Genomic DNA, 1,153,433 nt, shown 5'->3' on the forward strand with positions numbered 1-1,153,433 from the left:
GAGGAGTGGGCTGTATCCACCACTTTCAGCAGACCCTTGAACTCATATCCTCATGGAGAATAAGGCCTGCGTACTGCTTGCTTTCATAATTCTTTGCTTTCCATAATGAGTGTACAAAAACCCTGATCACCAACCCTATTTAAACTTTTGCAGGTTAAAAAGACTCTGCCTCACTTTCAATTTTTTGAACAAAATTAATGACCCCCACATTTTTCCACATTATTGTCCATAAGTCAAATCCTCATCCATTTAATTAGCCTGCCTATATTCTCTTGACTCTTCTCTGCATCCACATCACAGTCCACACTGCCATCTAGCTTAGTATCGTTAATATTTCATAAACAACTCTAATATTTAAGGACATTTAAGACTAACTTTAGTTGACATCAACCATTAAAAACAATACAAAATACTTTAAAATATGAAAATAAAATACATTTGACTAAAATACATATAAATTACTAATTCTAAATCAAAACATAATAATTTAAGACAAAGACAAGAGATTCTGTAGATGGTGGAATTCTAGAACAACACAAACAAAATTGTTGGAGGATCTCAGTAGATCAGGCAGTATCAACTGACAGTCTCCAACCTGATGGCATGAATATCGATTTCTCCCTCCAGTTAAAAAAAAAACCCTCCCCTCTTCTATTCCCCACTCTGGCCTCTTATCTCTTTTCCCCTGCCTATCACCTCCCCCTGGGTCCCCCGCCTCTTTCTGTTTCTCCAATGGTCCACTCTCCTCTCCTATCAGATTCCTTACTCTCCAGCCTTTTACCTTTCCCACCCAAACTGGCTTTATCTATCACTATCTAACTATCCTCCTTCCCCTTCCCCCACTTTTTTATTCTGGTGTCTTCCCCTTTCCTTTTCTTTCCTGAAGAAGGATTTTGAGCCAAAACATCAACAGATTATAAGTTTCCTTGGATTCTGCCTGACCTGCTGAGTTCCTCCAGCATTTTGCGTGAGTTGCTTTGGATTACCAATATCTGCAGACTTCCTCATGTTTATCTATTGAGAGGAATGGTTTACTCTTTATTCCTGTCCTTGGATGCTGGCTGATCTGTTGAGTTCCTCCAGCGTTCTGTGTATGTTAATTTACGACTATTTACTTACCTCCCCCTTTGTCTCCAAAATCCTACATTGTGATTTCAGATTCTGAGCCAAAAGGTGCAGGATTGAGGGAGGTGTATTGCTGAGAAACAGTTGCAAAATGAGGTTTAACTGTTGAAGTCCACGTTGTCCATTACTTGTCATACTTGGGGCCAGGAAAATGCAATCAGGAGAAGAAAGGAATGAAAGAAATGAGGGATGTTTCATAAACACAAGGGATTCAGCAGATGCTGGAAATCTGGAGCAACACGTACAAAATACTGGAGGAACACAACAAATCAGGTAGCATCTGTGGAGAGGAATAACCAGTCAGCATTTCAGACTCCTTAACAGGACTGGAAAAGAATGAAACAGAATCCAAATTAAGATGAAGTGAGCATGGAAAAGTGAGAAAATATTGAAAGCTAGAGAAATCAATGTTAATAAACAAATAAGGAAATGAGGAGTGTTTCATAACCCATTCAGGTGTAATGGACATCTCTGGTGAGGCTTACATTTGTTGCCCATTGTGATTTTCCATTCTGTACAGCAGCAAAATTGATTGATTCAGATTCAATCAGGATGTTGTACGACAACAAAATTTGAAAGGCATTTGGACAGGCAAATGAACAGATAGAAAATTGAGGGATATGGACCTTTTGCAACCAGATGTTCAGTTTAAAATGACATCATTGTTGATACAAATATTGTAGGACAAAGGTCTTGCTCCTGTGCTGTTCGCCGTCCCAACGAAATTGGATCAGTGCAGAATGATATTTGACGGTTGACACTGACTCAGCAGACCAGAGGGCCTTGCTTTCCATTCTGTATGATTCAATACTTCTAGATTTCCATAAGACCATAAGACATAGGAGTAAAATTAGATCATTTGGCCTATCAAAGCTGCTCCTCCATTTCATCATGGCTGATCCATTTCCCCCTCAAGAAAAACAATAAAACCATCCTTTATTTCTCTAAGGATGTCACAGTGACCAAAAGAACCATGAGACATAGGAGCTTAATTAGGCCATTCAGCCAATCGAGTCTACTCTATCATTCCATCATAGGCGATTTATTATCATACTCAGATCCATTCTCCCGCCTAGTCTCATTTAACCTCTGACATACTTACTAATCTAGAACCTATCAAGTTCCGCTTCATATATACCCAATGACTTTGCCTCCACAGCCTTCTGTGGCAATGAATTCCTCAGATTCACCACTCTATGACTAAAGTATATTCATCCTCATCTCTGTTCCAAAGGGATATTCTATTCTATTCTATTCTGAGGCTGTGCCCTCTGGTTCTAGCCTCCCCTGCTATACAGTGCCTATAAAAAGTATTCAGCACCCCCCCACCCACCTTGGAAGCTTTCATGTTTTATTGTTTTACAGCACTGAATCACAGTGGATTTAATTTGACTTTTTTGACACTGATCAACAGAAAGAGTCTATCCTGTCAAAACGTAAACAGATCTCTACAAAGTGATCTAAATTAATTACAAATATAAAACACAAAAATAATTGATTACATAAATATCCCCACCCCTTTAATATGACACACCAAATCATCGCTAGTAAACCCAATTGGTTTTAGAAGTCACATAATTAGTTAAATGGAGATCTGTTTTTGGAGACCTGTGTGCAGTCAAGGTGTTTCAATTGATTGTGGTAAAAGTACACCTATATCTGGAAGGTCCAACTGCTGATGAGTCAGTATCCTGGAAAAAAATATACCATGAAGACAAAAGAACACCCAAAGCAACCTGTGAAAAGATTATTGAAAAGCACAAGTCAGGATGTGCATACAAAAAAAACTTCCCAGTCACTGAATATTCCTTGGAGTACAGTTCAGTCAATTACCAAGTAATGGAAAGAACATGGCACAGCTGTAAATATGCCTACAGCAGGCCGTCTTCGAAAACAGAGTGACTGTGCAAGTAGGGGACTAGTGAGGGAGGCCACCAAGAGACCTATGACAACTCCGGAGGAGTTACAAGCTTCAGTGGCTGAGATGGGAGAGATTGTGCCAAAAAGCCCAACTGGTTGCTTCACCAGTCGCAGCCTTATGGGAGAGTGGCAAAGAGAAAGCCACAGTTGGATAAGTTTACATGAAATCTTGGCTAAAGTTTGCCAGAGGCATGCTGGAGCCTCTGGAGTCAGCTGGAGGAAAGTTCTATGGTCTAATGAAATCAAAATTGGGCTTTTGGCCATCAGACTAAATGGTATGTTTGGCATGAGCACATCATCAAAAAGACACCATCCCTTTGTCAAGCAGGGATTAATGGCTGCATCTTTACTGCAGCAGGCCCTGGAAGACTTGTGAAGGTAGACGGTAAAATGAATGTAGCAAAATACAGGGAAATCCTGGAGGAAAACCTGATGCAGTGTGCAAGAGAACTGCGACTTGGGAGAAGATGATTTCCAGGAGGACAATGACCCCCCAAGACAAAGCTACACAGGAATGGCTTAAAAACAGCAAAGTTAATGTTCTGGAGTGGCCAAGTCAGAGCGCAGACCACAATCCAACTGAAAATTTGTGGCTGGACTTGAAAAGGGCTGTTCACTCATGATCCCCATGCAATCTGACAGAGTTTGAGCAGTTTTGTAAAGGAGAATGAGGAACAATTGTAGTGTCCAGATGTGCAAAGCTGACAGAGACCTATTCACATAGACTCAAGGCTGTAATTGCTGCCCAAGGTGCAGCTACTCAATACTGACTTGAAGGGGTGAGTAATTATGCAATTAATTATTTTATGTTTTATATTTGTAATTAATTTAGATCACTTTGTAGAGATCTGTTTTTAATTTGACATGAAAGAATCTTTTTTTGTTGTTGGTCAGTGTCAAATAAAGACAAATTAAATCACTGTGATTCAAAGTTGTAAAATAATAAAACAGGCAGGTACAGTTTTAACGAGCTTGGAAGTTCATACAGTGAGATGTTAGGGGTAAGTTTTTTATACAAAGGGTGGTGAGTACGTGGAGTGAGCTGCCGGCAACAGTGGTGGAGGCGGATACAAGGATCTTTTAAGAGTCTCCCGGATAGGTACATGGAGCTTAGAAAAATAGAGGGCTATGGGTAACCCAAGGCAATTTCTATAGTAAGGACATGTCTGGCACAGCTTTGTGGGGTGAAGGGCCTGTACTGTGCTGTCGACTTTCAATGCAAACTTCCAGCCGGGGGTGTGAATTCTTTTTATAGGCACTGTAGGAAACATCCTCTCTAAGTCCAGTCTACTTAGGCCTTTCAATATTTGTTAGGTTTCAATGAGATCTCCCCACACCCCCCCATTCTTCTAAACTCCAGTAAGTACAGGCCTAGACATCAAATGCTCCTCATATGTTAACCCTTTCAGTCATGGGATAATTCTCGAGAACCTTCTTGGTATGCTCTCCAATGTCACAATATCCTTTCTTGGGTGATCATCATCATGACATAGGGAATCATGGTCTTTGACCATGATTGCTCTTGGCAACTTTTTCTCCGAAGTGGCCTGCCATTGCCGCCTTCTGGGCACAGTCTTTACAAGACAGGTGACCACCACCACCCCCCACCCCCCCAGCCATTATCAATACTCTTCGCTGGCCACGTAACCAGGAGATGGAATATGAACCAGCTGCTCAAATGACCATCCACCACCTGTTCCCACGGCTTCACGTGACACTGGTTAGGGGGGCTAAGCAAGTGCTACACCTTGCCCAAGGGTGACCTGGAGGCTGGTGGAGGGAAGGAGCACCTTACACCTCCTTTGGAAGAGGCATATCTCCATACAGTTGCCCACCTTTCTTAACTAAGGTGCCCAGATCTTCTCACAATACTCCCAAGAGCAGTGTGCCCAAAGTCTTATAAAGCCTCAGTATCACAACTTTGCTTTTATATTCTCGTCCTAAATGAAAGCTATATACAGCACTCCCAATGCCCAAGTGAATATCACTAGTGAATACTGCACAGCCAGTAGTTCATAGATACAGAAATTAAGTACATCTTTATGCTTTCATTGAATAGACAGATTGTGACCTATGGACCATTATCAACAGTAACATCAGGTTACACTTTGAATTGGAGTCTGCCAAGCTGCTTTGTAATCTTGGGGTCAGTTAGCCTGATGTATGTCTCAGAGGGCTCATTAAGTGTGTTTGTTAACAGATCATGGTTGAATAATTTAATAGGTAATCTCAAATACTCTGTCTAATGAGCCCATAATCACAATTTTGATTTTTGTTTTGATGGACAACTTGTCAACAAATTGAGTATTTTATGAATTAAATAATAGATATAGCCCTGCACATCTTTATATAGCTTGGATGCCTAAGACATTTGCACGGTACTGTAGTAATTTTATGTATTGCTCTGTACTGCTGCAAAAAAAAACAAATTTCATGACAAATGTGAGTGACAGTAAACCTGATTGGGGAGTGAAAAGGGGGCATGGAGAGGGGAATTCTGATTTTTTTTGGGAAGGGAGGAAAAGGGGAGGCACCAGAGAGACGTTCTGTAATGATCAATAAACGGATATATTGGAACCAAACTACCTTGTCTGGTGTCTCAGGGCTGGGTGAGTCTGCACACGTACCATCCCCCACCCCAACACGCCTTCAGTGCCACATTTCCCCCCCCCCCCCCCCCGCAGCACTCCACCCTCACCATTCCCAACATCCATTCCCACCAGATGTGCAAACTTGCTCTCTGCTCCACAATGACAAATATTGTACTGGGCAAAAGTGTTGGTCATCCTAGCTGTATAGGTATATGTGCCTAAGACTTTCACACAGTACTGCGTGGCAATTAGGTGGTGCAGAATTCCCTAGTAAATGAAAACAAAAGAGAACAAATACTGCAATGCTGATGTCAAATCAGAAAATGCATTGAAACATTCAGCAGGTCAGGCAGCAACTATGAAATGAAAAACAGCTCATATTTCAAGTCAAAGACTCCTCATCAGAAATAACCTTCAATTATGTAGGAGATTGTAGACAAGTCCCCTAGTCCTGATGAGATGGGTCCCAGGGTACTGAAAGAAATGGCAGAATTTATAGTAGCTGTGTGTGTGTGAGATAATTAATCAGAACTCTCTGGACTCTGGGCAGACTGGAAGACAGCAAATATCATGCCATTGCTTAAATTGGATGTCGGTAAAAGGTGGCTAACTATAGGTCAGTTAACTTCCCATCTGTAGTCAGGAAAATACTTGAAGCTAAAAAGCGAGACATCTGGAAAGAAGTGGTTCCATCAGGCAGAGACAGTAAGGGCCTGTTTGACAAAGGTACTGGAGCTCTTTAAGGATATGTTGGGCAAGGACAAACAGAGGTGGAGGACCTTGATTGCTGCCGTGAAACCAGCACCTATACCAGGATGCAAATAAGTTGTGGATATAACAAGTGGATAGAGGGGAACAGGTTTGGTTTCCAGAAGGTGTAGATAGATTAGATTAGATTATGAGGACACACAGTCCCCTTTTATTGTCATTTCATAATGCATGCATTAAGAAATGATACAATTTGTTCCTCCAGAATGATATCACAGAAACACAAGACAAACCAAGACTAAAAAAAACTGACAAAAACCACATAATTATAACATATAGTTACAACAGTGCAAAGCAATACCGTAACTTGATGAAGAACAGACCATGGGCACAGTAAAAAAAAGTCTCAAAGTCTCTCAAAAGTCCCATCATCTCACGCAGACGGTTGAAGGAAGAAAACTCTCCCTGCCATGAGCTTCCAGCGCCGCAAACTTGCCGATGTAGCACCCTGGAAGCACCCGACAACAGTCCAACTCTGAGTCCATCCGAGAACTTCGAGCGTCCGACCAGCCCTCCGACACTGAGCACCGAGCACCATCTCTGCCGAGCACTTCGACCCCAGCCCCGACAACAGGCAATAGACAAAACCGAGGATTTGGAGCCTTCCCCTCCGGAGATTCTTCATCGCACAGTAGCAGCGGCAGCGAAGCGGGCATTTCAGAAGTTTCTCCAGATGTTCCTCCGTGCTTCTCACGTCCGTCTCCATCAAATCAGGATTGTGCACGGCCCCTATTTAACAAATACGATATTAATTCAGAGTGGCCGCATGCACTGCAAGAAAGTTTTATCCATAAGTTAAGAATGCATGGAGATGGGGCTAATGTATTAGCATGGATAAAAGAGTTGTTAACCAACAGAAGGGAGAAAGCTGAGATAAACGTGTGTTTCTCTGGCTAGCAGTCAGTGGTGAATGGAGTGTTGCAGGGGGTGGTGCTGGGCCTGCAACCGTTCGCTGTATAATTAACGATTTGGAAACATGAACCAAGTGTAGCATATCTCAGTTTGCTGGTGACACTAAATAGAGTAGTAAAGCAAATTTTCCCAAGAAAGTTGAGAGTCTGCGGAGAGATGTGGATCGGTTAAGCGAATGGGCAAGGTTCCACAGATGGAGTGCAATATTGGTAAATGCAAGGGCATCCACGCTGGAAGGAGAAATAAAAGATGATGTTATTATTTCAACAGTGAAAGATTGCAATGTGCTGTTGTGTTGGAGTGCGTGTGCATGAATAACAAAAGTTGGTTTGCAGGTCTAACAAGTTTTCCAGGCAGCAGTGATATATTGGCCTTCACTGCTAGAGGGATTGAATTTTAAGAGTAGGGAGGTTATGCTATCACTGTACAGTGTACCAGTGAGACCACACCTGGCATTGAAAGTGGAAAGAGGAAGTGTATCAGGTTGATTCTGAAGATGAGGGACATTGTCTATGAAAAGACATTGAATTACCTGAGGACTATACTTGCTGGAATTCAGAAGAATGAGAGAACCATATAATATTATGAAAGGGAAAGTTGTGAGACTGGAACTAGGGGGCATATCCTCAGGATTTGGGGAATAGAGAATATCCAGAGAGATCATGCATAAATATAGATTCAAGGTTGGTTAATGTTATTTCCAGTGAACAAGTTTAAAGGAGAACAACATAATTGTTACTCTGGATCCAATGCAGCACAAAAACACAATAAAGAATTCAATAATTTAAAAAAAACACAATAAATATAAATACATAAGATAGCTTGTGTACATTGATTCCATGTACATAAAGTGACGCTAGGTACAGGAGTGTCTGTACATAAGGTGACTCTGACAGTGGTGGTGGGGTGTGGTTGGGTGGATTAGTGGGTGGAGGTGTTGGTCAGCCTTACTGCTTGTGGAAAGTAACTTTCTTGAGTCTGGTGGTTCTGGCGTGAATGCTACATAGCCTCCTCCCTGAAGGGAGTGGGGCAAGCAGTCCATGAGCAGGGTGGGTAGGATCCTTCATGACATTACTGGCTGTTTTCCAGTACCTTTCTGAATATACATTATACAGTACAATATGCATTAGGGGTTAGCCAGTGCTAGTGATGTATTGGGTAGTTTGACTACCTGTCAAAGGTATTTAAAGTAATAAAAAGAAAAATTAAATTGGTAAATTAGTTTATTATTGTCACGTGTACCAAGGTTTAGTGAAAAAACTATGTTTTGGATATGATCCACATAGATCATTTCATTACAACAGTACATCAAGGTAGTACAAGGGAAAACAATAACAGAATGCAGAATATAGTCCTACGGTAACAGAGAAAGTGCAATCCTGTGCCTATTTCTTATTTTCTTATGTCTTCTACTTCTTAGACCCTTGGCTCCCAGTGGAGTATAGGCCACTGATGATCTCCCGTCTTCATCGTCCAAGGTCGATGGCATGGTTGGAGTTCATCAATGTTTCTGTAATCTATTGGATCCACTGTACAGGGGTCGGGCCTACACCACTTCACCAGAGTCCTGTTGGCCCACCTTGCCTGTTTCCACCTCTCATGGCGGACACGTATGGTTGGACTTTGAGAGGCTATATTCTTATGAGAGGGAATTAGAAAAGGGCATTTGCAGGAGCTATGTCAGTGAACTTGGATCGTGGGACCCTCTTTCCAGGGCCAGTACAGACACAATGGTTTGAATGGCCTTCTATGCCATTTTATTCCCATTTGGAACTGAATGCATGTATGGTCCTTCCCAGTGTAACAAAGTTAATATTGATAGTAACGTTCTTCGGATTAAAGATTACAAAAACTCATCAACAAAGTCAAATTGAAAAGCAGTATGAAAGAAAAAAAAGAGAATTAGAATTGAGTGGCTGTGATGTTTCTCTCTTCAGAAACCTGTATTAACTGACACCAAGAGAGTAGAATCTAACCCCTCCTTTTACTAATCAAAGGACCTAATGTCTCAAATGTATAGGTGAGTGGCAGTTTCATTTTCCGACTTATTTGATGTCAAGGCAGTCGTTTTTATTTTCAATGCATCTTTTTCTTATCATCGAGAATTCTTTACACTGTTCCTGTCTTGGCACTAGATGAAAATTTGCTATCAACACTAAAGATCAGATGCTGTTTTCATTCAACATTTGATTTGACACTGAGCCCCTTGAAACTTACAAAGTATCAGCCCAAGCACCTCTTTCGGAGATTGACTACTAAAGTGTTAACGATCTGTCAAGCTCGTCCACTTTCATAGCCATCAGTGGTTCTCGTGATCTGGAATGTGCTGACTGATGTGGTATTGGGAGCGTATTGATAAGAACATGACAGCATGCTTGTGCTTGTGATCCTTTGGTATATCCTGTCTAATCTTTGTATCTCTTAAACTGCCTAATGGATCAAGCTCAACATAATAACCTCGACCTTCTACCATAATGGCAACGTTCTAAAGGATCTGTTTGCAGAAATCCTTTCAGGTTAGTGTCACTGACTGGATATTTGCACCCAAATACAACACAGGAACAATGAATAAATAGAAGAGATCCTGTCCCGTGAAGGGTCCTGGCCCGGATCATCGACTTCTTATTCCTTTCCATTGATGCTGCTGTGCAGTAAAGCATCATCCATCACCAGGGTCCCCCACCACCCAGGACATACTCTCTTCTTGCTGCTGCCATAAGAAGGTGATACAGGAGTCTGAAAACTCATGCCACCAGATTCAGGAACAGTTATTACCCCTCGACCATCTGGCTCTTGAATCAAAGGGAATAACTTCACTTACTCCATCGTTAAATATGTTCCCACAATCTATGAGCTCATTTTCAAGGACTCTTCATCTCATGTTCTCATTTTATTGCTTGCTTATTTATCATTTTTATTATTATACCTTTCTTTTGGTAGTGGCATAGTTTGTTGTCCTTTGCACCCCGGTTGAAAACCCAAGCTGGTGCAGTCTTTCATTGATCCTGTTATGGTTATTATTATTCTCTGGATTTGTTGAGTGTGACCACAAAACAATGAATCTCAGGGTTGTATAGGGTGATATGTATGTATTTGATAATAAATTTACTTTGACACTTTGAACTTTGACCTGCTGAGTTCCTCCAGCATTTTGTGACTTACACAGCCATAATGGATGAAGCAGTCTCCTTCTGTGGTAATCTTTTTACAGATGTATCAAAGAAAGCAATCTATCTAGATGCTTCACTGTTTGATATAGCAATTTCTCTGCCCAAAATGAGGGAACTGTGGACATGGCTCAGCATGTCATGCAAACCAGCCTCCCCTTGGCATGTCCAGCTGCCTTGGTAAAGCAGCCAAAATAATTAAGGAGCCCTCCCACCTTTAGTCATTCTCTCTTCTCTCCTGTCCCAGACGAGTTTGAAAACAAGCACCACCCTCAAGGGCAGCTTCCATCCTACTGCTGCAGAAGTCTTGAATGAGCCTCTCATATGCTAAAGGTAATCTCTCGACCTTCCAACTTACCCAGGCCCTCGCACTTTATCTGGCTCTCCCAAGCTACACTTTCTCTCCAGCTGCCTACGTTTTGCTTTTTTAAATCTCAGTGTACGTGGCTATGGATACAAGCTTTTCACTGTATCTCAAAAAATGTGACAATAATAAAGCAGAATTACCTTGATCTTTTGGCACATGATTATGAATGGAAAAGTGAATAAGTGATATTTGAAGTTGCAGAGGGGCGTGGTGGGTCTTAAAGAGAACAAAGCTGGTATCTGATAGTTTGGAAAACATGGTTATCTAAGTGTCATGTATTAGGGGAAAATACATGCTGACAAGAACAGTTCTTCCCTCCAGCAAACATTTTCATCTCAAAAATAAGACCATAGCACCAAACGACAAATGAGAAGAATTAGGCTATTTGGCCCTTTGAATTAGGTCTGCCTTTCGATCATGGCTGATTTATTTTCTTTCTCAACCCCATCCTCCAACCTTCTCTCCTCCTGTTTATCTTTGTTCCCTTCCCTATCACCAAGTTCCCTTTGTTGTGTCCTCTCTCTCCCCCTCGCTATAAATCTTGTTTTCTTGCGTTTTCACTTCCAACAAAAAAGTCTTTGTTTCTCTCTCCCAAATGCTGCCTGAACTACCGAGTTGTTGGGACATATTTCCAGATTATAACTGATTAGTAGGTTAATTAGTCATCGTAAATTGTCCCGTGGCTAGGCTAGCGTTAAGTCGGTGGTTTGCTGCGCAGCACGGTTGGTTAGGCAAGAAGGGTTTGTTCCGCAATGTATCTCTAAGTAAAAATAAATCACTGAGTACCTCTCTTCTGGCTCCTTGCCTCCTCTCTGATGGTTGTATTAAGAGGAGAACATATCCTGGGTGATGGATGCCACCTTTTTGAGTCATTGCCTCTTGAAGATGTCCTCCAGCAAATAGGAATCACCATCAGCATAGACAAGGTAGGCACATATCTGTCCTGTACATTCTTTTGATTCTGTGATTAATTCTCACTTCTATCCAATAACACTAGCACAAGGTCTGGAACATTAATCACACTGACTGCCAAATCCTCTTTGTTTCATAAAAAAACAAAGAATGAGGTTTAATATCACTGGCATGCGTCGTGAAATTTGTTGTTTTGTGCAATAAATAGTAATAAGGAAATACTGTAAGTTACAGTAAATATATGAATGTTAAATTAAATAGTGCAAAAAGAGAGGGAAGAAAAGTAGTGAGGCAGTGTTCATGAGTTCATTGTCCATTCAGGAACAGATGGCAGAGGAGAGGTTGTTCTGGAATCATTCAGTGTGTGCCTTCAGGCTCCTGTACCCCCACCCTGATCGTAGCAACGTGAAGGGGGCATGTCCTGGTTGACAGGGGGCCTTCATGATGGATGCTGCCGTTTTAAGGCCTTGCTCTTTGAAGATGTCCTGGGTGCTGGGGAAGCTAGTGCCCATGGTGGAGCGGACTGACTTCACAACTTCCTGCAGCTTATTTTGAATCTGTATTGAAGTACAGGATCAAAATAAACTGCAGAAAGAGTCTGCATTATGAGTTCATCTTACCGCTCCAAATGATATGCAGGTTAAAACAAGCGGACCCAATACACAAGTATATTAAGTATATTTTTCACTGGAAGTTTCATTGTTTTTCTGAAATACTTTTCTCATTTATAACTGAAAATGTATGGAAGAAACTTTTATGACGGAGAGCTAATTCTGCAAGTAAACAATGCCAGCCCAATTGTTATTGCTTGTAAGGACACTGAAAATCCTTTCTAGCAAATTATGCTGTCAGATTCAGAAAGGATCAGGGAGATATGCTGGAACTGTGTACAACATAACTTAAGACACAGCTTGAGTGCAGCCTCCGGTTCTGGTCACTGCATTACAGGGAAGATATGATTGCATTGGAAAGTCTGCAGGGAAGATTTATGAGCATGTTCCGAGAAATGGAAAGTCTAAGCTATGAGAAAAGATTGGAAAGATTGAAGCTGCTTTCTTCGAAGCAGATGAGGCAACGGGGAAATTTAATTCAGGTATATAAAGCTATGATAGCACAGACAGTAAATACAAAGGACCTTAATTCCTTTAGGGGTCAAAAACAACAAGGCAGAGATCAAAATAATTGATAGGAGGGAACTTGAGAATTTTCTTTTCATTCAGAGGGTAGTAGAAGTCTGACTCACTGCCTGGAAGGTTGGAAGAGGCGGTAATTCCTCATCACATTGAAATGGAGCTTAGACATCGACCGCGAGTTGCATGACTATGGACTAAGTATGAACAAGTTAGTAATTAGTGACAGGGATTCAAATCCCACTGCTCTCTGTAAGGCGTTTGCACATTATCCCCGTGAGTGTGAGAGTTCCTTCCACAATCCAAAGACAAATGTTAGGGTTATGTTTGGTAAATAGTCGGCATGCTATGTCAGTACCAGAAGCATGGCAGCACTTGTAGGCTGCCCCCAGTACAAATTCTGACTGTGTTGATCATTGATGCAAATTATGCATTTTACCATAGTTCTGAGGTTTCAATGAACACAGAACTATGTTCATTTCTGGCTATGAACTATGTTCTTTTCTGGCTGCTGCTATCAGATAGAAGGTACAAGAGTCTCAGGACTCGCACCACCAGGTTCAAGAACAGTTACTACCCCAGGCTCTTGAACAAAAGGATTAGCTACACTCATTTGCCCATCCACTGAGATGTTCACACAACCAATAATCTCATTTCAAGGACTCTTTATCTTGTTATTTCATCTTATTGTTACTTATTGCTATTTATCTATATTTGCATTTGCACGGTTTGTTGTCTTCTACACACTAGTTGATATTTCATTGATCCTGTTGTAGTTACTATTCTATAGATTTGCCGAGTATGCCCGGAAGAAAATGAATCTCGGGATTGTATATGATGACATTTATATTCTTTGGTAATAAAATTTACGTTGAACTTTGAAATAAAGCTGTTTATTTCTATTTTGTTTAAAGTGCTAGGAGATTGGATTAATCTAGATTTTGAATTGGAATTGATTTATTATTGTCAGATGTTGAAGCACCTTCAATAACTCCAAAAGACTGAGGTTTGGTAAAATACTGAAAGGCTTTTATTCGCTGTACAATACGACCTCCACGGTGAGTGTCTGTTCCGGACTGAGGGGGAAGGGCAAGGCAAAACACCTTTATACAGGATTCTGTGGGAGGAGCCACAGGAGCAGTCAGCAGAGGGTCGTGTCCAGACAGTTAACCCAGTTACAACATATGTATATGTTTTACCACAGATGTACCGAGTTACAGTGAAATGTTTGCCTTGCACACTGTCCATACAGATCAATTCATTACACTGTGTATGTACATCTACTGATGCTTCTGGGGGGAGAACGAGATAAAGCAATACCAGAATTCAGAATGAAGTGTACAAGCACAATGGGCTGCATGGTCTCTCTCAACACCATGAATTGTTTTTCTCTGTTTGTAATAAACACATGTTGATGGCATTGTAAATTGGCTTGGTATTGATGGGGGTAGGGGGGGGAAACCTGAACATAAATCAGGTTCTTAATGAGCTTCCAAATTTAATGGGATTGGCTGAAAATACTGGTTACATGTGAAGTGAATTCAATCATTCTGAAATAAATTGAGGACCAATGAACTACAAGGCACAAGTTAGGTGTGTAATGGACCGCACCCTGGTTGCCTAGATGTGCAACTAGAACAACAGTTGAGAAACCTATCACCACCCAGCAAAAACACATGCTAGTCCAAACACCTCCCTAACCGTTCATACCCTCCACCAGCAGTGTACACTGGCCACAATGCGTACCATCTACAAAATGCACTGCAGTTCATTGCCTAGGTTACTCTGGCAGCATCTCCTAAATTTGTAACCTCTATCAGCACGAAGGTCAAGGGCATCAGATGCATGGGGTATACCCCCACTTGAATGTCCCCTTCAAAGTGATGTACCATTCTGAGTTAAAATTATACTCTCATTATTTATTTTCTCTGGGTCTAGATCCCTGAACTCCTCCCCTATAGCACTGAGGGTCGAGATCAGACCGTGGATACAGTGTCCCAGCTGTATATGTGATACGCAAGGCAGGGCAGTAGGATATTGAGAGCAAGCTGTTGTTCCTGTAGCAGGCACTCCCTCTCCACGCAGCTGATGAATCCAAAGGAATGGCAGAGACCGATAGTGTGACCACCAGAGGCATCGTGGGAGTTGCCAGTCATTGTTGAACTCAACGTAGGACTATCTCCAGCTCTGGATTTTTCCTTGGGACAGAAGGATGCCCCTTTAGAACAGAGATGGGGAGAAATTTCTTTAGCCAGAGGATGGTAAATCTGTGCTGGTGGCTGTGGAGGCCAAGTCATTGAGTATATTTGAAGCAGAGATTGATAAGTTCGTGATTAGTAAGATGGGTGTCATCAGTCAGGGGTAAGTTTTTTTATGCAGAGAGTGGTGAGTGCATGGAATGGGCTGCCAGCAGGTGTGGTCGAGGCGGAAACGACAGGGTATCTTTAAGAGATTCCTGGATGGATACATGGAGCTTAGAAAAATACAGGGCTATGGGTAAGCCTAGATAGTTCTAAGGTAAGAACATGTTCGGCATAGCTTTGTGGGCTGAAGGGCCTGTATTGTGCTGTAGGTTTTCTATGTTTCAATTACATTACCCTATGAACCAAAAGTTTTGGGGGGAAGGCAGGAAAATGGAGTCAAGAGGAACCGTGATGGAATGGTGGAGCAGACTGAATGGCCTAATTCTACTCCTACCTCTTACAGTCTCATGGTCTTAAACCTATGCCTTTCTGTTTTTAACACCCCTTCCCTGGGGTAAGGACAATGTGTTTTCACCCTGTCTATGCCCCTGGTGATCTTGTATAGCTCGATTCTAGATTCTGGATCTGTTCTCATTAAAGGGACAGCATCTCCCTTTGGGCATGGTCAGCGAATCTGGAATATAGGCTGAAGGTTTCACATGTGCATCTTTGTGGCTTGCTGTCCATCTGCTCTGTGACACAATGCAGCAACTTCGCACATCTCCAGATGTCAGTGACGAATGTGTTTTTTTCAGTATGTCCCCACTGTTTCAGGGTTTACACCTAACCAAATCCCAAGTACATTAAGGACTGCTTATCAGAATTAGGTTTAATATCACTGGCATATGTCACGAAATATATTGTTTTGCAGCACCAGTGCATTGCAATATATAATAAAAACTATAAATTACAGTAATAAGTATACGAGGAGTGATTGATAAGTTCGTGGCCTAAGGTAGAAGGAATCAATTTTAGAAAACCTAGCACATCTATTTTTCAACATAGTCCCCTCCTACATGTACGCACTTAGTCCAGCGGTCGTGGAGCATACGGATCCCTTCTTTGTAGAAGTGCTCCACAGCAGGGGTGATTGATAAGTTCGCGGCCTAAGGTAGAAGGAAATGAGTTATATAGCTCTGGTTACATGCACATACAGTTCAACTCTTTAAGTGATTATGCAGAAAATTTGAAGTTAATAACTCATCTCCTTCTACCTTAGGCCACGAACTTATCAATCACCCCTCCTGTGGACCACTTCTGGAGGTCCAAGACACCGACTTCTACAAAGAAGGGATCCGTATGCTCCACGACCGCTGGACTAAGTGTGTAAATGTAGGAGGGCCGTGTTAATTCTTAATGAAGAATGCCGTGTTTCTGAGTCATTGCTCCTTGAAGATGTCCTGGATGCTGGGGAGCATCCGGGCTTCACAACTTGGTGCCATCCATTTTCAGACATCGGGTGCGGTGGCCAACTTTCCCTGCGGGTCACAGAGGAGAGAGAGTGACACCTGTCCTAAACTTGTCAACAATAGAGGAGTGATGGTATGACAAATTTCACCCATGCTTCTGCTGCTTCAAATAGTGAAAATCAGCCCCACCATGAGTGAAATTCATCTCTGGCAAACTCATGAAAAAATTTGGTTAGATTAGGTTTTTGTCACACACTAGAATGCAATGAAAATCCTTGTTCACATCAACGTAACAGATTCTGAAGACGCTGGACATCCAGAGGAACTCAGCAGGTGAGGCAGCACATAGGGCGAGAAATAAATAGTTGCCATTTCAGGCTGATACCCTGTATTTTGGCCCAAAACACTGACTCTCTATTCCCCTCCATAGATGCAGCCTGACCTGCCGTATTCCTCCAGAATTTTGTATATGTTCCTTGTTCACATGAAGCTCTCAGAGCAAACACAATACACAGTAATGATAAATACAGTGGTGGGTATAAAACAGCAGAATGGTGCAAAATTTCTCGTGTGTTCTGAAGTAATGCAACCAGAAATTGAAAGTAGCTATAACAGAATAACTGAGAGAGTTAGAGTTGACAGTCTGAGAATATGGCAGCAGCACCAGTCAAAAGGGGGTGTGAAAAATGCAATTGGTTCAGGAGCCTAATGAGCAGTGGGGAAGGAATTTCTTAATTCTGGTCATCCAGACTTCCAAGCTCACATTTCTCCTCCCAGAAGGTAGAAAAGAGGAAATTCAAAGGCCAGTGTGGCTGGCATCCTTGACGATATTCTACCCTCTCTTATCAGAATCCCCCTTCTACTTCCCAGCTCTTTACTTCACTCCAGCCCCTCTCCCGGTTTCACCAATCACCTACCACCTTGTTCTTATTCATTTCCTCCCCACCACCTTACCCTGACTTCTCAATTTCTTTCCAATCCTGATGAAGCGTCTCGGCCTGAAACGTCAACTGTCAATTCTTTTCCACACTTTTGGCCTGATGAGTTCCTCCACCATTTTGTGTGTGCTGCCTAGCCTTTGTGAAGCAGTACACCATGAAGTTGGACAGGGCTGTGTTTTGGCACTCTCTGCAGGCTCAATCATTCACCCATTCTGCATGGAAATTCATGTACAGATGGTGACTCTAATCAGTACCTTATATGCTTATTAAATTTAACACAGATAGATGAATTTCTCGCCGACAGACCCTTGCATATCATGACTCGGCCTTCTAAAAGAAGGACATAAATTCACCCTTTTATAAAGAAGTTCTTTTGCATAATTTATCACTAACATGCCATGTAATTTGCTGTTTCATGGCAGCAGTATGGTGCAAGACATAAAATAAACTTGTTATAAATTACAAAGAGAGTAAGTAGTGAAAAAGAGGAATTGTGAGGCAGTGTTCATGAGTTCAGGGACTGTTCAGAAATCTGATGGCAGAGGGGAAGAAGCTGTTCTTAAAATATTGAGAGTGGGTCTTCAAATCCCCCTACCTTGACCCAAATGGCAGTAATGAGAAGAGAGTGGTGAGGGTCCTTAATGATAGATGCCATTTTCTTGAGGCACCACCTTTCCAGGATGTCCTCAGTGGTAGCAAGGCCGTCCCCTGACATAATTCTAATAATTTCATCATCACAAACACGAGGAAATCTGCAGATGCTGGAAATTCAAGCAACACGCATCAAAGTTGCTGGTGAACGCAGCATCTCTAGGAAGAGGTACAGTCGACGTTTCGGGCCGAGACCCTTTCATCATCATTCTCAATTCTCTTCTTTTACAAATATACATCAAGTTAAAACATGATCATCCTCTCCACAATGTACCCTAGCCCCGAAGACACCAACCATTCCCTGAAGGTTTCCAAAGAGCTGATGGACACTGTGTGCTCTTTCCCCAGAGGTTCCAGAGCATGGATGTATCTTTGGAAGACAGTTTGGCAGTTGGCGCAGGCAGAACCCCCAGGCAGCCCAGTACCAGGATCTATGAATAGTCACCTTGGCCTATTCCAAAAGCTCATCTTATTTTGCCTCTACAGATGGGAGTTTGCCTATACCAAAAAGCATATACGAGCAAAGCTTCTTTGTAATGACAACACGAGGAAATCTGCAGATGCTGGAATTTCAAGCAACCCACATGAAAGTTGCTGGGGAACGCAGCAGGCCAGGCAGCATCTCTAGGAAGAGGTACAGTCGACGTTTCGGGCCGAGACCCTTCGTCCTGACAAAGGGTCTCGGCCCAAAATGTCGACTGTACCTCTTCCTAGAGATGCTGCCTGGTCTGCTGCGTTCACCAGCAACTTTCATGTGTGTTGTTTGTAATGACAATGTAGGTTTGGGTAAAATATAGCGGAATATAATCCAGAGAGGCAGTACGGCTCTGCAAGTCTCTGTAGAACTCTGTATCTTGCAATTTAATTAATTTCTTTATATCAATTATGAGATAATGGACAGCAGTACTGTACAAAAGTATTGGACATATATATAGCTATGCTGCCTAAGGCTTTTACACAGTACTTTATTTGTCAATTTGGAGAGGAGAGTGAGTTTGTAAAGCTGCCAGGAGCAAAAGACGTTAGGAATAGCGAGAGTGAAGCACCATAGGAGGGGTGCGGGACAGGTAGCAGAGAAGGACTGCCAGGATACAAACATACCCAGCCTTGAGACAGCAAGCAAGGTAATTTGATTCCACAATTGGTTTATTGATCATTACAGAATGCCTCTCCGGTGCTTCCCGCTCCCTCTCCTCTCCCTTCCCCCTTTACTCAACCATGATTTCCCTCTCCCTACCCCCTTCCCACTCTCAGTCCACAATAGAGACCCACATCAGAACCAGGTTTATCATCACTCACATTCATCACGAAATTTGTTTTTTTTATGGCAGCAGTACAGTTCAATAAATAAAATTTTGCACAGTACTGTAGTAAGTCTTGGGCACCCGAACTCTGTGTGTGTGTGTAATGAAGGCAGAAGATGAGGAACAGCCCCCCTCAGATATGCAAATAGGGGATGATGCCTCACACACTCTATGTACCTCTGGTGCACAGTCTCTTCCAGCTCTTAACTCTATACAGTATAAAGTCTTGGGTGCACACGCACTGTAGACTTTTGTACAGTAGTGTACATGGACTGCAGAGCTTTAGCAGGTGGCTCAGGATACCTTCTGAAAGTATATTAGGGATAAGAAGTGGTGTTATTCATGGCATTTACAGCTCATGAATAAATAAAGGGAGCATTAATTGTGAATTTTGTTGCACAGTCTTCCAAAAATTTGGTATTCTTTCAGCTCTGCCTGTCTCCTTTACCCCACTACCAATCATTCAGGTGCCCGCCCCCAGGGTTATGAAATACTCTCCATGAAAATCTCCACCTCTCTACCTTGTTTTCTTACTTTCAGATGCTCTTCAAAACCAATCTTTGTTCTCTTGCCTGGTATCTTCTCAGTCCCTCATTTTTCTTTTATTTTACAAAACTTCAGTAATTATAAATTCCAACCACTATTAAGTACTATTGTGCAATCACATTACAAACAAAAGCTAGAGAAATCATAACTAACACAGACCAAACTTAAACATTCCTATGCTCAAGGATGGCATTTATCCTCCACGATGCCTAATGGTATTGAAATACTTGTTACTTGTGTATGCCAGGTGTCCTTTTCCATGTCTACATGGACATGGACATTACCCCTGATCATTGCCAGGCAGAAACATCCATGCACCATCAGTCTACAGGCCATGATGTTCAATGACTTTGGCTATATGATTTTATTTTATAATTGTTTTTTCTGCTATTATAATTACATGTGCAATGTGTGCTGTGTGTGACTGTTTTGCATCCGAAATGCACTGTCTTGTTTGGCTGTATTCATGTGTATGGTTGAATAACAATTAAACTTGAAAGTTAACATGAGTGTAACATTGGATGTGTCGCACACTGACTGCATTGCACATAATGCCATTAAATTTAAAGCAGATGAGATCACATGGAACCTGATTTTCTGGGATTTATTGCCTGTAAAAATATTAGACTGTTTGGGATGATGCAATGGGATGCAAGAACATGGAAGTCCAGGCCCTTCCTGTCATGTTTGCTCAGATTTTGCCAGCTACCTCTGCTGCTAGAGGAAGAATATATATTCATTGATCTCACAGTGGGAAATCTAATAAATGAGCTTGCCACACAATGGCATTGTTGCAGGAGAAAGGACTAATTCATTTCAATAGGGAGGCTTAGCTGCAGGAGACAAAAGTAAATTTTAAGTTTTTACTTTTAATTAATTAAATTTCCTGATTGTGCCTAAATTGTGCCGACACTTTAACTCACTCAAAGATCAATCTAACTCTTCCCTCCCACATAATCCTCCATTTTCTTCATCTGTGACTGTCTGAGTCTCTGAAATGTCCCAAATACACTTGCCTCTACCACCACCTCTGGCGGAATATCCCACACATTTACTGTTAGTTCAGTATGTGCCGTGTCGTAGGATTTGGGCGATCACGGTCTTTCCGTGACCAAGACAGCTCTTGGCAAATTGTTCTACAGAAGTGGTTTGCTATGGCCCCTTCTGGGCAGTGTCTTTACAAGACAGATGACCTCATCCACTATGGCTGAGCAGGTTCTACATCTTGCCCAAGAGTGACCGACAGGCTGGCAAAGGGAAGGAGAATCTTGCACCTCCTTTGGTGGAGATGTATCTCTATCTCGCCACTTAATGCGCTTGTGGATCTCTGAGAAAAACCTACTTCTGACATACTCCCTGTATATTCGTCCAAACACCTTAAAATTATGCTGCTTATATTAGCCATTTCCATTTGGGGAATATTCTCTGGCTGTCCATTCTATCTATGCCTCCTGTTATCTTGTATACCATTATCAAGTCACCTCTCATCTTCCTTTTCTCCAAAGAGAAAAGCCCTAGCTTGCTTAACTTGTAAGACATGGTTGCAATTGTACCCACATTTAGCAGTTCTGCTGGCAGCTTGTTCCACATACTTACTAACCTCTGAATGAATTAGTTGCCCATCAGATTCACCTTAAATATTTTACCTTTCACTCTAAACCTATAACCTCTATCTAGTTGTAGTCTCACACAACCAGAGGAGGTAAGACCTGTATGCATCCACCCTATTTATACCCTCATAATTTTGTTTAAGATCTCCCCTCATTCACGTGCACTCTGGAGTATAAAGTCCTAACCTTGTCAACCTGGCAACAACAGCGTAAATTTTCTCTGCACTCTATCAAGCTTATTAATAGCTTATTGTGACCAGAACTGCATACAGTACTCTAATATCTTAGACAAATTCAGCATAATATCTGAACTTCTGTATTCAATCCCATGACTTATGAAGGCTAATGTGCTAAAAGCTCTCTTTCTGACCTCTGTGTTCCTTCGACGTTGTCCTGTACCGTACTGTGCAAAAGTCTTAGACACACGTATACTGTATAGTGAGGGTGCCACAGACTATGTCTATGCATTAGATAAATCTGATTCTGATATGGGCCTCTATCATGGACTGTGAGTGGAAAGGGGGCAGGGAGAGTGGAAATCATGGTTGGAAGGGAGAGGGGAGGGAGCAGGAAGCACCAAAAAGGCGTTCTGTAAAGTTCAGTACATCAGTTGTTTGGAATCAAATGACCCTTGTCAGGTGTCTCAGTGCTGGGTGTGTCGACACCCACATCACCTCCCACTCCTGGCATTTCTCTAACACCTGTCCCAAAGCCTTGCCACAACACTGCACACTCACCATTCTCAACATCCTTTGCTCCCACCAGATTTACAAACTCACTCTCCACTCCACATTGACGAGTATAATACTGTGCAAAAGTCTTGGGCACATACTGTATATGTAGCTAGGGTTGCCTGAGACTTTCACACTGAACATCCACATGTTATGCCCCCTTACCAATTGTACCTAAATGCAGGTCTGTGTCCTTCTCCAAAGTTCTTGACCAGTAATCCTTTTCTTTATGATGTTCCTTAAAAATCCATTACTTTCACCAGGCATTTATTATAATTCCTAACATCATCCACATCTTCTATTCAGTCCAATTACGTACTGGGTGTATTTCACTGTGCTAAGATTAAGTTATTTTTAGGGCTGTGAGTCATGCATTATTCAGTGGGAATAACATTAGGAAAACTCAGTACTGATTTAAGTAACCATCACGGCAATCCAGGAAATTGTCTATGTTCATGAGCCTATATTTATGTTGCAAGGCAGATATTCCCAAGAGTGCTGTGATAAAGTTAGAAAGGGGTGCAATTCACTTTCAAAACTGTTAACTATTTCCAATTAGTTTGGAGAATAAGAACAGAGAAAAACACGATCTCTAAGCAGTGGAAATTTCTCCCTCACACAGTATAGAGTCTGTGAGATGACAGAATCAGAATCAGGTTTCGTATCACTAACATATGTCACAAAATTTGCTGTATTGCAGTAGTACCATGCAATACATGAAAAATTACAATAGGTTGCAATGAGAAATATAATATTAGTGCAAAAAGACAGCTAAATAGTGAGGTAGTGTTCATGATGGCTGAGAGGATGAAGCTGTCCTAAAACACTGGGTGTGCGTCTTTGGGTTCCCGTACCCCTCCCACCATGGGGTCACTTTACACAGTTTGGTTGTTGCATATACCAGAAATATGGGCCAACAGAGTAGCATAGCAGTTATGAAAATGCTTTTACAGTATCAACTGTAAGATTAGGGTTCAATTTTTTTTAGATTATGAGGACACGCAGTCCTCTTTTATTGTCATTTAGTAATGCATGCATTAAGAAATGATACAATATTCCTCCGGTGTGATATCACAGAAACACAGGACAGACCAAGACTGAAAAACTGACAAAAACCACGTAATTATAACATATAGTCACAACAGTGCAAGCAATACCGTAACTTGATGAAGAACAGGCCACGGGCACGGTAAAAAAAAAGTTCAAAGTCTCTTGAAAGTCCCACATCTCACGCAGACAGGAGAAGGAATAAAACCCTCCCTGCCATGCCCGACCAACAGTCCGACTCCGAGTCGTCCGAAAACTTCGAGCCTCCGACCAGCCCTCCGACACCAAGCACCGAGCACCATCTCTGCCGAGCGCTTCGACCCCAGCCCCGGTCACCAGCAGCAGACAAAGCCTAGGATTTGGAGCCTTCCCTCCGGAGATTCTCGATCGCACAGTAGCAGCGGCAGCGAACCGGGCATTTCAGAAGTTTCTCCAGATGTTCGTCCGTGCTTCTCACAACTGTCTCCATCAAATCAGAATTGTGCATGGTACCCTATTTAACAAATACAATATCATTTCACCGAAGAGGCTGCATGTGCTGCGTCACGCCACCATCTTCTCCTCCCGCCAATTCAATGTCTGTAAGGAATTTGTACATTCTTTGTGTGACCATGTGGAATCCTTCCCTGTACTCTGGTTTCCTCCCACATTCCAAAGTATGGGTTAGTGTTAGTGAGTTGTGGGCATGCTATGCTGGCACAGTGACAACACCTGTGGGCTGCCCAGCAGAATCCTGGCTAATTTAATATGACTCAAAATGATGCTGTATAATGTATATACAGTGTATATTTCAATGTAGGTGTCACAAATAAAGCTAACCATTTTATCTTTATTGAAAGCTTGCCTCGTGATCTATATTGCCAATCTTTCATCCAAGTTCACTGAACTGCAACGTCTCCCAGCAAACGCAGTAGTCTAATTAAAGTCCGACGCACCAGAAGGAAAGTTTGAACAATATTAATGCAATGTGACCAAGGATTGTGGCATAAGCTGCAATTCATTTCTGCGTGCGGGTGTTAAAACGAGAGCTCTTGAAGGGTGAAGGTGACATCCTTCATTTGAAATTCATTTTATGCTTCCTCACATGTTAATTTATGTCAAAATGCAAGAATTGTCACTATCACCATCACAGTACTTTGACAGAAGTAATTATGGATTGAAACCAAATGCACTCATTAGGAATTTCATTCAGAAGGGGAAACAATGCAAAGAATAACCAAGGCACTCTTGCCATTTATCATGTCTTCCGTGCTTGTTATTTTCCATGTAGCAAAATCTTATACATTTTGATAATTCTGGCATCAATCTATCAGTTCTTAAGTGAAAGGAACATCCCTGCTTGATGTTGTATACGCCAAACTTTTATGTTACATGGAGCTAACAAGCCCGAAAGACATGGAGCTATAAGAATAGACATAGAGTACTATGTCTATTGGGTGGCAAGGTGGGGACACGTCTCTACCAAAGGAGGTGTAACGCGCTCCTTACCTCTGCTAGCCTGCATGTCATCCTTGGGCAAGGTGAAACCATAGAAACCATAGAAAGGGCCTGCTTAGCCCACACCAATCAGGTGAAGCCAAATGAGCAGGTGGTGGATGGTTGTATGAGTAGCTGGTGCACATCACTAGTCCTGGTTATGTGACCACTGACACCAGGCAGACAACCTCTGAAGAGTAATGGCTGGGGTCACCCGGCCTGTAAAGTCACTGCCTAGCAAAAGGCATTGGCAAAGCACTTCTACAGAAAAAATAGCCAAGGTCAGGAAGACCATGATCACCTATGTCATACAATGCAACACATGATGATACAGCACAGATACAGGCCATTTAACCAGTCTTTGTCAAACTATCATTTTGCCTAGTTCCATTGTCCTGCACCCAGACCATAATCCTCCCATCCATGTACCTATGCAAATTTCTCTTAAATGTTTCAATCAAACCCACATCCACCATGTCAGCTGGCAGCTCACTCCACACACTCACCACCCTCCGAGAGGAGCTCCCCATAACGGTCCCCTGAAACAGTTCACCTTTCACCCTTAACCCTTGGCTGGTAGTTCTCATCTCTCACAACCTCAAAGGAAAAAGCCTGCTTGCATGTATCCTATCTATACCCTTCATAATTTTGTAGACATCTCCACACCAATTACCTTAAACCAGTGTCTTTGGTTATTGATCCTTCTACGGAGTGAGGTGGGCCTTTTTTACTATATTGAGGTATCTCATAATTCTATATACATATGTAATTAATCCTGCCCTCAGCCTCATCTGTACTAAACAGAGAAAAATCATCTTATTGCTGCAGTTCTGTTGTCTTAGAAATAGCTTTGTATATCTGTAGCTCTCAAACTAAACATCAGAATGGGAAAGAAATGTGATCTAAATGACTTTAACCATGGAGTGATTGGTGGTGCCAGATGGGATGGTTTGAGTACCTCAGAAACTGCTGATCTCTTGGGATTTTCATGCAAAACAGTCTCTAGTTCATAGCATTTTGTGTGTGTTGTTTAGATTTCCAGCATCTGCAGACTTTCTCCTGCTTCTAGTTTACAGAGAATGTGGTGGAAAAACAAAAAGACATCCAGTAAACGATAGTTCTGTGGGTGAAAACACCTTGTTAATGAGAGAGGAGAGTAGCCAGACCGGTTAAAGTTGACAGAAATGCTACAGCAACTCAAATATCTACACATTACAACATTACAACGGTTTTGTGCAGAACATTTCTGAACATAACACATCAAACCCTGAAGTGGATGGGCTACAGCAGCAGAAGACTATGAAAACACATAGGTATATACACAGTGTATATATACAGCTCAAGGCCCTTCTTCACTAAACTGAAGACCTTGGCAATATGTTTTTAAGCTGACTATAAAGCCTGCTTGCATTTACCCGGTCTATATTCTCAGATGGTTAAGGTTGACACTGAGCTGTATTAAGAAATGAGCAAGTGATTAGACTTCACGCCGGGCCATTGTTTCTTGCCCACTGCACGTAGAGTTCTGATCTACAGCCAAGCCCCGTATTAACTTCAGCTCAATGTGCTCAATTAAAAAGCCAAGATAAGAGGCAAGGTTGGAGAGGAACTGGGTAATGCAAGTCAGTTGCCTTAGGGGTGGGAAACTAAGTCTGGCATCATACCAGCTGTAGAAGCCATGTATCTATTTATTGTCTGTCTGTGTTGTATTTGTGTTGCGCATCCTAACCCTGGGTTAATGTGGGTTTAGGTGACAGTTATCGGATGGAACGCAGCATTGTGTGGCCATAAAAATAAAACTACCTGTTCCCCTGTTTATGTAGCATAGAGAGGAGGTAAATAGGGAACGTATATTTTTCTTTGACAGCTCATCTTTGCTTCAATATGATCCAATTACTTCTAAGTTATGGAAGAGTCCAATGATCTTATTGTTGGTTATGGAAGAGTCCAATGATCTTATTGTTGGTTTGTAAAAAGACCAGAAGACATGGGAGCAGAATTAGGTCATTTGGCACATCGAGTTGCCTCTGCTACTCAAACTCAAACATGGCTGATCCTTTTTTCCCTCCTCAGCCCTACTCCCTGCTCTTCTCCTGTAACTTTTGATGCCATGGCCAATCAAGAACCTATCTATCTCTGCCTTAAATGCACCCAACGACCTGGCCTCCAGAGGTGCCTGTGGTAACAAATTCCACAAATTCACCACCCTATGGCTAAAGGAATGCTTCTCTGTCCTGAGGCTGTGCCTTCTTGTCCTGGAAAAATGGGAAAATGGGAAACACCCCTTCCACATCTACTCCATCTGGGCCTTTCAACGTTTGAAAGGTTTCACTGAGATCCCGCCCCCCCCATGCTTCTAAATTCCAGTGAGTATAGGCTCAGAGCCATCAAACATTCCTCATATGATAACCCTTTCATTCCTTCAACCCTTTGTGAACCTCCTCTGAACCCTCTCCAATACCAGCACCACCACACGTATATCACTACGTTCCTGGAAAGTTGTTTTTGTACTGGAGGGCTACAGATATACAAAGGTATTTCCAAGACAACAGAATTGCAATTTCCCACTCCTCTGGAACCATGGTCCAATAATCCTTGAAAGCTCATTATTAAGGCCTCCACGACCTCTTCCAGAACCCTAGGGTGCACTTCATCTGGTCCAGGTGACTTGTACCCCTTTAGGTCTTTCAGCTTTTTGATTAAGAAGGATTAAGATGTATTTTTTCGACTTGGAATTCAGGTAGTTGTAAGCACGTCACACAGTGCTATACCCCCTCACTTAGCCTCTCTGTGACTTTTAGCTGGCTTTCAAGTAGTTGCTACACTAGTAACAGCCCTGAAGAAGAACAGAAAACAAATTCCAAGCTGCAATGAACTGGCTTTGAACAGACTGGATGCTAAGGAGAATGTTTATTCTGATTCAAGATTCAAGACTTTATGAAGAGTCTTGGCATGGCATGTTGTCTGTTTATTCCTTTCCATAGTTGCTGTCTGACCTGCTGAGTTCCTCCAGCATTTTATGTGTGTTGCTCACTTTATTCTGTATTGGCTTATTGCTTTTCCCTTTGTACTACAGTACCTTAATGTAATGATATGATGAAATGATCTGCTTGGAAGACATGCAAAACAAAGATTTTTATTGCACCTCAGTACATGTAAGAATAATAAACCAATTTAAATTTAATTAGCTTTTTCTTTTATTTGCATTTAAACTCTAATTGAATTGATCACTTCATCTTCAGCATTTGTGCACTGAACAGTGTGAAATGAAAGAGGAGGTTAGTAGCTCCGATTGGCTGCTTGCTTGTAGGGTTCTTCACCCAGCCTGGAGGTCAGGCCACGAAGATTTTATTACCAGCACAACTGGCAATTCCGTACTGACAATATCACCTCGACTGGTGACAAAACATTTACAACCTAACTTCCAGGCTTGGCGAACAACCCTACTAACAAACTGAAAGGTGGATTTGGCCAGTGCTAGAATGGGTGTTGTTAAAGGGAGGGTAGATTATTGGATATTGAATTTTGTTTCGGTACAATGCTCATCCATTCTGATTGCATTGTTTCAGTTCCTCTAACTGCCTGTGGCTCCCACCTCCTTTGCATTTATTTTCTGCTCTCTGATTTATGGTTAATCATTAATACCACCAAACACAAATCAAAGTGTTATAGTTGCACACAAGTAACCATAAGCACATATCTGCCGATGAGTGCACAAGAGACATAATTTGCTAATCATTGATCCGGGAAAGGGAATGGGAGGATCTGAATCGGAATTAGATTTTTTATCACTGACATATGATGCGAGATTTGCTATTCTGCAGCAGCAGTACAGTACATAGACACGGTCCTCAGGCCTGAGTAGTATTGCCAATGGTTGGCCTTGAGGCGGTAGGTGTAGTTGGCAGCTAGAATAACACCCCGTACCTTCCAAGCACTCTGGCAGCAGTGAACCAGGGCCCCTAGCAGACGGGATTTTCACCATTAGCTCCTCCATGGGGAACAACCAAAGGGTAATATACTCATGGCAGAGGAAGTATGGCAATAGAGAAACATTCAGCCCAGGCCAGATACTTCCAAGTGGAAGGGTTAGAGGTGGCAAAGTATTGCTGAAACTTGTCCACTTGCTAATTTCTCTTTCTGACTGGCTGTTGGGCTGCAGGTGACAGCCAGAGGACAAACACACTGAGCTGTAGACAGGGGATCAGAAGGTTTGCCAAAAGCAAGAGAGAAACTGTGGGTCCCAGTCCAACACAATGTCCTGAGGGAAACCATGGAGGTGAACTACATGCTGGACAACAAGATCCGCTGCTTCAAAGGCATACGGAGGCTTGGGGAGGGCAATGAGGTAGGTTTGGAGAACCAATCCACCACCGTCATGATTACTGAGACCCCATCAGAAGATGGTAAAGCAGTGAAACCCATGATGATGTGGGCCCAGAGGCATTGAGAGACTGGTAGGGGCAGCAGGAGCTCAGAGGGTCACTGGATGGAGGAAATGGACTGGGCACATTGAGGGCAGGTGGTGACTATCTGACATACACCTGTGATCATGGTGGGCCACCAGAACTGGCTTTGCAGAAAATCCAGGGTCTGTCCTGTGCCTGGATGGCTGAAGAGGGGTGAGGAGTGGGTTCACTGATGCTCAGAGCACATGTCCATCAGCAAGCAAATGTGATTGCCTGGTGTGTCAGCCAGAGCAAGCTCATGTTGTTGGGTCTGGTGGATCTGGTTCTCAAGAATCCAAGTCACTGGGGTGAGGATGTGCGAGGAGGAAATTGTGACTGAATGAATTTCCGTTTAAGTTGGGTTGAATTTCCATGTCAGGACATCCACCTTAATATTCCTGGAACCAGGTTATTAGGAGATGGTGAAGCTGAATTGCTTGACGAAGAGGGCCCCACATGGGTTGAGTTGGCGGGTTTGCTGAATGGATATGAGATCCTGGTGATCAGTCCAGATCAGGAAGGGCTCAGTGTTTCCATCAGCCAACGTCTCTATTCTTCCAAGGCCCACTTAATGACTCGAGCACACTGTCTCCTGCTCCATAGTCGTGCTGCATAGAGTTGAACTTGTACAAGAAGAAGGCACAAATGTGTGTCTTCCTGTCTAGTCCTCAGTGGGAGGGAAGGCCTGGGTAGCAACATCAGATGCATCCACCTCTACCACAAAGTATCCAGAGGGATTCAAATGGCAGACAATGGGAGTGGTGGTGAAGCATCTCTTAACCTCTTCAAAAGCATGATCTGCAGCAGCACAGGTTATCCACAAGGTAGGTGATTTGCTGAGGGAGGTAAGGGGAGTAGTGATTTGGCTGCAATTCCTGATGAAATGGTGGAAGATGATGGAGAAGCCCAAGAAGCGTGGTAGATGGTTGAAGGAACATGGTCAGGGCAATCCTACAACAGAGAGCACTTTCTCTAGGTACATGGTTATGCCTTGTGGTGAAAGGATTTGACCCAGGAAGAAAGTGACAGTGGTGTCCAACTGGCAACTTTCAAACTTGCAGTCGGTTCTCAGGGAGATGCAGAAGAACTGAACAAATGTGACAGACATGATCTTGAGGTCCTTGGAGAAGATGAGGATGTGGACAAGATAGACAACCGCATACCTGTGTAGCATGTCTTGGAGGATCTCATGAATGAAGGCTTGAAAAACTGCTGGACTTTTGGAATTCTGAAAGGCATCACAAAGTATTCACAGTGGCCATTAGACGTTATAAATGATGTCTTCCACTCATCTCCCTGGCAGATGTGGATCAGGTTGTATGGGCTCCGTAGATCCAGCTTGGTGAAGATCTTGGCCCTGCAGAGTATTTTGAATGTGTTATCCATTAAGGTTCTTTAATAGTGATTTTGCTGAGTCCACAGTGGTCAATGCAGAGACTGAGATCCCCTGCTTTCTTTTTAACAAAGAAGAATCTTGAAGCAGCTAGGGACTGGGGTGGTTGAATGAAGCTATTCTGTTTCGCTTGGGCAATGTAGTCATTCACGGCTTGGGTCTCAGGATGGTAGAGGGAGCTGGATTCCACCACTAAGCACATCTTTCCCTCCCCCCCCCCCGCTTCCCGCAGGGATCGCTCCCTACGCGACTCCCTTGTCCATTCGCACCCCCCCATCCCTCCCCACTGATCTCCCTCCTGGCACTTATCCTTGTAAGCGGAACAAGTGCTACACATGCCCTTACACTTCCTCCCTTACCACTATTCAGGGCCCCAGACAGTCCTTCCAGGTGAGGCGACACTTCACCTGTGAGTCGGCTGGGGTGATTTACTGCGTCTGGTGCTCCCGATGTGGTCTTCTATATATTGGCGAGACCCGACGCAGACTGGGAGACGGTTTTGCTGAACACCTACACTCTGTCTGCCAAAGAAAGCAGGATCTCCCAGTGGCCACACATTTTAATTCCACATCCCATTCCCATTCTGACATGTCTATCCACGGCCTCCTCTACTGTCAAGATGAAGCCACACTCAGGTTGGAGGAACAACACCTTATATTCCGTCTGGGTAGCCTCCAACCTGATGGCATGAACATTGACTTCTCTAACTTCTGCTAATGCCCCACCTCCCCCTCGTACCCCATCTGTTATTTATTTATATACACACATTCTTTCTCACTCTCCTTTTTCTCCCTCTGTCCCTCTGACTATACCCTTTGCCCATCCTCTGGGTTCCCCCCCCTCCCCCTTTTCTTTCTCCCTGGGCCTCCTGTCCCATGATTCCTCATATCCCTTTTGCCAATCAACTGTCCAGCTCTTGGCTCCATCCCTCCCCCTTCTGTCCTCTCCTATCATTTTGGATCTCCCCCTCCCCCTCCCACTTTCAAATCTTTTACTAGTTCTTCCTTCAGTTAGTCCTGACGAAGGGTCTCGGCCCGAAACGTCGACTGTACTCCCTAGAGATGCTGCCTGGCCTGCTGTGTTCACCAGCAACTTTGATGTGTGTTGCTTGAATTTCCAGCGTCTGCAGAATTCCTCGTGTTTACCTTGGAGAGGGGTGGTGCCTGGGAGGAGGTCGATCGCATAGTTGTGTGGTCTGTGAGGTGGTAGGGTGCTAGCTTCCCTTTTAGTGAAAGTGATGGCTAAGTCATGGTATTCCTGTGGGCTTGTGGCAAGGTCAAGGGTTTCATCCAATTTCCACTGATTTATCAGGTGATGTTACCTGATGCTGCATGCTGGTGAGTCCCCAACTCGGCAGTGAACCAGATGACTAGGTGAGGTGACGGCCATGAGTGGAGAGCCATGGGTAACCTGAGACGAGAGAAGTGTTGGATGAGTCGATAAGGAGGAATTGGATGGACTCGATGCACTCTGATGCTCATGTGCAGACCCTGACCATCCCAGATTCCAAGAGACATCCATCAATGGCAGTGATGCAGAAGGGTGTGAGATGGGCTTTGTAGAAAGTCCAGATTGTACACAGAGTCCGGTTCAGAAAATCGCCTGCTGTGACGGAAACCATCAGAGCCTCCTGTACGTGTAGAGCCATGGGGCTGTGGAGAAGGACAGGACAGAGAGTCAGGCTATGATGCTGGAACAAGTGGTTGATGAGAACTTAACAGCTAGGAAGCCCCTCGTATCTACCTGGTGGTGCCGTTTCGCAGATGCAGTGGTCATTTGTTGAGTGTGTGATCAGCTGCACTGCAGTAAGTGCACAAGTTGTTTCTCCACTGACACTCGCGCTCTAGAGGGTTAAGGGAGTGCTTCCTATCTGCATGAGGTCTTGAGACATTGATAATGAGGGTCCTGCAGCCTGAAATGGATCTGGGAATGGAAAAAGGGTTCTGGCCAGTCATCAGGAGGGTCATTCCATAAGATACTTGTTAACCTGGAGGTCTAGAGCAATGAGGTTTTCTTAGTCGGCGTGCATTTCCAGAGTAGACAGCTTGTCTTTCAAGCACACTGAGACGCCATGATGATAATGGAGTAGCAGCACCTCTGCATTCCAACCACACTCCACTGCAAGCGTCCTGAATTCCACCATGTAATCCAGCACTGAACGTGTGCCACGACACAGGACAAGTACCCAATCTGCTGCCTCCCTTCCACTTCCCGTATGGTTAAAAACCCAGCACACCTCAGCGGTCAATTCCTCATATTTATTCCAAGCGATAGATTTATTGTCCAAGTTAGTGACGACCCAGGTCAGAACTCACCTATCGAAGAGAGTGATGACAAATGCAAGAGTCCGTAGAACACAGCTTGATATGCAAGACACATTGGGACAGGAAGTTGCAGTATCAGGTTGGGGATCCGTCAAAGAGTTTGGGCACTGGAATCTGAATCTGTGGCTCCAAGAAAGGAGGTTGACTGGCCCTGGGATGATGTAACGAGATGTAGAGTTGGTTGAGAGTAGTAAGCAGATGGTCAACAGTTTTGTGTCACTTCTGGATGGTGCATTCCATCAGTGGACAGGAAACTTGGGGGTGAGGAAACTGCTGGGCCAATTGCTGATTCACACATTCAATCAGGAAATGTAAAGGAAGCTTGACTCTAACAGAGAAGCAGCTACTATTTAGCAGTGAGTGATCATTTTAATAATAAACTGCAAAATAATAGCCTTCAAGGAGCCACAAAACAAGAGAGAATGGATACTTAACACAATGTAACTGAAGACCTTGAGCTACTATTTAAAGCTGGCTGATTTGGTGGTTAAACAATGACTGTGGCTGAGAACTGGGTTTAAATAGGATGCAGGTGATGAATTGGAAACAGGTAATTCCTGTTAGCTGGGTGGAGAGAGGGAGGAGTTATCTGTGCAGGCCTAACATCAGTGTGGTGGGACCAGGACTGATCCTCTGAGCTGTTGACACCCAGGAACTGAAAGCTGCACACCTTTCCCTCCTCTGGTGAGTGTTCTCCCTAATCCCACTTCCTGAAGTGCAAGACATCCATCATTAATTGGAGCATAGAAAGGCAGAGACAGGTTGAATACATTCAGTAATTTTTCCATAGTTGTGGAATTTAGAACAAGGCAACATAGGTTTAGGGTGGAAGGAGAGAGATTTAATAAAGGCCTAAAGGATAACACTTTCACTCAGAGGGTGGGCTCTATATGGAATGAGCTACTAGAGGAAGTGGCTGAGGCAGGTATATTAATGAGATGAAAAAGGCAGATGGGCAGAGACTTGGACAGGGATATGGGCTAAATAGAGCCAAATAGCTTTAATGAGGGTAAGCATGGACCAGATGGGGTGAAGGGCCATTTTCTGTGTTGTATAGTTCTATGGCTTGTATTTTATGTGATAATGTTATGGACAAAATAGCTGGCATTTTTTGTACAGTACAATAATGTCTTAAAAATAAGAAAGATCTCACTGGCTGTGAGGTACTGGATATGAACAAGCAGGGAGTAAAGGAGTATAATTTGTATGTAGGCAGATGGGCTTATTTGTACAGCAGGTCAGGAAGTATATAAGGAGATGAATAAACACTTGGCATTTCAAACCAAGACAAAGGGTCTTGGCCAAATATGTTGACTCTTTACTCCTCGCCATTCCTTGCCTGAACTATTGAGATACTCCAGCTTTTTGTATATGTTACTATGGTTTTCCAGCATCTGCAGATTCTGCTCAGTTTGGGCTTGCGATAATGTGTAAAAGTCTTGGGTACATATATATAGCTCGGCTGCCTAAGACTTTTGCACAGAACTTTAGTAATTTTGTATTATACTAGTGTTGAAATTGCGGGGCCCTGGCAGAAATATTTAAAATGTCGCTGTCTACGGGTGAAGTGCCGGAGGATTGGAGAGTGGCTCATGTTGTTCCCTTGTTTAAAAAAGGATGGAAAAGTAATCTGGGAAATTATAGGCCGGTGAGTTTAATGTCAGTAGTAGGTAAGTTATTGGAGGGAGTACTAAGAGACAGAATCTGCAAGCATTTGGATAGACAGGGGCTTATTAGGGAGAGTCAACATGGCTTTGTGTGTGGTAGGTCATGTTTGACCAATCTGTTGGAGTTTTTCGAGGAGGTTACCAGGAAAGTGGATGAAGGGAAGGTAGTGGATATTGTCTACATGGCCTTTGACAAGGTCCTGCATGGGAGGTTAGTTAGGGAAATTCAGTCGCTAGGTATACATGGAGAGGTGGTAAATTGGATTAGCCATTGGCTCGATGGAAGAAGCCAGAGGGTGGTGGTAGAGAATTGCTTCTCTGAGTGGAGGCCTGTGACTAGTGGTGTGCCACAGGGATCACTGCTGGGTCCATTGTTATTTGTCATCTATATCAATGATCGGGATGATAATGTGGTAAATTGGATCAGCAAGTTTGCTGATGATACGAAGATTGGAGGTGTAGTAGACAGTGAGGAAGGTTTTCAGAGCCTGCAGAGGGACTTGGACCAGCTGGAAAAATGGGCTGAAAAATGGCAGATGGAGTTTAATACTGACAAGTGTGAGGTATTGCACATTGGAAGGACAAACCAACGTAGAACATACAGGGTTAATGGTAAGGCACTGAGGAGTGCAGTGGAACAGAGGGATCTGGGAATACAGATACAAAATTCCCTAAAAGCGTCGTCACAGGTAGATAAGGTCGTAAAGAGAGCTTTTGGTATATTGACCTTTATTAATCGAAGTATTGAGTATAAGAGCTGGAATGTTATGATGAGGTTGTATAAGGCATTGGTGAGGCCGAATCTGGAGTATTGTGTTCAATTTTGGTCACCAAATTACAGGAAGGATATAAATAATGTTGAAAGAGTGCAGAGAAGGTTTACAAGGATGTTGCCGGGACTTGAGAAACTCAGTTACAGAGAAAGGTTGAATAGGTTAGGACTTTATTCCCTGGAGTGTAGAAGAATGAGGGGAGATTTGATAGAGGTATATAAAATTATGATGGGTATAGATAGAGTGAATGCAAGCAGGTTTTTTCCACTGAGGCAAGGGGGGGAAAAAAACCAGAGGACATGAGTTAAGGGTGAGGGGGGAAAAGTTTAAAGGGAACATTGGGGAGTGGCTTCTTCACACAGAGTGGTGGGAGTATGGAATGAGCTGCCAGACGAGGTGGTAAATGCGGGTTCTTTTTTAACATTTAAGAATAAATTGGACAGATACATGGATGGGAGGTGTATGGAGGGATATGGTCCGTGTGCAGGTCAGTGGGACTAGGCAGAAAATGGTTCGGCACAGCCAAGAAGGGCCAAAAGGTCTGTTTCTGTGCTGTAGTTTCTATGGTTTACTGCTGCCATGAAAAACAAATTTCTTGACAAGTCAGTGACAAACCAGATTCTGATATGGGTCTCTATTGTGGACTGAGAGTGGGAAGGGGTGGTGAAAGGGGAATCATGGTTGGGAGAAAAGGGGAGGGGAAAGAGTGGGAAGCACCAGAGAGATATTCTGTAATGATCAATAAACCAATTGTTAGGAATCAAATTACTTTGCTTGGTGTCTCAGGACTGGGTGTGTCTGCACCCGCCCCTGCCCCCCCCCCACCCCTCCCAAAGTTCCTGGTACTTGTTCTCTGCCACCTCTCTTGTGGCACTCCACCCTCACCATTCCCAGGATACTTTGTTCTTGACAAATTCACTAACTCATCATCCACTTCATGTTGACAAATGCAGTACTGTGCAAAAATCTTGGGCACACAGAAAGCCAGGGTGGTTAAGGCACTGAAATTCGTATTGGTGTCATTGTTGGCACATATATTATGTGCTGAGGGCCTGCTCCTATGTTGTGTCGTGTTCTTTGCCTTCGAATTGTAAATCTGCCTTTCTAACAAACTCCAAGAATAATGGTCCATCTATTACTGAATCATAGCTTCACACTTTGACCTCTTTGGTGACGCTAATGAGGTGAGTTTGCCAGGGATTACGAATGGTAACTCTGTCATTCTCATGGAATTTCCTGTAAAAATTCTTTACAGAGACAGCAGAAATTAAGTAGACAGGCCCGTTTAATCTGCCTGTGAGATTTAGGTCTTCAGTTTACTCTTGTGCTATAAACTGATCAAATGGCAATAAATATATATCTGAAAATGGGCTGATAAATGAGCCTCATGTTGCTGGGGAACGACATGTTTAATGGAGCTAAAATAATTACAATTCAAACTCAAACAAAATAATCTGTTGCTATAATTGGCTTGGCCTGGATTTTAGACTATTCAGTAAGACTATATGTATTTGTATTCAAATTAAATGTAAAATGCTGGCAGCATATTCAGTTGATTTCATTAAATCTTATCTCCTTCGGGAGCATCAAAATGAATTGGCACAACAGGTCCACAGCAGATGCAATCTCATTGGCTCTTCAGTCAACCCTGGAACGTCTGGAGAGCAAAGATGCATATATCAGGATGCTCTTTATTGACTACAGCTCATCATTCAATATTATTATTCCTTCAAAGCTTATCAATAAGCTTTATGATCTTGGCCTCAATACATCCTTGTACAATTAGATCCTTGACTTCCTCACTTGCTGACCCCAGTCAGTTCAACTGGCAACAACATCTCTTCCACAGTCTCCATCAGCACAGGTACACCACAAGGCTGTGTGCTTAGTCCCCTGCTCTACTCACTTTCCACTTGTGGCTGTGTGGCCAATACCATATTCAATTGTTCTGATGACATCACTGTCGTAGGCTGAATCTAAGGTGATGAATCAGCATATAGGAGGGAGTTTGAGAATTCAGCCGAGTGGTGCCATATCAGCCACCTTTTACTCAATGTCAGTAAAACCAAGGAGCTGATTATTGATTTAAGAAAGAGGAAACCATGAGTCCATGAGACAGGCCTCTTCCTCCTCTCCTTCTCCTACATCCTTTTGCCTTGTCTTCCTCTTTCTATGATTCCTGCTCCTCTTTCCTGTTCCTATTCCTATTCCTTCTCCCCTCAGTCAGTCTGTCAGAATCAGGAAGCCTTGCTTCCACTTGTTCTATACATATGAGGTCTCAGTCCACACCATAGGTGTGGGGTAGGTGTTTCATGAAGATAGTTGGAGAGAATCCTGTGTGGGACTCCTTTCACCATTTACCCTGGACTTAATGATCCCAATGTAAGTCCTCAATATCCTAAATGCCCTTTCTCCATTTTAAAACACGCTTTGACATACAGGAGTACTTTTTCCAAAGAGAAATAAAAAGAACTGCATTTTGCTGTGCAGTGTAATTATGCAAACACTTCATGTAATCACAAGAATTTCCTTTGTTTTTAAGAGAGGAATATGATATTCCTTGGTTTCATTAGCTTCAAAAGACTTTTAGAGGAATGTAAAGTGTGATGTGCAAAATGCTCCAAGAACTCAGCAGGTCAGGCAGCATCTGTGGAAAGGGTGCTGATGGAGTACAGGCTAGAAAGTGATAGGTGAAGCCAGGCATGAGGGGAAGGGGTGATGAAGTGAGAAGCTGCGTGGTAATAGGTGAAAAAGGCAAATGATTGAAGAATATGATGGGAGAGGAGGGTGGACCATGGGAGAAGGAGAGGAGGAGGGAGGGTCACCAGGAGAAGGTAAGAGGGGAGCCAGAGTGAGGAAGGGAAGAGGCGAGATGGAGAAAATTTCCTTCTATCCTGCCCCACCTCCCCCACATACCTGCCTTTACCAATCACCTTCTAGCCTGACCTGCTGTGTTCCTCCAGCATTTCATGTGTCATTCTGAATATGCAGCATCTGCAGAATCTCTTGCACATATGAATACAATAATTCCTAGGATATGAAGGCTCAATCAAGACTATAGAGCAGGATTTCCTACAAAATGATAGACACTCAGTGACCTGTACCTAAAGTGGCCACTGCGTATATAAATTAACCTTTGAACATATAACTCTGAAATACTACTTCTCCCCATAACCACGAAACCAAGAAAGAAAAGAACAGCAGCACGATCATCAACCCCCAAGTCTCCCTCCTCCACATAAAAAGAAGAAGAAAATTGGGTGATAAAACCCAGAATTTAAAACAAGAAGTCTATAGGCCAAGATCATATCCAAAACACAGAAAACCTGGGTAATATTCTCTGGGCACAGTGGTGGGCCTTTTATCCCCCTGGGAACAAGCTTTGCACACGCTGCCCCTGCCCCTTGGAATCCTCTCAGAAACAGCAGAGTGCTGAAACATCCAAACTATCTCCAAACCGCAAATCGTAGACTCCAACAATTCCAGAATCACATTCAAGACGAAAACCCATGTAGAAGACATAAAAAAGTAAAATATATGGTTTCATGATCTATTCCGAAGATGTCAACCGAAAGTGTATTGTACATAGGTGCCTTCTTGACTGTATGTTCTTGTTCTATAACAGCAGCCATTCCACTTCAAGGTTTAACATGTTGAGCATTCAGAGATGCTGTTCTACACCATGTTCTGTCACAAGCAGTTATTTGAGTTATTGTCACCTTAAAGCAGTCTGGCCATTCTCTGACCTCTCTTATTAACAAGATATTTTCACCCACAGAACTGCCGCTCACTGGATGTTTGTTTGTTTTTTATTGTTGCACCATCCTCAGTAAACTCCGGAGACTGTTGTGCACGAGAGTTCCAGGAGATTAGTTTCTGAGATACTCAAACTATCCCATCTGGCACCAATAATGATCCCATAAAATCACTGAGATCACATTGACTTTCCCTTTCTGGTACTTGGTCTGAACATCTTCACCATGTCTAATAAAATGACCAATGAGTGCTTGTCAGCACAATTTTCCACCACTATCCCCAATTCTGAGTTGACCAGAGCTGACAGTGTGGCTGGGGTGAAAATAAATGATGTTGAAAGTTTAAGCAAATCTGCTGATAGAAAGGTTGTGAGTGGTGGTAAAAATCTTCTGAGGTGTATATATTTCAATGCTAGGAGTATTGCGGGGAAGGCGGATGAGTTGAGGGCGTGGATTGACACGTGGAATTATGATGTTGTAGCAATTAGTGAAACTTGGCTACAGGAGGGGCAGGACTGGCAGCTTAATATTCCAGGGTTCCGATGTTTCAGATGTGATCGAGGCAGAGGAATGAAAGGTGGGGGAGTAGCATTGCTTGTTAGGGAAAATATTACAGCAGTGCTCAGGCAGGACAGATTAGAGGGCTTGTCTACTGAGTCCTTATGGGTGGAGCTGAGAAACAGGAAAGGTATGGCCACATTAGTGGGATTGTATTACAGACCACCCAATAGTCAACGAGACTTGGAAGAGCAAATCTGCAGAGAGATAGCAGGCAACATAAAGTTGTGGTGGTAGGGGATTTTTAATTTTCCATACATTGATTGGGACTCCCATACTGTTAGGGGTCTAGATGGTTTAGAGTTTGTAAAATGTGTTCAGGAAAGTTTTCTAAATCAATATATAGAGGGACCAACTAGAGGGGATGCAATATTGGATCTCCTGTTAGGAAATGAATTAGGGCAAGTGACAAGTCTGTGTAGGGGAGCACTTTGGTTCCAGTGATCATAACACCATTAGTTTCAATTTGATCATGGACAAGGATAGATCTGGTCCTAGGGTTGAGGTTCTGAACTGGAAGAAGGCCAAATTTGAAGAAATGAGGAAAGGATCTAAAAAGCGTGGATTGGGACAGGTTGTTCTCTGGCAAAGATGTGATTGGTAGGTGGGAAGCCTTCAAAGGGGAAATTTTGAGAGTGCAGAGTTTGTATGTTCCTGTCAGGATTAAAGGCAAATTGAATAGGAATAAGGAACCTTGGTTCTCAAGGGATATTGCAACTCTGATAAAGAAGAAGAGGGAGTTGTATGAAATGTATAGGAAACGGGGGGTAAATCAGGTGCTTGAGGAGTATAAGAAGTGCAAGAAAATACTTAAGAAAGAAATCAGGAGGGCTAAAAGAAGACATGAGGTTGCCTTGGCAGTCAAAGTGAAGGATAATCCAAAGAGCTTTTACAAGTATATCAAGAGCAAAAGGATTGCAAGGGATAAAATTGGTCCTCTTGAAGATCAGAGTGGTCGGCTTTGTGCAGAACCAAAGGAAATGGGGGAGATCTTAAATAGGTTTTTTGCGTCTGTATTTACTAAGGAAGCTGGCATGAAATCTATGGAATTGAGGGAATCAAGTAGTGAGACCATGGAAACTGTACAGATTGAAAAGGAGGAGGTGCTTGCTGTCTTGAGGAAAATTAAAGTGGATAAATCCCAGGGACCTGACAGAGTGTTCCCTCGGACCTTGAAGGAGACTAGGGTTGAAATTGCGGGGGCCCTGGCAGAAATATTTAAAATGTCCCTGTCTACGGGTGAAGTGCCGGAGGATTGGAGAGTGGCTCATGTTGTTCCCTTGTTTAAAAAAGGATTGAAAAGTAATCCGGGAAATTATAGGCCGGTGAGTTTAACGTCAGTAGTAGGTAAGTTATTGGAGGGAGTACTAAGAGACAGAATCTACAAGCATTTGGATAGACGGGCTTATTAGGGAGAGTCAACATGGCTTTGTGCGTGGTTTGACCAATCTGTTGGAGTTTTTCGAGGAGGTTACCAGGAAAGTGGATGAAGGGAAGGCAGTGGATATTGTCTACATGGACTTCAGTAAGGCCTTTGACAAGGTCCCGCATGGGAGGTTAGTTAGGAAAATTCAGTCGCTAGGTATACATGGAGAGGTGGTAAATTGGATTAGACATTGGCTCGATGGAAGAAGCCAGAGAGTGGTGGTGGAGGATTGCTTCTCTGAGTGGAGGCCTGTGACTAGTGGTGTGCCACAGGGATCAGTGCTGGGTCCATTGGTATTTGTCATCTATATCAATGATCTGGATGATAATGTGGTGCTGATCCAAGTTTGCTGATGGTAGAAAGATTGGAGGTGTAGTAGACAGTGAGGAAGGTTTTCAGAGCCTGCAGAGGGACTTGGACCAGCTGGAAAAATGGGTTGAAAAATGGCAGATGGAGTTTAATACTGACAAGTGTGAGGTATTACACGTTGGAAGGACAAACCAACGTAGAACATATAGGGTTAATGGTAAGGCACTGAGGAGAGCAGTGGAACAGAGGGATTTGGGAATACAGATACAAAATTCCCTAAAAGTGTCGTCACAGGTAGATAGGGTCGTAAAGAGAGCTTTTGGTACATTGGCCTTTATTAATCGAAGTATTGAGTATAAGAGCTGGAATGTTATGATGAGGTTGTATAAGGCATTGTTGAGGCCGAATCTGGAGTATTGTGTTCAGTTTTGGTCACCAAATTACAGGAAGGATATAAATAAGGTTGAAAGAGTGCAGAGAAGGTTTACAAGGATGTTGCCGGGACTTGAGAAACTCAGTTACAGAGAAAGGTTGAATAGGTTAGGACTTTATTCCCTGGAGTGTAGAAGAATGAGGGGAGATTTGATAGAGGTATATAAAATTATGATGGGTATAGATAGAGTGAATGCAAGCAGGCTTTTTCCACTGAGGCAAGGGGAGAAAAAAACCAGAGGACATGGGTTAAGGGTGAAGGGGGAAAAGTTTAAAGGGAACATTAGGGTGGGCTTCCCACAGAGAGTGGTGGGAGTATGGAATGAGCTGTCAGACGAGGTGGTAAATGTGGGTTCTTTTTTAACATTTGAGAATAAGTTGGACAGATACATGGATGGGAGGTGTATGGAGGGATATGGTCCGTGTGCAGGTCAGTGGGACTAGGCAGAAAATGGTTCGGCACAGCCAAGAAGGGCCAAAGGGCCTGTTTCTGTGCTGTAGTTTCTATGGTTTCTCTTGATTCTTTCACTAGCCAGAAAACTATCAATATCTGTTCCGAATGAACTCAATGAGTGAGTTTCAGCATAGAGATTTCCAAAGGTACATAAGATTTTTTGTGAAGAAATTTCTCCTCGTCTCAATTCTAAATGGCTGGCCCCTTATTCTGAATTTCTTGGTCTCTCCTCTGTGGAAACATCTTCCAGTGAAAACACCTACCCTTCAGTCTGTCAAAATGCGCTGCATCAATTATTTGCACCAATCCTACAGTCTCATCAGCACCACCCAGGTTCGATCACTCACTCACCCACTCACCCACCTACCCACCAGCGGCCATTTCCAGTGGCCAATTAACCTTCCTATCTGCTCATCTTTAGGAAGTGGGGGAGTTGTATTGTCATGTGCTCAGGTCAGATGAGGTACAGGAACAATGAAAAGCAACACACACAAAACCTGGAGGAACTCAGCAGGTCAGGCAGCATCTACAAGGGGAGGGTGGGAATAAACAGTTGACATTTCGGACCAAGACTCTTCATCAGGAATTTAGGAGTCTTAATGAAAGGTCTTGGCCCAAAATATTGACTGTTTATTCATTGCCATAGATGTTGCCTGACCTAATTTCTTCCAGCGTTTGTGTCTGTTGCTCAAGATTTTCCAACATCTACAAAATCTCTACTGGCTGAGGTTCAATGAAACACTTGCTCATAGCAGTACTACAAGTACGTGCGTTCAGAAATCACACCGAATATAAATTATACAAAACAATAAAGAGAAAAATAAACAGAGCACCTGACGAGATCCACACATGGTCACAGGGAGAATGTACAAGTTCCTCACAGACAACTTCAGATTGAACATGTATCTCTTGCACCATGAGGAATCAGAATCAAAATTGGGTTTAATATCACTGGTATATGGCGTGGAATATGTACCTTTGCGGCAGCAGTGCATTGCAATGCATAGTGATAAGAAAGACCCATTAATTACAACAAGTGTGTGTGTATAATATAAAAGTACTGTGCAAAAGTCTGGGGCACATACTGTATCTATAGCTAGGGTGCCTAAGTCTTTTAAACTATTGTATTTGTCAATATGGAGTGGAGAGTGAGCTTGTCAATCGGGCAGGAAAAAAATGTTGGGAATGGCGAGGGTAGAGCACTGGGGGAGGGCTGTGAGCATGTGGCAGAGAAGGAGTGTCAAGGGCAGGGGGTGGTGTGGGTGCAGACATGCCCACCCTGAGATACTAGGCAAGGTAATCTGATTCCAAACAATTGGTTTATTGATCATTATAGAATGTCTCTGGTGTCCCACTCCTCTCCTCTTACTTCCCCTTTTCCCAACCATGATTTCCCTCTCCTCGTCCCCTTCTCGCTCTCCATCCACAATAGAGACCTATATCAGAATCAGGTACATCACTCACAGATGTCATGAAATTTGTAGCAGTACAATGCATTAAATAAAATTACTACAGTACTGTGCAAAGGTCTTGGGCACCCTAGCTGTACAATATGTGCTTAAGACTTTTGCACCATACTATATAAAAAAAATTAATTAGTGCAAATTGAGAGCAAAAATAGTGAGGTAGTGTTCATGGGTTCATTGTCCATTCAGAAATCTCATTGTGGAGGGGGAAGGAACTGTCCCTGAAATGTTGAGTGTGTGTTTTCAGGCTCCTGTACCTCCTTGATTGTAGCAATGGGAAGAGGGCAGGTCCTGGGTAATGGGGGTTCTTAATGATGGGTGGCACCTGCTTGAGGCATCAGGTTTTGAAGGTGTCCTTGATGGAGTTGGCAGCATTTACAACTTAAGCTTTTTCTGCTCCCGTACAGTGGCTCCTCCATACCAGATGGTGGTGTAACTGGTTAGAATATTCTCCACAGTGCATCTGTAGAAATTTGAGAGTATATTTGGTGGCATACCAAGTCTCCTCAAACGCCAAAATAATTATAGCCATTGTTGTGCCTTCTTTGTAATTATATCAAGAGGTTGGGCCCAGGATCAATCTTCAGAGATGTTGACATCAGGAACTTGAAATAGCTCCCCCTTCCCACTTCTGATCCCTTAATGAGGAATGGCGTGTATTCCCTTGACTTCCACCTCCTGAAGACCACAATCAATTCCTTGGTCTTACTGACATACAAGGATGCTGTCGTGACACCACTCAAAAGCTGATTTATCCCACTCCTGTATGCCTCCATCGGAAATTCTGCCAACGCTAGATGTACCATCGGTAAAATTTAAAAATGCCACTGGAGCCATAGAGTCATGTGTGTCAGCAATAAACAGCAGCCTGATGTAGGTATTGCTATGGTCCAGGTGAGCCAAGGCTGAGTGGAGTGGAGAGTGAAGTGGGATTGTATTCACTATATAGCTATTCATGTTCGGCACAGCTTTGTGGGCCGAAGTGCCTGTATTGTGCTGTAGGTTTTTTATGTTTCTATTATAGAAATCGGCAAATTGCAGCAGATCCAAGTCCTTGCTTAGGCAGGAGATGACTCTGGTCATAACCATCCTCTCAAAGCATTTCATCACAGCAGATATGAGTGGAACTTGGTGACAGTCATTGAGTCATCTCACCCTGCTCTGCTTGGGCACTGGTATGATTGGCCTTATGAAGCAGGTAGTATCCTTCAGATGCAGCAGTAAGAGATTGAAGATCTCTTTGAACACTCCTACCAGTTGGTTGGTACAGGTTTTCAATGCCCTGCCAAGCACACTATCAAAGCCTGACACTTTGTGAGGATTCACTCTCTTGAAAAATGTTCTGATGTTGGCCTCCAAGACAGGGAGCACAGGGTCACCATGTGCTGCAGGAATTTGTACAGGTGTAGTTTTATTCTCCTTTTCAAATTGTGTATAAAAGACATTGAGTTCATCACACCAATTCATGAAGTTAGGTTTTGCTTCATAGACAGTAATGGCCTACAAACCCTGCAGGAGCTGACATGCATCTAACTTCGTCTGCAGCTTCAATCGGAATTGTTTATTCACTCTTAAAATACCCTTCTGTAGGTCACGTGGATTTCTTGTATAGTTTTGGATCACCGGTCAAGAAGGCCATAGATATGGCACTCAGCAGACTACAAACCCCCTGGTTCATTGTGACTTTGTTGGGGTATGTCTGATACGTTCGCGAAGACGCACACTCACCCTCACAGGTCTTGATGATGTCAGTGATAACTGTGGCATTTTCATTCAGATTCGAAGATGAATCCCTGAATATTGTCCAGCCTACTGCCTCAAGGCAATCCTGTAAGCACTACTCCACCTACTTGGTCATCACAACTGGTGCTGCAGTGTTTGGTCTCTGTCTATAGGCCGGGAGGCGGTGTTTGTACTAAATGTGCCACTAGGCTTCCTTCGTTTATTGCCTATCCTCTGTTTTTCTTGACATTATCTAAAAAAAGCAGCTATGAGCCAAGCACATTGATCAGTCTGGAGTGAACAGGAGCCAGTTCAGATCAGTGATGTAAGGTTTCAGTGATCAGATCAGAGGATTTCTTAAGGAATGGAAGGAGTCGTAAGGAACTGTGTAACAAAGTCTTTAATCGCAAAAAGTTTAGCATGGACATACTGTAACTTTATGACTTTATAATTCTTTCAGAACAACTTAGATTCAATGGTGTACCACAATACAAGAAACCTAACATATCCACCATCAGGCCATTAACATTAGAACAGAGAAGTTGACTCTGGCCTTGGGGCTGCTATATTAAAGTTCAAAGAAAATTTATTACCAAAGTACGTACAATACATGTCACTGACAGAAGGGTAACACCTGGTCCTGAACCTGGTGGTGTCGGATCTAAAGCTCCTGTGTCTCCTTCCCAAAGGCAACAGTGAGAAGACAGCATGATCTGGGTGGTGGGATCCTTGACAATGGATGCTGCTTTCTTGTGGCAGTACTCCATGCAGATGTGCTCAGTGGTGGGGAGGGCATTTCCTGTGATGGACTGGGCTGTATCTGTCACATTTTGTGGGGTTTTTCTGTTCTTGTTCACTGGTGCTTCCATACCAGGTGATTTTGCAGCCAGTCAAGATATTCTCCACTGTGCATCTAAAGAAGTTTATCTTCTGTGATAAATCAACTCATTAGCCCCCTGCTATTAATGGGAGCTTACTGTGGGCAAATCTAACACTTCACTTGTGAGTCTGTTGGGGTCATCTATTGCATCCGGTGCTCCCGGTGCGGCCTCCTCTACATCGGTGAAACCTGACGCAGATTGGGGGACCGCTTCGTCGAGCACCTCCACTCCGTCCGCCACAACAAACAGGATCTCCCAGTAGCCACCCACTTCAACTCTGCTTCCCACTCCCATTCAGATATGTCCATACATGGCCTCCTCTACTGCCATGATGAGGCTAAACTCAGGTTGGAGGAGCAATACCTCATGTACCATCTAGGTAGTCTCCAGCTCCTTGGTATGAACATAGAATTCTCCAACTTCCGGTAATTCCCTCACCCTCCATTCCCCTATTCCTATTTCACTCTGCCCCCTCCCCCAGCTGCCTATCACCTCCCTCATGGTTCCGCGTCCTTCTACTACCCATTGTGTTTTCCCCTATTCCTTCTTCACCTTTCCTGCGTATCACCTCCCGGTTTCCCCTCCCCCACCCCTTTATCTCTCCCCTTACTGGTTTTTCACCTGGAACCTACCAGCCGTCTCCTTCCCACCCTCCCCCCACCTTCTTTATAGGGCCTCTGCCCCTTCCCTCTTCAGTCCTGACGAAGGGTTCTGGCTCGAAACATTGACTGATCATTCCCACGGATCCTGCCCGACCTGCTGAGTTCCTCCAGCGTGTTGTGAGTGTTGCTTTGACCCCAGCATCTGCAGATTATTTTGAATTTAAAATTGGTGACTAATTTTCCAGCATTAGTTTCACCAACAAAAATACTTCACTGGCTTTGGGACTTCCAGTGGTATTTCTTGCCCCACAGAATTGATTTGTTAAAAGGCTAAATAAAATTGCAGACCTGTGAAATCTGAAATAAAAAGAAAAAAAAATAATGGAGACACTCAGCAGGTCAGACAGCATTTGTGGGGAAAGAAATGGGTACCTTTTGGGGCCCTCCGTTAGTTCCCTTTTTATTTCTCTTTGTGCAATTATTTGTCATTTCACAGGTGTTGCCTGGCAAACTGTGTGTTTCTGCCATATCCTGTTTTTATTGTGAAGACTGGAACCCGGGTTGAACCTCAGCATTTGTTTTAAATGGATGTAAACATTGCTTTCATTTGATGTGAGAAAAGTCTAATGTGATAGGAATTTAAATATATTCATTAATTTGCCTGGATAATGGAACAAGTTTTTTTTTAATGAGACCTATAAGTACATGCAGTGGCTTACACTGGAAATCCAAGTGCATGTTAAATATTTAATTACAAGATGATGAACTTGGTGACAATTTTGATGAAATGGAATACAATATTGTACTCAGTGGCCACTTTATTAGGTACAGGGTGGAACGTGATGTGGACTTCTGCTGCTTCCACTTCAAGGCTCAATGGGTTGTGTGATCTGAGATGCCCTTCTGCACTCCACAGCTATATACATGGTTATTTAAGTTACCCTCCTGTCAGCTTGAGCCGCTCTGGCCATTCATCTCTGACCGACCTCATTAACAAGCCGTTTTCACCCAAAGAACAGCCACTCTCTGGATTTTTTTTAAAATTTTTATGCCACTCTCTGTAAATTCTACAGAATGTTGTGCATGAAATCCCAGCAGCCTTTGAGATACTCAAACCACCAGATTTCGTAGCAATAATCATTTCATGTTTAAAGTCCACTTGGATTGAATTGCATTGCTTCCTCATTCTGAAGTTCGAATCGGAACAACAACTGAACCTCTTGATCATGTCTGCCCACTTTTATACATTGAGTTGATGCCACGTGAGTGGCCGATTAGATATTTACATTATTGAGCAGTTGTATAGGTGTATCTAATAAAGTGGCCACTGAGTTTATAAAAATTGGCAAAGGTCAGAGGGACCTAGATGTCCTGGTAGATACTTCCTTGAAAGTAGTGACACAGTTAAGCAGGTGGTGAAAAAGGTATTTGGCATGCTGTCCTCCACTGATTGGAATATTGAGGAACAGGAGCTGGAATGTCACTTTGCAGCTGTACAGGATGCTAACATGACTACTTCTGGAATCCTGCATGTACTTCTAGTTGTCCTGCAATTGAAGGACGGAAATGGTGCAACTTTAGACTTGCAAGGAAGTAAACAGGTCTGAAAGGTTTAAGAGGCTGTATAGGCTGGACCATTTTCCCTGGAGAGAAGGAAGATGAGGGCTGATATTATAGATATTTGTAAAATGATGAGGGGTTTAAATAAAGTAACTGATCATGGTCTTTTTCCAAAAATAAGAGTCCATTCTATAGTGGATAAGCTTACATTGAAAGGGGTAAGATTTAAAAGGTACCTGAGGGGCAACTTTTGCACTTGGTGATGGTGATGTACAATGAGCTGCCAATGGAAGTCGTCAATGCCGATGAATTATCACAAACATTTGGTCAGGTTTGCGGGTAGGAAAGATTTAGAGGGATATAATCCAAACCCAGGCAAGTGGGACAATATCAGTTCACCACTTTGTTCGTCATGAACAATTTGTGGCAAAGGACCCGTTTTTCATCCTGTACATGTACGACTATGAATATATGATGTGATTGAGAAACATTTCCTTCAACACTGCAGCCTTTCCCTGGACAAACAGATGACTTGAAGATGACACAAAGGTCGGTGGAGTTATGGATATTGTAGAAGATTGCTTGACTGGAGAGAACACCTGAAGAGGATAGGCTGAGTGAGCTGGGGCTTCTCTCTTTGGTGCGAAGAAAAATGAGAGGTGACTTGATTGTGGTGTACAAGATGATAAGAGGGATAAAATGAGTGGACAGCCAGAAACTTTTACCCAGGATAGAAATAGTTAATACAAGGGAGCATAGTTTTAAGGTGACTGGAGAAAAGTATAGGGGGCATATCAGAGGTAAGTTTTTTACAGTGTAGTGAGTGTCATGAATAGTGTTGAGGCAACTACATTAGGGACATTTAAAATAGGCATGTGGATGATAGAAAACTGGAGGGCTATGTGGGAGGGGAGGGTTAGATTGACCTTGGAGCAAGCTATGTTTGGCACAACATCATCGGTTGGAAGGCCTGAATTATGCTGTATTGTTCACTGATCTATGTTCTAAATGTCAGTTTATCAAATTCATTTTTTCTGAACCAGTGTGGAGAGGGGTAAACTCTCATACTCCTGTCACAGCCAAAAGTGCACGTCTCTGAGCACTGAGATAGAAGATCATTTGAGACCATGCCACAATCACCTCAGATTTTGTTCTCTAAAGGCATTTATGGAGAAGAGGTAAAAGGCAGAAACCTGGGATAAGGCGCAGAATAATCATAATCTCATTGAAAAGTGGAACTGGCTTGAGCAGCTAAATAACCTTGTATTCTCTGGTGCACGTTGTGATCCCAAATCGCGGATGTCCACTACACCAACAAACAACCGATGAAGCCTTGTATCTTTTAAAAAAAAAGTTCACATCTCAATCGGGAAAAAAACTGCGACCAACAAAGTAAACGCACAACACATTATAAATCACACTGTCACTCCCAGCTAATTAAGATTCAGTGTGGGCATCCTGAGATGACCTCTCAGCTATTAGAGGTGGAAACATCAACAGCTGGCTTCACAGCTGCATCAAATGCAAATTTCCACCAAATTGACTGTCAACTGCAAAGATGCAATATATTTTTGCTTTAACAATTCACACTGCCACTATCAATTGCACTAGCCTTCAGAGCTTCAGACAACTGGAAAGCAAGTAGGGAAATTTTCCACTTCATTTGTACATGGTTTGATTTAGCTGTTGTGGAAACAAATAGCTGATGTGTAAACCAGTCTTACAGATCCAGCTGCAAGACTGCTCCCTGTTCCTCAGTGTCACGGGTTCCTAGCCTATGGTCCACATACCCCTTGCTAACTGGTGTTAGTCTATGTGGGGGGAAAATGGTTTTCGGAACCCTTGCTATGTTATGAGCTGCATCACAAAATTAAGCATATCCATTTTGGGAGAATTAAGGTTTTCATGCGAGTTAATTATAGTCATAAACTAATACAGAACAGAAGCATGCCCCATGTCTGAGGTTCTTACCAGTACGGTAAATCCCTACCATTAAGGTAAAGCCAAAAGCAAAATAAATTACATTTTTCTTTGAACATAGCATTAAGTTATACATTTCTTCTTACCCCTCTGGTCTGAGCAAAGATTTTACCTCAAAGTCTGTAAATGTTGGAAATCCAAAGCAACACACACAACATGCTGGAAGAACTCAGCAGGCCAGGCAGCATCTCCGGAAATGAACAAACAGCTGAAATTTTGGGGCCGAGACCCTTCAGGTCTGAGAAGGACAGGGGAGGACACTCCTCTTTCCTCTCTGGTCTGAGTGTCATCTGATATTGATGGTATAAAGTCAATGCCAGGTAGTCAATACTAATTCAATAGTTGCAATGGGATTCAGATGAGAATAAAATTTCAATGGAATTATGCATTCATGATATCTTTCATTGGAACAACACAAGCCACCTGCTCTCCACATTGAAATCAGCTAAACATATACAGACATGAAATTCCAGCTGTAAATAAGTAAGCAGGTATGTCCTCAAGGCTTTAATAGCGTACCGCTTTGGATAACTGGAGCTGTCTTTCTAACAACACACATCAAAGTTGCTGGTGAACGCAGCAGGCCAGGCAGCATCTCTAGGAAGAGGTGCAGTCGATGTTTCAGGCCGAGACCCTTCGTCAGGACTAACTGAAGGAAGAGTGAGTAAGGGATTTAATGAGTTTTGTCAAACCCTAAAGCTCCTGACTATATTATCTATATAGAGGTTTCTCAGGACATGTAGTGTCTGTTCTGTTACTATATTGTTAATATTCATCAAAAGCCACAAGGGATCGGAAAAGAAAGTAATACACTCCCCATTCTCACTTGGCCCTCCCTACTCTGTTCCTAATTCCACACCACTCCCAATATCACTCTGTTCTCGCAGATGATTGGGATAATATCTTCATCTCTATTGCACTGCCAAGCAGTCCATTAATATAAAATAGTCACTCGTTCCTCAAATAATACTACAGCATTGTGAAGAATTCCAATGTAACTTAAGGACACATGGATGAAAGAAATCCAAGCCTGTTGCTGTCCAAGGTCCTGGAGCAACAGACACTGACCAGTAATCACCAATCAGAATCAGATTTAATAGCATCAGCATATATTGTGGAATATATAATAGAGGGAAAAGCATGAATTATAGTAAATATATAGATATGCACACTTTAATTCATGTTTTTCTCTTTTATGCATTGCACTGTACTGCTGCCATATGTATATGTGCATTATTGTATGTGTGTGTGTATATGTATGTGTGTGTATATATATATATATATATATATATATATATATATATATATAGTATTATATTTAAGTAAGTAGTGCAAAAATAGAAATAAAACAGTTGTGAGGATAGTGTTCATGGGTCCATTCAGAAATTGGATGGCAGAAAGGAAGAAGCTGTTCCTGAATTGTTGAGTGTGTGCCATCAGGCTCCTGTACCTCCTCCCTGATAGTACCAATTAGAACAAGGCATGACCTCGATGATGGGGGTCCTTAATGATGGATGCCCCCTGTTTGAGGCATCAGTTCTCAAAGATGTCCTGGGTACTACAGAGGCTGGTGCCTATGATGGAGCTGACTGAGTTTACAACTCTCTGCAGCTTATTTTGATCCTATGCAGTAGGCCCACCCACATACCAATTGGTGATGTAGCTAGTTAAAATGATCTCCACAGTACATCTGTAGAAATTTGTGAACGTCTTTGGTGACATATCTCCTCAAACTCCTAATGAAGTGTAGCTGCTGTCTTGCCTTCTTTGTAGCTGCATCGATATGTTAGGTCCAAGTTAGATTCTCAGAAATATTGACACCCAGGATCTTGAAGTTGCTCATTCTTTCCTCTTCTGATCCCTCGGAGGACTGGTGTCTGGTCCTTCTTACTGAAGTCGACAATCAATTCTTTGGTCTTACTGACGTTAAGAGCAAGATTGTTGCTGTGACACCACTCAACTAGCTGATTAATCTCGCTCCTGTATGCCCTCTCATCACCATCTGAGATTCTACCAACAATAGTTGTATTGTCAGTAAATTAAAAGATGCCATTTGAGCTGTGCTTAGTCACGCAGTCATGGGTGTAGAGAGAGTAGAGCATTTTGCATTTATGGCATGGTGGCATAAGGCTTAGCACCATCACTTTACGGTGCCAGCAATCACTGATGGGGTTTTGGTTCCCCTTTGCTGTCTGTAAGGAGTTTGTACATTCTCCCCATGACTGCATGGGCTTCCTTTGGCTGCTTCAGTTTTGTTTCACCTTCCAAAGAGGTATAGATTAGGCTTAGAGTTGTGGGTGTGCTATGTTTGCAATGAAACTTAACCACGCTTGTAGCTACTCCCAGTACAATATTCAGACTGTGTTGGCTATTGGCACAGTGCAACACATTTCACAAGATCGTTCAATGTTTCGATGAGCATGTGGCAAACAAATTCAGTCTTCATCTTTTCAATCCCCACTTGTTCATGACTTGCTGTCTAGTATGCCCCTGGTGTTAAGGGCAGCAATGAAGGTGCTCTATCTCTGTCTGCCCTTGGCCACTCAGATGTAGACAGATTCTTCATCGCTGTTTCTGTAGCAATTTTGATTGACCATTCAGGATTGTGAGCCCTGAGCTGAACCCCCGAACCTGGAGGACCAGTGGACCGCTCTTAAACTGGTGTCTACCCTTTGACCTGTTAGGGATGGCGACCCTACCTAGAACCCAAGCGTAAAGCCCTGACTCCAGCCAACCTAGCTCTCCAGATCACTGAGGCATGTAAGCCTCCAAAGTAAAACAAGATTGTGATCCCCTTAAGTCCATAAAATGCCAGCCTCACCATAAATGGCAATGATAGTTACACTGGAATGTATTCTTCACTTTTGGAATCATCAGTCATCCAATGGTTGAGGCAGCCAAATATATAGTTTTTATTTGCTCTTACTTGTTTTGTCAACTTTCATGTGAAATTAGCTCAATTTTATTAAAGCCTCACAGATCCTCTACAGAGCGCAAACTCTAATCACTTCAAAAGGGTTGTGTACTTCAGACTGGGGACAATTAACATGACTATATGTTTAGAATATCAATGAGTGGATCTATACAGGCATTTTCAAGGGGAAGCCATCAGGTCCAGGGATGTTTTTTTTTTAAAAAAAAAAAAAGCACTATTCATAGCAGTCAATTTAACAGTAGAAATGGAGCATGCAATGCAATTGGGAAAAGTGCTAAAAACCAATAAGCCTCATCACTGAATGATCCCCTGAATATTGGCCAAGCAGAGTTTCAACGTTATTGGCACATGCTGTAAATTATAGCTACAAGAGATTGGTCAGATGCTGGAAATCTTGAGGAACACACACAATATGCTGGAAGAACTCAGCTGGTCAGGGAGCCTCAGTAGAGAGAAATACATAGTCATCATTTTTGAGCTGAGGCCCTTCATTATGGATTCAAGCAAGTCTTGTTAATGAACAGATCTTTTTATGCAGCTTCTCTGTAAAATGTGTAGCAAATGCAGATCAGAAGACTTAGCAGTTGTGCAAAATTCAACCGGAAATATCAGTTCTTTAATGAAAACATAGAGTCATAGAGCACTGCAGCACAGAGGAGAGTGGACCATGGGAGAATAGGAGGGAGAAAGGGAAGGAAGAGGGACACCACAGAGAGGTGATGGGCAGGTGAGGAGAAGAGATAGGGTAAGAGAAGAGCTAGAATGGAGAATGGAAAAAGAAAGGGGCAGGAGATGGGAGAAATTACGGGAAGCTAGAGACGTTAATGTTCATGCCATCAGGTTGCAGGTTACGCAGGCGGAAATTAAGTATTGCTCCTCTAACCCGAGGGAGGTCTCATTGTGCCTGTAGAGAAAGTTTTGGACCAACATTTTGGAATGGGTTTGGGAAGTCAAATAAAATTGGTGGCCACTGGGAAATCCCACTTTTTGTGACAGAAGAGTTATATGTATATGATTCAAGATTGTTTAAAGTAATTTCCAGTAGACAGGTGTAAAAGAGAATGGAATATCTGTTACTTCAGATCCAATGCTGCACAAAAAACACCATAAGATAAAGAACACAATAATAAAAACACAATAAATATAAATGCATTATATAGCTTACATGCATAGATTGTACATTCATGAAGTGATGCTAGGCAGAGGGTTGTTTGTACATTGTTCAAACTGTATCCTGTAAGGAGTTGTACATTCCCCCCCATGAGTTTCCTCCGGGTGCTCTGGTTTCCTCCCACAGTCCAAAGACCTACCAGTTGGTAGGTTAATAGGTCAGTGTAAATTGTCCCATTATTAGGCTAGGACTAAATTGGGAGAATTGCTGGGCAGTGTGGTCGAAAGGGCCTACTCCATACTGTATCTTAATAAATAAAATAAATAAGATGATTGTCAGGAAATGAGGGGTGTGGAGGGGTGTGTCAGTGGGTGGAGGTCTTGATCAGTCTTACTGCTGAGAGAAGGTAACTATTTTTGATTCTAGTGGTCTTGGCATGGATGCTACATAGTCTCCTCCCTGAAGGGAGTGGAGCAAACCAGCCACACGCTGGCCTTTTTCAAGCAACTTTCTATATATACGTCCTTGATGGCAGGTAGGCGGGGAAGTGGTGCATTGAAAAGTTTTGACAACCCATTATGGAGCCTTCCTGTCCACCGCAGTGCAGTTTCCATACCATGCAGTGATGCAACATGTTGGAATATTCCCTACTGTGCATCTGTAGAAGAAGATGAATATTGATGTGCATGGTCAGACTCTCTTCAGCTTCCTCAGAAAGTAGAGGCATTGGTGAGCTTTCTTGATTGTGTGGGATGTGTTCTATGACCGTGAGAGGTTATGTGAGATGTGCACTCCCAGGAATTTGAAATTGCTCTCAATTTCCATTGCTGTGCTGCTGATGTAAAGAGGGGTGCAAGTTCTCCTAAAATTGATAACTTTATCCTTTGTCTTGTTGACATTAAGGATGAGGTTATTTGCCTGTTACCAGTCCTTGAGCTCTTCTATCTCTTCTCTGGAGGCCATCTCACCATTGCTTGTGATAAGCCCCGGCACTGTCGTGCCATCGGCAAACGTGACAATATGGTCACTTGGGTGTTTGGCCGTGCAGCCATGGGAGAGCAGGGTGTACAACAATGGGCTCAGCACACAGCCCTGGGAGGACACCTGTGTTGAGGAGGATGGGGATGGAGGTGCAACTATGCATCCTGACTGTCTGGTTAGGGAGTCCAAAGTCCTCTTACTTATGTCTTCAGTTCTTAGGAAGTGAGGATAATCCATTTCTTTGGGTTCTGAGATGGCAAATGAGGGCAATTATAGAAGTATATTTCAGAACTTCATGTTCCATTAAGCATCAGAGCAGCCGTGAGGTGGATTTGAAAGGCAGACAGAATTGCAATGTACGAAGTGTGAGGGTGGTTAATTTTCACACAGCAAGACCACACCTGCGGCATTGAAATAAAGATCAGATAATCACTTAAGTGACATTGATCAGAGGAGAGAATAGCAACCAGGGCACCAGGGTGGGAGGGGATCTGGAATAAATTGGCTGTTTCCCTGAGAAACTAGAAAGTGTGGACATACTCATGAGAAGGGAGGCTGGTTTGCGTGATGGACTGAAGTATGTCCATAAGTCTCTACAATTTCTGGTGGTCTTGGATATGCAGTTGCCACACCAAGGTGTGATGCATCCAGATTTTTATAGTGCATCTGTAAAAATAGGTGAGGGTCAACATAGATATGCTAAATTTCTTCGGCCTTTGTAGGAAATAGGTGTTGGTGTACTTTCTTGACCATAATATCCATGTGGCTAAAGGCTGATTTTTACTTCTGCGTCAAATCGATGCCGTAGGTATGGTGTTGCCATGAACCCTACGCAGAGCCTACACGGATCCCTACACTGTAGCCTGACGCGCACCTCTCCCAAAATGTAACTACGCGTTGTGGCAACGCAGACCGCAACAACTGTGATTGGTCCACTTGGTAGCATCGCATTTCCTCCTGCGCTGCAATAGCTTCCCACTGGGCGACTGAAGGGCAGGGAAGGAACTCTGGCTGCAATGCTTTCCATAAAGCTTTACAGACCTCCGAAATTATGGAGGACACATTTTGCTTTTATGAAAAAGGCACTTGCTTTAAACTTGTTTACCTTGAGAAAGACTACCATGACCATGAAGCCTTGCACCGGCAGGTGTGTGCGCATGCACGACATGCCTGAATTGCAGAGTGACGCAGACACACCAATGGACAAGTGTAAATGCTCACAACACGCATAGGCCACTTGCGTAGGTTAAGGAGTCCATTTGATGCAGAAGTATAAATCAGCCTTAAACCTGAAGAAGGTGTTAATAATATGTACATGTAGGAACATGAAGCTCTTGACTATCTCCACCTCAAACTCCTTGACACCGGCGAGGCATCTGTCTTTCCTGCCCGGCAGGATCTTGGATCTCCGTTGAGTATCTGGCAACTCCTCTGATGGTGCAGCCCACCTACTCCCCTCCCCCACCCTAAATACCACACTGAGGGGGTCAGAATGGGTTATGGGTCCAACCCTCTTGGCCATAGATATTTCCATTCAAACCATTGTCCCAATAAATTGATTAAAAGGCCAGTTCCAAGTATATAAAACATCAATAGGTTCAATGGGTAGTAGAAAAAAAATCAGCAGAAGTCTTGCAGATCCCAAAAATGTGAAATAAAAATTGAACACATTGGAGGTTCCGAGCAGTACAGGCAGCATCTGTGGTGAGGGAATCAGACTGTTCCGAATGACCAGAACCATAACTTACTTCAATCTCTGACGCCCGTCCTGATGATTAACCTCAGCATTTCTGGAATTAATTGCCTGATGTAGTAGATATTTAGCTTCAAAACCATTGACTAGCAACTCAGGACTCCAGTAGGAATTACATTTGAGTTTGATCTGGTTGGATGTGAGAGATCCAGGGCTGCTGGAGACTGGAGTCTGAGGATTACGAACTGTCCTGGGGGTTTAGAGGACAGTGTATGTGTGTGGATGGGAGGGAGGGATGGGCTTGTTTTGCTGCTGTTGTTTGCTGTGTTCAGCGTTGTTTTGCCGAGTATTGTGAGTGTGGGCTGTTGGCACTGGAATGTGTGGCAACACCGTGGCCTGCCACCAGCATGTCCCTGGGTATGTTGGTTGTTAATGCAAACAATACATTTCACTTCCTGTTTTGATGCACAGGAGATAAGTAAACTTGAATCTTAAAACAACTTTGTAAATAAATGAAATGACCTATGTGTTTTCCAGGGGTTTCCCCTCGTCCAGAATGATGATCGTTCCTACAGCTGGCCAGATGGATTGAAGAGAATTGACTGGCACAACTATGAGAGAATTCGGGAAGATCTAATGCGTTCAGGTATGGGCTTGTATAAGAATTACAAGTACATTTTCTTCTATAATCTAAGCAGGTCAATTATTTAAGAAAAGACTCTTATTTCTGAGTAACACACATGAGATGCTGGAGTAACTGCAGCAGGCCAGGCAGCATCTATGGGGAAACAAGTACAGCTGACATTTCAGGCCAAGACATTTTATTAATAGTCCTACCAAAGCGTCTCAGCCCAAAACGTCGACTGTACTCTTTTCCATAGATGCTGTCTGGCCTGCTGAGTTCCTCCAAAATTTTGTGTGTGTTGCTTGGATCTACAGCATATGCAGATTTTCTCTTGTTTTGTGACTTACTTTTGAGTTCCTTTCCAAATGTTTGAAGATGAGTTATTTCCATTTCAAATCTGAGGAAACTCCCTCTGGACACATACTTTGATTAATTAAAAGGCTCTGGGAATTTCTGGCAAGACCATTCTACGCATCACCGGTTATCCTTAAAGGGTAAGCACAAGCAATTCTACACATGCTGGAAATCTAAAGCAACACACACAAAATGCTGGAGGAACTCAGCAAATCAGGCAGTATCTATGGAAAGGAATAAATGGCCGATGCTTTGGGCTGGGACATTTCTTTAAGACTAAATGACTTCTAAGCATTACAAATGTGTCCTCCTCAACCGCTATTTCCAGCATCTCCTTTGAAGTAGCACCACCCTTTGCATGAAGAACCTGTCCCTAAGGTCCCTTTCAAATTTTTCACCTCTGATCGGTGCCCTCTTAGTTTTCATCCCCTGTAAGGTCATGCTAATATAATCTGCTTTCACCCTGTCAATGTTCCTCATGGTCTTGCATACGTCTATCACATCACCCTCACATTTCCTACATTTCGGAGAATTAAGTCTTAGTCTATGCAATATCCCCTTGTGACTCAGACGCCTGAGTTGTGACAATGTCCTGGTAAATCTTTGTTGCATTCTTTCTATTTTAATAACATCTTCCCTGAATGACAGGATGACTAAAACCCCACAGGATATTTCAAGTACAGGTCAACCTTCACTAATCCGGCACCACTGGGACCTGAGGAGTGCCGGATTAGTGAAAATGCTAAATTACAGAAGGATCATATTAAGCATAATCAGTGCCGGATTATTGAAGGGACTGGATTACGGGTAGTTAGATTAGTGAAGGTCGACTGTATTGTATGATTCCGTGCCTTTCCCAATTAATTTTCTCCGTAGCTTATTTTAATTTTACTTTTATTTAGAGATAGTGTGGAACATGCCTCTCTGGCCTCACAAGCCACGTCGCACAGCAACACACCCTTTACATGACAGTGTAAAAGCAAGGTATCTTAATGATATAAACCTCAGTGCAAGAACCTTCATTATATTAAATTTGCAACATCTCAGTTGTTGATTGGAACAATGAGGGAGATTCCAGATTGTGGATGAAGGAAATCTGCAGCATAATTCAATCAACTTCGGGATCAGGCTTCGAAGGGCTTAAAGTGGTTTGTGCATGTCTGTAATGGGACAAAATTTAAGTTGCTCAAAAGACAGCATGGAGGAGAGATATAATCTCTCACTCTCCTTTTTCTCCCTCTCACTATACCCCTTGCCCATCCTCTGGGTCCCCCCCCCCCCTTGTCTTTCTCCCCGGGCCTCTGTCCCATGATCCTCTCATATCCCCTTTGCCAATCACCTGTCCAGCTCTTGGCTCCATCCCTCCCCCTCCTGTCTTCTCCTATCATTTTGGATCTCCCCCTCCCGCTTTCAAATCTCTTACTAACTCTTCCTTCAGTTAGTCCTGATGAAGGGTCTTGGCCCGAAACATCGACTGTACCTCTTCCTAGAGATGCTGCCTGGCCTGCTGCGTTCACCAGCAACTTTGCTGTGTGGTTTGCTTGAATTTCCAGCATCTGCAGAATTCCTGTTGTTTACCGAGGAGAGATATTAAGTTAAGTAGAACTTAGTGTCACGTAAGATTTCAATGAGGTTAGGGTCAAAATATGATGAAGTTCAGGTACAGTTCCAAAACTTCCTTGCAGTAGGATCATGGACATGTAGATACAGCAAATTCCCAAAACGTGAATTATACTGTATGTAAATGATATAAAATAGTGAAGAAAAACACAATGGCAAGATATGACATCAGTGCAAAATAAGACAATTTTGAGACTAGTCCATGGTCATGCAAGAGGTGGTCCGTGGCGTATTGTTGCTGAGGCCGTGATTAACGTTGTGCAGGTTGGTTCAAAAACCTGATGGTTGTAAGAAAGTCATTCTTCCTGAACCTGATGGTGTGGGGCTTCTACACCTGCCTGAGAGTGGCACTGAATTGCACAGGATTCAGTTTAAACAGGCAAATAATCAACAGAGGGAGCATGTCTCCAGGAAGGCTGTCACAGGGGTCAGAGAAGTTGGTGTTCTGTAGTGATCTGTTAAACAGAAAATGTAATAGCAGACTGTCACAATGTTGGAAACCTAGAATCAAATGTGCTGAAGCCTTCCCTACTCAACTATTAATTATGTCAAAATTGAATGGTTTTATTAAAGCTGCAGTGTCTACTTACTATATACTTTTACCTGACAATAAATTCGACATGCCGTAACTTGACATTTCTCTGTGCCCTCTTTTGGGTATCATAAGTTTTGTCCCATTACCGACTTCTGCAAACCATGTTGATCATGATCTTCTTCAAAGTCTGGTCAGTAAACTGAATACGTTGTTCTGCAGAGTTCTTCCATCTGCGACTGGGAATCTTCCTCACTGCTTCAGTCAATACTGAGATGTTGCAAATTTCATGTAATGAAGGTCCTTGCACTGATGTTCAAATTGTTAATGGCTATTTTCATTATCTGAGATGCTTAAAAGATGCCAGCGACTTCATGACCCTGAAAAATAAATAATAATATAAAAAAGACTCTCACAAAACGGGATAGTCCCAGATTTTGGGATGAAGGGAGAGAAGTTGGCTTTGGAGTCCGGTGACTGGGGTCTGGTGACATTGGCTATCGGAGGCTGTTGACAGGCTACAGACTCCTTGAGTTTCATTATGCTGCACACCATAAGTTCATGTTTGTGTTCAAGTTTAATTGTTATTCAACCATACATGAATACCCATGAATACAGCCAAATGAAACAGTTCCTCCAGGGCCAAGATGTAAACACAGTACCAACAGACATACACAGCACAAGGCACATAATGCACATATAAAATATCAGTCACACAAAAAATTATAGTCTGAGACCCAGAGTCCATGAATGTTGCAGCAGCCTGCAGTGGCACACAATACAGCTTGATTTCTGCTGAGCAAACACTGGGGGCAGCATCAACTCCAACTGGATGCCTTGCTACACTGCCTCTGGTGAAGCACACTGACTCCAACATCTCTCTCCTGGATGGCTGTAAAGAGGCAACAGCACAGCTTGAAGCCGCCTTAGGCATCACTGCGACCGAGGCCGTGCACCTTTCCCGCTAGTCCTCGGTGAATCAGCCTTGCAGCATTCCACATTAACAATGTCCAACAGGGCCCTGCAATCTAAAGAAAAGCAACTTGAACATCACAACCACCCCACTGAAAGACAGGAAAGAGTCAAGGTTTCACATGTGATGTGGACACACGAACGCACACACGCTGATGTACATGTGTGCGTGTGCACATGCATGCACACACACTCCACCTTCTGAGCAACAAAGGGTGTTGATAAAGACGCTTGTTGTGGGGCATGGGGCTGTGGGAAGTCTGTACAGAAGCAATCGATTTTGTGTCAGACTACTAATCGCACTGAGTTGCCCCAATTTAAGTAAAGAATCTCTGCATTTACTCCAGTGTCCTGATAATCACCACCTTGGGAAGTTGGCTTATGTGTGCATTCTGGCTTACCAGTCACCTAAAATTGAGTTAACCTTTTAGTGACCATCCATATCCTCTCCCATCTTGATGGGAGGCCCGTGGTGATGTAATGGTTAACACAATGTGCAGTGCTGTGACAAATCTGACCATCTTCTGCAGACAGTAATTGCTTGTAGGATCACACTTCTCAGACAACTTTACGTGTTAACAGGGGGTCACAGCCTCTCCAGTACCATGGTGATAATTAACCTCCCCAGCTGTCTGCCACATGGAACCTGCAGGTCACCACAAATGGCAGAACATGACAGAGAAAGTGGCAGATAGTGCAAGCACACACATGGCTACACGCACTTGCAATTTATGGACAACCCGTCCACGTGCCCAAGTTTCACTTCAGTGAAGATGTGACCTCTTTGCTTACCGTTCTTCACTAATCACTTTATGTCTGTGAATATCTAGCAGCAGAAGGGGAAGCAGAAATAAGCCATTTGGCCCCTCTTGAGTGGACCACCATTCAATAAGACAATGGTTGATCTTTCTTGCACTAACCCTACACCCTTTAATAGCTAGAAGCATATTGATATCTGTCAGAGACTGAACGTCCACAAAGCATGTGAACTGAAAATTCGGGAGATCCACCATCGAAGCCATGCTCTCTTTGTCGTGGTCCGAACTGAGCATTAACAGGGATCCAAGCTTCAGCACCCCAATTCCCCGGAATATGGTTAGCTGCCGCTATCCCTTTAATACTCAGACAGCCAATTACTGCCTGACACATTCCTGCATGGAAAGTCTGTACTTAAAGGTCTTGTGCTGAGCACTCTGTGCTCAATCATAGGAGTTCCATTTTTAGTACTACTGTTTGTGATTTTTGTCTTTGGATTTCATTTGTGTCATCTTGTTTATTTTGAGTATGGGTTAATTCTCAACCTTAATCTGCACTTGGGTTCGCCACCAACCATAGCTCACTCGCTATACTTTTCTTGATGCTACAATGGGGCAGGATGTACAGAGGCCTTAGATCCCACAGCATTAGGTTTTTACCCCACACCATCAGAATCCTGAACCGGTGTTGATAACTTAACTCATTTCAACTCTAAAATGAGTCTACAACCTACAGACTCACTTTCTAAGACTACAAATCATGTTCTTGGTATTATTTTTGTAAATTTGTACAGTTTGGACGTTTGCCAGTCTTTGTGTGAGTTTTCGTAAATTCTCTTGGAAATGCCTACAAAAAAATGAAACTCAATATATTTAAAGGTACAGTATATGTATTTTGATAATATTTATTTTGAACTCTGATACCTGGGTGAAGAAATTTCTCTATCACAAATAGTAATTTCCTTATTTTGGGTCCATGATACCCAATTCTAAGCATCCCTTTGATCCTCACCGGTTGTTAAAGATACACCTACAAGGATCCATCAGAGTGTGGAATGGCCACTGCTCTGCCCAAGACTGCAAGATATTGCAGAGTTCTCCATGGACTCTGTTTACACTTTCCCACTGGCCTAAAACAGCTAACATAGTCAAAGACTCTCCCATCTCCTGCTATTAAAAAAAATTCTTGACCCGCTTCTGAAATGAGAAATGTGAGCTCTTGATCTCTCCTTCTGCCTTGTCATGGCCCTTGCATCTTATTTATGTCTATAATTTTGTGCGTAGTTTCACTTATTCTATTGCATTTCTTTGTTCTACTGTAAATGCCTGCAAGAAAATAAATCTGTGTAGTTTATGATGACATATATGTACTTTAGGTAATAAATGTACTTTGAACTTATTATCTACCTGCACAACACTTTCTCTGTAATTATCACTGTAATGCTATAATTTGTATTCGGTTACCGTTTTTTGCTTTATACGATCTCAATGCACTTCTATTGTTGAGTGATGTGTACAATGGCATGCAAAATAATGTTTTTCCCAGTCTCAGTACACATGATGATAATAATCCAATTATAGCTACTGTGTCAAGCCTGTTAGAAGTGTGTATGTTTTAATAACATCACTTCTTATTCTTCTGAGCTTATTTGGTTCATATTCCCTAAATCCACCTTCCCATTAATCAAACTGCTTCTGTCTCTCTGTCTCTCTGTCTCTCTGTCTCTCTGTCTCTCTGTCTCTCTGTCTCTCTGTCTCTCTGTCTCTCTGTCTCTCTGTCTCTCTGTCTCTCTGTCTCTCTGTCTCTCTGTCTCTCCTATATTCTTCCTTGAGTAGGGTCCCCAGACATGGACGCTAGATACCAGATAGGATATCAACAGTGCCCTTTTTATATTGGGGGGGGGGCCACAGTAGTGTAATGGTTAGCTTGGTGCTATTACAGCTCGAGGGTCGGAGTTTGGAGTTAATTTCCGGCGTCATCTGTAAGGAATCTGAGCGTTATCCTCATAGAATCTGTGAGTTTTCCCTGGGAGCTCCAGTTTCCCCTCTCAGTCCAAAGACATACCGAGTAGGTTAATTGGTCATTGTAAATTGTCTGATGATTAGGTTAGTGTTAAATCAGGGTTGTCAGGGGTCACTCAAAGGGTTTCGAGGGCTTAAGTCGTGCTGTATCACTATGTAAGAAATAAATAATTTAAGGTGTTTCTATACCTGTAATCAAATTCTGTTGCAATGCAGAATAACATGCAATGTACACTCATAATTGCTTGCTTGAAGATGGGACCCTCTGAACATGAAACTTTCAATATTTTCTGATTTACTGGTTGACATAATTCAGTGGGAAGCCATTGAACTGAATGATCAAATTGTCCTTTCCGCCCTTTCACACAGGAACTGCTCCATCAGCCTTCATTGTGGAGGTCACAGATTTCAGACTCAGTAAATCACAAGCCAACAATAACTGGGTCACTTAATCCAACTCAAATCAACTTTCACATGCAGGTCACCATCGGTCTACAGTATAAGTTCGAGACACAAGAAACAGTGCAAATTTCAGAGGTTTCAAAGGTACACTTAATGACAGAAAAATGTATAAAATATACATTCTGAAATGCTTTTTTCTTCACAACCATGCATGAAAACAGAAGAGTGCCCCAAGAATGAAAGTTAAATGTTAGAACCCCAAAGTACCCCCCACCCCAGCTCCCCTCACTCCCACACCTAAGCAGCAGTAAGCAATGATTCCCCACCCCCCCCCACTGGCAAAATAAAAGCATTGGCACCCGCCACCGTGCAGCAAAAGCAAGAGTAAAGACACAGACTTGAAGTACCCAAAGACTACGCGTTCACCCAGTATTCGAAATACCACAGATTCTCTCTCTCCCTAATAAGGGAAAAAGAGATGTCTCCGTTTCACAGTGAGAGAGGAGACATTACAAACAACTCACTGGTTTACGATGTTAAAAGTCCATTGCGTCGCTTTATCCGAGCTCTGTGCCCAAAGATCTCAGATCTCTGGGCACACAGCCAAAGACCTTCCAACTGCCACGACATACCACTCTATCGCGACACTGATCAATGATCCGTCCATCTCCAGGGCCCCAAGATCCTAGGCCTCCAAATGCGAGCCGAACTCTTAGGCCACATCCTTGGCACATCGGATAACAGCCAGTCGTGAAATCCTGAGAACAGGTCCCATTCCCACAAGGAAGCAAAGTCAGCATGTAACTCCAGGTCAGGGTCTTCAAAAGAACCCTGAAGGGGAAAAATAGAGGTATTAAAGATGGAAATAGAGCTGTTTCTGAAGATGCAAGCAAAAGAGTCTCTGTTTAGCACCATCTTAACTTAGCTCCACCCTCTCTGTACATATTATACCTTCAATTGAATCAGATTTTCCACATGTAACTATCCACATAAATGTATGGAATGTTGGGTTGCTGTATGAATGGGAATGTCCCAGATCCCTGTGAGATTTGTCCGACGCACAGAGCAAAACAGAACAGAAACAAATCCTTCAGGCCATCAAGTCTGCATGAACCTATTCACACAAAACCTGCACTAACTCTATTTTATTATTGATTCAGTACAAAAACAGGCATACCCCTTCCAATCTATGTACTTATCCAATCTTCCCTTAAATTGAACCCGTATCCACCACTTCTGCTGGCAGATTGTACCACACTCGTACCACCCACTGAGTGGGGAAAAAAAATCCCCTTAGTGTTCCTCTCAAATATTTCACCTTTCACCCTTAACTTATGACCTCTAGTACTAGTCTCACCCAACCTCAGTGGAAATAAGCCTGCTTGTATCGATAGAATCACGATTTTATATACCTCTATTAGATCTCCCCTCCCTCTCCTCCACCCCAGGGAATAAAATCCTAACCTATTCAACCTTTCCCAATAACTCAGGTCCTCAAGTCCTGGCAACACCCTTGTAAATTTTCTCTGTATTCTGTCAATGTTACGGATATGCTTCCTGTGGGTAGGTGACCAAAACTGCACACAATACTCCAAATAAGGTTTCACCAACAATTTCAACATAACTCACTACTGTAATTTATGAATGCCAATGTGCCAAGAACTCTCTTTACGACCCTATCTACATGTGATGCTGTGATGAGAATGTTCCCTCCTGTCTTTTCAACACCACCAGATTTTCTGCAGAGAGGATATTCCAGAAATAGGACTGAGGCACTAACTGCTCATCGGCAAATAGACAATAGATGCAGGAGTAGGCCATTCAGCCCTTCGAACCAGCACCCCCATTCACTGTGATCATGGCTGATCATCCACAATCAGTACCCTTTTCCTACCTTCTTCTCATATCCCTTCACTCCGCTATCTTTAAGAGCTCTATCTAACTCTTTCTTGAAAGAATCCAGAGAATTAGCCTCCACTGCCTTCTGAGGCAGAGCATTCCACAGAACCACAACCCTCTGTGTGAAAAATCTTTTTCCTCAACTCCGTTCTAAATTGTCTACCCCTTATTCTTAAACTTTGGCCTCTGGTTCTGGACTCCCCCAACATCGGGAACATGTTTCCTGCCTCTAGCGTGTCCAATCCCCTAATAGTCTTATATGTTTCAATCAGATCCCCTCTCATCCTTCTAAGTTCCAGTGTATACAACCCCAGTAACTCCAATCTTTCAACATATGACAGTCCCACCATCCCGAGAATTAACCTCGTGAACCTATGCTGCACTCCCTCAATAGCTAGAATGTCTTTCCTTAAATTTGGAGATCAAAACAGTACACAATATTCCAGGTGTGGTCTCACCAGGGCCGTGTACAACTGCAGAAGGATCTCTTTGCTCCTATACTCAATACTCAACAAAAATAGAGGGGTAAAGAAACAGTTGACTGTACTGTGTTCAGCAGGGGACAGAGAACAGTTCTGTAGAGGAACAGGCCCTTCATCCCATCCCAGGATGTTCAGAAGGCATAGGAGCAGATATGGTCATTTGGCCTATTGAGTAATTCATCGAAGTTACAGGCAAATAGTCACCCCAAAGTTGCAGGAGGCTAGTAGCTGGGTGAATGTCAGAAGAAATGGAATTGGGAAGTTCGAACAGACCACCCCTGTGGCATTCCCCTCAAAAGCAAGTATATCGATTTGGATACTCTTGTGGGGGATGACCTCCTGGGACAATGCCACAGTGACTGGGTTACAGGCACTGAGCATGGGTAGGTGGTGCAGAAGGGAAACAGAGAGAGGGAACGGTAGTGAGAGGGGAACCGACGGGAGATCCTGTGGGTGTGAATGGGACACCTGGATGGTATGTTGCCTTCCAGGGTTAGTGGAATTTGTTGCCACGAACGGCTGTGGAGACCAAGAAATTGGGTGTATTTAAGGCAGAGATAGATAGGTTCTTGATTAGCCAAGGCATCAAGGGGTACAGAGAGAAGGCAGGGGAGTGGGGATGACTGGAATAATTGGATCAGCCCATGACTGAATGACAGAGCATACTCAATTGGCTGAAAGGCCTACTTCTGCACTTATACCTTATGGTTAGGGATGTTTCAGATTGCATTTACAACATTTTGGAGAGGGAGCAGCCAGATGTCTTGGTACATACTGGTACCAATGACATAGGAAGGAAAAGTAATGAGGTCCTGAAAAGAGAATTTATAGTGCTAAGTAGAAAGCTGAGAAACAGGTCCACCCAGGTAGTAATTTCTGGATTGCTACCTGTGGCACGCACCAGTGAGGGTAGAAACAGGATGATTTGGCAGATAAATGCAAGGCTGAAAAGCTGGTGCAGGGGGCAGGGCTTCAGGTTCTTAGATAATTCAGATCTCTTCTGGGGGAGGTATGACCTGTTCAAAAGTAATGGGTTGCACCTGAACCGAGGGGAACCAATATTCTTGCTGACAGGTTTGTTAGAGCTGTTGGGGAGGGTTTAAACTAATTTGGCAGGGGATGGGAATCAGAGAGATGGGATTCAGGATAGGATGAATGGTAAAAAAGTAAAGAAAGCGTGCAGTCAGACCATCAGGAAGGGCAGGCAGGTGATGGGACTTAGTTGTAGCCAACAGGCTCAGTATCATATCATTAGGGATGCAGAATTAGAAAGGACAGCAAATATAGTGTTGTATCTAAATGCACATAATATAAAAAAAACTAAGGTGTATGATCTTGTTGCAATATTACAGATTGCCTGGTATGATGTTGTGGCCATGACTGAATAGCGGCTGAAGGATAGTTTTAGTGGGAGCTGAATGTCCAAGATTACATGTTATATCGGAAAGATGGGAAGGTAGGCAGAGGGGGTGGTGTGTCTCTACTGGTAAAGAATGTCGTCAAATCGGTACAAAGGTGTGACGTAGGATTGGAAGATGTTGAATCCTTGGGGTTGAGTTAAGAAACTGCAAGGGTAAAAGGACATTGATGGCAATTATATACAGGTCTCCCAACAGTGACTGGGAGGTGGACCACAGATCACAAAAGGAAATAGAAATGGCGTGTCAAAAGGGCAATATTCTGGTAGTCATGGGAGATTTTAACATGCAGGTCCATTACAAAAATTAGGTTGGTAATGGGTCACGAGAGTGAGTTTGTTGAATGTCTAAGAGATGGCTTTTCAGGGCAGTTTATCATTGAACTTACTAGGGGATCAGCTATATTGGATTGGGTGTTATATAATGAACCAGAAGCGATTAGGGAGCTTAAGGTAAAAGAACCCTTAGGAACCAGCGATCACAATAGGATTGTGTACAACTTGAAATTTGATAGGGAGAAAGTGGAGTCTGATATAGACTTCAGTGGAGTAAAGGAAATTACAGTGGTGTGAGAGAGGAGTTGGCCAAAGTAAATTGGAAGGAGCTGCTGGCAGGGATGTCAGCAGAGCACCAATGGTGTGCCTTTTTGGGAAAAATGGGGAAGGTGCAGGACATGTGTATTCCAAAAATGAAGAAGTACTCAAATGGTAAAATAGCTGTCCATGCCCACTATATCTAGAACATTGTGGACCATTACGCCAATTTAAAACTCTACATCTGTATGCCATCTATATCCCACAATTCACTGCTGTACATGTGCCTAAATGGCTCTTAAACTTTGTAACTGTTTCCATCACTTCCCTTGGCAGTGTGTTCCAGGCACCTACCACTCTCAGTATGTAAAATAAACTTCCCTTATAAAATTTTCTTTAAACTTTCCTTCTCGAGCTTTGAACCTACACCCTCAAGTACTTGACATTGCCAGCCAGGTTAAAAAACAGGTTCTGACTATCTACCCTATCTTGTAATTATAAATTCTCTTATCAGGTCATCCAATAGCCTATGACGCCACAGAGAAAACAATCTAAGTTTGTCCTACCTTTCCTGATAGCGAGAGCAGATACGAGCGATACAGAGCAGCCAGATTATGAAGAAAATTAATCAAAACAGGAAAAGCTTTTTTTTTAAATTTAACAGTGAAAAATGAAATTTTCCAGGAGTTGAGCATCTCACTGCAGGTCTGGGCTCACCCACCAATCAGACTAGGTAAGGGCAACAACTTCCCCTTCACTCACAGACAGGTAGTGAAGCAGATGCATTTTTATGGCTTTCCAGTTGTTTCACAGTCAGCCTGATCTTTTTAAATGACTGGTGTGGACGCATATTGTTTTTACACGAAACCGGCGTTTCCAAAATTATCCGGTCTAGTGTGGATGTAGCCTGAGTAATTAACTGAGCTTGATTTTCCCAGATGCTGCAATGACAGATAATTGTGATTTGTCTGATCCTCTGGACTCCCTCTGCAACTGGATCCTAGACTTCCTTACTGAGAGACCTCAGTCAGTCCGGATTGGAAGCAGCATCTCCAACACCATCACACTGAGCACGGGGGCCCCCCAGGGCTGTGTGCTCAGTCCACTGCTGTTCACTCGGCTGACCCACGACTGTGCAGCAACACACAGCTCGAACCACATCATCAAGTTCGCCGATGACACGACCATGGTGGGTCTCATTAGCAAGAATGATGAGTCAGGAATTGCAGCGGCTAACGGACTGGTGCAGAGCCAACAACCTGTCTCTGAATGTAAACAAAACAAAAGAGATGGTGGTTGACTTCAGGAGGACATGGAGTGATCACTCTCTGCTGAACATCGATGACTCCTCCATAGAGATCGTTAAGAGCACTAAATTTCTTGATGTTCATCTGGCGGAGAATCTCACCTGGTCCCTCAACACCAGCTCCATAGCAAAGAAAGCCCAGCAGCATCTCTACTTTCTGTGAAGGCTGAGAAAAGTCCATCTCCCACCCGACATCCTTACCGCATTCTACAGAGGTTGTATTGAGAGCATCCTGAGCAGCTGCATCACGGCCTGGTTCAGAAACTGCACCATCTCAGATCACAAGACCCTGCAGTGGATAGTGAGGTCAGCTGAGAAGATCATCGGGGTCTCTCTTCCTGCCGTTACAGACATTTACACCACACGCTGCATCCGTAAAGCAAACAGCATTATGAAGGACCCCACGCACCCCTTATACAAACTCTTCTCCCTCCTGCCATCTGGCAAAAGGCACCAAAGCATTTGGGCTCTCACGACCAGACTATGTAACAGTTTCTTCCCCCAAGCCATCAGACTCCTCAATACCCAAAGCCTGGCTTGACACCAACCTACTATACCCTCTACTGCGCCTACTGTCTTGTTTATTATTGATTATTATTTATTGTAGTGCCTGCACAGTTTTGTGCACTTTATGCAGTCCTGGATAGGTCTGTAGCCTAGTGTAGTTTTTGTGTTTTTTCTTATGTAGTTCAGTGTAGTTTTTGTATTGTTTCATGTAGCACCATGGCCCTGGAAAATGTTGTCTCAGTTTTACTATGTTCTGTACCAGCAGTTATGGTTGAAATGACAATAAAAAGTGAAGTGACTTGACTTGACTTGACAACAAGTGGCCACTCTACTGCTCCCACTATGTTCTTCTCAAACATTACTGAGCTGACTTGGGAATTCCCATCACCGGAGGATGCCATCTGAAATCAGGGATGACACAATGCGGTAGCCAGCAGAGCAATTGCCTCATTGGTCTGGTGGCCCACGTTCAGTCCCGACCTCCGTTGCTGTCTGTGTGGTGTTTGCTCCATTGGAAGTGTGTGAGCTTCCTCTCGGTGCTCCAGGTTCGTCCCGTATCCCAAGGACTTGTGAATTTCTTGGTAAAACAGTCACCATAAAATGCTCCTTTTATTTAGGTGAGTGACAGAATCAGTGGGGGTGGGGGGGGGAGTGATGGAAGTGTGGGGAGAGAAAACTGAGATTAATGTAGGTGGGTATATTCAAAAGCTGGGACTGATAGTTTCTTGATTAGCCAAAGGTTACAGGAAGAAGGCAGGAGAATGAGATGGAGAGGAATAATAAATCAGCCATGATGGAATGACAGAGCAGACTCGATGGGGCAATCCTGGTTCTATATTTATGGTCTCATTCTCCTTCTCCTCCCTCATCCTTCTTCACCGCCACACTACCCCCTGCCCCCATGGAGCACAGGCCATCAATAACCTCCTGTCCCCATCGTTCTCTGAACTCAATGGTTGAAGTCCATCAATGTTTCTGAAATCCATTGTACCCACTGGACAGAGGATCGGCCTGTACAGCTTCACCAGAGCTCGGCTAGCCGTCCTTACCCATTTCTACCTCTCATGACGGGAACATAGGGTTGGACATTGAGAGGCAACTGATGGATGTTTAATGGTCTTCATGGACTCTGGGCAAAAGCAGCAGGGTGGCACTGTAGTGGAACGGTGAGCATAACGCTATTACCGTGCCAGTGACCTGGGTTTAATTCCTGATGATGTGTGTAAGCAGTTTGTACATTCTCCCTGTGACAGCATGAGTTTCCTCCCACATTCCAAAGATGTGCAGGTTAGTAGATCACATGGGTGTAATTAGGAGGTGTGGATTTGTTGGGTCAGAATGGCCTGTTACTGAGCTGTATCTCTAAACAAATAAAGTAAAAAGGCTGATTTCTGTGCTCATTGACTCTAAAGTTAACTTGCAGGTTGAGTCGGTGGTGAGGAAGGCAAATGCCACGTTAACATTCATTTCAAGAGGTCTAGAATGCAAGAGGAAGGATGTGATGCTGAGGCTCTGTAAGGCACTGGTGAGGCCTCACCTTGGGTATTGTGAACAGTTTTGGGCCCCTCATCTTGAAAAAGATGTGCTGGCATTGGAGAGGGTCCAGAGAAGTTTCACAAGGATGATTCCAAGAATGAAAGGGTTATCATATGAGGAACATTGATGGCTCTAGGTCTGTACTTGCTGGAATTCAGAAGGATGGGGGGGAGGGGGGATCTCATTGAAACCTTTTGAATGTGAAAGGCCTAGACAGATTAGGTGTGGAAGGGATATTTCCCATGGTGGAAGAGTCTTGAACAAGAGGGCACAGCCTCAGGATAGACGGGCGCCCTTTCAAAACAGAGATGCGGAGAAATTTCTTTATCCAAAGGGGGGTGAATTTGTGGAATTTGTTGCCTTATACAGTTGTGGAGGCTAGGTCATTGGGTGTATTTAAAACAGAGATTGATAGGTTCCTAATTGGACATGGCATCAAATGTTATGAGGGAGAAGGCTGGGAACTGGGATTGAGGAGGAGATAGAAAAAAAAGATCAGCCATGATTGAATGGCGGAGCAGACTCAATGGGCCAGATGGCTTAATTCTGCTCCTATGTCTTGTCTTATGGTCTAAGGTAAAACAGAAGATGTGATTGTCCAAGATAGTTGTTGTTACAATATTTATTGCAACATCCAGGATGATTATCCCCTATCTAAGGAGCTTAAGAAGGGGCTGAGAAGAGCAAGAAGGGGGCATGAGAAGGCCTTGGCGAGTAGGGTAAAGGAAAACCCCAAGGCATTCTTCAATTATGTGAAGAAAAAAAGGATGACAGCAGTGAAGGTAGGACTGATTAGAGATAAAGGTGGGAAGATGTGCCTGGAGGCTGTGGAAGTGAGCAAGGTCCTCAATGAATACTTCGATATTCACCAATGAGAGGGAACTTGATGATGGTGAGGACAATATGAGTGAGGTTGATGTTCTGGAGAAGTTGATATTAAGGGAGAGGAGGTATTGGAGTTGTTAAAGTACATTAGGATGGATAAGTCCCCGGGGCCTGACGGAATATTCCCCAGGCTGCTCCACGAGGCGAGGGAAGAGATTGCTGAGCCTCTGGCTAGGATCTTTATGTCCTCGTCCACGGGAATGGTACCGGAGGATTGGAGGGAGGTGGATATTGTCCCCTTGTTCAAAAAAGGTTGTAGGGATAGTCCGGGTAATTGTAGACTAGTGATCCTTACATCTGTGGTGGGAAAGCTGTTGGAAAAGATCCTTAGAGATAGGATCTATTGGCATTTAGAGAATCATGGTCTGATCAGGGACAGTCAGCATGGCTTTGTGAAGGGCAGATCATGTCTAACAAGCCTGATAGAGTTCTTTGAGGAGGTGGCCAGGCATATAGATGAGGGTACTGTAGTGGATGTGATCTATATGGATTTTAGTAAGGCATTTGACAAGGTTTCACACGGTAGGCTTATTCAGAAAGTCAGAAGGCATGGGATCCAGAGAAGTTTGGCCAGGTGGATTCAGAATTGGCTTGCCTGCAGAAGGCAGAGGGTGGTGGTGGAGGGAGTACATTCAGATTGGAGGATTGTGACTAGTGGTGTCCCACAAGGATCTGTTCTGGGACCTCTACTTTTCGTGATCTTTATTAACGACCTGGATGTGGGGGTAGAAGGGTGGGTTGGCAGGTTTGCAGACGACACAAAGATTGGTGGTGTTGTAGATAGTGTAGAGGATTGTCGAAGATTGCAGAGAGACATTGATAGGATGCAGAAGTGGGCTGAGAAGTGGCAGATGGAGTTCAACCCAGAGAAGTGTGAGGTGGTACACTTTGGAAGGACAAACTCCAAGGCAGAGTACAAAGTAAATGGCAGGATACTTGGTATTGTGGAGGAGCAGAGGGATCTCGGGGTACATGTCCACAGATCCCTGAAAGTTGCCTCACAGGTGGATAGGGTAGTTAAGAAAGCTTATGGAGTGTTAGCTTTCATAAGTCGAGGGATAGAGTTTAAGAGTCACAATGTAATGATGCAGCTCTATAAAACTCTGGTTAGGCCACACTTGGAGTATTGTGTCCAGTTCTGGTGGTCTCACTATAGGAAGGATGTGGAAGCATTGGAAAGGGTACAGAGGAGATTTACCAGGATGCTGCCTGGTTTAGAGAGTATGGATTATGATCAGAGATTAAGGGAGCTAGGGCTTTACTCTTTGGAGAGAAGAAGGATGAGAGGAGACATGATAGAGCTGTATGAGATAATAAGAGGAATAGATAGAGCAGACAGCCAGCGCCCTTCCCCAATGCACCACTGCTCAATACAAGAGGACATGGCTTTTAGGTAAGGGGTGGGAATTTCAAGGGGGGTATTAGAGGAAGGTTTTTTACTCAGAGAGTGGTTGGTGCGTGGAATGCACTGCCTGAGTCAGTGGTGGAGGCAGAAACACTAGTGAAGTTTAAGAGACTACTAGACAGGTATATGGAGGAATTTAAGGTGGGGGTTTGTATGGGAGGCAGAGTTTGAGGGTTGGCACAACATTGTGGGCCGAAGGCCCTGTACTGTGCTGTACTATTCTATGTAAGTGTGTCTGAGTCTCAGACCGTTTGGACAAGTATGTGGATAGGAGAGATGGGCCAAACACAGGCGAATAGGACGAGTGTGGTTAGGAGGCTTAATTGCAGTGTACCCTGCTGTGTGACTCTGTAAATCCAACTGCAACAGGTATATTTCTTTTTCCATCCATCATCAAGGACTCCCACAACCCAGGCCATGGTCTCGTCTCACTGCTGCTATTGGGAAGATGGTACAGGAGCTTCAGACCCAAACCACCAGGTTCAGAAAGTTATTACCCCTCAAACATCAGGCTCTTGAACCAGTGGGAATAACTTCAACCAACTTCACTTGTCCCATCACTGAACTGTTCCCACAACCTACGGACTCACTTTCAACAATTCTTCATCTCATGGTTTTGATATTTATTGCTTATTTATTTATTGTTATTTCTTTATTTTTCTTTTATATCTGGACAGTTTGTAGTCTTTTGCACATTGATTGTTTATCCATTCTGTTGGGTTCTGTCCTTCACTGATCCTGTTTTGTCTCTTGGATTTACTGAGTATATCTGTAAAAAAACAAATCTGGGGGTTGGATATGGTAATATAAATGTTCTTTGATATTAAATTTACTTCAAACATTGAACTTTTCTAGTTTTCCTGTGTATACCGGTGTCCAATCCAGAACTTTAGTTGTTCTTTCCTGGTCATGCATTAGATTAGCTTCAACTAGATAACTTCATCAAAAGAGATTCTTACTTCACAGTGAACTTTTATTCAAGGATATCTCTGATAATTTGCTATTAACTTTGATTAAGACCATTTCAGAAGTACCAAAATGTTAATGTTGTATTTGTGATTAATCTGCAAATTAAGCTCAAAAAGATTGGCACAATGCTGTGGGCCGAAAACCCCATGCTGTGGTGCATTATTTTATGTTCTATGTTCCATAAAGTTATTCTGCTGCTGATTGGTAGGGTTGTGGGTATTATAGAGGATTGTCGAAGGGTACATTAGAATGCCGATATGGGCAGGGAAGGTATAGATTTTAATATGAGCAATTGCGAGGTATTGCACAATGGTAGGTCAAATGTTTGGGAAAGTATATTGAGTGGCTACTTTATTAGGTACCTCAGGCCACTGAGTGTATGTTCATGGTCTTCTGTTGCTGTAGCCTATCCATTTCAAGGTTTGATATGTTGTGCTTTCAGAGGCGCTCTTCCACACACCACTGTTGTAACACATGGTTACCTGAGCTACTGTCACCTTCCTGTCAGCCTGAACCAGTCTGGCCATTCTCCTCTGACCGCTCTCATAAACAAGGTGTTTTTGCCACAGAAATGCCACTCACTGGATTTTTTTTTTTTTTTTTGCAACATTCTCTGAACTGTAGAGACTGTTGAGTGTGAAAATCATAGAAGATTAGCAGTTTCTGAAATACTCAAACCACATTGTCTGGCACCAACAATCATCCCATGGTCAAAGTCGCTTAGATCAAATTTCTTTCCCATTCTGATGTTTGGTCCGATCAAGAACTGAACCTCTTGACCATGTCTGTATGCTCTGATGCATTGTGTTGCTGCCATATGATTGGCTAATGGTATATTTGTATTGACGAGCAGGTGTGCAGGTGCACCAAATAAAATGGCCACTGATTCTATATTGCTGATGGTAGGACACTTAACTGCACTAATGTATAGAGGGATCTTGGGATTCAAGCTTGTAGCTCTCTGAAAGTGGCCAAGCAAGTAGATACTGTAGGGAAGAAGGCATATGGTAATTTTTCTTTCATTGGTCAGGACATTAAGTGTGAGAGTCAGAAGGTCATGTTGCAGCTATATAAAACTCTGTTTAGAATGCATCTGGAGTACTCCTTTCATTTCTGGTTTACCCGTTATAGGGAGGAACTGGAGACTTTAGAGACGGGTGCAGATGTCAACTTTTTTAATGACCACAACTTTCTGCTTCAGTTACTTTTCTTTTCCAAACTAACACTGACTTCATTATTCCATAAGCCTTGGTTTTGTTAACCAATCTTTATCAAATGCTTTCTTAAAAGCATTTTGAGTTGTAAGCTGTCCTGGTCCAGCTTGTTCTTCCACCGAGCAAGTACTGGAGAGCAGCACTGAACCAACATGTGGGCATTACCAAGCAAATACCAGCAGGCAGTACCAAGCTAATGCCTATGGGCAACACTGAGTGAACACCGGAGAGCAGCACTGAGCAAACACCAATGGGCAATACAAGCAAAAAGCAGGGAGCAACAACGAGTGAACACCAGAGGGCAGTATGGGGGCTCCATCAGAACAGTCTGGCATTTGCGAATCCATCTCATATGTCCAAATCTCTCCATGTACTTTTTTATTTCTTTTTTTTCTTGATAGTCATTTCTGATGTTAAACCAACCTTTTAGCAGTTGTGAGGAATATCCTTTCATAAACGAGGCTGTCATGTGATATGAAGACATTGGCATCTCAAGAGGGAGGAAGTGTCAGTTTTCATTTGAACTGCATCACATCTCTTGTCCCTTGTTCTGGTTTCAGCTTGGAGGTAAAATTTGACCCAGTTAGGTAATGGTATCAGAATTGATTTATTATTGTAACATGCACTGAGATACAATGAACAGCTTTTGTTGGTAGAGCATGGCATACGTAAGCCATTGAGATTGTAGAAACAAAACCAGAATGAAGAACGTAGTGTAACAGTTATAGAGAAAGTGCAATAGAGGTTGATGTAAGGCAATCCCTCCCTCCGCTAGTCTGCAGGTAATCCTTGGTCAAGATGTAACCCCTGCTTTAGACCCCATTCAGGGTCACATGAAGACATGGGATGAACGTATGAGCAGCTAGTGCACATTACAAGTCCTGGTGTTGCAACCTCTGACAGTCTCTGAAGGGTATTGATAATGGCTCGGGTCACCCTTCTTGTAAAGACACTGGTCAGAAAAATGGCAATGGTAAACCATTTCTGTGGAAAAATTTGCCAAGAACAATGTTGGTCAGGGATCGAGAAAAGAATAAGAACAACAGCATGCAGGGGGTCAAAAGACAAATGGAAGACCATGGTTGCCCATGTCATACGGCACGTAATGATGATGCAATACAGGTAGACAGAGTGCCTGTGCCATTTGGGGATCAAGAGTTTATCTTTTAGTGAGTGAAAGCCTGGTGGTATGTGCCCTCAGACTTTTGATTCTTCTGCCCGGAGAATGACTGAGGTGGGAGATTATGTTAATTACTTTCCAAACTGTAAACAGATTTCAATAGAGAAGAGGATAATTTATAGATTGTCTGGCCTACATTCAAAACTATAGAATTTGCATGTTGCAAAGTTTACTGTGAAAGATGCCGAAAGAAACTGCTGTAGGAACTCAATGGGCCAGGTAGCATACACAGAGGGAAATGGGCATTCGAGTCTTTGAACGGTGACCTTTCACATTACTCTGAATGGTTGATTGGCACCATAACAAATGCTGCACTTCTTTCGATCGACAAGCTGAAACATACTGTAACTTCTAAGCTGAATGTCTGAATACTGTCAGGAGTTAATCTCTTTTTCACCGACGGCTTATATTTTATGACCTTATAATTCTCTGTAAGTTATCCAGAACCAATAAAGTATTGTGAAATGGTTGGGCAACACACCCTTCCCTCTGCCTTCTTATTCTGAATTCTTCCTCCTTCCTTTCTGATGAAGGATCTCAGCCTGAAATGTCAATTCCTTATTCCCTTCTGAAGATGCTGCCTGACTCATTGAATTCCTCTAGCGTTTTGTGGGTGTTGCTCTGGATTTCCAGCATCTGCAGAATCTCTTGTTTTCATGTTGCTAGTCGATTGTACCTTGGCCAAGTGATCTGTTACAGTGAAAATAGCCCAAGATATTGATATCTCTGAAAGCAAAAAAAAAAGCAATAGTTCAATAATTCCATTTAATATCAGAGAACGAATACAATATACAACCTGAAACTCTTGGTCTTCGCAGACATTCACAAAAAAAGAAGAGTACCCCAAAGAATGAGTGACAGTAAAAACATTAGAACCCCAAAGCCCCCTTCTCCCCCTCCCACGCACAAGCAGCAAAGAGTCAACCATACCCCACCCCACTTATTTCAGCACAAAGCATCAACACCCACTGCCTGCCAAGCAAGCAATAGCAAGGCCTCCAAGAGAGGCCATGATCTGCTTTACAACAAAAACTAATTGCTCACCCATCAGTTTGACATACCACAGGCTCTCTCTCTTCCTGATTAAGGGGCAGAGAAGTGTCACACAGCAAGAGAGGAGACCAACAAAATTAAAACAGCTCGCTAATTTGTGGTGCTACAATCCGCCACGTTGCTTATATCGAGTTCTCCATCTTGTGAATCAGCAGCAAACTGACCCCCACCGAGGGGGAGGGAGGGAGAGGCACACGCACACCTCTCCCCGGACAGCTGATCCACTGTTCTCGATATTCCGTATTCTCCCGCCCCACTGCAGTTGGCAGCACCGACATAGAATCAGCTTGTCTTCAAGCCCGCAGAGCCTCAGAATCTCAAAGGTGCGCTTGGCTCCTCAGCTGTTCCCTTGGGATATCAAAAAATAGCTGGTTGGTAAACCCCAGGAGAGGGAACCATTGCCATAAAGAACCACAGTTTGAGTGCAGCTGCAGGTGAAGGGCACTGACGGACCCATCCACCTTGAAAAGGAAATGAAAAGAGACATTAAAGATAGAAATTAAGCTGTTTCCCCAGATGAGCTCAAAGAAGCTGCTCTCTTGCCCCATCATAGCATGCTGAAAGCCTAACTTTAAGGTAAAAGACACTGGAAATAACCAGTGGGTCAGGCAATATCTGCAGAGAGAGAAACAAGGTTAAACATTATTGACCTTTCATTAGAATTTTCTTTAAATGAAAATAGTCCTGGCAAAGTCTTGATTATATTTCTGTGCAATGCACACAAAATCCCAGAGGAACTCTGTAAGCCAGGCAGCATCTAGGAAAAGAGTACAGTTGACATTTCCGGCCGAGACCCAGAACAGGGCACTCCTTGGATTTCCAGCATCTGCAGATTTTTCTCTTGTTTGTGATCATATTTCTGTCTCCACAAGTGGTGCTGGCCCTTCTAAAGAACTCCAGGAACACTCTGTCCGCCAGAGAAAGCAGGATCTCCCAGTGGCCACACATTTTAATTCCATGTCCCATTCCCATTCTGATATGTCTATCCACAGCCTCCTCTATTGTAAAGATGAAGCCACACTCAGGTTGGAGGAACAACACCTTCTATTCCGTCTGGGTAGCATCCAACCTGATGGCATGAACATTGACTTCTCTAACTTCCACTGATGCCCCAACTCCCCCTCGTAACCCATCCGTTATTTATTTATATACACACATTCTTACTTTCTCTCTCCTTTTTCTCCCTCTGTCCTTCTGACTATACCCCTTGCCCATCCTCTGGGTTTTCCTCCCCTCCCCCTTTTCCTTCTCCCTGGGCCTCCTGTCCCATGATCCTCTCATATCCCTTTTGCCAATCACCTGTCCAGCTCTTGGCTCCATCCCTCCCCCTCCTGTCTTCTCCTATCATTTTGGATCTCCCCCCTCCCTCCCCCTCCCACTTTCAAATCTCTTACTCTTCCTTCAGTTAGTCCTGACGAAGGGTCTCGGCCCGAAACGTCGACTGTACCTCTTCCTAGAGATGCTGCCTGGCCTGCTGCGTTCACCAGCAACTTTGATGTGTTCCAGGAATCTCTGTTCATCTTAAGGGCAGTTTGCTCGCTTTCCTTTGTGGTTGGTGAGTTCACCTGAAGGAAAACATAGAATGGTGACACAAGAGACTGCAGATAGTGGAATCTGGAGCCACACAATGCACTGGAGGAACTCAGCAGGCCATGCAGCGTCTAAAGAGGGAAATGGGAAATTGATATTTCCAGTCGGGACCCTCCATCTATTTCCCAACCTGAAACATCAACTGTCCATGAGACCGTAAGATATCAGAACAGAATTAGGTTACCTGGCCCATCGTGTCTGCTCCGCCATTCAATCATGGCTGATCCCTTTTTTACTCCTTCTCAACCCCAGTTCCCAGCCTTCTCCCTGTAACCTTTGATGCCTTATCCAAGTGGTCCCAACACAAATCCCTGCGGAACATCACTAGTCACTGGCAGCCAACCAGAAAAGGATCCTTTTATTCCCACTCGCTGCCTCCTACCAATCAGCCAATACTCTAACCATGTTAGTAACTTTCCTGTAATACCATGGGTTCTTAACTTGGTAAGCAGTCTCATGTGTGGCACCTTGTCAAAGGACTTCTGAAAGTCCAAATATACAACATCCACTGCATCCCCTTTATCTATCCTACTTATACTGTCCACTTCCTTCCACAGAGAACTTCAAAATTCAAACTTCAAAAGTTCAAAATGAGTTTATTGTCAAAGTACATTTTTTGTCACCACGTATAACACTGAGATTCATTTTCTTGAGGGCATATTTAATAAATCCAGTAACTATAACAGAATGGATGAAAGTCTGCACCAACTTGGGCGTTAACCCAATGTGCGAAAGAGAACAAACTGTGCAACTGCACAAAGAAAGAAACAATAGTAATAAATAAGCAATCAATATCGAGAATACGAGATGAAGAGCTCTTGAAAGTGGAGAAAGTCCACTTGAAGAGAAGGTGGCGGCACAACGCAGCGCGCAATGGCCACTCCGGAATGAGTATCTGTTATCTGTCAAGTAGGATGCCGTGCACAATCCTGGTTCGATGGAGAACCGACGTGAGAAGCATGGAGGAACATCTGGTGAAACTTCTGAAATGCCTGTTTCACTGCCGCTGCTACTGTGTGATCCAGAATCTCCGGAGAGGAAGGCCCCGAATCCTGGCTTTGCCTGTTGCTTGGCGGCCGGGGTGGAAGCGCTCAGCCGAGATGGTGCTTGGCGTCGGAGGGCTGAACGGAGGCTCGAAGTTTTCAGACGGACTCAGAGTCGGCTGTGGTCGGGTGATTCCAGGATGCTGCATCGGCAAGTTTGCGGCGCTGGAGGTTCATGGCAGGGAGAGTTTTTCTTCCTTCTACCGTCTGCGTGAGATGATGGGGCTATCGGGACTTTGAGCTTTTTTTTTTTACCATGCTCATGGTCTGCTCTTCATCAAATTACGGTATTGCTTTGCACCGTTGTAACTATATGTTATAATTATATGGTTTTGTCAGTTTTAGTCTTGGTCTGTCTTGTGTTTCTGTGATATTACACTGGAGGAACATTGTATCATTTCTTAATGCATGCATTACTAAATGACAATAAACGAGGACTGAGTGTCCTCATAATCTAATCTAATCTAAAAAAGTCAAATATATAGAAGTTGGTCAAAGTTTTAGATCCATGCCGAATCTTTGCAAATATCTCTATGAAAACTTATGACAGTACAGTGTTTGATATCATTTACTTGGACTTTTAGAAGGCTTTTGACAAGGTATCCCACAAGATGTTAATAATCAAATTACAGGAAGTAGGGATTCAGGGTAAGGTGTGCGAATGGGTGCAGAATTGGCTGAAAAGCAGAAAACAATGAGTTATGGTGAGAGGATCACTTTCACACCTAGAAGATGTTAAAAGTGGGGTTCCGCAAGAATCGGTTTTGGAGCTGTTGCTGTTTTTAATTTACATCAATTATTTGTTATGTGCTTATCCAAATCATTAAAGTTTGTAGATGACACAAAATTAGGGGGATGAGCTGATAACATTCAAGCAACAGAATCAATGCAGTTAGGGCTAAACAAAATCCATATGTGGGCAGATAAATGGCAGTTGAAATTTAATATAAGTAAATGTAAAGTATTGCATATAGGAAGTAAAAATATTAGATATAACTATACAGTTGGGGGGGGGAAGATCTTGAGTTAGAAAGAGCACTGAATGAGAAGGATATGGGCATCCTGGTAGACTCATTGTTATCAACATCCAGACAATGCACAAAAGCGATTAGGAAGGCTAATAGAACATTGGGATATATGATGGTCTCAGTGGAGTTCAAGTCTAGAAATGTTTTACTTGTGCTGTATAATGTGCTTGTGAGACAATTTTGATCTCCATATTTTGTCAGGGATATGAAGGCTCTGGAGAGAGTTCAGAGAAAGTCGATGATACTCATTCCAGGTCTGCAGGGTATGAGCTATGAAGAAAGATTGAAAGAATTAAACTTCTTAGCCTAAGTGGACATAGAATGAGAGGAGACATGATAGTGTTCAAAATTATTAAAGATATAAGTAAGATGGATGCCAGCTGCTAATTCAAAATGAATCCATCTACGTGAACACAGGACCATAGGTGGAGACTGGTTAAAGAGAGACTTCGGACTAACATCAGGAAGCATTTCTTTACATTGCGAGTTGTGGACACATGGAACAAGCTACCTAGTTGTGTAGCTGAGAGTAGTACCTTAGAAACTTTCAAAATGTAAATTTGATAGCTATTCAACATACTATGTGAATAGGAATTTTGCTAGCTTTGTTTGGCTGAATGAACTGTTCTTGTCAAAAACTTCCTCATGTTCTAAAATACCTAAGGAAATAGAGGCACTGCCGTGCTTTCTTTGTAATTACAATTATGTGCTGGGTCCAGGGCACGTCCTCCAAAATGATCACACCAAAAGTTTAAAGTTGCTGACCCTCTCCACTTCTGATTCCTCATGAGGACTGGCTCATGGACCTCTGGTTTCCTCCTCCTTAAGTCAATAATCAGCTCCTTGGTCTTGCTGACCTTGAGTAAGAGGTTATTATTATGGCACCTCTCAGCCAAATTTTCAATCTCCATCCTACAAGCTGATTTGTCCACCTTTGATTAAGCCTACAACAGTGATGTCATCAGCAAACTTGGATATAGCACTAGAGCTGTGCTTAGCCTCACAGTCATAAGTATAAAGTGAGTAGAACAGGGGCCTAAGTACACAGCTTTGTGGTGCACCTGTGCTGATGGTGATTGTGGAAGAGACGTTGTTGCCAACTCCAACTGACTGGGGTCTGCAAGTGAGGAAATCTAGGATCCAATGGCACAAGGTGGTGTTGAGGCCAAGGTCTTGGAGCTCATTGATTAGTTTTGAGTGGATGATAGTATGGAATGCCAAGCTGTAGTGCTGAGCATTCTGATGTATGCACCTTTGCCCTCCAGATGTTCCAGGGATGAGTGAAAGACCAATGAAATGGCACCTACTGTGGAACTATTGTGCTGTAAGCAAGTGAGAGCGGTTCTAAGTTGATTCTCAAGCAGGAGTTGGTATGTTTCATCACTAATCTCTCAAAACACTTCATCACCGTGGATGTAAGTGCTACTGGATGATAGTAATTTAGGCAGGTTACCACTTTATTCTTAGGCACCGACATAACTGAAGTCTGCTTGAAGCGAGAGGTTAAATATCTCAGTGAATACTGCAGCCAGTTGATTCAGCACAGATATTCAGTACTTGGCCAGGTACACCGTCTGGGCCAGATGCTTTTGTGGGTTCACTTTCCTGAAGGCTGTTCACACATTGGAGTCTGAAACTGAAATCACAGGATCATCCTGGGCTGTGGAAGTTTGTGATGGTTCCTCCATGTTTTGATCATCAAAGTGGGTATAGAAGGCATTGAGCTCATCTGGAGGTGAAGCCCTGTTGTCTGGTTTTACTTTATAAGAAGTAACAGCATTAAGCTCTGCCACAACTTTTGAGTATCCTTTGTTGATTCAAGTTTAGTGCAGAATTGCCACTTCACCTGTGAGATGGCTTTCCGGAGATCATACCTGGACCTCTTGACACCTTCATGGTCAGCAGACCTGAATGCCTCTGATCTGGCCCTCAGCAGATTGTAGATCTCATGGTTCACCTCGGGTTTCTGGTTGGGCAATACTCTGAATGATTTTGCGGGGACACAGTCACCTACAACTTTTTTTTAATAAAGTCTATGGCAACAAGGTGTATTCATTCAGATCCACGGAAGAGTGATTGAACACGGCTCAGCCCACTGACCCAAAGCAATTCTGTCGGCACTCCTCTGCCTCCCATGAACAGCTCTTTAGCTTCTGCCTGTGTGCAGGACCTGCTGCACTTTCTGTGTTGGAAAAGAGAGTGTCCGCTCAACATCCAAAACACACTGCCAACAGTGCAGCATCCCTCACAGTGCTACGTTAGAGCTTCTGTGTGCATCTGTACGTCCAACGCTCTGCAGTATGACTTCAAACCACAAACTAAAGACTTGGCGATGAGGGTGTAACCAATTGAGCTATGCTGGAAGATTTTGTAAAAAGCAAGGCAGGCTTTCAAAGCCTTTCATCCTGACTACTGGGACACGATGTAAGCTCCAAGTAGAAATAAATATGATCGAAACTGAGTTTCCTTTAACTTCGCCAGTGAGATTCAATTTTGCTGATCCTGTGGTGTCTAAGCACATGAGAAGTGTGGAGAGAGCAGTTGTATCAGATCACATCTGCAGCATCCGATAGGGTTTAAATTAGACAAGCAAGCATACTGATTTACTGTGCAGGCAATAAACCAGCTGGCTTTCTGCCATTAGTCAAGCTGATGGGCAAAGAGGATTCCAGAGGAACATGGCAAGCAGGCAGTGAGGCTGGATGGTTGCCTAGCTGTCAGGTAAGGGCTGATTTATGGGCTGAGTTTCACAGCCGAGAGGATTGAATCAGAGAGTCTTTCATCATTGCTCTGCTGCTCACTCTGGGAATGGGCATCGTTAGATAGTGTAAGTGGATATTAATTCTCTGTTGGAAATGACTTGGAAGGTGGGGGGGATGAGAGAGAGGATGCTGGCATGGATGTGGCCCACCAGGTGTGGTCGGTAGAGGTCTTGCAATTGTCTGGTTAAGTATATTAGTAGACCACCATCATAACAATGGGCTCCTAGAGTAAAGCTTCCACATCCATTCACTATTCTGTCAGAGAATCCATTTCAATCAGTAGGGCATTGGTTCTATCAGGACAGCAGTGCTCAAGACAATCTCTGCATAGGCAGAACAGCGCGGGAGCAGTGCAACGTGATCTGATGCAAGGACGCAGATCAAGGATCAATTTTATTCATTATATAAATAATATAGGCATCCGTTAGTCTCGTGAGACCGTGGATTTGCGCCTTGAAAGGTTTCCAGGGCGCAGGCCTGGGCAAGGTTATATGGAAGACCGGCAGATGCCTATGCTACAAGTCTCCTCTCTCCATGCCACCAATGTTGTCCAAGGGAAGGGCACTCTGGCCGATACAGCTTGGCACCGGTGTCGTCGCAGAGCAATGTGTGGTTAAGTGCCTTGCTCAAGGACACAACACGCTGCCTCAGCTGAGGCTCGAACGAGCAACCTTCAGATCACTAGACTGATGCCTTAACCACTTGGCCACGCCATATACATTTACATATATTAGGAAGGTGTTGTGTTGGTCAGGGTGCAACTTGCAGCAAAAAACAGCACTCAACAGTTATAAAGAATAAGAAAGTAAGAGGCTAAAGTATGGACATGGAATAAAATGGGCAAGTACATGAGTACTAGCATGTAGTATTTACAAAGTGTATCTACAGCATTATAGTGGTTTAAAATGTTCACAGTACAGTGACTGAGGTAAATGACAGAGGGGGTGTGGGATCACTAACTAGAATGGCTGATCGGATTAGCTGCCTGGGGGAAGAAATTTTTAAGATGGGGGTGAAGTTTTGTTATGATAGCCACCACACCCAGAGGATGTTGTTGAGACAGATGGAATGTAACCAGGATTTTCAAGAAATGAGGGCTTATCCTCTTTGGGAAGAGTCAGCAGGTTGTGTCTGTATTCGCCTGAGTTTAGAAGATCCTATTATTGCGGGCCCATGATGTATCTTGAGCCGCCAAAGTCCTAAGCTATTACTAATTTCTTCATTAAAATGCTCAACTTCTATATTCCTCCTTTCTCATTCAAATATTAGTCTCTTGATATAAAGAATACGACACAATGAAATTCCAAGCCCGTAGAATCTTAAGAGTCATACAAAACATAAACAGGTCCTTTGGCCATCCAGTCCATACCAAACTCTTATTCGGCCTGAACCATATCCATCTTCACTCTCCAATCCATGTACTAATCCAAACTTCCCTTAAATGTTGCAAATAAACTTGTATGCACCAGTTCCAACGGCAGCTCATTCCACACTCCCACTACCCATTGAGCGAAAAATTTACCCCCTAAGTTCTACTTAGATATTTCATCTTTTATCCTTAACCTATGACCTCTAGTTCTGGTTTCATTCAACCTCGGGGGAATAAAAGCCTGCTTGCATTAACCCTATCTATACCCTCATATTTTGTTCATCTCTATTGAATCTCCCCTCATTCTCCTACACTCCAGGGGAAAAAAAAGTCCTAACCTATTCAACCTTCCCCTATAACTCAGGTCCTCAAGTTCCAGGAACAGTCTTGTAAACAGTACACACATAATACTACAGTAAATACAATAATGAGTGCACAGAGTAACAGTATACATGGAAATAATAGTTAATCATTAAGTACAATAGTGAATGCAAAGCAACAAAGGTTCTTGACCAATTCAATGTAGAAAATGCAGCTTTGTCCATCACAGACCCAGACCTTCCTTCTATCCAGTCCACCTTCATCCTCCAAGAGGACCACATCCTTGTCTTAGGCTTAGGAGGCTTGTGTGACTCAGTGATCCGAGGAGCTACGTTGGCTGGAGTCAGAGCCTTGTGCTTTGGCTCTTGGTAGGGTCACCTAGGTCAAACAGGTTAGAGGCCAGACTGAGAGTGGTCCACCAGGTTCAGGGGATCAGCTCAAGGCTAACAACCCTGACTGAACAAAAAAAAATTGTTACATGAACAGCAATGAGGAATGTTCCTATACAAACAGAGTAGGAGGATCTTCACTGCTGCCCTAAATGCCAGTGGAGTAACAGGCAGTAAGTAAATCCATCTTCATAGTGCATTGCTTCAGGAAGGAAACATACTTTTTGAAGTGCATCTGTAGAAGTTTTAGAGAATGCTCTCAGCTCTTCAGATGCCCAAGGAGGAAAACACTCTGCACTTTCTTGATCACTATATCAGCAAGGAGGGACTAGGTGAGGTTGCTGGTGATATGGACACCAAGGAACCTGAAGTTGTTAACCATCTCTTTAAAACTTACCTCTTTGACCAAGACTTTACTCGCTGGCCATTTATCACATGTACCAAATTTTCATTGACATATTCTCATGATGTGGAATTCTCTGCCACAGGAAACAGTTGAGGCCAGTTCATTGGCTATATTTAAGAGGGAGTTAGATATGGCCCTTGTGACTAAAGGGATCAGGGGGTATGGAGGGAAGGCTGGTGCAGGGTTCTGAGTTGGATGATCAGCCATGATCATAATAAATAGCGGTGCAGGCTCGAAGGGCCGAATGGCCTACTCCTGCACCTAATTTCTATGTTTCTATGTTTTCTATGTGCTTGAACTGTTTTCCTGCATTAAAGTTGCCGCAGAAAGAGGACAATGTTGTAACATCTACAACGATTACTGATTTTTTTTAACAAAATATACTTTATTCAAAAATAAAATAGTGTACAATAAACCATTCAATGACTGTCAATCCTTTACAGATGTTTCTGTTACGGTCTATACATTTCCACACTTTTAGACATCTGCGTGGCACTCTGTTGTTTCACCTTTCTACACCATTGCTGAGGGGTATACTCCCCCCCACTCGACCCCCCCCCCCCCCACTCCTGCAGGAGAAGAATCCTAAGCCATGGTCCTTCCCCACCGGGCTGTTGCGGAGGCTGCACCAAGTTTGAGTGCATCCCTCAGCACGTACTCCTGCAGGCGAGAATGTGCCAGTCAGCAGCATTCTCTGATGATTTCTTGTGTGGAGTCTCCCTGTATTCTTGTGAGTACATATTGTATATTTCTCCTGGGTGCTCTGGTTTCCTCATACACTGCAAAGCTTTAGCAGTTTGCAGGTTAAATGGCAATTGTAAATTGTCGCTAGTGTTGTTAAATAGTAGGACAATCTGTGGAATGTTTAATTCGGCATACTGTATATGAGAGAGAGAGAAAGCGGGGAGAATACTGGGCAATGGGATAGTTGGGATTGGTCTGTGGGCTGTCAAAAATATATTGGATAGAATGGGCTTTTTTATACCATAGGACAACAAGACACAAGAGCAGAATTTAGGCTATTCGGCTCATCAAGTCTGTCCATCATTCAATCGTGGCTGATTTATTTTCCCTCTCAACCCTATTATTGTACTTACTCCCCATAACCTTAGAACTCCTTGCTAATCAAGAACATATCGACCTCCACTTTACATACAGTTATATACCCAATGACTTGACAGTCTTAGTGTGGTTGGGTGGAGATATGTATCTACCAAAGGAGGTATAAGGCAATCCTTCCTGCCGCTATCCCTCAGGCCCCCCTTAGGCAATTTGTAGTCCCCCCCACCCCACCAATCAGGGTCACATGAAGCCATGGAAGTAGGTGGTGGATGGTCGTATGAGCAGTTGGTGCATATCACAAGTTCTGGTTATGTGACCACTGATGCCAGGCAGACAATCTCTGAAGAGCATTGATAATGGCTGTGGTCACCCATCTTGTAAAGACACTGCACAGAAGAAGGCAATGGCAAACCACTTCCGTAGAACAAAATTGCCAAGAGCAATTATGGTTATGGGACAACTATGATCGCTCAAGTTTTATGACATGGCATATAACAAACCAACGAACAAATGATTTGGCCTGTACAGCCATCTGTGGCAATGAATTCCACAGATTCACCACCATTTGTCTAAAGATGGTGATGTTCTGAAATATTTTTATCATTGATTATTATTGTTCTATGGTCTGACTTTATTATTGTTGATGACATACGGTGAATTCAGTCAGATCAGATGCATCTCATTTTTATTTCATATTTCAATATAATGTAGGGGACCCTTTGGCCCATCGAGCCTATGCTGTCTTCAAGTTCAAGTTTATTGTCGTGGACATAAATGACATGGAAATTAGATTTTTGCAGCAGCGGTACTGCACATTACAAACAGTGAATTTAAATTAACATTAATTATGCATAACTTACAAAACAAAACAGGCATACCAATATTACTGCAAGTTGAGAGCGAATGAGAAAGAAAACTTCCTGAGGGAGTGTTAAGATTTTTCAGGTCAGCTCAAGAACCTGATGGCACTGAGAAAGAAGCTGTTGTTGAACCTCCAGATGTGGGTCTTCAGGTTTGTGTACACCTTGCCTAATGGCATAGCCCGAATGGTGGATGACCCTGGTGATGGATGTTTCTTCCTGAGGCATTGCCTCTTGTAGATGTCCTCATTGGTGAGGAAAGCTGAACCCATGATAGAACTGATGGTGGGGAAGGCTGTGCCCATGATGGACCTTATAGTTCCCTTGTATTTTCCCTGTAACTTACCTTCCTCAAGTTCTCATCCACTTCCTCCAGATTCTAGGGGCAGCTTACAATGGCCAATTAACCTACTGTGGTAAACCATGTATATAGGTTACCTGTCTGGACACGCCCCTCTGCTGACTGCCCCTGTGGCTCCTCCCACAGACCCCTGAATAAAGGTGATTGTGCCATTGCGCCTCCTCTCAGTCCAGGGGCAGATACTCAGCATGGTGGAGGTCACATTTTACTGCTAATAAAAGCCTTTCAGTATTTAGTCTACTTCCAGTCTTGAGAGTTATTGATAGTGCATCACCTACCAACCAATATACTGTAACTTTGAGATGTGGGAGGTAATTGGAGCCTCATAGGTAACCCACACAGTCATAGAAAGAACCTTCATACTCTACATAGACAACACTAGAGGCCAAAGTTAAATGTGAGTGCTAGCCTAACAACAGTGAAGAAGCTCAACACCATCCTGAATGAGGCTGTCCTCAACAATACTCCTTTTACCAACTGCAAAACTCAACTATGCTCCAACAATAGCACCCCTATTTCCCTAAGGAACACAGGCAGCAAATGCATGCAAACAGCAACTGCTGGGAAATATATATACATTCCTTCATCATCAGTGGTTCTAAATCCTGATATACTTTAACTAAAAACACCATGAGAATACCTTTATCCCATTAACTACCTTAGTTCAAACACACATGACACCATCAAATTTTAAAAGTGATCTCCGTTATCTACTAGTGATCTTCAGAACTTCTTTTTTTCCCAAAAATACTTTATTTATAATATGTATAGTAAATACAATGTCTATATCTATGTTCCTGTACTATTACTTCAAGACATTCTCTCACAGTGAATCTTCAAAAGCCGATGCCTCAAAAATGCAGCATCAATCATTGAAGACCCCAGCACCCAAGACGTGCTCTCTTTTCAACACGTACGAAATGCTGAAGGAGCTCAAGAGGCCGGCCAGCATCTATGGAAAAGAGTGAAACAGTCAATGTTTCGGGCTGAGATTTTGTGTATGTTGCTTTGGATTTCCAGCTTCTGCAGATTTTCTGATGCTTGTCATGCTCTCTTGTTGCTACCATCAGGGAGGAAGTAGAGGAGCCTGAAGACACATACCCTACACCTTCCCCTCTGCCATCAGGTTTCTGAATGCTCCATGAACACTACCACAATATTTTGACTCTTTTTGCACTACCTTTTTATTTTTGAACACACTTACTTGTGATTGTAACTTACAGTATGTTAATGTAGGTTTTTTTATGCATTGAACTGTACTGCTTCCACAAGACAACCAATTTTACAGCACGTCAGTGATAATAAACCAGATTCTGATTCAGGTTCCATTCAGGGAGGAGGAGAAGATGGCGGCGCGACGCAGCGCGCAGCGGCCACTCAGGTGAATGATATCTGTTATCTGTCAAGTAGGGTGCCGTGCACAATCCTGATTTGATGGAGACGGACATGAGAGCACGGAAGAACATCTGGAGAAACTTCTGCTACTGTGTGATCCAGAATCTCCGGAGGAGAAGGCCCCGTGTCCTCAGCTTTGCTTGTTGCTCGGCAGCTGGGGAAGGGTCAAAGCGCTCGGCAGAGATGGTGCTCGGTGTCGGAGGGCTGGTCGGAGTCTTGAAGTTTTCGGACGAACTGAGAGTCGGTTGTGGTCAGGTGCTTCCAATGCATCAGCAGCTGTTGGCACCTGGAGGTTTATGGCAGGGAGAGTTTCTCCCTTTTGCCGCCTGCTATTGGGACTATCGGGAGTCGATTGGAAATTTGAGGCTTTTTTTAAACCATGTGCATGGTCTGCTCGTTATCAAATTATGGTATTGCTTTGCCCTGCTGCAACTATATGTTATAGTTATGTGGTTCTGTCAGTGTTAGTCTTTGGTTTGTCCTTTTTTTTGTGATATCATTCTGGAGGAACATTGTATCATTTCTTAATGCATGCATTTCTAAATGACAATAAATGAGGACTGAGTGTCCTCATAATCTAATCAAATCTAATCTAACTCCATTGTGTTTCTTCCTTCGCAAAGGTATCTGTGCAGTGTTTGTGAGGCATTTATACAAGGCCCTCAGTGCCCAGTAGCAGCAGGACTCTTGGCTGCGTTTCTGTCCCACAGGGACAGTGGTGGCTACATCAAGGTTTACTGCGTACCTCTGCACATGCTCCTGTACCTCACATAAAATCAGTCGGTAGTTTTTAGTTTGCACACATCTTTGCTAACCTAGCAATTCCAGTGACTTCCCTAGATGCCTGATTAGGCAAAGCACTATTGGATGCAGGTTCTGTGAGCATGTCATTGTTGTTGACATCCACACTCCTGTCATTACGGGTTCTGTTGCGTCTGTTGATCAGATTGCTAATAAATTAATAGTGCACTTTTAGCCTACATGTGTTCCCCATTGCACCTCTCTCCCTGAGCTCCTTGAAGTTTAATAGAGGTCAGTTGACATAATTATTAACTGACTTGACAAGGCTAAATTTTGAAGAGTATTTATTAGACATTTGAAATCCTGCTTTTAACCCCTGTCCCTTCTCATAATAACTGTTAACATGTGGTAGCACCTTCTTTCTATAAAAGAAATGATTGAAGTGAATTCAGATTGTATTAAACAGACATCCAATGGATTTTAAAGCCAACCATATCTTCTAAGTGATTGTTTTAACCATATGTACCATAACTTTACCAAGTTATGTGTTACATATCCATGATAACAAGTTTGCAAGCATTGAGATTTAACTGCATTGAGTATTTGTGGCAAAACAGAAGTTGATGATTTAATTTTGCGAGACACTTGTGTGATATTCACGGTATATTTTATAAGGGTCTTAAATGCATTTATGTTACTTGACAAAATAAAGTTGTTTATATACTCTCAATGGCCACTTTATTAGGTAACACTTGTACCTAATAAAGTGGCCACTGAGTTTATGTTCATGATCCTCTCCTGCTGTAGCCCATCCACTTCAAGGTTTGACCTGTTGTGTGTTCAGAGATACTCATCTGCACACCACTGTTGTAGCTCATGGTTATTTGAGATACTGTCACATTCCTGTCTGCTTTAACCAGTCTGGCCATTCTCCTCTGACCTCACTCATTTACAAAATGTTTTCCCCCACAGAACAGCTGCTCCCTAGATTTGTTTTTGTTCATCACACCATTCACTGTAAACTCTAAAGAGTGCTGTTTATAAAAAATCCCAGGAGATCTGCTGTTTCTGGGATACTCATACTACCCCATCTGGCACCAACAGTCATTCTACGGTCAGAGTCATTTAGATGACATTTCTTCCCCATTCTGATGTTTGGTCTGAACAACAATTGAACCTCTTGACCATGTCTGCTTGCCTTTGTGCATTAAGTGCTGCCATATGATTGGCTGTTTAGATATTTGCATTAATGAGCAGGTGGACAGGTGGCCTCTGAGTGTACATCTAAAATTGTGGCCGTAACTGGAATTGAGTTCTGCCAACTGAGAATTCCCATGGAATCTACGTAGGGTAGCATGCTCCGGGTTTTAGCAGACATTTCCCCTCATTTCCCAATGACGTGAAAATGATCACTCCCCAGTGACCAGCCCACTTGCAGAGCAAACAGCTTCTTCCCTGCTGGAACTATAAATCCTTTCATAACCTTTAGCAAATAGAAGGCTACAGGAGTGTATGGACAGTGAAAGAAAAATAATTTGATAGATGTTTTCTCTCAGACATAATAGAAACCGTGATGGATGATCTTGTTGCACTAGTACAGATTGCAAGGTATGAATTTGTAGCCATCACTAAATCGTGGCTGAAAGATGGTTGTAGTTGGGAGCTGAATGTCCAAAGTTACACATTATATCGGAGGCATAGGAAGGTAGGCAGAGGGGGTGGCGTGGCTCTACTGGTAAATGATGGCATCAAATGAGTAGAAAGATGTGACATAGGATCAGGAGATATTGAATCCTTGCAGGTAGAGTTAAGAAACTGCAAGGGTAAAATGACGTTGATGGCTGTTATATTCAGGACTCCCAACAGTGGCTGGGAGGTGGACCACAGATTACAACAGAAAATAGTAAAGGCGTGTCAAAAGGGCAATATTATGGTAGTCATGGGCGATTTTAACATCAAGTCAATTGGGAAAATCAGGTTGGTAATGGATCTCAAGAGAGTGAGTTTGTTGAATGCCTAAGAGATAGCTTTTTAGAGCAGTTTGTCTTTGAACCTACTAGGGGATCAGCTATATTGGATTGGGTGTTATGTAGTGAACCAGAGGTGATTAGGGAGCTTAAGGTAAAAGATCCCTTAGGATCCAGTGATCACAACATGATTGAGATCAACTTGAAATTTGATAGGGAAAAATTAAAGTCTGATGTAGCAGTGCTTCAGTGGAGTAAGGGAAATTATATTGGTATGAGAGAGGAGTTGACCAATGTAAATTGGAAGGGGCTGCTGGCAGGGATGTCAGCAGAGCAGCAATGACATGTGTTTCTGGGAAAAATGAGGAAGGTGCAAGACATATGTATTCCAAAAATGAAGAAATACTCAAATGGTAAAATATTACAACCATGGCTGATGAGGGAAGTCAAAGCTATTGTAAAAGCAGAAGACAGGGCAAACAAAAAAGTCAAAATTAGTGGGAAGATAGAGGATTGAGAAGTTTTTAAAAACATACTGAGAGCAACTAATAAAAAAATCATTAGAAGGGAAAAGATGAAATATGAAATAATATCAAAGTGGATAGTAAAAGTTTTTTCAAGTATGTTAAAAATAAAAGAGAAATGAGAGCAGACAAAGAACCATTAGAAAATGAGGAAGGAGAAATAATAACTGGGGGCAAGGAGACACTGATGAACTAAATGAGTATTTTGCATCCGTCTTCACTGTGGAAGACACCAACAGTATGCCTGATGCTGCACTGTGTGAAGGAAGAGAAGTGGGTGCCGTTACTATTACAAGGGAGAAGGTGCTCAAAAGCTGAAAGTCAACCGGACCAAATGAAATGCACCCTAGGGCTCTGAAAGAGGTAGTATTAGAGATTGTGGTGGCATTAGAAATGATCTTTCAAAAATCGTTGGACTTTGGCATGGTGCCAGAAGACTGGAAAATTGCAAATATCACTCCACTCTTTAAGAAAGGAGGAAGTTAGCAGAAAGGAAATTATAGAACAGTTAACCTGACGTCAGTGATTGGGAACATTTTGGAATCAACTGTTCAGGATGAGGTTATGGAGTACTTGGTGACACAGGACAAGATAGGACAAAGTCAGCATGGTTTCCTTAAGGGAAAATCCTGCCCGGACGAACCTGTTGGAATTATTTGAGAAGATTACAAGTAGGATAGATAAAGGGGATGAAGTGGATGTTGTATATTTGGACTTTCAGAAGGCCTTTGACAAGGTGCCACACATGAGGCTGCTTACCAAGTTAAGAGCCCGTGGTATTACAAGAAAGTTAATTGGAGGAGGGAGGAGAAGGCGGCGCGACGCAGCGTGCGCGGCCATTCCAAATGAATATTGATATGTGTAACTAGGGGGCCATGATCAATCCGGATTTGACGGGGACAGCCGTGAGAAAGCGCAAAGGAACATCTGGTGAAACTTCTGAAATGCCTGCTTCGCTGCCGCTGCTACTGTGCAATCGAGAATCTCCGGGGACGAAGGCCCCAAATCCTCGGCTTTGCGTATCGCCTGTTGCCAAGGCCGGGGTCGATTGCTCGACAGAGATGGTGCTTGGTGTCGAATAAGTGGTTGGAGGCTCGGAGTTTTTCAGATGGACTCGGAGTCGGATTGTGGTCGGATGCTTCTGGGACGCTGCACCGGCAAGTTGGCGGCGCTGGAGGCTTACCGTCTGCGTGAGGTGATGGGACTTTCGAGTGACTCTGAGCTCCTAACATGGTCTGTTCTTATCAAATTATGGTATTGTTTTGCACTGTTGAAACTATATGTTATAATTATGTGGTTTTTGTTAGTTTTTAAGTTGGTTTGTCATGTTTTTGTGATATTCTGGAAAAACATTTTTATCATTTCTTAATGCATGCATTACTAAATGGCAATAAAAGGGGACTGCGTGTCCTCATAATAAGTTACTAACATGGTTAGAGTATTGGCTGATTGGTAGGGGGCAGAGAGTGGGAATAAAAGGATCCTTTTCTGGTTGGCTGCCAGAGACTAGTGGTGTTCCGCAGGGGTCAGTGTTGGGACCACTTCTTTTTATGCTGTATGTAAATGATTTAGATGATGGACTGGATGGCTTTGTTGCCAAGTTTGCAGATGATACAAAGATTACTGGAGGGACAGGTAGTGTTGAGGAAACAGGTAGGATGCAGAAGGACTTAAACAGATTAGGAGAATGGGCAAGAAAGTGGCAAATGAAGTACAATGTTGGAAAATGAATGTTCATGCACTTTGGTAGTAGAAATAAATGTGCGGACTATTTTCTAAACGTGGAGAAAATCCTGGAATCTGAGAGGCAGAGGGACTTGGGAGTCCTTGTGCAGAACCCACTAAAGGTTAACTTGCAGGTCGAGTTGGTGGCGAGGAAGGCAAATGCCATGTTAGCATTCATCTTAGGAGGCCTAGAATACAAGAGCAAAGATGCGATGCTGAGGCTTTATAAGGTACTGGTGAGGCCTCACCTTGAGTATTGTGAACAGTTTTGGGCCCCTCATCTTAGAAAAGATGTGCTGGCATTGGAGAGGGTCCTGAAGAGGTTCACAATGATGATTCCAGGAAGGAAAGGGTTATCATATGAGGAACGTTTGATGGCTCTGGGTCTGCACTCGCCGGAATTTAGAAGGATGAGGGGGGATATTGAAGCCTTCCAAATGTTGAAAGGCCTAGACAGAGTAGATGTGGAAAGGATGTTTCCCATGGTGAGAGAGTTTAGGGACATGAGGGCACAGCCTTGGTATAGAAGGGCACCCTTTCAAAACAGATATGCAGAGAAATTTCTTTAGCCTAATGGTGGTGAACTTGTGGAATTTGTTGCCACATGCATCTGTGGAGGTTAGGTCATTGGGTGTGTTTAAGGCAGAGATTGATAGGCTGTTGAATGGACATGGCATCAAAGGTTACGGGGAGAAGGCTGGGAACTGGGATTGAGGAGGAGATAGAAAAAAGGATCAGCCATGAATGAGTGGCGGAGCAGACTCGATGGGCCAGATGGCCTAATTCTGCTCTTATGTCTTATGGAATGAGGCGGGGTCCTTATACAAATGTATAAGATTGTAAGGAGGCTAGACAGAGTAGATGTTGGGCTGAGTTTATTCTTGGGAGGGGCTCAAACAAAGCAATGTAACTACAGGATAAGCAGCCAGTTATTTAAAACTGTGCAACAGAGAGATTTCTTCTCATTGGAGATGGTGAGTCTTTGGAATTGTTTTTCCCAGTGACTGGTGGAAGCTGGATCATTCGAACTATTAAGCACATCTAAATGAAACACTGCCATAGAAAAGCAGCATCCATCATCAAAGACCCTCACCAGCCAGGCCATGTTCCTTTCTCACTGCTGCCATCAGGTAGAAGGTACAAGAGTCTCAGGACTCGCACCACCAGGTTTAAGAAAATTTACTACCCCTCAACCATCACTAATAGGTGTCAAAAATTTGATAATGTAGGTTAAGAAGTTGGAATTGGTTTTGTGGGAGCCATCTATCTATTTCTTTTGTATTGTATTTTGTGTTGTGTGTTTATTATGCATAATTTGTAAAGTGGGTTGTGGCGTGGTAGAAACAGTGTTTAGGTACATATTCATGATTTGTCTTTAGTTCATTTTAGCTTGGGTGCAGCCGGGGAGTGGTCCAGGGGACGATACTTTTTGTTGACTACTTAAATACTCAAATATGTTTAAGAATACTTGGCTTAAGTAAGTTTAAATACACTAAGACTGTTTATTTCATTATTTTGCAAGTTTTTGTTTCATTAATTTTTATCATTTCAAGATTGTTTTATTTTACTGGTTTCATAATAAAAGATTGAATGTACTTTCTTTGGTTTTACAAGTTTGTTATCTTGGATACCGTGTCAAACAGTGTCAACCCCACCCATACTTAGTCTCTGAGCAGTTTTGGTGTACTGTCAAGTAACCACTACAGCTTTATTTTTGCCACATGCGTGGAGATACAGTGAAAACCTTGTCTGTTCATGCCGATCAATCTTTTATATAAGCATTAAGGTAGAACATGGTTAAACAATTACAATGAAGAGCAAAGTGTAACAGTTACAGAGAAAATGCGGAGCAGGTTAAAAATGCAAGGCCCCAGATCATAAAGAGGTACGTTGTGTGTCAAGAGTTCATTTTATCATACTAGGGAACCATTCAAGAGACACATAAGAGGTTTAATGTAAGAGGGAACACATACAAAATGCTGGAGGAATTCAGTAGGTCAGGAAGCATCTATGGGAAGAGTACAGTCAACATTTCAGGCCGAGACCCTTCATGAAGACCCTTTTCAGCCCGAAACGTCGACTGTATTCTTTTCCATTGATGCTGTCTGTCCTGCTGAGTTCCTCCAGCAGTTTGTGTGTGTTGCTTGGATTTCCAGCATCTGTAGATTTTCTATTGTTTATTAATGTAAGAGGGAAGAGTTTTGAAGGGGATCCGAGAAAGAGTTTTTCACCTAAAGAGTCGTTGGAATCTAAAACATGCTAGCCTTCATGAGTGGTTGAAGCAAGTACTCGCACAACATCTATGAAGTATTTATGAGCACCTGAAATATCAAGACAGAGAAAGCTGTGTACCAAGATGTGTTCAGCAATCTAATAAGAGTGGGGTCAAAGTTGTCTTTGAAACTTATAGTGCGCGTTGTCAAGTCTTTGTTTCTTCTAAATGATGAAGGGAGGAGAAGAGAGAATGACTGGGGTGGGAAGGGACTTGAATGACATTGACTGTTTTCCTCAGGCAGTGTGAATTGGCTAGTCTGAGTCATCTATTTCTGTGTTGTGACTCCTGTGTATCCTATACAATTTTTTTTAAAAAAACATTGAATTATAACACATAGGAAACTGGATGATTTATTGGATCCTTGCTGGCACTTGAAAGTACAATCAAATTAGGTCTATTCACTTCTGCTCTTACCGTGGCTCCGTAAGCTTCCTCTTTTCAAGTGCTTAAAGATTCAAAATACGTTTATTATCAAAGTGCGTATGCAGTATACAAGCCTGACATTTGTCTTCCCACAGACAGCCGTGAGTCAAAGAAGCACTTATTTGAAGAAAACATCAAACACCCAAAAGGAAGAAAAGAAAGAACAAATCGTACACATGGCAAAAAGGAGTGAAAAACACAGAATATAAAACATCAAACCACAAAGTCATTGAAACAGTTTGGGAAGTTCATTCTAGCACTGTGTTGTTCATTGACTGCAGTGCCAGTCCACCCCACTCAAAATCACACAAAAAAGAAATAAAAATGGAGTAACTGGAAACCAGGAACACATAGAACATGAACTGCAGAATCTTCTAAAAATGAGTCCAATCCACAAACCACATAAATTAAACTTTGCCCAAGACCCAAGACTCCAGCCCCATCCTCGCGCAACGTCGAGCGATGGGGAGAGAGGGCCCGGTCAAACACAGGCACCTTCCTCCAGGAGCACCGAACGAGAGAGAGACCAGTCAAATGCAGACACTTTGCTCTGGCAGCAGTGAGTGAGACGGAGAGAGAGAGACCAGTCAAACACAGGTACCTTCCTCCAGGTGCAGAGAGCGAGACCTTGCAGTGTCCAATTCCCTTTTGAACATCACTATTTATTATTCTTCCATTACCTTTTCATGCATAAATTCTAGATCATAAAATCTTGCCAACGTTAAAATAAAAATCTCCTCCCCATACCCCCAGGGTCTTTTTTTCTCTGACAGCTACCTTAAATGCATGTTTTCTGAGGAGCCAGCCCCATTGCTGGCTGTAATAGTGATGATCGAATAGTTTGAATCAAGGTCATAGTTCAAATTTTATATGTAGTTTTCAGAATCACAGTTAATTTCACTGGCAAATGTCTTGAAGTTTGCTGCTTTGTGGTAGCAGTACATCGAAATACATTAAATCACCATTATGGAAATGATATTGAAATCAGAGTGCGTATATCATTGATTCACCATAATGCCCAAAGAAGGATATGCTACCACAGCCATTTCCAGTGTAGAATAAGAAAGTTCAAAGTAAATTTATTATCAAAGTGCATGTATGTCACCATATACTACCTTGAGATTCATTTTCTTGTGGGCATTCTTAGTAAATACAAGAAACACAATGGAGTAAATGAACAACTGCACCTGACAGACAGACGACTGTTATGCAAAGAATAACAAACTCTGCACAAAGTAAAAGTATGAAAATAAAATAAATAATAATAAATAAGCAATATATGTCGAGGTATCAAAATAGTTGTTGTGATGCGTCTCGTGTGGTAGTGTAGTGGGTAGTGCTTGTCGTTCTCACTTTCAGCTTCCACCGCTGGCTGGCAGCTTGTGAAAAGGAGAACTGAGTGTGTAAGTCTCTCCCTGCCAGTACAACAGCAAGCCTCATGTCGTGCCTCCGAGCTGGCAACACACGGAAACTGAACTCCTTCTGGACTCAGGCTGAACTAAAGAGGACGGGGAGGGAGGCTGGCCTCTACACAGATAGCACACAGGCCCACCGGTGTGCGGACACACCCTGGTGCTCGTGAACCAGATCCCCAGCTATGGGTAAATAGCCCCACCGCCTTGTGGGCAGCCTCGGGAGAGACAAAGGCTACGGGAGTAAACCCTGACAGCAAATCCAGACTGGAGCCCCTAAGATGGATGGATGTCATTGAACATCCTTCCAGCACCTCCTGCAGCCAAACTGGTACCAAACGTATTGCTACATAAACTTTCCTACGGACTATACTGGTGAGGCTGAGAGGGGGATCATGAGGACTGAGCATCTCAGGATCTCCGTACCTTCCGCCCAGGCTTGTGATGATGATGATCATCATCACCCATTGTCCTTTGAGACGGACGGATGCCAACCAAACATAGGGAACACGTGATGAAGAATCCTTGAAAATGAGTCCACAGGTTGTGGGAACAGTTCAGTAATGGAGCAAGTGAAGTTATCCCCTCTGCTTCAGGAGGCTGATGGTTGAGGGGTAATTGTTTCTGCACCTGGTGGTGTGAGTCCTGAGACTTCTGTACCTTCTTCCTGAAGGCAGCAAGGAGAAGAGAGAAGATATTTCATGACTTACTTTAACTGGAAAGAAATTGGACTGAGAGAATACAAAAATGGTTTCTCACTAATGTTGATTCAATTATGTATAGTCTTCATTGTGAAGTTGTTATCAATTTGAAGTTGCCACTGAGAAGAGTCTATACAACCATAAGACAGGGGCAGAATTGGCCCATCAAATCTGCTCTGCCAGTCCATCATGGCTCAGTTATTATCCCCCAGAAAAACCATTCTTTTGCCTTCTCCCCATAACCTAGAGACCTAGGAGCAGAATTAGGCCATTCAGCCCATTGAGTCTGCTCCACTATTCAATCATGGCTGATTTATTTTCCCTATCAATCCCATTCTCCTGCCTTTTCCCTGTAAACTTTGATACCCTGACTGATCATGAACCTATCAACCTCTGCTGTAAATATGCCCAGTGACTTGGCTGTGGGAATGAGTTTCACAGGTTCACCACCTTGGGAGCCTTGAATGCTTTATGGGAAGAACGTAATATCTTTTCAGGACAGTTGAGCAATATTTGAAGCTAGAGAAGATACAGATTCAAGGTTCAGGTTTGTTTATTGTCATTTATCTGTACACGAGTGTAAAGTAGAACAAAATGACTGTCACTCTGGATATAAGAAACACAATCAGCAAAAAAGAACACCATTTAAAAAAAACAAAATATCTCAATAAATAAAACATAAATGCAATCCTATGAAACACAATGTACAAGTAATGGTTCTATACATTGATTGTATGTACATAAGGTGACACGAGGTGATGTATATGTAGTGGTGTTGGGTGACAGCTGGTGGAGTGGATTCATGGGTGGAGGTGTTGTACAACCTGACAGCTTGGGGGAAGTAACTGCTTTTTGAGCTTGATGTTCCTGGCAGGGATGCTGGATAGTCTTCTCCCTGATGAGTGTGGGGCTAGCAGTCCATGATCAGGGTAGGTGGGATCCTTCATGATATTACTGGCCTCTTATTGGCACCTTTTTGTATATGGAATTTGTCCTGTCCTGTCCAAGACCGAAAGAAGCTGCAGAAGATCATGAACACGGCGCAGCACATCACACGAACCAATCTTCCATCCGTGGACTCACTTTACATCGCACGCTGTCGGAGCAGTGCTGCCAGGGTAATCAAGGACACGACCCACCCAGCCAACACACTTTTCGTCCCTCTTCCCTCCGGGAGAAGGCTCAGGAGCTTGAAGACTCGTACGGCCACATTTGGGAACAGCTTCTTTCCAACTGTGATAAGACTGCTGAACGGATCCTGATCCGGATCTAGGCCATACCCTCCAAATATCCAGACCTGCCTCTCATTTTTTTTGTACTACCTTACTTCCCATTTTTCTATTTTCTATTTATGATTCATAATTTAATTTTTTAATATTTACTAATTTTAACTATTTTAAATATTTAATATTTTTAATCCAGGGAGTGTGAAGCGCAGAATCAAATATTGCTGTGATGATTGTATGTTCTAGTACCAATTGTTTGGTGACAATAAAGTATAAAGTATATGTCCTTGATGGCAGGTAGACTGGTGCCATTGGTGCATTTGGGAGGTAATAACTACCTGCTGTAGAGCTCTCCTGTATGCTGCAGTGCAGGTTTTCTGCACCACACAGTGATACAGCATGTTAGATTGCTCTCGATGGTACTTCTGTCAAAAGTCAATGAGATTAGATTAGGAAGAAATCATCAGAGGCCACCTTCCCTGCCTGCCGTAAAATTTTCTGAACTGTTGGTGCTAGCTGGAATTGTTGAATTCAGTCTTACAGAACTATGAAGGTCCAGCACACCATTGTTCATCAAACAGATACCGGTATAATTGTGCAGCATAGGATGTGTGAATTAGTCTGGTTCCTTGTTAATCACTGAGGGGAATATTTCAGGTCAATAATTATGATGAAGGTTCATTAATCTGAAGAGTTAACTGCAATTCTCTTCATAGATGCTGCCTGTCCTGCTAATTATTTCCAGCTCAGTCTGCTTTCATTTCAGATTTCCAGTAACTGCTGGCTTGTAGTTGATTAGTATCTGGAAGGGTTTTGTTTCCGATTTTAGATGCTGAGAGCGTCTGCAGAGTCTGCAATTATTCAATGAAACATGTTCATGGTTTGCAATTGAAATTTATTGGTACAGTTTTGGATGTTACCATCCATTGGAACCTCACCAGATACTGGAGGAGGCATATGCTTTGTTAAATTTTCATTTAGTCTCACTGGAAGAGCAGCAAATGTTAACCAGTGTCAATGATAAGGCTTGACTGTGGGATTTTAGTCGAACTGTGATGTGGATTGGAAAGCTGTTTGATACCTAGATACACTGACCAGCATCTTTTATAAATTATGGCAACTTTCCAATTACCGCCCATGTGCAAGTGAGGCGAGTTGTTTAACAGACTGTCAGAAGATCAAAATAAAAATTGGCCAGTGGAATCAGGTACTTGGCAACAGAAGCACAGACAAAGACAGAGGAGAATATTTTGCCTTGTGAGTTATTACCATCTGGATGTAGTGTCTGACAATGTAGTGGAGATGATTCACTTTTAAAAGAGAATTCAATTAATTATGGAATGGAAAGGGGTGAATAATGTATTGGTTAAGGTACTAGACTAATTATTGGACCAGTGTTCTGAACCATTGATCTAGAGACATAAGTATTAATGTCATGATACCTGGGGAATTTATTTACAGGTAATTAGAAGAAATTCGGATTTTTTTTTAAGGCAAAGCTAAATCAGAATCGGGTTTAATATCGCCAGCATATGTCATGAAATTTGTGAACTTTGCGGCAGCAGTACAACGCAGTACATGATAATACAGGGAAAATAACTATGAATATTTATAGTTATATACATGTATATATATAAGTAAGTATATACATGTATATCAAATAGTTAAATTGTGGCGACCCACTTTCTAGCACACACAAAACGGTGCGCGCCGGCAGAGAGGCCGGCCCCAAAAAGGGCGCCAGGCCATCTTCACCAGCAGGGAGAAAATCCCGCACGCGGAAAGGGTCTGCAATTATGCATTCTCCACAGCAGTCCCACCCAGGGAGGGCGGGAATGGGGAGGCTTTAAAGCAGGCCGCGAAGTTTGAATAAATCTCTTTTATCGCAACTCCAACTCACCAACTACATGTCGTTATTCTAGCGCTGTGTGTAGCACACCGCTACAAAATTAAATAAGTAGTGTAAAAACATAAATTTTTTAAAAATTGTGAGGTAATGTTAATGGGTTCATTGTCCATTCAGAAATCGGATGACAGAGTGAAAGAAGCTGTTTCTCAGTCACTGAGTGTGTTTCTTCAGGCTTCTGTACCTTTTTCCTGATGGTAACAGTGAGAAAAGGCCCTGTCCTGGCTGGTGGGTGTCCTTAATGATGGGTGCTACCCTTTTGAGGTGCCACTCCTTGAAGATGTCTTGGATACTACAGATACTGTATTTCAATAAAGATATCCGTAGAACTATTGCTTGTTATAAAGATACATATTATTATAAAATTATTCCAGCTCTTTCCCCCAGTGAGTCTGAACCAACCCTCAAGCATCTCTCTGGACTGATCCTAAACTTGGGACAGCACAGTAGCATAGTGGTTAGCATAACATCTTTACAGTGCCAGTGATCATCGATCAGGATTCAATTCCCGCTGCACTCTGTAAGCAGTTTGTACGTTCTTCCCATGACCACCTAGGCTCCCTCCAGGCACTCTGGTTTCCACTCACGTTCCAAGCCGTACGGGCTAAGGTTAGTGAGTTGTGGACATGCTATATTTGCGCGGGAAGTGTGGCGACAATTGCAGGCTGCTCCAGTACAATCCTCCCTGGTTTGATGCAAGCAGCGCATTTCACTGTATGTTTTGATGTACATGTGACAACTAAAGCTAATTTCTCTTTGTCTTTCTGAACTAAGTTCATTTTAGTATTATCTTTTATTTGCACCATCTGTCTTTTGCATGTTGGCTGTTTGTCAGTCTTTGTCTGTTCATGTCTAGTTTTTCATAAATTCTATTGTATTTGGTGAGAACTTCTCATTAGATTTCACCCTCCCATCTGTCAGTTCATTCCCTTCATAAAGTAATGCAGCACCAAAACAGGCCCCACGCCCCAACTTTTCCCCATGACAACCCTACCAAACTCCCTTATCCCTCAATACCTTTACTATCCCTGTATTTGCCCAAATGTCTTTTATAAGTTGTTATTGTACCTATCTCCATTACTTCCACTAACTGACTGTTCCATATACTCATCATCCTCTGAGAGAACAATTTGCCTGTCGGTCCCAGTTAACTTTTCCCCCTCTCACACTAAACCTATGCCCTCTTGTTTTGACGATAGGCATCCGTTAGTCTCGTGAGATCATGGATTTGTGCCTTGGAAGGTTTCCAGGGCTCAGGCCTGGGCAAGATTGTATGGAAGACCAGCAGTTGCCCATGCTGCAAGTCTCCCCTCTTCACGCCACTGATGTTGTCCAAGGGAAGGGCATTAGGGCCGATAAAGCTTGACACTGGTGTCATCGCAGAGCAATGTGTGGTTAAGTGCCTTGCTCAAGGACACAACATGCTGCCTCAGCTGAGGCTCGAACTTGCGACCTTCAGATCACTAGACCGATGCCTTAACCACTTGGCCACACGCCAACACAATGTTTTGATTATTTTCCTGCGGAAAAGACTGTATGTATTTACCCTACCTATGCCCCTCATGACTTTATAAACCTCTACACCAGGTGTTGTTAACCAATTTTATGCCATGGATCCCTTTAGCAGTCCAGTGAAGCCTATGGACCCCTCCTCAGAATAATGTATTTAAATCTATAAAATAAAATGTTTAGGATTACTAAAGCTAATTATATTGAAATAGTTATCAAAATATAAAAATACAACTTTGTGATATAGTAATATGTGCATTACATAACAAGACTATATATTTAAACTATAGGCAAGTTAAAATTAAATTTCATTTTTCAGTGTGAAGGATATTGTTGCTTACCATGAAGAAGAAGATTATGTCTTAGCAAGTACTGCCAATAAATACTGCAGTGCTTTGTTGCCTACATCCATCATTGAAGGAAATGCTAAATTTCTGTTGGAGGGCAGTGAGATTAAAGATGTAATTTTTTCCAGTCCAAGTTCAGTGATCCCCTGGAATCTATCCATGGATTGCCGAGTGTCTGTGAACCCCAGGTTAAGAACCCCTGTTCTACAGGATCACACCAGGCTATCCAGCATACCAAGGAGTGAAGTGCTAGTTTGCCCAAGTTTGCAATCTTAATCTACGACCTCCAGTTCTAGTCTCATCCAACCTCAGTGAAAAAAGCCTATTTGCACTTGCCCTATCTATGCCCTGTATATATTTTGTATACCTCTATCAAATCTCCCCTCATTCTCGCTCCCTCCATAGATGCTGCCTGAACTGAGTTCCTCCAGCATTTTGTGTGTGTGGAATTGCTGCCTCATTTGCGGCCAAGTTTTCAGCTCTCAAGATCCTTAGCTGTGGGTTCTCTCCCTAAACCGGAACCTTCCTCTATGAAGTACTCAGTGGAGATTCTGTCACCAGTCTCCTGGTGATCCCTCCTTACAGCTCCATGTATTCTTCCCCCAGGCAGTTAATCTGATCAACCATTCTAATTTACATCCCCACCCTCTCTGTCTATTACCCCTGTCACTGTTCTGCATTGTAAACGCCCTTTATGATGCTGTTTACACACACCACAGCAAATTCCCAATATACGTATGTACTGCAGATGTAGATGTCGAATAAAGTTGATCCTTGATGCTTGACAACAATCCCGCATAATAGATTGTGCTTTTCTACCGTGTTAGTTGTGCTGTAGTTGTACAAGGGATGACTCTGCTATGAGGGCTCCCTTTGCGATATCAGCACATTCAGAGAACCTAGACTGGAAAAATAAATAGGCTCTATTGGTTTGTTCTACATCCTTTTTTTTCCACCAGTGACTTATCCTATATCAATTTCACCCATTGGCTTTCCTTATGCTTGCTAACCCTAACCCTTTCCTACTCTTGTTAATATCCCCCATTGTGTTTTCTTCTATCTATTAATATCCCCCCAATGCTTTACCCTTTATCTTTTAATTTTCCTCAGTGGGTTTTCCTACTCCCATTATTTTACCCATTTCCTTTTCCTTTTCCCAGTAATCTCCTCTTGTGTTGTATTAATTCCCCACAAATAGTTTGACCTGCATCCATTAATTTTCCTGCAGTTTGTCCAACATTGTTTAATTCCCCCTCATGGGCTGTCCAACACCAATTAAATTCCCCCTGCCTCCATTGGCTTGCTGCACACTCTTTAATTTCCCCCAAGGAGTTGCCCAGCCCTCGATAATTTTCCTTGCTCTTGCTATGGCTGGTGATGGGACCTGAGGAGCAAGCCTTCCCTGGAGCTATCTGTCGAGTGTGGTCTAGTGATCTCTGTCTTTGTTGCAGGAAAGGGTGAACACGGGAAGCCGTTCCCACTGGCAGAGGAAGATCAGTCTGATTCAGTGTACAGGGAGAATGGCTTCAACATCTATGTCAGCGACAGCATCGCCTTGGACCGTTCTCTGCCTGACATCCGCCATCCAAAGTGAGTAAAAATGGGAAGGCATCCGTTCCAATTACTTCCTTTTGGACTAGTTTTCCCACTCATTGTTCAGAACACGAAAGGGTAAAGAAATGATCCACGCACATGCACACGCTTGCACACACACAGCTGGAGGAACTCAGTGGGTCAGACAGCATCTATGCAAATGAATAAAGAGTCAACGTTTCAAACCAAGGCCCTTCATCAGCATTTTGTGTGGATTTCCGGCATCCGCAGGAAATCTTATGTTTAAAGAATTGATTGTGACATGGTTATCAAGAAATTTATTATGACACATTTGTACCGGAAGGCATGTTAGTATTTCTTTCCATTAGCCTTTTACTTCCAGGGGAACCCAAAGATCAATCAAAAGCCTGCGTTGAAGGAAAAGTTGTCTTCTCTCCACATGGAGATATTTTCCCTTTAATCCATTCTTAGCCTGTGTGCAGAAGCAGCCTGGCCTGAAGTTACAATCGATTTCTTGTTGTCCCTGAACTGAGAAGCTTGCTGAACTGTTTCCTGTCATGTCAGGTCGAGTTTAGTGTTATGTGCGTAAACACGATGAAACCCCTAAACACAAGAGATCCTGAAGAAGCTGGAAATCTACAGCAGCATGCAAAACGCTGGAGGAGATCAGCAGGTCATGCAGCATCAATGGAGAATAAACAGTTGAGTTTTCGTCTGGCGGAAATCACATGTGAGCACATGGTGAACATACAAACTCCATACAGACTGCACTGGAGGTCAGATCACGGGAGCTGCCTTTGACAATTACAAAACTTAAAAGACATTTGGGCAGATGCAGGAACAGGAAAGGTTGAGAGGGATATGGGTGAAACACAAGCAAATGGGATTAGCTAGGGTAGGCGACATGTTTGGCATGAATAGATTGGACCAAAGAGTTTGTTTTCATACTATTGAGCTCTATTACAAACTGGGGCAGGGGAGAGGAATTTCAAGCAAAGATCTACTCAAAACTTTATTGGTGTAATTTTAGTATCACTAAGACCTGTCAATCTACAAAAAATATCCCATCAGTTTTAATTAAACTTAGATTAAGTAGCACACTTTTTACTTGGGAGCTCCTGTCAACTCTGAAATCTCAGTTATTTTTGGTTTTGCTTCCCCTCCTGGGTTTAGAACATTAATACAACTGGCTGGAAAGAAATTTGATTTAAGAAGTAACTTTCGTTATTATCAGTCATACATGAAGTCATTGCCCAATGATTTTGCCTAAAAATAGGGTCTTATCATAATGGAAATAATTAGCTTCAGCCCGAGAATACAAGGCAAAAACTGCCAAAGGTGAGGATGAGATTTGCTGCCTATTTCTGTTTCTCTTTCATATCATCACTGTCTGTGAGGTGAAGTTGCAGCTTCCCGATGTTATTAAACCAGAAAAAGAGCAGATAAGGACTTCAAAGATCAAAATTCAAAGGAAATTTATTATCAAAATACGTACAGTATATGTCACCATATACTACCCTAAAATTCATTTTCTTGCAGTAGAACAAAGAAATACATTAGAACCAATGGTAAACTACTCACAAAGACTAACAAACAACCAACATTAAAATGAAGACAAACTATGCAGATAGAAAAATAATAATAGATAAATAATACTGAGAACGTGAGTTGTAGAGACCTTGATAGTGTGTCTACAGGTTGTGGGATCAGTTCAGTGTTGAGGTGCATGAAGTTACCCATACTGGTTCAGGAGCTTGATATTTGATGATGATTTGATGACTTGAGGAATTACAAGGAGAGATTGTGTAGACGAGGACTTTGTTCCCTGGAATGTAGGGAATGGAAGTGTGACCTGCTGTAGGTAAATAAAATCATAAGGGGCATAGACTGGGTAAAAGCACATATTCTTTTTTTCCCATAGAGGAGGTGCTATAAACAAAGGCTCATTTTATTGTCAATGCATGCATGTACAATACAACTCTGATATTTGTCTTCTCCCGATAGCCATGAAATACAGAAAGACCATATATCAACTACTTCCCCCCCCACAGCATAAAAAAAGAAACAAAACTCTCAAACTCCCAATTCCCCCACCTCTCCCCCGCAGGAAAAAACAGTGGCAATAGCAGCAAATCCACAACCCTTCCCACACAGAAAAAAAGAAGTGACAATAACAAAATCCGACCCCCCTCACTCACAAAGTGAACAGCTACAGTAGCATCAGAACCACTGACCCCACAACACACACACACACACACACACACACACACACACACACAACTAACAGGTCACCCACCCACCAATCAGCCACACGAAAGAATACACTGAAAAAATAAAGGAAACCGATATAAAGTACAATCCAATCACATCAGTCTCAGAGCATTGAACAGTTCTTATTTCATTTTTAAATCTTTTTATTAATTATTATTGAAAATCAACAAAAAAATCCATTAAACTAATCAAGTCAACATGTCAATATGTACAATAAGAATTAAATTATCAAATAACTGATTAACAAAGCTAAACAATATATCGATAATAAGAAAAAAATGTTAAAACTTTTTTTGAAAAATAGAACCCCTACTAACTAAAACAATGAATCAGAACTCATGTCTGGTCCATTGGCAGCAAACACTGACCAGGTCCAAGAACTGCTGACCCAGTGGTCTGCAGTGGGAGTGAGCAGCATTCACCTCGATACTTCAATCTTCCCCCTTGCCGCTTTGATATGGAGTCGTTCATGACCCTATGCCCTGTCACTGGTCTTTTCCACCAGCCAGCTCGTGGTTCTCCGTCCTTTTCCAGAAGGCATAGGTTTACAATCAGCATCAAGAGGTTTAAAGGGAACTTCAAGGGCACCTTTTTCACACAAATGGTAGTGCATTTTTGGAATGAGCTACCAGAAATAGTGGTTGAGCTGAGCACATAAATCAGCTCTAATGGATTGGCAGAGCAGACTCAATGGACTTGAATGGGCAAGTTCTCATCCTATGTCTTGTGGTCTAACAGGACAACTTCCCTATTTCTCCAGGTGCACTGGTTTTTTCCTGCATTAACCAAGATAGACCGGTTAGGGGAAGGAAGTTGTGGGCATACATGTCGGCACCAGAAGCATGGTGAACTTTGTGGGTTGCCCCCACTACATCTCACACTGTGTTGGTTGTTGACATAAAACAATATATTTCATTCTGTTTCGATGTACATGTGACAAAAAAGCTCATCTTTAATCCTTTAATCATTCAATCCCAGTGGGGCATTTTAAATTCAAGTGAGTGACCAATCTAAATTAGAAAACTAGTGTCATTAGCAACAATGGTAGAGTAGTAGTTAGCGTAACGTTTTACAATGCTAGAGACCCAGGTTCAATTCTCAGCACTGCCTATAAGGGGTTTGTACCTTCTCCCTCTGACCACATGGGTTTCTTCTGGGTGCTCTGGTTTCCTCCCACATTCCTAAGACATGCCAATTAGCAGGTTAATTAGTCACATGGGTTAATTGGGCGGCACAAGCTCGTTGAGCCTGAGGTGCCTGTTACAGTGCTGTATCTCAAAATAAGTAATTATAAAATGTTATATTTCCAGGCAGTTGTTAAAAATCCAAGTGGTTTACTAATATTCTTCAGGGATGGCAAATCTAGTTCATCCTATATGTGACACCAGACCCGTCAAAGTTTCAGACTTCTAACTAGTCATAGTCATACTTTATTGATCCTGGGGGAAACTGGTTTTTGTTACAGTTGCACCATAAATAATAAATCGTAAGAGAAATAGTAATAGTAATACTACTATTAGTAAATAGTAATAGTCATGGAAATAATAAATAATAATAGAATAGTAATAGAAAAATAGTAATAAATAGCTAAATAGTAATATGTAAATTATGCCAGTAAATTATGAAATAAGTCCAGGACCAGCCTATCGGCTCAGGGTGTCTGACCCTCCAAGGGAGGAGTTGTAAAGTTTGATGGCCACAGGCAGGAATGGCTTCATATGACACTCTGTGCTGCATCTCGGAGGAATGAGTCTCTGGCTGAATGTACTCCTGTGCCCGACCAGTACATTATGTAGTGGATGGGAGACATTGACCAAGATGGCATGCAACTTAGACAGCATCCTCTTTTCAGACACCACCGTCAGAGAGTCCAGTTCCATCCCCACAACATCGCTGACCTTACGAATGAGTTTGTTGATACTGTTGGTGTCTGCTGCCCCAGCACACAACAGCAAGCAGGATCGCACTGGCCACCACAGACTCGTAGAACATCCTCAGCATAGTCCGGCAGATGTTAAAGGACCTCAGTCTCCTCAGGAAATAGAGGTGGCTCTGACCCTTCTTGTAGACAGCCTCAGTGTTCTTAGACCAGTCCAGTTTATTGTCAACTGCCCTTTGAAACCTTGGAAGCAGCAATAAATGTGGCCATGTCAGCAGCTTGTGAGAGCTGTCTACAACTACGTTTTCCGAGCCCCTCCAAGGATTGTCACCTTGTTGAAGTGGAGGGGCTTGTGAGTTCCTGAGATCGCGAGAGCGATTCCGCCTGGCGTTTAGTCATCCGGGACTTAGCTCTTGGTAGGATCGCCCAAGGCGGTAAGGTCAAGGCTCCAGAAAAAGAGCGATCCAACCAAGACCTCAGTGGTGGAGTTGGCAGATGATGATGACACATCACTGTGGCAATTAAGGTGGCGAGGGAGCTTCAGCTGTCTTACATTCCATGCCACTGGACCTTGACCCTGACCTGTCAAAGACTACCTGCCCATGCATCACCCTCTCCATGTTAAACAAAGTCACGCTCAGGCATTTTCAAATAACCCCAACCTGGGGCCCACAGATCCTCTGCTCAATGGTATTGGTCCATGGCATAAAAAAGTTGAGGACCCCTGCCATAGAAGCATATCATACTGGACTCGAGTGATTGCAGTATTGTTTTAAATTGGGCTGCCACTATAGTGTACCAATTAGTGCAATACTGTTATGGTGCAGAGTTCAATTTCGATATCATCTGTAAGGAGCTTGTATATTCTCCCCATGACCACCTGGGTTTCCACCCATATCCCAAAGCTGCACAGGTGAGTAGGTGAATAGGTCAATGTAAATTGTCCTGTGATTAGGCTAAGGTTAAATAGGAGGGTTGTTTGGTGGCACGGCTTTTTGGGCTGGAAGAGGCTGTTCCACGCTGTATGCATAAATTTTTAAAAATTTAATTAATTAAAGAATCGGAAGCAATTCTCCAATTGCAACATAACGGGCGTAGTTTGCTTGTCAGGGAGAAGCCTTGTTTCTCATTCTGTGTCATGGTTTACCGTACACAGGTGGCTACGCAGTAGTCCTCATTTCATTCCTCAGCACAGAAGCCAGCGATAATAAAATGATAATTTCCAGGTTGCATTGTGGTTTCCTGCGTGAAATCAGCATTCAGGCTAATAATTGATCACCTCCCAGCTGTGAAGTGCAGAAGAAGTCTCATCTTTCTTTTTCCTTCCCTCTCTCTCTAGCTAATTTTACAAAGCTGTCAAAAGCCACAGCAAAAAAAAAATTACTGGTTATCACTGCTTTATCGAGTCAAAATGACAAGGCTACATTGGAACTGGAATGGTGTCTGACTGGTAGCAAGGCTGTAAATTGAATTCACTGACACTTGGAGACAATTACTATGTAAATTATTGCTCAGACTCATCGCATTGGTATTTTCTAAAGCTGCACTTGTCACTTGCCTTTTGACAAGTGGGTATTGTATTCCCAGCAATAGAGGTACAGGGGAGGTCTCAATGGAGGCTCCACTTAACAGAGTTCCTTGCAACAGCAAAGAAAATCAGACATTTCAGAAGATAAGAGTGTCTGTTTTCTCTTAATGGTGCAACATTTTACTGTGAAAATTCTAATTTATGATTTGGGCGGCTCTTTCATAATATCACCAAACAACTGCTTTGGAATCTGTTGACTGTGCTTTTGCTGAGTACCTTATCTAACACTAGTTCCCTCGTCAGACCCAAAGGGCCTTGCACTATCTCTTATTCCTCCTCTTGGACAGATGCAATTGCTTTTCAAGTTCACAGAGTGGTGGGATGTTTAATCCAGACAAATTTTCTGCAAGATAAGATTTCTGAAGACGTTTGCTGAAGGCTGTTAAATTTACTTTGGTAAAGAATATTAGTTTTTAAATTATTCTTTTTCTCACAAGATGATAGCAATGCCCCAATTTGCTGCCCAGCTCTAACTGGCCCTGAACTGAGGACTGGGGAATGTAAAGCACAGTAGCACAGCCGGTAGAGCTGCGGCCTCATAATGCCGGGGTCCCAAGTTTGCCATGCCATGTATTCCATGTAAATGTGTGGGCCTCCCTCTGAGCTCTGGTTTCTTACTATATCGTGTGGGTTAGTAGGTGAGTTTACACACAATGCGTAAAGTTTAAAAATTAACTTTATTTGTCACATGGACATTAAAACATCGAAACGTACAGTGCATTGTGTTGTTTTACATCAACGGCCAACACAGTCCAAAATGTGTTGGGGGGGGGCAGCCCACAAGTGTCGCCACACCTCTGGTGCCAACATAGCATGCCCCCAACTAACTAACCCTAACCCTATGTCATTGGACTGCAGGAGGAAACCAGAGCACCTGGGGGAACCCCACCTGGTCAAGGGGAGAACGTACAAGACAGCGGCAGGAATTGAACCACAATCTTACAGATGGTACCACAAACCAATGTGCCAGCCATTACGCTGTTGTGTCACCATTTGATAAGCGATAAAATATAGGCAATTAAGGTGAGACCAATTTAGGATTCTTGTAAATGGTTCAATGGTTAACATGGACTCAAAGGGCCGAAGGGCCTATTTCAGTGCTTTATATAGAACATAGAATAGTACAGCACATTACAGGCCCTTCTGCCCACAATGTTGTGCCAACTCTCAAGCCCTGCCTCACATAAAACCCCCCACCTTAAATTCCTCCATATACCTGTCTAGTCGTCCCTTAAATTTCACTAGTGTATCTGCCTCCACCACTGACTCAGGCAGTGCATTCCATACACCAACCACTCTCTGAGTAAAAAACCTTCCTCTAATATCCCCCTTGAACTTCCCACCCCTTACCTAAAAGCCATGTCCTCTTGTATTGAGCAGTGGTGCATTGGGGAAGAGGCGCTGGCTGTCTGCTCTATCTATTCCTCTTATTATCTCATACAGCTCTATCATGTCTCCTCTCATCCTTCTTCTCTCCAAAGAGTAAAGCCCTAGCTCCCTTAATCTCTGATCATAATCCATACTCTCTAAACCAGGCAGCATCCTGGTAAATCTCCTCTGTACCCTTTCCAATGCTTCCACATCCTTCCTATAGTGAGGCAACCAGAACTGGACACAGTACTCCAAGTGTGGCCTAACCAGAGTTTTACAGGGCTGCGTCATTACATCGCGACTCTTAAACTCTATCCCTTGTCTTATGAAAGCTAACATCCCATAAGCTTTCTTAACTACCCTATCTACCTGTGAGGCAACTTTCAGGGATCTGTGGACATGTACCCCCAGATCCCTCTGCTCCTCCACACTACCAAGTATCCTACCGTTTACTTTGTGCTCTGCCTTGGAGTTTGTCCTTCCAAAGTGTACCACCTCACACTTCTCCAGGTTGAACTCCAACTGCCACTTCTCTGCCCACTTCTGCGTCCTATCAATGTCTCTCTGCAATCTTCGACAATCCTCTACACTATCTACAACACCACCAACCTTTGTGTCGTCTGCAAACTTGCCAACTCACCCTTCTACCTCCACATCCAGGTCGTTAATAAAAATCAAGAAAAGTAGAGGTCCCAGAACCGATCCTTGTGGGACACCACTAGTCACAAGCCGCCAATCTGAATGTACTCCCTCCACCACGACCCTCTGCCTTCTGCAGGCAAGCCAATTCTGAATCCACCTGGCCAAACTTCTCTGGATCCCATGCCTTCTGACTTTCTGAATAAGCCTACTGTGTGGAACCTTGTCAAATGCCTTACTAAAATCCATGTAGATCACATCCACTGCACTACCCCCATCTATATGCCTGGTCACCTCCTCAAAGAACTCTATCAGGCTTGTTAGACATGATCTGCCCTTCACAAAGCCATGCTGGCTATCCCTGATCAGACCATGATTCTCTAAATGCCCATAGATCCTATCTCTAAGAATCTTTTCCAACAGCTTTCCCATCATAGACGTAAGGCTCACTGGTCCATAATTACCCGGACTATCCCTACTACCTTTTTTGAACAAGTGGCCAACATTGGCCACCCTCCAATCCTCCGGTACCATTCCCGTGGACAACGAGGACATAAAGATCCTAGCCAGAGGCTCAGCAATCTCTTCCCTCGCCTCGTGGAGCAGCCTGGGAAATAATCCGTCATGCCCCAGGGACTTATCCATCCTAATGTATTTTAACAACTCCAACACGTCCTCTCCCTTAATATCAACATGCTCCAGAACATCAACCTCACTCATATTGTCCTCACCATCATCAAGTTCCCTCTCATTGGTGAATATTAGTGAATTATGACTCTGTAATAGCAGATTTTCATGCTTTTGTGCCACTAATGAGCCACGTGGGTTTTAAAACAGCATAGAAAGTGCTCAAGGAACTGAACAGGTAAGGCAGCAACTATAGAGAGAAACAGACAGTCGATGAGTCTCCTTCACCTGGACTCTGGACTATAACAATCCAGTAGTGTTATACCTAGCGCGACTAGAGCAGATTTATTTTTGTTAAGCAAGTCCAGACTTTTATTTAATTGCAACTCAATGCACCGTTGCAATGAATTGAATGGCATGCAAGATAAGTTTTTTACTGTACCTTGGTATGTGTGACAATAATAAACCAATTTTCCAATTTTCTCCAATACTCTGGTGGGATGTAAACTTGTGTCTCTGGATCAATAGTCCTGAATACTGTTAACTTAACCATTGTGTTGCCATAGAGACAACTACGCGGAGATTTCTGCTTCCTTGACTACAAGACATTAAGGAATGATTAATTTAAATGTTTACAGGGGTCCATAGAGCAGATAAGGAGAAATTATTTCATCCAATGACTGGAACAGCACAGTGTAGGTTTAAAATTAAGAGTTCAGCTTTTAAGGGAAAGCTGATGAGGACCCGACCATACACAAAGAGCACTGAAAATTTGGAATCTACAAACATAAGATGCTGGAAATCCAGAGCAACACACACACACACACACACACACGCAGAAAATGCTGGAGGAACTCAGCAGGTCAGGCAGCATCTTTGGAAATGAATAACCAGTCGGCATTTCAGGCTGTGACCCTTCATGAGAACTGGAACGGAAGAGGAAAGAAGCTGGAATAATAAGGTGAGTTGGAGAAGAAGAACAAGCTGGAAGGCAGTAGGTGAAACTAGATGGATGGAGGAGGGGGTATGAAGTAAGAAGCTGGGAGGTGATAGGTGGAAAAAGTAAAGGACTGGAGAAGAAAGAATCTGATAGAAGAGGAAAGTGGACCATGGAAGGGAGGGAAGGAGGAGGGGGATGTGATAGACAGGTGAAGAGAAGAGGTAGGAAGGCAGAGTGAGGAATAGAAGAAGAGGGAATGGTGAGGGGAAAAATTGTTTACAAAAGGAGAAATCAAAGTTCAGACCATCAGGTTGGAGGCTACCTAGATGGAATGTGAATTGTTGCTCTTCTTCCTGAGAGTGGCCTTACCTTGACAGAAGAGGAGGTCATGGGCCAATATGTCAGAACAGGATTGGAGACAGGAATTACAATGGTTGACCACCAGAAAACTCTGCTTTTTGCAGATGCTCGACAAAGTGGTTCTGCAATTTTGGAGGTGCTCGACAAAGTAGTTCTGCAATTTATGTTAGGTCTCACGAGTGTACGGGAGGGCACATCACGAGCACCGGATACAATAGGTGACACCAAAAGCTTGAAAGGAGAACTATTGCCACACCTGGAAGGATAGTTTGGGGCTCTGAATGGATAACCTACTGATTCCCATAGCCTTCTTGACTATGAGACTGCTGATTCCCAAAGAAATCGTGAATATATCTCTTCCCACCATGTCTTGTGGAGTTCATCCTTTTTCTCAGTTCCTTTGTCTCCACCACATCTGTTCCCAGGATGAGACTCTTGCTTTCCAGGACATCAGAGATGTCTTCCTTCCTCAAAGAACAGGGTTTCCCTTCTTCCACCGTTGATGCTACCCTCACCCGCACCTCTTCCATTTCCTGTACATCTGTGAACTGAATTGAATTGACTTTATTCTTACATTCTTCATATACATGAGTAAAAATCTTTGTTACATCTCTGTCTAAATGCGCAATGTGCAATTTATAGTAATTTACAATAAATAGTTTGTACAACAGGATAGTCAATATAACACAGAAATACAGTTGAGTCAGCATGAGTTAATCAGTCTGATGGCCTGGTGGAAGAAGCTGTCCTGGAGCCGGTTAGTCCTGGCTTTTATGCTGTTGTACTGTTTCCCGGATGGTAGCAGCTGGAACAGTTTGTGGTTGGGGTGACTTGGGTCCCCAGTGATCCTTCAGGCCCTTTTTTACACACCTATCTTTGTAAATGTCCTGAATAGTGGGAAGTTCAAATCTACAGATGCACACTTAATATTCCTGCTGCCTTAACAAGGATAGAATTCCTTTTGTCCTCACCTACCGTCTCATGATCCTCCTCATCCAATATATCATTCTCCGCAACTTCCACTGTCTTCAACAGGATCCTATCAGCAAGCGAGTCTTTACCTAGCCCCCGCACTCCTACTCTCTGCTTTCTGCAGGGATCGCTCCCTCCATGATTCCCTTGTCGATTCAACCCTATCCACTAATCTCCCTCCTGGCGTGTATCCCTGCATGTGACAGAAATGCTACACCTGCCCATATACCTCCTTCCTCTCCTCCATTCAGGGCTCCAAATTGTCCTTCCTGGTGAAGCAACACTTCGCCCTTTTTATCTGTTGGGGTCATCTACTATATTCAGTGCTCCGAATGTGACCTCCTCTACATTGGTGAGACGCAATATAAATTATTAGACCGCTTTGTTGAGTACCTGCACTCCATCCGTAGAAAGTGAATTTCCTAGTCACCAGCCATTTTTATTCCTATCCCCATTCCCGTTCTGACATGTTGGTCCATGGCCTCCTCTTCTAACAGGATGAGGCCATTCTCAGGGTGGAGGAGCATCACCTCATGTTCAGTCGAGGTAGCCTCTAATCTGCTAGCATGAACATTGATTTCTCCTTCCATTAATATTTTCCCCTTCTCCTCCTCCTTCCACTCTTCACTCTGGCACCCCTCTTACCCCTTGTCTTCTCCTCACCTGCCTATCACTTCTCCCTGGTGCTCTTCCTCCTTCCCTTTCTCCCATGGTCCACTCTCCTCTCCTGTCAGACTCCTCCTTCTCTAACACTTTGACTTTTCCACCTATATAACCTCCCAGCTTCTTACTTCATCAGAATCAGAATCAAGTTAAATATCACCAGCATATGTCGTGAGATTCAATTCAAAGATTCAAAGAACTTTATTGTCATTCTAACCATACATCAGCTCTGCAGGGCAGAATGAGACAGCGTTTCCTAGCAGCAGTGCAATCATAACATAACAAACGCAACACTAAATAATAAACATAATGATAAATAGTAAAACACAACAGCCACAAATCAGTTAAAATCAAGTTATAAGTGTCCAGTGCAAGTTAAAAGTGTCCAAAGCAGAGTCAGGTAGAGCTGTTATTTAGCAGTCTGACTGCCTGTGGGAGGAAGCTGTTTAGTAGCCTTGTGGTTTTAGTTTTGATGCTCCTGTAACATTTGCCTGATGGCAGAAGAACAAGCAGTTCATGGAGAGAGTGTGAGGGGTCCTTAATGATGTACCGTGTCTTCTGGAGGAATCGACTCGATTTGTTAACTTTGCGGCAGCAGTACAATCAAGGAGAAGATCAGGGTGGCTACGAAGAACACATTGGAGTTGACGATGCTGTCATCCCCTTGCTGAACAGAGCCTACTCCCATTTGGATAAGCAGGACAGCACTGTGAGGATCATGATTTATGATTTCTCAAGTGCCTTCAATACCATACAGCCCCCATTGCTGGGGGAAAAATCTCCTTTCAATGCAGGGTGACACTTCCATTGTATGCTGGATAACAGGCTACCTGTCTGGCAGACCACAGTTTGTACGGCTTCAGAGCTGTGTGTCAGACATGGCTATAAGCAACACTGGGGCTCCACGGCGATGGTTTGGCTCCCTTCCTGTTTGCCCTGTATACCTCGGACTTTAGATACAATACTGAGTCATGTCATCTGCAGAAATTCTCTGATGACTCAGCAAAAGTTGGGTGTACAAAGGGCGGACAGGAGGATGAATACAGGGCCCTGGTGGAGGACTTTGTCAAATGGTGCGAGCTGAATCATCTACAGCTCAACATCAGCAAGACAAAGGAGATGGTGATGGACTTTAGGAAGGCTAAGATTGCACTGCTCCTTTACATTGATGGTGAGGATGTGGATGTGGAGAGGAGCTACAGGTACCTGGGGGTGAACCTGGTTGACAGACTTAAGTGGAGCACCAACACAGAATTGAATTGACTTTATTCCTTACATCCTTCCCATACTCCAGGAGTAAAAATCTTTGTGATACGTCTGCGTCTAAATATACAATGTGCAATTTATAGTAATTTGTAATAAATAGTATGTACAACAGGACAATCGACATAGCATAGAAATACAATTGTATCAGCATTAATCAGTCTGATGGCCTGGTGGAAGAAGCTGTCCCGGAGCCTGTTGGTCCTGGCTTTGATGCTGTGGTACTGTTTCCCAGATGGCAGCAGCTTGGAACAGTTTGTAGTTGGAGTGACTCGGGTCCCCAGTGATCCTTCAGGCCCTTTTTACACACGTGTCTCTGGAAATGTCCTGAATAGTGGGAAATTCAGATTTACAGATGCACTGGGCTGTCCACAGCACTCTGCAGAATCCTGTGATTGAGGGAGGTACAGTTCCCATACCAGGCAGTGATGCAGCCAGTCAGGATGCTCTCAATTGTGCCCCTGTAGAACATGTTTGAGTCTGGGGACTCATGCCAAACTTCTTCAAGAGTTTGAGGTGAAAGAGGCACTGTTGTGCTTTTTGCACCACACAGCTGGTATGTACAGATTACGTGAGATCCTCGGTGATGTGTATGCTGAGGAATTTAAAGCTGTTCACCCTCTCAAACCCAGATCGATTGATGTCAATAGGGGTTAGCCTGTCTCCATTTCTCCTGTAATCCACAACCAGCTCCTTTGTTTTAGCGACATTGAGGGACTGGTTGTTCTCTTGACACCACTGTGTCAGGGTGATAACTTCCTCTCTGTAGGCTGCCTTGTTATTATTTGAGATAAGGCCAATCAGTGTAGTTTTATCAGCAAATTTAAGTAGCAGATTGGAGCTGTGGGTAGCGACACAGTCATGAGTATACAGGGAGTAAAGGAGGGGACATAGTACACAGCCCAGAGGGAACCCACTCTTACCACCTGTCGGCGATCTGACAGGAAGTCCAGGATCCAGCTGCACAAGTCAGGGTCAACGCTAAGGTTTCTGAGCTTCCTGTCGAGCCTGGATGGAATTATGGTGTTGAATATAAGAACATAAGAAATAGGAGCAGGAGTAGGCCACCAGGCCCATGGATCCTTCCCCACCATTCAATAAGATCATGGCTGATCTGTCCGTAAACTCAGCTTCATGTACCTGCCTTTGCCCCATAACCCTTAATTCCCTTACTATGTAAAAACCTACCTAACTGTATCTTAAATATATTTAGTGAAGAAGCCTCAACTGCTTCCCTGGGCAGAGAATTCCACAGATCCACCACTCTCTGGGAAAAACAATTCCTCCTCATCTCCATCCTAAATCTTCTTCTCTGAATCTTGAGGCAATGTCCCCTAGTTCTAGTCTAGTTGTAACCAATGGAAACAACTTTCTTACTTCTATCTTACCTATCCTTTTCAAAATTTTGTATGTTTCTATAAGATCCCCTCTCATTCTTCTGAATTCCAGAGAGTATAGTCCCAGGCAACTCAGTCTCTCTTCATAGCTTAACCCCTTCATCCCTGGAATCAATCTGGTGAACTTCCTCTGCACTGCCTCCAGAGCCAGTATATCCTTCCTCAAGTATGGAGACTAGAACTGCCCACAGTACTCCAGGTGTGGCCTCACCAGTACCCTGTACAGTTGCAGCATGACCTCCCTGCTCTTGAATTCAATTCCTCTAGCAATGAAAGCCAACATTCCACTTGCCTGCTTAATAACCTGTCGTAACTGCGAGCCAACTTTTTGTAATTCGTGAACAAGCACTCCCAAGTCCCTCTGCACGACAGCATGCGGCAATCTTCCACCATTTAAATAATAATCTGCCCTTCTATCGTTCCTTCCAAGGTGGATGATCTTGCATTTACCAATGGTGTATTCCATCTGCCAGACCTTAGCCCACTCACTTAACCTATCTATATCCCTCTGCAGACTCTCCACGTCCTCTGCACAATTTGCTTTTCCACTCAGATTAGTGTCATCAGCAAATTTTGCTACGCTACACTCAGTCCCCTCTTCCAAATCATCAATGTAAAATGGTAAACAGCTGCAGGCCCAGCATTGACCCCTGCGGCACCCCACTCACCACTGACTGCCAACCAGAGAAACACCCATTTATATCAACTCTCTGCCTTCTGATGGGTAACCAATCCACTATCCATGCCAATACTCTTCCTCCGACTCCATGCATCCATATCTTATTTATATGTCTCTTGTGTGGCACCTTATCGAACACCTTCTGGAAATCCAAGTATACAACATCCACCTGTTCCCCTCTATCCACTGCACTCATTATGTCCTCAAAGAACTCCAGTAAGTTTGTCAAACAGGACCTGCCCTTTCTGAATCCGTGCTGTGTCTGTCTAATGGAACCACTCCTTTCTAAATATTTCGCTGTTTATCCTTAATGACAGCTTCAAGCATTTTCCCAACTACAGATGTTAAGCTAACTGTCCTATAGTTGCCCGTCTTTTGCCTACATCCTTTTTCAAAAAAGTGGCGTGACATTTGCGTCTTCCAATCTGCTGGGACCTGCCCAGATTCTAGAGAGTTTTGATAAATGATTACCAACGTGTCTACTATAACCTCCGCCAATTCCTTCAGCGCCCTGGGATCCCATCAGGACCAGGGGACTTATCTACCTTCAGGCCCTCCAGTTTGCTCATCACTATCTCTTTAGTGACAGTGATTTTATCGAGGTCCTCACCTCCCATTTCGTCCATAACATCCTTCTTTGGCATATTAGACATGTCCTCCACCGTGAAGATCAACACAAAATAGTCATTCAATGCCTCAGCCATTTCCTTATCACCCAATATCAATTTCCCCTTATCGTCTTCCAAGGGACCTACGTTGACTTTAGCTGCCCTCTTCCGCTTTATATATTTGCTTTTGCTATCTGTTTTTATATTTTGTGCTAATTTACTTTCATACTCTATCTTCCCTTTCCTTATTTCTTGTTTAGTTGTTCTCTGTTGCTTTTTAAAGTTTTCCCAATCCTCCAGTCTCCTACTGCTCTTTGTACACATGAGCTTTTAATTAGGTCGGCTGGTGGCGCAATGAGATCAGCGCTGGGCTTCAGAACGGATGTTCCGGAGTTCGATCCAGTGACAGACCGCTCCCGTGTGTGCTCTCCATCCGCGCCAGGTTGATGTCGAGCTCGCAACTTGGCCTCATAAAATAATATTGCGAAATGTCTGTGGGAGGAGTGGCGCCCCGCACAGCATTTCGAACTGTGCCTTGTAAGGCATGAAAATGCCCGACCCTGGCCTCTCAGGTCTGAGTCTACGTTATCATCATCATCATTTAATTTGATACTATCTTTTATTTCCTTAGTTATTCAAGGCTGGCTCTCCCCACACTTACTGTCCTTAGTTTTGACTGGAATATACTTTTGTTAAGTATTGTGAAAAATCTCTTTGAAAGTATTCCACTATTCCTCAACTGTCCTGCCAAATAACCTGTGCTCCCAATCCACATTAGCCAACTCCTCCCTCATCCCATTGTAGTTCCTCTTGTTCAAGCATAATACACTAGTTTTAGATCTAACTATTTCACCCTCCATCTGTACGCAAAATTCAATCATACTATGATCACTCTTTCCAAGAGGATCCCTGACTACAAGGTCGTTAGTCTTACCTGTCTCATTGCGCAGGACTAGATCTAAGATAGTATTTTCCCTTGTAGGTTCACTAACATGCTGCTCCAGAAAGCCATCACGGATGCATTCTATGAAGTCCCCCTCAAGACTTCCTTGACCAACCTGATTCACCCAATCTATGTGGAAGTTAAAATCCCCCATGACAACTGCCGTTCCGTTCTTACAAGCCTCAGTCGTTTCTTAGTTAATCACCTCTGCCACTGCAATATTTTTATTAGGTGGCCTATAGACAACACCCACCAGTGATTTTTTTCCCTTTACTATTCTTAATCTCTACCCAGATGGACTCAACATTCTGCTCCGTAGATTTTAATTTGTCTCTCACAATCGCCCTGATCTCATCCCTAATCAAGAGCACCACCCCACCTCCTCTGCCTTCCTGCCTATCTTTCTGTATTACCTGATACCCTTGGATATTTAATTCACAGTCATCTCCACCTTGCAACCAAGATTCTATAATGGCCACTAAATCATATGCCTTGGTACTGATCTGTGCCACAAGTTCACTAACCTTGTTTCTAGTACTACGGGCATTTAGATAAAGTGCCTTTATGCTCATTGTCCTTTTAGAATCTAGTGACCTATGTGATTTTTGCTTTCATGCACTCTACTCGTACTTTTTTCTTCACTAACTCTAGCTTTGGTCTCTGCATCACTTCTCTCTTCTTTTCTGTGTGGGTTCCCATCCCACTGCCATATTAGTTTAAAGCCTCCCCAACAGCACTAGCAAACAATCTCTCTCAGAGATTGATCCTGGCCCTGCCCAGATGTAGACTGCCCGGATGGTACCGGTCCCACCTTCCCCAGAAGTGGTTCCAATGCCCCAAGAATCCTTAACCCTCCCTCCTGCACCACTGCTCAAGCCACATATTCATTCTAGCTATCCTGCTATTCCAACTCTGGCTAGCACGTGGCACCGGTAATAATCCTGAGATTATTACCTCCTACTCTTTAATTTATATCCTAGCTCCCTAAATTCAGCTTGTAGGACCTCATCCTACTTTCTTCCTATATCATTAGTAACTACATGCACTATGACAGCTGACTGCTCACCCTCCCCTTTCAGAATGCCCTGCAGCCTCTCCGAGACATCTCTGACCCTTACACCCAGGAGGCAACACACCATACGGGAGACCCGTTTGCGGCCATCAAGCTTCCCTCTATTCCCCTTACCATGGAATCCCTACCACAACAGCTCCACCACTCTTTTTCTTGCCCTCATGTGCAGCAGAGCCACCCACGGTGCCATGATCCTGGCTACTGCTGCCTTCACCTGATGAGCTATCTCCCCGAAACAGACTCCAAAGCAGTATATCTGTTTTGGAGGGAGATGACTGCAGGAGACTCCTGTACTACCTTCCTGCTACTACTCTTCCTGTTGGTCACCCATTCCCTATATTTCCTTAGATCCTTAAACTGCTGTGTGACCAACTCATTAAATGTGCTATCCACAACATTCTCAGCATATCGGATGCTCCAAAGTGAGTCCATGCGCAGCTCCAGTGTTGCCGTGCGGTCTATCAGGAGCTGCAGCTGTACAAACTTCCTGCACACGTAGTCTTCAGGGACACTGTCAGCCTTCTTGAGTTTCCACGTGTCACAGGAGGAGCATGGCACGGGTCTGAACTCACCTGCCATGTCACGCAATGGATGTTAGTGGAAGAGGACTATGGGAGAAAAGGAAGAGCCCGCTGGGGAAGTCAAAGACTATTATCTGTGAATCTCTGCGAATCAGTTCTTCGCCGAAGCCCCATTTGAGCCAAAGCCCTCTCAATGTGCTACTCTCTCACTCCGCTGCCCGCTGTATATGGCGGTCCTCTTTTTAAACTCTTCCCGCTCTCTGCTGGCTGACATCACACGCCTGTGCAGTCTTGCCTCTCTTTATCCCAAGTAGTAAAATGCCTTCTCTCCGAAAATCCTTTCCTACACTGCACTCGCGGCTTTCTTGCTTCGAATCTAAAACCGCTGAAGAATCCTTTCCTTTTTAAACTCTTCCTGCTCTATACTAGCTGACGTCACGTGCCTGCGCTGTCTTGCCTCTTTTTTCCCCGAGTAGTAAAGTGCCTTCTCTCTGAAAATCCCTTCAGACGTTCCACTCGCAGCCTTCTTGCTTAACTGTAGTCCAAGAACAGCAAGAACAAAATAAAGACACTGATACACTATCTTTGTGATTGCATCTGCACGACCATCTTTGGACCTTACTGTAGTTCTGTGCTCAGCGCTGCATTTATTGTAGTAGTTATTATTAGTATGTTTGCTGTTTACTCTGTGAGCTTTACACAAGCAAGGAATTACATTGCACCTTGGTGTATTTGTTGTTAGGGAGTATTCTGGAGTTATGTGAATATAGCTGATATTAATTCAAGCCAGAAGCAGTCAGTTCTTAATGCAAGTTGTAAATTGCAAGCACTAAATTTAAGTTAAAAGCACAGACCAAGAGATATGAGTTTACAAAATGGTGACCACGAAACATTTGCATATGCATCTGGCAAATGTTAAGACAATAGGGTTGTATTAATTGGCCTGCATCACTCCAGGGTTTGAGTAATTTAGGACCACAAGTTCGGGAAAGCTTGCAATTAGTTTGTCCAATGAAAGGTATTCAAATATTCAGAGATTTGTCCCACTGTAGATGTGCAATTCAAAGGAGCATTGTTCACCCAAAGTATTGAAGTAAACAATGTCACTGTAATTACTGAAATTGTTTTGAATCACCTACTGTTACCTTTGATCTTAAGGGTTACAGACTGTGAAGTACTTTAAGTTTGTGGGATTCTACCAAGAGGGTCTCCAAGAGATTGTTTTTGACGCAATGATTAAAGACTTCATATCTGCAATTTCTTCAGTCTGTCCAGTGACATAGTCATAGTTGCAACACATGTCAACAAATTAATCTAATCTAGATGTTATTACTAAAATACATTTTCAAGAAAAGGAAAAGTCTGTAGAAATTGAGAATGTGAAGAAAAACAGAAGGTGTTTGAAATGTGCAACAGGTCAGGCAGCATCTATGGTGACAGAACAGAACAGAGATACTGCATCAACTAAAGGCATTGGTGCCAGTACTGGATTGGTTCTAGGGTGACTAAGAGGCAGTAAAAGAGGGTTGGCATTTTAAAGCGTTTAAAGGGGTGGAGGGAATTATAATGCTAGGGTGGAGTAAGGCTGTGATTTACGTCAGAAAAGATTGTTAAATTAAAAAGCAAAAGAGTGATAGATAAAAGCTGGCTGTTTGCTTTTAAAACACAGAGGAATGAAGCTATTAACAAGATAAGAGATCTGTATCACCTTTGTTCAGATAACAATTCTATATCAATTTCCTTCTGTTTAGTTTCTGGGGTTCTTAGTTATTCTTCATACAAAGGCTCAAAATTACCTGTAGCAAGGAGGGGAGAAAATCATCTTTCAAGTCTCACCTTCTTGTCAAGACTGAGATGTTATGTAAAGTCCCCTTATCTTGTTAATGAATTAAAACCCCAAAGCTTCTTATTCCTGAACTTTAAAAGCAAACATGACCTGTCTTTAACCATTGTTTCTTTGCCTACCATTTCAGTGGAGATCTGAATTCATATTCCTGTATCTAAAGATAAGTAGTTTTCTTCCTCATTTTCATGGTCTGGTTTTGCTGCGATTGCTTGTTTAACCTCTCCAAGACAAAATATTTACAAACATGGTACTTTGTTAGGTGCACCTGTACATCTGCTCGTTAATGCAAATATATAATCGGACAATCGTGTGGCAGCACCTCAATGCATAACAGCATGCAGACATGGTCAAAGGATTCAGTTGTGTTCTGTAGAACTTGACTGTGGAATGATTGCTGGTGCTAGATGGGGTGGTTTGAATATCTCAGAAGCTGGTAATCTCCTGGAGTTTTCATGCACAGAAGTCTCTATGGTTTACAGAGAATGGTGCGGAAAAAAAATATTTCAAATCCAGCTAATGGCAGCTCTGTGGGCAAACATGGCTTGTTAATGAGAGAGGTCAGAGGAGAATGGCCAGACTGGTTCAAGCTGACAGGAAGGTGACAGTAACACAATAACCGTGTGTTACAACAGTGGTGTGCAGATGAGCATCTCTGAATGCACAACACATTGAACCTTGAATTGGATGGGCTACAGCAGCAGAAGACCAAAGACATTCACTCAGTGGCCACTTCACTAGGTACACAAGGGAGCTAGTAAAGTGGTCACTGAGTGTATGTTATAAACTCGAGATTCTACAGATGCTGGAATTCCAGAGGAACAACCTCAAAATGCTGGAGGAACTCAGCAGGTCAGTCAGCATCTGTGGAGGGGAGTGAATGGTCAACATATCAGGCTGAGACTCTGCCTCCTGACTAGAAAGGAAGGGAGGAGAAGACAAGAAAAAAAAGAGGGGAAGGAATACAAGCTGGATGGTGATAGATAAAGGGAGAAGATGTGGGGGAGGAGATTAAGTGAGAAGCTGGGATTGATAGGTGGAAAAAGTAAAGGGTTGAAGTGGAAGGAATCTTATAGGAGAGGAGACTGGACCATGGGAGAAAGGGGAGGAGGAGGGGCACCGGAGGAAGGTGAGGTGCGGGTGAAAAGAGAAGGGGTGAGAGGGGAACCAGAATATGGAATTGAAAAAGAGGAGGAGGGGGAGAAATAACCTGATAGTCATAGTCATACTTTATTGATCCCGGGGAAAATTTGGATTTTCATTACAGATGCACCATAAATAATAAATAGTAATAAAACCATAAATAGTTAAATAGTAATATGTAAAGTATGCCAGGAAATAAGTCCAGGACCAGCCTATTGGCTCAGGGTGTCTGACCCTCCAAGGGAGGAGTTGTAAAGTTTGATGGCCACAGGCAGGAATGACTTCCTATGACGCTCTGTGTTGCATCTCGGTGGAATGAGTCTCTGGCTGAATGCACTCCTGTGCCCAACCAGTCCATTATGTAGTGGATGGGAGACATTGACCAAGATGGCATGCAACTTGGACAGCATCCTCTTCAGACACCACCGTCAGAGAGTCCAGTTCCATCCCCACAACATCACTGGCCTTACGAATGATGTTAGAGAAATCAATGTTCATGCCATCGGGTTGGAGGCAACCAGACGGAATATGAGGTGGCTCATGCTTCACCCTCCAACCTGAGGGTGGCCACATGGGGGCAGTAGAGGAGGCCATAGACCAACATGTCAGAATGGGAATTAAAAATAAAATGAGCGGTCACCAGAAAAGTCTCTCTTTTGTGGCAGAGAGAATGAAGGTGATCAATGAAGTATATATGTTATATAGTATTATATATGTCAAGCTGCTTTCGATGTCAGTCAGTCCCTGATTATCCAAACAAATCAAAAGGGATCCTGTCATATTCACATAGTAATATCTTATTGGCTTTAATTTTATTCAGTATTAGGGGTGTAGTAGTTAACATTATGCTTTTCAGCGCTGGCAGTAAGGAGTTTCTATGTTCTCCCTATGACCATATGACTGTTGTCTGAGTGCTCTGGTTTCCCCTCTCATTCCAAAGACGAACCAGTTAGGGTTAATAAGTTGTGGATATTTTATGATGGCGCGGAAAGCACAGCAACATTTGCAGGCTGCCCCCCACCCCCCCCGCACATCTCGCTGTGTGTTGGCCGTTGACACAAACAATACATTTCACTGTATGTTTCACGTACATACATAAAGCTAATATTAATCCGTCTCTATTGGTTTGAAATGAGGATGAATTAACCAGTTTTCAAGTTTACTGTACTACCCAAATGCCTTATCCAATAATACTCATCAAGTTGTTCACTGTGTGGTGGCAGCTTTTCACACAGGGATGTCACTGGCCCTTTCATGGAGTACTCCACTTTAAGGATTCCATTTGAAATGGCTTGTCCCGATGGCTCTTCATTCAGCAATATGATTAGCTATCTGTCAACACTTCGACGCGAATGTGACAATATTAGTCACTCTGCCAGCCACACTGTGGCATTGATGTCACAATGTACTGTACTGCACAGACTAATAGGATGAGGTGACACTGGTTGGTTCAGATGTACCATTTGATTGCTGTTTCCAGTTGCAGACAATGCACTATTGTCTAGCTGTCAAAGCCTGGCAAGACCCTAGAGAGCAAGATGGCCTTGGGGCAGAAAGAGGAGGAGCCAAGAAGTTATCAAAATGGTGCATTCATTTATTTTTCCAGGGTAGGAAAATCCTTGACAAGGCCAACTCCCACTCCTAATTGTTAAAGAGAAGGAGCGATGTGCCTAATGGTATTGCTGTTTCAATGACGTTGGCAGATTAATGGCCATTATAAAATGCCCCCAGTATGTAGATGAGTGGGAGAGCTCTGTTATGCCATAATTCTACATAAAAATAAAATTAATAGTATAGATAGGGAATAAAATGTACATAAATGCATAAATACATGAATTTCCAATGTAAATATATGCTCACATGTAAATACCATGTAGAGCAGTGACTAGGATATTGGCTAGACAGGGGTGGGGAGATAACGAGAATGGATGATCAGATTAACTCCCTAGGGAAGGAAACTCTTAAGATGTCATGAAGCTTTTGATTTATTAGCCCTTGTAAGAACAAAAACAACTTGTGAGTTCTACTTTTCATCTATTTATTTAGACATGCAGCACAGAACAAGGCTGATTCCTGGGATGGCAGGACTTTCATATGATGAAAGACTGGATCAACTAGGCTTATACTCGTTGGAATTTAGAAGATTGAGGGGGGATCTTATTGAAACAAATAAAATCCTAAAGGGATTGGACAGGCTAGATGCAGGAAGATTGTTCCTGATGTTGGGGAAGTCCAGAACGAGAGGTCACAGTTTGAGGATAAAGGGGAAGCCTTTTAGGACTAAGATTAGGAAAAACTTCTTCACACAGAGAGTGGAGAATCTGTGGAATTCTCTGCCACAGGAAACAGTTGAGGCCAGTTCATTGGCTATATTTAAGAGGGAGTTAGATATGGCCCTTGTGGCTAAAGGGATCAGGGGGTACAGAGGGAAGGCTGGTACAGGGTTCTGAGTTGGATGATCAGCCATGATCATACTGAATGGTGGTGCAGGCTTGAAGGGCCAAATGGCCTACTCCTGCACCTATTTTCTATGTTTCTATGAAATGGCTAACATGAGTGGGCATAGTTTTAAGGTACTTGGAATTAGGCACAGAGGGAATGTAAGAGGTAAGTTTTTCCACAGAGAGTGGTGAGTGTGTGGAATACACTGCCAGCGACAGTGGTGCAGGTGGATACAATAGGGTCTTTTAAGATACTCATAGCTAGGTACATGGAGCTTAGGAAATAGAGGGCTATGTGATAGGGAAATGCTAGGCAGTTTCTGGAGTAGGTTACATGGTCAGCACAACATTGTGGGCCAAAGGGCCTGTAAGACGCTGTAGATTTCTATGTACGAGAACAGGTCCTTCTGGCCCAATGACCTGTGCTCCCCAGCAATCCATCAAATTAACCCTCGCCTATTCACAGGACAATTTACAATGACCATATTGACCTACTGGCCGGTATGTCTTTGGACTGTGGGAGGAAACCAGAGCATCTGGAGGAATCTCATGCCATCATAGGGAGAACATACAAACTCCTTACAGACAGCGTCAGAACTGAATTCCAAACTCCGATGCTCTAAGCTGTAATCATGTCGCGCTAACAATTACACTACCCTGTGCAGCTTGAGCCCACAGTCCAGACACATCACGCAGATGTCGCGAAGTGGGCCCCACTGATGATGCAGCTTGTGGATAAATGTGGTGAAAACTTTTGCAAGCATCAATTGCCCATCCCACACATATTCCTATTTATAATCGAGCTCAACACCAACAATATTCTGCTTGAAGTTGATATTGCTCAAAGAACGTGTATCTACTTAGCTTGAACACACTTGGTTTGTTCAAACCTGTTTCCATGCTTCATAACTCTGACTTTATTTGACCCCAAACAGAATAATCTGTAGTCTCTTGTGTCTCTATTTTACCACCTCACTGAGAATTCTCTTCAAGTCTGCTCTTTGACAGGAGTTCTGTGTGACCCTCTGTGCTCTTGCACTCTTATTTGTACAGATCTTCCTACAAAATTCTTATCAAGACTCGATACTACATACATGTGTCCTTTACATGGTTATACCTACCATCTACCAGTTTCTATCTCAACCTTTCTTTCAACCATACCTTCAGAACTCTTCTTATTCACGTTAGATTAAAGTCTGTCACGAGCCTTGTGGCCCATCAGGCCGGTGCTTATGCTGGTTTCCGTGGCGTGAAGCGACTGAGAGTACGAGACTCCACCCCACCACCCCCCGGATAGGACACCAGTCTATCGCGAAGTTAACCCCCAGCATTTTTGCCGGTATCCATTCTCAGCTGGGTAGACTGGAGCATTGTGTGGTTAAGTTCCTTGCTCACGCTGCCTCGGCTGAGGCTCGAACCCACGACTTTCAGATCGCTAGTCCAACGCCCTAACCACTGGGCCACGCTCCACACTTCCTTTCCACGTACTTCACTAAATAACTTCATAAGAGTGTTATTGTATCTGCCTTAACCACTTCCACTGGTAGCTCATTCCATGTACCTGCCACCCTCTGTGTGAAGGTCCCTTTTTTAAAAAAAAATCTTTCACCTCTCTCCCTACACCTGTTCTTGATTTCCCTGTGAAATGTGTTCAGTTCAGTAACATTTTGTAAGGATTGAGGATTCTGGTTGGAGTTGTGCTCAGACCAGTCCTGGCAAACTGCAGACTCAAAATTCATCACAGCTTACCAATCTATCATTTTGGTTGTGGTCCTGTCACTTCAATATTCAGAAGCTCCCAAGGCCCAGGGCATCAGCTGCAGTGGACTGAGCCTGTGTTTCCAGATAATTAGTTCAGACCTCCAGTAATATAGCCACAACATCACGTCACCTCATTACTGAATCTGGTCACAGAATTCAGAGGACAGGCACTGTGCAACCCATCTTTTTTTTTATTTTAAGTCTTCTCCTCCCCCCCCCCCCACACTACTACCTCTAATGCTGCTTTAGGATTGACTGAGACTTCTCAAATGCAAAGCATGTGCCTCCCAAGTCTTCTGACACTTAACATTTGCACAAATCATACACAAAGCAAAAGCATGTGCTTTTTTTTGCACCTGCCAACAAGCTGCAGGTGTCTCAGAGAGCCACGGTAGCATAGAGGTTAGTGTATGCTATTACAGCTCAGGGTGTCAGGGTTCAGTTCCGATGCCATCTATAAGGAGATTGTTTGTTCTCCCTGTGACTGCCCCGGTTTCTTCCGTGTGTTCCGGTTTCCTCCCACAGTCCAAAGAGGTACTGGTTAGTAGGTTAATTGGTCATTGTGAATTGTTCTGTGATTAAGCTAGTGTTAAATAAGTGGCACACATCAAAGTTGCTGGTGAACGCAGCAGGCCAGGCAGCATCTCTAGGAAGAGGTACAGTCGACGTTTCGGGCCGAGACCCTTCGTCAGGACTAACTGAAAGAAGAGCTAGTAAGAGATTTGAGAGGGGGAGGGGGAGATCCAAAATGATAGGAGAAGACAGGAGGGGGAGGGATGGAGCCAAGAGCTGGACAGTTGATTGGCAAAAGGGAGACACGTTCCAAGAAAGGATATATGGCTGTGATAGCGAATCTGAGTCAAAGTGTGGTTGGGCTGGTAGGACCTCCTCTGATGTGTATCTCTGAATAAATAAAAATAAATAAAATAACCCTCCAAAGCTATAAAGTATACCTGAAGGGTCCCTGATGCAATATCAAACATGCAGTATTCAATTTCTGCACTGTCAGCAAACGTCAGTAAGTGACAATGTTTGAGGTATAAATTTTGGCAAGGATATCAGGGGTAACCCTTGCTTTAAAATTGAGAGATCATGATTTTCTTTTCGTTCCATGAGTGGTGAAACTCTAGCAATTGGTCAATTGGTTGATTAATATGGCAAGCTCTGTGGTCATGTAGTGGTTAGCAGAACGCTACTCCAGCTCGGGACAACGGACTTCAGAGTTCAATTCCAGTACGGTCTCCACTCCTTCCCGTGAGAGCGTGGGTTTCCTCTGGGTGCTCCGGTTTCCTCTGGGTGCTCCAGTTTCCTCCTGTATTCCAAAGACGTACCGGTTAGTAGGTCAACCGGTGATTATAATGGTCACTGTGATTAGGCTAGTGTTAAATAGATGGCTTGCTGGGCGGTGTGGTTCATTGGACAGGAAGGGCCTGTTCTAGCAACAGACATCAAAGTTGCTGGTGAACGCAGCAGGCCAGGCAGTATCTCTAGGAAGAGGTACGGTCGATGTTTCGGGCCAAGACCCTGACTAACTGAAGGAAGAGCATGAACACTGACTTCTCTAACTTCTGCTAATGCCCCACCTCCCCCTCGTACCCCATCCGTTATTTATCTATATACACACATTCTTTCTCTCTCTCTCCTTTTTCTCCCCCTGTCCCTCTGACTATACTCCTTGCCCATCCTCTGGGTTCCCCCCCCCTCCCTTTTCCTTCTCCCTGGGCCTCCTGTCCCATGATCCTCTCATATCCCTTTTGACAATCACCTGACCAGCTCTTGGCTCCATCCCTCCCCCTCCTGTCTTCTCCTATCATTTCAGATCTCCCCCTCCCCCTCCCACTTTCAAATTTCTTACCAGCTCTTCCTGCAGTTTGTCCTGATGAAGGGACTCGGCCCGAAACGTCGACTGTACCTTTTCCTAGAGATGCTGCCTGGCCTGCTACGTTCGCCAGCAACTTTGATGTGTGTTGCTTGAATTTCCAGCATCTGCAGAATTCCTCGTGTTAGGGCCTGTTCTACGCTGTATCTCTAAATAAATAAAATTAAAAAATAAATGACCATCAAGGTACAGTGAAAACCTTTGTTTTACATGTCATCTATACAGGTCATTTCATTTCAGCAGTGAATCGAGATAGCACAGCAAAAACAAGAACATAATGCAGAATCAAGTGTAAATGCGAATGAGAAAGTGCAGTGCAGGTAAATGAGAAAATGTGAGTTTGTGAGGTGAAGAGTCCATCACGTCACACTAGAGCACTATTTTAAGGTCTTAGAAGACTGGGATAGAAGCTGACCCTGATACTGGTAGTATGCGTTGCCTGATTTCTGTATCTTCTGTCTGATGGTGGCAGAGGGCAGCTTAAAGAAAATGTCCATTGTGGGTGGGGTCCTTGATTATGTTGGCTGTTTTACTGTGACAGAGTCCAGGAAGGGGTGGCTGGTTTCCACGATACGCTGAGTTGTGTCCATATCTGGTATGAGGAGGGATGAATGGGCCAGGGAATGTGAGAAAGGATTCAGGGGCTGGAGAAGGTTTCAATGGACACCTCCTTTGCTTGCAACGTAAAGTGCCATGGGAGGGATGAGCAGACCATGGAACCTAAAGAAGATCAGTCTCAATGGAAAACAAAAATTGGGGAGATGCTCTCCTATGCTACAAGGAAGAAAGCCATAGGCTATCCTAGAATAGCAGTTGTGTGGAATGCACTGTCAGAGATCATGGTAAAGTTTTTTATAAAAGGGACTTTTAACAGATTCTTAGGTAGGCACATGGATGAAAGAAAAAAAATGGAGTATTGTTGGTTGTGTAGAAGGGAAGGGTTAGGCTTATCATGGCTTTGCAGATGCTGGAAATCCAAAGCAATAGACACAGAATGCTAGAGGAACTCAGCATGTATGGGAAAAGATAATTAGCTGACATTTCAGGCAAGACCCTTCTTCATGACTGAGAAGGAAGGGGGAAAGATGCCAGAATAGAAAGGTGGGGGGGAGGGGAAAGAGATCAGCTGGAAGGTGCTAGGTGAAGCTAGGTTGGTGGGAAAGGTCAAGGGCTGGAGAAGAAAGAATCTGATAGGGGAAGAGAGTGAAGATTAGGAGGAAGGGAAGGAAGAGGGGACATAACAGGAAGTAATAGGCAGGTGAGAAGAAGTAAAATCTTAGAGAGGGGAAGAGAGGAAGGGGAGGGGGTAGTTTTTTCACCAGAAGGAGAAATTGATACTCATGTCCTCAGGTTGGAGGGTACCCAGATGGAATATAAAGTGTTGCTCCTCCACCCCAAGGGCGGCCTCATCTTGGCACAAGAGGAGGCCATGGATCAACATGACATAATGATAATGGGAATCAAAATTAAAATGTTTGGTCACCAGGAAGTCCAGCTTATGGAGGATGGTATGGAGGTGCTCGAAGAAGTGGTTTTCCGATTTGCAGTGGGTCTCACCAATGTAGAGGAGGTCACATAAACAGTCTGATCATGGAGTAGGTTTACCGGGTTGGCACAACATCATGGGCCGAAGGACACATACTGTACAGTTACTATTCTATGCTCTATGTTCTCTCCAGCCTCTGCAGTTGATGTGTAGATTGGTGGTGTTGTGGATAGTGCAGAGGCAGGCAAAGGATACAACAGGACATGGATCCATTGCAGATATGGGTAGAAAAATGGCAGATGGATTTCAACTTGGCCAACGGTGAAGTGTTGCACTGCGGGCGATCAAATATAAATACACAATCCACTGTAAATGCAACACCCATAACAGTGTTGATGAGCAGAGAGATCCTGGGGATCTAAGTCCATAGCTCCCTGAAAGTGGCACACAGGTTGTTAAGGAGTTAAAGAAGGGATATGGCATGCTTGTCTTTGTTAGTTGGGGCACTAAACTGAAGAGTTGGGAAGTTGTGTTGCAGCATTGTTAGGCCACGTGTCCTATTGCATTGAATTCTGGTCACCTGATTGTAGGAAGATGTAGATGCTTGGGAGAGGGTGCAAAAGAGGTTTAGATGTATGGTGTATGGATTGGATGGTATATATAATAAGGAAAGGTTGTGCAAACGTGTTTTTTTTTCTGGAACAGCAGAGGCTACGGGGAGACCTGATAGAGGTACATAAGATTATGAGAAGCATAGAGTATAAATCCAGTAGTGTTTTTCCCCAGGGTCGAAATGTCCAATACAGACTGGCGTGCATTTGAGCTAAGAGGAAGTAAGTTTAAGGAAGATGTTCTGGGCAATGTTTTATACACAGAGTGGTGGGTGCCTGGAATGCATTGCCTGCGGTTACAGTAGGACAAATCTGATGGATCTGTTCAGGAGACTCATAGATAGGCACATGAATGTGAAGGAAATGGAAGGGTATGGACATTAATAGGCAGAAGGGATAAAATTATTTGGGCATTGATTAAGAGTTGAATTAATTCGGAGCAGCGGTGGGCTGAAAGGCGTGCTCTTGTGCTTTACCATTCTATATTCTCTCTTAGTAAGACCGTACGATATTGAAGCAGAATTACACCTCTTGGACTATCGAGTCTGCTCCGCCATTTCATTATGGCGGATCCATTTCCCTCTCAGCCCCATCTCCTGCCTTCTCTCCGTAACCCTTCACGCCCTGACTAATCAAGAATCTATCAACCACTGCCTTAAACACTTAAACACTGCCAAAGACTTGGCCTCCACAGCCGTCAGTGGCAATGAATTCCACGGATTCACTACTCTCTGGCTCAATAAATTCCTCCCTATCCTTTAGCTCTTCAGTCTCACTGCTCCCATCTGATTTTCTGTGTAACTTATTCCACCAAATTTCCATCAAATCCCCCCCCCCCCACCCAGATGGATCATCCACCTACACTAGAGGACATTCTACCAAGCCACATCTTCTGGGGCTGTGGGAAAAAATTACAGCAACCAGAGTACACACAGTGGGTTTAAAGGGAGAACATGAAAAAGCCAAATAGATTGTCATGGAGTTGAGGTCTGAACTCGAGTCATTGGATCTGCACTTCTCTATCACCCCAAACAGTTCACATACATATGTGAGGTCTCTACATAGAACTTGTCAGTGAAATTTACACTGAGATCTAGTAAAATGAATTAACATCTCTCTAATACATGTGCTTGAAGGCAAAGGTAGCTCATTTCAATATAACTATCCATTTACAACAGTACTGTTTCGCTCATGCACCTTAAAACAACCTTGGGCTCCAAACATAAATAAAACAGCACTTCTGACATTAGCATCTGCCGCCTCAGGGAACACGGAGTCTTTGCAAAGTAAATTGTTGAATTATCTGGCAAATTTCAAAAAGGATGTGCAAACTTCAAACAGATATGATAGGATTTTTGTTTTCTGCCTTGATATAAACTCAGTGACAACTTTATGTGGCACACCTGTAATTCTGGTTGTTAACCCAAGTATTTAATCAGCCAATCGTGTAGCAGCAAGTCAATGCATAAAAGCATGCAGACATGGTCAGGAGGTTCAGTTGTTGTTCAGACCAAACTTCAGAATGGGGAAGATATGTGATCTTAGTGACTTTGACCGTGGAATGATTGTTTGTGCCAGACAGTGTTTCAAGTATTTCAGAAACTTCTAATTTCCTATAATTTCATGCACAACAGGCTCAAGAGATGATAGAGAATGGTGGAATAAACAAAAAGAGAATCCAGTGATGGCAGTTCTCTGGGTGAAATGCCTTGTTAACAAGAGAGGTCAAGGGACAATGCCAAACTGTTTCAAACTGAAAAGAAGGTGACTGAGACTCAAATAACCACCTGTTAAGACCATAAGACAAAGGAGTAGAACTAACCCATTCGGACCATCGAGTCCGCTCCACAATTTCATTAAGGCTATAAGATATAGGAGCAGAAGCAGGCCATTCGGCCCATTGAGTCTGCTCTGCCATTCAATCATGGGCTGATCTAGTTCTTCCAGTCATCCCCACTCCCCTACTTTCTCCCCATACCCTTTGATGCCCTGGTTAATCAATAACCTATCTATCTCAGCCTTAAATGCACCCAATATCTTGGACCCCACAGTTGTTCATGGCAACAAATTCCACAGACTTACCATCCTCTGACTAAAGTAATTTCTCTGCATCTCTGTTCTAAATGGACGTCCTTCAATCCTGAAGTCATGCCTTCTTGTCCTAGACTCCCCTACCATGGCAGATAACTTTTCCATGTCTAATCTGTTCAGGCCTTTTAACATTCAGAATGTTTCTGTGAGATCCTCCCTCGTTCTCCTGAACTCCAGGGAATACAGCCCAAGAGCTACCAGATGTTCCTCATATGGTAACCCTTTCATTCCGGGAATCATTCGCGTGAATCTTCTCTGAGCCCTCTCCAATGTCAGTATATCCTTTCTAAAATAAGGAGGCCAAAATTGCACACAATACTCCAAGTGTGGTCTCACAAGTGCCTTATACAGCCTCAACATAACATCCCTGCTCTTATATTCTATACCTCTAGAAATGAATGCCAACATTGTATTCGCCTTCTGCACCACTGACTCAACCTGGAGATTAACCTTTAGGATATCCTGCACAAAGACTCCCAGGTCCCTTTGCATCTCTGTATTTTGAATTCTCTCCCCATCTAAATAATAGCCTACCCGTTTATTTCTTCCACCAAAGTGCATGACCATCCACTTTCCAACATTGTATTTCATTTGCCACTACTTTGCCCATTCCCCCAAGCTATCTAAGTCTCTCTGCAGGCTCTCTGTTTCCTCAACACTGCCCACTCCTCCACCTATCTTTGTATCATCGGCAAATTTAGCCACAAATCAATTAATCCCATTGTCCAAATCATTGACATACATCGTAAAAAGCAGCAGTCCCAACACTGACCCCTTAGAACTCCACTAGTAACCGGCAGCCAGCTAGAATAGGATCCCTTTATTCCCACTCTCTGTTTTCTTTGATCAGCCAATGCTCCACCCATGCTAGTAACTTCCCTGTAATTCCATGGGCTCTTATCTTGCTAAGCAGCCTTATGTGCAGGACCTTGTCAAAGGCCTTTTGAAAATCCAAGTACAGCACTTCTACTGCATCTCCTTTGTCTACCCTGCTTGTAATTTCCTCAAAAAATTGCAGGAGGTTAGTCAGGCAGTATTTTCCTTTCAGGAAACCCTGCTGGCTTTGGCCTATCCTGACATGTGCCTCCAGGTACTCCGTAATCTCATCCCTAACAATCGATTCCAACAACTTCCCAACCACTGACGTCAGGCTAGCAGGTCTATAGTTTCCTTTCTGCTGCCTCCCACCCTTCTAAAATAGTGTAGTAACATTTGCAATTTTCCATTCATCTGGTATAATGCCAGAATCTATCGATTCTTGAAAGATCATTGTTAATGCCTCCACGATCTCCTAGCTATTTCCTTCAGAACTCGAGGGTGTATTCCATCAGGTCCAGGAGATTTATCCACCTTCAGACCATTAAGCTTCCTGAGCACCTTCTCAGTCATAAATTTCACTGCACTGCATATACTTCACTTCCCTGACACTCTTGAATGTCCGGTATACTGCAGATGTCTTCTACTGTGAAGATCGATACAAAATACACATTCAGTTCCTCTGCCAAGTCTGCATCTCTCATTACAATATCTCCAGTATCATCTTCTATTTGTCCTATATCTACCCTCAACTCTCTTTTACGCTTTATATACTTAAAAAAGCTTTTAGTATCTTCTTTAATATTAGTCACCAGCTTCCTTTTATAATTCACCTTTTCCTTCCTAATAACCTTCCTAGTTTCCTTCTGCAATTTTTTAAAAGCTTCCCAATCCTTTATCTTCCCACTAGCTTTGGCTTCCTTATATGTCCTCTCTTTTGCTTTTACTTTGGCTCTGACTTCACTTGTCGGCCACAGTAGTGTCCTTCTTCCATTCGAAAATTTCTTTTTATTTGGAATATACCTGTCTTGCAACTTTCCTCATCTTTTGCAGAAACTCCAGTCATTGCTGCTCTGCTGTCCTTCCTGCTAGGGTCCTTTTCCAGTCAACTTTGGCCATTTCCCCTCTCATGTCATTGTAATTTCTTTATTCTACTGAAATACAAACACATTAGAATTTAGTTTCTCCTTCTCGAATTTCAAAATGAACTCAATCATATTGTGATCACTGTTCCCTAAGGGTTCCTTAACCTTAAACTCTCTTATCATCTCTGGATCATTGCACAACACCCAATCCAGCACAGCCGATCCCCTAGTGGGCTTAACAACAAGCTGTTCTAAAAAGCCATCCCTTAGACATTCTACAAATTCTCTCTCTTGAGGTCCAGTTCTGGCCTGGTTTTTCCAATCCACTTTCATGTCAAAATCCCCAACGATTACCATGACTTTGCTCTTCTGACACACCTTTTCTATCTCCTGCCATAATTTGTAATCCACTTCCCAGCTGCTGTTTGGAGGCCTGTATACAACTGCCATTAGGGTTCTTTTACCCTTGCCATTTCTTAACTCAACCCATAAAGACTCTACACCTTCCAATTCTATGTCATCCCTTTCTAATAATTTAATATTATTTCTTATACACAGGGCGACACTACCCTCTCTGCCTACTAACCTATCTTTCTGATACACCATATATCCCTGGACATTCAGCTTCCAATGGCAGCCATCCTTTAGCCAATTTTCAGAGATGGCCACAACATCATACTTGCCAATCTGTAGCTGAATTTCAAAATCATCTATTTTATTCCTTATGTTGAGTGCAATAAATATGACACTTTCAGTCCAGTATTTGTTGTTTTCTATTTTAACTGCACCACACCTCTATTGCCCTGTAAATCATCCCACTGGCTGTGATTATGCCTTATCTCCTGCCTATCCTTCCTATCATCTCTGTTGTATGCTATTTTTGATTTATTTTTTCCCCCTTCCTCAGCCCTATCACTCCGGTTCCCATCCCCCTGCCAAATTAGTTTAAACCCTTCCTAACAGCTCTATTAAACTTGCCTGCTAGGATATTGGACCCCTTGGGGTTCAGGTGTAACCCGTCCTTTTTGTACAGGTCGTACCTCCCCCAGAAGATGCCCCAATGATCCAGGAACCCGAAGCTCTGCCCCCTACACTTGTCTCTCAGCCATGCATTAATATGCGTGATCATGCTATTCTTGCACTTGTTAGAATAGCATTACTACCCTGGAGGTCCTGCTTTTCAGCTTCCTACCCTACTCCCTGAATTCTCTCTTCAGAACCTCCTCCCTTTTTCTACCAATGTCATTGGTATCAACGTGTACCAAGACTTCTGGCTGTTCACCCTCTCCCTTCAGAATACTCTGCACCCAATCCGAGACATGCCATACCCTGGCATCTGGGAGGCAACACACCATGCAGGTATCTCTATCAGGCTGACAGAACTTCTTGTCTGTGCCCCTCACTATGGAATCCCCTATGACTACCGCATTCCTCATCTTCTTCTCTCCCTTCTGCACCATGGAACCAGGCTCAGTGCCAGAGAACTGATCACCGTGGTCATCCTCTGTCAGATCACACCCCACTCAAAAGCACCCAAAACAAGATAACAATTACTGAGGAGGGATGGCCACAGGGGTGCTCTCTACTATCTGAGCTCTTCCCTTCCCTTCCCTTCCCTTCCCTGACAGTCACCCACTTGTCTAACTCCTGCAAACTCGGGGTGACTAACTTCCCGTAGCTCCTATCTGTCTCCTGCTCACTTTCCCTCATAAGCTGTAGGTCATCAAGCTGCCGCTCCAGGTCCCTAACACGGTCTTTCAGAAGCTGCATCTCGGTGAACCTGGCGCAGATGTGGCCATATCGGAGACTGGAAGATTCCCAGGATTCCCAATCTGACACACAGAGCAAAGCATTAACCCTGCAGACATGTTCTCTATTTCTCAAAAAATGTGAGGAAAAAAAACGAGGTCAACTTGCCCACTTACTTCACCGAAGCCAAAATAAGCCAAAGCCCTACCACTCTGACTCTGACTCAGACCACTCCGTTGATGACTGCTCCACTAGGCAGTGTCTTTCTCTTATGCCTGAATATTCCCTGTTCTCCAACTCACAAATGGTGTTCTAGTTATTACCAAGTTCTCATGAAGCTCTTCCCTTTTAAATTTCGCTGCCGGACCTGTGCACCACCTCCTCTCTAGTCGCTCTCCAACTCACAACTGGTGCGCTAGTTATGTCCATACACCTGCCCCTTCACCATATCCCTCGACGCCTTGACCAATCACGAATTTATCAACTTCCACTTTAAATATACCCACGGACTTGGTCTCCGCTGCAGTCTGTGGCAGAGCATTCCACAGATTCACCACTCCTTGGCTAAAAAAAAAAAATCCTCCTTACTCCTGTCCTAAAAGGTCACCCCTCAATGTTGAGGCTGTGCCCTCTAGTTCTGGATACCCCCACCATAGGAAACATCCTCTCCACATCCACCCTATCTAGTCCTTTCAACATTGTTTAGTTTTCAATGAAATCGCTATGCATTCTTCTAAATTCCAGTGAATATAGGCCCAAAGCTGCCAGATGCTCCTTATATGTTAACCCCTTCATTCCTGGAATCATCCTCGTGAAGGTTCTCTGGACTCTCCGAAATGATACTACCTCCTTTCTGAGATAAGGGGCCCAAAAGAGTTGACAATACTCCAAGTGCAGCCTGACTAGTGTCTTATAAAGCTTCAGCATGATTGCCTTGTTTTCATATTCTACTTCCCTTGAAATAAATGCTACGTTCCATTTGCCTTCTTTACCACTCAGCGTGTGAAGTAACCTCCTGGGAGTCTTGTAGGAGGACCCCTAAGTCCCCCTGCACCTCTGATGTTTGAACGTTCTCCCAATTTAGATAATAGTCTGCCCTATTGTTCCTTTTACCAAAATGCATGATCATACATTCCCCAACACTCTATTCCATCTGCCATTTTTTTTTACCCATTCTTCCAGTTTGTCTAACTCCTGCTGCAATTGCATTGCTTTCTCACCACCACCTACCCCTCCACCTATCTTCGTAACATCTACAAACTTTGCCACAAAGTGATCAATTCCACTATCTAAATCATTGACAAACAATGTGAAAAGACGCAGGCCCTGAGGAACACCGCTAGCCACTGGCAGCCAACCAGAAAATGCCCCCTTTATTTCCACTTCCTGCCTCCTGCCTGTCAACCATTCCTCTATCCATGCCAGTATCTTTCCTATAACACCATAAGATTTTATCTTGTTAAGCAGCCTTATGTGTCACAACTTATCAAACGCTTTCTGAAAATCCAAGTAAATGACATCCACTGCCTCTCCTTTGTCCATCCTGCTTGTTGCTTCCTCAAAGAATTCTAACAGATTTATCAGGCAAAATTTGCCTTTACAGAAACCATGCTGACTTTGACTTATTTTATCATTAGTCTCCAAATACCCCGAAACCTCATCCTTAATAATAGATTTCAACACTTTCCCAACCACTGGGGATAGGTTAACTGGCCTATAATTTCCTCTCTTTTGTCTTCCTCTTTTCTTAAGGAGATGAGTAACATTTGCAATTTTCCAGTGCTCCGGGACCATGCCAGAATCAAGTGATTCTTGAAAGATCACGACCAATACACCTGTTACCACTTCAGCAACTGCTTTCAGGACTCTGGGATGTAGTCTATTTGGTCCAGGTGACTTATCCACCTTAAGATATTTGAGTTTGTCTTGCACTTTTTCCTTTGTAATAGCAATTGCATTCATTCCTGCTGCCTGACACTCATGTACCTCTAGCATACAGCTAGTGTCTTCCACAGTGAAGACAGAAGTAAAGTACTTGTTAATTTCATTTTCCATTTCTTTATTCCCCCAATACTACCCCACCAGCATCATTTTCCAGTGGTCCAATAATAACTCTCACTTCCCTTTTATTCTCTATATAACTGAAAAAAATTTAGTATACTGCTACATGTTATTGGCTAGTTTGCCCTCATATTTCATATTTTCCCCTCTTATGGCTTTTTTAGTTGCCTTTTGTTGGATTTTAAAAACTTCCCAATCATCCAACTTCCCACTCACTTTTACTACCTTATTTGCCCATTCCTCGGTTTTCATGCAGTCCTTAACTTCCCTTGTCAGCCATGGTTTCCTACCCCTGCTATTTGAGAACAACTACTTCTGCTGGACGTATCTACCATGTGCCTTATGAACTAGTCAAAGAAACCTCAGCCACCTCCGGTCTGCCATCACCCCCCCCAGTATACCCCTCCAATCTGGGTAAACTCTTCTCTTATGCCTGTGTAATTCTCTTTATTCCATAGTGGCACTGATACATGTGACTTGTGCTTCTCCCTCTCAATCTGTAGTATGAACTCAATAATATATTATGATCACTGCTTCTTAAGGGTTCCTTTATTAAGCTCCCTAATAAAATCTGGGTTATTACACAAGCCCAGTCTAAGATGGCCTTTCCCCCAGAGGGCTCAAGCACAAGCTGCTCGAAAATGCCATCTTGTGGGCATTCAAAAAATATCCGCTCTTGCGATCCTACACCAACTTGATTTTCTCAATCACCCTACATATTAGATTAGATTAGATTAGATTATGAGGACACACAGTCCTCTTTTATTGCCATTTAGTAATGCATGCATTAGGAAATGATACAAAGTTCCTCCAGAAAGATGTCACAGAAACACAAGACAAACCAAGACTAAAAAAGCTGACAAAAACCACATAATTATAACATATAGTTACAACAGTGCAAAGCAATACCGTAATTTGATGAAGAACAGACTGTGGGCACAGTTTAAAAAAAAGTCTCAAAGTCTCTCGAAAGTCCCATCATCTCACGCAGACGGTAGAAGGAAGAGAAATTCTCTTCCTGCCATGAGCTTCCAACGCCGCAAACTTGCCAATGCAGTACCCTGGAAGTACCCGACCACAGCCGACTCTTGAGTCTGTCCGAAAACTTCGAGCCTCCGACCAGTCCTGCGACACCGAGCACCGAGCACTATCTCTGCCGAGCGCTTCGACCCCGGCCCTGGCAACAGGCAATAGGCAAAGCTGAGGATCTGGGGCCTTCCCCTCCGGAGATTCTCTATCGCACAGTAACAGCGGCAGCGAAGCAGGCATTTCAGAAGTTTCTCCAGATGTTCCTCCGTTCTTCTCACATCCATCTCCATCAAATCAGGAGTGTGCACGGTACCTACTCAACAAATATGATATCATTTTGGAGCGGCCGCGCGCACTGTGTCGTGCCGCCATCTTCTGCCATAATTGAAGTCACCATTACAATTGTGACATTACCCTTATTACATGTGTTTTCCAGCTCCCTTTGCAATCTCAACTGCACATCTTGGCTACTATTTGGAAACCTATATATGAAATCCATAATGTTTTTTTTCACCCTTGCAGTTTCTTTACTCCACCCACAAAGATTCAAGATTGTCTGACCCTATGTCACCTCTTCGTAAAGGTGTAATTCCATCTCTTACCAACAGAGCCACACCACTGCCTATGTCTTCCTGCCTGTCCTTTCGATACAAAGTATATCCTTTGATGTTAAACTCCCAACTATGACCTTCTTTCAGCCACGACTCAGTGATGCCCGCAACGTCATACTGGTCAATCTCTAATCGCGCCAGCGGTATACGGAAGAGCATCTCCGAATGCACAACATGTCAAACCTTAAAGTGGATGGGCTGCAGCAGCAGATGACCATGAGCATACACTCAGTGGCCATTTTATTAGTTCAAGAGGTATATCTCCATGAGGTATACGTGTGGGCACGTGGCCAAGTGGTTAAGGCATTCGACTATTGACCTGAAGGTCGTGAGTTCGAGCCCCAGCCGAGGCGGCGTGTTGTGTCCTTGAGCAAGGCACTTAACCACACTGTGCTCTGCGATGACACTGGTGCCAAGCTGTATCGGCCCTTGCCCTTCCCTTGGGCAACATTGGTGTCGTGGAGAGGGGAGACTTGCAGCATGGGCAACTGCCGGTCTTCCATACAACCTTGCCCAGACCTGCACCCTGGAGAGTGAAGACTTTCCAGGTGTAGATACATGGTCTCGCAAGATTTATGGATGCCTTATATCTCCAAATTCTTGCAGTCTTAAGCAGGGAGGATGCTTTCTTTGGCACATCTGTAAAAATTGGAGAGGTGACCGGTCAGATTTTTATGGGAGTGATAATAGAGACAGATAAGTTAGCAGTATTTAAAATACTCTTAGGTAGTATTTCAAAAACTCATCTTAGATAGGATGATAGAAAAATGGAGGGCTATGTAGAAGGGAAGGGATAGATTAATCTTAGAGTAGACTTAATGTTGGCACAACATTGTGAACAGAAGGGCCTACACTGTACTGTGATGTTCTATGCTCTAAATAGTTTGAGTTCATGTGCCATGAGGCTCAAGGGAAGTCTCTTTCCCCTATTAGCAGTTTCTTGAATGAACCTATCATTTACTGGAGATGAACTCTTGATCTCCCCGTCTATGTTGTTATGGCCCATGCACCTGATTGTCTGCCTGTACTGCACTTTCTCTGTAACACCATATTGTGCCTTTTCTTTTTATTACCTCTGTGTAATTACATATGGCGTGATCTGCCGGGTTGGCAGGCAAACAAAACCCTTTCACTATATCTTGGTAAACGTGACAATAATACAGCAGTGCTGAATATTGAATCTCAGCCAGCTTTTTCTATCTCTTCCCAGCTGCAAGCAGAAATTGTACTTGGAGAAACTGCCAAACACCAGCATCATCATCCCATTCCACAACGAGGGATGGTCATCGCTCCTGCGGACAGTGCACAGTGTGGTCAACCGCTCACCAGACCAGCTGGTGGCAGAAATAATTCTGGTGGATGACTTCAGCGACAGGGGTAAGTGAGTGGCATTGTCCCAATTTTCTGCAGGACTCGCTGTGGTCCACCTTGTGGCATATTCTTGGCCTGTTGAACTTCTGCTTACAATGTGTGCTGTGTTTTTCCGTATGTTGCCCTCAAGGATACCAAGAATGGAAAAGTTCCCTCCATGTTTTAATGTGGACATTGAATGTTGCTTCCTAAATCTGCTGACTTGAAGAGAATCGAATTCTGTGGCAAAATTTGGCTTGTATATTATTAGATCAAGTTTTTTTTAAGTATTTAGCAGAGGATGAATTTCTACCACTGTTTTCTGAAGAACTTATTCAAGTAATGGGTAATGCTACCTTGATGTAATTTGCTGTTTGCTTCAAATGCAGCATAAATATTATACCTGCTGGGGATTTTTATTGGCACAGTCAAGGGTATATTCAGGTCACATTAGTCAAACTTTGGGATGCAGTGTCCAGCTTTACTGAAGAATACCATAGCAACCAGTATCCCTGGCCACCGTAGCTTTGTGGTTGTTTAAGTGCTTCATCATGGTCTATTTCTGTGTAATTTACTGTAATAGCGGCTCAGAATTGCCTGAGTAGAGGCTTCTCGGGGGAGGTTACTGAGTAATTCAACTTTGTTGTCTCTCCTTTCAGCTCCAAGCATAAACCATGCCGCAGGGACTGTGAGTGTGAGGTGATACTGAGGGAGTAATATTGTGACCATTCTGGACCTCGGGGAATGAGGGTTCTGTCCGTGTCACCCCTTAGTACAACCAGTCTGAAGGACTGAAAACATACCTGAGAAGCAATGAACATCAAATGAGAAAAGGATAGACAAATGGAGCAAAAAGTCAAAGAGGTTTAAAAACCAAAATAATGGAAATAATCAACATTACACTCAGTATCTACAGAGAGAGAAACGGTAAATGTTACAGATCAATGGCCTTTTGTCAGAAAGGAAAAAGAAGAGACAAAGAAAAGCTAAAACCCTCTTCAGAAATGGTACACGTGCAGGCAGCACGATTCTAAAAGGGAGGGAACTCGAGACCGGGGCAATGATTCAGTCAGGGGTTCACAGAAAAGATGATTTAGGGTCCATCTTGGAAATTAATTCAGGTGAGGAGGAAATGGGTGGGACCTCCAGACCAGTGACCTGTGTTATTGTGCCTTGCTTCACACGATGAGAATGAAAGGAGTTGTTAGCATTGCACCTGAAGTAGTTGTTGCTTTGGGACCAAATGATTTCACCCTCCTATGGTTTCTAGATTCTATTAGTTCATCAATTAACCGTTTTATACAAGGTCTCACAGAAAGTGAAAACTACTTTCTTGTATTCATGTTGCTGTCGTTCACCCTTAACATTTGAGTTTGAATGACAAGAGTGTTCATTTAATTTAAATAATATAGAGAAACACCAGCCAGTAGTAAGCCCGTCACCCATACTGGGGAATAGACCGCTGACTGCACCTCGCCATAGTTCTCTGTCCTGGGCCAGTCTTTCAAGTTATCCCCAGGTATGGCCCATGAAAGATCCTTCCTCCACCAGGGATGAGGTCTTCGGAGCTTCTGTAGGCATTTCTGCAGCTCTGGGTTTTTACAGATGGTGTTGCTGCCCCCATGCCCAACTCTCCTCCTTTTGCAGCTGGGCTTGTGACCATCCATGACAGAATTAATATAGCAAAAAAGTAAGGTGTAAGACAAGCTGAGACATGAGAATATACTTGTGAATGTTGATAGATGTTTTTCAAGCATCTGAACCATTGCTAATGCTATGATAATTTGGTAGCTTGGTGATACTTTGGCAAAGATTTGCCTGTGGACCTTGAGTCCTGCAATTAACAATTTGAAATGTGCCTATCAGCCTGTTTAATTTTTCCATTTAATACATAAAGTTTGAGATGGGGTACTTCTTTATTTAATGTACAGTTGAAATCCTGACAATTGCTCTCTCAGCAGCAGAAGCTGAGAGGTCCAAATAAAATTTTGAATCCTGTACTAATATATCTTCCTGGTTATGTGGGTTATGAAATCAATATATGTTATTAGAGCTGCTGGTACATTTTCTTGTTCCTATGTACTTGTTACATCCTCAATTATTGTATCTTACAGAGACCTTCAGTCTCACGGGCAAATTTAAGTGACTCATCTGAGAGGAAAGAACACAGATGAGCCAGAAATATATTTGCTTTGGGTTATCCATTCAAGGTGATGGAAGATCAGTTCTCCTTACTTGTCCTCCCTTGTGTATCACAAGAGGGACTAAGACTTTTCCACAGTCTTGTTATATTTGTCAATATGAAGTGGAGAGCAAGTTTGTAAATCTGGCGGGAGAAAAGGATGTTGGGAATGGCAAGGGTGGGGCGCGGGTGCAGACACACCCCACCCTGTGGCACCAAGCAAGGTCATTTGAATCCAAACAGTTGGTTTATTGATCATTACAGAATGTCTCTCTGGTGCTTCCAGCTCTTGTCCTTCTCCCTTCCCCTTTTCCCAACCATGATCCCCCTCTCCCTGCCCCTTCCTACTCTCTGTCCACAATAGAGACCCATTTCAAAATCTGGTTTATCATCACTCACATATGCCAGGAAGTCTGTTTTTTTGTGTGTGACAGCTGTATATAAAATTACGACAGTACTGTGCAAAATTCTTAGGCGCCCTAGCTATGTATATGTGCCCAAGACTTGTGCACAGTACTGTAGATGCTAAAAGAAAATCGAAGGTGATTTACAGAAGCTTTGCCAAATTACTTATTCGTGAGTGGTGTGAAATATTTTATAACTGGCATGCCTGAAGTAGAGGAAAGGGAAGAAGTTGTTAGGAAAGACATACCAGAGCAACACACAAAACATGCTGGAGGAACTCAGCAGGATCTATGGAAGGGAATAAGCAGTCAATGTTTCATACTGACAACCTTCAGTCTGAAAGGAAAAGGGAAAGATACCAGAATAACAAAGTGGAGGGAGAGGAAGGAGTACAAGCTGGTTGGTGAAGCCAGCTGAGGAGTGAGATGGATGGATGGGAGAGGGGAGATGAAGTAAGAAGCTGGGAGGAGATGGAAGGAAAAGGGAAAGTGCTGAAGAAGAAGGAATCTGATAGAAGTAGACCGTGGGAGCAAGGGAAGGAGGAAGAGTACCAGAGGGAGGTGCGAGTCTGGGTGAAAACATAGTCAGAGAGTTGGAAAGCAGAGCTTGGGACACTGTTGTCCAAGGCAAGAGTAAAGCAACTGTCATTGGGGTTACCAAAACGCCACAATTAGACAAACACAAATATCTCAAATGCTTGCAAGGCTGAAGTAGGAAGGGCGAAGGCAAAGGAGGAATTCCAAAATTAGAACTGAAAATTGAAAGTTAAGATTTCAGGATTTCAACATTGAAGTTAAGTTTGGATAGATACCTGAATGGGATGGGTATGGAAGGCAATGGTCCAGGTGTGCACGTCAATGGGACTAGACAGAATGACAGTTCAGCATGGCCTAGATGGGCCAAAGAACCTGTTTATATGCTGTAGGACTCTATGACCACAGAATATTGCCCAGCTGGACATCAGACAAGATTCAGTGTGCATGATGGAGGAACAGTCCAACCTCAGTGTTAGATAGCTTGATCTGAATTCACAACATCAATCCGTCGGAACCTGGAGTGCCCGAGGCAAATTGCTAAGCTGCTGCACAAGTATAAGCATCAAAAGTGCAATGTTCCTCATTTGGGAGGAAGCTCGATGCCACCAAATAAAGTGCACCAGTCTTTCACAGGGATGCTACTTCAATTTTCCAGTTAATTAACCTAGTCCTAGCAATGGATTTCCTGGAGCTGGTTTTCTGACCTGGTGGATAATGCAATCAAATCTCATGTGTGGCTGAGGAAAATTCTCATTTGTAAAAGACATAATGGAATGCAAAATCTTCAATGAAATTTCTTCAGTCTCTTGTCTGCAGGGCATTGGCAATGAGGGACAGTTCCATCGTTTCCTTCCTTGCTGTCCTAACACCACTAACACTTCTACTGCAATAGTTGTGATGATCTTCCCCAGGGGCATGTTGAATATGCAGGGATAATCACCAGAATATGTGGGTGAGTCACAAACAAGGGGACATGACTACAGGATAAGGGGCTGGTCATTTAAAACTTGGGTGCTTTAACATCTCTTGGTGACTAGTGAATCTCTGAAATTCTCAACCCCTAATGCTTCTTGTGTCCAGATCATGAGAGAACTAAGGATGTGGGGACGGATTCTCTGTGGACTTCAGTTCAGAATGCTCTTTGCTTGCATTTATCGTTCGCATGATTTGTTTTTCTGCACATTGAGTGTTTAATGGTCTTCTTTTTGAATGGGTTCTTTTGGGTTTTGTTTCCTGGCTTCCTGTTAGGAGCTGAATCTCAATGTTTTATAATCTATACATATTTTGATAATAAATGTACTTCCAACTTTTTGAACTTTGAGATGTTTGTAGTGGGGATAAATATTTGAGAAATTGAGGGTACTGGGGATTGGCACAATTGATGCCAGTAAGGGTCTGCTGTGATTATACTGAACGGTGGAGCGGACTGACTTGAGCGGTCAGGCGCCTAGTCCTGATGTGTATTATTCCCTTCGTAGACGTTGCCTGACCTGCTGAATTCCTCCAGCATTTTGTGTGAGTTGCTCAAAATTTCCCTTATCTGCAGAATCTCTTGTGTTTGTATGGAGCCTAGTCCTGCTATTTTCTTGTGTTCCTATGATCACAGACCAAACACTCAGCAGTCAGGCAACATCTGTGGAAGAGAAACAGAACAAACATCTCAGGTTGAAGAGCCTTGATCAGAAGGACCTTTGACCTACTCATTTCCCTTCCATGAAGCTTCCTGAACCGCTGAGTGCTTCCAGCTTATCTTTCACTGTTCCAGCATCTTTTTTTTGTTTTACATAAGTAAGAGATCTAAACTTTATACTGGTGATAGATTGATCAAAAGTATTGCTTGAAGGTACCTTAATCTTCAGCCATGTATAGGAAGCCGAGGATAGCCATGGGTGCTCTGCAGAGCAATATTACTTGTTCATGTGTAAACAAATTAGACTCTCTGCCCTGCAAATGTCCTCCCATGGTAGAACAAAATGTCCACATAATGCTGAAGTGTTAATTAGAGCCGTTCACAAAACAAATTTTAAAAGCGAAATAGGACAACACACAACCTCTGGCTATACTTTAATCTTTCACAGGTCACCTTCCCAATATCTATTAAAGAATGCCTTACATGATGGAATTGAAAAAAATCTGTTTATTAAGCAACAGAAAGAGTAATTGAAGATTCTGACAACAAGTTTCACCCCCAAGGCTTTGACTTTAAATGACATTAATTTATAATTAATTTGAAAATCCTAATTAAACCCATGTTGCTGCTTAATATTTAATTAATGCATCTCTAGATATTGCTAAGAAGGTTTAATGTTTAATCCTCATTCAAATGTCAATTTTTACTCCCAGTGATCAACACTTTATCTCAGCTGGTGATGGGAGTATTGATAGCAAGGCCAGCATTTATTGGTGATCCATGGTTGCTCTTAAGGTAGTTGTGATGGTATTGTGATCGCTCTTTCCAAAACCCAAAGCTCAAAAGATTTTAGTCTTATCTGATATAGGAATAGTATTACTTGTTCATGTGTAAACGAATTAGGCCCGCTGCCCTGCAAATGTCCTCCCGTGGTAGAACAAAATATCCACATAATGCTGAAGTGTTAATTAGGGCAGTTCACAAAACAAATATTAAAATAGAACAACACACAACCCCCTGCTGTACTCACTGTACACCCATGATTGTGTAGCAAAGTTTCCATCAAACTCAATATATAAGTTTGCTGATGACACAACAATTGTAGGCCGTATCTCGGGTAATGATGAGTTTGAGTACAGAGAAGAAATTAAGAACCTGGTGGCATGGTGCGAAGACAATAACCTATCCATCAACGTCAGCAAGACAAAGGAATTGGTTGTTGACTTCTGAAGGAGTAGCGGACCACACGACCCAATTTACATCGGTGGTGCGCAAGTGGAACAGGTCAAAAGTTTTAAGTTCATCGGGGTCAATATCACAAATGACCTAACTTGGTCCAATCAAGCAGAGTTCACTGCCAAGAAGGCCCACCAGCGCCTTTACTTCCTGAGGAAACTGAAAAAATTTGGCCTGTCCCCTAAAACTCTCACTAATTTTTATAGATGCACCGTAGAAAACATTCTTCTAGGGTGCATCACAACCTGGTATGGAAGTTGTCCTGTCCAAGACCAAAAGAAGCTGCAGAAGATCGTGAAAACGGCGCAGCACATCACACAAACCAATCTTCCATCCTTGGACTCACTTTACACCGCACGCTGTCGGAGCAGTGCTGCCAGGATAATCAAGGACACGACCCACCCAGCCAACGCACTTTTTGTCCCTCTTCTCTCCGGGAGAAGGCTCAGGAGCTTGAAGACTTGTACGGCCAGATTTGGGAACAGCTTCTTTCCAACTGTGATAAGACTGCTGAACGGATCCTGACCCGGGTCTGAGCCGTAGCCTCCAAATATCCGGACCTGCCTCTCGGTTTTTTTGCACTACCTTACTTTCCATTTTTCTATTTTCTATTTTTGGTTTATAATTTAAATTTTTAATATTTACTAATTTTTAATATTTTTAATATTTATTATTTGTAATCCAGGGAGTGTGAAGCGCAGAATCAAATATCGCTGTGATGATTGTACATTCTAGTACCAATTGTTTGGCGACAATAAAGTATAAAGTATCTAAGGGTACTCTCACCAGAGGGAGGTTATACTATATCCACCTACTCCTCAAAAACCAGTTAACTTCCCTGTCTAGTCTCAGTGGTGACGTCTAGCTGCCAATACCCACTACTTGAGAGGTGTATCCCCACTTCCCTACCAAGCAGGAGGTTCTTCCAGCTAAAGAAGTAGTGTAAACAGTTTATTTTATTTTTAATTATACACACTTAAGACATATAGTTCTTAGCGTTCATTTAACACACACAGATAATTTCAGATTTATAAAAGATTTCTCAATTCCAACAACAACCTGGGCCATGGAAATGAGTATTCATCGCATAGCAACACACATAAAATGCTGGAGGAACTCAGCAGGACAGGCAGCATCTATGGAAAAAGAACAGTCGATGTTTTGGATTGAGACCCTTTGGCAGGACTCGGTTAGGGTTAGGGTCCAGCATTTTGTGTGTGTTGCTTGGATGTCCAGCATTTGCAGACTTTCTCTTGTTTGTGATTCATTGCATAGTGCGCTTTTACTTTGAACTGTTGCACTCTATTTGGTGAAGTTACTCTCACGGTACTTTTAAGGTAAAGAATTCCAGGAATTACTCCCAGCAAGGATGAAGGAAAGAAAAGAAAACTTATTTCCATGTCAGCATTTTGAATGAAACAAAACAGGTGATTTGAGCCTAAAGCTATTGTGATGGAGAGTGCTCTGTAAACACACTGTCCACATACACATTCTTATACACACGCACACACACACACACACAGCCTTGTCATTATACTGTCATTAAACTGAACATGCCAACTTCAAAGTCTTTCCCAAAATATTCTTATAATAGATCCTAAAGTGTTGGCTTTATGGTGCTTTCCCGCCATGCACAGTGGAATATTCTATTTCTTAGTAATGAGGATGTATAAATGTGTAAATATTGTTTGTATGCTGTATGTAAGGTAGATACTTTATTTCGTAATATGATTTTAACTACTTTTTGGGTGTATCATATTCTGATCCATGTGTAGTCTTAAGGTAACTTTAAGGGCAACTAAAGATGGTATATCCTGGCACTTAAGAAAATGGGTGATTGTTCTCCATAGAGGAGAGAGAGTTCAGGGCTGCCAGAAGTTCACACTGAAAAAAATATGGAGCTGCTATGGTGTTTTCTGCTAGATATTTTTCTGTAAATATTGGCAGGTTTTGATTTTTGCTATTTTTGCTGTTTTTTTAAGTTTGATTTTTCGATGCACTGAATAAATACCCTCGCATGAAATTGCTGAGCGATTTCAGCCATCTTTTCTTTGGTAATAACCCACATATTGCAGTGGGAATGGGAATGCGTCATTTCACCCCTCTGAGCTGCTCAGTGAGATCAAAGCTGATTCAGTCATGGCCTTGGAGCTGCACCTCTGTCTTCCCAACAACACACACAAAATTCTGGAGGAACTCAGAAGGCCAGACAGCATCTATGGAGGGACATGAACACTCTTCAACTTCCTCTTCTGCAATTGCAGCATATTGATTCCTTTCAGCCCACACAAAATCACGGAAGAACTCAAGATTGTATGAAGGGTCTCAGCCCAAATTAACAATTGTTTATTCGTCTCCACAGATGCTGCCTGACTTGCTGAGTTCCTTCAGCATTTTGTGTGTGTTGCTGTGGGTTTTCAGCGTCTACTGAAAGACTAATCAATAAAAGAATCCCAAAGTCCGTTGTAGTGCAAAGCGATCGAAGTGGTCATAGTGTTGCTATACTGAGGTAGTGATTAGAGTTGTGAAGGTTGGTTCAGCTGTAGAGCATAGTGGAGTCTGCTCAAGACAGCATGGCTTGCAACCCACACCTTCAAATTGCCAAACTAGACTACAATGCAACCAGTCAGGACACTTTCAACAGGATGTCCGTAGAAATGTATTTACTTATTTGTCCTGACGAAGAGTCTCAGCCTGAAACGTCGACTGTACCTCTTCCTAGAGATGCTGCCTGGCCTGCTGCATTCACCAGCAACTTTGATGTGTGTTGCTTATTTATTTATTTATTTATTTTGAGATGCAGTGAAGAGCAGGCCAGCAGCCCACCTACTTTAACACTAGCCTGATCGAGGACAATTTACAATGATCAATTAACCTACTAACGGGTACATCATTCAACTGTGGAAGCAAACAGGAGCACCGAGAGGAATCCCACAAGGTTACGGGGAGAACATACAAACTCCTTACAGATGGTGCCAGAATTTAGTACGAAACTCCGGAATGCCCAGAGCTGTAATAACATGGAGTTCCAACATGGCCACATACCACACCTTCGAAACACTGTACCAAATCATGATGTAACCAGTCAGGGTACATTGGGCAGTAGATTTTCAGGACTTTGTTGGAGGGTTCAGTGACATACCAAACTTCCTTAACCTTCTAAGAAAGTAAAGACAATATTTACCTATTATATTAATATTTACCTATGTGTAGGACCCAGGACTGGTCACATGATATAATCTGTACCGAGTGGTTTGTATCTATGGAGAGGAATTTACAGTTGATGATTCGGGCTGAGATCCTTCATACAATCTTGAGTTCTTTCAGCATTGTGTATGGGTTCCAGAGAATAGATAGGCTGCATTCAGAGAAGAGGAAGTTGAAGAGTATTTATTTGCCTGTTCATTTCCATCCGTAGATGCTACCTGACCTTCTGAGTTCCTCCAGAATTTTTTGTGTGTTGCTGAGAAGACAGAGGTGCAGTTCTGAGGCCATGACTGAATCTGCTTTGATCTCGTTGAGCAGCTCAGAGGGTTGAAATGACGCATTCCCATTCCCATGCCTTCAGCTCAGAAAGTAGTTCAGAATTAGCTATATTGTCGTGAGTCGAGTAAAGGTGATATATTACAAAGAATCACAAGTGAACTGGGTAATCTTAAATAATCAATCAAGTTATTCTTCCCATTACTCTTACCATTTTATTAATTCCAGATTATTTAATTCATTGTACTTTAATTTCCTAGTGGCCATGGTGGGAGTTGAACTCGTGTCTGTGGATCATTAGTTCAGGCCCTTGGATTATTGATCCAGTGACATCGCATATGACATCACAATGTAGGTATCTATGGCAACTAGACCAAGAATTTTTTTTAAATCCTTCATGTTCTACTAAGTAAATAAAAAGGCACCATAGCACAAAGTGAATAAAAATTTTAATAAGAGATAACTCAAATACATCAAAGAGAAACTAGCTCAGCTGGTGACACAGTCCAGTGCACAGTAGTCAGTGCTCAGATGACATGGCGAGGCAAAGACTAATGCAATTGCTTCATGCTCGTCAGTCTGCTCCCTGCGGTGCTCAAAGAGCGATTTAAATGAGCCTTAAAGAATCATTCTTTTGCTTCTCCTTCATTGTGACATTTAGGAGGCAGTACCGGTGCTGAAGAGTAATGGTGTTGTTCAATGCATTTATTAGGTGTACGAGAGAGTCACAGAGGTTACTTCCCAGGGCAGCACTCCACAACAGGCAGCTTCCTCGGCCTTGCCCTGCAGGACGTGTCTGGAAGGTGACTTCTTTTACGGGCGCTTGTGGCGACCAGTACCTGTTATATTCTCTTGTCTTTCAACAACTGTTTTGATTCTAGGCTATATAAGGAATAGAACTAAATCTAATCTGAATAAATAATGGAGTCATACTGCATTTACGAGCTTTGGCTCATAGTGTCCGGACTGACCATTATACTTACCCAAGCTCTGTGGCCACTTTATTAGGTACCCCTGTTTGTGAATGTGAGTATCTAATCAGCCAATCATGTGGCAGCAACTCAGTGCATAAATACATGCAGGTATGGTCAGTTGTTGTTCAGACCAAACATCAAAATGAGGAAGAGTGTGATCTAAGCGACTTTGACTGTGGAATGTTTGTTGGTGCCAGAGGGGGTGGTTTGAGTATCTCTGAAACTGCTGATCTCCTGGTATTTTCTTGCACGACAGCTTCTAGAGTTTAAAAAGAACAGTGTGAGCAGCAGTTCTGTGGGTGAATAGACCTTGTTAATGTTAGAGGAAAATGGCCAGAGTGGTTTAAGCTGACAGAAATGCAACAATAACTCAAATAACCAGGTGTTACAACAGTGCTGTGCAGAAGAGCATCTTTGAATGCACAACACATGAAACCTTGGAGGTGGATGGGCCACAGCAGCAGAAGACCATGAACATACACTCAGTGGTCACTTTATTATATGCAGGAGGTGGCCAATGAGTGTACACTAATCCCATTTACCAATTGTTACTCTGCAGCCTTCTAGACCTTGATGATTCAAATGGTTTGTCTGGATACTTTTAACGTATTGTGAAAGTCTCCACCCCAGGCAGCATCATCCAACTTGAACCACAGACAATTCCTCTCCCCCACAGGTTCTGTTTGACCTGTGATCCTTCAGCAGTTTGTGTTTTGATCCAGATTCTGCAGTCTCATGTGTACACACCTTCCAAATCTCCCTTTGGGGAAAAAATTAAATACTTTGATCCTCTCTAAATAGCCTACCTCTCACATTAATTCTATTCCTTCTTGTTTCAGTTTACTCACCACCAAGGGAAAAAAGGCTTGTATCTATCTATCTATCCCCCTCACTATTTTTATATCCCAATCAAGTCACCCCTTAGCCATTCCAGGGAAAACATCTGCAGTCTATTCTTACAACTGAAATGCTTCAACCCAGGCAACAACCTGATAGTGCAATCCCCATTGAGTGCAATGAGTTCCTTCCTGGGGTGTGACCAGAACTACACACTATATTCCAGCTGTGGCCAAAGCAGCACTTTACGGAAGTTTGAATAAAGCAAGTATTACAGCACCACTTGTAGAGGATGTGACTTTTTTGGGGGGTAACTTGACAGTGGTGCATATAAACTTCAGCCATAAGTGGTTACCTGATGCTCTGTTCGGCCTGCGACATGTGCAGTTCCCAAATTTGTCATTCCCGATTTTTGTCCAAAGCTGTAAACATCAGCCACAGAATGGAGAGGTTTCCCCATCACTATATTGGGGAAAGGTAGAAAACGAGGCATCCAGACTTAAATTGGCCTTTGGAAGGGGAAATGGAGAAGCCAATATCACCTCTCCCAAAACTGGGTGGTTATGTCTCTTAAAACAGTCTGAGAAGACTGTCAGCAGATCGATCAACCAGGAAGGATCAGCTCACAAATTGTGGAACAATTCAAAAGTACATTTCTCTGAATCCATTTTCTGTACTTAGCTCCATTGAATGAGATTGTGTTTCTTGTTCCCCACTATTTTGCTGTATTCAGCACACACATAGTGGGTTGAACAGTCTGTTTCTGTGTTGTACTGTTCTATGTTCCACCAGTACCAGCATTAATTGCCCATTCCAAATTTCCCCAGTAGAGATATCCCCAGAAGAGCCTCCGCAGCTGTGAGTTTGAAGTTGTGTACAGATGAAACCAAATAAAGAAGGAAGATTTCCTACCCTGAATGATATTAATATAGATGGGTTTTTACAGCAATGCACTAGTTTCATGGATACCATTCTGGAGGATGGATTTATAGAACGTAGAACATTGCAACACAGTACAGGCTCTTTGGCCCACAGTATTTTGCCAATCTATTAATTTACTCTAAGATCAATCTAACCCTTCCCTGCTACATAGCCCTCCACTTTTCTATCTTCCATGTGCCTCTCTAAGACTTTCTGTTACACTACACTGAAAGGTTTGTGGATTCGGCTCTGTAAGCCAGAACGACACAAATTCCAATTATCTACTTAGAACTACAAAACTTCATTTAATCGGACAGAATAGCAAGCATTAAAACACTTATCAAGGTTTACATGGGCTTCTCTTACTGCAGCACAGCTCCCACTCGATCCACGGTGCCGTTCATGACCAGCACATCAGTGAAACCCCAAGAAACTATTCCCAAGCTTCCAACCGCTCTACTCCACTGATCTAAGTGTTGCAGTAAAGTGGGTCAATACATTAGCACCAGCTCAAACTACCAAACCACGGCCAATCATCTCCAGTCAAAACTCTTCTCAGCTCCCTCCCCTGAACTTCATGTTCTCATAGTGGTATTCCCAGTGTTTTGCATTCTCACAGTTATATTGTGTCCCGTGGTCACCATATTGTACTCTCAGTCATAATCTAAGCTCCTGCCATCAGTTTCTGTACATCCAAGTCCACGGTGGTGGTGAAGACATTCGACAAGCACAAACACTAACATTTTACAATAGTTTCTTAAATATTCCTAATGTATTTGTCTCTAATGTATGTGCTGTTGAGTGGCCAAGCGGTTAAGATGTTGGTCTAGTGATCTGGAGGTCACTAGTTTGAGCCTCAGCTGAGGCAACGTGTTGTGTCCTTGAGCAAGGCACTTAACCACACATTGCTCAGCGACGACACCGGTGCCAATCTGTATGGGTCCTAATGCCCTTCCCTTGGACAACATCGGTGGCGTGGAGAGGGCAGTATGCGCAACTACCGGTCTTCCATACAACCTTGCCCAGGCCTGCGCCCTGGAAACCTTCCAAACCACAAATCCATGGTCTCACGAGACTAACGGATGTCGATTTAATTTGTCTCTACCACCACCCCTGGCAGAGCTTTCCATGTACCAACCGCTGACTGTGTAAAGAACTTAGCTCCAGCAGCGCTCCCCCCCACCCATGCTTTCTTCCAATCACCTTAAAATTATGCTCCTTGTGTTAGCCATTAACACCCTGGGGATGGCTGTCCACTTCATCTATACCTCACATCATCTTCAAATTGCCTCTCATCCTCCTGTCTGAAGAGAAAAGCCCCAGCTCACTCAACCTTTCCTCACAAGACATGCCCTCTGAGCCAGGCAACATCCTGGTAAATCCCCTCTGTGCCCACTCTGAAAACAAAGCCGGATTTATTTAATTATTTAAATTTTAAATCCCTAGCAGCCATTATAAGACTAATCGTCTGGCTACTTATCCAGTAATGTAACCGTTACATTGTCGTGTCCTCTCTGCTATCATACCCCATCTGCAGAAGCTGGTCTAAGTTCTGGAGCCTTTTTTTCCAGAGTAAGGACTTCTTAGGGTGCTGTGGGATGAACTGGTGAACCCTAAAATGGTTCCAGGAATTGTAGAACCGTACCTGTCGCCATTTAAAATGCCAGGCTTGTTAGTAATTAGAATAAGCCTTGCTGTGTTATTTTTAAAGTCGCCTTTGCAAGAATGTGCTGCACCTGAACAACTGTGAAATCTGTAACGTCCTCACCTTTAAGACAGTGCTCCTAATTCAGCCACAATCAAAGGCGGTTTCATCTCCCATTTAAGCTGCATTATGCACTAGCCCGTCAGAATTGTGCATTAGATTGCATATATTTATGCCACAAATTCCACATTTCAGAGTCTAATTGGATCCTGGCGCTGGCTTGAGGTACGCTTCAGAACAGCTAATTTGACAGCTTTTCTACGTTTGCAGACATTTTATAGCTAATAGCAACCAATTTTAATGGTTTCATTGTATGAATGAATGTCATTATTATGCTGTGGCCTGGTTTCTCTACTTAATAAGCATCCAGTGGCATTAAAATTATTACTGTTCTTGAAGAAGGTTAATCACGGGATGACAGTGCAACAGGTATTGCAAGTCACCACTGAGTTGTATTGCACATCAAGTCATTAGTTATGATTTATTTTTGTGCATGTACAAAACAATACTGAGATGCCCTTATTAAAAAATGTAGTCTTTTCCCCAGTTCTATCTTACCTGTCACCCCAGGAGTTTCTGGGAGTCAGCTTTTGGAACAGCTTTAACAGAATAGTGAAATAAGGCTACTACCTTAACAGCCAGCTCCATTTAAAGTTATCGCATTGTGGTGTCAGTATTTGCATGGGCCATTTGAATGTTCCTGTCTGGCTGCACAATGGTCTGGTCCGGCAGTTTGAACCTGCACAAACATAAGAAGCTGAAGAGAGGATTGAACTCTGAGCAATACATCACGGGCACACCCCTCCCCACCATCTGTAGTACTTGCTGCAGGTGCTGCCTTATGAAGGCAATGCCCACTATCCAAGATCCTGACCAACTGGACTATGCTAATGTCTCGCAGCTACCAATGGGCAGAAGGTGCAGAATCCCTAAGTCCCTCACCACCAGGTTCAAGAACAGTTACTTCTTGTTATGCTTTGTAACTTAAAGTAATTCAAAGGAAGATACGAGGGTCGGGGAATGCAAGTCTAATACACTCAAAAACTTCTATAGATGTACCGTGGAGAGCATCCTGACAGGCTGCATCACTGTCTGGTATGTGGGTGGGGGGTGGGTGTCTACTGCATAGGACCGAAAGAAGCTGCAGAGGGCTGTAAATTTAGTCAGCTCCATCTTAGGTACTAGCCTACAAAGTACCCAGGGTGTCTTCAAGGAGCGGTGTCTGAGAAAGGCAGCGTCCATTATTAAGGACCTCCAGCACCCAGGGCATGCCCTTTTCTCACTGTTACCATCAGGTAGGAGGTACAGAATCCTGAAGGCACAGACTCAGCGATTCAGGAACAGCTTCTTCCCCTCTGCCATCTGTTTCCTAAATGGACATTGAACCCATAAACACTACCTCACTGTTTTTTGTACAGTTTTTAATCTATTTAATATATATAAGTTGTAATTGATTTATTTATTTTTTTCTTCTATATTATGTATTGCATTGAACTGCTGCTGCTAAGTTAACAAATTTCACATCACGCACTGGTGATAATAAACCTGATTCTGAATTTTGGGTTTACTTTAAGTGAGGCGTGCGCCTACCACGTGGTAACGAGATAACATATGCAATTCACGTATTTATACATATAACTTGTAATGAATTATTTAAACAAAGAATACTTAATCAACCAATATATATACAACAGTACTCAAATATTACTTAGATATTAAATGCAGAATCCTTCAACCATACTGTTCTTGAACCACATGATAAAACCCCAGTCACCATAGCTTAGCACCTCTATGACCGCATTGATCACTTTGAACTAAAATGGATTGGTTTTTTTTGTTATTTTTTTTCTAAAAATCATCAGTAATTTATGTTTAATTTATGTTTTTTTGAATGTTGCTCATAGGATGCTATGTTTCTGTGATCCTGCAGCAAGTAAGTTTATCATTGCACCTGGGCATATGTGTAATTGTGCATGACTATAAACTCGACGTTTACCTTATGAATTTTCTTCGGATTGTGAGTTTTGTGATGAGCCAAAAATATATTTTTTTCTCTATTCGCTTCATCCTTGTGTTGCAAACTTAGTGCTTATTACAATGGGTGCTTTAAAATATAATCCGAATCATATTGCACAGAAGCTGACCCTTTCACCCAAATGGATGACCAATATCTGAGCCAGTTCCATTTGACTGTGCTTGACTCAAATCCGTCTAAACTTTTCTCTCAGTGGACCTATCCAGGTGTATTTTAAATATTAATGTATGTGCCTTAACCACTTCCTCTGGGCAGCTTAATCTATGTTCTGACCACACTCTGGGTGGGAAAAATCACCCCATTAAATCTCTCCCTTCTCATCTTAAACCTTTGCCTTCCGGATCTTGATTCCTCAACTGTGGGAAAAAAATATTGTGTGCATTCACCTTAGCTATTCCCTTCATAGATTTATACACCTCTGTATGATCACCCCTTATTTTCCTATGTTCCAATGGAAAATGTATACCAGCCTGCTCAGCACCTCTCTCCATAACTCAGTCTCTTGAGTCTTGGCGACATCGTTATAAATCTCCTCTGTACTCTGCAGCTTAATGACATTGTGGTGAATTAGAGAATTGTATTTTTCTCTGTTTTTATCAATATTGCCATGTGAAGAATACTTTGTGCATTTAATGAAGATGACAGCTCTTTGAATGTGTAACAGAAACCATATGAAACAGGGTACCAGTTTATAACATTAATATAACATGTCATCATTTTGAATCTCCAAGTGGTGCCTCATGAATACGATAGATTTTGAAATGTTGTGTTACTGCCTGAGCACAGAAGGCAGCTCGTCACTGTTTGAGACTAGCGCATTGACAACTAATAAGCATTCCACCCTATGAACCTACACTCAGTGGTCCCTGTACCTAATAAAGTGGCCACTGAGTGTACTTCTGAATGCTCACGCTCTTCTGCTGCTGTAGCCCAGCCACTTCAAGGTTCGACATATTGTACTTCCAGAGATGCTGTTCCGCACACCACTGCTGTAGCACGTGATTACTCGAGTTACTTTGGCCTTCCTGTCAGGCAAACCAGTCTGACCATTCCCCTCTGGCTTCACGAATTAACAAGGTGTTTTTGCTCGCAGAACTGCTGCTCACTGGTGTACCTAATAAAGTGGCCACTGACTATTATTATAAGAAAAAACATACAAATATTATGTATTGCGCTGTACTGCTGCCACAAAACAACTAATTTCAGAACACATATCAGTTATAATAAACCTGATTCTGATACTTCGATAGAGCAAACAAAACTTTTCTTCCCCTTCTAGAATCGGTCAGTCACATTGCAACCACTGCCGATAATAACTTCTTATCCCATTTTATTATATACGATCACCACAATGATAGGAATGAACACAGCTCCTCCGTACTAACTCAGCAACTTAACCATTATTCTACCAAACTTGGCTTCAGAAGCAAAGTGCTCCCATAAAATTAAGGTTCCAAATCATACTGCTTGTATACTAGTGAAGTCAGTTACACATTTGTCTGACGTTCCTCCCTCTGCTGTTAATCACTGGTGCTTATCTATTTAATTCAAACCCTGACAATCATGTGCATTGCAGAAATGCTAGAACTCTAAGCATTTTGAATCTTCCAGCTAAACTGAGGCTACTGTAGGTCAGTCCAGAGGCCTGGGTGCTGATCAGAGGGAATGTTTCAGAATCCTACTACAACAGGGAATATACTATATTTGGTTAAAAAAACTTTCTGGAGTGTAAAGCTACCATCGATAATACTGACCGCAGGATTTTTAGAACATCCACAAGCATCCAGGAACATTAACTAACCGTAAAGCAGCATGACCAACTCTCCCTAGTCTCTACCCGTGAAGATCGAGAGGGCACAAGTTCAACTGAGCATCATTGAAAGTCATAGCACAAGCAAACACGTGGCATGCAAGATTATTCCCAGAAGTGTGGTTTCCTACAAACATTTCTGTAAACAAGCACATTGACCATGATCCTATTTATGAGCTGATGCAGGCTAAATTCCAGACTACGACACACAAAGTTCACAACACAGCCAATCAACGATGAGCTTTACTCCCCACATCACAAAAGAGTTTGCAAAATGATGTCCAATCAGCTGATTGAAAAGTATATAAAGGTCAAGATTTTGAAGGACACACCACAATTCTATAGTGGATACTATAGGAGGAGTGCAGTGGATATTTACAAGGATGTTCAAGTAACACACACAAAAATTGCTGGTGAACGCAGCAGGCCAAGCAGCATCTATAGGAAGAGGTACAGTCGACGTTTTGGGCCGAGACCCTTTGTCAGACTAACTCTTTCAGTTAGTCCTAACGAAGGGTCTCAGCCCAAAACGTCGACTGTACCTCTTCCTATAGATGCTGCCTGGCCTGCTGCGTTCACCAGCAATTTTTATGTGTGTTGCTTGAAATTCCAGCATCTGCAGATTTCCTCGTGTTTGCGTTTACAAGGATGTTGCCTGGATTGGAGAGCATGTCTAATGAGAATAGGTTGAGTGAATTTGGTCTTTTCTTCCTGGAGCGATGGAGGATGAGAAGTGACCTGATAGAGGTGTATAACATGATGAAAGGTATTGATCATGTGGATAGCCAGACTTTTTCCCAGGGCTGAAATGGCTAACATGAGGGGGCATAGTTTTAAGGTGCTTGGAAGTGAGTACAGAGGAGATGTCAGGGTTAAGTTTCTCACACAGAGAGCGGTGGGTACATGGACTGTACCACCGGCGATGGAAGCAGATACAATAGGGTCTTTTAAGAGACTCTTAGATAGATACATGGAGCTTAGAAAAATGAAGGGCTATGCGGTAGGGTAACTCTAGGCAGTTTCTGAGTAGATTACTTGGCCAGCACAACATTGTGGGCCAAAGGGCCTGAAGATTTCTATGTTCTGTTTTCTAACAGCACACTGATGATGTCTCCTCACAAGATCGGAGAACAACTCAACCCAAATATTAGTACCCCTCTGAGAAGAAAATCTGTCAAATCAAAGCTGAGACTCAGAAGTAAGATGATACTGCCATGTGGCAGATAGCGTGCCTATTTCACGGATCCATTTTTGGCCTGACCTCCATCGCCGAGTTTGAAGTTCAGATGTTTATTTAGAGATACAGCATGGTTACATGCCCTTCTGGCCCAGCAATTCTGTGCTATCTAAATATGTACACGTAACCAAAACATGTGACTACTAACCTGTATGGCTGTGGAATGTGGGAGGAAACCAGAGTGCCTAGAGGAAATCCATGTGGTCATGGGAGAGTATACAAACTACTGACAGACAGCGGTAGAATTCAATCCGTGTCAGTGGAGATGCAATAGTATTATGTAAACTGCTAGGTTACCATGATACCCATTCGCCCTGTCATCTGGGTTCCTCCTTTGCTCCAAAGACATGGAGGTTGGTTGGGTAACTGGGCATGGGAAATCACCTTAAGTGTAGGTGAGTGGCTGGTAGAGGAGGGGAGGGTGGTTAATGGGCATATGAGGAAGGATAGGCTGGGTGAGGGAAGAAAGATAGTGATGGATTGCATTGATAGCTGGCATAGATGAGATGGGCCAATGGGCTCCTTCTATGTTGTAAGGAAATAGGAAATCAGTGAGTTCAGCTCACATCAAGGTATGTGTGAGTGTGGTACATCACAGAATCAGACCTTTCAGCCAATCTTATCCATGCTGATCCATGCCCATCTAAACCCATTCAATTTTCCCACCCAAGGACCATATCTTTTTTTTACATTGCCTCTTTAACATCATAATAACATCTGACACCACCACCTCCTCTGGCTGCATATTCCCAAATATCAACCGTTCTCTGTAAAACTTAACCAACAGATCCCTTTAAAACTCCTTCCTTTCACCCTAAAACTATGCTGCAAAGTTTTTAATACTCTTCTATTTGGGAGAAAGATTTTGACTACCTACCCTACATCTATTCCCCTGAGAATCTTATACAATGGCATCTGATCACCCTTCAGCTTCTCTAGCTCCAGGGAAAATATCTCTTGCCAGAAATGTCCATCACAGACCTCAGATAGACAAAATGCATAACAGCTCCTTCTTCCCCAACATGGAGCATCCCCCCTCCCCCACCAGTGTTGTGTGCTGAGCCCACCTCTGTACCCTCTGCTCATATATGTTTGCATGGCCAAATACCCAAGTAATCACATTGTCCAGTTCACCAATGACCATAAGACATAGGGACAGAATTAGGCCATTCAGCCCATCAGGTCTTCTCCGCTATTCCAGAATGGTTGATGCTGGATCCTATTCAACCCTATACACCTGCCTTCTCTTCATATCCTTTGATGCCCTGACCGATCAGGAAACTACCAACTTCTGCCTTAAATATGCCCATGGATTTGGCCTCCACCATAGTCTGTGACAGAGCATTCCACAGATTCATCACTCTCTGGCTAAAAGATATCCTCCTTACTTCATTCTAAAAGGTCGCCCCCCCCCCCCCAATTTTGAGGCTGTGCCCTCCAGTTCTGGATACTCCCACCATAGGAAACATCCTCTCCACATCCACCCTATCTAGTTCTTTCAACATTTGGTAGGTTTCAGTGAAATCCCCTCAGCATTCTTCTAAATTCCAGTGAGTACAGGCCCAGAGCTGCCAAATGTTCCTCACATGTTAACCCCTTCATTCCTGGAATCATCCTTGTGAACCTCCTCTGGACTGTCTCCAATGACAACATATCCTTTCTGAGATATGGGGCTCAAAACTGTTGACGATATTCCAAGTGCAGCCTGACTAGAGTCTTATAAAGCCTCAGCATTATCCTCTTGCTTTTATACTCTATTCCACTTGAAACAAATGCCAACATTGCATTTGCCTTCCTTACCATAGACTCAACCTATAAATTAGCCTTCTGGGAGTCATGCATGAGGACTCCTAAGTCACTCTGCACCTCTGATGTTTGAACCTTCTCCCCATTTAGATAATTGTATGTCCCATTGTTCCTTTTACCATCCACTTCCTAACACCGTATTCCATCTGCCACTTTTTTGCCCATTCTTCCAATTTGTCTAAGTCCTGCTGTAATTGCATTGCTTCCTCAGCACTACCTACCCCTCCACCTATCTTCATATCATCTGCAAACTTTGCCACAAAACCAACAATTCCATTGTCCAAATCATTGACAAACAATGTGAAAAGTAGTGGTCCCAATACTGACTCCTGAGGAAAACCACTAGTCACTGGCAGCCAACCTTTCATTCCACTCATTGCCTCCTGATTGTCAGTCATTCCTCTATCCATGCCAGTAACACCATGGGATTTTATCCCATTAAGCAGCCTCATGTGTGGCGCCTTATCAAATGCCTTCTGTAAGTGACATCCAGTCTCTTTTTTGGCCACCCTGCTTGTTACATCCTCAAAGAACTCTAACAGAGTTGTCAAGCAAGATTTCCCTTTAAAGAAACAATGCTGACTTGGACTTATTTCATTCGTCTCCAAGTATCCCGAAACCTCATCCTTAATAAAAGACTATCCTTAATAATGATAATAGACACAACAGTGGTGGGGCTCATCATCAACAAAGATGAGACGATCTGCAGAGAGGTGGTGGAAGAGCTCAAGGCCGGGCGCCAGGCAAATAACTTTTTCTTAATGTCAGCAAGACAAGGGAGATAGTTATAGATTTCAGGAGAACTCATAGCACTCGTACCCCTCTTTACATCGGCGGAGCTGTGGAAACTGCTAACAGTTTCAAACTCCAGGGAGTAAACATCTCACACGTACGCATCTCGCACAACCTCCCATAGTCCTAGAACATAGCCTACAGAGTCAACCAAGCTCACCAATGCCTTTACTTTCTGAGGAGGCTGAAAAGAGCTGGAATATGCACATCAATACTTACCACCTTCTACAAATGTGCAGCAGAGAACATCCTAACAAGCTGAGCTCTGCATGGTATGGAAACTGCACTATGGCACACAGGAAGGCTTTACAACAGGTAGTCAAAGCTGCCCAATGAATCACCAGCACCAGCCATCAAGGACATATATACAGAAAGGTGCCAAGAAAAGACCAGCAAAATCATGAACAATCCCAACCACACTACTCATGGACTGTTTGTCCCACTTCCATCAGGGAGGAGGCTTTGCGGCATCCACACCAGGGCAAGGAGACTCAAAAACAGTTACCTTCCCCAAGAAGTAAGACTAATCAATGCCTCCACCAACTAATCTACCCCAAACCCCACCACCACTACTTTATCAGTTCCTGTCAGAGTCATCTTACGTACAGACGCTCCTGTGCCTAGCATCGCTTTGTGTATTTATAATTAATCTGTGTGCATAAGCTATCATATCTATTTATATTTATTATGTTCTTTACCTTATTGTGTGTTTTTCTGCTGCATTGAATCTGGAGTAACAATTATGTTGTTCTCCTTCACACTTGTGTACTGGAAATGAAATTAAACAATCTTGAATCAAAATTAGTTGGGTTTCTGAGCTAAGTGTAGTCTTCCTGTTGCACTGTAAAGATAAAATAAGTTAATTGAACAACTGCATTTATTTAATTTGAGGAATGCAAATCATCACTTGATCACTCGGTCCTTAAGGGAAGAAACTCTGATTGGTCTGATTATACATCGGTCTGCAACACCAGCTCCACTGATGTGTTTGTCTCTGAACTCTTTCCTCAGTTCAGCGTCAACTAGGAATAGTCAATAAATTCCATCCTTTCTGGAGATGACCACATTCTATGACCTATGAAGAACAAAATGTTGGTTATAAATGGAAAATTTTGAATTATTTTATTTTACAATGGAGATGATACAGCAAAGTTTAGCAAGATGTTACCAGGATTAGTAAGCACATTCTATAAGAAAGCATTGAGTAAACGTAGGTTGTTTTCTCTGCAGTAGTAGAGCCTAAGAGGAAACTTGCTAGAAGTTTGCATGAGACATATATAGTGTAGGCAACCAATATCTTTTTTTTTGCCCCAGAGACAAAACGTATAATACTAGATGGCATGTGTTTATGGTGAGAGTCGTAAATTCAAACGGCATGTGTAGAACAAGTTTCTTTACTTAGAGAGTTGGTACCTGGACTGGTAGTGGAGACAAATCCAATAAGGCTTTTAAAAGTCTCTTGGATTGGCACATGAATGCAAAAGGTAAGACATATAAAATGGTGGAGGAACTCAGCAGGTCAGTTAGCATCTATAGGAAGGGGAGGGATCATGGCGCATTACAATGATGCCTATCTAAGAGAGTTCTAAATAGCTGGGATTTGCCTCCACTACCAGCCCAGGCAGCACATTCCAGCATCTGCTGAATCTCTTGTGTTTATGAATGTGTGAGGAGCTGGGGGTATCTAGCCATTAGGGAGGCAGAAGGGACTAGTATATTTAGATATTTAATTACTAGTTTAATTAGTCCCACACAACACACTGGAACGAAGGACATCTAATAAAGTAGACATCAGAGGAAAATATATATTTAAATTAAAAACAAACATAGATGCTAAAGACTTCAGTTCGATACTTTAGAACTCTTTAGCAGCGCAGTGCAAAGACATTTTTCCTCATATGTCCATGAAACACATTTTACTCAATTCAATTTAAAATCAAATTACAAAATAATGAAGTACCTATATTTTGTTTATATCCCCTTTGATAACTCATGTTTATAAATTTGCTATTGCATCCATAAAGCTGCCATGGAGTCATAGGGATAGAAGCACGGAGACTGCTCAAGCTTGTCCATGGTTCAATTGGATTTTGGCTGATTTGTGCTTTTATTTGCTCATCGTTGCTGCGTATCCTAGGGAGAGAGACAAATTGAAAGAAAATTGGTTCCGTGGCAGGAACCAAAGTGTAATGGTCAATGTTTGATTTATACCTATGATTAAAGATTTAGATTTAAATGGAGGGAGCATCAGAGGAAACTGAACCTGGGTTACTGGTACTGGAAAGTGTTGTGCTAACCACCAGGCTACCATGCCGCTCTGCACAGCAGAGTACAGGCTCACAATATGCCAGCCTTTTAACCTACTCTAGGATGAATTGAACCCGTCCTTCCTACATATCCCTCAAAATTTCCATCATTCATGCATCTATCTAAGAGTTTTTTAAAATGTCCCTCACATATCTACAGGAGGGTACAAGTAGTGTGAGAAGTGCCTTGAATTGTATAGATATATAGAACCTTAAAGGCCGGAGGAATAATAAAACAATAACTTCCTTTATTGGATGAAGCATCAGACGTAAGAGTCAAGAGATACATTTCAGGAAAGTTGTTTCTAAACTGGAGAGCTACAATTATATGAGGATATTTCCAAAACAACAGAACTGAGCAATGACAAAAGTCTTTTCTTCCTCTCTGTTTGGAACAGATGAGGCTGAGGACAGGCTTAATTATGTGTATAGAAGAATGACGAATAGGAGCAGAATTAGGCTATCCAGCCCATCGAGTCTGCTCCACCATTCTATCATGGCTGATTTGTTATCCCTCTCAACCCCATTCACCCGCCTTCTGCCAAGAACCTTTGCCACTCTAAGAGATCTGGATGAAGTAGGAGGGACCCAATTCTCCTCGGAAACCGATGAGACTGATTTGAGGTCATTGGTGAAAGCATGAGTGTGAAGATATTGAAGTATTTTTATCACACAGTGTAGTCTGGTATTCATCCCCTGAAAGGAGAGTGGAGACTGTAACTTGACCCACAGTTAAGCAGCACATGGACGTACTGTATGTTGGAATGTGCTGCTCTGCTCCGTGCTTGAAGGCCAGTGATGTGGGCATGTGACAAAGGACACCCAGAGTGCAGGCCTACCGTCCACACTCCTAGGCCAGCGATGTGAATGGGTGACAATGGACATCCGCTCTATGCTCGAAGGCCAGCCACATGGATAGGTGTTGATGGACAGCCGTGAATGTCAGGCTGTCCCAGATTTGTGTACCCGGGAGTGGATGCCTGTATGAGCAGGAGGCACGAGAGTCGGTGAGTCACTTGGCCTGGTGTTTGGAGATGTACTGAGGATTGAACCAGAGATTGGAGACCCAGAGTATGCGATTGGAGGACAGGACAATCTGTGTGTGAGTGTATAGGTGTGTGGTAGTGAGAAAGGGGGCTTATTTTGCCGTTGGTGTGTTCTGTTCACCGAGCATTGTGGGCATGCTTTGCTGGAACCAGAATATGTGGTGACACTTGTGGGCTGCCCCACCCCCAGCACATCCTTAGGCAAGTTGGCTGTTAACTCAGAAGATGCATTTCACTGCATGTTTCAACATATATGTGATAAGTAAATGAATCTGTAGTGAGCTACAAGGTAGGATTAGGCTAAGGATTTCTTTTATGACAGGTACAGATATAAAGGGAAAAAAGGCCTCTCTTGTGTCATCATTTTCTATATGATACTATGTTATCAAATCTCTCATGGATAATCCGGAAGTTTTCAGTTTAATACACACTCATGACTTTTGTGGAAAGAATTTCACATTTTTCACAACCCGTTAGGTGATTAATACAATGTGTTTCATTGCTGAATGGCTTGGTTAAAGACAAAAGTCAAGGTTGAGTTTCTTGTCATATGTACAAGTACTGTGGCAATCAATAACTCACTTGTAGCATGAGCTCTCATTCTTTCTGGTTTCCTCTCCGTGGATTGTGTATTGTGGAGAGTATTCTAACGTTACATCATTGTCTGGTGTGGAGGGGCTACTGCACAGGAAAAAGCTGCAGAGGATTGCAAATTCAGCCAGCTTCATCATAGGCAATAGCCTCCCTAATATCGAGGACATCTTCAAAAGGCAATTCCTCAAAAAGGCAGCATCAATCAATAAGAACCCCATCACCCAGGATATTATGTTTTGTAAATACATAATGTTAAATTAGTTCAAATGAAGTCTGAAGATATGGATGTAACTTTGTCTTTTACTTTTAGCGAGGCATGCTGGCTAATGTAGCCACACATTTTAATTCCACATCCCATTCCCATTCTGACATGTCTATCCACTGCCTCCTCTACTATAAAGATGAAGCCACACTCCAGTTGGAGGAACAACACCTTATATTCCATCTGGGTAGCCTCCAACCTGATGGCATGAACATTGACTTCTCTAACTTCCGCTAATGCCCCACCTCTCCCTTGTACCCCATCCGTTATTTATGTACACACATTCTTTCTCTCACTCTCCTTTTTCTCCCTCTGTCCCTCTGACTATACCCCTTGCCCATCCTTTGGGTTCCCCCCCACCCTTTTCTTTCATCCTGGGCCTCCTGTCCCATGATCCTCTCATATCCCTTTTGCCAATCACCTGTCCAGCTCTTGGCTCTATCCCTCCCCCTCCTGTCTTCTCCTATCATTTTGGATCTCCCCCTCCCCCTCCAACTTTCAAATCCCTTACTCACTCTTCCTTCAGTTAGTCCTGACGAAGTGTCTCGGCCTGAAACGTCGACTGTACCTCTTCCTAGAGATGTTGCCTGGCCTGCTGCAACTTTGATATGTGTTGCTTGAATTTCCAGCATCTGCAAAATTCCTCGTGTATACACAAGATTACTCAAATTTCATGCTCTCATCTTATTACTACCTTCAGAGAGGAGGTACAGGAGCCTGAAGACACACACTCAATGTTTTAGTAACAGTCTTTTTTCCCTCCACCATCAGATTTCTGAATGGACAATAAACCCATGAACATCACCTCAGTATTTTTGCTCTCTCTTTGGACTACCTAACTGATTAAATTTTTAAAATATATTTCTAACTGAAATTTTTAGATTTTGTGTATTACGCTGTACTGCGGCAGAACGACAAATTTCACGACGTACAGTATGTCTGTGACAGCAGACCTAGTTCCGGTTCTGATTCCTTGAGGAAGTGTATTCCCTGCACAGTCCCTTTACTATTTCAAACTCCTACAATCTGCGCTACCCTTTAAATGTGTTGATCTTCCCTTGGGGCTGGTTTCCTTTACTTGAGTTTCTTTATCCCAATATCCATTCAAATCGATCTGTTTCAGTGCTCCTCTCAGATTAAGTCGCTGCTTTTGATTACTCCCAGATCCTCTCTTATTAACTCTGCCACAATTCCAAATCACTGTTAAATATTTCAAGCCAGCCAGATGAAACTCATGCCCTTTCTCAACCTTGAGCAATATCTTTGCAGCTTTATTTCACCAGCCTTTCAGCAAAAAGGACTCAAAATCTCCTCAGACGTGTTTAAGTCTGTCAGTATCACAGCAATCCACAGCCGTGTTTCTATTTACGTTAGAATTCAGGGGTTGTGGACACAGTCATGATTATTATAGTCGATTCTAATTACTGCTGACCTATGGAAGGAGTTACGAGTGGACTACCCGACATTTACCATTTAGGGGCTGTGGGCACACTCATGATTAATATTGCCTTCCCCAATTGTTGCTGAACCAAGGAAATAGTAGCAAATGGGGCACATGGACGATTCTGGGTCCTGACTAAACAAGTTCAAGATCGTTTAATGTCATTTCTAGTACACAAGTGTAAAGGAGAACAAAATAATTACCAATAAACCCTTCTCGGGCTTCCAGCCAGGTAGATGAAGATGGCAGAGTCTGTCATTGAAACGTCGGTTAAAACTGATTCCTGTACCAGGCTGGAATCCCAAGAAAAGTTTATTCATCATATACGCTGGGAAAAAAACTAGATGCTTTTTAACAAAATAATTGCTTCTCCTGATCGGAAGCACCCCAAAATATGCTATAAGATAAATCAGAATCAGGTTTAATATCACCGGCATATATTCGTGAAATTCGTTACCTTTATGTCAGCAGTACAATGCAATACATGGTAAATAGATATAGAGAAAAAACTGAATCTGTAAGTACATACTGTATATGTCTATTAAATGGTTAAGTTAAAAATGTACTGCAAAAAAAAACAAATATAAAAGTTGTGAGGTAGCGTTCATGGGTTCAATGTTCATTTAGAATTCAGATGGCAGAGGGGAAGAAGCTGTTCCTGAATCGCTGAGTGTGTGCCTTCAGGCTCTGTACCTCCTTCCCGCTGGTAACAATGAGAAGAGAGCAATGAGAACACAATAATAAAAAAACACAATAAATGTAAATATGTAAATAGCTACTATATATTGTATGTACATAAAGTGATGCGAGGTACAGGAGTGTCTGGGTGACTCTGACAGGAAATGATAAAATAGTTGGGGAGTGTTTAGTGGGTGCAGGTGTTGATCAGTCTTACTGCTTGGGGAAAGTAATTGTTTTCGAGTTTGGTGGTCCTGATGTGGATGCTATGTAGAACTCCTTCCTGATGGGAACGGGACCAACAATTCATGAGCAGGGTCGGTGGGATCCTTCATGATGTTTCAGATCCTTTTCTCCAGCATCTCTCCGTATCTACGTTCCTGATTGCAGGTAGGCAGTGTCGAGCACTCCTGCCCACCGCAGTGCAGTAACCACACTCTGCAGTGATGCAGCATGTTACCATATTCTCTACTGCACATTGGTAGAAGGCCATGAGTATTGATGCACAACGTCCAGCTCTCTTCAGCCTCCTCAGAAAGTCGAGGCGTTGCTGAGCTTTCTTGATTGTGTGGGATGTATTGGGATTCATAAATGAATCTCAAGAAAACTCCAGATGCTGTAAATCTGTTGTGGGATAGTGTTGTACAGTGGGCACAGACTGGTGGAAGTTAAGTCTAAAACTCATTCTCCTGCATGCTTCAGGGAATAAGTCAATGATGTCACTTCACACATGCTTATATGCCTTATTGTTTACTTAGTGTGGCTTGATGACTGTAATTTCTCTTTAGTATATTTTTAATTTAGAGATACAGCATGGTATTATGTCCTTCAGGCCCAACGAACCCACGCGGCCCAGTCACACCCATGTGACCAATTAACCTATTAAGTCATATATCTTAGGAATGTGGGGAAAACCAGAGCACCTGGAAGAAGTCCATGTGGTTACAGACAGCGACAGAAATTGAACCTGGGTCGCTGGCTACGCCATTAATCATTTATATCAATGAATAGCAAAATCTAGGATTAGCTCATTCAAAGCAAGCATGATAACCGCAAGACGGGAGAAAAGAAATGGATGTTATGTTGATTTGTTAGATCAACCTTGGAGGATGAAGGTTAGATTAGATTATGAGGACACGCAGTCCTCTTTTATTGTCATTTAGTAATGCATGCATTAAGAAATGATACAATATTCCTCCGGTGTGATATCACAGAAACACAGGACAGACCAAGACTGAAAAACTGACAAAAACCACATAATTATAACATATATTTACAACAGTGCAAGCAATACCGTAACTTGATGAAGAACAGGCCATGGGCACGGTAAAAAAAGTTCAAAATCTCTCGGAAGTCCCACATCTCACGCAGACGGGAGAAGTAAGAAAACTCACCCTGCCATGCCCGACCACAGCCCGACTCCGAGTCATCCGAAAACCTCGAGCCTCCGACCAGCCCTCCGACACCGAGCACCATCTCTACCAAGCGCTTCGACCCCAGCCCCGGCCACCAGCAGCAAGCAAAGCCGAGGATTTTGGGGCCTTCCCCTCTGGAGATTCTCAATCACACAGTAGCAGTGGCAGCGAAGCAGGCATTTCAGAAGTTTCTCCAGATGTTCCTCCGTGCTTCTCACGTCTGTCTCCATCAAATCAGAATTGTGCACGGCATCCTACTTACAAATACAATATCATTTCACTTAATGCAAGGCAAGGCCTATTTGGATAAGAGAGAGCTTGGAGTGACAGGAGGAAGCAGCCCCTTCAGCAACTGAATCCAGACATTGAACATCAGACGCCTTTTACTCAAACTCTATTGTATTCCCTCAACATTCTCCTTTCCTCTTCCTCCCTCCAGATTCCACCAGCCACCTACACATCATGGACAATTTACCCACTAACCTGCACGTCTTTGGGATGTGGGAGGAATGTGGGGCACCCAGGGGGAACCCGCGTGGCTGCAGGGCGGACACTCGAACTCCAGAGACAGCACCAGAGTCAGGGTCGATGTGAGTCGCGAGACAGCGGCCCTACGAGCTGTGACAACTGTGGCTTCCCTGCTGTACATTCTGCTCAGCATTCCGTGTGACTGCTAACAAAGAGGAGGTCCAAGAACCTGGAGACACTCATTCAATGTGTCAGGAACAGCTACTTCTCCTCCATTATCCGATTTCTGAACTAACCCATGAATATTACCTCACCATTTTGTTCTTTTTTTTTTACACTGCTTATTTCATTGTATATATCTTCCAGTCATTACAAGATGACCTGGTCTTTTGATGACCCTGATTGCAAGTTTTTCTACAGAAGTGATTCGCCATTGCCTTCTCTAGACAGTGTCTTTACAAGTCGGGTGACCCCAGCCATTATCAATACTCTCCAGAGATGATCTGCCTGGCGCCAGTGGTCGCATAACCAGGACTTTGTGATATGCACCAGCTGCTCATATGCCCTCCCACCAGCTGCTTCCATGGCTTCATGTGACCCTGATCGGGGGCTAAGCAAGTGCTACACCTTGCTCAAGGGTGACCCGTAGGCTAGCGGAGGTAAGGAGTGCCTTACACCTCCTTAGGTAGAGACGTATTTCCAATCCACCACCCAAATTATGAGCATGTTTATGAAACTTAAGTTAGTGCACAATTGCTTATAACTTATAAAGAAGCCTATTGTAATTTATAATTTATTTTATGTATGAAGCGCAAAATCAAATATTGCTGTGATGATTGTACATTCTAGTACCAATTGTTTGGCGACAATAAAGTATAAAGTATAAAGTATTGCTCCGTACTGCTGCCACAAACAACAAATTTCACGACATACGTCAATGATATTGAGCCTGATTCTGATTCTGTCCAATGTTTCTACTGTACAGTAGAAAGTGGCTTCTAGTTCATTAGGGACTGTGTTTTAAGATTGTCTGTGACTGGATGTAAATGTGGTCTGATCTGTTTTGATGGCAGCTTCAATGAGATCATCTCTCGGTGGGAGCTCACATATACTTGAAACTCTCTGTGCGTAAACTGCACACTGGCTGAGTGGGATACTCCGCAGGAGACAATCCAGATTTGTTCTGGCTTCTTTTCCTTTAAATCTCATTTAAATTAGCCTCGGGGAAAGTTCCCATTTTATTTTCCTTTTGCAATCAGCACTGCCTTTCAGATGGAATTAAGGCTCATATAATGGAATCTGGATGATCCTTTTCAGTAATGAATTTGCCATACCCAATACAGAACTTTGACATCTACAGATGCATTTCCCTAACAGCGACAGTTATGTGAGTGCTATTCCATTTTGCCAATAAGAGGGATGGACAGGTCGGGAATGGATATTGGTGCGGTGATGAGGAAGGGGCATGCTCTACTCTGGAAGAAAAATTTAAAATAAATGAAAAATTTCATGCAACATGGGCTTTGGCTTCCTCTCGGTGCCTTTGCTTTAGCTGGCTGAGGCTGTATTTGAAGTGACATTTAATTTTGTTCTCTATTTACCTGAAGTTGAAATATAATCCTGGCTTTCAGTTTTCACACAATTGATGCCTTAGAAAGTTCACTGTTCCTTGCAGCAGCTTCAGTATCAGGGACACTTCGTGTTGCAATGTATGGATTTAACACGAAGGCTGCAGTTTGCTTTTGATAACCGCTTCAGTATAAAGGATATAAGCATAAAACTGAACAGCATGAGAACAGGCCCTTCAGCCCACCATATTTGCGCTGAATATGATGCCAACTAATCCTAATTGCCTGCAAGTGCTTGCCAGGCATGCATTTATTTCTGTAACACTCAAAAAATTCTTTTGTTTCATATTGAATCTGATTGAAACGTGCTACAATAGCAACCTCACGTCCCTCTATTCCCTACCTGTTCTGTCCAAATGCCTCTCGAGGAGCACCAGACCAGTGTAGTGGTTGACACAATGCTATTACAATGCAGGGCATTGGAATTTGGAGTTCAATTCTGATGCCTTCTAAAAGGTTTGTACATTTTCCCTGCGAGCGTGTGGGTCTCCTCTGGGTTCTCCAGTTTCTTCCCGCATGCCAAGGCATACGGTGAGTATTTAATTAGTTGTTGTAAATTGTTCTGTGATCAGGCTAGCGTTAAGTAGGTGGGATGCTGGGCAGTGTGGCTTGTTGGACCAGAAGGGCCATTACGTGCTGTATCTCGAAATAAAACAAATAAACCAAATGTTGCTTTTGTGTCTGATTCTACCACCTCGTCTGGCAGCGTGTTCTAGATAATTCCCAGTACCTCTGCAAGGACAAAAGCTTGCCTTGTAAATATCCTTTAAGCTTTTCCCTCCCACTTTAAAGCTATGCTCTCTGGTATTTGATATTCTCCTCCCCAGATAAACTTGCTGACCATCTGCAGTTACTGGATCCCAATACACACTTGCCAGATCCTTTCTGATGCTATCAAAATTGACCTTTCTCCAATTTAGAATCACAACCCAAGGACCAATCCTATCCTTCACCGTAATTACTTGCTGTGCGTGTTGCTTTGACCCCAGCATCTGCAGAGTATTTTGTGTTTACGATTTGCTACTCTGCTGCGAAGTCTCTTCGAGGTATGCCTACCCTGAAGAAGTTTAAATCTTCCCTTCAGTGGGAGTTCAGTGAGACCCTCTCTCACTGCACCCCCTCTGTGATCTCTGCCTCTCTCCAACTCGTCGACCCACCTAGCAGCCTTCTCCTTCCCACCCTCCCCCCTCCTTCTTTACAGGGCCCCTGCCCCCCCTTCAGTCCTGACGAAGGGTCTTGGCCCAAAACGTTGACTGTTTGTTTCCACGGATGCTGCCCGAGCTACTGAATTCCTCCAGCATTTTGTGCGTGTTGTTATGTTGGTGCTGGAATGTTTGGCAACATGGGTGGGGCAGCCCCCAGCACATTCTTAGGTTAAGTAAGTTGTTCACCAGATTTTAATGACCAAAAAATCTCATCTGAGGGGCAGGTCTTAGGATAGATAGTTGACCATTTCAGATTAAAATAAATGAGAATTTTGCTTTTCAGACCATTGTGCAAATCATCTGCCTTGGAGAGCAGTGCATGATAACTATACTTAAAGCTGCAATAACCTTTCGGGCCACAGGAAAATTAGAAGTCAGAGGGGTCAAGCAGGATTTGAGGCAAGAAGTCAAATCAGCCATAATACTTCTGAAGGAGCAAGAACGCCAGGGACCACAACTGCATCTTGTTCTTAATGTTTATATACTATCTGTCTTCCCAATAATGGAGAATGAAAATCTTCAAAGTATTGAAAACTTGTCAATCTAATTTCTGATAATGATTTTTTTGCCATTTATTTTCATATGTTTTACTTCCTAAGCTTCTCTTTGAGTTATATTTAGATCCTCTTGTGCTGGTGAAGGTTTTTCTCATATTTCACTTTGAAAATAAGTAGCTGCTCAATTAATGTCTCCTGCACCCTTATTATCTGCTACTGGCTTCACTATGTCAATCTCTAATAGGGATATTTTTTCTCTCATTTTGCTCAGTGATACAGCACAGTAACAGGCTCTTCCACCCCACGAGCCCTTACTGCCCAATTACCCCCATGTGACCAATTAGCCTACTAACCCATACGTCTTTAGATTGTGGGGGGAAGCTGGAGCACCCGGAGGAAACTCACATGGTCCCGGAGAGAACATACATACTCCCTAATAGAACTCAGCTCACTAGCACTGAAATAGTGTTACGCTAACTGCTATACTACCGTGACACCCTTGTGTTTTTCTTTATATTTTAATATAATAATGAGGAAGATTCTTGTTAACACTGATATTGCTTGTAAATCATTCTATAATCCCATTTAGCCTTACACATTTCTTTTGTTAATGTATCTTTTCATACCACTATTTATACCACTATCTATCTACTCTATTCTCACTTTTCCTTCTATTTGTACAAGACTTTAAACTTAATATCTTCTTAGTAGAGCTATTGCAGCTTTTGTTAAAATTTAAATCTTCCACTGAAATGGTAGATTTTCTTCAACTCTGTGTTCATTTGCTAAATATTTTCCCTCTGCCCACGTTTATCAATGTACTTTCTCATGTTCTTGGTCTTTCTATATATTTTTTAAGAGGAACAGCATGGTTACATACCCCACCAGCACAACAAAGCTGCACCATCCGATTACAAACATGTAACCATATAACCATGTAACAATAACAGCACAGGAACAGGCCATCTCAGCCCTTCTAGTCCGTGCCGAACTCTTACTCTCACCTAGTCCCACCAACCTGCACTCAGCCCATAATCCTCCATTCCTTTCCTGTCCATATAGCTGTCCAATTTAACTTCAAACGTCAACATCGAACCTGCCTCAACCACTTCTGCTGGAAGCTCGTTCCACACAGCTACCACCCTCTGAGTAAAGAAGTTCCCCCTCATGTTACCCCTAAACTTTTGCCCTTTAACTTTCAACTCATGTCTTCTTGTTTGAATCTTCCCCACTCTCAATGGAAAAAGCCTATCCACATCAACTCTATCTATCCTCCTCATAATTTTAAATACCTCTATCAAGTCCCCCCTCAACCTTCTACGCTCCAAAGAATAAAGGCCTAACTTGTTCAACCTTTCTCTGTAACTTAGGAGATGAAACCCAGGCAACATTTTAGTCAATCTCCTTTGTACTCTCTCAATTTTATTGACATCTTTCCTATAATTCGGTGACCAGAACTGTACACAATACTCCAAATTTGGCCTCACCAATGCCTTATACAATTTCAGCATTACATCCCAACTCCTATACTCAATGCTCTGATTTATAAAGGCCAGCATACCAAAAGCTTTCTTCACCATCCTATCCACATGAGATTCCACCTTCAGGGAACTATGCACCATTATTCCTAGATCCTTCTGTTCTACTGCATTCTTCAATGCCCTACCATTTACCATGTATGTCCTATTTTGATTAGTCCTACCAAAATGTAGCACCTCACATTTTTCAGCATTAAACTCCCTCTCAAATTAATGTGTCAAATTAATCGATTAGTCCGCACATCTTTTGACTGTGGGACAAAACCGGAGCATCCGGAAGTAACCCATGCAGTAATGGGGAGAAAGTACAAGCTCCTTAAAGACACTAGCAGAACTGAAACTGGATTGTTGATGCTGTAGTAGTGTTGCACTAACTACTACACTATTATGCCACCTTTTACATTTTCCCCAGCTCTGTTGTTTATTTTCTGGCGATGTACTTAGTGATCTCTGTGGCTTTGTGACATGCTTTGAGATTTCTGCTTTCTTTTTTTTTGCTATGTGCTGATCCCTCTGCTGTGTTTTTGTCGTTTACTCCCCCCCCCCCATCTCTGTGCCTATAAGGGGGGGCTACACTCTCAGGAGTTATGCAGATAACTCACAGGAGATTTGTTAGTCAATGTCATTCAAGGACAGTTTTGGTGAACTATGAGTTTTAGAAACATCTAGAAATGAGCTACATTGGATTCAGTGATAAAGTAGAATTGCTTGATAACCTGACTGAAAGGGAATGATGACCAACGTCCCATTAACAAAAATACGAATGGGAGCACTAGACTATTTAAAAAAGATTTAAAGATTCAAAATATTTGTCTATTATCAAAGTACGTATACCCAATGCAACTCTCAGATTCATCCTCCCACAGGCAGCCACAGAAAAAAGAATTAGCATGGAACCAACCAAGAAAACATTAAAAACTCTAAATGTATGAAAAAAGAAAAAGTTGCACCATCAGCAAAAAGTGAGAGATCCACACTTAGAATATCAAATATCAAACCAGGAGTACAGTATTGTTCAGTTTAGTTAAATTCAGCACAGTACTGTGAGCCCACTGCAGGCCGCAGGGCAAAGCATTCTTCACTGAACTGCCCCAGTCCACAAACCACTCAAAAACAGCAAAACAAGAGTTACCAGATACCAGAAACACGTGCAACATGAACCTTAAAGTTCTACATAATGAGTTCACAGCCTCACTGATCAATCCTTGCAATGTGGATCCTGCACTCTATTCTGCCAGCAGCCATCGAGAGGGTGAAGAATACCAGTCAAATGGAGGCAGACAGCACCAAGCACCTGCCTGTCCTCCGCTCCCATCTTCGTCAATTTCAAACATGTTTGACGCCTCAATTGGAGTTCACGGGTTCACGCCCCATCTCCAAGCGTCCGGGCCTCCAGGCCGCATACTGCACTCCAAACTTCACGAAACTCCCTTGGAGATGGCAAAGCAAGAGCCAGATCACTCGGTCGGCCCAAACACAGACCATCAAAGTATAAACCACAGGTTCCAACCGCACATAGCTTAGTAGTAGAATCATATTTGAAAGAAGAAGAAGTAAAAAAAGTGGTTTTGTTGCCATTGGTCGGGTTGTTAGCTTGCACATCAGGTTAGTTCTTCTGTTCAATAATATCAACTGAACCAGCACTTTACAGCTGGCATTTTATTAAATCATTGAGGCACAGAGCCAGAGAGATGTAGAATCAGAATGAGGCTTATTATCACTGACATATATCATGAAATTTGTTGTTTTGTGGCAGCGGTACTGTGCAATACATAGGGAAGGAATTCCAGACCTTGGGATCTTGACAGCTGAAGATATGGTCATGAGTAGTGGAGGCAATGTTTAAATTCTTGAATTACTTCTGTAAATCTTCCTGACATCAGCGAACAGCTTCTTCCCCTCTGCCATCGGATTTCTGAATGGTCCATGAACACGAAATAATAGTCTCATTATTTTGCTCACTTTTTGCACTAATTATTTATTTTTTCAATTCAATAATTTACTTTGTCATTCAACCACACATGAATATTCATGAATAGAGCAAACTGGAGCGTTACTACAGGGGCAAAGTGCAAAAACACGTCACTAACAGTGATACGGAAGAACACATTCATGGCATCAAAGAGTCCCAGTGAAACACCCCACGACACTGCAGCTCGATACCCAGTCCATAAAGAAACCAGCTGGATTAGGGATGAAAAAGAACACACTCACACAATTGAAGAAACACAAACACCTGAAGTTACAATGGACATGCTAAAGTGGTTATGAGAGATTCCGCAACCTGGAAAAATACTGGCAGTAATAATATTCATAATTATTGGTATAAAAATTTACTTGCTTGATCTGTCCCTATAAATACATATTAACAATTTTCTTAAAATTCCTGAATGAGTACCCGAATTTTTGACAGAAGGTAAAACCCATCTCTTACTTAAAGGCTTTCACATCACTATATTGACTACCAAAAGGCATTTGACTCTGTCCCACACTCATAGTTAATAGAAGTTCTTAATATATATAACCTACATCTAATACTTGCAAATTTCCTTTAGCATCTGATGAAGCATTGGTGTACTATAATCACCCTATCTACTAACACCAAAAAAGAACAACCATCATTATTAAAGTAAACCAAGGCATTTTCCAGGTGACTCTCTAAACCCACTATAGCTTTGTCTAGCTTTAAACCCGCTCTCTAATTTACTAAATTGGATAAAATAGGACAGGAAATTAGAAGCAATCAAACATATTATACCTTACACACCTTCCATACAAGGAGAATGAAATTATATGCTTCTTCATCAGTAATGCTAAAGCAATCAATTCAAATAGTAGAACTTTTCTAAAGAACTTTGGAATAGGTAAGTGCAGAACTTTGGAATAGATAAGTGCAGAATGTTCCACCTAAAGGAAGGTGTACTAGTGCTAACAGAATACAAAACAGAGCAGCAAGATACAATACAACTGACGGATGACTATGAAACAATAAGTATCTGGGATATCAACAAGCAAAGACAGTGGATCATACTGCAAAAACGGGAAAACTTTCAAAAGAATTTACTTCATAGCTTAACAAAATCTGCCAATCAGAGCTCAATAGTAAAAATATAACAAAGGCAACTAACACTTTTGCTCTACCCATATTAATGTATTCTTTTAGCCTAATTTCTTGGCCCGAAGCCAATCTGGAAAACTTACAAAGAAAATTAAGAACCGAAATGACAAATTTTTAAAAATCTTATGCGCACTCAAACACACATAAATTAACACTATCTAGGACAGGAGGAGGAGGAGGATTAACAGACATAAAATGTTTATACAACAGTGAGATAAAACTTCTAAGGATATACGATAACTTGATTCAGCATTCCATGGGCGCATATGCTATCCTGATAACAAGAACACATCACTAAGCTTAAATGAAAGCACATCCCAGAAAAAAAATAAGAAATTATCAAGAAAAAGTTAACCAATGAAAGAGCATAACACTTCATTGAAGGCATCCCCATGATCTGAGCAGACTAGATGTCGACAAGGAAGTATTGGATGCTTGGTTCAGAGTTGGAAAGCCCCAGAGTCCGAGAAACAGAGGAGTTCCTTGTGGCAATACAGAACCAGGCAGTTAACACAAAAACTATCAAAAATACATCATAAAAGACCAACAAATTCAAGAAAATAAATGCAGAAAATGCCAAGAGAAACCAGAAACAATCCAACACATTGCAGGATCCTGCAGCAGTTTAACTCAATCTGATTACTTACCCAGGGTCAATTAAGTGGCAAACATTATTCACCAAAATCTTACTTTTATGTACAAATTCATAAAGGACACTATATCTTACTATAAACACAAGCCTGATCCAGCTTTAGAGTCAGAATCCTATAAACTATATTATGACAGATCAGTTATCACAGATAGGACAATCCATAATAACTAACCAGATATAATGTTACAGGATAAACAAACAAGAACAACTTATTTAATAGATATAGCCATTTCAAACAGATATAACATACAGAAATTAATAAGTGAAAAACACCAGACATGTGTAGAATTAAAAGAAGAAATTGAAAGACTATGGAACATGAACAGGTTATACATTGTCCCAATAGTAAAATCTACAACTTGTACCACCCCAAAGCCACTACACAATAGCATTTAATAATTAGGCCTACACAGCAATATTTATGTAAATCTCCAGAAAGTTACAATACTAAATATTACTGTAGTAGTCCAAGTGTTCCTAGCAGTTAAGAAATGAGTGTGCTTGGCTATGCCCGTACCTTAGGTTTTACCTGCTGAACCGTGTCTATGCCCACCTGGACAAGCCAGCGAGCACTGTGAGGGTCATGTTTTTTGACTTCTCCAGTGTGTTCAACACCACCCGCCCTGCTCTGCTGCGGGAGAGGCTGACAGCGATGCAGGTGGATGCTTTCCTGGTGTCATGGATTCTTGATTACCTGACTGGCAGACCACAGTACGTGTGCTTGCAACACTGTGTGTCCGACAGAGTGATCAGCAGCACTGGGACTCCACAGGGGACTGTCTTGTCTCCCATTCTCTTCACCATTTACACCTCGGACTTCAACTACTGCACAGAGTCTTGTCATCTTCAAAAGTTTTCTGATGACTCTGCCATAGTTGGATGCATCAGCAAGGGAGATGAGGCTGAGTACAGGGCTACGGTAGGAAACTTTGTCACATGGTGTGAGCAGAATTATCTGCAGCTTAATCTGAAAAAGACTAAGGAGCTGGTGGTAGACCTGAGGAGAGCTAAGGTACTGGTGACCCCTGTTTCCATCCAGGGGGTCAGTGTGGACATGGTGGAGGATTACAAATACCTGGGGATACGAATTGACAATAAACTGGACTGGTCAAAGAACACTGAGGCTGTCTACAATAAGGGTCAGAGCTGTCTCTATTTCCTGAGGAGACTGAGGTCCATTAACGTCTGCTGGACGATGCTGAGGATGTTCTACGAGTCTGTGGTGGCCAGTGCTATCGTGTTTGCTGTTGTGTGCTGGGGCAGCAGGCTGAGGGTAGCAGACACCAACAGAATCAACAAACTCATTCATAAGGCCAGTGATGTTGTAGGGATGGAACTGGACTCTCTGACGGTGGTGTCTGAAAAGAAGATGCTGTCTAAGTTGCATGCCATCTTGGATAATGTCTCCCATCCACTACATAATGTACTGGGTGGGCACAGGAGTACATTCAGCCAGAGACTCATTCCTCCGAGATGCAACACAGAGCGTCATAGGAAATCATTCCTGCCTGTGGCTATCAAACTTTGCAACTCCTCCCTTGAAGGGTCAGACACACTGAGCCAATAGGCTGGTCATGGACTTATTTCATAATTTACTGGCATAATTTACATATTATTATTTAACTATTTATGGTTTTATTACTATTTATTATTTATGGTGCAACTGTAACGAAAACCAATTTCCCCCAGGATCAATAAAGTATGACTATGACCAGCTGGACCTGAGAAAAAAAATAATGATAAATAAATAAGCAATAAATATCAAGAAAATGAGATGAAGAGTCCTTCAAAGTGAGTCCACAGGGACTTTATAAAGTAGCTCTTTAACACAGTCAGTGAATATAGTCGTGAATTGTGCAGAGCACTAAGAAAGGAAGCTAGCAGTGAGGATTGAAACTCCCACGCCAACAAAGGAACCCATCAAAACTTCCTTCCAATGGGAGTTAAAAACAGTTTGCTTTTGTAAACCAGCTTTCTTCTATAATGTTTTTGCAGAACTGCCTGCTGCCTGATAATTCTGAATGAGAAATTCACATTTCCTGCGCATAACAGATATAAAGGACCATGTTAGCTATCCTATATGTTCTTACATTTGTTATGAATTTTTTCAAAAATCATAGGTGGCCACTTTGCCGCATGAGTGGATTCTTGATTTCTTTTCCTGTTGCATTAAACTTTTCCTTGAGACATCCAAAGATGAAAGTGCCAAATAAAATGCTTCCTGGCTTGGAAATGCAGTAGAGATAACAATGAAACCATTGATGCTCTCTATTACAATGAAGTAGATGTGGAGTGACTGGGCTATTTGTGGTTAAACAATGGAAGTCTAAAGCTGTTGCGAATGACTTGATGCTCTTCCAAAGAGAGTTCTGAACTTCAGTCATCGTCAGCATTGTCGAGAGAAACGGAATGAAGGTTTTGTGAACATTCAAACTACCAAACAGGAGAGGAAGCTCTGAAAATCACTCTGTCTCTCTCTCTGTCTCTGCCTGTCTCTCTCTGTCTCTGTCTTGGTGTTTAAAAGTCTCTCTGAGAGGACCTACAAACTCTGGTGTCATATCAATGCAGCTCTGGCCTTTTGAGAACAAACAAATCCTTCACTTTATTCCACAGATTTTTTGCCCAGCCATAGAATTTTATACGCATTGAGCGAAACTTGATGCATTTGGAAATAAATTCCATTCCCTCTGATCATTTGCCAAAGCCCTCTATCTTATTCTGCTTCCAATATTTGTTGAGGACTTACATTTCAACAGCTGTCGTTTCCTTTCATTGAAAGCTGAGGATTGGCTAGTCCAAAATGAAAGAATGAAAGGCTATTACCGCATGACATTCTGCATTAGAAGTGTCGATGTTCAGCAACTAAAACAAATTTAACTCCCTGTACGTGAGCAATGGGTAACTTGAATGTGCTCTAGGTTTCTCCCACATCCTAAAGGCATGCAAGTTGGTAGGATAATAGGTCACTGTGAATTGCCCGGAGCATGTTGATGGAGGGTAGAATTGATGAGAATGTGGGGAGGATAAGAAGCTGTCGATATAGGATCAGTGTAAGCAGGTGGTTTTAGTCAGCATGAAGCCAGTGGGCTTTAGGGCCTATTTCTGTATCTGTATTTCTCAATAATTCTTTAACACAAAAATTCATCCCAGCAACAGTTTACGTCGAGACACATATAGAAATATTTGGGCAGACGTTCAGAACTTGGCTGAAGATAGGTTTTTGGAAACATTGAAAATAAGGACTAGGAGGTAGAATCAGATTCAGGTTTATTATCATTGATATGTGTCATGAAATTTGTTGTCTTGTGACAGCAGCACAGTGCGATACATAATAACAATAATAATCCTATACTTGCAATACAAAGTACAGTATAAAATGCAAATATACATGCATATTCTGCGTTGTATTTTATTGATAATCTGTATGGGTTTGTTGATATTATCTCTGTATTGTTTGTATTATTATTATTTCTATTTTTTTCTAAGCTCAAGTAGGTAAAACCTGAGGTACTAGCATAGCCAAGCACACTCATTTCTCAATCGCTAGGAGCTTTCGGACTGTTTTAGTGCTGTTTAGTTTTGTGGTTTTCTGAAGAGTTACATAAATACTCGTATTATTATTGCTACATTTTTTTGCATTCTTTTTGTATTTGCATAGTTTGTTGTCTTTGTCACATTGGTTGTCCACCTTGTTGGTGCAGTCTTTCATTGATTATATTATGGTTATTGGATTTATTAAGTATGCACGCACAAAAAATGAACCTTAGTGTTATATATGGTGACGTGTACCGTATGTACTTAATAATAATAAATTAACTTTGAAGCCTCTGCAGAAAGCAGTTTTTTCTCAAATCGCTAGCATTTTCTGACTAAACATTTAAAATTATATTCAATGGTTCTTGAGTTCTTGAGGCATCCTCTAACAGGAACAGTCTCCTACTGTGTATCCTATCAAAACCCATTATGATCTTCTGCACAGTCAACTGAGGAACAGTTGTGTTTGCAAAATGGAGCAACACTGCAAGATTGGACATGGATCAAATATGATGACGGAAGGATTTGATTTTACCTTTTAAAGGAAAGCATGCTCAAGCACATATTAAGAGCTCTGCTCACCCTTCTCTGATGCAGACTCTTTTATTTAAGTTCTTAAAATATTCACTGGGTTATCAGTTGCTCCTCGTGGAATTCTATAAAATGCCCTGCAGAAAATTATTGATTGCTCCAGAGCCAGTAATAAATAATTAAAAATCACTAGCTTAGTTGGAACATGGGAAGCTGTACCCAAATAAAATTTGTCACTACTTTCAGGCACACATTACTTTACATCTGTACATTTGTCAATCCTGTTCTGAAGGTTTTCTAGGCAAGACGATTTTGCACAATGCAATCTAATTGCAAATAGGAATTGTCAAAAAATTGATTTTTTTATGTCATGTGCCCCTTATATAAATGGATTGAAGATGGTGGCTGGCTTGCTGCAAATTTTTATGTCAGCCCAAGGCACAATTTAGGTCATCTTTGACATTTTAGTGCCAGTGTTCTAATTGCTGATGTGTGCAGTGATGGATGGGCATTGATGTTTAATGTCTGAGGCTAAGAATTGCCAAAGACAGCATCTCAAGGGAACTATAGAGTAGATTTAGAAAAATATCTTTGGATTGAAATATCAAATTTCTATCTGGTATTCCTTGCAGGGCATGCTAATCAATTCTAAACCTTTCTTATTGCTTCCTTTTCCCATTGCCTGAAAATATGCTTTCTTCTTGCATTGGCAATTTTACATACGAACTTATAACATATATGGTCACTGCAAGTCTTTTTCTTCTGAAATCTGAGAATAATATCGCCAATTGGATTTCTAGATCTTTGTATATGATTACATACTGATCACATGTACAGTAGACTTTGTACATATCTTTTAAGAACAGAGATGAAAAGGGATTAAACTAGAATGGTTGGGGGGTGGGAATCAAATTAAAGAGGCTAGGCATGAGGAGGTTAGTTCACAACAGGGGGATGGGAACCAGTGCAGAGAGACAGTGGGGTGTAAAGTGAGGATAGAAGCAAAAGGTACTAAGGAGAGGAGTAAAAGTGGCAGGCCGACAAATCCAGGGCAAGCATTAAAAAGGGCCACTTTTCAACATAATTGTATAAGGGCTAAGAGAGTTGTAAAAGAGCGCCTGAAGGCTTTGTGTGTCAATGCACGGAGCATTCGTAACAAGGTGGATGAATTGAAAGTGCAGATTGTTATTAATGATTATGATATAGTTGGGATCACAGAGACATGGCTCCAGGGTGACCAAGGATGGGAGCTGAACGTTCAGGGATATTCAATATTTAGGAGGGATAGACATGAAGGGAAGGGAGGTGGGGTGGCGTTGCTGGTTAAAGAAGAGACTAACGCAATAGAAAGGAAGGACATAAGCCGGGAAGATGTGGAATCGATATGGGTAGAGCTGCGTAACACTAAGGGGCAGAAGACGCTGGTGGGAGTTGTGTACAGGCCACCTAACAGTAGTAGTGAGGTCGGAGATGGTATTAAACAGGAAATTAGAAATGTGTGCAATAAAGGAACAGCAGTTATAATGGGTGACTTCAATCTACATGTAGATTGGGTGAACCAAATTGGTAAAGGTGCTGAGGAAGAGGATTTCTTGGAATGGATGCGGGATGGTTTTTTGAACCAACATGTCGAGGAACCAACTAGAGAGCAGGCTATTCTGGACTGGGTTTTGAGCAATGAGGAAGGGTTAATTAGCAATCTTGCCGTGAGAGGCCCTTTGGGTAAGAGTGACCATAATATGGTGGAATTCTTCGTTAAGATGGAGAGTGACATAGTTAATTCAGAAACAAAGGTTCTGAACTTAAAGAGGGGTAACTTTGAAGGTATGAGACGTGAATTAGCTAAGATAGACTGGCAAATGACACTTAAAGGATTGGCGGTGGATATGCAATGGCAAGCATTTAAAGGTTGCATGGATGAACTGCAACAATTGTTCATCCCAGTTTGGCAAAAGAATAAATCAAGGAAGGTAGTGCACCCATGGCTGACAAGAGAAATTAGGGATAGTATCAATTCCAAAGAAGCAGCATACAAATTAGCCAGAGAAAGTGGCTCACCTGAGGACTGGGAGAAATTCAGAGTTCAGCAGAGGAGGACAAAGGGCTTAATTAGGAAGGGGAAAAAAGATTATGAGAGAAAACTGGCAGGGAACATAAAAACTGACTGTAAAAGCTTTTATAGGTATGTAAAAAGGAAAAGACTGGTAAAGACAAATGTAGGTCCCCTACAGACAGAAACAGGTGAATTGATTATGGGGAGCAAGGACATGGCAGACCAATTGAATAATTACTTTGGTTCTGTCTTCACTAAGGAGGACATAAATAATCTTCCAGAAATAGTAGGGGACAGAGGGTCCAGTGAGATGGAGGAACTGAGCGAAATACTTGTTAGTAGGGAAGTGGTGTTAGGTAAATTGAAGAGATTGAAGGCAGATAAATTCCCAGGGCCAGATGGTCTGCATCCTAGAGTGCTTAAGGAAGTAGCCCAAGAAATAGTGGATGCATTAGTGATAATTTTTCAAAACTCATTAGATTCTGGACTAGTTCCTGAGGATTGGAGGGTGGCTAATGTAACCCCACTTTTTAAAAAAGGATGGAGAGAGAAACCGGGGAATTATAGACCGGTTAGCCTAATGTCGGTGGTGGGGAAACTGCTGGAGTCAGTTATCAAAGATGTGATAACAGCACAGTTGGAAAGCGGTGAAATCATCGGACAAAGTCAACATGGATCTGTGAAGGGAAAATCATGTCTGACGAATCTCATTGAATTTTTTGAGGATGTAACTAGTAGAGTGGATAAGGGGGAACCAGTGGATGTGGTATATTTGGATTTTCAAAAGGCTTTTGACAAGGTCCCACACAGGAGATTAGTGTGCAAACTTAAAGCACACGGTATTGGGGGTAAGGTATTGATGTGGATGGAGAATTGGTTAGGAGACAGGAAGCAAAGAGTGGGAATAAACGGGACCTTTTCAGAATGGCAGGCGGTGACTAGTGGGGTACCGCAAGGCTCAGTGCTGGGACCCCAGTTGTTTACAATATATATTAATGACTTGGATGAGGGAATTAAATGCAGCATCTCCAAGTTTGCGGATGACACGAAGCTGGGTGGCAGTGTTAGCTGTGAGGAGGATGCTAAGAGGATGCAGAGTGACTTGGATAGGTTGGGTGAGTGGGCAAATTCATGGCAGATGCAATTTAATGTGGATAAATGTGAAGTTATCCACTTTGGTAGCAAAAATAGGAAAACAGATTATTATCTGAATGGTGGCCGATTAGGAAAAGGGGAGGTGCAACGAGACCTGGCTGTCATTATACACCAGTCATTGAAAGTGGGCATGCAGGTACAGCAGGCGGTGAAAAAGGCGAATGGTATGCTGGCATTTATAGCGAGAGAATTTGAGTACAGGAGCAGGGAGGTACTACTGCAGTTGTACAAGGCCTTGGTGAGACCACACCTGGAGTATTGTGTGCAGTTTTGGTCCCCTAATCTGAGGAAAGATATCCTTGCTATAGAGGGAGTACAAAGAAGGTTCACCAGATTGATTCCTGGGATGGCAGGACTTTCATATGAAGAAAGACTGAATGAACTGGGCTTGTACTCGTTGGAATTTAGAAGATTGAGGGGGGATCTGATTGAAACGTATAAAATCCTAAAGGGATTGGACAGGCTAGATGCAGGAAGATTGTTCCCGATGTTGGGGAAGTCCAGAACGAGGGGTCACAGTTTGAGGATAAAGGGGAAGCCTTTTAGGACTGAGATTAGGAAAAACTTCTTCACTCAGAGAGTGGTGAATCTGTGGAATTCTCTGCCACAGGAAGCAGTTGAGGCCAGTTCATTGGCTATATTTAAGAGGGAGTTAGATATGGCCTTTGTGGCTACGTGGATCAGGGGGTATGGAGGAAAGGCTGGTGCAGGGTTCTGAGTTGGATGATCAGCCATGATCATAATAAATGGCGGTGCAGGCTCGAAGGGCCGAATGGCCTACTCCTGCACCTATTTTCTATGTTTCTATGATATTATTAGCCAGAGGGTGATGCATTTGTGGAATTCATTGCCACAGACAGCTGTGGAGGCCAAGTCTCTGGGTACATTTAAAGAAGATGCTGGTAGGTTCTTAACTAATAATGTCAAAGGTTACAGGGAGAAGGCAGGGGGAAGAGGTTGAGAGAGATAAATCAGTCATGATGAAATGGCAGAGCAGACTCAATGGGTCAAATGGCCTAACTCTGCTCCTTTGTCTTATGGTCTTATTCATTGTTACGAAGTGTAATAAGTACTGTGTACTATAGTTTAGGAAGGGTCTTGTGCTGGGCTTCAAAAGGTTTCAACAGAGTGATACCTGGTGACTGAACGCTAATCAAAGAGGATAGGTCACATCTCACCAGCCTTGGATCTCCTGAGGATAAAGATTTAGGGGTGAACTAATTGTGATGCTTCACGTAATTGATAGGTGTATGGATAAACTCTTTCCTCTGCTGGGGAAGGCCCTTCTGTTATGGTTTATAACTCCAAACACAAAAACTAATGCACACACACAAAATGCTGGAGGAACTCAGCAACTCAGGCAAAAATTAATTGCAAGAAGAGTGATTAAAAACTAATTTCAAGAAAGAGATGGGAGCCGAAGAGAACGGGTCTTAGTTTGTTTTTAGTCTAAGTGAGGTGTGAACATATCATGTGGCACGATAATGTAATCCATTTATGTGCTTTTACAGATGAATTGAAATGCATATGTAACTGACAAAGATTGCTTAACTAAAGAATATATTTACAATTTTACTGAAATACTAAATGCACAACACCTTCCAAGAGACCACAACTTTAAATGTGATTTCTTAAGTTTTATAGAAAAAGCCAGAGGAAAGGTGGGGTATTCTCCCATTCAACATTTTTGAGCTGAGGGAGAATTGAAAATTCCAATCTCAGCTGTTCTATTTGTTGTGATGTTAAGGGTGCCAATAGTCGTATCTGATGATACTCTATTGTAATGTAACTACCTGCAAACTTTCAAAAAAATATTCCCTCTTCCGTTCCACCGTTTCCATTCATTTTCAACATACATCAGTGAGTCTGGCAATTTATCAAATTGCTCCACCTGATTGAAAAGAACCTGTGAAAACTTGACAGGATTAAAATTGTGACCAATACCAAAGACCGATGAACATTTTAGTGGGCCATTAACTCTAACCATATTCCCTCTATGAAGCCTTTCACATTTGCAGATGGAATATGAAGCCAGCATTTATGGTCCAACCTTAATTGCCTCTAAAAAAAAATAGTGTTTCTGGAGAAGTACCTCAGCCTGAAATGTCAACTATTTATTCCTCTCCAAGGATGCTGTCTGACCGACTGAGTTCCTCCAGCATTTTGTGTGTGTAACTCTAGTGTTTCTGGAACCAGACCAAGTTAAAGGTGGAAGATATTCTCCTCTGAATCAAATGATTTTTAACAAAAATCCAGGAGTGTTATGGTTACTATTACTTTTGACATTCCAGATCTGTTCAATAATTTGAATTTTAATTTGCCAGCGACTATTAAGTGACCCAAACTCATATCTTCAGAACAATAGCCCATCTTCTGCATATTGTACTAGCCCATTGACGTTACCATGCCAACCAAGCAGAACAATTAAACCACTTCACTTAAGATTGGTCAAGAAATGCTCCGATACTATTAACCAAGTACATATGGTTCAGTTTTGGGATTACTGCAGAAAAAAGATTCAAGATTCAAGTTTATTTAACAGGTGTATATCGAAACATAGAGTGAAACGCATCTTTTGTGTTTATAACCATTATGCCCGAACAAGTGCTGGATACAGCCTGCAAGGGTCGCCTCACAGTCCAGCACCAACATGGTGTGCCCAGCATGCTCGGCAGAGATTGGCAGACCTGGGGCTCAGAAGTGGTGCTATATTTCAGATAAAACATTAAAATGAAGCTCCACCATCGGTGAATTCGGAAATCCAATGACACAATTTCTTTTAGAGATAGATAGAGATCTGATCAGACTGTTTAGCTAGATTAGATTAGAAAGAGATAAAGGTTAAATCATCTTTTGTGATAGAGTTTAAATCAGTTTTATTTGTCACACGTACATCAAAGAGACAGCGAAGTGAATGGTTTGTGTCAATGACTGAGTCTGAGGATGTGCTGGAGGCAGCCTGCAAGTGTCACCACGCCTCCGCGCCAACGTAGCATGCTCACAGCGTACTAACATCTTGGACCGTGGGAGGAAACCCACGCGATCATGGAGAGAAGGAGCAAACTCATTAGATTGGCGGGAATCAAACCCCCGGTCGGTGATCACTGGTGCTGTAACTGCTGCATTGCCATGCGGCCCTCAGATCAAAGGATTTCATTACGTCCCAGGGTCAATCAGCATCATACAGAAAAACCCGGATCTTATGGTATGACTGCTCACGGGAGCTTGCTGTGCAGTGCATTTCCTATCTTATAGAGTCATAGACCACTACAGCACAGAAACAGGTCCTAGTGTGCTCTGAATTATTATTCTACCTGGTCCTATTGACCTACATCTGGACAATAGTCCGCAATAACTCTGCCACCCATGTACTCACCCAAACTTCTCTTAAATGTTGAAATCGAACCCGCATTCACCATCCACGTTCTCACCATCCTCCGAGTGAACGCTGAGTGGGAGTGTAAGATTTCCACATCCATTTATCTCATCCTCCTGACCCTGATGCTCAATGTGATCATGGCTGTCACCCATACAGAAGATATTGGTAGCTCGGACAGCATCTGTGGGAAGAGAAACAGAATTAACGGTTTAGACAGAAAGATTTGAATTTTCATCTAAATTCAATAACATGTTCTGTCCTGCTCCCCATACCTCTTGATCACTCTGGACCTAAGATAACAACTAAATCCTGATTGAACATCAAATTCAAGTTTAATTGTCATTAAATCACACATGAATAACCATGAATACAGCCAAATGAAACAGCATTAATCCAGGGTCAACGTGCAAAACACTGTCATGCACAGCACAAGACACATACAAGATATCATAAAATACAGTCCCATACATAAAATGTAGTCCAAATCCCTGAATCCATGAATGTTGCAGCAGCCTGCAATCAAACAGTGTGCAGTTTACATATCAGTCTGCTTCAAGTGTTTTCTGTGCTAGGTTCATCTGGGGGAAAAAAAGTCAATTTTCCTCACCTTGCTCTTAAAAGGCTTACTTCTTATCATTGACAGCACATTAAAAGAGCCATTTAACTTGCACAACTTTCTGATGTGGATTGTCGATCTTTAATCAATGTAATATTATATAGGGTATTCCAGGTTAAAAATCCTGGCATTTCAGATATAACATTACATAAATACTTTAAGAACAGGTCAGTGAAATAGAACAATACATCACAGAAACAGCCCCTGTGACCCAGTTGAGTTTAAGCCAGCCACATCTGCCTTTGCTTGGCCAATGTCCTCTAAACCTTTTCTATCTATGTGCCCGTCCAAGTACCCTTTAAATGTTGTTAGTGTCCATTACCTGCCTCAACCACTTCCTCTGGCAAGCTCATTCCATATACTGCCTGCTCGCTGGGTGAAAATTTAGCCTCTCAAGTTCCTATTAAAGCTCTTCCTTCTCAATTTGAACTTACATCCTTCAGTTTTTTATTCCCCGATCCTGGGAAAAAGCCTAACTCTGATCCTATAACTTATGGTCTTATGATCAACCCTCATGAAGTCTAACACCATTCACAACAAAGCAGCCTGCTAAATTAGCACCCCATCCTCCATTCTAAACATCCACTGATTCACTTTTGCTGCTATGTGTACAGCACCACCCCAGGTTTTCCTTGACACTATCCTGACTTCAAAACATGCTGCTGGGCCTTCATTGTCACTGGATCTTAATCCTGAATGCCCTGTCACACAGCACTGTGTGGAAGGGTCTATGCAGCGTCAAAGATACAGTTTACTAACCCGCTTCTTTAGCGTATTTACCAATAGACAATAACTGCTGGTCTTGCCAGTAAAACCAGCCGTGAATTAATGAAGCAAAGAAAACTGAGATAAAATTGTTTTGGGAATATTTTAAAAACACTGAGGATCTGAATGTACAGTAAATTGTGCAGAAGATAAAGTAATCTTCTAAAACTAACTGTAATATATCAAAATTATTTTATAACAGAATGGAGTTTGCAATAAATTGTATTACAAGGAAATATATTAATGTCACGGCCGGATGAGGAAGTGATTCAGAATTGAATTAACTGCTGAAATTTGATGTTTCATGAAACTGAAGAAAAAAAATCGCTGCTTTATTTCACGAAGTGACAACTATATTCAAGCATTTGGACTTGGATAATTGGAGAGGATTGCTTTGTGTAGTGCCAAAAAATTTCCCTGTACAAGAAGTGCCTTGGCCTGAGATGTCAACTGTTTATTCCTGTCCATAGGTGCTGCCAGACCTGTTGATTTCCTCCAGAACTTTGTGAGTGTTCCTTTGTATAGTGCTCCATGGGGGAGCTTTACTGTGGAAGATTGTGGGCTGCCATTCAGGATCTATAAGAAAATCCTCACCATATCTTTTGAAAGGGAAAAAAAAATCATTTTTCAGAAATTGAGCAAGTATATTGTGGAGTGCAATTGGGATCAGAATCAGCTTTACTACCACTGACGTATGTTGTGAAATTTGTTGCTTTGATAGACAGGAATTTGGGCAGGTGCATTTCAGATTGAAATCAGGAGGAATTTCTTTTCTCAGAGCATCATGAACCTTTAGAATTCTCTACCCCTAGGAACTGCTGAGACAAGGAAATTGAGTATGCAAATATATTGGGTTTGCTGACTGTGAAGTTCTAAACTCAAATGGAGACATTAAGCCCTATCTGATATATAGCAAATAGTCATCAGTACTCTCACCAAAGGGAGATTATATGCTAACTACCCAATCTTCAAAAATTAGTTTATTTTCCTGCTTATACTCCAAAGGGAGTTTAGCTACCAATACCCATTACTTGAGCAGTGGGTCTTCCCTTCCTACCAAGCAAAAGATACTTCCGGTTACCAGAGAAGTTGAAACGCAATTAATTTATTTTCTATGATACATATTTAAGTCCAAACAGCATTCTCAAAACACACTTAACGTTCAGAGGATTTCTACCTTATAAAAGGTTTCCAAATTACAAATCATTTCTAAAACACAAAAGATTTCCGAAACACAGCTATGGTTCTTACAAACGGAAAAGACATACCTGTACCAATAATGCAGATGATCAAATTGTCTGCCACAGAAATCGAAGGCAGTGGAATGGATTCCAGTCACCCTGTCTTCTTGATGTTCTTCAGTAACCTTTTTCCACTACTCGGGTGACTTCATTTGTATATGGTATTTCCACAGATATCCTTGTAACACAAATGGTCTAAAAGCATTTTTGGAGACATAGATCTCAGTCTAATGTTCACAGTCCGCAATTAATGCTGTAACACAAACTTCCTTCAGTATATAAACCTTCCAACTATAAATGTATCAGTTATTTGATAAGATAAATTATATTACTCATTTTATTCCACAAGCTTCCTTCAACTAAGCAACTTAGAGTCAGCTTGTCAGTTTGAAACATGCCAAATTAAACAACCCATTGATATCCTGCATCTTGAGCAGCAATAAACCAGGTGCAGTGAGCTAAATTCTACTTCTTACAGACAGAGTATCTACTACTTACGGAGCTTGTACAGTAACAACTAATTTCAAAATTTAGCATAGCCTTTCATATGGTCAAATATATTTAAGAACAAAATTCTAAAAAGCATTTTTCTTTTCATTTAGTATATTTTCTTACCCAAAGCTTTTTATTCCTGGCAGCATCTCATTGTCTTTAAGTGGATATCAAAACAGGCAGCCAAGATGCACGACTCAAGAGGCAGGGGCTGATTAACAATGTGAAATCCTTAATACTTTGAATTCCCTTGGAGGCTTTTGTTCGATGTTAAGAGTCAATGGTGCCTTAGTAGTCTGATTGCGTGTATTTATAGTTACTTTCCTTTCTGTATGTCAAATGTATTAAGGTAATTTAGAAAAAAAAGTAGCTTATTGTCAATATTTACACTCAATGGCCACTTTATTAGGTACACCTGCACACCTGCTCATTAATGCAAATATCTAATCAGCCAATCAAGTGGCAGCAACTCAATAAATAAAAGAATGCAGACATGGTCAGGATGTTCAGACCAAACGTCAGAATGGGAAGGAAAGAAATGTGATCTAAGTAAATTTGATTGTAGGTGCCAGTATCTCAAAAACTGCTGACCTTTGACTTTCTCTAAAGCTTACAGAGAATGGCGCAAAAACAAAAACAAACAAGCAAAAACATCCAGTGAGCGGTAGTTCTGTTGCCCTGTTTTTTTTTCATCCATGGGGTCTTTTGCATCTAACTGAGAGAGCAGGGATGACCACAGTTTAATGTTTCCGCTGAAAGACAACACGTTATTTTGTGCCGTGTCAGATTCCTACAATTGGGCTTGAGACTTCTGCACCAGCATTAGACAGGATTTGTAGGTTGAAGAGCCTCAATTTTATGATGAAACTGTTTCAGGAGAGGAAGGAATGTTAGCTAGTACAGAGAGAGAACTTTGCATTTCTTCATTAAATCACTGGTACAAAATACTCATGGTAATGATCGTGGTGATTTCTATTAACAGCAGCAAACAATTTGAATAGCTTCTGATTCCCTTTTGATCTGAAACGTCTTCACTGTCTCCTACACTTGAGAGTATACATTATAATGAAACAAAACAGTTCAGACAGTGGAGATCTATATTAGACTGTACTGCAAGCTGAGAAAGCTGGCTTCATGACCTTGTCAAATTCCGTTGTAGAGATAGGTAGCTGGCTTTGCAGAGACATTCATGAAGGTTGGACAGTGGGCAACGTCCTCTTTCATTTGTCAACTGACACTTGGGAGTTGATTTTCTTAACAAAAGTGGCACTGGACCTTGGCGTGCGACATGCATATTATATGTGCACTTCACACAGGTCAGTCCCTTGTAACGTAGGAAAAAATAGACAAAGATGCGACGGTAACGATAATTCAGTTTGAAAGTTACTCAGAAGGTAATTCTTGCTTTTACAAGTGCAATGTGCTTTTCAAAGCACATTACATTGTATCTCACTGCATCAATCAAGGACACTTCTGTTCGCAAAATATATATACCAGACTGCAGTTTCTTGAACAGCCAGTGGAAACCAAGGGCACTTGTAGTAATGCCTTTTAATCATCATGACAGAAAGAAGCACTTGTGCACCTTTTTAATTTTCTACAGTATGGTCTAATTACTTTAATTGGACCCTGCAATTTCCGACATGCAGGTGTCTGCAATGCAGGTCAAAATTACTTATTCAGAATATTTCCGCTACATTTATTCAGTTCTACTTAATAAACCACTATTCTGCTGGTCTTACCTATCACAGTATATAGAGAGTTAGAGAACCTGGTAACCTGCCATTATGTTACACTTACAGTGTTAGGGAGGTTAATCATTTCAATATTGTGGGTTGTCTATGTCCTACGCTGGGCACCTTCCTCTTATTTTCACTATTAGGCTGTTGCCAAAATGACCAGGAAAGCATTCACTGTTTGGGCACTTTATTAGGTACAAGAGGTACCTAATAAAGAGGCCACTGAGTGCATTGCTGTATGTTCATGGTCGTCTGCAGCGGAAGTCCATCCACTTCAAGGTGGACATGCTGTTCATCCTGTGATGGTTTTCTACATTCTGTTGTACTAAGTGGTTATGTGAGTTACTGTCGCCTTCCTGTCGGCTTGAGCCAGTCTGGCCATTCTCTTCTGACTTCTCTCATTAACGAGGCATTTGGCCCATGAATTTGCTGACCAAGCATCCCATATGGCTGGATTTTTTTTTTGTTTTCCCACTTGACTAGCACCTTAGACAGGTACTCTCTCCAATTTTAATGGCTGTTATTCCAAATAGGCCTCTCAAGTCCACAACCTCTACTACCAAAAAAGATGAGGGTGGTTGATGCTTGGGAGCACCACCTGTAAGTGTAACAGCATCTTGACAAAGAAGTGTATAGTGTTGGTCCAAATCTTGGACCACCTCCTCCAAAAACCACCTTGGCCAAAAGAGTTGTGTAGTTCTAGACGACCCTCACTCTCACAACCTCCTTAAAGACAACTGGGGATTGCCAAAAAATGCTGCTGCTACCAAAAGAGGAACGAAAATTAAACCTGTTCTGCTCATTATCTCCACTATCCCTCATCTCTGCCCCAAAGCTTTACATTCATATGTCCTCAACTAACATAAGCTTATCAATCAATGCCTTGTAAGCTCCAATTCTCTAAAAATAAGGAAGAAAGAGCACCGATACCTAGACAGGGCAGCACGGTAACGTAGCAATTAGTGTACCACTTTACGAGCCAAGAGACTACTGATCATCGTAATAGTCTCATTGCTGTCTGAACATTCTCCCTGAGTCCATGAGGGCTTCCGCCAAGTTCTCTGATATTGTCCCACATTTCAAAGGTGTGCAGTACTGGGCACAAATTGACAGCAAGGGCGCCTCTGACTTCTGCATGGTATTGTATTTGCCAGTGTGGAGTGGAGAGTGAGTTTGTAAATATGACAGGAGCAAAGGATGTTGGAATGGTGAGGGAAGAGTGCCAAGGGAGAGAAGTGGGGCAGGTGGCAGTGGAGGAGTGCTGGGGGGGTGGGGTGGTGTGAGGGCAGATATACTCAGCCCTCAGATAACAGGGAAGGTCATTTGATTCCAAACAATTGGCTTATTGATCACTATAGAATCTCTTTCTGGTGCTTCCTGCTCCCTCCCCTCTCCCTTCCACTTTTTCCAACCATGATTCCCCTCTCCCTGCCCCCTTCCCACTATCAGTCCGCAAGAGAGACCCATGTCAGGTTTATCATCACTTACACATGTCATAAAATTAGTTTATTTGCAGCAGCAATACAGTACAATAGATAAAATTACTGCAATACTGTGCAAAAGTCTTACACGTACAAACGTATATTGTAGGGACTCCTTAATTTCATTAGGCAGAATTCACCCAGACTGTTAAGGGTTAAGTTTGCCATGTATGCTACGTGCTATGTTGTACGTTATTATATATTGGGAATGTTTTTTTTTCTGAGGTATATACAACGTTGTCATTTGTCTAGCTCAGCTGCCAGTTTTATTGTGACAAGCATGAAAACAGGCCAGGTGCGAGGACCCTGGGAGAGAACACACTTACTCACATACAGACGTGAAGGTGATTATTACACACCTGGCTACAGTCAGGGTGACCCACAAACACACATGCGAAAAACTGGATAAACCGAGCTAAAATGTAACAATAAATGAACTTGAACATTCCACCATAATCCTACAAAAGCATTTTAAAATGAACAATAAATAGTGCTGGCCACTCAGAATGCTGGGGCAGGCTGTCAGCTTTGCCTTCTCCCCAGGGCGCAACATTGCACCCATCTCTGGGGTCAGCCATCCTTGGCAACCCCATAGTCTATAATGAAGCCCCAAAGTCCTGGGCGTGGTCATGCCACTGCCTGGGGCACTATGGGGAGTCTGTAGCCCACCCACCCCCCCATGGGAGGCACTGTTTGGTGAGGCAAGAGGCAGGGCACCTGAGGTGTCACTTCCTTCCCTCAGCCTCCCTGGGTCAGTGGTGCCCGATAGTCAATACGGTGCCAGCTGGTCCCTTTGCAGCCCAACTGCCTCAGTTAACCACTCCCGGTATATCACCTCAGAGGCATGGTTGAGCCTGCTCCCGGTATATCACCTCAGATGTGTAGTTGAGCACCTCGCCCACCCCTTCCAACAGCTTCCGGGCTTGGGGGATTGTCCCTCCTTCCGGGTGGGGCAGTAGACCCATTGGTGCCCTCGACTGGCAGCCCGGCCCCTTCTGGGACGTGTAAGCAGTGCTCGGACAGCTCCATGTCCTGCCTGTAGAAGAGTTTGCACAGCTTGCCCAGAGTCTTTGCGACCCCGCCAGCCTGTGCACCGTCTGCAGCACCATGGTGCGGAGGCTCTGGGGGCTCACAAGCTGGAGGAGACATCGGCCGCCGTTGGAAGATGGCCACCATCAGAGCGGTAACCCGTCACACATCTCCAGCGTGCCCTACTGAGAGTACAAGGCTTTGGTCTCTGGTTCCAGGGCAGAGACCTCTGCCCACTCTGGCCACTGTCTCACGCTCAGGCACATCCTCATCCCGGCCAGCACGAGATCACTCACCTGCTTGCTGTGCAGCTGCTGGTCAATGGTGGGGAGGTCTAACATTGGGCCACTATCGGGTATGCTCCACCACATCAGGCTGATGTGAGGTCAGTGGTGGTGTTTGCCGCCCCCGCCTGTTCCGCTTTCTAGAGCTGCCCTGCGGGAGAGCCACGGATTCGGCGCCAAGGTAGAGTGTTGCCCCTGGCACATCCACATGGGCCCCCAGCGGCTCAGCAGGTCCAGGCCAATGATGCAGGACTCCCAGATGTAAGCGTGTTTCTCCCCACTGCGATGCGCAGGCTTCTCTTCCTTCTCATCACCACACAGTCTCCAGCGATTGTAACCAGCTGGACCGCCGTCGCAGGGTTGCCTGGTCTGTGTTGGGAAGGTCACCTGGATGGATGGTGGTGATGGATGACCCCTGTGTCCGCCAGCACACGGCATTCGATGCCTTCCACCAGGCAGCCACGAATAAGCCTGGCTCTTCACCCAAACGGTCCGCCAGGAGAGGCAACAACGGAGGGATTCTGATGGAGATCTTGTGCAGCGCCACCCACTCGGTGTTTCCCGACGACTGGGCTGTGGCGTTGCCTTGGTGTGGGGCAGTCCCAGGCTACACGGCCTGCCCGACCACACCGATAGCAGAGGTCGCTCTGCGGCACGCGACGGGGCCGGTGCGGCACTGGTCGGACCTGTCTCATGGGCTTCTTCTCGTCAGTTTCCTCCTCCACCTCGGTGACACAAGCCTGGGCTCGTGGCATGCAGGGCAACGCTGGCACAACTTGAGCTATTATTGCTTCTGCCCTCTCCGTCTCAGCCAGCCATGACGGTGACGCCAGATGAACATGCTGCTGAGGGTGCTCCAGCGACCACACCTTTACAAAGTCGTGGAGGGCAAACTCTTCCTGGACGACGGGAGGGAACTGGGGATAGCCATGACGAGCACAGTGGCGGAGATCTGCTGCGTACTCCCTCAGGCTTTCTCCCACATGGGTGCCGTCTGCTGCCCAGTTCTTCCCTCATTGCTTTCTCCAATGGCCTCTGCCCAAAGTGCTGGTCCAGCGCCACTATGAGGGCCCTGTAGTCACACTGCTCAGTTGGCATTAGGTCCAGGAGGGCTCGCAGGGCATCCGCCTCCAGCAGGGCAAGTTTGACTTGCGCCAGGTAAGGCTGCAGGCACCTGTTACCATTGTATCTGGGGAGCTTTACGGTGGACTTTGTGCCATTAATTGCTGAGGCTCATCAGTTTTCCTCTTGCTCCAGTGGCATCCATGGTGCCTGCCATGTTGCCCATACTCCCATAGCTGAGGCACTTTGCATTCCCTGGTGCAGGTCACAAAGGAGGTGGGTGATGTGCTCCACGGTGTCCCACGGTTTGGGAAGTCTCGTATGCTCACCCATCAGGGTTCTCTGGGATGGCACAATGCTCGTTTCCCAGGTCCTCGATCTGGGTCAGTGTCCCGTCTTTGGGTATCCGGCCCGGTGCTGCAGGGGAGGCATACTGCTCAGTTCCTCGACTTGTTCCCCAGGTCTTAAGGCACTCCATTGTAGCTCATCAATCTCACTATCGATTTCTAGTCCCACTCCTGACACCAATGTGATCAGCATTTGGTCCATGATTTAAAAAGGAGAGTTTAAAAGGGAAGGGAACTTCCAACTGCTGTTTTTTGGATCGGGACAAGAAGAGCGGCGTTGGAGCTAAATTCTGAAGGAAGGCAGTTTTTTAAAAAACTCCTTTGAGTACAAGAAGGACAAAACTGTGCAGGCGCGTGACGTAGACAGGACAGCGCGGAGAGTTTAAAAAGGAGACCACCCTATACAGAGGGCAGCGGTCAGAGCGGGCAGTAGAGTGTAGGGCTTTGGCTCAACAGGCTTAGGCGGTAACAGGAAGAGGTGAGAGTGAGGCACCAGCTTTTTTTTCTCCCCTTGGCGAATCGGCCCGGACAGACAGAGGAACAGCAGGGCTCACACAGGTAACAGTACAAGCTAACGGTTTAAAAAGTTTGTGTGTTTGGCGAAGTAAGGGGGTGAGTAGACTTATTTTTCCTTGTTTCATTCCTGTAGAATTAGGTAGCATGTCTGCAGGGTTAGTGCTTTGTTCAGGGTGTCAGATGTGGGAATCCTGGGAGACCTTCAGCCTCCCTGATGGCCATATCTGCACCAGGTGCACCGAGATGCAGCTCCTCAGAGACCGTGTTAGGGATCTGGAGCTGCAGCTTGATGACCTACAGCTTATTAGGGCAAGTGAAGAGGTGATAGACAGGAGCTACAGGGAGGTAGTCATCCCTAGGCTGCAGGGGTCAGAAAACTGGGTGACTGTCAGGAGAGGGAAGGAAAATGCCTGGATAGTGGAGAGCACCCCTGTGGCTGCCCCCCTCAGCAACAAGTATCTCGTTTTGGATGCTGTTGAGGGGGATGACCTGACAGGGGACGGCCACGGTTACCGGGTCTCTGGCACTGAGCCTGGCACTGTTGTGCAGGAGGGAAGGAGGGAGAAGAGGTAGTCACCCGGGATTCCATAGTCAGGGTAACAGACAGTAGATTCTGTGAGCCTGATAGAATTATGCGCATGCTGTGTTGCCTCCCAGGTGCCAGGGTACGGGATGTCTCGGATCGGGTCCAGAATATTCTGAAGGGAGAGGGCAAGCAGCCAGCTGTCCTGGTACATGTTGGTACCAATAACATAGATAGGAAAAGGGAGGAGGTCCTGAAGAGAAATTTCCGGGAGTTAGGAAGGAAGCTGAGAAGCAGGACCTCCAGGGTAGTAATCTCGGGATAGCTACCTGCGCCACGTGCTAGCAAGGGCAAGGAGAGTAGGATCAGGCAGATGAATACGTCGTGCAGGGAGCAGAGCTTCAGATTCTTGTATCATTGGGATCTCTTCTGGGGGAAGTATGACCTGTTCAAAATGGACAGGTTACACCTGAACCTGAAGGGGACCAATATCCTGGTGGGAAAGTTTAATAGAGTTGTTAGGGAGGGTTTAAACTAATTTGGTAGGGGGATGGGAACTGGAATGATGGAGCGGAGGAGGGGGAAAACAGAAATAAATCTAAGAGCAGTAAAGATGTCAGAAAGGACAGGCAGGTGATGGGGCAAATTTGCAGCCATTGGGATGAGTTGCAGCGCAATCAAAGCAAAAAGTACCAAGTACTGGTCTTAAGGTGTTATACTTAAATGCACACAGCATAAGGAATAAGGTGGATGATCTTGTTGTACAGCTACAGATTGGCAGGTATGATATTGTGGCCATCACTGAGACCTGGCTAAAGGATGCATGTCTCTGGGAGCTGAACGTCCGAGGATACACAGTGTATCGGAAGGATAGGCAGGTAGGCAGAGGGGGAGGCGTCGCTTTATTGGTAAGTAATGATATTAAATCATTAGAAAGAGGTGATATAGGATCGGAAGGTCCAGAATCTTTATGGGTTGAGCTAAGGAATCGCAGGGGTAAAAGGACCCTGATGGCAGTTATTTATAGGCCTCCAAACAGCTGCAGGGATGTGCACTACAAATTACAACAGGAAATAGAAAAGGGTTGTCAGAAGGGCTGTGTTATGATAATTGTGGGGGATTTTAACATGCGAGTGGATTGGGAAAATTAGGTCAGCACTGGATCTCAAGAGAGAGAATTTGTAGAATGTCTGCGAGATGTCTTTTTAGAACAGCTTGTTGTTGAGCCCACTAAGGGATCGGCTGTACGGGATTGGGTATTGTGTAATGAACCAGAGAAGATTAGAGAGATTGAGGTGAAGGAACCATTAGGAGACAGTGATCATAACATGATTGAGTTCACTGTGAAATTTGAAAAAGAGGAGCTGAAATCCGATGTGTCGGTATCTCAGTGGAGTAAAGGAAATTACAGTGGCATGAGAGAGGAACTGGCCAAAGTTGACTGGAAAGAGACACTAGCGGGAAAGACGGCAGAGCAGCAGTGGCTGGAGTTTATGCGAGAAGTGAGGAAGATGTAAGACAGATATATTCCAAAAGAAGTAATTTTTGAATGGAAAAGGGATGCAACCATGGCTGACAATAGAAGTCAAAGCCAAAGTTAAAGCAAAGGAGAGGGCATACAAGGAAGCAAAAATTAGTGGTAAGACAAAGGATTGGGAAGTTTTTAAAAGCTTGCAAAAGGAAACTAAGAAGGTCATTAAGAGGGAAAAGATGAACTATGAAAGAAAGCTAGCAAATAATATCAAAGAGGATACTAAAAGACAGGTGGGAGTAGGTATAGGACCAATAGAAGATGATGCTGGAGAAATTGTAATGGGAGATAAGGAGATGGCAGAGGAACTGAACAAGTATTTTGCATCAGTCTTCACTGAGGAAGACAGCAGGATACCAGACACTCAAGGGTGTCAGGGAAGAGAAGTGTGCGCAGTCACAATTACGACAGAAAAAGTATTCAGGAAGCTGAATAGTCTAAGGGTAGATAAATCTCCCGGACCAGATGGAATGCACCCTCGTGTTCTGAAGGAAGTAGCTGTGGAGATTGCGGAGGCATTAGCAATGATCTTTCAAAGGTCAATAGATTCTGGCATGGTTCCGGAGGACTGGAAGATTGCAAATGTCACTCACCATTTAAGAAGGGGGCAAGGAAGCAAAAAGGAAATTATAGGCCTGTTAGCTTGACATCAGTGGTTGGGAAGTTGTTGGAGTCGATTGTCAAGGATGAGGTTACAAAGTACCTGGAGGCATATGACAAGATAGGCAAAACTCAGCATGGTTTCCTTAAAGGAAAATCCTGCCTGACAAACCTACTGCAACTTTTTGAGGAAATTACAAGTAGGCTAGACAAGGGAGATGCAGTGGATGTTGTGTATTTGGATTTTCAGAAGGCCTTTGACAAGGTGCCGCACGTGAGGCTGCTAAACAAGATAAGAGCCCGTGGAATTACAGGAAAGTTACATACATGGATAGAGTGTTGGCTGATTGGCAGGAAACAGAGCGTGGGAATACAGGGATCCCATTCTGGTTGGCTGCCGGTTACCAGTGGTTTCCATAGGGGTCCGCGTTGGGGCCGCTTCTTTTTACATTGTACATCAACGATTTGGATTATGGAATAGACGGCTTTGTGGCCAAGTTTGCTGATGATACAAAGATAGGTAGAGGGGCCGGTAGTGCTGAGGAAACAGAGAGTCTGCAGAGAGACTTGGATAGATTGGAAGAATGGGCAAAGGAGTGGCAAATGAAATACAATGTTGGAAAGTGTATGGTTATGCACTTTGGCAGAAGAAATAAACGGGTAGACTATTATTTAAATGAGGAGAGAATTCAAAGTTCTGAGATGCAACAGGACTTGGGAGTCCTCGTGCAGGATACCCTTAAGGTTAACCTCCAGGTTGAGTTGGTGGTGAAGAAGGTGAATGCAATGTTGGCATTCATTTCTAGAGGAATAAAGTATAGGAGCAGGGATGTGATGTTGAGGCTCTAGAAGGGACTGGTGAGACCTCACTTGGAGTAATGTGTGCAGTTTTGGGCTCCTTATTTAAGAAAGGATGTGCTGACATTGGAGAGGGTGCAGAGAAGATTCACTAAAATGATGCTGGGAATGAGAGGGTTAACATATGAGGAACGTTTGACTGCTCTTGGACTGTACTCCTTGGAGTTTTCAAGAATGAGGGGGGACCTCATAGAAACATTTCGAATGTTGAACAGCATGGACAGAGTGGATGTGGCAAAGTTGTTTCCCATGGTGGGGGAGTCTAGTACGAGAGGGCATGAATTAAGGATTGAAGGGCGCCCATTCAGAACAGAGATGTGAAGAAATTTTTTCAGCCAGAGGGTGGTGAATCTGTGGAATTTGTTGCCACAGGCGACAGTGGAGGCCAAGTGATTGGGTGTATTTAAGGCACAGATTGATAGGTATCTGAGTAGCCAGGTCATCAAAGGTTATGGTGAGAAGGCGGGAGAATGGGACTAATTGGGAGAATGGATCAGCTCATGATAGAATGGCAGAGCAGACTTGATGGACCGAATGGCCGACTTCTGCTCCTTTGTCTTATGGTCTTATGACTGCGGACGAGAGAAGCTCGTTTAGTTCGACTGCCATTTTATTCTCTAAAGCACAAGAACAGACCAGGTGCTGGGACCCAGGGAGAGAACTCACTCAGTCACATACAGATGGGGGTGGTGATTATTACACACCTTGGGTACAGCAAGGATGATGCACACACACACATGCAAATAACTTCATAACCCAAGCTACAATGTAACAATAAATGAACATCCCACCATAATCCCACAGAAGCATTTTAAAACAAGGGTGCTTAAGACTTTTGCATAGCACTGTACAGGTTAGGGTTAGTAAGTTGTAGACATGCTATGTTGGTGCCAGAAGCCAACTTGCAGGCTGCCCCCTGCACAATGCTCACTGATTTGATTTGAATTTGACACAAACAACTGTCTGTCTAATCTAAAATATAACTGATTTATTGGACAAGTTTGTGGCAGTGCTGCGAACCTTCTCCTCAAAAAAGCTTTGACAGGAATTGCAGAACACAAGTTGGTGAATTGATGGTTTTAATGTCTTTCTCTTTCATTGTCCTTTGTACCCAGGAACATCAAATAAAAAGCCATAAATATATGAGTTCTAAAGGAGCACAGACAATTACCGTGTCTGCCTGGGGTTTCATTTCAGCATTTACCTTGAGGCAACTTATGAGTCTTGTCTCGATGCGAGGACAGTTATTGTCAATATGCAGTTCAGTTTCATAAAATAGTTTGATATTGATAAAAATGAATGGAATAGTAATGGCTGATGCCTATCATGCAAAAATGTACATTCAGTCTCATTGTTTTTATTGTAACAAATTTTAATATAATTTTCAGTAAAATGGCATCAATTCTTTCAATCTAATTTGCAAGGAGTCTATACATTGGTAGATTCAAGGCGCTATGAATCTACACATCTTGCTCACTGTTTGTTGCCAATTAAATTCTGCACAAAATAAAACACATCAGGCAATGGTTTTGTTGAGCAACTATATATCTTATTGTTTTTTTAAACATCTCTTTATTGCTTTTACAGAATGAAAAGAAAACACATTAAATCATCCATAGTTTTGAAAGTACAACAAAGTTAAAGAAAAAGTAGAAATATAATACATAAAAAATCAAAAGAAAAAAACACACACAAAAAACAAACACCCCACCATTAAATAAAGCAGTCAATTCAGTTTGTTACTTTCATCATTCTGAATATTGTTCTCCAGAAACTTGTAGAAAATGTCCCAAATTTCCCAAAATTGGCCAAGTTTGTTTTTTGTGATGTAGCTTATCTTTTCTAGAGCAAGATGAGAAGTTATTCCTTTCAGCCATTGTGAGAGCCCACTGGTTGTTGGTTTCTTCCATGAATAGGCTATGCAGCGTTGGGCTTCCAAAAAACAAATATTAAGCAGAGACCTTACATTTTTGGAAGTTACAAAGTCCTTTGGATAAATATTCAGAATACATAATTTAGGATCAAGGGGCACCTTTTTTCCAATAATCTGACTAATCAAATCCAGCACCTTCTTCCAGAAGCAGATTATCTGGGGGCACTCCCACATACAATGGAACAGAGACCCCTTTTGGTGATTACATTTAATGCCTGTGTCTGGAATGTTGGGGTTAAAGTGATGCAACCTGATATCTTATAGTTATATTCCAGTCCTGTTGAAGGTTCTCAGCCTGAAACATTGACTGTTTATTCCCATCTATAGAAGCTGCCTAACCTGCTGAGCTCATCCAGCACATTGTGTGTATTGCTCTAGATTTCCAGCATCTGCTGTACCTCTTGTGTCTATACATCTTATATAATCACAATTAATTCAGGCAACTCAAAGATTTACTGTGAAGTCTCATGCAAGACTCATTAACTCTAGTTTCTGAAATCTTTCAATTACACAATGTTTCGGGCCAAGACCCTTTGTCAGGACTGAAGGGTCCTGACGAAACGTCTCGGCCCAAAATGTTGACTGTTAGTTTCCACGGATGCTGCCCGACCTGCTGAGTTCCTCCAGCATTTTGGCGTGTTGCTTTGACCCCAGCATTTGCAGAATATTTTGTGTTTCAGTTACACAACCCTTTAGTTTGCCATCACAACTTCTGAAACTGTCTGCCTGTATTCATATTTTATTCAGATGAACCTGGCCAGGGTTCGATCTTGGAGAGTTCTTCTCTGCATCTGCGGGGTAGGATCTAGATAGAGAATGGCAGTGCATTGGCAAATGTTGTGGTTCAGATAGACCTGAGGGTTCATGAGCATAGTTTGCTAAAAGTGGATGCACAAGTAGACTGGGGTAGTGAAGAAGGTGTCCAGCATGCTGACTTTCATCAGTTAGAGCATTAAGTTTTAAGTGTAGGGACATGATGATGCAGTTAAACAAGTCATTGTTGCTTCTGCAGTGGGAATATTTTGTACAGGCAGTGTCCAGATTGAATGCAAAATTCCTAACCAGAGTTTATAAAGCTGCTTCCTTGTCCTTGTCTCCGAGCATCACCATCTGATCAGTAGAGAGCCTAAATGGACACCTGACATCTTTTGGCTGATACATTCTTCCATTCAGTGTTTATTGTTACAATTGGTAATAGCATTGTAACTTGAAACACTGACGATGTAAATACATTGAAACTCTCAAATGTTACCAAATAAGGATTGTGGTATGTTTGTTATTTAGAAGATTTATGGATTATATTCCTTAAAAATTAATTATTGGGCATTTCATAATTATATTAATATACATTTCAATATTATATTAGCATAATTTCAAAATTATATTAATGTTATATAAAAGAAAATATCAGCTGTGCAGTAACAAAGGTTATGCGTGCAGGAGCTTTTCAGATATTGTGTTGCCGAGCATCTGGGCAGCTGAGGGAAAACAGTGGTTATAGGCCTCATTGATTGATTTAGAGATATGTTCAAATGGCATCATTACAGATATGGCACTTAAATTGAAGTAACTATACACTCCAGCGCCCATTATATAGTAAATCAACATCTTTTATGTATTGATGTACTTGGGATATAATATGGTTGGGTAGATAAATAAATCTTTTTTTAAATATAACAATAACCATCAACCTATAGTACATGCAGACCCTAGCGATTCCAAAGCAACTTTGAAGGAAAGACATCTGCTCTCCTTCTTTGCTCTGACCTTTCTATGACTTCTGGCCTGCCAGTGTGTTTGACTCTTCCACAGCTACTTGAATGAGAATCAGGTTTATTATCACTGACATATAATTTGCACAGTTTGTCTCCGTTTGCACATTGGTTGTTTGCCAGTCTTTGTAGGTTTTCATTGATTTCTCTGTTCCACTATGAATACCTGCCAGAAAGTTAATCTCTAAGCAGTAAATGGTGACATACATATACATATTTTGATAATAAATTTACTTTAAACTTTGAACTTTTGACATCATGAAATTTGACAGTGCAAGAACTAAAAATTAGTATAGGTTACAAAAATAAATCCAGTGGATTCCTGATAGATGGGACACATCGAGACCAGTACATTTTGGTCCCACTAAGCGTCTGCCCCGACAGCTGAAGTTTCATGGGAGTAGTTTAAAAGTAAAAAAAAGACAAACTACCATTTAACTAAGCAACAAAAAATATATTTAATAAAATACAGAAGATATTAGAACACTTTCAATACTACTACAGTACTATAAAACCATAGATTAGTTCCTAGTAGTTATCAACAGAAGAATTTTTTTGGATTATGAGAACACTCAGTCCTCGTTTATTGTCATTTAGTAATGCCTGCATTAAGAAATGATACAATGTTCCTCCAGAGTGCTATCACAGAAAAACAGAACAAACCAAAGACTAACACTGACAGAACCACGTAATTATAACATATAGTTACAGCAGTGCAAAACAATACCATAATTTGATAAAGAACAGGGCATGGGCACAGTAAAAAAAAATCTCAAAGTCCCGAGTTGATTGATTCCTGAGTCCCCGATAGCAGGCGGCAAAGGGAGAAATTCCCTGCCATAAACCTCCAGGCACCAACAACTGCCGATGCATTGGAAGCACCTGACCACAGCCGACACCGAGTCCGTCTGTCCGAAAACTTCAAGCCTCCGACCAGCCCCTCTGATACAGCCTCCCGAGTGCCATCCTCTGCCAAGCACCTTCGACCTCGACCGGCTGCCGAAACAAGCAAAGCTGAGGATTTGGGGCCTTCTCCTCCGGAGAATCCGGACCACACAGTAACAACGGCAGCAAAGTGGGCATTTCAGAAGTTTCTCCAGATGTCCAGATGTTCCTCTGTACTCTCACGTCTGTCTCCATCAAATCAGAATTGCGCACGGTCCCCTTCTTGACAAATAACAGACATCACCACTGAAGTGGCCGTGCGCGCTGCGTCGCGCCGCCATCTTCTCCTCCTCCCTCTGGAATTTATCCAGAATACGCTGTTGTGTTCTTTTGACTAATGCAGATAATGGACTACAATGCTTTCAGTGATTGCATCCTCCAAATCTTAATTTTCACTGTAACATTCAAGATAATTGTCAATACCTTCAAATTCATTGTAGTTCCTAATCTGTTGAAGTAGTGAGATAATTTCATTTTCATTCCCAGCCAATTCTAACATGTCCAAGCCTGAATGTTTTAAACCACAGTGAGCAAAACAGTTCAGAATTGTCATACTGCTTATTTCTTGCCAACTATCAGTGACAAAAATCATTGTTTTTTGAACACAAAACTGCTAAAAACTGTTTACTCTAAGCACAGTGTAGTGTCTAATAGCTATACAAGTGCATGCGACTGGCAATAGTTCAAAACTGTTCAGCAACCTTCTCCTGTCCCAGTTAAACTGCAGAGTATCCCAAATAAATGAAGAGAATCCCAGCAATTTTCTTCATTAGTTTTTGTACTTTAAGACTTGTTCCAAATAAGTGGCTGTCCCAATTAACCAATGGCCCAATTAACCAGAATCCACTGTATATGGTGCAAAGGATAAATGACAAGGTAGTGTTCATGGGTTCCTGTTCCAGTCAAACATCTGATGGCGGAGGGGAAGAAACTATTCCTAAGTCATTGAGTGTGTGTCTTTAGGCTCCGTTACCTCCTCTCCAGTGGTAGTAATGCAAAGAAGGCATGTCCTGGATGGTAAGGGTCTTTAATAATCGAAGCCATCTTCTTGAGGCACTGCCTCTTAAAGATATCCTCAATGGTCAGAGGATTGCACCTCTGATGGAGCTGGCTGAGGCTACAACCCTTCTCCAGCCTCTTGTGATCCTGTGACACAACTAGTCAGAATACCCTCCATTGTACATCTATAGAGATAGCATAGCAAGCCAGGGGCAAGAACAGACAGTGAATAAATGCAGACGTTGACAGGACTATCAGGGGTAGAGATAGGGTAAATTTCCAATGAGGTCAGATAGGACTACAACTAGAGGTCATGGATTATGGGTGAAAGGTGAAAAGTTAAAGAGGAACGTGAGAGGAAACTTCACTCAGAGGTTCCTGAGAGTATAGAATTAGCTGCCAGAGCAAGTGGTTCATGTGAGCTCAATTTCAATGTTTAAGAGAAGTTTGGATAGGTACATGGATGGTTGGGGAATGGAGGGCTATGGTCCCGGTGCAGGTCAATAGGAGTAGACACGGACTAGTTGGTCCGAACAGCCTGTTCCTGTGCTGTACTTTTCTGTGGCTCTATGATATTCATGTCCCTTGAAACAACAATTACAAGAATGTGTAAAATTCTAATTATACTAGTTGTGATTTAGATAACTCAAATTTAAGTCTTCATGGAGTGGAGATACCATGAGATGAGGGCATTCTCTGTGGAAACTTAAAGAAGTGGTTCTTAAAAGATGGGATCCACTATTGAGTGAGCATGATCAATTCATGCTACACAGAAAAGGATCCTTTTGGCCCACACTGTCCATGCTTGGAGATGCTAGAGCTGGCCATGAAGCAACAATTTACACTAATGAAAAGCTTATTACATTTCACTCTCAATGTTTCAGAGAAGTTTGTATAGGTACATGGATTGCAGGGGTATGGAGGGCTATTGTCCTGGTGCAGGTTGATGGGAGTTGGTAGATTAAATGGCTCAGCACGAACTAGATGGGCTGAAAGGCCTGTTTCTGTGCTGCAGTTTTCTATGACTCTTGTTTGAGCTTCTCTTTCCTCAGTAGGTGCCCCAGAAATTCCAGCTGCCATTTCCTGATTGATGATATTAGCTCTCCTCTTGTGCTGGCTTTTCACAACACTTCCTCATTAGTCACATTTTCCTTCCACAATATTTTCAGCATTCTTCTCAAAGACTACATTCCTGCAGCTTTGAATCTTCCCTCATTTTGCTTTGATATTGTCCAACATTTACTTCCCTATGTTAGTGAGGAATGAATGTAGCAGCACAACACTCTTGAGCTTCGTTCCCATAGAAATTATGTTATTCTTTAGTATCTTGCTCAAACACACATATAGCAATCCCAATCCTTCACAACACGCACAAAACGCTGGAAGAACTCAGCAGGTCAGGCAGCATCAATGGAAAAGAGTTTGGGCTGGGACACTTTTTCAGGGCTGAGAAGGATGGAGGAAGATACCTGAATAAAAAGGTGGGGGGAAGGGAAAGAGGCTAGCTGGAGGAAGAGTGGAGGGGGTGGTTGGAGGCTACCCAGATGGAATATAAGGTGTTGCTCCTAACCCTGAGGGTGGCCTCATCTTGGAGCAAGGGAGGGCCATGGATCAACATGTCAGAAGCAGGAATGGAAATCGGAATGGGAATAAAATGTTTGGCCACCAGGAAGTCCCGTTTTTGGCAGATGGAGTGGAGGTGCTCGATGAAGCTGTCCCCCAGTTTACGACAGGTCTCACCAATTTAGAGGAGGGAGCATCGGGAGCACCAAAAGCAATAGACAACCTCAGCGGAATTGCAGATGAAGTGTTGCCTCAACTGAAAGGACTGTCTGAGACCTTGAATGGAGGTGAGGGAGGAGGCGAATGGACAGGTGAAGCACTTAATCCACATGCAGGGAAAAGTTTCTAGAGGGCAAGGGACGAATGGACAAGGGAATCGCAGAGGGAGCGATCCCTGCAGATCCCTGCTGGGGGTGTGGGGGTTGAGGCAGGGAGGAGTTAGAGATATGTTTAGTGGTAAGATCCCACTGGAGATAGCAAAAGTTGAAGAGGATAATGTGTTGGATGTGGAAGCTGATGGAGTGGTAAGAAAGGACAAGAGGGACTCTCTCACCATTATGACAGCAGGAAGATGGGTGAGGTAAGCGTGGATGTATGGGAAATGGAAGAGATGCAGGTTAAGACTGAATCAATAGTAGAAGGAGGGAAACCCTGTTAAAGAAGGAGGACATCTTTGATGTCCTGGAATGGAAAACTGCGACCTGGGAACAGAAGTGACAGAGGCAAAGAACCTGAGAGAAGAGAATAGCATTTTTACAGGAGATAGGGCAGGAAGCGGTCTAGTTGCGTTAACCATGGGAATCAGTAGGCTAATAAAAAATGTCAGTTGACAGTTTGTCTCCAGTGATGTAGACAGAAAGATTGAGAAAGGGGACGGAGGTGTCAGAAATGGATCAAGTGAACTTAAGGGGATGGTGGATAAAATTGACGAGTGCAGCTTAGGTGCACGAAGCAGTGCCAATGCAGCCATGAATGTAACAAAGGAATAGTTGGGGAGTATAACCAGGGAAGGTTTTGAACATAGACTGCTCTCCGTAGTCAACGAACAGGCAGGCATAACTTGGGCCCATGCACGTACCCATGGCTACTCCTGGAGTTTGGAGAAAGTGGGAGGAGCTGAAGGAAAAATTGTTCAGGATGAGGACCTATTTTCCCAGATGGTGGAGGTTGGTGGTGATGGGGATTGGCTGGCTCTTTTGTCAAGAAAGAAATGGAGAGCTTTGAAGCCAACATCCATGGTGAAGATGAGATAGTCAGCGCCAGGGAATTGAAAGCTACTGAGAAGATCGAGGGCATGAAAAGTCTCGCGGATGTAGGTGGGAAGGAACTGAACCAAGGGGGATAGAATTGAATTGAGGTATGAGGACACGAGTTCACTAGGGTAGGAGCAGGCAGAGACAATAGTCCTACCTGGGCAGCCTGGTTTGTGGATCTTAGGTAGGGAGTAAAAGCGGTAGGGGAACTATGAGTTTGGTGACAGTGGTTGGGAGGTCTCCAGAGCGTATGAGGTCAGTGATGGCATTGGATACAGGTTTTTAATAGTATGGAATGGGGTCCTCCTTGAGGCGTAAGTATGAGAAGGCAACTGAGAGTTGTCGCTTTCTTTTTCCCAATACTTCTAATTTCAACATCAGCCCTACCGTCAGATGTTATCGTGCTCCTTTAATAATTGAACTTCTCTGTTTGTTTAATTGTTTCAATGCACACTTACAGTTGGCATTTCTCTATTTATTTCTTCTTTGTGAAAACCATACATTCAGTCTTCTTCTACAATGGTCAATCCTCTATTTCCACTTTCTTCGATGACTTTAATAATAACACCTCAAGTTTTGTTCTGCTGCCTACTTTTTGCTTAGTAATTCAATTACTCACCTAAATGCCTCTTAAATGTTATGAGATTTCGCTTAATGTTAATTTCTACCACAGACCTAGTCTGGATTCTAAGTACTCCTGACCTGAGCCAGTCCTGGCGATGGACATTGAAGATTCCACTCAGGGTATTATTCTGTGTCCTTGCTCTTACCTTGTTCATTTTTGTTCAGTGTGGTGGAACCCTGGTTCATCAGCTGAGGGACAGCGGTTCTTGAAAATCAGGAAACGATTCTCTCGCCCATGGTTGATGTGATATCATGAAACTTCATGGCATCTGGAGTCAGTGTTGTGGACTCCAAAGCCTGCTACTATTCTGCCATCCTTGAAAGATCTGTACTCTCTGCTGGAACGATGTATTCAGGGATTTTAATGATGTTATTGTTTATAAGTGAAAAGTAAAACAAAATGCAGATGCTGTAAGTACAAACTGAGAATGGGAAATGCTGCCAGCACTCAGCAGGCCAGATAAAGATATTTTCATTGTCCTATCCTCCCTTTTCACCCTATCTACAACTTAGAACCAACTTTTTTTCTCAATTGCCCTAGTCCAATGAAGTGTACTCAACCTCAAAATTATAAAAAAAAACCAAGAGATTCTGCAGATGCTGGAAATCTTGAGCAACACACACAAAATGCTGCATGAACTCAAGAAGCTAGGTAGCATTTATGGAGAGGAATAAATTGTTCTTGCTTCAGGAAGAGTCCCCACCCAAACTGTCACTGTTTATTCTCCTCCATAGAAGTTTCTCCAGTATTTTGTGTGTGAGCTTGAAATATTGGCTCTGTTTCTCTTCCCACAGCTGCTGTCTGCCATGCTTGGTATTTTCAGTACTCCTCTGTCTGAAAGGTATAATGGTATGATTTTGTAAATTTGACTTTGTCAAGCTCTTGCTTGACTAGTCTATGGGACAGCTCTCCCAGTTAGGATATTCATCCCCAGATGTTTGTTGCTTTGCAAGGACATCTGGGGAGAAGCAACATTGTTGCTTCTGAAACTTAGTCTATACCAGGATGTCCATCCCATTTTATTTCTTCTCTGTTTGAACATAGTGAAAATTGCAGGACTGAGTGAACATGCCAGGCCATTCAGAAGATAACCACCGAGCAAATTATTAAACTAATGAGCCAAATGGCTCATGGGGAGAAACTTCAAAAATCTGAGGCATAAAGGGACTTGGGAGTCCTCGTGCAATATTCCCTAAAATTTAACTTACAGGTGGTGGTGAGGGAGAAAATGCAAATTTAGCATTTATTTCAAGAGAATATAAAATCAAGGGTGTAATGCTAAGGCTTTATAAGACATTGGTCAGACTGCACTTAGAGTATTGTGAGCAGTTTTGGGTCCCTTATTTAAGAAAGGATGTGCTGACATTGGAGAGGGTTCAAAGAAAGTTCACGAAAATTATTATGGGAATGAAAGGCTTATTATATGATAAGCCTTTTATCATTTTATGGCTCTGGGCCTGCATTCTCTCGAATTTAGAAGTATGAGAGAGATCTCATTGCAATGTATAGAATGTTGAAAGGCCGAGATAGAGAGGGTGTGGCAAGGACGTTTTCTATAGTGGGGAAGTCTTGGACCGGAGGGCACAATCCCTGAATAGAGGGATAACCATTTGGAACATGGATGTGGAGGATTTTCTTTAGCCAAAGGATAGTGAATCTCAGGAATTCATTGCCACATGTGGCAGAGGAGGCCAGCTTATTGGGTGTATTGAGGTGAAGGTTGATAGATTCTTGATAAGCCAGGGCATGAAAAGCTACAGGAAGAAGACAGGAGAATGGGGTTGAGAAGGAATTGGATCAGCCATGATCCATTGGCCAAATGTCCTAATTCTGCTCTTATGGTTCTATCTTGGGACTCTTCATAAGTCTGACAGTCAAGACCCCATAAGTTTGGAAGTTCAGTCTTCAGGATCATCTCCTGTAATAACATGTGTAGAATTTATGAGGATGGCAGGTTTGATTTATGTCTCTACTAAAGGAGATGTAATGTGCTCCTTCCCTCCACTAGCCTACAAGTCGCACTTGGGCAAGGCAAAGCTCCCCGCCCCCACCTTCCAGTCAGGGTCACATGAAGCCATAGGAGCAGATGGTGCGTATCATAAGCTCTGGTTATGTGACCACTGACGTCAGGTAAACAATCTCTGAAGAGTATTGATGATGGCTGCAGTCCTCCATCTTGTAAAGATACTGCCCAGAAGAAGGCAATGACAAACTTCTTTAGTAGAGAACATTACCCAAGAGCAATCATGGTCAAAGCCCATGATTGCCCATTCCATATGACATGGCACATAATGATGAGGAGAATTTATGAGAACGATTTTATGCTAGCTAACTGTTGTGGTGTCCTCACATTTCTTGCAGATAATCTCTTGTATTTAAGACATCAAATTAAGCCAGTTAGCCCAACAATTTTATGCTAACATTTATGGTGTAAGTAAGCCACCTCTCCCCACCATAACCTTTCAATATCATCTTCCCACATGTTCATGGAAAATTCATTTAATGTCAATGAAGGAGTTGATATTTGAAGAAATGTTGAATGGTTTGGGCCTATACTCTGTGAAGTTAATAAGAATAAGAGGTGATCATAATAAAAGATATGATACTTCAAGGGAACTTAACAAGGTGGACTCTGAGAGGATGTTTTAGCCTGCTGAAGAGATCAAGAACCAGGGATTATGGTTTCAGAATAACCTCCATCAGGTCATATCTTCTGAGTTTTACCATCACACAGGAGGTATAGCACCCTAAAGTCTCACTGCACCAGGTTCTGGAAGAGCTACTGTACTTTCCTACAGCGATTAGAGAACTCCTCTACACAACCCTAACCTTACCACTGTAATGGCATATGACAGACCTCCGCTTACATGACCAATGTCTTGTCTCTGACTGTTTTTTTTACCATACTGTCTTCTTTCTTCACTGTCTTGTATAACTTAAGTACAATCTAAGTTCTGTGTGTTGTCTGATTCTACATGCTGCAAGTTTTTCACTGTAACTGTACCTCGTAGTACTTGTGCATATGACAATAAAGTCAAAATGGCAAAAAAGAAATGCTCATTTAAGATGGAGATGAAAGGGATTGTTTTTTTCTTTCAAAGGGTTAATTGTGTTACTCCAGGTGAAAGGATGAACTGACTATGTATCAATTCTTGCTGAAAGTGTGGTTTTAGATATCAGTACCAAGCCCATTAGTGAGGGAGCTGAAGAATTCAATTGCGAGAGTCGGTTTCCACAATTGTTGTGACAGGCCATGTTTCTAGTTAGAATAAGTTTTCCGTAACTGTAAGGATTTAGTATGTCACCAAAGCACGTTTCTACAGATGTACTATGCAGAGCATTTTGTCTTATTGTATTGCTGCCTGGTATGGAGGCTCCAATGCACAGGATCAGCAGAGGGTTACAAACTCAGCCAGCTCAAATCATGGGCACTAGCCTCCTCACCATCAAGGACATCTTCAAAAGGTGTTGCCTCAAGAAGGCAGCATGTCATTAAGGACCCCATCTCCCAGAAAATGCCCTCTTCTCATTACTACTATCAGGGAGGGGGTAAAGGACAGTAAAGACCCGCACTCAATGCTTTAGAAATAGTTTCTTCCCCTCCACCATCAGATTTCTGAAGGTCGATGAACACCACCTCACGATTTCGCTCTCATTTTGCTCTACTTATTTTGTTTTTTTAAATTTCATAATGTAACTTAGAGTTTTTTATTGCTATGTTTTGCCACAAACCAAACAAATTTCACAATAACAAACCTGTTTCTGATTCTGATGACCTCTGCATGGACCACAACCAAGTTCGAATGGGTGTGCACCACAGGAGCAGGGCAAGTGAGGTGGCAAAAAGCATAACTTCAAACCAGAATCTCTGTTTAAGCATTAACCTGTTCAGTAGTTAATCACAACTTTAAAGGGTAATGCTTCAGTGGAGAGTTAAAAGGGAAGTTCTGTTCACTTGGTGGTGGTGGTGGCATCCGTTAGTCTCGAGAGACCATGGATCTGCGCCTGCAAAGTCTTCCTTCAGTCTGTGTTAGAGCAGCCTCTGTTGTGGCTGTAGAGTTCTACACGGGAGTGACAGTCTCGGCTGCATCGACTGCACTTGAAGGCGCTGTCCTCCAGTGTTGTCTTGGTGCTGTTTTTCCGATGAGTACGCTTTTCTTCAGCAGCAAGCCTCAGCTTCTCTTCTCCTCTTTTTAAACCTCTGCGTAGTTCCAGCCTCCAGGGAGAGCGATCACTTGCGATGTCCTCCCACCTCTCAACGTTCATTTTCAGTGACTTCATGTCTCTCTTGCAAACGTCTTTGAAACAATGATGGGGCCGCCCTTGTGCTTTCTTGCTGGAGGCCAGTTCCCCGTACAGCAGGTCTTTTGGGATCCTCCTGTCTGACATGCGATGTACATGGCCCAGCCAGCGGAGACGGCGTTGTTGGAGCAGGGTGAAGAGGCTGGGTATCTGGGCGTGGGCCAGGACCTCATTGTTGGTGACTCGGTCAGTCCACGTGATGTCCAGGATGCGTCTCAGGCTGCGAAGGTGGAAGGCATTGAGACGCCGCTCTTGTCTGTAGTAGAGGCTCCAAGTCTCGCTGCCGTAAAGCAGTGTGCTGAGGACGCAGGCTCTGTAGACTGCAACTTAGGTGTGTCGTCAGTTTTCTGTTCACTTGGTAGTCCTATAAATATATTGAATGGTTAACTGAGCCAAGCAAAGCAAGAGAGACTTCCCTTCTGCATCCACACATATCTACAATTCGTCTCACCAATCTACACCCAAGGTCCCTGAATGGTCAGCTTTGTTGCGCTAAAACATTAAAAATATACAAACACTCCTCATACATTCCCACTTTTATTCCCAGGAACATTTCCGTGAACCTCCTCTGGACCCTCTCCAATGCCAGCACATCCTTTCTTAGATAAGGGACCCAAAATTCCTCAAAATACATCAAGTGTGGACTGACCAAAACTTTATAAAGCCTCAGCGTAAACTCCCTCCTCAAATGACTCTGCCTCACTCTGTTTTTAAGACTGCCTTCTTGACAAAGCCTTTAATCAACTGCCTTCTATTTGTAGCATTCTGTTGAAATAACTTGGAAAGTTTAATTTAAGTAAATTGAGACATTACGGAAATACAAGTTGTTGTGAGTACCTGCTGAAGAAAACAGTCCAGTGACTGATTTACAGCCAGTACTACTTGGGTAGAATTGAGTGTGCAAGGTGATTGGAACTGAACAACCAGCAAATTGCTCACTGAACACTTGTTTTGACTTGATCTACACTCAGTGGCCACATCATTAGGTACACCTGTACACCCGTTGGACAATGGAAATATCTAATCAGCCAATCACATGGCAGCAACAATGCATAAAAGCATGTAGACATGGTCAAGAGGTTCAGTTGTTTTTCAGACCAAACATCAGAATGGGGAAATGTGATCTAAGTGACTTTGACTATGGAATGATTGTTGGTGTCAGACAGGGTGGTTTGGGTATCTCAGAAACTGCTGAGCTCTGGTTTTTGCAGGCACAGCAGGCTCTAGAGTTTACAGAGAATGGTAAAAAAAAACTGAGTGGTAGATCCATGGGTGAAAATGGCCTGCTAGTGAGAGAGGTCAGTGGAGAATGGTCAAACTGGGTGAGAGGGTAGCCTACTTAGGAATGAAATAAAAATGACATTTACATAGAACATAGAACAATACAGCACAGTACAGGCCCTTCGGCCCACAATGTTGTGCCGACCCTCAAACCCTGCTTCCCATATAAGCCCCCACCTTATATTTCTCCATGTACCTGTCTTTGTTTGAAGTTTTGCATTTTAAAACAGCAGGGCACAAACAAACGCCTTCCTGAGGAGTGATTTCAGGGGAGTTAACGTTTTAAACACTGCAGCTGCAGCATCTGCTAACTGTTAGTGCTCCATTGGTTTTGTAGTGTTGAAATGATGTTGATGAGGCCTTTTGGAAGTAGGTCAATCTATATATTGATTGTATAAAATGAAGTCGGGGGCGAGCACTTTTCAGAAATCAGGCCTGTCCATCTGAACTGTTCCTGGACGTCCCAGAGAAACAGAAATTACTCATGTCTTTTATTTTCTCCTTTTGCTCTTCTTCCTCCCCCTTTCCACTTGGTGGCTTTGACTTATTACAGGATCAGAACTGTCTGTCTTTGATGAAGTGCCACAATTTTGACTGACAGGCCCAAGTTAATCCTTGGATGTCAATAAAGTATGCTTGTAGTTTCAATAGTGAGAGCCATAGAGTCATAAAAAAACTGCAACACAGAAACAGATCCTTTGACCCATTTAGTCCATCCTGAATTATTAATCTGCCTAGTCCTATTAATCGGCAACTGGACCATAGCCCTCCATGTCCCTCCCATCCAATTACCTATCAAATTTCTCCTAAACGTTAAAATTGAACCCACATCCACCACTCCTGCTGGAAGCTCGTTTGACATTCTCACCAGCCTCTGAGTGAAGAACTCCCCCTCATGTTCCCCTAAAACAGTTCACCTTTCACCCTGAACCCATGGACTCTAGTTCTATTCTCACACAACCACAGTGGAAGAAGCCAGCTTGCATTTAACCTATCCATACCCCTCATAATGTTGTAGGCCTCTATTAAATCTGCTGTCATTCTCCAACATTCTAAGGAATAAAGTCCGAATCAATTCAGTCATTCTCTATAACTCAGGTCTTCAAGTCCTGGCAACGTCCTTGTAAATTTCCTCTGCACCCTTTCAATCTCATTGACATCTTTCCTGTGCATAGGTGATCCAAACTGTACACGGTACTCCAAATTAGTTTTAACTGTTGTTTTACTGCTCAGGATCCTGGTTTGGAAAAAAATGAAGGTGAGTGTTATTTGTACACTAATAAAGGCATCCGTTAGTCTTGTGAAACTATGGATCTGTGCCTGGAAAGTCTTCACTCTCCAGGGCGCAGGCCTGGGCAAGGTTGTATGGAAGACCAGCAGTTGCCCATGCTGCAAGTCTCCCCTCTCCATGACACCAATGTTGCCCAAGGGAAGGGCATTAGGACCCATACAGCTTGGCACCAGTGTCGTCGCAGAGCAATGTGTGGTTAAGTGCCTTGCTCAAGGACACAACACGATCCCTCGGGTGGGGCTCAAACTCACGACCTTCAGGTCGCTAGTCCAATGCCTTAACCACTTGGCCACGTGCCCACTAGTGCAAGTAAAAGCAAGAATAAACAAGAGTAAAATAATACCATATAAACCTCAGAGTTTTGCACTCTGTATAATATTTGCATGGAACAGAAAAGACTACAGAAAGTGGTGGTCAAAGCCCAGTGCATTATAGGCAAAGCCCTCCCCACCATGGTGTATACTTACATGGAGCGATGCCACAAGAAAGCAGCATCATTGTGGCCATGCTGTGTTGGTGGCAGAATGTATGGCAATGTCTGCATTCCTCGGGTTCTCGAATTGTGAAGACCTCCCCCAGCCAGCTATGCTCTCTTCTCACTACTACAGTCAGGCAGGGGGTGCGAAGGTCTTAGGTCCCCACCATTAAATGAACAGTTATTACCCTATAGCCATCAGGCTCCTGAACCAGAGTGTGTAATCTCACCCACCACAACTCTGAACTGATTCTATGATCTCTTGACTCCTTACAATTGATGTTTATAAACATGAGAAATTCTGCAGATGCTGGAAATCCAAAGCAATGCACACAAAATGCTGGAGGAACTCAGCAGGTCAGGCAGCATCTATGAAAATGAATAAATAGTCGCCGTTTTGGGCTGAGACTCTTCTTCAGGAAAGTTTTTTTCTTTATTTGCTGTTTGTCCTCTTTTCCACATTGGTTGTTTGCAAGTCTTTGTTCATGCATAGATTTTGGTAAGTTCTCTTGCATTATTTTATTTTTCTTGTAACTGCCTGCTAGAAAATTAATCTTAATGTAGTATATTGTAGCATATCCATACTTTGATAATAAATTTACTGTGAACTTTTGAACTTTGCTAGAACAAGTTTCAATATCTGTCTTTGACAGTTTGGTGAATACTAGTAATCCATTTTATATCGCAATATATACAGTGAATTCCAGCTAATTAGGGCACATTGGGACCAGTACATTTTAGCTCAATTAAGCAGCTGCCCCAATCAGCCGAAGTTTCATGGAAATAGTTAAAAATGTATGAAAAAGACTAACGACTGTTAAATGGAGTACAAATTATGCATTTAACTGAAATACAAAATTAGAACACTACCAATACTACTGGTGGTTGTCCATCGTAGCCGACAATGACAGGAAATCCACGCGGGAGAGTTTTTTAAGTGGAAGAGCAGTTGCAATGGGGCAGTTTCACTCTCTCAATCTTGGAAATCCAGGTCCAGTGGTATGAGTAAATGTCATAACTGGGGTCTTCCCTGTTTGCAGTCGATGACCATGAGGACTTTTGTGCCCTATCATGTCCTTCGCTCTCCACGGAATATTTCAGAATAATCTTCCTGGCCATTGAATCTCATTGTAGATCTTATGCACCAAGTCCACCAGAGTTGACCTCACATGCTAGGACAGGCATGTCCTTATCTCAGAGGGGGCTGAATTCTGCCAACTACTCTCAACTGCTTTAGCCTACCTGTTGAAACAATGTACCAGTGTGGTCATTGTCACATGCAAACAGCTACTTGGACTACAGGTGAGAGCTGAGTGGTTGTTGGGGGCCAAAAGTAACATTCAAGATGAGTGTCAGTACCTTCAAATTCTTCCTAGTTCCTAGGTCGGCTTCTGCAAGCTGGACCTACTTATTTTTATTTAGAGATACAACACAGTAACAGGCCTTTACAGCCTAACGAGCCGGCGATGGACAATCACACCCATGTGACCAATTAACCTAACGTACGTCTTTACTTCTTTATTAATCTTTTTGTTGATTTAAAGGGAACATAAATACAAACAAGAGGAGAGTTATCTCAAATATATATATCAATAACAATACAAACCAAGATTAAGATAGACATTATCAAAATCACACATAGTGTTAAGCTAGTATATAATATATAATAAAAAAAACAGTAGTTCTCCTCTTATCAGTTCATAAAGAGGAAAGAAAAAACTTTTAAATTTTAAATGAAAAGAAAAACCACTACAGTATACAAAAAATAATTTAAAAAAAGGGACTGGGCAGTCCATTCTGAGGATATGACCAAAAAAAAAAAGAAAGACTTTCTGATCAAATCTAAAACTGAAAAAAATCGGAAGAGTAATAAATCAAATTAAATGAAAATATTGAATTTAAAGGATGTATCAGATGTCTGACTTCTTATTTTCTCTAAACTTAAACAGGACATAATGGAGGAGAGCCAATAAAAGACCGGAGGTGGATTAGAATCCTTCCACTTAAATAAAATGGCTCTCCTAGCCAATAAAGTCGAAAAGGCTTGAGCGGAAACAGGAATGTTTCCTGCTTCCAATGGGATAATCCCAAAAATTGCCGTAAGCAAACTAGGTTGTAGATCCAGATCCAAGACTTTTGATAGCATTTTAAAAACATCTCTCCAAAAGTTATCTAGCTTTATACAAGACCAATACATGAGTTAAAGTGGCCACCTCAATATTACATCTGTCACAAATAGGATTGATGTTGGAAAAAATAAGCGCTAATTTATCCTTTGACATATGGGCCCAATGCACTACCTTGAACTGTATCAAGGAATGATGGGCACAAATAGATGAGTTATTAACCAAATGAAAAATTTTAATCCATTGATTATCTGAAAATGACTCAATTCTGATTCCCAAGCACGTTTAATTTTATCATTAGATATCATTCGTGAGTTCAATAACCGTTTATAGATTATAGCTATCAACCCTTTTTGAAATGGTTTAAACTGAAAGAGAGCATCTGTCATATTAGGTGGATAAGCAGAAGGGTAATTTGGCAATAAACCATGTTAAAAATTCCTTATTTGTAAATATCTAAAAAAGTTTACATTAGATAAATCATATTTATCCACTAACTGAGAAAAAGACATTAAACAGTCCCCTAAAAGCAAATCTGAAAAAGTTATTATTCCCTTGGTTTTCCAAATTAAAAAGGCATTATCCAAAATTGATGGTTTAAAAAAATAATTGAGATGGATATTAACAGAAAGAATAAAATTACTTAACTCAAAAAATCTACAAAACTGAAACCAAATTCTTAATGTACGTTTAATAATGGGATTAAAGTCTTGTCTACTAATCTTAGAAAACAAAAAGGGAAGAGGAGCTCCCAGTAAAGAGGCCAAAGAGAATCCTTTCACTGAGTTTTCCTCCAAATCCAACCATAAAGGACATTCATGTATATCTGAATAGTGAATCCAAAAAGTAATTTATCGAATATTAATTGCCCAATCGTGCATTCTAAAATTTGGCAAAGCCATACCGCCATCCTTTTTTAATTTCTGCAATAAGGGTTTACTCAATCTAGGATTTTTATTGTTCCAAATATAAGATAAGATTATAGAATCTATTCTGTCAAAGAACTTTTTAGGAACAAAGGAAGGAACTGCCTGAAATATATATAAGAATTTCGGTAAAACTATAATTTTAATAGCATTAATTCGACCTATTAATGATAATGTCATAGGCGACCATTTCGAAAGCATTTCTTTGGTATAGTCAATTGATGGAAAAAAATTATATTTATAGAGATCCTTAAAATTTTTAGTAATTTTAATACCAGGATAGGTAAAGTAATTTTTAGCAATACTAAAAGGTACTTGATGATTTGGATCCAAGTAATTATTAATAGGAAATAACTCACTTTTATGTAAATTTAATTTATACCCGGAAAAACTACTGAATTCAGAAAATATAGATAACATAGAAGGAATAGGTTTCCGAGGATCTGAAATATAAACTAACAGGTCATCTGCATATAACGAAACCTTGTGTATCTTGTCCCCTCTTAATACCCTGAACAGTGTTAGAATCTCTAAGAGCAATAGCAAGGGGTTCTAAGGCCAAGTTAACTAATAAAGGGCTAAGAGGGCATCCCTGCCATGTACCCCTATATAATCTAAAATAGGGAGATTTTTGATTATTAGTTATAACCACAGCCATAGGAGCATGACAGATCAATTTAATCCAGGAAATAAATCCCGGGCCAAAATTAAATCTTTCCAAAACCTCAAATAAGTAAGACCACTCCAACCTATCAAAGGCTTTATGTGCATCAAGAGAAACAACACATTCAGATTCTTTAGATAGAGAAGAATGAATAATATTTAATAATCTTCAAATGTTAAAATGTGAATATCTATTTCTAATAAATCCAGTTTGGTCTTTGGAAATAACAGACACAAGACAAAGGAGCAGAAGTAGGCCATTCGGCCCATCGAATCTGCTCCGCCACTCCACTATGAGCTATACTATTCTCCCATCTAGCTCCGATTTCCAGCTTTTTCCCCATATCCCTTGATACCCTGACTAATTAGATACCTATCAATCTCCTCCTTAAACACCCTCAATGATCGGGCCTCCACAGCTGTATGTGGCAACAAATTCCATAGATCCACGACCCTCTGGCTAAAAAAATTTCTCCTCATCTCTGTTTTAAATGGGTACCCTCTAATTCTAAGACTGTGGCCTCTTGTCCTGGACTCAACCACCAAGGGAAACAGCCTTTCCACATCTACTCTGTATCACCCTTACAACATTCGAAATGTTTCTATGAGATCCCTTCTCATTCTTCTATACTCTAATGAATACAGTCCAAGAGCTGACAAATGCTCCTCATATGTTAGCCCCTGCATTCCAGGAATCATCCCCGTAAATATTCTCTGAACTCTCTCCAACATCAGTACATCCCTTCTAAGATAGAGGGCCCAAAACTGCGCACAGTATTCCAAATGAGGTCTCACTAATGCCCCATAGAGCCTCATCAACACCTCCTTACTCTTATACACTATTCCTCTTGAAATGAATCCCAACATAGCATTCGCTTTCCTTATCCAACCTGGTGGTTAACCTTTAGGGTATCCTGCACGAGGACCCCCAAGTTCCTTTGCACTTCCGATTTTTGAATTTTCTCCCCATCTAAATAATAATCTGCCCAATTATTTCTTCTTCCAAAATGTACAACCACACATTTCTCAACATTGTATCTCGTCTACCATTTCTTTGCCCACTCTCCTAAACTGACCAAGTCTCTCCACAATCTTTCCATTTCTTCAACACTTCCTGCTCCTCCACCTATCTTGGTGTCATCCGTAAACTTAGCCACAAAACCATTTAATCCATAATCTAAATCATTGATATACATTGTAACAAGAAGCGGCCCCAACACCGACCCCTGCGGAACACCACTAGTAACCGGCAACCAATCAGAATAGGATCCCTTTATTCCCACCCTTTGCTTTCTGCCTATCAACCAATGCTCCACCCATTCCAATATCTTTCCTGTAATTCCATGGGCTCTCGTCTCATTAAGCAGCCTCTTATGCGACACCTTATCGAAGGCCTTTTGAAAATCCAAATACACAACATCCACAGCCTCTCCCTTGTCAATCTTATTTGAGATTACCTCAAAAAATTCCAATAGGTTGGTGAGGCAGGATCTTCTCTTCATGAAGCCATGCTGGCTTGGGCCTATCTTCTCATGCATCTCGAGATATTTCATAACCTTGTCCTTGAAGATTGACTCCAATAACTTTCCAACTACTGATGTCAGACTAATAGGTCTGTAATTTTCTTTTTGCTGCCTCCCTCCTTTCTTAAACAGCGGAACTACGTTTGCGACAGTAGGTAAAATATTCTCAAGTCTATTAGCCAAGGTCTTAGAAAGAATTTTAAAATCCACATTCAATAGTGAAATTGGTCTATAAGAAGCGCATTCAGATAAATCTTTATCTGTTTTTTTAGGATTTAGAAATTGAAGCTTCATAAGAAGTTTTCAGGAGAGTCCCAGAGGATATAGAATCAGTGAAAATTTGACATAAATGAGATATAAGTATATCAGTAAAAGTCTTATAAAATTCCACTGTGTATCCACGTACGTCTTTAGAATGTTGGAGGAAACTGGAGCACCCAGAGGAAATCAACACAATCATGGGGAAAATGCTTCATAACTATGATTCTCCAGCCCCAGCAACATGGTACAGCAGTAGTTAGTACAATGTCCTATATATTTCATTTACTTATTGACATACAGTGTGGAACAGGCCCTTTCAGCCCTTCGAGCTGCACTGCCCAGCAATCCCCCGATGTAATCTTTTCCGAATCATGGACAATTTACAATGACCAATTAACCTACCAAACGGTTCATCTTTGCACCGTGGAGGAAACCAGAGCCTCCAGGGGAAACCCACGCAGTCACGGGGAGAACATGCAAACTCCTTACAGGCAGCGGCGGGAATTGAACCCATGTCGCTGATAATGTAAAGTGTTGTGCTAACCGCTATGCTGTCGTGCCACCCTGACGCTGTACAATGTCAGCGACCCAGGTTCAAGTCCTGCCACTGCCTGTAATATGTTAGCAGATAGACAGATAGAGAGCTAGATACTGAAATTACAGTGTCACAGTAGCATTACAAGTTCACAGATATACAATATTACAACAGAAGTAAGAAGAATAGATAAATAAAGTTACCTTGAACAGTCTAACAGTCTACTTAACAGGAGGGGGTCATCACTTCTCCAGCTATAGGTTGACCCATTATAGAACTTTATGGTCAAGGGGAACAATGCACATTTTCCGCATGACTATGTGGGTTTCTTCCAGGTGTTCCAGTTTCCTCCCATACTCCAAAGATATATGGTTAAGATCAGAATCAGAATCAGGTGTATTATTGTCAGCATATGATGTGAAATTTGTTAACTTAGCAGCAGCAGTTCAATACAATACATAATCTAGCAGAGAGAAAAAAGTATAAACAAACAAGTGAATCAATTACGTATATTGAATAGATTTTCTAAAAATCTGCAAAAACAGAAATACTGTATATTAAAAAAAAGTGAGGTGGTGTCCAAAGCTTCAATGTCCATTTAGGAATTGGATGGCAGAGGGAAAGAAGCTGTTCCTGAATCGCTGAGGGTGTGCCTTCAGGCTTCTGTATCTCCTACCTGATGGTAACGGTGAGAAAAGGGCATACCCTGTGCTGGAGATCCTTAATAGTGGACACGGACCCTCTGAGACACCACTCTCTAAAGATGTGTTATGTGTTTTGTGTAAAGAATGGTTGTGAGCATGCTATGTTAGTGACGGAAACATGGTGACACTTGCAGGCTGTGTCCAGCATATTGTCGGACTGTGTTGATCATTGACGCAAGCCAAGCATTTCACTGCATATTTCAATGTTTTGATGCCTATGTGACAACTAAAGCTAATACTTAATCTTTAATCATCATCACACTTCAAAAGGTCTATTAATCGTCATGACATCCTCGTAAAAAGCAGTTAAGTAAATGCATCCATCATAGTGATAGGCAGAACAAGAACCCTTTGATTTCTCACTATCAAAAAGACTGCACTACAGTCAGATGAGATGCTTGCATTGTCATAGAGGTTAAGCCACACTGGACTGCCTTCATTCATTGTTGGTATCTGATCATCACATTCATTGTTCCATCCCTGAGTGGCCCTGAGAAGGTGGTGCAGAGCCACCATCTTGGATTACCACAGTCCTTCCGATGCAAGGAACTGCAGAGAGTTGTGAACACAGCTCAGCATATCATGGAAAACAGCCTCCCATCTGTGGTCTACACTTCTCACTGCCTCAGGAAAGCAGTCAACATAGTCAAAGACCCCACCTATCCTGGACACTCTCTCTTCTCTCCTCTCCCACCAGGCAGAAGACACAATGGCCTGAAAGCACACACCAACAGGTTCGTGGAAAGCTTCTATCCCATTTATCAGATTCTTGAATGGACCTCTTGTATGATAAGATGGAGTCTTGACCTCACAATCTACCTTGTTATGATCTATTATTTGTCTGCACTGCACTCTTTCTGTAGCTGTGACACTTTATTCTGCATTGGATCGCCCTGTACTACCTCAATGCTCTGGGTAATGATTTGATTTGTATGAACAGTATGCAAGACAAGCTTTCCTCAATCTTGGTGCATGCAATAATAATAACCTGATACCGATACCAAAATGTGCTCATGTAATGCAACACACACGAAAGCAGGTTACACAACTCCGCAGGTTAGGCAGCATCTATGGAGGGAAATGAACACTCAAAGCTTCAATTTGAGAGAAGTGCTTCAGCCCAAAATGTCAAATGTTCATTTCCCTCCATAGATGCTGCCTGAACTGCTGAGTTCCTCCAGCGCATTGTTTATGTTAATTAAGATTTCCAGTGTCTAAAGAATCTCTTTCAGCTTGTGCAGTGCTGTGAGGTAAGTAGTACCAGATACTGATCACCAGAATGAAGATGGAAAAGGACAGTAGATGGTGTGTGACTTGAAGACAACACAGATGGTGCTGCTTCCTTGTACCTGCAGATCTTGTGCTTCTTGATGGCAGAAATCAAAGATGAAGAGAAGATTAAAGATTAGCTTTATTTGTCACATGTATATCATAACATCAAAATATACAGTGAAATGCATCACTTGTGTCAAATGAAAGCCAGCTCACAAGTGGTGCCATCTAAAACTTTTAACAAACTTCTATAGATTCACAGTGGAAAGTATCCTGATTGGTTGAGTCAGAGTCTGGTGTGAAACAACAATGCCCATGAATGGAAAAGCTTACAAAAGTAATGGATACAGCCCAGCTATCACAGGAAAAGCACTCCCTACCGCTGAGCACATCTCCTAGGAGTACTGTCACAAGAAAACAGCATCCACCATCAAGGACATCTAGCATCCAGGCCATGCTTTCTTCTCACAGCTGCCATCAGGAAGGAGATACAGGAGCTTTAGGTCCCACACCACCAGGTTCAGGAAAAGTTATTACCCTTCGACCATCAGGCCCTGAACCAGCGTGGATAACTTCACTCACCTCCGCATTGAACAGATTCCACAACTTGTGGACTCACTTTCAACGACTTTACAACTCATAGATTCAATATTATTTATTAGTTACTTATTCAGCAGTATTATTCCTTTAAATTTGCACGTTGGTTGTTTGTCCATCTTTTTTGTGTGTAGTTTTTCATTGATTCGATTGTGTTTCTTTGAATCTACTGTGAGTGCCTGCAAGAAAATGAATCTCAGGTTAGTATATGGTGACATATATGTACTTAGATAATGTATTTACTTTAAACTTTGAACTTTTCGAATACGTCACTTAGAGGCTGTGATAGTAACTGCAGTTCATTTTGTCGATAATACCCACAGTGCATCACTGGTGCAGGGATTGATAGAAGGGGTGTCAGTAAATGGAGCTGCTTTCTGCCGGATGGTGTCAAGCTTCTTGAATGTTCCTAGAGCTGCAAGCCTGCAGGCAACTGTTCCATCAGACTTGTGCCTGGGTGATGGTGGATAGACCTCTAGCATCAGAAGTCATGCTCCATGAAGCTGTAGCTTACCAAGAATTCAGCCAATAAGCAAAGCCAATGGCAATGACTGATTGTTGGAAGGAAGTGTGTCTCTCATCATCATTAGCACTTGGCACTTTTGCCTTTATTTGGCAGGGCATTGTGTACAAGAGTTAAGACATCACAGTACAAGTGTTGGTGAAACTGTTTTTGGAGTATTGTGGGTAATTTTGGTCAACCAGCTAAAGAAAGGATATCATAGGGTGCAGAAATGGTTTACAAGAATGTTTCCTGGACTTGATGGCTGGAGTTACAAGAAAGTATAGGATAGGCTGAGGCTTTTCTTTCCCCATGGAGCGTAAAAAGCAGAAAAGTGACTTTAAATAAATCATGAGGGATATAGATAAGGTGAACAGTCACATCCTTTTTTCCCAGGTTAGGGGAGTCTAAAACTGATATAATTAGCTTAAGGTGAAAGGAAGAAGATTTAAAAGGGGACCTTAGGGTCAAGTATTCCCAATGAGTATACTGGGTGCGTCCACGTTGACCTTTTTGCTCTTCTACATTAATGCCATTTTCCCTCATTAGGACTGTATATTTCTATGTGTTGCCTGCTTAACTGTCTGACTGCCACTGAAACAGAGTAATTGTATCCAATTCCACCACCTCCTCTGGCAGTGCATACCACATACAGAGTCAACCACTCTGTGTATAAAATATTTATTTCTGATCCCCTTTAAGTTTCCTTCCTCTCAACTGATGCATAGTGCTGCCCATAAATATAAGCCACAACCTCGTTTGTCTGTACAATAAGCTATACTGGACACAAGTCATAAAGTTGCACAAAATGGAAATCAGACCTTCTGCCCAACTCATTCATGCCAACCAGGATGCCTGCCCAAGCTCGTCCAATTTTGCTCCATATCCATCTAATTCTTTATTTGTCCATGTCCCAATCCAAATGTTTTATTAAACATTGTTGCAACTCATAAAGTGCTGAAGGATCTCAGCAGGTCAAGGCCCCATCTCTGGAGTGAAATGAATGGACAGTTGACGTTTCAGGTTGAGACCCTTCATCTAGACCAGCCAGATATCACTGAATTCCTGCAGTGCCTTTTGTGTTACTGCCAATTCCTTCACCTGTAGTCTCTTGTGTCTCCATTTTAAACATTATAAATGTTCTCACATCTACCACTTCCTCTAGCATCTTGCTCCATCTACATACTTCCTATATATGAGAAGATTTCCCCTCAGGTCCCCTTTAACCATTTCCCCTTTCATCCTCGGTCTGTGTCTTCTAGCTTCAGACTCCATTCCCCTGGGAAGGAAGACAGACCACCCACCCTTGAGATGCCCCTTGAGATTTTATAAACCTCGATCAGGTTCCTGCACTCTAGTGAAAAAAGTGATGATGGATCCTGCCCAAACACCTTATTAGGAACTCAGAAGAAGATGAAAGAGCTTCAGTTATGCATGATTGCTACATGCTGGCATGGAGTTTTATCCCCCGTTTAATTCAGCAAAATGGCTCACTTCCATTGTCTCGATGTAAATCAATCGTGTTCTGATGCTAAATAAAAATCTTAAGTTGTTGATTTCAAGGGTTGTAAGTTATATTCCTCCATTGCCCAGAGGATCTCACAAAAATTTACCAATCAGTGTGACTTTAATGTTCAGATGAATTAGCATTGTGAGCTCCTTTGGCAGATTCTAGTGCTGCCAGTGCCAGCTATAATTTAGCAATGGTTTTAATTAGTATGTTAACAACACTGACAGTAAGGCTATTAAATGTTGAAACAAGACGCATTGCTCTGGGACAGAGATACGCAGTGCATATTTTACAGCTCCTGAAAATGTTAAATGTTAAACCAATATTCTTCCATGTTTGATATACAGCTGTGGACGAGGAGTTCCATAAAATCCCTTTAAGGCAACAATCATGACTGCAAGATAAGACAGCAAATTATCCACTTCTGGTGCACAGTTGAATGTTTGTAACAGAATAAACGCACACAAGGGTGGCACAGTAGTTCAGAGGTTAGCGTAATGATGTCGCAGCATCAGCAATCACGAATCAGGGTTCGATTGCTGCCGCTGTCTGAAAGGCGTTTCTACATTCTCCCGTGACCACCTGGGGTTTCCTCTGCGAGCTCTGTTTTCTTCCAACAGTCCAAAGAATTACGGGTAAGGGTTAATGCTATGTTGGCACTAGAAGTGGCCTCCAGCGCAATCCTCGCTGACTTGATTTGACACAAACAATGCATTACACTGTATGCCTCAGTGTACACCTGAGAAATAAAGCTAATCTTTAACCTTTATTTGCACACAGTAGGCTCTCTTGATTTGATCTGTGTTCTGTTGCAAGCAGAAAACATTTAGACTTGTTTGGCATCACTTGTAGGCATGGACATCGTGTTCCTGAGCTGTACTGTTCTGATGATCAGGTAATTTGTGTTGTATACAATGTTTATAGAGTCATAGAGTCTTACAGCACAGGAACAGACCTGATAATCATTGTGTCAATGATGAGCAATCATCTCGACTAATATTTTATCTCTTGCATTGCCATCAATGTTAAGCCCTCAGCTTCCCACTGTTAATCCCACAGTCTATCTACAGTACATCAGGGCTAGTTTGCAGTGAATGATAAACCCACTTTCCAGCGTGTCTTTGGGATGTGGAAGGAAGCTGTTAGAGAGTGTACAGAGAGATACTGCAAACTTTACACAATCGGCACTCAAGGTAAGGATCAAATCCGAGGAGCTCTGAGGCAACAGAACGTTCCACAGGACCACAGATACGAGAGACTGCAGATACTGGAAATCTGGATTAATACACATAAAGTACTGGAGATGTGCGGATCAGGACTGCAAAAAGGTGTCGGCCCGGAACATGGACTGTTCATTTCCTTCCGTAGGTGCTCCTGGGTTGATGCGTTCCTCCAGTGTTTTGTGTATGTTGATGCCCACTGTTCAGTCTGCTTACTCAAAGATATTAAGGGGGGATTGAATGCCTGCTTTGTTATTGAAATATCATGGTGGCTTTTCTGCATGCCTGATAGGGAATGGGGAGGGGGCTTGCTCTTATGAATGGAGGGGTGGCTCATATGAAAGGCTGGATCTCTCTCTGACAGTGTGGCACTTCCTCAGTTCTATGCTGGAGTATCAGTCGAGAGTTTTGTGCACTCGTTATCAACCTAAATTGTGTTAAAAGGTCTGCGATTAGCAGAGCTAATGGAAATAGTTTCAACTGTCCACCAGGCTCATCTGGGCAAAGCTTCACAGTCCTGCACCATAAGACCCAAGGAAACGCGTCAGCAACGAGGTCTTGTGTTCAACTGTAACTACGGAGAGAAAGGTAAGAAGTGAGGCACGTGGGATCAAGCTTGATCTGGACTAATATGAAAGGAGGAATTTCTTCGGCCAGAGGGTGGCGAGTGTGTGGAATTTATTGCCACAGATGTCTGTAGAGGCCAAGTCATGGAGTACACTTAAAGCGGAGGCTGATAGGTACCTGATTAGTCAGGGCATCAAAGGTTACGGGGAGAAGGGGGGAGAATGGGCTTGAGAGGGATAATAAAGGGATAAGGAATGGGGTCGAGAGGGCAATGTGGTAGCGTAGTGGGTGGGAACAGTAGCGTGGCAGTTAGCATAATGCTATTACAGCACTAGTAACCCCTCTGCTGTCAGTCTTGAATGTGCACCTTCTCCAAATGACTGCATGGGTATCTTCCAGGTGCTCCAGTTTCCTCCCACATTCCAAAGGCATATGGGTCAGTAGACTCATTGGGCATATGAATGTAAATGTGTGATGCAGGCTTATTAGGCTGGAGGGGCCTGTTACCGTGCTATATTTCTGAATGAGATCAGCCAGGACCATGATGGAATAGCAGAGGAGAGACAATGGGCTGAATGGCCTAAATCTACTCCTCCGTCTTATGGTTTTACGCTCTAATGTCTCCACTGCGATTTAGACCTCAAAAATTCAATTAAATACTCAAAGGAGAACACCTGAACAGGTGGACAAACCAACAGTAAGATGCAGGGTTATTCATCTTTTCAGCCATCCCCATGCAACGATGAATCAGGTTACACCATTAAAACTCTACATTTATAATTGTTTCAGCCTGCCCCGCTCTCCCACCGCGTCGCAGTTAGCATTCTGAAACCAGAGAACACATAATGCCCAAATTATCCAGGTTACAAATGGTTTCTATTTCTTTGATGCGCCTTATTACTCCAGGTATAAATAAGTTCCTGGCTAATGCTCACACCACAAAGGACAAGACAGATATGAATTCGACTTCCTTCCCCATAATTACAAGTCCAATTGGAATGTTTGAAGCATATCACTGTTTTGAATTGTGATGCTGATGATGAAATCTGTTGTGCGGTGAAAAAAGCAAAATCAATAAATATGAACAGTTTTCTGTGGTAAAATTTGCAGCTGAACATATTGTTAGCAACGAATGTTTTTCACCCCATGCAGGAAGCCCCATTCATTTCCAGGCTGCGTTTGCTCAATAAGCCAGAGGTGGACAAATCAACATTAGAATGAAGGATGATCCATCTGTTCAGCAGCCTGCATGCATCTATGCCATAGATTATATTAATACCCAAGATGTGTAAATGTGACATTTTCTTTCCTCTGAATTAATGTCACTCCGTGTCCAAGCACTGAGTCACAAAGCGCTTAATGCCTGATACCTGAGAAAATTGTCGCTGCATCTGGTCGATTTGTCTGAGAGATTGCCAGTAATGTAAGGCAGGATGTCTGAAATCCACCCTCGGAGGATTTTCACCTGCTTCTGGTGTTCAAAGCATTGTCACTAAACAGATTTGGAAGTGTAGCCCCACTGGCCAACCTCAGAGTCGCTCGGCTCGTTGTCATCTAGGGAAACAGCCCTTGGCCCCACCAGACTGAGTAATTAGTTTGTGTGGATGCTGTGTGATGTACCCCACCCCACCCAAATAACAGACAATACACCAGATACGATTAAATGATTTACAGTTTATAGATATTACTGGAACTATATAATTAATAGAGAATAAAATATAACAGGAAAATAAAAGGCGCCACACTTATCAAAGTTCAATCTCTTCGTGCACGAACAGTTGGAGCTCAGGACCCTTCTTCTACACCCTGCGACCCCTCAGACCACCTTGACCAGCTGCCTGAGACCAACAACGGTGGTCGACCAGATGCTCCACACGAGTCCGGCTCCATCTCCTCTCCTCACCGAACACCCTGCTCGGGCTCCAACCCTGTTAGCAGACTCACAGCACCCGGTCCATCCTCTGTCTCTCTCTCCCGCCTTCTGCTCCAAAACCCCGCGCATACAATATCTTACAGTCACACCAAAAGCAAAACAACTATCCCAATTGGTTCGTAACATCTTCTTATCAGTAACGTGATCCAAACAAACTGCTAGTCGGACGACTTTCTCAGCAGTTAACACAACAAAGAAGCCCTTTCAATTATAACATAACAAAGAAGCCATTTTAATTAGACTATGCAGTGACATAAAAAAAAGAAACCCCTTACAGAAGTTTTAGAGTAATTAAAGTCATGTTTGGAGGAAAAGGTTTAATTAGAAATATTCTGCAGTACCTTGGAATTAAACCTGGGAACTCCATCATGTGCAGCTCCCTCCCAACTCATTTACCATCATGGCTCAGAAATATATTGCTGTAGATGCATTTTCATTACATCTAAGAATGTGATGAATTGCAGCAGGAGAAGGCAACTTGGCCCCAAAAGTCTTATCAAAAGCAGGGCTGCTCTGATCTTGGTTCTAACATTATTTTCCTACCATTTCGGCATATCTCAAGGTACTGGTAATTCATTTATTATTGTCACATGTATCCAGATTTAGTGAATGCCAGCCAGACAAATCTTGGGGTTTGTTCCAAAAATCTTGATTGTACTTAATGACTTTGGCATCCACTGTGCTCTGGGAAGAACACATCTCTGTCTTAAATAAATGTCTCCTTATCATAGGGTAGAGTCATAGAAAAGTACAGCGCAGAAGCAGGCCCTTCAGCCCCTCTAATTCATGCAAAAACCATTTAAACTACCTACTCCCTTCGACCCGCACCAGAACCATAGTCCTCCATACCCCTGCCATCCATGTACCTCTGTAAACTTCTCTTAAATGTTGAAATCAAGCTTGCAGGCAGCACTAACAAGAGAAAATCTGCGGATGCTGCAAACCTAAGCAACACACACAAAATGCTGGAAGAACTCAGCAGCCCAGGAAGCATCTATGATGAAGCGTCTCAGCCCAAAGCGTCGACTATACTCTTTTCCATAGATGCTGCCTGGCCTGCTGAATTCCTCCAGCATTTCGCAGGCACCACTTGTGCTGGCAGCTCATCCCACACTCCCTGAGTGAAGAATTTTCCCCTCATATTCCCTTTAAACTTTTCACCTTTCTCCCTTAACACATGACCTTTGGTTGAAATCCCATCCAACCTCAGTGGAAAAAGCCTGCTTGGATTTAGCCTGTCTATACCCCTCATAATTTTGTATACCTCTATCAAATTGCCTCTCATTCTTATCTTTTATCTGTTGTTAAAGATACATTGATACCTCTTCATTAAGGGGGCAGCAGTGCAAAGGGTGAGCAGCTTCAAGTTCTTCAGTGTCGACATCTTTGAAGATCTGTTCTGGGCCCAACATATTGATCAATTATGAAAAAGGCATGCCAGCAGCGAAACTCCACTTGAGGAGATTTGGTGTGTCACCAAAGACTCTAGTAAATTTCTACAGATGTACGGTGCAAAGTATTCTAACTGGTTGCATCACCATCTGGTATCGAGGCGGTGATGCCCAGGATCGGAAAAAGCTGCAGAGGGTTGTAAACTCAACTAGCTCCAACCTGGGCACAGCCTCCCCTCAATCAAGGGCATCTCCAACAGGTAATGCCTCAAGAAGGCAACATCCATCATAAAGGACCCTCACCTTCCATCAGGTAGGAGTTACAGAAGCTGGAAGACACACACTGAACATTTTAGGATCAATCCTCTGCCATCAGATTTCTGAATGGTCCATGAACCGAAAGTTCAAAATTCAAGATAAATTTATTATCAAAGTACCTACAGAATATGTCGCCATATACAACCCTGAGTTTCATTTTCTTGCAGGCATTTACATTAAAACAAAGAAATGCGACAGATTCAATGAAAAACCGAACCCAAAGACTGACAAACAGCCAATGTGCATAAAATAAGACAAACTGTGCAAATACAAAAAAATCAAATAATAATAAAAATATACATAAATAAATAATACTGAGAACTTAAATTGTGGAGTTATAATTAATAACGAATGAACAGATACATGGATAGATAATACTGAGAACATAAGTCATAGAGATCTTGAAATTAAGTCCATTGGTTGTGGTATTGGTTCAGTGTTGAGCGGACTGAAGTTATCCACGCTGGTTCAGGAGCCTGATGGTGAGCACTACCTGTTTTCTCCCTTTTTGCATTACTTATTTATTTCTGTATACTTCACATTCCGATTCTGATTCACGAGGGAACATTACCTCAGCATTCAATTAGTAATGGCCCCTTCAGAATCTAAAACCTGAAACTTCCTTCTCAACAGCTTTACAGGAAGGAAAACAGTGTTTTCGAAAGGCAACTCACCTCCAGTTTCTTTAAGGTCATTTGCGTAAAGATCAATTAATACTGACCCTGCTTTCTTTACCCACATCCCATACATCAGTAAATCAAAAGCTGGACTAAGACCATTTTCCTGACTAATGGCACATTTTGTTGTGCTGGGCACCATGATTGACTAGAGCAACTATTGTCATCAGATAGAATTACTTGATGCCTGCAGAGTGCACAGAAAGCAGTATGAATGTGTTGAGTTTGAGTGAACAGCTGGCATCATTCAGACATGGCTTGTGTTCAATATATCACACATATAACATTGTACTTTATTTTCAAGCCATTTTGGCCAAGTTATTCATAGCTTACTGTACTTTCAGTGTGTGATCAATGCAGTGTCAGCATATTCTTCCATCTCTCTCATGACTGTGTGAATCTATATTTCCCGTTGACATAATTTGCTCTCCACCTTGCTCGTTCACTCAGAAGAATATTTGAAGTGGAAACGCTTTGGGAAAAATGGATAAGCTGATGGTCCTTGACCAATCTAAACTGTTTGAACATTCCAGTGCCAGCCCATCTTCAGTGAATCGAGGAAGTGATTTCAGGCCTCTTTCACCATACAGCCCTGAGGAGATTGAGCGATTGGCTCTTGTCTGTTCTTCTGACCTGCTCCGGAGTGTCCAATCAGAAAGTCACAATCTGATCTCATGCCTTTCCTTTACTGGCTGCTGATGCCTCACTTACATCACCAATCTTGGCTTTTCCTTCACTCTTCTGACCACCTTCTCCTAACTAATCTCACTGAAATCCTTAAAGATACCAGCTTCCTCCAGATGTACTAGAGGTCAGACAAACGTGGATTGTTTTCTCTGGAGGCTGAGCGAAGACCTGATAGAAGTTTATAAAATTATGAGTGGCCTAAATAAAGAGAGAACAGGAAGACATCTTTATTATAATATCCGGAAAGAAGTGGGATGGTCGAGGAATGCAGGAAAGAGCAGAGGGAAGAGAGGATAATATCAAGATTGAAGTTAGGGCACACAGGGTTAAATAGCACATTGTTTTTAATGAAGAAACACAATAATGGGAGATGTGAGCATTGTAATCAGCAAGAAACATTTGAGCATGTACTGGTGAGGTGTCCAAGATACAATCAAGAGAGAGGATGGTTGATTTTAAAATTATCACAGAATAAGATACAATTTAACATTAACAATGTTCTGCAGAAAGGATCACAGATTGATTACTTTAAATGTGTCCTTAAGGACACAAGTCTTTTTTTATAGAATTTGATGCAAATATATAGGATTTACATATCCTGACACTCACACTCCAGTTCAGAAGGTGCGGTAATGCACCTTAAAGCTGTTTGCCAACCGCCATTAAACCTCAGGAGAGGGAGAAGAAATAAAGTATCTTTCTGGTGGAACGCAGCAGGCCAAACAGAATCCATAGGAAGAAGCACAATCCACGTTTCAGGCCGAGACCCTTCGTCAGAACTAACTGAGAGAAGAGATAGTAACAGATTTGAGAGGGGGAGGGGGAGATCCGAAATGATAGGAGAAGACAGGAGAAGAAGACTTCCGTTAATGCCCCTCCTCCCGTTCTTACCACATCCCTTTTTTAAATTATTTTTTATTTTTCCCTTTTTTTCTCTCTCTCTCTCTCTTTTCTCTCTCTGTCCGTCTCACAATAACTCCTTTCCTGCTCTCCATCTTCCTCTGGTGCTCCCCTCCCCCTTTCTGTCTCCCTAGGCCTCCTGTCCCATGATCCTCTCCCTTCTCCAGCCTTGTATCCCCTTTGCCAATCAACTTTCCAGCTCTTAGCTCAATTCCTCCCCCTCCTGTCTTCTCCTATCATTTTGGATCTCCCCCTCCCCCTCCCACTTTCAAATCTCTTACTATCTCTTTTTTCAGTTAGTCCTGATGAAGGGTCACAGCCCGAAGCGTCGACTGTGCTTCTTCCTATGGATGCTGCCTGGCCTGCTGCATTCACCAGCATTTTGTGTGTGTTGCTTGAGTTTCCAGCATCTGCAGGTTTCCTCGTGTTTGTGTTTTTAAAGTATCTTTCTCCCAGGTTAGAAATGTGAAACACCAGAAGACATGGTTTAAAGGGGGAAGGGTGTAGAAGATAAGTTTGTGAAGGAAATGTGCAAGGTGAGTTCTGTAGGGCTAGCTATTTATTCATTTATTTATTTGTTGAGATACAGTTTATTGAATAGGCCCTTTGAGCCCTTTGAGCCGCGCTGCCAAGCCATCCCGTGCAAACTCCTTATAGGCAGTGTTCGGAATTGAACCCGGGTCACCTGTACTGTAATGCATTGTGCTAACCACTACACTACCGTGCTGCCACATGCAAGGCAAGATATGGCAGGGGGTGCAGCATCGTAATGTAACAATTGGCATAATGCTTTACTGTGCCAGTGATCAGAAAACCAGCGTTCAATTTACTGAGCCACAAGAAGTGGTGGTGGACGTAGATGCAATTGTGGCAGTAAAGTGATTTTAGATAGGCACATTAACCTGTTGAGAATAGAGAAATATGGATCATGTGTAGGTAAAAGGGAATAGTTTACTTTGGTATCATGATCAGCAGACGCCATAGACTATGGGTCTGTAACTATGCTGTGCTGTTCTATATTTCAAGTTTCATAAATTGTGTTGCATCAAGTTGTATGTTTTAAAATAAAACATAATTTTAACAAGACCTAATCAAGTTTACTAATCAAATACTAATAGTACACTAATCAGCAAGACAATACTCATAGTACACTAATCTGCATTAATAATTGAATACTAATAGTACAGTAGTCTGCATTACTAATCAAATACTAATAGTAAACTAATCTGCATTATTAATTGAATACTAATAGTACAGTAGTCTGCATTACTAATTGAATACTAATAGTACACTAATCAGCAATTCCAATCAAATACTAATAGTAATCAGCAATACCAATAAGTACTAATTACACTGTTTCATAGCAGATTTACATCTGGCAATCTGCAAATGAAATTCAAGCAAAAGAACACAGTTCATAACTAACCATGATGAGGAATAGAATTTATGCCATGATCGTTCCTAGCACCAAAACACAAAGGTTAAAATGTCTAAAGGTCTGATTAGAGCAGAGGTTCCCAACCTGCGGTCCATGGACCCCTTACTTAATGGTATTGGTCCAAGGCATGAAAAAGATTGGGAACCGCTTGATTAGACCCTTAGATTATTTAACGTTTGTAACTTTTATTAGAGACTCACGCCATTAGATGCCATGAAACAAGCTCTTCATTTTCTTGGATCTGCTTCGATGGTTAAGTGTACCAATGCACTAATCCTACACTCATCCCATTTTATTCCCCACACGTTCTATCAATTCCTCTCAGATGCTACCATTCACTGCCACCCCAAAAACAATTTGCAGAGGCTATCAACCCTCACGTTTTTGGAATATGGGAAGCAATGCACGTAGTCACAATGAGAACTTGCAAACTTTGTATAGGCAGCGCTGGAGGTCGGGATTGAACTCAGGATGATCTATTAGCCATATGACTGTGTCACGTTAACAGCAGAACCTCTTGCACACTTTCTAATACAGCCTGTTTTTAGAAATATACATGTCCTGGAGAACTTTTAGTCCTGTGGAAAGGCTGCTTTATCAGAAGTGTCACCTTTAGATCAATTATTTAGCTGAGCTGCTACATATTAAAAATGCAAACACACCATTTACATAAGAGATCATTTATTTCATTATCACTTGGAACGTAAAAATTTGCTGCTCTTTTTCCTGTGAAACAATAGTAACTGTGTTAAAACTGTGAAAGGCCTCAATAAAGTGGTTGTGGAGAAGATGTTTCCTATGGTGGGGGCATCTAAAAAAAGGACACAGCTTCAGAATAGAGGAACATCCTTTTAGGACAGAGATGAGGAGGTATTTCTATACCAGAGGGTGGTGAATCTGTGGAATTCTTTGCCACAGGTGGATGTAGAAACCAGGTTATTGTGTATGTTTAATGTAGCAGTTGATAAATGTTCCACTTTCTTTTAATATAGGCTGCCAGTCCGTTATCAACTGAACTATGCACATCTGCTTGTTCATATTTTAGTCCTCAAACTTTTATTAATGTTTGGTATTTACTAATAGCCTATATTCCTTTCTTTTTCATTCTCCCTCATTCCCTCCCTCCCTCCTTTCTTTCCTCCCCTCCTTCCTCTCTCTTTGTTTTTCCTTTTCCCTCCCTCATTCCATTTTCTCTTTTCCTTTTCCCCATTCTGTTCTCTTTTCCTTTCCTCTTTCCTCTTTTCTTCACTACTTCCTTCCCTCACTCATTTCTTTCTTCCCTTATTCCCACTTCCTTTGATGATTTCTTTCTCCCTCTATTTCTCTTTTCCTCTCTCTCTCTAACACAAACACTCAGACGCGTGCGTGCACACACACACACAATATCATTGCATTGTCTCCATGAGAAAAAAAAGACAAATGTTCTCATTGATAAAATGTATTTTCTGTTTCTTATCAAGGCAACCTCAATCACAGCATAATAACAGAGAGGATGATAGCTGCTCAGTTTGACATTTTATCTTCACTTACAAGACATGCCTGTCTGAGTGGGGATTGTCAAGGTACTGCCTAGATGGCATAACAGAGCACAAAATGCACTTCATGTTGGGTCTTATTAAAACTAAATTAAGCTTAGATGAATGCTAAATTTGATTAATTATGAAATCACACATAAGTATAGGAATTGGATGCCTTGCAGCAGAGTTGGGGATTTTGTTTCTCACTTGTGGGACAGAGTATAATTCAATTATAACTTTGTGACGTGAATCTATCAGCTCTACCTCTGCGGAGAAAATTAAATCTGTATTTCTATTTTTCAACAAGCCTGCTATCTCATACAACCCAGTAGAACATGCTGATTATGACTGAGACATAAATGATAAAAGAATCATACAGAGATTAAGTGTCTCCAGGAACCCTTGGACTTTGTTTAGTAATAATGATAGTTATTTCAGCTTGCTACGTGATTATTACACTGCATCAATTTCTGGCCTGTTGTTTTTTATCTTGCTGATTGTGTCGTTCCGTGCTTGTTCTAATGCTCTGTCGACATGGAACAGTCTCTCTGTGGAATGAATTGAAACTGGATGCATACCTGCACCTAGCTACCAGAGCAGCTGTTAATTCTTCACACAAAATGTTGTATAAACTCAGCATCTCTGGAAAGGAATAAAGTGTGGATGCCTCAGGCCGAGATGCTTCATCCTTACTGGTAAGGAGGGGTTAAGAAGACAGAATAAGAAGGTAGGGAGAGGAGAAGGCGTACGAGCTACAAGGTGATAGTGGAGAGCAGGGTACTATTGCAACTCAGGGCATTGGAGTCCAACGTCATCTGTAATGTCTTCCCTGTGGAATGCATTGGTTTTCTCCTCATGTGGTTTCCTCCGACAGTCTAAAGACACACCAGTTAGAAGGTTAATCGATCATTGTAAATTGGCTCAGGATCAGACTGGGGTTAAATCAGGGGCTGATGGCCAACATGGCTTGAAGGGCTGGAAGGGTCTAGTCAATGCTATATCTTAATACATAAATAAATAAATAGATAGATAGATAGATAGATAGGTGAAGCCAGGTGAGGGGGCTGAAGAAGAAGGAATCTGATAGGAGAGGACAGTGGACCATGGGAGAATGTGAAGGAGGAGGGACACCAGAGGGAAGTGATGGGCAGGGAAGGAGTAAGAGGGGAGTGAGGGTGGGGAATAGAGGGACAGGAAGGGGAGAAAATACCAGAAGCTGGAGATGTAGATGTTCATGCCATCAGCTTGGAGGCTAGATAGGTGGAATATGAGGTGTTGAGGCACCTGCAGGCACTCTTGTGCCTAATTTCTGTCCCTCTTTCCCTATTTCTGACTCCCTGTATTTCTCTTTTCCATGCTGTTGGGTAGAGGCCAGTGTTTTGACTGTAGTGGAACAGCTTGACTAGTAGCGCAGCTAGTCTGGACACGTGGCTTTTGTAGAATCCAACTCTCTCAGCCATTTCTTGAGTTCACATGGAGTGAGCCAAATTGGCTGAAGACTGGCCTCTGTGATACGAGGCTCTCAGGAGAAAGTGTGGATGTAAGCACTACTCAAGCTGTGGTCTTACTAGGTCTCACTGTTCTACAACACTGCCCAATACTCTATCATTTACTCTGCAATTTCTGGTTATTCTTTCCAAAATGTGTCACTTCACACTTGTCTGAGATAAATTCCATCTGTCTTTCCTTTGCTCACTTTCCCAGTTGATCTGAATTCTGTTATAACCTCAGGCAACCTAACACGCAACCAATTTTGCTGTCAACTGCAAACTTATAAGTCATGCAAACTATAGTTATTACAGTCACTACTAGTATTAATACATTCTCATTCTCTCTCTCACTGTCTTGCTCTCCCAATCTCTCTCTATCTCTGTCTCTCTCTCTCTCTATCTACAAACGTATATATATACTGTATTGTGTGTGTGTGTGTGTGTGTGTATATACACACACAGTATTATGCAAAAGATATATATAGATAGATGCTTTATTAGTCCCAAAGGAAATTGCAGTGTCACAGTAGCATTGCAAGTACACAGATATACAAATATTAGAAGAGAAGTAAAAAAGATTAAAAAGTAAGTTGCCTTAGTCTTTTACTAAAAGTTCTCCTCCATTCAGCCAAGGTGGCAGGCAGAGGGTGAGAAACGTTGCCCAGAATTGCCAGGATTTTCTGTAGGGTCCTTTGTCTACCACAGTCTCCAGTATGTCCAGTTTGACTCCTATAACAGATGCAGCCTTTCTAATCAGTTTATTGAGCCTGTTGCTATCACCCGTGTTGATGTCATTGCCCCAGCACACCACCACATAGAAGATTGTACTGGTGACAACAGACTGATAGAATATGTGAGGGAGAGGCCTGCATGCTCCAAAGGACCTCAGTTTCCTCAGGAAGTAGAGGTGACTCTGGTCCTTCTTGTAAACTGCATCTGTGTTGGTGATCCACTCAAGTCTGTTATCCAGGTGCACCCCCAGGTACTTATAGGTCCTCACCACATTCACGTCCTCACTATCAATAGTAACAAGGAGCAGTGCAGGCTTAGTCTTTCTAAAGTCCATCTCCATCTCCTTTATCTTACTGACGTTGAGCTGCTGATGATTCAGCTTGCACCATTTGACAAAGTCCTCCACCAGGGCCCTGTATTCATCCGCCCATCCTCCCTTTATGCACCCAACTATTGCTGAATCGTCAGAGAATTTCTGCAGATGATGTGACTCAGTGTTGTAGCTAATGTCCAAGGTATACAGGGTAAACAGGAAAGGAGCCAATACAATCCCCTGTGGGGCCCCAGTGCCGCTTATAGCCATGTCTGACACCCGGCTCTGAAGCTGCTCAAATGGTGGTCTACCAGTCAGCTAGTCCGTTATCCAGGATACAATGTGAGTACCAACCTGCACTGAACAGAGATTTTCCCCCAGCAATGAGGGCTGTATGGTATTGAATGCACTTGAGAAGTCAAAAAACAGGATCCTCACAGTGCTGCCTTGCTTATCTAAATGGGAGTAGGCTCTGGTCAGCAGGTAGATATAGCTAGTGTGCCTAAGACTTTTGAATAGTATTGTAGTAATTTTATGTATTGCAAGTTAACTTTTAAGAAATTCTGCATGAGAATTCCCCAATCCTTTTGCACCTCTGACCTCTGATTTTTGTATTTTCTCTCCATTTAGAAAATAGTCTGTGCCTTTATTCCTCCTACCAAAGTACATGACCAGACACTTCCCTACACTATATTCTATCTTTCCTATCTCCCACTTTTTTTGCCCATTCTCCCAATCTGTCTAAGTCCCTCTACAGACTTCCTGCTTCCTAAACAGTACCTGCCCCTTTGCCTTTCTTTGTATCATGTACAAACTTGGTCTCAAAGCTATCAATTCTGTCATCCAAATCATTCACATATAACATGAAAAGCAGTGGTCCCAATACTATCTTCTGCAGAACAGCAATAGTCCTTGGCCGCCAACCAGAATAGGCCTCTGTATTTCCCACTCTTTGCCTCCTGCCAGTCATCCAATCTTCTCCCCATGTTAGTTTCTTGCCTGTGATACCATGAGTTCTCATTGTGTTAAACCTTGTTAAGGGCCTTCTGAAAATTCAAATAAACAACATGCACTCATTCTCCTTTGTCTATCCTGCCTGTTATTTCCTCAAAGAATTCCAACAGATTTGTTAGGCAAGATTTCAAGGAAACCATGCTAACTTTGACCAATTTTATCATGTCTTCAAGTACCCTAAAACCACATCCTTGATAATAGACTCCAACCACTGAAGGCAGACCAATTAGCTTATAATTTCCTTTTTTCTGCCTCCCACCCTTCTTAAAGAGTGGAGTGACATTAGCAATTTTAAGCCATCTTTAACCTTTACAGAATCTAGTGCTTCTTGAAAGATCATTAGTAATGTTTCCTCAATTTCTTTAGTTACCTCTTTCAGAACCCCAGGGCATAGGCCATCTGGTCTAAGTGATGTACCTACATGCAGACCTTTCATCTTCCCAAGCACCTTCTCCTTAGTAAGAGCAACAACACTCAATTTTGACCCCTGACACTCTCAAATTTCTGGCATACTGCTAGTGCCTTGCATCTTGAAAACATGCAAAATACTTATACACCATTTCTTTGTCCCCTATTACTACTTCTCCAGCATCATTTTCCAGTGGACCAATATCTATTCTCACCTCTCTTTTACTTTTTATATATTTGATAAAACCTTTGGTATTATCTTTTATATTATTGGTAGCTTACCTTCATATTTCATCTTTTCTCACCTTATGCCTTTTTAGTTGCCTTCCACTGGTTTTTAAGAGCTTCCCAGTCCTCTAGTTTCCCACTAATATTTGCTCTGAGTATGCCCTCTCTTTTGCTTTTATGCAGTCTTTGACTTCCCTTGTCAGCCTCAGTTGCCTTAACCTCCATTTAGAATACTTCTTCATCTTTGGGATGTACCTATCCTGCGCCTTCCAACTTTCCCCAAGAACCTCCAGGCATTGTTGTTCTGTGCTCAACCCTGCTAGTGTCTCCTTACAGTTAACTTTGGCCAGCTTTTCTCTTATGCCTCTGTAATTCCCTTTACTCCATTGTAATACTGATATACAGCATCTGACTTTATAAAAAGAAAGAAAAAAAAGAATAAATAAATAATGAATTAAATAAGCAAACAAGCAAGCAAGCAAACAATAAATATTGAGAACATGAGTTGAAGATCTTTGAAAATGAGTCCACAGGGTGTGGGAACAGCTCAGAGATGGGGCAAGTGAAGTTGAGTGAAGTTATCCACTTTGGTTCAAGAACCTGATGGTTGAGGAGTATTGACTGTTACTGAGCCTGGTGGCATGAGTCACAAGAGATTGCAGACACTGGGACCTAGAGTAACAAAGAAAGTTCTGGAGGAATTCAGTGGGTCGCGCAGTGACCCACTACATTATGTACTGGGTGGGCACAGGAGTACATTCAGCCAGAGACTCATTCTACCGAGATGCAGCACTAAACGTCATAGGAAGTCATTCCTGCCTGTGGCCATCAAACTTTACAACTCCTCCCTTGGAGGGTTAGACATCCTGAGCCAATAGGCTGGTCCTGGACTTATTTCATAATTTACTGGCATAACTTACATATTACTATTTAACTATTTATGGTCCTATTACTATTTATTGTTTATGGAGCAACTGTAATGAAAACCAATTTCCCCCGGGATTAATAAAGTATGACTATGAGCATCCATGGAGGGAAATGAACATTTAGCATTTTCAGTCAGGACTCTTAATCTGGACTGAAGACCGCCATCACCCAGGTCATGCTCACTTGTCACTGCTACCATTGGGTAGGAGGTACAGGAGTCTCACGTCCCACAGCACCAGGTTCAGGAACAGTTATTACCCTTCAACCATGAGGCTCATGAACCTATGAAGATAACTTCTTTTACCTCAACAGTGAACTAAATTCAGAACCTATGGACTCACATTGAAGGACTCTGCAACTCATGTAATAAATAAACTTATTTATTATTATTTTAATTCTTCTATTTGAACTGTTTGCCTTCTTTGCACATTGATTGTTTGTCAGTCTGTGTTTGTGTGTAATATTTGTTCTACAGTGAATGCCTGCAAGAAAATGAATCTCAGGGTAGTATATGGGGACATATACATACTTACTTTGATAATAAATTTGCATTGACCTTTGAACTTTAAGTACTTCCAAAGAGTTGGAACAAGGTACAGTGAACCAAGTAACAAAATTCTTCGGCACCTGATACCATGATTCTATGATGTGGTGCCTAAAAATGGCTCCAGCACAGTCCTGCCAATATAAATCAGGGTATGAAGAGAGAGAGATGAATAAGAGGATTAGTCGTGACTTGGAGCTGTGGTTACGTGGCTAGTGCTACCCCAAGAGGGAGAAGAACAGTACGAATGTGCGAAAGCTGTGGTTTTTCATTGAGTCTGTTATGATTGCTGTGGATTTATTGAGTATGCCTGCAAAAAGTGAACCTCAGGGTTGCATATAGTGACACTTATGTACTTTGATAATGAATTTACTGTGAACTTTGAACAACTTTGGTACTTACCTATTGAGGTACACTGGGGATAGGTCCTTCCGACCTTTCAAACCGCGCCACCTTGGATTTAATCCAAGCCTGATCATGGGACAATTTACAATGACCAATTAACCTACCAACTGACACGTCTTTGGACTGTGGGAGGAAACTGAAAACATGGGCAGACTGTACAATCCTTACAGGCAGTTGCGGGAATTGAACCTGCGTCATCTGTACTGTAAAGCGTTGTGCTAACCACTGTCCTACTGTGCCATCCTGTACTGTTGGGGTGTAGAATTCTTGAAGTTTAATTTTCCTATGTTTGCTTGTATTTTTATATATTATGGGTGATTGTTCAGTGAATTTTCCATAGAAACATAGAAAACCAACAGCGCAGTACAGGCCCTTTGGCCCACAATGCTGTGCCAAACATGTACTTACTTTGAAATTGCCTAAGGTTATCGATAGCCCTCTATTTTTCTAAGCTCCATGTACCTATCCAGGAGTCTCTAAAAAGACCCTATCATATCCGCCTCCACTATCGTCGCCGGCGGCCCATTCCCAACACTCACCACACTCTGTGTAAAACAAACTTACCCCTGACGTCTCCTCTGTACCTACTTCCAAGCACCTTAAAACTGTGCCTCACGTGTTACCCGTTTCAGCCCTGGGAAAAAGCCTCTGACTATCCACACGATCAATGCCTCTCATCATCTTATACACCTCTATCAGGTCACCTCTCATCCTCTGTTGTTCCAAGGAGAAAAGGCCGAGTTCACTCAACCTATTCTCATAAGGCATGCTCCCCAATCCAGGCAACATCCTTGTAAATCTCCTCTGAACCCTTTCTATACTTTCCATTCCTTCCTGTAGTGAGGTGACCTGAACTGAGCCCAGTACTCCAAGTGGGGCCTGACCAGGGTCCTATATAGCTGTAATATTACCTCTCAGTTCTTAAACTCAATCCCATGGTTGAAGAAGGCCAATTCACCATATGCCTCTTTAAGCACAGAGTCAACCTGCGCAGCAGCTTTGAATGTCCAATGGGCTTGGACCCCAAGATCTCTCTGATCCTCCACACTGCCAAGAGTCTTACCATTAATACTATATTCTGCCATCATATTTGACCTACCAAAATGAACCACCTCACACATACCTGGGTTGAACTCCATCTGCCACTTCTCAGCCCAGTTTTGCAGCCTATCGATGTCCCGCTGTAACCTTTAACAGCCCTCCACACTATCCACAACATTCCCCAACCTTTGTGTCATCAGCAAATTTACTAACCTATCCCTCCACTTTCTCATCCAGTCATTTATAAAAATCACAAAGAGAAGGGGTTGCAGAACAGATCCTTGAGGCACACCACTGGTCACCGATCTCCATGCGGAATATGACCCATCTACAACCACTCTTTACCTTCTGTGAGCAAATCAATTCTGAATCCACAAAGCAAGGTCGCCTTGGATCTCATGCCTCCTTATTTCCTCAACAAGCCTTGCACGGGGTACCTTATCAAATGCCTTGCTGAAATCCATATACACTACATCTACTGCTCTTCCTTCATCAGTGTGTTTAGTCACATCCTCAAAGATTTCAATCAGGCTCATAAGGCATGATCTGCCTTTGACAAAGTCATGCTGACTATTCCTAATCATATTATGCCTCTCCAAATTTCCAGTAATTAAAATACAATTTCTTCTGTATTTTTCTAGAAACTTCTTATTTTTCAGTAGCAGATGTTCTGCCTTTTAGACAGCAGTGAGGATTGAATGGCTATCTTTCATTGCTGGCACTATAAAGTGATGCACTAACCACTACACTACCATGCTGCCCACTTGTAACAAAATATGTCTTGAACTGTACTGCTGCCACAGAACAACAAATTTCGTAACATGTTGGTGGTAATAAAGTTCATTCTGATAAGTTTTCCGTGCTCAATCCTCACCCCCAAGCTCACAAATCTGAAACACAAGCTGCACACATCGAAGCACAGCTGATGGGATAAGAATGGAATATTATGGATGATAAGTTTTTGTTATTAAAGATCAGGAAAAGGGTGTTGTTGAACTTCAGACCTGCCAACGCAATGGAGTTAGTGAAACCGTTTATCCTAAAACATATCATCACGCAATCAGATTCAGGCGTGACGGCAAATGTCTCATCAAATACTGATAGAATACTTGACAGCATAAATGCTTTTGAAAGGCATTTTTCTCCTAAGTGAGCTATGAATTTTACGCTTTTCAAATCATCCCATCTCAACAAAAAAGATGGCACTTTCAACAAAATTGCATTTGGAATTTCTATAGAAGGCATCGAGCAAGAGATTAAACAGTAGCTGATAATACCACGATAACCAGTTCCGTGGTTCAATGATATCATTCTAGTGATTTTTTTTTCAAGGCAGTTAAAGCACAAAGTATTGTCAAATGAAGTACCTATTAGCTTGGGACATGCGTCATTGGGAGATTTGAGTGGCCGTTTTATGATTAAAGAGGAACGACTGTGAGCTCAGCGATTGACTCAACAACATTCATGTAGGCGTAATGTGCCACTGGGTGACTCAAGTGACATCAACAGCACTCCTCACAGAGTTATTGTGGTGTCCAGCAGAAATTACGCCATTCTGACTGTTGTCTCTGTACTGGTGCTTTGACAGTGATGCAGGTGGATGCTTTCCTGGTGTCATGGATTCTTGGTTACCTGACTGGCAAACCACAGTACGTGTGCTTGCAACACTGTGTGTCCGACAGAGTGATCGGCAGCACTGGGGCTCCACAGTGGACTGCCTTGTCTCCCTTTCTCTTCACCATTTACACCTCGGACTTCAACTACTGCACAGAGTCTTGTCATCTTCAGAAGTTTTCTGATGACTCTGCCATAGTTGGATGCATCAGCAAGGGAGATGAGGCTGAGTACAGGGCTACAGTAGGAAACTTTGTTACATGGTGTGAGCAGAATTATCTGCAGCTTAATGTGAAAAGACTGAGGAGCTGGTGGTCGACCTGAGGAGAACTAAGGTACCGGTGACCCCTGTTTCCATCCAGGGGGTCAGTGTGGACATGGTGGAGGATTACAAATACCTGGGGATACGAATTGACAATAAACTGGACTGGTCAAAGAACACTGAGGCTGTCTACAAGAAGGGTCAGAGCCGTCTCTATTTCCTGAGGAGACTGAGGTCCTTTAACATCTGCCGGATGATGCTCAGGATGTTCTGCGAGTCTGTGGTGGCCACTGCGATTATGTTTGCTGTTGTGTGCTGAGGCAGCAGGCGGAGGGTAGCAGACACCAACAGAATCAACAAACTCATTCGTAAGGCCAGTGATGTTGTGGGAATGGAACTGGACTCTCTGATGGTGGTGTCTGAAAAGAGGATGCTGTCCAAGTTGCATGCCATCTTGGACAATATCTCCCATCCACTACATAATGTACTGGTTGGACACAGGAGTACATTCAGCCAGAGACTCATTCCACCGAGATGCAACACAGAGCATTATAGGAAGTCATTCTTGCCTGTGGCCATCAAACTTTACAACTCCTCCCTTGGAGGGTCAGACACCCTGAGCAAATAGGCTGGTCCTGGACTTATTTCCTGGCATAATTTACATATTTCTATTTAACTACTTATGGTTTTATTATTATCTAATTATTTATGGTGCGACTGTAATGAAAACCGATTTCCCCCGGTATCAATAAAGTATGACTATGACTATGACATGCTTGAGACCTTCAGCTTCAACAATACCTAGCGATCTCCATTAAAGTTGTTCACACGCCCCACCTTCACCACCATTTTGATTAGAGCAGTAGCGTACTACACAGAAGCAAGTCCTTTAGATCCAACTAAGTTACCCACTAAGCCAGCCCATGTTTGTCCTCCTCTTATAGAAAAGACATAATTAAATTGGAAAGAACGTGGGCAAGATTTACAAGGGTGCCACCAGGACTCTAGGGACTGCATTACAGAGAATCTAAACCTCTCTAAACACCTCCTGTATGTCTGCTGCATCCACTGTCTCTGGCAGCACATTCCACATAAGCACAACCTGTGAGGAAGTTGCCCTTCAGGTTCCTATTGAAATCTTTCACATCTCACCTTAAAACCAGGCCCTCTTGTTTTTATTTTCCCTTTCCTTTCAGAGATGCGAACAGCACATCACAGGAACCAGTATCTTCTCAATGGACTTTGTCCTATACCTCTTGCTGCCTCAGTAAAACAGCCAGCATAATCAAAGACCTCGCCCATCCTAGACATTCTCTCTTCGTCCCTTCCCATCGGGCACGTCCCACCAGGCCTCAAGGTCAACTTTGATCCCAATGTTATCAGATTCTTGAATGGACCTCTTCTGGAATAAGATGGACGCTTGGCCTCACAATCTACCTCATTATGATCTTGCACTTTATTGTTTACCTGTACTGCTCTCTTTTGATAGTTTTTACCCTTTATTCTGCATTGTTGTTGTTTTACCTTGTTCGAGGTCAATACACTGTGTAAAAATGTGATCTGTGTAACAGTATGCAAGACAAGCTTTTCACTGCTACTTGGTACAATAATAAACCAGTATCGATTTTCCCATCATGATTTTAAATACCTCTGTAAGGTCACCTTCAGTCTTCTGTACTTTACTAATTAAAGGGCCAACATCTCTGTGTAATTTAGTCCTAAGAATCTTGCCACATCTTGTAAAGCTTTTTAATGGTGTTTCCAGTTTAATTATGTCTTTGCTATAAGATGGAGACCAAAACAGTACACAATACTCGAAGTTATACACAATACTCTGGATGGGAAGAAATTCCTCTTCAAAAGTCCGAAGTTCAAATTAAACTTATTATCAAATTACAGATATGTTCCCGTCATTGCCTGTAAGGAGTTTGTATGTTCTCCCTGTATACGTGTGGGTTTCCTCTGGGTGCTCTGGTTTCCTCACACAGTCCAAAGACGTACCTGTTGGTAAGTTAGTTGGTCATTGTGAATTGCCCCATGATTAGGCCAGGATTAAATCGGGGGGTTACTTGGCAGTGTGATTAAATTGGGGGGGGGGGGTTACTTGGCAGTATGATTGAAAGGGCTGGAAGGGCCTATTCTGCACTGTAAGTCAATAAATATATATCTCTGCATGCATTTTCTTCTGGGCATTCACAGTAAGTACAAGAAATACAATACAATTGATAACAGACTGCCCTTAATAGGACAGACTACAACGAATGTGCAAGAAATAACAAACTTTGCAAATACAAAATGAGAAAAAAATATGATGTGGTGAGCATTTGATTCAAAATGGCAGACAAGGAAGCTCGTTAAATTCAACAACCATTTTAATTGCGATAAACATGAAAGCAGACCGGGCACTATGACCCAAATAGAGAACCCACTCAGTCACCTACAGATGGGGGAGGTGATTATTACAACCCCAGTTACAGTCAGGTGACCCACAAACACACTGTACGAGGGGTGATTGATAAGTTTGTGGTCTAAGGTAGAAGGAGTCAATTTTAGAAAACCTAGCACATTTATTTTTCAACATAGTCCCCTCCTACATTTACACACTTAGTCCAGCGGTCGTGGAGCATACAGATCTTGGACCTCCAGAAATTGTCTACAGCACGGGTGATTGATAAGTTCGTGGCCTAAGGTAGAAGGAGATGAGTTATACAGCTCTCGTTACAGGCACATGCATTTCAACCCTTTGAGTGATTATGCAGAAAGTTTGAAATTAATATCTCATCGCCTTCTACTTTAGGCCACGAACTCATCAATCACCCCAATCAGTTATTAACCTCAAACTTTCTACATGATCACTCAGAGTTGAACTGCATGTGCATGTAACAAGAGTTGTATAACTCATCGCCTTCTACCTTAGGCCACGAACTTATCAATACCCCTTCTGTGGGTGCTTCCTGGAGGTCCAAGATCCGTATGCTCCATGACCGCTGGACGAAGTGTGTAAACGTAGGAGGGGACTATGCTGAAAAATAAATGTTCTAGGTTTTCTAAAATTGATTCTTTCTACCTTAGGCCACAAACTTATCAATCACCCCTCGTATAACCCAAGCTAAAATGTAACAATAAATTGGTTCCCACCATAATCCCACAAAAGTATTTTCACAAAAAAACAATAAATAGCATTGGTCATTAAGAATGCTGGTGCAGGCTGTCAACAATGCCCCCCCCCCTCAGAGCACCACAATAATAATATTAAATAAATAAGCAACAAGTATCAAGAAAATGAGTTGTAAAGTCCTTGAAAGTGTGTCAATAGGTTGTGGGAACAGTGAACCATTCAGTGATGAGGCGAGTAAAAGTGAGTGAAGTTATACCCTCTGGTTCAAATGCCAGGTGTTTGGAGGGTAATAACTGTTCCTGAACCTGGTGCTGTGAGTCCTGAGGCCCCTGTATCTTCTTTCTGATGACAGCAGCGAGAAGAAAGCATGACCTCAATCAATTTCCCTGGGGATCAATAAAGTATGACTATGACTATGACCTGGAAGATGGAGGTCCTTGATGACAGATGCTGCTTTCCTGCGACACCGTAGATGTGCTCATCTGCAGCAAATGCAATGTTGGCATTTGTTTCAAGGGGAATGGAATATAAAAGCTGAGCCTTTGTAAGACACTCGTCAGGCCGCACTTGGGGTATTGTCAACACTCTTGGGCCCCATATTTCAGAAAGGATGTGTTGCCATTGGAGAGAGTCCAGAGGAGGTTCACGAGGATGATTCCAGGAATGAAGAGGTTAACGTTTGAGGAGTGCTTGGCAGCTTCAGTCCTGCACTCACTGGAATGTGGAAGAATGAGGGGGAGGGAGGAGATCTCATTGAAACCTACCAAATATTGAAAGGACCAGATAGGGTGGATGTGACGAGGATGCTTCCTCTGGTGGGGCTATCCAGAACTAGAGGGCACAGCCTCAAAATTGAGGGTCGACTCTTTAGAACAGAGGTAAGAAGGGATTTTTTTAGCCAGAGAGTAGTGAATCTGTGGAATGCTCTGCCACAGACTGCAGTGGAGGCCAAGTCCATGGGTATATTTAAGGCAGAGGTTGATCGGTCAGGGCATCAAATGATACGGCGAGAAGGCAGGTGTGTGAGGTTGAGTGGACTCTGAGATCAGCCATGATGGAATGGTGGAGCAGACTCGATGGGCTGAATGGCCTAATTCTGCTCCTTTGTCTTATGGTCTTATGGTCTAATTGTGGTGTGGGCTTACTGGTGGTGGACTCGGCTGTATCCATTACTTTTGGCAGATTTTTCCATTTAAGGACATGAGTGTTTCCATGCCAGGCCGCGATGCTACCAGTCAATATACTCTCCACCACACGTCTGTAGAAGTCGGTCAAGTTTTAGATGACATGCCGACTCTTCACAAAATTATCAGAAAGTAGAGGCTTTGCTGTTTTTTTTCTCTATAATGGCACTTGCATCCTGGATTCAGGACAAATCCTCTGAAATGATAACAGAGGAATTTAAAGTTGCTGACCCTCTCTACCCCGATCCCCGGATGAGGACTGGCTCATGGACCTCTGGTTTCCTATTCCTGAAGTGAATAATCAGCTCCTTGGTCTTGCTGACATTGATGAAGAAGTTATTGTTGTGGCACCACTCAGCCAGATTTTTCATTCTCTCTCCCACATTCTGATTCATCACCATCTTTGATTTGGCCAATGGGAGTGGTATCATCAGCAATCATAAATATGGCATTGGAGCAATGCTTAGCTACACAGCAGTTATAAGTGTAAAGAGAGTAGAGCAAGGAGCTAAGCACACAGCCTTGTGGTACACCTGCGCTGATGGGGATTGCAGAGGAGATGTTGTTGCCAATCTGAACTGACTGGGATCTGCAAGTGAGGAAATCCAGGATCCAGTTGTACAAGGAGCTATTGAAGCCATGGTCTTGAAGGCCTAGGTTTGGAGGGGATATTAGTATCAGATGTCAAGCTGTAGACAATGAAGAACATTCTGATGTATGCTCCTTCACTGTCCAGATATTCCAGTACTGAGTGAAGAACCAATGAAATGGCATCTGCTGCTCAGGTAGGCAAGATGGAATGGGTCCAGGTCATTTCTCACATTTCATCACAGTGGATGCAAGTGCCTCAGAATAATAGACATTGACGCAGGTTACCTCATTCTTCTTGGGCATCAGTATAATTGAAGCCTGCTTGAAGCAGATAGGGACCTCAGAGTGCTGAAATGAGAAGTTAAAGATATCAGTAAACACTGCAGGCAATTGATCAGCACGGGTCTTTAGTACTCAGCCAAACACCTTGTCTGGGCTGGATGTTTTCTGCAGGATGCTCTCACGTCAGCCTGAGAGACTAAAATCACGGGGTCATCGGAGGCTGTGAGAATTCATAAAGGTTCCTCCGAGCTTTGATGGTCACGGGGAGCATAGAAAGCATTGAGCTCATCAGGGAGGTGTTAACGGTCAAGCCCTACCACAGTTGTTGAGCATCCTTCAGTGACTCAAGTTTGGTCTGAAATTGCTGCTCAGTCTTCCCTCTCAGTCTAGAGACAAATTACTTCAGGTTATTTTCATTTAATAATTCACAGGTTGAGTACAATGTTTGGAAAACCAGTATTAGTTTCCTAATGTTGATTAAGTCCTGGACTCTTCAGCAGGCTTTGACATTTTTCCGTGTTACTGGAGATACAAGAAATTGCAGAAGCTGGAATCTTGAGCAGCAAGCAATATGCGGGAGGAAGCCAACAGGTCAGGCATCATCTGTGGAAAAAAAATGAACAGTCAAAGTTCAAAGTACATTTATTATCAAAGTAAGTATACATAATACAATGTTGAAATTCTCCTCCTAACAGGCAGACACGAAAGAAAGAAACACTAAAGAATCCATTTTAAAAAAAGACCTTCAAACACCCAATGTGCAGGGAGAACAAGAAAACAAATTATGCAAACAATAAAAGGAAGCAAATATCATTCTGAACTGAAGTCCACAAAAAGAGTCAGTCCACAGACCCTTAGTTCAGTGCAGAGCCATGTAAATTGTAAACAATTTTCTAAGATTTGCCTTCATTTTCTTATGCTCAAGGAATAAGGCCTAACCTGGCCAACTGGCCAAGAAATTAAGCAAGGGTGAGGACATGGAACATTCCAGATTACTCTTTGGAGCAAGAACAAAAAATGCTGGAAAAATTCAGTCAGCATTTACAGAGAGAGAACGCCGCAGTTAACAGCTCAGATTGGTTCCGTCACCCCGAATTTTTATCTTAGTTTTTACACACATACTGCCTGACCTGGTGAGTGTTTTCAGTATATTCTACTTCTATTTCAGTTTACTGCGTCAGTAGCATTTTGCTTTTCACTTGCTCTGTGTGAGTTTTGACACAGTTTCAGTGGGCCAAATTGATAATTCCAGTAATGCTATGTGCTTCTGTGATTCACGAGCACAGCAACGTAGAATATTGGAAGTACCTCATATTCTGTCTGAGTACTCTATAGCCTGATGGCACGAAGATTGAATTCTCCAATTTCAGATAAATTGCCTCCTTTCAGTCCCTGTAATCTCTACCTTATTCACCCAGTTTCCCCAAACACCAACTCTCCCCATCACCCCATCTGTCTCCAGTTCTTCCTCCTCACTCACTTCACTTGCCCATCACCCGCAAATACCTCCCCTACTGTTTCCATCTGCCCATCACCCACACACTCCTCCCACTGGGTCCCCTCCCTTTATTGTTCCCATCTGCACACCACAATTCCCTTATTTGATTCCATGTTCCATCTCTTTCCTGATCAGATTTTCACCACCTGCGTCCCTTTCACCTTGCAGTCTCTTCCACTATTCCCACCATTCTTGCCCCCATCTGCCTAATGCCCTTTCTCAGCTGGTTCCACCTAGCACTTGCCAGCTCTTGTTTCCACCTCTCCCCCTCCCCTCTTTATACTATCCTCTTTCTTTCAGCCCAGCTGAAGAGTCTCCACCCAAAATGTTGACTGTCCATGTTCCTTCACAGGCACTGCCTGTCCGGTTGTGTGTCTCATCTTTTTGTTTGTTGAGCAAAGTGCTTACTCTGCTTGCCTACAACATTAGTCATGGCCATTGCTTATACAAGGAATATCAGAGGTGTGATAAGGTTTGATATAAATGGGAATCTTATACCCAGTGGCAAATTGGCTCCTGAGTGTATGTTCATGGCCTTCTGCTGCTGTAACCCATTCATTTCAAGGATCAACGTGGTGTGCATTGAGGGATGCTTTTTTGCTCACCACTGTTATAACACATGGTTATTTGAGTTAGGGTTGCCTTCCTGTCAGCTTAAACCAGTCCAGCCATTGTGGTAAACCACATATATATGTTGTAACTGGGTTACCTGTCTGGACATGCCCCTCTGTTGACTGCTCCTGTGGCTCCTCCCACAGACCCCTGAATAAAGGCAATTATGCCACTGCTCCTCCCCTCAGTCCAGGGCAGATACTCAGCATGGTCGAGGTCACATTTTACCGCTAATAAAAGCCTTTCAGTATTTACTCTACTTCTGGTCTTTTGGAGTAATTGATAGTGCATCAGCCATTCTCCATTCTCTCATTAACAAGGCATTTTAATGCACAGAACTGCCACTCACTGGATGCTTTTTATGGTTTTCACACCATTCTCTGTAAATTACAGAGACAATTTCAAGGGAAAATCCCAGGAGATAATTAGTTTCTGAGATACTCAAACCACCCCATCAGGCACTAACAATCGTTCCACGTTCCAGGTCACTCAGATCACAGTTCTTCCCCATTCTGATGTTTGGTCTGAACAACAACTGAACTGTTTGATCATGAATGCATGCCTTTATGCATTGAGTTGCTGCCACATGATTGGCTGATTCAATATTTGAATTTATGAGCAAGTGTACCTAATAAAGTGGCCACTGAATGTACGTCCACAAGTAAATCTTATCTCTAGCTTGGGACCGGTCAATGTGTGAGTGAGTAGACCAGTGGTGGTTTTATATTTTTATATTCATTCCCCTACTTCCTTTCCTTGCTGAATCAAAAAAAAATGGCAATGTTGGCCTCTTTACTGTATTCACGATGAGGACTGAATAATCATTAAATGTAACAATATGCTCTTAGCAATAACTTTAGGTATCTTTATCTATCAGAAGTTGTCTGATGAAAAGAGATTCTGAAACCTGCCACAGTTAAGCAGCTTCCAATGCCAGCAAATCTTTTCTTAGATGAGGAGCCCAAAACTGTTCACAGTACTCAAGGTGAAGTCTCTCCAGTGCCAAATAAAGCCTCAGCATCACATCCCTGCTCTTGAATTCCAGACCTCTTGAAATGACTGCTAACATTGCATTTGTCTTCCTCTCCACCGACTCATCCTGCAAGTTAGCCTTTAGGGTGATCTGAACAAGGATTCCCAAGTCCTCTTGCGTCTCAGGGTTTTGGATTTTCTGCCTGTTTAGAAAGTAGCCTGCACATATATGTCTTCTACCAAAGTGCATGACCATGCAGTTTCCATGTATTTAATTTGCCACTTTCTTGCCCATTCTCCTAATCTGTCTAAGTCCTTCTGCAGCCTTCCTGTTTCCTCAACGCTACCTGCCCCTCAAACAATCTTCATATCATGTGAAACCTCAGCAAACAAAATCATTTATGACATCATCTAAATCATTGATATACAGTATAAAAAGGAGTGGTCCCAATACCAACCCCTGTGGAACACCAGTGGTCACTGGCAACCAAACAAAACAGGAATCTTTTACTCCACTTGCTGCCTCCTACCAATCAGCCAATGCTCTAACAATGTCAGTAGCTTTCATGTAATACCACGGGCTCTTAACTTGGTAAGCAACCTTATCTGAGGCACCTTGTCAATGGTCTTCTGAAAATTCAAATATACCACATCCACTGCATCCCTTTCATCTATCCTAATTGTAATTTTCTCAAAGAATTCCAACAGGCCCATCAAGCAAGATTTTCCCTTAAGGAAACTATTCCCATGCTGACTTTGTCCTATCTTGTCCTGTGCAACCAAGTACTGCATAACCTCATACTTAACGATTGACTCCAACATCTTCCTAAGCACTGAGGTCAGGCTAACTGGTCTATAATTTTCTTTCTGCTGCCTCCATCCTTTCTTAAAAAGTGGAGTGACGTTTGCAATTTTCCAGTCCTCTGGAACCATGCAAGAGTCCAATGTTTCTTGAAAGATCATTTCTAATGCCTCCACAATCTCCACCTCTACCTCCTTCAGAACCCTAGGGTGCAGTTCATCTCGTCTAGATGATTTATGTACCTTTAGGTCTTTTAGCTTTTCAAGCACCTTCTCCCTTGTAATAGTGATTGTACTTACTTCTCTTCTCTCATACCCTTCAACACCTGGCACACTGCAAGTGTCTTCCATAGTGAAGACTGGTGCAAAATATTAGTTTAGTTCTTCTGCCATCTCCTTGTCCCCATTATTATTTCTCTGGCCTCATTTTCTAGTGGTCCCATATCCACTATCATCTCTTTTATTTTTAAGTCCTTGAAAAAGTTTTTTTCCATTTGCTAGCTTGCTTTAATATTTCATCTTTTCCCTTCTAAAGATTCTTTTAGTTGCTTTCGGTATGTTTTTAAAAGCTTCTCAATCCTCTATATTCCAACTATTTTTTACTTTGTTGTATGCCCTCTTTTGCTTTTACTTCCCTTGTCAACCATGGTTGTACTATTTTGCCATTTGAGTATTTCTTCGTTTTTGGAATACATCTATCTGTAGATTTTATCTTTACCTTCATAAGTTATTGTGTGTTATATTTGTAATGTGTACTACTGTGCTTTACATCCGGTTTGAAGAAATATCATCTCATTTATATATACATTACATACATGTATGTAGTTAAATGACAATAAACTTCATCTGACACGACACTTGTGAGATATTGTAATAATTGAACATATTCCCATTAGATGAAGATGCATGTTTAAAAGATTGGATGAAAGATACAAGATCAGCATATGTAAAAATCTTTTCAAACAGACAGTAGTTATGATGTGAAGTTCTGGAAATGGAATAAATCAATACTTGCAAATAGGAATCAAAGTGATAATTGTGAGAGGGTGATTTACAAGGGTAAAATGATGAACATGAATGAAGGATTTCTGTACCCTTCATGGACTTAGAGGGCAAATTGTCTCTTTTTGTGCTTTATGAGTACCATGAATTTTATTACTTTGCATGAGAAACCTGCTATGAACAAATTGGCAGCTGCCCATCGATTCATGGTGTCTACATTCAAAACTATACTACAAAACTGATGTGAGATATTGAAAGGTGCAACTATTTCTACACTCAGTGGCCATTTTGGTAGGTACCTCCTATACCCGAGTGCATACTCATGGTCTTCTGCTGCTGTAGCCTATCCACTTCAAAGTTCAATGTGTTGTGCATTCAGAGATGCTCTTCTGCACACCACCATTGTAAAGTATGGTTATTTGAATTAACATCAGATTCCTGTCAGGTTGAACCACTGTGGCCATTCACCTTTGACCTCTCTCATTAACAAGGCATTTTTGCCCACTCACTGGATGTTTTTGTTTTGTTTTTCGCACACCATTCTCTGTAAACTCTAGAGACTGTTGTTCATTAAAATTCCTGATCAGCAGTTTGTTAGCTACTCAAACCACCCTGTCCGGCTCCAACAATTATTCTACAATCAAAGTCATTTCGACCACATTTTTTTCCCATTCTGATGTTTTGTCTGAAGAAAACCTGAACCTCATAACCATGTCTGCATGTTTTTATATCATTGAGTTGCTGCCATGTGTTTGGCTGATTCAAGTTATCGAGTGGGTGTACAGGTGTACCTAACAAAGTATATGGAAGAACCACAAGTTTAAACAAAGCTTAGATTCTGCTGGAGCAAAGAACTTGATATCCATTCTGAATTAAATTTATCTGACAAACACAAGAGATTCTGCAAAGTCTGTAAACCTTGAGCAACACAAACAAAATGCTCAGCAAGTCAGGCAGCATCTATAGAGAGGATTAAACAGATGACATTTCAGGCTCTTCATCATGACTGTTAACTTAACACTACTACAGCGCAAGTTGCTGAGATACAGTGAAAAACTTGGTTTTGCAAGCCATCCATACAGATCATTTCAAAACTTAAGTACTTTGAAGTGGTACAAGGGAAAAACAAGCAAAGCAGTTAGAGTAATGCTATTACAGCGCCAGTGACCTGGGCTCAATTCCACTGCTGTCTGTAAGGAGACTGTACTTTATCTCCATTGACCACATGATTTCCCCCAAGTGCTCCAGTTTCCTCCCACATTCCAAAGATGCACGGGTTAAGTTTAGATTATGAAGACACGTAGTCCTCTTTTATTGTAATTTAGTAATGCAAGCATTAAGAAATACAATATTTCCTCCGGTGTGATATCACAAAACACAGGACAGACCAAGACTGAAAATACTGACAAAACCACATAATTATAACATATAGTTACAACAGTGCAACAGTACCATAACTTGATGAAGAAGTCCTTGAGCACAGTAAAAGTTCAAAGTCTCTCAAATGTCCCACATCTCACGCAGACGGAAGAAGGAAGTAAAACTCTCCCTTGCATACCCGACCACGGTCCGACTCTGAGTTATCTGAAAACTTCGAGCTCTGATCCGCTTTCCGACACCAAGTACTGAGCGCCATCTCTGTCGGAACGATTCGACCTCAACCTCGATCGCCAACAGCAGGCAAAGCCGGGGATTTTGGGGTCTACCCTCCGAAAGATTTCCGACCACGCAGTAATGACAGCAGCGAACAAGCATTTCAGAAATTTCTCCAGATGATCCTCTGTGCTTTCACGTCCCACTCCATCAAATCAGAATTGTCCACGGCCCGTATTTAACAGATACGATATCATTTTTCACCGGAGGGCTGCGCAAGCGCGTGGTGCACTGCTCTCTCTCCTCCCGCCTAAAGGTTAGTAGGTTAATTCGTCACATTGGTATAATTGGGGTGCACGGGCTCATTAGGCTGGAAGTGCCTGTTACTGTGCTGTATCTCAAAATAGAAATAAGTTTTTAAAACTGACAGAAGGCAGGAATTTACCTGATGATTTCTTTTACAGGGGTAACTACCCTTCAGGAATACCAAAATAGACACTTTTAAAACTATCCAGCAAAATGTTTAAGCTTTCATGTTTATCTTTTTTTTTCCAAAGTAGTGTGAGTTGTATGAAATGCAAATTCATTCCGACACCCACTGCACAGTTTCTTTAACTGGCAAAGCACTTACTAAAGGGTCAGCTCGACAACTGACAGAGCAAGAAAGCACAATGGCTATAAAACGCATTCAGTGTATTTCAATTCATTTACTGCCACTGCACAACTCAGTAAAATTAATTCACTTTCAATGTATCAAATAGCATGCACAGTGACTGCAAGCATGGTTCATTATCCCTCCTATGTCATTGAACAGGAATAGAAAGCACAAGTTGTCTAAAGGCCAAGCAATCCAGCCTTTACCCTCAGCAGAGAGAGTAAATATAAAGACGTGTATAGAAAAACCTTGCTGCCTTGGTTAATGAAGGGAACAGGCAAGGAGCCCATTGCTCAGCTTAACTTGTTGTTTTGTAGTGTTAGGTTACCCTTATTTTGGTGACTACATGACTTTTAGAATAACAACACAGTGGACCCTGGTTGTTTGAAACACATCAGGACCAATACATCTCGACCCAATTAAGCAGCTGCCATGATTCGCCGAAGATTCAAGGAAATAGTTTAAAAAGTATAAGGAAGACAAATTTCTATTTCACTGTGTAATGTGTTATGTATTTAAATGACATATAAAACAAATTAGAACACCAACACTATTCTAGGACATTTTCAATCTTTCACTGCTACAGTCAGAAGTTCCCACCTGCTTCAAAAGGGCAACAATTATACCAGTGCCCTTGTAAAGCAGCATGAGCTGCCTCACACACATCTATAGTGATGAAGTGCTTTGAGAGGCTGGTCATGGCTAGAATCAACACCTGTCTCAGGAATGATCTGGACCCATTGCAATTTGCCTATCACCACAATAGATCTACAGCAGACGCGTTCTCAATGGCTCTCCACACATTCTCGGAATACCTGGACAACACAAATACCTACTGTATGTCAGGTTGCAGTTCATTGACTCTAGCTCAGTACTTAACACCATCATTCCTACAGTCCTAATCGTAAAGCTACAGAACCTAGACCTCTGTACCTCTCTCTGTAACGAGATCCTTGATTTCCTAACCAGAAGACCACAGTCTGTGCAGATTGGAAATAGAATCTCCACCTCACTGATAATCAACACTGGTGCACCACAGGGATGTGTGCTTAGCCCACTGTTCTACTCTCTCTACACCCATGACTGTGTGGCTAGGCATAGCTCAAATACCATCTACAAATTTGTTGATAATATTGTTGACATTGTTGGCAAAAGGACGTACAGGAGTGAGATATACTAGTTCGCTGAGTGGTGTCACAGCAATAACCTTGCGCTCAATGTCAGTATGACCAAAGAGCTGATTGAGGACTTCAGAAAGGGTAAAGGACAAAATCTCTGACAACTTATTCCGAACGCAACATAGTGATGCAGCTATAAAGAAGGCAAGACGGTGGCTATATTTCAGTAGCAGTTTGAGAAGATTTGGTTTGTCAACTAAAACACTTGAAAACTTCTACAAATATACCGTGGAGAGCATTCTGACTGGCTGCATCACTCTCTGGTATGCGGGGTGGGGGGGGGGGTGCTACTTCACAAGATCGAAGTGCGTTGCAGAAACTTGTAGAATTAGTCAGCTCCATCATGGGTACAGGCATCTTCAAGCAGAGGTGCCTTAGGAAAGCAATGTCCATCATGACAGATCCCCACTACCCAGGATATGCCCTGTTACCATCGGGACGGAGGTACAGAAGCCTTAAGGCACACACTCGGTGATTCAGGAGCAGGTTCTTCCCCTCTGCTATCTGATTTCTAAATGGACTTTGAACCCATGAACACTACCTCGCTACTTTTTTATTTCTGTTCTTTTGCTCTACTTATATTAACTTAACTATTTAATAGACATATATGTACTTAATGTAACTCAGTTTGTTTTCACAGTATTTATTTATCATGTATTACATTGTACTGCTGCTGCAAAGTTAACAAATTTCATGACATATGCTGGTGATATGAAATCTAATTCTGAATCTGACTAACAATACTACTGCAGTACTATAAAATTGTATATTATTTCCTAATAGTTATCGATGGAGGAATTCATCCAGTGTACGCTGCCATGTTGTTTTGATTGACTACAAATGAACAAAATCCTCACAGACACCTATTGAAGATAATGCTTTTGATGATTGCAACTTCCAAATCTTCATTTTCATTGTAACATTCAAGATGATTTTCAATAACATAAGATCATAAGACCATATGATATAGGAGCAAAATTAGGCTATTTGGCCCATCGAGTCCATTCACCATTTCGTCATGGCTGATCCAATTTTCCCCTCAGCCCCAATCTCCTACCACCTCCCCATATCCCTTCATGCCCTGACCAATCAGGAACCTATCAAGCTGTGTCATAAATATACATAAAGACGTGGCCCCCACAGCTTCCTGTGACAAAGAATTCCACACATTCACCACTCTCTGGTTAAAGAAAGACCTTCTCATCTCTGTTCTAAAATAACCCCCCTCTATTCCAAGGCTATGTCTTAGGCTCTCCCACCATAGGAAACATCCTGTCCACATCCACTCTTTCAAAGCCTTTCACCAGTCAATAGGTTTCAATTACTTCATCTGTCATTTTTTTGAATTCTAGTGAATATAGGCCCAGAACCATCAAATGCACTTCATATGACAATCATTCAATCTTGGAATCTTTTTCGTGAACCTCCTTTTAGCCTTCTCCAGTTTCAGCACATCCTTTCTAAGACAAGGGGCCTAAAGCTGCTCACAATACTCCAAGTGAGGCATCACCAGAAAGTTTCAACGTTACATCCTGGCTTTTATATTCTAGTCCTCTTGAAATAAATGCTAACATTGTATTTGCCTTCCTCATCACAGACTCAAACTGCAAATAACCTTCAGGGAATCCTGCACAAGGACTCCCAAGTCTCTTTGCACCTCATATTTTTGTACTTTTTCTCCATTAGAAAATAGTCAATCCTTTCATTTCTTCTACCAAAGTACATGACTATACAACACTCACAACAAGTTGGAGGAACTCAGCAGGTCGGGCAGCATCCATAGAAAAGATCGGTCGACGTTTTGGGCTGCAACCTTTCGTCAGGCTTCCGGCCCAAAACGTCGACTGATCTTTTCCACGGATGCTGCCCGACCTGCTGAGTTCCTCCAACATGTTGTGAGTGTTGCTTTGACCCCAGCATCCGCAGATTATTTTGTGTTTACATGACTATACAGTTCTGCCATTTCTTTGCCCATTCCCCTAATCAATTCAAGTCCTTTTCTAGCCTCCGTACTTCTTGAAAACTATCTGCTCTTTCATATTGTTGGCAAACTGCAACAAAGACATCAATTCCATCATCCAAATCATTGACATATAACGTAAAAAGATTCAGGCTCAACACAGACCCCTGTGGAACATCACCAGTCACCAGCAGGCAACTAGAAAATGCTCCATTTATTCTGACTCTTTGCCTCCTAACAATCAGCCACTGCTTTACCCTAGCTAGAATCTTTCCTGCAATACCATGGGCTCCTAGCTTGTTAAACAACCCTCATGTGTAGCACCTTGTCAAAGGCCTTTTGCAAACTCAAGTATGTAACATCAACCAATTCTCCTTTGTCTGTCCTGCTTGTAATTTCTTCAAAGAATTTCGACAATTTTGTCAGGCAAGATTTTCCCTTGAAGAAACCATGCTGACTATTGTGTACCTCCAAGTATCCTGAAACGTCATGCTTAGTAATTGACTCTAACATCTTCCCAACCACTGACGTCAGACTAACTGGCCTGTAGTTTCCTTTCTTCTGCCTCTCTCCCTTCTTGAAGATTGGAGTGACATTTGCAATTTTCCAGTCTTCCAGAGCCATTCCAGAATCTAGTGATTCATGAAAAATCATTACAAATGCTTCCACGATCTCTTCAGCCACCTCTTTCATAACTCTGAGGTGTATACCATCTTGTTCATGTGAGCTTCAGAGCTTTCAGTTTCCCAAGAACCTTTTTTCTAGTAATGGTAGCTTCACACATGTCATGCCCCCTCACAACTGGATCTTCCATCATCCTGCCAGTGCCTTCCACAGTGAAAACTGTTGCAAAATATCAGTTAAATACCTTCAAATTCTTTGTAGTGCCTATCGTCTTGAAATAGTGATATTGTTTCATTTTCACTCCTGGCCATTTCTGGCATTTCCAAGCCTGTTCATGGGTTTAAGGTGGATTTAGAAACTCCTCTGACTTCCAACTTACTTTGCGCCCACTGTCAGTGAATAAATTCACTGATTTTTGAAAACAAACTCATGCAACTGACACCATTTAAAAACTGTTCACTCTAAGCATGACGTAACGTCTAATGTCTACAGAAGTGGAGGCAGTTGGCATTAGTTAGAAAATATTCACCAACAATTTCCTGTCCCAACTATGTGACATAGTGCCCCAAATAAACTAACAGAATCCTGCCTATTATCTCAATTAGCTTTTGTTCTTTAAGAGTTCTTTAAGCAGCTGCCCTGATTAACTGATGGCCCAACTAAACAGAATCCACTGTATTAGTTTTGAGTAATAAGAAATCGTTAAATGATAACTTGGACTCAAAGAAAGTTCAAAATAAAAATTAATTATGAGAGTACATTCATGTCACCACATACAACCCTGAGATTCTTCTTTTACGGGCATACTGAGCAATCTATAGAGCCCCTGTACAATAAAGATGAACACTTGACCTCAGAATCTACTTCTTCATGGCTCATGCACCTTACTGTCTACCTGCACTGTGTTTCTCTGTGGTTTCGAATATAACACCATATTCTGCCTTCTATCATTACTTTCCCTTTCTACACTGTTGGGTGGAGGGGTGAAGATACATCTCGACCAAAGAAGGTGTAAGGCATTCCTTCCCTCCGCTAGCCTGCTGATCACACTTGGACAAGGTGTAGCGCCTGTTTAGACCTCACAATCAGGGCCACATAAAGCCATGGGAGCAGTGGGGATGGTCGTATGAGCAGATGGTGCATATCACAACTCCCGGTTATGTGACCACTGACGCCAGGCAGACAGTCTCTGAAGAGTATTGATAATGGCTGGGTCACCCATCTTGTAAAGACACTGTCCAGAAGAAGGTGATGGCAAACCACTTCTGTAGAAAAATTTGCCAAGAGCAAGCATGGTTTTAAAGACAAATATCGCCCACGTCATACGACATGCCACGTAATGATGATGATGACTCTACTAATGTGATACGCTGATGTTTTGAAATGATCAGTACAGCTAGCACGCAAAATAAAGTTTTTCACTGTACCTCAGTACACACAACAACAATACCAAACCAAACCAACTACATCTTTGGAAGATCAGGGAATTGAAGGCTGTGGGGAGCCAGCACAGAGCCCTGAGGCAGATCAGCATGATCATAGTCAATTGTGAACTAGACTACAGGGGCCAGTCTGTTTGAGTTTTTGAGTTTCGTATAAAACCATAATCTTAAGTACGAATAAGGGAAAACAAACAAAGCATGATACTTGAGTTGAACACAGTAGAATGTGAAGCTGCACTTGAAGAGATCCCCTCAATGGCCACTTTATTGGGTACATCAATGCAAATATTGAATCAGCCAGTCAGCAACTCAATGCATTGAAGTATACAGACATGGTCAAAAGGTTCAGTTGTTGTTCAGACCAAACATCAGAATGAGGAAGATGATCTAGGTGACTTTGAACATGGAATAACTGTTGGTGCCAGACGAGGAGCTTGAGTATCTCAGAAACTAATGATGACCTGGGATTTTTATGACCAACAGTCTCTATAGCTTACAGAGAATCATGTGCTAGAAACAAAAAAACATCCATTGAGCGGCAGTTTTGTGGGCGAGAATACCTTGTTAATGAGAGAGGTCAGAGGAGAATGGCCAGACTGGTTCAAGCTGACAGGAAGGCGACAGTAACTTAAATAACCATGCATCTCTGAAAGCACAGCACATCGAACCTTGAAGTGAATGGAGTACAGCACCAGTAGACCACGAACATACACTAAGTGGCCACTTTATTTAGTACAGGATGTAAACCATCAGTAAAAGTTATCAATTCATGGCTTTCAAGCAAAGTATTAGAGCAAAGGAAAAAGGTTTAAAATGATACAATCTTCCAAAGGCAGGACAACCATGTGTTATGGATAACTGCAAGGGAAATAAGTGCGGGGGATATATCAAAGGGGAAATGGATTGAGGGGAGATATCGGAAATTGGGACACGTACAAAGGGAACAGATCAAAGGAGTAGGAGGCTTCTTCCCTCAGGCTGTGAGACTAATGCCACCACTGAGGTCTTATCACTAGGACAGTGAGCTGTTTACTGTTCACTGGTTATGCATGCTGTACACTACATGTACTTTGAATTATATTTTATTAACTTATTTGTGGTGATGTTGTGTGTGATATATGTATTGCAGGTGCACCAAAGTCCAGAGCTTTGGTTGTACAGTATATACTATATAAAATCAGATGACAATAAATTTGAATTCAGGAGGATATGTTATAACTTTATAAATCTCTGGTTAGGCCACATCTGGAGTATTGTGTCCGGTTCTGGTTGCCTCACTATAGGAAGGATGTTGAGGCTTTGGAGAGTATGTAGAAGAGGTTTACTTGGTTTAAGGTGCACGTGCTATCATGAGAGGCTGGATAAACTTCGGTTGTCTGCTGTGGAGCATCAGAGGCTCAGGGGAGATCTGACAGAGATTTACAAGATTATGTAAAGGCACCGACAGAGTGGACAGAGAGTTTTGTTTCCCAACTTTGAAATGTCTGATAACAGAGGGCATGAATTGAAGGTGAGAGGAGGTACTGTAGGTTCAAGAGGGATGTGAAGGGTAAGTTTTTACTCAGGGAGTCATGGATGCCTGGAATGCACTGCCTGGTATGGTGGTAGAGGCAAATATATTAGAGGTTTTTAAGAGCCACTTAGATAGGCATGTGGATGTAAGGAAGATGGAGGGATATGGACATGGTGTAGTGACATGGAGTGATTAGTGTTTGGGTGTTTTTAATTTGCTTTCTAGCTGGTTCAGCACGACATTGTGGGCTGAATGGCCTGTTCCTGTGCTGTACTGTTGTATGTTCTATGAACTTGAATTTGTACCGATCTAGAGAGGAAGGGAGAATGAGATGGGCATAAGAGGACAGAGATTGCGAATAATTCAGAATTCACCTAAGGAATACCTAACATGTATGAGTAAGGCGAAGGGAATATGAGAGCGGTCAGTACTAATAAATATTGCAGACTATAAAATCAGCCATGAATATTTTAAATGAAGATAATATTACTGTGGAGCCCCTTCAGGCAGACGTCGGAGTTACTAAAAATAAAAAAAAGACTGCTGACGCAGGAAATTGAAAACATTAACAGAAAATGCTGGAAATACTCAGCAGGCTAGGCCCTTCCTTCAACAGGATAATGTGACAGGAGTAACTATAAGCAGATTAAGGAAATCACTGAGTAATTGAACAAGTATTTTGTCTCCATCTTCATAAAGGACAACCCTGAAAACTTCGAGCACTAATGAAGCTCTACGTGCTCAGAGTAGGTGAGGGACTCAAAGAAATTAGCACTGGTAAAAATTTAGCATTGCCATAACTGATAGGAGTGATAGGCAATAAATCTCTTGTGCCTTATTTAAGAAAAGATGTGCTGTCATTCAACAGGGTCCAGAGAAAGTTCACAAGAATAATCCTGAGAATGAAGAACATATGAGGAGCATTTGATGGCTCTGGGCCTGAACTTGCTGGGGTTTAGTAGAATGAGGGGTCACTTCATTGAAACCTATTGAATATTGAAAGGCCCAGATGGTGTAGGCATGCAGAGTATGTTTCCTACAGTGGGGGGAGTCAAGAACCAGAGGGCACAGCCTCAGAATAGAAGGACTTTCCTTCAGAACAGAGATGAGGAGAAATTTCTTTAGACAGAGGGTGGTGAATCTGTGGAATTCATTGCCATGGACAGCTGTGGAGACCATATCATTGGGCACATTGGATGTATTAGTTTCTTGATTAGCATGGGCGTCAACAGTCACATGAAGAAGACAGGGGAATAGGGTGAGAGGGATAATAATTCAGCTATGATGGAACAGACTCGATGGGCCAAAGGGCCTAATTCTACTCCTGTGTCTTAAGCACCTGATGACCTGATTGTTGTTGAAGATTGCTAAGCGCTTAATGAGTGTCCAATATCTTCCAGAATTCTATGGATTTTAGAATTGTTCCCACAGATGAGAAGGTAAGCAGTATAACTCAGCTATTATTTAAAAAAGCAAATGGAGGAAGCAACAACACTCAAAAAATACTGGAGGAACTCAGCAGACCAGGCAGCATCTGTGGAAAAGAGTAAACAGTCAACGTTTTGGGCTGAGACCCTTTATCAGGACTCAGCCCGAAATATCGACTGTTTACTCGTTTCCATAGATGCTGCCTGGCCTGCTGAGTTCCTCCAGCACTTTGTGTGTGTGTTACTTGGATTTCCAGAATCCAATGATTTTCTCTTGTTCGTGAAGAGGGAACAATAGACCTCTTTGTCTGACATCATCTGTAAGGAAAATGCCATAAACTGTCAAAAAGATATAACAGATAGCTTAGAAAATAGTCATAGGACTTGGCAGAGTCATTGTGGAGATAATATGAAAGGCAAGCCAATTAAAGTTTTAACTTGCAGAATGGAGAAGTGTGAACCAGTGGATGTGGTGTGTTTGACCTTTAAAAAAGTCTTCAATAAATTCTACATTAGGTTTTATTAAAAATAAAATGTGAAGAATGTAGTGTGTAAGAAATGATAAGTGGGTCATGACTGGAGGTGAACATTATTTATTAAAGGGTCTAATGCAATTCCCCTGCAATCTATGGACAGAGCACAACTGTCTGCTAAACAATCCTCAGGTAGGTTAACCCAAACTTGGATCCCAGTTACCACATCTCTGGGATCACCCTCTTCATGTAATGACCAGTAATGGGAGCAGAAGCTGTGGGAAAAGAGAAGTGGGTCCATTCTCATTGGATGACAAATTGAAGAATGGCATCTCACAAAACCTGGAAGACATTCCGGGATGGACTGATAAGTGGATAGCATGGAAATTTCAAGCAATGACTGCTTCCCACTCGGGGCATCAGACTTGGGAAGTTCAATCCAGTGTCCTCTGTAAACTAGTTTGTACATTCATTCCCTTGTGCATGTGGGTTTCCTCCAGGTGCTCCCATTCTCTCCCACAGTCCAAAGGCATTCCAGTTAGTAGGTTAATTGGTCATTGTAAATTGTCCTGTGATTAAGCTAGGGTTAAACCAGGGATTGCTGGGTGTCGTGGCTCAGTGGATCGGAAGGGCCTGTTCCACATTGTAAGAAGAAGAAGAAAGCCCCTAACTCCAAGTGGAGTCATCGGGACGCCGTCATATTGGCGTTTTTTTAGCAGGCTTTCTTATTTTTACAAGGCCGAGTTGCTAGCTCTATGCTCAACCCAGCATGGATGGAAAGCGTGCAAGGAAGCCAGCTGGATTTGAACTCAGGACCCTTCGTTCCGAAGTCCAGCGCTGATGCCACTATGCCACCAGCCGGCGATTTCACACTGTATCTCTAAATAAATAAGAGAGAGTTCAACCATCGACCTTTGACATTCAAAGGCAGAATTACTAACATCAGAGCTCCCAGGGCAGGTATTCATAAACAGACATCCCACCCTGCAAAAACTCATTTCAGGGAGGTAGCACCATCAATTTGCGGGAGACTCCCGGAACTTCCAAGAGAGGTGGGATGTTTGTAATAGAGTAGCTCCTTAGCAGCTAGCCAGCTAGTTTAAATAATGTTAGCTATGCTAATGAATGAATGACACCTGTTAAACTCACCTCAACACGTCTTTTACAGTCTTAACCCACCATGGGCAATAAAAAAAAGTCACTGTTGCAAACAGTGCAGCAAGCAACACTGTCATTATTTTTGACCCCTATTACGCAGGAGTACACCTTGGTGTAGTCTGGGGTGACGTACGTTTTATATTTTCTTTTTTTGAAACACTCTGCCATGGCGCGCGTGCGTGCTCTCTCTCAGTCACGCTCGCTCGCTCTGCCTCACTCTCGTGCGCTCTCTCACTCTCGTGGTCTCACTCGCTCTCTCTCTCTCTCTCTCGCGCTCGCTCGCTTTTCTCTCTCAAAAAAATTGATTTCCGGGACATTTTATATGATTTGCGGGCATCAGGGAGCCACTATTAATATGCGGGAGACTCCCAGAACTTCCGGGAGAGGTGGGATGTCTGCATAAAGGACACTGTTCCCCTGCTTGATAATTCCATAGGAGCTTCATATTCTCGCCCTTTACACTGAGGTCTCTTCCTGGGAGTCCTGTCCTTTGGAATCTATGCTACTGCTCAGTCCTGCTAACCCCTTCCCAACTGTGTAACATGCAGTCATTCCTTACTATGACTTTTCCACATCCAAAAGTATGCTGTTTATATCATCTTTCTCTGGGTTAGAGCTCTGAGGAATTCACTAGGAATTCAACCCCTAATACTTGCAAATTTACAAAGTCCCATTCTGGCTCGCCTGCCCAAGACCTCACTCTCTCTGTTAGCTCCTTCATTGCACTGCACTGTAAACACTTTAAACCACTGTTTATAATACTTCTTACATTGCAGACACATGCTGGTATTTATATATTTATGCACATTCTAGTCCATATCCATACTTTACTTTCTAACTTTAATGTTTTACAAGTCTTTATTCTTTATAATTGTTGAATGTTAAATTCTGTTGCATGTCACGCGCTGACAAACACCCCTCAGCAAATTCCTGATACAGGTAAATGCATACGGCGAATAAAGTTGATCTTTGATCCTTGAAATGGAGAGACATTATAAAGAGCCTAGAGGTGATATTTTGGAAATGCTACTGGTGAATTCTGCAAACTTTTAAATTTTGTTTAAAAAGCATTATGGAGATCGCTAATAAAACTTTAATGCCAGAACAAAAATAGCATAGATTAATTTCTAGTCCACCTCTGTTGGTGCAGCACTCCTTCAGAGCCTAAGTCTTGTCCTCAAGTCTCTGACCCATTGACAATAATAAAATCAAATTCAAATGTTGGCTGAATTTCACTTTTCACAAATGCGGTCTGACCCAAAAAAGTATTTCTAGCGACTTCTACTTTAGGTTCAAGTTTCCCGGCAGGTGCTTTGAGTGGGTTTATTCTGAGCCTTCTATAATGCTTTCGTCTTATGCCATGACTTCAGTATGCCTCAAGGCGTACCACAGGCAATGTAATGTCTTTAAAATGTATGTGCATGAAAGGTTGCACATCAGCGTCGCACAAAGGACAATGAGCAGGTAATCTTTTTCAGTGGGGCCAGTTGAGGAATAAGTATTACCTACCTATTGGAAAATTCTCAGCTTCATCACAGTGCCAAAGGGTCATTTCTGCCCATGTGTAAAGGTGAATCCAGCCTTGGTCTCTGCCTTCTCTGGTATTACAGTACACCCAATATTGAGTCTGAGTCTCCAGAGTAGTTCAGCCTTTCAATCATTTCAAAGGTTCAAAGGTCCAGAGTTACAAAATACACGTGGACTAAGATGTTAACTGTCCTGTGCTATCAATCACTTCCATCCAACAGATAGTCTGCTCTTCAGGTGTCTATGCAACTACTGAAGGGTTTGCAAGATATGTATACACTGTCTGACTATCTGCCCCTCTGGACATGCTTGGTCCACACCCATGCTGATCCTTTCTCTGCTGCCTCAGCTACAGCCCTGCTGGTTGACTTGATCTCTCTTCTCGTGGAGCCAAGGTCATGCAGCCACTTCTGGAGAGTGAACGCAATAAACCCACGGCAGCCTACTTTGAATGGACAGCATGCGACCTTCCACCCTCTGTCTCTGCACTCTGATCTTAATTCTGCATACTTGGTTAACTTCCGCTCATGGGCTTCAACGATGTTGTCTTCCCAGGGGACTGTGAGTTCACCAATAACCACTTCTCTACTGGTGTCAGACCAAGTTAATGTTAGAGAAATGTATACAATATATACATTCTGAAATGTTTTTTTCTTCACAAACATCCATGAAAACAGAGGAGTGCCCCAAAGAATAAACAACAGTTAAATGTTAGTACCCCCCAGCTCCCCTCCCTCCTGTGCATAAGCATCAGCAAGCAACAATCCCCTCCCTCCAACGGCAAAAAAAAAGCATCAGCACCCATCACCGAGCACTCAAGCGTGAGCAAAGCAATAGCAAATACACAGACTTGCAGTTACCCCAAAGACTTCGCGTTTCACCCAGTATACGGCATACCACAGGCTCTCTCTTTCCCTAATAAGGGAAAAAGAGGTGTCTCCATTTTCCCAGCGAGCGGGGAGACATAATAAACAACTCGTTGGTTTACAATGTTAGAAGTCTGTTACATTGATTTTTTTGAGCTCTGTACCCAAAGATCTCAAAGATCTCGGGTCTCTGGGCACACAGCTGTAGATATTTTGACTCCACTGATGATACACAAGTTTCCTGCCATGTCACCAACCCTCGATCCGCCCGTCTCCAGAGCCCTGAGATCCTAGGCTTCCAAATCTGAGCCGGACTCTTAGGCCAAGCCCTTGGCATGCTGAACAGCAACAGCTGGTTATGAAACCCTGAGAGCAGGTCCCATTCCTAAAAAGAACTGAAGTCAGCGTGTAACTCCAGGTCAAGGTCTTCAAAAGAACCCTGAGAGGGAAAAAATGAAGATTTTAAAGATGGAAATAGAGCTGTTTCCGAAGATGCAAGCAGAGGAGTCGCAGTTTAGCACCATCATTACTCTGCTCTGCCTCCAGAATCATTTAATCCAGAGCTGAGAGTACCAACACTTACTTTCTGCACATTATGCCACAGGCACTTAAGTGAGCTATGAAGGTCCTCCAACTCTATCTGTAAAGAAGGATTCTTCATTGCTGTTTCCATAACAATTCTATTTATTGACTAGTCTGTTCATTAGCCCTGAGCTGAATCCTCCCCAACCTGGAAGGTCTGGTAGACCACCCTTCATCTAGCCTCTACCCTTTGATCTGTTTGGCATGGGTGACCCTAGCAAGAGCCAAAGCACAAAGCCCTGACCCCAGCCAACATAGTTCTTTGGATCATTGAGGCATGCAAGCCTCCAAACCCAATGACAAGTTTTTGGTTCTCTTGGAGGAGAGCCGAGAATAGCAATGATGATAAGAGAGATTTCTTCTAGACAGGTAATGTTTACAATTCATGCAGATCCAATTAAGAATATGCACGTTGTATCATTCTTTTTTAACAATATTTACACAGGTAGAATACTACCTTTTCACTAGACCATAAAATGTTCATATCAATGTCAGCTCCATTTAAGAACAATTAGAATGTGCTGTCTGAGTGGTGGACATGGAGGCAAATACAAAAGAGGTATTTAAGAGGTTCTTAGCTGGGCATGTGAATATGAAGAAATGGAGGTATATGGACATTGTGTGGGCAGAAGGGATTAGTTCAGTTCCGTGTTTAATTGCTAGTTTAATGAGTTCAGCAAAACATTATTTTGTGTTCTCTGTACTCAACTTTGTCCAGTCACTGACACCTCTGTCAACACTCACCTTGGTTTCCTTGCAACCTTGTCAGTTTCAAATCCTTCATCCTCACAGCAAAACCCTTTGAGGCCTTTACATCATTCTTAAACTGTGATACAGTTTATTCTGTGCCTTTGCAATGTTATGTGCTGTTTTTGTCACCCCATTCTTGAAAAGATGTGGTGGCATTAGGAGGGGTGCAGGAGAGCTTCACCAGGATGTTACTTGCAGTGGAGGGTGTGGTTATAAAGAGAGGCTAGGTTTATTTTCAATGCCACATACATTACTGTGCAAAACTCTTCAGCACTTATGTACAGATTGCTGTAAGACATTTGCACAGTACTGTATTTTATGTATTGCACTGTACTACTGCCCCAAAAACGAAGCTAATTTCATGATATATGCGAATGATTCTGATATTGGTCTCCATTGTGGGCTGACAGTGGGAAGGGGGCAGGGGGTGGGGTATCATGGTTTGGGAAGTGGGAAGGGAGGAAGTGGAAAGCACCAGAAAGACACTCTGTAATGATCAACAAACCAATTGTTTGGAATCAAATTACCTTGCCTGGTGTCTCAGGGCTGGGCGTGACCGCATCCACACCAATCCTCTGCCACTGGCACTGCTTCTCTACCGGCTGTGATGCTGAGTCTTTATAAGGCATTGGTCAGACCAAATTTGGAGTATTATGAGGAGTTTTGGGCCCCTTATCAAAGAAAGGATGAGATTGCATTCCAGAGAGAGTTCACGAGAATATTTCTGGGAATGAAAAGATTAATGTATGGGGAGCATTTGATGGCTCAGGGCTTGTACACGTTGGAGTTTAGAACAACGAGGGGGGATCTTATCGAAACCTACCAAATATTGAAAGGCCTAGATAGAGTAGATGTGCAGAGGTTAATCCCAATAGTAGAGAGTCTAGGATCAGAGGGTATAGATGCCCCTTTAGAACCGAGGTGAGGAACAGTTTTTTTCAGCCAGAGGGTGATGAATCTGTGGAATTCATTGCCACAAATGGCTATGGAGGAGGTCATTGGGTATATTTTAAGTGAAGGTTGATAGGTTGATTAATATAAGCCTCAAGGGTTACAGGGAGAAGGCAGTAGAATGGGGTTGAGGGGGATAATAAAGCAACCATGATGGAATGGCAGAGCAGACTCAATGGGCCAAATGACCCAATGCTGCTCCTATGTCTTATGGTCAAAGAGTTGATATATGGGAACTTGAACTTGGTTAGCATGAAAATGGTGGGTCTAAGAGTCTGTGTCTATGATTTGTTAGTCTGGCTCTTACTTATACTGCCTTTCTTCATACTTTCTGGTGAAATAAAACACTATATTTTTCAAGATTGTTTGTTCTTGCAGCTCATTACACTCCCTGATTTAGTGCTGTCAGCAAATATTGAAACTACAGCCTTTGCCACCATGGTCAAGTCATTTACACATAGAAAGAAAAATAGGGATTTGTTGTTCTCAGGGCAAGAGCTAGTTAACGGAATCATCTAAAATTCTTCAATTACCTTAAGCTAAAACAGAAAATGCTGGACGTGCAGAGTTATTAATGAGGAAAGAAACGTTATTAATGTTTCATGTCAATGATCTCTCATTATCTGTTATCTCAAGCGGTTATCACAAATCCTGGTTATGTGACCACTGACACCAATCAGATAATCCTGAACAGTATTGATAAACGCTGGGGTCACCTATCTTGTAAAGACACTGCCCAGAAGAAGGTAATGGCAAACCACCTATTTAGAAAAATTTGCCAATAATCATAGTCAAGACCATGATCGCCTATGCCATACAACAGGGCTCATAATGATGATGATGATAATGATGATAATCAGTGCAAATAAGGAAAAGAACTTTCTATAAAGAGTCTTCAGTCTGAATGGTGCTTTGCAAGAGACTTGGCAAAAGTAAGTAATTCTGAACCACGCAGGGAAAATGATAAGAACATAGGAGTTTATAATTAAGTCCTGGGAACAGGGTGGAATATATCTTAACAATCTGCCCATTCATACAACAAGTTCCATTTATAAGTACACTCAGTAACCACATTATTACCTTCTGCTGCTTTAGCCCATCCACTTCAAGGGTCGAAGTGGTGTCCATTCAGAGATGCTCTTCTGAACACCTCTGTTGTAAAGTGGGGTTATTTGAGTTTCTGTCACCTTCCTGTCAGCTTGAACCAGTCTGGCCACTCTCCTCCAAACTCTCTCATTAAAAAAAGTGTTTTCCCCTACAGAAATGCCACTCACTGTTTTTCGCACGCCATTCTCTGAAAACTCTAGAGACTGTTGTGTGTGAGAAAATCTCAGAAGATCTGCAGTTTCTGAGATATTCAAATCACCTCGTAGGGTACCACCAATCATTCCATGGTTAAATTCACTTAGATTACTCTCTTCCCCATTCTGATATTTGTTCTGAACAACAACTGAACCTCTTGACCATGTCTGCATGCTTTTATGCATTGAGTTGCTGCCACATGATTGGCTGATTAGATATTTACATAAACCACCAGGTGTGCAGGAGTACCTAATAAGGTTGCCACTGAGTGTATAACCAGGGTAAAATGCCATGATAGTTATCTTGCAGCAGCAACATAGGATATTACTAATATGACAAGTATAAGTTAACATGGATAAATTAAGACAATTTTTTCCTACTGTACATGACAAAAATAAACATAACGCAAATTGAGAGGAAAAAAATAAATGAAGTCTGAAGTAGTTTTAGGGTTTTTCTGGTCTGTTCAAGAACCTGACAGCAGTGGGGAAGATGTGGTTGTTCATCCTTAAAGTGTGAGCCTTTGGGCTGCTGTATCTCTAGTCTGAGAGCAGCATCAAGGAGAGGCATGGCACAGATGGTAGGGGCCCCTTATGATGTTGCCTTCCTGAGACATCTCCTCTGCTGGTGGGGAGAGTGGAGCTCACTCACTGGTATAGAGAGCTATACCCATGATGCACCTGCCTGAGTTAACCACACTGCAATTCATCTTGCATTCCTGTGCATTGGAGTTCCCATATCAAGCCACAATGCAGTCACAATGTTTTCCACCGTACATCCGTAGAAGTTTATCAGAATCTTTGATTGCATGCCGAATCTCCTCAAACTTCTGAGGAAGGAAGGACACTGACACACCCTCTTAACAGCTCATGTTGTAACTTATCCTGACCTCAGCAGGCCCATAATTCTTGATTCCCCTAAAGTCCAAATGCCTCAGCTAACTTTCGGAGACAGGAAGTTCCAAGTATTTGCAACTTTTGAGAGGGAAAAAGAAATCAATTTAATCTTAAAAATGGACGGTCCCAAGCCCAGCTGCGAAAGAAGGAGAGTTAGGTATGGGGCAAGCAACCCCATCCAGTAAAAACTCAGTGTGTTATGGAAACACCAACAAAAGCTCCAAAGATGCCATCCCTGGGAGAGGAGGGATATTTGAAGATAGACTATGCTCGGGGACATCTTGAAAGGCTGGAGGACTCTGGTGATCTACTGTTTGTGATTCATGCCCCAGGAGGGCTGATGGGCTTAAGAATCTTAAACAGGCAACCTCTGGTTTTGAGACCATGTCGCCTCACTCCCATAGGAGAAATTCTCATAGTATCTGCTTTGTAACATAAGGAATAGCAGGGATAGGTAATGGTACCATTCAATAAGATAATGGCATTCTTTCATTTCAGTGCCATTTTCCCACATTAAACTGATATTCCTTGATTTCCAACTAAGTTGATGAGAAGCTAGGCATGTATAGGTTGGGCAGAAAGACCTATTTCCATGCTGTATAACTCAATAAAATCCCTTTCCATTCTACTAAACTATTGTAAAAGACCACTGTGATTAATTCCTCACAAGACAAACAACCATCCCAGTAATCAACCCTGTGAACCTTTTGCTACACTCCTTCAAATATACGTATATTGTTCCTTAGGTAGGGAGACCGGACATATGTCCGGTAGCTTAGTAGTTAGCCCAAGGCTCTACAGTGCCGGCAGGTTCAATTGCTGCCGCTGCTTGTAAGGAGTTTGTACATTCTCTCTGTGACTGCACGTGTTTCCTCAGGATGCTCCAGTTTCCTCCCACCGTCCAAAGACTTACAGGTTAGTAGGTTAATTGGTCATTGTAAATTGTCTTGTGATTAGGCTAGGGTTAAATTGGGTGTTCCAGGGTGGCATGGCTGAAAGGACCAGAAGGGTCTGTTCTGCAATGTATCTCAATAAATAACTAAATAAATTTCAGGTGCATCGTCACCAGAGCTCAATCGATTTATCCTTTGTAATTCCCTTCTCAGAATCTAACACCCAGAGAAGGGAATATGTTCAAAAGACACCCAGAGAAAATCATCAAAAGCTGCACATTATAAGGAAAGGGGGAGGGAAGGCTGGAGAAGTCAACAAGGTCCTGAGGGAAAATCTAGAGCTCAGTGGTCAGGTTGCCAATGTTGCAATAAATAAATTTGGAGATGATCGTGAAGCCAGTAAAGGTTAACAATATCTTTAAACTTGTTATACCAGAAACAAATTGATATGAATTTGTAGGCAATCCACCAAAAGAATACAGGGCTTTATTGGAGCAAATGTAGCTGAAAAATTTTTCTGACAATCTGTTGCCACAGCAGTTTTGTTGAAGGGGAAAATAATTGATTCCTAAGGTCTAAGTGGCTGTGTTCATTTCTTACAATGAGGGAGGAGCTCAAGACTCTAAGTTAGAGAAGGGTAATTGCAAGAAATATTTTGATAATCACATAAAGAAAAACTGCAGACAGCTTTGTTCTTTTTTAATGCAGTTTGGTTTATATTGTGATCTATTTCTCTGGTAGTTTTTGACATTTGAACCCGGCAGGTCAATGCAGTGAGTTTTATCAATCAGGTGAACTATAATCCATGAGAATGGGAAATGGCATGTGAATTATGGACGAGCAAATGGCTCAGGATATGCGGCTCAATTTAGCTTGAACGTAAGCCAAAAACCCAACTGCATCTTGACTCAAATCATGTTGCTGCTGCTTCTTCCTGCCGTGTGACAGATGACATTATTCATCCTTGTGGAATACCAGCAGGTCAAATAGGTTAAAGCAACAAATAAACTTCATGTTGAAAAGCTGTCTGTATGATCCGTGCAAGATTCTTTGTCAAGGAAACATGCAATGGAATGAGTCAAGATGTCTAAGTAGGAGCATACAGCAACTCTTGATGACCTCTATCACTGGTAGAGATATAACTAGTTCTAGGGAAAGTAGCAGTTAACTGAGTTATGGGGAAAGAGTGAATAGCTGTGGACTTCATAGATGGTATATTTGAAAGAGCTATAAAATCATCTACTTTATTCCGTATTCTGCGTGCGTTCAAATATAACACCTTTGGTTCTGTATTCATCACCCTTTTCAGGTTTTGCTCCATGTTACACTTAAACTCATTCCACTGACTGCAATTTCGCCTGTTCTTCCTCATTACACACTACATCTACTTATGTACCAACTGCCCTATCTTCAGCCCTATCACTCTGGTTCCCATTCCTCAGCCAAATTAGTTTAAACCCTCCCCAACAACTCTAGCAAATCTGCCCGCAAGGATATGTGTCACTTCATGTTCAGTTGTAACCCATCCTTCTTGTACAGGTCGTACCTTCCCCAGGAGAAATCCAAATGATCCTGGAATCTGAAACCATGCCCCCTACACCAATTTTGTAGCCACGCATTCATCTGCCAAATCATCCTATACTTACATCACTGGCGCATATATATATGTAGCTAGGGTGCCTAAGACCTTTGGCACAGGACTGTACTTGTCAATGTGGAGCAGAGAGTGAAATCGTTAATCTGGAAGGAGCAGAAGATGTTGGGTATAGTGAGTTCGGAGCTCCGTGAGAGGGGGTGTGGGACAGGTGGTAGAGAAGGAGTGCCAGGCGCAGCGGATGACGCATGTGCAGATACACTTAAAATTACTATCGTACTGTGCAAAAGTCTCAGGCACCTTAGCTATATATAAGTACTGTAGTGCACATAGTATCTGTGTGTGTATATATATATATAGAGCCTTCCCTCCATTGGTTAGGGTCGACCACGGTATTGCGTGATACACAAGACAAAACGAAACCCAGGGCAGTAAGATATGGAGAGCAAGCTGTTGAATATATGTATACAGGTATACTATATATACTGAGTACACACACACACACACCAGAGAAACTGTTGCAAACCCCATTAATCTTGTTAATGTTAAGGCCAGTTACAGCAATTGGGTTTTTGTGACTTCTTTAAGCACATAGAATTTAAAGATCAGAGTGACAATTGTTGTGCTTCTAAACAAATAACATAATTGCCTGTAAAATTGATAAGCCATTATTAATTCAAAGACCTGAGTTCAAGTTTCACTAGGCAGCTTGAATTTAAATTTAGTTCATTAATTAATGGTGATTAATAAGGTAGTCAGGCTGCAGAGGGATATCGATGTGCTGATGAACTGGGCTGAAAAATGGTAGGTGGAGTTTAATCCAGACAAGCGTGATGTGATGTATTTAAGGAGTACTAACAAGGCCAAGTCATGCAATATGAATGGTAGAGTCTTAGAGAACATTGAGGAACAGAGAAACTATTGAATAAAAGTTCATAGCTCCTTGAAGGTGGTAATGCAGGGAGATAACATGACGAGGAAGGCATATAGGATACTCACCTTCATTGGTTAGGACACTGAATATAACCAGAGAGGTTAAGCAAAGGTGTGATGACTCTGCAGAGGGTGCAGAGGAGCCTGGGATGGAGCAGTTCAGTTATGAAGAGAGACTGGATAAACTAGATCTGTTCTCCCCAAAGCAGAGACAGTTAAGAGGGAGCATAGCTTGAGTGAGAACAAGCTTGTGGAAGCACAGGCGGAAGTTCTAAGTGAAAAGTAAGAAAGTTTCTAGTATTTTTTTTTCTCTGCTAGTACATAGTTCATGTGCTGAGAATGGATCCAGAGGTCTCCCTGATAACTACATCTGCATGAAGTACATCGAGCTGTAGCTCTATAGAGACCATGTTAAGGAACTAGAGGAGCAATCTCCCTAATAACTATATCTGCATAACTGCATTGAGCTGCAGCTTCTTAGAGACCATGTTAAGGACCTTAAGCTGCAGCTGGATGACTTTTAGCTTATAGAGGAAAACGAGGAGGTGACACTCACCACTCTCTGCATAAAAAACTTACCCCTGACATCTGCTCTGTACCTACTTCCAAGCACCTTAAACCTGTGCCCTCTCATGCTAGCCACTTCAGCCCTGGGAAAAAGTCTCTGACTATCCACACAATCAATGCTTCTCATTATCTTGTACACCTCTATCAGGTCGCCTCTCATCCTCCGTCGCTCCAAGGAGAAAAGGCTGAGTTCACTCAACCTGTTCTCATAAGCCATGCTCCCCAATCCAGGCAACATCCTTGTAAATCTCCTCTGCACCCTTTCTATGGTTTCCACATCCTTGCTGTAGTGAGGCGAACAGAACTAAGCACAGTACTCCAAATGGGGTGTGACCAGGGTCCTAGGTAGCTGCAACATTACCTCTCAGCTCTTAAACTCAGTCCCACGATTAATGAAGGCCAATGCACCGAATACCTTCTTAACCACAGAGTCAACCTGCATAACAACTTTGAGTGTCCTGTGTACTCAGACCACAAGATCCCTCTGATCCTCCACACTGCCAAGAGTCTTGCCATTAATGCTATATTCTGCCATCATATTTGACCTACCAAAATGAACCACCTCACACTTATCTGGGTTGAACTCCATCTGCCAGTTCTCAGCCCAGTTTTGCATCCTATTGATGTCCCGCTGTAACATCTGACAGTGTTCCACACTATCCACAACATCCCCAACCTTTGTGTCATAAGCAAATTTACTAACCCATTCCTTCACTTCCTCATCCAGGTCATTTATAAAAATCACAAAGAGTAGGGATCCCAGAACAGACCCTGAGGCACACCACTGGTCACTGGCCTCCATGCGGAATATGACCCATCTACAACCACTGTTTGCCTTCTGAGGGCAAGCCATTTCTGGATCCACAAAGCAATTTCCCCTTAGATCCCATGCCTCTTTACTTTCCCAATAAGCCTTGCATAGGGTATCTTATCAAATGCTTTGCTGAAATCCATATACACTACATCTATTGTTCTACCTTCATCAATGTGTTTAGTCACATCCTCAAAAAATTCAATCGGGCTCGTAAGGCATGACTGGCCTTTCACAAAGCCATGCTGACTATTCCTAATCATATTATGCTTCTCCAAATGTTCATAAGTCCTGCCTCTCAGGATCTTCTCCATCAACTTACCAACCACTGAAGTAAGACTCACTGGTCTATAATTTCCTGGGCTATCCCTACTCCTTTTCTTGAATAACAGAACAACATCCACAACCCTCCAATCCTCCAGAGCCTCTCCCGTCCTTATTGATGATGCAAAGATCATCGCCAGAGGCTCAGCAATCTCCTCCCTCGCCTCCCACAGTAGCCTGGGGTACATCTCATCCAGTCTCAGTGACTTATCCAATTTGATGCTTTCCAAAAGCTCCAGCACATCCTCTTCCTTAATATCTACATGCTCAAGCTTTTCAGTCCGCTGAAAGTCATCCATACAATTGCCAAGATCCTTTTCCGTAGTGAATACTGAAGCAAAGTATTCATTAAGTACCTCTGCTATCTCCTCTGGTTCCATACACACTTTTCCACTGTCACACTTGATTGGTCCTATTCTCTCACATCTTATCCTCTTGCTCTTCACATACTTGAAGAATGCCTTGGGGTTTTCCTTAATCCTGTCTGCCAAGGCCTTCTCATGGCCCCTTCTGGCTCTCCTAATTTCACTCTTAAGCTCCTTCCTGCTATCCTTATAATCTTCCAGATCTCCATCATTACCTAGTTTTTTGAACCTTTCGTAAGCTCTTCTTTTCTTCTTGACTAGATTTACAACAGCCGTTGTACACCACGGTTCCTGTACCCTACCATCCTTTCCCTGTCTCATTGGAATGTATCTACACAGAACCCCACGCAAATATCCCCTGAACATTCGTCACATTTCTTCTGTACATTTTCCTGAGAACATCTGTTTCCAATTTATGTTTCCAAGTTCCTGCCTGATAGCTTCATATTTCCCCTTACTCCAATTAAACATTTCCCTAACTTGTCTGTTCCTATCCCTTGCCAATGCTATGGTAAAGGAGATTTAAAAGGACAATGTTGCAATAATCATGGGGATTTCAATATGCAGGTAGATTGGGAAAATTAGGTTGGTGCTGGATCCCAAGAGAGGGAATTTGTAGAATGCCTGCAAGACAGGCTTTTGGAGCAGCTTGTAGTTGAGCCCACTGGGGGATCAGCAAATCTGGATTGGTTATTAGATAGATAGATTCTTTATTGATCACAAAGGAAATTACAGTGACGCAGTAGCATTACAAGTGCACAGATAAACAAATATACAAATATGAGAAGAGAGGTAAGAAAGAATGAAAAATAAGTTACCTCAAACAGTCTTACATGAAGGAGTCATCACTTCTCCAGTTATAGGTTGACTCATTGTAGAGCTAATGACTCTAAGGGTAGTAAGGGTAATGTAGCACTCTTTGGAGCAGTACAGTGATCTTAGTCTATTACTAAATATGCTCCTCTGTTTGGCCAAGGTGGCATGTAGAGGGTGAGAAACTTTATCCAGAATTGCCAGGATTTTCTGTAGGGCCCTTTATCTACCACAGCCTCCAGTGCATCCAGTTTGACTCCTATAACAGAGCCAGCTTTCTAATCAGTTTATTGAGCCTGTTGGTATCACCCATGTTGATGTCATTGCCCCAGCACACCACTGCATAGAGGATTGTACTGGCAACAACAGACAGGTAGAACATGTGAAGGAGAGGCCTGCATACTCCAAAGGACCTCAGTCTCCTCAGGAAGTAGAGGTGACTCTGGTCCTTCTTGTAGACTGCATCTGTGCTGGTGTTCCACTCAAGTCTATCATCCAGGTGCACCCCCAGGTACTTGTCAGTCCTCACCACATTCACGTCCTCACTATCAGTAGTAACAGGGAGCAGTGCAGGCTTAGTCTTCCTAAAGTCCATCACTATCTCCTTTGTCTTGCTGATGTTGAGCTGCAGATGATTCAGCTTGCACCATTTGACAAAGTCCTCCACCAGGGCCCTGTATTCATCCTCCCATCCTCCCTTATACACCCAACCAGAGAATTTCTGCAGATGATGTGACTCAGTGTTGTAGCTAATGTCCAAGATATACAGGGTAAACAGGAAAGGAGCAAATACAATCCCCCGTGGAGCCCCAGTGCTGCTTATAGCCATGTCTGACACTCTGCTCTGAAGCTGCACAAACAGTGGTCTACCAGTCAGATAGTCCATTATCCAGGATACAGTGGAAGTACCAACTTGCACTGAATGGAGCTTTCCCCCCAGTAATGAGGGCTGTATTGTATTGAAAGCACTTGAGAAATCAAAAGCATTAGGGAATTGAAGGTAAAGGAACTCTTAAGAGGCAATGATCATAATATCATAGAATTCACCCTGCAGTTTGAGAAGGAGAAGTTAAGATAGAATGTATCAGTAATACAGTTGAGTAAAATGGAGCAAAGGGAATTTCTGAGTCATGAGAGAGAAGCTGGCCAAAATTGATTGGAAGGGGACACTAGCAGGGATGATGGCAGAGTAGAAATGGCTGTTGTTTCTGGGAGCAATTTGGAAGATGCAGTATAGATACATTCCAAAGAAGAAGAAGTTTTCTGAAGGCAGGATGACAGAACCATGGCTGACAGGGGAAGTGAAAGCCAACAGAAATCAAAAGAATGGGCATATAATGAAGCAAAATTTAGTGGGTATTTAGAGGATTGGGAAGCTTTTAAAAACCAACAGAAGACAACTAAAATTCAATAAATAGAGAAAAGATGAAATATGAAGGTAAGCTAGCCAATAATATAAAAGAGGATACAAAAAGTTTTTTTTCAGATATATAAAGAGTAAAAAATAGGAATAAAGGAGGAGTTTTCTGGTTGGCTGCCAGTGACTAGAGGCATGGAGTAAGAGTCAGTGTTGGGCCACTTATTTTCATGTTGTATGTTCATGGTTAGGATGAAAAAAATGATGGCTTTGTGGTTACTAATGTTCTTTATGGGTGGAAATCTCATAGAGTTATGGAGTTACAAAGATAACTAGCATAAGAAATGAACTCTTCAGGCCAACTTTTCCATGGTGACTGTACGTACATAAATCCCATTAGCCTGTATTGGCCTTTATCTTCCCACTTTCCTATCCAAGTACCTGTCCAAATGTCTTTTAAATGTAGTAATTATATCTCTCTCTACCACTCTTCTAGTGCTTATTCCAGATAACCATCACCCTCTGTGTGAAAAGCTTTCCCCTCATTTCTTCTTTAAATTTCTCCCCTCTCAACCTGCGTCCTCTACTTCTAGACTCCACTACAACTACAAATATAAATTACTCTGACAATACGTATCTATGCCCATCATAGTTTAGTAGACCGATATAAGATCGCACCTCAGCCTCCTACACTCCAGTAAGGTAATATTACTTGGTGTGAGCGTAGCTGGTGGCCTCATACCTCAGTGAGATAAGGATGTGCCTATCCTGGCACACAAAGTCAGCTCTAGTGGACTGTGTGGATGAGATCCAACAGCCAGGGAGGTGGCACTGCTATGTTCTGTGGAGAGCAAAGGGCATGACAAGGCACAGAAGACATTCTGGTCGTTTCCTGCAACCAAGGAAGACCCCAGTTGTGACACTTGTTCATACCACTGGACCAGGATTTCTGAGAGTGGAACTTTGTTCTACAGGTTTCCTCTCATTATTGGACATGATGGACAACCACCATCGCCAGTTATGTGTGTGATATATGTACTGCTTTTTCCACCTTGATCTGGAGGAACATTGTTTTGCTTGGCAGTATCCATGAATGTGGTTGAATGACAGTAAGCTTGAACCTGAATTTGAATTTGTGGGAAGAAACCCAGCCTATCCAATTGTTCAGGTGACTGAAACCCTCCATTCCAGGCAACAAACCAGTGAAGCTCTTCTGCACTCTCTCAGTTGTTACCACATGAATCATCCATCTTTACAATTTTTTTTTCAGCAGAGATTGATGATCTTGAACTCACTGTCTTAAGGGATGGTGGAAAATGAACCAGTCAGAGCTTTCAAAAGGGAACTGAATAGGCACAAGGACAGGGAAAATAATTTACACAGATTCAGGATGGGGACAGAAGAATGGGAATAATGGAATTGCTATAAAGGAGCTGTCACAGACTCAATCGACCAAATAGTCTCCTTTCCGCTATAAAAATGCTTTGATTCCATGCAGCACAGTAGCGCAGCAGTTATTGCAATGCTTTACAAAAACATGAGCAGCTGGGGATCAATTACTGCCAGTCTTTACATAGTTGGTATGTTCTCCCAGTGACCATTTAGGTTTCCTCTAGGTGCTTGATTTGTTGCAGCCTTCATCCGCCTTCACAGCTGTTGAGTTTGAAGTAACTTTGTCCGCCTGTTCTACCGTTGAGGTCTTGGTTGGATTGTTCTTCGTCAGGGACCTCACTCTCGACCTTACTGCCATGGGTGACCCTACCAGGAGCATCGCTCCAGACGACATCGCTCTCGGGATCACAGGACCACACAAGCTTCTCCACCGCGACAAGGTGACAATCCACGGAGAAGCAGTGAAGTGTGCATCAAAGACCAACACAGTCCTTGGGGGCAGTCTGCAAGTGTCACCACACATCTAACGGCAAAATTGCATGCCCACAGTTTACTCACCCTAACCGGGAGTGTGGGACAAAACCGGAACACCTGGAGAAAGCCCATGGTGTCACAGGGAGAGTGTACAAACTCTTTACAGACAGCGGTGGGAATTGAACCCTGATCGTGGCCGCTGTAAAGCATTGTGCTAACCGCTGTACCACTGTGCCATCCAGAGTTCACAGGGATCAGATGTAAGGACATCCCTTGATATTTCCAGACACTGGGCCAGGACATAATTCCAGGATAGCTGCATTTTTAGTAATAGCATCCAACAACCTCACTGGAGATTAGAGTCCAAAGAAGGCTTTGACTGCAAGGAGAATTGTAGAACTGGTTCTGCCTTATAATGCTTGAGGATAAGTCACATGCTCTATGTTTTCATCTGTTGCAGAGCAGCAGTGCTCCTGTGACTGAACCAGGTGATATGGTTTCAAATCCTTCTCTAGAGACTTGAAAGCAGCAATTCACATTTACACATCAGTTATGAAGAGCATCTCTGAATGCACAGCACATCGAACCTTGAAGTGCATGGGCTACAGCAGCAGAAGATCACGAACATACTCTCAGTGGCCATTTTATTAGGTACAGGAGGTATCTTATAAAATGGCCACTGGACATAGTTAGGATTAGCCAAAGTTTCAGAAACACCATCTGCCCTTTTCACAAACACTCACCTCCTGCTCCCCACTTAAACTGTGTGAAGAATATACAGAAACTGAAGTAGAAATAGCCCATCCAGCTTCTCTCTGGTATGGGGGAGGGAAGGGGGGGCTACTGCACAGGACCGAAAGAAGCTGCAGAAGGTTGTAAATCTAGTGAGCTCCATCTTGGGCACTAGCCTACAAAGTACCCAGGACATCTTCAGAGAACGGTGTCTCAGAAAGGCAGCGTCCATCATTAAGGACCTCCAGCACCCAAGGCATGCCCTTTTCTTACTGCTACCATCAGGTAGGAGGTACAGAAGCCTGAACAGCTTCTTCCCCTCTGTCATCCGATTCCTAAATGGACATTGAACATTTGGACACTACCTCACTTTTTTAAAACATATTATTTCTGTTTTTTGCACGATTTTGATCTATTAAATATACATGTACTGTAATTGATTTACTTATTATTATATTTTATTTTATTTCACTCTTCTTCTATATTATGTATTGCATTGAACTGCTGCTGCTAAGTCAACAAATTTCACGACACATGTCAATGATAATAAACCTGATTCTGATTCTGATTCCAGCCTGCCCCACCATTCAATATGGTTATGACTGGTCTGCCTGCCCCAGATTTTTACTGCTCTTCTGTACCAGTTTTCCATTGCCCTGTAATCCCCAGTCCCTGTATTCCCCAGTCCCTGTATTCCCTAGGCCCTGTATTCCCCAATCCCTGTATTCCCCAGTCCCGTCATTCCCCAATCCCTGTATTCCCCAATCCTGATATTCCACAATCTCTGTATTCCCCTGTCCTGTCATTCCCCAATCCCTGTATTCCCCAGTCCCATCATTCCCCAGTCCCAATATTCCACAATCTCTGTATTCCCCAATGCCTGTATTCCCCAGTCTCTGTATTCCCCAATCTCTGTATTCCCCAATCCCTGTGTTCCCCAGTCCTGATATTCCACAATCTCTGTATTCCCCAGTCCCATCATTCCCCAATCCCCATATTCCCCAGTCCCTGTATACCCCAGTCCCTGTATTCCACAGTCCCAATATTCTCCAGTCCCTGTATTCCCCAGACTCCCGAGACCATATCCACCTCCTTTTTAAATACTTATTTATTTACCTGTTGAGATACAGCACCACCCAGCACCCCCGGATTTAATCCTAGCCTAACCCTGGACAATTTACAATGAACAATTAACCTGCCAATCAGTACATCTTTGGACTATGGGTGGAAACTGGAGTATCCGGAGGAAGCCCACGCGAGCACGGGCAGAATGTACAAAGTAGAGGACATACAGGAGGTGGCAGGAATTGAACCCTGTACCATAAAGCATCGTGCTAACCGCTATGCTACCATGCCACTCTAATATCTCGAATGATCTAGTCTCCACAATAAAGATATCCAAAGACTCACCACCCTCTGCAAGAAGAACTCCCATGTTTAAAATGGCAAACCCTTTATCTCATTCAAGACTCCACAGCTAATAGAAATATCTTGATATCTACCCTCTCATGTCCTCTTAAGGTCCTTATTTAATTCAATAGGATCATCCTTCCTCTAAAATCCAGAGCAGGGGGCACATACAACAGAGAAAAGTAAACCATAGAAGCAGGCCCTTCAGCCATATTTTCTTTTCCAAACCAATTAAACTCATAAGCTCTTCTGTTGCACTTAATATTTCAATAATATTTGAGTAATTATGTACATATGTTGGTTGATTAGAAATTCTTGTTCTTCTTAAATAATTCATTACAGGTTATATATATAAATACATGAACTGCATAAATCATCAAGTTACCATGACACGCGCACACCGTGCTTAAAGAGGACATGGTTGGACTCAAATTTCGGACTCCCTTTGAACATTTTGTGTCTTCCTTTGAATTAGTTTAATGTTTTGAAGCTACAAAACATAACATATTCTGCCTACACATTGTCCATCTCCCTCCATTCTCTACATATTCTTCTTTTGTCCACTCAACAGAAAATGACCATGTCAGGGCTCAAACCTGCAGTCTTGTGATCATTCCGATACTTGTTCCAGGATCAGACGCCCTCTCCATGAGGTCATACATATTCTTTTGCAACACATACAAAATTCTGGAGAGGACAGCAAACCAGGCAGCATCTATGGAGAGGAATGAACAGTTGACGTTTTGAGCTTGGACCCTTCGTCAGGACTGGAAAGGAAGGGGGCGCCTATCTAAGAGCCACTATCACCCTGCCTCCGCTACCACTCTTGGAAGCATGTTCCAGGCAGCCAACGCATTTGCCCAACACATCTCCATTAACCACCACTAGATTAGGCTCTGACCAGTCTCCTAATAAGCCATGACATATGATGACCCACTTCGTTACTTGCAGTGCAACCTGTTGTTAACAAGTAGACCACCATTCTTACTACTTTAGAGCATGTGCAAGTTGGCTGTGAGGACTTATTTTTTAAAGCTTTGGCCCCAGGAACCAAATGACTTCTTCATCAGTGCAACAAAGTGGAATATTGCAGCATAGTGCGTAAAGCTCATTGGTTTATTAACCTTAGTAGGTCCACCATTACCTTCCCTTACGTTAAGTGTGGCCATGATTGTCTTATCCTAATCAGCTGAATTTCACTCAGTGGCCACTTTATTAGGTACACTGGTGTACCTGTTCATTAATGTAAATATCAAATCAGCTAATTGTGTGGCAGCAACTCAGTCCATAAAAGCATGCAGTCATGGTCAAGTGGTTAAGTTATTGTTCAGACTAATTGTTAGAATGGGGAAGAAATGTGATCTAAGTGGCTTTGACCGTGGAATGATTGTTAGTATCTGAAAGGGTGGTTTGAGTATCTCAGAAACTATTGATCTCCTGGGATTTACACACACACAACAGTTTCTAGAGTTTACGGAGAATGATATTAAAAACAAAAAAAAACAGTGAGCATCAGTTCTGTGGGTGAAAACACCTTGTTAATGAGAGAAGTCAGAGAAGAACGTTCAAGCTGACAGGAGGGTGACATTAACTCAAGTAACCACAGTGAAATGCAGAAGAGCTTTTCTGAACGCACAACACGTTGAAGTGGATGGATGACAGCAACAGAAAACTATAAGCATGCACTCAGGAGCCACTTTATTAGGTACGGGAGGCACCAATTAAAGTTGGCCACTGAGTGTACCATATCATCAACAATCCAGAAGATGGCAATCTTCCTCGCACAGTAATTAACTGCTTTAACTTTACACTGATGCAAGCACCGCATGGGTTTGAAGTCTAATTGAATTCTGATTGCTTGTCAAGATCATTATGTTTAAATAAAGAAACTACTTCCTTTTATGCTTTACTTTCCACCATGCCTCCGAATACTATACTGCCAACTTTCAAAGTCACAAGGTAAAAATCACAGCAGCCTATTTGTGTAAACTGATCTCCTGCAGAGTGTAATATGGCAACAAGCAATAAATACCCTCTAATGCTGCAACACACAAATTCATCACGTCAGGCGGAATCTATTGAAGGACACAGACAGTCGACATCTTGGGTCGAGACCCTTCATCTGCACTGTTCTCTTCGTGCCCGGTAATTATTCCAGACCTTGGGAAGAGCTGTTTACTTTAGGGCTGTACCATGGGAGATTTTATATTAATCCAGAAGCGTAACATTGTCAGACAGGCAGGAAGAAGGTACAAGAGCCTTAGGACCCACACTGCCAGGTTCAGCAACAATTATTATCCCTCGACCATCAGCCTCTTGAACCAAAGGGGATAACTTCACTCAACTTCATTCACCCCGTCACCGAACCGTTTCCACAACCTACGGACCCACCTTCAAGGACGCTTTATCTCATGTTCTTGCTATGTATTGATTAGTTACTGTAATTATTATTATGTAAGGGGTTTCTTCTTTGTTATGTTAAAATTTAAATGGATTCTTTGTTATGTTAATCTTTTAAGCAGCTGCATATCTGAATTAAAATGGCTTCTATGTTATGTTAAGTACTGAGAAAGTCTCCAGCTAGCACTTTGCTTGGGTTATAACAGATAGCAGATGTACTATGAGCCAATGGGTGTCCATGTTATTCTTTCTTGGGGTAATAGGCTGTCTCATATAGCTGGGAACCAGGGGCTTTTAGCGGGGAGTTGGAGGAGAGACCGTGAGGACGACGGACGTGCGGGAAATTTCAGGTTGATCACTTCGGGTGATCCTGAGCTGCGAGTCGACAGGGTCAGAGTGGTCCAGAAGAGGTCCCCGACCTCCAACGTGTGCACGAAGAAATTGAACTTTGATAAGTCTGGTGCCTTTTCCATTCCTTTTTTTGTATTGAACTTCTACTAATCTCATAGACTTAGTAATATCTATAAAGTGTAATTGGTAAAACGTACATTGTGCGCCGGCTGATGATTAATGTTTGAAGCTGAATCAGGTGGCAGTTGTACAGCAACTGACACAACCGGGAGACAAGGTGGGCGGAGGTCAGGGTTTCCCCTAGATAAATACGAGCCAATATAGCTGAGCGTTACATTATAATTTATTAATTCTTCTTTTTTGTGGAACTGTAGCGTAGTGGTTAGCACAGCGCATTACAATACCAGCAACCCACATTCAATTCCACCTGTGGTCTGTAAGGAGTTTGTACGTTTTCCCTGTAACCACGTAGATTTCTTTTAGTTGCTCCGTTTTCCTCCCACAGTCCAAAGATGTGCGAGTTGGTGAGTTAATTGGTCATTGTAAGTTGTCCCATGATTAGGCTAGGGTAAAACTGGAGGTTGATGGGCAGCGTGGCTCAAAGAACTGGTAGGGTCTGTTCCACACTATATCTCAATAAATAAATGCATTTGCACAGTATGCTGTCTTTGGCACATTGTTTGTATTGTCTTGTTCGGTGCGGTCTTTCATTGATTCAATTGTGTTTCTTGGATTTACTGAGTATGCTCCCAAGAAAATGAATCTCAGGGTTGATTATGGTGATGTATATTGTGTGTACTTTGATCGGAAATTTACTTTGAACTTTGAGCATATGGCACTGTAGATGATGGATTTCTGGAGTGGCACGTAAAAAGCTGGAGGAACTCAGTGGGATACTGGGTGTCTCATTTAGACCGAGGCTGATTAAACTATGGAACTTGCTGCCGTATGGAATGTTTGAGACAAAGAGCACAGATTAACTTGAGAGACAGAAGGGTCGTAGGTTGAAAATACTCACACAACAAGCAGCAGCACTGGAAATCAAAAATTACTCTTTCCAGTCAATGATCTTTCATCAGAGATGGATAGAATGGATAAAAACTCCGATTGTAGAGTTAAATAGAGCAAAGGAGGACATGACTTGTTCAGATAATAACCATCAACATGAACTACTGAAACAAAAGGCCTTCCTCTGTTTTGCTTGTGCTATTTACTGGTGGGAAATAGCCTTGAGTGGACCAGCACGTTTTTCCCGACCTGTGATTGTGGTGTGCATGTAAATATTTTGTTTGTTTAAAATTGCTTAGTTGCTACTTCAGCTTTCCGAACTGTTACCACTTTGAGGAGATTTGGTGCGTCACCAAAGACTCCAGCAAATTTCCGCAGGCGTACCAAGGAGAGCATTCTGACTGTTTGCATCACCATCTGGTATAGAGGGGCCATTGAGAATGGTGCTACGGTAGTGTAGTGGTTAGTGTGATGCCATTACACCTCAGGGCATCGGAGTTTGAAGTTCAATTCCGGCACCATCTGTATAGACTTTATATGTTCTCCCCATAAATGCATGAGATCTTCTGGGCACTCTAGTTTCTTCCCATAATCTAAAAATGTACTGGTTAGTAGGTTAATTGGCTGTTGTAGATTGTCCTGTGATTAGGCTAGAGTTAAATAGATAGGTAGCTAGGCTTATTGGCCTGGAAGGGGCTATTCCACACTGTATCTCCAAATAAAATATTAAAAAAATAAATTTTCAAAAGGCAATGTCTCAGAAAGGTGGCAGCCATCATTAAGGACCCCCAACACCCAGAACATGCCCTCTTCTCATTACTATCATCTGAGAGGAGTTGCAGGAGCCTCAAGCAGTGTGCGCAATGTTTTCATAACAGATTCCTCCCCTCTGCCATCAGATTTCTGAACAGACATTGAACCAACCCATTAACACTACCTCACTCCATTTGTACTACTTTTAAATATATACCTGTACTTTTAATGTAATTTATATTTTTTAATGTACTGCACTGCTGCCATAAAATAACAATGACATATGTTGGTGGTAATATGATTCTGATCCTGATGTAGATTCTGACTTTGGGGCATTTTCCTATTCTATTCTATTACATTCTCATAACAGAAGCAAAAACCCTCCCATCCAGTCATTCTTTGCTCTCCCCCCTCCATTGGGCAAAAGGTGCCACAACGTGAAAACCTGAACCACTAGGCTGAAGGAAATCTCTTACCCCACTCTTTAATGGTCCTGTTATATGACAGAGGGGAACTCTTGATCTCTTAATCTATCCATTTGTGGCCCTTTCACCTTATCGTCTACCTTCAATGCACTTTCTCTGTAACTGTAAACTACATTCTGCTTTCTGCATTCTGTTATTACCTTTGCCTTTGTACTACCTCAATGTATTCACGTTTGTAAAGATGTCTATGACACCATGCAAGCAAAAGGCCATGGTAGCATCGTTACTGCAATGCTATTACAGCTGGGGATGTCAGAGTTTGGAGTTCAGTTCTAATATTGTCACATCATCCCTGAAGGGCATGAGTTTCCTCCAGAAGCTCCAGTTTAATACCACATTCCAAGGATGTACCGGGTTAGTTGGTCGATCTGTCATTGTAACCTGTCCTGTGATTAGGCTAGGGCTAAGTAGGTGAGTTGCTGGGCAGTGCAGCTCGTTGGCCCAGAAGAGCCTGTCTTATATTGTATCTCTAAATAAGGTTTTTCACTGTATATCAGTACCTGTGTCAATATTGAACCAATTGTCAATATCTACTCTGATTCTCCTAACATGCACCTGCACTCTGGGGAATTTACAATAAATGAATCCTAACGCAGCCAGCACACCCTTGGGATGTGGAAGGAAACTATAACACCGGGAAGGGGGGTGGGGAGCGGGAGGTAGTCCCATTTCAGGACAGCTGGCAAACACCAGACTGGCAGCAGCAGATATCATAATCAAACCTAGGTCACTGGAACTGTGAGGCTGCAATACTGCTTACTGCACTACTGTGCCATCTATTACTCCATCCTATGTAACAAAAACAACAAAGTTGCCTTCTCCCCTGTTGCTATACACAACTTTAAAACTTCTGCTAACTTTTGTTGGAGCTCGGTGATTTGATGCCAGCACATCTCCCTTCCTATGCCTGCAGAGCATGATTACATTCCTAAAAGTACCCAGAGCAGTCCCACATCCTGGCTGATATTATTCTGTGCTCCAAATCACCTTTTCCCTCTTGGATATCCTCTGCTTTCTCGCCAATTTCCATTAGCAAGAAGATCTGTCCTGACAGCTGACAGCAGCAACAGAAATGGATTACAAGTGTGACTGTCCCAAAAATATTACTGTCCTGAAAATTGAGTTCTATAAAATTTGATTTCTATAAAACCAAAAGGAGTCCCTCAAGATACAGAATGACAGTATTCAGACTAGGAACATCTTTTACCTTTGTACTCTGTGACAGCATCTGTATCATTTCCATTCCCTACATTTTTCATCATGTGATTTTAACTGTCCTGGTTAGATTGTCAAGTTTAAAGCAGAGTTAGTACAATGTACATGTATATGGCAGGTTCATCAATTCAGAAAATATCCAGGGCAATGCAGGAAATGTTTGCAAGTACAGCCACTTAGATCATTTCAAATATACAGTACTTAGTGTCCACTTTATTAGGTACCTCCCGTAGCTAATAATGTGACTACTGAGTGTATGTTCGTGGTCTTCTGCTGCGTTCAACATGCTGTACACTCAGAAATGCTCTTCTGCACACCATTGTTGTAACACTTGTTGATTTGAGTTACTGTCACTTTCCTACCACTTTGAACTGGTCTGATCATTCTCCTGTGACCTCTCTCATTAACAAGGCATTTTCGCCCACAGAACTGCCACTCAGTGGATTTTTTTTTTTGTTTTGTTTTCTCACCATTCTCTGTACACCCTAGAGACTGTTGTGAGTAAAGATCCAAGGAGATCAGCAGTTTCTGAAATCAAACCACCCCATCTGGCACCAACAATCATTCCACCGTCAAAGTCACTTAGATCACATTTCTTCCCCATTCTGATTTTTGGTCTGAATAGCAATTGAACCTCTTGACCATGCCTGCATGCTTTTATATATTGGCTGATTAGATATTTCCATTAATGATTCGGTATACGTGCGTACCTAATAGGGAGGCTATAGAGCGTAGATTCTTGAAAAACAATCAGGTGGAAGTTTACTGAATGTGAAGGCCAGCACAGAGCTGAACGCCTTGACCATGTCTGCATGTTTTTATGCATTGGGATGCTGCCACATGATTAGTTAATTAAATGTTTGCATCAACGAACAGGAGTACAAGTGTACCTGATAAAGTAACCACTGAATGTACGTTTAAAATTTCTCCTTAGCTTTTAGACAATCATTCCTTCCATTAATATACCTACAATATGCATTTTTATCTCATCGTTGTAAGTTTTGAAATAATGACATCTCCATATGAGTGGCAAGTAGGAAATTCTGGGATTTTCACCCATCAGCAATGGAGGGATGGCTGTCCATCTGAGAGTGAGGGCTGTGGAGATGATCAGAGCTTCTAGTCACAACATCTCTAATCATAACCAAACATCGTAAATAACTGTGATGCCTCACTCCCAGATAAGCTCAACACTTTCATGCACACTTTGGAAAGGGGGAATATAACTACACCTGTGTAAGTCCCTGCAGCATCTGCTGACCCTGTGGTCTCTGTCTTGGAAGCCGGTGTCAGAATATCTTTCAAGAGGGTGTCAGTCCCAGTGGTATATCTGAAATCCTGTGTCAACTAAATGGCAAGAGTGTTCCAGGACACCTTCAATCTCTTGCTGCTCCATTTGGAGGTTCCATAGAAATCATAGAAACTACAGCACAGAAACAGGCCTTTTGGCCCTTCTTGGCTGTGCCAAACCATTTTCTGCCTAGTCCCACTGACCTGCACACGGACCATATCCCTCCAAACACCTCCCATCCATGTATCTGTCCAATTTATTCTTAAATGTTAAAAAAGAACCCGCATTTACCACCTCATCTGGCAGCTCATTCCATTCTCCCACCACTCTCTGTGTGAAGAAGCCCCCCCCAATGTTCCCTTTAAATTTTTCCCCCCTCACCCTTAAACCATGCCCTCTGGTTTTTTTCTCCCCTTGCCTCAGTGGAAAAACCCTGCTTGCATTCACTCTATCTATACCCATCATAATTTTATATACCTCTATCAAATCTCCCCTCATTCTTCTACGCTCCAGGGAATAAAGTCCTAACCTATTCAACCTTCCTCTGTAACTGAGTTTCTCAAGTCCTGGCAACAACCTTGTAAACCTTCTCTGCACTCTTTCAACCTTATTTATATCCTTCCTGTAATTTGGTGACCAAAACTGAACACAGTACTCCAGATTCGGCCTCACCAATGCCTTATACAACCCCATCATAACATTCCAGTTCTTATACTCAATACTTTGATTAATAAAGGCCAATGTACCAAAAGCTCTCTTTATGACCCTATCTACTTGTGACGCCACTTTTAGGGAATTTTGTATCTGTACTCCCAGATCCCTCTGTTCTACTGCACTCCTCAGTGCCTTACCATTAACCCTGTATGTTCTACCTTGGTTTGTCCTTCCCACCTGCTTCAAAACGGCATTACCCTTTTCTGAAGACACACACTCAACTTTTAAGCAACAGCTTCTTCCCCACCACCATCAGACTTCCAAACAGGCAGTGAACCAACCCACAAATACAACCTTCCTATATTTGCGCTCCTTTTGCACTACTTACTTAATTAAATTTTTTATCTATCTCACAGCAATTTATAGTTTTTTTAAGTATTGCACTGTATTCCTGCTGCAAAACAACAAATTTCACGACATATGTCAGTGATATTAAAACTGATTTTGATTCAGATTTCCTAATTAGAAGTCGCAGGGTAGACCTTGCCATTAAAGTGCTCTATCGAGAGATGTGCAAAGAAGTTATAGACTGCACAGAATGGGCATTCCCTCATATATTATCATAATGGTTTTACATAGAAAATAGAATATAGAACATTACAGCACAGTATTGTACAGGCCTTTTGGCCCACGATGTTATGCTGATGTAGCCCCCCCCCCCCAGCCACCCTCAGGGTCGCTCGGCTTGCTGTCATCTAGGGAAACAGCCTTGGCCCCGCCAAACTGGGTAATTCGTTTGTGTGGATGCTGTGTGATGTACCCCACCCCGCCCAAATAACAGACAATACACCAGATGCAATTAAATGATTTACAGTTTATAGATATTACTGGAACTATATAATTAAGAGAGAATAAAATATAAAAGGAAAATAAAAGGCGCCACACTTATCAAAGTCCAATCTCTTCGTGCACAAAACAGTTGGAGCTCAAGGACCTTCTTCTTCACCCTGCGACCCTTCGGACCACCTTGACCGGCCGCCTGGGAGCAACAACGGTGGTCGACCAGACGCTCCACACAAGTCCGTCTCTGTCTCCTCGCCGAACACCCTCCTCGGGGTCCGACCCCGCTAGCGGACATCACAGCACCTCGTCCATCCTCTGTCTCGCTCTCCCGCCTTCTGCCCCAAAACCCCGCGCATATAGTATCTTCAAATACACCAAAAACACAACAACTATCCCAATTGGTTAATAGCACCATCTTATCACCCTCTAAACCAAAACAAGCTGCTAGCGCAAACTTTCTCAGCGTTTAACACAACAAAGCCACATTCCCCACATTAACATAACAAAGACGCCATTTTAATTAGCTTCCGCAGTAACATAAAAGTCGAAACCCCCTTACACTGACATTCTAACTGTCTCTAAAATCAATCTAAGCCTTCCCTCCTAAATGGGTATATTTTCTAATCACCATGTGCCTATCTAAGAGACTTTTAAATGCCCCTAACGTATCTGCTTCTACCACCGCCCCGGCAGGGTTTCATGCACCCACAACTCTGTGTACAGAACTTACCTCCGACATCCCCACCCCTATACTTTCTTCCAAAATTATGCCCTTTATATTATCCATTTCTGCCCTGGGGAAAAAAAAAATCTCTGGCTGCCCACTAGATCTATCCCTCGTAACATCTTGTAAACCTCCATCAAGTCTGTTCTCATCCTCCTTCACTCCAAAGAGAAAAGCCCAAGCTCACTCAACCTATTGTCATAAGATGCACCCGCTAGTCCGGACAGTATCCTGGTAAATCTCCCCTGCACCCTCTCCAAAGCCTTGACATTCTTCCGATATTGAGGTGACCAGAAGGTGTGTTATACTGTTGCATTACCTTATGCATGAATACACACAAAGAAAGCCAAAAGAAGATGCTAAAGTAGCTATCTCTTTTTCTCTCTTCCCTTTTTTCCTTTTACTCATATCCAGCTTGAGAAATTTCAGCACCAGAAGTTTAAACTGGTATTTCAATGCAGTACTGCGGGAGTGATTCATTTAGATATTAAAACAAAGAGCTATTTTCCTCTCTCGAGTGGATATTAAAGATCCCCTGACTCTACTTCTAATAAGAATAAGGGGGGTTATCGTTTAGATTTTAGCCCAACACCTAATCCTGCTTTTACAGCTCAGCTAACGATTACAACACCATCGTTCTCTCGGTACTAATAACCAAGCTTCAAAATCTCGGCCTCGGTATCTCCCTTTGCAATTGGATCCTTGAATTCCTCATTGGGAGACCACAGTCAATAGAGATCAGTAAAACATCTCCTCCTTGCTGACAAACAAGATAAGTACACCTCAATGATGCATGCTTAGCACACTGCTCTAATCTCTCAATGCTCATGACTATGTGGAAGCACAGCTCAAAAGCTATCTATAATTTCAATGATGGCATCACTATTGTTGATAGAATCACAGATGACAAGAAATAAAATTGATCAGCTGCTAGAGTGGTGTCACAACAAGATCCTTACACTCAATGTTAGCAAGACCAACGAATTGATTGTGGGCCCCAGACGGTCCTTCCAGGTGAGGTGACACTTCACCTGTGAGTCGGCTGGGGGTGATATACTGTGTCCGGTGCTCCCAATGTGGACTTCTATATATTGGCAAGACCCGACTCAGGCTGGGAGACCATTTCGCTGAACACCTACACTCTGTCCGCCAGAGATAGCAGGATCTCCCAGTGGCCACACATTTTAATTCCACATCCCATTCCCATTCTGATATGTCTGTCCATGGCCTCCTCTGCTGTCAAGATGAAGCCACACTCAGGTTGGAGGAACAACACCTTATTTTCCATCTGGGTAGCCTCCAACCTGATGGTATGAACATTGACTTCCCTAACTTCCATTAATACCCCACCTCCCCTTCATACCCCATCTATTATTTATATATATATATATATATATATATATATATATATATATATATTATAATTTCTTTTCTCTCTCCTTTTTCTCCCTCTGTCCCTCTCACTATAATCCCTGACATCCTCTGGGCTTTCCTTCTCCCCCTTTCTTTCTCCCTAGGCCTCCTGTCCCATGATCTTCTCATATCCCTTTTGCCAATCACCTGTCCAGCTTTTGGCTCCATCCCTCCCCCTCCTGTCTTCTCCTATCATTTTGGATCTCCCCCTCCCCCTCCCACTTTCAAATCTCTTACTAGCTCTTCTTTCAGTCAGTCCTGACGAAGGGTCTCGGCCTGAAACGCCGACTGTACCTCTTCCTGTAGATGCTGCCTGGCCTGCTGCGTTCCCCGGCAATTTTTATGTGTGTATTGATAATGGACTTCAGAAAGGGGAAGTCAGGTGGACATATACCTCATAGTCCGCTTAATGTAGTCAAAGGAGGAAAAGCTGAACAGCTTCAGGTTCCTGTGTGGCAACATCTTTTAGGATCTACCCTGGGCTCAACACAGTGATGGAATTACAAAGAAGGCACTTCAATAGAAGTTGAGGAGATTTGGTGTGTCGCTAAGACACTTACAATTTCTATAGATAGACGGTAAAAAAGGATTCTGTCTAATTGCATCACAGCCTTGTATGGCTCCAATGCTGCAGTAAGTTGTAGGCTCAACCAGCTCCATCACAAGTACAATTCTCCCCACCACAGAGGACACTTTTAAAATGGGATCCATCAGTTCCCCTCTACCACCACTTTCCTCCGTCTAGCGGAATTAGTCCTTACTCTTAATAATTTCTCCTTTGGCTCCTCCCACTTCCTCCAAACTAAAGGTGTAGCGATGGGCACCCATATGGGTCCCAGCTAAGCCTGCCTTTTTGTTGGCTTTGTGGAACAATCCATGTTCCAACCCTATACTGGTATCTGTACCCCACTTTTCCTTCACTACATCAACGACTGCATTGGCGCTGCTTCCTGCACGCACGCTGAGCTCGTTGGCTTCATTAACTTTGTCTCCAACTTTCAACCTGCCCTCAAGTTTACCTGGTTCATTTCCAACACCTCCCTCCTCTTTCTTGATTTTTCTGTCTCTATCTCTGGAGACAGCTTATCTACTGATGTCGACTATAAGCCTACGGACTCTCACAGCTACCTGGACTATTCCTCTTCCCACACTGTCTCTTGCAAAAATGCCATCCCCTTCTCACAATTCCTCCGTCCCCGCCGCATCTGCTCTCAGGATGAGGCTTTTCATTCCAGGATGAGGGAGATGTCTTCCTTTTTTAAAGAAAGGGGCTTCCCTTCCTCCACCATCAACTCTGCTCTCAAACGCATCTCTCCCATTTCACGCACATTTGCTCTCACCCCATCCTCCCGGAATGGGGTGAGAGCAGGAATAGGGTTCCCCTGGTCCTCACCTACCACCCCACCAGCCTCTGGGTCCAACATATTATTCTCCGTAACTTCCACCACCTCCAACGGGATTCCACCACTAAGCACATCTTTCCCTTCCCCTGTCTTTCTGCTTTCCGCAGGGATAGCTCCCTATTCGACTCCCTTGTCCATTCGTTTCCACCCCCTCCCATCCCACTGATCTCCCTCCTGGCACTTATACTTGTAAACGGAACAAGTGCTACACATTCCCTTACACTTCCTCCCTCACCACCATTCAGGGCCCCAGACAGTCCTTCCAGGTGAGGCGACCCTTTACCTGTGAGTCGGCTGGGGTGATATACTGCGTCCGGTGCTCCCGGTGTGGCCTTCTATATATAGGCGAGACTCGATGCGTGCTGGGAGACCGTTTCACTGAACACCTATGCTCTGTCTGCCACAGAAAGCAGGATCTCCCAGTGGCCACACATTTTAATTCCACGTCCAATTCCCATTCTGATCTGTCTATCCACGGTCTCCTCTACTGTCAAGATGAAGCCACACTCAGGTTGGAGGAACAACACCTTATATTCTGTCTGGGTAGCCTTCAACCTGATAGCATGAGCATAGAATTCTCTGACTTCCGTTAATTCCCTTCCTCCCCTTCGTACCCCATCCCTTATTTATTTATTTATAATATTTTTTTCCCTTTTTTTTTCTCTCTCTCTTTTTCTCCCACCTGTCACTCTCACTATAACTCCTTGCCTGCTGTCCATCCTCTGGGCTCCCCTCCCCCTTTCTTTCTCCCTAGGCTTCCCATCCCATGATCCTCTCCCTTCTCCAGCCTTGTATCCCAGCGGTCCCCAACCACTGGGCCGCAAAGCATGTGCTACCGGGCCGCAAGGAAACAATATGATTTGGTGATAGGAATCAGCTGCACCTTCCCTCATTCCCTGTCACGCCCACTGTTGAGCCATTAGGCATGCGAAGTCATTACGCGCGCATCATCCATGTCAGCACGGGAAGGAGATCAACTCTTCGAACTTGCAAGTGACGGCGGGCTGAAAAGTATGTTTGACATAACATCTCTGCTGGCATTCTGGATCAAATTCCAGGCTAAATATCCCGAGGTAGCCACGGAAGCACTGAAAATGTTGCTTCCATTTCCAACATATCTCTGCAATGAATGCAACAAAAACTAAATTGCGGAATAGACTGGACATAAGGAACCCATTCGAGTATCGCTGTCTCCCACCACCCCTCAATGGCACCATCTTGTTGCAGGGAAACAAGTCCAGGGCTCCCACTGATTCTGCGCTATTGGTGTGTTGCAATGATTTTATATGTTCATACGGGTAAAATATGTGCTGTGTGTTTAATATCCAAACGTTACTTAGAATGTTATGATGCTATTGACTTATAAGTGACTTATATAACCATATAACAACTACAGCACGGAAACAGGCGATCCTGGCCCTTCTAGTCCGTGCCGAACTCTTACTCTCACCTAGTCCCACCGACCTGCACTCAGCCCACAACCCTCCATTCCTTTCCTGTCCATATACCTATCCAATTTTTCTTTAAATGATAATATCAAACCTGACTCTACCGCTTTTACTGGAAGTTCATTCAACACTTACTTTAAGCTCCCCTGTCCTCCCCTGATATTTGACTTATCACTATATTCATGCGAGGAAAATAGCACTGTATGTTTAATATTAAATTTGTTAGATAAACCCTTTTAGAAACAAAATTGAGTGTATTAGCCACTTATCACCTATATTCCGGTCGTGATTGACACCCCCCCCCCCGAACAGAATCGCCAAAATCGATTTGTAGAAAAAAAGTCGACACCTATACGCATGCGCACTGGTGCCCGAGCAAGGCTTCATGGTCAATATAGTCTTACTCAGGGTAAACACAACGTATTTGACTGTTACTCTTGTCTGTTGGCAACCCCACCCACGCCCCCACTCCCCCCACCGGGTCGACCGGTCCACAAGAATATTGTCAATAATAAACCGGTCCGTATTGCAAAAAACGTTGGGGACCCCTGTTGTACCCCTTTTGCCAATCAACTTTCCAGCTCTTAGATCCATCCCTCCCCCTCCCATCTTCTCCTATCATTTCGGATCTCCTCCTCCCCCTCCCACTTTCAAATCTCTTACTATCTCTTCTTTCATTTAGTCCTGACGAAGGGTCTCAGCCTGAAACGTTGACTGTACCTCTTCCTATAGATGCTGCCTGGCCTGCTGCGTTCCACCAGCACTTTTTGTGCGTTTGCTTGAATTTCCAGCATCTGCAGATTTCCTTGTGTTATGTGCTGATTGTCAGTTTGCTTGCCGCTTGTGGAATCTTGCCGTGCACAAACTACCTGAGAGCATAACAGAGTTTCGTTTGATTTCTGTGATGATGGAGTTAAGCTAAGAGGAGCAATTAAGCAATACGGTTCTATGCTATCTTCTGTTAAGAAGAATGAAGTGAGATCTCATCAAAACATACAAAGTTCTTACTTGTTTGTTGAAGTTCAAATTCAAGTTTATTTCTCATGCAACCATACACATGTACACAGCTAAACGAAATAGCGTTCCTCAGAGGACCAAGGTGCAAAACGCAATACATTACAATCATACGATATAGTTACGATAGCACGCACAGTCACAAAAAAATATTAGCATAAATCAACACATACAAAATGCTGGAGGAACTCAGCAGGTCTGAGAGCATCTACGGAAAAGAATAAATAGATGACATTTCAGGCCAAGACCCTTCTTCAGGTCTATCCCGCTGAAGGGTCTCAGCCAGCAACGTTGACTGTTTACCCTTTTCCATTGATGCTGCTTGGCCTGCTGAGCTCCTCTAGCATTTTCTGTGTGTGGCTATGGATCTCCAGCATCTGCAGATTTTCTCTTGTTTGATAGCACATGTCCCTGAGTGACACGGCCTGAAGGTTGATGGCACGGGGGGTGTAGTCCTGGAGCCACATTTCTGCAAGAACAAGCACCATGCTTAACAGAGTAAATACAGGAATGTTGCTTCTTCTGACATGGATTACCGTCTCAACATAAAGAGTCAGCTATTCCAGACAGAAGAAAATTCTTCACCCAGAGGGCTGTGTGTCCAGGAGCTAGATAGATAGATAGATATACTTTATTAATCCCGAGAGAAATTTGGTTTCATTACAGCCGCACCAACCAAGAATAGAGCGTAAATACAGCAATACAAAAAACCCCAACAATCAAACACCAAAATGCAAACTACGCCAGGTGGAAAATAAGTCCAGGATCAGTCTATTGGCTCAGGGTGCCTGACCCTCCACGGGAGGAGCTGCACGTTCGATGGCCACAGGTAGGAATGACCTCCTGTGCCACCAAGTGTTGTATCACGGTGGAATGTGGCCGAAGTCCAACAGTAAAAAGTTCAATATCCAGTCTGCAAACACGTTCGTCGATCGTAATATACCCCGGATTGCACCATCCATTGTTAGCCAGAACAGTAAGCACCCAACTCCCTTACGCTTACCGCTCTCAGTGCACTTCCGGTCAACCGGAACGGTATTACCCACCGAACTCCTCTTCTACAAAGGTCTCTGTTGTCTCGACCCGGTCCTCTTTCCTCGGCTTTGTGATCCCCCTCTGTGTGTTTTCCTCCGGATTTCAGCAGGGGTGTCCACCGCTCTGTTCGCTAAGCCGGCCGGTATTTGCTGGTCCGCGGAATACACAATGTGACCTTGCTTCTGTCCCGCGTGTCGGGATGTAACCATTTCCAGCGCTAAAGAAAACCCAAATAAACTCTCTCTGCCAGCATGTTAGAGAGGGTGCAGCTTCGACGTGTTACCGTGAGAAAAAAAATACAAAAAATAACGTAAATTAAAAAGTAAGAAGAAGAAAGTAAGAATAGATCGGAACGGCTGTACCAGGCTGCATGCACGACCGGCGCATGCTCTCTCTCCATACAGCTGTGTAGTTGTACAGGGATTGTCACTCCGTCAAGTCACAGGCATTGATTGGGTTTCCCGTGGTAAAGGAATGAAGGGCATGGAATTAGTGCAGAAAGGGCTGCCTAAATAAGACCAAGATCTCATTAAAATTGAAAGAGGCAGGGAAAACGAATGTTCTGTCTGTAGTTTTGTTTAAATATTCTTTTCAAGGTTAGGAAGGAATTCCCCTTCGTGGAGTGTATATCTTGAAAGTGGGGCATGATTCCACCAAATGCTTCATCAGTTGAGAAATAAACTGAGGCATAATTTTAAGGTGGTTGGAGGAAAGTTTAGCGGGGGATATCAGAGGTAAAATTTTTACACACAGAGTGGGGGTGGTGCATGAAACACCCTGCCTGAGGCAGTTACATTAGGGGCATTTAAGAAACTCACGTGGATGATAGGAAAATGGAGGGCTATGCAGTGGGGAAGGGTTAGTTTGATCTCAGAGTAGGTTATAAACGTGGCATGATTGGTGGGCCAAAGCGCCAGTATGGTGCTATAATGTTCTATGTTCTAAGAAGATGAAGTGGGTGCCAAAGGAGGAAGAAGATTTCCATTCATATCACCATGAAGCTTAAGGATAGAAGGCGGCGAACTGCGGTTGCAGCTCAGTCCATGCTGGTGCACCTGTGAGTGCCTTACAAGATAGATTGGATTATGAAAACACTCAGTCCTCTTTTATTGTCATTTACAAATGCATACATGCATTAAGAAATGATACAATGTCTCTCCGGAGTGATATCACAGAAAAACAGGACAGACCAAAGACTAACCCTGACAGAACCACATAATTATAACATATAGTTACAGCAGTGCAAAGCAATACCATAATTTGATGAAGAACAAACCATGGGCACAGTAAAAAAAGTCTCAAAGTCCCCGAGTCGATCGACTCCCGAGTCCCCGATAGCAGGCGGCAAAAGGGAGAAACTCCCTGCCATAAACCTCCAGGCACCGTCAACTTGCCGATGCCTTGGAAGCAGCCGACCACAGCCAACACTGAGTCCATCCGTCTGAAAACTTCGAACCTCCCACCAGCCCCTCCGATACAGCCTCCCGAGCGCCATCCCCTGCCGAGCGCCTTTGACCTCGCCCCGGCCTCTGAAACAAGCAAAGCCGAGGATTCGGGGCCTTATGCTCCGGAGATTCCAGTTACCACACAGTAGCAGCGGCAGCGAAGCGGGCATTTCAGAAGTTTTCCAGATGTTCCTCCGTACTCTCACGTCTGTCTCCATCAAATCAGAATTGTGCATGGTCCCCTACTTGACAGATTACAGATATCATTCACCGGAGAGGCCGCGCGTGCTGCCGTCGCGCCGCCATCTTCTCCTCTGTCTGATAGAATGGAAACATGGAGACTGCAAATTCTGGAATTTATCTGGAATGCCATCCCGATGCAGGGTTTCAACTTGAAACATTTAAAGTTCTTTTCCTCTTACAAACACTGCCCAGCCCACTGCGTTCCTCCAGCAGATTACTTGTGTCTCTGGAAGACAGAGATGATCAGAAACAGGTTTCTATTCCAACACTGCTGTCTGCTTGCATACAAGATTCCCAGTGACAGACTGCTGTTGTCAATCAGTCAAACCCAGCAAGAACTCATGTCTTTTTTGTCCTTCATTTACAGCTCGACTGGGGAGAAATATATGTGCATAGGGACCCCATTGGTTTGTAGATAGAGCAGTTCACTTCTGGCTTGATGTTACTGACACACAGCATGCAGTTATTGCTGGAAAGGCTGAATCCTTTTGCCTTTCTTCATCTCCTCGTCTTTAAAAAAGTGTCTGGTGAGCTGCTTCTTAAATCCCTGTAATCTCTGCTGTAATAGACTGACGATAGAATGGGATTAGCATCAGAAACCATTTAGGCTTTATAAACACAAGATCTTCTGCAGATGCTGGAAATCCAAAACAACACGTACAAAATGCTGGAGGAACACAGCAGGTCAGGCAGCATCTATGGAGAGGAATAAAGAATTGAGATTCTGGGCCGAGACTAGAAAAAAAAGGGGTGAAGAAACCAGTACAAGAAGGTGGGGGAAGGGAAAGGAAAGGAGTACAAGGTTGCAGATGATAGGTGAAACCAGGTGAATGGGAATGAAGTGAAAAGCTGGGAGGTGGTGGGAGAAAAGGTAAAGGGCTAAAGAAGGATTCTGATAGGCAAGCAGAGTGGACTATGGGAGAAAGGAATGGAGGAGAGGCATCAGAAAGAGGTGATAGGTGGGTGAGGAGAAGAGAAGAGGTAAGAGGGGAGCCAGAATGGTGAATAGAAGAAGATAGAAGGTGGGGGGGAGAAATTTCTGGAAGTTAGGGAAACTGGTGGTCACTGCATCGAGTGGGAGGCTACCCAGATGGAATATGAGGCGTTGCCTTCCAACCTGAAAGTGGCTTCATCACGGCAGTAGGGGAGGCCATAGAGCAACATGTTGGGTTGGGAATGGGAATTAGAATTAAAATGGTTGGTCACCAGGAAATCTTGCTTGTTGCCGACAGAGTGAAGGTTCTTCCTTCTACTGAAATATGCAGGTGACCCTATCGGCTAGATGTATCCATTCCAGACTTATAAAAGTTCAAGAGAATAAAAATTCCCTCGTCAGAATGAAGCTGTACATTATTCAGGCTGCTTTTTAAAGTCAGGAAACTGTACTAAATTTCTGCTTGATGACCATTAATACTGGTCCTTCCCTAAATCATTAACATTCACTCACATCTAACTGATTAGCTTTAATTTTTTTCTACATTACCATGGTCCTTTGAGACATTGGTAACATGGTCCATAAGGGCAAACATGTATTTGTGGGCTCAGATTGTGTTGGTGAGATTGCAGTAGGATGTGCGATGGTTTGCATTATCATAGGGCGGCGCAGTGGTTAATTAGACGGAGTGGTAGTCCAACGATCTGGGCTAAAAGTCCAGAGTTTTGGGTTCAAATCTGGTCACAGCAGTTGTCGAATTTATCAGAGCCGTAGAGTCAATTAACACCTCAAGTCCACATGGATCATCAAATGGTAATATATCCTAATCCCATTTCCAGCACTCTGTCCATAAACTTCTGTGCATTGATCCTGATTGTAAAGCTACAGGACCTGGGCCTCTGTACCTCCCTCTGCAACTGGATCCTCAGCTTCCTAACCAGAAGACCACAATCTGTGCGGATTGGAAATAACATCACCATCTTCTCTGCCCCATCTCTAATGCAACCATATCCTTTGTATAGTGTAGCAACTAGAACTCTACAAACGTATTGTGTTCTTTCTTGTATAATCTCATATAATATATGTTCGATTTGTTTTTTCTTGTGAATGTTGTGTATCCAATGCTGTGTACCTCCGATGCTGCTGAAAGTTGGTATTTCATTGCACCTCTGCGTGCATGTACTTGTATGTACATGTGAAAATAGACTCAACTTGACCAAGGTCTCTTTTAGCTGTAACATAGCATCCTTGCTCTTATAGTTTATGCACTAACTAATGAAGATAAATATCATAGGGAGAAAATCTATTCTTACCTGGTCGTGCCTATGTGTTATTTCTCAAACATCTCATGTGGTTATTTCTTAATTATCTCCTGAAAAGCCCTATCAACCCATTTAGTTGAAGCTTGTCCTCTGCCTCCTTCTCAAGGGGCAATTAGGTATAGACAGTAAATATTGGCTCCAACCTGCAATTCCTTGATCTCCAGATCTGAATCTCTATGGTAGTTAAAATAAAATAGGTTCAAATTCTCAAGCCAGTCTGTCCAGCCTGCTGAATTTCTGGTAGAGTAACATTAGCACTTTGCTTCTGTAATAGAGAGTGGTGATTGATTATACTCTAAAAACAGCAAACAGCGTACGACATGTTATTAACAACCGGAATACTTCTGGAGGGCATCAGGCTACAAGTTAGAACCAGTCACATAGATACCATACAAATCAATAGTGGGACCAGTCCTGTAGTATTGAGTGTAGCCTTAATCACCCTACCGCAACAATGATTTAGATAGATTACAGAAGAGTAACCCAAATAATTGTAGAACATGAGGATACTTTCCTATGTCAGTCAAGTGATTAAATTGTTGGACCTATAATCCAAAGAGTTGAATGTCATCATGATACCTTGAGAAATTAAGGAATGGAAAATAAAATCTGGAATGGAGTGTTATCAGATGTTGACCATAAAGCATAATGGCATAAAAATAATCCATTTCAATGTAGGGAAGAAGCTAAAGCGTATTAAATCAGTCTTGGTAGCAACTGATTCCAGACTCAAATCAACATGGTTGGCTCTGTAAAGTCTTTTGAAATGGTCCAGTAGGACAAACAGATTTCATTCACTTCGACACAGAACTGATGCCGCTACCAATGAACTCACTTCCAAGGACTCTACGAATCATGTTCAGAGTTATCTATCTATCTGTCAATCTATTTTATTCATTTTTTATTATTATTAATGTCTTTTGCACATTGGTTGTTTTGTTAGTCTTTGTGTGTAGGTTTTCACTGATCCTATTATATTTCTTTGTTCTGTTGTAGATGCCCACAAGAAAATGAATCTCAGGGTAGTAAATGGTGGCATATACATACATCGATAATACATTTACTTTAAACTCTGAACTTTGAAATTTGGGAGAGTAAATGGAGTCATAAAACGCTACCTCACAGAAACAGCCCCCTCAGCCCATCAAGTCTGGGCCAAGTCCTAATCTGCGTAGTCCCATCGACCTGCACCTGGAGCATAGCCCTCCACGCCCCTCCCACCTATTCACCTGTCCAAATTTCTCTTAAACGTTGAAATCAACTCCACATCCACCACTTCTGCTGACAGCTCCTTCCACGGACTCATCCCCAGCACCTGACAATGTGTTCCGTCGGATCCTGCAGGAGGCTGGTGCAGAAATTGTAGAGCCCCTAGCAGAGATATTTAAAACAACTTTACTCATGAGTGAGGTACTGGTGGTTTGGAGGATAGCTAATGATGTTCCATTGGTTAAGTAAGGCGCTAAGAATAAGCCAGAAAATTATAGGCCGGTGAGCCATCAGTAGTGGATAAGCTACTGCAAGGTATTCTAAGGGACAGATACATAAGTATTTGGATAGACAGAGACTGATAAGGGATAGTCAACATGGCTTTGTGTGTGGTAAGTCATCTCTAACCAATCTTACAGAGTTTTTCAAGGAAGTTATCAGGAATGTTGTTGAAGGCAAGGCTGTGGGTATAGTTTACACTAGATGTGGGGTGGAGAGTATATTGACTGTTTGCATCATGGCCTGGTATGGAAATATCAATGCCCTTTAATAGAAAATTCTTCAAAAATGTAGTAGATACAGCACAGTCCATCATGGATAAAGCCCTTCCCAACAGTTTTTCTTTTTTCCTTGAGGATTCCATTTTAATGCTTGCCTAGTGATGTTGTTGGCTGGCTTCCACAAAGTGTGGCCTATCCACCTCCATTGCCATATTCACTCCATAAAGTCAATGGTGAGGTTCTGTGCAATTCTTACCGGTAAATCTGTGGAATTCATTGCCATGGAGGTTGTGGAGGCCAAGACATTGGATATATTTAAACAGGAGACTGACAGGGTCTTTATTCATAGCAAGGGCATTAAAGATTATGGGGAGAAGGCAGGAGAATGGAGTCAAGAGGGAATAATGAACCAGCCATTATTGAATGACATAGCAGACTTAATTAGCTGAATGGCCTAATTCTGCTCCTATCTCTGCTGGTCTTATGGTCTTTAAATGCCCTCCAAATCTGGCCTTTACCTGAAGCATCAGGTTATAGATATTTCTGATAAGTGGAACATTCCCTGCTTTCTCTTGGGACCCAGAGAACACAAAGGCAAGAAGGTGAGCTTCAATATTCATAAAACACTGGATAGTCTACAACTAAAATGATGTTCGTACTCGGCTTACCTGGAATGTACGGTGCTCACCCAGAATGGATGCAGAGATGAGGAATTTCAACTGCAAGATTAGCTAGGGGAATCTGGACTATTCCTCTTCTCACCCTGTCTCTTGCAAAAACGCCATCCCCTTCTCGCAATTCCTCCGTCTCCGCCGCATCTGCTCTCAGGATGAGGCTTTTCATTCTAGGACGAGGGAGATGTCTTCATTTTTTAAAGAAAAGGGCTTCCCTTCCTCCACTATCAACTCTGCTCTTAAACACATCTCCCCCATTTCACGTACGTCTGCTCTCACTCCATCCTCCTGCCACCCCACTAGGAATAGGGTTCCCCTGGTCCTCACCTACCACCCCACCAGCCTCCGAGTCCAACATATTATTCTCCATAACTTCCACCACCTCCAACGGGATCCCACCACTAAGCACATCTTTCCCTCCCCCCCTCTCTCTGCATTCCACAGGGATCGCTCCCTACACAACTCCCTTGTCCATTCGTCCCCCCCATCCCTCCCCACTGATCTCCCTCCTGGCACTTATCCGTGTAAGCCGAACAAGTGCTACACATGCCCTTACACTTCTTCCCTTACCACCATTCAGGGCCCCAAACAGTCCTTCCAGGTGAGGCAACACTTCACCTGTGAGTCGACTGGGGTGATATACTGCGTCCGGTGCTCCCGATGTGGCCTTTTATATATTGGCGAGACCCGATGCAGACTGGGAGACAGCTTTGCTGAACATCTACGCTCTGTCCGCCAGAGAAAGCAGGATCTCCCAGTGGCCATACATTTTAATTCCACATCCCATTCCCATTCTGACATGTCTATCCACGGCCTCCTCTACTGTAAAGATGAAGCCACACTCAGGTTGGAGGAACAACACCTTATATTCCGTCTGGGTAGCCTCCAACCTGATGGCATGAACATCGACTTCTCTAACTTCCACTAGGCCCCACCTCCCCCTCGTACCCCATCTGTTACTTATTTTTATGCACACATTCTTTCTCTCACTCTCCTTTTTCTCCCTCTGTCCCTCTGAATATACCTCTTGCCCATCCTCTGGGTCCCCCCCCCCTTGTCTTTCTTCCCGGACCTCCTGTCCCATGATCCTCTCGTATCCCCTTTTGCCTATCACCTGTCCAGCTCTTGGCTCCATCCCTCCCCCTCCTGTCTTCTCCTATCATTTTGGATCTCCCCCTCCCCCTCCAACTTTCAAATCCCTTACTCACTCTTCCTTCAGTTAGTCCTGACGAAGGGTCTCGGCCTGAAACGTCGACTGCACCTCTTCCTACAGATGCTGCCTGGCCTGCTGCGTTCACCAGCAACTTTGATGTGTGTTGCTTGAATTTCCAGCATCTGCAGAATTCCTGTTGTTAGCTAGGGGAATTGTTCTTTTTGGAGCTGACAGAGTTGAGAGGAAACTTCTTCAAGGCATACAAGATCATGACAAGTTTAAGAAAAGTAAATGCAGAGTAGATGTTGCCACTGGTTCATAGATCAGGAGATGTTGCCTTAAAGTGACAGATAATAGGCAGATCAGAGATGTGAGGAAAAACGTACTTGTTCTGAAAGCAGTTAAGATCTGGAGTTTACTACCTATAAGGCTGATAGAAACAGGGTTATTCAAGGTCTTCAGGAGGGAAGTATGGTACTATGCAAAAGTCTTAGGCTATACATAGCTAGAGTGCCTAAGACTTATGCATAGTACTGTATTTGTCAATGTGGAGTGAAGTGCAAGTCTGTAAATACAGCACAAGCGAAGGGAGCTGGGAAAGTTGTGGGACAGATGGCAGAGGAGTGCCGGGTACATGGGTGGTGTGGATGAAGACACACCCAGCCCTGAGACACCAGGCAAGGTCATCTGATCACCAGGTAGGCAATGCTGAGGAAGAACGCGACTTAGATAAATTGCAAGACTGGGCAAAAAGGTGGCAGATGGAATACAGTGTTGGGAAATGTATAACAATGCATTTTGGTAAAAGGAATAATAGTGCAGACTATTATCTAAATGGGGAGAAAATTCAAACATCAGAGGTACAAAGGGACTTAGGAGTCCTCGTGCAAGACTACTAGAAGGTAATTCACAGTTTGAGTCTGTGGTAAAGAAGAGAAATGTAATTTTGCCAGTTACTTGAAGGGGAATAGAATATAAAAACAAGGTAATGCTGATGCCTTATAAGACACTAGTCAGGCTGTACTTGCAGTATTGTCAATGGTTTTGCACCCCTTATCTCAGAAAGGATGTAGTGTCACTGGAGAGAGTCCAGAGCAGGTTCACGAGGATGACTCGAAGAATGAGTGAGTGAATGAAAAGTGTTTGGCAGCTTTGGGCCTGTACCCACTGGAATTTAGAAGAATGCAAGGGGATCTTATTGAAACCTACTGAATGTTGAAAGGACGAAATAAGGTGGATGTGGAGAGTGTGTTTCCTCTGGTGGGGGTAGGCAGAACTAGAGGGCACAGCCTCAACATGGAGGGGTAAGGAGGAATTAGCCAAAGAATGGTGAATCTGTGGAATGCTCTGCCACAGACTGCAGTTGAGTCCAAGTCTGTGGGTATATTTGAAACGGAAGTTGATAGATACCTGATTGGTCAGGGCATCAAAGGATATGGTGAGAGGGCAGGTGTATGGTGTTGAATGGGATGTGGGATCAGCCATGGTGAAATGGCGGAGTGGAATCAATGGGCAGAATGGCCTAATTCTGCTCCTATATCTTATGGTCTTATGATTCCAAACAATTGGTTTATTGATCATTACAGAATGTCTCTCTGATGCTTCCTGCTCCCTTTCCTTTCCCTTCTCCTTTTACCCAACCATGATTCCTGTCTCCCTGCCCCTTCCTGCTGTCAGTCCATAACATAGGTCAATATCAGAATCAGGTTTATTATCACTCACATGTGTCATGAAATTTGTTCTTTTTTGTGGCAGCAGTATAGTGCAATACATAAAATCACTACAGTACAGTATTGTGCAAAAGTTTTAGGCACCTTAGCTATATATATATGTACCTAAGGCTATTGCACTGTATTGCAATATGCACAAGAGAAAGTAGTTTGCAACTCAATGGAGAAATCCTGGGAATGGGATAAACAAACAATCTGCTGGAGGAACTCAGTGAGTCGAGCCTCAGACATGGAAGGAAAGGAACTGCCAACATTTCTGGTCAAAACGTTGCATCGGGATCAGGGAATGAGACTAATAGGATCGCTCTACTAAGGAGCACTTGGACTCATTGGCCCACCAGCATGGCGAAGCTGGTACACCTGCTGCCTCATAACTCGTCGACATAGGTTCAAACTTAACCTGCAACTATGTCTGTGTAGAGTCTGCCCATTTCTCTAGTGAGTTTCCTCCAGTTGTTCCAGTTTCCTCCCATATCCCAAAATTGTGAGTTGTGAAATCTGGTCTGAGCTTCAGAATATGGGAGAAATAAAATGGGATGAGTGGGTATGAGTTTGAACAGTCAATGCATTCTTGGTGAGCTGAAGGCATTTCTGCATGTTGTACAAAGCTCCGGCCATGACAATTCTATGATTCCATGATTCAGAACAAGGTTTAATCCAGTTTAAGGTTGTAACAAACTAAAAATCATAGAAGCACCAACTACAATAAGGTAGTTTATAGATTTAGACCAGAGGCTCCCAACCTTTTTTATGCCATGGACCAATACCTTTAAGCAAGGGGGTCCATGGACCCTAGGTTGGGAACCCCTGATTTAGACAAACAATAAAGAAAGGAGGTGATGGTAGGGGGAAGTGATAGGAGGTTCCACCCACAGATCATACTTCCAGAAAACTTTTCACCTGAGGAAAATTACACCGGATTAATGGCCAGCACAGGTGATGTAACAAAATAAAATTAATTACTAAACATTTGGCAAAACTTTGGTCCAAGTGAGAGGGCTTTTCGGATAAAAAAAGAGCGAGGTGTCAGGACAACACAATTTTGGAACCAAATCACCTCATCCTTGTTTCACTAAAATATAAGTTCATAAAAATTAACTAACAGCATCAATGTGTGCTTTTAAAATTCTTAAAAAAAACATAATGTGTATGACAAAACAATTAACCAAAAAGAGGAATTACCAATAAACCACTTAAAGAGGCATTAGACCAGAGGACACCAATTAGAAATGGGCCTCACAGAGCATCCAAAGAGGGAAAAGCTGAAGAGAAAATGTTTTGTGAGAGAAATCTGAAATTTTGATGAAATATTATGATAAAAGTCCTTACCAAAGTTTTCAATCACGTTTGTTCTCATGGGTATATTCCACTCCTCTAATATCGGTGTCAGGGAGGGACGACTGACTGGCAGTGAGAGTAGTAGTACGATCACTCAATTCGAGTATGACGCTCCCCTTCGGGGCTGTCTATTGGTCGGTCCTCAGGTGGTTGTAGAGGCTGATCCGAGATTCCATATTGTTAGGGTGAGCAATTATAATTGTCTGAAGCCCTCTTTAATTGCTGGGTTTGATAGCTGACTGACTACCAACATAAAACACAGAGACTTTTGATGTTTTTACAGGGCGTAGAGGCTATCACAGAATGTGTTAACAAGGCAGGCAATATATATCAGATGGCTTGATAAACTAGGAGAGCTAACACACTTTTATCAGCCATTTATCTGATCTGCCCCTGAGGTTTACGTCAAAAAGAAAACTGCTCTGATTCAGTTTTACAAGTGGAGCCTTGGTGTCCTGGGATGGAGCATTATAGTTTTATATAGTTTATATGGTGAGATGCTGGATAGGTTAGGTTTGTATTCCCTGGAGTGAAGGAAACTGATGGGGGGCCTGATCACGCTGTGCAAAATCATGAGCGGCTAGATAGCTGGAATAGTATGGCATTTTTCATCATCATAATAATAGGACCATAAGACCATAAGATATAGGAGAAGAATTAGGCCATTTGTCCATCAAGTCTGCTCCGCCATTTCATCATGGCTGATCCAATTTTCCTCTCAGCCCTAATCTCTTGCCTTCTCCCCGTATTCCTTCATGCCCTGACCAATCAGAAATTTGTCAACCTCAGCCTTAATACTTGGCCTCCAGAACTGTCTGTGGCAAATAATATCTAAAACCAGAGGGGCACAGGTTTATGGAATGTGCCAGCCAGTGGTATGTTGGCATCTTCGAGGTGAATGGTCCCTGGTTCGAATACAGCCGGCTCCTTGCACACTCTCCATCCATGCTAGGATGAGCATCGAGCTAGTGACTCGACCTCGTAAAAACAGACAAAGGGACTAAAGAGACGACAATGTTGCTGCCCGATGCGCCACAAGGAACAAGAGCAACAGGTTTAGGGTAGAATACAAACATGTGAGAGAGGACCTGAAGATTTTTATTTTACATTGAAGGGTAGTTGCAATCTGGAACATGTTGTCTGTTACCTGGCACCACTAAGACATTTCCTATTCTAGACCAGGTGCAGATAAATAGGATTAATATAGATGGAACCCTGGAACTGCCCTGGAACTCGTTAGTCAAAGGTTTGAGGTCTAATTTCACCTTTAACATACAAATATGAAATGTACATTTTAAATATTTGTGAGATTCTCTCAAATATCAGCAAAATTGAATTGAATTGACTTTATTATTTACATCCTTCATATACATAATGAGTAAAAATCTTTACATTACATCTCCCTCTCACTGTGCAATTTATAGTAATTTGTAATAAACAGTATGTACAACAGGGCAATCAATATAACACAGAAATACAATTGTATCAGTGTGAATTAATCAGTCTGATGGCCTGGTGGAAAAAGCTGTCCCGAAGCCTGTTGGTCCTGGCTTTTATGCTGTGGTACCATTTCCCGGATGGTAGCAGCTGGAACAGTTTGTGGTTGGGGTGACTCAAGTCCCCAATGATCCTTCGGGCCTCTTTTATGCACCTGTCTTTCAAAATGTCCTGAATAGTGGGAAGTTCACATCCACAGATGTGCTGGGCTGTCCGCACTACTCTCATGCGATTGAGGGAAGTACAGTTCCCATATCAGGCAGTGATGCAGCCAGTCAGGATACTCTCAGTTGTGACCCTGTCAACAGTTCTTATGATTTGGGGGCCTATACCAAACTTCTTCAACTGTCTGAGGTGAAAGAGATGCTGTTGTGCTTTTTTCGCCACACAGCCGGTATGTACAGACCATGTGAGATCCTCGGTGATGTGTATGCTGAGCAACTTAAAGCTTTTCACCCTCTCAACTCCAGATCCATCGATGTCAATAGGGGCTGGCCTGTCTCCATTCCTCCAGTAGTCCACAACCAGCTCCTTTGTTTTTGCAACACTGAGGGAGAGGTTGCTTTCTTGACACCATTGTGTCAGAGTGATGACTTCTTCTCTGTAGGTGCCTCATTATTTTTTGAAATTAGGCCAATCAATGTAGTATTGCAGCAAATTTAATTAGCAGATTGGAGCTGTGGGTAGCGACACAGTCATGGGTATATAGAGAGTAAAGGAGAGGGCTTAGGATACAGCCCTGAGGGGCACCTGTGTTGAGGGCAGAGGGGCAGAGGTGAGGGAGCCCACTCTTACCATCTGCCAGTGATCTGACAGGAAGTCCAGGATCCATCTGCACAAGGCAGGGTGAAGACCAAGGTCTCTGAGCTTCTTTTCAAGCCTGGAGAGAATTATGGTGTTGAGTGCTGAACTGTAGTCCAAGAGCAGCATTCTCACATAAGCATCCTTCTTCTCCAGATGTGTAAGGACGGTGTGTAGGGCCTCGGCTATTGCATCACCCGTCGATCGGTTGTGTCAGTAGGTGAATTGTAGGGGTTCCAGTGTGGGCGGTAGCAAGCTGCAGATGTCGTCCTTGACCAGCCTCTCAAAGCATTTGCTTATTATTGCGGTGAGTGCGACAGGGTGCCAGTCGTTCAGACATGTTACCTTGTTTTATATAAATAAATGCTTTATAAAACAGAAAATGGTAGCAAGAAAGATTTTTGAAAATGCTCAGTGACCTAAGCCCCCTCAGTTCTTTTGAGTAGATAGTTCCAAAGAATGCAGTAGCCTTTGGGTGAGCAAAATTTTTCTCATCTCTGTAAACCAAAGACCCAATTTCCGTCTGTTGGATCTGGTGATATTGTATTCCAGAGATTCTTCAGAAGTCAAGAATAGAGTGTGATGTGACACTAACTGCAGATAAACTTCTAGGCAAATACAGAATCAGCTTTACTGCAATTACTGCAAATTCACTGAAAAATTAATCACATACGGTTGATCATATAAAAATTATAAGCAAGCATAGAAAAGTGAAACTACAAGAACAATTTTTCACTCCAATCCAACACTTCATAGGTGGTGAGCATGTCAGAGTTGTACTTGAAGAAGAGGTTGAGCATCCTCCCTTGTTTTTCTGGCCAATAATTATCCCGCAAACAATGTCATAAAAATGGACTACTGGCCAATTATCCAATTGCTTTTTGTGGGAGCACGCTGTGGTCAAGTTAGTTTTCACATATCCTGAATTACAATAGCATCCAAGCCTCAAACATTGTAATGTCCTGGAGGATCAGAAAAAGCTGTGGACAGTTGTAAACTCAATCAGCGCCATCATGGGCATTAACCTCTCCAGCATCGAGGACATCTTCAAAAGGCGATGCCTCAAAAAGGCAGCATCCATATTTAAGTCCCATTATCATCCTGGACATGGTCTCTTCTCATCACTACCATTGGGGGGGGGGGAGTGGGGAGAAACAGAAGCCTGAAGGCACACACTCAATATTTTAGCAACAGCTGCCCCTCCGCCATTCAGAAATTCAGGTTTCTAAGTGGACAATGAACCATTGATCGCTTGCTTCTTCATTGTAAGGTGCAGAAGTCTGAACTCAATGCAGATTCGGGTAGCAGAGGTAGAGATGACCTCCAGTAGTTACCCATTGCAGTGCACTAGTGCAGTGATCTGGAGCACAGCTGCCAGTTGGCATTTCTCTTTGGAACTGCCTGCTGAAGAGGAGTGTGCTTTGTGCCAAACATCTCATCTGCAGTCCAATACCCCAACACTGTAGCAACGTCGTAAAGTCAGGAGATTGAAGATTCAAATTTACTTATCACATGTAGTAGTAGCGCAATCACTCAAGTCAAGTATGATGTTCTCCTAAGTAGTTGTCTGTAAGATATAGGAGCAGAATTGGACCATTTTTCTCCACTTTTCAATCATGGCTGATTTATTATCTCTCTCAACCCCATTCTCCTGCCTTCACCCCATACCATTGACACACTTATTAATGAAACCTTATCGACATTCACTTTAAATATACCCAACGACTTGGTCTCCATAGCCATTTGTAGCAATGAATTCCACAGATTCACCACCCTCTGGCTAAAGAAATTACTCCTCATCATGTCACCATATTCCCACAATGCTCGGCAGAGTCATGGAGTCATGTTCCTTGCCAGCCAGGGTTCCCATCTAAGCTAGTTAATATGGCCCGAATACCCCCAAAACTTTCCTATCCAAGTACCAGTTAAATATTCACAACAAATGTTATACATAAGACTAATCAGCAGTAGTCCTGATTGTGCTGTTGATTTTGTTTGGGTTGCTTTAACCGCTTGAAAAATGTGCTTGGTGTGTCTATATATCACAACTCGTTAGAATAAAGATGCACATATGAAATATTCCCTGTGCTGCTGGGGAATGGATGGCCTCTCACTCCCCATAGATTCAGTTTTCTCTATAATAGGAATGTTTGGAAATAACGAATGTCCTGGTCAAACACAGGCCTCCATTTCTGAAAACTGGATAGTCAATCAATAAGCCTCTTTCCACTGCAGCGCAATTAATCTTTGCTATATATGTAGCCTAAATCAAAGTCTCACTTCCAATCTTCCAGTCTTGTCAGCTGTGTTGCTGAGTGTGGGAAAAATGTCTGTTTAGCAAGGATTCTGATCACCACTTGACAAAAATACAAAGGTGAAATTTATGGCACACTCTCCCAGCACTGAGGACTAGCAAAATAAAGTTTTAACTGTTGCATGATTATATGCATGAAATTCCTACAGTATATGAAATGCCAAGAGATGAACAGATGCTTTTCTAAAGCAGCAAATCTAAAGCCTGAGCAAATTCCGGTCTAAAGTCATTCTTCAGATAGATATTGCTGCAAAACTTTCATGTAAAAAGGGTCAAATTGACAATCCAAACTAATTTGATTTAAGTTTAGTACTGTGCAAAAGTCTTAGGCACATATATATGGCTAGGGTGCCTGAGACTTTTGCACGGTACGGTTTTTGCCAACATGGAGCGGAGAGCGAGTTTGTAAATCTGGCGGGAGCAAAGGATGTTGGGAATGATGAGGGTGGAGAATATGGGACAGGTGGCAGAGTAGGAGTGCCAGGGGGAGGGGCTGGCGCATGTGCGGACACACCCAGCCCTGAGACACCAGGCAATGTCATTTGATTCCAAACAATTGGTTTACTGATCATTACAGAATGTCTCTCTGGTGCTCCCTGCTCCCTCCCCTCTCCTTTCCCCTTTTCCCCAACCATGATTCCCCTCTCCCTGCCCTCTTTTCACTTACAGTCTATAATAGAGACCCATATCAGAATCAGGTTTAGCGTCACTCACATATTTCATGAAATTAGTTTTTTCTTGTGGCAGTAGTACAGTGCAATACATAAAATTACTGTCTGTCTGTCTCGGTACCATATCCGATGTGGACTGCGGTGATCATGGTTTTCCATATAGATCTATCCTTCATTTTTTGGATGACCTCCATTTCCTCCATGTGTAGCCACCTGGCTAGGCTTTTGGTGTACATAAGCCGAGGTCTTCCTCTAAGTTTGCTCCCCTCAATCCTTCCAGAGAGTATGAGTTTTTCTAGTTCATCTTTCCGCATGATGTGTCCTAGGAATCTGAGTTGTCTTCCTCTTATTGTTGGTATGAGTGATCGAACTGCTTGGGCTCTTCTGAGAACTTCTTCATTTGATGGGTGTGTGGTCCATGATATTTTAACATTCTCCTGTAGAACCATAATTCAGCTGCTTCTAGTCTCTTTTCCATTGCTGGGGAAATCGTCCAGCATTCACTTCCATGTCAGGATAGAATAAATGTAGCACTGCAGTATTCTGTTTTTAGTGTGCGTGCTCACCTTTCTGTCTGTTAATATGGTCTTCATTTTTTGGAAAGCTTCTTTCACCATTGCTATTCTGTATTTGATATCTGTGTCACACCTGCCATTACTTGTTATTATTCTGCCAAGATATCTGAATTTGTTGACTTGTTTGGTGTTTGTATTTCCGATCTTGATCACACATTGTGGGATGTTTGTCTTTCTGGAGATGACCATGCTTTCTGTCTTCTTGGTGTTGATTGAGAGGCCTCTGCAATTACCTTCTGCTGCCACTATAGTGAGTAGTTCTTGAAGTTTTGTTTCTGAGTCAGCTATTAGTACAATGTCATCAGCATATCTGATGTTATTTATATTATAGCCTGTAATTGTGAATCCTTTGATGTCCTTGATACTTCTCAAAATATTTTCACTATACAGGTTGAATAAGTCTGGCGAAGAGACACAACCTTGCCTCACTCCTCTCATGATATTCACATACTCACCCACTTCTCCTTCTATTCTGATGGATGCTGTCTGGTCCCAGTAATAGTTTCTTAAAATTACTACAAAATTAAAATTGCTACAGTACTGTGCAAAAGTTTTAGGCACTCCAGCTATCTATTCAGTATGTGCCTAAGGCTTTTGCACAATACCGCAGTATATATAATTAGACAAACACACAGGGTCCTCAGGTGTCATTACAGATGGATGTGAGGAGGATTTTGAAGCAACCTCAAACCAAGGCTCACAGTTTAAAAATAGACTGAATGGTAGTATTTCGCTAGATTTGGTTAGTCTTGCCCCTTTTAGACCTATACTGTGGCTATTCTCAATATTGAGAGGTAAATAGTAGTGTTGTATTTGCACAACTTGTAACTAATTCTAGAGTGCAGGTCTTCAGCAGCAAAGATGCATTGGTGTCTGGTCCCATAACCTAATTGGAATGGAATTGATTGGAAACTGATGATAGGAATCTCAGGTGGATAAACCATTTGTCATTTCTGGTTGCACATGGTTATGAGTGTTTTAGCCTTGTCTACAGTGGTGATTTTCTCCCATCGTTTAGAATGATGATTTTTTGGGAGCCTCCTCCTTCCATTGGCTGTTGAGCTGTCCACCACCATTCATGGCTTGAAGGGACGCAGTTGCAGGAGCTTCTCTGCTCTGCCCATTGTATGCTGTTTTTGTTTGTTATGATGCATGTTGCAGGTTAGCACCTTAGTTTGAAGTTAACCTTATGCTGTGCCCAATATGTCCCCCAGATTTCCTCTTTGAACTATGGTAACATCCTAGCTGGAAGATCATAGTTATTGGTTTGTGGCGTAGAATTATTATTTTCCTTGTAGATTATCTTTCCTACGCTTGCTAGTATTGTTATGTAGCCACTAATATATGTACATAATTGTTCAGTGAATTTTCCACTAATTACAATACAGTTGTGTCTGTATTCTTCTAGATACTGTTTTGTTTTCTGTGGCAGGAGACACACTACTTGAATAAGGCTCTTTTATAGGTTAATTGTTATCACTGGGATTTTTATTATCTCTTGACTGTGATGACCGCAAATACTTTATCCCTTGCCTTTTCTTTGTTTTCTTGGCATCTCTTTCATTGTTCAGTCTTTGCTCTTGTTACACTTACTAAAACAATTGTAAGCAATAAGTTTTATGGCTCATTCTTAACTTCCAAAGAGCTTTGTATCACAAAAGATATCAGGAACCAATACAGGAGAGTGAGGCCACAAGGATGCAGATCATATTGGTGTACATTTCTGCCTCTTATCCAGATGCATCGCAATTTGCTAAGTGTGACAAACACTCATATTCACTGTTCACTTACACAAGAAGGGAATTTACAGTCACTAATTAACCAATTAAACATGAAGAGTTCTATGGTCACTTTGACCATCAAAACATGGAGGAACGATCATGAACTCCCACAGTCCCTGATGATTCTGTGAGGCCAATGTGCGAGCATCTCTCAGGAGGGTGAACACTCAAAAAGCATCCAGCCCAGATGGGGTAGTTGGTCAACTATTAAAGATCTGTGCCTCTCACTTCGGCAGTCTGTGGTGCTTCCAGCAGGTTTCAATTATATACGTACCAAAGAAACAGGTGGTAATCTGCTTCAATACTGTCGTTCAGCAACACTTACTTCCAGAGTGATGAAGTGTTTTGGGAGCTTGCTGATGAGCAACTCCTGACTGAGAAGTGACTTGGTTCAGCTCCAATTTGCCTACCAGCACAACAGGCCCACAGCAGTTGCCATTTCATCGGCTCTTCACTCAGCCTTACAACATCAAGACAGTGAAGTGACATACATCAGCGTGCTCAATATCAACTACTGCTCAGCTTCCAACACCATCACCCTCTCGAAATTAATCAAGAAGCTCCAAGATCTTGGCCTCAATACCTCCTTGTGCAATTGGATCCTCAATTTCCTTACTTGCAGACCCCAGTCAGTTCGGATTGGCAACGTGATCTCCATCAGCACAAATGCACCACAAGGCGGTGTTCCTAACCCCCTGCTCTACTCACTATAAACTTATGGCTGTGTGGCCAAGCACAGCTCCAATGCTGATGACACCACTGTCGGTGTTGTAGGCCAAATCAAAGGTGGTGATGAGTCAGCATAGAGGAGGAAGATAGAAAACTTGGCTGAGTGGTGCCACAACAACAGCCTCTTACTCAATGTCAGCAAGACAGAGGTGCTGATTGTTGATTTCAGGGGGAGGAAAATGGAGGTCCATGAGCCAGTCCTCATCAGAGGATCACAGGCGGAAAGGGTCAGCAACTTTAAATTTCTTGGTGCTGTTATTTCTGAGGACCTGTCCTGGGCCCAGCATATAAGTGCAATTATGAAGAAGGCCCGGCAATGCCTCTACTTCCTTGGGCGTTTGTGAAAATTTGACATGACATATAAAACTTCAACAGACTACAATAGATGGGCTGTGGAGAGTGTATTGACCGATTATATCACAGCCTGATATGGAAACACCAATACCCTACAAAACGTAGTGGAGACAGCCTAGTCCAACATAGGTAAAGCTCTTCCTACGACTGAGCACATCTGCATGAAGCATTGTCGCATTAAAACAGCATCCATCTTCAGCGACCCACACCCCACCCCACCATCCAAGTTATGCTCTCTTCTCCCTGTTGCCATCAGGAAGAAGATATTGGGGCCTCAGGACCCACACCACAGGTTCAGGAATAGTTATTACTGCTCAACCACCTGGCTCTTGAACCAGAGGGGATAACTTCACTCAGCTTCACTTGCCCCATTATTCCACCTGTGAACTCACTTTCAAAGACTTTTCTTTTCATGTTCTCAATACTTATTGCTTATTTATTACAATTTCTTTTTTCTTTCTTTCTATTTGTATTTACACAGTTTGTTGTCTTCTGCACATACTCTGAAGCCACACACTCAACAATTCAGGAACAGCTTTTTTCCCTCTGCCATCCAATTTCATTGATCCTACCTCACTACTTTTTTATTTCTGTTACATTGCACTGCTTATTTTAACTTAACTACTTAATAGACAAGTATATACTTAATGTAACTCAGTTCTTTTCTCAATATTTATTTGTGTATCGCTGCTGTAAAATTAACAAATTTCATGATATATGCCAATGATATTAAATCTGATTGTGATTCTGATTGTGATTATCTGTCTTGTTGGTGCAATCTTTCATTGATTCTATTATGGTTATTGGATTTATTGACTAGGACCCTAAGAAAAAGAATCTCAGAGTTGTATATGGTGACATATGTGTAGTTTTAATAAATTTACTTTAGACTTTGAACACTTTTGGGATGTGGGAGGAAACCAGAGTACCAAAGCACACTCTGCGCATTTCCTCAAGGATAATAATTGTGTACAGTTTTGGTCGCCGAATTATAGGAAAGATGTCAACAAAATAGAGAGAGTACAGAGAAGATTTATTAGAATGTTACCTGGGTTTCATCACCTAAGTTACAGAGAAAGGTTGAACAAGTTGGGTCTTTATTCTCTGGAACATAGAAGGTTGAGGGGGGACTTGATAGAGGTATTTAAAATTATGAGGGGGATTGATAAAGTTGGCGTGGATCGGCTTTTTCCATTGAGAGTGGGGGAGATTCAAACAAGAGGACATGAGTTGAGAGTTAAAGGGCAAAAGTTTAGGGGTAACATGAGGGGGAACTTCTTTACTCAGAGAGTGGTAGCTGTGTGGAACGAGCTTCCAGCAGAACTGGTTGAGGCAGGTTCGATGTTGTCGTTTGAAGTTAAATTGGACAGCTATATGGACAGGAGAGGAATGGAGGATTATAGGCTGAGTGCAGGTCAGTGGGACAAGGTGAGAGTAAGAGTTCGGCACGGATTAGAAGGGCCAAGATGGCCTGTTTCCGTGCTGTAATAGTTATATGGTTATAATTAGAGATGGGCAATAACTGCTGGTGGCATCCACATCCCATGAATGAACATGAGGGTGCTCCACATGTTGCCCATTTTTTTGTAATTCCCATTATTTAGTATGATCTCCTCAAGCTCAACTATATATAAATGTTCTTTCTTTCCTCTGTTGTTGTCATGTTGTTAAGGAAAATTGGAACGAATTGAGAGGGATCCACTGTAAGAAAGGATGTGCTGCCATTGGAGAGGGTCCAGAAAATGTTCACGAGAATAATCTGAACAAATGAAAGGGTTACATACGAGGAGCTTTTGATGCCTCTGGCCCTGTACTCACTGGAATTTAGAAGAATTAAAACCTATTGCATATTGAAAGGCCTAGACAGAATAGATGTGTAGAGAATGTTTCCTATAGTGGGGAAGTCTAGACCAGGGGGCACAGCCTCAAATTAGAAGGTCATCCCTTTAGAACAGAGTTATTTATCCAGGGAGTAGTGAATCTGTGGAATTCATTGGGTATATTTAAAGCAGAGGTTGATAGATTCTTGATTAGTAAGGCTGTCAAGGGTTACAGGGAGAAGGCAAGCGAATGGGGTTGAGAGGGATAATAAATCAGCCATGATGGAATGGCAGACAGACTCAGTGAACTGAATGGCCTAATTCTGCTCCTGTGTCTGTGGTTTTACGGTAATCCAAGTGAGTGCAACATCTGTAGAAGAAGCACTGAATTGTCCTCTTCTACGTGTTTAAAAAGGAAGTGGATAATTTTTTGATAGATTGGGAATTTGGAGCTTGGGCCCTGGCACACAAGATAAATCGAGGCCTAGGGCAGATCAGCCCTGAATATATTGAATGTTGGGGAAAGGCTCAAGGGGCCGAGAGGTCTATTCCTGCTTTTACTTACTTGTGAACGTCCGCTGTCAGAACTACAAATAAAAGAAGCAAGTTGGAAAATGGCAATTTGTCTTTTCTGTAAATTGAGTTTGTGGAAGCTGTATTCAGTACAATAATGAGCACATAATCCACGTTCAGTGCCTTGCTAAATTGATGATAAATAAACAGTATTGAGAAGATTTGATTACTGCCTTGAATGAAAAACTCAGAGAAACCCAAATCCACATTTGCGTGCTGGAAACAGGATGATGAGCAAACAAATTTATTGTCTCTCTTCGGTCCTCATTTCCATTATCCAAATTGTCTCTGACATATCCACAGAATAAATTGACACTTTCTCCCGGTTCCTTGCTGTGCTGTATTTGCTTAGCTTGCCACCTTGCTTTAGTAATCTCTCCGGTAAAAGCACAGAGCTAAACCTTGTAAGGTCCCCCTTTGAAAGACAGAAGGCTCATACCGATGTGGCTGATGTTTAAAGAGACTAACTAAATTATAGCAGCGTTTCAAATTGCAAATGATCATTGATTAGGCAGTCCTGTGTTGAAACCCCTGGTCACTCACAGAGGGCTGCATCTTTTCATTAGTTTAATCATCCAAATTTATCTCCAGAGAATTCCTCATTAAAGTCAAAGCAAGCAATAGATAAAAACACTTTAATTAGCTAATGAGGGCTGAAATTGAGGCAAAATTGATCATTTGGACACATAATAATCTTAGGTGCTTTATAACAACAAATAAGTGTGTGATCACACTGGAAACAAAAAGGTATGTCTAAAAACTGTTTGATGCTAGATTTTGAGGAAGATTTTGGGGCACCTCTATTTTTTTTGTGTGTGGAAATTTATGTCAGTTGTGTCTCCATTGGGAAAATTCTCTGCTCTGAGTCAGATGATCACTCCAGAGATTTGAGGAAATAATCCAGGTTTGCTGTTTCAATGTTGCACTCTTGGGAAATGTGGACACACAGAGGTATGAATTAGGAGCAAGTCAAGCCCCTTAGGGTCTACTCAGCTATTCTATCATACAGTGTTGAATTTGACAGTAACCTCAAGTCTGCATTCTTGTTTCCCTGCAATAAACTTTCACACCTCTTTTTCAAATATATATCTACCTTTGTCGTTAAAAATATTCAAACACACTGCCTCCACCACCCCTCGAAGGAACAAACTTTCAAACGCATAACTTACTGTGAGAGAGAAAATATACGTCATCTCTGTTCTAAATGCATGAGCATTTCAAACTTAGAACACTACAGCACAGCGCGATGATATTGTGCAAACCTTTTAACCTACTCGAAGGTCAATCTAACTCTCCCCTTCCACATAGCATTCCATGGTCTCTTACTGTACACCTCAAAAATTCCTCACTCAACCCTCTTTCAACCAAGGAGAGCGTAGAATATAGAGCATCAAATATAGAACATAAAATGTAAAACATAGAACACTACAGCACAGCACAGGCCCTTCAGCGCACAATGTTGTACACAACTTCTAGCCTACTCCAAGAGCAATCTAACCTTCCTTCCCACATAGTCCTTCAGTTTTCTATCATCCATGTGCCTGTCTACGTTTCTAAAATCCTCCTAATGTATCTGCATCCACTACCACCCCTGGCAGGGCATTCCAAGAACCCGCCAGTCACTGTGTACCTCTGACATTCCATTCACACTATTCTTTCCTCCAATCTCCTTAAAGCTATTCCCCCTTGTGTTAGCCATTTCCACCCTTAGAAAAGCTCTCTGAGTGTCCACTCTCTATGCCTCTTAATACCTTGTACACCTCTATCAAGTCATATCTCATTCTCCTTTGCCCAAAAGAGAAAACTCCAAGCTCACTAAACTCATGCTGGTTAATCTTCTCTGCACCCTCTGGAAAACTTCCACATTCTTCCTACAATGAGGCGACCATTTAGAGAGCTGCAACATTACCTCACGGTTCACGAACTTGATACCCCGACAAATGAAGGCCAACATACCGTACAACTTCTTAACCAGCCTATCAGCTTCAGTAGCAACTTTGAGGGATCTAGGGATCTATGGATCTTTGAGGGATCTATGGATGTGGACCTCAAGGTTTAGTTTGAAATAAGAAGGTAAGTGGTCATTGGAATGAGCAAATTAGTGAATTACTGTCATTGTCACCATGGACTGTGGTACAGTGAAAAAGTCAGCTTTACATGCCATCCGTACAGATCATCTCACCACATCAGTGCATCAAGATAGCACAAGGAAAAACAACAGCAGGATGCAGAATAAAATGTTGAAATTACAGAGAAGGATTAAAGATTATACATCACAAGTACATCGAAACAGAGAGTGACAAGTGTTGTTTGCATCAAATCAGATCAGTGAGGATTGTGCTAATATGATGAACTGATAAACAAGGCTTTGGGCCTATTCCCGGCTGCTCCGGGTTTTGAATCTGAGGACTCAGTTTTGTTCGGAATGTTGTTGTTCACTTCAGTTGTTTGCATGATTTGTTTTCTTTTTTCTTCTTTCTCTTGCACATCAGGTGTTGATCTTTTATTTTTATTCTTTAACTGGATTCTTTCAAGTTTCTTGCTTTGTGGCTACCTGTAAGCAAACAAATCTCAAGATTGTATAATTTATACATTCATTAATAATAAATGTACTTTGAATCTTTGCTGGGGTATGCTTTTGATGCCAAAGTGCCAAGCCAACAGCTCGCTAAACCTAACCTGTACATCTTTGGAAATTGGGAGGAAACCAGAGCACCCGGAGAAAACCTACGTGGTCTCCCGGAGAATGTACAAATTCCTTACAGAAAGCGGTGGGAATCTTACAGGTGGCACTGTAAAGCATTGTACTAACCGCTATTTCACCATGCAATGCAGGTAGAAGGAGAAAATCATCGTCAAATTACTGCTGTTATTGGTTACTGGACAAACAGTCAGAGTTCTCGACCATTAAAAAAAGACATAAATGTTTTTATTCCATTATGGATCCTGTAGTGAAATAAGTTGAAGTAATTAAATAACATTTGTTACTTGAAGATATTCTGGTCATAGAAAAGGTGTACTTGATATTACTGTTGTAAAAATTCCATCAGGTTCATAAATAACTTTTTACTAGCCCCTTCAATGTCATAGATATACAGTCACTGAGTCATCCAGCACAGAAAAAGGCCCTTCAGCCCACTGACCATACTTGATCATCAAGCGCTTTTCGCTGCCTCAGTAGAGCTGCCAATATAATCAAAGACCCCTACCACCATAGATATTCTGTCTTTCCATCCTTACATTGGGCAGAAGATACAAAAACTTGAAAGCATGTACTACCAGGCAAAGGTCAGCTTCTTTCCAAGTGTTATTAGACTATTGAATGACCTCTTGTACAATAAAATGGACCTTACAACCTTCCAAGTTTTACTCATGCCCTTATCTGGATGCATAATGGCTTGGTATGGCAAGTGTTCTGCTGGTAACCACAAGAAACTGTAGAGAATTGTGGACACAGATCAATACATCCAAGGACCCAGGCTTCCCTATATGGACTTTGTCTATACTCCTTGTTGATCAGTAAAGCCGCCAGCAAAATCAAAGACCCCACCCACCCCAGACATTCTGTCTAATCACCTCTCCCATTGGGCAGAAGATTCAAAAGGCTAAAAGCACACACCACCAGGCTCGAGGACTGCTTCTACCCCACTATTATTAAAGTTCCCGAGTACTATAAGCTGAATTTTTAACCTCACAATCTGCCTTGTTATGATCTTGCACCTTATGAGATGCAACGGGACTTGGGAGTCCTCGTACAGGATACCCTTAAGGTTAACCTCCAGGTTGAGTCGGTGGTGAAGAAGGCGAATACAATGTTGGCATTCATTTCTAGAGGAATAGCGTATAGGAGCAGGGATGTGATGTTGAGGCTCTATAAGGCGCTGGTGAGACCTCACTTGGAGTACTGTGGGCAGTTTTGGTCTCCTTATTTAAGAAACGATGTGCTGCCGTTGGAGAGGGTACAGAGAAGATTCACTAGAATGATTCTGGGAATGAGAGGGTTAACATATGAGGAACGTTTGTCCGCTCTTGGACTGTATTCCTTGGAATTCAGAGAATGAGGGGGGACCTCATAGAAACATTTCGAATGTTGAAAGGCATGGACAGAGTGGATGTGGCAAAGTTGTTTCCCATGATGGGGGAGTCTAGTACGAGAGGGCATGACTTAAGGATAGAAAGGCGCCCATTCAGAACAGAGATACAAAGAAATTTTTTTAGCCAGAGGGTGATGAATCTATGGAATTTGTTGCCACGGGTGGCAGTGGAGGCCAAGTCATTGGGTGTATTTAAGGCAGAGATTGATAGGTATCTGAGTAGCCAGGGCATCAAAGGTTATGGTGAGAAGGTGGGGGAGTGGGACTAAATGGGAAAATGGATCAGCTCATGATAAAATGGCGGAGCAGACTCGATGGGCCGAATGGTTGACTTCTGCTCCTTTGTCTTACAGTCTTATGGTCTTATTTTTTACCTGCACTGTACATTCTCTACAGCTGTTACACTTAATGCTGCATTGTTATTGTTTTACCTTGTACTACCTCAATGCACCGTCTAGTGGCCTGATCTGTGTGAAGAGTGTTCAAAGCAAGCTTTCTACTGTATCTCTATGCATGTCACAATAATAAATCAATTCAAAATTCCAATTCTAATTTGGCATGGCATTTTCACCTTATTGTGTGCCTGCACTGCACTTTCTCTGTAACTGTAACACTTTATTCTGTATTCTGTGCTGACTCAAAGTAGTCCTTCTTTTGCCCATTACGTCACTGGCGTTTAGGGCAGCAATGAAGGTCCTGCATCTCTGGCAGTGTTCATGACTTCCTTCCTTGTGTCAGTAGCTTCCTCTCAGTTTACTGTCAGTCATGCAAGTCCCGGGTGGAGGTTCAGAAATACCGTTGCACACAGATGTAGAAGGATTTTTCAGTGCTGTTTCTGTAACAGTTTTGTTTGACTAGTCAGGGTTGTTAGCCCTGAGATGAACCTTTGAACCTGGAGGATCAGTGGAACACTCTTAGTCTGGCCTCTGACCTGTTTGAGATGGGTGACCCCACCATAACACCCTGACTCCAGCAAACTTAGCCCTCTGGGTCATTGAGGCAAGCAAGCCTCCAAACCACAACAAGGTTGTAGTCCTCTTGGAGGGCCTCAATGTACTGACGTGGTGAAACGATCTGTATGGATGGCCTGTAAAGCAAAAGTTTTTCACTGTAATAATATGTGGTAATAATAAACCAATCTACCAACTTTACCAATATTTCTCCCCAGATTCCCATTAACTCCTGCCATTCACCTACTCAATTTAGAATGGCAATTAACCTACCATTCCACATGGCCTCAGAATATGAGAGGAGATCTTGAGGAAACCCACATGGTCACAGGGAGAACATGTAATCTCTGTACAGGCAGTAACACAAGAGATCCTGCAGATGCTGGAAATCCAGAGCAACACACATAAGATACTAGAGGAACTCAGCAGGTGAGGCAGCATCTTTGGAGAGGAACAAAGAACGAGTCTTGATGAAGGGTCTCGGCCCAAAACATCAACTATTTATTCCTTTCCATAGATGTTGCCTGAGCTGCTGAATTCTTCCAGTAATTTGTGGGTGCAACTCTATACTATAGGCAACATCTATGGAAAGGAATAAACAGTCGAAGTTTCCAACCTGGGGTCCACTGACCTCTCAGTTATTATTAGGAATCCATGACATGAGAAAAGTAGGGAATGCCTATTCTATACAGACGGTAGCTGAGGTCATGATTGAACCCAGATCACTGGAACTGTATGGAAGCATCACCTCAAGCTGCACCAGTTTGCCATCTCATTAAGGTTGGCACTTAACAGTTTCACAATGAATTGGGGATTGATTATGAATGTTGGCATTTCCAACGACATCTACACTCCATTAGTAAATCAATCATAAAAATACCACATTACCAATGAGGCTTGCCTCAGTATGTCATTTCATCGGTTAATGCAACATTGCCAAGAGCATTCTTTGTGGGACGGACACATAAAATCTGGGATAACAGGCAGTTTTCTCATAGCAAAGAGCCAAGAAAGGCAATCCTAATAATCCTTTTTAGTTAGCGATAAACAAGGTGCTGGGGAAATTCATTAGGTCGGGCAGAGCACGCGGAGGGAACTGGACAGTCAACTTCATCGGAGTTCAGAGTTCAATTCCGGTATTCGCTGTAAGAAAGCTTGTATGTTCATCCCATGAGCAGATGGGTTTCCTCTGGTGCTCTGGTTTCCTTAGACAGTCTAAAGACATATCAGTTAGCAGATTCCTTGGTCATTATAAATTGCCCCGTGATTAAGCTAGTGTTAAATAGGTGGGTTGCTGGGCAGCAGTGCTCATTGGGTAGAAGGGCCTGCTCTATGCTATATCTCTAAATAAAATCTTAAAAATAAAATAAAGACGGTAATGATTAGTAACTTCAAAACATTAAACTAATTCAAAGGAAGACACAACAGTCCAAAATGTGAGTCTATCTTCATGTTTACTTTTAAGTGAAGTGCGCACGTATCACATAGTAGCATGATTAGGTATGCAATTCATGTATTTATACAAGTAACCTGCAATTAATTATTTAAAGGAACAAGAATGCTTAATCAACCAGTATTTACAGACAAGATTACTCAAACATTACTTAACTATTAAATACACAACAAAGACCCCTCGTCTGGACTGAAATGTCGACTGTCCGTTCCCTTCACCAGATGTTGCTTGACCTGTTGAGTTCCTAAAGAATATTGTTGTTACTCCAGATTCCAGCAACTGCAGTCTCTTGTGCATCCAACTCAGTGATATAGATTGAAGGATAGTTGTAATCCATCAGGGTGTATTCCATCAGTCTGCTTTGAAATAGTGCTTACAAATGTTTTATATCGTGATGGTTTAATAATTCATTTTTTAAATAGTCGCATTGACAGGTGTAGCTCAGAGAGGCAACCAAGGTAATGTATCAGCACAGCCTTAGATGCCACCTTCAGGAGGTTTGGGGTAAAATATGACAGAAATAGATTTACAGTGCCCCCAATTCTTTGTTCACATAAATGAGTATTACAACCAGGGATTTTGATCAATTTACTTAAGAACTTTTATTTGTGAATCACATGCTTTTTTCACAGTAGAGCCCAAAAAATAAAGAGAACTTTTAAAGTTACAGATCCCACAACCCACCTGGGTCGTAGGGGTGCTGTACAAATGAGTGCTGCACCCGTAGCCTCCATCTCTCACGGTTATGGGCGAGTGCCTGGGTTGCAGCAAAGCTCTCTCCGGTCCACTCTGCAGTGTTGTCTGTCCGTTTCTTCCTCTGTCTGCCCCTTTTTCTTTTCCACTGCAACATTCCCTGAAAATTCCACTCGATCTTGTTATGTGGCCTTACCATCTGTTTCCTCTTCTTTATTCTTGACAGTGCATCTTCATAGTGTCTCATGTGCTGGGTGATGGTTTTTAAGTCGTTTGAGTCATGGTCTGTACAGGAGATTGCCGAGGAGCCTTCTGAGCATCTCATCTCTACTGCCTGGATGTTCTTTTGCAGTTTTGCTGTCGAAGTCCATGATTCACATGCATGCAAAAAGATGGAGAACACAGGTGCATGCAGGAGTTTCAACTTGGATCTGAGAGCGATATTATTGTTTCTCCAGTTTGGTTTTAGTTTAGCCAGTATTGCTGTTGTTTGAGCTGTTCTTGCAAGGACTTCAGGCTTTGATCCTTTTTGGATGATGATGGCGTCAAGATCCTTGAACTGTTTGGCAGTCTCTAGTTCTTGTCCACTGACTGTGATTTTTGTTGTGATTGGCTCCTCACTGTTTCTCATCAGTTTGGTTTTCTCTGTGCTGATCTCCATGCCATATCTGGTAGATGTATCGTCTGGCCGGTTCACAAGGCAGGCCAGTTCATCCTCACTTTCTGCGAGCCCATCAATGTCATGGGGGAACCTGAGGTTGTTGATGATCTGTCCTCCGATGCTGTCTGTACCAATATAGTCTTCCAGAGCATCAGGCATTACTTGCTCCAGGAAAATGTTGAACATCATGGGTGAAAGGAGGCAGCTTGCTGGACTCCAACTGATGTGTGGAACCACCCCCCAACTGTCCCTTGAACAAGTAGCAACTGCTAGCTTTAGTGTAGAGCTGCTTGATGGTTTGGATCAGCTTCTGGCCCACATTGCATCATGCTACATCCTATTGAAAGGCTTCTTGAAGTCTATGAATACATGAAACATGTCCTGTTGATACTGCTTGTATTTTTCGCACAGTGAGAGGTTGAATAACAAGCAACACACATCAAGGCTGCTGGTGAACACAGCAGGCCAGGCAGCATCTCTAGGAAGAGGTACAGTCGCCATTTCAGGCTGAGACCCTTCGTCAGGACTAACTGAAAGAAGAGCTAGTAAGAGATTTGAAAGTGGGAAGGGAAGGGGGAGATCTGAAATGATAGGAGAGGACAGGAGGGGGAGGGATGGAGCCAAGAGCTGGACAGGTGATTGGCAAAAGGGATATGGGAGGATCATGGGACAGGAGGCCCAGAGAGAAGGAAAAGGGGGACGGGGGGAAAAACCCAGAGGATGGGCAAGGGGTATAGTGAGAGGGACAGAGGGAGAAAAAGGAGAGTGAGAGAAAGAATGTGTGTAAATAAATAATGGATGGGGTACAACGGGGAGGTGGGGCATCAGCGGAAGTTAGAGAATTCAATGTTCATGCCATCAGATTGGAGGCTACTCAGACGGAATATAAGGTGTTGTTCCTCCAGCCTGAGTGTGGCTTCATCTTTACAGTAGAGGAGGCCGTGGATAGACATGTCAGAATGGGAATGGGATGTGGAATTAAAATGTGTGGCCACTGGGAGATCCTGCTTTCTCTGGCGGACAGAGCCAGAATTTCCAGATGAATTTCCATCATCTGCAGAATTCCTCGTGAGAGTTTGAATATCTGTTTCTGTTGTGCTTCTTCCACTTCTGAATCCAGCCTGCTCTTTGGTGATTATTTTTTCTGCCTGTGGTTTCAATCTGTTCAAGATGACTTTTAACATCACTTTGCTTGCATGGCTGATAAGACTTATGGTGCTATAATTCTGGCACTGCTGTAAGTTGCCTATCTTGGGTAGGATGATGATGAGTGATTTTATCCAGGGTGTTGGCCATTCCCCGGTCTGTCAGATTTTTTTGCAGATATTGTTGAGGATGTCTATCACTATCTCTCCTCCGTGTATTATCAGATCAACTGGGATGTTTTCAAGTACAGATTTCTTGATGCTCTTGTTGACAAGAAATCCTACGGTATTGGCATGTTTGTCAGATTCTCCACTGTAGTATATTATATGGTCTTCCTCAGTAAAATGTTCACTGAGATTTTTCCATCTGACCTCACAGAGTCCCACGATGTGTCAGGCATACCTCTCCACAGAAAATTGTAAAACATGAAAACCTACAAATTCAAAAACTGAAATGTCAGCAGTTCAAAAGTCTTCATCTCTCTTTGTGCAGTGCTTAGTTGAACCACCTCTCGCAGCTATTACAGCCAGTGGTCTTTTTGGATAAGTCTCTATTAGCTTAACACAACGTGATGGAGCCAGATTTGCCCATTCCTCCCTCAGTAATTGTTCAAGCTTTGCCAGATCACTTGGGGAGTGGTGGTGGACAGCAAACTTCAGGTCTTGCCAGAGGTGTTCAATTGGGTTAAGGTCAGGACTCTGGCTGGGCTACTCAAGGACATCAGTTTTCTTCATTCAAACCACCCCTCCAAATCTGTTGAGATTTCACCACCAGGCACATATTCCCTTCTCCTCCCCTTTCAGCATTAAGGAGGGATCCTGCCTTTTGGGTCTCTCTAGTCCGCTTTTCTATCTTCTCTAACAACCACCCCACCTTTCCAAAGCAACTACAGAAGATGCTACACATGGTCTTTTACCTCATCCCTTCCCACCATCCAAAGATTCAAACAATTCTTTCATGTTCAAAGATCAAAGTAAGGTCATTATTCAAGTACATACAGGTCACATTACTACGCTAAGATTGATTTTCTTGCAGGCATTCACAGGAACAAATAAATGCAACAAAATTACTGATAAAAGGTCAAGTTAAAGTTTATTGTCATCTGACTGTACATATATACAACCAAATGAAACAACGTTCCTCCAGACAATGGTCCACGCACACAACATATATCATACACAGCATATAAACCAAAATACTATAAATAAGTTAATAAAATATAGTTCAAAATGCATGGAGTAAATTGTGGCGCAGGTAAACAGTAAATAGCTCACTGTCCTAGTGACGAGGCCTCGGTGGTGACAGGGTATTCATTAATCTCACAGCCTGAGTTAAGAAGCTGTGCCCAATCTGGCAGTCCAAGTCCTGATGCTTTGGTACCTCCTTCCTGATGGTAGTGGGTCAAATACATTGTGGGATGGGTGGTAGGGATCCTCAGCAATGCTTTGGGCCCTTTGTCTGCAATGCTCCTAGTAAATGTCAAGTCAAGTCAAGTCACTTTTTATTGTCATTTCGACCATAACTGCTGGTACACAGTAAAAACGAGACAATGTTTTTCAGGACCATGTTGCTACATGAAGCAATACAATAACTACACTGAACTACATAAAGCAACACAAAACTACACTAGACTACAGACCTACCCAGGACTGCATAAAGCGTATAAAACAGTGCAGGCATTCCAATAAATAATAAACAAGACAATAGGCACAGTAGAGGGCAGTAGGTTGGTGTCAGTCCAGGCTCTGGGTATTGAGGAGTCTGATGGCTTGGGGGAAGAAACTGTTACATAGTCTGGTCATGAGAGCCCGAATGCTTCAGTGCCTTTTGCCAGATGTCAGGAGGGAGAAGAGTTTGTATGAGGGGTGCATGGGGTCCTTCGTAATGTTGTTTGCTTTACAGATGCAGCGTGTCGTGTAAATGTCTGTAATGGCGGGAAGAGAGACCCCAATGATCTTCTCAGCTGCCCTCACTATCCGCTGCAGGGTCTTGCGATCCGAGATGGTACAATTTCCGAACAAGACGAGATGGTATAATTTCCGAACAAGACAGTGATGCAGCTGCTCAGGATGCTCTCAATATGACCTCTGTAGAATGTGGTGAGGATGGGGGTTGGGAGATGGACTTTTCTCAGCCTTCACAGAAAGTAGAGACGCTGCTGGGCTTTCTTTACTATGGAGCTGGTGTTGAGGGACCAGGTGAGATTCTCCGCCAGGTGAACACCAAAAAATTTGGTGCTCTTAACGATCTCTACGGAGGAGTCGTCGATGTTCAGCGGAGAGTACTCACTCCGTATCCTCCTGAAGTCAACATCTCTTTTGTTTTGTTCACATTCAGAGACAGGTTGTTGGCCCTGCACTAGTCCGTTAGCCGCTGCACCTCCTCTCTGTATGCTGACTCATCGTTCTTGCTGATGAGACCCACCACGGTCATGTCATCCGCGAACTGGATGATGTGGTTCGAGCTGTGTGTTGCAGCACTGTCGTGGGTCAGCAGAGTGAGCAGCAGTGGACTGAGCACACAGCCCTGGGGGGTCCCCGTGCTCAGTGCGATGGTGCTGGAGATGCTGCTTCCAATCTGGACTGACTGGGGTCTCCCAGTCAGGAAGTTTAGGATCCAGTTGCAGAGGGAGGTGTTCAGGCCCGGTAGGCTCAGCTTTCCAATCAATTTCTGAGGAATGATTGTGTTGAATGCTGAACTGAAGTCTATGAACAGCATTCGAACGTACGTGTCCTTTTTGTCCAGGTGGGTTAGGGCCAGGTGGAGGGTGATGGCAATGGCATCGTCTGTTGAACGATTGGGATGGTACGCGAACTGCAGGGGGTCCAGTGAGGGGGGCAGCAGGGTCTTGATGTGCCTCATGACGAGCCTCTCGAAACACCTCATGATGATGAATGTGAGTGCAATGGGACGGTAGTCTTTGAGGCAGGATACTGAAGACTTCTTCAGGACGGGGACGATGGTGGCGGCCTTGAAGCACGTAGGAACGACGGCGCTGCTCAGAGAGATGTTGAAGATGTCAGTGAGAATCTCTGATAGCTGGTCTGCACATCCTCTAAGCTCTCTGCCAGGAATATTGTCTGGTCCAGCAGCCTTCCATGGGTAGACCCTGCACAGGGTTCTCCTCACATCAGCCCCGGTAAGACACAGCACCTGGTCATTTGGAGGAGAGGTGGTCTTCCTCGCTGCCACGTCATTTTCTGCCTCAAAACGAGCGTAGAAGTTGTTCAACGCATCTGGGAGGGAGGCATCACCTGCCTGTGGTGTTGTCTTGTAGTTGGTGATGTCCTGAATGCCCTTCCACATGTGCCGCATGTTGCCGCTGTCCTGGAAGTGGCTGTGGATTCGCTGGGCATGAGCACGCCTTGCCTCTCCGATGGCCCAGGACAGTTTGGCCCTCACTGTTGTTAGGGCTGCCTTGTCGCCTGCTTTGAAAGTGGAGTCACGGGTCCTCAGCTGCGCACGATCCTCTGCGGTCATCCATGGCTTCTGGTTAGCGCGTGTAGTGATGGTTTTGGCCATAGTGACGTCATCGATGCACTTGCTGATGTAGCTAGTCACTGATACCGTGTACTCCTCTAAGTTGGTAGAGTCGCCATCAGTTGCAGCCTCCCTGAACATGTGCCAGTCAGTGTGCTCAAAGCAGTCTTGAAGAGCAGAGATAGCTCCTGCTGGCCAGGTTTTCACCCGCTTCTGAACTGGTCTGGAGTGCCTGACGAGCGGTCTGTATGCTGGGATTAGCATAACAGAGATGTGGTCTGAGTAACCGAGGTGGGGGCGGGGCTCCGCCCAGTACGCGTCAGGAGTGTTTGTGTAAACAAGGTCCAACGCATCACGATTAAGAGAGGGGGAGAGCCCGATGATCCTCTCGGAGTTTTTTTTCCTGTTCTCTTTAAGGCCTTACGGTCAGCTGCCTTGCAGCTTCAGTACCGCACAATGATGCAGCCAGTCAGAACAATCTCGATGGTGCTCCTGTAGAAAGTTGTTCTCATGGGGATGGGGATCCTTGCATACCTCAGTCTGCTGAGAAAGTATAGACACTGGCCAGCTGTCTTGACTAGCGAGGAAGTTTTGTAGGTCCGGGTCTGTGATGTGCAACTACACACAATACTACACACAAGGGCTGACAAACAACCAATATGCAAAGGAAGACAGATTGTGCAAACATTCAAAAAACTAATAATAATAAATAAGTACCACTAAGAACATAAGTCCTTGAAAGTGAGTCCATCAGTTGTGCAATCAGTTCAGTGTTGAGGTGAGTTAACCACACTGGTTCAGGAGTCTGATGGTAGAAGGGTAATAACTGTTCCTGAATCTGGTGGTGTAGGACTTGAGGCTTCTGTACCTCCTTCCCGATGGCAGCAGTGAGAGAGTGCACGGCCTGAATGGTGGGGGTCCTTGATTATGGATGCTGTTTTGTTGTGGCGGTTCCCCTTGTAGATGTGCTCAATGGTGGAGAGGGCTTTCTCTGTGATAGACTGGGCTGTATCCACTACATTTTGTAGGCTTTTCCATTCTTGAACACAGGAAGCAAAGTTTCAGTTGCAAATTTTCCCATCTAATATTCTGCGTCTGATGCTCACAACGTGGTCTCTCCTACATCGGAGAAATCAGATATATATATATATTGGGTGACCACTTTACAGAGCACTTTTGTGTATCCTCCAAGGAAATGCTAAGCTCCTGTTGCCTGTCAATTTAATTTTCCAGTCCACTCTCACTCTGACTTGCCTCTCTGTGACTCCCTGCAGAGTTACATTAAGCTTGAGGAACACCACCTTATTGTCAATCAGGGCTCAATGTAACCTTGAAATAAAGATCCAGTTCATCTATTTCAGGTAACTCGTTTTTTTCTGCTGTAATTTATCCATCTGTAATGTTGACTCATTTTAATCTCTCCAGTCTTACTAACTAATCTGTCAATCAATTCCTACAGTTCTGACCTATAACTCACAGTTTTTATATGCCCTTTTGTTTATTTTCATTTCCTTCCCGCTTGCCCTGATTAATCTAACAACCAGATAGCCCATCAACAACTCATCATAGCAACATCACTGGTCTCACCCTATCCAGACCCTGCCACCCTCTCTGCAGTTTCATGGACTGTAGATTTATGAGGAACATTTCCAGGACTCATGATGGTCAGGTTAGGATTTCAGTTGGAATGAAGGAAATCGAGTGGGTGACCTTATTGAGGTGTATACGAGGGGTGATTGATAAGTTCGTGGCCTAAGGTAGAAGGAGTCAATTTTAGAAAATCTAGCACATTTATTTTTCAACATAGTCCCCTCCTACATTTGCACACTTAGTCCAGAGCATACGGATCTTGGACCTCCAGAAAATGTCCACAGCAAGAGTGATGGATAAGTTTATGGCCTAGGGTAGAAGGAGATGAGTTATACAGCTCTCGTTACATGCACATGCAGTTCAACTCTTTGAGTGATTATGCAGAAAGTTTGAAGTTAATAACTCATCTCCTCCTACCTTAGGCCACCAACTTATCAATCACCGCTGATGAGTTATTAACTGATGAGTTACTAACTTCAAACTTTCTGCATAATCACTCAAAGAGTTGAACTGCATGTGCATGTAACAAGAGCAGTATAACTCATCTCCTTCTACCTTAGGCCACGAACTTTTCAATCACCCCTGCTGTGGACACTTTCTGGAGGTCGAAGATCCGTATTCTCCACAATTGCTGGACTAAGTGTGTAAGTGTAGGAGGGGACTATGTTGAAAAATAAATGTGTTAGATTTTCTAAAATTGACTCCTTCTACCTTAGGCCATGAACTTATCAATCACCCTTCATAAAATGATGGATACAGATAGGTTGAATGCATGCAGACTTTTTTCCAAGGAAGGGGTCTAAAAGCTAAAGGGCATAGGTTTAATGTTCTGAGCCTTGCTTCCTTTAACTTATCAGGTACTTTCCAAAGGGTGTTTATCTAATATTGTGGTCTATTATTGGGACAAGAAGAAGACAAAAGACCTCAAAGGATATGTTCAGACCCCATCATGAAAGTTTGGAAATATTAGCTCACTTAATTAAATAAATCTGGAATGAAAGTTTAAGTAATGATGACAAAGAACCTCATAGATTTTTACTTAATAATCCTTGGTCCATTTAGCATGACTTTAGCATGCGTGTTCAAAGTTCAAACTAAATTTATTATCAAAGAATGCACGTCACCATATACTACCCTCGTTTTATCTCTATCAGACTGACAGATGACAGATGTTTTGAAAACCCAGGAGTTTTAAAACGTAAGTATCTAATCCAGATCTCCGGAAGGAATAAGACCATCAACATTTTGTTTAATAACAATAGAAAATCTTTTGACTCAATAGCATTGTCCCTCTCCTATTTCAGCACTGGGAATTCAGGGACAGGTCACTTATTCACTCTAATTGGATAGGGAGTGTGATCAAGGACCACCACTATCCAGGCCATGCTCTCTTCTCATTGCTGCCATCAGAAAGGAGGTACGAGTATCTTAGGTTCCCAACTTCCAGGTTTAGAAATCCTTATTCCCCTTTAACCATCGGGCTCCTGATCCAGTGGGATAACTTTTCTCACCTCAGCACTGAACTGATCGCTGAACACAACCTATGGACTCACTTTCAATGACTCTACAGCACATGTTCTCAGTGTTGTGTATTTACTTATTTATCTGTCCTTTTGTGTTTGCAGTTTGTCCTCTTTCGTACATTGGTTACTTGTCAGTCTTTGTGTGTAGTTCTTCATTGATTCTATCATATTTATTTGCTCTACTGTGAATGCCTGCAAGACAATGAATCTCAGGGTAGTGTTTGATGACATATATGTACTTTGGACTTTGATAAATTTCATTCCCAGAATCATTCTCAACTCTCATCACTTGAAGTGTGTCACGAGGGCACAACTATCTAGTTAGACTTAACTTGATAATTTGCAGTTTGCAAATTTCTTGCCTGTGTTTTAATGTGATTATTTGCAGCACATTATACTCATATTTCTGTAACTGATTTCCTCTTATTCATGTCCTCCTATGACTCCCAAGGATTATCATCCTTGCACAGATTAACTTCACCTCCCTTGAACATGATTGTTACTTTCCTTGTTACTATGACATAATGAAAGCCATAACAAGGTTTAAATATTTGATTTACATTAAGGAGTAAATTAGTATTAATGTTTTACGCACAGTTTAAAATTATGCTTTCCAATAATTTGAACATACAGTAATGATTTTATAAACTAAACGTTTAATATCCTGGTAAATCAGCCATCAAGTAATTGCTGGAAAAAAGCATGCATTTTAATCTTGCATGAACGTTGCAGATAAGAAATATAAATTTCACACCTGGGTGTTTAGAGAGGTCTGTTTAAGGCTTAGAGCAGCAAACCATCATGGGGATATTGAAGATGGAGAGAGAGCTCTAGGAAATGGCTATTCAGCCTCTCAACTCTTCTGTACTTCTCAGGTAGACTGTAATCTGTACCTAGCTCTATTTTGAATTGTGAAATGCTATTAGAGAATCGTTATGACCATTTAGTCTGTCCAATCCCTTCAGTCTTGCTAAAACAATCTACTCAGTCCAAGCAACTTCTCTAAGTCCTGCAAATAATTTTCAAGTTATCTTTTGAAGCTCCTTTTTGATGCTATGCCCACTGTTGTTCATTGGAGAAGAGGCTCAGATTTTAAGTTCTCTTTTGGAGCTCCTGATTGATGCTTTGCCCACCATTGTTCCATGGAGAAGAGGTCCAGATTTTGCCTGACCTGTTTGAAATGATATGGGGAGAGTTTAGGGCTACCATATTTCTGTTAAAGTAAGGGCAAGGTGGGTAAGATTAGCGAACCCTGGCTGACAAGTTTAAGCAGCTGTTATCAAGTGAGTCCCTTGCAGAGTAGAAGGGATGACAGTAGGAGTAAATTTTTAAAAATTTAAGGGTTAAAATGGAACAAGTGATATCCTTGCAACAAAGGATAATCCTAAAAGGTCTGGAAGTATACGAAGAGTAAAAGGATGAATAGGAAGAAAATAGGGTCCCTTATTATCAATATGATTATCCTTGCCGATGGGCAAAGTCATAAATGAATATTCTCATCTATATTTATTGATGGAAGCTATGGAGTCCAAGGAAGAGAAAGGTGACATCCTGAATCATGTTGACATCCTGTCTGCAAGAAGTTTGCATGGTCTCACTGTGACCAAAGTGGTCTCCTCGGGTTTCTTCCCAATGGTTTACAAGTTAGCAGGTTAATTGGTCACACGGTTATAATTGTGCAGTGTGGTTTGTTGAGCCAGAAGGGCCTGTTACTATGCTGTCTCTAAGGCTTCTGTTGGTCAGAATTGACCCTGGATATTGCATCCTAGCTATCTAGATATGCAAGCCCAGGCAGTACAATATGGAGAGCAATTTGTCGCCCATGTAGCAAGCTACCTCTCTCCACATATCTAATGAACCTAAAGAAACAGCAGAGACTGAAAAGCATGGTACCAGCAGTGTTGCAAGAATTGCCAGTCAGCATTGAACTCAACATAGAACTGTCTTAAGGATTCCAGCTCCTGGTTTTTCCCTCGGGGTTTATTCCTGGAGCCTTCCCCATGAGTGGGTAGAGCTGCAAGGCAGCGGAGGTTAGAGATCAGAGTTTTCCTTCTCTTAGGTGAGCTGCCAAGCACAGTTGACAAGTCCCATCTACCAGAAGCAACTTGTTTTAAGGCACCAGTAACCCACCTTTGCCCCTTCTCCTGTTAATAGAGGACTAGGTTCCACCGTGCTTAGTAACTAAGCCATACATGAAGATCTGGTCTTGGTTGTCAGAGGCTATTTGAGGCACATGCCATTGGAAGCATTTAATAGCTAGTGAGAGCTTGTCCTCATTACCAACCCCTGGCTATAAAAGCCTTAAGGAACCTAATACCATGCTGTAGCTCAATAAAATAAATAAATAAATACAAAACAGGGTGTGTTGAATATCTCAAAGTGCATTATGAAGGATAATTCCCTGGGGCCTCTGTGCATATTTTTGTAGCCACAGGTGAGGTAGAAAAAAAATGGAGAATGGCTGATGTGGTGCCTTTCTTTAAGAATCGTTGCAGGGACAACCCAGGGAATGGGGAGCAGTGAGTGTACCATTGCTGGTGGTAAAGTTCTGTGGGACAGGTCTGTTTGGAAAGGCATGGGATAGTCAACATGGATTTGTGAATGGGAAATCATGTCTTACAAATTTAATAAGAGTTTTCTGAAGAGGTGACCAGGAGAAATGATGAGGGTAGGTCGGTTCATGTTTTCTATGTGGACTCTTGGAATACTATTCACAAAGTCCCACATAGCTGGCTGCTCCAGAAGGTTAGATCACATAGGATCCAGCATAAGATGACGAACTGGATAGAAAAAGGAGATTATAGTCTCTCCTTGCTGCTCCCTTCAGAAAGGAGGTACAGGAGCCTCAGGACCCACACCATCTGGTTCAGCAACAAGTATTACTCTGCAACCATCTGGCTCTTGAACCAGAGGGGATAACTTCACGCAATTTCATTCAGCCTAGCACTGATCTGTTCCCAAAACCTATGGACTCACTTTCAAGAACTCTTCATCTCATGTTCTCGATATTTATTGCTTACTAATTTATTATTACTACAGGTCGACCTTCCATAATCCGGCACCATTGGGACCTGAGGAATGTTGGATTAGTGAAAATGCCGAATTACAGAAGGATCACATTAAGCAATAGCTAACCGCCTCATCATACCTTTAAAATATCATGTAAATCAGTACAAGTTAGATAACAATGAAACAAAAATATTAAATGAGTAGCAAGTGAAATTTTAAGAAAATAGTATACTGTACAGGCACAGATAAAATAAAGGGTACAGGTTAATGTACAGGAATTAACTTATACAGAACAGTTGAGCACTTCCGCTTCTAAAGTGAGACATTTAATATACCTTCAGGCAAATTTACACGTCTGCAAGTGTGGGGTTGTCAGGATCATCAACATCTTCATCTTGAAAAATGAGTGAAGCATCAAGAACTGGTGCTGAAACTGGAACAACAGTTTCTTCAAAAACTGTTGATGATGGTGGCAGCACATCTGGGTGAGCAGAAGCAGAAGTTGGAGAAAGGAGATCTTCTATACGCCACATTTCACGCGACCGCCAGGCAGCTGGGGATTTGGTGCTGGGCTCTTCACTCGCAGTTACTGAGGGAATCCTCGTTTGTTTCTTTTCCTCCACTTAGTAATATGCTTAAAGTCAGCGGGTCGCCACGTCTGATCTGAGGTCGTAGACAGAAGAGAACGGAGCACCCGCTGGACGGCGCCGAAGGGCAGTGCACGACTGCCGGCAGGCAGACGAGAAGGAGGACTGACCCAGCATGCACCATTCCCCCGCCACTGGCGGGTGAGATGGGCAGGTGCCGGGCGGCCACACCTCACGCACATGATATTAATAAATACAGGAAAACAAACAGGAATCACCTGTCTGTGCTTACAAGAGCACGCCAACATGTGAACAGATCTAGCACAATCAAAGCAATGTGTAGCAGATTGGTACGGTGGCCGGGAAATTTGAAATTACAGTTGCGTGGAAAATTTGAAATCAGTGCCGGATTATTGAAGGAACCGGATTGCAGGTAGTCAGATTAGTGAAGGTCGACCTGTATTACTTTGCTTTTTTTCTCTTTGTATTGTCACAGTTCATTGTCTTTGGCACATCGGTTGTTTGCCCATTTTGTTGTGCTTTTTTATTGATTTTATTATGTTTCTTTGTGCTTAGTGTGAATGCATGTAAAAAAAGGAATCTCAGTGTCAACATATATGTTGACATATATGTACTTAGATAATAAATTTACTTTGAACTTTGAACTGTGAAATTGCCTTGGTAGTAGGAATCAGCGGGTGACAGTGGAAGGTTGTTTTCTCAGATTGAAGGCCTATGACCTGTGTTGTAAACTGGTACTGCATCTCATGATCCCATGTTCTTTGACATAAATATAAATGATTTGGATTAGAAGTAGGTACTGTGATTTGTAAATATGTAGATCACACCAAAACGGTTGATATAGCGAACATTGTAGAAGGTAATCAAAAGTTACAAAAGGATATTGATCAACAGGGAAATGGGCGAAGGAATATAAAGGATCACACTTGGACTCTACCAATGTACAGATGGCTATTGTATCAACAAATGTGGTTTCTTTTGAGAAAGCTAAACTCTCTTTGCATTCAGTTCCAGTTCTGTAGATGAGTGAGATTGGGTTCAATTGTGTATGGCCTCCTCTACAGAGCCCATATAAAATAATTATGGGTATCATGTACTGACTGATAGAACTAAGCCAAAGTGCCCTTGAACACATGACTAAATTGTTTATAAATGCAAATTTTTTTTGTTGTTCTCGAGGAGATAGAAATTGTACTCATCTCCACTCTGAATACAGATCCTAGTACAATGAAAAAAGAAGGAAGTGAGATACAGAGCCTTGTATCAGGCACTCCCTGAAATGATTGCATGGTTAACACATCAACCAGAAACATAGCAACACTAATTGTGGTGCCACCAATTCACTCAAGCAAGACATTCTAAATTATGACCATGTTTGACATGTAGTGTGCAGGACTACATTGTTGCTCAGGGTTGCTCCTTTCAATGGTATCTGTTTGCTATTGCTAATGGAAATTATGTAATTTTTTTTAGTTTATTCATAGGGTCATGGACCCAAGTTGTCCATGACAAACAATGTACCTACTTGAGCTAGTCCCATTTGTGCACATCTCTCTAGAACAGGGGTTCCCAACCTTTTTTATGCCATGGACCCTTACCTTTAACCAAGGGGTCCATGGACTCCAGGCTGGGAATCCGCTGCTATAAACCTTCTCTATCCATATACCTAACTAAATGTCTGTTAAAATTTCATCATCATCATCATATTGTGTTGCGTCATATGACACAAGCGATCATGGTCTCATGACCATGATTGGTCTTGACAAATTTTTGTACGGCAGTGGTTTGCCATTGCCTTCTCCTGGGCAGTGTCTTTACAAGACGGGTGACCCCAGCCATTATCAATACTTTTCAGAGATTGCCTGCCTGGCATTAGTTGTCGTTTACCCAGGACTTCAAGCAATAGCAAATCAAGGCAAATGGACTTCGAATGTTGTTTAGAAGACATTTCGCCACTCATCCGAGAGCCATCCAGTGGCTAAATATCTTCTAGTCCAGTTGCCTTGATTTACTACTGCTTGATATACAATGACCTGGATGACTGAGAACCTTCATGGACGTAACCAGGAATTGTGATATGCACCAGCTACTCATATGACCATCCATCACCTGTTCCCATGGCTTCACGTAACCCTGATTTGGGGGCTAAGCAGGTGCTACACCTTGCCAAGGGTGACCTGCAGGCTAGCGGAGGGAATGAGCACCTTACATCTCCTTTGGTAGAGACATATCTCCACCCTACCACCCTCTGCAGAGAGTGGTGCGGACAGCCCAGCGCATCTGTAGTTGTGAACTTTCCACTATTCAGGACATTTACAAGGACAGGTGTGTAAAAAGGGCCCATAGGATCATTGGGGACCAAAGTCAACCCAACCACAATCTATTCCAGCTGCTATCATCCGGGAAATGGTACCGCAGCATAAAAGCCAGGACCAACAGGCTTGGGACAGCTTTTACCACCAGGCCATCAGACTGATTAACTCACGTTGATTTGAGTGCATTCTATGTTATATTGACTGCTCTATTTATTATAATTTATTATAAATCACTATGACTGCACATTGTACATTTAGATGGAGATGTAACAAAGATTTTTACTCCTCATATATGTGAAAGATATAAGAAATAAAGTCAATTCTATTCAAGTTTAACATGCACGGAATGCTGGAGGAACTCAACAGGTCAGGCAGCATCTATAGAAAGAAATAAAGATTCGATGATTCAGGCCGCGACCCAGCTTCAGGACTCAACGTTCAAAGTTCAAATGCCTGAGTAAATTTATTTTGAAAGTACATGTACGTCACCATACACAACTTTCTTGCAGGTATTCACAGTAGCTGAAAGTCGACACAATATTTCTTTCTTCTGGTTAAGATGGCTCTACTGAACATGTGTGACGGCTTCCTAGTAGTCAAGAAGCTAAGGAATCCGGCTAAAAAAAATCACAAAAAATACCATTTCTGAGGTAAATTGTGTTAAATTATCACCACAAACAGTGAAGGGACAAGCGATGGCGAATCGGGGAATGATGATGCAGATGGAGTTCCAATCCCATATATAGTCATAGTCATAGTCATACTTTATTGATCCCGGGGGAAATTGGTTTTCGTTACAGTTGCACCATAAATAATAAATAGTAATAGAAATAGTAATAGTAATATTACTAATAGTAAATAGTAATAGTAATACTATTATTAGAAAATAGTAATAGTCATGGAAATAATAATAGTAATAGAATAGTAATAGAAAAATAGTAATAAATAGTTAAATAGTAATATGTAAATTATGCCAGTAAATTATGAAATAAGTCCAGGACCAGCCTATCGGCTCAGGATGTCTGACCCTCCAAGGGAGGAGTTGTAAAGTTTGATGGCCACAGACAGGAATGACTTCCTATGACGCTCTGTGCTGCATCTTGGTGGAATGAGTCTCTGGCTGAATGTACTCCTGTGCCCACCCAGTACATTGTGTAGTGGATGGGAGACATTGACCAAGATGGTATGCAACTTAGACGGCATCCTCTTTTCAGACACCACTGTGAGAGAGTCCAGTTCCATCCCCACAACATCACTGGCCTTACGAATACAGCTGGCCTGGCAGTGATGTTGATCACTCAGTGCACTGAGCTGATCTGAAGAGCTTGACAGTGGCTTTAGGCTGAGCATTGGAATCTAGATCTGGAGCGAGTCATTGGGCAGCATGGTCTATGCCTGAGGCCTTTCACAGCAGTGGTGCCTGGGTCCTAGTGCAGAGTACAATGTGCTGTTCAGACAACTTAAATGCAAGCCCAAATCCGAGGCAAGAGCCGATTTCGCTCACTCTCTACGATCTTCACTCCTCTCCCCAGGGTACTGAAGCCTTTTGCTGTTCCATTATTGGGCTAATTTAAACACCAGCCCAGATAAATTGAAAAGATAGGGTGTCGGTCAGGACGAGGGCCAATTTGACTCCATTTTCATGACGGTCATCTCCATGGCACTGAAGCTATGAAATCTGCCCCGGTGCTGTGCTCTGTGCCTGTTAATATGATCAGCTTATTCGTGAGGCTCTGGGTCTTCTCCGGGCTGCTCTGGGGTTCAGATCTGCAGACTCATTTTGATTCAGAATGCTGTTGTTCGCTTCAATTATTTGCATGATTTGTACTTTTTTCTTTCTCTTGCACATCTTGTGTTAGTCTTCTATTTATATTTTTATTAGTTTTTTTTCTCTAAATTGGGTTCTTTCTTGTTTTTTGTTTTGTGGCTACCTGTGAGCAAGCAAATACAAACATAGAAAACCTACAGCACAATACAGGCCCTTCAGCCCACAATGCTGTGCTGAATGTTTACTTACCTTAGAAATTACCTAGGGTTACCCATAGCCCTCTATTTTTCTAAGCTCCATGTATCCATCCAGGAGTCTCTTAAAAGACCCTGTCATATCCGCCTCCACCACCATCATCGGCAGCCCATTCCACGCACTCACCACTCTGCGTAAAATCTTACTCCTGACATCTCCACTGTACCTACTTCCAAGCACCTTAAAACTGTAACCTCTTGTACTAACCATTTCAGCCCTGGGAAAAAGCCTCTGACTATCCACACAATCAATGCCTCTCATCATCTTATACACCTCTATCAGGTCACCTGTCATCCTCTGTCACTCCAAGGAGAAAAGGCCAAGTTCACTCAACCTAGTTGGTGTTTAACTCTCAAGGTTGTATAATTTATACATTCTTTGATAATAAATGTACTTGAATCTTGAACCTTTCCAAAGATGCAGCCTAACCTGCTGATTTCCTCCACCATTTTGTGTGTGTTTCTTTGGATTTCTAGCATCTGTAGAATCTTTTAAAGTTTCAAGCCTTTCATTAAGACTTCATTAAGTAGACCCTGTTGCAGTTTATCTTTTCAGGAGGATATTATTTACTGAAGGATGTTAATTAATCACAGAAATAAGCTTTATTTCTGTGCAAATTTATTTCTTCAGTATCGGAAGATCATATTCCCCATCCTGCCCAACCACACTCCCCATTCCAACACACAGCAAGTCCCTGCCTGACACAGAAGCATCAATCCTCATTTGATTAAGCTAATTGCAAGAAAACTGAGAGTGTTGCTAATTGCAATGCACTGCCAATGTATTTAATTGTCCGATCCACCCCTTATCAAAGTGAATATTTCTTCTCTTTGGAGTATTTTTGTCCCCTTAGATCTTAACATACAGCTGGAAATCTGAAAACAATTTGCCATATCATAACATTTCCAAAGAGCTTTCAACATGTCAACTGTGGCAAAAGTCTATATGATTGGAAAAAAGTGGTATAATTCACCAAACTTCTTAATCATTCAAAATGTTTAGAGCTATTAGATATTTAGTTTCAATTCATTCGTGTTTTGACAGTGATTTATATCCACAGATGAAACAAGTTGGACTCACAAGGGAAGGGAAAGGCACTCGGCTCATTATGCTTTGATTTCTGCAGAAGGATAGAGTACAAGACCTGTTGAGGATTGTGTTCCAATGTCAGGCCATTTATGCACCAATGCTGTAATGACACCCTGTCATTTTCAAATTTATTCATTTTCAGGGATGTGGGTGTCTTCGGTAAAACTCACATTCATTGCCCTTCTCAAATTGCTTTGAAGATGTCATCTTCTCAATCTGCTCCAGTCCTCGTAGAGTAGAAAATGCTAATGTCACATGGTCAAGGATTTCAACCAGTGAAGACAAGAAATAAACACGGTTTGCAGCTTGTGTCTGCTTCGCTTTAGCTTCTGCGTGAATGTGGCTGCAGGTGTGGGGGGTTTTAGAGTCGTACCACAGTACAACACGGAAAGGAGGGGCTTCTAAGAAAGGGACTAAACAGTTGATGTTTCAGCCTGAAACGGAAGGTGGCAGAAGCCAGAGTAAGGAGGTGGAGGGAGAGTAAGGAGTACAAGCTAGTGATAGGTCACAGAAGGTGAGGGGCAAGGTGAGTGAGTGGGAGAGAGGGGATGAAGAAAGAAGCTGAGAGTGGATAGGTGGAAGAGGTAAAGGGATGAAGTACAGGAATCTAATAGGAGAGGACAGTGGACTATATCGTCTTATGGTCGTTAGACTATTAAACTTTTGGAATCATGAAACAGGTCCTTCAGCTCAATGCATCAAGGTGCCTACCTGAGTTAGTCCCATTTGCCTGCATTAGGTTCATATCTCTTTAAACTTTTTCTATTCATGAACCTGCCTTTTAAACATTGTAGTTACACTATAATAGATGAATGACCCATTCAGGGTCTTGATGGATAATTCTGTCCCTGTGAGTGTAATTCTTGTAGCTGTTGATTTACTTAACCAAGTTTTACCACTGTGCTGGAGAGCAAGGAAGCAGAACTGCACTAAATAAGGACTATTTGCAAGCTGTTTTAATGTCCTTTCCTTTATAAACAGTAAAAATTGAGCTCCTATAATCTATTACTCATTCTTTACGCACTAATCAGGACTACAATTAACCACACTAGGATTCCCAATTAGCCACATGTGGATACTGGCTGGCAAATTGATCATCACTCTCGCAGTAAATGTTTTCAATGTACAATGAGGACCTCGTGCAGATGTATAGCTCCCCTCACCTAGCTCTGTAGGATAGTTTAAGGAGAATTTGCTGCAGAAGCTAGATCAGGTTTTATTAGATACACCTACTGGTTAATGCAAATAACAGCCAATCACTTGCCAGCAATTCGATGCATAAAAGCATGCAGACATGGTCAAGAGATTCATTTGTGCTTCAGACCAAATATCATAACGGGAGAGAAATGTGACCTAAGTGACTTTGACCGTGGAGTGATTGTTGGTGGCTGACAGGGTGGTTTGACTATCTAAAAAACTGCTGATCCCCTGGGATTTTCACAGGCAACAGTCTCTACAGTTTACAGAGAGTGGTGTGAAAAACAAAAAAGGGCATTCAATGAGCAGCAGTTCTGTGGGCAAAAAGCACCTTGTTAATGAGTGAGGTCAGAGGATAATGGCCAGACTGGTTCAGGCTGACAGGAAGGTGACAGTAACTCAAATAACCACATGTTACAACAGTGGTGTGCAGATGATCATCTCAGAATGCACAACATGTCGAACCTTGAAGTGGATGGGCTACAGCAGCAGAAGACCACAAACATACACTCAGTGGCCACTTTATTAGGTACAGGAGGTAGTGAATAAAGTGGCCACTTGGTGTATATTTCATTCACGTACAGTCATAGTCATACAACATATAAAGAGATCCTTCAGTCCACCAATCTTACATCAGCCACACCCATTCACATTAACCTTACACTAATCCCATTTTAATTCTCCCTACATCTCCATCAGCTGCCCTCGGATTCTTGCCTCTCACCTGCACACTAGGGCCAACTTACAGTGCCCCCGTCAACCAACAGACCCATATTTCTTTGGAACGCGGGCGGAAACCAGAGAACCTGGGGAAACCCACTCATTCACGGGGAGAACATACCCATGAGTACAGACAGCTCCCGAGGTGACGACTGAACTCAGGTCACCTTAGTTGTGAGATAGCAGCTTTACTAGCGGCACTACTCTGCTACTCATTTGAGGATCCTTAAATGCCCTTGAAATATATGCCTTGCTCCGCAGTTACAAATCAGCTACATTGCTAAGAAGCTGCAAAGAGGCCAAAGAGGTTCCTGAGGAGCATTAGTGAACCAGTTAGGATTGTGTGATCATGTGATCACTCTCCCTCAGTTTTGTTATTTTATACAGATTTACCTATTCATGGATTTTGAATCCACAGCAAAGATATTATTCCAAGCCTCTGGATTATTGAAGTAAATAAAAGAATATACCAGAAATATTTAGCAAGTTACAAGAAACAAAATTCAGGTCAAAGGTTCCTCTGGATTATTGGCCTGGTAAGATAACCATTCTCCTAAAGTTATTTTTTCCTAACATTCCTAATAACGTAATCCTCTTTAAGGTAGTAAACATCTTAATAAATTATTTTTGGGGAGTCTTACAAGGATTAAGGATCAACTTATTTATCATATACATTTATATATATTGAAAATTTGCAGTGGTGTGTTGGTCAGGTTGCAACATATAACAAAAACAACAATATTCGACAATTATTAAGAATAAAGAATTAATTTAAAAATGAAGATAAAGTATGAAATTCAATGTGCTTACATACATAAATACCACCATGTATTTACAATGTAGAGAGCCTTATAAAAAGTAGCTTAAAGTGTTTACAGTGCAGTGCAGTAACTGAAGTAACAGATAGAGGCAGGTAGGGAGGGGACTTTCCATAATGGATGAGCAGATTAACTGTCTGTTGTAAGAAATTTATAAGAAGGTGTGAAGTTTTTGTGCTGATATGCCTATAGTGATTTTCAGAAGGGAGCTTGTGGAAAGGCACAGTTTGCTGCTGGGGAATATCCCAATGATTTTTTTCCCCCGCCTGCTTCTTTATCCTAGTCACATAGACGTTTTTACAGTGATGGCAGACTGCAGCTAATGACCTTTTCTGCTAACCTGGCAGTTCACTGTGCTTAATTACTTAAGCCCATGGATGTCATAAATATTTTGGGGATTATCAATTATGCCTGATTAAGTCAATTAAATCAAGACAAAGTACTTGGGGTAATTTGTTTTATTGAAGCATGAGAAATTTGGTAAGATAAAATAAGGGTAACTAATGAGAGGCGTTGATACATCTAGGTAATGAGATCCGTATTGTGTGCTGGAATCCTTCAAATAATTGGCTCCTATTGAAAGAAACAGCAGGAATCAGAATCAGAATAAGGTTTAACATCGCCGGTAAATGTTGTGAAATTTGTTGTCTATGTGGCAGCAGTATTAATTTAACTTAGTTAAATTAAGTAAGTAGTGCAAAAATAGAAATAAGAAGAGTAGTGAGGTAATGTTCATGGGTTCAATGTCCATTCAGAAACCAGATGGCAGAGGGGAAGAAGCTGTTCCTGAATCATTGAGTGTGTGGCTTCTGGCTTCTGTTCCTTCTTCTTGGGTGATGGGGGCCCCTAATGATGGATGCCACCTTTTTGAGGCGTCTCTCCTTGAAGATGTCCTGGATACTACATAGGCTAAGTTCATGATGGAGCTGAATAAGTTTACAAATCTCTGCAGTTTATTTCGACCCTGTAGAGTAGCAACACCCACCCACCCCCCATACCAGACAGTGATGCAGCCAGTTAGAATGCTGTCCATGGTACATCTGTAGAAATGTGTGAGTATGTCTTTAGTGACATAGCAAATCCCCTCAAACTCCTAATGAAATATAGCTGCTGCTGTGCCTTTCTTGTAGCTGCATCGATATGCTGGGTCCAAGATAGTTCCTCAGAGATACTGACAACCAGAAGCTTGAAATTGCTCACTGTTTGCACTTCTGATCCTTCTGTGAGGACTGTCCACAGACGGTTGAAAGGTTGTATTCATAAAAGGTTAGATCACCATCAGTATTGTTGCCAGACAGTTAAGACTCATATTCAATGCCATACTCACTCAAAGTGAGCATATGGACATGTGACATGGAACTCACAGGAAATATTGAATGACTTCATTATAACTTGTACATCAGGCATCGGTATTTATTGTCCATCTCCTAAATGCCCAGAGTGAGGTAACCACACTTAGGAATCTGAAGTCACATATACTGTATAGGAGACCATGACCAAACAGTTTTACATGTACAACAATGCCTGATTTTAATGTTACCGTTAATTTCTTCAAAAATAATTCCAGATATATTGAGTTACTTGAATATAAATTCTGCAGCTGCCCTGATGGAATTGAAACTCACGCCTCTGAATCAATGATAAAAGCCACTGGATACTCAATTAATAACATGTTACTATGTTACATTGATTCCTAGTGCCATAATGTAAAAGGACATCAAGGCATTTGGATGAGACTTACATAATAATTTGCACCACTCTGGCTATTCCTTGCTGATTTTACAACTGATGATGCATTAAAGTCACTGGAGTCATGCCAAGTCTGGTTTATCGTCATGTGCAATAGTATGGTGTGGTATGGTATCTTACAGCAGCATCAAGTAGGTTCAGACCACAACACAGAGGATAAAGTCCACATAAAGTATGCGTAACCTCCAAGCCAACCATAACCTTGTCATAGGATTTGGAGGCTTGCATGTCCCAGTGACCCGGAGAGTCTGAACTTTATTACAGTATTTAGCTCTCGGCAGGGTCACCCATGCCATAAAAGTCAAAGGGTAGAGGCCAGACTAAGAGTGATCCACTGGGTGGGGGTTCAGCTCAGGAATAAAACCCTGACTGGCAAAAGAAAACTGTTAGCGAAACAGCAATGGAGAATCCTTCTACATATGTGCATGACAGTATTCCTGATTCTCCACCCAGGACTTGTATGACTGACAGTAGTGAAAACAAAGCTATTGACATGATGAAGGAAGCCCTGAACACTATCAGAGATGGAGGACCTTCATTGCTGCCCTAAACGCCAGCAGCATAGTGGGCAGTGGGTAGGTCGGATGCATAAGCAATGAAAGAAAGGCAGCAGCCATTTGTACAAAGGAAACTGTCAGACATAGCAATCTGATAAGCAGATAATCTGTATTTTATGTATTGATGTTGATCCAGACTTTTCACTGAGAATGATCATCAATATCTACATGAGACATATCCTATTGAATGAGTGGAAATGGGATGGACTTGATGTCTCGGTATCTCATACTCGTGCTAGCATGGGATCTTGAGGATCTTGCTGATTGCTTCCAAGTGCAGTAGACCTTATTTAATCCCTTCTGTGTTCTCCACAAGAGCTGGAGAAATTGAATTCAAGTTATTGCATAAAGCTGGTGTCAGTAGTGGTGATTATGAGGCTACATGCTCATTGCTTAAAGCCACATCTGATTTACTAATGTTCTTCAAGGGAAGAACTCCAGCATGCTTACCTGATCTGGCACGTATGTGATTCCAGATACAGCAATGTCAAAGTCAAAGTAAACTTATTATCAAAATATGTATGTCTATGTGTTACTATATACAAGATAATGAGAGGCATTGGTTGTGTGGAGAGTCAGAGGCTTTTTCCCAGGGCTGAAATGGCTAGCATGAGAGAGCATATTTTTAAGGTGCTCGAAAGTAGGTACAGAGGAGATATCAGGGGTAAGTTTTTTTTACGCAGAGAGTGGTCAGTGTGTGGAATGGGCTGCCGGCGGCGGTGGTGGAGGCAGATACAATGGGGTCTTTTAAGAGACTCCTGGATGGATACATGGAGCTTAGAAAAATAGACGGCTATGAGTAAGCCTAGGTAGTTCTAAGGTAAGGACATGTTCGGCACACCTCTGTGGGCCGAAGGGCCTGTATTGTGCTGTAGGTTTTCTATGTTTCTACCTTGAGATTCATTATCTTTCGGGTATTTTCAGGACAGTAAAGAAATGCAATAGAGTTTATGAAACACAATGCATAAAGAAAGATTGAAAAACAACCAATTTGTAAAAGATGACAAATTATGTAAATAAAAAAGAATACCGAGAACATGAGTTGTAAAGTCATTGAAAGTGGGTCTGTAGGATGTGGAATCATTTCAAAGTTGTGGTGAGTAAAGTTACCATGCTGGCTCGGGAACTTAATGGTTGTAAGTGTTGGATTCTGAAGTTTTAATCCAAGCTTTTTTCAAAAGTCTGGAAGGAGGCAAAAAACATTGCTTCATGATCGTTTCATTGAGTGTTGTTAGAACAAAGTAAAACTGAAACAGGCAGTGATAGAAGTCTGCCATGTAAAGGGAGGTAGAGGTCTGTTAATTGAGGAGAGGGAGAGTCAGAAAATCTATGATGCCACTGTCTTGTAATTAGCTATGCTTAGATAGATAAGAAGTCAGCCAATTTGTAGATAAGAGTCAGCCAATGAGAAAGCCTTTATTCAAATAATATAGCACCAAGAGAAACTTCCAGAATTATACCAGTATAAGCACTAGGGCAGTGGTCCCTAACCTCCGGGCCGCAGTCCGATACCGATCCGCGAAGCATGCAGGGGTGCAGTGGTAGCCGGAGTGCACCCAGCACGTCTTCAAGAAAAAAGCCGAAATAAACAAGCTAATTAATTAGGTGCTGCCCGGCATGTAAATGTCGGTCCAGATCAGAGGCGATGCAATCGGCATTCGCCTCTGATCTGGGCCGACATTTACGTGCCGGGTGGCACCTAGTTAATTAGCTTGTTTATTTTGGCTTTTTTCTTAAAGACGTGCTGGGTGCGCTCCGGCTACCGCTGCACCCCTGCAAGCTTTGCAGTTCGGTATCGGTCCATGGCCCAGAGTTTGGGGACCACTGCACTAGAGGAACAAACTAAACAACTGCATATACACACTGTGACCACTAGGAAGCATACTATGCAGTTACTTGTATATAAGTGATTATATAAAATACAGGCAAACAATCATTTGTTAAACTGCAAAGAAAGTAACAGTTGAATAGTTAATCCAACATAAGGTAATAACTGTTCTAAAACCTGGTCATATGGTTGTCAATGTGGTTGTCCAATGGATAATTATTAATTGACAATAAATGCCGGCAAAATCCAGAATTTATGAAGGAAGTAAGAAAAGGTTCTGCCATCCTTTGGATGGACCTCCAATCCCCTAACCACTGTGTTATGGGTCGTACAAAAAGAATTATTTATTGAATAAGCATTAGTGGATTCCTTGGTGAAATCCTCTACAAACTAGTGAATTCTAAACTTCACTGAACATGATGCAAAGATGGGTAGATATGGGAATAAAGAAGAATATGAAAAACCATCTGCAGCTGAGAACAATGATTCTATTCATAACTATGGAAAGATTTGAGAGGCACAACAGGGAGTGATTAATTCTATTGCTCAGTGAATCAATAACACGAGACATAGATTGATTAGCACCAGAAGCATTAAAGGAAGTAAAGATAAAATATTTCACCTAAAGCATTTTTAGAACAAGCACTTCAATTATCACTAGAGGCTTTATAGTCAAGTTAATCTGAGCATTTAGGGCTACATTTAAGCTGTGTTTGGTAATAGCCTTCACAAATGTTGAATCTATGAATTGAAACTCAAGTGTTAAAGTGAAATATGGCTCTATTGTGAGGTGGCGTGTGACTTCTTCCACCCGTTCATTTATACTTTATTCTTTTCACATGTCAGGATGATATGATGCAGCACTTGGCATGGCAAGATGTCAAAGAGGCAGCACAAGCCGGGCCCTTCTGGCATTTCGAGCCACACTGCCCCAGCAAATCCAGACAGCCCCTATTTAACCCTAACCTAATCAAAGGACAATTTACAATGACCAGTTAACCTGCCCACACCGTCTTTGGACGGTGGAAGGAAACTGAGAGGCCTGGAGAAAGCCCATGCTTTCCACGGGGAGGATGCTGGGATTGAACTCTCAACTCCGACGCCCCAAGCAGTAAGATCATCACTCTAACTCCTACACTACCATGGCAACCACAAGTTCTGGCAGAATCTTCAAAAGACTTGGGACAGAGTGGTTTGCAGGTCTATGTGAAAAGAGAGGGGAAAGGCTATCAATGGAGATGTATTATGGTGAGCTGGAACAGGTTCAGTGGACCAAGTGGCTGCCTTCTGTACTTTAACACTTTACTCTTTATGTGTCTCTAAATCTTCCTCCTCCTACCCGACCCCCAGGTCTTTTACTTATCACTAAATCTAGGGCTTCAACCAGTGGCTAATCCAAGCCACACTGCCCAGCATTCCCCAACAACCCTAATTTAACCCTAACCTAATCACAGGACTATTTACAATGACCAATTATGCTACCCAATACATCTCTGAACTGTAGCAGGAAACCGGAGGACCCGGAGAAAATCCATGCCTGGGTTTTTGTCTTCCCGTATCACAACTCATTTTGGTCTCTTACTGCAGCGGTCCCCAACCACCGGGCCGCAAAGCATGTGCTACCGGGCCGTGAGGAAACGATATGATTTGGTGATAGGAGTCAGCTGCACCTTTCCTCATTCCCTGTCACGCCCACTGTTGAGCCTGAACGCACGCGAGGTCATTACGCATGTGTCATCCATGTCAGCGCGGGAAGGAGATCAACTCCTCGAGGTTGCAAATGATGGTGGGCTGAAAAGTATGTTTGACATAACATCTCTGCCGGCATTCTGGATCAAAGTCAAGGCTAAATATCCTGAGATCACCACGACAGCACTGAAAACCTTGCTTCCATTTCCAACATACCTCTGCAATGAATGCAACGAAAACTAAACTGCGGAATAGACTGGACATAAGGAACCTCCTTTGAGTATCACTGTCTCCCATCACCCCTCGATGGCACCGTCTTGTTGCAGGGAAACAAGCCCAGGGTTCCCACTGATTCAGCGATATTGGTGCGTTGCAATGATTTTATATGTTCATACGGGGAAAATATGTGCTGTGTGCTTAATATCCAAACGTTACTTGAAATGTTATGATGCTATTGACTTACTTATATAACCATATAACAATTACAGCACGGAAACAGGCCATCTCGGCCCTTCTAGTCCGTGCCGAACGCTACTCTCACCTAGTCCCACCGACCTGCACTCAGCCCATAACCCTCCATTCCTTTCCTGTCCATATACCGATCCAATTTTTCTTTAAATGATAATATCGAATCTGCCTCTACCACTTCTACTGGAATTTCATTCAACACTTACTTTAAGCTCCCCTGTCCTCCCCTGATAATTGACTTATCACTATATTCATGCGAGGAAAATATGCGCTGTGTGTTTAATATTAAATTCGTTAGATAACCCCTTTTAGAAATGAAATTTAGTGTCTTAGCTACTTATCATCTATATTCCGGTCGGAATTAACATCCCGCCACCCCCACCCCCCACCCCCCGAACAGAATTGCCAAAAACGATTTGTAGAAAGATAAATTGGCAGGTACACGCTTGCGCAGGTCACGCATGTGCACTGGTGCCCGCGCAAGGTTTCATGGTCATGGTAGTCTTTCTCAGGGTAAACATAATGTATTTGACTGCTACTCTTGTCCGTTGGCAACCCTACGCACCACCCCACCCCACCCCACCCCAGGTTGGCCGGTCCGCAAGAATATTGTCAATATTAAACCGGTCCGCAGTGCAAAAAAGTTTGGGGACCCCTGTCTTACTGTACAGCTCAACAAATCCTCATTCATCCCTCTTTCATCCAAGGAGAGCATAGAACATAGAATATAGAACATAGAAAATCACAGCACAGTACAGGCTCTTCAGCTCACAATGTTGTTCCAACCTCTTAATCTACTCCAAGATCAAATTGACCCTTCCTTCCCACATATCCCTCCGTTTTTCTGTCATCCATGTGCTTATCTAAGATTCTCTTAGATGTCCCCATTGTAATTGCCTCTATCACAATGCATTCTGTGCACCCACCAATCTCTGTGTAAAAAACTTAACTCTGACATCCCCACTATACTTTCTTGCAATCATCTTAAAATTATGCCCTCTTATATTAGCAATTGCTGTCCTTGTAATCAATCCCAGCTTTTAGAAACAGTCCCAGTTATTTCAGCCTCATCTTGTTGCAGATATCACTGGAACCATCCTGAGTGCATCCTTGCATCTTCTGTAGTCCCTTAACACCTTCCTAAAAACTGTAACCAGAAGTGGACCAATCTTCCCTGATCAGTGTCGAATGTGGTTAAGCAAACAATCTGCTGACTGCACTCTGTCTCCAAGCTACAGATTTCACATCATATGTCAATGATTACTAAATCTGATTCAGATTCTCAGGTTTGAGCAGCTTCTGTGAGAAAAAGGGAATTGTCAACATTTTGGGTCAAAATCCTTCAGGAATACCCATGATTTCACAGAATATAGAACAGTACAGCACAGAAACAGGCCCTTCAGCCCACAATTAAATTAAATTGTGCTGAATCAAAAAAATTAGTAACCAAATTGCCAACTAAACTATTCCCTTTTGCCTGTGCAATATCCATGTCTCTCCATTTGCCTCACATTCATGTGCCCATTTAAATGTCTTTTAAAAGTCCCTAATGTATCTGCCTGTACCACCATACCAGGCAGCGCATACCAGGCACCCAGCAGTTGCTGTGTGAAAAGTAATTGCCCCTCACATCTCCTTTGAATTTAACTACTCTCACTTTAATGCATGCCCTCTGGTATTAGGTATTTCAACCGTAGCAACAAGAGTATATCTGTCTATCTATGCCTCTCATAATTTTCTAAACCTCTATCACATCTGCCTTCAGCCTCCACTGCTCCAAAGAAAACAACCCAAGTTTGTCCAGCCTCCCATGGTGTCACTGAATGACCTTTGATTGCCTGACCATGATCTCATGAACCATTCATGCCACACTCGTATTCCATTATCTAAATGACTATTGATAAAGATCCTTTGTGTTGCTTGTCTTTTTTTGTTAAATAGTTCCATCTTGACACTTGCATTCCTTTCTGGAGATCTGTCTATCCCCTTCCGAGTACAGGTCTTTGATTTCTTTCCTTGTGCGCTGTTTAATCTTCAAAGAAACCCATGTTTATTTGTCCTTCCTTAATAGAACCTAAATTGATGCTTTAAGATTGGATGCAAAAGATTTAATGTTTTCGCTGAAACCCACTGGGACTTGGGAAGCTCTTGCCTTCAGTGATACAAGAAAGATCAAACTGAGCAGTTTCAACAAACATGAGACACTGATTAATTTATTGACTTTAACTGACTTTTGTCTAAAGTGCAAGATTTATGTTTGTCATTCCCTAAATGGAAATCTGTTTCTCTTATTCTTCATTAATTGAAAAATGAGCTGAGAGTTGTTACATTTATGCTGTGGATGCCCTGGGATTACTAACATTCAGCTAAAGAGCTTTAATAACCATTCAGACTGAGCTCCCTGCAAATGTGTGGGACCACAGGGAAATTGCCTGATTGTTTCCAAGGTCTTTCAAAGTGCAGCAGATTCTATTTATTCCCGTGCACGTGTTCTGTTTCCTTTACTTTACTTTATTGTCGCCAAACAATTGATACTAGAGCATACAATCATCACAGTGATACTTGATTCTGCGCTTCGCGCTCCCTGGTTTACAAATCGATAGCAAATATTAAAAATTTAAATTATAAATCATAAATAGAAAATAGAAAAGGGAAAGTAAGGTAGTGCAAAAGACCGAGAGGCAGGTCCGGATATTTGGAGGGTACGGCCCAGATCTGGGTCAGGATCCGTTCAGCAGTCTTATCACAGTTGGAAAGAAGCTGTTCCCAAATCTGGCTGTACGAGTCTTCAAGCTCCTGAACCTCCTTCCGGAGGGAAGAGGGACGAAAAGTGTGTTGGCTGGGTGGGTCATGTCCTTGATTATCCTGGCAGCACTGCTCCGACAGCATGCGGTGTAAAGTGAGTCCAAGGATGGAAGATTGGTTTGTGTGATGTGCTGGGCTGTGTTTATGATCTTCTGCAGCTTCTTCCGGTCTTGGACAGGACAACTTCGATACCAGGTTGTGATGCACCCTAGAAGAATGCTTTCTACGGTGCATCTATAAATATTAGTGAGGGTTTTAGGGGACAGGCCAAATTTCTTTAGTTTTCTCAGGAAGTAAAGGCGCTGGTGGGCCTTCTTGGCAGTGGACTCTGCTTGGATGGACCAAGTCAGGTCATTTGTGATATTGACCCCAAGAAACTTAAAGCTTTTGACCTGTTCCACTTGCGCACCACCGATGTAAATTGGGTCATGCGGTCCGCTACTCCTTCTGAAGTCAACAGCCAATTCCTTCATCTTGGAGACTTTGAGAGTTAGGTTATTGTCTTCGCACCATGCCACCAAGTTCTTAATTTCCTCTCTGTACTCAAACTCATCATTACCCGAGATACGGCCTACAATTGTTGTGTCATCAGCAAACTTATATATTGAGTTTGATGGAAACTTGGCTACACAATCATAGGTGTACAGTGAGTACAGCAGGGGGCTGAGTACACAGCCTTGTGGAGCACCGGTGCTCAGAGTGATTGTAGAGGAAAGCTTGTCCCCTATTTTTACAGCCTGGGTCCTGTCTGTGAGGAAGTTGAAGATCCAGCTGCAGATCTGAGTGCTAAGGCCCAGGTTCCAGAGCTTAGGAATCAGTTTATTTGGAATGATGGTATTAAAGGCAGAGCTGTAATCAATGAAAAGGAGCCTTACGTATGCGTCTTTATTCTCCAGGTGTTCTAAGGAGGAATGTAGGGCCAGAGAGATGGCATCTGCCGTTGACCTGTTGCTCCGGTAGGAAAATTGCGAAGTGTCGAGGTTGACCGGTAGGCTGTGGTTGATGTGTGCCATAACCAATCTCTCAAAGCACTTCATAGCAATTGATGTCAGAGACACAGGTCGATAGTCATTCAGGCATGCCACCCTGCTCTTCTTCGGCACCAGGGTTATCGTTGCCTTCTTAAAACACCTCAAAACTTGTCTTGGGGTTAGGAGGCAGAAGTTGCAATATACTTACTAAGCACGAGCAAGTGAGATCATATAAGACCTTCAAGTGAGGGAAGGTGCCGCTCTGTCCATCTTTAATAAATAAACCTGCTATATCTACAGCATCCAATTGCGTTACACAAAAAAAGACTGCTGGAAATCTGTAGCAAACCACAAAGTGCTGGAGGAACTCAACGAATGAGGAACTCCATACTGGAGGAAGTATCTATGGGGGAAAATAGACGGTCAATCTCTCAAGTTGAGACCCTTCATCAAGACTGGAAAGAAAGAGGAGAGATGGCCAATATAAAGTGTGGGGGCAGGGGGAGCGCAAGAGCTGGCAGGTGGTAGGTGGATCCAGATGAATGGGGAAAATTAGGGAAAATAGGGGCGCCATGGTAGCATGGCAGTTAGTGCGACACTATTACAGCTCAGGATGTTGGAGTTTGGAGTTCAGTTCCTGCACCTTCTGTAAGGAGTTTGTACATTCTCACCATGACTGTGTAAGTTTCCTACTAGTGCTCTAGTTTCCTCTCACAGTCCAAAGGTGTATCAGTTAATATATTAATTGGCCATTGTAAATTGTCGTGCCACTAGGCCTGGGTTAAATAGATCTGTGGGTGTCTCGCCTTGTTGGGCCAGAAGGGTCTGTTCTGCGTTGTATCTCTGAAAAAATTAAGTGAGGTGGGAATGACGTAGAACCTGCAAGGTAGCGACATAGGGCTGAAGAAGGTGGAATCTCATTTAGATGAAGTTAAGTTTCAGCTCAGCCGTCAATCAGAGCTAAATTTGGATATTCCTGTTACTTTAACAGACTAGTGTGTGTGGTGCAGTTAAGTTGGGAAGAATATTTTTTACCTAATGTCAAGATAATAGAGGTATTCTGTGGCTCCGTAATTGAAAAGAAAGAGAGGATTGTGAAACATATTGAGTGTTCTTAAAGCACTGGAGACCAGGATTAAGACAAGAATAAACTTTTAGAGCAGGTGACAATGAGAAAGGAAATGTCTTGGAACAGGAAATAATTGAAACAAAGATCATTGTGTCTTTGGAACGCACAGCCTGAGAGAGTGTAGAAACTCTCACAATATTTAAGGAGTATCTGAAATCATCAAAGTGTAGAAACCCGTAGGCCAAGATCTGGAAAAGGGATTACTCATGGTCAATCTGGACATGCTGTGCTGAATGGCCCGTTTCTGGGCTATAGATATCCACACAGAAGCAAAGAGTGGTAGTAGCCTAACCTACTTAGTTTCTCCAGCATTTTGAGCATTTCTCCAGCGTATGTATTTCTCAAGATGGTCAACTAATACGAGTTACTTTAAAGTAGTGATAATGGTTGGAGACATGGGGTGAACATACTTTGAGGAATTGCAATCTTTGAATATTTTAATTCTTCCACTAAATTTTTCCCCTCTCCCATTTGTCTTACCTATTCTCTTCTCACCTCCCTGTCAAACCCCCAACCCCCCCGATACCCATCCTTCTTCCCTTTCTCTCATGTTCCACGCTCCTCTCCTATCAGATTTCTTCCCTTCCAGCCCTTTACCCTTTCCACCAATCTCCTACCAGCTTCTTATTTCATTTCCCTCCCTCATCCACGTGGCTTCAGCTATCTCCTTCCAGCTTGTACTCCATTCCCTTCCCCCACCTTCTTCTTTCCTCTTCCCTTCGGGTCATGATGAAGGGTCTCAGCCCAAAACGCTTTCTGCTTATTCATTGAACCAAAGGGGATAATTTCATGCAACTTCACTTGCCCCATCACCTATCACAACCCTTGTTGCCTGCTCTAAAATGTTCCCACAACCAATGGACTCACTTTCAAGGACTCTTCATCTCATATTCTTGATATTTATTGCTTATTTATTAATTATTATTATTATTTCTTATCTTTTCTTTCAGTATTTGCACAGTTTTGCAGACTGGTTGAACATAAAATTCGTGAGGTGGTTCATTGATTCTATTATGGTTATTAATCCCTTATTATTTATTACATTTGCCCGCAAGAAAATGAATCTCAGGGTTGTATATGGTGACATACTGTATGTATGTTAATAATAAATTTACTTTAAACTTTTGAACTTTTTCCCATAGATGCTGCCACACCTGCTGAGTTCCTCCAGCATTTTGTGTGTGTTGCAGAATCTCTTTTGTTTACATTTTAATTCTTAACTATTTCCAGTTTTTTTTCAGCACCCACTATTTTTTCCAGTACCCTCCTGCCCTAGTGTTTACCCCTTAGAAGAAAGAAGTACTTAGATATACACATCGCCTTCAGTTTGACCGAGTGAACCTTAAAATCAGTGAACTCGGAGCTGTTTTGCAATATAGGAAATGAGAAAGCCAGTTTCTGCAAACATTAGTGTGATAATGAGCAGATAATCTGTTCTTGTAAAGACTGTTTGAGGCTCAGGTTATCAGGAATAACTCCTCCTTGAAATGAAGCCATGCAATTTTCTACCTGAGAGCAAAGGGACCATCACCTCATGCATGAACCCATGAACACCACCTCTCTAAAAAAGGATCCAGTACTTTTCCGGCAAATATGATGATGAATAAGCCCTTCTCAGGCTTCCAGCCGGGTACAGTTATCGATTATAACCAACATTTCAATGACAAGCTCTGCCATGTGCATCAGGGATGATGCCTGGTTTTGTCTTGTCCAGGCATCATCTCTAATGAAGATAGTGGAGTTTGTCATCAAAATATCGGTTATAATCGATACCCATACCTGGTTGGAAGCCCGAGAAGAATTTATTCGACTACTTCTCTATTTTTCTCCCTTTTTGCACTACTTATATATTTTTATATTCCTTATTGTTACTTGGAGTAGTAATTTTTTGTAACGTATTGCACTGTACTTCTGCTGCAAAACAATGAATTTCACAGCATATGTCAGTAATAAACCTGATGGTGATATACACTGGTTGAACGCCCAACTTGGTGTGTCTTTCATTGATTCTATTATGGTTTTGGAATAGCTATTGTAGATTTATTGAGTATACCCACAAGAAAATGAATCTCAGCATTGTATGTGGTGACATATATGTACTTTAACCATAAATTTACTTCAAAGTTTGAACTTTGAACTTCCACTCTGTATTCATTTACAAGACAACACCTCCATCAGTGAAGCATTTCCTGCGTAAGGCATCGTAGTTTCAGTTTGAATTTCTGAGGTAAAAGAATTTAAACTAGGATGTCCCGCTCATTTTTACGTGATCTAATTGCATCATTTACTATCTTGTAACTGATATATCCTATGTCCAGAAACCCTCCTGGAGAATTGACATCTTAAGGGTACAAGTGTACTCTTAAGTGTAAGGGTACGTCAATAAGTACAAGTGGGAGAAAAGATAAGAAACAATTTTTGATATGGAAGCATAGAGACTGCAGATGCTGGAATCTGGAGCAACAAACAACCTGCTGGAGGAGCTTAGGTCAAGCAACATCTGTGGGGTAATTGGCTTATTATTATCATATACAATGCACGGTGCACACAGATACAGTGAAAATCTTTGCTTTCACACACAAAATGCTAGAGGAACTCAGCAAGTCTGGGGGCAGAGATGGAGGGGAATATACTGTCGATGTTTTGGGCTGAGATCCAGATTCCGTCCATGAATGCTGCCTGACAACACAACAACATCAACAAAACAAAACAGCAACATCAAAGCAAACACAAGCAAGTCTGCAGATGCTGGAAATCCAAAGTGACGCACAGAGAAAGCTGGAGGAGCTCAGCAGGCTGGGCAGCATCTGTGGAAAGGAGTAAACGGTCGACATTTTGAGCCAGGAAGAAGGGTCTCGGCCCAAAATATCGACTGTTTACCCTTTTCCATAGATGCTGCCCCACCTGTTGAGTTCCTCCAGCGTTCTGTGTGTGTAACATTAAAACCAGAACATTTACACCCTCCCTCCCACTCACACACGCAGACAGGCTTGCAAACCCAGGACAAGCCACGTCCAGATTCTCAGACTCACAGATGTAGTCTCAGACATTGGGCCTCTCATTTCTGGACCATTGGGGGCTCAAATTTTTTCTCACAGCTGCTCTCTGATGAGCAGTCCATAGCCAATGGAGTGAATAAAAAACAGTGATCCACTAACTAAGAAGTTTCTAATGTTCCCATTACGTCAATTCTCAATTCTCCAGCACCAACTACCAGAGTTTGGTTCCAGTGAGTAATTGCCCTTTAATCTGATTTAATGTGCAATTCCTCTCCCAGTGCCGGCAGTTCCCTGGATTTCTCCTGCAGGAGTAATGCAGAGTGTTAATTAGCTGCTAAAGTCTATGCATCCTGCAGTCCCAATCTGTCACAACTCACAGAGTGAGTATCACTAATAGACAGTGGAAGAAAGGAAAAATCCACGGTGCAAGGCTTGAAGTATCGCCATGGCTGTGGGGTGGGACGCCAGTTGTCAAGGGTGATGACAAGCTTCTGTGCTTCAGACGCTACAGTTGTGCCAAGATTGGCAAATTGGTTTGTTATTGTCACATGTACCAAGCTACTGTTAAAAAAGAAATGATTTGCACACTATCATCTGCAGAATCAGGACTATTATCAGTGACATATATGATGAAAGTGGCTGTTCTGCAGCAGCAGTACAGTGCAATATGTAAAAATTACTGTAAGTTAAATTTAAAGATATTTTAAAAATAGATAAATAGATTGTGCAGAAAGAGAGCAACATAGTCGCGTGGTGTTCATCAGTTCAGGGACTGTTCAGAAATCTGATGGCTGAGGGGAAGAGGCTTTTTCGAAAACATTGTGTGTGTGTGTGTGTGTAAATGTCTGTCTTCAGGCTCCTGTACCTCCTCCCTAATGACAAAAGGGTATGTCCTGACTGATAAGGGTTCCAGGTGATGGATGCTGCCTTCTTGAGGGGGGCATTTAAAGATACTTAATTAGGTTTCTATTTTGTTAAGATATAGTGTGGAATAGGCCCTTCCAGCCCTTTGAGCTTCAGCCTAATCAATGACCAGTTAACCTACTGACCAGCTAACCTACCGACCAGTTAACCTACCAACCAGTATGACCTTGGACTGAGGAAGGAGACTGGAGCACCCAGAGGAAACCCACACAGTAACGAGGAGAATGGACAAACTCCTTTCAGACAATGGCAGCGTCAGGAATTGAACCCAGGTCAATGGTGCCGTAAAGCGTCATGCTAACCACTGTGCCACCCATGTCCCCAGCAGTGAGGAGGCTAGTGCCCATGATCGAGCTGGCTGAGTCAACAGCCCTCTACAAATTTTTCGGATCCTGTGCATTGGCTCCACCGTGCCACATGGTGATGCAACCAGTCTGAAGGACACATCTATAGCTATCTGCTAGAGTTTTTGATGACATACCAAATCTCCCCAAGGTCCTAATAGGATGTAGCCACTGATGTGCTTTCTTTGTAATCACATCAATATGTTGGACCCAAGGTAAATTTTCTCCGAGATGTTGTTACCCAGGAACTTGAAGCTGCTCACACTTTCCACTACTAAACAATCGTCCAGTCAATCAGTCATTACAGAAACTCAGTGTGATGTATCGAGGAAAGCTCACTATTAATTAGTCGTGTGGCGAACTTTGTGTGTTGTAGTCTGGAATTTTGCCCGCATTGGCTCATAAATAGGATCGCCATCTTACATGTCTGTTTACAAAATTGTTCACGGAAAACCAAGCTGCTAGAAATTCTCTTGCATGCTGCGTGTTTGTTTGAGCTATGGTTTTCACTGATGCCCAGTTGAATTTGGGCCCCTCTCAATCTTCATGGGTAGATTAATGGATAGCTGATTGATAAGTATGTAAAGGCCAAGCATTTGGAGGACGCACAATTAACAGCACACTGATGTGTCTTCTCTTCCAGTGATGAAACATTTGCAAGTAAATTGCCAAGATTGGAGAACAACTCAACCAAACCATCAACCAGCTGAGCTCCAATTTTCCGGGTTATTTACAAACGTTTGTAGATCCCTAATTGGTGAGGGAGGATGTGTAGGGACAAATGTTGCATCTCCTTTTTTTGCAGGGATGGGTCGGGTGGTAGGAGTTATGAGCGGATCAGGTAGACACTGAGGAAGTGGTTCCTGGGACAGTGGAAAGGAGGGATAGGAGACGATGTGGCTAAGTGATGCGATCCCATTGGAGATAGTGTAACTGGTGAAGATTAATATGCTGGATACAAGAGCTCATGAGGTGACAAGTAAGAACTAAGGGAACTCTGCCTCCATTCTGTCTGGGGAGAGGAGAGTTGGTGAGATCAGATATCCATGAAACTAAGTAAGTAAGACCATAAGACATCAGACCATAATGACATTAAATTATTTGCCCATCAAATCAAATCTGTTCCATCACACAATCATGCCTCATTTGTTTCCTCTCTCCACCACATTTTCCTGCTTTCCCACAATAACCTTCGTTGCTCTTACTAATCAAGAACCTGTCAACCTTTAAATAAACCCAAGGATTTGGCCTCCACAGCCATCTGTGGTGATGAATTCCACAGATTCACCACCCTCTAGCTAAAAAAATTCCTCCTCACCTATATTCTAAAGAGATGTCCTTCTATTCTGAGGCTGTGCCCTCTGGTCCCATGCTCTCCCACAATTAGAAATATTTTCTCCACATCCATTCTATCTAGGCCTTTCGATATTAGATGGGTTTCAATGAGATTCCCTCCTCCCTACCATTCTTCTGAGTTCCAACGAGTACAGGTCCAGAGCAATCAAACAGGCCTCATATGTTAACCGTTTCACTCCTGGGATCAAAGTTCAAAGTTCAAAGTGAAATTTATAATCAAAATACCTATATGTCACAACATACAGTCCTGAGATTCATTTTCTGATGGGCAATCACAGTAAATGCAAGAAACACAGTAGAATTGATGAAAGACCACACCCAACTGGACAGATAAACAACCAATGTGCAAAAGACAACAAGCCATGCGATACAAAAAGAAAAAAAAGAAATAATAAGAAGAAATAAGAAATAAATATCCAGAACATGAGATGAAGAGGTCTTGAAAGTGAGTGCATAGGTTGTGGGAACAGTTCAGTGATGGGGTGAGTGAAGTTATCTCCTCCAGTTCAAGAGACTGATGGTTAAGGGAAAATACCTGTTCCTGAACCTAGTGATCATAGAAGTCTACAGCACGTTATAGGCCATTCAGCCCACAATGTTGGGCTGACCACGTAACCTACTCTAGAAACTGCTTAGAATTACCCTACAGCATAGCCCTCTATTTTTGTAAGCTCCTTGTACCTGTCTAAGAGTCTTTTAAAAGACCCTATTGCATCCACCTCCACCACTGTCACTGGCAGTGCATTCCACACTCCCACCACACTCTGTGTAAAAAACTTACCTCTGACATCTCCCTTGTGCCTACTTTCAAGCACCTTAAAACTATACCCCCTCGTGTTAGCCATTTCAGCCCTGGGAAAAAGCCTCTGGCTATCCACACAATCAATTCCTCTCATCATCTTATACACCTCTATCAGGTCGCCTCTCATCCTCCTTCACTCCAAGGAGAAAAGGCCAAGTTCACTCAATCTATTCTTATAAGGCAAAAGGTGAAGTGGGTCCTAAGGCTCCTGTACTTTCTTCCTGATGGCAGCAATGAGAATAAAGCATGGCCTGGATGTTGGGGGTCCTTGATAATGAATGCTGCTTTCCTGTGACAGAGCTCTGTGAATCTCCTCTGGACCCTCTCCCATGTAGACATGGCATGCAAATCACTCCAAATGTGGTCTGACCAATGCCTTATAAAGCCTCAGTGTTGCATCTTTGCTTTTATACTTAGTTCTCCCAAAATGAATGCTAGCCTTGCATTTGAAATATGAGTGAGGGCTCTATGAACGCTGGTAGTGAGGACACTGCTGGGGTTCTGACAGGTGTATGGGAAGGTTTAAAGCCCTTCTGTCAGTGAAAGGGCTTTGTTGACATCATGCATTCTGTAAACAAAGCTGTTTTCCAAGAAAATCATGGAATCTAGGAAGCCATTTCAGGAATAAAATTAGAAAACACTTCTATATAGTAAAAGTTTGGAACTTTTTTCCACAACAGAACTTGATGGATGTATCTCATACAAAAGGTACAAGCTGTGCAAAATTCTTAAGGGCTTGACAGGCTAGGAGGTGCAAAGTTGATGGGTGGGTGTGTCTAGAAGCACAGTCTCAAAGCACAGAATGTGGGATCCACAAATACCATAGGTGGCAGAGTAGCGTTAGGCTTTACAGTGTCAGCTGTAAGATCAGGGGTTCAAATCCCTCCACTGTCTGTAAGGAACCGGTACATACTTCCCACGACCATGTGGGTTTCCTCTAGGTACTCCCGGTTCTTACCACATACCAAAGGTTTATGAGTGAGGGTTGGTAGGTTATCGGCATGCTATTTTGGTACCAGAAGCATGGCAACACTTATAGGCTAGCCAGAACAATCCACACTGATTTGATTTTACACAAGTGATGCATTTCTCTGTACGTTTCAATGTTTCAATGTACACGTGTCAGATAAAGGTAACCTTTGAATTCTTAACACAAATGACACATTTCACCATATGTTTCACTGGACAAGTGACAAATAAGATAATCTCTTAAAGTAAGGGATCAGACATTCGGACGAGGACAGAAAAGAAAATTCTTTAACCAGTGAAGAGTAAACATTCGCCATCAGAGAGGGTTATGGGAGCCCACTCACTGAATATATTCATGGCAAACGTTGAGAGATTTTTCATTATAAAGCAAATCAATAGATATGGGATTAATGCAGCAAAGTGCACCATCATGAACGATTAGTCATGATCTTGTTAAATAGTGAAGTGGATGCAAGAGACTAGATGGCCTAACCCTTCTTTTATTTCTTATGTACATACGTCAAGTAGATTAACGATTAAAGATTAAAAATTTATAAGGTTAAAGATTAGCTTTATTTGTCACTTGTACATTGAAACATCGAAACATACATGACCAACACAGTAGAAACATTATGCTGGGGGCAGCCCACAAGTATCGCCATGCTTCCAACGTAGCATGCCCACAGCTTACTGACCTGTATGCCTATGAAGTGTAGGAGGAAACTGGAGCAACCAGAGGAAACCCATTTGATCACAGGGATGGAGTACCAACTCCTCGCCAACAGTGGCGGCTGGTGCTGTAATAGCACTACGCCACCATGCCACATCAGTAAAAGGTAGTGTTCATGGGTTTACAAACCTTCGGAAATCCAACGGAACACTTGCAAATTTTATATAGGCAGTCTCCAAGGTCAGGGTTGGACCTACATTACTGTGCAAAAGTTTTAGGCACATATATTTTAGTTAGAGTGCCTAAGACTTCAGCTTAATACTGTAGTAACTTTATGTATTGCACTATACTGCTATCTAAGTTTCCATATCAGACCCATATCAGAATCAGGTTTATCATTGCAAATTTCCTTTAGTCGTCTCAGTGCACAATATATCAAAACCATTTTTCCTCTCCTGCCTGATTCTGACTCAGACGATTAAAGATGCACCCTAATTACTCCGATGTAGACTGGTATTCTGCTTACTATAAGTCTTGGAAGCCATATGGCAAATATATTGTCTAAATGCAAATCTCACTTGAAAGCCATCTGCCTGGGCATGGATTCCAAGCACTGAGTGGCATATCCACCCGCAAGACTGACTGATGTATCACAATGTTGTTCCAAGCATACTGCGGCAACTGTTTAAATCAATTAATCTACAACAACAATAAAAAAAGATATTTCATAGATTAATTAAAAAAGAGACAAGATATTTGTTCCCTTGTTTCGTGCTAGTCTTACTGACTTCTGTTGGCACAGTATTTCATTCTCTCTCTCTCCCTCCCTCCCACTATTTTTCTCTTTCTTGCCTCTTACTTTCTCCCTCTCCTCTCTCACTCTTTCCCTTTCTCCCTCCCTCTCCCTCTATTCCTTTCTTTCTCTCTTTTCCTTTCTCTTTCTCTATCCATCTTTTTCTGTCTTTCCATCTCTCCCACTCTCTTTCTCCCTCTCTTTCTCTCTCCTTTTCTTTTTCCCTTTCTCTCTCTTTCTCTCCCTCTCTCCCTCTCTCTTCTCTCCTCTCTCCTGTCTCTCTCCTCTCTCCCCAACCCCCCATGCATGTGGGCTTCAAATGCAGTTTCCTGTCACAACGGCTTAATATCATTTCAATACATTATCCCATCAAGAACAATAGCCAAAGTCCTTTGCACTGCTCCATGCTGACAGTATTGCATTCATGCAACACATCCTTGACCTTTGCTGAATTTACTCAATCACAGAATGTGGGTGTCTCTGTCATAGCAAGGCCTGCAGTCATTGCCCATCCCCATATGTGTCTGAACGCATCTGGTAACTGCTCCCCCTCAGATATTTTCCTTTTATTTAGCTTTCTCTCCAAATGATCCACCTGGCTCCCAATGACCCTATGTCTTTCTCCTCCCCTACCCTCTCCATCTACCCATCACCCACACAATGCCCCCCCCCAGTTCTCCTCTCCATCTCCCTTCCTTTATTCCATGCTCCACCATCCTCTCCTAATAGATTCCATAATCTTCAGCCCCATCACATGTCCACTATCACTCCCTAGCCTCTGACATCATTGCTACTATCCCCCTCCCTCACCTGAATCCACCTGTCACCCACCAGCTCTTTCTCTGCCCCTTTATACTAGCTATCTCCCCTCCCTCCTCCCAGTCCAGAAGAAGGGACTCAACCTGACAAGTTGATTATCTCTTTCCCTCCATAGATGCTGACTGACCTGCTGAGCTTCTCCAGCAGGATTTGTGTCGTTCCAGGCTTCTGGCATCTGAGGGGAAGGGAAAAGTTGAATGGGGAGTAGAAAACTGGAGAAGGACAAAATGGGTTAGGGGTTACCAGAGGCTGGAGGAATCAATGTTTATGCCATCAGGTGAATGTGCTTAAGTAAGTCCACTCTCTACCCTGTATCAAACACTAGTTGTCCATCGAAACTAATCGCAGCCAACAGGGGATTGAAGAGCTTCAGTCCATTCACTGTGGTATCCTACAGTGGCAGTCTATTGGAATTCTGCTTGAAGGTCCTTATCATAACTATTACAAAGTCTTCTCCATCTGAGAACTTGTACCTGAAATTCTAAGGTTGAGAAGATGTTGCATTAAATCTGAATGGCTCTACCACTCTTACGTCAAAGTGCTCAACATAGTTAGTCTGAGGCATTGTTCTCTGACAGCGTTGAGACATCCATGTGAAAATACTGCATTTTCAGTTCACTTTTAGCTTCTGGTTGACAAAGCATGCAACTTACATCCTGACAGATGCATTTCCTCTGATATGGTCCCCTGAGCATCAGTGGTGCCTGAAAGGAGACCATTCAGCCACTGGCAAAGGTTACTCAGTACTGTATCTTTCCATTCTAATTGGCACATCTTGTTGGACAACTAGATTACACCTGCCAGAATTAATAATGAGGCAAAATCAGAACAAATCATACGTTTAGATGCAAGCTGGTCTGTGAGATAATTTTTTTTTCAAGCTTCTATTCAATAACAATGATGTGAGCTTAACATGCAAATCAATTCCTATTTCCCAATGAAATTCCTTTGTGTGTCTCTGGCGTTTTAAATCCTTTAACACAACTGCGTTAAATACATATTGAGCAGCAGAATTTGAGATGAGCTTTATTTACAGAGGATGGATGATGGTTTGGTCAGGGGGCCATTGGAATGATTGATTCGGCAAGTCGCGAAGGCACAGACAGCACAGTATTTTATATATTCACTCAGGGGATGTGGATTCATTGACAATGCTAGAACTTATTAGCCACTTGCCACTGGCACAAACTGAGGAAGTGGCTAAGAGTCAAACACATTGGTGGGTCTGGAGCCCCATCAGAACCAGATCTGAAGGACATCAGTGAATCAGACAGGATTATTTTCTGACAACCATGGTTACCATTCCATCATTAAGGACCCACACGATCCCAACATACCCTCTTCTCATACTACTATCAAGGAGGAGGTACAGTAGGGGTTCCCAACCTTTTTTATGCCATGGACCCCGATCATTAACTGAGGGGTTTTTGGACCCCAGACTGGGAAACCCATGGGTACAGAAACATGAAGACACACACTCAGCATTTTAGGAACAGCTTAGAAACATAGAAACATAGAAAACCTACAGCATAATACAGGCCCTTTGGCCCACAAAGCTGTGCCGAACATGTCCTTACCTTAGAAATTACCTAGGGTTACCCATGGCCCTCTATTTTTCTGAGCTCCACAGAAGATTGGAATCAAACAACATGGTATTGAAATAGTCTACGTTAACTGGTGGAGTTTATTAAGAGAAAAGCACCAGTGTAATCCAAAAAGGGAAAACAACATAGAGTGAATAATCCCCATTATGTGTGGTGCCCAAACATCCTGAGAGCAAATTAAACCATGTGCTTATACTGCAAATTTCCTTAAATTGTCGCTAATCAGTCTGAGACCGAAAGAACACTTGGCAGCATCTGCTAGGAATAAAACTAAATAGGAAAAGATAACTCCAAATCTGCATCACTCTATGGGGCTTTAACTGATGTGTCAATATTCTGAATGTGCACATTATTTTTTTTCTCATTTCTCTTTCTTCATTCAAGATTTTTCCCCTTTTCAAGTAGCGCAAAAAGAGAGAAGAAATAGTGAGGGAGTGTTCATGGATTCATGGACCGTTCAGAAATCTGATGGCAGAGGGGAAAAAGCACCAACATGGGTGTTCAACCAATGTGCAAAAGACAACAAACTGTGCAAATACAAAAAGAAAGAAATAATTATTTCTTGAAAGTCAGTTCATAGGTTGTGGGAACAGTTAAGTGACGTGGCAAGTGAAGTTGAGTGAAGTTATTCCCCCCTGTTTCAACAGCCTGATGGTTGAGGAGCAATAACTGTTCCTGAACCTGGTGGTGTGGGCCCTGAGGCTCCTGTATCGTCTTCCTGATGGTGGCAGCGGGAAAAGAGCCTGGCCTGGATGGTGGGGGTCCCTGATGATGGATGCTGCTTTCCTGCGGGAGAAGCTAGTGGAAAACAGCTTAGGATACTTTATACTTAATACTTTATTTTATTGTCGCCAAGCTATTGGTACTAGAACGTACAATCATCACAGCGATATTTGATTCTGCGCTTCACACTCCCTGGATTACAAATATTAAATATTAAATATATTAAAAATTGTTAAAATTAGTAAATATTAAAAATTTAAATTATAAATCATAAATAGAAAATAGAAAAATGGGAAGTAAGGTAGTGCAAAAAAACCGAGAGGCAGGTCCGGATATTTGGAGGATACAGCCCAGATCTGGGTCAGGATCCGTTCAGCAGTCTTATCACAGTTGGAAAGAAGCTGTTCCCAAATCTGGCCGTATGAGTCTTCAAGCTCTTGAACCTTTTCCCGGAAGGGAGAGGGACGAAAAGTCTGTTGGCTGGGTGGGCCGTGTCCTTGATTATCCTGGCAGCACTGCTCCGACAGCATGCGGTGTAAAGTGAATCCACGGACGGAAGATTGGTCTGTGTGATGTGCTGCACCGTGTTCACGATCTTCTGCAGCTTCTTTCAGTCTTGGACAGGACAACTTCCATACCAGGTTGTGATGCACCCTAGAAGAATGCTTTCTACGGTGCATCTATAAAAATTAGTGAGAGTTTTAGGGGACAGGCCAAATTTCTTTAGTTTTCTCAGGAAGTAAACGTACTGGAGGGCCTTCTTGGCAGTGAACTCTGCTTGGTTGGACCAAGTCAGGTCATTTGTGATACTTACCCCAAGGAAGCTTTTGACCTGTTCCACTTACGTACCACCGATGTAAATTGGGCCGTGCGGTCTGCTACTCCTTCTGAAGTCAACAACCAATTCCTTCGACTTGCTGACGTTGAGGGATAGGTTATTGTCTTCGCACCATGCCACCAGGTTCTTAATTTCCTCTCTATGTTTCTTCTCTAAATGTTCTATATATAGTGCAAGTTGTTATAGGTTTTGAGGGACCATTATTTCATTTTATAGGTTCCACCAAAAGCAAATTGAAAGAGAAAATTCGATTTTATTTTCCTTGTGTAAAAGAATTTATTTTCTAAACTTGCTTTTAGTGCTTTTTATAATTACCTTAAGTTTGTTTCACTGTTTATTGCAAACACCCTGACCAGGAAGAACAATTTATAACCATTTCCAATCCATAACATTGACCTTGTTCAACTCATCCCTTGATTTTCTGAGCCATAAACACTAATTGTTCCCTTTGTAACTGTGATTCTCATTGCCTGCTAACAGAGGATTTATGCCACAACTTCTCCATTCCATTCTTTTTTGTGTTTGCTGTGAAATGGTTAATAATTTTTACCTAGGTTCAGGGAAACAATATCATTATTATTTCAAAGTTCAAAGTAAATTTATCATCAAAGTACATATCTGTCACCATCTGTCACCCTGAGATTCATTTTCTTGCAGGTATTCACAGTAGAACAAAAGAATACAATAGAATCAATGAAGAGCTAGGCACAAACAACCAATGTGCAGAAGAAGGCAAACCGTGCAAATGGAAAAAAAATACAAATAATAAATAAATATACTGAGAACATAAATTGTAGAGTCCTTAAAAGTGAGTTCAGAGATTGTGGAATCAGTTTAGAGTGGAGGTAAATGAAGTTATCCACACTGGTCCCAGGAGCCTGATGGTTGAATGTAAGGGACGTGTGCGAGTCACTGTTTAATATTGTACTTTTTCAAGAGGCTTTACAATACCCTTCCACAAGGCAAAGATCAAACGATCCAGCAGCACTTTATTAACTTCTTTTGGGGGGCATTTTCCAGGAGCTTTCATTTTATGGATATCCATTGGCATCCAATCAAGTATTTCAATCCTACCTCCAATACCAAATGAAAAAAAAATAAAAGATAAATCACACCAAACTTAAATTCCTAACATGATTTTTCATCTGGATTTAGTCACTGTTATATTGAGGAAATTAATCCCACTGCTGGTAATTTCAGGCATAATCCTGAAGTGATGGACACTCAGTAGTGTAGCAGTTAGCGCAACGCTATTACATCCCGGGGCGTCGGAGTTTGGAGTTCAATTCCAGCATCCTCTGTAAGAAGTTTGTATTTCCTTCCCGTGAGCTTGTGGGTTTCTTCTGGGTTGTCCAGTTTTCTCCCACATTCCAAAGACATTCTGCTTGGTGAGTTAATTGTTCATTGTAAATTGTCCTGTGATTCGTCTAGTGTTAAATAAATGGGTTGCTGGGCAGTGTGGCTCATTGGGCCAGGAGGGACTGCTCCACGCTGCATCTCTAAATAAAATAAAACTTTTAAAAAAGTCAACTACAACAGACAAGGGAACTTCTGGCAGAGACACATTGTTAGATTTCTCAACACAAGAAATTCTGCAGATTTTGGAAATCCAAAGTATTTTATGTGTGTTGTTAGATTTATCCTGTAAAGATATCCCTACATGCCCTGAATGTGACTGCTAGATCAGCTGTTGGTAGCCAATACTTCACACTTGCAATACTTATACCATTTATAGAACCACACAACATGGTAATAGGCCATTCAGCCCATCAAGTCATGCTGATCATCAACCACTCATTTACATTAATCCTATATTGTTTTTTATTCTCTCCACGTTCTCATTAGCTACCCACAGGTTCTATCATCCACGCATACTTTATACTTTATTGTCGCCAAACAATTGATACTGGAACGTACAATCATCACAGCGATAATTGATTCTGCACTTCCCGCTCCCTGGATTACAAATATTAAATATTAAAAATAGTAAAAATTAGTAAATATTAAAAATTCAAATTATAAATCATAAATAGAGAATAGAAAAATGGAAATTAAGGTAGTGCAAAAAAAAAACCGAGAGGCAGGTCCAGATATTTGGAGAGCATGGCCCAGATCCAGGTCAGGATCCGTTCAACAGTCTTATCACAGTTGGAAAGAAGCTGTTCCCAAATCTGGCCGTAGGAGTCTTCAAGCTCCTGAGCCTTCTCCCGGAGGAAAGAGGGACGAAAGGTCTGTTGGCTGGGTGGGTCGTGTCCTTGATTATCCTGACAGCACTGCTCCGATAGCGTGCGGTGCAAAGTGAGTCCAAGGACGGAAGATTGGTTTGTTTGATGTGCTGCACCATGTTTACGATCTTCTGCAGCTTCTTCCGGTCTTGGACTGGACAACTTCCATACCAGGTTGTGATGCACCCTAGAAGAGTGCTTTCTATGGTGCATCTATAAAAATTAGTGAGAGTTTTAGGGGACAGGCCAAATTTCTTTAGCTTTCTCAGGAAGTAAAGGTGCTGGTGGGCCTTCTTGGCAGTGAACTCTGCTTGATTGGACCAAGTTAGGTCATTTGTGATATTGACCCCGAGGAACTTAAAGCTTTTGACCTGTTCCACTTGCGCACCACCAACGTAAATTGGGTTGTGCGGTCCGCTACTCCTTCTGAAGTCAACAACCAATTCCTTCGACTTGCTGATGTTGATGAATAGGTTATTGTCCTTGCACCATGCCACCAGGTTCTTAATTTCCCCTCTGTACTCAAACTCATCATTACCCGAGATACGGCCTACAATTGTTGTGTCATCAGCAAACTTATATATTGAGTTTGATGGAAACTTGGCTATACAATCATGGGTGTACAGTGAGTACAGCAGGGGGCTGAGTACACAGCCTTGTGGGGCACCGGTGCTCAGAGTGATTGTAGAGGAGAGCTTGCCCCCTATTTTTACAGCCTGGGTCCTGTCTGTGAGGAAGCTGAAGATCCAGCTGCAGATCTGAGTGCTAAGGCCCAGGTTCCGGAGCTTAGGAATCAGTTTATTTGGAATGATGGTATTAAAGGCAGAGCTGTAGTCAATGAAAAGGCAGGGTTGGTGTTGGAGGGGCAATTTCAGAGTGAACAATTTACGCAACAACCTGCACGTCTTTGGGACATGGGAGGGGGGGCACCAGAGCACCCAAGGGAAAGAAATGTGATCTCAAGGGGGTAGTGCAAACATGGCACAGTCATCAAGATCAGTATCTCTGCAGTTATGAGGAAGCAAAATTATGGAGACTGAAGATGGTGATGCCTCAACCAATAATGAAGATGCTGGAGGAACTTAGCAGGTCAGGCAACATCTGTGGTGGGAAATGAACAGTCAATGTTTTTCAATAGTTCTTTCCCCTCCACAGTTGCTGCCTCACTTGCTGAGTTTCTCCAGCATCCCGTTTGTTGCCACCACACAGCTAAGCTATGCCAATGTAGTGCCCATCATTCCCCTCAGTAGCCACGTTTTCCATCATAAACACTGCCATTTCCTCACTCATATAAAGCAGCAGACGGGTTCCCACTTAGCATAAATTCAGCAGTAAGTCTACCAGATTGAACATTGCTTTAAAATAATTTCCCAGGTATAACAGTGTTTCGACTTGTAGTTCCTCTTCTGTGGGGACTTCCAAATGATAACCACTTCTTCTAAAGAATTCACACATTGATTCTGTGTTCTCAGCACTTCACATGAGCGCCCTCAGGAGCATAAGAAATCTGGAGACCAATTACCGAAGTGACCCTGACAGAATTTTTGCCAGATCTGCAGAAAATGATAGATAGTGTATCTTGCCACTGGGTCCTCCACTATCCTTGATAATAACAAAACGCAAGACAAGTAAAATTAACAACTGAAGGCAGATTGAAGGATACAATATTATTAAATATTAAATCAATAGAAACACAGCTTTATAGAACTTATTGGCTCATCAATTACTTAATTGTCCCACTTTAAGTCAACCTTGTCTTTATACAATATCTGTAATGTAGCAGAGCATATATGGATGACTCTTGGGAGCATATCAAACAAAATTTGATACCAAGCCTCATAAGAATATATGGGGCGAGATGGCGACGTGACTATGAGCTTTGCCAAAGAAGTTTTAATAGTCCAGCTTAACAGCAAAAAGGGATGTGAAAAAGCAATGGGGTGGGTGCAGAAAATCTTGAATGGTTCCATTGATGAGTAATTACAGGCAAAGAGACACTGGGCTTGTTAGGCACTGAACATTGAGTATGGAGCCATGAAGCGCCGTATGGACCATTCGGCCCACAATGTTCTGCTGACCCCTCTCAAAGTAAATTTATTATCAAAGTACGTATATGTTACCATCTACAACCCTGAGATTCATTTCCTTGTGGTCTTTAACAATAAATATAAAGAAACACAATAGAATCAATGAAATAACCGCATACAAGATGGACAGCCAGTGTACAAAAGACAACAAACTGTGCAAATACAAAACTGAAGAAAAAAATTCCATTTTCTTGAAAAGAAATAATAATAATATTAATAATAAAATAATTAATACATCTAGAGAACATGAGATGAAGAGATATTGAAAGTGAGTCCATAGGTCCTGCCGAAGGATTTCAGCCCAAAAGGTCGACTGTACTCTTTTCCAGAGATGCTACCTGGCCTGCTGAGTTCCTCCAGCATTTTGTGTGTGCTCCATAGGCTGTGGAAACAGTTCAGTGTTGGGACGAGCGAAGTTGAGTGGAGATATCCGCTTTGTTTGGAGAGCCTGATGGCTGAGGTGTAGTAACCATTTGCTGAACTTGGTGTTGTGGGTCCTGAAGCTCCCGTATTCCCTTACTGATGGCAGCAGAGAGAAGAGAGCACAGCCCAGATCATAGGGGTCATTGATGATGGACGCTGCTTTCCCGTGCCAGCACTCCTCTAGATATGCTCAGTGGTGCAGAGGGTTTTACCTGCGATGGACGAGGCTGCATCCATTAATTTTTGAAAGATTTTCGGTTGAAGGGCATTGGTATTTCCATACCAGGCTATTTCCTATCTATGTACCTGACCAAGTACCTTAATGGCCATCTTCTTTTTTGTCATGTATCTCTCTGTTTCAGATATTTATTAATACACACTGAATTTCTGCTCAAATGGTGAGAGCCTGCCACTTACAAACTGCTAGCATCCATGCATTGCTGTGTTTTCTCAGCAGTCTCTCCTATGTAGATGTCAATACATGCTTCACATGATCCAGCTCTCAGTCTGTATTTCAACACATCCCTAAGGCCTTTATGTACACTCATTGGCCACTTTATTGGGTACCTCCTGCATCTAATAAAGTGGACACAGAGTGTATATTCATGGTCTTCTGCTACTGTGGCCCATTCACTTCAAGGTTTCACATACTGCCTCTTCAGGGATGCGTTTCTGCACACCACTGTTGTAATGAGTGGCTATTTGAGTTGCTATTGCCTTCCTGTCAGCTTGAACCAGTCAGACCATTCTCCTCTGAACACTCTCATTAATGAAGTGTTTTTGCCCACAGAACTGCCACTCACTGGACGTTTATTTGTTTCTCTCCCCAGTCTCCGTATGTGCATGAAAATCCCAGGAAATCAGCAGTTTCTGAGATACTCAAACCACCCTGTCTGGCACCAACCATCATTGCACAGTCAGTCACTTAGATCACATTTCATCCCCATTCTGATATTCGGTCTGAACAGCAATTGAACCTCTTGACCATGTCCACATTATTTTTAGGTTATGAGGGCACGCAGTCCTCTTTTATTGTCAATTAGTAATGCATGCATTAAGAAATGATACAATGTTTCTCCAGAATGATATCACAGAAACACAAGACAAACCGACCGAAAAACTGACAAAAACCACATAATTATAACATATAGTTACAACAATGCAAAGCAATACTGTAATTTGATGAAGAACAGACCATGGGCACGGTAAACAATGTCTCAAAGTCTCTCGAAAGTCACATCAACTCATGCAGACGGTAGAAGGAAGAAAAAAAACTCTCCTTACCATGAACCTCCAGCGCCGCAAACTTGCCGATGCAGCGCCCTCGAAGCACCGGACTACAGCCGACTCTGAGTCCGTCTGAAAACTCGAGCCTCCAACCAGCCCTCCGACACCGAATACCGAGCACCATATCTGCTGAGCGCTTCAACCTAGGCCCCGGCAACTGGCAATTGGCAAAGCTGAGGATCTGGGGCCTTCCCCTCCGGAGGTTCTCGATCGCACAGTAGCAGCGGCAGCGAAGCAGGCATTTCAGAAGTTTCTCCAGCTGTTCCTCCGTGCTTCTCACGTCTGTCTCTATCAAATCAGGATTGTGCACGGCCCCTAGTTAAGACATATGATATCATTTCGGAGCGGCCACGCGCACTGCGTCGCGCCGCCATCTTCTCCTCCCCTCCCACTCGGTGGCAGAATCGAGTTGCTGCCATATGATTGGCTAGTTAGATATTTGCATTAGTTACAGGTGTACCTAATTAAGTGGCCACTGAGTGCACCTTGTGAAGTCACTCTCCTTGCAATTTTTTTGGCCTAGTGTTTCTGGATCCAATTTGTAGAACACCATCTTCCTGTGAGAGTCATCACCAATTGATTAATGGTAACAGAGATGCTGAAATAGTTGTTTCATCTTTCAGAGCCCTCACTGCATCATGAACTGGGAAAGCATTGGCACGCCATGTCTTTGTCAGTCTCATTTCTAATCTTACTCTATTTTCTTGTAGCTTCCCACCTGGATAATTCATGTTATGTTTCTCCTATGGCGACAGATGAGATAATGCATCTGACAGCATCATTTCTTTTACTGGTTTCAACATGAGTACAAAGCTCTGAAGCATCAGGAGGCGTCTCTGTAATCGTGCCGGCACTCTGCAGAGTTATTACATACAGGAGCAAACGAAGATGCAGAGAGCGGTGGACTCAGCACAGTACATCACTGGCACATCCCTCCCTCCCACTGCTGGTATCTACAGGTGGCGATGCCTCAAGAAAGCAATATTCATCATCAAATAACCCCACCAAACAGTCCAAGTCATCTTCTCCCGCCTACCATCGGGCAGGAGATACAAAGGCCTGAAGTTCCACACCTCCCAGTTCAAGAGCAGCTATTTCCCTTCAACCATTTGGCACTTGAACCAACCTGCACAACGGTAACCACTACCTCGATACATATGACTATTTTGCACCACAATGGACTGCTTTTTTGTTCTGATTATGTTTTTTTTTCTTGTAAATATAAATCATGTTTCTCTTACAAATTGTGTTTATCTTGATCTAATTGAAATATATCCATGCCATTTAAAAATCCACACCAGTTCAGGAACAGTTCTTACCCTACAACCATCAGGCTCCTGAACCAATGTGGATAACTTCACTCACCTCAACTTCAAAGTGATTCTCGTACCTATAGACTCACTCTCAAGGACTCTACAACTCATGTTCTCAGTAGTAATATTTTCATTTGCATAATTTGTTTGCTTTTGCACATTTGTAGTTCATCAGTCCTTGTTTACGTGCAGTTTGTCATAAATTCTATCGCATTTCTTTGTTTTTCCTGCAAGTGCCTGCAAGAAAATGAATCTCAAGGTAGTATATGGTAATACAGATGTGCTTTGATGCTAAAGTTATATTGAACTTAGAAGTTTGAGTGTCCTTTCTCTTTAAGCATGGAAGCTATAGGTTTGGGATGTAATGCCAAAGAGATCATAACAATTCACCACAGTCCATATCTGTGTTAAGCAGCCTATATGCATGGTGCAGTGAGCAGAGACTTGAGACACAGGCTTGGATGCTGTTTAAGCAGATTGCATTGTCATGGAATAGGACAAAGCCTCTTAAGGCTATTGAAATATTTGAATGTCATGGGTAGAATGTCATGGCAGATATTTTAATTCAATTAATTGCGACGTGATTAATTTTTATTTAAAGTCAGCACTCAAAGATTGAACGCAGTTTAACAGCTAAAGGGAAAACAAGCCAGGACCTGCTTCATTTAGCAATGCAACCTGTGTCAGACAGCAATGTATATTCTAGTTCTCACAACAGGAATACAAAAAAGAAAGATTTATTTTTTCCTTTGTGAAGAATAATAAATAAAATGTAAATCAAATGGACATTTATCATCTCAGAAGCCATTTGGCCCATCATTACGATGCAGACTAAGAGTAGGCTTCAGGTTTTATTTCCCTTTTCCCTGATTTTAGTCCAGAGCTCTGAAGTTTAGGAGGTTCCATATTCATCACCACCTCCTCGCTGATGATCAACACTGGCACACCTCAGGGGTGTGAGCTTAGCCCACTGCTCTACTCTCTATATACACATGACTGTGTGGCTAGGCATAACTCAAATAGCATCTATAAATTTGCTGACGATACAACCATTGTCGGTAGAATCTCAGGTGGTGACGAGAAGGCGTACAGGAGTGAGATAAGCCGACTAGTGGAGTGGTGCTACAGCAACAGCCTGGCACTCAACGTCAGTGAGACGAAAGAGCTGATTGTGGACTTCAGGAAGGGTAAGACGAAGGAGCACTTACCAATCCTCGTAGAGGGATCAGAAGTGGAGAGTGTGAGCAGCTTCAAGTTCCTGGGTGTCAAGATCTCTGAGGATCTAACCTGGTCCCAACATATCGATGTAATTATAAAGAAGGCAAGACAGGGGCTATACTTTATTAGGAGTTTGAAGAGATTTGGCATGTCAACAAATACACTCAGAAACTTCTATAGTTGTACCATGAAGAGCATTCTGACAGGCTGCATCACTGTCTGGTATGGAGGGGCTACTGCACAGGACTGAAAAAAGCTGCAGAAACTTGAAAATCTAGTCAGTCCATCTTGGGTACTAGCCTACAAAGTACCCAGGACATCTTTAGGGAGCGGTGTCTCAGAAAGGCGGCATCCATTATTAAGGACCTCCAGCACCCAGGGCCTGCCCTTTTCTCACTGTTACCATCAGGTAGGAGGTACAGAGACCTGAAGGCACACACTCAGCGATTCAGGAACAGCTTATTCCCCTCTGCTATCCAATTCCTAAATGGACATCGAAGCTTTGGGCACTACCTCACTTTTTTTTAATATACAGTATTTCTGTTTTTGCAGATTTTTAAAAATCTAATCAATATACATATACTGTAATTGATTTACTTGTTTATTTATTTTTTTTATTTATTCATTTTTTTTCTCTCTGCTAGATGATGTATTGCACTGAACTGCTGCTGCTAAGTTGACAACTTTCATGTCACATGCCGGTGATAGTAAACCTGATTCTGATTCTGAGCCTTTCAGGGAACACTCCAGACCCTGCAACGCACATTGATTTATTTGAATGTTGCCAGACCTCAAGGGCCTGACTTACAGGGAAAGTTTAGGTAATTATTCCCTCCCAGGTGCATCGGGTGGCAACCTTTCCATTTCTTCAGCATTTTGTCTGTTTTTGTTTTTTACGAGGCTGATTTGCTAGCTCAATGCTCAACCCAGCACGGATGTAAAGTGTGCAAGGAGCCGGCTGGATTCGAACCCTGGACCACTCGCTTGGAAGGGACCATGTGCCTCGAAGTCCAGTGCCAATGCCGCTACACCACTGGCCAGCAATGGTTTGGGTAGACTAGGACTTTTATTTCTTGGCGTGCTGGAGAGTGAGGGGTGACACTCGAGAGGAGTATAAAGTCATGAGGAGCATAGACAGAGTGAATGCACACAGATGGTGGTGTGCGTATGGAACAAGCTGCCAGGGTAAATAGATGAGTCATAGCTGTTCTGGCCATGGACTCATCTCCACCTACCTGCTTTTCTCCTAACCTTTAATTCCCTTACAATGCAAAAATCCATCCAACCTTGTCTTAAACATATGTATTAAGATAGCCTCCACTGCTTCATTGGGCAGAGAATTTCACAGATTCACCACTCTCTGGGAAAAGCAATTCCTCCTCATCTCCATCCTAAATCTTACCACCCCCCGCCCCCGAATCTTGAGGCTATGTCCCCTAGTTCTAGTCTCACCTACAAGTAGAAACAACTTTACTGCCTCTATCTTATCTATCCATTTCCTAATTTTATATGTTTCTATAAGAACTCTTTTGGTAAATAAAACGGTGGGCATTTAATCATCAGGTGTTCCAGGTCAGGGGAAAAAGCGAACAACAAGATAGTTGCATCTGAATGCCACAAAGAGTTTCTGATGATGAGGTGGGCCAAGGGCCCATTTCCACACTACATAACTCTCTATAAGTCACCTTTGATTCTCTTGAATATTTACCGAAGTCAACCAGCAAAAATGGTGGATGTGGATTCAAGTGTTACATTTAAGAGAAGTTCCAGCTGAACAGGGATGGGAGGAGTTTGAAGAGATATGGTCCGGGTGCAAGTAGATGAGACTAGGCAGAAGATCAGGCCTGCATGGACTAAATGGGCCGAGAAGCCTCTTTCTGTGTTGCAGTGGTCTATAATGCTTCCAAGCCACTGATCTCTGCTAGGCAAATTGATTCTTTATGTTTACCCACTTCAGATTTCTCGTAATTTTATACCTCTCAACCAAATCTCCTGTCAACCAAATCTCCCGTCAATCAAATCTCCCCTCAAGCTTTTCGATTTCAGAGAAAATGCTCCTGCCTACTCCATTCCTCACGACTGCAGTTCTCAAGCCCAAGCAACATTTTTATAACTGTATCATAGATGGGAAGCATAGTAGCGTAGTGCTTAATGTAACACTATTACCATAAGACCATAAGACCATAAGATAAAGGAGCAGAAGTCAGCCATTTGGCCCATCGAGTCTGCACCGCCATTTTATCATGAGCTGATCTATTCTCTCATTTAGTCCCACTCCCCTGCCTTCTCTCCATAACCTTTGATGCCCTGGCTACTCAGATATCTATCAATCTCTGCCTTAAATACACCCAATGACGTGGCCTCCACTGCCACCCGTGGCAAAAAATTCCATAGATTCACCACCCTCTGGCTAAAAAAATTTCTTCGCATTTCTGTTCTGAATGGGTGCCCTGCAATCTTTAAGTCATGCCCTCTCGTACTAGACTTCCCCATCATGGGAAACAATTTTGCCACATCCACTCTGTCCATGCCTTTCAACATTTGAAATGTTTCTGCGAGGTCCCCCCTCATTCTTTGAAACTCCAAGGAATACAGTCCAAGAGCATTACAATGCCATCAATCCGCGTTCAATTCCACCACTGTCTATAAGGAGTTTTTACGTTCCCCTGTGACTATGTGGGTTTCCTCAGGGTACTCTGGTTTCCTCCCACATTCCAAAGACGTTAGTAGGCTAATTGTTTACATGGCAGAAATTGGGCGACATTAGCTCATGGGCTGGAAGAGCCTGGTACCATGCTGTATCTCTAAATAAGAATATAAATAACTAAACTCCCTCTGTATCCTCTCAGGTGCTACTGTATTCCTTCCATGGTGTGGTGGTGACCAGCACAGCACACAGTCCTCCAACCATGGCCAATAAATGTTTCATACAATTGTAGCATCAGCACCCACCCCCGCCACCATATCCTGACCCGCAGCTGAAAGAAACAAATATAGCACACCCCTTGTGCTGTAGAAAATCACCTATATTAAGATTTTCCACAACGCAAACTAATTTTGCCCATTGAGTCTCCTGTTACAAAGTTTTTCTTCTCTCAAAATTAACGCCCCTATGGATATACACTCTATAGGCAAGATAATTCTGATTGTTCTGTAGACAGATGAGCAATGTTTCTTGCTCTAATGAGAAATGAATGTTACAATGTTTGATAAAGTATCATACAAATATTTATAGACGGCATTGTCTTAACAGTTGGACTCCCACTGTGAACCGACAGCCCACGATAGTTGTACAAGTATCAGTGGAAGAGATTCTTCTGTCAGTTTCCAACGCAAATCCCTAAAGTTCCTGCTGTGAGCAAGCAACCTGCAGTTATTGTCTTCTGCAAAGCTTGGTTCAGTTCTCGGTATTCATTTTGTATTTACTGTTCTCATAAATTCCATAAAAGCAAGTGTCTATTCTGTGGCTCAATGTTTTTGTAGTGATAAGGCAAATTTCTGTTACCTGAATATTGTAAAGCTAGTTTATGTAGTAATCTGTGGACCTGCCTCCCTTCAGATAAGTACTCGAAGTCCCTCTGCTCCTCTACACTTTTTATCCTACTATTCATTATGTAGTTCCTTGCCTTTTTTTTTTGTCCATCCTGAATGCTTTACCTCAGATCCAATCGCAAACTGCCCTAAAATTATTCAGAATGGGGGGAAAAAGGAGGAAGGAAGTATTTTAACATCATCAATTAGTCTACCTTCTAAAGTACAGATCAGGTCAGCTAATTCAAAAACAAAAGCAATTCAAGGTGCAAAGTTCAAAGAAAAAATTATTATCAGCATACACACGTCACCACATACAACCCTGAGATTCTTTTTTCCTGTGGGCATACTCAGCAAATCTATAAAATAGTAACTAGGAACCGGATCAATGAAAGAAGCATAGAAGACAACAAAGAAGACAATGAAAGAAGACAATCAAAGCATAGAAGACAACAAAGTGTGCAAATGCAAATATAAATAGCAATAAATAACAAGAGCATGCAATAACAAGATTAAGAGTCCTTAAAGTGAGATAATTGATTGTTGAAACATCGCAATAGATGAGTGTAGTTATCCTCTTTTGTTCAAGAGCCTGATGGTTGAGGGGTAGTACATGTTCTTGAACCTGGTGGTGTGAGTCCTGAAGCAGTTGTACCTTCTACCTGATGGCAGCAATGAGAAAAGAGCCTAGCCTAGGTGGTGATGATCTTTGATGCTGGATGCTGCTTTCCTAGATGTGCTCAATGGTTTGGAGAGCTTTATCCATAATGTACTGGGCCAAATACACTACGTTTTGTAGGATTTTCCATTCAAAGGCATTGGTGTTCACATACCAGGCCATATTGCAGCCAGTCAATACACTTTCCACCACACGCCTATACAGGTAGATGTTTGTCATTGTTTTTGATATAATGCTGAATGTCCGTAGACCCCTAAGGAAGTAAAGGTGCTGTTGTGCTTTCTTTGCAATTCCATTTATATGATGGGTCCAGGACAGGTCCTCTGAGTTAGTGACATGCAGGAATTTAAAGTTACTGACCCTCTCCACCTCTGATCCTTCGATGAGGACTGGCTCATGGACCTCTGGTTTCCCTCTCCCAAATTCTGCAATCAGTCTACAATTATTTGATTGTAATTATTTAATTATTTAATCCCAAAGTAAGCAATTATTTATTTGGTTAATGCTATTCTTGTTGAAACCTATAAGAATTCTGCAGAACTGTAGCAAGAAAAGAGTGTCTAATGTTTCAGGTCTGGCATTGGGAATAAATGAAAAAATATGTTATTATTCAATAGCAAAGAATGTAGATGAGGGTTAGATGGAAGGAAGGAAATATCTCTGAAAATGTGAGACCATAAGAATTAGGTATACATAGAACATAGAAATCCACAGCACATTACAGGCCCTTCGGCCCACAATGTTGTGCCGACCATGTAACCTGCTCTAGAAACTGCCTAGAATTTCCATACCGCATAGCCCTCTATTTTCCTAAGCTCCATGTACTTACCTAAGATTCTCTTAAAAGACCCTATTGTATCTGCCTCCACCATGGTCACTGGCAGTGTATTCCATGCACCCACCACTCCGTGTGAAAAACTGATCTCTGACATTCCCCTTGTGCCTACTTCCAAGCGCCTTAAAACTATGCACCCTTGTGTTAGCCACTTCAGCCTTGGAAAGAAGCCTCCAGCTATCTACATGCTCAATGCCTCTCATCATCTATACACCTTTGTCTATTAATGTGTTGCTAATAATAAGGCTCAGGAAAAGACTATACATATACAGTACTATGCAGAAGTCTTAAGCACATGCAGTGCCTCTAAAAAGTATTCAACCCCCCCACCCCTTGGAAGTTTTTATGTTTTATTGTTTTACAAGATTGAAGCATAGTGGAGTTAATTTGGCTTTTTTGACACTGATCAACAGAAAAAAAACTCTTTCATGTCAAAGTGAGAATAGATCTCTACAAAATGATCTAAATTAATTACAAATTTAAAACACCAAATAATTAATAGCATAAGTATTTCCTCCCCCCCCCCACCTTTTAATATGACACACCAAATCATCACTGGTGCAGCCAATTGGTTTTAGAAGTCACATAATTAGTTAAATGGAGATCTGTTTTTGGAGACCTGTGTACAGTCAAGATGTTTCAATTAATTGTAGTAAAAATACACTTGTATCTGTAAGGTCCAACTGTTGGAGAGTGAGTATCCTGGCAAAACTTACACCATGAAGTCAAAAGAACACTCCAAGCAACTCTGCAAAAAGGTTATTGAAAAGCACAAGTCAGGAGATGGATACAAGAAAATTTCCGGGTCACTGAACATCCCTTGGAGTACAGTTAAGTCAACCATCAAGAAATGGAAAGAGTATAGCACAGCTGTAAATGTGCCTAGAGGAGGCTGTCCTCAAACACTGAGTGACTGCAAGAAGGGGTCTAGTGAGGGAGGCCACCAAGAGATGTATGACAACTCAGGAGGAGTTGCAAGCTTCAGTGGCTGGGTTGATCGAAAGTGCGCATATGGAAAATGTTGCCTGGGCACTTCACCAGTCATTGCTTTATGGGAGAGTGGCAAAGAGTAAGCCGCCGTTGAAAACAACTCACGTGAAGTCTCGGCTAGAGTTTACCAGAGGCATGTGGGAAACTCTGAAATCAGCTGGAAGAAGGTTCCATGGTATGATGAAACCATGCTTGAGCTTTTTGGCCATCAAACTAAATGCTACGTTTGGCGAAAGCCATACACGGCAGATCATCAAAAATTCAGGGAGCTCCTAGAGGAAAGCCTGATGCAGTCTGCAAGAGAATGACCCCAAGCATAAAGCCAAAGCTACACAGGAATGGCTTAAAAACAAAGTTAATGTCCTGGAGTGAGCAAGTCAGAGTTCAGACCTCAAATCAATTGAGAATTTGTGGATGGACTTGAAAAAGGCTGTTTACTTGATCCCCAAGCAATCTGACTGACCTTGAGCAGTTTTGTAAAGAAGAATGGGGAAAAATTGCTGTGTTCAGATGTGCAAAGCAGATAGAGACCTAGGGCTGTAATTGCTGTCAAAGGTACATCTACTAAATACTGACTTGAATGGGGTGAATACTTATGCAGTCAATTATTTTGCATTTTATATCTGAAATTAATTTAGAACACTTTGTCTAGATCTGTTTTCACTTTGACAAGAAGGAGACATTTTCTGTTGATCTGTGTCAAAAAAGCCAAATTAAATCCACTATGATTCAATGTTGTAAAACAATAAAACATGAAAACTTCCAAGCAGGGTTCATACTTTTTATAGCCTCTGTATATATAGAGCTCAGATGACCAAGACTTTCACACAGCACTGTAGTAATTTTATGTATTGCACTGTACTGCTGCCGCAAAATAAACTAATTTCATGACATATGTGAGTGATGATAAACCTGATTCTGATATGGTCTCTATTGTGGACTGAGAGTGGGCAACATAGTTGAGTAAAGGGGAAGGGAGCAGGAAGCACCAGAGAGACATTCTGTAATGATCAATAAACCAAATGTTTGGAATCAAATTACCTTGCCCAGAGTCTCAGGGCTAGATATATCTGCACCCGCCAAACCTCATACCACTAATAGTCCTTCTCTGCCACCTATCTCACACTCCGCCCACAGATGTCTACCCTTACCATTCCCAGCATACTTTACTCCCACCAGATTTACAAACTCGCTCTCCACTCTATGTTGACAAATACAGTACAGGTTTCCCCAGTTATCCAAAGGTAGAGTGTTCCTATGAAATGGTTCGTAAGCCGGAATGTTGTAAAGTGAATAAGCAATTACCATTTATTAATATGGGAAAAATTTTTGAGCATTCCCAGACCCAAAAAATAACCTACAAAATCATGCCAAATAGCACATAAAACCTAAACTGTTAGTAACATATAGTAAAAGCAGGAATGATATGATAAATACACAGCCTATATAAAGTAGATATACTTTTCTGCAGTACTGTCTAGTGCAGTGAAAATCTCGCAGAAGCACTCTCGGCGGAAGCGCTCGCGGCAGAAATACTCCCTCCAGTAACCTTTAAGCTATGAAGCTGCCAAATCATACCAAATAACACATAAAAATACACAGCCTATATAAAGTAGAAATAATGTATGTACAGTGTAGTTTCACTTACCAGAATCAGGGAGACTCCAATAAATTGCAGTTCCGTCACAGTTAAACACTTGCTTATACGAATAAGCACCTGACGCAATCGGCAATCACCTCTGATCTGGGCCGACATTTACGTGCCGGGCGGCACCTAATTAATTAGCCTGTTTATTTCGGCTTTTTTCTTAAAGGTGTGCTGGGTGCGCTCCGGCTACCGCTGCACCCCTGCATGCTTCGCAGCAATGTATCGGTCTGTGGCCCGGAGGTTGGGGACCACTGCTTAAACTATGAAGCTGCCCTTGCCTCAGATCAAACCACCTGTGGCTACCTTTAAATTCCACTTTCGCAACACTTTCATCACCATCGTCCAGTGCTTTCTGTTTCAGCTTATTAAAAAACTGACTGATTTCTCCTTAAGTATAAGAAAACTTAACGGAACATCACGCTTTGTACACCCATCAATCCACTCAAGCAATAGACTTTCCATTTTATCCATTATTGGATGCCGACAAAGAGAGACCACTTTGCTATGAGCAGAACAAACAGTAAATTTCAAAATTCTCTCTCTCTCTGCGTATAAATAGTGCAAATGGTGGATGCAGGCAAGTTCAACACGCGGCCACTGTCCTTACTTCATTCACCACGATCGCAAAGCTTAATTATGTCTAGTTTTACGCTAAGTGTAACCCCCTTACAAGCTCTTTTAGGCTTTTCCAATACCTTAGAACACACCTTGCTAACGGATGCACAAAATAAATCGAGATAAAGCACGTGTTTAAGCAATGCCAGCTAGAATGCAGTTCCGGGGGAGGAGCTTGGCTGCTCGGGGCACGCGCTGCCTTTTTTCGTAACAGTGAAAACACCCTCTGTTAGCGAAAACAGGTAACTAGTGTAGGTCTTTCATAACAGCAAGGTGTCGTAAAGCGAACTTTCGGAAAACAGTGGCCAACTGTACTGTAAAAAATGTCTTAGGTACCCCTAGCTATAAATACATGCCTAAGACTTTTGCACAGTAATATAGATAAAGAAAAACTGGAAATCATTACGGGGGTTGGGGGTTTGACGGTAAGTTGCTGAGAATATATTTTCTCTTCTGATCTAAACTTTGCTGACATTGTCTAAAGAGGATTTCTTCTCTTAACATTGAGGTGTTAAGTGACCCAGGAACTTGGCAGAATAATAGTTTGCCATGGATTAGATGGGCCAAAGGGCATGTTTCTGCACCGTAGTGCTCCATGATGTTTTGTTATTTATGGTCCCTCTTTCTCTTTTCCCATTTCTCACATAATATGTGATTACCCTTCAAAAGTATTTTATTGAAGACCGAGAGCCACTGGATGTGTAGGGTCTGCCAAAGGTGATGTAGAAATAAATCTTCAAAAAGCCACAAAAGTGATGAAGGCAAAACCTTTTGAAATAATTTCAGGTTGAATTTTGCTTCAGAATCAAAATTGGTTTTAATATCACTGGCATATGTCGTGAAACTTGTTAACTTTACAGCTACACACATCAAAGTTGCTGGTGAACGCAGCAGGCCAGGCAGTATCTCTAGGAAGAGGTACAGTCGACGTTTCAGGCCGGGACCCTTCGTCAGGACTAACTGAAGGAAGAGTTAGTAAGAGATTTGAAAGCGGGAGGGAGAGGGGGAGATCCAAAATGATAGGAGAAGACAGGAGGATCCATCCCTCCCCCTCTTGTCTTCTCCTGTCATTTTGGATCTCCCCCTCTCCCTCCAACTTTCAATTCTCTTACTAACTCTTCCTTCAGTTAGTCCTGACGAAGGGTCTCAGCCTGAAACGTCGACTGTACCTCTTCCAAGAGATGCTGCCTGGCCTGCTGCGTTCACCAGCAACTTTGATGTGTGTTGCTTGAATTTCCAGCATCTGCAGAATTCCTGTTGTTAACTTTATGGCTGTTGTCTTGCCTTCTTTATAGCTGCATCAATAATGTTGCATCCAGGTTAGGTCCTCAGAATTATTGACACCCAGCAACTTGAAACTGCTCACTCTCTCCACTCCTAATCGTTCTATGAGGATTGGTATGTGTTCCCTCATCTTACCCTTTCTGAAGTCCACAATCAGCTCTTTGGTCTTACTGATGTTGAGTGCAATGTTGTGGCTGTGCTCAACTAATTGGTATATCTCACTCCTGTATACCCCTTCATCATCATCTGAAATTCTGTCAACAATGGTTGTATCATCATCAAATTTATAGATGCTGTTTGAGCTGTGCCAAGCCATACAATCATGACTGTAAGGAGAGTACAGCAGTGAGCTAAGCACACAGCCCTGTGGTGTACCTGTGTTGATTATCAGCGAGGTGGAGATGTTAATTCCAATTGATTGTGGTCTTCCAGTTAGGAAATCAAGGATTTAGTTACAGAGCAAGGTACAGAGGCCTGGGTTCTGTAGCTTTTCAATCAGGGCTGTAGGAATGATTGTGTTAAATGCTGAGCTATAGTCAATAAACAGCATTTTCACATAGGTATTTGCATTGTCCAGATACTCCAAGACTGCATGGCAAGCCATTGAGATCGCGTTTGTTTTAGACCTATTGTGGTGATAGGCAAATTGCAGTGGTTCCAGGTCCTTCCTGAGACAGGTGTTGATTCTAGCCATAACCAACCTCTCAAAGCATTTCATCACTATAGATGTGAGTGCTAAAGAGACGGTAGTCTTTGAGGCAGTTCACGCTGCTCTTCTTGGTCACTGGTGTGATTGTTGCCCTTGTGAAGGAGGTGGGAACTTTTGACTGTAGCAGTGAGAGACTGAAAATGTCTTTGAATACTCCCACCCACTGGTTGGCATAGGTCTTCAGAGATTACCAGTGCTCCATTAGGACCTGCCACCTTGCGAGGGTTTGCCCTCCTGAAAGACAGACTGACCTCGGCCTCTGAGGTCAGCAGATTCTGCAGGGATCCTCATAGCTGTGGTCTTATTCTCACTTTCAAAGTGAGCATAAAAGGCATTGAACTCATCTGGTAGTGAAGCATTTCTGCCATTCATGATGTTGGATTTTGCATTGTAGGAAGTGGTGGCCTGCAAACCCTGCCAGAGTTGACGTGCATCCAATGACGCCTCTAACCTGTGCTGGGATTGTTTTTTTTGGCTCTTTTAATAGCTCCACAAGTCATACCTGGTTTTCTTATACAGTCCTGGATCACCACAACTGCTGCTGCTTGTGCGTAAATCTAGCTGTTCGGGATCCAGTTATCTTGGACTTAAGAATCTTGTGATTCTAAAGTTTAATTGTTAAAGTTGAAGCACACGAGGTAGGTTGTCTCTTTGGTGCAGTACCACGAGAGGGTTGCCTTGTCAGAAGAACCATCCATAAAGAAGCCATTAAATCTGTAGCCTCATGCACAAAATGCTGGAGGAACTCAGCAGGTCAGTTGGGATCAATGGGAGGAATAGAGTTGACATGTTGGGCTGAGTGCCTTCATCGTGTCGCCTAACCTTCCTGCTCCCTCTAGTGGTTATAACAAATAACAATGTACTGAGCACGTCTAAATGGTACAAATCACAATGTGATTGTCTCGTTTATTTTTAAAAAATTGTCTTCTATGAAAACAATTTTTGTTCCTTAATTACAACGAATTGATTCCCTATTATTTTGCTTGGAATTACAGCTGTGACTAGCTGATAGTCTGGTAAGAAAGAGATTGATTCTTTGAAGGAATTGTTGGTTCTGAGTGTAATTTGAATTCCTAAACAATGAAATTTTTACACCTTTTACATTTGTCAATCCATTTTCAAAATCAAAAGAACCTGCAATCAATCGAAAGTTTAATAGTTACACAGATACTTAAATGAAAGCAATATTCTCCAGTTGTCAATTTTTTGCTGTAAGATTGCAACAAAATGTGATTAGATAGGAAAATGTTCTGTGCAGCAACAAACAGTTTTACTCAAAGTTCAAAGTAACTGTATTATCAAACTACGTATACACTCAGTGGCCACTTTATTAGATACACCTGCTCGTTATTGGACAATCAACCAATGTGCAAAAGACTACAAACTGTGCAAGTACAAAAAGAAAGAATAAAATAAATAATAATAATAATAATAAGCAATAAATATTGAGATTATGAGAAGAGAGTCCATAGGTTGTGGGGACATTGCAGTGATGGGGCAAGTGAAGTTGAGTGAAGTTATCCCCTTTGGTTGAAGAGCCTGATGATTGAGGGGTAATAACTGTTCTTGAATCTGATGGTGTGAGTCCTGAGGCTCCTGTACTTTCTTCCTGATAGCAGTAGTGAGAAGATAGCACGTCCTTGGTGGTGGGGTTCCCTGATGATGAATGCTGCTTTCCTGCAACAGCGCTTTGTGTAGATGTGCTCAATAGTGGGGAAGGTTTTACCCAAGATGGACTGGGCCGTATCCACTACTTTTTATAGGATTTTCCATTCAAGAGCATTGGTGTTTCCATACCAGGCAGTAATAACCATATAACATATAACAATTACAGCACGGAAACTGGCTATCTTGGCCCTTCTAGTCCATGCGGTAATGTAGCCAGGCAATACACCCTCCACCACATATCGATAGAAGTTTGTCAAGGTTTTAGATGTCATGCCGTATCTTTGCAAACTCCTAAGTATGTAAAGGCGCAGCCATGTTTTCTTTGCAATCGCACTTACTTGGAGGCTTAGCGAGAAAAAGAAGGGGTTCAAGTTCAAGTTCAGTTTATTGTCATTTAACTGTATGCATATATACTGCCAAACGAAACAATGTTCTTCCAGACCAAGGTGCACATCTGTTAGTCTTGCGAGACCATGGATCTGTGCCTGGAAAGTCTTCACTCTCCAGGGCCCAGGCCTGGGCAAGTTTGTATGGAAGACCGGCAGTTGCCTATGCCGCAAGTCTCCCCTCTCCACGACACCAATGTTGTCCAAGGGAAGGGCATTCGGACCCATACAGCTTGGCACCGGTGTCGTCGCAGAGCAATGTGTGATTAAGTGCCTTGCTCAAGGACACAACATGTTCCCTCGGCTGGGGCTCGAACTCACGACCTTCAGATCGCTGGTCCAATGCCTTAACCACTTGGCCACGTGCACAACACAGTACATATAACTCACTAACACAAAACATGAAGTAATATTACCACAAATTAATTAATAAATAGAAAGGCACATTAACGATACAAGTTAAAAAGTAAACAGTATAATACTACTGGCCCATCATATGTGTTGAGACCTCAGTGGCTGCAGGAAAATCTGTAGTCTTACAATCTGGAGGAAGAACCTATTTCCCATCCTAACAGCTCTTGTCCTAATGCTATGGTACGTCCTGCTTGATGGTAGGGGATCAAAGAGATTGTTGGACGGAAGGGAGGGATCACTGATGACGATAAGGGCCTTGCGTACGCAACACTCATGGTAAGTATAGGTGGAAGAGAAACCCTGATGATTCTCTCAGCAGTCCTCACAGGGATCCTTTTTAGGGAGTTGCGACCAGATGCCTTTGTAGTTCCCATACCAGATATTGCTGTAACTAGTCACGACAGTCTCAGTGGTGCTCCTGTATAAATTGGTTTGAATGGTAGAATGGGTGGGTGGGAGTAGGGCTGCCTCCTCACCTCTATCTCCTCAGGAGGTGGAGACGCTGCTGTGCATTCTTGACCAAAGAGGTGGTGTTGAGTGTCAGCTCTTGCATTAAAGTCACAGAGCTCTCAACTTTATGTAAAGTCATTTAATAATAAAATAAATAATTCTGGTGTTTGGTCATTTATTACCTTAGGGCCTGCACTGTACTGTAATGTTCAATGTTCTGTTCAGGTATTCTAATCAGAACTCTTACACAGTCGGTAATGATTTAATTGGGTAGACAGTCCTATAAAGATATTTGTTCTTGGTTGCTTAGCTAGCCAGACTTTGATGCAGTGCTAAGCTTTCCACAGAAATCTATAGTCCATATGCTGTGCCTTCATTGCCCATGACAAATTGTACAATACGTCATCAGTATGGGATAAAGCCAAGGCCACTCTGCAGGTATAATGTCCTTCCCATTTGGTTCTAAAGCACAGGAACTTCTAAACAATGATGGTATCCATGGGTAACTTATAAATCAGGAACAGCTGCACTAATGTTGACTTCTACCTTACAAATCATTCACTCAAGGTCCATTATTCCTCCCATTTAATTTTTACTTTATACTTTATTGTCGCCAAACAATTGATACTAGAACGTACAATCATCACAACGATATTTGATTCTGCGCTTCTGGCTCCCTGGATTACAAATCCATAGTAAATATTAAAAATTTAAATTATAAATCATAAATAGAAAATAGGAAAATGGAAAGTAAGGTAGTGCAAAGAAACCAAGAGGCAGGTCCGGATATTTGGAGGGTACGGCCCAGATCCGGGTCAGGATCCGTTCAGCTGTCTTATCACAGTTGGAAAGAAGCTGTTCCCAAATCTGGCCATATGAGTCTTCAAGCTCCTGAACCTTCTCCCGGAGGGAAGAGGGACGAAAAGTGTGTTGGTTAGGTGGGTCATGTCCTTGACTATCCTGGCAGCACTGCTCCGACAGCGTGCGGTGTAAAGTGAGTCCAAGGATGGAAGATTAGTTTGTGTGATGTGCTGGGCTGTGTTCACGATCTTCTGCAGCTTCTTTCGGTCTTGGACAGGACAACTTCCATACCAGGTTGTGATGCACCCTCGAAGAATGCTTTCTACGGTGCATCTATAAAAAATTAGTGAGGGTTTTAGGGGACAGGCCAAATTTCTTTAGTTTTCTCAGGAAGTAAAGGCACTGGTGGGCCTTCTTGGCAGTGGATGTATTTGCAAAAGTTGAACGTTGTTCTAACAGCTTATAACATTGTACATGGCTTTTCCCGGCTTCTACATGGTAACATGCTCCATGTTGCTGTGTTTCCCTAGCAACTTGATCCATCTTAACTATTCATCACCATAGTTTAAGCTGTCAAAAGTAAAGTTAGTTTTAATGATTATTGATTTTTTAAAGTAAATGTAATTACAGTTATTACTGAGTTTGTTGCAATTTTTAAAAATCTATTTAGCAAAAGTTATTTCATTTTTCTTTAATGACAATTTTAATTGCTGTTAGATTGAACTCTATAATGTGTAAGGAAGTCCACCAGCTCTTCTTATCACTACGTTTGGTCGTGACTGTAGCAACTGGCATTAGGGCGTCTCCCAGATTTACCAGTCTTGTTGTAAGGACAAAGTGTACCAGGGCTAGGGTGAACCTTTTAAGAGGAAACCATCACCTGTACGCATGTAAATGTTCAAGTGGGTTTTACGGGTTCCGGGACACCATTTAAAAAGTAGAAATAAATGTTATGAAATAGTTCACTCCTGAACATTGTGACCAAAAACAGACTACTTTAAAATTCAAGTGTATGTGACTGAGTGAGAGAGTGTGAGTGAGTGTGTGAGTGAATGTAAGAGTGAGTGAGAATGTGAGTGTGAGTGAGAGTGAGAGGTGAGGGGGGAGGGGGACGAAGAGGAGAGGGAGAGCATGGGTGAATGAGAGAGCAAGAGAGAAAAAGGGGTGAGGGACGGACAGGGGGAGGGTGATGGAGAGGGAGAGGAAGAGAATGGGAGAGAGAGAGAGACATGAGAGAGGAGAGAGGGAAAAGAGAGAGGGGAGAGGGAAAGGGGAGAGAGAGGGAGGGGGGAAGTGAAGGCAATGAGATAAGAGGGAGAGAAGACAGAAAGAGAAGGGAGAGAAGACAAAGAAAGAGCGAAGAGAGAGAAAAGAGAGGGAACAGAGACAGTGAAAAGAGAGGAGAGAGATACAGTGATAAAGAAGAGGCAAGAGAGGTATAGTGGAAAACTTGGTTTTGCATGAATCCTTACAGATCGTCTCATTACAAAAATGTAATATAACCACAGTGAGCACGTCCTCACACCATGACCCAGAATGTAAGTACCCTCATCAATAATCCCAATAGTGATAGACCTAAACATTATACTGCTGTCATACTTTGGGAACTGAAGTCACATTGACATTGGCATCACCAGGATGAGTGAGAAACGTCAGACAGGAGACAGTTTATTACAAGAACAAGGCAGAAGAGGAAGGTCATCTTTAAGTTTTGAGATTCACATTAAGAGTGAACTTATCAAAAGCCTCCACTTATCCTTCTGTGGAATTAGTGAATGGAATTGGAATTGGAATTGGTTTATAATTGTCACTTGTACAGAGATACAGTGAAAATCTTGTCTTGCATACTGTAGATACAGATTAGTTCATTAGACAGTACATTGAGGTAGAACAAGGTAAAGCAGTAACAATATAGAATAAAATTTAACAGCTACTGAGAAAATACTGAGATAATAAAGTGCAGGATCAATGATGTAGATTATGAGGTCAAGAGTCCATCTTATCATACTAGGGAATCATTCAATAATCTTATACTGTGGGATAGAATTTGTCCTTGAACATGGTGGTACATGCTTCAAGGCCTTGTAAACTTATAAATATGTAGTCAGATTCTGCTCGAAGTCCATCAGCAAGTTTGCAGATGATAGCATCACAGTGGGCCGTGACTCAAAAAACGATGAGCCAAAGTACTGGCTGGAGATAGACAGTTTAGTAACATGGTGCATTGACAATAACTTTACCCTCTACGTCAGCAGAAAGAAAGAGCTGATCATTGACTTCAGGAAGGTAATGGCGCAACCTGCTCCTATTTGCATAAATGGTGCCACGGCCGAGAGAGTTGAGAGCTTTAAGTTCTTCAGAGTGAACATCTTCAATAGCCTGCCCTGCTCCAACCATATAGAGTGAGTAGAGGTTTTGTGAGCTTTCTTCAAGCTCAAGTTCAGGTTTAATTTTCATTCAACCGTACATGAATACCCAAACAAAACCGTGTTACTCCAGGGCTAGGGTGCAAAACATAGTACCAACAGTCACAAGGCATGTAACGCACATAAAAGAGAGCAGTAAAATAGAGTCACACACACAAAAAACTGTAGTCTAAATTCCTGAGTCCATGAATTTTGCAGCAGTCTGCAATCAAACTCAGCACAGATTGTCTTCCGCGCAGCAAAAACGAGAGGGCAGCGTTGACTCCAGTATGGACACCACGCCACATTGCCTCCGGCAGTCTGGTGAACTGACTCTGATGCCTCTCTCCTGAGCTGCTGCAAGTAGACAACACTGCAGTTTGCGGCCAAGTTCTCACTACGACTGAGCTCACCTGCCATCCACCCTGGCGTTCTCCAATAAAAACAGTGAATCGACTTTGCAGCATTCCACATGACCAATGTCCAACAGGGTCTTCTCATCACAAGAAAATCGACTAAGTCAATCACTTGCTGTTAGACTGCACACCTCCTTGGTGCATTGACACTTCTCTGACACAGGCAGCAGCATGATCTGCACCAATTCCAGCTTCTTCAGCTTCTCCACCACCAAGCAACTCACTGATTGGGTGGACCTGCAGAACTCTAAGTTCTTAATGTCTAACAGGGTCTTGTGATGATAAAAATATGTTAAAAAAGACAATAACACCTCTGGCTGGCCCCGTAGAAGCCACTACATTGCAGCACACTGCCATCTGGACGTTGGCTCCTACATTGTTGGACCAGGACATTTACAATCACAGGAGCTTGACGCTCTCAATCCTCTCAAACTCCACACCACTGATCAGCCATGAGCATGTGCACCAACCCCCTTCTTGAAATCATCGACCACTCAGTTGTATAAGTACGTAAATATGCCCAATAGTGGGGAGGGCTTTGGCTGTGAAGAACTGGGCTGTCTCCACCACTTTCTGTAAACTTTTTAGACTTTTCTGTTCCTGGGCGTTGGTGTTTCCATGTCAGGCCATGATGAAGGGTCTCAAGTCTGAAACAGTGACCGTTGACTCTTTTCCATTGATGCTGTCTGACGTGCTGACCTGCTGACCTCCGGCATTTTGTGTGTATCGCCATGATGCAACCAGTTAGGATACCACACACCTATAGCAGTTTGTCAAGGTGCCAATTCTATGCAAATTTCTAAGAAATCAGAGGTGCTGTCATGGCTTCTTTGTGATGGCACTTACATCCTGGTCCCAGGACAGATCTTCCGACATGATATCGCCAAATAATTTAAAGTTATTGACCCTCTGCACCTCCGGTCCACAAATGAGGACTCGCTCATGAATCTCCAGTTTCTCCTTCCCGTAGTCAATAAGTTGTCAAAGGCTATAGAGAGAAGGCAGGAGGGATATTAAATCAGCCATGAATATAGAGCTTAGCAAATTTGCAAGTGTAGCTAACTCTATGTTAGCTACAGAACAGACTCGATAGGCGGAATGGTCCTATGTCTTATGGTCTTATAATCAGTTTGTTGGTTTGGTTGACATTAAGTGAGAGGTTGTTGTTGTGTCACCATTCGATTTTTTAATGTTTTAAGTTCACAGTTCTGAATATATTCCAGCTGATCAACCACAGCTTCACCAATTTAATATAGAATTAGATTCCCACTTCAATAGGGTTTCAATCGGAAAGACAATTTCAGTGGAATTACACATTCACTACTAGGTTGCATGTCAGGTGTGAGTATGAACAACAAAACTTTCTTATACCTGCTCGCTCTACAAGAGCATAGCAACATGAATTGCCACATGGAAACAACCAAATCCTTCAGATACACAGCAGGGGTTTCCAACATACCCTTTTTGTTTGCATTACTGAAAGATTTTTATTCTGATGGGTTTTATTTCACTTCTCAGCTCCTGATCTGCTATCAAATCTAAAGGTTTCTGAGGACACAAAGCAGTTATTTTCTGACTGCATTGTGAATACTGTGCTCCCGTGGACAATCCAAAATCCATGGGAGTCAAAGGAAGAAAGAGGGGCTAAACTAACAAATGATGTCCCTCTATCTATCTGTCATGCTGAGACATTAAACTTTTGATCAGTTTCTGAATACATGAACCATGAAATTCTGTGTAGACTGCCATACAGCTGCCAGCCTTGTTAAAAAACATAGTTAGCTACACTTGGAAGTTTGCCAAACCTTATAGCAATCATTAAATACTGTAGAGCACAATGGACATTGAAGAGGAGAGAGCAATGGAAGTAGGAACTTAAGGTGAAATGTAAAATTGCCTGAGGTGGGCGTTAAAGGAAATCAAGGAATCATTTAAGGTACAGGAGCACTGCCAGCAACAAAGGTTTATTGTTTACATCAGTGGAAAGACATTACTGAATGCTTCAGGTAAACTCTCCACAAAACAAAGGAAAACATTCAGACAGGTATGTTTTAGGACGGAAATGGGGAGCCAAGAAGCAGAGGGCATAGGTACAAATGAATCCATTGACAAATATAAAAAGAATAAGAGCGGGCTTGAGAGGGAAATTAGGAGGGGAAAAAGATAAAACAGGACTATAAGATTAGTTTTATTTGTCACATATACATCGAAATATACATTGAAAAGCACCTTCATTTGTGATGTGCTAGTGGCAGACCATAAGTGTCCCAACAAGATCTAAAGTGAACTAAGAGGTAACTTCTTACACAGAAGGTAGAGAGTACCTGGAATGAGCTGGTGGAGGAAGTGGACGAAGCAGGTATAATTGCAACATTTAAGTGGCATTTGGAAAGGTGTGTAGAGAGGAGAGGCTGGAGGATTATCGGCTGAATACAGCAATTGGGATGAGCAAGGAGGATGCCATCAACAGCATGGACCATTTGAGCCAAAGGGCTATATTCCTCTATGTCACAACCACGGATTCGGGAGCGCTGCAATTACGGCAATGGCGCTTGTGAGTATGCTTGTGTCAGCTAATTATTACTTCATCGTGATAGTATTTAACTCCATTCATTCTGGCATAGTATTTGTCGAGACTTGAAACCAGGACATAGCTATGCTTTGTTATCTGCCTTCCCTGAGAAATTGGACTGTCGAGTCAACTGACTCTGAAGACTAGCTGTATTCGTTTTATTCTTAGTTGTTCTTCTCAGCCGCAGTGTAGGCTTCGTTTTCCATTTGAGAGTCTTAGCTAACGACCCTGTTTGGCCTAGCGTTTGTTGTTTCCTTTTCCCGTGAACACTGTTCGCATTAAAGTCTGCAAAATATTGACCTGCTTCAACGTCTCTCACTCTGCACTTGGGCCATGTCCATGCTGGGTGACACTCTATGACTCTATGGCATTGGCTGAAGCTGAGAGGAAATTTAATGAAAGTCAGGGTGGCAACTTTTTGACACAGTGTCCTGAGGAGATTCTTCTCTGCCAAAGGAGGTGTAAGGTGCTCCTTCCCTCCACCAACCTGCAGGTCACCTTGGGCAAGATGTAGCAACTGCTTAGCCTCATTTTCCTCCCCCCCACCCCCCCACCCCCCAATCAGGGTCATGTGAAGCCATGGAAGCAGGTCACATGAGCAGCCGGTACATATCACAAGTCCTGCATATGTGACCGCTGACACCAGGCAGACAATCTCTGTAAAGTATTGATAACGGCTGGGGTCACCTGTCTTATGAAGACACTACTCAGAAGAAGGCAATGGCAAACTACCTCTGTAGAAAAATTTGCCAAGAGCATTTATGGTCATGGGACCATGATCACCCACATCATAATGATGATAATGGCCTGTATACGGAAATGCTGCCAAAGAAGCTGCAGATGATCAAGGAGATGGTAGAGAAGGAGTTGAGGCAAGTACATCAACAGTATTTAAAAGACATTTGAACAGGTACATGAATAGGAAACTTTAGAAGGCTATAGGCCAAATTACAGCAAATGGGGACATCTATCTTAGACAAGCATTTTGATCAGCATGGACAAGTTATGCTGAACGCCATTTTCCATGCTCTGTGACTGATTTGATAACACTTTTCTTGATTTCCTCTGACATGTTCCCGGCACTGACTGTGAACAGAATGAATCTGAGGGAGGCAGGCCTAAGTGGACAATTCCAGAAGCAGGACGCCTCTAATTAAAATATAGAGCAAAAGATGCAAGAGGAATGAAATCTCTTCATGCGTAGAGAGTCTGGAACTCACAGTTGGTGGCAGAAGCATGGCCATATTTGCTGGCTGCACACACCCCGCCACCCCCAGCATAATCGTCAACACTACATAAACAATGTATTTCACTGCATGTTTCGTGAATCTTTTAGGATATTAGAATCAGAATCATAGAGTCTTAGAGACCTTCAGCACAGAAACAAGCCCCTCAGCTCAACGTCCATGCTAACAATGATCTCCATCCAAGCTAGTCCCAATTAACACATATTCCTCTCAATTACAGGTTCCTGACCTTGGGTCCAGGAACCAATGCTTTATGGTGTTGGTCCATGGCTTAAGGAGATTGGGAACCCCTGCTCTAAATCTTTCATATCAGGTACACACATGTCCAAATGTCCTTTGAATGTTGCTTCTGAAATGTAGTATTTATCAGAGTTTCCTAAAGGTACCTAAATGGGGACCAGAGATCGAATAGAATTGGCAGGGCCATGGGAAAAGAGTGAGGGAAGGGACAGACGAGATTGTTTTATTTAGAGCTGACATGGGCTAATGGGAAAATGGCCTTGTCTGTGCTGTAACAATTCTGCCGTTCAATGAAATGGCTCACGACAAGTAAGCAAATCCAATTTACTCTGCAAGCACTCTATTTAAAGAGAAAGAGATGCATGCAACAGTAGCTTCTCCCAGTAAAAGTAGGGCTGTTCCTCCAGAAAACTGCAGTTAATGAAGAACAAGTGACAAGTACATTCAGTGGTCACCTTATTAGATACACCTGCTTATTAGTACAAATATCTAATCAGCCAATCATGTGGCAGCAAATCAGCAAAAAAGTGTACAGACGTGTTCAGAGGGTTCATTTGTAGTTCACACCAAACATCAGAATAGGGGAGAAATGTGATCTAAGTCATGTTGACCAAGGAATGTTTGTTGGTACCAGGCTGGGTGGTTTGAGTATCTTATAAACTGCTGATCGCCTGGGATTTTCACACACAATGTCTCTAGAGTTTACCAATTAAAGTGACAAGGGAGATTGAAATCCTGGCTGCCTGCCTTTTTTATTGCTTGGGGATCGCTCTGTGGCCAGAGAGGTGAGACTGCCTTTTTACCACTGATGAGATCGCTCTGCGACAGAGAGGGCAAATGTTGCCCAGGTTTTCTGCATTTTGGAAGTGGACTTGGACTGTGAACTTTTTTCAGTCTTATTTTTTTTGTATTCTCTATTTTTCACCTGATCTTTCTCATATGTGTGTGTGTGTGTGTGGAGGATGGGGATTTGGGGGTCGATATGCCTGTTCCATTTTTGTTATTTTTTTTGTGTGGGGAGGAGGGATTTGGGGGTTGATAATTGTGCTGCTGTTCTTTTCTTTCTTGGTTTCATGGCTATCTAGAGAAGAACTTCAGAGTTTTATACTTTGATAATAAATGAATCTTTGAACCTTTGAACATATGGTGATAAATATGTACTTTGATAATAAATTTACTTTAAACTTTGAACTTCGAAGCTAAATATATTGAAGTTGCTCTCCTATTACTGAGGGAGATTGTTAAAAGTTTTTTTTTTACTATAATCATTTGTCCAGACAGGCAGGTTTGCAGTGATACTGGATTGTTGAATGAGTGTACAAATGGGCTCGTGTAAAGATATGCAAATACTGTGCAGTATTTACATTACATTTGGGAATAATTTACATTATTCCCAAACCATGATCAAAATCTGTGAATGTGTTTAGAACAGGTCTCATAACAGGAGCCAATATGGTGAAGGCACAACACAAACTAGCTCCAGGCATGCATAGATAAAGCTAAATGATCCCGGAACCAATGGATAAATGAACTCTCTGCTTTCCTGGCATGTTCACTGTGAATGGTGAGAGCAGATAAACAGCTGACAACGGGCGCTCCAAGAATGTCTCCTTCATCTGCAGTGGCAGAGCCCAGCATGTGAGTGCGAAAGTCAAGTCTGGAGCTTGCTATCCACAATCTTCAAACTGAAGTGCCATGAATGGTCCCTCTCAGGCTCCACCAGCCAAGTTAATGCATTTTGCATGATTACAAGTGGCTAAGAAAGCTGGACAACACAAAAGCCTAGAGCACTGAAGATGTGCTTTGAACTACGGATGTTAAATAAGACCCTAAGTCATAGGAGCACAATTAGGCTATTTGTCCCGTCAAATTTGCACCACCATTCAATTATGGCTGACTTATTTTCCCTTTCAAGCCCATTCTCATGCTTCATTTTTAATTTGGAGGTATAGCACGGTGGCAGAATCTTCTGGCCCAAAGAGCCTGCTCTGCCCAATTAAACCCATTAACAAATATGTCTTGGGATTATGGGATGAAACTGGAGCACCTAGAGGAAACTCAAGCAGTGACAGGAGAACGTAAAATCTCATTACAGACAGTGGCAGTTTCTTGCTGTCTTGGACAGAACAGTAGCCATACCAAACTTTGAAGCATCCATGTAGGTGCATCTGTTGAAACTAATGAGTATCATTGGGGACAGGCCAAATTTCCTTAGCTTTCTGAGGAAGTGGAAGAGCTGGTGTGTTTCCTTGGCCATAGCATCCACGTGGCTGGGGCAGAACACATTGTTAGTGATAATTACACCTAGGATCCTAAAACTTTCAGCCATCTCCTCCTCAGCAGCATTGATATATACAGGGCTGTGAACTCCATTTTGCTTCTTGATATCAATAACCAGATCTTTTGCTTTGCCAACACTGAGGGAAAGGCTGTTGTCATTCACCTTCCTGGAACAGAATCAGACTTAATATCACCAGCAAATGTTGTAAAATTTGTTGGTATACCCCAGGGTGATGGGGGTCCTTAATGATGGATGGATGCTGCCTTTTAGAGGCGTTACTCCTTAAAGCTGACCTGGATGCTGGGGAGGCTAGTGCCCATGATGGAGCTTATTAAGGTTACAACTGTCTGCCTCAGTTGGACGTGTCACTTGCAAACTTGCAAATGGAGTTAGAGCAAAATCTGACCATACAGTCATGGGCCCACATGCACTTACGTAGTTACAAAGTCTGTGATGTGAATTTTAAGTGGGGTGATTCTTGTAATTTAGGAAATCTGGCAACCAATTTGAGCACATCAAGCACCGACCTTCACCAAGGGTAACCAAATAATCTGTTTTCTTTAATGCTGTTAGATATTGGCTCAATCACCAAGGATAGCTTTTCATTGGACAACAATTTTTTTCCAAAGTGTTGCTTCCTCAGAAATGTTTGTGGTTATGATAGTCCACTTGAAAGTGAACACAGATATAATTTCAGGCTTCTCATATCACGGAGGAATCTGGAGAAACAAGAAATTATCTTTTATTACATATAATGTGTTTAATTGCATAATGGTGCTGATGCTTTGCAATATTTCAACTAAGCTAAAATGTTTTGTTGATGAATTTCATTTGTACTGTGTCTGAGGTTTCTCATTTAAGTGTTTAACAATAATTGCCAGCGTTGATGGATTCTAGTTGCCCTGATAACGTTTCTCCATGACTACAATGTCATCGTGAAAGCTTTCACTGACAACACCAAGATTTGCAGAGAAGAAGTCTAAGTAAGATTATAAGTCCGTAAGACATAGGGGCAGAATTTGGCCATTTAGCCCATCGAGTTCGCTCTGCCATTTCATCATGACTAATCCAATTTTCCTCTCAGCTCCAGTTTCCTGCCTTCTCCCCATATCCCTTCATGTCCTGACCAATCAAGAATCTATCAATCTCTGCCTTGAATATACATAATGACTTGGCCTCCACAGCTGCCTGTGGCAAAGAATTCCACAGATTCACCACTCTCTGGCTAAAGAAATTCCTCCTCATCTCCATGCTAAAAGAATGCACCTCTGGTCTTAGACTCTTCCAGCATAGGAAACATCCTCTTCACATCTACGCTATTAAGGCCCTTCACCATTCAGTAGGCTTCAATGAAGTCACCCGTTATCCTTCTGAATTCTAGTGAATACAGACCCAGAGCCACCAAATGTTCTTCATATGACAACCCATTCCATCCTGGAATCATTTTCGGGAACCTCCTTTGAGCCCTCTCCAGTTTCAGCACATCCTTTCTAAGATAAGCTGCTCAGACCTCCTCACAATACTCTAAGTGAGGCCTCACCAGTGCTTTATAAAGTTTCTTCCACTTCTTCTTCGTCTTGTTTTACGGCAGTTGGTACCCAGCTTAATGGTGCATTACCGCCACCTTCTGCTCCAGAGTGTATGATAGACTTACATTCTAAATCCCTTCACCAAATCTCTCTCTCTCTCACACACACACACACACACACCCTAACCTACACTTTATCCTCCCATCTTTGGCCATCCTAGTACCCTATTCCTGCTTATCCATCATATCCTATTTTTAAAAAAAACCCTGTATCCCTTAAGAAAGCTAAAAGTACCCTGACCTGCGTTCTCTCACCCATACCCAGCAACCCTTTTAATGTGAACTCCTGCACCCCCAATTCCCTTAGATTAATTATCATCATCTCTCTCTGTATCCCATACTTCCTGCAGCTCAGAACTACATGTTCTACTGACTCCTCTTCCTGACATTCCTCATACAACCCTGTCAGGTGTTTCCCTAAAATTTCAGCATTACATCCTTGCTTTTATATTCTACTCCTCTTGAAGTGAATACTAACATTGCATTTGCCTTCCTCAGCACTGACTCAAACTCCAAACGAACCTTTAGCGAATCCTGAACAAGAACTGTCCTGCCATGCAGCATCAACCTTGTCTAAGCATGCCCAGTGCCTGGACAAGATAGAAAACTTTTCAGCTTGCATTTTGGGCAACATTTTAGTTGACTTGAATTATGAATTGAAATAACAAATATATTTGCAATGTTTTTTTAAAGATGGTGCATGATAGGGAAATTTCATGGTAATTTTCATGATCAGGCCCAAAATCCATAAAATGCACCAAAAGTATTTAGGAAGCAACATCTTTGTTGTCCAATGTGATTAATTTGTTTTTATGATGTAGTTGTTCCTAGGAAGACCTAACATTACTTCATTCTCCAATTGCCTTTGGTGGTGGTGAACAGCATTCTTGAAGTGCTACAGTCCGTTGAGTTAAGGTGTTATGGGATAATTGTTCCAGCATTTATATCCAACAATGATAAAGGGCAATTGATATATTTCCACGGTATGATGAGAAACAGTTGGAAGTGATGTCAGGGTAACATGGGCGAACAACTGAAGTCCCTTTTGTAGAGAGCACACTGCAGCCAGAGATGGAGAGAATGAATGCTTTGTGTGGTTGACAAACTGCTCTGTCCAAGTGGGTGTTAAACTTCTTGTGATTTCTTGGACCTGAATGCTTCTAAGCAAGTGGAGCTTGCATCATCACTCACCTGAGATGTCCTCTTAATGGCAGAAAGCAGCTCACTCTTGAGCAACAGACACAAACTCCTGGAGGAATTCAACTGGTCAGGCAATATCTACGGAGGGGAATAAATAACTGACGTTTCTGGCCGAGACCCTTCATCCAGATATAGTGGGTCACTCCTAACAGAATCATCAAATTGGAATTGGTTTATTATTGTTGCATGCATTGAGATGCTGTGAAAAATTTGTCTTGCATACTGTTCAAACAGATTGTGCTGAGGCAGAAAAAGGTTAAACAATAACAATGCAGATTAAAGTTTTACAGCCACAGAGAAAGTACAGTGCAGGTGGACAATAGTGCAAGACCATAATAAGGTGGATTGTGAAATCAAGAGCCCATCTTATTGTAAAGAGGAACCATTTATAACCTTGCTTTTTAGGCTTTTGCCCAGTGGAAGCAGGGCAAAGAGATGAAGTCCAGGCTGAGTCTGGAGTGATTACATTGGCTCCTTTCTGAAGCAGTGAGAAGTATAACAGAGTCCCATTGGGCAGAGAATACAAAAGCCTGAAAGCATGTGTCACCACGCTTAAGGACTGCTGCTATCCTGTTGTTACTCTTCAAAGGAACTCTTGTACGAAAGTATGGATTCTTTACCTCACAATCTACCTGGTTATGATCTTGCACCTTATTGTTTACCTACCATTTTCTCTGTAACTGTAAGACTTTATTCCGCATTGCTTTTGTTTGACCTTGATCTACCTCAATACACTCTGTAATGATCTCATCTGTATGAACAGCATGCAAATAAGCTTTACATTGTTTCTTGGTACACTTGACAATAATAGACCAATACCGGAAGAGTCAGTAATAGGCCAGCACAAAATCATAAAACTCAGGACTATTTCAAGAAAGGAAGTAACTTTAGCAGGTAAATTCCTTAGAACTGCAATTTTTTAGAAAAATGATCTTAATCCAAAGGGATTATGGAGTGCGTTGCTATTCAGAGTCTTCAATCATTCATTCTTTTAAATATCATGTTAAACTTAAAGTCTAAGAAGGAAATAATTTGCACAATGCTCGGTAGCCTTTGATGTTAACAGTCTATTAAGACGTTGATTTCTGATACTCGTGGCTGTTTTGATTATGTAAATTGAAAGAAACCTTCAGAAGTACTGGATGGTATGTCAATGAAGTTAATCCAGCCCCTGAGGTTACTTGGTACAATTTACATGATCTATTCTCCTTGTTTCTTTGTGACTTTTGGCTTCTTTTCAGCTACCTTTTCGTGAGAGGTGCAGAAGCAAGTCTTAGATTATTAAACTGTTGCTTCCTTCCGCAGCCAAGCATCCCTCCAGGTTGCCTGGGACTTGACAAAGCTCATCTGCTGGTTGGGAGATAAGTATTCAACCTTATCGAGGGATTTCAGCCATTTTCTGCTTGAGCAGTGCTGACAGCCAAAAATACTTAGGACTTTTCCAATTTATCTTCGAGCTGGATTGTTATTTCTATTCTCTCATTTGATGTGGGCATCACTGTGTTTAAAGTCCGCTTCTAATTGCCCTTGAAAAGATGGTAGTGAGCCATATTCATTGGTGAATGCAGTCCAAGTGGACCCACAGAGTTGCTGTGCAGAGAGTTCCAGGATTTGGACCCTGTGATAATGAACATCTCTCCAAGAGAGCACAGGTGTGTGACCTGGAGTAGAACTCGCATTCCTCATCCTTCTTGACAAAATGTCTCCAGAGCCATTAGAGTCACAGAGGGAAACTACAAGGAAAAAGGCCCTTCAAATCACAGAGTCCAGCTCCCCATTTACCCTCATCGTACATTAATTCCAGTTTTCTAATTCTTCTCACATTCTTATCACACACACCCCCACCAGGTTCTGCCACTCTCTGAGTAAAAACTCAGGACAATTTATGGTGGCCAATTTTTCAAATCTTTGGAATATGGGGGGAAACAGGAGCACCTGACGGAATCCCATGCAGTCACAGGCAGAATGTTCAAATTCCACAATCTCTGGGCACTGTAGAACCCACTTCACCACTGTATGGCCCCATTATAGAAGAGGATTTGTTATTGATAACTTTGGAGTGAGGTACTTATAAGCAACAACAACCGTACATCCTATGCAGGGTAATCCATCTTCCTACAGAGGATCATGGGGTGGCACGGTAGTGTATTGGTTAGCACAACGCTTCACAGTTCTGACGACCCAGGTTCAATTCCCACCACTGCCGGTGAGGAGTTTGTATGTTCTTCCTATGACCACGTGGGTTTCCTCAGGGTGCTCTGGTTTCTTTTCACAGTTCAAAGACGTACCAGTTGGTAGGTTAATTTGGCTAGAATTAAACTGGGGGATTGCTAGACAGCACAGCTTGAAGGGCCAGAAGGGCCTAGTCTGCACTGTATCTCAATAAATAAAGAAATAAACATTTCTAGCTTAACTTTGGATAGCCTTGGCTGTCTGTATGCACCTCCCTAGACTTATCTCCATCTCATATAATAGCTACTCCCTCAGAATGAAATGCAGTTTTCACAAATAATCCAAGCTCTGATAACCAACTCCTTCAAATCCAGGAAACTGTAACTATCTGCTAATCATCTTAGTTTTATTAAGAAAATATATAAGGAAACTTAGTGATGCTGGGATACTTTATGAACCCCAGTAATACACTCAGTGGCCATTTTGTTAGGAACACCTGTAAACCAGCTCGTTAATGCAAATATCTAATCAGCCAATCGTGTGGCAGCAACTCAATGCATAAAAGCACGCGAACATGGTCAACAGGTTCAGTTGTTTTTCAGAGCAAACATCAGAATGGGGAAGAAAATCATAAACACGAGAAAGTCTGCAGATGCTGGAAAACCAAAGCAATGCAAACAAAATACTGGAGGAACTCAGCAGGTTAGGCAGCATCTATGTTAATGAATAAACAGTTGATGTTCTGGGCCTAGACCCTTCTTCAGGACTGAAAAGGAAGGGGGAAAACACCAGAGTGAAAAAGTTGTTGGGGGGGAGAGGATGGAGGTTAGCCAGAAGGTGATTGGTGAAGTCATGAGGATAGGAGAAGTAAAGAGCTGGAGAAGAATGAATCTGATTGGAGAGGAGAGTGGATCATAGGAAAAAGAGAAGGAGGAGGTGTCCCAGAAGGAGGTGATAGACAGGTGAGAATAGGTAAGACGTCAGAAAGGGGAATAGAAGAGAGAGGAGGAAGAGAGAATTTTTTTTTACTGGAGGGAGAAATCAATATTCATGCTATCAGTTTGGAGGCTACCCAGGCAGGATTTAAGCTGTTGCTCCTCTACGCTGACAATGGCCTCACCTTGGCACAAGAGGAGGCCATGAACCCATATGTTGGAACGGGGAATCAGAATCAGAATTAAAATGTTCGGTCACCGGGAAGCTCTGCTTTTGGTGGATGGAGCAGAAATGGGCCCCCCATTTATGATGGGTCTCACCAATGTCAAGGAGGCCCATTATGCAGCAACAAACACAATGGACGACCCCAACAGATCTCCAGTTGCAGTGCTTCCTCACCTGGAATGACTGTTTGGGGCCCTGAATGGAAGTGAGGGAGGAGATGAATGTGCAGGTGTAGCACTTTGGCTGCTTGCAGGGTTAAGTGTCGGGAGCGAGATTAGTGGGGAGGGAAGAATGTACAAGGGAATCACAGAGGGTGTGGTCCCTGCGGGAAGCAGGGAGAGGGGGAATTATAAAGGTATGTCTGGTGGTAGGATCCCTTTGGAGATGATGGAAGTTGCAGAGAAATATGTGTTGGATGCAAAGGCTCAGCAGTTTATCTCCAGAGATGGAGACAGGGAGATCGAGGAAGGGGGGGAGGTGTCAGAAATGGACCAAGTGAATTTAAGTGCAGGGTGGAAGTTGAAGGCAAAGTTGATGAAATTGACAACTTTAGCATGGGTGCACGAAGCAGCACCAATACAGCAGTCAATATAGCAGAGGCAGAGTTAAGGAGCATTACTGGGGAAGGTTCGAGTATCTCATATCCTGCTGATCTCCTGGGATTTTAACACACAACAATCCATGGAATTTACCGAGAATAGTGTGAAAATAAAAAACATCCAGTGAATGGTAGTTCTATGGGCGAAAATGCCTTGTTAATGAGGTCAGAGGAGAATAGCCAGACTGATTCAATCTGACAGAAAGGTGACAGTAACTCAAATAACTACGTATCACAACAGCGGCGTGCAGAGAAGCATCTCCGAATGCACAACACGTCAATCCTTGAAGTGGATGGGCTGCAGCAGCAGAAGAGCACAGTGGCCCTTTATTAGGTACAGGAGGTACTTCATAAAGTGGCCACTGAGCGTAGTCAACCAGTTTGTTTCTAGCTCTTTGCAATGTGCTTGTTCTGCATCTAATACGTTCTCTTGGGTCTCATTTGATTGGTTTAATGGAGTGTGCAATTCTTTGCCCTTCTGATCAATGGGAAACAATAACATCTTTATTTTCTTCTACTCGGGCCTTATCTGCCATAGTCAGCTCAATACACAGCCTGATCTCTTTCTTCCGCACCATGCATTCTATACAGTTAGGTTACTTGCTTGGAATCCAACAAACAGTTCAGGGTGAATTATTTGTTGCATTGTACACTACCTCAGCTGAATCACAATGTCCCATAGTACACAACCAGATTTACCTCAAATAGGAGGGATTATGTTCAGCATTCACTGTTCTTAAAGCAAGGTATTCAAATTTTATTATTTCATCAAATGGTTATACTGACACCATTTCGCTATATCTTGCTTAGTCATTGCCAGTAAGTTAAACTATCAATAACATGCCCTATTAAGAAAGAAACTCGCACACCCAGCCTGCAGTCTTACTATATTTGTCTTCCATTCATCCTCTTAAAATTTTCCTTATTAAACGCTGCAGAAGTGAGAGAGACCAGTTAGTCACATGGTACTACCTTTCAAGGGATGACAGAATTAATGTCTACAGACAAATATTGCATCTGTTAAATTTGCACTTTAGCATGAACAAAAGAATTAAACCTGCTACTGGCTGAGTGCTCTGTAAAAATAACCTGATTAAAATATAAATATTCATAATGCAATTTCAAACTGTCCAGGGAAATTAAAATATTAAAATAATAACAGAAATTGCAGTAGAAATCCAGGCATTATCACACTGTCATATGACAATTGAACAGTCCCCAGGTACAACAAGATGAACTTTTGCCCTCACAATTTGCATCATTATGGCCTTCCACCTTAAAGTCTGCCTGCACTCAACTATCTCTGGTAAGTTGGTGAATTCGTTTATTGTGGTCACATTTGCCGAGATACAATGTGAACCTTGATTTGCATACTGTTCATACACATCAAATCATTACAACAATGCAATGAGGTCGGACTAGGCAAAACAATAACAATATACAGAATAAAGTGCAAATAAAATTGCAGATAAAGCACAGTGCAGGTAGACAATGAAGTACAATGTCATAGCATGGTAGACTAAGGTCAACAATCCATCTTATTATACGAAGGAAACATTCAATAGTCTTATAACAGTGGCATAGAAGTTGTCCCTGAGCCTGTTGGTGTGTGCTTTCAGTCTGTTTTATCGTCTGTCCAATGAAAGTAGGGAGATGCACGAATAACCAGGGTGGGTAGGGTGCTTTACTGAGGCAGTGAGATGTGTAGAAGAGTCCGTGGAGGGGAGATTGAAGTGCTGCGTTGTGTCCGCAATTCTGTGCGGTTTCTAGCAGTCACAGCCAGAGCAGATACCATACCGAGCCATGATGTACCCAGAAGGATCATTCTGTTAAAGTCAGTTAGGGTCAAAAAGGACATACCAGATTTATTTGGTCTCATGAGGAAGTAGAGACATTGATGAGCTTTCTTGGATGTGGCATCAATGTGCTTGGACCAGAAGAGGCTATTATTGATGTTGACTCCGAGGAACCTCAAACTCTCAACCCTCTCAACCTCAGCACCATTGATGGAAACAGGAGAATGTTCAACACTCACCTTCCTGAAATCGATGGGCCAGCTCTTTTGTTTTGCTGACATTGAGGGAAAAGCTGTCGTCATGAGAGCATGACACTGGCCTCTATACCTGTTCTCGTAGTTAGAGCAGAATCTGACCAAGCAGTCATGAGTGTACAGGGAGAAGAGTAGGGAACTGAGGATGAAGACCTGTGGAGCACCAGTGTTTAGAATAATCATGGAGGAAGTGTTGCTGTCTAACCTTACTGATTGCGGTCTGTTGGTCCATTTTCAATTTTCTTTCAACATAACACCGCTCACACTCATTATTTTAGTATTTTTATTGAAAATCTTTAACATTTCATATTTGGTTATTTTTCGGAGATAGAAAGCCTTTTCCCAACTTCCCCTGCACTACCGTCTCCGTTAAATTGACAGACTCCTTTTTATTAGGATCCTCCACCAGAGGAATTAGCCTGAATATTTCCTCCCATAAATCAGAATCAGAATCGGGTTTATTATCACCGGCATGTGTTGTGAAATTTAAGTGAGCAGCAGCAGTTCAATGCAATACATAATATAGAAGAAAAAATAATAAAATAATAGTAAATAAATAATTGATTACAGTATGCATATATTGATTAGATTTAAATCGTGCAAAAAACAGAAATGATATATATTAAGAAAGTGAGGTAGTGTTCACGGGTTCAATGTCCATTTAAGAATCGGATGGCAGAGGGGAAGAAGCTGTTCCTGAATCGCTGAGTGTGTGCCTCCAGGCTTCTGTACCTCCTACCTGATGGTAACAGTGAGAAGAGGACATGCCCTGGGTGCTGGACATCCTTAATAATGGACGCTACCTTTCTGAGACACCGCTCCCTGAAGATGTCCTGGGTACTTTGTAGGCTAGTAACCAAGATGGAGCCGACTAAATTTACAACCTTCTGCAGCTCCTTTCCGTCCTCTGCAGTAGCCCCCCCCCATACCAGACAGTGATGCAGCCTGTCAGAACGCCCCTCACAATTTTCTTATTAAGTCTCTTCCTAGCCTTCCCTAATCCACTAGAAATTGTCCCAGTATCTCATCTATTTTCATGACTATTTTCCCTGATACCATCCTGACAGGCCAGAAGCAGAAGATTGATCATCACTTCATTCAGTGCCGGGGCAGAATGTAATACTCTTCAAGTTGTAACTCAAGGAACTGCTATCTCATCTCTCATGTCAGCACACCGAGTCCGACCAATAACAATTTCTCAACACTATATCCGTCCGACAAGATAAAAGTGTTTTAGCTGCACAATAACTGGACAGTGAATCCTTGTAAAGAGCAGAGGCTTATCTTACAGATTTCATGGAAAAATCCAATAAAATCCAGGGAGACATGGATAATCCAAGATTTTCAGTCTAATATTATTGCATCCAGCAGTCAGGGGTTATGTTCTGTGTGTGTGCAGTTTGTATAGAGTCAGACAGTACCAAAACCTGCCCTTTGGCACAATGCATCCATACTGACTTTTTTGTCAATTTACAATGATTCTATTTGCCCACATTAGCAGCATATCCTTCTATACCTTACCTATTCCAATATCTGACCAAATATCTCTTAAATGTCATGATTTTATCTAGTTCCACAATAGCCCATGGTAGCACACTTCAGATATCAACCACTCTGTTTATAAAAATAATTTGCCCATAGACATCAGCCTTTCACCTTAAAATACAGTACGGTGCAAAAATCTTAGGTGCATATATATATCTAAGGTGCCTAAGATATTTGTACAGTCCTGTAGTAATTTTATGTATTGCACTCTACTGCTGCAAAAAAAAATCAAATTTCATGACGTATGTGAGTTATGATAAACCTGATTCTGATATGGATCTCTATTGTGGACTGAAAGTGAGAAGAGGAATCATGGTTGGGAAACGGGGAGGTGAGAGGGGAGGGAGCATGAAGCACCGGAGAGAGATTCTGCAATTATCTATATCCAATTGTTTGGAAATTAAATGACCTTGCCTGGTGTCTCAGGACTGGGTGTGTCTGCACCTGCACCCTTCTCTGCCACCTATCCCATACCCCTCCTGCACCGCACCACCCTTGCTGTTCCCAACATCCATTGGAAGTAAAGTAATGAGAGAGAGCTACTGACTGAATTTTGAAGAAAGGATCAGTGCCAGAACCTCTATTGCTTATGATACCTATAAATGATCCAGTTTGAATAGGTCTGGACTTTATTTCCTGGAGCATAGGAGAATGAGGGGAAATTTGATAAAGGTATTCAAAATTCTGATTTTATTGATAGAGTCAATGTAAAGTGGCTTTTTGCAGTGAGGCTGGGTAAAATCAGAATTAGGGGCTATAGGTTAAGGGTGAGAGATGAATTATTTGAGTGAAGCCTGAGGGAGAACCTCTATACTCAGAGGGTAGTGCAAGTGTGGAACAAGCTGCCAACAGAAGTGCTGGATGTAGGTTAGATGGCAACATTTAGGAAAAGTTTGCATAAGTACATGGATGGAAACGGTATGAAGCATTACGGTCCAGGTGCACGCCAATGGACCGAGTTAGAATAATAGCTCGACGTGGACTAGAAGGGCCGAATTGCCTGTTTCTGTGCTGTAGTGCTCTGTCGTTCTATAACTCTATGAAAGAGTAGGATGGCTGATTAGGGGATACGCAAAAGACAGATAAAAATGGTGGTCCACAATGAGGGCACCGTCGGGGCAGAGGAGAAACACCTCATATTCTGTTTGGGTAGCCTCCAACCTGATGGCATGAACATCAGTTTCTCCTTCCAGTAAAAAAATTCCCTCCCCTCCCTTCTTCTTCTATTCCCCACTCTGACCTTTGACCTCTCCTCCCCCGGGACCCCTTCTCCCACCCTTTCTTCTATGGTGCACTCTCCTCTCCTATCAGATTCTTCCTCTCCACCCCTATACCGTCCCCACCTACTTGGCTTCACCTATCACCTTCCAGCTAAACTTTTTCCCTTCCACCCACCTATTTATTCTGGCATTTTCCCCCTTCCTTTCCAGTCCTGAAGAAGGGTCTCAGCTGAAACGTGGACTGTGCATTCATTTCCATAGATGCTGAGTTCCTCCAGCATTTTTGTGTGTTGCTCTGCATTTCCAGCTTATGCAAAATTTATCCTGTTTGAGATACTTACCTGTTAGGAATTTTAGGAGAAGAAATGACAGATGGTGTTTAACCCATGCAAGTGTGAGATGTTGCATTTTGGAAGATCAAATGTAAGAGGAAATTATATAGTAAATGGCAAGACCCTTGGAGCACTTATGTACAGAGGAATCATGGGGGTGGGGGGTTCCAGTCCATACCTTCTTCAAATAACAACATAAGTAGTTAGGGTGGTAATGATGATAAACATTCATTCATTCGTTTGTTATCTACCATGTTGTATGACATCAGCTATCATGGTCTTTCCATGACCATGATTGTCTTGACAATTTTGTCTACAGAAGTGGTTTGCCATTGCCTTCGTCTGGGCAGTATCTTTACAAGATGGGTGACCCCAGCCAATATCAATACTGTTCAGAGATTGTCTGCCTGGCGTCAGTGGTCACATAACCAGGACTTGTTATATGCACCGGCTGCTCATATGACCTGCTCCCATGGCTTCACATGATTGGTGGTCTAAGAGGTTCACCTGATGTTGCCTGGATTTGGCATGTCATGGTAGTGTATCAGTTAGTGTAATGCTATTACAGTACCAGTGACCAGGGTTCAATTCTCATCACTGCGTTTAAGGGGTTTATATGCTCTTCTGATAACTGCACGGGTTTCCTCCAGGTGCTCTGGTTTCCTCGCACTTCCCAAAGACGTACAGGTTAGTAGTTTAATTGCCACACAGGCAGCATGGCCTGTTATTGTGTTATGTCTAAATAAATGAAGAGAGTATGAGAGGTTTTTTTTATCTAAAAAAACTAAAGAATATTAACTGTAAGGAGAAGCTGGACAAACTTGGGGTATTTTCTCTGGAGCAGCAGAGGCTGAAGGGAGATCTGATAGAGGTTTATAAGATTATAAGAAGCAATGATAGAGTAGAGAGGAAGTATCTTTTTCCCAGGGTTGAAATGTCTAATACCATAGGACATGCATAAAAGATGAGAATTGGATGTGAGGTGTAAGTTTTTTTTTACTCAGTGGTGAGACCTGGAATACACTGCTTGGGGTGGTGGTAGAGGCAAATACATTGGAGGCTTTTAAGAGATGTTTAGATATGCAGATAAATGTGAGGAAGATAGATGGATATGAACATTGTGAGGATAGGAGAAATTAGTTTTGGGTTTTTTTTATTTAGTTCAGCACAACATTGTGGGCTGAAGGCCCTATTCCTGTCTGTACTGTTCTATGTTCTATATTTTGTAAGTAGTTTGTTAATCTTTCTTCCCAATATGGAAATGTTAAATATTGGAGGAAATAGATTTAAGATGAGATAAGAAAACTTTGAAGGAGATTTGCAAGAGAAATGTTTTACTCAGAAAGTGCTAGGTGCCTGGGTGGGCTGCTTGGGGAGATCATAGAAGCAGATGTGATAACAATGTCTAAGAAGCAGTTAGACAGGCACATTAACAGGCAAGTATCAGACCATTTGTAGGCAGACGGGTTTTGTAAAACTGATGTTATTTTAAGTGCAGGCCGGAAGGACTGAAGGCCTGCTCCTCTGCTGTTCTAAGGTCTATATTCTACACACTGAAATGGAAGCTCAGCTCCTCAAATCTCTTCTGCCATGTAGCAAGGTTGTGTTAGATTCTCTGCTTCAACTCAACTTTCCTGTCCAATCTCAATAATCTTTTCATCAACTTTGTGTCCAAAGATCCATTTGTCCCTATCTTGGATGCAATCACTTATGGACCATCCACAAAGGCTTTTTAAAAAAAAGATTAGTTTTATTTGTCACATGTATACATGTATACAGTGTTTGTGCTAGATCAAATCAGCAAGGAATGTGCTTGTCAGCCTGCAGATGTCACTATGCTTCCAGTGCCAACATAGTATGCCCACAACTCACTAACCCTAACCCATATGTCTATGGAGTGTGGGAGGAAACCAGATCACCTGGAGGAAATCCATTCAGTCACAGGGAGAACATACAAACTCCTTACAGATAGTGGTGGGAATCGAATCTCAAAGTGGTTGCACTAACCACTACCCTACGGTCCTCTGGGGTAGATTTACAAAGATCTGCAATGCTTTTTGGGGAGCAACCTCTCCTCATCTCACACCCAAATGACTCGCATCTTAATCTAAAACTATGCCCTGCTACATTGCTGGTGGCACCGCAGTGAAGTGGATGGGTTAGCAATTCAGAAGCCTCATTTCAAGCAGCACCTTGTTGACTGAGATATCTTAAGTCAATTTTCAGTCCTTAGGAAGGAGGCTCACAAAACTAGTTCAAAGTTCAAACTAAATTTGCTGTCAAAGTTCTTACATATCACCATGTACTACCTCGAGGTTTACTTTCTTGAGGGTGTTCACAGTAGTGGGTATTCAGGGTAAGGGAGTTTGAAGGCACACACTGAACAATTCAGGAACAGCTTCTTCCCCTCTGCCATTGGATTTCTGAATGGACATTGAACCCATGACCACTACCTCACGACTGTTTTTAATTTAACTATTTTGTATATATATATTATATACTTACTGCAATTTACGGTTTTTATTATTATCTATTGCAATATACCACTGCCACATAACAACAAATTTCATGACAGACACCGGTGATATTAAACCTGATTCTGAGAGATACAAAGTAAGACAATACAATCAATGAAAATCTAGGCATAAACAGAAAATCTACCACTATATTGAAAAAAAGCATTTTGCCCTTCAGTGGGGAGAGAGGGTGGCAATCTTCCTTACTTATTCTGTCCCAGATGTGACTGCAAACCAACATAATTGGCTCATGCAATGCCCTCTCGGTTCAAAGGGCATTAGGGATGCACAATAAATGCTGGCCCTGCCAATGATGCCCAGAGACAAATAAATGAATACGCGTAAAGTTCAAGACACCAGCTGGAAGTTACAGGTTCTCAGCATCAGCTCAATTCATCCTCTCATAAATAGTATATTGCAATGACATCATCTCTCTTTCTTCTGAGGTCCAGTGAGTAATGAGCAATGCTGACTCAATCTCTGTTCATGGGATATTAGTACAAGGTCTTTCAGCATATTGGAGACATTAATCCATAAAATAAATAAGGTAAAGACACCAAAGACACTCACAGATTTCTACAGATGTACTGTGGAGAGCATTCTAACTGGCTGCAACACTGTCTGCTATGTGGGGGTGGGGGGCACTGCACAGGATCGAAATGAGCTGCAGAAAGTTGTAAACTCAGTCAGCTCCTTCATGGGCAATAGCCTCGGAGGTATTCAGGACATCTTCAAGGAGCAACGCCTCGAAAAGGTGGCATCCATCATTAAGTACCCCCGTCACCCAGAACGTGCCCTTTTCCCGTTGTTACCATCAGGGAGCGGGTACAGGAGCCTGAAGTTTTAAGCAACATTCTTCCAGCACTTACTTCACTCAACGCTTCAGGAATAGCTTCTTCCCCTCTGTCATTAGTTTGGGGAAATTGACATTGAATCCAGGAACACTACCTCACTAATTTTTACTCTTTTTGCACTACTTACTTAATTTAACTTTTTAAAATAAATACTTAATATACTTTACAGTTTTTTAAATTATTATGAGTTGCAATGTACTGCTGCTGCATAAGCATACAGCCATAAGACGATAAGATATAAGAGCAGAATTAGGCCATTTGGCCCATCGAGTCTGCTCCGCCATTTCATCATGGCTGATCCAATTTTCCTCTCAGTCCCAATTTCCTGCATTCTCCCCGTATCCCTTCATGCACTGACCAGTCAAGAATCTATCAACCTCTGCCTTAAATATACATAAAGATTTGGCCTCTACAGCTACCTGTGGCAAAGAATTCCACAGATTCATCATTCACTTACAACAAATTTCATGAAATATGCCAGTGACATTAGACCTGATTCTGATTCTGAAACCAAGTACATACTGAATCTGAAGAGCTGATATCTCCAGACCTCTTATCCGAGGGAATAAGTTTTAAGCAGCACTCTTCCAGGTTACAATTATAACTAGAAAGCGGCAGGGTAGTGTAACAGCTAGTGTAATGCTTTATAGCACCACCACCCAGAGTTCACTGCCTGCTACTGTCAGTAAGGGGTCTGCACGTCATGCTGGTGACCACATAGGTTTCCTCTGGGTGGCCCAGTTACATCCTAAATTCCAAAAGACGTACAGGTTAGTAAGTTGTGGGCATGTTATGTTGGTTCCAGAAGTGTAGCGACATTTGGTCATTGACGCAAAGGACGCATTTTGCTATGTGCGTCCAGGTCAAAAACATTGACTGTTCATTCCCCTCCGTGCCCAATTCCATTATCATTTTCTAAGTTCCCCCCTCTACCACTTCCAGATTCCTACATCAGTACCCCATTTTCTCTCACCAACCGTCCTTAAAAAGTGAGGTTCCACTTACTGCATTTTATTCCATCTGGCCCTTTCTGGAATCTGTGGAATTCCAGGAGATGACAGCCGGTGTATCAATTTTCTCTAACACCACGATTTAAAATCTCGGTATGCTGGTCATTTATTTGAAGATAATCGGTTGATGTTGAGAGATATTAAACTCTAAACCACGTGCAGCAACAAAAGTACAATGAGAGGTGTTTGAATAATGGCTTTCTGCTGTAGCTGAGCACATTTAAGTCAGCAGACCCAATGTAGTCATTATGATTCTATTAGATGCTCTGTGTAAAATAAAAGGCAGCAGATATTGCATTGATTGAAAGTGACTCCTTATTCTGTTCAACATGAGCGGAGGAAACTTCAGAACCCTTTATGAATTAAAATAAGACCATAAGCCATAGGAGCAAAATTAGGCCATTCGGCCCATTGAGATTACTCTACTGTTCCATCATGGCTGATATATTATCCATCTTAACTCCATTAACCTTTTTTGTCACTCTTACTAATCAAGAACCTTTCAACCTCCACTTTAAATATACCCAATTACTAGACCATCACAGTCCCTGTGGCAACAAATTCCACAGATTCACCATCCTCTGGCAAAAGAGATTCCGTTCTAAGTAAATATCCCTCTATTCTGAAGCGGTGCCCTCTGGTCCTAGACTCCTCACTATAGGAAACATCCGCTCTACATTCACTCTGCCTAGGCCTTTCAATATTTGATAGGTTTCAATGAGATCCCCCGCCCCATTCTTCTAAACTCCAACAAGTTTTGTGTAAATTCCATTGTATTACGAGAAATAAAATAGAAAATAGAACAGTACAGCATTTTAGCCCACGGTTTGTTTACAGAACATGATGTCAAATTAAGTTTGTACTGCTTGTGGTGGTTGTCCATCATGTCGGACGATGACAGGAAACCTGTGCAGGGGAGTTTTTAAATTGGAAAAGCCGTTATACTGGGGCAGTTCGGCTGTCTCGACCTCAGAAGACCAGGTGCAGTGGTACAAACAAATGTCACATACTGGGGTCTTCACTGGTTGCAGTGGATGACCATGACATCTTCTGTGCCTTGTCATGCCATTCGCTTTCCACGGAGCGTTGCAGCATCGCACTCCGAGACATTGGATCTCGCTGTATCGCATCCACCCAGTCCGCCAGAGCTGACTTGGCAAGCTGGGACAGGCGTGTCCCTACCTCACCAGAGTATAAGATCACCGGCTACCCTCACGGTGCCGGTCAAAGTGTTGCACCAGGGAGTGGCCGCTATTGCATGCAGAGAGCTACTTGGAGCCACAGGCAAGAGTTGGGTGTCTGGCGGGGACCAAAGGTGAGAGAGCTGCCCCAGAATGGACGTGACGAGCCCCTTCACCAGAGAGGCTACCCCTCCCTGAGCACTCCATACACCCCTCTTCTTGTATTCATGATACATATCCCTCTTTTCCCTGCATATTCGTATGACTGTCTAGCAGCTTCTTAAACACCACAATGATCTCTTCTTCCACAACTACCCTTGGCAGCCCATTCCAGTCACCCACCACTCTCTATGTAAAGAACTCACATACCGTACCTCATTTAAATATTCCCTCTCTCAGCTTGTCATCTACAGCACTGTGCAAAGACCTTAGGCACACGCACGCACACATATAAATAGATGGGGTACCTAAGACTTTTGCACAGTACTGTAGTATTGCACTCTGCTTCTGCTCAAAAAAAAATAAATTTCATGACGTATGTGAGTGATGATGAGCCTGATTCTAATGGATCTCCATTGTGGACTGAGAGTGGGAAAGGGGAATCATGGTTGGGGTAAAAGGGAAGGGAGAGGAGAGGGAGTGGGTAGCACCAGAGAGATATTCCGTCGTGATCAATAAACCAATTGTTCGGAATCAAATTACCTTACCCAGAGTCTCAAGACTGGGTGTATCTACGACCGTGCGACCACCCTCCCCCCACCTCTGGCATTCCTTCTGTGCTACCTATCCCAAACACCTCCCGCTGCGCTCCGCTCTCACCATTCCCATCATCCTGTGCAGCCACCAAACTCACTCTCCGCTCCATGTTGACTAATACTGTACTGTGCAAAAGTCTTAAGCACCCTAGTTATTTATATGTGCCTATGACTTTTACATAGTACTATGTCACTTGACACTTCTTCCCTGAGGGAAAGAATCATCCTGTTTTCACAATCCATGCATCATAATTTTGTAAATCTCCCCTCAGTCTCTGATACTGCAGAGGAAACAACCCTAGTTTGTCCAGCCTCTCCTTATTTCACATGCCCTCTAATCCAGGCAACATCCTTTTAAAACTCTTCAAAACCTTCACGCCCTTTCAGTCGATAGTTCTGATAACTGGCAGGATGCAAAGGACCGGTTTCCTCCCAAATTCTAAAATTGCATGGGTTACGGTTAGTAAGCTGTAAGGCATGCTACGTTAGCAACAGAAGCATAGCAACACTTGTGGGCTGCCCCCAGCACATACTCAGACTCTGATGGGCATTGACGCAGACAACCTATTTCACTGTATGTTTTGAGCTTTCAACGTAAATGTGACAAATAAAGCTAATTGCCAAAATCTGTGAACTTTAATCCATCCAGGCAGATCATTCCTGACGCAAGAAAATCTGCAGATGCTGGAAATCCAAAGCAACACACATTCCAAGCATAAATACATCATTGTAGTACAAAACAAAAAGATATAACGGAATGGAGAATGCAGCAGTACAGTTATTGCAAGATTGCCATGCAGGTAGATTAATGTGCCAGGGTGAGATAGATTGAGAGTTTAAGTGCTGATCTATATCATGTGAAAGATCCATTGAGGAGCCTTATACAGTATGAGTGAGACAGAAGCTGTCTTTGATCCTGATGGCACGTGTTATCAAGCTTCCGTATCTATGCCTGATTGAAGGAGGAGGAAGATTAGCGCATGACCGTGGTGGGAGAAGTCCTTGATTATGGTGGCTGTTCTCCTGAGGCAGCAAGAGGAGCAGAGAGTCAATGGTTTTTGTGATGGTCTGGGCTGCTTTCACTACTGTTGCAGTCTTGCGCAGAGCAGCGGCCATGCCAAGTGATAGTGCATCTGGATAGGATGCTTTTTATGGTGCATCTCTAACAGTTGGCGAGAGTCGTCTGGTAAATTCCAATTTTCCTTAACTTTCTAAGGAGGTTGAGGCATTGTGCATTTTCTTGGTTATAAGATCCACGGGGCTGGACCAGGATAGATTACTGGTGAAATTTACATCTGAGAATTGCTCTCAAATGTCTTCACTTCCACACCGTTGACCGGCTCTCTGTGCTCTGCCCCACCTCTCCTATGGTCCCAAACAGCATGACAGCTAAATCCCCAGCAACCTACCTCTCACTTAGCATCATAAAGGCAGCTCCTCTTAACTTAGGAGCCCCTGCAGCACAGTAGCATAGTGGTTAATGCAATACTTCACAGCAGTGGCTGCAATGTCAGGGTTTGAGTCCTGTTGCTGTCTGTAGGAGTTTGTACATTCTCCCTTTGACAACATGGGTTCCCTCCCATATTCCATATGGATTAGGTTAGTGAGTTGTGGGCATGTTTTGATGGCACTGGAAGCATGGCAACACTTGCAGGCTGCCCAGCACGATCATCACTGTTTTGATTAGATGCAAATGACACATTTTACTGTATGCTTCAATGTGCAGGCGACAAATACAACTAATCTTTATCTTGAAGAACTACCTTGCTCTGGTCTGAAGCAACACCCTTGCCAATCATTCCTTGGAATCAATCAATGCAAGGCTACCAAGGATTGATCTCAGGCCAGCAAGGGCACCAAGGTTAAAGGGAGTTGAGTTGCTGTCACTGTCAAATTCAACGGAGGAGTGGGTCACAGAGACTGGATAGTCTCCACCCGGCAATAATGCATCCTCTAGTTTTCACTATCAGTGGTGCTTTTCAGAATAATGTTTAGAATGGTTCTGATTGAACAAGGTCTGTTCTCTTACACTTTCAAGCACTGAAGGATCTTTTGTTGGGAAACTCAATCAATAAACTACAAAATGCGTCTCAGTTCCGAGAGGGATTTGTACATGCTCTTCCTTTATTCACTATCGGGTGAGCTTAGCCATTAGGACTTCAATCCAGCCACATTATTTGATAAGGAACGTGTGCTGTTCCCAGAGGATTACTGCAACTCGGATATAATGAGTGATGGAGAAAGGACATCTCGACATCTCCCCAGACAAATGCAGATAGGTCTGTCATAATCCAGGAGCAAATGGATCAGGTCGATATTTAAAAATGACATTTCATGGCATAAACACTTGTCTATAGAATTAAATTTGTTCACTTAACCATTGACCCTTTGCATATACATATTTATCCTGTGGTAGCTGCCTTTCTTCTGTCTATGGTGGAACACGCTGTGAAGCAGGAGACACAGGAGTCCGCAGATGCTGGAATCTACGGCCACAAAAAAAAAACTGCTGGAGGGAAACTCTGCAACATCTGTGGAGGCAAAGGGATAGTGGACATTTCTGGTTCAAACCCTGCATCAGGACAGAGCATGCAGAGGGGCGAAAGCTGGTATAAAGATGAGAGAGGGAGGGTTGTAAGAGATGTCATGGCCCTCTCTTCACTGCACTTTTCCCCTCTAGTTCAAAGTATATTTATTATCAAAGTATGTATAAATTATACAGCCTTGAGAGTCATCTCCTTACAGGCAGCCACAAAACAAAGAGGCCCAAAAGAACGCATTAAAAATAGACCAACAAATACCCAAAGCGCAGAGAGAGAAAAAAAACACAAATTGTGCAAACAGTGAAAGCACGCAACAGAATTCAGAACCAAAGTGAGTCCATAGATGCAAACTCCAGAGCAGCCAGAGCAGGCCCACGGCCTTAGCCTCAGTTCATCACACAACGGTGCAAACCATCACAGGGCTCACAGGCATAAAGCCAGGAGCAGCCGCAGCTGGCCACGGCCTCCCCTTCAGTGCTGCAGAGAGCAAGGTAAACATCGCAGGGCAGTGAGCAGAACCAGCCCCACCCTCGCCTCTGGTCCTGACACCCTGCCTTTTCAATCCATCCAGCCCGATGTTTAAATCATGCAGGCACTGGGTCATCTCTCGCACTAGACCACCATGTTCTGCTCCATACCTAACCTTTTCAAATCGGCCTGGCGCTTAGGTTGATCGGACCTCGCTCGCAGCTTAAGTGGACAGGCTCCGAATACCCTCCACTCCGACTTTCCTCACTTTGCATGCCCCGACTCCATCTCGAACATGACCCAACCTTGCTCTGACCACTCCTTCTTGAATATGCCTCAATCTTGTTCACTTTTTGCATCGCACCCACACCTTCGCTCCCCTCCTCATTGTTTTCTGTGATTGCTTTCCACAATCTTCCTCAGAAAAATTTTATTAATAAAGTATTTAGTTATATTTCTTGCTTTAGGAACTGCCAGTAAATTGTCGCCTGCCTCCAGTAGTGCCGTCTTAAACCAGGAAGTTACTACAGAACTGTGCAACAGTCTTAGGCACATAAGTATATCTAATGTGCCAAAGACATTTGCACAGTATTGTATTTGTAACCGTGGAGCGAAGAGCAAGTTTGTAAATCTGGTAAGAGGAAAGGATGTTTGGAATGGCGAGGGTGGAGCACCATGGGAGGGTTGTGAAACAGGTGGCAGAGAGGGAGTGCCAGTGGCTGGGGGTGGCACATGTGCAGACACAACCAGCCCTGGGACACATGGCAAGGACATTTGTTTCCAAACAATCGGTTCATTGATCATACAGAATGTCCCTCTGGTGATTCCTGCTCCCTCACCTCTCCCTTCCCCTTTTCCCAACCACGATTCCCCTCTCCCTGCCCCCTTCCCACTCTCATTTCACAACAGAGACCCAGATCAGAATCAGATTTATCATCACTCATATACATCATGAAATTTGGTTTTTTTTGTGGCAGCAGTACAGTGCAATACATAAAATTACCACACTACTGTGCAAAACTCTAGCTATATATATGTGCCTAAGAATATTACCCAGCATTGTACCTGTCCATGGTCATTTAAGTGTTGTAATTGGGCTGGCTTCAACAACTTCCTCAAAGTGCAAAAAAGTTCAAAGACAATTTATTATCATGTACTGTATATGTCACCATGTTCTACCCCGGGATTCATTTTCTTGTGGTAGAACAAAGATATGCAACAGAATCAATGAAAACCTGTACAGAAAGACTGACAAACAACCAATGTGCAAAAGAAGGCAATCAGTGCAAATACAAAAATAAACAAATAATAATAAACAATTAAGTATGTAAACAACACTGAGAGAATGAGTTGTACAGCCCTTGAAAGTGAACCCATTAGTTGTGGAACCAGCTCAGAGTTTCAATGAGTGAATTTATCCTCTGGCGGATTTTTTCATAATTCTATTATTATGATATGTATTCCTTGGAGTTTAGAAGAATGAGGGGAGACCTCATAGAAACATTTTGAATGTTAAAAGGCATGGACAGAGTGGATGTGGCAAAGTTGTTTCCCATGATGGGGGAGTCTAGTACGAGAGGGCATGACTTCAGGATTGAAGGGCGCCCATTCAGAACAGAAATGCGAAGAAATTTTTTTAGTCAGAGGGTGGTGAATCTATGGAATTTGTTGCCACGGGCAGCAGTGGAGGCCAAGTCATTGGGTATATTTAAGACAGAGATTGATAGATATCTGAGTAGCCAGGGCATCAAAGGTTATGGTGAGAAGGCGGGGGAGTGGGACTAAATGGGAGAATGGATCAGCTCATGATAAAATGGCGGAGCAGACTCGATGGGCCGAATGGCCTACTTCTGCTCCTTTGGCTTATGGTCTTATATCCTTCTGTTATTTACAGCACTTCTGCTGAAGAGCAAGCGGGGCCTGTCCTGCTTTGTCTTCCAATGACTCATTAATGATAGCACCACATTAAGTACAACTCTGTAATTTCTTGCAGTTTTAGGCAGAGCAGATGCCACACCATGCGTTTCTAATTGGGGATTGCAATAGCTTTGACAGCATTTAATGATATTTTCTTAAGTCATGATAAACAAAATAAAAATTGCAAAGAATAAATCACATGTACTTCCTTTAATGGCTGAAAGCAGGGTGATTAAAGCTATATAAGACTCTAACGCCACACTTCCCTGCCATCTTCCTGGCTAATGTACAGTCTCTGCATTACAACATTGAAGACATCATGGCATGGTTGCAGTACCAGAGAGACATCAGAGACTGTTGTGTATTCTGCTTTACAGAGGCATTGTTCACCCTCAATTCTCCAGACATCGCACTACCACCTGAGGGCTTCACTTTCCACCACATGGACCAGACAGCAGCATCAGGTAAAGCCAGAGGAAACTATTTGTTTACACCGCTGCCACCACAAAACAACAAATTTCACGATATACGGTACTGTGGAAAAAGCCTTAGGCATCCTAGCTATAAACATTTGCACCTTATGGCTTCCACAAAGAAAAATCATGACATGTGTGAGTGATGATAAACCAAATTCTGCTACGGGTCTCCATTGTGGATTGAGAGAGGGAAGGAGACAGAAACAGGGGTATCATGGTTGGGGAAAAAGTGAAGGGAGAAGGGAGGAAGCAGGAAGCTCCAGAAACATTTGGTAATGATCAATACATCAATTGTTTGGAATCAAATGACCTTGACTGCTATCTCAGGGCTGGGTGCGTCAGCACCTGCACCACCCCCTGCCTCTGGCACTCCTTCTCTGCTACGTGTCCCACACCCCTCATGCAGGACTCCACCCTCGCCATTCCCAACATCCTTTGCTCCCGCTGGATTTACAAACCTACTCTGCACTCCACATTGACAAATACAGCACTGCGTAAAAGGCTTAGGAACCCTAGCTATACATATAAAACCATGACCAAACCACGATTACCTTCTCCCTGCCCCATTCCCCACTCTCAGTCCACAGTAGAAACCCACAGCAAAATCTGGTTTATCGTCACTCACGTCATGAAATTTGTTTTTTTTTGTGGAAACAGTACAGTGAAAATGTTTCAGAATCAGGTTTATCATCACTCACATATCTCATGAAATTTGTTTATTTTTGTGGCAGCAGTGCTGTCCAAAAGTCTGAGGCATCCTAGCTTTCTATATGCTCCTAAGTCTTTTTCATCAAAACAAAGGATGGGGTAACCCTTAGCAGCAGACACTGAGTGCATCAGCAGTCTGCTTTTACTTGCCAGGTGTCTTGTCTTAGACAATGTTCTCAGTTTCCAGTGTCACGTTGCTGTGAGTGACCTGATCTTATCATTGAGAGGTAAGTCCAGTGACTGTAATGTGTCAGTTTTGTTGGATGCAATTGAATCAGGAATGTTCTTCAACTGAGCATCCAATATCTGGTCCACATGATGTCCCCATGTCTGATCTCCAATATGCACTGTGTACATCAGTATTCCAGTTCTTGTAGCTATCCTACCAGGTGTCCACTTGTCTTCTCGGTAATCACACACTAAGATTTTCTGTCCCATTTTGAAGCTCCTTACTGTTTCAGTTGGCAACTGGCTGAACTGTTTATAATGCACTTCGCTCCATAGATCTGATATCAGGATTCCTGTCCATGAACAGCTTTGCAGGTGTTTAATATGTTGTCGCAGGAATGGAGTTCCAATACACAAAAAGGAAGTTGTCTATCTTGTGCTGTAGAGAAATGTCCTTCTCATTCATCGCTTTAATGGACTTCTTGAAGGTTTAGATAAACTTTTCAGCTAACCCATTCGTTGCCCAGTGGTGAGACTTGAAATGTCTGATGCGTTTTGTTCATGAGCGGTCGGAATTCTTCTGACGTGTATTGTAGTCTGTTGTCTCTCACAATTTGTTCCTAAAAGCCATTTCTGGCAAAGATAGTCCTCACAGTGGAGACAGTCTTTGCTGAGGTGGTTGACTTCATTGATATAACCTCTGGCCACTTTGAATGAGCATCCACAGTAATCAGAAACATGTAGTCCATGAATGGCCCAGCAAAGACAAAATGCACTCTTTGCCACGATGAAGACGGCCATACAGTGGTGTCAAGAAAACAACCTCTCCCTCAATGTCACAAAAACAAAGCAGCTGGTTGTAGACTACAGGAGGAATGGAGTCAGGATAACACCTATTGACATCAATGGATCTGGGTTTGACAGGGTGAGCGGCTTTAAGTTCCTCGGCATAAACATCACCGAGGATCTCATGTGGTCTATCCGTACCGGCTGTGTGGTGAAAAAAAGCACAACAGTGCCTCTTTCACCTCAGATAGTTAAAGAAGTTTGGTATGGGCCCCCAATTCCTTTCTACAGGGGCACAATTGTGAGAGCATCCTGACAGGTTGCATCACTGCCTGGTATGGGAACTGTACTTCCCTCAATCGCAGGACTCTGCAGAGAGTGGTGCGGACAGCCCAGCACATCTGTAGATGTGACCTTCCCACTATTCAGGCCATTTACAGAGACAGGTGTGTAAAAAATACATGAAGGATCATTGGGGACCCCAGTCACCCCAATCACAAACTGTTCCTGCCACTACCATCCAGGAAACGGTACCACAGCATAAAAGCCAGGACCAACAGGCTCCGGGACAGCTTCTTCCACCAGGCCATCAGACTGATTAATTCACGCTGATGCAACTGTATTTATATGTTATATTGACTGTCCTGTTGTACATACCATTTATTACAAATTACTATCGATTGCACATTTAGACGGAGACCTAACATAAAGAGTTTTACTCCTCATGTATATGAAGGATGTAAGTAATAAAGTCAATTCAATTCAAATCCCCTGACTTTAATGCTGCCTGTGGGGGTGCACTTTGAACTATTTGGCATCCCGAACAGCTTTTGGCCAAATCTTCAATCTGCTTAACTACTCTCTTCTCAAACACCTTCTGATTGGTATTAAGCAGCTGTGACAGTCTCTGGTTAGAGTTACCATTTGGGCTACCATTGCCTGTTGATGTCACACTGAGCGCTTTGATTGAGTGCCAGTCTAGTTGGATTTTTCTCACCCACTCAGATCCAAAAAGTGCTGGCCTTCCACTTTTCAATACAGAAAGCTTTAATTATTGTGGTTTGCCTTTGGGAGACACTTTTTCACCGGTGTAAATCTTTAGCATCACTAAGCTCTTTTCTAATGGTATCTTAGAAAACAGTCTGTTGTAGTCAGCCTCTGGAATTATGGACAAAGCTGGCCCTGTATCTAGCTCCATTTTCAATTTCACACCAGACACATCCATTGTGATCCAGATGATTTTGTGATCTGCTTCAGTTATACTATGCAGTTTCTAGGTATGACAGCTCACCTTTGTCAGACTCCATGTTGTCTGATTCTGTTTCACATTCGGTAACCTTATGCATTTGCTTAGTTTTGTGTTGGAGACTTTTCACTCGGTTGTGCTTTTTGTCTGCCTTTCACAGTCTCTCTATGAAAGCTTGTCTATGACACTTTCTGCACACTTTTTCCTTGAACCAAGTTACTTGCATTATGGGAGGATTTGCCACATCGATAACATTTTTGGCTTTTTGCACCATTCAGGGACATTTATCTCCTTTTCTGTAGTTCTGCTGCAGTCTCTAATGATATTGCAATGGTCAATGCCCATTCCAAAGTTAGGTCCCTTTCTGCCAGTAGCCTTATTTGAGTGCTTCAACTATGCATACCACATACAATGCATCAGAAAGTCCATCTTTAAAGTCACAGTATTGGAAAATTTGCAAAGTTCTGCAATGTACAGTATTCAGAAGTGCTTCCACCTTTTGACTGGTTCCTTTTGTAAAATCTAAATATCTCAGCTATTACCAGAGGTTAAAACTCAAGTGATTTTGTGATATTGTAACAATTTCATTGAATGTCTTGCAAGCTGGCTTTTCAGAGGTTACAAGGTTGTGTAAGAGTCTGTCTGTTCTTAGATCCACTAAGCTAAGAAGCGTAAGGGTTTTATTTTGCCCCTCCACATTGTTCGCATTACAATACAGTTCAGGCCTCTTGATACATGACTCCCAATCTTCATTAGTGCTATCAAATACATCAACTTTCTCGACTGAAGCCATCGCCACGTTATTTTCACTTTAAGTTCAGCGCATCTTCCACTGTTACTATGCACTGTGCTCATGCCTTTATTAGCATCCGTAATGGCTTTCTCGTGCTGTTAACTCACACTGTTTCGTCCCAGTATGGTGCCGTAACTATCGGGGCAGTTTGTGATATTTTCTAATATTCAGGTTGTACTCCCTGCCAATTTGTTGTGTCTGTGCACAACTGCATATATTGACCAAATAAAAGCACACACGCAGGAGAGGGCTTAACTGGTGTATTCACACTGCAGTGAGAAAGAGAGAACAATGACCATACATAGACAACAGCGCACACGCAGGTAACAGATCAATACATAGTGCTAAGGGGGAGGCGTCATTGCTCTAAAAGAAATAGATCCATACATTACACCCTCTCCCTCTCGCCCCCCCCATTCTTTCTATCTCTCCAGCTTTCTATTTCCATTTCTCACTCTCTCTTCCCCCTCTACTGTATCTCCGCCCCTTATTCTATCTCTCAATCTCCCTATCTCTATTTCTTTCTCTTTCTCCTCTCTCTCTCTCTCTCTATATCGCCCTCTCCTGTTTTTCTCATTTTCTCCCCTCTCTCTTTCTCCTTTTCTCCTCACATACACAAAGCGCACATAGATATGACTGTTTGCCGTTTCAGGATTAATCCGCCATCAGTCTACTGAAGCATTATCCAAGTCACCCTTCACTGATCAAGGTGTGAAGTGATCTTGCCACTGAGAAAACTTAACTTTTATATTATTAGCACTCAGTACAGATTGTCCTTTGAACTTCCTCCTCCCCTGCCCTTAAGCAAGCAGGATTTCAGTCCAAAGGAGTGATTGTTAGCTATCCAGTATCTTGTGTCGGCCTTTTTATAAAGTTTCAATTCATTACACAGACACAATTGATTACATTGCGGATGGGAAAACACAATCTCCATAATTGCCCATCCCATCTCCCTCCTTTGATTTCATTTTCTGTTTCACTTGTCTGGCTTAAACAACCTAGTGCCTCTGAGGAAGTGCCATTCCGTCATCAAAATGAATCTTGTCACACAGGATATTTTTAGAACGTAGAACATAGACCAGTACAGCTCGCGAACAGGCCCTTTAGCCCACAATGTTGTGCCAAACCAATTAAGTTAGTAATCAAATGGCCAACTAAACTAATTCCTTCTGCCTACACAATGTCCATTTTCCTCACATTCATGTGGCTATCTAAACAGCTTTTCAAAGTCCCTAATGTATCTCCCTCTACCACAACCCAGGCAGCACATTCCAGGCACCCACTACTCAACCCTGGGGGGAAAAAATGCTTTCCATTTGCTCGTTCTGTGCCACTTATAATCTTCTAAACCTCCAACAGATCTCCCATCAGCCTCTGGCACTCCAGAGAAAGCAACCCAAGTATATCCAACCTCTCATTATACCATATCCTCCAATCCAGGCAGCATCCTGATAAACCTGTTCTACACTCTCCTTGAGAAAATAACTCTAGGTCTGCCTGCATTTTAATGGTTTCATCTCAGCAACAATATATGTTTTATTCCTTCTGGCTCCACACTGCTGAGTTACACACATGTGACTGATTAACCTGCTAACCCATACGACTTTTGGATGCCGGAGGAAAGCGCAGCACCAGGGGAAACCCACATGATCACAGAGAAAACGTACAAACCCTTCACAGCCACCAGTGGGAATTGAACCCAGGTTGCTAGCACTGTGACAGTGTTATGCTGACTGCTGCCCCTAAATCAATGTAATCTAATCAAAGTTCAAAGTACATTTATTATCAAAGTACATATATGTCACCATATGCAACCCTGAGTTTCGTTTTCTCGTGGTCGCACTCAATAAATTTATAATAGAATAATAACCACAATAAAATCAGAGAAAGACTGCTCCAACTTGGGTGTTCAACCAGTATGCAAAATGACACAAACTGTACAAATACAAAAAAGAAAGAAGTAATAGTAATAAATGAATAAGCAATAAATATCAAGAACATGAGATGAAGAGTTTTTGAAAGTGAGTCCATAGACTGGAGGAGGAGAAGATGGCGGCGCGACGCAGCGTGCGCGGCCTCTCCGGTGAATGATATCTGTAATCTGTCAAGTAGGGGACCGTGCACAATTCTGATTTGATGGAGACAGACGTGAGAATACGGAGGAACATCTGGAGAAACTTCTGAAATGCCCGCTTCGCTGCCACTGCGACTCTGTGGTAACCGGAATCTCCGGAGCAGAAGGCCCCGAATCCTCGGCTTTGCTTGTTTCGGCGGCCGGGGTGAGGTCGAAGGCACTCAGCAGAGGACGGTGCTTGGGAGGCTGTATCGAAGGGGCTGATCGGAGGCTTGAAGTTTTCAGATGGATGGACTTGGTGTCGGCTGTGGTCGGCTGCTTCCAAGGCATCGGCAGTTGTTGGTGCCTAGGAGGTTTATGGCAGGGAGTTTCTCCCTTTTGCCGCCTGCTATCAGGGACTCGGGAGTCGATCGGGACTTGAGACTTTTTTTTACCGTGCCCATGGTCTGTTCTTTATCAAATTATGGTATTGTTTTGCACTGCTGTAACTATATGTTTTAATTATGTGGTTCTGTCAGTGTTAATCTTTGGTTTGTCCTGTTTTCTGTGATATCACTCTGGAGGAACATTGTATCATTTCTTAATGCATGTGTGCATTTCCAAATGACAATAAAAGAGGACTGAGTGTTCTCATAATCTAATCTAATCTAATCTAGATTGTGAGATCTATGATGGGGCAAGCAAAGTTGAATGAAGTTATCCCCTTTGGTTCAAGAACCTGATGGTGGAAGTATAATAACTGTTCCTGAACCTGGTGTGTGAGTCCTGAAACTCCTGTACCTTTTACTTGATGGCAGCAGCGAGAAGAGATGATGAATGTCCTTGATGATGGATGCTGCTTTCCTGTGACAGTGCTCAATGTAGATGTGCTCAATGGTGAGAAGGGCTTTACCTATGATGATCTAATCATTAAGATTTCCAAAGAATTTGTATGTATCTACACCAGGGGTGCCCAACCTGGGGTCCACAGACTCCTCGGTTAATGGTTAGGATCTGTGGCATAAAAAAGGTGGGAAGCTTTGATCTCGACCTTTCAGTAGCAAGAATTTTGTGACTTTCAGAGTCTCATGACCAGGGAAAATCACATGGCTTCAGAGAAGGGAAGAGATGGTTAATTTCAGCAAGTACATGTCAGTCCTCTCTTTGGTCTTTTCTCCTATGGTTTGTGCACTACAAAGTTCTTTGTTTTCTCACTGCATGCTACCACACTGACTTGGGGCTGGAGAATGGTGTTTGAGCTCTGATATTACTAAATGACCAACCAAACTGGAGCGATGACCCACTCCAGCTCTTACTTCTCTGTCTGTGTTCCTGGGCCACGTGCCTGCCTTCACTGCACAGCTACCAGTCCTGCTGATGTAGATACAGTCAGACATGCTGTTACTGCAGTTATGTCCACAAGATTCAGAAACAGCCTTTTACCCCCACCATCAGATTTCTGAATATTCCATGAACACCATCTCACCTGTGTCCGAAGCAGCCCTTCCAGCTGAGGCGACACTTTACCTGTGAGTTTGTTAGAGGCATCTACTTTATCCATTGCTCATGGAGTGGCCTCCTGTACGTTGGTGGGGCCCGACATAGATTGGGAGAACACTTCGCTGAGCACCTACGCCATGTCCGCCAGAAAAAGCAGAATCTCCCAGTGGCCACACATTTCAATTTTACTTCCCATTCCCACTCCCCTCCCGACATGTCAGTCATGACCTCCTCTACTGCTACGATGAGGCCATACTCAGGTTGGAGAAGAAACGCCATATAGTCCATCTGGGTAGCCTGCAACCTTTAGCATAAACATCGATTTCTTGAACTTTTGGTAATTTCCTCCCCCCCCCCCCCACCCCTTTGCCATTTCCCCCATTCCCGTTTCCCGCTCTCACCTTATCTCCTTACCTTCCCTTCACCTCCCTCTGGTGTTCTTCCCTCTTCTTTTCTACCATGGACTTGTACCCTCCCCTATTAGAATCCTCCTTCTCTAGCCCTCGATCTCATTCACCTTTCATCCTCCCAGTTCTTTATTTCACCTCTCCCCTTCTCCCGGTTCCACCCATCACCTACCACCTTGTAATTCTTCCTCCTTTGCCTCTACCTACTTGCTCTGACTTCTCATCTTTTTTTCTAGTCCTGATGAAGGGTCTCAGCCCAAAACTTCGACTGTTTACTCTTTTCCATAGACACTGCCTGACCTGCCGAGTTCCTCCAGCATTTTGTGTGTGTTGCTTGGATTTCCACCAGCATTTTGTGTGTGTTGCTTGGATTTCCACCATCTGCAGATTTTCTCATGTTTGTGGGTCCATCCCACTTTTCCTTTGTCTTTTGCATTGTGTATTTCTGTAATAATAGTGGTTTATATCTTTACACTGTACTGCTGCCTCAGAATGACAAATTTCACATCTTCATCAGCATCACCATCTTGTGCTGTGTCGTATGACATAGGCGATATGGTCTATGGCCATGATTGTTCTTGGCAAGTTTTTCTGCAGAAGTGGTTTGCCATTGCTGCCTTCTTTGCAGTGTCTGTACAAGACGGGTGACCTCAGCCATCATCATTACTCTTCAGAGATTGTCCACCTGGCGTCAGTGGTTGCATAACCAGGACTTGTGATATGCACCGGCTGTTCACACAACCACCCACCATCTGCAACCATGGGGTCACGTGACCCTGATCCGGGGCTAAGCAGGTGCTACATTTGATCTGAAATTTGATTTTGAATCTGATCTAAGCAATTTCATTATTGTCATGTGTGCTTGTAGTAAAATCTTGCATGCCACCCAGAAGATCATTCCAAATGTAAGTACATTGAGATAGTACAAAAGGAAAAACATAACAAAATGCAGAATATTGTGTTACAGTTATGGAGAAAGTACAGTACAGCAGTCCGTACAAGAGACTTATGACAGCAGGGTAGAAGACGTTCTCGAGCCTTGTACATGTTCTCAAGCACTTGCGTCTTCTGCCCAATGTAAAGGGGGAAGAGAGAATGAATTCTCATTCTTTCTCTGAGGAGAGATCTGTTCAAGGTTTATATGATTATAAGTGGCATAGAAAGAGCAGATGGACATGATCTCTTTTTTTCCCAGGGTTGAAATGTCTAATACCAGGGGACATGTATTTAAGGTGGGAGAGGGTAATTTCAAAGGAGATGTGACAGGCAAGGTTTTTATGCAGAGAGTAGTGGGTGCCTGGAAAGTACCTTTGATTATTTTGGCTGCTTTCCTGAGGCAATTGGAAACATAGATGTCTGAGGAGCAGAAAAAGCAGTCAACTGTCAAAAGTGTTTAAGGGGGGGATTCTAGATCTCAGGGCCTTGACCGCTGAAGACAGAGCTGCCTATGATGAAGAAATTAAACTTGGTGGATAGTCAAGTATTTAATCTGTAATCTAGGAATGTTTGGGGAATGAACACGCAGGTAGGGACAAGCAGAACTGGGGAGGGATTTGAAGATCACACACAAGACGCTGGAGTATTGTGTCCAGTTCTGGTCATCAGGAAAGATGTAAGATTGAAAGAGTGCGGAGAAAATTTCAAGAATGCTGCCAGGTCTTGAGGACCTGTGTTATAGGGAAAGGTTGAATGGGTTGGGACTTTATTCCCTGGAGCATCGGAGAATGAGGGGAGATTTGATAGAAGTATACAAAATTATGAGGGCTATAGATGGGGTAAATGTAAATAGGCCTTTTCCACTGAGGCTGAATGAGGCTAGAACTAAAGGTCATGGGTTAAGGGTGAAAAGTGAAATGTTAAGGGGATCACGAGGGAGAACTTCTTTACTCAGAGGCTGCTAAGAGTGTGGAATGAGCTGCCAGCGGAAGTGGAAGTTGTCGGTTCAATTTCAACATTGAAGAGAAATTTGGATAGGTACATGGATTTGAGGGCTATGGTCCAGGTGCAGGTTGATGGGACTAGACAGATAAATAGTTTGGCACAGACTGGATGGACAAAAGGACCTGTTTCTGTGCAGTAGTGTTCCATGACTCTCTGCCTCTAATATCCGGAAACTTGGACCATAAGTTGAAATGATACCATAGCAGCTGCAGAATTTAAATCCAAATAACTAAATAAATCTGAGATTTAAAGAAAATTACGATCAGTAATAATGATAGTGAAGCTGCATTAAAAACCATCTGGATCACTAATGATATTGGTATGGATTTTTCTTTACTTCAGTAAAGATGCTCCGTCAGCCTAAATTATATGTTTTTGATTGTTGTCCATATAGGGCTCTCCATTACTATTGACAACTGATGGGCTGAATGGCCTAATTCTGCTCCTATGCCTTATGTCTTATGGTTAAAGACAGCTGTGACAGCTGCACTTATTTCAACACACACAAAATGCTGGAGGAACACAGCAGCTCAGGCAGCATCTAATAAGGAAAATGAAGAGTCAACCTACTGTATCAAGGAAGATCCTTCATCATGATAATCATTTTGAATCCCGATGACTCAGCAAGCCAGGTAGGATCCATGGAGGAAAATGAGCAGTCAACATTTCGGGCTGAGACCCTTAACCAGGGACATTATGTTGAATCTTGATGAAGGGTCTTGGTCCAAACCATCAACTGTCCATTTCCCTCCAAAAATGCTGCCTGACCTGCTGAGTACCTCCAGATTTTGTGTGTGTGTTGATCCAGATTTCCTACGTCTATAGGCTCTCTTGTGTCTCAGCTGCACTTACATTCTGTAAACAAAAAAAGTGTTATCCCTGCTGGGAGGATATAGAAGATGACGTTGTGTCTGTCTCGTGCAGAAGGCTGATAAACATAGACATAAGAGATTCTGCAGATGATGGAAATCTACACAACACACACAAAGTGCAGGAGGAGCTCAGCAGGTCTGATTAGCATGCCTCATTCTTGTAGACTGCACAAAAAAACTATTTGCAAATACGGTCCTTTGATAGATTACTCCACAGGAAATATTCCACTCAATAATAAACAGAATTTCCAATTGATTTGGTCAGCCCAAACTTAAGTGAACGACTGAGCAACAATGAGTTAGAATAGGCTATTCAACCCTCAGAACCTGTTCTAGCATTCATTTAAATCATGGCTAAGCTGTAGTTTAATACCCTCTGCAATCTTATTTCCATATTTCAAAGTTCAACATTCAAAGTACATTTATTATCAAAGTATGCATACTGTATGGAACCATGAAAATTGGCTTCTTGCAGGCAGCCACAAAACAAAGAAGCACAATAGAACCCATTAAAAAAAACTCCACACCCAATGCGCAAAAACAAATCGTGCAAACAACAAAAACGTAAACAACTAACACACAGGTTAACAGCGGCAGAGTCCGTGAAAGTGAGCCCACGGCGATAGAGCCAGCCCAGCCTGAGGCGAGTAAAGCAAATCCAGGTGCCCGTTGACTGCAGGCCATAGCCATGGATCAGTTCACAGCTGAGTTACAAAGAAGGGACGACAGTGGCTATATTACATTAGGAGTTTGAGAAGATCTGGTATGAACCCAAAGACACTTCTAAGTTTCTACAGATATATCGTGGCATGCATTCTAACTGACTGCATCACCGTCTGGTATGGGAGGTGGGAGTAGCTACTGCACAGGATTGAAGAAGCTGTGAATAGTTGTGAACTTGGTTGAAACATGGGCACTAGCCTCCGTAGCAGCCAGGAGATCTTCAAGGAAGGATGCCTCAAAAAGGTGCCATTCATCATGAAGGACCCCCATTACCCAGGAGGTAACCTCTTCTCATTGCTACTATCAAGAAGGAGGTACAGGAGCCTGAAGGCACACACTCAACCATTCAAGAATAGCTTCTTCCCCTCCGTCATCCAAATTCTGAATGGACATTGAACCCATGAATACTATCTCACTACGCTTTTCCCTCCAACATTTTGTGTATGTTACTTTTTAACACTACTTATTTAAGTTATGTATTTAATATATATACTTTCTGTATTCACAGTTTTTATTACTATGTATTACAATGTACTGCTGCCACAAAGACAACAAACTTCATGATATATGCCAGTGATATTAAACCTGATGACTATAAACTCTGAGACAAGTGAAACTGGTCCAGGAGCCCAATGGCTTCAGGCCATAGCAACGAAGCCAGTTCCGCACTGAGGTGAGTAAAGTTCTTGGAGTAGTGAACTGAACGCCAGTTCGTCCTTTGCCTTTGGCTTTGACGCATCAATTAACCTGCGCAAATAGTGAGCCTTGCGTCTGTGGTGGGAAAGCTGTTGGAAAGGATTCTTAGAGATAGGATCTATGGGCATTTAGAGAATCATGGTCTGATCAGGAACAGTCAGCATGGCTTTGTGAAGGGCAGATCATGTCTAACAAGCCTGACAGAGTTCTTTGAGGAGGTGACCAGGCATATAGATGAGGGTAGTGCAGTGGATGTGATCTACATGGATTTTAGTAAAGCATTTGACAAGGTTCCACACGGTAGGCTTATTCAGAAAGTCAGAAGGCATGGGATCCAGGGAAGTTTGGCCAGGTGGATTCAGAATTGGTTTGCCTGCAGAAGGCAGAGGGTCGTGGTGGAGGGAGTACATTCAGATTGGAGGATTGTGACTAGTGGTGTCCCACAAGGATCTGTTCTGGGACCTCTACTTTTTGTGATTTTTATTAACGACCTGGATGTGGGGGTAGAAGGGTGGGTTGGCAAGTTTGCAAATAACACAAAGGTTGGTGGTGTTGTGGATAGTGTAGAGGATTATCAAAGGTTGCAGAGAGACATTGATAGGATGCAGAAGTGGGCTGAGAATTAGCAGATGGAGTTCAACCCGGAGAAGTGTGAGGTGGTACACTTTGGAAGGACAAACTCCGAGGCAGAGTAAAAAGTAAATGGCAGGATACTTGGTAGTGTAGAGGAGCAGAGGGATCTGGGGGTACATGTCCACAGATTCCTGAAGGTTGCCTCACAGGTAGATAGGGTAGTTAAGAAAGCTTATGGGGTGTTAGCTTTCATAAGTCGAGGGATAGAGTTTAAGAGTCGCGATGTAATGATGCAGCTCTATAAAACTCTGGTTAGGCCACACTTGGAGTACCATGTCCAGTTCTGGTTGCCTCACTATAGGAAAGGTGTGGAAGCATTGGAATGGGTGCAGAGGAGGGTTACCAGGATGCTGCCTGGTTTAGAGAGTATGGATTATGTTCAGAGATTAAGGGAGCTAGGGCGTTACTCTTTGGAGAGAAGGAGGATGAGAGGAGACATGATAGAGGTATACAAGATATTAAGAGGAATAGATAGAGTGGATAGCCAGCGCCTCTTCCCCAGGGCACCACTGCTCAATACAAGGGGACATAGCTTTAAGGTAAGGGTGGGAAGTTCAAGAGGGATATTAGAGGAAGGTTTTTTACTCAGAGAGTGGTTGGTGCGTGGAATACACTGAGTCAGTGGTGGAGGCAGATACACTCGTGAAATTTAAGAGACTACTAGACAGGTATATGGAAGAATTTAAGGTGGGGGGTTATATGGGAGGCAGGGTTTGAGGTTTGGCACAACAATGTGGGCTGAAGGGCCTATAATGTGCTGTACTATTCTATGTTCGTGAAATGTGGACTTTGCAGGCTGAACCAGAATTAAATTGCCCTTTGCCAGAACAATCCATAGTGGCTTGACTCTGATTTGTAGCTTGTAGCCACTTGCATTTGACTAGAATGCAAACATTTCTTTCAATTTTGATTGAAGGTTAAGAAATCCAATGATTTTATTGTTGAGTTATGCGATCACAATTTCTTGTCCAGAGCTGAACATGATAACAATATTGGAAAATGAAAGAACTGCAGATGCTACAATCAGAGAAGCACAAACAGAAAATGGCTGACAAGTTCAGCCTGTTGAGCAGCTTCAGCGGGATGTGTCAAATATGGACAATAGGGACAACACAAACAAAACGCTGGAGAAACTCAACAGATCAGGCAACATCTATGGAAATAGGTATTCCCAAAGTCCTGATGAAGAGTCTCAGCCTGAAACATCAAGTGTTTATTCATTTCAATAGATTGTGCCTGACCTGCTGAGTTCCTTTAGCATTTTGTTAGTGTAGATCTGGATTTCCAGCATCTGCAGAAACACTTGTGTAGACAAAAGGGAGTAGATTAGATGGGCATCTTGGTCATTGGGATGAAGGGCCTGCTTCTATTGGTATTATTACTGTAATATTCCCTAAATATTGAGCCCCCTATTTCATGTTCCTAGTCACCTATGTGCTACTGAACTTCAATGCCTACCACCAAGATCAACTTACAACCACCAGGATGGTAGGAAGGGGGCAGAAGGGAGTTGGACAAGATAGGAAGGTGCACTGAAGCGGAAGATCTCCTGGTCCAACATCTGGCAGGCAGAATCCCAGGCTGTGTATGACATCCTGCCTAGTCCAACAAACCTTTTAGCTTGGGGCAAAAGTGAAGCACCATCATGTCCTCTCTGCCCTGGCAGAGAGACCCTGGAAAGTACCCTCAACCGCTGCCCAAAAGCCCTGGGAGTAGGCCACTACTGCTGGTGCCATGACCAGGTGCTGAAAGCATTAACAACAGTAGGCACCTCCGCCAACCCAGAAAGCCCACGGCCTTTGCCGAAGCTGGAGACGAACCACAGCCTTGTCCCAGATCACCAGCAGGCTTGCTCGCCACAGAATCTGAGTGGCAATTGAAAGTCAATCTGGGAAAGCAGTTGAAGTTCTCTGACTTCATTGCATTGTCATCCCTGAGGCCTGGCATGGTTATTCTGTCAGAAACCTCAAAGCAGGTGATTATGATAGAACTGGCAGTTACTTGGAAAGGCAAACACAAGGAAATCTGCAGATGCTGGAATTTCAAGCAACACACATAAAAGTTGCTGGTGAACACAGCAGGCCAGGCAGCATCTCTAGGAAGAGGTACAGTCGACGTTTCCGGCCGAAACCCTTCATCAGGACTAATGAAGGGTCTTGGCCCAAAACGTCAACTGTACCTCTTCCTAGAGAAGTTACTTGGAAAGACCAGATTGAGGAGGCATTTGAACATAAGAAAGCCAAATACCAGGAGCTGGTAGAGTAGTTCCAGAGACAGGTGTGAAGGAGCCTATAGAGGTGGGGTATAGAGGCTTTGTTGGCTGCTTGCTGTGCAGAACCTACTCTCTCCTTGGCATTACGGGAGTTGCAAAGAAAAGAGCCATTGAGACCATCACAAAGGCTGCTGAGCAACCCTCCAGATGGCTACGGATCAAGAGATGTGACCCATGGACCAGTGATGCTGGGACACAAGCTGGGGCCCGATCAACCCTGGCTGGGTCACCTGGGCAAGAGTGTCCGATGTTGAAAGACCCGAAACACCCAATGACCCCCAGGTTACCTCACTGATGATATGTCCCAGCACACCCAGGGATGTATCTCTGTATCAGCACTGACCCAACATGGCTTTTTGGCCACTGATATTGGTACCAGGCATCTTCAAGTGCACACAACATCAACAACAACGAGACAATGACCAAGACAGTGATTAGTGACCCACCACTGTGCCTTTAGCAAACCCATTAAAGATGAATTAGAATCTGTGGGCATAAATCTTTTAAGTGCTTTGCTGCTAATTTAATCGTGCAAGGAACTTTTTCCATTGAAAAGAGACTGACAATCAGTGCCTAAAAGCTGTTCAAATACTATCCTGAAGTTATGTCGATAGCTGAAAGGAATTTTAAGGCCGATGAAAGCCTTTGCAGTTTTAAAGTGATGTAATTTAATATATTCATGGGTATAATTAATACATTCACATTTATAATTAATATATCCATAACATTTCATAACAGATGCACAGTTCCATATTTAATGAGTGTGCGAAAAGATTTGTTAGAAGCAACTCATAGAAAATTTAATGAATATTTATGAAACCTTCAAGAAGGAAAATCCTCCAAGGGTTCTTTTTATGACATGTACTGCTTTTATAGTGTATTTTTAGTGTTAATGCCAGAACCCATTAAATGCTATTTCAATACTTAAATTTATTCTTGTAAAGAAAAATAGAAAGGTTTCTATTTAGTCTGTAGTTAAGATATATATGGATAGATAGCTATAGATAGGTATAGATATTGGTATGTTACAGGGGCTTAGTATGACAAGCCTGGTGCATAGTGTAAGGTGCCCTGTTGTTGCATTATGAGGCACAGTACGAAATGCACATTGTGGAGTGTGATAGCACATCATAGTCTGGTGGAACTCAGCATTGTTGTGGCAAGGAATTATATTGCAGGACTAATATGGAGCAACAAGGCTCAATGTTAGTTTAGTTGTGTGATATACAGTCCATTCAGTGGCACGATATGGCACTGGAGATGGATGACAGTGTGGTATTGATATGATATGGGATTGATGATGTGTTACTATAATCACTGCTTGGTCTGATTGGTGAAGATAAGGCCTGATCTGTACAGCGTAACAGTAATTCATGGCATGATTTGGCTTGACATAGAGTCATAGTGGTAGGGAAACAGGCCTTTCAGCTCAACTTGCCTATGCTGACCCAGACTCCCATCTAAACTGGTCCGATTTTCCCTTTTGTGACCCATATGCCTCTATATGGCTCCTTCCCATGTAGTTCTCCAGACATGATTTTTAAATGTTATTTCTGTCCCTGCCTGTGCCACTTTCTCTGGCAACTCTTCCCACATTCCACATTCTGCATGAAGAAGTTGCCCCTCAGGCGCCTTCTAAATCATTCATCAATCGCCTTAAACCTATGCCTTCTCGTTTTTAGTTCCACTTCTCTGTGAAAAAGACTGTGTGATTTTACGCTACCGAAACTTCACATGATTTTATTTAACTCTACAAAGTCACCACTTCAGTCTGTTAGGCTCCAAGGAATAAAGTCCCTCACCTGCCCAACCTTCCCCTATAACTCAGGCCCATGAGTCTTAGCAGCATCCTCATAAATCTCTGCAGGATTCCCAGTTTAATGATTCGCCCTGATGTGTCATGTCATTGCTTGGCACTGCACGGTAGCAGAAAATGACACGGCATTGCACAGTGTTATGTGGTACAACATGGCAGCATAGCTTGCAATAAATGCCATATGTTTCCCTCCTCAGTGTATAAGTTACTGAATTTCTACCATAAATTTTCTCCGAAATATCCAGGGACGGTGAAACTGCTGGTCCATGTTTAGATTTACCCATTAGCAATTCATTCCAAACAGTGCTGGCCTGGTAAAGCAATCAAAGGGGATATGCTCTTCTCCTTCTAGGGAAGGATTTAGTTGGAATAATGGCACCACAATAAATACTAAAAAAAAGACAGGAAATATGAAAATGGTCCACACAAAATTCTGGAGGAATACGGCAGGTCAGGCAGCTTCTGTGGAGAGGAATAAACAGTTGACGTTTCGGTCTGAGACTGGAAAGGAAGGGGGAAGAAGCCAGAATAAGAAGGTGAGGGGAGGGGACGGAATACAAGATGGCAGGTGATAGGTGAAGCCAAGTGAGGGGGAGATGTGGGTAGGGGAGGGGGATGAAGTAAGAACCAGTGAGGGGAAGGAAAGGAGGAGGGGCACCATAGAGAGGTGATAGGCAGGTGAGAAGAGACCATAGACCATAAGACCATAAGACAAAGGAGCAGAAGTCGGCCATTCGGCCCATTGAGTCTGCTCCACCATTTTATCATGAGCTGATCCATTCTCCCATTTAGTCCCACTCGCCCGCCTTCTCACCATAACCTTTGATGCCCCGGCTACTCAGATACCTATCAATCTCTGCCTTAAATACACCCAATGACTTGGCCTCCACTGCTGCCCGTGGCAACAAAATCCATAGATTCACCACTCTCTGACTAAAAAAATTTCTTTGCATTTCTGTTCTGAATGGGCGCCCTTCAATCCTTAAGTCACGCCCTCTCGTACTAAAGAAAGAGAAAGGATAAGAGGGAAGCTAGAATGGGAAATGAAGTAGGAGAGGGGCTGGGGGGGAGAAATTACTGGTTATTAGAGAAATTAATGTTCATGGCAGCAGGATATCTGCTGCCCAGAAGAAACCCGAGAGTGGCCCCATCCTGGCTGTAGAGGAAGCCATTGACCAATTTATCAGAATGAGAATGGGGAGTGGAATTAAAATGGTTGTTCTGCCTGTTGTGGATGTAAGGGAGGCTGCACTGGGATTGTAAGAATGACCACCAACAGATTGGTTTTGACACCACCTGGTTTATCTACGCGTTTAAAGGTCCTTTAAAGCAAATTCTTTTCACCTTTTAACCTTATATGTGCTGGTTGCGTTTATTGGATCCTGGTGTTTTTGTGATCCAAAGGTTCGGAAGTCAAGAATGAGAAACCTTTTGCTTCCAACTGTTTTATTAAGTATTATAAGAACCAGAAGAGCCTGAGAACAAGGAAGTCTTGGTTGTTTTATATAAAATCTAGTTCCAACTAAAAATATAGCAACATTCCAGTGATAACAATTAACCTATAAAGCAGCCAAATTCAACTGGAATGACACCTACTGCAGAAAAACTAAGACGTTTCTAGAGGAATACAGAAGTAGCTATACTACAATTCATTTACCTATTTAAGATTCTCAATTTTAAAAAGCGGAGCTTAGTAAAATACAGGGCTATGCAGTAGGGAATTTCTAGGCAGTTTCTACATGGTCGGCACAGCATTGTGGGCTGAAGGGCCTGTAACGTGCTGAATGTTTCTATGTTTCTGGGAAAATTCACTGAAGAATTACACATATACATTATAAGTGATTATACAAGCAAACATAAGGAAATTAAACTGCAAGAAAAATAATAATTCTAACCTCTAATCCAACACATTCAATAAATTGAAGAGACCAAAACCCTGCTCTATCTCCAGTGATTCAGGAAATAATTGGACTATAAGTTGGACTCGCAACCTCAGAGTGGCTCTTGCACCTTAATGTCTCCCTGCACTGTGCTTTCTCTGCGGTTGCTCTTCCCTTGTACTAGCTCGATGTACTGTTGCAATGAGATTGTTCGGTGTGGATGACATGCAGACCCAAGTTTGTCACTGTACCTTGGCATATGTGACAATAATAAACCAATATACCCATTTGCACCTGCGCAGGAGAGGTCTAACATTCTCTTTCCTCACTATTGCCATCAGGTAGAAATTACAAGAGCCTCAGGACTCGCACAGTCAGGAACAGTTACTACTTCGGGCTCTTGAACAGAAGGGATAACTACACTCACTTGCCCATCCATTGAGATGTTCCACAAACAATGATCTCACTTTAAGAACTCTTTATCTTGTCATTCCATGTTCTCGTTATTTATTGCTAATTGTTTATATTTGCATTTGCGGTTTGTTGTCTTCCGTACTCTGATTGATCTTTCATTGATCCTGTTATAGTTATTATTCTTTAGATTTGCTGAGTGTGCCACAGGAAAATGAACCTCAGGGTTGTATATGGTGACATAGATGTCCTCCGACAATAAAATTTACTTTGAACTTTGAGCTCCAGATTCAATAATAATAATGGTCAAGGTTGAAGAAATGTATTCAATCCTTTATTAAGCCACTAATAAAACAAACAATCTTGAAGCGATAAAACTAATGAAACTAAAACTGGCGATATTAAATGATATTAAGCAGGGTTAAGTGGTCAACAAAAAGATATCATACCCGGCTGTCTCTGTCTCTGACTCTGACTGACTCTAGACAGACTACCATACTCATCATAATAAATGAGCAAAACAAAATACAATGCATATAGAAAACAGATACACGGCTCCTACACTTTTATTTATGTCAATACCTAGAGCAATTTATGGTAAAGGAAGTAACACGTATCAAATGGTTCAAATGCTTCAATCTAATATCAGAGAATGTATGCAGTATACAACCTGAAATTCTTACTCTTCACAGACATCCACAAAACAAAAAGCTCAAAGAATGATCAGAAATATCAGAGCCCCAAAGGCCGTCTTCGCCCTCCTGCACATGAGCAGATGCAATGCGTCGACCCTACCCCTCCCATCAGCAAAGGCACCACCTCCAGTCCCCCCACCATGTAAACAGAAGCAAAAGCCCCCAAAGAGACCTTCATCGAGAGTCCATCAAAAATATATAAAGGATATATAAAGTCACAGAGTCATAGAAAAGTACGGCAAAGAAACAGGCCCTTCGGTCCATCTAGTCTGTGCCAAAACTATTTAAATTTACTCCCAGCTGCCTGCACTGGGACCATATCCCTCCATACCCTTATCATCTATGTACCTATCCAAACTTCTCTAAAACATTGAAATCAAGCTGGCATGCACCACAAGCACTAGCAGCTCATTCCACGCTCACATGGCCCTCTGAGAGAAGATGTTTCCCCTCATGTTCCCCTTAAACTTTTCACTTTTTGTCTTTACCCCATGACTCTAGTTTAGCCCCACCCAACCTCAGTGGGAAAAACCTGCTTGCATTTACCCTATTTACTCCTCATAATTTTTTATACCTCGATCAAATCTCCTCTCAGTCTTCTATGTTCCAAAGAATGAAATTCTAATCTATTCAGTCTTTCCTTATAACTCAGGTCCTCCAGAACTGGCAACGTCCTTACAAATTTTCTTTGTACTTTTTTAACCTTATTTACATCTTTCCTGTAGGTAGGTAACCAAAACTGCACACAATATTCCAAATAGGTCCTCTGCAATGTCTTATACAACTTATACAACTGGTAATGGTGACGTTATAAAATGCAGGCTTGCTGAATCCTCTACAGTCAATACATCCCTACCGTGGAAAATCTATGAGTACTGATACTTAAGTAGAAAGATCTCACGGTCCAAGTTTAGTATGGGTCACTTTTTGCAGTGTTTATGCTTTCCAAGCTCCCACACAACCATATGCGGGAACAGTTATTATCCTACAACCAGCAAGCTCCTGAACCAATGCGGAAAACTTCACTTACTCAACTGAGAACTGATTCCATGTTAACCCAAGCTTTTCTGAATCTTTGCCCCTCTTCCAGTCTGTCTTAGACCATCATCAATTCACTATCACTGTGTTTACTTGCATAAAATTCACATCTGTGAATCTTACCCACCACCTGAGCCACTCCGGCTGCAGGTAGAAGGGTAGACAACATGTAGGAGGATAATTAATGTGACCACACCGAAACATTGCATCGGTGCTTTGTGCAAGGAATAAGTGACAATAGATGTATGAGGTGTCTCCACAGGCAATTCCTGGATAAAAATAAAGTAGTAATTTTTCAGCTGGATTTGCAAAAGAGCACGAATCAAAATTCCACTGAAACCTCCTTAATCAATTTTGAATAACATTAAAATAAAGTGAGATCGAAACAGTCCATCTTTGATGTAAAGGTGGCATTTACCTTGCATTCTGCAGAGCCATTTATTCATAAAGTTCAGGATCAATTCATAACCAATATCTTATTGCAAAGCCTAGTTATATCTATAGAGCACTCCCAGAAATGCAAAACCAGTCCAAGCACAGGCTACTTGATAATGTGCAGAAAGAAATGCTCTGAGCACAGTTTATGTTGACCTCTTCAGAAATGACAGGACTCGCTTCACTATCATGCCCAATGTCCTGCCTCCTCTCGGAAAGCAAGGCAATGCTGACGGTATTCTGCAGTAACAAATTCTTTTGGATCTTCAAGCCAGTTAGGGAATGAAACATAATGATTTTTTCCTTGCTTGATGTGTTGCAATAATTTCATGTTTCCTGAACCTTACTGTAAAACTCATCTCAGTCTTTGCTTCGCAGTGCTACATTAATTTGACACTTGACCTGAGTGTCTTCCCCAAATGTTAGCAATAAAATGTCAAAGATAGGTATTTTTGTGGTGGATTTTGCAACCCCAGGATGGCTCAAGTTGCCTGGCAACCAATTAATTAACTCCTATGAGATAAAGGTTAGCTTTATGTATCACATGCACATTGAAACATCAAAGCATACCGTGACATGTGTCATTTCTGTCAAGGAAAATCAGCAAGGATTCTGATGGGCAGCCCACAAATGTTGCCATGCTTCTATCACCAACATAGCTGGCCCAAACTCACTAACCCTAACCATATGTCTTTAGAACGTTGGAGGAAACCGGGGGACCCAGTGGAAACCCGTGCTGTCACAGAGAGAACATACAAACTCCTTACAGGCAGTGGCGGGAATCAACCACCCAACCCCGGGTTCCAAAGATGCACTAACCACTATGCTGCCGTGCCACCTCAAGTTAGAGTTGCCGGGTATGTGACAGAGAATCGGTTGCAAGGAGTTACATGTTCTAAAAAGAATGTCTGTGACGGGGAGAAGTCTTGAGACACAAGCTGTCTTGGGGCCTGGTGAGAGAAGGTATTGAAGGCATGTTAATCACTGCTGATCTGTCTGGTCGAGGTGAGAAACATGCAACAAGAAGTGGTTTTCCATTGCCTTCTTCTGGGCAGTGTCTTTACAGGATGGGTGACCCCAGAAATTAGATTTTTTTTTAGATTATGAGAACACTCAGTCCTCTTTTATTATCATTTAGAAATGCATACATGCATTAAGAAATGATACAATGTTTCTCCGGAGTGATGTCACAGAAAACAGGACAGACCAAAGACTAACACTGACAGAACCACATAATTATACCATATAGTTACAGCAGTGAAAAGCAATACTATAATTTGATAAAGAACAGACCATGGGCACAGTAAAAAAAAGTCTCAAAGTCCCGAGTCGATCGACTCCCAAGTCCCCGATAGCAGGCAGCAAAAAGGTGAAACTCCCTGCCATAAACCTCCAGGCACCGCCAACTTGCCGATACCTTGGAAGCAGCCAAACCCAGCCGACACTGAGTCCATCCGTCTGAAAACTTCGACCTCTCCCCGGCTGCTGAAACACACAAAGCCAAGGATTTCAGGGCCTTCAGCTCCGGAGATTCCGGTTACCACACAGTAGCAGTAGCAGCGAAGCGGGCATTTCAGAAGTTTTCCAAATGTTCCACTGTGCTCTCATGTATCAATACTCTTCGGAGATTATTTGCCTGGCATCAGAGGTCATATAACCAGAATTTGTGATGTGCACCATCTGCTCATGTGACCATCCACCATCTGCTCCCATGGCTTCACGTGACCCTGGTTTCGGGATGGGGGGCTAAACAGGTGCTACACCTTGCCAAGGGTGACCTGCAAGCTAGTGGAGGGAAGGATCATCTTACACCTCCTTTGGTGGAGACCTACCTCCACTTCACCACACAGAGTACAGTGCAAAATTACTATTTATTACAAAAAAATGATAAATAGTATAGAAAAACATTGTTAAGTTATGTAAGATGTCAAATTTAAAATGTGGTGTGCAGTTCTCATTACCTAATACAGGAAAGATATCCATAAAGTTGAAAGTGTACAGAGGATACTTTCAAGGATGTTGTTGAGACTTTAGGACCTGAGTTATAGGGAAGGGTTGAATAGGCTGGACTTTATTCCCAGGAGTGTAGGAGAACAAGGGGAGAATTAAAAGGGTGATACAAAATTATTGGAGGTTTAAAAAGGGATAAAAATAATTAGGCTTCTCTCCCACTTAGCTTGGGTGAGGCTGGAACTAGGGATCATAGGTTAAGAGCGTAAGATGAAATATTCAAGGGGAATCTGAGGGGGATCTTCTTCACTGACAGGATGATGAGAGTGTGGAACAAACTACCAGGAGAAGTGTTCGATTGCACCATTTAAAAAGAAATTTGGATGGGAGGGGTATGGAGGGTTGTGGTCCAGGTGCAGGTCAATAGCACTTGGCAGATTGAAAGTTTGGCGCAGACTAGATAAGCTGAGGGGCCTGTTTCTGTGCTGTGGGGCTCAAAAAAGGAATAACAAGATAGCGGTCATGGGTTAATGAACCATTGCAAAATCTGATGGCAGAGGGGAAGAAGCTGTTCCTGAAATGTTGAATGTAGGTCTTCAGACTCCGACTGTACCTTCTCCCTGATGGTTGTAGTGAACATAGGGCATGATCCAGATGGTGATAATAATGATAATGTAGGTCACATCCGGAATTTTTCCGGGTAGCGGATGACTTCCTCCCACGCCGTTCTGACGTAGTTGGAATTCACGTATGAGGCAAATTACAGCAGTGGTTTGCCATTGCCTTCTGCCGGGTGAGTTTTTTTTCAAAGAGATCGCCAGCTCGTAACCCCGCACAGATGGAAAGCGTGTCGGGGGGAGCCGGCTGGGTTTGAACTTCGGAACCGCCGCCCCGCAGTCCAGCGCTGATGCCACTACGCCACCAGCCGGCCATGGTGATCGTGACCCTTTTAAGTGGAAACCAAAGACACAACCAACAGAAGTACCTAGAACAAGTTGAGGTATTGCTATCTCCAATAACCTTGAAACATACAACACACAGAAAATAATATAACTTGTATGTTCCCCTCTAAAACATTCCTGGAAATATTCTTTGCGATGAAGAATATATGCTCATTGGCTAAGTGACTGGAGACAGCCTATTAGCAAGGCCAGGTCGGGGTATCAGTTTGTGGTCAGGAGGGTAGTAGCCTCTCTTGTATTTGTTCTTCTTATCACCTGGGATTACTAGCTTCACTGCTTTCTACAATTCTGAGGTGGCCCACAAATTCATTCCCCAAATCCAAATCCACATCCACTTGTTTCTATGTTTCCAGATTGTGGTTACACGACAGAGTTCAGGCTTAATATCACTTTGTTTGAAAGGATAGTCATACTTGTTGTTTCAAGGGGCACTGACTTGGGAGGTTAGAACAAGTTAGGTTCACGTTGTTAGCACTAACTTATTGTAATGTGCCGTAAGGATTCACCGCTAATGTAATGGCTTCTCTGTAATGTTTCACTGCTAAGGCTAATGAAATGGCTTCTCTGTAATGTTCACTGCTGAGGTAATGGTTTCTCTGTAGCAGCAATGTTTGTGTTATGGCTGGAGATAACAGGACTGTGGTATGCATGTTAGCCAATCAGGAGATTGTTGCTCTGTCTTGTGAATCTGGAAGGAGATTTTTCGCGGTCTTTTGCCAGGGAGAGATGAAGAGAGAAGACGTGAATGGAGAGAGTTGGTAGACCACCGGATGGGGTGGACTTGTAGCGAGGGTCCGAAGGGCAGCGATGATCGGAGGAGGTCGATGGTGGATGATCGATTTATCAGTGAGCTCCAACTTTGTGCAACAGACTGTTTAATAAGATTGGCCCCTTTTTTCTTTTTTTTTGTTTCTTTACTAACCACAAAGTCAAAGTAAGAATTATAAAGCTTAATCGTTTAATTGCATATTGTGTATTGTTTCTTATTTTGGGGTACTGATTTGTAACAGGGGACACATCGCGCAGCATCCACCCAAACGAGATTTCTTAAATTTGGCCAGGCTGGGGGTTATCAGCCCCTATATTAAGCTGCCAGCCGAAGCGAGATTTACATTTTTTTAAACTTTGCCCCTATTTGTCTGAATTACATTCTGAATTCAGGGGATTGGTTAAAAGGTGGGGGTAGTTGATGAATTATGGGGCCTTGGGGTGAAGGTTATCAGGGTTCTGTTCCATGAGGGACAAAGTTAAGGGTAAGGGCTAGAATTTCTCTTAGTATAGCAATTCAGCTCTTCCTTGGGTACATGATTAAGCTGAATGTTTCTCTTGGCTGAATGTCAAAGGTCACATTCTGTTATACAATAGTATGGGACATTTGGCATTCAGCCAACAGAAAGAGAATCCTTCTAGTGACCCACCCAACATTGCCTCCTCAACAAAGAAGCTCCCCAAAGGAGATATTGACCAAGGGTTCCCATCCTGGTGTTCCCCTTGGTTAATGGTACGTACCTATGGCATAAAAAAGGTTGGGAACCCCTGGCCCAGACAGAAAGGATGTTTCCTATAGTGGAGGAGTCTAGGAACTGAGGGCACAGCCCCAGAATACAAGACATCCATTTAAAACAGAGATGAGTTTTTTAGCCAGAGGGTGTATAATCTGTTGAATTCATTGCCACAGATGGGTGTGGAGGGCAAGTCATTGGCTACGGTTAAAGTTCTTGATTAGTAAGTGAGTCAAAGGATATGGGGAGAAGGCAGGAGAATGGGGTTAAGAGGATAATAAATCAGCTATGGTGGAATGGTGGAGCAGACTCGATGGGCACAATGGCCAAATTCCTATTTAGTCTTATGGAGATTGGCTAATTAGTCATCCTTTGACCAGCTTTGACCAGAAATTTCTTGCTGCAATATCTGATTCTAAATAGCAGCCTTGAGTGAATGAATTACTTTGAAACCTTTTTAACAGCAAGATGCTATTGCTGCAAATATGTCATTTTTGCTTCATCTTTGATGGTTGAGGTAATGCTAAGCTAGCTCTCAGTTTCAGCTCCCAAATGAATTCCTAAAAAGAGCAAGCAATTCCTTGCCAGTTACTTCACTAATATGTCCAAGCTCCCCATAATAAGCATTACTCAAGGCTCTATGCCAATGTCACACAAAACAGCAATCCACTCGTGGAAAGCACATCACAGCCATATCCCTCAGTGACTAATCTGATGTTTAAAACTCGCTAAAAACTGTATAAGCTATAGAGGGAATGGTAAGATAGCCAGGGGAGTGATGGATAATAGATGGGTGAAAGCTTTAGCGGCAAATGTTCTGGGACACAAGTGGTTGCAGGACAGGAGGTATAAAAACCTAAACTCCTGCACCTCCAGGTTCAAGAACAGATTCTGCCTTTTAGCCATTCAGTTCTTGAGGCAATCTCCACAACCCTAATGACAATATCAGTATAGGGAAACTGAGACCAATTTAATCGCTCTGCACTACAATGGGCATTGTTTTAATTGTGTTCTTTCTTGTAAAAACTGTGTATAAATTACAGTTCTCTTGAAAATGTTATGTCTCTGATCCGGTGCTGGTAAAATGGCTGTGGTGTTCACTAACATCTTTAACCACTTGCATTGGCAGTCTGAGGCACCCATCTGCTTCAAGCAGGCTTCAATTATACCGCTGCCTGAGAAGAACGTGGCAACTTGCCTCAATGACTATTGTCCAGTAGCATTTACATCCACTATGGTGAGTTGCTTGAAAGGCTGGAGATGAACCATATCAATTCCTGCCTGAGAAGCTATCTGGATCCACTCCTATTTGCCTACCAGCACAACAGGTCCACAACAGATGTCATTTCATTGACTCTTCACTCAACCCTGGAACACCTGGATAGCAAAGGTGCCTACATCAGAATGCTCTTCATTGACTACGGCTCAGCATTCAATACTATCATTCCCTCATAAGCTTCAAGTCTTAGTCCTCAATACCTCCTTGTACAACTGGATCCTCGATTTCCTCACTTGCAGACCCCAGTCAGCTCTAATTGGTAATGACATTTCCTCCACAATCTCCCTCGGCACAGGTTCAGCACAAAAGGCAGTGTGCTTAGCCCCCTGCTCTACTCACCTTACACTTATGACTGTGTGGCTAAGCACAGCTCCAATGCCATATCTAGGTTTGACAATGACACCACTGTTGTTGGCTGAATCAGAGGTGGTAATGAATCAGTGTATAGGTGAGAGAATGAAAATCTAGCTGAGCAATGCCACAAAAACAACCTGTCACTCAACGTCAGCAAGACCAAGGAGCTGATTATTAACGACAATGAGGAAACCAAAGATCGATGGAACAGTCTTCATTGAGGGATCAGAGGTGGAGAGCATCAGTATCTTAAAATTCCTAGGTGTTTTCCTTTCAGAGGATCTGTCCTTGGTCCACCACCTAAGTACTATTATGAGGAAAGCACAGCAGTAGCTCTGCTTCCTTAAATGTTTGTGAAGATTTGGCATGTAATCTAATACTTTGAATAACTTCTCTTGATGTGTGATGGGGAGTATATTGACTAGTTGCATCATGGCCTAGTATGGAAACGCCAATGCTCCTGTATGGGAAAAGCCTAAAAAAGAAATGGATATGGCCCAGTCCATCACGGGAAAAGTCTGCCCCACGATAGAGCACATCTATAAGGCAGTGCTGTCACAGGAAAGCAGCATCCATCATCAAGGACCCCCAACACCCAGGCCGTGCTCTCTTCTCGCTGCTGCCATCAGAAGAAGGACAGGAGCCTCAGGACCCACACCACCAGGCTCAGGAACAGTTATTACCCCTCAACCATCAGGCTCTTGAACCAGAAGGGTAACTTCACTCAATTTCATTCCCTCCATCACTGAACTGTTCCCACAGCTTTTATCTCATGCTCTCGATGTTTATTACTTATTTATTTATGTTTTTATCTATCTTACTTTATTTTCACAGTTCATTGTTTTTTTACACATCTGTCGTTGTCTTAAATACACCCAATGACTTGGTTTCCACTGTGCTCTATGGCAGTAAATTCCACAGATTCACCACCACCTGGTTGAAGAAATTCTTCCTCACTTTAGTTTTATAGGGTCAACCAGAAGATATTGATTAAATTGGAAACTCTCTGTCTCTGTTAAAGATTCCAAACATGTTCTGGCACTATGTTATCTCCTGCAGTGTGGCAACTCCTACAGGTTGCCCCCAGTACAAACCTCGGAATGTGTTGGTCATTGACACAAAACTGAATTTTTTATTGTTTTGATGAATCTTGAAACTCTCGGAAGCCTGATCAACCGGAAAATGCAAGTATTAATCTTATCAAGGCGATCCAAAGACATACGGGGAGGGTTAGGGTTAGTAAGTAGTGGGCACGCTATGTTGGCACCAAAAGCATGGCAGAATTTGCAGGCTGCCCCCATGACAATCCTCGCCATTTTGATTTGACACAAATGGTGCATTTCACTGCATGTTTCAATGTTTAGATGGACATGTGGCAAATAAAGCTAATCTTAAATCTTATCTTAATCTTAGATTGTCCACACTTGGACAAAAAGCACATGCAGAATGATTGGCATTGCTATCACAGTGAGAAAATGTACGCATTAGTCCTTCCCTTGCCTGAACTTGATACATTGAATGCACTTCATAATGCTGTAAAGAACACCAATTTTGTTCCATTATGTTCTGAGGGCTCGTAACCTTTATGTTCCTATGGAAAGATGATGCCAGTAATGATAGCAGCCAATTTTTTACAGAGTTAATGGTTTTCTGTAATACGTTTCATCACAGAATTTGCACAAATACGGAGACCAGACTATGTGAGATAGAACCGTGCCGTACATTGTCAATGCACCTCATGTAATTACATATCTATACAGCTTCAAGGATTTTGCCTGGTAAAGAGAAGACAAATATTTCATGAGTTTATACATTGAGTTGATTTCCTGCCTGCCTCCCAAATGCACCTTTCACCTTTCAGAGTGTCTAGGTGTTATAGTACTTATTTCTATCACTATATCATTCACACCTGATCCTTAATAACAGTTTTCAGTCACTTCATCTATTTTTCACCCTGTATAATACTTTTAATGATAAAATATGTGAGAAAGCAACTGAGTTACAATTCCATTCCGGTTGGCTTCAACACAACCAAGCAATGAGCTTGTGGTAATTGAAGACTCGTCTGATTCCGAAGGCAAGTCAGTGCAGTTCAGTGTGATATCTGACATAAAAGTACTCAGCATGTCAGGCAGCAGCAATGGAGATGGCTCTGAAGGCCAAGATTGATAGCTTCTTGATTTGTAAGGGCGTCAAATGTTATGGGAGGAAGGCAGGAGGATAGGGTTGAAAGGGGAAGTACATCAGCCATGGTCAAATGGTGGAGCTCAATCATAGAGTAGTACATCACAGAAACAGGCCCTTTGGTGCATCTAGTCCATGCCAGCCCAGTCTTCTGCCTAGACTCATCTAACTGCACCCGTTCATACTCTCTCACCCATGCACCGACTCAATGGACCAAATTGCCTAATTCTGCTCCCATGTCTAAGACTTCTATGAAGAGAAAAACCGAATTAACAGGTTCCCTAAATGTTAATCTGCAGGTTGAGCACAAAGCTGCAAAGTTCCAAGTACATATATTATCAAAGTACTGTATATATACTATATAAACCCTTGAGATCTATCTCCTTACAGGCAGCCACTAAACAACGAAATCCAATAGCACCCATTAAAAAAGACCATGAAACACCCAATGTGCAGGAAAAAAAACAAATCATGAAAACAATAAAAGTGAGCAAGGAGTATTCAGAACTGAAGCTCACAAAAGTGAGTGGTGTGTACAGGCCGATTCAAGGCGGCAAGGCCCATACATGCCGTTCACTTTCGTGAACTTCAGTTCTGAATGTTATTTGCTTACAGTCGTGAAGCCAGTCACAGCTGATCCAATTAGTTGCAGGCCACAGCCTCCACTCAGCACAAAGACAAGTAGACCTCACTGAGCAGTGAGCTGAACACCAGACCATCGTTCACCTCCGAATACACGCCCAGAGACATCAAACATGTTTCATATGAGAAGCTGTTTAATCCCAGATTCATTTGTGTGAACCTCCTTTAAACGTTCTCCAGTTTCAGCACATCCTTTCTCAGATAAGGGGCCCAAAACTGCACACAACACTCCAAGTGAGGCCTCGCCAGTGCTTTATAAAGTCTCAACGTTACATCCTTGCTTTTATATTCTAGTCCTTTTAAAATGCATGCTAATATCGCAATTTCCTTCCTCACCATAGACTAAACCTACAAGTTAACCTTTAGGAAATCCTATACAAGGATTTGCACCCAAATCCCTTTGCACCTCAGATTTTTGTATTTTCTTTCCATTTAGAAAATAGTCAACCCTTTCATTTCTTCTGCCAAAGTGCATGACCATACACTTCCCGACACTGTATTCCATCTACAATTTCTTTGCCCATTCTCCTAATCAGTCTAAGTCCTTCTGTAGCCTCCCTATGTCCTCAAAACTATTTGCCCCTCCATCTATCATCATATCATCTCCAAACTTTGCAACAAAGCCATCAATTCCAACATCCAAATCATTGACATATAATTTAAAAAGAATCTGTCCCAACGCAGTCCCCTGTGGAACACCACTAGCCACTGGCAGTCAACCAGCAAAGGCTCCCTTTATTCCTACTCTCCTCCTGCCAATCATCCACTACTTTATCTATGCTAGAATCTTTCCTGTAATACCCCACGAGCTTGTAGCTCGTTAAGCAGCCTCATGTGTGGCACCTTGTCAAAGGCCTTCAGAAAATCCAAGTACATAAAATCAACCAGTTCTCTTTTATCTATCCTGCTTGTTATTTCTTCAAATAATTCAAACAAATTCGTCAGGCAAGATTTTCCCTTGAGGAAATCATGCTTACTGAGGCCTATTTTATCATATGTCTCCAAGTATCACAAAACCATATCCTTAACAATTGACTCCAACATCTTCCCAACCACTGAGGTCAGACTAGCTAGCCTATAATTTCCTTTCTTCCGCCTTTCATCCCATATACACCACACTGCTACCATCCTGCACCTTCAGCACTTCAGTTCACGCCATCAAAATGCCAGGTCGTACAAGGGGTTCAAAGGCTCAACTCTGAAAGGGAATTTACAGGCTATTGATGGCAGTGATCGCTTACCAGACAAAGTGTGATTAATAAATTAGTTAGTTTTGTTTGCTGCCAGTAAGTTGTCACTGTGCTTCACCAGCAGCATCTTAAAACAGAAGGCGTATAAAAAGGTATTGGTCAGACTGCACTTGGAGTGTTGTGAGCCATTTGAGGCCCCTTATTTAAAACACGAATGATTCTGGGAATGAATGGGTTAATGTTTGAGGAGCATTTGAAGTGCTGGGCTTGCACTCTCTATAATTTAGAAAACTGACAAGGAACATCATTGAAACCTATTGAATATTGAAAGGTCCAGACAGTGGATGTGGAGAGGATGTTTCCTCTGGTGGGGGAGTCTAGAACCAGAGGGCACAGCCTCAGAATAGAGGGACATCTACTTAGAACAGAGAAAAGGAGGAATTTCTTTAGCCGGAGAGGCGTGAATCTATGGCATTTATTGTTCTTGATATCTCTGAAGGTAAAATTATTGAGTATGTTTAAAGTAAGGGTTCATGAGATTACGGGAAGAAGGCAGGACAATGGGGTTCAAAGGAATAATAAAGCAGCCATGATGAATTGACAGAGCAGACTTGATGGGCTTCGTGGCTTAATTCTGCTCCTATGTCTTATGGTATTCTGCTGCTATACCCCATCTGCTTCAATGTTCGACGTGATGTGTGTTCAGAGATGCTCTTCTGCACACCACTTTTGTAATGCATGATTATTAGAGTTATAATTGCCTTCCTGTCAGCTTGAACCAGCCAGAACCATTCTCCTCTGACTACTCTCATTAACAAGACATTTCCACCATAGAACCACTGTTCACTGGATGCTTTTTTTTTTTGTTTTTTGCACCATTCTAAGTGAACGCTAGAGACTGTTGTGTGTGAAAATCTCAAGAGGTCAGCAATTTCTGAGATATTCCAACCACCCCATCTGGCACCAACAAACATTCCACAGTCAAAGTCACTTAAATCACATTCCTTCCCCATTCCAATGTTTGCTCTGGGCAACCAGTGAACCTCTTGACCATGTCTGCATGCTTTTATGCATTGAGTTCCTGCCACATGATTGGCTGATCAGATATTTGTATTAACAAGCAGGTGTACAGGTTTACTTAATAAAGTGGAAACTGAGTGTATGCTTTATGTACTTTGATAATAAATTTACCTTGAACTTTGACAGCAGACGATAGTGTGGCAACATGAGTTGCACTCCATAGAGATTAATAAAATATGTAAGCATCTTTTTTCTGAGCTCCAGTGCAAGTAGTAACTCTTTATGGCTGACAGCAAAATCCAGGCGTATCCTCTTAAGCTCTTGAGAGGCAATAATAAGAAATAATATTGTTCTCAGTTAAGCTTTAATCTTCTCCTGCAGTCTCCAACCTGCCAATGGCCTCTGTCACTTGAATGTGGCCTCTTTAGTTGTACCAATTATGCAAGCAAGTTTGGCAGAAGGAGGCTATTTAGCGGTATTCAAAATTATGGGTAAATATTGTCTCTAACAATTACTGTCCCTTGATTATGTCTGCACTATGTTGCCTACTTTTGGTCGAGGGTGCACAGTCCTCATACATTTGATAGCAGGGACCTTAATTGAACACGACACCACTTCAGAATTTGTAAGAACTTCATTCAATTTGCTTCACTGTAAGTTGATTACTTTTCATTTCATTTAGTAAATTGTATTCCCAGCAATTACTTGAGTGTTACTTTTGATATGATCTTTTTTCCCTAATTAAAATCCTTGTTATTGCTGCAGTGAAGACTAATGTAGATCATTAAACTTGGTGGATCACAGTAACCCCTTGAGCATAACATACTTAATCATGGAAAAAAATTGAAAGCACAGCACTTGAGAAAGGATGAGCCGCATTTAGTATGCTCTTCGTACACAGCAAAACTAGATCAAGAAAGGGAAGACTTGATGGCAAAAATGAATTCCATTTTGATTTGACCTGGCAAACATTACAAAGGGCACTTCCTAACATCTTCTTTGTGACTACTCACTTCACCTAAAAGTCTCTTGCCTGTAATTTAAGTCACTTGATTCAAGAAAGAGGATTCAAGATTAATCTACCTACAGGAAAAATGTAAATAAGGTTGAAAGAGTACAGAAAAAAATTTCAAGGATGTTGTTGGGTCTGGAGGACCTAAGTTATAAGTAATATTGAATAGATTAATCCCTAGAACATAGAAGATTGAGGGGAGATTTGATAGAGGTATACAAAATTATGAGTGGTATAGATAGGGTAAATGCAAGCAGACATTTTTCCATTGTGGTTAGGTGGGACTGCAACCAGAGATCATGGGTTAAGGGAGAAAAGTGAGAAGTTTAAGGAGAACATGAGGGGAAACTTCTTCACACAGAGGATCATGAGAGTGTGGAACAAGCTACCGGAGCAAGTGGTGCATGCAAGCTTGATTTCAACATTTAAGCGAGGTTTGAGTAGGTACACGGGTGGTACAGGTATAGAGGGCTATCGTCCTGGTGCAGATTGATGGGAGTAGCTGGTTTAAGTGGTCTCAGCATGGACTAAATGGGCCGAAAGGCCTGCTTCTCTGCTGCACTTTTCAATGACTCTGTGACTATTGAAGGTTATCATTCTTCAGTGAATGGGCGAGGACAGAGCAGATGGAATATACTGTGGAACTGTGAGGTCATCTGTTCTGGCCAGAAAATAGAAAAGCTGAATATTTATTTTTAAAGGGTGAGGGATTGAAAAGTGTCAGTGTTCAAAAGTACTCAGCTGCCTCATGTACTGATGATCAAAAGTTGCCATTGCAGTTACAATAAGTGCACGGGAAGACAAATGCTATATTATCCTTCATTTCAAGAGTATTTGAGTCCAACAGGAAAATAACCCTTACAATGATAAAAGTCCCTTGTGACAAGATCCAAGATTCAAGATTGTTTACTGTCATTGTTCACTACACAAGTGTAAAAGAGAACGAAATGATTGTTACTCCAGATCTGATGAAGCATAAAAATACACAGCAAGTATAAAGAAGTCTGTAAGAAAAGACAATAAATAGAAACACATTAGATAGGCTGATCGCATTTCTATAAAGTGACGCTAGGTACAGGAATATCTGTACATAAGGTGACTGAGGGGAAATGATAAAGTAGTCGTGGTGGGGGGGGGGGGGGCAGATGTGCCTAGGTGCGTTAATGGTTGAGGGTGTTGATCAGCCTAATGGCCTGGGGATAGTAACTGTTTTTGAGTCCCATGGTCCTGGTGTGGATGTTACGTAGCCTCCTTCTTGATGGGAGTGGGACAAATAATCTAAGAGCCGGGTGGGTGGAATTGTTTATGATATTGCTGGCCTTTTTCCAGCACCTTTCTGTATATATGTCCTTGATGGTGGATAGGCTGGTGCTGGTGATACATTGGGCTGTTTTAACCACCCTTCGGAGAGCCTAGCTGTCCACCGCAGTGCAGTTTCCATCATCACACAATGATGCGATATGTTAGGATGCTCTCAAATGCACAACTGTAGAAGGTCATGAGTATTGATGTGCATAGTCCAGTACCCTTCAACGCATCACCTCTTTCTTACTGATTGACTACTTATCCCCTGATTCTAGCATTGCATTCTTCGTTTTCAACAAAATCTGCAGTGATACCGGTTCCTGCCCCTGTGGTCCCCTTCTGAGATACCTGTTATTCCACCAGTTGTAGCATCTTGCACAGTCCTGACTTTAATAGCTCCACCATTAACAGCCTTCCTAAACCTTTCTGCCACTTTGCTTCCCAGTCTGGCTTTGAGATGAGCAGAGCAGACTCGATGGGCTGAATGGCGTAATTCTGTTCCAATGTCTTATGGTCTTATGGTAGTCCTCAGAGTCAGTGCTGTGTTAATGTCTTCTGATATTGTCAAGTCATTACATATTGCCTGATAAATCCTGGCATGATTTGCTAATTGAAAAGTATTATGTATCGTGGCTTACTGTATTTCGCATTTGCTTTTATGACCTGAATTGTTATCCATATTCTATGGGTTCATTAAAATTCCATGCGAATCCCCATGTGTTTCAATCAGCAGCAATCTTCCAACAGTCCGCCACTAATAACTCCTCCATTGGCTGTGCAGTTACTTGCCATGGGACATGCCTCCCATTCTGCCTCTTATCTGGCACAGGAAAGCAGCTTGTCTGATTCACTTGTGTCTTGACCATGTGACTGTAAGATACAGGAGCTGAATTAGGCCATTTGACCCATCGAGTGCTTCGCCATTCAATGATGGCTGATATATTTTCCCTCTCAACCACATTCTCCTGCGGCGTTCTCCATTCTCCTTGTAACCTACGAACCCTTACTAATCAAGAACTCTGTTTGAAATACACCCAATGACTTGGCCTCCATCTCCATCTGTGGCAACGAATTCCACAGATGCAACACACTCTGGTTGAAGAAATTCTTCCTCATCTTTATTCTAAAGAAAGGTCCTTGTATTCTGAGACTCTGCTGGACTCTCGCACTATTAAAAACATCATCTCCATATCAACTCTATCTAAGCCTTTCAATAAGATATCCCTCATTCTTCTAAACCCCAGTGAGTACAAGCCCAGAGACCTCAAACATTCCTCATAATTTACCCTTTTCATTCATAGGATAATTCTCATAGACCTCTTCTGGACCTTCTCTGATGCCAGAACATCCTTTCTTAGATATGGTTAAGTACTGCTGCTTCACACTTCCAGGGACTTGGGTTCACTCCTGACCTCAGCTGCTCTCCGTGTGGAGCGTGCACTTTTCCCTCTGACTCCTTGGGATCTTTCTGACTTCCCAACTCTAAAGTGGGTGGGTCATTTAGCCAATTGAAGCTTCCCCGAGTGACTGGGCTACCCCTGCTTCTGCTTCTTGTGTCTTTGTGTGGCCCAGCAAAGTCCTTAGAACTGCAACACTCAAGAGGAAACAACCAGTTTCCTTTCTTAACTGAATAATATGTTGGTGGTGGTTGTCCATCATGCCCGATGATAACAAGAAGCCTGTGCGGGAGATTTTTTAAAGTGGAAGAGCCATTGTACTGGGGCAGTTCTACTTCCTTGACCTCAGAGAAGTCCGAGTCTAGTGGTACAAACTAGCGTCACAAACTGGGGCCTTCCTTGGTTGCAGTGGATGACGACGATGGCTTCTGTGCCTTGTCATGCTCTTCGCTCTCCATGGAACGTTGCAGTACCAGATGCCTGGCCGTTGGATCTCATTGTAGCTCTCATCCACCCAGTTGACTGGAACTGACTTCATATGCTAGGACAGGCATATCCCACTGAAGAATATACTACATTAATAATATACATTAACTGAATAATATACATTGATTCTTGTTTAATAGATTCAGGAAGCCAGGAGGCATAAATTTAAACCACTCATGAAAAGAAATAGTCAGGATTAATGAGTCTCTGGAGAATACTGGGACTAGAGTGTTGGATGGTGACTGACTGCAGGAAAGACAAGGACCATGCTCCATCAGGCCTTTATGGATAAAGAGTGTTCCCCCCCCCCACCCGAGGGTGGTCAGAGCAGCACTTTACAGGCTATTTTCCCCAAGCAGCGGTCTGTGTGCCTTAACTGTGAGATGGTAGCCACATTTGGCCCGACTCGTCCATGCTAATCATGGTTCCAATCAAGTCCTGACAAAGGGTCTCGGCCTGAAACATCAACTTTGATGTGTGTTGCTCCAATCAAGACAGATTTGTTTGCTTGTGGTTTGCCTCAGATGCTCTAAACCTTTCCTATCCATAAGACAAAGGAGCAGAAGTCGGCCATTCAGCCCATCGAGTCTGCTGCACCATTTTATCATGAGCTGATCCTTTCTCCCATTTAGTCCCACTTCCCCGCTTTCTCACCTTAACCTTTGATGCCCTGGCTACTCAGATACCTATCAATCTCTGCCTTAAATACAGCCAATGACTTGGCCTCCACTGCCACCTGTGGCAACAAATTCCATTGAATCACCACCCTCTGGCTAAAAAAATTTCTTCGTATCTCTGTTCTGAATGGGCACCCTTCAATCCTTAAGTCATGCCCTCTCGTACTAGACTCCCTCACCATGGGAAACAATTTTGCCACATCCACTCTGTCCACGTCTATCAGTATTTGAAATGTTTCAATGAGGTCCCCACTCATTCTTCTAAATTCCAAGGAATACAGTCCAAGAGCGGACAAACGTTCCTCATATGTTAACCCTCTCATTCCCGGAATCATTCTAGTAAATCTTCTCTGCTCCCTCTCCAACATCAGCACATCCTTTCTTAAATAAGGAGCCCAAAACTGCCCACAGTACTCCAAGTAAGGTCTTACCAGTGCCTTATAGAACCTCAACATCACATCCCTGCTCCTATACTCTATTCCTCTAACCAAGCACTTACCCAAATTTTGTCACTGTATCTGTTTCAACCACTTTGTCTGGCTGCTCATTCCACAAATTAACTGCCCTCTGCAGGAATATGAATGAGAATCAGGTTTAATATCTCTATCATATGCCATGAAATTTGTTGCCCACCACAATAACCCTGTTATTATTGCATCTTTCCAGAATCTGTCTCCCTATCTGCTCCTTGATGTCCCTGTTACTATTGAGTGGTCTATAAAAAACACCCAGTAGAGTTATTGACCCCTTCCTGTTTCTAACTTCCACCCACAGAGACTCAGTAGACAATCCCTTCATTTTCCGCCTTTTTTGCAGCCGTGATACTATCTCTGATCAACAGTGCCACACCCCCACCTCTTTTTCCTCCCTCCCTGTCCTTTCTGAAACATCTAAAGCCTGGCACTCTAAATAGCCATCCCTGCTCCTGAACCATCCAATTCTCTGTAATGGCCACAATATCACAGCTCCAAGTACTGATCCACACTCTAAGCTCATCTGCTTTGTTCATGATACCCCTTGCATTAAAATAGATGCAACTCAAACTGTCAGTCTGAGCACATCCCTTCTCTATCACCTGCCTATCCTCCCTCTCACACTGCCTATAAGCTTTCTCTATTTGTGAGCCAAATTCGCCTTCCACCGTCTCTTCAGTTCAGTTCCCATCCCCCATCAATTCTAGTTTAAACTCTCCCCAATAGCCTCAGCAAACCCCCCTGCCAGGATATTAATCCCCCTCGGATTCAAGTGCCACCCATCCTTATTGTACAGGTCACACCTGCCCCAAAAGAGGTCCTAATGATCCAGAATTCTGAACCCCTGCTCCAATCTCTCAGCTACGCATTTATCCTCCACCTCACTCTATTCCTATTATAACATGATAACTTCATGTGTCCCCATTCACAGCACAAGGTAGGTCATTGAAATTACTTACCAAATTTACATTATATTTACATGACAACCATTTCTTCTCATACAATGCATGACAAAACAGTCCAATGACCTCATGCTCCCGTTCCAATGCGGGTAGAGACTTAATACTGTTGAGCTCTTCATATTGTCTTAGCAATGCTTGCACCAACCTCACTGCATTGCTCTGCATTTCTTTTCCATTGACTTATTGTGGAGTTTCTTGTCATGTGCACATCTAACTGTACGCACAGTTTCACCTGAAACTCCTTGAGCACTTTGTATGTTGGTCTATTTCCTGAGCCATTTCTGACCATTTATTCATGTCAATACCTAGAGCAATTAGTGGTAAAGGAAATAACGTGCGGTATAAAAGACAGACACACTCGGTGGCCACTTTATTAAGTAACTTCTGTACCTAATGTGTGGTCTTCTGCTGCTGTAGCCCATCCACTTCAAGGTTCGATGCGTTGTACATTCAGAGATGCTCCTCGGCACACCACTGTTGTAACACATGGTTATTGGAGGTACGTTCACCTGCCTGACAGCTTGAACCAGTCTGGCCATTCTCCTCTGACCTCTCTCATTAACTCATATCACTCCCCATTTTACACTTTTACTGAACCAAATTGTCAGCAACTGTCAGCAGTCTGGATGGAGAGCGAGGAGTCTCCCAGTGGAGGTTGGTTGTAGGGGGTTCGCAGCCCGTTCCTTAGTTAGAGCCTTCAGCAATTTGGGCATCGAGGGAGAGAGGAAGAGGAGAGCCATCCGCAGTACCACCGATGCTGCAGAGAGGGCTTCAAGATGGCTGTGGCTCAAAGGACGGGAGCCATGGAGTCATAAGTAGCTAGCCATCTGGACACAAGCAGGGGTCTGATCAGCCCCGGCTGGGTCACCTGGAGGAGGTTGTATGATGTTGAAAGACCCGAAACACCCGATGATTCCAGGAACATCACTGAAGACGTGTCCAGAAGCATCAGTAGATGTATGTACACAGATGGGAAAATTTTTCACACAGAGGATGGTGTGTATATGGAACAAGCTGTCATAGAAAGTGGTAGAGGCAAGTGCATTTACAATATTTAAAAGACATTTACATAGGTAGATGGATACAAAATGTTAAGAAGGATTTGGGCCAAACCCAGGCTAATGGCACTAGTTCAGTTAGACATATTGGTGGCATCAAAAGGTTGAGCTGAAGGGCCAATTCTCTGATGTCTAACGTTATGACTCTATGATTCATCAACCATGCTGGCACCCAAACTTTTGGGTGGGAGTGCCAAGCTTGAATCCCATCTCACTGGTAGGTGATTGGGAATTCAATATTAAGTCAAAAGGGAAATCAGGAATTTAGAAAGCTGTGTCAGTAATGATGATGATGATTATACTCTCCACTATACCTCTTCCCACCCTGCCACATGCAAAAATGCCATTCCCTATTCCCAGTTCCTCCGTCTCCGCCGCATCTGCTCCCGGGATGAGGCTTTCCATTCCAGGACATCTCAAATGTCCTCTTTCTTTAAGGATCGTGGTTTCCCTTCTGCCATCATCAATGATGCCCTCACCCGCATCTCCTCCATTTCCCGCACTTCGGCCCTCACCCCATCCCCCCGCCACCACAACAGGGACAGAGTTCCCCTTGTCATCACCTACACCCCACCAGCCTCCGGATCCAGCACATTATCCTCCGCAACTTCCGCCACCTTCGACAGGACCCCACCACTAAGCACATCTTTCCCTCTCCACCCCTCTCCGCTTTCCGTAGGGATCGGTCCCTCCGCGACTCCCTGATCCACACGTCCCTCCCCACGGATCTCCCACCCAACACTTATCCCCATAAGCGTAAGTGCTACACCTGTCCCTACACCTCCTCTTTTGCCACCACTCAGGGCCCCAAACAGTCCTTGCAGGTGAGGCAATGCTTCACTTGTGAGTCTGTTGGGGTCATCTATTGCATCCGGTGCTCCCGGTGCGGCCTCCTCTACATCGGTGAAACCCGACGCATATTGGGGGACGGCTTCGTCGAGCACCTCTGCTCTGTCCGCCACAACAGACAGGATCTCCCGGTTGCCACCCACTTCAACCCTGCTTCCCATTCCCATTCAGATAGGTCCATACATGGCCTCCTCTACTGCCATGATGAGGCTAAACTCAGGTTGGAGGAGCAACACCTCATATACCGTCTAGGTAGTCTCCAGCCCCTTGGTATAAATATAGGATTCTCCAACTTCCAGTAATTCCCTCCCCCTCCCTTCCCCATCCCTATTTCACTCTGCCCCCTCCCCCAGCTGCCTATCACCTCCCTCATGTTTCCGCCTCCTTCTACTACCCATTGTGTTTTCCCCTATTCCTTCTTCACCTTTCCTGCCTGTCACCTCCCTGCTTCCCCTCCCCTACCCCTTTATCTTTCCCCTTACTGGTTTTTCACCTGGAACCTACCAGCCGTCTCCTTCCCAGCCTCCCCCCACCTTCTTTATAGGGCCTCTGCCCCCTCCCTCTTCAGTCCTGACGAAGGGTTCCGGCCTGAAACGTCGACCGATCTTTTCCACGGATGCAGCCCGACCTGCTGAGTTCCTCCAGCGTGTTGTGAGTGTTGCTTTGACCCCAGCATCTGCAGAGTATTTTGTGTTTATGATGAAGATGATAAAGCCACCAAAATGTCATAGAAACCCATTTGGTCCTTTAAGAGTCATCATGAAAGGAACTTTTTCCACTTTTAATGTGAAGACGTCCACCTGACACGAACACAATGCTGAGTACGCTATTCATTGCCATTTGAATGCTCTCAATATTTTGGTGAGAAAATTAAAATCAGTGAGCTATATTAATTCCAGATTTATTTCATTATTTTAATTTTAATTATCCACTACCATGATGGAATCGAACCTACTTCTCTAGATCAGCAGTGCAGAACACGAAGCATAACCACTTCATTAACATAATAGTTAAAATTTATCAATGTCAAGAGTTAATAAAACACAATAGCCAGCATTACTCTTTTTTGAAGGAACTTAATATATGCAAACTGGCAAATTCATCTATTGGAGTAACTATACCTCAGGTGGCAGGGTGGAGATACGTCTCTGCCAAAGGAGGTGTAAGGCGCTCCTTCCCTCCACTAGCCTGCAGGTCACCTTCGGGCATGGTGTAGCACCTGCTTAGCCACACCAGCCCCCGCCCCCGGATAAGGGTCATGTGAAGGTGGTAGATGGTGGTATGAGCAGCTGGTGCACATCGCAAGTCCTGGTCATGCGACCACTGACACCAGGTAGACAATCTCTGAAGAGTATATATAATGGCTGGGGTTGGGCCTGCTGGAGGCACAAGGACATTGGTGCCGGACCTGGGAGCAAAGGATCCCGGGTTTGAAACCAGTCGGGTCTGTCCCCGAGTACGCTTTCTATCCATGTCGGATTGAGTGTCGAGATCGCAACTCGACCTCGTAAAATAGAGGGAAAATACTGCGAAAATGTCTGTGTGAGGAGTGGCACGCCACACAGTCTCTCTCTCGCTCCGCACCTTGTAAAAAGCCATGAAAAAGACATCATCACAGACGCACGCACGGACACGCAGACGCACACGCACAGTCTCGCACATGTGCAGGCACATGCAAAAAAAAAGATAATGGCTGGGGTCACCTGTCTTGTAAAGACACTGTTCAGAAGAAGGCAATGGCAAAGCACTTCTGTAGAAAAATGTGCCAAGAAGAATCACGGTCATGGATAGAGAAAAGACCATGATCACCCATGTCACATGACACAACACATGATGATAATGTTGATTACTCGGGTATTACGATAAGGATACTGAGAGAGATGTGGAGACCAAGCATAATTTTTATGTCAACGACCAACATAGTCTGAGTGTTGTACTGGGGGCTGCCCACAAATATCACCACACTTCCAATACTAACATAGTATGCCCACAACTTACTACCTAGTCTTTGGAATGTGGGAGGAATTTGGGGCACCCTGAGGAATCCCACACAGGAGAATGTATAAACTCCTTACAGACAGTAGTGGGAATCGAACCCAGATCCTTGTAAAGCAATTGCATTAACTGCTATGTCACTGTGAACTGAAATGTTAATTCATTTTCTGTCTGACTTACCAAATATTTCAGCACTGCTTTAGTATTCAAAGTTTGAGAACTGCTCTGGGGTGGCTGAAATTATTGGAAGTTATTTAGTAAATGCAAGTCTTTGTTTTGAGGTGATTTCTTTGCATTAATTTGATTTACCAACCTCTGTGTCTACCTTTTGGATTGAGTATTTGAATTAATAATTCTGCTTGTTCAACACAGTGTAGAGGACTTGTCCATAATTCATATTTCCAGGAATGTGCAAATGTGCGCCTTGTGTTTGAATAAGTTACTAAAGGCAACAGCTAATCAGAAATGTATTGCTAAGTCAAAAAGATTTTTGAGATAATAAACACAAGAGTAACACACACAAAATGCTGGAGGAGCTCAGCAGGTCAAGAATCATCTACGGAAGGGAATAAACAGTCGATGTTTCGGGCCAAGACTCTTCTCTCAGCAAATCAAGGAGGATCTGTGGAGGTAAAAAGATGGTCAATGGGTTGAGTTGCAATGCAAGGTCTTCAACTGATATGTCGACTATCCCTTTGCCTCCATTGGTGCCACTTGACCTGCTGAGTTCCTCCAGCTGTTTGTATTTTTGCTCCAGATTCCAGCCTCTGCAAACCCTTACGTCTCCATGAATCACCGAATATTAGACAGGGGAGTGTTTAGATGAAGAGACAAGAGACTGCAGATGCTGGAATCTGAAGAATGAATACAAGCCACTGGACCAATGCTTCAGACTGGCTATAACATTGAAATAATGGCTGTTGTCTTCCCTCTTGCTGTGGAAGGAGAGATATCTGTCTCTCCCTTGGTAGTGAGGGAGAGAGATTGTAGGATGTTGAAATGTTGGAGTGAACAATTAGCTTATGATGTACTCTTGACCATGGTCTCTCTTTGAGGGCTTTGTTGTTGCTTGCATGGTGGGTGGTGGGATTGCCAATGCTTTATGCTAGAGTAAGTGGAGGGGAGGGTTGATGCTACTGCTTATACGTGGGAAAAGGGGTGGGGGACTTCGGAGTTCTTAATTTTTTTCTGTCAGTCATTCTTTGGAGTTTTTCTTCTGTTTTGCAGTTTCTGCAGAGAGTAAGAATTTCAGGTTGTATATTGTATACATTCTCTGAGATTAAATGGAACCATTGAACCATCTTAGGGGGTGATCTGGTGGCATCTGTGAAAAGAAATTGACAATCTGTGGCAACCCACTTTCTACACAAGCAAACCGGCTCACAAAATAGCCCGCGTAGGGAGAGACTTTTGTAATACACCTCTAACGTCATTTCCGCCCAGAGAGGCTGGAAGGGAACTGTTTAAAAGCCAGTGCCGCTAAGTTTGAATAAACGAGTCTCGAGTGCGACTTACAGACTGCGTGTCGTTATTTCTAGCTCTGTGTGTAGCGCATCGCTACATTGGTGACCCCGACGGTCCAAACGGGATTTGGACCAAAGATGATCGACTCTTCATCTGTTCACGCAGTTTCGCTAAAACTGCCAACTTTCTGGACGCTGCGACCACACGTGTGGTTTGACCAAGCAGAAGCCCAGTTCCAGATTTGGCAGATATCTTCGGATTTCACAACGTTACTATTAAGTGGTGAGCTCCCTTGACCAGGAGACAGCCGCACGGGTTGGGGATTTCATACAGTCACTTCCGGAAGAAGGCAAATATGCAGCTCATAGGGACCTTTGGCCTCTCACAGCGTGAGCGAGGTGCCCGTTTGCTGCACCTGGACAGTTTGGGAGACAGGCCGCCATCAGCATTAATGAACGAGATGCTGGCCCTGGCTGAAGGACACAAGCCCTGCCTCATGTTTCAGCAGGCGTTCCTAGAACAGCTGCCCGAGGACATACGTCTGCTGCTAGCCGACGCAGATTTCAGTGACCCCCGGAAGGTGGCGGCCCGGGCAGACATGCTGTGGAAAGCCAAGAGGGAGAGCGGGGCGTCCATCGGATAGATTATCAAGCCACGCACCCAACAGCAGGCCAGACCAGGCCCGGCAACGGAGCGTACACAACCCAGAGGAAGGAGTGAAGAGGCCAATGAACAGTGGTGTTTCTACCACCAGCGGTGGGGCACAGAAGCCCGCCGTTGTCGCCCGCCCTGCAAGTTCTCGGGAAATGCCAGGGCCAGCCACCGCTAATGGCTACGGCGGCTGGCTACCAGGACAGCCTCCTGTACGTCTGGGACAAGCAGTCAGGACGCCGCTTCTTGGTCGACACCGGAGCGGAAATCAGCGTCTTATCCCCGACGGGGTATGACACCCGCAACAGGGCAACGGGACCCACCCTGAGGGCTGCAAACGGCAGCACGATACGGACCTACAGCACCCGCGCAGTGCAGCTGCAGTTCGGCGCCAGCCAGTTCACGTGGGACTTCACACTGGCCGCCGTGGCCCAACCACTCCTGGGGGTGGACTTCTTGCGAGCTCACAGCCTGCTGGTCGACTTGCAAGGGAAAAGACTGGTCCATGCCAAGACTTTACAGACGTTCTCCCTGGGTGAAGCCAAGTTGCCGGCTCCACACCTGGACTCCATCACGCTGTCTGACAACAAATTCACCAGAATCCTGGCGGACCTTCCATCGGTTCTGGCACCGCAGTTCACGGCAGCCATGCCCAGACACGGATTACAGCACCACATTCTGACCCAGGGACCACCCCTCCATGCCCATGCACGAAGGCTCCCCCCGGACAAGCTCCGCCTGGCGAAGGAGGAGTTCAAGAGGATGGAGGAATTGGGGATCGTACAGCGGTCCGACAGCCCATGGGCCTCCTCCTTGCACGTGGTGCCCAAAGCAGCCAGGGGCTGGAGACTATGCGGCGACTACTGCGGACTGAACGAGGCTACAACTCCAGACCGCTACCCCGTGCCGCACATACAGGACTTTGCAGCAAACCTGCATGGGGCAAGCATCTTTTCCAAAGTAGACCTCGTCCGGGGGTACCATCAAATTCCGGTACACCCTGAAGACATCCCCAAAACAGCACTCATCACCCCGTTTGGCCTGTTCAAATTCCTCCGAATGCCGTTTGGCCTGAAGAATGCCGCACAGACGTTCCAGCAACTAATGGATGCGGTGGGACGCGACCTGGACTTTGCGTTCATCTATTTGGACGACATCCTCATAGCCAGCAGTCGTCAAGAGCACCTGTCCCTCCTCCGCCAGCTTTACTCCCGCCTGAGTGATTTCGGCCTCATGATCAACCCAGCCAAATGCCAGTTCAGACTCGACACCATCGACTTCCTGGGCCACAGGATTACCAAAGACGGGGCAACACCTCTGCCCGCGAAGGTAGACACGATCCGCCACTTCGCCCGGCCCAACACAGTCAAAGGCCTGCAGGAGTTCGTTGGTATGGTGAACTTCTGCCACTGCTTCCTCCCCTCAGCAGCCCATATCGTGCGCCCTTTGTTCACTCTGATGTCTGGTAAAGGCAAGGACATTACTTGGGACGAAGAGGCCACGGCCGCTTTCACTAAAGCCAAGGAAGCCTTGGCAGACGCCACGATGCTGGTGCACCCCAGAACGGACGTTCCAACCGCCCTCACAGTGGACGGATCCAACACAGCAGTCGGTGGGGTGCTGGAGCAACTCATTGAGGGGCGCTGGCAACCCCTGGCGTTCTTCAGCAGGCACCTACGGCCAACCGAACTCAAGTACAGTGCCTTCGACCGGGAGCTGTTGGCACTATACCTGGCAATCCGGCATTTCAGGTACTTCTTAGAAAGCAGGCCATTTACCGCATTCACGGACCACAAACCGTTGACCTTCGCATTCATGAAGGTGTCCGATCCCTGGTCGGCCCACCAGCAACGACATCTGTCCTACATCTCCGAGTACACGACGGACATCCAGCATGTCTCGGGAAAGGGCAACGTCGTGGTGGACGCACGCTCCAGACCAGCTATCCAGGCCCTGTCCCAGGGGGTGGACTATGCAGCACTGGCAGAGGCACAGTAGGCAGACGACGAGATGCCCAGCTACAGGACCGCAGTCTCGGGTTTGCAGCTGCAAGAATTCCTCGTAGGCCCAGGTAAGAGGACCCTCCTGTGTGACGTGGCTACCGGCCAACCTCGCCCCATCATCCCAGCAGCCTGGCGGCGGCGAGTTTTCAACTCCATACACGGCTTGGCGCACCCATCTATCAGGACAACCATCCGGATGGTCTCCAGCAAGTTCGTGTGGCACGGACTTCGCAAACAGGTCAGCGAATAGGCCAAAACGTGCACTCAGTGCCGAACAGCCAAGGTACAGTGGCACACCAAAGCCCCGCCGCAGCAGTTCGAACCCACCCACTGGAGGTTCGACCACATTCATGTGGATATTATGGGGCCCCTGCCAGTGTCACGAGGAGCGCGGTACCTCCTACCTATGGTAGACCGGTTCACGAGATGGCCAGAGGCGGTCCAGCTCACCGACACCACTGCTGATTCTTGCACCCGAGCACTGATTGCAAACTGGGTAGCACGCTTCAGGATACCGGTCCACATTACCTCCAACAGAGGCGCCCAGTACACCTCCAACCTGTGGTCAGCTGTGGCCAGCCTGTTGGGAACATAATTACACCACACAACTGCCTACCACCCACAGTCGAACGGACTAGTAGAACGCTTCCACTGTCACTTAAGGTCGGCTCTCATGGCCCACCTGAAAGGGCCTAACTGGGTGGACGAGCTTCCCTGGGTCCTGCTTGGAATCCGCACAGCACCCAAAGAGGATCTGCAGACCTCGTCGGCCGAGCTGGTGTACGGCACACCCTGGTCGTCCCAGAAGATTTCATACCAGCCTCAAGGGGGCAAGAGGAAGAACCCACAGCAGTCCTGGACGGACTACGGGAGAGGCTCGGTAACCTGGCCCCCATCCCCACTTCACAGCACGGACAGAGCCCGACCTGCGTAACCAAAAACCTGCAAAACTGTAAGTTTGTGTTCATATGAAGGGGCGCACACCGGCCACCGCTACAGCGGCTGTACGAGGGGCCGTTCAAGGTGATCAGTAACATCGGGTCCACGTACGTTCTGGACATTGGGGGAAAAGAGGAGGTTTTCATGGTGGACCGACTCAAACCGGCCCATGTGAACTTGGCGCAGCCGGTCGAGGTTCAGGCACCGCGGCACAGAGGCAGACCGCCCAAACAGAGACTGATCCAGACTGTGGACATTGGGGGTGCATCGCCGGTTCTGGGGGGGCAGGGTTATGTGGTGACCCACTTTCTACACAAGCGAACCGGCTCACAAAATAGCCCACACGCGGGGAGAGACTTTTGTAATGCACTTCTAACGTCATTTCTGCCCAGAGAGGGCTGGAAGGGAACTGTTTAAAAGCCAGTGCCATGAAGTATGAATAAACGAGTCTCGAGTGCGACCTACAGACTGCGTGTCGTTTTTTCTAGCTCTGTGTGTAGCACATCACTACAAATCAATGTTTTGGGTCAAAATCCTTCATCAGGACACCATTTAGGCAATGCAGCTTTCAGTTATAATCATATCAAAGAATGAAAAGGAAAAGGCGGGGAATACTCAACAGGTCAGTCAGCATCTGTGGAGGGAAGTGGACAATTGAAATTTCAGGTCCAGACCCTTCATCTGCATAACATTTAGATGACCTGCTGAGGTTATCTTTCACTAAGAGGGGACTATAATTTTCTGGTGACTGGAGGAAAGTATAGAGGAGATATCAGAGGTAAGTTTTTTACACAGAGAGTGGTGGGTGCATTGAACACCCTTCCAGGGATAGTGATTGAAGGAGATACATTAGGGACATTTAAGAAACTCTTAGATATGAATTACAGATGAGGTACTAGAGGAATGGAGGATAGCTAATGTTGTTCCACTGTTTAAAACAAGGCTCTAAGAATAAACTAGGACATTATAGGCCAATGAGTCCGACATCAGTAGTGGGAAAGTTATTGGAAGGTATTCGAAGGGACAAGGTATATAAGTATTTGGATAGAAAAGGACTGATTAGGGATAGCCCGCATGGCTTTGTACATGGTAAGTTGTGTCTAACCAATCTTACAGAGTTTTTCAAGGAAGTTAGCAGGAAAGTTGATGAAGGCAAGGCAGTGGATGTTGTCTATATGGGCCTCAGAAAGGCAATTGATAAGATACCACATGAGAATATGGTCAAGAAGGTTCAATTGCTCGGCATTCAAGATGGGGTAGTAGATTGGATTAGACATTGCCCTTGTGGGAGAAGCGAGAAAGTGGTAATTCATGGTTGTCTCTCTGATTGGACACCTGTGACTGGTGGAGCACTGTGGGGATCAGTGCTGAGTCCGTTGTTTTTCATCTGTATCAATGATCTGGATGATAACGTGGTTAGCTGGATCAGCAAATTTGTGGACGATACCAAGACTGAGGGTGTAGTAGACAGAAAGGAAGGCTATCATGGCTTGCAAAGGGATTGAGACCAGCTGGAAAAATGGCAGATAGAATTTAATGCAGAATTTAATAAAGTGTGAGGTGTTGCACTTCAGGAGGACCAACAGGGGTAGGTCTTACACAGTGAATGGTAAGGTCGTGTGGAGTGCAGTGGAACAAAGGGATCTGGGAATACAGGTTCATTGAAAATGGCGTCACACGTAGATAGGCTCGTTAAGAAAGCTTTTGGCACATTGACCTTCATTGATCAAAATACTGAGTACAAGAGCTGGGATGATATGTTGGAGTTGTATAAGATGTTGGTGAGGTCTAATTTGGAGTATTTTTTGCAGTCTTGGTTATCTAACTGTAGGAACGATGTAAATAAGATTGAAAGAGTACAAAAAAAATTAGAAGGATATTGCCAGGACTGGAGGACCTGAGTTATAAGGAAAGATTGAATAGGTTAGAGATTCATTCCTTGGAATATAGAAGATTGAGGTGAGATTTGATAGAGGTATACAAAATTATGAGGAGTACGAATATGGTAAATGAAATGATGCTCTTTCCACTGAGGTTAGGTGAGACTATAACTAGAGGTCATGGGTTAAGGGTGAAAGGTGAAATGTTTAAGGAGAACATGAGGGGAAACATCTTCACTCAGAGGGTGGTGAGAGTGTGGAATGAGCTGCCAACTCTGGTGATGGATGCAATTTCAATTACAATGTTCAAGAGAAGTTTGAATAGGTACATGGATGGCAGGGGTATGGAGAGCTATGATCCCGTGCAGGTCGATGGGAGTGGACAGCTTAAATGGTTTGGCACAAAAAACATGGGCCGAAGAGCATATTTCTGTGCTGTAGTTTTCTATGACTATGACTCTACATCATCTTGGATGATAGAAAAATGAAGGGCTATGTAGGAGGGAAGAGTTAGATTGATCTCCAAGTAGATTAAGAGATCAGTACAACATCATGGGCAAAAGAGCCTGTAATGTGCTCTGATGTGTTCCAATGATTGAGAAGGAAAAGGCTACGATTACTCTGTGGGTCAGGCAGCATATGTGGAGAGAAAAGTAGGAGAAACATCCGAGTCAATTGCTTTGCTATTAAGGAATTTTCTAAAACTCTAACAAAGCATTGAACTGAAAAAAATTCTGTGACATAATATAGTATAAGCAAATTAATCGTACACTGATTTTTTTAAACCCATTTAGAACACATTGTTGTTCCTTTCCTCACCTTGAGGAGTATCACATGGCAATTTTGCACTTTTCTTTAAAGAATGCAAACTCTTTTGCATTATTGTCTGCTTTCTATGAGGCCAAGTTGCTAGCTCAAAGCTCTACCCCGCCAGATGGAAAGCGTGCAGGATGCCAGCCAGATTCGAACCCAGGACCAGTCACCTCAAAGTCAGGTGCAGATGCCACTACACCACAAGCCAGCTATCTGGGCTATGGGTATCACTGTTGAGGCCAGCATTTATTGTCTATCTCCAATGCCTCTTGAGAAGGAAGTGCTAAGCTACCTTCTTCAACTGCTGTGGGCATCCTTGCAAAACTATTCCTAGTGCTGTTCGGTAGGGTGCTCCAGCATTTTGATCTGACAACGATTGTAATAAGTTTCTGTATCAGGGTAGAGTTCACCTTGGAGGTGAACCTGCAGGATATGGCACTTCCAGGAACCCACTTCCTTTGTCCTTCTGGGTGGTTGAGGTTACAATTTTGGAAGCTATTACCAGGTTAGCTTGTGAAAGTAATTACTGCGCACTATATATGGTACAAGTGTGCAGTCTTGATAAGTAATTCCCCTTATCATCAAGACTGGAGAGAATCCTTCTTCTCTATAAAGAAAAGAAAGGATTTTAATTTTCATTGTGGTTTACACACTATTTTATGGGAAATGAGTATGTTCAAAGATTGCAAAGCAGGGAAACAAATGGATTACATGTACAAGTCATTGGGTACATTTAAAGTGGTCTTGATTACTAAGGGTGGTAAAGGTTGCATGAAGAAGGCAGGAAAATATAGTCAAGAGGGATAATAAATTAGCCATAATCAAATGGTGGAGCAGATTCGATAGGCTGAAAAGCCTAATTCTTCTCCTTTGGTCTAATCATCACAGGAAAGAGACATTCAGGTTAACTGATCCATGAATAGTCTTGCACTTTATTTCGTGTTATTTTAGCATGGCCTTTCATTCTTTAGTCCCCATGTATGGTCCCAGTGTTCCTTGACAAACTGTTCAGCTCAACTAACCCCTGTGACAGTCATCCACTTTAAAATTCTCTGTTGGATTTATGGTTAACATCATATACTTCGTTCCACATGGAAAGACCAGCATCTTGGTTTATTATTGTCACGTGTATCGAGATACAGCGAAGCAGTTTTGTTTTGTGTAAACTCAAGGGATTCTGCAAATGCTGGAAAACCAGAACAATACAGACAAATGCTGGAAGAACTCAGCATGTCAGGCAGCAACTACGGAGGAGAATAGTCCCAGCTACTGTACGTATATCTTTTTGTTGGCTACATGGAGCAATCAATGTTCCAAGCCTTCCCCTGTAATGCTCCCCTACTCTTTCTCAACTGCTTTGGTGCTGCTTCACGCACCCATGCTGAACTCCTCAATTTCATCAACAATGCCTCCAATTTCAACCCTGCCTTTAAATTCACTAGGTCCATTTCTGACACATCTCTCCCTTTCCTCGATCTCTCAGTCTCTAGCTCTGGAGACAAAGTGTCTACCAATATCTTTTGTAAATCTTCCTATTCCTTTATCTATCTTGACTATACCTCTTCCCACCTTGTCTCCTGTAAAAATGCCATTCCCTTTCTCAGTTCCTTCATCTCCACCGCATCTGTCCCCAGGATGAAGCTTTCCTTTCCAAGACATCGGAGATGTCCTCCATCTTCAAAGAACGGGGTTTCCCTTCCTCCACCATTGATGCTGCCCTCATCTGCATCTCCTCCATTTCCCCCGCACATGCATGCACACCCCATCTTCCCACCATCTTAACAGGGATAGAGTTCCTTTTGTCCTCACCAACAACCCCATGAACCTTCACATCCAACAAATCATTCTCTGCTACTTTTGCCATCTCCAAAGGAATTCACCAAATACACCCTCACTCTCTACTTTCCACAGGAATTGCTCCCTCCATTAGATTAGATTAGATTATGAGGACACGCAGTCCTCTTTTATTGCCATTTAGTAATGCATGCATTAAGAAATGATACAATATTCCTCCAGTGTGGTATCACAGAAACACAGGACAGACCAAGACTGAAGATCGGACAAAAACCACATAATTATAACATATAGTTACAACAGTGCAAGCAATACCATAACTTGATGAAGAACAGGCCATGGGCACGGTAAAAAAAAGTTCAAAGTCTTTCGAAAGTCCCACATCTCACGCAGACAGGAGAAGGAAGAAAACTCTCCCTGCCAGACCTCTGAGTCATGCGAAAACTTCGAGCCTCCGACATCGAGCACCGAGTACCATCTCTGCTGAGCGCTTCGACCCCAGCCCCAGCCTCTAGCAATGGGAAAAGCCGAGGATTTGCCTTCCCTCTAGAGATTCTTGATCGCACAGTAGCAGCGGCAGCAAACCGGGCATTTCAGAAGTTTCTCCAGAAGTTCCTCTGTGCTTCTCATGGCTGTCTCCATCAAATCAAAATTGTGCACAGTACCCTATCTAACAAATACGATACCATTTCACCGGAGAGGCTGTGAGCGCTGCGTCGTGCCGCCATCTTCTCCTCCCGCCCCATGTCCATTCAAACCTCCCCCTAATCTCCCTCACTGCAAGTAGTAGAATTACTACAGCTGCTCTTGTCTCTATTCAGGACCCCACGCAGTCAATGCAAGTGAGACAACACTTCACCTGTAAATCTGTTGGGGTCATTTACCGCCCAGTGTTCCCAATGCGACCTTATCTACATTGGTGAGACCCGATGTGGATTGGGGATTGATTTGTGGAGTACTTCACCTCCATCCACAAAAAAACTGGATATCCCAGTGGCCAACTATTTTACTTCCCATTCCCATTCTGAATGACATGTCAGTCTCCTCTTCTGACTTGAGGAGGCCACTCTCAAGTTGGAGGAGCAACACCTTGTATTCCATCTCGGTAGCCTCCAACTTGAAGGTATGAGCATCAAATTCCAGTATTTCCTCCTCCCCCTTCCCTCTTCTTAAATTCCCAACTCTGGTTTCTTACTTCTTCTCCTCACCAGCCTATCACCTCCTCCTGGTGCCCCTCCTCCTCCCCTTTCTCCTATGGTCCACTCTCCTCTCCTATTAGATTCCTTTTTCTCCAGCCCTTTACCTTTTCCACCCATCACCTCCAAGCTTCTTACTTTATTCCCCCTCCGCCACCCAACTGGCTTCACCTATCACCTGCTAGCCCTCCTTCCCCTGCCCCACCTTGTTCTGGCATCGCCCCCTTCCTTTCTGTCTGATCTGTATGGACGGCATATTAAAGAAAGTCCTGAAGAAGGGTCTCGGCTTGAAATGTCAGCTGATTATTCTCCTTAGCACAGGAAATCCAGAGCAACACACACAAAATGCTGGAGGAACTCTGCAGGTCATGCAGCATCTTTGGAAATGAACAAACAGTCAACATTTTGGGCCGAGACCTTTCATCAGGACTTCCTTTAATTTGCTGTCCAGACAGATTATTCCCGATGTAACTACAGTGAGGTAGTAAAAAGAAAACAGAATGCAGAATGTAGTAAACACGAGGAAGTCTGCAGATGCTGGAAATCCAAAGCAACATGCACAAGATGTTGGGGGATCTCTGCAGGTCAGGCAGTATATGTGGAAATGAATAAACAGTTGCCATTTTGGACCAAGACTCTTCTTGAGGACTAGATAGAAAAGGGGAGGATACCAGAATAAAAAGGTAGGGGGAATTGAAGGAGAATATAGTGCTTCTTAATTGCATGAACCTCCAACCCTGAGACCTGCCGACCTTGGGGATAACCAGCCCTTGTCTTCGTATTCCTTTGGAGATCACTGAGCTTCATCCTCAGTGCCTGACAACCTGAACTTCATTGTTAGGGATTGCTGACATTCGCCTACGGAGTGTTCCAGCTATGGCTCCTGCCCCTGGACCTCCACTTATTGCCAGTAACAACTAACTCTTCCTCATCCCCGTCCCTAAACCTACCGTGACCGCTAACTCCCTAAAGCCATCCCCACAAAACTAAAAACAGCTGAGAAGTAAAACTGAAGCCTTGTCCATTCTCTCGGATGGATGTACAAGATCCCCTGGGATATTTTTAAGGTTGCACTTTGAGATACAGTTCTGTGCAAAAGTCTTTGGCACATATATATAGCTAGGGTGACTGACACTTTTACAGGGTACTGTACTTCAGGAGCAGTACCTTGGTGCAGTGCATTTCATAGTAAAAGCAGAATTATTTGTCCAAAGTAAGCAGTTTTAAATGATCGATAAAGAATTTTGAATGAACATTGAAGCCCTTCATGTTATATTGATGTTCAGTGGACAGTAAATTGAAAGAAAATTATATTTAAAGGCTTTTAAAACACATTGAGTAGTTTCCTTGGATCCATAAGAAGAAATGTCATTTTTAGAAGCATCTCAGAGGCTGAGAGAACAGGCCAATTAGCAGAAACACGTTGTTGTGATCAATTCACCCTGGGAGATCGAGGCTTTTCTGTGTGTGGCTTAGAAACTGCAATGAACGTTAGAAAATGCAAACTGCACTGCATGTCATTTGTGCTAAAATTCACAGCCTTTTCCAGCTGGTTTCATTCAGATTACCTCAATAAAAGGCAGCTCGAATAAGCAGCTACCCCATGTGAATGAGGACTCCCGATTTCACTCACCCCTTGTACAATGCACTAACAGGTCTGGATGTAACAGTGCGGGCCAGGGTCTCAGACTAATACAGAAATTGCTCTCAGCGGACACTTTATTAGGTACAAGAGATATATTCATATATGTTCATTGTCTTCTGCTGCTGTAACCCTTTTACTTCAAGGTTCGATGTGTTGTGCGTTCAGAGATGTTCTTCTCTCCCATTAACATAGTCATAGTCATACTTCATTAATCCTGGGAGAAATTGGTTTAAACCAAATGTAACTAATTCCAGTGCTAAAAAGACAAGTAAAACTCTCTCCACCAGCATGTTAGAGAGGGTGCAGCTTCAACGTGTTACCGTGAGAAACAAATACAACAAATAACTAAGTTAAAAAGTTTAAAAGTAAGCAACTGCGGAGCAACTGTAACCAGCTGCATGCACGACCGGCGAATTTCTGCCCACAAAACTACTGCTTATTGGATTTTTTGGGGTTTTTTTGCAGCGTTCATAGTCATAGTCATAGTCATACATTATTGATCCCGGGGGAAACTGGTTTTCATTACAGTTGCACCATAAATAATTAAATAGTAATAAAACCATAAATAGTTAAATAGTAATATGTAAACTATGCCAGGAAATAAGTCCAGGACCAGCCTATTAGCTCAGGGAGGAGTTGTAAAGTTTGATGGCCACAGGCAGGAATGACTTCCTATGATGCTCAGTGTTGCATCTCGGTGGAATGAGTCTCTGGCTGAATGTACTCCTGTGCCCTCTATAAAGCCCAGGAAATCCGCAGTTTCTGAAATAACCAAACCACCCCATCTGAGAACAGCAAACATTCCATGGTCAAAGTCACATGATCACATTTCTTCCCTATTCTGCTGTTTGGTCTAAACAAGTTGAGCCACCTGACCACGTCTGCATGCTTTTATTCATTAAGACGCTGCCACATGATTGGCCGATTAGAGATTTGCATTAACGAGCAGGCGTAAAGGTGTACCTAATAAAGTGGCCACTGTGAGCACTTTGATTTAATCACAGGGAAATGGAAATGAAATGTTAAGCATGTGGTGATTTTATACAATCAAGGCTCATCTCGCACGAGGCTCTATCCTGAGAGAACGCTGGCAAATAGAAGGCAGGCAGATAATAAAACTGCCGATAATGAGGCTCCATTGTATTTCTCAGGGACACTTCACCAATTACTGTTTTTAACATCTATTTTAGTGGAAGCAGAAGTCATTCTTTTGTTTTTAATGCAGCCTGGAAGCTAGAAATCTGTTAATGCAATCTCTTTATGAAGGAATCAAAGATGGTCCGACATTAAAGTGAGGCAGAATCAGTGTGCATTGCTGTTCTGCGTAGTTCAGTTCGCCATTAGTATAGGAAAGATACGATTATGATAGAGAGGGTACAGAAAATAATCAAAGGATGTTGCTGAGACTGGAGGGCTTCAATTGTGTGAAGAAACTGGATAAATTTGGTCGGTTTTTCCTGGAATGAAAGAGGCTGAGAGGTGACTTTACCAAGGTTTATAAAATCATCAGGGCTGAAGGCCACAAGTCTTTTTCTCCCTTAGGGTAGTGGAATCCTCAGTGGCTCCTTCCTTCCACTGGCCTACAGGTGACCCCTGGGCGAGGCGTAGCACCTGCTCAGCGCCCCCTGATCAGGGTCACGTGAAGCCACGGGAGCAGCTGGTGGATGGTCGTACGAGCGGCTGGTGCACAGCACAAGTCCTGGTCAGGCGACCACTGACGCCAGAGAGACAATCCCTGAAGAGTATTAATAATGGCTGGGGTCACGTCTTATAAAGATGCTGCCCAGGAGAAGGCAACGGCAAACCACTTCTGTAGAAAAATTTGCCAAGAGCAATCATGGTGATGAGACCACGATTGCCTATGTCATATGACATGGCACAAAATGATGATGAGGAATGAAATCTAAAACTAGAGAACATAGGATTAAGGTAAGAGAGGCAAGATTACTAGGGGAGCTAGGGGGTAAATTTTTCAAAAGGCAGTGGTGAGCATATAGACCGAGCTACCAGAGGAAGTGGTAGAGACAGGTATAATTACAAAGTTTAAAAGACATTTAAACAGGTATATGAATAAGGAAAGTTTTGAGAGATGTGGGGCAAATAAAACAAATAGGTAGTTACTTTGGTTGGTATAGAAGAGTTGAGCTAAAGGACCTGTTTCCATACTGAATAACTCAGTGACTGGGGTAGGAAAAGAATGGTGGTATTCATGCTTAGTAATGATAATCTTGACACTGGTTGCCACCAGAATGTGAGGCGACATTTGTGGGCTTCCTCCAGCACATCCTTTGAATGTGCTGATTGTTAACGGAAACAACGTATTTCACGGTATATTTCGTTGTACATGCGATTAGTAAATAAATCAGAATCTTACATCATCACAAGGAGGGGAACACCAGTTCAGGAAGAAAGAAAGTAGTCCGGTAACTAGAGGCCGGAAGAAAGGTGATGGAATTGATCTTATGGAACTGTGCATGAGGCAGCATCTATTGATGGAAATGGACAGATCCTGAAGGGTCTCAACCAGAAATGTTGACTGTCCTTTTCCCTCCATAAGACTATAAAACATTGGAATAGAATTAGGCTATTTGGCCCATCAAGTCTGCTATCTCATCCAACCTTGACTGATTTTTTTCATCCCTTTCAACCCTATTTTCCTACCTTCTCCCCAGAATATTTGGCACACTACTAATCAAGGCTCTATCAACCTCCTCTTTAAGTATAACCAAAGACTTGGCCTCCACATCCATCTGTAGCAATGAATTCCACAGATTCGCTGCACACTGGCTAAAGAAATTCTTCCTCGTTCCTGTTTTAAAGGGACAACCTTCTATTCTAAGGCTGTGCCCTTAGGTTCTAGACTCTACCTCTATTAGAAACATTCCTTTCCATGTCCATTCTATCTGGAGCTTTCAACAGGTTTCAATATGACACCCCCCCCCCATTCTTCTAAACTCCAGAGCCACCAAAACCTCCTGATACATTAGGCTGCTGCCTAATTAGCTGAGTTCATCCACCAGTTTGTTTTCCTGCTTCAAATACCAATATCTGCAATCTCTTGAGTCTCCTCGGAGCAGTTCTTGTGCTGTTCCTCCCAGCATGGCCTTCAAAGTTCACTGTTCGAAGTAAATTTGCTATCAAAGTTCATATACATTGCCATATACTACCCTGTGATTCGTTTTCCTGTGAGCATCTGTAATAGAATAAAAAACATAATAGAATCAATAAAAAACTGCACAGAATGACAAACAATCAATGTGCAAAAGAAGACAAACTCTGCAAATACAAAAAGCAAATAATGAATAAATAAGCAAATAACCAAACAAACAAACAATAAACACAACAGATTCTGCAGATGCTGGAAATCCAAAGCAACACAAGCAAAATGCTGAAGGAACTCAGCAGATCATTACAGGAAGGGTACTGGCATGGATATAGGAATGACTGACAGGCAGGAGGCAGTGAGCGAGAATAAAAGGGGCCTTTTCTTGTTGGCTACTGGTGACTAATAGTGTTCCTCAGGGGACAGTATTGGGACTGCTGCTTTATTTGTCAGTGATTTGGATAATGGAATTGATGGCTTTGTGGCAAAGTTTGCAGATGATACGGAGATAGGTGGCGGGGTAGGTAGTACTGAGGAAGCAATGTAATTCTAGCAAGACTTAGACAGATTAGAAGAATGGGCAAAAAAGTAGCAGATGGAATACAGATTTGGGAAATGTATGATAATGCATTTTGGTAAAAGGAACAATAGTACGGACTATTATCTAAATGGGGAGAAGGTTCAAACATCAGAGGTGCAGAAAAACTTAGGAGTCCTCGTGCAAGACTCCCAGAAGGTTAATATACAGGTTGAGTCTGTGGTAAAGAAGGCAAAAGCAATGATGACATTTATTTCAAGGGGAATAGAATATAAAAGCAGGGAGATATTGCTGAGGCTTTATAAGACACTAGTCAGGCATGACTTGGAGTACTGTCAACAGTTTTGGATCCATATCTCAGAAAGGATGTGTTGCCATTGGAGAGACTCCAGAGGAGGTTCATGAGGATGATTCCAGGAACGAAGGGGTTAACATATGAAGAGCGTTTGGCAGCTTTTGGCCTGTACTCACTGAAGTTTAGAAGATGGCAGGGGTTGTCATTGAAATCTACTGAATATTGAAAGGACTAGATAGGATGGATGTGGAGAAGATGTTCCCTATGGTGGGGGTATCCAGAACAAGAGGGCACAGCTTCAAAACTGAGGGGTGATCTTTTAGAACAGAGTTAAGGAGGAATTTTTTAACCAGCAAAGAGTGAATCTGTGAAATATTCTGCCACTGACTACAGTGGAGGCCAAGCACATTTAAGGGGGAAGTTGATAGTTTCCTGATCGGTCGGAGCATCAAAGGATATGGCGAGAAGGCAGGTGTATGGGGTTGAGTGGGATCCCAGATCAGCCATGATGGAATGGCGGAGCAGACTCCATGGGCTGAATGGCCTAATTCTGCTCTTATGTCGTATGGTCTTATCAGGTAGCATCTATGGAAATGAATAAGCAGTTGATGTTTTGGGCCAAGGCCCTTCTTCAGGACTGACAAACAAACAATACTGAGGACATGAGATGCAGAAAGTGAGTCCATGGTTTGTAGAATCAGTTCAGTGTTGAGATGAGTGAAGTTATCCACACTGGTTCAGGAGCTTGATGGTTGAATGCTAATAACCGTTCTTGAACCTGGTGGTGGGTCCCAAGGTTTCTGCTCCTCCTTCCTGATGGCAGCAGCAAGAAGAGAGGATGGTGGGGATCCTTGATTATAGATGCTGCTTTCATAGGCAGTCTTCCAATGGGAGGTTACTTTTCAGTACATCAGCAAGGCTCAGGCAATGGTGGACCTCAACCAGTCGAAGCCTGTGGTCGCACTAACAGCATGACAAGGCCCAAGTGTTATTGGCTGCTGCTGGTGAAAGACCTGAAAGGCAACCGTGGGGTGGGGGCGAACTCAAAGAGCTGATGGAGTTGAGATCCAGAATATTAGCCACGGAATAGCAGAAGAAAGGGCTGAGGAAAAAAAGTTTACATTTATATTGCACTTGTCAACATTCACATGGGTGTAATTGGGAATCATGGACCTGTTGGGCCAGAGGTGCCTGCTACTGTGCTGTATCTCTAAACATATAAAAAACTAAATACATTCCTTCAAGGGCAGCGCAGTAGTGGTGGCTTAACACTATTACAGCGCCAGTAAACCGGGTTCAATTCCTCTCCTGTCTGTAATGAATCAGAATCAGATTTGTTAACACTGACATTTTTCATGAGATTTGTCATTATGTAGCAGCAGTACAGTGTGAAACATGAACTATACACTAAGAAATAAGTACATATATAAAAGAAATTTGTATGTTCACCCATGGGATTCCTCCGAGTGCTCCACTTCCTCCCACATTCCAAAAACGTACGGGTTAGTAGGTTAATTGGCCTCATGAGTGTAATTGAGTGCTGCTGGCTCAGAAGGCCAGAAGGGCCATGTTATAATCTGTGAAAAAAATGTCAGCACAACACCGAAGGATCCTTTATTTAATCATAGCTGGATAATGTACTTGAGTGATGTTGTTGCACAGGAGAAACCCTCCTTTTCTTAGAACATAGAACATTACAGCAAAGCACAGGCCCTTTTGCCTGTAGGGTAATGTAATGGGTGACAGATGACACATATTGTTCATATTAGAAACTGTTCCTCATAATTCACAAACACCATCACTGAGTTGTTGTGTTCACTTTAAGAGATTGTGTTAACGTAATGGAAGGTGACTGTTTTTGGTTTGTTTGTAATGGAAGTAAAGGGCTGTGGCTTTTGTTAAACACATAAGTGGCTCTCAAGTGTTTTACTGACAAATTAGTACAGGTCCATGTTGTTGTGCTGAGCTTTTAAGCTACTCTAAGATCAATTTAACCCTTCCCTATGATATACCCTGCCATTTTTCTATCATCCAAGCGCCTATCTAACAGTTTCTAAAATGCCTCGGATATATTTGCCTCTGCCATCATCCCTGACAGGGTATTCTACAACACCTACCACTCGCTGTGTAATGAACTCACCTGTGACATACCCTCTATCCTTTTCTCTAATTACCTTAAAGTTATGGCCCCTTGTATCAGCCATTTCTGCCCTGGGAAAAATTCTCTGGCTGTCTACTCTATGCTTCTTATCATCATGTACACTTCTAAATCACCACTCATCTTCCTTTGCTCCAAAGAGGAAAGCCCGAGCTTGCTTAACCTATCTTCATATGACATGCCCTCTAGTCCAGGAAGCATCCAGGTAAATCTCCTCTGCATCCGCTCCGAAGCTCACACATCCCTCCTACAATAAGATAACTAGAACTGAACACCAACCAGGGTTCTATCAAGCTGCAACATTACCTTATAGCTCTTGAACACAATCTCCCAGTTACTGAAGGGCAACACATCAAACACCTTCTTAACAACTCTGTCAACTTGTGTGTTAACTTAGAATGATCTTGGGACATACACACCAAGATCCCTCTGTCCTCCACACAGCCAAGAACTGTGCCATTAACACTTTATTCTATCTTCAAATTCGACCTTCCAAAATGACTCACTCAGTTCACATTAATTTGGGTTAAACTCCATCTGACACTTCTCAGACCAACTCTGCATCCTTTCAATGGCCTTTTGCGACTTACAACAACCCTTCAAACTATCCACAACTCCACCAAGTGTTATGTCATCTGCAAACTTGCTAACCCACTCTTCTGCTTGCTCATCCAAGTCATTTGCAAAATTCACAAAGAGCAAGGGTCCCAGAACAGATCCCTGTGAAACACCACTGCTCACCAATCTCCAGGAAAAAAACTCTCCATATACAAGAATTCTTTGCCTTTCTGGGAAAGCCAGTTTGGTATCCACACAATCAGGTTTCCTGAATCCCATGCCTCCTGATCTTTGGATTGAGCCTACTATGGAGAACCCTATCAAACACCTGACTAAAATCCATAAACACCACATCTACCTCAATCAATATGCTTTGTCACATCCTCAAAGAAATCAATCAGGCTCATGAAGCATGGCCTGCCCTTCACAAACCCATGTGGTTTATCCCTATGCCCTCACAAAGGGTTCCGGCCTGAAACGTTGACTGTTTATTCCTTTCCATAGTTGCTGCCCGACCTGGTGAGCTCCTCCAGCATTTTGTGAGTATTATATCAGCAGATAATTTCTTTGTTACTTTGAACTGATTGTCAATATAGAAACTGAAAGAGATTTGTCTATATTTTGTTGACCGAATGTTTGTTTTAACAACTTTGAAGCCAGGAATATAAAGAAAATGTGCCTCCATGTTGAGTCAAAAATAAAACCAGAATATTCAGATCTTTTTCTTCATCTGTTAGAATATTGGGATACATGGACCTGAGAATGTTTCATGAATTTTCTCAACCTTCTTCAGTTAAGACTCAGTAGAGACATATACTGCATGGCCACTTTATTGGGGACAAGAGTGGAACCCGGTGTGATCTTCCACTGCTGTAGCCCATCCACTTCAAGGTTCAATATGTGGTGCATTCAGGGATGCTTTTCTGCACACCGCTGTTGTTACATGGTTAGTTGAATTTCTGTCACTTTCCTACCAGTTGAACCAGTTTGGCTATCCTCCTCCGACTTCTGTCATTAACAAGGTGTTTTTTGCCCACAGAACTGTGACTCACTGAATGCTTTTTTTTTGTTTTTCACACCGTTAATCTGTAAACTCTAGAAACTGATGTGTGCAAAAATCCTAGAAGTTCTGCAGTATCTGAGATACCCAAACCACCCCGTCTGACACCAAAAATTATTTCATGGTCAAAGTCACTTAGATCACATTTCTTCCCCGTTCCGATGTTTGGTCCGAACAACTGACCATATCTGCATGCTTTTATGCATTGAGTTGCCGCCTCATGATTAGCTGATTAGATATCTGCATTAGCAAGCAGGTGTACAGGTATACATAATAATGTAGCTACTGTGTTTATACATCTGTCGAAAATCTACAGAATTGCTGACTCTTCAGTTGTGAAGCAAATATTGCAGTCAGGTGTTTCACTTTAGAGCAAGCTATTAACATTACAAAGCACAGTTCAGGTGGCACGCCACATCTGATTGCTTTCGGTTTGATCCTCTTTATTAAGTGCTTTCAGAGCATCGGTGAAATGGTTGGCCACACCATGACAAGAGCTGTCAGCAGTCGTAGCCAGTAATTACACTGATGCTTGCAGGCGTCCATCAAGGTGAATTTTGAACAGGGCTAGAGGTAATTAATGGAGGGTGATGACAGACAGAAAGAAAATCTATCTTCCAAAGGACATCATGATGTTCAAACAGGAGGCATAATGAGCCTCTGTCTGCAAGCACTTGTTTATAAATCACTCTCTCTTTTTTTCCAAACTTCTGCAGGAAAAAAAAGGCTTTATGTGAAAGTATGTGCATCCACGGTAACGGATTGAAGCTATTAATCAGAGGCTACAACTAGACTAGCATATAAAATTGGAAAAGGTAATGGAAAAGCTAATGTAATGAGGGCTACATATTAATTACAGGATGTCAGTTAACTTTAGGTGATCCTGATGCTAATTTTACCAGAATAAATGAGACCAGAAACGAGAGCGCGGTGGAGCAGCAAAAGTTGTGGCGGGGAAGGAGAGGGGCACGTCCAGGAAACCTTTGTGCTGTCATCGAAAAGCAGGATCTCTGGATGCTGGAGCTACTCAGCAAATTTGACAGCAGTGTCTGTTCTTGTAACTCATGCTGAAAGTCTGAGCATCTTTCAAAGTTCTAAGTACATTTATTATCTAAGTATGTATACACACAGCAGTTGCTTGATTAGGGACATCGGTACACCTGATGAAGGGACTGCTAACTCTTTTCCATAGTTGCTGCCTGGCCTGCTATGTTCCTCCAGCATTTTGTGCGTGTTGTGTTAGATTTCCAGCATCCGCAGATTCTCTCGAGCTGTAACACCTGCACACCTGCTCGTTAATGCAGATATCTAATCAGCAAGTCCCGTGGCAACAACTCAATGCATACGAGCATGCAGACATGGTCAAGAGCTTCAGTTGTTCAGACCAAACATCAGAATGGGGAAGTGACTTTGACTGTGGAATGAATGTTAGTGCCAGACAGGGTGGTTTGGGTATCTCAGAAACCGCCGAGATTTTCAGACACGATATTTTCTAGAGCTTACAGAGAAAAGGACCATAAGATGTAGGAGCAGAATTCGGCCATCCAGCCCATCAAGTCTGCTCTGCCATTCCACCATGGCTAATCCCAGATCCCACTCAACCACATACACCTGCCTTCTCACCATATCCTATAAAACCATAAGAATGGTGCAGAAAAATAAACATCCAGTCAGTGGCAGTTCCGTGGGTGAAAGCACCTTGTTAATGAGAGAGATCAAAGGAGAATGGCCAGTCTGATACAAGCTGACAGGAAGGCAACAGTAACTCAAGCAACCAGGTATTACAACAGTGGTGTACAGAAGAGCATCTCCGAAAAAACAACACATCCAACCTGGATGTGGATGGTTAAAGCAGCAGAAGACTACAAATGTATACTCAGTGGCCTCTTCATTGCATACAAACAGTATCTATAATAAAGTCACCCCTGAGTGTATGGCACCATATACTAACTCGAGATTCATTTTCTTGCAGGCATTCACAGTGGGACAAAGAAATACATTAGAAACAATGAAAAACTACACACAAACAAATGTGCAGACCAATGTGCAAAAGAGCAGCCAGAAATATAGAAGATAGAATAACTCGGATCACCCAGAAACCCATGTAGCTGGTTTTAATTTGCAAACAGCAATCGTAGGGAGTGTCCCATGCTCCCATACGGTGTCTGTCTGTGTGTTAAGAGAAGTTGCAGTCCTTAATTTCATCACCCCCTCACTATTGCAATGGACTTCAGTACTATATTCCTACTGGATAGCTGGAAGTTTGGCTCTATGCATGAGTTCCCCTTGACAAGCATTCTCCCATTCTCTCTTTCCTTTCATTTGCATTCCGGACCTCTCTTTCTCTCACCTCTGTCCTTCTCTTTATGCCTCTTTCATCTCTTTTCCATAGTTTTTTGTGCCATCTAATCTCACAGTTTCCTTCCTACTTTCATGCCTTCCTTTTAAATCACTGTTCTCTTTCACTCTCTTCTTCTTCTGTTTAACTCTGTTTCTCCTTGCCCTCTGCTTTTAATCTCCCGATTCTCTCATCCCATTTCTGCTTTATTTAGTCCTTCCATCTGTCTTCATCTCTAAAGCTAGCTATTTCACGCTCTCTCTCTTCCTTTCGCTCTTTATCACTCCCCCTGTCAATCTCTGGGGCTGTTGGTGAGAATCCTGAGGTTCCTGATGGTAGCAGTAAGAAGAGAGCGTGATCTGGGTGGAGGTGTCCCTGATGCTGGATGCTACACTCCTGTGACAACACTCCATGTAGATGTGCTCAATGGTGGGGAGGGCTTTACCCCTGATGGACTGCGTCGTATCCACAATATTTTGTAGGATTTTCCATTCAAGGGCATTGGCGTTCCCATGCGCACCCGGACATGCCAGCTTCCATGGTGAGACACTCCAACTCTCTGGAATATTGCTGGTTGGCGCAGCCTCTTTAAAGACTCAGGTCTGCCCTGCTAATTGGCGGCCATGTTTTGGCGCCAGGATTTTAATATTTAAAGAGCACATGAACTGAGATTTGGTGCTCAAACGTCAGTTCTACTTTGGATTCTCATTTAGCATTTAGTTTAGAACCCTGTCCTTGTCTCAGTCTTGTACTGTGCCTCAATTCCAGTCTCGGATACTCCAACTTGGGTCCTTACTATTGTTGTCTAGGTCTCTCGTCACACTGCTGTAACACAGCCAGTCAGTATACTCTCTGCCACGCAGCCATAGAAGTCTGTCAAAGTTTTAGATGTCACGATGAATCTTCACAAACTCCTAAGGAAGTAAATCACAGAAGACTGCTCATCATGCAGATTAGATTTCCCTGGTTGTTTTACATTGCAGGATATAAGTTTAATGCCTGATGTAACTTGTTTTCAGTACGAGTTAACATAAAGCTCCAGACATGGTACATGCAGAGTGCGTGTAAAAGTGAGCTTCTCTGGAAACTATGCCCAGGGATTTGTTTTGCCTTAACAAATGTATTAATGCTAGTTAGCAGGAGTGAGTGAAAACAGACAAAATCAATAAGACATGATGGCAAGCTGAAACTCTGTTCACATATGTTGAAAGATTGGAGCGACTGGGCTTGTATACACTGGAATTTAGAAGGATGAGAGGGGATCTGATGAAACATATAAGCTTATTAAGGGATTGGACACGCTGGAGGCAGAAAGTATGTTCCCGCTGATGGGTGAGTCCAGAACCAGAGCCCACACTTTAAGAATACGGGGTAGGCCATTTAGAACGGAGTTGAGGAAAAACTTCTTCACCCAGAGAGTGGTGGATATGTGGAATGCTCTGCCTCAGAAGGCAGTGGAGGCCAAGTTTCTGGATGCTTTCAAGAAAGAGTTAGATAGAGCTCTTAAAGATAGCAGAATCAAAGGTAATGGGGATAAGGCAGGAACTGGATACTGATTGTGGATGATCAGCCATGATCACAGTGAATGGCGGTGCTGGCTCGAAGGGCCGAATGGCCTACTCCTGCACCTATTGTCTATTGTCTTATGTCAGATATAATGGCTTGTAACCTTTTTGACAAAGATCTTTGAAATAGACTCTATACCTTTCTTCTGAGCAATCTTTGACAGTTTGCATTGAAGTCCTTTCTTTAGTGGATTTTTGGATTTTGATTTTTTTTTTACCAGACCAGAGAATGGGGAATCTGTGGAATTCATTGCCACAGATGGATATGGAAATCAAGTCATTTGGTGTATTGAAAGCAGAGGTTGATAGGTTTTTGATTAGCAAGAGTGTCAAAGCTTACGAGAAGAAGGCAGGAGAATGGGGTCGAGAGAGATAATAAATCAGCCATGATTGAATGGTGGAGCAAACTCAGTAGACCAAATGGCCTCATTCTACTCCTATGTCTTATGGTCTAATGATGTTTACCATCATTAGCCACAGAGATAGGGAAGTAATGATGATTTTCCAGGGTAGTGGGTGATGAAATCCGTGTATGTTCAGAATGAACATTTGCAGATTGAACTCATAACTCTGTATTTCAAAGATCAATCATCTTGTCCTCTGAGCAAGACTTTCTCAGATGGAATTTGCACCTAGCTTCCTATTGCACCATCAGAAAGGAGGTACAGGAGCCTGAAGTCACGCGCTGAACATATTAGGGATAGCTTCTTACCCTCTGCCATCAAATTTCTGTATGGACAATGAACCAACCCATGAAATAACCTCATTATTTTTTCTCTCTTTTTACACTACTTATTATTTTATACCTACAGGAAAAGTTTCTCATTATAATTTATAATATATTTTATGTATTGCACTGTACTGCTGCTGCAAAACAACAAATTTCATGACGTACGTCAATGATAGTAAACCTGATTTGATTCTGGTTCTCATACATCAGAGTCAGGAAAAGGCCATTACACTAACTGCATCCATGCTGGTATCAATCCAGCCTAATACAGTTATCCATGTGAGGCTCACGTGTTCCTTGCACGAAGCAACAGAAAATACTCACCAGAGTAACACACACAAAATGATGGATGAACACAGCAGGTCAGGCCGCATATGTAGAGAGGAATAAACAGTAGACGTTTTGGACAGAGACCTTTTGTCAGGACTCTCCTGGCCTGACCTAGCCTGTTGAGTTCCTCCAGAATTTTGTATGTGTTGTTCTGGATTTCCAGCATCTATGTTTATGAAAATACTCATCATCTATGGAGTGGGATATTTTTTTTTGTAGTTGGCACGGTCTGAACATAGAACAAGAACAGTACAAAGAACAAACATGCTTGATGAAACTTTTAGAGTTTTTTGAAGAGGTAACCAGAAAGGTAGATAAGGGTAGGGCGGTAGATAAGGGTAGGGCGGTAGATAAGGGTAGGGCGGTAGATAAGGGTAGGGCAGTAGATGTTGTCTATTTAGCTTTAGCAAGTCCTTCAGCAAGGTCCTGCATCGTAGGCTGGTCTAAAAGGTTAAGCCCCTGGAATCTATAGGTACTATTTAGGTGGATTCAAAACTAGGTCAGAGGTAGAAAGCACTGGGAGGTGGTTGAACATTGTTTCTCAGAATGAAGGCTGGTGACTCGCGGTGTGCCACAGGGGTTGATATTTGAACCCCTGTTATTTTTATTCATATAATAGATGCGGATGTAAGTGCACAAGGCTTGATCAGTAAGTTTGTAGATGATGTGAAACTAGGAGGTATTGTTGATAGGGAAGAAGGTTCTCATAGATTGTAAGAGGATCTTCATCAGTTGTGGAAATAACTAAACAATGTTGAATCTTGAATATTGAACTGCACTTAACCACACAGTCATGAGACTAGAGAGAGTGGAGCAATAGGCTAAGTATGCATCCTTGAGGTGTCTGTCTAAATGCCTATTAATGCCTGTTATGCTATTGTATTTGCTTCTACCCTGAGTGGCCTCAGGTGTCAATGATTCTGCAGAACCATAAGCCTCTTTGCAGGGCACGTTGTTGAATAAGTAGGAGGTCGCATTACTGACAGCAGCTTCCCAACTCCAACTTGACAGCATAAACTTCGATTCATCTAACTTTCAGTAACTTCTCCCTCCTCCCCCACCTCTCTTTTTCCATTCCCCATTCTGGCTCCCCCCTCACCCCTTCTCTTCTCCTCACCTACCCATGACCTCCCCCTGTTGTCCCTCCTCCTTCCCCTTCTCCCACGGTCCACTCTCTTCTCCTATCATATTCCTTCTTCTTCAGTCCTTTACATTTTCCTCTATCCCTCTCACCTTCTCACTTCATCTCCTCACCCCCAACCACCCACCTTCCCCCCTCACCTATCACCTACCAGCTTGTACTCCTTCCACTCCTCCCACCTTCTTATTCTGCCGTGTCTCCTCTTCCTTTCCGGTCTTGATAAAGTGCCTCAGTTCAAAACATCGACCGTTTATTCCCCTCCATAAATGTTGCCTGAAATGCTGAGTTCCTCCAGCACTTTGTGGATGTTTCTCTGGATTTCTAGCATCTGCAGAATCTCTCATGTTTGTGGCTTCTTCCGATGCCTTTCCTGAAATGGATGCTATCTATTCGTGTTTGCCGATGTTTATGCTCCCTTCAGCTTTTATCCATGGAAGGTTGACATAGCATGAGCAGAAGTTAGCCTCATGCACAGTCATAGTATTCACCTGGACTGAACTTCCCTGCATCCTGGACTGAAAGTGTGGTATTTGAGTGCATGCAGCATAAGAAGTAAAATAGACAATCCTGAAATTCAGCCACAGTTCGGCAAGTATGAAGTTGTGGCCATCTCTGAAACTTGGCTAAAGGATGGCTGCCATTGGGAGCTGAACATCCAAGGATATACGGTGTATCAGAAAGATAGGTTAGTAGGCAGACGGGGTGATGTGATGCTATGTATAAGAAATAATATTAAATATTTAGAAAGGGATGACATAGGATCGGAAAGTGTAGAGTCTCTATGGGTTGTTAAGAAATGGCAATGGTAAAAGGACCCTAATGGCAGTTGTATATAAGGTCTCCAAACAGCAGCCAGGATGTGGATTACAAATTACAGCAGGAGACAGAAAAGGAGTGTCAGAAGGACATTGTCATGATTATCATTGGGGATTTTAACATGAAAGTGGATTGGGAAAACCAGGCCAGTACTAGACCTCAAGAGAGAGAATTTGTGGAATGTCTAAGAGTTGTCCTTTTAGAACAGCTTGTTGTTGAGCCCACTAGGGGATCGGCTGTGCTGGATTGGGTGTTGTGCAATGATCCAGAGGTGATAAGAGAGCTTAAGGTTAAGGAACCTCTAGGGAACAGTGATCACAATACAAGGGGTGATTGATAAGTTCATGGCCTAAGGTAGAAGGAGTCAATTTTAGAAAACCTAGCACATTTATTTTTCCTACATTTACACACTTAGTCCAGAGGTTGTGGAGCATACGGATCCCTTCTTTGTAGAAGTCGATGTCTTGGACTCCAGAGGTGATTGATAAGTTCAAGGCCTGAAGTAGAAGGAGATGAGGAGAAAATTCAAACTTTCAAAGAGTTGAACTGCACGTGCATGTAACAAGAGCTGTGTAACTCATCTCCTTCTACGTTAGGCCACAAACTTATCAATCACCCCTGCTGTGGACCACTTGGAGGTCCAAGATACTCTCCTTACATGCACATGCAGTTCGCAGAAAGTTTGAAGTTAATAACTCACCTCCGTCTACCTTAGGCCACAAACTTATCAATCACCCCTCGTATGATCGAGTTCACTTTGAAATCTGAGAAGGAGAAACTAAATTCCAATGTGTCAGTATTTCAGTGGAATAAAGGAAATTACAATGGCATGAGAAGGGAACTGGCCAAAGTTGACTGGAAAGGGACACTAGCAGGAAGGACAGCAGAGCAGCAATGGCTGGGGTTTCTGAGAAAAATGAGGGAAGTGCGAGACAAATATATTACAAATAAGAAGAAATTTTTGAATGGAAGATGGACACTACCGTGGCTGACAAGTCAAGTCAGAGCCAAGTAAAAGCAAAGGAGAGGACATACAAGGAAGTCAAAGTTAGTGGGAAGATAGAGGGTTGGGAAGCATTTTAAAACTTACAGAAGGAAACTAAGAAGGTCATTAGGAAGGAAAAGATGAATTATGAAAGGAAGCTGGTGACTAATATTAAAGAAGATACTATAAGCTTTTTTAAGTATATAAAGGGTAAAAGAGAGTTGAGGGTAGATATAGGACCAATAGAACACGACGCTGGAGATATTGTAATGAGAGACACAGAGATGGCAGAGGAACTGAATGTATATTTTGCATCAGTCTTCACAGTGGAAGACATCTGCAGTATACCGGACATTCAAGAGTGTCAGGGAAGTGAAGTAAGTGCAGTGAAAATTACGACTGAGAAGGTGCTCAGAAAGCTTAATGGTCTGTGGAAGTAGCTAGAGAGATTGTGGAGGCATTAACAATGATCTTTCAAGAATAGATAGATTCTGACGTTATACCGGATGACTGGAAAATTGCAAATGTTATTACACTATTTTAGAAGGGTGGGAGGCAGCAGAAAGGAAACTATAGACCTGTCAGCCTGACATCAGTGGTTGGAAAGTTGTTGGAATTGATTGTTAGGGATGAGATTACGGAGTACCTGGAGGCACATGACAAGATAGGCCAAAGCCAGCATGGTTTCCTGAAAGGAAAATCCTGCCTGACTAACCTACTGCAATTCTTTGAGGAAATTACAAACAGGGTAGACAAAGGAGATGCAGTAGACGTGATGCATTTGGATTTTCAGAAGGCCTTTGACAAGGTGCTGCACATGATTCTGCTTAGCAAGGTAAGAGCCCGTGGTATTACAGGGGAGTTACTAGCCTGGGTGGAGCATTGGCTGATCGGCAAAAAACAGAGTGGGAATAAAGGGATCCTATTCTGGCTGGCTATCAGTTACCAGTGGATTTCCACAGGGGTCCGTGTTGGGACCGCTGCTTTTTACGATGTATGTCGATAATTTGGACTATGGAATTAATGGATTTGTGGCTAAATTGGCCTGTGATACAAAGATAGGTGGAGGAGCCGGTAGTGTTGAGGAAACAGACTTAGATAGTTTAGGGGAATGGGCAAACAAGTGGCAAATGAAATACAATGTTGGAAAGTGTATGGTCATGCACTTTGGTGGAAGAAATAAACAGGCAGACTATTATTTAGATGGGGAGAGAATTCAAAATGCAGAGATGCAGAGGGACTTGGGATTCCTTGTGCAAGATACCCTAAAGGTTAACCTCCAGACTATCATATTAATGGATTTGTAGCTAAATTTGCTGATGATACAAAAATAGGTAGAGCAGCAGGTAGTGTTGAGGAAACAGAGAGCCTGCAGAGAGACTTAGATGGTTTAGGGGAATGGGCAAAAAAGTGGCAAATGAAATATCATGTGGGAAAGTGTATGGTCATGCACTTTAGTGGAAGAAATAAACGGACAGACTATTATTTAGATAGGGAGAGAATTCAAAATGCAGAGATACAAAGGGACTTGGGAGATCTAAGGCCTAAAAGTTAACCTCCAGGTTGAGTGGGTGGTGCAGAAGTTGAATACAATGTTGGCACTCATTTCTAGAGGTATAGAATATAAGAGCAGGGATGTGATGTTGAGGCTCTATAGGCACTCATGAGACCATACTTAGAGTATTGTGTGTAGTTTTGGGCTCCTTATTTTAGAAAGGATATATTGACATTAGAGAGGGTTCAGAGAAGATTCACAAGAATGGTTCCAGGAATTAAAGGGTTATGGTATGAGGAACGTCTGGCAGCTCTTGGGCTATATTCCCTGGAGTTCAGGAGAGTGAGAGTGATCTCATAGAAACATACTGAATATTAAAAGGCTTGAACAGATTAGATATGGCAAACAACAGGAATTCTGTGATGCTGGAAATTCAAGCAACACACATCAAAGTTGCTGGTGAACGCAGCAGGCCAGGCAGCATCTCTAGGAAGAGGTACAGTTGACGTTTCAGGCCAAGACCCTTCGTCAGGACCCTTCGTCCTGACGAAGGGTCTCGGCCTGAAACGTCGACTGTACCTCTTCCTAGAGATGCTGCCTGGCCTGCTGCGTTCACCAGCAACTTTGATGTGTGTTGCTTAGATATGGCAAAGTTATTTCCCACAGTAGGGGAGTTCAGGACAAGAGGGCATGAATTCAGTATTGAAGGACGTCCATTTAGAACAGAGATGCGGAGAAATTACTTTAGTCAGAGGGTGGTAAATTTGTGGAATTTGTCACCACGCGCGGCTGTGGAGGCATGTCATTGGGTGTATTTAATGCAGAAGTAGATAGGTTCTTGATTAGCCAGGGCATCAAAGGGTATGGGGTAAAAGCAGGGAAGTGGGGATGACTGGAAGAATTGAATCAGCCCATAATTGACTGGCAGAGCAGACTCGATGGGCCAAATGGCCTGCTTCTGCTCCTATATCTTATGGTCATATTGTTCAATCCCTGATCGCACATCTGTAATCAATCTCCCAGCCGCAAAATCGGTCCGGCATATTGAGAGCAACTATATTCGATTATCCACTAGGAATCAGTGGCTACTGCAACTCATGATCATGAGACACTGCAATATGAAGTAGTAGGGTTATTAATTCTGGCAGGCAGTCAACTGTTAGATGCTCACCGAACATGTAATAGGCCCAGGCAGTGGCAAGCCAACATTGGTAAACCAGCCGCATTGACTCTGATCTCATTAAACTGGCTCAAAAAACACTTCAGGCCAAAGTAGTGAAGACAAATATATTTTCTTCAGCTGCTCTGTGAAGTATTTACTGAACTATTCTGCTTGGAAAAGAATTGAATGGTGGTAAGGGATAATCATCTTCCATTTAGCATGCTGGCCTTCGCCAGTCAGGGCAGTTGCACAAGAAAGCAGTGAGGCTGTCTTTGGAGAATTGTGTGCAGTTTTGGTGACCCCATTGTAGTTTTAAAAAAATAGATGCTATAAGCTGGAAAAGGTGACAAGATCTACCAGAATGTTGCCAGCACTTAGGAGCCAGAATCATGAGGGGTGGTGGCACAACCTTTTACAGTACACGCGATCTGGCTTCAATTCCCACTGCTGCCTGTAAGGAGTTTGTACCTTCTTCCTGTGGCTGCATGGGCTTCCTCCACATGTTCCAGTTTCCTCCCACAGTTCAAAGATGTACCAGTCAGAAGTTTAATTGGTCATTATAAATTGTCCAGTGGCTAGGCTAGAATTAAATTGGGGAACTGCTAGGTGGCGGGGCTTGAAGGGCTGAAATGGCCTACTTTGCGCTGTTCCAGGTTCCTGCAAAGATCAAGCATACAGCAGTTCCTAATTTCCCACAACCACAGATGAAGGCAATCCAGCTTGTCTTCCAGGGAGCAAACACTAGAGAGAAGCACCGATGGGAGAGTTGGCCTGCAGGGGCCAGCCCCCAACCCAGCACGGATTCTCGCGTGCCCTGCAAACACTAGAGACCAGCACCGATGGGAGTGTTGGCCTGAACCCAATGCAGATTCCAGTGTGCCCACCACACTTCTGTTAGTCCTTTACTCTTTTGCTCTTTTATTTCATAGTCTACTTCTCAGGGAATGAGAACTGAAAGCAAAAAGGCATAGGTTTAAAGAGAGTTAAGAAAGAACATGGGTTTAAGGTGAGGTAGGAAAGATAGGAACCTGAGGGCCAATCTTTTTGCACAGAGGGCAGTGGGTATATGGAATGAGCTGTCAAATGAAGAGAGAGTGCAGCGCGCCGCGTGAGCGCAGCCCTCTGGTGAAAAATGATATCATACCCGTTAAATAGGGGCCATGGACAATTCTGATTTGATGGAGACAGATGTGAAAGCACAGAGGAACATCTGGAAAATTTCTGAAACGCAGCGTTCGCTGCTGTTCTACTGCGCAATCGTGAATCTTCCAGAGGGAAGGCCTCAAAATCCCCAGTTTTGCCTGCTGTTGGCGACCGAGATTGAGGTCGAATCGCTCGCATAGAGATGGTGCTCGGTACTCAATGTCGGAGAGCTGATCGGAGGCTCGAAGTTTTCGGTCGACTCAGAGTCGGACTGTGGTCAGGTATGGCAGAGAGAGTTTTTCTTCCTTCTCCCGTCTGTGTGAGATATGGGACATTTGAGAGACTTTGAACTTTTTACTGTGCTCATGGACTGTTCATCATCAAGTTATGGTATTGTTGCACTGTTGTAACAATATGTTATAATTAGGTGGTTTTGTTAGTTTTTTTCAGTCTTGGTCTGTCCTGTGTTTTGTGATATCACACCAGAGGAAATATTGTATCATTTCTTAATGCATGCATTACTAAATGACAATAAAAGAGGACTGTGTGTCTTCATAATCCAAAAGAAAATAGTTGAAGCAGGTATAATAACAATATTTAAAAGGCACTTGGACTGGTTCACGGACAGGAGTGGTTTGGAGATACTTGATTTGCTGTTGGTTCTTTGATGCTTGTTGTGTTCTGTGTGTTGTTCTGCAGAACATGTGTGGCAGCACCTGTGGGCTGTTCCCAGCATGCCCACGACTGTATTGGTTGTTAACACCAAAGGCACATTTCACTGTATGTTTTGATGTTCAGGTGACGAATAAACTTAAATTTGGAATAAGCTTGAACCTTGAATCTTGCTTTATTGAGTAACAAAGCCAGTTACTGCCTTGACACCCACGACACATCATTCTCATTATGTGCCATGTCATAGGGTGTGGACGATCTTGGTCTTTGACCATGATTGTTCTTGGCAAATTTTTCTACAGAAGTAGTTTGCCATTGCTGCCTTCTGGGCAGTGCCTTTACAAGACAGGAGACCCAAGCCATTATCAATACTCTCCAGGGATTGTCTGCCTGGCGTCAAAGGTCATATAACCAGGACTTGTGATATGCAACAGCTGCTCATAGGACCATCCACCATCTGCTCCCATGGCTTCACATGACCCTGATCAGGGGGCCAAGCAGGTGCTACACCTTGCCCAAGGGTGACCTGCAGGCTAGCGGAGGAAAGGAGTCCCTCTCACCTCCTTTGGTGGAAATGTATTTTTATTTCACTCCAGGTTTATGAGATTTAAATTCCCCTGTTGCTGGAGTGGGATTTAAACTTGGGTCATTGGATTAGTGGCTACCATGGGTGCACCATGGTTAGCACAATGCTTTACAGTACAGCCGACCCAGGTTCAATTCCAGCCACTGCCTGTCAGGAGTTTGATATGTTCTCTCCATGACTGGGTGTGTTTCCTCTGGGGTTTCCACTTTCCTCCCACATTCCAAAGACATACTGGTTGATAGGTTAATTGGTCATTGTCAGTTGTCCCATGATTAGGCTAAGATTAAATCAGGGGATTGCTGGGCGGCATCCCTTGAAGTGCCAGAAGGGCCTATTCCACATTGTATCTCAATCAAAAAAAAAAATTCCAGTCCTTAACCAATATGTTGCTGCTGTGGATTAATGATTCTCGTCTAATGATTGGGAACACTGCCTCTTGACACCCCGTGTTCGGAGAAGCCAAGAATTATCAGGTCACTGTTTATGAGACGCTTTACAAATCCACCTTCCACAGGAAAACAGATAAAATATGATGTAAAATTGATCAGCGTTCAATTCCTACTGAATGCTCCGAGTCCTCCCACGTTCCAAAGATTTGCAGGTTAGTGTTAGTAAGTTGTGAGCATGCTATGTTGGCACTGGAAGCATGGCGACACTTCCAGATCGTACCCAGCACGTCCGCGGATGTGTCGCTCATTGGCGCAAACGATGCATTTCACCACGTGTTCTGATATTTTGTGATACTTGTTACAAAATAAAACTAATCTTAACCTTCTTAATCTTAAGCTAGTGACTGCAATGTGACGGGGTAGTGGACAAAATGGCAGCAGTGTTAAAAGAAGTGCAATAAGTTACGGATGGTCCCTGAGCACCTGCTTGGTTTGGACGCGTTGGCAAGAGATGGCGGAGGTAGTACATTTGGCTAGTGCAGTGCCACATCAGCATGCCAGAACCAGCAGATACAGCAGTTAGCACAACGAAAATGCTGCTCCTCTGACTCCTGGCTGCTGCTTGATATCTCTGGTGAGCTTCCTTCCATCTTAATCCAATTCAGTTCACAGACAAAACCTAGAGTTCTCTTTCCCATGATGCTCCAGTGGCTGAAAGGCCAAATTGCTATTTCACAAATTCACTCCTTTTTTTTAAAATTTTGCTTAAGATGCTGTTGATACAGAGGTCAACCCAGGTGCTCAAAGGTCAGCCTACCTCAAAGGGAAGAGTGGCCTCGTTTCCTTCATGTGTCAAGTGGCGAGGTGAGGGTACAGAAGAGCTGGCCCCTGATGTCTGTCAAGCATTCACAGAAGGTTTTGGTACTGGTATTCATGTAGCAAGATGTAGTGAGAAGCTTGTCATACATACTGTTTAGACAGATCAGATCATTATAGAGTGCTTTGAGCTAAAACAAGATAAAACAATAAAAATTCAGAATAAAGTGTAAAAGTTACTTAAAAAGTACAGTGCAGACAAACAATAAAGTGTAAGATCATATCAAGATAAATTGTGAGGTCAGCAGTCCATCTTATCGTACCAGAGGTCTTTTCAAGAGTCTGAAAGCAGTGGGATTAGATTATTAGATTATGAAGACACGCAGTCCTCTTTTATTGTCATTTAGTAATGCATGCATTAAGAAATGATACAATATTTCCTCCGGTGTGATATCACAAAACACAGGACAGACCAAGACTGAAGAAAACTAACAAAACCACATAATTATAACATATTGTTACAACAGTGCAACAGTACCATAACTTGATGAAGAAGTCCATGAGCACAGTAAAAGTTCAAAGTCTCACAAATGTCCCACATCTCACACAGATGGGAGAAGGAAGAAAAACTCTCTCTGCCATACCCAACCACGGTCCAACTCTGAGTCATCCGAAAACTTCGAGCTCTGATCAGCTCTCCGACACCGGGTACCGAGCACCACCTCTATCCGAACGATTCGACCTCCATCTCGATCGCCAACAACAGGCAAAGACAAGGATTTTGAGGCCTTCCCTCTGAAAGATTCCCGACCGCGCAGTAACGACAGCAGCGAGCGTTTCAGAAATTTTTCCAGTTGTTCCTCTGTGCTTTCACGTCCATCTCCATCAAATCAGAATTGTCCATGGCCCCCTATTTAACAGATGTGATATCATTTTTCACCGGAGGGCTGCGCACACATGGTGCGCTGCTTCTCTCTCCTCCCGCATAGAAGCTGTCTTTGAATCTACTGGTACATGCTTTCAGATTTTTTTGCAACTTCTAAACTATGGGAGTGGGAAAAAGAAAGAATGTCCAAGGTGGGTGGGATCTTGTTGTTATGCTGGCTGCTTTAGTAAAGTGGTTCCTTAAGGTTGTTATGGCTGGGGGTGGATAAGTCCCCACTAACTATTAAATGCTCCCAATGATGTACATCTCAAATAGCCTCCAGCAACAAAGTCCAGCTTCCAGTCTTCATGTGTGGCTTGGTACTAAGCCTGGCTGAACCATTTTGACTGTCAAAAGGGATAAAGGTGGTTTACTGGTGCCTTAAAACCAGTTTCTTCAGGCAGATGGGGGCTTATCAGTTGTGGTTGGCAGATCATCTAGGAGAAGAAAAAACTCCGATCTCAAACCTCTGCTGTCTTGTGGCACTCATGGGGAATCTTCGGGAGTAAGCCCTGAGGAAGAATCCAGAGCTAGAGTCCCTAAGGCGGTCCTATATTGAGTTCAACACAGACCAGCAACTTCCACGATGCTGCTGGTGTCACACTGTGTCGGTCTCTGCTGGTCCTTCAAATTCATCAGCTGCGTGGAGAGGGGGAGCCTGTTACATGGGCAACAGCTTGCTCCCCATATCGCATTGCCCTGGCTTGCGCATCATGTAGACAGCTGGGATGCAACGCTCATGGTCGACCCTGACCAACAGAGAGCCTCAGCTAACTATACTGAGGCAGTATGAAGTGTAGACAGAGTCCATGAAGGGCAGACTGGTTCTTATGATGCTGAGCTGTGTCCAAAACTCTCTGCAGGTTCTCGCAGTCTCGGGCAGAGCGGTTACCATGCTAAGCTGTTATGCAGCCAGACAGAATGTTTTTGATTGTGCATCAGTAGAAATTGGCAAGAGTTGACAGAGATACGCTGAGTTTCCTTGGCCTTCCAGTATCAGTATCCTTTTCATCAGTAAGCTGGAGGAGTTCAATGGCTGAGCAGCATCTGTAGGGGAAAGGAACTGTTGACATTTCAGGTTGAAACCTTGCATGAGTTCTGATTCACGACCAGATGAGCTCAACACCTTCTTTGCCTGCTTTGAAAGGGAGAATATAATTACGGCTGTGAAGATCCCTGCTGCACCTGATGGCGCTGTGATTTCTGTCTCAGAGACAAATGTCTTTAAGGAGGGTGAACCTTCGCAAGGTGGTAGGCCTATTAAGGCTCTGAAAACTTGTGTCAACCAACTGGCAGGGGACATTTTCAACTTCTCACTGCTACGGTCAGAAGTTCCCACCTGCCTCAAAAAAGCAAAAATTATACTAGTGGCTAAGAAGAACAGTGTGAGCTGCCTTAATGGCTATTGTCCAGTAGCATTACATCGACGGCGATGAAATGCTTTGTGAGGTTGGTCATGGCTAGATTGAACTCCTACCTCAGGAAAAACCTGGACTACTGCCGGAATAGATCCATGGCAGATGCAATCTCAATGGCTCTTCACACGGCCTTAGATCACCTGGTGAATACAAACACCTATGTCAGGATGCTGTTTGTTGACTACAGCTTAACCCATTCTGTTCCAGCATCTGCATCTCCTGTGTACCCCAGGAAATGCCAAGTTGTCAACTGGAGCTGCTGCTAAATTGAGACCCCTAAGGATCCCAGTTGAAACTCAATGTCATTATAAGCAGAATTCACAAGAAAAGCATAAATTATGCACTATTTTTACAGTAAAGCAGACAATTGGAACAAGAAAATGAAGTCCATTGCAGTGCAAAATGATCAAAGTGGTCATAATGTTCCTAAATGCCAGTGATTAGGGTTCTGCCAGTTGGTTCAAGATCCAAATGGTTGAAGGAAGTAAATGTTCTTGAACCTGTTGGTATGAGACTTCAGGCTTCTGTACTTCCTACTTAATGGTAGCTACAGGAAGACGGCATGACCCAGATCTTTGATGATCGATATTCTCTTCTTGAGGTCGAATTTCCCGTATTTACATCCAATAGTGGAGGCATATGCCTTTGATGTGTTGGACTGAGTTCACTACACTTTGCAGTTTCTTACATTCCTGCATGTTGGAATTCTGTCAGAATGTCACTGGAAAAATCTGGAGTTACTGCCATCCCTACTTGCCCCTCAAGAAGCTAGTTTTCCTCCTTGGACTACTGCCAACTGTATGGTGTGATGATAGTGCTCCCACTGTGCTGCTGGCCAGGAACAACGAGGATTTGGACCCAGCAATGATGAAGGAACAGATGATGTTCTTCCAAGGCAGGATAGTGGCTTGGAAGGAACCCAGAAGATGCCACAGATGGTGGAAGTCACAGGTTTGAGAGGTGTTGTTAAAAAAAAAGCTCCAGAAAATGATATAATATACCTACTATGCAAAAGTCTTAGACACACATATATAACTAGGGTGGCTAAGACTTTTGCTCAGTAACTGTAGAAATTTTATGTATTGCAACATACTGCTGCCACAAAAAAAAACACAAATTTCATGACACCAGTGAGTGATGATAAACCTGATTCTGATCTGGGTGTCTCTTGTGGACTGAAAGTGGGAATTGGGCAGGGAGAGAGGGAATCATGGGTGGGAAAAGGGAAAGGAAGGGGGGAGGGAGGAGAAAGCACCAGAGAGATATTCCGTAATGATCAATAAACCATTCGTTTGGAATCAAATTATCTTGCCTGGTGTCTCAGGGCTGTGAGTATCTGCACCCACACCACCCTGCATCCCTGGCACTCCTTCTCTGCCACCTGTCCCTCGCCCCTCCCGCGATGTTCTACCCATGCCATTCCCAATATCCTTTTCTCCCAACAGATTCACAAACTCACTCTCTAACTCCATATTGACAAATACAGTACTGTGCAAAAGTCTTAAGCAGCCAAGCTATCTATATATATATATGTGCACAGTACTCTACTTCAGCACAGCACTATACTACAACCTCACTGGTGCTGATTGTACCTATAAATTCCTATTGATAATGTTTCAAATTTATTTTTTACTAATTAAATTGATGCTCTATTTCCCTGGCTGGATTTGAAGTAATGTTCTGGATTTATCTGATCTGCACTCATTAATTCTTTACACACCTCAATGAGATTTACCCTTAATCTTCTTCTCTGTGGATTCCAGCTTCAGCTTCATTAGTCTTTCCTCACAGCTCATCTGCTTTGCACTCGGGACCAGGCTCCAGAGACGGAAAAGGAGCGAGGAAATGCAGAACAAATTGCCTAGAGTGCTGAAGGCAACCTGCCGTTATGTGTGTGATAGAATATGTTGGGCTGTGCAGCCAGCACAGTGGGGAGATACAAAGTCACCGGAGTGCACGTATGCACAAGTGCAAAGTGCAGCAGCATCATAAACTGTGTATAATTAATGCTCAACTAATGCTTTCCTTGTGTGTCAGATATACAAGGAAAGCATTAGTAGAGCATAAATTATACACAATTTGTACAGGAAAGATCAAAGTGCAAAGTGGTGTAAGTGTCATAGTGTCGTTGTACGAAGGGAGTGATTAGGGTTGTACTGGGTGGTTCAAGAGCTGAATGGTTGAAGGGAAATACCGTAACTGATCTTGAACCTGGTGGTGTGTATGGGACTTCAAGCTTCTGTATCACCTGCCCAATAGTAGCTGTTCGAACCATGTATCTATCTTCTATCTGCATTGTATTTTGTGTTGTTTTGGTATTCACGAGGGTTGGTAGAAGCAAAGAGTTTAGTTATGTGTTCATCTTGTTTTTTGGGGTCAATCTGGAGTTAGGGAGGGTGATATCTTTTTTGTTGATTGCTAATTCCACCTATTTATGTTGAAGAAGGCTTAAACACATTTAAAATCACTTGAATAGGCTTAAGTACGTTTCAATATTTATTCTTGAATACACTTAAAAACGCTTGGCTTAAATATATTTAATACACCAACACTGTTTTCTCACTAGTTTTAGTTTCATTAGTTTTTATTGCTTCAAGATTGTTTGTTTTGCTGGTTTCTCAATAAAAAATCTAACGTATTCTTCAACGCCTCCATAGACGTCTGTGGCAATGAATTTCACAGATTCACCTCTCACTGGCTAAAGAAATTCCTCCTCATCTCTGTTTTAAATGGATGTTCCTCAATTCTGAGGCTGTGCCCTCTGATCCTAGACACTCCCACTATTAGAAGCATCCTTTCCATATCCACTCTACCTAGGCCATTCAATTTACAGGAAGTTTCAGTGAGATCACTCCTCATTCTTTGAAACTCCAGCAAGTATAGGCCCAGAACCATCAAACACTCCAAATACATTAACCCTTTCGTTCCTCGGATCATTCTCGTAGACCTCTAGACCTTCTCCAATTTCTGCATGTTTCCTTAGTTATGGGGCCCAAAAATACTCACAATACACCAGATGTGGTCTGACCAATGCCTTATAAAGTCTCATGTTACCTCCTTGTTGGAAATCTTGAGCAACACACACAAAGTGCTTCAACATCTCAGCAGGTCAGACAGCATGTATGGAGGTGGGGAGGGAATAAACAGTTAATATTTTGGACTGAGACCTTTCATCAGGATTGGGATGGAAGGGGCAGAGGCCAGAATAAGAAGGTGGGGGTTGGTGGAGGGGGAGGGATTCAAGCTGGCAGGTGATGTAATATTTTATCCCCTCAGCTAAATTATAGGTGTAGGTTGTGGAAAGCTGGGGCCCAACAACTATCACTGCAATACACCAATTAGACACTACCTGACAACCTGAGAATTATTGATATACTCCCACTAGTTGAGGCCTGTCTGATAAACACTTCTCAACACAAGTCAGCATATGAACCCCAGTTTCACAAACTGTAATTGTGTTGATTGGAATCTTATTGAATTCCTTCTGAAAGTCCACAATCACTGTTTTTCTATTTTACTGGCCATTTTCTCAAAGAACTCTATCAAATTGGTCATTTTCCCTTCATAAAACAACGTTGATTCAGTTCAGTATTTCTGTTCTTTTCTGATGTTACTGATGCTGGCTGTGTAATACAGGGCCATGGGCCAATTCAGGTTCAAGTTAGCAACTGTATCAGTTAAGTTTACAGTACCGTGCAAAGGCCTTGGGGGCATACATATAGCTAGTACTTTTGAGCAGTACTATATTTGTTAATGTGGAATAGAGTACAAGTTTGCAAATCTGGCAGCCTCAGAGGATGTTGGGAATGGTGAGAGTGGAGTGCCACAGGAGGGGTGTAGGACAGGTGGCAGAGAAGGAGTGCCGGGGTGGGGGGAGGCATGCTATCAGCCCTGGGACACCAGGCAAGATCATTTGATTCCAAGCAGTTGGTTTATGGATCATTACAGAGCATCTCTCTGGTGCTGCCTGTTTCCTCTCCTCTCCCTTCCCCTTTTCCCATCCATGATTCCCCTCTCCCTGCCCCCTTCCCACTCTCAGTCCACAATAGAGACCCAGATCAGAATCAGGTTTATCATCACTCACATATAATGAAGTGCGTGTTTTTTACGGCCTTAATACAGAGCAATACATAAAATTACTCTATTACTGCGTAAAAGTCATAGCCACGCTGTGCCTGAGACTTTTGCACAGTACTGTAAACCTTGAATGAAATGTTAGGATCACTTCTGGCATCCATGAAGTTATCAAACTGTTATATAAAGACAGTTCATAACATTTTTCAGCAAAGAAAATCTGTCATCCACACTACTATCGTCTACATGTCACTCAAGATGTATCTCAGAGCTATAGATAGATCCATAGATAGACATACTTTATTGATCCCGAGGGAAATTGGGTTTCGTTACAGTTGCACCAACCAAGAATGGAGTATAAATATAGCAATATAAAATCATAAATAATTAAATAATAATATGTAAATTATGCCAGATGGAAATAAGTCCAGGACCAGCCTATTGGCTCAGGGTGTCTGACCCTCCAAGGGAGGAGTTGTAAAGTTTGATGGCCACAGGCAGGAATGGCTTCCTATGACGCTCTGTGTTGCATCTCGGTGGAATGAGTCTCTGGCTGAATGTACTTCTGTGCCCAACCAGTCCATTATGTAGTGGATGGGAGACATTGTCCAAAATGGCATGTAACTTGGACAGCATTCTCTTTTCAGATACCACCATCAGAGACCACAACATCACTGGCCTTACGAATGAGTTTGTTGATTCTGTTGGTGTCTGCTACCCTCAGCCTGCTGCCCCAGCACACAACAGCAAACATGATAGCACTGGCCACCACAGACTCGTAGAACATCCTCAGCATTGTCCGGCAGATGTTAAAGGACCTCAGTCTCCTCAGGAAGTAGAGACGGCTCTGACCCTTCTTGTAGACAGTCCCAGTGTTCTTTGACCAGTCCAGTTTACTGTCAATTCGTATCCCCTGGTATTTGTAATCCTCCACCATGTCCATACTGATCCCCTGGATGGAAACAGGGGTCGCCGGTACCTTAGCTCTCCTCAGGTTCACCACCAGCTCCTTAGTCTTTTTCACATTAAGCTGCAGATAATTCTGCTCACACCAAGTGACAAAGTTTCCTACCGTAGCCCTGTACTCAGCCTCATCTCCCTTGCTGATGCATCCAACTATGGCAGAGGCATCAGAAAACTTCTGAAGATGACACGACTCTGTGTAATAGTTGAAGTCCGAGGTGTAGATGGTGAAGAGAAAGGGAGTCCCCTGTATATGGTATACATATGTAACCCTCAGGTTTGGCTAGCGGCTTAGTCTAGGGGAGACAGCCTCTAGCCCAGCCAAATTTGAGAAATCTTGTTTGGGTGGATGCTGCGTGATGTGTTCCCCTGTTACAGATCAGTACCACAAACAAACAGACAGTCTACGATATGCAATTAAACGATAGAGCTTTATAATTCTTAATTTGACTATATGGTTAGTAATGAAATAAAAAAGAAAAAGGGCCCATTCTTGTGAAACAGTCTAATGCGCAACGTTGGAGGTCACGGTTTTCCCGGTCTGTTCGTTCTATGTTGATATCCCCCCCCACCCCCGGGCGTCGACTCCCAAACCCAATCCAAATCCACTCCGTCCTGCAGACTACGACTTCCCCATTCTGGCATCTTCTCTCTCCATCTTACGCCAACAAAAGCCCGCAGAACCTTCTCTCGAGCCCACAGGAAAGAAAAACCCGCCTCTTATTGGATGGCATGCATTCCAAAGCCCCCGTTATCTCCAGTCATAACCCAAACACTGCGCTACAGAGAAATCATTACATTAGCAGTGAAGCATTACAGAGCGTTCACGTACTTTGATAATAAATTTACTTTGAACCTTGAACTTTGAACCATGTCTTTCTCCTCCCCCTATCTTCTTATTCTGGCTTCTTTCTCCTTCTTTTCCAATCCTGGCCTGAAACATTGACTCTATTACTTTCCATAAATGCTGCCTGACCTGCTGAGTTCCTCCAGCATTTTGTGTGTGTTATTCTAGACCAGGAGTACCCAATCTTTCTCATGCCATGGCCTAATACCATTAAAGCAAGTGTCCACGGACCCCAGGTTGGGAAACACTGCTCTAGACTACGTGGTGCGTTTTTTTCTCAATCTTCGGGGGGTGAGCTCAGCAAACGGTGGACTCAGGGGTTCTGACTGTGATGCTGAGATCCTGTGAATGAGTAATCATAAATATCAATGAACCACACATCAGAGCATTATGAAAGTGAAATGAAATAAAAATAGAGAGGCAATCAGAACACCAGCATTTCCAACCATCGAAAAGCTATGCAATTGTTGATTTGCTTTTGGGGCAAATTTAAAAATGAAGAATGTTGTAAGAAGCATTCCTAAAATAACATCATTACCATGTTGTGAATTGGTTTGCGAACATCTTTTACCTATTTTCTGTGCCTTGGTGTTTATGTAATCAATTGTCTCATTTTAAATATTCTGCTGCTGTATGCGATGATTTAAATGTAAACCCAGCCTCTGTTGTGGAGGTTTATTTTAACTGGATTCCACACATCAGTAACCTTAATTTTATGATTTTATATTTAGCCATGTAAGCAAATTTGATTTTATAGACTCGCATAAAAATGTTCCCTAGGCAAATTGTACGGCATATTTCAATAAAAGGCACAGGAATATTACACCAATAGTGATGATAATTAGATGAGCTGTTCTATTTAGATGTTCAATAGGCTGAAAAATGACATTGCGAAAACAGTGAAATGGCCTTCTCAAGGCACTTTAGAATCAGAGGAAATGCAAGGGCAGTAATTCTCTGTGTTGAAGCTAAAAAATATTGCAACAGATCTACTTGACTGAAGGTCAGTTCTCTGGCTCATGAGTGGGCACTGTGCATTTGAGCTGTTTGTTCTGCTCTGGACTTAGAGGTGTCGTGGGGTCAATGGAGTGGGGGTGGGCAAGAGGGACGTGCCTCATTGTCATTACTGTTGAGCGAAGAGTCCGACTGGATGTAAAAACATGGGTGCTTGAGAGCCAGTGAGCCTGGAGTTCCTGGTCCCACCTTCGGCTCGTCCAGGGGTCGGTACCGAGGGCTAAAATTGGAGAGGGGAGATGGCAGTTTAGGATCCCATTCTCACTGCCACAAGGAGGTGCCTAGCTCAAATGAATTTAAAGGGAAGCTTGATAGCCCAATGAGTAATACAGCACGGAAGCAGGCCTTTCAGCCCAGCTGATCAATGCTGGCACAGCATCCTCCCTGCTAGTCCCAGTTCAGCCCACAACCCTCCAGTCCCCTCATCTCCATGCACCTATCCAAATACTTCTTAAATGTTTCAGTTGTACTCACTTCAACCATCTTCTCTGTGTAACAAAGGTCTTTGTTAAATCTCTCCCCTTTAATCTTGTATCTGTGCCCTCTGGCTTTGAACTCCTCAGCCATGTGGAAAAGATTATGACCGCCCCCCCCCCCCTTATCCATAACCCTCATAGTTTTATGAACTTCTATGCGGTCACCTCCCCATCTCCTATATTCCAAGGAATAAAGATCCAGTGCGGCCAACCTCTTCTGATAACTCGGGCCCTCTCGTCCAGGCAGCATCCTCAAACATCTCTCCTGCACCCTCTCCAGCATGACAACCCCATAAGTGAGAAAGAAATAGAAAGAGTGTTAATGCTAAAGTTATATTAAGCATAAATGCTGGTATGAGCTAAATAGCTTTTTGCTATGCTATAGATACTTTTTAGCATGACTTGCTGCAGTGTGCCAAACCTGCATCATTGCATACCTGCTAAATTAGAGGCATTGAACTGGTACATCCTGAGAAGGAGAAAGCTGCTTGTCTGTTTGAATCAATTCTGATTTCCACGTGCAGTTAGATTTGAGCAAGAATCATTTGAGCTTGTCGAATTATTGAGATTACAAGATTAGTCTGCAGTACACGTCAACCTCAAACAATTCATTCGAGGAGTTGAAACATTCTCGAGGGGCCGAAAAGCCATTCTACAGGTCCTATGTTCCCACATCGAAGGCCCTCTGAGAGAAAACTCATTGTATTCTGCGTTAAAATATCCTTTTTCCTCTGAAATGTAGATAGAGTAGAAAGGGGGAAACCATATCTACTGACAGATGCTGAGAAGCAGAGGTCACAAATTTTAAAATAATTGCTGCCATCCAGCACATATGTACACCCTGTCTGAATGCTCTGCTGCCTTCTCCCCCCCCCACTCCCCAACTCACTGACACACTCACAATTTGCACAGTCACCTTCCCTCATTTATTGCTGCTGTTTTACATATTTATACATCTGCTTGTTTCATGATGATAGTGGCAGTAAAATTAACCTGTCTTACATAAATATGAACATCACACTTTCTGTCAATCCGTCAATCTTCAACCCATGCCTCTCAAGAGTCTAATTCTAATTTGAGTTTGTGACTATAACTATATGTGCTGTGTGTGTCATAACTATATGTGCAGTGTGTGACTAGACGTACTGTGGTTTGCACATTGGCCCCCTGAGGAACAATGTTTTGTTGAGCTGTATACATGTGTATGGTTGAATGACAATAAACTGGAACTTGAATTTGAAGTGAAATCCAGCAGACGATGAGAAGATTTTCACTTCCCACTGCAAGCTGATAGAGTTTGGAGTACACTATAATCAGAATCAGTATCAAGATTATCACTGACGTGTCATAAAAGTTGTTGTTTTGCGGCAGTACATGGTGCGATAGAATAGAGGGACGTCCATTTAGAATGGAGATGAGGAGGAATTCCTTTAGCCAAGGGTTGGTGAATGTGTGGGATGCATTGCCAAAAGTGGCTGTGGAGGCCAGGTCATTGGGTGTACTTAAGGCAGAAGTTGATAGGTTCTTGATCTGTGGAATGCTCTGCCTCAGAAGTCAGTGGAAGCCAATTCTCTAGAGGCTTTCAAGAAAGAGTCAGATAGAGCTCTTAATGATAGCGGAGTCAAGGGATATGGGGAGAAGGCAGGAATGGGGTACTGATTGTGGATGATCAGCCATGATCACAGTGAATGGCGGTGCTGGCTTGAAGGGCCAAATGGCCTACTCCTGCACCTATTGTCTACTGTCTATTGATTACTCAGGACGTGAAAGGTTACAGAGAGGACGCAGGAAAATGGTGTTGAGAAGGATATGGATCAGCCATGATGAAATGACAGAGCAGACTCAATGGGCTGAATGGCCTAATTCTGCTCCTATGTCATGGTCTTATGGTCTAATGCATCAAAACAAAATCAAGATGTTACAATAATAAATATTGAAAAATTAAATAAGTACAGCAGAAAAAAGAGCAAAATAGTGAGAAAGTTTTCATGGGTTGATTGTCCGTTCAGAAATCTAATGACGGAGCTGTTCCTAAAATGTAGAAGTGTGTGTCTTCAGGCTCCTGTGCCTCCGTTTTGGCAGTAGCAATGAGAAGAGGGCAGGTCCTGGGTGAGGGGGGTCTTTACTGATGGATGCTGCCTTTTGAAGTTTTCCTTAATGGTGGGGCTGGGGGTGGGGGGCACTAGTGGCCATGATTGATCTGACGGAGTTGAAGGGATAGTGAAACCAGACCCAGCAGAAGCTTCCAGAAGTAATTTTAACCTGAACGGAAAATGAAGAATTCACAGAGATATAGAACAGCCTAAGTAAAGAAGCAGGGTTGGAAGATACCATCCCTCAAGCCTGCACTACCCTTCCACAGGGATGAAGAAGAAGGAATCTGATAGGAGATGAGAGTAGACCATAGGAGAAAGGTAAGGAGGAGGGGCAGCAGAGGGAGGTGATAGGCAGATAAGGAGAACAGAAGGGGTAGGAGTGAAGCCAGAATGGGGAATGGAAAAAAAGAGTTGTGGGGAGAGGTTAGAGAAATCAATACCCATGCTGCCAGGTAGGAGGCTACCCAGACAGAATATGAGGTGTTGCTCCTCCAACCTGAGAGTGGCCTCATCGCCATGGCAATAGAGGAGGCCGTGAACCGACATGTCAGAATGGGAATAGAAAGTAGAATTGTAATTGGAAAGCACAACTTTTGTAGCAGACGGAGCAAAGGTGCTGGACAAAACAGTTCCCCAATCTATGTCAGGTCTACATCAGCGGGGCTCAAAACTAGGTGATTTGCATTTGGAGTGTTGGTTCATGGATAAATATCAGCCAAAGCATAGGGATCCACTCTTATGTTCCTTTTTGAAACAGTACTTTTGGGTCTTTCTTACCTAACGGCAAGTGCGGACAGAACCTTCCCAAGGACAACCCCTCCCACAGTGCTGAACTCCCTCATACCTGCTTTCTACTAGCTCTTTGCAATAGAATTAGAGCATACAATCTTCAGACACAGATTGGAACGTATTAGCAACTGAGCCACTGATATAAAAATATATCTCCAGATAAAAAATATCTCTTGTAGTAATAACTAAGATTTTAAGCTGAGTGAGTTGCTCAAGCATGTTCTTTGCCATTTATATTAGTTTTAAACCTAATCCGTGGGGAATAAGATTAAATTCAGTTAAGAGTGATGAATTCAAACTACTTAGCAATTATTAAGTGGCAAACCGCATACCCAATCCATTATCATTTCATCTCCTATAGCAGCCAGTAGATTGTAAATAGATGCAATTATTACTTACTGAACACAGAGTTCCTGAAAAGAATCATTTTGAAGTCCTTAGTAACTGGTACAGTGAACCTATTATTTTATTCCAGTAAGTCGTCTGCCTTCATTATGGGGCTGTCTTCTGCTGCTTAGGAAGCATATAGTCACTTAGTTATGCCTGCCCTCTTGCTTTCTAATGGAGCTGAGCTCGGTATCTCTTACTTTTTTCTCTAACTATCTCATGCAGACGTCTTGAAGAATTTGTTGAAGCCGTCAGTCTCTAGCTGAGGAAAACAAAGCATTTCTTGTGACATCTTCTCAAGGGAGGATGGGGTGCTGCGGTAGCGCTGCGGTTAGAGCGACACTATTACAGCTCGAACCGTTAGAGTTCAGAGTTCAATTCCGGTCCCATCTGTAAGGAATTGGTACGTCCTCCCTGTGAATGCGTAGGTTTACTCCGGTTTCCTCACACAGTCCAAAGACCTACCGGTTGGTAGGGTAAATTGGTCATTGGAAATTGTCCTGTGATTAGGTTAGTGTTTAGGTGATTAGGTGGGTCGCAAGGCAGAGCGGTTCGTTGGGCCAGGAGGGCCTGTTCCATGCTGATCTCTAAATAAATAAATAAGATAAAGCATAGATTGGACATATAGTTCCCCCTTTCCCCCTTCAACCACTTTAGTGAACTCTCCACCCCTTTTCCTCCTGGTTACATCAGCTACACACACACACACACACACACACACACACACACACACACACACACACACAAACATAAACACACACACACACACACACACACACACACACATAAACACACACACACACACACACACACACACACACACACACACACACACACTTCACCTACAAGTTCCTCTCCACCCCATCTGGTTCCAGCTCCATCTAACATTCATCTCTCTCGTAATGGTTGCCATTCCTGCCTTCTTTATTTATCAGAGTTCAGCACTGGTGTTCTTTGTGTTCCTGCTTATCTGTCTTCACACTCCCTTCCCCCTACCCTGCTCCATCAGTTTTCTCCCCTTTTTTTCCACTTTCCTTTTTTGCTTTGTCTCCCTGCATCTGTCATTCACTTGCCTCTGTCTCCCTACTCCACCTCAGCTTCCCTCTTCTTCTTGGTACAACCTGCCTGTCAACCCTCCTCAGTCTACCAATCATCTTGCCTTCTTTTCTCACCACTTTCCTTGTCATCAGTATACTGACTAACTCTGCCTCTGCACTATCAGTGCTGATGCCCAAAATTTCAACAGGTTCGTTCCTTCCACAGACCACTGAGATCCTCCAGCAGATTTTTAGTAGCTCCAGATTCCAGTATCTGCAATCTTTTGTGTTAATTTGATGGATTCTCATTCTTAGAACATAGAACTTAAAACATTCTTGTGAGCTAATATTCAAACCAAGTCAGTTTGCAAGCTACAATCTACCAATGATATGGTCATCTTTTTTCAGTGTTTATTGACAACATCACGTCAGCCAGTGTGTTGGAGATGCAGATGTCAAAACACAGAAACAGGCCCTTTGACCCAACAAGTCCTACCATAGCCAATTTAGCAAAACAGAGCAATCCCAACAATCCCAGGATCAGAATCAGAGTCAAATTTATTATCAATGTCATCTTTTAGCAGTGTTTCTTGACAAAGTCACATCAGCCATTTTCGGAGATATAAAGATGAGATGCTGCAGATGATGGAAATCCAAATTAACACAAAATGCTGGAGGAACTCAGCAGATCAGAATAACACATACCAAAGTGGGAATGATACTGGAGGATTGGAGGGAGGCGAATGTTGTCCCCTTGTTCAAGAAAGGTAGTAGGGGTAGTCCGGGTAATTATAGACCAGTGAGCCTTACGTCTGTGGTGGGAAAGCTGTTGGAAAAGATTCTTAGAGATAGGATCTATAGGCATTTAGAGAATCATGGTCTGATCAGGGACAGTCAGCACGGCTTTGTGAAGGGCAGATCGTGCCTAACAAGCCTGATAGAGTTCTTTGAGGAGGTGACCAGGCATATAGATGAGTGTAGTGCAGTGGATGTGATCTATATGGATTTTAGTAAGGCATTTGACAAGGTTCCACACGGTAGGCTTATTCAGAAAGTCAGAAGGCATGGAATCCAGGGAAGTTTGGCCAGGTGGATTCAGAATTGGCTTGCCTGCAGAAGGCAGAGGGTGGTGGTGGAGGGAGTACATTCAAATTGGAGGGATGTGACTAGTGGTGTCCCACAAGGATCTGTTCTGGGACCTCTACTTTTCATGATTTTTATTAACGACCTGGATGTGGGGGTAGAAGGGTGGGTTGGCAAGTTTGCAGACGACACAAAGGTTGGTGGTGTTGTAGGTAGTGTAGAGGATTGTCAAAGATTGCAGAGAGACATTGATAGGATGCAGAAGTAGGCTGAGAAGTGGCAGATGGAGTTCAGCCCAGAGAAGTGTGAGGTGGTACACTTTGGAAGGACAAACTCCAAGGCAGAGTACAAGGTAAATGTCAGGATACTTGGTAGTGTGGAGGAGCAGAGGGATCTCAGGGTACATGTCCACAGATCCCTGAAAGATGCCTCACAGGTGGATAGGGTAGTTAAGAAAGCTTATGGGGTGTTAGCTTTCATAAGTCGAGGGATAGAGCTTAAGAGTCACGATGTAATGATGCAGCTCTATAAAACTCTGGTTAGGCCACACTTGGAGTACTGTGTCCATCTCTGGTCACCTCACTATAGGAAGGATGTGGAAGCATTGGAAAGGGTACAGAAGAGATTTACCGGGATTCTGCCTGGTGTAGAAAGTATGCATTATGATCAGAGATTAAGGGAGCTAGGGCTTTACTCTTTGGAGAGAAGGAGGATGAGAGGAGACATAATAGAGGTGTACAACATAATAAGAGGAATAGATAGAGTGGATAGCCAACGCCTCTCCCCCAGGGCAGCACTGCTCAATACAAGAGGACATGGCTTTAAGGTAAGGGGTGAGAAGTTCAAGGGGGATATTAGAGGAAGGTTTTTTACTCAGAGAGTGGTTGGTGTGTGGAATGCACTGCCTGAGTCAGTGGTGGAGGCAGATACACTAGTGAAGTTTAAGAGACTACTAGACAGGAATATGGAGGAATTTAAGGTGGGGGCTTATATGGGAGGCAGGCTTTGAGGGTCGGCACAACATTGTGGGCCGAAGGGCCTGTACTGTGCTGTACTATTCTGTGTTCTATGTTCTAAAATGCTGGAGGAACTCAGCAGATCAGAATAACACATACCAAAATGCTGGAGGAACTCAGCAGATCAGAATAACACATACCAAAATGCTGGAGGAACTCAGCAGATCAGAATAATACATACCAAAATGCTGGAGGAACTCAGCAGATCAGATTAACAAACACAAAATGCAGGAAGAACTCAGCAGATCAGAATAACACATACCAAAATGCTGGAGGAACTCAGCAGATCAGAGTAACACAGACAAAATGCTGGAAGAACTCAGCAGATAAGGCAGCATCAATGGAAATGAATAAAGAAGTCCTCATGAAGGGTCTCGGATCAAAATGTTGACTTTTTATTCCTTTGCATAGATGCTTAAATCTCCTTAATGTATCTTCTCCTACCTGGAGTGCATTCCACACACGCACATCGCTCTCTGTGTAAAAAAACTACTTCTGACACCCAGCCTATAATTCCCTCCAATCCCCTTAAAATTATGCCCTCTTGTATTAGCCATTTCCTCACTGAGAAAAAGGTACGGGCTGTCCACTCTATCTAAGTTTCTTATCATCTTATACACATCTATCACCTTATACACAAGACTCCTCTCATCGTCCTTCACACCAAAGAGAACAGCCTTAATTTTCTCAACCTTTCCTTGTAAGACATGTTCTTTAATCCAGGCAAAATCCTGGTAAGTCTTAACCAGAACCTTTTAATTTTCACTAACTTTTTAAATTTACCTTGTCTTTACATTAAATTTTTTAATGTGGTAGAGGCAAAGTATATCTTAGCACCGTGTGCAAGTGGTGTCGGTTAGGAGGGTATCATGATGGGAAAATGCTCTTGGAATTGCCCATAAGACCAAAAGATAGAGGAGAAGAATTAGGACATGAGACACATTGAGTCTGTTCTGCCATTCCATCATGGCTGATTTATTATGCCTCTCCTCCCCATTCTTCTATCTTCTCCCCATAAACTTTGACTATCTTACTAATCAAGAATTTATCAACCTCCGCTGTAAATATTCCCAACAGTTTGGTCTCCACAGATTTCTACGGATTCACCACCCTCTGGCTAAACACATTACTCCTCAGCTGTGTTCTAAAGGGACGTCCTAGTATTCTGAGGCTGTGCCCTCTGCTCCTAGGCTCCCCCACTATAGGAATCATTTTCTCTATGCCCACTCTATGTCTTTTCAATGTGCAATACATCTCAATATTCAATATTTAATTTCAACAAACTAAATGTCACGTGACTGCATGGATTTGTGGCAAATTTATCAGCTGGACGCACAGAAAACAGATAGAAAATCATACTGTAAATCTGTTCCTCACTTGTCAGGTTATCAAATTAATTCTGATCAGTTCATACATCAGACATGAAACACCCTCTGATAATAAGTGTGAAGTGGTTCATTTCGGTAGGTCAAAATTGAAGACAGAATATAATATTAATGGTAAGACTTTTGGTAGTGTGGAGGATTAGCGAGATCTTGGGGTCCATGTTCATAGGACACTCAAAGCTGCTGCACAGGTTGTTGAGAAGGCATATGGTGTGTTGGCATTCTTTAACCGTGGGATTGAGTTCAAGAGCCGAGAGTTAATGTTACAGTTATATAAGACCTTAGTTAGACCCCAACTTGGAGTACTGTGTTCAATTCTGGTCACCTCACTACAGAAAGGATGTGCATACTATAGAGAGAGTGCAGAGGAGACTTACAAGGATGTTGCTTGGATTGTAGAACATGCCTTATGAGAATAGGTTGAATGATGATGGATACTGCTTTTCTATGACTGCATTTCATGTAGATGTGCTCAATGGTTATGTCATATCTTTCTGAAGGTTTCTCCTTGGAAGAGCCAGTGTTAGACCATAAGACTATAAGACATAGGAACAGAATTAGGCCATTTGGCCCACTGTGCTTGCTTCGCCATTCCAACATGGCTGATTTATTAACCCTCTGAAACCCATTCTTCCTCCCTAAGGAGGGAGGAGAAGATGGCGATGCGACGCAGCGCGCGCGGCCGTTCTGAATGAATATCTATATGTGTAACTATGGGGCCGTGCACAATCCGGATTTGATGAAGACAGCTGTGAGAAGCGCAGAGGAACATCTGGAGTAACTTCTGAAATGCCTGCTTCGCTGCCACTGCTACTGTGCGATCGAGAATCTCCGGAAACGAAGGCCCCAAATCCTCAGCTTTGCGTATCGCCTGTTGCCAGGGCCGGGGTCGAAGCGCTCGGCAGAGATGGTGCTCGGTGCTCGGTGTCAATTAGGTAGTCAGAGGCTTGGAGTTTTTCAGTTGGACTTGGAGTCGGACTGTGGTCGGATGCTTCCAGGTTGCTGCACGGCAAGTTGGCAGCGCTGGAGGTTTACCATCTGCATGAGTTGATGGGACTTTCGAGAGACTTTGACACTTTTACTGTGCTATGGTCTGTTCTTATCAAATTACGGTATTGCTTTGCACTGTTGTAATTATATGTTATAATTATGTGGTTTTTGTTAGTTTTTAAGTCGGTTTGTCGTGTTTTTAGTGATATCATTCTGGAAAAACATTTTATCAATTCTTAATGCATGCATTACTAAATGACAATAAAAGAGGACTGCGTGTCCTCATAATCATAATCATAACTACTCCCTGCAAACTTTTACACCCTGACTAATCAACAGCCTATCAACCTCCTCTTTCAGTGTATCTGACTGCAGCAATGAATTGGAGAAAGTTCGTGATGGGTGCAATCTGAGGCCAGCTTCCTCAGCAGATGATTAAAGGTGGCCTCAGGAGACATGTGCTTGCTCTATGCAAACTGAAAGAGGGTGGCCAGCATCACTCGACAAAGAAAAATAGAGGCACATTGATGAACTCCCTTCAGCGACAGACCAGGTCCAGGAAATTAAGTGAGCTCAGCCATGGTGCGACCAAGTGCAGGAAAGATTTCCCCGAGCTGAAAACATCAATTGTAATTCAATTGACCAGAGTTTTCAGATTGAACTACTTCCCTGGTGCTTTTGATCTAAGTTCTGCAAGTTTAATTAGTAAAATATTTTTGGAAGTTTGGGTAAAATAGTCATCAAGTGTGAGTTGAAAGGAGATAATGGGTGAACCTCTCAATGTTCCTACCTGTGTTTAACTGGACTGTGGGCACTGCCTATTGACCGGGCTTGTGTTCCCTCGTGCAAAGGGGGCTGAGGGGGTGAACTGATAGAAAGATGTAACATTATGAGAGGCACAGGAGGGGTAAATAATCAAAAGCTTTTACTCTGGGCAGGGTTACCAAAAACAAGAGGGTGTAGGTTTAAGGTGAGAGAAAGGAGAGTTAACGGGGATCTGAGGGGAATGATTATTAATCGGTGGGACGAGGTGAGAGTAAGAGTTCGGCACGGACTAGAAGGGCCGAGATGGCCTGTTTCCATGCTGTAATTGTTATATGGTTATATGGTTATTTTTATATTTAGAATAGATGATATCAGCCAGAAGAGATCAGAATCAAGTTAATATTATCATTGCCTTATACGATGTGGAATTTGTTGTTTTACAGCAGTAGCATGGTGCAAAAGCATAAGAATTACAAATCTAAATTCAATTTATTTATTCTTTAAGAGGCACAACCCGGAACAGGCATTTCCATTCTAACGAGCTACACAGCCCAGCAACCCACCAATTTAGCCCCAGCCTGATTACAGGGCAATTTACAATGACCAATTAAACTACTAATTGATACAATGTTGGAATGTGGGAGGAAACTGGAGCACCCAGAGGAAACGCACATGCTCACAGGGAGGAAGTATAAACGTCTTACAGATGGCGCCGGAATTGAACTCTGAGCTCCGATGCCCCGAGCTGTAACAGCGTCACGCTAACCGCTACGTTACCGCGGTGCCGTAGAGCATCACAGTCGCGTGGTGGTTAGCGTAACACTATTACAGCATTAGGGATCTGGGGTCGTTTCCCGCTGCAGCCTGTAAGGAGTTTGTACGTTCTCCCCGTGACCACATGGATTTTCTCCGGGTGCTCCAGTTTCCCTCCACATTCCAAGGGCAAACAGGTTCATAGATTAATTGTTCACATGGGCTCACTTGGTCGGTAGGGCCTGTTACCATGCTGTCTCTCTAAGTAAATAAATGTGCAATAAAAGGAATAATGGGGTAGTGTTCATTGGATTCATGGATCCTGCAGAAATCTGATTACAGAGGGGATTTCAGTCATTATGTTGACATGAGCTACTGCATTTAGGTACTTTTACTGGTTTTAGGTAGGCACTCAGACACTTAAATTGACTAGGAAGAGATGGGTACCCGAAGACCATAGGACGTAGGAACAGAATTGGGCCACTTGGTCATCGAGTCTGCTCCACCAATTTATCATATCTGATTTATTAACCCTCTCAACCTCATTCTCCTGCCTTCTCATTGTAACATTTGATTCCCTTACTAATCAAGAAACTATCAACCTCTGCTTTAAATATATCCAATGACTTGGCCTCCACAGCCATGTGCAGTATTGAATTCCACAGATTCACCACCCTCTGGCTAAAGAAATTCCTTCTTATCTCTGTTCTGAAAGGACGTCCTTCTATTCTCAGTCTGTGCCCTCTGCTCATAGACTCAGCCACTATAGGAAACATCCTCTCCACATCCAGTCAATCTAAGTTTCAGTGAGATCCACCCATTCATCCTTCCAAACCCCAGTCTACAGGCCCAGAGCAATCAAACATCAAACCCTAAATCGGACGTTCCCAGGATCATTCTTGTGAATTTCCACTGGATACAATCCAAGTGCAGGCGAATTTGATTAGTACATTCTGTATGAGTGAAAAGATCAGATTGAACGTGTTGGGACAAAGGGCACATTCCTATGCCATACGATTCTATTGCTCTAATATACAGGCATTCCCACAATACAACAGTATTCCTAGATATGTACTAGGCTCATCATTCCATGATAAACATTGGCCAGTTGCACCATGTTTAGTTCTATGTCTGCTCTCAAACTCTGCAGTGGAAAAGCTCCAGATTGAATGGATATCAGTTCCCAGGACCTGCAGCCTATAGCTCCGTCTCCATGCTCGGTTCAGAGTGAAATGGTGACATTCCAATCTTCCAAACTAAGAGATGAAGTCATATGTAGCTGTTCATTCCATCCAGCACTAGACCAGACTCTGGTGCACCAACCATAGTTACTTTTCAAAAGGAGTCGCCAAGGGCAAGCACAGTATCATGGTGAGGGGGGGGGGAGAGGGGTGCATAACATGGTAGGGCAGTGATTAACTCAGTGCTTATAGCACCAGGAGTAGGATCAGGGTTCAATTCCTGTCAAGAGTATGTAGATTCTGCCTGTGATTGTGTGGGTTTCCTCTCTGTGCTCTAGTCTCTTCCCACATTCCAAAGACTTTTGCGTTAGGGTTAGTAAGTTACTGGCATGCTATGCTGGTGCCAGAAGCTTAGTGAAACTTGTACATCCGCAACGCCAGCAAAGTATTTCACTCCATGTTTTGGTGTACATGTGACAAGTAAAGCTAATCCTTAAGCTTTCAACATTCCTTGTCAGTCTGTACATTTGGAGTTATCACAGTCTGCCTCCATCTTCTTGTTTTTGGTCAGCCTCTATCTATCATCCATCTGTGTCTGTCTCTCAGCTTCATCCGTCCCTTACCTGGCTTGCTCTGCCTGTCTTCCATCAGCCCTCCTTGATCCACTGGCCCTCATTTCACTGCTCCCCTTCTACTCCTAATACCGTCTACCTTCCCTCTTCACTCGAGGTCCTGAAGATTCAACATTCAAGATGGTTTAAAGTCATTTCCAGTGCAAAAGTTTAAAGAGGGCAAAATAATTGCTACTCAGGATACAATGTGGCACAAAAACACAGAGAGATAAAGAACACAATAATATAAAAAACTCTATCAGTATAAATACATTAACCTGAAATGTTGACAAATCCTTCCCTTTACTACACATATACTGCTCAACCCACTGAGTGCCTCCGGCAGTTTGCTTCTTGCTTGTAATTGGCTGTTCAATTCAATTTCTATCAATGTTTTCAATTAATTTAAATGGATGTGTTTCTAAACTATTTTAGTTTTTTTTCATTTATTTCTCTAAATTATTTAAATGTACAGTGTTACAACTCCAAAATAGGACTGGAGGCCAAAGACATTCAGAGATAGCTCTAAATTATATACACAAAGGCCTTCTTACCCATCCAGCCACATTGGCTAGAATGGAATTGGAAAAGAAATTGGAATTCCAATAGGAATTAGAATTGCATTTGGAAATGGAATTGAATTTCCAATTGAAATCGGAATTGCAATAGAAAATTTCAATTGGAATGATAATTGACATTGTATTACCAATTGGAATTGGAATAGGAATTCAAATTAGAATAGGAAATAGAATTGGAATTCCAATTGGATTTGGAATTTGAATTGGGATGCCAGTTGGAACTGGAATCAGAATTAATATTGGATTTGCAATTGGAATTGAAATAGGAATTCCAATTGGAATAGGAATTATGATTGGTATTCCAACTGGAATTAGAACTACAATTGGAAACTGAATTTAAACTCCATTCAGAATTGGAATTGGAATTCTGATTGGCATTAGAATTGGAATTGCTTTTCCAATTGGAATATGAATTGTAATTTGTTTTCCAACTGTAACTGGGGATTGGAATTAAATTCAAAATTCAATGTTCAAGGTACTTTTATTACCTAAGTGTTTATATTTTATGCAACCATGAGATTTGTCCCCTTACCTGCAGCTACGAAACAAAGAAACTTAAAACAACCCATAAAAAAAGACCAACAGACACCCAAATTTCAGAGAGAAAAAAAATACAAATCATGCAAGCAATAAAAAGTAAGCAAATAGCATTTAGAATGAAAGTGAGTCCTCAGACACAAAGTCTGAAGCAGCCAGAGCAGACCATAGCCTCAGCCTCAGCCACAATTGGAGTTCCAATTGGAATTGGGGTTAGAAATGGATTTGGAATTCCAATTGGATTATTTTTTTTGGAATTGTAATTTGAATTGCAGTTCCAAATGGGTTTTTTTTTTTTGGATTTGGGATTGGAATCAGTTTATTGTTGTCACAAGCACTGAGATACAGTGAAAAGCTTTTTCATGCATAATCTTCACACAGATCAATACATGATACAGTGCACGGAGGTAGAGCATGATAAAATAAAATCTATAATAGCTGTAGAGAAAATGCAATGCAAGTAAACAGTAAATTCCATTCTCCCACTTATTTCCCTATGGCACCCTGCCTCCCCGTATAAAATTGTGAAAACATGCACCATGAGGCTCGAGAGCCGGCCGGTGATGTAGTGGGTTCAACACCGGACGTTGAGGAGAATGGTCCCGGGCTCGAATTCAGCCGGCTCCTTGCATGCTCTCCATCCATGCTGGGTTGAGCATCGATCTAGCAACTAGGCCTCGTAAAAAAACAGACAAAATGCTAAAGAAGTGACAAAGTTTCTGCCCCGTGCACCACAAGGTGCGAGAGGAATAACATAACCTCCCCAGACACATTATTTCATATTGAATGAACCTAAATCTACAGTACTGTATCTGCTAATTAGTCCATATTTATCCTTCTGCAGATGAAGGCTCCCGGGATCTGTCATGTCACACGACCAACTTTTGACAATCCACTCACTTTGCAGTCATATTGCAGACAGTCTCTTCATTATTTATTAATTTATTAATTTATTTATTTGGTGATACAGTGTGGAGTAGGCCCATCTGTCCCCTCGAACCATGCCGCTCCAGCAACCCCACAGCATTGATTTAACCCCACCCAAATCACGGGGCAATTTTCAATGACCAATTAACCCACCTGGTACATGCTTGGACCAAGGGAAGAAACCGGAGTACCCAGAGTAAATCCACACATTCCACGGGGAGGATGTACAGAGACTCCTTACGGAACGGTGCCTGAATTGAATTCCAAACTCCGGAATGCTATGAGTTATAATAGCATCACGTTAAACATTACAGAGGAGATGCATTCTTAGAGATGGTCCACTTCGCAATTTTTCATAGCAAGACTACATTAACTGCAAATGTATTAAGAAACACAAGTTTGAAGAGTCAAACATTTTGAAATTCTTTATTTCCTTTGCACATATGTACTGTAGGAGTGAATGTTGTTCCATTTTGTTGCTCTAGCTTCAAGTATCTGCAGTCTCTCGTGTCTCTTCCTTCTTATTTGACAGTTTCTCTAGGTTAAGGATATCACTCTTCTAGACTAGTTCTTTGGGTCTAAGAAGGCTAAGGAGGCCTTTGCAGTGCCCACTGGCTCAGCCAGAGATGAAAAATGTGGTGATGATATGTAGGTGAAGAATTTCTACAGCTATCTGACGGGTTTCATCACTCTCTGATATGGAGGTTCCCCTGCACACGATCAAAAAAGCAGCAGAGGGTTGTAAAGTCAGCCAGCCCCATCATGGCAACCAGCCTCCCACCATCGAGGACATGTTCAATACTTAGTGCCTCAGGAAGGCGGCATCCATTATTAGAGACCTTCACCATGCAATACATGCTTTCTTCTCATCACTACCATTGGGGAGGAGGTACAGGAAATGAAGATAATGTTTTACAAACGGCTCCCTCCTTTCCTCCATCAGGTTTCTGAACAGACGATGTACCATGAACACAACCTCACTATTTTTGCTTTCTTTTTGCTCTACTTTTTCATGTATTTTATTGTAAATTATAGCAATAGTCATTATTGTACTGTACAACTGTCACAAAACAACAAATTTCCTTACCTGCATTGGTGATAATAAACTTGATTCTGAGTCTTACAATTACTTTATTAAGGAAGGAAATTTATTTGATGAAGCATCTTATCAGTTCCTCATATCTCAAAGGGCTTTATAACCAGTAATTGTGAAGCAGAAGCAATGATATCACAGGAGCATAGCCACTAAGTTATGTACAGCAAGATCCCATAAACAAATTAGGCGATGGAGGAGAACAAACCATTGACTTTTCCTTTGAGACCCGTCATCATAACTGGAAATGTGCCCGAATAATGACTGCCCAATACCCTCCGTAGATGCTGCCCAACTCGCTGAGTTCCTCCAGCTCCCTGTGTAAAGAAATAAGCGTACTGCATTTCGGATCAAAACCTTTCATCAGGACTGGAAAGGAAAGGGAAGCAGCTGGAATAAGAAGGTGATGGGGTGAGGGGAGAGGGAAGGGGGAGTATTACAAGTTGGCAGGTGATAGATGAGACCAAATGAGGAGAAGGTATTTTAGGTCATGGGGGAGGGAGTATGATGTCGGAAGCTGGGAGGTGATAGATGGAAGAGGTACAGTACTGTTCAAAGGTCTTAGGCACATGCATATAGCTGGAGTGCCTAAGGCTTTTGCACAGTACTGTGGTAATTTTATGTACAGCTGCCACTAAAACCACATTTCATGACATATGTGAATGATGATAAACCTGATTCTGATATGGGTCTCTATTGTGGATTGAGAGTGGGAAGGGGACAGAGAGAGAGGGGAGGGAGCAGGAAGCACCAGAGAGACTTTCTGTAATGATTAATATACCAATTGTTTGGAATCAAATGACCTTGCCTGGTGTCTCAGGCGTGAATGTGCCTGCAAACACACCACCCCCCATCCCCCAGTCCTGGCACTCCTCCACTGCCACCTTCCCCACATTCCCAACATTTTTTGCTCCTGCCAGATGTATAAACTCACTCTTCATTCCATGTTGACAAATACAGTACTGTGCAAAAGTCTTAAACACCCTTCCTATATACTATGCAAAAGTCTATATATGTGTGTGCGTCAGTACCCAAGACTTCTACATAGTGCAGAGGGCTGAAGAAGAAGGAATCTAACAGGAGAGGACAGTGGGGTACAGGAAGAGGTGGTGAGCCAGAGAGAGGTGATGGGCAAGTTATGAGGGTGGGGGAAGAGAATAGAAGATGAGAGGGTCACCAGAATGGGGAAAAACAAAAAAAAATTATTAAGTGAAGGACCTTTGTTTCATGGCAGTGTGAGTAAAGGAGAAGAGCATGAGAAACATTGCATTATCATTTTCAAACAGCACTGCGTGATTTCTTGTTAGTTTCTTTAGACATTAAATGAGTTAGAAGTTCTCTCTCCAATCATACATTGGCTCTTTGCTGGATTCCTAACTTATGAGGCTATGAGTGTAGTTTTCTCTGTGTGAATTAAACTTTGAAGAATGTTTCAACAAAACCTACCAGAAACTATTAGTTCTTTTGATCCATTAGATCAATGTAGGATTGGTGTAAAAGTGTGCTTACAGCTTGTCATGGACTTGATGGGACGAAGAACATATTTCAGTGGTGAGTGACTGTATAAAAACTGAAACGTGACAAGATAGCAGAGGATCTGAAAGGAAGAGGATGTTACAGAGACCGGAAAGGGAATTAAACTTTACAAAGTTAGTGCAAATTTGAGAATTACATAGGTCATCACGCTACCACGTGATATGTGCATGACTCACATAAAGTAAAGACGGAATTACATGGTATTTTTGGACTCCTGTGTCTTCCTTGAATTAGCTTAATGTTTTGAAGTTGCAAAGCATAACAATTAGTGTGGAAAAACTCATAGCATTGTTTGAAGTAGATAAAAGGATGCTTCTAGTTCTTTTCCCAATCAATCATCAAGTAAAGCATCCACAAAAACAAAGGACAACTGATTATTTATTTGATTTTTTGCCTATGGGATCTTTCTACACTTACGTTGTGTGCTACTCTCCTCTAATAAGAATACTTGTACTTCAGAAGTTGTAAGAGTTTCAGAACTAATAAAGTGATTCATTAAGTACAGGTTCTTCCGTAACTACAGCATTATAAAATCCTCCACCTGCACTTACGAAGTGAATCTGCAGTACGTTATCTCACATTGCAGATATAATGCCTAGCACATGAATCTGTTCTGCAAAGTTGATTCTTATTTAACCCTATTCTCCAATTGGTCAGCCTTTGAAGAGTTGCTCAACATCTTTTCTAGCCTGGTTTGTCTATCTCCATGCTCATGTGGTTGAAGTACAGAGGTTCATGCAGAAAGTGGCTTGTGATTACTTTCTGTGCCCACAATGGTATACCCAAGTGAATAGCTACCCATAATGTTTTACTGGTGATGGCTGTCTTTCTTGCCTTGTGCTATCGTCTTCAATGTGAGAAGTCAGGATGTTTTGGCAGCAACTTAAAGAATACAGTTTCTAATTTAGTCTTTGGCAGGACACTTCTTACAAAGGAGATGTACTTGCTGAGCTTTATTTGCCATCACAAGTTGAGTAGTTTTGTCCTGTTTTACAAACGTTTGAATGTGGATACTCTGTCCCTTGAGCTTGCTGCTCCATTCAACAAGACCATTCCTGTTCTAATTGTGAACTCAACTCTATTTTCCTGGAAGAGACTCCCTCCCTTCCCCCTACCTTTTAACTCTACTCCTCATCCTTTTTCCTCCAGTCCTGCTGAAGGGTCTCAGCCTGAAATGTCAACTGTACTCTTTTCCATAGATGCTGCCTGACCTGTTGTGTTCCTCCAGCGTTTTTTGTGTGGTGTTCTATTTTCCTGCTTACTCTGGTAACCTTTGCCCACTCACTTATCAAGAGTACAACTAACTTTGCCTTAAAAGTTATTCATACACTCTATCTTCATCACCGTTCAGCACATCTACATGGAATGCATAGGAAAGCAGCATCCATCATCAGAGATCCTCGCCACCCAGGCCATGCTCTTTCCTTGCTGCTGCCATCAGGTAGAAGGTACAAGAACCTCAGGACTCACACCACCAGGTTCAAAAACAGTTACTACCCCTCAACCATCAGATCTTGAACAAAAGGGGATAACTACACTCACTTGCCCGTTCATTGATATGTTCCCACAACTAATGATCTCACTTCATATTCTCTTTACCTCCTTATCTCATGTTCTTATTATTTATTGCTATATATTTATATTTGCATTTGCAGTTTGCTGTCTTCTGCACTCTGGTTGATCTTTCTTTGATCCTGTTATAGTTACTATTCTATAGATTTGCTGAGTATGCCCGCAGGAAAATGAATCACAGGGTTGTAGAAGGTGACATAGATGTACTTTGATAATAAAATTTACTTTGAACTTTGAATGCTTTCTCCTTTCTGCCATCAGGCAGAAAATACAAAATCCTGAGAGCTTGTAGCACCAGACTCAAGGAAGACCTGACATCAAAGGATCAAAAAGCAACATCACTATGAACGTTTGGCTACCGCAAGCCAGTTATCCCCATGGTAATTTTTCTGACACCTCCTGCTTAAAACCCGAATGGTCAGAAGGATCATGAGGCTCCACTTCCGCTGTTCATATTCATAGTGAAAATCAAGATCAAGTGAGCTTTTGTCTTCCTGCGCTACAGAAGGTTTCTGGCCTCCCTGAGCTCACCTTGGGGCACCTCTGTTGTGGTGTGACAGGTGTACCACCCTAGTGAAACTCCCCACCTTCCACTGTCCCCCGAGCAGGTCTCGCATGACCACCAATGGCTCCCTAGTGTGATAAAATGCACTCTTGACCTCCTAATCTACCTTGTTACAATCTTGGACTTGCTCTGCACAGGAACCTAATGTGTAGTGATTTGGATTCTGTCAACAGTAATGAAAGACAAACTTTTCACTGTCTCCCAATCCACCATGATGTGTCCTTTGCACTTCATTGGTCCACCTGCTCTGCAATTCCCTGGAATTGCAACACTATTTTTGCTACTGTAGGGGCCGGTTCTAATAAACCAATTGCCACTGCTGGCGACCCCCGCAGATTTGTTATACTTATATGACGCGCCCTCCAATCACTCCAATAATGATTGTTCCAAAAATCAGAGAACTGTATTTGACCGTTTATTAGCAATGAGCAAACATACGATCTTGAGACTATGAAACCCAAGCGTAAATTAAACGAGATTAAGCAGTCAACAAAGGATATGATATCTGCCGGCCCCCAACTCCAAACTGTGCCAAACAAAGCCCGATTATATAATGCAAACACGAGGAAATCTGCAGATGCTGGAATTTCAAGCAACACACATAAGAGTTGCTGGTGAATGCAGCAGGCCAGGCAGCATCTCTAGGAAGATATTGTACCTCATCCTAGAGATGCTGCCTGGCCTTCTGCGTTCACCAGCAACTTTTATGTGTGTTGCCTGATTATATAACATTCCCTTCACTTTTACCATGACCCCACTCATCTGACCAGTTACCATAATGAACACGCAACACAGAAAATGTGCAGATAGAGAGCAGAATCATGGTTCCTGCAGCTACCTTGATGTACCTTAATTTTGGAATGATATGTCTCAAAGGCATGCAGATGTAAACCTCTGCTCTGTACGTCGGTGTGAGTGAAATAATGGTGGTTGCCCATCATGTCCGACAAGGACACTCAACCTCTGTGGGAGGGTTTTAAAGATGGAAAATCTGCTACACTGGGGCAGTCCCACTCTTTTGACTTCTGAGGTCCAGTGGTACGAGCGAGCAACACAAGCTGGGGTCTTCCTTGATTGTAGTAGTAACAATCTAGTACGAGAGGGCATGGCTTGAGGATTGAAGGGCGCCCATTCAGAACAGAAATGCAAAGAAATTTTTTTAGCCAGAGGGTGGTGAATCTATGGAATTTGTTGCCACAGGCAGCAGTGGAGGCCAAGTCATTGGGTGTATTTAAGGCGGAGATTGATAGGTATCTGAGTAGCCAGGGCATCAAAGGTTATGGTGAAAAGGCGGGGGAGTGGGACAAAATGGGAGAATGGATCAGTTCATGGTAAAATGGCGGAGCAGACTTGATGGGCCGAATGGCCGACTTCTGCTCCTTTGTCTTATGGTCTAACAATATTGTGTAGATCTAGGGATAAAGGGCAAGGGTCAGCAAATGCTACTGAGTTGACGAAGCGGAGCAGGAGGAGAAGATGGCGGCGCGACGCAGTGCACACGGCCTCTCCGGTGAATGATATCTGTAATCTGTCAAGTAGGGGACCGTGCACAATTCTGATTTGATGGAGACAGATGTGAGAGTATGGAGGAACATCTGGAGAAACTTCTGAAATGCCCGCTTCGCTGCCGCTGCTACTGTGTGGTCCGGAATCTCCGGAGCAGAAGGCCCCGAATCCTCGGCTTTGCTTGTTTCGGCAGCCGAGGCGAGGTCGAAGGCGCTCGGCAGAGGATGGTGCTCGGGAGGCTGTATCGGAGGGGCTGGTCGGAGGCTCAGTTTTCGGACAGACGGACTCAGCGTCCGCTGTGGTCGGCTGCTTCCAATGCATCGGCAGTTGTCGGTGCCTGGAGGTTTACGGCAGGGAGTTTCTCCCTTTTGCCGCCTGCTCTCGGGAACTTGGGAGTTAATCGGGACTTTGAGACTTTTTTTTACCATGCCTATGGTCTGCTCTTCATCAAATTATGGCACTGCTATAACTATATGTTATAATTATGTGGTTCTGTCAGTGTTAGTCTTTGGTTTGTCCTGTTTTTCTGTGATATCACTCTGGAGGAACATTGTATCATTTCTTAATGCATGCATTTCTAAATGACAATAAACGAGGACCGAGTGTTCTCATAATCTAAAAATCTAGAATCAAACTGCAGCCTTATTGAACTAACACACATAAAAGTTGCTGGTGAATGCAGCAGGCCAGGCAGCATCTCTAGGAAAAGGTACAGTCGACATTTCGGGCCGAGACCCTTCGTCAGGACTGACAACAAAGGATATGTCTTCATCAGGGTCTCGACCTGAAACGTCGACTGTACTTCTTCCTAGAGATGCTGCCTGGCCTGCTGCATTCACCAGCAACTTTTATGTGTGTTGCTGGAAATTCCAGCGTCTGCAGGATTCCTCGTGTTTGCCTTATTGAACTACTGAGTAGGTATGAAGGACTGAACATGCTAGAACCCTGTCTCTTATGTTCTTCTGCTTCTGCACTGTGCCATTCATGTATGCCGTGTCTATGCTATGGCCACAGCTGTCCGTGCACACGGAGCATGGAAAGGAATTCAACTCAAACCCCAGGAGCACAGGCTGTCAGCACAAAGAGTTGGCAATAAATCACACTGACTATCATGAATCAGTACCTCCGAACTGAACAGTCAGCAGATAAGTTAGAACTTATGTGTTTCATGGGATTTTATATCACTTCGACATTAACTCTGGGCCATCATTCTAACAATGTATCAGGTCCTCTGGGCAGAGATGTCTGGTTGAACTCATGAATCAAGTAAAATAACCCTTGGCAACATCTATTTTTGCTGTGACTTAAAAGTGAAGTGAAATATGCTGCAAAGTGCTGTTAACTCAGAAACCAAACATTGTCGCAACCAGTGTGGGTGTTCTTAAAGAGAGGGCAATGTGATTGAGCAAATGGATAACTGCAACGCACATAAAATGCTGGAGAAACTCAGCAGGTCAAGCAGTATCTATGGAGAGGAATAAACAGTCGATGTCTTAAGCCAAGACCTTCACAAAATGTTGATCGTTTATTCCTTTACCTGGATGCTGCTTGACCTGCTGAGTTCTTTCAGCATTTTGGAAGTGTTGCTCTGGATTTCCAGTATCTACACAATATCTATATTGATAACAGTAATTCTGGTGGTTTGGCCCTTGATGTAAAGTTGAGCTTATTGTCATATGTAAGTACATGCTTGCACAGGTGCAATGAAATACTTACTTGGAATTGGATTGTTATTGTAACATTCACTCAGTGGCCACATTACTAGGTGCCTTCTGTACCTAATTAAGTTGTCACTGAGTGTATGTTTGTAGTCTTCTGCTGCTGTAGCCCATCCATTTCAATGTCTGAAATGCTATGCGTTCAGAGATGCTCTTCTGCGTACCATTGTTGTAACACATAGTTATTAGAGTTATTGTCACCTTCCTGTCAGCTTGAACCAGTCTGGCCATTCTCCTCTGACCTATCTCGTTAACAAAGCATTTTGGCCCACAGAACTGCTGCTCACTGGATATTTTTTGTTTTGTTTTTCACACCGTTCTCTAGAGATTCTTGTGTGTGAAAATCCTAGGAGATCAACGTTTCTGAGATACTCAAACCAGCTGTCTAGTTCCAAAGTCAAAGTCACTTAGATCACATTTCTTCCCCATTGTGATGTCTGGTCTGAACAACAACTGAACCTCTTGACCATGTCTGCATGCTTTTATGCATTGAGTTGCTGTCACATGATTGGCTGATTAGATACTGTATTTCCATTTATGAGCAGTTGTGCAGGAGTACCTAATAAAGTGGGAGACTACTCCTTGAACCTGATGGTATATGGCCTGAAGCTTTTGTATCCTCTGCCCTTTTGGAGGGTGGAGAAGAGAGAATGACAGAGAGTGAAGGGTCCTTTATTATATTGACTGCTTTGCCAAAATGGCAGGAAGAGCAGATGATCAATTATTATCTTAAATATGCTCAGTGAGCCCTTTATAATAGAGATTTCTAAAAATTCTTTCTTCTCACTCTGACTTGAATAGCCAGCCTTCTATTTTATGTCTAGGAATACCTGATTCCAATTATTCCAACCAAAGCAAATAATAGTTCCACATCTACCTTGTGAGAACTTCGTGTCACAATCTCACATCTCAATTAGGTCACATCTCATTCTTCTAAACACTGGAAAGTATATGTCCCCAATGTCTCCCAATTGACCAAGCCCACTATCTCAGTCCTGCGGAAGTGTCTCAGCCCAAAATATCAACTGTACCCTTTTCCATAGATGCTGCCTGGCCTGCTGAGCTCCTCCAGCACTTTGTGTGTGTTGCCACCATCTCAGGGATCAGTCTTGTGAACCTTCCATGCATGTCGTCTATCACAATATCTTCTTGTTAAGATAAGGAAAGGAGACTGGTTGGATACTATATAATCAGAGCAAAACACCTCTACCCTTGCATTTTTATAATAAGAAGACCACTATAATCCACATTCCTAATGAAAACAAGGTAATATGCCTTAATGACTGCCACCTTGTTGTTCTGACATCCACCATCATGAAGTGCTTAGGAAGGCTAGTTATGGCACACATCACCTCCAGCCTCCCAGACAACTTTGACCAACTGCAGCTTGCCTTCCCTTGAAACAGGTCCACTGTGGACGCCATCTCCCTGACTCTAGGCTCATCGCTGAAGCAAATGGACAGTAAAGACACTTATGTTAGACTATTCCTTATTGACTACAGCTCCACATTCTATACCATAATTCCATGCAAGCTCATCTCCAAGCTAGACCTGGGACTCAGCACCAACCTTTGCAACTGGATCTTTGACTTCCTGTCCACAATCAGTAAGGGTAGGCAGCAACACCTCTGCCACTGTTTCCCTTAACTCTGGTACCACACAAAGCCACATCCTCAGTCCTCCTACTCTACTCCCTGTACACTTGTGACTACGTGGCCAGATTCTGCTCTAACTCCATCAACAGGTCTACAGATGACACCACTGTCGTGGGCCGTATCTCAAAAAACGATGAATCAGAGTACAAGGAGATAGAAAACTTAGAGGCATAATGTAGTGACAAAATCCTTCCCTTCTTCAGGAAGGAGGATAGTGCACATGGCCTTCTTCATATCAATCATGCTGAGCTTGAATGGGTTCAGAACACCAAGTTCCTCAGCATGCTCTCATCAGTAGCCTGTCCTGGTACAACAACGTTAATGCCACAGCCAAGAAAGCCCACCAACACCTCGAAGTCATCCGTGACTCTTCACCTTATTTTATAGATCTCTATAAGGCCATCCTCAGCCTTCTACACCCCGGAGAGATCATTCCTTCTAACTCTAGCCTGGCAACATCCTTCTGAATCTTTGTTCCCCTCTTCTCCAGCTTAATGACTACATTCTTATAGCTGGATGACCACAGCTGCACACAGTACTTCAGGAGTGGCCTTACCAATGACTTGCATAGTTATAATATGATGTCTCATCTCCTCTACTCAATGGAGGTGCAAGAGATTGCAGATGTTGGAATCTGGAGCAGCACATTAAATACTGAAGGAACTCAATGGATCAGACAGTGACCTCAGTGTCCTTAGTGTCCTTGACCTGAAGCATCTGCCTGATTTTCTGAGCTCCTCAAACAGATTGTGCGCTGCTGCTGTACTCAATACCCTCATCGATGAACGCAAATACCTTCCTTACCACCCTGTCCAACTGCATCTCCACTTTCAGGGAACTGTATCCGCGTATCCTGTGTCTCTGTTTGGAGATTATGAAATACTGGGGCTCTAGCACTTTTTCAAGCTTGCTGGAACAAAAATGGCCCATACATTCCTACCTATCTGTTAAACAAGCCTTGATGCTCTGCAATATTGTATACTCCAATATTTTTAATAATCCCTCTCATGACTCTTTACTGAAGGGCATCTGAAAGTCCAAAGACAGCACATCAACCTGTTCACCCTCATTCATTCTGATAGTTACAGCCTCAACAGATCTGTCATACTCGAAAGATTTTCTGTTGACTCAGCCCAATCCTATAATTCTCTGAATGCCTGTTACCGCATCACTGGGAGAGGAGAGATCTGATTTCCTTCATACTGGACAGGGTCAACATCAACCACAGCATGACTATAATATTTCAAAAGTGCTGCAAGCTGTGTCACAGGATTGGAATCAACACGTTTTTGCAAAGAGCTATTTAAAGAGGTGTTGGGACAAATGATTAAACTGTGGTCAAAATCAGAGTCTTTAAAGGAGAAAAGAGTTTTCTGACACACAAGAGAACTCTGCAGGTGCTGGAAATCTTGAACAACACACACAATATGCTGGAGGATCTCAGCAGGTCAGGCATCTATGGAGCAGAATAAACAGTCAAAATTTCAGGCTGAGGTCCTCCATCAGGACTGGATTGCCAATACCAATTGAAGAAGATTACCTTTATTTGTCACATGTACATCGAAACATTGAAACATACAGTGAAATGCATCATTTGCGTCAACGACCAACACAGTCCAAGAATGAGCTAGGACAGTCCACAAGTGTCACCATGCTTCCAGCACCAACAGAGCATGCCTACAACGTAATAACCCTAACCTATGTACCTTTATGGGAGGAAACCAGGGCACTCAAAGGAAACTCAGGCGGATATGAGAAGAACGTACAAATTCCTTACAGAGAGTGTGGGAATTGAACCCTAATCACTGGCAATGTAAAGTATTGTGCTTGTCTTGCCCTCATAATGTGTATACTAGATATCTCATCTCTACTCTTTCAGTCCTGATGAAGGGTCTCAGCCCAAAACTGTTCATTTCCCACCATAGATGCTGCCTGACCTGCTGAATTCCTCCAGCATTCTGTGTGTGTTGCTCAGGAATTCTTCTTTTCTCATTCATTTAATTGATGTGGATGCTGCCAGCATTCATTGCTAGTACCTAATTGCTCTGAACTTAGTTGTTATCTGCAATTTACAACGGCCAAATAACCAATCCATCCACACGCCTTTAGGAGGTAGGAGGAAATCAGAGGCACCCAGGGAAAACCCACAAAATCACGGGCAGAATATGTGAGCTCCATACAGCTAAAACCTGGATCACTGAAGATGTGAAAAACAGTTCAATTAGCTGTGCTCTGTTCTGCCCCAAGTGTTATTTATAGCTACTGAAGTAGAGCTTCTATAGCTAATTTACATCAGCCTCTTCAAAATATATAGAACTACAGCGGAAACAAACTAGTCTCAAACTCAATACATTGCCTTGAGTAGCTCCCACCAACAACATAGTGATAATCTATACCTCTTATTACCAGTTCTTTCTCCACCCTTTCCATCAACTTTTAATACTGGCTATCTCACCTCTAGACTTTCAGTCCAGATGAAGGGTATTGCCCTGAAATATCAACTGTCCATTTCCCTCTACAGATCAAAAACACAAGAGATTCTGCAGATGCTGGAAATCCAGAATAACACACACAAAATGCTGGAGGGACTCAGCAGGTCAGGCAGCACCTACGGAGAGGAAGAAACAGTTGATGTTTCAGGCTAAGACCCTTCATCAGGTCTGGAAAGGAAAGGGGAAGAAGAATGAAGGTGGGAGGAAGGGAAGGAGTTGTTACAAGAATCACTGCTTGTAATAATGATCTGGGAGGCACAGAGAGAATCTGTAATTACCAAAAAGTACCTTATTGTCTGAACTGAAGAACACAGGGACTTACACAACCACATACCTGTGTGCACACCTACTAAGTTTTCCTGGCTTTCCATGAACAGTCAAAGAATAGAAAATATAATACCAGTTAAAAAGGTGTTTTTGCTGCTAGCCACATACTCTTCATAGACCTGTTTCAAATCTCCATGTCCATGGGGCACCTCACATCCATGATGGTGAGCCTCCTAAAGTGAGCGCTGCAGCATACTTGAAACGTCTGCTTTTATATTCACTCCTTACCAATTCAAACACTGCATTCCAGTGGTGTTGCCTGTAGGTCACGTGTCTGACCTTTAACACCTTTTTATTGGCTCTGCTCCAGGCCAACATCTATTCATTGCCCTCTTCCTAGCAAGCAATAGTGATGGAATACAGTGCATGAGGGATATTAGTTGATGGACGACTATTGTCTGGGTCCCATCAAGGACTGTCTGTTTATTGCAGATGATGTGATGGGATCTTTTATGTGAAACAATTTGAACCCTGTACTTTGAACTGCAGAAATAAGTTTGAAGCCTTCATGAGATCAAGTATTGGCTCTGTATTTAATAACTAACTGCTGGGGGCAATCAGAGGGTCAGGCAGTATCAGATTAATTTGTTTACCACATGTACATTGGAACATACACTGAGATGTGCCGTTTGCATTAACAACCAACAAAACCTAACAATATGATGGGGGCAGCCCACAAGTATCGTCACACTTTCCAACACCAACGTAGCATGCCCACAGTGCTCGTCAGCACAACACTGAACACTACAAGCAACAGAACGCACTAGCAAAACAACAGCACCTGTAGAGGCAAAGGGATTGTCAAGTGATGCAGTGTCTCAACATGAATTGTTAACTGCCCCTCTGCCTCCGCAAATACTGCCTGAACCACTGAATCCTCCAACAGTTTCAGTTTTGCTCCAGATTACAGTGTCTGCACAATCAAGAGGGCATAGACAGAGTGAGTGTACACAGGCCTTTTACCCAGGGCTGGGGAATCAGGAACTAGAGGGCATACAGTAGGTTTAATGTGAGATTTAATAGCAAATTGCAGAGCAATTTTTTTTACGCAAAGGGGTGTGAATGTGGAATAAGCTGCAGAGGAAGTGGTTGGGACAGGTACAATAACAACCTTTAAAAGCCACTTGGACAGGTACTAGGAGAGGAAAGGCCAAACTCAGGAAATTGGGGCTAGCATGGATAATCATCTTAGTCAGCATCGGAGTAGATGGGCCAAAGGACCTGTTTCTGCTCTGTATTATTCTGTGATTCACCTGCACTGCCTTGTGTCTCAGTATTAATTATCCTTCTTCCTCTCACACTCTTTTCCCTGCACCTGATGTGCCTGATTTGTGCAACCTTAACTTCCAAAGGCTCTGAGCGTTTAGTCCTTACTCAGAGACTGAGGAACAACGGAACCTCGATACCCAACAATTCCATTCTGCTTTGTGATGGTCCCAGCTTGGATCTGGATGCCCTTCCCTAATTACCATGCAAAACGAAGCAAATCCTCTTAATCCCTGATCCCCTCAGCGCGAGCTCACCGCTCTGCCGCGTAGGGACTGAGTTCTTTTGCTGCCTGTGAGGGCTCATAAGTGAATTTGTGGGAAGGCAGTTACAAATGCAGAGACGCAGAGGCAGTAAACAGAGCACAGACAGGCCTCAGTGTCTTTATAGGAGTGTTTAGTGCGTATGTTTCATCAGCCCCTCGAGGGCCAAGGGAGCATGTCTAATCTCACAGTCGCGCTGCTGTCACATCCCAGGCTCAATGATAATAAGTTGTGCTATGTCTCCTCCCTCGTGAGCAAGGAATGGTCGAAGGGGAAGGAAATTATCCCCACTGGACTGCACCAGCTATTGCGACAAGCCCTTATTTTCCTTGTTTCCTTTTATATTCCTTCCCCCCACGAGATTTTAGCTAACAAAGCTGCAAAAAATTTGATAACATAGACAGGCCTTTCCTGTCAGCAATAGTGTCAATACTGCTTTATATTAAACCTGCAAAATTCGTTCCAATAGAACTTAAAAATAACACAAGAAGAAGGAGGCTGCATGGGAGCGCAGCAGTTAGTGTGACATTATTACAGTGCCAGTGACCTGCGTTCAATTCCTGCCACTGCCAATGAGGAGTACATTCTCCCAGTGACCATGAGGGTGCCCTGGTGTCCTCCAAAGACATACAGGTTAGTAGGTTAATTGGGCACATGGTTGTAATTAGGTAGTAAGGGTTCTTTGGGCTGGAAGGACCCGTTATCATGCTGTACCTCTAAATAAATAAATGAACTGAAGACCTTCCCCATCCACCCTCCCCACTCTTCAAAATCTCAATGGATCTCCATGAAGTAATATCAGACCATAAGACCATAAGACAAAGGAGCAGAAGTAGGCCATTCGGCCCATCGAGTCTGCTCCGCCATTTTATCATGAGCTGATCCATTTTCTCCTATTTAGTCCCACTCCCCTGCCTTCTCACCATAACCTTTGATGCCCTGGCTACTCAGACACCTATCAATCTCTGCCTTAAATACACACAATGACTTGGCCTCCACTGCCGCCCGTGGCAACAAATTCCATTGATTCACCACCCTCTGACTAAAAAAATTTCTTCACATTTCTGTTCTAAAAGGGTGCCCTTCAATCCTTAAGTCATGCCCTCTCGTACTAGACTCCCCCCATCATGGGAAACAACTTTGCCACATCCACTCTGTCCATGCCTTTTAACATTCGAAATGATTCTATGAGGTCTCCCCTCATTCTTCTAAACTCCAAGGAATACATTCCAAGAGCGGACAAACGTTCCTCATATGTTAACCCTCTCATTCCCGGAATCATTCTAGTGAATCCCCTCTATACCCTCTCCAATGTCAGCACATCCTTTCTTAAATAAGGAGACCAAAACTGCCCACAGCACTCCAAGTGAGGTCTCACCAGCGCCTTATAGAGCCTCAAGATCACATCCCTGCTCCTATACTCTATTCCTCTAGAAATGAATGCCAACATTGCATTCGCCTTCTTCACTACTGACTCAACCTGGAGGTTAACTTTAAGGGTATCCTGTACGAGGACTCCCAAGTCCCGTTGCATCTCAGAACTTTGAATTCTTTCCCCATTTAAATAATAGTCTGCCTGTTTATTTTTTCTGCCAAAGTGCATAACCATACACTTTCCAACATTATACTTCATTTGCCACTTCTCTGCCCATTCTTCCAATCTATCCAAGTCTCTCTGCAGACTCTCCGTTTCCTCAGCACTACCGGCCCCTCCACCTATCTTCGTATCATCAGCAAACTTAGCCACAAAGCCACCTATTCCATAATCTAAATCGTTGATGTACAATGTAAAAAGAAGCGGCCCCAACACTGATCCCTGCGGAATACCACTGGTAACCGGCAGCCAACCAGAATAGGATCCCTTTATTCCCACTCTCTGTTTCCTGCCAATCAGCCAACGCGCTATCCACGTATGTAACTTTCCCGTAATTCCATGTGCTCTTATCTTGTTAAGTAGCCTCATGTGTGGCACCTTGTCAAAGGCCTTCTGAAAATCCAAATATACAACATCCACTGCATCTCCCTTGTCTAGCCTACTGGTAATTTCCTCAAAAAATTGTAATAGGTTTGTCAGGCAGGATTTTCCTTTAAGGAATCCATGCTGAGTTCTGCCTATCTTGTCATATACCTCCAGGTACTCTGTAACCTCATCCTTGACAATCGACTCCAACAACTTCTCAACCACCAATGTCAAGCTAACAGGTCTATAATTTCCTTTTTGCTTCCTTGCCCCCTTCTTAAATAGCAGAGTGACACTTGCAATCTTCCAGTCCTCCGGAAACATGCCATAATCTATCGACTTTTGAAAGATCATCGCTAGTGCCTCCGCAATCTCCACAGCTACCTCCTTCAGAACACAAGGGTGCATTCCATCTGGTCCAGGAGATTTATCTACCTTTAGCCTATTCAGCTTCCTGAATACTTTCTCTGTCGTAATTGTGACTGCACACACTTCTCTTCCCTGCCACCCTTGAGTGTCCGGTATACTGCCGTCTTCCTCAGTGAAGACTGATGCAAAATACTTGTTCAGTTCCTCTGCCATCTCCTCATCTCCCATTACAATTTCTCCAGCATCATTTTCTATCAGTCCTATATCTACTCTCACCTGTCTTTTACTCTTGAAAAACTTAATTGAAAAAGCTTTTAGTATCCTCTTCGATATTATTTGTTAGCTTCCTTTCATAGTTAATCTTTTCTCTCTTAATGACCTTCTTGGTTTCCTTTTGTAAGGTTTTAAAAACTGCCCAATCCTCTCTCTTCCCACTAATTTTTGCTTCCTTGTATGCCCTCTCTTTTGCTTTAACTTTGGCTTTGACTTCTCTTGTCAACCACGGTTGCATCCTTTTTCCACTCGAAAATTTCTTCTTTTTTGGGATATACCTGTCTTGCACATTCCTCATTTCTCGCATAAACTCCAGCCACTGCTGCTCTGCTGTCTTTCCCACCAGTGTCTCTTTCCAGTCAACTTTGGCCAGTTCCTCTCTCATGCCACTGTAATTTCCTTTACTCCACTGAAACACCGACACATCAGATATTGTGGGTTTATAATCCGCATTTCCCTGAGACTTGTCTTTATGTAGAGTACAAGCAGAAAATGGATCTAGTGCCTTCCCGGCATATATGATGAATAAACTCTTCTCGGCTAGAAGGCTGAGCAGAGTTTGTAGATCACAAGCAGTTTTATTTAGAACAACAGACACCTCTGTCAAACTCGTGGAAAGATTCCCTTAGAATGCATAAGAATCGGGATTCACTGCCAGAGAGAGTGATGGAAGTGGAGTCAACAATGCTTAAGAACAGAGTTGAATGAATCTTGTTGGTATTGATATTGTGATAGTGGTATTGGTATTGATATGGTATTGGTATGGATATTCGAATTGGTATGGGTATGTGTATTGGAAATGGTATGGGTATTGTTATGGGTATTGGTATGGGTATTGGTATGGGTATTAGTATGAATATGGATATTAGTATGGGTATTGGTATTTGTATGGGTATTGCTATGAGTATGGATATTGGTATGGGTATTGGTATGAGTATGGATATTGGTATGGGTATTGGTATTGATATTGGTAGAAACATAGAAACATAGAAAACCTACAACACAATACAGGCCCTTCAGCCCATAAAGTTGTGTCGAACATGTCCCTACCTTAGAAATTACTCGGTTTACCCATAGTCCTCCAGTTTTCTAAGCTCCACGTACCTATCCGAAGGTCCCTTAAAAGACCCTATTGTATCCACCTCCACCACAGTTGCCCGCAGCCCATTCCACGCACTCACCACTCTCTGCGTAAAAAGCTTACCCCGACATATCCTCTGTACCTACTCCCCAGCGCCTTAAACCTGTGCCCTCTTGTGGCAGCCATTTCAGCCCTGGGAAAAAGCCTCTGGCTATCCACATGATCAATGCCTCTCATCATCTTATACGCCTCTAGAAGGTCACCCCTCATCCTCCGTCGCTCCAAGGAGAAAAGGCCGAGTTCACTATGGGTATGGGTATTGGTATGGTTATTGGTATGGGTATTGGTATCAGTATGGGTATTGGTATCGGTATGGATATTTGTATTGGTATTGGTATTGGTAGGGGTATTGATATTGTTATTTGTATTAGTATTGGTATGGGTATTGGTATTGGCATATTAAAGATTAGCCTTATTTGTTCCATGTACATCAAAACATTGAAAATTGAGTGAAATGAGTCATTTCCATCAAATCAAATCAGTGGGAATTTTACTGGGCAGCCTGCAAGTGTCACCAGGCTTCTATCGTTAACATAGCCTGCCCATAACCCACTAATCCTAACGATTCTTCTTTGGAATGTGGGGAAAAACAGAGCACCCAGGGGAAACCCAGGCAGTCAATGGGAGAACTCCTGAGAGACAGTGGCAGAAATTAAACCATCATCTTACATTTGTAGCGCTGTCAGCATTGCGTTAACCACTATGGCACTATGCTACCCCGGTATTTTTTTTTATTGAGATACAGTGCAGAATAGGACCTTCCAGCCCTTCAAAGTGCCTCCGAGCCATCCCCGATTAAATCCTAGGCTAATCATGGAACAATTTGCAATGATCAACTAACCTACTAACTGGGATGTCTTTGGACGGTGGTAGGAAACCTGAGCGCCTGGAAGAAACCCACTTGGTCACGAGGAGAACGTACAGACAGTGACAGGAATTGAAACCAGGTCGCCTGTTCTGTACTGCCTCTCCACCATCGAGGACGCCATCTACAAGAGGCGGTGCCTCAGGAAGGCAACATCCATTACTCAGGATCCTCACCAACCAGGACATGCCCTCTTCTCACTACTAACAGTAGAAAGGAGGCCTGAAGACCCACACACGATATATTAGAAACATCTTCTTCCTCTCCACCATCAGATTTCCAAATGTCCCATGAAACCGTGAATGCTACCTCATTATCTCTCTTTTATGCACTATTTGTTTTAGTAACTTGTAGTCATTTTATGTCTTGGCACTTGGTACCACAAAACAATAAATGTCATATTTTGTGCACTGTAAATCAATCATAATAAATCTGATTTGGATTCTGGTTCTGAAATAAATCGCAGAACTTAATTAGGGAAATGGTATGAATCCCCGTCACTGAATGTTACCTTCTACTGAACTGACACAGCACTTTATTTTAAATCTGTTGCAAGGATTGTGTAAGTATTATCAGCTGGGTATTGGGTAAAGTACATGCGATTACTTCTTATCCTTTAGACACTTGTGTTTAATTAATTATAAAGAGCATGGAGACTGGGGAAACCATCTAATTAACTGACAATCATGAATCTTTATTTTCTTGTAACAAATGGCGAGATACAAAATGGAACCAGCATGACCTCCTTTTTTACTCTGTCATCCACTTTAATAGAGTCATCAGCCTGTTTCAAAACCTTTGCCTTATTCTGAGAACTGTTCAGAATTCTCAGAATTGAGAATGAACAATTGGCTTTCAGTGTAAAAAAAATTGTTAAAGGCCAGAACTGTAAACGATTGCAATATTACGCTATTCAACTTAATCAGAAATCATGTACCAAAAAAATTAATTTGAGTGGTTTCAACTTCAGTGCCTTGAAAAAGTATTCAGCCCCTAATTCTTTGTTCACATAAATGAGTATTACAACAGGAATTTTTGATCAATATAACTGAGAATTTTTATTTGTGAATCACATCTCCTCTTTCAGAGTAGAGCCCAAAAAACAAGGAAAATTGTAAAGCATAAAAAATCAAAAATTCAAAAACTGAAATGTCAGCAGTTCAAAGGTATTCATTCTCCTTTGCTTAGTACTTATTTGAACCATCTCTCGCTGCTATAACAACCACTAGTCTTTTTTGGATAAGTCTCTACTAGCTTTGCACAAAGTTTTGGAGCAAGATTTTTCCATTCCTTCTTGCAAAATTGCTCAAGCTGTGCCAGGTTATTTGGGGAGTGGTGGTTAACAGCAGTCTTGAGGTCTTGCCAAAGATGTTCAATTGGCTTAAGGTCAGGGCTCTGACTGGGCCACTCAAGGACATCAATTTTCTTCATTTGAAGCCATTCCATGGTTCCTCTGGCAGTGTGCTTTGGGTCCTGCTGAAAGACAAACTTCCTGCCCAGTTTAAGCTTTCTAGCAGAGGCTAGCAGGTTTTTTTTTTATCAAGAATCTCCCTGGATTAAGTAGCATTCATCTTCCCATCTATTCTGACCAGATTTCCAGTCCCCGTTGCTGTAAAGCATCCCCATAGCACAATGTTACCTCCGCCATGCTATACAGTAGGGATGGTGTTAACTGGCTATGAGCAGTATTAGATTTATGCCACATGTACCACTTAGTGTTGAGGCCAAATAGTTCCACTTTAGTCCCATCTGACCACAAAACCTTCTTCCACATCTTTGCGGTAACTTTGAAGTGATGCTTTGCAATCTTTATGGGCAAGGATATGCTTTTTTTCTCTTGGTACGGTACATGTGACATAAATCTGAGTAAATCAGTTATTAAATCTGACTCTTTGAGATGTTGGAGGAAACCTGGACACCCCAGGGAAATATGCAGGATCACGGAGAGGGCATGCAAACTTGACACAAACAGCGCCAGAGGTCAGGATTGAACCCCCTTCTCTGAGGCTGTAAGTTCTTAAGTTTGAAATTATTAAAATCAGAGACTTTAGAATTAGAATTCATTCAGATTTAGAAGTGGAATCACATTACATGGTTGGTATACTCAAAGCACACATTGCTATTTCCTTCGGGGCTGCGATAACACAAATCAATTTGATCAGAAGCTTGAACCACAACCTAACCAATTTATTTTGGACACCATTTCCCAAATGCGCTTACAGTACATTCTCTAGCCCATAGGGCAGAGTTCAATGCACACACCGTGCAGGGTTCATGAACGAGATTCAATGGGCCAAAGACGTTTAGTGCGATATCATTCCCAGTGCATAGCAGAATTTTCTCATACAAAAACACAGTGGGTAGCAAGACAGAAAGTTGTCAAGGGTATTCTGGTTCACTGTTGGCAGCTTCTCGGTGGCTATCGATAACCCAGCCAGACAACTGGAAAGAATGTGATGCTGAGGAGATTTAGAAAAGGATTCTGAATTGCCATTAACTCCGGAAAGAAAGAGCTGCCACAACAACAGAGAATGCAAAACCCCCCAGGAATCTGTTGTAATGAGCCCATGAATCAAATCACAACCCTGTCTAAAAACTAAATGGTAAATTATCACAGCGTATGCCCTTTCGCCCAATGTGAGTGAAAGCAATCTTAAAAATAAATGTTGCCAGTGATACAGCTTTTGAGAGGATTGAAAGCTTTAGAATGTTACCTTGTACAAGATCTGATGGATTCAGTGGGCTGGAAATTACCTTGGACCAGGCGATCGATGTAAAGTGGGAGAAATCCCTATGTCAGAAAGGTAAAAAAAAAACTAACTTTTTGTGCCTCAGAACTTTGCAAAGTGTTACAGTCAGTGAAGTACTTCTAAAGTGTGGTCAATGTTGTGATGTTAGTTTTTAAAATCTTGAATCAATGGGAGAATGGAGTGAAGGAGAATGAGTGGGTTAACTTTGGTCAATAAGTGGATGGAATGAAGGAGAATGAGGGGGAATCTTTGATCAATAAGGGAATAGAAGGAACAAGAATGAAGGGTTAATTTTATCGAGATGTATAAGTACACGAGAGGCTTAAATAGGGTGAATGTATATGGTCTTTTTGCCCAGGGCTGGAGAATCAACAACTAGAGGGCATTGTTTTAAGGTGAAAGGTGACAGATTTAAAAGGAACCTCGGGTCCCTATTGAACAGAGACTTAATAGGAACCTGAGGGGCAACTTTCATTCAGAGAGTTGTCTGTATATGGAATGAGCTGACAGAGATTGGTATGTTAAAATAACTGGATAGGAAATATCGAAAAGAACACAGGCTGAACACGGATAAGTGATACTAGCTTGGATATGCATCTGGTCGGCATAGACAAACTGTGCTGAAGGGCATTTTTCCATGCTGTATGACTGTATGGCAATAAAATTGTGAATAATTATCCATTTTCAGAGAGAGAGGAATGAAATAGCTGGAGGAATTAGTATTGGCTTATTAGTGTCACATGTACCAAGATGCAGAGAAAAGCTTTTCTTGGACCCTGCTCGTACAGATCAGATCATTACACAATGCATTGAGGTAAAACAATAACAAGCAACACACACAAAATTCTGGAGGAACTCAGCAGGCCAAGCAGCCCAAGGGTCTTGGTCCGAAATGTCAACTGTACTCTTTGCCATAGATGCTGCCTGATCTGCTGAGCTCCTCCAACACTTTATGTGTTGCTTGGACTTCCAGCGTCTACAGATTTTTTTCTTGTTTGTGATTGGACTACTACACTGCGAAGTCTCTCACAGGGGTGCCAACCCTGAAGAAGTTTAAATCTCTCCTTTGACGGGAGCTCAATGAAACCCTCTCTCACTGCTCCCCCTCTGTGATCTCTGCTGCCCTCCGACTCTTCAACTATGTCCTCACCCAAACCCACTACCACATCCACGTATCTTTCCGGGAACCAGTCCTGCTGAAGGGTCTCCGCCTGAAAGAAATTTTTTTAGCCAGAGGGTGGTGAATCTGTGGAATTTGTTGCCACGGATGGCAGTGGAGGCCAAGTCATTGGGTGTATTTAAGGTAGAGATTGATAGGTATCTGAGTAGCCAGGGCATCAAAGGTTGTGGTGAGAAGGCGGGGGAGTGGGACTAAATGGGAGAATGGATCAGCTCATGATAAAATGGCGGAACAGAGTCGATGGGCCGAATGGCCGGCTTCTGCTCCTTTGTCTTATGGTCTTATGAAACGTCGACTGCGCTCTTTTCCATAGAACCTGCCTGGCCTGCTGAGTTCCTCCAGAATTTTGTGTGTGTTGCTTGGATTTCCAGCATCTGCAGATTTTCTCTTGTTTGTGATTAAAACAATAACAATCCAGAATAAAGTGTAACAGCTACAGAGAAAGTGCAGTGTAGGTGCACAAATAGGTGAAAGATCATAACAAGGTATGGGGTTAAAATTCCAACTACTTATGCTGAGGAATCATTTTATAGTCTTTTCACTGCAGAGCAGAAGTTAGCCTTGATCTACTGATAGTACTTTTAGGCTTTTGAACCTCAACAACGTCATGGGGAGGGGTTGAAATGTTTGGATAGGTAGAGTAATTGTTCCCTCAAGCTGCCATGGTTTGGAGGCATGCGTGCCTCAATGACTGGAGTGCTGTGTTGGCTGGAGTCAGGGATTTATGCTTTGACTCTTCGTAGGGTCATCCATGTCAAGCAGTTCAAAGGATAGAGGCCAGACTAAGAGGGGTCCATCGATCCTCCAGGTTTGGGGGTTTGGCTCAGGGCTAGCAACCCTGACTGGTCAAACCAAAATGTTATGGAAACAGCAATAAAGAATCCTTCTCCATCTGTGTGCAACAGTATTCCCGCGTCTCCACCCAGGACTTGCATGACTGACGGCAGACCAAGAAGAAGCTACCGATATGACGAAGGGAGATGTGAACGGCACCAGAGATGGAGGAACTTTGTTGCTGCCCTAATTGCCAGCAGCACAATGGGCAAAGGAAGAAATTATTGTTGAGCAAGATATTTTTGTACACCATATACTGAGGTGGGACTTTCTTCAACTGACAATGATAGACCTACAGTACGTATGACAGATGAGTCATTGGTAGACCAAACGTCTTCAGCTAATGTTGGCTGTGTTCAAGAGGACTCTCTTTATGAATATTCTCTCAATCAAACACAAGATCTCTTACTCTCATGTGCCTATCTGACTGATTTGTTGGGATGCTGCCTGGATTAGAGTACATGGGCTACAATGGGAGATTGGACAAACTTGGTTTATTTTCCCTAGAGTGGTAGAGGCTGAGGGGAGATCAGATAGAGGTTTATAACATTATGAGATGCAGGGATAGAGTAGAAAGACAGTATCTTTTAACCCAGGGTTGAAATGTCTAACACTAGAGGGCATTTAAGTTGAGAGGTTTCAATTTCAAAGGAGATGTCAGGGCCAAGTTTCTTACACAGAGAGTAGTGGGTGCCTGGACTGTGCTGCCTTGGGTGGTGGTAATGATAGATATATTAGAGGCTTTTAAGGGACACTTAAATAGACACATGAATGTGTGGAAAGTGGAAGGATATGGACATTGTGTAGGCAGAAGGGATTGGTAATTTAATCGGTTTGGCACAACAGTATGGACCAAAGGGCCGTTCCTGTGCTATACTGTTCTATGTCCATAGAGTCATAGTCATAGAAACTACAGCATAGAAATAGGCCATTCAGCCCATCTGGTCCATGCTGAACCATTAATCAGCCTCATCCCACCGACCTGATCTGGACCATAGCCATCCATGCCCCTCCCACCCATGTTCATATTGAAAGAGTCAAGTGCCACCTTCAAGCACCTTCTAGGTGTCCCGTATTCTGCCTTTAGTGGCACAGAGACACCGGTAGTAGAGCCACTGCCTTACATCTCCAGCAACCAGATTCAACCTTGACCTTGGATGCCGGCTGTGTGGATTTGGCACATTCTTCCTGTGACAAGCTGGGTTACCTCCAGGTTCTCCAGCTTCCTCCTATAACCCAAAGAAGTCTGGATCAGAAGGTTAATTGGTCATGAGTAAATTGCATTCACCTGCTGAGATTACAGTTTTTTTTTAATTTTTTCTTTAAGTTCAAGTTCAAACTTAATTGTCATTCAACTGTACACATATAAGCAGTTGAACAAAGCATTATGCCTCTGGGGCCAAGGTACAAAATACAGCATATACAGTCACACATAGCGCATACAGTTATGATCCAGCACATACTGTCAAAAAATATTAGCATAAGTCCTGAGTGGCATGGCCTGAATATTGATAGTGCAAGGGGTGCTGTCCTGCAGCCGCGTTTCTGCAAGAACAAGCACACAGCAGTTCCTCATCTCGCTCTCAGTCAGCCACAGATTGAAGGCAATCCAGCTTGACATCCAGGGAGCAAACACTAGAGGGCAGCACTGATGGGAGAGCCTGCTGCAAGGACCAGCCCCCAACCCAGCACGGATTCCAGCACGACTCCCCCACCTCTGTTCTCCTCCACATCACCTCCAGTGCCTGCTCCCCTGGGTGCAAATATCCTGTCATTAGCAAACCAAATGGTTAGTTAAATGACAATCTTATAGTTTTATGGTCACCAATACTGGGATCATATTATCATCCTCAGTTTAATTAGTTACTTAAATTTAAATTCCTCAGCTGCTGTGGTGGGACTTAAACTCTCATCTTTCAATCAATATAGGCTCTATCGTGCTGTTCTGTTGGTAGATGGAATGACATCATCTAAAAGCAGTCTACTCAGGTCTTCAAGTCCATACCAACCATTCAATATTTTAACCACAATGCTGCTGTTCCCATGTAAAACAAGAGTTTATTCTTAGGAATTTAGAAACTTAAGGGATGATTTGATCTAAGCTCTTTATACACTCAGTGGCCACTTTATTAGTTACCTGTTGTACCTAATCAAATGGCCACTGCGTGTATGTTTCTGGTCTTCTTCTGCTGCTGTAGCCCATCCACTTCAAGTTTTGATATTTGTGCATTCAGAGATGCTCTTCTGCACATCACTGTTGTAATGTGTGGTTATTTGAATTACTGTCACCCTCCGATCGGCTTGAACCTGACTGGCCATTCTCATCTGACCTCTCTCATTAACAAGCCTTTTTCGCCCACAGAACTGCCACTCTCTAGAATGTTTTTTGTTTTTTGCACCATTCACCAGAAACTGTTGCATGTGAAAATCCCAGGAGAGCAACAATTTCTGAGATACCCAAACCAGCCCATCTGCCACCAACAATCATTCCACAGTCAAAGTTACTTAGATCACATTTCTTCACCATGCTGATATTGGGTCTAAACAACTGAATCTCTGGACCACGTCTGTATGAACATGATTTCTCCTTCCAGTAAAAAATCATTTTCCTCCCCTTTCCATCTTCTCCTGTTCTCCACTCTGGCCCCTTACCTCTTCTCACCTGCCTATCAAGTCCACCTGGTGCCCTTTCTTCTTCCCTTTCTCCCATAGTCCTCAATCCTCTCCTATCTGTTTCCATATTTTCAAGCCCTTTATCTTCCCTACCCACCTGGCCTCACCTACTGTATCATCTTCTAGCCATCCTCCCTCACCCCCTACCTTTTTATTCCCCCTTCCTTTTCAGTCTTGAAGAAGGGTCTTGGCCTGAAACGTCAACTGTTTATCCACTTCCATAGATGCTGCCTGATCTTCAAAGTTCTCCAACAATTAGTGTGCTATTTATGTATTTGTTCGTTTACTTACTGAGTTATTGTATTTGCAGTTTGGCTTCTTTTGTCAGTCTTTATATGCAGTTTTTCATAGATTTTATTGTACTCCTTTGTTGTACTGTGAATACCCACAAGAAAATGAATCTCGAGGTAGTGTATAGTGACATATATGTACTTTGATAACAAATTTATTTTGAACTTTGAACCTTAAATTTCCCAGGGCAGTTAATTTAGTTTTGAACGGCGCTCTCTTGGAAGCAGTGGTAGAAGAAGTGAGCAAATATATTTCTACCTTGAGTTTAAAGACTTTCAAAACACAATGCTCTGATACACAAATGCACCGGGGAGCTCTGAAGCTGGTGAAACTCCTTTATGTAATGAACTTGGCTCAATGTCAGTTCATTTAGGTCTGATTTAAGACATGGCTGTGTAATTGAAAGACGTGAGAAAGAAAAATCACATCATCAAATGAGCAAGGAGAACCCGTGGGCCTGCGAATTACAACTCGAGCCGTGGTTTATTGATGTTGCTTCCTGGCAAAATCTACGAGGAGAAAACGTTTGCGTCTCATGTGAAGCAACTTATTCATGAACCTTCAAATTTTTCTTACATTTCCTGTAAAAAATTTTTCCATCAATGCGGCTTTCTTGCTGATAGTAAATGAAGACCTAGTACTGACAGAAACAATCCCATGGCACAATTCAGAGAGAAGAATTGGAGATCACCCCAGTCTTTATCCCTCAGCCATCATGAGCCGAAGACAAATCAGAATATGAAGCAGGTTTATTATCATTGACATAAGTTGTGAAATTTGTTGTTTTGTGACAGCGGTACAATGCAGTTATAAAAAATGACTGTAAGTTACAATGAAATAGATCTATAGATTGTGCAAAAGATGGCAAGCAACATAATGGTCTGGGTTCATGGACCATTCAGAAATCTGATGGTGGAAGGGAAGAAGCTGTTCCCAAAACAGTGTGTGTCTTCAGGATCCTGTACCTCCTCCCTGGAAGTGGTAATAAGAAGAGGGCATGTCCTGGATGCTGAGGGTCCTTAACAATGGATGCTGCCTTCTTGAGGCATCACCTTTTGAAGATGTCCTCCATGGCGGGGAGGTTTGTGCCCATAATTAAGCTGGCTGAGTCTAGGACCCTCTGCAGCAATTATAGAGCGTGTGTGTTTGTGCTTCCTTACGAGACGATAATGCAGTCAGTCAGAATATTCTCTCCATCTGTAGAAATTTGCTAAAGTATTTCGTACTATACCAAATCAAGTTGTGGGCATGCTAGTTTGAAATCAGAAGCATGGTGACACTCGTGGGCTGTCTAGAACAACCATCGCTGATCATTATTTGCTAAATTTATTTATTGAGGTACAGCGCAGGGTAGACCCTTCTGGCCCTTCGAGCTGCACCACCCAGCAAACCCCGATTTAACCCCAGCCTAATCACGGGACAATTTACAATGAGCAATTAACCTTACAACCGGTATGTCTTTGGACTGTGGGAGGAAACCAGAGCACCTGGAGGAAACCCACGTGGTCACAGGGAGAACATACAAACTCCTTACAGACAGGGTCAGGCATTGAATCCTGGTTGTAGGTCCTGCAAAGCATTGTGCTAACCACTACACTACCGTGCCGCCCCTTGCTTTGCATTTCAGTGTATGTTTCGATGTTTTGACATACATGTGACAATAAAGCTAAACTAATCTAATCTCCTCAAATTCCTGATGAAATATAGCCCCTGCCGGACCCTGGTCAGACCCCACTTGGAGTACTGTGCTCAGTTCTGGTCGCCTCACTACAGGAAGGATGTGGAAGCCATAGAAAGGGTGCAGAGGAGATTTACAAGGATTTTGCCTGGATTGGGGAGCGTGCCTTATGAGAATAGGTTGAGCGAACTCGGCCTTTTCTCCTTGGAGCGACAGAGGATGAGAGGTGACCTGATAGAGGTGTATAAGATGATGAAAAGCATTGATCATGTGGATAGTCAGAGGCTTTTTCCCAGGGCTGAAATGGCTGCCACAAGAGGGAACAGGTTTAAGATGCTTGGGAGTAGGTCAGGGGTAAGTTTTTTTACGCAGAGAGTGGTGAGTGTGTGGAATGGGCTGCCAGCAATGGTGGTGGAGGTGGATACAATTGGGTCTTTTAAGAGACTTTTGGATAGGTACATGGAGCTTAGAAAAATAGAGGGCTATAGGTAAACCTAGTAATTTCTAAAGTAGGGACATATTCAGTACAACTTTGTGGGCCGAAGGGCCTGTATTGTGCTGTAGGTTTTCTATGTTTCTATGTTTCATCATGATTGCATCAATATGTTGGGTCCAGGACAGATTGCCTGATGTATTGATGCCCAGGAACCTGAAACTGCTTACTCTTTCTACCACTCAGTGAGGATTGGTATGTATTTGCGGGAGCGTGCTATCCACAGATTGGAAGCCGCAATTCTAACATTACAATAGAACTGTATTGTCATTGTTCAAAACAACCAGATTGCAATGCTACACCAGTCTGTGTAAAACAGATATTTACAATGCATGTGGCACAGCTTAATTAAAAAAGAAATTCCCATATTTACAACAAGTGATTTTGGTAGTCCATAGCACTCAAGGGCCATTGGCAAGCCAGCGTGGAGCATTATTCAGCTGCACAACAGCCCTCAGGAAGAAGCTGCTTTTCAGTTTTACTAACTTGGCTAAGATGCTTCTGTACCTCCTGTCGGATGGCAGGAGATTGTACAGACAGTATCCAGGATGGGATTGGTCTTTAATGATGTTATGAACAAGCCATAGGCATTGAGGGTTGTAGATAGTCTCCGAGTCCAGTCGTTGCGTTCGAATGATGTGCTGATCTATCCTAATCACCCGTTGGAGTGCTTTGTCTTACTGTAGCTAGAACACCACACTGTCATTCCGTTGGTCAGCATGCTGTCTATCACACTTTGATAGAAGTTGGCCAGCAAATTTTGGGGCAGGTTAGCTCTTCTTTAGCACCTCAGGTAGTATAGTCGCTATGTACAATGATGACTTCATTTCAAAAGAACAGAAGAGGAGGGTATGACATGCAAGATAGTGAAGTATTTCCACTTGATGGGGGAGTCTCAAATGAGGAGATATAGGTACAAGATTAGGGACCGGTCATTTAACACAGACGTGCACAGGAAGTTCTTTTTGCAGACGGTGGTGAATCTGTGTAACTCTCTACACCAGATGGTTGTGGAGGTTAAATCACTGGAGTTAAATATGTTTCTGAAATAGAGGGCTGTTTGGAACTGACATTAAGGAGAGATAATACTCATAAACTTCTGGAAGAACTCAGCAGGTCAGCCAGAGAAATAGGCAGTCAATATTTCAGGCCAAAACCCTTCATCAGAACAGGAAAGGAAGTGGGAAGAAGCTAGAATAAGAGAGTTGGGGTGGGGGGAGGAGAAGGAGTACAAGATGGCAGGTGAGGGAGAAAGTGAGTAGGGTTGGATGGGGAGGAGATGAAGTGACAGTGCTGGAAGGTGACAGGTGGAAGAGGGCTGAAGAATGCTCTCCATGTTACATCTGTAGAAATTTGCTTGAGTCATTCATGGGAGATAGGGGATAGGGTATGTCAGCCATGATCATATTGAATGGCTGGAGAGGCTTAAGGGGCCTGGTGGTCTACATATTCCTGTATTCTTGTGTCTAGAAATCATGTTCATTACTATTCTTACTATGTAATACTGAGGCTTTATAAAGCACTGGTAAGGCCTCACTTGAAGTATTGTGAGCCATGGTGGGTCCCTAATCTAAGAAAGGAGGTGCTGACATTAGAAAGGGCTCAGAGGAAATTCACGAGAATGATTCTGGGAATGAGAGGGTTACCATATGAACACCATTTGATGGCTCCAGGCCTGTACTCACTGGAATTCAGAAGAATGAGGGAGGATCTCATTGAAACCTTTCAAACGTTGAAAGGCTTCGGTAGAGTAGATGTGGAGAGTATCTTTCTTTTGCTTGTGGGAGTCTAGGAGCTGAGGGCACAGCTTCAGAATAGAGGAGCATCCATTTAAAACAGAGATGAGGAAGAATTTCTTCAGCCTGAGGATGGTGAATCTGTGGCATTCCTTGCCACGGGTGGCTGAGGAGGCCGAGTCATTTGGTGTGTTTAAGGCAGAGGTTAATAGTTTTTTGGTTAGTCAGGACATGAAGAGTTATAGAGAGAAGGCAGGAGATTTGGGGATGAAAGGATCAGCCATGATGAAATGGCGGAGCAGGCTCAATGGGCCAGATGGTCTAAATCTGCTCCCACGTCTTATGGTCTGTGGTCTATTCATGGAACACATATGTATCAAAGATATACCACATAATATTCTGACTACTTACATCCGTGTTGCTTAACATTGACCTGATATTTTATTTTGGCCTCTACCACATCGGTAGAGGTGACAAAGGTTTACAATATAGCAGAATTGTTCATTCTACCTTGGGGTGCACTGTTCTCCAAGCCCAGTGATGTAAAGCAAGGAGTGGAGTTCCTCAATGCAACCCAGTCCTTCCTGTGTGGGACAGTGAGTAGTACGTGCCTTGAGATGGAAGGCTTGGAACTGGACAAACTGCTTGGAACATAATTCAGTTCAGAAGGTAGGCAGCAATTGGAGGTGAATATATATCCATAGGTTTTCTCTCCCCTCTCATGAACATCAACAAACTGAATCTTCATGAAGAGGCTTGGACATATATTCTGCTCACTCCATTTATGTGGCAAGGTGGTGAGGGACTCTGGGAAGTTTGGTTCCAGCATTGCTCAGAACTATCCCAAGGATGTTTCATTACCCAGGGCTACTGTGTCTGTCAAGAGCGGTTTCAACCTACAGACAAGGCATCACTGTAGTTCAGGTATACTGAGGTGCAGTTTTCATTTCTGTTTTGGATTTCCAGCATCCAATAGTAATTCCCAAGCTCGAGGACAGCTTCTCCCTGACTGTGATGAGAGTATTAAATAGTTCCCCAATACGATAGGTTGGACTTTTGATTTCACAATCTACCTCATCACGACCTCACCGCTTTGTTGTTTACCTGCACTGCACTTTCTCTGTAATTGTTACACTTTACTCAAGATGGTTCAAGATTCTCTAATGGCATTTCCTGTTTAAAAGTATGACGGAGAATGAAATAATTGTTACTCCAGATCCAATGCAGCACCAAAAAAAAAACCAAAAGATAAAAAACATCATCATAAGAATAATAATAATAATAAACACATTAAATATAAATACATAAACACGTGGAATTCTGCAGATGCTGGAAATTCAAGCAACACACATCAAAGTTGCTGGTGAACACAGCAGGCCAGGCAGCATCTCTAAATACATAAGGTAGCTTATATATGAATCACCCTGGTTTCCTTGGCTGCGTAAGTCTAGGGAAGACACCCTCTGGCCCCACCAAACTCGTGAAATTGAGGCATGCTCGATCCCACCACAAACCCCAGTTTGAGTAGATGCTGTGTCACTTGCTACCCTGTTACAAATTAATGCCTCGAAATAACAGACAGTACACTGCATACCATTAAAGGAATTATGTTTATGAATCTTAACTAACAGTCAAACATGCACAAGCTGGAGCTCATCTTGAACTTCTCTGTCACTCATGCTCTGGGCCCTCGGTCAACGTGAAAGCACACACCACCTTCTGAACGTTGCTCGCAATCCATCTCGAACAAACGGGTCTTCCACTGGAACGTATGCTACGACCGGTTCTCCCCAGCGTCTTCTCCCTTCATCTCTTCTCGAAGAAAAGCCCCAAGCCCAACCTCAGTGTCCCTCACCAGAGTAACCTCCCCTTGATCCGACCATCCTAATTGGATGGCACACATTTCTCCTCTCTCTGATCTTCAACAGCAACCCAAACAAGCAAGAAAACAGAACAGACTGCTCTTACAGAGCTGCCAAAATGAAATACGTACAGCATAACTGTAAAAATGTGAACCAGCACATTACATATACATATATTGATTTTATGTCCATAAAGTAATGCTAGGCACAGGAGTGTCTGTACATAAGGTGACTGACAGGAAATGTTAAAGTAGTGGTGGTTGGAGGTGTGGAGGGGTGAGTTAGTGGGTGGAGGTGCTGTTCAGTAATACTGTGTGGGGAAAGTAATTTGTTTTGAATTTGGATGTCCTGGTGTAGATGCTATGTAGCCTCCTCCCTGGTGGGAGTGGGACAAACAGTCCATGAGCAGGATGGGTGGGATCCTTTGTGATGTTACTGGCCCTTTTCTGAGACCTTTCTGTATATATGTCTTTGATGGCAGATAGTCTGGTGGCGGTGATACATTGGGCAGTTTTGACTACCTGTTGTGGAGCCTTCCTGTCCACTGCAGTGCAGTTTCCTTACCAAGCAATGGTGCAGCTTGTCAGGATGCTCTCTGCTGCAAATCTGTAGAATGCCATGAGTATGGATGTTCATCGTCCAACTCTCTTCAGCCTCTTCGGAAAGTAGAGGCATTGTTATTATTTTACCTTGTTCTACCTCTGTGCACTATGTAATGATCTGATCTGTATGATTAAAAAGCTTTCACTGCATCTCAGTACATGTGACAATAGCAAAACAAGTTCCAATTCCACGCTGTCTAGAACATCAGAGATACAGTAGAAATGTGGATTCTGCTGCAAGACACAGTCCCTGGAGGAACTCCACATTTCAAGCAGCATCTGAAGGGGAAAAGGAATTGTTAATGTTTTGGGTGAAAAGCCTGCATTGGAGCTAGGTTCCCTCCTTTTCTTCTAAGTAGTTTCAGGGACCTTCAGCTTTGATCCGAGAGAGTTGACAGACCCATGGCTTAATATCCTGTAACAAAGACAGCGCCCCTGACAATATATCACTTTCTCAATGCTCTACTGAGGTATTCACCTTGATGAAAAGTAACAGTTATGTGGGTCGTGAGATGTCCTGATGAAGGGTCTAGGCTCAAAACGTTGACCGTGCTCTTTTCCATGCATACTGCCTGGTCTGCTGAGTTCCTCCGGCATTTTATAAGTGTTTCTTGCATTTCCAGCATCTGCAGATTTTCTCTTGTATGTAAATATATGAACCTAGAACCTGCTTCCCATCATTTATAGTTTCTTTATCAGTGTATGTATCAGGCTATTAATTCTCCAGACATAATTCTAAGATTTTATTTTATTCCCCAGAGCATTTGAACCCTCAGATTCGGCCAGTGGCATTAATCTAGGGGAGGGCAGCCTCCGGCCCAGCCAAACTTGAGAAATCTTGTTTGGGTGGATGCTGCGTGATATGTTAGAACATAGAAAACATAGAAAACCTACAGCACATTACAAGCCCTTCAGCCCACAAAGTTGTGCCGAACATGTCCCTACCTTAGAAATTACTATGCTTACCCATAGCACTCTATTTTTCTAAGCTCCATGTACCTATCCAAAAGTCTCTTAAAAGACCCTGTCGCATCCGCCTCCACAACTGTTGCCAGCAGCCCATTCCATGCACTCACCACTCTCTGCGTAAAAAACTTACCCTGACATCTCCTCTGTACCTACTCCCAAGCATCTCAAACCTGTGTCCTCTTGTGGCAGCCATTTCAGACCTGGGAAAAAGCCTCTGACTATCCACACGATCAATGCCTCTCAGCATCTTATACACCTCTATCAGGTCACCTCTCATCCTCCTTCACTCCAAGGAGAAAAGGCCAAGTTCACTCAACCTGTCTTCATAAGGCATGCTACCCAATCCAGGCAACATCCTTGTAAATCTCCTCTGCACCCTTTCTATCCTTCCTGTAGTGAGGTGACCAGAACTGAGCACAGTACTCCAGGTGGGGTCTGACCAGGGGCCTATATAGCTGCAATATTACCTCTCAGCTCCTAAATTCAATTCCAAGTTTGATGATGTTCTCCTGTTATAAATCAGTACAATGAAGGAACAAACGGTACACAATATGCAATTAAACAACTGAACTTTATAATTCTTGATTTGACTATAGCGTTAGTAAAGAAAAAGGCCCATTTTAATGAGACAGTCTAATGCACAGGTTGGAGCTCACAGTTTTCCCATCTGTTCGTTCTCCATCGATTTCCCCCAGGCGTCATAGACTCCCAACCCCATTCCAAGTCCACACCGTCCTGCAGTCTACGACTTCCCCGCTCTGGCATCTTCTCTCTCCATCTTCTGCCAAACAGAAGCCTGCAAATCCCTCGCTCTCGGGCACACAAGAAAGAGGTTATGGGTTAAGGGTGAAACGTGAAATGTTTAAGGGGCACATCTTCTTTACTCAGATGGTGGTGAGAGTGTGAAACGAGCTGCCATTGGAAATAGTGGATGTAGGTTTGATATCAGCATTTAAGAAAAACTTCGATAGGTACATGGATGGGAAGGGTATGGAGGGCAGTTGTCCAGGTGAATGTCGATGGAACTAGGTAGATTAATAGTTCAGCAGGAACTAGATGGGCTGAAGGGCCTATTTCTGTGCTGTGGTGTTCTATGTCTCTATAAAAGTCAAGACAGATAAAAAAAAATGTATAAGTGAAAAATACTTGTCCATAGCTAAACTTGGGCAGTCCCAGCTAGTTAACAAAATACAAATTATTTGGAAACAGGTGGTAAATCTACAAAGTATCCATTGAAAGACATTGAAATTGCCATTAAAATCTATTTCTCAGCATAACAGAATGCATTTTATATGCAACCTTGAAGAATATATTTCCATTCTCCACAAACTCAGCATGATTAATCCAGATTTTATGGCTGGATTTGAAGTTTACGGGTCCACAAAATGGCATATGCTTAATTCTGTTCTTAAAATTCAGTGTTTGACTCTCGCTTTCATAATGGTTCTCAGTTACTGTCAACTTCAATTATCAATCAAGCGTACTGATAGTTTTCTTTTACACCAAAAGACCACAAGACATAGGAGCAGAAATAGGCCATTTGGCCCCTTGTGTTTGCTCGGCCATTCCAACTTTGTTGATTTGCTATCCCTCTCAACACTATTAACCTGCCTTCTCCCTGTAGCCTTTGAATCAGAATCAGGTTTAATATCATTGGCATATATCATGAAATTTGTTAACTTTGCAGCAACAATACAATGCAATACATGATAACAGAGAGAAATAAAAATGATTAAATTAAGTATATACGTTCATGAGTTCAATGTCCATTCAAAACGGGGTGGCAGTGGGGAAGAAGCTGTTCCTAAATCGTTGGCTGTGTGCCTTTGGGCTTCTGTACCTCCCTCCTGATGGTAGCAATGAGGAGGGCATGTCCTGGGTGGTGGAGGTCCTTAATGATGGACAACGCCTTTCTGAAGCACTGGTCCTTGAAGATGACTTGAATACTGCAGAGGCCAGTACCCAAGATGGAGCTAGCTAATTACACAACTCTCTGCAGCTTACATCGATCCGGCGCAGCAGCCCACACCCCATACCAGACCGTGATGCAGCCAGTTAGAATGCTCTCCAAGGTCCATCTGCAGAAATTTGCAATTAGCAGGATGCTCTTAGTAATCAAGAATCTATCATCCTCCACTTTCAATATACCCAATGACAGCCTCCAATGCTTTCTAAGCGCTTTCTCTTTAGTAAAAGCAAATACACTCACTCTGTCCCTGACACTCTCAAATTTCTGGCTTACTGCTGATGTCTTCCACAGTAAACACAGACGCAAAAATACTTATTAAGTTAATTTGTAATTTCGCTGTCCCCCATTACTACCTCTCCATTGTCATTTTCCAGCAGTTCGATATCCAGTCTCGCCTCTCTTTTATTCTTTCAGTACTCTTTGATTTATGTGTTTCAGTGCCGTATTCTATAGTTAGACTGTATTAAACACTTGGCAATAATGTAGCAGATCTTCTGTTGTCCTCAAAATCATTGTTCCAATGAGGTCCCTGATGTGGTGTCCTATTGGGAGCCCCGCACCAGGCAACACCTTTGCCTGAGCCCAGTGCAGAGTCTGGCTCAACACAGACTGTTGATTGTACTCACAGAGTGGACATCTGTCCAGCAAGTCTCTGTCCATTATATTCCCATCCCTCCACCTGTCAAACTCCAAATCACCAGATTTAAAAAATAAACAAGAAGAAACAGCCAGCAGATCCAACAGCACACTTGGAAAGAGAAATGGAGTTTCCATATTAGATCAGAGACCCTTCATCAGACATGGCATACATTAACTCTGTTTCTCTCTCCATTGATGCCACCTCAGTCCAATTAATGCTTCAGACATTTTGTGTTTTTGTTTCAGATTTTCAACATCTGCATTTATTTTCTTTACACCAGCCATCAAACCATCGACATCATTGGGGCTAATGAATGAAGGTGTTTCAAACATGTTAAAAATAAAATTATTATTAAATAAATGTAAAATTTAACACCTTTGCATTTAAAATAATAAAATGCATATTGACATATTGAATATCAATTAAAATAATAATATCAACTTAGATAAAGAATAAAAATCCAACCAATCACCTTTCTTCTTGGTGTTCTCATCTATTAAATTGGAAACCGCCGTACACTGTACCAGCGATGGATAGGTTCTGGATTAGCCAGGGTATCAAAGGGTATGGAGAGAAAGCAGGGAAGTGGGGATGACTGGACGAATTGGATCAGCCCATGATTGAATGGCGGAGCAGACCCGATGGGTCGAATGGCCTACTTCTGCTCCTATATCTTATGGCCTTATGGTCTTATGTGTGCCAGCTGGTGGTGTGGTGGCATCAGCCCCTGACTTTGAGATGAGTGGTCACCAGTTCGAATCCAGCCAGCTCCTTGCACGCTTTCCATCCTTGCTGGGTTGAGCATCGGGCTAGCAACTCAGCCTCATAAAAAACAGACAAAATGCTAAGGAAGCGGCAAGGTTGCCACCCAATGTGCTAATAGGCACGAAGAGGAATAACAACACCATGCATGTACAAGATACTGATGAGGATAAATTTAGAATATTGTGTTCAGCTTTTGTCGCCCTGTTATAGGGGAGCTAGGAAGAGTATAGAAAGAGTCATGATGAGGCCGCACTCGGGTTGGACGAAGAACACCTTGTATCCCGTCTGGGTAGCCTCCAACCTGATAGCATGAACATCGATTTCTCAAATTTCCGGTATTGCACCCCAGCTTCACCATTCCGCATCCCCCTCCTTATCTCCTTGCCTGCCCATCGCATCCCTCTGGTGCTTCTCCCCCCTATTCTTTCTTCCATGGCCTTCTGTCCTCTCCTATTAGATTCCCCCTTCTCCACCCCTGTATCTCTTTCACCAATCAACTTCCCAGCTCTTTACTTCACCCCTCTCCCCCCACCCCAGTTTCACCTATCACCTCGTGTTTCTCCCTTCCCCTCCCCCACCTTTTAAATCTAATTCCCATCTTTTTTTCTTCAGTCTTGCTGAAGGGACTCAGTCTGAAACGTCGACTGTATTTTTTTTCCTTAGATGCTATCTGGTCTGCTGAGTTCCTCCAGCATTTTGTAAACATGTGGCTTGGATTTCCAGAAACTGCAGATTTTCTTTTGCTTTTAAGAATATAGAGGAGATTTACAAGGATGGTTTTGGGATTTGAGGGACTGAAGAAGGGTTTCGGTCCAGAACATCAACTGTTTATTCATTGTCATAGATGCTGCCTGACTTGCTGAGTTCCTCCAGCACTTTGTATGTGTTGCGTTGACCAAATGAGTTATGGAGAGATCATGAGCAGGTTGGGACATTTTCCATTGGAGCATAAGAGAATGTAGGGTGATCTGATAAAATGTATAAAATTATGAGGGGCATTGATATGGTGAATGTTCAGTCTTTTTACCAGGGTCGGGGAATCCAGAACAAGAAGATTCAGGTTGAAGGTGAGATGGAAGAGAGTTAACAGGAACTTGAGGGGCAACTTTTTCCATCCAGAGAGTGGTCAATATAAAGAATGAGCTGCCAGAGGAAGTGGCTGAGGCAGGTGCATTAACAACATTTAAAAGATACTTGGACAGGCACTTGGATTGAAAAGGTTTAGATCTGGGGTTTTCAATTTTGGGTCCACAGATGTCTTGCTTATGTGACGACAAACCAAGTTATCAGAAGATTGATGCTGATGAGAGAGATAAGGAAGACAAATGGAGAAACGTTCAAAAAGTTAATGAGAGAGGAGAGAGATAACGAAAAGAGACACAATTCAGAGTATTGACAGACCGGCTGCTTTGAAACTGAACTGTTTGAAGTTTGATGGACAGGCGATACCCCAGCAGGGGGATAAAAAGAACAGGTTCGCTAAGGCATGATACACGCCACGAGATCACAAGATAACGAGACCCTGGAAGAGCAGTGTGCCCCCACAAGTTGGTGTTAGTTTGGAGGTCTGGTTCGAGGGAACCGACCACAGACTGACAGGGTGAAAAGGTACAATCGGCAGGAACCTGGTGTGTGTGTCCGCCCTTGCCTGGGTGCCGGGTTCACCGCGGAAGAACGGTCGTATCCGGAACGGAGGGGTCACAGTCAGTGACCACAGCGGGATAGAAGACATAAAAGGGTCCACTCAAAAGCCAACTGCGAAGAACATCAAAGGTCTGCTTGAACCAAAATTTGCATTTCTCTGTCTCTCTCTCTCCAACGGCACAACAGCAATTACTGCGAACTGTACCAAGCTGAACTGAACTCTGCGTCATTTGAGACTGATCATTTTACCCCTAGACTGCGATAGAGCTTGATTGATTCCTATTACCCTAGTTCTGTGTACACGTGTGTATTATCATTGCTAACCTGTTGCATTTACATCCTTACGATTAGAGTACTGTGTTACTTATTTCTTTAATAAAACTTTATTAGTTTCTGTTAAACCAGACTCCAACTAGTGGTCCATTTCTGCTGGTTTGGCAACCCAGTTACAGGGTACGTAACACTTAATAGTATTGGTCCATGACATAAAAAAGGTTGGGAGCCTCTGGTTTAGGGCCAAACAAGGTCAAATGGGACTAACTTAGTTGCATCTTGGTTGGCTTGGAACTGTTGGGCTTATATGACTGTTTCTGTTCTAAGACGCTATACCTGTGGCAGGTATAACGTGGCACAGATTCTGTAGACAGGCTTCTAAGAGCATTTTTACGGTAGGGAGATATCAGGCAATGAAGGCATATTTTCAGAATAATGAGCGGGTTGTTTAAGACTGAGGTGAGGAGGAATTTCTCCTCTTAGAAGGTTCTGAATCCTTGGAATTCTCAACTCCAGAAAGTTGTTTGCATCAACTCATTAGATATATTCAAGGCTGAGGCAATGAGATTTTTGAATGATTGGCGAGTCATGGAGTCAATAAATTACCCAGCACAGAAACAGGCTGTGCCAACCATATGGTCCATGCTGTCTATCTAAGCAAATCCCATTTGCCCACGTTTGACCCATATCCCGCCAAAACCAGGGATTCCCAACCAGGGGTCCACAGACCCCTTGGTTAACGGTAAGACTCCATGGCACAAAAAAATTTTGGGAACCCCTGCTCTAAACCTTTCCTATTCATATTCCTGTCAAAATGTCTTTTTAAATGTTTTTAATTGGACCTGCCTCAACCACTTTTTCTGATGGCTCATTCCAAATGCATACCAATAGCTATGGGTAACAAGAATACAGCTTTATTGGTTATGTTTATCTTTCAGTCAATAACAAGGGCTGTAAACCGTGGTGGGATTTCTATTAATATAAATGCACATCTTCCTTTTGGAGTATCTGCCTGAATTAATCATAGCCATTTCCCCATCCTCCCTCAAAGGGAATACTCTAAACAGGAAATATAATTCAGCAGTGTTACCTGCCAGTTTATATTTTCCAGTATTAAATAAAAATACATTCAGATGCAAATGCGAGGCCAGAAAACACTGACTCAGTCATTATTACAGGGCAGATTTTCCTTTCTTTATTTCTTTCTGCAGCATTTTAAAATGCTCTGATACTTAAGCCTTATAAATCACAATACAAGCAGGCTTCATAATTCAATTTAACAGAGAATAGCCAGTAAAAAAATTATATCTTATGAAGCAGCTTTGCAAATAAAGATGAGTTGATAGGTTGAAGAGCACCGAAAGCAGTTTAATTGGAATAAATCTAAAATACGACATGAAGGGAAAGCAAAGTATAAGATAAAAATCCTGCATTGTAAAACATCCTTTAAAACCTTTACAGAAAATGAAGTTTATATTAAATTATAAACATATAATGCTGAGCAGGTCAGAAATAACAATGTTCTTAGATTAGTTGTGCTTCTATGGAGGATTAACGATGTAGTTTTTGGTTGTAATTCTTCGTCAACATCTTTGACAACATGCACTGTATTCACTCTTGTCTATTGTCCAGTCACCAATGACCTATTCTCCCTTGATTACTTTATTTGTTTATTGAGATGCAGCACGGAAAAGGCCCTTCCAGCCCTTTGAGACTTGCCACCTAGCAACCCCTGATTTAACCCTAGCAACAGGACAATCTACTATGACCCATTAACCAACTAACCAGTATGCCTTTGGACTGTGAGAGGAAACTGGAGCACCCAGAGGAAACCCACGCACGTTATGGGAAGAATGTACTCCACATTGAGTGAATTTAGAATTGAACTCTGATCTCCGACGCCCTGAGCTGTAATAGCGTCACGCTACCGTGGCGCCCAATTCAATGAGACCAATGGCCCAATTCTGCTCCTATGATTTACGGTCTTATTCGTTGGGATTATATCTGATCCTTATCCTCTTTCTTGCATTGACCTTATACACCTTGGATATCGAAAATTTCTGTCAATTTCTGTCTGCGAATAACTGAACCTTAAGTTTACTCAATGACTATTCCAAATGATTTTCATCATCTATGTCCACTTTGTAAATTGTGATCCATCATGAAGCAAAATAATTGTTATTTAGTGTCACAAGTTCTCAGTCTTTTCTGCATAGTAAATCTATTTGCATTATATTCCATTATTGCTTTATTCTGAATAGGCACTTGAGATAATGTTGACATTGCAACATTCATGTGCAGAGAAAATCATTTATAGGCACTTACAAGCTGAAGACAAATCAGCGTATGTATGAGTAATTGGTTAGATTACACTGCTGGATGGCAGTTTCATGCCTATGCACTGCATCGCAGAGTACAGAATGCACAGGATGTCCAATGCACCACTCTGAACCACTTAGTTCTGCGTAATACCCGGGGCTAAGAACAAAACAAGAGTTAATATTTCTGTTTTTGTTTCAGACTTCCAGCTTCTGCAGATATTTCATATTTCATTTACTGTTGGCCAAAGGGTCATGAAATGTTATCTTGTTTTCTCTTTCCAAGTTGCTGCCTGGACTTCTGAGTCTTTCGGCCATTCTGTATTTTTATTTAAGAGTTTCAACATTTATTTATTTTGTTTAGATGTATAGCTGTTGAGTTTGCTGTCTGCAAAGTTCTAAAATTAAACAAAGACCTTAAGCCCTATCCGATATAGATAGCTTCCGGTACCCTCACTAAAGGGAGATTGTACTGTAGGTACCTAGTCTTCAAAGGCTAATTCACTTTTCCCTTTATCCTCTACAGTGAGGTAAGCTGCCAATACCCACTACTTGAGCAGTGAGTCCCTCCTCCCTACCAGAAAGGAGATACTTCAAGCTACCAAAGTAATTTAAACACGATTCATTTATTTGTAGTGATACACATTTAAATCCAGACAAAATTCTTTAAACACTTTTAAGACTCACAGAGGTTTTTCTATCTTATAAAAGATTTCCAAATTACAAACCATTCCTAAAACATGAAAGATTTCAAAACCACAGGAACAGTTTCTATAAGATAAATTACAGACCAATGAGTCGCAGATGAATGAATCATCCATCACAGAAATCAAAGACAGAGGAATGGATTCTAGATCCCCCCCCCCATCTTTCTTCATTCTTCTTGCTATTCCTTAACCACTCCTAACAAGTCTGACTGCTCCCTAACATTTTATAATTTTTTTACCTCTTGATAAAATTACATATGATTTTTTCAGATAATTTTTCACACAGATGATCTAAGAGTTTCAGGCAATAGAGCTCCCAAACATCCAAAGTAAAAGCTGTGAATTCTGACCCTCTTAATACACAGATCTTCCAACTGTTGATAGATCAACTATTTGATGTGCTAAGTGATAGTATCAGTCTGGTCTGCAAGCTTCCTTGAACTAAGTAACATAGCCAGTGTTGTCTAGTTTGATGCAGGCCCAATTAACACAACTCCATTTACTTGCTCTATAGACAGTGCTGTTTTCTTGCAAAGCTGCCTTTTTAACTTCAGACTGATTGACATTAAGAACTGAAGACAGGCTCCTGTTTACGACAACAAGCTGAACAAAGAATATTGGTTGTAAGTTTAACTTACTCAAAAACAACTCTTTGATCTATACAAGTGTCAGCTGCTATGTTAGAAAGCTGAGCTTGGCAAAAAGGAGCCCCAGACCTGGACAGTGAACTGGACACAGCACAGTAACAGTCTGTTCTGGCCCAATGAGGCATGCTGCCTATTTATACTCACGTGACCAATTAACCTACTAACCCATACATCTTTGGAACATGGGAGGAAACCAGAGCATGTGGAGGTAAACTCATGAGGTTACAGGAAGAATGTACAAACTCCTTATGGGCAGTGGTGGAATTGAACCCAGTTCGCTAGTGTATAATATTGTTACAGTACACGTTATGCTACCATGCGCCCATCTGCAGTTCTTTTTTATATTTCTTAATTATTGTCTTCATTGTGTCCTGTTGCATAGAAGTCTGTGCTAATATATGCAGAATCACCCTGGATCTATCTCTCTAGTCACTAAAGTTTCCGTTGACCATTACACATTACTTTCTATTACTGAAACAATTTTAAATCCAACCTGCCACTTTCCACTTGGTCAATCTTCTGCATGTAATGGCATTTCATGGTCTTTCCCATTTATCCTTTTATATTCATCGCTTAAAGATCAAATGGATATTTAATTCCACTTGATATGTGAAAGTGTTATCTGAATAGTTGCTTCGGAGGAAGCAATCTGTATTTTGATGAATGTTGATGTGATATTTTCTCTTAACCCCTTTCTCGAGAAGCTGTCATCTGAACCAATGCAGAGAAACTCTTTCATGATTTTTATCTTCTAAGAATGTTTTTGGAAGCCTTAAGTAGATTCCTTGTTAAAATTCTTGATTCCAATTGCTTCTTCCTAATTTTAACAGTTACAAGATAAGGGCCAATTGGTTAAATCAGAGGGTCAAAGAAATTTCCTTAAAACGAAGGTGGTGAAAACCTGGAATTTGCTACCCTTGAGTGTGCTGGAGGCTAGATCATGAAAAGTTTTTATGTATTTATTTATACATTTATTTAGAGACACAGCGCAGATCAGGTCCTTCCGAACTACAGGCCACACCACACAGCGACCCCAGATTAACCCTAGGCTAATCACAGGGCAATGTACAATGACCAATTAACCTATTAACTGGTACATCTTTGGAATGTGGGAGGAAACCGGAGCACCCAGAGAAAACCCACACACTCATTTGGCGGAACGTACAAACAGATGTCGTCGGAATTGAACTCCAAGCTCTGAGACGCTGAGCTGTAATTGCAACATGCTAACCACTATGATACTGTGGCACCCTGAGATAAAGGTAAAGGCAGACATATTTTTGAAAAGTCGGGGAATCCAGGGCTTTGAGGAATAGGTATAGAAGAGGGGCTAAGTCCAGAGTAGATCAGAATCAGAATTAGGTTTAATATCGACGGCATATGTCATGAAATATCTTGTTATGTGGCAGCAGTACATTGTAATACATAATATTAAAAAACTGAAAATTACAGTAAGTATATTTTTTTTAAGTTAATTTAAATACATAGTGTAAAAAAAGAGAAAAAAAGTAGTGAGGTAGTGCTCATGGATTCAATGCCCATTCAGAAATCTGATGGCAGAAGAGAAGCAGCAATTTCTGAATCACTGAGCATGTGCTTTCAGGCTCCATATGACAGCATTGAGAAGAGGGCAGGTTCTGGGTGAAAGGTGGCAATTATGGATGCCACGTTTTTGAGGCTTTGCTCCTTGAAGGTGTCCTGGATGCTGGGCAGTCTAGTGCCCATGATGGAGCTGACTGAGTTCACAATCTTCCTGGAGCTTCTTTCGATCCTGTGCAGAGCCCCCCCCCCATACCAGATGGTGATGCAGTCAGTTAGAATGCTCTCCATGGTATATCTGTAGAATTCCTAATGAAATATAGCTGCTGCCATGTCTTCTTTGTAACTGCAACATCATGTTGGGTTCAGGATAGATCTTCAGAGATGTTGATACCCAGGAACTTGAGATTACTCACCCTTTCCACTATGAGGATCCCTCAGTGAGGACTGGTGTGTCTGCCTTCATCCTGCGCTCCCTGAAGTCCACAATCAATTCTTTGGTCTTACGGAGATAGAGTGCAAGGTTTCTGCAGCCATAACCATGTTCTGTCATTCTTCGAACTCTGGTGAATAGAGGTTTAGGTAATCGAAGCTTCTCCTTATATAACAATTATGTCATTCCAGGAATCAGTCCAATGAACCTTTGTTGCACTCCTTCTGTGGCAAGTATATCCTTTCTTAGGAAGAGGGAGAGATGCAAGTAAACAGAAAAAATAAATAATGTATTTCTTTAAAAAAAGAAAAAGAAGTAAATTATTTCTTTAAAAAATAAAGAAATAAAGTATTAGATATTTTGTGACAAATACAATGTGTTTCCCAAGAAAGGCAGAGAATAATGACACTGCTTCACATTGTCTTTGTATATCCTATCTCATTATAATTAACGGAGAAATGAACCTCTGTGGCTTCAAAAGGCAGAAAATGTATAAGTTTAGCCTTATGAAAAGTTTTCTTATGCAATTAATGATTTAGCCTCCCTCGTGAACTGTGGATTATGCTTGTTAAGACGCTTGTTCTAAATCTTCATAACACAGTCTTAAATCCTTTGAAGAATTCTACACCTTGGTGATTAATGGCTAAGTCGTGATATTAGGATGTAAAATATAGCAGAGGCCTGGTAATTGGCTCAGAAACACGAAGCAGAGGCTTGGCACGACTTGGAACCTGCTAGTTTGCTTAGCTGATATGAATGGCAGAGCCTCAGGAGAGTCAGTGTGAAGATTTGGATTAAGGGTGTTGCAAACCTTCGTTACAGACACGCTAACAGGAAGCACAACAAATAATGAGCAACAAAGCAATTCTGAAATGTCAAAGTAGTTATTACGGATTTAGCACCAATCTAAAAGCAACTATAAACTGCATTTATTTTGCCCCTTAGAAAAGTTTTCAAGCACTTTGTTGTGATGGGTCAATGAAAGCCACCAGAGAGACCTGATACTGGTCATTTTTGCCACTCCTATTAGAAATTTTCATTATACCGTTTAGCAACAGTGCAGCTGGAACTGTACACGGCAAGCACTGGCTGATCAAAACCTTGATAGAAGTTTAACATAGCTTCATTTCAATATACCGTACTGCGCAAAAGTCTTAGGCACATATAAGTAGCAAGGGTGCCTATTTGTCAACATGGAGCAGGAAGTGAGCTTGTAAATCTGGCGAGAGCAAAGGATGATGGGAGTGGCGAGGTAGAGCGTCGAGGGAGGGGTGTGAGACAGGTGTCAGGAAACGAGTGGTAGGGGTGGGGGGTGGTGCGGGTGCAGACGCACCCAGCTCTGAGACACCAGGCAAGGTTTGATTCCAAACAATTGGTTTATTTATCATTACATGATGCCTCTCTGCTGCTTCCTGCTCGCTCCCCTCTCCCTTCCTCTTTTCCCAACCATGAATTCCCTTCCCATTCTCAGTCCACAATCGTTCAAAGTACAATTTATTATCAAAGTACATATATGTCACTATATACAACCTTGAGATTCATTTTCATGTAGACATACTCAATAAATCTGTGGAATAATAACCATAACAGAATCTGTGAAAGACCACCCAATTAGGGCATTTAACCAGCGTGCAGAAGACAACAAACTGTGCAAGTACAAAAAGAAGAAATAATAATAATAATAAATAAATAAACAATAAATAGAGACCCATTTAAGAATCAAGTTTATTATCACTCACATACATCATTAAATTTTTTTTGCATTATGCAAAAAAAGTGCAATATATAAAATTACTACAGCACTGTGCAAAAGTCTTTGGCACCTTGGCTATATATATGTGCCTCAGACTTTTGGACAATTCTGCATCATGGAGAAAGCAACACTTCAGTGTCTGCATTACTGTTCCAGGTCATTCTGTCTGTTTCAATAGCTGCATTTTAAGTAAATTCCTAAGAAAACAATGAGCAAAGGTAGTCAGATGTGAAAGTCAGCACCTTGTCAGGGACGCTGCAAAAATGTGCCTAATTGTTAATTTAAAAGCAAAATCTATCATCGTATCATTCTCGCAGTTGATTAAATAGGATAATAAATCACATGCATGATACACGCCAACGCAACACCCAGACATCTGTCAGAACGGGAATCAGCATGCAAAATGATAAATAAATAGTCATCGAGAAACAGGGGTTTTACATCCTTGTCAACAGAGTGACAACTTATGATAAAGGGCTTTGTCTAGTATTAATTCAGGAGCAGAAGTATTCAGCTTGAATTTTCTACCAGCCGTTAGAACAGTACGAATAGGAGTTGGCCACACGATTCATTGGGCTGCTTTGTCATTCAATAAGTGGCTTCACAGAGTCATTAAGAACAAATACTGTGAAGTCATATTGAACTTTTATAAAGGGCTACAGTTGGGAATATTGTGCCTGATATGGATCAGAATTTCGGTGCATGATTGAGAGCGAACTTGTCAAGCTGTCATCATTCCACACCTTGTGCTTCCGGTAGATCCTTTGTATTTTCTGGCTGAGAAAGGCCTCCAGCTATGTCCTACTCCTTCAATGTCACCAAGAAGACATGGCCACAATCATCATGAGGAAACGTTGGAGATGGATTGGGCATGTGATGAGAAGAGTGGCCAACTCCACCATCAATTTGGCACTTCGTTGGACCCCTGAAGGCCGGAGGAAATGCGGGAGACCAAAGACAACTTGGCGTCACACTGCAGAGGCGGAAGTGAGGACCCTGAAACACACCCGGGATATAATAGTGAAAATGGCCAAGGACAGACCTTCTTTGCTGCCCTAAGGGCTAGCGGTGTACCAGGCAGTAAATAAGTACAAGTTTAATACTTGTCCATTTACCTCCTCTCTCACCACCACTCAGGCCCCAAAACAGGCCTTCCAGGTGAGGCGACTCTTTACTTGAAAGTCTGTCGGGGAAAGCAGCACCAGCCATCAGTGATGGGGATTCAATTCCCGCTGCTGTCTGTAATAAGTTTGTGCATTCCCCAATGACTAAGTGGGTTTCGTCCGGGTGCTGCAGTTTCCCCCCACATTCCAAAGACATACTGGTTATGGTTAGGGTTAGTAAGTTGTGGGCATGTTGCATTGGTGCTGGAAACAGACCGACACTCTCGGGCTGCCCTCAGCACATCCTTGGATAGTGTTGGTCTTTGACACAAATGATGCATTTCACTGTATGGCTCAAAGTTTCAATGCATAGCTCAAATACCATCTATAAATTTGTTGGTGATAAAACCATTGTTGGTAGAATCTCAGATGTACAAACTTTGTAGATAAGAAGGCATACAGAAGCGAGATATGCCAGCTAATGGAGTGGTGTCGCAGTAACAACCTGGCACTCTACATCAGTAAGATGAAAGAACTGATTGTGGACTTCAGGAAGGGTAAGACAAAGGAAGACATACCAATCCTCATAGAGGGATCAAAAATGGAGAAAGTGAGCAGTTTCAGGTTCCTGGGTGTCAAGATCTCTGAGGACCTAACGTAGTTCCAACATAAAATGTAGTTATAAAGAAGGCAAGACAGTGACTATACTTCATTAGGTATTTGAAGAGATTTGGTATGTCAACAAATATACTGAAAAACTTCTATACATGTCCGTGGACAGCATTCTGACAGGCTGCATCACTGTCTGGAATGGAGGGTCTACTGCACAGGATCGAAAGAAGCTGCAGAGGGTTGTAAATTTAGTTAGCTCCATCTTGGGTACTTGCCCAGAAAGTACCCAGACATGTTCAAGGAGCAGTATCTCAGAAAGGCAGCGTCCATTATTAAGGACCTCCAGCACCCAGGCCATGCCCTTTTCTCACTGTTACCATCAGATAGGAGGTTCAGAAGCCTGAAGGCACACACTCGGTGATTCAGGAACAGCTTCTTCCCCTCTGCCATCCGATTCCTAAATGGACATTGAACCCATGAACACTTCTCTAATCAAACTTTCGGACCTTTCTAAACTTATCTCTGTGTAGCTAGGCGTCAGGTTTTGTTTGATAAGGCTTCAGTAAAGTTTTTAGTGTGTATTCTAGGGATATAGAATATAGCAAATATTAATTTCAACAGCAACCAGTCTTCAGATCTGTATGTGGACTGTAGATTGAATTTAAAATACAGCTCAGAACAATGGTCTTCCTGGAGATGCCACTGGGGTTGGTTGCAAACCAGGAAACACCCATTCACCTGAGGTGTCGGCATACGCATGAAGGCAGCTCAGAGACAGTGGTGATTAACACTCGTTTTAGGTGTGTTGGTCTGAAGATCTAGGCATTTGAAAATTCTGTGTAACTCAAAGGAAGCATTATGAATGCACTGTAGCTATAGAAATTGTCCCGTTGCCCCCTTTGTTTTTTAACATATAAAAATGTGATGTAATATTGGGTCATGGAGTCTCTATCCAGAGTGACTCCAAAGGCTGTCAGGTTGTGTGGGCCAAATGAAGACTTTTATAAAAGGGATGAGATGTTTTCTGCCAAAGAGGATGCTGGGAGTTTATTACTGTCACAAGCAGGTAGATGTTGAAAAGGTGGTTCCACATGAGGGGAAAACAAAACCAAGGAGATGTAAGATGGTCCCTGATAAATCCAGCATGGTCATCAGGAGACTTTCCTTTATTGGGAGCATTATTGCAATGAAGACCACTTGCAATGTAATAACACCGAGATGCATGGAGGAATTTAAGGGGGCTTATATGGGAGGCAGGGTTTGAGGGTTGGCACAACATTGTGGGCCGAAGGGCCTGTACTGTGCTGTACTATTCTATGTTCTATCATTGCTATTGCAGAGTGCTGAAGCAACAACACCATGGTGCTGTGATCTCGGACTAAGTGTAGGAAGATTTTATTGTCTGTTCAGGTCATTTGAGTGGACCTATGAAAAGAGTACTAAACAAAATTGCAAACAAGTCTTGCACAGGATTAGTGAAATAGTAAGGTGAAATTAAGCAGTATCAATTCTCCCAAGAGGTTGTAAGAATGGAAGGTGGTCTCCTTAAAAAATGCAATGTTCTTGCAGGACTTTACAGAGTCCTTTAGCCAGAGAGTGGTGGATCTGTGGAATTCATTGCCATGGGTGGCTGTGGAGGTCAAGTCATTTTGGGTATATTTAAGGCAGAGGTTGATAGATTCTTGATGAGTCAGGGCTTGAAGAGATACGGGGAGAAGGCAGGAAATGGGGCTGAGAGGGAATGGATCAGCTGTGATGAAATGGCAAAGCAGACTTGATGGGCCGAATGGCCTAATTCTGCTCCCATATCTTATAGTGTTATGCTCTTTGGAGTAAATTAAGGGATGACGCTTCCCCTGACTGGGGAATCTAGAAACAAGGGTCACTGTATCAAAATAAGAGGTTAGATATTCAGAACTGAGAGGAGCAGAAGTTTCTTAATGCAGAGTAAAGTGTCTACGCCTAGTGAATGATTTTTAAAACATAAATCCGCTTGTTCAGAGAGCATGGCACAGCAAGTATAAAATAACATTGGGAAATGACAGCAGTTTCAGCATGGAGAAATGAGTTTTTAGCAGCAATTATTACAGAGATCTGACTCCCAGTTTACTAATGTTCTCTGGAAGGTCCCATTAATCACCCACTAATAGCCACTTAAACCCACCTCATTGTTTAATTGCCTCCTTATAAAAGTAAACTACAGTGAATTTATTGCAAAGCAACCTATGGTTATGGCTTCAGCAATGCGGCTTCTGAAAACAATTTAATGACACTTGCTATATGCTTTCAAAGTTTCTTGCAAGTAGGATGGTTCAAAATTATGTGTATGTGAAGAGTGGAGATTTCATGAGAATTACTTGGCAAAGTGGCACAGATACAGGTTATGGGCCCTCAAAAGCTATGCCAGCAAAGTTCAAAGTAAATTTATTATCAAAGTACTTATATGTCACCATTTACAACCCTGAGATTCGTTTACTTGCGGGCATTCACAGTAATTACAAAGAAACACCATAGAATCAACAAACAGCCACACAAAACAGGACGGACAAACAACCAATGTACAAAAGACAATGAGCTGTGCAAATACAAAAAGAAAAAGAGATGAAGAGCCCTTGCAAGTGAGTCCATAGGTAGTGGGATCAGTTTAGTGAAGGGGTGAGTGAAGTTGAGTGAAGTTATCCCCTCTAGTTCATAAGCCTGATGGTTTAGGCGTTTTTATTTCTGAACCCAGTGGTGTGTGTCCTGAGGCTCCTGTACCTCCTTCCTGATAATAATGTATCATTTCTTAATGCATGCATTACTAAATGACAATAAAGAGGACTACGTGTCTTCAGCAAGAAGAAAGTGTGGCCTGGATTGGTGGGGGTCCTTAAAGATGGATGCTACTTACCTCCGCCTGCTGCCCCTCCTCCATCCCTTTCTCCTATGGTCCACTCTCCTCTCCTAACAGATTCCTTCCTCTCCAGCCCTTTTTCTTTCCTACCCGCCTGGGTTCACTGATCGCCTTCAAGCTCAGGGGATCCCAATCTTTTTTATGCCATGGACGCCTACCATTAGCCGAGGGGTCCATGGACCCCAGATTAAGAACCCGTGCTCCAGCTGATCCTCCTTCCCCCTGGCCCCACCACCCCATATTTTTATTCTGGCATCTTCAGTCTTCTTTTCCGTCCTGAAGAGGGGTCTCGGCCTGAAACATCATCTATTTCTTCATTTCCATAGATGTTGCCTGACTTGCGGAGTTCCTTCAGCATTTTGTGTTGCTTTGGATTTCCAACATCTCGTGTTTATTGTTTTTTCAGGAAGCTGGCTTCACCCTCTTCCCCTTTCCTCCTCGGACTTAACCTTTCCACTGTCTCCTGCTTCAGTTCAGTCACACAAATATTGGTTATTGATATTGGTTTATTATTGTTACATGTACTGAGGATCAGTGAAAAGCTTGTCTTGTATACTGTTTAGACGGAGCAAATCGTTACACAGTGCATTGAGGTAGAACAAGGTAAAACAATAACAATGCAGAATAAAGTGTAACATCTACAGAGAAAGTGCAGTGCAGGTAAACAATAAGGTTAAAGTTTCTGTCTCATCTCTAGAATAGGGATGAGTTCTTCTATGAGTAAAAGAAGAATAGTTCTTCTATTCTGAGGCTTAACAAGCTGGTCCTAGACTCTGCCACTATTGAAAACATCCTCTCCATGTCCTATATAGACCACTCTGTACAGACCTTTCAATATTCGGTAGGTTTAAATGAGATCACCCCTCATTCTTCAAAACTCCAATGAGTACGGGTCCAGAATCAGCAAAGGCTCCTTATACTTTAGAATACTACACTTCAGCACATCTAATCTGTGCCGAACCATCTGCCTCATCCCATTGACCTGCACCCGCCCCTGAACCATAGCCCTCCACATCTCTCTCATCCATGTACTTATCCAAATTTCACTTAACTGTTGAAATTAAACCTACTGGCAGTTTGTTCCACACTTGTATCACCCTCTGGGTGAAGTCCCCCAATGTGACAATACTCCATCAGGAGCTTGAAGAGATTTGGTATGTGGAGAGCATTCCGACAGTCTGCATCACTGTCTGGTATGGGGGGGGGGGGTTGCTACTGCACAGGACCAAAAGAATCTGCAGAGGGTTGTAAATTTAGTCAGCTCCCTGATGGAAGTACCCAGGACATCTTCAAGGAGCGGTGTCTCAGAAAGGCAGCGTCCATTATTAAAGACCTCCAGCACCCAGGGCATGCCCTTTTCTCACTGTTACCATCAGGTAGGAGATACAGAAGCCTGAAGGCACACACTCAGCGATTCAGGAACTGCTCCTTCTCCTCTGCCATCCATTTCCGAAATGGACATTGAACCCATGAACACTACATCACTTTTTTAATATATAATATTTCTGTTTTTGCAGCATTTTTAATCTATTCAATATACGCATACAACAATTGATTTACTTCTTTATTTATTATTATTTTTTCTCTTTCTTCTATAATGTATTGCATTGAACAGCTGCTGCTAAAGTTAACAAATTTCACGACACATGCCGGTGATAATAAACCTGATTCTGATTCTGATTCTGTTCCCTTTAAACATTTCGCCTTTCACCTTTAGCCCATGACCTCTAGTTGTGGTTTCACCCAACCTCAATGAAAAAAGCCTACTTGCATTTACCCTATCTATGCGCCTCATAATTTAACCTCTATTAAATTTCCCCTTATTCTCCTATGCTCCTAATCTATTCAGCCTTTCCCTATAGCACAGGCCCTCAAGTCCTGGCAGCATTCATAAAATTTTCTCTGATCTCTTTCAATCTTACTTACATCTTTCCTGTAGTAAGGTGACCAAAGCTGCACACAATATTCCAAATTAGTCCTCACCAACGTCTTAATCAGCTACAACATCCCAACTTCTGTACTCAGTACTGTACTTTGATTTATGAAGGCCAATGTGCTGAAAGGTCTCCTTAGGACCCTATCTACATGTGACACCCCTTTCAAGGAATTATTTACCTGTATTTCCAGATCCTTCTGTTATACCGCACTCCTCAGTGTCTGACCGCTCACCGTGTAAGACCTATCCTGGTTTGTTATTCCGTTGTGCAACATCTCACACTTCTCTGCATTAAGTTCTATTTTTCTACCTGGTCTAGATCCTGCTGCAAGCTTTGATAGTCTCCCTCACTATACACCACCCCCCCCCAAATTTTGGTAGCGTCCACAAATTTGCAAGTCCAGTTTGCTACATTATCATGCAGATTGTTGATATAAATGACAAACAACAATGGACTAGCACTGACCCCTATAGCACACAAGCCTCCAATCAGAGAAGCAACCATCTACAACCACCCTTTGGCCTCTTCTGTGAACCAATGTCGAATGCAAATTTACTACCTCACCTGGAATGCTAAGTGACTGAACCTTCTTGACCAACCTACCATGTGGCATCTTCTCAAAGGCCTTTCTGAAGTCCACATAGTCAACATCCATTGCCTTGCTTTCATTAACTTTCCTGGAAACTTCCTCGAAAAACTCTATAAAATTCGTTAGACATGACCTACCATACACAAAGCTGTGTTGGCTATCCTTAATCAGTCCCTAACCATCCAAATATGGACATATCCAATCCCTTAGACCCACTACTAATGTCAGGCTCTCTGGCCTATAATTTCCAGATTACTCTTAGAGCCTTTCTTAAGCAACAAAACAACATTAACTATTCTTCAATCCAACGGCATCTCATCCATTGCTAAGGGCATTTTAAATATCTCTGCTCGGTCCCCTGCAATGATTATAAATCTCAAGTTAGCTTTTGTTTGTGCCTTCAAACAATTTGTTCCACTAAAAATGAATATATAAATGGAGACTTTTGTTGTTGTTTCAAACTTACCAGGGTCTGCAATAATGTAAGACAAAACCAGTTGTAATTAACTGATGATACAGAGGCCCCAGCAGTGCATCAGATTTGTTAGACCAATATACTGCTTATACTCTAATAACACTTTTTAAAGAAATGCATGGTCGTTCTATCACTGAACTGCAAGATCACGTAGTGTTTTATGATTGTTACATGCTCCTGTGAATGGGGAGATGCAAAGATTCTGCAGATGCTGGAAATCTTGAGAACACCCACCAAATGCTGGAGAAACTCAGCAGATCAGGCAGCATCTATGGAGGTGATTAAACAATTGACATTTCAGGCTGAGACATTCTTCAGTACTGATAAAGGGTCATGGCCTGAAACATCCACTGTTCATGCTGCTTGATCTACTGAGTTCCTCCAGCATTTTGTGCGTGTTGCTCTCAATGGTGTGGAGGGTGGGGGAGGATCTGCTTTCCTTGCATTTTTACAGGGGGATCGTTTCAAAAACACTCTGCTTTTGAGATAACCCAGGGTTTAGAAGGGACTAACATCTTCCTTTACATCACACCCACTTAATTCAGACCAGGCCTACCTTTTATTCATTCACAGTGGTGTGGGTGTTGCCGACACAGCCAGAATTTATGGCCTGTACTTGGGAATGTCCTTGGGAAGATGGTGATTACTACTTTCCTTCTAGTGAAGGCACATGCAATGTTGTCAGACAGGAAGTTCTGACAGCTAAACCAAGTCAAGGAACAGCAAAATATTCCCCAGTAAGAATGATCTGTAACAATGGAGAAACCTGTAGATGCTGGAGTTCTCATTAAGCTTGGTCAATGGTAGAAATCATGGATTTGGGACGTGCCATTAAAGACACTGCCAGAAGAAGGCAATAGCAAACCACTTCTGTAGAAAAATTTGCCAAGAACAATCATGGTCAGAGATCTATGTCACACGACAGGGCACATAATGATGTTGATGACACCAATGGAATTGCTGCAATGCTTCGGGTTAACCCTGTAATCCTGGTGTATCAATGGTGGAGAAAACAACTGTTAAAGCTGACAAAACGAATGTCATTAAAGTGGGCAACTTCAATCCAGATGGCATTAAGCTTCTTGAATATTATGTGAGCTACACCTATCCGGGAAAGTGCTAATTGTGCCCACACATACCCGAAATGCCTAATGGATCTTGTCAGATCTTGTCCAGTGGAATGACTTTGGTAGGACAAGAGGTGAGTTATTCTGGAGGCACACGAGACCGCAGATACTGGAAAGTGGATCAGCAAACATTCCCATGATCAAAATCCCTCCATTCCATGTATATCCATGTGTCTATCTAAGTCTCCAAAATGCCTTTATTGTATCTGGGCCCACCACCATCACCCTGTCTTTGCTTCCCAGGCACTCACCACTCTACGCGTTAATAGAAACTTGGCCCACACATCTCTTTTGAAGCTTTCCCCTCTCATCTTAATATCAAGTGTCAGATATTTCAACTCTGGGAAAAAGATACCAGCGCTCTTCTCTATCTAGTCCTCTCGTAATTTGATGAACTTCTTTCAGGACTCCCCTCAGCCTCTATCAACCCAGAGAACACCACCTAAGTTTGTTCAAACTCCCCTCATAATACTTTCCCTCTAATCAAGGCAGTACTCTGGTACACCACTTCTGAACCCTTCCCATAGCCTCTACCCTTCCTCTAATGCAGGGGTTCCCAGCGTTTTTGTATGCCATGGACCCTCACCATTAGCCAAGCGGTCCGTGAACCCAGGTTGAAATCCCCTGCTCTAATGGGTGACCAAAACTGAATGCAACACACCAGCTGTAGCCTAACAAAGATTTTACAATGTGTGTCTAGAAGCACACTTTAGGGACATCAGCTACATTTCATTATGAGTTTGAGGAGAATTGGTATGTCGCCAAAGATTTTTCTACAGACGTACCACGGAGAACATTCTAACTGATTTTATCGCTGTCTGGTATGTGGGTGGGGGGGGGTGGGTGCTCAGCACAGGATCAGATAAAGCTGCGGAAAGTTGTAAACTCAGCTAGTTCCATCATGGGCACTAGCCTCCCCAGCATCTACGACATTTTATAAAGGCAGTATTCACCATTGAGGACCCACATCACATAGGACATGTCCTCTTCTCATTGCTACCATCAAGGAAGAGGTACAGGAGCCTGAAGACACACACTCAACATTTCAGGAAAAGCTTCTTCCTCTCCGCCATCTGGTTTCAGAATGGACAATGAACACTTCCTCAGTATTTTCCCCTTCTTTTTGCACTACTTCTTTAATTTAATTTTTATATATACATCTTACTATAATTTATATATTTTATTACTATATACTGCAATTTACTACTGTGGCAAAACAACAACATTTACAACATATTTCAAGTCAAATACGTTGTCACTTAACTATATACATGTATACCATCAAACAAGACAATGTTTCTCCAGATCAGGGTGTAAAGCACAATAGTACATATAACACACAATAACCTAGGAAAGTAAGAATTAAGTATACAGATGAATTGCACATAGATAAACAAAGAAGAGTAAGGTACAGAACAAATTAACCAGTGACATTTCGAATACAATGTGACAGGGAGTTTAGAACCTATTGGCCTGAGGGAAGAAGCTGTTTCTCATCCTAAGCATTCTGACCGTTCTTGTCAATGATATTAAACATGATTGTGATTCTGAGTAGTATTTCAGAATAGCTTTTTGTGGTAAATGGAAACAATCTTTGGCTATTTTTTGACAAATATCCCCTTTTTGACTCAGTGATGGATGGAAGCTCATTACTGAAGCAGCTGAAGATAGACGTAGGGCTGAGATTTTTGGTCTCCAATAATTGCAATATTATGGTGGCTTAACATTTAAATTGCTAACATAGTATGCTGATTCCTAAACTGATAAAGAACCAGGGAGTTTAAATCCAACCTATGATTTGTATAGATAAGGTTAATGCAAGTATGCCTTTTCCATTGAAGTTGGGTAAGAGTGGAAATGGAAGTCATAGATTAAGGTTGAAGAATGAAATATTTATGGGGACCTAGAGGAAGAAGTCTTTTCATTCAGAGGGTGGTGAGAGTGTGGAACAAACTTCCAGCGGAAGTGATGGATGTGGGTTCAATTTCAACATTTAATAGAAATTTGGATAAGTGTGTGGATGGAGGGCATATTGAGGGCTGTGGTCTAGCTGTCAGTTGATGGGACTAGGCAGAATAACAGTTTGGCATGGACTAGATGGGCTGCAGGGCCTGTTTTTTATGCTGTAGTGTTCTCGATAACTCAATCTAAAAGCTACCCTGGAGCAGACTGTGGAAGCAACCAGTCATTTGCAAAATGAAAATAAAGATGAGAAAATTAAAGAAACCAAAAAGATCAGAACCACTGGATTATCAACAACTACTAAACAGCCCTCGTCTGAAAACAGAATACAGAATCAAGGTGAAAAACCATTTTCAATTGCTGCAGGATGAAGGAGGCAAATCTTGCTGGGACATACTGAAGGAATCCATGGTTGTAGCTGCAAAAGAAACCATCTCACGAAAAGAACGGAAAAGTAGGAAGAAATGGATAACTGAAGATATAATACAATTGATGCAACAAAAACAGACCATCAAACCAAGAGACAGCGAAGAATACAAACAATTTGATAAGACAATAAAAAGAAAATGCAGAGAAGCTAAAGACAGATGGCTAAATGAGAAATGCTCAGGGATAGAAATGCTACAAACCCATAACCCTGGAATAAAGTTGATGCACAGTAAGATTAAAGAACTAACAGGGAAATTACTTTGCTCAGCAAGTGGATGCATCAAGGCAAAAGACGGCAGCTTAATTATGAACAAAGAGGAAATCCTAAACAGATGGACAGAATATATAAAAGAACTTTTTGAAGACCAAAGAGGAGAAAAAAACGAACATAAAGAAGAATCTTGAAGGACCTAACATTTTAAAATCAGAAATTCGAGCAGCCATAAATAAAATAAAACAAAACATAACAGAGCAACTGGTCCAGACAACATCGCTGTTGAAATGATACTGGCCTTAGAAGATTTTGGAATAGAGAAAATAACAGAAATAGCAAATGAAATCTATGATCATGGGGAGATACCTGATGATTTAAGTAAATCAGTGTTCATCACACTTCCAAAGAAAGAGGGAGCAACAGAATGTGAGTTACATCATACAATAAGCCTGATGAGCCACGTGGCAAAAATTATTCTCCGAGTAATCATGATGAGAGCAAGACGCTGTATAAAACCAGAAATCAGTAAAGAACAATGCGGCTTTGTGGAAAACACTGGAACCAGAAATGCAATTTTCATGCCACGGATGATCTGTGAATGAGCCATCCAGGTACAAAAAGACATCTACCTATGTTTCATCGACAATACAAAAGCTTTTGACACTGTCAGACAGCAAGATCTTCTGGAAATGCTTGAAGATCTTGACATAGATGGGAACGATATATGTTTCTTAAGAAACTTATACTGGGACCAGACAGCATCCATCAGAATAGAAGGAGAAGTGAGTGAGTATGTGAATATCATGAGAGGAGTGAGGCAAGGTTGTGTCTTTTCACCAGACTTATTCAACCTGTATAGTGAAAATATCTTGAGAAGTATCAAAGATATCAAAAGGTTCACAATTGGAGGCCATAATATAAATAACATCAGATATGCTGATGACATCGTACCAATAGCTGACTCAGAAACAAAACTTCAAGAACTACTCACTATAGTGGCAGCAGAAAGTAATCGCAGAGGCCTCTCAATCAACACCAAGAAGACAGAAAGCATGGTCATCTCCAGAAAGACAAACATCCCACAATGTGTGATCAAGATCGGAAATACAAACATCAAACAAGTCAAGAAATTCAGATATCTTGGCGGCCTAATAACAAGTAATGGCAGGTGCAACACAGATATCAAATACAGAATAGCAATGGCGAAAGAAGCTTTCCAAAAAATGAGTATCATATTAACAGGTAGAAAGATGAGCATGTACACTAAAAACAAATACAGTGCTACATTTATTCTATCCTGACTCAAGGAAGTGAATGCTGGACCATTTCCCCAGCAATGGAAAAGAGACTAGAAGCAGCTGAATTATGGTTCTACAAGAGAATGTTAAAAATATCATGGACCACACACCCATCAAATGAAGAAGTTCTCAGAAGAGCCCAAGCAGTTCGATCGCTCATACCAACAATAAGAGAAAGATAATGTGTAATTAAGTGCCTTGCTCAAGGACACAACACGTTCCCTCAGCTGGGGCTCCAACTCACGACCTTCAGGTCGGTAGTCCAATGCCTTAACCACTTGGCCATGTGCCCTCTCTTAAGGCATTGTCTATTGGTGGGTCCTCAGGTGGCTCAAAAGGCCAGTCCGGGATTCTGGTGCAGTGTGGCCAAGAGTAAGTGGTGGCTGTGGTTAGTATTTGGCTTGTTTGGTTGGTCAGACTCTCCTTTCACAGCCGCTGCTTGTTCTCTGCAGCACAGCAGAGATCGTCCTCATGTAGTGCACTGCCTCCAGGACAGATTTCCTCCAGGTGTATCTATTGAGTGCAATGTCTTCCCTGTTTTTAAATGCGCATAATATTGAATTTCTTCAGGCTGATTTTGATGATATCTTTGAAGCATTTCCTTTGACCTCCACGGGCTCACTGACCTTCCTTCCACTGGGAGTAAAGGATTGGTTTGGGGAGATGTGAGTTATGCATCCAGATGACATGATCTACCAAGATGGGATATTATAGATAGATGATAAATGCTGCCTTTAATAATGATATCCATGTCATTGTAATTGAACAAATTTAGTCGCAGCTTCTTCCTTTGTGATAGAAATGATTCCAACTCAAATATAGTCTTCTTTTCCCCATTGGCTTCAATTATTACAAGGCTTCTTGCTGCCATATTTGGTTGTATCTTTAACATGAGGGGATATTCTCATCCCACCACTGGAGTTCAAAGGGTCAAAATTCATGTTAAGTTTTTCTAAAAATGTGATTAATGTGTTGTACTTTACTCTCAAAGTTAACTCACCCAAATTTCTGAGCCAGAACCCACAAGCTCAGGCCATGGGCAATGAAAGTCTGGTTTCAGTCTGTATTGAACCAAGGCCATGATGAATGTAGATTGGGTGAGAAGGTCATTGTGAGTTATGACTGCTTGTTGGCACTGTCAGTGACAGATTCCATCACTTTGATGGTGATTGAAGGTAAGGTTGATTAGGTAATTATTAGCCAGATTGGATTTGGCCCGCCTTTTGCAGAATGGACATAGCTAGCCAATTTTCCATTTTGTCAGGTTGTAAGTCAACTGAAACAACTTGGCTGGAGGCCACAAATTTTTAGGACGATAGCCAAGAATATCTGGTCCCACTGTCTTTGGTATTGGTATTGGACTTGGTTTAATATTGTCACACGGGATGGAACAGTAATGTAGTGATTAGCAAAGGCTTTACAATGCCAGTGACCCAGGTTCAATTCCCACTCCTACCTGTAAGCAGTTTATACGTTCTCCCCCTGAGTGTATGGATTTCCTCGCTTTCTTCCTACAGTCCAAAGATGTACCAGTTGGTAGGTTAATTAGCCATTGTAAATTGTCCCATGATTAGGCTAGGATTAAATCAGGGTTCTTATGGTTGCTGGGTGGCACAGTTTGAGGGGCTGAATGGATTATTCTGCGCTGTAGCTCAATAAATAAATAAATAAATAAATTCAGTGCATAAACTTAGTTTTGAAGGCTAACCATACAGATAATTTCAAAACATGAGTATTTTGAGGTAGTACAAAAGAAAAGCAATAGCAGAATGTAGAATACGATGTTACCATTCCAGAGGAAAGATAAGGTGCAAGGCTAATTGCAAAGTAGATTATGAAGACAAGGGTTCAGCTTTAACATGTTTGAAGTCCATACAAGAGTCTAATAACAATGGGATATAAGGTCTTACTTTCTTTTATTTTTATTTTGTTTAGAGATACAGTGTGAAATAGACCCTTCCAGTCCTTTGAGCCACACCATCACCAACACCTGGTTTTAACCTTACCTAATCATGGTTCAACTTACAATGACCAATTAACCTAGTAACTGGTATTTATTTGTAATAAGACCATAAGACAAAGGAGCAGAAGTCGGCCATTCGACCCATCGAATTTGCTGCGCCATTTTATCATGAGCTGATCCATTCTCCCATTTAGTCCCACTCCCCCGCCTTCTCACCATAACCTTTGATGACTTGGCTACGCAGGTACCTATCAATCACTGCCTTAAATACACCCAATGACTTGACCTTCACTGCCACCTGTAGCAACAAATTCCACAGATTCACCACCCTCTGGCTGAAAAAATTTCTTCACATCTCTGTTCTAAATGGGCGTCCTTCAATCCTTAAGTCATTCCCTCTCGTACTAGACTGCCCCACCATGGGAAACAACTTTGCCACATCCACTCTGTCCATGCCTTTCAAAATTCGAAATGCTTCTATGAGGTTCCCCCTCATTCTCCTAAACTCCAAGGAATACAGTCCAAGAGCGGACAAACGTTCCTCATATGTTAACCCTCTCATTCCGGGAATCATTCTAGTGAATCTTCTCTGTACCCTCTCCAATGTCAGCACATCCTTTCTTAAATAAGGAGCCCAAAACTGCACACACTACTCCAAGTGAGGTCTTACCAGTGCCTTCTAGAGCCTCAACATCACATCCCTGCTCCTATACTCTATTCCTCTAGAAATGAATGCCAACATTGCATTCGCCTTCTTCACTACTGACTCAACCTGGAGATTAACCTTAAGGGTATCCTGCACAAGGACCCCCAAGTCCCGTTGTATCTCAGAACTTTGAATTCTCTCCCCATTTAATTAATAGTCTGCCCATTTATTTCGTCTGCCAAAGTGCATAACCATACACTTTCCAACACTGTATTTCATTTGCCACTTCTTTGCCCATTCTCCCAATCTATTCAAGTCTCTCTGCAGACTCTCTGTTTCCTCAGCACTACCGGCCCATCTCCGCCTCAGCTCCATTAATATTTTGGCCCTGCTTCCTGACGTCAATGACCATCTCTTTCGTTTTGCTGACATTGAGGGAAAGGATTTTGTCATGATACTGTGCCACCAATCTTTCTGTCTCCTTTCAGTATTCTGCCTTGATATAATCTGAGGTCTGATCACTATGGCGATGTCATCAACAAACTTGTGGATGTTGCTAGAGCAGAATCTGGCTACACACTTGTGAGTGAATAAGGAGTGAAGTAGGGGCCAGTGTTGCGGATGATCATGGAGGGGTTTTTGGAGATGATATACACTGTACCCATAAGAATATCAGGAAATAAGAGGAAGAGTAAGCCACTATGCCCATCAAACCTGGTCCACCATTCTATCTGCTGATCTTCTCCAGGCCTCATCTCTGCTTCTGCACCAATTCCCATCTCAATTCCCTGATGTTTTATAAATTTATCTGCTTGATCTTTAAATGTTCCCAGTGATCTAGTCCCCGCAGTCCTCCAGTGTAAAGAATTCAAGAGACTTGTTGCCCCTGTGAGAGAAGTTCTTGCAACGTCAGTTACAAATGGCCACCCTCCAATATTGTAACGATGTGACAAAGAGCATAGTCATGGTGGTTAGTGGCTAGGATGCCAAGCAAGAAGGTGTATTGCCCTGGATGGTGCCGGGTGTTATTGGAGCTGTACTCATTCAAGCATGTGGAAAGTATTCGAACACATCCCTGCCCTCTGCACTGTGAAGGAGGTGGAATTTGTCTGTGGTCGTCAGGAGCTTAGTCACTGGCCACAAGATATAAAACAACCAATGTACTCTTCCATTCTGACCAACTACACATCCAGATATTGAACAAAATTGTTACCTCAAGGGTTCTAGTATTTCTTCTATCTTTTTTCTCTCCAGAGCACTTGAAAGAACGCTTAGAGGAGTACATGGCCAGATTTCCAAAAGTGAGGATCATACGCACCAAAAGGAGAGAAGGTCTGATACGAACCAGGTTACTTGGAGCTTCAGTGGCCAAGGGTGAAGTGTTGACCTTCCTGGACTCCCACTGTGAAGCCAATGTGAATTGGTTGCCGCCATTGCTTGGTAAGGAACTATCTGGATTCACGTGTTAACTAGAACTAGCTCAGTCTTCTCGCCTGAATATCTTCAGCCCAACCTGACTGCTGTTTTCAAATGTGCACTCTCACCAGGGAAGGGAAGAAGAAGAGGAATAAGAATATTAAATAAAGAACTTGAAAACAGATGCTTATCACACTACTTTCTTGTTTAAACGTCACTGGGTGACTCAACGGTGCACCTTGTAGAGTTATTCCAATGATTGGGTCTAATTATAACCTCTGAAGTCCTCTGTGCAGAGCTCACACATTCTCCTTGGGACTGCTTGGATCTCCTCTAGGCCAGGGGTTCCCAACCTTTTTTATGTCATGAACTAATACCATTAAGCAAGGGTTCCATGGAGCCCTGGTTGGGAACCCCTGCTCCAGGTGCTCTGCTTTCACCCGTCACAAAGAGATGCAGCTGGGTAGGTTGACAGGCCTCAGTAATTTTCTCCCAGTTGGCAGGCGAGGGGTATAATCTCTGCAAAGTTGATGGGAATGTGGGGAGAATAAAATAGGGCCATGTAAAGGGTAATTAATGGTCAGTAACAATACGATGGGCCAAAGGACCTATTTCCATACTGTATGATTCTATAATTCCCTTTAACTTTCTAGTTGAGAAGAATGAACAATTCAAAACAAAGAATAGAAGCCAAACAATGTATTTTTGGGCAGAGAATAAAAGAGTCAGGGTGGCATGTAGCAACCTTACAAAGCACAGGTAAGACCGCATTTTTATAACAGTGTGCAATCCAGATTGCAATGCTACAGGAAGGATACGGTTGCTACGGAGAGTGTGCAAAGGAGATTCACCAAGATATTGAATTTGATTTTTATCAGATCTTCAAAAGTTCTGGTCACCAAATTATAGGAAGGTTGTCAATAAAATTGAGAGAATACAGAGGAGGTTTACTAAAATGTTGCCTGGGTTTCATCTCCTAAGTTACAGAGAAAGGTTGAACAAGTTAGGTCTTTATTCTTTGGAACGTAGAAGGTTGAGGGGAGACTTGATAGAGTTGTTTAAGATTATGAGGGGGATTGATAGAGTTGAGGGGGTTAGACTTTTTCAATTGAGAGTGGGGTAGATTCAAACAAGAGGGCATGGGTTGAGAATTAGAGGACAAAAGTTTAGGGGTAACATGAGGGGGAACTTCTTTACTCAGAGAGTGGTAGCTGTGTGGAATGAGCTTCCAGCAGAAGTGGTTGAGGCAGGTTCTATGTTGTCGTTTAAAGTTAAATTGGATAGATATATGGACAGGAAAGGAATGGAGGGTTATGGGCTGAGTGCAGGTCAGTGGGAATAGGATAGGGTAAGAGTTCGGCACGGACTAGAAGGGCCGAGATGGCCTGTTTCTGTGCTGTATTTGTTATATGGTTGTATGGAACGCTTCTGAACCCAATTCCGTTATATCAATGAACTTCTCATTATAACCATCAGCGAGGAGTTACAAGACCCAGATGATACACACTCAACATTTTAGAAACTGCTCCTTCCCCTCTGCCATCAGATTTCTGAATGGTCCATGAACACATGAACACTATCTCACTAGTTTCCTTATTTCTTGCAGTACTTATTTGATATATATTTCTTCATGCAACTTACAGTATTTTTACGCATGGCAAATTTCATATTATGTCAATGATAATAATTCTGATTCTGAATATGCCCTACTCAATCATTAATTTATCTTTTATAATTATTTACATATTTGTGAGTCTTTTTGATAATTTGCTTATTGAATCTTTATATTTCTCTAAATGTGAATCAATTGCTTCCTTGTTTCCTCAACCTATAACTTTTGGTCTTCATCTGATCTAAACACTGTTTTAAGTAACCCTCACCCCCCCTTAGCCTCAATACTTCCTCCCTTGTCATTTCTGTAAGTGTTAGCCATCTAAACTGGAGGAGCAGAGAGATGTTGGGTGTTGCAGGCAGTTGCAGAGATAGTAATTCTTATCGGCTTATTATTCTCACACGTGCTGAGTTGTATTGGAAAATATTTGTTTCGGAATTGGAATTTGATTTCTATCCGGACCAACCCTTCCATTCATAATTATATCAAAGTAGAAAAAAAAGAAGACTGCAGAATATACACTCAGTGGCCACTTTATTAGGTAACTACTGTACCTAATAAAGTAGCCACAGAATGAATGTTCGTGGTCCTCTGCTGTGGTAGCCATCTACTTCAAAGTTTAACATGTTGTGCAATCCCAGATGCTCTTCTACACACCTCTGAGTTACTGTCGCTTTCCTGTCAGTTTGAACCAGTCTGGCTATTCTCCTCTGACCTCTCTCATTAACAAGACATTTTCTGCCACAGAGCTGCCGCTCACGGGATGCTTTTTCTCTTTCCCACTACTTTCTGTAAATTCTATAGACTGTTGTGTGTGAAAATCCCAGGAGATCAGCAGTCTCTGAGATACTCAAACCACCCCATCTGGCATCAACAATCATTCCACAGTCAAAGTCACTTAGTTCACATTTCTTCCTCCTTCTGATGTTTGGTCTGAACAACAACAGAACTTCTCGACCATGTCTGCATGCATGCTGAGTTGCTGCCACATGATTGGCTGATTAGATATTTGCATTAATGAGCAGGTGTACCTAAGATGGCCACTGGGTGTAGTTTTGCAGTTACAGAGAGTGCAGGTAAACAAATAAAGTGCAAGGGCCACAATGAGGTAAATTGGGAGATCAAGAGTTCAGGAGTTCATCTCTAGCATATGAGAGGTCTATTCATAAGTCTGATAACAGCAGGGAAGAAGCTGTTCTTGGCTCTGGTGGTTTGTACTTTTGTATATTCTGGCCAACAAGAGGGAAGAAGAGCGAATGATCAGGTAGGAGGGGTCCTTGATTAGGATGAGGCAGCAGGAATAGAGATATACTCCATAGAGGGGATGTTGGGTTGTGTGATGGAGAGATTTGAATATAAATTTACAATGCTAGAGCCGAGCTCGGTTTCATCTTAGGAGAGCTGAGGAGTATCAAGAAACACTAGAGATTCTCCAGATGCGGGAAATCCAGAGCAACGCTGGAGGAACACAGCGGGTCAGGCAGCATCTATGGGGAAGAATAAACAATCAATGTTTTGGGCCGAGACCCTTCATCGGGACTGGAAAGGAAGGGGGATGAACGGAAGCCAGAATGGGGAGGCGGGGAGAAGAGGAAGGAGTATACGCTAGCGGGTGATAGATAAAACCAGATAACAGGGGAACTGGGTCAGTGAGGGAAGCATGATGGTGTAAGAAGCTGGGAGCTGATAGGTAGAAGAGGTAAAGCGCTGAACCTGACAGGACTCTACAAGATAATTTAGCCACATCGGAAAACTCTTTGAAGAATCAGTTGGCCAACTAAGATCAAATTTCTCCCAAGCTACTTTGTATTAAATATTCAAGGCACAAAGGCTTAGACTGCACAGTTTCATTTATTAATGTCAGTGACTCATTGCAGATTCTGATCAATTGCCTCTTTTTGCTGTAAACCCAGCTCTTAAAATCAACAGTAAAATGGAACAACAATTGGTTTTGAGGATGGACGGTGCAGATGTAACTCATCCAGGGCCACACATTGATTTTGCTTCCTTTTTACTTCCTTTCAAACTCCAGCTCTCAAATACTGAAAGTCGATGTTGCAAATACAATCAGAAAGAAACTGGAAACACTTAGCATGATCTGTGGAAAGAGGATCAAAGTTCACGTTTACGTCAAAGAAATGTTGACTCTCTTTCTTTTTCTGTGGATGCTCCCTGACCCGTCAAGTGTTACAAGTACTTTGTTCTTATTTCTGATTTGGAACGCCTGTAGTTATTTTTGATTTTCTTTGTTAGTACGACGCACTCGGTATGTCACTGCTGATCCTCACCAGTTTTTATGGATGCACCACAGAAAGCATCCTATTCAGAAACTTCACAACAAGGAATGGCAACAGCTCTGTCCATGACCACAAGAAACTCAGCACATCACAGAAACCAGCCTCCATTCCATGGATTCTACCTACACTTCCCACTGCCTCAGTAAAGCAGCCTGCACAATCAGAGACCCCTCCCACCCCGGACATTCTCTCTTCTCCTCTCTCCCATCAGACAGAAGATACAAAAGTCTGAAAGCACGTACCACCAGACTTAAGGACAGCTCCTATCCCTCTGTTATAAGCTATTGAGCAGACCTCTTGTATGATAAGGTTGAGTCTTGACCTCACAATCTACCTTGTTATAACCTTTCACCTACACTGCGCTCTCTCTGTAACTGTAACACTTTATTTTGCATTATGTCATTGTTTTTCCAGTGTACAGTACTGCACATATATATAACTAGAGTGTCTAAGACAGCATTAACCTTATGTATTGCACTGTAAAAAAAGTAAAGGCATCCGTTAGTCTTGCGAGACCATGGATCTGCACCTGGAAAGTCTTCATCCTCCAGGGCGCAGGCCTGGGCAAAGTTGTATGGAAAACCAGCAGATGCCCATGCTGTAAGTCTCCCCTCTCCACCAGACCAATGTTGTCCAAGGGAAGGGCATTAGGACCCATACAGCTTGGCACCAGTGTCATCGCAGAGCAATGTGTGATTAAGTGCCTTGCTCAAGGACACAACACGTTCCTTCAGCTGCAGCTCGAACTCACGACCTTCAGGTAGCTAGTCCAATATCTTAACCACTTGGCCACGTGCCCACACTGTACTGCTGCAAAAAAAAACCCAACCAAATTTCATAACATTTCTGAGTGATGATAAACCTGATTCTGATTTGAGTCTCTCTTGTGGACTGAGAATAGGAAAGGGGCAGGGAGAGGGGAATCATGGTTGGGAAAGGAGGAAAGGGGATGGGAGGGAAGCACCAGTGAGACATTCTGTAATAATTAATAAACCAATTGTTTTGGACTCAAATGACATTGTCCAGTGTCTCAGGGCTGGGTGTGTCTATATGTATGTGAGTGTGTGTGTGTGTGTGTGTGTGTGTGTGTGTGTGTGTGTGTGTGTGTGTGTGTGTGTGTGTGTGTGTGTGTGTGTGTGTGTGTATATATATATATATATGCAGTATATACCTAAGACCTGCATGATACTGTACTTATGTGGTTTTTCACTGTTTCTTGATACTTGTGACAATAGTAAGCCTATTTACCACTGGTGGAAGATATTCAGGTTATCAAAAAACACAATGGAACAACAAAATGTGAACCCAGCTCTTTAACAGACAGGTATGCAAGGGAAACATTATGAAAATGAATATTCTTACCCAAAGTAATTCTAAAAGTTCATAGAGTTCAGACACTTTTATTTTCATGGGAAGTGAACTCACAGTGATTCCCATAAATAAGTGATTGCAAATAAACAAAAGTTTGCATCTATCAAGAATACAAATTACCATTGAAGCTAACTCTGAGATTGTTAGATATTTGATTCTCTGGGTGTTAATTAGTAAATTGGCTTTTATTGCCACAGATAACAAACAACTAATTGTGTATATAGGGAGCAGAATTGCCATTCAATGTAGTTAACAATTCTTTTTTTTTAATTTAGACAATTTTAAGTGAAAATCCCAGGAGATCATCAGATCCTGAGATACTCAAACCATCCCTTCCGGCACCAACAATCATTCCATGGTCAAAGTCACTTACATCACATTTCTTCCTCATTTTGATATTGGATCTGAACAACAACATATGAACCTCGTGACCATGTCAGCATGTTTTGATGCGTTGAGCTGCTGCCACATGATTGACTGATTTGATATTTATGTTAACGAGCAGGTGTACATAGTATAGGGGCCGCTGAGTGTAAGTACATGGAGGTAGTAAAAAAGCAACAGAAAATGTAACATTTGGAATGAATCTGCTTTGTACAGCTCACAAGAGAGTTGCCACACTCACCAGACTGCACACACATGTTGTAATACACATTATGATCAAGTACACCATATTTATCCCTGACTTACATCCTCACCTTCCTTTCCATTTCTCAGACCAGATTGCGCAGAACCGCAGGACGATCGTCTGCCCGATGATTGACGTTATTGACCACAACCACTTTGGTTACGAGATGCAGGCTGGAGATGCCATGAGAGGCGCCTTTGACTGGGAGATGTACTACAAACGCATCCCCATCCCGCCAGAGCTTCAGAGAGCTGATCCCAGTGAGCCCTTCGAGTAAGTAGAGCAGACTGAAAAAGTATCCTCAATCGGAGACAAAGTGAGGGGCAGCAATTACGACAAACAGAGGGGGAGAGAGAGAGAGAGAGAGAAGGAAGAGAAAGAGAGGAAGGGAAAGAAAGGGAAAGACCAGGGAGAGGGAAAGAGCGAGAGAGAGACAGAGCCAGAGAAACAGAGTGAAAGAGAGAAAAAGAGAGAGAGGGAGAGAGAAAAAGAGAACAAGGGAGAAAGAGAACTCGGCAAGTGTGGGTGAAATTCTCATGCAATGTACTTACGATAAGTGTTTCTGAAATTGGAGGGCATGGATTTACAGAGAGAAAAAAGTTTAAAGGGATCTGAGCATTAAATCTTTCACCAAGATACTGCCTGGATTAGAGAGCAGTTGACTGAGCCAGGGCTTTTCTCTTTCGAGAGAAGAAGGATATGAGGTGATTTGATAGAGCTGTTCTAGATGATAAGAGGCATAAACTGAGTGCATAGCCCGGAGGTTTTTTTTTGTCTGGGTGGAAATAGCGAATACAAGGGGGCATAATTTTAAGGTGATTGGAGTACAGTACAGGGGGAATGCCATAGGGAAGGTTTTACACAGAGTGGTGGGTGCATACAATGCACCGCCAGACTTGATGATAGCGGCAGATTCATTAGCGGTATTTAAGAAAAGTTTAGATAGACGCATGAATGATAGGAAAATGGAGGGCTATGTAGAAGAGAAGGGTTAGACCTTACAGTAGGTTAAAGGGTCAACATAACATTGTGGGCCGAAGGGTTTGTACTGTATTGTATGTTCTACGTGCATTTAATGTGCTGTAGCTGGTATCTGGAATGAGCTGCCAGAGAAACTGGTGGAGACAGGAACGGTAAGAAGCATCTGGATAGGTACTTAATCATAGAATCACGGAGCAACACAGCATGGCAAGAAGCCCTTCAGCCCAACGAGTCCATTTTGACCATGGTGCACAACCAGCTGGTCCAATTTTCTGCATTCGGCCCATATCCCCTTAAGCCCCATCAATCCATGTACCTATCCAGGTGCTTCCTAAGCAATACTATTGTACCTGCTTGAATGAGCTCTGTGTGGGGGATATGGAATTAACGCAGGCAAATGGGATGAGCATAGGTGGCTCGCATAGAGTTGGTGGGCCGAAGGGCCTGATTCTATGCTATATGACTCTACTTGATTGTTACACAGTATTTCTGTCTCCACTCAAAACTATTTCATTGTCCTTCATTATCCCTTTTCTTGTCAGTCTTTGTGTGTAGTTTTTCATTGATTATAATATCGTCTGAGTGCCACTGGTACCATGTAACCCAGTACTACCTGTCGCATGGTTGGGTGGTCGGCGACTAAACCAGCTCCCCTACCAGGCTTGCCTGGTGAGGAGGGTGGGTAGACACCCTGCAGGACGAAAAACAAGACCTGTCAAAGGGCAGATGAACCCTCTCGTAGGGTCAACGGCCATCTAGCAAACACGTGCCGTGAAGTGCGGAAAGGGCACCCCTTGCATCGAAGCTTGGTCTGGCCATTCGCTGCAACAGAACTTCCCCCAGCTGTCTTGGACCCCACCATGCCGCTGGATCCGGGAGGGGATGTTGAGAGGGTGGGTCTGGACCTGTGCAACCCACTACTCACTTAAAATCCTTGCTTTTTCAATCTTTTTATTGAGTTTCAAATTGATAAACATAACAATGATAATGATACAAAGAGATCGGGATTACATTAATAACGATTAACATATACAGACACAGACTCCGAGTAACATATTTAATTTAAACCTCCCAATCTCTTAATAACTGACCATGAAAAAGATTCAAAAAAAAATTTTTACCCCTACACTAAAAAAAACTAAACAAAACAAAACAGAAACTTGGCTGCCATATTTCATCAGTTAAAATCATTATTTGTCATTAACTCTGTTCCTCTATGCACAAACAAAAAGTTATTAAAAAGGATTCCAAAAAGGTCAACTTACGTCATATGAAAATGTTGAATAAATGGCCTCCAAGTTTCTTCAAGTTTAACGGAAGGATCAGTGGTACCACTCCTAATTTTTTCCAAATTTAAAAACGTTATAGTTTGGGAAAACCATTGAAATGTAGTATGGGGATTAGAATTTTTCCATTTAAATAAAATGGATCTTCTGACTATTAATGTAACAAATGCAATCAAACGACAAGCTGAAGGGGATAAATGAATAAAGTCTATCATTGGTAACCCAAAAATTGCAGTAATAGGATGAGGTTGTAAATCAATATGTAAAACTACTGAAATAATATCAAAAATGTCTTTCCAATATTTTTCCAAAAGAGGACAAGGCCAGAACATATGTGTCAAGGAAGCTACCTCAGAATTACATCTGTCACAGACAGGATTTTTATGATCATAAAAACGAGCTAACTTATCCTTAGACATATGGGCCCTAAGAACCACCTTAAGTTGTATCAAAGCGTGTCCAGTACACATTGAAGGAGTGTTAACTAGTTGAAGAATTTTCTCCCACTTCTCTATGGGTAAAGATAACTGAAGTTCTCTTTCCCATTCATTCTTAATTTTATCAGACATACCTAAACGTATTTTCGTAATTAAATCATAAACAATTGCTATTAAGCTCTTCTTATAGGGGTTTAAAACTAAAATATTTTCTGTAATCTAAATTTGATGTGATATCGGAAAAGTAGGTAAAATAACCTTCAAAAAGTTTCTAATCTGTAAATATCTGAAAAAAATGTGATCTAGGTAAATTATATTTATTAGACCACTGTTCAAAGGACATGAGACAATTATCCATGAATAAATCACGAAAACATATTATTCCCTTCGTTTTCCATAAAAGAAAAGCTTGATCAGTTCTGGATGGTTGGAAGAAAAAATTGGATATAATAGGACACGATAGGATAAGTTTATTCAATCGGAAATTGAAACCATATTCGTATTGTATGTTTAATTATTGGATTAATCGTTTGTTTATTCAATTTAGTAAGTGCAAAGGGAAGTGAAGTCCCTAAAATAGAAGTCAATGAGAACCCCTGTACAGACTCACACTCGAGGTTCACCCATCGTGGACATTGAATTTCATCCAAATCTTGCGTCCGGAACATTAGGTATCAAATATTAATTGCCCAATAATACAATCTAAAGTTCGGCAATGCCAACCACCATCCTTTTTTGATTTCTGTAAATATTTCTTACTTAATCTAGGATTTTTATTCTGCCATATATATGAAAAAATCTTAGAATCAATAATATCAAAAAAAGGATTTAGAGATGAAGATTGGTACCACCTGAAATAGATACAGAAATTTAGGTAAAATAATCATCTTAATAGCATCGATTCAACCAATCAATGATAGGGACAATGGGGACCATTTAGTAAGCAGTTGTTTAACATGATCAATTAAGGGTAAAAAGTTAACTTTAAATAGATCCTTATGCTTCATAGTAATTTTAACACCCAAATAAGTAAAATAATCAGTATCAGTCTAAATGGTGATTGTCTATAGATTGGAACTTGGATATTTAATGGAAAAAGAGTGACTCTTATTAAGATTCAATTTATAACCAGAAAAACTACTAAACTGAGCACGTAATAATATTACTGCAGGAATGGATTTCTCTGGATTAGAGATATGTAGTAACAGGTCATCTGCATATAATGATACCTTATGCATCTCATTCCCATGAATCATACCAAATATATTGGGTGAATCACGAAGAGCGATTGCCAAGGCAATATCAAATAGTAAAGGGCTTAAAGGAGAGCCCTGTCTAGTACCTCGAAAAAGCTTAAAAAAGGGGGATCTCTGATTATTAGTAAGTACAAAAGCCAAAGGTATATACCAATTTACTCCAAGATATGGATTTTGGGCTAAAATTTAATTTCTCAAAGATGTTAAACAAATATTCCCATTCAACTCAAACGCCTTCTCGGTGTCAAGTGAAATAACACATTCTGGAGTTTTAGATGAAGAGGTATATACAACGTTCATTAACCTCCTAAACTCACCTAAAATCCATTCACGTACACGCTGTTCCTTTCTGAGGAGTGGGGTCAACCCCACTAACTGACTGAAAGGAACCATCATCATCCTATGGGATGGATAGCCAGAGAGAGAGAATATATTTCTTTGTTCTATTGTGAATGCCTGCAAGAAAATGAATCTCTGGGTAATACATGGTGGCATATATGTATTTTGATAATAAAGTTACTTTGAACTTTGAACTTTTGGAAGCACAAAGCCCCACAGCATAGGCAGGCAGGTGTTAGCACTTTCAACTTTCCAATTAGTGCCAATAACAAGATTCCTTCACCTTAATCTGGCAGGATTTTCCTTTTCAAATCTACATCCAAATATTTTCAGGAATTTGGTTCTGAACCTGCTTCCACTGCTCTTTCAAGTTGTTCATTACAATTCACAGCTTTCTCTGTATAGAAAGTCTTCCCTGGCTTTGTACAGGCGATGATAAATTTAGCTGCTGACTCTCCTGCAAATGGAAACAATTTTGTCATGTTGACCATGAATTTGAACACCATTGGTGTAGTGGCCATTATAGAGACTTGGCTGGCACTAGGCCAGGAATGGATTCTCAATACTCCTGGATTTCAGTGCATTAAAAGGGATAGAGAGGGGAGAAAAGGGGAGGAGGGGTGGCATTACTGGTCAGGGATACTATTACAGCTACAGAAAGAGTGGGTAACGTAGCAGGGTCCTCTTTTGAGTCAGTATGGGTGGAAGTCAGGAACAGGAAGGGAGCAGTTACTCTATTGGGAGTATTCTATAGGCCCCCTGGTAGCAGCAGAGATACCGAGGAGCAGATTGGGAGGCAGATTTTGGAAGGGTGCAAAAATAACAGGGTTGTTATCATGGGTGACTTTAACTTCCCTAATATTGATTGGCACCTGATTAGTTCCAATGGTTTAGACGGGGCAGAGTTTGTTAAGTGTGTCCAGGATGGATTCCTGTCACAGTATGTTGACAGGCCGACTAGGGGCAATGCCATACTAGATCTAGTATTAGGTAACGACAGTGACCACCGCTCCCTGGCCTTTATAATTATCATGGAAAAGGATAGAATCAAAGAGGACAGGAAAATTTTTAATTGGGGAAAGGCAAATTATGAGGCTATAAGGCTAGAACTTGCGGGTGTGAATTGGGATGATGTTTTTGCAGGGAAATTTACCATGGACATGTGGTCGATGTTTAGGGATCTTTTGCAGGATGTTAGGGATAAATTTGTCCTGGCGAGGAAGATAAAGAATGGTAGGGTGAAGGAACCATGGGTGACAAGTGAGGTGGAAAATCTAATCAGGTGGAAGAAGACAGCATACATGAGGTTTAGGAAGCAAGGATCAGATGGGTCTATTGAGGAATATAGGGTAACAAGAAAGGAGCTTAAGAAGGGGCTGAGGAGAGCAAGAGGGGGGTATGAGAAGGCCTTGGCGAGTAGGGTAAAGGAAAACCCCAAGGCATTCTTCAATTATGTAAAGAACTAAAGGATGACAGGAGTGAAGGTGGGACTGATTAGAGATAAAGGTGGGAAGATGTACCTGGAGGCTGTGGAAGTGAGCGAGGTCCTCAATGAATACTTCTCTTCTGTATTCACCAGTGCGAGGGAACTTGATGACAGTGAGGACAATATGAGTGAGGTTGATGTTCTGGAGCATATTGATATTAATGGAGAGGAGGTGTTGGAGTTGTTAAAATACATTAGAATGGATAAGTCCCCGGGGCCTAATGGAATATTCCCCAGGTTACTCCACGAGGCGAGGGAAGAGATTGCTGAGCCTCTGGCTAGGATCTTTATGTCCTCGTTGTCCATGGGAATGGTACCGGAGAATTGGAGGGAGGCGAATGTTGTCCCGTTGTTCAAAAAAGGTAGTAGGGATAGTCCGGGTAATTATAGACCAGTGAGCCTTACGTCTGTGGTGGGAAAGCTGTTGGAAAAGATTCTTAGAGATAGGATTTCTGGGCATTTAGAGAATCATGGTCTGATCAGGGACAGTCAGCATGGTTTTGTGAAGGGCAGATCGTGTCTAACAAGCCTGATAGAGTTCTTTGAGGAGGTGACCAGGCATATAGATGAGGGTAATGCAGTGGATGTGATCTATATGGATTTTAGTAAGGCATTTGACAAGGTTCCACATGGTAGGCTTATTCAGAAAGTCAGAAGGCATGGGATCCAGGGAAGTTTAGCCTGGTGGATTCAGAATTGGCTTGCTTGCAGAAAGCAGAGGGTCGTGGTGGAGGGAGTACATTCAGATTGGAGGATTGTGACTAGTGGTGTCCCACAAGGATCTGTTCTGGGACCTGTACTTTTCGTGATTTTTATTAATGACCTGGATGTTGGAGTAGAAGGGTGGATTGGCAAGTTTGCAGACGACACAAAGGTTGGTCGTGTTGTGGGTAGTGTAGAGGATAGTCAAAGATTGCAGAGAAACATTAACAGGATGCAGAAGTAGGCTGAGAAGTGGCAGATGGAGTTCAACCCGGAGAAGTGTCAGGTGGTACACTTTGGAAGGACAAACTCCAAGGCAGAATACAAAGTAAATGGCAGGATACTTGGTAGTGTGGAGGAGCAGAGGAATCTCGGGGTACATGTCCACAGATCCCTGAAAGTTGCCTCACAGGTAGATAGAGTAGTTAAGAAAGCTTATGGGGTATTAGCTTTCATAAGTCGAGGGATAAAGTTTAAGAGTCGTGAGATAATGATGCAGCTCTTTGAAATTCTGGTTAGGCCACACTTGGAGTACTGTGTCCAGTTCTGGTCGCCTCACTATAGGAAAGATGTGGAAGTATTGGAAAGGGTACAGAGGAGATTTACCAGGATGCTGCCTGGTTTAGAGAGTATGCATTATGATCAGAGATTAAGGGAACTAGTGCTTTACTCTTTGGAGAGAAGGAGGATGAGAGGAGACTTGATAGAGGTATACAAGATATTAAGAGAAATAGATTGAGGGCACCACAGCTCAATACAAGAGGACATGGCTTTAAGGTAAGGTAAGGGGTGGGAAGTTCAAGGGAGGTATTAGAGGAAGGTTTTTTACTCAGAGAGTGGTTGGTGCGTGGAATGCACTGCCTGAGTCAGTGGTGGAGGCAGATACACTAGTGAAATTTAAGAGACTACTAGACAGGTATATGGAGGAATTTAAGGTGGGGGGTTATATGCGATGCAGGGTTTAAGAGTCAGCATAACATTGTGGGCCGAAGGGCCTGTACTGTGCTGTACTATTCTTTGTTCTTTATTTAATCTTACAAGCCATTTGGAATAGACGCTTGCCTGATTTGTAATTGTCAGATTCAGATTCATGTATTCATCACATGTACATTGAAACATGCAGTAAAATGTGCTATTTGCATTAGCAACAAGCACTAAAGAATGTGCTGGGAGCAGCCATCAAGTTTCCCCACGCATTCTGGCGCCAGCATAGCACGCTCACAGCGCTTGACAGAACAACACAGAACATAACAAGCAACAAAACAACAGCAGCAAAACAAATCCCCGTTTTCCCCCACCCTTCAACCCAACAAGTCCATGCTGACTAACCAGTCCACTTTTCTGTCTACACTTCTATCCAGTTGAATGGCTCAAACCCTCTAATCCAGGCAGCATTCATCCATAGGCCCAACCCCTTCCCCAGGTACATCTCTGCAATAACCTGATCCTCCACCTTCTGTTTCTTCCACCCCTCTTCCCCCCACCTCATGTTTTCCGTTACCTCCAAGTAATCCCCTTTTGCTATTCCATCTTCTCCTGTCCTTTTGCTCTCACTCACTTCTCTCTTCATTTTCTCTTCTCACCTCATCTTAACATCTGCCTCCATTTCTGTGCGATCCCCCCTCATCCTTCTTTCTCATCCTCCTCCACTTTCCCTCTTCTCAATCTCCCTCCCTACCTCCTTCCTTTTCTCATCGTGTTGGCACAACATCATGGGCAGAGGATCTGTGCTGTTCTGTGTTCTATGTTCCCAGTAGGACACCTTTCTTTCTCTCTTCGCTCCCTTTCCTTGCCCTCCTATCCTCCCCTTCACATTCCTTCCATCACCCTCCTCCCTTCTTCCTTTCCATTCCCTCTTGTCTGCTTTTCTCTTCCTTTCCTCTACCCTCACGCTCCTCTCCCCTCCACCCTTCTCCTTTCCTTCCACCTCCTTCCCTCTGTCCTCCCTCAGCCTCTTCTCCATCATCTTTCAGCCTCTTTCTCACTCTTTTCAGCCTCACTTCCTTCCCCTGTATGTTTGCCTCATCCTTCCCATTTCCTCTCACACTTACCCCTTATCTCTTCCCTCCCTCTCTCAATCCTCAACTTCTCCCCCTTCTCCCCAATCCTCAACTTCTCCCCCCCTCTTCCCAGCCCTCATCTTTTCCTCCCTCCCTCTCTGCCTCTACTGGTCCCTCCTTCTCTTCCTCTGCCTTCTATCCACCCCACCTCTCCCCTCTGTGTGAAGTGTATACTGTGCAGGAGAAGGAAATTGCTATGGCTGGGTTCCCCAGAACAACAGGAGTGATTATGTTCCAATCTTTAGTGTGCAGACACACATTCATTCCACTGCTCCAGGGACCACTTTGATATGTGGACACCAGTTAGCACGCGAAATCTCTCCGTGCTTTGTCCCACTTAGCCTGGTAGCAGATGCTAGTGAGAACCTAACACATATTAACTGTCCCCAGGCAGAATGGACTCCTTTGAACTTCACGAACCTGTCTCCCCTCGAGTTCCAATTTCAGGCCTTTGTGTTTGGGAAGAAGAGACTGGCTGTTTCTGGGTGAAGTGACTCTGATCATTGCACAGGATTTCTGTCACCACACACAATTATTTCATTGTCCTTCATTATCCCTCACCCTCCTTTTGGAAGTACAAAGTGGCTCGGCACAGGTCGGCTGAGAGAGATGCAGGATTCGGTCAGCATGGATTTGCTGGGCCAAAGGGCCTGTATTCATGCTGTGTTGCTCCATAACTCTACAGCTGTCCAGACGGTTCTTACCGTCCCTGCTTCCACCAGATTCTCTGGCAGCACTCATTCTAGCCTGTGAAGGCCAGTATTTTACAATTCATTTCACTCGCAAAACCTGTATTTATCGCCAATCTTCAATTGCCCCTTGACTTCAGTGCTCCTGTCACCATTTCTGATGGTAATTTAGAGTCAACCACTATGCTAAGTGCCTAAGAGTCATGCGTAGGCCAAAGCATTTATGGACACAGTATTTTTTCACAGGGAAAGAGACTATAAAAGTAGAGAGCATACGTTAAGGGAGAGAGAGGAAAAGGGGCCTCTACATCTCCTTTCATCCTTGAACAACCTTCTTCTGTCCTCTCTCTCTCAATATTTTCAGCCACATTCCCCTGGTCCTACCTTCCCCTGTACATTTTTGCCTCGCTCTTCCCAAGGAGGCAACGCGTTCACACAGAGGTTGGAGTGTATATTGAAGGAGTTAACAGAGAAGATGATTGAGACAGGTACAATAACAATGGACACCACGGGAGCGCGACGCCATTACAGCTCGGGAGTTCAGAGTTCAATTCCAGTGCCGTCTGTGAGGAGTTTGTACGTTCTTCCTGTGCACCGCGCAGATTTCTCCCACATTCCAAAGACGTACCAATTATGAGGTTAATTGGTCATTGAAAATGATCCTGTGATTAGGCTGGGGTTAAATAGGTGGGTTGCCCGGCAATGCGGCTCCTAGAGCTGGGAGGGCCTGTTCCACACTGTATCTCTAAAGAAATAAAAAAAAACAACATTTGGACTGCTAAGGGATATGGGCCAAACGTGGGCAAATAGTATAGTCTGGATGGTCACTTGGTCGGCAAGGAGGCTTTGGACCAATGGGATTGTTTCTCCAGTATTACTCTATGACTATAATTGATGAATTAACTATATTCATTAATTCCATAAACTACTATTGTAGGATCTGAATTTATGGCTGGAATAGTCACCTAGTTTACAGGATCTATTTTGCACGAGGCAGTTGTTTCTAAAGCCTGCATTTGTTGCCGATCTTCAATTGCCCCTTGACTTGGGTGCTTCTTTAGCCATATTGGGGGGTAATTTAGAGTAAACCACAATGCCAAGTGGCTAAGCAGGCTATTATGCCCACAAGAAAATGAATTTTAGGGTGACATATATGTACTTCGAGCTTTGAGTCACGATGTTACCATGTGACAGAGTTACTATGCTACCATGCTTTGAGTTTGGCTAGCTCACAGGACTAACCTTTCTACACTCTAGCCTAGCTCCTAGGTCACAGTGTACAGCCATTCACATAGTTAGAGGTTGCTCATCCCAGGCAGCTATCACATCCGACCACAGGAGTGAACCTGGCCTTGATGGTGGCTGGGTTTGATATTACCTTCGATCACTGTAAAACCAAAGGATACACAGAGATGGTGTTTGAAATAACAGGTGAGTTATTTTTAAAAACTGGTGTGCACCAGGAGACCCGTCAAAGCTGGTCTATGTGAGCATCAGTTTCAAAGCTCAAAGTATATTTATCATCAAAGTATGTATACTTTATACAACCTTGAGATTCGCCTCCTTTCAGGCAGCCACAAAACAAAGAAACCCAAAAAAAACTTCAAACAAAAAGCATTCTGAACTGGTCCACAAGAGAGTCCCATAATTCATCATAGTTTTTGCGCAGAACCAAGTAAACCTCGTAGAGCAGCGATCTGAACTGGCCTCGAGACCAGACACCCTGACCTTTTCAATCTGGCCCGGCATCTAAATCGACATCCAAACGTCGGGTTCAATTGCCTCGATACGTTCTGGTGCCTGAACCTCACTGCCTCAATTCAGCCTTTAGCACGGCACTTACAATCATCAAACCTCGGGTCCTTCTCGCTCTCAGCGCCTCATCTCGCGTCGTTTCTGCCACATCGACTTGCCTTCAAGTCCAAAGGGAAGGTACAGACTTTTACTAGCAATGAATGTTCGCTAGGAGAAGCGTGGTTAACAAAATATTTAGTTGTTTTCCTTGTTTCATTAGTCACCAGCCAGAAGTCGCTGAAGTTCACCAGCCCCATCTTAAGCCATCTTAAAAGCTGAATTTGGAAGAGCTTTTCCATTCTCATTTGACAAGATAACCAGTAAAACCACAACTTGACAACAGAATGGTAGCTACCGGAAGACTTAATTAAGGAATGGATCTTTTGTCCTCAAATTCTACCTCTTACGATTTAGCACTTTATCATTTACCTGCACTTCACATTTTCAGAAGCATTTATGCTTTTTTCTGCATTGTTATTGTTTTACTTTATTCTAGCTCAATGCTCTGTGTAATGATTTGATTTGTACAAACAGCATGCAAGACGTTTTCACTGTATCGCAGTACATGTGGCAATAATAAACCAATATTAAAACTCGTAATGATCAGAGGTGTAGGAGCAAATTGAAAGGTCACACAGAGCTGGTGTTCAAAATAATGGATGATTATTAAAAACTGGTGTACACTAGACCAGTCAAAGCTGATCTACCTGCTGATGAATTTGATGGAGCTTTTACATTCCCAGTTGATGAGATTACCAGTAAAAGTACGTTTTGATAACGGAATGGTGGCTGCAGGAAGACTCAGTTAAGTAGCAGAATAGGTCCTGATTACAGAGTAAAATGATTATCCACAAGTCTAATAGTAAATCCAATTTTCTATTGCAATAATGGGTGCAAGCTATAACATAACTAGTCAAGTTCCTGAAACTCAGACATCATCACTGCTGGGTTTCACATCTCTACTTCTAGGCTTTGTCCGTGGTTCCCTGTTATCATATTAACAGAATCCGTATTCCTACTTACTAGGTAATGGCCCTCACTATTCTATCCCCTACAACAGAGGGATTTGGATGTTTACAGGCCAAACACTAGCATTGGTGGGCACCATAGTTATCATTGTCAATTTGGACTGAAGGGCTTGTTTCTGGTCTAAACCAGACTATAAGAATAAGAATCAGAATCCAATTTAATATCACCGGCATAGATCATGAAATTTGCTCTCATGCAGCAGTAGACCATTACAATACATAATAATAAGAAAAACTTCTGTACCTCCTCCCTGATGGTAGCAATGAGACCCCTGGGTGATAGGTGTCCTTAATGGTGGATGACATCTTTTTGAGGCATCACCCCTTGACGATGTCCTGGATGCTGCGGAGGCCGGTGCCTCTCAGTGTAAAGTTGTGAAAGGCTGGATGTTGGATGTGTCCAGCAGGTCAGACTGTGTTGAAGGTGAAAGAAGATTCTCAGGTGACAGATGAGTGATTTACAGCAGAGGTGACTGGTTCTGATACAGACACAGAAAATGAGTTACTTGAAGTTGTGTAATTTGATAATTGATATGAGGAGGCTGCAACATGTACTATGTACTGTTCTCTGATTTCCCAACTGGTGCCATTAATCCATTGTCTGAATGACCTCATGCTACTTACCCCCACAACATCTCTGCGGTTCCCTGTTACCACATTAGCACAATCCACATCCCTATTCACTAGTTATTGACCCTCACTTTCCATTCCCCTGCAACAATCACTGATGCACAGCAAAGGATGAATCATTGCGGATATCAGAAGACAAGTAACTTGCCCGTTTTCTGTCCATTTTAATATCCCACACCCAGGCCGAGGTAAAGGAACTGTTGAAAGAGACAGCAATACAGATGAAGCGGGGAGCCTGCAAGAGGGAATGTTTTGGACTATACACTGCTTACACAGACTATGATTTGATCTTTAACCATATTGAGAGCATTGAGAGCATTCTATTAGCCTTGGAGTCAAAGTAGCACTGAGTTAACAGAATGATATCTACATTCATAAAATCATAAGACAAAGGAGCAGTATTAAACCAATAGGCCTATCGAGTCTGCTCAGCCATTCTATCATGTCTGATTTATTTTCCCTCTCAAGCCCTTTCTCCAGCCTGCTCCTTGTAAACCTTGCTGTCCTTACTAATCAAGAATCAATTATCAAGCTCTGCCTTAAATATACCCAATGACTTGGCCTCCATAGCTGTCTGTGGTGATGAATTCCACAGATTCACCACCCTCTGTATGAAGAAATTCCTCCTCACCTTTGTTCTAAAGGGACGCCCCTCTATTCTGAGGCTGTGCCCTCTGGTCGTAGACTCCCCCACTGCAGGTAACACCATCACCACAACCACTCTATCTAGGCCTTTCAATATTCAATGCACAACGAGGATGTGGCCTGTTGACTTCTGGAGGCAGTACCGCCTGTATACACGACCGATGGTGAGGAGGGATGTGCCTCCTCATTGGACTGAGTGTACTACTCTCTGCAGCTTCCTGTGCTTGTGCACGTTCAAACGACCGCACTAGACCATGATACAATCAGTCACAATGCCAGCTCAGTTCTACTCGTCCAGCCGATGCAGGACAGAATGAGAATTTTGCAATTCCATTCCCCTCTCTATTCATCACATAGCCTCATCCCTCCAACCTTTCAGTTCAACCTAAACCCTGACTACCCCTCACACACACACCACGTTCTGCCGTAATGTCAGTGGACCTCCAGTCCTGTGATGGTGCTTGACCAGAAGTAAGAATGTTGGAACACTGCCTGAGGCCCATGCTTTGCTCTCTTAGAGCTCATCTTCCATGGTCCCAATTGCCACAGAAGAACAAAACTCCTGCAGACATTCTACTGAGTAAAATCGGTTAGGTTGGGACGGATTCCAGTTGAGAATTACTGACTCTAAAAAGCAGAAAGTGAGCCTGCACTGCCACCTGCTGGTAAAAACATATATCTTTTCCTCAGCAGTTTTTTCCAGTGGTAGTAAAGAATAGGACAACTGGTTATTTATTTATTTATTATTTACTCAGTGTACAGTACATGGAAACATGCAGTGAGACGCATCATTTGTGTTATCAATCAATGTCAGTACTAACACAGCATGCCTGCAAACCTAAGCAGAACAACACGGAGCACAACAAGCAACAGTATTCCTCTCTCCCACACTACACGGGGATAAATAAGCAGTTAGCACCTCTGGCCTGTTCCAGCATTCAAAAGGTTCATGGCTTATCCAATTTTAGCCTCAACACCACTGCCCCTTTCTCTCCCAACTCCCTTCTAGTTCAAATGCCTACCCTTGCCTCAAATCCAATGACTCCACCTTGATAGCTCTTTGGGATTAGGAATTCCAATGAATCTTGATCTGCTGAAGGAGAAAATTAACTCTCCCCCCTCCCCAAAGTGAATAACCTCACACTTGCTCACATTATATGCCACCTGTCAACTTCTCCATCTTCCTCCTCAGCTGGTTCCACCTATCATCTTCCAGCCCCTGTCTCAACCCTCCCCCCTCAGCTCTTTATCCTGGCTCACTGCACTCTTCACGCTCAGTCCTGATGCAGTGTTTTGAGCGGATGTGAACGGCAAATATTCCCGACCACTGACCTCTTCCGGCAGTTTGTTTCTCTTGACTCTGAGTTACAGCATCTTTTGTGCCTACCACCATCATGCCCACTCAATTGATCTATCCATAGTTGTAGTCGCTCAGGTCGCGTATGATGTTCTCCTCAGAGGTCATTCACTTCATTGCGAATGCCTGTGTGTGACTTTGTTTGATGTGGGGAGGCTGATGCATGTGACCACGCAGTCTTTGACCGATCGGGATCAGGGTGCGGTGGCATGGAATGCAAGATGACTGGGGACCGTTCACTGCTGCAGCCTTCCTCCACCTTCACCGCCGTTACGACTGTAGCCCTCTGGTAAGCCTCAGGCTCACTCCGCTCGCTTTCGTCTAGGGGGAGCAGCCAAACTGCGTAATCAAGTTTGTGTGGATGCTGTGTGATGTACCCTACCATGCCAAATAACAGACAGTACACCATATGCGATTAAATAATTACACTTTATAGATCTTACTGGAACTATGTAATTAATAGAGATACAATATAAAAGGAAAGTAAAAGGCGCCAAACTTATCAAAGTTCAACCACTTCATGCACAACCGTTGGAGCTCAATTAACGGAGTCTTCTTTCCACCATTCGATGTCCTCCAAACTCCTCCGACCCTCGAATGGGACCACCCTCGGTGGTCGACCAAACGCTCCACACGAGTCTGTCCTCGTCTCCACTCCTCGCTGAATATCCTGGGCCTCGGACTCCCGCTCGGGGTCCGTTCCGTCACCCAGATTACAGCATCGCGTCTCCTCTCTCTACCCCCATCGTGCCTTCTCCCCAAAGCCCGCAAAACACAATAGCCTACAGACACACAAGAAAGAATAACATCCCAATTGGTTAGCAAATGAATACAACTCTCGTTATCAGTAATATAACCCAAACAAGCTGCTAGAGAGAAGCACTTTCTCAGCAGTTAACATAACAAAGAAGCCATTTTATTCTAACATAACAAAGAAGCCATTTTTTATTAGCCTAGCAATAACATAAAAGAAGAAATCCCTTACACAAAGTATCCTCATCTTCTGCCAGCTCCACGATTAAGTTCCTTGTTGGAACACTCTTTGTCTGGAACCTCTCCCTTGACCTTACCAACTTGGGGGATCCTACCAGGAAATAAGTGCCTGATGGCTAAAATTCAGATGGCATTACTCAGAAACTCACAAGCGTCCCCCACCACAACAGGGTGATGATCCTTGAAGAAGAGGAAGTAACCCATCTATCTCACTCTGCCAACCCACCTATGATCAACAAATTTGTCGATAGGATACTTGGTGCTTTTGTCCATGTTACAAAGATGCCAACTTGACAATGAGGTTTGAACACACCTTAAGCCCAGGGCAATTAGAGTCATGTAGGTTGGTCATTGATGCTTATGGGTGGCAGGGTGGAGATACGTCTCTACAAAATGAAGTGTAAGGTACTCCTTCCCTCCGCTAGCTTTTCAGGTCATCCTTGAGCAAGGTGTAGCACCTGCTTAGCCCCCCCCCCCCATTCAGGGTCATGGGTGGCCATGGGAGCAGGTGGATGGTCAGATAAGCAGCTGATAGGTATCACAAGTCCTGGTTATGTGACCACTGATGCCAGGCAGACAAACTCTGAAGTGGCTAGGATCACCCATCTTGTAAAGACATAGCCCCAGAGAAGGCAAGGTCAAACCACTTCTGTAGAAAAAATTGCCAAGAGCAATCACGGTCATGGGAAGACCATGATAGCCTATGTCATACTATATAGCACATAGCGAATGAATCTTAAAGCTCAGCTGAAAGTGGTGGTTCCCAAACTTTCTGCCTGAAACCTCCCTTCCATAAATGACTGATGACATTGTAAACTCCCATTTTAAGACATTGGGATTGTCCTGAGGGGCACAGTTGGGCCTGTTTGGAAGCAGTTTTAATTTTGCCAAGAATATTCTTACTATTTTTTACAAACTTTCTAAATTGTACCAGTGTTATATAAGCCTCCCCTCCTGGGACCAACACATTGATGCAATCATGATGAAGGTACACCAGCAGCTATACTTCATTAGGAGTTTGAGAAGATTTGGTATGTCACCAAAGACCTAGGAGAACATTCTGAAACGTTGTGTCACAGTCTGGTGTGGAGGCTCCAATGCACCAGATTGAAATACGCTGCAGAAGATTGTAGACTCAGCCAGTTCCATCACGGGCACGAGCCTCTCAGCCATACAGGACTTTTTCCAAAGGAGGTTTTTCAAGAAGGCAGCATATATCATTAAGGAGCCTCACCATCTGGGATATCTCATTATTACCATCAGGAGCCTTAACACCCACACTCAATATTGTAGGAACAGCTTCTTCCCCTCCACTATCAGATTTCTGAAAGGATCATGAAAGAGGACCTCACTCTTCCTCTTTTGCATTATTCATTAATTTTTCATTGTGGCTTATAGTAATTTTTTATATGCCTTGCAGTGTACTGCTACCACAAAACAACAGCTTTGTGACTTGTGTCACTGATACTAAACCGGATTCTGATTCTATACACTTTACAGCTCCTGTCTCATGCGAGTCGCATCTAGGGTAACACTGCTTTAAAAGGATCAGTAATAATGAAACTAAGTCAGCTGAAATCTATGCTCCGCTTTTACTGATGTTTGTGAAGAGCAGTGCTATCAGAGATTCACCATTTTCCTCAGGGAATGAGGAAAGGAAGTAAAGGAGACAAGAATATGCAATGCTGACCTTCTGTGTCAATGTTTAAAATGTTAATCATATGAGCTGCAGTTTTCTGCGGCTAAGCATTGAAAAGATCAGAGCTATTATCTTTGGTCTTTGTCAGAAGTTCAACTTCAAGTTTAATTGTCATTCAACCATACACAACTACCCATGAGTTTAAAGGCATCCGTTAGTCTTGCAAGACCATGGATCTGCGCCTGGAAAGTCTTCACTCTGGGCAAGGTTGTATGGAAGACCAGCAGTTGCCCCTCCCTCTCCCCTCTCCACGACACCAATGTTGTCCAAGGGAAGGGCATTAGGACCCATACAGCTTGGCACCAGTATCGTCACAGAGCAATGTGTGATTAAGTGCCTTGCTCAAGGACACAACGCGTTCCCTCGGCTGGGGCTCGAACTCATGACCTTCAGGTCGTTAGTCCAATGCCTTAACCACTTGGCCATGTGCCCATACACCCATGAGTACAACCAAATGAAACAGTGTTACTCCAGGAACAAGGTGCGAACAGTCATTCACAGCCCAAATACACATAAGATAACAAGCATATATAAGATGTCAGTAAAATATAGTCACACAACAAATAGATAATCCAGGGCCCTGAGTCCATGAATATTGTAGCAGTCTGCAGTCGAACACAATATGGCTTGTCTTTTGCCGAGTGAACACTGAGGGGCAGCACTGACTCCAGCTTGGGCACTGCACCACACTGCCCCCAGATTCCAGTGGAGTGCACTGACTCCAATGCCTCCCTCCTGGGCGGCTGCAAACAGGCAACACCACGACTTGAGGCCTTGTCCACACTACGACTGAGGCCAAGCAGCAACACCTCCCCCACTTCCAATGCCCCGCCATCCACCCCTGCGAACTGCCAATAAATCAGTGAATCGGACTTGCAGCATTCCACATGAACAATGTCCAACAGGGTCTCGTGACCACAAAAAGTGCGACTAAGACGATCATATGCTGTTAGACTGCACCCAGAAACATCAAACCCACCTGAAAAAAAAACACACTAAAACATTTTCAAAGGGATCTGAATTCAAAGGTTGAATGAAATGGTAAATAGATTGCAGAGACACAAGAGACTGTAGATGCTAGAAACTGCAGCAACAATAACCTGCTAGAGGAGCTCAGCGTGTCGAGCAGCGACTGTAGGGGAGAAAGAATTGTTGCGACCTCAGATCAAAACCTTGCATCAGGAGAAGATGTTGATTAGCATATGGATGAAAGTAAAACACAGGATTATAGATTGTGTAGGAGGGAAGGGTTAGACTGGTCAGGGTTTAATACACTTGGTAGCCACTTTGTTAGGTACCTCCAGTAAGACCATAAAGACATAACCATAAGACATAGGAACAGAAGTAGGCCATTCAGCCCATTGGGTCTGCTCCACCATTGATTTATTATCGTTCTCAACCCCATCCTCCTGCCTTTGACTCCCTGACTAATCAAGAACCTGCCAACCTCTGCTTTCAATATACTCCATGACTTGGCCTCCACAGCCATCTGTGGCAATGAATTCCACAGATTCACCACCCTCTGGCTAAAGAAATTCCTCCTCATCTCTGTTCTAAATGCACGTCCCTCTATTCTGACACTGTGCCTCGGGCCCTGGAGTCCCCTGCTATTGGAAACATCTACTATATCCAGGCCTTTCGATATTAAATAAATACCTAATACTTGTACCTAATAAAATACCCACTGAGTGTATGTTCATGGTCTTCTGTAGACCATCCACCTGAAACTTGAACCAGCCTGGCCTTTCTCCTCTGACCTCTCTCATTAACAAGGTGATTTCACCCACAGAACAGCCACTCACTGGATTTTTTTTTTGGTTTTCACACCATTCTCTGTAACTCTAGAGACTGTTGTGTATGAAATTCCAGGAGATCGGCAGTTTCTGAGATATTCAAACCGCTCTGTCTGGCACCAATAATCAATCCACAGTCAAAGTCACATATGTTCCCCATTCTGATATTTGGTGTGAACAGCAGCTATTGACCATGCCTGCATGCTTTTATGCATTGAGTTGCTACCACACAATTGACTGATTAGATATTTGCATTAACAAGCAGGTGTGGGGCGTACATATTAAAGTAACCACTTAGTGTAGGTCAGCAAAATATGATGGGCTGAAGGCCCCATACTGTGCTATAATGTTCTATGTTCTGGTTTCTATGAGTCAGCTTCTTGGTATGGGACCAAGGTTGAGTTCACAGGGTTGGCAGGGAGAGAGCACCAGAGTCATTGACAAGGAGCAGGTCAGTACCTACGGAATCTGAGAGGATGCAGCAACTTCAAGGCCAAGGCTTCCATCAAGACCTCAGCATAATCAAAGACTGAACAAACGTTTGGAGGAAACTGGTCGGCAAAAGTGTGTGTGAAGTAGCGGGGAGAGGAGTGGCGGGAGGTTGGGGTAGATCAAGAAGCTGGGGGCTGGGGGCTGGGGGCTGTGGGCTGAGTCAGAGGTGATGTTGGGGAGTCGGGGGAAGAGTGGTGATGTCACTACTGCGGAGAGGAGGGATCAACCTGAAGGGTGGAACCTCAGCGTAGGGTATTGGTTGTTGGGGCCCCAGTTCAGTGGCACACCAGGCTGCCCAAGTACATCTGGTGACATTTGCCTTTGCAGCACATGGAATAATACCACTGAAAGCAGGGATGATATGGAAACCTCATCAACTTATTCCTTGGGGATTTCCCAGCTGAATGTGTCCCGGAAACTGTGACTATTGTATTTCACTCCATCGTCCGTGTGTTTCTGAGATATACAGATCTGAAATAAACTTCACATACTCCATCTAATTTCTGAGCTGTAGGCTTAGGAAAGAAAGGCATCCGTTAGTCTTGCGAGACCATGGATCTGCGCCTGGAAAGTCTTCACTCTCCAGGGCGAGGCCTGGGCGAGGTTGTATGGAAGGCCAGCAGTTGCCCATGCTGCAAGTCTCCCCTCTCCACGACACCGATGTTGTCCAAGGGAAGGGCATTAGGACCCATACAGCTTGGCACCAGTGTCGTCGCAGAGCAATGTGTGGTTTAGTGCCTTGCTCAAGGACACAACACGTTCCCTCGGCTGGGGCTCAAACTCACGACCTTCAGATGCCTTAACCACTTGGCTACGTGCTTAGGAAGGAGCAGGTTTTAAGGGGCGCAGCTGATGTATGGGTTAGGTTGAGTAAGCCGTGAGCATGTTACATTGGCGCCTGAAGTATGGCTGCAATTGTGGGCTGCTCCCGCAACATCCTCGATGCAAGTGAAGCGTTTCACTGTACTTTGATGTACACGTGACAAATAAAGCAAATCTTTATCGTTTAAAGTCTTTCCTGTGTCAATGTTGCACAGGTGTTGAGGGGCCAATATCATTCCCAAGCCTTTCGCAATCCCGTCCCTTCATTCCCCCATCCCTTTAACCACCAACCTATGCTTAAACACTGAACTATACCTTCACACATGTAACACTATCACAGCGCCAGCAATGAAGGTTCAATTCCCTTCGCTGTCTGTGAGGATTTTGTCCGTTCTACCTGTTTCTGCGTGGGTTTCCTCCGGGTGCTCCAGACAGTTGGGTTAGTAGGCTAATTAGTCATGTGGGTGTAATTGAGTGAAGTAGGTTCATTGGACCGAAAGGGTCTGTTACTCCTCTGTATTTCTAAATAAATAAAATAATAAATAACCATCAAAAACAAAATCTGAAACACATCGCTTATGTTCAACACTGAGTGTAGACTCCAGATTCCAGGGTATCCCACTCTGGCCTATCAACGTCCCAGTCGGAATGGTGTTTGGGAACTTTAAGTAGATGTATCAACTGCAGTGCTGTCTGCAGGAATCTGCCCTCCGACAAACAGACAGGTCAATTTCCTGATTACCGGAAGATCCACAAACACAAATCCATTCAATCCTGCTCAGCGCTGGGATTACAGAACAGTCAAAACATTTGTAAAAAATACAAGAGCATTTCATGTTTGTACATGTATGTGTGTGTGTGTGTGTGTGTGTGTGTGTGTGTGTGTGTGTCTTTTGCACAGTACTGTATTTGTCAACGTGAAGCGGAGAGTTTGTAAATCAGGTGGGAGCAAACGAATTTGGGAATGGCAAGGGTGGAGCGCCGCGGGAGGGGTGTGGCACAGGTGGCAGAGAAGGAGTGCCAGGAGCAGGTGATGGCACGAGTGTAGACACACTCAGTCCTAAGACAGCACTTGATTGCAAACAAATGGTTTATTGATCCCTGCTTTTCCTATACCTTCCCATCTCCTGTCCCCTTTTCCCAACCATGATTCCCCTCTCCCTGCCTCCTCCCCACCCTCAGTCCACAATAGAGACCCAGATCAGAATGAGGTTTATCATCACTCACATATGTTATAAAATTTGTTGTTTCTTGTGGCAGCAGTACAGTGCAATACATAAAACGACAACAGGGTTGTGCAAAAGTCTTAGGCACCCTAGCTATATATACTGTATGTGCCTAAGACTTTGGAACAGTACTGTACATTTTTAACTTATTTGAGTTTATTGAGGAAGGAGAGAGCTACTGTGTGTCCCCACCCACCTTCCATACATTGTGTATGCATAGAATGTGTATGCCCTGCTGTGCACATATAGAACATGCATACAAGTATACTTCTACATGTTCTTACGTAGTGGGACTGGGTTTTCAAGATTCAGGTTTAGTTATCGTGTGTACATCGAAACATCTGCCAGACTGTCATCACAGATGTCCCAGGTCTATGTTGCTGGCCTTGAATGCGGGGAGACCTGACCGCTATTTCCCCCACATCCCTATTTCTAAACTATAACCCGACCCACAACTCCGCTCTCTGTTCCAAGTACGATCTTATGAACCTGAGAGCAACAACTAAACTCGAGCCGTGACTGAACCGAAATTGTAATTCAGTGCGATCTTGGACTATGTAATGGGCAGGTAGAACTACTTAGATACATATGTTGAAATCTCAGCAAGCCTGCCTGCATGTATGTAATCTTACATGTGTATACAGGTGCTGATATGGAGTCAGAATCATACAGCAAGGAAACAGGCCCTTCAGCCCAGCTTATTAATGCCTTCCAAGATGGCCATCTAAGCTATTCCCACTTGCCTGGGTTCAGCCTATATCCCCTCTAAACCTTTCCTAATTATGTCGTTCGTAACCAACACACACAAAATGCTGGAGGAGCTCAGCAGGCCAGGGATACTCAGCACCTATGGGAAAAAGTAAACAGTCGAGGTTACGGGCCGAGACCCTTCATCAGAACTGTGCAAAAGCATTTCTCCAAATGCTTTCTAACTGTTGCTGCTATGCCTGGCTCAGCCACCTTCTCTGCCAGCTCACTGAAGCACCACCCTCTGCGTATACAAAACTAAATTTCCACCGTCCCACTGTGGCTGTGAAAGTCACCCCTGCCATGTACAGATCAAGCCGGAGTATCTCCCGGACCTTTCCAGGGAGTCAAGGCTGCTGTGCTGGTAATAGACAAAGGAGGACTAATTCTATTAGATTTAAGTGCTCACCTTTCTATTAGGCCTGGTAATTGAGTAACTCTGTGCACCAGAGAGCTGCAGTAAACAAGGCCGCAGCCTATAACCGAACAGCAAATTGTTTCTGGCATTCGCAGCTGGTCTCGCTCCTCATTTCGTTTGCCATCCTTCCTCAACCTAATTACATGATTTAATGGAAAATACGGTCCAGTTCTAGCTCCTTGACCTCCCTCCCTGCTCCAATCTTACCACTGATGAGCCTCAGAATCCACTTGATGCCACATGAGCAATTGCCAGAGGGTTCCTCCCCCGCCCGTAATTTAGAATCAATGAAATATTATAATTGTCTCCCCTCAGCCATGCCCCTATCGCTGGCACTTCTCTTCGTAATGTGGCTCGGGCAGCCGCCGAAGCCACAGGCAGATCAGAGGATTGAGGTAACATGCCCTGCTGGGGGTGACAGCGCGCAAGGCGAGTCATTAGCAGCCTGTCGCACTCACTCAGCCAAGGGTATGGATGCTGTCGGCTTGGATACTTGTCACAAGATGAGAGGGCTCCGCTCGCCGTCTCCACTGAGCTGGGAGCTTTGTTGAGAGCCTCAGAAGCTGTTTCTTTCCCTGTGCGATGCTCGCAGGATTTTGGATTATTTGAGGGACAGAGCTGTGGGAGAATAGCACTATCTGTGGGACAGCACAGAGGGAACTGCACTATCTATGGAAGAGAGCAGAGGAAACTGCACTATCGGACCGACCGTGATGTGGGAGATCTGCACTATCTGTAGGACAGTACTGATGGAACACTGGACTATTTGAGGGACAGTGCAGAGGGAACATGACTATTTCTGGGACAGTGTAGAGGGAACACTGGACTATTTCTGGGACAGTGTAGAGGGAACACTGGACTATTTCTGGGACAGTGCAGAGGGAACACTGGACTATTTGGAGTGCAGAGGGAATATGACTATTTCTGGGACAGTGCAGAGAGAACATTGGACTATTTCTGGGACAGTGTAGAGGGAACACTGGACTATTTGAGGGACAGTGCAGAGGGAACACGGGACTATTTCTGGGACAGTGCAAAGGGAACACTGGACTATTTGAGGGACAGTGCAGAGGGAACACTATCATTTCTGGGACAGTGTAGAGGGAACACTGGACTATTCCTGGGACAGTGCAGAGGGAACACTGGACTATTTCTGGGACAGTGCAGAGGGAACACTAGACTATTTGAGGGACAGTGCAGAGGGAACACTGGACTATTTGAGGGACAGTGCAGAGGGAACACTAGACTATTTGAGGGACAGTGCAGAGGGAACACTATTATTTCTGGGATAGTGTAGAGGGAACACTGGACTATTTGAGGGACAGTGCAATGGGAACACTGGACTATTTTTGGAACCGTGCAGAGTGAATACTAGACTACTTGAGGGACAGCGCAGAAGGAACATTTGGGCAATCTGTGGGACAGTGCAGAGAGAACACTTGAGTAAGATCATAGTCATAGAGAAGTACAGCACAGAAACAAGACCTTCGGCCCATCTAGTCCATGCTGAAACCATTTAAACTGCCTACTCCCATCAACCTGCACCAGGTCCATAGTCCTCCATACCCCTACCATCCATGAACGTATACAAACTTCTCTTAAATGTTGAAATCGAGCTCACATGTACCAGTTGCAACTCAATCCACACTGATATTCCGGATTTATCTCTACGCTAAAAAAAAGACATGAACTCAAATAATACAAAATCAGTTATGTTTGCTCAATTTTGCAACATGAATCTTTTGCTGCACGATGATAGGAGTCTCAATAAATTCATTGCAAAATAATTACTGATAATAATCTGCTTGATTGCAAAGACATTATAATGAATTATAAGTGCATTGGTATGAATGAATATTCTAATTAATTATGCAATATAATTACATTTCTGCTAATGAAATTAATTAAAGGAATGTCATGAAATTATTGGGTCAGGGGGTCAAAATGAATGCAGATAATATTAGTATAGGTCAAGGGATTCATGACAAATTGAAAGACTCCCTTTCCAACTATTTAACTTGTGTCGAGTCTGTGCAGTTTATGGAGGGGTACATTTGTGCTTGAGAACAGAGAATTCTCCACTCCAGGAAAGGAATGATTTTCACTTCTATGCCATTTGAGTGGGTATAGCACAGGTTCACCCGAGGGAGAAGTGCAAAATTATGACGAGGTGCTGGCAGGACCAAGCTTATAGATTTTAATAGAAACTGGAAATGCTGAAACTACTCAGCAGGTCAGGCCACCTCTGTGGGAAGAGAAACAGAATGCATGGTCTCAGCAGAACTGATCACATCAGATCATATTTGTTATTATTACTGACTCTGATAAAGTAAAATTTGTTGTTTTGTGGCAGCAGTACAGTGCAAGATCATAAAACTGCAATAAATTACAAAGATAAATAAATAATGAAAATAAAGGAATAATCAGGGACTATTCGTGAACTGTTCAGAAATCTGAAGGCCGAGGAAAAGAAGCTGTTTCTCAATCTTTTGAGTGTGAATCTTCAGCTCCTGCACCTCCTGCCTGATGATAGAAGGGGACATGTCCCAGATGGTGAGGGTCTTTGCTGACGTGTCTCGCCTTCTTTGGTGCATCACCTCTTTAAGATGTCCTCAATAGTGGGAAATATTGTGCCCACAGTGGGGCTGGCTGAATCTAGAACCTTCTGCAGCCTCTTGCAACCCTTTGCAACTGGAATTGAGACAGAAGAAGCTCGTTAAACTTCAAGGAGTGTGTGGGCATGGGAATGGAAAGCTTCTTATCGGGTTTTCTGATCAAGTACTGAATCTCTAGACATCTGTGTGCTCCTGGTGTACACAAGGTGAGAGACACCTGACTGATGGAGAGTTTTGAGAACAATGCCAAAAGGGATATATTTTTGACTTAAAATGAAAGCAAGAGTTTGTGGCAAGTTAAGGAGAGACTTTGGCAAGTAAAGTATCCTGTGAGCTTTAGTAACATTAATCCAACATGTTTACTTTTTAAAAGACTTTCATGAAACATGCCAGCAAGAGTCCATTCCTGAGAAAGGACAGGAAAATCAAAGGTTTTGTCTGGCACTAAAAGAGAATACCAAGAAGCAGGACTGAACATTGGACTGCTGGAAAATGATGCTGGAGGGGTAGTAATGGGGACAAAGAAATGGTGGATTCCAGTTAATTGGGACCCAATTAAGTGGCTGCTCCAATTAGCCGAAGTTTCATGTAAACAGTTAAAAAGGTAAAAAAAAGATTTTGTTTATCTGAGTGTTACTGTTTAACTGAGCAGCAAATTATGTATTTAAATGAAATACAGAACAAATTAGAACACTACCAATACTACTACAGAACTATAAAACTGTGTATTAGTTCCTAATGGTTATTGACGGAGGAATTCATCTAGTGTGTATTACGTTTACTTTTGATTGGCTGTAAATGAACAAAATCTACACAGACACCAAGTGCCGATAATGATCTAACGTCATTGCTTTCCTGCATGAAGTAGTGTTGTAATCCAGTGTAAAATTTCCTGGTGTCCTACGCATAGTTAAAACAAATAACGAAACACAAGGACATGCAACAAACGCTATTAAAAAATTGTTTGCTGTAAGCAAGGTGTAGTGTCCAATGGCCACACAAGTACACACAACTTGTGCTAGTTGGAAATGGTTCAGCAAGTCTCCTGTCCCAATTAGGCAGCATTGTGCTACCAAATTAACAAAGGGAATCTCAACTATTTTCTTGATTAGTTTTCGTTCTTCAAGAGTTTTCCCAATTAAGCGGCTGCCCTGACTAACCAATGGCCCAATTAACTATATTCCACTGTATTTTGTGCCAGTCTTCTCTGTGGAAGACACCACCAGCAGTATGCCAGAATTTTGAGAGGGCAGAAGTGAGTGCAGTTGCTATTACCAAGGAGAAGGTGCTTGGGAAGTTGAAAAGTCTGAAGGTAGATAAGTCACCTGGGATATATGGAGTGCACCCTAGCATTCTGAAAGAGGTAGCAGAAAAGGCTGTGGAGGCACTAGCAACAATCTTTCATGAATCACCAGATTTAGGAATGGCTCCGGAGGTCTATAAATCACAAATGTTACTCTACTCTTTAAGAAGGGAGGGAGGCAGAAGAGAGGATATTATAAGGCAGTTAGCCTGACTTCAGTGCTTGGGAAAATGTTGGACTTCATTATTAAGGATGAGGTTTCCGGGTACTTGGAGGCACATGATTTAAAATAGGCCAAGGTCATCATAGTTTCCTTGAGATGAAATCTTGCCTGACAAATCTGTTGGAATTCTTTGAGGAAATAACAGACAGGATAGACAAAGGAGAGTCAGTGGATGTTGTTTACTTGGATTTTCAGAAGGCCCGTGACAAGGTGTCGCACATGAGGCAGCTTAGCATCATTGGAAGTTAGAAGAATGAGGGGGGATCTCATTGAAGCTTTTCAACTGTTGAAAAGATATAGATGTGGAAAGGATGTTCCATGGTGGAGAAGTCTGGCACAAGAGGCCACAGCCTCAGGGTACAGGAACTTCCATTTAAAACAGAGATACGGAGAAATTCCTTTAGCCAGAGGGTGGTGAATTTGTAGAACATGTTACCACAGGCAACATTGGACACCAGGTCATTGAGTATATTTAAGGCAGAGATTGATCGGTTCACGATTGGACACAACATCAAGGTTATGGGGAGAAAGCTGGGAGGTGAGGCTGAGGAGGGGAAAAATGGATCAGCCATGATTGAATGGTGGAGCAGACTCGATGGACCAATGGCTTAATTCTGGTCCTATATCTGATGGTCTAATGGTCTTAAGATTGGCTGACCGGTAGGAGGCAAAGAGTGGGAATAATGGGGCCTTTTCTATTAGGCCATGAATGACTAGTGGTGTTCCGCAAGGGTCAGTATTGGTGAGACCATACTTGGAATATCGTGTGCAGTTCCGGTCACCATACTACAGAGATGATGCAGGAAAGGTTCACAAGGATGTTGCTGGAACTGGAGGGCTGGGGAGAAAATAGGTTGGGACTGTTTCGAGAAGCGAAGGAGGCTGAGGAGTGACCTTATAGAGGTTTATAAAACCTCGAGGGACATATAGCGTGCAGATGGCCACAGTCTCTATCCCAAGGCAGGGTAGTATAAAACTAGAGGGTTTAAGTTTGAGGTGGGAGTGGGAAGATTTAAAGTGAACCTAAGGGGCAAGTGTTACACACAGAAGTATTGAACGAGCTGCTGGAAGAAGTGGTTACAAAGTTTAAAAGACATGTGGAAAGGTACTTGGATTTGGAAAATGTTTAGCAGAACTTAAGTCAAACTCAGGGAAGTAGGACTAACTAACACCTTGGTCAGCGTGTGTGTATAGGGCCAAAGAGCCGGTTTCTGTGCTGTATAACACTATGACTACTTTCTATAGCACTATCATGGGCAGATTTATGGATACTTTATTGATCCCAAAGCAAATTACAGTGTCACAGTAGATATCTCAAAGGTATTGAATATAGATATCTCTCCTCACCCTATTACTGCTATCTTTGGACTACCTAAAATTTCCAGTAATCTTTCTCCTTCAGCCCGTAGAATGATTGCATTTCTTACTTTAATGGCGAAAAGATGTATCTTACAACATTGAAAAAAGCTTAACGCTCCAACCACCTTTTTTTGGTTTTCTCAGACGATATTATGCTTGAATTTGGAGAAAATTAGAAGCAACCTTTATGATTCTTCACTTAAATTTGAACAGACCTGGAGATCTTTTATTCAATATTTTCATTTGATGTAATTTTTTTCCTTCTCTTTTTGTTCCATATTTATATACCCTTCTTGTTTTTTTTTACTGTTTTTAATGGAGGTCGGGTTTGAGGACGTGATTTTAAGTTCTTTAACTCTATTTGGTTCCAAGTTAGCCCATTGCTTTACTTTGCTTTTAGCTTAGTTGCACGGTGGGTTTTTTTTGGGGGGGGGGTTCTTTTCTCTATTGATATATATATATATATAAAAATTAGTATACTATTATGTTACCTTAGTATGTTATGTTTAAATTACATTGTTTGTATCACTTTTTTTCTGTATTAATATCTCCTGTAATTTTATTATATTCTAACAGTGTATTAGTGCCTATATGGCTTACCCTTTTGTATACTTATTCAATAAAAAGATTTAAAAAGAAAGAAAGAACAGTAGCATTACAAGTGCACAGACATAAATATTAGAAGAGAAACAGAAAGAATAAAAAATAAGTTCCCACAAACAGTCTAACAGGAGGGAGTCATCACCTCCCCGGCTATAGATTGACTCATTATAGAGCTTAAAAGCCAAGGGTAAGAATGACTTCATTTAAAGCTCTTTGGAGCAGCGCATTTATCTTGGTCTATTACTAAAAGTGATCCTCTGTTCAACCAAGATGGGATGCAAGGGTGAGAAACATTGTCCAGAATTGTCAGGATTTTCCGGAGGGTCCTTTGTTCTACCACAGCCTCTAGTGTGTCCAGTTTGACTCCTTTAACAGAGGCAGACTTTCTAATCTGTTTATTGAGCCTGTTGGCATCACCCGTGTTGATGTCATTACCCCAGCACACCAGCACATAGAAGATTGTACTAGCGATAACAGACTGGTAGAACATGCGAAGGAGAGGCCGGCATACTCCAAAGGACCTCGGTCTCCTCAGGAGGTAGAGGCGACTCTGGACCTCCTTGCACAAAACCTCTGTGTTGGTGCTCCACTCAGCTCTGTCATCCAAGAGGATCTACAAGTACCCCCAGGTACTTGTGAGTCCTCACTTCATCCACATCCTCACCATCAATAATAACAGGGAGCAGTGCCGGCTTAGTCTTCCTAAAGTCCATCACCATCTCCTTTGTCTCTGTTGAGCTGCAGACTGTCGCACCTTTTGACAAAGCCCTCCACCAGGGCCCTGTATTCATCCTCCTGTCCTCCCTTTATACACCCAACTATTGCTGAGTCATCAGAAAATTTCTGCAGATGACATGTTTCAGCATTGTATCTGAAGTCTGAGGTATACAGGGTAAACAGGAAGGGAGCTAATACCGTCTCCTGTGGGGCCCCACAGCTGCTGATTGCCATTTCTGACACTCAGCTCTGAAGCCGTACATACTGTGGTCTGCCAGTCAGGTACTCCATTATCCAGGATACAATGGAAGTGCCAACCTACATTGAGAGGAGCTTCTCCCCCAGCAATGAGGGCTGTATGGTATTGAAGGCACTTGAGAAGTCAAAAATCATGATCCTCACAGTGCTGCCCTGCTTATCCAAATGGGAGTAGGCTCTGCTCAGCAGGTGGATGACGGCATCGTCGACTCCAATGTGCTCCTGGTAGGCAACCTGCAGGGGGTCAAGGGCTGATCTGAAACTATTCATTCAGTTTTGGGGCTGGCCATAGACTCAATCCAGTAGAAACGAAGATTGGTGGTGCACATTGATTATTTCAGATTGATGAACTTTTATTGTTATTACATAGAAAACATAGAAAATAGATGCAGGAGTAGGCCATTCGGCCATTCGGCCCTTCGAGCCTGCACCGCCATTCAGTATGATCATGGCTGATCATCCAACTCAGAACCCTGTACCAGCCTTCCCTCCATACCTCCAGATTCCTTTAGCCACAAGGGCCATATCTAACTCCCTCTTAAATATAGTCAATGAACTGGCCTCAACTATTTCCTATGGCAGAAAATTCCACAGATTCACCACTCACTGTGTGAAGAAGTTTTTCCTAATCTTGGTCCTAAAAGGCTTCCCCTTTATCCTCAAACTGTAACCCCTTGTAAAAATTCCATTAATGATGATTATTTCAGTCAACCTGAAATTCTGAAACATCCCTTCTATTTCTCCCTCCAATGATGCTGCCTGACCTGATGTGTATTTCCAGCATTTGCTGTTTTTATTCCAGATTTCCAGCATCTATGTTTTTTTTTAATATTTTGCAGCTAGTAGTATCCAAGATATACATAAAACAATTGAGGCTTGGTACTTCAGAACAGCACTTCACTCAAGACTTTTGTTTGAACTTCATCTATATTAGATCTAAGGGTGACTATGTTGACAAATATGGAACAATAGCTTTAGCTTCAGAGTGTGAACATCAGACACTGACATGTCTGTGGAGTGCTCATCAACTATTGCCTCATTTTGCAATGAGAAGGGTTAGTGGACAAAAGGAACTGTAAATGACAGGCCATTTAGGGGATTTGGTGTGAATATTACCTCAAATGTAATATACCGAAAGCTACACTCGGTGGCCACTATATTAGGTACGTCCTCTACCTAATAAAGTGGCCACTGAAAGTATGTGCATGGTCTTCTGTTCTGTAGCCCATTCACTTCAAGGCTTGATGTGTTGTGCATTCAGAGATGCTCTTCTACACACCACTGTTGTGTGCAGAGCACAACAGTAACACATTGTGTTACTTGAGTTGCTGTCACCTTCCTGTCAGCTTGAACCAGTCTGGCCATTCTCCTCTGACTTCTCTCATTAACAATGCGTTTTCACCCACAGCACTGCCACTCGCTAGATTTTTTTTTGTTTTTCACACCATTCTCTGTGAACTCTAGGGACAGTGTGAAACTGAAGATCAGTAGTTTCTGAGATTCTCAAACCACCCTGTCTGGCGCCAACATTCACTACACAATCCAGGTCATTTAGTTCACATTTCTTCCCCATTCTGATGTTTGGTCTGAACAACAACTGAACCTCTTGACCATGTCTGCATGCTTTTATGCATTGACTTGCTGCCACATGATTGGCTGATTAGATATTTGCATTAACGAGCAAGTGTACAGGTGTACCTAATAAAGTGGCCACTGAGGGTATGCAGAGTGGAAGAACAGATGTTAGAGTTTTCAGTGCCTCTCTCAGATGTAGCCAAAATCTTTAGATCTTTGGGAGTTCAAAAGGTGTTGTTCCCAGTACCTACAATCTCCATTGTAACCTGGTAAATATTTCATCCAGTTCAGTACCATTGATATTTGCCACAAAGCTTTCCCTGTTTAAGATTCCAGATGAGAAATTTTGTGAAGTGAAACTTTTCCCAGATCAGCATTGTAAAAAAGACAGAAATTTGCACTTCCAACAGTGAGTTCTTAAAGATAATGTTTAGATAAAGATAAAGATTAGCTTTATTTCAGAGTACGTATACATTATACAACCTTGAGACTCATCTCCTAACAGGCAGCCATGAAACTTAGAAATACGAAAGAACCCCCTGTAAAAAAAGACCATCAAACACATAATGTGCAGAGAGAAAGAAAACACAACACATAGACAATGACCACAAGTAATTGCATTCTGAACTGAAGTCCGCAAAGAGAGTCCCATAGTTGAGCAGAGTTAAGCACAGAGCCGAGTCGTGGAGCAGGGATCTGAACCAGCCCGTACCTCTCTTTGGGCCCTGACACCCTGACCATTTCAATCTGGCCTAGTGCCAAGATTGATGTCCATGCATTGGGTTCAATCACCTCAATACAGTCTGAGGCCAGGACCCTACCACCTTGATTCAGCCTGTAACAACCTTTCCAATACAGCCCTGGACTCAAGACTCCGTCCAAACACTGAGTTCTGTTGTATCGGTACACTCTGGTGCCCCGACCTCGCAGCCTCCATTTGATCTTTGCACGGCGCTTAAAACAATTGAACCTCAGGTCTTCCTTGTCCTCGACAATGGGCCCACCACCTCACCCTGCCTCAGTTCTGTCACGTCGAATGACCTTCAAGTCCAACCGGACTATTACTTGCAATGATCGTTTGCCAGAATAAGGGTGGTTAACAAAGTATTTAGTTGATTTCCTTGTTTTGTTAGCCACCAGCTAGAAGTGGCTGAGGTTCACCAGCAACATCTTAAAGCTATATCACATGCACATTGAAACATACAGTGAGAGACATCGTTTGCGTTCAGTCAGATCAGTGGGAATTGTGTGAGTGTCGCCACGCTCACAGCACCAAACTAGCATGCCCGTAACCTGTTAACCCTGAGCTATACGTCTTTGGGATGTGTGAGGGAGCCCATGGGTTCGTGGGGAGAACGTACAGTACAAGCTCCTGATAGACGGTGGCGAGAATTGAACCCCAGTTCTCAGGGTTTGCTCTAATAGTGTTATGCTAACCGCTATGCTGCTGTGCCTAGCTACCATACTTTAAGATGTCTGAAAGCATTTTATGACCAAGGGTGTTTCAGTGAAGTTCAGTCATTTTCAGAGGATGGGAAATCCTGCAGCCATTTGACCCTCAGCCAGCTCCCTGGAACGGCAATGTGGCACTGATAAACCAGGTGACCTGAGGTCACTCACCTGCTTTTTGGTGAAATTGTGCTTGGAGCATTTTATATCCAGTTAAAGGGCTTTGCCTTAATGTTCAGGCACATCACCTCAAACAGCCGAATGTCAGATTAAGTAAGCACACCTGCTGTAGTATAGCACAGATAAACATATCCCCATTTTACCAGGACTGAGGATAAATCCCTTTCTCGATGGTGTGGCATCTTCCCTGGTTCCCTGGCAGCCTGTCTGCTTGGCTCAAGTCAAGACAAGCCTGATGAAGGGTCTGGGCCTGAAATGTCTACTGTTTACTTCCCTCCCCAGATGCTGCCCGACTGTCTGAGTTCCTCCAGCGTTTTGCATGGGTGTCTCTAGTCAAGTCAAGGCTTCTGTCATGTGCAGAAGTGCAGTGGGATACAGGCACAAAGAAGGACTTGCTTGCAGCAATATCACAGGCATGTGGATTCAGACAATGCACAGAACATATATTATACAAGACAGTGAATAACGACAATAAGACCATTAGACATAGAACAAAATTAGGCTATTTGGCCCATCATGTCTGCTCTGCAATTATTTTCCCTTTCAATCCCTTTCTCCTGCCTTCATCTTGATGTCCTTACTAATTAAAAAGTTATCAACCTACACTTTAAATATATCCAATGATTTGGCCTCCAAAGCCATATGCAGCAATGAATTCCACAGATTCACCACTCTCTGGCTAAAGACATTCCTCCTCCTCTCTGTCCTAACAGGACATCCTTCATTTCAGAGGTTGTGCCCTCTGGTCCTAGACTCCCCTACTCTCTACGTCTTCTCTACCTCGGCCTTACAATATTTGATAGGTTTCAGTGAGATCCCACCTTCATTATTCTCAACTCCAGTGAGTATAGGCAGGCCTAGGGCCATCAAACTCTACTCATACATTAATTCTCACATGCCAAGGATCACTCTCGTAAACCTCTTCTAGACCATTTCCAGTGCCAGCCCAACTTTTCTTAGAAATGGGGCACAAAAACTGCTCACAATACTCCAGAAGAGTCCTGAAGAAGGATCTCAGACTGAAGTGTAAACTGTTTATTCATTTCCATGGATGGTGCCTGACCTGTTGAGTTCCTCCAGCATTTTTGTGTGTTGCTTTGGGTTACCAGAATCTGCAGAATTTCTCATGTTCATAATATTCCAATTGTGATCTGACCAATGGCTTACAAATTCTCAGCATTACATCCGTGTTTTTATATTCTAGCCATTAATGCTAACATTGTACCTGATCTGTGATGTAAATCCTTACATTTGCCTTTCCTTCATATCTCTTCAGTTAAGAAACATTTATTCATCATAAACTTAAAGCTATCAACTGCTCAGCTGTCACCAATTGTGGACAAGAGTTCCAAATTTCTATCCCCCTTTAGTAATAAGAACGTTTCTGACCTTCACCTTCATTCTACTTTTAGGCTACGTCTACACTACGCTGGATAATTTTGAAAACGCTGGTTTCGTTTTCAAAATTATCCGGCGTAGTGTGGACGTAGCCTTAGACTTTGCTTTCAGGAACTATACTTCAAAAGGTTCAAAGTTCATTTATTATCAAAGTATGTACACATTATACAACCTTGAGATTCATTTCCTAAACGGCAGCCACGAAACCCAAAATAACCCAGTCAAACATCCCAATGTGCAGAAAAAGAAGAGGAAAAAAGAACAAATCATGTAAGCAATAACCACAAGCAAACAGTGTTCTGAACGGAAGTCCACAAAGAGAGTCCGAGACCCATAGAGCTGAGTAAGCCTTGCGGAGCAGTGAGCTGAACCAGCCTGTCCGTCACCTCAAGCCCCGACATCTTGACCTTCTCAAACTGGCTCAAATCGTTGTCCAAACATCGGGTTCAATTGCCTCGATAAGCTCTGGAGCCTGGACCTGTCACCTTGATTTGGCCTAGACCCGACCTTTCCGATTCAGCCCAGCACTTAAATCGTCGGTGGAGGGAAAACATTCCCACTGTCTCTCCCTCCACTGATGCTGCCTGACCTGTTGTGCATTTACAGCATTTGCTATTTTTATTTCAGATTTCCAGCATCTATGGCATTATATATTTTTCTAAATATTTTGCAGTGAATAGTATGCATCTTGATGTCCGGTACTTTGGAACAGCATTTCACGCGAAACTTTTGTTTATGCTTCTTCTAAATTAGAGCTAAAGGTGACTATATTGGCAATTATGGAGCAAGTGCTTCAGACACTGACATGCCTGTGGAATTCTGATCAACTGTTGCCTCATTTTGCAATGAGAGTGATTAATAGATAGCATTACTCAGTCTACCATCACTATTTCTTTGACTGCTGTGAAAACTTCAATGAAATATAAAGTATAGAGACCAAGAGTTGGAAAATCATGTTACAGTTCTACAAATCATTGTGCAGTTCTGGTCACAGTACTATAGGAAGGATGGGATTAAACAAGAGAAGGTGCAGAAGGGATTCTCAAAAACATCGCCAGGATTGGAGAGCTTGAGTTGTGAGGAAATTCTGGAGAATAGATAGGGACATTTTTACCTGGAACATAGGAGGTAGATGGGTGACCTTATAAAAGTTTATAAAGTCACTGTAACGAAAGAGCTATGGTTGGTGGTAAACCCAAGTGCAGAGTAAGGTTTAGAATTAACTCAGACTCAGACTCAGACTCAAAATAAACAAGACGACACAAACAAAATCCAAAGGTGAAATTTCAAACAGTTGTACCAGAAATGGAACTCTTAAGATTGAGCACAGAGTGCTTAGCATGAGGCCTTTAAGTACATACCGGCCATGAAGGAATGTTGCAGGTAATAATTGGCAGTCCAAACCTTAAAGGGACATCAGCAGCTAACTGAACTCCAGAGAATTGCAGCGCCAAAATTCGGATGCCTGCCACTGTTCAGTTGAGACCATGACAATCCCGAGTGTCGTACATAAGGTATACAGTCTTTTACCCAGGGTACGGGTGTCTGAAAATTGGAGGACCCATGTATAGGGTGAGAATGGAAAGATTTAAAGTGTGCCTGACATAGATAGTGGTGGTTATATGGAATAAGCTGGTAGAGGCAGATAAACAACAATGTTTAAAAGGCATTTGAACAGGCACATTATTATGAAAGGTTCAGAGGGATATGGCTGAAATGTAGGCAAATGGGACTAGCTCAGGTAGGCATCTTGGTTGACATGGACCAGGATGGGCAGTCGGTCTGTTTCTGTGCCGTATATCTCTATGATTCTATGCCTCTGTGAAAAGAGAGGAACTGGATGATTGTGACTCTCAAACCATCGTTTAACTGAGGGCACTCAAAGCTGCTGCGCTGGTTGACTCTGTGGTTAAGAAGGCATACAGTGCATTGGCCTTCATCAATCGTAGGATTGAGTTTAGGAGCCGAGAATTAATGTTGCAGCTAATTAGGATGCTGGTCAGACCCCACTTGGAGTACTGTGCTCAGTTCTGGTCACCTCACTACAGGAAGGATGTGGAAAGTATAGAAAGGGTGCGGAGGAGACTTACAAGGATGTTGCCTGGATTGGGGAGCATGCCTTATGAGAACAGGTTGAGTGAACTTGGCCTTTTCTCTTTGGAGCAACAGAGGATGAGAGGTGACCTGATAGAGGTGTATAAGATGATGAGAGGCATTGATCATGTGGATAGTCAGAGGTTTTTCCCAGGGCTGAAATGGCTAGCACGAGAGGGCACAGTTTTAAGGTGCTTGGGAGTAGGTACAGAGGAGATGTCAGGGGTAAGTTTTTTATGCAGACAGTAGTGAGTGCGTGGAATGGGCTGCCTACGACAGTGGTGGAGGCGGATATGATAGGATCTTTTAAGAGTCTCCTGGATAGGTACATGGAGCTTAGAAAAATAGAGGGCTATGGGTAACCCTAGGTAATTTCTAAGGTAAGGACATGTTCAGCACAGCTTTGTGGGCCGAAGGGCCTGTATTGTGCTGTAGGTTTTCTATGTTTCTATGTTTTAAGCACTGAATCCTTAGTTTGCCTAACTCTTTGTAATTTAATGCTTGGATTCTAGTAGAAACTTAACTTGTTATCATGTGCTGAACATGTGATTTAGAGATACCTGGGCAAGGACACAAGAAAATAGGAAATAGGAACAAGAGTAACTAAGCCACTTCACTCCTCGACCCTGCTGTATCATTCAATATGATTGTGGCTGAATCTGTCTCAGGCCTCATCTCCCCTGATCTTTCAGAAAACCACTTACTTCCCCCTCAAATGCACCACATCCACCCCCACAATGACCTGACCTCCAAATCCCTTCAGAGTCAAACATTCCAGAGACTCATCACCTATGCAAAAAAAGCATTTTCGACTCTTTCAGAAAGTAGGTTTTGACATGATATCAACCCAGCAAGCACTGAAAGTAAGGAACCAAGGATGAACTTGCAGGTAGTATTTTGGTAGATCCGTGCTGCCTTCCCTCCCAGGCCAATAAGTTCTTTCTAACAGATTCAGATTCAGATTGGACTATTGTCACACAAAATTCCTCGCATCATTGGAAGTTCACAGCTAATATATGAAATCTGGAGCTAAACAATGTACGTCCCAGTTCTACAGAAGTCTTTTTTCTCTGTTCAGAATGTGTGTGATATTTCCATTTGCAGCTGGAGTTGCAGTTGACAAATAAGCAACACGAGTTCACATCCCTCTTTTTCACTCACTTCCTATTGTATGTGTCTTCATAACCCTGGGAGGGAAGGATCAATTCATGGAATTCAGCATCACCTTTATCTTTCAGGTCCCCTGTCATGGCTGGAGGCCTTTTTGCCGTGGATCAGCGGTGGTTTTGGGAATTGGGTGGCTATGACCCAGGACTGGAAATCTGGGGAGGAGAGCAGTATGAGATATCGTTCAAGGTGAGTTCATGTGGAAATTTCTACTCCAGGCTTTGATCTTGGTGGGGTGCTTATAGTGTGGCTAAATTTTACAACTGTTGTTGTTTGGGAAAGTGTGAAGTTTTCTGTGGGAAGTTGCTTCTTATACCCGCCACATGTGGTTATCCTGAACTGTTCCAGGGGTGGTGAAACAAGCCTGACAGAGCAGCACACTCCAGGGTCCTTTTAAAGTTTTACGCTACTGGGAGAAGAGCATAAATTTTAAAAATGTAGAACACAACATATCGTTTAACAGAACATATTACATAAAACTTCCAAACATTATATGAGGTAAAAATATTCCAACATTACCCAGTGGTATGATCCCCGTCTTCTGAATTTTAACCCTACCCTGTCACTATCACTGTTAGAACCATCAGGAAGGAGGTACAGCAGCCTGAAGGCTCACACACAATGTTCACGGAACAGCTTCTTCTCCTCCGCCATCAGATTCTGAACACTCAACACTACTTTGTTACTCTTCTTTTGCAATATTTATATATTTGTGTGTATCTGTCACAAAACAACAAATTTCATAGCACGTGTCAGTGATGATAAACCTGATTTTAGTTCTGATATCTTCCTCTCTAACTCACTAGCTCTGAATATATCTCACCGCAATGATCAGTTAAAGGAGTGTATTCCTAGTGTTCAGCTGTTTACAGCTATGTGTCTCCATCATCAAAGTTTGACCTGAACCTTCTTTCTTTCGTAATGCAAAATTCACACCTCTCTACTTCGATCAATGAAACCACCCCGCACCACCACCCCTCCCAATATCCATTCGCCAACATCTTCCATTGATTGTACCATTGCCATCCCATTTGGCACTGTAGCTCCATTAAACAGTTTGATGTAACCGACTGTGCAAAAGTCTTAGGCACGTGAATTACATGTAGCTAGGGTGCCAAAGACTTTTGCAGAGTATGGCATTTGTGAACATGAAGCAAAGAGCGAGTTTGTAAATCCGGCGGGAGCAAAGGATGTTGGGAATGGTGAGGGTGGAGTGCCACGGGAGGGTGGTGGGACAGGTGGCACAGAAGGAGTGCCAGGGGCAGGGGGTGGTGCAGATGCAAACACACCCAGCCTTGAGACACCGGGCAAGGGTAATTTAGTTCCATACAATTGGTTTATTAATCATTACAGAATGTCTCTCTGGTGCTTCTCACTCCCTCCCATCTCCCTTCCCCTTTTCCCAACCATGATTCCCCTCTTCCTGCCCCCATTCCCACCCTTGATCCACAAAAGAGACCCAAGTCAGAATCAGGTTTATCATCACTCACATTTGTCATGAAATTTGTTTTATTGCAACAGCAGTATAATATATAATATTACTGCAGTATTGTGCAAAAGTCTTAGGCACCCTTGCTATCTATATGTGTGCCTAAAACTTTTGCATGGTATTGCTGAAATGGTTGCCTTGACCTTTAGTGGAACAAAAATGCTCTGATGGGGGAAGGTCTAAGCTCAAAAGCATTCTGAAATGTTGGTGCATGGCTCTTACTCTGGAGACAGGCTTGAAGTCTACCATTTCCAAAGATTCATGGGAAACAATCTGGAGGATGATTTCAACGGGCTGAGCATCATCTGTGGGAGGAAAGGAATTCGTCCACCATCAGACATAGGAGAAGAATCAGGCCTTTTGGCCCATCAAGTTCACCCCATCATTACATCATTCTCTCTCAACCCCATTTTCCTGTCTTCCGCCCATAACCTTTGATGCCTTGACTAATCAAGAACCTTTCTGGAATCCCCCAAACTATTATTAACGTTCTTTGCTTTAATATTTCTGGTTAAAATTAAAATGCTCGTATTTCTTGGATTGAAATGTACGATCGGAGTTCCCAGCTTATCAGGAAGCCAGTGAGGCCATAGGGATTTGGTTAAACAATGCAGGCTGCAGTGAGGGAAGGGGTAACATTATCTATCTCCATGTACAAGGCATCAGAAGCACAATTCATCAAGGAGGTCAGGGGAAAGGAAACAAAGTCAATGTCTCATGTCAAAGAAAGTCAATGTCTCATGTTACAGGAAAGATTCTGGCATCGAAAGCAGAATGGCTGACAAGCAGGAGGCAGCAAATGGGAATAAAGGGGCCTCTTCTAGTAGGCTGCCGATGACTGGTGGTGTTCCTCAGGGGTCAGTATCGGGACCGCTACTCTTTGTGGCAAAGTTTGCAGATGATACAAAGATAGGTGGAGGAGTAGGTAGTGCTGAGGAAGCAATGCGATTGCAGCAGGACTTAGACAAATTGGAAGAATGGGGGAAAAGTGGCAGATGGGATACAGTGTTGGGAAATGACTGATAATGCATTTTGGTAGAAAGAACAATAGTGCAGACTACTATCTAAATGGGGAGAAAGTTTAAACATCAGAGGTAACCCTAGGTGATTCTAAAGTAAGTACCTGTTCAGCACAGCATTGTGGGCTGAAGGGCCTGTATTGTGCTGTAGGTTTTCTATGTTTCTATGTCAGGTGCAGAGGGACTTCGGAGCCCTTGTGCAAGACTCCCAGAAGGTTAATATACAGGTCGAGTCTGTGGTAAAGAAGGCAAAAGCAATGTTGGCATTTATTTCAAGGGTAATAGAATATAAAAGCAAGGAGATAATGCTGAAGCCTTATAAGACACCAGTAAGGCCGCACTTGGAGTACTGTCAACAGTTTTGGGCCCAGTATCTCAGAGAGGATATGGTGTTATTGTAGCGGGTCCAGAGGAGGTTCACAAGGATGATTCCAGGAATGAAGAGGTTAACATATGAGGGCCATTTGGCAGCTTTGTGTCTGTACTCACTGGAATTTGGAGGAATGCATGGGGATGTCACTGAAACCAACTGAATGTTAAAAGGACTAGATAGGGTGGATGTGGAAAGGATGAATTGAATTGAATTTATTACTTACATCCTTCATTTACATGAGAAGTAAAAATCTTTACGTTATGTCTCCGTCTAAATGTGCAATGTGCAATTTATAGTAATTTATAATAAACAGTATGTACAACAGGATAGTCAATATAACATAGAAATACAGTTGTGACAGCATGAATTAATCAGTCTGATGGCCTGGTGGAAGAAGCTGTCCCGGAGCCTGTTGGTCCTACTTTTACGTTGCAGTACCATTTCCCAGATGGTAGCAGCTGGAACAGTTTGTGGTTGAGTTGGCTCAGGTCCCCATTGATCCTTCGGGCCCTTTTTACACACCTGTCTCTGTAAACATCCTGGATAGTAGGAAGTTCATATCTGCAGATGCGCTGGGCTGTTCGCACCACTCTGTGCAAAGTCCTGCGATTGTGGAAAGTACAGTGAGGCAGCCAGTCAGGATGCTCTCAATTTGTGCCCCTGTAGAAAGCTCTTAGGATTTGGGGGCCCACACTAAACATTTTCAACCGTCTGAGGTGAAAGAGGCACTGTTGTGCTCTTTTCACCACACAGCCAGTATGTACAGACCACATGAGATCCTCGGTGATGTGTATGCCGAGGAACTTAAAGCTGTTCACTCTCTCAACCCCAGATCCATTGATGCCAACAGGGGCTAGCCTGTCTTCGTTTCTCCTGTAGTCCACAACCAGCTCCTTTGTTTTTGCGACATTGAGGGAGAGGTTGTTTTCTTGACACCTCTGTGTCAGGGTGATGACTTCTTTCTCTGTAGGCTGCCTCATTATTATTTGAGATTAGGCCAATCAGTGCAGTGTCGTCAGCAAATGTAATTAGCAGATTGGAGCTGTGGGTGGCGACACAGTCATGGGTATAGAGAGAGTAAAGGAGGGGGCTTAGTACACAGCCCTGAGGGGCACCTGTGTTGAGGGTCAGAGAGGCAGAGGTGAGGGAGCCCACTCTTACCACCTGCCAGCGATGCTCCCTATGGTGGGGGGTATTTAGAACTAGAGGGCACAGCCTCAAAACTGAGGGATGGCCCTTTAGAACAGAGGCAAGGAGGATTTTTTTTTTTAGTCAGAGAATAGTGAATCTGTGGAATGCTCTGCCACAGACTGCAGTGGAGGCCAAGTCCGTGAATATATTTAAGGCGGAAGTTGATCATTTCCTGATCAGTCAAGGCATCAAAGGATATGGTCGAGAAGGCAGGCGTGTGGGGTTGAGTGGGATTCGGGATCAGCCATGATGGAATGTCGGAACAGACTCGATGGGATGAATGGCCTAATTCTGCTCCTGTGTGTTATGGTCTAACTGGGATGGAGACTTAAGAACTACGTTAAGCTGCAGAGAAGGTGGGTAAATGTTGGGACGACTCTGACAGGGAAAAAACAGGCCAACCATAAGGGCAAGTTGTAAACACAATAGATTCTTCAGTCGCTGAAGATCTAGAGTAACACACACAAAATGGTGGAGGAACTCAGCAAGTCAGGCAGTATCTACGGAAGGGAATAAGGAGCCGACGTTTCAGTCTGCAGCATTTGTGTAACCTGCTGAGTTCCTCCAGCATTTTGAGTCCGGCTTGAAACATCAACTGTTCATGATCCTTCCCATCCATCCAGCAATCTCTTTGACCCCCTACCATCAGGAAAGAGGTAGGGGGAAGGGCAAACGTGCAAGCTGGCAGGTGATAAGTGAGACCAGTTGAGTGGGAAGGTGAGTGGATGGGGGAGAAAGAAGCTGAGAGGGAGAGGTGTAAGAGGTAAAGGGCTGGTCTCACCTATTACCCACCTTACCCCTCACCCAGTCTAGCTCATCTTGGACCTGGTGGTGTGAGAGTTCAGGCAGCTGTACCTCCTGCCCACAGCATGGCCCGGATGGTGAGGATCTTTGATGACGGATGTTGCCTACTTGGGTAATAAGAGTGGGGCACAATGTTAAGGTGATTGGAGAGAAGTATGGGGAAGAGGGGGAAAGTTAGAGGTAAATTTTTTTACACAGAAAGTTAGAGGTAGGTTTTTTTACACAGAAAGGCCTAGAACACCCTGCCAGGAATGGTGTCAGAGATTGATACATGAGGAACGTTTAACCCCTGATTTAACCCTAGCCTAATCACAGGACTATTTACAAGGACCAATTAACCTACGGACCAAATCTTGAATTGTGGGAGAAAACCAGAGCCCAAAGGAAACCCATGAGTTCACAGGGAGAACGTACAAACTCCTTACAGACAGTCACGGGAATTCGACCCAGATTACTGGTACTGTAAAGCATTGTGCTAACCACTACGCTAAGCCTTGTTCTGATTTTTAAAAAGAAGTTTCAGACTTGTTCCAGAACTTCCCGCCAGAAGCCAACAGCAGGGCACACGCTCGACACTTCACTTTGGTGCGAAAAACTCAAAGCCCAGTTCATTCCAAAACATACAAGGTGCAGTCAAGCAGATATTTACTGCATCTATCAAAAGAGGTCCCGAGTTCGATTCCAGCCAGCACCCTTGCACGCTCTCCATCCATAGAGTTGGTGATCTCTTAAAAAAAACTCACCCAGCAGAAGGCAATGGCAAACCACTGCTGTAACTTGCCTCGTACACGATTTCCCAGTATGTCAGAGCGGCGCAGAAGGAAATCGCCCACTAATCGGAAAATTCCGGATGCGACATACCTTTCTTCTATCAAAAGCCCACCGCCACCTGAGACTTCATTCCCCTACTCTGCTGCGATCTGTTACTTTCTGCTCCATAGTTGAAATGCAGGACTTATCTCCCTGTTTGGTGTCTGAAGGGAACCATGGTAACGGTAGACAGAGCTCAGAAGGTAAATTGCCTTGATGTATTTCACTGAGGGAATGCATTCATCGAGAGACTCTGGTGTCAGCAGGGCTTCCATCTTCATCATCACCTGTCATTTATCTCATTAAAGATACTGACCTCAGGCATCTGCTTGTGGTTATTAACATAAAGGAAGCTAATAGCTACATCATTTCTTCAACTCTGAAACGGGTTGTCACCCATTACCAGCAAGATGTTTGAGCGGATAAAGGTCATTGTGGCATTAATAGTGACTATAATTGTGGTTGATAAGAATCAGACAGACATTGAGGTGCCATTGGTTCATGACAAAAATCACATCAAAAACCTTCGCAAGACTAAAATGGGCTCAGTTGGGACATATTCCCCGAGAAAAAAAGTTAAAGTCAAGTTTATTGTCATATGCACAAGTACATTTTATGCACGGGTACATAGAAAAACCTACTTGCAGCAGCATCTCCAGCACATAGCATCATATAACATGATCATCCCTCAGAGGCTGGTGTGTAAACTGTCCTCTTTGGGACTAAGCACCCTTCTCCGTATCTGGATCTTGGACTTCTTAACTGACCGCGCACGGCCATTTCGGTGGTGATGTCTGTTATTTGTCAAGTAGGGGACTGTGCACAATTCTGATTTGATGGAGACAGACGTGAGAGTACGGAGGAACATCTGGAGAAACTTCTGAAATGCCCGCTTCGCTGCCGCTGTTACTGTGTGGTCCGGGATCTCCGGAGGAGAAGGCCCCGAATCCTCGGCTTTACTTGTTTCAGCGGCTGGGGGAGGTCGAAGGCGCTCAGCAGAGGATGGCACTCGGGAGGCTGTATCGGAGGGGCTGGTCGGAGGCTCGGAGTTTTCGGACGGATGGACTCAGTATCGGCTGTGGTCAGCTGCTTCCAATGCATCGGCAGTTGTCGGTGCCTGGAGGTTTACGGCAGGGAGTTTCTCCCTTTGCCGCCGCTATCGGGGACTCGGGAGTCGATCGACTCGGGACTTTGAGACTTTTTTTTACCGTGCCCATGGTCTGTCCTTTATCAAATAATGGTATTGCTTTGCACTATATGTTATATTATGTTAACTATATGTTATATTATGTGGTTCTGTCAGTGTTAGTCTTTGGTTTGTCCTGTTTTTCTGTGATATCACTCTGGAGGAACATTGTATCATTTCTTAATGCATGCATGCATTTCTAAATGACAATAAACGAGGACTGAGTGTTCTCATAATCTAATCTAATCTAATCGGTGCACAAATGCGGTTTCCAGTCTAACAGCAAGTGATCGTCTTAGTCGCTTTTCTTGTGATCACAAGACCCTGTTGGATATTGTCCAATTCCCTGATTTATTGGCAGATGGCAAGGGAGTTGTGTAGCCCCGGTCATAGCCAGGACTAGGCGTCAAACTGCAGTGTCGCCTGTTTACAGCCACCCGGTAGAAAGGTGTCGGATTCAGTACACTCCACCGGAGGTAGTGTGGCGTGGCTGCCCCCTAGTGGTCACTTGGCAGAAGACAGGCTGTATTGTGTTCGACTGCAGTCTGCTGCAACATTCATGGGCTCAGGGTCTTGGAATATATTTTTTGTGTGACTGTGTTTTACTGATATATTATGATATGTGCCTTGTGCTGTGTGTGAATGTTGGTGCTGTGTTTTGCACCTTAGCCCTGGAGTAATGCTATTTCATTTGGCTGCACTCAACGTATTCATGTATGGTTGAATGAAAATTTAACTTGAACTTGAACGATCCCAGTCAGTCTGAGTTGCCAGCAACATCTGAAGCTCCGTCATGCTGAGCACTGGTGCCCCCGGGGCTGTGTGCTCGGCCCGCTGCTGTTCACACTGCTGACTGACTCGTGGCTGCAGTGCCAGGTTCAGCTCAAATTGTATCATCAAGTTCACTAATGATACTGCAGTGCCCGGCCTCACAGCAACGTTGATGAGTTGGCAGATAGAGAGGGGGTAGAGATGCTTGCCAACTGGTGCAACAGCAACAACCTGAGTCTCAACATGGGCAAAGCAAAAGAGAGGATTGTAGACTTCAGGGTGGTGCAGGTTGCCCACTCTCCAGTGCACATCAGTGGCTCTGCCATGGAAAGAGTGAAGAGCTCTGAGTTCCTTGGTGTGCACATAATGGATGACCTAACCTGGACCACAACTCTTCCTCGCTGTTCAAGGAGGCACGGAAGCAGCTCCATTTTCTGAGAAGATTGAGGCATATAAAGCTCCCTGCTTTCTACAGGAGCTCCATCGAGGGTGTCCTGTCTGGCTGCATCACTGCGTGGTATGGAAGCTGCAAGGTATCAAACTGCAAGAGGATATCTGAGAGGATCACTGGGGTCTCCCTCCCACCTATTTGTGATATTTACTGGGAGCATTGCAGACAAAGAACCCAAAGCATTGTTGAAGATCCCCACCACCCAACCCACAATCTCTCTGACCCACCACCATCGGGAAGGAGATACAGGAGTGTCAGGACTAGGACTACCAGACTGGGTAACAGCTTCTTCCCCCAGACTGTGGGGTTAATGTATAATCCCACCGATGTTTCGTCACTAGGACAGCAATCTGTTTATTGGTTACTGTTTACCTGTGCTGCATGCATTTTAAATTATATTTTATTAACTTATTTTGATTTATATGCTGTGTGTCTTATTGTGTGGGTACACCATGGTCCAAAGGAACATTGTTTTGTTTGGTTGTATATATGTACAGTCAGATGATAATAAACTTTAACTTGAATTTAACTTGCAAAGCAGCATTCACAAGAAAGACATGCATTAAATAAATTATACACCATTTTTACAACAAAGAACACAATTTAAACAAGGCAAACACAAAGTTAATTTTAGTGTAAAGTGATCACTAAACTCTAGGGATTAGGGTTGGTTCAAGGACTGAATGATTGAGGGAAGTAACTGTTCCTGAACTTGGTCGTTTGGATCTTCAGGCCTCTTAACTCCCTGCTCGATGATAGCTTTGAGAAAATGGGCGCACGTTAGCATAGCGGTTTATGTGAATGCTATACACCTCACAGTATTCCCGAGTTCGGACTTCGACTCCTGCGGCAGCTGTAAGGAGGTTGTACGTTTTCCCCATGAACCACATGGGTTTCCTCCGGGTGCTCCAGTTTCCTCCCACAGTCCAAAGGCATACTGGTTAGTAGGTTAATTAGTCATAGTAAATTGTCCATGATTAGGCAAGTGTTAAATGGGTGGGTTGCAGGGTGGTGTGGCTCACTGGTCCAAAAGGGCCTGTTCCATACTGTCTCTAAAGAAGTAAAAAAGACATTTAAAGCAACACGTACAACACGCTGGAGGAACTCAGCAGGTTGGGCAGCATCCGTGGAAACGAACAGTCAACGTTTCGGGCCAAGACCCTTCGTCAGGACTGAAGAAGGAAGAGGCAGAGACCCTATAAAGAAGGTGGGGGGAGGCTGGGAAGGAGAAGGCTGGTAGGTTCCAGGCGAAAAACCAGTAAGGGGAAAGATAAAGGGGTGGGGGAGGGGAAGCAGGGAGGGGATAGGTAGGAAAGGTGAAGAAGGAATAGGGGAAAGCACAATGGGTAGTAGAAGGAGGCGGAACCATGAGGGAGGTGATAGCCGATAGGTGATAGGAGGTGGGGGCAGAGTGAAACTGGGATGGGGGAAGGGAATTACCGGAAGTTGGAGAATTCAATGTTCATACCAAGGGGCTGGAAACTACCCAGATGCTATATGAGGTGTTGCTCCTCCAACCTGAGTTTGGCCTCATCATGGCAGTAGAGGAGGCCATGTATGGACATATCCGAATGGGAATGTGAAGCAGAGTAGCAACATTTAAAGCAACATTTGGACTGGAACGGGCGATGAGCCAAACAAGGATGGCATAGTCCAGATGGTGAGGATCTTGGATACGAATGTCACCTTTCTGAGTCTTAGGAAGTAAGGAATAATTATAATTCAATTATTTACTCCCAGTCAAATTTACAATCTGTATATTTAAATAAGGTTCTTCTTAAGAAAGACCAATGGAGTTAAAGATTATGTTTGCTCTGGAGATGGTGCAGAGGGGTGTTGCCTCGAATGGAAGGACTCAGTTATGAGAAGAGCTTGGACATCTGGATTTGTTTTCCTTGGAGAAGACTAAGGGAGGACATTATGAGAGACATAGAGAGGACAGAGTGGTAAGCGATTGCTGAGGAAAGTGGGCATATAAGGTAAAGAGTAAAACATTTAGGGCGGCTTAAGAAAATAAAAATCACCTCAAAAGATGTTTGAAATTTGGAACACATTACCTGAGAGGCAGAGATTCACACAACGGCTGAGAACTTGAATGGCCAACGCACTGCAGGCTACAGAACTAGTAAATGGGATTAGTCTGGTTAGCAGGGACAGGGCTATGTGACTCTAGAGCTTCAAAATTAACAGCTCTTGGAGACTTTGACTATACAACAGGTCAGAGGTTGAGTACCCTGCAACAGATAGAACATACGAGGGGTAATTGATAAGTTCATGGCCTAAGGTAGAAGGAGTCCATCTTAGAAAGCCTAGCACATTTATTTTTCCTACATTTACACACTTAGTCCAGCAGTCGTGGAGCATACGGATCCCTTCTTTGTAGAAGTCGCATCTTGGACCTCCAGACGTGGTCCGCAGCAGGGGTGATTGATAAGTTTGTGGCCTAAAGTAGAAGGAGATGAGGAGAAACTTCAAACTTTCTGTATTTTCACTCAAAGAGTTGAACTGCATGTGCATGTAACGAGAGCTGTATAACTCATCTCCTTCTACCATAGGCCACGAACTTATCAATCACCCCTGCTGTGGACCACCTGGAGGTCCAAGACGCTCTCATTACATGCACGTGCAGTTCAACACTTTGAGTGATAACGCAGAAAGTTTGAAGTTAATAACTCATCTCCTTCCACCTTAGGCCACGAACTTATCAATCGCCCTGGCTGTGGACCACTTCTACAAAGAAGAGATCCGTATGCTCCACGACTGCTGGACTAAGTGTAGGAGGGGACTATGTTGAAAAATAAATGTGCTAGATTTTCTAAAATTGACTCCTTCTTCCTTAGGCCACGAACTTATCAATCACCCCTCATATATAAAGCTAGGGTACCTAAGACCTTTGCACAGTATTGTAGTAATTTTATGCATTGCACTGTACTGCTCCAAAAGTAAACAACTATCATGACATACGTGGGTGATGATAAGCCTGATTCTGACATGGGTCTCTGTTATGGACTGAGAGAGGGAAGAGGGCAGGGAGAGGGGAATCATGTTTGAGAAAATAGGAAGGGAGAGGGGCGGGAGCAGGAAGCACTTTATTGACAAATAAACCAATTGTTTGGAACCAAATGACCTTGCCTGGTGTATCAAGGCTGGGTGTGTCTGTGTCCGCGCTATCCACCCTACCCCTGCCCCTGGCACTCCTTCTCTGCCACCTGTCCCACAGCCCTTCCGCGGCGCTCCACCTCGCAGTTCCCAACATCCATTGCTCCCGCCAGATTTACAAAATCGCTCTCCGTACCACATTGACAAATATAATACTATGCAAAAGTCTTAGGAACCCTAGCATATATATAAATGTGCCTAAGCCTTTTGCACAGTACTTTAATCTGATGGCCTTCTGATAGCCCATAGAGTTAAACAGCACTGAAACAAGTCCAGCCACGATGCCAACTTTTGGCCCATAAACCTATGAACATTTCCAATCCATGTACCTTTCCAACTGCCTTTTAAAAGTTGTTAACGTACCTGCCTCAACCACTACCTCTGGCAGCTATCTCCACTTACGTACTACCGTTGTGTGAAAAGAAAGTTGCCCCTCAGGTTCTTATTAAATCCCTCCCCTCTCAGTTTAAACTTCTGCCCTCTAGTTTTTGAATCTCCATCCCTGTGAAATGGACTGTGCATTCACCCTCTCTGGGCCTTTTGTGATTTTATACCCCTCCATCTGTTCACCTTTGCACCTCACGCCACCAAAAATCTCTTCAACTGTCCTAAAATATCTCAGGAAAAAAACTGTTAAAATGAAATATATTTTTTAAATTATTGAAAATTTACAACATTCATCGTAATAAATTTATTTGACGACTAAAATGTATCACACAGGCTTATGACTGGAATGAAACAGGCCAGAGCGAAGAAGAGATCCTGCAGACGCTAGAAATCTTGAGCAACACACACATTACTTTTTTACTTCCATTTTTTGCAGTGCTTATTTATTTAACTATTTAATATATACATACTTCCTGTAATTCATGTTTTTTCTATTATTATGTATTGCATTGTACTGCTGCCTCAAAGTCAACCAATTTCACAACATACGCCGGTGATATTAAACCTGAACAAGAGAGATTGTGAGAAAACAAATGCTGAAAATCTGAAATAAGACAGAAAATACTGGAGATGCTCAGCAGATCAAGCAGCATACGCAGAGAGAGACAAATAGTTAATGCTTCAGGCTGATGGAACAGATTTGGCCTCTGAAGTGTGCTGGAGAAACCTGTATTACTGACCCCTTCACTTTCCTCTTCCTTCTGCAGGTTTGGATGTGTGGAGGACACATGTATGACGCACCTTGCTCCCGAGTTGGTCACATCTACAGAAAGTACGTCCCATATAAAGTTCCCTCTGGCACCAGTTTGGCAAGGGTGAGTAGCTCAGACATCGGAGCAACAATTGGCTGGAGGGACTCAGTGAGCGAAGCAGCATTTGCAGGATGGAAAAGATTGTTGACGTTTCAGGTCAAGCAGGGCTTTGAGCTGAGGCATTTCCTCCCACAGGCCCGCTGAGTTCGTCCAGCCGATTGTTTGTGAATTCAAATTCCAGCGTCTGTAGTCGTTTGTGTCTCTCAAACTCAGACATTGGTTCCCTTTTCTCCTTCGTTACTCTTCAGAGAAGAACGGTGTTGAATCAAAAGGGGAAATATAGAAAGAATGAGCTCAATTTTAATGCACCCTTCCCTACCTCCCCCTCAGGTGAAAGGCGGACTGAAGATGCAACAACTGCATTTGACAACCAACCTCCTCCTCATCCAACTCCCACTGCCCCTGCCCTGACTCTTTCTAAAACATAGACCTTGGAAAAAGCAGTCACAAATTTGGGGTGGCATGGTGGTGTGGCAGTTAGCATAATGGTTTACAGTGGCAGCAATCCATGTTCAATTCAAAGATTCAAAAGATTCAAAAAACTTTATTGTCATTCTAACCATACAACAGCTCTGCAGGGCAGAATGAGACAGCGTTTCTCAGGGGCAGTGCAATCATAACATAACAAATGCAACACTAAATAATAAACATAACAATAAATAGTAAAACACAACAGCCACATGTCAGTTAAATCAGTTATAAGTGTCCAGTGCAAGTTAAAAGTGTCCAAAGCAGAGTCAGGTAGAGCAGTTATTTAGCAGTCTGACTGCCTGTGGGAGGAAGCTGTTTAGTAGCCTTGTGGTTTTAGTTTTGATGCTCCTGTAAAGTTTGCCTGATGGCAGAAGAACAAACAGTTCATGGAGAGGGTGTGAGGGGTCTTTAATGATGTACCGTGTCTTCTGGAGGCATTGACACTGAAAGAGGTCTTGGACAGAAGGTAGGGAGACCCCAATAACCTTCTCTGCTCCCCTGACCACCCTCTGCAAGGCTTTTTTGTCGACAGCACTGCAGCTGGAGTACCAGGTTGTGATGTAAAAGGTCAGCACACTCTCAACCACGCCTCTGTAGAATGTAAATTGATAGATTCCTATCAACACCTGTAGTGAGATTGTACATTCTCCCTGGGACCACACGGGTTACCTATAAATACTGCGGTTTCCTTACACATTACAAAGACGTGCGGGTTAGTAGGTTAATGGATCACGTAAATGTAATTGTGTGGTTTGGACTCTCGGGCTGGAAGGGCCTGTTACCATCAAGTACAATACCGCCAAATAAATAAGTAAATATGGAGCAGAGTGGTAGGTTGATTATATGATCGAGACATGTCTTAACTTTAATGATTAGTGAAGTGATAGGGGAAGGGATGTTGCAGAATGGGAACCAAGTTGTGAACCTGAGACTGGTCTTCCTATCCTGGGATCGTTGACGTCCTTTATCAGCCAAGAGGAGGAGCAAGAACACTTCCCATTACTCCCTCTACCCCATACTCCATACCCCCACACACAATGAAACTCACCCTTGCCCCAGACCAGATTAACAAGATAACCACTGCTTCTCAGATATTTTCTGATTAAGCTGCGGGCATTTCTTGTGAGTGAGCTGGGCCCTTAGTCTTTGGAGTGAAGGAAGATGAGAGGAGACTTGATAGAGGTGCACAAGATGATAAAAGGCATTGATCGAGTGGCTAGCCAGAAAAGTTTTCCCAGGGTGAAATTGGCTAATACAAGGGGGCATTATTTTAAGGTGATTGGAGGAAAATATAGGGGGGATGTCGGAGATAAGTTCTTCGCACAGAGATTGGTGGATGAGTGGATGGGCGGTAGTAGAGGAAGATACATTAGAGGCAATAGACAATAGACAATAGGTGCAGGAGTAGGCCATTCAAGCCAGCACCACTATTCACTGTGATCATGGCTGATCATCCACAATCAGTACCCCGTTCCTGTCTTCTCCCCATATCCCTTGACTCCACTATCATTAAGAGCTCTATCTAACTCTTTCTTGAAAGCATCCAGAGAATTGGCCTCCACTGCCTTCTGAGGCAGAGCATTCCACAAATCCACAACTCTCTGGGAATTTAAGAAACTTTTAGATAGGCACATGCATGATAGAAAAATGGAAGATTATGTAGGAGAGAAGGGTTAGATTGATCTTAAAGCAGATTAAAAGATTAGCTCAACATTGTGGGCCAAAGGGCCTGTACTGCGTTGTAATGTTTTATGTTCTATGTTCTTAAACTGCAAATGAGGACAATCTCCATCTCTCAATGTAAAATTTTTAATAATTAGTAAAGATTATCTACATGCTACACATTAAAAGCCTACACTGACGTCTCAAGGAAGGTGAGCCTGGACTGTATGTGACAGTCAACACCTTGATGAAATTCTAAGGCTGATGTTAAAGTTCATAGAGTCATAGGAGTGTACACCATCTCCCAGGACTTGATCCATAGCCCTCTATTCCAGGGTGATTCAAGTGCTCATCCAGACACTTAAAGTCATACAGCATACATACAGAGCAAATGGTCCATGCCAGCCAAGATGCCCCGTACAAGCTAGTCTCGTTTGTCAGAATTTTGTCCAAACTTTCTGAACCAGGGGTTTCCAACTCAGTTAATGGCATTGGTCCATGGCATAGAAAAGGGTTGGGATCCCCTGTAGTTTAAACTCTTGCTATCCACGTACCTGTCAGACATTGAGTCAGAGCCGAGTCCATGGGCCAGATGGTCTAATTCTGCTCTATGGCTCATGGTCTGTGAATGGGCTTTTAAAAATTGTAGATAGAAGTAAAAATAAAGACATCCTGAACTCATGATAAAGGGACGTACACTCAGTGGACAATTGTTGCCACACTTCTGTCACCAACGTAGCACACCCACAACTTACTAACCCTAACCTGTACGTCTCTAGAATGTGGGAGGAAACCAGAGCACTTGGAAAAGTCTCATGCAGTCACAGGAAGAACATACAAACTCCTTGCAGATAACTCCATATTCCTCACTGTGGTGAGAATTGAACCCCGATGGCTGGCACGGTGAAATGTTATGCTTTTGTACTGCTGACGTACTGTACGCCTTTGTAATGCAGGAGGAAACCCACGTGGTCCCGAGGAGAACATACAAACTCCCTTCAGACAGAGGCGGGTATTGAACTGCAATTGCTGATCACTGGCACTGTGAAACATTATGCTAACCACTATGCTACTATGTTGTTTGTGTTGCATGAATCCAGCCAAGTAGGGAGTATGACCAAGTGGTTAAGGCGTCAGTCTAGTGATCTGAAGGTTGCTAGTTCGAACCTCAGTCGAGGCAGCATGTTGAGTCCTTGAGCAAGGCACTTAACCACACATTGCTCTGCAACGCCACCGGTGCCAAGCTTTATCGGCCCTGGTGCCCTTCCCTTGGATAACATCGGCGGCGTGGAGAGGGGAGATTTGCAGCATGGGCAACTGCCGGTCTTCCTTACAACCTTGCCCAAAGGTCAGGGTCTAAACTGAGATTGATATATTTTTTTGCAAGGGGTGTTGAGCTGATGGAGTTATGATACAGATCAACCACAATGTAATTGCATTGCAGAACAGGCTCATGGGAGCAAACAGCCTCCTTCTTATTCCTAAATTCAAACAACTCTGAATATAGGAAGATAATAAGATGTGAAATCTCTGATAATCCAAACTTTCAGATGGGATTGTGGGTAATAATCAGGCACTGGGTTAACTTGATCAAGAGTTCTGGCACCTTTGTCACAACTCTGCACTTTGCAGTCAATAAAACACATTTCTAAATGCATTCGCTATGACTGGAGAGCCTGAATATAAGGGTATGGGCTGGGGGTTCATTTGATATAAGAAGAGACTGGATAGGCTGGGGCTTTTTTTGACATAAGGAGAGGTTGGATAGGCTGGAGTCCACCTATCACCTCCAAACTTCTCACTTCATCCCCTCACTCCCTACCCACCTCTCCACTCACTCCTCACCCACCTCTCCCCTCACTTGGCCTCACCTATCACCTGGCAGCTCATACTCCTTCCCCTCCACACATCTTCTCATTATGGCTTCTTCCCCCTTCTTTCCAGTTCTGATGAAGGGTATTCACCCAAAATGTTGATTCTTTATTTTCCTGCATAGATGCCTGATCTCCTGAGTTCCTCCATAATTTTGTATATGTTGCTTTGAATAAGCTGGGCCTTTCTTTAAGTTCGAAAGTTCAAAGGTACAATTTAATGTCAGAGCAATGTATACAATATACATCCTGAAATGCTTTTTCTTTGCAACCATCCATGAAAACAGAGGAGTGCCCCAAAGAATGAACAACAGTTAAATGTTAGAACCTCAAAGTCCCTCCCCCCAGCTCCCCCCTCCCACGAGTAAGTGGCAGTGAGCAACAATTCCCCCTCCCCCACTGGCAAAAAAAGCATCTCCACCCGCCACCGAGCACTCAAACATGAGCAGAGACACAGACTTGTAGTTACCCCAAAGACTTCGCGTTTCACCCAATATTCGACACCGCAAGTTCTCTCGCTCCCTAATAAGGGAGAAAGAAGTGTCTCCATTTTCCCAGAGAGCGGGGAGACATAACAAGCAACTGGCTGGTTTATGATGTTAAAAGTCTGCCATGTCACTGTTTTCGAGCTCTGTACCCAAAAAGCTGGACACACAACTGCAGATATTCTGACCTCCCCGCCCCCCCACCCCGAAGACACACAGGTCTCCTGTCATGACACCAACCCTCAATCCACCCATCTCCAGAGCCCCGAGATCCCAGGCTTCCGAATCCGAGCCCGACTCTTAGGCCGAGCCTTTGGCGTGTCGAACAACAACGGTCAGTTGTGAAACCCCGAGAGTGGGTCCCATTTCCACAAAGAACTGTAGTCAGTGTGTAAATCCATGTCAGGTTCTTCACAAGAACCCTGAAAGGGAAAAATAGAGATATTAAAGATGGAAATAGAGCTGTTTCTTAAGATGAAAGCAAAGGAGTCACCGTTAGGCCCTCCTAAGCTCTGCCTTCTCCTGTTAGACCGGATAGGTTGGGTTTTTTTTCCCTCTTGGAATATTAGAAGGCAGGGGGATGACCTTACCGAGGTTTATAAAATCATGAGGAGTGTAGGTAAGGTCAATGGTCACAGACACTTTTGCAGGCTGATTGAGTTGATTACCAGACTGATCCTAGGTCTCGTGTGGAATGGCTAAAATGCTTGAACTTCGACTCATGCAAGTTTAGAGGAATGAGTGTTGACCATATTGAAACATTTAAGATTCCTTGGTGGGCTGGCAGTGTTGCTCTGTTTCTCTGCTGTATAACTCTATGTATGACTCTATAAATGCACAAAAATTATTTCCTTTTGTAGGAGAATTTCAGACCAAAGGATATAGATTAAGGGGATCACTATCTCCACTAAGTTGTGCAGGTGCTCGGCAGCACAGTAACTGAAAATCTCCTGCACACATAGCCTTTGTTGCTACACAGCTGAAATTTTATTTTATATAATGTTGATATAATTCTGAAATTATGCTGATATAATTTTGAAATCTCTGTTAATACAATTGTGAAATACCCCATAATTATGTGTTAATAAATACAATCCATAAATATTCTAAATAATAAATATACGACAACCTTTACTTTGAAACATTTTAGATCTTCATCGTATTTACATTGTCAGTTTCAAGCTGCCACACTGTTACAAATTGTAACAATAAACACAGAATGGAGGTCAGTAGCTCATTGATAATAAACTATCAGTCATATAGGTGGTGCGGAGGCAGGGAAAGAGCCCGTTGTTTGCTGAATACCTATCCCAGGTCATGGTATTCTGCGGGAACTCTGGACAAGTCGAGGGGTTCCAAGACAGGCGAGGTCGCGGTAGCCTCCCTAGTGGATGGAGCCGACCGCAGACAGGTGGAGTGGCAGAACAGGCTCCAGCTGGCTATCCTCCCGGTAGACCAGTTGATGTAGAGGTTGTAGTGGTTCAACCAGTGGTATCCTAGAGCTATAGGGACTTGAGGAGAATGGATGAGATTAAATTGAACCTTCTTCGATGGTTTCTGGACAGAATCAAGGTCAGGGGTGGCGTACACTGGGTGACCCGAGCCAGAAGTTTTCTGTCCAGCGCCCGGGCCTCCAGAGGGGTACTTAACGGTTCCCGAGGTATTCTGGCCCAGGAGCCTATGACCTCGTCCGGCAGATTTCCCTCGGCACCGGAGTCCACCAAGGCGGAGAGAGGCAGGGACTGTTGGTGGTAATTCACAGTGGCCTGGATCTGCATTTGGATTTGGGGAACTGAAGGGAGTGTCATCTGACTCACCAGAACTGTAGGAGCAAGAGCTCTGCGTGGAATGGAAGGGAGATGGAGATTAGGGCTGGTTGAAGATGGTAAAATGGGCCGTGGGGTGACCCAAGGAGTGAGGCGACCAGTTTTCTCTCTAGACGCTCTCGAAGTCGATTATCTAGCCTGGTAGCTAGAGAGACCAAGGAGTCCAGGATGTTCGCATCATCCCTTGCCGCTAATTCATCTTTTATCTTGTCAGATAGACCCTGTCAAAACACTTCCCGTAGTGCCTCGTCATTCCATCCAGAGTCGGCCGCTAATGTTCGGAACTCAATGGAGTATTCAGCTACGCTTCGCGAACCTTGACAGAGAGTTAGCAGGTGCTTAGCGGTGTCGTTTCCGCGATTGGGCTGTTCAAAAACCTTCCTCATCTCGGAGATGAAGGAGGAGAAGGAGGAACAGATCTCTGACCGGTTGTCCCAGATCGTGGTGGCCCATGCTAAGGCATCCCCTCGTTAACAGCCCCATGATATACGCAATTTTCGATCTGTCTGAGGTGTACATACGTGGCTGTTGCTCGAAAACCAAAGAGCATTGTAGCAGGAAGGTTCGGCACTTCCCTAGGTCCCCAGCGTAGGGTTCCGGTTCGAGTACGTACGGCTCTCGAGGGGATTGTGTTGCCGACCCAAGGGGCGTAGCCATCCCAGACAGTGTGGTTTGGTCAGACTGGGTTCCTGGAAGGGACGGAGTAAAGGGAGCAGATACCCAGTAAACCTGCTCACTGACCTTCTTTACATCCTCAGACAGGGCACGAAGATCTTTCATGACTTCTCTGATCAGTTGATCATGTACACCCAGTAGGGAGCCCTGGCTGGCGAGGGCCTGTTGTACGGGGTCCTTGTCCGCTGGGTTCATTCCTGGCCAGTTCATTCTGTTGCAAGGACGTGGCTGGGGACGAACACAAGAGCAGGGCACAGGCACGGAAACAGGGTCGTGAGGTGTTAGCGCAGCCGCAAACGTGGAACAGGTATTCAGGAGAATCTTTACACAGAGACAAGGTTTACGTAGATTATCCAGGGAATGGTGTGGAGCTTAGAACTGACAGTCCTAAGGAATCAAGAAACAAGGTTTACAGCATACCTGCTTTCCATCAGCGAACTGAAGATAAGAACCCTGGCGTCACTGTCATGCTTCGCCAGTTCGTTGGTCTATTCCAGTGTGTGTAAACTTCGTTTCCTGATTCCTTAGGACTGTCAGTTCTAAGCTCTGCACCATTCCCTGGATAATCTACGTAAACCTTGTCTCCGTGTAAAGATTCCCCTGAATACCTGTTCCACGTTTGTGGCTGCGCTAACGCCTCACAACCCTGTCTCCGTGCCTGTGTCCTGCTCTTGGGTTTGTCCCCAGCCACATCCTTGCAACACTATCAGCCCAATGAACGCCAACGCCATGTGATTTTACAAAATGTAAAAGATTTTCTTTGGTGTACTATATTTTATTATACCCTTCAATAAACAAATACGATCAAAAGGGTGTTTTTTTCTGTTTTTATTCTAAATATTCACAGTATGCATATTATGAAAAAAACATTTAAAGTGCCAAGCAGTTTTCAGGCCACATAAAAACTTTCTGCTCAGAGAAGTGATTGGTCTGCACAGCTGTAAAAAAAAATTAGAGAGAACATTGAAGGGGATGCTCATTTAAGACTGAGATGAGGAAGAATTATTTACCTTCAAAGTGTTGTGTCTTTTGAATTCTGAATAGTCTATAAACTCACTATTCCTCTTTTGCTCTATTCCTTTTTTTTTTAACTGATGGTAATTTTTATTCTTTGCACTGTATTGCTACAGCCAAACTACAAATTTCCTTACTTGCATTTATGATGATAGCATACCCAAAATGCTGGAGGAACTCAACAGGTCTGGCAGCATCTATGCAGGGAAATGAACAGTTGACGTTACAGCCCAAGACACCTTCCAAGGTCCTGATGAAGTGACTCAATCCGATACATTGACTGTTCATTTCCCACCGTAGATGCTGCCTGACCTGCTGGGTTTCTTCTGCATTTTGTGTGCATTGCTCAAGATTTCCAGCATCTGCTGAATATCCCTGGGTGTGGGTGATAACAAACCTAGTTCTGATTCTGAGTAGGATTACATTCAGACACATGCCAGCTGATATGCATATTACATTCACTAGATTGCTCTTAAACCCACGTTTTTCCATGATGGATGAGATTTCTTTCAACTGAGCCTTTCCTGACACAAGATCACAAGATGACTACTAATTCCCAATTCGGGTCCCTGTAACTGGAGACAATTGCAAATAGGACTAGCTGAGGTAGACACTTTGGTCAGCATGGACAAGTTTGGCCAAAGGGCCTGTTTGCATGCTATATTGCGCTAAGATTCTACAACTCCATAGTAATCAATTCACTTGTCTCTAAATTCCTGTAACCACTCCCTTCTTTCCTCCATCCTCTTTTATTTTATCTTCTCCATTCTGGAGGTCTTCCCTTACCTTCTCTTCTCCTTCGCATTGCCTCTTTCTGGTTCCCCACCTCCTTCCCTTTACTCCACTGTCCTCTCCTAAAATATTCCTTCTCCAACACCCTCCATCTTCCACCGTGTCCAATCAATCCCTTCCCACCCACCTTCCTCCTCACCTGGACTCACCTATCATCTGCCACCTTGTATTCCTCCCCTCAGCCCCACCTTCCAATTCTGGTTTCTGCCCCTTGTCCTTTTCCTCAATTTTCTACACTTGCAGACATTAGTCAGTTTGGATTGGGAACAACTTCAGCATCAGCTCAGGTGCACCACAAGGCTGTGTGCTTTGCCCCCTACTCTACTCACATTACACTTGTGACTGTGAGTTAAGCACAGCTCTAATGCCATATGTAAGTTTGCTGATGACTGTTGCTTGCCATATCAAAGGTGCTGATAACTCAGCATATAGGAGGGAGCCTCAAAATCCAGCTGAGTGGACCACAACAACAACCTCTCACTCAATGTCAGAAAGTTAACTGTAAGAAGAGGAAGCCTGAGGCCTATGAGCCAGTCCTCATCAAGGGATCAGAGGTGGAGTGGGTAAGCAACTTTAAATTGCTCAGTGTTATCATTTCAGAAGACCTGTTCTGGGCCCAGAAGTGCCATTCGAAGAAAATACGGTAGTGCCTCTACTTTCTTAGAAGTTTGCCGAGATTCAGCATGTCATCTAAAACTTCGACAAACTTCTATAGATGTGTGATGAAGAGTATAATGACAGGCCTAGTATAGAAATACCAACGCCCTTAAGTAGAAAAGCCCGCAAAAAATCATGGATACAGTCCAGTCCAACCTGGATAAAGCCCTCCTTACCATTGAGCACCTCTACGAGGAATGCTGTCATAGGAAAGCAGCATCCATCATCAAGGATCCCCAACATCCAGGCCATGCTGTCTTCTCACTGCTGCCATCAGATAGCAGGTACTACAGCCTCAGGACTTGCACCATCAGATTCAGCAATAGTTACTACCCCTCAACCATTAGGCTCTTGAACCATCTTCATCTTCATCTCATGTTCTTGATAATTATTGCTTATTTATTTATTTGTTTGTTTGTTTATTTATTATTTTGCTGATATTTTGTATTTGCAGATTGTTGTCTTTTGCACGTTGGCTGTTTGTCCATCTTGTTGTGTGCAGTTTTTCATTTATTCTATTGTGTTTCTTTGTATTTACTGTGAACGCCCACAAGAAAATGAATCTCAGGGTGGTATATGGTGACATTAATGTACCTTTATAACAAAGTTATTTTGAATTATGAACTTTGTTGAAGCGTCTCAGCCCAAAATGTTATCTGTTGATTCCACTCTACAGATGCTGCCTGATCTGCTAAGCCCCTCCAGTATTTTGCAGGTGTTGCACCTGTATACCCTATTGCTTCCACTTGCCAGTATATAACCTTTATTATACAACAGTAGTCCCATCAGACTGTTGGTTCGTGCTCGGATATGATATTTTCCTCTTTAAAACTGGACCTATCGAATTCCGATGGTTCAATATGTTGCCTTATTTATTATCATTGGTGACGTTTCCATTTGTGATGTGCTGTCCATTTCCTTTCCTCCCCTATCTTCTTCAGTCAAACTAAAGTGAATCTTCCCCCGGCAGTACCTTTCAATTCTCAAGCAGATATCAAGTCAAATTTCCCTCAGCAAAAATGATGGAAGTGTTTCCTCTGCTGGTGTTGACTACTTTACCTGCTCTCCACATTCTTTACCACAGCCTTGCCCTTTACTTATAGGATGCTATGGCACCTGGACTATCCAAATGCACTATCTCCATCTGTGGGATGAGATGTCACAGAAAATGCCAGCATTTATTGTCCTTTTGTTTACTGACTGCTTTACCGAGGCGACCAGATGTGTAGACTGAGTCCATGGAGAGGAGACTGGCTTCTGTGATATGCTGAGCTGTGTCCACAATTCTCTTTGGTTTCTTGTGATCATGGGCAGAGCAGTTGCCCATGATGTCTTGGGCATACTTGCTATAATTTTATGTGTTGTACTGTACTGCTACCACAAAAAGAAAATGTCATGATATATGTGAGTGATGATAAACCTGATTCTGATTGTGGACTGAGAGTGGGAAGGGGGCAGGAGAGAGGAATCATGGTTGGGAAAAGGGGAAGGGAGAGGGGAGGGAGCAGGAAGCACCAGAGAGACATTCTCTAATGATCACTAAACCAATTGCTTGGAATCAAATGACCTTGCCTGGTGTCACAGGGCTGGGTGTGTCTGCACCCACAACACCCCCACTCCCACCCGCACCCCAGGCACTCCTTCTTTGCCACCTGTCCCACACCCTTCCTGTGATACTCCACCATCGCCATTCCCAGCGTCCTTTACTCCCGCTCTTACGAACTCGCTCTCTGCTCCATGTTGACAAATACAGTACTGTGCAAAGGTCTTTGGCACCCTAACTATAAATATGTGCCTCGGACTTTAGCACAGTACTGTACATTGAAGTATACAGTAAGTGTGCCAAATCAAATCGACGAGGATATGCTGGCCTTGTTTCACTTTGCTGAATGCTTAGACCAGTTTCTGTTTTTAATCTCAGAGAATATGTGTAATGTATCCGTAATCTTCAATAATGTGAGTGTTTTTACTGAAGTTGTGCTTTTTCTACTAAAAGACCCACGCCCTTGCCCATAGAGTGTGCCCTAGAAGATTGCATGGTGCTGACAAAATGTACCATCTTTTCTTAAGCAGTCTTGTCTCTGTGCAACTTTCCTTTGACCCCTAAGATGTAATTGAGTATAAACTGCAAGACATTAATTCAGCATTACCATTCACATCACTCAACCCTGAAATTCTGCATTATATAGATGACATTTTTCATGTCCATAACATGAATGGTGTTCAATGGAGCGTGGTTGTACTAATTTTTTGGCACCTTCAATCCCTGTGCTCTGCCAAATATTCATCATTACATCAGGAGTACAACTCGTGGCCTTTTCTTTACATGACAACTCTGATTTGCAATAGTTAGTGATGGAATCCACTGTCATAAAGTGATAACTTAAGTCTCTGAGCAGTGTGGAGTTTGTTGATTAGCAGTTACTTTTGAATTCAAAGGAGGTAAGAAGATAGAAATTGAATTTCACCTTCGTATGGCGCACTACAAATGTCAACCTCATAGAACGTAGAACATAGAAAAATACAGCACAGTACAAGAGAAAATCTGCAGGCACTAGAAAAAAGGGCAACATAAATTTTATACATCCTGCTGAAGGGTTTTGGCTCGAAACATCAACTGTACTTTTTTCCGTAGATGCTGCCTGGCCTGCGGAGTTCCTCCAGCATTTTGTGTGTGTTGCTAGGGCACAGTATAAGCCTTTCAGCACACAATGTTGTACTTACTATCCATTACGCCACTGGTCTTTAGGGCAGCAATGAAGGTCCTTCTTCTCAGTATAGAAGGATACTTCAATGTTGTCTCCATAACAGTTTTATTCAGCCCTGAACTGAACCCCAAAACCTGGAGGGCTGGTGGGTCACTCTTAGTCTAACCTCTACCCTGTTTGGCATGGGCGACCCTACCAAAAGCCAATGCACAAGGCCCTGACTCCAGCCAGCATTGCTCGCTGGGTCATTGAGGCAGACAAGCCTCCAAACCACAACAAGGTTATGGTCCTCTTGGAGGGCACATTTTTGTACTGACCTTATAATTTACTCTAAGATCAATCTAACACTTCAGTACTCCATTTTTCTTTCATCCATGTGCCTATCTAAGAGTTCCTCATATCTCCCTGATGCATCTGCCTCTACCCACCTCCAAGGCACCTACCACTCTCTGTAAAATATTTCTATGTCTGATATTCTTCCTAGATTTTCCTCTAATCGTCTTAAAATTATGCCCTCTTGTATTAGTCATTGCCGCTCTGGGATAAGGATGCAGGTCGTCCACTCTGTCAATGCCTGTCTTCATCTTGTACATCTCTATCAAGTCTCCTCTCATCCTCCGTCACTCCAAAGAGAAAAGCCCAAACTTGCTCAACTTTTCTTCATAAGATATGCTTTCTAAAGCACGCAATGTCCAAGTAAACCATCTTGCAAGTAAATTCATGCAAAAAAATCATTAAAAGAATTTCCGAGGCTTTTTGTCTTGCGGGTGGCATGGCAGCATAGTGGTTAGCACAACACTTTACAGTACAAGCAACATCCCCACCACTGCCTGACAGGAGTTTGTACATTCTCCCCGTGACCACATAGATTTCCTCCCACAGTCCAAAGATGTACCAATTATAAGCTTCAGTGGTCGTTGTAAATTGTCCTGTGATTAGACTAGGGTAAAATCAGGGCATTGCTGGGCAGCATGGCTCAAAGGGCCAGCAGGCCTATAGATCATGTATCAAGATGAGACTCATGGATTTCTGTCAAGAGTTACAGGCAGGGCTTACAACTGCTGTGACATTACCACAGCTCCGTTGAGTCAGAGCTCCATGAGACCATAAGACATAGGAGCAGAATTAGGCCACTCAGCCCATTGAGTCTGGTCTGCCATTCCATCATGGCTGATACCGGATCCCACTAAACGCCATGCGCCTGCCTTCTTGCCATATCCTTTGATGCTCATTCCAATCAGGAAACGGTCAACCTCCGCCACAGTCTGTGACAGAGCATTCCACAGATTCACTACTCTCTGTCTAAAATAAAAATCCTCCTTACCCCTGTTCTAAAAGGTTGCCCCTCAATTTTGAGGCTGTGTCCTCTAGTTCTGGAAACCCCCACCATAGGAAACATCCTTTCCACATCCACCCTATCTAGTCTTTTCAACATTCGTAGATTTCAATGAGATCCCCCCTGCATTCTTCTAAATTCCAGTGAGTACAGGCCCAAAGCTGCCAAATGTTCTTCATGTGTTAACCACTTCATTCCCAGAATCATCCATGTGAACTGCCACTGGACTCTCTCCAATGACAACACATTCCTTCTGAGATATGGGGCCCAAAACTGGTATCTCCTTAGAGCAAGGGGTTTAGATGGGGTGAAGTTTGTTAGGTGTGTTCAGAAGGTTTCCTGATGCAATATGTAGATAAACCAACTAGAGGAGACATGTACTTGATCTGGTATTGGGAAATGAACCTGGCCAGGTGTCATATCTCTCGGTGGAAAAGCATTTTGGGGGTAGTGATCATAACTCTATCTCCTTTACCATAGCGCTGGAGAGAGAGAGCAGCAGACAATTTGGGGAAACATTTAATTGGGGTAGGGGGAAATATGATGCTATTAGGCAGGAACTTGGGAGCAGATGTTTTCAGGGAAATGCACAGCAGAAAGGTGGCAAATGTTCAGGGAACATTTGCATGGATCCTGCATAGTTATGTTCCATTGAGGCAGGGAAAGGATAGCAGGGTAAAGGAACCATGGTGTACAAAGGCAGAAAATCTAGTTATGAAGAAGAGATAAGCTTACGAAAGGTTCAAGAAACTAAGTACTGATAGAGTTCTAGAAAATTATAAGGTTGCCATGAAGGAGCTTAAGAATGAAATTAGGAGAGCTAGAAAGGGACATGGGAAGGGCTTGGCAAACAGGATTAAGGAAAACCCTCAAGGCATTCTCCAAGTATGTGAAGAGCAAAAGGACGAGCCGTGTGAGAATAGGACCAATCAGGTGTGATAGTGGAAACGTGTGCATGGAGTCGGAGCAGGTAGCAGAGGTACTTAATGAATACTTTGCTTCAGTATTCACCAGGGATAAGGATCTTGGCAATTGTGGGGATGACTTACAGTGGACTGAAATGCTTGAGCATATAGACATTAAGAGAGAGGATGTGCTGGAGATTTTGAAAAGCATTAAGTTAGATAAGTTGCCGGGACCAGACAAGGTATACCCCAGGCTACTGTGGGAAGCGAGGGAAGACATTGCTGAGACTCTGGCGATGATCTTTGCATCATCAATATGGATGGGAGAAGTACCAGCGGACTGGAAGGTTACAAGTGTCATTCCCTTGTTCAAGAAAGGGAGTAGAGATAACCCAGGAAATTATAGACCAGTGAGTCTTACTTCAGTGATGGGCAAGTTGTTGGAGAAAATCCTGAGAGGCAGGATTTATGAGCTTTTGGAGAGGTATAATCTGATTATGAATAATCAGCATGGCTTTGTTAAGGGCAGGCCATGCCTTACGAGCCTGATTGAATTTTTTGAGGATGTAACAAAACACATTGAAGAAGGTTAAGCAGTGGATGTAGTGTATATGGATTTCAGCAAGGCATTTGATAAGGTTCCCCATATGAGGCTCCTTCAGAAAGTAAGGAGGCACGGGATCCAAGGAGACCTTGCTTTGTGGATTCAGAATGGAGGACGGTGACCAGTGGTGTTCCGCTGGGATCTATCCTGGAGATCCGTCCTCTTTGTGATTTCTATAAATGACCTGGATGAAGAAGTCGAAGGGTGGGTTAGTAAGTTTGCTGATGACGCAAAAGTTGGGGGGTGTTGTGGATAGTCTGGAGGGTTGACGGCAGTTACAGAAGGACATCGATAGGATGCAGAACTGGGCTGAGGAGCGGCAGATGGAATTCCACCCAGGTGAGTGTGAAGTGGATCTTTTTTGTAGGTCAAATCTGAAGACAGAATATAGTATTAATGGTAAGACTCTTGACAGTGTGGAGGATCAGAGTGATCTTGGGAACCGTATCCATTGGACACTCAAAGCTGCTGAGCAGGTTGACAGTGTTCTTAAGAAGGTATATGGTGTGTTGGCATTCATCAACCGTGAGATTCAGTTCAAGAGCCGCGAGGTAATGTTACAGCTACATACGACTTTGGTCAGACCCCACTTGGAGTATTGTGTTCAGTTCGGGTTACCTCAGTACGGGAAGGATGTGGATACTATAGAGAAAGTGCAGAGAAGATTTACGAGGATGTTGCCTGGATTGGAGAACATTCCTTATGAGAATAGGTTGAGTGAACTTGGCCTTTTCTCCTTGGAGCGACGGAGGATGAGAGGTGACCCGAAAGAGGCGAATAAGATGATGAGGGGCATTGATCGTGTGGATAACCAGAGGCTTTTTTCCCAGGGCTGAAAAGGTTAACACAAGGGGGCATAGTCTTAAAGTGCATGGAAGTAGGCACAGAGGGGATGTCAGGGGTAAGTTTTTCACACAGAATGGTGGGTGTGTGGAATGCACTGCCAGCGATGGTGGTGGAGGTGGATACAATAGGGACTTTTAAGAGACTCTTAGATAAGTACATGGAGCTTAGTAAAATAGAAAGCTATGTGATAAAGTAACTCTAAAGTAGTTTACATGGTCCACATAAACTTGTCGGCCGAAGTGTCTGTAGTGTGCTGTAGATTTCTATGGCATAAAACTGATGACTATACTCCAAGTGCAGCCTGACTAGTATCTTCGAAAGCTTCAGCATTATCTCCTTGCTTTTATATTCTGTTCCCCTTGAAATAAATGCCAACATTGTATTTGCCTTCTTTACCTCAGACTCAGCCTGTAAATTAACCTTCTGGGAGTCTTACATGAGGACTCCTCAGTCCCTCTGCACCTCTGATGTTTGAACCTTCTCCCCATTTGGATAATAGTCCGCATTATTGTTCCTTTCACCAAAATGCATTATCATACATTTCCCAACACTGTATTCCATCTGCCACCTTTTTGCCCATTCTTCCAATTTGTCTAAGTCCTGCTGCAATCGCATTGCTTCCTCAGCACTACCTAACCCTCCACTTATCTTTGTATCATCTGCAAACTTTGCCACAAAGCCCTCAATTCCATTATCCAAATCACTGACAAACAATGTGAAAAGTAGCCGTCCCAGTACTGACCCCTGAGGAACTCCACTAGTGTTCAATCAGCCGATCAGACAATCAGAAAAGGCCCCCTTTTATCCCACTCACTGCCTCCTGTCTGTCAGCCATTCCTCTATCCATGCCAGTATCTTTCCTGTAACGCCATAGGATTTTATCTTGTTAAGCAGCCTCATGTGTGGCACCTTATCAAAGAGTGGAGTGACATTTGCAATCTTCCAGTCCTCTGACACCATACCAGAATCAAGTGATTCTTGAAAGATCATGACCAATGCATCCATTATTTCTTAAGCAACCTCGCTCAGGACTCTGGGATGCAGTCCTTCTGGCCCAGGTGACTTATCCATCTTAAGACCTTTCAGTTTGCCTAGGACTTTTTCCTTTGTAATAGCAATGGCACTCACTCCTGCTCCCTGACACTCACAGACCTCTGGCACACTGCTAGTGTCTTCCACAGTGAATACTGATGCAAAGTACTTATTATATTCATCTGCTATCTCTTTGTCTCCCATTACTACCTCACCAGCATCATTTTCCAGTGGTCCAGTATCAACTCTCACCTCTGTTTTACTGTTTATATAACTGAAAAACTTTTGGTATCCTGTTTTATATTATTGGTTAGTCTGCTCTCACATTTCATCTTTTCCCTTTTGTTACCTTTTGTTGGATTTAAAAGCTTCCCAATCATCCAACTTCCCATTCAATTTTGCTATCTTATATGCCCTTTCCTTGGCTTTTATGCCATCCTTAACTTCAATTGTCAGTCAGATTGCCTAGCCCTGCCCTTTGAGAACTTCTTCCATGAGACATATCTATCCTGCGTCTTGTGAACTATTCACAGGAACTTCAGCCATCTTTGCTCTGCCGTCACCCTTGCCGGTAACCTCCTCCAATCCACCTGGGCAAGCTTCTCCCTCATGCCTCTGTAATTCCCTTTATTCCATTGTGATACTGATACATGTGATTTATGCTTCCCCCTCTCAAATTGCAGTATGAATTCAATCATATTATGATCACAGCCTCCTAAGGATTCCTTTACATTAAGCTCCTTAATAAGATCTGGGTTATTACACAACACCCTATCTAAGATCACCTTTCCCCTAGTAGGCTCAAGCACAAGCTGCTCTAAAAAGCCATTTCGTGGGTATACTCCCTCTCTTGCGATCCAACTTGAACCAGATTTTCCCAATCCCCTTCCATATTGAAGTTCCCCATTTTTATTCTGTCATTACCCTTGTTACATGCTTTTTCCACCTCCCTTTGCAATCGAAGAGCACCTCGTCCTGGGGGAGAAGTGTCTGCCAAGGAGATGACAGAAAACATTGGGTAGAGGAGGTGCAATAGTTTCCATTGTGTCGGAAACAATCACATGATAGGTTCTAGCCCAAACAATCTACATGGAGTAAATCTATGTCATTCTGAGAGGGACAGTGATCAAAGATGGAATCGATTTGACCAGAAGTGGTGAGGAGTAGATGGAACAAGCCACCACAGGGTGCCATAGAGGGAAGTGCAATTACAACATTAAAGAGATTTCAACAGGTATATGGAGAAAAAAGGTTTATAGGACATAAGATAAACACAGGGAAATGGGATTCCAACATATAGATAGTTTGGTCAGCTTTGGACTACTGAGCCAAAGGACCTGTTTCTGTGCTGTGTAGCTCGATGGCTCTAAGGCTGTGGACAGTGAAGCGGGGACAATAAACTCACTCTCTATTGACAACAGAGGATAGCAGATCAAAGTTCAAAATCAATGCACAGTGTATGCCACCATATACCATTGAGATTCATTCTCTTGCAGGCATTCACAGTAGAACAAAGAAATACAATATAATCAGTGAAAAACTACATACAAATGAAGACTGACAAACAACCAATGTGTATAATAAGGTAAACTGCAAATAAATGTAAATAATGCTGAGAACATGAGTTGTAAAGGGTCCTTGAATGTGAGTCTGTAGGTCATAGTTCCAAATTGTGGTGAATGAAGTGATCCACACTGGTTCAGGAGCCTGATGGTTGCAGAGCAATAATTGTTCCTGAACCTGGTGGTGTGGGACCTAAAGCTTTTGTACCTCCTGCCCAGTATCATTAACAAGAAGAGGACATGGCCTGAATGGTGAGCGTCTTTGGTCATGAATGCCGCTTGCTTGTGGCAGCACTCCATGTAAATTTACTCAGTTATGGTAAGGGCTTTGATTGTGGTGAACTGGGCTTGTCCACCACTTTCTGTAGCCTTTTTTGTTCCTGGGCATTGATGTTTCCATACCTGACCATGATGCAACCAGTTAAGATACTCTCCATTATAGAAGTTTGTCAATGTTTTTGATGACGTGCCAAACCTACCCAAACCTCGAAGGAAGTAGAGGTAATGTTTATATGCTGCTTCTGTTCTGATGTCCACTACATGTCATAGAGTCGTGGATCACTGCAGTACAGAAACAGACCCTTCAGCCCATCTAGTCCATGCTGATTGTGATCTTCTGCTTAGTACCATCTACCTGCATCCAGACCATACCTCTACAAACCCATAAGACCATAAAACCATAAGATCTAGGAGTAGAATTAGGCCATTTGGTGCATCAAGTCTGCTCGCCGTTCTATCATAGATGAGTTAATATCCCTCTCATCTCCATTCTCCTGCTTTCTCCCCACAACCTTTGATGTCCTGACCAATCAAGAACCTGTCAACCTCCTTGGGTGGTGGAGTAGAGATACGTCTCTACCACAGGAGGTGTAAAGCGCTCCCTCCCTCAGGCTAGCCTGCAGGTCACTTCTGGGCAAGGTGCAGCACCTCGATCAGGGTCACCTGGTGCCATGGGAGCAGGTGGTGGATGGTCGCATGAGCAATTGGTGCATATCACAAGTCCTGGTTATGCAACCACTGACACCGATCAGACAATCTCTGAAGAGCATTGATACTGGCTTTGGTCACCCATCTTGTAAAGACACTGCACAGAAGAAAGCAACCACTTCTATTGAAAAATTTGCCAAGGACAATCATGGTCATCAGAAAAACATGATTACCCACATCATACGACACAGCACAAAACGAACAAATGATCAACCTCTGCTTTAAATATTCCCGATGAGCTGACCTCCACAGCCCTCTGTGTCAATGAATTCCACAGATTCACCACATTCTCATCAAAATTCCTCTCATCTCTGTTCCAAAGGAACATCCTCATACTCTGAGGTTTGTGCCCTCTGGTCCTAGACTCCTCCACTATAGGAAACATCCTCTCCATATTCACTCTATTTAGGCCTTTCAATATTTGATAGGTTCCAATAATATTCCCCCTCGTTCTTCTAAACTCCAGCAAGTACAGGCCTGGAACCATCAAATGTTCCTCATACATTTCCCCAACCATGAACCTATCCAAATTTCTCTTAAATGTTACAATGAGCCTGCAACTACCAATTCCCCTAACAGCTCATTCTATTCTTGTACCACCCTCTAGGATGTGTTCCGACATTTCTATGGGTGAATAGTAATATAACTTTAAAAGCTCTAATGTCCATTGGCGGTGGAGGAAATGTGTGACGCCTGACTCATGACATCATTAATCTGACCTCTGACCCTGGAGTAATGTCCGCCATTCTAATAAAGTCCCTGACCACTTTCCCATTAGATGCATCTTCACACGGAAGTGATCAACTACTCACAATCTATCCTGGGCAAATCTATTTTTATGCACTAAAATAATGCATTAATGTTCCATTTTCTACGCTGAAATAAAGGAAGAATGAAACATTAGCGATGAATCTTTTAAATCTTTATGCCCAATGAATTATCTTAAACAGTCTTATTGTTTAGTGAAAAGCAATAAAATTGGCAGACATTTCTGACAAAGTACCTTAATTTAATCATTGTGATGAATAATGCAGTTATGCCACATTTTGTGAATATTTTCATATTAAAAATCAGGGACTTCTTTTGTGGGTGTATGTTAAAAATGTGCCTAGTTATTGCAAGAAATTAGTGTAGAGTTGACATATCAATTTAGTCTAATTATGCGGTTATCCTGACTTACTCACAATGACCACTTGTGCCTCTGTTAATAATAGAGAAAAAGTACAGGTCATTTCACTACCAGCTGAGAGCTTCTGACCTGCATAATGCTACAGAAACCCTTCTGAAAAACCTGTGGCTAGCAGGAAGGTGGGACTTTCGAATTAAGCTCTCCCCAGTTGGAAGCTAACCTCCCCGTCTATTGGGTTGGCTGTCAAAGGTGAAGATGGCGATCTTGGCTTTTGAGGAAGTATGTTAATTGAGTGCATGGCAGCAGAACATGCTTTTTAATCAGTGAGAGTCCCCACGGCTTGAAAGGCTCATTTAGCTAACCCAGTATGATGTATGTATAAAAACCTAAAAAAAATCTGCCATCAAGAATATTTCGTTCATCTGGAGCAAAGTTTTTTTCATCTTTTTTCTGTGATTTCTATTTTGAGTTTATTGTGAGCATATGGAACATAGAACAGTACAGCACAGTACAGGACCTTTGACCCACGATGCCATGCTGACGTTGTAACCTACTCCACAACCAACCTAACACTTCCCTCCTACACGGCCATGATTTATGAACACAGAAGGTCAAACTTGCATTTATACAACATCAGGGTATCGGGGCCCAAGGCAAGGGACAGGCTTGTTCAGCTGGCTACTCTGCTCTGCGCTGAACTCAGGGTCTGTGGACTGGACTGTCTTTGTGGACTTCAGTTCAGAATACCATTTGCTTGCATTTGTACTTTGCATGATTTTTTTTTCTCTCTCTCTGCACATTGGGTGTTTGATGGTGTTTTTTTTAATGAGTTCTTTTGGGCTTCTTCGTTTTCTGGCTACCTGTGAGGAAACGAATCTCAAGGTTATATAATGCATATATTCTTTGATCATAAATGCACTTTGACCTTTGAACTTTGAACACCTGTGGTGATATCGGATAACCAGAGTCTATGGAGAAGGAAATATATACTACTGTGCAAAAGTTTTAGGCACATGTAATCAAATTCTGTAAAATGGAGATGCTTTCAAAAATGATTAAATGGAATGTTTCTAAATATCAAAAAGATACTCTAAAGTGCAGAAAAACAAATAAAAAATATAAATCAGAACAATATTTGGTGTAACCACCCTTCGCCTTTAAAGCAGCATGAATTCTCTTTGGCACACTGTGGTGCCGTTTTATATGAAAATTGGCTGGTAGGTTGTTCCGAGCATCTTGGAGAACTTCCCACAGTTCTTCTTTAGACCTTGGCTGTCTTGCTTGCTTCAGTCTCTCCAATTAATCCCAGAGAGCCTTGATGACATTGAGATCAGGGCTCTGAAACCATTTACAAAAACTTTTGCTCCCAGCAGAGCACAGTACTGTAGATAATATGTCAGAACCACTCTGATTGAAGATGTAATATAAAAGGGCTTTAAGATGGGAGAGAAAATAAGCCAAAATGGGCATTTAAGTCCTGAAGAAGGGTCTCGGCCTAAAACAAGGACTGTTTATTCTTTTCCATAGATTCTGCCGGACCTGTTGAGTTCTTCCAGCATTTTGTGTGTGTTGCAAGGGAATTTAAATAACAATACTTTTTAAACCATTCACCAAGCTTTCACAACACTTACATGACCGTTGAAAGTTTTCTGACTGGTTGCATCATAGTCTGGAACAGCAATTCAAATATTCAGGAATGTAAGAAGCTACAGAAAGCAGAGGACTCTTTCTCGCAGGCAAATTGCTTCCAGCATCAGTAGATCCCCAAGGCAAAAAGGTAACATACAGTACAGTGCAAAAGTCTTAAGCACATATACCTCGTTAAGGTGCCTAAAACTTTCGCACAATACTGTGTTTGTCAACGTGGAGCAGAGAGAGAGTTTGTGCATCTGGTGGGAGCAAAGGATGTTTGGAATGGTGAGGGTGGAGCACTGCTAGAGGGGTGTGGGACAGGTGGCAGAGAAGGAGTGCCGGGGCGGGGGCAGCACAGCTGTAGACACGTCCAGCCCTGAGATACCAGGCAAGGTCATTTGATTCCAAACAACTTGATTATTGATCATGACAGAATGCCTCTCTGGTGCTTCCTGCTCCCTCCCCTCTCTCTTCCTCTTTTCTCAACCATGATTCCCCTCTCCCTCATGAGGAAATCTGCAGATGCTAGAATTTCAAGCAACACACATAAAAAATGCTGGTGAACGCAGCAGGCCAGGCAGTACTGTGGATAATATTGGCCTGCTGCGTTCACCAGCATTTTTTATGTGTGTTTCCCTCTCCCTGCCCCCTTTCCACTCTCAGTCCCCAATAGAGACCCATAACAGAATCAGGTTTATCATCACTCACATATGTCATGAAATTTGTTTTTTTCCCAGGAGCAGCAGTACAGTGCGATACATAAAATTACTACAGTGCTGTGCAAAAGGTTTAAGCAGCCTAGCAATATATATGTGCCTAAGATTTTGCAAGGGACTGCAGATCATCAGAGATTCCTGCCATCCAGGCCATGTAGTTTTCTTACAGCTATTATCAGACAGGGGGTACAGAAGCCTGAAGTTCCACACCACCAGGCTCAAGAAGGGCTACTTCCCTTCAACCTTGTGGTTTGAACCAACTAGCACAACCCTAATCACTACAGCTTAGCAATGCTATGGCAACTGGGATCACTTGGCACTAAAATTGACTTTTTTTTGTTCTAATTGTATTCCTTCTTGTAAGAATGCTATTTAATTTGTGTTTTTTTTTCCTGTGAATGCTACATTTCTGATCTTACATGCCTTGATGCAGCGGCAAATGAGTTTTTCATTGCACCTGTGCATACATGGAATTGTGCACATGACAATCAGCTCAATGTTGACTTTGATTTTGACCCTAACTCTACAGCTTTAGATTGGCTTCTTTTCTGGTCATTAGAGGACTGTGGCTCCTCACCAGAAATAATTACTTGCATTGTTAAGTACAAGTCTTCAATTTGTGTAAGCATCATTAAGGTACTAAGGCATTAATTTCGTCCAACTCCAAGGGAGTTTGCTGGCAAATATCAGTAACCATGCAGCTCAAGGTAAAGAGGAGAAAATCTTCCAATACTATGCCAGAATCAGAATCTGGTTTATTATCGGGAATGTATGTCAAGAAATTGGTTGCTTTTAAATTGGTAGTAGATGCAAAATATAAAATTAACTGTGTTATAAAACTAAATGAATAGTGTAAAAAGCAAGTAATGAGATACAGCGCGGTACAGGCCCTCTGATCCAAAGAGCCACACCGAATAGCAACTTACCTTTTTAACCCTAGACAAATCACAGAACAATTTACAATGATAGTTTCACCAGAGCATCGGTGGGAATTAGTGTATTTTGTGACATGACAAATCTCCTTAAGCTTCTATGAAATTAGAAGCCTGGATGTACCTCATGGCAAATCCCAGAAGCAATTAGCTGTGGTATCTGAGCTTTCCTGCACTAATTATTGGCTATCAGGGACCCTGCTGCTCAGTCTGCAGTTCTTCTACTAAAATTGTATTTCTTTATGTTACTGTAAGAGCGCACAAGAAAATGAATCTCAAGGTAGTATATAGTAACACATAGGCACTTTGATGATAAATTCACTTCGAACTTTGAACTATGTCTACCAGCCTTACATCCCATCTTGCTGATATCAGCTTTAAACCTGTGATCATTATGTCACACGGACTGCAGAGAGAGGGGCACGCACGGACAAGGGTAGAACCTCTAACTGAACGTGTATTGAGTGCGAGGGCAGCTGCCTTGCATTAAAGTTTAAACGGGTTGTAATTGGATATAAATTATTCAGCACAAAGATAATGGGCTTTGACTTTCTCTAATTTTGTGGGAGTATCAATACAGTCACCATCGTTGACAAAGGAATTGTACATATATTTTGTATATCTGTTTGACAGGAGCTAACAGGGATCAGGATTATTGAGATGCAGGGGCTAGTAACACTGTGTGGTAACGGGAAATCCAAAGCAACACATACAAAATGCTGGAGGAACTCAGCAGGTCAGGCCGTATCCATGGAAGTTATTAAACAGTCAATGTTTCAGTCCAAGACCCTTCTTCAGGACTGAAAAGGAAGGAGGAGGCCGGCAAAATAAAAAGCTTGGGGAGGGGAAGGAGGATAGCTAGAAGGTGCTACTGTAGACAACGCCAAATGGGTAGGAAAGGTAAAGGGCTAGAGAGGAAGGAATCTTATAGGAGAGGAGAGAGGACCATAGAAAATCTCTACATGGAAAACATTCTAATTAGCTGCATCACCATCTGTTGGGGGGGGTGGTTGTCACTGCACAGGATCAAAATAAGCTGCAGAAAGTTGTAAGCTCAGTCAGGTTCATCATGGGCACGAGCTTCCCCAGCAACCAGCATCCAGGACGTCTTCAAGGAGCAAAGCCTCACAAAGGCGGCATCCATCATTAAGGGCCCCCATCACCCAGGCCATGCCGTCTTCTCAATGCTACTATCAGGGAGGAGATACAGAAGCCCGAAGGCACAAACTCAGCGATTCAGGAACAACTTCTTCCCTCTGTATTAAATTCCTGAATGGTCATTGAACCCATGAACATTACCTCACTTTTTTCTCTTTTTGCGCTACTTATTTCATTTAACTTACAGTATTTAGTTATTTATTTATAGCAATAGTAATAGATGTGGTAATCCTGAATCAAGTCAAGTCAAGTTAAGTCACTTTATTGTCATTTATTGTAACATCAGGAAGGAAGAATATGAGAAGCTGGAGAAATACCAGGGCTTGAAAGAGCAGATAGAAAGGATGTGGAAGGTTAAAGCCAGAGTAATCCCGGTGGTGATAGGCGCACTTGGAGCTGTGACACCTGGACTGGGAGAGTGTTTCCAACAAATCCTGGGAACATCATCTGAGATCTTGGTCCAGAAGAGTGCACTACTAGGAACTGCAAGGATAACGCGCTGAACCCTCACGCTCCTGGGCCTCTGGTAGAGGACCCGAAATTGTGGGGAAAATACACATACACAACCACCCGTAAGGGGTGAGAAAAAAAAAGTAAATATACTTGTTACAGTAACTTACAGCTTTTTATTTTATATACTGGAAGGTAGAGTTCTGCTTCTTCATAACAAAAAATTTCACAACATATGCCTGTGATATGAAACCTGATTCTGATTCTGAGAAAGGGAAGGAGGGCAAACAGCAGGAGAAACTAAATGGTCTGAGTAGCATCCGAGGAGTTGGGGGGAGAGTACATCGATGTTTCAGAGCGATGCCCCACATCAGGGCTGGATTGAACAGTTTGGTCAGCATGGACCAGTTAGGCCGAAGGCCCTGTTTCTGTGTTGTATGTCTCTATGACGGCGACGCACAAACTGCTGAAGGAACTCAGCAGGTCAGGTAGCATCTATGGAGATGTTTTGGGCCCAGACTCTTCGTCAGGACTGGAAGGGAAGGGGCAGAAGCCAGAATAAGCAAGTGGTGGAAACAGGAAGGAGTACAAGATAGCAAGTGATGGGTGAGACTAGGTGAGGGGGAAGCAGAGTGGATGGGGGGTGGGGAGGATGAAGCTAGCCTGGCAAAGGGCTGAAGAAGAAGCAATATGATTGGAGAGGACAGGCAACAATTCTCCATTATGCTTACTCCATTTTCAATTCCCCCTTTTGGTTACCCTCTCCCTCTTTCTCTTCTCCACACCTGCCCATCACCTCCTTTGTGTTCCCCTCCTCCTTCCTTTTATTCCCTGATCCACTGTGTTTGCAGTTTAACCCTAAATGGTCCTAGGCATTCTTAATAGACATTTAGAATACCTTGACGATTTCCTTAATCCGCCCTGCCAAAGTATTCTCATGTCCCTTTCTAGTTTTTCTAAGCCCCTTCTTAAGCAGTTTCCTGGCTACCTTATAACCCTCAACAGCCCTGTCTGATCCAACTTCCTCAATCTTAAGTATGCTTCCTTCTTCCTCTAAACGTTCTACCTCTCTCATGAACTGTGGTTTCTTCACCATACCATCCTTTTCCTGCCTCAATGGGGTAAACCTATCGAGAACCCCATGTAAGTGCTCGCTAAAACAACCTGCACATTTGCATTGTACATTTCCCTGAGAACCTCAGTTCCCATTTCCTACCTAACAGCATCATAATTAGCCCTATCCAAATTAAATACTTTTCCATACTAAAGGTCAGAGAGTTGTGGTCACTGTCTCCAAAATGACTGTCTACTGAGAGATCTGTCGCCTGACCAGGTTCAATACTAAGTACTAGGTCCAGTATGGGCTCTCCTCTAGTCAGCTTGTCCATATGGTATGTCCAGATTCCTTCCTGGACACGCCTAACAAATTTTTCCCCATCCAAAACTTATACACTAAGGAGGTGCCGATCAATATTAGCGAAGATGAAGCCACCCATGACAACAACTCTGTTATTTTTGCCCCTTTCCAAAATCTAACACTGTTCCGCTCCTCGTCCCTGTTGCTTTTGGGGAGGGGGCTGCAGAATACACCCAATAGAGTGATTGCTCTCTTCCATTTTCTGGCTTTCACCCACACTGACTCAGAGAAGATCTCTCTACTATGTCCGCTCTATCTGCGGCTGTGATACTATCTCTGATTAGCCATGCTACACCCTACCGATTTTACCTCCTTCCTGTCTCTTTTGAAACATCTAAAACCCAGAACATCCAGCAGCCGTTCCTGTCCTTGTGACAGCCACGTCTCTGTAATAGTCACAATGTCATAGTTCTATGTACTGATCCGTGCTCTATGTTCATCACCCTTGTTCCTGATATTTCTCACATTAAAGCAAATACATTTCAACCTATCCAGCTGATTGCATTCCTATCCACTGCTTCTCCATCTCTCTACGGTAGGAAACCTTGTCACATGGTGTGAGCAGAATTATCTACAGCTTAATGTGAAAAAGACTGAGGAGCTGGTGGTAGACCTGAGGAGAGCTAAGGTACCGGTGACCCCTGTTTCCATCCAGGGGGTCAGTGCGGACATGGTGGAGGATTACAAATACCTGGGGATATGAATTGACAATAAACTGGACTGGTCAAAGAACACTGAGGCTGTCTACAAGAAGGATCAGAGCCGTCTCTATTTCCTGAGGAGACTGAGGTCCTTTAACATCTGCCAGACGATGCTGAGGATGTTCTAAGAGTCTGTGGTGGCCAGTGCTATCATGTTTGCTGTTGTGTGCTGGGGCAGCAGGCTGAGGGTAGCAGACACCAACAGAATCAACAAACTCATTCGTAAGGCCAGTGATGTTGTGGGGATGGAACTGGACTCTCTCACGGTGGTGTCTGAAAAGAGGATGCTGTCTAAGTTGCATGCCATCTTGGTCAATGTCTCCCATCCACTACATAATGTACTGGGTGGGCACAGGAGTACATTCAGCCAGAGACTGATTCCACCGAGATGCAACACAGAGCGTCATAGGAAGTCATTCCTGCCTGTGGCCATCAAACTTTACAACTCCTCCCTTGGAGGGTCAGACACCCTGAGCTAATAGGCTGGTCCTGGACTTACTTCATAATTTACTGGCATAATTTACATATTACTATTTAACTATTTATGGTTCTATTACTATTTATTATTTATGGTGCAACTGTAACGAAAACCAATTTCCCCTGGGATCAATAACGTATGACTATGACTATGACTATGACTACATGGCTTCTCTTGGTGAGACAACACCTGGAGTATTGTGTGCAGTTTTGGTCCCCTAATCTTAGGAAAGACATTCTTGCCGTAGAGGGAGTACAAAGAAGGTTCACCAGATTGATTCCTGGGATCGTAGGACTTTCATATGATGAAAGACTGGATCGACTAGGCTTATACCCTCTGGAATTTAGAAGATTGAGGGGGAATCTTATTGAAACGTATAAAATTCTAAAGGGATTAGACAGGCTAGATGTAGGAAGATTGTTCCCGATATTGGGGAAGTCCAGAACCAGGGGTCACAGTTTGAGGATAAAGGGGAAGCCTTTTAGGACCAAGATGAGGAAAAACTTCTTCACACAGAGAGTGGTGAATCTGTGGAATTCTCTGCCACAGGAAACAGTTGAGGCCAGTTCATTGGCTATATTTAAGAGGCAGTTAGATATGGCCCTTGTGGCTAAAGGGATCGGGGGGTATGGAGAGAAGGCAGATACAGGGTTCTGAGTTGGATGATCAGCCATGATCATACAGAATGGTGGTGCAGGCTCGAAGGGCACTACTGGCCTACTCCTGCACCTATTTTCTATATTTCTATGTTTCTACACATTGCGCCTACCTTTACACCAACTGCTCCATCATCTGACCTGTAGTCTACCGTCACTGCAAGACAAAGAGGCAGTCAGGAAAAATCTTGCAGACACTACCCACCCAGCAAACTGCCTTTTTCAAATCTCCCTTCTGGAAAGTGCTATAGGGCTATTAAAACCAAAACTTAAGCCATCTTAAGCATTTCTTCCCCCAAGCATTTATCTGATCAACCATTCTAGTTAGACCACCCAACCCCCTCTCTCTAATACTTCTGTCAATGCAATGCAGTGTTTACATTGTAAGTAAATGATGGCACTTAGATGTTTGGGGTGGTGGGGTGAATTTACATCTCTACCAAAGGAGCTGTAAAGTGATCTTTCCCTCCGCTCACTCGTCTGCAGGCCACCCTTGGGCAAAGTGTAGTACCTGCTTAGCCCCCCCCCCCAAAAAATCAGGGTCACGTGAAGCCATGGGAGCAGGTGGTGGATGGTCGTATGAGCACCCGGTGCATATCACAAGTCCTGGTTATGTGACCACTGATGCCAGGCAGACAATCTCTGAAAAGTATTAATAATGGCTGGAGGTCACCCATCTTGTAAAGACGCTGCCCAGCCAAAGGAAACGGCAAACCACTTCTGCAGAGACATTTGCTAAGAACAATCATGGTCATGGGACCATGATCATCCACGCCATACAACACGGCACATAATGATGACTTTTTATGCATTTATGCACATTTTATTCCATATTCGTACTTTTAACTTTGTTTTTGTATAATTACTTATTCTTTATAGTTGTTGAATATTGTTTCTGGTTACATGTCACACCAAAACATCACAGCGAATCCTTAAAACGCATGAATGTATATTGGCGAATATCGTTGATCCTTGGTTCCCATCTCCCTGCCAGCCTAGTTTTAAACCTCCCCAAAACACCTAGCAAACCTGCCCTCAAGGCCAGGTCCCTCTCGAGTTCAGATGTAACCCGATGATTCTGCGATGTTGCCGATGGGGAACATTTTCGCCAATACGCCTGTTCAAAAATGAGAATGCTTGGGCGGTAACTGGACTTTTAACCCTTTCCGTAGAACCTGAAGCGAGTGGCGGAGACGTGGATGGACGAGTATGCGGAGTACATCTACCACCGGCGGCCCGAGTACCGGCACCTCTCCACCGGCGACATCACGGCTCAGAAGGTCCTGCGGAAACACCTCAAGTGCAAGGACTTCAAGTGGTTCATGACAGAAGTGGCCTGGGACCTCCCAAAGTACTACCCACCGGTGGAGCCCCCGTCCGCTGCCTGGGGAGAAGTGAGTAAAAGCAGACAGGCTGTGGGTGTGCAGAAACAGTTCCGTAGCTTATCTCACACAGGAGCTGGGCATGGACGTCATTTGCAAGACTGGTACTAACTAACCCTCCCTAACGATCCTCAGCTTAGAATCACAGTCAGAGAGCCATAGAACAATGTAGAATTCAATCCGTCAGAGTTCAGAATCCGATTTATTATCATTGTCTAATGTTTTAGCGTCTATTTATTTATTCATTGTGACACAGCATGAAATAGACTCTTCCAGCCCTTTGACACCATGACACCCAGTAACCCCTGATTTAACTCTAGCCTAGTCATGGGACAATTTACAATAACCAATTAACCTACTAACTGGTACATCTTTGGACTGTGGTAGTAAACCGCAGCACTCAGAAGAAACCTAAATGGTCTCAGGGAGAAGGTACAAACTCCTTACAGACAATAGCAGGACCAGAACTGAGGTGGCGGGTTCTATAAAGAATTGTGCCAGCCACTACACTACTCTGCCTCCCTGTGACATGAAATTTGTTGTTTTGCAGCAGCACTACAGTGTAAAAGCATGAAATCACAATAAATTGCAAAAATAATAAGTAGTGCAAAAAAGGGAATAATAAGCTGGTAGCTGCTGGAGTGCCTTCTTTGTGATTGTGTCAATGTGCTGGCCCCAGAACAGATCTTGCAGGATGTTGAAACTCAGGAACTTTGAAGCTGATCGGCCTTTCCAGCACTGGCTTCTCACTGAGGACCAGTGAGCGTTATCCCAACTGCCCTTTCTGAAGTCCGCAATCAATTCCCTTGTTGACGCTAGGTTGTCGTGATACCACTCAAGCAGCTGGTCTATCTCACTCCTGTACTCCCTCTTGACAGCATCTGTGATTCTATCATGGTGTTATCAGTGAATGTATCGATGGCAAGTGCCGAAGCATGCATCCATGAGTGTCGAGAGAGTAGAGCAGTTGGCTAAGTGCAACTGTGCTGATTGTCAGCGACGTGGAGATGTTATTCCTGATCCGCGCTCTCTGGTGGTCTCCCAGTGCAGAAGTCAAAGATCCAGTTGCAAGGGGAGATTCAGAGGCACAGGTTTTAAGGCTCGGTGATTAATACAGAGAATACTGAGAATACTGTTCATGGTGCCCTCCAAGGTAGTCCCATTTGACCCATATCTCTCTAAACCTCTCCCATCCATACACTACGTTTTTTTTCTCCAGTTCTGATGAAGGGTCTCGGCCCAAAATGTTGACTGTTTACTCTTTCCCAAAGATGCAGTCTGCCCTGCTGAGTTCCTCCAGCATTTTGTGTGTGCTGCTTGGATTTCGAGCATCTGCAGATTTTCTCTTGTTTGCGATTATACTACTTATCCAAGTGTCTTTCAAATGTTGTAACCACTTTCTCTGGCAGCTCATTCCATATGCACATCACTCTCTGCATGAAGGTGTTGCCCGTCGGGTCCCTTTTAAATCTGTCACTTCTCTCCTTAACCCATGCACTCTGGTTTTTAGTTCCCCTTCCCTGGTGTTCACCCTTTCTGGCCCCTCATGATTTTAACATCTCGATGAGTTCATCTCTCAGCCTTCTACTGTGTGTTCCAGGAGATAAAGTCCTACCCTGCCAAACCTCTCCCAGTAACTGATGCCCTCATGTCCTGGCAGCATTGTGGTAAATCTCGGCACTTTTTCCAGTTAGTGATATTTTCCCTGCAACAGGAGGACCAAAATTGTACACGATTTGAATGGCAGCAGGTACTCAGAAGCTCTCATTCTGATTCAGAATCAAATTTATTGTCACTGATTTATTGAGATGAAATTTGTTGTCTTGCTGCAGCAGTACAGTGCAAAGGCATAAAAATTACTATAAATTACAAAGTAAATAAATAGTGCATAAAAAAAGGAACGACAAGATAATGTATACGGGTTTCATGAACCATTCAGAAATCTGATGGCGGAGGGGAAAAAGAGGAGAAATTGGGTCCTCAGATTCTTGTACTTCATCTCTGATGGTAGTACCAAGAAGAGAGCATGTCCCTGAAGACCATAAGACTTAGGAATAGAATTAGGCCATTCAGCCCATTGTGCCTGTTCCACCATTGCATCATGGCTGAATTATTGCCCTTTTGAACTCTATTCTCCACTTCTCCACTTAATAATCAAGAAACTGTCTTAGCCTCCACAGCCATCTATGGCAATAAATTTCACATATTCACCACCCTCTGGCTAAAGAAATGAGGTGTGGAACAGGTGGCAGAGGAGTGCCAGGGTGGGGGTTAGCATGGGTGCAGACACACCCAGCCCTGAGATGGCAGGCAAGGACATTTGATTTCAAATAATTGGTTTATTGATCATTACAGAATGTCTCTCTGTTGCTTCCTGCTGAGATCTCATTGGATGATTGTCAACATCACTTGGCAACACTTCAAAGAAGAACAGGCAAACACGAGGAAACCTGCACATGCTGGAAATTCAAGCAACACACACAAAATGCTGGTGGAACGCATCAGGCCAGGCAGCATCCATAGGAAGAAGTACAGTCGACGTTTTGGGCCGAGACCCTTCGTCAGGACTAACTGAAAGAAGAGATAGTAAGAGATTTGAAAGTGGGCCCCACTTTCAAATCTCTTACTATCTCTTCTTTCAGTTAGTCCTGATGAAGGGTCTCGGCCTGAAACATCGACTGTACTTCTTTATAAAGAAGAACAGGGGAGCTTTTCCTAACACCCTGATCAATCTGTATCTCCTGTTATTTATATCTGGGCAAGGTATAGTGGGCTACAGACCAAGTGCTTGTAAGTGGGACCAACATGGATGTTACTAGATGGCTAATGTGGAAACTTAGGGCAGAATAGCTTGTTCCTGTGTTATATAACTCTGTGACTGCAATCATATTACTGTTTGACCCTGCTGTGTACAAAGTGAGTGACTTATCTCCGACAACTCATCATTGACTCACCTTCAGCCCAACATTCCCATGTCACTCTATTTTACCATCTACATTAGAGTCATGTGAGTGGCGGGGTGGAGATTTGTCTCTACAAAAGCAGGTGTAAGGCGCTCCTTCCCTCCGTAAGCCTTCAGGTCACCCTTAGACAAGGTGTAGCACTTGCTTAGCACCCGATGAAGGCTGCGTGAAGCCATGGGAGCAGGTGGTGGATGGCCATATGAGCAACTGGTGCATATCACCAGTCCTGGTCATACCACCTCTGACGCCAGGCAGACAATCTCTGAAGAGTATTGATAATGCCTGGGGTCACCCATATTGTAAAGCACTGCCCAGAAGAAGGCAATGGCAAACCACTTCTGTAGAAAAATTTGCCAAGAACAGTCATGTTCATGGAAAGACCATGATTGCCTATGTCATATAACACGGCACAAAATGAATGAACATTAAAGTCATAAAGTAACACAGCATGGAAACAGACCCAACTCAAACATGCCAACCATGGTGCCCACAAAGCTAGTCCCATTTGCCCTTGTCCCTCTGGGTGCCTCCTATCCATATACTCCTCCAAATTTCCTTAAAATGTTATTAGAACTGTATCCTTCTACACCTTACCTATTTAAGTGTCTGTCTGAATATCTCTTAAACATAGGTGTACAAGATGATAAGAGGCATGGATTGAGTGGACAGTCGGAGACTTTCTCCCAAGGCTGAAATGGCTAATATGAGACGGCATAATTTTAAAGTGATTGGAGGAAAGTATACAGTGGGAGAGGGGTGGGGAACAGGTTTTTTTACACAGAGGGTGTGTAGATTTGTAGAATGTGCTGTCAGGGGTACATTACGGGCATTTATATGAGACTGTTATATAGGCACATGAATTAAATGAAAATGAGGGGTGATATGGTAGGGAAGAACTAGATTAATTTTAGAGTAGTTTAAAAGGCAGTTCAATATTGTGGCCTGTACTGTGTGGTACTGTTCTTTGTTCTACAATAACTGCATCTGATTTACCACCCCCTCTGGCAGCACGTTCCAGATATCAACCACACGCTGTGTGTAAAAAAAAAAATTATCCCACAATCTCCTCTGCCTCTCAGCTTAAACCTCTTCGCTCTTGCTTTTTCACAGCCCTACCATGGGAGAAAGATTTTGATAATCTGTCTTCTGTTAGCCTCCTTCAGTCCAGGTAAAACCCAACCAGTCCCCATAGCTAGTGACCCCCAGTGCAGGCAACATCCTGGTGAATATCCTCTGCACTCTCTCCAGCATAACCACTTCCTTCCTGCAGGCTTACATTCAACCACAAGTCTTTTTTGTTATGTATTATGGCAAATGTTCAACATAAAGTTGTCATAACCACAGACTCTATTGCAGGGTTCATGCGCCCGTGGAGACAGCCTGCAGAACGGATTCCGTTTCCAGTACATTACTGTTTCACTATGATGGTATTTAACCCCCGTCTTTTTTATCTAGTCTTGTCAGGACTTGACCAAAAGCACGGCAATGTTTATGCTCCCTGCTTGCCCTCATCCTTGTCTGGGAAAGAGACACTGTAAAGGAGTGGAATTCATTTAATATCTAGTTATTGCTTCCAGCCGCAGTGTTGGCATTTAACTTTCGGTCTGAGAGTTTTAGTTAATGACCCTGTTGGCCTAGAGCTTATTGTTTTTCTTTTTCTTTAAATCTTGCAGCAGTTCTCATTGAAGTCAGTGAAATGTTTACCTGCTTCAGTGACCCTCTCACTGCATTTGGGCCATATCCAAACGCTGTCGAAAGCAAACTCGCATGTGGGAAAAAAATTTAGCATGGAGTTTAAGGTATATCCATTGGTAACTGGTTGCTGGTTTATTGTTGTCACCTGAACCGAGATACAGAGAAAAGCCTTGTTTTGCATGCCAACCACTCAGATCGTTTCAAAACATCAATTCATTGAGGTAGTATAAGGGAAAAGCAATAACAGAATGTGACAGTCCTGTGAAGGGTCTCGGGCCGAAGCTGTTTTCCGTAGATGCTGCCTGACCTGCTGAGCTCTTCCAGCATCTTGTGCATGTTGCAACAGAACATGGGATATATTTTTATGGTCACAGTGCACAGTGCACAGTGGTGCGAAAGGGCCATAAAGAGGTAAATTGAGGGATCAAGAGTTTGCCTTTGTTGTTCAATAGGTCCATTCAAGAGCTATATAACAGCGAGATAGTAGCTGCCCTTGGGCCTGGCTGAACATGCTTACAAGCTTTCCTATGGACTGCTGATGGGAGAGGGGAAAAGGGAAAATAACCAGTATGGTGGGGTCCTTGGCTGCTTTCTCAAGGTAGTGGGAAATGTAGACAAGAGTCAGTTGAGGGGAGGCTGGTTTACCTGTGTTGTAGCACAGTGTAGAATACCAGTAACTAGTTTTATTCAGCAAGGTTGAACAAGTGCCAATGAATTGAACAATTTGTCTAGTTTGGTTCAGGATGGAGGAATTGCTACCCACAATCTGCTTCAAATAGGTACCTTAGAAGAGATTACATCCACCAAAGGGACTCACAACAGCCCCTTATTGACTTGACAGCTTCGATTTAACATCCGAACTTTTGAATCATTGCTGGGGTTCACAGACTCCCTGAGTGAGAGGTGAGAGGCCTTCTAGTGAATTAAGGCTGACACTGATAACTGCGAATCAAATCACAGGAGGTCAGGGGAAACTCTCTGGTGGTTTGAAGTTTATTTATCGCAGGAAGAACATTGATATCAGTAAGCCTTGAAATAAGGCCAGGTCTCGAGTAAGATAGTCCACCAGTCAATGATTTGATAACTAGAGACCAAATTAGGTTTCCACTCTGCTCTTAAAATAGGAACGAAGGTTGGCAGCTCTTTTCAAGGTGACAGGGGCCTGCAGCGGCTGAGAATGAACCTTGTTTTCCAACTACAGTTCTGTCGAATTACATCCTCAAGAGCTACATACCTCCTCTCCCTCCAGCTCTGGGCAATCAACATCAGCACATTCCAGATATCAACCACTTGCTGGGTAAATATTACCTCACGATCTCTTCTGCCTCTCACCTTAAGCTTCTGGATCATGCTCTCTTCTAAGAAGCTGTTTTAAGGACCACTCCTTCCCCTCCGCCATCAGATTTCTGAGTGGTCCATGAACCCAAGAGCTATGTTTTTATTTGTTTTTTTGCACATTTTATTTATTTTGTAACTTATAGAGTCATAGAAAAGTTCAGCACAGAAACAAGCCCTTTTGCCCATCTAGTCGATGCTGAACCATATAAGCTGTCCACTCCCATCGTTTTAGTAATTTTTGTCTTGCACTGTACTGCTACCACAAAACAAGGAATTTCATGATGTACAGTATGTCACTGATAATAAACCTAATTCTGATTCTGATTAAGAAGTACAAACATCTACAGTCTGACTCCTTCCTCTTATCAAATTCCAGGGCCTGATAAATCATAGGCTGACCCTTGGTAGCTTTTATGTGATCCTCCTGGCATTTTCCAATCCATCTGAGGAACCTCTCTACTTCCCCCCACCCCTTCTCTCTTTCTCCATTTGCCATTCTGGTTCTCCTCTTACTCCTTCTTTTCTTCTCACCTGCCCACTATCTCCATTTGGTATCCCATACCTTTCCCTTTCTCCCATAATAGTCCATTATTCTCTCCTATCAATCTTCCTTCATTTTCAGTCCTCTTCACCTGTCAGCTCTCAGCTTCTTGCTTCATCCTCCCTCCCCTACACACCCCTGCTTCCCCCTCATCTGGTTTCACCTATTATCTGTCAGCTTGAATTCCTTCACCTCGCCCCACCATCTTATTCTGCGTTCTGCCCCCTTCCTTTTCAGTCCTGATGAAGGGTCTAGACCCAAAATGTCAACTGTTTATCCCTCTCCATTGCTGCTGCCTGACCTGCTGAGCTCCTCCAGCATTGTGTGTATGTAGCTCCTTCATTTCAAATTTCAAAGTTCAAAGTAAATTTCCACATCCCTTATCTGGCCTGCCCAATACTTTGGAATGCTGCCTGACCTGATCTTTCAATCAAAATTCTTTTGAATTCCCACACCCAGTTGTAACTGTGCCCTGCCAAGGGTTTTTGAAGCCACGAGTATGACTCTTAAATTAAAACAAAGTACACAAGACACTGGAAAACACTCAGCAAGTCAGGCAGCATCTGCGATGAGAGAACCACAGTGAGGATAAGGACCATTCTTTAGATTCTTGTGGTCTCTTCAACACCATCTTGCACACACCACTCACCCATCCACACTCTTCTTACCAACTCCTTTACCCTCAGCAGGAGATTCTGCTCTTCAGTCAGACCAACCGAGTAAAATTTATTCAGTGTTGGAGTCATAGACTCATACAGCCTGGAAACCGGCCCTTGGATTCAACTTGCCCATGCCGACCATTTTGCCTATCTGAACTAGTCCTGTTTACCGGCATTTGGCCCAGATCCCTCTAAACCAGGGGTTCCAAACCTTTTTTATGCGATGGACCAATAGCATTAAACAAAGGGTCCATGGACCCCAGGTTGGGAACTCCTGCTCCAAACCTTTTCTATCCAATTATTGTCCAAACATCTCTTAACCATTGTAAATTGTACGCAACTATACTGCTTTCATATATCCAAACTCCCCCGCACCCCGTATGAAAAAATTGCCTCTTATCTTCCTTTTAAATCTTTCCCCTGTCACTCAAACCTATGCCCTCCTGTTTTTGACTAGATAAAAAGACTGTGACCATTCACCTTATCTTTGTCCCTCAAGATTTTATAAAACTCTAGTCTCCTGCGCTCCAGGGGAAAAGAAATATCTCTAACTTATCCAATGTAACAACCTTGTGAAACTTTTCTGTGTCCTTTCCAGCTTATTAACATCCTTCCTATAGCTAGATGTCCAGAACTACACACAATACTCCAAGTATGGTCTCAACAATGTCTTGTAAAGAAGTAACATGACATCTCAACTCATGTACTCACTGATGATGATGTTAAACAAATCACCCTGTCTACGCTTCCAAAGAACTACATGCATGTTTTCCTATTTCTCTCTGTCCTACAACACTCCCTGGGGCCCTGCCATTTATTGTGTGTGTTCTGCTCTGGTTTAACTTCCCAAAAGACAATGCTTTGCATTTGTCTGAGTTAAATTCTATCTGGTATTCCTTGGCTTACCTTCTCAGTTGATCCAAGATATAGAGAAAGTTTGAACGGGTTAGGAATTTATTTCATGGACCGTAGGAGAATGAGCGGAGATTTAATAGAAGAATGTAGCAACGATGTAATGCCAAGGCTTTATAAGGCATTGGTCATACTGTAGTTGGAATGCAGTGAATAGTTTTGGGTTCTTATCCGGCATTGGAGTGGGACCAGAGAAGGTTCACACAAATTATCTTGGGAATGAAAGGGTTAATGTGTGAGGAGTATTTGATGGCACTAGGCCTGTACTCGCTGAAGTTTAGAAAAATGAGGGATGCATGTCACTGAAACCTATCGAATATTTAAAGGCCTGGATAGAGTAGATATGGAGAGGATGTTTCCTGTAGTGGGCGAGTCAAGGATCAGAGAGCACAGCCTCAAAATAGAAGGACGTCCCTTTAAGACAGAGGTGAACAGGAATTTCTTTCGACAGAGGGTAGTGAATCTGTGAAATTCATTGCCACAGATGGCCATGGAAGCCAAGTCATTGGGTATATTTAAGACAGTGGTTGATACGTTCTTGATTAGTTAGGGCATTAAAGGTTACATGGAGAAAGTAGGAGAATGGGGTCGAGGGGAGACGATAAATCAACCACAGTAGAATAGTGGAGCAGACCCAAAGGGCCAAATGGCCTAATTCTTTTCCTATGTCTTATGCTCTTATCATCTATACAAAATTATGAAGGGTAAATGCAAGCAGGCTTTTTCCACTGAGGTTGGATGAGACTAGAATTAGAGGTCGTAGGCTACAGATGAAAGGTCAAATACTCAAGGAGAACCTGAAGGGGAACTTCTTCACTCAGAGGGTGGTTCAAGAGCTGCTGACAGAAGGGGTGGATGAAGATGCGACTGAAACATTTAAGAGAAGTTTGGATAAGAAGGGTAGTGGATATGAGAGTGTGGAGGGGTATATGGCTATGGGACTAGGTTGAGTAACGGTTCAACACGGACCAGCTGGGCCAAAGGGCCTGTCTTGATGACTTAGTGCTCTATAACTCTATCTAGACCCTGATGTAATCTTAGGTAAACCTCTTCACTGTTCACTCTGCCATCAAAATGCTGGTGTCCAGCAAACTGAGTAGCCATTGTTCATTCAGCCCATTATCACTGCGGGGCACAAGGTAACCTTCCATGACAAGCTCTACCCTAAGAACTAGCTGTAACACACACACACGCATTCCGATACAAGCACACTCCAGTGGTCGGCTCAGATGTGCTCTTGAAAGACTTTTCAGTGCAGCTGTTTCAGAATCAGAATCAGGTTTAATATCACCGGCATGCATCATGGAATTTGTTGTTACGCGGTAACAGTACATTACAATGCATAATAATTAAATCTGGAAGTTACAGTAAGAAGTATACATATAGTTTAAAAAGTTTAATAAAATTGGAACAAAGTGAGTAAAAAAAGTAGTGAGGTAGTATTCATGGGTTTAATGTCCACTCAGAAATCTGGTGGCAGAGGCAAGAAGCTATTCCTGAATGGTTGAGTGTGTGCCTTCAGGCTCCTGTACCTCCTCCCTGACGAGAAGGGGGCATGTCCTGGGTAATGGGCGTCCTTAATGATGGATACCACCTTTTCCACGCATCACTCCTTGAGGATGTCCTAGATGCTGTGAAGGCTGGTGCCCCTGATGGAGCTGACAGAGTTTATAACCTTCTGCAGCTTAATTCAATCCTGTGCAGTGGCCCCTCCGTACCAGGCAGTAATGCAGCCAGTTAGAATGCTCTCCATCTGTAGAAATTTGCAAGTGTCTTTGGTGACATTCAGATCTCCTCAAACTCCTAATGAAATACAGCCGCTGTTGTGCCTTCTTTGTAACTGCATCAATATGTTAGGCCCAGGATAGATCCTCAGAGATGTTGACACCCAGGAACTTGAGAGCGTCCTTCCTTTATACTATAAACCTTCTCTTCTCACAGGGATGGTTCTGATATGGCAGATCATGGTTTTTCTTCTCACATTTGGAAGTCTAGTTTGACCTGTGTGATGTTAACTCTGTCAGATGCAATTAACAGAGAGTCTTATCCAACCCACTCAACAGCTTTCAGGTGCCCTACAAGAGTATCTTTGCCATCTGCAGCTTCAGATTAATTTCCTGTCAAACGCAGATGCGCTGGAGAAAGTATCTGGATAGGTTGCATCTCAGCCTAATATGAAATGAGCTCTGATCTACAGAGATGGTAAAGACAGCTCAGTTCCTCACAGGCTCGTCAATTGCTTCCGTTCAATCCACCTTCACAGGAAGGTAATAGCACCATCAAGGATGTCTGCAGGCAATTATATTTGTGCAACAGATATATGGTCGGAATTGGAATTGGTTTATTATTGTCACGTACTGTGGTACAGTGAAAAACTTGTCTTGCATGCTGTTCATAGCGATCAATTCATTGCACAGTGCATTGAGGTAGAACAAGGTAAAACAATAACGGATTGCAGAATAAAGTGTAGCAGCTACAGAGGCAGTGCAGTGCAGGTAGACAATAAGGTTGACGATCATAATGAGCTAGATTGCAAGGTCAATAGTCTACTTTATTGTACTAGGGAACCATTCGATGGTCTTATGGCAGCAGGATGGAAGCTGTTCTTGATCCTGGTGGTACGTGCGTTCAGACTTTTGTATCTACTGCCCAGTGGGAGAGGGGAGAAGAGACAATGTCTGGGGTGGGTGGGGTCTTTGTTCTGTATCTTCCTTTCCCACCACTAACCCCGTCCACTTAGCAAGCTCACCATCATCATCACTTTCCCATGGGTGAAGCATTCGTCCACAGCTCCAAGATCGCTGTTCATTTGAACTATACGTGTCACTGAGCATTTCCGAGCAGTACAAATCATTCAGGAGTTAAAAACGTTACTACCAGAGTCATAGAGGAATGGAGGTTAGTGGTGGGAGAGGCCCCACCCACCCCACACAAAAGCCTGAAAGCATGTACCACTAGGCTTAAGGACAGCTTCCATCCTGCTTTCAATAAGACTATTACAATAAGATGGACTCTTGATCTCGTTATGATCTTGAACCTTATTCTCTACCTATACTGCACTCTCCATAGCTGCTGCACTTTATTCTGCATTCTGTTATTGCTTTACCATGTGCTGCCTGAATGCACTCTGTACTGAACTGATCTGTATGAACTATATGCAAGGCAAGCTTTTTGCTGCACCTTAGTACAGATACGGGCCCTTTGGCCCAACAAGTCCATGCTAACCATGGTGCCAACACAGCTAGCCCCAACGTTCTGTGCATTGTTATTAAAAAAAAATCAGAGATGAAGCACTATAGGCACTTGCTTCCAGGAACTATCCTGTTCTCTTATTCTGAGATGGCAGATGAGGCCAGTGTGGATACCCAGACATAGCTGGGACAAGGGAAGGGAGGGCAGGTAGGTAGTGTGGTGCACTGTTTTCACTGTCAGTGTTGGGCCTAAGACCCTCCAGGTCATCTTGGATACAAATTCTCCATCAGGCAGGGAGTCCCAGGGGGTTTGAGAACATCTTTTACCTTGAAACTCAGACACACATACATACACACAGACACATCATACAGATACATACATAGACACACATAAAATTACATACGTTCACACACACACACTCACGCACATTCTCCATACATTCACACACACACTCACACACATTCGCACAAACTCTCCTAACACACATTCACACACTCACACACACATTCATACACACACTAATGAATACATTCACTCACAAACAGTCTCTCACACATACATAGATACGTACATATAATAGAAACATAGAAAATAGGTGCAGGAGTAGGCCATTCGGCCCTTCGAGCCTGCACCGCCATTTATTATGATCATGGCTGATCATCCAACTCAGAACCCTGCACCAGCCCTCCCTCCATACTCCCTGATCCCCCTAGCCACAAGGGCCATATCTAACTCCCTCTTAAATACAGCCAATGAACCGGCCTCAACTGTTTCCTGTGGCAGAGAATTCCACAGGTTCACCACTCTCTGTGTGAAGAAGTTTTTCCTAATCTCAGTCCTAAAAGGCTTCGCCTTTATCCTCAAACTGTGACCCCTCGTTCTGGACTTCCCCAACATCGGGAACAATCTTCCTGCATCTAGCCTGTCCAATCCCTTTAGGATTTTATACGTTTCAATCAGATCCCCCCTCAATCTTCTAAATTCCAACGAGTACAAGCCTAGTTCATCCAGTCTTTCTTCATATGAAAGTCCTGCCATCCCAGGAATCAATCTGGTGAACCTTCTTTGTACTCCCTCTATGGCAAGGATGTCTTTCCTCAGATTAGGAGACCAAAACTGCACAAAATACTCCAGGTGTGGTCTCACCAAGGCCTTGTACAACTGCAGTAGTACCTCCCTGCTCCTGTACTCGAATCCTCTTGCTATAAATGCCAGCATACCATTCGCCTTTTTCACCGCCTGCTGTACCTGCATGCCCACTTTCAATGACTGGTGTATAATGACACCCAGGTCTCGTTGCACCTCCCCTTTTCCTAATTGGCCACCATTCAGATAATAATCTGTTTTCCTATTTTTGCCACCAAAGTGGATAATTTCACATTTATCCACATTAAATTGCATCTGCCAGGAATTTGCCCACTCACCCAACCTACCCAAGTCACCCTGCATCCTCTTAGCATCCTCCCCACAGCTAACACTGCCGCCCAGCTTCGTGTCATCCGCAAACTTGGAGATGCTGCATTTAATTCCCTCATCCAAGTCATTAATATATATTGTAAACAACTGGGGTCCCAGCACTGAGCCTTGCGGTACCCCACTAGTCACTGCCTGCCATTCTGAAAAGGTCCTGTATATTCCCACTCTTTGCTTCCTGTCTGATAACCAACTCTCCACCCACACCAATACCTTACCCCCAATACCGTGTGCTTTAAGTTTGCACATTAATCTCCTGTGTGGGACCTTGTCAAAAGCCTTTAGAAAATCCAAATATACCACATCCACTGGTTCTTCCCTATCCACTCTACTAGTTACATCCTCAAAAAATTCTATGAGATTCGTCAGACATAATTTTCCCTTCACAAATCCATGCTGACTTTGTCCGATGATTTCACCGCTTTCCAAATGTGCTGTTATCACATCTTTGATAACTGACTCCAGCAGTTTCCCCACCACCGACGTTAGGCTAACCGGTCTATAATTCCCTGGTTTCTCTCTCCCTCCTTTTTTAAAAAGTGGGGTTACATTAGCCACCCTCCAATCCTCAGGAACTAGTCCAGAATCTAACGAGTTTTGAAAAATTATCACTAATGCATCCACTATTTCTTGGGCTACTTCCTTAAACACTCTGGGATGCAGACCATCTGGCCCTGGGGATTTATCTACCTTTAATCCCTTCAATTTACCTAACACCACTTCCCTACTAACATGTATTTCACTCAGTTCCTCCATCTCACTGGACCCTCTGTCCCCTACTATTTCTGGAAGATTATTTATGTCCTCCTTAGTGAAGACAGAACCAAAGTAGTTATTCAATTGGTCTGCCTTGTCCTTGCTCCCCATAATCAATTCACCTGTTTCTGTCTGTAGGGGACCTACATTTGTCCTTACCAGTCTTTTCCTTTTTACATATCTATAAAAGCTATCTAATATCTATATAATATATACATACATACATGCATAGGGTGGGACTACAACCAGAGGTCATGGGTTAAGGGTTAAAGGTGAAAAGTTTACATGAGGGGAAACTTCTTCACTCAGAGAATCATAAGAGTGTGGAACAAGCTGCCAGCACAAGTGGCGCATGCAAGTTCATTTTCAATGTTTATGCTAAGTTTGGATAGATAGAATCATAAATTACTGGCATAATTTACATATTACTATTACTATTTATTATCTATGGTGCAACTGTAACGAAAACCAATTTCCCCCGAGATCAATAAAGTATGACTATGACTATACATGGATAGTAGGGGTACAGAGGGCATTGGCCCCAGTGCATGTTGATGAGAATAGGCAGTTTAAATGATTTCAGCATGGACTAGATGGGCTGAAGGGCCTGTTTCTGTGCTGTACTTCTCTATGACTTACACACACAAGATTAGCTTTATTTGTCACATGTTACATTGAAACATACAGTGAAACCCGGTCATTTTGCATCAACCACCAACATAGTCCAAAGATTGCGCTGGGAGAAGCCTGCAAGTGTCTCCACGCTTCTAGCGCCAACTTGGCATGCCCACAACCCATAACTTACTAACCTGAGCAACAGACACAAAATTTCCAGCATCTGCAGATCTTCTCGTGTTTGTGACTTGCTAACCCATATGCCTTTGTTGGAACGTGGGAGGAAACTGGAGCACTGTAGGAAACCCATGAGGTCACGGTGAGACCACACAATCTCTTTACAGACAGCGGCAGGAATTGAACCCTGATCATTGGCTCTATAAAGCGTTACATTAACTACAATCACACACACACATACATGCAAAGACATAAATCTTTGCTTTGGTGAACCTTGCTTGTAAAATCACTTAACTATCTAGACCAAGAAAAGCGACTGTGGTGTAGTTCATAACACACACAAAATGCTCGCCTTTTATTGCTCTGTGCTGCCACCTGCAGCAATTCGGCTGTACTTGCCTTGCCTTGTGCCCTTAACTCCTAGTGGAGTCGACTGTACTACAGCACATTTTTAGTTCATATCAGTGTGGCACCCTCTGCTGGCAGATTCCACCAAGCAAATGTTTCAACTGACAGATATTAATGATACAATTAAAAAATACTCAGATGCCTGAAACGATATCAACATTGAGTTACAGGGCGTGTAAACTCACCCTTTCACCCATTAAATCCAACCCAACCATCAGGTACCAATTTACACTAAACCCAGTTTATTCCCCCCAGAGCAATTTAAAGTGACTAATTCAGATTCGGATTCATTTATTTATCACACGTATGTTGAATTATACAGTGAAATGTGTCATTTGCATCAACAGCCAACAAAAATTAAACCAGGGGTCCCCTACCTTCTTTATACCATGGACCAATACCATTAAGCAAGGGGCCCATGAACCCCAGGTAGGCAAAAGGGATTACTTTACATTTAATTACTAGTTTGATTAGTTCTTACAAAATTGTGTACTGAAGGACCTGGTCATTTTCTGTATAATTCTATTCTCTATGTTCCATACAGAACAAAAAAGGCCATACAGTCTACCAAGGACTTGTCAGCCATCGTGTTTCCATTAACATAGGTTCGTTCATTATGTACTGCGTCGTAGGACATGATCGATCACAGTCTTTCCGTGACCATGATTGTTCTTGGCAAATTGTTCTACGGAAGTGGTTTGCCTTTGCCTTCTTCTGGGCAGTGTCTTTACAAGACGGGTGACCCCAGCCATTATGAATACTCTCCAGAGATTGACTGCCAGTCGTCAGTGGTCACATAACCAGGGTTTGTGATATGCACCAGCTACTCATACGACCAGCCACCACCTGCTCCCATGGTTTCCCATGACCCTGATCAGAGAAGGGGCTAAGCAGGTGCTTGCTCAAGGGTGACCTGCAAGCTAGCGGAGGAATGGTGTGCCTTACACCTCCTTTGGTAGTGACGTAACTCCCCTCCACCACCTATGTTTTCATGTACAAATGATAAATAAATGAATGTTGATCTTGACAGCACCTTAAGTCAGAAATGAATTTGACTGGAGGACGGTGTGTAGCGGTGTGCCTCAGGGATCTGTACTGGGTCCAATGTTGTTTGTCATATATATTAATAATCTGGATGATGGGGTGGTAAATTGGATTAGTAAGTATGCAGATGATACTAAGATAGGTGGCGTTGTGGATGATCAGGTAGGTTTCCAAAGCTTGCAGAGAGATTTAGGACAGTTAGAAAAGTGGGCTGAAAGATGGCAGATGGAGTTTAATGCTGAAAAATGTGAGGTGCTACATTTTGGTAGGACTAACCAAAATAGAACATACACTACATGGTAAATGGTAGGGCACTGAAGAATGCTGTAGAACAGTGGGATCTAGGAATAATGGTGCATAGTTCCCTGAAGGTGGAATCTAATGTGGATAGGGTGGTGAAGAAAGCTTTTGGCATGCTGGCCTTTATAAATCAGAGCACTGAGTATAGGAGTTGGGATGTAATGTTGAAATTGTATAGGGCATTGGTAAGGCCAAATTTGGAGTATTGTGTACAGTTCTGGTCACCGAATTATAGGAAAGATGTCAATAAAATTGAGAGAGTACAGAGGAGGTTTACTAAAATGTTGCCTGGGTTTCATCTCCTAAGTTACAGAGAAAGGTTGAACAAGTTAGGTCTTTATTCTTTGGAGCGTAGAAGGTTGAGGGGAGACTTGATAGAGGTGCTTAAAATTATGAAGGGGATTGATAGAGTTGATGTGGATAGGCTTTTTCCATTGAGAGTGGGGAAGATTCAAATAAGAGGACATGAGTTGAGAGTTAAAGAGCAAAAGTTTAGGGGTAACATGAGGGGGAACTTCTTTACTCAGAGAGTGGTAGCTGTGTGGAACGAGCTTCCAGCAGAAGTGGTTGAGTCAGGTTCGATGTTGTCGTTTAAAGTTAAATTGGATAGATATATGGACAGGAAAGGAATGGAGGGTTATGAGCCGAGTGTAGGTGAAAGTAAGAGTTTGGCAAGGACTAGAAGGGACAAGATGGCCTGTTTCCGTGCTGTATTATAATTGTTATATGGTTTCACTGGAATTGTGACCCAGATAGTGTCAACGAGGAGTTCCCGAACTTCCTTAGCCTCTTGAGTAGAGGCACTTTCTTGGTGATAGCATCTATGTGGTTGGACTAGGAGAACCATGATATTTACACTTTGGATCTAGAAGTCTCAGCAACTTCCACCTCAGCATCATTGATAGATTGTTGAGCATTCAATGTCATTATATTGAAATGAGAAGAGAAAATTCTCCAGTGTTTACAAGGGAGCCCGTTGCCAGCAAGCGGCTGTAATCTTGTGCTTCAGGTTGGATGGCAGCCAGCAGAAAACAAAGAAAGACAATATAAAAAGAGAGCAAGTGAAAGAATGAAAGAGAAAAGGAAAGAAAATGAAAGAGGGGAAGGAGAAAGAGAGCAACAAAAAGGGAGAGAAGGGACAAAAAAAGGAGAAAGAAAAGAAAGAAGGAAAGAGAAAAAGAAACCAACAAACCAATATCAGAATTTATATCATAGAATTACAGAAACATTATAGTCCATCATGAGGCCATTCTGCCCACTGTATTTGTACTAACAGTGTAGCACTTCTTCAGTAATGAACCACAACAGTTCAGACAGTGGAAGCTGATTAGAGGTGAATTTGTAGGAAATTCTGAGGTTTGAATGAAAATGCAAAGGCTCCTAGCACAGATATTTAAACTGTCCTTTGCTATGGGTGAGGTGCTGGAGGACTGGAGGATAGCTAATGTCGTTCCATTGTTTAAGAAAGGCCCTAGGAATAAGTTCAGAAATTATAGGCCAGCCTGACTTCAGTAGTGGGTAAGTTATTAGAAACTATTCTGAGGAACTGAATATACAGCGTTTTTGAATAGACTGGGACTGACAAGGGATAGGCAACCCGGCTTTGTGTGTGGTAGGTCACGTCTAACCAAGTTCAAGTTTCATTGTTATTCAACCATGCACATGAATACAGCCAAACGATACAGAGCCTGTCTGGGACCAAAGTGCAAAACACAGTACCAACAGTCATGTACGGCACACAGCACATATAGCACATATAATTACAGTAGCAGAAAACATAAAACAAAATATAGCCCAAGGCCTTGAGTGTCCTGGACTGTGGATGGATGGTGCATAGATGTTGTTCTGGAGCCATGTTTCTGCAGGAACAAGCCCACAGCAATTCCTCATCTCTGGCAAGTATAGTCACAGATGAACGCAATCCAGCTTGTCTTCCACCCAGTAAACACCAGAAGGCAGCACTGATGGGAGGGGCCAGCCACCAGCCCAGCATGGAACCCAGTGGCACACACCCAGCTCTGGAGTCTCCATCCCTGGTGGCTGCCACAGGCAACCCTGGGGCGCAAGGGCCTGGTCTGCACAATAACTGAGGCCACACAGCTCCCTCGCCATCGGTCTTTCCAAGGAACCAGGGAATTGGGCTCACAGTACTCCACATTACCAGCCTCCAACAGGGCCTTGCGATCACAACAAAAATGTCCAAGACTATCAGCTGCACCATTCATTAGACGGTGCATCACCTGCATGCAACACCTCTGATGCTTTCTGCCCCAGGTGGATGAAGCAGGTTGCAACATGGTGCCAACCAAGCCCAGCTCCACTAATATTGAGCAACTCACTAGCGTGGTCGATCTGCAGTACTCAATGTTCTTAATATCCAGCAGCATCTTGTAATCATAAAAAGGACATAAACCATGAACAATTACACCTTTGTTTGGACCCAGAGATGCTGCTGCATCTGAGCATGCTGTCATCTAACCAAACTTATAGGGCTTTTCAGGGAAGTTACCAGCGAAGCTGATGAGGGCAAGGCAGTGGATGGGCAAGGCCATGGATATTGTCTACATAAACTTCAGCAAGACCTTTGACAAGGTCCCGCATGAGAGGCTGATCAAGAAAGTTCAGTCGCTTGGCTTTCAGAATGAGGCAGCAAATTGGATTAGACGTTGGCTTTGCCTTGGGAGAAACCAGAGAGAGGTAGTAGATAGTTGCCTCTCTGACTGGAAGCCTGTGACTAGTGGTGGGTCACAGGGATCAGAGCTGTACCCCTTGTTGTTAAGTAATCTGTATCAGCGATCTGGACGATAATGTAATAAACTTGATTATTGCTTGATGACACCAATTGGGGGCGAGGAAGACTATCAAAGCTTGCAGCAGGATCTGGACCAGCTGAAAAATGGGCAGAAAAATTTAATGCAGACAAATGGGAGGTGCCAGGGTAGAACTTACACGGTGAACAGTAGGGCACTGAAGAGTGTGGTAGAACAGAGGAATCTGGGAATACAGATCCATAATTGCTTGGAAGAGGCATCACAGGTAGCTAGGGCTGTAAAGAAAGCGTTTGGCAATTGGCCTTCATATTTATAAGTATTGAGTACAGGAGATAGGATGTTGTATTGAAGCCATATAAGTTGTTGGTGAGGCCTAACTTAGAGTATTGTGTGCACTTCTGTCACCCATCTACAGGAAAGATGTAAATAAGATTGACAGAGTTTAGAAACCATTTACAATTATGGCTTGGGGTCCTGAGTTATAGGGAAATTGTGAATAGGTTAGGACTTTAATTCCCCAGTGTGGCTCATGGCCAAGTGGTTAGGGCGTTGGACTAGCAATCTGAAGGTCGTGGGTTCGAGCCTCGGCCAAGGCAGCATGTGTGTCCTTGAGCAAGGCACTTAACCACACGATGCTCCAGTCTACCCAGCTGAGAATGGGTATGGCAAAAATGCTGGGGGTTAATCTGGCAACAGACTGGCGTCCTATCCGACGGGGAGTCTCGTACTCTCAGTCACTTCACGCCACGGAAACCGGCACAAGCACCAGCCTGATGAGCCACAGGGCTCGTGACAGACTTTAATTTAATTCCCTAGAGCACAGGAGAATGAAGGGAGATTTGATAGAGGTGTACAACATTATGAGGGGTCAATTTAAGCAGGTTTTTTCTCTGAGGATGGGTGAGACTAGAGTGAGAGGTCATGGATTAAGGGTGAAAGGTTTAAGTGGAACATAAGGGGAACTTCTTCACTCAGTGGGTGGTGAGAGTGTGGAACTAGCTGCCAGCAGAAGTGGTGATACAGCGTTGATTTCAACATTTAAGAGAATAAAAGTACATGGATAGGAGGGATATGATCCAGGTGCAGCTTGATGGAATCAGGTAGATTAATAGTTTGGAACAGACTAGATGGTCTGAAGGTCCTGTTCCTGTGTTGTAGTGTTCTATGACACTATGACACTATGGAATTGTTTCCGGAGAAGTTTCACGCAATTACACCAATTCCTTTGTTCAAAACACAGCATAAAGCAACATCTGCTTCAATGTCCCAGTCCATTTCTTTTTTCATTACTATTTTAAAATCACTTTGAGATTATCTGTTTTTGATTCTCAGAGGAAGAATTAACATTTTGTATGTTCAAGTATCTCTTATTAATCTGCTAGATTTTACTCCTTCTGGAATACCTACAAACATTTAATTACATTTTATTCCCTTAGACCAGTGTTCAGATCTATTGTTTCATTCCAGATGTCTTGATACTTTGCTCCCTTTGGAGTTCCCTCGCTAGATTACAATTTCCATCTCTGCTAGATTAACTACTTCTCTATTGGCTAGGGAAGCCTTTGTGCTACTTTTATTCATGGCAAATGCTCAGGGGAGAAACACTGGCCAGTGTACTTAATTAAAATTGCTTCAGCTACCCTTCGTGTCTCTATCAAATGCATTAAAACAATGGTGGGCTTGTGCAGCCTCGAATGTTATTCAGAGACAAAATGGTATGTCGGCCAAAAACTCCTACCAAAGATAAAGTGTGAAAAATGATGAGTAAAAGCTGCTGTCAAAAATGCTGCAAGAGATGATGTATCATCTTTAAGGCTGGGCTTTCCGTATCTGTTTTATTGCAAGAGTTACAATGCATAAATCTGAAACATACTGGAGGACACAGCACCTGTGGGACATAAGTGACCCCTCTGTGCTGACATGGAAACTCAATAATCAAGATTCAGGATTCAGATTTGTTTATCACATGTACATTGAAGCATACAATGAAATATGCTGTTCGTATTAACGATCAGCTCAGTGCGAGGGTGTGCTGGGGGCAGCCCGTAAGTTCCCCCACACATCCCAATGCCAACATCGCACGCCCACAATGTTCAACAGAACAGCACAGAACACAACAAAACAAAATGTAACAAACAACAACAGCAAAACTAACCTCATTCCTCACTCCCATCCGCGTGCACACACACACACCTCCCACCCCAGGATGGGCGGTGTTCAGCTTCCAGATTCCAGCGGAGTCGGGGAGTCAGACTCGCAGACATTGGGCCTGCAACATCGCCAGCAGACTTGCAGAGATTCACAGACTTGAGGCTCTGGCTGATCGACCCTGTGGGCTCGAACTTTGGCATTGACCCCAGGACCCGACGATCACCAAGACTAGGCTTCGAACTGCAGGCTCACTGATGGGGGACCCCGAACACCAGGCATTGAACTCCATCCTCACCGGTTCAGAGATAAAGATGAGCTTTATTTGTCACATGTACATCGAAACATACAGTGAAATGTATCTCTCTCCTGGCACTTATCCTTGCAAGCAGAACAAGTGTTGCAACTGCCCCTACACCTTCTCCCTCACTACCGTTCAGGGCCCTAAACAGTCCTTCCAGGTGAGGCAACACTTCACCTGTGAGTCCGTTGGGGTTATATTCTGAGTTGGAAGTGGAATGGGAATGGGAAGTGGAATTAAAATGGGTGACCAATAGGAGATCCCGTTTTTTTGGTGGACGGAGCATAGGTGCTCGGTGAAGCGGTCTCCCAATCTATGTCGGGCCTCACTGATATACAGGCTGCCGGTGTGGCCTCCTGTATATCAGTGAGACCCGACATAGATTGGGAGACCGCTTCACCGAGCACCTATGCTCCGTCCACCAAAAAAACGGGATCTCCTAGTGGTCACCCATTTTAATTCCACTTCCCATTCCCATTCTGACATGTCCATCCATGGCCTCCTCCACTGACGTGATGAGGCCACACTTAGGTTGGAGGAACAACATCTCATATTCGGTTGGGTAGTCTCCAACCTGATGGCATGAACATCGACTTCTCAAACTTCCAGTAATGCCCCCCACCCCCTCTCCTTTCACCATTTCCCATCCCTTTTTCCCCCTCTCATGTTATCTCCCTGCCTGCCCATCGCCTCCCTCTGGTGCTCCTCCCCCCTTTTCTTTCTTCCATGTCCTTCTGTTTCTTTCACCAATCAACTTCCCAGCTCTCTACTTCACCCATCGCTCTCCAGGTTTCATCTATCACCTGGTGTTCCCCTCTCCCCCCCTCCCCCCCTCCCCCTCCCCCCTCCCCTCCTCCCCCCCTCCCCCCTCCCCCCTCCCCCCTCCCCCCTCCCCCCTCCCCCTCCCCCTCCCCCTCCCCCTCCCCCTCCCCCTAAATCTACTTCTCAGCGTTTTTCTCCAGTCCTGCCAAAGAGTTTCAGCCTGAAACATCGACTGTACTCTTTTCCATAGATGCTACATGGCCTGCTGAGTTCCTCCAGCATTTTGTGTGTGTTGCTTGGATTTCCAGCATCTGCAGATTTTCTCTTGTTAGTTAAAAGTGTTGTCTGTCTCAACGATGTGCTAGGGGAAGCCCACAAGTGTCGCAACACTTCCAATGCCAGCATAGCATGCCCACAACACACCAACCCTGTTCCGTAAGCTTTTGGAATGTGGGAGGAAATGGGAGCACCCCAGTGGGAACCTACTCAGTCACAGGGAGGCCATACAACTCCTTACACACAGTGGCAGGAACTGAACAGTGATCTATAAAGTCTTACATAAGCTGATACACTACCCCAGCATAGCTACAAAGTCGTGACCCTTGAAGCAAAATCAGGAATGTGCCACTACAGATTGTTGCTCAGGTGGTGGCTCTCTCAGATCATAAAACTTAAGACCATAAGATATAGAAGCAGAAGAGGGCCATTCGGCCCATCGTGTCTGCTCCGCCATTCAATCATGAGCTGATCCAATTCTTCCAGTCATCCCCACTCCCCTGCCTTCACGTCATACCTTTTGATACCCCGGCTAATCAAGAACCTATCTATCTCTGCCTTAAATACACCCAGTGACTTGGCCTCCACAGCTGCTCATGGCAACAAATTCCACAGATTTACCACGCCCTGACTAAAGTAATTTCTCCACATCACAGTTCTAAAATGTCACCCTTAAATCCTGAAGTCGTGCCCTCTTGTCCTAGAATCTCCTACCACGGGAAATAACTTTGCCATATCTAATCTGTTCAGGCCTTTTAACATTTGGAATGTTTCCTATGAGATCCCCCCTCATTCTCCTGAACTCTAGGGAATACAGCCCAAGAGATGCCAGACATTCCTCATACAGTTCCTCAACTTTGGTGCAGAATTAGGCCATTCAGCCCATCAAGACTGCTCTGCCACCCAATCAAGCTGATTTATATTCCCCCTCAGCCCCATCCTCCTGCTTTCTCCACATAACCCTTGACACACTTACTAAGAACCTAACAAACTCCACCTTAAGTTTTGGGGTGTCACAGCAACATAGCGGTAAGCATAACACTATTACAGCGCCAGCAACCTGCGTTCAGTTCAGCTGCTGTAAGGAGTTTGTACTTTCTCCATGTGACCAAGTGGGTTTCCTCCGGGTGCTCATTTTCTCCCACATTCCAAGGGTTTAATAGGTTAATTGGTCACATGGGAGTAATTGGGCAGTGTGAGCTTAATAGGCTGGAAGGGCTAGTTACTGTGTTGTACCTCTAATTGGCCTCCACAGTCGTCTGTGGCAATGAATTCCACAGGTTCACCACCGTCGGGCTCAAGAAATTCCTCATCATCTCTGTCATAAAGGGACGTCCTTCTATTCTGAGGGTAAGCCCTCTGGTCCTAGACTCGCCCACCGTAGTGGACTCTCCACGTCCACTCTATCTAGCACTTTCAGTAATCAGTAGGTTTCATCTGCTGATGTTTCTTTTCCTGAATTTTCTACTTTACGTCATATTTTTAAGATGGAAGGTTTGGAGGGGACCTATTTCTTTTCCCAGTTGGAATCCAGAATGTGCTGCCAATTGAAGAGGTGGGGGCAGGTACTCTCAAACATTTACGAAGTATCAGAACAAGCCCTTATATCACCAAGACTCAGGAGACCTAAATGGGCTGTTAGAGATTAGCTTTATTTGTCACACGCACTTTGAAACATACAGTGAAACGCATCGTCTTGCATCACTGACCAACATCGCCCAAGGATGTGCTGGGGGCAGCCCGTTCGTGTCTCTGCACTTCCAGCACCAACGTCGCATGTCCACAGCTTACTAATCCTGTGGGAGGAAACTGCAGTGCCCAGAGGAAACCCACACAGTCCTGGGGAGAACGTACGCACTCCTGACAACAACAGCGGGATTTGAACCCGGATCACTGGCACTGTAAAGCACTACTCTAGCCGCTACACCACCATGCTGCTAGTTAAATGGGATTACTGTGGATTGTTGCAATGGGCAGCATGAACGTGAAGGACCGAAGGACCTATTTCTGTCTGAAAGTTTCTATGTTAACAAATTTCCCAGTGAATTATCCTTCTTGCTGATTTGCAGTCTCTCTGACGCCCCGGGCACATCTGCTGGAGCATTGAGAATATTCCAAGTTATTCAGCATACAGGCAGTACACGCTACACTAACTAACATACACATAACAATGGTTGTGCCAAGTGCTCATTGTCTAATGTTGGCTCAGATGAAGGGAATGGTGCACCTGCTCTTTCAATTGACTTGGCTGCTTACAATATGCCTCTAGCAAGGACATGAGAACCTTTCAATGCTTTTATCCCGGGGGTTCACAGTGCATTTAAAAGGGGCCCATCATCCAGAAGCACATCTGTTAAAGTAAACGGGATAGATTCTCATATATGACTTCCAGATGGGGTGGTTCAGAGACTGTACAAGTGGAAAGAGTGGTCCACTATTCAGCACAATACTGCAGGACTGCTGAACCCTCCAAAATGCTCTCTTCGGTTCTATATGAAATATAATATCTTCCTTAAACAATGACAAAACACTGCAGATGATGACAATATGATATGAAAACAGAAAATTGCAGGAAAAAAACAGCGAATGAAGAGGGATGCAGAATTAATATTTCAGGTCAGTGACATCAGACCTAAAGAGTTTATTCATCTACGGGTGCTGACATCATACTGAATAATTTCACCATTTTGATGACAGAATACTTGACAGAACATGACAGAACATCTCTTGCAGGATTTTAGGGATAAATTTGTCCCGGTGAGGAAGATAAAGAATGGTAGGGTGAAGGAACCATGGGTGACAAATGAGGTGGAAAATCTAGTCAGGTGGAAGAGGGCAGCATACATGAGGTTCAGGAAGCAAGGATCAGATGGGTCTATTGAAGAATATAGGGAAGCAAGAAAGGAGCTTAAGAAGGGGCTGAGAAGAGCAAGAAGGGGGCATGAGAAGGCCTTGGCAAGTAGAGTAAAGGAAAACCCCAAGGCATTCTTCAATCATGTGAAGAAAAAAAGGATGATAGGAGTGAAGGTAGGACCGATTAGAGATAAAGGTGGGAAGACGTGCCTGGAGGCTGTGGAAGTGAGCGAGGCCCTCAATGAATACTTCTCTTTGGTATTCACCAATGAGAGGGAACTTGATAATGGTGAGGACAATATGAGTGAGGTTGATGTTCTGGAGCATGTTGATATTAAGGGAGAGGAGGTGTTGGAGTTGTTAAAATACATTAGGACAGATAAGTCCCCATGGCCTGACGGCATATTCCCCAGGCTGCTCCACGAGGCGAGGGAAGAGATTGCTGAGCCTCTGGCTAGGATCTTTATGTCCTCGTTGTCCACAGAAATGGTACCGGAGGACTGGAGGGAGGCGAATGTTGTCCCCTTGTTCAAAAAAGGTAGTATGGATAGTCCGGGTAATTATAGACCAGTGAGCCTTACGTCTGTGGTGGGAAAGCTGTTGGAAAAGATTCTTAGAGATAGGACCTACGGGCATTTAGAGAATCATGGTCTGATCATGGCTTTGTGAAGGGCAGATCGTGTTTAACAATCCTGATAGAGTTCTTTGAGGAGGTGACCAGGCATATAGATGAAGGTAGTGCAGTGGATGTGATCTATATGGATTTTAGTAAGGCATTTGACAAGGTTCCACACAGTAGGCTTATTCAGAAAGTCAGAAGGCATGGGATTCAGGGAAGTTTGGCCAGGTGGATTCAGAATTGACTTGCCTGCAGAAGGTGGAGCGGGTACATTCAGATTGGAGGATTGTGACCAGTGATGTCCCACAAGGATCTGTTCTGAACCTCTACTTTTCGTGATTTTTATTAACGACCTGGATGTGGGGGTAGAAGGCTGGGTTGGCAAGTTTGCAGACGACACAAAGGTTGGTGGTGTTGTAGATAGTGTAGATGCTTGTCAAAGATTGCAGAGGGATATGGATAGGATGCAGAAGTGGGCTGAGAAGTAGCAGATGGAGTTCAACCCAGAGAAGTGTGAGGTGGTACACTTTGGAAGGACAAACTCCAAGGCAGAGTACAAAGTAAAAGGCAGGATACTTGGTAGTGTGGAGGAGCAGAGGGATCTGCTCAGATCCCTGAAAGTTGCCTCACAGGTGGATAGGGTAGTTTAGAAAGCTTATGGGGTGTTAGCTTTCATAAGTCGAGGGATAGAGTTTAAGAGTCACAAGGTAATGATGCAGCTCTATAAAACTCTGGTTAGGCCACACTTGGAGTACTGTGTCCAGTTCTGGTCACCTCATTATAGGAAGGATGTGGAAGCATTGGAAAGGGTACAGAGGAGATTTACTAGGATGCTGCCTGGTTTAGAGAGTATGGATTATGATCAGAGATTAAGGGAGCTAGGGCTTTACTCTTTGGAGAGAAGGAGGATGAGAGGAGACATGATAGAGGTGTACAAGATAATAAGAGGAATAGATAGAGTGGATAGCCAGCACCTCTTCCCCAGGGCACCACTGCACAATACAAGAGGACATGGCTTTAAGGTAAGGGGTGGGAAGTTCAAGGGGGATATTAGAGGAAGGTTTTTTACTCAGAGAGTGGTTGGTGCATGGAATGCACTGCCTGAGTCAATGGTGGAGGCAGATACACTAGTGAAGTTTAAGAGACTACTAGACAGGTATATGGAGGAATTTAAGGTGGGGGCTTATATGGGAGGCAGAGTTTGAGGGTCGGCACAACATTGTGGGCCAAAGAGCCTGAACTGTGCTGTATTATTCTATGTTCTATGTTCTATGAATACGGGAGCAAGGGGATTTGCACAGTCTGTTAGATTGATCAATAAATCCCAACTTATCTGTCGATCAATCTATATTTTCCCATTTCATTTGAAACCCCAATCTGTCAAAATCCATCTCGGTGACTGGAAATCTCCCAAAGTCCTGGCATCAGGCACCTTCCGGAGGACAGTTCGCAGTTCCCTTCCTCATTGCTCCAAAGTTAAGACTATTGGCCGATCAAGCTGCAAGTCTTCGGGATGTGGGAGAAAACCAAAGTACTCATGGTCACAGGAAGAACATGCAAACTGCACACAGATAGCGCTGGGGTCAATATAGAATATAAGACTCCAGCACGGCAGTTCTGCTAGCTGCACCATTGTGGACTGCTTGAGTGGGAAATGTTACATAGTTACAGGGAAAGGGCATAGGACTGGAACATTGGCTGTGTGTTGCTCTGTTGATCGTTACGGGGATGCTGAGTTAGCGCCAGAATGTGTGGCCACACTTGCAGGCTGCCCCCAGAACATCCTCAACTCGTGTTGGTTGTTAATGCAAACAGCACATTTCACTCCCTGTTTCGATGCACATGTGATTCATAAAGAAATCTAACCTAATCTAATTTTGGTATTAGTATTGGTTTATTATTGCCACATCTACCGTGCACTGAGCGAAAAACTTGTCTTGAATGGAGTTTATTCAGATCAAATCACTACATAGTGCATTGGGCTAGAATAAGGTAATGCAGATTAAAGTGTAAAAGCTACTGAAAAAATGCTGTGCAGGTAAGTGATAAAGTGCCAGATCATAACGAGGTAGATCGTGAGGCCAACAGACCATCTGTATAAGAGGACCATTCAAGTATCGATTAACAGTGGGATAGAAGCTGTCCTTGTGCATGGTGCTAGGTGCTTACAGGCTTTTGTATTTTCTGCCCACTGGGAGAGGAGAGAAGAGAGCATGTCCAGGGGTGCGATTTGCAAAGAGTTGCAGGGTCACAGAGATATGAATGGCATTCTCCTCTGCTGTAAGATCCAATCACGTCAAAGTGAGCTTCAGCTGTTGGGTCATCTCAGTTGCTTCCACAACATAGTTCTTGAATCCAAGTTTCATAGTGATTTGAAACATGCCAAAGATGTCTTAAAGTTCAAAGGTCAAAGTAACTATATTTTCAAAGTAGATATATGTCATCATATGCCACTTTGAGTTTCATTTTCATGCACAGTAGAACAAAGAAAAACAATACAGTCAATGAAAATCCACACACAAACCCAGGCAAACAAACAATGTGCAAAAGAAGACGAACCATGCAAATAAAAAAATGTAATGAGGACTGAGAATATGACTCATAGAGTCCTTGAAAGTTAGTCCATAGGTTATGGAATTAGTTCAGATTTGAAATAGAAGTTACTCACACTGGTTCAGAAGTCTGATGGCTGAAGGGTAATAACTGTTCCTGAACCTGGTGGCGTGGAACCTGAGGCTCCTGTACAGTTGTCCCTCAGTATCTGTGGGGGATTGGTTCCAGGACCCCCCGCGGATACCAAAATCTGTAGATGCTCAAGTTCCTTATATAAAATGGCATAGTATTTGCACATAACCTACGCACATCCTCCCATATACTTTAATTCATCTCTATATTACTTATAATACCTAATACAATGTAAATGCTATGTAAATAGCTGTTATACTGCATTGTTTAGGGAATAATGACAAGAAAAAGAAAGTCTGTACATGTTCAGCACAGATGCAACCATTGTAGCTCTTCTGAGAACAATGATGCTGCCTCGGCATCAGCCGATGCCGATTCTCCCGTGATCTTTAAGTTCTTGAGGCTGTAGCGCTTTACATAGCCAGCCAGCCATCCCTTACTAGCCTTAAACTCCTTCCCCTCGCTCACAACACAAGTAGCGAATGAACAAGACGTGAGGCAAACAACGCTCAAACAACCAGTGCTGGAGAGAGACTGAGGATCTGTGAAATGGCAGGAGGCTACAGCAGGGTATGCCTACACATCACTTGATTCGCGTGGATGCAGTGTAGTGCTCGGCGTGCGACAAATTCAAGTTTTGCTTTCTGGAACTTTTTGGAATTTTTTTTCGAATATTTTCGATCTGCGGTCGGTTGAATCTGTGGATGTGGAACCCGTGGATACGGAGGGCTGACTGTACTTCTTTTTCAATGGCAGCAGCAAGAAGAGAGCATGGCTTGGATGGTGGAGATCCTTGATGAAGGATGCTGCTTTTTTATGGCAAGCTACCTGGATGGTGGGGGTCATCTACGCTCTGTCCGCCAGAGAAAGCAGGATCTTCCAGTGGCCACACATTTTAATTCCACATCCCATTCCCATTCTGACATGTCTATCCACGGCCTCCTCTACTGTAAAGATGAAGCCACACTCAGGTTGGAGGAACAACACCTTATATTCCGTCTGGGTAGCCTCCAACCTGTTGGCATGAACATCGACTTCTCTAACTTCCGCTAATGCCCCACCTCCCCCTCGTACCCCATCTGTTACTTATTTTTATACACACATTCTTTCTCTCACTCTCCTTTTTCTCCCTCTGTCCCTCTGAATATACCCCTTGCCCATCCGCTGGGTCCCCCCCCCTTGTCTTTCTTCCCGGACCTCCTGTCCCATGATCCTCTCGTATCCCCTTTGCCTATCACCTGTCCAGCTCTTGGCTCCATCCTTCCCCCTCCTGTCTTCTCCTATCATGTTGGATCTCCCCCTCCCCCTCCAACTTTCAAATCCCTTACTCACTCTTCCTTCAGTTAGTCCTGACGAAGGGTCTCAGCCTGAAACGTTGACTGCACCTCTTCCTAGAGATGCTGCCTGGCCTGCTGCGTTCACCAGCAACTTTGATGTGTGTTGCTTGAATTTCCAGCATCTGCAGAATTCCTGTTGTTTGGTGGGGGTCCATGATGCTTTTTATGCCAGCAGTCCTTGTAGATGTGCTCAATGGTGGAAAGGATTTTGCCTGTGATGGACTGGGCCGTACCACCACTTTGTGTCGGCACTTTCATTTGCTGTGCTTGTGATGTAGGCCCCTTTTAAGCTGGAATAAGGAAAGCCTTGCCATTGTGTGTTACAGATCCGCAATGCAGCCACGAACCGATGTGTCGACAGCAAGCATGGAGCGACAGGAGCGGAGCTAAGGCTCGACATCTGCATCAAGGATGGCTCTGAGCGCACATGGTCACATGAGCAGGTACCGCTGAGCTGGCAGCTTTACCAACCGTAACAACAGCAATCCAATTTGTACATGATACCTTTAACAAGACCTTAAGCAAGATGTTCCAAAAAATTTGTTCAATGAAATTTGAGACTGATATGATCCGAATCAGGTTTAGTATCACTAGCATAGATCATGTCATTATACTTGTTGCTTTGTAACACCTAATTACCAGTACCTCCACTCTTTTTGAGATGTCTGTTTCCACTGGCATGGGTAGCAACAATGGTCCAGCTACATTCTGATTCAGATTCTGAACATAGCAGTCTCAAATTTCATTTAACAAAAATGTGGACCCCTATTTCTAGACTCTTCCTCAAAGGGAAACACCTTCTCCACCTTCTCTCTCCTTCTGATCTATTCAGTGCCAGTCTCCATGGCTGTATCCCCTCCCCCACCCTCTCCATCTGCCCATCACCCACACACTTCTCCTACTAGGGCTCCTCCTCCACTGTTTCCACCTGCCCTCCCCACACCCTATTTCGTTGCATACTTCACATTCATCTCTTATCAGGTTGAATCAACTTCAGTCCTTTGTTATTTCCACCTATCACATCTCAACTTTTTTGGCCAGTCCCAATCTCTCCTATCTGCCTATCCCTCCTCCTCCACGTATCACCTGCCAGATTTTGCTCCATTCCTTCCCCCACCATTTAATACTGGCTGTCTCCCTTCTAATCTTCAGTCCAGATGAAGGTCCTCAGCCCAAAACGTCAACTCATAATCTCCCTCCGTAAATTCTGCCTGACCTGCTGAGTCCCTAATATTTTGTGTGTGTTAAACCAGATTTCTAGCATCTACAGTATTTCTTGTGCGTCCAAAATGTCATTTTCCATTGTCCATTTCCCTCCATAGATACTGTCTAACACTTTGAGTTGCTCCAGCATTTAGTGTGTTGCTCTAGATTCCAACATCTGTACCCTTTTGTTTCCCACCTTCTCCGTCACAACCCTGTGGGATCTTATGTGCTTGTCAAGTTCCCTCTCACCTTTCTCATGAATAATAAAACTAATTAACATCCATTTCAAGAGGACAAGAATATAAAAGCAAGAAGGGAGCTTTATAAGGCATGGTAAGACGACATTTGGAGTATTGTGAGCAGATTGGGGCCCCATAAAAGAAAAAATTGGAGAGGAACTAGAGGACGTTTATGAGAACTATCCTGGGAATGAAAGGGTTAATGAATGAGGCCTATTTATTGGATCTGGGCCTGTAATCACTAGAGTTTAGAAAAATGACGGGGTTCTCATTTAAACCTACTGAATATTGAAAATAGAGTGCACGTGGAGAGGATGCTTCCGCTAGTAGGAGAGTCTAGGACCAGAGGGTACAGCCTCAGAATAAAGGGATGATTTTTAGAACAGAGATGAGGAGGAATTTCTTTAGACAGAGGGTGATGTATCTGTGGAACTCATTGTTACAGATGGCTGTGGAGGCCAAATCATTGGGTTTATTTGCAGTGGAGCTTGATAGGATCTTGATTGATAAGGATGTCATAAGTTACAGGGAAAAGGGAGGAGAATGAGATTGCGCATGATGGAATGTTGAGCAGACTCAATAGGCCAAATGGCCTGATTCTGCTTCTGTGCCATATGGTGTTTTGGTCTTATCGTTTACATTCCAGCAGATACAAGTGCCGTCTGTCCAACATCTCCTCATAAAAGCTCGGGTGTTACTCCCGTAAGCCCTTTCCGAGTGTCTCCCTCACACTTATATTCAATAAGGAGATCAGTATTGCAAACAATACTCTAAATGTGGCTTCACCTATACCCTATATAAGTGAAGAATAACCAACCCATTACTGTATACAACTCCCCTAGCTATAAACAGTAGCATTCCTGATTACTTGCAGTGTCTGAACACTAGTCCTCTGTGAATAATGCACAGATAACCAGATCTTTCTGTACCTTCGAGCTCATTGTTGAAAGATTATTCACATTTTCCCACCTTTTGCCATATCTTTGCCCACTCACTTAACCAGTCCATTAGCTTTTTGTAGCTTTATAATAGGAAGGGTGTGAAAGCCTTAGAGAGGCTGCAGAGGGGATTTACCTGAATGCTGCCTGGATTCGAGAGCATGTTTTATGTGGATGGGTTGAGTGAGCTGGGGCTTTTTCTTTGGAGTGAAGGAAGAGAGAGGCGACTTGATAAAGGTGTACAAGACAATAAGAGATGTAGATTGGGTGGACAACTGGCGCCTCTTTCCAGGGCAGAAATGCCTAATAAAAGGGGAGCATAATTTTAAGGTGATTGGAGGAAAGTGTACAGGGAATGTCAGATATAATTGTTTTTTCCACACAGCGAGTGGTGAGTGCATGTAATGCCCAGACAGGAGTGATACTAGAGGCAGATGCATTACGGATATTTAAGGAACTCTTAGATAAGCACGTAGATGATAGACAAATACAGGGCAAGTTAGGTGGAGAAGATTAGATTGATATTGGAGTAGGTGTGCTGAAGGGCTGCTTCTGTGCTGTAATGTCCTGTGTTCCATGTTCCTAAGTCTTGGTCACAGCTTGCTTTCTTGAACCACTGCCAGCAAACTTCACCACCATGCTACATCCAAGCCATTTAAATAAACTGCGAAAGGACAATAAGGCCCCAGCGTCCGTCGCAGTGGCAGGCAGCTCACTGCACCATGCCGACCAGCAAGAGACCTGGGCCTAATCACTGCAGACATCCAGCTGAACCGTAGAAATGCCTGTCGCCACAAAATGAGGAGGTAACTGGCCGGCAAGTCTGTCCATATTATAGCAGATTAATTTAAAACCTGCCTTCCGTTTAACCACCTTAGCCCCTGTTGAAACTGCTTTCCAGACCTTTAATTGTAATTCTTTAGCTTGTACAGCACTTCCATTATCTGAGTTGATGGAGTTCCAGATAGCCTGGAGAAAGAACATATCCCCTACCAAATAGACTTCCAGAACCATTGGACAGATTCATTGTTGAATTATGTTCGCAGCCGCTAATAAATACCAAGATATGCCTGGCTCAGCTACAAGTCGTAAGTAAAATGAATGTAAGACACTGCTGCATAATGATTAGAGTCTGGCTGGCTGCCAGATTGCTAGGTTTTGAGTTGCAGAAAAAGTGGAGGGGAGAGAATAGAACAAAAGGCAAGACCGGTGGCAGGCTGGAAGGCAAGAGAGATCAAATAACAGGAGAGGATAAAGTCCAGAGCAAAAGAAAGTGAAAACCTGGAGGAGGTGTAGGCACAAAATATAGTGATACTTTGCTTTTTGATTAGAATGTATTCCTGGGAACAAGAGCTACAAGAGTTAGCACTAGAAGAGTTATTATGGTAGGGAGTAATAAACAGTGGTTCTGCAGATGCTGGAAGTGCAGATTAATGCACACAAAATACTGAAGGAACTCAGTGTCTATGGAAGGGAATATATACTAGAGAGATAAGCTTTACTTGTCAGATGTACGGTACCTATAAAATGTATTCAACCCCCTTGGAAGTTTTCATGTTTTATTGTTTTACAACATTGAATCACAGTGAATTTAATTTGGCTTTTTTGACTCTGATCAACAGAAAAAGATTCTATCATGTCGAAGTGTAAACAGAACTCTACAAAGTGATCTGAATTAATTACAAATCTAAAATGCCAAATAATTGATTGCATAAGTATTCCCCCTCCCCTTTAATATGACACACCAAATCATCACTGGTGCAGCCAATTGGTTTTAGAAGTCACATAATTAGTTAAATGGAGACCTGTTTTTGGAGACCTGTATGCAGTCAAGGTGTTTCAACTGATTGTAGTAAAAGTACACCTGTATCTGGAAGGTCCAACTGTTGGAGAGTCAGTATCCTGGCAAAAATTACACCATGAAGACAAAAAAACACTCAAAGCAGCTCTGTGAAAAGTTATTGAAAAGCACAGGTGAGGAGACGGATACAAGAACATTTCCAAGTCACTGAATATTCCTTGGAGTACAGTTAAGACAGTCATCAAGAAATGGAAAGAATGTGGCACAGCTGTAAATCTGCCTAGAGCAGGCTGTCCTCAAAAACAGCGTGACTGTGCAAGAATAGAACTAGTGAAAGAGGCCACCAAAAGACCTATGACAACTCTGGAGGAGTTACAAGCTTCAGTGGCTGAGATGGGGGAGACTGCACAACTGTTGCCCGGGTGTTTCACCAGTCGCAGCTTTATGGGAGAGTGGCAAAGAAAAACTCACATGAAATCTCGGCTAAAGTTTACCAGAAGGCATGTGGGAGCCTCTGGAGTCAGCTGGAGGAAGGTTCTATGGTCTAATGAAATCAAAATTGGGGTTTTTGGCCATCAGATTAAATGCTATGTTTGACGTAAGCACATCATCAAAAACACACCATCCCTATCGTCAAGCATAGTGGTGGCTACATCTTCACTGCAGCAGGCCCTGGAAGACTTGTGAAGGTAGAGGGTGAAATGAATGTAGCAAAATACAGGGAAATCCTGGAGGAAAACCTGATGCAGTCTGCAAGAGAACTGCGACTTGGGAAAACATTTGTTTTCCAGAAAGACAATGACCACAAGCATAAAGACAAAGCTACACAGGAATGGCATAAAAACGACAGAGTTAATGTCCTAGAGTGACCATGTCAGAGTGTAGACCACAATCCAACTGAGAATATGTGGCTGGACTTGTGTTCGCTCACAATTCCCATGCAATCTGACGGAGCCTGAGCAGTTTTGTAATGAAGAATGGAGAAAAATTGCAGTGTCCAGATGTGCAAAGCTGATAGAGACCTATTCACACAGACTCAAGGCTGTAATTTCTGCCAAAGGTGCATCTACTCAATACTGACTTGAAGGGAGTGAGTAATTATGCAATCCGTCATTTTATGTTTTATATTTGTGATTAATTTAGATCACCTTGTAGAGATCAGTTTTCACCTTGGCACGAAAGATTCTTTTTCTGTTATCAGTGTCAAAGAAGCCAAATTAAAACCACTGTGATTCAATGTTGTAAAACAATAAAACATGAAAACTTCAGGGGGGGGAAATACTTTTTATAGTTATCATATGTCAAAGAGGTATATATTTTATAGGTATCATATGTTGTCTCTTACTGAACCTGATATAGTAAATGGCAGTTGTGTGTTCTTGAGTCTCCTAGGAAACGACATCAGCATGAAGTGCACCTGGCTGCAGCTCTTTGAAGACCGTGTTAGGGACCTGGAGCAGCAGCTGGATGACCTTCGGCTTGTACGGGAGAGTGAGGATATAATTGATCAAAACTATAGGGAAGTAGTCACCCCGAAGTTGTCAGGAGGAATGGAAGTATAAATAGGCAGTTAGAGCAGAGCACACCTGTGACCACTCCCCTCAAAAGTAAGTATACCGCTTTGGATACTTTTGTAGGGGATGACCTCCCGGGGGAATGCTACGGCAACTGAGTTACAGGCACTGAGCAGGTCTGTGGTGCAGAAGGGGAAGAGAGAGAAGAAGGGATCGGTAGTGATAGGGGACTCAATAGTGAGTGGAACAGACAGGAGATTCTGTGGATGTGAATGGGACACCCGGATGGTATGTTGCCTCCCTGGTGCTAGGGTCAGGGATGTCTCAGATCACATCCACAACATTTTGGAGAGGGAGAGAGAGCAGATAGATGTCTTGGTACATATTGGTACCAATGACATAGGAAGGAAAGGCAAAGAGGTCCTGAAAAGCGATTTTAGAGAGCTAGGTAGAAAGCTGAGAAGAAGAACCTCCAGGGTAGTAATTTCTGGATTGCTGCCTGTGCCACACACCAGTGAGGGTAGAAGCAGGATGATTTGCAGATAAATGTGTGACTGAGAATATATGCACATAAATGATTTAGATGTTGAAATAGATGGCTTTGTTGCCAAGTTTGCAGATGATACGAAGATTGTTGGAGGGGCAGGTAGTGTTGAGGAAATAGGTAGGATGCAAAAGGACTTACCCAGATTAGGAGAATGGGCAAGAAAGTGGCAAGTGAAATATTGGAAAATACATGGCCATGCACTTTGGTAGTAGAAATAAATGTGCAGAATATTTTCTAAACTGCGAGAAAATCCAAAAATCTCAGATGCAAAGGGACTTGGGAGTCCTTGTGCAGAACACCCTAAAGGTTAACTTGCTAGTTGAGTCAGTAATGAGGAAGGCAAATGCAATGTTAGCATTACTTTCAAGAGGTCTAGAATACAAGAGCAGGGGTGTGATGCTGAGGATTTATAAGGCACTGGTGAGGCCTCACCTTGAGTATTGTGAACTGTTTTGGTCTCCTCATCCTAGAAGAGATGTGCTGGCATTGGAGAGGGTCCAGAGGAGGTTCACAAGGATGATTCCAGGAATGAAAGGGTTATCATATGAGAAACATTTGATGGCTCTGGGTCTGTACGTGCTGGAATTTAGAAGGTTGAGGGGGATCTTATTGAAACCTTTCAAATGTTGAAAGGCCTAGATACAGTAGATATCGAAAGGATGTTTCCCATGATGGTGTGTCTAGGACATGAGGGCGCAGCCTCAGGATATAGGGGCATCCATTCAAAACAGAGATGCAGAGAAATTTCTTTAGCCAGAGGGTGGTGAATTTGTGGAATTTGTTGCCATGTGCAGCTGTGAAGGCCAGGCAGATGGGTGTATTTAGGTTAGATTAGATTAGATTCAACTTTATTGTCATTGTGCCGAGTACAGTTACAAAGCCAATGAGATGCAGTTAGCATCTAACCAGAAATGCAAAGAATAGTATTACTTACAAAATAACTGCAAATAAAAAGTAAGTGCTACAGCACACAAGTATAAAAGTACTGAGACAGTACAATATGGGTACAATACTGCTTAGCGCTGTGATGTGACGTTCAGCAGGGTCATAGCCTCAGGTAAGAAGCTCTTCCTGTGCCTGCTGGTGCGGGAGCGGAGGCTCCTGTAGCGCCTACCAGATGGGAGGAGAGTAAAAAGTCCCTGGTTAGGGTGAGATGCGCCCTTGATAGTGCTTTTCGCCCTGCCCAGGCAGCGTTTATGGTAGATGTTCTCAATGGTGGGCAATTGGGTGCCGTTAATCCACTGGGCAGTTTTCACCACACGCTGGAGTGTTTTGCAGTCCCATATGAGACAATTGCCACACCACACTGAGATGCATTTGGTGAGTATGCTCTCAATGGTACAGTGGTAAAAGTCTGTCAGTATTCTGGGACAGATCTTGATGCTCTGCAGGAAATAAAGGTGCTCTTGCACCTTTTTGATCAGGATGGAGGAGTTGAGGGACCAGGTGAGATCCTCAGAAATGTGGACACCAAGGAATTTGAAGCTTGATACACGCTCCACTACAGCTCCGTTGACGTAGGTGGGGATGTGAATGTGGCTCCTAGCATACCTGAAGTCCACAATGATCTCCTTGGTCTTCTGGGTGTTAAGGGTCAGATTGTTGTTGGCACACCATGCGACCAGGTGCTGGACCTCATCCCTGTAGGTCGTCTCGTCATCCCCTCTGATCAGGACAACCACTGTGTTATTGTCTGCGAACTTGATTATGGAGTTAGAACCATGTACAGGAATGCAGCCATAAGTGAAAAGGGAGTACAGAAGAGGGCTCAGCACACAGCCTTGAGGCACTCCGGTGTTCGGGGTGAGAGTGGAGGAGGAGAGGTTGTCTAATTTAACTGATTGGGATCTATTAGTCAGAAAGTCCAAGGTCCAATTGCAATATATTTTTTTCCAATATTTTTCTAATATTTTCATTAGATTTAAATTTCCTATACACAAATACAGAATTCATAAGGATATTATAAATCAAAATAAGGTAGCACAAAATGCACTATATATAAATCACACTAATACAATCACGGTATCCCATATTCATGATCAATAAAATAAAATAAATTGAATTATGAAATACAATAATATGGTTAATTATATTATTAAAAAAATCTACACCCACTACCAAGAAAAGGCTGGTTGGTAAAAGAACAAAAGAAAATAAAAGAGTACTTTACCATATATATTTTATAATAATAGCCCAGATCTATATCGTAATAACAATAACAATTCAAAGATTTTCAAAATGGTTTAGAAAGCGTCCCCATAGCATTTGAAAATCTTGATTAGAATCAGAAATCGAACAATGAATCTTCTCTAAATTTAAACAGGACATAACATCGCATATCCATTGAGTATGTGTGGGGGGGGACAACCTCCTTCCATTTAAGCAAGATCGTCCTCCTAGCCATTAGAGAAGTAAAAGCCAGTACCCGCAAATGAGAAGGCTCCAAAATTATAGCTCTTTCCTCAACAATACCAAATAAGGCAGTCAAAGAATTGGGCTTAAAATTAACTTTAAAAAGTTTGGAATACATCTTACCAATATTTTTCAAGGCTCAGACATGACCAGAACATATGAATTAATAAAGCCTCTCCATTATTACATCTGTCACAATAAGGAGATATATCTGCAAAAAAACGAGAGAGCTTGTCTTTAGACATATAAGCCCTATGTACCACTTTAAATTGTAGGAGGGAATGACGAGCACGTAATGATGAAGAATTAACCATTTTGAAAATAGCCCTCCAGGTCTCATCAGATAATGAAGTCTGTAAATCTTTTTCCCAATCTTTTTTAATTTTATCTAAAGGAGCCATTCCCAGTCCCAACAACAGACCATAAATATAAGATATTGAGCCATTATCAAAAGGTTTCAAATTAAAAATTACATCTATTACGTTCTTATCTGGGCTGGAAGGAAATATATGTAGCTTAGAATTTAAAAAAATCTCTAATCTGTAGATTTCGAAAAAAGTGGGTATTTGATAGGTTATATTTCACTGAGAGCTGCTCAAAAGAAGAAAGATCCCCTCCATCTAACAGATCCTGAAATCATTTAATGCCTAATCTATCTCATTCTCTAAAAAACAGATCAGTCATAGATGGTTTTTAAAAAAAAAATTAGAAAAAACAGTACTAGAAAGGGAAAATCCCAATAAACCGAAATGTTTTCTAAATTGTAGCCAGATCCTCAAAGTATGTTTAACCACCAAACTGTCAGTTAAGTTATTTAAAGATAAAGGAAGAGAGGGTCCAAGAAGAGAAATAATAGAAAATTTCGTAACAGAGTTGGCTTCCAAAAAGACCCATATTGGACAATCCTCACGACTAATATAATATAACCAGAACATAAGATTTTGTATGTTAATTGCCCAATAATATAACCTAAAATTGGGTACAGCAAGGCCTCCATTCTTTTTAATTTTTTGAAGGTGGGCTTTATTTAATCAGGGTTTTCTGTTCTTCCAAATATAGGAAGAAAGAATCAAATCTAAAGAATCAAAAAAAGACTTAGGAATAAAAACAGGAACAGCTTGAAAAAGGTATATAAATTTAGGTAAAGTATTTATTTTAATAGAATTAATTCGTCCAATCAATGATAAAGAGAGAGGCAACCAATTAAAAAGTGTCTTTTTCACATAATTCATTAAGGTTAGAAAATTTTCTTTGAATAGATCTTTATAATTCTTAGTAATTGTTACACCCAAATATGTAAATTGTTTTCTTACAATTTTAAAAGGAAAGTTAATATCGGTTGGTATCAAATTATTTAAAGGAAACAATTCACTCTTATGTAAATTCAAATTATATCCTGAAAACTGACTAAAATTAGTAAGTAAAAGAAATGTAGAGGGTAGAGAAGTTGTAACAGTAGATATAAAAAGCAATAGGTCATCAGCATAAAGCGAGACTTTATGAATAGTACCTTTCCTTAAGATACCAGTGATATCTTTAGGCTTTTGAAAGGCAATTGCTAAAGGTTCTGATACCAAATCAAAAAGCAAAGTGCTCAACGGACATCCTTGTCCAGTTCCCCGTTGGAGTTTAATTGGTTTAGAATTCTGAAAGTTAATAAGGACCCAAGCAGAGGGGGATGAGCAAAGTAATTTAATTCAAAGAATAAAATTGGGCCCAAAATTAAATTTTTCTAAGGTTTTAAATAAGTAATTCCATTCAACTCAGTCAAAAGCCTTCTCCGTGTCCAGAGAAATCACACATTCTGATATTTCCTTGGATGGAGAATGCATAACATTTAACAGTCGCCATATATTAAAATGAGAATATCGATTTTTAGTAAATTCTGTCTGATTATCAGATATTATAGAAGGTATAATATTCCGAGCCTAGGGGCCAAAACTTTAGATAGGATCTTAGCATCAACATTGAGTAAAGAGATTGGTCTATATGAAGAGCATTCAGTGGGATTCTTATTCTTTTTAAGAATAAGCAAAATGGAAGCTTCATAAAAAGACTGTGGCAACCTACCCACCTTAAAGGAATCAGTAAGGGTAGAACATAAATAAGGTATAAGCAATGAAGAAAAAGCCTTATAAAATTCTCCAGAGAATCCATCAGGTCCTGGAGATTTCCCAGAATGCAATGAACGTATAGCCTCAGTGATTTCCTCCTGAGAAATAGGTTGATCCAACTACTTTTGATTATCAACCAAAAGTCCAGGAATATTTAATTGGTCTAGAAAATTGTTCATTGCAGTATTATTTTTAACAAAATCAGAACTATACAGTTTAGAATAAAATTCTCTAAAAGTGTCATTTATTTCAAAATAGCCAGTTGTCAAATCACAAACACAAGGAAATCTGTAGATGCTGGAAATTCAAGCAACACACACAAAAAGCTGGTGGAACGCAGCAGGCCAGGCAACATCAATAGAAAGAGGTACAGTCAACATTTTGGGCCGAGACCTTTTGTCAAGGCTAACTGAAAAAAGAGATAGTAAGAGCTTTGAAAGTGGGAGGGGGAGGGGGAGATCAGAAATGATGGGAGAAGACAGGAGGGGGAGCGATGGAGCTAAGAGCTGGAAAGTTGATTGGATCTTCTTGCCTTTTCCTGTCTTCTCCTATCATTTTGGATCTTCCCCTCCTCCTCCCCCTCCCATTTTCAAATCTCTTACTATCTCTTCTTTCAGTTAGTCCTGACAAAGGGTCTCAGCCCGAAACGTCGACTGAACCTCTTCCTATAGATGCTGCCTGGCCTGCTGCGTTCCACCAGCATTTTGTGTGTGTTGTCAAATCCCCAGTAGTTTTGCGAATTTCTTTAATTTGCCATTTAGCTATAATGGTCTTCAATTGATTAGCCAATAGTTTACCAGTTTTTTCTCCATGTATATAGAACTGGCTTCTATCTTTTTAAAGTTCGCTTTCAATTGGATACGTTATAAGAAGATCATATTTAGTTTTAATTTCAATACGTCTTTTGTATAGTTCAGGGTCTGGTGCCAAAGCATATTTCTGGTGTAATTGTTTTAATCAATTAACTAAGTTAGTTCTCTCTTTGTTAGCTTTTTTCTTAATATATGCAGTATAGGAGATAACTTGTCCTCTAATATATGCCTTAAAAGCATCCCAAATGATGACTGGAAGTCTCTTCCAACACATTTTCTCCAAAAAAAAGAGTAATTTGATTCTCCAGAAATTTTAGTAAGTCCTTATCAGATAACAAAGTTAAATTAAAATACCAGGATCTGTTCATATGAGTAAAACCAGGAAGATTTAAAGATAGAAATACAGGAAAGTGGTCAGATACAGCTATTTCTTTATATTCAATGGATCGAACTAATGGAATCATTTGACTATCAATAAAAAAAAAATCAATCCTGGTATAGGAATGATGGACATGAGAGAAGAATGAATACTCCCTTTCTGCTAGGTCAAAAAAAAGGCCAGACATCAACAACATCACATTTCATTAGAAAGGATTGAATAAGTAAAGCTAATTTATTAGGTGTGGCTGATTTAAGAGAAGAATGATCTAATACTGGGTCTAGACAACAATTAAAATCTCCTCCCATCACTAAAGAATAAAGACTCAAATCTGGCAGGAATGAAAAGAAACGCTCAAAAAACTCCTGGACCATCCACATTGGGGGCGTATACATTAGCAAATACAATTAATTTATTAACTAGTTTCCCTGACACTATGACAAATTGCCCATTAGGGTCAGAGACATCTTTATGTTGAACAAAAGAAATTGTATTATCTATAAAAATCGAGACCCCTCGAGATTTTGCTCTGAATGAAGAATGAAATTGTAGATCCCTCCACCGATTAAAAAGTCACAACTACGTACATGCGTTTCTTGTAGAAAAATAATGTGGGCCCTTAACTTTTTAATATAAGCAAAAATCTTATTCCGTTTCACAGGATGATTTAACCCTTTCACATTAAAACTAAGTAAATTAATATTTTGATCCATTTTAAATACTAATTAACAGAAGAGTTAAAAGATCTGACCATAAATTATTAAAACCAGAGAACGAACCATAAAATAAGATACTCAAACAGAAAATTTTGATGGTAGCCCAACCCAGCTTCCAGAGAAAAAAGAAAAAAGTGACCCCATCCCCTTCCCCTCCCAAAGCCAAAAAGCCAGCCAAAGAGCAGTCAGCATGCTAAACCCTAAAGACAACCCTCCCAAAGAAATCTTGCTGGCAAAACTCCAATCATTCAAGGTTATTATGTTCCTACCAAGACATACCAGACAAAAAAAACTTAGACCAGAAATCCAAAACAGAAGAGGATTCATTTAAACAATTTCAAAAAAATATAGAAAAATCTCAGAAAAAAGAATAAAGTAATAAAGAATATCAAAGTATCAAAAAACAAGATAGATAAACAGTCAAAATGCAAGTTTATTAAAACCTTATTCTATCCAACATTAAAAAGATAATTGCTCTTGTAAGAGATATAACACAATAACCTTCTGCTTTCAAATACTTCTGTGCGTGTTCAACCAACCCCAGCCATTTCTGCACACCATTTTTCTGAACGATTCTAAGACGTGCGGGGAAGCAAAGGGAGGGCTTAAACCCTTTGTTATAGAGCAACGATATGACCTCTTTATACTTGGCACTTTCAGCCATAACCTCTGGTGTATAATCGTCCATGAATCTGATCATCTTCCCATTGTAATCGATCATTCCTACTTGATGGGTATGATGGATTAAAAGCTCCTTAGTATGAAATTCATGAAAACATAAAATAACTGACCTAAGTCACTCCCCCAACTTTGGTTTCGGGGCTAGTGACCAGTGGGCACAGATGGCAATAAATCAGGGAATAGCTGCTTCAGAAAGCTTGCAAAGAACTCCATGGGGTGGGCACCTTAAATTGATTCTTCAAGACCCAGAAAACGTAAATTGTTCCTTCTGTTTCTGTTTTCCAGGTTGGTAATCTTCTTTGTTAATTTTTCATTAGACCTCCTTGTTCTCTCGGTCAAAGTGAGTGTAGAAGTAATTGAGCTCATCAGGGAGGGAAGCAGAGCTGGAAGGGAGCACAGTACTTGGTGGTTTGAAGTCTGTAATGACCTGTATGCCATGCCACATGTGCCAGGGGTCCGAGGAGTTGAAATGCTCTTCGATTCTATGTTTGTATATATGTTTAGCCTGAGAGATTCCCTTCCTCAGGTTGGCCCTGCCTGAGCTGTAAGCCTCCCGGTTTCCAGACCTGAAGGCTGAATCTCTGGCTTTGAGCAGGAGCCGACTTAAGGCAGAGATTGATAGTTTCTTGATTGGACATGCCATCAAAGGTTACGGGGAAGAGGGTGGGAAATGGGGATGGGGGAGAAAAAAAAGGATCTGCCATGATTGAATGGTGAAGCAGACTCTATGGGCCAAATGGCCTAATTCTGCTCCTATGTCCTATGATCTTGTGGAAACATCGAAACATACAGTGAAATGTGTCGCTCACATCAGAAATGTGCTGGGGGCACCGCGCAAATGGCACCATGCTTCCAATGCCAACATAGCATTGCCACAATTAGAGAGATTGATATGGGGCAGGATGGTGAGAGATTAATATGAGGTGGCAAGGGAGCGTAGTGTCTGGCAAAGTGCCCTAAAGCACCAACAATCAGGGCTCGATTCCCGCCACCATCGGTAAGGAGTTTGCACATTCCTCCCATAGGTTTCCTCCGGATACTCCAGTTTCCCCCCACGTTCCAAAGATGAATGGGTTAGTGTGGGCATGCTCTGTTAGCACCGGAAGCAAGGTGACACTTGTGGGCTACACCCAGCACATCCTCAGAATATGTTGGTCATTGACACAAATGACGCATTTCACTGCTTGTTTTGATATACCTCTGTCAATTATATCTTATCTTTTCATTGTCTTCAGGATACAGTACTGTGCAAAGCTTGTAGGCATATATATATAGCTAGGGTACCTAGCTAAGACTTTTGCACAGTACTGTAATGATCAAGGTGGAGCAGAGAGCGAGTTTGTAAATCTGGAGGGAGTAAACGATGTTGTGAATGGCGAGGGTGGAGTGCTGTGGGAGGGGTGTGGGACATGTGGCAGAGAAGGGGTGCCAGAGACGGGGTGAGGCGTGGATGCAGATACACCCAGCCCTGAAATACCAGGCAAGGTCATTTGATTTCAAACAATTGTTGTTTTGATCATTGCAAAATGTCTCGCTGGTGCTTCTCCCTCCCCTTTTCCTAATCATGATTCCCATCTCCCTGCTACCTCCCCACTCTCAGTCCACAATAGAGACCCATATCAGAATCATGTTTATCTTCACTTACATATGTCATGAATTTTTTTTTGTAGCAGCAGTACAGTGCAATAAATAAAATTACTACAGTGCTGTGCAAATGTCTTAGGCACCCTAGCTATATCAAAGGTTCAAAAGTACATTTTATTATCAAACTACATATATAGTATACAACTCTGAGATTCTTCTTCTCCAGATAGCCACAATTTGTTCTTATCAAATTCCCCTTTGAAAATCATTTGCTAAGCTTTCACTTGATATTCAGGGAGTGGCTTCCAGATCATAATTAGTCACTAATGCTTTCCATCTTCCTCCCCCAACCCCGAATCTTTATGACAGCTGATTACCAACCCTCCTCCACGATAAGCAGTTTCTCCTCGTTCACTTGATCAAAGCCTTGCCTTATTTTTTAGAATTTGTGCATGAACTGAATTTTGATTCATTGACCATACTCTACCTTTGGACCTTGAGTTGATGTGTTGCACATTTTGATTTATTACATTTTGGAATGTTAATCTCCCAGTGCAGTGCTAAGCTAGAAAATGAAAATAATTTTGTATCCACTGCTTCTTTACTTTACTTTTAAAGTTGTCTTTATTATTATTTCTAATAGCCACTTCTGTTGCTAGTGTGTTCATGTTATCTTTATGGCATCTGTACTCTAAACTTTGCAAAGCCATGTATTTATTCTTATCTTCTTTCAGAACATTGCCACGTTTTTCCAACCCTGCCTTATTAGTTATAGCCCTTTTCATAATCTTGTTCAACAGTTCAGCTAGAAATTTGAGTCCATTTCCCAATGGTCCTCTCCTTCCTTGCCTCATGACTCTTTCTCACATCCATCCTTAATGTTTGGCTCAGGTGGTAATTCAATTGTAAGCGAATGGAATAGATGGGATTTCTTTGGAGAACCAATGGGCCAAGTGGTCTCCTTCTATGACATAAGTATAAAATGATGTTCCTCATACTCCCTTGGCCCAGTGTGTGCTCACATGCCAAGGAAAAGCCAAATATCCCCTACTGCCATTCAATATAAGCTCAGCAGAGCTATGCTTGGCCTCATGTCCGCTTTTGCCCTTGGTCTTTTTTCCAAACTTTCCTTCCTAATGTAGGGTTGCCCATTGTGAAGAATATTATCTTAACCTTTACCCCACTGGATGACCAGACTCCATAACATGCTGGAGTGAAAGGTAGAATCAGAGTCAACAACAGCAAACAAGAAGCATCCATATGAGAATAAGGCATTGAACACCATGGCCAAGTGCTGGAGGACGGGATTAATACAGATGGGCACTGGGTGGTTGGCATGAACATGGTGGGCCAAATGGTCTGTTTCCTTGCTGTATAACTCTGTGAATCCTGGGTAAAGGGTGCCAAGGACTCATGGGAAATTTGTCTAGAAATCTATCCTGCCATTCTAGGATAGCAAAGGTAGTTGTTGAACTAATGAAGGAGGCACCTTTTAGGGAAGGTGTAAATTTATAAATTTTTAATCCATTTGACTTCCAATGGGTGTTTTTTGGATCGGGACAAGAAGGGCGGCATGAGAGCTAAATTCTGAAAGAAGGCAGCTTTTTAAAAAAACTTCTTAGAGTACAAGGACGAGACCATGCAGGCACGTGACACAGACAGGACAGCGTGGAGAGTTTAAGAAGGAGACCACCCTATACAGTGGGCAGCAGTCAGAGCGGGCATTGGAGTGAGTGGCAGCAAAGTGTAGGGCTTTGGCTTAACGGGCTTAGGTGGTAACGGGAAGCAGCGAGAGCGAGGCACCAACTCTTTTTTCTCCCCTTGGCGAATCGGCCCGGACAGACAGAGGAACAGCAGGGCTCATACAGCTAACGGTACGAGCTAACGGTTTAAAAAGTTTGTGTGTTTGGCGAGGTAAGTGGGTGAGTGGACTTATTTTTCCTTGTTTCATTCCTGTAGAATTAGGTAGCATATCTGCAGGGTTAGTGTTTTGTTCAGGATGTCAGATGTGGGAATTCTGGGGACCTCCAGCCTCCCTGATGGCCACATATGCACCAGGTGCACCGAGATGCAGCTCCTCAGAGACCGTGTTAGGGATCTGGAGCTGCAGCCTGATGACCTACTGCTTATTAGGGAAAGTGAAGAGGTGATAGACAGGAGCTACAGGGAGGTGGTCATCCCTAGGCTACAGGGGTCGGAAAACTGGGTGACTGTCAGGAGAGGGAAGGAAAATGCCCAGATAGTGGAGAGCACCCCTGTGGCTTCCCCCCTCAGCAACAAGTATCTTGTTTTGGATGCTGTTGAGGGGGACGCTGCTGGCAGAGGACGGCCAGAGTGATCGGGTCTCTGGCACTGAGCCTGGCGCTGTTGTGCAGGAGGGAAGGAGAGAGAAGAGGAATGCGGTAGTCATAGGGGATTCCATAGTCAGGGGAACAGACAGAAGATTCTGTGAGCCTGATAGAGATAACCATATGGTGTGTTGCCTCCCAGGTGCCAGGGTACGGGATGTCTCGGATCGGGTCCAGAATATTCTGAAGGGAGAGGGCAAGCAGCCAGTTGTCTTGGCGAGCAGCCAGTTGTCTTGGTACATGTTGGTGCCAATGACATAGATAGGACAAAGGAGGAGGTCCTGAAGAGAGATATCTGGGAGTTAGGAAGGAAGCTGAGAATCAGGACCTCCAGGGTAATAATCTCAGAATTGCTACCTGTGCCACGTGCTAGCGAGGGCAAGAATAGTAGGATCAGGCAGATGAACGCGTGGCTCAGAGACTGGTGCAGGGGCAGGGCTTCAGATTCTTGGATCATTGGGATCTCTTCTGAGGGAAGTATGACCTGTTCAAAAAGGACGAGTTACACCTGAACCTGAAAGGGACCAATATCCTGGTGGGAAGGTTTAATAGAGCTGTTAGGGAGGGTTTAAACTAATTTGGCAGGGGCATGGGAACCAGAATGATGGAGCGGAGGAGGGGGAAAACAGAAATAAATCTAAGAGCAGTAAAGATGTCAGAAAGGACAGGCAGGTGATGGGGCAAATTTGCAGCCATTGGGATGAGTTGCAGCGCAATCAAAGCAAAAAGTACCAAATACTGGACTTAAGGTGTTATACTTAAATGCATACAGCATAAGGAATAAGGTGGATGATCTTGTTGTACAGCTACAGATTGGCAGGTATGATATTGTGGCCATCACTGAGACCTGGCTAAAGGATGCATGTCTCTGGGAGCTGAACGTCCGAGGATACACAGTGTATCGGAAGGATAGGCAGGTAGGCAGAGGGGGAGGCGTCGCTTTATTGGTAAGTAATGATATTAAATCATTAGAAAGAGGTGATATAGGATCGGAAGGTCCAGAATCTTTATGGGTTGAGCTAAGGAATCGCAGGGGTAAAAGGACCCTGATGGCGGTTATATACAGGCCTCCGAACTGCTGCAGTGATGTGGACTACAAATTACAACAGGAAATAGAAAAGGCTTGTCAGAATGGCAGTGTTATGATAATTGTGGGGGATTTTAACATGCGAGTGGATTGGGAAAATCAGGTCAGCACTGGATCTCAAGAGAGAGAATTTGTAGAATGTCTTCAAGATGGCTTTTTAGAACAGCTTGTTGTTGAGCCCACTACGGGATCGGCTGTACTGGATTGGGTATTGGGTAAGGAACCAGAGATGATTAAAAAGATTGAGGTGAAGGAACCCTTAGGAGGCAGTGATCATAACGTGATTGAGTTCACTGTGAAATTTGAGAAAGAGAAGCCAAAATCCGATGTGTCGGTATTTCAGTAGAGTTAAGGAAATTACAGTGGCATGAGAGAGGAACTGGCCAAAGTTGACTGGAAAGGGACACTAGCGGGAAGGACAGCAGAGCAGCAGTGGCTGGAGTTTATGTGAGAAGTGAGGAAGGTGCAAGACAGATATATTCCAAAAAAGAAGAAATTTTCGAATGGAAAAAGGATGCAACTGTGGCTGACAAGAGAAGTCAAAGCCAAAGTTAAAGCAAATGAGAGGGCATACAAGGAAGCAAAAATTAGTGGGAAGACAGAGGACTGGGAAGTTTTTAAAAGCTTACAAAAGGAAACTAAGAAGGTCATTAAGAGGGAAAAGATGAACTATGAAAGGAAGCTAGCAAATAATATCAAAGAGGATACTAAGAGCTTTTTCAAGTATATAAAGAGTAAAAGACAGATGAGAGTAGATATAGGACCGATAGAAAATGATGCTGGAGAAATTGTAATGGGAGATAAGGAGATGGCGGAGGAACTGAACGAGTATATTGCATCAGTCTTCACTGAGGAAAACATCAGCAGTATACCGGACACTCAAGGGTGTCAGGGAAGAGAAGTGTGCACAGTCACAATTATGACAGAGAAAGTACCACAGGGGTCCGTGTTGGGGCCGCTTCTTTTTATGTTGTACATCAACGATTTGGACTATGGAATAGATGGCTTTGTGGCTAAGTTTGCTGATGATACAAAGGTAGGTGGAGGGGCCGGTAGTGCTGAGGAAACAGAGAGCCTGCAGAGAGACTTGGATAAATGGGCAAAGTGGCAAATGAAATACAATGTTGGAAAGTGTATGGTTATGCACTTTGGTAGAAGAAATAAACGGGCAGACTATTATTTAAATGGGACTAGAATTCAAAGTTCTGAGATGCAACGGGACTTGGGAGTCTTTGTGCAGGATACCCTTAATGTTAACCTTCAGGTTGAGTCAGTGGTGAAGAAGGCGAATGCAATGTTGGCATTCATTTCTAGAGGAATAGAGTATAGGAGCAGGGATGTGATGTTGAGGCTCTATAAGGCACTGGTGAGACCTCACTTGGAGTACTGTGGGCAGTTTTGGGCTCCTTATTTAAGAAAGGATGTGCTGACGTTGGAGGGGGTTCAGAGAAGATTCACTAGAATGATTCCGGGAATGAGAGGGTTAACATATGAGGAACATTTGACTGCTCTTGGACTGTATTCCTTGGAGTTTAGAAGAATGAGGGAACACCTCATTGAAACATTTCGAATGTTGTAAGGCATGGTCAGAGTGGATGTGGCAAAGTTGTTTCCCATGGTGGGGGAGTCTAGTACGAGAGGGCATGACTTAAGATTGAAGGGTGCCCATTCAGAACAGAGATGCGAAGAAATTTTCTTAGCCAAAGGGTGGTGAGTCTGTGGAATTTGTTGCCACAGGCGGCGGTGGATGTCAAGTCATTGGGTGTATTTAATGCAGAGATTGATAGGTATCTGAGTAGCCAGGGCATCAATGGTTATGGTGAGAAGGCGGAGGAGTGGGACTAAATGGGAGAATGGATCAGTTCATGATAAAATGGCGGAGCAGACTCGATGGGCCGAATGGCTGACTTCTGCTCCTTTGTCTTATGGTCTTATGGACCTCTCAACCGATATAAAAAGTCCCGTGGAGGCCAGTAGATCCTACCAGTGGCCTTAGCCAATGAAAATGGCTATTGATATGATAATATGAGAATTCTGTATTTCCCATTGACACCAGTACTTGAGTTTTCCTTATTCTATTACCTGTGCACCTTCAGATTGTAGAAAGCATTATATGAATGGAGCAACGCACACAAGGTTCTGGAGAAACTTGGCAGGTCAGGCAACGTCTATAGAGAGGAATAAACAGTCGACAGGTTGGACTGAGAACCTTCATCAGAACTAGAAAGGAAGGGATAACCAGCCGGAAAATGAAGGTGGGGCGATGGGGGAGCGCAGGAAGTACAAGCTGGCAACTGATAGTTGAGACCAGGTGAGGGTGAAGGTCTGCGGGGGGGGGGGGGGTTGAAGTGAGAAGCTGAGAGGGGACAGATGGAAGAGGCAAATGGCTGAAGAAGAAGGAATCGATAGGTGAGGAGAGTGGGGCATGGGAGAAAAGGAAGGAGGAGGGGCAGCAAGGGGAGGTGATGGGCAGGGGCTGGGAGCAGCCTCAAGTGTTGCCACACACTCCAGCACCAACATAGCATGCCTACCTTGTTCAGCAGAACAACACCAGCAACGACAACAATAACACCATAACAACAAAACAATAACACAGAACAAGCCCCTTTCCTCCGTCCTGCCCACTCACACACACCCCCTGGCCTCCAACCTAAAGTGGACCTGAGCTCTTGCAGATGTCAGGTACCAACTTCCCCAAAGGACTCACAGACTCCCAAATGCAGGACTATGGCCACTGAGCCTCATCTTCTGGAGTCATCGACCTCCAGAGACATTTTCCCTCATGCCTTCTGCCTGCGCAGAGCTCTGATCCCAGGACCCACCAACCTGGGGGTCCACCATCGTGCTCACTAGTCTTCGTCCACAGTATTTGCCGGCCTGACATCCATCTACAATGTCCTTCATGGCACAGCCACGTCACCAGCCTTTGTACACGGAGTGAGGAGTGGGAGCCTACACTCCAGCCTCACTTCTAATTCTCCCTCCCTAGTTAGGGAGGGACAACGTGGACACTTTTCCAGCCTGCGAAGACTCCTTGAATCATGACCTAAATTAGCTTCCTCCCAGGTACTCTGATTTAATTGAACAGCAGAAGATCTTTCGGGCTGAACAGCTTTCTCCTGATCACAAGATCCTTATTACATTTATCATTCATAATAGCACTTCACCTGTTGCAATGTGTTATGACAGGAAAAACAGGTTTGAAAAAACTTTGCCCTGTTTGCATATGCATACGTGGTTTGCTTTCATACGTGGGTGCATAATATGAGAATAATAACCTAGAATGGAATTTTTGATGAAATATTTAACTGGGTGTAGAGGGTACAGCTGCCAAATGTAACAAGCCGTTGACAGTATTGTTGACACCCTATTTTGCAGAAGAACAGAAGCTTCAGAAGTTAAAAGAGACTGGACTTATTTGTCACATGTACGTCAAATCATCGAATTGTGTCATTTTGCGTCAAATCAAGTCAGTCACAGGGAGAATGTACATAAACACAGGGAGAATATACAAAGTTTTTACATTAGAATAGATTCAACGTTATTGTCATTGTGCCGACTACAGTTACAAAGCCAATGAAATGCATTTAGCATCTAACCAGAAATGCAAAGAATAGTGTTATTTACAAAATAACTGAATAAAAAGTAAGTGCTACAGCACACAAATACAAAAGTACTGAGACAGTACAATATGGGTGCAATACTGCTTAGCGCTGTGATGTGAGGTTCAGCAGGGTCACAGCCTCAGGGAAGAAGCTCTTCCTGTGCCTGCTGGTGTGGGAGCGGAAGCTCCTGTAGAGCCTATCGGATGGGAGGAGAGTAAAAAGTCCATGGTTAGGGTGAGATGCATCCTTGATCATGCTTTTCGCCCTGCCCAGGCAGCGTTTATGGTAGACGTTCTCAATTGGGGCAATTGGGTGTTGATAATCCATTGTGCAGTTTTCACTACACGCTGGAGTGCTTTGCAGTCCGATACGGGGCAATTGCCATACCACACTGAGATGCAGTTGGTGAGTTTGCTCTCAATGGTACAGCGGTAAAAGTCCATCAGTATCCTGGGACAGAGGTGAGCTTTCTTGATGGTCCACAGGAAATAAATGCCCCTTTGCGCCTTTTTGATCAGGATGGAGGAGTTCAGGGACCAAGTGAGATCCTTGGAAGTGTGGACACCCAGGAATTTGAAGCTTGATACACGCTCCACTACAGCTCCGTTGATGTAGATGGGGATGTGATTGTGGCTCCTAGCATGCCTGAAGTCCACAATGATCTCCTTGGTCTTCTGGGTGTTAAGGGCCAGGTTGATGTCGGCACACCACGCGTAGGACGTTTCGTCATCCCCTCTGATCAGGCCAACCACCGTGGTGTCGCCTGCAAACTGATTATGGAGTTAGAACCATGTACAGGAATACAGTCATAGGTGAAAAGGGAGTACAGAAGAGGGCTCAGCACACAGCCTTGAAACACGCCAACAGTGGCGGGAATCAAATACCAATCCATGATCACTGGCATTATAAAGGGAGGGAACGTCGACTCATTATAAAGCAATTGCACTAACCATTAGGCTACCTACCGTGCTACCACATATGGATTTTTGTGGAAAAAGTACTCTCAATTTTATATAGCAACAATTTGAGAGGGCTGACCTGTTAAACACGAAAATATTTTAAAGGTCATCCCTAAGTTATAATTTTGAGGATGAATTCTTTTGCCACTATTTAATTTTCTCCTGAAGATAGCTGAGAGAGTTGGTGGCCAAGGTGCTGAGACATGCCTTTCACACGTTGATTAGGGTGAAGATGAAATCATTCAGTCCACGTCGTTACCAAACAAAAATGGCCTACCTAGCCCAAACATGACGCTTCAAGTACGTTTTCAAATTCTTTTTAAATGTGATGAGTATTTCTGTCAATTCTGGCTTTTCAAGCCAGGTCAAGTCACTTTTTACTTTACTCTACTTTACTTTACTTTACTTTATTGTCACCAAACAATTGATACTAGAGCGTACAATCATCACAGCAATATTTGATTCTGCACTTCACGCTCTCTGGATTACAAATCGATAGTAAATATTAAAAATTTAAATTATAAATCATAAACAAAAAACAGAAAAGGGAAAGTAAGGTAGTGCAAAAAAAACTGAGAGGGAGGTCTGGATATTTTGATGGTACGGCTCAGATCCGGGTCAGGATCCGTTCAGCAGTCTTATCACAGTTGGAAAGAAGCTGTTCCCAAATCTGACCGTACAAGTCTTCAAGCTCCTGAGCCTTCTCCCGGAGGGAAGAGGGACGAAAAGTGTGTTGGCTGGGTGGGTCATGTCCTTGATTATACTGGCAGCACTGCTCCAACAGCGTGCGGTGTAAAGTGAGTCCAAGGATGGAAGATTGGTTCGTGTAATGTGCTGCACCGTGTTCACGATCTTCTGCAGCTTCTTCCGGTCTTGGACAGGACAACTTCCATACCAGGTTGTGATGCACCCTAGAAAACTGCTTTCTACGGTGCATCTATAACAATTAGTGAGGGTTTTAGGGGACAGGCCAAATTTCTTCAGTTCTCTCAGGAAGTAAAGGCGCTGGTGGGCCTTCTTGGCAGTGGACTCTGCTTGGTTGGACCAAATCAGGTCATTTGTAATATTGACCCCGAGAAATTTAAAGCTTTTGACCTGTTCCACTGGCACACCACTGATGTAAATTGGGTTGTGCGGTCCGCTACTCCTTCTGAAGTCAACAACCAATTCCTTCGTCTTGCTGACGTTGAGGGATAGGTTATTGTCTTTGCACCATACCACCAGGTTCTTAATTTCCTCTCTGTACTCAAACTCATCATTACCCGAGATACGGCCTACAATTGTTGTGTCATCAGCAAACTTGTATATTGAGTTCGATGGAAACTTGGCAACATAGTCATGGGTGTACAGTGAGTACAGCAGGGGGCTGAGTACACAGCCTTGTGGGGCACTGGTGCTCAGAGTTTATTGTCATTTCGACCATAACTGCTGGTACAGTACACAGTAAAAACGAGACAACGTTTTTCAGGACCATGGTGCTACATGAACAATACAAAAACTACACTGAACTACGTAAAAAACAACATAAAACTACACTAGACTACAGACCTACCCAGGACTGCATAAAGTGCCCAAAATAGTACAGGCATTACAATAAATAATAAACAAGACAATAGGCACAGTAGAGGGCAGTAGGTTGGTGTCAGTCCAGGCTCTGGGTACTGAGGAGTCTGATGACTTGGGGGAAGAAACTGTGACATAGTCTGGTTGTGAGAGAGCCCGAATACTTCAGCGCCTTTTGCCAGATGGCAGGAGGGAGAAGAGTTCGTATGAGGGGTGCCGGGGTCTTTCATAGTGCTGCTTGCTTCGCGGATGCAGCGTGTGGTGTAAATGTCTGTAATGGCGGGAAGAGAGGCCTCGATGATCTTCTCAGCTGACCTCACTATCCGATGCAGGGTCTTGTGATCCGAGATGGTGCAATTTCTGAACGAGGCAGTGATGCAGCTGCTCAGGATGCTCTCAATACAACCTCTGTAGAATGTGGTGAGGATGGGGGGTGGGAGATGGACTTTCTCAGCCTTTGCAGGAAGTAGAGATGCTGCTGGGCTTTCTTTGCTATGGAGCTGGTGTTGAGGGACCAGGTGAGATTCTCTGCCAGGTGAACAGCAAGAAATTTGGTGCTCTTAACGATCTATGGATGAAATATTTTTTCATCTCCAATTTAATTTTCCTACTATTTTGCTCTCTTTTTGCATTACTTGTCTGTTTTATGTGTTCTTATTGTAATTTATGCTAAGTTTTCTGTCTCACTATACTGCTGTTGCAAAACAACACATTTCATGACACACAGTATATCAGTGATAATAAACTTGATTCGCATTATTTACCAGACACAAGAGACTGTTAGATAAAGACTTGAATATTCAAAGAATGGCGGGATATGGATCATTTACAAGCAGAAAATAATTAGTTTAATTCGGTATGTTCGGTACATACACTGTGGGCCAAAAGGCCTGTTCCTGGGCAGTACTGTTCTATTCTGTTACCTTCAATCTCTGTTTCCTGTTTATTGACTCCCTGCTAACTAGACCCCTGACAATTTTACACAGTAAGGTCTTGACTAAGCCTCTGCTACCCTAAATAAGAAACATTTGGTTTATCCAATCTTTCCTCAGAGCCGCAGTTGTCCAGCCCTGTCATCTTTGTTAGTCTCCTCTGCACCATCTTCAGTGTACTTACAACTTACAGTGTGGTAATCCCGGAGCCAGGCAGCAGGAACATGGTTGGATTTGAGGGTGGAGCCAGCGTCAAGTTTAATATCACTGGTATATATTGTGAAATGTGTTGTTTTTCAGCAGCAGTAGATTGCAATACATAATAATTTAAAAAACTATAAGTTTCAATAAGAAATATAAAGTAATAATCATAGTAAAGTACAGCACAGAAACAGGTCCTTCGACCCATTTTGTCCATGCCAAAATATTTAAACTGCCTACTCCTATTGACCTGCAGCAGAATCATAGCTCTCCATATCCCGACCATCCATATACCTACCCAAACTTCTCAAACATTGAAATCAAGCTCACATGTACCACTTACACTGGCAGCTCTCATGACCATTCGAGTGAAGAAGTTTTCCCTCGTGTTCCCTTTAAACATTTCACCCTTCAACCTTAACTCATGACCTCTAGTTGTAGTCTCAGCCAACCATTCTTAAAGTGCGCCAGAGATGACTGTCAGCAAGGTGGAGATGTTATCCCTGATACGCACAGACTGAGGTCTCCCCGTGAGGAAGTCAAGTGTCCATTTGCAGAGGGAGGTACAGAGGACCAGGTTTTGGAGCTTGTTGATTACAACTGAGAGTATAATTGTTTTGAACTGAGCTGTAATCAATAAACAGCTGCCTGACGTAGGTATTACTATTGTCCAGGCGATCCAAGGTCAAGTGGAGAGCCAATGAGATTGCACCTGCTGTAGACTTATTTGCGATAGGCATATTGCAGCAGGTCCAGGTCCTTGCTTAGGGAGGACTTGATTCTCATCGTGACAAACCTCTCAAAGCTCTTCACCACAGTAGGTGTAGGTGCAACTGGACAACAGTCATTCAAGCAGCTTACCTTGCTTTTCTTGGGCACTGATATGATTCTCACCCTGTTGAAGCAGGTGGGAACCTTTGACTTATCAACCTTCATCATATGAAGAGCGTTTGATAGCTCTGGGCCTGTATTCACTAGAATTCAGAAGAATCAGGGGTGACTCCATTGAAACCTATTGAATGGTGGAAGGCCTTGATAAAGTGGATGTGAGAGGATGTTTCCTGTGGAGGGAGAGTCTAAGACCAGAGGACACAACCTCAGGATAGAGGGACATCCTTTTAGAACAGAGATGAGGAGGAATCTCTTTAGCTGGAGGGGGGTGAATTTGGAATTCTTTGCCACAGGCAGCTGTGGAGGCCAAGTCTTTATGTACATTTAAGGAAGAGATTGATAGACTCTTGATTAATCAGACCATGAAGGAGAGAAGGCAGGAGATTGGGGCTGAGAGGAAAATTGGATCAAGCATGATGAAATGGCGGAGTGGACGCAATGGGCCAAAGGGCCTAATTCTGCTGCGATATTTTATGGTCTTGTGTCCTTGAACATTCACGCCCCTTGGATGGCAGAGATTTTGAAAGGTCCATCAGGTATACCATCAGGGCCAGACACCTTGTGAGGGTGCACCCTCCTGAAAGATGTTCAGATGTTGACCTCCAAGACAGAGATCATAGGATCACCAGATACTGCAGAGATTCGCAAAGGTATAGTTTTATTCTCTCTTTCAAAGTGTGCATAAAAGGTGGTGAACACATCTTGGAGTGAAGCCTCACAACCATTCATGATGTTAGGTGTCACCTTGTAGGAAGTAATGGCCTGCAAACCCTGCCAGAACTGATATGAATCCAATTCCATCTCCAACTTGAAACAGAATCATACCAGGACTTCTTGTGTAGTTCTGGATCACCAGTCTTGAATGCCTCAGATCAAACCCTCAGCAGATTATGAATCTCCTGGTTCATCCACAGCTTTTGGTTTATGTATGTCCAATATGTTCTTGAATGCACACACTCATCCACCCAGGTCTTGATGAAATTGGTAAAAACTGTGGCGTATTCATTCAGCCTCAAAGATGAGTCCCTGAATGTTGTTCAGTCCAGTAACTCAAAGCAGTCCTGTAACCTGTGGTCCAGTCCTGTAGGCACTCCTCCACCTCCCTCAACCATACCTTTTTGGTCCTCGTCACTGTTCCTATGGTATTTTGTCTCTGCCTATACTCGGAGTAGAAGTACAACTAGGTGATTGGGTTTTCCAAAGTGAGGGCGTGGGATGGCACGGTAGACGCCCTTGATGCTGGTGTAACAGTGGTCAAGTGTGTTGGCTCCTCTGGTTCCACAGGTGATGCATTGGTGCTAGTTGTTCGGAGACTTCTTCAAGCTGGCCTGGTAGAAATCCCCAGCAATATAGAGAAGGCATCTGAGTGTGTTGTTTCGCTACTGCTAATCACAGTGCTCGGCTCTTCCAGTGTCTGTCTGATATTGGCCTACGGTGGAATGTACACCACTACCAGGAAGTTCCTCAGCAGATAAAATAGATGACATTTGACCGCTAGATGTTCCTGGTCAGGTGAGCAGGTCTGAGACAGAACCGCCAGATCTGTGTACTACAATGAGTTAAGTGTAAAGCATACTCCACCTCCTCTACCTTTAAAAGACTGAGCTGTCCTGTGTTTGCAAAGAATGATGAAGCCTTTGGGCTGCAGCGCTGCATCTGAAATGGTGGGCATGAGCCATGTTTTTGTGAAGCGAAGTACACAGCAGTCCCTGATGTCCCTCTGGTGCAACAATCTTGCTCTGAGGTCCTCAGTGTTATTTTCCAGAAACTGTACATTCACCAATAGAATAGTCAGGAGTGGAAGTGTAAGTCCTCTGCATTTCAATTGTTTCTCTAGCCCAACACATCCTCCCTGCATCTGTTTCCTTAAAGGGGAACTGCACTCATGGCATAAGTCTGCAGTCCAAGATTTGCCGATATCATTAGATTTGAGCATCGATTGACTTTTTAAACATGTTAAAATGATGTTTCTCACTGAAGAACATATGACTACCTGGGAATATTTCATGATTACCATTGGAGCTGCACGCAAAGAGTCGCCATTTATTGGAGCCATCTTCCCAACATTTGAAATGGGACCAGGTGAGTGGCCACTCTGGCGCTGGTTACTGTACCATAGTTGGGAACATGGGCAAGAAGAGGGTGAGAAGCCTGAATGGAGCCTTTTCCAGAGTCCACACATGTGCACATCAAATTCAATGTCAAATTATTATCAAAATACTGATACATCACCACATACTACCTCGACATTCATTTGCTTGCAGGAAATAAAGAAATAAAATAGAATTCATGAAAACTCTGCATAATGCATACACGCATATAATAGAAAAAATTAGTGGGTACTTAGAGGATTTGAAAACTTTTAAAAAACAACAGAACGCAACTAAAATAGACAATAAGAAGGTAAAGATGGAATACAAAATAAGCGAGCCAGTAATATTAAAGAGGATACCAAATGTTTCTACAGATAATATAAACTGAAAAAGAGAGGTGAGAATGGATATTAGACCGCTGGAAAACGACGCTGGAGTGGTAGTAATGGGGGACAAGGAAATGGCAGATGACCTGAGTAAGTATGTTACATTAATCTTCACTGAGGAAGACACAAGCAGTGAAGGATAGAAGTTTCAGGTGTCAGGGGTCATGAAGTGCGTGCGCTTACCATTACTGGAGAGAAGGTTCTTGGGAAACTGATAGGTCTGTAGGTAAGTAAGTCACCTGGACCAGATGGTGTACACCCCAGAGTTCTGAGAGAGGTGGCTGAAGAGATTGTGGAAGTTTGTGTGAATGATCTTTCAAGAATCGCTAGATTCTGGAATGGTTCTGGAAGACTGGAAATATTCCAAGTGTCACTCTAGTCTTCAAGAATGGAGAGTGGCAGAAGAAAGGAAACTATAGGCGTTAGTCTGACCTCAGTGGTTGGGAAGATGTTGGAATCGATTAAGGAAACGGGGTTTTAAACTCCCTATACCGACAATCTTGCTGGTGAACGTGCAGTCTCTGGTGAATAAAATCGACCATCTCAAAGCCAGGGTGCTGAATCAGAGGGATATGAGGACTCTGAATCACAGGGACATGAATGCATGTGTCCCTTGTTTCACAGAATCCTGGTTAACCCCTTCGGTACCAGATGCAGTGATCCAGATCGACACGTTTACTATACACTGTCAGAAAAGATCTATAGAGTCTCTCAAAAGCAGAGGTGGAGGAGTCTGCCTCATGATCAGCTCTTCTTGGTGCACAAATATATCAGTGCTGTCCCAATTCTGCTCACCAGACCTGAAATATCTAGCAGTAAAATGCTGTCCTTTTTACCTACCATGGGAGTTCTCCGGGGTCATTTTGGTAGTAGTTTACATTCCACCTCAGGCCAATGTCAAATAGGCTTTAGATGATCTGAATAATGGGATCAACATGCACAAAACAGCGCACCCTAACACCTTCACCATCGTTTTGGGAGATTTTAACCAGGCTAGTCTGAAAAAATCACTAAGCAACCACCATCAGCAGATCACTTGCAAGACCAGAGGAAGCAACACACTGAACCATTGCTACACCACCATCAAGAACGCCTACCGTGCTATTCCATGCCCTCACTTAGGGAGGTCTGACGCTTTGAGAGGTTAGTCATGACTAGACTGAACTCATGTCTCAGCAAGGACCTGGACCCACAATAGCTCAATGGTAGACACAATCTCAATGGCTCTCCACACAGCTTTAGACCACCTGGACAACACAAGCACCTACATCAGGGTGCTGTTCATCGACTTTAGCTCAGCATTTAATACCATCATTCCCACAATCCTGATTGAGAAGTTGCAGAACCTGAGCCTCTGTACCTCCCTCTGCATTTGGATCCTCGACTTCCTAACCAGATGACCACAATCTGTGCGGATTAGTGATAACATATCCTCCTCGCTGACTATCAACACTGGCGCACCTCAGGGGTGTGTGCTTAGCCAACTGCTCTACTCTTTATATACACATGACTATGTGGCTAGACATAGCTCAAATACCATCTATAAATTTGCTGACGATACAACCATCATTGGTAGAATCTCAAGTGGAAAGAGTGAGCAGCTTCAAGTTCCTGGGTGTCAAGACCTCTGAGGATCTAACCTGGTCCCAACATATCAATGTAGTTATAAAGAAGGCAAGACAGCAGCTATACTTTATTAAGAGTTTGAAGAGATTTGGCATGTCAACAAATATACTCAATAGCTTCTATAGTTGTACCGTGGAGAGCATTCTGACAGGCTGCATCACTGTCTGGTATCAGGGGGCTACTGCACAGGACCAAAAGAAGCTGCAGAAGGTTGTAAATCTAGTCAGCTCTATCTTGGGTACTAGCCTACAAAGTACCCAGGACATCTTCAGGGAGCCGTGTCTCAGAAAGGCAGCATCCATTATAAAGGACCTCCAGCACTCAGGGCATGCCCTTTTCTCACTGTTACCATCAGGTAGGAGGTACAGAAGCCTGAAGGCACACACTCAGCAATTCAGGAACAGCTTCTTCCCCTCTGCCATCCAATTCCTAAATGGACATTGAATCTTTGGACACTACCTCACTTTTTTTTAAACATACAGCATTTCTGTTTATGCATGTTTTTTTTAATCTATTCAATATATGCAATTGATTTACTTGTTTATTTATTATTATTATTATTTCTGCTTATGTATTGCATTGAACTGCTGCTGCTAGGTTAACAAATTTCAGGTAACATGCCGGTGATAATAAATCTGATTCTGATTATTAATGATGATGTCTCAGGGTACTTGGAGGCACATGATAAAATAGGCCATAGTCAGCATGGTTTTCTCAAGTGAAAAATCTTGCCTGATAAATCTGTTGGAATTCTTTGAAGAAATAAAAAGCAGGATAGACAAAGGAGATTTGGTTGATGTTGTGTACTTGGATTTTCAGAAGGCCTTTGATAACATGCCACACATGAGGCTGCTTAAGAAAATAAAAGCCAATAGTATTACAGGGAAAAATCTAGCATGGATAAACCAGTGGTTGATTTGCAGGAGGCAAAGATTGGGAATAAAGGGAGCTTTCTGGTTGGCTGTCGGTGACTAGTGGTGTTCCACAGGGGTCTGTGTTGGGCCGATTCTTTTTACATTATGTGTCAATCATTTGGATGAAGGAATTGATGGCTTTGTACAAAGTTTGCGGATGATCTGAAGATAGATGGAAGGGTGGGTAGACTTGACGAGGTATAGAGGCTACAGAAGGGCTTAGTCAGATTAGGAGAATGGGCAAAGAAATGGCAAATGGAATACAGTGTTGGGATGCACTTTGGTAGGAGAAATAAAAAGGTTGACCACTTTCGAAATGGAGAAAAAATACAAAAATCTGAGATGCAAAGGCACTTGGGAGTCCTTATGCAGGATTCCCTAAAGGTTAATTTGCAGGTTGAGTCTGTGGTGAGGAAGGCAAATGCAATGTTAGCATTTATTTCAAGAGAACTAGAATATAAAAGCAAGAATGTAATGTTAAGACTTTATAAAGCACCTGTGAGGCCTCACTTGGAGTATCGTGAGCAGGTTTGGTCCCCTTATATTAGAAAGGATGTGCTGAAACAGGAGAGGGTTCAAAGGAAATTCACAAAAAAGATTCTAGGATTGAATGGCTTGTCATGATGAGTGTTTGATGGTTCTGGGCCTGTATTCACTAGAATTCAGAAGAATCAGGAGCGACCTCACTGAAATCTATTGAATGGTGAAAGGCCTTGATAGAGCGGATGTGAAGAGTATGTTTCCTTCTGTAGGGGAGTCTAAGACCAGAGGATGCAACCTCAGAATAGAGGGATGTCCTTTTACGACAGAAATGAGGAGGAATTTCTTTAGCCAGAGAATCGTGAATCTATGGAATTATTTGCCACAGGTAGCTGTAGAGGCCTAGACTTTATGTATATTTAAGGCAGAGTTGATAGATTCTTGATTGGTCAAGGCATGAAGGGATACAGGGAGAAGGCAGGAGACTGGGCAGAGAGGAAAACTGGATCAGCCATGATAAAATTGCAGAGCAGACTCCAAGGGCCAAATGGCCTAATTCTGCTCTTTTATCTCATGGTCTTATGATCTAAACAAAGATTGTGAAACAACCATTATGCAAAAGAAGGCAAATAGAGCAAATTTTAAAAATTAACAAATAAATACTAAGCACATGTTGCAAAAAATCCTTGAATGTTAGTCTCTAGGTTGTGGAATCAGTTCAGAGTTATGAATGAAGTTATCCATGCTAGTTCAGGGGCCTGATGTTTATAGGCTAATAACTATTCCTAAACCTGCTGATGTGGGATCAAAGTCTCCTGTACCAATGATAGTAACGAGAAAAGAACATGGACCGGATGGCGGGGGTCCTTGATGATGGATGCTGCTTTCATGTTGTAATGTGCTCAATGGAGGGGAGGGCTTAGCCTGTGATAGTCTAGACTGCATCCAAACTTTCTGTAGACTTTTTCATTCCTGAGCATTAGTATTTCCATACCAGGTCACGATGCAACCACTCAGGAAACTCTCCGCTGTGCCTCTATAGGCGTTTGTCAGAGTTTTAGATACTGTGCTGAGTCGGTATGCCAATGGGCAGTCCCTACACATGCACCTGCTAGTGCATGTGCAGTAATTCTTAGGCAGAAGAACCTTGTCTTCCAGCCACTGGATCAATTCCTTGCTGCATGTAGCCCAGGTTTTGGTTGGTGTGCAACAACTACCCCAAGTTAAACGATACATCTTCCATTCTATAATATTAAATTTCGGATATGGAGTGTCAGGACTGTCACTGGTGATACCAACAGTGAAAAATCAGAGCACAGCTCTTATAGAACACAAAACATTCCAGCACAGTGCAGGCTCTCCAACTCACAAAGTTGTACCAACATTTTAACCTACTCCAGTTTGAGAACTCAAGACCCTTTGTTATCAACACTGCTGAGTAAGTAAGAGACAGGGTGGACAGGAAACTTCCAAAGCCCCTTCAGCTGGAGGAGCTAACTGAAAGAGAAATACAACCTCCACTATCAGACTCAGTCAATCTGGCATTTTAGCTATTACTACCATTAGAGAGGAGGTACAGAGGCCTGAAGACACACACTCTGCATTTTAGAAACAGCTCCTTCCCCTCTGCCATTAGATTTCTGAACAGACAATGAACACATGAACACTACCTCACTAGTTTTACTCTCATTTTGCATGACTTATTTAAAATAATTTTTAATAAATATTTCTTATTATAATTTGTCTTTTTTTATGTATGGCACTGTACACCTGCCGTAAAACAACAAATTTCACCACATAAGAACCTGATCTTAGTCCTCACTCTGATTCTGATCTTTGTGCAAATAATATGTCTTATAAGCCCCATGTGGGGGCTTGTGAAAAGCCTAATTAAAATTATATTGATTACATCAAAGGCACTATTTGCATTTATTCACTTTGTTGCCTCCTCAAATAATTCAATTAAATTTGGCAAACCGAACGTTCTCTTTAACAAATTCATGCTGACCGTTCCAGATTAATCTGTGCCTTTCCAAATGAAGATTTATGCTTTCTTTTGGAATGGTTTCCAGTAATTTTCTTACCACAGAAGTTAAACTGACTGGCCTGTAATTACCTGTTCTCTTCTTTCCTCTCTTTGTACATTATGGTACATCATCAGCAGTTCTCCAGGGCTCCACCACTCTTGCAGCCAGAGAGAACTGAAAAATGTAGTCAGAACCTCTGCATTTTCCTCACTTTCAAAAAGCCTTGGATATAGTTCATCCATAATTGGTGATATATCCATTTTCAAAGATAATAAACGCTGTTTACACTTTCCCTTTTATGATTATTCTTCCTTCCAATGTTTGACAGTAATTTGTTTTAAACACAAGTGGTATCAGATCTTTTTAGTGAAGACAGCTGCAAATCATTCATTAAGAAATTTACCCACATCTAAGTCTCTGCTCTTTTCCCAATTATGCTTCTGATTATAGCTATCAGTTTTCCTTCTGAATTAAGCATTTTAATGTCCTGACTTGACAATTTCTATTTCATACCTGTCTAAATCTTCTTTTCCTAATTTCACTCCAACATTTACTCAACTACCTCAAGCTTTCTGCTCCATTGAGTTGTTACTGTACTTCTTTTGTCATATCTCGCCAAATACACCTCAATATCAACAACTTGAAGATATAGGAATTCAACACATATTCTTGTGGGAAAACATTTATTCTGAACACCCTTAATCTTTTTAAATGCTACTTCTTCCTAGATGCTGAAGTTTTCAATGGCATCTTCAATTTCCCGCTTGCAGTTTCCTACCTGCTTCAAAAGGGCATCAATCATAGTGGTGCCCAAGAAGAGCAGGGTGAACGTCCTCAATGACTATCATCCAGTTGCACTCACATCTACTGGGGTAAAGTGCTTTGAGAAGTTTATAATGGCTTGAATTAACTCCTGCCTGCCTGGACCCACAGCTATTTGCCTACCTGCAATTGTGTGTTGCTTGGATTTCGAGCATCTGCAGATTTCCTCTTGTTTACAATTTACAGTTCCTGTTTGCTAAGTATGCCCACAAAAAAAAATCTCAGGATTGTATGTGGTGACATACATGTACTCTGATAATAAATTTAACTTTGAACTTTAAGGACCAGAAGGAAATTTGGGTGGAGAAATGACAGGTAGCATTTAATCCTAAGAAGTGTGACACGTTGCACTTCAGAAGATCAAATTCAATCCATTCAATTCAATTCAAGTTTATTTGTCATTCAGCCATATGAAACAGTGTTACTCTGGGGTCAAGGCACAAAACACAGTATCAACAGTCACACACAGCACAAAGCACACACAAGATAGCAAGCACAAATGGCATCACAATCACGTGCAATAAAAAAAGATCAAAAACTCGCGCCATTAATCCACAGTCGACAACAATAAAACCCGTCTTCCACACAGCAAACTTTAGGGTGATGGGAGCATGACCAACTCCAGCCTGGATGTTGACCACACTGCCCCCAGTGGAGCGCACCCGCTCTGGCACTCCCCCCAGGCAACACCGCGGCTTGAGGCCCAGTCCTTACGTATAACAGGTAACAAGCCCATATAGAATGTCAGCAAAGATACAACCACACAAAATAGATGTTTATATAGTCCAGACCCTTCAGTTCATTGAAATCTAAGATGTACGTACATGCAGATGTACAAATGTAAGATGAACATACCTATATAGTAAATGGCAGTACCCTTAGAAACATTGATGTATAGAGGGATTTTGGGGTGCAGGTCCATAGCTCCCCGAAGGTGACAACACAAGTCGACAGAAAGGTAAGAAGACATACAATACACTTCCCTTTTTTGGTCATAGCATTTGAATATACAAGTTGTGAAACCATATTGTAGCTGTACAAACTTTGGTTAGGCCACGTTTGGAACACTGGGTGTGGTTCTGGTTATCACATTACAAGAAATATTTAGAGGCTTTGGGGTGTGTATGAAAGATGTTCACCATGATGTGGTTTGGATTAGTGTGCATTAGCTATAAAGAGAGGTTAAAAAGCTTGGATTGTTTTCTCTGAAGCTTTGGAGACTAAGGCGTGACCTTATAGAAGTATATGAAATAGTGAGAGACATTGATAGGATAGATTCTTTTTTTTCCGGATTGAAAATGTCAGATACTAGAGAGGGTACATATAAAGCTAGAGGAGGGAAAAGTTTGAAAGAGATTTGAAAGGCAAATGTTTTTATTTTTTTTTATGCGGAGCACTGTAGGTGCTTGGAAAATGCTGCCAGGGAAGATGGTAGACAGATATGACTGCCACGTTTAAGAAGCATGAGATGGCAGGATATAAACCATGTGCGCGTAAATGGGGTTGGTTTAAATTGGCAAAGATATGGTGGGACAAAGGGCCTGTTCCTGTGCTGAACTATTCAATGTTCTAGGAAAGATCCTCAAATAATATTGTTATCACTTCAGTTATTAAACAAATTTTATTGATTGCCAAGATGGCACTGACAACATACAGTGATGTTTTGCAGGCAGCTCACAATTTATGCCTGTGAGAAACTAAATCTCAAGGTAGCATATGGTCAAATATATGTACTTCGATAATAGATATAATTTGAACTCTAAACTTTCTCTGGTGAAAAGATATGACTTCTGGAGTAACCCATAGAGCTAAGATTGCAGACTTCATAATTACTTTGCAAACCACTTTAATCTGGAGAGCACTGTTGATAAACACATATATAGTGTTCACTCCCTTAAGTCTCATTAATTGGGAAAGAAAGAATTGATATAGTGTTCAAGAAGATAGTCAAAAAACTTTTCTTATGGAGAAACAGAGAGGGGGAAGCCCAAAACATTGGAAATACACACTTAAAATTGGAGTTAAATTAGACTGGTGTGATTCCAGAAAGTATTTCTTCACAGGAAACCTAAAGGAAGTTTGGACTCTTCCCAACAAACTATTCAGACTGAAGGTCACTTGGAAATTTAAAACTAAGATTATTGTTTGTTAGGGGTAATAAGAGTTAAATGAAACATTCAGCCAAGCTTCAAATCAACCACCAATTAAATGAACAGCAGAACTGGCTCAAGGAGGATGAAAGAACTATTGAATTGTCCATGTTATACTTTATATTTTATACTTTATTGTCGCCAAACAATTGGTACTAGAAAGTACAATCATCACAGCGATATTTGATTCTGCGCTTCCCACTCCCTGGATTACAAATATTAAATATTAGAAATATTTAAAATAGTAAAAATTAGTAAATATTAAAATTTTAAATTATAAATCATAAATAGAAAATAGAAAAATGGAAAGTAAGGTAGTGCAAAAAAAACCGAGAGGCAGGTCCAGATATTTGGAGGGTATGGCCCAGATCCGGGTCAGGATCCGTTCAGCAGTCTTATTCCTGCTGGAAACAGCCAATCAAAATTTTAGCTCTGAAATATAAACATCATGGGTCTCCAGCTTGATTTCCAGGGAGCGATGAGAAAGTGCAGAGAAAAAAGTTATCAGACTGGCTGTAAAGATGAGGAATTCCAATTAGCAAGTTGGACCAATACAGTTGGGATGAATATAGGGAAGCCAATCCCAGGATTAGTGACATAGTTTCAAAGAAATGAGGAAACGATACCAAGGGGAATTGTATGGAAAGTCTTGTTCATGAAGAGTGCAGTGATGATCTGACATTTGCTGTCCGTAAAAGATAGGTGAAACAAGAGCAAATTGCGGCTCTCAAATTGGATTAGCACTTAAAAGACAGTAATTTGGGGAAGGGGTGAAATTGGATGGACTGCTAAAGAACATAGACCTAATCAATGCTATGATTAGTAATTATTATTGATTATTATGTATAAAGAACATATAGCTAATAAATGTTATGATAGCTAATTGCTAATTATGTACAAAGAAGATGGATTTAATGTTATGATTATATATTACTACTAATTCTTTTGAGCGCAGCTTCAACAATATTCAAGAAATGTGACATCGTACAAGACATAACAGTTTACCTTTATCCCTTCACAACCATTCTTTCACTCCACCACCAACGTATGGTGGGAGCAATTTTCATCTACAGAATGGAATGCAGCAACTCACCAAGATTCCTTAGACAGCACCTTACAAACCAATGACATCTATCTGCCAGATTACCCCAACCTGAGGTCCACAAACCCCTTGCTTAATTGTATTGGCCCATGGCATTAAAATGGTTGGGAACCCTTGTTCTAGAAAGTCAAGGGCAGCAAAAGCATAGGAACACCACTATCTGGAAGTTGGGCTCCAAGCCTCACACCACCTTGACTTGGAAATATATTGGTGACCCTACACTGTCATTGGGTCAAAATCCTGGATCTGACACCTTAATGGTCAGAGGTTGATGGATTCTTGATTGGTCAGGGTATGGCGGGGAGAGTGGGGTAGGATGCAGGGAGAAGGCAGGAGATTGGGGCCGAGAGGAAAATTGGATCAGCCATGATGAAATGGCGGAGCAGATTTAATGGACCAAGTGACCTAACTGTGCTCCTGTATCTTATGGTATATAATGCAGTGGTTCAAGAAGTTAGTTCATCAACACTTTCTCTAAGGATGTTAGGGGTGTGCAACTAAATGGTGATTCAGCCTGTGAAGCCATTGATAAATAAAAAAACAACTCTATATCTCTAACATATCTGGATTAAAATCTATTTCCTAACCACCAGTCCTTCCCTTTCCCTCAAATTGACTGAGGCAGTTCACAGCCTTAGTGTCACTTTGTCCCAAATCAGCTTCCAGTTACCAATCAGTATTTTTAACTACCACAATCTTCTGCTTCACAGCTTCATCCAATCACTTCTCCACAGTCTACCTTCTGCTGAGTTCCTTGGCTATGCTGTCACCTCTAGACTTGATAACTCCAAGGCAATCTAATCTGACCTTCCACATTCCACTCACAGTAACCTGAGATCATCCAAAACTCTGCTGCCTGGCCCCTATCTGACATTATTCCCCTACTTACCATCTGATCTACCCTAAGTGGCCGCTTTATTAGGTACTCCTGTGCACCTACTCGTTAATGCAAATATCTAATCAGCCAATCACGTGGCAACAACTCAAAGCATAAAAGCATGCAGACATGGTCAAGAGGTTCAGTTTTTCAGGTGAAGAAATATGATCTAAGTGACTTTGACAGTAGGATAACTGTTGGCGATGGATGGAACGGTTTGAGTATCTCAGGAACTGCTGGGATTTACTGGGACCTTCACACACAACAATTTACAGAGAATGGTGTAAAAAGCAAAAAAAAAAGCCGGTCCTCTGGGCAAAAATGCCTTGTTAATGAGAGTGGTCAGAGGTGCCAGTAATTCAAATAACCACATGTTACAACAGTGATTTGCAGAAGAGCAACTCTGAATGCACAACACGTTGAACCTTGAAGTGGATGGGCTGCAGCAGCAGAAAACCACAAATGTACACTCAGTGGCCACTTTATTAGGTACATCCTGTACATAATTCACTCAGTGGCCACTTTATTACATACAGGCAAACCTAATAAAGTGCCGTTGAGTGTGCATTGACTCCAATCTATCCATCACTCGGAATGTAAAAACTTCACCCTTAATTACATCTCTCTGCTCTTCCATTTCTCATTTCTCCTCCAACGCTTCAACATTTATATTCTCCCAATTCCAGTCTCGTTTTCAGCCCTAAATTCAACCTCTCCGTCATTGGATGCCACACAATTAAGATCCTAGGCTCTAGAAGTCCTTCCTGAAATAGCTCCATGGCAACAGCTCCGTATCAAGGATCAAGGATCAATTCATTCACTAGTTACATTTACATGTATTAGGAAGTTTTGCTGTGGCATGTTGGTACGAGGTGCAATTTTAAAAAAACCACAACATTCAACAATTTTTAAAAAATAAAGAATTATATAAAATTAAAGTTAGAGTATGGATATGGAATAAAATGTGCATAAATACCAGCATGTATTTACAATGTAACCAGCATTATAGAAAGTGGTTCACAGTGTTTAGAGTGCAGTGACTGAGGTAATAGAGAGAGGGGGTGGGAAACTAATTAGAATAGGTGATCAGATTAACTGCCGGGGGTGGGGGGAGGGAAGAAACTTTTTCAGATAGCGTGAAGTTTTTGTTTTAATAGCGCTGTAGCACTTTTCAGAAAGTAATTTATGGAAAAGGCAGTTTGCAGGTAGTGTCCACAATGATTTTTCCTGCCTGTTTCTTTGCCCTGGACACATTTCTGTCCCCAGGTGATGGTAGACTGCAGCCAACGGCCTTTTCTGCTGACCGGAAGGTTCGTTGTATTTTTTTTATGTACTGCGAGAGGGTGCCGCAGCAAAGCAGACAGTAATGGCTAATGTGGGGATGCGCTCTCTGAAGGCAGTGAAGAATTGCACCATTACGCTCCGGTTAATGGAGGAGACCAGTTTTTCCACTAAGGTGCCTTTTAATGCAGATTCTAATAACGCTTTTGAACATAGTGTCAAATTTTCCTTGATAAAGATCTTGCAAAATGCCTTGCCATGTTTCAGTACGCTGAAACTGCAATAAGAATATACGTTATTACAAGTTATATCCTGACACATTAGCCATCAGGTGAATTAACTTTTCTTTTCACTTTTGATTTCCTAAGTAGCCAGAAGCAGGAGCAGATTATCCCCAAACTCATTGCGACTTAGTTCTAACGTAATCTCTTCTGACTTCAGATATTCACCTTTGGTTGGCGAGAGGACATTCGACCTGGAGAGCCACTTCACACCAGGAAGTTCTGCTTTGATGCTATCTCCCACAGCAGCCCCGTCACTCTGTATGACTGCCATGGTATGAAGGGCAACCAACACTGGCGTTATCGGAAGGTAAGTAACATCCTTGTGTTGAAATGGTTGGGGACATTGGATCACTCCCTGTTATTTTCCACGGCAGCATTGGTAACTTTGGTTTCCAATAGTGCCTATAACACAAACAAATAAATCACTAAACCTTATGGTTGCCATTATAAACACGATCTGACACTGAGGGAAAATGAGGTATTCAATCAAACGTTGACTCTAAGGCAGGGGTTGAATCTGAGAGGGACCAGTATTCTTGTGGGCAGGTTTACTAGAGCTTTTGGGAGTCGTTTAAACTAATATGGCAGGGGGATAGAAACCAGTATGATACAGCTGAGGATGAGCCAGCAGGTTTACAAGTAGATGATGGATCTAACAGGAATGTGCTGAAGGTGCATGTTTTTTACGGGCGTCCGTTAGTCTCGTGAGACCATGGATTTGCGCCTTGGAAGGTTTCCAGTGCGCACACCTAGGCAAGGTTCTATGGAAGACCAGCAGTTGCCCATGCTGCAAGTCTCCCCTCTCCACGCCACCGATGTTGTCCAAGGGAAGGGCATTAGGACCCATACAGCTTGGCACCGGTGTTGTCGCAGAGCAATGTGTGGTTAAGTGCCTTGCTCAAGGACACAACACGCTGCCTCAGCCAAGGCTCGAACTAGCGACCTTCAAATCACTAGATGAACAACTTAACCATTTGGCCATGGGCCAACGGAATAAGGTGGACGAACCCATGGTGCAATTCGAGGTTGGTCGGTATGATGCTGTGGGCATCACTGAGTCGTGGCTAGAAAAAGGCCATAGTTGGGAGCTTGTATTCACAATATGCTGGAGGAACTCAGCAGGTCGGGCAGCATCCATGGAAAAGATCGGTCGACGTTTCGGGCCGGAACCAAGGGTGCCAGCCCAAAACGTCTACCGATCTCTTCCACAGATGCTGCCCAACCTGCTGAGTTCCTCCAGCGTGTTGTGAGTGTTGCTTTGACCCCAGCATCTACAGATTATTTTGTGTTTGGGAGCTGGTATTGAAAGGACAGGCAGGTGGTGTGGCTCTGTTGGTAAGAGATGGAATTACATCTTTAGAACGAGGTGACATAGGGTCGGAGAATGATGAATCTTCATGGGTGGAGTTAAGAAACTGCGACAGTAAAAAAAAAACATTATAGGAATCATATATAGACCTCCAAATACTATCCAAGATGTGAGGTTGAGATTGTAAAGGGAGCTGGAAAATGCATGTAATAAGGTAATGTCACAATTGTAATGGAGGACTTCAGTATGCAAGGCGATTGGGAAAATCAGGTTGGTGTTGGATCGCAACGGAGGGAATTTGTTGAATGCCTACAAGATGGCTTTTTAGAGCAGCTTGTGCTTGAGTCTACTCAGGGAAAGGCTATCTTGGATTGAGTGTTGTGTCATAACCCTGATCTTATTTGGGAGCTTAACGTAAAGGAACCTTTAGGGGACAGTGATCATAATAAGATTGAATTCAGACAGCAATTTGAGATGGAGAAGCATAAGTCACATGTATCAGTATCGCAATGGAATAAAGGGAATTACAGAGGCATGAGAGAGGAGCTTGCACAGGTGGTTTGCAGATCCAGCAGGGATGACGGCAGAGCAGAGATGGCTGAAGTTTCTGGGAATAGCTTGCAAGGCACAGGATAGATGTAGAATTGTTCTCAAATGGCAGGGGTAGGAAACTGTGGGTGACAAAGGAAGTTAAGGACTGCAGAAAAGCCAAAGAAAGGGCATATAAGGTAGCAAAAGTGAATGGGAAGTTCTATGATTGGGAAGCTTTTAAACTCGAACAAAAGGCAACTAAAAAAGCTATAAGAAGGGAAAAGATAAAATATGAGGGCAAACTAAGCAATAGTATAAGCAGGATACTAAAAGTTTTTTCAGTTATATTAAGAGTAAAAGGGAGGTGAGAGTTGATATTGGACCACTGAAGAATGATGCTGGTGAGGTAGTAACAGGAGACAAAGAAATGGCAGATGAACTTGATGAGTACTTTGCTTCAGTCTTCACTGTGGAAGTCACTAGCAGTTTCCCTGAGTGTCAGGGAGCAGGAGTGAGTGCCATTGCTACTACAAAGGAAAAAGTGCTAGGCAAACTCAAAGATCTTAAGGTGGCTAAGTCACCTGGACCAGATGGACTGCATCCCAGAGTCCTGACAGAGGTTGCTAGAGATAACGGATGCATTGTTCATGATCTTTCAAGAATCACTTGACCCTGGCATGGTCCCAGAGGACGGGAACTTTGCAAATGTCACTGCACTTTTTAAGAAGGGAGGAAGGCAAAAGAAATGAAATTATAGGCCTGGATGGGACAAAGAGACTGTTTCTGTGCTGTAGCATCCAATGACTCCATGACTTTGCTTAGTAAATCTCCATTGGCTCAATAGATCCAGATCCAATATCAAATCTGCATACATCGGTTTTCCCGTCTCTGATGCTGCATAAGCAACCAAGTTACTCCAGCTGTTTTTTTTCCCTCCAGATTCAAACATCTGTAGTCCTTCACATCTCCATTCAATAAGAGGCTGCAGGTGATATAATCTGGAGCAAAAGAAAAACAGCAGAAGGAAATCGGCAGGTCAGGCAGCATATGTCTGATCTGCTAAATCGACAATGGACAGTGATGTTTCAGAATGACTCCCTTTTATTCTTTACATATTTAGAACATCTTGGGTCTGCTCTTTTTGCTGTCTGTCTTTCCTCATCTTCTTCCTTTGCCTCTCTTACTTTAGTTCAGCATATGTCTCTTCTTAAACTCGACGCTGTGCCAAATGGCTTTGGCACATTGAGGGAAATAGGACATCTTGGACCATTGCCACTGTCGGCTGGCAAGCAACATATTATCTTCTGAAACAGTATTTGAAGGATAGGGTAGTAAGCAGGTCAGGCCTATGTTCTCCCAGAGACTGTGTGGGCTTCCTCCCACATTTCAAAGACATACTGGTTAGTAGGTTAATTGGGCTCATTGCCCAATCAAGTCTCTTGACCCATAACAATGAGATTAATTCTGAATTGGTCTCCAAGTATGCCAGCAAGCCATTGCGTTGGATCAAAATTGGTCACCCATGGATTACCATAGTAACGAAATATGTCACCAATGTTGATACAATATTGTATGGATACAATAGGGTCTTTTAAGAGCCTCTTAAATAGGTACATGGAGATTAGAAAAATAGAGGGCTATGCTCTAGAGAAATTCTAGGCAGTCTCTAGAGCAGGTTACATGGTCAGCACAACATTGTGGGCCGAAGGGCCTGTAATGTGCTGAAAATTTCTATGTTCTATGTTGCATTGATAAAATCATAGCATTTTCATTAACAGCACTATGTTCGCCATAAGGACTGCAGTGGCATTTACAAATGGTTACTCAGTCTCTTCTGCTGTCACTACTATATTCTCTGGGAAAGCAGGGAGTGGCATTAAGTGCTGCCTTTGTCAGCATCACCACATCACTAGAAGAATGTCTTAAGGAGCATGGTAGCGCACTGATTAGCCTAACACTATTACAGCACCAGCGACCCAGGTTCAGATACCTGTAAGGAGTCTGTACATTCTCCTTATGATCATGTGGGTGTTTTCCAGATGCACCAGTTTCCTCCCACAGTCCAAAGACTGGTAGATTAATTGGTCACGCGGGTGTAATTGGGTGATGCAGACTCGTTGGGCTGGAAATCCTGTTACCATGCTGTATCTCTAGATGTAGTTAGACAGACTGACAGACACAGATAGATAGACAGATAGGCTTAAGCAATATCTGTTTTAACTCGAATCCTTTTTTATTTCCACTGGGTGTTTCTCACCACCACCCTCAGGAAATCTAAAGTGCCTGTTTTAGTGGCGCCTTTGGCTGTGAGCTACTCTTGAGTCAGCACTGAGCTAATGTGAAAGCACTAAATCATTCTTTCTCATGTATGTGCGCAGTTTTTGCCTGCCATTGCTCATGGATCATGCAGCCAACCACAATAGTGTCATTCTAAAAGCTCGGCAATACTGGCAATACTCCAACTGTTTCATTAACCTGACATCTGAGTTATAAGTGTGTCCCAGCTAGTACAGTTCAATTTAAATTATACTGCAATTTAATACAAATGCTTTCCACAGCTGAATTAAAGTTAAAAGGGTGTACAGTATAAAAAGATCTCCTCAGCGCAGTGCCACTGCAAGAAGTGCAGCTGCCTCAAAACTCCAGGAATGTGGGTCCAGTTTTGTCCTCCAGTGCTGTCAAGTATAGAGTTTTGCACCTTCTCCCTATAACCACCTGGATTTCTCCTGGAAATTCAAGTTTCCTCCCAAATCCCAAAGACATGCTGGTTGTTAGGCCACTGGAAATTGCTCTTTGTGTAGGTAGGTGATAGGAGAATTGGAAGGTGGTATTGGGAGTGCGAAAGAGGTTCTGTTACAGAGAAGTAAATAGGGGAATAGAATGGCTCTGTGAAAGTCAACATAAATTTGATGGGCTGAATGGCCTTAATTTTCTTTGGAGAAGGTACAGAAGGGGTTCACCAGGATTCTCCCAGCAATGGAAAGTATTAGCAATAAGGAGAGTTAGAATAAACTTGGATTGTTTACTCTAGAGTATCAGAGGGCGATATGCATCGTGCATTCGCAAGATGCACGACCTGTGGTGGGATAGGAAAGCCGAAGAGGTGCAACGCTTCACCGACATCAACAACTTGAAGCTGCTCTTCAACTCTATCAAGGTGATCTTCGGCCCCTCAAGATCTGGCTCATCTCCACTGTTGTCCACCAATGGAACCGCACTGCTAAAGGACAAAGAGAGCATCCAACACAGATGGAAACAGCATTTCAGACAGCTCCTAAACCGCGCTTCATCGGTCGACCAGTCTGCTCTGGACCAAATCCCCCAACAGCTTATTCATGAGCAAGTAGATGATCTTCCCTCGATAGATGAAGTCAAGAAGGCTATCATGCAGATGAGCAGTGGCAAGGTGCCCGGCAAGGTTGGAATACCTGCTGAACTGTACAAGGCACTTAGCAAGGAATCACTTGAGGCTTTCCACAGCACCCTGACTAGCATTTGGGAAGAAAAAGAGATTCCCCCCCAGGAGGGGTGTGGGACAGGTGGCAAAGGAGTGCCGGTGGGGGGGGGGGGGGGGAGTTGTCACGTGTGCAGACACATCCAGCCCTGAGACACCAGACAAGATCATTTGATTCCAAACAATTGGTTTATTGTGTTTATTGATCATTACAAAATGTCTCTCTGTTGCTTCCCACTCCCTTTCCTCTCCCTGCCCCCCTCCCACTCTCAGTACACAACAGAGACCCATATCAAAATCAGGTTTATCATCACTCACGTATGTCATGAAATTTGTTTCTTTTTTTTCATGGCAGCAGTACAGCGCAATACATAAAATTACTTCAGTACTGTGCAAAAGGTTTAGGTTCCCTAGCTATATATACTGTATGTGCCTAAGACTTTTTGTGCGGTACTGTACCTGAAGTAAATTGTGGTCTAGAATCAGTATGATTGTCATTAAAGCAAATGGTTTTTACAACAAGCCAAAAGGTAGAGTAATAGTTATCAGAGGACCATTTTTCACAGGACTAATCCAATGCAACATGTTTGACTTCTAATACAGTAGCAATGTCACCCACGTTCTCTGTTGATAAAGTTCAAAGTAAATTTATTGTCAATGTATATAAATGTCACCATATATATACAACCCTGAGATTCACCTTCTTGTGGGTCTGCTCAGTAAATCCAAGAAACAATAAAATTAATGAAAGACCACATCCAACAGGACGGACAAACAACCAATGCACAAAAGACAACAAACTGTTCAAATACAAAAGATAAAAAAAAGAAGTAATAATAATAAATGAATAAGCAATAAATATTGAGAACATGAGATGAAGAATCCGTGAAAGTGAGTCCATAGGTTGTGGGAACAGTTCAGTGATGGTGTGAGCGAAGTTGAGTGGAGTTATCCCCACTGATTCAAAAGCCTAAACAAGGGAAAATCTGCAGATGCTGGAAATCCAAGCAACACACACAAAATGCTGGAGGAGCTCAGCATGCCAGGAGGCACGTATGGAAAAGAGTACAGTCAATGTTTCAGGCCAAGACATCTGCTGAGTTCCTAAACACAAAATAATCTGCAGATGCTGGGGTCAAAGTAACACTCACAACACGCTGGAGGAACTCAGCAGGTCAGGCAGCATCCGTGGAAACGATGAGTCGACGTTTTGGGCCGGAACCCTTCCGAAACGTCGACTCATCGTTTTCACGGATGCTGCCCGACCTGCTGAGTTCCTCCTGCATTTGTGTGGGTTACTTGGTTCAAATGCCTAATGGTTGAGGAGTAATAAATGTTCCTGACCTGGTGGTGTGGGTGGTGTGGGTCCTGAGGTTCCTGTACCTTCTCCCTAATGGCAACAGTGAGAAGAGACCATGGCCTGAGTGGTGAAGATCCCTGATGATCGATGGTGTTTTCCTGTAACAGCACTCCTTGTAGGTGTGTTCATTGGTGGAGAGAGCTTTACCCCACCGTATCCACTATTTTTTATAGGATTTTCCACTTAAGGGCAATGGTGTTTCCATACCATGATGCAACCAGTCAATTTACTATTCTCCACATGTCTATAGAAGCTTATCAAAGTTTTAGCTATCGTGCTGAATCTTCGCAAACTTCTAAGGGAGTAGAGGTACTGTTGTGCTTTCTTCGTAATGGCATTTAAGTGCTGGGCCCGTCCCAGGATAGATCTTCTGAAATGATAACACGAAGGAATTTAAAGTTAGTGCAATAGTTTCAGTTAAAATGATGAGCTGGATATAAGTACATCTAACACATTTTATCTTAATTAATGAAATAGAACCGAATAGCACAGGAATAACAATGTCTGTGCCAAACACAAAGCCAAATAAAACTTAATCTCTCCTGCCTGCACATGATCCATATCTGTTCATTTCCTGTATGTTCAGATGTCTACATAAAAAAGCCTCTTGAATGCTATGATCCTATCTTCTTCCAACATTATCCCAGGCAGCCTGTTCCAGGTCCCTGCTACTCTGTGTAAAATAAATTTAACCTTTTCCCCCTTGCAACTTTTATACATGTACTCCAGCATTCAAATGTTAAATAAATCTACTCACTTTAGCTTTACATGGAGTTATGGTCAGTCGCTACTCTGGAATGCCTAGGGTGTATCAGGAGGAATTCTTTTCACAATGTCCCTCTTTATGAGGTGACTCCTGGCTCAAGGATGGCAGATGTCAAAATAACAGTTGATATAACCCTGAATCACAAGGTTATAACAATGGAGGCAGATGAGAAAGACTTGCCAGATATTTACTGCAATGTATATGTAATAATTAAGTTATTGTACTAGCAGACAGATCTCCAGAACATTGATGTGGACATTTGAATTAAAAATCCCACCATGGCAGCTTCAGAGTTTAAATTCAAGTAAAAACGTGAATCTGGAATTAATCAAAATTCTGAGTCTCAGTAACAGTCACCAGGATACAACTGGATTGTTGTAAAAGCTGTTAGGTTCACCAATGTTCTTTAAGGAAGAAACTCTGACATCCACATCCTAGCTGGTTCAGGTCTAAGATTAAGTTTATTGTTGTCATCGGCATAAATACACAGTGTATAAATGCCATGAAAATTAGCTTTATGCAACAGCACAGTACAGTACAAGATTAGTTAACATAAGCTTAACTTACTATATAATATTACTTATATGTGTGCAAGATAAAAAAAAAAGTGTAAAGATACTTGTGCAAGCTGAGAGAGGAAAATAGTACAAGGTAGTGTTTGGGCTTTTCAGGTCAAGTTCAAGAACGTGATGGCAGTGGAAAAGGAACTGCTGTTGATCCTTGAAGTGTGGGTCTTGAGGCTTCTGTACCCCCTGACTGATAGAAACATAGAAAACATAGAAAATAGGTGCAGGAGTAGGCCATTCGGCCCTTCGACACTGCACCGCCATTTATTATGATCATGGCTGATCATCCAACTCAGAACCCCGCCCCAGCCTTCCCTCCATACCCCCTGATCCCCGTAGCCACAAGGGCCATATCTAACTCACTCTTAAATATAGCCAATGTACTGGCCTCAACTGCTTCCTGTGGCAGAGAATTCCACAGATTCACCACTCTCTGAGTGAAGAAGTTTTTCCTAATCTCAGTCCTTAAAGGCTTCCCCTTTATCCTCAAACTGTGACCCCTTGTTCTGGACTTCCCCAACATCGGGAACAATCTTCCTGCATCTAGCCTGTCCAATCCCTTTAGGATTTTATACGTTTCAATCAGATCCCCCCTCAATCTTCTAAATTCCAACGAGTACAAGCCCAGTTCATCCAGTCTTTCTTCATATGAAAGTCCTGCCATCCCAGGAATCAATCTGGTGAACCTTCTTTGTACTCCCTCTATGGCAAGTATGTCTTTCCTCAGATTAGGAGACCAAAACTGCACACAATACTCCAGGTGTGGTCTCACCAAAGCCTTGTACAACTGCAGTAGTACCTCCCTGCTCCTGTACTCAAATCCTCTCGCTATAAATGCCAGCATCCCATTCGCCTTTTTCACCGCCTGCTGTACCTGCATGCCCACTTTCAATGACTGGTGTATAATGACACCCAGGTCTCGTTGCACCTCCCCTTTTCCTAATCAGCCACCATTCAGATAATAATCTGTTTTCCTATTTTTGCTACCAAAGTGGATAACTTCACATTTATCCACATTAAATTGCATCTGCCATGAATTTGCCCACTCACCCAACCTATCCAAATCACTCTGCATCCTCTTAGCATCCTCCTCACAGCTAACACTGCCACCCAGCTTTGTGTCATCCGCAAACTTGGAGATGCTGCATTTAATTCCCTCATCCAAGTCAGTAATATATATTGTAAACAACTGGGGTCCCAGCACTGAGCCTTGCGGTACCCCACTAGTCACCGCCTGCCATTCTGAAAAGGTCCCGTTTATTCCCACTCTTTGCTTCCTGTCTGCTAACCAATTCTCCATCCACATCAATACCTTACCACCAATACCATGTGCTTTAAGTTTGCACACTAATCTCCTGTGTGGGACCTTGTCAAAAGCCTTTTGAAAATCCAAATATACCACATCCACTGGTTCTCCCCTATCCACTCTACTAGTTACATCCTCAAAAAATTCAATGAGATTCGTCAGACATGATTTTCCTTTTCACAAATCCATGTTGACTTTGTCCGATGATTTCACCGCTTTCCAAATGTGCTGTTATCACATCTTTGATAACTGACTCCAGCAGTTTCCCCACCATCGACGTTAGGCTAACCGGTCTATAATTCCCCGGTTTCTCTCTCCCTCCTTTTTTAAAAAGTGGGGTTACATTAGCCACCCTCCAATCCTCAGGAACTAGTCCAGAATCTAACGAGTTTTGAAAAATTATCACTAATGCATCCACTATTTCTTGGGCTACTTCCTTAAGCACTCTAGGATGCAGACCATCTGGCCCTGGGGATTTATCTGCCTTCAATCCCTTCAATTTACCTAACACCACTTCCCTACTAACATGTATTTCGCTCAGTTCCTCCATCTCACTGGACCCTCTGTCCCCTACTATTTCTGGAAGATTATTTATGTCCTCCTTAGTGAAGACAGAACCAAAGTAATTATTCAATTGGTCTGCCTTGTCCTTGCTCCCCATAATCAATTCACCTGTTTCTGTCTGTAGGGGACCTACATTTGTCTTTACCAGTCTTTTCCATTTTACATACCTATAAAAGCTTTTACAGTCAGTTTTTATGTTCCCTGCCAGTTTTCTCTCATAATCTTTTTTCCCCTTCCTAATTAAGCCCTTTTTCCTCCTCTGCTGAACTCTGAATTTCTCCCAGTCCTCAGGTGAGCCACTTTCTCTGGCTAATTTGTATGCTTCTTCTTTGGAATTGATACTATCCCTAATTTCTCTTGTCAGCCACAGGTGCACTACCTTCCTTGATTTATTCTTTTGCCAAACTGGGATGAACAATTGTTGTCGTTCATCCATGCAACCTTTCAATGCTTGCCATTGCATATCCACCGTCAATCCTTTAAGTGTCATTTGCCAGTCTATCTTAGCTAATTCACGTCTCATACCTTCAAAGTTACCCCTCTTTAAGTTCAGAACCTTTGTTTCTGAATTAACTATGTCACTCTCCATCTTAATGAAGAATTCCACCATATTATGGTCACTCTTACCCAAAGGGCCTCTCACGACAAGATTGCTAATTAACCCTTCCTCATTGCTCAAAACCCAGTCCAGAATAGCCTGCTCTCTAGTGGGTTCCTCGACATGTTGGTTCAAAAAACCATCCCGCATACATTCCAAGAAATCCTCTTCCTCAGCACCTTTACCAATTTGGTTCACCCAATCTACATGTGGATTGAAGTCACCCATTATAACTGCCGTTCCTTTATTGCACACATTTCTAATTTCCTGTTTAATACCATCTCCGACCTCACTACTACTGTTAGGTGGCCTGTACACAACTCCCACCAGCGTCTTCTGCCCCTTAGTGTTACGCAGCTCTACCCATATCGATTCCACATCTTCCCGGCTTATGTCCTTCCTTTCTACTGCGTTAGTCTCTTCTTTAAACGGCAACGTCACCCCACCTCCCCTTCCTTCATGTCTATCCCTCGTGAATATTGAATATCCCTGAACATTGAGCTCCCATCCTTGGTCACCCTGGAGCCATGTCTCTGTGATCCCAACTATATCATAATCATTAATAACAATCTGCACTTTCAATTCATCCACCTTATTACGAATGCTCCTTGCATTAACACACAAAGCCTTCAGGCGCTCTTTTACAACTCTCTTAGCCCTTATACAATTATGTTGAAAAGTGGCCCTTTTTAATGCTTGCCCTGGATTTGTCGGCCTGCCACTATTACTCTTCTCCTTAGCACTTTTTGCTTCTACCCTCACTTTACACCCCCCTGTCTCTCTGCACTGGTTCCCATCCCCCTGTTGTGAACTAACCTCCTCACACCTAGCCTCTTTAATTTGATTCCCACCCCCCAACCATTCTAGTTTAAAGTCACCTCAGTAGCCCTCGCTAATCTCCCTGCCAGGATATTGGTCCCCCTAGGATTCAAGTGTAACCCGTCCTTTTGACGGGTAGCACCATGCAGAGGCGATGGCCCAGATAGTTGGAAGGGATCCAGATGGGGGTCTCTGATAATGGTTTCTGCCTTCCTGAGATATTGTGTCATGTAGTTTGTATGTGACTCTGGATCCACCACCATAATTGACCTTTAACAGCCTATTGGAGTTGGACAATAAATTACAACATTTTCAGTATAAAGTTATCATATTATCTCCAACACGTATCTACTGAACTTACCTGCTTTTATAGTATTATATGTCTAGTCTCTCATGAGAGGTTAATAACAAGGGGATTTGAAATTAAGACAACAGGTTTGATGGAGGATGCACTACATAAAAACATTTTTCACTCCAAAGAATAGAGAGGTCTGGAACTCGATATGAAAAAGATGTCCATATCTGAGGCTAGGCAACCTACAAAACAATGGACGGAGAGCCGAAAAGATGAACCACTCTCAAAAACTCAGCGAGCATGGAGATAGCAGTTCATTGAGCACCTATCATGCCATGAATTATGATGATACCGTGGCACAGAGTGAACACTCTTATTTCTGAGCCAGAAAGTCGAGGAATGAAATCCCACTCTATGTATGTAGAGGGATTGCAGATCGCTGTAGGAATAATAGGAGGGTAGTAGTAGGTGCTTTTAATGTGCCTGCGACAGACATAGCTCTAAAGCATTAGATGGGCCAGAATTTGTCCAGGAAAGTTTTCTCAAGCAATATGTAAATAGACATATGAGAGGAGCGACACTTGACGTCCTCTTAGGAAATAAGGCTGGGCAGGTAGGAGAGTTCTTTGGGACCAGTGACAATTACTCTGTTAGTTTTTAAATAGCTATGCAAAAAGAAAGAAATGGTCCACAAGTTAAAATCCTAGATTGGGATAATGCTAATTTTGATGGCATTAGATAAGAATTTTCAAAGGCCGATTGAGAGAGGATGTTGGAATGTAAAGATATATCCAGAAAATAAAAGTGAGGTGGGGAAACTTCAGGGCCAAAGGTCCTGCTAGAGTGAAAGGCTGGTTGGCAGGATTAGCAAATGTGTTTGACAAGGGGCATTGTGGCTCTGAACAGGAAAATGTTCAACATTCAGGATTGTTTAATGTCACATCCAGTACACAAGTATAAAGGAGAAAAAATAATTATTACTCCAGATCTGAGGCAGCACAAAATAAACACATTAAGAGAAAGAACACAGTATTAAAAAATGCTATCAATATAAATACATAAGATAGCTTATACACATAGATTGATTGTATGTCCATGAAGTGATGCTAGGCACCGGAGTGTCTGTACATAAGGTGACTGACAGGAAATGATATATTAGTGGTGGTTGGGTAGCTTATTGGGTGGAGGCGTTGGAGGTTCCTGTTTGTGAGACTGGTGGTCCTTGCAAGAATGCTGCATAGCCTCTTCCCTGATGGGAGTGGGGCAAACAGTTCATGAGCAGGTGGGTGGGATCCTTCATAAGATTACTGGCCTTTTACTGGCACCTTTCTGAATATATGTCCTTGATGACGGGTTGGCTGGTTACAGTGAAGTGTTGAGGAGTTTTGACTACCCGTTGTACAGCCTTCCTGTCTGCCACAGTGCAGTTTCCATACCAGGCAGTGATGCAGCAAGTTAGGATGCTCTCTACTGCATATCTGTAGAACGACGCAAGAATTGATGTATATCGTCCAGATTGCTTCAGTCTCCTCAGAAATTTCAGGCATTGGTGAGCTTTCTTGATTGTATAGGCATATGTCAGGTATAGGCAGTTGGGAACAAGCAAATCCCTTGAGGAATAAAGGGATGTAGAAGTATATTTGAGAAAGAAATCAGGAGGGCAAAAAGGGGAATTAAATCTTTTTGGCAGAACAGTTAAAGAAGAATCCGAAGATATTGTATATGTGTATTAGAACAAAAGGGTAGGTATAGAGAGAATAAGTTCTCTTAAGTGCGGTTATCTATTTCTGGAAAACTCAGTAAATCCCTTTGCCCTTGAACAAAATCACTACCCCAAACCCGTGGCTTGTCCTTGCAGTCCTTCTTAAATAAACACGTGATATGAGTCATACTCCAGCCTTCCATTAACTTGGCCAAGCCAACTATTTTTTGGCAGGGACCAAACAATTTCTGTGCTTCCTACAATACAGTTGTTCAGCCCCTGAGGATTTATCCATCTTCACGTGCCCCAGGACCATCAATACCTTTTAGTAATATTGATGTGTGTAATGTTGAATCAGGTTGGCGGATCTGGCAAGACAGAAAACGCAAGTAGCTATACAAATCACTTATTTACAAGCAGTAAAAATTTGACCAAACATTCATGTTCCCCAAGTTACAGACACTACATAGCTGAATATTTAACAAGCATACGTACATTCATGGAAGGGGTCACAAGCTTCATCCAGAAGTGCATCGAGGATGTTATCCCCCAAAAATCAATTAGGGTCTATCCAAACCAGAAACCCCGAATCAACAGTCCCATGCACGCTGCACTCACCATGTGAGACAGAGCTTTCGCCACCAGCAACCACCAGGAACTCAACAAATGCAACTACGATCTAAGCAAAGTCATCGAGGCAGTGAAACGACAATACAGGGACAAGATCCAGACACAACTCTCCACCAACAACACATGCAACTAATGGCAAGGACTGAACATCATCGCAGACTTCAAAGCTAAACGCAGTGGTGCTGCCAACATCGCTGCCTCTCGCTCAGATGAGCTAAGCCTTTTTTACGCTTGGTTCAATGTCGCCAATACTGAGCCCCTAAGGAGACCCACCAATGCGACCCGCACCTTGGCCATCTCTGAGGCTGAAGTACACAAGTGCATCCAGCAAATGGGCAACTGCAAGGCTGCGGGACCGGATGGCATCCCAGGGTGGGCACTCAGGATGTGCATGACACAACAGGCAGGCGTGTTTGCAGACATTTTTAATCTCTCCCTTTCCCAGTGTAGAGTGCCTCCTGCTTCAAAACATCTACCATTGTCCCTGTACCTAAAAAGACCAAGGTAACGTGTCTGAATGACTGGCGTCCTGTCACACTCACCTCAATGATAAGCAAATGCTTTCAGAGGCTGGTCAAGGATGACATCTACAGCATGCTACCACCCACACTGAATGCCCTACAATTCACCTACAGATGACGCAATAGCCACAGCTCTACACACCATCCTTACACACCTGGAGAAGAGGGATACGTATGTAAGAATGCTGTTCTTGTACTACAGTTCAGCATTCAACACCATAATTCCCTCCAGGTTTGACAAGAAGCTCAGAGACCTCAGCCTTCACCCTGCCTTGTGCAGCTGGATCCTGGACTTCCTATCAGATCACCAGCAGGTGGTAACAGTAGGCTCCCTCACCTCTGCCCCTCTAACCCTCACACAGGAGCCCTCCAGGGCTGTGTTCTAAGCCCCCTCCTTTACTCTCTGCATGCCCATGACTGTGTTGCCACCCACAGCTCCAATCTGCTAATTAAATCTGCAGATGATACTACATTGGCCTTATCTCAGATAATAATGAGGCAACCTACAGGGAAGAAGTGGTGTCAAGAAAATAACCTCTCCTTCAATGTTGAATAAACAAAGGAGCTGGTTGTGGACTACAGGAGGAATGGAGACAGGCTCACCCCTATTGATGTCAATGGTTCTGGAGTTGAGAGGGTGAATAGCTTTAAGTTCCTCAGTATACACATCACTGTGTACATACCGGCTGTGTGATGAAAAAAGCACAACAGCACTTCTTTCCCCTCAGATGGTTGAAGACGTTCGGCATGAATCTCAAAATCCTAAGGAATTTCTACAGGGGCACAATTGAGAGCATCCTGACTGGCTGTATCACTGCCTGGTATGAGAACTGTACCTCCCTCAATCGCAGGACTATGCAGAGAGTGGTGCAGACAGCACATCTGTAGATTTGGACTTCTCACTATTCAGGATATTTGCAGTGACAGGTGTGTAAAAGGGGCCCGAAGGATCACTGGGGATCTGAGTCACTCCAACCACAAAGTGTCCCAGCTGCTACCATCCGGGAAACGGTACCACAGCATTAAAGCCAGGACCAACAGGCTCCAGGACAGCTTCTTCCACCAGGCCATCAAACTGATTAATTCACACCGACACAATTGTATTTCAATCTATGTTGACTGTTCTGTTATATATCTTACTGTACATATCATTTATTACAAATTGCTATAATTTGTACATTGCTCAATCAGATGGAGACGTAACGTAAAGATTTTTACTCCTGAGGTATATGAAGGATGTAAGAAATAAAGTCATTTCAATACAATTCATTGAACAAACATACTTAGTTAAAAGTATGTGCAGAGCATACCTTCCCAAAGGCTATGTGCCCTGCTTACCTTAAACAAAGGGAGAGAATGTACCTCCCATACTTGCTCTATATACCCAGGATATTTGAAACTGGACACCAGACAGCTATCCAATGGGAAAAGCAGCTGCAGTTTCTAAACTAACCAATCAAGACGAGGCAATTTTGGACAATCAGCATAAGGCACGACACCCCCGCCCACAGAACAATGTGTTTCACAACAGTGCTGCTCTCCTCTGATTTCCATAATCCCCACAGTAAATACAAAATGTTACCAGGATTTACTGTAAAGCATAAGGAGAGATTGAATCGGCTGATATTATTTCTCCTGAACTTTAGGAGGCTTTAGAACAACTTTATACAAGCCTACAACATCATGAGGGCCATAGATAAGGTGGATAGTTACAGTCTTCTTCCTAGTGTAAGAAAGTCTATAAGTAGAGCAGATAGTTTTAAGATTACAAAAGGATTGGAGGGACAGATTGTTCACACGGAAGGTGGTGGATATAGAGAATAAACAGTCTTCTGGTCCTAGACTCTCCCATTATTTGAAACGTCCACTCGATCTGGACCTTTCAATACTCATTAGGCTTCAATGAGTTCCTCCTTCATTCTTCTAAACTCCAGTGTTTACAGGCGCAGGGCCATCAAATGCTCATCATACACTGAAGCAGGTTATTATTTACCTGCCTCAATGTACCTATGAGGCAGTTACAATAATAACATTTAAAAGACATTTGAACATTGATGGAAAACGTGGGCCCAAAGAAGGCAAGTGGCACTACCTCAGGAAGGCACCTTGGTGAGTATGCACAAGTTGGGCCAAAGGACCTCGCTGTGCTGTGCAGCTCTCTTGTTACACCAGGGATTTGAGCATAAAATCTAAGGTGCAAACAGAACATAAGAAATACAACCTCTTAATCCTGCTCTGGTATTCAATAAAACGTGATCTCAGCATCAATTCCCCTCTCCTGTCAAAATCCCATAAATCTTTAAAGATCCACCTTATCCCTTATCTCAGCTTGGCAGTGCTACACCTCCAACACACAGTTATGCTGTCTTTCACATGAAATAGTAGATCAATTGCACATATAATCTCTTGGGTGGATTTGGAAGATCCTATGACATTACTTAGGAGGCATTTTCACTTTTCCTGCATCCTTTGCAGTGTTTATCTTTCAACCAGAATGACTGAAGTAGCTTGTGTTATCACCATTACATTGGTGTTTCTAGGCACTTATAATGGACTAAGGCTACAATGTAACAAATTTGTACTTTAAAAAGTGCATCTAATTGACTGTTCAGTGTTTGTGAAATTACATAAAAACATCTTTCCTTACATGCTGAGTAAAATCTCCTCTTCTATATCCCAACTTTGTATTTTTCTCTGGCTCAGAAGATTGTTATTAAAAGGAATTTTCATTCTTCCTTTCTGGCTCAGTACTGACAATTTCATAAGAACTTGCAAGATGATTGAAGGATGAATTTGGCCAGTGGATTTGTGGCCTCCTGAAACTGACGTACGCATACAAAATAATCCCTATTAACTGAACACAATCCAAATCTACAATGCTGTAATCTCCTCTTTGCAGACCTTGGTTTCAGTCTGCCCATGAAAGGAATTAAATGAAGCTAGTCTGAAAATGGTACCACATTTATGTGGAAAGAGCCAGATCACAGCGGTCATGTTCAATACATCATTATAACGTTCATCTCCCTTCCCAACCCCCACACAGTAATACATGGCTTAAATTAATGTTTTCAACAAATGATTGTTTTGTTAAAATGTGTACAAATATAAGTATGGATCACAAGTAATTATAAAGATAAAGGGTATATTGGCCTTTATTGCTAGAGGATCTGAGTATGAGTGATTTAATGCAACTATGTAGAACCATGGTGAGACAAGAGCTGGAGCAAAGGCCACAATGTTTCCACGCCAAGAGGAGGATACACTTGTGACAGAGGGGGTGCAATTTCAGCTTTTATTTATTTATTGCCATACAGCGCGGAATAGACCTTTCCAGCCCTTCAAGTCACGCTGCTCAGCAATTCCCTGATTTAATCTGACCCTAATCGTGGCCAGGTGATTAAGGCATTCATCTAGTGATCTGAAGGTCGCTAGTTCAAGCCTTGGCTGAAGCAGCGTGTTGTGTCCTTGAGCAAAGCACATAACCACACATTGCTCTGCGACGACACGGGTGCCAAGCTGTATGGGTCCTAATGCCCTTCCCTTGGACAACATCGGTGGCGTGGAGAGTGGAGGCTTGCAGCATGGGCAACTGCCAGTCTTCCATACAACCCTGGAAACCTTCCAAGGCGCAAATCCATGGTCTCACGAGACTAACGGATGCCTATTTATTTAATTATGGGACAATTTACAATGACCAATTAACCTATCAACCAGTATGTCTTTGGATAGTGGGAGCAAACCGGAGCACCCGGAGGAAACCCACATGGTCAAGGGGAGAACGCAGAAATTCCTTACAGGCAGTTGCGGGAATTGAACCCAGATCACCTGTATTGTAAAGCGCAGAGCTAAGCACTGCACTACCGTGCCACCCCTTATTAATGCCCAGAATGATGAGCTTGTCCAGTGAGGAAAGAGGAAATAGGTTTACTCTATCATTTCTTAATTTTAGGAGAATGGAACAAGATCTCAGTGAAATATTAAAATTCTTATTAGGCTTGACAGGGTGGATACAGAGATGATATTTCTAGCTGAGATGCCTAGGACTAGAGGTTACAGTTCTGAAGTAAGGAATATTTCCACATTGGTTGCTTGTCAGTCTTTGTTTCTGTGTAGTTTTTCATTGATCCATTGTATTTCTCTGTTCTACTGTGAATACCTGGAAGAAAACAATTTCAGCACACGATTACAAATGGGTACTTTGATAATAAATTTGCTCTGAACTTTGAAATCAGCCATTCAGAACCAAGAGGAGAAGTTTCTTCACCTAGAGTAATCCTGCAGCTAAGATGGCTTTGGAGGTTCAGCAATCAGTCCTGTCAGGACACAGAGATTTTTGGAGATTAAAATAATTGCAGTACATAGGGATAGTGCAGGAAAGTAGGGTTGAGATAAAACATTAGCCATGACTTTGTTTGGAAATGTAATAAGCAGAAGATAGCTGAATGGTCTATTGGCCTAATCCTATAGGATCTGTCCAACCCCCCCTCCCTAATCTCCCATAATTTTATAGTCCTCTAAAATCTCTGGCTGTTTGCTTGTCCATCCAGAAGTCCTACCTCCTCTGGTGTCCTTGTCCTTGGCTGTAGAGGCATCAGGTTCTGAAATTCCCTCTTTAAGACATCTCATTTGTTTGGTCTGGTGCGTCAGCAGAACCTGCCAACCTTTCCCAAGTAGGTTTGCTGTTACAAAACCACAGCTGATACAAGTGGTTTTGCAAGAGCATGATGTTGGTGTTTTTTTCTCAAACAAGTCATTAATATGCAGTATGTAACAATCAACACGGATGCAGCATGAATTCCTGAGGGACACTACTGGTCACAGACCATCAGTCAGAAAAAAAATCCTCTATTACCATTATCTGAAATAATATCTTAGGATTTCAATTTTAAAGTGTATAAATGTATACAGGCTATTCTCAGGTTAAAAAAAATACACCCAATTTACAGAAATATGAGACTGCCGATGCTGGAATCTGGAGCAACACCTAATCTGCTGGAAGAACTCAGCAGGTCAAGCAGTTTCGGTGGGAGGAAAGAAATGGTCAACATTTCTGGTTGAAACACTGCATTAGCACTGAGAGTGGAGGGGCAAGATGACAATGATTTCCACAGATTCACCAACCTCAGGCTAAAGAAACTGCTACTTATCTTTTTCTAAAACACGTCCTTCTATTCTGAGGCTCTGCCCTCTGGTCCAAAATTCACCCACTTACTGACCAACACCTTATACAGCCTCAGCATTACATTCTTGCTTGTATATTCTAGTCCTCTCAAAACAAATGCTAACATTGTCTACTTGTCTACTGAGTCCTTATGGGTGGAGCTGAGAAACAGGAAAGGTATGGCCACATTAGTGGGATTGTATTACAGACCACCCAATAGTCAACGAGACTTGGAAGAGCAAATCTGCAGAGAGATAGCAGGCAACTGCGGGAAACATAAAGTTGTGGTGGTAGGGGATTTTAATTTTCCATACATTGATTGGGACTCCCATACTGTTAGGGGTCTAGATGGTTTAGAGTTTGTAAAATGTGTTCAGGAAAGTTTTCTAAATCAATATATAGAGGGACCAACTAGAGGGGATGCAATATTGGATCTCCTGTTAGGAAACGAATTAGGGCAAATGACAGAAGCCTGGGTAGGGGAGCACTTTGGTTCCAGTGATCATAACACCATTAGTTTCAATTTGATCATGGACAAGGATAGATCTGGTCCTAGGGTTGAGGTTCTGAACTGGAAGAAGGCCAAATTTGAAGAAATGAGAAAGGATCTAAAAAGCGTGGATTGGGACAGGTTGTTCTCTGGCAAAGATGTGATTGGTAGGTGGGAAGCCTTCAAAGGGGAAATTTTGAGTGCAGAGTTTGTATGTTCCTGTCAGGATTAAAGGCAAATTGAATAGGAATAAGGAACCTTGGTTCTCAAGGGATATTGCAACTCTGATAAAGAAGAAGAGGGAGTTGTATGAAATGTATAGGAAACAGGGGGTAAATCAGGTGCTTGAGGAGTATAAGAAGAGCAAGAAAATACTTAAGAAAGAAATCAGGAGGGCAAAAAGAAGACATGAGGTTGCCTTGGCAGTCAAAGTGAAGGATAATCCAAAGAGCTTTTACAAGTATATTAAGAGCAAAAGGATTGTAAGGGATAAAATTGGTCCTCTTGAAGATCAGAGTGGTCGGCTTTGTGTGGAACCAAAGGAAATGGGGAAGATCTTAAATAGGTTTTTTGCGTCTGTATTTACTAAGGAAGCTGGCATGAAATCTATGGAATTGAGGGAATCAAGTAGTGAGACCATGGAAACTGTACAGATTGAAAAGGAGGAGGTGCTTGCTGTCTTGAGGAAAATTAAAGTGGATAAATCCCCAGGACCTGACAGAGTGTTCCCTCGGACCTTGAAGGAGACTAGTGTTGAAATTGCGGGGGCCCTGGCAGAAATATTTAAAATGTCGCTGTCTACGGGTGAAGTGCCGGAGGATTGGAGAGTGGCTCATGTTGTTCCGTTGTTTAAAAAAGGATCGAAAAGTAATCCGGGAAATTATAGGCCAGTAAGTTTAATGTGAGTAGTAGGTAAGTTATTGGAGGGAGTACTAAGAGACAGGATCTACAAGCATTTGGATAGACAGGGGCTTATTAGGGAGAGTCAACATGGCTTTGTGCGTGGTAGGTCATGTTTGACCAATCTGTTGGAGTTTTTCGAGGAGGTTACCAGGAAAGTGGATGAAGGGAAGGCAGTGGATATTGTCTACATGGACTTCAGTAAGGCCTTTGACAAGGTCCCGCATGGGAGGTTAGTTAGGAAAATTCAGTCGCTAGGTATACATGGAGAGGTGGTAAATTGGATTAGACATTGGCTCGATGGAAGAAGCCAGAGAGTGGTGGTAGAGAATTGCTTCTCTGAATGGAGGCCTGTGACTAGTGGTGTGCCACAGGGATCAGTGCTGGGTCCATTGTTATTTGTCATCTATATCAATGATCTGGATGATAATGTGGTAAATTGGATCAGCAAGTTTGCTGATGATACAAAGATTAGAGGTGTAGTAGACAGTAAGGAAGGTTTTCAGAGCCTGCAGAGGGACTTGGACCAGCTGGAAAAATGGGTTGAAAAATGGCAGATGGAGTTTAATACTGACAAGTGTGAGGTATTGCACGTTGGAAGGACAAACCAACGTAGAACATACAGGGTTAATGGTAAGGCACTGAGGAGTGCAGTGGAACAGAGGGATCTGGGAATACAGATACAAAATTCCCTAAAAGCGTCGTCACAGGTAGATAGGGTCGTAAAGAGAGCTTTTGGTACATTGGCCTTTATTAATTGAAGTATTGAGTATAAGAGCTGGAATGTTATGATGAGGTTGTATAAGGCATTGGTGAGGCCGAATCTGGAGTATTGTGTTCAGTTTTGGTCACCAAATTACAGGAAGGATATAAATAAGGTTGAAAGAGTACAGAGAAGGTTTACAAGGATGTTGCCGGGACTTGAGAAACTCAGTTACAGAGAAAGGTTGAATAGGTTAGGACTTTATTCCCTGGAGCATAGAAGAATGAGGGGAGATTTGATAGAGGTATATAAAATTATGATGGGTATAGATAGAGTGAATGCAAGCAGGCTTTTTCCACTGAGGCAAGGGGAGAAAAAAAACAGAGGACATGGGTTTAGGGTGAGGGGGGAAAAGTTTAAAGGGAACATTAGGGGGGGCTTCTTCACACAGAGAGTGGTGGGAGTATGGAATGAGCTGCCAGACGAGGTGGTAAATGCGGGTTCTTTTTTAACATTTAAGAATAAATTGGACAGATACATGGATGGGAGGTGTATGGAGGGATATGGTCCATGTGCAGGTCAGTGGGACTAGGCAGAAAATGGTTCGGCACAGCCAAGAAGGGCCAAAGGGCCTGTTTCTGTGCTGTAGTTTCTATGGTTCTTTGGTTCTATTGTCTTTGCCTTCCTTGCTACTGACTCAACCAGTGCTGGATTATTTTTAGTAAAGGAGGTGAAAATGTGGGCCATTAAAAGGGGAGGAGGTGAATGACAGTTGGAACAATGTTGTAGGTGGGGTGGGTTGATGGGAGCCTGTGTGTGAAGCTGGTGGATGGTAGATGGAGGAAGAAAAAGGGACAAAGATGGGTGAAGGAGAAACCATGCGGTGGAGAAGGGAGGGTCGGAGGTTATGGGGACAAAAATAGAAGGACCAAAGGATCCGGTGTGGAGGAGGGGCAGGTGTTTTGTACCTAAAATTGGTAAACTCAATATTAATGTCACTGGGTTGTTGAATATAAGGAGTGCTTCTCCAGTTTGCATTGAGTTTCATGCTGGCCAAGGGTGGACAGGTCAATGTGTAAACAGGGAGGGGATTTGAAACGGTGAGTAACTGGGAGCTCAGAGTGGCATTGCAAACTGAGTGTAGGCATTCTGCAGTCACCAAATCTGTGCTTGGTCTTGCCAGTGTAGAGGAGGCAATATCAGGAGCACCAAATGCAATAGAAAAAGTTGGAGAAGTTGCCTCTCCTGGAAGAACTGTTTAGATTCCTGGGTGGTGGTGAAGGAGCAGATGTAAGGACAAGTGTGGAAAGGTGAAAAGGCCAGGGGTAAGGGAGAGATGTGTTGTAGACACCCCTACATAAGCTCCCACTATTTTACTAGATTCAACAAACTTCCACTCCTACGAATGGCTGATCTAATTTCCTGTTTCTCTACATCTGTTCTTTTTTATTACCTAAGTGCTTTTGATGTCATTCATTACAATACTGTGGAGATATGGTTATCATATTGAGTGATCTCTGTGTATTTTCTGACCCAAGTCGATTTTGTCCATAAGATCTGTAAATACACCTACTGGTTACTTGGGAACACCTTTTAACCAGAAACTTCTTCCTATATATTTTAATCCATCCAAGTATTTATTCATAACCTGTATATATTTTTTTACTTTTATATGGAGATACAGCACGGTAACAGGCCCTGCAGGCCCAAGGAGACTGTGTCGCCCTATTATATCCATGTGACGAATTAATGTACTAACCCGTACGTCTTTGAATGTGGGAGGAAACCAGAGCATCTGGAGGAAACCCACACAGTCACAGGGAGAGGTGCAAACTCCTTGTAGGAAGTGGTGAGAATTGTACCCAGTTTCCTGGCGCTGTAAAACGTTACGCTAACCACTACACTACCGTGCAGTCCTGACAAGGGATTGCAGTGGTCTGTAGATGCATATTACTGTAACTCTGTATTACATTGGCCTCGACAGCTCACTTTTCTCTGTCTTTTAATATTCCTTAGGATAAAACGCTTTATCACCCAGTGACCAATAGCTGCATGGACTGCAGCCTAGCCGACAAGAAGATTTTTATGAGCCGATGTAACCCCACAGTGCACACTCAGCAGTGGATTTTTCAACACGTCAATTTAACTGTTCTGGACAACTTCAACAGTAACTCCAGCTCCTAGGGATACCTTTGCTGTCGCAGAGGTTGTGCACATTTGGCGAGTCAGTCCTGTGGCTGGAACTGACAGCATCCAGATCGATTCGTTCAGGTGTCGAGTTTCGTAGGTACAGGGGTAGGGATGCGGGGAGGGCTAGGTGTGTGTGTGCGTACGTGTGCGTGTGCGTGAGTCTGTGTATGTGTGAGTGAGCGCAGGATGGGTTGGCGGGCCTCATTTCTCAGGATCGGTGGTAGCCGTAGCCGAAACCAAGAATGCAACTGACGCACTTTGGATGGAAAGGAAAAAAAGAACCTCACCAGCTGTCAAGAGAATGTGGAAAGGCTTGCGAGGGCTCAGGAATGCCTTGCTGGTCAAGAGCGGACAGATTTTACCTGACTTAACGGAAAAGAGCTGGAATTCTGCAGATTCTCAGGTCAATCCTGCTCTGATGTATCTTTAAGTGGATGCTGACTGCACTTTTTGTTTTAGGGCAGGACACAGCTCGGCTGATCAGCAAACAGAGTGCATGGCTGATACCAGGTCGAACCTGTTCACTGGACCCTAACAACGAGCTGGCCAGTATCCAACAATTATACTGAGTTTTTTTTTTAAAACCCTATTTGGGCTTTGTGAACAACTGTCTTTTCGTTTTTTTGTATGTATTAAATTCAAGAACAAATTTTGTGAGTCATTTATTAGCAAACTTTGGGCGACGGGAATTCTAGAAATTGTCTAATGCACATCATTTGCCACATAGCACAAAAAAATTGTTTGCCTTTCAGAGGACTGAAATATTTACTAGGTTTCTGAGAAACAACATTTTGCACTATTTTGTTCTAACTGAGATTTTATTAAAATGGAATATTGTGATATATACCTGGCATAGCAATTCCCAGCGATCGCTGCACGTTATTTCTCAATAAATTTTCATAAATCATTTGGTTTCAATCCTGCCACTCATGTGGTCCAGCCAATGCACTTTATACATGCCCAGCCACTTCAGGATGTAAAACAGAAAGGGAAATGTTGAATAAAATTCATGTTCTGAGACAATGGGTCAGAACCCACCACGTGAGAGGTGGAGGAAGCAGGGTGAGGTCAAGGGTAGGTGAGGCCACTTTTATGGTCTTTGCTGCACCTCTGGGTCTGTTTATGCCAGTGCTGTGACTTCACAGTGTGTATGCATCTGCACCATCACTTTACCAGCAATGCAGGTACACGTCATAACCCAGATGGGTATATTTGAAGCCGAGGTTGAGAGGTTCTAAGGGTGTCAAAGGTTAGGGGAGAAGGCAGGAGAATATGCTTGAGAGGGAAAATAAGTCAGCCATGCTCGAATAGCAGAGCAGACTCGATGAGCCAAATGGCCTAATTCTCGTGTTTTGTGTTCTTATGATTCCACCATCTGGAGATGTGGACTTTTCTTCAAAAGCTTTATACAGCATACACTAATTCATTTTTTAAAATCTTAGAACTGTTGTGATTCAGAAGGAAGCTATTCTAGCCCATCATATCTAAGCCACTTCTTACCCATTAGTCCCATTCTCTGTTGCCCTTTCAAATGCCTATGTCATCCACTTCTGATTTATAAACACAAGAGGCTCTGGAAATGCTGGAATTCTTGAGCAACATATACAATATGCTGGAGGAACTCAGCAAGTCAGGCAGCATCTATGTTCAAGAATAAACAGTAGACATTTCAGGTTGATTCGTGATGAAGGGCTTCAGTCCAAAATGTTGACTGTTTATTCCCCTCCTTTGATGCTGCCCAACTTGCTGAGTTCCTCCAGCATTTTGTGTCTCTCTTTTGATTCATTCTCTTTCCACCACTCCAGATCACGACTGCGCTGAATAAGAACATTTCTTTCCATTACATTTGCCTTTCAACGTATTTTTTAAAATTGAGGATGTGCCTGGTAGGATGAATGAGGGAGTAGCACCAGGTTGTGGTGAAAATTTGAATTTTCAAGAGGCCTTTGATAAAATCCTCCATAAAGAGATTACCATGCAAAATTAAAGCACAATTGTTTTGGGAGCAGTATACTGGCAGAGACTGAAAACTGGTTGACAGACTAGAGAGATCAAAGAAGAAGAATAAATACGTTGTTCTCTCTGGAAGGTGATGATGACTGGAGCACTAAAGGGATTAGTACTTGAGCCTCAGCTATTCAAAATATAAATCAATGATTTGGACGAAGGAACCAAATGTAATTTTAAATAAAAATCAGAGAACGAGAGATGATTTAGGCTGCAGATGCTAAAAACTGGAGCAACAAACAATCTGCTGAGAATCAGTCGGTCAAGCAGGAGCTGCTTCCTCCCACAGATTCTGCTTGACTCACTAAATTCCTCCACAGCTCCTTAAACCAGGTAATTCTAGAGTTTCTCTATCTGCATATCTCAGTTTTAATTGACTGGCTCAGTCATTAAATAATTGGCTCAATATATTTTATCTCTATGCCCTTGTTTGTAATTCTCCCACCAGTGTAAACATCCTGACATCTCCCTTGTCATATCCTCTTCATTGTTCTGAACTTCAAAGAATACACACTCTGGAGGGATTATAACTCATCCTGCTCAAACATAAGCAACAAGGTGGGCTGAATTCTCAACAGATTACTAAAAATAATAACATTGTGAAAACAAAGATCACATTGTTGAGAACAACTGTGTGAAACAATTACAAACCACTTAAGATCTATCACATGGTGGTCATTTTGAGGAAGGTAATTCAATTAAAATGGACTTTGTAATAGAAATGGACTGTGATAGAATTAGCCAGGATAACTATTACTGATTGTGATTCAATGACCTCTCTTTTGCAAATCTGAGTGCTGTGGATTAAGCTTGGCTTTGATCCCTACTGCGAGGGGCTTACTCATGAAGAAAATCTGCTTAGTCAAGGTATCATGTGATCTTCAGCATCCAAGGAAATGTAACTGATCCACAAGCAAAGACCTTCAGGGAAAGTAAGATGTGGGAAGGGAGAATGTTCAGAGAATGAGAAACAGTTATATGTGCAAGTTACATTCATATGTATGTTTTTTATAGTTCCATCACTGCATGGGAGCTAAGCATAGATCATGAAGTTTCTGTGATTCTACACTCCAGAACATCAAAAAAAAATTGACATCATACCTGTCAGCAGCATTCAAAATGTAACAATAGGCTCATTTAAAATAATTCAGAGGAAGGAATGCTATAGAGTTGCAGAGTCAAAGATTCATACAGCAAGGAACAGGATAAGTGTCATTTACACTAGACCTAGATTCATTCCACATTATTCCTACTGAGCACAGTTGAGCACAATACAGGCCCTTCAGCCTATGATGTTGTGCTGACCAATATAAACCCATTCCATGATCAATCAAACCCTTCTCTCCTACACAGCCCAAAATCCTCCATATTTCTTACAGCCCTGTGCCTATCTCTTACGCATTTGGCATGGCATCGTGGGCCAAAGGGCCTGTATTGTGCTGTAGGTTTTCTATGTTTCTATGTCCTGATTGTATCAGCCTTTCCCACTACCTGCCATTCTCTGTGCAAAAAAAAATCTACCTCTGACAGCTCCCTTAAACGTTTCCCACTACCTTAAACAGACTGGCCATTGCTGCCCTGGGTTAAAAGGTACTAGTTGCCTATTCTATCCATGCCTCTTATAACCTTATGCACTTCCATCGAAAAGCCTTTCATCCTCCATTGCTCAAAAGAGAAAAGCCCTGGCTCACTCAGTCTTTCTCTCTTCCTCCCTTCTGGGGTATTGGTGAACCAGATGAGTTTTTACGTTAGTTTTTTTTAAGCAAGGCTTTATAAAGCACTGGAAAGGACTCACGTGGAATAGTGAGCAGTTTTGGGCCATTTATCTAAGAAAGCTGACATTGGAGAAGTTTCAAAGGAGATTTACGAAAATGGTTCTGGGATTGAAAGGCTTGTCAGATGAGCAATGTTTAATGGCTCTGGGCCCCTGCTCTCTGGAATTCAGAAGAATGAAGGGTGACCTCAATGAAGCCTATCGAATGGTGAAAGGCCTCGATAGAGTAGATGTGGAGAGGATGTTTCCACTTGTGGGGAAGTCTAAGATCAGAGAACATAGCCTCAGAATGGGGTGGAGATGAGGAGGAATTGTTTTAACCAGAAAATGGTGACTCTATGAAATTTGTTGCCACTGGCGGCTTCGGAATCCAAGTCATTGGGTATACTTAAAGCAGAGGTTGATAGATTCTAGATTAGTCAGGCATGAAGGGATATGGGGGCAGGAGATTAGGAGATCTGGGATTGAGAGGGAAATTGGATCAGCTGTGATGAAATGGCAGAGCAGACTTGATGGGCCAGATGGCCTAATTCTGCTCAGATATCTAATGGTCTTATTACTGAAGCAAGTTTCAGTTTGATTCTAGATCCAGATCATTAACAAATTAAAACTCCATAGCCGCCATGTGATAAATTGAACTCGGACCTACGAATTATCAGGCCAGTTGCTAGTCCAGTTTTCATTATCACCACATTCTTCAAAACACTCTAAGAATTTACCACACATTAAGGTCAATCTACAGTGGGCAATTAGCCTAGCAACCTAGATGCCTTTGTAATGTGGGAGAAGACTAGTGCACCTGGGCAGGGAGAGACATAAATGTTCACAGGGAGAATGCGAAAACTTCACACAGACAGCATTGGAAATCACTGCTGAACTCGGTCACTGAAACTGTGATGTAGCATCTTTATTAGGTGTGCCCTTAGCAGTGAGCCTATTTTGAGATTTAGAGATAATGAAGCCAAATAAATGTGTTGGTTTGAATTCTTGTTGGCTGTTGCTGCTTTGCATTGAAATACCTCTCTAGTATGAAAGTACCTCCCATATCAGAACTCTTACACCAGTTTCTTGTCTTTACATAATGCTGTAAGTATTACAAACAGAAAAACCCATATTACATCTGAGGTTTTCATAAGAAAATAATAAATTTTAAATGCACAGAAGTCACAATAGGCCTTTGTTCTCTGTTTTTCATAATTATAGTCACAAGCTTCTAGCTTGCTCATACCATTAATAAATAATTTGCATAATTGTGTTTAAGCAACCACATGAGATTGCCTCACTGTTTAATTTCCTGTACTAAACAGGATCTAATGCCAAAGGACCTTCCTGAAGGCCCACATAGACACCAGACACCAGGATGCTTTGCTCTGTCAAGGGTGACCTTGTAAAAATCTTAAAAATTACGAAGTGTCTCATAGCATAGATATAGAAAATATGTTTTCATTTGTGCAGAAGTATAAATTGAAAGGGTTGAGGGGGTCAAAGTGGGCAGTGTGTGAATAGGACAAAGCACACAAGATCCTGGAGGAACTCAGTGGGTCAGACAGCATCTATGGAACTAAATGAACAATTAACATTTTGGACTGAGATCCTTCATCAGGACTCAGGTCTTCCAGCATTTTGTGCATGTTGCTTCACATTTCCAGCATATACAGTGCTTCTTGTGTCTACATATGAATAGGAAAGTTGTCTGAAAATCGAACAAGAAATTCAGGATAATCAGGATAACATCTAAAGGACGAAGGGTAGAAGGTAGACAGATATTTAGATAAAGCAGAGCAGGAGACTTATGTGTGAAATCAATGCTAGTAACAATTAGCTTGAGCAACTTCCCTGTTCCACAATGTCTCTTTACCGATGACATACCCAGGCTGCCTTCATAAAGCATGCCTACAGAATTTCCAAACTAAAATAATATTTGCTCCCTTTTGTGACTTGCAGATCATAACAAATGCAGATATGCTTTCTATTGGAAACCGGGTCTAGCATCTGATGACTTTACTTTCGTAATGAAAATTAAATTAAGCTGTAACCACTACGCAGACCTTTTCATTTTCTCTTTGCTGTCAGCTGTAACCTTAAGGATCACCGGTGAGAAAGAGGGCAATGCAAAGAGCTCTATATTCATGAAACTCTCCTCCAAATGAGTAACTGGGACTAAAAAGAGTTCTTCCTAAAAAAAAGTATTGTTCTTATTACAACTACTAATAGGAATTTCATTAGGGTCATAGAATTATAGAACACAGAAAAAGGCCTTTCGGGTCCATATGCCTACCTGATCTAGTCCCTTTTGTCTGTGTTTGGCTCATCTCCTTTGAAATCTTTTCTACCTATATACCTGACACCTGTTCAAATTTATTTTAAATATTATAAGTGAGCACATCTACAAGGAGCACTGCCAGAAGAAAGCAGCACCCATCATAAAGGAAACCCATCATCCAGGCCATGCTTGCCTCTTGCTGCTGCTATTGGGAAGAAGGCACAGAAGCTTTAGGTCACACATCACCAGGTTCAAGAACAGTTATTCCCCCTGAACCAGCAGTGGATAACTGAACTGGCAGGGATAATTTCACTCACCTCAACTCTGAACTGATTCCACAACATATGGACTCACTTTGAAGGACTCTACAATTAATGTTCTCAGTATTATTTTTTACTTATTTTTTATTTGCAGTTTGCCTTCTTTTGCAAATTGGTTGTTTGTCAGTCGTTGAAGGCAGCAAGCACCTCCTCCTCTTTAATCTCTATATGTTCCATGACACTGCTGCCTGTTTCCCTTCCTTCCATGTACACCATGCTAGTTTCCTGAGTAAATACTGATGCAAAAAAATTATTTAAGATCTCCCCCATCTCGTGAGGCTCCACACAAAGACAACCACTTTGATCTTCTAGGGGACCACTTTTGTCCCTTACTATCCTTTCACTCTTAATAATTCAGCGGGAGGAGAGAGAGCAGCGCGCCACACGTGCGCAGCCCTCCGATGAAAAATGATATTGTATCTGTTAAATAGGGGCCATGGACAATTCTGATTTGATGGAGATGGACATGAAAGCACAGAGGAACATCTGGAAAAATTTCTGAAACTCTTGTTCGCTGCTGTCGTTACTGCGCGGTCGGGAATCTTTTGGAGGGAAGTCCTCAAAATCCCCGGTCTTGAAGGAGGTCGAATCATTTGGATAGAGATGGTGTTCAGTACTCGGTGTCGGAGAGCTGATCAGAGCTCGAAGTTTTCGGATGACTCAGAGTCGGACCGCAGTCGGGTATGGCAGGGAGAGTTTTTCTTCCTTCTCTCTGTCTGCATGAAATGTGGGACATTTGAGAGACTTTGAATCTTTACTGTGCTCATGGACTTCTTCAGCAAGTTATGGTATTGTTGCACTGTTGTTAACTATATGTTATAATTATGTGGTTTTGTTAGTTTTTTTCAGTCTTGGTCTGTCCTGTGTTTTGTGATATCACACCGGAGGAAATATTGTATCATTTCTTAATGCATGCATTATTAAATGACAATAAAAGAGGACTGTGTGTCTTCATAATCTAATATACTTGTAGAAACCCTTCGGGTTTACCTTCACATTATCTGCCAAAGCAACCTCATGTCTTCTTTTTGCCTTCCTGATTTCCTTCTTTAGTATTTTCTTACATTTTCTATACTCTTCAAGTACCTCATTTTTTCCTTGCTGCCTATACCTGCTATACACCGCTCTCTTTTTCTTAACCAGATCTCCAATATCCCTTGAAAACCAAGCTTCCCTATGCCTGTTAACTTTGCCTTTAATCGTGGCAGGAACATGCAAACTCTGCACTCTCAAAATTTCTCCTTTGAATGCCTTCCACACACTGAACACATCCTTGCTAGAAAGCAACTTATCCCAATCCACTCTTCCTAGATCCTTTCTCATTTCCTCAAAGTTGGCCCTTCTCCAATTTAGAACCTTAACTCAAGGACCAGACCTATCCTTATTCATAATTAGCTTGAAACTAATGACATTATGGTCACTGGACCCAAAATGTTTGCCTACACATACTTCTGTCAACTGACCTGTCTGGTTCCCTAATAGGAGATCAAGTATTGCATCCTCTCTTGTTGGTACCTCTATATATTGACTTAGAAAACTTTCCTGAACACATTTGACAAACTCCACACCATCTAACCCTTTCACGGAGTGGGAGTCCCAGTCAATATATGGAAAGTTAAAATCCCTTACTATAATAGCTTTCTGTTTCTTACAGCAGTCTGCTATCTCTCTACAAATTTGCTCCTCCAATTCTCTCTGACTATTGGGCGGTCTATAATACAACCCTATTAGTATGGTCACCTCTTTCCCGTTCCTCAGCTCCACCTCTGTAGACAGGCCTAACGGACTCTCCTGTCTACGCACAGCTGTGATATTCTCTCTGAATAGTAATGCCACTCCTCCCCCTTTCATCCCTCCCCCTCTGTCACGTCTGAAACAACGGAACCCCGGAACATTAAGCTGCCAGTCCTGCCCCTCCTGCAACCAGGTCTCACTAATAGCAATAATGACATAATCCCACATATCAATCCACGCCCTAAATTCATCTGCCTCACTTACAATACTCCTTGCATTGAAATAGATGCACCTGAGAAAATTTCTATCACGTACAAACCTTTGATTACTGTCTATACATGCAATCCTCGCATGACCTTTATCCTCCTCCACCTCATTATCTGCCTCTGGTTCCCCTCCCCCTGCAAAACTAGTTTAAACTCCGCTGAGCAGGTATCTTTTAATTCAATCTGCCCAGTCAAGTTGAGTACTAATATCATGTGTATAAGTACATGTAGACACAGGTGCAATGAAAACTCCCAGCAAAATCACAGGCACATAGCATTAGACAAGCAGCATTCACCAGGGAAAAAAACATAATTTAAATATAAATTATACATATTTTAACAAAAAAACAACTAAAACTAAAACATATGACGTTCCAGCAATGTCCCAGCAGTAGCACCTCTAGCTGAAGCCACACCATTCTTGTAGCCTAATGCACACACTAAATGCTGGAGGAACTCAGCAGGTTAGGCAGCATCTATGGAAAGGAATATAGAGTCAATGATTCGGGCCGAGATCCCGCATCAGGACTCTCCTTATAGCTTGGTGATCAGAACTGCACACAATACTCCAGGTGTGGTCTCAGCAACCTCTTGTCCCTCTCTAACATGATGTTCCAACTCTTGCATTCAATGCTTCCAACCCTTTTCCATCTTACTGCAATGTAAAAGCAGTTAGGGAAGATCTTCCAGTTGTAACTTTCGCTGCATATACTTCACTTCCCTGACACTCTTGAATGTCCGGTATACTGCAGATGTCTTCAACTATGGAGACTGATGCAAAATACGCATTCAGTTCCTCTGCCACCTCTGTGTCTCTCAATACAGTATCTCCAGCATCATTTCCTATTGGTCCTATATCTACTCCCAACTCTCTTTTACCCTTTATATACTTAAAAAAAGCTTTTAGTATCTTCTTTGATATTAGACACCAGCTTCCTTTCATAATTCATCTTTTCCTTCCTAATGATCTTCTTAGTTTCCATCTGCAAGTTTTTAAAAGCTTCCCAATCCTCTATCTTCCCACTAGCTTTGGCTTCCTTGTATGCCCTTTCTTTTGCTTTTACTTTGGCTCTGACTTCACTTGTCAGCTACAGTAGTGTCCTTCTTCCATTCGAAAATTTCTTCTTATTTGGAATATATCTGCTTTGCACTTCCCTCATTTTTCACAGAAACTCCTGCCATGGCTGCTCTGCTGTCCTTCCTGTTGGTGTCCCTTTCCAGTCAACATTGACCAGTTCCCCTTTCATGCCTTTGTAATTTCCTTTATTCCACTGAAATACCAACACATTGGAATTTAATTTCTCCTTCTCAAATTTCAAAGCCATATTGTGATCACTGTTCCCTCAGGGTTCCTTAACCTTAAACTCTCTTATCACCTCCGGACAACACCCAATCCAGCACAGCTGATTCCCTTGTGGGCTCAACAACAAGCTATTCTGAAAAGCCACCCCTTAGACATTCTACAAATTCTCTCTCGAGGTCCAGTAATGGCCTGGCTTTCCCAATCCACCTTCATGTTAAAATCCCCAACAATAATCATGGCATTGCCCTTCTGACATGCCTTTTCTATCCCCTGCTGTAATTTGTTATCCATATCCCGGCTGCTGTTTGGAGGCCATTAGGGTCCTTTTACCCTTGCCATTTCTTAATTCAATCCACAGAGACTTCACACCTTACAATCCTATGTCATCCCTTTCAAATGATTTAATATTATTTCTTATACACAGGGCCCCCCACACATTAATATGCCTGATCATGCTATTCTTGCACTCATTAGCACGTAGCAGTCAGCAATCCTGAGATTACTATCCTGGAGGTCCTACTTTTCAGCTTCCTACCCAGCTCCCTGAATTCCCTCTTCAGAACCTCCTCCCTTTTTCTACCTATGTCATTGGTACCAACACGTACTAAGACTTCTGGCTGTTCACCCTCTCCCGTCACAATACTCTGCACTCGATCCGAGACATCCTGTACCCTGGCACCTGGGAAGCAACACACCATGCGGGTATCTCTACCAGTCTGACAGAACCTCCTCTCTGCTCTCCTCATGATGGAATCCCCAATGACTACCGCATTCCTCATCTTCTTCTCTCCCTTCTGCACCATGGAACCAGGCTCAGCGCCAGAGACCCGATCGCTGTGGTCATCCTCTGTCAGGTCACCCCCCACCCCCCTCAACAGCATCCAAAATGAGATAACGATTACTGAGAGGGGATGGCCACAGGGGTGCTCTCTACTATCTGAGCTCTTCCCTTCCCTTCCCTTCCCTGACAGTCACCCACTTATCAAACTCCTGCAGCCTCGGGGTGACTAACTCCCTGTAGCTCCTACCTATCTCCTGCTCACTTTCCTTAATAAGCTGTAGGTTGTCAAGCCGCAGCTCCAGATCCCCAACACAGTCTCTCAGGAGATGCATTTCACAGTATAACACGGTATTTGCTGCCCTTTTTGATTCTGCATTCCTAATGGACCGATACTCACCCTGCTGGCTGCAATTTTCTCCTAGCCATCAATCCATGACCATTCATCAAAAGGTCCCAGGAATTGGGATATAGAACAGAATAGCACAAGACAGGCCAGTTGGTCCATGTTGTTGCACTGATCTAATTAGTCCAATGATTCTAAATCAACCTAATCCCACTGAGAGCGGTAAGCGTAAAGGAGTTGGGGCTTGCTGTTCTGGTTAACAACGGATGGTGCAATCCTGGTCATACTACGATCAAGGGACGTGTTTGTAGCCCAGATATTGAACTTTTTGCTGTTGGACTCTGGCCATATTCCACCGAGATACAACACTGAGCGTCATGGGAGGCTGTTCCTGCCTGTGGCCATCGAACTTTGCAGCTCCTCCCTTGGAGGGTCAGACACCCTGAGCCAGCAGGCTGGCCCTGGACTTATTTCCGTCTGGCATAGTTTGCATTTTGTTGTTTGATTGTTTGTGGTTTTTGTATTGCTATATTTATGCTCTATTCTTGGTTGGTGCGGCTGTAACGAAACCCAATTTCCCTCGGGATCCATAAAGTATATCTATCTATCTATCTATCTTCTCATATTTTGACCATATCACTCCCTCTCTGTATATTCATGAGTCTATCTAAGAGTCTCTTAAACACTCCTCTACCACCACCTCTGGCAGTGCATTCCAGGTTTGCACCACTCAGTGTAACAAACTTGACTCACACACATCTCCTCTTAACTTTCCCCTTCTCACCTTAAATGTATGCCCCCTAGTATTAGAGGGTACTCAAACCTGGAAACATGAGAAAAAGACGCAAACACGAGGAAATCTGCAGGTGCCGGAAATTCAAGCAACACACACAAAATGCTGGTGGAACGCAGCAGGCCAGGCAACATCTATTGAAAGAGGTACAGTCAGCATTTCGGGCCGAGACTCTTCGTCAGGACGAACTGAAAGAAGAGATAGTAAGAGATTTGAAAGTGGGAGGGGGAGGGGGAGATCTGAAATAATAGGAGAAGACAGGAGGGGGAGGGATGGAGCTAAGAGCTGGAAAGTTGATTGGCAAAAGGGATACAAGGCTGGAGAAGGGAGAGAATCATGAGACGGGAGGCCTAGGGAGAAAGAAAGGGGGAGGGGAGCCCAGAGGAAGATGGAGAGCAGGCAAGGAGTTATAGTAAGAGGGACAGAGGAAGAAAAAAGAGAAAGAAAAAAAGGGGGGGGAATTAATTAATTAATTAATTAATTAATTAATAAGGGATGGGGCATTAACTGGTTAGAGAAGTCAATGTTCACACCATCAGTTTAGAGGCTACCCAGATGGAATATAAGGTGTTGTTCCTCCAATCTGAGTGTGGCTTCATCTTTACAGTAGAGGAGGCCGTGGATAGACAGATCAGAATGGGAATGGGACGTGGAATTAAAATGTGTGGCCACTGGGAGATACTGCTTTCTCTGGCGGACAGAGCGTAGGTGTTCAGCGAAACGGTCCCCCAGCCTGCGTCAGGTCTCACCAACATATAGAAGGCCACACCAGGAGCACTGGATGCAGTATATCACCCCAGCCGACTCACAGGTGAAGTGTCATCTCACCTGGAAGGACTGTTTGGGGCCCTGAATGGTGGTGAGGGAGGAAGTGTAAGAGCATGTGTAGCACTTGTTCCGCTTACAAGGTTAAGTGCCAGGAGGGAGATTGGTGGGAAGGGATGGGGGGGGGACGAATGGACAAGGGCATCGCGTAGGGAGCGATCCCTGTGGAAAGCAAAAAGAGGCGGGGAGGGAAGATGTGCTTCGTGATGGGATACCGTTGGAGGTGGTGGAAGTTACGGAAAATTATATGTTGGACCTGGAGGCTGGTGGGGTGGTAGGTGAGGACAAGGGGAACCCTATTCCTAGTGGAGTGGCGGGAGAATGGGGTGACAGCAGATGTGCGTGAAATGGGACGTTTGAGAGCAGAGTTGATGGTGGGGGAAGGGAAGCCCCTTTCTTTAAAAAAGGAAGACATCTCCTTCATCCTGATTGTCATACAAGTTTATGTTTCTATCAAATCTTGCCTCAACTTCCACCACTCTAGAGAAAACAGCCCCAGTTTGTCAAACCTCCAGACAGGAAGCATCCAGATAAACCTCCTCTGTGCCTTCTTAAAGCTTCCACATCCTTTCTGTAATGAGGCAACCACAAATGAATGCAACACTCTAAATGTGGCCTAACGAGAGCTTTTATGAAACTGAAACACAACGTCCTGGCCCTTGAACTCAATGCGTCGACAAACAAAGTCAAGAATCTCACGTGCCTTCTTTATCACCCTATCAACCTGTGCAGATACACTTCTGTAGCCATGTACCTGAACACAGTCCTGACGAAGGGTCTCGGCCCAAAATGTCGACTGTACTTCTTCCTATAGATGCTGCCTGGCCTGCTGCATTCACCAGCAATTTTTATGTGTGTTGACCAAGATCCATCTATTCACCAGCACTATTAAGACCCCTGCCATTAACTGTGTGCTCTCCCAAAGCACCTTATACTTGTCCGGGTTTCATTCCGTCTGCCTGCCATTTCTCCACCATATCTGCAACTCTTAACCTTTGGAAATCTTCTGTGCAATCCATAAAGCCACCAATCTTTACGTCATCTGCAAACTTACTCACCTACCCTATCATATTTTCATCCAGATCATTTACATAAGACCATAAGACATAGGAGAAAAATTGGACCATTTGGCTCATCAAGACTGCTCCACCATTCCATCATGGCTGATTAATTATCTCTCTCAAACCTATTCTTCTGCCTTCGCCTTGTAACCTTCAACGCCTTGATAAATTAAGAACCTATCAATCTCCACTTAAAATACACCCAATGACTTGGGTTCCACAGCCATCTGTGGCAAAGAATTCCACAGAATCACCACCCTCTGGCTAAATAAATCCCTCCTCATTTGTGCTCTAAGTTGACGTCCCTCTATTCTGAGGCTGTACATAAGAACATAAGAAATAGGAGCAGGAGTAAGCCATCCAGCGCGTCAAGCCTGCCCCGCCATTCAATAAGATCATGGCTGATCTGTCCGTGAACTCAACTCCATCTACCTGCCTTTTCCCCATAACCCTTAATTCCCCTACTATGTAAAAATCTATCTAACTGTATCTTAAATATATTTAGTGAAGAAGCCTCAACTGCTTCCCTGGGCAGAGAATTCCACAGATTCACCACTCTCTGGGAAACACAGTTTCTCCTTATCTCCATCCTAAATCTTCTCCCCCTGAATCTTGAGGCAATGTTCCCTAGTTCTAGTCTCACCTACCAAAGGAAGAAACTTTCCTACTTCTATTTTATCTATCCCTTTCAAAATTTTGTACATTTCTATATGATCCCCTCTCATTCTTCTGAACTCCAGAGAGTATAGTCCCAGGTGACTCAATCTCTCCTCATAGGTTAACCCCTTCATCTCTGGAATCAACTTGGTGAACCTCCTCTGCACTGCCTCCAAAGCCAGTGTAGCCACAGTTTGAGGATAGAGGGGAAGCCTTTTAGGACAGAGATTAGGAAAAACTTCTTCACACAGAGAGTGGTGAATCTGTGGAATTCTCTGCCACAGGAAACAGTTGAGGCCAGTTCATTGGCTATATTTAAGAGGGAGTTAGATATGGCCCTTGTGGCTACGGGGGTCAGGGGGTGTGGGGGGAAGGCTGGGGCGGGGTTCTGAGTTGGATGATCAGCCATGATCATAATAAATGGCGGTGCAGGCTCGAAGGGCCGAATGGCCTACTCCTGCACCTATTTTCTATGTTTCTATGTTTCTATATCCTTCCTCAAGTATGGAGACCAGAACTGCACACAGTACTCCAGGTGTGGCCTCACCAGTACCCTGTATAGTTGCAGCATGACCTCCCTGCTCTTGAATTCAATCCTTCTAGCAATGAAGGCCAACATTCCACTTGCCTTCTTAATAACCTGTTGTACCTGCAAGCCAAATTTTTGTGATTCATGCAAAAGCACTCCCAAGACCCGCTGTACAACAGCATGCTGCAATCTTCCACCATTTAAATAATAATCTGCTCCTATTATTCCTTCCAAAGTGGATGATCTTGCATTTACCAAAGTTGTATTCCATCTGCCAGACCTTAGCCCACTCACTTAACATCTATATCCCTCTGCAGACTCTCCACATCCTCTGTACAATTTGCTTCTCCACTCAGTTTAGTGTCATCAGCAAATTTTGCTACGCTACACTCAGTCCCCTCTTCCAAATCATCAATGTAAATGTTAAACAGCTGCGGGCCCTGTGCCGACCCCTGCAGCTCCCCTCTCACCACCGAATGCCAACCGGAGAAACACCCATTTATACCAACTCTCTGTCTTCTGTTGGTTAATCAATCCACTATCCATGCCAATACACTTCCTCTGACTCCATGCATCTGTATCTTATTTATATGTCTCTTGTGCGGCACCTTATCGAACGCCTTCTAGAAATCCAAGTATATGACATCCACCTGTTCCCCTCTATCCACTGCACTCATTCTGTCCTCAAAGAACTCCAGTAAGTTTGTCAAACAGGACCTGCCCTTTCTGAATCCATACTGCATCTGTCTAATGGAACCACTCCTTTCTAAATGTTTTGTTATTTATTCCTTAATGACAGCTTCAAACATTTTCCTGACTACAGATGTTAAGCTAACTGTCCTATAGTTGCCCATCTTTTGCCTACATCCTTTTTTAAAAGGTGGCTTGACATTTGCTGTCTTCTAATATGTCGGGACCTGCCCAGAATCTAGAGAATTTTGGTAAATGATTACCAACGCGTTTACTATAACCTCCGCCAATTCCCTCAGCACCTCGGGATCATCCCATCAGGACCAGGGGACTTATCTACCTTCAGGCCCTCTAGTTTGCTCATCACTATCTCTTTAGTGACAGTGATCCTATCGAGGTCCTCACCTCCCATTTCATCCATAACATCATTCTTTGGCTTATTAGATGTGTCCTCCACCATGAAGACTGACACAAAGTAGTTGTTCAATGCCTCAGCCATTTCCTTATCACCCAATATCAATTTACCCTTATCATCTTCCAAGGGATCTACGTTTGACTTTAGGCACCCTCTTCCACTTTATATATTTATAAAAACTTTTGTTATTTGTTTTTATATTTTGTGCTAATTTATTTTCATATTTCTTGTTTAGTTGCTATTTGTTGCTTTTTAAAGTTTTCCCAATCCTCCAGTCTCCCACTACTCTTTGTGACTTTGTCCACATAAGCTTTTAATTTGATACTATCTTTTATTTCCTTAGTTATCCAAGGCTGGCTCTCCCCACACTTACTGTCCTTACTTTTGACTGGAATATATTTTTGTTGAGCACTGTGAAAAATCTCTTTGAAAGCATTCCACTGTTACCCTACTGTCCTACCAAACAGCCTGAGTTCCCAATCCACATTAGCCAACTCCTCACTCATCCTGTTGTAGTCTCCCTTGTTCAAGCATAATACACTAGTTTTAGATCTAACTATTTCATCCTCCATCTGTATGCAAAATTCAATCATACTATGATCACTCTTTCCAAGAGGATTCCTGACTACAAGATTGTTAATCTTACCTGTCTCATTGCACAGGACTAGATCTAAGATAGTATTTTCCCTTGTAAATTCACTAACATGCTGCCCAAGAAAGCTATCATGGATGCATTCTATAAAGTCCTCCTCAAGATTTCCTTACCAACCTGATTCACCCAAACTATGTGGAAGTTAAAATCCCCCATGACAACTGCCATTCTATTCTAACAAGCCTCAGTTACTTCGTGGTTAATCACCTCTGCCACTGCAATATTTTTATTAGGTGGCCTATAGACAACTCCCACCAGTGATCATATCATAGGATCCTATCATTTTCGATCTCCCCCTCTCCCTCCCACTTTCAAATCTCTTACTAACTCTTCCTTTGGTTAGTCCTGACGAAGGGTCTCGGCCTGAAACATCGACTGTGCCTCTTCCTAGATATGCTGCCTGGCCTGCTGCGTTCACCAGCAACTTTGATGTGTGTTCCCACCAGTGAATTTTTTTTCCTTTACTATTCTTATTCTCTACCCAGATGGACTCAACATTCTGCTCCGTAGACCTTATATCGTCTCTCACACTTAACCGGCAAGTTAACCTTTAGGGGATCCTGCACAAGGACTCCAAGTTTCTTTTCATCTTTGATCTTTAAATTTTCTCCCATTTTGGAAAATAGTATATGCCTTTATTCCTTCTACTAAGATACATGACCGTACACTTCCCTACAATATATTCCATCTGCCACTTCTTTACCCATTCTCCCAATCTGTCCAAGTTCTTCTGCAGACTCCCTGCTTCCTCAGCACTACCTGCCGCTCTATCTATCTTCATATCATCCAAACTTTATACTTTATACTTTAAACTTGTACAAAAGCCATCAATTCTATCATCCAAATCATTGACATATAATGTGAAAAGAAGCAGTCCCAATACCGGCCCCTGCAAAACACCCCTAGTCACCAGAAAACGCCCTCTTTATTTTCGCTCTTTGCCCCCTGCCAGTCAGCCAATCTTCAATCCATGATAGTAATACAATAGGCTTTTACCTTGTTCAGCAGCCTCATGTGCAGCATCTTGTCAAAGGTCTTCGGAAAATCCAAGTAAACCACATCCACTGTCTCTTCTTTGTCTATCCTGCCTGTTATTTAACCATATAACCATATAACAATTACAGCACGGAAACAGGCCATCTCGGCCCTTCTAGTCCGTGCTGAACTCTTACGCTCAGCTAGTCCCACCGACCTGCACTCAGTCCATTCCTTTCCTGTCCATATAGCTATCCAATTTAACTTTAAATGACAACATCCAACCTGCCTCAACCACTTCTGCTGGAAACTCGTTCCATAGAGCTACCACTCTCTGAGTAAAGAAGATCCCCCTAATGTTACCCCTAAACTTTTGAATCCTCAAATAATTTCAATGGATTTATCAGGCAAGATTTCTCCTTAAGGAAACCATGCTGACTTTGGTCTATTTTATTATGTGCCTCCAAGTATCCCGAAACCTCATCTTTAATAATGGACTCTAACATTTTCCTAACCACCCAGATCCCGGTAACTGGCCTATAATTTCCTTCCTTCTTCCTCCCTCCCTTCTTAAGGAGTGGAGTGATATCTTTCTTACTGTCAAAATGCCCTAGCATGTTAGCATATTCCACTCTGATCTCACTATTCTTCACATCCTTCCCCTCAGTAAGTACCAATGTGAAGTACTCATTTAGGATCTTTACCTCTAAGCACAAGTTCCCTCCTTTCTCCTGGAGATGTCCTTCCCACTCTCCAGTTATCCTCTTACTCTTGATGTATGTATAGAATGCCTTGGAATTCTCTTTAATTCTACTCACCAACAACTTTTTATGACCTCTTCTAATTTTCCCCAGTCCCTTCTTCAGTACCCTTCCGCTTCCTTTATAGTCCTCAAGCAACGTGTTTGATTCTAGCTTCCTAAACCTTCAATAAGCTTCTTTCTTATTCTAACTAAATTAACCACCCCTCTCGTCATTCAAGGTCCATATATCTTGCTATCCTCCCTCCCTCCCGCTTACTGGAACAAACCGGTCCTTAACTCTGTGCATCTGGTCTTCAGACAACCTCCATATGTCAGATGTGGACTTGCCCATAAACAACTCTTCCCAGTTAACTCTCCCTAGTTCCGGTCAGGTGCCCTCATCTTTTTCACTCCTTCAATTTAATACTTTCTTGTAAAGTCTATTCTTACCCTATTCATAACCATCTTAAAACTTAAAGAATTATGATCACTGTTTCCCAAGTGTTCACCCACTGAAAGGTCAGTCACCTGGCCAGCCTCTTTCCCCAGGTACAGCCTCCCCTCTAATTGGACTATGAACACATTGCTTCAAGAACTGTTCTTGGACACAAATTCTGTCCCCATTGAATCTTAACAGCATATTTAATAAATAGTGTTAAAAGAGTTTCTGCCTCAAAAATTTGTTCTTGGCCACTGAATGAGACTTAAAGGAGAGAAAACAAAGTCCATTTGTTAACTATCTTTTCCAGTTCAAACACTGTAAATGGTTTACAAAGCAAATACAAAGCCATTGGCTGTAATGTTAGCTCTATGGGTGTACCCAGAAACTGTATCGCATGGCAGATGTCCTTTTCACCAGAGGGACAACGTTGAACAAACAGACTGACCTCAATATCAACTGAGCATTTTTCATAGTACCTTGAACACAAGCAGTACAGCATAGGACCAAGCCTTTCAGCCAACAATGTCTGTGTTGATTATGATGCCAATTTTAACTGATCCTGTCTGCCTGCACACGTTCTATAGCACTCCGTCCTCTGCCTGTCTAATTACCTCTTAAGTGTTGCTGTCATATCTGCTTGCATTAAACACCCCGGCAGCACATTCCAGGCTCCTACCACTCTGTGTTATATTGCCTTTCAAACGTCCTTTAAGTTTAAAGCGACACGCACAAAATGCCGGAGAAACTCAGCAGGTCAGGCAACATCTATGTTTTTTGGGTGAAGACCCTTCTTCAGAACTGGAAAGGAAAGGGGAAGATGCCTGAATAGAAGGTGGAGGAGAGGGAAGGAGGATAGCTAGAAAGTGAGAAGGTGAAAGGTGAAGCCAGGTGGGTAGGAAAGGGAAGGGTCTGGAGAGGAGGGAATATGACAAGAGAGGGGAGTGGACTATAGGGGAAAGGGAAGGAGGAGGGAACCCAGAGGGAGGCGATAGGCAGGTGAGAAGAGGTAACAGGCCAGAGTGGGGAACAGAAGAGGGGAGGGGGAGGGAATTTTTTTTTAACCGGAAGGAGAAATCGATATTCATGCCATCAAGTTGGAGACTACCCAGACAGAATGTAAGGTGTGGCTCTGCCACACTGAGGGTGACCTCATCTTGGCACAAGAGGTGGGCAAGTACCAACATGTCAGAACGGGAGTGGGAATTGGAATCAAAATGTCCAGCCTCCGGGAAATTCCACTTTTGGTGGATGGAGTGGAGGTGCTCAACAAAGCAGTCCCCCAATTTACAATGGGTCTCACCGATGCAGAGGAAGCTGCAATGGGTAAGCAAGCACAATAGATGTCCCCAGCAGACTCGTAGGTGAAGTACTGGAAGGACTGTTTGGGCCTTGAATGGAAGTGAATGGGCAGGTGTGGTATCTTGCCCGCTTGAGGGATAAGTGCTGGGAGGGAGATTAGTGGGGAGGGATGAATAGACAAGGGAATCATGGAGGGATTGATCCCTGTGAAAAGCAGAAGGTGTGTGGGGGTGGATGGTAAATATATGTTTGGTGGTAGGATCCCTTTGGAGATGGCTAAAGATGCGGAAACTTTCCCCCTTTCACCTTAAAACTATGCCCTCTAATATTTGATGTATCCACCCTGAAAAGACTAACTTATCAATGCCTTCCATAATTTTATATACTTCTATCAGGATGCCCCATTAGCTTCCGACACTCCAGCAAAAGTAATCCCAGTATGTCCAAACTCTCCTAATATATAATACTCCTACTATTGACTATTACTGTATTTTGTTATCCCTATTTTGCACTATTTACTTTTTAATTGTAATTTATAGTAATTTGTTAATGCCTGCACAGTACTGCTGCCACAAACAACACATTTCATGCCTTACGTCCGTTACAATATACCTGATTCAAACATTCTTTAATCTAGGCAACATGCTTTTGCATCCTCTCCAAAACCTTCACATTGTTCTTGCAATGCAAGCCCTAAAATTGTGCACACTAATCCAAATGCAGCCAAAGCAGAAACATTTTTACACCTGAATTCCTGACTTCATACTCACCACCCCAAGCAACAAAGGCAGCCATACGTCATCCTTATCACTCAATCTACCTGTTTTGCCACTTTCAGGGAGTATGGACTAACACTCCAAGAATCCTCTGTACATCAGTGATCCTAAGGGTCCTGTCATTTACTTTTTTTTACACTTGACTTCCTAAAGTGCAACACCTCACACGTGTCTTAATCTTCTGGACCTTGCTACTAGGACAGACATTGTCCAACTTTTTATTGAAGCCTATTTCCCTATCCTTATCAATCATCTTCGGCACCTCCTCAAAGAAATTCAATCATGTTTGTAAGACATGGCTGTACTTTGACTCATGGTACATGGGCAGAGCCTGAGGATTCCGGCACCAGTGGTTGAGGACTATGAAGCTATGGTCAAAGGAGACGGAGGAACACCTACAGGAGTTCAATTGTTTCTTCTTTTATGGTTCAGTGTGTTTTCAATCTTTGGCTGCAGCTTCAGTCGGGTTAGAACATCATTTTCAGATATTTGTGCACTATTCCTACCATGCCGTCTAAACTCCTCCCTTAGCTTCAGAATCAGGTTGAATATTACTGGCATATGTTGTGAAATTTGTTGTTTTGCAGCAGCAGCACAATGCAATATATAATAAAAACAGTAAATTACAATAAGTATATATAAAAATGGAAATTAAAATAAATAACCAGTGCAAAAAGAGAGGGAAAAAAATAGAGATCGTGTTCATGGGATTATTGTCTATTCAGAAATCTGATGGCAGATGGGAAGAAGCTGTTCCTGAAACATTGTATGTGTCTTCAGGCTTCTGTACCTTCTCCTTGATGGTACCAATAAGAAGAGGGCATGTCCTAGCTGATGACTGTCCTTATTGAAAGAATGCTGCCTTTCTGAGGTATTGCCTTTTGAAGGTGTCTTCAGTGCTGGGGAGTCTAGTGCCTATGATGAAGCTTACAGAGTTTACAACTTTCTGCAGCTTTTCTTGATCCTCTGCAGTGGCCCCTTGATACTAGATGATGATGCTACGAGTTAGAATGCTCTCCACTGCACATCTGCAGAAATTTGTGAGTGTCTTTGGTGACATACTAATTCTCCTCAAACTTATAATGAAATATAGCCACTGTCATGTCTTCTTTGTAATCGCATCAATATGTTGGGCTCAGGATAGATCCAGGATGTTGACACCCAGGAACTAGGAACTGCTCATGTTTTTCTCTTCCATTCCCCCAATGAGGACTGGTGTGTGTTCCCTTATCATCCCCTTTCTTAAGTCCACAATCAATTTCTCAGTTTTACTGATGTTAAGTGCAAGGTTGTCGCTGCAATGCCACTCAACCAGATGATTTATCTCACTCCTGTAATCTTCCTCATCGTCATATGAAATTCCAGCAATAATAGTTGTGTCATCAGTAAATTTACAGGTGGCGTTTGAGCTGTGTCTCACCACAAAATTGCAGATGTCGAGAGAGTAGAGCAGTAGGCTAAGCACACACCCTTAAGGTATGCCAATATTGATTGTCAGTGAGGAGGAGATGTTATTTCTGATCCGCACAGACTGTGGTCTCCCAGTGAGGAAGTCAAGGATCCAGTTGCAGAGGGAGGTAGAGAGGCCCAGATTTTGGAGCCTGTTGTTGAGTTGAATGCTAGCTGCAGTCAATAAGCAGCATCCCGACTACATAGATATTACTTAACTGTCAGTATGAGAGTGCAGAAAATATGGAGTCACTGAGCCTGAGACTCAGGGTCATTCCTTCCTGCTTATATACTATTGTCCTGCTGGGGGATAGAAATGATCCATAATTATGATTGAACACACATAAACTTACTCCACATTGTTTTCCCTCGTATTAAGTTGTACTCTTCCTCTCATTCAACCTTTCATAGAGAAATATTATCTAATTTTCTTCCTTATGGACTCTACATTCTATTTTCCTTCCAATGGAAACCTCCCTCATATAGCTTTCTATTCACTTCTTATAAGGTATTCTCTAACATTAGCAGAACCCCCATCTGCGTAGCAGTTCCATTTTTTTTATTATTATTCATTTACGGGATGTGGGCATTGCCAGCTAAGCCAGCATTTATTGCCCATACCTAGGTGCCCTTGAGAAGGTGGTGATGAGATGCCTTCTTGAACCGCAGCAGTCCCTGAGGTGTCGGTACACCCATAGTGCTGTTAGCGAGGGATTTCCTTGAATTTGACCCAGCGACAATGAAGGAATGGTGATATGTTTCCAGGTCAGGATGGTGAGTGATTTGGAGGGAGATTTCCAAGTGGTGGTCTTCCCAGGTATCTACTGTTCTCATCCTTCTAGATGGTAGTGGTCGTGGGTCTGGCTTAGGAACTTTGGTGTGTTGTTGCAGTGCATCTTGTAGACAGTACACTGCTGCAACTGTTCATTGATGGTGGAGATTTTGGATGCTTGTGGAAGGGGTACCAATCAAGTGGGCTGCCTTGTACTGGATGATGTCAAGCTTCTTGAGTGTTGATGGAGCCGCACTCATCCAGGCAAGTGACGAGTGTTCCATTACACTTCTGGCCTGAGCCTTGCAGATAGTGGACAGGCTTTGGGGAGTCAGGAGTTGAGTTGCACACCGCAGGATTCCTAGCCTTTGACCTGGTCTGGTAACCACAGTGTTTATATGGCTAGACCAGTTCAGTTTCCTGTCAATGGTAACCACCAGGATGTTGACAGTAGGGGATTCAGTGATGGTGAGGCCAGTGAATGTCAAAGGACGGTGGTTATAACCTCTCTTGTTGGAGATGGTCAATGCCTGGCACTTGCATGGCTCGAATGTTACTTGCCACTTGTCAGCCCAAGCCTGGATATTGTCCAGGTCCTGCTGCATTTGGGTATGAAATATTTCACTATCTGAGGACTCACAAATGGTTGAGAACATTGTGCAGTCATCTGCGAACATCCCCACTTCTGGAAGAACATTATTGAAACAGCTGAAGATGATCGGTTCAGAGGAACTCCTGCAGTGATGTCCTGAAGATGAGATGATTTACCTCCAACCACCACAACCATCTTCCTTTGTGTCAGGTATTATTCCAACCAGTGGAGGGTTTTCCCCCAATTTCCCATTGACTCTGTTTTAGCTACAGCACCTTGATGCCATACTCGATCAAATGTTGCCTTGACGTCGAGGGCTATCACTCTCACCTCACCTCTCGTATTTAGCTCTTTGATCCATGTTTGCACCAAGGCGATGATGAGGCCAGGAGCTGAGTGGCCTTGACGGAACCCAAACTGGGCATCTGTAAGCAGGTTATTGCCGAGTAGGTGCTACATGATAGCACTGTTAATGACCCCTTCCATTACTTTACTATGACAGTAGGCTAATAGGGCAGTAATTAGCTAGGTTGGACTTGTCCTGTTTCTTATGCACAGGACATACCTGGGCAAATTTCCACGTTGCCATGTAGATACTAGTGTTGTAGATGCACTGCAACAGCTTGGCTAGTGGCGTGGCAAGATCTAGAGCACAAGTCTTCAGGACTATTGCAGGGATTTTGTCTGGGCCCATAACCTTCATGGTATCCGGTGCTTTCAGCCTTTTCTTGATATCATGTGGAGTGAATCAGATTGGCTGCATACTGACATATGGGATAAAGGGAACTTTTGGAGGAGGCCAAGCTGGATCATCTACTCGGCCCTTCTGGCTGAAGATTGTTGCAAGTGCCTCAGCCTTATCTTTTGCACAGGTGTGCTGGGCTCCTCTGTCATTGACGATGGGGATATTTGTGGAGCCTCCTCCTCCAGTGAGTTGTTTGATTGTCCACCACCATTCACAGCTGGATGTGGCAAGACTACAGAGCTGAGACCTGATCCATTGGTTGTGGGACCACCTAGCTCTTCTATTACTTGCTGCTTATGGTGTTTGGCATACAAGTAGTCCTGTATTGTAGCTTCACCAAGGTGACGCCTCATATTGAGGTATGCCTGGTCTTGTTCTCGACATGCCCTCCTGTACTCTTCATTGAACCAGGGTTAATCCCCTGGTCTGGTGGTAATGTTAGAGTGGGCGATATGCCAGGCCATGAAGTTACAGATTGTAGTTGAGTACAATTCTGCTGCTGATGATGGCCCACAGCGCCTCATAGATACCCAGTCTTGGGCTGCTAGATCAGTTCAAAGTCTATCCCATTTAGCACGGTGCTAGTGCCGCACAACGCAGTGGAGGGTTTCTTCAATGTGGAGAAAGGATTTAGCTTCCGCAAATACTGTGCAGTGATCATTTCTACCAATGCTGTCATGGACAGATGCTTCCACGGCAGCCAGGTTGGTGAGAATGAGGTCAAGTGTGTTTTCCCTCTTGCTGGTTCCCTCACCACCTGCTGTAGTCCCAGTCTAGTAGCTATGTCCAGTAGGAACTGACCAGCTCAGTCTGTGATGGTACTACCGAGCCACTGGTGATGGATGTTGAAGTCCTCCACCCAGAGTACATTCTGTGCCCCTGCCATCCTCAATGCCTCCTCCATGAGCTGCTCGACATGGAGAAGTAGTGATTCATCAGCTGAGGGAGGACGGCACATGGTAATCAGCAGGAGGTTTCCTTGCCCATGTTTAACCTGGTGCCATGAGACATCATGGGGTCTAGAGTTGATGCTGAGAGTTACCAGGGCAAATCCCTCTCTACTGTATACCACTGTACGACCATCTCTGCTTGGTCTGGCCTCCTGGTGAGACAGTACATATCCAGGAATGGTGATGGTGGAGTCCAGAATGTTAACTGTAAGGTATGATTCTGTCAGTACAACAATGTCAGGCTGTTGCTTGACTAGTGTGTGAGACAGCTCTCCCAACTTTAGCTCTCTCCAGATGTTAGTAAGGAGCACTTTGCAGGGTCGACGGGGCTGGTTTTGCTGTTGTCATTTCCAGTGTCAAGGTCGATGCTGGGTTATCTGTCCAGGTTCATTCCTTATTATTTCCTTTTTAGCGGTTGGATACAACTGAATGGCTTGCTAGGGATTTATGAGTCAACCACATTGCTGTGGGTCTAGAGTCACATATAGGCCAGATTCCTCCCCTAAAGAACATTAGTAAACCAGATGGGTTTTTACGACAATCGACATGGTTTCATAGTCATCAGATACTTTTACTGAGTTCAAATTCACCATCTGCCATGGCGAGATTCGAACTCATATCCCCAGCGTATAATTGGGTCTCTGGATTACTGATCCAGTGGTAATTACCACTACAGCAAACCTCCCCATATTACTGAGATTCTTCCATATCGAAGGAAAGCAAACTGCTTAAGGAACCTAGTGGATCAGGCAGCATCTGTGGTTAGAAAGAAATGGTTGACTTTTCAGGGTTCCTCTAGTAATTTTTTTTTTGCTCCTGATTACACCATCTGCCATCTCTTGGGTCTCTTTTGTATCCAACCTAGCCCACTACATTATCTTATCTTGTATGGACAAATTCAATAATAAAACATCATACAACCAATGACTGGTGTTGCTTCTATGTAACACAATTATTATAGATTTATACAATTTCTTTTCAGCTGTTTCCTGACCTTTGACTCCATCCATCTTCCTAGTGGACAGCTGAAGCTGAACCAAATCATTACAACATCTGAACTGTATCTCACAGAGTGGTGCCTTCATGTACGCAATGGTTAACATCGGAGCTTTGATTTCAGCTCCCCGTGAACACAAGACCTTTTCTTTTTTCTGCTGTCCCTTTATCAGAAATCATCATTTCCTATTTTTCCCCTCTCTTCTTTCCATCCCAGTTTTCAGCTTTTCTTGCTAGTATTCTGAAGCAACATCCGGGGGGGGGGGGGGGGGGGTTGGGGGGGAATTTAAAAGGGATGCAAAGATTAACTTTCTCCATACAGAGTGTGGTGGATACATAGAATGAATTGCTAGAGGAAGGGATAGATCTAAATTTCTAAAATGTATTTAGACTGATACCTGGATGGGATATCGCTCAGAGTGATATGAGCCAAACATAGGCAAATTGCACCATACTTGGTAGATAACTTGATGGGCATAGACAAGTTAAGATGAAGGACCTATTTCCACATTGTATATCTCTATGACTTTTCTTTCTTTTTAAATCTTTTTATAACTTTTTCCAAAATTATAAACAAAATAACAATGTTGGTGCAAAGAGATTGGAATAATCTTATTGTTAATAAACATATACAAAAAGGATTTCAGGTAACATAGGTATAATAGACTTCCAAACTCATGATGTAATTAATCGTAAAGAAAAAAAAGAAATGAGAAGAAGAAAAATACAAAGAAAAACTCCCCAAAAAAAGAAAAAAAAACTAAATACTAAACCCAAAAAAGCAAACGAAACAAAACAGGACAAGACCAATATCTTAAATCAAACACGTTCAGTAATGTTGTCAACTCCACTCCTCTATTCGTGTACTTTAAGTTAATAAAAAAGATTCGGGAAAGTCAAATTACATCATATGAAAATGTTGCATAAATGGTTTCCAAGTTTCTTCAAATTTAACCAAAGGATCAAAAATATCACTTCTAATTTTTTCTGAATTTAAACATAATATAGTTTGGGAAAACCATTGGTATGTAGTAGGAAGATTGGTCTCCTTCCAGTTCAATAAAATAGATCTTCTGGCCAACTCTATGACTAACATGCACAAACTGAACTCAGCAAGTAAGTCGGCAGTTATGAAGATGAATAAAAGTTTGACGTTTCGGACCAAGGCCATTCAACAGGACTAGAAAGGAAAGGGGCAGAAGTCAGAATAAGAAGGTGGGGGAGGGGAACGAGTACAAACTGACAGGTTATAGATGAGACCAATTGATGGGGAAGGTAGGTAGCTGGGAGAAGGAGAATGAGAATGAAGTAAGAAGCTGGAAGGTAATTGGTGGAAGAGGTAAAGAGCTGAAGAAAGAATCTGATAGGACAAGAAAGGGAAGGAGGAGAGGCAACTGAAGGAGGTAATAGGCAGGTGAGAAGGGAAGGGGTGAGAGGGTAACCAGAATGGGGAATGGAAAAAGAGAAGAAGGGAGTGGGGGGAGAAATTGATGTTCATGCCATCAGGTTGGAGGCTATCCAGACATAATATGAGGTGTACAAACAACAGGAATTCTGCAGATGCTGGAAATTCAAGCAACACACATAAAAGTTGCTGGTGAACGCAGCAGGCCAGGCAGCATCTCTAGGAAGAGGTGCAGTCGACGTTTCAGGCCGAGACCCTTCGTCAGGACTAACTGAAGGAAGGAAGAGTGAGTAAGGGATTTAAAAGTTGGAGGGGGAGGGGGAGATCCAAAATGATAGGAGAAGACAGGAGGGGGAGGGATGGAGCCAAGAGCTGGACAGGTGATAGGCAAAAGGGATACAAGAGGATCATGGGACAGAAGAAAGACAAGGAGGTGGGGGGGGACCCAGAGGATGGGCAAGGGGTATATTCAGAGGGACAGAGGGAGAAAAAGGAGAGTGAGAGAAAGAATGTGTGTATAAAAATAAGTAACAGATGGGGTACGAGGGGGAGGTGGGGCATTAGCGGAAGTTAGAGAAGTCGATGTTCATGACTTCATTAGTCCTGACGATGTTCATGCACTCAAATTATACTAAAAAGATATTCAACATTCCCTCTAATATATCTCCCTCTAATATATTTTGCAGCTGCTCCTACAAACCATTGCTCTGAGCAAGAAATTTTTACACAACCTGAAAACTGCACAGATCTTTATATGTTGCTATTTTGTAATATGCATACTATGAATATTTAGAGTGAAAATTGGAAAATCACATAATTTATTAATTGAAGAGTATAATGAGATACAGTACAACAAAGAATTTTTCATGTTTTGTAAACTTTTTCTTGTTTGTCTTTATTACAAATGCATTGTATGAACACTGTCCAGATTAATTTAGTATCCAAATGAAAAACAAGACTTAATACTCATTAGATCATCCTGATCTTCCACTTCTAGTCTGTTTCTGGATTTGCATTTGATTGAATTCATATGACAGAATCCACATTCACAGTTAGCACTAGAAGAATTAACAGTTCTTCAAATTATTTGTTTCTAAGCATGTACTGTAGTTCAACATATCAGTAAGTGTCTTAATTGAGCTAGTCTTACCTTTCTCAGAAACAACAAATTTGTAATCACAGTATTGCTGCGATAGTAAACAATGTCAAGCAGTCTAAACAACTGACAGGCACAACGGCAAAAGTAAAATGTTTTGACTAGATGGCGTTGCATCCAGCAGGCTGGCAGCTTACTAACAATGAGCTACCAACTTCCATTCTGTCTTTTTTCTTAAGATTTGTAACAGTGTTGTAACTTGAAACACTGAAACATTTTAGAGCTTCCGTGTATTTACATTGTCAAAGGCTGTGGTACATTTATATTTAGAAAATTTATGGATTATATTCATTAACACGTAATTAATCACAGGGTATTTAACAATTATATTAACATAGATTTCAAAATTATATTATTATAATTTCACAATTATACGAACATTATACAAAATATTACAGCTGTACAGCAACAAAGACTATGTGCATAGGAGCACTTCAGTTACTGCACAGCCACTCACCCACACAGTTTAGAGGGAACTACGGTTGTTACTGTCAAAAATTTGAATCACAATCCACCGAGATACAACACTGGGTGTCATGGGAGGTTGTTCCTGCCTGTGGCCATCGAACTTTGCAGCTCCTCCCGTACTCAATAGGTATACTCAATAAAGTATACCTATCTATCTAACTATCTATCTGTCTATTAGAGATATTGCAGAAAATTGGGTACTTAATTACATCAAGTCTATAGTACCCGAATTGTTACCCTATCTAACACAGAACATACTTGGAGACCAGGTCTAGTTTTGAACAAGTTTGTCCTGAAAAAGTTTCTTATTATCGCTCTGTTGATCTGGCAGTAAGTTCTTGATAAGAGGCAGAAGAACAAGGTAAGTCCACTGACCTCCTTAACTAAGGTGTCCTAAATTAATTTGACCACATTTTGGAAAGTGCTGCAAGTCACCTACATAATTTATTTTTACTTTCTGGCTTTATTTTGTCAAAGTATTTGTTGCTCTTTCAAAAACATTAATATTAACCCATCATCAAATAACAAGTTTGATAAAGCACTGCCTAGGTCTCTATCTCTCGGACAGTTCTGTCTGCACTGAGTTAGCCAAGGCCAAACATTTATGTTAATTATAGTACTCTCTCTGCCATAATGTCCCAAGATGAGGAAAGCAACCAGTAGCATAGAACCATATAAACATTGTGGCTAAGAGATAATCATTCAATCTATCTCATCTTAGTTGGCTCCTGGTAGAGCAATCCCACCAGTCATAACCTTCAAGTCAATCTTTCTTCAATCCTCAACTTTGACAACCAACTTTTTGAATAAGACCTTATTAAAAACTTTTTGAAAATTCAAATCAGGGAAATCTACCACATTCCCTTTATGAACAAATCTCCCTTAAAAAAAATCTACCAGATTCATCGAACATGACCTGTCTTAAACAAATTGTGGTTCTTATTTATCAACTCAAAGTTCAAAGTAAATTTTATTATCTATATATATATATACGTAACCATATACAAACTTGAGTTTCATTTTTCTGTGGGCATACTCAGCAAATCGATAGAATAGTAACTATAAAAGGATCGATGAAAGATCAACCAGAGTGCAGGAAACATCAAAGAGTGCAAATACAAATATAAATAAATAGCAATAAATAACGAGAACATGAGATAATGAGATGAAGAGTCCTTAAAAACCATAAGACATAGGAGTAGAATTAGGGCATTTGGTCCATCGAGTCTGCTCCACCATTTAATCATGGCTGATCCTTTTTTTTAGAAGTGAGATTATTGGCTGTAGGTACATTTTGATGACGGAGCAAGCGAGTGTAGTTATCCCCTATTATTCAAGAGCCTGATGGTTGAGGAGTAGTAACTGTTCTTGAAGCTGGTGGTGCGAGTCCTGAGGCACTTGTACCTTCTACCTGATGGCAGCAGCAAGAAGAGAATCATGACCTGGGTGGTAGGGATCTCCGTTGATGGATGCTACTTTCTTACGATAGTGTATCATGTATATGTGCTCAAGGGTTGGGAGAGCTTTATCTGTGATGTACTGGGCAGAATCCGCTACCTTTTGTAGGATTTTCCGTTCAAAGGCATTCAACTCAAGCTGCTCATGTGCTTATTAGTATTTTCCCTGAAAGTGAATGCAGAAGTTTCCTCATGACTCACACATTATTCTGCCATTTATTCTTATTTTCCCTTGTACCAGAGTACCTCGATGCATTGTTGTAATAAAACCACAAGACATTGGACCAGAAATAGACCGTTCAGCCCATTGAGTCTGATCTGCCATTTGATCCATAGGTTGTGGGAACATTTCAAAGATGGGGCAAGTGAAGTTGAGTGGAGATATCCCCTTTGATTCAAGAGCCTGATGGTTGTGGTGGAATAATTGTTCCTGAACCTGGTTCTATGAATCCTGAGGCTCCTGTGCCTTCTTCCTGATAGCAGTAACGAGAAAAGAGCATTACCTGGGTAGTGGGGGTGGTGGGGGGAGGGGGTCCCTGGTGTTGAACACTGCTTTCTTGCAACAATGATTTGTATAGATGTGCTCAATGGTAAGGACTTGACGTGGTAAATAGCATTAACAATGCTCCTATTTATACTTCATCAACTGTACCCATTGTGTACTATTTAACTGGATTATCTGAGTTAGCTCTTGAAAACAGAAGCCTATACAGATGACATATTCACTCAGAGGCCACTTTATTAGGTACACCTGCTTGCTAATGGAAATATCTAATCACCTAATCAAATGGCAGCAACTCACATAAATGCAGGCTGACATGATCAAGAGGTTCAGCTGTTGTTCAGACCAAACATCAGGATGGAGAAGAAATATAATCTCAGTGATTTTGACCTTGATTGATTGTTAATGCCAGATGTGGTGACTTGAGTATCTCAGAAACTGATGATTGTCTGGGATTTTCACACACAACAGTCTCCAAAGTTTACAGAGAATGGTGCAAAAAGCAACAAACATCCAATGAGCAGTAGCTCTGTTGGTGAGAATTCCTTGTTAATAAGAGAATGGCCAGATTGGATCAAGCTATCAGGAAGATGCCAGTAAACTAAATAACCACGTGTTACAACGGTAGTGCAGAAACGTATCTCTGAAGGCACAACATCTAGAACCTTAAAGTGGATGGGCTACAACAGTAGAAGAACACAAGCATACACTCAGTGGCAACTTTATTAGGTACAGGAGGAACCTAAACAGAATGATGGAGTGAAATAGAAGGACTTTCAGTACAGTTAAACATGCAGATGTTTCCTCTTCAAAGATTTCTCTGTACAGGATATACATATACTCCCATACAGAATTAGTACAACTTGACTGATAGCAGTCATTAAGGGACTGTGGTATTTGGAACTGAAGCAGTTAATACATAGTGGATTGGTCCCAAAGTGTGTAAAAAAGAACTTCTTCATGAATTGAAGACTCCTATTGATAGCAGATAATACCCTTATTTTGACTTCAGCTGAATGCTCGCTATAGAGCAGCAACCAGCACAGTTTTCTGCAGTTATAGCTGTGAGCAGGATAAATAAAGTAACACAAATTGAGAGGAAGTATATAAATACTTGAAATTGGTGAATATGGTTAAATAAATAAATAAAAAGAAAAAAAATAGGCCAGCCAGCAAGTGTACAGAGAGCAAGTTGAACAAGGCTAACATTTCGAGTTAACTTTTCCTAATCAGTAATTTTTTTATCAAAGTACATAAATGTTACCCTATACCGCCTTGAGATTCATTTTGTTGTAGGCATTCACAGTAGAACAAAGAAGTCCAATGAAAAACAACACACAAACAAGGACGGGCAAACAACGAACATACAAAAGAAGACAATTTGTGCAAATAAGAGAGTGAGAACATGAGTTGTGGAGTCCTTGAAATTGAGTCCATAGGTTGTGGATTTGTGGAGTCCTTGAAATTGAGTCCATAGGTTGTGGATTTTCAGAGGGACTTAATGGTTTAAGTAAATACAAAGGCAAAGGCAAGAAAAGAGGGAAAGTGTTAGGTTTGAGATAAACTGGAGGGAAAGCGTGATTTCATTGCAACAGGAGTTGGCACCTACTAAAGCCAAGTGTTCTGTCCTGAATTAGCTGAAGTCAAATATTGTGCTACAGCATGGTGTAATGGGCCTCAATGTTCCCAGGACTGGAAAGGGAAAGTAAGTTGTGCCTCAGCTTGGTGCCTAATATACAATGATCTGCTTTGACATGCAGCTACATTTACAAAAGCAGAATACTACTATTAATTTGCATACAGCTGGGATTCTGTGGCATCCAACGGTTCTGGAAACTTTCATCTGCCATTCCTACTTTGCATGTATTAAAATCCAGATAAAGGTTTTTCACCAGATTTTTTTCACAGATAACATCATTACAAAAATATCAACTTTTCTTGGAAGACAAGGGATAAGGTTTAGAATAGCAGGGGGGAAATATGCAAAATAATTGTGGCATCATCAATCATTAATTAAATTGTGACTATGGGCATCCAACTCTATCTCCCCCCATACTGAACTCCTGCTCTCAGCAAACCATTTTTATTGGCACTTTGAATAAGTGTAAATAGCTCTTTTTTACTGTGAATTGATCAAGTAGAGTATCTGTAAGTAGTTCTTTTTATGAAACCATTTCTGATGGCATCAAGATCATTCGCATCGCCTCATCTAAAGCCACTAAAGCCACTTAACTTTGGCATTGAACTGACAGCCTTCCCTGCCATATGAATATAAATTCTCAGCAATAGTAAACCAACAAAGAAAATCAGCAAGTCCTTCATCCACTTATATGCTAAAGGGAGATTATAAATAAAGATGCCATTTGTAATTAAAACTTGCCATCATGCCAAATTTTAATTCTCAAGGAGACAGAAGAGGCGATTGGAATCAGGAGCAAAATGTAAGCTGCCGGAAGAGCTGAGCAAAGCAGAGCAAGCAGTATCCGTGAAAGCAAAGGGATGGCCAATGTTTTGGGTCAAAGCCCTCCATCACAACAGAGTCTGCTCAGGCAAAACAGAAGCATGAGGAAGGGGTGAGACAAAAGCTGGTATGGGAACCACTGCAGTAAACAACATGCTTTTCTTTCTTCTAAAAATAGTGATTTTTTTATGTATAACTTGAGCTTTTCTTGTTTCTCTTGTGAATATGTTGCAATGTACCTATGCTGTTGTTGTAAGTATGTTTTTCATTGCCCCTGTGCAAACGTCAAAAACTTGAATTTGACTGTGGTAGGTGTTAGGTTGAACTAGCTGTGAGATAGATGATGGGCAGATGAAACCAGCTGCGGGGAGGTGTTGTGGACAAAGGCTGGTAGGTCATGTGGAAACAAATAAAAACGATGGAGTGGAATGGAGTGGAGTAGGAGAAGAGGGAGAGAGGAGACAAGTGGCTGAAACCAGTGAAGGGCAGGGAACCAGGTGGAGCAGGAGATAGGAAAGGTGATCCAGGACAAAAACCATAGGTGATTAGGTATGTGGGTGATGGGCAGATGGAACACGGTGAAGAGAGCAATTTTCAAATAATGAGGGATGGGGAAGGATGAAAGGTTTATCAAAGAGGGACAGACCCTGTGTGGACTAGTGTAATTGGGAAAGAAACACAGGGGGAATGAATAACCTGAAATTGGGAAAATTCAATATTAAATGCCAAAAATCTATGAAAAAATGGGGCAAGGTGAAAATCAGATGGAAATTTACCAAAGATTAGAAGTTGGTTCCTTTTGAAACAATACTGACTCTTTGCTCTGGACAACCACACTTTATATATAGGCATCCGTTAGTCTCGTGAAACTATGGATTTGCGCCTTGGAAGGTTTCCAGGGCGTAGGCCTGGGCAAGGTTGTATGGAAGACCGGCAGTTGCCCATGCTGCAAGTCTCCCCTCTCCACACCACCGATGTTGTCCAAAGGAAGGGCATTAGGACCCGTACAGCTTGGCACCGGTGTCGTCACAGAGCAATGTGTGGTTAAGAGCCTTGTTCAAGGACACAACACGCTGCCTCAGCCAAGGCTCAAACTAGCAACTTTCAGATCACTAGACAGACACCTTAACCACTTGGCCACGCGCCAACACTTACTGTTTAGGATACATTCCATCATTCACCAAGAGTCTCTTGTGCAACGCCAGTTATCAAGCTTGTTGTTCCTTGCTGAAATTCAGAACAATTGCTGCCCAGTAAGAGTGCACACCTCCTGCTAAAGGTTCTCCTCCACCTTTATCCTTCTGGTAGTTTGCCCTCTTCACTAACCCTCTCCTCATGACTTCCTCAACGGGAGACCACAATCAGTGCGGATCAGAAATAACATCACCTCCTCACTGACAATCATCACTGGCACACCTCAAGGATGCGTGCTTAGCCCGCTGCTTTACACCCACGAGTGAGTGACTAGGCACAGTTCAAATGCCATATATAAGTTTGCTGACAACACAACTATTGTTAACCGAATTTTAGATAGTGACGACGAGGCAAAAAGGAGCGAGATTGATTAACTGGTTGAGTGGTTTTGCAGCAACAACCCTAACAACAAAGTTAGTAAGGCCAAGGAATTGATTGTGGACCTCAGGAAGGGGAAGTTGAGGGAACACACATCAGTCCTCATCAAGGAATCAGAAGTGGTAAGGGTAAAAGCAATTTTAAATTCTTGGTGTCAGAATCTCTGAGGATTTATCCTAGGCCCAACGTATCAATGCAGTTACAAAGAATGCATGACAGTGGCTATATTTCATTAGGGCTTTGAGTAGAATTGGTATATCACCAAAGACACTTCTCATTGCTACCATCAAGGACGATGTACAGGAGCCTGAAGACACACACTCAACATTTCAAGACAGTTTCTTCCCCTCTGCCATCAAGAACCCATGAACACTAAGTCAATTCCGGAAAACAAACTCTAATGGAATTAACAGAACACTTAAGATGTAATCTTTCAGAAGCCAATCTGTAATCCCTATACATAGCACTGGTTTTGAAATGATGGTGGCATTAATTTTGGAGGAGGAGGGGAGCAAAATTAATCTTCCTCTGAAACATGCCTGTACCCTAATGATGTACAAGATGTCATTCAGGCCATAAAATATTGAAAGGACTAGATAGAGTGGATGTGGAGAGGATATTTTCAGTAGTGGAAGAGTCTAGGACCGGAGGGCGCAGACTCAGAATAGAAAGTTCCTTTAGAACAGAGATAAGAAGGAATTTTTTTAGCCAAAATGTAGTGAATCTGTGGAATTCATTGTCACAGACGGCTGTGGAAGCCAATTCATTTGGTATATTTAAAGTGGAGGTTGATAGGTTCTTGATTAATAAGGACATCAAAGGCTAAGGGTAAAAAGCAGGGGAATGGGGTTGAAAAGGATAATAACTAAGGCCATGATGGAATAGCAGGGCAGTCTCGATGGGACAAGTAGCCTAATTGTGCATCTGTGTCTTATGCTCTCACCCGTGTTAGCTGTCAGAGCAATTCATTCAGTCTCATTAATCCACTTATTCATTCACCTGCAACTATTCCATCTCACAAGCCCATAAACTCCACCCTGATTCTCCTATCCTCCCCGCATCTGCACTCAGCCAAGGTACTTCAAAGTGGATTTTGTGTGCTAACTGATACTGCGATCTTCCTACTCTGCATACTTTCATGGGACACCTGGTACAATATGTAACACACTCTGCTATCACCACTCAGGAAGCAAGGATTCTTATGGTATTCATACCTGCCCTATCATGTTCAATCCTGAAATATTTTTATATGTATGATGCAAAAGGTTAATAACTTCTGCTGCTACTATAATTAGGCTGAAATCCCAGTATTATACTGCCAGAGATGCTGTCTTTCAGATGAAATGTTAAGCCAACTGCTCTTATAGTACTACTCTGAAAAATAACACAAGAGATTCTGCAGAGGGTGGAAACCTTCAGCAACACACACAGAATGCTGGAGGAACTCAGCAAGTCAGCAACATCCATGGAGGGAAATAAACAGTTGATGTTTCAGACCAAGACTCTTCATCAGGACTAGAAAGGGACAGAAGCCCAAATTAGAAGGTAGTGGAGGGGAAGGAGTACAGGCTGGCAGGTGATAGGTGAAGCCAGGTGAGGGGGAAGATGGGAGGGTGGAGGAGGAGGGATGAAGTAAGAAGGGAATAGGTGGAAAATAAAGGCTAAAGAAGGAATCTTATTAGAGAGGATATATAGTCTCAAGAAAATATGTGTTCTCTCCAATTTCCTGGCCAAAGTTTATTCCCCCTATTATCATCTCACAGAGGCTTTATAATACTTTGATTAGACAGCACTTGAAGTATTGTGAGCAGGTTATCTAAGAAAAAATGTACTGGCATTGGAGAAGGTCCAAAGAATTTTCAGGAGAATGATCCCTGGAATGATAGGGTTAACATATGAAGAGCATTTTATGGTTCTGGCCTCTACTCGCTGACGTTTAGAAGAATGAGGGGAGATCTCATTCAAAGTTTTTGAATATTGGAAGTCCCAGAAAAAGTGGACATGGAGAGGCTGTTTCCTATATTCGGGGAGTCTAGGACCAGAAGTCACAGCCTCAGAATACAAGGGTGTCCCTTTAGAACCAGAAAGGAGGAGGAATTTCTTTAGCAACACTCACAACACGCTGGAGGAACTCAGCAGGTCGGGCAGCATCCGTGGAAAAGATCGGTCGACGTTTCAGGCCGGAACCCTTCGTCAGGACTGTAGGGGGAAGGGGCAGAGGCCCTATAAAGAAGGTGGGGGGAGGGTGGGAAGGAGAAGGCTGGTAGGTTCCAGGTGAAAAACCGATAAGGGGAAAGATAAAGGGGTGGGGGAAGGGAGGCAGGGAGGTGATAGGCAGGAAAGGTGAAGAAAGAATAGGGGAAAACACAATGGGTAGTAGAAGGAGGCGGAACCAAGAGGGAGGTGGTAGGCAGCTGGGGGAGGGGGCAGAGTGAAACTGGGATAGGGTAAGGGAGGGGGAGGGAATTACCAGAAGTTGGAGAATTCTACGATCATACCAAGGGGCTGGAGACTAACTAGACGGTATATGAGGTGTTGCTCCTCCAACCTGAGTTTAGCCTCATCACGGCAGTAGAGGAGGCCATGTATGGACATATCTGAATGGGAGTGGGAAGCAGAGTTGAAGTGGGTGGCTACTGGGAGATCCTGTCTGTTTTGGCGGACAGAGCCGAGGAGCCCAATCTGCGTCGGGTTTCACCAATGTAGAGGAGGCTGCACCAGGAGCACCAGATGCAATAGATAACCCCAACAGACTCACAAGTGAAGTGTTACCTCACTTGGAAGTATGTTTGGGGCCCTGAATTGATCTTTTCCATGGATGCTGCCCGACCTGCTGAGTTCCTCCAGCATGTTGTGAGTGTTGCTTTGACCCCAGCATCTGCAGATTATTTTGTGTTTAGGAATTTCTTTAGCCAGAGGGTGGTGAATCTGTGGAATTCATTGCAACAGACAGCTGTGGAAGCCAAGCCACTGGATATATTTTAAATGGAGGTTGATAGGTTCTCGATTAGTTCATGGTGCCAAGGGTTACAGAGAGAAGGCAGGAGAATGGGCTTAAGGGGGATAATAAATCAGTCCTAATGGAATGGTAGAGCAGACTCTATGGGCCAAATAGCCTAATTCTGCTCAATGTCTTATGACCCTGTGGTCTTAAACCACCCGTCACTCCATCAGACACGTTCTGCCTCATCAGAGGGAGAGCCTTTCGTTCTCCCATTGGCCTGTCAATCATTTGAACCCAGAAGACTGGAGTGGAAGCTAGTCATCCTCAGTCCCAAGAAGAGGTATGTGAAGTAAAAAGAAATTATGAAATTATTGCACTTCAAAATATTTCATTGGATACAAATTGTTTTGAATTCCTGATGTTTTGAGAGGCATATTATTGTCTTTCTTTTGTGCCTGTGAATGAATAAAATATAACTTGACTACTTAGATATCAGTGAAATAATAAGACTTTTCCAGAAACCTGACTAATCCACATAATGAATTTTTATGAAAATTTGTTGTGCACCATTAACCTGATTTCCTAGCCATTCACATAAGTAGAATTTATAATATAAGAAGTAACATTTAAATACTAACTTGGAGCTGTGTTGTAAGCAGATTATTGTGAGTCACTAAAAATGTTTTACTGATTTCTGGTTGTAGGCTGGACATCAAAACAAGTCCTGTTCTTTGATCCAGAATCAGACTCAAAAGAAAACTTCTTCCTGGTCCAGTGAATATGCTGAAGTTAAAATCAGTGAAGGCAAAACCAATTATTTTTATATTGGCAACTAAACTGTTCATTTAAACTGCTGCAAAGCTCAAGCAAAACAGAAAATTGTAAAAATACTCAGCAGACCAAGCAGCATCAACAGAGAGAGAAACAGAGGTACTCAGCAGGCCAGGCAGCGTCTATGGAAAAAAGCACAGTCAACGTTTCGGGCCAAAACATCTACTGTGCTTTTTTCCATAGATGTTGCCTGGCATGCTGAGTTCCTCCAGCATTTTGTGCACGTTGCTCAGATTTCCAGCACCTGCAGATCTTCTCTTGTTTGAGAAACAGAGGTGATGATGCCCAGGGCCTCAAAGGGTATGGAGTGAAGGCAGGGGAGTGGGGATGACTGGAAGAATTGGATCAGCCCATGATTGAATGGCGGAGCAGACTCGATGGGCCAAATGGCCTACTTCAGCTCCTATATCTTATGGTCTTATGATTTTTAATCAGAAAAGGGAAAAACCAACGACCAAATTAGCTTTAAGTTGCAGAGAAGAGGCAGAAAAACGGAGAACCTATGTGGAAGATCAGTTATAATGGCAAAAGCGATGATGGAAACAGCTGAAAGAAAGTGGTTAAGGCTTGTGAATAACAAAATGTGCACCTGGGGAAATGTTGCTAAGAGGGAAATTAAATCTGATATTATAGGAAGAGTGAGAATAAGACAGAAAAATGAATGTTGAAAATACAAGATACAAAAGATGGTAGGGCTGATTACCTGAAACCATCAAATTTAATTTTGCGTCTGGAAGGCTGCAAAATGCCCATTTGGAGGATAAAATACTGCATCTTATGTTTAAAATTTTCATTTATGTTTAAAAGTTTCATGCGAAGAGAGTGTAAGGCTAAATATAGAGGTCAGATTAGGAGGAAAATAAATGTGAAACGCCATTAAAAACCCAGGATAATAGTTACTTTGTGCCAGAATTTGCTCAACGAGTCCCACTTCCACTCTTGCCTCTCTCCACCCTTGGACCCTCATCAAGTAATAGAAAGGATTGATGAAAGTAAGCAGTGGAATTAGAATATTAAAGCATGAACATATAGCATTGCACTATATTAAAGCTAACTCCCAGTGAAATGAAGACAAGCACATATAAAAATTTTGGCTTCATTACTAGAATACACAAAATGCACAGATTTACATTTGCTATCAAATCCATTTATTATCTTTCACCACTGTTTAGCAAAACCCTAACTTTATTTAGGCTCTAATAATTTTCAAAGAAATTAATCAAAAGTCACTTGGCTCACCTTCTACAAATTCTTTCCAAATGATATGTTAAAGAATGAATTGCAAGCAGCAGTTTTCACAACCCAAAGAATAATTTGCATGTAAATACAAATTTCATGGTTCAAGAATGTCTCAGAACACTTTCACAGCTAAAGAAGAGTGTTAACTGAAGCTTCTGTTGTAAAATATAAAAAAGGAAATCAATTTGCACATAGCAATGTAATGCTAACAAAATACTATTTAGTTCAGTGATTCCCTGCTATTTTCAATGAAAATCACTTGTTCACATTTAGATAAATACAGTTCATGTCTCCCACTATTGCCCTTGATAACATTGCCAGGAGACCATTTAAGGGCCACCCCTGCGATTGCTGGGAATGCCAGTTGCTCTACAACCACAGCAGCACAATATGCCAAAAATATACTTTTACTGTTTTCTTACTAAGTAACCTCATTATTGAAGACTCCTGAAACCTTAGGATGGGGAGGCACATCCCAAGTTGGGAAGTTCTCTCCTGTATACTTGCAATACCAGAGGAAACAACACATTGGACCACTACCACCATCAAGAATGCCTACCGTGCTATTCCATGCCCTCACTTCAGGAAGGCTGATCACCTGGCTGTACTTCTACTCCTTGAGTATAGACAGAGACTGCAACACCAGTAGTGAGGACCAAGAAGGTATGAACAAGGGAAGCACAGGAATGCCTACAGGACTGCGTTGAATCAGAGGACTGGACTGTATTGAAGGATTCATCTTCGAATCTGGATGAGTAATGCTGCAGTTGTTACCAACTTCATGAGTGTGTGCCTACAAAGACTTACTGTACATTCCCAAACCAAAAGCCGTGGATGAACCAGGAGGTACATCGTCTGCTGAAGGCTAGATCTGTGGCATTCAAGTCTGGCGACCCAGGTCTGTATCAGAAAACCAGATATGATATGCAGAGGGCTATTTCAAGGGTGAAGATACAATTTTGAATGAGGTTGGAGGAGACATCCGATGTACGACAACTCTGGCAGGGTTTGCAAGACATTACTTCCTACAAAGTGAAACCCAATAGCATGAATGGCACAGATGTTTCACTACTACATGAACTCAACGCCTTCTATGTATGCTTTGAAAGGGAGAACACAACTACAACTGTGAAGATCCCTGCTGCATCTGAGGGCCCTGTGATCTCCGTCTCAGAGGCTGATGTTAGGCTGTCTTTAAAGAGCGTGAACCTTGCAAGGAGGAAGGTCCCAATGGAACACCTGGTAAAGCTCTGAAAACCTGTGCCAACCAACTGGCGGAAGTATTCAAGGACATTTTCAACCTTTTACTGCTACTGGCAAAAGTTCCCACTTGCTTCAAAAAGGCAACAATTATACCAGTGCCTAAGAAGAATAATGACTATCGCCCGGTAGCACTCACATCTATAGTGATGAAATGTTTTGAGAGGTTGGTCATGACTAGACAGAACTTTTGACTCAGCAAGGACACGGACCCATTGTAATTTGCCTATTGCCACAATAGGTCAATGGCAGATGCGATCTTAATGGCTCTCCACACACCCTTAGACCACCTGGACAACACAAACACCTACGTCAGGATGCTGTTCATCGACTATAGCTCAGCATTTAATACCATCATTCCCACAATCCTGATTGAGAAGTTGCAGAACTTGGGCCTCTGTACCTCCCTCTGCAAATGTATCCTCAACATCCTAACCGGAAGACCACAATCTGTGCAGATTGGTAATAACATCTCCCCCTCGCTGATGATCAACACCGATGCACCTCAGGGGTGTGTGCTTAGCCAACGGCTCTACTCACTCTATTCTCAAGGCTGTGTGGCTAGGCATAGCTCAAATACCTTCTATAAATTTGCCGATGATATAACCATTGTTGGTAGAATCTCAAATGGAGACAAGAGGGCTTACAGGAGTGAGATATGCCAACTGGTGGAGCAGTGCCGCAGCAACAACCTTGCACTCAGCATCAGTAAGACAAAAGAGCTGCTTATAGACTTCAGGAAGGGTAAGATGAAGCAACACATACCAATCCTCACAGAGGGATCAGAAGTGGAGAGAGTGAGCAGTTTCAAGTTCCTGGGTGTCAAGGTATCTAACGACCTAACCTGGTCCCAACAAATCAATGCAGTTATAAAGAAGGCAAAACAGCGACTATACTTCATGAGGAGCTTGAAGACATTTGGTATGTCAACAAATACACTCAAAAACTTCTATAGATGTGCCATGGAGAGCATTCTGACAGGCTGCATCATTGTCTGGTATGGGGCTGCTACTACACAGGACTGAAAGAAGCTACAGAAGGTTGTAGATATAGTCGGCTCCATCTTGGGTACTAGTCTACAAAGTAACCAGGACATCTTCAAGGAGCAGTGTCTGAGAAAGGCAGTGTCCATTATTAAGGATCTCCAGCACCCAGGGCATGCCCTTTTCTCACTGTTACCATCAAGTAGGAGGTACAGAAGCCTGAAGGCACACACTCAACGATTCAGGAACAGCTTCTTCCCCTCTGCCATCAGATTCCTAAATAGATATTGAACCCATGAACACTACCTCACTTTTTAACATATATTATTTTTGTTTTTGCACAATTGTTAATCTATTCAATATATGTATACTGTAATTGATTAACATTTATTTATTATTTTTTTCTTCTTCTTCTTCTTCTTCTTCGTTTATATTATGTACTGCATTGAAGTGCCACTAGTAAGTTAACATATTTCACGATATATGCTGGTGATAATAAACCTGATTCTGATTCTATATTGGTGAGACCCAACATACTGTAAATTGGGAGACTGTTTCATCGAGTGTGTTCACTCCATCTGCCACAAAAAGCAAGATTTTCCGGTGGCCACCTATTTTAATTCTACTTCCCATTCACATCCTGACATATTCATCCATGGCCTCCTCCACTACCACAATGAGGCCATAATCAGGTTGGAGGAGCAACACGTTATATGCCAACTGGGTAGCCTCCAACCTGATGGCATCAACATGAACCTCTCGAAATTCCAGTAATTGTACCCCTCCTCTCCATTCCCCATTCTTATTTCCTTCTCACACCTTCCCTTTTTATCTGCCCATTACCTCCCCCTGGTGCTCCTCCCCCTTCCCTTCCTTCCATGGTCTTTTCTCCTCTCCTCTCAGATTCCCCGTACTCCAGAGTTTTATCTCTTCCACCAATCAACTTCCCAGCTCTTTACTTCACCCTCTCACCCTCTCCCAGTTTCACTTGCCAGCTTGCACTTCTTCCTCTCCCCTCAACTTCTTACTCTGACTTCTCATGAAGGATCTCAGCCCAAAGTATCAACTATTTATTCCCATCCATAGATGTTGCCCGACCTGCTAAGCTCCTCCAGCGCATTGTGTGTATTTCCCCAAGTTGGGAACTACTGTCTGAGATATAAATATTGGCCAGGATATAGAGTATATTTGTTCTTTAAAATAGTGCTGTTTCCCACTACACAGCATCAACACCAGGACCACCAGACTCAAAAACAGTTACTTCTCCCAAGCCATCATAACACCACCGTTACATGATCCTTTCCTGTCAGAGTCACCTTATGTACAGACACTCCTATATATTTTTTTATTTTTATTGACATACAGCACAGAATAGGCCTTTCTGGCCCTTTGAGCCATGCTGGCCTGCAATTCCCGATTTAATCAGAGACAATTTACAATGACCTATCAACTGGTCTAAGGACAGTGGGAGAAAACCAACGCAGTCACGTCATGAAATTTGTAAAAAGTTCACCCACAGAACTGCCACTCACTGGATGTGATTTGTTTTTCATACCATTCTCTGTAAACTCTACAGACAGGTGTATGTGAAAATCCCAGGAGATGAGCATTTCTCAAAACAGCACATCTCGCACCAACAATCGTTCCATGGGCAAGGTCACTTAGATCACATTTTTTCCCCATTCTGATGTTTGGTTTGGACAGCAACTGAACCTCGTAGACATGTCTGTATGCCTTATGTCTTGAGATACTGCCACGTAATTGGCTGATTAGATATTTGCCTTAACGAGCAGGTGTACAGGTATACCTAATAAAGTTGCCACTGAATATATACCTATATAACAGGTGAACAGTTGGTACACCAACATCAATTGGTCACAGTCTCCTAACTTGAAAATTACTTATTTATTCATGCTCTCTGTTTTCAGTCCATTAACCTCCTCAATTCATTATCCCCAATTCCATAAACTGCAGTTTTGTGTGGCACCTCATCAAATTCTTTCTGAAAGTCCTTTAAATATTCTGCCCATAGAAGCCTTAAAAGCTTCAACATTAGTGGCAAGAAAATGGTTAGAATCTATTACTAAAGAAGAATGCTTATAAAGAAGAATATTAAAACAAGACACATAGAAAATAATGAATACTTATACAGAGTCAATATCAATTTATGAAAGAGCAATTATGTCTGATAAATCTGTTGAGACTTTTTTTTGAGGTTATAACTGGAACAGATAGGGGTAAACCAGTTGAGATAATTCATTTTAATTTTCAGATGCCTGTTAATAATGTGTCATTTTACTTATTTTTATTTAGAGACATAGCACGGTAATAGACCCTTCTGGGTGAACAACGTTAACCACTACACTACCGTGCCACCCTACCATGTCCTGTGTAAGGTTATTTTAAAAAATTAGAGCACATGGGGTTAGGTGCAATATACTGCAACAGATCAATGATTGCCTCTCAAAGTACAACCCTACATCGTGAGAGGTGGAAACAGATCAGGCCAGCCAGCAGGGCTCAGGTGAAGCTGAATAGGCCAACACCCTGTTCAGTGGATGCAATAGATTGCAGACGTGTTGATGAACTCCAACCATCCCATCGACTTCAGAGGACAATGGAGACACAAGGTCATCAATGACCTATGCTCCACTTAAGAGCTAAGGGCCCAAGTAAGGAAGACCAGTGATTGGTGATGGTCAGTAAAGAAATTTCCATAGGCATCACAGATTAGATTTGAACTGGGAGGCCGTCACTAATGAAGAACAGCAGCTATTGGTGATGAGGACAAACTACTTACAACCTGTATTAATGATCTCGATCAGTGGAGAAGTGCCATATACTAAAGATTGTTGATACAAAACTAGCTGGCAGTGTGAATTAAGAGGGGGATGCAAAGCAGTTTCAGGGATATTTGGACAGGCTAGGTGAATGAGCACATACAACCAGATGGAAAATAATGTGGAAAAAAAGTGAAATCATCCTATTTGACATAAAAAAGTAACACTTTTTTTTATTGCGTTGGTCTTCAGAGGGCCATGTGTCCTTGTCCATCACTAATAATTAACATGCATGTAAAGTAAACATTGGGGTAACAAGGAATATATAGCATGGGTCTTTGAGCACAGAGGTAAAACAGTCATTCTGCCATTATATAGGACTCTAACAAGACTGCACTTGAATATTAAATGTCAGTCTGGTATCTTCACCTAAAGTATACTGTATATCTAAGATGGAGGGATGTAACAAAAGTTCAGATGATAGATTCCAAGGATGAGGACTATTATCCTAAACAACAGAATAGACAGACTTAAACAAGACTCGAGAGATTAGGAGAATGAGAAATTATCACTTTGAAACAAGTAAAACTTACAGGCTTGGAAGGACACTTGCTAAGATGATTCCTCTAGAATTAGGGTACCCTTTGAACCAACCTGCATAACCCTAATCACGACCTCAGTATAGTAACACTTGCTGACATTAACCACTTTTCATTATGACAGATCTCTTTTGTTCTAATTGAGTACTTTGCATATAAATTTGTATAATTTATATTTAATATGTGTTTTTCTTATGAATGTTGAGTCTCTAATGCTGTGTGCTTCGTGATGCTGCTGCTAAAATGTTTCTCATAGTAGTCGTGCATACTTGTTTTGGTGCACAAAACTAAAATAACTTCAACTTTGCTTCTACATTCCAATACATTCAAACATATTTGTTTCTTGCATAAGCCCATGTTGATCCTATCTAATCATTCTTCCTCCAACCATCATCCTTAATACTCCATAGAAACCATAGAAACATTACAGCACAGAAACAGGCCTTTTGGCCTTTCTTGGCTGTGCCTAGTCCCAGTGACCTGCACCTGGACCATATCCCTCCATACACCTCTCATCCATGTACCTGCCCAAATTTTTCTTGAATGTTAAAAGTGAGCCCGCATTTACCACTTCATCTGGCAGCTCATTCCACACTCCCACCACTCTCTCTGTGAAGAAGCCCCCCACTAATGTTCCTTTTAAACTTTTCCCCCTTCACCCTTAATCCATGTCCTCTGGTTTTATTCTCCCCTCGCCTCAGTGGAAAAAGCCTGCTTGCATTCACTCTATCTATACCCATCATAATTGTATATACTGTACCTCTATCTAATCTCCCCTCATTCTTCTATGTTCCAGGGAATAAAGTCCTAACCTATTCAACCTTTCTCTGTAACTCAGTTTCTCAAGTCCCGGCAACATCCTTGTAAGCCTTCTCTGCACTCTTTCAACCTTATTAGTATCCTTCCTGTAACTAGGTGACCAAAACTGCACACAATACTCCAAATTCGGCCTCACCAATATCTTATATAACCTCACCATAACATTCCAACTCCTATACTCAGTACTTTGATTTATAAAGGCCAATGTACCAAAAGCTCTCTTTATGACCCTATCTACCTGTGATGCCACTTTTAGGGAATTTTGTATCTGTATTCCCAGATCCCTCTGTTCTACTGCACTCTTCAGTGCCCTACCATTTACCTTGTATGTTCTACCTTGGTTTGTCCTTCCAAAGTGCAATACCTCACACTTGTCTGTATTAAACACCATCTGCCATTTTTCAGCCCATTTTTCCAGCTGGTCCAAATCCCTCTGCAAGCTTTGAAAACCTTCCTCACTGTCCACTATTCCTCCGATCTTTGTATCATCAGCAAATTTGCTGATCCAATTTACCACATTATCATCCAGATCATTGATATAGACGACAAATAATAATGGACCCAGCACTGACCCCTGTAGCACACCACTAGTCACAGGCCTCCACTCAGAGAAGCAATCCTCCACTACCACTCTTTGGCTTCTCCCATTGAGCCAATGTCTAATCCAATTTACTACCTCACCATGTATACCTAGCAACTGAACTTCCTAACTAACCTCCCATGTGGGACCTTGTCAAAGGCCTTACTGAAGTCCATGTAGACAACATCCACTGCCTTCCCGACATCCACTTTCCCGGTAACCTCTTGAAAAACTCTAATAGATTTGTTAAACATGACCTAGCACGCACAAAGTCATGTTGACTCTCCCTAATAAGTCCCTGTCTATCCAAATACTTGTAGATCCTATCTCTTAGTACTCCTTCCAATAATTTACCTGCTACCGATGTCAAACTTACCGGCCTATAATTTCCCGGATTACTTTTTGAGCCTTTTTTAAACAAGGGAACAACATGAGCTATCCTCCAATCCTCCGGCACTTCACCCGTGGATACCAACATTTTAAATATATCTGCCAGGGCCCCTGCAATTTCAACACTAGTCTTCTTCAAGGTCCAAGGGAATACCCTGTCAGGTCCTGGGGATTTATCTGCTCTGATTTGCCTCAAGATAGCAAGCACCTCCTCCTCTTCAATTTGTATAGGTTCCATGACCTCACTACTTGTTTGCCTTATTTCTATTGACTCCATGCCAGTTTCCTTAGTAAATACAGGTGCAAAAAACCTGTTTAAGATCTCCCCCATTTCTTTTGGTTCCATACATAGCCGACCACTCTGATCTTCAAGAGGATCAATTTTATCCCTTACTATCCTTTTGCTCTTAATATCCCTGTAGAAGCTCTTTGGATTATCCTTCACCTTGACTGCCAAAGCAACCTCATGTCTTCTTTTAGCCCTCCTGATTTCTTTCTTAAGTTTTTTTTTGCACTTTTTATATTTCTCAAGCACCTTATTTGCTCCCTGTTTCCGATACATGTTATACATCTCTCTCTTCTTCTTTATCAGAGTTCCAATATCCCTTGAGAACCAAGGTTCCTTATTCTTACTCACTTTGCCTTTAATCCTGACAGGAACATACAAACTCTGCACTCTCAAAATTTCTCTTTTGAAGGCCTCCCACTTACCAATCACATCCTTGCCAGAGAACAACCTGTCCCAATCCACGCTTTTTAGATCCTTTCTCATTTCTTCAAATTTGGCCTTTTCCCAGTTTAGAACCTCTCATTTCTTCAAATTTGGCCTTTTCTCAGTTTAGAACCTCAACCCGAGGACCAGATCTATCTTTATCCATGATCGAGTTGAAACTAGTGGTGTTATGATCACTGGAACCAAAGTGTTCCCCTACACACACTTCCGTCAAGACTCTGAAGACTTTTCGCTAATACTGAAAATGATGTTAGGGGTAAGGGAAGACAAGTATAGGAGACACAGGGGTTTCCAGAACCATGATTGATTGTCAGTCTTTCTCAAAAGCAAATAGGTATGACACTTCAAAATCTATGCCTGAATTTAATTACAGTTCATGTTTTGGCACTTATTCCATCTGTATGTGTGGGCAATCAATAAAAAAACCCATTCATCTATTCTCCTTTTTCACTCAATTCCATTCTCTCACTCTCATCTTCAACATCCCTAATTCTAATAACCAACATTATTTCAATCTTATATTATGCATCAAAACTACAGTGTTGTTAAATCAATGCAGGATGTTCTAGATAATAAAATGCATGCAACACCAAGTCCAACGTAATTGAATGAGAGACAATATAGAATTTTAAGGGAAAAACATTCAATGGATGAATAAATTTATAAAGGATTGCAATAAACCAGGAAACAATATCAGGGAAATGAAATCAGCAATGTTAAAATGAAAACCTAATGCCAGGTTATTCTAATAACAAAATTAAATCACAATAGGATGGCAGGAAGGAATCCACATTCACCCCACCCCCATGGGCACATGAAATATATAATTCCATATTCACATAAACATAAACTTAGAGAGTCAAATTCAAAGAAAAAGATCACATGAAATTGCTATCATTACTAACTCATTAAAAAGTTGATTTTTTTCCTTAGTACTCCAACAAAGGTGTTAAGACACTTAACCAGTCTTTGAAATGACTACCTCTGTATTTCAATCAACATTATGCTAATTTCTACTCATTCTACCGCTATGTAGTTCACTGTCTCGATCAAGTCCTTAAATTAAGTATTAGAATGACTGGAATATGGTTTAATGTCAGGGCCACAGGAGAAAAAGACTGAATAATGGAAACACGTTTAACGATTTGCACTTATATAGCATCTTCAATCTGAAAGGTACCTGAAAATCCACCAATTGAGTCCTAATCAAAGATTTCATGGTCATGCTTTTTAGAGGATCAGCTTGGAGGAGCTAGAAATGCAGAAATATTTTGGGAGCAATTTTCAGAAGAATGCTTACAAGGTATGGCATGATATGCAAGGCAAGCCTTTATTCCCTATCCATAAAGAGTCATTGATCAGATTCATCCATTTCATGGATGAACTACAACAATTGTTCATCCCAGTTTGGCAAAAGAATAAATCAAGGAAGGTAGTGCACCCGTGGCTGACAAGAGAAATTAGGGATAGTATCAATTCCAAAGAAGAAGCATACAAATTAGCCAGAGAAAGTGGCTCACCTGAGGACTGGGAGAAATTCAGAGTTCAGCAGAGGAGGACAAAGGGCTTAATTAGGAAGGGGGAAAAAGATTATGAGAGAAAACTGGCAGGAAACATAAAAACTGACTGTAAAAGCTTTTATAGATATGTAAAAAGGAAAAGACTGGTAAAGACAAATGTAGGTCCCCTGCAGACAGAAACAGGTGAATTGATTATGGGGAGCAAGGACATGGCAGACCAATTGAATAATTACTTTGGTTCTGTCTTCACTAAGGAGGACATAAATAATCTTCCAGAAATAGTAGGGGACAGAGGATCCAGTGAGATGGAGGAACTGAGCGAAATACATGTTAGTAGGGAAGTGGTGTTAGGTAAATTGAAGGGATTGAAGGCAGATAAATCCCCAGGGCCAAATGGTCTGCATCCCAGGGTGCTTAAGGAAGTAGCCCAAGAAATAGTGGATGCATTAGTGATAATTTTTCAAAACTCATTAGATTCTGGACTAGTTCCTGAGGATTGGAGGGTGGCTTTTTAAAAAAGGAGGGAGAGAGAAACCAGGGAATTATAGACCGGTTAGCCTAACGTCGGTGGTGGGGAAACTGCTGGAGTCAGTTATCAAGGATGTGATAACAGCACATTTGGAAAGCGGTGAAATGATCGGACAAAGTCAGCATAGATTTGTGAAAGGAAAATTATGTCTGACGAATCTCATAGAATTTTTTGAGGATGTAACTAGGAGAGTGGATAGCGGAGAACCAGTGGATGTGGTATATTTGGATTTTCAGAAGGCTTTTGACAAGGTCCCACACAGGAGATTAGTGTGCAAACTTAAAGCACACGGTATTGGGGTAAGGTATTGGTGTGGGTGGAGAGTTGGTTAGCAGACAGGAAGCAAAGAGTGGGAATAAACGGGACCTTTTCAGAATGGCAGGCGGTGACTAGTGGGGTACCGCAAGGCTCAGTGCTGGGACCCCAGTTGTTTACAATATATATTAATGACTTGGATGAGGGAATTAAATGCAGCATCTCCAAGTTTGCGGATGACACGAAGCTGGGTGGCAGTGTTAGCTGTGAGGAGGATGCTAAGAGGATGCAGGGTGACTTGGATAGGTTGGGTGAGTGGGCAAATTCATGGCAGATGCAATTTAATGTGGATAAATGTGAAGTTATCCACTTTGGTGTTAAAAATAGGAAAACAGATTATTATCTGAATGGTGGCCGATTAGGAAAAGGGGAGGTGCAACGAGACCTGGGTGTCATTATACACCAGTCATTGAAAGTGGGCATGCAGGTACGGCAGGCGGTGAAAAAGGCGAATGGTATGCTGGCATTTATAGCGAGAGGATTCGAGTACAGGAGCAGGGAGGTACTACTGCAGTTGTACAAGGCCTTGGTGAGACCACACCTGGAGTATTGTGTGTAGTTTTGGTCCCCTAATCTGAGGAAAGACATCCTTGCCATAGAGGGAGTACAAAGAAAGTTCACCAGATTGATTCCTGGGATGGCAGGACTTTCATATGAAGAAAGACTGGATGAACTGGGCTTGTACTCATTGGAATTTAGAAGATTGAGGGGGGATCTGATTGAAACGTATAAGATCCTAAAGGGATTGGACAGGCTAGATGCAGGAAGATTGTTCCCGATGTTGGGGAAGTCCAGAACGAGGGGCCACAGTTTGAGGATAGAGAGGAAGCCTTTTAGGACCGAGATTAGGAAAAACTTCTTCACACAGAGAGTGCTGAATCTGTGGAATTCTCTGCCACAGGAAACAGTTGAAGCCAGTTCATTGGCTATATTTAAGAGGGAGTTAGATATGGCCCTTGTGGCTACGGGGGTCAGGGGGTATGGAGGGAAGGCTGGGGCGGGGTTCTGAGTTGGATGATCAGCCATGATCATAATAAATGGCGGTGCAGGCTCGAAGGGCCGAATGGCCTACTCTTGCACCTATTTTCTATGTTTCTATGTTTCTATGTTTCTATTTACCATATGTACCTCAAAACATACAGTGAAATGTGTCATCTAACCAATCCAACCTAAGTAACACATACAAAATGCTGGAGGACCTCAGCAGGTCAGGCAGCATCTATGGAGAGGAATAAACAGCCGACATTTTGGACTCAGGGCTTTTCATCAGGACTGGAAAGGTTGGGGTGGGGGGGAAGATGTCAGAACAACAAAGGTGGGTGGAGGAAAAAGGAGTACAATCTAAACGGTGATAGGTGAAGCCAGGCGAGTGGGAGAAGGTAGGTGGGTGGGGGAGGGGTGATGAAGTGAGAAGCTGGGAGGGGATAGGTGGAAAAGGTAAAGGGCTGAAGAAGAGGGAATCTGATAGGAGAGGAGAGTCGAACATGGGAGAAAGGGAAGGGGGGGACACCCAAAAGGAGATGATAGTCACATGATGAGAAGAGAAGAGGTAAGAGGTGAGCCAGAGTGGGGAATGGAAGAAATGGGTAGGATTATTCTGGACCTCCAGAATCTGCAGAACCTCGTGTTTAACACAACCAAAGTATGTGCTGGGAGCAGCCCGCATGTGTCACTGCACATTCCAGCACCAACACAGCATGTCTACAATGTTCAGCAGAGCAACACAAGCAACAATAACAGAACAAAAGCAGCAAAACAAAGTCCTTTTCCTCTCTCCCACCCACTCATACACACAGATAGTCCTCCAACCCCAATTCAGGCCACTATCGGGTGTCCAGCACACTTGTGAACGTGCCACCTCTCTGTTCTGCTATTGTTTAACAAAGCTCATAATCACTTCTGCAGATACTAGCTTTTTAAAAATTCCTTACTTACATAATAGTGCATTTTGAACAAGGGTTCTCAAATCAATAGCCTAAATCTCTGCATATTAGTCTGGTAACTTAAATGTGATACTGTCAAATCCCTATAAAGCCAATCATTAACTCACATTTGCCCACAATACAATAAGTAATTCAGTTTTATTTCACTTATGAAGCACCATTTCTTGCATTTGAAGGCACTGCAGTCCACGTCTAGTTTATTACTCGTCCCCACGAAGAAAGTGACTGAGCAGCTTTCTTCAGAAGGTAGTTAAATAATTAACCCCAAATTTAATCAATTATTGACTCATCCTCTGAAATTCCATCCAAAACCTCTCTGCCTCTCTTTCGCTATTGTTCAAGAAAATGCTGTGATGAAAATTTTAGTCATCTTCTGCATCTCATGTGAAAAGTTCTTCTGTAAGATTTCTTTGAAGCACTTAGGGAAATTTGCCAAGCCAAAGGGTTAATATAAATAGAAGCTTCCCGGAAGGTTATCTCCTTATTGTGGTGAACAGGTTAGTGAGTTCCTGAGATCCTAACGGTGATGCTGTCTGGTGTTCTGCCAATTGGAACTTCGCTCCTGGCGGGGTCAACTATGGCGGAGGTTCCAGACAACAAGCAATCCAACCAAGACCTTAGCGGTGGAGTTGATGGAAGATGATGATGCATCACAACATCAGTGAAGGAGGAGGAAGGCTGCAGCAGCGAAAGGTCCCCAATAGTCTTGTATTCCATGCCCGTTGGATCCTGACATTGATATGTCAAGGACTGTGTAATGGCTGCCATATGTCAAGGACGTGTATTGGCTGCCCATGCATCAGTTTCCCTATGTTAAACAACATTACACACAGGCATTCCACCCTAATATCCTGGATTAACTCCTGTGATGATCAGGGACTGGTGAAGGGGGCAGTATTGTGAGGTCTGGGAGCTCCTAGTACCAGGATATGTGGATACTAGATCTGCCTCTACAGCCACCTGAGGACCCACCAATAGACAATCCCTCAGAAGAACATCATAGTCGACTCAAGTGATTGGACTACTATAAAAAGAATCTGCTATTGTACTACAGCAAACGAAAAACTGCCAACATTACTTCCTTTTTATTTAGGCAACATAATGCACCAGAAGTCTATCTATATGTAGTTCCCATCTGCAAAGATGCACTTTCTGTTGTCATGTTTACGCATTCTGTTAACATGCATTCTATTTTCTAAAAGTAGCAGCGTGCAGCAATTTATTTCCGTACCTCCTAGCCACTAGCTCATGTTGCACAGAAACTCTATGCCCAATAAAATCATTTCCAACACTTTCATGCTCCAACCAACTTCCTACTCTGCTGAGTAAGTATAAAACACAATATAAAAATCAAAGGATGTAGAAAATAAGTTCAATTATAAACATGAGAGATTCTGCAAATGCTAGAAATATTGAGCAATGCACGCAGAATGCTGGAGGAACTCAGTAGGTCCGGCAGCATCTATGGAAAGGAGCAAAGAATCAATATTTCAGGCTGAGGCACATCACCAGGACTGGAGAGGAAAGGGGAAGAAGTCAGATAAGAAGATGGAGGGACAGGACGGATTATGAGCTAGAATGCGATAGGTGAAGCCAGGTGAGGGGGCAGGTAGGTGGATCTGGGATTGAGAATGAAGTGAACTGAAAAGCTGGGAGGTGATACGTGGAAAAAGGTAAAGGGTTGTAAAGAAGGAACCTGATGGAAGAGTGGACCATGGAGGAAAGGGGAGCAGGAGGGAAACCAGAGGGTGATGATAGACATGGGAGGAGAAGTTAAGGGCCCTCCCTCCATATTCTTATTTTGTGTTTGTCCCCTTCCTTTCTAGTCCTAATGAATGGTCTCAACCTGAAACATCAATCCTTTATTTCTTTCCATAGACATTGCTGACCAGGGGAATAAACAGTTGCCTTACGTCTTGGCCTGAAACTTTGACTGTTTATTTCCCCCCATAGATGCAGCCTCCATAAGTTCCACCAGCACTTTAAATATTTTCTACAAAATAAGCTCAAATTGTTATATAGACATGATTTTTCTGAACTTTTGGCTTCACATCATGATAACTTTGCCAAAAGGCCTTGACCTGAATTTGTAAACAACTTATTTTTAAGAAAATTGACATGTTTTAGGTCAATTTCTCAATACCCTTGACTTAGCTAATTTGCTGGGACATTTCATAGGATAGCATCAATTTTTTTGTGGATCACTCGAACTTTGCTTAAGCATCAGTGGCAAGCTGCTAGTAGAAAGTTCTGACTCAATGTCTCATCTGAAAAACAGCATTTTGTCAATACTTCCCTGTATCTGCCAAAAAATTCTGTTCAAGCAAAACAATTTGAGTTTCTTTTTAAGAAGTAAGGAAAACAGAATTCCCAGCAACTACTGAAAAGCTATAGGTTAAAATATACACATAGAACATCCAGATAACGCTGACCGACAATAGTGAAGCTTTTGTGATCCCATGTACTCTAGGCAGAAACTGGAGTAACTTCAAACTGCACATTTCAATATGCACCAAGTTTCCCTCTAAAGAAAACAGCAGCAGTCTAAAATGCATCACATAAAATTGAAAATTAACTAGTATGGTTTTTTTTCAGATTCAGATTTATCACATATACATCAAAACATACTCTACAGTGAAATGCATCATTTCCATTAACCACTAGCACATGCAGGAATGTGCAAGGGGCAGGTCACAAGTGTCACCACACATTCTGATGCCAATATAGCATGCTTACAATGTTCCGCAGAACAAGTAATAAGAACAACAGTGAGAAAACAAGATAACGAAAGCAAAACAAGACCCTTTACCTCACCTATTCCACCCCTCACCCTTAACATACATATACAAACCTCTAACCCCCTAGGCAGGCCGCAAATGGGTCTCCAATCCTTTCCCCCCAAATTCTCAGACTCGCAGAGTACAGTATAGCATCATATGACGTGGCCTCCACAGTCAGCTGTTGAATCCGTGGAAGTCATTGCCACAGACAGCTGTGCAGGTGAAGTCATTGGGTATGCTTAAAGAGGAAGTAGATATATATGACTGTCAACAGTTACAAGAAGAAAGCACAACGGGGAAGTAAATGACCCATGTCAAATGGTGTAGCTGACTTGATGGGCTGAATGGCCTGATTCTGCTTCTGTGTCTTATGGTACTGTGATTTGTCAAATAGTCTAGTTGTGAATTGGAATAAAGCAAAACGGTTGATGGAAGCATTTTAGTTTCTGCTCAGCAGCTTATTATGTATTTGTCACAAAAGACTCAGGCTTTTAAGATTCTAATGAGCTTCCATTATTGTTGTGTCTTCATGGCTGGATAATGAGCTATTCATTAGCTTGTCTTAGTAATTACCGGACAACTTAAACCCAATGGGGAAGAAATTAGCCTAAGAATGCAAATGCATCGGCTGCCAGTAGTACTCAGACTTAAATGAAATTCTCAAGAACATTTACAAAAGTGGTCAAAAGGTAAAAGGTCAACAGGTACTCCTGTTTTGAGTACTGTTGGGGGGGAACAGCTTACCTGGAGGAAGCAACAGTGGCTGTGCCTCCAGCACAGAGTCTGGCCCTGTAGCTCAGAAGGGTAGGGAAAGGAAGAGGAGGGCAGTTGTGATAGGGGACTCGATAGTAAGGGGGTCAGATAGGCGATTCTGTGGACGCAGTCCAGAGACCCGGATGGTAGTTTGCCTCCCTGGTGCCAGGGTCCGGGATATTTCTGATCGCATCCAAGATATCCAAGATAGGTTTACAAGGATGTTGCCGGGACTTGAGAAACTCAGTTACAGAGAAAGGTTGAATAAGTTAGGACTTTATTCCCTGGAGCGTAGAAGAATGAGGGGAGATTTGATAGAGGTATATAAAATTATGATGGATATAGATAGAGTGAATGCAAGCAGGCTTTTTCCACTGAGGCAAGGGGAGAAAAATTCCAGAGGACATGGGTTAAGGGTGAGGGGGGAAAAGTTTAAAGGGAACATTAGGGGGGGCTCCTTCACACAGAGAGTGGTGGGAGTATGGAATGAGCTGCCAGACGAGGTGGTAAATGCGGGTTCTTTTTTAACATTTAAGAATAAATTGGACAGATACGTGGATGGGAGGTGTATGGAGGGATATGGTCCGTGTGCAGGTCAGTGGGACTAGGCAGAAAATGGTTCGGCACAGCCAAAAAGGGCCAAAGGGCCTGTTTCTGTGCTGTAGTTTCTATGGTTCTATGGTTCTTTTCTATATCCTGAAGTGAGAGGGTGAGGAGCCAGAGGTCGTGGTACATATAGGTACCAATGACATAGGTAGGAAAAGGGAAGAGGTGCTGAAAGGAGAATATAGGGAGTTAGGAAGGGAGTTGAGAAAAAGGACCACAAAGGTAGTAATCTCGGGATTACTGCCTGTGCCACGCGACAGTGAGAGTAGGAATGCAATGAGGTGGAGGCTAAATGCGTGGCTGAAGGATTGGAGCAGGGGGCAGGGATTCAAGTTTTCGGATCATTGGGACCTCTTTTGACGCAGGTATGATCTGTTCAAAAAGGACGGGTTGCACTTGAATCCTAGGGGGACCAATATCCTGGTGGGGAGATTTGCGAGGGCTACTGAGGTGACTTTAAACTTAGAATGGTTGGGGGGTGGGAATCAAATTAAGAAGACTAGGAGAGAGGAGGTTAGTTTACAACAGGGAGATGGGAACCAGTGCAGAGAGACAGAGGGGTGTAAAATGAGGGTAGAAGCAAAAAGTAGTAAGGTGAAAAGTAAAAGTGGCAGGCCGGCAAATCCAGGGCAAAAATCAAAAAGGGCCTCTTTTCAACATAATTGTATAAGGGCTAAGAGTGTTGTAAAAACAAGCCTGAAGGCTTTGTGTGTCAATGCAAGGAGCATTCATAACAAAGTAGATGAATTAAAAGTGCAGATTGTTATTAATGAATATGATATAGTTGGGATCACAGAGACATGGCTCCAGGGTGACCAGGGATGGGAGCTCAACATTCAGGGATATTCAATATTCAGGAGGGATAGACATGAAAGAAAAGGAGGTGGGGTAGCATTGCTGGTTAGAGAGGAGATTAATGCAATAGAAAGGAAGGACATTAGCCAGGAGGATGTGGAATCGATATGGGTAGAGCTGCATAACAATAACGGGCAGAAAACGCTGGTGGGAGTTGTGTACAGGCCACCTAACAGTAGTAGTGAGGTTGGGGATGGTATTAAACAGGAAATTAGAAATGTGTGCAATAAAGGAACAGCAGTTATAATGGGTGACTTCAATCTACATACAGATTGGGTGAACGAAATTAGTAAGGGTGCTGAGGAAGAGGATTTCTTGGAACGTATGCGGGATGGTTTTTTGAACCAACCTGTCGAGGAACCAACTAGAGAGCAGGCTATTCTAGACTGGGTATTGAGCAATGAGGAAGGGTTAATTAGCAATCTTCTCGTGAGAGGCCCCTTGGGTAAGAGTGACCATAATATGGTGGAATTCTTTATTAAAATGGAGAGTGACATAGTTAATCCAGAAACAAAGGTTCTGAACTTAAAGAAGGGTAACTTTGAAGGTATGAGGCATGAATTAGCTAAGATAGACTGGCAAATGACACTTAAAGGGTTGACGGTGGATATGCAATGGCAAGCATTTAAAGATCGCATGGATGAACTACAACAATTGTTCATCCCAGTTTGGCAAAAGAATAAATCAAGGAAGGTAGTGCACCCGTGGCTGACAAGGGAAATTAGGGACAATATCAATTCCAAAGAAGCAGCATATAAATTAGCCAGAAAAAGTGGCTCACCTGAGGACTAGGAGAAATTCAAAGTCCAGCAGAGGAGGACAAAGGGCTTAATTAGGAAGGGGAAAAAAGATTATGAGAGAAAACTGGCAGGGAACATAAAAACTGACTGTAAAAGCTTTTATAGATATGTGAAAAGAAAAAGATTGGTTAAGACAAATGTAGGTCCCCTATAGACAGAAACAGGTGAATTGATCATGGCGAACAAGGACATGGCAGACCAATTGAATAACTACTTTGGTTCTGTCTTCACTAAGGGGGACATAAATAATCTTCCGGAAATAGTAGAGGACAGAGGGTCTAGTGAGATGGAGGAAATAAGGGAAATACATGTTAGTAGGGAAGTGGTGTTAGGTAAATTGAAGGGATTAAAGGCAGATAAATCCCCAGGGCCAGATGGTCTGCATCCCAGAATGCTTAAGGAAGCAGCCCAAGAAATAGTGGATGCATTAGTGATAATTTTTCAAAACTCTTTAGATTCTGGACTAGTTCCTGAGGATTGGAGGTTGGCTAATGTAACCCCACTTTTTAAAAAAGGAGGGACAGAGAAACCGGGGAATTATAGACCAGTTAGCCTGACATCGGTGGTGGGGAAAATGCTAGAGTCAGTTATCAAAGATGTGATAACAGCACATTTGGAAAGCGGTGAAATCATCGGACAAAGTCAGCATGGATTTGTGAAAGGAAAATCATGTCTGACGAATCTCATAGAATTTTTTTGAGGATGTAACTAGTGGAGTGGATAGGGGAGAACCAGTGGATGTAGTACATTTGGATTTTCAAAAGGCTTTTGACAAGGTCCCACACAGGAGATTAGTGTGCAAACTTAAATCACACGGTACTGGGGGTAAGGTATTGATGTGGATAGAGAATTGGTTGGCAGACAGGAAGCAAAGAGTGGGAATAAACAGGACCTTTTCAGAATGGCAGGCAGTGACTAGTGGGGTACCGCAAGGCTCAGTTCTGGGACCCCAGTTGTTTACAATATATATTAATGACTTAGATGAGGGAATTAAATGCAGCATCTCCAAGTTTGCGGATGACACGAAGCTGGGCGGCAGTGTTAGCTGTGAGGAGGATGCCAAGAGGATGCAGGGTGACTTGGATAGGTTAGGTGAGTGGGCAAATTCATGGCAGATGCAATTTAATGTGGATAAATGTGAGGTTATCCACTTTGGTGGCAAAAACAGGAAAACAGATTATTATCTGAACGGTGACCCATTAGGAAAAGGGGAGGTGCAACGAGACCTGGGTGTCATTATACACCAGTCATTGAAAGTGGGCATGCTTGTACAGCAGGTGGTGAAAAAGGTGAATGGTATGCTGGCATTCATAGCAAGAGGATTCGAGTACAGGAGCAGGGAGGTACTACTGCAGTTGTACAAGGCCTTGGTGAGATCACACCTGGAGTACTGTGTGCAGTTTTGGTCCCCTAATCTGAGGAAAGACATCCTTGCCATAGAGGGAGTACAAAGAAAGTTCACCAGATTGATTCCTGGGATGGCAGGACTTTCATATGATGAAAGACTGGATCGACTAGGCTTATACTTGTTGGAATTTAGAAGATTGAGGGGGGATCTTATTGAAACATATAAAATCCTAAAGGGATTGGACAGGCTAGATGCAGGAAGATTGTTCCCGATGTTGGGGAAGTCCAGAACGAGGGGTCACAGTTTGAGGATAAAGGGGAAGCCTTTTAGGACCGAGATTAGGAAAAACTTCTTCACACAGAGAGTGGTGAATCTGTGGAATTCTCTGTCACAGGAAACAGTTGAGGCCAGTTCATTGGCTATATTTAAGAGGGAGTTAGATATGGCCCTTGTGGCTAAAGGGATCGGGGGTATGGGGGGAAGGCTGGTACAGGGTTCTGAGTTGGATGATCAGCCATGATCATACTGAATGGCGGTACAGGCTCGAAGGGCCGAATGGCCTACTCCTGCACCTATTTTCTATGTTTCTATGTTTCTATGTAATTTCTTTCCTTTGTGTTGCAGACCACCTGTGCCATCTGCATGGAGCTTACATGTTCTCTCTGACATTTTCCCTGGATGCTCTGGTTTCAGAATCAGAATCAGGTTTAATAACACCGGCATATGTCATGAAATGTGTTGTTATGCAGCAGCAGTACATTGCAATATATAATAACTAAAAACTGTAAATTACAGTAAATACATATTTTAAAAAGTTAAAATAAATAAGTATTGCAAAAAGGGAATAATACTGAAGTAGTGTTCATGGATTCAATGTCCATTCGGAAATCGGATGGTGGAGGGAATGAAGCTATTTCTGAATCATTGAGTGTGTGCCTTTAGGCTCCTGTACCTCTTTCCTGATGGTAGCCATAAGAAGAGGGCATGTCCTCGGTGATCGGGGTCCTTAATGATGATGCTATCCTTTTGAGGCATTGCTCATTAAAGATGTCCTGGATATTGGGGAGGCTGGGGAGCCCATGTTGGAGCTGAGTTCCCAACTTTCTGCAGCTTATTTCAATCTTATGCAGTGTCTCCTCCCCGCCCCCCCCCCCCCACCACCACCATTGCAAACAGTGATACAGGCTTCAGCAGCCTTCATCAGTCTTGGGTCTTGTCCCAATACGTCGACTGTATTCTTTTCCATAGACGATGCCTGGCCTGCCGAGTTCCTCCAGTATTTTGTGTGTGTGGCTTGGATTTCCAGCAACTGCAGATTTTCTCTTGTTTGTGATACTGTTAAAATGTTTTCCATGGAACATCTGCAGAAATTTGCACGTGTCTTTGGTGACATACCAAATCCCCTCTAACTCTTAATGAAATATAGCCACTGTCGAGCCTTCTTTGTAACTGCATCTATATGCCTCAGAGATGTTGAGACCTAGGAACTTGAAGGTGCTCACCCTACTCAATGAGTTCTAGTCTGTGTGCCCTCGTCTTAGCCTTTTTGAAGTCCACAATCAATTCTTTGGTCTTACAGACACTGAGTGCAAGGTTATTGCTGTGACACCACTCAACCAGCTGATCTATTTCTTTCCTGTACGCCCTCTCATCCCCATCTGAAATTCTGCCAACAATAGCTGTGTCATCAGCAAATTTATTGATGGCATTGGAGCTGTGCCTAACCACACAGTCATGGGGGTAGAGAGAGTAGAGCAGTGGTGTCATCCTTGAGTGTTAATTATCATCAAGGTGAAGATGTTATTTCCAATCTGCACAGACTGTGGTCTTCCAATGAGGAAGGTGAAGATTCAGTTGCAGAGAGAGGTACAGAGGCCCAGGTTTTAGAGCCTTTTGATCAGACCTGCAGGAATGACTGTCTTAAACGCTGAGCTGGAGTCATTGAACAGCAGTCTGACACAGCCTGATTTCTACCATTTCCCAAAGATATGAGGTTGGTAGGTTAATTGGCCACTGTAAATTAACAATGTGTATGAGTGTTAGAATGTGAAGGGAAATGTTGGGAGTGTAGGTGGACAAAACAGGACTGGTTATGAATTATTGTAAATGTGTGCTTGCTGATAGGCATGGACCTGATGGGCCAAAGGGCCTGCTGGCATTTTATATGGATGTACCTAAAGCCTAAATAAATTTGACAGGACTTCCAAATAAAAAGAGAGAGAAATAATGCAGAGTAAAAAACACATTCCTTTATATTAACACTCTTCATAACAATCCAAAATACAAACTTGCACTTGCTTAGCACCTTTAATATGACACAACATTATAGGTCATTTCATGGGAATGATCCCACACAAAATTCTAACAAAGGCAAATTACTCTAGTCTAGTAAATGATGCTCCTGGGTAATGTCATTTCTATTATTCACTGTTTTATACAAACACATCACACGTCAGAAGAGATGTTATGCATTTGTCAAGCAACAGGTCAAAGCACTCATAAAATCCATTCATTTTAGAAAGGGCAGGGAAGGAGGCAAAAGAGGTGGGTGTGGCACTGTGATCAGAGATAATGTCACGGCTGCAGGAAAGGAGGAAGACATGGAGGGATTGTCTATGGAGTCTCTGTGTGTGGAAGTTAGGAATAGGAAGGGGTCAATAACTCTACTGGGTGTTTTTTATGGACCACCCAATAGTAACAGGGACATCGAGGAGCAGATAAGGAGACAGGTTCTGGAAAGGTATAATAATAACAGGATTGTCGTGGTGGGAGATTTTAATTTCCCAAATATCGATTGGCATGTCCCTCGAGCGAGGGTTTAGATGAGGTGGGGTTTGTTAGGTACGTTTAAGATGGTTTCTTGACACAATATGTAGATAAGCCTACAAGAGGAGAGGCTGTACTTGATCTAGTATTAGGAAATGAACCTGGTCAGGTGTCAGATCTCTCAGAGGGAGAGCATTTTGGAGATAGTGATCACAATTCTATCTCCTTTACTATAGCGTTGGAGAGGGATAGGAACAGATAAGTTAGGAAGCGTTTAATTGGAATAAGGGGAAATATGAAGCTATCAGGCAGGAACTTGGAAGCATAAATTGGGAACAGATGTTCTCAGGGAAATGTATGGAAGAAATGTGGCAAATGTTCTGGAGATATTTGTGTGGAGTTCTGAATAGGTATGTTCTAATGAGAGAGGGAAAATATGGTAGGGTACAGGAACCATGCTGTATAAAGGCTGTTGTAAATCTAGTCAAGAAGAAAAGAAGAGATTATGAAAGGTTCAAAAAACTAGGTAATGATAGAGATCTAGAAGATCATAAGGCTGGCAGGAAGATTCAAGATTCAAAAACTTTATTGTCATTCTAACCCTACATCAGCTCTGCAGGGCAGAATGAGACAGCATTTCTCAGGAGTAGTGCAATCATAACATAACAAATGCAACACTAAATAATAAACATAACAATAAATAGTAAAACACAACAGCTACATGTCAGTTAAATCAGTTATAAGTGTCCAAGTTAAAAGTGTCCAAAGCAGAGTCAGGTAGAGCAGCTACTTAGCAGTCTGACTGCCTGTGGGAGGAAGCTGTTTAGTAGCCTTTTGGATTTAGTTTTGATGCTCCTGTAGCGTTTGCCTGATGGCAGAAGAACAAGCAGTTCATGGAGAGGGTGTGAGGGGTCTTTAATGATGTACCGTGTCTTCTGGAGGCATCGACTCTGAAAGAGGTCTTGGACAGAGGGTAGGGAGACCCTAATAACCTTCTCTGCTCCCCTAACCATCCTCTGCAAGGCTTTTCTGTCGACAGCACTGCAGCTGGAGTACCAGGTTGTGATGCAAAAGGTCAGCACACTCTCAACCACGCCTCTGTAGAATGTAGTTAAGATGTTAGTGGGGAGTGATGCTTGTTTAAGCTTCCTCAGAAAGTGCAATCTCTGCTGGGCCCATTTCACAATCCCAGTGGTGTTCCTGGACCAGGTGAGATTGTCCAGGATCTGCACCCCAAGGAACTTGATGTTTTCCACTCTCTCCACTGTGGAGCCGCTGATGCTGAGGGGTGTGTGCTCAGGCTGAGACCATCTGAAATCGACAGTCATCTCCTTGGTTTTGGTGACATTAAGCATCAAGTTGTTATCCCTGCACCAGCTCTCTAGGTGTTTGACCTCCTCCCTGTACATTGTTTCATCATTTTTGCTGATGAGCCCCACCACTGTGATATCATCTGCAAATTTAATGATCAGGTTCTCCTTGAATCCGGCTGCACAGTCATGTGTTAGCAGTGTAAACAGCAATGGGCTAAGCACACAGCCTTGTGGGGATCCAGTGCACAGTGTGATGGAGTCAGAGAGGTTCCTGCCAACACGGACTGACTGTGGTCTCTCTGTCAAGAAATCCAGAATCCAGCGACACATGGCAGTGCTAAGGCCAAGCAGCGGCAGTTTCTCCACTAGTCTCTGCGGGATGATGGTATTGAACGCTGAACTGAAATCAATGTACAGGATTCTGGGAAGTGTAAGCTTAAGAAAGAAATTAGGAGAACCAGAAGGGGCCATGAGAACGCCTTGACGGACAGAATTAAAGAAAATCCCAAGGCATTCTACAAGTATGTGAAGAGCAAAGATTAAGATGTGAGAGAATAGGACCAATCAAGTATGATAGTGGAAAAGTGTGTATGGAACCAGAGGAGATAGCAGAAGTACTTAATGAGTACTTTGCTTCAGTATTCACTACAGAAAAAGATCTTGGCGATTGTAGAGATGACTTACAGCGGACTGAAAAGCTTGAGCATGTAGATATTAAGAAAGAGGATGTCCTGGAGCTTTTGGAAAGCAGCAAATTGGATAAGTCACTGAGACTGGATGAGATGTACCCCAGGCTACTGTGGGAGGCGAGGGAGCAGATTGCTGAGCCTCTGGCGATGATCTTTGCATCATCAATGGAGACAGGAGAAGTTCCGGAGTATTGGAGAGTTGCAGTTGTTGTTCCATTATTCAAGAAAGGCAGTAGAGATAACCCAGGAAATTATAGACCAGTGAGTCTTACTTCAGTGGTTGGTGAGTTGATGGAGAAGATCCTGAGAGGCAGGATTTATGAACTCTTGGAGAGGCATAATATGATTAGGAATAGTCAGCATGGCTTTGTCAAAGGCAGGTCATGCGTTATGAGCCTGATTGACTTTTTTGAGGATGTGACTAAACACATTGATGAAGGTAGAGCAGTAGATGTAGTGTATATGGATTTCAGCAAGGCATTTGACAAGGTACCCCATGAAAGGCTTATTGAGAAAGTAAGGAGGCATTGGATCCAAGGGGACATTGCTTTGTGGATCCAGAACTGGCTTGCCCATAGAAAGCAAAGAGTGGCTGTAGACGGGTCATATCACAGGTCAGTCACCGGTCCTCAGGGGTCTGTTCTGGGACCCCTGCTCTTCATGATTTTTATAAATGACCTGGGAAGAAGTGAAGGGATGGGTTAGTAAATTTGCTGATGACACAAAGGTTGGGGGTGTTGTGGATAGTGGCTGTCAGCAGGACATTGATAGGATGCAAAACTGGGCTGAGAAGTGGCAGTTGGAGTTCAATCCAGATAAGTGTGAGGTGGTTCATTTTGGTAGGTCAAGTATGATGACAGAACATAGTATTAAAGGTAAGATTCTTGACAGTGCGAAGGATCAGAGGGATCTTGGGGTCCGAGTCCATAAGATACTCAAAGCTGCTGTGCAGGTTGACTCTGTGGTTAAGAAAGCATATAGTGCATTGGCCTTCATCAATCGTGGGATTGAGTTTAGGAGCCAAGAGGTAATGTTGCAGCTATATTGGACCTTGGCCAGACCCCACTTGGAGTACTGTGTTCAGTTCTGGTCACCTCACTATAGGAAGGATGTGGAAACCATAGAAAGGGTGCAGAGGAGATTTACGAGGATGTTGCCTGGATTGGGGAGCATGCCTTATGAGAATAAGTTGAGTGAACTCCGGCTTTTTTCATTAGAGCGACAGAGGATGAGAGGTGACCTGATAGAGATGTATCAGATGATGAGAGGCATTGATTGTTTGGATAGTCAGAGGCTTTTTCCCAGGGATGGAATGGCTAGCAAGAGAGGGCACAGTTTTAAGGTGCTTGGAGGTAGGTACAGAGGAGATGTCAGGGGTAAGTTTTTTACGCAGCGAGTGGTGAGTGCGTGGAATGGGCTGCTGGTGACGGTGGTGGAGGCGGATACAATACTTTTAAGAAGCTCCTGGACAAGTACATGGAACATAGAGGGCTATAGGTAACCCTAAGTAATTTCTAAGGTAAGGACGTGTTTGGCACAGCTTTGTGGGCCAAAGGGCCTGTATTGTGCTGTAAGTTTTCTATGTTCTATGTTTCTATGATCCACAATATTAATTCTCTGACTCTCCAAAATCTTCAATATTACTCTATAGAATCACAGAATTGTTCAGTGCGAAAACAGGCCTTCATGGCCCACTTCATCCATGCTGACTGCGATGCGAATCTACGTTAACATCATTTGCCTGTAACAGGTTCGTATTCCTCCATGTCTTTCTATCCAAATGCTACTTAAATGCTGTAACTGTATCTGCCTTTACCACATTCTAGCCAATCATTTCAGAGAACTGCCACTCTCTGTGTGAAATACTTGCCCCTCAGATCTCACTTAAATTTTTCCTTTCTCACCTTAACTTTGTCCTCTAGCTCTAGGTTTCCCTGCCCTGCGATAAAGTCAAGTTCACGTTTGTTGTTACCTAAATGTACATATACCAGCCAAACAAAACAATGTTCCTCTGGGCCATAGTGTACCCACAATACATATATCACACACAGCACATAAAACAAAATGTTGCCGCAAATAAGTTAATAAAATATAATTCAAAATGCCCGTGAAGTGGGCAGCACAGGTAAACAATGAACAGTAAACATTTCATCCTCAGTGGTGGCAGGGTACTTACTAGTCTCATAGTCTCGGGGAAGAAGTTGTTACCCAGTCTGGCAGTCCTAGTTGTGGATCAAAGACATTATGGGATGGGTGGTAGAGATCCTCAACAGTGCTTCAGACCCTTCATTTTAGTAGGTCAAATTTGAAGACCGAATATAGTATTGATGGTAAGACAAGATCTTGACAGCATGGAGGATCCAAGAGATCTTGAGGTCTGTATCCATAGGACACTCAAAGCTGCTGTGCAGGTTGACAGTGTTGTGAAGAAGGCATATGGTGTGTTGGCATTCATTAACTGTGGGATTAAGTTCAAGATCCGTGAGGTAATCTTACAGCTATACATGACCTTGGTCAGAGCCCACTTGGACGACTGTGTTCAGTTCTGGTCACCTCACTATAGGAAGTATGTGGATACTACAAAAAAGGTGCAGGAGAGATTTACAAGGACGTTGCCTGGATTGAAGAGTGTGCCTTATGAGAATAGGTTGAGTGAACTTGGCATTTCCTCCTTGGAGCAAAGGAGGAGAGTGGTGACTTGATAGAGGTGTATAAGATGATGATGTGGATAGCCAGAGGCTTCTTCCAAGGGCTGATATGGATAACATGAGGGGGCATAGTTCTAAAGTGCTTGGAAGTAGATGCAGAAGGGATGTCAGGGATAAAATTTTCACACAGAGAGTGATGGGTGTGTGAAACACACTACCGGTGATGGTGGTGAAGGCACATACAATGGGGTCTTTTAAGGGACCTTTAGATAGGTACATGAAGCTTAGAAAAATAGAGGGCTATGTGGTAAGGAAATTCTCTGCAGTTTCTAGAGTAGGTTACATGATCAGCACAACATTCGCTCTGCCTTGTGTAGCTGGATCTTGGACTTTCTATCAGATTGCCGGCAGGTGGTAAGAGTGGGCTCCCACCTCTGCCCCTCAACACAGGTGCCCCTCAGGGCTGTGTACTAAGCCCCCTCCTTCACTCTCTGTATACTCATGACTGTGTCGCCACCCACAGCTCCAATCTGCTAATTAAATTTGCTGATGACCCTACACTGATTGGCCTAATCTCAAATAATAATAAGGCACCCTACAGAGAAGAAGTCATCACCCTGACACAGTGGCGTCAAGAAAACAACCTCTCCCTCAGTGTTGCATAAACAAACAAACTGGTTGTGTACTACAGGAGGAATGGAGATAGGCTAGGCCCTATTGACATCAATAGATCTGGGGTGAGATGGTGAACAGCTTTAAGTTCCTCGGCATAAACATAACCGAGGATCTCACGTGGTCTGTACATACCGGCAGCGCCTCTTTCACCTCAGACGGTCGAAGAAGTTTGGTGTGAGCCCCCAAATCCTAAAAACTTTCTATAGGGGCACAACTGAGAGCATCCTGTCTGGCTGCATCACTGCCAGGTATGAGAACTGTACTAGCTCAATCACAGGACTCTGCAGAGAGTGGTGCGGATAGCCCAGTGCATCGGTAGATGTGAACTTCCCACTATTAAGGACATTTACAAAGACAGGTGTATAAAAAGGACCCAAAGGATCATTAGGGACCCAAGTCACCCCAATCACAAACTGTTTCAGCTGCTACCATCCGGGAAACGGTACCACAGCATAAAAGCCAGAATCAACAGGCTCCAGGACAGCTTCTTGCACCAGGCCATCAGACTGCTTAATTCTTGCTGACACAACTATATTTCTATGTTATATTGACTATCCTGTTGTACATACTAATTATTATAAATTGCACATTTAGACAGAGACATAACATAAAAATTTTCACTCCTCATGTATATGAAGGATGTAAGTAATTAAGTCAATTCAATTCAATTGTGGACCAACGGGTCTGTAATGTGCTATAGATTGCTATGTTCTATGTTCATATAAAATGCTCCTCTCAGCTCTCTATCCTAACTGTGCCCTTCATAATTGTATAAACTTCTAGATTATCTCTCAACCCTCTTAGGTACTAGTGAGAATGAACCCAGCCTATTCAATCTCTCCTTGTAAATGAAGCCTTGCTTTCCAGACAGCATCATCTGAAACCTCTTCCTCACTTTCTCCATATCTTTCCTGTAATGTGGCAAGCAGAACTGTACACAATGCTACTAATGTAGTTTAACCAACGTTTTGTATGGCTGCAACATTATTCAAAATAATACCACGGGCTCTTACACATTCCTCTGGAGCAACAGACAAAGACTTGGTTTAATATCTCACCTTTGATGGTACAGCCTTCTACAAGGCTGTCCACTTGAGCTACAGGAATAACGTTTTAATCTTTTGATTTAGAGATTATGACATAAGCAAACATTTTTTAATTAGAATGCTGAAAATTACTCAGAAATGAAAACTTTGGAAGAATAATCAAAAATCATCATGAACATTTACTATTTCATGTTATTACATAGAAACAAACGCTGATGGATCTAAGCAACACACATAAAAGTTGCTGGTGAATGCAGCAGGCCAGACAGCATTTCTAGGAGAGGTGCAGTCGACGTTTCAGGCCGAGACCCTTCCTAACCTAATCATGGGATAATTTACAATGGCCAAATAACCTCCCAACTGGTTTGTCTTTGGACTGTGGGAGGAAACTGGAGCACCCAGAGAAAACCTACAGAGCATACGTACAGACTCCTTAAAGAAGACGCTGAATTTTTATCACTGATAATTGGTGAAAAGTAAGCAATAAGAAAGTTCAGAACTGTTTTGCTCACCACTGTTTCAAGCATATAGGCTTGGAGACGCCAGAAATGGCTGGGAGTGAAATGAAAAGATTTCACTATTTCAATAAGCTAGGACTGCAAACAATGAGCAAGTATCGATAATCATCTTGAATGTTACAATGAAAATGAAGTTTTGGAGGATGCAATCGTTGATAGCATCGCATGAAGGCAAGTTATTACCTACACTGGGTGTCTGTGCTGATTTGCTTTATGTACAATTGATCAAAAGAATGCACCAGCGTATACTGGATGAATTGCTCCATCGATAACTATAGGAAAATAATACACATTTTTGTAGTACTGTAGTAAGTATTAGTAGTGTTCTAATTTGTTCTGTATTTCATTTAAATACATACTCAGTTAAATAGTAGTTTGTCTTTTATATCTTTTTAACTATTTCCATGAAACTTCAGCTAATTGGAGTAGCTGCTTAATTGGGCCAAAACGTACTGATCCTGATATGTCCCAACTAACCAGAATCTGGTGACATATACGTACTTTGATAATAAATTTACTTTGAGCTTTGAAAACCTCAAAGATAGTTATGGGATCTTTGCGGGGGCCAGTTCAGCATGGTGTTAACAAAATATAGTTATCTTGAGCCAGCAGTGCCCAATGATGGCAGTTCCCAGAACAAAATGGTTTAAGTCCAATGAAGACAGTGTATGTTGCTGATTTCTAACCCACAATTAAAATGATGGAAAGACATTATTAAGGATTTACCAGAGTAGGGTATCTACATCAAACCTGATTTTGTGGTGAGCATGGTGACATCATTTTATCAGAGCCAGAGAACGCAGTGTTCAAAGGCTGGTATTGAGATATTGGTTTATTATTGTCACATATACTGAGATACAGTAAAAAAAATGTGTTTTGCAAGCCATCCACACAGACCAGTTCAAAACATTGGCACTTATTTGGGATAAAAGCAACAACAGAATGTAGGATATAGTGTTGCAATTACAGAGAGTGAAGTGCTATTAGACAATAACATGCAAAGACGATGATGAGGTAGATTTTGAGGACAAGAGTTTATCTTTAACATATAGAGGTCCATTTGTTAGATTTAGTTTCCAATGAGATACAAACTTGGGATGGGGGCAAGTGCATGCCCTGCATTCCAAACCTTTGATCTTTACTGTCTTCACTATGATTAAAGATGCTGTATAAATGGAAGCTATTCTTGATCTTCATGATGGTCACAATATAAGAACATAAGAAGGCAGTCTTTGGGTGGAAGAAGGCAGCATACATGAGGTTTAGGAAGCAAGGATCAGATGGGTCTACTGAGGAATATAGGGTAGCTAGAAAGGAGCTTAAGAAGGGGCTAAGAAGAGCAAGAAGGGGGCATGAGAAGGCCTTGGCGAGTAGGGTAAATGAAAACCCCAAGGCATTCTTCAATTATGTGAAGAACAAAAGGATGACAGGAGTGAAGGTAGGACTGATTAGAGATAAAGGTGGGAGGATGTGCCTGGAGGCTGTGGAAGTGAGCAAGGTCCGCAATGAATACTTCTCTTCGAAGGATGTGGAAGCATTGGAAAGGGTACAGAGGAGATTTACCAGGATGCTGCCTGGTTTAGAGAGTATGGATTATGATCAGAGATTAAGGGAGCTTTACTCTTTGGAGAGAAGGAGGATGAGAGGAGACATGATAGAGGTGTACAAGATATTAAGAGGAATAGATAGAGTGGATAGCCAGCGCCTCTTCCCCAGGGCACCACTGCTCAATACAAAAGGACATGGCTTTAAGGTAAGGGGTGGGAAGTTCAAGGGGGGTATTAGAGGAAGGTTTTTCACTCAGAGAGTGGTTGGTGCATGGAACGCACTGCCTGAGTCAGTGGTGGAGGCAGCTACACTAGTGAAATTTAAGAGACTACTAGACAGGTATATGGAGGAACTTAAGGTGGGGGGTTATATGGGAGGCAGGGTTTGAGGGTCAGCACAACATTGTGGGCCAAAGGGCCTGTACTGTGCTGTACTATTCTATGATCTATGTTCTATAAGAGTACAAGACATAGGAGCACAACTAGGCCATTCAGGCCATCGAGACTGCTTCACCATTCCATTGTGGCTCACTTATTTTCCCTCTCAACCCCTCTCTCCTGACTTCTCCCCATAACCTGTGATACCTTTACTAATCAAGAACCTATCAACCACTGTTCACGAAGGTTACACACCCAAATATAAACAGAGCAATATTGTATGTGCTAACCAAAGCAATGGGAACTGCACAGATTGGTATATCGGTGAGACAAAACAACCACTTCACAAATGGATGGTCGAACATAGGAGGGCTAACACCTCAGGTCAAGATACGGCTGTATATCTACACCTAAAGGACAACGGACACTCCTTTGATGATAATAATGTGCATATCTTGGACAGGGAGGACAGGTGGTTTGAAAGAGCCATCTTTGTCAAACTGGAAACCCATCCCTGAACAGAAGGGCTGGGGTACGACACTACCTATCAGCTATTTACAATGCAGTCCTAACATCCCTACACCAGGGTCTCCACAACAGATCACACCTTCATTCATGCAATAAGACTAATGACCCTCTCATTACCTGACCAATCCTTTTCCATAATTACCTTGAAACTAACGGCATTGTGATCACTAGATGCAAAGTATTCTCCTACATAATCTTCTGTCAGCTGCCCTGTCTGATTCCCTAAAAGGAGATCAAGTATTGCACACTCTCTCATTGGGACATCTATATACTAAGTAAGGAAACTTTCCTGAACACTTTTGACAAACTCTATCCCATCTAGTCTTTTTACAGTATTGGAATCCCAGTAAATGTAGAAAGATAAAATCACCTACTCTCTCAACCTTACGTTTCATGCAATAGTCTGCGATCTCTCTACAAATTTGTTCATCTAAATTCCAAGGACTGTTGAGTGGTCTATAATATAGCCCCATGATGTGGTCTATAATATAACCCCATAATCTGGTCACCTTTTTTATTCCCCTGTTCCACCCATAAAGACGCACTGAAAGAGTTCTCCAGTCTGTCCTGACTGAGCATAGCCGTGACATTTTCCTTGACTAGTAACCACCCATCCTGCTTTAATTCCTCCCACTCTATCACATCTAAAACAATGGAACCCCAGAATACTGAGCTTCTAGTCCTACCCTTCCTGCAACCAAGTCTCACTAATGGCTACAGTAACATACGTAATTCCATGTGTTGATCCATGACATGAGCTCAGCTGCCTTTCCTATAATACTTATTGTATTGAAATATGCACAACTCAGAACGTTAGTTCCAGCATGTGCTCAACCTTTGCTTCCTGACTTTGGCTGAGATCATAACAACATCTGTCTCCACGACCACTCTGTCTGGCACTCTGGTTCTCATCCCCCTGCGACTCTAGTTTAACCTTCCCCCCACCACCCATTGCAGAACCAGCAAACCTTCCCATTAGAATATTAGTCCTCCCCCCCCCCCCAGTGCAAACTATCTCTTCTGTATAGGTCCCACCTTCTCTGGAAGAGAGCCCAATGATCCAAAAATCTGAAGCCCTCTCTCCTACCCCAACTCCTTAGCCATGTGTTAAGCTGTATGATCTTCCTATTTCCAGCCTCATTAACACATGACATGGGTAGCAATCTTGAGATCACAACCCTGGATATCCTGTCCTTTAACTTAGCACCTAACTCCCTGAATTCACCTTGCAGAACCTCATCCCTATTCCTACCTATGTCATTGGTACTAATGTGGACCACCACCTCTGGCTGCTCACGCTCCCACTGAAGAATGTTGAGGATTTGATCTGAGATGTCCCAGACCCTGGCACTTGAGAGGCAACAGAGCATCCAGGAATCTTGTTCTCATCCACAGAACCTCATTTCTGTTCCCTAACTAGTGAATCCCCTATCAACACAGTTGTCTCTTCTCTTCTGAGCCACAGAGCCAGACTCAGTACTAGACACCCGAATGCTGTGACTTTCCTCTACTAGGTCATCCTCCTCAACAGTATCCAAAGTGGTATACTTGTTGAAGGGGATGTCCACAGGGGTACTCTACCCTTTCACCCTCCTGACTGTCACACAGTTTCCTCTGTCCTGCACCTTGGGTGTAACTATCTACGTATACGTCCTATCCATCACCACCTCAGCCTCCCAATTGATTGAGTTCATCCAGTTCCAGCTCCAAGTCCTTAAGTGCTGAAGTCTTGAAGAGCTAAAGCCACAAATCCCCACTCTAGCAATGACTGCTTCTTCTTTGCCATATTTTCTTATGGCATTGAAGGCTATCCCAGTTGTTGAGTTTCTGTCAGGTCTCAGAGTACCCCCAATATATTCCCCTTCAGCCCCTCTCTCACATATCCACCAAGTCCATCAGACACCCACCAATCCCTGGGGTAATTTACAGTAACTAAATAACCTAGCAACCATTCAGGATGCAAGAGGAAACCAGAGCACCCGAGGAATAATGATGTAATCATAGGAAGTTTCAGGAAGAACATGTAAACTTCATAGATAGCACCCAAGGTCAGGATTGGATCTGTGTTACTGGAGCTGTACTGAAGCAGCACCAGCTGTTGCTTTACTTTGTCACCTTCAATGTGATGCCCTTTCTTGAACTTCTGCATCCAATATTATTAATCAGAATCAGGTTTAATATCACCAGCATATATCGAGAAATTTAACTTTGCAGCAGCAGTACAATGCAGTACATAATAATAGAGAAAAAAACTGTGAATATGTATGCCTGCTCATGCTGTTTCTATGCCTGATGCGAGAACCTACACACTGGATAGAATCTTCCTTGACTGTGCTAGCAGAATTTGGAACAGCCTTCCAGAAGCTGTGGTTGGAAACATCTGCAACGATGGGGTCCAAGCCTTCAAGAGCCGAGTGAACAAACACCTATCATCTCTGGGAGGGAAGTCACATGCTTCTTCATTAGCTATCATGAAGGGGACCAGGATGGCAATGCTTGGTGGTTGGTAGGTAGGGTTAATACCTGATTTTTAAGAGCACTTGTGCATTATGTTCTGGCTGAACTTAGACCTTAAAACTGCTGGAGAACAGTGCAGAAAGAACAGGTGCTGTTTTCTCCTGGTAGGGATTAGTTTTTAGTTCCAAGTGCTCCTGGCACGTTTTGTCACCCTGCAACCTTATCCTTCAACGTCTTTGAATTATGGAGGACAGCATGTGTATAAATGTCTCTCTCCAGCAGACTTCATCATGATCATTATGACTCCAGTATTTCTACTATTTTTAATGTTTCTTAATTGTACATATGATTTTTTTTTGTGTTCTATCACTGAGCAGCAATGAACCACTTGATTGGCCTATCAGAGTTCTCTTTGGGAACTGGTTGACTTGATCAGCATTTCTGATCTGGCTATTGTTCACGATTGCACTTAATTAAAAAAAGAATTACAGTTTGAATATATTCAGTAGCTAAATTAAATAAGTAGTGCAAAAATAGAAATTAAAACAACACGCTGGAGGAACAGCAGGTCGGGCAGCATCCGTGGAAACGAACAGTCAACGTTTTGGGCAGAGACCCTTCGTCAGGACTGAAGAGGGAAGGGGCAGACGCCCTATAAAGAAGGTGGGGGGAGGGTGGGAAGGAGGAGGCTGGTAGATGCCTGGTGAAAAAATAGTAAGGGGAAAGATTAAGGGGTGGGGGAGGGGGGAAGCAGGGAGGGGATAAGCAGGAAAGGTGAAGAAGGAATAGGGGAAAGCACAATGGGTAGTAGAAGGAGGCGGAACCATGAGGGAGGTGATAGGCAGCTGGAGGAGGGGGCAGAGTGAAACTGGGATGGGGGAAGGGAGGGGGAGGGAATTTCTGGAAGTTGGAGAATTCAATGTTCATGCCAAGGGGCTGGAGTCCACTCAGACGGTATATGAGGTGTTGCTCCTCCAACACGAGTTTGGCCTCATCATTGGCAGTAGAGGAGGCCATGTATGGGCATATCCGAATGGGAATGTGAAGCAGAGTTGAAGTGAGTGTCAACTGGGAAATCATGCCTGTTGTGGGAGACGGAGCGGAGGTGCTCAACGAGGCAGTCCCCCAATCTGCGTTGGGTCTCACCGATGTAGAGGAGGCCGCACCGGAAGCACCGGATGCAATAGATGACCCCAACAGACTCACAAGTGAAGTGTAGCCTCACCTGGAAGGACTGTTTGGGGCCCTGAATGGTGGTGAGAGAGGAGGTGTAGGGACAGGTGTAGCAGTTACGCTTGCAGGGATAAGTGCTGGGTGGGAGATCCGTGAGGAGGGACGTGTGGGGAGAAATTAAAAAGTGGTGAAGCAGTGTTCATGGGTTTAATGTCCATTTAAGAATTGGATGGCATAAGGGAAGAAGCTATTCCTGAATCGTTGAGTGTGTGCCTTCAGGCTTCTGTACCTCCATCCTGATGGTAGCATTAAGAACAGAGCATGTCCTTGGCGATGGGGGTCTCAGCTAGGATGTGAGAGCATATAGACACAGCAATACCTTTCTAATTCAAGATTTTGCGATATGCGTATTGTTAAAATAAATAGGGTTTTTTCTGTTAATCACTAGGTCAAACCGGGCCCATCCATTGTCTACTTAAACAAACAGAGCCATTACATAAGTCAATTATCTGGTGAAACTAGATAATTACCAATTTCACTTCAACAATTTAAGACAATTGGTCACCACCTTCTTTACAGGGACAAAATGGTTAAACAATAAATGCTAATAAGGTAGCAAGTCCTAATCCTGTAATTGAATAAATTCAGTCAAAGCATCAAACGTTGTATTTTAAAAAAACTAGGGTGGAGAGGCCAGAACTAGTGAACACAGTTTCCTTCAAGATACAGAGCTGCCAATTAAAAACAAAATCAGAACATCCCAAAGACCAATGAACCCTTGAAATTCTAACATAAATGTCATTAATATTACGAACAACCAGGGATTCGCATCGTTTTCCACACAATAAAAAAAGTGCACCATCTGAATGTTTCCACCGTATTTAAGGTTAGTGACAGCAGTTAAAAGTTGTTGCGTTCATGAACTACAATTGGAAAAAAAACTTGGATCTATTTTTAAAGTACATTAAATAAAACCAGTAGTAAAGGGGGTGAGGGGATGAGTCACACAAACTGGAGCGAGAATCGAATGTAATGAACGTAACAATTGGCAGGACACATAAGGGGAGAAAGGGAAGGAAGGAATGAGATAACTAGAGAGAAAGAGGTGGGAAGGAAGGAAGGAAGGGGGCGGTGCACATGTTGTTGGAGAGCTAGAGGGAGCAGCAGTGCATGAAAGCTGCTCCATACAGTAGGAAGACGATCAAAACGGAAAGATAGCGAACAATAAGTCCTTCCCCCACTGATTTTTGTACAGATATTTTAAATTATTATTTATTGTAAAATACGTTCCAGTGTACGCTAGAATTTGTGCTGCTTTCCCCTCTAAACTTATTCCTGGCACCTTTGCGGCGGTCGAAGAGAAGATTTATCTTTGCAGAGACCCACTGAAAGTTGAACTTGCGCAGGGAAGGAAAGGGGGGAAATAACTGAAGTTGTGGAGCAACCCGGCGGGGGCCATGAGGGTGAAACTCGGCTTCCTCTTACGCAGTCTGCTGATCGTCGGCACTTTCCTGGCTCTGGTGACGCTCTGGTCTCGGCTGCTGTCGACACACGGCGAGGACGGCGACCCCTTCGCCCGGCAGATGGTGAGTTGAGGGGAGGGGATGGGGGGGGTTGAAGCAGGCCCGTGGTGGAGCCTGCGGCCCTTCAAAGGCGCTGTTGCCATGGAGACGGAGCTAGCCCGGTCCCCGTTGCTGGTGTGGGGGGGGGGGTGTGGTGGCAGCCTCCCACCGCTTCTTCATACCCTCCGCCACCTTACTCCATTCCCCTTCGCAGCAATTTCATTTCGCCTGAAATTTCAGCTTCGGACTCGCTTATTATTTGAGGAATTGCTCGCAAAATAACGGGTTAGATCCAGGCCATAGCAGGCCTCGGGCCCCAGGGTGTGACGATAGCTGAGTTATCCCCTTCATGTGTAATGAGACGATGTCCTGGGGTCAGCTGTGAATATTCCGGATTGATTTGTTTTGTTTCACATAGAATTATATACACCTTTATGGCTGGGCTGATATTGTAAGGAAAAAGGTGGTTCTGTTTTTTTAAAATTCTAACTATTTCAAATCCTTAGCCCCTTCCTTTCGTGTGCTTTATACCTATGCCTCTGATGAAGAGGACTCGGTTTCACTTTCCTGAAGTCAATTGGAATTATTTTGTTTCACTACACTTGCCATGGAAACGTTAAGAGACTTACTCTGAAATTTATTCTTGCCAGCTTTACCCTGTTCTTTCAGCTAGACTTGTGTCCATTCATTTTGAACTTTTAGGAATAATGCACCATTCCATTCCGATATAAGTTATGGATATTTATTGCCTCCAATCCCAGCAGAGGACACTCCTGATCCTTCTATTTTCCATTCTGTTGGAGAACTTCACTGTGATAGACTGTAGAAGGCACTACAGTCTGTTGCATTTAATCTAATTATAACTAGGTTTCCTTTCTACTTGTGTATACTTGGCACTGCTCAAGTCTTATGCATTTGTTCTTTCTCCCCTTAAATTAATTCTGCATCTCATTTAAATGTGAAATATTGTAATTCACCAGGGTTCATTTGTGTGATGCATTTTAGTTTATTATTTATCGCATGTTTCTTTTTTTTCTTGAAAATAGTGTTAGTAATAATGGGGTGCCACAAAGATTCCTTCTAGGACTTCGGATATTGACTTTCATTTTGACTTGGTTCACCACGATGGTGTAGCATTTAGCATGACAGAGTTTGGAGTTCATTTCCGGTGTCTTCTGTAAGAAGTTTGTACATCCTCCCCATGAATACATGGGTTTCATCTGGGTGCTCCAGTTTCGTCCCACAGTCCAAAGACATGCTGATTGGTAGATTAATTGGTCATTGTATGTTGACCTGTGGTTAATAGGTGATGGGTGAGTTGCTGGGCGGTGCAGCTTGTTGGGCCAGAAGGGCCTGTTTGACACTGTATCTCTAAAATACTGTGTATCAGCGTTTTGTATGATATACAAGGTTAGGGATAGAAAATAACCTACAAGGAAGAAGTAAAAAAAAATCTGCAAAGGACTGATGGTAAATTTGGCAAGTGAGCAAGTCTATAATAATCTAAGGAAACTGTAGGACTTTTATTCAGAAAAATAAAGCTGAATATTTTAAAATGCTGAGACAGCTGGTAAAAGTGGTACTGTGGGTGTTCTGGTTCATGAAATGTAGGTAATAAAAGATGCTGAATGCAAATAGAAAGACAAATTGTTCCTTATTGCAAAGGCATTGGAGTACAAATGTAAGGAAGATGTTCTGTGATTATACAGTACTTTGGTGATACCTCATGATCTCATTCAGTACTGGAGAAGCCATAAAGGGCCTAATGCTTCTATTTCTAATGTTCTCATTTGCAGTATTGTGTGCAGTTTTGCCCGTAGCAAAAAATAAATGCAATGAATAAAAGTTGAGAAACTAGATGATAGAAATCTTAAAATAGAACCAAGTGCTGGAAATGCTCAGCAAGTTGGGCAGCATCTGTGAATGGAGAAATATGGGGTTATGGGGTTAACGCTTCAGGTTGATTACCTTGCATCAGAGCTATGAAAAGTTGAAGTCAGAACATGATTGAAATTGTAGAGGTGCAGTCTACAGAGATGAAGTGCTTGTCTATGAGAAGCTGGAAATTGAGAGTGAGTAAGTGATAAAATGGCACTAGTTAAGAGAGGGTTGAATCAGAGATGATCCATCTGCAGGCAATACAAACTGGAGATGGTTGAAAACTGAGAAGGAAAAAGGGAAAGTGCTGCAACTGTGAGATAGAAAACAGTTCCTTTGCTTCATTACTGGAAATCAGTTCCAAAATACTCATTCCTTTTTATTTGGCACCTTCCAAAGTGCAGCTGCAGGAGATGTAATACTTCCTTGCCAGCACGGTAATGTAGCGGCAAGCACAATAGTTTTGCACTGAGTGGGGTTCAGTTCCCACCACTCTCTGTAAGGAGTTTGTATGTTCTCCTCATAGCCGTGTAGATATCCTTCGGGAACTCTGGTTTCCCCTCATGTTCCAAAGACACACACTTGGGGTTAGTGACCAAAACATGCTCTGTTTTCGCTGGAAGCCTGGCAATGCTTGCGGGCTTTGAACTGTGTGTTGGTGATTGATGCAGAGTGGCGCATTTCACAGTATGTTTTGACGTACGTGTGACAAATGTAGTTAATCTGCTGTTCAGGATGAAAGCACTTCTTCCAGATAAAGCAGCAAATTACTTATTCCTCTTCCACATTGTTATGTCGCATTTAATACTCATAGTATAGTCTTGTTTGTGTTGAAGAAACTTGATGACAAGGCAGATGACACAAAGGTTGATGGTGTGATGGATAGTGTAGAAGGTTGTCTTGGTTACAATGGGACACTGATAGAATGAGAAGTGGCAGATGGAGTTCAGCCCAGTAAAGTGTGAAGTGATTCATTTTGGAAGGTTGCACTTCAAGACAGAGTGCTCGGTTAATAGCAAGGTTGTTAACAGTATGGCGGAGCATGAGGACCTTGGGGTCCACATCCATAGATCCCTCAGTTACTGTGCAAGTTGATAGGATGGTTAAGAAGGCATTGGCCTTCATTAGTGCAGGGAATTGGTTCAAGATCTGCAAGATAATATTGCAGCTCAATAAAACTCTGTTTAAACCACACTTGCAATATTGTGTTCATTTCTGTTCACCTTATTATAGGAAGTTATCGAGAGAGTGCAGAGGAGATTTATCAGGCTATTGTCTGGATTAGAGAGCAAGTCTTATGAGGAAAGATTGAACAAGCTAGAGCTTTTCTTTTTGGAATGAAGGAAGATGAGAGGCAACTTTGTAGAGACGTATAAGGTGATAAGAGGCATAGATAACGTGATAGCCATTTCTTCTCTGGGGGGAAAAAGCCACTAATACAAGATAGAATAATGATTGGAGGGAAGTATAGAGGGTGTATCACGTTTTTTTTAAACACTGGTGGGTGCATGAAATGAGTAGATAAGGACATTAAGGAGATTCTTAGATGAGCACATGGATGAAAGAAAAATGGAGGGTTATGTGGGAGGAAAATATTAGATTGATCTTGGAATAGGTTAAAAGTTCAGCACAACATCATAGCCCAAAGGGCCTGTTCTGTACTGTAACGTTCGATAAATGCAGGTTGGATGAATGCTTTGCAGAATACCTCGATTCAGTCAACAAGGGTAACCCTGAGCTTTCAGCTGCCTGTGCTCTAATTTACTCATCCAATTTTGACCTCTGTCTTTGACCACTTACAGTGGCTTGAGGAACAGCTTCTCATTATCTGGTGGTCATTTAGTGTCCTCAGGATTCAACACTGAATTCAACAATTTCAAATGCCCAGTATTCAAAAACTGACTAGTTCTGATGAAGTGTTATTACACTTACCTTGCTGAAGTTCTCCAATCTTACGTTGCGGAATCTGCCTGTCTGGTCCTGTAGTTGGTCAACGTAGGACAGGAAACATCAGTCATTTGAATCAGATTTCTTTGTTTTTTTTTGGAAAAGAGAAGGAAAATTATTATAACAAATATTACTTAATGCTAAGGTAATTTTGAGCTCTTAATAACATTTAAACAAATGTTTAACTATCTGAATGTCTGCAACATTGCGAAAGCTGTTAAATTCCTTGATGGATTTGGCAAGTGACAATAATCAGAACCCATTTTGCCACCTTTTAAAGGCTGTCAAGGGTGTTTCCTCAGCACTTCACCATCTGAAGCCTTTTCACCACTGATGTCTTACCATTTCTTGCCAGATGTCTGAAGGGCCCAGGGGCCTGGAAAAATCCATTGCATCAGTATCCCATTAACATGACCATAACGAGGAAGTAGGTAGTAGGCATGAGTTCAGCAAGTACACTGAGTCCTGCACCATCTGATTGAATGAAGGATGAAACAGGCTTGAAGGGCCACACATAGTGTCCTCTGTGTATAAAGCATAAATAAAGCCTAAGAATTTACTACTTTGCTAATGAGATCAAGAATCTGCCTTTGCTAACTCATCAGTGCATAAAAATTTTTCTTCCCATTCCTCTGTTTGTTTAAAATATTTAAAACAGGGCAAATTATTTATCATTCTGCCACAAATTCTAGTCTTTTTTTTCTACAGTGCCTTAGTTGCTTGATTTGATTCTCGTCAACACCTGGGGGATAAAATGAGAAAGAACTTGTGGGGGGGGGGGGGGTGGAGAAAGTAAAGTGAATAATGCAGAGAAACTAAAAAAGCAGATGGCGATCAATAGATTAGATTATGAGGACACTTAGTCGTCATCTTTTGTCATTTAGAAATGCATGCATTAAAAAATGATACAACGTTCCTCCAGAATGATATCACAAGAAAACACAGGACAAACCAAGACTAAAACTAACAAAACCACATAATTATAACATATAGTTACAACAGTGCAAAGCAATACCATAATTTGATAAAGAGCAGACCATGGGCACAGTAAGAAAAAGTCTCAAAGTCCCGATAGACTCATCATCTTACGCAGGCGGCAGAAGGGAGAAACTCTCCCTGTTATGAACCTCCAAACGCCACCAACTTGCCAGTGCAGCACCTTTGGAAGCACCCGACTGTAGCGGACTCTGAATCCGTCTGAAAGCTTCTAGCCTCTGACCAGCCCCTCTGACACAGCCTTTCCGAGCACCTCTGCCAAGCGCTTCGACCCCATCCCAGCCGCCGAGCAATAAGCAAAGCCGAGGATTTGGGGCCTTCTCCTCCGGAGATTCTGGACCACACAGCAGCAGCAGCGAAGCAGGCATTTCAGAAGTTTCACCAGATGTTCCTCCGTGCTTCCACGTCCGTCTCCATCAAATCAGGATTGTGCACGGCAGCCTACTTGACAAATAACAGACATCACCACCGTAGTGGCCGCTGTGATAGACTGAGAATAAAGGTTTTTGGAAAACACCAAAGTTAAGGATGTAGTAGATAGCAAGGAAGACGATCAAAACTTGTAGCAAGATCTGGACTAGCTGAAAAAATCAGATGTAACAGTTTCTTACCCCCAAATCATCAAACTCCTCAATACTCAGAGCCTAGACGGATACCAACCTACTGCCATGTACTGTGCCTATTGTCTTGTTTATTATTTATTGTAATGCCTGCATTGTTTTGTGCACTTTATGCAGTCCTGGGTAGGTCTGTAGTCTAGTGTAGTTTTGTTGTTTTACGGAGTTCAGTGTAGTTTTTGTATTGTTCATGTAGCACCATGGTCTTGAAAAACATTGTCTCGGTTTTGCTGTGTACTGTACCAACAGTTATAGTTGAAATGACAGTAAAAAGTGACTTGAGATGGAATTTAATACTGTCAAATGTGAGGTGTTGCACTTTGGGAGGATCAACTAGGGTAGGTCTTATACAGCGTGCGGTAGGGCACTGAGGAGTGTGGTAGAACTGGAATCGGGAATATAGATCCATAAGGTAGATAGGATTCTTTTTATAAAAAAAATCTGGCACATTGGCTGCCTTAAGTCAATGTATTGAGTACAGCAGTTGGGATGTTATCTTGAAATCGTTGGTTTCAAGATGTTGGTGAGGCTCAATTTGGAGCATTGTGTCCATTTTTGGTCATCTACCTACAGGAAAGATGTAAATAAGATTGAAAGACTGCAAAGAAATTTTACAAGGATGGTGCCAGGAGCTGAGGACTTGTGGTACAGAGAATGGGTTAGGACCTGTGAAATAGGTTTGGGCTTTATTCCCTAGAAAGTAGAAGTTTGAGGGGAGACTTGATAGAGGTGTACAAAATCATGATGGCTATAGATAAGGTAAATACAGGCTTTTTCCATTGAGGTTGGGGGCAACTAGAACAAGAGCACACTTAGAGGGTGATGCGAATGTGGAACAAACTGCCAGAAATGGTGAACTGCAACATTTAAGAGAGGTTTGGATTGATACAGGGCTGGGAGAAGTATGGAGGGCTACGGTCTGGGTGCAGGTCAATGGAACTAGGCTTATTTATGGGCCTCTTTCTGTGCTGTAGCATACTGTAACACTAGGAATCCTAGATTTACTCCTATGATACTAGTGCTTTTTTAACTGTGAAAGTAATTTGCTCTAAAATTATACAGCAATTATATAAAGCTACCTAAATGGGAAACATTTTCAGAGCTATATTCTATTAATGAGGCTCAGTTGTTGGTTATAAGTGACTGAGCACTGCTGTACAGTAATATAAATCATCTATCATTGAAAATCAATTTCATATTTACAGATGCCAGAGATTTGCCTTTAAGTTTTGGCCACTGTCCTTCAGTGTAATTCTGATTTTCCTTTTATTTGTTAACTTAGTTATTGTTTGAGTTTGTTTATGTATTCATTTTTGTAAACCTTCCTTGCATTTCCAGCAATGGATTCGGACTGCTAGTTTTAGTCATTTCCCTTTTTCTTGCTATAATGCGGTGCAGTAGGTCTGTGTGAAATCTTTTCTGACAAACTGTTTAAAATGGAAGTCATGAGCAAAGTACAAATAGTACCTACTAAATTTAATTCTGGATTATAGTATAATGCAGTAATATATTTTTTTTCACTGGCATAATGCTGTTGATGTAATTCATGCTTGGGTAAAATGTATAGATTGGTTCATTAAATCTCTCGTGTAGAAAAATTTTCTTGCTTCAAATAATTTACAGGTTCATTGAAATAAAATTCAGGAAGGATCCTATCAAATTGAATATTGCAATTTGAATCAGTTCTAAATGTTTTATAAATTGGCTTGAAGTGTGATCGTGTTATTTCGTAGGTAATCAAGATCTCTAATTGGATGCATCAACACCCACTTAAGGAACTCAGCAAATGAACAAAACTTGCTTGGAATTTTTGTAGGTCAGGTAGCATGTGTGGAAAGGGAGGCAGATTGAGGCTACATCTACACTACACTGGATAATTTTGAAAACGCCAGTTTTGAGTAAAAACGACAGGCGTCCACACTAAGTGTTTTTCAAAATATCTCCGTCCACATTAGGTGGATATTTGGGCGAATCTCCTCCTACTGGGCATGCCCAGGACACAGAAAACAAGCGAAGAGGAAACGGTATACTTGGTGCGCATTTGTCCAGTTACAGAGTAGAAAAACTTTAAAGGAATTGCTCTTGGCTCTCGCGCAGGAGGACTTAAAGCTAAAAAAATACTGGAGCGTATGGAGGCAACCGACAGGGAGTTCACGGACAGTGTGACGGCTGGCGACGAACATTGAAAAACTGACTAACTCTGTTGCATTAATAAAGCACCTTGTTAAATGTATAAAAAACATGTCTGCATTAGTGTTATCTTGTATTTGCATACAATGTTACATTAGGCTATTACACATCTATTGTCAGAGAAGTATTTGCATAAATGGGTAAACCACCTTCATACAAGCAAGGACAGAAAACATGGCAAAGTGAGTATACTTATTTATTCAGTAAGCTATGGGTCAAAGTATTTGGTGAGTGCATTTCTAACTCTTCTGGCTTCAGTTTCGTTGCCGTCTGTTCTGAAATTGTTAGGTTACGTGGGGGGTTGCGTTCAAGAAAACAACGAAATGCCGCCGCGCTGCGGCCATCTGTTCCGTCACGTCATGACAGCGTTTTTAAATAGTCAATAAAGCTCACTTTACAATTTCACTCTCACGCCGTTCACAGGGACTGCGCGTTATAACAGCCGTACAGCAGTGCTTGTGCAGTACCAAGCAGAAGCAGAAAAAGCATTGTTGTTGTGGTGTTGTCATGAAAGCGTTTTTAAATCTCTCCGGTTACCCCATACACACTACAACGGATAATAGGCGTTTTCAGGTTTATTCACTCTGGAGACCGTTTCTGAAAATCTCCGTTTTCGGAGGATGAAAACGCCGCTTTAGTGCAGACGGAGGATCAAATTGAAGGGAAAAAACTTTGTGTTAGTGTGGACATAGCATGAATGTTTCAAGTCAACCATCTTCTATAAGAACTTGCAAAAGTGGTGAAGGATCATTATGTAGCCTGGGGAAAAGTACACGCTCAGGACAACAAAGACTTTTTTGGGTTTTAATTCCTTGATCTGTTTTAGATGTTTAAGTGCCAGAAGAGGGTTGCGAAACAAAGCGAACGAATTTACAACCATCAAAGTTGCTGGTTCACCAGCAACTTTGATGTGTGTTGCTTGAATTTCCAGCATCTGCAGAATTCCTGTTGTTTGAATTTACAACCAATTCTTTCTGTTACAACCTCAGTTTAACTTCTGACTCACACTCTTGTGTATAAGACAGAATTGCGTATGCAGTATAAAAAATACCAGAACTAGTACAGAACTAATACGCTACAAATACGGTAGTGGCAATCCTGAAGGAACACAATACAAACAACATTAGAATCTCACCCACCCTGCATTTTATACATAACAGCAAAAAATGTAAGCGGATACATCTCATCTAAGACGTTCACACATGCTGAACTTCCTAACAGAGACTAAACATTCACGTTACGCGGTTACTTGCACGCTCAGTCCCGATACAATGAAGTTAGACAAAAGGTACACTTTGGCACAACTTTTACAAGGTATTGCCAGGTAGTTAAATTACAGGAAGACTGACCTACTTGGATGGTGAGGAACTTGGTATAAGCCACGCTACCTAGCATTGATTTCTCCACTCGTGGAAATCTAAAGCATCCACATGTAAAACATGTCAAATTACCAATATTCTTGATCTGCCAACAAGCATAAACGAATTCGCATGGATATTGTCAATTAATGCTCACCTTTCCTCACAATGCCCAGTACATTCTGAGAAGAACCCAATTCCAATGCCTTACCACGTCTTCAGCAGAAAGCAAAATGGTCTCCCTACTATCCCGTGCGTGTGTAATAACCTCACCATCTCCCTTAAAGGCACAGACAACTATTCTAGCATTACCCAGATGCCTGCCTAAGTACACTTTTAATGATACTGAATAAGATCTGGCAGTCACCTGGTTACAATTAGTTTGAAACTTTCTCTCTGTCTTACTCCACAAGTGCTGTCTGATCTGTTCAATATCCGCAGCATTTTCAAATATGCCAGTCTGGCATCAAATAGATCAGACATCATGATGATCTACATTTTTGCTTACTCATTCATCCAGAATATGAGATAGGATCCAGCACGTAAATTGAATGTGGACAAAAGCTGGGTGACTAGAGTGGGTTAGGGTGTGATCTGTGGGCCAAGTGTGCAGCCAAATTTGGGGTTGATGTCCATGGGTAGGTTGCATCCAGAGTTCAGGTTCAGAGTGCTTGTATATTTCTTGCTCCTTTTAATATCATCAACTATCTGGAAAATTTATTTTACTACTTTGTATTATGGAAACTGGGAAATATAAATGTTTTGATAATTTGATAAAGATTTCCAGTATTCCAGAAAATCTGCTGGTCAGTAATGACAAATTACCAGGTTGCTGGATTATCAGAGATTTACTGTATCTAGCATCTGTAGTTCTGTTTTTCAATGACTATGTGATTTACTTCTAGCTTAAAAATTGTCCACGCAAATTACTTTGTCCTTCAAAAATCCTGTTGTATCTCTTAATTCCTCACTTTGTAGATGGCATTTTATTGCTGCACTCCTTTGGTGAGTTATGGTTTCCAATAATAATTAATTCTGTGTGCAAAGAGGAGTAGCTTGATAGGGTTATCCAGAGCTGAAAGACACTTAGTACTGCATGACGAATAAAGCAGAAAATTTAGAGATAATGGTAAGAACAGGAACAAATTTAAAATAAATTTTATCTTCACCATTTTGCAATTGTTGAGCTGTTGACCAAAATCTGAGGTTAAAAACCTTTTGAGATGACTTCCTTTTACACGTTGTCAATGGAGAACAAATGCTGATTGTAACATCTCTTCATGGAGACAAGTGGTAAAAGAAAGCTTCATTCATTTTTGTTATTCAGTTGGTTTGACAGGCAGAGGCAGCAATTGTTGAACTTCACACTTCATCCTCCCTTGTTGATGTGATCATACATGCAAACTGAAATAGTGCAGAAAAGATTTATCAGAATGTTCCCTTGACTTGGGGTGGGGAAGGGGAGTGCGAGTTACAAGGAGAGGTTGAGTAGACTCGCACTGTATTCCCTGGAATGTCGAAGATTGAGGGGAAACCTGATAGGGGTATCATGAGGGTCATGGACAGGATGGAAGTACAAATTCTTTTCCCACAGAGGAGGTTCTTAAAAGCATGAGGGCAAAGGTTTAGAACAAGAAGTGACATATTTAAAAAGGACATCAGGGCCAGCCTCACCCAAAAGATGATTCTATTTGGAATGAGCTGCTATAAATACCGGCTAAGAACAGCACTATTACTGTTGTGGTTAGCATAATGCTACTTCAGCACCAGCAACCAGGGTTCAATTCCCTCTGATGATCATAATGTTCTCCCTGTGACCCCATATGGGTTTCTTCCGGGTGTTACAGTTTCCTCCCAGATTCCAAAGACAAACTTTATACTTATACTTTATTGTCGCCAAACAATTGGTACTAGAACGTACAATCATACAGCGATATTTGATTCTGCACTTTACACTCCCTGGATTACAAATATTAAATATTATAGATATTAAAAATAGTTAAAATTAGTAAATATTAGAAAAATAAATTATAAATAGAAAATAGAAAAATGTGATGTAAGGTAGTGCAAAAAAACCAAGAGGCAGGTCGGAATATTTGGTGGGTACGGCCCAGATCTGGGTCAGGATCCGTTCAGCAGTCTTATCACAGTTGGAAAGAAGCTGTTCCCAAATCTGGCTGTACGAGTCTTCAAGCTCCTGAACCTTCTCCCGGAGGGAAGAGGGACGAAAAGTGCGTTGGCTGGGTGGGTCATATCCTTGATTATCCTGGCAGCACTGCTCCGACAGCTTGCGGTGCAAAGTGAGTCCACGGACGGAAGATTGGTTTGTGTGATGTGCTGTGCCATGTTCACGATCTTCTGCAGCTTCTTTCGGTCTTGGACAGGACAACTTCCATACCAGGTTGTGATGCACCCTAGAAGAATGCTTTCTACGGTGCATCTATAAAAATCACTGAGGGTTTTAGGGGACAGGCCAAATTTCTTTAGTTTTCTCAGGAAGTAAAGGTGCTGGTGGGCCTTCTTGGCAGTGGACTCTGCTTGGTTGGACCAAGTCAGGTCATTTGTGATATTGACCCCGAGGAACTTAAAGCTTTTGACCTGTTCCACTTGTGCACCACCGATGTAAATTGGGTGTGCGGTCCACTACTCCTTCTGAAGTCAACAACCAATTCCTTCGCCTTGTTGGCGTTGAGGGATAGGTTAGTGTCTTCGCACCATGCCACCAGGTTCTTAATTTCCTCTCTGTACTCAAACTCATCATTACCCGATATACGGCCTGCAATTGTTGTGTCATCAGCAAACTTATATATTGAGTTTGATGGAAACTTGGCTACACAATCATGGGTGTACAGTAGTACAGCAGGGGGCTGAGTACACAGCCTTGTGGGGCACCAGTGCTCAGAGTGATTGTAGAAGAGAGCTTGTCCCCTAACTTTACAGCCTGGGTCCTGTCTGTGAGGAAGTTGAAGATCCAGCTGCAGATCTGAGTGCTAAGGCCCAGGGTCCGGAGGTTAGGGATCAGTTTATTTGGAACGATGGTATTAAAGGCAGAGCTGTAGTCAATGAAAAGGAGCCTTACGTATGCGTCTTTATTCTCCAGGTGTTCTATGGAGGAATGTAGGGCCAGAGAGATGGCATCTGCCATTGACCTGTTGCTCCAGTAGGTGAATTGCAAAGCGTCGAGGTTGACTGGTAGGCTGTGGTTGATGTGTGCCAAAACCAATCTCTCGAAGCACTTCATAGTAATTGATGTCAGAGCCACAGGTTGATAGTCATTCAGGCATGCCACGTTGCTCTTCGGCACTGGGATTATCGTTGCCTTCTTAAAACACGAGGGGATCTTAGACTGAAGCAAGGAGTAGTTGAAGGTGTCAGCAAACACTCCAGCTAGCTCGCTTGCACAGGCCTGGAGAACCCATCCTGGGATGCCATCTGGGCCCGTCGCCTTCCATACTGTACAGATAGGAGGTGAATTGGTCACATGGGTGTAATTGGGTAGCAGGGGTCCGTGCTGTATCTCTAAATAAAAATACTTAACAGTCATCTAGGTAAGTACATGGATAAGAAAGACTTTGAGGACTGTGGGCCAAACAAAGACAGATGGGACTAGCTCACTGGGCAACACAGTTGACATGAACGAGGTAAGCTGGAAGGTCTGTTCTCATACTGTAAGACTCTGGATTTAAATTAACAGGATCGGGTCTCTTGGGCCTGTTCCACTATTTAATAAGACCTTTTCTGATCTGATAGTAACTGCAACTCTCCATTACATTCTACATGTGGTAATCTTTCACCAAATTGCTTTCTAAAAAATCTATCAACTCTGTCTTAAACATATAAAACTGCACGCAATATTCACTGTTCTGTGTCATCAAGGTCCTGTGTAATTTAACTAGGATATCTTTATTTCTGTAATCAAAATCCTTGTAATGAAGGCAAACGTATGCATAAGAACATAAGAAATAGTAGTAGGAGTGGACCATCTGGCCTGTCAAGCCTCCTCCGCCATTCAATAAGATCATGGCTAATCTGGTCATGGACTCACCTCCACCTACCTGCCTTTTTTCCCATAACCCTTAATTCCCCTACAATGCAAAAATCTATCCAACCTTGTCTTAAATATACTTACTGAGGTAGCCTCCACTGCTTCATTGGGCAGAGAATTCCACTCTCTGGGGAAAAGCAGTTTCTCCTCATCTGTTCTAAATATACTCGCTTGAATCTAGAGGCTATGTCCCCTAGTTCTAGTCTCACCTAACAGTGGAAACAACTTTCCTGTCTTTATCTTATCTGTCCCTTTCATAATTTTGTTTCTATAAGATCTCTTCTCATTCTTCTGAATTCCAGTGAATACAGTCCCAGGTGACTCAATCTCTCCTGGTAGTCTAATCCCCTCATCTCTGGAATCAATCTGATGAACCTCCTCCGCACTGCCTCCAAAATCAGTATATCCTTCCTAATTCCATATACAGCATGTCTTTTTAATTGCTCACTGCAGCTCCCTGTTGGTGTTTAATGACTTGTGTACAAACACACCAAGATAGCTTTAAATATCATTACTCAATTTTTTTAATTGAATTAACTTTATTTCTTGCGTCCTTCACGTACATGAGGAGTAATAATCTTTACGTTGCGTCTCCGTCTAAATGTGCAATCATTGTGTAGCCCCCCCCCCCCCCCGCCACCCTCAGGGTCGCTCGGCTTGCTGTCGTCTAGGGAAACAGCCCTCGGCCCCGGCAAACTGGGTAATTCGTTTGTGTGGATGCTGTGTGATGTACCCCACCCCGCCCAAATAACAGACAATATACCAGATGCAGTTAAATGATTTACAGTTTATAGATATTACTGGAACTATATAATTCAGAGAGAATAAAATATAAAAATAAAAGGTGCCACACTTATCAAAGTTCAATCTCTTCGTGCACAAACAGTTGGAGCTCAAGGGCCTTCTTCAGCCTGGGACCACCATCGGTGGTTGACCAAACGCTCCACACGAGTCCGTCTCCATCTCCTCTCCTCGCCGAGCGCCCTCCTCGGGGTCCGACCCCGTTAGCGGACATCACAGCACCTCGTCCATCCTCTGTCTCGCTCTCCTGCCTTCTGCCCCAAAATCCGGCGCATACAGTATCTTCAAATACACCAAAAACATAACTATCCCAATTGGTTAATAACATATTTCTTATCACACTCTAAACCAAAACAAGCTGCTAGCGCGAACTTTTTCAGCGTTTAACACAACAAAGCCGCATTCCCCAGATTAACATAACAAAGACGCCATTTTAATTAGCCCCCGCAGTAACATAAAAGTCGAAACCCCCTTACACTCTCCCCCCACCAAATAAAGTCATGTCCTCATGATTTCTAAGTAACTCGCCAACCAGTCCTGTAGACACATAACAACACACACATACACAGATACACACAGTGACAGTGCTCCCCAAACAGTGGACCTTACTCCCGTCCCACGGGCGCTACATAGGCCAACCTATCTGAGAGCTTCTTAACCCTCCGAGACCTCCGTACCCCCTCACCTAAACCCAAAAGGCTCAGACACTACAAGGGATACCTCGGGCCTGCTTGCCAACTCCTCTCTCACTCAGGCCACCATTACAGCTCAGTGCCCCCAGTCCTGTGTTCGGGGCCCCGCCTCTCCTCCTTCCTGATCCTGCCGTAACTCAGACTGCCCACAGCTAGCCCTCCCCACTACTGCTGACTCAGTGGGAGAAGGGCCAAAGGTCTCTTCCTCAATCACGGGGAAGTTAGCGAAAGGCAGCATGTACGACATGTGCAGCACATCATCCTTTGAATCCGTATCCTTCCTCATTCCCTCGATCGGTAGCTGCTGTTTGAGTTTCTCCAAGCTGAAACATTTAGCTGGGGCTACCCCTTCAGCCTCCTGCAGTCGAGACGTTAGCTTCTTCGGGGACTCCTTCAACTCTCGCCACAGCCTCAGCATTTCTGACTCAGGGTTCCTGGCCATCTCAATCTGGGACGCAGTTATCCCACCAGCTTCTTCCACGCTGACCTGAAAAGCAGCAGTTAAAGAATGTTCAGCCTCCGGTTGTTTCTTCCTGAGGAAGTCTTCCAGGTCAACTTTCAGTTTTTCCACTTCATTTAAACTCGCGATAGTCATCTTCAGGTTCCTTTCAAGTGTCCGCCTCCCTTTTCTGAGATCTGTCCTCCATTTCTTCATCTCCTCGGGAGTGTAATCAAACTCCCCTCCCTGGGCTCTCGGTTTTCTGTTGACCTTAGTCAGAATACTTCCTTGATCTTCCCCAACTTTTAAGTCTTCCAATCTGTTCTGAATGGACGTCTTGAGTTTCTGCTGATCCCTTCGAAGGTGGGTCGTTGTTTCTTCTCGCTGGATTAATTCATCAGTACATGTGCAATCCCCTCTCTTCCCTGTGTCTCATTCAGATTGACGACCTGGGTTTCCATCCCCCGGTCCACCACCGTCTGTCCCAACACCAGGAGGTTCAACTGGTATGTCGGGTCATTTTTCTCACACTGCAACAAACTCCTCCGGCCAAAATCTCCTCCACATTTGACACTTCGCTTTGGTCGCCTGGGCTCAGCCACTCGCCTCGCCTCGCCTCATAGTCCCCCCAGGCGAATCCAAGCTCCAGGCGGTCATCCACATACGTCAAAACTCCACACACCTTCACTTCCCCCATGGTCTTCCTCATGCCCCGCGGGAAGGATGCAGGGGCTCCGGATATGCTCTTGGGCATCTCTTCGGATCGGAAAAATCCCAGGGAACTAATAATGGCTGTCTTCGGCTCAACAGCCGCACTCCTCAGGATCTGACAACATCCACTCCTCAGATGCAGCACATTAAACCACATTGCATAATCCACACACACGCTGCCTTCATCTTCCACGGTGCCAGGGTCCAGTTGCCGCGACCTCTCTCTCACTGAGGTGTCTTCAGCGGTCAACTCCCCTCCCTCGTGGTAGTTTGGAGCATCTACTAAGAGGGTCTCACCCTCAGCTACTTTCCCCAAGCCGTACCACCGCTGGGTCTCGTTTAAATTTGGTACTGGCTCAAGGCTGCTACACATGTCCTCAGAAGCAACTCGACACACTGGGTGCCCAGAAAATGCCTCCATGAACTCCAGGGTCATTAACCAATCATCGTCTTCTAGATAACTACCGGCACTGGTACCCAAAGTCTCCGGTGCCCTTGCGGTTGTCAAGGATAAATGCTTCAGACACCGGTTGTAAAACGAACCGTACAACAACTTGATCTGTGCCCCGGGGTCGGGGATAGCTTTAGCATCGCTTCCCTCTATCCATAGCGACACCCTGGGGCGTGGCCCCTCTAAGCCTTCAGGAATAGGGTCTTTTCCTTTCGGAAGTTCATCGGTACGTTGCTGGGAACATGCTTCCCCAGAGACCCAAAGCCGTTCCCCCACTGGGCCTCCACTGAGTTTCCCGACACCCCTCTCATTAGCTGAACAACTGACGGAGGGGCTGATCCCCTCAAATGATCCCCCTGGCACTGCAAGCAATTTAGCCACCCTCCTAGCCAGAGAAGACACACTGAAAACTTACCCCCCTCTTTCAAATAACTGACAGCTGTCACTACAGTGTAAGTGAACCTGACAGCTCTAACACCGTCACCAGCCCGCCTACTCAAACTTTCAACCAATCCCTGTCGCTGTCCCTCAACCAAGCACTGCCACTCATCTAACAACTGAGAGATCTGCTCCGCCCCTCTTGGGGTGGACACTATCCCAAGTGCCAGGAGGAGCCCGCCAGAGCTAGAACATTTATTCGCAGACCCTACCTCCAAATCAGACCACTCTTTCCTCTCTCTCCCAACCGCATGGACAGCCCCGAGTGCCACCTCCAACTCGTCAATGCCAGCCTGAACTCGAACAAAGACCTCACCCACAACACATACAGCAATCACCAGCAAATAACCTACAGAGACACACATTACAGATTTAAACAGGGCACCCACACAGCATACCAGTAGATCCAATCCCGGACAAAGCCCACACAATGTAGCCCCCCCGGCCACCCTCAGGGTCGCTGGGCTCGCTGTCGCCTAGGGAAACAGCCCTCGGCCCCGGCAAACTGGGTAATTCGTTTGTGTGGATGCTGTGTGATGTACCCCACCCCGCCCAAATAACAGACAATACACCAGATGTAATTAAATGATTTACAGTTTTTAGATATTACTGGAACTATATAATTAATAGAGAATAAAATATAAAAGGAAAATAAAAGGCGCCACACTTATCAAAGTCCAATCTCTTCGTGCACAAAAACGTTGGAGCTCAAGGACCTCCTTCACCCTGCGACCACCTCGACCGGCCACCTGGGACCACCAACGGCGGTCAGCCAGACGCTCCACATGAGTCCATCTCCGTCTCCTCGCCGAGCGCCCTTCTCGGGGTCTGACCTCGTTAGCGGACTCACAGCACCTCATCCATCCTCTGTCTCGCTCTCCTGCCTTCTGCCCCAAAACCCTGCGCATACAGTATCAAATACACCAAAAACATAACAACTATCCCAATTGGTTAATAACATATTTCTTATCACACTCTAAACCAAAACAAGCTACTAGCGCAAACTTTCTCAGAGTTTAACACAACAAAGCTGCATTCCCCAGATTAACATAACAAAGACGCCATTTTAATTAGCCTCCGCAGTAACATAAAAGTCGAAACCCCCTACACTACTTTATTCTAAGTTTAAAAAAACTCCAGTAGTTTTGCCAAACATGACTTTCCTTCAGTCCTTGGCTCAGGATAGCCAATAATATTGACACTGGTACTCTACCAATTACTGATCTAAACCCATTAAAGGATTCAAAATAACATTCAAAATGCTGGAGGAACTCAGCAGGTCAGGCAGCATCTATAGAAAGGAATAAACAGTTGACATTTTGGTCTCAGCCTGAAATGTCGGCTGTTTGTTCCTTTCCCTAGATGCCACCTGACCCATGGAGTTCCTCCAGCATTTTGTATGCATTACTCTGGATTTCCAACATCTGCAGAATCTCTTGTGTTTACCATTAACAGATCCATTTTGCATCAGCTGAAATGCATGGTGTGGATGGTATGTGTGTTGATTAAGTTTCTCGTTTTTTTTTCTTGCCATAGGCAGCCGTGTAGAGGTACCATGAAAATTACCTCTTTGCACCACAGCACAGTGCATCATTTAAATAATTGGGTTTGGAAGTGCAGAAGTATAGGTTACAGTTTTTGCAGTGTAGGGATTGACTGAAGATTAATGGAAAAACTTTCTGAGTTCCATCAATTTATTTGAGGACTTTTTAAAAAAAAAAAAAAAAAAAAAAAAAAAAAAAAAAAAATTAAATCTTTGTAATGCTCCTGATACTACAAATTGTTAAATACCATGTGGTTCATTCAGGGATGAAAATCTGCCTGGTTGGCTTTAGTGAAACAGCACTTGGAATATTATGTACTGTTTTGGTATCTTTATCCAAAAAAAAAACAATTTTTTTTTTATATAGAAAGTGTGTAGCAGAGATCATTGAGACTGGTTCCAGAAATGATGGATTTGCTGTCTGAGAGATTCGCTACTCTTTAGTAGAATGACAAGATATATAATCAAAGCTTAGTAAGTTCTTAGACAGAGTTGGTAGGCTAGATGAGGATGAATTATTTCCATGGTTGAAGTTTCCATCCTTCCAAGGTCACAATTTCAACATAAAGGGATTGGCTGTTCAGGAATGAGGTGAGAAATTGGAAAAACTTTGAATTTATTTGAGGAATTTTTAAATTAAATCATTGCATCATAATAATGACACTGATACTACAGGCTGTTAAATACTGCCTCATTTATTCAGGGGTGGAAATCTGCCAGATTGGCTTTAATGAGACAGCATCTGCAATACAGTGTTTTATTTTGATGTCTTTACCCAAAAAACAATGTACTTTTCATAGAGAGCATGTAGCCAAGATCATTGAGAATGGTTCTAGGAATGATGGGTTTGCTGTTGAGAAAGATTCTCTGCTCTTAAGGAGAATGACAAGAGATATCAAAGTTCACAAAGTTCTTTCAGAGTTGGTAGGCTAGATGAGGATGGATTATTCCCACGGTTGAAGTGTCTATCGTTAGTTAGAAAAATCATAATTTCAGCAAAAGGGGTTGGCTAATTTCTTCAATCAGAGATGGGGAAACCTTTGAAATTCTCTACCCCAGAGGACTGTTTCATATTTGGTCATTGTCTCTATTCAGAATGGGGATTGATGGAGTTCTATACATTAAGGTATTGGGTGATATAGGGATAGTGCAAGAAAATGGCACAAAAGTTAAAAATTCAACCATGATATCTCTGAAGGTGTAGCAGCATGAAGGATCCAGTGGTCCACTCCTGCTTTTATTATTACATTCTCAAGATTATGTAAATGTAAAAGAAATATACGTAAGACACTGAAAATCTGAAGTAAAATAGAATATGCTTGAATAGTCAGATTGGGTGATGTTTGAAGAAACAAGTTGTGTGAATTGCTCAAATTCTAGCGCTTTATTTTAGCTCAGTTTTTCTCAAAATTTTTTGTAGCCCAATACCCCCTACAGCTCTTTTATACTGCCAAGGCTGCCCCAAAGCACCTTCATACTTGCCAACACCCTTTTTAGTCACTTACATTCCAGTGCCCTCGTAGTGTAAAAACATGTCTAATGCTAACGTGAGAAAAATGATTCTGCTTTAAATTTTTATTTGTCTTTAAACTTGGCTTACACAGTCTGCTGTACAGGAGCTTTGATATCAACATGATCCTTAAACTTGTTTTTAGCAAGAGTTGAAATATCTGGTTCAAGTTGTGACAGCAAAAGCCTTAAGTCCTCACACGTAACACTGTCCAAGCGGTTTCTGTTTTTGTGAGTGTGGTTCACTACATTGAAGCCTCTTTCAACCAAGTAGGAGGATGGAAATGCAATGAAGAGGGGCTTGGCTCCTTCAAAGACCAAGAAACTTCATATGACAGTGTAGCCACATACCATAAAAGCAGACATTTTTGAAAAGCATTTTTGCTGCTGCGTCATTCTGAATTTCGATAATTTCTTCTGGCAAGCTCTGTTCTGTTCTTCCATCTTGCGAAGAAATGAGTTAATTACCCAGTCTGAAATTTCCAGATCTGTCAAATCTTTGAATCGATTTTGAAAATCCTTCTTCAGTGACTGCAGGTGTAAGCAGTACTGTTGCAAATATTGTCTGTAAGAGAGTGCCATACTTTCCACACAAGGAAACTTGAGAACATTCTTCCCCTAACAACACACATCAAAGTTGCTGGTGAGAGCAGCAGGCCAGGCAGCATCTCTAGGAAGAGGTACAGTCGACGTTTCAGGCCGAGACCCAGCATTCTTCTCCTAATGTTTTGCTTATATATTTCCAATTTTCTGATTAAAAGTGAACACTGCACTTTTTGCCTGGATTAAATTGAAATTCTCACACTAAAGTTTCATATTTTGTCATACTTGTTGGTAAGGTATGCCACATCTCCACGTAGAAGTTCAAGCTTGTTTCCAAAGCTGTTGTCGATTTTGAGCAAAAATTCAACCCTAGTATCAAAAAGATCAAAGAAACGTTTTAACCAGAGCCTTTTGACAGCCAACGTACTTCAGTGTGAAGAAGCAAGCATTCAAACTCATCATTATCTTGGCATAACTGGTGAAATATTCCTTTTAATGGATGAGCTTTAATTTTGTCGATAGTGGATATCACAAGAGTCGTGCTTTAAAAAAAAGCCACTGGCTGAAATTTTTTGCTGTGAGATGTTGACGATGAATTACACAATGGATTGCAAACAGACTTGGAATTTCTTTTTCCATAAATGCCTCAAAACCATCGTGGCGGCCTGTAAATATATGGTGCTCCATCTGTTGCACAAGAAATCATGTTCCTAATTGGAATACTTTTATCCTCAATATGCATTTTGAATTTGATTGATTCTCTTTTGATACTTGTTTTTAACTTTGTTTTAAGAAAGAATCTCTCCTTAAACTTTTCCATTTTTGATAAACCTTACATATGCCATTAGCAATGCCTCCATTGTCTGGCACAGTTGATCATCCAGTTGTATCCCAAATTCTGTGTTTTATAGCTCTGTTCATAGTTGATCCTCAATGTCTTCAGTCGTTTTGTCAATACGACAAGTTACAGAGTTATCAGAGGAATTGATTTTATAATACTGGTATCCATTTTGAGAAAAGTGGTGAGCACTTCTGATACAGCAGGCATTATTAATCTTTCACCAACTGTTTGAGGTTGTCCACACTTTGCTATTATTTGGGAAATGTTATAAGAAGCAATGAGACCACTATCAAGGTCATTTTTAGCCTTCTTGGCAAATGACGCGAGTGTGCAACGCTTTTCAAATGCTTCTTTCATCTTCTGGAACTCAGTAATACCATAAGTAGCCTTTCCGGAGTGTCTTTTATAGAAATGTTCCTGCAATCTTGATGGTTTCATGGCTTCATTAGACAGCATAATATTACAAATAAGACACATGGGGTGGCACTGATCTGACAGGAATGGAACAAAACCATACTCCAAGTATGTAACATTGTATTAACACACTTTTTGTAGTTTCTGTTTCTGTTAGCAGGATTAGAATTGACATCTTCACCACCTTCAGACTCCTAGAGATTGTGCCGTACATATTTAGTCATAGTCATACTTTATTGATCCCGGGGGAAATGGGTTTTCGTTACAGTTGCACCATAAATAATAAATAGTAATAAAACCATAAATAGTTAAATAGTAATATGTAAATTATGCCAGTAAATTATGAACTTTAAGTCCAGGACCAGCCTATTGGCTCAGGATGCCTGACCCTCCAAGGGAGGAGTTGTAAAGTTTGATGGCCACAGGCAGGAATGACTTCCTATGACGCTCTGTATTGCATCTCAGTGGAATGAGTCTCTGGCTGAATGTACTCCTGTGCCCACACAGTACATTATGTAGTGGATGGGAGACATTGTCCAAGATGGCATGCAACTTGGACAGCATCCTCTTTTCACTCACCACCATCAGAGAGTCCAGTTCCATCCCCACAACATCACTGGCCTTATGAATCAGTTTGTTGATTCTGTTGGTGTCTGCTACCCTCAGCCTGCTGCCCCAGCACACAACAGCAAACATGATAGCACTGGCCACCACAGACTCATAGAACATCCTCAGCATCGTCTGGCAGATGTTAAAGGACCTCAGTCTCCTCAGGAAATAGAGACGGCTTTGACTCTTCTTGTAGACAGCCTCAGTGTTCTTTGACCAGTCCAGTTTATTGTCAATTCGTATCCCCAGGTATTTGTAATCCTCCACCATGTCCACACTGACCCCCCCCCCCCCCAGATGGAATAATTGCTTTATTCATCATTAATGGGGCTAAATCAAAATAAAATATTAACACAACTGGGAATGCCCATCAGATGTTGATGACAGCAGCCTGTTAGCATGGTTGGTCAGTTGTCATGCCTCAAGTTGGGGTCCTGCTTACCGCACCCCCCCCCCCAAAAGAATCTTGAACACCCCCAACATCTTCTATTTCCCCTGATGCCCCCTTAGGACATGTAACCATCCCCAATGGGAATCACTGTTTTAGCTAAACGATTTGTTTCTCAATAGTGATTATTAATATTCATCTATCTTCATGTGTAATTCTGAGCAAATAGGCACTTAAAACCCCACCCTTGCTCCCCTTGGTCCTTCAGAATCTTTCCATTTCCATTTTAGTAATGCACTTCCTTGTAGCTTGCAAAATTAAATTTGCCACCAGCCTTGTCAATTCCCCTTTTAAACTATAGAAGCGTTGGCATTTGTCAAGTCCCTTCATTTATATCTTCAATATAATTGCAATATCATGCTCATTGTGCTCTCTGAAATCGAAAGTACTGTTTCACATAAATCTGGCCCCAATCTGTCTCCATAGTATATTGGGGCATTCTATCATACAAGCAGAGTTTGTTGCCCTTAACTTTATGTTTCTTGTCTGCAACACTGTAGTATAGTGGTTAGCATAACACAATTACAGCCCCAGCGTCCCGGGTTCAAATCTACCAGTCTCCTTAAGCAGGTTATATGTTCTCCCCATGACTACATGGGTTTCCTCTGGTACTGCAGTTTCCACCCACATTCCAAAGACGCATGGATTATTGACCACATAGGTGTAATGGAGCGCACAGACATGTTGAGTTGAAAGAGCCTATTACCATGCTGTATTTCTGTTTTTAAATGTCATTCTTTTCTGTTTACCTGTATTGTTCTCAAGCTGTCAGTAAGATGCAGAAGCATGAAAACTAGAGACCCTGAGCAAAAGCATAATTTAATTTGAAAACCAAGAAGGATAGTACCATCCCAAATCTAAAAGTAAGAACCTACTGGCGCTAGTTATTCATCAGGTCGAGTAGCATCTGTGGAGAGAAGAAATAAAACCCTTTGCATTTTAAATTGGTCTTTCATAAACTATTTTGATAAAAGCTTGTCAACCTGAAATGTTAGCAACACCCAAAAAATGCTGGAGGAATTCAGCAGGCCAGGCAGCATCTATGGAAAAGAGTACAGCCAACACCTCAGGTCTGAAACGTCGACTGTACTTTTAACACAGATGCTACCTGGCCTGCTGAGTTCCTCCAGCATTCTGTGTGTGCTTGGATTTCCAGCACCTGCAGATTTTCTCTTGTTTAAATCTGTTTCCCTTTGTATTTCAGATCAGCTAATTAATATTGATTTTATTGGTTGCTCTCTACATGTTTCTTTTTGTGTGTGTGGAGTGATTTTCTTCATTAAAATCTTTAATTTTACCATAGTGACATTTTTTAAAAATCACTCCAGCACCAGATATCATTGTTGAATTGTTCATTAGAGTAGACACACCATGCCTTCTGAATTAAGTCTGGCGTAATGTTGTTTGACAGTGTGACTAAGAAGCAGAAAATACTAAGTTGCTTCATAATAACCAAGTCTTTTTATAGGTTGGACCAGTTAAATATCAGAATCTTGTGGGTTCTGCATGAGTTCATTTTGCATAGTTTACAACACACTTGGTGTTTGCAAATTGGTTTGCTTTTAAAGCTGAAAGCTCTCCCATTTGCAAACTCACATGAATGGACATCTGTTATGAGCAGTTAATTCCATGATCATTACCTGTCCATGTATAGTAAAGGTAATTTTCATTATGCTTTGGCGTTATGTGCTGTCTCCAGTTAAACTATACAATCTCAGTGTCATTTCTGAACTCAGGAGCACAGCCCTTCCAATATAAGTGTGCACAGTAATCCAGTAATTACAGGCTAGAGGAAAGCTATCTGCCTTTAACATTGAGGCGAGTGTGGCCTCACAGAGCAACAGAAAAAGTTAATGGATTCAGAAACAGCAAAATAATTGCAGATATTTGAGATTATGGGAAAGAAAAGAACTCTGAATCTGTGCTGGTTCTAGATGGACTTCCCCTGGAGGGAACCATTCTCAACATTTTTCAAGCAATTGTTTTTATGTCCACATTATTACAAAGCCCTTTGCCTGCTTATAAAAAAGAAAAGTACTATGCAGAGATTCGAAGAGGTCTTATTGAACAAGAAACACAGTAGATCAAGCAGCCCCTGTGGAGGTAAAAGGTAATATGCGGATTATATTGAAAATGGCGGATTACTAAACTTTTCTAAATCAAATATTACTTTTGCCCTTTTCTTAGCAACAGCAGGGGTAGTGATTGTGGGTGTTTGCATACCCAGGGTGTCTGCATATCTCAATATAGATATAAACGTAAGCATCAAAATTCAACATAAACTTATCATCAAAGTACATGCATATACGTCACCAAATACAACCCTGAGATTCATTTCCTGATAGGGTCAATGAAAGACCACACCCAACAGGACAGACAACCAGTGGGCAAAAGATAAACTGAAAGTACAAAATAGTGATAGTCTTACTTTATTAATCCCGGGGGAAATTGGTTTTCATTACAGTTGCACCATAAATAATAAATAGTAATTAAATCATAAATAGTTAAGAGTAATATGTAAATTATGCCAGGAAATAAATCCAGGGCCGGCCTATTGGCTCAGGGTGTCTGCCCCTCCAAGGGAGGAGTGGTAAAGTTTGATGGCCACAGGCAGGAATGACTTCCTATGACGCTCTGTGTTGCATCTTGGTGGAATGAGTCTCTGGCTGAATGTACTCCTGTGCCCATCCAGTACATTATGTAGTGGATGGGAGACATTGTCCAAGATGGCATACAACTTGGACAGCATCCTCTTTTCAGACACCACCATCAGAGAGTCCAGTTCCATCCCCACAACATCACTGGCCTTACGAATCAGTTTGTTGATTCTGTTGGTGTCTGCTACCCTCAGCCTGCTGCCCCAGCACACAACAGCAAACAGGATCGCACTGGCCACCACAGACTCATAGAACATCCTCAGCATCATCCGGCAGATGTTAAAGGACCTCAGTCTCCTCAGGAAATAGAGACGGCTCTGACTCTTCTTGTAGACAGCCTCAGTGTTCTTTGACCAGTCCAGTTTATTGTCAATTCGTATCCCCAGGTATTTGTAATCCTCCATGTCCACACTGACCCCCTGGATGGAAACGGGTCACCAGTACCTTAGCTCTCCTCAGGTCTACCACCAGCTCCTTAGTCTTTTTCACATTAAGCTGCAGATAATTCTGCTCACACCATGTGGCAAAGTTTCCTACTGTAGCCCTGTACTCAGCCTCATCTGCCTTGCTGATGCATCCACCTATGGCAGAGTCATCCGGAAACTTCTGAAAATGACAAGACTCTGTGCAGTAGTTGAAGTCCGAGGTGTAAATGGTGAATAGAAAGGGAGACAAGACAGTCTCCTATGGAGCCCCAGTACTGCTGATCACTGTGTCGGACACACAGTGTTGCAAGCACACGTACTGTGGTCTGCCAGTCAGGTAATCAAGAATCCATGACACCAGGGAAGCATCCACCTGCATTGCTGTCAACTTCTTCTCCAGCAGAGCAGGGTGGATGGTGTTGAATGCACTGGAGAAGTCAAACTTTTCAGCTAGAAAATCACGATATTTTAGACATTAGCTTGTTCATCGCCAAATGTGAAGTCACAATCTGCAATTGCGGAGAAATCAAAAGCTGGCCATTCTTGTACCTCAACTTTGATCTCCTCTGGGTTTGATCGTTTTCGCTGTCGCTCATCTGCACTCAACCGTAACATGTGTAGCACTCCTGTAACAGGTAATGATGGGTTCTGTTGCCTGAGCTTTTGTACACCGTCCAAATGCAGTTTACTTGCCAAATGACGCTTCAAAAAGTCAAGTTGCCAAATATCATCCAGCTTCTTTGCACTGGCAAATTCTGCAGCAAATTTCGCATCACGACAATACTAACAGATAACTCCAGTTTCCGAATCATACATAAATATTTCTTGCAGCTGAACGTTCATGACCACATGAGCTTTCGGTGTAACAGTTTCTACTGTTTTGTTAAGCCATTCAACTTTAAACAAATTTGCAGTTCTTTTGCACTTCACACCCTTCGTTTCTTTTGAATTCGACATAGTGAATCAATTTTTTTTCAATAAACTTAGTATGCTACCTACAGGATTTGAAACAGATCTTTATGAACTTTACAGTATAAGCACTATCCGCCAAACATGGCTGCCGCCGCGATGCAGCTGTACAAACCGGAACAGGAAAGGTGAGGTGACGTAAATTAGTGATGTGCATTGTGGTATTTGAAAAACCGACTAACTAGTTAACAGAAACATTTAGCGAAAAGATTATTTTCAATCAGTATAATTATTAACTACTACATTATTGTAGGTAACTAACCTTTTGTGCGCACATTAATTTCCTTTGTTCGCTGGTTGAAAAACGTGTGCATGCGCACACGCGCACAGCTTAGAGGGAACTATGCAAAGGAATACCTCACAGTTGCTGCAGTTGACTTGGGGGCCCGGTGCCAACGTGAGAGGTTGTTGATGTTCCTCAGGCTGCAGATGGAAAGTAGTCAAAGCTGAAGATGGCACTATTGTTGAGTACACCGAAGTTTTAACGTATATGGTTTAGCTTCCTCTGTTCGTTGCCCTTTGTCTTTACTGATGCATTTGGCAACAGGCTTGATGAAGCGTATTAACAAGACACAAAACAGGGCAACTTTGCCTGACTCGTTTGATTGAGAAGCTCTATTTTCCATCTGTTTATTGAACTCTACAAATGTCTATGAGCTGTTGTAATCTATTCTGCATTCCCTGATTTCTAAAGTTTTTAAAAATAATTGTAATATCTTTGCTGACATTGAGATATATAAGCTATTAACAATCATGGATTGAACTCCTGTCCCTCTTGTTCAATATGGTATAATACCAGCATTTTTTCAACAGTTAGCTCCTTAATTTGCTGATATCTTGAAGTAAGTTTGGTTGTGGAAAAGCTGAAGATGGCTAAAAACTTTATCAAACTAGGAATATTTGCTTAAGTTGTGGATAAAAAAATCTTAATATTACTTACATTTTGTTATTAACAGCATTATACCAAAGCACTTGTTAAATGTTAAATAACTTTTTCCACTAATTTTTTATTGAAACACCAACAAATTACATTCAATACAACTAGTTGATGACTGCTTAACCCAGCCACCCCTCAACCCTCATCACAATCCCCCCTCCACCCCTCATTCTCTTCCTCATCCCCCTCGCTACCCTCTCTTGCCCCCCCGTCCCTTTCCCCTCCACCAACCAACTGAGTAGTGCATACAGACAAAGCATTCCTATTTTAACAGAAGATCTTTTAAGTTAGATATCAAATTTGTCCACATTAAGATTGTGTTTGGTCGTGCATCATTTACTCTTGCTGATAGTTCCAGGTAAGAAATGTCCAAAACGCTCTGGAGCCAGTGAGTACTTGAAATATCATGGGGAGGTTTCCAACGCTGGACTACAATCTTAGCTGCAGCCAGACTTTGCGTGTTTTTTCCATAAGGGAAAGGTGGGAGTCATCATTTAGAAGATGTACAGAGGGGTCCATTGGTAAGTGTACCCCTGTTAGTTCTGTAAGAGTACTGATAACCTTCCCCCACAAACCAAGAACCCCTGGACATTCCCATACAACATGTATAAAAGAGCCAATGGTTCCGTGGGGGCAAAATGAGCAATATGGGTCAGGAACCAGTCCCATTTGATGTCTAATTCTCAGTGTTAAATATGCTCAGTGGCAAAATTTCAAGTTTATATACCAAATGTTAAATAACTTTTGTTCTCAAAAGCATAATTTTACTTCTTCCCATCCATGGATGTGATTCTACTTTTGAAATAATTGTGTTATTCATGTAAAATTATAGGTTGCTAATACTCCTGGTTTGATTTGACATGCAGTTGTCACTGCCTTGATGTGCAGTTTGTTGCTTTGAATATCAACCTATGAATATGTGGAAATATCTGGCGCCCTGGATCACATCAAATGGCCTGAGAGCTACCTCCATTCAATCTGGCTTTGTAAGCATTGAGTCAATCTCCTACCCACTTTCATGTGGAATAGTAACTTGGTCACTATGTGAATCCAGATCAGGACACAGCATAGTATACGACTTTCCTAATGAAATACGAAGCTTCTTGCTGTCAAAATATTCATATTTTTGAATATCTAAATATCTCTGACGTTTATAGGGTTTCAAAATGAACAAAAAAAACTATTAATGTCATTATTTAAAACTTAAAATATTAATATGCTCTTAAATTAAAATAATTAAAAGACAAAGCAATACAAAATACTATAAAACAACATAATGCAGTTAAGTTTCAGGTAACTTATAGATGTTCAAATTACCTTATCTATCCCTTTCAACATTTTTATTTGTTCATTCTTTGCGATTGTGGGCAATACTTGAAAGGCCAGCATTTATTTTCCATCCCCAGTTGTGGAAGGCCATTACCAGGATGTTGCTTGGAATAGAGGGCAGTTGTTCTAAGGAGACATTGGTTCAGCTGGCTTTATTCTCACTGGATCGTAGGAACCTTGGGGGAGTGGGGTGAACTTAGAAGTTTCTAAAATTATGGGAACCACAGATTTTATAGATGGTCAGAATCCTCTTGCCAGGGCACGGTGAAGATGAAAGGGAAGGAATTGGAGAAAGGAAGATCTGAGGAGTAAATTTTTAACAGAGGGTGGGACAAAATGGCAGAGCAAATGGAGGCAGATACAATTACAACATTTTAGAGGTTTTGGCAGGTATTTAGTGAGGAAAGGTGTGGAGGCAAATGTGTCTAATGAGGGCAAATACGATTAGTGTAGGTGGGCATCATGGTTAGCATAGGCACATTGGGCCAAAAAGGGCTGTTTCGGTACTGCATGTTCCTATGATAAATACTGTTGGGAAGATGGTAGTGAGCTATCTTCATGAATAGTACAGTCCTTCAGGTAAAGTCATAGAGCACTATAGCACAGAAGCAGGCTGTTTGGCCTACCTAGTCTGTGCCAAGCTATTATTCTGCCTAAACCCACTGAGTTGGACCATAGCCCTCCATACCCCTCCCGCCAGAGTACTTCAAACTTCTCTTAAGTATTGAAATCAGACACACATCCCCTACTTCCGCTGGCAGCTTGTTTTACAATCTCACCACCTTCTGAGTGAAGAAGTTCCCTGTAATGTTCCCCTTAAACATTTCACCTTTCACCCTTGAACTCTAGTTCTAGTCTCGCCCAACCTCAGTAGAAAAAGCCTGCTTGCATTTACCCTATCTGTACCCCTCAAAATTTTGTATACCTCTATTAAACCTCCCCTCATTTTCCTGTGCTCCAGGGAATAATGTCCTAGTCTATTCAACCTTTCCCTATGACTCAGGTCGTCAAGTCCCGGCAACATCCTTGTTAGTATTCCGTGTAAACTTTCAATCTTATTCATATCTTTCCTGTGGTAGGTGACTAGAACTGCACACACACTACTCAAAATTAAGCCTCAACAAAACATTCCACCTCCTGTACTCAGTACATTGATTTATGAAGGCTAAAAGTCTCTTTACAACAGTGCTGTTGGATAGGGAGTTCTAGAATTTACAGCCAGCAGCCATGAAGAAATGGTGATCTACCTACACATTAAGGAGTATGTGGAGCACATCAGTAGCACCATTCTGATGCACCTGCTGCCCTTGTCTTTGGTTCTAGAGATACTGGATTAGAGCAGTGTGATTAGTTATTTAGATGAATGATCACAATGCAGTTGGTCAATGTATGATGTACCCACTGTGCAGTGGCAGAACAAATGAATGTTTAGAATGATTATTGGCTTGCCAGTCAAAGGAAAGTTACTTCGTCTTGGATGGTGTCAAGCTTGGTTGATGCTGGTGCTTCACTCTTCTGGAGAAATGGAGTATGAAGTCATGTACCTGACTTTGGCCTTGGAGATGCTGAATGGGCTTTGAGGTGTCAGGACGAGTCGCTCACTGCAGGTGAAGCAGCCTCTAACCTGCCCCTGTAATCACAGTAGTTATGTGACTAGTTCAATCGAATTTCAGTCGACTCCACCAAGAATGTTCATGGTTTATTACAATTGTCTCACATACCGAAATACAGTTGGGGAAAATTCTGACAAATTTGTTGGAATTCTTTGAGGGGGAAAGGTGGGTAGGATAGACAAAGGAGAGTCGGTGGATGTTGTTTATTTGGCTTTTCAAAAGGCCTTTGACAAGGTGTCGCACTTGAGGCTGCTTAACAGGATAAGAGCCCATGGTATGACAGGAAAGATACTAGCATAGATAGAAAATTGGCAAAAAGTGGGAATAAAGGTGGCTTTTTCTGGTTGGCTGCAGGAGTTGGTGTTGAGACCACTTCCTTTCACATAATGTGTAAATAATTTGGATGCAGAATTGGTGGCTTTGTGTTTAGGTTTGTGGACCATACAAAGATAGATGGAGGGGCAGGTTGAGGAAGCTGGATATCTGCAGAAGGGCTTAGACAGATTGGAAGAATGGGCAAAGAAGTGGTAGATGGAATATAGTGTAAGGACGTGCACAGTCATACACTTTGGCAGAAGGTATAAATACATGGGCTATTTTCTAAGTGGGGAGAAAATGAGAAATACTAAAATTTAGAGGTGTAAAGGGACTTGGGAGTCTTCATGCAGGATTCCCTAAATGTTAACTTGCAGGTTGGGTCGGTGGTAAAGAAGGCAAATGCAAAGTTAGCATTAATTTCAAAAGGACTAGAACACAAAAGCAACAATGTAGTGCTGAGGCTTTATAAGGTCTTGGTCAAACTGCATTTGGAGTATAGTGAGCAGTTTTGGGCCCCTTATCTAAGAAAAGATGTCTTGGCATTGGAGAGGGTCCAGAGGAGGTTCACAGAATGATCCCAGGAATGAAAGGGTTAACATGAGGAGTGTTTGATGGCTCTGGGCCTATATTTTCTGGAGTTCCAGAAGAATGAGGGAAACCCTGAGAGTGGATTTGAAGAGGATGTTTCCTATAGTGGAGGAGTCTCAGACCAGAGGGCACAACCTCAGAATTGAGGTGTATCCATTTAGAACAGAGATGAGGGTTTTTTTTCCATATAGCCAGAGGGTGGTAAATCTGTGAAATTGATTGCCACAGACAGCTATGCAGACCAGTTCATTGGGTATACTTAAAACGGAGATTGATAGGTTCTTAATGAACCAGGGAGAAGGCGGAAGAATAGGCTTAAGAGTAAATAAATTAGCCATGGTGGAGCAGACTTGATGGGCCAGATTGCCTAATTTTGTTCCTAGGTCTTGTGGTCTAGAAATGTTTTGCAGGCCATCCACACAAATTACTTCAAAACACGATCACATTGGGGTAGGAGAAGGGAAAAGCAGTAAGAATGCAGAAAGTAGAGTATAATTACAGAGGATGTGCAGGTAAACGGTAAGGTGCAAGGGTCATGACGAGGTAGACTGTAAGGACAAGAGTTCATCTTTAGTGTACAAGAAGTCCCTTCAAAAGTCTTGTAACATTGGAATAGAAACCTGGTGGTTTGAATTCTTAAGCTTTTGAATCTTCCATTGAATAGAGGTGGGGGGGGCATGATTTTGTTAGAATGTCTGTGGTGGGAGGGGTCTTTGATTATGTTGACTGCTTTTCCGAGGCAGCAAGAAGTGTAGACGGAGTCCGTGGAGTATCTCATGGTGGTAATGAACTGTAGCTTTTCAGACTGTAAATTGAAAAGAAAACTGGAGATGCTGGGAATCTAAGATAAAAACAGAAGATTTTGTAAAGTAGGTCAGACAGCATCTTTGGGAAGAGAAACAGAATTAACATTGAGTCAGCTTTCCACAGTCCTGTTGGAGATTTGTGACATCTTTGGCTGGCATTTCTGTGGCATGAAAGTTAGTTTTCAACAGTTTATGCCTGAATAACACAGAAAATGCTTGAGGAACTCAGCTGGTTAGGCAAAATCAGTGGAAGGGAATGAAGTGTTTTGGACTGAGATCCTTCATCAGAATGCCTTAGTGTTGTCCAAGTTTTGCTGCAGGCGTGCATGGACTGCTTTGTTTGCTGAGAGATGATGAGTCGAGCTGAATAGTTTGCAGTCATCAATAAACCCCTTCTGATCTTGGGATGGAAGGGAGGTTATTGATAAATCAGCTAAAGCTGGTTGGGCTTCAACTCTGGTAAACTGCAATGGTATCCTACAGTTGGGATGGTAGACTTTTTGCAATGAAAGAACTACTTTGGCTTGCTGTTTGCTCTTGATTTCTGTGCTCATCAGTTCCACCAAGACTTTTCGATATCATTCTCTTAGAAACATAGGCAATAGGAGCAGGATTGTACAATTTGGCAATTCAAGCTTACTGCACTATTCAGTAAGATCCCAGCTCATCCTTTATTTCAAGGCCATATTCTATTTCTCTCCCCAAAACTCTTAATGCCATTTATGTGTGACGTTTGTCTATCTCCTCCTTAACTGTATTTACTCAGTCCAGTGCTAGTTTGATATCCAAGGGCAGTCATTCTTCCTTGCTTCTGAATTCCGCTCTTTGTTTTTGCTTGAAGCCAATGCGTCTTGAACTGAGTGGACCAGTCAAAATCCAAACCAAGCATCATTGAACATGCTGTCACGAGCACCTTCCATCACTTGGCTAGTGGTTAAAAATGGATTGGTGGGCTGCTAATAAGGATTTGTCCATTTCAGATAATGTGTACCTGAACAATCTCCTGCATTCAGTTGGGTTGTCAGTGATATAATATTCTGGGAAAGATTAGGTCTGAGCTAATTCTTCAAAACAGCAGCTGGGATATTGTCAGGGCCCCATGGCCTCTATTGTGTACAGTCTTTCCAATAATTTCTTGATGTCACATGGAGTAAATCAAATTGGCTGTGATATTGATGGATAGATAGATACTTTATTGATTCCAAATGAAATTACTGTGTCACAGTAGCATTACAAGTGCGCAGATATACAAATATTAGAAGAGAAGTAAGAAAGAATTTATATAAAAAAAAAGAACGAGTTGCCTCAAACAGTCTTAACAGAAGGAGTTATCACTTTCCCGGCTGTAGGTTGACTCATAGAGCCTACTGGCCGAGGTTAAGAATGACATCACATAATACTCTTTGGAGCAGCACAGTTGTCTTAGTCTATTCATAAAAGTGCTCTGTTCAGCCAAGATGGCATGCAGGGGGTGAGAAACATTGCCCAGAATTGCCAGGATTTTCCATCAGATCCTTTGTTTGACCCCAGCCACCAGCGTGTCCAACTTGATTCCTATATCAGAGCCGGCCTTTCTAATCAGTTTATTGACCCTGTTGGCATCACCCATGTCGCACTTCTGACCAAAGGTAGTTGTGAGTGCTTCAACCTCGCCTTTTGCACTCCCATTCTGTTCCTTCTCACTTGATCACTGAATGTATCAGGTCTCATCTAGGGAAGTTTTGGCAGGTAGATTTCCCATTATAACTGCTGAAAAATCATGAGAAATTGCATTCCTGCTGCACTGCATGAGATTCCTTTCGGCACACACAAAAGTAGGAGCGGGAATAAACCACCCATGCTTTGAGCCTACACCACCATTCAATAAGATTGTGCCCAATCTTCTACTTGTATCACCATAATCCTTTATTCTTTTAATGTCTGATTCAACACAGCAACTAAGCCTCCAATGCCGTTCAGGATAGGCGATTCCAAATATTGAGCACTCTTTCAGTCCTAAATGGCCTAGCCCTTAAACTGAACCAGTGACTGCTCGTCCTAGACACCCTAGCAAGGCAAGCATCTGTCCTGCACTTAGCCTGGTAAGCGCCGCAATAATTTAAGTCTTTTCATTCTTCTGAACTGCAGGGGATGCAGTACTGGTCTACGCTATCTCTCACTGTGATGACTGAGCCTAGTGAATCTGCGCATTCTCTCTCTAGCACATGCATAATTTTTTTTAAGGTGAGGAAACCAAAACTACACAACATTCCAGGTTCTGTCTCACCAATAGAATTAGAGTAAGAGGTTAGACTCCTACATTAAACTCCTCTCTTAATAAAGACTATTTTCCCTCTTAAACTTAGATTGCACCAGTACGTTAGCATTCAGAAAGTTGTGCAGAACACACATAGGTTCTACTTTTCTGTTACATTCACAGCCATGGGAGCGTAGCAATTAGTGCGACACTATTACAGCACTGGGCATCGGAGTTCAAAGTTCAATTCCAGCACTTTCTGTATGGAGCTTGTATGCTCCCTCCCACCCACCCCCTGTCCACATGGGCTTCCTTTGGGTGCTGCAGTTTACTTCCACATTCCAAAGACATACTGTACAGGTTAGGGTATTGCCCTGTGATTAGACAAATGTTAAATAGGTGCGATGCAGGTTGTTGGGCTGGAAGACCCTGTTCAATGCTGTATCTCTAAATAAAATAAATATACAGTAAATAAATTATATTCTACCTATCATGTCCTTGCCCATTCACTCAGCTAGTATACATTCATTTGAAGCTTCTTTACACCCTCTTTGCCCACCTTTCTCCACCCCACCCCAAGTACTCAAAGTGTCACCTAATTTTGTATTGTTAGCAAACTTGGAAATTATGACGTTTGTTCCTCTCAGCCGAATCAGGGATGCAGGTAATGAAAAAAAGTTAGAGTTCATACACTTAATTCCTGTCGTCACAATTTGCCAACCTGAAAATTCCTATTGTTTATTCCCATTGTTTGCTTTCAATCTGATCAAATCTCAATCAATATGCTATCCACAGTTCCTCCATCTAACCTCATGGGATAACCATCTGTGCAGCACCTTATTGAAGGCCTTCTAAAACTCTAAATGCACCTCATCTACTGCTTTCCCTTGTGGTAGTCACATTTTTAAAGAATTCCTAAAGCTTAGTGAGACTTGATTTTCCCTTTGATTCCATATTGGCTTTGCACTGTCCAGTTGTGCACTCTGAAGTGTTCTGTTAACACATTCCTCGCTATCGATTCTACCATTTCCCTGAATTCAGGCTAACAGGTTGGAAGTTCCCTGCTTTCTCTCTCTCACCCATCAGTAGTGGCATTAGTTTGCAACTCCACAATCCGCAGGAGCCATTTCTGCAGAAGTCTGGAAGATGATAACTACATTATCCACCCCCTTAAAGTAGTTGAAATGGCAGCAACAGGGACTTCCTAGGATGTTCTGGAATCCTTTCTTTCAATGACTGGTTCTTAAATGATAAAATCTAGTCCTCCCAGAACATTGTTAGGGACCACTGGCGATAGCTGTAGAACATACTCAATAAGAAACTGTCTATTAATATTTACTGTTGTAATAATGCTGTGCTGTGTTGTGCTATTTGCACCAAAAAGAGGAAGAGACTTTACAACCAACTGCCATAAACAGCTTCAATGCAGAATTACCTGTTCAAACTCTAACCCAAAAGTTGCAGTGCAATAGTTGGATACAAATTGAGGGACACATTTGAAATTGTTTATAATCCATCTAAAATTGACATCAAAATAGATTTTTTCAATCCTGTAATAAATTCATAGTCATTTCTTCTTTTTGAGCTTGTATAACTAACTGGATCATCTTCCTTTTCAGAAGAATATTTTTATATTCCGTGTTATTATCTTGTGAAGCTTTTTCTGCAATCATTGGTGACAAAAGTCACAGTGTAGCCTTGGCAGCAGTAAGCATGCCATCGACTGCTATAGAGCTAGTATACAGGTAGAATATTAATTTCTTTCTATATCATTTCAAACAATATCACAAACAATCCATGTTTCAATGTTATTCATAAAAGCTTTCCATATCAATTTCTTGCCCAGTATGCCTTATTGCATAATCTAGTCTCCTGGTGTTGTAGAGCAGTTTACCTCTGTATCCACATTTTCATTCTGAAAGACTTGAATTTTGAGCTCTCTTCAAGCCCTGCAGGCTTTCCAAAGCAATTTGGAACCAATTTTGAGATGCTGTAGGAAATGTTACAACTATTTTATAAACACCTTAGCTCCTCAAAACACAATATGCTAGTGACCAGAAAATCTGTTTTGACACTTGGATAAATATTGGTCAGTTGAGCTCAATTATTTAAAAGCATTATTGTAGGATCTTTTATGTGGACTTTATATCCATGCTTTTTCTGATCTCTATAACTTGTACCGTAGATAAATCACCAGTGGTTAATTTGCTAGAATGTTCTTCAGTGATACTAATCATTTACTTAGAGACATGAATTTAAATCCCATTATGATACTAAGAAATTCAAGAAGAAAGATTATAAAATGTTTTTGCAAAAATTAGTCCTTCTTTCCAGTCCTGAAGAAGGCTCTAGCCCGTCCCCGTCCCCAGGCATCTTCTACCCACCCCCCCAAGTCATGAAGAAGGGTCTCTGCCGTCAAAACATTGACTGTTTATTCCTGTCCATAGATGCTGCCTGACCTGCTGAGTACCTCCAACATTTTGTGCATGTAGCTGTGAAACTACTGAGTTGTTCTAAAATCCCTCTACTTCAGGAAGTAGCTCTGCCATCCTCACCAACTCCTGTGAATCCTTGGCCGAGGACTGTCTTAAGATGGAGAAGATACTTACAGGACAGCACTGAGAGTCCTTGGCAGCACACAAAAGCCCAGGTTTAAAGTGAAAGGAGCACATCACCTTCTAAACTTGCCCCCCCACCCCCACTTAATCAAGTACCTTCTACTTGATCAGCAGTAAGGTTTCTGGATTCATATTAGCTTCAACAGCCACCTCCAGAAACCACAGATCTACAGAAGAATATGAATCAGATTTATTATCACTGGCATGTGAGGGAAACTTGTTAACTTAGCAGCAATATAGTACATGATAACATAGGGGGGGAAAAAAGCAATTAATTACAGTAAGTATACGTATATTAAATAGTTACATTAAAAATAGTCCAAAACAGAAATAATACAGTATATTTTTAAAAAGTGAGGTAATGTTCCTGTGTTCAATGTCCATCTAAGAATTGAATGCCAGAGGAGAAAAAGCTGTTCCTGAATTGCTAACTGGCTTCTGTACCTCCTCCCTGACGGTAAAAAAGAGAAGAGGGCATGTCCTGGGTGATGGGTATCCTTGATAATGGACGCTGCCTTTCCGAGGCACCACTCCTTGAAGATGCTTTGGAAAGTCATCTGCGATCTCCAGGGACTGCTTAAGAGGAAGATGATGCCATTAGTAAGCACTGGGAGGATTTCAAGGGATTAAGGCCCTTTGCATGTATAAGATTGGCTAAAGTGAATTTCGGATGTTGATATTGTATATCGTTTTGCGTTCACCCAAATTTGGGTAGCATGCTTGCTGTTATGAGTCCACCATATTGAAGCAGCAAGATATTTAACACCCAGAAAACATGCGCAGTGCGGTCTGTCATTTAAGCTAACATAAAGTAAATTCTAAAACTCGAACTCCACTTTCATCCATCGCTTTCAATGCCTTTTTTGTGATAGGGTTCAGATCACTGCATTGCAGGAGAGATCTGATTCTGTGTGATCGCTATAAGATTTTCAAAGGTGTTGCCAGATGTAGAACAAAACTGGGGTTGTTTTATATGGATCAGAGAGGACTAAAGGAGATTTAACCAGTTTTAACAATTTTAACCAGGTAGTTCAAGTATTTGATTTCTGTTGGAAAGATATCTACAAGTGTGGATTGAATGTGTGCCTTCAAAATTCAGCAAAACAATTCCAAAATCAACTGATAAGATCAGGGTACATATCTACTCATGAATGGCAATGCTGTATGAGGACAATAAAAAGAAACCTCAACAGTATTTTTACCTTCATCAATGGTAGGGCCCAGCCTGGAAGCACTGAATGCAGCAGATGTTCCTACCTATAGAAATTTGACTCCATTTTGTGTTTGCTGTTTGACAATACCTCTACTTTAACACCATGCATTCGCACTTTTAGACGGGCCTTGTCTCTGCCTAAGCTATTCAAATACACTTGGATCCTGGCATCTATCTGGCAATTTGGAAAATTGCCTAAGTAGATGATCTTCAAAACTGCTGTGTGTGTCCAGTCTGACCCAGTAACTTCGTTCTCAACACTGAAGTCAAAAAGACCTCTTTACAAAAACCAGATCTCTGGACGCAGTTTTCCCACTGAAATTCTAATGCTCTGCAGTGTAGAGCTTTGGTCAGAAGTCCATATCTGTGAAGAGGAGGATATATCAGGTGACCTCAAAAAAAAAAAAAAATTCCTAATCAAGTACATCTCCACAAAGTAGACATATGCCACTATGGAGGCCACAATGTTGTCATCCAGTCGCACTTGCATCCACAATGATGAAGGGTTTTGAGAGGTTGGTAATGAAATGTATCTCCTGGCTGAGTAGTGACTTGGATCTTCTCCGATTTGCCTATCTTCACAACAGGAAAACAGAATATGCAATTTCATTGGCTCTTCACTCAACCTTGGAAGATGCATACATCAGGAAGTGCTTCATTGACTACAGCTCGGCATTCAGTACTATCATCCTCTCAAAACTAAATAATAAGCTTCAAAACCTAGGCCTCAATACCTCCTTATGCAACTGGATCCTCTATTTCCTCGCTTGCAGACCAGAGTCAGTTCAGATCTCCATCAGCATAGGTGCTCTACAAGGCTGTGTGCTTAGACCCCTGCTCTACTCGCTTCATATTTATGACTGTGAGGCTAAGCACAGCTCCGATTCCATATTTAAGTTTGCTGCTGATACCACTATTGTAGGCCAAGTCCAAGCTGGTGACAAATCAGCGCATAGAAGGGAAATAGAAAATCTGGCTGACTGGTGCCACAACAACCTCTCACTCAATGTTAGCAAGACCAAGGAGTTAATTATTGACTTCAGGCGGAGGAAACGAGAGGTTCATGATCCAGTCCTCATTGGCGGATCAAAGTTGGAGAGGGTCAGCAATGTTAATTTCCTTGCTGTTATCACTTCATACGAGCTGTCCTGGGTCTAGCACCAAAGTGCCATTATGAAGAAAGTATGGCAGAGTCTCTACTTTCTTAGAAGATTGTGAAGATTCGACATGTTATCTAAAACTTCATAGTCTCATCAGCAGACTGTGACATTCAAGTCTAGTGATCTAGGACTAAACAAGAAGGCCAGGTATGACTTTCAGAAGGCTATCTCAACAGCAAAAGAACAATTCCAAATGAGTTTAAAGGTGGAATCGGATGCATGCCAACTCTGGCAGGGTTTGCAGGCCATTACTTCCTAGAAAGGCAAAACATAACGTCATGAATGGCAGTGATGCATCATTCACAGATGAGCTCAACGCCTTGTATGCTTGCTTCGGAAGGGAGAATAAAGCTACAGGTATGAGGATCCTGGCAACACCTGGTGACCCTGTGATATTTGTAGTGGAGGCTCACGTCAGTTCATCTTTCAAGAGGGAGAATCCACACAAGGCAACAGGCTCCAATGGGGTTTCTGATAGGGCTCTGAAAACCTGTGCCAACCACTGGCAGTTGTGATCAAAGACAGTCAAAGTTCCTACCTACTTCAAATGTGCAACAGTTATACCAGTGCCCAAGAAGAGCAGGGTGAGCTGCCTTAACAATTGTTGTCTGGTAGCACTCATGTATGGTGATGAAGTGCTTTGGGAGGTTGCCTATGGCTAGAAACAATTCCCGTCTGCAATGAGCTGGACTCACTGCAGTTTGCTCATCGTCACAATGGGTGTACAGCAAATACAATTTCATTGGCTTTTCATGAAGCCTTGGATCACCTGGACAGGCTGCTATTTATTGATAACGGGGCAGCGTCAAATACAATTCCTACAGGTCTTATCAAAATGTTCCAAAACTTGGGCCTCTGTACCTCCTGCTGCAATAGGATCCTTGACTTCCTCACTAGAAGACCACAATCTGTGTGAATCCATAATAACATCACTACACTAATAATCAAACCCGGCACACCTCAAATGCCATCTATAGATTTACTGATTTCACAACTATTGTTGGCAGAATTTCAGGTGGTGACATGACTGTGTACAGGAGTGAGATTTATCAGATAGTTGAGAGGTGTCACAGCAACAATCTTGCACTCATTGATTGTAGTCTTCAGAAAGGGTAAGATGAGGGAACACACATCAGTCCTCACAGAGGAATCAGAAGTGGAAAGAGAACAATTTCAAGTTCCTGGTTGTCAACATCTCTGAGGATCTATCCTGGGCCCAAAATATTGATGCAGTTACAGAAAAGCAAGACAGCAGCTATGTTTCATTAGAAGTTTGAGAAGATTTGGTATGTCACCAAAGACACTCCATTTATTTCTACAGATATAGTATGGAGAGCATTCTAACTGATTGCATCACCGTCTGGTGTGTCAGGGTCACTGCACAGGATCAATATAAGCTGCAGAAAGTTGTACACTCAGCCTCCCCACCATCCAGGACATCTTCAAGGAGCGATGTCTTAGAAAGGCTGAATCCATCATTAAGGACCCCCATCATCCAGGACATGCCCTCTTTTTATTGTTGCCATTAGGAAGGAGGTGCAAGAGCCTGAAGGCACACATTTAAAGATTCAGGAACAGCTTATTCCCCTCTGTCATCAGATTATTGGATGGACATTAAACCCATGAATGCTAACTGTTTTTTTTTTTGGCGCTGTTGCACACATGCTCATTATTTTAAACCTGATTATGATTCTGATTTTGAAAACTTTGACAATTTTTTAAATAAATATGTGGTGGTGAGTATATTCACTGGTTGCATCATGACCTGGTATGAAAACACCAATGTCCGTGAATGGAAAATCTTACAAAAAATAGTGGATATGGCCCAGTCCCTCATGTCCTTCCCACCATTGATGACATCTGCACGGAGTGCTGTCACAGGAAAGCAGCATCCATCATCAAGGACACCAACCATCCAAGTCATGCTCTCTTCTCACTGCTGCCATCAGGAAAAAGGTTCAGGAGCTTCAGGACCCACATTACCAGGTTCGGGACTAGTTATTACCCCTCAAGCATCAGGCTCTTGAACCAGAGAGGATAACTTCACTTAACTAACACAAACCAATCTTCCATCCTTGGACTCGCTTTACACTGCACGCTGTTGGAGCAGTGCTGCCAGGATAATCAAGTACACGACCCACCCAGCCAACACACCTTCGTCCTCCTTCCCTCCGGGAGAAGGCTCAGGAGCTTGAAGACTCGTACGTCCAGATTTGAGAACAGCTTTTCCCGGAGATAAGACTGTGATAAGACTGCTGAACGGATCCTGACCCGGATCTGGGCCGTACCCTCCAAATATCCGGACCTGCATCTTGGTTTTTTTGCACTACCTTACTTTCCGTTTTTCTATTTTCTATTTATGATATATAATTTAAATTTTTAATATTTACTATCGATTTGTAATCCAGGGAGCGAGAAGCACAGAATCAAATATCGCTATGATGACTGTACGTTCTAGTATCAATTGTTTGGCGACAATAAAGTATAAAGTAAAGTACTTCACTTGCTCCATCACTGGACTGTTCCTATAAACTATGGGCTCACTTTCAAGGACTCTTCATCGCATTTTCTTGATTATTTATTCCAAATTTATTATTTCTTTTTGTATTTGCACAGTTTGTTGTTTCATGCACTTTAGTTGCCGGTTCATTTTGTTGGATGTGGTCTTTTCATTAATTCTGTTGTTTCATTGATTCTATTCTGTTTCTTGTATTTACTGAGTGCCTGCAAGAAAATGAATCTTGAGGTTGTATATGATGACATACGTACTTTGATTACAAATTTACTTTGAACTCTTATCCATCACAGGATAGGTCTTCACCGGCTTATCCACAACTGCCTCTTCTCAGTGACTGTTCATGGCTCAGTTGTTTAAAAGGTTTGTCAGGATGGTTTTGTGAACAAAGAGTACATGGGGGTCGGATTAGGGTTTAGGTGCAGGGATGGGGGAAATTAGAGGTCAGGCACAAGTTTTGGCCTCTGCTCCACTTTCCATGTTCAAGGGCCAGCAAAGGACATCCATGGACAGATGTTGGGCCAGCAAGTGCTGTGGACAAAGACCGCCAGGGCCAATGACAGATGCCCAGGTCCTGGAATTGGAGGCCCATCTGGGCAGGAGGCACATGAGCTGGTGACTCCCTAGTTCAGCGAGTTGGTGAGTTCAGACTCCAAGGCCTGGAGATCAGGGTCCTGTCATTGGCAAATCTGGAGTTTGAAGTTCAGGGTCCTCTCTTCAGCAAGTCTTGGGTCAATACCAAAGATGAAAGTTTGCAGACTGAAGTCATGGCCTTGAGTCTGCAAGTCCACTGAGGAAGTTGAAGATGCCCAATGTCTGCATGTCCTGAGGTTAGAGAACTGTCTGTGTTTGTTCTGTTCTTGTTGCTTGTGTTGTTCTGCTAAACATTGTGGGCATACTTTGGCACCAGAATGTGTGGCAACACTTCTGGGCTGCACCTGGCACAGCCTTGGGTTTTGTTGGTTGTTAACACCAACAATTCATTTCAATATGCAGTCTATATCAGTGGTCCCCAACCTCCAGGCCGCGGACTAATACATTGCCACGAAGAATGCAGTGGTGCAGCGGTAGTCGGAACGCACTCAGCACATCTTTAAGGAAAAAGCTGAAATAAACAAGCTAATTAATTAGGTAAATATTCTTCACGGCAATGTATTGGTCCATGGCCCGGAGGTTGGGGACCACTGGTCTATGTGATAAATGAATCAGAGAGCAGCATCAACCAGTACACGTAGATTTTTGTTCACCTCACGAAAGCCTTTGAATCAATCAATCTTATGACTATGGACCATTCTCATTGAATCTGCTTGTCTATATAAATGTGACTCCATCTTGTGCTTGTTACACAATAATGTGCAAATTTCAAACATGACCACTGCGAGTCCACTAGGGGCTGGAATAGGATTGCAGCTATTTGTAAATGTATACCTCATCACCACCTTTACAAAGGCAATGTATGCCATGAAGACCCGTTTCTAAGATTCAAAGTCATAGTACATTTATTATCGGTGTATGTGTACAATATGCAATCCTGAGATTGATTTTTCCCACAGACAGCCATGAAACAAAGAAAACCATGGAACCCATTCTGAGAAAAACATCGAAAACCCCTCATGCACAAAAGAAAAAAACAATTTGCATAAACAGCAAAAACACATTGAGAAACTCAGAAAAAGGATCTAGTGCTTTTCTGACATATATGACGAATAAACTTTGCTTGGGTTTCCAACCGTGAACAGGTATCAATTTTCGCCAACATTTTGATGACAAATTCTGCCATCTTAATCAGGGATGATGCCTAGGCAGGTCTAGTTCAGTGGTACTAGCTGTCATTTGTCCATCCTAATTGGTTAGTCCTCATCCAATCAGGTTCCCACTGTCCCACCTTGTTTACAATCAAATTCCAGTTCTTTCCTAGAGCAAGACCTTCATCTTTGTTAAAATTCTTTTTCTCTGATTTCAAAGGCTTCCTTCACCAGGTGGTCCCAAAGACCATTAGTGTGACACGATAGTTTTGTGCTGTAGAAGTCAATCCTGTGGCCATTGCGAATGTAATGTTCTGTTACTGCCTTTTTCTCTGGGTAACCCAAATGGATACACTTCCTGTGCTCCTTGATGCAGGTTTCCAGCGTGCATGGCGTCTGGAATCCTTTAAATGCCAACTGTCCTGAGTCCCGAGTCATCTTTGACCTGCATAAGCTGTGATTTGAGCTTCCTTACAGGTTTGTGAATGGTATTAATCCAGTATACTGTATCTTCAGAATCCTGATGATGCTTCCGTAAACGGTGGAAATGTAGGGAAGACGCGCAGTGGCTCCTTGTTGGGTTTCTGGGTTTTTCTGTCAGCCCTTTTAATTTCCTTCACCTTGTAGCCATTATGTTAGAATATAAAACACAAAATTGCAGTTTCTGTGAATGACTACATAAAGAAGCCTGCAAGTTCCATCAGGACTGAAGGGTGTTCAAAAACAGGTTGGTTTGGATTTCCTTCCAAATTTTCATGTTGCTTCTGCTAAATTTTAATAATCATCATTGTTACTTTTTCGTCCTTGCCTGAATGCCTGTATGCTGGGCAATGCGTGTGTGTGTGTACACTCCAATGTGTTTACAAGTTTTCTGATCAGTCAGTCCCTTTTTTCACCATGGTGGAAGGTTAATAAAGGGTTCACGGAGGGCAGGCTGCTTTCTATGCTGTGTTGAGATGTGTCCACAACTCTGCAGTTTTTTTTGTGTGGTCACAGGCAGTGCAATTGCCATACTAAGTACAGATGCATCTGGATAGGATGCTTTCTCTGGTGCCTCACTAAAAATTAGTGAAGGCTAAAAGGGACATACCAAACTTTTTTTTTACCTCCTGAGGAAGTCACTCTGAGGCTCTCATCTGCTTTAAGACCATAAGACATAAGGAGCAAAATTATGTCATTCGGCCCATCAAGTCTGTGCCACTATTCCATCATAACTAGTTTATTATCTCTCTCAACACCATTCTCCTGCCTTCTCCCCATAGCCTTTGATGCCCTTGCTAATTAAGAACCTATCAACTTCCACTTTAAGTATATTCAATGATGGCTTCCACAGCCAGCTGTGACAATGAGTTCCACAGACTCGCCACCCACTGGCTGAAGAAATTCCTCCATCTCTGTTCCAAATGGACATCCTACTATTCTGAGTCTGTGCCCTCTGGTCCTAGACTCTCCCACTATAGGAAACATCCTCTCAACATACACTCTATCTAGGCTTTTCAATAATCAATATGTTTCAGAGATACATTCTTCTAAACTCTAACAAGTACAGTCCCTGAGCCATCATACATTTTCTTGGCTGTGGCATCAAACATGGTTGGATCAGGACAAGTTGTTAGCGATGCTCACTCCTAGAAATTTAAGCCCTCAGCCGTTTTATCTCAGCACCATTTATACAAACAAGAACAGGCACCCTCCTTTCTGAAGTCAATTACCAGCTCTTGTTTTGATGACATTGAGGGAAAGCTTGTCACAACACTATGTGACAAGGATCTATATCTCCTTCCTATACTCCAACTCATTGTTATTTGAGATGCAACCCACGGCAGGTGGCATCATCTGCCAACCTGAAGATGGAGTTAGAGCAGGATGTGGCCAGGCAGGCGTGAGTGTATAGGGAGTAGAGCAAGAGTCTGAGGCCACAGCGTCGTTTGACACCAGTGTTGAGAATAATCGTAGCATAGCTGTTACTGCTTTTCCTTACCAATTGTGATATGTTGGTCAGTAATTAGGATCCAGTTGCAAAGGGAGTTGTTGAGGAGTTTGGAAATTAATTTCCTTGGATTTATAATACTGAAGGCAGAGCTGTAGACGATAAACAGTAGTCTCTAAAATGCTCCAAAGCTGGATGTCGGATCAGTGAGATGGTGTCCACCCTAGATCAGTTTTGGCAGTAGGCACGTTAAAGTGGGCTGGAGTTGTCTGGGAGGCTGGAGTTGGAATGTGTGCCATGACCAGCCTCTCAAAGCACTTCATGGTGGCAGATGTCAGAGCCATTGTGTGTTAGTCATTAAGACATATTATGTTGTTTATCTTAGGTACTGGTTTGATTGTGGTTTTAAGAAAAAAGTCTTCACTGTACCTCGGTACACAAAAATCAAATGAATTTACCACTTTGGGTCCCGATGAACTTTCTTGGCTATGGCATCTATGTGGCTGGAACAGGCTGTTGGTGATGTTCACTTCGAGGAGCCTGAGGCTCTAGAGATATAGACTCTGTAGAGGATACTGACATTGGTTTGCCTACCTTGTCAATGGATTCATCATTAAGGACCCACATCACCCAGGATATGCCCTCTTCTCATTGCTGCCATTAGGGAGGAGGTACAGGAGCCTGAAACCACACATCCAGTGTTTCAGGAACAACTTCTTTCCCTCCACTATCAGATTTCTGAACTGACTGTGAGCCCATGTACAATATCTCACTTACTTTTGCTCTCTTTTTGCAGTACTTATTTAATTTGTATATAAGTTACGACTATATAGTTCTTTTATTCTAATGTACTTCAGCCGCATAACAGCAAACTTCACGAGATATGCCAGTGATATTAAACCTCAATGGGTATGTTTCAATAGGTATTTTTAATGTCAGAGAAAGGTATACAATATACACCCTGAAATTCTTTTTCTTCACAAACATCCACAAAAACAGGAGTGGCCTGAAGAAAGAATGACAGTTAAATGTTAGAACTCCAAAAGCCCCCTTAACTCCCCCCCCCCCATGCATAACCACCAGCAAAGCAATGACCCCACCCTCCCCCCAACAGGCAAAAAAGCAATGGCACTCCCCACCGAACCTGATTCTGATACTGCAGTTTTGAAGTTTGATCACTTATGGGACCATTTGCAGCATATGCTTTCCACGAAAATCTTGCACTGAATGAAAAGTCTCAATAATCTCTTTTAGCAAGTTGTTTAAAGGTTAAATGTTGATCTGGATCTTTGGATAACTTCTCACACGAGCTCTGGACCTATCACATCTACCTGAAAGAAGGCTCTTGAGTCGGCATCTAATGTCACATCTCTCTGTTGCAAACACCCATTATGTAATCTGGTCTCTGGGATTTAAATTCGCAATCTACAAATTCAGAGGTAAATTTGTGCTATGCTATGAGGCACCCAGATACTTTCTCTAGAGTTTTGTATTTTTATTTGTGTTCCAGAATTTTAAGTGTAAGCAAATATTGATTGAAAAGATGAGGAATGAATATGTCTGATATGTAGGAAGTAATTTGCATTCCATACATTATAAATGTTGTTTTACCATTCTTAATAATAAAGCTGCTATTAACAAATTTAGTCCAAGACTTTCTCAGGCTAATAATATTCTTTTAAAAGACAAGGTTTCAAATGCTAGTGACCTACTCTGTTGTTTAATGTGGGTGAATTGTCTTTCTGTGAAAGTCAATCACAATGTCTGGTTGGGTACTGTAATTCAATGCCGCTTTCAGTTTGTTTATGCCAGTTGAGGTGCCTTTGTTTTGATGTATTGTTTTAAGAGTACACATCACCCGCACTAAAGCAGTTTATATTCTTGGGAAAGTGGTGATAAATGTTATAAAGCTGTAGTAGGCCTGTATAACAAGTCAAGAAGCAGAATTCTAGCAGTCAGTCTATCCCTTTTTTTTAAACAATATCAAACTAGGTACCCCTACTTTGTACAAATCTGCATACTTCCTTTTCTCTTGATTGTATAGGGCTGTAGAGGATTGTTTACTGATCTAGTATAGGTCTTTCCCAGCGTATAGACACCTGTTTATGTGCAGCTTGTGTGTGCAGTCAAGCATTTGGGAGACTGGTGGGATGAATTTGCCAGCTACTGCCAAAATGTTTTAGATGTTGGTTGGAATCCTGCTACATCAAAACAAAGAATACGTTCTAGCTAATGCATTTGTGTCCATTTTTTTGTATCCTATATAGAATTGTCATGATTTTTTTCTAATTCTACCCAATTGCAAAAATATTTTTAAATGTTATAAATATGCCGCCTTAAAATTCATTAACATGCTATTTGCCGTGCCTATAAGAAGTATTCACATCCCTCTTTGAAAGTTTTCATGTTTTATAATTTCACAACATTGAATCACAATGGATTTAATTTGGCTTTTTTAACACTAATTAACAGAAAAAGACACTTTCGTGTTAATTTGAAAACAGATCTCTATATATTCAGTGATTTTAGAAATTTTCTTATCCATCTCCTGACTTGTGCTTTTCAATAACCATTTTGCAGTGTGACTTAGAGGGTTCTTTTGTCTTCATGGTGTAGTTTTTGCCAGGATACTGACTCACCAACAGTTGGACCTTCCCAATAACAGTGTATTTTTACTGCAATCAATTGAAACACCTTGACTGCACACAGGTCTCCAAAAACAGTTCTCCATTTAACTAATTATGTGACTTCCAAAACCAGTGATGATTTGGTCGTCATATAAGAGAAAGTGAATGTTTAAACAATCATTTACTTTGTGTTTTATATTTGTAATTTAGATCACTTTGCAGAGATGTGTCTGTTTTTACTTTGACACGAAAGAGCTTTTCTGTTGATCAGTGTCAAAAAAGACGAATTAAATCAATAGGTTTCAATAGGTACATTTAACTTCAGAGAAATGTATACAATATACATCCTGAAATTCTTTTTTCTTTGCAAACATCCACGAAAACAGGAGTGTCTCAAAGAATGAACGACAGACATTAGAACCCAAGCTCCCCCCTCCCTAGCACAAGCAGCAGCAAGGCAATGACCCCCCCCCCCACCCCCAGCAGCAATAAAAGCATCCATGCCCTCCACTGAGATTGATGCTTTGCTGCACAAAGACACAGACTTGCAGTATCCCAAAGACTACTTGTTCATCTGGTAATTCAACATGTCATTACCCCCTCCCTCCCTCCCCTGAAAAAGGGGTGTCGCTGTTTCACAGCGAGTGGGGAGACATAACAAACAACTCACTGACTTGTGATGTTAAAAGTCTGTTGCATCGCTTTTTCCGAGCTCTGCACCCAGAGAGTCAGCCTCAGAAAGGCACAGCTCTCTGGACACACAGTCCACGGCAGCTAACCCACGGCTCCTGATGTTCCATGTTCTTCCACGGCGCCTCAGTCAAGGGCACTGCTCTAGAATCGGCCTGTCTCCAGAACCACAAAAACCTGGCACCCTGAAGGCGCACTAGTCTTCAGGGTTCCAGGTCCTTGGGATATCAAAAAGCGGCCAGTCGTGAAGCCCTGAAGGCGGGTCCCATTCCCGCAAAGAGCTGAAGCCAGGGTGTAACTCCAGGTCAGGATCTTCCAAAAAAAAAACATTGAAAAGGGGGAAGAAAAAGAGATATCAAAGACAGAAATAGTTCGTTTCTGAAGGTGCAAGTAAAGGAGTCGCCGCTTAGTGCCGGCATAACTTTGCTCCGCCCCCCCAAAGTCCACTTTTATCAATGTTGTAAAACAATAAAAGCTGAAAACTTCCAAGGGGAGATGAATACTTTTCATCAGCACTGTGTGTAGCTAAGTCTACATACAGTTATTCTCCCACTGCTTTGGTAATGGTTGGGTTGCGATGTTCTCTGATCCTCAAATCTCTCATATGTTGACAAAACGTTTGCAAATGGTTGCCAAGATCGGAGAACAACTCAACCCAATGATCAACCACTCCAGCTACACATTTTACAAGTTATTTCCTTTGGTAATGTTTAATGTTTTGGCAACATGCTGTCCCATTTGCGACTATAATTCTAGGAAGCTTTGTGACTGATTGGTGCCTTGGACAATCTGGCATCATCAAAATCCCAAGCGTGCCAGATTATCGGAGATTTTATTGTATTCATAACTTTGCATCCAACTTTATCTCTGAAACTCAGTTCCATTGTGCTTATGTTAAACAAAAAGAGTTAATGAAATCCTTAGGGCTTTCATCCCTCCATCAGGATCTCCAAAGTTTGTCTTGGCAGATCATGGGGCAGCATGGTAGTGTACAACGTTTTACGATATCAGCAACGGGAAGTAATTCCCACTGCTGCCTTTAAGGAGTTTGTACGTTCTCCCTGTAACTACTTGGGATTTCTCTGGTTCCTCCAGTTTCTTTCCACTGTCCAAAAACCTACTGGTTGGTAGGTTAATTGTCCATTGTAAATTACCTCATGACTAGGCTAGGATTAAATCTTTTGGGCGGGGTGGGGGGATTGCTGGGTAGTGTGGCTCAGAGGACCAGAAGGGCCTATTCCACGCTGTATCTCAATAAATAAATAAAAAACGTGGAAATGCATCGCTGAATGTTGTTGGCATACTCTTTACAGTATGTACAAGTTAAATCAGTGCTTTCTCACCACGTTAGTGCTTCCATTCGGTTATATCTTCAGTATTGTTAAGAGATGGACTTAAGCTTCTGGACTGAAAAATTCAGAAAAGAAAAAAAACTAGCTGATAAGCAAATAGAAATGGCTCTGAAATCAGTTAGCTCAGGTTCAAAGGCCAAGTGGGGCACTGCGTAAGGTTACAACACCATTGTTCATATTACTTTTTAGAAAATTCCGATTACTCACTTTTGTTATCTGTTTCCCTTTTTAGCCAGGAAGAGATGGCAACAAGCATCTGCCAAATATACCTGATAATGGACCTGTTTTGAATAACAGATTTCAGCCAGTTGTTCCTTGGCCTCAAGTTGAAGGAGTGGAAGTGGACCTAGAATCTATTCGATTGAAAAATAAAAATGCACGACAACAGCGTGCTGCTGACAATAACCAACAGAATGCAATACAGCAACAGTATGTTACATTCAAACCACAGAAGTTTGTTTACCCTGATCCAGTGTTGAGAAATGGTGTCCTAGGAAACTTTGAGGCCAAACGGCCAGAACCGCCAGGTTTAATGAATGGCCCTGGAGAAGAAGCAAAGCCCTTAGTGTTGGGTCCTGAATATAAAGATGCTGTGCAGGCATCTATCAAGGAGTTCGGTTTCAACATGGTGGCCAGTGATCAGATATCGCTGGATCGATCGATCAATGATCTGAGACATGAAGAGTAAGTGTGAAGTGAATGTTAAATTGCATTATTCGGCTAATACATTGAATTGCAGGTCTTTCTACTACAATCACATTCCTGCTGCGTTTTTCTTTCACTCAAGATTTCTTGCATTTCATATTTGTTACTACTATTCCCTCTCTTCAAATATTGCCCTGCCCCTTCAAATTTGCCATCTTAACCCTGTCTTTTTAAAAAAAAATCTACATTTTGATTCTTCACCTCACTAGTAGCCTATGTCTGATCCTATTTCCTGCGCTGTCCTGGGAAAGCAATATCCATTATCAAGGATTATGTTTCTACCTCCACTATCCAGGCCATTCACTCTTCTCAGTACTGCCATCAGCAATGAGGTATAGGAACCTTGGGTCCCACACCACCAAGTTCAGGAACAGTTATTACCCCTCAGTCCGGCTCCTGAACCGGACTGGCTAACTTCACTCACCCCAACACTGATCCCACACATCCTATGAACTCAATTTCAAGGACTCTACAACTCATCTTCTCAGTATTATATATTACTTATTTATTTTCATTGTGGTTTTTTTCTATTTGCAAGCTCTGTTGTTTTTTCACATTGGTTGTCGTCCATCTTTGTAGTTTTTCATTGATTCGATTGTGGTTTCTTTGTATTTTCTGTGAATGTCCACAAGAAAATGAACCTTAGGGTAACATATGCTGATGTATACTCTGTGGACACTTTATTAGGTGCACCTGTACACCTGGTCATTAATGCAGCTATCTAATCAGCTGATGATGTGGCAGCAACTCAATGCGTAAAAAGCATGCAGGCATAGTCAAGAGGTTCAGTTGTTATACAGCCCAAACACCAGAATGGGAAAGAAATGTGACCTAAGTGACTCTGACCATGTTGGTACCAGACGGGGTGATTTGAATATCTTAGAAACTGCTGATCTGCTGGGATTTTCATGCACAACAGTCTCTTTAGTTTACAAAGAATGGTGCGAGAAACAAAAGACATCCAGTGAGTGGCAGTTCTGTGGATGTAAATGCCTTTTAATGAGAGAGGTCAGATAAGAAAGGCTTGACTAGTTCAGGCTGCCAGGAAGGTGACAGTAGTTGAAATAACCTCGTGTTACAACAGTGGTGTGCAGAAGAGAATCTCTGAACACACAACACATTGAACCTTAAAGTGGATGGGCACAGCAGCAAAGACCACAAACATTTATTGGCCTCTTGATTAGGGTGACCTACGCGCACCAGGAGCACCGCCTCAACAGCTTGCACCTACGGTGCTTGTATTGGGTCCTGGATATTTCCTGGAAAGACCACGTGCCAAACAAGGATGTCCTGGACCAGGCCAGCATGCCAAGCACTTATGTCCTTCTCACACAGCGACGACTGCACTGGCTTGGCCACGACCACCGCATGCAGGATGGCCGCATCCCCAAGGACACCCTATACGGAGAACTCGCCGCAGGATCCCGGCCCATAGGGCGCCCACTGCCATGTTACAGGGACGTTTGTATACGTGACCTGAAGTCTGCTGATACCAGGGTGGACAGCTGCAAATCGCTGCACCTGGCAACAGGCTGTACATACAGGCATTACCAATGTAGAGGAAAAACGAACTGGACCGTGGTCGGACAGAAGAGAGAGAAGGGAAGCTGCGGCAGTGACTACCCAGCCGCAGCCATCAGCCTTCGTGTGCAGCAGCTGTGCCGAAAACTGCCGCTCAAGAATCAGCTTATTCAGCCACAGCCGACGCTGTTCCACACCCAATAGAGTCCTAAACCGGGCACATCCATTGTCTACTTAGACAGATGGAGCCATTAAGATTAGGTAAAGGAGGTATCTAATAAAATGGCCACTGAGTGTATATGTACTTTGTGCTTTGAACTTTGGTAGAAAATGGTGTGGCGGTAATGGTCACCTCTTGTCACGAGATACGCACAACTGATTTTTTAAAAAAGCAACTAAAGCATAGATATCTTTCCCGCTAATATGCACCATAATCTGTTCTGGCAGTACAAAAGATGAAAATTGAGAATGATTTGTTATCAAACTTGTTCTAAGGACAAAGCAAACACATCCTGCTTAACAGGGAGTGGTAGCATTGTAAATATGTTACCAGGTGAAAAGTTAATACATCAGAACTGATGATTCAGACACAATTATTCAGATGCACAATAGCTGGAGGATTTTTTTTTTAACCAATCAAATGCCCAGCTCTTTATTTCACCCCCTTCTCCCTCCTAGTTCCACGTATCACCTAGCACTTTGTACCACTTCTCCCCTCGCCCCGCCTTCTTACTCTGACTTCTCTTTCTTTCCAGTCCTGAAGAAGGATCTCAGCCTGAACGTCAACTGCTTACTCTTTTCCATAGATGTTGCCCGCCCTGCTGAGTTCCTCTAGCGGTTAGTTTGTATGGCTTTGGATTTCCAGCATCTGCAGATTTTCTAGTGTGGGAGAATTTTTTTAAAGTTACTTTATCCATTTGTCATAGTAAAACACACACATGTGCCCCTCTAAAATTCTTTAAAGAATGAAGTCTATTGTTCTTACCCAGGGGAGAGAGAGAGGCATGAATTAACATCAGTAGGCAGGACTAAAGAAAATGCAACCATTTATAAGTACATTAAAGGCAGTTAAAGTGTAGGATAATCTGTGCATGAAGCTGGAAGTCTTGTTGAATGTTTTTCAAATGTATTCGCTATGAAGGAGGCTGTTACAGTGCCTATAAAAAGTATTCACCCTCCCCCACCTCCTTGGCAGTTTTCATGTTTTATTGTTTTACAACATTGTATCAGTGGATTTAATTTGGCTTTTTTGACCCTAATCAATAGGAGAATACTCTTTTTGTGTTAAAGTGATCAAAGTTAATTACAAATATGCGATCAATTATTTTGTTTTATAAGTATTCACCCTCCTTTAATGTGACACACCAAATCATCACTTGTGCAGCCAATTGGTTTTTAGAAGTCACATAATTAGTTAAACGGCGATTGGTTTTTGGAGACCTGTGTGCAGTCAAGGTGTTTTCAATTGATTGTAGTAAAAATATGTCTGTATCTGGAAGGTCCAACTGCTGGTGAGTCAGTATCCTGGCAAAAACAACACCATGAAGACAAAAGAATACTGCAGGCAACTCTACAGGAGATGGATACAAGAAAACCTCTAAATCACTGAGGATCCCTCAGAGTACAGTTAAGTCAACCATCAAGAAATAGAAAGAATATGGCACAGCTGTAAATCAGTTTGAGTGTCCATGCAGGAAGGGGACTAGTGAGAGAGACCTTGGCGACTCTGGAGGAGTTACAAGCGTCAATGGCTGAGATGGGAGAGACTGTGCATACAGCAACTGTTGTCTGGGTGTTTCAGTAGGGTCAGCTTTATCGGAGAGTGGCAAAGAGGAAGCTATTGTGATTTAAAAACCCACATGAAATCTCAGCAACACACATAAAAGTTGCTGGTGAGCGCAGCAGGCCAGGCAGCATCTCTAGGAAGAGGTACAGTCGACGTTTCGGGCTGAGACCCTTCGTCAGGGCTAGAGTTTGCCAGAAGGCATTTGGGAGACTCTGAATTTAGCTGGAAGAAGATTCTATGGTCTGATGAAACCAGAATCCAGCTTTTTGGCCATCAGACTAAACACTGTTTGGTGTAAGTTGAACATCATCAAAAACACAGCATCCCTACCGTGAAGATGGTGGTAGATGTACATTGCTGTGGGATACTTCACCTTCCCTTGAAGGCTTGTGAAGGTAGATGGTAAAATGAATGCCGCAAAATACATGTAAATCCTGGAGAAAAACTGCTATAGTCTGCAAGAGAACTGCGACTTGGGGGAAGATTTGTTTTCCAGCAAGACAATGACCCCAAACATAAAGCCAAAGCTACATAGGAATGGCTTAAAAACAGCAATGTTAATGTCCTGGAATGGCCAAGTCAGAGTCCAGACCTCAATCCAACTGAGAATTTGTGGCTGGACTTTGAAAAGGGCTGTTCATGCATGATCCCCATGCAATCTGACAGAGATTGAGCAGTTTTGTAAAGAAGAATGGGGAAAATTTTCAGTGTCCAGATGTGCAAAGCTGATGGAGATCTATCCACGCACTCAAGGCTGTAACTGCCACCAAAGGTGCATCTACTAAATACTGACTTGAAGGGGGTGAATACTCATGCAATCAATTATTTTGTTTTACATTTGTAATTAATTGAGATCAATTTGTAGAGATCTTTCATTTTGAAACAAAAGTCTTTTTTTTTGATTAGTGTCAAAAAAGCCAAATTAAATCCACTATGATTAAATGTTGTAAAACAATAAAACATGAAAACTAAGGGGGGGTGAGTACTTTTTATAGGCACTGTGTTGTTGAAAAATTCAGAGATAATTCGAGAACAAATTACCTATGAGGAGAACGAAGGACGAGATGTCTTAGCAGGATTAATTGTGAAGAAATTCTTGAGTCCTGCTGTAATATGTTCCGAACAAGAGATTGACAGAAGCTTTTAAATGTTTGCTGCATGCAGAAGAGGTTCTAGATAATAGAGGATGGCAAACATAGTCCCTTTTACTTTCTATGACCTACAGACTCACTTTCAAGTTCTCAGTATTTGTTTACACAGTTTGCCTTTTTGCCATTGGTGCTTGTCTTTGTTTATATATAGTTTATTGTAAAATTCTATTGTTTTTTTTCTGTAAGCAGGGATACCTGCTTTACCCTCCTGCCCATTATGCTGCTGGTGTTTAGGGTAGCAATGAAGGTCTATCATCTCCAGTGGTGTCCAGAGCTTCCTTCAACATGTTAGTGGCTTTGAAAAGCAAGGATAAGTCAAGTTATTTGGCCCAGGATGTAGAGAAAGTTCAAAGTTCAAAATCTGTCATGTGCACAAGTGCAATGAAAAGCTCAGTCTTTACAAGAAAGAACAAATAATTTAAGTCTTATTTCCATTCAAAGTGGTCATAGTGTTGCTAAACTGCAGTGATTGGGGTTGTGCTGCTTGGTTCCAGGAACTGAATGGTTGAAGGGAAGTAGCTATTGTTTTTTAATCTGGTGATGGGGAACTTCAGGCTTCTGTACTTCCTGCCCAGTGGTAGCTGCGAGAGGATGATGGAAATCATCCACTTTGAATGGAAATTAGACTTAAATTATTTGTTCTTTCTTGTAAAGACTGAGCTTTTCATTGCACTTGTGCTTGGATGGTGAGAATCTTTAAAGGATATTGCCGCCTTAAAACAACATCTCCTGTAGATACAACTGATGGTGGAGAGGGATATGCCTGTAATGTATTGAACTGAGTCCACTCTCTGTAGCTTTTTGTGGTCCTACATATTCATATTGCTGTAAAACAATGCTGCAATCAATAATGGCACTTTCAACATTACTCCTGGAGAAGATTGTTAGAAGTTCTGAGGGACACGGTTAAGCTCCAATTGAAAGAGGAGGGGGATTAATACAAAGATAGTGACCATGGAAGATCCTGTTTGACTAATTGGATTGAATTTTTCAAAAAGGTAATTAGTATGTTAATAAATAGCTCGGTCATGGTCGGGCAGGTGGGGCTCATCAGCCTTGGATGGCAGCCCGCCCAGTAGAAGGAAAACTCTGATTTTAAACCAAAGCTGCCTTGTGGCTATACCCACCCGTGGGAAAGGCTTCGGGAGTAAACCCAGAGGACGAAATCCAGAGCCGGGATCCCGAAGCTGGTTTGATGTTGTTTACAACTTTACTCTGGCAACCCCTGACAACACTGTTGGAAAGCTGTATCGGCGCTTGCCCTTCCCTTAGACTAGGTGGGAGGGGGGAACCCGCTGCATGGGCAACAGCTGGTTCTTCAAATCTTCCTGCCCAGTCTTGCGTCTTGGAGAGGACACAGTCCACCAGAGGCGCAAACCCATGATCCCTTGAGATCGATGGCTGCCAGGTCATGGTCACTGTGGTCTACAGTGACTTCAGTAAGGCCTTTTATAATCCCACACAAGGAGACAAGTCCATTGGAAAGGGAGTCATTTGGCAAATTGGATTTAAAATTGTCTTGTCAGCAGGAGGCAGAAGGTGATGATTGTGGGCATTTCTCACGCATGAAAGCCAATCTCTGGTGATGTACTTTTGTGAGTGGGGACTGAGATCCTTGCTGTTGTAAACTAATGATCTGGATATGAATTGGGAGATTCATATGAATTGGCGCTCTTAAACTTTTCGATGATTTTAAGTTCCCTGGCCCCCACCGCTTTAGTTTCACCATGGATGTCCAGTCCCTATATACTTCCATCCCCCATCAGGAAGGTCTCAAAGCTCTCCACTTCTTTTTGCATTCCAGACCCAATCAGTTCCCCTCTACCACCACTCTGCTCCGTCTAGCGGAATTAGTCCTTACTCTTAATAATTTCTCCTTTGGCTCCTCCCACTTCCTCCAAACTAAAGGTGTAGCTATGGGCACCCGTATGGGTCCTAGCTATGCCTGCCTTTTTGTTGGCTTTGTGGAACAATCTATGTTCCGTGCCTATTCTGGTATCTGTCCCTCACTTTTCCTTCGCTACATCGACGACTGCATTGGCGCTGCTTCCTGCACACATGCTGAGCTCGTTGACTTTATTAACTTTTCCTCCAACCTTCACCCTGCCCTCAAGTTTACCTGGTCCATTTCCGACACGGCCCTCCCCTTTCTAGATCTTTCTGTCTCTGGAGACAGCTTATCCACTGATGTCTACTATAAGCCCACTGACTCTCACAGCTATCTGGACTATTCCTCTTCTCACCCTGTCTCTTGCAAAAACGCCATCCCCTTCTCGCAATTCCTCCGTCTCCGCCGCATCTGCTGTCAGGATGAGGCTTTTCATTCCAGGACGAGGGAGATGTCCTCCTTTTTTAAAGAAAGGGGCTTCCCTTCCTCCACTATCAACTCTGCTCTCAAATGCATCTCCCCCATTTCACGCACATCTGCTCTCACTCCATCCTCCCGCCACCCCACTAGGAATAGGGTTCCCCTGGTCTTCACCTACCACCCCACCAGCCTCCAGGTCCAACATATTATTCTCCGTAACTTCCGCCACCTCCAACGGGATCCCACCACTAAGCACATCTTTCCCTCCCCCCTCTCTCTGCTTTCCGCAGGGATCGCTCCCTACGCGACTCCCTTGTCCATTCGTCCCCCCCATCCCTCGCCACTGATCCCCTCCTGGCACTTATCCATGTAAGCAGAACAAGTGCTACACATGCCCTTACACTTCCTCCCTTACCACAATTCAGGGCCCCAGACAGTCCTTCCAGGTGAGGCGACACTTCACCTGAGTCGGCTGGGGTGATATACTGCGTCCGGTGCTCCCGATGTGGCCTTCTATATATTGGCGAGACCCGACGCAGACTGGGAGACCGCTTTGCTGAACACCTACGCTCTGTCCGCCAGAGAAAGCAGGATCTCCCAGTGGCCACACCATAGAAACTATAGAAACTACAGCACAGAAACAGGCCCTTTGGCCCTTCTTGGCTGTGCCGAACTATTTTCTGCCTAGTCCCACTGACCTGCACACAGACCATATCCCTCCATACACCTCCCATCCATGTATCTGTCCAATTTATTCTTAAATATTAAAAAAGAACCCGCATTTACCACCTCGTCTGGCAGCTCATTCCATACTCCCACCACTCTCTGTGTGAAGAAGCCCCCCCTAATGTTCCCTTTAAACTTTCCCCCCTCACCCTTAACCCATATCCTCTGCTTTTTTTCTCCCCTTGCCTCAGTGGAAAAAGCCTGCTTGCATTCACTCTATCTATACCCATCATAATTTTATATACCTCTATCAAATCTCCCCTCATTCTTCTACGCTCCAGGGAATAAAGTCCTAACCTATTCAACCTTTCTCTGTAACTGAGTTTCTCAAGTCCCGGCAACATCCTTGTAAACCTTCTCTGCACTCTTTCAACCTTATTTATATCCTTCCTGTAATTTGGTGACCAAAACTGAACACAATACTCCAGATTCGGCCTCACCAATGCCTTATACAACCTCATCATAACATTCCAGCTTTTATACGCAATACTTCGATTAATAAAGGCCAATGTACCAAAAGCTCTCTTAACGACCCTATCTACCTGTGACGGCACTTTTAGGGAATTTTGTATCTGTATTCCCAGATCCCTCTGTTCCACTGCACTCCTCAGTGCCTTACCATTAACCCTGTATGTTCTACGTTGGTTTGTCCTTCCAACGTGCAATACCTCACACTTGTCAGTATTAAACTCCATCTGCCATTTTTCAACCCATTTTTCCAGCTGGTCCAAGTCCCTCTGCAGGCTCTGAAAACCTTCCTCACTATCTACGACACCTCCAATCTTTGTATCATCAGCAAACTTGCTGATCCAATTTACCACATTATCATCCAGATCATTGACATAGATGACAAATAACAATGGACCCAGCACTGATCCCTGTGGCACACCACTAGTCACAGGCCTCCACTCAGAGAAGCAATTCTCTACCACCACTCTCTGGCTTCTTCCATCAAGCCAATGTCTAATCCAATTTACCACCTCGCCATGTATACCTAGCGACTGAATTTTCCTAACTAACCTCCCATGCGGGACCTTGTCAAAGGCCTTACTGAAGTCCATGCAGACAATATCCACTGCCTTCCCTTCATCCACTTTCCTGGTAACCTCCTTGAAAAACTCCAACAGATTGGTCAAACATGACCTACCACGCACAAAGCCATGTTGACTCTCCCTAATAAGCCCCTGTCTATCCAAATGCTTGCAGATTCTGTCTCTTAGTACTCCCTCCAATAACTTACCTACTACTGACGTTAAACTCACCGGCCTACAATTTCCCGGATTACCTTTCAATTCTTTTTTAAACAAGGGAACAACATGAGCCACTCTCCAATCCTCCGGCACTTCACCCGTAGACAGCGACATTTTAAATATTTCTGCCAGGGCCCCGCAATTTCAACACTAGTCTCCTTCAAAGTCCGAGGGAAGACTCTGTCAGGTCCTGGGGATTTATCCACTTTAATTTTCCTCAAGACAGCAAGCACCTTCTCCATTTCAATCTGTACAGTTTCCATGGTCTCACTACTTGATTCCCTCAATTCCATAGATTTCATGCCAGCTTCCTTAGTAAATACAGACGCAAAAAACCTATTTAAGATCTCCCCCATTTCCTTTGGTTCCACACAAAGCCGACCACTCTGATCTTCAAGAGTACCAATTTTATCCCTTACAATCCTTCTGCTCTTAATATACTTGTAAAAGCTCTTTGGATTATCCTTCACTTTGACTGCCAAGGCAACCTCATGTCTTCTTTTTGCCCTCCTGATTTCTTTCTTAAGTATTTTCTTGCTCCTCTTATACTCCTCAAGCACCTGATTTACCCCCTGTTTCCTATACATTTCATACAACTCCCTCTTCTTCTTTATCAGAGTTGCAATATCCCTTGAGAACCAAGGTTCCTTATTCCTATTCAATTTGCCTTTAATCCTGACAGGAACATACAAACTCTGCACTCTCAAAATTTCCCCTTTGAAGGCTTCCCACCTACCAATCACATCTTTGCCAGAGAACAACCTGTCCCAATCTACGCTTTTTAGATCCTTTCTCATTTCTTCAAGTTTGGCCGTCTTCCAGTTCAGAACCTCAACCCTAGTACCAGATCTATCCTTGTCCATGATCAAATTGAAACTAATGGTGTTATGATCACTGGAACCAAAGTGCTCCCCTACACAGACTTCTGTCACTTGCCCTAATTCGTTTCCTAACAGGAGATCCAATATTGCATCCCCTCTAGTAGGTCCCTCTATATACTGATTTAGAAAACTTTCCTGAACACACTTTACAAACTCTAAACCATCTAGGCCCCTAACAGTATGGGAATCCCAATCAATGTATGGAAAATTAAAATCCCCTACCACCACAACTTTGTTTCCTGCAGTTGCCTGCTATCTCTCTGCAGATTTGCTCTTCCAAGTCTCGTTGACTATTGGGTGGTCTGTAATACAATCCCACTAATGTGGCCATACCTTTCCTGTTTCTCAGCTCCACCCATAAGGACTCAGTAGACAAGCCACAATTTTAATTCCACATCCCATTCCCATTCTGACATGTCTATCCACGGCTGCCTCTACTGTCAAGATGAAGCCACACTCAGGTTGGAGGAACAACACCTTATATTCCGTCTGGGTAGCCTCCAACCTGATGGCATGAACATCGACTTCTCTAACTTCCGCTAATGCCCCACCTCCCCTTTGTACCCCATCTGTTGTTTATTTTTATACACACATTCTTTCTCTCACTCTTCTTTTTCTCCCTCTGTCCCTCTGACTATACCCCTTACCCATCCTCTGGGTCCCCCCCCCCTTGTCTTTCTCCCCGAACCTCCTGTCCCATGATCCTCTCATATCCCCTTTGCCAATCACCTGTCCAGCTCTTGGCTCCATCCCTCCCCCTCCTGTCTTCTCCTATCAATTTGGATCTCCCCCTCCCCCTCCCACTTTCAAATCTCTTACTAACTCTTCCTTCAGTTAGTCCTGACGAAGGGTCTTGGCCTGAAACGTCGACTGTACCTCTTCCTAGAGATGCTGCCTGGCCTGCTGCGTTCACCAGCAACTTTGTGTGTTGCATGAATTGGGAGATGATTAGCAAGTTCAACGATGACCTAAAATTTGGTTATGTTATTGGTAATGAGAAGGTTAACCTTTGGTTTCAGAACAATACTGATGAGTTGTTAAGGTGGGCAGAGCAATGAAGATTGGATCTCACAGAATCACAGAAACTTGCAGTGCAGAAATGAGGCCCAGTTGACACATTGTCTGTGTCAACCCGCCATGCCTATCTGCATTAATCCCATTTGCCTGCATTAGGCCCCTTAACTCTCTCCGCTATTCTGATCTGTGTACACCTTGTATTTGTATCTGCTTTTACCACCTCCTGAAAGCTTATGCAAAATATTCACCTGGCACGCCCGTAACATACAAACCCTAAACTGTACATCTTTGGAATGTGGGAGGAAACCAGAGCATCTAGAGGAAACCTAGGCAGTCACACAGAGTACATATAAACTCCTTGCAGAAAGCAGCAGGAACTGAACCCCCGATCGTTGGTGTAATAAAGTGTTATGCTAACTCCTATGCCATAGTGTCACCCTTATCTCCCTAACATGTGTTAATATCACCCAGTGATAAATCTGTGGAATTCATTGCCACAGACATCTGTGGAGGCCAAGTCATTGGGTATATTTAAAGTGGAGATTGATAGTTTCTTGATTAGTAAGGGCATCAAAGATTTATGGGGTGAAGGCAGGAGAATGAGATTGAGAGAGATAATAAATCAGCCATGATAGAATGGTGGAACAGACTCAGTGGGCCAAATGGCCTTATTCTGCTACTTTGTCCTATCTCCTTATGATCTTGTAAGGAGACCAGATCCCTATTCCATATTCCTGCTACAGTCTCACCAAGGCTAGGCAATTGCAAGGAGGACAAATGGTTAGGAGTAAAGTCTAACTTCAGGAAACACCACAGGAGTTTGTCTGGTGGTTTGCGGAATTTGAAGATGTCATGCATTACAGCCTTGTGTTCTTGTATGTGGTTAATGGTGAGTTCATGAAGTGCTTAAGTGTGCCAGTTCCTTATTAGAGAGCTTATTTGTAATCATTTACATAAGTTCCTTGAGTTCAGTGTTTCCTCCCCTGGCAGCAGCTGTGACGTGTTTATTTTAATGTTTATTCTGTCCCCGTGATTTGATCCTGGGAGCTGAATGCCGCGTAATGAAATGTATTCGTTGGACATGGTAATGTAGAGATTCCAAAACCTAGATGGAGAATGTTCGGCATTGCAGTCCAGCAAAAGCTATACACACCATAACTTTTTCAACGTCATTGATAACATTATAGCTGTCAGTGTAGATTACCAGTGATAAGTGCCTAAGTATCAACAAGAGATCACTGCAAGGGACTTGAGATTTTCTTTGCTGAAAGCTTTTGGACCAGTGCCATTGTGACCTCTACCAGTTTATTTCATCCACCAGTTGGATGAACACTTGACCTCAGAATTGTGTGCTGTTTTATAGTCGACTGCTGCAAGACTGCTATTGTAACATTTCCCTCCCCAGATAAGTCTGTATCTAATCCTATATCGCAGCGGTCCCCAACCACCGGGCCACGAGAAAGTGATATGAATTGGTCAGCTGCACCTTTCTTCATTCCCTGTCACAGCCACTGATCAGCCATTACGCATGTGAGGTCATGACCTGCGCGTCATCCGTGTCAGGGCGGGAAGGCAATCAACTCCTTGAGCTTGCAAATGATGACGGGCTGAAAAGTATGTTTGATATAACATCTCTGTCGGCATTTTGGATCAAAGTCAAATATCCTGAGATAGCTACGAAAGCACTGCAAATGTTGCTTTCATTTCCAACATTTTTCTGTGAAGCGGAGTTTTCTGCGATGAATGCAACGAAAACTAAACTGCGGAATAGACTGGACATCAGGAACCCCCTTCGGGTATCGATGTCTCCCATCACTCCTCGATAGGACAGTGTTGTTGCAGGGAAACAGGCCCAGGGCTCCCACTGATTCAGCGATATTGGTGTGTTGCAATGATTTTATATATTCATACGGGGAAAATATCAGCTGTGCGTTTAATATCCAAATATTACTTAAAATGTTATGATGCTATTGACTTATAAGTGACCTATATAACCATATAACAATTACAGCACGGAAACAGGCCATCTCTCCCCTTCTAGTCCGCGCCGAACGCTACTCTCACCTAGTCCCACCGATCTGCACTCAGCCCATAACCTTCCATTCCTTTCTTGTCCATATACCTATCCAATTTAACTTTAAATGATCATATCAAACCTGCTTCTGCCACTTCTACTGGAAGTTCGTTCAACACCTCAAGCTCCCCTGATAAATGACTTATTGTAGCGGTGTGCTACACACAGTGCTAGAATAACCACACGGAGTCGGTGAGTTAGAGTTGCGATGAAAGAGATTTATTCAAACTTCACGGCCTGCTTCAAAGCCTTCCCGTTCCCGCCCTCCCTGGGTGGGACTGCTGTGGGGAATGTATATTCCCAGACCCTTTCTGCACGCGGGATTTTCCCCCTGCTGGTGAAGATGGCCTGGCGCCCTTTTTGGGGCCGGCCCTCTGCCTGCGCGCGCTGTTGTGAGCCGGTTCGTGTGTACCAGAAAGTGGGTCGTCACCTTATCATTATATCCATGTGAGGAAAATATGCGCTCTGTGTTTAATATTAAATTCGTTAGATAATCCTTTTTAGTGTATTACCCACTTATCACCTATATTCCAGTAGCGATTAACACCCACCCCCACGAACAGAATCGCCAAAAAGGATTTGCTTGGGGGGAGGGGGGCGCGGAATCGGCAGGTCACGATGCGCATTGGTGCCCACGCAAGGCTTCGTGGTCATTGTAGTCTTTTGGGTAAACAACGCATTTGACTGCTACTCTTGTTTGTTGGCAACCTTACCCCCCCCCCCCCCGGGTTGGCCGGTCCGCAAGAATATTGTCAATATTAAAACGGTCCGCAGTGCAAAAAAGGTTGGGGACCCCTGCTATATTGGAAATGATCAAGTTATAGTAAGTCATTATCTACCATTACTTGTTACATACACCTGTTAGGGTGCATTCTCCAGTTATCTTATAAGGTAACCGTAGCCTTCGGCCAGCAGGTGTCATCAGGTGCTTCCCAACCTTCAGAATGTTTCGACCCTTAACCACGACACTCTTCAGCTGGTGGGCCGGTGGTGGTGGGCAAATGACTGTCCATCTGCTCCTGGCTTCCAGCTTCCCTCCTCTCACCTAATCCAAACCCAACAAGAGGCTCGTTCTGCCTCTTTCTTCCACCCTACGAGCTGCTTGTTTTTTTGCTCCTTTCGTCCAGGCCCAGATCTGACAACAGCCGCCATGCTGATTTGGCTAGGAAACCTCTGCAGCTGATCTCCACAGGGAACAAGCATGCCTGCCATCCCTTGTCTTTACACTCCTGCACTAAAGGCTGGTACTTCAAGGCCTTTCTGTCGTGGGCCTCTTCCCATCCCTCCTCCCACGGCACAGTCAGCTCAACCAGAATTATTTTCTTGTCTTCGGTTGACCACAGTACAATGTCCGGGCATAGGATTGTGTGCACCACATCCGGGAACTGCAACCTCCTTCCCACATCGACCCTCACCTCCCAGAACCTGGCTGTTAGCAGCAGATTGGACTTTGGTTGTTTGGTTACGAAAGGCCTAGCTCCCTCTTTGATGAAGGTGATGGTCTTCCTCAAATCTGTGCCAGCTGTCCTCTTCTTGCATCTCTCCTGCTCTAGTGTGTCAGCAAGAGCCAGGAGCACCTTGTCATGGCGCCACCTATACTGTCCTTGAGTTAGAGCTGTTTTACACCCGGACAGTATATGAGCCAGTGTGCCCTTTTGACCACAGAGCTTACAGTTTGGGTCCTCTCTCATCCCCCATGTGTACAGATGTAATGGTGAAGGAAGGGTGTCATACATGGATCACAAGAGGAAGGAAATACGGAAGGGCTTCAGTCTCCATAGCTCTGCCCATGAGATCTTGCGCTTAGGCAGATCCCATTTTGTCCAGGCACCCTGGGACCCCTGTTCCACTGCCTTTGACATCTGCTTCTCCTCCTCACGGATCCGTACTTCTGCCTATATCATGTCTCGCCTGTTCCTTATGCTTGCGTTTCCTCACTTCTGGAAGTGAACTGAGCCGAGGCCTTGCCGCCCGACGCAGGGGTTGCCAATAATATCTCGCAGCTTCAGAGAACACACTGCCTCCTCAACAGCTGCGTTGACTGCCCACTTGCGCCCAGATCTGGTTGTAATGCCTGCTTGCTTTACCAAGACGTCATTGGAATCTCTCAAGCTTAATAAGGCTCTGCATTTTGCCACCTTGAATTCCTCCACAGCAGAGGACAGGGGAAGCTGCAGTTGCCCAGAACGGATGTAGAGGCCCACTGAAGAGAAACTTGGGGGAACTCCCAACCATCTCCGCAGGTGCTTGTTGGTTTTCCTCTCAATGCCCTCTACGGCAGTCATGAGGAACTCATGAAGTGTGAAGAGCCAGAGAAGCCTGGGCAGAATGCCGTATTGGTACCTTAATGTGGCACCTTCAACACGGAGAAAAAAATTTTGGGATTTCACTCACGGCAGTCAGACAAAAGTAGTCTCTGATCCAAAAGTAGTTCTTAAGAGACTGATAAAAGCACTGTAGAATTTAAAGGAGGTTAAGGGGTGGAGGGGTTTAGTGCAGGAAATTCAAATCACAAGATCCATATTTCTGAATGTCCAGTTATCACATTCTTTAACATATTATAGACCCTAGTATTTCTTGTACTGGTGACGTTAGGCACTGTAGTTCTGTTTTCTTTCACCTTTAAAGAACTGGGTCTTTGTCGGGGTGGCGGGCAGTAAAGGCTGATTTATACTTATGCGTCAACTCGACGCCGTAACCTACGCAAGTGGCCTACGCGCATTGTGAGCATTTATACTTGTGCGTTGATTGTGTCTGCGTCACTCTGCAACTTGGGCATGTCGCACATGTGCACTCACCTGCCCACGCAAGGCTTCATGGTCATGGTAGTCTTTCTCGGGGTAAACAAGTTTAAAGGGAGCATCTTTTTTCATAAAAGCGAAATGTGTCCTCCATAATTTGGAAGTCTGTAAAGCTTTATGGAAAGCATTGCAGCCAGAGTTCCTTCCCTGCCCTTCAGTCAGCCAATGGGAAGCTACTGCAGCGTAGGAGGAAATGCGATGCTACCAAGCAGACCAATCACAGTTGTTGCAGTCTGTGTTGCTGCGACACATCGTTACATTTTGGGAGAGGTGCGCGTCAGGCTGTGGCGTAGGGGTCCGCGTAGGGTTCGCAGCTACACTGTACCTATGGCATCGAGTTGACGCACAAGTATAAATCAGCCCCAAGTAATGGGATCCTGCATGTATCAGTGACTAAGCTGCAGGTATTCACAACATTAATTATTGATTTGGATGAGGGAACTGGCGTCTCATAAGTTTGCATGTCACACAAAATACTGATCTTAGAATTTTTTTTTGAAACGATTACCAGGAACATTGATGAAGGAAAGGCAGTAGACCTTGTCTACATGGACCTTCCAGCAAGGATTTGACAAAGTCCCATAGGAGAGGCTAGTGAAGACAATTCAGTTTTCTGGCATTCAGGATGAGGTAGTAAATTGGATTCAACATTAGCTTCATCTGGTGATAGCTGGTTGCTTCTCTGACTGTAGGCTTGTAAATACTGGTATGCCATAATCCTGAAAAATGAATTTTAAAGTTTTACAAATCACTGTTTTATTATCCAAACCATGTCACTGGATGTAGTTAAGAAAATGAGCGAGCTGTGGAAACATGCTTTCAACTTAAATACCTCAAGATCCATTCGGTATTTGTGGTTTGTAATAGACTTTTGTTCTAGATTAGAGTTACACATTTTGTAGTGAAATGCTTTCCATTCATTTTCTTATAATGGCATTGGGTGAAAAATTACTTCTCACCTATTCCTGAATGGCTAACTGCTTATTTTGAGGCTGACCTAGATACCCCATTAGAGAGAAAAATATCATCCCTGCATCTGACTTACCAAATCCTTTAAAGGTTCTGATTTCTGCAATGAGGTCACCGCTTACTGAATTTATCTAACCTATTAACTCTCTTCGTGTAGAACAGTTCCCATTCCTGCCCCACCCCCATCCCTCTATATCTTAGGAACCAATCTGGTAAACCTTTGCACTCCCTCTATCAAAAGAATCTCTTTTCTTAATTAAGTAGGGTAAGCAGTCCTGCATTATATTTCAAAATTCTTTGTAAATTTAAGAAATCCCTTTACTCATTCACTCAAATTCTCACATAATAATTAACATATCATTTGCCTTCCTGATTTATACTTCTATTGATCCATGACATGAAACACCTAGGTTCCTCTAAATTCCAGTGCCTTTCTTTCTCTCACCATTTACAAAAAAAAATGCAAGTTGTTTATCCTACCAAACTGGATGGCCTCAGATTTTGCTATATTGTAGTTTGCTTACAGTTCACTTCATCTGTCCATATTATCCCTGACTTCGTCTGCACAACCCAAACTGGCCCTGCCTTTATATCACCAGAAAATGTGGATACAAGGCTGTGATCTCTGTCACATTTCTTATCTGATGGGTAAGGAGTTTTTAATCTAGTATGCTCCATCATCAAGAATCAGCCTGAGCACTCAAACCTGCCCTCGTGTTAGCCTAGCTGCTCCCTCAGTGCTGCATGTCAATCAGCCTAGTCACTACTTTCTAGTGCACAGTTGTAAAGTGCTGAACAAAGAAAGCCTTTACTGTACTGTACTTTGTCTCCCCATTCAGGTTATAACTAGTTTGTAAACAGTTGGTCCTCGGCAGTGATTATCCCATGCCACCCCACTAGTCAGACCTTCCCACCTGAAAATGACCTATTTATTCCCAATCTATCATAACCTTTCAAAAGATTCAAATTCAAAAGATTCAAAAAACTTTATTGTCATTCTAACCCTACATCAGCTCTGCAGGGCAGAATGAGATAGCGTTTCTCAGGAGCAGTGCAATCATAACATAACAAATGCAACACTAAATAATAAACATAACAATAAATAGTAAAACACAACAGCCACATGTCAGTTAAAATCAAGTTATAAGTGTCCAGTGCAAGCTAAAAGTATCCAAAGTAGAGTCAGGTAGAGCAGCTATTTAGCAGTCTGACTGCCTGTGGGAGGAAGCTGTTTAGTAGCCTTGTGGTTTTAGTTTTGATGCTCCTGTAACGTTTGCCTGATGGCAGAAGAACAAACAGTTCATGGAGAGGGTGTGAGGGGTCTTTAATGATGACTGTGTCTTCTGGAGGCATCGACTCTGAAAGAGATCTTGGACAGAAGGTAGGGAGATCCCAATAACCTTCTCTGCTCCCTTGACCACCCTCTGCAAGGCTTTTTTGTCGACAGCACTGCAGCTGGAGTACCAGGTTGTGATGCTAAAGGTCAGCACACTCACGCCTTTGTTATCCATGCCAGTATTCCAATTTCCATCCCTATTATTTCTCAAAATCGTTCAGCAGGCCCAGAACTTTATGCACAGCTGTTACTTATTCACTGGTGCCCTCTTTTGGTACATTGAGGCATTCCAGGCAACCACTTAAAATTGTCTATTTTGTTCCAGAGATTCAGTGGTGAAGAGCCCTTTTGGGCAAACGGGGCTGCACCACCCAGCAACCCTCCTATTTAACACTAGCCTAATCACAGGACAACTTACAATGACCAATTAACCTACTAACCAGTACATTGTTAATTTATCAATATACAGTGCAAAATAGCCCTTTGAACCATGCTGCCCAACAATCTCTGATTTAAGCCCGGCCTAATCAAGGGACAATTTACAATGATCAATTAAGCTGCCAACTAGTACATCTTTGGATTGCGGTGGAAACCGGAGCACCCAGAGGAAACCCACGGGGTCATGGGGAGAATGTACAAACTGAACTTGGAACTCTTACAGCCCGAGCTGTAATAGCATGCATTAAATGGAGTTATAAATTCTGCATGACATTTGTTCAAGAAAAGCTGCTTAAAAATGACATCACTGCAAATGTTGCAGAAATAATTGCTGTTACAGTTCTCTGTAGGTGTCTGCTTGGCTATAATGTTAAATCAAATACAACAAAAGCCAATCCAGATCCAATCTGATCTAAATGCTACAAATGGTCAGGTCCAGGTCCCGGTCCTGTTGGGCTGCGGTCGGATAATCATGCTCTGATGTGCTAAATTACGAGTCCAAGAGTACGGTGTCTGCCGGATTATTGCGCCTGTTTTTAAATTTTATTATCTCAAGGATTGAGTTAAGAAATTTCACAACAATCTTTGATTATAATTTGTTCAATCGACGCACACAAGACTGGAGGAATTCAGCAGGTCTACGGAGAGGAATAAACAGTCAACGTTTCTGCTAGTCCAGCATCTGCAGATTCCTTTGTATTCACCGTTGTGCAGTTATCGTCAAGCTAATTCTAATGAGTGCAGTACAGTAGCAAAGTGGTTATTGCCACAATTAGTGCCAGCGAATAGGGTTCAATTTCTGCCATAGGCTGTAAGGATTTTCTTGACCACTTGGGTTTCCTCTCCCATCCCAAAGACATACTGTTTAGGATTAGTATGTTGTGGACATGCTATGTTGTCACTGGAAGCATGGCACCACTTGCAAGCTGCCCCCAGCACATCGTCTGACTAAGTTGGTCATTAACGCAAGCAGCACATTTTCCTCTATGTTGTAGCATACACACAACTAATAAAGCTAACTAATGAAAATGTAACCAATTTTGACTATATTATAGACTTGAGCGTACAGGAAACCACTGAACTCTCGTGACTGCGCCATCTCTCACGGGGCAATCTTTCCCTGGCTTTGTTAATCCATTTTAGTTACTGAAATTACATGTACAAACTTGGGTGATTTTTGTATTAACTTTAGAATGAAAAGCATTTGACTCAGTAATACATATTTTTTAAAATTTGGAGAGAAGTTTAGTGTTCCACAAATTCTCAACAAATTTCATTCTCAGATTGTTACTCCCAGCTGGAGCGGCATTAAAGGGGTCACTATATACTGCACTCTCATTTGCTAGGCAAGTTTGAACAATACGGTTTAGTTTTATTTCATTTATTTCTTTAGCAATTTAGTTTAATTTGACATTGTGTTCGACATAGGTATTGTGGGCTGAAGACCCTGTTTCTGTACGGTACTGTTCTTTGGCCTCAGTTGGCAAGGTGTCTGGATACATTCACTAAGGTAGTAAGGTTTCTCCATTGTGGGCTTTTCTCCTTAGTGTTGTTTTCTAGTTGTACTTCCATGCTGCAATTCACTACACAGGTCATTGATTGAAATTTTACTGCTATGACATCAAAATATCAATAGGTTAGCAGTAAGCAGTTTCTACCAGATTGTTACTCCTTCCAGTAAGTATCCCTAGACACACTGCACTTGCAGCGTAGGCGGAAAATGTTTATATAACATGGGACTAATAAAAAATTCCCACCAGGGCTAGAGTGCTATAATCGATCATTTCCCTTTTTGGTAGTGCTAACCAGAGTTTAGAACTGGGCTTTATAAACAGGGGCATTGAGTACAACAGCATGGAAGTTGCTTGCAAAAGAGATTTGCACAAATCATTTCAGGGTAGATAGATTTTTATTAATGTAGATAAAAGTAGAGAAGTTGGGCTTATTATCTTTGAAACGGGGTGCTATGTGAAGATCATGAAGATACACACTCAGTAGTCACTTTAGTAGGTACACCTGCTCATCAGTGAGAAGGAAAAGATGGACAGACTAGCCAATAAATATAAAGCAGGATACTAAAAGTTTTTTCAGTTTATATAAACAGTAAAAGGGAGGTGACATTTGATTTTGGACCACTGGAAAATAGTGCTGCCGAGGTAGTAATGGACAATGAAATAGCAGATGAACTTAATGGATACTTTCCATCAATCTTCACTGTGGAAGGCAGCAATAATGAGCCAGAGAGTGTCAGGGAGCAGGAGTGAATGCCATTACTATTACAAAGGAAAAAATGCTTGGCACACTCAAAGGTCTTAAGGTGGATAAGTCATCACCTGGGCCAGATGGACTACATCCTAGGGTCCTGAGAGAGGTTGCTGAAGAGATAATGGATGCATTGGTCGTGATCTTTCAGAAATCACTTGATTCTGGCATGGTTCCAGAGGATTAGAAGTTTGCAAATGTCACTCCACTTTTTAAGAAGGGAGGAAGGCAAAAGAAAGGAAATTATACTAAGTAGCCTAACCTTACTGGTTGGGAAAGTGTTAGTCCATTATTAAGGATGAAGTTTCAGAGTACTTGGGGACTAATGATAAAATAGTCAAAGTCAGCATGGTTTCTGTAAGGGGAAATCTTGCCTGACAAATCTGTTAGAGTTCTTCAAGGAAGTAACAAGCAGAGTGGACAAAGGGGAGGCAGTTGATATCACTTACTTGGATTTTCAGAAGGCATTTGATAAGGTGCCACACATGAGGCTACTGTTACAGATAGAGGAATAGCTGACAGGAGACAGCGAGTGGGAATAAAAGGGGTCTTTTCTGGTTGGCTGTCAGTGGTAAGTGGTATTCCTCAGGGGTCAGTATTGGGACCGCTACTTTTCACATTGTCAATGATTTGGATAATGGAATTGATCGCTTTGTGGCAAAGTTTGCGCATGATACAAACATAGGTAGAAGGATGGATAGTGCTGAGGAAGCAATGCAATTGCAGTGGGACTTAGTCAAACTGGAAGAATGGGCAAAAAAGTGGCAGATGGAATGCAGTGTTGGGAAATGTATGATAATGCATTTTGGTAAAAGGAACAATATTGCAGACTATTATATAAATGGGGAGAAATGGGGAAACATCAAAAGTGCAAAAGGACTTAAGAGTCCTCATGCAAGACTCCCAGAAGGTTAATTTACAGGTTGAGTCTGCGATAAAGAAGGCCAGTGCAATGTTGGCATTTATTTCAAGGGGAATAGAATATAAAAGCAAGGAGATAATGCTGAGCCTTTATAAGACACTAATCAGGCTTCATTTGGAGTATTGTCATCAGTTTGGGGCCCTAAATCTCAGAAAGGATGTGTATCATTGGAGAGAGTCCCGATGAGGTTCGCAGGGATGTTTCCGGGAATAATGGGGTTAACATATGAGGAGCATTTGGCAGCTTTGGACCTGTACTAACTGGAATTTAGAAGAACGTGTATGAATCTCATTGAAATCTATCGAAGGTTGAAATGACTAAACAGGGTGGATGTGACAAGAATGTTTTCTATGGTTGAGGTATCCAGAACTAGAGGGCACAGCCTCAAAATTGAGGAGCGACCTTTTAGAACAGAGGTAAGGAGGATTTTTTTTAGCCAAAGAGTAATGAATTTGTTGAATGCTCTGCCACAGACTGCGGTGGAGGCCAAGTCCATGGGTATATTTATGGCGATAGTTTCCTGATCAGTCAGGGTATCAAAGGATATGGTGAGAAGGCAGGTGTATGGAGTTGAGTGGGATCTAGGATCAGCCATGATGGAATGGCAGAGTAGACTGGATGGGCAGAATGGCTTAATTCTGCTCCTGTGTCTTATAATATTTAATCAGCCAATCAAGTGGCAACAACTCAATGCATAAACGTATGCAGATATGTTCAAGAGATTCAGAGAGAAGCCAGAGGAGAAGGACCAGCCTGGTTCAAGCTGACAAAGGTGACTGTAACTCAAATACGTATAACCACACGTTACAACAGTGGTGTGCAGAATAGCATCTCTGAATGCACAACACATCGAAGTGGATGGGCTGCAACAGCAGCAGAAGAGCATGAGCGTACACTCAGTGACTACAGTGGTACAGTAGGGTTGTGCTCAGTTCCTAATATTCCTTGACTAACAAATGGGATGTTTTGTAAGTCACAATCTATGATCATAAAGGCCATTAAGTTTAGTGTAAAACAAATTGTCAGCATTCCAGAGTTCAAGAATCTAACTTTAAAGAAAAATAAATGCCAAGAATCACACCACAGGTATCTGAAAAATGAAATATAATTTTGTTAGCAAATAAATCTTTACTTAAGACAAAAGTGTCTTGCAAATTTGTATCCTTCTGCAAAATGCAAGGTCCTTGTGGTTGGGTGGACACATACTTTTATGTCAGAGGGACATAAGTGTCTCAGCATTAGAACTCAATCATTTCTGATTGAAATGAAGTGTTTTTCCTCTTATAGGCATGTGAAAGTAGAATCTTTAAGACAGATCATTGATAAATAAGGTGGATATTACAAGCTAGGAAAGTAGAGTTGGGACTGTATTCAGAGCAATCACAATCTGATTTGATAGTGGAAGGTGGTTTTTCCAGCTATTTAAGTGGTACTGACCACTTTGTGTGGCAATTGGTGACTAGTGAGGTGGAAGACCAAATTGTCAGTGACTTTCAGTGCAGCTCATGAATCCAACCTTGCCGGAGATCAGGATGCTGATGACGATGTTTTTCAGTGTGACTGAGTGGCTGATAAATAAGACCTTAATGAAGGTGTTAGTGGAAATCTGGACAATCCTTTTGCTTTGATCTGATAAATCTTGTTATAGCAAAACAAGTTGCTTTCTACCACGTGGCCAAATCTAATGTTGTGCTCAAAATGGGATCAATGATTTGAAGATAACTTTCGCTTTCACAATATGGAACAACGTATTTAAAGATGTTTTTGTATTGATCTGTTTTGATGGTAGTGATGTGAAACCAGTAGCTTCCTGACGAAGGGTCTCAACCCAATGCGTCAACTGTACCTCTTCCTATAGATGCTGCCCGGCCTGCTGCGTTCCACCGGCATTTTGTGTGTGTTGCTTGAATTTCCAGCATCTGCAGCTTTTCTCGTGTTTGAGCTTCTTTCTTTTCCTCTTTGACCTCTGTCACTTAATTTTAAACAGATTCACATTCGTATGTTCTTCAATGATAGATTCCGGTAGGTTCTTTGTTCATTAATCCTTGCTTCCTTTACCGACTTGACCGTTTTCTGAGTAATTCCTCACATCTGTAAAAGGGAGTTTTTCCTGATCCTTTTTGGCAAACGTGCATGAAAGCATCCTTTTCTGAAAGAGCACGTTTGGACCATGTTTAATGTTTGCTTAATGGTATGTTTCTGCACTTAAGGACTCCCATCACATGACAAATATTACACAAGTTTTTTTTTTGAGATGTTCAAACCAGCCATGATCATCATCAAATATTGTGTAATATAATTTTAAGAAAATCTTAGTCATTTTGAAACCATCTTGAACGAAGTACTCAGGAAATTATAATGTATGAAAAAACATGCAGCATCACCATGGGAGGAAGTATCACATGAATGTACTTCTCCGGAAATCGGTATGCACTTCATTATAGCAAGAAAAGCTTCAGAATTTAAGGATGTAATACCTCTTTATCAAAAACCTAATAAATCAACCAATTGTAGATTCTACTGTCATTTAGATTAGATAAGATTGGTTTATTGCCATACACTAGGGTGTAATGAAATTCTTTTTCCCATGAAGCACAGAGTAAACATTATATGTGGTAATAACAACACAACATTGCGTTTCATTTTGAAACATGAAGACCTGGGTGCAAAAGGGTTATACAGTTCACCTCTGGGAATGTCCTAACATCACTTTAATGACTGGGATTCCCAACCTGGGGTCCACAGAGCTCCTTGGTTAATGGTATGTGTCCATGGCATAAAGAAGATTGGGAACCCCTGCTTTTAAAATTCACAGATTGAATATAGTGTTAATGGAGTCTTTGTGTTTTTCCAGTGACAACCAGCAGATGGTGATGGTATTTTTATAGTCTTAAATCTCTTCCGTACTTGGTAAACACATTTTATATAGTAGGTACAGACACTCGAGTATGATGTATAAGTATGCCAAATTCATTTCTAAATAGAATTCTTTTTAGTACATTGTTTTCTAAATCTTGAGGCTTATACTTTTTCCACAGTGAAGTGAAATGCCCTTTGCAAACTCAGAATTGTACCTCATGTATGTAAGATGGCTTTTGGGCCCCTCTTATTTCAAGTTGCCAGCAGTTTCACTTAACATAGTATGCCAGAAACAAATAGCATGGCTAAGGTCCAAACTTGGAGCTGTTGAAAGCCTAAAAACTTTCTGCTGATACAATCCCCTATCATTTTGTGAAGACCAGAATCTTTCTCTACAAGAGTAGTCGTGGAATTAGTACTATTACAAAAGCTGTCTTTCATTTCTGTACTTCATATCGAAATGGATCTTATTACTGCCTTTTATATTTCCCGCCAACAGGAAAAGAGCTGGCTGTTTCTAATCAGTCAAACAGAAAGGTGGGAAGTGACAAGCAGATTTACTCAGACTTTCTTCCTCACAATGACTACCAGTTCAATATGGTGTCCACAGAGGCGCCAGCAATGTAGTCACACAATGCTTTCCTTCTGCTGTATATCTGATGTGAATTCTGCACCATCTCTTCTGTAATGTTCCTTTTGCAAGGAAATTTTGTACTATTTGTCCTGGGCCACCTGTCACCAGTTGTACTAGGGCACCATGGTAGTGTAGAGGTTAGTGTGATGCTATAACAACTCAGGGTACCAGAGTTTGGTGTTCACTTCCAGCGCCGTCTGTAAGGAGTTTCCCACATGGGTTTCCTCCAGGTGCCCAGATTTCCTCCCACAGTCTGAAGACAAGCTGGTTCGTAGGTTAATTGGTTATTGTAAATTGTCTTTTGATTAGGCTAGTGTTAATTAGGAGGGTTGCTGGGAGGTGCAGCTCATTAGACCAGAAGGGCCTGTTCTATGCTGTATCTCTAAATAAATGTTTATTTATTTTGGTAAGTTAAGTAAGTTTCTGCATTTATTTATCAGGCATGCCATCTCTGCCCTCACCTCTGCATTGAATTGTTCTCACTTGGGACACTTGTGCCCAGGGCCGTAGCCTTCCCATGCTGCTCCCCATGTGCTTTATGTTGCTGTTTCCAATCAGCCATCTCCACCACCTCCCCACTCTGTTTTGCTCAGGGTCCTGCACATTTCTCAACCTCACCGATAATCTTGTCTCTGCTGATCTCCAGGGCCAGTTTCTGTCATCCCTGGACTACCTATCCACATGATTGGCTCCACATGGATAGTCCAAAAACCACTGCCTGCTCACTGAATACTGTGAAAGTACTAGAAAACTCACTTTAAAGCGTGCTGTTGCTGCTGCAAGTAAACTTTGATCCATTGAGACAGTGATTGAAACAGTTTCTATTTCAGCATTCAGGCACACCTTTCAAAGCTTCCTATAATTTCTGGACACTTTATTTTTATGATTAAATTTTACAAAAGGACCACTGATAATAGACTATTAAGCACTGTGTAATGGACGATTTGATAAACTTCATTATACACCCTGGTTATGGAGCACTATCTAAGTAGTATGCATGTTGTATCTGTTAGAAGCTTCCCTGCCTGGACTTTGGCCACTGTGTTCTGGAGGCTTCCTTTCTTTGTGAACTTAGTTCACTTCAGTAAGCCAGCGTGGCTAAACATAATCATGCCCATCCATACATAATTTCTGACAGAGAATTTCAGGCCATAATCAGAAGCAGAACATGGATTCATTTGTTCTTCAACCAGCCTCAGGCACTGATCTAGCCACAGTACAGATTGCCTTTACCATGTGAGAATTATCTTTTCATGCTGTGAAAGCTGGTTCGCGTTCTAAGTAAATTTATTCTCAAATTATGTACTTGTCACCATATACTACGCTGTGATTCATTTTCTTGCAGGCTTTCACAGTAAGTACAAGGAAACCATAGAATCAGTGAAAAACTACAAACACTGACAAACTGCCATTGTGCAAAAGACAAACTGTTCAAATATAAATAAATATATGAATAAATAAATAAATAATACTGAGAACTTGAGTTGTAGAGTGTTTGAAAGTGAATCTGTAGGTTGTGGAGCCATTTCAGAGTTGAAGTAAGTGAAGTTATCCTTGCTGGTTCAGGGGCCTGATGGTTGAAGGGTAATAACATGCTCACTGCCCAAAGCTTTGCTTGTTTATTCCCCTTGGTAGATGCTGCCTGACTTGCTGCATTTTGTGTGTGTTGTTCAAAACTTGTGCATCTGCAGAATCTCTTGAGTTTATGGTAAGCTATATTGCAGCCATTTTGTACATTGGAATGAGATCATCATTAATCTAGTTTTGTAATTTTGATTGAGGGAGAATCCTTGGGCCAAACCCTGGGGATGGTTTCACAACCCTTCAGAATGTTTTTATTTTGGTCCAAACTTTATTTAGGGAAAAAGTCTTACTGGGAAAAGTAGGTTCTCTGATAATAGGACACACCTTCAAAAGAGGACCTAGGTGTCTGCCCAGATTTTTACAATGCGCAATTTCCTGACTCTTCCACAACCTTCACGGTGGATATGATTGGAGCAGGTACATTAACAACTTTTAAATGGTGTCTCCAGGAACAGGATGAGAAAAGCGTTAGGGGCAACACAGGCAAATATTACTAGCTTAGATGGGAATCAGCCAGCATGGACCAGTTGGGCCCAAGGGCGTATTTCTGTACTGTATGACTCCATGGTTCCATGCCTCAGGGCTGACTGTGTAATCACTGAATCACAACTGACACTATATTGAGGTCTATATTGAGAAGTTTTAAAGACAAAGAATAGCCTTGTCACATGAACATTGAAACAGTGAAATGCATCGTTTTATGTCGATGACCAATGCAGTACAAAATTTGTCACCGTGCTTCTGGCATGGCTGCATCTGACCCACTCTAATTGTTTGTCTTTGGAATCTGGGAGCTAAACAGAACTCCCAGAGGAAACCCTGGTCACGTGAAGAGCATACAAACTTCTTATAGAAAGCAGAGGGAATCGAACCCCAGTTGGTGATAGCTGTCACTGTAAAGTGATTCCACTAACCACTAAACCTCCTGTTAGAAACATAGAAAGAAACAGAAAACCCACAGCACAATACAGGCCCTTTGGCCTGCAAAGCTGTGCCGAACATGTCCTTACCTGAGAAATTACCTAGGGTTACCCATAGCTCTCTATTTTTCTGAGCTCCATGTACCTGTCCAGGAGTCTCTTAAAAGGCCCTATCGTATCCACCTCCACCGCCATCGCCAGCAGCCCATTCCACACACTCACCACTCTGCGTGTATAAAAAAAAAACAAACAAACAACTACAACTTACCCCTGATATCTCCTCTGTACCTACTTCCAAGCATCTTAAAACTGTGACCTCTTGTGCTAGCCGTTTCAGTCCTGGGGGAAAAGCCTCTGACTATCCACACGATCAATGCCTCTCATCATCTTATACACCTCTATCAGGTCACCTGTCATCCTCTGTCACTCCAAGGAAAAAAGGCCGAGTTCACTCAACCTATTCTCGTAAGACATGATCCCTAATCCAGGCAACATCCTTGAAAATCTCCTCTGCACCCTTTCTATGGTTTCCACATCCTTCCCATAGTGAGGCGACCAGAATTGAGTACAGTACCCCAAAGTGGGGTCTGACCAGGGTCCTATATAGCTGCAACATTACCTTTCGGCTCCTAAACTGAATACCACAATTGATGAAGGCCAATGCACCGTATGCTTTCTTAACCACAGAGTCAACCTGTGCAGCAGCCTTGAGTGTCCTATGGACTCGGACCCCAAGATCCCTCTGATCCTCCACACTGCCAGGAGTCTTACCATTAATACTATATTCTGTTGTCTTATTTGACCTACCAAAATGAGCCATCTCACACTTATCTGGGTTGAATTCTATCTGCCACTTTTCAGCCTATTTTTGCATCTTATCAATGTTCCACTGTAACCTCTGGTGACAACCCTCCACACTATCCACAACACCTCCAACCTTTGTGTCATCAGAAAATTTACTAACCCATCCCTCCACTTCCTCATCCAGGTCATTTATAAAAATCACGAAGAGTAGGAGTCCCAGAACAGATCCCTGAGGCACACCACTGGTACCGACCTCCATGCAGAATATGACCCGTCTACAACCACTCTTTGCCTTCTATGGGCAAGTCAGTTCTGGATCCACAAAGCAATTTCCCTTTAGATCCCATGCTTCCTTACTTTCTCAATGAGCCTTGCATGGGGTACCTTGTCAAATGCCTTGCTGAAATCCATATATACTACATCTATTGCTCTACCATCATCAATGTGTTTAGTCACATCCCCAAAAGAAGTCAATCAGGCTCGTAAGACACGACCTGCCCTTGCCAAAGCCATGCTGACTATTCCTAATCATATTGTGCCTCTCCAAATGTTCATAAATCCTGCCTCTCAGGATCTTCTCCATCAACTTACCAACCACTGAAGAAAGACTCACTGGTCTATAATTTCCTGGGCTATCCCTACTCCCTTTATTGAATAATGGAACAACATTCGCAACCCTCCAATCCTCCAGAACCTCTCCCATCCTCATTGATGATGCAAAGATCATCGCCAGAGGCTCAGCAATCTCCTCCCTCGCCTCCCACAGTAGCCTGGGGTACATCTCGTCCGGTTCCGGTGACTTATCCAACTTGATGCTTTCCAAAAACTGCTGCACATCCTCTTTCTTAATATATACATGCTCAAGGTTTTTAAGTCCGCTAACAGTCATCCCTACAGTCACCAAGATCCTTTTCCGTAGTGAATACTGAAGCAAAGTACTCATTAAGTACCTCTGCTATCTCCTCCGGTTCCATACACACTTTTCCCTGTCACACTTGATTGGTCCTATTCTCTCACATCTTATCCTCTTGCTCTTAACATATTTGAAGAATGCCCTGGGGTTTCCCTTAATCTGGTCCGCCAAGGCCTTCTCATGGCCCCTTCTGGCTCTCCTAATTTCTTTCTTGAGCTCCTTCCTGCTAGCCTTATAATCTTCTAGCTCTCTATCATTACCTAGCTGTTTGAACCTTTCGTAAGCTCTTCTTCTTGACCAGATTTACAACAGCCTTTGTCCACCACAGTTCCTGTACCCTACCATCCTTTCCCTGTCTCATTGGAACGTACCTATGCAGAACTCCACACAAATATACCCTGAACGTTTGCCACATTTCTTCCATACATTTCCCTGAGGACATCTGTTTCCAATTTATGCTTCCAAGTTCCTGCCTGATAGCCTTATATTTTCCCTTACTCCAATTAAATGCTTTCCTAACTTGTCTGTTCCCATCCCTCTCCAGTGCTATGGTAAAGGAGATAGAATTGTGATCACTGTCTGCAGAATGCTCTCCCACTGAGAGATCTGACACCTGACCAGGTTCATTTCCTAAAACCAGATCAAGTACAGCCTCTCTTCTTGTAGGCTTATCTACATATTGTGTCAAGAAACCTTCTTGAACACACCTAACAAGTTCCACCCCATCTAAACCCCTTGCTCTAGGGACATGCCAATCGATATTTGGGAAAGTAAAATCACCACGACAACCCCATTATTATTATACCTTTCCAGAATCTGTCTCCCTATCTGCTCCTCAATGTCCCTGTTACTATTGGGTGATGTGATATATATATATATATATATATATATATATATATATATACATATACATACATACATATACACACACACACACACACACACACACACACACATATAAAAAAACACCCAGTAGAGTTATTGACCCCCTTCCTGTTCCTAACTTCCACTCATAGAGACTCCATAGACAATCCCTCTGTGTCTTCCTCCTTTTCTACAGCCATGACACTATCTCTGATCAACAGTGTCATGCCCCCACCTCTTTTGACTCCCTCTCTGTCCTTTCTGAAACATCTAAAGCCTGGCTCCCTAAGTAACCATTCCTGCCCCTGAGCCATCCAAGTAACTGTAATGGCCACAACATCATAGCTCCAAGAACTGATCCACGCTCTAAGCTCATCTGCTGTGTTCATAATACTCCTTGCATTATAATAGATACATCTCAAACCATCGGTCTGAGAGCGTCCCTTCTCGATCACCTGCCTATCCTCCCCTCACACTGTCTCCAAGCTTTCTCTATTTGAGAGCCAACTGCCTCTTCCTCTGTCTCTTCAGTTCAGTTCCCACCCCCCAGCAATCCCAGTTTAAACTCTTCCCAGTAGCCTTAGCAAACCTCCCTGCCAGGATATTGGTCCCCCTGGGATTCAAGTGCAACCTGTCCTTTTTGTACAGGTCACTCCTGCCCCAAAAGAGGTCCCAATGATCCAGAAATCTGAATCCCTGCCCCCTGCTCCAATCCCTCAGACACACGTTTATCCTCCACGTCATCACTTATTCCTATACTCACTGTCGCGTGGCACAGGCAGTAATCCCGAGATGACTACCTTTGTGGTCCTGCTCCTCAATTCCTTCCTAACTCCCTGTAGTGTACTTTCAGGAACTCCTCCCCTTTCCTGCCTATGTTATTGGTGCCAATACGTACCACGACCTCTGGCTCTTCTCCTTCCCACTTCAGGATATCTTGGACATGATCAGAAACATCCCGGACCCTGGCACCTGGGAGGCAAACTACCATCCGTGCTTCTTTCCTGCGTCCACAAACTCGCCTGTCTGACCCCCTAGCTATAGGGTCTCCTATCACTGCTGCCATCCCCTTCCTTTCCCTACCCTTCTGAGCCACAGGGCCAGACTTTATGCCAGAGGTGCAGCTTCTGTTGCTTCCCCCAGGTAGGTCATCCCCCCCTCCAACAGTACTGAAGCAGGAGGAGTACTTATTGTCAAGGGGTACAGCCACAGGGACGCCCTCTATCCTCTGACTCCTGCCCTTCCCTCTCCTGACTGTTACCCACCTATCTGTCTCCCCAGGCCGCATTGTGACTACCTGCCTATAGCTCCTCTCTATCATCTCACTCTCCCTGACCAGACAAATGGCATCGAGCTGCATCTCCAGTTCCCTAACATGGTCCCTAAGGAGCTGCAGCTCGACGCACCTGGCGCAGATGTGGCTGTCTGTTGCCCAAGAACAGAGTACTCAATTTTAACGGTTGTCTTCATTAAAATCAGAATATTAGCTAATCTCCTGCAGTGGATTTGCATACAAAATTATAAAGTCATGCTGGCCAGCATGGTCCTAGTCAGGCAATGCTGTGTTAATTATTCTCATCCAGGTGTGGCAAATGGAACTAGAATTGACCTCCGTTCTGAGGTTGTGGAATGGAGGACTCCGAAAGGTTGCAGGTTTTAACCAATAAATCTTGCTGCGAGCCTGCAAGCTATCTGTAAATTTCTGATATGTGTCCAGAACTTGGTCTGCCTCATGTGTGAAGAATGTTCACTTGAGTAGATTGTCAGATCATTAGCATGTTGTTACATGTCTCAATGACACTGATTGCTTTTGTAAGGTTTTTTTGGGAAGCAATAATTGGAAGTGTTTAGTTCACCATTCAGCAACTAATTAAATCGGTCGGTGAGAGACCGGGTATTCTCTTATGTGACTTGCTGCCTACCATATGGTCTTCATATTATCCACAAAATACCTATCCACCATCTTAAATTCATTCCCTTTTCCATCAGCCATTTGTGGATAGACTCTGGGCTACTTATAAAGTGTGCTCTGACAGCTCACCACGATGTCTTTGAAAGTACTTCCTAAACATATGGATTCCTAGACTATGCTCACTTTACCCTTCACCCAAACAGAAACATACTGCTCCTGTACCCCTGACTTCACACTCTTCATTTTCCCACTTGCTATCCATTCCTTTCCCTTCAAACGGGCTCACCCAATCGAAATCTGCTAGATCCTCCTTAATTCCCACAAAATTAACCCTACTCTGGTATAGTGACCTGTGAAGTGGTCGTATAGTTTTCCATCCCTATCTGAAAAATAATAGAATTATGGCCATTCGAGCCAAAGTACTCCCTGACTGTCGCTTCATATCTGCAGTGATGTGAGAAAGCAGCTGTATCCCTCCTCTCTTTGCTAATTCCATGGGGTTGCAGGCTGTGCTGGCCCACTGGAACAGGGCTCCCTCATCTGTGGTCCTTGTTTTATGTTCAGGCTCATTGGCATAAAATAGGTTAGGAATCTCTAACGGATTTTGCTAACGACAACTTAGAGGTGTTTAAGTAACTGCTGGAAGCAGGTATTTCATCAGTCCATGTGAATTGTCAAGGCTTAGAAAGATGTGGGCCTGATGCTGGTAAATGGGATGAGGAATAATGAATGCTTGATGAATATGGTGGGCCTCAGGGTCTATTTATATCTTTTATGATGCTGACTTACAGGAAATGGTCCATGTTAACAGGGTCTTTTTAAGGATGCCAATTGTTATGGGGGAAGGTCTAGGCAGACCAAGTTAATGAATCTTTGTCTTTTGTATATTTAATGGGTTCTGACCTGTATGCTTCAGTGAAAGAATTGGTGATAGATTAGATTTCAACCTCTGAGCATGTGTGCATATATAATACAATTCGTATTCTAACTTCATGACTCAATAATGGTGTGATCCTTGATTTGATTTTTTTTATATATAGCTCAGTTGCAGCAGCCTCCTCCCAGCTTTCTGATGCTGGCAAAATTATTGCAAGAATCCTCCTCAACAGCTGCCATTGGCAGAGAAGATCTGTGGTTGTGATGTAGATACTATCCATTAAGTAGTACAATGGATGTAATCTGTAGAGTACGATTCTCATTTTTAAAAAAAAGTGCAGAGTGCAGCACTGATTGTTGTATGTGGCCTTTCTCAGCCCAGAACACCAGCCTTAACTGCCATCCACCAAGAGGGACAAAAATTCTGTACCCTAGAATAACCATAATACATTGCACCCTCCTTTTTCAATTTACAAAATTGAACTTAAAGCATTTTCCTGGAAACACATACACTCATTGACCACTTTATACATAACATTTACACCTCATTAATGCAAATATATAATCAGCCTTGTGTGACTGCAACTCAATGCATGGCCAAGAGGTTCAGTTGTTGTTCAGATTAAGCATCAGAATGAGGGAAAAAAAGTGATCTATGTGCTTTTGACCTATGGAATAAATGTTAATGCCAGACAGAGTGGTTTGAGTACCTCAGAAACTGCTGATCTCCTGAAATTTTCAAGCACGACAGTTTCCAGAGTTTGCAAAGAATGGTGCAAAAAAAATCCAGTGCGCAGCAGTTTAATGGGCAAATGGGTTAAAGAGAGGTTAGTTTAGAATGGCCAGACTGGATCAAGCTGACAGGCGGGTGACAGTAACTCAAATAACTAAGAGTCGTATGCTGAAGAACATCTGTGGATGCACAGCACTTCAAACCTTGAAGTGGATGGTCTGCAGCAGAGGCCCACGAACATACAGTCAGGAGCCGCCTTACTAGGTACACTTTATAAATTAGCCACTGAGTGCATCCCTTATCAAGCAAAGAATGACTGTATCAGTGTAAAGGAACACACGCAAAATGCTGGAGGAGTTCAGCAGGCCAAGCAGCATCTATGGAAGTGAATAAACAGTCAACGTTTCAGGCTCAGGTGCAGTATCTGAAGACGTTCTTTTGTTTAGTGTAATCAGTTATCCAGCTTGTTTTCTCTGAGAACCTTTTAAGATATTCAGTAACTTATTAATGAAGCGCCTTCTACCTCTTACGAAAATTATAACATAATTAGAAAATTTTTGTTTGTTGTACTACATTGTAATGAAATTAAGCAAAACTTCCAGAACAAAAATATTGTGTTTGTTAAATAAAAAAAAAAATTCTTTTTCCATGAGTGAGGCACAATAATAGCCATTGCCATGCCTTTTTTGTCATTGCTAATTGAATTTCAGGGTCAGTTTATTGTCATTTAGTCTTACACATATACCAGCAAATGAAAAAATGTTCCTGTGGACCAAGGTGCACAACTCAGTATGTATAATGCATCCACACAGCTGTCCTAACACAGTTTCCACATCAGGGGCACAGAGAATTGTCTCTCCCTGTTCAGTTCTCTTTTTGGAGCATTACATAGGGAATTTGAAACATGTAGTCTATGGGCATTCCCTTTACAATCTGGCTTTAGCAGTACAGTGCCAGAATGAAGCAGCATATAGTTGATTGAAAGTTAAATTTTGTAAATAGTTCTGTATCATTCCTCCATTCAACCGGATCTCCCTCCATTAAATAAACCCCTCTCAACACCTGCATTGCCCACATCTCTGGAAGCATTCCTGATCCCACAATCTCACCCACCACCCTCAGCTGAATTCCTATCCACTAATCCTATATTCCCCCTACAGTATTGTCAATCCAATCCCTTATTTTATTTTCATCCCTCCCACCACAACTATCTGTGCTGATGTGAGCTTTCTTCTGCTTTAACACAGCCAAAGAGAAAACCTACTCAGCCTGTAGCTAAATTCTAACTCAGCTTTAGAAAAGGAGTGTAAAGTTCAAAGTAAATTTATTATCAAAGTACATATGTCACCATGTACAGCCCTGAGGCTCATTGCCTTGTGGGCATTCACAGTAGATGCTAAGAAAAACAATAGAATCAATGCAAAACTGTACACAACAAGATGGAGAAACAATATGCAAAACATAACAAACAGCAAATACAGAAAGAAAAACAAAATAAATAAGCAATAAATATCGAGAACATGGAATGAAGAGTCCTTGAAAGTGAGTTTGTGGGTTGTAATAACGGTTCAATGTTGGGGTGAGTGAAGTTATCCGCTTTGGTTCAAGAGCCTGATAACTGAGGGGTTGTAACTGTGTCTGAACCTGGTGGTGTGGGTCCTTAGGCTCCTGTACCTCCTTCCTGATGGCAGTAGTGAGAAGAGAGTTCCTCTGCTGAGCCCTCTTCTGTACTCCCTTTTCACCTATGACTGCGTTCCTGTGCATAGTTCTAACTCCATAATCAAGTTCGCAGATGACACCACGGTGGTTGGCCTGATCAGAGGGGATGACGAGACGGCCTACAGGGACGAGGTCCAGCACCTGGCCGCGTGGTGTGCCGACAACAACCTTGCCCTTAACACCCAGAAGGCCAAGGAGATCATTGTGGACTTCAGGCATGCTAGGAGCCACACTCATATCCCCACCTACATCAACGGAGCTGTAGTGGAGCATATATCAAGCTTGAAATTCCTTGGTGTCCACATTTCCAATGGATCTCACCTGGTCCCTGAACTCCTCCTCCCTGATCAAAAAGGCGCAACAGCGCCTTTATTTCCTGAGCAGCATGAAGAAAGCTCACCTCTGTCCCAGGATACTGACGGACTTTTACCGCTGTACTATTGAGAGCATACTCACCAACTGCAACTCAGTGTGGTATGGCGATTGTCCCGTATCGGACCGCAAAGCACTCCAGCGTGTGGTGAAAACTGCCCAGCGGATTATCAGCACCCAATTGCCCACCATTGAGAACATCTACCATAAACGCTGCCTGGGCAGGGCGAAAAGCATTATCAAGGATGTATCTCACTCTAACCATGGACTTTTCACTCTCCTCCCATCCGGTAGGCACTACAGGAGCCTCCGCTCCCGCACCAGCAGGCACAGGAAGAGCTTCTTCCCTGAGGCTGTGACCCTGCTGAACCTCACATCACAGCGCTAAGCAGCATTGCATCCGTATTGTACTGTCTCAGTACTTTTATAATTGTGTGCTGTAGCACTTACTTTTTATTCGCAGTTATCTTGTAAATAACACTATTCTTTGCATTTCTGGTTAGATGCTAATTGCATTTCATTGGCTTTGTATCTGTACTCGGCACAATGACAGTAAAGTTGAATCTAACCTAATCTAAAGAGAGCATAGCCTTGATGGCAGGGGTCCTTGATGATGGATGCTGCTTTCCTGCAATAGCGTTCCTTGTAAATGTGCTCAATGCTGGGGAGAGCTTTACCCATGGTGGACTGGGCTGAATCCACTACTTTTTGTAGGATTTTCCATTCTAGGACATTGGTGTTTCCATACCAGGCTGTCTTTTAACTAGTCAGTATGTTCTCCACCACACATTTATAGAAGTTGGTCAAAGTTTTAGATGACATGCCAAGTCTTCACAAACTGCTAAGAAAGTAAATGCACTACCGTGCTTTCTTAGTAATGGCACTTGCGTGCTGAACCTAAACCAGATCCTCTGCAGTTATAAGTTGCTGACCCTCTCAATTTTTCATCTCCTGATAAGGACTGGCTCTTGGACCTCCAGTTTCCTCCTGAAGTCAACAGTCATCTGCTTAATTATGCTGACATTGAATGAGACGTTGTTGTAGGAACACGCAGCCAGATTTTCAATCTCGCCTTCTATGTGCTAATTCATCACCATCTTTGATTCAACCAATAACAGTGTCATCAGCAAACTTAGATATGGCATATAACTGCCAATTTCTTATCATTTTATGTGAAACAAATGCCAAAATGTTATTATCCCATCTGAGCCACACCATTTTAGCGCACATTTTATGGTACTCTGAAATATGAAGGCAATTGATTTTAACATTGTTTGTGAAATATTTCTAAAGGGGGAAAGATTATAAGAGTTCTTTATTTCACCTTCCTTTTACTGGGTTCAAGAGCTAATTGTGCCACTTAAAACACATCACTACCTGTGTTAAATGAGGCCTCATGCAAATTTTATTATGTGCAATTAATGCCCAACTATGCTCTTAAAAAAAAAACCTGTTCTTTGTGTGAACCTGGTGTTGCCATTCCTGCGGAACACGAAAAGAGGACAAAATTAATTAATTCCAGAGTGAAGGGAATATGTGATTGGTACTGTGCTAAATAGTATTTGCATATAAACTGACCCAGTGTTTTATGCAACAGATGCATCCACTTATGATTGACATTAATAATGCTGATTGAGCATGATGGCAAAGATGTATTTTTTTTTAAGTTATATTTTCGTGCCCTTTGCACATACTGGTTTAAGGGCCAAAAAAACTTCTTGCCTATTGTACCGTGCAATTTCTGGTTTTTATTACCTCCCACTTTTTCCATAGGTAGCCTTTTACTTGACATTCAATGAAATGAAAACAACATTGAAAAACCAGAGATTCACCTATGAATTGGATGCGGTATCCAAAGGAGAAGAAAATTATACATAATTGATCCATTTTGAGTACAGAGACAAACTAATGGAAAGGTTAGCTAACAGAATAGATGTTTCAAAGATTATAAGACCATAAGACAAAGGTGCAGAAGTCAGCCATTCGGCCCATCGAGTCTGCTCCGCCATTTTATCATGAGCTGATCCATTCTCCCATTTAGTCCCACTCCCCCGCCTTCTCACCATAACCTTTGATGCCCTGGCTACTCAGATACCTGTCAATCTCTGCCTTAAATACACCCAATGACTTGGCCTCCACTGCCGCCCGTGGCAACAAATTCCATAGATTCACCACCCTCTGACTAAAAAAGTTTCTTCGCATTTCTGTTCTAAATGGGCGCCTTTCTATCCTTAAGTCATGCCCTCTCGTACTAGACTCCCCCATCATGGGAAACAACTTTGCCACATCCACTCTGTCCATGCCTTTCAACATTCGAAATGTTTCTATGAGGTCTCCCCTCATTCTTCTAAACTCCAAGGATTACAGTCCAAGAGCAGACAAACGTTCCTCATATGTTAACCCTCTCATTCCCGGAATCATTCTAGTGAATCTTCTCTGTACCCTCTCCAACGTTAGCACATCCTTTCTTAAATAAGGAGACCAAAACTGCCTACAGTACTCCAAGTGAGGTCTCACCAGCACCTTATAGAGCCTCAACATCACATCCCTGCTCCTATACTCTATTCCTCTAGAAATGAATGCCAACATTGCATTCGCCTTCTTCACTACTGACTCAACCTGGAGGTTAACTTCAAGGGTATCCTGTACGAGGACTCCCAAGTCCTGTTGCATCTCCGAACTTTGAATTCTTTCCCCATTTCAATAATAGTCTGCGCGTTATGACTTTATTTGCCAGTTAATTTTATTAATATGATTGAGAAGCATTAACTAAGCTGAAGATATTTTATGTTCCACAAATATTTGCTTGTTTAAAGGTAATTCATTTTATCAAGCAGTCTTATTAAAGGAAGTCATAGCTTGAATAACTATCCATTATATTGCAGTCCCTCAATAAATATAATGTGTCTTTCCGGTAATGGGATAAGGTTTTACACAGTTCAGTCCCAACAGCTGAATGTGGCTTTGATTCTTTAACTGGACTGGGATCATATCCAACAGGGAATCCACCACATGTCTTTAAGAAGCTGGTCTCACAAGACTGTTAATGATTATTTAAATGTTTTAGATTTCTGCTCTTTGCCATGATCTAGCCTCCAATACTAAGTAGAGTGAAACTAAGGAAATTGTTGGAAATTGCCTAAAGGAAAGAAAAAACAATCCTAGCTATCACAAATCAAGAATAATGGTGAAACTAGAAGCAGTGTATCTTCATTTGATGTTCAAAAGCCAAAATAAAGCAAATGTGGGAATTCCAGCCTTTCTTTTATGTCCCCAAATCCCTGCCAAAAACCTTTCTTGATCGTGTGTAGAATTTAGAAATGTTAGGTTGTAAATTTGACCTATTAGCCTAAAATTTTATATTTATTTAGTCATATGTTTCAGTACAAGATTTGAATTTTGTTCCAAGATTTGGTTTAAGTAAGAACTTGAGGCAGCATCCACTCGAGGGCTGCCATTTCCTTTTCAAAAGGATGTTGCTTTACTGCAAAGCATTTTTATAACCTCACACCATGTGTGTTCATTGTACAAAAGGTTTTATGTTGATACACCATAACTTTTATTTATTTGCTCGGGTTTGGCAGGAAGTAGTACTTAAAAACATGTACACAGGCAGCTGTCAAACATTAGAAACGAAAAGAATGTCCTTTTTAAGGAGCATAACCAAGAAAATTAAGCCATAAATAATTATACTTCTAATGGCTTTTACATCCCTCTGTTCTGTCTGGGTTGTGTTTGCCTCCCAAATGATTCCCTCGAGATTTCCCCTCAATAAATAAAAGTTGGAATTTTGTACAGTATTTGCCAGCAGGAAATGAGGAGAAGTGAAGATGGAGAAGATGGAGATGTAACGGAGTTGGCAAGGGGAAGAGGGAAAAACAAGTCTACTAATTACATGCTGTGGGCCTGGAGAATCAAAATCTGACAAGGAGTAGTGAGGTTGAAACCTTTTCTCCTGAAGTCCACGAGCAATGAGGGTGATGTATTACACTATAGCAAGTCAAGTACAACTGAAGGTGGCCTGATGAAAATCTACATGTTTTTATAACAAATGAGTCATTCACTTGTCTGCTCAAATTGTGGGCATGCTCTGTTGGTGCCGGAATGTGTAGCAATATTTGCGGGCTGCTTCAAGCACATCCTTAGGTCGTGTTGGTCGTTAATGCAAATGACACATTTCCCTGTGTGATTCAATGTCATATGATAAATAAATAAATGAATCCAAATCTGAAGTCTTTTCTAAGGAGCACCAGAGATTTTTTTAAAAATCAAATTTGTGAAAACCATTCATGAGAAAAGTTAGTAATATAACTTACTCAAGTTGCCTGGCAGGTAATCAAAGCAAATGTCTGCCAGAATATTTTTGCGTCATTATAAATGTGTAGTTCTACGGTTCTGAATATTTTAAATGCAGGGCAAGACACCTCGGAATTAAACTGACTACCTTGTGTATTCTGAAGCATGGAAAAATGACTGTTGTTGAATAATTTCAGATATGAGATCAAGGCTGTCATTGAACAGTAAATGATAAAAGAAAGATACATATATTTGTATGGGGTAGACCAGATGTTGATGCAGGTAAGACATACTGTAGCTCTCTGTACTGTGTGATGTTGCTAGTTAGTTCAAAATGTGCGAAAGATCTAGCGCCTCCATTCTATGTTTCACTTTCTCAGAAAATCAGGTGTTTCGGGATTAATGACTTGTGTTCTAAATCCAGCCTACGCTGAACCTACTGTATGTCCAGACAATGTAGAACCTTTGTCACACAAAAGTAAAATACATAGAATGTTTTAGTTTTCGTGTTGTTCAAAGGGTTTCATTAGAAATTGATCCATGCATCAAAAGGAATATAAAACCAAGGTGTTGGGAAGATTACTGATTGTGGACTTCAGGAAGGGTAAGACGAAGGAACACTTGCCAATCCTCATAGAGGGATCAGAAGTGGAGAGAGTGAGCAGTTTCAAGTTCCTGGGTGTCAATTGAAGGTGGACTGATGAAAATCTACATGTTTTTATAACAGATGAGTCATTCACTTGTCTGCTCAAATTGTGGGCATGCTCTGTTGGTGCCGGAATGTGTAGCAACATTCTGAGGATCTAACCTGGTCCCAACATATTAGTGCAGTTATAAAGAAAGCAAGACAGCAGCTATACTTTATTAGAGTTTGAAGAGACTTGGTATGTCAACAGATAACACTCAAAAACTCCTATAGTGGTACTGTGGAGAGCATTCTGACAGGCTGCACAGGGCCGAAAGACGTGTGGAATGCAAGAATATTCTATTGCACCCCAGCACAATATTTGCATTATATTCAAACTTGCATTGGAAAACATATATTGTAAGTTGTATAGAGTACAGATTCTTTACTTCTATAGATACATGGTGGAGAGCATACTGACTGGTTGCATCACAGCCTGATATGGAAGCATCAATGCCCTTGAATGTAAAAGCCTACTAAAAGTAGTAGACATAGCCCAGTTTATCACAGACAAAGACCTTCCTACTATTGAGCACAATTACAGGAAACGATGTTGCAAGGAAGCAGCATCCATCATAAGGACCCCCATCACCCAGGCCATGCAAAACTGGTGTTTCTGATGCACATTGATGTGACAGTTTGTCTCCAGACATCTTGTGCTTACGTTTAGTGTTCTACCAAAAAAATCTTAAGAAATTAATCAAATAGCTTCAGGAGATTAAAATTTAGTAATATCTTTTGTGCTTTTCCCTGCTTACCCCATAATGGCCTTGTCATATGTTATTGATTACAGTTGGGCATTCAACATGATCACCCCTTCAGTGTTAATCAAAAATTATCAGGCCCTGAGCCTCTGTTCTTCCCTCTGCAAATAGATTCTCAACTTCCTTGTTGGGAGACAGTGGTCAGTGCAGATTGGTAAAAACACCTCTCCTCAGTGACAGGCTCCACTCTCTCTGGCTCTACCATCGTTAGGAGTTTGAGGAAATTTTTGTGCATCACCAAAAACTCTTGCACATTTCCATAGCTTTACAGTGGAGAGCGTTCTAACTGGTTGCATGACAAGCTGGTATGAAGGATCTAATGCAGACATCCCACCCTGCAAAAACTCATTTCTGGGAGGTAGCACCATCAATTTGTGGGAGACTTCCGGGAGAGGTGGGATGTCTGCAATAGAGTAGCTCCTTAGCAGCTGGCCAGCTAGTTTAAATAACGTTAGCTATGCTAATAAACGAATGACACCTGTTAAGCTCACCTCAACACGTCTTTTACAGCCTTAACCCACCATGGGCAATAGAAAAATCACTGTTGCAAACAGTGCAGTGAACAACACTGTCATTATTTTTGACCCCTATTAGGCAGGGGTACACTTTAGTGTAGTCTGGGGTGACGTACGTTTTATATTTTTTTTGGAACACTCTGCCATGGCGCGCTCTCATTCATGCTCTCTCTCCCTCTATCTCTCTCTCTCACGTCGCTCGCGCGCTCTCGCTTGCTTTCTCTCTCGCTCGCTTGCTTGCTCTCGCTCTCTCTCGTGGTTGCTCTCGCGCTCTCTCTTGCTTTCTCTCGCTCGCTCTCAAAAAAATTGATTTCCGTGATATTGTATATAATTTGCGGGCATCGGAGCCACTATTAATATGTGGGAGACTCCCGGAACTTCTGGGAGAGGTGGGATGTCTGCTGATGCATGGAAGCACAAGAGGGTTTTAGACTCAGCCAGCTCCATCACAGGCACAACCCATCTCACCTTCAAGGACATTTTCAAGAGGCAGTGACTAAGAAGGTGACATCCATTACTAAGGACCCTCACTATCCAGGGCATGCCCTTTGTTACTACCATCAAGGAGGAGGTGCTGGATCTTGTAGACCCACACTCAGTGACTACCTCTCCACCATCAAATTTCTGAACACTACCTCATTATTTCTTTATATATTTATTTTGTAACTTGTGGTGATTTTATGTCTTTGTATTCTATTGTTACCACAAAACAGCAAATTTAATGACATTTAAGTCAGTGATGATAAACCAAATTCTAATGTTGGTGTCATCTGCAAATTTTCAAATTGCATTCTCAGGTCCAAATAAGTCCATATAAGTGGTGAACAGCAGTTTATCCAAATTGACCCTTATAAAACATCATGGTCTAGAAATTGAATCACAGGTGCATTCAGGTTTTATTGAAAATTTCTTAAAATAGTAGACCTCACTTGAGTTGTATGAAGCCTGTAATATTTGTTCCAGCCCTCAGTGTTCAGAAACACTAACGTACAGATAATCACTAACATGCGCATCACCGTGATAGCAGTTCTGTAACTTAACAGCTGCATGTGTGACCTTTGCTTTGAGGAATATGGATGCTGAATATAGCTCACACAATTGATAATAGCTGATAAGCAATTTGCTTCAGTATTTTTTTTGTCTTGGGATCTCAGCTTAATAAAAGAACTTTCTAAGTTAAGTCTTCTTCTCACTAGATGCAAGTATTGGAATTACGATGAACGTCTGCTGACATCCAGTGTTATCATTGTCTTCCATAATGAAGGATGGTCAACACTTATGAGAACTGTCCACAGTGTAATCAAGAGGACACCCAAAAAGTACCTAGCAGAAATTGTTCTAATTGACGATTACAGTAACAAAGGTAAGAGCTTCCTTCCTTTTAGGGACCGAAATCTTGCCCTGTAACATTACCCCTCTGCTTTTTTGTCCTTTTAAGATGCTTATAAATGGCTCCATGCCCTTTCTGGCATCTTCCCCCTTCCTTCTCAGTCCTGAAGAAGGGTCTCAGCCTGAGATGTCAGCTATCTATTCATTTCCATAGATGCTGCCTGACCTGTTGGGTTCCTCCAGCATTTTATATATGTTTCCATGACCAATATTTTTTGCCATGTTCTAAAATCGAAGGGCTAATATGGGAAATAAGTTGATATTTATGTCAAGTTTGTTGACCTCCAGATCTCTGTAGACATTTATCAGTCAGTGAATTTAATTTCTAAATATAATATCGCAGTTTAGAAACTGTGACAATGTATATTTTAGCAGCAAGCTCCCACAAACCCCGGTAACCTAATCTAGTTTAGTGATATTAATTACATGATAAATCATGGCCAGGCTGGTGGGTATAACTTCTCCTGTTTCCACAACACCCAGAGATTTGCTGGTTATGAAGGTAATTAGTTACTTTAAACTTCTCCTGGTGTGAATAGATGGCAAGTGAGTTGGAGGAGAAATTGATTAGTCTGTGAGAGGAGAATATAGTACAGGAAAATAAGTGAGCAACTTATTTTGGTGGGTGGTGGGATGGAGATAAGCCTCTACCAAAGAAGGTATAAAGCTCTCCTTCCCTCCAGTAGCCTGTAGGCCACCCCTGGGCCAGCAGTAGCACCTGCTTAGCCCCCCGATCAGGGTCACGCGAAGCCTTGGGAGCAGGTGGTGGATGGTGGTATGAGCATCTGGTGCATATCACAAGTCCTGGTTATGTGACCACCGACGCCAGGCAGACTATCTCTGAAGAGTATTGATACTGGCTGGAGTCACCCATCTTGTAAAGATACTGCCCAGAAGGCATTGGCAAACCACTTCTTTAGAAACATTTGCCCAGAACAATCATGGTCATGGATAAGACCACGATTGCCCACATTAAGTCAACACGGCACATGATGGTGATGATAAACTTATCTTAGGTGGCACAATAGCTTAGCAGTTAGCATAACACTTTTAGAGCACCAGCAGCCTGGGTTCAATACCTGCCACTTTTCGTAAAGAGTTTGTACGTTATCCCCACGACCTCATAGGTTTTCTCCAGGTTCTCTTGTTTCCTCCCACATTCCAAAGACATAGGATTAGGATTAGTGAGTTGTTGTCATGCTATGTTCACATTGGAAGCAAAGTGACACTTGCGGGTGGCACGCAGGTACATCCTCAGACTGTGTTGGTCATTGACGCAAACAACACATTTAACTGTATATTTCATTATTTAGATGTACTTGTGATTAATAAAGTTAATTTAAACTAATCAAAGGGGATATATGAAAATCCTTTGAGGGATGACGTTAACTCTGAGCTGAATAGCCTCCTCTGATCCCATATGAGAATATAAGAAACTATAATGTAATGTGATTCCTCACTTTTGTTCATTCTTTCCTGTGCATTTACCATCTGGCATCCATTGCCTAGCCTGGAATTTGTTTTACAGTTTAAAAAAAAAGTATAACATTTTCAGGAATCCACAAGGGGGCATCATTTTGCAAGAGATTCTGCAGATGCTCAAAACCCAGAGCTACACACAAAATGCTGGAAGAACCCAGCAGGTCAGGCAGCATCTATGGAAAGGAATAAAGAGTTGACAGTTCAGGCCTAGACCTTTCATCAGGACTAGTCTCAACCCGAAACGTCGACTCTTTATTCCATTCCCTAGATGCTCTCTGACCTGTTGAATTCCACATTTTGTGTGTGTTGCTCATCATTGTAGAAGCTCCTTGCTTTGGGACGGCACTTTAATATGGAATTTATAGCAATATGTGAACAAAATGAAAATTTTACTCTTGACTCTGAGGAACTCACACTGATTCCCAGCACTTCTGCTCCCTCATATTGGTAAAATAGGCATTTCCACACTAGGTAGGCACTTTCACCTCCACTTCTACCCCACCACTGCTAATTTCAGATAATCAGTTTAAATAAAAACAGCCTTGAAAACAGTAGCCACAAAACTACTGGATTGTTTGTTAGAGCCGTCTGATTCACCAAAGTCCTTTGGGGAAGAAAATCTGTCACCCTTATATGGGTAGTCATGGGCAATTAGGAATGGACAATGCATGCTGATGGTGCCACTGATGTCCACGTACTGGAAACAAGTGGAAACAAAAATAAAAATGACGACATTAAGTTGAAGCTGTTCTCAGGTCTGCTGGTAGCCACAATCCAGCACATGTAGGCTATCATTTTTTTAATTCATTAACTTTTTTAGCTAAGTTCTTATGAGTCCTGATGAAAGATTTTCACCTGAAAGTCGACTGTTCTTTAGCGTAACCTGCTGACTTCCTCCAGCGTTTTGCAAGTTGTTCAATGTTCTTATAACCAGCAGCGCCATTTCCGAAAGAAAATAAGATATAGCAGAAGCAAATTAGGCCATTTGGCCCATCGAGTTTGCTCCACCATTTCATCATGGCTGATCCAGTTTCCCCCTCAGCCCCAATCTCTTGCCTTCTCCCCGTAACCCTTCGTGCCCTGACCAATCAAGGATCTATCAACCTCTGCCTTAAATATACCCAATGACTTGGCCTCCAAAGCTGCCCATGGCAACAAATTCCACAGATTCACCACTCTCTGGCAAAAGAAATTCTTCCTCATCTCTGTTTGTAAAAGAACACCCCTCTATTCTGAGACGGTGTCCTCTGGTCTTAGACGCCCCCACCGCTGGAAACATCATTTCCACATCCACTCTATCTCCCTAGGGCCCAGGCACTCTTGGTTGTCAATTAATCAGCTTGATGAAATTTAGCTTACTTTTAGAGTAACCAGATGGATTTCTGATAATGTCAGCTCACCCTTCTAAAGTGATTCAAAAAAAAGTTTCCTCAGCATTAGTTGCTAAATGTAGTTTGGCATAATTTAAGTATTAAACCAAGTAACCTTAATGCATAGTTATCTAAAAATTAGACCCATTTATTCATGCTTTTGTGTGTGATTTGTACAGAAGTACTCATTTCTGCACATGATAACACACTGGCATGTACTTCAGAGCTGATTAGCGACAATCTGGAAATTGGCACATGGACATACAGGTTTAATTCATTTTACACATCTAAAGTTCGCCCAGTGTCAGGCACACATCTAATGACATAATATGGAGCACAGCAGACATGGCAAGGGAAAAAGGGAGTGAAGCCCTAAAGAGATAAGAATGTAAAGTAGCCCCACTGGGGTCAAGATATTTTATCCACAATCTCTACCAACCTAATTTCCCAGTGTTCCATTGTTGCACATAAACATCACTCACACAGATCACAACATCTCTATATTACACCTATCAACTCAAAACACTTTGATTACCAGCTTCTTAATCCCTGTACTTTACAATGGCATTGGACCATTTGTATTATAGGAATTGATTAGATAGCCCATCAGTGGAGAAGCAGTTACAGATTGGGTCACAGCTTTGCAGAATACACCCCCCTTCCATTCAGTTTGCAAAGGTGACCCTGAGCTTCCAATTGTCTCTCACTTCAGTTCCCTGGTGCTGTCCCACTCTGACCTCTCCACCTTGAGTCTTATTGCTCTGATTGCAGATGTGATTATGTTACTAAACTATAAATTGCAGACACTGGACTAGTGACACGGATCATCAGTTATGTTGTAATTATCCATTCCATTATTGGTAGTCATTTCAGAAATTAAACTGCTTTGAATAAGAACAAAAAATATGGAAATACTCAACGGTCAGGCCACATCTGTGAGAAAATTTCAGAATCAGGTTTAATATCACTGGCAAATGTTGTGAAATTTGATAAATGTGTGTCAGTACAATGCAATATATGATAATATTTTTTTTAACTGTGATTTACAGTAAGTGTTTGTGTATCAAATAATTCAGTGTCCATCCAGACATCAGGTGGCAGAGGGAAAGGAGCTGTTCCTGAATTGCTGAGTGTATGCCTTCAGGCTTCTGCATCTCCTTCCTGATGGTAACAGGCCTCTTCCCAATTAACGTTTCAGATTGAATTCTCACCACAGATCCTATGATATTCCCACCTTCTTTGCTTTCAGAATTTTCCTAAATCTCTACCAACAGATTTCCGCGTAGTTAAAATTTGTAAGTTTAAAATCTCTCATCAAGCGACAGCACTCATTTTGTACGTACAGATTTAATTGCATGAAGCTGTGACGTGGTTTCACATTCAGTCCATTCTTTTGAAAAGAAATGCTACTGCACACAGAGCACAGAAATAGGTCTTTCGGCCCACCTAGTCAATATTGACCTGATCTTCTGCCGCGTCCCATATGCTTGCACCTGAACTATATCCGTTCAAACCCTTCCCAGCTATGTACCTATCTGACATCTCCCAAATGTTACAATTGAACCTGCATTCACTATTTTCAGTGGCAGTTCATTCCATACTCTGAGTGAAGAAGTTCACTGTCCAATTCCATTTACATATTTCACCTTTCACCCTGAACCTATGACCTCTAGTCCTAGTATCACCCAACCTGTGAGGAGAAGGCCGGCGTATATATACCCCTCATAATTGTGTACACCTCTTTGGATCTCTCATTCCCAGCATTCCAGGGAATAAAGTCCTATGGACATGACTCTTTGTCCATGAAGTCTTTTGGACTTGACTGCCCAGAGTTTTGCACCATGGGCTGTTTTTTAATTGTAGCATTAACTTCAAAATTAGTTTGGCTTCAAATAATTTACTGTTTTTTGTTGTTGTCTTGTCTCCAGCACATTTAAAAGAAAGATTAGACGAGTATTTGAAACAATGGAATGGATTAGTCAAAGTATTTCGAAATGAAAGAAGGGAAGGATTAATTCAAGCACGAAGTATTGGTGCTCATAAAGCAACACTTGGACAGGTAGAGTATGGATTCTTATTCATTCAAATTCTGCATGATGTGGAAAAGGATCTTTTTCTAGAATATTAGTTGAAATTCTCAACTAACGGCCCAGAGACTTTTCAAATTCTACTAGAGCAGCAAGGCAATTTAAATTCAGTTTATTAAATAAGTCTGAATAAAATAGATGAAACTGCTGGATTGTCATAAAAACCCATCTGGTTCACTTATATGCTTTAAAAATCGAAATCTTATTCACAACAATATGTTTAACTGTTCAGTGTCTTAGAATTGTTTCAGCACAGATGGAAACTGTATACAAGTTTTATACCGGAGCAACTCACTAGTTCCATCTACTGTCTTCTTCCGTGCAGCTTTGCAAATTTGTTTTCACCATATATTTATTCAATCCCCTTTTGAAGTCCACAATACGCATTCCAGATTCCTACAACGCACTGCATTAAAATATTCTCCCAAATCACTGTTAATTTGCTTTCCCTTTGTTTCATACTGTGACTTCTAATCCTTGTCACCTCCACCAGTGGGAACACCTGTGAATATCCACTCAGTCCACACTCCTTATCATTTTAAATACTTTTATCAGATCTCCTAAAGCCTTCTCCCTAAAGAAAAACAGTCTCAGCCTCTTTCCGTTCTTTTAACTATAGTCCCTCATCACAGAAACTATTCTGGTAAGCTTTGACATTCTTCCTATAATGCCGTAACCAGAATTGAATAGAATACTCCAGGTGAGGTAGGACTAATGTTCGACAAAGGATTGCCATGGCTCCTCTGCTGTAGCATTGGCTGATAAATGGTATAATTATATAACCATTTCCCAATCTGTCCTAACACGTTTCTATGAAATGTGCACCCACCCTTTCAGGTCCCTCTGTTTTTAGAACAATTGTCTTTATTCTATATTGTCACTTCTCACTCTTTGCAACTAAAATGATTCTTATATTAAACTTAATTTACCTGCTGTACAAGCCTGTTTATGCCCTTCTACAATTTGCCGCTATCCTCTTTCCCCACAATGAGGTTCATATTAATCACGTATATTTACTAGAATCTTGGTTTAATGAGAGAGTAACATTGACCATTAGGTCACTATTTCCATATCCAAAGAGCATTAAACAATTATGGTCAGTGCTCCTATGAAATCTTACTAAGCGTCCCACAAGGTTAAAGTGACTTACCAACTTTAAGTTTAGCCAAATTTTCTACTGCCATCACGCTAAGAGTTTTTAACATACCTTCACTTGTACTTTCAAAACACCCATTTCCCTGATGAAGACTGATGCAAAGTATTCAGTGCCTTAACAGTGTTGGATTCTGATGGTTTAATCGAATGTTCTTTCAGAAGTTGGGAAAGAGGCACATAGTGTGTTGCTTCACGATAATTTTATTAAGCATTAAGAGAAGAAAGAGAGTTGGAAACGGACAGTGATAGAGGTCTACTAATTGAGGAGAGGGAGATTCAAAAGATGGTGCCTAGCATGGAGCAGCTCTTTTTATACCCCATAGATAAGAAAAATTCCATTCAAATTTGTAGATAAGAGTCAACCAATTAGAAAGCTTTTATTCAAATAATGCAGTACCAAGAGAAGCTTCCAGAACTTTCTAAAATCATACCAGTATAACCATTAGGGGACACACTGAACAACCACATATGCACACTATGACCATTGGGAAGCATACTAAGCATTTGCTTGCGTTTAAGTAATTATATAAAATGCAAGCAGACAATTATTAAACTGCAAAGAAAATAGCAATTAAGCAGTTGGATCTAACAACAATGCCCTTGGCATTGATGTGTGGAGTCCCATTTTTGTCCTTAATAGTCCCCACTCTTCCAAGGTTATATTATCTTATTATACTATTCATATGCCACCCTTTGCTTTATCATTTAAATTGGTTGCTAGTCTTTTCTCACTTACTTTGTTTGTCTCCATTTGAGTTTTCAGTTCCGCTCTTGACTTTTCTGCAATCAAACTGGTATTTATTTCCTTCACAATGTCTGTGAGCTCCACCATGATACTACCACCAGTCACATCTTCCACTCTTCTATCCTCACCCGCTTCTTCCCATCCCACAGCATCTTCCTTTCGTAACCAGAGAAGATGCACCTCTTCCCTTCCCACCGACCAAGACTCAAAACAATCATTCCAGGTGAAGCTGTCATTCAGCTTGCGCTCCCTCCAATCTAGTAAAATGTACTCCATTTTATCTTTTTCCCAGTTTATTTATGTAAATTGTATGACTGTCAATAAACGAAACATTCCCTAAAATGTGGTTATGTCACTCAAGGATCTAGCATTACTCGGTCACGGTTACAGCATCAATTGCAAAACCTTTATTCCTTAATTTCCAGGTCTTGATATATCTTGATGCCCATTGTGAAGTTGGACATAACTGGTATGCACCACTTATAGCCCCCATTACTGCAGACAGGTAAGATGAGCTGTTTTCCTTCAAATGCAGTTCAAGAAATTGGGAAATCAGATACTAGTAGTTAGATTACGTGAGATTGTAGTTTGTTTCCATTTCATACCCATTTTTGAATTGTAACTTATTTACTACTCCCAACTACCTTTTGAGAGTGTGTGATGTGTCACCTTATTGAATTACTGAAGTTTTTCTAGTGAAGAAGCTCCCACAATACTATTAAGTAAAGAGTTCCAGGTGTTAGACCCAGTGACAATGATATATTTATAAAATGTTGAAGTAGAACCTGCAGGTGGTGGTGTCCCCGTGTGCCTACTGCCTTTGTGCTTGGAAGTAGAGATTGTAGAGTACACGTAATTCAGGCCCTCTACTTCAGCAATGAAGGAAATGAATGCTTAGGCTTGCAAATGAGGTAAAACTCCAGCAGTTTCCTCTGCCCTGGATGGTATTGAGTTTTGCTTTTGGAAATTCCCTGAACCAGGGATATGGCAAATATCCCATCATGCTCTTGACTTGTGCCTTGTAGATGGGAAGAACTTATCAAAAGGTTGCTTAAGTTTGTCATAACCAAGGGTGGTATTGGGAATAAGCTCCTACTACCTATTAAATGCTCCCAATGGTATGCGTCTCAAATCGCCTCTGACAACCAAGTCCAGCTCCTGGACTTCACATGTAGCTTGGCTACTAAGCCCAGCGGAACAATTTTCACTGACAGGAGAAGGGGCAAAGGCAAGTTACTGGCAGCTTAAAATCAGTTGCTTTGGGCAGATGGGGCTCATCTCGGAGAAAGAAAACTCCGATCTCAAACCTCCACTGCCTTGTGGCTATACACACTCATGAGGGAAGCTTTAACAATAAACCCCAAATGGAAAATACAGAGCTGGAGTCCCTAAGGCAGTTGAGTTCAACGCTGATTGGCAACTCCTGCGACACTGCTGGTGCCAAATTGTATTGGTCTCTGCAGTTTATTTGGATTCATTAGCTGTGTGGAGAGGGGTGCCCGCAACATGGGCAACAGCTTGCCCTCCATATTGTACTGCCCTGGTTTGCGTGTCATGTAGACAGCTAGCATGCAGCATCCATGGTTGACCCCAACCAACAGAGGGCCTAATATCAAAAGGATAAACATTTATTCTTTTTAATAGGTCTTAGATCAGCACCAACACTAAGAGCTTTGCACTGCAAAGTCAAAAATCTTTTGAGTGTATTGGAGAAATGAAACAAAAACAGCACTAAATCTCCTATGCGCTTTTGGGAAAAGTAGAAAATTGATTAATGTCTTTATATCATTATTCCTTCAATTTCAATGCTTTAAAGGGACAGTCTAGTGATTTGTACCAGTGCTATGTCTGAGAAAGCAGCCATGCACAAAATGGCTTCTGTGTTTTACTTGCATGGAATTTGAAGTTCAGTGCAACTTACAGTATATCACTATGAGATATGATGACATCTATACAGCTTTCAGTATTTTCTTCTTCAATGTACCTATCCTTGCACCATTCAAAGAGCCTTTGTAGATTTGTATAATCAGTAAAGGATCATTTAATTAATTTATTTTATTTAGAGATACAGCACAGTACCAGGCCCTTCCGGCCCAATGAGTCTGTCACCCAGTTCCACCAATGTGACCAATTAACCTACTAACCCGATTTTCTGGATTCTTGAACATCAGTTTCTTGAACTTAAGGTAATTACTCCCCCTTCTCCTTCGCCATTCCCCCTTCCTTCTCTCACCTATCTTCTTATCTGCCCATCATCTAGTGTTCCTCCCCCTTCCCTTTCTTCTGTTACCTCTCCTCTCAGATTGCCCATTCTCCAGCCCTTTATCTCTTTCAACAATGACTTCCCAGCTCTTTACTTCACCCCTTCCCCTTTCCCGGTTTCACCTATACCCTACGACCTTGTAGTTCTTCCTCTCCTCCCCCCAACTTCTTGCTCTGACTTCTAATCTCTTTTTTTCCAGTCCTGACGACGGGTCTCAGCCCAAAGCACCAACTGTTTACTCTTTTTCCATATATGCTGTCTGCCCTGCTGAGTTCCTCCAGCGTTCTGTGTGTATCACTTTGATTTCCAGCATCTGCAGATCTTCTCTTGTTTGTGAACCTACTAACCCGTACATCTTTGGAATGTGGGAGGAAACTGGAGCACCTGGAGGAAACCCACGCTGTCACAGGGAGAACCTGAAAGCTCCTTATAGACAGTGGAGGAAGTGAATCTAGGTTGCTGACGCTGTAATAAAGTTACACTAATCACTGTGCTCCATGCCACCCTCTAACAAGTGAAAATCTAACCAGCTCCCCTTGGCATTATGTGCGATTACTGTTTCCCACTAGCAGCATCTTGGTGCTTTACAATGATCAGACATTTAATCGCATCTGCTACACAGTACTGTGCAAAAATCTGAGGCACATATATATAGCTAGGTGCGTAAGACTTTTCTATAGTACTGTATATGATGTCTTTCCAGTTACCAAATAACCTTTCATGTTACTGAGCTAATACAAAGGTAAGTACTCTTATTTCTGTTTCCCAACCACCTTCATATTTTAACCAACAGACAGTACTGTGCAAAGGTCTAATGCATCCTAGCTATATATAAGTGCCTTAGACTTGCACAGTGCTATATAAATATTAGGCAAGAAAACAGGTCAGGAGCTACAAAGAATATCTGCTTTCTGACATGCCAATAGTTTTCTAGTATTTACAAGGCAGAAAGTTAAGAATGTGGTGGGATACTTGCATAGATGAATTCAGCTTCAATATAAATTGTGCATCTCAAAATTATCCAGGATAAACTCACCACTTGAATAATACCCTATCCATTAGCTCACGTGTTCAATTTTGCTGCTGTTTTTCAATAGGTGGAATAATATTATAATGGGAGAAGCCATTACAACCATGTACAATGCTATTCATTGCAGCAGAACCTGAGCAGCACATAAAAGAGATTTTAAATTGCCATTGACAGAGCATTTTGCAATAAGTGACGTATTCATGTGGGTATTTAAATTACATTTGTACTGAGTTTCTTCTAGGAGCTCGCCAATTAATAGCCCAAAAACTGCAGTGCTTTACAAAATTGGTGGGCCACCATCTTCTCAAGGGCAGTTGGGAATGACTAATGAATGCCGACCTTACTAAAGGCATCGATATCCCAAGAGTATCATTTAAAAATATATTTAATTCAGTTTTGCATAAAAACACTTGAATGATTAGTAGCCACGACTTCTCTATGTCTCTAGGTTTGAATGATAAGCACTTGCATAAGCTAATTGTACTGATTAATTCTCTCGGGTGATTAGGATGCTGTGACCTCATTTGTTATGGAAACATAGAAAACCAACAGCACAATACAGGTCCTTCAGCCCACAATGCTGTGCTGAACATGTACTTACTTTAGAAATTACCTAGGGTTACCCATAGCCCTCTATTTTTCTAAGCTCCATATACCTATCCAGGAATCTCTTAAAAGGCTATTGTATCCGGCTCCATTACAGTCCCCGGCAGCCCATTCCATGCACTGACTGGTCTCTGCGTAAGAAAACTTACCCCTGACATCCCCTCTGTACCTTCTTAAAAGCACCTTAAAACTGTGCCTTCTCATGTTAGTCATTTCAGCCCTGAGAAAAAGCCTCTGACTATCCACACCATCAGTGCCTCTCATCATCTTATACACCTCTATCAGGTCCCCTCTCATCCTCCGTTGCTCCAAAGAGAAAAGGCCAAGTTCACTCAACCTGTTCTCATAAGGCATGCTCCCCAATCCAGGCAATATCCTTTTAAATCTCCTCTGCACCCTTTCAACAGTTTCCACCTACTTCCTATAGTGAAGTGACCAGAACTGAGCACAATACTCCAAGTGGGGTCTGTCCAGGGTTCTATACAGCTGTAACATTACCTCTTGGTTCTTTAACTCAATCCCATGGTTGCTGAAGGCCAATGCACTGTATACCTACTCATGCACACAGACAACCTGCGCAGCAGCTTTGAGTGTCCTATAGACTCGGACCCCAAGATCCCTCTGATCCTCCACACTGCCAAGAGTCTTACCATTAATACTACATTCTGGCGACATATTTGACCTACGAAAATGAACCACCTCACACTTATCTGAGTTGAACTCCATCTGCCACTTCTCAGCCCAGTTTTGCATCCTATTGATGTCCTGCTGTAACCTCCGACTGCCCTCCACACTATCCACAACACCCCCAACCTTTGTGTCATCAGCAGATTTACTAACCCATCCCTCCACTTCCTCATCCAGGTCATTTATAAAAATCACGAAGAAAAGAGGTCCCAGAACAGATCCCTGAGGCACACCACTGGTCACCAATCTCCATGCAGAATTTGACCTGTCTAACTCTTTGCCTTCTGTGGGCAAGCCAATTCTGGATCCACAAAGCAAGGTCCCCTTGGATTCCATGCCTCCTTACTCTCTGAATAAGCCTTACATGGGGTACCTTATCAAATGCCTTGCTGAAATCCATATATACTACATCTACTGCTCTACCTTCATCAATGTGTTTTGTCACATTCTCAAAAAAGTCAATCAGGCTCGTAAGGCACGACCTGCCTTTGACAAAGCCATGTTGACTATTCCTAATCATATTATGCCTCTCTAAATGTTCATAAATCCTGCCTCTCAGGATCTTCTCCATCAACCTACCAACCACGGAAGTAAGACTCACTGATCTATAATTTCCTGGGCTATCTCTACTCCCTTTCTTGAATAAGGAAACAACACCTGCAACCCTCCAATCCTCCGGAACCTCCTTCGTCCCCATTGATGAAGCAAAGATCATTGCTAGAGGCTCAGCAATCTCCTCCCTCGCCTCCCACAGTAGTCTGGAGTACATCTCGTCTGGTCCCGTTGACTTATCCAACTTGATGCTTCCCAAAAGCTCCAGCACATCCTCATTCTTAATGTCTATATTCTCAAGCTTTTCAGTCTGCTGCAAGTCATCCCGATGATCACCAAAGTTCCTTGTCCATAGTGAATACTGAAGCAAAGTATTCATTAAGTACCTCTGCTATTTCCTCCGGTTCCATGCACACTTTTCCACTGTCAGACTTGATTGGTCCTATTCTCTCACATCTTATCCTCTTGCTCTTCACATACTTGTAGAATGCCTTGGGGTTTTCCTTAATCCTGCTCACCAAAGCCTTCTCATGGCCCCTTCTGACTTCCCTAATTTCATTCTTAAGCTCCCTCCTGTTATCATTATAACTTTCTAGATCTGTAACATTACCTAGTTTTTTGAACCTTTCATAAGCTTTTCTTCTTGACTAGATTTTCAATAGTCTTTGTACACCGTGGTTCCTGTACCCTACCATCCTTTCCCTGTCACATTGGAACTTACCTATGCAGAACACCACACAAATATCCACTGAACATTTGGCACATTTCTGCCATACATTTCCCTGAGAGCATCTGTTCCCAATTTACGCTTCCAAGTTCCTGCCTGATAGCTTCATTATTCCCCTTACTCCAATTAAACGTTTTCCTAACTTGTCTGTTCCTATCCCTCTCCAATTCTGTGGTAAAGGAGATAGAATTGTGATCACTATCTCCAAAATGCTCTCCCACTGGGAGGCCTGACACCTGACCAGATTCATTTCCCAATACCAGACCAAGTACAGCCTCTCGTCTTGTAGGCTTATCTATATATTATATCAGGAAACATTCCTGAACACACCTAACAAACTCCACCCCATCTAAACCCCTTGCTGTAGGGAGATGCCAGTCAATACTGGGGGAAAGTAAAATCTCCCACCACGACAACCCTGTTATTATTGCATCTTTCAAGAATCTATCTCCCTATTTGCTCCTCGATGTCCCTGTTACTATTGGGTGGTCTATAAAAAACACCCAGTAGAGTTATTGACCCTTCCTGTTCCTAACTTCTACCCACAGAGACTCAGTAGACAATCCCTCCATGACTTCCTCCTTTTCAGCAGATGTGACACTATCTATGATCAGGAGTGCCATGCCCCCACCTCTTTTGCTTCCCTCCTTGTCCTTTCTGAAACATCTAAAGCCTGGCACTCTAAGTAGCCATTCCTGCCCCTGAGCCATCCAAGTTTCTGTAATGGCCACAACATCACAGCTCCAAGTACTGATCCACGCTCTAAGTTCATCTGCTTTGTTCTTGATACTCCTTGCATTAAAATAGACGCGTCTCAAACCATCAGTCTGAGCGTAAGTCTTCTCTATCACCTGCCTATCCTTCCTCTCTCACTGTCTACAAGCTTTCTCAATTTGTGAGCCAACCGCCCCTTCCTCCGTCTCTTCAGTTCGGTTCCCACCCCCCAGCAATTCTAATTTGAACTCTCCCCAATAGCATTAGCAAACCTCCCTGCCAGGATATTGGTCCCCCTCGGATTCAAGTGCAACCCATCCTTTTTGTACAGGTCACTCCTGCCCCAAATGAGGTCCCGATAATCTAGAAATCTGAATCCCTGCCCCCTGTTCCAATCCCTCAGCCACGCATTTATTCTCCACCTCACTCTATTCCTATACTCACTGTCGCGTGGCACAGGCAATAATCCCGAGATTACTACCTTTGAGGTCCTGCTTTTCAACTTCCTTTCTAATTCCCTGTAGTCTGTTTTCAGGACCTCCTCCCTTTTCCTACCAATGTCATTAGTACCAATATGTACCACAACCTCTGGCTGTTCACCTTCCCACTTCAGGATATCGTGGACGCGATCAGGAACATCCTGGACCCTGGCACCTGGGAGGCAAACCGCCATCCGTGCTTTTATCCTGCGTCCACAGAATCGCCTGCCTGACCCTCTAACTATAGAGTCCCCTATCTCTCCTACCATCCTCTTCCTATCCCTACCCTTCTGAGCCACAGGGCCAGACTCTCTGCCAGAGGCGTGGCCACTATTTCTTCCCCCAGGCTCCCCCCCCCCCGCCCCCAACAGTACTCAAGCAGGAGTACTTATTGTTAAGTGGGACAGCCACAGGGGTACTCGCTAGTATCTGACTCTTGTCCTTCCCTCTCCTGACTGTTACCCACTTATCTGTCTCCTGAGGATCACCTCCTCATTTTCCCTGACTAGACGGTGCATCTCCAGTTCCCTAACACAGTCCGTAAGGATCTGCAGCTCGACAGTTATGAATACAACGTCATGCATGCATGATGACTCAAGTGTCTGGTTATCTCTGCTTAACCAAAAAAGTAGCTAATTTACCTGGAAAATCCCATTAAATCAGGAGGGCAGACAGAAATTTCATCCATCAAATCCACGCCAACTCTACTGAGGAATTCAGTCAGTCCCGTTTCCAGGAATGGCCTATAACCCTGTAAATTATTTTTCCCCAAATGCCAGTCTGCTTCCCTTAATGCATAAACACTTATCAGCAGTAGAAAAAAAGATTTTTCCTCTGTACCTTTCCCACTATCTTATATCTATAGCTTTAATCTGTGATTTCCCAATCTTCTAAAAGGTATACTGTAGTTCTTCCTCAACATAAACACAAGAGATTCTGCAGCTGCTGGAAATCCAGAGTAACATACAAAATGCTGGAGGAACTCAGCAGGTCAGACAGCTTGTATGGAGAGGAATAAACAGTTGACATTTTGGGCTGAGACCCAGTCCTTGATGAAGGACCTCAGCCCAAACTGTCGCCTGTTTATTGCTTTCTGTAGATGTTGCCTGACCTTCCAGCATTTTGTATGTGTTACTCTATTTTTTACCTCTATTTCCCAGTTAAGAATGTATGCATCATATTCAGTACTTCTCTTGAGCTTCTTGCTGCAAGAGCTACATCTCTGGCTTTTCCAGTTTAATCTTATGGTTCAGATCCCAGATCCATGGAACCATTCGAGTAAATCTTTTCTGCATCTTCTCTAGGACATTTGCATCTCTCTTGAAGTGTGGGATTAGAACTGAACATACTTGTTAGCTGATCAGTATCTTACGCAGGCCCATCAAAAGTCCCAGTTTAAATTGCACATATAGGTTTCAATTCTTTTACAATGAGAGTGTGTGTGTGTGTGTGTGTGTGTGTGTGTGTATGACTGTGTGTATGACTGTGTGCCTTCAGGCTTCTGTACCTCCTTCCTGACGGTAACAATGAGAAGGGGTCATGTCCTGGGAATTGGGGGTCCTTAATAATGGATGCTGCCTTTCCGAGGCACTGCTCCTTGAAGATGTCTTGGGTACTACGGTTAGCCCCCATGGTGGAGATGACTAATTTTACAACTTTCTGTAGCTTCTTTTGATCCTTTACAGTAGCCTGCCTACCTCCCCCCCCCCCCACCACCTCCAATACCAGAAAGTGATGCAGCCTGTCAAAATACTCTCCATGGTATATCTGTAAAGTTTTTGAGTGTTTTCGGTGACAAACCAAATCTCCTCAAACTCCTTATGAAATGTAGCTGCTGTTTTGCCTTCTTTATAACTGCATCGATATGTTGGGACCAGGTTAGATCCTCAGAGATCTTGACACCCAGGAACTTGAAATTGCTTATTCTCTCCACTCTGTTCCCTCTGTGAAGATTAGTTCATGTTCCCACATCATATCCTTTCTGAAGTCCACAATCAGCTGTTTGGTCTTACTGACACTGAATGCAAGGTTGTTGCTGCGACACCACTCAACTAGTTGACATATCTCACTCCTGTAAGCCCTCTCGGCTCTATCTGAGATTCTGCCAACAATGGCTGTATCATCGGCAAATTTAGAGATGGCGTTTGAGCTATGCCTAGCCACACAGTCATGGGAATAGAGAGAGTAGATCAGTGGGCTAAGCACGCACCCCTAAGGTATGCCACTGTTTTTGTCAGCAAGGAGGAGATGTTATTAGCAAACCGCACAGATTGTGGTCTTCTGTTAAGAAATCGAGGATCTAATTGCAGAGGGAGGTGCAGAGGCCCAGGTTCTGTAGGATTTCAGTCAGGACTATAAGAATGATGGTGTTAAACGTAGAGCTAGAGTCAATGAACAGCATACTGACAAAGGTGCTTGTATTGTCCAGGTGACCCAAGGCCACTTGATGAGTCATTGAGATTGCATCTGCTGTAGACTTATTGTAGCGATAGGCAAATTGCAATGGGTCCAGTTCCTTGCTGAGGCAGGAGTTTATTTTAGCCACGACCAACCTCTCAAAGCATTTCATCACCGTAGATGTGAGTGCTACTGGACGATAGTCATTAAGGCAGCTCACACTACTCTTCTAGGGCACTGGTATAATTGTTGCTCTTTCGAAGCAGGTGGGAACTTTCAACATCCATGTGCTTAGTCTCTTACATGTCCCTGCTGAAGGGGCTTGGCCCGAAACGTTGATTCTTTATTCTTTTCTATAGATGCTTTCTGACCTGCTGAGTTCTTCCAGCATTTTGTATGTGTTACTCTTAAATGTCCCTATTGCATCAGTGTCTTTCACCACCCCAGAGAGCACATTTCAAGCACCTAACACTCTGTGTTTAAAACTAAAACCCACATCTGACATCTCCCCTAAACTTTCTCCCACTCCCCTTAAACAGATGTCCTCTGATATTGGCCTTTGCCACCCTGGGGAAATGGGGCCACTCTCTCAGTTACACCTCCTTCCCTCCCCCCACCATTTCCCACGACATTCTTTCAATCAATCAAATTTGGATCCAGCTTGCCACTCATTCTTGAGTTTCATGTTCTTTTACCTGTTTTAAATGCCTTTGTAAAACCTTTTAGGCTGCAAACACAATGTTGTCCTGGTCCCTTCTTTTAAAAAATAATGATTCAGGCCAGTCAGACTCCACCTTCTCTCACCAATCCTCACTAACACTCCTTTATTAGAACATAAAACAGTATAACACACACCAGTCCTCATTGGGAGCAGGAGTGGAAAAGGTGACCAGTTTCAAGCTGCTAAGTGTCAACATCTCTGAGGATCTATGCTGGGCCCAATACGTTGATTACAAAGGCACGACAGTGGCTCTACTTCATTTGGAGTTTGAGGAGACTAGGAGTGTCACTAAAAATACCTGCAAAGTTCTGTGTATGTACTGTGGAGAGCATTTTAACCAGTTACGTCACCATCAGGTATAGAGGGGCTGCTGCAGAAAGTTGTAAGCTCTGTCAGCTCCATCATGGCAGCATTGAGAACACCTTCAAAAGACGATGCCCCACCATCACCCAGGACATGCCCCCTACTCATTGCTGCCATCAAATAGGAGGCACCGGAGACAAGACACAGGGTCAGTTAGAAAACCATGCTGATTTTGACCTTAATAATAGACTCCAACATTTTTCCAATCACTGAAGTCAAGCTAACTGGCCAATTTCCTTCCTTCTGCCTTCCTCCCTTCTTAAAGAGTGGAGCAACATTTGTAATTTTCCAGTTCACATCCTGGATACTGTTTAGAGGCCTCTATGTAACTCCTATCAGGGTATTTTCACCTTGGCAAGGATTCTACATCTTCTGATCCTATATTACCTCTTTCCAAGGATTTGATTTCATATTTAGCCAGCCCACCCATTCTGCCTACCTGCCTGTCCTTTCAATGCAATCTGTATTCTTGACTGTTAAGTTCCCAATCATGATCTTCTTTCAGATATGACTCAGACGCAGATGCCCACAACATCATTCTTACCAATCTCTTAACTGCACCATAAGATCATCTACTTGATTCCGTATACAGAGTGCATTCAGATATAATACTTTCAATCCTGTATTGATCACCCTTTTTGATTTTGACCCCTTGTTACGCCTTAGCTCATTTTACCGACTGCTATTTTGCACTATCATATGCCTATCCTATCCTTGCTCGCTGTCTCACTACACACTGCATCTAGTTGTACACCAACTGTCCCATCCTCAGCCCTCTTACTCTGGTTCCCATCCACCTGCCAAATTAGTTTAAACCTTCCCCCACAGCTCTAGCAAACCTATCTGCAAGTACTGGATTAGTAAAGGCACCCATTAGTATTGTGAGACCATGGATCTGTGCCTGGAAAGTCTTCACTCTCCAGGGCACAGGCCTGGGCAAAGTTGTATGGAAGACCAGCAGTTGCCCATGCTGCAAGTCTCCCCTCTCCACGACACCAATGTTGTCCAAAGGCCCATACGGCTTGGCACCAGTGTCGTTGCAGAGCAATGTGTGCTTAAGTGCCTTGCTCAAGGACACAACACGTTCCCTCGGCTGGGGCTCAAACTCACCACCTTCAGGTTGCTAGTCCAATGCCTTAACCACTTGGCCATCTGCCCATGTACTGGATTACCATGAGAACATACAGAGCTTTGATTTAATAATTCCCTGAAATACATTATCGCTGTTAATGTAGCGCTGTGCTGGAATAAAAAACACCTGACGCAAGATTTTGACCCAAATCGGCACCGATTTTTCCCACTCCTCTCCTCCCCTCCCCACCCCCCCCCGAGTTTCTCTCGCGGAATGTTACTCCAGATTAATATACAAAAAACGCTGGAGGAACTAGCAGGTCAGGTCACATATATGAAAATGAATAAACAGTCAACATTTCGGGGCAAGACCCTTCTTCAGGATGGGAAGGGGAGGGGGAAGATGCCAGAATAAAAAGGTGGGGGGAGGGGAAGGAGGATAGTTAGAAGGTGATAGGTGAAGCCAGGTGAGAAAGGTAAAGGATGGGAGAAGAAGGAATCAGGTAGGAGAGGAGAGTAGGCTATGGGAAAAAGGGAAGAAAAAGGGGCACTAGGAGAAGATGATAGGCAGGTGAGGAGAGGAGGTAAGAGGCCAGAGTGGGGTATAGAAGAAGAGGAAAGGGAGGGATAAGGGAAAAAAATTACCAGGAGGAGAAATCAATGTTCATGCCACCAGGTTGGAGCCTACCTAGACGGAATATGAGGTGTTGCTCTTCCACCCTGAGAGTGGCCTCATCATGGCACACGAGAAGGCCATGCACCGATATGTTGGAATGGGAATAGGAATAGAAATTAAAATGATTGTCCACCAGGAAGTTCCACTTTTGGCAGATAGAGCGGAGGTGCTCAACAAAGTGATCCCCCAATAATGTGTTGGGTCTCACCAATGTAGAGGAGGCTGCATGGGAGCACCGGATGCAATAGACAACCCCAACAGATTTGGAGGACAGGGAGGAGTGAATGGGCAGTTGTAGCAGTTTGGCCGCTTGTAGGGATAAATGTCAGGAGGGGAGGGATGAATGGGCAAGGGAATCGCAGAAAATAGAGGAAGGGTGTTTATTGGTAGCATCCTTTTGAAGATGGGAGAGATTGTAGAGAATGATATGTTGGATCCAGAGGCTGATGGTTGATAGGTGAGGACAAGAGAAACTCTCACTGTTAAGGTGGCATGAAGAGGAAGAGGTAAGTGTGGATGTCCAGGAAATGGAGATGCGTCAGCATCATTAGTGTAGGAAGGGAAACCACATTATTCGAAGAAGGAGGACATCTCTGATGTCCTGGAAAAGAAAGCCTCATCCTGGGAGCAAATCTAGTGGTGACAAAGGTAATGAGAAAAGGGAATATCATTTTTACAGGAGACAGGATGGAAGAGGTATAGTGAAGATAGCTGTGGGAATTAGTAGGTTTATAAAAGATGTCGATAGACAGTTTATCTCCAGAGAGATCGAGAAAGGGAAGAGAAGCATCAGAAATGAACCAAGGGAATTTAAGGGCAGGGTGGAAGTTGGAGGCAAGATGATGAAATATCAACTTTGCCTACAACTTATTCCATATTCTAGCAGCTGCCGTCTCTTGTGCCTCTGAATCGGAATCAGGTTTATTATCACTGACATATGTTGTGAGATTTGTTGTAAAAGTAATACAGGTGTCCCCCACTTTACGAAAGTTCACTTTACGCCACTTCGCTTTTACGAAAGACCTACATTAGTACCAGTTTTCACTAACCGAAAGAAATCCGAAGAGGATTTTCACTTTTACAAAAAAAGGCGCCCACTTTAAACTTGTGCTTACCCCGAAAAAGACTACCATGATCGTGAAGCCTTGCGTGGACAGGTGTGTGCACATGCGTGTACGTGCCGATTTTTTTCTACAAATCAGTTTTGACTAAATCTTCCCGATTCTGATAAGTGAAACTACACTGTACATACATTATTTCTACTTTATATAGGCTGTGTATTTATCATATCATTCCTGCTTTTACTATATGTTAGTGTTATTTTAGGTTTTATGTGCTGCTTGGAATGATTTGGTAGGTTATTTTTTTGGGTCTGGGAACGCTCAAAAATTTTTCCATATAAATTAATGGTAATTGTTTCTTCACTTTACGCCATTTCGGCTTACAAACCGTTTTATAGGAACACTCTACTTTCGGATAGCGGGGCAAACCTGTAAAATAAACTGCTAGAGGAACTCAGCAGGTCAGGCAGCATCAGTGGAGGTAGCAGGATGGTTGACATTTCGGGTCACAACCCTGATGTGGGACTTTGATCCGATCTCAGTCATCCCTTTGCCTGACCCGCTGTGCTCCTCCAGTAGTTTATTTATTTCTCTCGGTCATGGCACTCCATGCTGGAGTAGATGCTTAGACTTTTGCCTATGGAGTAAGACTTCTGCTGGGAACTGACCAACTCAGACATAGCCCAGCCACACGCTTTATGTTACGAGGAATGTGCCACTGGTTCCTTGAGGTGATGAGTAAAAGCTGTGTGTTTTTTCCGGTAAATGCCAGCAGTCATTCAATTTACTTCACCTTTGCTATAAATATGTGCAGTTAGATGTTAAATAAGAAGGTCCAACTTGGTTTATCTATCTTTGGTATGTACTATGTTCTTGAATATTTGTTTCAGAACTACATGTACAGTTCCCCTTATAGATTACATAGACGGCAATGACTTTACCATTGAACCACAGCAAGGTGGGGATGAGGATGGTTTTGCCAGAGGGGCCTGGGATTGGAGCTTACTATGGAAGCGTGTACCATTGAACAGTCGTGAAAAGGCCAGAAGAATACATAAAACTGAGCCTTATCGGTAATCGCAGATGAATTTATTTATTGCTGATTTCCATTATATCTCTAATCTCTCCATTTTTCCCATGTAACCGGCTGCATCCCACTTTAATTCCAATAATATGTTGACGCATGGATCCTTGCACCTACCCTTTCTGCCAATACCAACGATATTGCCAATGCTGCAGAACCTCATGTACTGTGCCACTTATAGATGCCATAAGCGGAAATACTTACGCGATATCGCCACAAGGGGGTGGTGATGAAGATGGTTTTGCTAGAGGAGCATGGGACTGGAGCATGTTGTGGAAGCGTGTCCCCCTCTCCAAGCGAGAGAAGGAAAGGAGAAAGCATAGAACTGAACCATATTGGTAATCATTAGAACATTTGATAATTGCCACTTACAAAAGTCCGCACTCTAGTTCTTTATCCTGCTAACGTCCATGCTTTTCTATTCCTGTTTTATATGTTGACTACTTCTTTACTTGAAAAAAAATCTTCACAATGATTTGAAAATGCTGCACTTGCATTTTGCCAAAATATTTCTAGCTTTGAATGTGAGAGCATCTCCACTATTTATATGTTGTTAAACACTTAATTGATTTAAGTCCTGGAAGGGCTTGCTACCAGGTAAGGATCGACCAATAATAGTTCTTTGTCAAGTTGTGTGTGGAGCACTACAAACCAGAATTTCCAGTTTAGCATGTCATGCAATCACCAAGATGCACCTACTAGTGCTCTGTGCTGGTATTTGTTGCAAATGGAGTATTCCAAACCCGCCAGTAATTCAATAATCTTAACCTTTTACAAAAATGCAACCAGGAGAAATTGTGTAGTGTGGGATATGTTTAGTAGGTTATTGGTGTTTGGTTTGTCATTGTCATATGTACAGCGAAACGCTTTTGTTGCACGCCATCCAGGCAGATCATTACAACAAGTACATCTAGGTAGTCAAAAGGCAAAAAGAAATATCAAATAGAACAGGAAAACAGAAATAGGATGAATCCCTCTTTGAACATTTGCAGAGACAAATGTCTGACAAAAAAATGGCTTGAGAGATGTGTAAATATTATTTGAATAATCCCCCGAATGCAGTTTTACCTCCATACATAGGATTTTACAACGTCCTTGGCCACACTGCCACATAGTTTTCTTCACACGCATCAAATCTTGGCATCCTACGTGGGTTTAAGCCACTCCTATTGTATGTACACATGAGTGAGTGCATTTAGATGAGTGAAAGAGGGCTTGTATTATGCCTCTCCATTGCTAAAACCTGAGGAATAATCAGATGGAAAATCAGTTTGAATTACACTGGTGCAAAATTACACAAAGCTCTTGAGTTAAGAGTACAATTTTAACCCCTTCAGTGAAGACATTGAGAACCCACATTGAAATTTGCTCCATCAAATACTGTGTAAAACTGGATCTATTTCCAAGGGCATCCATTTACCATGAAATAAACCACCATATTTCTCTTAAATCTTTGAAAATTATTCTGGATTATGGCAATGGATTAGCAAATCAATAAAAGTGTGCTAGGCTATAAATATTCGATTGCTATGACACTTGCAGTGCCTTGGAAAAACTATTCAGCCCCCCCCCCCCCCGCCAACTATTTTCACATTTTTCAGTCTCATTTTATATATTTTAAATATATTGAAGTAGGATTTTTGAACTAATCTACAAAACATTGTGCATCATGTCAAATCAAAAGAAAAAATTGAAAACCTGTTCACAGTTTACTAAAAATTTAAAAAAAACAAATTTATGAGGCTGGGAAAGTATTCATCCCCTGTGTAATTATGATGCTAACTTCCCTCAGGCAATACTGTATATTACCTTACCAACTCACCCAATTTGTTGATATAAAAAATGGAGGATCACATAAACAAATACCCACTCTCTCTGTAAGGTCCAATAGTATGGTAGATTTTCAACAGAGCAAATCAAAATGAAGACAAAAGAGGAAATGATAATAAAGAAGCGCAGATCTGGGGAAGGGGACAAGACCACCTCAAAGGCACTGAACATGTCTCAGAGCTCAATGCAGTCCATCATGGAAAAAGTGGGAAAAATATGAAACCACAGTTACACTGCCCAAGTTAGGCTGCCCGTCCAGACTTAGTTACTGGAGAAGACTAGCACTTGTAAGAGAGTCTACTGTGACACTAGCAGTCACTCTGAGTGAGCTGCAGAAGTCACTAGCTGAAGCTGGAGATGAAGTTCATGCCTCCACAATTTCTAAGGCCTTGCATGAAAAGGATACTTATGGAAGAGTGGCAAAGAAGAAGCCCTGGCTAAAGATTAGATTATGAGGACTCTCAGTCCTCGTTTATTGTCATTTAGAAATGCATGCATTAAGAAATGATTCAATGTTCCTCCAGAGTGATATCACAAAAAAAAGGACAAACCAAAGACTAACACTGACAAGACCACATAATTATAACATATAGTTACAGCAGTGCAAAGCAATGTCATAATTTGATAAAGAGCAGACCATGGGCACGTTTTAAAAAAAAGTCTCAAAGTTCCGATCGACTCCCGATAGTCCCGATAGCTGGTGGCAAAAGGGAGAAACTCTCCCTGCCATAAACCTCCAGACGCCGACAACTGCATTGGAAGCACTCGACCACAGCTGACTCTGAGTCCGTCCGAAAACTTCGAGCCTCCGACCAGCCCTCCGACACCAAGCACCGAGCATCATGTCTGCTCAGCGCTTCGACCCCGCCCCGGCCACCAAGCAACAAGCAAAGCCGAGGACTCGGTGCCTTCTCCTCCAGAGATTCTGGATCACACAGTAACAGCGGCAACGAAGCCGGCATTTCAGAAGTTTCACCAGATGTTGCTCCGTACTCTCACGTCTGTCTCCATCAAATCAGGATTGTGCACGGCACCCTACTTGACAGATAACAGATATCATTCACCGGAGTGGCCGCTGCGCACTGCATTGCGCCGCCATCTTCTCCTCCTCACAAAAGCATATCCTTTGGAAACATGTCACTTAGAAGATGCTGTAAAGATGTTGAAGAAAGTCTTGTGGTTGGATGAGAGTACAGTGCCAGCTAACACCATCCTTACTGTAAAGTTTTGTAGTGGAGGTACATCACGCTATGGGAATGCTTTTCAGCAGCAGGGACTGGAAATCTTGTCAGCATTGACGGGTAGATGAATGCTACTAAATACAGAGAGACGCTGGATTAAAAAAACTTGCTAGCCTGTGCAGGAAAGCTTAATCTGGGGAGGAAGTTCGTTTTTGAGCAGGACAATGACCCAAAGCGTACTGCCGGAGCAACTACGGAGTGGCTTCAAATGAAAAAAATCGATGTCCTTGAGCGGCCCAGTCAGAATCCTGACCTTAACACGATTGAACATCTCTGACAACACCTCAAGATTGCTGTCCACCACCACTCCCCAACTAACCTGGCACAGCTTGAGCAATTTTGCAAGGAGGAATGGACAAATCTTGCTCCATCACATTGTGCAAAGTAATAGAGGCTTATCCAAAAAGTCTGTTGGCTGTAATAGCTGCGAGAGGTGGTTCAACTAAGTACTGAGCAAAAGGGGGATGAATACTTTTGAACTGGTGACATTTCAGTTTTTCATGCTTTACAATTTTCCCGTTTTTGGGCTCTACTGTAAAAAAAAGGAGCATGTGATTCACAAATTAAAATTCTCGGTTAAATTGATCAAAATCCCTGGTTGTAGTGCTCATTTATGTGAACAAAGGATTGGGGGCTGAGTACTTTTACAAAGCACTTTATATTACGAGAATAAAATATGACCCACAGCTGAGGAATTTAAATTTAAGTGATAAATACATTTTTCTGTTATTTCACAATAAATTAAATAAATCTGAGGCAAAAGATTAGTGTTAGTAATCATGACTAGTGTATCACTAGATCATTGTAAAACTCATAATTTCACTAAAGTCCTTTTCAGTAAAGTAATCTGTTATCATTACCCAATCTTACCCACAGGTAAATGTATCATCAGGCTGTTTCTCCATTTATATAGTAAATAACTCAAATCAAGAACAATTAAGGATATAATTAAAATGGTAGTGCACACATCCCAAGAATGAAAACAGACGTAATCCGTACTGGCCATTTCAAACTGTTTTAACAAGGAGAAGGATGTGAGATCAGGGAGAGGTATGTTGATGCTCGAGGGCATGTTTATATCAAGAAGGAGATGTATCTCTTGCAGATGTTTAAAGTGGGTAAATCCCCAGATCTATTCCAGATTATTGACAGAGACAAGAGAGCAAGAGAGGAGATTGTTGGGGCCTTGACAGAAATCTTTATATCTTTTTTGGCTACAAGTAAGGTCAGAGAGTGCTAAGAAATAGTGAATATTCATTTGTTTAAAAGGGGCAATAACAATAAACCAGAAAATTTAGGGATAGGATCGTCTTGCATCTGGAAAAGCATAGTCCTCTAAGAATGGTCAGCATGGTGCGTGTGAGAGGTGTCATGTCTTACAAATTTGATTGACTTTCTTAAGGCAGCAATGACAATTTATGAGGGTCAGGCAGAGGATGTTGGATTTCAGTAACGATTTCAACAATGAGCCTCATGGTAGTTTTAAAGAAAAACAGCAGAACCCAGTCTAGTTCTGGTCTTGAATTTCTCTGTCCTGAACATTCATGAAATTTTGCTTGTTGTGTACATAGTCATGTTTATTTTTAACTTGTTTGTAATATCAGATATATTGAAATTAGAGATAGATATAATGCTGCACTAAACTGGGAGACGCTGAATGAAAGTAATACTTTGGTCGATCCTTACCAAGTAAATTATCTGGTTTATTCTATGGTACAAGGTATAAGATGCAATACTACCTTCTGTGTGGAAAAGAAAATCTTGAGCTGAAGTAGCCACCGAGCAGTGGCCTTTGTCTGGTTGTTCTTTAGATATTTGCAATAATGTGAAATAAATCACTCATTTCTCTCTATCTGTTGAGTCAGCAACACAGTCAGAATCGTTACATTAAACGTACTGACTGAAATTTCACTGATTAGTTACTATTTACAATCTCATGAAATAACAAAGAAATTTTGTGTGAAAGCATGAGTGCATTTGCATATCCGATATCTGTACCAATAACGTTGGGATTCTTAAACACAAGAGATTCCGCAGATGCTGGAATACCAGAGCGACACACATAAAATGCTGGAGGAACTCAGCAGGTCGGGCAGAATCTATGGAAATTAATAAATTCTCCCAAGGTCCACTCTCTTCTCTTATCAGATTCCTTCTTTTCTACAACTTTACCTCTTCCACTTATTACTTCGCAGCTTCCTACTTCATCTGCCCTCCCCTACCCACCTGACTTCACCTGTCACCTTCATCGTCTCACCCCACCTTCTTATTGTGGGTTCTTCCCTCTTCCTTTCCAGCCCTGATGAAGTCTTGGCCTAAAACATCGACTGTTTATTCCTTTCCATAAATACTGCCTGACTTTGGAGTTCCTCCAACATCGTGTGCGTGTTGATACTGGGATTCTTGCTGACTACTGTGTTGTGACTTCAATGTGAGCAAAGTCACGGTTGCTGACTTTTCTAAATTTCTAAACATTAAAATGTATATAAATTTGGGAAAACTGAAGGCATTAGATGGAGAACTTCTACTTCATAGTAACGCATCTTATACTTTGCACAAGGTGATAGGCAATAAAATGTTGATAGTTCTTGGCATTGGATGAGTGCAGCAGGCTTTAACTTGATTCAACCTTTTTGATAGCCTTAAATTCTTACTGCACTGACCTGGTGTCAGAAACAAGATTCTTCTTTTTGCTCTCCTCGGAGAGCCTGTTTATGATTCTGCTTTCTTGTTCTAATTGCTTCAGTCCCATCTTTCCTAAATAAATCACAGTGCTCTGCGGATCAGACCAAATGAAAAGCTAGTGACCACGCATGGGGTTCTGCTGCCGCTTGTATGTCCCTGCATTTTAAGATGCAGTTCTAACACAATTCTTCCTTCTAACTGTAAACTGAAATCACTTCAGTTATGTTATTATTTTGCACATAAATGTGCTTTTTATTGGTATAATATGTTACATCCAATCCCGTGATCATTGTGAAACGTATGTTTTCAATTTGCATTGAATGTCATTTTACCAAATTTAGTTCATTAATAAAATTACCAGAATTATAATACTGGCTTAATGAGAGGAGTAATTGGCTAAAATAGATGAGGAACATAGAACCTTTGATCTTGAGAGATTTGTGCACTCTGCTGCACCCAATCCAGATTCAATAAGAAGTCCAGTTAAGGAAACTCCCATTCTACGTAGTAAAAGCATTGCAGTGATAAATTTGTAGTTAAAGACATTTCTAACTTCGAGTCTTGAAAGCATTAAAAGAACTTCAGTCCTAAAGTAAGTCTAAAATTTTGTCTGGATATATTTCTTCCCACATAGTCAAGGCAGGTTCAAACATTTTATAACTTCATTGATATGATTTGCTTTACGTTACCTCCAGGTAGTTGAATATTATCTACACTAAAATTGTCTCAACACAATTAAGATTAAATTTTAAACATTCTTCCTGTCATCTGATATGGAATCATAGAAATGTTTGGCACAGGGGGAAGCTATTTGCCCGTTCAAGTCCGTGCTAGCCAAAGAGAGACCTTGGGTTAATCTGGATATGTGTCTCAGGAGAAAATTCTCAGTAACGGCAGGTATCTTTAATGATCTGCACTATTACCTTCAATGTGCCGTACAGTCTTTGATGATCTGAAGAACAGAGCGTTTAAAGATCACCACCTCTTACCTTGCTCTAAACTCATGGTCTGCCAAATAGCTACATTGCTTGCCCCCATGTGCACTTCTGAGGCATGTGCTAATAACATCATGTACTTCAAAAAACTGAAGAGATACCAAACAAAATGCTGTCTCCATAACATCCCCCAAGCCATTGGTAGGAGAAGCATCAAAATATCCCCAGTATTGGGGACAGAATTACACTCTATCAGAAGTTTATACCTCATCATTCACATCTGCAACGGAATACTCCAAGATCCATCATGGTGAAGATTGCAGGGTTAACAGATGAATGGATTCAAGCATGTTCTCGAAGCCTCCTTGATAAAGTATTACATCTCCATCGACTTGATCTATGACTCCTGATTGCTGCAAGCTTAGAAGGAACTAAGTGAGGGAACGTTTGGGATGGCACCGGCAACTTTAAGTCTGTTTGTTTGGAGTACACAGAAGCATAGCAAATGGAACACACCACCTCCCATATAGTCCGCCTGCCTACCCCATCTAGCAAATCTTGTCCTACTTATGGCAAAATCTGCGTGGGCCACTTTGGCTTCATCAGTCACCTCCTGACACCTCTATGACCTTCCTACCATCGAATGGGACATCGCAGTGCCTGAATGAATATGATTCCAACAGAAGTTTGGACTATCCAGGTCAAAACATCTTATTTGATTTGCAGCCCATGAACCGCATTACACATTTACTCTCTCTACCACCAGTGTATGACAGCTGCAATGTGTACCATCTACAAAATCCAATGCATTTATTCACACAGGTCACTGTGACAATATTGCCCTCTGCACCCCAGAAGAATAAGGGCAGCAGGTCCATAAGAATAGATTCCAGATAGATTATCCTAATTTATCACATGAACATTGAAATATACAGTGAAATGCATCATTTGCATCATCAACGAAGATTGTGTCGGACAGCCTGCCACGCCACGCTTCTGGCACCAGCATAACATGCTCTCAGCTCACAAACCCTAACTGTAAATCTTTAGAATGTGGGAGGAAACCAGAGCACCCAGAGGAAACACACGCAGTCACGGGGAGAACGTTAAACTCCTTACAGGCAGTGGCAGGAATCGAACCCCGATCAGTGATCGTTGGTACTGTAAAGCCTTGCACTAACCACTACACTACGGTGCTGCCCAATACCTGCAGATTCCCTTGCAACCTAGAAACCATTATTGCCGACTCTAAACCCTGGAACCCTCTCCCCTCCAGACAGAGGTGGTCTTTCACCAGAAGAACTGCAGTTGTTCAAGAAGTCAGCTCACTACCACCTTATAGTTACGGATGGACAATAAATAGTGGTTTTGCCATTGATACCCAGATCCTGAGAATAACCTGACAACGTACACCCACAATGCTGGAGGAACTCAGCAGGTCAGGCAACATCTATGGAGAGGAATAAAGAGTAGACATTGCGGGCCAAGACCCTTCATCAGGACTGGACTTACAGAACCTACAGAACTGGATTGGAAGCAAATCATCCTCAATTTTTGAAGGACTACAAAGAGCTACTCTCTGTTCTAGCTACACCTAACTAATGTTTTATACCTTTCAACATGATCTGTCTGCTCCTGTATCTACCTCAGCAAACAAAAAATAAGTGTCCTGAATGTCTGCTTAACTGCCATACTTATCATCGTGCTACCTTCACGGAGTTATGAACCATTCCTCTCCATTTCATAACATCCTACTTTTTAATCTAATAGCTTTGATGAGGTAGAAAAGTTGGATCCAAGCCACGCAACAAAGTTGAAATCTGTTCTGAGTCTTGAGTGGAAAGCCCAAGTCTCATGGTATATCAAATGAAAGTAGTGTAAGCCGCAAACTCGGGTTTAGATTAAGTTGCTAAACAAAAGAATATGTCAAATATAGGGGGAGATAGTTGGAGATTGGAAACAACTAGTGAATAGAAAGTACTTAAACAAAGCAGGCAATGTTTGAAGTATATATATATGATTTTCTGGGAAAAGAAGTACAAAGGTTAAAAGGATATAGGTTTCATTGCTTAAGTATTAGAAATACAGATGTGGAGCATTATAACTGAAAGCCAATTGCAAACAGATTGAGACTTGCAGTCAGAATTAAAGTAAATGAGTTAGAATAGAAGGAAAGTACAGGGACATGTCTGTCCTCAAACCGGCAGGATGTAGTTGTGTATATAAGCTACAGATCCAGCTCAACAAATACCATTAAAGTGAAGGGGTGGGGTTAGGTCAAGATAAAGGTAAAACTAATTCTTCCTCTTAAAATGGGTCAAAGGTTCTAAACTTGATACTTCCATCCTTGTCTATTAGTTAAAAACATTGTGGAGTTCTGTTACCCACCATAAATGACATGTAAAATGAAATAAAAAGCAAAAACTGAAAATGTGAACAATTTAAAACAAGATGTCTTGGAGACACTCAGCAAAACACTGAAGAGATTACAGTTAGTTTCTTTTCCTTATTTGCTGAAATTTTTTCACATTTTGTGTCTTAAGTTGCATTCCCCTTTTTCATAAGCCTATAATTTTAAGGCATTTGCTAAAACCTCCAAATGATTATTAGCCTCACTCTATCTTTTGGTCTTGTGTTAACTAAATGTAACACTTGTTTAATACATGATACTCCCTAACTATTAAATTAATTAATATATCAAGATTAATGGTTGCCTGTATCTCAACCTTGAAAATTTTCCTGAAATAGACGTATTCTTTGGAAAAGGGCACTGCAGCTTTAAGTTATATGAAATGCAAATCATAGAATCTTAGGTGCAGAAAGAATAACTCAACAACTGGAAACTCCTAATTTGGTGTCCATTTATCTAACTATAACTTTCCCAGGTCCCCAGCTATGGCTGGGGGGTTATTCGCTATTGAACGGGATTTCTTCTTTGAGCTGGGGCTCTATGATCCTGGTCTTCAGATCTGGGGAGGTGAAAACTTCGAAATATCCTATAAGGTAATGTAAACATATAGACTGAATGTTTTCTTCAATGTAAAATGCATTTGATGAGGGGAAAAAAGACATCAAATCTATTGGAATATTATTAGAAAGGCTTTACAATGTTAACTCAATTCAGGATTATGTTACCATGCCAAAATTTAGCAAAAAATTATTTTTGAACAATTTCCACTGTTAAAAACTTTTATGGAAAGTTTTATTTGTGGGAAGTGCTCTATTCTGAAAACATTGAGTGAAATGTTTCACTCAATGCTCAAACACGCCTTGTAATATAATAACTGAGAAACGAAGTCAAAGATATTTATCCCCACCCAACAAGTGTTCCCTTTTGTCTCTTTCATGCCTTTACAGATCTGGCAATGTGGAGGAAAATTGCTGTTTGTACCGTGTTCTCGTGTTGGTCATATTTACCGCCTGCATGGGTGGCAAGGGAATCCACCACCTGCTTACGTTGGGTCCTCTCCAACATTAAAGGTATGTCTCTAATTATTTACCCATCTATGGCAGCAATATCTGGGTTTGTTTTCTGCTGCTGTCTGTGAGGGGCTTGTACATTCTCCCTGTAACCGTGTGTGTTTCCTCCGGTGATCTGCTTTCCTCCCACGTTCCAAAGATGTGCAGGTTAGGGGTTAGTAAGTTGTAGTCCTGCCTGTGTTGGTGCCACCTCCAAGAGGACCACAATCTTTTTGTAGGGTTTGGAGGCTTACGTGCCTCAATGGCCCAGAGAGCTTTGTTGGCAAGAGTCAGGGCCTTGTGCTTTGGCTCTTGGCAGGGTCACACATGCCAGACAGGTCAGGGTAGAGGCCAGACTAAGAGTGGCTCAGGGGGTTCCAGGTTTGGGGGTTCAGCTCAAGGCTAACCACCATAACTGGTCAAAAGAAAATTGTTACAGAAACAGCAATGAAGAATCTTTCTATATCTGTGTGCAATGGTATGGACAGACAGAGATGGAGGACCTTCATTGCTGCCTTAAACACCAGCTGCATAATAGGCAGTAAATAAGTAAGAATGTTGGTGCCAGGATCATGGTTACACATGGGGGCTGCCTCCTACACATCCTCCAGCAAGAACTTCAACGACTCAGTATTCAAATTTCTCTTCTATGATTACTATAACATTGGCACTAGTTGCCAATAGCTCTTCTGTGTTACTTTTTTTCTAGTCTTTTATGATTTATTTTGTGCGAACTTTGAGTAATTTTCTACTTCTGCTGACCCTACAACAAAGGCATTACGTACCACAGTACCAAAGGGTCAGGTTGGTTAGTGGATAGACAGGAAATTCACTCTGCGCACATTGTTATATTCACCGGGTGGTAGTGTAGTGGCATCTGCACTAGATGTCGAGGCGAGTGGCCCCAGGTCTGAATCCAGCCAGCTGTTTGCACGCTTTCCATCCGTGCTGATTTGAGCATCGAGCTAGCAACTTGGCCTCATAAAAAAGAAGGCAAAAATGCTAAATAAGTGGCAAAGTGGCAAAGTTGCCACTCAATGTGCCACAGGGCACAGAAGGGAACAACAACATTGATATATTAAAAGGTGAAAGAAGGAAATAAACTGCTGAAATGCAATCCTAGTGGCTGTGTGTACAGAGTGAAACACAAATAGGAAGAGCACAATATGAGACAGCCTTCAGGAGAGATAGGCAAGGGTCTTCAACCTGAAACAGCTGTTTCTTTTCCACAGATGCTGCCCGACCTGCTGAGTTTTTCCAACATTTTCTGTTGTAATTAAGGCAAGTTAGTGAGAGCTTCTGTCATCTAGCCAGAAACATAGAATCTATATTGTGAGAGATGCAAATTCCAAGAATGTGCTGTGTATCTAAATAAAAATGGTGATAATCAGAACTGTTGCTGTGCAAAAATGGTGGCCTGCAGGGTTACTGCAATGTAGAAGTCAGCAGCAAGGTAGTCAGGGTAGTCTGAGGTAGAGACAGCTAAGAGCACATTCAATAAAAGGCAAATTTCTAGATTTTTATCTTTATTACACTCTCATGGACAGCTTATATGTCAATTTCTTTTTCTCTTGTAAGAGTTCATTTTGGATTTGTGTGGATTGTTGATTTTTTAAAATCACTGGTGTTGGTCATGGATTTATTATGTCACCAATACTTTACAGAATTATGTTCGTGTTGTTGAAGTCTGGTGGGATGAATATGCCGACTATTTCTATGCAAGCCGCCCAGAAACAAAAGCCTTGGCTTTTGGGGATATATCAGCACTGAAGAAGTTTCGGGAGGACCACCACTGCAAGAGTTTTAAATGGTTCATGGAAGAAATAGCTTATGATATACCAGAACACTACCCATTGCCACCAAAAAATGTAGAATGGGGAGAGGTAAAGCTACTAATTCATTCTTGATGAATTTATGTTCTCACAAATGTCAGGGAAAGCACTATTGCCTGCAGCTCTATTAAGATTAGCTGTATGAATGGTTGCAGTAGCCTCACTGCTGCTTGTTGAATGGAGTTGAATATAGTACTCCTGTACTTGGAGGTTAAGAGTGAAGACGCCAGATTTGTTCTGGAGGGACAATCATTGTTCATGCTTTATTGGTCTTGTCCAATTCTCTTTGACAGTGAGGAGAATACTTGGAGTGGCTGAGAACAGAATTAATTCGGCTGTGACGATAGCCTCTATTCACCCTACGGACTTTCATGGAAATTATAGAATCCACTTGGACCAGGCTTCAGTGTGATTTTGGCTTTATCAAGGAATGCAATATATGTGCAGTGAAGTCCAAATATCAAATTAATTATGATATCAATTGTTAAATCTAAATTGCATGAATTTTAAAATATGAAACCATATGTTTACTGAGATAAACAAGTATTCAATGATAGAACATAGAACATTACAGGCTAGTACGTGCCCTTCGGCCCGCAATGTTGTTCTAACCTATTAACCTACTCAAAAATCATCTAACCCTTCCTTCCAAAATAGTCCTCCATTTTTCATTCATGTGTCCATCTAGGAATTTCTTAAATGCTCTTAATCTATCTGCCTCTTCCACCAACACCCCTGGCAGGGTGTTCTACATATCAACCATTCCCTGTGTAAAAAATGTTACATCTGACAAGCCTTCCTATACTTTCTTCTAATCCTCTTAAAATGATGCCCCCTGGTATCAGGCATTTCCTTCCTGGGAAGAAGTCTCTGGCTATTCACTCAATCTTGTACACATTGTAGAACCTTAGTCTAGACCTGGATCAATAACGACACAGCCTTTACCACACCAGCTTTATGGTGCATTCACTTTTCATTTCAGATCAGGGGACATGAAACAGATTACTGCATTGACAGCATGGGCCACACCAATGGTGGGTTTGTCGAGCTGGGGCCTTGCCATCGAATGGGAGGAAATCAGGTAATCTTTCTTTCAGATTTACAGCAAAAAGCAAAAGATTGAGAAATTCAGAGTAACCAAAGCAGCAAGCAGGACTCAGCAAGAAATCTATAATTTAAATCTATAATCTAAAAAGCCAGATCAGACTTGCATTTCAGTTTAGCATTGGCTTTGCAGATGATTTAATGATTCAAGAAGATGGCTGAATGCCTGTGTAACACATTTGAGATTCAACAGCAAAACACTGTAGATGCTGGAAATCTTGAGATAAAGCAAAAAAAATGCAAATTCTCAGCAGGTCAAGTGGTATCTGTGGAGTGAAAAGCAGAATTTGTTTTGGGTCAGGGAGCTTCCATTAGAACTGGGATTTTAATCAGTTCTGATGAAGGTTCAGTGACCACCTGTTGTTTCTTTCTCCACAGATGCTGCCTGATCTGCTTCTAAGCATTTTCTATATTACTGCAACATAGTGGCTGCTTTGCAGGGTTCTGCTTAATTGAACACAGATGGATCATAAGTGGCCTGCCCTTGAGTCACTCTGTTTGACAACGCATTTTTAAAAGAAAATAGGTTAGTTACCAACTCTTGAATCATTAGAAAACTCCACAACTAAATGAAAAGTTCAAGGTAAGATCTTGTACTATCAGAAGAAAGCTATAAACTAGCTATGAAGGAAACTGCAAAACAACGGACACTGAGAGAGCACTTTATGAATTCTATATTTCTGTGGTGTTTGTTTGTCAGTGCCAAGTGACACAATTGTCCCATCCAACAGGAACACAGTATACCATCTACTTTCGTTCACAGCACACATCTATTCAATTAATACCAGCTTCTGGAGCATTCAGTCTCACTACTATTCTTGCCAATTTCTCTGCCCTTAATTCATTGTAAACTGGTGGTACTTCTATCTAACCATCCAAGCTGGTGCAATTCTGTCCACTTTCCCCATCTTTAAAATCACCATCCCTGTTATAATATTGCTAGGTTCCCTTACTCCCACTTAGATGCTCTCTGCCTTGATCGAGTTTTAATTCCTGTTTCCAAATCTTTCCATGGCCTAGCCCATCCTAACTGTGTAACCATCTATAGCCCTTAGAGCTATAGGCCCTGTACTTTCACTTCCCCAGTTTCAATTGCTGCACTGTTAGTAGCTGTGCCGTCAGATGTTAACACACTAATCTTAAGAATTCCTTACCCAAAACAGCTCAGACTCTACTAAGCAAAAAGCCCACCTCTTTAACCAAACTTTTGGTTAGCTATCCTATTATCCTCTCACACGATTAAATGTATTGGAAACCATTCATGTCATTCACACTGTGATGGCTGACTGGATTAAAGCTCATGTTTAAATGCATGTTGCTGTTGAGCATGTTCTATTTTCATCTCAAAACACCAGTTCCACTTTTGTTCTCATGGCCAGCCCCACTGTTGCCTTCAGATTTTTCTTTCTTGTGCCCTTCATTACCATCCCTAAGTCACTGACTTCACTCAGTGGCCCCTGTGTGTCCCTGTCTTCTGCAGTACTCATTTAAGTCATTCTGACTATGTACTTTGTGTATAGTTCATGTTTTTTAATCTTCTCACTTTGCAGTCTGAGGTGTTCACCTGATTCAAACAGGCTTCAATTGTACCTATGCCTAAAAAGAATGTGGTAACCTAACTCAATGACTATGGTCCAGTTGCACTTGTGTCCACTATGAAGTGCTTTGAGAAGTTGCCTGAGAAGTGACTTAGGTCCACTCTAATTTGCCTACTGCCACAGCAGGTCAACCGTAGATGCCAATTAATTGGTTCTTCACTTAATCTTGGAACATCTGGACAGCGAAGATGCATACATCAGGATGCTCTGCATTGACTACAGCTCAGCATTCAATACCATCATCACCTCAAAAGTAATCAGTAAGCTTCAAGTCCTTGTGCAATTGGATCCTCAATTTCCTCACTTGCAGATCCCTGTCATTTTGGATTGGCAACAACATTTCCCCCACAATCTCCATCAGCAGAGGTGCACCACAAGGCACTGTGCTTAGCCCCCTGCTCTACTCACTTTACACTTATGACTGTGTGGCTAAGCGCAGCTCCAATGCCATATTCAAGTTTGCTGATGACAACACTGTCGTTGGCCGACTCAAAGGTGATGACAAATCAGCGTATAGGAGGGAGATTGAAAATCTGACTGAGTGGTGCCAAAACAACAACAACCTCTCACTCAATGTCAGCAAGACCAAGGATATGATTATTGACTTGAGGAGGTTTCCAGAGGTCCATGCACCAGTCGTCATTGGAGGATCAGAGGTGGAAACAGTCAGCAACTTTAAATTCCTCTGTGTTATCATTTCAGAAGATCTGCCCTGGGTCCAGCATGTAAGTGCCATTGTGAATAAGGCATGGCAATGCCTCTACTTCCTTTGAAGTTTACAAAGATTTGGCATGACATCTAAAACTTTGACAAACTTCTATAGATGTGTGGTGGAGAATGTATTGACTCATTACATCACAGTGTATTATGGAAACACTAATGCCCTTGAATGGATAATCCTACAAAAAGTAGTGGATACAGCCCAGTCTATCATGGTAAAGCCCTCCCTACCACTGAGCGCATCTACGTGGAGTGCTGTCACAGGAAGGCAGCATCCATCATTATTATTATTTCTTTTTTTCTCTTTCTTTTTGCGTTTGCACAGTTTGTATTTTTTGTTTTGTTTTGCAGATTGGCGGTTGTCCATTCTGTTGGTTCCAGTCTTTCACTGATTCTATTATTTTTCTTGTATTTACTGTGATTGCCCGCAAGAAAATGAATCTCAGGATTGTATATGTTGGCAAATATGTACTTTGTTAATAAATTTACTTTGAACTTTGAAGAATGTCTGCCAGCAACTGCAATCATCACCTTGCAAAATATAAGCAAGAATGGAGTTGAAGAAATGTAGGGCCAATTTATCCGACACACAGATTCAAGTCCACGGAATGTGATCCACCTCCAACCTTTGCAGTCAGGAGCATCAAACGATAGGCTGATGGCTTAAGGGGCAAATTCTCTTAAATGTGAGATGTTAAGTCTGATGCAATTCTTCCTTTTGGCCAGTTCAAATTATATCTGCAAAGTAATAACATCTTTTCAACACATGTAAAATGCTGGAGGTCAACAGGTCAGGCAGCATCTATGGAAGGAAATAAATACTCAAGTTTCAAGCTGAACCCTTCAAAAGGACTGCTTCTCAGCCTGAAACAATGACTGGTTATTTCCTCCACAGACGCTGCCTGACCTGCTGAGTTCCTCCAGCATTTTGTGTGTGTTGCTCTGGTGTTACTAGCACTTATTTCGCCACATTGCTCATTAGGTTCAGAAACACTTTTCAAATAAACGTTTAAGCTTAACATATTGGAAAATAAAGAAATGTTCTTATAATTGCAAAGTTTTAATAGTCATTGTTTTATAGTAATGAGAAAAGTACTTAAAGCCTCATAAACTGAACATTATCTTTCAGCTGTTCCGAATCAATGAAGCCAATCAATTAATGCAGTACGATCAATGCTTGACCAGAGGAGCTGATGGCTCGAAGGTTATGATTACACACTGTAATATGAATATATATAAAGAGTGGCAGTATATAAAGGTAAGGTCAATGTTATTACCACCACTTTGTTGTAAGATTGAACAGACTAGGGCTCTCATCCATAAAAGCAGCAAAGCTAATGCACAGCCAGATTGGGGTCCTTGAGGTTAAAGGAAATAAAAGAGTAGGCAGAACATAGCTGTCTCTACTTGTGAGAGAGTCTGAACCAAGAGCCATGACGACCACTTAAGTTCAAGTTTATTGTCATTCAAATATACACAGGGTCAAAAATGACCTGGAACTCAGGACGGCTGGCGTTTGCAGGATTCTCTATGAATGCAGAGCAGCGTATATCGGCCAGATGGGGTGCGTGATGGAAACCTGCACGGGAGGTGTATCTGTTTGGGTTACCCGGAGAAATCGGCAGAAGCAGAACATTGCTTTCACAGTGGCCGTAAGATTGACTTCGACAGCACAAAACTACCGTGTCGCACCAGTGGGTTTTGAGACTGATAAAGGAAGGAAGCCATTTAAATAAAGCTAGGGAAAAAGAATTTAAACAAAGACAAAGGTCTTACTCCAAGTAAGAACTGAAATTCAATTGTAAATAAAGTGGGTCAGCAAATTTGATGAAGACTAACCAATCAGGAGGGACTGATGACAGGGGAATATACACCACCAGACTAGACATGCCTAGGCTTCACCCCTGATGAAGACAGCAGTGTTTGTCATCGAAACTTTGATTAAAATTGATACCTGTACCCGGCTGGAAACTAGAGAAGAGTTTACTTGTAGAGAAAGCTATTGTTTCTCTGTTCCACCAGCATTTTGTGTGTGTTGCTTATTTCTCTGTTCTTTTGTTTTAGTTGTTTCTTACTTTGAAACTTTAATCTTTTTACTTTAAAATATATTCACTATATAACTGGAGCAACTCCATAATAAAGATGACACCACAGTACGTAACATCCTTTTGGTAAAGCAGAGAGAGGTTTGTTCAGATAAAGGTTATGGGTTAAGGGTAAATGGTGAAATGTTTAAGGAGAACATAACGGTGTGAGAGAGTGGAGCAAGCTGCCAGCACAAGTGGTGAATGCGGGTCCGATTTCAGCACTTAAGAGAAATTTGGATTAGTACATTGATGGGAGGGGTACGGAGGGCTATGGTCCGGTTGCAGGTCGATGGGACTACTTCAGCATTAACTAGATGGACCGAAGGACCTGTTTCTCTGGTGTAATGCTCTATGACTCTAAAGCAGAATGGTCTTTAGCCAGAAAATGCAGGAATGTGATGTTTACTTTCACAAGGTGCAGCCAAAGTGAAAAGCAAAGGCAGATTTTAGGAAAAGCCAGAGGAGGGAGTAGAAGGGTGTGCTGATGGGCAGAAAGAAAATTAAGCAAGAGGTGGCTTGTATGAAATGGGAGATGTGACATGATACCGTGCTTACAAAATTCAGCCGTAGTTTTCACCTCCAAATGCAAAATGATTTTTAATTTGTAAGTCATGATGAGCTATAAAATACTTAACATTTGTTTTATTTTTATATAAGTATATATATTAAAATCATTTAGAGCTGTTGAAAACTGAACTGAAATCACTACGTTACTGTGGAGAAACTCATAATAAAGATGTTACTGCAGTACATGATTAACCCTATGCTGAAGGACTGAGAGGTTTGTTCTATGTTAAATGTTAAAACAGCAACTCAGTAGTGTCTTGAATGTTCTAAAGCCCATGCCACCTTTAACATTTGAGGCCTTCTGCCATTAAGTTACATTTTTCCTTCACTTTGCATTCCTGTACTGAATTCACATATTTATTCCCTTTCCCAGTTGCTTCTATTCTCACAAATTGGCATCTTTCTATCCTCCCTCTCTCCTCCCCAAGAACCAACATTTTATTTCCCCTTAAACTCTTGGACTAATGCCCCTTTCTTCACAAATGGTCTGAATGAACTACAGGAAACTGTCTTCTATCCCAACACAAACTAATCACCAAATAATTTCCACCTCCACATTATTTTCTCTTGTTCCACATCATTTTACCCTATCCTCCCCTCTTCTTCACCATCCCCATCTGCTTGAGTTTTCAATTCTAAGCCCAATACTAGCTTGAGTTGTACTTTGTGCAGTTCTATCACTACAGTTCAAACGTCACGGACAATGGCACATTTTGAAGATGCATTTGACAAGAATTTATTGTTTCATTAAGTGGTTATGATTGTAGCAAGAGTAAAAAGTCAACTATTTTGTACCGATAATATTCCCATTAATGATATGTTAATCATTTAAAATATTATTGTTTAGTTGGAGGAGAGGGAATGTAGTTGGTTGTTAAATATTGTTTTTAGGTCTGTTCGTTCATTATGTGCCGTGCCGTATGAAGTGGGTGATCATGGTCTTTCCATGACCATGATTGCACTTGGCAAATCTTTCGACAGAAGTGATTTGCCATTGTCTTCTTCTGGGCAATGTCTTTACAAGACAGGTGACCCCAGCCATTATCAATTCTCCTCAGAGATTGTCTGCTTGGCATCAGTGGCCACATAACCAGGACTTTTGATGTGCACCAGCTGCTCATACGACCATCTACCATCTGCTCCCATGGCTTCATGTAACCCTGATCAGAGAGCTAAGCAGGGTACTGCACCTTTCTCAAGGGTGACCTTTCAGCTAGCAGAGGGATAGAACACCTCCTTTGGTAGAGATGTATCTCCACAACACCACCCAACAGTCTGTGCATGACTGAAAACACAAGAAGCAGGAGTAGGCCACCATCGTTCAATATGATCATGGCTAATCTGCGCTACGCCTGATCTTCCCTCTGTGTCAGTTCCATGGAGTCCAAGTTTTCCCAATCTTTCAAAACTTCATCTGCATTCTCTTTAAACGCCTCCACTGTTCTAGCCTCCAAAATCCTCAAGGAAGAGAATTCCAGAGTTTTACCATCTTCTGAGAAGCTATTACTCTACTGTATACTTCAAATTAAATGACTGCTCTATTATCTTGTAAGTACGTCCCCTTATTTGAGACTCCAAATAGAAGAAACTTCTCAACACTAATTTCCTTAGTAGAAACATCTCAACATCTAATTTATCATGCTCGCATATTTTTCCCATAAGAGGAGCAACTGGGAATGGGTAGAATCAATAAAGGTATGAAAAGTAAAGGATAAGGTGCAACCTAATTAAGAGAATTTCACTCGGATTTTGTATGTTTAATTTAGATCACCCCTCATTCCATTGAACTAAAGAGAATGCACGTCTAACTTTTTGAACCACTGCTGATCAGGCAATCTTTCTTCTCAGGAATTAGCTTAGTAAATCTTTTGCAGACTTACTCAACGCTATTTTAACCTTTTTTTAAAACAAGGGGATCAAAATTGGACACGTGCAGCCCACCCACTCCCTGTACAATTTTAACAATGCGGTCATTTTAAAATCCAGTCCTATTGTAGTAAAGGTCATTGCGCTATTTGCTTCTTAATGACTTGGTGCACCTTCCTGCTAACTGCATGTTTCACGTCCGAAAACACATAATTCCCTTATACACCACCATTTGGGTATTGCTCTGCTTTTTGATTTCCCCCTATTGACATGCCTGATCTCACACTTTAGAATCCATTTGCTAAGTGTTACCACTCAGCTTACCTAACTTAGCAAAAGTTTCATTGCACCCTCGTGCATATAACAGTAAATTAACCTGAATCTGAATCCAATCACTCTAAATATCCACTGCAACAGGTTTTTTTGCCTATTTCTGTCATAAGCGGACTCGGATAGCTTCCACTCTGCCCCTTCTCCAAATTAATAATTTGGAGAGTAAAGGGCCAAGGATTGGCTCTTAAAGGTGAAATATTTAAAGGGAACGTCAGGGGGAAAGCTAATTCACTCAAGCTAATGGTGTGAGTGTGGAATAGGGTGCCAGTGAAAGTAGTGAATGCAGGTTCAGTTGCAACTTTGAGGTAAGTTGGGATAAGTATATGGTTGGGTTGGTTATAGTGGGCTGTGGTCTGGATACAGGTAGGTGGTATTAGACAGAAAAACAGGTCGGCACGGGCTAGTTGGGCTCTGTCTGTGCTGTAGTGCTCTATGACTTTGTGACTGATCCTTGGGATACTCTCACCAGTTACATCTTTCCAGCCTGCAAAAGACCCCCTTGTACCACATTTACCTTCTAAATAATAACCAGTCTTCAGTCTGTGATAACACTCTTCTCTCAGTGCCAACCAGTGAAATATCTCCATCTTTCCTTTCAGACACTGCATAGATTCACACACATTCCAACGGGCAAGTGCTTAGATCGCTCCGAAGTGCTTCACCAAGTTTTCATCTCTGATTGTGATTCTGCAAAGACTTCGCAAAAGTGGGAGATGAATAACCTGCTGGCGGTGTAATTTGTCATGTAAATGTACAAGATGAAAATTATCTGTATATTGCTGCAAAAAAACTGTACAGCTTAGTGTGTAAATATTTTTGACACTTTCATTTCAATGAAGGATCTAGAAAAATTGTGATTATGTAATAGTCAAAATTATGTAATTACAAATCACAGTATAATTTTTTAATACTTTGGAAGTTCTTAGATGTTTACAACTTATTTTGCTGTTATCTTGACAAACTTTACCTTAGTAATAAGGTGCAATCCAATTCTTTGGGGGATAACACTCAGGGGCGCTCAACATTGGTTGCTTTTCCTCAATAGATTTGTTTCAGTAAGTACATTGTAATTAGGGTCAACTAATTTCCCCAGTTAGACCAGAGCTGGATTTTAAGTTCTAAACTATCCAGTATATACATCACAGGTAGCCCAATGAGTTTTTCATTAAAATGTGTGTTTTATCCAATAACTATTGTCTCTGATATTGAGAATGGTTGTCTGTGAGGTTCCAAGGGCTCTTGTTTGGTCATTTTGAAACTTTGCTATTGGTGGGGGGGGGGGGGGGGAGTTGGTGATGGTGTTCTTTGCCCATATCAATTTGATTCTAACAATGTCCGTTGCCAAAAGGAAAAGGTGCTATTAATGCTGCAGACATTGATCATTATAAATAAACAATACATTCCTTTTAACGATAAGTACAGAGATAGGATATGGTAAAAATCGTTCTCAATCTTGTGAATTTGTACAATCCCCTTGGGACCAGTGTCACCAGTACCTGCTCCGTACATCAACCAGATGGTCAATTTAACTTGACAATCTTTAAACTCTTTGTCAAAAAGATGAAAAATTTCTGATTTTCATCGTTGTTTTAGAAATGATCTCAAAAATCCTTTTCCAAGATCTCAGCTAGTTTATGTTTGGAGCTTTGCTACTTTAGCCTCTTTAAGCAGTAAAGCTTGCTTTATACCTATTTATTAAAAGAATGAATATTTGTCTTAAAATGTTTGTGTTTTATACTAATTGATAATCTAGTATTACCATTTTTTAAACATCTTGAATTTGTTGCTCAAATTCCCTTTCCATAGATGACCGATTCCTCCAAATGGTTTTATATAAAAATGCTGCCAAATATATCATTCGGGAAATTAGCTGGTCTTGAAAAACTCTGTGCCATATGAAATATATTTTTCTACAATGTACTTGAATGTTGGTAGGAATAAAGGTATTTAACTTTATACTATAATGTCATGGCTGCAGCAGTTGATCACAAAATATAAGTTATTTTTCTTTCCATAAGCACTTCCGGATTAAAAAAAATATTAATTACTTAAGGTTGTTGTACTATTTAAGTCGAGCACTTTGCTGCAATAGAGCTTTCTGTAAATGATTGCAGAGAAGGTTCAAGATTCATCAGCCAAAACACTCCCTTTATAACTTAATCTATTGCACAAGTTTTCTTTTGGTTATGCACAGATGTTGACAGACTGTAAATATTCCCACAAATGGTGATTCCTGTACATACTGTAAAATGGGGGTTACTTTAGCGGGCTAAAATTTGGGATGCAAATGATATCCAACTCTTCAAAATTCAAATGGTTGTTTGTTCTGCTGTACATTTGTTCTGAAGTTGTCATCAAGCCAAATAAAAACAACTACAACATATTTAAACAGTCTTTGCCAATGTTCAGTGCGTTCAAAGTTTTCAACCATAAGTACAAGATAGTGACTGACAAATACAGTAAGAAAATTTGGGACAAACTTGCTCATGCCAAGAGTGGTGGAAAAAGTGAGTAGTAAGTTGGAGGAATATTATAAATTCTAGTAAGCTAATAAGTAAAAAAATATATATAATAAACATGATATTCTCTAGATGCAGAAAATCCAGAGTAACATGCACAAAATGCTGGAGGAACTCAAGCAAGTCAGGCAGCATCTCTAGAGAGGGGTAAAGAGCTGGTGTTTCAGGCCAAAACTCTTCATCAGGACTGGAAAAGAGGGGGGAAGAGGCCAGAATAATGAAAGGTAATAGAATTGGAAGGGAGGTGGGAGAAAACTCATGCAAAGGCTTAATCAGATGAACTGAATAGCTTAATTCTGTGCCTCATATTCTATATAGTTTGTATGTGTACAATTTTCCTGACTTGATGTTATTTATTGAGATACAGTGCAGAATAGGCCCAGCAATCCCCCAGTTTAACCCTAGCCTAATCATGGGACAATTTACTATGACCAATTAACCTATCAACTGATGCATCTTTAGACTGTGAGAGGAAACTGAAGCACCTGGAGGAAACCCACACGTACAAACGTACAGCGGTGGGAGTTGAACCTGAGTTGCAGGTACGGTAAAGTTATGCTACTTGTGCCACAAGTGAAGCCTGGTGAGAAGAATGTGCTGTGGGTGGGGTAGAAGGAATGAAGTGAGAAACTGGGAGGCGGCAAGGGCAAAGGGCTAAAGAAGGAGGTGAGAGTGAACCACAGGAGAAAGGGAAGGAGGAGGCATACCTGACAGAGGTGAGGAGCAGAGAAGGGGTAAGAAGGGAACCAGGTGGGAAGCGGAAAAAAAGAGCAGGGAGAAGTTGCCATGGGTTGGAGAAATCGTTGTTCATACTGTCAGGTTGGACACTACCCAGAAAGAATATGTGGTGTTGCTGCTCTTTTTTTTCCATTTGTAGTCATGCAAATTAACTGCGATGCAAGGTGATCAACACAAGTGAAAAAAACATGCATGTGGGTTTGGTTTTTCTCTTCCAAAGAACTTGGTCTGCTCCCTTCACCTGCATAATCTCGATTCCCCTCCAAACCCACTCTCCAAACAACAGTTATGACAGAGGCTCTGAGAATTTTCTTTTCAGAAGCATCCTATTTTGATAATACAGGTTGAGCATCGTTTATCCAAAATGCTTGGGGCCAGAAAAGTTTTGGATTTTGGATTTTGGAATATATAATGAATAGCCTGGGATCGCCACCATTCCTGACTGAATTTATGCGCTACCAGTAAACAGTCTCACACTTGTTCATCACACATTATGTACTTAACAATAAAAATTATTACATAACATTAATAGTGAAAATATAATGAGTGCAGGGTAACAAAAGCAGCACAGCAGCAGCGGGAGAGTACCTGAATCAAACAACAATGGCAAGCTTTTAGTCTCCACCTACGATGCCATGTTTTGATTAAAAGATTACAGCACACTATTTGTATTTTACTTTTTTTAAGGTTTTATGTAAGGTATATTAAAAAAATGAGCATTGGAGATTTCCTCTGGTGTTAGATTTTCATCAGCAGCAATCTTCACAAACTTACCAAAGCTGCATGATCATCAAACACTTTACCTTTAATGTTCTTTAGAGCTTTAAAAATGTAATGCCATGCCTTTGCTTAATTTCTGCAACCAGTCTGAATATTCACAATTACCTTCAATTTTCACTTTGTCATGTTAGATCTTTGCTTGTTTCACAAGCAGCATACCGTTAGTGGCATATGTTCATTGTGATGCTGACAAATGCATTCTTTCAATACACGATCGAGATCTTTATCTTTTGCTTTTTGCAGTGTTTTTCTTTTTTTCATTACCTCGGTTCATTACATATGTGAGGTCATTTCTCTGAACTGTCTGTGATGTGCATTGCCAGGGAATTTTCCCAGCATCATGTAGAACTTTCCATTTGTGTGACGTCATGACAGTGCTCGAAGAAAAGATTTTGGAATTTGGATAAGGGGTGCTCAGCCGGTACCATGAAAGGGATTGTTTTTATGCAGTTAATTACAACCTGGAAAGTACAGTTTAATTACCTGGTGGAAGAATATTCAATATTTTTCTTTGAGAATGTTTGGTTCAGTTTCTATTTGATGACCAGATTCCCATTTTAATTTGGTTGGTGGGCTGTTTAAAAAAAAAAGCATAAAACATAAAGCAGAGGTAGCCCGTGCCTCAACCTTGCACTGTCATTCAGTAAGTCCACAGCCGAGCTGACCATAGGCCTCAGTGTTATGTTGTTCACAAATCCTTCCGTTCCCTCATCATCTAAAAATGCCAGCCCTGATGACAGAGCACGGAGGGTAGAATTCCCCTCTGATCAGCAAGGCTTATCACTCCCAGGTTTGCTTCCCTATTACTGACTTCCTATTTTCCATCTTCTCTTGAGCTCATGGGGAATCCTGTCTGCTGGGACAGACTCTTTTGCTGAGATGTTCTTTTACGGGGGCGGGGGGCATGCATACAGACATTTGTTGCCTCTGTTACTTTCGAACAACACTTCCACAAAAAAGTTCATCGGGTGTCGATTTAATGATTGCACAAGGAGTTCAAAAGGTGAATCAGCACCAGGACATGCCCTCTTCTCATTGCTACCATCAAGGAAAGAGGTACAGGAGCGTAAGGACGTACACTTCAGGAACAGCATCTTCACATCCAGCAGCAGATTTCTGAATGGACCATGAACACTACATCACTTTTTGCTCTCCTTCTGCACTACCTATTTTTTACTATGTTTTTATAGTACTTTTTTATGTATCGCATTATACTGCTGCCACAAAACAGCAAATTTCACAACTATTATCATTGAAGATAAACGTAATTCAGAAGCATTGGGTGTGGAAGTACTGGCTGATCACAATGACAAGGGCCCAAGTCAAAAAGTTGTGGATTCAAGTCTTATCCCAGAGCACAGATGCCATCTATTCCAGCCTAGTACTGATGGCGTGCTGCATCTCTAATTTTACATATTAACTAAGGCTTTATCTACCCTTCCTAGTGGAAGTAAATGTTCCTCTGGCATTATTCTGAAAGACGGGAGGGCGGGGGGGGGGGGGGGTGTTCACACAAGTGATATATTAAAAGCGTAGAGTTGTTAAGGCATAGAAGGCCATTCAGCCCATTGTGTTTACAACTTCTACAAGAGCATTTCTCTTGCCCCATCCCATCACCCAGCTTCTTCACGGCCTGGTAAATATTTCCTCACCATATACACTCAGCGGCTACATTATTAGGCACAGGAGTGGAACCTCGTATGGCCTTCTGCTTCTGTAGCCCAGCAACTTCATGGTTCGACGTGTTGTGCATTCAACGATGCTCTTCTGCACACCACTGTTGTAAAATGGGGTCATCTGAGTTACTGTCACCTTTCCATCAGCAGTCGATTCAGTCTCCTCTGACCTCTCTCATTAACAAGGCAATTTCGCCCACAGAACTGCCGCTCACTGAGTGTTTTTTGTTTCTCATACCATTCTTTGTAAATTCTTAAAGACTGTTGTGTGTGAAAATCCCAGGAGATCAGCAGCTTCTGAGATACTCAAAGCACCCCATCTGGCACCAACAATCATTCCACAGTCAAAGTCCTTAGATCACATTTCTTCCCCATTCTGATCACAAACAAGAGAAAATCTGCAGATGCTGGAAATCCAAACAACACACACAAAATGCTGGAGGAACTCAACAGGTCAGTTAGAATCTACGAGAAAGAGTACAGTCGGCATTTCGGGCCGAGATTCTTCATCAGGACTGGGAAAAGAAAGATGAGGAATCAGAGTAAGAAAGTGGGGGGAGGGGAAGAAGAACCTCAAGGTGAAAGGTGAAACTGGGCAAGGGGGCAGGGATGAAGTAGAGAGCTGGGAAGTTTATTGGCGAAAGAGATACAGGGCTGGAGGAGAGGGAATCTGATAGGAGAGGACAGAAGGCCATGGAAGAAAGAAAAAGGACCAGAGGGAGGTGACAAGCAGGTAAGGAGATAAGGTGAGAAAGAGAAATGGGAATGGGGAATGGTGAAAGTGGGGTTCATTACTAGAAGTTCGAGAAATTGATGTCGAGGGGGCCATGGACTAACATGTCAGAATGGGAATGGGAAGTGGAATTAAAATGGGTGGCCAGTGGGAGATCCTGCTTTTTCTGGCAGACAGAGCGTAGGTGCTCGGTGAAGCAGTCTCCCAATCTACATTGGGTCTCACTGTTATACTGGAGGCCACACTGGGAACACTAGATATGGTAGCTGACCCCAACAGACTTAAAAGTGAAGTGTTGCCTTACCTCAAAGAACTGTTTGGGACCCTGAATGGTAGTGAGGGAGTAGGTATAGCACTTGTTCTCAAGAGGGAGATCAGTGGGGAGGGACGGACGGACAAGGTAGTTCCTCATTCTGATGTTTGGTCAAAACAACATCTGAAGCTCTTTACCACGTCTGCATGTTTTTATGCATTGAGTCACTGCCACGTGAATGGCGGATTAGTTATTTGTATTAACAAGCAGGTGTACGTAAAAACGTGGCCATGGAATATATTTCTCATGACTGATGCAGGCACACTGCAGGGCTGCATGCTTAGTCCCCTGCTTTCCACACCTATAACTGTGTAGCTAAGTATAGCACCAACACCATCCGCAGACTCACCAAACACACCACGGTTGATCTAATCATGAATGGTGATGAGGGCCTGTACAGGAGGATAGTCAGCTGGTTAGTGGCACGGTAAGGAAAACCTTGTGTTTAACAGCTGCAAAATCAAAGAGCTTATTGTAGACTTTTGGAAGGGGAAGTCAGATGAACACACATCTACCCTCATTTGAAAGGTCTGCATTGGATAGGGTGCCAGCATCTCAGAAGACCTATCCACGTTTCTGCACATGGATACAACATGAAGAAAGCACACCAGCATCTCTATTTAGAATCTTTTCAAAGACTGAAAACCTGCTATACAGTGGAAAGCACGCTGACTGACTGCTTCCCGGCCTGGTGTGGAGATTCCAATGCACGGTAACGCAAGAGGCTACAAAGAGTAGTGGACTCAGCAAGTTCCACCACAGGTACAGCTCACCCCACCGTCGAGGGCATCTACACCAAACAGTATCTCAGCAAGATGGTTTCCATCATCAGGGACCCGCAGCAGCCAGGCCATGTCCTCCTCCTATTGCTGCCATCAGGCAGGACGTACAGGAACTCAAAGACCCACACTTCAAAGTTCAACAACAGCTTCTTTCCGCTGCCGTCAGATTCTTGAATGGACCTGAAAACCTCTAATTCTACCACAGTCTGTATTTTCCTCAACTTGCACTAATGTCATTGTGTTTATTTTGCTTTGTACGTTATGAATAATTTGTCATTTTGAATTGAAGTACTTTATGTTTCTCGTGTTTGTAATGTACTGTGCTGCTGTTGCAACAAACTAATTTTCATGGCATTTTTTACCTCACCTCTATACATCTCCGTGATAATAAACTTGATCTAATTCCCTCTTAGAATACATAATGAAGCCTGTTTCCATCACATCTGCAGGCATACATTCTAGATTCCATAAGACACAGGAGCAGAATTAAGCCATTCGGCCTATCAAATCTGCACCACCTCTCCATCATGGCTGATTTATTATCCATCTCATCCCCATTCTACTGCCTTCTCCCCGTAACCTTTGACATCCTGACTAATCACAATGCTATCAACCTCCACTTTAAATATACCTAATGATTTGGCCTCCACAGCCATCTATGGCAATGAATTCCACAGATTCACTACCCTCAAGCTAAAGAAATTCCTCCTCAACTCTGTTCTAAATGGACATCCTTCTATTCTGAGGCTGTGCCGTCTGGTCTTAGAGTCTCCCACTACAGTAAACATTTTCTCTGCATCATCTCTATCTAGGCCTTTCAATATTCGATAGGTTTCAGAGAGATTCCCCCCTGCCCCCATTCTTCTAAACTGCATGAGTACGGTCCCAGAACCATCCAACACTCCTCATTTGTTAACCCTTTTGTTCAGAGATTCATTCCCATAATCCTCCTCTGGACCTCCTCCAATGCCAGCACATTTTTTTCTTAGACATGAGGCCCAAGCTGCACACAATACTCCATTGGTATGGTCTAACCAATGCCTTATAAATCGTCATCTGTACAATCTTGCTCTTATGTTCTAGTCCTCTCAAAATGAATGCTGATATTCCACCAGATGCTGCATTACTCATGTCACTATTAATTCTTTTCCCCTTTAGTTTATGCAGATGATCTCGAACCTACAAAAGAGATTAACCTCTAGCTGTCCGTTCTATCCAGACCCCTTATCATTTCATACGATTCTGTTATGTCTTCTCACAGCTTTCTCTTTGAAAACACAAACCCAGCCCCTATAATCTATCCTTATAACTGTTGGTACTCATTTCCAGGAATGTTTTCTGGACACTCTCTATACCTCCACGTCTTCCTACAACGAGATGACCTGAAATGAATACACTACTGTTTGTATACATTGATAAACCCCAGAATTGCATATGGCTTATTAACTACTGTCCCCTGGTGCTAGGAGTCAGGAGTTAGTGGTGGATGAATAGTTTTTTCTGATTGGAAGCCTGATCCATAGGGATCAGTGTCGAGGGCTTTGTTGAATCAAATATATGCCCAGTGGCCAATTTATTAGGTAAATAGTATGTGTTAAATAGGGGCCGTGGACAATTCTGATTTGATGGAGAATGGACGTGAAAGCACAGAGGAACATCTGGAGAAATTTCTGAAACGATCATTCGCTGCTGTCATTACTGTGTGGTCATGAATCTTTCGGAGGGTTGGCCTCAAAATCCCCGGCCTTGCCTGCTTTTGGTGACCGAGAAGGAGGTTGAATCGTTCGGACAGAGATAGCGCTCAGTACTCAGTGTCGGAGAGCTGATCAGAGCTCGAAGTTTTCGGATGACTCAGAGTCGGATTGTGGTCGGCATGGCAGGGAGAGTTTTTCTTCCTTCTCCCGTCTGTGTGAGATGTGGGACATTTGAGAGACTTTGAACTTTACTGTGCTCAAGGACTTCTTCATCAAGTTATGGTATTGTTGCACTGTTGTAACTGTATGTTATAATTATGTGGTTTTGTTTGTTTTTTCAGTCTTGATCTGTCCTGTGTTTTGTGATATCAGACGGGAGGAAATATTGTATCATTTCTTAATGCATGCATTACTAAATGACAATAAAAGAGGACTGCGTGTCTTCATAATCTAAACCTATACACCTGCTTGATAATGCAAATATCTAATCAGGCAATCATGTGGCAGCAACTCAATGCATAAAAGCATGCAGGCATGGTCAAGAGGTTCAGTTGTTGTTCAGACCAAACATCAGAATGGGGAAGAGATGTAATCTAAGTGATTTTGACTGTGGAATCATTGTTGGTGCCAGATGGGGTGGCTTGAGTATATCAGAAACTGCTTATCTCCTGGAATTTTCTCACACAACAGTCTCTAGTGCTTACAGAGAATGGTGCCCAAAACAAAAAAAAACATCCAGTGAGCGTCAGTTCTGTGGGCAAAAACACCTTGTTAATGAGAGAGGTCAGAGGAGAAAAGCCAGCCTGGGTCAAGCTGACAGGAAAGTGACAGTAACTCAAGTAACCATGCATTACAACAGTTGTGTGCCAAAAGAACATCTCTGAACACCGAACAGTTGACCCGTGAAGCAGATGGGCCACAGCTGCAGATGACCAAATTGGGTTCCACTCCTACGCTTATTAAAGTGGGCCAGTGTGTGTACATGAATGATTTAGATAAGAATACCCTCGTCTCATGCTACCATCAGGGAGGAGGTACAGGAGCTTGAAGACGCACAGTCAATGTTTTAGAAACAGTTTCTTCCCCTCCATAATCAGATTTCTGAATATTCCATGAACCCATGAACAGTACCTTACTGTTTTGCTCCTTTTTGCACTATTTACTTTTAATGTATTTCTTATTGTAAGTTAGAATAATTTTTATGTCTTGCACTGTACCACCTATCCTTACTTATTCTATGAAATAATACATTTCACTACATAAGTAATAATAAGCAGTAATAAATAATAAATCAGTGATAATAACCCTGACTCTAAGGTGATCTGATTAGCAAGGTGCAAATGACATGAAAATTGATGGAGTTGTAGATAGCTAAAACAGCTATCTAAGGATACAGTGAGTCTTACTTCAGTGATGGGCAAGTTGATGGAGAAGATCCTGAGAGGCAGGATTTATGAACATTTGGAGAGGCACGATCAGATTAGGGATAGTCAGCATGGCTTTGTCAAGGGCAGGTCATTCCTTACGAATCTGACTGAATTCTTTGAGGATGTAACAAAACATATTGATGAAGGTAGAACAGTGGATGTAGTGTTTATGGATTTCAGTAAGGCATTTGATACGATTCCCCATGCAAGGCTCATTCAGAAAGTAATAAGGCGTGGGATCCAAGGAGACCTTGCTCTGTGGATCCAGAATTGGCTTGTCCACAGAAGGCAGAGGGTGGTTTTTGATGGTTCGTATTCTGCATGGAGGACAGTGACCAGTGGTGTTCCGCAGGGATTTATTCTGGGACCCCTCTTCTTTGTGATTTTTATAAATGAGCTGGATGAGGAAGTAGAAGGATAGGTTAGTAAGTTTGTTGATGATACAAAAGTTGGGGGTGTTGTGGATAGTCCGGAGGGTTGTCAGAGGTTACAGCGAAAACATCGATAAGATGCACAACTGGGCTGAGAAGTGGCAGATGGAGTTCAACTCAGATAAGTGTGAAGTGGTTGATTTTGGTAGGTCAAATATGATGGCAGAATATAGTATTAATAGTAAGACTCTTGGCAGTGTGGAGGATCAGCGAGATCTTGGGATCCATGTCCATAGGGCACTTAAAGCTGCTGTGCAGGTTGACAGTGTTATTAAGAAGGCAGATGGTGTGTTGGCCTTCATCAACTGTAGGATTGAGTTCAAGAGCCGTGAGGGAATGTTACAGCTATGAAGGACCTTGGTCAGACCCCACTTGGAGTACTGTGTTCAGTTCTGATCACCTCACTGCAGGAAGGATGTGGATACTATAGAAAGAGTGCAGAGATTTACATAGATGTTGTGTGGATAGGAGGCCATGCTTTATGAGAATAGGTGGAGTGAAGGAGGATGAGAGGTGACCTGATAGAGGTGTATAAGATGATGCGAGGCTTTTTCCTGAGGCTGATATGGTTAACATGAGGGGGCATAATTTTAAGGTGCTTGGAAGCAAGTACAAGGGGGACATCAGAAGTAAGTTTTTCAGAGGGTGGTGGGTGCATGGAATGCACTGCTAGCAAAGGTGGTAGAGGTGGAAACAATAGGGTCTTTTAAGAGCCTCTTAGATAGGTACCTGGAGCTTAGAAAAATAGAGGGCTATGCGGTCGGGAAATTCTAGGGAGCTTCTAAAGTAGTTTGCGTGGTTGGCATAACATTGTGGGCCGAAGGGCCTGTAATGTGCTGCAGATTTCTATGTTCTATGTGTGGCAGTGTAAGGAGGACAGTCTGGCAGGTGAGAGATGATGCCAGGTAAGGGGGAAAGGTGGGTGGGTGGGTGAGTGAGGAAGGGGTATTGATGTGAGAAGCTAGAGGCGATATGTGAGAAAGGTAAAGGGCTGGGGAAGAAGGAGTTTGATAGGAGAGTAGACTATGGAAGAAAGGGAAGGAGGAGGGGCACCAGAGGGAGGTGATAGGCAAGTGAGGAGAAGGGAAAGGGTAAGAGGGGAACCAGAATGGGAAATGGAAAAAGACAGAAGGGGAGAGGGAGAAATTTTGGGAAGTTGGAGAAGTCAATGTTCATACCGTCAAGTTGGAGGTTACTTCAACAAGGAGGCCACTCTCAGGTTGGAAGAGCAGCACTTCATATTCTGTATGGGTATTTGCAAACCTTATAATGGATCATAAAATCATGAGGGGCGTAGGTCAGTTGGATGGTAACAGACATTCCCCAATGGTGGGAGAGTCATAAACCAGGAAGTATAGATTTAGGGTTGGTAGGGGGGTAAGATTTAAAAGTGACAACTATTTCACACAGAGGTGATGAGTAAATGAAATGACCTGCAAGGGGAAGTTTTTGATGCAGGCACACTAGTATAATTTAAGGAGCACTTGGATAGGTACAAGCAAGGGCAAGTTTTAGAGGGATATGGACCAAACGTAGGAAATTGGAACTAGCTGAGTGGGTACCAGGTCAACGTGGACTTGCTCGGGCAAAGAGCCTGTATCCCTACTGTATTGATTTTTGACAATGTTTCTGTTTATAAGATTCATTATAAAACACATCCCCTTTGAACTTTCCCCTTCTCATAGGTTCATTGGTTGTGCATGTCCTTTAATATTAGACATTTGGACCCTGGGGAAAAGATACCAACTGTCTCATTAAAGGTCGAAGTCCAGTTTTAGAGTCATAATCCAACAAATTATATTACGGCCAATCTGTTATTATAGACAGGACAATCCATAATAACTGTCCGGATATAATAATACAGAATAAGCAAGCAAGAACATCTTGCTTAATAGATATAGCCATTCCAAACAGACACAACTTACAGAAATCAGTAAGTGAAAAACACCAGAATTATGCTCAATTTAAAGAGGAAGTTGAAAGATTTTGGAACATGAACAGGGTATACATTGTCCAGATAGTAATATCGACAGCTGGTGTCATCCCAAAGTGACTACACAATAGCATAAAACAATTAGGGCTACACAGTAATATCTATGTAAATCATCAGAAGGACACAATACTAAACACCACTAGAATAGTCCAAAAGTTCCTAGCAATTGAGAAATGAGTGTGCTTGGCTATGCCTGTGCCTCAGATTTTACCAGCTTGAGCTGAGAAAAAGTAAATAATAATAATAATAATAATAAAGTAAGCAATAAATATCAAGAACATAAAATGAAGGCTCCTTGAAAGTGAGTTTATTGGTTGTGGGAACAGATCAGTAATGGGCAACTGAAGTTGAATGATGTTATCCCACTGGTACAAGAGCCTGATGTTTGAGGGGTAATAACTGTGCCTGAACCTGATGGTGCACGTCCTGAGGCTCTTGTACCTTCTTCCTAATGGCAGCAGCAAGGAGAGAGCTTGACCTGAATGGTGAGGGTCCCTGACTCTGCTTTCCTGTGACAATATTCCATGTAGATGTGCTCAATGGAGGGGAAGGCTTTACCCTTGTTGGACTGGGCCATATCCATCACTTCTTGTAGGATTTTCTGCTCAAGGGCATCGGTGTGTCTATACCAGGCTGTGATGCAACCAGTCGATATACTCTCCAACACACATTTATATAAGTTTGTCAAAGTATTAGAGGTCATGCCAAATCTTCACAAACTTATAATGAGAATATTATAGCCAGGTAGAGTGAAAGCATTTGGGTAATATCCCTGTCAATCTCATTGTCCACACAGCTATAAGTGAACAAAATTGATTTTATGCATGCAATTCATATGTAACTATATTTCACAGTGTTATATGAGAGAAATAACAATGTTTTATTGGCATCAGTTGCTGAAGTTTTATTTCTCTGCTCTTTAAGTGACTCTTTTTCCAAAACAGATTGACTTTGCAGGATGTAGGCTGGTTTGCGGCTTCACTTATGTCATGGAGTGGGCTAAAGTGAAGCTTGAATCCTCCTAAGTAGCTGGTGATCAAATCTTGCACTATTGGCAGGATATGGCCAGCCTGGATGAGGATGTGTGGAGTTGATCCATAGGCGTTAGCTAGGTCTAACTAGACGACTGTTAGGTCGCCTTTCTCCTGCCTGGCCTCACAGGTAATTCGCTGATTATTGAGGTGTGTTCCAGCAAAAAAAATGCATTGGCACTCATCACCGAGCACTCAAGCGTGAGCAAAAGCAACAATAAAGACACAGACTTGCAGTACTGCAAAGACTACATTGTTCCCCTAGCATTTGACATACCCCAGGCTCTTTCTCTCTGTAATAAGGGAGAAAGAAGTGTCTCCGTTTCACAGCGAGATGGGAGACATAACAAACTGATTTACGATGTCTGCAAGGATGAAATGCGGTTATCGAAGGCAGTGGAGTTGGGGGTCACAGGGTGCCTGGAGAAAATGGAATCTTCCCAAGTATAAGATCACTTAAGTAGAGCTTTGGAGACTGGAGCCCTTCCGCATTTCTTCCCTGCTGTCCCTTGCTGACACACTGAAGCGGGAGAGGTGACACGGCAACTGGAGAGAGTAGCGGTTAAGTGTCGAAACACTCTTTGAAGGCTGGGCACCACCTGACAATATCTGCTCCTGGCCAAAGGCAACGGTTACCTCATCAGGTAACTGAAGAGAACACCCCAGTGTATGATGCAAGTAACTGGCTGTGAGCTACCAGTTCAAGACATATTGCCAAATATTAGAGGAACCAAAGGATGTGGGGTTCTACAGCAAAGAAACAGTGAAGTAGAAGATAAGATCACTTTAATACTGAGCTGCACCAAGGAACTGAATTATCTGTTCACATTTCTATTTCTGATATGTGACAAACCCCGTTGACCACATCCTTGCCAACCTACTGTACCTGTTGTACATGCAGTCTTTCTGCAGTCTGAGACTATGCACAACACCATCGGTTTTTTGACAGAGAGCGCTAGCAACTGTAAAGCACAGCAACACAGAAGCAGGCCCTCTTCCCCACCTAGCCCATGACAAAATATCACTCCGCCTAGTCCCATTGACCATAGCCCTCCATACCCCACACATCCATGTACATTTAATTTGTCTTAAATGTTGAAATCGAACCCACAACCGGCACTTCCTCTGGCAGTTCATTCCACATTCTGAATGAAGACGTTCCCCTTAAACATGTGACCATCCATCCTTAACCTATGACCGAAAGTTTGTCTCACCCAACCTCAGTAGGCAGGTGACCATAACTGCACACAATATTCCAAACTTGGTCTGAAAACTTACTAATTGCACTTCCTACAATTCATATCTCAGTGATTAATGTACATGATGTTATGATAGCACATGTCCACTTCCTTATATTTGATTGGTCCTACCCTCACCGTAGTTATTCCCTTTCTCTTGATATATGTGGAGAATTCCTTGGGATGCTCTTTAATCCTACTTGCCAAGGACTTTCCACGGTCCCTCTTGGTTCTCCTAATTCTCTTCTTTAGGTCTTCTCTAACTTCTTTATAATCGAGGGCTGTGTTTGATTTTACCTTCCTAAATTTTACCAATGTATTCTTTTTCTTCTTGATTAAATTTGCTCATCATCCAAGGTTCTGTTACCTTGCCATCCTTGTCCTTCCTTCTTACCAGGACATATTTGTTCTGTGCTCTGCGCAGTTGGCCTTCAAGCACCCTCGACATGTCAGATGTGGACTGGCCCCGTAGAAGTCCTAGGAATGATCCCCGTGGTAAACTACGGTCCAATCATAACAGCAATTGCCCACCGTCACCCTAGGTTTCCTTTTATCGAACCAGCCGTGAATTCATTTTACCCTGGATCCCATGGGCTCCAACCTCTTAACCAACCTTCCATGTGGGATCCAGTCGAATATTTTACTACAGTCTGAGTGGCAATAAGATCATGTTAAATGGGATTGAATCAGAATACATCAAGCTGCTTAAAAATGCAAATCCGTAAGGCGCTGGGATCCATCAGCCGCGGCAGAAATGTGTGCCCCACCGGAATCTATAAATCATGATGCAACACATCCCTCACTCTGCAATTACCATCAGAATCAGACTGGCGTGCATTATCACTGACATGTCGTAAAAGTTGTTCTGTGGCAGGACATTTTTAAAAATTACTAAGAGTTAGGATAAGAAATATAAAAAATCAATAAGGAATGCAAAATGAGAGCGAAACATGAGATAGTGTTCATGGGTTCATGGTCCATTCAGATGTTAAATGGCAGAGTGAAAGAAGCTGATCCTAAAACTTTAAGTGTGTCTTTTCAAGCTCCTGTACCTCCTCCTTGATGGCGATTAAAAAAAAAGGGCATGTCTGGATGGTGAGGCCTAGTTGATGCATTGCCTTTTGACTTCTTTAAACTGGGAAGTGTGCACAAAACACTTACATAGTCATAGTCATTGTAGTCATAGTCAATACATCTGGAGGGCATGAATTAAAGGTGGGGCTGGATAGACTGGAGATGAGAGGTGAGATTATATAAAACCATGAGGGGAAGATATAAGGTGGTTAGCCACAGTCTTTTCCCAATTTAGGAGGTAGAGACCAAAGGAGTCACAAGGGTGGGAGGTCCATGTGAATCTGGAAGTGAGACCCAAAAGTCAAAATTGAAATCGGTGTCCTGCAGTAAAATTTGAAGGTGGAGGCCCAATGTCTGTGAGTCTGAGAATTAGGGGACAAGAACTGGAGCCCAGCGATGACCTATCTAGGGGTTGGAGGCCTGACTGGATGTGGGAGAGGATGAGTAGGTTGTAGGGATGGGGAAATGGCTTGTGTTGCTGTGGTTACTTTGTTGCCAATGTTCTGTTGTTGTTGTCACTTGTGCTGTTCTACTGAATATTGTGGGCGTGCTATGCCAGCACTGGAATGTACGGCAATATTTGTGGGCTGCCCCCAGCACATCCTTGCGTGTGCTGGTTATTAATGCAAGCAATGCATTTCACTGTACATGTGATAAAATAAATCTGAATCTAAAAGCTAAAGGACGTAGATTTAAGGTGAGAAGGGAGTAATTTAAAGGGAACCTGAGGGGTAAATTATTCACACAGCGAGTTTCTGCCAGAGGAAGCTGTAGAATTGGCAACAATTACAATGTTTGAAAGACATGTGGACAGGTACATGGATAGGAAAGGTTTAGACAATATTGTCCAAATGCAGCAAATGGGATCAGGCCAAGTAGGCAACATTGTTAGCAGATGAGCTGGGCCAAATGGCCTGTTGCAGTGCTCTATAAACCTATAACTCTATGTACATAGTTGAATGCTGAGGTCTCTGTTCTACAGCACTCTGCAGGGCCTTGCCCTGCTTTATCTTCCCAAAATGCAACACTTCACACTTGTCCAAATTCAAATCCACCTGACATTCCTTGATCTACTCTCCCAGTACATCTAGGTCCTATTATAACCTAGACAACCTTCTTCTTTGTCTATTATACAATCAATTTTGATGTTATCCACTAATCTACTACTTGGAAGAGCAGACTCAATGGGCTGAATGGCCTAATTCTGCTCCTACGTATTAAGTCTACACTCTTGTCCGTACTGTCAATATGGATCACAAATAATTCTTCACTATTCAAATGCATGTGCTGTATAGCCTGGAGGCAGGCTATTCAGTCCATCAAGCTACTGCTGGCTCTTTTGGTCTAATTTTACCCCAGCACCTGACTCTCTTCACATGTACTGCACATCACATCTCAAGTGTGCCTGAAAATTGCTATTAAATCATTTTCCACCTACACAACTTTACCTTTCAAACAGTGCACACTGGAGTACAGTGACTCAAGCTTTAAAAATTCTACACTGAAAATATTATGCACACCAACAAATGGAACCAGAAAAAGGAACTTAAAACCACAGCATAAAAAAAAGTCACATGTCTGGAAATTCAATTGCAAAATTCTGTTTTGAACATAGAACATTACAGCATATACAGACCGTTTGGCTCATGATGTTGTGCCGATCTTTAAATCAACCCTAAGATCAACCTAATCCTTCCCTCCTCCATAGCAGTCCATTCATCTATCATCCATGTATCTATCTAAGAGTTTCTTAAATGTCCCTAACATATCTGTCAATACCAGTGGTACCACACACCCAAACAATTTGTGTAAAAAAATTACCTCTGACATTTCCCTTATACTTTCCTCCAATCATCATAAAAATATACCAACCACCCCCGCCCCCCCCGGCTGCCCGCTCGATCTAATCCTCTTATCGTCTTGTACACATCTATCAAGTCACCTCTCATTCTTCTTCACGCCAAAGAAAAAAGCCCTAGCTCACTCAATCTATCCTTCATAAGACATGCTCACTAATCCAGGCAACATCCAAGTAAATGTCCTCTGCACCTTATGTAAAGTTTTCATATCCCTCCTATAATGAGGCAACTAGATCAAACGCAATATTCCAAGTGTGATCTAACCAAGGTATAAAGGAGTTGCAACATTACTTTGTGGCTCGTTAACTCAATCCCCTGACTAATGAAGACCAACACACGATAAGCCTTCTTAGCAGGCCTATCAACTTGCGCAGCAAATTTGAGGGATCTATGGACATAGACTACTAATCCTGCTATTAACCCTGTATTCTGCCTTCAAATTTGATTTTCCAAAGTAAATCACTTCACACTTTTCTGAGTTGAACTCCATCTGCCACTTCTCAGCCCAGCTCTGCATCCTATCAATATCCATTGTAATCTTTGACAACCTTCTACACCATCCAGAAATTTAATTTTTTTTTTGTTTTGTGAGTGAAATGTAATAAAGACTATTTCCGTGCAACATACACAAAATGCTGGAGGAACAAGTTGGATTCCCAGCATCCACACATTTTCCCTTTCTCGTGCTAAGACTAGTTTCGGGTCTTTTTGAATTACTTGGAAAATACAGTTGAGCCTGCACTGTTGTAAATAACTCTTATGATTCTGATATTAAGGCTGCACAGTTTACATCATTCTTTATGCAACAGCTCCTTCGGAACTTTGCACAGGAATGGGACCATGTTGCCCTATGGCTGACTATCATTGTGTTTTTCTAGGACAACATGGGTCTTGACAGCACAATGTTGGATGAGAAAGCCTTCATGTAAATAGGCACGAAGTGCTAGAGGAACCCAGCAGGTCAGTAGAGGAAATGGACAGTGGAGGTTTCAGGCTGAGACTCTTCATCAGTCCTAATGAAGAGCCTTGGTCCAAAACGTCAACTGCTCATTTTCCTCCATAGATGCTGCTTGATTTGGTGAGTTCCTTCAGCATTTGGTGTGCATTAGATTTACAGCATCTACAGAATCCCTTGTTCCTTCATGTCAATACTTACTTAACACCATTTCCAAACCACTGCCCTGCAACACTCATCAGCTAACTTTCTAACCATGCCACCTATGCAGATTCTCAATCAAATCATGAATATAGATTACAAACAACAGGGTACCCAATATAGAATCCTGCAGCACGTCACTGGTCACAGGTCTCCATTTGAGAAACCCGCCACTACCACCCGCCGCCCCTACCAACAATTAATTTTGTATCCAATGGGCTAGCTCCCATGTGATCTAATCCTCCAGACCAGTCAACCATGTGGATATTGTCAAATACCTTGCTGAAATCCAAGTAGACAATGACTACTGCTTTTCCCTCATCATTCCTCTTGCTCACCTTCAGGAGAGGTCTGCTGTTCTTCCAGTCTTTTACCCTGCCCCTCAGCTAATTGTTTTTATTCCTTTTCTTGGATCAGGCTAAGAATCTGAATCAGGTTTATTATCATGAATGTGAAATCTGTTGTTTCATGGCAGGAGTGCAGTGCAAAGACATAAAATTGCTATTATTTCAAAATAAAAGGATGAGAAGGCAGTGGTTTTGAGTTTATGGATCATTGAGAAATCTGATGACAGAAGAAGCTATTCCAAAAGTGTTGAGTGTGGGTCTTCAAGATGCTGCACCTTCTCATTGATGGTAGTAAAAAGAAGAGGGCATATCCTGGATGGTGAGGGTTCTTACCACCTCTTGAAGATGTCGTCAGTGGTGGGAAGTGCTGTACCCATCATGGAACTGGCAATGTCTAAAACCCTCTGCAGCTTCCTGCAATCCAGTGCATTGGAGCTTCCATACCAGACTGGGATGCAACTAGTCAGAATGCTATCAGACCTACAGTACATCTACATAAATTTGCAAGTCTTTGGTAATATATGAAATCTCATGAAACTTCTGAAACCACTTGCTTGCTTTCAAGTCGTTATTGTGTCAATGCGTTGGGCACAGGATAGATCCTCCCAGATATTGACACCCCAGAACATGAAACTGTTTACTGTTTCCACTACTCCATGAGGACTAGTGGATGTTCTCCCAAACTTGTCCGTCCTGAAGTCACAATCAATTCTTTAGTCTTGCTGATGTTGTCATGGCACCTCTCAACTGTCCAATCCATCTCACTCCTGTACACCTTGTTGTTGGAATCCAAGATATTACCAACAATGGCATCATTCAGGCTGTACCTATCTGCAGTTATGAGAGTACAGTAGCATTTTTTTTTAAGATTAGCTTTAGGTGTTTCCATGATTCTAGCATCAACATTGCATGCCCACAACTTAATAAACCTTACTAACCCTTATGTTTTTGGAATGAGGGAGGCAACTTGAGCACCCCGAGATCAGTTGCAGGTTTGACTTCGTAAGACATTGGATCTCCAGGTAAATCTATAGCTTATGACTCAGTAACAACTAGATTGTCCTCTTTGGGACAGAGTCCTCAACGCACTTTCTAATACAAGTCTGTGATGGTAGTGACATGCTCATCTAGGCTGGCAGGTTGTCTTTGAACGAACTAGTCTACCAACTCAAAGCAACCATGTGTAAACTCACGTGCTTCCTCAGACCAGTACTGTACAGCTTTCTGTTCTGGTTTATCCCCATTTCTGTTTGTATGCATGCAGGGACTGGAAGCATACAACTGGTCTGATTTACCAAAGTCTGGGCAGGAGATGGTTGGGTATGTATCTTTAATAGTTGTATAGAAATGGTCAAGTACTTGGGCCCCCTAGTGGGACAAAAGGCATGTTCATAGTATTGTGGTATCACACTCTTTTAAGTTGGCCTGTTTGAAGTTACCAGTAGCGATAAATAGGACCTCAATTTGCATTGAGGTAGTGAACCACCACAGATTTCCACACGTTGCCACATCGAATGCTCCTTCCTCCCACCCAACAGACTGCCTGTGCAATTCATGCTCAATTCCATGTACTTCAGTCACCTTTATAGGGCTCACACCACAGCACTGAGTCCTGACATATTCCCAACCCTTTCATTCCCAAGTCCCCAACATTCAGGACCTACCTCACAATTCTGGCCTTGGGAACAGGGCCAGGCACCTCAAATTTCAGTCCCAAGAACATTTGGACACAATGCAACAATGAACAAAATGGTCATTGGTCCTTCCATCTACACCAAATGAGAAAAATGAACAGGTCCAAATTTTGCATCGGTACTCAGTCAGAAACTTTAAAGTTAGAGCTGTGCTGCCTCAACTCCAGAAACTTGAAGTAGATCCCAAACCACCACCAAATTGTACACATCTACCACTTTCATTTGTGGAATTTAGTATCACTGCCAACAGAAAGGTTAATGCCCATTCCACAAGACAAGGTACCTGCCATTAGATTCTCAGCTTAAGGTGTTAGACAACCCCAGTATAGGCTCTTCTGTCCACAACATTGTGCCAATCTTTCAACCTACTCCAAAATCACTTCCCACACAGCCCTCCAACTTTGCTTTCATCTTTAAAATGTACCCAATGGATCTGCCACTACCACTTCGCACTGTTTAAAAAAACCTGACAATAGAACATAGTGACCCCATTTTTGTTGCTGCCTGAGATAATCTACTCAACCAGCATCAGATTGTAATAAAAAGTCAAAGTCCTGCTATTGTATTAGAAAGAATATACTTAACTCCAAACACCAAGCACAATGTTCCAGCATGAAAGTAAAGACGTACACACAGGAAATCTTCAACTCTCTGGTCAGGAATGCCTCATTTGCACGGTTGCTATTATATCCCTGATACTTCAGATGATTTATTCTCGACATTAAAATCTGAATGTGAAACCACAAGTTATTGTTTCAGTTTTATTAAAAAAGTATTGATTCTTATCATGATCTAACCATGAGAAGTTAGCAATCACATGTAGTGACGGAAGATCTACAAAGAAAAATTGGCAAAAAAATTGGTATTAACTGCATGACAAAGAAAAATTTCTACTTTTGTCATTGAAAATTTTCACACAAAACATTAAATAGGCAATAACATTCCATGACTCTGGAGTCCCTTTCTTCTTGAAAGGCAGTGCCTTAAAAAAAAAATCAGCTACTTACAATTAAAACAATACAGGGCCTGGCTACCAAGTGTAAAAATACAACACTAACTATACACAGTTTTGTACAGTTTCTTTACACCTAAGCCATTGATCCAAATTACAAATGAGTTCACATTTCCTGTCCTCGCAAAGAAAAATAGATCAAGCTTAGACAAAGATTTTTTTTTACATCTGTTGCTATTTAATCATCATCCTCGTCATCATCTTCTTCCTCTTCTTCCTCCTCCTCTTCCTCTTCCTCCTCTTCATCGTCCTCCTCCTCTTCCTCCTCCTTCTTCTTCTTCGCAGCCTGAGCTGGTTTGGCAGCAGGCTTCTTACTAGCATCGTTCTTGCATTTGGCACGATATGCTGCAACTTCCTAAAAGGCAGATTTAAACAGTAAAAAGTTATGTTTCAATCACAATTCACTGAAGTACTAATTGAAATGAAAAACATAGCAATGAAAATACACTCTTTAGCTAAGTTTAAAGATAAAGCCCTGGGGGAATTTGGCTTGTGTCAATTACAACCCCCAAAACATTCAAACCAACCTATTTCCTCTCGTACACTTAGAACTACTTAAAAAACATCTGTTTTGTAAAGCTTTCTCTTGTACCAATGTGTACCTTATTATTTTCTAGCAATCTGTAGACAACTCCAATTTTTTTCACTTCACTGAGATACTGAATCTCCAGTTTGTGTTTGGAGCACACAGACAGCATCAGTGTGTTTGTTCCTGAAGGATGGATGTAATTGTTAACTCCACACTCAGTAATTCTGATCAGATCAATTCTTTCCAGAAAAGTTCAACTTTGCTGAAGTACTTACTAGTTAGAAGCTGCTGCTGTTTCTACGTGTTCTCTCCATTCTTTAAATAGATTCTACAAATGTTTGCATTTCCCGAGTTAATAACTGACTTTGCTTACAATCCAGATGCTGTCCCAAATACACCTCCATTGGCTAATCTTCGTCAACAGCCCCCAATTACAGATTCCTTACACGAGGAAAAGATTTAAATATTTTTCCTCATGTAACAAATCTACACTCTCTATTGCATGCATAAGATGGAAAAAGGCTGATTACTGCGAAGCAGCAAAGACCAAACAAACATCAATAACACATTGGAACACAAAGTAGTACATAGTATAACTGAAGGTGGTGTTTGGGATTACTTTAAAATTAAGCTTAGTAGAAAAGATGAAGAACTGAAAACCAATATGGAATGAATACAAATGTATAACACTCAGTGGTCAGGTACCTCTTCCACTTAATAAAATGGCCAGTGTACAGTATGTTCATGGTCTTCTGCACTTTAATGTTGTAACATGTGGTTATTTGAGTTAGTCACTTTTCTGTCATCTTAAAACTAATCTAGCCACTCTCCTCTGACCTCTCTTATTAACAACACGTTTTCAACCACAGAACTGCCCACCACCCAACTGGATGTTTTTTTTGCTTTTCCCACCATTCTGTAAGCTCTAGAGTCTTGCGTTTCCCCAAATATTTTTATGCCATGGAGACTTACCATTAACCCAGGGAACCCCTGCTCTAGGCTATGTATAAAAATCCCAGATCAGTAGTTTCTGAGATACTCAAACTACCTCAAATCACATTTCTTCTCCATTCTGATGTTTGGTCATAACAACTGAACCTGGTGACCATGTCTACATGCTTTTATGCATTGAGTTGCTGCCACATGATCCGCTGATTGGATATTTGAATTGAAGAGATGTACAGGTGTAAAAATTCAGTGGCCACTGAGTGTGTATTAATGAGGATGAAAACATGAGCTTAACGGAATCCAAAGGTCCTATAACAAGCTCACTAATTCAAAGGTGATGAGAGATTAAGCAAATGTACAATACTATTCTCCATCCTCCCCATCACAAAATAAATTTTAACTTTTGAGAATAGATCTTCATTATACTCACAAAACTTTACAAAGTCAAGACAATAAATGGAAGCAACAGGTCGTCATATAATTAAAACTTACCTTTTCATACTTCTCCTTTAATTTGGATGCCTTTTGCTCATATGTCTGCTTATCCTTGGGTTGCACTGTGGACCACATCTCTCCCAGTTTCTTTGCAACATCACCAATGGACATCCCAGGGGATTCACTCTTTATCTTTGGACGTTTGTCAGAGCAGAAAATGAAAAATGCTGACCTGCAAGAACAAGCACATTATTGAAAAAAGAACTCCACTTAGAAAAGCATTTCCTCAAGCACCTAAATGAAAATACATACGGTGGTCTCTTGGGAGCATTTGGATCCTTCTTCTTCTTCTTGTCCCCCTTTTGAGGAACATAGTTCTTCATCTCCCGATCGTAACGGGCCCTGTCATTCTTGGCCAGGTCTTCAAACTTTGCCTTCTCTTTGCTTGACATGGTCTAAAAAGAAAACGATTTAATTCATTGCAAATACACAGAAAAATTTGGAAGGATATTTTTTTAAAAAAGTGTAAAATACCTCACCTTCCATCTTTCAGAACATTTCTTTGAAAACTCTGCAAAGTTGACACTGGCTTCCGGATGTTTCTTCTTGTGCTCCTCACGACAAGTCTGCACAAAATAGGCATACGAGGACATTTTGCCCCGAGGCTTATTCGGATCTTTTCTAACCATGATTGGTTTGTATCTACAATACGAAATAAAAGTATTCAGCCACCCATAGTGAAATCGGTATTTCGCGATGAGATGCAAATAAAAAAAAATTCCTTTTCGTAAACTCTTAAGTCACCAACTACAGCGTAAAGTACAACGGAGTTCGCAACCTCGGGCATCTTCGGTGCTTCTCAGTTAGCTGCCTACCTTTAGCAGTTGGAAACCATTGAAATACATTAGTACAATGCAATCAGTAATACTGAATGACCATGTAATGTTCAAGTTTTGGGCGAGGGATGAAACCATTGACAAGTTGCTTTCCAACTACAATTTTCGTAGCTGAGGATCACAAGTTGAAGCCAAAGTTTACTTTGGGAAATGGGTTTGAGTTTGGGGGGTTTTTTTTAGCTCACAATAAAGGGTACTGATCCTTGTGGACACTTTAAATTCAGATCATTACTTAAAAAACACTTAAGAGCTTGACTGCTCCAGCACAGACACCGTGAGTCAAAAGCCCTCTGTGGCGTAAACAACTATGCTTCCTGTTGCCGCCACCATAGGTCCCATTAAAAACAAAAAAAGACAAGAAAACAGTTGCTGTCTTGAGAGTTGTGAAAATGCTGGTGCGCCTTTCACTTAACATACAATGGTTAGCATTGTTTGCCATGTTCGCCCAACTGTCTACCGTTAAGTCCGCTTTACTTTCTGCTCAACTTTAAATGCTGCCTCTTACGTTATACTGGTCAGCAAGGGGAAAAATCCGGCAAAAAGACTCAAAACGCTCAAGATTTTCACATAGAGATTAAATAATGAAAATATTGTTTGGAAATCAGTGTTTCATTCATATGTAACGCATTAATCAGACTGAAAAGGGTTGTTCACATTCATCTAATGATTTTAAAAACAAAGTCTTTTCGGTTTGAGTATACTTAAAATAACAATGAAAATACTCAGACCTTCCGTTCATGAAGCATACTGCCTTTTTAGAAACGTAACGCAATTAAAACCCATTACATTCCGGGAGGTATAAAAATCTTTCTTGTAAACAAAAGTAGTGCTAACTCATCAAACTTGAAGATAGAACAACGTATTCTTTGCAAAACTGAACGGTTATTAACTTTCGATGCATTTTGTTAAACAAGCAAAATCTATTGCGTGGGTTTACAAGTTACGTTTAATGAAGACTACTTACACATCAAGTTTAAATAAAAAGCCAATATAAATTCTTGTCGAAATCTAGCTAAATCGAGTGTTTTAAAGTGAACATGCTATTCACACACAAATTCAAATTAATTTGTTCAAGAACTTTTCCTAAGATTGGATTCCCCATTTATTGAAAAAGCACAAATTTTATATATAAATACAGAAAAAAACGCAGTAACAGGGAGAACAGTTGAGCATTAAAAAGGACTGAAAAAGCAAAAGGATAAAGAAAACAGAAGGAAAAGGGCGGGCTGTAACAGATGTAGGAGCTGCCTGCCAGTACAGCCACCTCCATTTTACAGACACACACACAATACAGCAAGCAGATGGAGTAGCATAGGGAGCAGACTTTATACCAGAGCTGAATTCAACCAGCGAGTAACTGCATGCAATTTTCAAATCAGTTTGCAAAATGACTAGACTGGCACATATTATTTTAACCTCGTTTATTTCTTAAAGAAAAGAAAAACAGGTCAGCAACTACTGCGCACTTTGCATTATCGAAGCTTTGAGAAACCCAGAGGCGGCCATTTCCCAGAGAAAGGAACACACACACGCACCACCTTTCCATCACTTTGCCCCTTTCCAACTCCGGCTTACAGTTCGCATAATCTCACATCAAGACATTATATTAATTCGCAACAACAGAATATATATATATGTGTGTGTGTGTGTGTTTTTTTTTAAAAAAAGCTTCGCGCGCATTTTCTCCACTATAAAAATATACAGTTTATTAACAAAAATCCACGTTTCGCAGATTCACTTAGTTGAAACAAATAATTTGCAAATAAAACAAAATTTAATGTACTTTTTAAAAAAAATAGTTACTTCCTCGAACGTTCTTTTCGTCAAAAATAGAGAAAATCGATCAAAAGGGGTTGGGAAAGAGGCAAAAAGCTCAGCAGAATTTTTTAAGTAAATAAAATATCCCGCGCACACACTCCGTACAGCGATATACATAGGGATACCTACCAGGCTCACACTACACAAGGCGTCAATAGACTACAAAGCTACACAGGGCGCTGGTTCTCACTATGATACGCTTCACCCTAACTTCATTACGTTTCCTTCCCCCAACGCCGTCAATCACGGCGTCTGCCCAGCGCCGATTGGTCGGGAGCCCGGCCCAGAGGCGGGCTGGAGGAGATTCTTTGCAGCTCCATTGGCCCTCGCCCCTTCCAGCCAGCAGGTTAGTCTGCGCTTCACGCCGTTTCTCAATCCCGCCGACTTCACCTCCCTCGGTCATCCCCCCCGCCCCATTCTGCTACGGGATGTCCCAGTTTGAATCGCAGGCGGTCGCGTCTGATTGGCCCGTCTCGCCGGCAAGCGCCTCGCGCAAAATTCGAAAGTCGGGAGGTTTGGACACCGATTGGTCGGCGTGTGGAGGGGTCACGCCCATCTATTCAGTTGAGGGCGTGACGTGTTTGTTTTTGAAAAAAAAACGGTCGGAGGCGACGCTCGAGCGCGGCAGCGGAGACAAAAGGGAGGGTTCCGTGGGTTCAAGGGCACTGCTAACGTTGGACAGGCCCGAGTGCAGTCTAAACGTAGCTAATAGAGGGGAAAAAATACCTAGCCGTAACCCCGCGGGTTACATTTATGCAGCTATTGTATTCACTCGCGTTAACCAGTTGTTTTCCTTCACTTTGGGGAGGGGTTGGTTTGTTTATTATCAACTCCTTTCAGGACGTCCCCCGAAGCGCCTTCACAGCCAATAACAAGTAGTTTCTGAGGCGCAGCAAGCTCTGTTGGAGGAGGAGACGAGGCGCCAAATATGTAGAGCAAGTTCTCGCGGGCTGAGGGAAGAGCTTGCCTAGCTGGAATAAACCAGTCTGTACTCTGGAGCTCTGCCATTTCTCGCTGCCGGCATCTTTTAAACTTCCATAATTTACGTCCTGTGGCAAGATCCGTCTTTTGTGTTGCAACTGACTTTTGCTCTCTCTTCCACGGATATCTCCTACCCTATTGAGGATTTTCGACACTGTCACTGTAAAACTTTTTTAAATGCTGCAAACCTCTCTTTGCAGGAGACAAGATTTTGAGTAAGTTACTTTGCATCAGAACTGAGAAAAGTTAAACATGAAATGGAGACAGACTACAGATGTTGGGATTTGGAGCAACAAACGAAAATGTTGGAAGACCTCAGCTCAACTCATCAAGCTGAGTTCCCCCAGTACACAGTTGAATTAAATGGTTGAATTCAATTGATTTTATTTCTTACATCCTTCACATACATGAGGAGAAAAAATCTTCGTTATGCCTCTGTCTGAATGTGCAATCGTAGTCATTTATAATAAACAGAACAGTCAATATAAAGTTAATCAGTCTGATGGCCCGGTGGAAGAAACTGTCCCGCAGCCTGTTCGTCCTGGCTTTTATGCTGTGGTACTGTTTCCCAGATGGTAGCAGCTGGAATAGATTGTGCTGGGGTGACTTGGGTCTCCAGTGATCCTGCGGGTCCTTTTTCCACACTTGTCTTTGTAAATGTCCTGAATCATGGGAAGTTCACATCTACAGATGCGCTGAGCTGTCCGCACCACTGCAGAATCCTGTGATTAAGGGAGGTACAGTCCCCATACCAGGCAGTAATGGGCTTGCAGAGAAGAGGTTGATGGTGGATGCCAAGAGAGACCGAATGATGTGATGGTTGTGCTGACTAAAGATGGTGAATAGAAACATAGAAAATAGGTGCAGGAGTAGGCCATTCGGCCCTTCGAGCCTGCACTGCCATTTATTATGATCATGGCTGATCATCCAACTCAGAACCCCGCCCCAGCCTTCCCTCCATACCCCCTGATCCCCGTAGCCACAAGGGCCATATCTAACTCCCTCTTAAATATAGCCAATGTACTGGCCTCAACTGTTTCCTGTGGCAGAGAATTCCACAGATTCACCACTCTCTGTGTGAAGAAGTTTCTCCTAATCTCGGTACTAAAAGGCTTCCCCTCTATCCTCAAACTGTGGCCCCTCGTTCTGGACTTCCCCAACATCGGGAACAATCTTCCTGCATCTAGCCTGTCCAATCCCTTTAGGATCTTATACGTTTCAATCAGATCCCCCATCAATCTTCTAAATTCCAATGAGTACAAGCCCAGTTCATCCAGTCTTTCTTCATATGAAAGTCCTGCCATCCCAGGAATCAATCTGGTGAACCTTCTTTGTACTCCCTCTATGGCAAGGATGTCTTTCCTCAGATTAGGGGACCAAAACTGCACACAATACTCCAGGTGTGGTCTCACCAAGGCCTTGTACAACTGCAGTAGTACCTCCCTGCTCCTGTGCTCGAATCCTCTCGCTATAAATGCCAGCATACCATTCGCCTTTTTCACCGCCTGCTGTACCTGCATGCCCACTTTCAATGACTGGTGTATAATGACACCCAGGTCTCATTGCACCTCCCCTTTTCCTAATTGGCCACCATTCAGATAATAATCTGTTTTCCTATTTTTGCCACCAAAGTGGATAACTTCACATTTATCCACATTAAATTGCATCTGCCATGAATTTGCCCACTCATCCAACCCTGCATCCTCTTAGCATCCTCCTCACAGCTAACACTGCCATCCAGCTTCGTGTCATCCGCAAACTTGGAGATGCTGCATTTAATTCCCTCATCCAAGTCATTAATATATATTGTAAACAACTGGGGTCCCAGCACTGAGCCTTGTGGTACCCCACTAGTCACCGCCTGCCATTCTGAAAAGGTCCCGTTTATTCCCACTCTTTGCTTCCTGTCTGCTAACCAACTCTCCACCCACACCAATACCTTACCCTCAATACTGTGTGCTTTAATCAATGATTGGATTGATCTGCTTTATTTGTTACACGTGCATTGAGACCTACAGCCATTTTTGAGTCAACAACCAACACAGTTTGAGGATTGTGCTGGGGGCATCCACAAGTGTCACCATGCTTCTGTTGCCAACATAGCCTACAAATCACTAACACTAACTGTATATCTTTGGACTGGGAGGAAACCAGAGCACCTGGAGGAAGTCCACGTAGTCACAGGGAGAATGTACAGGACGTGGCAGGAATTGAACCCCGAACTCTGGCACTGTAAAGTGACTGTGCTAGCGGTTACGCTACTGTGCTGCCCCATGTTATTAAATGTAGTTCAGTTACATATGATGTACATAGGTAAATGAAAACAAAAAGGGGTGAAAACAAACGTGGAGGCATTCTGGGTAAAGCAGCATCTGTGGGAGAAAGGAACTAAACATTTCAGGTTAAAATCATGAATTAAGACAGATACAATACAAAAAATATTGGAATGGTTAAGTTTACTAAATTTGCTAGAAATACTGGACATTTGTAGGGAGATAAAAGGGGTTAACATTGCCAGTTGATGACTTTTTCCTTAGCATTGGCCTGATTATCTGAAATGGTCAAATGTAATGATTGTATTCATTCAAGTGACGCTTTGCAGACTGAGCAGCATTTAATTGCCCTTGAGAATATGTAGGGTGGGTTGCTCTCTTCATCTGCCGCAGTCCTTGAGGTGTAAACCCACAGTGCTCTTAGACCAGAAGATATAAGCAGAATTGGGCTATTTGGCCTGTTGAGTATGCTCTGCCATTTCATCATAGCTGATCCAATTTTCCACTCAGCTCTAGTCTCCTGCTTTCTTCCCTTATTCCTTTATGCCCTAACAAATCTAGGATCTATCAACCTCCGCCTTAAATATACACGAAGACTTGGCCTCTACAGCTGCCTGTGGCAAAGAATTCCACAGATTCACCATTGTCTGGCTAAAGAAATCACGTTCTCATCTCTGTTCTAATAGGACACCCCTCTAGTCTGAAAAATGGCAGGTGGAATACAGTGTCAGGATATGTACGTTCTTGCATTTTGGTAGAAAAAATGAAAAGGTGGACTATTTTCCACAACCTCTGCACTAAGTGTTTTAGCACTCTGGTTCCTATCCTTCTGCAACTCTAAACCCTACTGTGTAGTATTAACAACCTTCCTGCTAGGATATTAATCCCTGTCCAGTTCAGGTTTAACCCATTCTTTCTGTAAAGGTCCCACCTTCCCTAGAAGAGTCCAATGCTCTAAAAATCTTATGCCCTCCTTCACCAACTCCTTAGCCCCATGTTAAAGTATATAATCTTCCTAGTTCTGGCCTCACTAGCGCTTGGCATGGGTAGCAGTCCTGAGTTCACAACCCTGGAGGTCCTGCCCATTAACTTAGCACCTAACTCCCTGATCTCTCTATGCAGAACATTGTCACTTGTCCTACCCATGTCACTGGTACCCACAGGGGCCATGACTCAAGGTTAATCACCCTTCCACTTAAGAATGCTGAGGACTTGATCCAAGATATCCCTTACCTTGGCAAACAGGAGGCAAAATACCACCTGGGAATCTTGCTCTCGCCCACTGAAGCTCCTGTCCGTTTCCTAACTAACAAATCCCCTATCACCACAGCATGGCTCTTGCCCCCCCTCAACTACCCTTATGAGTCACAGAGGCAGACTTAGTGTCAGAGACCTGACCACTATAATTTTCCTCTGTTGGGTCATTTCCTCTCCCCCCACCCTGCTACAGTACCCAAAGTGGTACAGTATACCTGTTGTTGAGGGGGGTGGCCACAGGGGTACTCTGCACTGGCTTCTTCACCCCTTTCCCCTTCCTGTCACCTAGTTTCCTGTGTCCTGCACCTTGGGTGTAACTACCTCTCTTATGTCCTAACTATTGCCCCTTCAGCCTCCTAATTGATCCGGAATCATCCATTTCCAGCTCCAACTCCTTAACTCCTCGTTAGAAGCTGCAGCTGAATTTAGTTCTCGCAGTTGTAGTTAGAGAGATCCATGATTTTGATCCAACAGTGCTGAAGAAACAGCAATATATTTTCAAGATGGGATGGGGTATGGCTTATCAAGCTTTACTTCAACTTTGATTTTTGATTCCTTTCAGAAGAGGAGAAACTTTTCTTGGAGCTGATGTTGGGATTCCTAAACACAGAGCAAAGACAGGGAATTCAGAGTGGGATAAAACATTAAAGAGACAGTGAAAATTCAATCACCCTGGTGAATTGAACTAAGAAGCTTTGCAATGGTAATGTAGTGTGAATTCATTTTTAAATGATACTGTTAATGAATCTAATGTGAATTTGGTTTCTCCAGTGTGGAGGAGACATGAATACTAAATACGGGAGTTGTGAATGCTTCACTTGGAGGATTTGGATAGTGGGTAGGAAACAGCTAATAGGGCAGGAGCTAGTTCTACCCCTCTATAACTGGAGGGTTACCTAGGTGAAATTTTGGTGTTCATATTTCCTCTGTGAGATGTTTCACGCCAATAATAATTGCAAATATCTACAACTTATATTTTATTACAACATGTTTTATTGTGATGTGCAGTAATCATTGAAGAATAGAAATATGACATAAATTTATTAAGTTTAAAATTCCACTATTTCCCTTATTTGCCCTGGTTTGACAACTGGGACAATACCTTACCTTAGTGCTGATCAATAGCAAAACAATTCAGAAACACATCAAGACCTATATGCATACTAGAAATGACCAGCTTTACTCTTTCTCAACCTTGTCACTCAGTTGTCAGACGTCATTTCTAAAATTTACATCAGTCAAATAAACACTGGAAACTATCAGCAGCATTGTTTTAGGGCTCTGCCGTAAACAGTGTTTTCCAGTGAAAAAATGTAAATACCACTCACTAACCAGCAGCTCTAATTGTTCACAGTCTCATTTACTTAACTGACCCTAAGCTTATACAAGGAATATACATATCTACTCCGTCCAGCCAATCTTGGTAGTGTTTATGCTCTGAGATCACATCCTCCCCACTATCAAAACATAATCCCAATGGCCACATAATAACTTACAAATGAACACTCATAACCCCTCTGTTCAAAAAACTTCTGATTCAGTGACAAAGTGATACAAAAAAAACTATTTTCAAATTCTTTCATGCCATTCCTTCTATTTAGTATCTCTTTCTGTTTTATAACACTTTTCTGACTTCTTGTCCATTTACCATACTTCACAGAAGTGGTGGATGCGCCTCCATCTTTTCAGGAGCTAAACTTGGGTATGTCCACTGCACCTTGCTCCTGCTTTTAAGAAGGTTTTTATTTTCTTTCTTTAGCCGTCTGTTGCTTTATTTTGGCTCCTTCGGACGTTTTACTATGTCAAAGGTAATATAATGGTGCTATTTGCTTTTGCAGAGATCAACATACTGAATTAAAACTTAGCCCTAAGAGACAGATTCAGTGCAAAAAAAAGTGGCATTTCTTCCCACTTCCTTTCCAGTCCTGATAAAGGGTCTTAGCCCAAAACATTGACTCTTTATTCTTTGAGCTCCTGCAGCACTTTCTGTGTGTTACTCTGGATTTCCAACCTCTGTTGAATCTCTTGTGCTTAAGATTCGATGTCCCAAAGAGTTCAGTGCAAAAAAAAATATGACAATTGGCCTTAACTTTACTGGAGGAAGATAATCTTTCTGGTTTGAAATAAGCCAAAATTTGACAGTCCACTAACTGGATATATAGTGATTACGTAAGAATAATCTTAAACACGAGGAAATCTGCAGATGCTGGAAATTCAAGCAACACACACAAAATGCCGGTGGAATGCAGCAGGCCAGGCAGCATCTATAGGATGAAGTACAGTCGACGTTTCAGGCCGAGACCTTTTGTCAGGACTAACTGAAAGAAGAGTGAGTAAGGGATTTGAAAGTGGGAGGGGGAGAGGGAGATCCGAAATGATAGGAGAAGACAGGAGGGGAAGGGATGGAGCCAAGAGCTGGACAGGTGATTGGCAAAAGGGATACAAGGCCGGAGAAGGAAGAGGATCATGGCACGGGAGGCCTAGGGAGACAGAAAGGGGGAGGGGAGCATCAGAGGAAGATATAGTGAGAGGGACAGAGGGAGAAAAAAGAGAGAAAAAAAGGGGAAAAAATTTTAAAAAAATAAATAAGGGATGGGGTAAGAAGGGGAGGAGGAACATTAACAGAAGTTAGAGAAGTCAATGTTCATAATCTTAATTTGTCAAGATGAAATTTCTGTCTGCACCTTCTGTTCCTTTAATTACACTTTCACTATTTGTAAAAGACTTCAGGTTTGGAAAATATGCATTCAAATCCCACTTTACAATTATAGACTATTAATCCTATTTGTAAATCTAGAAATAAAAGTCTGTTAACAATATTAAATAGATATAAAATTTACTAAATTCACTGGCATCCACTTGGGATGTTCATTCTTAAAATTTGACCAAGGCTGTGATGTTATGCTTAGTCATGCCTAACAGAAAGAACTTTACAGACGAATTCAGTTATCAATCTAAACCTTCCCAGTTACTGTGAGTTAACAAAGAAACACAGATAATCTACAGCACAATACAGGCCCTTCGGCCCACAAAGCTGTGCCGTACATGTCCTTACCTTAGAAATTACCTAGGGTTACCCATAGCCCTCTATTTTTCTAAGCTCCATGTACATATCCAGGAGTCTCTTAAAAGATCCTATTGTAACTGCCTCCACCACTGTCGCTGGCAGCCCATTCCATGTACTCACCACTCTCTGCGTAAAAAACTTAACCCTGACATCTATCTCCTCTGTACCTACTTCCTAGCACCTTAAGACTGTGCCCTCTCGTGCTAGCCATTTTCTCGAATAATTACAGTCCTCACAACAAAGGAAGTCAACTGTTTTAATGTAATCAAGTGGATTGTTCAACCATTTCAGAGAGCAGTTAATCAGATGTATATATTGGAACTGTGGTCATATTGAGTATCCACAGGTATTAGCACCAAGCTTCAGTGCATCCCTTAGCATGCAGAGACAATGATTGGTCCAGGTACTCTGCTTGATGTTGTTTAAAACTATTTCTGTGACCGGATACACCAGAACTTGTGAAATTCTCAGTCTGTCACCCACAATAAAATTATCCCATTTCCACATACAGATACAGTATTTAATCATCAATAATCCTGCAGTTGACAAGCTGGTGATTCTTGAAACAGATGATAAACCAGGTGAGATGCAGTAACAGATCATTGATTCACTCTCAAACACTATACTTATTCAGACATCTTTAGAATGTCTAACTAGGCATTAGACATCGTTTGGCTATATTTCTTTAGTATTTCAAAGATTACCATCAACAGACTGCAAGAGTAGACAGTAATACCTCTGCCATGATAATCCTTGGCACTGGTGCCTCAAGCAGGCTTAGATCCTTGTTTTAATCACTCATGGCTGTGTGGCCAGATTCTGCTCTAACTCCAAGTTTGCAGATGACATCCCCATTTTAGGCCAGATCTCAAATAACAAAGAAACAGAGTACAGGAAGAAGGAAACGAGCCTAGTTGCATGGTGTCAGGAAACACAAGAAGTAGGAGCAGGAGTAGGGCATCTGGCCCGTCAAGCCTGCTCCACTTTTCAATAAGGTCATGGCTGATCTGACCGTGGACTCATCTCCACCTACTAGCCTTTTCCCCCATAACCCTTAATTCCCCTACTATGCAAAAATCTATCCAACCTTGTCTTAAATATATTTACTGAGATAGCCTCCTTCATTGGGCAGAGAATTCTACAGATTCACCACTCTCTGGGAAAAGCAGTTCCTCTTCATCTCTGTCCTAAATCTACTCCCCCAAAGCTTGAGGCTATGTCCCCTAGTTCTAGTCTCACCTACCAGTGTAAACAACTTTGCTGCCTCTATCTTATCTATCCCTTTCATAATTTTATATGTTTCTATAAGATCTCCTCTGATTCTTCTGAATTCCAGCGAGTACAGTCCCAGGCAACTTAATCTCGCCTCATAATCTAACCCCCTCATCTCTGGAATCAACCAGGTGAATCTCCTCTGCACCGCCTCCAAAGCCAGTATATCCTTCCTCCAATGGAGACCAGAACTGCACACAGTACTCCAGGAGCGGCCTCACCAGTACCCTGTACAGTCGCACCATAACCTCCTTGCTCTTAAATTCAATCCCTCTAGCAATGAAGGCCAACATTCTATTTGCCTTCTTGAGAGTCTGCTGCCCCTGCAAACCAACCTTGTGTGATGCACAAGAACTCCCAAGTCCCTCTGCACAGAAGTATGAAGCAATTTTTTTACCATTTAAATAATAATCTGCTCTTTCATTTTTCCTTCCAAAGTGGATGACCTTGCATTTACCATCATTGTATTCCATCTGCCAGACCCTTGACCACTCACTTAACCTATTGATATCTTTCTGCAGACTGTCTGTATCCTCTGCACAAATTGCTTTTCCACTCAATTTACTATCCTCAGCAAACTTAGACATTCACACTCAGTCCCCTCTTCCAGATCATTAATGTATGTTGTGAACAGTTGCAGGCCCAGCACCGACCCCTGTGGCACACTGCTCACCACTGATTGCCAGCCAGAGTAACAGTCATCGATCCCAACTCTCTGCTTTCTATTAGTTAACCAATCCTCTATCCGTACTAATACATCACCACCATCTCTATGCATCCTTATCTTACAGATAAGTCTTTTATGCAGCACCTTATCTAACGCCTTCTGGAAATCCCAGTAAATAACGTTGATCTGTTCTCATTATATCTTCAAAGAACTCCAGAAAGTTTGTCAAACAGGACCTGCCTTTGCTGAAGCCATGCTGTGTCTGCCTGATGTATCTATTTCTTTCCAGATGCCTCGCTATTTCTTCTTTAATGATAGCTTCAAGGATTTTCCCAACTGCAGTTGTTAAGCTAACTGGCCTATAGGTATCTGCCTTTCACCTACACCTTTTTTGAACAGTGGCATGACACTCGCCGTCTTCCAATCTGCCTGGACCTGCCCAGAGACGAGAATTTTGGTAAATTATCACCAAAGCTTCTACTATAACTCCTGCCATTTCTTTCAGTACCCTGGGATGCATTCCATCAGGACCAGGGGACTTATCTATCTTCAGGCCCACAAGTCTGCTCAGCACTACCTCTTTAGTGATAGCTAATGTATCAAGGTCCTCACCTCCCATCGCATCCATAACATCTCTCTTTGGCATGTTAGATGTGTCCTCCACCATGAAGACTGACACAAAATAGTCGTGCATAGCCTCTGCCATTTCCTTATTACCCAATAATCCACCCCTCTCATCCTCCAAGGAACATACGTTCACTTTGGCCACCCTTTTCCACTTTATATGGTTATGAAAACTTTTACTATCTGTTTTTATATTTTGTACTAGTTTATTTTCATAATCTAGCTTCCCTTTCTTTATTGCTCAATTAGTGGTTCTTTGTTGCTTTTTAAAGTTTTCCCTATCTTCCAGTTTCCCACTACTCTTGGCGACTTTGCATGCACGAGATTTTAGTTTGATGCCTTCTTTTATTTCCTTCATTATCCAAGGCTGCCTCTCTCCACCGTTACTGTTCTTGCTTTTAACTAGAATATATGTTTTGTTGAGCACTGTGAAAAATCTCTTTGAAAGTCTACCACTGTTCCTCAACCATCCCACCATATAGACTGTGTGCCCAGTCTACACTAGCCAAATCCTCCCTCATCCCATAGTAGTCTCCATTTTTAGGCATAATACACTGGTTTTGGATCGAACTATTGCACCCTCCATTTGTATGAGAAACTAAGTCATACTGTGATCACTCTTTCCAAGGGGATCCCTAACCACAAGATAACTAATTTTACCTGTCTCATTGCACAGGACCAGATCTAAGATAGCCCGTTCCCTTGTAGGTTCAGTAACATGCTGTTCAGGAAAGCCATCATGGATGCATTCTATGAAGTCTTCCTCAAGACTGCCTCGACCAACTTGATTTACCCAATCTATGTACAAGTTAAAGTCATCCATGATAACTGCTGTTTCATTCTTACATGCCTCAGATATTTCTCTGTTTATTGCGTGTGCCACTGTAATGTTAATATTCGATGGTCGATAGGCAACTCCCACCAGTGATTTTTCCCTTTACTATTCCTACTTTCTATCCAGATGGATTCAACATTTTGCTCCTTAGATCTTAAATCGTCTCTCACTATCAACCTGATTTCATCCTTAATTAACAGCGCTACCCCAACTCCCTTACCATTATGCCTATCCTTCCAAATTACCTGATATCCTTGGATATTTAATTCCCGATCCTCTCCACCCTGCAACCATGTCTCTGTAATGGCCACTAAGTCATACTCCTTTGTACTGATCTGTGCCACAAGTTCACTGGCCTTGTTTCAATACTACAGGCATTCAAATAAAATGTCCTTACACTCATTTACAAATCCTGTAATCTTTTACTCTTTTGCCCCTCCACTCTTACTTTTCTTTATCTTTATCCACACTTTTAATTTTTACTTTATCCATACTGCTCCCATCTGTTGAACCCCCCCCCCCCACTATTTAGTTTAAAGTCCTAGCCACAGCCCTAATTATACAATTCGCTGGCATCCAGATCATGGTTCAGTTGGAGCTTGTCCTGTTGGTACAGCTCCCTCCTTTCCCAATACTTGGGCCAATTTCCCATGAAAACCTTTCCTTTTAATAAATTACAGAGGTTCTTAAATATATTGCAAGTTTGACTCTGAACTTTCAAAGATGACCAAAGATGGCATTGCTTCATAGTGTAGCACTTCAGTAACTGGCTAGCAGCTACATAGCCAGATCATCAATCCAGACTCAAAACAGGGAAGGCTGGTAACACACAGCATGCTGGGCAGCCTCTGTGCAAAATGAAACTGAATTAACAATTCAGAACCAAGACCCTTTGCCAGAACTCTTAACAAAAGCTACTTTTGCACTTTCCAGAAATGCTCCCTGACATGCAGAAATTTTCAAATACTTTGTTTTTATTTCAGTTTTCCAGCAGCTATGTTTTGTTTCCTGTAATTCAGAGATGCGAATTAGAATAGCATTACAGCATATGAAGAATTGAAATTAATGTAATTAGAAGAATTCATTAGTGTTAACCATGAAATTACCCCACTGCCATTTAAAAAAAACTTCAGACTCCTATTTACTGACTACAGCTCAGGCTTCAATACCATAATTCCAAAACAAATTAATTTCCAAACTCTTAGACTTGGGATTCAGCACCACCTACGCAAGTGATTCTTTGACTTCCTGACCAACAGACTGCAATTAGTAAGAATAGACAGCAATATCTCTGCCATGATAATCCTTGACAGTGGTGCCTCACAGGGCTGCAGGCTCGGCCCCGTGTTTCAATCCATATACACTCACAGCTGTGTGGCCAGATTCTGCTTTAACTCCATCCACAAGTTTGCAGATGACATCCCCATTGTAGCAGATCTCAAATAACAAAGAAACAGAGTACAGGAATAAGATAGGTAGTCTAGACCAGATAGACTAGTGATATTAACCTTTCCCTTAATGTCAACAGAAAAAAACGGATGGTTATTAACTTCTGAAAGCAGGATGGAACATGTGTTCCTGTTTGTATTAACGTTGCTGATGTGGAGATGGTCAGAGCTTCAGGTTCCTAGATGTAAACATTATCTATTGCTTGACCTGGCCCAACCACATAGACGCTATGGCCAAGAAAGCACAGCAGCCACTATTTCATAGAACATAGAATAGTACAGCACAGTACAGGCCCTTCGGCCCACAATGTTGTACCAACCCTCAAACCTGCCCCCCATATAACCCCCCACCTTAAATTCCTCCATATACCTGTCTAGTAGTCTCTTAAAATTCACTAGTGTATCTGCCTCCACCACCGACTCAGGCAGTGCATTCCACGCACCAACCACTCTCTGAGTAAAAAACCTTCCTCTACTATCCTCCTTGAACTTCCCACCCCTTACCTTAAAGCCATGTCCTCTTGTATTGAGCAGTGGTGCCCTGGGGAAGAGGCGCTGGCTATACACTCTATCTAATCCTCTTTATATCTTGTACACCTCTATCATGTCTCCTCTCATCCTCCTTCTCTCCAAAGAGTAAAGCCCTAGCTCCCTTAATCTCTGATCATAATCCATTCTCTCCAAGCCAGGCAGCATCCTGGTAAATCTCCTCTGTACCCTTTCCAATGCTACATACCTCCAAGAGACATACGTTCACTTTGGCCACCCTTTCCATTTTATATAGTTATAAAAACTTTTACTATCTGTTTTTATATTTTGTACTAGTTTATTTTCATAATCTAGCTTCCCTCGGTATCTCTGCTGCTATCAGGGGGCCTATAGAATACTCCCAATAGAGTAACTGCTCCCTTCCTGTTCCTGATTTCCACCCATACTGAATCAAAAGAGGATCCTGCTACATTACCCACCCTTTCTGTAGCTGTAATAGTATCCCTGACCAGTAATGCCACCCCTCCTCCCCTTCCCCCCCCCATCCCTTTTAAAGCACTGAAATCCAGGAATATTGAGAATCCACTCCTGCCCTGGTGCCAGCCAAGTCTCTGTAATGGCCAGTACATCATAATTCCATGTATGTATCCAAGCTCTCAGTTCATCACCTTTGTTCCTGATTCTTCTTGCATTGAAGTACACGCACTTTAGCCCTTCTACCTTACTACCTTTACACCCTTTATTCTGCTTCTCTTTCCTCAAAGCCTCTTTATATATTAGATCTGGCTTTACTCCATGCACTTCTTTCACTGCTTTATCGCTCCGCGTCCCATTCCCCATGCAAATTAGTTTAAACTCTCCTGAAACATGCTAGCAAACCTACCTGCAAAGATATTGCTCCCCCTCGAGTTCAGGTGCAACCCATCCAATCTGTATAGGTCCCACCTTCACCAGAAGAGATCCCAATGATCCAAAAATCTAAAACCCTGCCCCCTGCACCAACTCCTCATTCAACTGCCATCTCCTCCAATTCTTACCATCATTATCACGTAGCACTGGCAGCAATCCTGAGAACGCCACCCTTGAGGTCCTGTTCTTCAGACTTCTGCTTAGTTCCCGAAACTCACACTTCAGGACCTCATCCCTCTTCCTGCCTATGTCGTTGGTACCAACATGTATCATGACTTCTGGTTGCTTTGCCTCTCGTACCAGGATGTCACGCACCCGGTCAGTGACATCCTGAGCCCTGGCACCTGGGAGGCAACAAACCATGCGGGTGTCCTTCTCACGTCCACAAAATCTCCTGTCTGCTCCCCTGACTATAGAGTCTCCAATGACGACAGCTCTCCTGTTCTCCGTCCCACCCTTCTGCACCACAGGGTCAGACTCAGTGCCAGAGGCCCTGCCACCATGGCTCACACCTGGTTGGTCGTCCCCGCCAACAGTATCCAGGACGGTAAACTTATTATTCAGGGGAATGGCTACAGGGGTGCTCTGCACTAAATGTGTTACTCACCTTCGCTTTCCCCCCTCTGACTGTCACCCAACGACCTGCTTCCGGCAGCCTAGGTGTGACTACCTCCCTGTAGCTCCCATCTATGACTGCCTCATTCTCCCTTACGAGTCAAAGGTCATCCAGCTCCTGCTCCAGATTCCCTACACTGTCTCCCAGATCGCCCAGCCGCATGCACTTCTGGCAGATGTCCTCAAAAGCTAAGGTTTTTGTTGACCCTCACAACTTTTTTATCAGAAGGCACCCAATCTGGGTGCATCATGGCTTGTATAGCAACTGCTCTGCCCGAGACAACAAGGAATTGCAGATAACTGCTGACACCGCTCAGTTCATCAGGAAAACTAGCCTCCTCTCTGCTCACACTTCTTACACCTCCTGTCCTGGATATTCTCTCTTCTCCATCAGGCAGAAGACAGAAAATCTTGAAAACATGCACTGTCAGGCTCAAGGACAGCTGATCTATCTCACTGTTATAAGAATCTTGAATAGATATCTTGTGTGATAGATGTGAGCCTTTGACCTCACAATCTATCTCATCATGGTCCTAGCATCTTCTTGTCTACCTGCGCTTTCTCTGTAACTATAATGCTATATTCTGTGTTTCGTTATTGCTCTTCCCTTTGCACGACTTATGTTTAGAAATAATCTGTATGGTTGGCATGCAGAACAAAGTTTTTCATTGTATCTTGCTCATCATCATCGTTCTGTGCTGCGATGTATGATGTAGGCGATCATGATCTTCCATCTGTCTTTAATCTGTCTACCAGGTGAGGGATCATAATCTTGTGGAAGACCCCCTTCACAATGTTGCTCTACCTGTGACCCTGATTGTTCTTGGCAAACTTTTCTACAGAAGTGGTTTGCCATTGCCTTCTTCTGGACAGTGTCTTTGCAAGGCAAGTGACTCTTAAAAGATCATCTGCCTGGTGTCAGTGGTTGCATAACTAGGACTGGTGATATAACCATATATAACCATATAACAATTACAACACAGAAACAGGCCATCTTAGCCCTTCTAGACCGTGCCGAACTCTTACTCTCACTTAGTCCCACTGACCTGCACTCAGCCCCAAACTCTCCATTCCTTTCCTGTCCATATATCTATCCAATTTAACTTTAAATGACAACATCGAGCCTGCCTCTACCACTTCTGCTGGAAGCTCATTCCACACAGCTACCACTCTCTGAGTAAAGAAGTTCCCCCTCATGTTACTCCTAAACTTTTACCCTTTAACTCTCAACTCATGTCCTCTAGTTTGAATCTCCCCACCCTCAATGGAAAAAGCCTATCCACGTCAACTCTATCTATCCCCCTCATAATTTTAAGTACCTCTATCAAGTCCCCCCTCAATCTTCTACGCTCCAAGGAATAAAGACCCAACTTGTTCAACCTTTCTCTGTAACTTAGGAGATGAAATCCAGGCAACATTTTAGTAAATCTCCTCTGTACTCTCTCCATGTAGATCTCCATGTACTCTCTCCATGTAGATCTCCATGTACTCTCTCCATGTAGATTTCCATGTTTCTGCACTTACAGCCTCAACACTAGTTTCTTGCCATTGTCTTCCCATCAGTACGTTTGATATGCACCAGTTGCTCATATATGACCATCCACCACCTGCTCCCATGGCTTCACATGACCCTGATCAAGGGGTGGTGTGGCGAAGCAGGTGCTGAACCTTGCCCAATGGTAACCTGCAGGCTAGTAGAGGGAAGGGGCATCTTACACACCTCCTTTGGTAGAGACATTTCTCCACCCATCCTCCCCCCCGCCCCCGATACAAGTATCTTGGTACATATTAGAATAATAGAACATAGATATCTATCTACAATGTTGTGCCAACCACGTAACCTGCAGTAGAAACTGCCTAGAAATTCCCTACCGCATAACCTATTTTTCTAAGCTCTATGTACCTATCTAAGAGTCTCTTAAAAGACCCTATTGTATCCAGCTCCACTACCATTGTCAGCAGTGCATTCCACCCACCCACCACTCTCTGTGTGAAAAACTTAGTTCTAACATCCCCTCTGTACCTACTTCCAAGCACCTTAAAACTATGCTCCGCCCCCCCCCCCCCCCCCCCCCCGTGTTAGCCCTTTCAGCCCTGGGAAAAGGCCTCTGGCTATCCACATGATCAATGCCTCTCATCATCTTATCACCTGTATAATACACAGGTATAATAAACCAACTTCCAATTGATTCAATAATGTCCTCAATTTATTATATTTGCACAGGGACATATGAAATGATTAAATTTGTTCCGAAGACTAAGAAGCCCAGCAAACTGAACAGTACTATTTTAAAGTGAGTTCAGGAACAGAGGATGCATCCTCCTCGTGAAGAAATGTTGTGAAGACATATTGGATTCTTGTCTCAAATAATGCCATAGTGTACAATAGCAAGGAAATTGTGTGAAGCCTCCACATAGAAGTGGATATTCTACAGTTGCAGTAGGTAGAGGAAGGATAACAAGGTTGCAGAGAGGGTACAGGGGAGATTTAGCAGAAATGATACCAAGGATGAAAGACTTAGCTATGTGAACAACATAATGAAAAAGGATTTGTTTGTCTTACAACAGAGAAAGAGAAAATTTTACTGATTTGTTAAAAGGCCTGAAAATATTTGGTAGGCAAATTAAAGACTAATTCTTTCCAGTGATGGGAGCAACTGACCAGAAGGCAAGGATCTAAAGCAATGGCAAAACGATTAAAAATGACAAAGTGAATCACAAAATATGCAGTGAGCTTGAAAAATGACAGTGCATCACCTGAAAGAGTGGTGGAAGTAGATTGAATAATAATACTTTGAAGCAAATTGGAAAATACTTGAAATGGAAAAAATTGTAATGCTGTGGAGAAAGAACAGGAAGTTGGAGTAATTGGATATTCATTCAAGGAAATGGCACAGAGAAAATAGGCTGAGTGCCTTCATCTGTGCTGTTGCATTCTACAATTCCAGATTTCCATGCCCTTCATGCTTGTTCCTGTAGACATTTTCAGCAGCGTTTAATGCCCTTGGTATTAGAAATAGAGTCTTTCCCAAAACTCACAGAATACCAATTGTATCAGAAATTTCAAAATGCAACATGGAGCTTGATTGAAAAATATTCCTAAAACCAGTGATTTTATTACTGTATTTGAATTTGACTTTGCAATGTCCTTTTTCGTTGTATGAGGTTAAAATTATGTGGAAAAAAATACAGTCAATCCCAGTGCGCAGACTGTAAGGTGCTTAAATTATTTTAAAAACAGATTTCAGGGACGAGTGCTTTTATCACTTTTAACATATTTGAAAAATACCAGGGTACATACCCATTAGACATAACAGAGAAAAATTTGGAAGACTTTCCAAATCCTGAGGTGCCTGTACTCAAAGAGCCTGTTTAAGATGCATCGTTGGGAATTCTAAAGAATAGAACAAGGGCATTTAAAAATTGCCTTTAACAAAGAGATGTATAAAAGGCCTGTCAGAAATGGTTTGCTCAGGGAGTGCACTTCACTTCCAACAAACTTCCCATGAGTGTGTAGCTCACCATTCAAGCTAATTGGAGACTGTTCAGCTGCTGGAATCTAATGTGGACAAGTGTGAGGTTATGCAACAGGAGACAAAAGTCAGATTACTATCTAAATGCAAATGGGTTATGTTTTGGAGAAATCTATGTGCTTGTGCATGAATCACAAAAAAAAGTTAGCAAGAAAAATCCAGTAAGTAGTTAAGAAGGCAAATAACATTTTCATATTTATTTTGAAGGGCTTGGAGTTAAGAGTATGGACATTTTGTTAGAGTTGTGCAGGGTGTTGGTGAGGCCATAGCTGGAATACTGTGCACAGTTGTGGTTATAGAAACATAGAAAAACTACAGCACAATATAGGCCCTTCGACCCATAATGCTGTGCCAAACATGTACATACTTTAAAAATTACCTAGGGTTACCTATAGCCCTCTATCTTTCTAAGCTCCATGTACCTATCCAGGAGTCTCTTAAAAGACCCTATCATATGCGCCTCCACCACCATCGCCAGCAGCCCATTCCACACACTCATCACTCCCTGCGTAAAAAATTTACCCCTGACATCTCCTCTGTACCTACTTCCAAGCACCTTAAGACCGTGCCCTCTTGTGATTGCCATTTCAGCCCTGGGAAAAAGCCTCTGATTATCCACACGGTCAATGCCTCACATCATCTTATACACCTCTGTCAGGTCACCTGTCATTCTCCATCGCTCCAAGGAGAAAAGGCCAAAGTCACTCAATCTATTCTCATAAGGCATGCTCCCCAATCAAGGCAACATCCTTATAAACCTCCTCTGCAGCCTTTCTATAGTTTCCACATCCTTCCTGCAGTGAGGTGACCAGAACTGAGCACAGTACTCCAAGTGGGGTCTGACCAGCTCCTATATAGCTGTTACATTACCTCCTGGCTCATAACTCAATCCCATGATTGATGAAGGCCAATAAACTGTATGCCTTCTTAACCACAATCAACCTGTGTAACAGCTCTGAGTATCCTATGGACTTGGACCCCAAGATCCCTCTGATCCTCCACACTGCCAAGAGTCTTACCATTAATACTATATTCCGCCATCATATTTGACCTACCAAAATGAACCACCTTACACTTATCTGGGTTGAACTCCATCTGCCACTTCTCAGCCCAGTTTTGCATCCTATCGATGTCCTGCTGTAACCTTTGACAGCTCTCCAATCTATCCACAACACCCCTAACCTGGGTGTCATCAGAAAATTTACTAACCCATCCCTCCACTTCCTCATCCAGGTCATTTATAAAAATCATGAAGAGAAGAGGTCCCAGAACAGATCCCTGAGGCACACCACTGGTCACTGACCTCCATGCAGAATATGACCCATCTCCAACCACTCTTTGCCTTCTGTGGGCAAGCCAGTTCTGGATCCACAAAGCAAGGTCCTCTTGATCCCCTTAAATAAATAAGCATAGCACTGGAGGCAGAGATTTACCAGGTTAATCTAAGGGATGACAATATTGTCCTGTCAAAAGTGGCTAGATGGTTTGGAACAGTATTCCTTGATTATGCGGAGTGACCTTATTTAGAGTTTAGAATTCGTTTAAATCTTACACCCATCCCACAACATGAGGGAGTAAAAATCTTTGCGTTATGACTCCATCGCAATGTACGGACACGTGAACTTAAATGTCTAATGGCTTGTAGAAAGAAGCCGTCCCGTAGCCTGTGGGTCCTGCTTTATTGCTACGGTACCATTTGCCAGACAGAACTAGCTGAAACAGTTTATGGTTGGGGTGACTGGAGTCCCTGATGGTTTTCCAGGCCTTCTTTCTGCACCTGCTGCTATAAATGTCCTCAATGGAGAGAAGTTCACATCCACAGATACGCTGGGCTGTCCATACCACTCTCTGCGGTGCCCAGCGATCAAGATTGGTGCAGTTCCCGTACCAGTGGTGATACAGCCAGTCAGGATGCTCTCAATGGTGCCTCTGTAGAAGGTCCTGAGGGTTTGGGGGCTCGTGCCAAACTTCTTCAGTTGCCTGAGGTGGAAGAGACGCTGTTGTGTTTTTTTGCCAGTGTGTACAGCCTAGGTGAAATCTTCGGTGATATGTATACTGAGGAACTTGAAACTACTCACCCTCTCAACTGCACACCGATTGATGTTGATCAGGGCAAGCCTGCCTCCTCTCCTCCTGTAATCCACAATCAGCTCTTTTGATTTTTAGGCATTGAGGGCGAGGTTGTTATCCTGGCATCATTGTGTCAGGGTGTCAACCTCTCCTCTGTGGGCTGTCTCATCACTGCTAGAAAATAAGCCGATCAATGTCATGTCATGCGCGAATTTGATCAGCAGGTTGGAGCTTTGTGTGGAAGCACAGTCGTGGGTGTAAAGGGTGTAGAGGAGTGGACTCAGAACACAACCCTGGGGCACCTGTGTAGAGGGTCAGAGAGGCAGAGGTGTCAGCGATCCGATAGTAAGTCTATGATCAAGCTACACAAGGCCGGGTGCTGTAGTTCAGAAACAGCATTCTGATGTATTCAAACATATGATACTAAGGGGGCTTGACATAGTAGATTTTGGAATGTCTTCACTGGTGGGAGAGTCACAAATAGGGGAACAGCTACAAAATAAGTGTGGCAATCATATCAAATTGAGAGAAAACTTTTTTCTCTCAGAAGGTAGTGAATCTCTGGTATAGAACATAGAACATAGAATAGTACAGCACATTACAGGCCCTTTGGCCCACAATGTTGTGCCAACCCTCAAACCCTGCCTCCCATATAACCCCCCACCTTAAATTCCTCCATATACCTGTCTAGTAGTCTCTTAAACTTCACTAGTGTATCTGCCTCCACCACTGACTCAGGCAATGCATTCCATGCACCAACCACTCTCCGAGTAAAAAACCTTCCTCTAATACCTCCCTTGAACTTCCCACCCCTTACATTAAAGCCATGTCCTTTGTATTGAGCAGTGGTGCCCTGGGGAAGAGGCGCTGGCTATCCACTCTATCTATTCCTCTTAATATTTTGTATACTTCTATCATGTCTCCTCTCATCCTCCTTCTCTCCAAAGAGTAAAGCCCTAGCTCCCTTAATCTCTGATCATAATCCATATTCTCTAAACCAGGCAGCATCCTGGTAAATCTCCTCTGTACCCTTTCCAATGCTTCCACATCCTTCCTATTGTGAGGTGACCAGAACTGGACATGCTACTCCAGGTGTGGCCTAACCAGATTTTTATAGAGCTGCATCATTACCCGCCGACTCTTAAACTCTGTCCCTCGACTTATGAAAGCTAACACCCCATATGCTTTCTGAACTACCCTATCTACCTGTGAGGCAACTTTCAGGGATCTGTGGACATGTACCCCCAGATCCCTCTGCTCCTCCACACTTCCAAGTATCCTGCCATTTACTTTGTACTCTGCCTTGGAGTTTGTCCTTCCAAAGTGTACCACCTCACACTTCTCTGGGTTGAACTCCATCTGCCACTTCTCAGCCCATTTCTGCATCCTATCAATGTCTCTCTGCAATCTTCGACAATCCTCTAGACTATTTACAACACCATGAACCTTTGTGTCATCTGCAAACTTGCCAACCCACCCTTCTACCCCCACATCCAGGTCGTTAATAAAAATCTCTAAAAGTAGAGGTCCCAGAAAAGATCCTTGTGGGACACCACTAGTCACAACCTTCCAATCTGAATGTACTTCCTCCACCCCGACCCTCTGCCTTCTGCAGGCAAGTCAATTCTGAATCCACCTGGCCAAACTTCCCTGGATCCCATGCCTTCTGACTTTCTGAATAAGCCTACCGTGTGGAACCTTGTCAAATGCCTTACTAGAATCTATGTAGATCACATCCACTGCACTACCCTCATCTATATGCCTGGTCACCTCCTCAAAGAACTCTATCAGGCTTGTTGGACACGATCTGCCCTTTACAAAGCCATGCTGACTGACCCTGATCAGACCTTGATTCTCTAAATGCCCATAGATCCTATCTCTAAGAATTTTTTCCAACACCTTTCCCACCATAGACATAAGGCTCACTGGTCTATAATTACCCGGACTATTCCTACTACCTTTTTTGAACAAGGGGACAACATTCGCCTCCCTCCGATCCTCCGGTACTCTCTGGTATTCGGTATTCTCTGCCCGAGCTGGTGGAAGCCAGATTTTCATGTATATTTAAGGTGGAGATAGATAATGTTTGAGAGATCAAGGAATTGAGTGTTATAGTAAACTGGCACAAAAGAGGAATTTATGCTAGCATAGATCAGCTGTGAATATATTGAATGGCAGGGCAGGCTTAAGGGGCCTAGTGGCCTACTCCTGCTCCTATTTTCTTGTGTTCTTGTCTTGAATGGTGACTATGCACTAGAATCAAGATCATCTAAAGGCACTGGAAAAATATCATCAGCAATATTTCCTATAATGCTCCAAATTCAGTAGAAGGACAAGAGAACAGACCTGAGGGTAATCTTTCAGTCAACACCCTCATCATTGAGGCCTAGTTATTCTTAATCAGCATCATGAGGGAGCCCACATCATTCTCATACCTGTTACAGATACTTTATTCTGAGCACTTCTGTGAAAGATTACTGGGCAAAAAGAGAAGTTTTAGACTCTATTCAAAGCTTCACTGAAGAAGTACAATATGCCCACTGACTTCTGGGGATGCCAGGCCCATGGCCATTTGGAGCAGACAAGCAGCATTTGAATGGTATCGGGAATTTTAGGTCTCTTCAATGCAAGCATAGGGAAGCCAGTGTAAGCAGCAGAAGGAGCATACCAAAGTTCAAAGTATATTTTATTATCAAAGTACATATATGTCACCATATACAACCGTGAGATCCAATTTCTTGTAGCGACATATACTACATGACTACAAATCAATCACCCCTTGTGTCCTTTGCAGAGAATTCTGCATTTCCTACAATGACCACAATAGCCATCGCAGAACATACAAAATTGGAGTGGAAGCAAGTTGCTGTCAATGCCGAGGAGCTGCTAAAGTATAGACCAAATGAACTCAATGCCTTCTTTGCACGCTTTGAAAGGGAGAACACAACTACAGCTGTGAAGATTCCTGCTGCACCTGATAACCCTGTGATCTCCGTCTCAGAGGCCAATGTTAGGCTGTCTTTAAAGAGAGTGAACCCTCACAAAGGCGGAAAGTCCTGATCAAGTAAGGCTCTGAAAACCTGTGCCAACCAACCAGCAGGAGTACTCAAGGACATTTTCAACCTCTCACTGCTACAGGCAGAAATTCCTACTTGCTTCAAAAAGGCAAAAATTATACCAGTGCCTAAGAAGAATAATGTGAGCTGCTTTGATGACTATCGCCCGGTAGCACTCACATTGACAGTGATGAAATGCTTTGAGAGTTTGGTCATGACTAGACTGAACTCCTGCCTCAGCAAGGACCTGGACCCATTGCAATTTGCCTATCACCACAATAGGTCAACGGCAGACGCAATCTCAATGGCCCTCCACAGGGACAACACAAACACTTATGTCAGGATGCTGTTCATCGACTATAGCTCAGCATTTAACACCATCATTCCCACAATCCAGATTGAGAAGTTCCAGAACCTGGGCCTCTGTACCTCCCTCTATAATTGGATCCTCGACTCCCTAACTGGAAGACCACAATCTGTGCAGATTGGTGATAACATATCCTCCTCACTGACGATCAACACTGGCGCACTTCAGGGGTGTGTGCTTAGCCCACTGCTCTACTCTCTCTATACACATGATTGTGTGGCTAGGCATAGATCAAATACTGTCTATAAATTTGTTGATGATACAACCATTATTGGTAGAATCTCAGCTGGTGACGAGAGGGCGTACAGGAGTGAGATATGCCAACTAGTGGAATGGTGCTGCAGTAACAACCTGGCACTCAAAAACTTCTATAGTTATACCGTGGAGAGCATTCTGACAGGCTGCATCACTGTCTGGTATGGAGGGGCTACTGCACAGGACCCAAAGAAGCTGCTGAAGGTAGTAAATCTAATCAGCAAAGTACCCAGGTCATCTTCAGGGAGCGGTGTCTCAGAAAGGCAGCTTCCATTATTAAGGACCCCTAGCACCCAGGGCATGCCCTTTTCTCACTGTTACCATCAGGTAGGAGGTACAGGAGCCTGAAGGCACACACTCAGCAATTCAGAACAGCTTCTTCCTCTCTGCCATCCGATTCCTAAATGGACATTGAATCTTTGGACACTACCTTACTTTTGTTTAAATATACAGTATTTCTGTTTCTGCACATTTTTTAAATCTATTCAATATACATATACTGTAATTGATTTACTTATTTATTATTATTTTTTAAATTTTATTTATTTCTCTCTGCTAGACTATGTATTGCATTGAACTGCTGCTGCTAAGTTAACAAATTTCACATCACATGCCGGTGATAATAAACCTGATTCTGATTCTGAGATTTGAAGAAGACTGGAAAGACACAATTTCAGTATTTCAGGATGTACACTCCAACATCCCTCTTCATCTCCACACTAGTATCTTTTTGCTTATTGAACATTCCCTTGCATTTTTTTTATTGCTTTCCAAATTCCACATGCATCCCTGAATTTAAAAGCAAGGGATGTAGTTCATCCTGGCTGGCAATGTTTTCACATTGCTATTTACAACAGTTATCCCATTCTTCATACTCTCCATCCTTGTCAACAATTTTGGCAACATTCCCCTTCTTTATGTTATAAATACTTAACCCACATCCTAAAACACCATAAGACAAAGGAGTAGAATTAGGCCATTCAGCCCATTGAGTCTGTTCTGTCATTCCATCATGCTGATTTAATATCCCTCTCAACCCCAACCTCCTGCCTTTTCTCCATAACCTTTGACACCAACACAAATGAAGAACCTACCAAACTCCGCTTTAAATATAACCAATGACCTGGCCTCCACAACTGTCTGTGGCAATAAATTCCACTTATTCACTATCCACTCGTTAAAGAAATTCTTTCTCATTTCTTCTGAATGGATGTCCCTCTATTCTGAGGCTGTTCCCTCTGGTCCTAGACTCTCCCATGATAGGAAACATCCTCTCCACATCCACTGTATTGAGGTCTTTCAATATTCAATAGGTTTCAATGAGATCCCTCCTAATTCTTTGAAACTCCAACAAGTATAGGCCCAGAGTCATCAATGTTCCTCATACGGTAACCCTTTCATTGCCAGATTAATTCTCATGAACCCTCTCTAATGCCAGCACGTTTTCCAAAACCATTCACGATATTCTACAAGTGCAGTCTGACCAATAATTTACAAAGCCTCAGCATTTACATCCTTGCTTTATACTCTAGTCTTCATGAAATGAATGCTAACATTGTATTTGCCTTTCCCACCATTAATACAACCTGCAAGTTAACCTTTCTGGAATCCTGCATAAGGACTACCAAGTCCCACTGCATTTCTGATTTTTGAATATTCTCCCTATGTAGACAATAGTCTACGCCTTTATTCCTTCCACCAATGTGTATGATCATAAACTTACTGACACCGTATTCCATTTTCCACTTCTTTGCCCATTCTTCTAATCTAAGTCCTTCTGCAGACTTCCTGCTTCCTCAGCACTACCTGCCCTTCCACCTATCTTTGTATCTTCCGCAAAATTGGCCACAAAGCCATCCGCTGATCCTGATGTATGCTTATGCTACTTGCTCTCTGTTAAGCCCTACCCTTTCTGTATTGTACACTGTGAGTAAGTCTGAAAATTAAAAGTTCATACACATATATCCATTTGGTCATCAACAGTTCCCAATCTGTCCGCATTGTAAAAAGTACTTTGTCTTTCAGTTTGGAGGCAGAGTAGATGCTACTGGTCTGAAGAGCTCTCCCAAAGTCCTTCATATGTTCCTGTTTACATCAATGGTGCTGAGGTTGAGAGTTTCACATTCCTTAGAGTGAACATCATCAAAAGCCTATCCGAGTCCATGTTGCCACAACCAAGAAATTCCACCAACTCGTGTGGATAGTCAGAGACTTTTTCCCAGGGCCGAAATGGCTAGCACAAGAAGAAACAGTTTTAAGGTGCTTGGAAGTAGGTACAGAGGAGATGTCACGGGTAAGTGTTTTTTACGCAGAGTGGTGAGTGCGTGGAATGGGCTGCCGGCGATTGTGGTGAAGGTGGATACGATAGGGTCTTTTAAGAGACTCCTGGACAGGTACATGAAGATCAAAAAAATAGAGGGCTATGGGTAACCCTGGGTAATTTCTCAGGTAAGGACATGTTCGGCAAGACTTGTTTGTGTGTAGTTTTTCTTTGATTGTATTGTATTTGTTTATTTTATTGTAAATGCCTGCAAGAAATATATGGTGACATATGTATACTTTAATATAAATTTACTTTGAACTTTTAACAGTACCGTACCTCAGCTTCCTCAAAGGCTAATGAAATGTGGCACGGCCCCGTGACCCTCACCAATTTTTATTGCTGCATCACAGAAAGCATCCTATCGAGATGCATCACAGCTTGGAATGACAGCTCCTCTACCTGTAACCACATTTCAGCACATTGCAGAAACCATCCTCCCCTCTATAGACTCTGTCTATACTTCTTGCTGCCTCACTAAAGTAGGTAGCAGAATCAAAGAACATCACACACACAATAATCTGGAGGAATTCATCAGGTCCGGCAGCCCCTATAGAGAGGAATAAACACTTGGTGTTTCGGGCCGAGACCCTTCATCAGGATGTCAACTGTTTATTCTTCTCCATTGATGCTGCCTGACCTGATATTCTCTATTTCCCCCCTCCTGTCGGGCAGAAAATACAAAAGCTTGAAGGAATGTGCAGTATCAGCTGGCTCAAGGACAGCTTCTATTCTGCTTTCAGAAAACTACTGAATGGTACCCTAGTACAATGTCCTGCCGAAGGGTCTCGGCCCGAAATGTCGACTACACTTTTTTTCCATAGATGCTGCCTGGCCTGCTGAGTTACTCTAGCATTTTGTGTTTGCTGCTTGGATTTCCAGCATCTGCAGATTTTCTCTTGTTTGTTCTGGACCTCAAAGTCTACCTTATTAAGGTCTTGCATTTTACTGTCGACTTGCACTGCACTTTCTCTGTACCGTAACACATTATTCTGCATTCTGTCATTGTTTACCTGGTACTACCTCAATGCACCATGTAATGATTTGATCTGTATGGATCATTTACAAGACAAGACTTTCACTGTACCTGGGTATATGTGAAAATAATAAACCATTTTAGCAACTTGTTCTATGTGTTACAGTCTTTCAGTTTGCTGGAGTGAATATTTTTTTCCATATTATATCTTTTCCCCCATATCAGAAATAAAACTACAGGTCAGAATCAGAATCAGTTTATTATCACCAGTATGTGATGTGAAATTTGTTAACTTAGCAGCAACAGTTTAATGCAATACATAATATAGAAGAAAAGAAAATAATAAATAAGTAAATCTTATTCAGTCTACTTTATACAGTATACATATATTAAATACATTAAAAATCGTGCAGTAAACAGAAATACTATATATTTTTTAAAAAGCGAGGTAGTGTCTAAGGGTTCAATGTCCATTTAGGAATCGTTTGGCAGAGGGAAAGAAGCTGATCCTGAATCGCTGAGTGTCATTGATGTAGGGTAAGGGAGAAGTGATTCAGAACAAATATAATGAGGACCTTCTTCACCCAGAGAGTGGTAAGTACCTGTAATCCACAACCTAAGAGAGTGGCTGATGCTGGGTTGTAGACAACAGTTTAAAATGTTTTGTTTGGCGGTATACATGTAAAATTCAAAGTACATTTATTATCGTAGAATGTATACTATATACAACCTTGAGATTTGTTTCCTTACAGGCAGCCACAAAACAAAGAAACCCAAATGAACCCATTAAAAAAAGACTGTCAAACACCCAATGACAGGGAAAAAAAAAACAAATTGTGTAAACAATAAAAGCAAATCATATTCAGAACTGAAATTCATGGAAGTGAGTCTACAGCCACGAAGCCAGTTATCACTACGGCTGATGCAGGATCCCATTAGTTGCAGACCACAGCTTCAGTTCAGCGTAGAAACGAGTGAACTGTACATGGCTGAATGACAATAAACTTGAATTTGAGCACTGGAATTGCTTGGACATAGAGGACATGGGCTAAGTACCAGGAGATGGGATTAATTTGGAAGATTGCCCACTGGTCAGCAAAAATGGCCTGTTTTCATGCATTATGGTTCTATGATTTTAAGACTCTTTCTTATCTGGCACAGTGCTAGAGGTCTAAACAGCCTCCTGTGCAATAAACTTTATTCATAATGACATTAAAATAGTGGAGCTGGACTAGGCCACTTGGCCCTTCATGCCAGCCCTGCCACTCTACAAGATCACGGTGGATCTCCCTCAGGCCTTATCTCCATAGACCTCAATTCCTCAATCTTTCAAAAATGTATTTACTTCCCCTTTAAATAGCCGCAAAGATTTAGCCTCTATACCTCTCTGAGAATTGCAGCGATACAGAATCCGAAGTGAAAAGAAGTTGCTGCACATCACAGTTTAAAAATCTGCCTGCTAATCTTGAACTATGTTCCCTCTTTAAAGATTCTACCAGTAATGGAAACATCTTTATATCTCCACAGTACTGCCCGACCTACCCACAGACCTATACAAAATCACCAGTCATTCTTATAAATTCCAAAGAATATATTTTTTGGTGCTCATTATAGGGAAAACCCTCGTTTCAGAAGTTAGCACAGTGAATCTGTTTTGGACCATCTTCAGTACTACAGACGTAGTATATCTTTAATAAAGGGATCAAAACCGTGCCACGTACAATTTTCTAATTGTCTGACTGGATTGTGGAATAATTTTTCCCAATTCAGAAACATTACAAATGCCTGTGAAGAATTCCTTGGATGTTTTACAGGCCAGAGAGCATGTGTCATGACTGAATTCAAAGCTTACACCAATGCTGAGTGAATCTGTCACTGTTTATTATTTTGCTTTTGCTATTTCTGTGCAACTGAGTAGTTTGATAGGCCATTTTGGAAGGTAATTAAGACTTAATCATCTCACATAAAGGTCAGACTGGCTAAAGATGAATGATTTCCAGACAAAAAAGAATATTTTCAAGCAATCCAAGTTTCATTATTGCCATTGGACACAATGTAGAGTTTGCATTTTCTCTTCATCATCCCAAGAGATTCTTTCAGGTACTCTGGTTCCCTCCCAATTTCAAGAGGCATGTGGCAGGTTACCTATTGAGCTAATCACAGAAAGAATGATGGGTGTAGGGGGGAGCGGAAGAGGAGAGGAATCAATGAGCATATGTGAGAGTGAATACATTATAAGGGCCATTCCAACACGTAGGTGCATAGTTTCCTCTACTGCCATGATGAGGTCACTCACAGGTTGGAGGAGCAACACCTCATTTTCCGTCTGGGTAGCCTCTAACCTGAAGGCATGAACACTGATTTCTCTAACTTCCAGTAATTACTTCATCCCTTCCTCTTCTCTTTTTCCATTCCCCATTCTGGCTCCCCCCTTACCCCTTCCCTGGTGCCCCTCCTCCTCTCCTATAAGATTCTTTCTTCTTCAGCCCTTCATCTTTTCCCAGCTTCTCAAGAGTTTTTTAAAAAATCCTGATTTAAATTACCATCTGTTGTGGTGGAATTTGAGTTCAAATCTTTGGGTCTTTATTTTAGACTACTGATTACTAGAGTCAGAAAAGTACAGTGCAGAAACAGGCCCTTTGACCCATCTAGTTCATGCTGAACTATTTAAACTGCCTACTCCCCCCGACCAGCACCAGTACCAGAGCCCTCCATAACCCTACCAGCCATGTATTTATCCAAACTTCTCTTAAATGTTGAAATCAGGCTCGGGTGCGCCACTTGCTCTGGCAGCTCATCAATAATCCAGTCATTTCAATTCATGTTTATTTTTATTCAAACATAAACATGTCAACTGCCAAACAAAACAACGTTCTTCTGGACCAAGATGCACAATACAGTACATATAACTCATACACAACACATAAAGTAACATTACCACAAATAAATTAACAAATAATAAGGTGCATTTGTGATACAAGATAAAAAAAAGTAAACAGCACATTGCGACTGGTGATGTGATGAGGCTTGCATGGTGGCAGTGTCATGGCTGTTTCCTGTCCTAACAGTCCTTGTCCTAACGCTACGGTTCCTCCTGCCTAATGGTAGGGGCTCAAAGAGACTGTTGGATGGATGGGAGGGATCATTGATTATGCTAAGGACCCTGTGTACATAGCACTCCTGATAAATATCTCGGGTGGGTGGAAGAGAGACCTCCTCACAATCCTTTATAGGACCCTGCAGTCAAATTTATTTAGTAGTCTATTATTGCTGGCAAACGTTAAACACCATATATGTAATAATGACACACAAAAAATACTGGTGAATGCGGCAGGCCGGGCAGCATCTATAGGAAGAGGTACAGTCGACATTTCGGGACGGGACCCTTCATCAGGACATGTAATGATGAGCTTGTTTTAGTGGGTTGAGTGCCATTTGTTAATTTAGGGACCCTTGTAAGAACATTGGAAACAGATTTAACATAGTTCCAGTTCTTTAAACTCTTTCAACTTTATGGCCTCCATCAGCTCACGCAAGTGAGATTTGTGAAATTATTCTAATTCTATTATCAAACCAATTCCAAAGCTACATTAATTATCAAAGCATGTATCCATATACAACCTGAAATTCATCTTCTCCAATCGCCAATTTCAATTCAGGATGGTATCCATCTATTTTCTCCTCGACATAAATTTCTTACTTTTTGATTGCCTAAGTAACTCTCATTTCAAATTTTCACGAAAACCCAAGTAACAATAAAGTTACATGCAAAACCTAAAAATCTAAATAAGGCGTCAGACAAGAGGGCATGGGTTTTCGGGTGGGAAAAGGAAGTTTAGATAGGATCTTTGGGGAGTTCTATTCACACTGCCTGCAGGAATCTGTAATGCACTGCCTGAAGTGTTATTGGAGGCAGCTAGCCTCACAATATTTAAGAAACACCTACACAAGACCTTGAATTACCAAGACACTGAACGCTATGGACCTAATTTAGGTCAATGTGATGTGTATGGACAGGTAGAACAGTTGGCGCAGTTGTATTGGCCAGAAGGCCCCGTTTCTGTGCTGTTCAGAATTCAGAATCAGATTTCTAATTCTCTAATTTCTATATAAAATATATTAAATGTCCAGTTATGCGCTAATTAAATTTTAATCTCTTGTGTTGTTATTGTATTTATAAAATTAATGAAGAATCTTCTAAACTTAAAAAAATAGATTTAATTAGTAGTTCGAATGGTAAGTTAATTAATTAAGTTAGCGATATAGCGTGGAGGACGCCATTCCGGCCCTTCGAGTCGTACCACCCCAGTCACCCCCCGACAAATCCGATTAACATCAGCCTAATCACGGGACAATTTTCAATGATCAAACAACCTACCGGGTAGGTCCTTGGACCGTGGCAGCACCCAAGGAAACCCACGTATTCCACGAGAAGGACGTACAGTACAGACAGATAGCGCTGGAATCGAACTCGAAAGTCCGGAACGTCCAGAGCCGATAATAAAACAAACTATTGCTTCGAATGATTTAATACTGACGTTAATTCTTTTGGTATTTGATTTGTTGGAATAAGGGGAAGGAAACGAGAAAACCGACCGAGCAAACCAACATTGCTAAAATAGTCTACAAACTATAGAAATGTAGGTCCCAGAAAGCAAAATATTTAACCTCTAGTTAAACAATAAGTGGTCTTTTACCTCCACGGCACCCGGCATGTGAAATGTTTAAAACACAAGAGATTGTGTAAAATGTTTGCAATGACGTGACCATCCACGTAATACACCTTTTCAATATCTTAATCTGCTAGTCTTAAAAATATGTATTCTGTAGAATGTAAATATCTTGCACAATACTAGTACTCTTGCCGCAAGTCTTTGCAAAGATACTTTTGCAGTCAGAGTACAGTGAAGGAGCGATGGATCCAGGAGAGCCCTTGTCCTTCGACGTATCTGAAGGTCGCAGCTTTAGAAAGGAATCTTAGCTAGTTATTACTTTGTCCGATTCTCTCATTTTGTTGCTATGGTTCCAGTATATCTTTGTCCTACCACAAAACAAGGCACGAACGTCATTACACACGTGCTCCTTTTACAATTACTGTTTAATTTATGCCTCCTCTGTTTTACCTTCAATCCCTCCAGTATTAAAAAAAAGCTAAAGATCAGCCGGCTGCCTCACAATTGCTGAAATATCTTTCTTTTGCTCTCCAGGACTCAACGCTTCCTGTTCACATCGTACCGGAGACTGAAATTTAGTATTGGAATGTTTAGGCCCAGTCCGCTTGCTATATCACATTACTCTGCCATTAGTCGGCTGTGCTGCCTTTTGCTGCTATGTAGTTTTTGTGTAGTTTGTTTTAAAACAATCATAAAATACTGCGTTTGTGGGTTTTAACTTTTTAAATTAGTGGCCCAACAACATTCTTCCAGCCGGCTTGCGCAGTTTAATACTTCATGGTTCTCCAACATGTAGATTTGACACAATATTCAGATAATTTCACAAACTTTTGAAACATATTACCTGTTAAAATTTCAGACTTCCGGGTTTAAAATTGTGTCTAGTGCTAAGCACAGTGAGCAGGAAGCGATCATGTGGAGTAATTGCAGCTACAACAAGAACATTAACGCCGTGCACCTGAAAAAATGCATTGCACAACTCATAATTCAGGAGCACTTTAAACTCCACCAGTAAGCGTAGGGAAAAATAAACTCACCCGACATTGTTGGAACAAACAGCCAAGTCTCACAACAAAACAAAATCAAGATATTTATTTTTGAGAAACATATACTCTTATTTGCATTTGCGCTGTATTAAAGCTCTGCTGGCAGAGCCCAGATCACTTTGCTTTTAAACCGCGTGTCATTTTTTTTGGCAGGTTGTACATTTGTTCCAGGCACTGAAAGCGAGGCGTCAAACGCTGTGCAAAATCGCGCCCCCCCCCCGCGTCCATTGTCTCCACACTCCTTCCGCATCTAGCCTGCTCACGCGCGCGTGCGTGCCCGTTCTCGCCGGCATCCTGGGAAATGTAGTTCACGGTGGGAATGACGAGTGCGGTGGCGTGCGGCGAGAAGGACTCAGTTTCCCGGCGTGCATGGGGCTGTTGCAGTCGCTTTAAGTCGCCACCAATCAGTGCCTGGAGCAGCGTTCGTTTGGAACGCTGGCAATGTATCAGTGCAGGGGCATTATTTCCTGATTCCTTTTGGAAGGGTTGTACATGGCAACAGCTGTTGGGCTGGACTTATGTACTGCAGCCAGCCTCTGCGGGCAGACGCAGAGTAATTTATAATTTTTGTTTTGTTGTTTTTTTTGTTTCTCTTTACCTCCCCAACCCTCCCCCCCCCAACTCTTTTGCTTGAGAGAAAGGACGCGTGCAATACTATTCATGAGCTCGAGGTTTGTACTGTACGTGCGTCTAAGGCTGAATGAAAACACCATACTTCAATCCCGGTAGCAGTGTATGTATTTTTTTTCGTCCCCGCCCCCTTTATTTTTCTTCAAAGACGCGCATTAACGCTGCAAGATTGTTAGAGAGGTTTGCACGGCCATTGTGAGGTGGTTTGGGGAAAGAGAATTCAATTTTTTGTTCGAATTGCAGGAATTAAACCCGCTGCCAAAGTTACAGCATGAGTTCTTTAACCCGCCGCTAAAGGAACACGTTCTGCCATATTGAATTCTCTTTTAAAATACATATATCTTTTAAAAGAAAGAGTTTTTTGTTGTTGCTGTGGAAGTGGGGAGTACAACCGCTGGTCTCGAGCCGACACAGTGTTGATAGATCCGTTCTCTGAAGGGGGAGGGGATCTGAAGAAAGCGAGGAAAAGAGGTAACAAAAAGAATGAACGGTTTTAGTACCGAAGAAGACAGCCGGGATGGCGGCGCCGGGGCTCCGGGCTTTGGCCACATTTGCTGTCTGGTTGACGATGGAGAGAGGTGTAACCGCCCTGCCGGCAACGCCAGCTTCAGCAAAAGGATTCAGAAAAGTATTTCGCAGAAGAAACTCAAACTGGAAACCGACAAGAACGTGAGTCTGATCTTTTTTTTTAAATCCCCTTAATTTTCCAAATTCGGTCCCATTTCTCCAAAAGTAACCCAAGTTATCTTGTAAGTAAAGAGGAGGGGGCGGGAATAAACTATTTTCAGTATCTGCAACTCAGCAGTTAGACTGGACATAAGCAAATGTGAAACGGGCTGTCATGAGGCCTGAAATGTGCATTTCAACACTTAACCTGCCAACGGTGTCGCCTTTTTTAAAAAAAAATTAAATCCGTTCGGATTTTTCGTTTCGATTATTCCACGTTGTATTTTTTTTAAAACTGGAGAACGACCAACATCTCTACAAGCTTGGCGCGATGGTTAAAAACTCACGTAAACTGTATATCGCGTATGACCTACAGTTTAACATTGGTGAGCCGGTGGCAAAAGACTTGGCGAGTGAAATCGCCTCCCGGCTAAGATGGTACACATTGTACTGTAGAGTTGGTTACTACGAAGTCCTGTTTGCTGTTCAGACCAGAAAAGCTTCCATTCTTGACTTTGGTTCATTCACCAAAGAGGCTGTGTACAGACTGCACAGTTAACGCTAGGGCTGATTATTGATAGCTACGCAGTGACTCTCTCTATTTCTTTGTATGAGCATCGAGCGAGAATATATTTTTGGATCGCGGTGTCTTCATGGCCAAATGGTCCGTCGACACATACAACCGAGGCGGACGCGTGAAAATTGCCTGTTGGTTGCACTTGAGCCGACAGCCTTTATAATATTAAATGCTGGTGGTGAATTGGTAGAATGCTGCTTCACGGGAGATGATGAACGAAAGTGATTATTTCAAAACAGTGTACAATGAGAATTTCGTTTATACACTCTTGTAGCTCCTTTTTCAGCCGCTGAAGTTGAATTATATATTTATTTCATGACTTATTTCTGGGAAATACGATAGCGAATTTGTAACTAAGTCTCACCATAGGAAGGTGGTTTTGCTGTGTGTAACTTTGAGATAGTTGGCCAGGACCCTGAGAAAGCCCCAGAGCTCCTTGACTGGTTCCCTCCAGTTGGGGTTTCATCCCTGCTAAATTACCAAAATCAAGTTCAACATCCAACACACGTCTGACAATACTTATCCGCTCCACCGTGTCCTTCCTGAACTCTCTGCCATCCTTGGTGCCTTTTAAATTGTAGAGCAGTGCGACACGGAAGCAAGCCCTTCTTACCACAGTGTCATTGTCAAATTAATCCCAAATCCCTTCTGTTTGTACGTGTTCCATAATCCTCCAGTCTGGCATATTCATGAGTCTGCCCAACAACTACTTAAACCCCCACAAGATAGCGAGGGAGCCTGTCTGAGATACCAAAGTACTGGGTTATGGCTGGAGTTTTTGATTAACTCCTGATCAGGATCCCTTTGGGGGCTTTTGCTATTGCTTGCGTGGTGGGGAGTGGGGGGAGAGAGAGAGAGGATGTTGATGCTGCTTGTGCAATGTGGTGAGCTTCAGGGTTCTGGTGTTCCATTCACTCTATGGGGGTTTCTTGTTTCATGAATTTCTGTGAAGAGTAAGAATTTCAGGTTGTATACTGTATATGTTCTCTGATATTAAATTGAACCATTTGTACACTTGCACCACTACCCTGGTTGTCTGTTCCAGACAGCTACCACTTGGTGCAAATAAATAAAATCTGTTCCAAACATCTCCTTGAACGTTTTCCCTCTCAACTTAAATGCATGTCCTTTAGGTTTTGAGTTGTACTGCTAGATTTGCTTTACCAACTTTTCCCTCTGCCTCTTTTTTTCCTCCATTTAGCTGGTTGTAATTCATTCTATCCATCCTAATTGTAGTTTAATTGCCCGGAGTGGTTTATCTTCCAGACCTTGCAGAGTTTGTTCTGGCACCTCCCAACGATCTGTCACTGACTCCCTGCTTTTCACATCATCATGGTGACTCATGGAAACGTCACTCAGAAATGCGGCACAAGTTTTCGCGTACCCACCGACTGCCTCATTCTTCACCCCCTTTCACTTCTCTATCCGATGCCTTGTCTACTACCCTCTGGAACATGGGCAGAATTTTCCTGCAACTCCTCACTGGGCAGACAGAGCCATCGCTTTCAGTCTCCATCTCAAAACCACTTCCTAGTCACCTGGCTATTGCCTCCCTCTGGTGCTTCTCCTCCTTCCCTTTCTCCCACAGGCCACTCTCCTCCCAGATTCATTCTTCGTCACCTCTTTAACTTTCCACCTATCATTTCTCAGCTTCTCACTTCATCCCACTTCCCCTCAGAGTTTCATCTATCACATGGCTGCTTGTACACCTTTCCCTCCCCATCACCTCATTCCAGCTTGTTCCACCTCCCTTGCCAGCCCTGATGAAGGCTCATGGCCTGAAATGTCAACTGTTTGTTCCCCTCTATAGATGCAACCTGACCTGAGTTACTCCCCCACATTGGGCATGTCTTGCTCTGGATTTCCAGCATCTGCAGAATTCCTTGTGCTTCCTAGGCTCTGACAGCCAGTGGTCTGAACCTACCCCAGGCAGTATGTGACTGTTGATGTAATCTTGGTGAACCTCACACCACACCTCCACTACTTCCACCATTTGTAACGTGGCCTGACTCTGTCCAACCTCAAAACATCTACATACTCACATGACCCTTGGGTCCCACGTCATCTGCTTCAGGAGCACTTGTTACTCTTCAGCCATCATGGATAACTTCACTCACCTCACCTCTGAACTGATTCTACAACTTAGACTTACTTTCGAAGACTCTACAGCTAGTGTTCTCAGTATTTATTTATTTTGAGATGTTTGGATAGGCATATGAATGCAAGGAAAATGGAAGGATATGGACGTTGTGTAGGCAGAAGACATTTGTTGGCCATGTGATTGCTAATTTAATTGGTTCAGCGCAACATTGTGGGCTGAAAGGCCTTTTCCTGTGCTGTGCCGTTCTGTTCTACAGTACTGTGCAAAAGTCTTAGACACCCTAGATTTTTTCAATGAGTTTTATTTTTTGTCTTCTGCATTTGTATCAGTAAAAAGAGAAAAATGTAAATTTCAAAATATTTTTACAAAAAATTCTCAATAACATTTAATTTTTTTTGATTTTGATAAAGTAACACTAATAGGCCACTTCAAATTTTAAAAAAATTGATTATAGATATATTACCCAATGCATGATTAAGCAGAGATAACATGCGGGATGTTAATGATCAATGACATGATAAGTTAAATGAACTAAAATGATTAACTGAAACAACAAACGGGTGTCAGAGGAATCAAAGTTGGGCATAGGACAACCAAACTAAAAGGTGAAGGTGTGGCAGTTTAACCTTCAAATCAGCAATTCTTGGGCAACGGCAAGAGTGGGCAGAGCAGCAAGGCACAAGGTGGTCATCCTGCATCAGCGGAAACCAAGAAGAAATTCAATATGTGCTGTCCAATATCTTTTTGAAGGAGCACAAAGCAACGAGCAAGGTTGAGGACCTTTGACAGGGTTTTGCTCTACTGTTGCTGGATGAGACATGAATGCCTGAATTCCCTCCAGCATTATTACAATTCTTTGATTCTGTGATCAGAGTTGACCAGAGCTTAACTATTGAATTTAAAAGCAGCTTGTTGAGATTGGTACTTCCTCACACACTACCCCTCAGAGGCATTATAATCTTTCTAAACATAAAAGTTGGGGGAATTTCCATGTAAAATTTGTGCCCACATTTCCCAGTATTATTTTCAGGTAAACTAGCTAAATGAGTGAAGGTGTTTAATAATTGCCTCCTCGCTTGTTCACCTTCACCTTCACCTTCACCTTCCCCTCCCCCCCCCCCCCCCCCCCCACCACCTTGTTCTGTCTTCTCCCCACTTTCAGTACTGATGAAAAATCTTGGCCTGAAACGTCAATTATTTATTCATTTCTGTAGATGCTGTCTGACCTGCTGAGTTCCTCCAGCATTTTGCTTGTGTTAAAATTAATTGCTGTCAGTCTTCATTCCTTGAACAGTGTGAGAACTTGAAGTGAACTTCTGCTTAGTGTGGACTAGATCCCTTTTTACACTATTATATAGAAAGTTGCTATCAAACAAGAACTGTTTTAGAAGTGATTTGTGAAGTATAAAAGAGAAAATTGCCCCCTTGCACATATTGTCATATCTACGTAAGTGTACATAATCCACATAAATGTGAAAAGTGATTTAAGTTTGACAAACTTTTAGTGGAGAGTACTGTATATTAATTGGCTGCGTGACGGCCTGGTATGGAAATGCTGATGCCCTTGAATGGAAAATCCTACAGAAAGAAATGGATACAGCCCAGTCCATCAAGGGTTAAGTCCTCCCCACTGTTCAGCACATCTACATGAAATGTCCCAGGAAAGCAGGGACTCTCATCACCCATGGCATGTTCTCTTTTTGCTGCTGGCATCAGGAAGAAGGTGCAGGAGCCTCAAGACTCATGTCACCAGGTTCAGGAACAGTTATTACCCCTTGACCATTAGGCTCTTGAACAAAAGGAGATAGCATCACTCAACTTCTCTTGTCCCATCATTGAAATGTTCCCGTAACCAATGGACTCACTTTCCTGGGCTCTTCACCTTGTGTTCTCCATTTATTTATTTATTGTTTGTTTATTCATTTATTACTATTTCTTTTTGTATTTGCATAATTTGTTGTCTTTTGCATACTGGTTGAATGCCCAAGTTGGGAAGGTCTTTCACTGATTCTATTATGGTTATTATTCTATTATGGATTTATTGAATATGCCTGCAAGAAAATCAATCTACTTGATAATTTACTTTGAATTTGATGGAATGAACCCCATGACTTCTTTCAAAGTGCTTGCAATGACTGGCCGCAGGTTGTCCCTTTTATTGCACAGTTTTGTGCTTCCTCTATTATAATTAATTTCCTTTTTTTAACAAATCTTCATACTGTCCTGGTCCACAGCCAATCCATATTTTTCTCCCTTTCACAACCGTACTGACTTTGGCTTTCTGAGCCCGACATTCTGAAATGCAGTGTGTAATCCACAAACAGTTCACTTTGCCGAGCACCTTGAAAGGCCTAGATAGAGTGGACATAGAGGATGTTTCTTATAATGGTGAGACTAGGACTAGTGGACATAGCCATAGAAAAGAGATGAGGAGGATAGGTGGGTAATCTGTGGAATTCATTGCCATAGGTGGTGGTGGAGGCTAAGTCATTGGGATGTTTAAAGTGGAGGGAGAAGGAGTTCTTGATTTGTAAGGATGTCAAAAATTGTTGGGAGAAGGCAGGAGAATGGGTTTGAGGGATGATTAATCTACCGTGATTGAATGGTGGAGCAGACTCAATGGGCTAAGTGGGTTAGTCCTGCTCCTATGTCTTATAGTTTTGTGTCTACGGTCTTGTGGTATCCCCTTTTGTGACTTTGTCTCAAAGTTTACTTTTATTTCTGTGCATTAGCCTGGGGACATCTCACTGAGGTTTTTATATATATGCGCTAAACGAGTGCAAACATGATAGAATGGCCAAATCATATCTGCAGTATTCTGGAGCTATTAGTACATGAGGAACAGCCAAGTTTTTAAGCAAGATTTTGGAGGTGGTTTTAAACATCATAATTCAATTTTGGTAGTGCTGGCAACCAAGCCAAGGCAGACCTTTAAGAATCCCCAGTATACTTCAAATTACATGATGCTCAGTGTCTATTTTAAATAAGAAAGCCTAATTTCCTAGATCTCTTTTAATGAGTAAATCTTATTTATGACAAAGTTTAACAATTTTAAGTCTTGAATGATATATAAAACAAATCCTTAAACTCCACTTCAGGTCTGTCATCTATCTATGTCAGTGGAAAAATTGATGAAACAGTTTATTTTCTAATGCTTTTGGTCACGTACTTGAGTAATGGCCTTGAACCGAAACCCGCAGATGGTGCTTTTTGGTCCACCACGCATTCTCCCTGATGATGTCACTGAATTGCCAAATTCTCTTACCTTTCCCTCAAAACTTTAATGCGTCGTGTGGATATCAACTTTAGTTTCAAAATTAGTGTTGGATCACTTCCAACGCCCTTTCAAATAGCATAATTAAAGCTGTAACTTGCAGTGTAAAAGACAGAAATTCTCCAGAAATTCCAGTTCCTTCCCACTTAATCTTCACTGTCCTGATGAAGTGTCTTGGCCTGAAATGTGGATTGTTCATTCCCCTCCATAGATGTTGCCTGTCCTGTTGGTTTCCTTCAGCATTTTGTGTGTTGCTCTTTTTTTTTTCACCTGATTTTTCTCACATCTTTATTGCCACCAGAAGCATTTTGTTTGCTTTCTGTATCAAGCATGTTTTATATTTCCTTGCTGTATGGCCTTGCAAATCTGCTACTTGTGTTTTCATCCAAAGCCCAATGACACCACTGTCTTGTGTTTATTCTTCCTGACCCTTTGCTAGATGCAAAAGTTAAAAGTAAATTTATTATCAGAGTACACGTGTCAACATATGCTACCCTGAGATTCATTTTCTTGTGCTCATCCGCAGTAAACACAAAGAAGTGTCAATAGAATCATTGAAAAACCACATACACCAGGACGTACAAATAACCAAAGTGCAAAAGAAAAACCAACTATGTGAATGCAAAAAGAGGAAAACAAAATAATAATAAATAAACAATAAATATTGGTAACATGAGAAGAGTACTTGGAAGTGGATCCATGGGTTGTGAGAGCAGTTCGATGTTGGGATGAGTGAAGTTGAGTGAAATTATCCCCTCTCCAAGAGCCTGATGGTGATTGTAATAACTGTTTCTGAAACTGGTGGTGTGAGTCTTGATGGCAGAGGTGAGAACAGAGCATGGCCTGGATGGTGGGGATCCTTGGTGGATGCTGCTTTCTTACAACAGAGCTTAATGGTGCCAAAACTTTGCAAGTTTCCCTTTTTTTTAATATAAAAGTTGGAAGTAAAATTTGTTATCAAAATACATTTATTGCCTTGAAATTCATTTTCTTGCCTGCAAAATAATAGAAAAGACTGGCAATCAACCAGTGTGGAAAAACAGATTATGCAGATAAAAAAAATACTGAGAACATGAATTGTAAACAGTCCTTGAAGTGAATCTGTATGTTGCAGAATCAGTATAGAGTAGATGTGATTGAAGTTAAACACGCAGGTTTAGGAGTCTGGTTGTAGGGTCATAACTGTTCCTGAACCTGGTAGTGTGGGACCTATGGCTTATGTACCTCCTTCCTGATGCAAGAGGAGGGCATGGCTTAAATGGTAAGTGTCTTGTGGTGGCACTCCATATAAACGTGCTCAATGGTGGGGAGGCCTGGGCTGTCTCCGCCACTTTCTGTAGTCGTTTCCATTCTTGGGTATTGATGTTTCCATACCAGGCTGCAAAGCAACAATGCCACATCTTAACCAAATGTTGGATACTTTTAATCTCCCAAGAGTGTGGGCTTGTGCAACAGATTGCTCATCATGTGCTGCTTGAGCCTTGCAGTTTGCTTGAAAGTCTTGTCATTCTTTTTTCTGGTGAAGCCTTGTGTTGCACTTCTCAGTAGTCACAACTCAATTGCTTCATAAACCATGCATGGCTTGGCAAGAGTTGCACAAGCATGCTCTCTAGCCACTTTGTTAGGTACACCTGCTAGTTAATGCAAATATCTAATCAGCCAATCATGTGGCAGCAACTCAGTGCATGAAAGCATGCAGTCAGGGTCAAGGTTCAGTTGATCAAACCACACGTCAGAATCGGGAAGAAATGTGACCTATCTGACTTTGACTGTAAAATGATGGTTGGTGCCAGACAGGGTGTTTTGAGTATCTCAAACTGCTGATATCCTGGAATTTTCACACACAATAGTTTCTAAAGTTTATAGAGAATAGTTCAGAAAACAAGAAAGAGTGGTATTTCTGTGTGCAAAGCAGCACCTTGTTAATGAGGGGCCAGAGGAGAATGGCCAGACTTGATTCAAGGAGATGCCAGTAACACAAATAACCACACATTATAACGCTGAAGAGCGTTTCTGAACGCACAACACGTCAAACCTTGACGTGGATGGACTACAGCAACAGAAGACCACAAAAGTACACTTATTAGGTACACGAGTTACCCCATAAAGTCGCTACTGAGTATGTAGAAGTGATTGGTTATAGCTTTACCTCACAGTTACTGCAGACTGGCAGTTCTTCGTCTCCAATGATGTGTTTATCCCTTTGATTTTTGTTAATGATTCACATTACTGTGCTGTCTTTGCAGAGATATCTTAATGCTGAGAGCTTTGTAAATTACCAGGTAAAGTAATTCTCACTCACTTCTAAAAGGACTTGCTATCTTAACACCTCATACATTTCCCAACCTTGTATCTCTTTCTCTGCGTGACCAAGGCGCTCCCTGGTCAGTCACGAGTTGGGCGATATTTTTAATTTCCCTGACACACAGTACAGGTGACCTATGTGTTATAAGGGGTTGCGTTCCTACAAAATGTGCATATGGAGTTGATGTGGGATGTAGGACCCACTTTTCTGCTGTGCAGATTTATGATTCTTTGACAAATGATCCTTCCCATGTTTCCTGTCTTAGTTCTCAGCAACGCCTTCTAATATTTCCCTTATGTTTCATGTTCACTGACATTCTCACCATAATGTAGTGAAAGACAATTTTGCTTTTGTTTTTTTAACGTATTTCTGGCCATCCATTTAGTGCCTTCCACTTTCACACTTCTTGTTGTAAATAATCTAGTCAAGTTGCTTATCTGAGTACCGTAATTATTATTTGGCCCATTATCCTCCACACCTTTCCTATCTGTCTAAATACCTTTAAATGTTGTAGTTGTGCCCCCCCCCACTTCCTTTACCATCTTTATCCATGTATCCACAACCTGCGAAGGGGAAAATATTACCCCTGCCTCTTAAATTTTTCCCCTCTGATTTATGTCCTCCAGTTTACTCGTCTTTCCCAGGATCAAAGACTGTGACCCTCAGTGTTGCCTCTTTATTATTATTTTACAGCTGTGTGGACCAACCATTCCTCTGAACAGGAAATTTTTACATGAGCTTGTAAAATGTGCAGTACTTTAAATGTTTTTTGTAATATGCATATCCGCATTAGGTCCTCCAAATATTCCCCTTCTGGTGTGTTTCTGGACTTGCATTTGATTGAATTTGAATCCACGTTTGTGGTCAGCACTAAAGCTTGAAATGTTCCAATGACGTCAACAGCACTTGACAGGTCTTCAGATTCTTCTTTTCTAAACACTTAGTTCAACATATCAATGAATATCTTAATTGAAACAGGCTTAACTTTCTCAGAAACGGCAAAGTTGAAATCACTGTTTTGCTGCAATATTTTTGAGGCAATGCTTTTGTCATTTATTGTAATAGTAACTGAGTTTTTTGTTAGTCATACAACATTCTCTTTTCCAAATTCAAAATTGGTTGTGCTTGCAATAGAAACAGGGTCAAAAGTTTGCCATTCTCTTAACTCATCATAAGGAAATCTATTATCTAAGTGATTACACACATGCTGAATGAATCAAATAGTAGGCGCAGTATCGACAACAGAATTCGCAGATACAAGCAGATCTTTCACTTTGTTATTCCAATGGTGGCACTATGATACTATAACCATAACTTGTTAGGTTTTCTTTTGCATACTGCAGTGCTTCAATTGTATTCAAACAACTTTTTTGAAAGATGCTAGACCTTCTAAGACCTTAAGACACAGGAGCAGAATTAGGCTGTTCGTCCTGTCGAGTCTGCTCTGCCATTTCATGGCCGATCCCAGATCCCACTCAACCCCATACACCTGATAAGATCATAAGACATCATTAAGGACAGTTAATGCTACTCAGTATTATTCATTCATTGTGTACAGTGTCATTTGACGTGGCAATCATGGTCTCATGATTGTTCTTGGCAAATGTTTCTACAGAAGTAGTTTGGCATTGCCTTCTGGGTAGTGTCTTTGCAAGGCTGTTGACCCCAGCCATTATCAATACTCTTCAGAGTTTGTCTGCCTGGTGTCAGTGGTTGCATAACCAGACTTGTGATGTGCACCAGTTGCTCCTATGGTTTCATGTCACCCTGATCGGTGGGGGGGGGGGGGGGGGGGGGGGGGTTGAGGGGAGGTGCTACACTTTGCCCAAGGGTGACCTGCAGTCTAGCGGAGGGACGTAGTGCCTTGCACCTCCTTTAGTAGAGATGTATCTTCACTCTGCCATCAGGTCCATATGTGGGTTGGTCAAAATCTTCAGTCAGTACTTGCTGATTTAGAAAATTTGTGGATTATTATTTGAACGTTTATGATTGTAATTAATTATACATTAATACAAGGCATTTCACAATTATATTCACATGGACTTCAAAATTATATTAGCATAGTTTCAAAATTAGATTGCTTAAAAGAAAATTCCAGCTGTGCAGCACCAAAGGCTATGTGCGAGGGAGCATTTCGGTTGCTGTGTGGCTGAGCACCTGGGTAGCTTGGAAAGAACGATCGTGACCATTCACCTTGTGTATGCTCTCATAATTTTCTAAACCTCCAAGGCCCCAGCCTATCCAATCTCTCCCTGTAATTCAAGACTCCAGTTAGGTAGCATCCTCATAACTTCCAGATCTGCCATTAGTGTATTGCAATGTAGTATTTTCTTTTTGTTTGAATTTCAGGTCCGGCATTTGTACATATGTGACTTCCACAAAAGCTTCATACAAAGTGTGCGAAACAAGAGAAAGAGGAAGGGAAGTGATGACGATGGAGGTGATTCACCAGACCATGATGCTGAATCCCCAGAGGTAATGATGTCGTGTTAGTAGTTCCTATTTAAAACTAAATTTTGTAGTTACTTTTTAAAACTTTGTTCCTTCTTTCATGATGGTGCTTCAAATCTTACATTGGAAAATTTATAGCAGACATATTTCCAGATTCTCTTGAGTGTGCTGAATCTTTCTATAGACTCATTACAGCACAGGAACAGGCCTTTCAGCCCATCTAGAATGTGTCAAACCATTAATCTGCCTAGTTCTATTGATCTGTACTTGGACCATGGCCCTCCATACTTCTACCATGTATTTACCTATCCGAGCTTCTGTTAAATGCTAAAATCAATCCTGCAACCACCATTTTTGCTGGCAACTCATTCCATACTCTCACCGCCCTTTGAGTAAAAAAAGCTTCCCCTCATTTTTCCCCTTAACAATTCATCTTTCACTCTTAACCCATGACCTCTAGTTGTAATCTCACCTAACCTCATTGGAAAAAGTCTGTCTGCATCTACCCTATCTATACCCCACGATTTTTTTTATACCACTGTCAAATCTCTCCTCAATCTTCTATATTCTAGAGAATAAAGTCCTAACCTATGCAACCTTTCCCTATAACTCAGGTTCTTAATTCCCAGTAGCATCCTTGTAAATTTTCTCTGCACGCTTTCACTCTTATTTACATCTTTCCTCTGGGTAGGTGACTAAATCTGCACACAATACTCTAAATTAGGCCTTACCAACGTCTTAAATAATTTCAACATAACATCCCCAACCCCTGTACTCAATACATAGCTCAATGAAGGCCAATGTGCCAAAAGCTTTCGTTATGACCCTATCTACAGTATCTGTGAAGACACTTTCAATGAATTATGAATCTGTATTCCTAGATCACTCTGTTCTGCTGTACTCTTCAGTGCCCTACTGTTCACTGCAAAATCTACCCTGATTGATCCTCTCAGTGCAACACCTCACACTTGTCTGCATTAAATTCCATCTGCCATTTTTCGGGCTGATCCAGATCCCACTACAAGCTCTGGTCTTCCTGACTGCCCATTATACTCCTATCTTGATGTCATCTGCAAATTTGCTGAGCCCATTAACCATATTATCATCCAGACCATTGATACAGATGACAACAGACCCAGCACTGATCACTGTGGCACTCTGCTAGTCACAGGCCTCCAGTCAGGTGGGCAACCATCTACTACCACTCTGGCGTCTTCCTCAAAGTCAATGTCTATTCCAATTTACTACCTCATCTTGAATGGCAGGAAATGGTGAGATACAAGACCACAAGTCATAGGAGCAGAATTAGGCCGTTTGGCCCATTGAATCTCCTCCACCATTTAAACATGGCTGATCCTTCTCTCCATAACCTTTTGATGCCATGTCCAATCAAGAAACTGTCAAGATCTGCTTTAAATACCCCAAACTATCTGGCCTCCACAGCTGCCTGTGGTACTAAATTCCACAAATTCACCACCCTCTGGCTAATGAAAGTTCTTCGCATCTCTGTTTTAAATGGACGCACCTCTATCCTGAGGCTGTGCCCACTTGTCCTTGACTCCCCCACTATGAGCAAAATCCTTTCCACATCTACTCTGTCTAGGTCTTTCAACATTTGAAAGGTTTCAATGAGATTCTCTCCTCCCCCCCCCCCCCCCACCCCTATCCTTCTAAATTCCAATGAGTACAGACCCAGAGCTATCAAACGTTCATCATATGATAACTCATTCATTGCGGGAATCATCCTTGTGAACCATCTAAACCATCTCCAATGCCAGCACATCTTTTTTTAGATGAGCCCAAAACTCTACCCGGTATAGGCAATTTTTAGTTTGACAATGGTTGGCATGGACACCATGGACTTGGCTCTGTTCCTGTACTGTCCTATGCCAACATGGAAAAATAGGAGCAGGAAGATCCATTTGGCCCACTGTTGCTGGTCAACATGGCTGATACTTCATATTCCCAACATCTGCTCATTGCCTTGATGCCTTGTGTGTCTTAATCTATTTCGATCTTAAATATATCCTGAGACTTTGACTCCACATACAAGTAGAGCATTCGACAGGTCCATCCTCAATCTTAAGTGTCTTATACCTGTATTTTGAGAATCTGGCTCCTAATTATTGTCAACACAGGAGCCCAACAGGAAAAAATTAACTTTTTTCAGCTTTTTGAGCTTTTTCAGATTATGTAATGTAGGGTCTTTGTTAAATAACTGGATGTCAATATTGCGGATGCATCGATTATAATCATCCAAAAATCAATAGATTCTGACAAAGTCTGTGACACAACTATTCAAAAAGGTCTGGCAAAATATGAGTATGGACCAATTAGTCTTAAGACTTCTGTTGGGGAAAATTTGGGAAGTAATTTATTTGGAGAATTGTTATCCAATCTCATGCAGTCAGCAAAGCTGTAGTTTTTGAGCAAGTGCGAACTGAAGGAAGCAGTAAACCAATTTGGATTTCGTGCCTCCTGAAAGGTCAAGTCCACAGGATCTACACAGCTGAGCACGTCATGGAAGCTAGCCTCCCCTTGATGAGTTTTGTCTGCATTTCCATGGGCTCTGGCAGCATGGTAGCATAGTGGTCAGCATAACGCTTTATAGTACCAGTGAGCTGGATTTGATTCCCACCCACTCTCTAAGGAGTTTTTGTTCCCACTGTGACCATGTGGGTTTCCTCTAGGTGCTCTGGTTTCATGTAGGTGTTCTGGTTTCCTTCCAAAGTCATACCAGTTGGTAGCTTAATTGGTCATTGTAAATTGTCCTGTGTTTAGGCTAGTGGGGGTTGGATGGTGGGTAGGAAGGGCTTATTCTGCACTGTATCCCAATAAATAAATAGATTTCTTTTTGTCCTACTAAAGAAGCCCATATATTCAAAGATCTCACCCATCCTGAGCATTCTCTGCCCAACCCTTTGGGCAGAAGATACAAAGTCCCGAAAGCGCGTATCGCCAGATTCAAGGTCAGCTTTTTTTTTCCCTCCTGCATTGAGGCTGTAGAATGGTTCCCCTAGTGCAGGGGTCCCCAACCTTTTTTACGCCATGGAGCCTTTCCATTAACAGAGGTGTCCGTGGAGGGCCCCCCAACCCCAGTAGGGAATCTCTACCCTAGTGTGATCAGATGGACTTTTGACCTCATCATCTACCTCATTTTGACCTTTCACCTTACTGTCTCTGCACTGCTCTTTCTGTGTAGCTTTTTATTCTACATTGTTGTTTTCTGTCAGTGCAATGATATGATGAAATGATCTATATATTTAACATGCAGAATAAAGTTTTTCACTACCTAGTACATGTGACAATGATAAACCAATTGACCAAGTACGTAATGTATTCTCATGCATAGAATGGCTAACAGGCAGGAAACAGCGAGTTGGGAGAAGGAGCTAATTTTCATGCTGACAACCTGTGATCGTCAGATATCACTGGGATTACAACTGTTCACAAAATACACTCAGTGACCAGTTTATTTGGTATATCTGCTCGTTAATGCAAATATCTAATCAACCAATCGTGGCAGCAACTCAATGCATAAAAGCATGCGGACATGGTCACGAGGTTTGGTTGTTCAGCCCAAACGTCAGAATGGGGAAGAAATGTGATCTAAGTGACTTTGACCATGGAATGATTGTTGGTGCCAGAAGGGGTGGTTTGAATATCTCAAACTGCTGACCTCCTGGGATTTTCATGCACAAGAGTCTCTGGAGTTTAGAAAATGGTGCGAGAAACAAAAACATCCAATGAACAGCAGTGGGTGGAAATATCTTTTTAATGAGAGAGGTCAGAGGAGAATGGCCAGGCTGGTTCAAGCTAAAGAAACTGAAATAACCACAAGTTACTACAATATTGTGCAGAAGAGTATCTCTGAACTCTCAGCATGTCGAACCTTGAAGTGAATGGGCTACAGCAGCAGAAGACTATTCCTGTAATTAATGAATTGGTCACTGAGTGTTTTATTTTTAACAGAAGTGAATGTTAGTAGTAGTTTTTGCAGATGATGCAAAAAAAAATAAGAAGGGCAGTTGCTAAAGTTTACAAGCAATTTGCTGAAATATTCTTGGTTAGTAGGTGGTCAAAAAATTGGTGAATAGAACATAATATAGAAGTTGAGCACCCTTTATCTGAAATGCTTGAGGTCAGAAGTATCTTGGAATTTTTTCAGATTATGGAATATATAATGAGATAACGGGATCGCCATAATTTTGGACTATGAATTTGTGTGCTACTGATAAGCAGTCGTTGACTTGTCCATCACACACATGTACTTAACAGTAAATATTATTACATACCATTAATATATTGAAAATGTGTGCAGGGTAACAAAAGCAACACAGCAGCATCGGGAGAATACCTGAATCAGCTGTTGTACTAAACAAAGAACAGCAAGCTTTCAGTCTCCACTTACCATGCTGTTTTTTTGATTAAAACACTATTTGTATTTTACACTTTTTAGAATTTATGTAAGGTATTTAAAAGAATTGTTGATTTGTTCATGTTAGATTTATCAGTGATGCTTTAAAAAGATTTAATGCCATTATGTAAGGTATAAACACAAACAGTATCGTAGATTGCTTCTGTTGCTAGATTTCAGCAGCCGTTTTAAAACTTTGATCCCATGCCTTTTCTTAAACTTCTGCAACCGGTCTGCTGAATATTCATTCCATTTTCAATTTGTGATAGATCTTTGCTTGTTTCATGATCAGCATACAGTTAAGTGGCTTATGTTCACTTTAATGCTGATGGTACATGATCTTTTTTTTTCTCATACAATATTTTCCATTAACTTCTGTTCATCACATATGTGAGGTCTGGTGTGCATCACCTGAGAACCTTCCTAGTGTCTTTTGGAATTTTCCATTTGTGACATCATGTCAGCGCTCAAAAAATTGTTTTTGGAGGTTTCAGATTTTGTAATTTTGGCTAAGGGCTACTCAACCTGTAGCTCTTTTTCAAAGAAAACAGTATTTAAATAGAGAAAAAGAACAACAGAAGTCTGTACATAATATAGCTACAGGAGGAGGAGGAGGGCAAAGGGAATGGTAACACTCATTTCAAGAAGTTGGAGTATCAGAGTAGAGGAATCTTACTTCAACTGTAGAATTCCAAATCAATGCATTTCAAGTCATTGTCAGAGACTTCAACTCGGCTTGTTTGAAGAAAACACTTCTCATTTGCCATCAGCATATAACCTGTAGCACCAGAGGTCCCTACGTACTAGACCACTGCTGTACTAAGATAATGAATGCCTAATGTTCGATGCTCATACCACATCAGGAGAAATCTGATCACTTGGCTGTATACAGGCAGAGGCTAAAGAGCATAGCTCCAGATATTGGGACAAAAGGTGGTTGTGGGAGGTAGAGGAGCAGTTACGGGATTGCTTCAGGTCAGTGGATTGGGTCTTATTCAAGGACTTATCTAGTGCTCTGAAAGAATACACCATAGTTGTGATGGACTTTATTAAAAAATAAACAGCAATAGTTGAGTGTCTCTCTGCAATCGTTCGGAGTCTTTCCCAAGCAGAAGGCCTGGATGAACCATGAGATCTGAAATTTGCTCAGAGCCAGATCAGAGGCATCCAAGTCTAGTGACCAAGAAAGTTACAAAAGGGCCAGGTGTGATTTCCTGAAAGCCATCTCATGGCTAAAGTGACAATTCCAGACCAGACTTGAATCAATGAAGGATGCTCGACAGTAGTGTCAGGGCTTGAAAGTTAAATCAGGCAACATAGGAGACAGCAGGCCTTTGCTTCCAGATGAGCTCAATGCCTCCTATGCTCAGTTTGACCATCAAAAGATGGAGTGACCATCACAAACTCCCACACCTCTGGATGATCCTATGATTTCAGTCTCTGAAGCTGACATGTTAGCAGCCTTCAAGAGCGTGAACCCACGAAAAGCATCCAGCCCAGATGGGGTACCAGGCCAAGACCTGTGCTGATCAGCTGGCTAGTGAGATCTTTAACCCCTCACTTCAGTACTGTGTAGTACCCACCTGCTTTGAGCAGGCTTCAATTACTCAAGTGCCCAAGAAGAGCCTGGTGACCTGCCTTGATGACTATTGCCCAGTTGCACTTGAATCCAAGTTGGTGATGAAACATCTCAAGTCCTGCCTGAAAGGTGACTTGGATCTGCTCCAATTTGTCTACTAGAGCAACAGATCCACAGCAGATGCCACCTCATTGGCTCTCCACTCATCCCTGAAACATCTGGACAGCATAGGTGCATACATCTTTATTGACTACAGTTCAGCATTCAATACCAATATTCTCTCAAAACTAATAAATAAGCTCCAATACCTTGGCCTTAATACCTCTTTGTGGAATTACTGGATCCTCAATTTCCTCACTTGCAGACCCTGGGTTGGCAACTACTTCTCCATGATCTCCATCAGCATTGGTGCACCACAAGGCTGTGTGTTTAGTCCTCTGTTCTAAACACTTATACTTGCAACTGTGTGGCTAAGCGCAGCTCCAGCGCCGTATTAGAGTTTGAGGACATCACGGTCATAGGTTGAATCAAAGGTGAAGATGAATTAGCATATAGGAGGGAGGTTGAAAATCTGGCTGAGTGGTATAACAACAACCTCTTAATGTCAGCAAGACCAAGGAGCTGATTGCAAACTTCAGGAGAAGGAAACCAGAGGTCCATAAGCCAGTCCTCACTGGAGGATCAGTGGTGAAGAGGGTTAGCAACTTTAAATTCCTAGATGTTATTATTTCAGAGGACCCAGCATGCAAGTGCAATTATGACAAAAGTACAATGACAAAAGTACCTCTACTTCCTTAGGAGTTTGTAGAAATTCGACATGACATCTCAACATAATGTCTTTGAAGGTTGGAGCTTAGTCAAGATAGCACTAAATGGCGACTCCTTTGTTTGCATCTTCGGAAACAGCTCTATTTCCATCTTTAATATCTCCATACTTTCCCTTTTCAGGGTTCTTTTGAAGACCCTGACCTGGAGTTGCACGCTGACTTTGGTTCTTTGTGGGAATAGGACCCCTCTCAGGGTTTCATGACCGGCCGTTATCTGACACGCCAAGGGCACAGCCTAAGAGGTTGGTTCGCCTTTGGAGGCCTGGGATCTTGGGGCTCTGGAGACGGGCGGATGGAAAGTCAGTGTCCCTACAGACTGGTGTGTTGCTGGAGCCAGAAGTTCCTTGGCTGTGTGCCCAGGCACAGAACTTGGAAAAAGCAACACAGTGGACTTTTAACAAACAACTCGATAGTTTACGATGTTATGTCTCCCCTCTCGCGGTTAGACGGAGACATCTTTCTCCTTTATTAGGGAGAGAGAGCCTGTGGTATGTCAAATACTGGCTGAACACATGGTCTTTGGAGTACTGAAAGTCTGTGTCTTTGCTGTTGCTTTGCTGCACACTTGAGTGCTCGGTGGTGGGTGCCGATGCTTTTTATTTTGCCGGTGGGGGTGGTGGGGACATCATTGCTTGCTGCAGCTTGTGTGCAGGAGGGGAGCTGGGGGGGAGGTACTTTGGCGTTCTAACGTTTAACTCATTCATTCTGTGGGGCACTGCTCTTTGTGGATGGTTGCGAAGAATTTCAGAGTGTGTATTGTACACATTTCTCTGACATTAAATGTACCTTTTGAAACCTTGAGACTATGACAAACGTCTATAGATGTGTAGTGGAGAGTATATTGACTGGCTGCATCACAGCCTGGTATGGAAACACCGCTACCCTTGAGTGGAAAATCCTACAAAATATTGTGGATATGTCCCAGTCCATCATGGTAAAGCCCTCCCAACCACTGAGCACATCTACATGAAATGCTGTTGCAGGAAAGAAGCATCCATGATCAGGGATCCCCACCACCCAAGAGATACTTTCTTCTCGCTGCTGCCATAAGGTAGAAGGTACAAGAGCCTCAGAACTGATACTGTCAGGGTCAGGAACAGTTACTATCCCTCAGCCATCAGTCTCTTGAACCAAAGGATAACCTCACTCAACTTCATTTGCCTCATCATTGAAATGTTCCCACAACCAGTGGACTCACTTTCAAGGACTCTTCATCTCATGTTCTCAATGTTTATGGCTTATTTATTTATTGTCTGTTTTTGTATTTGCATAATTTGTTGTCTTCTGCACTCCAGATGGGCAGTTTTTCATTGATTCTGTTATAGTTACTATTTTATAGATTTGAGTATGTCCACATGAAAATAAATCTCGGGGTTGTAAATGGTGATGTATTTGTACTTTGATAATAAAATGTACTTTGATGTAGAAAGGTTTGTTAAGGCCAGAACTGAGTATTGAAAATGCACCATTTTTGGCATTTTGGTTCCTATTGTAATGAATGGTATTTGTTCATTGGAATGCATTAGTCAAGAAGGCAGAGCAGTTTCCTTTCCGAGGAGATTGCGATGTGAAGGCTCCCCACCCTATTTTAACAACTTTCTGCAGGAGCACCATTGAGAGTGTCCATCTTGGCTGCATGAGTGTTTGGTATGGAAGCTGCAAGGCATCAGACTGCAAGACCCTACAGAGGATAATAAAAAAAGCACCAAGAGAATCACTGGGGTCTCCTTTCCCTCTCCCCACCATCCTCATTTGTGACAGTTACTGGATGTGTTGTACACAAAGGGCCCGAAGGACTATTGTAGCTCCCTACCGCCCATTCCACAAATCTGTTTGACCCACAGGAAGGAAGTACAGGAGCATCACAACTAGGACTGCCAGACTGGGTAACAGCTTTTCTTCACCCAGGCTGTGAGACTAATGAAACTCTGCCACTACTGCGGTCTCATCACTAGGAAGCAAGCTGTTTACTGTTTCCCTGTGCTGTGCACTTCACATGTATTTTGAATTGTATTTTATTAACCTATTGGTGGCAGTTTTATGTGCAGTCTGTGATATTTGTATTGTGGATGCACTGCTTTGTATGTACAGTCAGATGAAAAACTTTAATTGATAATTCATATGAGGGGTGATTGATAAGTTCGTGGCCTAAGGTAGAAAGAGGAGTTATTAACTTCAAACTTTCTGCATAATCACGCAAAGAGTTAAACTGCGTGTGCATGTAACGAGAGCTGTATAACTCATCTCCTTCTACCTTAGGCCACGAATTTATCAATCACCCCAAGGTAGAAGGAGATGAGTTATACAGCTCTCGTTACATGCACATGCAGTTCAACTCTTTGCGTGATTATGCAGAAAGTTTGAAGTTAATAACTCATCTCCTTCTACCTTAGGCCACAAACTTATCAATCACCCCTGCTGTGGACCACTTTCTGGAGGTCCAGGATGCCGACTTCTACAAAGAAGGGATCCATATGCTCTACGACCACTGGACTAAGTGTGTAACTGTAAGAGGGGACTATGTTGAAAAATAAATGTGCTAGGTTTTCTAAAATCGACGACTCCTACCTTAGGCCACGAACTTATCAATCACCCCTCATAGATGTATAAAGGGGGCTAGATGTGATAAATACTGAAAGGATGTTTCCTCATGGGAAAACTGCAGATTCAAACTGTCTCATTATTTTGGTGAATCTAGGCCTGCTGGCCCAATCCCTCTCCTTATACCAGACTTGCAACCCAGCTATTGGTCTGGTGAACTTTTGTTTCATGTACTCGATAGTAATACATTCAGTGGCCATTTTATTAGGTACATCCCACCTTATTAATGCAAATATCTAGTCGGCCAATCATGTGGCGGTAACTCAATGCATAATCAGAAACTGTTGACCTCCTGGGATTTTCACACACAACAATCTCCAGAGTTTACAGAGAATGGTGCAAAAAAAAAACATCCAGTGAGCAGTAGTTCTGTGAGTGAAAAGGTTAACTTGCAGGTTGAGTTGGTGGTGAGGAAGGCAAATGCTATGTTAGCATTCATTTCAAGAGGTCGAGAATACAAGAGCAGGGATGTGATGTTGAGGCTTTATAAGGCACTGGTAAGGCCTCACCTTGAGTATTGTGAACAGTTTTGGGCCACTCATCTTAGAAAAGATGTGCTGGCATTGGAGAAGGTCCAGAGGAGGTTCACAAGGATGATTCCAGGAGTGAAAGGGTTATTGTATGAGGTATGGTTGATGGCTCTGGGTCTGTACTTGCTCGAATTCAGAGGGGTGGGGGGGGGGAACTTATTGAAACCTTTTGAATGTTGAAAGGCCTAGACAGGGTAGATGTGGAAAGGATGTTTCCCCTGGTGGGAGAGTCTAGGACAAGAGGGCACAGCCTCAGGTTAGAGTGGCGCCCTTTCAAAACAGATGAGGAGAAATTTCTTTAACCAAAGGGTATTGAATTTGTGAATTTCTTACCACATGCAGCTGTGGAGGCCAGGTTGTTGGGTGTATTTAAGGCAGAGATTGATGGGTTCTTGATTGGATATGGCATCAAAGGTTAAGGGGAGAATGCTGGGAACTGGGGTTGGGGGGGATGGGGAAGGATCAGTCATGATTGAATGGCGGAGCAGACTTGATGGGCTAGATGGCTCCTGGTCTGATGGAAAACTCCTTGTTAATGAGAGAGGTCAGAGGAGAATGGCCAGACTGGTTCAATTTGACAGGAAGGTAATAGCCAATCAAATTATCATGTGTTACAACAGTGGTATGCAAAAGAGTCTCTGAGACACAACATGTCAAACCTTGAAATGAATTTGCTACATTGGGCAGATGACTACACCATGTTCCAATCTTGCACCTAATGAAATGTCCACTGGGTGTATATTCTAAATTTGCTTTCGCCAACTTCTTCATGGTTTAGAACAGGGATCCCCTTCTATTAACTGATGTGTCCGAGGGTCCTAGGTTGGGGAATCCCTGGTTCAGAAGATTATGGGCCAAATGCCGGCAAATGGGACTAGATTGGGTGAGATTCTTGGTTAGCATGAACCAGTTGGCTGAAAGGGCCTGTATCTGTTGTACAACTTGGAGTCGAGATTGTGTCTCATCTTTGTCCAAGGTAGTCAACCTCTTTTTCAAACAGTGATCCTGAGTTACAGATTCTAACCATAAGAGGGAACATCCTTTGTGCAGATTTTCTCGTTTGTGACATCCTTTCTATTGCCCAACCTTTCAAATTTCCTCTTGATCTTAAATATTAAATTCTCTATTAATACTTCTAAAGTGCAGTTGACATAGGCCTAGATGTCCAACCTTGTAGAACAATCCACCCATTCTTGGAATCAGTCTAATATATCTGTATTGACTTGACTTTATTACTTGCAGCCTTCATATACAGCAGGAGTAAAAATGTTTGTTTCATCTGTCTAAATGTGCAATGAGCTCTTTGTAGTAATTTGTTATAAATAGTATGTACAACAGGATAGTCAATATAACATAGAAATACAGTTGCATCAGCACAAATTAATCAGTCTGATGGCCTGGTGGAAGAAGCTGTCCTGAGGCCTGTTGGCCCTGGCTTTTATGCTGTGCTACTGTTTCCCTGATGGTAGCAGCTGAAACAGTTTGTGTTTGGGATGACTTGCGTCCCTGGTGATCCTTCCAGCTCTTTCTACACACCTGTCTCTGTAAATGTCCTGAATAGTGGGAAGTTCACATCTACAGATGCGCTGGGCTGTCCACACCACTCTCTACAGAGTCCTGCGATTGAGGGAAGTACAGTTCCCATACCAGGCAGTGATGCAGCCAGTCAGGATGCTTTCAATTGTGCCCCTGTAGAGAGTTCTTGGGATTTGGGGGCCAATCCCCAACTTTTTCAACTGTCTGAGGTGAAAGAGGTGCTGTTGTGCTTTTTTCACCACACAGCTGGTATGTACAGACCACGTGAGATCCTCGGTGATGTGTATGCCGACGAACTTAAAGCTGTTTACTCTCTCAACCCCAGATCCATTGATGTCACTTGGGGCTAGCCCGTCTCCATTCCTCCTGTAATCCACAACCAGCTCCTTTGTTTTTGCGACATTGAGGGAGAGGGTGTTTTCTTGACGCCACTGTGTCAGGGTGATGACTTCTTTTCTGTAGGCTGCCTCGTTATCATTTGAGATTAGGCCAATCAATGTAGGATTGTCAGCAAATTTAATTAGCAGATTGGAGCTGTGGGTAGCGACACAGCTCCAATGCTTCCAGTTGTTCTGCTTCCAGTGCATTCAAATGTTTCCCTGTCTGAGGAGACCTTGATTGTACTCAGTCCTGCAGATGTGGTCTTGCCAATGTCTTGTACAACTGAAGCACAACTTCTACTTTTGTATTTAATCTTTAATAGATTAACTTTATTTGTCACGTGCATCAAAACCTACAGTTAAATTTATCATTTGTGTCCAATCAAATTAGAGCAGGAGTTTGCTACCTGGTGTCCACGGACCCCTTGTTTAATGGTATTGGTCCATGGCATGACAACGGCTGGCAAACCCTGAATTAGCAGATTGTGCTGAGTGGCACACATGTCACCATACTTGTGCCAACATAACGTGCCCACAAAATCACTAGCTCTTATTGTGCATCTCTGGAATGTGGGAGGAGAGCGGAGTTCCTGGCGGAAACCCCCGTGGTCACCGGGAGAATTAAGCACTAATCGGTGATCGCTGACGCTGCAAAGCGTTTGCACTAACCGCGATGCTACAATGACAACATATTGTCTGCTTTCCTAATTACTTTCTGCATCTGCACAGTAGCCTGTTATGTATCAATCTCTAGCATACATATCTGTATCTGCACTCTGCAGTCTCTCACCAGTTAGATTTTTTTTCGTTCTTCCTGCTCAAAATGGCCAATTTCACTTTTTCTAGCATTTGTACTCCTTTTTGGGTGGTGGGGTGGGGATGTGCCAATACCAAAGGAGGTATAAGGTGCTCCTTCCCTCCACAATCCTGCAAGTCACCCTTCGGTAAGGTATAGCCGTGGGAGCAGGTGGTGGATGGTTGAATGAGCAGCTGGTGCATATCATTAAGTTCCGGTTATGTGACCACTGATGCCAAGCAGGCAATCTCTGAAGAGTATTGATAATGGCTAGGGTTACCCGTCTTGTAGAGGCACTGCCTAAAAGAAGGCAATGTCAAACCACCTCTATAGGAAAAAGTTGCCAAGAACAATCATGGTCATGAGGCCATGATGGCCTATGGCTTATAATTATGCTCCTTTTTAAGGATTTTTTTCACTCACTTAACCTATCTGTTCCGATATCTCTGTAACTTCCTTGTGTCCCTGTCATAACTTCCCTACTGTTGGTGCCAGAATGTGTGGTGACATTTGCAGAATACTCTTTTCTACCCCCCCCCCACAAAACATATGTAGGTTGTGTTAGTTGTTGATGCAAATGACACATTTCACTATATGTTTCAATATATAAATAAATTAATCTAAACCTATTTCATGACATCCCCAAATTTTGCAAATCTGCTTTCAAAACCTTCACCTACCAATTAAATATATTGTAAACTAATGAGGCTACTTGTTAACTTGTGGCAACTGGGGAACAAAGAAAGCTTTATTTCTGGCTACTCTATGACCTCTGACTAAGTTTACTGCTAACTAATCAGAATGATTCTTCCAGATAACACTGGATTATTCCTGTGTAAGGACTGACCTCTGACTTCTGCTCACAACATTTTTGAAATGCATTATGAAGTCATAAATTAAATACAAATTTCTACTTGAAATTGAAACAATTTTACTTCAGACGAGTTAGAATCATTACATTTCCAAAAGCAGATAAGAATTGCCTGTGACTTGGTGAAGGTGATTCTGTCCTTTGGTTAGAAGGCAGCATTTAAAGGCTCACCCTGACAAGTTGAGGACAAAATTCAAGCTTGAATGTCCAGCAAACTATAAAGAGAATGCAAAACTTGGAAAATGTATTTTTTTGAGATTTGCACTCAGTGGCCATGTTATTAGGTACAGGAGTGGAGCCTGGTGTAGTCTTCTGCTGCTGTAGCCTATCCGCTTCAAGTTTCGATGTGTTGTGCATTCAGAGATGCTCTACTGCACACCACTGTAGTAACGTGGTTGCCTTCCTGTCAACTTTAACCAGCCTCTGACCTCTGTCATTGGCAAGTTGTTTCTGCCCACGGAACTGCTACTCCCCCCCCCCCCCCCGTCTTTTCCTATCATTTTGGATCTCCCCCTCCCCCTCCCACTTTCAAATCTCTTACTAGCTCTTCCTTCAGTTAGTCCTGATGAAGGGTCTCGGCCCGAAACGTCGACTGTACCTCTTCCTAGAGATGCTGCCTGGCCTGCTGTGTTCAGCAGCAACTTTGATGTGTGTTGCTTGAATTTCCAGCATCTGCAGAATTCCTTGTGTTTATGCTACTCAGTGGAAGAGTTTTTGTTTATCTACACCATTCTCTGTAAACTCTAGAGACTGTTTGTTGTGCATGAATATCCCAGGAGATCAGCAGTTTCTGAGATGCTCAAACCACCCTGTCTGGCACCAACAATCATTTCACGGTCAAAGTCACGCATCACATTTCTTTCCCCATTCTGATGTTTGGTCTGAACAGCAACTGAACTTGACCACATCTGCAGGCTAGTATGCATTGAGTTGCTGATTAGATATTTGCATAAATGAGCAGGTGTTCTTAATAAAATGACAACTGAATGTATAGCATCTATTTTACTTCTCGTTACTTTAAAAAAAAAGTCAAAATTACTGGAAACACTCAGCAAGCCCATTTTCACCTGTGGAAAAAAACAAAGCTGAAAGGGACCTGAGGGCCAACATTTTCTCACATACGGTGTGGGTATACAGAATGAGTTTCTGAAAGAAGATGTAGAGAATACAATGAAGCTTATAAAGACATTCAGGCAGGTACACGGATAGGAAAGGTTTAAAGAGAGGTGGGCCAAATGCAGGCAAATGGGACTAGCTCAGGTAGGAACTTTGGTACACATGGATAGTTTGGGTCAGGGGACCTTTATCTGTACTGTATAACTGACTCTAAACATAATATTTCAGACCCTCAGACCTGGGAGGTTTTTTAAAAAAGAAGTTGGTTTTAAGTTGTAGAGAGGATGGGAAGACAGATGAATAAAGCTGGGGAATATTTCTGAGGTGGCACTGAGTGCTAACATAATTTGGATCAGATCAATTCCTGCCACTGTAAGGAGTTTGTACAGGCTCCCCGTTACCGTGTGCGTTTCCTCCCACTGTTCAGTGATGTACTAGTTGGTAGGTTAATTGGTCACTAAATTATCCTATGATTAGGCTAGGGTTAAATCGGCGATTGTAGGCTGGTGAGGCTTGAAAGGCCAGAAGGGCCTTTTCCGGGCTGTATCCCAATAAATAAAATCAATAAATTTAATGAAGGCCATCTGCCTTGATGAAAAGAAATAATTTGTGTGTATACTAAAGGGAAGCAGGAAGTTTCACTGTGCAGCATGGTCAATTTTGCAGACAACGCTGCTAAAATAGATTATTTGGTCAATGATTATTTTGCTGTTTTTAGGATCTTGTGTGTAAGTTGGCTTCCACAGTCTCCCTGCACAAGAGCGACCATGCATACTGTCAGGTGTGAGGTCCTTTGGGACATCTGAGACCGTGGAAACAGAAATGTTGAGCTGAATTTGCAATAAATCAGAAACACACTAGAACTAGCTCAGTATATCAAAATCCGTAACTTTATATTGATATTGGTTTATAATTATCACATGTACCAAGATAAAGTGGGAAAAATTGTTTTGCATTTTATTAAAAATCCAGATCAAATCATTACACAGTGTTTTGAGGAGGCAATAAGGTTGAACGATAACAATGCAGAATAAAGTGTAAAAATGACTTTTAAAAAGTGCAGTGCAGGTAAACAATGAAGTGCAAGATCACAACAAAGTAGATTGTGAGACCAGGTGTCCAGCTTACCATAAGGTGTAGGAGCAGAAGTAGGCCATTCAGCCTATTGAGTCTGCTCTGCCATTCAATCATGGGCTGATCAAATTCTTCTAGTCATCCCCACTCCCCTGCTTTCACCCAATACTCTTTTGATGCCCTGGCTATCAAGAACCTATCTCTCTCTGCCTTAAATACACCCAATGATTTGGCCTCCATAGCCGCTCGTGGCAACAAATTCCATAGACATACAAAAAGTCCGTGCAAGAGCCTGTCAACAGTGGGATAAAAGCTGTCCTTGAGCCTGGTGGTACCTCTGGCTGTTGTATCTCTTGCTGAATGGGATGGGGGGGGCGGGGGTGGAGAAGAGAGAATGTAGAGAGTGGGTGGTGTTTTTGATTAAATTGGCTGCTTTTTATGGGGGCAGTGAAAAGAGAGAGGCGGCTGATGTGCTGAGCCCTGTCCACAACTCTCTGCAGTCACGGGCAGAACAGTTGCCATAGTGCTGACGTGCTGTTGGAACTATTTGTGGTTTAGTATGAAGAACTGTATTTGTTCCTTTGATATGTGCTGAATACTGTTAGAATTGATCCAGGTATTTGCACCAAAAATAGTTGTTTCCAGTTCCTTATGAGCGTCCTTTACCCCAGGTTCAGGTTAGTTTGCGCTCCTTGGGGAGGATGTATTGGAGCTGCTTAAATGCTCTGCAGTGCCTGTTCAAGTCATTTGGAGAGCCAGCTGTACTCTTTAGAGTGGAGCTTGACCTGAGCTAAAGTCTTCAGAAGAAAAGAAAAGCTATCAAGTAGACTGTTCAGCATTAACGGCACAAAGGAAGCTTGGTCTCCTCTTACGCTCATTGAGACTATCAAATTAGTTCAAAGATTTTTGAAGTGATTCAATGGTTCAATTTAATATCAGAGGATATATACGTTGTACAACCTGAAATCATTACTCTTCGCAGGTGACGAAGAAAACCCTAAAGAATGAATGTCAGAAAATGTTAGAACCCCAAAGCCCCCCCCCCACACACAATCAGCAGCAAAGGTATCAACCCTCCCCCTTCTCCCACTTGCTCCCGCAAATGCATCAAACCCAGCCCCCACCATGCAAGCAATAGCAAAGGCCCCCCCTCCCCCAAGAGACCATGATCTAGATTCCATCAAAATCTACTGTCCATTCCAACACTTTGACATCTCAGGCAGGCTTTCTCTCTCATGAGCGAGGGTGAGAGAGAGGGATTGTTCCTACCACAGCGAGAGGGAGACCAACAGCTCGCTGTTATGTGTTACAATCTGCAGCGCGCTTACTTTGACAGAAACGTACACTAATGTCTTAACATTTCAATCGTCCACGGCACTTCAGTCAGCAACACCTGCAAGGGATCAGGAGATTAAAGATTTGCTTAATTTCTCATGTGTATGTTGAAACATGCAGTGAAATGTGTCAAAACAAATCTCCGAGGGTTGTGCTGGGTAGCCCACAAGTGTTCCCACGCTTCCAACACCAACATACAGTAGTATGCCCAGAACACACCGATATTCTCATGTTTTCCAAATATTCTTTCTCAATTCTACAAATGGAGAAATATGCTAATTGAGTATGGTAACAAATCAGTCATTTCATAGAAATTTGTTAGCATTCAGGTGTAATATTGAAAAAATGCTGGTGAACGCAGCAGGCCAAGCAACATCTATAGGAAGAGGTACAGTCGACGTTTCGGGTCGAGACTGTACCTCTTCCTATAGACGCTGCCCAGCCTGCTGCGTTCACCAGCATTTTTTGTGTGTGTTGCTTGAAATTCCAGCACCTGCAGATTTCCTCGTGTTTAGGTGTTATATACTTCTGTTTCCAAGTTGTGCTTTACATCTGCCTTTGTGTAATTAATAACGTGGGTGAGAGTGTGTACAACTTGGGTCAGGTTTAGTGATACATGAAATAGAAAATTTGGTGAAATTACTTAGATTCAGTCCTTAATTTTATTTTATTAATAAACTCCATTAATCGTCAATCATTGTTTCTGTATTTTAAGGTTACTTGGTCTGTGTTTTTTGCAATTTCCAACTTAAATTAACCAAAAGACTTTCAACCTTTTCTTAGGTCGATTTGTTTCAATTGCAAGTAAATACACTGAGACGTTATAAGAGACACTTCAAACTACAGACTAGACCTGGCCTAAATAAAGCTCAGCTAGCTGAGGTATTGTGCATTCTAAAATATCTATTTTATTTTGTCCTGTGCTTAGCAATGATGTGCAGCAAGGTGCAATAAGTGAAGTTGAGTTTAAAAACACTTCAACAGATTAGGGATTTGCTCAGGGGTAAAATTAAAATCCAACCATAAACAGCACCTCAGTCCAGACAGGTGATATAATTTTATTTTTAACTACATCTGACCTGAATTCAAAGTATGTGGCTGGGCTTGGCTTAGAGAGCCGTGGAGTTTGAAGCTGATCTTTGGATCCCTGTGTCTGTTACAACCTTACACCTCACTTGAGGGAGAGTTGCTCGTGAAGAGAGACTTCTGGGAAATGATGGGTGGAATTGGGGCCACTAAGGGGCTTCAGAAGTTTGTGTCCTCATTTACTCTTGGTTTTATTTAGCTACTTGTATATCCTTTGCTTTATTAAAATCAAAAATAATTGCTCAATGTTCTCATGTCATTATTTTAAAATCTGCATTTTTGTTCACCATTTTTTTTTCAGACTATTTCATTTTATAGAACACTACAGCACAGTGCAGGCCATTTGGCCCACGATGTTGTGCTATCCTTAAAACCCACTTCTAAGATCAATCTAACCCTTCCCTCCTACGTAACCCACCATTGGGAGAGCACGGTAGCATATTGGTTAGCTCAACACTTTACAGTACAGGTGACCCAGGTTCATTTCCCGTTCTTGCCTGTAAGGAGTTTGTACGTTCTCCCCATGGCCGTGTGGGCTTCCTCTGGGTGCTCCAGTTTCTTCCCTCAATCCCAAGATGTACTGATGAATTGGTCATTGTAAATTGTCCCTTGATTTTGGCGAGGATTAAATTGTGAGATTGCTGTGCAACGTGGCTGGAAGGACTTTCTCCATGCTGTTATGTTAATAAACCAATAAATGTTTCTATGGCAAACCACCACTGTAACTTGCCTCGTGCGCGATTCCCCTCTATGTCAGGGATGCGTGGAGGGAAATCGTCCGCTAACTGGAGAAACTCCGTCTGCGACGTACCTTTCCTATTATACATGAGCCTATCCACATCCACTCTGTTGAGGCCTTTCAACATATAACCATATAACAATTAAGGCACAGAAACAGGCCATCTCAGCCCTTCTAGTCCGTGCCGAACTCTTACTCTCACCTAGTGTCACCGTCCTGCACTCAGCCCATAACCCTCCATTCCTTTCCTGTTCATATAGCTGTCCAATCTGACTTTAAATGACAACATCGAGCCTGCCTCAACCACTTCTGCTGGAAGCTTGTTCCACACAGCTACCACTCTCTGAGTAAAGAAGTTCCCCCTCATGTTACCCCTAAACTTTTGCCCCCTCACTTTCAACTCAAGTCCTCTTGTTTGAATCTCCCCTGTGCTCAATGGAAAAAGCCTATCCACATCAACTCTATCTATCCCCCTCATAATTTTAAATACCTCTATCAGGTCCCCCCTCAACCTTCTACGCTCCAAAGAATAAAGACCTAACTTGTTCAACCCTTCTCTGTAACTTAGGTGATGAAACCCATGCAACATTCTAGTAAATCTTCTCTGTACTCTCTCTATTTTGTTGACATCTTTCCTATAATTCGGTGACCAGAACTGTACACAATACTCCAAATTTGGCCTTACCAATGCCTTGTACAATTTTAACATTACATCCCAACTCCTATACTCAATGCTCTGATTTATAAAGGCCAGCATACCAAAAGCTTTCTTCACCACCCTATCCACATGAGATTCCACTTTCAGGGAACTATGCACCATTATTCTTAGATCCCTCTGTTCTACTGCATTCTTCAGTGCCCTACCATTTACCATGTATGTCCTATTTTGATTAGTCCTACCAAAATGTAGCACCTCACATTTATCAACATTGAACTGCATGTGCCACCTTTCAGCCCACTCTTCTAACTGGCCTAAATCTCTCTGCAAGCTTTGAAAACCTACTTCATTATCCACAACTCCACCTATCTTAGTATCATCTGCATATTTACTAATCCAATTTACCACCCCATCATCCAGATCGTTAATGTATATGACAAACAACATTGGACCCAGTACAGATCCCTGAGGCACACCACTGGTCACCGGCCTCCAATCTGACACACAGTTATCCACCACTACTCTCTGGCGTCTCCCATTCAGCCACTACTGAATCCATTTTACTACTTCAATATTAATACCTAACGATTGAACCTTCCTAACTAACCTTCCGTGTGGAACCTTGTCAAAGGCCTTACTGAAGTCCATAGACAACATCCACTGCTTTACCCTCGTCAACTTTCCTAGTAATCTCTTCAAAAAATTCAATAAGATTTGTCAAACATGACTTTCCACGCACAAATCCATGTTGACTGTTCCTAATCAGACCCTGTCTATCCAGATACTTATATATACCATCTCTAAGAATACTTTCCATCAATTTACCCACCACTGACGTCAAACTCACAGGCTGATAGTTGGTAGGTTTACTCCTAGAACCCTTTTTAAACAATGGAACAACATGAGCAATACGCCAATCCTTCGGCACCATCCCCGTTTCTAATGATATTTGAAATATTTCTGTCAGAGCCCCTGCTATTTCCACACTAACTTCCCTCAAGGTCCTAGGGAATATATTGTCAGGACCCGGAGACTTATCCGCTTTTATATTCCTTAAAAGTGCCAGTACTTGCTCTTTAATCATCATAGTTTCCATAACTTCCCTATCTGTTTCCCTCAGCTTACACAATTCAATATCCTTCTCCTTAGTGAATACCGAATAAAAGAAATTGTTTAGAATCTCCCCCCCCCCCCAACTCTTTTGGCTCCACACATAGTTGTCCACTCTGATTCTCTAAGGGACCAATTTTATCCCTCACTATCCTTTTCCTATTAATATAACTGTAGAAACCCTTTGGATTTATTTTCACCTTACTTGCTAAAGCAACCTCGTATCTTTTAGCTTTTCTAATTTCTTTCTTAAGATTCTTTTTACATTCTTTATATTCCTTGAGCACCTCATTTACTCCATGCTGCCTGTATTTATTGTAGATCCCTCTCTTTTTCCGAACCAAGTTTCCAATATCCCTTGAAAACCATGGCTCTCTCAAACTTTTAACCTTTCCTTTCAACCTAACTGGAACATAAAGATTCTGTACCCTCAAAATTTCACCTTTAAATGATCTCCATTTCTCTATTACATCCTTCCCATAAAACAAATTGTCCCAATCCACTCTTTTGCATCTCCTTAAAGTTAGCCTTTCTCCAATCAAAAATCTCAACCCTGGGTCCAGACCTATCCTTAGATAGGTTTCAATGAGATCCTCTTCCCCCACCCCCAACCTTCTGAATTCTAGTGGGTGCAGGCCCAGAGCCATCAAATGCACCTCATATGATAAGCCTTTCAATCCCTGAATCATTTTCATGAACTTCCTTTGAACCCTCTCCAGTGTCAGCATACTGTTTCTTCTATAAGGGGCCCAAAACTGCTCACAGTGCTCCAAGTGAGGCCTCACCAGTACCTTGTAAAGCCTTAACATTATATCCTTGCTTTTGTATTATAGTCCTCTCAAAATTAATGCTAACATTGCATTTGCCTTCCTCACCACTGACTCAACCTGCAAATTAACTTTTAGGGAATCCTGCATGAGGACTCTCAAGTCCCTTTGCACCTCATATTTTTGTATTTTCTCTCCATATAGAAAATGGTCTACACTTTTATTTCTTCATACACTTCTCGACACTGTATTCCATCTGCCACTTCTTTGCCCATTCTTCTAATCTGTCTGAGTCCTTCTCAGTCTCTCTGCTTTCTCAACACTACCCACCCACCCCCACCTATCTTCGTATCGTCTGCAAAGTTGGCCACAAAGCCATCAATTCTGTCATTCACATCACTGACATAAAATGTAAAAAAAAATCAGTCCCAACACTGACCCTTGTGGAACACCACGAGTCACTAGCAGTCAGCCAGAAAAGCTCCCATTATTCTCACTCTTAGCCTCCTGCCAGTCAGCCAATGTTCTATCCATGCTAGTATCTTTCTTGTAGCTGTTCTTAGCAGCCTTGTGTGTGGTACCTTGTCAAAGGCCTTCTCAAAATTCAAGTACACAACATCCACTGGTTGTCTCCCTATCGCTCCCCGCCCTGCCCCCCCCCACCCCCAGTCTATCCTGCTTGTTATTTCTTCAAAGAGTTCCAATAGATTTGTCAGGCAAGATTTTCCCTAAGGAAAACATGCTGACTTCGGCCTCTTTTATCATATGCCTCCAAGTACCCCAAAAACCACATCCTTAACAATCAATGAACTCCAGGTCTTCCCAACCACTGAGGTCAGAATAACTGGCCTATAGTTTCTTCTGCCTCTCTCCCTTCTTGAAGAGTGGAGTGACATTTGCAATTTTCCAGCCCTCTGGAACCATGCCAGAATCTTTTGATTCTTGTAAGATCTTTACTGATGTCTCCACAATCTCTTCAGCCACATCTTTCAAAACCCTGTGGTGTAGACCATATGGTCCAGACTGTCAGACCTTTTAGCTTCCCAAGCACCTTCTCCCAGTCTGCCTAATAATTCTATCCTCCAAATCTTCCTCGTAATAGTAACTTCACTCACTACTGCCCCCGTCACCCTTGAATTTAATAGCATACTGGTAGTGTCTTAGGAAATGGTTAAAAAGGTATAAAAAAGACAGACTTCCATTTAACTGAGTAACAAATTATGTATTTAAATGAAATACAGAACAAATTAGAACAGTACCAATGCTACTGCAGTTCTCTAAAACTGTGTATTTGTTCCTAATAGATATGGATAACGGAATTAATTTCATGTACCTTGTCATGTTTGGGGTGTCCAGAGAGAGTTAGTGCCTCTGAAGGGGCCTGTCGTGTCCATTCTGGGACAGCTCACTCACCTTTGGTCCTCACCGGACTCTCAGCTCTCACCTGTGGCTTCAAGTAGCTGTTTACATGCAATAGCGGCCACCCCTTTCCCCCTTACACTGCTTTGACAGACAGGCTAAAGCAGATGAAAGTAGCCAGCGGGCTTCATACCCCTGTGAGATAGGGACCCGCCTGTCCTAGCACGTGAAGTCATCTCTGGCAGACTGGGCGGATGTGATCTACAGCGAGATCCAACAGCCAAGAAGGTGGTTCTGCAACACTTCATGGAGAGTTAATGGATAAGACTCAGAAAACATGGTTATCCACTGCACCCAAGGAAGACCCCAATTTATGACGACTACTCATAGTATTGGAGTCAGACATCTGAGGTCGAGAGAGTGGAACTATCAAAATGTAACGGCTTTTCCACTTTAAAAACTCTCCTGCACAGGTTTCCTGTCATCCTCAGATACGATGGACAACTCCCAACACACTACCATGTTTTTTAGATTGACTAAATTAATAAAATTAACTCAGTCACCTCGTGCAGATAATGCACTGCATTCATACAATTTTTTTAATGACTGTAACCTCCAAATCTTTATCTCCATTGTAACATTCAAGGTGATTGCTGATACCTTAATTCTTTTTATTTCCTAACTTGTTGAACTAGTGAAATTGTTCAATTTTCACTCCTGACATTTCTAGCATCTCCAAGCCTGAATGCTTGAAACCACAGTGAGCAGAACAATTCTAAGTTGCCTTGCTGCTTATTATTCGCCAACTATCAGTGACAAAAATCTCTGCTCTTGGAACACAAACGCATGGTGCTTTTTAAAAACTGCTCACTCTAGGTATGGTGTAGTGTCTAATGGCCACACAAGTTCACGCGACTGATGCTATTTATAAACTGTTTGGCAAGTCTCCTGCCCCAAATAAGGGGCACAGTGTCCCAAATAAACAAAGGGAACCCTGGCTATTTTCTCCATTAGTTTTTGTTTGAAGACTTATCTCAAATAAGTGGCTGCACCGATTAACTGATGGACCAATTAACCAGCATCCACTGTAGTTTGTTTCTTAAGGCAGTAGAACTGATTGCCACCAGATTGCTCCTCTTATCCCATGACACAAACATAAATCTAATAACCGATTGTATTCTTCTCCAACGTTTAGTCTCATTGAATTAAACAGGATGAACTTTGTTGGTGTGCAACTGCACAGCAGGTTTAGCCCGATTGAGTAGGGATAAGTTTCTGTGGGATGGAATTTCCCTTGAGATCCAGCACTCTTCTTGGTTATGTGTGTTAGTAATGTTGGTTTGCAATAATATTTGTTCAAGCATCAGAATCTATCACACTGGATCATGTTTGGATTCAAGTAATTTGAGGGTTTGCCTATGAATGCAAGATTACATTTGGAATTCTTTGAGATGAGCCTGCCTTTGCCCGAGAAACTTATCTTGCACATTTCTTTTGCAGACAATCAGCCGTCATTTTAGGACCATTCCAGTGAATGAAAAGGAAACTCTAGCCTATTTTATCTACACGGTGAAGAATGACAAAATCAGGCATGATCAGAAACCGGACAGCAACATTCACTGAAAAAGACAATATCTGTGCTTTTATTGATCACATGATGGCACAGTGACAAGAGGTTCCACTTCTAAAGTCAGTTGTATTTAAGTATTTTATTGTTTAAAAGCATCTTCTAGAATTGGCATGTTTTTTTTACATAAAATTCATTTTGCAATTATGATTTCCAGTCTCAGAATTTTAATGTCTAGAGTATGCTATAGTTAAATAAGAGCTACAGGAAAGCAGAATTCCTTTTGTGTATTTTATTCTTGTGAGGTCCTACTCTGAAAGAGAACGTGATACTTTAAAACAGGCTTTTATGTTACTGAGAGCTGAGAATTGCTCCGTGTGTTCTCTCCGTGTGGCCATGAACCGACGACGCCTCTTCGTGTGCAGAAGATGGACAATGTTGCAGAGCTGTGGCAGGGCGTCCACGCGGCCAGATCTCTGCACAGCGTGTGCTATTTTTTTGTTAACTTGGCCCTTAATGGGACCTTACAGCAAGAAAATGTGGCTGCGGAAAATGGAGGCACACCGACAAATCTTGTACTGCTTATTCATCCATTTTCTTTTGTGCTGTTAAACATTTATCATTGTGGGAGGTGAAACACTGTCCTGTCTGCAATATGGTGATCAACTGTAAAGTCTGAACTTTTGTGTGCACCGGGGTTCTCTTAAGATTGATTACAGTGTTAATATTTTTCCCTGTGCATATAAATTTACAATGTACTGTACAATGACACTCAAAAATTTTGTAATGTTTACACTTGTCATCTTCATAGGGTGTGGTTGCAGAGGTATGGCTTTGTTACTACTGTACCTTTAAAACGTTGTCAATTTTGCATTAAACAAATGTGCCCAAATTCCTTTGGATGCTGCCGAGTTCCTCCAGCATTCTGTGTGTGTCGCACAAAATCTCTGTGCTTTGTTATCTGGCAAATTGAAGAAAAGGAGGCAGTTGCCAATGCTAAATTTGAAGCATTCAATGTTGGTGCATTTCTAGTCAGCCTGTTCCTTCAAATTCCATTGAGATGAAATTCCAAAAAGCCTGGAGACTAAATAATGTTGGAAGCAAATAATGAGCGACAAAGTGTGCTGTGGTGCTCACACAGATTGAATACACTCAGTGGCCTCTTTATTAGGTGCATCTGTACACTTTGTTAATGTAAATATCTAATCAGCCAATTATGAGGCAGCAACTCAATGCATACTAGCCTGCAGACATGGTCACGTTCAGTTGTTGTTCAGACCAAACAGCAAAATGGGGAAAGAAATGTGAACTAAGTGACTTTGACCATGGAATGATTGTTTGTGACAGACAGGGTGGTTTGGGTGTCTCAGAAACTGCTGATCTCCTGGGGTTTTCATGCACAACAGTCTCTAGGCAGGGGTTCCCAACCTTTTTCGTGCCATTATGCGAGGAATCCACGGATTCTAGGTTGAGAACCCCTGATCATTTACAGAGAATGATGTGAAAAACAAAAAACCTCCAATGAGCAGCAGTTTTGTGGGTGACAACTCCTTGTTAATTAGAAATGTTGGAGGAGAGTGGTCAGACTGATTTAATCTGACAGGAAGGTGATAGTAACTCACGTTACCATGTGTTACAACAGTGGTGTGCAGATGAGCATCTCTGGATGCACAACACTTTGAACCTTGGAGTGGATGGTCCACTGCAGCTGAAGACTACACTGGGTTCTACTCTTCTTCTCTGCCCATGAACCCTTCTGGATCAAAGGCTGCCAACAGCAGCTTGCCGAGTCCTCTCCTCTATCCTTGAGTGTAGCCCATCTTTCAAGATCCTCCTTCAACCAGGAATGAGGTCTTTGGAGTTTCTGTAGCTCTGGATTTTTACTGGATGGGGTTGCTTGCCCGACCCTCCTGCTTTCGCAGCTGAGCTTGGGACCGATCACGGCAGAGTCTGGGTTCCACTCCTGTCCTTAATAAAGTGGCCATTGAGTGTATTTCAGATTTTTTGCTGTAGTGAAGCTCTAAAACGACTGGAGTCAAATATTCATTAAAAAATGGTGGAAGCACACACTGAGCTGCAGATGTATTTGCCCTAAAGTGGTGCACACGGACGGATTGAATACTTGCCTTTTGTTTGATATGTGATACATCGTTACACATCCAGGATAATCAACCATGTAAGAATGTCAACAGAAGATTCCTTTAACATTTTCAAATCGGCCAAGGAAACACCAAATAAATTGCGCCCCCCCCCCCCACCAGAACATTGATTCATATTGGAAATACTGTGGTGAAGAAAGCCTTCTTGATAATTTCTGATTTGTTACCTTTCAGTAATGAGCCAAGATCATTAGTGATGATTGGCCAATTGCTGCGGACTTATTAACTGCAATGTCAAGTTGTTGCTTTAATTCAAATAGTTTTGAGAATCTAATCTGGCTTCTTCAGTGAGTTGTAGCAAGTTTCTTTTTGTTTAAAAAAAGCTCTTTGAAATGTATCTATGTGCAGAAAGGTGCTGTAAGTATTTTTTGAACTGAGATCTAAACTTATGGTGTTAAACTGAGCCCTACAAAGCCAAAAGGTCCTGGAGTTCAGTTTGGTGATTGAGTTAGATGATCTTGTGAAGTTCACCTGATGGCTGAAGAAGAGAAATGTCCATCCAGAGTTTTTTTCCAAACTGACATTCACTGATCCTTGAAGCGAGATGTCCCTATGGAAGCATGGGGAGCAGGATTATGATCGAGTTATTGTCACCCATGGTTGTGTTCATCTCACCATGGAGGCTAGTTAGTTTAACAATAACTTAGTAATTCAAATACAGATAAGGTGAATATCTGGAAGACTACATTCCTGAAACCTTAATTTTGTCCTTGGTGTAACTGACACACTGTACCATAGTACTGCACAATAAGAGGCATGAAAGATTATTGTTTTGAATTGTATCTGTAAATTAGTGTCCTGTGTAAGTAAAACTACCGCAGCACTTATGAACATTTACTCCAGCTGTGAAATTTATGTTGTGCTTCAACACTTTGGCTCTAGAAAGGTGAAGTAAGGTTATGCAGTCAAGAGTGAGGCTTAGAAGTCAAGGCAACAAGTTTCCACTTTGTGCTGAGTTTGCTGATTTAAGCCACGTGTACTGAAATTGACATTTAATCCTCTGAGGAAACTTTGACCAAATTTCCTGCCTTGTGATGTTGATGCCTTGTTGGCTGTATAATTTACTGTTCCACATGGGGAGTGGGAGTACTCACTAATGTAAGTAGCTGACTGATGCCTCAGCAAATCAGTTTGAGAAGCAAGGACAGTTTGCACAGCTCAGTTTTATCAATTATTGGGGCGTCACAGTAACATTCTGGTTAGCGTAACGCTATTACGATGCCAGTGACCGGGGTTCTCTAAAGAAAATAAAAATCTTCACGCTTGCAATTCTGCAATGTCAAAATTCAATTAAAATAATTGTGCAGTTATACATTTTGGTAGAAAAAATAACAATTGTTTTCCTTTTATCCAAGTTATCATGATTGCTGTGCTCTGGGAAATATTTGGACCCAACAATAACTTGAGTGTCTCTGTCCCTTCAGTCCTTTATTAACTATCCTGCTTTATGATGCTCTACCAGCTGCTTCCTACAAGTATGAAACAGTCCTCTTCATTTCCAGCAGAGGTCATACAATAGCAGTTTGAAGTAGGAAGCCTAGTCAAATGTCTCCACAGGGCCTCAGGTTAATCTCATCACATCGTAAAATTTTGGCTTTTTTCCCGTTTGGATCCGCCTGTCATGATCTAGGGGGGAGAGGCTGGCCACAGCCATCTATTGTCAAGCCCACAGGCTCTCAAGCTAGTTTGAGTATTCTTCCTTCCACCCTGCTTCCTGTTACAGTCCCATTGCATTCTCCCTTTGCATTTGCTCCAAAGATCAGACTTTCTGGGTAGGTGACACTGAAATAACTCTTCTTCCTACACCGTTGTTTCCCTTCTAGGAAAGAACCCTTGATTGTGTTTCCTGCAACTCTGTTCTCACCCTGTCCCTGTGGAACACCACTAGTTACCAGTAACCAACCAGAAAAGGCCCCCTTTATTCCCACTCTTTTCCTCCTGCTAGTCAAGCAATCTTCTATCCATGCTAGTATCTTTTCTGTAATACCATGGGCTCTTCACGTGTTAAGCAGCCTGATGTGCGGCTGATGTGATGTCAAAGGTCTGAAAATCCAAGTGAAAAATATCCACTGACGCTTGTCTATCCCGCCGGTTATTTTAGAATTCCAAAAGATTTATCTGGCAAAATTTCCCTTTAAGGAAACCATGCCAACTTTGACCCATTTTATCAGAGCCCGAGAATACAAGGACATCTCCTTAGTGCAAGATAATAAGGAATTTCTTCAGCCGGGGAAGGTGAATCTGTGGAATTCATTGCCTCATGTAGCTGCAGAGGCCAAGTCTTTGGGTATATTTAAAGCAGAGGTTCTTGATTATTAAGGGCATTACAAATTACATGGAGAATGCAGGCGAATGGGGTTCAGAGTGATGATGGAATGGTGGAGCAGACTCGATGGGCCAAATAACTTAATTCTGTTCCTACATCTTATGGTCGCCCTCCCAGATAAAGGTACAGCTACTCATCGGCATCTTCACCCACAGCTCAAACATGATCTCTTCCAGCACCCCAAGGGAAAATATACAGTAAGGTACTGGAAAAAGGCCAGTAACATCATGGAGGGTCCCACCCACCCTGTTCATGGACTGTTTGTCCCACTGCCATCGGGGAGGAGGCTACATAGCATTCACGCCAGGACCAGCACACTCAAAAAAGTTACTTTCCACGAGCAATAAGGCTGATCAACACCTCCACCCACGAACCCATCACACCACACACCTACCACCAGTACTTTATCATTTCTTGTCAGAGTCACCTTGTATACAGACATTCCCGTGTCTCGTGTCATTTTATGGACATACAATCAATCTTTGTACATAAACTATCTTGTGTATTTATTTTTTTATTGTGTCCTTTACCTTCTTGTGTTTCATTTTGTGCTGCATTGTATCTGGATTAAAAATTATTTTAAGTCATTACAATTATTTACACTTGAGTGTTGAAAATAACGTTAAACTATCTTGAATCTTGAAGAGGATTTTCCTTTTCCACCCCTCAGATCCACTCTTCCATTCTGTCTCTTTTGACATCTTCCCGTCAAACTATAAGAGAAGGAAGACCTACCCTTTCATGTCATCCCTTCCCACCAAGTAGTCCCTCCAGGTTGAACAGTGCTTCACTCGCACTTCACCCTGTCTTACCTAATGCATTTGATGTTGGCAGTGTGGTCTCACCCACGATGGAGAAACCAAACACAGGCTGGGTGATTGCCTTGCAGATCATTTGCACTCGTTCCACAGGAATGAACATGGGCTTACGATTCTCCTTCACACTCCCACTCTGATCCTCCTGTCTAATGCAAACTTTAGGAAAGCACAAATGCACGTTGTAGCATTCTGGATGCATTATTAAATGTTCTCCAACTTTTAGCTAGCTCGCTGTTTTTTCTGTGTCAAAACTGGCTATCTCTGCCTGCCATACTATGGGTTTACAAAATGCTGGAGGAACTCAGCAGATCAGGTAGCACCTATGGAGAGGAATAAACAGTTGACGTTTCAGGCCAAGACCCTTCATGATGAAGGGTCTTGGCCTGAAATATTGACTGTTTATTCCTTTTCATAGATTCTAACTGACCTGCTAAGTTCCTCCATCATTTTGCACGTGGTACTCTGGATTTCCAGCATCCGCAAAATCTCCTGTGTTTATAATTTGGGCTTACTTTTTTTCCCTTCTTTCTCACTGGTATAGTCTGTCCTGCTGCACATGTCCCAGCTTTACCAACACAAAGAAGGAAAATTAGCTTCCATCTACCTCTTTAAGTCATTTGGTCTTTCCCTGTCACCTTTGAGTTACCCTCCTCCCACCACCTCTACTATAGAAGACAAATTTGTTTCGTCTCTTCCGATGAAGGGTCCTAGCGCTGAATTGTTACGTTTCTCCATTCACAGCTGCTGAGTGTTTACAGGATTTTCTCTGCAAAGAGGTTTCTTTGTGATGAATTTGAGGTTGTCCTGAAAAACTTACATTTCTGCTTCAAAAATACATTTTTTAAAATTTTGAATTTGAATAATTGGAGAGAAGTCGCCATCAGGGATCTTTGCTAATTCCTAAAAATGAGTTCTGTGGAAATTAAATGCCTGTTTTCTTTCCTGTTAAATTTAGGTTAGCTGAATAAAGTCAACAGAGGAATATGACTGACTGTTGGTACGCATTGGCCCGTCAGCTGTAGCTCTTTTTCCGGAGCCATACCTTCATCATTCATATGATGGTGCACCGTAACTTATGCAATAAAGATGTTCAAAATCCAATATATCACTGCTACCTGACCTTGAACCGTCAGTTAAAAGCAGGTTGGATGATTCTGCTCTTAGGGAAAGAATTTGTATGCTTGACAAATCCATAAGTACTTTTATATCAGACATAGGAGCAGAATTAAGCCGTTTGCACATTGAGTCCACTCCGCCATTCAAACATGGCTGGTATTTTCTTCCCCTCTCCTCAGCCCCACGACCACATGAGCTTCCACTGAATGCTCTGGTTTCCTCCCATATTTCAAAGATGGTCAGTAGGTTAGTTGATCACATCTGTGTAATTGGACAGTGCGGGCTCGTTGGCCAGGTATCACGCTGTATTTCCACATCTACCAAGTTTGTAATTAAGGAGATGTAGATGTAGTACGTTTGGTTGCCTAAGTAATTACTCAGTATTAGAACTTTTGAGATGGACAAAGGGACAAAAAATAGGAATGTTTGTAACTGCGAGGTGTTCCAATGAGCATGCTCAGGGGGTCAGTTGTCTACACTTTATACCAATAGACTGAGTTTTTCAGTAGCTTCCAATGTTTCAGATAGACTTGCCACAAGTCCAGGAAAAGCCAAGAGAAAGATGCTGGGCAGCAGGCAAAATGCAGTGGGATCCCTGCCATACCCTCTCCTCTACCACCAATTCCACCAGGGAATCTGCTCTGATATTCCATGACCTGATATTGAAATGGAGTCCACATTCATTCTGAATCTTAACTTGGAGTAGGAAGGGAATGATAAGTTCAGTCTTTTTTTTACATTTTAAAGTTTTTGTTTACTAGTATTTTAATGTTTTAATTGTATTCTTGTTTATAGTATTTTATTTTTATATAGTAATTTGTGCCATTTTAAAATGAAGATCAGTAACGTTATAACATTTATGAAGGTGAGACAAGACTCACGTTTCTCCTCTAGACTTACCTCCTGTTATGGGCGCTCTGCATTCTCAGGGTGGGTACGCAGTGATTCATGGTCAGAGGGCATGTTGCACCTTACCAGAACCCTCCCAGGTGCTTTTGGCTGGGTGGATGCTCAGGTGGTCAAGCCCTCTGCACCTGAACTAGCTGAGTGTGGGCAACAGATTGCATCCTGCATGTCTTGGCCCAATGATTAGAACGTAGAGTGATCCAAGGGCAAAGTGGGGGAAAAAACAGGCCCTTCAGCCCAACTTATCCACTGTCAACCACAATGCCCATCTACTGTAAACTAGTTTCATTTGCCCATGTTTAGCCTACATCCTACTAAACGTTTCATACTCACGTACCTGTATCCAATTGTTGTTATGGTACCTGCCTCTGGCAGATCATTCTATGTATGCACCGCCTTCTCCATGAAGAAGTTTCTCCTCAGGTTGCTTTTAAATCTTACTTCTCTCACTTTAAGCCTGAGCCCCCTAGTTTTTAATTCCTTTTCCCCGGAAAATCGACTCTCTATTTATTCTACTGTACCATCATGATTTCATACCTCTCTAAGGTAAGTCTTCAATCTTCTATGCTGATAGGATTAGACCTGTCCAATCTCTCCTTGTAACTCAGCTCCTGTCAACAATCTTCTTAATCTTTATTGATGCCTTTTCTGCATCAGGGTGACCAAAATTTTCCACAATATTCCAGGTGCAACCTCACTGTCTTGTACAATCGTTTTTTCTGAGAGAGTCCCATGATGTCACTTGCTCGTTTTGGTTACTATGGCATCTTTCGAGGTCTTGGGAAGCAGCAAAGGTTTATAAAGTCAGTGTTTTAAAGTGTGGTCACTGTTGTAAGGCAGGAAGCTTCCAAAAATCAATGATGTGATCATGACCAAATAACTTGAGTCCTGGTGGAGGATATTTTTGGCCAGGACACCAGGAATCACTCTCTGGACAAAGGTGCAGGACTAGGAGGCTATTGTCAGAGCTCTAATGATTCCAGAACTTTTGTTTCTCTCTTCACTGATGCCTCCTGATATGCTCAGAACCCCCGGGATCAATTTCAGTTTCACATTTCCAGCTTTTTTTTTTGCTTTTCAGCACTCCAAACTATCCCGGCATATTTCAAAATAGTGCCAGGGGTCTTTCACTTCCATCTGATTGACTGGAGAAGCCCCAGGGATTAACATTCAGCCCGAGGAATGGCATCACTGGCAGCATAGATGTCCCTAACTACATGCCATCAGGAGCCTGATCTTTTTTAATTATCAAAATAAACTTTATTCACAATAAAAAAAAAAGCCATTCCATGCTTTTCCATTCAAGGGCTTGATCTGCTATATCCAAAACTACTGTGAAGAAACAGGGGGAGACCTGGCCAAGACTTACGCACGGTAGCGTAAGGATTAACACAATGCTTTACTGTACCAGCAACGCAGGTTCAACTCCTTATGCTGCCTGTAAGGAGTTTGTACGTTCTCCCTGTGATTGCGTGGGTTTCCTCCCACAGTCCAACGACATACCGGTTTGTAGGTTTATTAGTCATGTATATTGTCCCGTGATTAGACTAGGATTAATTCAGCAGATTGCTGGGCAGCATGGCTTGAAGGGCTGGCAGGGTCGATTCCGGTCTGCATCTTAATAAATAAATAACTGGTGGGTGATGTGATGGAAGTCTGGAGGGTGGTTAATGTTGTGCCTTGAATTAAGAGAGGTTGCAAATTAAAAGCTGGGCATTGTAGAGCAGTAAACCTAACATCTATGGAAGTAAGTTATTGGAGGGGATAAGATATACATGTCTTTGGAAAGATGGAAATTGATTAGGGATAGTCAGCACAGCTTCACGTCTCACAAATTTGACTGAGTTTATTTTGTCAAAGTGACCAAGAAGGTAGATAAGGACAGGGTAGTAGATGTAGTCTATATGTAGAACGGCACAATATTGTAGCTGGTAGCTGTCTGTAAGGAATCTGTAAATTTTCACATGACAGCGTGGATTTCAAGTTCAAAAAGTTCAAAATAAATTTGTTATCAAAGTACATATACGTCACCATATACAACCCTGAGATTTATTTTCTTGTGGGCATACTCAAGAAATCCAGAGAATAACAATTATAACATCATCAGTGAAAGACTGCCCAACATGGGCGTTCAACTAGAGTATAGAAGACAACAAACTGTGCAAATACAAAAAGAAAGAAATAATAATAACTAAATAAACAATAAATATCGAAAGCATAGGATGAAGAGTTCTTGAAAGTGAGTCCATTGGGAACATTTCAATAAGGGGCAGGAGAAGTTGAATTAAGATATTCTCTGGATGCTCCAGTTTTCTCCCACATTCCAAAGTCATATGGATTAGGGTTAGTAAGCTGTGGGCATGCTATGTTGGCACTGGAGACACTTGTGGGTTGCTGTCCCCATATTTGGACTGTGTTGGTTGTTGACAGAAATAACACGTTTCACTGTACGTTTCAATGTACATGTGAGAAATAAAGATAATCTTTTAATCTTCCTTTTCTTTTAATCCATGTGGTTTTCAGAAAGGTTCACATAACCTTCAGATAAGGTTGCACATGTAGACTGCTATGGAAGGTTGGAACACATGGGATGCAGGGATAGCTGGCTAACTGGATACAGCATTAGCAAAGATAGGAAGCTAGGATGATGGTGGAAGGTTGATTTCTGGACTCTAGGCTCATGACTAGTGATGTTTCCCATGGCTATTTGTCACCTACTTCAATGATTTGGATGAGAACATACAAGGCATGGTTGGCAAGCTTTCAAATGACACTAAAAATACGTGTTGTAGACAGTGAAGATGGTTATTAGGAATTAGAGCTATCCTGATCAGCTAGCAAAGTGGGCCAAGGAATGGCAAATGGAGTTTAATTTGGATAAATGCAAGTACAGCTTGAGTACCCTTATGCAAATGCTTGGGGCCTGAAGTGTTTCAGATTTTGTTTTTTTTTTGTGATTTTGGAACATATAATGAATAGCTTGGGATTGCTATAATTTCCCACTCTGAATTTATGTGCTACTGGTAAGCAGTTTTTGCCATACACTTGTTCATATGTACTTAACAGTAAACATTATTACATACCATTAATATAATGAAAATATAATGTGTGCAGGGAAACAAAAACAGTATAGCAGCATCGGGAGAATACCTGAATCAGCTGTTGAACAACAACAGACACCTACAATGTCGTGTTTTGATTAAATGGTTAGAGTACAAGTGTATGTGTTTCTGTTTTCGATTTTATGTAAGGTACAAAAACAATCAGCATCGTAGACTTGTTCTGGTGTCAGATTTTCATCAGCGACGACCTTCGCAAACTCAGCAATTAATTTCACTGCTGCTTCATGATCAGCAGACGCCTTATCTTTAAAATCTTTTAAACCCTTAAAATTTAATGCGGCGTCTTTTCTTAAATTTATGCAACCAGCCCGCTGGATATTCACAATTACCTTCAATTTTCAGTTCATTGTGATAGATTTTTTCTTGTTTCATGATCAGCATACCATTAAGCAGCATACGTGCACTCCAAAGCTGAGAAATCCATTCTTTCAATACATATTCAAGATCTTCATATTTTACCTTATGCTGTGTTTTTCTATTTTTCATTAACTTCCGTTCATCACATATGTGAGGTCACTTCTCAGAAATATGTGACGTATGGAGACCTACACATTGCCTGGGAACCTTCCCAGTGCCTTGTGGAATTTTCCATTTGTGACATCATGTCAGCGTTAAAACAAAATTCGGATTTCCGAGGTTTTTGGATAAGGGGTGCTCAATCTGCATTGTATTTTGGGAATGGAACTGAGTGTAGAACTTGCACAGTCAATGGAAGAGCCCTGGGAAGTGTTGTAGAACAGAGGGACCAAAAAGTACATGGTTCCCTCACATGCTGGCCTTCATTAGTCAAAGCATTCAGTATAGAAATTAGGGTATTATTTTGCAGTTGTACAAGATGTTGGTGAGGCCACATTTGGAATATTTTGTTCAATTTTGGTCACCTTGCTAATGGATCCATTATGCTGGAAGAGTATAGATATTTATAAGGATGTAGCCAAGAATCGAGGGACTGAGTAACAGAAATTGAGCAGGTTGGGACTTGGAGCTTAGATGAGGGGTGATCTTATAGGGGTGTATATGATCATTAAAGATATGAATGGAGTGAATGCACTCAGTCTTTTTCCCAGGGTTGGGAAATCAAGAACTAAAGCGCATGGGTTTAGAATGGGAAGGGGGATTTATCAGGAACTCGAGGGGATACTTTTCCAACCAGAGTGTGGTCAAGAAATGGAATAAGTTGCCAGAGTAAGTGGTTGAGGTAGGTACATTAACAACATTTAAAGGTCACACTCAGGTTGGAGGAACACCTTATATTCCGTCTGGGTGGCCTCCAACCTGATGGCATGAACATTGACTTCTCTAACTTCCGCTAATGCCCCACCTCTCCCTCGTACCCCATCCATTATATATATATATATTCTTTTTCTCCCTCTGTCCCTCTCACTATACTCTTTGCCCATCCTCTGGGCTTCCCCCCTCCCCCTTTCTTTCTCCCTAGGCCTCCTGTCCCATGATCCTCTCATATCCCTTTTGCCAATCACCTGTCCAGCTCTTGGCTCCATCCCTCCCCCTCCTGTCTTCTCCTATCATTTTGGATCTCCCCCTTCCCCTTCCAAATCTCTTACTAGCTCTTCTTTCAGTTAGTCCTGACAGAGGGTCTCGGCCCAAAACGTCGACGGTACCTCTTCCTAGAGATGCTGCCTGGCCTGCTGCGTTCACCAGCAACTTTTATGTGTGTTGCTTAAAGGACACTTGGGCAGGTTGAGAGGATATGGGCCAAATGCAGACAAGTGGGACTAGTTTAGATGGGCATCTTAGCACAGACCAGTTGAGTGTTCCCATACGGCGTGACTTGATGGAGCAATACTTGAACCCTCAAACTTTGGCCTGTGTAGTGCTACAAAGAATAAAGCTGAACAAAGTATCGTAAATAAGAGCGAAAATCAGGTATATTTCTGACTTTGTTCTATAATAACTTTAAGCAGGCTTTGTGTCTCTGGGAGTTTATTTCTCTCTTTTCGATTTGTTTCTCCCAAACACTGAAGACTTTATTCCTATAGTAATCACTCCAAATAATCAGTTTACATCTTGTGTTTGCAGTACTCCCTTCCCTGCTGAGTTCAGGTTGAATACTTCTTTCTAATTTACACCTCCCCCACAGTTTACTTTTGTTATTCAAGAGCTTTCAAAACTGTCTGAACCAACTCCAGTACCACTAATGTAATTGGATCTCTCCTATCCTTTGCCCTGTCACACTGCCCTCACCACTTTGAGCTGTTCCTGAATCATTGAGTGTGTACCTTCAGGCTTCTGTACCTCCTTCCTGACGGTAGCACTGAGAAAAGGGCATGCCCTGTGTGGTGGGCCGTCATTAATGACGGACACTGCCACTTTGAGGAGCTATGTTCAATGTGAAGACAGGGGACAAAATGCATCGAAAGATTTTCCTGAGCAAAACGTGCTGGAAATCCCCAACAGGTCAGTCAGCACCCGCAGAGAGGGAAACAGTTAAAATCATGGGCTAATACTTTATCAGAAAGCTTAAGGCTGATTTATACTTGTGTGTACTACCACAAAGTTAACAAATTTCACAACTTAAGCCGGTGATATTAAATCTGATTCTGATTGACTCCAGGGCCCTGGGAGCTGCATCATGCCCTTAATATGGAACTGTATAGGAGACTAACTGAAGTTGATGCTTGTGTAACAAATTAAACAGAGAAATTATAATTCATGAAGTAAATTTTATTAAATCATAAAACAGCTACAACACAAAAAAGTTACAAAGAATGAAAACCCTCGATGGTAAATGCTTTCTATGTTATGCTTGAAGGCTTCATTTGTAACATTTCAATAACAGAACTTGTACAGGTTACAAACATGTACATTGAAATAAGTGGATTAGTTGATGCTGATGGTAGGGTGGGCAACATTAAAACAGAATAATACTGATGAATAAATATATCTGATGCCAGGATGGGGTGCAGTAAAGATTTATTTTCAAGCAACACACACAAAATGCTGGAGGAACTCAGCAGGCCAGGCAGCATCTATGGAAAAGAGTACAGTCGACGTTTCAGGCCTAGACCCTTCAATTTTTTTCTCCAGTCCTGCCAAAGGGTCTCAGCCCAAAACGTCAACTGTAGTCTTTTCCATAGACGCTGCCTGCCCTGCTGAGTTCCTCCAGCATTTTGTGTGTCTGTGTTGCTTGGATTTCCAGCACCTGCAGATTTGCTCTTGTTTGTGAAAGATTTATTTTCATTAGTTTGGGAATGTAGATTTGCAGCAGTGGGCAGAATGATTTGCAGGACATTGAGGGAAGAAAAGCTTTTACCTTCAAAATTTTCAGCAGATGAAACTTACTGCTTGCAAAGTTTGGAAAAGCCAATTATTATTTTTCTAAGATCAATATCTGGTTGAGCACCAGCAAAACTCTGCCATATGGTCCAAGAGATGGGAATAGCCTACCTACCCTCTGTTGCCCATGTAGACATTAATGGCAATGTGACCATCTTCCCCATTGTAAATTTCTATGGTTCTGTGTAATTCATTTGGATACGCAGTCACAAGAACATTTTGGTTTTTCATGAAAAAATTGTACTTCTTTATTAATAAATGTAAAGTAAGTTGTCTTAACAGTAGAAAAGGATTGGGAAGGTTAACTGGATGAAAGAACATGCAAGTTTTATTTACATTATATAACTTGGTGAATCAACAAGGTTATTGGACACCTTATTGTGTGGCATTGGTTACATGTTTAAAAAATATTATGTATACAAGAAATCACCCAATCGTCCATCTGATTCCACGCAGTGAACTGTTTTCCCTCTGCTGTTAAATTTCCTTTTTTTATTGAGAGTTGCAAGGGATCACAAAAGAAATCTTTGGTCCAAAGAAAATGTCCCTGAAACACAACAAGGTAGGCACACTCACTTGAAAAGCCATTAAACATTGGCAGTTTCTTCAGCGATCACACTGACACTTTTGTTGGACGTGACTAGCAGTAGATAGTTGAGTGGTGGCACTGAGGAATGGTGCTAATCTCTGTTGATCAATCTGAGATCCTGCTCAGTGAAGGGAGGCAGTAAACACTGGCAGGTTCCAAGGCAAGGTTTTAGCCCTGTGATCTGCCTGAAGGCATTAACATGTGGCTCCGTAAATGGGGACAGGGGAGGGGGAGGGAAGCGGTCACTGTCGAGGGAACCCATCTTATTTTGATGCACTCAGCCATAAGTCAAACCAATTGTGCAGTCTGTATTAATTCTGTATCAAGGCCAGTTTACTGTAGTAGCTTCTTCTCAATCTGTACAGGTGCATGATCTAACTTAAGTATTGAAATGAAATTGTTTATTATTAGAGAGTAATAAAAATGGTGAAGTACAATTTAGAAGGAAATGGGGAGATGCATCCAAGCATTCATTAGTAAACCTATAACTTATTGGTACATATTTACAAGATTGAAACATAGAACATAGAAAAACAGAAAACCTATAGCACAATACAGGCTCTTCGGCCTGCAAAGCTGTGCCAAACAGATCTACAAGTAACTTTCTGTATTGGAAATTCTATAGACATTCTGGCGGACTAACGATGGACCAAATGGCCTAAATCTGCTCTAATGTTGTACGGTCTTACAGGCTACAGGGAGAAGTGGGACTGAGGAGGGGGAAAAAAGGATCTGCAACGATTGAATGGCAGAGCATACTCAATGGGCCAAGTAGCCCAATTCTGCTCCTATGTCTTATGGTTTTATAGTCTTCTTCTGGGGAGTGGGGCTGAGGAGGGGGAAAAAAGGATCTGCAACGATTGAATGGCAGAGCATACTCAATGGGCCAAGTAGCCCAATTCTGCTCCTATGTCTTATGGTTTTATAGTCTCCTTCTCACTTCCTTGTCAGTCCTGATACAGGGTCTTGGCCTGAAACGTGCACTGTTTATTCCCCTTCACAGATGCTGCCTGACCTGCTGAGTTCTTCCAGCATTTTGTGTGTTCCTATACAGGAAAATGGTAAGATCATACTCTGCATTCCCAACTACCTGGGTGAGGAGCAGTAAAGATATATTTTCATGAGGAGTAATTTTTCATCCCTTTGCTCATTACATCGATCTGTCTGTATCTTGGCCATATTTGAAGATTCTGCTTCCACTGTTCTTTAGGAAGGAATATCACAGGTTAATAATTTTAGCTTAATTTCTGTCTCAAATGGGCAACCCCTTATCCTTAAAAACTGAAATATTGGGACCTAAATTCTCCCACCTACAAAATATGATTTTTCTGTCACAACCCTGTCAAGAGCCTTCAGGACCTTATATGTTTCAGTAAAGTTGAGCTTACTGTCAAGTACACAAGTATGGTGAGGTAAAGGTGCAATGAAAAGCTTTAATTACAGAAGCACCACAAGTACAGACAACACTAAGCATATATTTAAGTTCTCTCTCTCTCTTTCTTTCTCTCTCTCCTGCACTCCAGCAGATACAAAACTAGCTGTCCAACCATTCTTCTCGAGGTTTATTTATCTACTTACTTACTGAGCTACAGCAGACAGTAGGACTTTCCGGCCCTTCGAGTCACACCACCCAACAATCCCCCGATTTAACCCGAGCCTAACCGGGGCACAATTTACAACTGGTAAGTCTTTGGACTGTGCGAGGAAACTGGGGCACCTGGAGAAACCCACATGATCACGGGGAGAACGTCCAAATAAATTCCTTACAGGCAGCAGTGGGAATTGACCCTGAGGCTGCCGGTACTGTAAAATGTTGTGCTAACCACTATGCTACCATGCCACTCCAATAACCTACTCATTCCATGTATCAGTTTAGTAAGCTTGTGAACTGCTTCTTGTATATCAACATAGAACATTACAGCATAGTACAGGCCCTTAAGCCCACAATGTTGTGCCGACATTTTAACCTACTCTAAGATTGGCTAACCCTTCACACCCAGTGTCCTCCATTTAGCTATCATCCATGTGCCGACCTAAGAGATTCTTAAATGTCCCTAATGTATCCACCTCTATCATCACCATGGCAGGGTTGAGCCTACTAAAGGATCAGCAATTCTGGTTTGGGTGTTGTGCAATGAACCAGAATTGTTTAGACAGCTTAAGATAAAAGAACCTTTGGGGAAAGTGATCATGATATGATCGAATTCACCCTGAAATCCGAGAAGGAGAAGCTACAGTCACAGGTATCAGTATTACAGTGGAGTGAAAGGAATTGCAGAGGCATGAAAGAAAAGTTGTCCAGAATTGATTCGAAAACAACACTGGCAGGGATGATGACAGAGCAGCAATGGCTGGAATTTCTGGAAGTAAATTGGAAGGTACAGGATATAAACAGCCCAAAGAGTAAGAAGAATCTAAAAGCAAGATGACACAACTGTGGCTAACAAGGGAAATGAAAGCCAGCATAAAAGACAAAACTAGTGGGAAGTTAGATGATTGGGAAGCTTTTAAAAAACCAACAGAAGGCAACTAAAAAAGTCATAAAGAAGGTAAAGATGGAATACGAAAGTAAGCTAATATTAAAGAGGATACCAAACGTTTCTTCAGATATATACACTGTAAAAGAGAGGCGAGAGTGGATATTGGACTGCTGGAAAATGATCCTGCAGAGATAGTAAGGAAGACAATGAAATAGTGGATGAACTGAATAAGTATTTTGCATCAGTCTTCACTGTGGAAGACACTAGCAATATGGTGGAAGCTCCAGGTGTCAGGAGTCATGAGATGTGTGGTTACCAATACTGGAGAGAGGTTCTTGGGAAACTGAAAGGTCAGAAGATGGATAAGTCACCTGGACCAGATGGTATAAGAACATAAAAAAATAGGAGCAGAAGTAGGCCATCTGGCCCGTCGAGCCTGCTCCGCCATTCAATAACATGGCTGATCGGACCATGGACACATCTCCACCTACCTGCCTTTTCCCCATAACCCTTAATTCCCCCTACTATGCAAAAATCTGTCCAACCATGTCCTTTTCTGAGGTAGCTTCTACTGTTTCATTGGGCAGAGAATTCCACAGATTCACCACTTTTTGGGAAAGCAGTTCCTCCTCAGCTTCCGTCTAAATCCACTCCCCTGAATCTTGAGGCTACGTCCCCTAGTTCTAGTCTCACCTACCAGTGGAAACAACTTTCCTGCCTCTATCTATCTGTTTCATATTTTTATAAGTTTCTATAAGATCTCCTCTCCTCCTTCAGAAATACAGCGAGCAGAGTCCCAGACGACTCAATATCTCCCCATTGTGTAACCCCCTCCTCTCCGGAATCAACCTGGTGAACCTCCTCTGCACCGCCTCCAGAGCCAGTATATCCTTCCTCAAGTAAGGAGACCAGAACTGCATGCAGTACTCCAGGTGCGGCCTCACCAGTACTCTGTGCAGCATAACAGCCTCAGGATGGAGGAGTGTCCTTTTCGAATGGAGATGAGGAGGAATTTCTTTAGCCAGAGAGTGTTGAATCTGTGGAATTCTTTGCCACAGGCAGCTGAGGAGGCCAAGTATTTATGTATATTTAAGGCAGAGTTATAGATTTTTGATTGGTCAAGGCATGAATGCAGGAGTTGGGGGCTGAGAGGAAAATTGGATCAACCAAGAAATAGCGGAGCTGACTCGCTGAGCCAATTGGCCTAAGTCTGCTCCAATATCTTGTAGCCTTATAAACACCTATCACGTCACCTCTCATCCTCCTTCGCTCCAAAGAGAAAAGCCCTAACCTAATCAACCTATCCTCAAAAGACATACTGACTACATTGGAGAGTATCATGGTAACATCCTTCTTTAAATAAGGAACCCAGTACTGTACATAGTACTTCAGATGTGGCCTCACCAATGCCTGATAGAAATGAAGTACTAGCACCCTCCTTTTCTATTCACTCATCTCACAATATACAATATTGTCAGCTTTCTTAATTACCTGCAATATTTACATACTAGCCTTTTGTGAACACTTGGATGAATGGTATCTCATAGTTAAAGAGATTTGAATACTAACCTGCGTTGCTTCCTACCTGTGTCGAGTTTTCAACTTCTCCCTGTGACTGAGTGGGTTTCCCCCCAGGAGATCCAAATTTCTCCACACCCCAACGACCTGCTTACTGGCAGGAAACATCATCACTGTAATTTCCCTCCAATGTAGGTGGATGAGGAAGGAATCAAGATGGCATTGAAAAATTAAAACATATTCCATGAAAATCCCTCTGTTTCAGAGTTCTGTAATATCTCATGTATAGATAAAATCCATTTTTTTTTCTGTCAAAAACCTAATTTCAATTTAAGTGTAAATGAAAACAGTGGGGTGAATGTGGAACTCGCTACCACAGGAAGTGGCTGAAGTACAGTACGTGAGTGACGATAAACCTGATTCTGATATGGGTCTCTATTGTGGACGGAAAGTGGACAGGGGGCAGGGAGAGAAGAATCATGGTCGGGAAAAGGGGAAGGGAGCGGGAAACACAAGATAAATATTTTGTAATGATCAATAAACCAATTGTTTGGAATCAAATGACCTTGCCTGGTGTCTCAGGGCTGAGTGTGTCTGCACAAGTGCCACCACTCCTGCCCCAGGCACTCCTTCTCTGCCACCTGTCCCACAGCCCTCATGCAGGACTCTACCCTCACCATTCCCAACATGCTTTGCTCCCGCCGGATTTACAGACTCGCTCTCCACTCCACGTTGACAAACACAGTTTGGTGCAAAAGTCGCAGGCACCCTAGCTACATATATGTACCTATGACTTTTGCACAGTACTATAACTGATGCAAACATTTAAGAGGGGTTTGGAACAACATTCACACGGATAGAAATAGATGAAGAAAGATGGGAGAAGGCTCAAGGGAACTTCAAATGTTGGCCTGTTTCTGTGGAGCACGATCAAAGTAAAATTATTATCAGAGTACATATATAGAACCACATACTACCCGCATTCACAGTAAAAAAAAAACACAGAATCAATGAAAAACTACATGTATTCCATGTCATTCCTATACAGCCCATGCAAAGACAACGCTAAAGGCAATTCTTGTCAGAAATGGGTGTGCCAGGGAGAACTATCAACCAAATTTCTGTGACATGAATTAAATTAGACCAATTAATAATGTAGTCTGGAATTAATTTCAACCAGACAGCCCTTTAAAAAAGGCAAAACCATAGATGACAACATTACTTTCTGTATATTTGCCATCATATAGAACTTATTTATCTCAATTTTGTTGGCTAACAAATCCATATTTTGCTTTTATTTAAATTATGTTTTTTATAATTATATTTCTTATTGGCTTTCTGGAAGATAATCCAAGCAAAACCATCCATTACAGATGCAAAACACTACAGACAAGACACTTATTCACAGGAAAACACAAAAGCTTTCAATGCGATAGCTAAACACAGTGTGCTGCATGTGAACATGTACCTCATCCAAGCTTGCACAGCAACACAGGCCACTTAATTAGGTATCTAATAAAGTGACTACTGAGTGCATGTTTGTTGTTTTCTGCGACTGTAGCCCATCCACTTTAAGGTTCAACGTGTTGTGCGTTCAGGGATACGCTTCTGCACAGCACTGTTGCAACACGTTGTTACAGTCATCTTCCTATCAGTTGAAGCAGTCTGGACATTCTTCTCTGACCTCTCTCGTTAACAACACATTTTTGTTTGCTAACCTGCTGCTCACTAGATGCTTTATGCTTTTCGTATCATTTTCTGTAAATTCTAGAAAATTCCAGGAGATCAGCAGGTTCAGAGATACTCAAACCACCCCATCTGACACCAACAATTGTTCCATGGTCAATGTCACTTAGAACACATTCCTTCCACACTCTGATATTTGATCTGAACAATAACTGAACCTCTTAACTATATGTAAATGCTTTTATGCATTGAGTTGCTGTTACACGATTGCCTGATTAGATATTTGCATTTATGAGCAAATGTATGGATGTAATTAATAACGTGGCCAATGAGTGTATCTCTATCTTCCAAAAGGAGGGCCACCTCATTGAATCTCATGTGGACTACATGTCAGAAATTTCCATTTACATAGCATTTCTCCTCTTTTAAAATTCCTCCAGGTTTTCATTTGAGTGTCTATCAAACAATGTTTGGCAATGAAGCACATACAGTCATATTTACAAGGGAAATTATAAATCTCTGCGTGGGTTCTAGCCAAACATTTTAATTCTGATTCCCATTCTGACATATTGGTCCATGGCTTCCTGTTGTGCCATGATGAGGCCACCCTATGGTGTTGGAGGAACAACACCATGTATTCTGTCTGGGAAGCCTCTAACTTGATGCCATGAATATTGATTTCTCCTAAAGGTGAAAAAAAATTCCCTCCCCCTCCCCTCTTCTTTTATTCCCCACTCTGGCAAGTTACCTCTTCTCACCTGCCTATCACCTCCCTTTGGGTCCTCTCCTCCTATGGTCCACTCTCCTCTATCAGATTCCTTCCTCTCCAGCCCTTTACCTTTCCCACGCACCTGGCTTTACCTATCATCTACCCCTCCACCTATTTTACCAGCAATGATTTCTCCACAAAGTCATTCAGATCCACACTGTCAGAGTAATACAGAACAGAAACAAGCCTTTCAGACCAACTCAACCATGATGACCATATTGTCTACCTGAACTAGTCCCATTTGCCTGTATTCGGCATCAATCCCTCTAAACCCTTCCTATCTATGTACCTGTCCAAACATCTCAAACATTGTAATTGTACCCACCTTGACAACTTCCTCTGGATGCACCTTCCATATATCTAGCACCCTCTGTGTGGAAAATATTGTCCCTCAGGTCCTCTTTATATCTTTCTCCTCTCATGTTAAACCTATACCTTCTAGTTTTAGATTCCCCTTATCCTGGGACAAAGACTGTGACTGTCCACTTTATTAAGGTCCCTCATGATTTAACATACCTCTGCAATGTCAGTCATCAACCTCCTATACTCCAGGGGAGAAAATTCCCAGCCTATCCAGTCTCTCCGCCTAACTCAAGCCCTTCAGTTAGGTCCTGGTGACTGGGCTCACTTTCAAGGACTCTTCATCTTATGTTCTTGATATTTATTGCTTATTTATTTATTATTATTTCTTTTTGTACTTGTCTTCTGCACTCTGTTTGAAGGCCCTAGTTGGGTGGTCTTTCATTGACTCTGCTACTGATTTATTGAGTATGCCTGCAAGAAATTAAATCTCAGGTTTGTATACAGTGACACATATACCTTGATGATAAATTTACTTTGAATCCTTTCTGTACCTTTTCTAGCTGAATAACTTTCTTCCTGTAGCTGGGTAACGAATACTGCACACACTAGTAGTGCGATCACTCGAGTCCAGTACGATGCTCTCCAAAATGGTTGTCTATTGGGGGGGCGGGGTCCCTCAGTGACTGTAGAGGCTGATCCAGTATCCACAAAACTGTGGTGTTAGTGTGCATTCCATTAATGGAGAATGCATGTGCATGATGCACGGGCAACCACCAAAAGGGACGAGAGTCCATTGGCAAGGTGAATGAGACGACTGGGGACCCTTCTCTGCTCCAACCTTCCTCTGCCTTCACTGACGTTGTGATGGGCACCATCTACCGCCAGTTCCACCAATGAGGTTTGGTTGGATCACTCTGTCTGGAACCTCCCCTTTGACCTTACCACCATGGCTGACACTGGGGTGTATGGGGTGTCAGGGAGGGGTAGCACCTCTGGTGGGGGAACATGTCGCGTCCTTTACAAGGCGGTTAGTCCACCTTTAGTCCCCACCTGGCACTCAGCTCTCACCTGTGGCTCCCCAGTAACTGCTTGCATGTGACACCGGCCACACCCCGGGCAACGGCTTTGACAAGCCGGCTAAACCAGGTGAGGGTAGCTGACAGGTCTCAAACCCTTGGTGAGATAGGGAGCTGTCTATCCTAGCATGTGAAGACAGACTCCGGCGGATTGAGCGGACCAGACCAATGGAAGGTCCAACGGACAAGAAGGCAGTCTCTGCAAGCGTTGTGGAATGTGTAGAGCATGACGAGACACAGAAGACGTCCTAGTCATCCACTGAGCCTAGTCCCATCTCCAGCCGTCTAGACTCTGTCTTGCCACTGGATCCGGATGGGAATTGGGAAGAGAGAGTGAGGCTGACACTGCGCAACTCTCCCTCACTTAAATCCAAATCACGCGCTAGTCTTAACACCATCTGGTGTCGAGGTCCTCACTGACATCAACGATGGACGAACAACAATTGCTGACACTACCAGAACCAAGTGTCAGATTGCTAAACTGCAGAAGACATTGTTCTAGGGATCACAGGAACTTACAAGACTCTCCACCATGACAAGGTGATGATCCTGGAGAAGATCACAATGTTAGTGTGGTCTTACCAACTAACTGTATAGTTGTAACATAACATACCAGCTTCATCTACTCAGTGCCCTGACTAAGTTTTGGGCCTCATATCTAAAAAATTATGTGCTGGCATCAAAGAAGGCCCCAAGGAAGTTTATGCAAAGAATGCTGGGAATGAAAAGGTAACAATGAGGAGCACTTGACGGCTCTGGGCCTGTACTCACTGGAATTTAGTGATTGAGGAGTAGCTCATTGAAACCTAGACAGAATGGATGTGGAGAGGATGGTTCCAATAGTAGGAGAGTCTAGGATCACAGAGCACAGCCTCAGAATAGAAGGACATCCCTTTATAACAAAGATGAGGAGAAATTTCTTTAGCCAGAGGATGATGAATCTGTGGAATTCACTGCCACGGATGGCTGTGGAGGTCAAGTTATTGAGGATGTTTAAAGTAAAGTTTGATAGGCTCTTGATTAGTAATAGCATCTACGGTTATTGGAGAAGGCACGAGAATGGAGCTGAGAGGAATAGTAAATCAGTCATAATTGAATGGTGGGGCAGATACAATGGGCCACATGGCCAAATTCTGCTCCTACAGCTTATGGTCTGATGGAATGCGGGGAGAATAGCTGTGATCTGGAACTTGCTGTCTTTTGGGGTACAGAAAGTAGAATCAATCCATGTGTTTGAAAGTGAATCGGACAGACACTTGAGAGGATAATTGGAAGAGCTTTGATGAAAGGACAGGGTTTGGAAGCAGTGGAATGGGACACAAAGAACCCATCCAGACGATGGGTTAAATAGTCTCTCCCAGTGCTGCAGTCACTGACTTCATGAAAACATAAGTGATTTTTAACAGCACTGTCTGTAACTCATTTAAAATTCTAAAATTTACTTCCTCTGTCTCTTTTTTTCTATCTTTCTTTAATCCCATTTCCCCTTGCTTTCTTTACAAATAATGGATTAAATATTCTTTGCAATAATTCCTGGCTAAGACTAAGTGTTTCAGGAAGGATTCTTCATTCCAATTGGTGAGAAACCACACAGATCACTATGAATGGTTCTGCTCTGTAAACATTGCCTAGGAACCATAGATTGCCACTCAAAAGCCAACAAAAAGTCTGCGGCCAAATGCAAGTGTAATGAAAGACAATGGCTGCTTCTATTCCATTTACTGTGGAATCCAAGCCTGCATAAAGCAGAGTAGCTTTGGTATACAGCGAATTTTTAAGATAGGAACAGCAGGAAACCATTTACCCTTTCATCCTGTTATACTATTCAATGAGCTTATGGCTGAAAGCCAACACCATGTACCCACCTTTCCTCAGTATCCATTAATAAAGATTAATGATCTTTAAAAAGTAGCTTTATTTGTCACATGTCCATTGAAACATACGAGGGGTGATAGATAAGTTCATGGCCTAGGGTAGAAGGAGTCAATTTTAGAAAGCCTAGCACATTTTTATTTCAACATAGTTCCTGTGATGAAGGCCCGTCACTAACTACGGACAGCACATAGCGCCCTCGGTAAAACACTCATCCCCAGCAGTAATACTGACTGGGTCTGAAACAGAGCTGCTGCTCCTATATTTACATGCTAAGTCCAGCGGTTGTGGAGCATACGGATCTTGGACCCCCAGAAAGTGTCCACAGCAGGGGTGATTGAAAGTTCGTGGACTAAGGTAGAAGGAGATGAGTTATACAGCTCTCATTACATGCACATGCAGTTCAACTCTTTGAGTGATTATGCAGAAAGTTTGACGTTAATAACTCATCTCCTTCTACCTAAGCCACAAACTTATCAATCACCCCTGATGAGTTATTAACTTCAAGCTTTCTGCATAATCAGAGTTGAACTGCATGTGCATGTAATGAGAGCTGTATAACTCATCTCCTCCTCCCCTTCTTACCCCACCCCTTATTTATTATTTTTTATTTTTCCCCTTTCTTTCTCTCTCTTTTTTCTCCGTCTGTCCCTCTCCCTATATCTTCCTCTGGGGCTCCCCTCCTCCTTTCTGTCTCCCTGGGCCTCCCATCCCATGATCCTCTCCTTTCTCCAGCCTTATATCCCATTTGCCAATCAACTTTCCAGCTCTTAGCTCCATCCCTCCCCCTCCTGTCTTCTCCTATCATTTCGGATCTCCCCCTCCCCCTTTCAAATCTCTTACTATCTCTTCTTTCAGTTAGTCCTGACGAAGGGTCTCAGCCTGAAACGTCGACGGTATTTCTTCCTAGAGATGCTGCCTGGCCTGCTGCATTCACCAGCATTTTGTGTGTGTAACTCATCTCCTTCTACCTTAGGCCACAAACTTATCAATCACCCCTGCTTTGGACACATTCTGGAGGTCCAAGATCCGAATGCTCCCCGACCACTGGACTAAGTAGGAGGGGACTATGTTGAAAAATAAATGTGCTAGGTTTTCTAAAATTGACTCCTTCTACCTTAGGTCACAAACTTATCATTCACCCCTCATACATTGAAATGCATTGTTTGTATCAAATCAAATTAGGGAGACTTGTGCTGGGCATAGTATTAACCCAAACCCATATGTCATTGGAACGTGAGAGGAAACGGGAGCACTCGGAGGAAACACAGATGGTTTTAGTGGGAATCGAACCCCCATCTTACAGTCTGCGCTGTAAAATGTTGCACTATCTGCTAAGCTACTGTGCCGGCTCGACAGAATTTCCCTGAACAAAAATCTATCAGCATCAAAGTTAAGACGAACAATTGACATCAATTCATCTGTTATGGAATGGCGTGTGACGTTTCAACAGACACGTCTCCTAACTTCAATACCGAGTCGTTTTATGATCAAACCAATGGAAAGTATCACTTTACATTAATATCTGGGAAATTTCAATCAATTCCACCTTTAACCCAAACTACAGGAAATACTTTGAGGCTTCTGTAATCGTTCCTCAAAATTTAACCCTTGACATTCTGGTGTTATTCCAGTATATCTACATTTCACTCCTTCCAAGGTCATTCCTAACGTGGTGTTCAAAACTACTCGCCTTTCTCTCTCTGGATGTGGGCAACCAAGAATTAATATAGACATATCACAGCTTCTACTCCAGCCCTTCAAACGTAAAGAGCCGTGATGCATTAATCCTCCGTCTCCTGCAGTTCACTTTCCTTTTAGCTGTTATATTATATTCTTCATTGGTCTTTATGCATTTTGTCCCACCTTGATATACTTATTGGATAATTATCAAATTTATACAGCGAAAAGCATCATTTTATTTGGAGATCCAGAGGTCATGGGTCAGGGCTGAAAGGTGAAATGTTTAAGGGGAGACTTCTTCACTCAGAGGGTGGTGAGAGTGTAGAATGAGCTGCCAGTGCAAGTGGTGCATGCAAGCTCGGTTTCAACATTTAAGAGAAATGTGGCTAGGTACATGGATGGTCAAGGGTATGGAGGGCTACGGTCCCGGTACAGGTTGATCGGAGTAGGCAATTCAGCATAGTCTAGATGGGCCAAAGGGCCTGTTTCTGTGCTGTACTTTTCTATGACTCTATGACTAGATACAGCACGGTAAGAGGCCCTCCCGGCCCATGAGCCTCTGCACTCAATGATACCCAAGTGACCAATTAACCTACGAACCCTTACGTCTTTGGAGCGTGGGAGGAAACCAGAGCACCCAGAAGAAACCCATGTGGTCATGGGGAGAACGTATAAACACCTTAGCGACTGTGGTGGGAATTGATCCCGGGTCGCTGGCAATGTAATAACTGATCGCTACACTAGACACTTATCTTGCATTGACTAGGGCTTTATTCACCAGAACTTAGGCGTTTGAGGGGTGAACTGATAGAGGTACAGAAGGCCATGAAGGGCATAGACAGAGGGAAAGCACAATCCTTTTCCCAGGAAAAGGCTGCTAAAATCAAGAGGGCGTAGGTTTAAAATCAGAGGCGAACGATTTGTAGGTAACATCAGGGCAGCTTTGTCACGCAAAGTGTGGCGTGCATTTGAAATGAGCTACCAAAATAAATGGTCGAGGCGAGAACATTAGCAACATTTAAAAGCCATCCTAACAAGAACATGAGTAGGAGAGGTTTAGAGGGCTAGCGGCCAAACCTGGGCAGATGGAACCAACTCACTGGGCAACACAGACAAAGGCGCCGAAGGGCCTGTTTGCATGCTGTTTGACTCTGTGAATGGAACGATCAGTCTCGATGATATTCAGATAAACGATTTTCCTGCATTTCAGTACATGTGACAACCAATTCCTAATTATTAATTACTTTCTGCATCTTTCCTCGACACTTTCATTAAATTGACTAGCCCTACTATTGCGGAACTTTGCACATCTCCCAACCCCACATCTCTTTGGACTGCCACTGTAAGTAGATATGTATAATTACTGCTGCTTCTCAGCAACAAATTTCATGCCATATGTCAGTCATTTATTTATTGAGATACAGTGCGGAATAGGCCATTCAAGTTGCACCGCCCAGCGATCCCCAAATTTAACCCTAGCCTAATCATGGGACAATTTACAATGACCAATTAACCTACCAACTGGTACGTCTTTGGACTGTGGGAGGAAATTGTAGCACCTGGAGGAAATCTACACGGTAGCGAGGAAATGCCCAAACTCCTTACCGGCAGCGGCGGGAATTGAACCCAGGTATGGTATATTAAATCCGATTCTAATTCTGACACCATAATAAATCAATTATTTTGTCATTGATCTAAATGTGAAGCTAAGCTGAAAAAGTGACTAGGCTTCGAAAGTACAGTCAGTGGCCACTTTATTAGGTACACCTGCTCATTAATGTTAATATCTAATCAGCCAATCATGTAGCAGCAACTCAATGCATAAAATCATGCAGACAGGCTCAAGAGGTTCAGTTGTTGTTCAGACCAAACTTCAAAGTGGGGAAGAAGTTCGATCTAAATGACTTTGACCATGGAATGATTGTTGGTGCCAGATGGGGTGGTTTGAGCATCTCATAAACTGCTGATCTCCTGGGACTTTCATGCACATTAGTCTCTAGAGCTTAGAGAGAACGTTGAGGAAAAGAAAGAAAAAACATCCAGTGAGCGCAAGTTCTGTGCGTGAAAACACCTTGTTAATGAGAGGTCAAAGAAGAATGGCCAGGCTAGTTCAAGCTGACAGGAAGGCACCCCAAATAACCACGTGATTCAACAGTGGTGTACAGAAAAGCATCTCTGAACACACAATATGCCGAACCTTATGGGCTACAGCAGTAGAAAGCCACAAACATAGACTCAGGCAACACACACAAACTGCTGGTGGAACGCAGCAGGCCAGGCAGCATCTATAGGAAGAGGTACAGTCGACGTTTCAGGCCCAGACTCTTCGTGAGTCCTGACTGTAGTAATTATACTTATTGCACTGTACTGCTGCCGCAAAAAATTTCCATGAGATATATGAGTGATGATAAACCTGATTCTGATATGGATCTTTATTGTGCTCTGGGAGTCAGAAAGGGACAGGAAAAGGGGAATCATGGTTGGAAAAAGGGGAAGGGAGGGGGAGGGGGAGGGAGCAGGAAGCACCAGAAAGACATTCTGTAATGATCAATAAACCTATTGTTTGCAGTCAAAATGACCTTGCCTAGTGTCTCAGGGCTGGGTGTGTCTGCAACTGCGCCACCCCTGGCACTCCTTCTCTGCCACCTGTCCCACACCCCCACCATGACGCTCCACCCCTCACCATTCGCAACATCCTTCGCTCCCACCAGATTTGTAAACTCACTCCCCGTTCTACTTTGACTGTCTTAGGCACACTAGTGAAATATGTGTGCCTAAGACTTTTGCACAATACTATACGATTTATATTCTGTGTATTGTCTGTACCCAAGTTCCTGTGATGCTGCTGTGAGCAAGATTTTCACTACCTTGTACCTCAACGTACTTGTGCACATGACAATAAATTTGACTTGAAATGCAAGTCTTATCTTTTTACAACGATAATTCATTGCACATGAGACTATTAAAGCGTATAGCACAGAAACAGGCCCTTTGGCCCATGTATTATTCAGCCTAGTCCCATCAACCATTCCTGGGCACAGGGCTCTGGAGGAGTCATTGTTTAAATCATGATTGGATAAATATTCATTGGCTTTATTAATCTCTCTTTTCTAGTATTTATCATTGACAAACTTTCGTGGAACAGTGCTTGGTGTTAGAGGTTCCTGAAGGTGTTTAAACACACAGTTCTGTGCACCATTCCATAAGGTAAGGCAAAGAGCAGTGGTTCTCAACCGTTTTTATGCCACGAACCCCTATCATTTACCGAGGGGTCTGTGGATCACAGGTTGGGAACCCCCGGCACAAGTGACTTACTTGGGACAACACAGCAACTCTCGAAAGCTGCAGTAGCAGACGACCTCACAGCTGTCTCCGTCCCAGAAGTGATCCACCAGACCCTGGTCTATGGGTCGCAAGTGATCAGTCCCTGGGGGGATATCATGGCAGTTTCGTCCTCTCAGCATCTTCTTGTAGCACGACATACGATGAGAAGGCACAGCTTGGGTAGCAAACAAGAAGCCCAGAAGCATTAGGACAATGAATCTCTTCATTCTTCACACACAGCCTGCAGAGTGAGACACACTCCTTCATCGAAATGTACACCCGTAGACACAAAGAAAAGCAGTGAACTATCGATTTTGCAGTCTCAGGATAAAATTATGACCTTTTTGCGCTTTCGTTTTTGTTACAAAATTGTTTTTTTTAATATTAACATTATTAATGAATTAAAGTTCAAGTTTAATTGCCCTTCAACCATACACATGTATACAGCTAAATGAAGCAGCGTTCCTCCGGGGCCAATACAGTCACAAAATAATGTTAGTCCAAGACCCTGAGTGAAACTTCCACTGCTGATTTATCTATCCGGGTATTAAAATGTCTTTGAATTATATATTATTAACTCAAAGCAGATTCTTCAAAGGTGAATAGTCTTGAAACCCAAGTGCATCTGTGGATCAGGCAATCTAAATCAACCCAATTGGTTGCAGCTCAGTAAATGATTCACCTAGAAATCCACATTTATAGAAAATTACAATATTATGTATCTAAATTATTTTGGTTAAGTTATGTGAAATAGAAAAGGAAAAACTCATTTTCTTTTATATTAGATTTTCGTTCAAGGAAACACTATAAATTCCTATGAGTAATTGCCATCATCCAAATTGAAGTAATTAATATCATTGTTTTTAATATTTAGAAAATCACAAATTATATTTTAAACATTGGCAGGAACAATATAAATCTGAATTCAGCTGCCAGCAAGTATTGTTACCAATGGTTTTTTTCTCCCACCATCACCACCCCAACAACAGAATTCAGTACGTCGAAAATTTATTTATAAGTAAATATGTGGTTTCGAGGTCTCTTACCTTTTTGAAGGGATGCGAGTTAGTGACTGAGCCGTCTAGTTGTGAACTCGCTATTGTAACCAATCTCTGTGGCTGGGTTTACGAAGCCACAGCCACAATCGGTGCTTTGTGCTAATCGGTCTGTAGCCAAGCCTCATAGCCACTCTTTCACTCCAACCCCCACCTTCCAAGCTATCGAGGGATTAGAAGAACCAGTTTAATTCAGCAGCCTGGATTCAGAGGGGGCAACACGTGTGCAGAGACAGAATTATTTCACTTTTGGAAGCAAAGCCAGATGGAATAATAAGAAACTCCAACTTCCCTGCCAAGAGCATGCTTACCGCCATGCAATAAGCTTAATGCATGGTTGCGTTTAAATTTTTAAATCAGGATTAAAATCAAAGCCGGGCTTCGTTCCTCCACCGATAACTTTTATCTGAAGAAACCCGCACAGAAAAAAACCTTTGCAAGCCAAAGGCGATGGTTTTCGGGAGGAAGTAGAGGGGTAGTACGAACCCAAACCAGTGGGCCGATTGTCCTCCCTGCGTTATGATTGAAAATTGTTGTATTGTAATGGGGCGGGGGGAACAAAGGTGCAAATTTTTAACTAAAAGGATAAATTTTCTACTGAGCACGTGTTCCTATTTAAGTTTTTTTTCCCCCGAACAATTCCCTCTGCAAGTTTCTCCCAACTTCAGTCTGTGTGACTGCGCCGAGACGGTTTCGAATTGTATCCCCAAAGAAAAATTGGAGAAGCGATTTACAAGGTTTCAGTGGCACGCGGTTAATAAAAAAAAGGGTTCTAGCCGTGGCTGGATATTGGTACCATTCGCGGCTGAGAAAGCGACACAATGGAGCCCAAGTAGAAACCAGTACTTAGTGGGTTCAATTAGTAACTGGAATGCCAGCTTTGTGCGGACATTTTTACACCATATGTTTCGGGTTTATACTGCATTCGTTCAGTAGCGCTGACTGTGCGCAAACTAACTACACGTAGACGGTAAGGGATTTAAAAAAAAAAGTTTGGCATACAGCATTTCATATCTTCCGAAGGGCTGAAGAAAAATGTAACAAGACATCGGAAAAGCTGACTTGTACTTTTGTTAGTGGGGGTAGGGGTGGGGATGGGAGGCGAGTTGGAGATTTGCGCCACCTGCTGGCGGAACAGGATGTAGAATAAGCGAACAAAGCCTAACCCAAGCGGCACTTGGCGCTGTCCGGTGTTGTTAAGCAAACTCTAAAATTACACACATCAAAGTTGCTGGTGAACGCAGCAGGCCAGGCAGCATCTCTAGGAAGATGTGCAGTCGACGTTTCAGGCCGAGACCCTTCGTCAGGACATCTTCCTACAGATGCCTCCTGGCCTGCTGCGTTCACCAGCAACTTTGATGTGTGTTGCTTGAATTTCCAGCATCTGCAGAATTCCTGTTGTTTGTCTTTAAAATTACATTTACTTTCAGATTTGGAAACTCAGTGGTGTAAATTTGAAGGCTGGTCACTGAGAGATAGAAAACACAACACTGAATTCTCCAATTCTCCTGAACCAGGGTGGATAACTTAACTCATCTCAACTTTGAACCCATTCCACAACCATGAGGGCTTACTTTCAAGGACTCTACAACTCATGTTCTCAGCATTATCTATCTATTTATCGACCTAATGAAACAAGAAACTGGCCACCCCGACACATTTCAAATAACAGTCGGGCACTTCAATTAGGCTTGTTTGAAGGAATCGCTGGCCCTTTTACCATCAGTATTTAAACTGTAGCATCAGAGGTCCCAACACACTAGGCCACTGCCATACCAAGATGAGGAATGCCTGCTGTTCCATGCGCAGACTGTTTCGGGAAATCTGATCACTTGGCTGTCTTTCATACAGGCAGAGTTTAAAGAGCAAAACTCCAGTGATAAGGATGATGCAGACGTGGTCACAGGAGCCTGAGGAGCAACTATGGGATTGCTTCCAGTCGGTGGATCGGGCCGCGTTCAAGGATTCGTCAGCGGATCTGAATGAATACACCGTGGTTGTCAAGGGCTTTATAAAAGCAGTTGTAGATGAGTGTGCCCGCACAAAATCATTCAGCATCTTCCCCAGCCAGAAGCCGTGGATGAACCAGGAGATCCACAATCTGCTACAGGCCAGATTAGAGGCCAAGTTCGATACAAGAGGTCCAGGTATCATCACTGGAAAAGCCACCTCACAGGTGAAGTGGCAATTCCGGACTAAACTTGAATCAGTGACGGATTGATTGACGAGGCTGTGTGCTTAGCCCCCAGCTCTACTCGCTTTACGCTTATGACTGCGTGGCTAAGCTCAGCTCCAACACCATATTCGGGTTTGCTGATGACACCAATGTCATAGGCCAAATCAAAGGAAGTGGCAAATTAGCATATAGGAGGGAGATTGAAAATCTGGTTGAGTGGTGCCATAACAACAACCACTCACTTAATGTCAGCAAGACCAAAGAGCTGATTAATGACTGCAGGAGTAGGAAACCAGATGTCCATGAGCCAGTTTTCATCAGAGAATCACAGGTGGATAGGATCAGCAACTTTAAATTCCTTGGTGTTATTATTTCATAGAAACAGAGAAAACCTACAGCACAATACAGGCCTTTCGGCCTACAATGCTGTGCCGAACATGAACTTACTTTAGAAATTATCTAGGGTTACCCATAGCCCTCTATTTTTCTGAGCTCCATGTACCTGTCCAGGAGTCTCTTAAAAGACCCTATCGTATCTGCCTCCACCACCATCACCGGCAGTTCATTCCACGCACTCACCACTCTCTGCTTGAAGTCTGACCCCTGACATCCCCTCTGTACCTACTTCTAAGCACCTTAAACCTGTGCCCTCTCATGTCAGCCATTTCAGCCCTGGGAAAAAGACTCTGACTATCCACACGATCAATGCGTCTCATCATCTTATACACCTCTATCAGGTCACCCCTCACCCTCCATTGCTCCAAGGAGAAATGGTCAAGTTCACTCAACCTATTCTTATAAGGCATGCTCCCCAATCCAGGCAACATCCTTGTAGATCTCCTCTGCACCCTTTCTATAGTTTCCACATCCTTCCTGTAGTGAGGTGAACAGAACTGAACACATACTCTAAGTGGGGTCTCACCAGGGTCCTATATAGCTGTAACATTACTTCTTGGCTCTTGAACTTAATCCCATGGCTGATGAAGGCCAATATATTGTATGCCTTCTTAACCACACAGTCAAACTGTGCAGCAACTTTGAGTGTCCTATGGACTCGGACCCCACGATCCCTCTATTCCTCCACACTGTGAGGACTCTTACCATTAGTGCTATATTCTGCCATCATATTTGACCTACAAAAATGAACCACCTCACACTTATCTGCGTAGAACTCCATCTGCCACTTCTCAGCCCAGTATTGCATCCTGTCAATGTCCTGCTGTAACCTCTGACAGCCCTCCACACTATCCACAACACCCCTAACCTTTGTGTCATCAGCAAATTTACTAACCCATCCCTCCACTTCCTCATCCAGGTCATTTATAAAAATCACGAAGAGAAGCGGTCCCAGAACAGATCCCTGAGACACACAACTGGTCACCAACCTCCATGCAGAATATGACCCATCTACAACCACTCTTTCAGTGTCCTGACGAAGTGTCTTCTTTTAGTGTCCTGACGAAGGGTCTCAGCCTGAAATGTCGACTGTATCTCTTCCAAGAGATGCTGCCTGGCCTGCTGCGTTCACCAGCAACTTTGATGTGTGTTACAACCACTCTTTGCTTTCCATGGGCAAGCCAGTTCTGGATTCACAAAGCAGGGTCCGTTTGGATCCCATGCCTCCTTACTTTCTCAATAAGCCTTTCATGGGGTACCTTATCAAATGCCTTACTGAAATCCATATACACTACATCTATGGCTCTACCTTTATCAATCAGTTACATCCTCAAAAAATTCAATCAGGCTCATAAGGCATGACCTGCCTTTGGCAAAGCCATGCTGACTATTCCTAATCATATTATGCCTCTACAAATGTTCATAAATCCTGCCTCCCAGAATCTTCTCCATCAGCTTACCAACCGCTGAAGTAAGAAGACTTGTCTTGCCTCAGCACGTAAGTACAATTACAAAGGAAGCTGGCAGTGCTTCCACTTCCTTTGGAGTTTGCAAAGATTCGGCATGACACCTAAAACTTTGACAAACTTCTATAGATGTGTTGTGGAGCATACATTAACTGGCTGCATGACAGGCCCTTATGGAAACATCAATGCCCTTGAATGGAAAATCCTACAAAAAGTAGTGGATATGGCCTAGTCCATCAGAGGTAAAGCCCTCTGCACCATTGAGCACATCTATATGAAATGCTGTCGCAAGGAAGTAGCATCCATCATCAGGGACCCACCACCAGAACCCAGGTTATGCTCTCTTCTCACTGCTGCCATCAGTAAGAAGGTGCAGAAGCCTCAGGACACACACCGCCAGGTTCAGGAAGAGTTATAATGTTGAAGTTTTGGACCAAGACCCTTCATTAGGATCCTGTGCTGATGAAGGGTCTCAGCCCAAAACATCAACTCTTTTCCATAGATGCTGCCAGGCCTGCTGAGTTTTTCCAGCATTGAGTTCCTTCAGCATTTTGTGTGTGTTGCTTTGGATTTCCAGCATCCACTGGTTTTCTCATCTCTGGAACAGTTATTACCCCTCATCCATCAGGCTCTTGAACTAGAGGGGATTACTTCACTCAACTTCACTTGGCCCATCACTGAACTGTTCACACAAACTATGGACTCACTTTCAAGGACTCTTCATCTCATGTTCTCAATAATATTGATTGCTTATTTATTTGTTTGTTTGTCTGTTTGTTTATTTATTTATTTTCTCCTTTGTATTTGCACAGTTTATTGTCGTTTGCACCTTGGTTGTTTGTCGGCCCTGTTGGGTGCAGTCTTTCATTGATTCTGTTATGTTTCTTGGATTTACTGAGAATGTCAACAGGGAAATGAATCTCAGGGTTCTATATGGTGACATATATGTACTTTGATAATAAATTTACTCCTTGAACTTTTAATTTCAAGTAAACTGCTTACCTGGATCCACCAATCGCTTGTTAGTTTTTGCTCCATCTCTACCCCCTCACTCTTTATACCGGCTATGACCCCTCTTTCAAACCAGTTGAATGATGTGGTCCACAAATTGTTGAACTGTATATTTCCCTCCTGGGATACCTCTATACTTCTTCCTACAGTGTGGTAACCAGAACTGCACAAGTGCACCAGGTTTGCAGGTGCAGCAGGATATCAAAAAGGCAAATGGAACGTTGGCCGTCATTGCTAGAGGGATTGAACTTAAGAGCAGGGAGGTTATGCTGCAACTATACAGGGTACTGGTGAGACCGCACCTGGAGTACTGTGTGCAGTTCTGGTCTCCTTACTTGAAGAAGGATATACTGGCTTTGGAGGCAGTGCAGAGGAGGTTCACCAGGTTGATTCCACAGATGAGGGAGTTAGACTATGAGGAGAGATTGAGTCGTCTCGGACTGTACTCACTGGAATTCAGAAGAATGAGAGGAGATATTATAGAAACATATAAAATTATGAAAAGAATAGATAGAGGCAGGAAAGTTGTCTCCACTGAGACTAGAACTAGGGGACATGGCCTCAAGATATGGGGAGTAGATTTAGGATGGAGATGAGGAGGAACTGCTTTTCCCAGAGAGTGGTGAATCTGTGGAATTCTCCGCCCAATGAAACAGTAGAGGCTTCCTCCCTATATATGACAAGGTTGGATAGATTTTGGACTTCTTTTCTTAGATGAGGAGCTCAGAATTGTTCACAATAGTCAAGTGAGGCATCACCAGCATATTATAAAGCCTCAGAATCACATTCCTGCTCTTGTATTCTAGACCTCTTGAAATGAATGCAAACATTGCATTTGCCTTCCTCACCATTGACTCAACCTGCAAGTTAATCTTCAGGGTGTTTTGCATAAGGACTCCTAAGTCCCTCTGCATCTCAGATTTTTGGATTTCCTCCCCATTTAGAAAACAGTCTGCACAGTTATTTCCTCTACCAAAGTGCATGGCCATGCATTTTCCAATATTGTATTTCATTTGCCATTTATTGCCCACTACCAAAGCTGTTTATGTCCTTCTGTGGCCTACCTGTTTCCTCAAAACTGCCTGTGCCTCCACCAATCATCATATCATCTGCAAACTTGGCAACAAAGCCATCTATTTCATCGTCTAAATCATTGATATACAGCAGAAAAAGAAGCAGTCCCAACACTGGCCCCTGCGGAACACCACTAGTCACCGGCAGCCAACCAGAAAAAGATCCTTTCATTCCCATTTGCTGCCTCTTACCAATCAGCCAATGCTCTAACCATGTAGTGACTCTCCTGTAATACCATGGGCTCTTAACTTGTTCAGCAGCCCCATGTACGGCACCTTGTCAAAGGTCTTCTGAAAGTCCAAATATATGCAACATCCACTGCATCCCCTTTATCTATTCTACTGGTAATCTCCTCAAAGAAGTCCAATGATTTCATCAGACAAGAGTTTCCTTTAAGGAAACTATGCTGACTTTGTTCTATCTTGTCCTGTGTCACCAAGTGCTTCATAACCTCATCCTTAACAATTGGCTCCAACATCTTCCCAACCACTGAGGTCAGGCTAACTGGTCAATAATTTCCTTTCTGCTGCCTTCCACCTTTCTTAAGAGTGGAGTGACATTTGCAATTTTCCAGTCCTCTGGCACCATGCCAGAGTCCAATGATTTTTTGAAAGATCATTAATAATGCCTCCTTAATCTCTACCGCTACCTCTTTCAGAACCCTAGGGTGCAGTTCATCTGGTCCAAGTGACTTATGTACCCTTAGGTCTTTCAGCTTTTTGAGCACCTTCTCCCTTGTAATAGTAACTGTCCTTGCTTCTCTTCCCTTGCACCCTTCAACACCTGGCACACTGCTAGTGTTTTCCACAGTGAAGAATAATGAAAAATACTCATTTAGGTCTTCTGTCATCTCCTTGTCCCCTGTGATTATTTCTCCGGCCTCATTTTCTGGTGGTCCTATATCCACTCTCATCTCTCTTTTATTTTGTTCAGGGTTGTGTATATTTAAGACAGAGGTTGATAGATTCTTGATTGGTCAGGGCATGAAGAGATACAGGGAGAAGGAAGAAGATTTGGGCTGAGAGAAAAATTGGATCAGCAGAGCAGTCTCGAAGGGCCAAATGGCCTAATTCTGCTCCTATATTTATTTTATATTCTAGTCTTGAAATGAATGCTAGCATTGCAGTTGCCTTCCTCACCACAGACTCAACCTGCAAATTAACTTTTAGGGAATCCGGCACAAGGACTCCCAAGTCCCTTTGCACTTCAGTTCTTTGTATTTACTCTCCACTTAGAAAATAGTCTGCTACCAAAGTGCATGACCACACACTTCCTAACACTGTATTCCATCTGCATTTCTTTGCACATTCTCCTAATCTTTCTAAGTCCTTCTGTAGTCTCTTTACTTCCACAAAACTATCTGCTCCTCCACATATCATCTGCAAACTTTGCAACAAAACCATCAATTCCAATATCAAAATCCTTGAAATATTACGAAAATAAGAATTAGCCCCATCACAGACCCCTGTGGAACACAATTAGTCACTGGCAGCCAACCAGAAAAGGCTTCCTTTATTTCTATTCTTTGCCTCCTGCAAATCAGCCACTACTTTATCCATGCTAGAATCTTGCTTGTAATACCATGGGCTCATATCTTGTTAATCAGCCTCATTTCTGGCACCTTGTCAAAGGCCTTCTGAAAATCCAAGAACATAACATCAACCAATTCTCCTTTGTCTATCCTGCTTGTTATTTCTTCAAAGAATTCCAACAGATTGGTCAGGCAAGATTTTCCCTTGAGGAAATGATGCTGACTATGGCCCATTTTATCCTGTGCCTCCTAGTACGCTGAGACCTCATCCTTAATAATCAACTCCATCATCTTCCCAACTAACTGGCCTACAGTTGCCTTCCTTCTGCCTCTCTCCCTTATTGAAAAGTAGAGTGACATTTGCAATTTTCCAGTCTTCTGGAACCATTCCAGAATCTAGTGGTTCTTGAAAGACCATTACTAATGCCTCCAACAACTCTTCAGCCACCTCATTCGGAACTCTGGGGTGTACACCATCTGGTCCAGGTGACTTATCTACCTTCAGACCTTTCAGTTTCCCAAGAATCTTCTTTCTAGCTATGGTAACTTCACACACCTCATGACCTCTGACCCCTGGAACTTCCACAATACTGTTAGTGTCTTCCACAGTGAAGGCTGACTTAAAATACTTATTCAGTTCATCTGCCATTTCGTTATCCCCCATTACTACCTCTCTAACATCATTTTCCAGCAGTTCAATACTCACTTTCACCTCTCTTTCACAATTTGTGTATCTGAAGAAATTTTTGGTATCCTCTTTAGTATTATTGGCTTTGTATTCCATCTTTACTTTTTAAATTACTTTTTTCATTGCCTTCTGTTGGTTTTTAAAAGCTTCCCAATCCTCTAACTTCCCACTAATTTTTGGTCTAGTCATAGTATAGTCATAGTCATACTTTATTGATCCCGGGGGAAATTGGTTTTTGTTACAGTAATAGTAATAAAACCATAAATAGTTAAATAGTAATATGTAAATTATGCCAGTAAATTATGAAATAAGTCCAGGACCAGCCTATTGGCTCAGGGTGTCTGACCCTCCAAGGGAGGAGTTGTAAAGTTTGATGGCCACAGGCAGGAATGACTTCCTATGATGCTCAGTGTTGCATCTTGGAGGAATGAGTCCCTGGCTGAATGTACTCCTGTGCCCATCCAGTACATTATGTAGTGGATGGGAGACATTGCCAAGATGGCATGCAACTTAGACAGCATCCTCTTTTCAGACACCACTGTGAGAGAGTCCAGTTCCATCCCCACAACATCACTGGCCTTACGGATGAGTTTGTTGATTCTGTTGGTGTCTGCTACCCTCAGCCTGCTGCCCCAGCACATAACAGCAAACATGATAGCACTGGCCACCACAGACTCGTAGAACATCCTCAGCATCGTCTGGCAGATGTTAAAGGACCTCAGTCTCCTCAGGAAATAGAGACAGCTTTGACCCTTTTTGTAGACAGCCTCAGTGTTCTTTGACCAGTCCAGTTTATTGTCAATTCGTATTCCCAGGTATTTGTAATTCTCCACCATGTCCACACTGACCCCCTGTTATACTGTATGTCCTCTCTTTGGCTTTTATGTTGGCTTTGACTTCTCTTGTTAGCCGTGGTTGTGTCATTTTTCCTTTAGAATATTTCTTTTTCTTTAGGATGTATGCATATATATATACACACACACACACACACACACACACACACACACACACACACACACACACATATATACCTGTACCAATCTGATGTCCCCAATCTACCTGCATATTGAAATTCCCCATGACTATTTTAGCATTGCACATTTGGCATGCATTCTCTATCTCCCATTGTAATAATTTGTAGGCTACATACGACTGTTTTGGGGGGGTTGTCTATATACAACTCCCATTAGGATCTTTTTATCCCTGCAGTTCCTTAGCTCTGTCCACAATGATTCAAGACCTTCTGACCCTGTGTCACTTCTTCCTAATGATTTGATTTCATTTTTTACCAACAGAGAAATGCCAACCCCTCTGCTTTCCTGCTTGTCCTTTCGATCCAATATGTATGCTTGGATATTAAGCTCCCAGCTATAATCTTTGAGCCATGATTCACTGATGCCTACAATGTAATACATGCCAATCTGCAATTGTGCCGTAAATTCATCTACCTTATTCTGTATACTGCGAACATTCATATACATCACCTCCATTCCTATATTCACCCTTTTCAATTTTTTCCGCCTTTTACATTGCAACTCATCCTGTTGTCTGCAATTTCACCCTATCAAATCCTCTCATTGCCTCTGTTTGTAAACCAGCTACCTCATCTTCAGCACTATTATCTGCCTTTTCTACGATACAGGTTGTATTGAAATATATGCAACTCAAGACAGTACTCGCACCATGTTCAACCTTTTGATTCCTAACTTTAACCTCTCCACTAATTGTACTGGCACTCTGATTCCCATCCCCCTGCAACTCTAGTTTAAGGAATAGCTTCTTATCCCCTGCCATCAGATTTCTGAATGCTCCCTGAATCTATGAACACTACCTCACTATTCTTATTTGGCACTATTTAATTAATTTTATTGTAATTTGCTATGCCTGCACTGTACTGCTGCCACAAAACAACATATTTCACAATTTATGTCATTGATAATGATACTGATCCACAGTCTGATTTTGATGTTGTAGCCAAATCCCCTTGTTCATGTCTTTCCAACTATTGAAAACAACTGAACATCTATCCAGTTAAGCCTTCTTAAGATTATATATGTTTAAGTAAGCTTTCTCTAAAGTCTAAGGAATACAGAGCCAAACTGTCTACCTTTTTTGATAGGACATCCCTGGACTTACTCTGGTGAATCTCCTTTGGGATGCTATTATATCCTGACAGGACAGAATAGGATCATTCATAGGGCAGTGGTTAGACCGCACTTGGAATATTGTGAGGATCTTGGACTCTGTAACTAAGGAAATATGTGGTGGCCCTGGAGAGAGACAAGAGGAGATTCACAAGAATGAACCCAGGAGTGATAAGCTTAACATATGAGGAATGATTGATGGTACTTACTTACTTATCTATCTATCTATCTATCTATCTATCTATTTATTTATTTATTTATTTATTTATTTATTATTTTAGTTTGATTTTTCTTCTATATTATGTATTGCATTGAACTGCTGCTGCTAAGTTAACAAATTTCATGACACATGCCAGTGATAATAAACCTGATTTACATTCTGATTCTGATACTGTAACTGCAGTTCAGAAGAAGTACACCTACTAGGGTATCTAGTAGTTTTGTGTGCTGTTTGCAAAGCATTTCAAACATCTTGCCTTTTATGATCTCCAGAAAGCCATCTCACATGCGAAGTGGCCAAACTGGACCAATCTTGCATCTTTGAAAGATGCTCGACAGCTGTGGGCCTGAATGCTATGACCTCTTACAGAGTGAAACCAAGCGATATGGGTGACACACATCAAAGTTGCTAGTGAACGCAGCAGGCCAGGCAGCATCTCTAGGAAGAGGCACAGTCGACGTTTCGGGCCGAGACCCTTAGTCAGGACTAACTTAAGGAAGAGCTAGTAAGAGATTTGAAAGTGGGAGGGGGAGGGGGAGATCCAAAATGATAAGAGAAGACAGCCAATCATCTGTCCAGCTCTTGGCTCCATCCCTCCCCCTCCTGTCTTCTCCTATCATTTTGGATCTCCCCCTCCCCCTCCCACTTTCAAATCTCTTACTAGCTCTTCTTCAGTTAGTCCTGACAAAGGGTCTCGGCCCGAAATGTCGACTGTACCTCTTCCTATAAGTGCTGCCTGGCCTGCTGCGTTCACCAGCAACTTTGATGTGTGTTGCTTGAATTTCCAGCATCTGCAGAATTGCTCCTGTTTGCGATATGGGTGACAACAAGGTTTCACTCCCAGAAGAGCTCAAAGCCATCTGCACTCGGTTTGGCTGTCAAAACCTTAAGGAAACTTCACAGACTCCCACAGGCACCGATGGCCCTATGATTTCAGACTCTGAGGCTGACCTGAGAGCATCTATCCTGGCTCAACATATAAATGTATATAGGAGGGAGATTGAAAATCTGTCTGAGTGGTGCTACAACAACAATCAATGTCAGTAGGATCAAGGAATTGATTATTGATTTCAGGAGGAGGAAACTGGAGGCCCATGAGCCAGTCCTCACTGGGGGAATCAGAGGTGGTGAGGATCAGCAACTCTAAATTCTTTGGTCTAATCATTTCAGAAGAGCTGTCCAGTGCCCTGCACATAGGTGCGATTGCAAAGAAAGCACGGAAGTGCCTCTACTTCCTAAAGAGTTTATGAAGATTCGGCATGATATCTCAAACTTCGACAAACTTCTGTAGGTGTGTGGTGGACATTATATTGACTTGCTGCATCATGGCCTGCTGTGGAAACACCAATGCCCTTGAACAAAAAATCCTCCAAAAAGGTAGTGGACACGGCTAAAGCCCTCCCCAGCATTGAGCATATCTACATGGAGTGTTGTCACAGGAAAGCAACATCCATCATTAAGGACTCCCACTATCCAGGTCATGCTCTCTTCTCGCTGCTGCCATCAGCAAGAAAGTATAGGAGCCTCAGGGCTCACACCATCAAGTTCCAGGAATAGTTATTACCCCTCAACCATCAGGCTCCTAAACCAAAGGAGATAACTTCATGCAACTTCACTTGCCCCATCACTGCAATGTTCCTACCACCTATGGAATCACTTTCAAGGACTGTTCATCTCACATTCTCGATATTTATTGTTTATTTATTTAATACTAATATATATCTTTACTTTTTCTTTTGTATTTGCTCAGGTTGTTGTCTTTTAGACATTGGTTATCTGTCCATCCTGTCGGGTGCAGCCTTTCATTGATTCTAATGTGTTTCTTAGATTTATTCCGTATGTCCACAAGAAAATGATTCTCAGGATTGTATATGGTGACATACAGTATATGTACTTTGATAATAAATTTACCTTGAACTTTATACTTTAGTACAGGTGTCAAAGGTTATGTGGAGAAGGCAGGAGAACGGGGTTGAGAAAGAAATTTAAAGTTGCTGACTCTCTCCAGCTCTGACCCCCTGATGAGGTCTGGCTCATGGACTGCCATTCAATCAATTTGTCTCTGATGCCTTACGGTCTTATATGGGATGTCTTGCTGAAGGCACAGTTGTCTAGTCTGTATACAAAGTAACTTAAAAGGGAGTGAAAATAGTATTAGCATCTCTGGAAGTAGATGAATCACCAAGCTGGAATGAAATCCATCCCAGCTTATTAAGGGAATCAAGAGAAGGAATAGACAAGGCTCAGAGTATCATTTGCCAATGGCCTTCGGCAAATGATACCAGAAGTCAGGAAGTCTGGTAATGCGATGCTCTTGTATAAGGTTGCAGAATGATCACAGCCTCTGGTGGGAAACCTTCTGGTAAAAGATACTGACGGACGATATTAATCATCTTTTAGAAAAGCACAATCGCGGTCGATGAGTGTGGAGATTTAACATGTTCATTTATGGTTATTATGATTGAATCACTGAGGTAGGAACTATGAGTATTGATGAAATTACAATTTTTGATGTGACCTACATAAACTACTTAGCAAGGTGTTTGACAAAGTCTGTGTTAAGGAGCAAAGAGTGATTGTTGGCAGGTGCTTTAATGGCTGTAAAGAAGGTTACAATGAGGTTCCACAGTTATTGATTCTCATTCCTTGAGTTTTTAAAATTTTATTTATTGAGGAACAGCATGGAATAGACCTGCTGGCCCTTTGAGCCGTGTTGCCCAGCAATCGCCCGATTTAATCCTAACCTAACCACGGGACAATTTACAATGACCAGTTAACCTACCAACCGTCTTTGGACTGTGGGAGGAAACTGGAGCACCCGGAGGAAACCCACGCGGTCACAGAGAGAAAGTACAAACACTTTACAGTCAGTGACAGGAATTCAACTTGTCACTAGTCACTAGTACTGTGCTGCTACTTTACCTGCTATTTATTAAGGACTTTGTTAAGAAGTTTGCGAATGATGCAAAGATCTTACGGGGAGAAAGTGAAGGTTGCCACAGTAGAGTAGCAGTTGTCGTGATGCTATTACCGCTCGGAATGTTCCAGAGTTCAGAGTTCAATTCCAACACCGTCTGTAAAGAGTTTATGTTCTCCCCATGACTGTGTGAGTGCTCCGATTTCCTCCCATAGTCTGAAGACTTTCCGGTTGGTAGGTTAATTGGTCATTGTAAATAGTCCTGTTATTAGGCTAGGATGAAGTAGGAGGGTTGTGGTGTGGCGTGGCTCATTGGGCCAGAAGGGCCTGTTCTGTGCTCTATCTCTACATAAAATAGAGGGCAGCACAACAGCGTAGCGGTTAGTGCAATTGTTTTACAGCAATCACCGACTGCGGTTCGAGTCCTGCTGCGGTCTGTAAGGAGTTTGTACATCTCCCCGTGTCCACATGGGTTTTCTCTGGGTGCTCTGGTTTCCTCCCACAGTCCAAAGATATACGGTTAGGGTTAGTAGGTTGTGGGCGTGCTATGTTGGCGCCAGAAGTGTGATGATAATTGCGGGCTGCTTAGCGTACTCCTGACTAATTTGATTTGATGCAAATGACGCATCTCACTGTATGTTTTGAAGTATATGTGACAAATAAAGCTAATCTTTCTTTTAAAAAAAATAATAATCATGTGGGAGGGTTGACTAGACTGGGCTTGATTAATTGGAGATGAAGGCAAACATGGAACATAGAACAGTGCAACACAGGAACAGGTCCTTCAGCCCACAATATCTGTGCTGACCGTCACTACTTATATAACCCTTCTGCCAGTAAATGATTAATATCTCTCCATTCCCTATCTGTTCATGTGCCTAACTACATGCCTCTTAATTATTGTGGTGAAATTTGCTTCCACCAGTTCTAACCCTTCTTGGTGTAAGCAAAATTGTTTTGTAAATCTCCTTTAAAATTGCCCCTACTTTCCTTAAATCTGTACGTTCGATTATTTGACACTTCCACATTGGCAAATTGCAAGATGGTGCGAGTGATATAAGGTGACAGTTTGCAGGCAGGTCACAAAACTACTAGATCTATTTCTTCTGAACTATGCTCACCGCAATCCGTAGCCTCTAATTTCCCTTTCAAAATGCACTTTTGGACTGTCTAAACAAATTAGTGATTTTATGATCTCCTGAAGGATTTGGTGAACATGGCTCTCAAGAATGCAGGTATGACCATCGCTGGGGCAGTCATTGCAGGAGGAGGATACTCCACTGAGGCTCGAGCGTGGAAAACTAGCCCATGCCCAGCTCTCTTACTCCACACCAATTAAAGCGTCAAGGAACGAGAGTGGAAAACGATACAGTCTTCTGTGCCCTCTGCCTGCGGTTGACCCGCTCCCTCTTTTCTCACTACTACCATCGGGCATGTGGTGCAGGAGGCTTGGGTCCCACCCGGCAGCTTTGGGAACAGCTGCTGCCCTGCAGCCATTGGGCTCCTGGACCGGCTTCACTCACCTCAGTGCAGAACGGGCTCTGCAGATGTGGACTCACTTTCGGGACCCTGCAGCTCATGTAGAGTCATAAAGTCATAGAACACTGCAGCACAGAAACAGGTCCTTCTGCCCATCTAGTCTGTGCCACACTATTAACCTGCCTACACCCATCAACATGCACCTGGACCACAGACCTCCATGGCCTTGCATACCTCTCTCATCCATGTACCTATCCAAGTTTCTCTTAAATATAGAAATCAACTATCTGCACTGGCAGCTCATTCCACACTCTCCCCACCCTCCGATTGAAGAAGTTTTCCCTCATTTTCCCCTTAAACATTTCACCTTTCACCTGTCTGAAAAGAGGATGCTGTCCAAGTTGCATGCCATCTTGGTCATTGTCTCCCATCTACTACATAATGTACTGGGTGGGCACAGGAGTACATTCAGCCAGAGACTCATTCCACCGAGATGCAGCACAGAGCGTCATAGGAAGTCATTCCTGTCTGTGGCCATCAAACTTTACAACTCTTCCCTTGGAGAGTCAGACACCCTGAGCCAATAGGCTGGTCCTGGACTTATTTCATAAATTACTGGCATAATTTACATATTACTATTTAACTATTTATGGTTCTATTACTAGTTATTATTTATGTAGCAACTGTAACGAAAACCAATTTCCCCCAGGATTAATAAAGTATGACTATGACTATGACTATTAACCTATGATCTCTAGTTGTAGTCTCACCCAACCTCAGTGGAAAAATCTCCCCTTAATCTTGTACATTCTAGGGAATAAATTCCGAACCTATTTAATCTTACCTTAAAATTTAGGTTATCAAATCCCAGCAACATCCTTGTAAATTTTCTCTGCATTCTTTCAACCTTATTGATATCTTTCATGTAGGTAAGTGACCAAAACTGCACACAATACTCTAAATTAGGCCTTACCATGACTTACACAATTTCAACATAACATCCCAACTCGTGTACTCAGTATGTTGATTTATGAAGGCCAGTGTGCCAAAAGATTTCTCTATGACCTTATCTACCCGTGATTCCTCTTCCAAGGAATTATGCATCTGTATTCCCAGATCCCTCTGTTCTCTTCCATTTTTCAGTGACCTACCACACACTGTGTAAGACCTACCCTGGTTTGTCCTCCCAAAGTGCAACACCTCACACTTGTCTGTATTAAATTCCATCTGCCATTTTAAGCCCATTTTTTCCAGCTGGTCCAGATCTCTTTGCAAGCCATGATAGACTTCCTCACTGTCCACTATATCCCGTGTCACAGTCCTGGCCGTTTATTCCTCACGTTCTCCTAATTCCCTTTTCCCTGTGTGCTCCCAGGCTTTCTGATTGCGGAGCACCTGATTCCCATCTAACCAGCAGCATTAAATACCCCGGCTTTGCTTCCACTCATCGCCAGATCGTTGTTTCAGCCAGTGTGGTAGTTCACGTTCCTGGCCGCTTAGAATTGTGTATTCTGAGTTTTGTTTCAGCGCTGTTGTTTGCCTGTGTCAACTCTGTCTCTCCGTGTCAAGAGAAGCACTGCCTGCCGCCTGCCTTTCGGTTCATCCTCCTGTTGGCCATTCAGTCCAGCCACGCTCCGTGTCAAGTGAAGCATTGCCTACCAGCCACACTCACGCCCTCGTCTGCATCCCAACTCTACCTCCGTGCCAGTGTCCTGCGTTTGGGTTCACCCATTCTTCGCAACACCCCCGATCCTGGTATCATCTGCAGATTTGCTGATCCAGTTTACCACATTATCATTCAGATCGTTGACATAGAATATAAACGACAATGGACTCCGCATTGATCCCTGTGCACTTCACTAGTCACAGGCCTCCAGTCAGAAAGACAACCATTTACTACCGCTCTCTGGATTCTTCCACAAAGGCAGTGTTTAATCCAATTTACTACCTCATCTTAACTGAACCTTCCTGACCAACCTACCATGTGAGACTTTGTCAAGGGCCTTGCTAAGGTCCATGTAGACAATGTCCACTGCCTTGCCGTCATCAACGTCCTAAAAATGTTCTACAAAATTTATTAGATGTGACTTACCACCCACCGGTTTGTATTATTTGCTTACTTTTAAAATTTTGTTGGTCTTCATTGCGTGTGATTTATGTGAATTCTATTGTGTTTCTTTGTTTTAGACCATCAGACATAGAAGCAGAATTAGGCCATTCAGCCCATCGAGTCTGCTCCACTATTTCATCATGGCTGATTTATTATCCCACTCAACCCTATCCTCCTGCCTTCTCCCCTTAACCTTTGACGGCATGACGAATCAACGTCAGCTTTTTCCAATGGTGGAGAAGTCTAAGACCAGACGATGCAGCCTCAGAACAGAGGGACATCCATCTAAAATGGAGACGAGGAAGGATACCTTTAGCCAGAGGGTGGTGAATCTGTGAAATTTGTTGCCACACGTGGCAGTGCAGGCCAGGTCACTGGGTGCATTGCAGGCAGAGGTTGATAAGGTTGATTGGTCAGGGAGTGAAAGATTATGGAGAGGGAAGGCAGGAAAATGGGCTTGAGAAGGAAGTGGATCAGCCAGGATGAAATGGTGCAGCAGGCTCAATGGGTTGAATGGCCTAATTCTGCTTCTATATCTTATGGTCTAAGTATACCCAATGACTTGGCCTCCATGACTGTCCATGGCAATGAATTCCACAGATTTACCGCCCTTTGGCTACAGAAATTCCTCCGCATCTCTGTTCTAAATGGACATCCCTCTATTCTGAAGATGTGCCCTCTGGTACTAGATTCACCCACTATAGGAAACATCCTCTCCAAATTCACACTCCTAGTTCTTTCAATATTCAGTAGGGAGATTCCTCCTCATTCTTCTAAACTCCAGTGAATACAGGCCTAGAGCAATTAAACGGTCCTTATACATTAACTCTTTTCTTTCTTTCTTTTTAAATCTTTTTATGGAATTAGTACACAAAAGGTAAAACGTGTAGAAACTAATACACTGTTGCGATATAAATTTACAAGAGATATTAATACACAAAAAAAGTAGTACAAGCAGTGCAGTTTAGTTATAAAATAACGAGGTAATATAATAGTATACTAATTTTCCATATATATCAATAAAGAGAAGAAAAAACCCAAAAAAAAGACCCCCAAAAAGAAACCCACCGTGCAGCTAACCTAAAAAGCAAAGCAAAGCAATGGGCTAACTAGGTAGCAAGTAGACTTAAACAACTTAAAACAATCACGTCCTCAAACCCGACCTCCATTAAAAACAGTTAAAAACCAAGAAGGGAATGTAAATATGGTCAAAGAGAAAAAAAAAGTTACATTAAATGAAAATGTTGCATAAAAGATCTCCAGGTCTGTTCAAATTTAACTGAAGTATCATAAAGATTACTTCTGATTTTTTCCAAATTTAAACATAATAACGTCTGAGAAAACCAAAAAAACGTAGTTGGGGCATTAATCTCCTTCCAAAGTTGTAAAATACATCTTTTCGCCATTAAAGTAAGAAATACAATCATTCTACGGGCTGAAGGGGAAAGATTACTGGAAGTTTTAGGTAATCCAAAGATAGCAGTAATAGGATGGGGAGAAATATCTGTATTCAATACCTTTGAGATAATATTGAAAATGTCTTTCCAAAAAGTTTCCAAAGTAGGACAGGACCAAAACATATGAGTTAAGGCAGCTATCTCCCCATGACATCTGTCACAAAGAGGGTTAATATGAGAATAAAAACGAGCTAATTTATCTTTAGACATATGTGCTCTATGAACAACTTTAAATTGAATTAGGGAGTGTTTGGAACAGATAGAGGAAGTATTGACTAGTTGTAAAATATGTGCCCAGTCATCCGCCAAAATAGTGAAGCCCAATTCCTTTTCCCAATCTGACCTAATCTTATCGAATGGAGCTATCCTAAGTTTCATGATAGTATTATAAATAATAGCCATTACACCTTTCTGACATGGGTTAAGGTTAATTATAGTATCTAAAATATATGTAGGGGGTGATGTCGGAAAGGAAGAAAGTATGGTAATTAGGAAATTTCTAACTTGGAGATATCTAAAAAAATATATTCTTGGTAAGTTACATTTGTTAGATAATTGTTCGAAAGACATAAGGGAGCCATCTAAAAATAAATCCAAAAACCTGATATACCATTAGTCTTCCAAATTTGAAAGGCACGGTCCGTAGAAGAGGGGGGAAAGAATATGTTGCCTAAAATAGGAATCGCTAGCCCAAATTGATGTAAGATCGAAAAATTTTCAGAATTGAAACCAAATGCATGGTATGTTTAACTATCGGGTTACAAACCCGTTTATGGCGTTTCAAATCGAAAGGAAGAGAAGAACCTAAAATGGAGCCAAGTGCATAACCTTGAGCAGATTGTAATTCCAATACTACCCAATTAGGAATGAATAGTGCATCTTGGTCAAGTAACCAAAATTTCATGTGTCGAATATTAATTGCCCAATAATAGAATCTACAATTAGGTAATGCCAAACCTCCATATCTCTTAGCTTTCTGTAGATGTATTCTACCCGGTCTCAGGTTTTTATTTTGCCAAATAAATGAAGAAATTTTAGAGTCAACTTTGTCAAAAAAGGATTTTGCAACAAAAATCGGTAATGCCTGAAATACATATAAAAATTCTGGCAGAATAAGCATCTTAACAGCATTAATACGACCAATCAAAGTTAAATAAAGTGAACACCATTTAAGTGAAAGTTGTGCAATGTGGTCAACTAAGGGTAGGAAATTAGTCTTAAATAAAACCTTATGCTTACAGGTAATTTTAATCCCAAGATATGAAAAATGGTTATTAACCAATTTAAACAGGAAGTTCTGATATAAGGGAACTTGCTTATTAATTGGGAAAAGTTCACTCTTATTGAGATTTAACTTACATCCTGAAAAAAGACTAAATTGTGCTAATAAATCTAAAGCTGCAGGAATAGATTTTTGAGGATTAGAAATATATAAAAGTAAGTCATCAGCATAAAGTGATACTTTATGAGACTTTAAACCATGAGTTATACCAATAATATTAGGAGATTCTCGAATAGCAATTGCAAGAGGTTCCAATGCAATATCAAATAATAAAGGACTAAGAGGACAACCTTGTCTGGTACCTCGAAAAAGAGGAAAAAAGGGTGAATTTAAAGAGTTAGTACGAACTGAGGCCATAGGAGAATGATATAACAATTTGATCCAGGATATAAATTTTGGGCTGAAGTTAAACATTTCAAGCACCTTAAATAAGTAAGGCCATTCGACCCTGTCAAAGGCTTTTTCAGCGTCTAGGGAAATGACGCATTCAGGATCATTTTGTGATGGGGTATAGACAATGTTTAAAAGTGTACGAATATTATAAAAAGAATAACGATTTTTAATAAAACCCATTTGGTCTTCTGAGATAATATAAGGAAGTGCTTTTTCTAGTCTGTTTGCTAATAATTTAGAAAAAATTTTAGAGTCAACATTTAACAAGGATATTGGTCTATAAGATGCACATTGAGCAGGGTCTTTATCCTTCCTTAATTTAAAGAGATTGATGCTCTATAAAAGGATTCGGGTAGTTTACCAAGTTTTAATGAGGCCACCAGAACCCTGAATAGTCAAGGGATTAATGAGGATACAAAAAATTTATAAAATTCCACGGTAAACCCATCAGGACCAGGAGCTTTCCCTGGGTTCATAGAAAAAATAACATTCTTAATCTCATCAGTGGTAAAGGAAGTGTCTAACATAGAAGATATATCGTGTGAAATCTTAGGGAAATCTAGGTTATCTAAAAAGTCATACATATGTTTAGAATCTCGTGAAGACTCTGATTGATATAAGGAGGAATAAAAGTCAAAAAAGGATTAATTAATCTCAGCTTGATCAAATGTCAGTTGATCTTTTTGATTATAAATCTGATTAATTTGAAATTAGTAGAGTTAGTCTTCAACAGTTTACCAACTTTGTCACTATGTATATAAAATTCGCCTCTTGTTTTCATTAAAGTTGCTGGTGAACGCAGCAGGCCAGGCAGCATCTGTAGGAAGAGGTGCAGTCGACGTTTCAGGCCGAGACCCTTCGTCAGGACTAACTGAAGGAAGAGTGAGTAAGGGATTTGAAAGTTGGAGGGGGAGGGGGAGATCCAGAATGATAGGAGAAGACAGGAGGGGGAGGGATGGAGCCAAGAGCTGGACAGGTGATAGACAAAAGGGGATACGAGAGGATCATGGGACAGGAGGTCTGGGAAGAAAGACAGGGGGGGAGGACCCAGAGGATGGGCAGGAGGTATATTCAGAGGGACAGAGGGAGAAAAAAGAGAGTGAGAGAAAGAATGTGTGCATAAAATAAGTAACAGATGGGGTACGAGGGGGAGGTAGAGCCTTAGCGGAAGTTAGAGAAGTCGATGTTCATACCATCAGGTTGGAGGCTACCCAAACGGAACTTATTTTTATGCACACATTCTTTCTCTCACTCTCTTTTTTTCTCCCTCTGTCCCTCTGAATATACCTCTTGCCCATCCTCTGGGTCCCCCCCCCTTGTCTTTCTTCCCGGACCTCCTGTCCCATGATCCTCTCGTATCCCCTTTTGCCTATCACCTGTCCAGCTCTTGGCTCTATCCCTCCCCCTCCTGTCTTCTCCTATCATTTTGGATCTCCCCCTCCCCCTCCAACTTTCAAATCCCTTACTCACTCTTCCTTCAGTTAGTCCTGACGAAGGGTCTCGGCCTGAAACGTTGACTGCACCTCTTCCTACAGATGCTGCTTGGCCTGCTGCGTTCACCAGCAACTTTGATGTGTGTTGCTTGAATTTCCAGCATCTGCAGAATTCCTGTTGTTCTTGTTTTCATTAATTGATTTGCAATAGAGGACGAAAGTAATAAACTGTGTTCTATTTGAAGTTCAGCTCTTTGTTTATACAACTTCTCAGAGGGAGTTGTAGCATATTTCTTATCAACCTCCTTAATCTTGTCCAGAAGAACTAGCTCCTCCTCCTTCAATCTTTTCCTCAAAGCAGCAGAGTACCAGATGATCTGGCCAATAGTAGACTCCATAATCCCTAAAGTCAACCCTCAAATAAAGGAGGATTGACAATAGGTTCGACCCAGGAACCCGGAAAGGGAACAGAATAAACAAGAGGTAACAGGAAAGGGAACACGACAAATAACTCTTTTATTCCTAGAATCATTCTCGCGAACCTCCTCTGGACCCTTTCCAATGCCAGTGCATTCTTTTTTTATATAGGAGGCCCAAAACTGCTCACAATACACCAAGTGCAGTCTGACCAGTGTCTTATAAATTACAATTATGTCCTTGCTTTTCCATTCTAGTCCTCTCAAAATGAATGCTAACATTGTATTTGCCTTCTTTACTATGGACTCAACTTGCAAGTTAACCTTTAGGGAATCCTGCATAAGGACTCCCATGTCCCTTTGCACCTCTGATTTTTCAATTTTCTCCCCATTTAGAAAGTAGTCTATGCCTTTATTCTGTCTACCAATGTGCATGAACATACACTTCCCTATGCTATATCTCATCTGCCAATTGTTTACCCATTCTCTTAATCTACCTAAGTTCTTCTCCAGATGCCCAGTTTTCTCAAAACTACCTGCCCCTCCACCTCTCTCTGTATCACCTGCAAACTTGGCCACAAAGCCATCAATTCTGTCATCCAAATCATTGACATATAATGTGAAAAGAAGCGGTCCCAATTCTAACACCTGCAGAACACCCCTAGTCTCTGGCAGCCAACCAGAAAAGGGTCTCTTTATTTCCACTCTTGGCCTCCTGACAGTCATCCTATGCTGTATCCATGCTAGTATCTTTCCTGTAATTCTATGTGCTCTTGTCCTATTAAGCAGCCTCACGCATGGAACTTGTCAAAGGGCTTCTTAGAATCTATACTGTCAGTGGCTCCCACAGTGAATACTGATGCAAAGTACTTATTAGGTTCACCTGCCATTTCCTTGTATCCCATTACTACCTCTCTAGCAGTCCCATATACACCCCTCTGTTACTCTTTATATATCTGAAAAAACTTTTGGTATCCTCTTTTATATTATTGGCTATCTTACCTTCCTATTTCATCTTTTCCTTCCTTATGTCCTTTTTAGTTGTTTTGAAAGCTTTCCAATTGCTCTATTATATGCCCTCTCTTTTGCTTTTATACTGTTCTTGACTTCCTTTGTCAGCCATGGTTGCCTCATCCTTCCTTTAGAATAATTCTTCATCTTCAGGATTTATCTATTCTGCACCTTCCGGATTGCTCCGAGAAACGCCAATCATTGCTCTACAGCCGTAATCTCTGATAATGTCCCTTTCAAATCAGTTTGGGTCAGCTCCTGTCTCATGCCTCTGTAATTCTCTTTCCTTCACTGTAATACTGATACATCCAATTTTAACTTCTCCCTCTCAAACTGCAGGGTGAATTCTATCATATTATGATCACTGCCTTCGAAGAGTTCCTTTACTTTAAGCTTCCGAATCAAATCTGGTTCATTGCACAACACCTAATCCAGAATTGCCTTTCCCCTAGTGGGTTACAACCACAAACTGCTCCAAAAAGTCATCTCGTAGGCATTCTACAAATTTCCTCTCCTGGGATCCAGTACCAACCTGTATTCTCGCATCTACCTGCTTTTTGAAACCCCCCTTTTTACATGCCTTTTCTATCTCCCATTGTAATTTATGTCCCACATCTTGGCTACTGTTTGGAACCCTGTACATAACTCCCCTCAGGGTCTTTTTACCCTTGCAATTTCTTAACTCTACCCATGAGGATTCTATATCTTCCGGTCATATGTCACCTCTTTCTAAAGATTTGATTAAAATTTTTACCAATAGATCCACTCCACCCCTGTGCCCACCTGCCTGTCCTTTCAATACAAAGTGTATCTTTGGATATTAAACTCCCAACTATGATCTCTTTCAGCCATGACTCATTGAAGTCCACAACATCATGCTACAAGATCACCTACCTTATTCTGTATACTGCGTGCATTCAAATATAACACCTTCAATCCTGTATTCATCATCCTTTTCAATTCATCACTTCAACTCATCCCACTGACTGTAATGTTGCCCTGTCATCTGCCTGTCCTTCCTCACAGTCTCACTACACACTGCATCAACTTGTATATCAACTGCCCCATCCTCAGCCCTATCAATAGATAGATAGATAGATATACTTTATTAATCCCGAGGGAAATTGGGTGTCGTTACAGCTGCACCAACCAAGAATAGAGCGTAAATATAGCAATATAAAAACCACAAACAATCAAACAACAAAATGCAAACTATGCCAGATGGAAAATAAGTCCAGGATCAGTCTATTGGCTCAGGGTGTCTGACCCTCCACGGGAGGAGCTGCACGTTCGATGGCCACAGGCAGGAACGACCTCCCGTGCTGCCCAGTGTTGTATCACGGTGGAATGTGGCCGAAGTCCAACAGCAAAAAGTTCAATATCCAGTCTGCAAACACGTTCCTCAATCGTAATATGCCCCGGATTGCACTATCCGTTGTTAACCAGATCAGTAAGCACCCAACTCCTTTATGCTTACCGCTCCCAGTGCACTTCCGGTCAGGCGGAACGGTATTACCCACCGAACTCCTCTTCTCCATAAGTCTCTGTTGTCTTGACCCGGTCCTCTTTCCTTGGCTTTGTGATCCCCCTCTGCATCCTCTGTGTGTTTTCCTCCGGATTTCAGCAGGGGTGTCCGCTGCTCTGCTCGCTAAACCAGCCGGTATTTGCTGGTCCGTGGAATACACAATGCGACCTTGCTTCTGTCCCACGTGTCGGGATGTAACCATTTCCAGCGCTAAAGAAAACCCAAATAAAACTCTCTCTACCAGCATGTTAGAGAGGGTGCAGCTTCGACGTGTTACCGTTCCTCTTGCAAGTTAGTTTAAACCCTCCCCAACAACTCTAACAAAGCTGTCTGCAAGCATATTGGCTCCCTCAGGTTCAGGTGTCACCCATTCTTTTTGTACTGGTCATACCTTCCCCAGAAGAGATCTCAATGATCCAGAAATCTGAAACCCTGCCCCATGCACCACTTCCTCAGCCACTCATTCCTCTCACCCTATTCCGGCCCCGACTAGCACATGGCACTGGGAACAATTCAGAGATGATTACCTTGGAGCTCCTGTTCTTCAGCTGCTTCCCTAGCACAGGACCTCCTTCCCCTTTCCACCTATGTCATCGGTGCCAATGTTCATCGTGACCTTTGACTGTCCACCTTCCCTCTTGAGAATCTTCTGCAGCTGCCCTGAGACATCCTGGATCCTAGCGCCTGGGAGACAACACACCGTCCTGGCAAACACGAGGAATTGTGCAGATGCTGGAAATTCAAGCAACACACATGAAAGTTGCTGGTGAACGCAGCAGGCCAGGCAGCATCTCTAGGAAGAGGTACAGTCGACGTTTCAGGCCGGGACCCTTCGTCAGGACTGGCATCTGGCATCTTTTTTGCAACCACGGAATCTCTTGTCTTACCCTTAACTATTGGGTCCCCCCCACTATTGGTCGGCCTGACTTTACCCTTTCCCGTTGAGCCTCGGAGCTGGCCATCGTGCCATTGGACTGGCTGCTGCTGCTGCTGTGTCCTCAGAGGTCATCCACCCCAGCTGTGTACTTGTTGCTGAGGGGAATGCCCACAGGGCAACCCTGCACTGACTGCTTACTCCCTTTATGTCTCCAGGTGGTCACCCTTATCTACTATCTGATGCCTGCACTCTGGGTGTGACCACCTCAGTAAACATCTCACCTGTGAGTTTTTCAGCCACCTGGATGGTCCTGAGTACACCCAGCTCCAGATCCAATTCCTTGAGCTTGTGACCTTGTCAGTCAGGAGCTGCAGTTGGATGCACTTTCTGCAGATGTCGTCATCAGGGAGACTGTCAGCTACTCTGAAATTCCGTATCTTATAGAAGGAGCATCCCACTGCCTGAACTACCTTGATGCCTGCACTTAATATACCTCTAAGGTGTAAGTTCTAGCCTGCCCCTGTTCTCACCCAAGCCTGTTAAACCAAAGTCTGGCCGCTCCAACAAAGGCAGCTCCACTTACACCTGACTTCATTTTATTGACTCCTGTCAAGCCCGTAGGAGATCATTATGACTGCAGCCCGCGGAAAAGTTCAGAAAGGACCCAAGCTCTTTTCAAACCACCAACAAACAACTGCTTGCGATGATCGCAGGCCACACACCATTATATATACCATATACCACCTTGAGATTTACTTTCTTGTGGCTGCCAGCAAGAAGATGAATCTCAAGCTTGTAATGGAATGCATACTTCGATCATTAATTTGAACTTTGAACTTTGAAAAAGAAAACTTTTTCTATCTACTCTACCTATGCCTCTCATAATTTTATAGCCTCCTGTGAAATCTCCCCTCAACTTCCAGCACCCAGAAAAAATAACTCATTTTTTTTCAAACCTCTTTTCCTAAGGGATCCTTTGATTCAGTTGGTGGTGGGATTGAGGTAGGCAGTTGAGTAAACAGGAGAATTCGGAAGGTGGGTATCAATGTGATCAGAGTAATGAACATCCATACAGCATGTGATCAGTGCAGAAAATATTGAAGCAATGAATTGTGGTAAATTATGTGAATCTTATGGACTGTTGAAATTTATGGAATCTCAAGTGTTAGGCACATGGCCAAGTGGTTAAGGCGTTCGTCTAGTGATTTGAAGGTCGCTAGTTCGAACCTCAGCTGTGGCAGTGTGTTTGTGCCCTTGAGCAAGGCACTTAATCACACATTGCTCTAATGTCTGTGCGAGGAGTGGCGTCCCACACAGTCTTCCAATCTGCGCCTTGTAAGGCATGAAAATGCCCGACGCAGGCCTCTCATGGTCTGAGTCGACGTTCCTTCCCTCCCTATGGACTGTAACTGTTTAACCGACTGTTAGGAGTTCACAATGTTTCGGTTCAGGAATAGTGTGTGTCCTTCCAGAAGGTGGTTCAAAGTAAATTTATTATCTAGGTACACCTATGTCAGCAAGTACTCCCCTGAGATTAATTTCTTGCAGGCATTCATAGCAGAGCAATGAAATACAATAGAATCAATGGAAATTTATACACATACAATGACTCATTAGCAACCAATGTGCAAGTGAAGTCAAACTGTGCAAAAAACAAAAAGAAATTAATAAATAAATAAACAAACAAATATAAAAATAATACTTAGAACACAAGTTGTAGATCCTAGAAAGTGAGTCCATAGTTTGTGTTCAGTGATCAGTCATTGTTGAAGTGAGTGGATATAACCAGAGTGGTTCAGGGGACTGATGGTGGTTTCAAAGGTACATTTAATGTCAGAAAAATGTATACAATATACATCCCGAATTTCTTTTTCTTCACAAACATCCACAAAAACAGAGGAGTGCCCCAAAGAATGAATGACAGTTACATGTTAGAACCCCAAAGCCCCCCCTCCCACGCACAAGCAGCAGCAAAGCAACAAACCCCCTCCTCTCCCCCCACCCCAGCAAAAAAGCATTGGTGCCCCATTGGACACTCAACCGTGCAGCAAAGCATCAATAAAGACACAGACGTGCAGTAGCCCAAAGACTACTCGTTCACTTAGTAATTCGACATACCACAGGCTCTCTTTCTCTCCCCCTAATAACAGTGAGAGGTGAGACATAACAAGCAATTCACTGATTTATGATGTTAAAAGTCTGTTGCGTCACTTTTTCCAGGCTCTGTGCCCAGAGAGTGGGCCCCAAGGCTCAGCTCTCTGGACACACAACCCAAGGCAGCTAACCCACTGCTCCTGATGTTCTGTGTTCTCCCGCGACACCTCAGTTGGGGGCATCAGCCTTGAATCAGCCCGACTCCAGAGCCACAAAAATCCGGCACCTTGAATATGCGCTGGTCTTCCAGGCCGTGTCCTTGGGATATTAAAAAACGGCTGGTTGTGAGACCCTGAGAGCGGGTCCCATTCCTGCAAAGAACCAAAGTTAGAGTGTTACTCCAGGTCAGGCTGTTCAAAAGAACCTTGAAAAGGGAAAAAAGAGATATCAAGGATAGAAATAGAGCTGTTTCCGAAGATGCAAGCGAAGGAGTTGCCGTTTAGCACTGTCATCACTGTTCCACCCCCGTTCAAAGGGTAGTAACGGTTCTTAAACCCCGTGGTTTGGGAGCTGAACCGCCTTGTAGCAGCGAGGAGGCAGCACGGTCTGGATGGTGGAGGTCCCTGATGACAGAGCTTGTGACAGCGCTCTTTGTAGTTGTGCTCAACGGTGTGGAGGGCTTTTCCCATGATGAGCTGTGCTGTATCCACCACTCCTGGCAGTCTTCCTCATTACTGGGCTTTGGTGTTTCTATACCAGCTAGGGTACTCTCCATTGTGCACCTATAGAAGTTTGTCAAAGTTTTGAAGACTTTTCTGTTCTTGGGCATTGGTGTTTCCGTTTGAGGCCATGATTCAACCAGTCACGATACTCTCCACTGTTCACTTATTGAAGAAAGTGTATCCACAACCTTGTTTCCTGAGCTGCCCACTTACAGCCTGCCATGTCTCACTGAGGGCAGTGATATCGACGTCGAAATTTGTAACAGCCCATGGATGCTGCTCTACCGATTT

At 42.6% G+C, this 1,153,433-nt stretch overlaps 5 protein-coding genes across 7 annotated transcripts; 3 read left to right on the plus strand and 2 right to left on the minus strand.

Annotated features, from left to right (window-relative positions):
• The first annotated feature begins 29,123 nt into the window (after positions 1-29,123).
• On the plus strand, positions 29,124-785,617 carry galntl6 (polypeptide N-acetylgalactosaminyltransferase like 6). Its single transcript, XM_072257441.1, has 13 exons — positions 29,124-29,198; positions 53,285-53,360; positions 57,850-57,966; positions 107,783-107,921; positions 147,495-147,661; positions 604,876-605,061; positions 611,035-611,218; positions 648,838-648,955; positions 661,174-661,281; positions 691,153-691,374; positions 721,514-721,630; positions 761,916-762,065; positions 785,450-785,617. The coding sequence occupies exons 1-13, from the start codon at positions 29,124-29,126 to the stop codon at positions 785,615-785,617; spliced, it is 1,827 nt and encodes a 608-aa protein (XP_072113542.1).
• Positions 785,618-862,291: 76,674 nt separating this feature from the next.
• Positions 862,292-999,701, plus strand: galnt7 (UDP-N-acetyl-alpha-D-galactosamine: polypeptide N-acetylgalactosaminyltransferase 7). 2 transcript variants are annotated; one of them, XM_072257654.1, is made up of 12 exons: positions 862,292-862,726; positions 913,133-913,584; positions 956,694-956,860; positions 961,667-961,797; positions 964,151-964,230; positions 977,963-978,145; positions 987,733-987,850; positions 988,205-988,327; positions 989,971-990,189; positions 991,121-991,219; positions 994,690-994,818; positions 999,013-999,701. In XM_072257654.1, exons 1-12 carry the CDS (start codon positions 862,598-862,600, stop codon positions 999,148-999,150), a joined length of 1,968 nt encoding a protein of 655 aa, XP_072113755.1. In that variant the 5' UTR covers positions 862,292-862,597; the 3' UTR covers positions 999,151-999,701. The 2 variants fall into 2 exon arrangements, with proteins under 2 accessions (XP_072113755.1, XP_072113754.1); XM_072257653.1 differs by lacking the exon at positions 977,963-978,145 and adding an exon at positions 978,312-978,494.
• A 20,944-nt stretch (positions 999,702-1,020,645) lies between these two features.
• Positions 1,020,646-1,025,771, minus strand: hmgb2a (high mobility group box 2a). The gene is made up of 5 exons (XM_072257655.1): positions 1,025,666-1,025,771; positions 1,023,362-1,023,524; positions 1,023,135-1,023,277; positions 1,022,880-1,023,054; positions 1,020,646-1,021,265 (listed from the first exon to the last, which is right to left on the minus strand). Exons 2-5 carry the CDS (start codon positions 1,023,509-1,023,511, stop codon positions 1,021,089-1,021,091), a joined length of 645 nt encoding a protein of 214 aa, XP_072113756.1. The 5' UTR covers positions 1,023,512-1,023,524; positions 1,025,666-1,025,771; the 3' UTR covers positions 1,020,646-1,021,088.
• A 32,913-nt stretch (positions 1,025,772-1,058,684) lies between these two features.
• Positions 1,058,685-1,095,513, plus strand: sap30l (sap30-like). 2 transcript variants are annotated; one of them, XM_072257656.1, is made up of 4 exons: positions 1,058,688-1,059,568; positions 1,070,172-1,070,297; positions 1,088,119-1,088,217; positions 1,094,555-1,095,513. In XM_072257656.1, exons 1-4 carry the CDS (start codon positions 1,059,383-1,059,385, stop codon positions 1,094,675-1,094,677), a joined length of 534 nt encoding a protein of 177 aa, XP_072113757.1. In that variant the 5' UTR covers positions 1,058,688-1,059,382; the 3' UTR covers positions 1,094,678-1,095,513. The 2 variants fall into 2 exon arrangements, with proteins under 2 accessions (XP_072113758.1, XP_072113757.1); XM_072257657.1 differs by lacking the exon at positions 1,088,119-1,088,217 and having other exon boundaries at positions 1,058,685-1,059,568.
• Positions 1,095,514-1,108,182: 12,669 nt separating this feature from the next.
• On the minus strand, positions 1,108,183-1,125,734 carry LOC140197189 (scrapie-responsive protein 1-like). Its single transcript, XM_072257106.1, has 3 exons — positions 1,124,712-1,125,734; positions 1,123,657-1,123,906; positions 1,108,183-1,108,912 (listed from the first exon to the last, which is right to left on the minus strand). The coding sequence occupies exons 2-3, from the start codon at positions 1,123,890-1,123,892 to the stop codon at positions 1,108,858-1,108,860; spliced, it is 291 nt and encodes a 96-aa protein (XP_072113207.1). The 5' UTR covers positions 1,123,893-1,123,906; positions 1,124,712-1,125,734; the 3' UTR covers positions 1,108,183-1,108,857.
• Positions 1,125,735-1,153,433: the final 27,699 nt, after the last annotated feature.

This window comes from Mobula birostris, chromosome 5 (assembly GCF_030028105.1).
Source record: "Mobula birostris isolate sMobBir1 chromosome 5, sMobBir1.hap1, whole genome shotgun sequence".
Taxonomy (NCBI): Eukaryota; Metazoa; Chordata; class Chondrichthyes; order Myliobatiformes; family Myliobatidae; genus Mobula; species Mobula birostris.

Excerpts from the sequence above, each read along its gene's own strand:
- LOC140197189 (XM_072257106.1), bottom strand. The coding sequence starts at position 1,123,892 with ATGAAGAGATTCATTGTCCTAATGCTTCTGGGCTTCTTGTTTGCTACC. Across the intron at positions 1,108,913-1,123,656 it reads GAGTTGCTGTGTTGTCCCAA|GGACATTTTCTTTGGACCAA; the intron begins GTAAGTCACTTG and ends GTTGTGTTTCAG.
- sap30l (XM_072257656.1), top strand. The coding sequence starts at position 1,059,383 with ATGAACGGTTTTAGTACCGAAGAAGACAGCCGGGATGGCGGCGCCGGG. Across the intron at positions 1,059,569-1,070,171 it reads AACTGGAAACCGACAAGAAC|GTCCGGCATTTGTACATATG; the intron begins GTGAGTCTGATC and ends TTTGAATTTCAG. Across the intron at positions 1,088,218-1,094,554 it reads ATAAAGCTCAGCTAGCTGAG|ACAATCAGCCGTCATTTTAG; the intron begins GTATTGTGCATT and ends TTTCTTTTGCAG.
- galntl6 (XM_072257441.1), top strand. The coding sequence starts at position 29,124 with ATGGAGGTGAACTACATGCTGGACAACAAGATCCGCTGCTTCAAAGGC. Across the intron at positions 648,956-661,173 it reads AGTATGAGATATCGTTCAAG|GTTTGGATGTGTGGAGGACA; the intron begins GTGAGTTCATGT and ends TTCCTTCTGCAG. Across the intron at positions 762,066-785,449 it reads AACACTGGCGTTATCGGAAG|GATAAAACGCTTTATCACCC; the intron begins GTAAGTAACATC and ends AATATTCCTTAG.
- hmgb2a (XM_072257655.1), bottom strand. The coding sequence starts at position 1,023,511 with ATGGTTAGAAAAGATCCGAATAAGCCTCGGGGCAAAATGTCCTCGTAT. Across the intron at positions 1,023,278-1,023,361 it reads AATGTTCTGAAAGATGGAAG|ACCATGTCAAGCAAAGAGAA; the intron begins GTGAGGTATTTT and ends TTTTCTTTTTAG. Across the intron at positions 1,023,055-1,023,134 it reads AATGCTCCCAAGAGACCACC|GTCAGCATTTTTCATTTTCT; the intron begins GTATGTATTTTC and ends TTGTTCTTGCAG.
- galnt7 (XM_072257654.1), top strand. The coding sequence starts at position 862,598 with ATGAGGGTGAAACTCGGCTTCCTCTTACGCAGTCTGCTGATCGTCGGC. Across the intron at positions 862,727-913,132 it reads ACCCCTTCGCCCGGCAGATG|CCAGGAAGAGATGGCAACAA; the intron begins GTGAGTTGAGGG and ends TTCCCTTTTTAG. Across the intron at positions 956,861-961,666 it reads TGACGATTACAGTAACAAAG|CACATTTAAAAGAAAGATTA; the intron begins GTAAGAGCTTCC and ends TCTTGTCTCCAG.